This window comes from Ambystoma mexicanum, chromosome 2p, assembly GCF_040938575.1.
Source record: "Ambystoma mexicanum isolate Mex_15411 chromosome 2p, UKY_AmexF1_1, whole genome shotgun sequence".
Classification (NCBI taxonomy): domain Eukaryota; kingdom Metazoa; phylum Chordata; class Amphibia; order Caudata; family Ambystomatidae; genus Ambystoma; species Ambystoma mexicanum.
Window position 1 is genome coordinate 275,684,524 of NC_090923.1, and position 1,153,433 is coordinate 276,837,956.

Here is a 1,153,433-nt window from a genome sequence, read left to right on the forward strand (position 1 = left end):
CGGCCAAACAAATTGCCCCGTTCATCACATCTCTTATAAACTCATCCTTCACATCCAGCATAGTACCAAACAACCTAAAGGATTCCAGGGTTCTACCTCTGCTCAAGAAACCCACGCTAGACCCCAGTGTCCAACGAATTACAGACCCATCACTACTGTGCCCTTCCTCCTAAAAATCCTTGACAGAGCTGCCTACCTGCAGATCCAGAACCACCTAGAGAAAATTAACTTACTAAGAGAATCAGGCTTCCTCCCCAAACACAGCAAAGAGACAGCCTTGATCGATCTCAAGACACAAATGGACAACCTCAAAGACAACGGCAAACTAGCCCTTCTCCTCCTTGACTTGTTGGCCCCCTGACCTGGTAAAGCAGCCAAATTCTCTGACAATCCAATGCCTGGATTCAGTCCTTCCTGAATAACAGATCCATGAGGGTCTTTGCTCCCACTGCCTCTGCCAAACCAGCCCCCGTTACATGTGGTGTCCCCCAGGGCTCCTGTGTTTCCCCCACACTTTACAATGTGTTTACAAAACCTCTCTTCGGCATATTGGACTAGTTGGGTGTCATCTACACGAATTACGCAGATGACACTCAAATACTCATCCCACTAACAGGCGATTACTCCACCGACAACACAGTCCTCAACAATATTTATTCCATTATCCAAGAATGGATGGCCAAACACGGCCTCTGCCTCAACGACCGAGCTTCTTCTCCTATGCTCCCAATCAAGACTCAATAAACTCAACAAACTTTACCAGACTTTCACCATTGACGGGAAAAACATTTCTGTCTCCAACAGTGTCAAAACTCTTGGGATCTACCTTGACTCCTCGCTTACACTGACAAGACAAATCGACGCCATCTCATCCGCCACCGCTTATACATATAAGCTCATCAATGCCAGTAGACCTTACCTCTCGACCCCCAACTGCACCACCCTAGCCAGAGCACTTGTACTCTCCAAAGTCGACTATTGCAACGCTCTCTACCTGGGCACCAGCCAAAAGAACATCAACAAGCTTCAGGTTATCCAAAATAATGCACTAAGAGCAGCCATGAACATACCCAAACACGAGCACATCTCTGACACCAGCACTTCTGCCAATAGCTATCTAGACCTCAGAGAATCGAATACAAAACACTCTCTCTCACACAAGTGCTTATCCAACCAAGCACCGAGATACCTCTCGGACAACTTCACGCACAACACCCCATCTCGTCCAACTAGATCAGCCCAGACACATTGCTTAAATATCCCCAGATTTAAGCTCCAAAAAGCAGGCGGCACAAGCTTCCCTGTGCTTGCCAAACTCTGGAACTCAATACCAGCCAATCTCAGATCCGAGCATCCTTTCACCAATTCAGACACAGTGCCAAAACTTGGCTACAGGCCAAAGAAGCCTAAAACGCCAACTTATTACCACACAAATGTACATACTGCCTGTATAATCTGCACAAATTCAAACCTGTAAATACGTTATAATGTGTATATTATCAGTAACTGCTTTATAATGTCTATACTACCTGTAATGTTGAACTACTGACCATGCTTGTAATATTTTGGCTATTTTGTAACCATACCAAGCGCCTGGATACCCCAGGGCCAGGAGGCGCTATACAAATAAACTAAGTCTGGGCAGCGTCCCTGATAAATGAGGTGGACATGTTTGAAGGCAAGATCTTATGTACATTGCTTAGAATGCCAAAATCTCTACTCATTGAATATATAATGCTGGAGTTTAACATTAACATTTGTGATTGAGAGCAAATTTGCAATAGACTATGATAAATTGTTGAAACTAGACAATGGAGCAATAATGGTAGAAGTGCTCTTAGCATATAGATCAATACATGGCCATGGGTTAGAGCAAAAATCTGGACGTTTAGCAGAGAAGCCATCTTTGTCTCATTAGCAACTAAAAGTAATAGTGTTCCTTTTATGAAGTATTGGATGGAATGGAGTGCAATACCAAAATATGTTCAAGACTTCCCTCATAGTGACACTATGAGAAAGTACTTACTCTTTAAATTCAACAGCACGCAGGTGTTAGAAATAGAAGGAGCCAAAAGATGTATTCCTCGGTGGAGCGAATGTGTTGTATGTTTGGTGAAATGTGTATCGAACCGGCAGAGCATATAATGTGTTATTGGCCAAGCCTGAATAATCTCAGGAACAAAATATATAAAAGCATATTGTAATACACTAAACTGTCAAGATGTAATCATATTGTGGAATTTGTTAATGCAGGTCAACAATGTTAATTTGATTTATCACATGATAAAATTGTATAGCTCGGTAATGGATATTTTAAGAGAATTGTCTGCAGGGACTTTATAAAGTTTATACGATTAAGAAGAACATTGAGCGTAAAGGCATGCAGATATTTTAACTTTATATTTTAACGTAGGTTTTAACATGGTAATTGATATTAGAATTGTTGGACAATGAGTGAAGATGTGTTTTTGTTTGCTATTGTGTTTTTATGTTGTATATACAAAGGCTAGCATTGGCAATAAGCATATTAAATTAAATAAATAATGTTAAATAAACCTTCAAACCCCAATAGCCCAGAGCCATAACCAATGCCAAACAGAACACTGTCCATTCACTTCTATACCAAAATGTAGGTCCATACCACTCCAAGTAGAATACAGGCTTCATGCATGTGCGGGCATTCCAAATGATCTCCTCCAGCATCTTGAAAATAACAAAATGCTGCAGACAGGACCATCTTCAACTTTCCACATACTTTCTGACGTCTTCTTATCAAGGGGCCCTACAGTGGTGACCTATTTGTCACATATTATCTTTAAGGTACTTTGTTTAATATTTGAATGTGTCCGTCATGGTTCGGAACCCCAGTACCTCATTAGTAAGATTCAACCTTACCTACCAATGAAGATGCTTCGGTCTTCATAGTCACAAATGTTTACCATCCCCTTTTCATGTTGCAAATCCAGAGGAGATTAACGTTTGGCTTGTGGGATGTTTAAACCCACTAGTCCAGGCCCTGCAACATTACTGTGCATTGCTTGCATCAGGAACATCAGAATGGCCACCGGAAAGCATGCTGCTCGCTAGAAATCACCCAAACGTGCGCAGTAAAAAAACTAAAAAAAATAGGCCACCATCCACTTTTTCCTATGTCAGTGGTAACACAGGAGACCACTGCCAAAACCCACCGTTGGCTGCCCACAGAGCAAGGCTGATTGCAAAAGAAACACAGAGCTGTGTGTAAATCCGTTTTTCATGGTTGTCAAATTTGCAAAAAATCATCGCTCACAAACCACACAAAAGATCCAACCTCCTTGTTGGGTGGTAAACATCATTCTACTTCAAGAATCCACATAAATACAATGTCCACAGAAGTACACTTATCAGAAGAAAATCCACATTGAAGATTGCTTGCTTGGAAAATGATGTTGAAAATGGGCGCAATACCGTTAATCACCTCTGTCAGAAGCTGGCGATTTTTAAAACCTGTCATGTTTAAGGTTGTACATGAAACTCAAAGTATGCCAAAGAAGGGATTTCCATCAAATGGAATATACGGTGCCACACATTGATTTTCATGTTGAAAAAGACTGGAATTGAAGAAATGTTTGCTTATTTTAAATTTGTAACTGTAATTTGACACAAGGAACAATGTTACATTTGACTCTAAGGTTACCTGATTCAGCTAAACTCCAAAAGGTTTCCCACACTGAGCTTCAAAGACATACTTCTACCCAACAAAAGAATCTTCCCCCCTGCTCTGCTAAGAAACCGGCAGGCTGGTGTGAAAGGAACTGGTGGGGGGGGCACTCTGGCATGTTGCTCTGGGAAAGAGACAATGGGTTCCTTGAACTGAATAGAAAATGCTAATTCGGGTGTGACTGACACCAACTGCCTTGGCAGGAAGACGACCATGTGACTCTCTGACTCAGCCAAGCTTGGAGGCGGGCCAGACTGGAAATGTGGATTGGAAACTAAAGTAACTGTATGTTTTCGGAAAAGACTTATAAAATATTGTGCCGAACTGACAAAAATATGAAATTTAGAGATTATTAAAATGAAAAATTCACTCACAGTTTAAAACTAATCTGGAATCTGTACGACATTCAGAGACTGAACCATGAAATTTTTAATATTGTAGCTATTGTGATTGTGCTAGGAACATGAAAAATTACAGGAATATGCCCAGAGGGTATGTTCATGTATGTGTAAAAACATTGTACAGATCCGAAAATGTGTAACCAACCAAAAGCGTGAAAAATTGTCATTTATGAACCAAAACTCATAGGAAGATAAGATTTTGACAGAAACGTACCTTAGGCAATCTGTGATGTGTATATGTATTATTAACAATTTGTGCATATTGAAAATATGTTTTTAGGGAAAAATAGATTTTCTGGGTAAAAGCAAAGGGGAGGTTCTTCCCTAGATTGTAAATGGCAGCATCACTCCGACACATCATGACACAATGCTCCTTTCTCAAATCAGGGGAAAGGGAAGTCTCCGACCTATCAGATCCTTATAGGGTTAGGCATAGACAATCATCCTCCCCACCCACTTTGGAAAATGGATAAATAGGGACTGCCGAGGACAGGTAAAACACACATTTTCACTCATCAACTGATCTACTGGTGAAGCACCCTGCAGGAAGATCCAGACTCCAGAACCAGACTCCAGAACACTGAAGCAGAGGCCTAACCCAAAAAGCTGAACTCTTCAGCAGGCCTTTAAAAAATCTTGCAACCTGATTTTAACCCTTAAACTTCCACAGGGCCTAACCTGACTGAACCAACAGCCTGGATGAGCTGTTTTGCAGCTTTTGGCCAAGAACCATGCTAGAACCCAAGATCCAGATCAGTCCAGCAGAGCTGTAACCCAGAACCCATCAGATCCAGTCCAAGAGGCCGCGCAGACCTGAGTGCCTTGCTGAGAGCAGAATCAAGCGTCTGAGACCTGTCCGGTGGTGAGCGAATCCCAGCCAAACCCTTGACCAGATCTTTGACGGGCCCATTCCATTCCATTCCAAAGCCATAGTAGTGAGTATTTAGTATAGAACGGTCCATAGTCATCTCTTAGTTTAAAGTAAGCCTATTCAATCCATTTTAACCTGTCCAGAACTGCATTATAGAATCTTGTGTCCATTCTGAATCCTTTCTCATCCATCTAATCCTGTGATAATCGGTAGTGTAAGTCAACCTGTTTGCAATTCAAAGCGCAATTTCATTAGAAATCTTGACTCCTGTTGAGACAAATCGACCTCTACTAAAACCTCTAACTTTTGAACCGTACGAGATTTAAATGTAATTTTGAAGCTAACATCCTCAGCTTTCAAACAAACCCAAAACGTTCCAATTCCTTATAGTTTTTCCGTAATCGCGTTTCTCGCACGTGGAAAAATTGCTGCAAACTTGCATTTGGTTAAATTTCACCACATGTAAAAACAGCTATTTCTTCATTTCAACTTCTGAATTTCGTTTTCCATCTGCTAACCATTCAACAATCATTGCTAGTGTTGACCTGAAGCAATCCAAAGCAACTCTCACTAGTTCTGAATCTCATTTAGCGAATTAAAATCATTTTAGCATTTTTCCCCATCCAATTCAAACCACATCTAAAAGCAGTTGACCCGTTTTAAAATCATTACTGCTCTCTCTAAGCATGCTGGGGAGGAAATCAGGATTGAAACTGCAATTGTTGATTGTTATTCCTGATACCTGTGTGCCCTCATTCATCTCTTCATATTGCATATTGGGGGGAGAGAGTAACAACAGGGGGAAAGAGTGATTATATTGTCTTTGGTTGAATTCATATCAAGTTTCCTTCTGTGTTGCATTCTTTCCTATCATTGCATTTCCTTGATCCACACAAAGTTATTCTCTGCTACATTATTTTTCCTATTCCTACTCCTAATTGATTAAAGAGATTGTGATATTGTCATATTACCCATTCCCGATAATTGTTCATATTCATAAGTGTGATATTGCGCCTTGCTCCTTCTCCTAGATCTGTCGGCAGCTTTTGATCTTGTAGACCACGACATCCTCTGCCACCACCTCTCCTCCACAGCCAACTTCTATCAAGAAGCCATTACATGGATCACCTCCTTCCTCCAAGGCAGGACCATGCAGGTCTTCTCTGACCTAGCCACTGCATCACCCTCTATCATGCTATGTGGGGTGCCCCAAGGCTCCTGCCTCTCCCCCACCCTCTACAACATCTTCACCCGCCCCCTCTTCCTCATCCTTGACGCCATGGGCATCTCTTACACCAACTACGCCGACGACACACAGATCCTTCTCACTCTGACAGGCGACTATGACACGGACTCTGCTACCCTCAACAACATCTACAACACAATTCAAATGTGGATGGCTATCAACGGCCTCTGCCTTAACTCTGACAAAACTGAGCTCCTACTCGTAGGCTCCCCTGACACCATCAAGAAACTTGACGCTCAGTTCAGTCATTTCACCATTGACTCAATCACGATACCAGTACTTGACACGGTAAAAACATTAGGCGTCTACTTAGAATCCAATCTATCCATGACCAGACAAGTAAACGCCATTGCCTCCTCGGCCGCTTACCATGCAAAACTCCTTAACGCAATCAGACCTTATCTGTCAAAAGACAATTGCACTAACATAGCCAGGGCCATAACCGGCTCGCGACTTGATTACTGCAATATTCTTTTCCTTGGGACCTCCAACAAAAATCTTGAGAAGCTCCAAGTAATACAGAACAATGCCCTACGCGCTGCACAAGGCATTGCCAAGAGAGAGCACATCACCGCTGCCAGAAAAGCATCCCACTGGCTCCCCATAAAGGAGAGGATCTTATTCAAGGCTCTAAGCATCACCCACAAATGTGTCCATCTTGCCGCCCCAATGTACCTTTCCCAGAGGATCCACCTGGTCTCCTCCACAAGACCCACTAGATCACCCTATGCCAGCATGCTCTCAGTACCTAGGGTAAAAAGGACCAGAGCAGGGGGCTCCAGTTTCCCGTACCTCGCTGCCGTACACTGGAACACCCTCCCTAGCTCCCTGCGCTCTGAACCCTCACTGACCGCCTTTCGGAAAACCTTGAAAACGACCCTGTTCATCTAACAATTACATGGCCTAGCCCTCATAATTGTATTGTATGATGTATTATGTGGTATATCTGATCACAGGTCACTGCCTCACTGTAACCCAAGGCACAACCTGCACACATTGTAACTAAGTCTTCCTTGCAAGTAACAGTGCCACAATGCCCCTGGGCTGCCTGCGCGCTATATAAATTTAATAAATAAATAAATAAATATTCAGAAATTATCCATATTTATAAAAGTGTGATATATATATTGTTCAATTCTTCAAATAAATCTTTTAATTGGCAAAAAAAACCTATTTCTTGGTTCAGTGAGACCGGGGGAATTCAAAGAGAGGGGCGTTATATAAGAGTACATCATCCAGAATTAAAAGAACTTTTGACATAAAAATATATAAATAAGGATTTCCATTGGGCATCCCATACTAGGCATTGTCTTAGTTGGAGTGCTGGATTGAAATCACTTACATTCTGTACTTGTAACTTGTCTGTGGAACATTCTCCACTCTGATCTCTGTATGGCCAATTCTCTTTCTGGCTTTTGTAAAGATTTGAGTACCTTCATTTGTGACCTTTTTTGCTCAATTTGGTCCTTCCACAGTATATTATGAGCTGTGCTCAGATGCAGTAATTACTGCCTGGTACTTTTGTTTGTACTATGCATTTTATAAATACCCCAATTCAATCAATCATTCATACATTCATTTCAAGACCATGCGTAGGAGGGCATTTATTGTTTAATCATTACTGTTTGTATCAAGATTAAACTATTGTGCAGTTCTGTGACCCATCCCCAGTTTTCCAGCCACACCCATGCAAAGAGGACACCAACATTCATGTAAGCACACATATATAAGGAAGATCTGAGATCATTAAGGCCATATAAGAATTTATGGACACAAACATTTGAGAAGCATTCAACCTTACTATTTAGCTGCAGAAAAACTACAGCACATGCTCTACTAAGTGTTTCTCTGCAATTTACGTTCTTAAAAAGATAGGGTTATCCCTTGAACCAAGCAAGTTGGCAAATGTAGAAATACCACATTAATAGGTAGATGAAAGGGGTGGTTGCTTCGGAATACCAGAGGGAAAATCGTCATATTGCATGCAATTAGTGTTCAACTGCCATACATACTCTCAAAGGCACCCTTGAATCCATGTATAGCATTCTCCTGGACATTTCCACCCACCACCACAATTCCCAGTGTTAGTGAGCACCATAAAGAGAAAGAGAGAGCAAGCAAGGATGAGAGAGAAAAAGGAACATAATGTGGAGAAAAATATCAACAATAGTGAGGGAGAAAGTGAGAGAGAAACAGAGGGAGCTGCACTGTGAGCCAGGTAAAAAGAGACATACTGAAAAAGAGAGAGTCACATCCAGAAAAAGATAGAGGCTGTGAGATACAGAGACAGATTGGGGGAAATTATTAGAACTGCCTGTGACTGAGAACATGAATGAGACTGACTAAGACTAGGACTGTGGTAAAGACTATGACAAGGACTAGGACTATTAAAAACTGGCACTAGGACTGGGCCAAGAACTAGGAATTAGATTAGACTTGTGACAAGGGCTAAGATTATGACAGGGACCAGGATTGTGGCGAGTAGTAGCTCCAGGACCGATGAGGACATTGAATAGGACCAATGAGGATACACAAGGTGACTGTATGAAGACAATGGGGCTCATTACAAGGAAGGCAGCCACGGAATAAACGGTGCCGGTAAGGGACCGGCACTGTTCATTCCAGGCTGCCTCATTACGAGGTCTGTAGCGGGTCCCGCTCTGGACGCCTGGCCAGACCAGACGTGCAAAGAGGGACCTGCGAGCAGACCAGGATGCTAAAAACAGGCCCGTCATTAACGGGCCCGTTGTTAGCATCCTCCCCATTCCCATTTGAGCCCTTTGGGGGCTCAAATGGGAATGGGGATGGGGATGTACCGGGTCCGGGTTCCGCGAAAGGGAATTACTTGCCCCTCCAAGGTCAGAATGGCCCGGTAAGTGCCCTTTTGCGGGACCCGGTACCCTGTTTGGGCGTGTCCATGCCGCTAAAAACGGCATGGCTACCGACAACTCTGAATGAGGCCCTATGACCGATGAGGACTGGGCCTGTGATAAGAAGTAGGATATTGATGGGGACTAGCACCAATGAGGAATAGGACTAGGGCGAGAACTGAGATGAAAACTAGGACTAATGAGGACTTGGACAGAAGAGGACTAGCACTGTAACAAGGACTAGGCCTGTTACTAAGAATGCCGAGCAATAGGACTAGCAATATGATGATGACTAGTAATAGGACTTTGATGGGGGCTAGGACTATGATGAGGACTATTGTTAGGACAGGGCATGTGACAAAGACTAGATATGTGATAAGGACTCAAACAAAATAGGAGTAGGTCTGTGACATGGACGATAACTGTAAAAAGGTTGAGTACTAGGACTGTAATGTGGACTAGGACCTTGATGGAGACTAAGTTTTGATGAAGATGAGAACTGAAGCAGACTAGGGTTCTGACAATCACTAGGACTCGAACGGTGATGATTACTAAGACTATATTGAACAGGGCTAGAACTGACGCTAAAACTGTGACAAGCACTTAGACTGTGACAACCTGCTGCGATGAGGACTAGAACCAGGATTGATGAGGACTGAAACTAGGACTGGCATGACCGTGACAAAAACTAGGACTGTGATGAATATTAGGACTGTGATGAATACTAGGAATTGGATGATGATTAGGGCAAAGGAGGACCAGAGCTATATAGTGTATTAAGACTGTGAAGGGGACCGGTATCTGGTCAGAACTATGACTACGACTGAAGTAAGGACTAAGGTTGTGACAAGAACTAGGACAGACAAGATGCCTAGATGTATAGGATTAGGACTAGGATTGTGATGGCAATGACTGGGGCTGCGACATGGACTAGGACTGTGATGACTAAGGTTGTGACAAGGACTGGGACTAGGACTGTGATGAGGAATAGGACTGTCATGGGCTTGCACTGTGCCAAGGAGTAAGACTTTCGTTGCAATTACCGTGAAATAATACTGCCAGCTGTGATTTGTGGAAATTCCCCATTGGGTCCAAGAGAGCCAATGGGGTATTATGTTAAGCGCTCAACCCGTGATCCAGCAGTAATAATGCCGGATGGGTTGGCGGTAACCCAATTACAGTTGGGTGGTATCCCAGTCAGGATACCACCCAACTCGTGATGAGTCCCTATGTATTGTGCACACAACCTAAATGGAAACCATCCAAAATAAAGTTGAAAAAGAAATGTAAACAGGGGAAAGTTTAGTTGAAATGTGTTCATTTATGAAATTACATATTTTCTTATCAGCTGGCAACAGACTTTTTATGGAGGGAAAAGGGCAAAAGGGCCGCTTTTCCCGATCCCCCACCTTGGAGGGTGCCCCACAAGGCTGCCCGATCTAAAGAAGTAAGATTCCATTGTTCACAAGACTAAACAGCACACATCAGGATGTTCTATGGCATGCTACTGAGGCTGTAAACCTATTGCCTGTCTGTTTTGAGAAGTACATTCTCCCTTGATCAATACATCATGTAATGTGTTCTGTGTTCACTGATACATAGATTGTGTGTTCCTTACGACACAACTCCTGGAGCAATTTTTCCTTCCTGTGGGAATTATGTTGATCATGTGAAATAACCGAAGTTGAAATGCATCTTGATACATTGGGCCTCATCATGAGTCTGGCGGTAACTGTGCCGCTAAAAATGGCACGGCTGGCGCCGGAATTTTCTTTCCCGGCGCCCAGCAATGGAAACCTACCAGGGCATTACAGCCCCGGTGGTCCCGGTAATTGCCCATTGCCTGGCGCTGGAAAATATTACTCCCCATGCCTATTCGAGTCCCATACATGAATGGTGCCAGTGCATCCGTCAAGGTTTGCAAGCAGGTGCCGTTCTGCCCGCCAAGTCCGACCTGGCGGGCGGAAAGCGTCCTGCCCACAGACCTCTTAGTTTGCTGGTCCATTTACCGGCATCATTGTTATCGGACCGGCAACTTTTAATGTGGCCCATTGTGTGCCACAATAGTTCAGAAGTTAGCTCAGTGTTCTAAGCACTCATTGCAGAGATATGTGTTCATATGCAAGATTAGAATAGCACATTCCAGCAAGGCTGGCCGAGCCTTTCCTATGTATGAATTTTATAAACCTGCCTGCATATGTACTTGATTTTGCAAAACAACAGGTGCGATTATGAGCAGTGTACCTGCACCAGATAGGGGTCGCTACAAAAACTAGCATGTCATCTGTATGGTCAAGGTCTAGAAATGTGTTTGTTCAGATGGGGTGTTGTAAAACATAGGCAATCACCTCCAACAATGAGCATAAACTGTTAGTCCAAGAGATGAATAAGTTTCCAAATTCAAGACTGTGGAGCCAAAACGCTTTGCCAGCAAACGATAGAGTGATCCTGGGCAAATCATCTAATATCTCTTAGATTATTGTGCTGTCTTCTGTGAGGTGTACCTTCTCGCATGCTGGTGACATTGTTTAGCCCATTACCAGTGGTCGAAGTGTGTGAAGAGAAGTAGTGGAACAATGTGCGCTGTTTAAGGGAACGTTCAGTGCAGTGCACTGCAGTACAAGTATGAACTTCTTCCTACAATTTTATTTAAAAACTATACCTTTCCAGAATGGTTTCTTTTTATGCCCACTTCGACCACTGCCCATTACTTGATCTTTCTTCTTATGTAGGCCATTTGAGTGGAAGGGGTGGTAGACAGAAGAGATATTGCAGGCCTCGGGCAAGCATATTTAAGGTCGGTTTGTTTGACACAAAAAACGGTTTGCTTTTTTGTAAAAGTCAAAGGTTTTTCTGCACGTTTATAAATGATAATTTCACAAGCCAGTGTTCTGGAAGTATGTAAAGCTTTAAAATACAAAACACAAACCAAGATTAAATCTTTTAAATCGCATTGATTGGTATGCTAGTACTTATATACTCCCCTTGATGATGGAGAGAATGAAGCTAGACTCATTCCGATTTTGTGTAACACCCTTCTATAATACTTTGTTTTTAGAAATTGTCATGTTTGGTAATATGATTTGTGCACATTCCAAGTCAGTTTTATAAAATTAGATCATTTCGTTTGTGGTAAGAACTGGAAAAAAGTGTTCAAATGCACAAATCCTATTTTCACCCCTTAACCAATGTGTGATCCTGGGTATCTCATTTAATCTTGTATTGCCGAACGTCTCAAAATTGTCAGCCCTTCGGAGTGATTTCCTTCTCATGATGTGAACTTCAAAAAAGCCTCCCTCACAGTTTTACTGGCTACAGCGTGAACATTGATATATTGCACGCCACTGGCACGTGTTCCTTTGATCTCTAATGGCAACACTATTTGAAAACCATGCCCCTCTTCTAATCTCAGTCTGTCTGGATACAGACACCTTTCAGGTAGCTTCTAATATGCATCCACTATTCATGCTATGTTATGTGTAGCGTTCTCCTTCCTTACAATTGGTCTCCTATACCATGTTTGAGCACTTTTACATTCTGCGAGGCAGTTAATTTGAGTTCTGTATATTCTTGGTTACATGTACCTTTTACACATGGCCCTGCATTAATACAATGGTCTGCATACCTTCCTGGATGGTAATTATTTATTTATTCAGCATTTGTTCGGTGCCTATACAACAGGATTCTCTTTCCAGGAACCACAAGGCACAAGTGGGGAGGGAGCAAGGGAGTAAATAACAGTGGCAACAACTGTAGATAAACAATTGTGGTCCTACTAGGCCTTGTGTCATGTGGACATGCAAGTGCAGTGAGAGAAGTGCAGGAATGGAGGGGGAGCAGGGACGGGCAAGTGATGATGGGACCCCCGGGGGAAGTGCCAAGGGATGCCAAGTCGGAGGCCACTGGCTTAGTCGTGGCGCGGGGGAGTCCCAGGGTGGTGTGCACAGCCGCCAGGGGTGGGCCCATAAGTCCAGTGATGAAGGGGTGAACTCTCCTGTAGTTATGCTAGAACAGAAGTAACCTCTTCGTAGACTGCAATGCTAATTGTTTATCATTCGGAATAGAGCAAGAATGAAGAGGGTAAGGGGACTTTAATGGAGTAAAGATGTTCATTTTGAATGCTTTGAAGCAGCATAACAACCTATGGGTTGTTATTCTGACAGGATGGGGGAGTGACCAGATATTCTTGATCACTTAATTCCTTTGGTTTGGTGGATGCAGGCCGCAAAGATGTCTGTGCCCAGGACTCCAAAAGTGCTTCAGATGGCCCTGGCTGGAAGAACCTACTGTAACTGGGGCATATGCTGTAGCACACAATAGTCTTGTTAATATGTTGGTCAATGGCTTGCTTTAGGGTCAAAAGCCCTTCCCAGTTCGTGCTGCAAGCATGTTTATTCAAAAATATAATGATGCATCTATAGTATGCTCTTTGTGAGAGTTTTTACGACTTATTTTTTTTCCCCCCTAGTGCCATATTCAATGTTAAGTTCGCAGTACAGTAAAAATAATGGCTGTAAATGTATTATCACAGAGAGAAAGTGAGTGGGCACCACCTACGTTATATTAAAACAAATGGTTTATTTCTCAAAAGGTATTTGGTGCCAGCCAATATCCACAATGTGGTAAAACAATCTATACCAAAGTTGCTGGGAAACACCTATAGCAATGGCGGCTCCCTTGTAACAAAGGTTACCATGCAGTAAAGTAAGACATTTCAGTCACTGGTTCTTCAAAATAAAACACACTTTTTTATATCATCACATCATCTTCTTAAAATCGATAGGCATATGCAATTGCCAGGGCACAATTCTGTAAATAGTAATATAAAAACATATACACGAACAAAATATATTTTGACTATCCAATAAACACACATTAATAAGTACAATCCCTACATGTCTTGGCAAACCATACCTGCCTTGAAGTATGGCAAATTTCTACAAAACCCCGAAAACCAATAAAAAAAAAATACATAGATACAACAAAGAAACGTAGTAACAATATAGCACACAACTGCTTGGTCGCTTTTAAATGAGGATCATATATCATCCGATTAATTCTTAAAGTATCTGTATACCTTGAAAGCAGGTACATGCTCACAGATTAGATTCATTTGTGAAAGCAACCACTGAAAAAGTAGAACAAAATGAGGGCATAGATTTGTTCTCTCTCAATGGGAGTCATAAACATCCAGTTTTACCTTACACATTTTTTGTTTTGCTGCAGCATAAAGTATCTACAGTACTGGCGGTAAACGCAGTTCTGCTTGTGCCCACTAGAAATCAAGTTCTCAGCAGCTGGCCTGCATGTCCGCACGCAATGACGTCATAGCGCAACTACCAAAATAACCTTATCCATCAAAATAAAACTGCTTTGTTACTTTGCTAGGATATAGGAAACAAAATAAAATTAAAAGAAGGGAACAACACCTAATTATTAGTATCAATCATTTTGTCACTATTGACCGAGTCTCCGGTCATCACAATATATTGAAAGAAATTGTGTTTTTAATTATGAATTTTATAACAAAAATTGTTGCGCATCATCATATATTCCACTTATAGCAAATTCCTGAATTTCTTAATCTTCATATTCAAAATGCCAAAATTTAGTGGCTGATATCAATACACAGCGGTACTTAGCAATCATCCATATCTGTGCCACATTATCTATACAGTTCTTATCACTTGATCTAAATGGATAAAGAGCGCTACATTCATAAAGTAAGCAAAGCTAAGTTTGCATCAAAATCTGTTTACAGAAAACAATACAAATTCAACTCCTCATTAATTTCACAGAAACAAGTTGATTTATTCAATACACTTCTCTCTGGTCAAGCTTCTTGCTCACATTAGCACCTGAGAAATCTGTTTTCACTGTCTCTAGTATCTGGAAGCGTATTTGTGTGTGCTATCGGATGTTGATGTCTAGCACTGAACGCAGTAGTAATTTGAAGGGCTTACTAGTACATACAAAACAGAAACATGTTGTTTCCAGACCATTGTTCTTTTTGGTTTTTAAGTTTAAACAAGACAGCATTTACTATTTAAAAAATGAGGTATACACTTGGATTGAGTAATATAGAGTAACTACTAGAAGTCAACCGAATAGTTCCTCAGAATATTCAGTTTATGACTCAGATAATAGGGAAGATACATCACTACTAAAGCAACGCAATACTGAACTTCTAGTAGAGGTGGACATTAACAATGTAGAAAATCCAGGGACATCTGGGGATCAATCGTTGACTGCTGCACAATCTAACACATGTTTAGAGAAAAAAAACAAGAAAAAAAGAGCCCGTATAGGGCAGAGAAAGCACACGACCCCAAGGATTCAAACAATTCCAGACGAGGCGAACATAGTCAGGGTTCGAAATTGCCAAGAAATGGGAGCTATTTAGCTCCTGCTTGGGGCCTAGTAGAACCCGGTTAACTTGATGCCAACAGCTATCACAAGCTACTTCTGGCTCCCCAGGCCAACTGGTCCTTTAGAAACGCACCCATTTGATTATAAATCTTGGTGTTTGGGTATTTGTCTGACAGACCAAAAACATCTAGAAGGCACTTAAACTGATGGTATATATATATATATACATATATATATATATATTTTCGTTCCTCAAACCTAGCTCTACTTCCTGCGCCACAAATCCTTATTTCGACCCCTTTAGTCATAAATCAATCAATTAGAGTTATTAAAGAAATTCAGCCTTTACAAGAAGGCCTACATTTTATCCGCACGTATAGTACAACATATTTTGAAACCAGAATAGATCTGTAGAAATGTGTGCGTAAACATAAACTAAGTGCATTTTATGCTCACACAGGCATGCACCGTAGTGAGGAGGAGGAATTACGAGAAAAATACGTAGACCTCAAACCAAAAAGTTTATTTATACCTCCAACTTCTAGTCAGGCTACAGATGTGATCCAAGAGGCAGTTTTAAAGGATTTAAAGAAAGTATCTTACAGGAAATCTAAAAATGGATGCAATTCAATCACTACATACTGATGAGACTATCACCGTCTGACCTGGGGATAAGGGTAGAGCATTACTGATACAGATACTATAAAATATGACAATTAGTGTGACAGACAGCTTTAAATGAGGGATACTTAATCCATACGTCTCAGAGACCCAATTAAGGACATTCAGGTTAGTCTCATGAAACTTCTACAACAAGCAGAATGTATGAGTTTAATTAGTGAGAAGACTTAATGATAGCTTTATGTGACTCATACAATACAGCTACTTTTTACATATTACCAAAAGGTGCATAAACAACCCACCAAGCCTCCTGGTAGACCAATTGTAGCAGTCACTCGTGGGCTGTTGCAACAGCTAGGCACTTATCTCGATTTATCTTTACAGCCCTTGATACAGAAGAGAGACACAAGTATAAGAGATACAACACATTTTTTTACAGATACTACAATCAATAGAATTGGGTAAGTATAGCATTTTTTCACAGTAGATGTAACAAGACTTTATACAGCTACTCTACATGAGATCAGTCTAGAAGCTGTGGAGGGGATGCTGCTGAAAGAAAAACACATTGTTGCAACAAAAGAATTCAACAACATTATTTGGTTCCATGTGTTAATATCCCCGCAAAAATATCGCCATACAAAAATATCGCCATATTTTTCCGCCAACATCAAGGCATGAAACCTGCAGGGGAAACCCCCACAGCCCCCGCATTATTTTTAAAGGACCGGGGATACCCCCGCAGCCCCCGTTCCCAAAAACCCCCAAAATTATCCCCCCCAAAAATATTGCCTATGGCCATTCTAGACGACCATATATACGGCGATTTTTTTGGTGGGGATAATATGTAGTGATACCCATTATTTTTAGGTATCGGCTACTGCAATGAGACCACATGACCCCAGTTTACACAAATGTCTGCTGGGACACCTGGTAAAAGCCTGGAGACCTATTTCTATGGAGCCACAGAAAATTATCCCATCCTACCCTCAAGGAGGAGCCAACCGGTCGGATAGGACTAATACAAACAGTGTGAGCCTTTCCCAGAAGATAGGAGTGCTATTTGAAACACCCTCTTCCATGGGATAATCAAAAATGGGCACTGGAGCTGCAGGAGAACATAACATAGATCTTTAGATGTCACATAGCAGTTTAGGCAATAAGTACATTAAATGCCCTGAACAGGGGCTTACCTGGTGGTGAGCTGCAGCCAGCCTTGACTCTAAATAAGGTGAAGGGGACTTGTGATAAGGGAATAGGTTGCAATAGGAGCCAGGATATAAAACGACAAATTAACTAAGGACTAATTACCTATAGTTTTAAAATGACAGCTTCAAATTCTGGGAAGACCTTTGGAGCGTAGTGTTTCTGAACAGGACAGTGGGTAAGTAGATCGTTGAAAGAACAGTGAATGAGTTTACTGTCTCTCTGCCTTTATCCTGTTTCAGGCAGCCATCAGCTTCAACGCGACGCACAGCTACAGTTAGAGGAAAGGACCTCAACACGTGGTGCACGCCACGCTGCTTCAGAAATGGCTTGCTTGCAGCGGCAGAGAAGAGCAGCGTGCTCAAGGAAAAGAGTGCACCAGGAGTTGAATTTGGTTTTGAAAGGTGTGAGGGTGAAGAGCGTGGAAGAGTTTCGGTACTTGGGGGTGATTCTGGATAGAAAGTTGAATTGGAATGTGCAAGTGGATGGTGTGGTGGATAAATGTAAACGCAGGCTGAATTTGTTGCGGGCGGTGACTGGGAAAGAATGGGGTGCGCAACAGAAGTGTTTACGAATGTTATATAAGGGGTTGATTTTGAGTGTGATGGATTTTGGGTGCCAGGTGTCAGTGGGTTATACGTCGAGTCAGAAGTTGCGGTTAGATAGAGTACAGGCGAGGGCATTGAGAGTGTGTTCGGGTGTGCTGAGGTCCTCTCCAGTGAATGCGGTTCAGGTGCTTGTGGGAGAGATGCCATTGGGGTTGAGGAGGGATGCGTTAAATATGAGATGGTGGGTGAAGTGCAGTGCGAAGAGTGTGGCTCATCCGGTGCGTGAATGTTTGAAGTATAATTGGAGGTTTGACTATTACAGGGATCGGTGGAGGAGAAAGGGGGGCACTTTTGGGTTTCACATGTGGGAGAAGGGAGTGCAGTGGGGTGTGGGTGATTTGATGATTGTGACAGATACGGATTTGGAGAGAAGGCCGAGGTGGATGATGAGATCTCCAAAGGTGTGTTTGGAGTTGGCGAATGTGGTATCGAAGAAGAGAGGTATGCGGGGTGAGATCAAAGCTTTGGGTCAGGAGTATGTGGCAGGAAAGGAAGGATAGAAGGTGTTTACGGATGGTTCAAAGGATCCTGTGTCTGGGAGAGTGGGAATGGCGTATTATCTAGAAAGCATTGGGGAGTATGAAATAGGACGACTGACGAATGATGTGTCTATTTGTACGGCTGAGTTGGTGGCGATTGCATTGGTGATTGATAGGGTGTGTGAGTTGGGGTATGAAAAAGTGGTGGTGTTCTCAGATTCATTGAGTGGGTTACAGGCGATTGTGGCAGGGGATGGTGATAGGAAGGATGTGATTTTGGACATTAGGATGAAGATTGATCGGTGTGAGCGCGGAGGTATGGATTTGGAGTTGGCGTGGGTTCCCAGTCACAGTGGCATTTTGGGAAATGAGTTGGTGGATCTGGCGGCGGGTGAGGGTTTGAGGAGGGGAGCGATTGATGTGAGGTTGCCTTTGAGTGTGGATGAGGTGAAAGCTGTGATGGTAAGACGGGTCCAGGATGAGTGGCAGGAGTGGTGGGTGAGTGGGGTGAAGGGCAGGTGGATGTTCGGTGTCCATGGGAAAGTGTCGGTGAAGGTGGATGCAGGGAGTTCAGAATGGAGGAGGGGGGAGGAGGTGATGCTGAATCGGTTGAGGATCGGTCATGTGGGGCTGAATGACTGTCTATTTCGAATAGGGAACCGTGAATCAAGGGACTGTGCGGTGTGTGGGGTGCCTGAAATGGTGGGTCATTTTTTGATTAGGTGTGAGAGACATGTTGCAGAGAGAGAATTGATGAGGGTTCGGTTGACTGCGTTGGGTGTGGCTGAGCTGAGTGGGAGGACTTTGCTGGGAGGTGATGGGGAGAGAGGCAGGAGGAGTAGTGTGATGTTGGATTTTGTGAGGCAGACGGGGAGGTGGGAGGAGTTGTGAGCTTGGATGGAGTCAAGTGGTGATTGGTGGGAGCGGTGCACATCATCCTATAGGATGGGGAAGCGCCTGCGTGGGTCGCCCACGCATCCAATAATTAAGAAGAAGAAGAAGAAGAGCAGCGTTTGACATGCGTTCAACGGGAATCACGTTCACTGACACATATTCCTAACAGCGAATCAATTATGCACACATTTGAAAGTGAGTACAAAACCCATTATGGCACAAATACCTAAGTGATGACGAAATATTGATGGCATTTTTGCAACTTGGCATGGAGAATTAGAAATACTGGAGGACTTTGTATCCAAATGTTATTGACTGATGAGAGAATACAATTCTATGTACTCTAAGGATATTTGCTAGATGTCAAAGTTACACCAGGAACAGCAGGTGTAACCACAAGTATATTTCAGCAGTCAAACACTGTTTTGCCATATAGTCAATTATTATTTTTCCAACGCATTCGGTCAAGTGGCACAGCGAGTAGAGCGCTCGCTTTGACATCCGTGCAGTGCTGCTAACGAAGGTTCGATTCCCGGCAGGGCCAAACTCAGGCTTTCATGCTTCCGAGGTCCATAAAGTGTCGTAAAGCAGTGGAGAACATGTGCAATACGTTTATAGAAAGGGGTTATTCTCAGCAGGAGCAATGTATATTCCAATCTCGAGGGATGGATCACACACGATCCTCTGTGATACATACAAAAACAGAATGAACAATGCCCCCTTTGGTGTTTATCACCAAATGTAGCGCGCAAAGCAAAAGAATTAAGAAAAGCATGAACAGACACTGTAGAATGTTACAACTTGATAATACGATTAAAACTGTTACAACACTATAGGTATTTGCTTATGGAGGCAGTAGTAATTTGAAGCAGGTAATAGTGCATGCAATACAGAAACACGATGTTTCCAGAAGATACAGGTGCAGATGTGTTTAGATTGTTGGTCCTAATAGTTGACTTATGTTCATTCCACGTATCTCTTTGCTGTCTGACCCACATAGTAGTTGCTTCCTGGGCACCATAGGGCATAACTTACATTAGTGGAGTTGCAGGTAGCATAGCATCTCAAATAGATGTTCTTGCCTGTTTCTGGGTGAAAGTCCACATTTCCCTTAGTCACATTATTGCAATTATTGCAACTCAAACATCAGTATGTACCTATTCTTCTATAGAAAAACATGCATTCTCAAAATCAAGTCTGAGGGCCTCATCCAATCAAGCAATTACTTCGCCAATGCAAGATAGTCATGTTTAAAATACAGGCCAGGATTTTTTTTAAATGTGACATTCAATATCTTTGTAAATTCCTTCTTGAAATACTTCAGGGGAACATATGCTGCCATTGCGTAAATCAGACAGAGCACTGTGCTATAGGTGAAAGCTAGTAATGAGCCGTTTGAAGATGACTAATGTCTGATCTTGAGTATATATAGCAGCTGATTAACCTCATACTGTCTTATGTACTTGGGGGGGGGGGGGGGGGGGAGTCATTTCAACAATGCTTTCCCGAACCACGCATTCATGGTAAAAAAGTTGTAAGAAATACCTTAATATTCTTTACACCGACACTCTGTTCTCTTACTCCAGAAGTATTGGGGGCCAGTGCAGCATTATCAAACTAGTCCATACTTCACCAGATCAAATCACACACGCAGCGCTTAACCATGGCTGCTGCCCTGTGCTGCTGAGACTTTCATCTCATTCCAGAATGTAAAAAGGCCCATCAGAGCCGTGTTTTGCTTTCGACGTCTGCCTGCCCGGGGGTCGCAAGAACAGAGCCAGTTGTACCACAGAGGAAACCAGGGCCAGCAGCGGATACCTCTGGAGACCCTCGAATGATGTCCATGATAAGCACTATGAAGAAGTGGCCCTGCTATCTGCACCAATAATAGAAGAGGAGCATTACTTCACTTTTCCTGATTCCATGATCTCGTGAGCATAGTCATAGGTTGGAGACATAGAAGACAGCCAGAAAGAATGAGTAGTAGTTGATAGTATGTTCAAGAGACATGCAGCATATCAGGAAGGCTGTGGCTTCGTGGAAACGCTCACTATGTCCCACACTGCTTGATGGCTGAGATACTAATGAACTGAAAAATTACCAATTCAAATCAGTCCAACAGGGACAGCCAATCTGCGAAGAACTTCAGAGGAGTTACCCAAAGCAAGAGCAGGAGAGAGGCGAGCACAAGCTTGTGATCAAGCTCACAGTAGAACTAGATGATAATTGCTTTGTGGCTTTACCAACCCAAAAAACTTGAATAGTGGAGCAGGCTAAACTAAGTGAACAAGAGAAGAATAGCATTGTGGTAGTTGCATTCTAATACTCCAAAGACCTGGTACATTGGGTCAGCAACATCTAGAGGTACCTTGCCTACTGAGAGACTTGATTAAAATACTCCAAAGACCTACAGCACTGCCGCTGACAAAATCAAGTCAACCCTAGAAGCATTACTTTAAGGGAGCTTTGACTCCGAAACCCCATAGTTAGTGCACTGGTGCTGACAAAGTCAAAGGACCAGAGAAACATTTCCTATTGGGATTGGAGTTGAAACATTCCAAACACCCAGCATAGTGGTGCTGGCCAGGCCACTTTTACCAGGGATTCATGTATAGTTGAGAGCAGTTTTAACTCCTACTTTGTTTTCTTTCTTGTCAGTCAAATGAAGTTCTTGAGCTATGTTGGGGAGGCCTAATTAAAGGTAAATGCATCAGTTGCAGCACCTCAAAGAGTGACAAACATGCATGTTTCTGAAATGAGGGAACCAACATTTGTCCAACTTCCACTGAGTCCCCGGACTTCTAAAAAAAATGCACAGGGCCCTGCTCCATTTATTTGTCACTTCTATTTTTAGACTGTGAAAGGCAGCTCTGAAAAGAGCCTTTTTTTTGGGATTGTTGTTGTTTTATATTTTTTTGGGGGTTTTACACATGACACACTAGGAGAGGAGGGGAAAGGAGGGTAAGGGGATAAGAAAGGGTGGGTGGAGAGAGGAAAATGTAGGGTGCGCCTTACTTAGGTAGTGGGCAGGTCTTCTCTTGCTCTGAGACCAGAGTCTCAAAAGTACTTCGAAGTCTCTCCCCCTGCGGAGTACTGTGTCGCAGTACATTCACAAAACTGTGACCCTCGAAAGGTAAGGGTCACAGCATTGTGAATGGCCTATGAGGCAGCTGAGGGGATGCACTCTCCCACAGGAGTGTCTCTTGTGGTGAGAGGAGCGGAAACAGAGGATGAAGTAGAGGAACTCAACCTACTACGCTCCTTGCAAGGTAGAACCTTGCGGACGGCCCCACCGTGGAACGACCTTAGGTTTCGCTTCATAGTAGTCGTACCAAAGCTGTACGAACCAAGCTTCCAACGACTCAGCACCATTTTGCACTGGTTGCAGGTAACTTTGTTTGCACACGCCTTGGATACGTTACCATGAATGGTAAATAACCGCCACACCCAAGACTCACGGTGAGTGCTGGTAGTAGGGACTTCCACTACCTCATCCTCGCCATCCTCTTCATCCTCCTCTACATCCTCATGCCTGTTCCCCTCTTCAGGCCCTTGGGGAGGTGGTGGTGGTGGAAGGGGTGGGGGTGGTGCTGAGGCAGATGTAGCACCAGCTGGCAGTAGAGGAGCCATGGATGCCATCAGGTTTCAGAACAAGAATCTGGATTGGCAGCAAACTATACTGTGTTCTGTAAGGTAGCCAGAAACACAATGAGGATGAGCTCTGGGGTGTGGCCTTTTATAGGGGTGCTGGTGCGTGGTTCGCGGACACCCGCACTGTCCGCGGACAGAACGAACACCCCAAAAGGGCTCAAAAAGTTCTAAACAGAATGTAGAAAGTCAGAGTTATTGTCTGGGACATGTGCTATGGTGCATTTTTAATATAAAATACTGTGGATTGCTCGAAAAGGTACTTTTAAAATGTTTGGGGACCCGGACAGTGTTCGCAATTCACGACACACGCTCAGCGTGGGTGCGGTCACATGATGGCGTCGCGAAAATGTCCGCGAAGGGAACGGGTGTCCGCAGGACATCTAATGCACGGGAACGGTTGTGCGCATGCGCGCGGGTATTCTACGGACAGTGTTTGGGTCTGGAAATTAATTAAAAGTGCGACACAAGCGATACGAACAGTAACGGACAGGCGCAATGTTCGGAGAACTCACGGGGGTGGTGCGCATGTGCGTACATGTTCTTTAGGAAGTACCGACAGGTATAGTGTCCTTAGAACACCTACATTTTGGTTAATTGGACATCCCGGACATCGAGTGTGTTCTTAGAATAGTTTCAACTTGCATGCGAACAATACGGACAGGCATAGTGTCCTAAGGACACCTCCATTTTGGTTAATTGCGGACATTCCAGACACCACGTTTGTTCTTAGAACAGTTTAAACTTGCCTGCGAACGATAGGTACAGGTATAGTGTCCTTAGGACACCTCCATTTTGGTTAATTGCGAACATCCCGGTCACCGAGTGTGTTCTTTGAACAGTTTCAACTTGCCTGCGAACAATGCGGACAGGTATAGTGTCGTTAGGACACCTCCATTTTGGTTATTTGCGGACATTCCGGACACCAAGTGTGTTCTTAGAACAGTTTCAACTTGCCTGCGAACAACACGGACAGGTATAGTGTCCTCAGGACACCCCCATTTTCATTTATTTACGGACATCCCGGACACCGCGTGTGTTCTTAGAACAGTTTCAACTTGCCTGCGAAAAGTACGTACAGGTATAGTGTCCTTAGGACGCCCCCATTTTCTTTTGATTATGGACATCACGAACACCCGCGTGGTCCACGGACACCTCGACTGCCTTTTTTTAAAAAAAAAACACAAAAAAGAACTGAATTAGGACAGATATAATATTTTTGCTTTATTATATATAGATGTAAAATTTATGAAAGAGAAGGGAAGCAGAAACTGAGACAAACATAGGAGAATTGGGGGTTTCAAGAGGATTGATAGGAGGAGATGAAGGGATGGAAGTCTCATCAAAACGTTTTTCTTTGTGGAGAGGGTTTGGGGATAATTGACTGGGATATGGAGAGGGGGGACAGGTACATGTGGGACAATGGTATCTAATTTTTTCTTTTATGTGTTCTTCTACAAAGTTTTTCAAATTGTTGAAATTTTACATTAGCATGTCCATTTATTCTTCCATGCGCTGGAGAGTCTTATCCAATTTATCTTTTGGTGTACTATTTTCAATGTTTGTATGGTCTGTAAAAAAATAGATATATATGTTAAGTGTACATAAAGTAATGCTTATTACTTGGCTTATATAGAGAGGTGTCTACCATTAGGCTCACTATCTTCAGACATTTCCTCATGTGGGAAATTCTCCTCTAGCCACTCCAAAGTACTGGACATTTCTGTGAGAAAAGAAAAATATATCACTTTTATTGTATCTAATATAGATATTTTAGAAATATATTGTAACGCTCACCTGTCAATCTGCGGGAACGCCAGAAGAACTCCCTGGAACTTCAGTAAATCACAATCCCTGTAGAAAGGATGACAAGATAACAACCCTCCTTAATAATGTTCCTACCCTATTCTGAGAAAACTCTACAGTAGTGAAGATTGAATGATAACCAACATAAGGAAAACTCACCTAAGGTTCTTTTTTAGTGAGCCCTCCATCCTGCATTCATACAGGGGCGCATGTCCTGAAGAAAACGGTGTAGTCTAGATGCCAATAGTATTCTTATATAAAGGAATAAAGGAGACTAGTGACAAGGGGAAGATAATGCCTATTTTAGTCATATATGAGTGTAGCTGTGAGAAGGCCTTAGTACAATCAAACTGGAGGGCAATAGTGGAAATATAGATGACACTCTATTCCGTATGAGAGGTGTAGCGCTGTCCTATAGGGAACTGACTAAACAACTATCAGCAGAGTGTAATGCGGAATGAGATGGAACCCCTTCTTGCAAAATGAATGTTGAACTAGCTACAACAGCTACACAACTTGGCAAATTTTCGGGCAGTGTGACAACAACCTGGCACAGCAAATGAGTTTCAAACATTGGCACACGGAACAACTGCGTATAGTATAAACCAAAAATGCGAAAATGCACAATGACTAATCCGTTGCTAAAACACTCGGAACAAAGAACAACTAAACACTGGTAACCCACGGGAAAACCTTGAAACTGGTACTTGCGTGTGTGTAAGATGTATTCCTCACGAAACTCTGACAGGAAAACTTCGGACTGGAACTGAGGACACGGTAACTAGGGGACAACAAATAATAAAGAAAACTGCTGACTGTGAGCAGTGAAGGAGACTATGGGACAGGACGAAGGAATTCTGACTGAAAATTTGAAGGGCGGGGAAACTCTGACTGGAATTCTACGGAGACTGCGGTGAGCGTCCGTACTGCAAGGCAGTCAGCAACGCGAAGCGCGAGTCTCCTCAGAAATTGAGTACTTGTAACAGAGGTCGCAAAAGACTAGACCTACAGATTAGTTCCTGGTTACACCACTAGGCGGCCATTTTGGAATCCCAATTTTCCATGACTTACTATATGGATCTGAATGGGAACAATACCTTCTCTCAAATGACAGAGCAATAATAACCTACGGAAACATGGGTTTAATCAGGGAACTCGTTGGGAAATCATGACATATATAAGGAAAATGAAGTACACATACTAGCTTCTGGTAAATTGTGTTCTTACTGGTTTGTAGGTCTGCTGTTGCTCCTAGTTGTGCAGTTTCTGTGAGGTAATTATGTTGGAAGCCTATCTTTCTTCTTTTGGTATATTCCATTTTAGTACATATGGTATTTAAATGGATGGTTGATGTGTTACATATATAGGTTACACTTATTACTACATATAATGTGTTTGTGTGCTGGTTTTTGAACTTGTGCAGTGTTCATATGGCATGATATAACAATTTAAGATACCCCCTGAGTTTTTGGGTAGTGTTGCTGTTGTCCGCGTCTGTCCGCAGACATACGCAGAGTCCGGGGACATCAAAATCACTAGCTAGAGGTTCAGTATGTTCTATGTTACATGTACATAAAGTCTGGGATATTATGGTTAAGTTGTGCTACTAAAAACCTATGAAATTCAGTAAAAGAACTTTGTTAAAGGGACATTATGGTTAAGTTGCGCTAACAAAAACCTAGGAAATTCAGTAAAAAAACGTTGTTAAAGGGACGTTATAGTTAAGTTGCACTACTGAAAACCTATGAAATTCAGTAAAAAAAACTTTGTTAAAGGGATGTTATGGTTCCAAGTAAAACCGAAAAACCCCTGAAATTCGCCAGTTATGGTAAGCTAAGCAACCATAACTCGCGCCTCCACCGTGCACTGCTAAGACTAACACCCAGGACATCAAAGATGCCATCACGTAGTAGCACAACTTAACCATAACATCCCTTTAACAATGTTTTTTTCACTGATTTTATATATTTATAAACTTTCTGTATTAGGTACAGTAAAAATAATATGTATATTTCTTTTTACACAGAAATGTCTACTACTTTGGAATGGCTGGAAGAAAAATGTCCTCGTGATGAAATAAGTAAAAACAATGATACTAGGGCCGCTCTTTGCATCAGGCCATGCAGGCGGCTGCCTGATGTGCCAGCCTCCAGAGGGTGCCTCCACCAGTAGGTGTGAATGGGAGTGTGAACGAGGTGTGAATGGGGAGCAAAATTGACACGCAGGATTAAAAGAAGTGATTTTAATCCTGCAAGTTAATTTTGACATTTCAAAAATACATGGCCTGATACACACACACACACACACACACACACACACACACACACGCGCCCCCCCTCTGGTGCCTTTGCTAAACCTTCAGACACCTAGGCACGCCTATGGCATAGGACTAAAACGCTGTGGGGAGACTCGGGATGTAGCACCAGACCACACAAGTGTCTGGGGAGCATGACTCTGGGGAGCATCACGTTGAACCTGCCTCGTCACTCGTCTCGTAGCACTTAACTTAAATCTCTGTGCTTTCTAGAATATGAAATATCATGCATTTATAACCGGAATTGAAAACCCTAAGAACCTGAATTTACACTGATAGAACTGAAATAACCATTTGCTGAACGTCTCACTACTGTGGGCACCATGAGGTGTTCTCAGAAATAAGGAACAGTCTTCTTAAAAATATAGGGCGCACACATGCTTTAGTTTACCTAAAAACCCACACGTGGTAACCCATCTACTACAGGAGCATTTAAAAGCACACGACTGGGCATAGAAGGGGTGTGAAGAGCAGTCGCAAAACCTGCCGGGAGCATGAGTTTTTGATGGATACTTGCATAGCTGTCAAGTGGTCCCATATCATGCCCGATAACACGAGCCTGTCCTTGCTTTTGACTTTACATGCTGGAATTTGTAGGCCCATACTTAGCAAGTGAAGCATGAAACTACAAATCCAATCATGCAACGAGAAAAGCCAGGAATGGCTCTTAGTGGCTCACATGGCAGCTATGCACTTGGACATCAAGTAGTGGCAGGGAGTTTAGAAATACAATCAAGGCTCAAAAGTGCACTAACTGGACAGCAGGATAGGAAGACGACCATTAAATGTAGCATGGAGAATATCAGACTGAAAACAATGTTTGGCAGACTAGTTACTGATACAGTGATTGGAAGCATGTGTGTATTTATGCATTGAAACAACTTCCTTTATAGCACTGCAATCCTCCTACGTCGTGTTTGAACATTCAAGCATACTCAGTTGTATACAACCTCATAGCAGAAGTCTGCTAAGTAGGCTCACATTGTGCACCCTCTCAACAGACAACTCAGTGGCATTCCCTTTGCAAATGCCTACGCATTGTAAAGGTATGTGGACATTGGACCATCAAACACCTGCAATGACGCTTGTATCACAGTATAGCCAAGCAATATGATTTACCCATACCTTTTACCCCTCTCCATCTTACTAACCTTATATTTAGTTGGTGCAAGATCCACATTTGTGTAATGAACTGTAGAATTGAAGTCACACTAACATGCCTCTTTTTATAACCAGTTTTCAAGCGAATAGATAACATATTTATATTGGTGTATAATGCATTGTATAGTGAGAATATTCTGCAGGGAAGATCATGGAGTTGTAATTAGTTTATTCATTCTAAACGTAGCCCACCCTGATTCACGCCCCTAAAATACTGTAGTTAGAGGGTCTGTGCTCATCTGCACCCAAGTTATGTTGTTGTCCTTTTTTGTTGCGGGGAGGGGCGCCAATGATGCTTCCTGCCTGGGGTACAATCAAGTGTAAGAACGGCCCTCCTAATGGAAGACAACACACTTCTCTATATAAACAAATTAAAACCAATCACTTTATGCGTACTTTCCCAAAAAATGTTTTAAACACACCATACAGACATTAAAAATGATACAGAAACAGACCTTAGAAAGCAAAGCATGAACCAAAAAATTGATCTATTAAAATAATAGTGCACTCAGAAATATTATTTTCCCAAGTGTTCGGGCATGTACTTCTCAGCATACATTGATCGATCGTACAAACATTTCCTATGCACCTTACTGTAATTTTCCTCTTTTTTACACATGCAAAATTAGGTAGCAGGGCGTGGCCATCTTGTGATAATCTTATCTGTTCCCCATCGCTCAAGGTGGGCTGCCCTGGCGGCACTAATTCCTATGCCCACCCCTGAGGCTACCATCACCAAACCTAGTGATATGCTCCACCTATCTCCAGAACATTACTATACAGCGTAGTGAAACGCACCCAATCATCACCTACATAATAACGCTACTTGACGCAGAACCCGGAATATCAACACACATAATCTCACCACACAGCGCGTCCCAATTTTGGATATGAAACCATACTTTTAAATGAAATAGCAAAACTGTACAATTTATAAACTACTTTTATTTCACAATAAACGCTCCGAGGACATCCGGAGACTTACATATGCAAGCAAATAGGTAATTGTTTTCTTCGTTCTCGAGCCACAAATGTTTATCGTGAGTCACGCTGTGTTCCTTCTTGATATAAGAACGCATTGGACGCACTGTGAATCGCAAGACTTTGCCATGATCCTCGCGCTATGCCACCATAAACGATATCAAGTTTTCCCTTATCGCTAGTATGGCGTACGGGCATATGGGCCTGTGTCGATTATCCCAAAAAAGAGTCACTGTGATCCACCCACTGACGTTAATCTGTAGCTGATGGTTAAGATGTAGCTGTTTAAAAAATGATAAAGAAATGTGTCTCAGTAACCAATCTTATTACAGTTTATCATTTTAAACATTAATTTGGGCCCCTTTTACAACTATTGATAAACACGGACGTCAAACAATGACAACTCAAACAAAGAAATGTACAAAGTACTCTTCAGTTTGCTGTACAAGTTACTGCTACGGAGTATCGTCATCTCGAAATGGGATGCTAAAGCTGACGCTGCAATCAGAGAGCTAAATAAAACCAAGAACAACGCATACACGAAATTTTAATTAAATATTAGCGTTCAATTCCGTGTTTGTGAACCTGGGGGAGCCCACTACTGAACTACACCCATCTCGATGCGGCACTGCCCATGGGCCCACAATAAAACAAACTACACACACAACCTGTAATTGCGTGTCATTGCAATGTACCACACACAACAAAAAATACAATTTACCCCACCAATAATGTCACCGAATGATAATTTGACGAGTTAGTGTATAAAATCGTTAAACTTACATAATATTCAGCATTTCCATTATATCGGCGTAAAACACACACTGCGTTCACTTCAACGAATTTTCGTAAAATGAAAATACATGTTCCTTTGTCCAATTTTTGAATGGTCAACATTATCATATTTGAAAGGCTTACATCCCTCCGTTCATGCATTCCTTCGCAATCCTCCCTTTGTTTCAAGGTCAAAAAACAATTGAACCTTATACTGTCTACCATGCATGGGTTTACTCAGCAAGAAAACAAAAAATCAACGGCGCTGACCTTCACCCAGAATGGGAACCGGTAGCACTTCACACCACAGTGGCATTACAAATATTTTTTAAAAACATATTCATTGTTTGCTACAATTCACCTATGCGGACAACACTTGTACAGATTTATTTTGTTCCTCTCCCAGTGACTCCCACAGTCAGGCCACACCATCTGTCACCTCATTGCATCTCCTCTTCACACGGCAACTCACGTAAACATTTTTGATCGAAGCAAGTCTCGAGCCCTGACAAAAAATTGTCGTATGAGAATGTCTGAACAAACCCTGCTACAACCCCCTCCGCCCACGCCGCCGACCCTGACTGCAATGACTGCACTTATATATATGGCCTATAATTTGCACACGTCTGTTTGTACTATCCCACTTTCGGTCACTAGCGAAATGAACGCTGTGGACGTCTTACCACCTTATAAATACAGACACTTAGTAAATACATAATAGTAATGCTTTCACGTTAGAATGCAAATGGTACCAAAAAGAACTGCAAGCTAACTGGATTTACAAATAGTAAACTATCAATTCATAAAAAAAACCTTCACACTATTAGGTATATTCTACCACGCACCACCCACAAACAGTGCACATCATTACACTGCATATATAGAAAATAATTGAAGATGGGTCAAATATAATGATACCAACATTACTGTAAACAGAGATTAAGAAGTTCTGCCACCTACCTCAATAAACCGCACCCTACATCTTCTTCTTTCCACCTGCTGAGCACAAAAAACAGAACTATTGTCCCAAATTGCCCTAGGTACTAAACCAGAAAAAATAACCATGACATTTGGAATTATTTTCTTTACTTCCTGAACCAAATATTCAAAATCTGCCAACAAAGTAGGGGTACTGATATACCCCAAATACAAAGCACTACAGTGCAAAACAACTACATGTGCAATGTTTACCCTGCCCATATCTCCACAATTCTCTGCACATTAAAACCAGGCATAGTGCTCCACATCACCTCCATTCCTTTAACATCAACATGTTTTGCCACATTCCTACATTTAGCATACCACTCCAAACCATGCACAAACATATCTCCAACCACTAACACCCTGCTTTTCTCCACCTCTACCATCTTCACTACACACAGCCTCTTTCAACACAAACTACAACCTCAACACCTGATTGGCTCATCCCTACAGTCCCCTTTACATGCTGCATTTGCTGAGAAACCCCAGATGTAGCATACTCTGTCCGCGGACACCCATGATGTTCGAGGAGCGTGTAACACTGGGGCAACCCTTCTACCCTTTGCACTCCACTCTGTGCACCATTTCCTCATTGGCTACTGTTAAATATTTACACAATCATCCATCAATCACATCCAAGAACTCAACATCTAACTCTATCATCACACATCAGCACTTTAAATGTACTATTGATATCTCTCAGCAACAACTACTATACAAATGGCCAATATTTCTACTTGCAGATTCATGCACATCCACATGCATGAACACAGACTACAGGCATGAATATTTTCAACACAGTACATGTACAGCTCTTCTAAGAATACATATACACAGAGTAACTCCCACATACCCTGTATAAACTGTAAAATGACCTTACTTCATTTATTCCATCTGGTATAATGAAGTATCAATTGCAAACTTGTCTCCTCTTCAAATGTGTGTTTAACAAAATTGTATTTCATATTAAAAGATGGGAGAAATAACAGTAACATTATGAAAAAGACTGTCCAGTGTGTTATAAAATTATACGCAGCTAGGATGAGTACATGCATGTTCATTCAAGCACACACACAGACAATATAATTACAAAGGCTTCTAGCTCAAACAACACCACTGCCACTATATGAAATCCTACTCCTTTATTTCCCATACCTTCACAAATGCATACATTGCCTGCTTCTCTGTACAATCTCTGCTATTTGCCCTGTACAAATAGCAAAAAAAATGTATATGATTATTTCTTCCACCTCTTACCATCCAATAACATAACAATTAAAAAACAGGTGAGCTCTATACATTTACTATTATACTCATTTGTAAAACACATTCAACTAACAGATTCTAAATAAAATATACAAAATGCACAAAGACAAAGGAAAGTGCATATGCATACTATGCTCACTTGTAAAAAAAACACTACTACTATAACAAAAACAAAAAAACAGTGTCTACATTAAAAAAAGTCTGATAAACACACATATTCACTAACTTCTTTCTTTAACAATTGCAGGGAAGACCATTCTCCTGAAAAGCAGCAGTGTCTAAATTACGAACGACAACTTCGAAGAAATCTACTCTTTGCATACAAAAAAGTAAATACAATACTTACATAATATTACTCACACACACTAGCGTTTTACTGTTGTAGAAAAAAGAAAGTGTATTAACCCTTTCCCTTTAGATGTATTATTACCGCTTCCCCTTACCAGTTGCATACTTTATATTGTCATCTCAAGCCCAGTATACTAACACACAAATACAAGAATAACCTTCCCAACTTAATATAGCTGCCCATTGCACAATCACACACCTCCACAATCATCCTTACAATCATACTCAGACACTCATGCACAAAGCATGCATACACTGCACAACAACCCAACCCACACTTTTATTTTCTCCAACAAACCCCAAAGAATGTATACCAAAAAGCATCTCCATAGAAAGCAATGCAGAATTAGAGCAAATCAAAATAAAAGTGTCCAAAATAATCATCCATGTCTACCAGATTTTGTACAAAACATTCAAACAAAACAGCTAATACAGTCATTACGTGAAACAAAACAAGCTTCCACTACAGAAACATTCCCTCCTCTATCAAAATGTAAAATGAAACAAAAAGTGATTAACAAGAATTCACTTACCAACATTACTAACGCTGCACCTATAAATCTTGAAATAGTAGCAACTAACCATACCAAAAAAAATATTTTACAAAAAATGTCCTGCATGAGACTCTTTCAGAACCGTATAAAAACAGGAGTGAATTCATGGACAACCCTTAAAACCTACTATAGAAAAGTAATCCTAAAAGCTCTTATAAACAGTGCAATCCTTCTGAAAAGGAAGTTGTTTATTTTAAACAGAATGAAACCACTAACAAAACTAACTACTAAATTACAAAAAACACTTCTCAATAAACTGAATATAATCAAAAATAACTCCTTAAACATTTATGGAGGTGAATAGAGTCACACCATGACCACAGAACCATATTTTCATGAAGAAGCCTACACACAAAAGCAAACAAACCCAATTGCCATACATAGCAGTAGACGAGGGTATGAAAAACATAATAACACCATACATAGCAGTAGACGAGGGTATGAAAAACATAATAACACCATTATGAAACAAGAAACTCACAAAAATATCCCCAAAAAACTCTGTGTCACCTCTCCATTCTAATAAACCAAAACGTCCAGTCTACAAAAGGCCTTGCACATCAATGTGCAACATTGCCAGAAAATCTTTCAAATCTTTATGCCACTTCCTCATTAGTATGTAAAAAGAAAAGACAAAATCAAAATGAAACTACTACAGAATATGGATACCTGTCCAGTGTGCAAATACACAGGACTACAAGCACATTCCTTAGCCTGCATTTCAGGACCTATTTGCAAAAACACCTTCCATCATATCAAAATGATATCAACACATCATGCAACTATAAAAATCTGGTCCATAAACTCTACTATGCTAAAAGTCCTGCTTTAGCACTAGTCAATTTAAATAACAATCTTCTACATGGTACAGTCAAACAAATACTCAAAGAAATAGAGCATATCCAGAGAAAATATTTTGGAAGTGAAAGCCACTTACAAAATGCATTAGCTTTAACACAAACTACCAACTACTGTACAAATAGCAACCTTCTATTAAACGCATACAAAAAAGAAATATCAAAGTTTACCTCCGCTGAAGTACCAAACCATGTGTGTGTTGCATAACACACCTATAATACCAAACATGTTGACTATGGTATGTGAGCTCCTTATAGGGGGTATTAATTACAATCAATCCTCTACTTACAACCCAAAACCAACATCATACTAAAGTGAAATAGCCAGTAGTGCATTGACTATATCTGCGAACAGCCGCTACGACCGCATACATGGCGTACACATTAGGGGCACCTGCCACCTAAACAAATACAGTACTTGACCCATCTCTTACTCCCCAACCCTCCCCATGCACTTCTGCACACCAACACACTCCTCAAAATTGCATTTTGCCTCTGTCCGCCGCTATACTGTGGTGGATACAAGATGGTGAGCGCATTGAAACAATGTGACGCACCTCACGCCTCACCCCAGCCAATCTGAAAACACGTAGCTTGTCCGCGGACATGACGCAAGCTGACTAGCCAATCAGTGTCCTGTCTGCGGAACGGACATAGATATCACTAATTTTTTTGCCTTACGTTTAGGCCTTTTTAAAAAAAAACTACTGGACGAATTTACACCAAATTAACAAAAGCACGCTTTTGGCACCAAGCCGCCGCTCCTGCCACTAATTTGGTGGAAATCCGTTCAGCGGTTTGAGCTGTAGGCATGCGCAAAGTTTTTCCCCATTATGTCCATGGGAAAAAAATAAATGTTGGGACCCCCACCTATAACTTTGCCCGCCCTGAACCAAACCTCACTAAAAACCAATTCAGAGTGGCCCATTTACTTGTTTTGCAAAGTTTGGTGAGGATTGGTCCAGGGGGAGCGAAGTTATAAGCCACCCAAAAAGTGCTCTTCCTATGGGATTAGACTGAATGGGGAAAAAAGTTTGCTCACACCTACAGCCCAAACCGCTGGACGGATTTTCACCAAATTTGCAGCCGGAGCAGTGGCTTGGTCACGAAAGCGTGCTCCGCGGACACACTTCCATGTTCGCTCCGCGGACAGGACACCGATTGGTTAATCGGCTTGCATCATGTTCGCGGACATGCAACGTGTTCGCTGATTGGATGGTGAAGAGCGTGAAGTGCGTCAGATTTTTGGAAACGCCCGCCATCTTGGATTTGCAGACATCACCGCTGTCCGCAGACATCATGGTAAAAACATATTAAAAAACACAACATTGTACTTGTCAAATTTATCAGATAATCTCTTGGGAGGTGAGGGGTGATGAGGATGGGATGGGATATGGCTGCAAGAAGCAAAAAAACTGGTGTTTTTTGTCACAAAAGTCCGCGAACAGTTCGGGTGTTCGCAAACATTCCTGAAAAGTTTGCGAACACCTCAGCATTACAGGGTTGGTGAAATGCAGTTCTTGGATGGCTTATAAATTTGCGCCACTTAATGGAACTGCATGAAATTTTGCATGTATATTTCTGGGCTGATTCTGAGTGAATATGCAAGGTTTCGTGGGATTCTGTCATGAGGGGGCAAAATGCGAGGGGGGTCCCAAAATAATGTAAAGGCTTATAAATGAGGTGCCATTTGACGAATCTACACTTCATTTGGCAAACTGATAATAGATCAAGTTATATATGTTTTTGCGACGTTTGGTGTGACTCTGTTAAGAGGGAGCAAAATTAGAAGGGGGGGGTCCCAAAATATTGTAGAGGCTTAAAAATGGGTGCCAGTTGACAAATCTACACAAAGGTTTGCAAAAAGATTATAGATCTAGATTTAGATGTTTTCGTAAAGTCTGAATGGATTTTGTCAAGTGGGAGCTAGGTTATATGACGATTGTATGTGCATACATTTGACACTTTTGAAAAAATAAAACATGGGTGGTTTTTCATAAAACTTGCCTAAAGAGCATTGGCAAGGACATACAAGCATGGTTTTGCAAATGTGCAAGTGTTTCATTATTTGACAAGTGTCATAATGTAGCTACAAAAAATAGCGGTATACCTTTAGTGACTGAGCGGTAGCTTGTGGCCATGGGCAGTGGCCAGATTGTCCGGGTCATGGAATAAGGTCATGATCCGGACAATCTGGCTACTGGCCATGACCACAAGGGACAAAACATAGGATTGAAGTGGCCATGTCCACCTGGGACTGGCTTTGTGGTAAAGTTATTCGAAATAAGGATAGATTTGAAAGGGAAGAAAAAATGTGCTCGTGGTAATATGGTCATAGGGTTCTCTTTTTGCCTTCTGGAGGCTGCCATGAAAGTGAAGAGGGGCCCTGTATGGAACCCCCGCCTTCCTGTTCCATGATGGCCATCTTGGAAAAGGATTTTCCTTCCTACACCGGGACGCCTTGTAGGAAGAAATATCCTCTTTTTTAGTATGCCGGCTTCCCGCTATGGGAACCTAGGCTGCTAATGGCCTCCATCCCTGATTTCAGGTCTGGAATGGGGGGATAATGGTCCAGAGACCTCTTTATCCACCCTTGCTTCTCTTAGGCGGATAACTTGGGCTGCTGGGCCGGTATCCACCGTTCCAGTCCCTGTAACAGAGGATGTACGCCGCAATATTCCCATTAGCATAACACAAAATGCAAATGGGAATGTTGGAAAATATTGAGACTTATTGAGTTTTTTAACTGTGAAAGGAAGGAACATTTATTTTGTTTTTGGATGCATTTTTTTTTTTGGCAGGAGAGCTTAGAACGAAAGGTGGGGAGGTAAATGAGGGAAGAGGTACCAAACACTAATATGGAGGGGCAGGGGGACAGGGGAAAATGTTGCGCATGTGTTATTTCTAAGGTAGGGGGTTGTGTTTCTCATGCTCCTTGATTACTGCAATGGTGGTGTCTCTTGTGGAGGAGGGATGGCATTCGCTGATTCTATTTTAAGATAAATAGCAGTTTTGATAAAAGTATGTACTGTGTACTAGATTGCTAATGGATGAGTAGGAATAGGTGTTGGAGATGTGCAAGGGAAATTTTGAAGTTGAAAGTTCCTAGATCAGTAGAAAATGCAGTTCCGAACTGTCCACAAAGCACAGATCTTACAGTGAAGTGCGTACGGGTTCTCAGACACGTCACCATGCCGCGTGCCAGCATATGGTCATGTGGCACTCTTCGGAAGGTCTGCAATGAAATCAGATGTTTGTAGACATTATGGTTAAGTTGCCCTAATAAAAACCTATGAAATTCAATGAAAAAACGTTAAGGCGACGTTATGGTTAAGTTGCACTAATAAAAACCTATGATATTCGATGAAAAAACTTTGTTAAGGGGACGTTATGGTTAAGTTGCACTAATAAAAACCTATGAAATTCAATGAAAAAACATTGCTAAAGGGACGTTATGGTTCCAAGTAAAACCGGAAAACCCCTGAAATTCACCAGTTATGGTAAGCTAAGCAACCATAACTCGCGCCACCACCGTGCACTGCTAAGACTAACACCCAGGACATCAAAGATGACATCACAAATGTCATTGATTACATCACTGATGACATCACATTTCTGGCTCACTCTTTTTTCCTTTACTGATATATCTAGAACAGTAACAGTCAAGAACTAAAACTTCACTATACTATAGTACAAAGTACTATATTTGTAGACTTATACTTCAAATATGTTCTTTCTTTAATTCACTTAGGGTCCACTCAAAGCATATGAAACATATACAAAGGGGAAAACACAGACTTGGAAGACAGCAATGCTTTCTATGCATGAAGATGATTAGTAAGGTTATCAACACTGTCTTATAGTTCTGTTGTTTTTTTATTACGGTACTTTCCCTGGATATGCTCATATTTGTACACATTGCTCTTACACTGCTTTCCTTAGGGTCTAGTCACAATATGTGATAGGTATACATAGGGATGTAGTAGCTTTGAAGCAGAGCAATAATTTCTATGCATGAAGATAATCAGTTAGGTTATGAAGATTGTCGGGTAATACTGCTGTTTTTTGTTTACTTCACTTTCCCTGTATATACTTTATTTGTATGTGTTATTGTCTGTTTGTGTTTTGTGTGCAGTAATGCAATAATGTAGTAAGTGGGTTTGATTAGGTCCTTATTAAATGTTTCACAGTATGCAAGACTCTAATAAGAAAGCATTTATAATTTTAGTGTGTAACATGGCAAGATTATTAATATTGCATCTCCATCATGTCTGCTGCACACTATGCCTATGTTACTACATGTGTACTTTAGTATATTGGAAAAAACTTCATAATACAATGGTATTTGGATTAATGCATTACTTAATGCACTACGTACATCATGATATTTATTCCAATGATACTTGACACTTTTTTATTAACATTACAATAAGAATCCCTTGTACAGACTTTTCATGAAAGGTAAATGGGCATGTGATATCATCAGTGATGTCATCAATGACATTTGTGATGTCATCTTTGATGTCCTGAGTGTTAGTCTTAGCAGTGCACGGTGATGGCACGAGTTATGGTTGCTTAGCTTACCATAACTGGCGAATTTCAGGGGTTTTTCGGTTTTACTTGGAACCATAACGTCCCTTCAACAAAGTGTTTTCACTGAATATATATATAGATAAGGGAGGGGGCGAAAGTTAGACGTCTCTTGTGCTAGCAGTCTCCTTGTATTACCTTCATCCAGGGTGTGAGCTGTTTGTCTGCTCCGTTTTACTGCCCACCTTTTTCCTTGATTTCATTGGATGTTTTCTTTGTATTGCTAATCTTAGGAAAGCTGATGAGGTCTGTCTTTGTGGACCTCGAGATGTCACTCAGTGATTTTTGGTTGCCTTGTTGAGCATGTGGTATTACTCGCTATGGTTTGTACCACCTTTTATAAAAATCATGTGGCAACCTTTGTTGTTTTCCGTTGTCTCACTGAACATCAAGTAACCCTCTCTGTGGTTGTGTTTTAACTTCTAAAAGTACTGTATCACTCTCTTTAATTCACCAATCATTCGCTATGATTCTCTATAGCTACCAGCAAAACTCAAGTGCAATTTGCTGTAAATATTCTCTTCACAAATATCATGTATCACACTCTGGTTTTCAGTTTCCTCACATTTTGTGTTCTCTCCTAAAGGAATCAAGTGTTACTTGTTGTGATAGTTGGTGTTGTGTCCTTCCATTATTATGTATCACTCCATTAAATCTATCACTCTCTCTAGTGTTATGTTCCCACATGTTAAAACCATGTCACTTTCTGTCACCGTATGTGGCCTCTAGCAAAAATAATGTGTCACTTTCTGTGATTTTGTTTGTTCTTTTCCTGAATCATCACATCCCTCACTGTGGTTTATTTGTGTTCTCTCCAGCAGATATCGCATAACACTGCATGTTTGTGCTCTCTTCCATAAAAATCATATCTCAGTCTCTTTGAATTTGTGTTGCAGTTTGTAAACGTCACATTTATCTCATGGTGTCATGCTATGAAAATGTGTATTGCCTCCAACAAAATTTGGTGTTACTTGCTTTGATTTTGTGTTACTTCCTCTCAGTGATTTTCTGTTGTTTCAATACAAATCTAGAATCACTGTCGGTGATTTTGCGTTGTCTTCCAGAAAACTCACAACTCAATATTATTGATTTTCCAATATCTCGTTGAAAATGTGTTATCATACTCTCTGGTTTTCTATTATCTCCAGCAAAAGTCATTAGCTGTGATATTTCGTGTTCTCACCCGTAACTGTATTGAATCACTCTCCTCGTTTTTCTGTCACATCATAGAAAATCTGTGAAAATTCTGCTATTTTGTATTCTCTCCTGCAGCAATCACATGACACTTCACTGTGATTTTGATATTCTCCTCTGCAACTGACAGGCTCTTGTATGCTACTGGGATTTGCATGTTCTCCAGGCACTCTAGCAGATCTGAAAAAGTTGGGGGTTGATTACTTTAGTGGGAGAGATCGAACATGTTCTGATGTTTAGTGTCTGCTGGGAAGGTTTTACAATTGACGTTTCGGTAACTTGGTTACAATGCGTGTTTTGTATTGTGCATATCAAATGTGAGCATTTTAGTGGGGGCCTTGATGGGCATGTTGTCAGGGATGAGACAATACTGAGGCCACCTATTGAAGATCAAAATAATTGATAGCCAGGTATGGAATGGATAAAAATGCAGTGGAAACTCTCCTGTGCTTTTTCGGTCAATCACAGAAAATATGCAACTGCTGCCTCATTTTGTTTTGCCAACTAAAATATCACTTATCATTGTTTGTGATTCTAGACTGCTACCAGCAAATATCGCATGTTAAACGATGTGATGTTGTGTGTTCTCACCTTACAGTTAAACTGATATCACTCACTGTGATTTTGTGTTCTCTAAAACAAAATATGGTTATATGTGATTTCATCACTGGGAAAATAAATTCAGGGGTACTTGATATTTTTTGAACCCACTAAATACCCTTCCCAACATATTTTAGGACTGTTGAGGTGCAATTGTATAAACAAACTCCAGTCCTAGAACATTTGGGAAAGATTTGGATAGTGGGTTAAAAATAATATCGACTGCCCCCCATGTTTTTTTCAGCAATGATAATACTGGCTACCCAAAAAACATGTGTCACTCTGTGATTTTGTATTGCCTATTGCAACAAAAGGTCACTCTTATTGATGTTACTTTTCATCACAGAAAATGTACCATTGTTCTCTGGGATTATGTGTTAAATTATTGAAAAATGTATGTGTCACACTATGTGGTAATGTGATTTCTTACGGCAAATCAAAGGTCAGCCTACGTTTTTGTGTTCTATCCCATAAAAAATGGAATATCGCACTCTTTGGTTTTGTGTTGTCTCCTACAAAAATTAAATGTCACTCTCAGGGATTGTCTGTTGCTTCTCTGAAATCAACATCTGCAACCGAAGTTGTACCCTGAAATAAATAATTTCTCAATCTGATTTTTTTGGAGACTTCTATAACTGTTTTGACTTTTGTGTAGGCATTTGCCTAGCAATGCCATAACGGTAGTACCAGACCATAATATGGCAACAGCTAGAAACATTGTGTGATTATCTGATGATATGAGCATATGATAGCAGTACCAGTTAAATGCCTTTCTAATACCTATACGGAAACCAAACCCGTTGGCTTTGTCAATTTTTGTTTATAACAGTAAACAAGACTTTAGTGCAAAGAACTGATCTAAATCAAGTGGCAGAAGGAACACTTGTTTGAGATATTTTTAATACACCATCAGTGATTTTTGCAGCTGCAATCAAGCTAGTAACTATTAGCAGACCAATGAGAAATAACAATGGCAGGCTAAAGTTTGATGTTACCGCTTGATAGAACTAGCTCAACGAGATCGATGGAGGATGTGTTTTGGGCGGGGGTGGGGGGTTGCCGGGGAATGGGCATAGTGATTAGCATGACCCTGGACATGTAGCTGGTGGCTAAAAAGCAATAGAACACCCACAAACTGTGTGTCCTTCCAAACGTTATCTCAGTCCTGGCTGTACTGATTAGTTTCAGCTCATGTGTGGCGCTTAAGTCCTGTTAGTTAAAACTAAAAAGGGTTGTGTTCTCTAAAGAGGTGAAAGACATCACTTCTGTTAAACTGCCTGGAAATCCTTTGATGTACCGGAGGCCAGAATTATTCACAGAGATAGTGGTGTACTCTGTACTGGGGAGAAACTAAAATTGAAGCATACAAGAGAGCAGGTAACAGTAAAATGGACTGACAGTTGCTTATATGTTATACTGAGACAATAGAGCAATAACATCAGTAGAGTTGTGGAGAGTCTGATGTACAGGTCATCTAAAGTGTCCGCCACAGACCACACACATTGAAAGAACAAGAAGACACTGTGCGTACCACCAGGTATCATCCCAATACTGCTTCGAAGAAATGAGAGACGTTATACGCTCAGACAACCGTTTCGAATGTACCCTCGAACTGACATGGTAGAACGATGTCTGTAGACACCATTGAACATAGAAGAGCTATAAGTGAAGCCTGCCAAGTATAAAGTGATGTCATGAAGAGAATACACGATGAGGCACTGAAACGATATGCAAATACTTAAAGAATTGCGTGAAAGGTGCAAATTCAGTGCACCTACCAACTGCGAGAGTAAAGAAGGGGGACGGTGGGGGCAGCTACATGGGAAATGACACAGGTATTCTAAGCCCTGTACAAAAGGCTTATTTCTTTCTTTCTTTATTTATCCATTTGTAAAGCACCTCAGCCCGGGGGCAACATGGCGCTGTTGCTGAACCAGTTACATGCAAGCATTAGAGCATACAAACTTGACAGATTATTCCCCGGACTAACGACCACCGTCCTCCCTCCTACGGCTTAAGCTCGAATCTTGGCCCAGGTTCTGGCCCAGGTTCTGCTCGTCTATTAGGCGAATAGCCAAATTTTTAGAGCTTTGCAGAATGGCCAGTAAGAGGTTTCTGCTCTGAGTGCAGGTGGGAGGGCATTCCAGTTGATCGTTGCCACAGTCGGGAAGCTGGTGGAAATATGATCCTTTCGTGAATTGTGAGCCAGTGAACTTTTTTGAAGCTTCACCAGGAATGGTAGGGGGTAATGATGCATTGGGTGTACACACAGTCCAAGATACTGTCATATGATTAGCTAAAGAAGGGAAAGGATAAAAATAGCACCATCATAAACAATCGTAGTGCGAAATCCATCAGGGCAGGCCGGACCTAAGAAACCTCGAGCTGAAACACGTGACCAGTATGACATGGATCTGCAAAAGTGGGGTGGGACTTGAGCTACTCATTACGAGAAAAATAACATAAATAGAACAAGGTGATCTTATTACAAGGCGGTGACCCAAACCAGCCGCTCAGTACGGCAGCGGGGAAAAATTGCTCTGTACCCGTCTGCTGGTCACATGTCCGTCGATGCCCATCGGCAGGTGACCGTGGAAGAGGAACAGTGGATAGAGTGGTGTTCCTGAGAGAACCAATCAGACGGTAAGTTCTTGAACTCTGGGGCGGTGGCCAGCCTCCAAAGTATCTACTACAGAGTTCTCAAAGGTCATCATCCAACAGGTATCGTGTGAATGGCCCTTTCCCACCAGCTGCAGGGTGTCATGTGTTCCGTTCCCAATGGTGCTAACCAATGGCAGTGTATTAAAATTCCGGCGGTCAGCAAAAATGTTACTTCAGTGATGACAATTTGTTCTGGGATGGGTTGTGAATAAATGTGGTACCACATGGGGAGGCATTGTAATGGGAAACTGTTGAATTGTTTGTTTCAATTACGCTTCACTAGTCAACGTAACCTACAAGGAGGTGGTTGTAATTGCAATTGTTTATTTTTACAGTGCTTATACACAAGTGAAGTTTTTCATCGAGACTAGTGTCCTTCCCCAGCTTGATTATCAGCGGAGGAGGGTCTTGCGTACTGTATACCTCTACCACAACACATGCTGACTATTGTTTGCGATCTTACACTTTCTGCGGAGGATTCACAGGCCTTGGTTGGAAAGAGCAAGGTTGCTTCTCTCCTTGTCACCCTCTCTGTCTGCACTGTCTTTCTCCTCCTTTTGAAATGCTGTGCTGAGTTAGCTCTCACGTCGTGTGGTCTGCCTTGCTCCTCCTCTGCTCTTGTGCTCCACCTTTTATTCTTGTGAGATTCTGGTTAATTGCCTGACTCTGCCTGACCCATGTGTCGGGATATGTCAGGTAAACAGCTTTATGAGTCAGATGTCTTTTGTGGGGCAAAAAGGTGTTCTTGTTGGAAAGGGGGGGTTGCAGTGTCAGATTGTTCTACGGGGTAGGATGGGGAAACAGTGCCATATGGAATTACAACTCTCTTATTAGGGAAACAGGGATTCTGCAATGGATTATCTTCAGGTGCAAGCGGGTTGGAGATCATAGGGGATTGGCTCTGGACGAAGTGGTCATTTAACCAGTGTAGGAGAGATATAATGGGAGGAGGTGAGGTAGAGGTGTTGCATCCTACAAAAACCTCAGGGATGTCGTCCTCCTCTCCTTTTCCCTCAGAACAATTCCACATCTCCATTGGGTTATTACCCTGAATGCAACCTCAGGTTCCCCCATCCTGGTGAGCCTGTCTCACTCTTTCACCACTAGAGTTGGGATCTGAGAGGATTAGCCCATCATTGGTCAACTGAAAAAGGGTTTCTCGAGGTACGATATGTGAGATACCCTCAGGTATTTCACACTGTTAAACAGCTGTATTCTGCATATTTTATTTCATTGACTGACTTCCTTTTCATCTGTCTGTTCATGCCATTAGTCCTGTTTTTAGTTTATTGACAAACAGATTTCTCAGGGAACTATACACCTGGATCTTTTGCTGGTTTACATTTTTTCTCCAGTGTACCTTGGGTCTTTGTACATTACATACTCCTAATTTCTTCTTTCACTTATGGACACCATGGAATAGCACCTTGGGCCCGAAATGCCTTGTTGCTGCATAATAAATCTCCTTTCCACTACATTTGCATTGTCTAGCTGCATCGTTTCAGGAACATTGGGCCTCATTACACGGTAGGCAGTAAGGGAATAGCGGTACCGGTAATGGTATTGGCCGAAAAAGCCCATACCGGCATGGAGGAAATACCGGCATCGCAAACCACACGTTAAGAGACCTGAGTAGTGATCCCACCTGCCACAGATGGCCACAACAGCACAAGTGGAGGCAATGGAGACTGGGGCAGCACAAAAGGAGCACACCACACCCCTTCCCACACCCCTTCCCACACCAAGATGGTTGCAATACCTGCATCATTACATGGGCTGGAGGACATGATTGCATTGCAGCACCAACAACAACAACAACAGGCAGCACAGAGGAGTCGCAGGAGGAGAAGGATGGCGAGACAGGCCCAGCAAGCCCCACCAGTGCACCCAGTCATACCACAGAGGCAGCCAGCAATCGCCAGGATTCGAGCCAGTCCATTCAATGCAACCCCTGAGCAGAGACACACCCTGTACCGCCTGGACCGGGATACCATCATCAACATTGTGGACATGATTCACAACGAAATAGAGAGCCACATAGACATCCGTACTGCCATCCCCCCTCCACTGAAGGTGGTAACTGTGCTCCTCTACCTGGCCACAGGCACCTACCAGCACACGGTAGGGCAGATGCATGGAATTTCACAACCAGTATTCACACGCACGTGGACCCAGGTGCCCTGTGCCCCCCTGAAGCACACAAGTGAACACATATCCCTGCCACAGACAGCCCAGGAGATCTCCAATGACAAACTTGGCATCTATTCACTGGCATGCATCCCACGTAGCATCGGGGCAATCGACTGTACCCATGTGGAAATGGTGCCCCCACATGACAATGAGGCTGTCTAACGAAACAGAAAGCATTACCACTCCATCAATGTCCAAATGGTATGTGACTCAAATAAGAGAATAACACATTGCCGTGACCGATACCCATGATCAACCCATGAATCAATGGTCCTGCGGAACTCAATGATACCACGCAAGATGGAGCGCCATGCTGGACAAAGTTTGTGCCTACTTGTTGAGTAGCAGGGCAGGCACATGGCAGTGTGATGTGGGTTGTGTTTGGGGGGTAGAGATGCATACTCCAACTGGTTGTGGATGATCGTCCGTACAATAAAGGGACATACAGATGTACGCCAATGTCTACCAACGCAGCACACAATGTAGAGGACACGAAACCACATGCAAGCAGCAAACTGCACAACAAAGACATCAATCCCTAACCCAATACATGACACATCTATCCACATGCACATTGCACATCATACCATACCCTACATTACACAAAGCTGCTACATTCAGCCAATATGCATAATCTTAATGTGCGTTGAACAACATCACAACAGATATGCGCCCTTGAGTGCATGCAAATGGATCACCTATAGCCATTGTACAGAACTACACCCGTACACCACTACTGATGTGCCGCTACACAGCATGGGGATATTGGAATCCTAATGGCAGTACTCTAGCAGTGTCGTACAAAGGTTGCCTGGGCCCAGAAACACCTACAATCTATCCACACCCAGGACATTGGATATACTGCCAGAGGCATGCATGGTGCACGTCCACTTGCAGGGACTAGCTTACCTTCTCACATTGCAGTTACACTGATCGTCTCCATGCATGCTGGGAATCGTGGATGCTAATCAGAATGCTAACAGAATTAGTGTGAAATGTCCCGTTGCAATTGAGGTGACCAGTAACAAGGCCCCGTTTATCCAGCCATGCAGGTGATGCTGCCTATCTGTCATGATCTCTGCTTCCAAAAGGTCAGGGTTTTCCCAACTCCCTTGGAAGCAGATCCATAACCCAGGTTCCGAGTGCCAACCAGTCCCAATTGGGACCTTTTGGACCCAGTCCTGGCGCCAGTGGCACCAAGCTCATAAATATGCCCAGTCCCAGCGCTGGAAGCGCCGGGCTCATAATGCTTAGGTGGACTTACCTTCAGCAGACCATGCTGCTTACTTGCCTGCCAGTTGAGCCTCTGATCCTCTTCTGTTTGGAACTACTTTTCCTGTTGGGTGGGGCTGGAGCCACTCCCTAGATTCAGAACACTGGAACTCTTCTGGAAGGCAGGAACTCTTTTCTTACCAGGAACTCTTTTCTTACTTAGGCGTGGCTGTGGAAGGAGACACCTAAGCACTACAGGAGGCTATTTAAACCACACCCGGTGGATGAATCTTGCTTTGCGTTATTCTGCAACCTCTGCAGCAGAACGCTCATCGTGTCTTCTGCATCCGGTCCTGGGCCTAAGGAAAAAGGCTTACCATCCTGAATCCAGTCTTCAGCAACACCTATAAAGACAAGAAAGAACAGGTTAGCATTCCGGCATCTGAAAGGCAAAGGCTTACCATCCTGAATCCAGTCTTCAGCAACACCTATAAAGACAAGAAAGAACAGGTTAGCATTACGGCATCTGAAAGGCAAAGGCTTACCTACTCTTCGTACGCTCCGGAGGCCTTCGGCGCTGCATCCCGCATCTGAAAGACAAAACAAGGTGCGTTTAAAGACATTGGGGAACTTTAATACTCACGTGCCATTACTCCTTTCCACATCTAATCCAGTGGGTATTCCGGCACCCTGCAGCCGCTCCGAACTCGTACCTGCAAAATAAAAAGACAGTTAGAGCGCATAGTGAAGCAGGCAACAAGCGCTTACTTACGTGCTTCCAGGCGCTTCTATTCATCACACGGGCTCCATCTTCAACTCACTTCAGCCCGTCATCCGCCATCGCCGGAACCCTGCAAAACAAGAGACATCATTACTAAAGACTTTAAAGACATTTGAATGACTCGAAACTTACCGTTCGTGCAGTAAACGACGGACAGCAGTCCTCTGAAGTCAAGAGGCCTGCGCTACCTATCCAGTGAAGAAACTGGTTACAGCACCCTGCCCCGAGGCAGATGGAGAGCTCGGCATTCACTTACCTAAGGTGAGAGCGTTAACCTTTGGGGGTCTACAGGAGAGGAGAAGAGGAAAGAGATAGGGACACCCCAATAACCCCAGTTCATTAACCCCATATTTTCTATCTGCAGACATCTTACTCTACACGTCAGGCATACAGTGCACAGAGGTCCAGCCCAAAGAGCCAACCGGGTGCTACACATAACCTTTGAAGATACGGTAGTCGCCCAGTCAAGACCGGCGCCTCTGCGAGAATCAGGTGAGCGTTACAGAACGCAAAGCCTACCGCAAAACTCTCGCCCAGGCGCTATGGAAACCTCGGATACTGACCCCCTAGCCCGGTTACTTGGGGAACTAAGGGCAGAAGTGCATGCAGCTCGTCAGGAAACGAATGCTCTAAGAAGGGAACTAATTATTTCCAAGGAGAGAACAGACAATCTTGCTAGACAAGTGCTACAGTCACAAGCCGGACAGACCCCGTTACCCGCATCAGGGGCAAATCTTCCTTCAACATCCTCTATGAATCCAGTGCAGATCAACCTACCTGGGAATGTACCTCTGGCTCCGCCCGAACGATTTTCTGGTGACCCAAAGAGGTTTGCAGTATTTATCAATCAGTGCCGGTTGCACTTCTTATGCCGGCCAGCAGCCTTTCCAACTGATCAAGCAAAAGTAGCTTTTGTACTTTCGTACCTTAGTGGCAATGCGGCAGACTGGTCGATCCCTCTAGTTAATCAAGATGATCCGGTTCTCCATGATTTTCAAGCCTTTCAGCTTAGTATGGAAAAACTGTTCGCAAGACATTCACAGGGGCAGGCCTTGGACAATGAGCTTCTTTCGTTGCGACAGGGTAATCAAGACCTTTTGGCTTATATTGCATCTTTCAATAGACTAATAGTGGAAACTCAATGGCCTGAGGACAAAAGGATTACGCTGTTTTATAGAGGTCTACGTGGAGAGCTCAAAGACGTTTTAGCCCAAGTAGTGAATCCCCCACAAGACTGTTCGGATTATATAGACTTGGTCGTTCAAATAGATCACAGGCTGCAGAACAGGAAGGCCGATCGTTCCAAGTTTGATGCTCGAGTATTTTCCAAACCGCCAACTCCTTCCAAAGGAGTAGACTCCGGGGAACCCATGCAAATAGGGGGTCTGAAAGGTCCTCTAACACAAAGGGAGCGGGAAAGGAGGAAACAGTTGCAATTATGCCTATATTGCGGAAACTCAGGGCACTTTCTTCGAGACTGTCCGGTGAAACCTGCCAAGAAGGCAGTAGGAGCTGCAGTTACCAAAGTTACAAACTCTGAGCAGGGAAACGACCTCGCCCGACAAGAATAGAGGTCCTCTTGCCGAGCGTGAAAACCAGTTCCGTGACCTCGCATTTCGTGATACCTATGGTCCTCATTAGCCCTGATAATCCGGATCGATTACATGCAATTGAAGCTTACGTCGACAGCGGTGCCATCGGCAATTATGTGGATCATGAAATGGTTTTGAGGATGAATCTAACTCTTTGTCCCAAGGCTGTAAAGGACGTCATTACTACAGTGGATGGTACGGAGATAGCCTCCGGGCCAGTAACGCATACCACTCAAGAGGTGACGCTAGTAAGTCAAGATGGACACCATGAGAAGATCGTGTTCGATGTGATCAAGGCCCCTCAGTTTCAGATTATTCTAGGAATACCTTGGTTAGAGAAACACAATCCTCTGATCGATTGGCGAGCAAGAACGGTCCAGTTTCCAGAATGTGTCTCTACTTGTCACCCTCCACCTGGTGTTGCACTGGCCGCAATTTCTTCAGAGACTCCCCAGTTACCTCCCGAATACCTAGAATACCAAGATGTTTTCCGGAAGGATCAGGCTAACTCTCTACCTCCTCATAGGTCTTATGACTGCCAGATAGACCTGATACCTGGATCTACTCCTCATTGTAGTAGAATTTATGCCCTCACCGAGCCTGAGAACCTTCACTTTCGACAATACCTGGATCAATACCTGGCAAATGGGTTTATTCGTCCTTCCAAGTCCCCTGCTTCTTCAGCTTTGTTCTTCGTTCCAAAAAAGGAAGGAGACCTTAGAACTTGTATCGATTATCGCTCCCTGAACCAGATCACCGTTAAGAATAGATATCCGTTACCTTTGATCCCTGAACTCCTGGACCAAGTCAGAAAAGCATGCATATATACAAAGCTGGATCTTAGAGGAGCTTACCACTTGGTACGAGTAAAAGAGGGCGATGAATGGAAGACGGCCTTCCGCACCAAGTATGGGCTATTTGAATATCAGGTCATGCCCTTCGGACTTTGCAATGCCCCGGCCGCCTTTCAATATTTTATGAACGATGTCCTCAGAGAGCTCATAGATGTATGTGTTGTTGTTTACATTGACGACATCCTCGTTTATTCTTCATCGGAATCTGAACATCGGAAACACGTGAAAATGGTCCTCGAAAGATTGCGTCAACACAAACTTTTCGCTAAGTTGGAAAAATGTGTTTTCAACGTGACTGAAGTTGAATTCTTGGGATTCATATTATCACCTGGCGGAGTGCGTATGGATTCAAAGAAGGTCGATGCAGTTCTCAAATGGCCATCACCATCCTCCGTAAAAGGTGTGCAAAGCATGTTAGGCTTCGCTAACTTTTACCGCAGGTTTATCCCCGAATTCTCTCGAATAGTCCAGCCCATCACTGCCTTGTTAAAGAAAAACAAACGTTTTGAATGGTCTACCGAGGCGGAACAAGCTTTCCAGGATTTGAAGACTAAATTTATCTCTGCACCAATCTTAAAACACCCTCGCCCTGAACTCCCCTACATCGTGGAAACTGATGCTTCAAGCCTTGCCATGGGGGCAGTTCTATCACAAAAGGACCCGGTAACCAATCAGTTGCATCCCGTGGCATTTTGGTCCCGCAAATTCTCGCCTCCTGAAATCAATTACACGATTACTGACAAGGAACTTCTGGCTATCAAGTCTGCCTTTAAGGCTTGGCGGCATTATCTGCTGGGGGCCCGACACACCGTTACTGTGATTACGGATCACCGAAACCTGCAATATTTGAAGACCGCAAAAGCCCAATCCTCTAGACAACTCCGTTGGGCATTATTCTTTGCCGAGTTTGACTTCATAATTACCTATCGACCTGGTACAAAGAACGGTAAAGCCGATGCCCTTTCTCGGATGGGAGTGGAAGAACACTTGGTCAACCCTAAACCTGTACCAATCATTCCCGAACAAAGAATTCTGGGTGTAATCGCCACAGAATCCATAGAGGAAGTTAAGGATAAAGCCAGGCAACTTGTAACTCCAGCAGACATACAGAATTGGCATCTGCAGGGAAAGGACTTTGCAGTAAAGGACAACTTATTGTATTTCCAAGAACGATTATACCTACCCAGCACAGATTTACAGAAAAAAGTAATCTCTTGTTATCACGACTCTTTAATGGAAGGTCATCCCGGTATAGCCAAGACCTCAGAAAAGATCAAGCGCTACTTCTGGTGGCCGTCTTGGAAAAAAGATATCAGAGACTTTATAATGTCCTGTGGAGTATGCGCCCAAAACAAGAGTCAAAAGGAAAGACCAGCAGGCCTCTTACGCCCTATTGACATCCCACCTCGCCCTTGGCATACGCTTTCTATGGACTTCATCACCGATCTACCTCCATGCTCCGGATACAATACGATTCTAGTAATCGTGGACTTATTCTCCAAGATGGCGCATTTCATTCCGCTCAAAGGCTTGCCAACAGCAGCAACTCTGGCCCGAGAATTTCTCGAAAACATCGTCCGACTGCACGGTTTTCCTTCGGTTCTAATTTCGGATCGAGGTAGTCAATTTATTTCTCATTTTTGGCGAAGTTGCTGTCGGTCGGCTCAAATTGATGTGAGACTATCGACCAGTCACCACCCTCAGACCGACGGACAAACCGAGAGGACCAATCAAACTCTGGAACAGTATTTACGCTGCATGCTGCAACAAACTGAAAAAACTTGGAAAGATATCCTTTGGATAGCCGAGTATGCCTACAATAACTCTGTCCATTCGGGAACTGGGAAAACCCCGTTTTTTCTTTTGTACGGCAGTCACCCTCGAACCTCGGAGTTGGATCCCCTCCAAGATCTTGAAACACCAGCAGTAGACTACCTGCATTCTACAATCACCCAAGCCTTTAAGGAAGCTGTTTCTCACCTTCAAAGGGCTAAAGAACAATACAAGAAAGGAGCAGATCAACATCGGAAGGAAGCCCCTCACTATCAAGTAGGGGATCAAGTCTGGTTATCCACCAAATATCTATCTCTAAAAGGGCCACGCACATTCAACCCAAGATACCTTGGTCCCTATTCCATCACTACCATAGTAAACCCAGTAGCGGTCAAGTTGGACTTGCCCCCGCACATGAAGATACATCCGGTCTTCCACGTCTCTCTATTAAAACCCGTGCAACCTCAAACCCGACTAACCAAATCTCCAAAACCTATCCTAGTGGATGGAGAACTCGAGTTTGAAGTCAAAAGCATTCTGGACTCCAAGATCTCCAAATCTAAACTATTCTACCTAATTGACTGGAAAGGCTACGGCCCCCAAGAGAGATCCTGGGAACCTGCTGAATATGTCCACGCTCCTCGCCTAATCAAAAGATTTCACCGAACATTTCCTGACAAGCCAAAACCCCCGGAGAAGCCCGGTTTGGGAGGGGCCTTGAGGGGGGGTACTGTCATGATCTCTGCTTCCAAAAGGTCAGGGTTTTCCCAACTCCCTTGGAAGCAGATCCATAACCCAGGTTCCGAGTGCCAACCAGTCCCAATTGGGACCTTTTGGACCCAGTCCTGGCGCCAGTGGCACCAGGCTCATAAATATGCCCAGTCCCAGCGCTGGAAGCGCCGGGCTCATAATGCTTGGGTGGACTTACCTTCAGCAGACCATGCTGCTTACTTGCCTGCCAGTTGAGCCTCTGATCCTCTTCTGTTTGGAACTACTTTTCCTGTTGGGTGGGGCTGGAGCCACTCCCTAGATTCAGAACACTGGAACTCTTCTGGAAGGCAGGAACTCTTTTCTTACCAGGAACTCTTTTCTTACTTAGGCGTGGCTGTGGAAGGAGACACCTAAGCACTACAGGAGGCTATTTAAACCACACCCGGTGGATGAATCTTGCTTTGCGTTATTCTGCAACCTCTGCAGCAGAACGCTCATCGTGTCTTCTGCATCCGGTCCTGGGCCTAAGGAAAAAGGCTTACCATCCTGAATCCAGTCTTCAGCAACACCTATAAAGACAAGAAAGAACAGGTTAGCATTCCGGCATCTGAAAGGCAAAGGCTTACCATCCTGAATCCAGTCTTCAGCAACACCTATAAAGACAAGAAAGAACAGGTTAGCATTACGGCATCTGAAAGGCAAAGGCTTACCTACTCTTCGTACGCTCCGGAGGCCTTCGGCGCTGCATCCCGCATCTGAAAGACAAAACAAGGTGCGTTTAAAGACATTGGGGAACTTTAATACTCACGTGCCATTACTCCTTTCCACATCTAATCCAGTGGGTATTCCGGCACCCTGCAGCCGCTCCGAACTCGTACCTGCAAAATAAAAAGACAGTTAGAGCGCATAGTGAAGCAGGCAACAAGCGCTTACTTACGTGCTTCCAGGCGCTTCTATTCATCACACGGGCTCCATCTTCAACTCACTTCAGCCCGTCATCCGCCATCGCCGGAACCCTGCAAAACAAGAGACATCATTACTAAAGACTTTAAAGACATTTGAATGACTCGAAACTTACCGTTCGTGCAGTAAACGACGGACAGCAGTCCTCTGAAGTCAAGAGGCCTGCGCTACCTATCCAGTGAAGAAACTGGTTACAGCACCCTGCCCCGAGGCAGATGGAGAGCTCGGCATTCACTTACCTAAGGTGAGAGCGTTAACCTTTGGGGGTCTACAGGAGAGGAGAAGAGGAAAGAGATAGGGACACCCCAATAACCCCAGTTCATTAACCCCATATTTTCTATCTGCAGACATCTTACTCTACACGTCAGGCATACAGTGCACAGAGGTCCAGCCCAAAGAGCCAACCGGGTGCTACACATCACCTTTGAAGATACGGTAGTCGCCCAGTCAAGACCGGCGCCTCTGCGAGAATCAGGTGAGCGTTACACTATCCCCTGAAGATTTGGCTCCCTACCCCTATACGGAACCCACAGATTGGCACGAAGAGGAATAGAACCTTGCACATAACCGTACCGGCGTCGTGATTTGGCAGGCATTTGGCCTTCTGAAGACACGGCTCTGGTGCCTTATCTGGCTGGGTGAGGCCCTCCTGTACGGCCAGGACAAAGTGACGAAGGTAACCATGGCATGTGTCATGCAGCACAATGTGTATCAGACAGAATGTGCCTATGCCCCCTGACATTGACATGCAACCACCTGATGAAGATGATGTTGATGGGGATGATGATGGGGGAAATGGGCCGCCAGAACATGCAAGAGGTGATGTCCAGGGGGGACACGATGTGCGCCAGCATCTGATATATCGAATATTTTGAGAGACAAGGGCCAACAATTTTGGATGGAGATGGGCATTGTTACCCTGCTGTATGTGGTATGTGGTGAGGCGCAAATGGACCCTGTCCCCAATAAAGTACACATACACAATGATGAAGACCAAGCCTGTGTTTCAACTTGTCAACAGTGTATTATGAATAATTTGTGAACAAAAAGTGTATGGCCCCAACTGTGCAAACACCCTTTCCCCTCTCCCCCAATACACTCCCAAAACACCCTTTCCCCCCTCCCCCAATACACTCCCAAAAACACCCTTTCCCCCTCCCCTAAACACTCCCAAAAACACCCTTACCCCCTCCCCCTAAACACTCCCAAAAACACCCTTTCCCCCTCCCCCTAAACAGTCCCAAAAACACCCTTACCCCCTCCCCCTAAACACTCCCAGAAACACCCTTTCCCCCCTGCCCCCACAACACCCCCATGTGTGGCTTGTAGTGCATAGGTGTCCTGGTGCACATGTGCCAGCTAGTTCTTGCTGGCCCTACTTCTCCTGCCCTCCACCGCCATTGGGAGGTTGGGATGGCGTGCGTCTCATGGTGCGCAGGGAGCAGCGGCGGGGGCTTGTCTGACGGGAACTCGCAGAGGAGGAGGTGCCCGGTTGATCCTGTGTTGGGGGGGATATTGTCGCTCCATGGCGTCCGCAATGTGTGTGAGGACCTGCCTCAGTTGGGCCATTTCCTCACACATGTGCAGGCCTCGATGCCCTCTCTTGTCTGGCTTGCATACGACCTAACATCCTCCCTCAGACGGGCTGCCTCTTCCACATGCTGGCCAACCAGCGCAGTGATTTCAACCTGCCTCTGGCTGATGGTTGCCAGGTCATGTTGACTGCGTCCAGCTCTTGGGGTGGCTGCTGCGCCCTGGTCCATGCCTCTGGCTCCAGCGCCCTGAACATCCAGTTCTGGAGATGCATCTTAATTTGCCCTATATTGTTGACACATGTTTCTGCAAATTGTGATTGCCTTTCTCAAACAAGGGCTATACATCACATGTCAAAATCACAAACAATTATGTCAAACATTTGTATGAATACCATATAAAAAAGCAAACATAATATTTAAAAAAAGACATCAACAATATGTGTATGTATGCGTGCAAGACAGAGAAGAAAAAGGATGGGGAAGAGTTAGGGATATTGAGGGTAAACAAAAAGAGAACATGACACCACAAATGGAAACACAAAAAATAAATGACTTATACTGTTAGGCATTTGTATACACCAGGGCATTGAACTCTTAAGTTTCTCATTTTGAGTATGCTTATTGTGAATACAAAGTATAAACCTCATGTGCTGGATAAGAGAATATGTAACCTTTTCCACAAAACTTTGTGTTACCAAAAATAGTTATTAAAATAGCTAATTGTTAGATTCCTTGGAAAACACCAGTGATTCTTATAATGGACAGTGCATACAATTTGCCTTACTACCAGTTGTATTGCATGAGACACCCAAGTGAGCCACCATAACTCCCATTTCATGCATTAGCACATCTCTAATGTACGGAAGCTGAATTGGTTATTTGTCTCATTTCTGTCAAGCAATAATGTTTCTTATGCAGTCTGCGCACCTCGTAATAACTGGGTCAATCCTCTGAACACAAACATAACTCGATTTACCGACATAGCATGGTCATGACTGCAAAATGACACATATTGCTGCATAATGCTAGCTTGCTTTAGCGCATGACAACAGCTGCAAAATGCCACGTTTTGCTGCTTGATACTGGCTTGCTTTTGCACTGGTGTTTTCCAAGGGATCTAACAATTACAATATTTTAATAACTATTTTTGGCGACACAAAGTTTTGTGGAAAAGTTTACATATTCTCTTATCCAAAACTCAAAGTGAGAAACAATGCCCTGGTGTATACATACGCCTAACAGTATAAGTCATTAATTTTTGTGTTTCCATTTTTGGTGTCATGGTCTCTTTTTGTTTACCCTCAATATCCCTCCCTCCTCCCCATCCTTTTTCTTCTCTGTCTTGTACGCATACATACACATATTTTTGATGTTTTTTTAAAATTATGTTTGCTTTTTCATATGGTATTCATACAAATGTTTGACATAAATGTTTGTAATTTTGACATGTGATGTATAGTCCTGGTTTGAGAAAGGCAATCACAATTTGCCAAAACACGTGTCACCAAAATAGGGCAAATTAAGATGTATCTCCAGAACTGGATGTGATAATAAACATCAGTTTTTGAATCATAGTTTTGATTGATTGATATTTTATTTCTATCGCGCTCATACACGTGTTTCAGAGCGTGACCAGGCAGGGAGAACAAAAACAACGATCTTACTAGGCCCAGTGACATTGAGAACGTGCAAGTGCAGGGTAGAGGGAGAAGGGGGAGAAGTGCATGGAAGGGGGAACAAAAGGAGATTGCGGCGCGAGAAGGAAAACAAACAAAAATAATAATAAAATAAATAAAAAGGCAACAAACCATGTTCTCAAAGTGTGGCGCATGTGTATGTAGGAGTGACTGTTCAATGATGTTCAAGTTTTAGAGGTGGAGTCCTGTACCTCTATCTCTCTTGCAAATGCGACACGGTCACTGAAGACAAATATCACCAAGAGTCGCTGAGTGCTCATAAGTTGGTGCAAACAAACCCCCAGTTTACGTAGTGTATTCTTTGCTAAGTTGTTTGAAGTGAACTTTACCACAGAAGTACTTGTAGTAGTGTTAGAAGCTTTTAGTCCTAGCAGGCGAATATATACCAGAGCAAGGAACAATGTAGTGATAGTCCTGGCAGGTAAGTGGACTAGGGTGAAGTTGTTGAAGTACTGTGCTGTGAATAAAGACTGTAAAGAAGAAGAAGTGGCAAAGACTACTACAGTTTCTTGTGAAAACATCCTGGCAAAACATTGCTGTTGCTAAAGATGAACTGTGGAAGTGTTTTTGTTTTTTAAGAAGAAGTTGGGTTGAACTCTTTGCTCCAAGTGGAGAGACAAATAATTGTCCTTTCTTTTGAACTGTTGGAAAGACCAAGTACAAGACTGTTGGAGCAAGAAGAACCTTATCACCAGAGCCTTGTTGTAGAATGGAACTTTCCTAATTTTGAACTGTTGATGCAAATTCCTCCTTTGAATCTGGGGAAGGGGATTTTACCCAGGTTACGAGGAGAAACTGTTATTAAGTTTTATGTTGGACATAACTGTGACTTTTGTTATATTTGAATTGGCATATATGTTCCCGCTTTGGGAACCTGGGGTGCTAATGGCCTTCATCCCCCATTTCAGGGGCTGGAATGGGGGGATAATGGTCCAAAGACCTCGTTAGGCACCCTCGCTTCGCTTGGGCTGATAACTTGGGCTGCTGGGCCGGTATCCACCTATCCAGTCCCTGGAACGGAGGATGAACGCCACAATATTCTCATTAGCATAACACAAAATGCAAATGGATATGTTGGAAAATCGTATTGAGTCTATGTACTTTACTGAGAAATATAAAGTAGATGGCGTTGTTACATGTTTTTTTTAGTTTTATTTTTTCACTGTGAAAGGTGGTTCATAAAGGAATATGGGCCTCATTCCGAGGTTGGAGGTAAGTACTGGTCGTTTCCGGCATGGCGGAAAGTACGGCTTCGGCAAGGTGACAGACCGCTAATTGCGTCCCATTCCGACCTCGCGGACACGCGCTTTTCGCCATGCCGGAAAAGTACCTAGCGGCATGCCGCAAAACCCACCGAAAAGCCCCTACCGGCCTGCTGCGACACGTACATTACAACACCGCCATGGAAGCAGCAGCGACAGTAAATAATGGGGACCGTAATATACGGATCCCGTAAATTACGGTCACCGCAAAACAACGGAACCGGAAATTACGTCATTGCACAGGAACGGGAAGGAGCGCGGCGGCCATCTTTAAAAACACAATCCATTGCCATCCTCATCAGGCAGCACCCTTGGGAGCAATCTGAAGTTGGGGAAAGCATCAGGAACCCAGGAACTATGCCTAAAGCACCTAAGAAGTCTGCGGACCGGCTCCGCAAGAAGCGATTCTGCCCTGATGAGCTCCAGGTCATGGTGGACTACCTGGCAGAACACGCTGACGTGGTGTTCCGCCCCGACATGCGGAGGGAGTCCACTATCCGCAAAAAGAACATCTGGGCAGAAACCGCCCAAAGGGTGAGCGCTGTAGGCTCCACCCCTCGCACCCCCAAGGACTGCCGCAAGCGGTGGGATGACTTGCGGGTGCGGGTGCGGGGACTCCTCACTGCCAACAGGAGTCAGGCCATGCAGACTGGAGGGGGCCCAAGTTCCCCTGTGCGACTTGAGCCATGGGAGGAGACATGCGCCGCAATGATTGGCACGGAATGCATAGAGGGCATCGGTGAAATGGACTGCGGGGCAACGTCGTCTGCCGATGGAGGTGAGTGTCCAAAGTCAACACTGCCAATGGCAATTGCATGATGTAGACTCCCCCAAGGGCCATAAAAGGCACCTTGTCATGTAGCCACCCCCCCATCCAACTAATGCAGAGTCAACTGCAACGCAATCAAGGGCCAAGTGCAAGTACATAACACACATCAGCCATAGTGCAGTAACTTGCGCATTCCATCATGCACATTGTGCATCAGGTTCGGCAGTGTGTGAGCCAGACTGCACATTACTATGGCAGGATGAGTCACTCCGACACATGCGTATACATGCGTACATTCAATTCACATTCATATGTACTAGTACTGTTGCAACGCCCAGAGGGCCACAAACCCCAAATTACAGAAATGTGAATGCAGCGATCTATGCAATTAGCGCATCATACAATCACTCATGTTGTCCCTCTCCTCTACCCCCACAGGCACCGATCATGACAGCGGGGATACCCAGACGACCCGTCCATCCACCTCCACATGCAGAGGCCGGTCCCGGAGCATTCCAGCACGGAATAAGAAGACAACCCAGGCACCACAAACGCCAGTGGAGGATGCACCACCACAATCCCTCCCTGCCTCGGCACCTGCCACATTAGACACCCCAAGGTCGGCAGAATCAAGCATTGCTGGGGAGTTGGCAGCTACGGCCACCCAGGAGAATGTGGACAGCCCCTTATCGATCTGTGGTGCCACTGAGGAGGACTTTTACCCCACAGTCCACACCCCGGAGCCCACCAATGTCCCCCTGCCATCAAGCAGTGACTCTGTGGAGCAGGAAACACCTAGCCGTAGTGCTCCGGCTGATCCTGGACCTATTCCACCAGTTGAGGCCATGCCAGGGCAGGTAGGCCCAAGACCCGCCAGGAATGTACCTACATACATTGATGAACCACGTGCACATCAGCTGACGGACCTCATCAATGTGTTCATGGAGGACACCCGCCAGGCCAGGGTGGAGTGGGTGGATGAGCTAAGGCAGATGCGTCAGGCGGTCACTGACAGCAGCAATAGGTTGTGTGCGGTCCTGGGACGCATCGCGGATGCCCTGGAGGCTGCACCTCCCACACGACAGCCCCAGCGGGAGGACACACCGTCACAGTGCTCCTCCACCCAGACCAGCCCGCTCCGACGCTCATTGCGTACATTGCGCCGGCCCAACATGGATCCCCCTGGCTCTGGGGGCACGCCTTGAACATGCTGGCACACACATGTGGCCTATGTTGGCCTTATGGCACTATTCTGGGGTTGTTGTGGGTGAGGGGGAGGGGAGTGAGGGTGTGTTTGGGAGTTGGGGGGAGGGGGAGGGTGGTGGAGGTTTTGTTGTACACGTTTCATGTCAATTATTCAATACACTGGTTGTTCATAATGTAAAACGGAGTGGACATTGATCATTGCGCAGGTGTCATTTGATGTCTCACAGTGCATGGAAGGCAACATTTGCATCCTGGGGAGTCCGTGGTTGGTATATGTAGTCCCTTGTGTGCTTGAGGAGGGCATCCAGCACTTGGTTCAGTATCCGGGTAAATGAGGGTTGTGATATACCATGCATGTGCCCCACTGTGTGCCGGTAGGTGCCTGTGGCAAGGAAGTGGAGCACAGTCACTACCTTCAGTGGAGGGGGGATGGCAGAGCTTTATTCTATGAAACTCACTATGTCGTCATGTATCAGGTCCACTATGGTGGTGATGGTGTCATGGTCAAGCCGGTACAGGGTGTGGATCTGATGTGGTGTTAGTTTGAAGGAGGTGGCTCAGATGCGAGGGATTGGGGGCTGCCGGCGTGGTAACGGTGGATGCATTGGTGGTGCATGCTGGGCCTGTCTCACCCTCCGTCTCCTCCTGTGTGTCCTCTGTGGTTGGGGCTGTGGTTGTTGTTGTTACTGCCTTGCAAGCAAGGCCTCCAGCTCCAGTTGTGCCACTACTATTGGTATCATCTTGGTGTGGGAGAGGGTGTGGTGTGTGGGTATGCTCATTTTGTGCTGTGCCAGACTCCATTGGCTACACCTGTGCTGATTGTGTGCACCTGTGGCTGTGGAAACCACTGCTCAGTGTTCTTAACTCCTTCTCTGAGATGCCTGTATGTACTCCATGCCGGTAAGGTACTTTACGGCCTTGAGGAGACTGTTATTTACGTGTGCTCCTTACTTGCGATCAGCTCCGGTTTACGCCATGCCGTTGATTACGCCATGGTGGTGTGCGCGCGCGACCCATGACCGTAAATTACGGCATTGTTGTTTACGGTGCCGTAATTTACGGTCTGAAGGGTCGGAATGGCATGGAGCGGAAATCCATGCCGGTAAATCATTACCGGCATGGTTTGTACCTTACCTCCAACCTCGGAATGAGGCCCTATGTCTTTTGTTGTTTTTGGATGTATTTTTTTTGGCAGGAGAGCTGAGAACGAAAGGTGGGGAGGGAAATGAGGGAAGAGGAACCGAACACTAATATGGAAGTGTAGGTGAACAATGGAAAATGTTTTGCGTGTGTTATTTCTAAGGTAGGTGGCAGTGTTTCTCATGCTCCTTGATTACAGCAGTGGTGGTGGCTCTTGAGGAGGAGGGATGGCATTAGCTGATGCCATTTTACGATAAATAGCAGTTTTTCTAAACGCATGTACTGTGCACTATATTGTTAATGGATAATGAGTAGGAATAGGTGTTGGAGCTGTGCAAGGGGAAATTTTGAAGTTCAAAGTTCCTAGATCAGTAGAAAATGCAGTTCTGAACTGTCAGCGAAGCAGAGATCTTATCGTGAAGTGCGGACGGGTTCTCAGACACGTCATCATGCCGCACGCCAGTGTATGGTCATGTGGCACTGTCCGGAAGGTCCGCTATGAAGTCAGATGTTCGTAGATGTTTAAATGATGCAAAACTAGTTGAATTAGTTGCAAAAAGTGTATAGAAGTGTTAAAAATGATTCCGGAAGGTGGGAAATGGCAGAGTTTTAAGGTGACATTTTGTAAATGGGACACAAATATTGCTTTATTGGGAAAGTATGATTTTACTAAGTTGTAGGAAAATAGCATGCACTGGTAAAATCCATGAAATTCACTGAAAAAAACTTTGTTAAAGGATCGTTATGGTTAAGTTGCACTAATAAAAACCTATGAAAGTCAATGAAAAAACTTTGTTAAGGGTACGTTATGACTAAGTTGTCCTAATAAAAACCTATGAAAGTCAATGAAAAAACTTTGTTAAGGGGACGTTATGGTTAAGTTGCACTAATAATAACCTATGAAATTCAAGGAAAAAACTTTGTTAAAGGGACGTTATGGTTAAGTTGCACTAATAAAAACCTATGAAATTCAATGAAAAAAATTTGTTATAGGGGACGTTATGGTTAAGTTGCACTAATAAAAACCTATGAAATTCAATGAAAAAACTTTGTTAAAAGGACGTTATGGTTAAGTTGCGCTACTAAAAACCTATGAAATTCAGTGAAAAACTTTGTTAAAGGGACGTTATGGTTCCAAGTAAAACCGAAAAACCCCTGTAATTCCCCAGTTATGGTAAGCTAAGCAACCATAACTCGCGCCACCACAGTGCACTGCTAAGACTAACACCCAGGACATCAAAGATGACATCACAAATGTCATTGATGACATCAACGATGACTGTGATGCTGGAAATGCATTGGAGGGACAAGGCCTCCCTCTCCTTGTCCTGTAGTCCTTTTTCACTGTGTTCTGTATTGTTTTCTGCCCAGGAGTCCATGTGGGACTCCTGGCAGTACAGCTCTTCCTGTTTTTGGTTTGGTGTACAGACCCATGGGATACCCTTATGGCGCACATGGGTGGGGGTACAACTCTGTGCCCCTAGTGTATGTTTTTGGGCACCTGTGGGTGGCCCACGGAGCAGGGTATGGGCTGGTGGCAGCTCCATGCTGAATTTGACAGGTGCTCTGAGTAGCCTCCATTTTGGGATACACAGGCCCTGCCATTGGAATCAGTTGATTCCTGATAGAAACCAAGATGGCCCCTGTGGCCTCTTGCTTTCTATTGCCTGTTACCTTGTTTTCCCAAAGTCCTGGGAAGCCCTGACTCTGTCCCTTCCCCCTGACTGGCTGTTGGGTGGAAGTTCCATAAATGGTGTTGTTGTGAAGTCCAGTCCAGACTGGCTGGAGCCTTCCCAGTGACTGTATGTTGTGGGTACACCCTGTGGGTGGGACCTGGGTGAATGGAGTGTGGGACCAATATGCACTTCTTGTTGTGGCTGTCTGGTTTCTGGCATGAGAGACAAAGACTGAGACAGCCCTGCCCGAAACTGGCCTGAATGCAGTGTGTAGTGTTGAATGGCTGGGTACTTGTTCCAATCCACATTCCTTGTTGTGAGTGTCTGAGTGGGAGGAGGATGGCCTGAATGCCCTGTGTGCCTGATTGGCTGACTGACTGCATGAATGCCCTTCTGCATGATTGCCTGCTGAGTGTGGCCCAGCAGTGTGGATGAGAGGCAGAATAGTATATCTGGGGCCCTCTCACCACTGGAAATTGTTCAGAAGCGTTCAGAAGCTGTGTCTACACTTGAAAAGTAACTGGAACTGCTGATCCTCGACACCCAGCTGTAAGAAGAAGACTTGCTGTTGCATTTGCTTCGACCTGATCTGAAAGCCGCCAAATTCGTCGAAGACTGATCCGAGAGAGGACCTGGTAAGACGCCCTCTTCCCGTGCTCTGAGAGACCATCGAGCACCGCAAACCTTTGCCGAAGTTCCCTGGAAGTCAGACCCTCGAAAGGCTGCCGACCGGAGACGGGGACCGCTGAGGAAAATGAAGTAAAGCACCCGGACTTCGCCGCTGTCGAAGTCCATTGCCGTCGACTAGGGTTCGGAGTCTCGCCGAAACCGCTGGAGGCCCGTCAAAGCCGTGTTGCCCCAGAAGAGGGGACCACTTGACGCCGTGCCGCCGACGACCGGAGCCGTCTGCTCCTTTGCCTAAGACTGTTGAATTGAAGGACTCCCTTGTCCGCACCGACGACTGCTTTATCCTGCCGGAGAAAGTCGAGGCCGCCGCCGCACTGAGGAGAATCCGCCGGTGGGTTTCCCGCCACCTGACGACCACAAAGACTTTGACGACTCGACGCCCTTGTCGGGCCACAGTTCTTCCGAAACTCTTTGCGGTCCAGATCTATCAAACGCTGAGGTGCCCCGCACACCTCATCCTCGCAGGACGATGCTGACGAGCACCGCCTGGATCCACGCCGTGGTCTCGGCACCCTCGAACTTCTCATCGATGCCGTTGACGCCAAGTTCACTTTCTTCGATGCTTCTCGATGATCCGTGGCTCCTGCTTTAAAGGGAGTCACTGAAGAAGGATCCCTCGATGCTTCTTCGAAGAACTCTGCTCCACCAGGTGCATTGGGGGGGTAAAAACATTACTGGAGAAAATAAGACTTATTGATCAATATATGGACTGGTCTTGTGCTATATCTTTATTTTACAGGTTGCCCAGGTGGGGAGATCGCCACACAGAACTGTGCTTAACGGTAGAGGCCAGAATTCTGCCTATTTTTTCAACCATCTTGCTTTTCTTCCTATCTCTATTTCTGGTTTCCTTGTTATTGATCTGTGTGACATTCTGACAGTATAGTTGATGCACTTTAATGAGATCTGATAGTATTGGTGGTACCACTTTAGAATTGTATATATTTGCTATTATTGATTTCTGAGTACAAAGTGACTTATTGTGATAGTGTACATACCTTTGAATATTAATTATATAAAGACTGTGTTTTCAGTAATACAGTGTGTGGACATTCCTTTGTGGGGGTGTGGGGTACACTGTACTTAAGAACCAGCCTGCATCACCTCCTGAGAAGCTAGGCCTTGATTGCTCGTCCATTGCTACCTTATAGAGAATCTTGGCAGGGGTCCTCTGTGCCTCTCCTCTACCATATAGAGAGCAGAAGTACAGACTCCCCCCTCCGGTGCTTTACACTGGTGGCAATGGAGGGGTGCTTATGGTTTTAAGAATCAGTGTATAACCGTGCCACTTACAAAATATCTGCACTTTATTGAATTGAGGTTTAGGTGTGTACAAAATAACTGCACTACAAGCAATGGAGTCTATTGCAAATGGTAAATTGACTAGGATGAGCTTAGAGGCTCTCCAGAGTGCTTGTGAAGCCAGGGAGTTAGACTTTGTGGATAAGTCTAGGGCTGAGCTGATAGCTGCCCTGATGGACTACCAGACTGATGGTGAAACTCTTGATGAGGGGGGGGAATGCAACCAATGAGGACTCTGCCCCTGGGGTTTCTGCTGAATCTGTTTCTGGGAATGCCACCATTCCTGCTGCCTCTGTTCCAAACCCCCAGCAATTCCTTGGAGCTTGAGTTATTAAGGATGAAACTGGCCTTTGAATACCGCAAGTTGGAAATAGATGCTGAGCTTAAGAAGGAGGAGTTGGCTCAACAAGTGGAGCTCAAGAATAGGGATCTTGAACTCAAGAATAGGGATCTTGAACTCAAAGACAAGGACACTGAATGTCAGAGAATCCAGCTAGAGAAAGCTAGAGTGGAGACTTCAGTGAAACCAGTTGAGAGTGGCAGGTCCCCAGGCACCAAGTTTATGAAAGATTTGGTTGGTGTGTTTGTGGAGGGTTCTGATATCCTCCAATGGATTGAAGCATTTGAAATGGCTTGTGAAATACATGATGTTGACAAAAGAGATTGGGCTAAGTGTTTGTTAAGCAGAGTGCCTCAGACTGGGTATGACTGTTTTCTGAAGCTGAATGTGGAAGAAAGGGGTCAGTATGAGTGCATGAAGTCTGCTTTGATTGCCAAGTTTGGCAAGACACCTACCCAATACCTTAAAAGGGTCAGGGAATATAAGAAAAGAGAGAATGTGCCTTGGGTTGACTGGGTGAGTGCTGCACACATGAACGTGATGGGGTGGATTGATGGTTACAAGGTGAAAACTTTTGTTGAATTATCCCACCTGTTGTTTTTTGAGCATTTTTCTGAAGCCTGTTCACCAGAGCTGCGTCAGTACGTTGCTGACCAGAACATTTTGGATCCCTTTAAGCTGGCTATGTTGGCTGACAAGTGGGTCTCCCGCCGGGTGTCCCCTAAGGACTCCAGTGGGAAGGACAAGGACAAAGAAAAGGGGGCCTCTCAGAAAGTTGAGGAGGCCCAAAAGCAGTCACAGTCGGGTAAACCAAAACCTTCCTCTCCTAAGACCCAAAAATGTAGTGGGGATAAGTCATCTGTGGGTAGGAATAAGAGTAGTGGTCCACCTGCTGCAAAGCAGGCTCCTAGTGGTTCCAGTACCGTACCCCGCATTCCTGGCACTTGTTGGGATTGTGGGGCTCTGGATCACAAGAGGGGTGACTCCAAGTGTAAAGGTAAGGCACTTGGAGTACAGGCTGTCAGCCTGACTTACCCTTACCCCATGTCTGAGGCAGAGGCCACTGTCCTCCCCTCCTCTACAGGGATCACCTTTGGTGCTCCTGTAGAGATTTCCTTAGTGTCCCTTGGGACCTGGGACCAGTACGCGGAAGTACTGGCGACTATCCCACAGAACACCCGTAGGTGTTTGAGAAATGTCCTCCTGAATAGCCAGCCTTCTACTGGTTTGAGAGACACTGGGGCAAGCATGGCAGTGGTGGACAGGACCCTGCTCAAGCCAGAGGACTATGTAGGTGCTCCTCTGAGCACTACCAGGTTAGCTGGTGGGCCTCCCAAATTATCGCCTGTAGTCTTAGTCACACTCATGATTGGAGACAAGACAGCAAAGCTTCCTGTCCTGGTTCAGGACAATGTCCCTGCTAACATTCTGTTAGGTAATGATCTAGTAGAGTTGGGGTTGATCGCGGATGGTCTTCCCATGACTGCTGCTGCAGTCACTAGGTTACAGGTGACACCGGCTCTGGCTGTGAGACAGGTAACCGAGCGAAAGGCGAGGCCTAAGGCAAGACGAAGGAAGAACAAGAAGTCAACCTCTGTGCAAGGGGCTCCTTCTCTTCCTGCTGTTCCTACAGCACCCATTGGGATCCATGCTCTGGGCGGGCTGGGTCCAGTGGAAAACCCAAACTCAACTCCTGTGGGAGAAGAGACAGAAGACTCTCCTGTGGGAGAGGTTCTCAACCCGGAGGATCATCCCGACCTTCAATGCTTGTTAGCTGAAGGGGGACCCTCCCGGGCAGACTTCTGTAAGGGACAGAGAGAGTGCCACTCTCTCGAGGGTCTGAGGAAACAGGCCCTGTCCCAGGCACAAGGAGAAGTGCCTAGGACCTTCCGGATTTATTGGGAGGGTGAGCTCCTTGTTAGTGAGCCCACTAAGCCTGAACCTGGTGCCCTCAAGAGGTTGGTGGTACCCCAGGTTTGCAGGCCCTTCCTACTGCAGTTGGCGCATGAGGTGCCTTTAGCTGGTCATCTTGGTACCAAGAAGACTAAGCAGAGGCTCTCTGCCCATTTCTACTGGCCACGGATGGGAGTAGAAGTGGAGTCCCACTGCAGGACCTGTCCCACTTGTCAGTTGTCTGGCAAGACTGGAGGCAGTGTCATTGCCCCACTGCAGCCATTGCCAGTGGTTGGCACACCGTTTGAGAGGGTGGGCATCGACATTGTCAGTCCCCTGTACCCTCCCACTTCAGGTGGACATCGGTTCATCCTGGTCTTGGTAGATCATGCCACCAGGTACCCTGAGGCTATACCCCTTCGGACTATTACTGCCAAGGTGGTTGCTCGGGCTCTCCTGGGCATTTTCACCCATGTTGGATTCCCTAAGGAGGTCGTCTCTGATAGAGGATCCAACTTCATGTCTAGTTACATGAAAACCATGTGGAAAAAGTGCGGAGTAACCTACAAGTTCTCCACCTCTTACCATCCCAGACCAATGGTCTGGTTGAGAGATTTAATAAAACTCTCAAGGGCATGCTAGGCGCTTGGAAGAGCCCCTAAGGAGGAAATGGGATCTCCTCCTGCCATGCCTGCTGTTTGCTTATAGAGAGGTACCTCAAGAGGGTGTTAGTTTCAGCCCCTTTGAGTTACTCTTTGGACCTCCCGGGGGGGCCCCTTGCCTTGATCAGAGAAGGTTTGGAAGCCACCACCCCTACAGGTCCCGCAAAGCAAGTGGGGGGACCATGTGTTAGGCCTCAGACAGAGGATGACACTGATGATGGGTCAAGCAACAGCGAATTTTAAGGCCCTCCAAGAATTAAATAAGTACTGGCATGACCTTAAAGCCTCACAAGTGGATTGGACTCCGGGACAGGAAATCCCTCTGATGGAGCCTACCAACCCTAGAGCTTTGGCAGACAAGTGGACTGGACCCTTCAGGATCATCTCCAAGATGGGTGAAGTCAATTATCTGGTTGACATGGGGGCCCATGGGTTAGCCCCTCGGGTATTCCGTGTTAACAGGCTCAAGCCTTTCCACAGGCGAGCAGAAGTCTCATGTCTCTTGCTAGCTTCAGAGCAAGAAGAGGATGAGAGTGAGCCCCTTCCTGATTTGCTGCACAGCAACCCTCAGGATGGCTCAGTGGAGGGAGTGCAGCTCTCTCCAGATTTGACAACAGAGCAGCAGAAGGCCTGCAGGGCTTTCCTCCAGCAGTATGCCTCTCTGTTTTCACGGACACCAGGCCTTACACCGTGGTGTAGGCACGAGATTGACACTGGTGCCAGTGTACCTGTCAAAAGCAGGAGCTACCGTATGTCAGATACAGTTAAGAACCACATCCAGGCTGAGGTCGCCAAGATGTTGGATCTGGGTGTTATTGAACCCTCAACCAGTCCCTGGTCCAGTCCAGTGGTCCTTGTCCCCAAGGCAAGTTCCCAGGCAGGTACCAAGGATTGGAGGTTCTGTGTGGACTACCAAGGAGTCAATGCCGTCACCAAAACTGACACGCACCCATTGCCCAGGTCTGATGAGCTCGTGGACATCATAGGTGCTGCCAAATTTGTGAGCACCTTTAACCTTACCTCAGGCTATTGGCAAATAGCTCTGACGGACCATGCCAAGCAAAAGACTGTGTTCTCAATACCAGAGGGACTCTACCAGTTTAGGGTCATGCCTTTTGGGTTGAAGAATGCCCCTGCCACCTTCCAGAGATTGGTCAATCATGCACTCAGTGGGCTGGAAGCCTTTTGTGTGGCTTACTTAGACGACATTGCCGTCTACAGTTCCACCTGGGAAGAGCATTTGACACATCTGGATAGGGTGTTGCAGGCCTTGAAAAGGGCTAACCTCACTATCAAGGCCACCAAGTGCCATATAGCTCAGGGGAAAGTCACATATCTTTGTCATGAGGTAGGAGGGGGTCAAATCCAACCTCTCCCCAGTAAAGTACAGGATGTACAGGACTGGGAGACTCCCACTACTCAAACCCAGGTGAGAGCCTTTTTGGGCCTCGCTGGGTATTATCGCAATTTCATGGCAGACTATGGAACCATAGCTGCACCACTGACAGCTCTGACTTCACCCAAACAACCTAGGAAGGTTAATTGGACTGAAGACTGTCAGAGGGCCTTTAATGGCTTGAAAGAAAGTCTGTGTTGGGCACCTGTGTTTTGTGTGCCTGACTACAGCCGACCCTTTATCGTCCAGATGGATGCCTGCGACACCGGAATTGGAGCTGTCTTGTCCCAGTTAGATGACAAAGGGAGGGAAAATCCTATCATCTTCATCAGTAGACAACTCAAGGGTAGAGAACTTAGGTGGGCTACTGTTGAGAAGAAATGTTTTAGTATAGTTTGGACCTTAGGCGTTTTAGGCCCTACCTTACGGGTTCTACCTTCAAGGTCCAAACCGATCATAAGCCCCTGAAGTGGCTTATGCAGATGAAGGGTGAGAACCCGAAACTGCTCAGGTGGTCCATTAGCCTGCAAGGGCTAGACTTCACCATAGAGCATAGACCAGGGAAGAGTCACGATAATGCAGATGGCCTTTCCAGAAGGTATGTTGACCGTCTGGATGAGGGTGCCCATCCCGTGGGAGATTAGGCACCCTAACCTCAGTCTGGGGGGGCGACTGTGATGCTGGAAATGCAATGGAGGGACAGGGCCTCCCTGTCCTTGTCCTGTAGTCCTTTTTCACTGTGTTCTGTATTGTTTTCTGCCCAGGAGTCCATGTGGGACACCTGGCAGTACAGCTCTTCCTGTTTTTGGTTTGGTGTACAGACCCATGAGATACCCTTACGGCACCCATGGGTGGGGGTACAACCACTAGTGTATGTTTTTGGGCACCTATGGGTGGCCCACAGAGCAGGGTATGGGCTGGTGGCAGCTCCATGCTGAATTTGACAGGTGCTCTGAGTATCCTCCATTTTGGGATACACAGGCCCTGCCATTGGAATCAGTTGATTCCTGATAGAAATCAAGATGGCCCCTGTGGCCTCTTGCTCTCTATTGCCTGTTACCTTGTTTTCCCAAAGTCCTGGGAAGCCCAGACTCTGTCCCTTCCCCCTGACTGGCTGTTGGGTGAAAGTTCCATATGTGGTGTTGTTGTGAAGTCCATTCCAGACTGGCTGCAGCCTTCCCAGTGACTGTATGTTGTGGGTACACCCTGTGGGTGGGACCTGGGTGAATGGAGTGTGGGACCAATATGCACTTCTTGTTGTGGCTGTCTGGTTTCTGGCATGAGAGACAAAGTCTGAGACAGCCCTGCCCTGAATGCAGTGTGTAGTGTTGAATGACTGGGTACTTGTCCCAATCCACATTCCTTGTTGTGAGTGTCTGAGAGGGAGGAGGGTGGCCTGAATGCAATGTGTGCCTGATTGGCTGACTGACTGCATGAATGCCCTTCTGTATGATTGGCTGCTGAGTGTGACCCAGCAGTGTGGATGAGAGGCAGAATAATATATCGGGGGACCTCTCGCCACTGGAAATTGTTCAGAAGCGTTCAGAAGCTGTGTCTACACTTGAAGAGTAACCGGAACTGCTGATCCTCGACGCCCAGCTGGAAAAGAAGACTTGCTGTTGCATTTGCTTCGACCTGATCTGAAAGCTGCCGAATTCGTCGAAGACTGATCTGAGAGAGCACCTGGTAAGGCACCCTCTTCCCGTGCTCCGAGGGACCATCGAGCACCGCTAACCTTCGCCGAAGCTTCCTTGAAGTCAGACCCTCAAAAGGCTGCCGACCGGAGACGGGGACCGCCAAGGAGAACGAAGTAAAGCACCCGGACTTCGCCGCTGTCGAAGTCCATTGCCGTCGACCAGGGTTCGGAGTCTCGCTGAAACCGCTGGAGGCCCGTCGAAGCCGTGTTGCCCCAGAAGAGGGGACCGCTTGACGCCGTGCCGCTGACTTGAGCCGTCCGCTCCTTTGCCTAAGACTGTTGAATCGAAGGACTCCCTTGTCCGCACCGACGACCGCTTTATCCTGCCGGAGAAAGTCGAGGCCGCTGCCGCGCGAGGAGAATCCGCCAGTGGGTTTCCCACCACCTGACGACCACAAAGACTTCGACGCCCTTGTCGGACCACAGTTCTTCCGAAACTCTTTGCGTGATTGGCTGACTGACTGCATGAATGCCCTTCTGTATGATTGGCTGCTGAGTGTGGCCCAGCAGTGTGGTTGAGAGGCAGAATAGTATATCTGGGGCCCTCTCACCACTGGAAATTGTTCAGAAGCGTTCAGAAGCCGTGTCTACACTTGAAAAGTAACTGGAACTGCTGATCCTCGACACCCAGCTGGAAGAAGAAGACTTGCTGTTGCATTTGCTTCGACCTGATCTGAAAGCTGCCGAATTCGTCGAAGACTGATCGCCGAAACCGCTGGAGGCCCGTCAAAGCCGTGTTGCCCCAGAAGAGGGGACCACTTGACGCTGTGCCGCCGACGACCGGAGCCGTCTGCTCCTTTGCCTAAGACTGTTGAATTGAAGGACTCCCTTGTCCGCACCGACGACTGCTTTATCCTGCCGGAGAAAGTCGAGGCCGCCGCCGCACTGAGGAGAATCCGCCGGTGGGTTTCCCGCCACCTGACGACCACAAAGACTTCGACGACTCGACGCCCCTGTCGGGCCACAGTTCTTCCGAAACTCTTTGCGGTCCAGATCTATCAAACGCTGAGGTGCCCCGCACACCTCATCCTCGCAGGACGATGCTGACGAGCACCGCCTGGATCCACGCCGTGGTCTCGGCACCCTCGAACTTCTCATCAATGCCGTTGACGCCAAGTTCACTTTCTTCGACGCCTCTCGACGATCTGTGGCTCTTGCTTTAAAGGGAGTCACTCAAGAAGGATCCCTCGACGCTTCTTCGAAGAACTCTGCTCCACCAGGTACATTGGGGTGGTAAAAACATTATAGGAGAAAATAAGACTTATTGATCAATATATGGACTGGGCTTGTGCTATATCTTTATTTTACAGGTTGCCCAGGTGGGGGGATCTCCACACAGAACTGTGCTTAACGGTAGAGGCCAGGCCTCTCCTCTACCATATAGAGAGCAGAAGTACAGACCCCCCCTCCGGTGCTTTACAAACCCCATGTCAACTTTCCCTGCCCCTGGTACATGGCAGGGGACAGTCACATTTCCTCAGCACAGGCCAGTTTCAGTGGTCCAGTTCTGCCACACCCCACTACACAATCAACGCAAACTAGCCCTAGAAGCTTCAACCCTAATCCAGAACGTCATAATACTCTGCCAGGAAAGGGAAAAGCTTCTCTCCCTAATAAATATACTATAAAGCTCACTCCCAAAGGAGCCCCAAATGTACTTAGATAAAAGAGCCAATTCCACCCCTCATTCAATTACCACATACATGTGTATGTGGTAATTGAATGAGGTCTCGATGTGGCTCTCTTATCTAAGTGCATTTGCCGCAGTGCATCAGTGAAAGGTCCACCCCAGGGGAGGGAGGACCACTTTGTAAATGCAGCCAGCCCCAGTTTCTGAGTCTAGGCTGTTGGAGTAGTTTGTGGCTGGTGGCTGGCAGAGCTCACAGCACAATACAATGTGGAGGAGTGGATGATGTTGGAGGCATCTGGGGGAGAAGGAGCCACAGAAGGAGGTGGGAAAAGTCGAGATGGTGTGGTAACATCAGAAAGATTTGGTGAAGATCTCTATGAGGTGGTCATACTAAGAGGAGGTGCCCAGAGTATGGAGAAGGTGGTAACATCTGGAGGAGGTGATGGTGAACCGAAAAGGATATAAGAGCTGGTGGTGGTGGTAACAATGTAAGAGCAGGATGAAATAAGATATCTCATTTGGCTCAGGTCGAGAAAGCAGGAGGAGAGAGATTACCCAGACAGGGAGAAAAGAGCAGGAGTAAAGAGGAAGTGAGAAGGAAGCGGGTCCAGGTACACCACCTGGGAGGTGGAGATGGGGCCTGATGAGTATGGACTGGCAGTGGGAATTCCTGGCTCCATTTCGATTTCACAGAGAAACTCAAATTGTACCTCCAGTTGCTGGAGGCAATACAGCGATGCTTCAAAAGAAACGTCAGGAAAAAGACTCAGGGCTTGATAGGTGGCGTAGTCCTGGTGTTAGATAGCTCTGGGTACTGGACACATGAACGTCTTCATCTAGCTAGCCCCCAAGGATTGCCCACCAACTTGGGGCCAGAGAACTTGGCACCTCGTAGTCAGAAACGATGTTTTAATTGGCACTGAAACTTTTATGTTTGCTGTTTTGACTTTTGTCTTGACTCTTGTAAACATCCACTTCTGCATCCATTCATCTCTGTGTCCCACCCGGCCTCAATGACACACTTTATAGAGTGAGGTTGGCAAATAATATTTACACGGGGCTTTCACAATTAAAACCATGCTTAAAGCACAAAGTAATGTATTGATTGCTTGTCAGTGAGAGTATACTTGAACAAATGTGACTGTGAGAGATTAGAAAGGTATGGCCATAGTTCACTTATTAAAGTGCTTCCTGCCAGTAACTATGTTCATCCAGCATTCCATCACAATAAAGTATACTTGTTTTACCCAATAGGTTTTGACAAAGATTTGTTGTGTATTTTCAGACTGATTTATAATGTGGTTTAGTGCTTCGCTTATCCGCCTTATCAAATGGTAATAACTAGTTGTGTTCATGAAGGAACACAGTACAGATATCTTTGTATCTTAGTTTGTTGGTGTAAATCTAAAGATGAAGTGGTAGTAAACTGGTGACAGTGAAACAGAGCATATGAGTACAAATCTCTACTTCTCCACGTTACCAATATAGTCCTAGGTACCTGTTTTTCCTCATAGGCCTCATTTATTTGAACTTCTGAAACTAAGATCACCCAGAAATGCTTTAGTTCCGTTCACACTAAAAGGAAGAAAGAAATAGCTGAATCATGCATAAAGCATATTAGGCATTGCATGTTATAGGATCACAGTGCTTGGGCAATCAACACTGCACATGGCATCTGGCCAAAGCATTTTGGCTTGTAAGGCTGAAGTTTGGATATGATGACCATACATGGTGTGTAAGGCTTAACTTGGCACAATATGGCACTACTTTATTTATGTGAGACTGTGCCTAGTATATCATCTATCAGTTCCTGGCAAGTGACAGTATTGTGATGCTTCAACAGCTATGATATGGAATAACTGGCCACACGTGGCTTACTGGCATAAGAAAGCAATGTTCTTGGCCTGTGATAGTTCTGCTGGATGTGGCCCTGGCATATTATAGCTCTACCCATTACATATTGAGGCAGCACTGTAAGATATATGGTTGAAAACTAAAATAGCTATTTGCCCACTTCAGTACCATTTCCTATTTTATTTATCCAACACTTTTTGTAGTTTGTTAACTGTTGTGATACCAGTTTCTGTGATGTCACCAGCACCAAAGGTCAAATGGCATTATTTCAATCAATCAATAACTTTGATCAGCCTTAAGGCCATGAAAGTGCAACATAAATTCACAACATATACACAATTGCAATTCTCTAAATTGCCAACAAAGTTTCCTGGGGGTGTATGAATGATGTCTGCGCCCCTAGGACTTTAACTGGTAATAGCGTCCCGTACCTCAGTTAATTCTGGTCAGATAGCCCTCTACATAGACAGTACCCCATACTCTTTTCCCCAATGGGATTGTGTTAGATCCGATAAGCAGTGGATATTGTGGCATGGTTCCCGAGGTATGGGCATCATTATATTAAAGCGAGGCACTGATAACAATCGTGCTGCTGGTTGGTAGACAACGCCTTTTGCCAATTCCCAAGATGCCATTAGTCACTCTATTTTCCCTTAGATTGATTTGTATGGTGTCAGACGAACTTTCCCCCTGATGATGTAGTCTTATGCAATCTACAATAGCTTCCTTAATTAGGGATACACAGAAATACACTGTAACGCTCACCTGATTCCCGTAGAGGCGCCGGTCTTGACTGGGCGTATACCGTATCTTCAAAGGTGATGTGTAACACACGGCTGGCTCTTTGGGCTGGACCTCTGTGCACTGTATGTCTGACTCGAAGGGTAAGATGTCTGCAGATAGAAAATATGGGATTAAGGAACTGGGTTATTGAATGTCTCTCTCTTCTTCCCTTTCTCTTCTCCTGTAGAACCCCAAAGGTTAACGCTCTCACCTTAGGTAAGTGAACGCCATGCTCTCCATCTGCCTCGGGGCAGGGTGCTGTAACCAGTTTCTTCACTGGATAAGGGGAGCAGGCCTCTCGACTTCAGAGGACTGCTGTCCGTCGTTTACTGCACGAACGGTAAGTTTCGAGTAATTCTAATGTCTTTAAAGTCTTTAGTAATGATGTTTCTTGTTTTGCAGGGTTCCGGCGATGGCGGATGACGGGCTGAAGTGAGTTGAAGATGGAGCCCGTGTGATGAATAGAAGCGCCTGGAAGCACGTAAGTAAGCGCTTGTTGCCTGCTTCACGATGCGCTCTAACTGTCTTTTTATTTTGCAGGTACAAGTTCGGAGCGGCTGCAGGGTGCCGGAATACCCGCTGGGTTAGATGTGGAAAGGAGTAATGGCACGTGAGTATTAAAGTTCCCCAATGTCTTTAAACGCACCTTGTTTTGTCTTTCAGATGCGGGATGCAGCGCCGAAGGCCTCCGGAGCGTGCGAAGAGTTGGTAAGCTTTTGTCTTTCAGATGCCGGAATGCAGTGTGAAGACCTCCGGAGCGCACGAAGAGTAGGTAAGCCTTTGTCTTTCAGATGCCGGAATGCAGCGTGAGGCGTTGGTGACAGCCGATGGACCAGGTAAGTGAAGAGCTGTCACTGAAGACCGTAATGCTAACCTGTTCTTTCTTGTCTTTATAGGTGTTGCTGAAGACTGGATTCAGGATGGTAAGCCTTTTTCCTTAGGCCCAGGATCAGATGCAGAAGACACGATGAGCGTTCTGCTGCAGAGGATGCAGAATAACGCAAAGCAAGATTCATCCATCGGGTGTGGTTTAAATAGCCTCCTGTAGTGCTTAGCTCTCCTTCCACAGCCACGCCTATGTAAGAAAAGAGTTCCTGCTTTCCAGAAGAGTTCCAGTGTTCTGAATCTAGAAAGTGGCTCCTGCCCCACCCAACAGGAAAAGTAGTTCCAAACAGAAGAGGATCAGAGGCTCAACTGGCAGGCAAGTAAGCAGCATGGTCTGCTGCAGGTAAGTCCACCCAAGCATTATGAGCCCGCCGCTTCCAGCGCTGGGACTGGGCATATTTATGAGCCTGGTGCCACTGGCGCCAGGACTGGGTCCAAAAGGTCCCAATTGGGACTGGTTGGCACTCGGAACCTGGGTTATGGATCTGCTTCCAAGGGAGTTGGGAAAACCCTGACCTTTTGGAAGCAGAGATCATGACAGTACCCCCCCTCAAGGCCCCTCCCAAACCGGGCTTCTCCGGGGGTTTTGGCTTGTCAGGAAATGTTCGGTGAAATCTTTTGATTAGGCGAGGAGCGTGGACATATTCAGCAGGTTCCCAGGATCTCTCTTGGGGGCCGTAGCCTTTCCAGTCAATTAGGTAAAATAGTTTAGATTTGGAGATCTTGGAGTCCAGAATGCTTTTGACTTCAAACTCGAGTTCTCCATCAACTAGGATAGGTTTTGGAGATTTAGTTAGTCGGGTTTGAGGTTGCACGGGTTTTAATAGAGAGACGTGGAAGACCGGATGTATCTTCATGTGCGGGGGCAAGTCCAACTTGACCGCTACTGGGTTTACTATGGTAGTGATGGAATAGGGACCAAGGTATCTTGGGTTGAATGTGCATGGCCCTTTTAGAGGTAGATATTTGGTGGATAACCAGACTTGATCCCCTACTTGATATTGAGGGGCTTCCTTCCGATGTTGATCTGCTCCTTTCTTGTATTGTTCTTTAGCCCTTTGAAGGTGAGAAACAGCTTCCTTAAAGGCTTGGGTGATTGTAGAATGCAGGTAGTCTACTGCTGGTGTTTCAAGATCTTGGAGGGGATCCAACTCCGAGGTTCGAGGGTGACTGCCGTACAAAAGAAAAAACGGGGTTTTCCCAGTTCCCGAATGGACAGAGTTATTGTAGGCATATTCGGCTATCCAAAGGATGTCTTTCCAACTTTTTTCAGTTTGTTGCAGCATGCAGCGTAAATACTGTTCCAGAGTTTGATTGGTCCTCTCGGTTTGTCCGTCGGTCTGAGGGTGGTGACTGGTCGATAGTCTCACATCAATTTGAGCCGACCGACAGCAACTTCGCCAAAAATGAGAAATAAATTGACTACCTCGATCCGAAATTAGAACCGAAGGAAAACCGTGCAGTCGGACGATGTTTTCGAGAAATTCTCGGGCCAGAGTTGCTGCTGTTGGCAAGCCTTTGAGCGGAATGAAATGCGCCATCTTGGAGAATAAGTCCACGATTACTAGAATCGTATTGTATCCGTAGCATGGAGGTAGATCGGTGATGAAGTCCATAGAAAGCGTATGCCAAGGGCGAGGTGGGATGTCAATAGGGCGTAAGAGGCCTGCTGGTCTTTCCTTTTGACTCTTGTTTTGGGCGCATACTCCACAGGACATTATAAAGTCTCTGATATCTTTTTTCCAAGACGGCCACCAGAAGTAGCGCTTGATCTTTTCTGAGGTCTTGGCCATACCGGGATGTCCTTCCATTAAAGAATCGTGATAACAAGAGATTACTTTTTTCTGTAAATCTGTGCTGGGTAGGTATAATCGTTCTTGGAAATACAATAAGTTGTCCTTTACTGCAAAGTCCTTTCCCTGCAGATGCCAATTCTGTATGTCTGCTGGAGTTACAAGTTGCCTGGCTTTATCCTTAACTTCCTCTATGGATTCAGTGGCGATTACACCCAGAATTCTTTGTTCGGGAATGATTGGTACAGGTTTAGGGTTGATCAAGTGTTCTTCCACTCCCATCCGAGAAAGGGCATCAGCTTTACCGTTCTTTGTACCAGGTCGATAGGTAATTATGAAGTCAAACTCGGCAAAGAATAATGCCCAACGGAGTTGTCTAGAGGATTGGGCTTTTGCGGTTTTCAAATATTGCAGGTTTCGGTGATCCGTAATCACAGTAACGGTGTGTCGGGCCCCCAGCAGATAATGCCGCCAAGCCTTAAAGGCAGACTTGATAGCCAGAAGTTCCTTGTCAGTAATCGTGTAATTGATTTCAGGAGACGAGAATTTGCGGGACCAAAATGCCACGGGATGCAACTGATTGGTTACCGGGTCCTTTTGTGATAGAACTGCCCCCATGGCAAGGCTTGAAGCATCAGTTTCCACGATGTAGGAGAGTTCGGGGTGAGGGTGTTTTAAGATTGGTGCAGAGATAAATTTAGTCTTCAAATCCTGGAAAGCTTGTTCCGCCTCGGTAGACCATTCAAAACGTTTGTTTTTCTTTAACAAGGCAGTGATGGGCTGGACTATTCGAGAGAATTCGGGGATAAACCTGCGGTAAAAGTTAGCGAAGCCTAACATGCTTTGCACACCTTTTACGGAGGATGGTGATGGCCATTTGAGAACTGCATCAACCTTCTTTGAATCCATACGCACTCCGCCAGGTGATAATATGAATCCCAAGAATTCAACTTCAGTCACGTTGAAAACACATTTTTCCAACTTAGCGAAAAGTTTGTGTTGACGCAATCTTTCGAGTACCATTTTCACGTGTTTCCGATGTTCAGATTCCGATGAAGAATAAACGAGGATGTCGTCAATGTAAACAACAACACACACATCTATGAGCTCTCTGAGGACATCGTTCATAAAATATTGAAAGGCGGCCGGGGCATTGCAAAGTCCGAAGGGCATGACCTGATATTCAAATAGCCCATACTTGGTGCGGAAGGCCGTCTTCCATTCATCGCCCTCTTTTACTCGTACCAAGTGGTAAGCTCCTCTAAGATCCAGCTTTGTATATATGCATGCTTTTCTGACTTGGTCCAGGAGTTCAGGGATCAAAGGTAACGGATATCTATTCTTAACGGTGATCTGGTTCAGGGAGCGATAATCTATACAAGTTCTAAGGTCTCCTTCCTTTTTTGGAACGAAGAACAAAGCTGAAGAAGCAGGGGACTTGGAAGGACGAATAAACCCATTTGCCAGGTATTGATCCAGGTATTGTCGAAGGTGAAGGTTCTCAGGCTCGGTGAGGGCATAAATTCTACTACAAGGAGGAGTAGATCCAGGTATCAGGTCTATCTGGCAGTCATAAGACCTATGAGGAGGTAGAGAGTTAGCCTGATCCTTCCGGAAAACATCTTGGTATTCTAGGTATTCGGGAGGTAACTGGGGAGTCTCTGAAGAAATTGCTGCCAGTGCAACACCAGGTGGAGGGTGACAAGTAGAGACACATTCTGGAAACTGGACCGTTCTTGCTCGCCAATCGATCAGAGGATTGTGTTTCTCTAACCAAGGTATTCCTAGAATAATCTGAAACTGAGGGGCCTTGATCACATCGAACACGATCTTCTCATGGTGTCCATCTTGACTTACTAGCGTCACCTCTTGAGTGGTATGCGTTACTGGCCCGGAGGCTATCTCCGTACCATCCACTGTAGTAATGACGTCCTTTACAGCCTTGGGACAAAGAGTTAGATTCATCCTCAAAACCATTTCATGATCCACATAATTGCCGATGGCACCGCTGTCGACGTAAGCTTCAATTGCATGTAATCGATCCGGATTATCAGGGCTAATGAGGACCATAGGTATCACGAAATGCGAGGTCACGGAACTGGTTTTCATGCTCGGCAAGAGGACCTCTATTATTGTCGGGCGAGGTCGTTTCCCTGCTCAGAGTTTGTAACTTTGGTAACTGCAGCTCCTACTGCCTTCTTGGCAGGTTTCACCGGACAGTCTCGAAGAAAGTGCCCTGAGTTTCCGCAATAGAGGCATAATTGCAACTGTTTTCTCCTTTCCCGCTCCTTTTGTGTTAGAGGACCTTTCAGACCCCCTATTTGCATGGGTTCCCCGGAGTCTACTCCTTTGGAAGGAGTTGGCGGTTTGGAAAATACTCGAGCATCAAACTTGGAACGATCGGCCTTCCTGTTCTGCAGTCTGTGATCTATTTGAACGACTAAGTCTATATAGTCCGAACAATCTTGTGGGGGATTCACTACTTGGGCTAACACATCTTTGAGCTCTCCACGTAGACCTCTATAAAACAGCGTAATCCTTTTGTCCTCAGGCCATTGAGTTTCCACTATCAGTCTGTTGAAAGACGCAATATAAGCCAAAAGGTCTGGATTACCTTGTAGCAACGAAAAAGCTCATTGTCCAAGGCCTGCCCCTGTGAATGTCTTGCGAACAGTTTTTCCATACTGAGCTGAAAAGCTTGAAAATCATGGAGGACCGGATCATCTTGATTTACTAGAGGGATCGACCAGTCTGCCGCATTGCCACTAAGGTACGAAAGTACGAAAGCTACTTTAGCTTGATCAGTTGGAAAGGCTGCTGGCCGGCATAAGAAATGCAACCGGCACTGATTGATAAATACTGCAAACCTCTTTGGGTCACCAGAAAATCGTTCGGGCGGAGCCAGAGGTACATTCCCAGGTAGGTTGATCTGCACTGGATTCACAGAGGATGCAGAAGGAAGATTTCCCCCAGATGCGGGTAACGGGGTCTGTCCGGCTTGTGACTGTAGCAATTGTCTAGCGAGATCATCTGTTCGCTCCTTGGAAATAATCAGTTCCCTTCTTAGAGCGTTCGTTTCCTGACGGGCTGCATGCACTTCTGCCCTTAGTTCCCCAAGTAACTGGGCTAGCTGGTCGGTATCCGAGGTTTCCATAGCGCCTGGACGGGAGTTTTGTGGTAGGCTTTGCGTTCTGTAACGCTCACCTGATTCCCGTAGAGGCGCCGGTCTTGACTGGGCGTATACCGTATCTTCAAAGGTGATGTGTAACACACGGCTGGCTCTTTGGGCTGGACCTCTGTGCACTGTATGTCTGACTCGAAGGGTAAGATGTCTGCAGATAGAAAATATGGGATTAAGGAACTGGGTTATTGAATGTCTCTCTCTTCTTCCCTTTCACTTCTCCTGTAGAACCCCAAAGGTTAACGCTCTCACCTTAGGTAAGTGAACGCCGTGCTCTCCATCTGCCTCGGGGCAGGGTGCTGTAACCAGTTTCTTCACTGGATAAGGGGAGCAGGCCTCTCAACTTCAGAGGACTGCTGTCCGTCGTTTACTGCACGAACGGTAAGTTTCGAGTAATTCTAATGTCTTTAAAGTCTTTAGTAATGATGTTTCTTGTTTTGCAGGGTTCCGGCGATGGCAGATGACGGGCTGAAGTGAGTTGAAGATGGAGCCCGTGTGATGAATAGAAGCGCCTGGAAGCACGTAAGTAAGCACTTGTTGCCTGCTTCACGATGCGCTCTAACTGTCTTTTTATTTTGCAGGTACAAGTTCGGAGCGGCTGCAGGGTGCCGAAATACCCGCTGGGTTAGATGTGGAAAGGAGTAATGGCACGTGAGTATTAAAGTTCCCCAATGTCTTTAAACGCACCTTGTTTTGTCTTTCAGATGCGGGATGCAGCGCCGAAGGCCTCCGGAGCGTGCGAAGAGTTGGTAAGCTTTTGTCTTTCAGATGCCGGAATGCAGTGTGAAGACCTCCGGAGCGCACGAAGAGTAGGTAAGCCTTTGTCTTTCAGATGCCGGAATGCAGCGCGAGGCGTTGGTGACAGCCGATGGACCAGGTAAGTGAAGAGCTGTCACTGAAGACCGTAATGCTAACCTGTTCTTTCTTGTCTTTATAGGTGTTGCTGAAGACTGGATTCAGGATGGTAAGCCTTTTTCCTTAGGCCCAGGATCAGATGCAGAAGACCCGATGAGCGTTCTGCTGCAGAGGATGCAGAATAACGCAAAGCAAGATTCATCCATCGGGTGTGGTTTAAATAGCCTCCTGTAGTGCTTAGGTGTCTCCTTCCACAGCCACGCCTATGTAAGAAAAGAGTTCCTGCTTTCCAGAAGAGTTCCAGTGTTCTGAATCTAGGGAGTGGCTCCTGCCCCACCCAACAGGAAAAGTAGTTCCAAACAGAAGAGGATCAGAGGCTCAACTGGCAGGCAAGTAAGCAGCATGGTCTGCTGCAGGTAAATCCACCCAAGCATTATGAGCCCGCCGCTTCCAGCGCTGGGACTGGGCATATTTATGAGCCTGGTGCCACTGGCGCCAGGACTGGGTCCAAAAGGTCCCAATTGGGACTGGTTGGCACTCGGAACCTGGGTTATGGATCTGCTTCCAAGGGAGTTGGGAAAACCCTGACCTTTTGGAAGCAGAGATCATGACATACACCATTATAAACCAGTGGGTGCACTTTTTAATTATCAATTTCCATGATTCCGTGATTCCGGGAGGGCAATATCTGTTTTAGGTGCTGTGTTTAGAAAAATCAAGCCCCCATTGAGAGACCCTTTGATGTTGCCAAGGTCTTTCCTGCACCCATGGTTCTGATTCGTCCCCTGGTAGTTGGTTTCACAAGGGTAGGTTTGATGTGGGCTACCCCTTTGCTATGCTTGTCATCCAGGTGAATAGTAATGCCCCCTGTTCTGCCCCCCCACACATTGTCAGCTCTAGTGGCAGGACAGTTTTGCTCCGGGGGCTCGAAGTTTGCGTGCATGTGCCTAAATTCGCTGCTAATATGGCCCCCATCTTGGGCTGGGTGTTTATAGAACCAGCGTTTGCACTTGTTTTACTAGCCAGTTTTGGATTGTACGTCAAGCTACTATGGGCTTCCTCCGCTGACTGGTGGCTCCTTATATGCTACCCCCCGACCCCCATATTGAACTGGCCCGCCTCCAGGGTTTCTTCCATTCTTCATTTCTTTGGCCTTCTTTAGACCTGCCAATTCTACAAGAACTAAATTACATTTGCATCCTGTTGGAGAATCCAAATGTGTACCTGCAGAGGTGGTACCAATAGGCATTCTAGTTGAGGAAATGGTACAGGGAGAGGTGGGACACAGTTGTAACTTAATTTCTGATTGCGTGCCCCCCCTTCATCTCTAGTAGCTATTGGTAATAGAGGGATGTTAATCCTGGGTATCAGCAACCCCTCCCCTTGCCCCTATTGCGCTTCTGTTGACAGGCGGGGGTAGTTGATGTATTCTGGATCTCAGTTTCAGTGCCTTTGATCACGTCAGCCGCACTGGCCGCAACAAAACTTAATGTGGTCGGGTTTCTGCCTATATCTATGTCGCTGTCTGTGTGATCAATACATGTTTCCAGGGTATCACTACCAATGGGATTATCGGGGGATACCGGGACTTCATCAACGGGGGCACAAAGCATTGTAAGGAAGGCATGGGATCAAAGTAAGACAGACACAAGTGATTGCAGCTCAAGGGTGTTTATTAAACTGTATAAATGGGTGAAATAAACACCTAATATAAACCTAACTCTGAGATGGGAGCACGCTGCAACCATCAAATAATAGTAATACAGTCCTAGTGGAGTCTAGTTAAATCTATTGCCAATCCTTACTGCTATACTCGAAAAAGAGTGTGGGATAATGTTCACAAGAAAAGAAAGAGGTGTTCACAAAATTATAAGTCAGGATATTTGACCGGGGTCTCCCTTCCCCACGTTTTTAGTACGGGACAAGGTGGGACTCTTGAGCACAGCACACTCCTGGGCCTGTCCAGCACAAATGTATAGTTCCTTTTCAATTATCAGGGCCTTCTCTGCCCAAGTCTCTTTCATGCAAAGTCTCTTGCTTCAGAGGGCTTGATTTATCGTACACAACAACAAAAGTTCCTGCAGTTAATCTTTACGGTGGGTGATTACTCCTTGCCCCTGGATCCCCCTCAGTAGGGCCCTGATCTGTCTCTCACAAGCCTCCTTCCATCGGACTTAGATAAACCATTCACTGTGGACATCCCTCAGTCGGGTTCACGTTTGTCGACACAATGTTCACGGGTGTATCACTGTTCACCCCAATTCGTAGGCATCCTTCAGTCCAGTTCACATTTGCCATTAAATCTAAATATCATCACTTTGTAATCTTCGGGAATGTTAATGTCTTTTTAAACAATTGGGCAGCTTACTCTCTTCCTTTACAATTTCCAGAAACACTTGCCAATTGAAACAAGGGGCCTCATTATAAGATGTGCGGAATGGGTTTAACGGCGCCGGAAATGGTGCCGATGCCGTTAAACCCACTGCGCACGATTACGAAGTCACGTTGCGGGACTCGCTCTGGACGTCTGGTTTTACCAGGCTTCCAAAGCGGGTCGCCCGAGGGGACTAGGGAGTTAACAACGGGCCGGTCGTAATCGGCCCGTTCGTAATCGGCCCGTTGTTAGCTCCCGCACCCATTCCGATTGGGCCCTATGGGAGCTCAAATGGGAATGGGGAAGGTCCAGGCCTGGGTTCCCTGAAGGAGGAATAACCGGTCTATCCGAACTCGAAATGGCCCGGTAATTCCCCATTCAGGGAACCTGGACCCAGACCCGATTTTGGAGGCAGCCATGGCGCCAAGAGCGCCATGGCTACCTCCAAAGCGTAATGAGGCCCAAAGACTTTAAAGCGTTGATTACATCTCGCTGGGTTATTCATTTTTCCCTATTACAGATGTTGGTTTTCACAAAATCGCATGGCACTCTGGTCTTCCAGGCACAAACACTACTTTCCCAGATTCTTTGGTCTTGTGCTCACTTTCACCATGTGTCAAAGACCTTCGACTGTACAAGGGGTTGGTTTTGACCCTCGTATGACTACTTTGACACTTTATCCTGGCCTCCCCAAGGCCTCTTAGTCTTTGTAGTTTCGATAACCGAACAGTTCTTAATTTATTACTTTCTCTTTCCTTACAAGAGATGTCCCAGTGAGAGACATTCGAATGGAGGCCCACGTGGTGCCGGGCCACTCTATTTCGGGTACCAAGCGCATTTCACAAAAAGATCTCTGTCTATTTTCTTTCTTATGATGTTGCCAGTGCAACCTTCAGCCTAACACAGTTTGGTTCACTATCAGTCTCCTCCGAATCACCGGCTGTGTTGAACTTGTCGGTTCTTCTTCTGCCTTGGGAGTCAACGACAGTACCACATTGGCAATAACTTCTCCCTGCCCTGGCTATCTCCCTGCCCACATGTAATGTTGACATTTGGCACACCACTCACCAGCTGTGATTCCCGGTCTTACGTTTCCTTTTGCAGAGGCCTCACAGGTCTGGGTTGAAAAGGGCAAGAGCAATTCCCTCCTGGTCATCCTCTCAACTGCCATCACCTTTCTCCTCCATTTAAACTGCCGTCCCAGAATGGCTGCTTCCTCATGCGTTCGGCCTTGCTCAAAGTGTGCTCTCATGCTGCGCCTTTTATCCCTGTGGGGAAGGGAAAGGGTAGTCAGGTGTGTATAGTTATCAGCAATTGCCTGACTCTGCCTGACCCTGGTGTTGGGTCATGTCAGGTAAATGGCTCTGGTGGTAGTCCGCTTTCGCTCAAATCATGAGAAAGTGTTCGTGTCGGGAAATGGGGGGGGGTTGAGTTTCGAAATACCCTGCTGGGCAGGATGGGGAAAAACTCTCACACCCCCACTGAGTAGCCTTATGTACCTACACAGGGGCACAGTTGAGAGTGTGCGTCCTCGACCATGTTGACATCCCACAGCGCCCCAAGCCCGCGGTATATTCTGAAGCCCAACTCTGACCCTCTCTCAGCCTTGTAGAAGAGGTGCCAAGCTCGATTCACACTCCAACTGCCCATTTTGAAGTACCAGGAACGTTCACACCAAAATATGCGACGTATGATGCGCAAATAAACCAGCAGAGAGCCGCAGTTGGGCTCTGTCTAGTACCTATCAGAAGAACAGCACCTGTTGAAGTACCAACATGTAAGAAAACCTGGACAGTAAGTTACTCATTGAGAAAACCATATCGACAAGTGAGACAGAATGACGATTGTCAAAACGCAATGCCTGAAGAAGCCAAGAAAGTCCTAAAGGAAGGCAAATGGTGACATCACAAGAACCTGGACTGACTCACATATAGAAGATATGACGACCTATGAATGATGAAAAGAGACAAAACACCATGGATAAGTGACATCCTGACCCTAAAGTGAAATAAATTATGTCAAGACGTCAGAAATTATGACATATGCGCGATGAAGATATTCAGTTAGTTTAAACGTATACATATGCAAGGAACCGCAAGAAGCCAGAATTTGTGAGGCTTGCTTATGCTTAATAGTAAAATAGATTGCGGCAAGCACCACCTATACATATCTACCTCAAAAGGAGCACTTTATGTAAGTATACTTCCACTATGCACAAGAGCAGAATCAACCAAAGGTTTACTAAAGGTTTCAAGAGGAGAGCTTTGCAGCAAACAAATCGAGAATTAAAGACGGAGAGAAACTCAGACAAAGGTAAATCGTGCCAAGAAGCCAAGGTCATACCGGCTGAAATAGCCCAACAGTGGATACAATTAATGGACACAATTAATGCAAAGAAGAACAGAGTATCCTGTTCAGAAAGGTCAAGATAAGCCGCAGATGGCAAATGGCTGGCAAAATTAAATCAAATATACAAAATTGCATGAGGAATAAGACAATTTCACGGTGTCGAAATCACTTGACCAGACGAGCAAGAAGGGATGAAACTTTCACACCTGCGCATTGACCTGTACCATGCACAGACGCCTTAACTTTTCTAGACCAAGAAGCAGTCTCGAGGCCAACCACAAAGAAATAATTGACACATCACCACTGCAGTGATGATTGATTGTAGCAATAATTAGAGGGAAGCTGGGGGTGCAGATGAACTCCCTGCACCTGCCGGCTATTCTGCACGCTGCTAAGCAACTGGAAAAGTATGAGTGGGGTCGATGCCAAACCAATCATAGTGGACCAAGTAATCTAGGGTCCTATAGTTAGTAGGACCAATGAGATGTCGTACTTTTAATGATGTTAACAGTAGCCATTTTGAAGGAAGGGCTTAGATGTCCCACCTGACAGTGTTTATCCAATCACCACTCCCCGTTACCATATACAGATATAGTACCTATATTAAAGTTACCTTCCTAGAACCAATGAAGTTGCATGCTAAATTTTAAGTGTTACATGTCAGTGATGACAATTTGTTGATATAAATTATGTGTTTTTTCTGAAATTAATTGGAGTTGAAGCGAGAAGGAAGATCGAGTGATTGCTGATATTCATGAGCTCCCCGTTTTTTGTACTTGTCATTAAACGGACTCCCTTTGGCAAACTATTGAGTTGTCATTACTAATCTGCATCGCCATCCATCTCGAGGGTGCTGCTGCTCATCTTAAAGTGCTGTTGGGGAGCCCTCATTCCTATGGGCTGGCTGGGGTCCTACTGCACACTTGGTAGCAGAGATTGATGGTCGATTAGATAAGACACCCATTGGCCGTTGACATAAGTAACTAGGTCCTCTGCAATATCGCAACTCCTTTGCCATCCGGCTAAGTAGACCGAGAGGCTCCCCGTAGATAGTGGATAGTCTAAGTGAAAACCGTGCGGGTTGAGGTCTGAAGGAACCTGTGCTTTCCCCCACAAGCCCCTTCCCACTTCTACGAGCAGCTGATCGGACGAACAGCAAGGAGAGGCGGTAACGAAGGCAAAAAGTGCATGCCTTAGAACAAATAAGGGAGGGTAACGGAGGGAGGTGGGACAAAAAATAACATCAGAGTAAGAGTATAATGTATATGTAAGGGGAAAAAAATATTGACTCGAGAGTGGCCGAGCTACAGAGAGATACCGGGAGGATACCCGAGCTACAGAGAGATACCGGGAGGATACCCGAGCTAAAGAGAGGTAGCGGGAGGATACCCAAGCTAGAGGATACGCCCAGATACCTATGCTTTAATATAGTACTAGAATAAGCCTGCATTTAAAGTCCTAAAAGAAAAATATGAAGCAATAGGACACCAAAACAATTAAAAAGACATTTTTTAAAGTAATGGGCTTACATTCCATGTTGGAATAATGATAGGGGCATGAAATTTATGTAGCTGGCCGGAGTATGTCTAGTCTGTTGTGTCTGTCTTGTGTTTTTTTTTTCTCTGAGGTCACGAGGTAAGAACATTTTTGGGGGAGATAGCATGACAACTGTGCGATTGTAAGGCCAGGATGTTGTATGACATAAATTGATGGTTGTTGTTTGAAGTAATCAAAGTAAAATTTGGTGAAAAAACGGGATTGGAGCTTGCGACGATTGGTGCTCGCTCATATTGTTGACTTTGTTTGAAAAACGTAAAACATAACAAAGTGTTATATAAGGAGAAGATAAACAAATTTAATCATGGAAGACATTACACTGTTAGTACACTTGTGCAAACAGTTTCCAAAATGTGCACCTAAGCTGAAAAAGTACAGTGCAGAATGGGTTAAAGGAACCTCCCACAAAATGTTTATGCCATGGCCCCAAGGCGGATCGCTATTTAAAATGGTCCTGCAACACATGACGACATATTTGCATGCCACGTACACTGGCAAAAAGTTAGATAAACGCCTGGCTAGTTTAGTGCTTTGGAAGATGTACCAAGAGGAAAAGGAAGAGGAGCCACCGTTAGATTGGATACTTAACATATGCACAGAGGGGGGTGAAAAGCCTTCTGCGCCACCCGCCCCATCTGAAACAAAAAGCAAAGCCAGTAAAGACGAAGGATTATACCCGTTGAGGGAGCTTAAAGCAGCCACGGGATATAGCAACCCGGCATATGAGTCACCTACACAAAGTAGTGACGAAAGCCCAGAGAAAGATAGAGATATCACCTCCAGAGTCCCGAGGAACAAAGAGAGACGTGAGAAAGAAAAAGGAGACCAGACACAAGCAAGAACATCTCTAGATACAGATAGAGAGGGAAAGAGATGGAAAGCCGATGAGGACAGAACTGATGAGATGGCATTCACACAAAATGAATGGCTGGGAGGTCAGATTCTATTGATACTCAATGGTAAAGGCATTGAGGATGTGAGACAAAAGGGAGAGTCAGACGATTCAAAAAGGAAAGAGAAGGAAAAGGAAAAAGGATTGAGAGACAAAAGAATTAGGAAAAAAGATAGACAGAGACAAGAGCAGTTGTATCGCGAAGAACAATAAAGGAAACGTGATCACAAACAGAGAACAGCTAATGATCAGGATAGGCAAGAACAAAGGAGAATAGAAGAAGAAGAACAAAAAATATGGGAAAAGAGAATAAAGAGACGAAGAGATCAGGAAATATGAAGAGCAAATGAAGATAGAGATGCGAAGAAACAGGAAGAAGATAGCGGAAGCAAGGAAGCGTAGAGAGTTCGATGACGACATAGAACGCAAGCGAAGACAGAGAGCCCAGGATCTTCAATATCTGGAAAGGGAGGTTACAAAATACGATCCAGTAGTAGACTCGGAAGACATAGAGGAATTCTTTCCTGAGTACGACTCAGTACCAGGCGCGTCTAGGGCAAATATGGAAGATGACTTCGACACCAGAAGCATCGGAGAGACAATCGATATATGATGAAATGGGGCTAGAACAAGTACCCCAAGGGAAAAGAGATGACGAGCGTCTGAGGGCACTCAGTTGTATAACACTGAGGACGCCTCCCGAAGTAGCAGAAATAGAGAGCTGTCCCTAGATAGGTTGATGCTAATTAGGAACGAGGAAGATGAGAGGAGTTGCACGAGTTGGGCACAGACAATATCAGATGCAGAAAGAGAGGACTATGAGGAAAAGGAAGATAAGGTAAGACGCGAAAAACGCTCCTCTGTAGGAAAAGTAATAAAATGGTCAAATTCTAGTGGATCTGCACCTAAGGCATCAGAATCAGCCACACAATCAGACTGACACAAAGGAGTATCAGTCAGAAGGGGGTGTCTCCACCACCCTGTGTGAGCAGACTAAGGACATTGTCAGGTAGACGGCGATGCAAGAATATTACCCCTGCAGTGGATAGGAAAATGATAAGAGAAAAGGAGTGCCATGTGTTACAATTCCCGTTGCTTGGAAAAGGAGGAACGAGGCCACAGTATATACCTTGGCCACACATGGATAGAGAACATTTGAAAAATAAGCTTCCAATGCTAACACCGGGAGTCGGAAATGGATGCACATGCTAGAAAACATGACGGGAGGGAACACATTAGCTATAAGGGATATTAAGGGTCTTTTAATCGCCATACTTGGTGATAGAGCTGATGATGTGTGGACAGGTGCAGGTCACCTTGGCGTAACTACAGTTAATACTGCGCATAATGGAGCTCTGTTTAACAATTGCAGAGCCTCGGTATGGAAAGCCTTACAATTGCTATACCCGGATACTTCTGACATAGGAGCTATAATGACACGTAAAATGAAGGAGTCAGAGGATCTTTTGCTTTACATTCAGAATTTCTAAGACGCATGGGTATAGGAAACACAGGAATCTTGGGGAAATTCATACCCGTGTTTTACCATATATTATGCCAAGGGGTGCCAGATCAGGTACAGAAGCAGCTCAAGAAATTGGTAGGAATTGAGGCCAAACTATGGTCTGAAATACAGTTGATCGTAGCGCACTATTGCAAGAGAAAAATCGCAAAAAAGAGGCTGCGCGAAAAGCTGGAGGCAAAATGAGTGCAGAAGAAATTGTAAAAATATGTCATTGAATGATAACTAGCACAGACGGATCAAACATGCAGCAAGTCAATAATCAAAGGCAGGGTGATCAAGGCAATAACGGGTTCTACCCAAGGGGGAGAGGCTTTCAAGGAAGAGGATGACCGAGTAATCAGGGAGGTTTCCAAGGTAATCAGGGAGGTTTTCAAAACATGCAAAACGGCAATCAGGATATGTTAAGTGGGCAAATAATCAGACCACCGCCAATATGTTAGATGTGTGGGATGACAGGGCATCTAGCACGCACATGCAGAAGTCAAGACATGGTGCAAAACAACCAAGGAACAAGAGTAGGGATGGTGAATCCACCTGTGTTTTTACAGCAGGGTGGAAATGGTGTTGCACAAAATCACACGGTGCAACAGAAGTGCCAGGAGCACAGTAAAACTTGCAAACCCAAAATATGACAAGTTTTCCTCAAGGACAGTCCCAACAGTCGCAGATGCAACTGTCACAGATAACAAGTACACAGGGCATTCTGGAATGAGAAATAACACTGCTGATGGAGGAAATCCATTCACTCAGCATGGGACAAAGTTATATATGGATTAGGACAGCTCACTGGGAAACCGAATGTGTTCTATCCTATCAGTGACACCAAACCCTCACGAGGAACCAAGGGTAGATGTCGTTATAGGCGATAAAGAATATTCCTTCTTAGTTGACATGGGGGCAACACGCTTGTGTATATGTGAAGGCAAGTTTTCCTTGTCTGGCGATGCCATAAATACTCAGGGCTTCACAGGAGCAACAACTTGTGTTCCTTTTACAAACAAACTTCCAGTCTCTAGAGGAGAATGTGACATGAACGTGCCACTACTGTATTCTTGGCAGACCCCAGTAAATATATTGGGACAAGACCTAATGACGAAGTTAAACATGACAATCTCGTTCACGGAGAAGAGCATAGTATGTTCAACTCCAGGAATGCATTACTTGAACGTATGCAAAATGATTGGAGCATACTCAGGACAAATGGCTATGAGAGCTGTTCCATTGGAGCCAGAAATATTCGCATATGGAGTATGCATAATAATGGCGTGGCTACCAGGCCATGTAGACAAAACCATGAGAACCCCTGATGAGTTTCTATTCAGGCCAAGAATACGTATGCATTTGGAAAAGGGACAAGTGTTTCCCTTGACAATACACACAGCTATAGTACGAGGAAAAGTGGCTTTGATCGATGGTGGTGATGACGAAGACAGACAATGGTACGCAGTGATCGCCATTGAGGAAGGATACAGATTGACTGACGTCAATGATGACGATCTGTTGGGAGAGAAAACAGGTATAGATGAAACACCAGTTGAGGTTAATATCATTTATTGGGTGAAAATGATCAAAAGAAAGGTGCCCCAGAGAATGATCCTGGTACAAAAAAGTCCTGAATATTTTCATGATGACATGGCAGAGGTGCCTGTCTCAGTGTGGACTACAGGCCCTTATGACGTCGGCTTGTTGAAAGGAGTCGGAGAAGTAAAGATTAAATTTAAACCAGGAGCAATTTTACCAAAAGTACGACAGTATCCCATGTCTAGGGAAGCAGATAAATGGATTTTCAAGACAATTTCTGCTATGATGGAGCAGGGCATTTTAGTGACGTCAGAGTCGTCATGCAATACTGCAGTGTACCCTATCAAAAAATCAAATGGAGGGTCTTGGCGTTTAATCCAAGATCTAAAGCTGATAAATTATATTGTAGAGGCTGAGTTCCCTCTAGTCCCTAACCCGTCCACAATCCTATGTGATATACCTGTTGAGGCAAAATATTTCACAGTGATTGACTTGAAAAATGGATTTTTCTCAATCCCATTGCACAAAGACTCACAAGATTTGACATCATTCACGTTCAGGCAAATGCATCTGAAAAGCACGAGTTGCCTCAGGGGTACTGTGAGTCTCCTTCGATTTTTCAACAGAGTCCTACAGATGGACTTAAGCAATATCGCGTTAGAAAGTGTTGTCTTCAAATATGTGGTCGACATCTTAATTTGCAGCACGACAGAAGAAACGTGCAGGCACGATTCTATTCAGCTATTGACTTTATTGGCTGAGAAAGGCTATAAAGTTGACAAAGAGAAGTTACAATATTGTCAGCAAGAAGTGCTGTACATAGGCCAGCTAATCTCACATGAGGGGAAAAGGGTTACCCCTGAGTTTTCTAGGGTTATGCAATTATGTCAGGGCATGGGTCTTTCACTACAGCTCCTATACCAAGTCCTTGTTACAAGCCCTAAAGAAAGCACAGGTGACGAAAGAAGAAATTGAATGGCCCGAAACCATGGAATAAGGGTTTGTTGAACTCAAAAAGTTCATTTGCATAGCACAAGTTCTAGGAGTTCCCAATTATGCAGAGGAATTCTACCTGTTTTCATACACGAATAGCAGTGTTATGACAGCAGTACTCACACAGAGAACCACTTTGGGGTACATGCCCCTGGCTTACTACAGTCGGAATCTAGACCCAGTGATGAGGGGTCACTTCCAGTGCAAACAAAGTTTAGCTGCCGCAGAGTTTGCTTCCGCAGGGCGTACCTCTGATCTGTACCGCTCCCCGGAAGGTCTTTAAGGTTGGCAACCTTCGTCATATTGCAACTCTCAACTCTTGCTCTGCTGCCAAACACTCCTCTGACATCTGCCACCTCCTTGAAGAACTAGACCTTGATGTCCTTGGTCGTACTGAGACATGGTTCACGGCCAGCTCTGTCACAAGCTTTGACACTCTCCTCCCTGTTGGATACAAGATCCTCTCCGCACCCAGATCCTCCCGGTCCAGTGGGAGGGTAGCCCTGATCTTTCCTGAGTGGATTCCTGCCTCTATCATTCCCACTCAGACCTACTCCTCTTTCGAATGCCTTGGCTGTAGGCTTTCTCTCTCGCCTACAATTCTCTTACTGTGGCTACCATATACCGGCATCCTGGTCAAATCACCTAATTTCTCTATGAGTGGGCGGACCTTTACGCTTCCCTCCTGGCCTCTACCACTCAACTCCTCCTCCTCGGTGACCTCAATATATGATATGATATGATGTGGCATTTATAACGCGCCTATACATTTATAACGCTCCTTGTTCCTCCTCTGTACTCTTCTGTGACCTCTGCGGCTCCCTCTCCGTCTCCATCCTCCCCTCTGGCCCGACTCACTCTGCAGGGCACACACTCGATGTATTGATCTCCTCTGACCTCCCCCTCTCCATCCCTCTGACCACTCCTCTCTACTGGAGTGATCACTTCCACCTCTCCTCTCATCTCTCCCTCTCTCCCCCCCAAGCCAAGCCTACCCCAACACTGCTACCTACCTTCTCGGACATCTGGGCCATGCAGCATGTGTCAGTTGAGGCTTTTGCCACCACTTTCTCCCCCCCCTCCACCTTTGGCTGTCTCACATCGTGACACAGCCCTGTCTCTGCTCTACTCTTCAATTTCTGATACTCTTGATGCTCTTGCCCCTGTCATGAGAATCTGTTTGAAGTCCAAAGCTGAGTGCCATTCCTGGTATGACTCTGACCTAGCTACACTTAAATGTAATTGTAGGGCCGCTGAGAGGAAGTGGAGCGCTTCCTGTTCATCCTCTGACACACTGGCCTGTCGCCTGCTTCAAATGCAATACTGACGCTCTGTCCTCACCAAGAAGAGAGTCCACATTCAAGCTTGTGTCTCTGCGGCATCTAACAACTCGGCTGAACTCTTTGAAACCGGTAAGGAGCTGGCCAACCCTGTTGCAGTCTCTACCCCTCCTGTTGCCTCCCAGGCTCTTTGCAGTGCCCTTGCCTCTCATTTCATTTCAAAATCCCAGGACATCCTGTCCACCCTCTCCACCCCATCCCACTTCTCCCCTCTCCATCTGTGCTTGCTGACCCTCCTTTAGCCACCCCCCACCATCCTTCTCGTCTTTTCCTCTTTTCTCCCCTGACAAGGTCTCTAGACAAGTCCGATCTATGAAAGCCTCGTCAAAACAGGTTCATCCCTGTTCCTCTAAAACCATCAACGACCACATTGACACCCTCACTCTGGCGCTTGCTGATTTTTGCAACCACTCCTTTGCCTCAGGATCTTTACTCCCCCCTCTGAAGCACTCCCTTGTGCATCCTCTTCTCAAGAAACCCACAAATGATCCTTCTTGTCCAGCTAACTATTGCCCAATTTCCATTACTCCCTTTCTGGGCAAACTCCTGGAAAAGTTGGCCATCTCCCAGCTTAACCTTCATTCGAATTATGTTGACCACCAGTCTGGCTTGAGAGCTGCCAGAAGCACGGAAACTGCTCTCCTGAACATCCATGAAGATCTGCTCTACAACCTTGACTCTAACATTCCCTCTGTCCTCATCCTCCTCGATCTCTCTTCTGCCTTCGACATGGTCAACCATACCATCCTGCTCTGTGAAAAACTGGGTATCACTGATGAGGCTCTCGTCTGGCTGACCTCTTTCCTCTCAGATTGACACCCCCCAGGTCCAACTTGGGTCCTTCCTATCATCTATCTTCCTCTCTACCTGTGGTGTTCCCCAGGGGTCTAACCTCTCACCCTGGCTTTTCAACCAATACCTGGCAAGTCTCGCCCACTGCATTGCCATTTTCTGCTCAAATTTCCAGTGCTATGCTAACGACACTCAACTAATTTTCAGACTGCCCTCTGCTACCTCCTCTCCCTCTCTCATCTCTGATTGCCTAACTGCCATTCAAGATTGGTGTGCCGCCAATGATCTTTAAATGCCATCAAGATGGAGTTCCTCCTCATCGGCACACCTTCAGCATCCTTTCTCCTCACTCTCTGGCTGGCTTCCCTTGGCCTTCCTCCTACCCGACCTGTGAGGCTAAGGACTCCATACTTTCCTTCTCCGCCCACATCTCTGTGGTCTCTAAAAAGTCATATTTCCTACTGCACCTTCTCAGAGGTAGTCTGCCTTTCCTCTCCTTCCCCCAATAGCTTATGGTATCCCAAGGTCTGGTTCTCTCTAGGTTGGACTATTGTAACAGCCTCTTTCTAAATCTACCAGCCTCTACTCTCCGCCCTCTGCAACTAATCCAGAACAGGACTGCAAGACTTGTCCTTGGCCCAAAGCCCTGGGATCGTATCTATCCAGCTCTGAAATCTCTCCATTGGCCCCCAGTGGATGCAAGGATTAAATTCAAATCCCTATGCAATTGTCCACAAGGCTTTATGGGGCCTGGGTCCAAAATACCTTCAGCTATCCCTCCGCAAATACCTCCCCTCTCGAGCTCTTCACTCCTCTACCTCTAACTCCCTCAGAGTCAGTCGTTCTTCAAAGAAACAAGCTGGGGGTAGATCTCTGTCTTCAGCTGGGGCCTCCCTCTGGATTAGCCTCCCTGCCACTCTAAAACTTGAGTACCATCTCTGGTTCCCGGAAGCACCTCAAGACCTCCTCTATTCTTCTGCCTTCACTCCCCTCTCCCCTGCTGATCTGTTCTCTCTTGGCACTGTGCACCTGGCCACCCTCTGTTCTCATGGCCCAGGTACCTGCTCACCCTGCCACCCTCCAGCACTGCCTCCGGGCCACCCCTTGCACTGGGGTCTGTATCCGTACCCATACAGCCCCCCCCCTTTTTCTTCCTGCACTTATAAGACCTACCCTGTCTGCTGCCTTAAACCTAACACTTGCAAATTGCTGGCTGCACTACCACTGTTTGTTGCCTTTATTATTTATTTATTGTTATTTATCTGTGTCTCCTCTGATTTGCACTTTCCACTGCCCCCTTCCATGCACTTTTCCCCTCCCCTCCTTCGCGCATGCACCTGCGCGTTCTCAATGTCACTGGGCCTAGTAAGATCGCTATTTGTTCTCCCGTGTTCCCCTCCCTTGCCTTGTCACACTCTGAAACACTTGTGTACGAGCGTGATAGAAATACAATATCATGATCAATACAACCATTGTGATGGGATGCTCAATGACGTTGTTCGTCGAGCATGCATTATTTGCCATTCTAGAGAAACCAAAAGGCACATTGACATCTCAGAGAGCTTCTGCTTATTAAGTGATTATATGAAATCCATCGATTAAGATAATTCATTGTAAGATAGTGAACCCAGCTATGTTTATAGCAGAGCCAGTCACTGTCGGAGAGCCAATCCATGACTGCGCAAACTATGAAGAATTCTATGATGAGATTCCCAGAGTCAAAGAAAATGCATTGGCAGAAGGAGAAATTGTCTTTGTTGACAGTTCTTCGAGAATCGATCAAAATGACGGGCAAAGATATACAGGCACCGCTGTGATGAAGCACACGGCAAACGGAGAATGTTGAGTACTCCTTTGTGCACCATTACCAACTCATTATTCAGCGTAAGCTGCAGAATTATTGGCGTTGATCCTCACTATCGAGAATCACACAGACCAGGAAGTGACAGTTTACAGTGACTCCGCCTATGTGACATCAACAGTGCAGGCAGGCCTAGCACGCTGGAAAAGGAGGGGCTACCTCCGAGAAGACGCACGCCAGTACAGCATGCAGCCTTATTGGATAGGCTCATTAAGGCACTACAACTCCAAGTGGCATAGCGGTCGTGAAATGTGCCGCCCACACGAAAGGGACAGATTTTATCTCACGTGGAAATCAAGCAGCAGACACAGAAGCCAACAGTGTGGCAACCAAGGACGAACCAATAATGAATGTGGAAATAACTGATGTGCATGAGAGAATGATTGTTGCACGAAGTGAACCTGAAGGTAATAGTAACATGGGGCAAACCCAGTTAATGGAACTTCAAGGGGAGGCACCACAGGAAGAAAAAAATCTTTGGAAGCTGCAAGAGTGTTCTTTAAACCCCTCCGAGAGCTTGTGGCGACAAGACAGCACTGGTAAACCGGTGATGCCTATAGCCCTATTGAAATTAGCATTGGAACAGTTGCATTATCCAGCGCACATGACAAAAGTGAATCTAGCAGCGACGATTGCTGAAGACTGGTTTCTACCGAATTTAGCAGAGCACGTTGCATTTTTTATGGTGAACTGTATAATCTGCCAACAGTGCACGGCTGGGCATACACTACGTTTAATTAGAGGAGTCATCCCAAGGCCCAATAGACCTTTTCAGCACTTACATGTCTATTATGTCGATATGATTCAAGTATGTAATGGGTACAGGTCCATGTACATACCCAGACTCTACCTGTGTTGCCACATTTATGGTGAGGGAGGTATTTCCCAGATGGGGAGTATGTGAGGTCATGAGGTCAGATAATGGTCCCCACTTTGTTAATGCAGTATTCAAACTGATTAGCTTGCTGCTTGGTATAAAGCACAAGTTCTCTTCAGTGTAATCGAATATGCAAGAAGCTCAACAGCTTGTTAAAGGAAAGGATAGCCAAGTTGAAGCTTACTCTAAAGAAGGGATGGCTGCACTGCCTTCCACTGGCACTGTATGCACTCAGAAACCAACTTGGTTCTGACCACCATCTTATGCCGCATGAAATCGCAACAGGCAGAAGGATGCACACACCATTGACACCCCGAGATAGAGCTAGATGTGATGCTCAGCCGACAGGGGAAGTTTTAGGATCAGAAATGCAAAATTACTTGAATTGCATGACATCTTGTCTTCCTGTAATTTCAAGACAGCTGCAGCGGCGACAACAAGGGTGCAGGGCAGCACAGAACACAGAAGGAGATAATTCAACGGACCAAATTCAAGGTTTACATGTTCCACAACTGTTCCCTGGGGACACGGTCCTAGTGAGAAATCACACGAGAAAAAAGTGGGACGAGCCAAGGTTCAATAGACCATTCAGAGTGGAGGACATCACTCCCTCTGCAGTCAAGCTACAAGGAAGAAGAGCTTGGATATTCCTGGGTGACATCAAGCCATACAATGGAGAAGGCCGTATGCCCGCACCCCAATGCGTAGAGACTACAGACGACGGGGAAGAACCACAGCACGTGCAGACGAGATCCATGACGAGGAAGAAGGATGCAATACCAGCAAGGCAAAGGCAAATAACTTTTGTGCAAAGTTGTGGCTTCATTTTGGACATTTCCTCTGAGCAAAATAAGGGAATAAGGACATAAACACGGACACTCTGTGCCTCCTAGTTGCAGGGTGAAGAAGAAAAATTGCATGTATAAACCACTACATAGTTTATTGATTTTGAACTTTGGACTGAGGTATACTGAAGCCTTGATAAGAAAGGATATGCCAAATTTTTATCGAGGACACATAAATTGGAAAAAAATCCAGTATCCAGACTCTTTCAACACAGAAGCCTTATTTGGACTCACTTATGGTGTCACACAGTAGTGACATCACTAAGGACGTTTTGAGCTACTTTGAGCTAGTATTGAGATCGTACCCGTCGTTAGTGGGAAGGCTCACTAACATCACCGAATTTCTTCAAGATGCTGAAAATGTAAAGACAATAAGGAGGCTGCTCATTGTGATTGCTTAGCAGTTTCTTTTGCTTCAGGAATACAGCGAGGACAAGACAAATGTCCCCAGCAGGAGAAGCAGCAAATAGGCTTGTCAGCATGCTATTCTTTTGCTTAATTGAAGATTGTCCAGATCTTGTTGGGAGACACTCTGATGTCCTGATATTTCTTCGAGCTCCATCAAACAAAGAACATTTTAGTATAATCCTGAACAGAATCATAATTTAGGTTGCTCTTCAAGCTCATTGAAATCACAGAAGCTGCTCATCGTGATTGCCGAGCAGTTCCCTTTTACAGGGAAGACAAGACAAATGTCCCTGTCACGAGAAGATAGTAGACTAGCAAGCAATGCGTTTTTTTTGCCTGATTGAGGACTTTCCAGAGCTCGTGGGTAGGCCTGCCAGTGTTGACGTCCTCACTTTCATCAGAGACCCAGCGAACTCTACACAGATGAGCATGCTCCTGCAGGTATTGTGATGCAGGTTGAACTTTCCTATCCTCATCAGAATTTCCAGAATGTCTTTGAGTCCTTTAACTGCACAGCTTGGATGAGATCTTCCCAGGCTTGCTCTTCCAACTGGGTAAACTTTCCACCGAGGGACAGGTCGAGAAGAGGTTGCCAAAGAATTCACTCCTGTTTATGCTGACAAGGACACAACATGTCGTCTGGAGTGAAACAGATAAGAGGTATTGACTGGGCGCTTGTTTATTTTGAACACGCAAACTAGAGACTTGCTGAACTTATTACCTTATTTTGACATTTTCATATACAAAGAAAGAGAACTGTGTCCAGAGACAAGAGACAATCTATTGTTCAGGCAAAGAAGGACAATCGTTCCAGTACTTGCAACCTACGAGCAGAGACAGCGGAATCCAGAGATAATATTACCTAGAATGTATTAAAGAGTTAGTTTTCTTTCCTTTAATGATCGAGATGGGCAACCAAAGTAGTAATGTTGTCATCCCTCAGGAGGAGCGATGCACGCATTGTCCTGGAACTAAGTGTTGTAGGTTAACCTATAGGGGGACCATGTACCTATGCATTGTATTCATCATTGTCTTACTGTCACTGACGATTCAAACTGCAATTTTTATTGGTGCACAAAGTGTTCCGATCCCAGTGCACCTACCTAATGGTGTACACATGACACCCACAAAGGCACCCAGACCTTACATAGTTGTTCCAGTCCTTAGAAGGTCTGACAGAGGAGTGAGTGAACTTGTAATGGATGTGACTAGCAATGACACACACATACATTTGGTAGCAAGCAAGTTGAAAAGCTGGAGACAGGGTCTGCAGAGCAAACATGAGAAAAAGGTTAATGAAAGAAAGACACACACAAACGATGAGTGCGCATACACCAGATCTAGTGTCAATAACTGCAGAACCACAATCCAAAGAATGGGAGAAGGTTGGACAATCAATGATGAGAAGTTCCACCACAAGTGAAGTGAAAAGACAAATGGAGAAAGCTGAAATTTTAAAGAGACAAAAGGAGTTGGAGAATAAACCAACAGAGACAGCAGTGACAAGCACACCTGATCCAATGAAGGGGACAGGTACAAGTCCTGCAAAACAGCCACATGCTGGAACAATAGCAGAGTTGATATGGACATTCATAACCAGAAGAAAGAAAGATGCAAAAGGACAAGGAAAGAATTGGCAGACTTTCTCCTACTCAAATGGTACAGATGAAGATGCCTGGACCATGGATGGAGATGCCTGAGAATCCTCCAGCAAGAAGAAGCTACATGGATGCTATTAAGGATGTGATGATAGCAAACTACATGAAAACCTTGAGGATCAAGAGAAGCACACAAGAAGATAATAACGACCTAAACGACTACCTGGGCAGCACTGAACACTTGGGAAATAACATCTGGTACCAACATATGAAATAAGTTTGAAGACGAAATTCCGAGGAAGAATGCTTTGTTTGTGCACCCCTACCTTACAGCATGGGAAAGTCAAAGATCTTTATAGCTGTTGAAATAGATGTGCAGACGGCGCACTGTCTATCACAGATAGCAATGTACAAGACCAGAGGCCAATTCATGGGGAGTGATGCTTCACTGAAAAGGCCAACGGAAGCAACGGATCCAAACGAAGACGATTATGTCCAGGACATAAAGACAAGAAACAATGGAAAAACAAAGAACATTGTGATCAGATATGAGAAGCCTGGAGTTAAAGGAGCAGAGATCAGAAGAGAGGCAAACCAAAAACTGAACGTTCAAGGAAAAACTCCAGAAGAAGCTTGGAGTTGGAAGAATAGAGACCAAATGCAAATCTGGGGAACAGTGCTTTCACCAGATGGATGGGAGAAAGGAGTAGTGATCTGCAGAGCATGGATGGTCATCGGTTGTTACCAGCCTACCATTGACATAGTACGAATTGGATGCAAGCCATTATGGCCAAGACTTGCTAAACTATTGACATGGGTCGAGGACAGAGGAGGACCTTTACAGATAGTGCCATTGGAGAGCCCAAAATTCTGCTTCAGGAATAATGGTACAAGAAAAATGGGAGAGAATCAGAACTGTGGACAAGTTTTTGACACTCCAGAAATGGTACATGGTACTGCAGTGATCATGGATCATCATTGAGCATGGGGATCCAAAGCATATATCAGGCTGACGAAGAACTGGGGAGGTATATGCACACTGCTGAATGTCCGTGTCCCGGCATTGCTGATTACAAAGAGTGATCTGAACATTGAAAGTTTCCCAAAAGCAGATGCTCACCTAAGGAAAAAGAGATCTGTGGAACTGATGAGCCAAATGAAGAGAAAGAATTACTTTTCTGGCAAATCAGAAGAAGCTTTTCATGCAATCCCGTATGAGCACAGGCTGTTCAGCTTGACCTCATCAGTGTTCACAACAATTCTGATGCCAAGAGTTCAGGTTGGAGCAAATACTAAATGTTTTCAGATAACCAGATGGAAGTTACTGCAGACCTTCAACACGACAATAAAAGGATTTAATGCAATAAAGGAACCGTTAAGGGCAATTCGACTAATGACTCTCCAGAAAAGATATGTCCTTGACATGATCACAGCTATGGATGGAGCTGTTTGTGCAAAAATTGGAGAATCATGTTGCACATTTATACTATCTCACGATGACGAAAATGGAACCTTAACAGAGACCATAGGTATGCTGATGAAACTACAGAATCAAATGAATGATGAAACTGATGAAGTGGACGACGACAGTTGGTTTGGATCACTATTTTCATAGGTTCCACAGTGGATGGCAGATGCATTCAAATTCCTAGGAGCCCTGCTAGTGATATTGCTCGGATTCTGTGTTATCAAGATAAAAATCTCTCAGTGCCAGAAAACTGCGAAAAAGGCCATAGGGATAAAGATCATGATTTATGTTGAATCAGACTGGAAGCCCAAGGACCTGACTGATGAAGAAATAAGAGACTTTGTGAAAGCCAGCATTTATGCACCAGAAGGAACAAAGTTTCGGTATCCAAGGAAACACAGAAATCATGTGGGAAAATGGATCTATTGTAGTCCAAGTGGACAATGTCAACTAATGACTTGGAACAAAGATGAGTACGTAAGAACAGCAGGAAGCTTGAAGGGAGTCGTAAAGATATGGACCCCAAAAATGTATTTCTTCAAACCTCTATGTGTGGATCCAGAGGATGAAGAAAAGGTGGATCCAGAGGATGAAGTAAAGGTGAATACCAAGGAAGAAGTGAAAGTGGTCGATGAATCGACCAGAGGGGGGAGTATAAAGGCGGTGCCAAGCTCCATTCACACTCCAACTGCCCATTTTGAAGTACCAGGAACGTTCACGCCAAAGTATGTGACATATGATGAGCAAATAAACCAGCAGAGAGCTGCAGTTGGGCTCTGTCCAGTACCTATCAGAAGAACTGCACCTGTTGAAGTACCGACATCTAAGAAAACCTGAACAGTAAGGTACCCATTGAAGAAACCATATCGACACATGAGACAGAATGACGATTGTCAAAACGCAATGCCTGAAGAAGCCAAGAAAGTCCTAAAAGAAGACAAATGGTGACGTCACAAGAACACGGACTGACTCACATATAGAAGATATGATGACCTATGAATGATGAAAAGAGACGAAACACCAGGTATAAGTGACATCCTGAGCCTAAAGTGAAATAAATGATGTCAAGATGTCAGAAATTATGCCATATGCGCCTTGAAGATATTCAGTTAGTTTAAATGTGTACATATGCAAAGAACCACAAGAAGCCAGAATTTGTGAGGCTTGCTTATGCTTAATAGTAAAATAGCTTGCGGCAAGCACCACCTATACATATCTACCTCAAAAGGAGCACTTTATATAAGTAAGCTTCCACTATGCACGATCTACCAAAGGTTACTAAATGTCTCAAGGGGAGAGCTTTGCAGCAAACAAATCGAGAATTAAAGGCGGAGAGAAACTCAGACGAAGGTAAATCATGCCAAGAAGCCAAGGTCGTACTGGCTGAAATAGCCCAACAGTGGATACAATTAACAAAAACAAGAACAGAGTATCCTGTTCAGAAAGGTCAAGATAAGCCACAGATGGCATATGGCTGGCAGAATTACATCAAATACACGAAATTGCATGAGTAATAAGACTATTTCATGGTGTCGAAATCACGTGACCAGACGAGGAAGAAGGGATGAAACTTTCATATCTATGCATGGACCTGTGCCATGCACAGACACCTTAACTTTTCCAGACCAAGAAGCAGTCTCACGGCCAACCACAAAGAAATAATTGACACATGACCACTGAGGTGATGATTGTTTGTAGCAATAATTGGAGGGAAGCTGGGGGTGCAGACAAACTCCCTGCACCTGGCCAACTATTCTGCACGCTGCTAAACAAGTGGAAAAGTATGAGTGGGGTCGATGCCAACCCAATCGTAGTGAACCAAGTAATCTAGGGTCCTATAGTTAGTAGGACAAATAAGACGTTGTTCTTTTAATGACGTTTGCAGTAGCCATTTTGAAGGAAGGGCTTAGATGCCCCACCTGACAGTGTTTATCCAATCCCCACTCCCCATACCATATACAGATATAGTACCTATATTGAAGTTACCTTCCTAGAACCAATCAAGTTGCATGCTAAATTTTAACCGTTACACGTCAGTGATGACAGGTTTTTGGTATAAATTATGTGTTTTTTCTGAAATTAATTGGAGTTGAAGCAAGAAAGAAAATCGAGCGATTGTTGACATTCATGAACTCCCTGTTTTTTGTACTTGTCATTAAACTGACTCCCTTTGCCAAACTATCGAGTTGTCTTGATTGATTTGATGCTAGAGTATTAATCTGCATCCCCATCCATCTCGAGGGTGCTGCTGCTCATGTTAAAGTACTGTTGGGAAACCCCCAGTCCTATGGGCTGGCTGGGGTCCTATTGCACAGCTTCAACTGGTCTGCACTACGCCAGAGCCTGATCCGATACCTCTGCATCAAAGCTGAATGACGACACACCGACGACACACTGCATGGAGAGACTTTACATCTGCATCGCATTTTGTGCCTGTTAACCTGCATGTCTTTTGCTTTATGACACGCCCACCACGACAAGCACTTCCTGGAACCCAGGACATCCCCTCACTGTCTCAACCCAACACACAGCTGCCTGTGCCCTATTGCAGTCAAAAACACCCACCTTGCTTTCAGAACCTATTCAACTAGAGACACAACAGGCATCACTGCACCCACCATCGGGGAAAGAAACTCATGCCTCACACTCCTCATGGCATGCACCAACTCACAACACCCATATCCACCTCCCACACGCAACACACGCAACCATACCCTTCTGGGAGCCCTCATCAACGCTAGATCACTTCCGGCCCACGCACTTGACATCACAGACATCATCACGACACACAAGCTAGACTTTCTAGCTATAACAAAATCCTGGCTAAATGACGCTTCGGGCCCAGAGCTGTCTCTTGCCGTCCCTGACAGCTACTCCATATGCAGGAGGGACAGATCCAATGCCAAAGGTGGAGGAGTGCCCATCATAGCTAAAACCTCCTTGAACATGAGAGAGGTGCCATTAACTGCCCCACAACTCTTGCGAACTACCATCAGTTAAATTGTCGCTCTCAGCAACAGCTACTTTAAACATTAACCTCATCTACAGACCCCCAGGGCCTGTACTCACCTTTGAGATGAGGTCACCCAAATCATCTCATCCAATTCCAAGCCCAAATCTCAAACCATCATTTTTGGCGATTTCAACTTAGGCGTGAATGACTCATTTGATAACAATGCTCTCTCCTTGGCTAACACCATGTCAGCACTTGGTTTCGCAACCAAGATTCCGAATCCCACGCATGGGAAAAGTCGTATACTCGACTGGCTTGTAGCAATCAACTGCATGTCCACCATCACATCTAACGCGCTGTGTACTTGGTCGGATCACCATCTCATCACATTCTATATCAATACTAAGATTAGTCCAGCCAACCTCCCCACTCTAGCTCCAGAGGCACCATCAAGAAACAAAAAGAATATTACAGCCAATAATTTGCTCCCACTTATGCAACCAGTCCTGGCAATACCAACCCTACCACAATGACCAGACTCTACAACGACACAATCTTGGCAAACAAAATAGCTCCCCTCGCATTATGCAAAGACAAACAACTGGTCCACCTTAATGGTTGGTTCACCCCTGAGCTTAAAGCCCTTAGAACAACCAAAAGAAAGGCAGAATCACTCTTGAAAAAATCACCCACAACAACCAACAAAAATACATTTGACAATGCCTCCAAGTACTATAAACAACAAGTACTCCTTACCAAAAGTAAACTCTATAATGACAGAGGGGCCGATTCATGGAACAGATGTGCGCCGAAATATGTGGTGCTAGCTGGCGCAAGCATGAAAAATCAAGCGCACGCGTGCGATTCATGGACGGTGCTGCGTGTGTTTTTCCTGGGATGTGCACCAAATCCGCGGGTGGTGCACATGTCACTGCAACATCCAGAGCGCTGTGAGCGACAAGCACAGCGAAAGCGCACAACGTGTAGCACACACACCAAAAAGTGGGCGGAACACACGTGATGGGGAACAACGCGTGAAAAAGAAGGCGTAACTGGGCAAGTTCTGTTGGGAAATACAAAGTACGCCCACACGCATGAGAACAACACGTATTCATGGAATCGAATACGGGAAACCCGCGCACGCCAAAAGACACGCACAAGCGTAAACGCGTCCGCCACATGAAGGCAGACGGAAGCGTCCCAGCGCAGTATAAAAGTGCGCGCAAATAACAAACACGTATATACAGCTACGATGAATGCCCCTTTTGTCGCAGCACTGATCGTGGGACACCGCAGGAGGATTAGAATAGCCAGGCCCCGCATTTGTTTGCCCAGGACAAGCCTTTTTGGGATGCCTGATGACCAGGTCTATGGCATTTATAGGTTTCCACATCGTATCATCCTAGACCTGGTCACTGAGTGGGAAGATGACCTCACATCACCCACCTTGTGCTCCCAAGCACTGAGCCCCTTGGAAAAGGGGCTCAATGTCCTGCATTTTTTGGCCACTGGGTCATTTCAGCGGACAACTGCCATAGTTGGGGGGCGTCTCACAGACCATGCAGTCATGCTGCCTACACAAAGGTGTTGACAAACATGACTGCGCGCCCCTCAGTCCGCAGGCCCTTATACATGCCCAGAACACCCGCAGAAAGGCAGGCCGTGGTGCAGGACTTTTACAGGGTGGCACACTTCCCCAAAGTGCTTGGTGCCATCGATTGCACCCATGTGGCCCTATGTCCACCTAGGGCCACTGAGCACATCTATCGAAACTACAAGCACTGGCATTCCATCAACGTACAGGTTGTATGCGATGCCCATGGAATCATCACTTCTGTCTATGCAAACTATCCTGGGTCTACCCATGACAGTTTCATATACAGAATGTCCACCCAGAGCCGGGACCTGGAAGCTGGGAAGCATGGCGACACATCGCTCATTGATGAGTACAAATGTCTCTGCACATGCATGCATGTCACACACAGACAAATACACAAACCCAACTAATGACAACCATCCCCGCCTCCCCAGGGGACAGTGCCTACCCTAAGAGCAACCACATGATGACGCCAATACGGAACCCCATCACACTACGCCAGGTAAGATACAACGCTGCCCATATTGCAACCAGGGGCATAGTGGAGCGCACATTCGGAGTGCTCAAGTCACGCTTCTGCTCCCTTGACCGCTCTGGCGGGCAGCTACTATATGCACCCCCAGTAGTGTGCAGCATCATTGTGGCAGCATGTGTCCTGCACAATGTTGCAACACGGCAGGGCGTACCGGTGGACATGGTGGAGCCCCCACATCCCCAACCACAGGCACAGGCGCTGCCCATGGGAGGGGAAAGGGCACGTGGCGAGGCAGCCCTGACCCAGCTTGTGGCCACATTTTTCACCTAAACTCCCACCCCTGCGGAGTGCACACAGGCCTGGCACATACCAGGTGACAATCGATGATGACAAAGAGGTAGTCAACTGTCACAACCTTACCACCCTGAGAATGTTGCCACGGAAGTGCTACATTGTGTGCATCCCTAGCTACTTAAACCTAACCAATCCTGTGTGACCAAAAGGAACTCATGCAAGGTGTATATCACACTACCCCCCTGCAAAACAGGCCATGACATTCACTGGTATGTCACCCAAACCCTCCCAACCCACATCACCCTTGTCTGCCACACGTGACATGACATGCAACAGCAAAAGCGCAAACCAAAAGCCCAACATATGACCAATTAGATACGAAGTGACACGTGATAAATGGAAACAGGCCTGAGACAATCGCACCTGACATTCCAAGCAGATGAAATGACTGACCATCTACCTCCCACACATACAAAGTCACACACAAATGCATGCCACCAGCGGTACCATGAACAAAAGACAGAATGCCTGTTGTCATGCACATTGGCCAAGCCAAATCCGCAAATCCCTAACCCATGTGCTGTGCGTGTCTCCTGCAACACACTGCTCAGCACACAGCACAGTGAGCAGCCATTGTGTTGGGGATACACCTTGCGCATCATATAAAAAGGACAAGCCACAAAAATAACCTATTGACGCATGTACACGATCCCCAAATTGTAAGTGATCATGCGCTGCAGGGACACAGCATGCCAGAGAAGGCAATCTGTGTGCACGTGTGGGCATGGACGTGTGGTTGTATGTGTGGTGGAGTATTATGTAAATGTGTGTGTCAGTGGGGACATGCACTCAATACATGCATGTGAAATCAAATGACCCTCAGTGTCCTGTACACATCAGATGTGAACATTGGCCATGTGTACACCCCAGTATGTCAAACCACAACATTCCCCTGACACCTGAAAAGTAAACCCAACACAGGAACAGCCATTGACCAGCAGAACACATCATGTACATAGTACCCCACAATGAGAATGTCAGAGAGTGCACAAACACTGTAGGCCAAGCGTACTGTCTGACAACAAAAGCCCCTCCCTCATTTAGTTATCACCATGACCTTCAGAAGAACTGTGTCTGGGGTCCGTTGGCTTCTTCCTTCTAGTCTACCTGGCTTCAGGATGCCCCTACCCCTTGGTTTCCTTGTTCTACCTTGCGTGTAAATAGGGTCCAGCCCCATCAGAGGCCACCTTGACTTGTAAAAATACCAAATCGCAGAGAACTCCAAGGAGCCAAACCCCCAAACCAGGGAAAAAGCCTGTAGCCACCAAAAAACCCTGGAAGAGTCTCCAGTAGATGACTTGAAGTCGCTGAATATGGCCAAGCACATGTCCAAGCAAAATGATAGAAGAACTACCAAGGTAGCACAGTTGAACAATGGTTCAACAGGATGGGTAGCATTTTCAGTACACGATAATCAATGAGGGTGCTACAACTGATGGGTAGTGTCACAGCTCCGGTCTCCAGGCGCAGGAGTGGCACGAACCAACCACCCCCTCCGCGGTCTGGGCACCTGCAAGGTAAAACTTACACAGGCCTTTGAGATACCGGCGCGGAAATAGGGTTAGGGATCCATTGTTTGGATAGGCATTGGTATTCAGGATAACCAGAAAGAGGGTCAGGAGAGGGGAGGTGGATGGGCAAGGGAAAGTAGGCAAAAGACAAAATACAACTATTGACAAATACACATACTCAATCAGAGAAACCATGTTCTTCATGCACATTGTACAAAAGGGCTCAAAGGCGAGACAAAGAGAGACTTATCTCTGGGGTGAGTGCTGGCCTCCTGCCTGCGCACTCTCAGGTCTGGTAACAGGAGCAGTTCAATGCTGCAAAGAGAGTGTGAGTTACTATTCTGTGTGTGTTTTCCCCATGCCTCAAACTTAGTGACTCTTGGGGAATGTTTTCAAAACGGGGACACCTGCGAGCAACTTCTACAAATCTACAATAACCATATCTCAGAGCTCCCGAGATCCTGAAATGATCCGGGCGTAAAAGTGTGCTACGATGGGCTGATGACTACTGAAAATAGACATGTCGGTGTGTGAATGAGTGGACCATGCTTGGTGACCTTTTGGAAGGTGTAGGAGGAATGGCGGCAGAGTTCTGTGCGGAAAAGACAAGGAGCGCCGGAGACAAAAGACGACACAAAATGGCCGACCAATGTCCGGAACAAAGGAAGGAGCAGGCCGCACGGTGATAGAACGAAAGAGATGTACTGGGTGCGCATTTGTCACTTGTGCAGAATACAGGTCCTCTGGGTCATGTCTAATAGGACGGTGAGGCCGAAGGCGAAGCAGCCCACCCTGGACGACTTCGCTAAATTGTCCCCTGGTCAAGAAAATACCAAGAGTAAGGATAAGTCGCCTGCAGACAGCAGGACTGCAACGGGCACCAACCAAGAAGTCCTAGCTGCGATTGCAGACTTAAAGGCGGCCTGGGAAGCCAAACTCGAACTAGCCGTCACTGAGCTGAAAAAGGCACTGGACCTTAAGGTCGGAGAGGTGCAGGAGGAAGTTAATCTACTCCGGCAGGACGTCAGGGCCTTGGCGGAGCGTACGGAGACCCTTGAGAAGGAAGTGAGCCCTAATACCGTGGATTGTGCCTCCCATAAGGCTGAATTGCATGCCCTGATACAGAGAGTGGGCAACTTGGAGAGCAGAGCGGAGGAGGCGGAAGGACGCGCCCGACGAAACAACATCCGCATCGTGGGCCTGCCAGAGGGATTGGAGGGCCACGATCCCACGGAGTTCATTGAGTCCATGCTACTCCAAGAGATACCCGGAGGTGCCCTATCTCAAGGATTTGCGGTAGAGCGGGCACATAGGGCTCTAACAACGAGGCCACCGCCAGGAAACCCGCCTAGGCCGGTAATATCCAAAATTCTTAATTACCGGGACCGTGAGAGGATATTGGAACACTTCCGCAAGGGAGGAACGATTATACGAGGGGCGGCAAATATCACGGCTTACCCGGACTATACCCTGTCGGTGCAGCGTAGCCGCATGAACTTTGGGACGGTAAAGCGGAGACTGAGAGAGGCGGGCCACAAATACATGTTGCTGTATCCGGCAAAATTGAAAGTTATACATAAACACAAAACTTTGTTTTTTGAGACCCCGGTGGATGCCATGGGATGGCTCGATGCGTAGGGATGTCCCCAGGAGTCTGGAGTTTGGACAGAGAAAGAGCATGAAAGAGATAAGTAATGCACGAGGAGGATGCCACAAGATGGCGTGGCACGGACCCATGGGACTTGAATATAGTCATTTCTGCAACCTTCAGCAGAGGAGGTCAGACTGTTACACTAAATGTTATGAGCACTGTAATTATTATTGAATTAATGGGAGCCTTACAGAGCGGATCTCTCTACCCCACAGTATTCTTAGTTAAGTGGCCATTAGGGCCACTTCACCCTACTGGGCTCTGGGCATTGTTTGGTGCTTTCAGGACTAGATGTGGGGGTGCCTGAGTTTCGCGAACGGAGCTGGGCAACAGTTGGGGTGTGTGGAGTGGGGGAAGGGAGGGGGGAGGGTGGGGAGGAAAGTTGGGAATTTGTTGTGTACATAGTTAAGGGTAGTTTGAGTTTGTACAAGAGGCTACAAGTAAAGGTGGAGAGCTGTATCTGTATCACGTGGGCGAAGGGGATTCGCTACACGGAAGGGAAGAGGACACTCATGAGCTATGGGGGACCTTAAGATCGTAACATGGAATGTCAGGGGACTCAACAGTTACTTAAAGAGAAACAAAGTCATGATATACTTGAAAAGACAGAAGATTGATATTGCGTTGTTGCAGGAAACACATCTGACCCAGCAAAAACTGGAACTGGTGGGGAAGAAGTGGAGAGGTACTGTAGTAGGCTCTCCGTATTCTGCCTACGCTAGGGGAGTGCTGGTCTGGGTAGCACCGCACGTTCCGCTCCAACTTACACAAGAGGTGGTGGACACGGAGGGGAGGTTGGTCATATTAAAGGCTTTGGTAGAGAATAGAGAGGTGTGCATTATAAATACGTATGCCCCCAACCAAAATACTGCGGCATATTTTAGAACCCTGTGTACTCATTTGGGCGCGTGTATGGGAGGAGCGGTTATTTGGGGAGGGGATTTCAACTGTGTGCTCAACCCCAGGGCAGATAGATCCGATGATAAGATTGATAGGCCCACCTCAGCAGCCAGGGTATTGCAGACATTACTTGACGACTTCGGGCCCGCTGATGTTTGGAGGCTGAAACACCCTAATGAAACACAGTACTCGCATTACTCAGCCCCGCAACAACTGCATACGAGACTTGATTATTTTTTTGCCACGCCGGAGGTGGTGATAGAGACCACCCAAACAGATTACAGAGCGAGGGTCCTGTCGGACCACTCGCCTCTGCTTCTGAGCTGGCAGCACTGCCGCCCCAGGGCACGGATACCGACGTGGCGCCTCCGGGCAGAGGCGCTCCGGGACCCTGTCTTCAGGGAAGATATCAGGGATGCGATCATACAGTACTTTGAGGAAAACACAGGTAGTGTGGACTCAGCGTGCACGCTCTGGGAAGCCTTTAAGGTGGTGTTGCGGGGTGCTGCTATTGCTAAATCAAAAGGCCTACAGGGTGGGGTCCTAACGAAATTAAAGAAAGTGGAAGTGAAATTGGAACAGGAAAGCAACAGGGCAGGAGGGGAGGCGGAACTTGTACTCGAACTACAGCAGCGGTGTGCAGAGCTTTGGGAAAGGCTCTGCAACCTTAATTATAAGAAGTATGTTGAGAGTAAACATGGAGGTGGGGATCAAACTGGCTGCTTGCTGGCGTGGTTATATAAGAGCGAAACCCCCAGGCCCCCGATCAGGACGATAACTAGAGAAGACGGGAAGGTAGTTGACACCCAAGACCTATTATAGGACATTATATGAGGACAGAAAAGGGGACAACTGAGAGGAGATAAGAGAAACTCTAAAAGACATGGAATTACCTAAGATTAGTGCTGAAGAAAGGGAGGAGCTGGATGCACCGATTACCTTAGAGGAATTGGATGAGATGGTGAAGCAGCTGCCCACCTGCCCGCGCGGACGGATTCCCTAGCGAGTTTTATAAAACATATAGAGAGGAAGTACTCCCACCTATGCTAGAGATGCTAAATGAGTCTTTTGAGATGGGCCGGCTGCCGGAATCGCTTAGAGAAGCGTTAATTGTGCCGCAAGATAGCAAGGATAGCAAGATATTGACGGCGGTCCTGGCCAATAGGCTGCGTAGAGTTATTAGCAAACTGATACACCCGGACCAGACAGGTTATGTCCCCAGCAGGAATATAACCCACAACCATAGGCGACTCCACCGGGTGATTGAAGAGGGGAACAGGAGCGAGGGGGAAATGGTGGTTGTGTACCTAGACGCAGTCAAAGCTTTTGACTCAGTGAGGTGGCCATGGTTGTTGGAGGCCCTGAGGGAATACAGGATGGGGCCGGGTTATGTTAGGTGGGCAAAATTGCTATATAGTGAACGACTGGCTAGGGTGCGCACAGAGATGGTGATATCTGAGAGATGGCAACTTAGCAGGGGCACCAGACAAGGGTGCCCCTGGTCCCCGATGTTATACATTCTAGCCCTGGAGCCCCTGGCAGTGTACCTCAGACAACAATATGACATGATAGGTATTGAGGTAGGGGGAGAGAAACATCTAATATCCTTGTATGCTGATGATTTGCTACTATATCTGAAATATCCGGAAGAAAATCTTCAATATATTCTAGAGGTTATGGAAAGGTATGCAGAACTGTCCGGCATAGCGGTGAACCCCCAAAAATCAAGCATGTTCCCATTGGGGAGCTACAGAGGAACCCCTCTGGAGCGGTTGCCAATGTTGTCTGTACCATGTGCGGTTGATTCCTTCCGCTACCTCGGAATAGAGGTGGATCACACGGTAGAGGAGGAACACTTGCATAATACCGAGGTGGCTGTGGGAAAAGTCCAAACAAGTATGAAGTTTTGGGAGAAGTTGCCGCTGGCGATGATGGGACGGGGGGCGATGCTCAAAATGGTGGTCCTGCCCAGGCTGTTGCATTTCTTCAGTAATATACCGTACTTGATACCCAAAAAGTTTTTTGTCAAACTGAATAGCATGTGCAGAGACTTCCTATGGCATGGCACTCGAAATAGAGTGGCGCTATGGAAGCTGCAGAACTTCTATGATAGAGGGGGCATTAAGCTGCCAAACTTTGAGGCCTATTATGTGGCTGGTCAGTTGCAATATGTAACCAAATGGCTTTCTGATGAGGTAACTCCTGAACTTAGGCTGTTTGGACAGGACTGCACTCCATTTTACCTAAAGGAGATTATTTGGTTGCCTAGACCTGAAATGAAAGAACGCTCGGGTATGATGTTGCTTGGGTGGAAGATGTGGCGTAGAGTATGCCGACTGATGGAGAACCCGTACCCTTGTTCCCCACAAGTGCCGCTAGTGGCCTTAGCAGGGGGAGACAACCAACTAAGAATAATTATCAGGACCTATTGGGAATCAGTCGGGCTGGTCACATTGGGAGATGTATGGCAAGAGGGGACCATTAAGGATTTCGAAGAACTGGGGGAAGAGGCAGGCCTGCACAGAGGCCAATATGTCACGTATCTTAGGCTAGTCCAGATTATTCGTAAAACCTGGCCAGAGACTGTACTGGCGGAGGAGCCAGACGCCATTATGGGGACAATATATGACACATCAGAAGGAGGTCACGAGATCTCTAGATTATATGAGATGGTGATGACCCGGGTGGGGAAGGATTTGACGCATTTGAGGCTGGACTGGGAAGCGGAGGTGGGGGCACAGATGACCGATGGGATGTGGGAGCGTGCTACGGGATACCACAAGATAGTGTCCAGAAATGCCAGATTGCAACAAATACAGTTATACATAACGCATAGAGCCTATATGACCCCGAAGAGAATATACAAGTTTGTAAATGCAGGAAGACAAGCATGCCCAAAATGCGATAAAGAAGACGCTGATATGACACATATGTTCTGGTCCTGCCCAGTGATTGAAGGTTTTTGGGGGGAAGTGGCACAAAAACTAGCGGATAAAGGGGTCACGCTCAACATAGATACAGCCTGGGCCTGCCTGTTGGGAGGGTTTCCCAGACCACGGAATACTAAACATGTTGGGAAACTGGGGGACCTGGCATATGTGCTTGCAAAAAGAAGGATTGCCATGGGCTGGAAGCAGTGCCACAAGCCACGGGTTGAGGTATGGTGGCGGGATTTGCAAAAATGGGCGGAGGCTGAAACGGTAGTATGGCAGGAGGCATGTAGCAAGAGCGTGGAGGAAGAAGTGGGTAACCTGACTGCATGGAGAGTGCTAGTAACAGGACTGTTTGGCACAGTAATGGATTCCGCAGCTTCGGAAGAAAGTGATACCCGGCCACATGCAGCAGATACAGAATGAGAAACGCAAACAAGCTCTTGAGGGGGGAGGGATTGGGGGAGCAGTAGTGCGCATTAATTGATGTTCATGTGTCTGTCGCAAATAAGGCTGCTAGTTTGGTTTGTATTGTTTTTTGTTTCTGAAATAATAAAAACTTTAAATAAATAAATAAATAAATAAATCATCAAAGCTGGTTTAATAGTACACTTAGGGATCTCAAGATTGAGAAACGGCGATTAGAAAGAATATGGCGAAAAGATCTTTCTCCTAACTCAAAGGAGCAATGGAATCAGGCGAACGTCAAGTATAGACACTGCATTATAACTGCTAAGGCGGAATACTATAATAAGCCGATTGAGGCCGCACCAAACGCAGCCATCAAACTCTTTGATATCCTTAAATCCTACGAGAAACCTAAATCCATGTCTCCCCCATATACGCCTGTAGAGGAAGACTGTGAAAATGTAAAAAAAGCTTTCGAAAATAAAACTCAAAAAGCGAGAGAAGCCATCATCCTGGCCAGAGAAACGTCTAAAGAATCCCTTCCATCGATGGCGGTTAACTTACAGCCATATGAACTGGATAACTTTAATTTTCAACCAACCTCAGAGGCTGAAATGGTGAAAGTGCTGGCCAAGATGAAACCATCCTCTTGCGCGGAAAACCTAATCCCTCCTAAAATTATCGTGGAACACAAAGAACTGTTCGCACCAGTGTTATCTAAGATAATTAACGCATCTTTCCTTGATGGTGAGATCCCCAAAGCTATAAAAAAGGTGACCGTTGTTAAAAAAGCCAGGCCTGGATCCTAAAGATCCCACCAATATGCGCCCTATCACTAATACCAATTTTGTACTGAAAATTATGGATAAAGTTGCTACAGGACAATTGCAGGCACATGTGGAAGCTAGCAACATTCTGCATGAGCAACAGTCGGGTTTTCGTGTGGCTCACAGCACGGTAACCGCTATGCTGGACCTGCGAACAGGTATGCTTTCCATAATAGACAAGGGCAAATCAGAGATCTTAATGCTTTTGGATCTAAGTGCTGCTTTCGACCTCGTCGACCATACACTCTTACAACAAGTTCTGGAGAAAACAGCGGGGTGCTCTAAGGCAGCCCTGGCATGGCTAACATCTTTTCTCACAGACCGTGTAGCCAGAATTCACTGGGAGGAGAAGTTTTCAACACCCTCTCCCATAAGTGCAGGTGTACCGCAGGGAGCCAGCATCTCTCCTCTCCTCTTCAATCTATTCATGAAATTTCTTTGTGTACTGTTAGAATCCATCGGTGTCCACTTTACCAACTACGCCGATGATACACAGCTGGTGATGGAGTTGGAAGGAGAGTATCAAATAGACAAGGAAAAGATCACAACCATATACAACCTGATAGACAGATGGATGGAAGACAATTGGATGTGCTTGAACTGTAAAAAAAACGAACTAATGATTTTCTGCTCCAGTCAAGCAAGGGGCAAGCTTGGTAAAGAGTTTGAAGAATTCACTATCAAAGACTCAAGCATCAAGGTGGTCCCCCATGTGAAAACACTCGGGATGATGCTGGAGGCGTCCTTGGGATCTGAATCCCAAACCAATTATCTCCATAAAAATAACGCCTACTGTATCAGGCTACTGAGAGCCATACGTCCACTATTAACAGAAGACAATGCAGCCACAATTGCCAGGGCTATTATACTGGCACGCCTTGATTACGGCAACCCATTGCTACTGGGAGCATCAAAAAAGTGCATAAATAAATGCCAGATAATGGAGAACAACGCCGTTCGGATCATAAAAAAGATCGGCAAAAGAAGCCATGTGACAGAGGCCAGAAGATCTCTCCATTGGCTCAGAGTAGAAGATAGAATCATTTTCAAGTCCATGACTTTGGTTCACAGGTGTCTATTTGGAGTGGCCCCATCATATCTCAGAGCAAATTCACCCGATATATGCCTAACTGGGCTCTAAGATCCCAAACACAAGGCAAGCTACAGATACCTCAGGCATGCCGAGCGACTGGCGCTGGGAAATCCTTTCCGACTCGTGCTGCTCAGCAGTGGAACAACCTCCCAGTTTCCATGAGGGCAGAGCCAAATCTGCTAATCTTCAGAAAAAATATGAAGACTTATCTTTTTAAATAATGTGCAGTCCCTCAACTGTTCTTCTTCCCACGGCTTAACATGGATCTGTCTCTCTGCGCCCTGATGCCTGCGGGCTATTGACGCATTACAAATAAACAAATCAAATCAATCCTCCCCAAACAAGCACACTTGTCTGCTGCTTCGTTCTTATACTTTTGCTTGCCCCTGTGATGGTTCATACACTGTCACTGCGGTAAGGAAGCTACACATGGCCCCGCGGTAAATGGAAGACCAGGTATTAAGATTCACACATGATAGAATGGTCCTTGGGTGAGCTGCTAGACGCATGTGGCGAGGTGCGACTTCAGTACAAGTCGCGTTCTGCCAGCTGCGGATTTCTATAGGTAGCGCACGTGGCAATTTGCATATGCTAATGATATGCAAGGCACTCGAGTTTGTGCGTTGCTGGGTGCCCCCCCTTGCACTGTATTAGTTTGTGGCTAGGAACGCTACTGCGCTAATAATTTAGCTTCTATGGAGCAGGGTGGACTAGAGGATATGGGTGACGCCCCCTGCATGTGCCCCTGGCAACTTGGAAAGCTTCTTGGCATTTGGTCCTCAGTGCATCTTAGCTGTACTGTGCACATCTTCCCCAACGCCTGGCCAAGCTCCCCAGCACTGGCGCTACTTAGCTTGCATATGTGAGGGGCCTGGAGGAGGGTCGGCTGGGGCATGGCCCCTCGTGCTGCTCACCTTGCTTGGAGCTCCTGGAAACACATCTGCTCCTGTCGGACGTCTGAGCACAAGCCCCATGCTTCTGCTTGTGTGTGCATGCGCACGTGTGCCCCTCCCAACGTGGCAAGGGTTTAGTAGTTCTTGGCCCAGTGTCTGCTGGGAAAGGTAGTCTGGACGCTCCTTTTCCTGCAGAAAGTGCATAAAAGGCTTTAATAAGGCTTGAAAGTTTTCTGTGTGTGTCTTCATGCTGCTTGTTACTGGGCCATGTCTGAGACCTACATCTGACCTCCTCTCACACAACCCCAGGTTCTGTACCCTGACAGCTAGAGCTGGAACTCGAGTAAAAAATAACCAAGAAGGCTGGCACAACTGGATGGGTGAGCTGAAATCCAATCAATCCTTGATAGCGTGAACTAAGAAAGGCAGAGACAGCACAAGTCTGGAAAGGCACAGAGAATGCAAGATAGCCAGAAACAGCTGACAGCAAGTTAAGAGCCACAACTGTTGAATAGCATTGGCAAAAGCCAACACTCAACATAAAAGCATGGATGTAATATATGAAAGAGAGGAGGAGCGACAGAAAGATGCATTTCAACAGAAGTGTACTGAGGCAAACCGAGGCAGGGTAAGAGTATGTGGAAATAACTGCCCGAGAGACGGGCGGACAGATCTGCAACAAGGACAGTAGCAGGAAGAAGAGCAGGGACTAAAGGCACAAGAGTGTGAAAAACAAGTAAAAGAGCTGTAGTCCAGTAGGAAAACTGCGCCGTCAGGCAGCATCAAAGTGATAGAGGGAAGACAGACACAACGTGCTGTCCAAACAGAATGGGGCTTAGTAGTAGTATAGGCGGACATCTCAGGTGAGGACTTGACCATGATTTGTGCCTCTTGGGTCACATTCCTAATGCATCCTCCTTTGACACAATCCTGAGGGGCTGTACTCAACACGTACCAACTTGACATTGTCACCACCCGGCCCCCTCCCACCATCACTGTGAGTTTGACAGCTAAAGGGTGCAGGCTACCGTCTACAGCATGAAGGGCATCAAGCACGTATACAGGCAAGAAATGAACATACCTCCCAGTCAACATCAATAAATGGACAGTTCAATATTGTAATCACCAAAATTGATTGCAGACATGCCGTGGAGAAAACATCCATAATCCCCACTAGGGGTGTTAACACAAGTAGTAGAGCAGCAGACAGGCCACAGATATGACGAAAGTCCAATGCCCTTGTGTAAATGGTTGTAACACCGAACCATCCTTGCGGGCCCATGGATAGGGGAAGCAGGAGTGGCATATGTGAGTCAGGACCCCAAGCTGCAAACACATACACGAGACAAGCTTGAATGGGCCCTGCTGGAACAGACAGTGGATGCTTTCAAAAGCCACAAAGCACCACACCGTCACATGAATGCACAATAGACAAACATTGTAAACTATATTAACTAATTAAAGTAACTATAAAAATAAAAAATGGCCACATACGATCCGGGGGGGGCACCCAGGTGGGGGGTACAGGGTGCACCTCAACACCCACATGCGATGATGTGGAGATAAAAAAAAAACTCCATGGGCTCAGTGCCTGCACGGCCTGACCTGTGTGGGAGATAAGTCATCGTCCTGCTCACCCTCTGACTCAAAAGGTGGACATGGCACAGTACCCTGACCACGCCTATGCGCAGCTTGCCCCTCGATGGCAGCAAGTTTGCCGGACTGGTAAGCCTGGTCCTGTGCAGCAATGACACATAGGTCAGCATGCAGCACCTCACGTGATACGCGTGCTTCCTCTTGCAAGGTAGTACGTGTGTCATGGGCGCTACTCCCGAGGGGCCAGGACTGGCCCAGCGCCCTCCGAAGCAGACTCGTCTTCCACTACTCCGGACCCAGCAGACCCCTACAGGGCCCCTTTGGACCGTGTCCTGGCGCCTTTGGCGCCAGGCTCATGAAGGGTTTCAGTACCGGCGCCATAGGCGCTGGGCTCATATTGATAAACAGTGTAATAATGCTTGGGTGGACTTACCTGAGGCAGACCATGCTGCATATTTACCCAGAACAAACCAGTCTGGTTGAAGTCCCCAGCCATCAGGGCTGTGAGGAACTATTCCCTCCATTCAGGAACTCTTTTCTTACCTGGGTGGAACCGGTGGAAGAACACACACTGGAAGCACTTCTCTGCTATTTAAACCACGCCCGATGGAAAACACGTGCTTCGCGTTATTCTGCAGCAGCAGCAGGACGCTCACCGAGTCGGCTCCTGCATTCCAGGTCCAGAGTCATCTTCAGCTTCCGCGCAGCAACCTGTGGATGAAGAAACACACAGAACAATACTTACCAGATCCTGGAATCCAGTCACCGGCAAAACCTGCAAAGAATAAACATAAGGTTAGAAAAGTGCAACTCGCTCGCAGCCGCGCCCGCTTACCTGATCCATCCGTGATTGCAACGGAGCTAACCGCGGCCTTCTCTTCAGCAGCTTCTCTGCACCTAAAAGGCAAAGGACATAATTAAAAAGGGGTTCAGGTGAAGGCAGTCGCATTCATCTTAACTAACCAGTTAAAGCACGCGCAGTAGCGGCCGCATCAACCTCAGCATCCCGGCACCTGAAAAACAGGAAAAAGACATTATTTGAGGTGCCATTAAAAGCGGCCAACGATCATTATACTTATGTGCATCGGCACGTGCAGTGGCAACGGATATAAAGCCTGCAGCATCCCGGCACCTGAAAACTAGGAAAAGGACATTATTAGAGGTGCCATTAAAAGCGGCCAACGATCATTATACTTACATGCATCGGCACGTGCAGTGGCAACGGATATAAAGCCCGCAGCATCCCGGCACCTGAAAACTAGAAAAAGGACATTATTAGAGGTGCCATTAAAAGCGGCCAACGAACATTATACTTACGTGCATCGGCCCGTGCAGCGGCAACGGAAAACTACGCCCACAGCATCCCGAGGCCTGAAACAAAGGAAAAGGGACATTATTGAGGTGCCCATCTTTTAAAGCCTAAAGACTACAGTATACTTACAGGCATCCGCTCGTGCAGTAACGGCGGCATCGCTCTTCGGCATCCCAGCACCAGTGCCACAACTAAGGCCGCAAAAGACTTGAGCCTCAACACTGAACTCATCCAGTGACGTAACTGGAATCCACGCACTCCTGCACCAGACGCAGGATGGAGAGCTCAGCATTTATACGCCTAAGGTGAGAGCTCGCCGGGACAAGTAGAAAGCTAGGCTGTGGGAGAAACTGGCGATTGGTGGGAGAAGGAATCCCATCAAATGGTGATTAACCCTTTTTCTTCCACCTGCAAAAAACTTACCCTGCAAGTCAGACATTCGATAAGAGGAAGCCCAGTCCTGAGAGTCGTCCGAGCTCTACGCTTCTCAATTGAAGAAACGATAGCAGCCCAGCCGGGATCAGCGCCTTCGTGGGAATCAGGTGAGCGTTACAGAACGCGAAGCCCACCAATAACCTCCTACCCAGGCGCTATGGAAACTTCCGACACAGACCAACTGGCCCAGTTATTAGGGGAATTAAGAGCTGAAGTTCATGCTGCCCGCCAGGAAACGAATGCCCTTAGGAGGGAATTGATAATATCAAAAGAACGAACTGATGATCTCGCCAGACAGTTATTACAGACACAAGCGGGGCAAACCCCGCTACCTAATTCAGGAGGGAGCTATATCCCAGCGGCTTCAGCCAATCCTGTTCAAATCAACCTACCCGTAAATGTGCCATTGGCACCGCCTGAACGCTTCTCTGGTGACCCTAAAAGGTTTGCGGTGTTTATAAATCAATGCCGATTGCACTTTCTTTGTAGACCTGCAGCCTTTCCGACTGACCAGACTAAGGTAGCCTTTGTGCTTTCGTATCTTAGCGGCAGTGCCGCTAATTGGTCGATCCCTCTGGTTACACAGGATGACCCGATCCTTCGTGATTTCCCGACCTTCCAGGCAAATATGGAAAGACTTTTTGCAAGGCATTCCCAGGGGCAGGCCCTGGACAACGAACTCCTTTCCCTACGACAGGGCAATCAAGATCTTTTGGCCTACATTGCATCATTCAATAGGCTAATCGTGGAAACCAGATGGCCTGAGGACAAAATAATCACGCTTATTCACCGGGGTTTGCGTGGCGAACTCAAAGACGTCCTTGCCCAGGTAGTGAATCCTCCTCAGGATTGTTCAGAGTACATTGATTCGGTGGTCCAATTGGATCACAGACTACAAAACAGAAAGGCGGATCGATCCAGGTTTGAAACACGAGTGTTCCCTAAGCCTCAAAGTCACACCAAAGGAGTTGAAGCCGTTGAACCTATGCAAATTGGGGTTGTAAATGGTCCCCTAACCCAGAAAGAACGCGACAGGAGACGACAAATGCAACTATCTCTCTATTGTGGAAATTCAGGACATTTTCTTTGAGATTGCCCGGTGTAACCACCTAAGAAGACAGTGGGAGCTTCTGATAAGAGTTCTGAAAAGCCTGAGCCGGGAAACGACCTCACCCGACAAGTGTAGAGGTCCGCTTGCCGAGCGTAAAAACCAGTTCTTTGACCCCGCACTTCATAATGCCAATGGTCCTCGTAAACCCAGAGCAACCGGATCGTTTGCATGCAATTAAGGCATACATTGATAGCAGAGCAGTTGGAAATTATGTGGACCGCGAATTGGCTTCCAGGATGAACTTACCTCTTTGTCCAAAGGTGGTTAAAGACGTCATTACCACAGTGGATGGGACGGAAATTGCCTCCGGACCAGTGACCCATACCACTACTGAAGTGACGATACTAGGCCAAGACGGGCATCAGGAGGTAATTGTGTTCGACGTGATCAAGGCTCCTCAATTCCAAGTAATTCTAGGGATTCCTTGGTTGGAGAAACACAATCCTCAGATTGATTGGCGAGCAAAGACGATAAAGTTCCCAGAGTGCACACCAACTTGTTATCCATGACCCAACATTGGCCTAGCGTCAGTAACGGCTGACGGTCCACAATTACCTTTAGAGTATCGAGAGTTCCAAGATGTTTTTCAAAAGGAACAGGCTAACACCTTGCCACCCCACAGATCATACGATTGTCAGATAGATTTGCTACCCGGTGCAACTCCCCCTTGCAGTAGGGTTTACGCCCTTACCAAGCCTGAGAACCTTCATCTGCGAAAGTCTTTAGACCAGTACCTGGCCAATGGCTTTATCCGTCCGTCGAAGTCCCCTGCATCCTCGGCTCTGTTCTTCGTACCACAAAAAGAAGGTGACCTCAGAACCTGTATAGATTATCGTGCTCTGAACCAGATAACAGTAAAAAACCGGTACCCCTTACCTCTGATCCAGGAACTCCTTGACCAGGTAAAAAACGCCTGTATTTATACTAAGCTTGATCTCCGGGGAGCTTATCACTTGGTACGGGTCAAGGAAGGAGATGAATGGAAGACGGCCTTTCGCACTAAGTATGGGCTATTTGAATACCAAGTGATGCCCTTTGGACTATGCAATGCACCGGCCGCCTTCCAATATTTTATGAATGATGTCCTCAGAGAGCTCATTGATGTCTGCGTTGTCGTCTACATAGATGACATTCTTGTGTACTCATCTTCAGAAGCTGACCATCGAAATCATGTTAGGGCGGTCCTTGAAAAACTTCGCCAACATAAACTTTTTGCCAAGCTCGAAAAATGTGTTTTTCATGTCACTGAGGTCGAATTTTTGGGATTTATTCTGACACCCAAAGGAGTCCACATGGACTCGAGAAAAGTAGACGCTATCCTCAAATGGCCGTCTCCTACTTCCGTGAAAGGCGTTCAAAGCATGCTAGGCTTTGCCAATTTTTACTGTAGATTTATTCCAGAGTTTTCACGAGTGGTACAACCCATCACCGCCCTCTTAAGAAAAAATAAACGCTTTGAATGGTCAGCAGAAGCAGAACAAGCCTTCCAAGAGCTAAAGGCTAAATTCACCTCGGTGCCAATACTGAAACACCCACGCCCGGACCTCCCTTACATCATTGAAACCGACGCCTCCAGCTTAGCAATGGGAGCAGTCCTATCACAAAGAGATCCAGAGACTAACCAACTACATCCTGTGGCATTCTGGTCTCGGAAGTTCTCGGCGCCTGAGATCAACTACACCATCACAGACAAAGAGCTTCTAGTGATTAAATCAGCCTTTAAGGCATGGCGGCATTATCTCCTCGGGGCCAGACACACCGTCACAGTGATCACCGATCATCGAAATCTGCAGTATCTGAAAACCGCCAAGGCTCAATCCTCCAGACAGCTTCGCTGGGCTCTATTCTTTGCTGAATTTGACTTCGTGATCACTTATCGCCCCGGCAACAAGAACGGCAAAGCGGATGCTCTTTCCCGAATTGGAATGGGAGATAACGTTGCCAATCCAGAACCTGTACCAATAATTCCTGAACAAAGGATCGTGGGTCTGATTTCTTCACAATCCATTGAGGATATTGAAGAAAAAACTAAACAACTTGTAACCTCACCAGACTTACTGAACTGGTTTCAAAAAGGAAAAGATTTCACCGTAAGCAATGACTTGCCTTATTTCCAAGGACGATTGTTCCTACCACACGCCGATTTACAAAGACAGGTAATCTCCGGCTATCATGATTCATTAATTGAGGGTCACCCTGGCATTGCCAAAACCACAGAAAAGGTGAAGAGACACTTCTGGTGGCCTTCGTGGAGAAAAGACATAAAGGAATTTGTGATGTCCTGCGGTGTGTGCGCTCAAAACAAGGGTCAGAAGAAGAGGACGGCTGGTCTTCTGCAACCATTAGACATCCCACCGTGTCCTTGGCATACCCTTTCCATGGACTTCATCACAGACTTACCCTCCTGTTCCGGGTACAACACCATTCTTGTTATTGTGGACCTGTTTTCTAAAATGGCCCACTTCATTCCGCTAAAAGGCTTACCTTCAGCATCAGTCCTAGCCAAAGTATTTCTTGAAAACATCGTTCGGCTACACGGCTTCCCGTCACTACTAATCTCAGATAGGGGGAGCCAGTTTATTTCCCACTTTTGGCATAGCTGTTGTCGATTAGCTCAAATCGATGTAAGACTTTTGACCAGCCATCATCCCCAGACCGACGGGCAAACCGAGAGAACAAACCAGACTCTCGAGCAATATTTACGATGCATGCTACAACAGTCGGAGAGTAACTGGAAGGACATCCTTTGGATAGCTGAATATGCTTACAACAATTCAGTTCATTCGGGTACCGGGAAGAGTCCCTTCTACATCTTGTATGGGATTCACCCTCGAACCTCCAACCTTGATCCACCTCAAGGTCTTGGAACACCCGCCGTGGATCAATTGCACACCGTTATTACCCAAGCTTTTAAGGAAGCGACTGCACATCTACAACACGCTAAAGAGAGGTACAAAAAAGGAGCAGATCAACACCGAAGCAATGCCCCTCAATACCAGGTTGGGGATCAAGTCCGGCTGTCCACCAAACATTTATCGCTTAAAGGGCCTCGCACCTTCAACCCCAAATACCTGGGACCATATCCAATTACGGCCATAATTAATCCAGTGGCCATTAAATTAGAATTGCCAACCCATATGATAATACATCCTGTATTTCACGTATCTCTTTTGAAACCCATGCAACCTGGAACCAGATTGACCAATCCTCCAGAGCCCATTCAAGTGAATGGGGATCCCGAATTTGAAGTAAAAGACATTTTGGACTCTAAAATCATCAGATTGAAGCTATTCTACCTAATCGACTGGAAAGGCTACGGACCTCAGGAAAGGTCATGGGAACCCTATGACCACGTCCATGCTCCTCGTCTAGTCCAGAAATTTCACCGAACCTTTCCCGATAAACCAAAACCCCCGGGGAGGACAAGTTTGGGAGGGGCCTTGAGGGGGGGTGCTGTCATGGGCGCTACTCACGAGGGGCCACGACTGGCCCAGCGCCCTCAGAAGCAGACCCGTCTTCCACTACTCCGGACCCAGCAGACCCCTACAGGGGCCCTTTGGACCGTGTCCTGGTGCCTTTGGCGCCAGGCTCATGAAGGGTTTCAGTCCCGGCGCCATAGGCGCCGGGCTCATATTGATGAACAGTGTAATAATGCTTGGGTGGACTTACCTGAGGCAGACCATGCTGCATATTTACCCAGAATAAACCAGTCTGGTTGAAGTCCCCAGCCATCAGAGCTGGGAGGAACTATTCGCTCCATTCAGGAACTCTTTTCTTACCTGGGTGGAACCGGTGGAAGAACACACACTGGAAGTACTTCTCTGCAATTTAAACCACGCCCGATGGAAAACACGTGCTTCGCGTTATTCTGCAGCAGCAGCAGGACGCTCACCGAGTCGGCTCCTGCATTCCAGGTCCAGAGTCATCTTCAGCTTCTGCGCAGCAACCTGTGGATGAAGAAAGACGCAGAACAATACTTACCAGATCCCGGAATCCAGTCACCGGCAAAACCTGCAAAGAATAAAAATAAGGTTAGAAAAGTGCAACTCGCTCGCAGCCGCGCCAGCTTACCTGATCCATCCGTGATTGCAACAGAGCTAACCGCGTCCTTCTCTTCGGCAGCTTCTCTGCACCTGAAAGGCAAAGGACATAATAAAAAAGGGGTTCGGGTGAAGGCAGTCGCATTCATCTTAACTTACCAGTTTTTGCACGCGAAGTAGCGGCCGCATCAACCTCAGCATCCCGGCACCTGAAAAACAGGAAAAAGACATTATTTGAGGTGCCATTAAAAGCGGCCAACGATCATTATACTTACGTGCACCGGCACGTGCAGTGGCAACGGATATAAAGCCTGCAGCATCCCGGCACCTGAAAACTAGGAAAAGGACATTATTAGAGGTGCCATTAAAAGCGGCCAACGATCATTATACTTACGTGCATCGGCACGTGCAGTGGCAACGTATATAAAGCCCGCAGCATCCCGGCACCTGAAAACTAGAAAAAGGACATTATTAGAGGTGCCATTAAAAGCGGCCAATGAACATTATACTTACGTGCATCGGCACGTGCAGCGGCAACGGAAAACTACGCCCACAGCATCCCGAGGCCTGAAACAAAGGAAAAGGGACATTATTGAGGTGCCCATCTTTTAAAGCCTAAAGACTACAGTATACTTACAGGCATCCGCTCGTGCAGTAACGGCGGCATCGCTCTTCGGCATCCCAGCACCAGTGCCACAACTAAGGCCGCAAAAGACTTGAGCCTCAACACTGAACTCATCCAGTGACGTAACTGGAATCCACGCACCCCTGCACCAGACGCAGGATGGAGAGCTCAGCATTTATACGCCTAAGGTGAGAGCTCGCCGAGACAAGTAGAAAGCTAGGCTCTGGGAGAAACTGGCGATTGGTGGGAGAAGGAATCCCATCAAACGGTGATTAACCCTTTTTCTTCCACCTGCAGAAAACTTACCCTGCAAGTCAGACATTCGATAAGAGGAAGCCCAGTCCTGAGAGTCGTCCGAGCTCTACGCTTCTCAATTGAAGAAACGATAGCAGCCCAGCCGGGATCAGCGCCTCCGTGGGAATCAGGTGAGCGTTACAACGTGTAACACAGAGTTCTTCCTGCATGGCCTGGCATGACATCTGGAGCACCTCCCGTGCACATAGCTCAGCCGAGATGGTATTCTCAAGCTGCTCCAACCTCTCCTCTGTCTGCTGCCTCTGGGTCATGTTGAGCACACCCAGAGTAGATCTGAGGGATTGATGGTCAACCCTCAGGGCCTCCCTGTGTGCCTCTGCGTGAGCAGCAAGTGCTTGACGCAGAGACACCATTACAGCCTGGCGTGCCCTGTCTGAGGCCACCATGCCCAACCTGAGCGAGCGGGCCGTGGACTGTGCTGCCCGCTGCTGGAGATCCACCTGCCTAGCAGGGGGAGCACGGATTGGGCCACACGTTCCATGCTCTGAGCGATCTTATCAATTGCTGTCCCCTGTTGTTCGGAATTGGCAACCATGGCTTGCTCCCACTCAGTATACCCCGTTGGCACACGGCCACCGCGTTGCTGGGCTTGACACCCGCAGTGGCAGGACTACATCCCTCCGTTAACCTGATGCCCCAGGCACATCAGCAACTGGTGTGGAGTGTGACCATGAGTCCAGATCCACCACAGACGGAGGTTCCAACACTGTCTTGCCCCTCAGTGCAGGTGTCACGGACAGAGGAGCGTCCACATCAGAATCACTCACCGTCGACGAATGGACATGACGCGCATCCAACTCAACATTGTTGTCAGAGTGATCATCCGAGCTAGACCCATTGCCAGCCCTGGACACGATGGTCTGCAGCACAAGTGGGTTCTCGTGGCCTACCACCCCACGATCCCCACTTGTGCCGGGTTGCAGATGTTATAGCATCCCTGTATCAGGATTGAAATCACCATCCTCTGGCTCCATTGTGTCATCATCTGTAATGTTGAAAAAACAAACATGAGTAGTCATATGTGATGCACATAACGCACACACACATAAACATCACATCGACAGCCAACACATGAAGCAGACATGTCACACACAAATGAGATTCCGGCATGCATCCAGTGTCATCGATATGCAAACACATCCCAAAAGCAGAAAGGGATGTGTGTAAATAGCAAAGCCTACACATGTACTGAATGTAGTATATCACCTCCATCACACACCACCTCTGTCAGGCACATGTCATAGGCATAACTGCCAAATGGCTACAGCTGCAAGTGAATCCAAACACACCATGACTCACGTGATATGCATGTACACATGCATCACTACATCATCATCACCAATATTGCTTCATTCATCTGCAGCTCGGCTTGTACCGGGTGTCATGGGCCATGTAGACATAGTGAATGTCCCGAGCAAAGCGAGGACCTGCAAACAGGCATGAGGAACCATTACGCCAAGTACGGTCCGAGCTGCCGGCCATCAAGCCTCCAGAACACCCCTCAGGGCCTGATTGAGCACATTATGCTATGAATATGCCCTAAACCATTATTCAGTGTGTCAAATCATCACTGCCAGGCCCTACCAGATTAGCTAAGTGGGCCTGGTCATACACATACTGCACAACAGTGCACCTTCAGGATTGTGCCAGTTGAACATAACGGGCGTAATGCTGAAATCTCACCAGCATTAACGTCAATCAACTACATTTTAGTCAGTCAGGAAAAAAGCGGCAGAAGACACATGTGTAATTGAACACTTTCACACACACATAAGTGAGTAGCCGCAATGTTGCACTACACATCTTTGAAGCTGCTTGCATATGTACATGTGAAAGTGTTCAAAAACACCCGTTTCCCTATACACCTGTATTGTGAACATGAACAGCAACCAGTACAGCAAAGCAAGCTGCTACAACGCTGCTTGCTTTGATGTATGTGAAAGTGTACACATATACACATGCAGGCATCTCCACAGTCATATCAACTTTGCTAAACACCCACTAGGGTGTTTCAATACTGAGTACATGTGTCACAGGATGCACCTGTGCCTTTCATGACAGTGAAGGGATGACAATCTGACCATACATGCCAGGTCACTTTGACATTGCATCAGTGAGTAGGCATGTGGAACGGTGTGACATGGCTCAGAAGTGGCTTGGTGCAGTGCAGAGCATGTGCACGTTACTGACTACCTACATCAACAAGTACATTATGATGTCAAACAATAAACAAGATGGCAGTGTAAGTGCAAGGTCAGGGATCACGTGCGATGTGCATGCAATGGGTTGCATGGATACAGGCACCCCCCCCCACTTAGTGAAAATGCAGGGAGACATTGCATGGCAGTGAAAGGTTGACCAGATAACTGTGTATTGGCAGACAGTGTTGAGTACAGTCAATTGCATCGTCTGAGTCAACACAGCCAATGAGAATGGTACAGTGAGCAGGACACATGATGAGCCCTCTGTAGTACACCCATTTGTGCAGAAGGCACTACACTATGTCACCCAAAACATGTGCGAGATGCCGGACTGAGCCACAGTGTGCATGGAATGGATGATGAAATGCCATTAAATGCATGTCATCCTGGACACATACTACAATAATCATCCTGAAAAGGACACATAGGGGCATGCATTTAATGCACATGGAGCATAAATGGGCACTCATGTCCCTGCGGAGCATCTGACATCTGCACAGTCCGAGTGAGACCCCCTGCATCAAGGACATAGGATGTACCCCACAGTATGTGTCTGGCAGGTTGGCAGGGGGAAGTGTGCATGTACACAGGAGCGTTGAACAGGCCATTGCAGTAGTCCAACATGTTACCCACCAGTGCAATGGTGTAATAGTGGTGCAGGGGGGTGTAGGGGCAAGGGAGCATGCCTACGTGGAGTACCAGCATGCAGGCAGAAGACACATGCATAGTCCGAGTGCTGAGTGGAAAGACACCCCATGCTACATGCAGAAGGGCCAGTGAGCTGGAACATGGACCGGAGGGGCAGCCGGGTGACTAGCATGTGAGTAGGGTGAAAGTGTGGTGATGAGGACAGTCCCTGTCTGCACTACATGTCCAGCATGCTGCACAGCAGGCACGCATTAGTGAAGCATTGCATGACTCGCACATGAGAACCATGTACACATAGTATGTATTGGCAGTCAAGCACAACACATCACACAAGCAAACCACACATGGCCTGGACAAGCACGCAAAAACACTTACTGGACGGGGCGTCAAAATCCAGCATCTCTCCCACTCCTTTGACCAATTCTGCCAGTATGAACTCTGCAGCGATCAACTCGTGCGGAGTGAGATGTTCCTCCTGAGGTGGTGGCCCACCGCTAGTCACCACAGTCATGGCATAATTATAGGCACGCTTTAACTTAGCACAGCGTCGGAGGTCATCCCATTGCTTTTTGCACTCCTGAGCTGTGCGCACCTCATGTCCGAATGCACTAACACTCATTGCAACACGCTTCCAGTGGTCCCAATGCTGGGCAGCCGTAGTGTGACAATTTGGGCCCACTAGTATATCACGGTCGTGTTCTGACACTTAGCCTACTTAGTCCAGTTCCTGCTTGCAGAGAGGCTTCTTCCTCGACGTGCCGGAGGCCAGAGCCGTGTGTGGGGTCCCAGCCTCTTGTGCAGGTGCAACCTTCCTCCTCTTGGGCAGTGATCCGGACCCTGACTGGCAAATGCCACCCTGATCAGAAGGGACAATGGCGCTGGTGGATTGAACCGAGGAAGTGGCAGGTGGAACAAGGACTGAAGCCCTGGCTTGCGTCAGTGGCTGCTGGGTGCCCTTGACTGGACCCTGCGCCGCAACATCGGCTGTGCCAAGGTCATTGACCGGGACTGTCCTGGATGGTAGACTCACAGCTGGGGTGGTGTCGGCTGTATCTGCCCATGCACTTGCCAACACCTGCCTGCTCGGCAGAAGGTGACAATACTGCCACAGGGACATGTGCCTCGGTCAGGGCAGCCCTGTGTGCACTTAGTGTGCCTCCTGACCTCCTGGAAATCATCCTGGGACTCTTCAGGTGCCAACTCAGCATGCGCTGGCTAACCCTGAGCCTGGGTGGTGGTGTCCACAGCTGCACATGCAGCTACCACTACCCTTGGGCCCGTGGCAGTCGATGAAATAGACTGCCGGGTCACATGGGCGCCAGTGCCAGATGCAAGAGCTGCATCTCCCGGAACCACAGGGGGTGGTGGCATGACTGCACCAACACGTGGCAGAACATCCTGCCAGAGTGGCGCACCCCTGCCTCTTCCCCCCTCTGCTGCCACCTTGGACACCCTGGAGTCCCCGTACTCCCTGGTCACCCCGGCCACGTCCCTGACCACGCCTGCCATGTGGAATACACCCAGCTGAGGCACCCCTCACGTTTCGCGGCCTCCCAACCATGGCACAGATGTAGTAGTGCCAATGAGAGGTGTACATGACAATTGTCCTGGGCAATTGGGATGAAGGGGGTGGGATACTAGATGTTAACAGCACCCCTGTACGCCTGCAAGGCTGTATGTGACCCCGGTGATGAAGTGACGGGTCACGCAATGCGCAGGCACCCCAAAACTGCAGTAAAACCGTGCACACAACTCCCGGTAGCCCACATGTGTGGAATTGACCTCCCGCAGTACACGGTGGCACCCAGGGACACGAAAAAAACACGTATGTGTGGGACACGCAGGCTACTATGACCTCGAAAATGGGTAAGTGATACACAGGGGGACCCCCAGTGGGAAAAATAGCATGCGTGACTCACCGTCTGACTAGCGAGGTAATGAAAAACACGCGTAGCCAATTCCCCTGCCAAAAGAAGAGATACGTCCTTGATCCGCTGTGAAGTAGTGATGGCGCGTGAAACAACCAGAAGTAGCAAAACACGCATCGGTCTCCTCAAAAGGCACGTACAGTGAACTGCTGGCCCCGCTCACCTTTAACCCATGTCGATGGAAACACCCACGTGTGTGACGTCACTTACGCGCTTAGGCCCTTTTCTCGAATTACACACATTAACACGCGGACGTGCTGTTTTTTCACATGCTGAATCACTATGCACCCGTGCCGATGGAAACATCCGCGCGCATTAAGTCACATAAGTGCTTACGCGCTAAGGGCCTTTCCTCGAATTACACGCCGGCGTGCTGTTTTTTCACGTGCCAAATCACTCCATATCAAGCTGGCCACGCGACAACACACGGAAGACCACACTCCTGCCCAGAATGCGGAATTACTGCCCTCCAGGACCCCCGAGCAGCCTCCCATGAGCCATCTGCTGCTGCCTGCCTGCCTGCTGCCACTGTGCCCTGCCATTTGGTGCCAGTACATCTGCCATCTGTAGGGGTCCAGTTGCTCTGACCACCCTTGCTGGAACAGAAGACTCCCGACTGGTGTTCCATCACTCCACAGCCCAGCCCCAGGACCCAGTTGCCCACCCACACCTGCCTCGGGGGTTGCCATGTCCGATGTAGTAACATCCGGCACCAGTGGCAACCCCCCAGCAGAGAGGCAGAGGGCTACCAGCTTCAGTGAAAAGGAAGTTGGTATCCTGGTGGAGCAAGTTCTGGGGCATTATGATGCCCTCTTCACACCATTGCGCGCTGACAAGGTAGGACGTAGGAGGATCTGGAAGGACATAGTGGGTGCCATCAAGGCGGAGGGGGTGGCACCCGCGACATCAAACCAGAAGTGCTGGGAGGACTACAAGTCCAGTACCCTCAAGACGGCCCAGCGCCTCTTAGACGCAGCGGATGCAGTGGGGCGCCGGGGCCAGCTCACCACCCAGCAGATGAGGGTCCTGGAGCGCAATCACCCAGTGCTTCACCTGTGACATGGGTCATGTATGGATGTGTGTGTGCAGGGACATGATGGTGCTGCATGTGAGTCCTGTCAGGCGTAACCCACATGGATGTTGAATGTGTTACAATGCATCATGCGGAGCAGCATGCGGAATGCGCACATGTATGCATGGCTGTGTCTGTACTTGGACATGTTTGGGGTGTGAGAGATGGGTGCTGCTGTCATGGACATGCATGGTGTACCTGTCTGTGTGTCTGAGTAGTGTGAGAGTAACTTGTAAACGCCATGGATGCATGACAAATGTGCAAGACAATTAGTTGATTCACTGATATAGCATAGTCATCCTTGTATCCACTGAGTCTGGGGGTATACAGGGCCAGATGCATGACCCTCCGGTGATGTGTGTGCATGTGATCAGCATGTCCCATGATGCATGTGAGTATCAGCCCACCATTTGATGTATCTACGGTGCCTTGGACATGGATGCCAATGTTTGTTGCATGTGCCATGCCTGTTCCTGCATGTGTGTTGCCTGGACTGACCCATGTGTTGTGGAGGGACATGATCGAAGTGACGTTTGACAGTGCCACTCATGTGCTATTGCTTTCTGTCTAGGGGACTATTGTACAGTACCCTGATGCTTGTGTTCAATGTCTCCCTTTACACAGCGGAAAGTGAAGAAGAGGGCCGAGATGGCGCTGTGGAGGAAAGTGGCAGGGATGCCTCCACCGGCCGGCAACGCAAGGCCCAGTCACCCTCCCAGGAAATTCCATCATTCAGGAGCGAGGGGACTGGTGCAGCGTCCGCCACTACGGCTGCAGCGGAAGGGGCGGGTGAGCCCCACAGGGGCTTGCAACGGCCGAAGACGGTGCGGAGCCATCCAGGTTGGTGGTGTGTATGGAGGAGGAGGAGGCCGCTACAGAGCCGCACATGGGGCCTGGTGGGGGTGGTACCACTGGTGCAAGTGGTGCAGTCCAGGGGCAGGAGGCAGCACAGGTCGCCGCGGAGGGACCTGTGCATGTCACTGTCCCTGACACTGTGCCTGTATCACCATGCACCAGCAGTGATGCCCCGTCCCAGGCCCGTCCGCAGGTAGGGGGGAGGTCCACATCATCTGGCACTCCTCTACCTGCGGACATGGAGACCCGTGACCAGATTGAGTTCATCCTGATTGGTGTCACGTTGCGCACACGTGACATTCGTGATGACATGCATGTTTCCTGGGGGGACCACGCACGTCATCACGAAGAGACGTGTGTCAACGTGGCCCAGTTGGGAGAGGCCATGGTCGGGAGTTTCCTCCATGTGTCACCCAGTCTTGCGGCCCTCTCCTCCTCTGTGCACACTATACGCCAGTCATTCTCCGTGCCGTCAATGGGCCAGATGCCACCAGGGCCCCCTGTGGACCTGCCCCAACCAACGCAGTCAGCCTGGTGGAGATCCCATCCCTGCCACAGTCGGGAGTCAGAGGTCCAGCAGGGGTGGCCACCCCACCAACTGGACCCCAGCAGATGGAGGATGTGCCGGCATGTGCACGACGGCGCCGGGGGATTCCATCAGCCCGGAAGCCATTGTGGTGGCAGAGGCAGTTGCGTCGGAGGCAGCAGCAGGCTCAGCTTGTGAGGCATCATGGCTCGGGGCCATCAACACCCCAGGGACAGGCATCGGCCGAGTGGCAGGAGGACACCGGACTGGGAGTGTCTTCCGTGTGGCAGCAGTTGGGCCGGCAAATAGATGCAGAAAGGCAGCGGGCAGAGAGGGCACGGCTCACAATGGTCAGGGCGGAGAACTCCATTTGCCGGGCATTGAGGCGGGCTGAGTGCCTCAAGGCAACTCGCAGGGAGTTGGAGGAGGGCATGGCTGCATCCCTGCAAGACCTTGAGGCCAGGGAAGAGGCCCGCCTCCAGAACATCGACGTGGAGTTCGATGATGCCCTGGCCCGGAACACCAAAGAGTGAGCCGTTGGACTAGCCTGCCGCCTTTGTACATAGTTCTTTAGGCTTAGGGTTCCTTATTTTATATTTATTTTTTGGAGTTTATGGACTTTGCTCCACTTTATGTATATAGTTTTTTATTGATAGGTTTTTTGGTAGGTTTCCTTTTCTTTTGGGATCATGGACCCTTTGGACTTGCATTGTAAATAGTTCAAGACTTTCGTTATTTCAACATCCCATGGATCAATGTTTTTTTTGTTTTTTTTTTCATTTATATGGACATTGGCGATGGACCAGTTTTCAGTTTTCATGTTGTGGATTTTTGATTTTAATTGGATTTTCCTTTTCTTTGGTATTGCTTTCATTATTTCTTATTTTGCAAGTTTGATTTTCATTACGTTATTTAATACATTTCATATATCTTCATTATTGGTGCTGTGTACTCTCATTGGTTTCGTGCCTGTCTCTATGAGCATTGCCTCAGTCATGTGTTGCCACTGTGTGGCTCTGTTGTACATTTATGCATGGCCATGCTGGTTCTTTGGAGACTCTCATGACATGGGTAATTTGGGAGTGGTTGCAGTGGATGGTTGTGTGCTTGTACTGGGGGGCAGGGGCGATTTGGGTTGGCATTAGGACAATGGGTCTGTTTTGTCATGACATGGTGTTTGCCCGTCAATGGGGGGGGAGTAGGGGCCTGCTGGCAGGTGCCCGTCAATGGGAGGGTTGATAGGGGGACATGAGTCGGGGCCTGCTGGCAGGTACCCATCAATGTGGGGTGGTGGGTGGGGGGACATGAGTTGGGGCCTGCTGGCAGGTGCCCGTCAATGGGGGGGTGGGTGGGGACACATGAGTCGGGGTTCCCAAGTGCATGGTGCCATTTGGGCTGCCTGCGGGTTGTGGTCTGGGGTCATGGGCTGCCTGCGGGGCATGCCCAGGGGTGATGGGCTGCCTACGGGGCATGGGCAGGGGTGATGGACTGCCTGTGGGTCGTGGTCTGGGGTCATGGGTTGCCTGCGGGGCATGCCCAGGGGTCATGGGCTGCTTGTGGGTCGTGGTCTGGGGTGATGGGCTGCCTGCGGGGAATGCCCAGGGGTGATGGGCTGCCTGCGGATCATGGTCTGGGGTGATGGGCTGCCTGCGGGGCATGCCCAGGGGTGATGGGCTGCCTGTGGGCCATGGGGAGGGTGGATGGGCTGCCTGCGGGCCATGGGGAGGGTGGATGGGCTGCATGCGTGTATTCCTGGGGTGCGCGTGGTTATCTACATGCGATTGGCCTGGCGCAAGCGGGGTACGCGTATTCCGGGGGTGCGCGTGGATATCTACACACGATTCTGCTAGCGCGAGCGGGGTACGCATACTCTGAGGGGTGCGCGGGGAGATTTACATGCGATTTCGCTAGTGCGAGCGAGTTACGCGTATTCTGAGAGGTGCGCAGGGAGTTTTACACATGATTTTGCTGGCGCGAGTGGGGTACACATATTCCGAGGAGTGTGCGGGGAGTTTTACATGCAATTTCGCTGGCGCGAGCGTTGTACGCATATTCGAGGGGTGCGTGTGGAGTTTTACACGCGATTTCGCTGGCACATGAGGTCTGTGTGGCATATTTAGCGCTTTTTCGTGGTTGAGTGGCTGTATGCTGGTCCACTGGCCTTTGCGCCATGTACAGGATTTGTGCGATGTTTTTGGCGCACTGGGCGAGGTTGGGGGCGTAACTGGCACTGCTGCAGGGTCGCTGCATCACCCTAGCCACGGCTGATTATGGATGTAAGTATCCATGAATACGCTGTGCGCTAAAATGGATTTGGGCGCACGTGGCTGGCGCAGACTGCCGCACGCGGACTCTGTGCGCCAGCCACGTGCGCCACTTGTGCACTCAATTCTATGAATTACCTCCATTCTGTCTAGCTGTTCTCATAATAACATGACCCCAGGAACTCCACATCATCCTAATAAAACCCAGCTAGCTGAGCACATTCCGGCGAGCTAAAGCATCTCTTCAGGCCTAAGGCAGCCAGAACTCAGTCTGGGTGTCCACCCTCCAGACTGAACACATCTTACTGATTTCCTCAGCACCACACCTACCGCTAAGAAGTAGCTATCATGCAACCACCACACCAGCTCCACACAAATCCTGTGCGCGCACGAACCATACCACACTCTCTCTCTCTACTGACTGAACTGCGGTTCCTGAGGGCGTACAACCTACCAGCGCTTTGAGATCAAACCAATGATACATAAGGCACTATATAAATGCCAAGTAACATAACATAACACATCAGAACCCAAAGGTATTCCCACCGGGAACATCAAACATATAATCAACAAGCCGGAGTGGGAGAGAGTGGCAGTCCTGCAGTCTACTTTCTGTTGGTCTGTTTTCCCTGGCCACCCTTACCTGAAGGAGGAGTCAAACCTACCCTGCTCACCAAAAAGACTCAGACCTACCGCAGAGCGGACGCGGAGTGGCGGAGAGTGGCAGTCCTGCAGTCATGGCTGGCATGACTGGTCTGACTGCCCCCCAAACACTCCTCTAGAAGAAGATAACGAGCGCTTAAAAACTTTGCGACCCCGTCCACCCCTCGAAAAACTCCCTCTAGGAGACCCGCAAAACTCACCAAATACTTCAGCATCAACCACCAAACTTTCCAAAACTGCAGGAAACAAAGTGGGAAAAAAAGTATTCAAATTACCCACAAGGACTCTAACCAAAAGCCTGTGGCCGACGCCGAATGATTCCCAACTTTCAACTGAGCCTCTCTTGAAACCACCAGAGGAACTCGAGGAGCGTGAGACATCTATTATCCAATGTCAACATTCAAATTCTGACATCGCTTCAAGTTCACCAAACACGATCCCTCCCACCATGCCTCCCCTCGCTCGCTTACCGGCTTGCCCCGGAGGGGGTGCTGTGTTTGCAGTCGAGGGGAGGACCTCTGGTGGGCCCAGATCCGTGTGCTGGTCCGCGCGGGCAGCGGTGGAGAGTCTGGAGGCCGGCCCGACCTCGCGGGGCCCCCCCGCCTTCCAGGACGCGGAGGCGCCGTTGGATCCAGCAAGGAAAGCGATTGGGAGCTCTTATGTTTCCCTGGCCGCCGCTAACTCTGCGGACGACGTTGCTCCCGCGGCCCCGCATTCAACTCTTGCACTCGTCCATGCCGAAGGCGGGAGCCGGAAGCCGCGAGAGCGCCGTGATGGAAACTCAGAGGCAGCTGGACCTGGCCCCGCTGCGGCTGCAAGCTGCCGACTGCACGCCCTGACAGCCACGTCATCAGAGCTGGAGCTCTGTGAGACCTATGACGATCTTGAGCCACACCCCCCAGAGACTCAGCCTACCGAGAAAAACAAAACAAGCCCAACCAACCCAAAAAAACGTCCGCACCAAGCGCGAACGACGACGAAAAGAAAAGGAAATCGGCAATACAAAGCCATATCTACTCGTGAAAACAATACAACAGCACAAAAAAACATCATTAAAACGAAAGCGGAGAAAGCAATAACTAAAATCCTAAACACAAGACCAAAACTTTCGCCATTGTCAACATTGACAAAGTTCTTTAAAAAAAAAAAAAAAATTGGAGAAATCACACAGACACGCGTTATGAGCTCACAGATGCTGAATTACTGGATGCAGTGCACGACCTACAACCTCTCAGCAAGCACAGAAAAATTGAAGGAAGCGAAAAGGATACACCAATTCCTCCAAAAGCAAAGTCACTCCACACAGGACAAAAAGATATTCAACCTGTCAATCCAGAAGGCAATTCTACGCCAGACAAAACAATCACCATAGTGATTCCTGACGATTTCACCTTTGGTCAAACCCCGGTCATACCACAAACCTCAGCCTCTTCATCTTCTCCAGTGATCATTCCTTCAAGTCCAATACCAAATGAACTTCAAGCGGATACAGACTCTGAGAGCGTCCCAGTTGCCGCCGTAAACAAGAAACAAACAACTATCCCTCCATCTCCTCCAATGTCGACACTACTCTTCCCAGTCTTACAGGATATAACTATCCCCTTATCCTTGCTACCAATTGAACAAAAATACTCAAGTCATCAAGAACCAGAAGACCAAAACGAACTCAAACAAATCGACCACACAAACCGACCACCTCAGGAACCCAGAGACAAAAGGAAATCACATCGCGAGTATGACCCTCCCCCGGACAGGACAAGCTTCTATACGCCATCCACTCCCACACATGGACCAGGTAGAAAATCGTCTGCTTTGACAAATGAAACACCTTCAAAGAAACCGGACCTACTATCATATATGTCGGCATTATCAATTGCCCTTATTCCCTTCACCAAACTCTATGAATCGCTAAATGAAACACTAAAAGACCAAACAGTACTTCAAGCCATGATCCACACGAAACTCACCTTCCTCGAAGGTCACGTCACAGCTCAAAAAGACATAAAGAATACTCCCTGGACAATCCTGGAAGAAATCAACGCACGCCTACAGACAATAGAATCGACTCTGAATCTCCTAGAAAAATGATCAACACCAGCTACAACAGCAAATCAACTTAAAACACCTGCCTTACCTATTGATCTCACAGCTGAAAACTTACACAAAAATATGGCAGCTAATCAAACAAATCCGATCTCCAAAAAAACGCTACAACATCCCCCCATTTCCACAAACGGATCTATCACCAACATCGTCCTAGTTATCGACGACGAAGAAAACAGAAGCAAAGCGGCTAAAGACCAAATGGAGCAACCCTATTACATCTTTGACGCAACCAGATCCAAAAACTCAAATAACCCTACAGCCTCTTCCAACAAAAAAAAAAAATCACAAATCAAAGATCCAATCCCGGCACACCACCCAGGAGGCAGCAGTCTTCCCAAAAAAACGCATCCCACCAATCGAACAACTCACTGAGCTCTCAACCTTCTCTTACTACTCAACTTACTAGGGGCTCACTGACAACAACGGATGACTTCCTACAAAACTCAGACCTAATGAATCTTTCAGAACACCTAGATCCAACACTCGATACGAGCAATACACCTCACCAACAAAAAGAAAATATCAACCCTTCCAAACCGAACAAGGAAAATAATACTCCCAGGATCAACAACAATCGTGAAGAACAAGAAAGCCCACTGACCTTCCTAACCCTAGAAGAACGTCGACAAAAGATAGAACGGTCGGCAGAAATCAAACAAATAACAAACTCAAACAAAACGAATACGCACCTAAAATTCGTCAGCACGAAGGTCGATCAAAAAAAAGAAAAAGCACGTGCTGAAAAAGATAACAACACCCAGCCAAAAAATCTAAACGAACCCGACCGATCGTCTGCCCCAAAATATTCGCCCAAATCATCGCGAAGAAATCAAGAACGAAGCAATAGTCAAAAACAAAATGCTGTCTATTCGACTCAACAACAAAACTCCAAAACAAACACACAATATAATTCCAACCACTCTGAACGTCAGACGGAAAAGTGGATCCTGAAAGTTGAACAAACGAAAGACAACACAGACGAAGTCACACTAAACAGAAGAGGAGTCTTGACGCTGATACATCTTGTTCCAAAATTGTCCCAAATAACGTCAGACGATCTAAGAATTGTTGAACCAAGTCACTATCACAGAAGAGCTACATGCTACCTTCAAATCATCTCGAGAAGAATCAAAAACAAACTGCTAGACCGAGAAAAGGACTTCTGCAGTTTGGGATATCATCTCTCTCAACAACAAAGCAGCTACGAGAACCCAAACTCCAAACACACAATACCCTCAGCGAAGAAATCACGTAACAGCGAAAACAGCTATGATCCAAGACCCAAACATAACATAAATGGTAGCGCACATGAACGGAGACCTTCATACCGAAACACCACTACGACCCCTCAACAAAACTCAGATAAGCTACCACCAACTAAGTCTCAACCTCCATCTCAAACTGCCCGAACTCCATCCATATCAGACGCTGCTACCAAAGACAACCAAAAAGCGAAAATAGCTTTCCGAAAGGAACGACACGACCAACACAAGAACCTTACCAAAACCATCCACTTACCACAAAACTTGCCCTCTACACCAAAAACCAAAAATTCGACTTCATCTAGCTTCTGGGCTTGGCTCCCAAAAGCACTGGCAACGCATCGATCGAAATAGCAACTCATGGACAGATCCAGCCTACAAGAACCAACAACTACTCAAGAAAGACTCCCCCGTGACTTGAAACTACAATCATGGAACACCAGAGGATTCAAACACCTCACCTCATCTAGCGACGTCAACCTAGGATCAGCAGATCTATGGTGCCTCCAGGAAACCTGGTTGACCAAAACTCCATCACTCGACGGCTTTGACCTTCGTTTGGCACCAGCGTCAAAACGATCACTTGGCCGACTATCCTCAGGCCTCATAACTGCATGCCGAATCAACAGTGGCCTGGCAATAACAGCCATTATCGTCTCAAACTATTCACTGCAGGCATTACTGCTAACATGGGAACTCCCTCCTAACGCGGAAGCACTCCACCAGACGATCCCGGTGGCAATACTAAACGTCTACTGGAATCCTGCGGCAATTGATGAAAAAAACTTTTTGGCCTTAATTGAATCCACTGTGAACGAGGTACGCACCACCTACAACACGTGGCGACCTAAACGCCCAATGCAAACAAACTTCCACTAAAGCCAACACACAGAGTGAACAACGAGGCGAAGCTTGGACCAAAATGATGAATTCTGGACACCTTCACAATTTGGATACAGTGTATAAAAGCAACACCTGTCATCCAAATGGACAAACAACAACTTGACATCCACCATTGACTATACTTTTGTATCCGAACCCATGCTATCCTTAGCAACTTCTTTCGATGTCCAGCTAACGTCATCCAGTGACCACAACATCCTGGTAACCACATGGAAACCACCACTCAGCACCCGAGATAAAATGGAGTATGGACTTGAACAAAATAATCAAAAAAATAGACTCCGTCTCACAGCCCAAAGCATAAGAGACTTGACAAATCGTTACTCAAAAACTAACGATACACCTCAACACGAAACCATGGATTATGCTCCCCTGCTTATCTCATACATGACACAGCGAACCAACCCAAGCAAAACCACTCAAACGCCCATCCATACATACGACAAACTCTTGATTCTCAGACGCCGTGCCTACAGGAAAGCAAAAAGATCAGCAGCAACACTTCCCCCGTCCAACAGAGAACTAACCATCAAAGAACTAACGAGAGAATATAAATCTTGGGTGAGAAGACACAGATGGACATTGCATCAACAAGATGCCGAAACCATGCTAAAAGCCATCTGCTCCAATAACGCAAAAGAATTCTGGTCTCTACTCAATAAAACATCTTCGTTTACCGGACCAGAAATTACCAATTCAATCGATGAAGCAACCTGGGCCACCCACTTTAGATCACTCTTCGAGCTGCCAAACACTCTATCCAAATACGAGCGTCCGAAACCATTGTCGACTGACCTGAATCGCCTAAACCAAACTAACATCTGGACAAAGCTGGATGATTTAGATGACATTTGTAACATCATTAAAAAATTGAATAAATCCAGAGCTCAGGGACCTGACAGTATCACCAACTTTGACCTGAAATCACATCCAATCGAATGGGCCAAATTCATAAGATCCGTGTTCACACAATGCGTGGCTGCACAATCGATACCTCCTACATGGCTGTCCGCAATAGTGGTCCCGATTTATAAGAAAGGCGACAAGCAAGACCCTACAAACTACCACCCTATCGCGCTACTAGACCCTATAGGGAAAGTTTTCAGGTCCCTTCTCCTAAAAAAATTCCAATCTTGGGCCACAGAAGCTCCGTGCAATGACAACTTCCAAGCCGGATTAAAAAAAACACTGGGAACCACGATCAACATCTTCCTCCTAACCATCTTGAAAAGCAAAATAAAATACGGCCACCCAAAAGTGTACTCAGCCTTTATAGACTTCTCCAAAGCCTTTGATAGAGTCGATCACAACAGACTCTGGCAGAAACTATCTTTCTGGGGCTGCCCAAGCGACATTCTAAATCCGATTAAGGCACTCCACACGGATACCAACATTAAAGTACGACTAAATCAGCAAGGCAACTTATCCACTCAGATCAACACGCATAGGGGAGTCAAACAGGGCTGCCCTTTGGCCCCGGCCCTCTTTATCGCTTACATGGGAGATTATCAACATTCCGAAACCTCAATCAGATCCTTCCCACCAAAAATAGCACAAACACCCATCAGTAGACTGCTCTACGCGGACGACCTTATTTTGCTGGATTTAACGCCCATAGGCCTCCAGCGCCAACTCACCAATCTACAACTATTTTGTAACGAGAACAATTTGGAAATCAACACTGACAAAACCAAAATCATGGTGATGGAGCGCAAAACCAGAGAGCGGGACAAATACAACTGGTTCCTGGAAAAAACGAAAATTGAAAGAGTAAACAGCTTCAAATATTTTGCCGTAACTCTGGACAATTCAGCAAAAGAAACGTCTATGCAAGAATCTCTGTTCGATAAGATCCGAAGCCTGGCAACAAAAGGCAAAGCAATAGACAGAAAATTTGGTAAATTTTCTACCATCCCGCTACTGAACTTCTACAAGCAAAAAGTGGTCCCCATGGTTACATATGGATCAGAAGCGTTGCCGTGCTTACCTAAGACTCTTTGGCCCAAATTGGAAGCCTATTTCTGGAGGACGACCCTTGCCCTTCCGGACTTAACGCCAATCACACTGATCCGGCGAGAACTCAGTCTGCTTTCTCTTCAAGGCACTGTAGACTGCAACACTCTGATGCTATATAGGAAATGCATTCTACCAAACGGTTCCTTTCTCCACGGCCTGGTGTCCAAAGAAATTCTAGAGGGAAGCTGCATCATGCTAAGTCAATGGAAAAAACGAAAACCAAGCTCTGCTGAAAATCATAGAATGTACAGAAGAAGATCTGATTAACAATCCTACAAGAATAATAAAAAAAACTAAAGACATGGACTGGATTCGCACTTTAGATACAGCCTCAGAATACAAGCTTGTCTCTCACTTACCACCGCTATGGAAAAAACGTGACGATCTACAGAACTACATCAAAAGATTCCCCAGCCGAGCGGCACGCAATCTTATAATCAGAGCAAGACTGAATCTTGTGGACACCAACAAAATCCGCCACATAAGGAAGCAATCGCTGACTAGTACCTGCAGATTCTGTGGAAACGAGAAAGAGACCATTCGCCACCTTATGCTGCCCTTCCCAAGCTTGACAAATATCCGCCGCCCCTATATGAAATATATCTGCCAACACTCCACAGTAACTGATGAAGATACATGGTGGAAAAGGATGATAAGTGGTGACCGGACATCGTGGCAACTAGCGACATACAAAATCCTTGACGCTTTAACAGAAAAACTCACTACGAAACGAAGTGAAAACTGAGACTGTCCTTGCAAAGCGACCATAAATTCTAATCTACAGAATCAAATGATTATGTCCAAATTCGGACAAAAGAAAGAGAAAAGAAACGATGTTGTAAAAATCAAATTTTTGATTAAATACTCAAAAAAAAAAAAATAAATAATCAACAAGCATCGGATATGCAAGTGCAGCATCTGCCACAGTACCAGCAGGGCAGTGCTAACCCGGTGAACGGGGTACTAAGCGGGGCTGCCGCTCCCTTTGGAGGAGCAGCAGTGGTAGGAGGTAGCCTCTTCTCGTTTTCTGGAATGAACACATACCCTGAGTATGATAGCCCACAGAGAGCATGTGCGTGTCTGGTCCTGTCGACGACCATCCACCCTGAAGAGGAACCTTTGGTGGGGGTGGAGGTAGGAAACAAGCAGTTCATATTCATGCTGGACTCTGGTGCAACTAAATCATGTATCATGGAAGGAAACTTTTCACTATCAGGTAAATAGCTTGAAACGCAGGAATTCTCTGGGGCTATTTCCAAGGTTCCATACACTGAGGAGTTCAATGTAAAGGTGGGAGGGAAGGTACAATGGGCAGCCCTTACTATCTTGCAAATGTTCCCCTGTCAATTCGCTGAGCAGGGACCTGCTCAGCAAGTTAAACATTACTATATCTTTTACAGATCATGGTATAGTCTGTTCCACACCTGGGATGTGCGCTGTAAGGGCGATGTTGATGATACACACAATGAAAAGGGAAGTGGTGGTCCGCAGGATTCCGGTAGACCTGGACATGATCATTTTTGGTATTACAGTGATTGTGGAGGCGGTGCCCCAGATTTCCAAACAGTGTTGGTGAGTGCCCACTGATTTTATCTTTCGTCCAGCAGTGTCACCTGAGGTGGTGGCGGGAATGATATTCTTGCTGCATCTGCAAGGGTTGTTGGTTTCAGACGAAAGTGTTGTCCTGTTAGGAATGGACGGGACGGATGTGAGTGGCGCACAGTGCTCTTTGTAGATCCAATGATACAGCTAAAGGAAATGACGGATGACAAAGTGTTTGAAAATAACAACAAAGATGGGTAAATGATTCTAGAGATCTGTATCTCCTGTGATATAATGATGTGATATATAATCATTCAGTACCGAAGAATGCAGTGTTCCTTGATGGCAGTATTAAGTCCACCTTTATTTGTTGACGACTACCAACTCACATTATGTAGGGATTTTCAAAGACGTGACTCCCATGCGCATAACATTAAAGCCAGGTACAGTGCTTCCAGAATAAGACAATATCTTTATCGAGGGCGGCGTAGGAGGGTATTAGAAAAACAATACAGGCTCTATTGGATCAGGGGATCATCGTGCCATCCACTTCTCTGTGTAAAACAGTGATATACCCTGTTAAAAAGTCAACAGGGGCAATTTGAGGATGATTCAGGACTTGCACCCCCTAAACGACGTGGTACAGAAAAATGTTCCGGTTCCTCTGAGCCCTGTGACAATTTTGTGTAGCCTCGCCAAAGAAGCCACAAATTTTACTGAAGTGGACTTGAAAAATGCATTCTTCTCGATTCCAGTCCATCCTGAGTCGAGGTACCACACAGACAGATGCGGTTCGAACATACAATGTTACCTCAGGGATATTGGGAGAGCCCGAGCATATTTAACAGAATACTGCATGCGATCTCAGGAATATTGAAGTGCCTAGCATGATTATCCAGTACGTGGACGATCTGCTAGTGTGTAGTGATAGTGAAAAGCACTGCCAAAGTGATTCCAATGCACTCCTACAATTGTTAGCATGTAAGGGGTACAAGATTGACAAGGCCAAATTGCAATATTGCCAACAAGAAGTGCTCTATTTGGGGCAGTTCATATCAGCGAATGGTAAAAGAATACTACCAGACAGGGCAGCGTCAGTTCACGCCATGCCCAGACCCGCCTCGGTAAATGAAATGCAGAAGTTCCTGAGCCTGTGTAACCTCTACAGGGCCTGGTTTCTAGATTACGTGGCATACACAAGGCCACTTCTACAGGCCCTTAGGGAAGCACAAAAAACAAAGGATCACAAGTTACAGTGGATGGCAGACATGAGCAAACCGTTTGACGATTTGGAAGAAGTCGTCAGTTCGGCACCCGTACTGGCCACCCCAGACTACATACAGGAATGTTACTTATTTTCACATTCAGATGGCCAGCTTATGACAGCAGTACTGGCACAGAAGAGCACTATGGGCCATAAGCCATTGGTCTATTATAGTGGCACTCTGGATGAGTGATGCAAGACCAGTTTACGAGCGAACAAGCAGAAATGTTCTACAATGATAATGGGGTGCTCAGTTACGTTGTATGTGGAACAACAAGACCCAGCTGTTGCTTTGCCCATTTCATCACCAAGCGTTGGCAAGTGGCCATGCCAACATAATACACTGCTCCTGAACTCCCCTTGTTTCTTTCTCTTATACAGTACCAATGTTTTGGCTATCATTTGATGGTTACACAACCAAAAAGCACTAAAACCAATCATCATCATGTTTAGTCATTCTTTCAAATTGTGTCCATCCCCTAGTAAAGAAAATAAACATTTGTTGATGGGTCTTCCACAATTGATCAGCAAAATTGGAAAGACGGAAAGGGGCAGCAGTGGTACGACTTGAGGAAGGAGAGTACAGGATGGTGGTCATGAAAAGGTTGCCCATGCATTATTCCACACAAGCAGCAGAATTCATAGCCCTTATTGAGGCTTTGAGAGCGTCTCAAGGGTACTTTGTCACAATATATTCAGACTTGGCATACGTTAAAACATTGGTACACACTGGTTTATCACGCTGGAAGAGGAGGGGGTTTCGGAAGGCAGATGGATCCCCAGTGCAGCATGCAGCACTGCTAATAATACTGATAGAACATTTGATAGAAGCATTATCCAAGCCATCTGTTGTGGTGGTCATCAAGTGTGCCGCCCATACTAATGCGACAGGCGAAATATCAAAGGGGAACGCAGCCACCGATGCAGCAGTCAAAATGGCAGCATATCTGCCAACTGAAATAACGGCTGAGTACGTTGTGACTGCCTCACCCGCAAGCGAACATCCAGCACATTACACAGCATTGCCCATCTCCCAGATTATCGAACTACAAGGAAGGGCACCTGAAAGGGAGAAAGAGTTGTGGTCGTGGAGAGGTTGCAAGCAATCCACAACAGATCTGTTATGGATGCAGGAGAGCTCTGGGAAGACAGTAATGCCCCAGGAGCTGCTAGCAGTAGCCTTTGAACAGTTACACTACCCATCCCACAGCTCAAAGCAACACATAGCAGCAGATATACAGGTGGACTGGTTTATACCAAACATCCAGGAAAGCATTACCAAAATGATCATGCATTGCACCACATGTCAAAGTGTTAGAATAGGAATGACAAAACTGACGTTACGGGACAAATAGCTCCGCCCTACTGGGCTGTTCCATGAGCTACACATAGATTATGCTGATATGGGTGAACGTTGCAATGGATCGAGGTACCTTATTGTAGTGGTTTGTCCTTTCTCAAAGTGGGTGGACGCAGAGCTGTGTGCAAGTGTGCTTCTAGATTTGTAGTGCAGGATGTTTGCCCATGGTGGGGTGTGTGCGAGGTTTTAAGGTCAGACAATGGCACACATTTCTTCAATGAATTATTTCAGCATGTAACAGCAGCACCAGATGTGTTCGATTTACCACCCACCGGCCAATGGCTTCAGACGCACATAGAGCAGCAGTGGTGCTAGGCAATGAGTTTAAGGAGTATTTGACCACACTAAATAGGGCCATTAAATTTGTCTCCCGACAGATTGCACCTCCCAGGATTGTGACGACAGAGACTTGGATGTTGATACTACTAAGATGACAGATCCAGAGCATATGACCACACAACCACTGCTTCCTAGGGACCTCATATACATACACAATTTTGTGCGCAGATGGAATAACTCTTGATTTCAAGGGCCCTACAATGTGTGTTTGTACTCCCATCGCTGTGAAAGTAAAAGAATTTCACTATTGGGTCCACCTCTCTGACCGTTCGTAGGGCACCTCCCGAAAGTACACTGGTACATCAGTTGTTTTACAACAAGGGGTAGCAGTACCTGTGCCTCGTCTACCTCACTCGCCTATCCAGGGGCGATGCGTATGTGGCCGCATGTTCCAGTGGCAGGCCAAAGTTTAGCTGCTAGCTCCATAGTTTTCTTTTTTCAGAAGCGCTTTCTCCTCTCTCCCTCTCTTTCTCTTTCTCTCTCTCTCATTCTCTTTCTTTTCTTTTCTCTCGCTCTTTCTTTTCTCTCTCTCACTTTCTTTCTTTTCCTCTTTTCTCTCTTTCTCTCCTTTTCTCTTTTTCTCTCTCTTTCTCTTTTTTTGCTCTCTCTTTTTCTTCTTCCTTTTTCCTTTTTTCTTCTCTTTCTATTTGTACGAAGTACGTCTTGTACGTTTCTCTTTTTCGTTGGCTTGTGTGTCTATGCTTTCATTACAGGAAACAATAAGATGGACGTGACTAATGTAAATCATTTGTTAAGTAGGGACTCGGAGTACAGATGCACGAATGAGAGAATATGGACCTATGTTTATTATTGTGGATTGGCTATTATTGTAGGTCTCTCTGTGATATTGATAGTACTGTTGGGAGTGTATTGGGGGAGGGTGTTATAAGGGGAGGTCCTATAAAAGGGAGAATGGGGGAAATAGGATTGTATATTATCCAAATAGGACAATACATATAAATGTTAATAATATGAGTGGATTCACATATATTGGCACTAATGTGAACACTAGCAATAATAATGGAAATTAATTTAATGACTTTAATAAGCACAATACGTCAGTAGGGGAAAGAGTGAATAGGTTGTTTCCAGCAAGCAGGAGATTGTCTACCACTGCGAAACGATATAATGTTATTTCCGATAGCACTATTAAAGCTGCCATCCCTGAGAGCATGTATAGAAGAATGAAAAGAGAAGTATGACAAAAGTATGACACGTATCAAGGGCTGGGTTTGGATGTGATTGAGGATATTCATCATCTGAGTTTACCAACTCATGGTATTCTGATCTGAATAGTGTAGGGAGAAATGCTGTGAATGGAAGCTGTTATGTTTGTTCACTCATTCCACACACGTCAGGGGCTCCGAAGGTGTTAGTACTGCATGCAGTACCAATTATAGAGGCAGAATGCCTAGTACATCTTGCGCTATGCAGAATAAAAGGAACGTTCCAGGCACATAGTGTGCAACTGCAAATGGTGGGTCCAGATTTTGTAAAGTGCAATAACATCCAAAAAACATTAAATGTGTGGAGCTGCTGCCATATCTGATGGTGAAACGACATAAGCAAGTAAATAATAACTGGCAGGACACCACACTACCTTGCTTGGCAGAAGGATTGGTAACATATAGCAATGAAAATATAGCACGAGTGGACAAGTTCTGTGTGCAAATTTGGACTGAACATATCACAAAGTTGACGTGGATTGCAGCAAGGGAAAATCCGGTGTGAGCGCACAAGGAAGAAGAATATAGACTTTGTTTCTGCAGCAAGTGTACAGTCTTTGTTGGCTCAAACAAACATTGCAAAAAGACTCTCTTGATCACAGACAGGAAGAAAGGAACAGTGGTGCTGATGGATGACTACTGGGTCTGTGGCTGACAAGCTTACTTGCACCTCCCACCATCATGGAGGGACTGTTGTTCGCTGGACACATTGCACTCAGTGCTATTAGTAATCCCAGAAGAACACTTGCAGGGGAGCACTGCCTGCAAATACTCTCCCCACAGTGAAAGACAAAGATAAGGGCCTGTTGCCCACACAAAAATTCCATATCCTGCCTGGGAAGGGACAGTTCCAACAACCACAGAGTATGAAAAGATCAAATTACATATCCAAAGACTCTTTCCGCATTACTTGCTGACATACCAGAAGAATACAGGCTTTTCAACTCAACAGAATCCTTTTTTGCATCTTTACTTTTGCCAGTAGTGCAGGCCGCAGCAAATGCCAAATGGTTGCAGATCATAAGATGGGAACTGGTCCAGCTCGCGAACTGCTCAGAGAATGGTTTAAACGTGATCATGGTTGAGTTCCGTGCATTGAGACTTAGGTCGATGCAAAACAGATGTGCGTTGGACATGTTAACAGCAATGGAAGGCAGGATTTGCAAAACATTTGGTGATTCCTGCTGCACATTCGTGCCTCCAGAGGATGCGGAGAATGCATAATTATCCCATATCATTGCAGCTGTACATGGCCTGGGTGTTCGCATGAAGAAGGAGGGAGAAATACAGGGCACGGATTGGTTCACCATGGCATTCAGTTGGGCCCTGTTATGATATGATATGATATGGCATTTGTAATGCGCCTATACACAAGTGTTTCAAGGCGCGACGAGGCAAGGGGGGGAAACAAGGGGAGACAGACAACGATCCTACTAGGCCAGGTGTCATTCAGATCGCGCAAGTGCAAGGGTAGAGGGGAAAGGGAGCAGTGCGGGGGGGGAGAGGGGAAAGTGCATTACAGGGTTAATAGCATACAGGAAGAAAAAAAACAAACAAGGGCCAACTAGTGGCGGTGCGAGTAAGTGCAGATAAGTGCTGGGATGGGGGGGCTGTGGGATACAGACACAGTCCCGTAGTGCAGGGGGTGCCAGGGAGGCAGTGCAGGGGAGAGTGGCTGGGCCAAGAACCGAGAACGGAGAGTGGCCCAGTTGCAGATTCAGTGCAGTTTCAATAACTTTAGCAGGGGAGAGCGGGAGAGAAAGCGGGGGCGAAGAGGAAGGTTTTGAGGTGCTTCCGGAACCGGAGATGGTTCTCCTCAAGTTTCAGGGAGGCAGGAAGGCTGTTCCAGAGGGAGGCCCCTGCAACAGAGAGAGATCTGCCACCAACTCGTTGTTTGGAGAAGCGGCTGACCCTGAGGGAGTTGGAGGCGGATGAGCGAAGAGCTCGAGAAGGAAGATATTTAGGAAGAGAGAGTTGAAGGTATTTTGGCCCAAGGCCCCAAAACGCCTTGTGGACAATGCAGAGGGTTTTGAACTTGATCCTTGCAGTCACTGGGAGCCAGTGTAGCGATTTCAGTCCTGGAGAGATACGGTCCCTGGGCTTGAGGCCAAGGACAAGTCTCGCAGTCCTGTTCTGGATGAGTTGCAAAGGGCGGAGAGTAGAGGCAGGCAGATTTAGATAGAGGCTGTTACAGTAGTCGAGCTTCGAGAGAACCAGGGCTCTAGAGACAGTGAGCTTCTGGGGGAAGGAGAGGAAAGGAAGGATACCTCTGGGGAGGTGTAGCTGGTAGTGTGACTTCTTAGAGTCGTCAGATATGTGAGGAGAGAAGGAGAGTGTGGAGTCGAAGATGACCCCGAGGTTTTTTGCCTTGCAGGTAGGAGCAGGAAGAGGGCCAAGAGAGGCCGGCCAGAGAGCTGCAGGGAAGGAGGGAGTGGGTGTGCCAATGAGTAGAATCTCAGTCTTACTGGCATTAAGGCAGAGGTCATTGGCGGTGCACCAGTCCTGGATAGCAGAAAGACAGTCAGAGATGAGGGAAGGAGAAGAAGAGGCCAAGGGTAGCCTGAAAATGAGCTGGGTATCATTCGCATAGAACTGAAAGTAGGGGCAGAGAGCGGTGATGCGGTGGCCGAGAAGTGCCAGATACTGGTTGAAAAGCCAGGGGGAGAGGTTAGAACCCTGGGGGACAACACAGGTAGAGAAAAAGATGTCAGAAAGGAAAGATCCAAGTTGGGCCTGGGAGGGTCGATTGGAGAGAAAAGAGGTCAGCCACGCCAGAGCTTGACCAGTGATACCCAGGTTATCACAGAGACGGTTGAGCAGGAGGGTATGGTTGACAGTATCAAAGGCAGATGAAAGATCAAGCAAAATGAGAACACAAGGAATGTTAGAATCAAGGTTCGAGAGCAGGTCCTCACGGATGTTCAGGAGAGCAGTTTCCGTGCTTCTGGCAGCTCTGAAGCCAGACTGATGGTCATGAAGACTGCCAACAGATTCAGCATGGAGATTAAGCTGGGAGATGGCCAGTTTCTCCAGGAGCTTGACCAGGAAGGGAGTGATAGAGATTAGGCGGTAATTAGCTGGGGAGGAGGGGTCGGAAGAGGGCTTCTTAAGAAGGGAGTGCACACGGGAGTGCTTGAGAGGGGATGGGAAGACTCAAGCGGCGAAAGAGTGATTGCAGAAGTCAGCAAGGGCAGGGGCCAAGGAGTCGATGTGGTCCTTGATAGTTTTGGAGGAACAGGGGTGGACCTGTTTTGACAAGACTTTCATAGATCGGACTTGTCTCGAAACCTCGTCAGCAGAAAAAAGGGGAAAGGCAGAGAAGGGGAGAGGAGGGGTGGCTGCAGAAGGGCCAGAGGGAGAGCAGGGACTAGAGGGGGGAGGTGATAGGAGGAGAGTGAGGACAGGATGTCCTGAGTTTTTGAGATGAAGTGAGAGGCCAGTGCTGAGCAGAGGGCCTGGCAGGGGACAAAAGAGGTAGAGACTGCAGCAGGGTAGGCCAGCTCCTTGCATATTTTAAAGAGTTCGGCCGAATTGTTAGATGCCGCAGAGATGCGGGCTTGGATGTGGGCTCTCTTCTTGGAGAGAACGGAGAGCCGGTATTGCCTTTGGAGCAGGCGACAGGCCATTTGTCAGAGGATGCACATGAAGCACGCCATTTCCTCTATGCCACCCTGCACTTGCGTTTAAGGGTGATGAGATCCGAGTCATACCAGGAGTTACATTTGGCTTTGGGCTTCAGGCGGTTTCTCATGACAGGGGCAAGGATATCAAGAGTATCAGATATAGCAGAATGGAGAGTGGAGAGGGCTGTGTCAGGGTGGGAGTCAGCCGAAGGGAGAGGAGGGGGCGAGAAGGTGGCAGCAAATCCCTCAACTGACACGCGCTTCATAGGTCGGATGACCAAGAAGGAAGGTGGCAATGATGAGGGTGGCTTTGCCTGTGGGGTAGGGAGGGTGAGGTGGGAGGATAGGAGAAAGTGATCACTCCAAGAGAGAGGAGTGGAGAGAGGGACAGAGAGGGGAAGGTCAGAGGAGATCATAGCATCAAGGGTGTGCCCTGCAGAGTGGGTCGGCCCAGACGGGAGGATAGAGAGTGAGAGAGAGTCGCAGAGGTCGCGAAAGAGTCCAGAGGGGGCACAGGAGGCATCCAGGTGGATATTGAAGTCTCCAAGAAGGAGGAGTTGAGTGGTTGAGGATAAGAGTGAGGAGGAGAGGTCCGCCCACTCAGAGAGGAAGGAGGAGATTTGACCAGGTGGCCGATAGATAGTAGCCACGGTAAGGGAATGGCTAGGAGAGAGAGAGAGTCGGCAGACAAGACATTCAAAAGAGGAGTAGATCTGCGTGGGAGTAATAGTGGCAGGGATCCATTCAGGGAAGATAAGGGCCACACCCCCCCAACATGGTTGGGCCTGGCCACGGAGAGGATCTTGTAGCCGTCCGGTAAGAGTGTGTCAAAGCTGGTGACAGAACTGGCCGTGAACCATGTCTCAGTGAGACAGAGCACGTCAAGGTCCAGTTCCTCTAGAAGGCGGCAGATATCAGAGGAGTGTTTGACAGCAGAGCGAGAGTTAAGTGTGGCAATGTGTAGAAGGTTGCCATCTTTGAAGGACTTCCGGGGAGGGGTACAGATCAGAGGTACGCCCTGCGGAGGTGAGGAGGGAAAGAGAGAGGGGGCAGGGAGGGAGGGTGGAGGCAAGGTAGCCGAGGATAGAGGAGGGGGGACAGCAGTAGAGGAAAGGAAGTTGATGAGGCGCGGGAAGCGTCTATCAAAGAGGTGAAGGTTGGCCTGAGGGCCTTCGACCAAGACGGTTCCATTAGTATAGACATTAATGAATGCCTTGGAGGAGTGGAAGGAGGCCAAGAGGACATCCCAACGGGTGCCACCATTAATGGGAGAAGAGGAGAAAGGAGAGAGCACAGAGACCATATGAAGGGTCCATAGGGCAGGTGAAGGCACAAAAAAGAGGATGTCAGTGAGAGTTTCATTGGAGGAGGCACTGGTGTAGGTGTCAGCGATAGGGAGGCCTGGGTTGGAGACCAGGATGTCCTTTTTAAACTTTTTCCTTACCAGATTTAGTGAGGAGAGCAGGATAGTCAATGGAGAAGCAGTTTGAAAAGATCGGTGAGATAGAGAGCACCATGGAATAGAAGGGAGAGTGGGGGGGGAGACAGGACAAGCGCAAGCGGGCAGGAAGAAAGCGGCAAGCCCTAGTTTACCACAAGTTCCGAACACAAGTGAACACAGTGGAGAGGCCACCTAAGTTTGAAAATCCTGCGAAGGGGAGAAAAAACCCTAGTATACCACAAGTTAAGATCACAAGTGAACACAGTGGAGAGGCCAACTAAGTTTCAAAATCCTGCGAAGGGGAGAAAAACCCTAGTATACCACAAGTTAAGAACACAAGTGAACACAGTGGAGAGGCCACCTAAGTTTGAAAATCCTGCGAAGGGGAGAAAAAACCCTAGTATACCAAAAGTTAAGAAAACAAGTGAACACAGTGGAGAGCCACCTAAGTTTGAAAATCCTGCGAGGGGAGAAAAACCCTAGTATACCACAAGTTAAGAACACAAGTGAACACAGTGGAGAGGCCACCTAAGTTTGAAAATCCTGCAAAGGGGAGAAAAAACCCTAGTATACCACAAGTTAAGAACACAACTGAACACAGTGGAGAGGCCACCTAAGTTTGAAAATCCTGCAAAGGGGAGAAAAAACCCTAGTATACCACAAGTTAAGAACACAAGTGAACACAGTGGAGAGGCCACCTAAGTTTGAAAATCCTGCGAGGGGACAAAACCTAGTTTACAATGATTATCAAACACAAGAGGTGTAGGCACCCGGTGAGGAAGTGAACAGGTATGGGTGGTGGGGTGGGCCGGGAGAGCAGGAGGAGCTCACAAGAAGGAGGAGCGGCAGAAGGCGTTCCCAGCGGACACCAGCAGACACAATGGGAGCCGCACCCGTAAGGAGCTGCCCTTTGCCTAAGGGGCCCTTAGCCGAGGGGGCTGCCGGGCAGGGGGCTGCCCAGAGGGAACAGTTATAAGGCAGAAGGAGAGAAAGGGAAGGGGGTGTGGGCGGGCAGGGAGGCGGGCAGAGGGACGAGGACCAGGAAGTGGCTGGAGGGGGGAGGGGGAGCGGGCACACAACGCGCACAGAGCGCGGCAGCAAACTTTTTTAAAAATTAACCAGAATTACTCACATGAGGCTCGGAGGGCCTGGAAGGGCTTGGCTGCCCTGAAATCAACGGCGGCTGCTCTCACCCGCTCTGCTGGCCAAAGAAGCGAGCGGGGGAATCAGCCGACGTGTAGTCCAGGAGGGACTACGGAGACAGCCAATCAGAGGGGGGGTGGGCGGGCAGAGGGACGAGGACCAGGAAGTGGCTGGAGGGGGCAGGGGGAGCAGGCACACAACGCGCTCAGAGCGCAGCAGCAAACTTTTAAGAAAATTAACCAGAATCACTCACAGGAGGCCCAGAGGGCCTGGAAGGGCTTGGCTGCCCTGAAATCAATGGTGGCTGCTCTCAACCGCTCTGCTGGCCAAAGAAGCAAGCGGGGGAAGCAGCCGACGTGTAGTCCAGGAGGGACTACGGAGACAGCCAATCAGAGGGGGGGTGAGCGGGCAGGGGGGCGAGCAGAGGGACGAGGACCAGGAAGTGGCTGGAGGGGGGAGAGGGAGCAGGCAGTTAACGCGCTCAGAGCGCGGCAGCAAACTTTTTTTAAAAATTAACCAGAATCACTCACATGATGCCCAGAGGGCCTGGAAGGGCTTAGCTGCCCTGAAATCAACGGCGGCTGCTCTCACCCGCTTGTTGCTTGGAGCAATCATGAAGATGTTAATGCCCATCATTGTGTTCATCCTTGTTATTTTATGCACCTGCCAGCTGGCCCTTCAATGTTGTGTTAATGTGGCACCTAATAGCGCATGAATGATGGTATCATGATTTTCTCTCACTCTATCTACCCTGAAGGAAGACCCATTGCTTGCTGCCCTGAACCACTAGGGCTCCCATGCATGGATAAGAAATTGCTTGCACTGTGGGGATGCGCACCTCGGAGCACCAGAAATAACTAAATTGAATATATATTTTAATTTGAAAGTCGCTGCTCAGAGAGTGTATTATATTGCAAAAATAACATCCTGTGAAGACTCCTCGCTTGCTCTGGAATATTTGAATGTGCTTTCCTCCGACATATCATCGAGGCCCTGCAAAGATGGCTGCCTTGATTTAGCAGTTTAATTCCCCTGCTGCCTGAAGAGCCTGCCCCCCCTCCCATTGGCTGGATTGGTCAATTTCAACCAATCCCAGCAACCGGGAGCCAGCCCGAGACACATAAGGCCTGCATCGAAGGCCCTGTCTTCTCCCTGTCCGCTGCCTGGCCAGGTCTGGGGGTCCTCTTCCCCCTCAGGAATGCATGGTGGCTGTTGGACCCTGCACTCTCTCAGTAGAACAATGTGACACTTCCACTTCCATACTGGTTAGTAGCCATTACTAAGCACCTCAGCCTACCCCTCTGTCTTTCGCCCCTTACTCCTTCTCACCTGGACTTCCCTTCTCATTAACACTACTGTGCATAGTGGCTGCACTGTATTTTCATGTGTCCTGCTGATTTCGAATTTAGTTGTGCTTAGTGGCTTTATTGCATTTTCATGTGTCCTGCTGATTTCGAATTTAGTTTGGCCAAGTAAGTGGCTTCATTTCATTTTCATGTGTCCTGCTGATTTCAAATTTAATTGTGCCTAATGGCTTCATTGCATTTTCATGTGTCCTGCTGATTTCTAATTTAGTTGTGCCCACTGGATGCACTACATTTTCATGTGTCCTGCCGATTTCAAATTTAGTTGTGACCAGTGGCTGCATTGCATTTTCAAGTGTCCTGCTGATTTCGAATTTAGTTGCATTTTCAAGTGTCCTGCTGATTTCGGATTTAGTTATGCCTAGTGGCTTCATTACATTTTCATGTGTCTTGCTGATTTCGAATTTAGTTGTGCCGAGTGGCTTCATTGCATTTTCATGTGTTTTGCTGATTTCGAATTTAGTTGAGCCTAGTGGCTTCATTGCATTTTCATGTGTCCTGCTGATTTTGAATTTAGTTGTGCCCAGTGGCTGCACTGCATTTGCATGTGTCCTGCTGATTTTGAATGTACTTTTGCCTAGTGGCTTCATTACATTTTCATGTGTCCTGCTGATTTTGAATTTAGTTGGGCCCAGTGGCTGCATTGTGCTTTCATCTGTCCTGCTTTTCCTGTCTCTTCTGCTTGCACACCCTCCTGTTTTCTACCCTCTCCCACATCACCCCCATCCTGTTCCCCCCTTCTCTCGCTCCTCTCCCACATCACCTAGGCGCTCTCAGTTTCTCCTATCTTCCCCAACTGTTTCTCTATCGACTATCCTACCCTCCTCACTAAGTGTGGTAGGAAGAAGTTTAAAAAGCATATCCTGTTCTCCAACCCAGGCCTCCCTATCGCTGATACCTATACTAGCGCTTCCTCCAGACAGACCCTCACCAACATCCTCTTTGTCGTTCTTTCGCCAGACCTATGGACTCTTCATATGGTCTCTGTGCTCTCTTCTTACTATTCCTCTCCCATTAATGGTGGCACCGGTGGGATGCCCTCCTGGCTTCCTTCCACTCCTCTAAGGTCATCATTAATGGTTACCAGAATGGCACCATCTTGGTCCAAGGACCTCAGACCAACCTCCTCCTCTTTGATAGACGCTTCCCGTGCCTTATAAATTTCATCACTCCTCTGACATCTACCATCTCCTGGAAGAACTCGCCCTTGATGTCCTTGGGTTCACAGAGCCATGGTTCACGACCAGCTCTGTCACAAGCTTTGACACTCTCCTTCCTGATGGCTGCAAGATCCTCCCTGCCGCCAGATCCAACTGTTCCGGCGGGGGTATAGCCTGATCTTCCCAGAGTGGATTCCTGCCTCTATCATTCCTATACAGGCCCACTCCTCCTCTGAATGCCTGGTCTGTAGACTTTCTCTCTCTCCTGGCCACTCTCTCACAGTGACTACTATCTACTAGCCACCTGGTCTGATCACCACTTTCCTCTCCAAGTGGGCCAACCTCTCTTCCTCCCTCCTGGCCTCTACCACTCAACTGCTACACCTTGGAGACTTGAATATCCACCTGGATGCTCCCTGTCCCACCACATGACTCTTTCAGGACCTTTGCAATTCTCTCTCTCTTTCCATTCTTCGCTCTGGCCTGCAGGGCACACTCTTGATGTTCTGATCTCCTCAGACCTCCCCTCTCTAACCCTCTCACCACTCCTCTCTCCTGGAGTGACCACTTTCTCCTCTCCTCTCATCTCTCTCTTTCGCTCTACCCCTCAGGGCAAGCCCACCCTCACACTGCCAACCACCTTATCAGTCATTCGACCCATGAAGCGTGTGTCAGTTGAGGCTTTCGCCGCATCGTTCTCTCCCATCCTGCACCTCTGACTGACTCATACCCTGACACGGCCCTTTCCATGCTCCACTCTGCTATCTTTGATATTCTTGATGTACTTGGCCCAAGTCATGAGGATCTGCGATGAAGTCTAAAATCAAATGCAACTCCTGGTGCAACTCAGACCTCATCACCCTTAAACACAAGTGTAGGACAGCTGAGAAGAAATGGTTGGCATCTTGTACATCCTCTGACAAACTGGCCTGTCTCCTGCTTCAAAGGCATTATTGACTCTGTCATCACTAAGAAGAGGGCACACATACAAGCACGTGTTTCTGGGGCATCTAACAACTCGGCTGAACTCTTTAAAATCTATTAGGAGCTGGCCAATCCTGCCACAGTGTCTACCTCTACTGTGCCTTCCCAGACCCTCTGTTTGGCCCTGGCTTCTCACTTCCTGTCCACCCTCTCAGTTTCTCCTGCTTCTCCATCCAGTCTCTCCTCTTCCTCCAGCCCCCCTGCAGTCACTACCCCTCCCTTCACTGCCTTCCCACTCTTGACCCCTGATGAGGTTTCTAGACAAGTCTGATCAATGAAAACCTCATCAAAACAGGTTCTTCCCGGTTCTTCCAAAACCACTGAGGACCACATTGTCACCCTTGCTCCAGCCTTGGCTGACTTCTGCAACCACTCTTTCTCCTCCAGAACCTCCCCCTCCCCCCTGAAACACTCTCTTTTGCAGCCTCTTCTCAAGAAACCCTCAGCCGACCCCTCCCTTCCAGCTAATTATGGCCCTATCTCTATCACTCCTTTCCTGGGCAAACTCCTGGAAAAGCTGGCCATGTCCCAGCTTAATCATCACACTGAATCTGTTGGTTGTCTCCATGACCACCAGTTTGGCTTCAGAGCAGCCAGAAACATGGAAACCGATCTCCTGAACATCTGTGAAGACCTGCTCTCTAACCTTGACTCTAATCTCCCCTACTTGATCTCTCTTCTGCCTTTGGCACAGTCAACCATGCCATCCTGCTCAACCATCTCCGTGATAACCTGGGTATCACTGATCATGTTCTGGCCTGGCTGACTTCTTTCCTCTCTGACCGTCCCTGCAAGGTCAAATTTGTGTCCTTCCTCTCCTCTATCTCTCTCTTGACCTGCGGTGTTCCCCAGGGGTCTAACCTTTCTCCCTGGTTGTTCAACCAATACCTGGCACCTCTTGGCCACCGCGTTGCTGCTCTCTGCTCCAACTTTCAATGCTATGCTTATGACACCCAGCTCGCTTTCAGGCTCCCCTCTGCCGCCTCTTCTCCTTCTCTCAACCCAAATTGTCTATCGGCAATCACGGAGTGGTGCGCCTCCAATGATCTCTGCCTAAATGCCAGCAAGACGGAGATCCTCCTCATTGGCATACCTGCACCACTCTTTCCCACCACTCTCCGGCCGGCCTCCCTTGGCCCTCCTCCTGCTCTCTCCTGTGAGGCTAGAACCTCAGGGTTATCTTCGACTCCTCACTTCCTTCTCTCCTCATATTACTGACGTCTCTAAAAAGTCAATCTACCAATTGCACCTCCTCAGAGGTATTCTTCCTTTCTTCTCCTTCCCCTAGAAGCTCACTGTATCTAGAGCTCTAGTTCTCACCAGGTTTGACTACCAGGTTTGACTACTGTAACAACCTCTTTTTAAATCTTTGGGCCTCTACTTTCCATCCTCTGCAACACATCCAGAACAGGACTGCAAGACTTGTCCTTGGCCTCAAACCCAGGGATCGTATCTCTCCAGTACTGAAATCTCTCCATTGGCTCCCAGTGGCTGCAAGGATCAAGTTCAAGAACCTTTGCATTGCCCACAAGGCCTTCTGGGTCCTGGAATCAAAATATCTCCAGCTTTCTCTCCTGAAGTATCTTCGTACTCAAGCTCTTTGCTCCTCTACCTCCAACTCCTTGAGGGTCTGCCGCTTTTCCAAGAAACAAGTTGGGGGCAGATCTCTCTAGCCTCCCTTGCTCTCTGAAACTTGAGCAGAACCATCTCCAGTCCTGGAAGCAGCTCAAGACTTTCCTCTTTGCTTCTGCCGTCTCTCTTCCACAACCTTGCTGATCTCCTGTTCGACACTGCACTGGTTACCTGCCCACCCTCTGAACCACGGGCCCAGGTCCTTGCCCTCCCAGTTGCACACCTGCACTGTCTCCTGGCAACCCTGAACTTGGGGCTGAATCTGCAACCCTACAACCCCCCTACCTGGACTTATCTAACACTTGTTTTTTGGACTTAACCCTGAACTGCCAACTGCTGGCCGCACTTGTTTTCAATGTTTGATCCCAGGTCTTGCACTTGCTCCTCCTCCCCTGCCCCTGGCACTTCTCCCCTTCCCTCTCCCCACACTTAAAAATATATCATATCAGTTGGGGTTCCAAAAGCACCTTGCAAAACAAAACATATTGAAGTACAAACTGATGTCCCACAGGGCATTGTATTGTTTATTTATTTGTGTTGTTTATTTTTTATAGAGCGCACCGGGCCGTTAAGCAACTGGGCGCTTGAAGGAAGCAGAATCTTAGGTTACAGGTACATAAATATTATACATTTCTTGTGTTATAGGATCACATATACAGCAATTCTTATGTTAGATAAGATATGTTACAGTTTCACATATTTTACATTTAAATATACAGAGTATTCGGTACAGTTGAAGCCTTAGCAGTCATTGGTGTGAAGCCAGATTTTAACATTAGCTTTGAACACATGGAAGGAAGGCGTAGCTCTAAGTGAGTCTGGGATAGAGTTTCAAAGGTGAGCTGCAAGTACTGGGAAGCTGTATCCTCCAGTTCTTTTTAGTTTGAAGATCGGGATTTTGATAATATTTGATTGGGCCTTTCTGATGGGTCGTTCAGAGGTGTACTTTGTGAATTTCTCTGTAGGGTATGCAGGTGCTTTATTATCCATACAGTTGTGTCTAATGTTCAGAGTTTTAAGTTTGATACGGTCATTGATGGCCAGCCAGTTGACGGATCTTCTTTGGTCAGATATGTGTTGCACTTTAGGAATGCCTAATGCTGTCCTAAGGGCATTGTTCTGCAGGGTTTGGAGTTTGTTAGTGTTGTGTTTACTGGTGCCTAAGTAGAGTGCATTGCAGTAGTCTAATTTGGAGAGGATGAGGGTTCGCGCTATGGTGGTACAGCTGTCTGTGGACAGGTATGGTTTGCATGCGTGGATACGTTTGTAGGTATATCTGGTTGCTTAGGCAGTAAAATGTACTTGCTTGTCAAGGGTGAGAGATGAGTATGAAATGCTCCCCATCCCGTATGGAGATGAAGTTGATCCTCTATACCACACTATAATTTATCCACTCCCTGACCCAGAATATTACACAGAGGTTTAGGTGGACCTGGCGGGGGTGGTGGGATGCATCTATATGACTTGCTCACCTGAAGAGTACGCACTTCGGGAGGAGAGTTTGTGGTCATTGTGTAGGGCCTGGGTGCCAATAAAGCAAACTCAGCCATATGTTGAAGTAGCGACGGGGGAGTGGGAGCGCAGAGCTATCCCAGAGTTTGTTACTGTAGAAGTATTCATAGGGGGAATGTTGGGAAGGGAGCAGCCCCGTCCCACCCCCCTAGGCACTTTAGAGTGAGGCGTGAGACAGTCAAAACACTATGATGGGCCAGGGGTTAGGGGCGACGGGGAGAGGGACGCTTCCCAGTTTACCAGCAGCCTAGTCCAATGTAACCAAATGCAGTCTATCCACACAGTACGGCATAGAGTGCGAACAGCATTGCTATTTTTGCGTAGATATTAGTAACTACAGGTAGAAGGGAAGGCCTGAATGGTAAATGCAGCATTGCATACACTATGCCCAAATTGCGAGACAAGAGAAATCCCTAGCCACGCCCGAGCTCCCATGAGGACAATCCACACTCCCAACTGCCACAATGTCTATTCGTTGTTCTAACAGTGTTGCAAAGACGTTCGAGAGGAATGTGCCCTGCGAGGCTGCCCTCACATACCAGCTCCTGGTGTGTATGTTTTCTCACACTGGCCAAAGCCTAACCCAGCCCATCCCCGGGCGACCACAAATTATAGCCCATATAACTGACTAAAACTTGTGAACTCTGAATTCCATGGCACCAGGTGCCCTTTCACCACCGACCACAAAGTAACAAGTCCTGAGATGTTCAAAGAGGACAGACAGGGCATATTGTTGAAGCGACAATTGTGTGATTTGTATTGTGAGATGCTGGGACGGATACATTATAGTTAAAAACTAGGGTGGAGACCATGGAGCCGGATGGCATGGAGGGGAATGAGTGGCATGTGTGTGTGAAGGTTAGAGTGCCCAAGAACCTCCTCTGTGCCTGTTTTAGGGTCTGCCAAGTGCACAGGACGAGCGATAAAGAAGTTGTATGGTAGGAGTATAATTAATTTGTTTTCTGACTTTCGACGTGAGAAGAAGAGGATCACTGCAGTGCCCACGTGACTGATGGATCGGGCTGGAACCAATGGCCTGGCATCCCTTATCGGGCAGGCGGATCCTGTATAGGTGCACACCAACCAGCCGCGTGGGATTTTACCCTATTTAATTGCATCATATTGGCAATGTTTTCCTTTATAACATTCTGCTTGTACTACTTTTCGGTAGAAAGTTCTTAGCAGTAGAGTTCTTTGCTGTTGCTCTCATCTGCATGTGAGATTAAAACTTGTTATCCTTATAATATCGACTTGGGCCTTTCTTCCCTAGCGGGCTGTATTCTCTCTGGTGTGAGTGTTCAGGGACTTGCCTTCATATGCTTGTTGAGTACTGTGTACAGGGAAACAGTAAAATTGCATCCCTGGTGTGAGAATCTCTTGCCGGGGAGAAAGGCATCTGAAATGCTTCATCTGACGCTGTAGTCTCAGCATTAGGAAATTCCACAGTGGGTCCTATAAACCTGCTGGAAGAGGAACTTTGATGTATCTGTGGAAACCGCTATCATAACCAAACACTTGTCATCTTTGTTGAGTGCAGAGGAGCCATTTCCATTAAAGGGACAGCTTTCTTTCACCACGTTGGAGCTTTGGGTCTTCTAAAGGGGCTCTTTAAGCTCTCTCAGTAAGAGAAGAGGTGCACCAATTTTACCCTCCAAGGTTTGGCCAGGGCTCATGTTTTCAGGAATAGGCTCCCATGACAGGCCTGTTGTGCTGCAGTATGACTGTACCTTTATACAAAAGATATATCGAGGTCGTCCCTTAAAGCATGGAGTGGATTGGGACTAATGTGAGAAATATCTATATACCAAAAATATCCACTCTGCTGAAATGAAAAAAGTTTTTTTCTAAAGGTTTGTTCAACCAACGTTAATATTATAGTGTAACCTAAAGCACGGAAATCAACAATATTATTTGGCCACAGTATTTATGCTCTGAAAACATTCCTTGTTTTAACAAGATAATTTATTACAATTTTTGCAAGTGAATGAATGCAAACAGTGAGTGAACCAGTACTTGATGGAAATACAAAAACATATATAATGACAAAGCAAACAAAACGAGGCCAGGTACCCTCAACTAGAGGGAAACTTTCAACGGCCCAAATTTCAATATACAGGTGTCGCTGCTTTAGTAAATAAATGGATGCAGGTCTGTCTCTAAAGACAGAGCAAACAAATAGAGGTCATATACCCTCAAGCAGAGGGAAACTTTAAGCGGCCCACATTTCAATATACAGGTGCCACTGTTTTAATAAATAAAAGGATGCAGGTCTGCCGACGTGTTGGTGTTTGATGAGAAGGAAAAACTCGTAAACAGAGGCACAAAAGTGTTCGTGCAAGAGCAATTCGGACTACAAATTGAGTTCCAAAATTGAGTTTTCCAGTCAGTGAAAATAGTTCAAACATCCATATCACGTTTCGGATCTGCCCCCTGCTGGGCATGTGCATTTACAATGAAGCCTTCCTCAGGGCGAGAACATGAAGAAAAGGGGAAGTCAGACTTGTCCCTGTATGAAGGCAGACAAAGAAAGAAGGAGTATCAAAAAACAGGTTATATTTTAAGGAATGTTTTCAGCTTGCGTGGCATAGGTCTGAATCCAAAGAAGATTATTTGATTAATAATTTTGCAACAACAATTAAAAACCCTAGTGGGAGCATGGTCCTTAGCCTGATTCTGTGCATGGACTGAATAAAAAAAAACCATCCGTGTAATGAGGCCCAAGTCTTTTTGGTTTATCGAGCAAGAGCTTGTGGAATCTTTTGGCCAATCATTGTGAAGAGTGAAAAATCCTGTTTTGCAATAAGACAATCAAAGTGCCAAGTGAAAGACTTTTGGAATGAAAAGAAATGTGTTGTGTTTGAATCAGATCTTGGCAATTGAAAAGAACTTTCTTGATTTAAAATTTTGGTTTGGAAAATCTTTAATTAATCCTGGGGAAGGGGGTCCGATCCCTGGTTACAAGGATACCTGTTTTCAGACTTTGGGCCTGATCACGACTTTGGAGGTAACGCCGGTGGTATTACCGCCAGCGGTATTAGCTCTACCGCCGAACACCCCGGCGCTACTAGCGCCGGATCACGAGTTCGGCGGTAATGTTAATCCCCATTCCCCATTGAGCCCATTCGGGAATGCCCCATTCCCCATTGGGCTCAATGGGGAATTTTCGCGCTCTTACTTCCGGCGGATTTCCCGCCGGCGGTAATAGCGCACATTTTTGGCGGATTTCCCCCCAGCTCAGAGCTGGGGCGAAATCCGCCGAAGTCCTGATTTGGCCGACCCTTAAATCCGGCGGTAATAGCGCTACCGCCGGATTTAAGGGTTACCGCCAAAGTCGTGATATCAGGCCCTTTATATTTCAATATCACTGTTATATTATTGTGTTTCACGGGCCATATGATAACTGTAGATCTTGTTGTATGTATAAGTGTGAGGGGCAAATATCTTTTGATATTAGAGTATTTTTATTTAGTCTTAGTTTGACAGGCAGAGAAATCCTTGTTAGGTCAGGGAAAGTGAGGCGTTTATCCTACCCCATATTGTTTAATATATTGGCCACTTGTGAAAAACCTTTATCTACTTGTCCGCCTCATATTTCTGACACCTCACAGTAGCTTTGAGGGAACTATATGAAACATGAAGAATACAAGGTTCCACCGCCCCTCACCCGACAGCAACAAAAAAAGAAGAAAAAAAATATACATGAAAAGAGAAATGCTGTATCACACTGTCAAAGAAGTTTATTATGGATTCCATACTCTTCTGCTATGGCATCACAGGAGAGTACAGGCAGATAGAGCATTCAGTAAGACGTCGTTATTAACAGCATTCACATGGAAGCTATACATAACAATGACCCCATTATACAGTACTACCTCTGAAAGCAGTTCATGGATTGTAAGTAATGGACAGACAGTTATAGTTTGCATTTCCTGTGAAAGCTAGATTTGTGACACACTATGTATTAGATCCTCATTTCCCAGTAGTAGCTCCTGCTTGCTGGATGATTTCTGATACGCAGGCACTGTTTTTGGTCATCATCAAATCTTTCTATTGATAGCTTTTCAAATCATACCTCAAACAAAATGGTCTACAAACAGGCTCCTGTAGCAGACTGATTATACTCTCTAAACTTCTCTGCTTTCAGGTATGGTCGAGTTGACAACCCTTTTGTAAAATCACATTCTTCTGGATCCATCTGCAGTACATGGGTTTTTGGATATTGGACTGTATAGGTCCAACAGAAGAAAGCACAGAGGATTCAACTGACCAGGCAGCAAATAGTTATCTCACAGTAAGCCCATCACCATACTGGAAACTAGACAAGAGAAGGAAACCAGCATTCTCTTGCTGTGCTCTGGTCTTCTGAACTCATTCCTGTGCAATCCAGACTGCCCCAAGTCACCTTCAGTGAAGGAAAGAATAGAAGCCCGAGCTCTTCCAACAACACCTTGGTGTAACCTAGATTCCGGCTAGCATGTACACACCCCAATCCATGAATTTTACTGTGATAATTATTACTAATGTTTAATTGATGACATGTTAAATTCTCACGACCAATGTTTTGGTCTTTGACCTCCAGAGCACTCGGTTGCTCCTGACCTAGGTTTGTGCTATACAGATTTATAATAATAGTACCCACTGAAATCACCCGACACATGTATTCAGAAAACCAGTTCAAAGATTTCAGTGGTTCAACTCGAACTTTCTCCACAGCTTTTGAGCAGATGTCCTCATACCCATTTGGCAGGAACAGGAACCATTTGAAACTGGTCAACTCTTATTTCCCCCCGAGAGGAAATTGGACTGTTCTCATGGACTTTTCATTGGCTGGGCAAACGATACAGGCACAAAACAGTTCAGACTCGGTTTATTAAACACACTTTATATCAAATAGTACAAAAGCACAATGCCTCAGGCTTTTTTAAGGCAAAGCAGTGTAAACATTTGTTTTGAGGATATGCACAGCATTAAAAACGTTAAGCAAATAATATATAAATGACTCAGGTAAGGAAATAACACACTCCATTGCCATATTATCAAAGACAGAACTGAGCGAGAGGTGTATCCTTTCAAAAAGTATAATTCATTACAGTCAGATTTTATTAACACAGTTAAAAGATGTTACTATGACCATGCTGCTAAAATGACAATTCTTACTGATTCAACTACATGGTTATGTCGCTGCACAGGAAAATGTTGGCCAATGTAACCAGAACATCAGTAGACATATGAACTCCCAGCATTTCCAAATCCAAGGCTCCAAGTGGTGTCTTTACTATTACATACCCTGGAATTCTGAAGAATAACTAGATTAACGAGTCTGCAAAATGATGGGACACAATGAACATTTATTCAAAGTTTATTTCAGACTTGTAGCAACTATAAAGAAGGTCTGGAGACATCCGTGCAGCACCATTCACCTATCTGTTTAAACAGTGACACAGGAAATCTTGACACTGTCACAGGATGCTTATGCTGTGTAACAACGATCAGACTAACCTTGTTCCAGAATAGTGCATTTGGGGGATGAACTGTTGAATTATTTTCCACAGAAAGCAGCAGGGTGTGATGCACTTGTGAGGAGTTGGGGGGCAACCTGAGGTGATGTGAGGGTTAAATCCAGCTTTAGCCATACCCGAGGCACAGAAAGAATATCGAGATGTAGGGCTAGATTTTGAGACAGGCAACCACTGTTGCTACCATGAAGTGAAGGTGCAGACCTTATAGTTTGTTTTATGAATAACTTTATTCAGCAGTTAAAACTATGCATTGGATCCTGTTAATGATCATTACATTCTGTGACATTTGATCTAGGCCCCACAGGCAACCACTTCAAGAGAGGACCTCTCCAGTCAACATGCTGTACTATTCTTTCTACCAATCTAACATAAACATAGACAACAGACACACATATTACGAGAGGTGATGCATTTTTCAACATTACAAGAGCGTATGCATTCGTCAACAACCTTCGGCAATCTATAGAAAGTTTAACACCATGGTTCATCCACTGAATTTAAGTCGAACCAAAACACAAGCTGTTGATTTCCTGTTACTGTTACCATTCAGACAGACATGGGTTGGAAATATAATAAGCAATACATTGTATTTTGTTTCAGAAAGGAATTCAGTGTGCAGAAAGCTATCCGTCAATGTCACTTTCAAAAGCAACATGATCGACACCAGAACAGAGACAAATCATTTATTTTTGTGAAGAAAATAGTTGTAATTCCTTTTGTTACTGGAGATAATTGCATTTTCATCTTACTCTGGACTGAGCACTGATATATGTAGGTTTCTAGCAAAGCGTCTCCTTCATGCAATGTATCTCAGATATGTCATTTGCCAGTAAAAAGTGCACTGCAAAAGGAACTTTTGGGCCTCATTACTGACCCTTTGCACCGGTGCAAGTGCAATTTTTCAAGGTACAAATGCAAAAACCGTATTCTTCCAATGCATGGTTTGCAACAGACATCCTATGCTTGGGAACTGTAAGAGGTTGGATTCTTAGCGAAGGCACAGCATATTGTCTCTGGTTCATCATTAAGGGATATTTTCAGTTCATCCTTGGGATTTTCTTGCTGAATTGAGGGATCCATCAGCAACCAGCAATTGGCAAGAAACCAGAACGGTTCTTCTCAATCCACAAAATAGTTGAGTCTAGTCGGGTTCTTATAGTGTAAAAAAAACGTCAAAATAATCGGCACAGGAATTCATTGGGCCAGATTCTCAAAAACATGTGCATTTCAGTGAGATGCACATTGGCATAAAGATGGGCTGAGCCATCGTGCATCTCATTGCGACACATGTATTCTCAAAGGAAACACCAAAAATGCCTGTGCATGAGAGCCCACATTATTGCACATATAAGTGGCCCTTTAATGGCAGAACTGACCAACTGTCATGTGAACACATACCTTATGTGCAAATGACGTCATTAGCATCACACTCCAAAAGATACATGGGCATCCCATCAGATATCTCAAAAATGAGTGCAGGTACCCTTAAAAAAAACAAGCAAAGTATTTCAGACAATGGCCCTCATTACGACCTTGGCGGAGAACCATGGTGCTATTAGCACCATGGTCCATGGCGCTAAGTTGCCAACTCCGCCATGGTGGTTGGCGGACTTACCGCCCCATTCCGACCTTGGCGGGGCGGTAAGTCCCCAATCCCCATTTACCCTTCCCCATTCCCATTTTTGCCCCATAGGGCATAATGGGAGTGGGGAAGGCGTTAATTACGCCACCGTAAATTACGGTGGCGTAATTAACAACAAGGTCCCTTAGCGCCATGGATTTTAACGCCTGCAAAAAGCAGGCGTTAAAATCACCATGGCGCTACGGGAACTCGTACTCAGGCGGTAAGGGTCGGCGAAGTTTACGCCGGCGTAAACCCCTTACCGCCTGGGTCGTAATGAGGGCCAATGTATTTATGGTTCCAACTCAATTTTTGTTATGCGCATAATAAGTCTGAAAATAATAAAATTCTGCATATTTTTTAACTTGAGCTATGTGGTGAGTCTACTTTGTTATGTGGATCACTTCCCATGGGGTTAGGGGGATACCTTTTAAATGTCTCAGGTGGCACATTTGCCATTCTCTTCAGGGATGTCATTGAGTGATGTCTACGAAAACTGCCTGTGTGATTGCTGTATAGCCCATGAAAACCGCTTTACTTCCGCATATCTTCTAATTGTTCTGACCACAAATATTGCAAGGTGTTGAGTCTCTGAAATGAGGCCGGGATGTACATTGACATCATCCATTACCGGAACACTTCTGAGGAGACTTGCATGCCATTTACAGACACTGGCCAGTGGTCTGCAACCACATATCGGTTCACCACCCTGCCTCAAGCTGTTACAGCATGGCACTGACAGATGTCGCTGTCGGGCGTAGCATGCATTTACATTCATCATTGATTATGTTACTTGCATCACACACACTCAGAACATTAAAAGAATGCCAGTGTCTTCTGTTCCTGCACAGGAGTTCTATGGCTGTAGATATATGATGGCCACATCAGTGCAGTCAATGGCACCACACACACCTGGGAGACCCGCTATGCCCCAAAATGCCCTATGCTTGCCCTTGTGCGTGCATCATGGGGCATTGTGCTATGTTGTCTGGCAGCTGAAAGGATCCCTTGGATGACCTGTTGTATTGTCCTTGACTGTGTGGACTGTGAGATCACCGAGGCCATGTCACTAGTCCTCTGGAAGGAGGCTGTGGAAAAGAAATGCAAGGCTGACAGTCCCTTGACTAGTGGTGGTATGGCATGGGTTCACATTGGGAGTTTGGTAAGGGCTCCCTTTCCCATTGTCAGTATGGCATGGGTTCACATTGGGAGTTTGGTAAGGGCTCCCTTTCCTATTGTCAGTATGGCATGGGTTCACATTGGGAGTTGGGTAAGGGCTCCCTTTCCCATTGTCAGTATGGCATGGGTTCACATTGGGAGTTTGGTAAGGGCTCCCTTTCCCATTGTCAGTATGGCATGGGTTCACATTGGGAGTTTGGTAAGGGCTCCCTTTCCCATTGTCAGTATGGTATGGGTTGGGGAGCGGTACCTCTAGACAACCTCTACATCAGCCAATGGAAATAAGGTGTTCCTCCTATATATCGTTACCCTCGCCATCCTCCTCCTACGCCTCGGTCTGCTCAGCATGATGCCTACCTGGATGGCTATTTTGGGGATGTGTACATATCTGTGTGCTGTACTTGTATAGTGTGTTGCGGGTAGTGATTGGAATGCACTGTGTGTTTCTTTGGCTGGACAAATAGTTGCACTCTTTTCTGGGCCACTTGCTCCACATTGTGATAGGAGCAAATATTGAAGAGCATTTTTGGGGGAAAATCTGGTGGTCAAATGTTGTGTTCAGGATTTTGGTGCATGATGGCTCACTTTCTGTGGCACTCTACAGCTTTGCATGCTTAATTTGGTTTATTTGCATGATTGCCACCCACTGTGCTCATCTTTTGTGCGCATTGTGTTCTCCTTTTATGGACTGGCATACCTCTGAAAAGCGCACCTATGTGAATGAGTCTATTTCTGGTGCATGTGTGGCACATCTCAAATATTCCCACTTTAGTTGTTGAGAATTTGGCCCATTATATTGAAATTGTAATCATTCATATTTATGGCAGTTATCCTGAAATCCCAACATGACTTTCCTATTGGGTGGTCATTTGAGCGGGACTAGCCTTTCCTTTTCAAATCCTGACTGTATCCCTTTTAAGCCATTGGTAATAATTAAAAGGCATTGTCTATGCCCCAATGAAATGACCGAACTCTGATACAAAGGGTCCTGAGTCCATTATAAAAGAAAACAGTGAAATGATAAGAGAAGCAGATTTTCTCAGTGTTGCAAACTTCAAAGCTTCAGCGACTAAGTGGCAGCCATTTCATGGTGAAGCGCCTCCACAGAGACAATAATTTTGCGGTGCGTTTTCGGCCGTAGTCACCCGAAGACACTCTTCGCGGGCCCTTCCTTGGGTTTGTCGAAAACCGTCTCCCCTCCAGTGCGATCTCTGCTGAATACTGAGGGCGCCGTTGACCCGCTCTTCTCTAAAAACAAAATAAGATTGCCACATTTTAATTCCCGCCATCAGTCAGCAATGCATTTATATTCTATTTAAAACAGCTGTCCCTGAGCCCTGGATTTAGACTGGAGTTCATGCTCCCAGACTTTCTTTCAACTAAAGAGAAATGTTTAATCCATTGTATAGTTATTACCAACCATATGAAATCATCTGAGAAGTCATTCTTTCTTCACTTGTGTTTATGGTTTTGCTTCTGCATCATTACTGGAAGTTATACCCTGATAAAGAACGTCTAACAGTGAGCACAATATACTGACCTCTTGCAGGTCATGGATCAAACAGCTGCTCCTTGAATAAGTAGGTGTTTGTGCTGCTGTTGTATACAGCATCCCATATCCAACTGAATATCAGGGCTGAGTCAGTCTCAGAGAGCTCAAGTTGTTTTATATCAGGCGTGTGTAGCTCATCTCATTCATGGTTCTATTATTTGCACTATGGTAATTGTAGTTTTGCTTTTTTTTAATTTCAAAAGCAGGTATGGGCCTCTTTAGGAGTTTGGAGGTAGCCATGCCGTTCTTCCTGGCATGGCTACCCCCAAACCGGGTACCGGGTCCCGAAAAAAGGGAATTACCGGGCCATTCCGACTATTGCAGGCCCGGTAATTCCCTTTTCTCGGGACCCGGTACATTCCCATTCCCATTTGAGCCCCCATAGGGCTCAGTGGGAATGGGGAGGATGCTAACAACAGGCCCGTTAATGACAGGCCCCACTCTGCACATCTGGTCTGGCCAGGCGTCCAGAGCAAAACCCGCTGCAGACCTCGTAATGTGGTGGCCCGGAATGAATGGTGCCGGTCCCTTACCGGCACCGTTCATTCCGCGGCCGCCACACTCCTAATGATGCCCAATGCTTGTCTTCTTTTTGTATTCAGAGACGAAGAAATGCAATAAAAAGAAAAAAGGAAAATACTGAATACAAAGGCATACAAATAATTCAACCACTTCCAAAACCCCATATACATAGTTCTCTTAGCATGTCTGTGCATTGTGAACTGAACATGTGCAAAGTCATCCTTACCCTGAGAAACAGATACAATTCTGAGCGGGAAATGGAAACTGGACCTGGGGGTAGCCTTTGAACATCACCATACTGATAGAGGCTGCAACCTATCTTCACATCTGCAGCCCAAACAGGGGTGTTGCTAGGGGTGGGGTGAGTGGGCTATAGCCCCGGGTGGTCTTTTGGTTAAGCTCAGAAGCTACAACCAAAAGACTAGCTAGCCCAGAGTATTGACAGTCCCGATATTAGTGTAGCCCCAGATCAATTCCAGACCTAGCAACACCCCTGAGCCCAAAGTTGGCCAAATCATATATGGTTCAATGTTCCAAACACTTAAATGTTCGGGCTATTGCTTTGAAGAATGAAATGAGCCGCATGGCCAGTGTGCATGATGTGCTTAGTGACTCAAGCATAGAACCATTTCAGCACAGACATATTTATCAAATATATGGACATGCAGTCATTCTTTTGTTTCTGAAAATGCTCTTTGAGTTCATGCAAATCAGGTTGGAACCCTAACTGGTTCTATTTGTCCCTTACCTCTTTCTCATAGGGTATTTCAAAAGAGCATAACAGAAGAGAACCATACTGTCCATCTTGGAATGATAACATATTAGAACATTATTTATGTGGTTATTTAAGGTCTGAAAATGTGTTTGTCTGAGTGTAACATTCTTATTGTGTTTAAGAAATGTAGTGATCTTTAGGTATGCACTTTGTACAATTTTACAATTTCAAAATCAGCCAGTTTACTATGCTAGGACAATTAAATAATTTATTTTGTTTTGTTAACTCATTTTTCAAAACAACACAACCACAACCCTCCATCACGTTATCTCCTTTTTTCCTCTGGTTGCATGGTTGTCAGCAATGGCTGAGGTGTCATTAGCAAACAAGCACTCGCCTACAAAGAAAGGAGATAGAAAAAGAGAGAAAGAAAGAGAGAGGAGAGGGAGAGAAAGAGAAAGAGAGAGATAGAGAGAGAATACATAGATATAGTAAGAGAGCGACAAAGAGAATGCTGGATGGGCGTATCATGCATGGATGTAGTATCATGCATGGGTCTAGTCAGTGTTTATTATTACTTGAGCAATTATATTTAGGGTCCTGCAGGACAACGCAGTACCCTGGTGGACTGTGTGAATTCTTTTAAGGACCCTCACAGCCCTTATTAAAAAATAGTATTTGTTTCTATTTAAAACAGAAGCTGGAAAGGTTATTTTAACAAGAAAATGCTGACAGCCTGTTAGGGAGAATTCTCATTTCTGTGCTAATCCCCTTCAACCTTAGATACCCCCAGCTCTTTTGCTGGACTTTAGGACTTGTAATGTTAACCCTAGAGTGAGTGAGACCTTTTTCTCACTCTCTCATCTGTTTTGACCTGATTTGGATTGTGTGTTTTCACTGTTATTGCAGTCTGCCAAACTCCATAGGCATCTACTTTTTGTATGGTGACACAGCACCTTCCGTGCAGTGTCACAGAGAAATCCTTTAGATTTCTCATAAGGTTTAACTACTTTGGGCTTTATTTCGAGTCTGGCGGTAAGCCTGCCGGTGATAACAGCGGCTTGCCGCTAGACTCAAAAAAGATTACCGACGCCTGACTTCCCAGTAACACCAGGGTATTACAACCCCGGTGGCCGGGAAGTCAGGCGCCAGTAATGTTGTAAGTCCCCATCCCCATGGAGGCACCGGCACCGTTTGCAATGGTGCTGGTGCTTCCATAAAACTCTGCGAGTGTGTGCCGTTCTGCTTGTCAGGTCTGAGCCTGGTGGGCGGGACGGCAATCGCCCACAGAGTGGTAGTGTGCGGGTCCCATAACAACGGTGCCAGTAGGCTTACCGGCACCTTTGTTACCGGACCAGCACACTTGTAATGAGGCCCCTTATCTTGTGTGAACTACTGTTCCCAAGATTAATAAAGTGAAATTGACTTAATCTATCTTTTCTCTTTGTAGGTCCAGCACACAACATCTTATGTGGAGTGCTGGGCGGTTACATAAAAGCCCCTTGTCCTATATTCTCGTGTAACATTTTGTATGTTACCTCACTACTTAAAATGGCGGGTGGCAGTGGTTTAATGTTCCTACTATTGTGCTTTTCTACTGCAGGCTGAATCCTCAGCTGCAGTAGAGCACCCATCGGTGACAATTTCGTCAAAATGTCCCAGTCTTCTTTTTTCACCATTTTCTGTTTGTGAGGTCTTTTATGGGGTTTATCCTGTGCGTTGAGCCAGGTTTGAGCACTTTGTTCATTTTGTCTTTGGCGGTCTTCAGCCCTAAAGTACACCTCTGGCTCCATTGTGTCTGGAAAGGCAGGATGTGAGGGAGGTTCCCGAAACTCCCCTGTCCTTTGTCTCTTGGAGTGCCTGAATGAAACCAGTCCAGATTGGCTGGCTTGCTGTCCTTATGGAACAGCCACCTTGCTGTGTGATTGACAGTTTAGGCTGTGCTTGAATCGGAGAAACCTGATTAAATGGCAAGCATTTTGGGACTAGAGACAGTCGATCACTGAGAGAAATACCCAACGATGAAACTGTGAACAAAGCTTGCTGAATCCTCCTGGATATTTATATTTCCCGGTGAAGCCCTGCTGCTGTGCTGAAACTCCTTTTTCACTTCGAAAGAGAAGCTCCGGAAGGGAGGACATTTTCCCTTGGGTTAGTGGGACCAAGTAACCCAGAGTCAAACTCCACTGGACCATCTTCCCCAACTGGTTGTGCTTCTTCGCTGCTGCAAGAACTGAGTGCCAGGGTTGAGAAATCCATAGTCGAGTGCAAAGTCTGAAATCTGACCAGAAGCTCCAGGAGTCTCATAAGGACTCTCCAGAAGCAGGAAGGCCAGAGGTCGAGTCCCCTCACCAGAGTTCAGGACCCAAGGAGTGAAGGAATTCCAACAAGTATCCGAGATCCACAACAGTGCTGTTTACTGAGCAATGAAACCGCAAAGTGCTGCTGAACCGAAAAGAGTCTGTAGCTGCCAACGACCTCCCAAGTACCACCGCTGGAGCCCTCCAAACGTCCTCCCTCTTGTCCCCACGACTGAGGCTCAGGAACATGGGGTCTGCACTGCTGTAGCAAGACAGAATCCAGCTCGACCACTCTTCTTCAAACCAGAGGTACTGATTAGACTTGGGGTATTTACCTCATTGTCTTTTAGCTGTGCTTTTCTCATTTGGGAATTGCAGTAGCTGACTTTTAAATTTGATTCCAACTCTCCTTTCACAGGCTTAACAGCTTGTGGCCCTACAAGTGATTTTCTAACAAACTCTCTAACTCTTGTGCAATAATTTGATTCTAAGAAGTGCCTCAGCTCCATAGACTGTTGCAAATTGACTTTGGCTGTCCTGGCTCCCTTCAGACTCTTCTAGCCCATTGACTTTGGTATTGTTTGTCCCTCATAGGTGGTAACTTATTTTAGACTGTTATTGCTGGGAAAGGCTTGTCTAGATTTCTTTGGAAGATGTAAGTGTCCTCACATATACTGATAACCTGTTTAACCTTTTTCCTTCCTAAACCTTTCCTTTCTGCAACCTCAGAATCTGCCAAGTATAACTAGTGTGATATATAAATGCCATTACTGTCCTTGTGATTGAAGTCACCTCAGGGTGTAGGAATTGTGTAAAAAGCATATCCAAAGATTATCCACTAACTTGATAAGATTCTGAAAAGTATTTCTAAAGTCTATTTACATTGTTACATGAATTGCCCTTTTATAGATTAAAGAATGCTTATTTAAAAATGTATGTTAATTAAATAAATAACTATTTATAACTGAAACCTTGAGTGTAAGTGTTACTTGGCTACCTGTATTTACGGATTTCATTGCTACAGCTCTACAGCTCACATTTACCCCCTCTTGAGATAGGCCTGGCGGCTCACACTACCAACTTGTGTAGTACAGACCTATACCAAAAGGTGGGTTACCTAAACCAAGCAGATAAGTTGTGTGCCGTCTCACACAGAGTGACTGCACCAATTCTAACCTAACATTGGTGGCAGGCGGTGGGATTGGTGTAGAGTGGTTACATTTACTATTTGTTGTACTTGTGCCCAAATAAACCAGCCACAAGGCTAAGCTCCACCATAAAGTGAAGCAATTGTAGCATGCCAAATATGGATAACTTTAATGAGTCCCCCCTGACTTGCCTGACAGCAGAACAACTGAAAGATATGTGTAAAACTAGGGGTCTGACTCTAAAAGGAAAACAATGTGAATTAATTGTAAGATTGTTAAATCACCAAATCTTGGGTAATAGGCCTGTAACACATACTAACCCAAATAATGTGGAGGATAATGATTAGGATGCTAGTTTAGAGTCAAACTCAAATCTGCAAGAGGAGTCAGAGGAGGGAGAAGAGTCTCCAGAAGGGAGCCACCCACTTCCACCGTCTGCCCCTGTACCTCAGTCACTGCCCATTGTGACCTCACAGAATGATCAAGAATGGTTTGAAACCTAAACCTGTTCATAGGACAAGGACATTCCTGGGAGGACCAACCAAATTCTGTGGAATCAGCTACCGGGGACATACCGGGGAAAGGGAGAAAACCTTCCCTTTGTTGGAGATCTGGATGCTAGAGACCATCCTGATCTGCAGACTTTACTTGCAGAAGGTGGACCCTCTGGGCAGACTTCAGTAGAGGACAAAGAGAGTGTCCCTCTCTAGAAGGTCTGTGCTAATAGACAGCTTCCCAGCTGGGGACTATAGAAGACTAATAGTGCCTCAAGAGGTGAGACAGAAGTTCCTACAGTTAGGACATTAGATCCCTTTGGCTTCTCACTTGAGTTTCAAAACGGACCAGAGAGAGGCTATCTTTGTACTTCTATGGCCCAACATGGGGGCTGATATAGATGCATTCTGTCGGAGCTGCCACACTTGTCCGACTTCTGGCAAGAGTGGATCCAAGAATGCAGCACCTTTAATGCCCCTCCCAGTGGTGGGAGTCCCTTTTGAGAGGGTGGGGATTGACATTGTTGATCCCCTAGACCTTCCAACATCCTCAGGCAACCGATTTAATTTGTTTGTGGCAGACCATTCTACCAGGTATCTGAGGCCATACCTATGAGAACGGTTACTGCTCAGGCAGTGGCTAAGGCCCTCCTTGGTATTTTTACCAGGGTAGGTTTTCCTAAGGAAGTCATCTCTGGCAGGGGATCAAATTGTATGTCCCGCTACATGCAGACCATGTGGAAAAACTGTGGAGTGACTTACAGGTTCTGAACAGCCTGCCATCCCCAAACCAATGGGCTGGTGGAGAGGTGTAACCATACTGTGAAGAGCATGATAGGTGCTTTAGAGGAACCCCTTAGAAGATAGAGGGGCCTTCTACTGCCATACCTTCTCTTTGCTTATAGAGAAGTCGCTCAAGCATGGGTAGGTTTTAGCCCCTTTGAACTTCTTGATGGTCATCCAGTCAGAGGCACTTTGGCCCTGATCAAGAAAGGGTTGGCGAGTGCTCCTTCCCTACAGCCAGTGAGAGTAACTGACTATGTGCTAGGCCTCAGGAAGAGGATGGCACTGATGATAACAGAAGCTTCAGAAAACCTGAAAGCAGCTCAGGCTCTGGTCAAGCATTGGAATGACCAGAAGGCCAACATTTACTCCAGACCAGCTTGTATCGGTGATGGTACCCACAAGGCAGAGGGCCTTACAGGACAAGTGGATTGGAACCATCAAGATTGTAGACAAGCTTGGAGAGGTTAAATATTTAGTGGACTTGGGCAACCCCAAGGAGGCCCCTAGTGTCTGTCACACTAACCGTCTGAAGGCTTATGTTTCCAGACCAGAACTAGGAGCTTTGCTTCTAGCCTCGGATCAAGAGGAGGAGGAGAGTGAGCCTCTCCCTGATCTCCTCAGGGGACAAACTTCAGATGAGACAATTGAAGGAGTGAAACTCTCTTGAGATTTGACCCTGCAACAACAGAAGGCGTCTAAGGCTCTGTTGAATCAGTTTGCCTCCCTGTTGAGTGTGCCTCAATTGAAGGAGCCATTAGAATGGCATTAACACTCCATCTGTATTATGTTGATTACAGGTACTCTATGATTTAACTATGTATGTTTACCATTCATTCGTAATCTGTGAATTGTAGTGGTCTATTGTGACTCATCTTGCACATGTGATTCCACAATGTATATGTATCATTTCATTTCAATCCATGAATTGCAACCATCTATTGTGACTCATCATGTAGATGTAGTTGTATTTGACTACTCTGATAGTAGGTACAACTGGAAGTGCACGCTGTATTGAAATTGGCTCACTAGGAGAGTTAAAAATGTTAATCAAAAGGCGTGACATCATGTTTACATTTTGTTTTAAACAATGAAGTCATTGTGCTATGCTTTCTCGCAGCGAGGACTCTAAATATACCGAGAGCAACATTAATAAGTCCCTGCACACACTTTTTTATGGTTTTGACGTCTCTGTTTACACCCATGATGCTTCAGTGCAGCGTCTGGACGCACTGACGGCACACTACTTAATGTGACAAGTGCAGCGTTCTGCCATGCTCTTTGGTTTTGACCGCCTCAAACATTCATAGGTGTTTTTGCAGCAACCATTTGGTAAGTTAATTTACATCCATCAATTGAGGGCTCTTAGTTTTTTGGACACACAGTCTTTCCTGTACTTGCTCTTTTCTGATAACCACCGTTTAACTCGGGCCCTGGTCTGCAATGTGAATTTTTCCATCCTCTCCACAGCTGACACAGTGAAAAGGACGGTTTTCTCTTTTCTCTCCTTTTAAGTTAGAAATAGCTTTCTAGCAGGTGCTGGATTCATACCCGTGCCATACATAAAATTTTCGAGGCATGTCCTTAGTCTTTATGCTTTGTAATATTTGTTCTGACCATTTGGTTGACCTGATGGGCATATGGTACCACACACGATCCACTTTCATTTCATTTCTATTTTTAGAAAATCTCTGCTAGTGTTTAGTTGATATCCGAGCTACATAATACTGGCCACTGAAGTAAGTACCAAGCTTTGTCTTTGACATAAAACCTTTTTCTTACGATTATAACTATGTTTAATTAAGCAATAGAACCTGAAGGGGGGGCACTAATGGTAGTGTGATGCCTCTGGGGCGATACGCTCACGCTTGAACATAGCCCAGTGGGCATTTCCCGACTGGTAATGCCTCCCCCCTCTGAGGGTTCTCTTGCTATTAGTACCCGGCACGTCGTACCGGGGTAATTATAGTAATTTCTCCAGAGTTGAGAAACAACAGTGAAACCGTTTCTTGACTCAAGAAAAAAAAATGGCCTCCAGTGAGAAGGGACTGCACATAGTCCCTTCTGCCCTTTCCATGGCAGCCATAAAAATGAATGAAAAAAAGTTAACAAACAAAATGGTATCATGGAAATGGGAGAGGGACTACACGCAGTCCTTTCTCCATTTCAATGACGGCTATTCATATGATGGAGATGCACCAGGAGCAGTTTTATTCCAGGTGCCAGTGAGGGACAGAGGAGCACAGGTAAGTGGGGTTTGGGTAGGAAGGGACCGGATATGTCGAAAAGGAGGGTGGGGGTAGGGGACAAGGGATGTGGGGAGCACACTTACCTTCGGTCCTGGTGAGGGAAGATGGTGGCCTTCCACTCCGAGGAGGCTTGAAGCATGGTCTTTTCCTTTGTGGTAAGGACCCTGTTCCAAGCCTCCTTATTGGCTAGGAGCTCCCCATAACCCCCCTTGCTGAGTACTAATAGCTAGTAATAGCCACACACTTAGCTATGTTACTTCCTTTCCAGTCTGAGTCTCTAGATTCACATCTTAGTGGCTCCCGGCTTCTACTCCCTTGGTGCATTTACTAGAATACACTGTAAGAACTATGAAATGACACTGAGCTTAATAATAGTTCCTTTTTCCAACTCGAGGTGAGTTGCAGTTTTTACATTTCTTGGTTTTAGGTATCTCCCAATTAGTTTGGTTTTTAATTAGTTATTTTCTTTTTTTCTCCGCCAACGCATTCCAGTCCTGTGGAAGGCAATATAATTGAGTTCGCTGAAATGCTTTGTTGTGCCTTTTAAGGCCCAGTTTGGCATTAAGAACGTTTCCTGGTAGCATCAATCCTGGTCTCCCATAACCCATTTAGCATTATGGGGATTTGGAACAATCATGCAGCCTGTACATCACTTTTGATGTTACACCACACTTGAAAGAGTACAAGGTGTTCTTTGTATTCCTTCCTTTGTGATTTTGTATGAATTATTAAGCCGCAATGTAATTGTTTGACTTTGCACCACTACATGCAGATTAGTGTTCGTCTATGTGATGTCATTTGTAAACATTACAAAAGTCAAAGAAATGCTGACATGTATAAAAAAAGTATAAAGTACATCATAAGTAAATCATGAACTTATGAATTCAGTTACATGATACCAATTAAGCAGTTGCCTGATTGATGTATGTTTAATTTTACTTAAGTTGGTTTCCAATTAAGATAAATTCAGCTGCACTAGGAACAACCCCGCCCACTTCTGTGTATATTTGTCTACAGGTAGAGAGTGCAAGGAGAGCTGGCGTGATATGGTCTCTAGTTCTCAGGCTCAGGATCAATCTAAGGGCCTTCTTTTAAATTACTTTCAGCTGGTCCATCTGGCCTTTAGGAAGGACCAAGTATTGGCTATTAAAAACAGTCTGGGCATGGGAGCTCCAGAACACTGGGACCTCCACTTTATGTGCCATTTTTAGGTTTGGTAGGATGTGTTTTAGGATGTTGGGGTGGTAATGTGACATCTTAGTGTCAATCTGGATATGAGGGGCAAAGGAAAGCGACCCATAAAATGTAACAGGCATATTTTCTGGGAATAAGCACAGCTATGGAGGGATACCTCCTTGGAAAGCACGTCTGGGGGTAAGGAGACATTGAGATACATTTTCATAGTTCCTTTCAAAAGGAGGCAGGGCTCCTTGTATTATACTTTATGGGCTGGTGTACTGTTGAATAAATGCAGTTGTGCAGCTGTCAGTGACCACTTTAGACAAAACATAAGCAGGCATGTGGTCTAAATATGTCTGAGGTATGGGTTTTGGTAGGTTCAACAAGAGACCCAAGGGTCCTTCCAGCAACGCCAGCCCCACAGGTTCGGCGGTACTGGATGGCTGGTAAGTGCTCAGGTCCCACTCTTGAGCTGTCCAAATGGTGGTGCAGTACTTGACTAAATGTTACCTGCATCACCTACTGACAAAACTGACTGTGCAGGGGCCAGATTAAATAAAGATTTTCCCCAGTGCTAAACTGCATTACCATTTTTTCTTCAGTTATGTAATAAGACGTGAATCAAACGTGCTTTGTTCCAATACATAAGTGGGAATTGAATCACAAATCCAATCCATAATTGGGACCTGAGTGGACAGTACCCACTTTGCCTGAGAAATATTCATCAGACATGTCAAGGTGGGCTCATAGTTTCCTTATAAACGACAAATAAACACCCAAAGGGACACCTGGGCATGTTCCCAGGGCATTGCCTCCAGTCATGACCCAATGAGATCAGACACACAATCTACCCACAGGACATGGTCTCGGGACATTGCCCGGAAAGCTCAAAGAGGCCCAATGTGCCCACTGGGCATTTATCTTCATAGCACAGTGAAAACGTTGCTCTTGGCACTGCTTTCAGCCAGGACAGAGCACCTCAAAGCACCTGAATGTGCCCACTCCGAGGGCCAGTAATGAGTCCCAAAGGAAATTCCTAATGCATAAACACTTACCCATAGGCCTTAACAAGAGCTGCAAATCTGGAGCTTAGCCAATGGTTCATTTTGCCAAATCTATCACTTCATCTTTTTAGAAAGAGGCAGATCTTACGCCTATTTATCCTGCAAGGATTAGAGCATGCCCCAAAATCATGCTTCAAGCCACTTTTCACAATTAGTATCAGTGAGGAATCTGTAAACCCAGAGGCACCTTAAAGATATCCTCGCTGGTCACTCTGTGTGGCCTGCGACCATGACCAGTGCACATTCTGCACAAAGCATGGCCATTGACCATTTTCAGGTTTTTTAATGAACACGTCCAATGGCCACTTTGGAGACACTAGAGAAAAGCAAGAGAACTGGAGACTCAATGAATCTAAAGCGTGAGGTTCCAGAATGGTACTCTTCAACTTCCATGAAAAAGTATGACACCTCACATATGATGTTGATTTTAGTACACACTGAACATTAATGGAACTGCATATGTGAAAACACACAGAAAATCCAAGGACTGGGTTCTGCTTAAGTATAAACTTAAAGGAAATCATGTGGGAAGCTACTTTCCCAAATAACATTTTCTACATTTATCTGAACAACTATATTTTACAGAACTCTACAAAAAAGAAATATGGAGCATATGAAATACAGATGCATGATGGAATTTACAGGGAATACATTACTGTTTAATCTGTCCGACGAGATAGCAGTTCTTATTTTGGTTTGGCCAATGCTTGCTTTTTCTGGGTCTTCAAGTGAGCTTGATTCAATCTAATGTTTTGTTCAACCCTGCATATATTACTGATGGGGGAGGCTTATAGCACTAGGAGATTTGCTTGGCCACCTGAAGAACACCACACCTATGTATTGTTCATCAAAGAAAACATTGGGTCCTGCACTACAAAGGAATACCATACTTAGGACATCTGAGTAATGGGCTGCTCCCACCTATATGTGCATACCTCAACTGAAATAATCTTTAAACATGCATTTAAATACATTCAACCAGAAATTAATTGAAATTGACACAGAATTGCCCATTTAAATCCACTTGATGTGCGGCTAATGGAGGAACAATCAAAAGGATGCTCTGTCAGATGCCCGTATGAATCATTAACTGAAGGCAAGACCAGAGAAAAGGTTTCACTTTCACAATTTGAAAGAAATGCATTTTATCATTTGAAAAGGACATCTAGACTGCAAACTACGTTTTTCAATATAACTCCATGATGATGTGAGCAAAAAGGAAACATATTTTTTAATCGTAAAACTTGCTCTCTCACTATATTTGAATATCTATTCAATAATAATAAAATTATGAAAAGTAATACTTTTCTCCAAAATAATCATACAAATTCATGCAGCATTTCCCTGAGGATTGTGGGAATCTAGAAATCCATATTTCATCAATGTGTAATATTGCTACGAGGAAATATGGAAGAAATATTATTATGAGTCCAAAATTGTGCACAACACACCCCTGTCACATGCTGAAATAATAAACGACCTATTAAAAGAAGGGTTGTATTTTCTAGGAGTGTCGGAATATTAAGGCTGCAGAAAGGAATATCTCTGTCCAATTGGACGAGTGTTGTGCTTGGATAACATCTGGAGGTGTGCGTGCTCGGTCCATGAGGACATGAGAAGCAGATTTTATCTGAGTCAGGATTGATTCCTAGAGGCAGTTGAAAGAGACCAGACAGGGCTTATCTGGGAGAATTGTCAGGAAACTAAGGGTCCATGCTGGCTCTGTGCCCTAAAGTATTATTCACAATTGAGTGTAACCGTGTCCAATTCAATCCGATATTAGTCATCTAGAATAATTTCCCTACTAGTCCCTGAAGTGGGAGGAACTGGGAGGGGATGCCTCTAGTGGAAACAGATCCCAAAGAGAATGCTTTTATATTTTAGTGTGATATCAACATTGTTTTCTCGCTATATTTAAAGCCAAGTGAAATCTGATTTATTGTAGAACAAATAGCATTTTCTTGCACACATTGCACAGTAGCTGATAAACTACCAACAATAGAATGTGAACAAGATGTTGTAGCATGTTAGTGTAAAATGCACTGGGCCTCATTACGACCCTGGCGGAGTGGGTTTACGCCAGCGGTATTCGCGGCGGACCCGTCCGCCCTACTACGAGTTCCCGTAGCGCCATGGAGCGTTTTCCGCCTGGTTTTTCCGGGCGGAGAAATCCATGGCGCTACGGGACCTTGTTGTTAATTACGCCACCGTATTTTACGGTGGCGTAATTAACGCCTTCCCCACTCCCATTATACCCTATGGGGCAAAAATGGGAATGGGGAAGGGTAAAATGGGGAATGGGGATTTACCGCCCCGCCAAGGTCGGAATGGGGCGGTAAATCCGCCAACCCCCATGGCGCTATCGGCAGCTTTCCGCCGTGCTCCATGGTGCATTTTGCGCCACGATTTCCGCCAGGGTCGTAATGAGGGCCACTGTGTCTTCTCACTTTATTCAAAGCTGAGTAACATTGCATTTACATCAGAACAAACAGCATGTTTCTGCATTTCTCTGTCGTATGTGCACAGTATAGAACAGACAGCATTTCCAAGCACAGAGAGCCCAGCATTTTGTAAACCATAGCCAAGTAAATTGAACGCCTTGCGCTTTAAAGTTTTAGTCAAAAAATGACACTAGTAACTGAGTCCCCCACTTCATAGCCTAACAGAGAATGTATAAATCAACACCTGTGGAAGCCTCATCATTTAAAAAGAGATATTGGGATTAAAGGGATTTTAGGAGAACCATTTCTGTTTCCATAGATAAGATGCAATTTCAAATTAACATTAAAATGTAACAAATGTCATTGTGGTGAAGTGAGAGGACACCACATTAGGTACACCCAAATCATCTAAGGGAACTGGGGGGGGATAGTTAATTTATAATCTTGGGTGGATAGACAGTGTAGCTAAATCAATATTCTGTGTTTTCTAAATGGAAAGCACAGATTGGGATGCAACTTGGTTTTTGATTTTCTTTGTATTAATGTGATATGGATCCACAGCACCACATCTACATGAGTGGATTTATTGCAAATGAAGCATGGTGATGTTGATGTTTATGCACCCTTTGTCTGGTACCAATACACAATATTGATAATGGTGGCAAAAAAGATATCTTACAATATGTCATTTATAAAATAACTTTTCTTGTTTTGGCAATTTTTGTGGTTCACATTTGCCAAAAGAGAGAGAGAATTAAATGGGGTTCTGAACTGATAATATATGGTTGCCATAGCAACCGGTAATGCCACAGAATGAAATGGCCAACTCACTAACATTTATCTTTCCAAACTACCCACTGAGGAGCTCCATAACAAGATGTTCTCCAATCTGCAGCTTTGTAAAATGCAAGTCAGCAGGACTTTCCATTTCCCAGCTGAATAGCGATTTGCTTTGTTGGGTTAGTTTGGGCTGTTTCTCATACAATGGGGGAATCTTGAGGCTACTTTTGGCAGCAATCTTTTTGTGTGAGTTTCTTTTACATATGCAGTGCCAAGCTGTCAGGGGAGCAGGGTGTCACAGCTACCCCAGGGATGCAAGCTCTGCTTCCAGCCCTCTGTGTTGTGAGGCACAGCCCTGTACCCAAATGAAAGGAAGTACCTCAAACATTCCATTGTGAAAGAATGGCGTCCACAAAGAAACAAATGCATTTTTACCAGGAAAGCAAGTTATTGCATGTTAACAACCGGGAGGGGCTAGACAGTTCCTTGGAGATGAAAACGAACCTGATTCTGCAAATGTCAACTAAGTTACAATGTATATACCCAGTTACACAATTTCCATAATGAAAAATATTTTGTTACAAATTCATCCCCAACCCTCCATTGGCTAACTCTAATACAAAGTAATTGAATCCCCTTAGCTCTAAATCCCCATTGGATACATTCACAAAGAGCAACCCTTTTGACACCTGATCTTCTTCCCTGGTCAGTTATGACGTACTCCACCAAATGCATTTATCATTTATGAATTATTCTGTTTATAATTCAGACCATGTGACAGAAACCCTTTTAACCCAAATGGAGATTGTATAAGGTGTTCTATAAACACTATAAGACATGGGGAGGGAGAGAAATAAATAAGCATGTCTTTGAAGCACCAGTAAAAATCCTTATCCTCCCAGATGCTCCACACATCCCATACCATTTTTTCTACAATCCTGCACGTCCTATTTGTGGCTGCCATTTCAAGTCATAGCCTTTGGCATACATTCTACTTATTTCCGAGCAAACCCATAAATCAGCTCTCAATTTAACCCCCCATTTCTGGTCATCAAAAAACAAGACTTTGTGCTCCCAGGGAAATTACACTTTGCATCTAAGAACCCAATCTGGGCATAAAAACCTAGCAAATGACTCTCCATTTAGTTCTCTCCTTTAGCCCCTTTCAATGTTATCACAACTGCCCATATATGGTTCACTTTCTACACCTTTCTGTGATCTAGGTCATTCAGCTCTCCAAAAACAGACCAAAAAAAATTCCTGCCAATCCAGGAACTCTGTGGCCTATTAAAACTCTAAGTAGATAAAGCCTTCTATGATGGCTCCATGTATCCACAGAAAAACCTATATTTTCCAATGCCCTAAATGTGCCTACAATCTAAACTATTGTTGAATTCCCACATGTTTGTTTCACCTTCAATGAACTCCTCTGTCGGATGCATAAAGCTCCCCACTACATACTTCTCAGTGCAACAAGGTGTATATTGCACAATACATTGTATTCATTACACTGCTACTCATGTTGCTGCCTGTTGTGACTCTAGCAATGTATCCAACTAAAATGCAAAGTAACACTCATTTCAAATCTTCTAACTACATTGAACACATACTTAGTTGCAACATTGCATCTAACCCAGCAACACAATGGCCTAGTACAATTTACACAGTGTGAAGCTCTCCTCCATGTCGGAACCCAAAACGTCTACCCCAACACAGCTACACCTCACTTCTCAGCTTGTCTGCGTCTCTCTGCCTGGGCATCTTTTCAGCATGCAGCTTAGGCTGTGAGAGAAACTCTTTCCCGTCTCCTGCTTCTAATTCCTCCTATGGCTACACCCACTTCCTCACCCTCCACATTTTTTTAAAAACAGCCTTTTTTGAAAGCTCGAATCGTGTAGCAAGTTTGGAGGAGGGATTCATTTTTGGGCTACGTTTGGCAACAATCTTTTTGTGTGTTTTCTTTACAGATGCGGTGCCAGGCCGTCTGGGGAGGGCATTGGCATGCCTAAACCTGGGCTGCAAGTGCCACTTCCAGCCCTCTGTGCCGCTAGGCACAGCCCTGTACCCAGCTAAACCTCACTGTTTTCAGCTTATCTGCGTCTCTCTGCCTGGGAATCACTTCAGCATGCAGCAAAGTCTGTGAGAGAAACCTCTTTCCTATATTCTGCTCCTAACTACTCTACCCAATCTCTCTATCTCCATCCTACCCCCACTTTCTCTACCCCACCCACCTCCCCTACCCCCACTCCCTTGCACCCAATCTCTCTACCCCACCCACCCTGGCCCCATTCTCTTTCTTTTATGTTATGTTATGTTATTGTAATTTGTACAGCTCACAGTCACCTGAAGGTATCTTGGCGCTAGAGCGGGAGGAACAAACCAACATCCATCAGCCGCTGTCAACTAGAACAGAAAAGTCTTTAGAACCCTTCTGAACGCCAAATGATTTGGCAGAATGTTTACTGTCAGTGTCAGGTCATTCCAGATTTGAGCAGCAACAATCGAAAACGCCCGACCTCCGATACACGAAAGGCGGAAAGTAGGCACACACAGCAAACCTGCCAAAGCCAACCGCAGAACACGGTTAGGAAGATACTGGGTGAATTTGGTCTGGAGTTTTTCATCCCCAAGTCCATGCAACGCCGATGAACAATGCAAAGTGCTGTGGACTTGATACGTTGCGCCACCGGCAACCAATGCAGGGTGCGCATCAGAGGAGATGTGAAGCCCCATAAGGTGACCCCGTTGCTACCCGGGCGGTCTGGTTTTGAAGACGCTGCAGTTGTTGGACCATACCCTTGGGCTGAGCACGGTATAGGGAGTTACAATAATCCAACCGGCTGAGCACAATGGCCACAACCACCGGCAGACGGAGGGTGGCCGGTAGCATGGGAAGCACCTTTTTTAACGTTTTAAGATGAAAATAACCTGCTTTGCACACTGCAGATACTTGATCATTCATAGAAAGGGAAGCCAAAAACATAATCACTCCCAGGTTCTTCACCTTAGTCACTGGAATGGAAGACACCCAGAGTGCAGTATGGGGGGGTGCCTACCACCATCATCTCTGTCTTGTTCCCATTCAACTTCCACCAAATGCGGCCTATTCCCTCTCCAACGGCCGTCAGGCATTGATGAAGGCACATCGACAACTCAGCCTGATCAAGATCTGAACGGATCAGGATCTGAGTGTCGTCGGCATAAGAATAGCATCTGATGCTGAGGGAGCGGATGAGACAAATCAGAGGCCAGATGTAAATATTGAAGAGAATGGAAGATAAGTCGGAGCCCTGCGGAATGCCACAGGTAAGGTGGCAGGAACCTGAGAATAAAGGAGGAAGAGAAAGAACCTGTGTGTGCTCAGCCAGGGACGATGAAAACCAGGCTAGCACCTGACCAGAAATACCAATGTAAGTCAGGGGAGTGAGCAGGATGGGATGGTCCACGGTGTCAAAAGCTGCTGACAGATCTAAAAGAATCAGAGCGCCCACCCCACCTGCATCAACCAGTCTTGGAACGATAACAAGACGCTTTCTTTGCCCCGAGCAGGACTAAAGCCTGATTGGGCAGGGTCCAGAAGTTCAGAGGATTCCAGAAATGAGGATAGAAGGGGTGACACCAATGACTCCAAGAGCTTCATAGAAAAAGGTAGAAGAGAGATAGGACTGGAAATTAGAAAGGAGAAAAGGGTCCGGTGAAGGTTTTATCAGGAGGGGAATCACCGTAGCAATCTCAAATTCTGCCGGGATAACCCCCGACTGGCAAGAAATATTTATAGCCATCATAAGTTCCGTTAGTAGATCCTGAGAGATATCTTTCATAACTGCCAGAGGAACCACATCCAGAGGAGAGACGGACTTGATGTGTTGTATGGCAGAAGTATCCAATGCCTCAGTGAAGAGTGGAAAAGAAGACCAATCTTTTGCTTCAGTCAGGCCACTTGGACCAGGTAGTTCCCTCTCCAGAGCAAGAACCAAGGCAGACGCTTGGATGGTGGTGCGAATCACCTCCATTTTTGACACAAAAAACTGGGACAGAGAATCACAACGATCCTGAGAGGAACTAACCGTAGAAGTCTATATCTCTGAGGAAATGTCTCTTCTCCATCCAGTCCCCCTCCACCATTCTCCCTATCCCCACCACCTAACCCCCACTCTCTACCCACATGCACCCTACCCCCACTCTCTGTAAATAATCAATTACAATTACCCCACCAGCACTCTCTTCCCCCACCCGCCCACCCTACCTCCACTCTCTCTCCCACCTCCCACCTGCCCTACCTCCACTCACTACCCCCACCCACCCACGCTGCTGCCACTCTCTCAACCCCATCCACCCTACTGCTACTCTCTCTACGCCCACCCACCCTACCGCCACTCTCTCTAACAAACCACCACTCCCTCTACCCCACCCACCCACACTACTGCCAATTTCTCTACCCACACCCACGCTACTGCCACTCTCTAACGCCACCCACCCTACCGCCACTCTCTCTACCCCACACACCCTATTGCTACTCTTTCTACACCCACCCTACCACCACTCTCTCTACCAAACTACTACTCTCTCTACCCCTACCCACTCACCCTACCACCACTCTATCTAACCCCACCCACACTCTCAGCTCTTGGTCCCCCTACACTGGAACTCCTTAGCTCTCGCTAACCGCTCCATCCCCACCTACTCCTTCCGCACCACTTTGAAAGCCCTCCTTCTTCAACCCGCTTGACTTTCCTTCTTTCCTCTCTCCTCCCAACTCCCCTTTCCCCCCTTATCCCCTTCATACCTCCTCCTCCCCCCCCCCCTTTTCACACCCTCTGGAATTTAAATCAGACAACTGAATGTTTGTTCCCCTTCCCTGGCTACCCCCCCCCTCCCTTCCTTCTCACCCTTCCCTTGCCTCCTTCATCTAAGGAAACTGTTCTACGTATTGTTACACTGGTTTGTCTCATAATTGTAAAGATGCTTCTCCCATTATTGTACTTTGTTGTTATATTGTAAAGCGCTTTGAATTAAAGCGCTATATAAACCTAATAAACATAAACATAAACAGAAATACTACTGCCACGCTATCTACCAACATCACCCACCCTACTTCCATTCTATCCACAAACCTATCTACCCTGCCACCGCTCTATCTACCTCCATCTACCCACCCTACTGCCACTCTATCTACCCCCACCCACCTACATTACCCTCACTCTCTCTACCATAACCTACCCACCCTAGCCCTAATCTCTCTACCCTGACTCTCTACCCCCACTCTACCCCTACCCACCCTAGCCCCCACTCTCTCTACCCTGACCTAACCAGCCTACCCCCACTCTCTCTACCCCAACCCACCCTACACCCACTCACTCTAACCCCAACCCACCATACTGCCACTCTCTCTACACCCACCCACACTACACCCATGCCCTCTATCCCCACCCACCAACCCTACCCCCATTCTCTCTATTGCATCCACCCACCATACCCACATTCTCTCTATCCCCACCCACCCAACCCCACTCTCTCTACTGCCAGGCACCCTACCCCCACCATCTCTAACCCCAACTGACCATACCGCCACTCTCTTTACCCCAACCACCAACCCCCACTTCCTCTACACCCACCCACCCTGCCACCACCTGCTCTGCCCCACTTTCTATACCCCACCCACTCTCTCAAACCCCACCCACCCAAGCCCTGCCCTCTCTACATCACTCACCCTACCCCACTCTTTCTACCACCACCCACCCTATCCCCACTCTCTCTATCCCCACTCTCTATATCCTCACCCACCTTAACCTCATTCTCTCTCCCCTTTGTCACGCCGCGCGCGCCACTCACCTGTTCTGGGGGTCGGGGTCCTCGGCTGCGGCGATCTACCTCCTAGAGATTGTATCCGCGTTGGCGCCTTTCTCTACGGCGTACCGCGGTCCGGGCTCCCGGCTCCCTGGGCGCGGCCATCTTGAATGTCCTGCGCATGCGCAGTGACAGCGGCTTGCGTTCCAAGCCTCGCTTTGGTCCCAGGCTTTAAATAGCTTCCGCAGACCCGGAAACAATGCGTCTCAACGCAGTTTGTTCCGTGTATACGCTCCAGGAGCCCTGCTTTGCCTGAGTCTCTGTTCAGCTCCTGTCCTGTTCCTGTTTCTTCCTCGTGCTTACCCCTGTGCTCATTTTGCCTTGCCTGGTTCCTTGAGCCCTGCCCTGCCTTGGTCCCTTGCCCTTTTGGGTTCCAGTCTATACTTGGTCCTAGGGGTTAGGTAGGTCCCTGTCTGGGTTCCTCTGGTTTCGCACCATTCCTTGTTTGGGAAGGGGTCCGGTCCTGGGGTGGTCAGTTCTCTTCCCCTTTTCTTTCTTTCCTTCTTGGAGGGTCTGCCTCCCCATTACCTTTTCTACTGGTCTTGTGCCCTGCCGGTATCTGTGCCATTTCTACCACCGAGGATATACCGAAGATCTGTCCCTCGAACTGCTGGTACCGAAGTGGACATCATCTGGCCTTCTCTGTCAGTGTTTACACTGTCCTGACGTCACGCAAATACAGAGAAGTGCTACCCGTGACGTTGGGAGCTGGTTCAGCTCAATCCTGTCATTTATTGTCAGGAGGGTGTTGGGTCGGTCCCCCGCGTTGCTCTTTCATCTTTGCGAAGATTCATCGACAGACTGGCAGCCTCATCTCCTCGCTCCCCAAGAAGAAAAGGTAACCAGCGATCTCGTGACGCCTCTTATAACAGATTGAGACGCCTTTCTTCCAGCTCCGACATGGCAGACATGCAAGAACTACGTGAGGAATTACGAGCCATGCGTCTCGAGATGACCACCCTTCGCCAGGAGAATGACACTCTTCGGCAAGCAATGGGTCGAGGATTGAATGTTGCTCCACAACCTGAGAATTCTATGGCTCACACAACTCCTATGAAGTTCGATGGTGATCCACGTCGAGTGGCGGAGTTTTGTACCCACTGCCGGATTCATTTTCAGTTTCAATCAAGCCATTTCAATCAAGACAAGGCCAAGATAGGGTACACCCTAGGTAACTTGACCGGCAACGCTCTAGCTTGGGCTGCTCCCCTGGTTTCCGCCAATAGTCCCTTGTTGAGTGATTTTGCTGCTTTTGAAAATGCCTTTCTGGATATCTTCAAACCACCAAACCTGCCTGCCGTGGCCCAGAACCAGCTGATGGAAATCAAACAGGGATCCGGTGACATCATTAACTACATTAGTCGGTTTCGGCAGCTTGCAACTGATTCCCAAAGGCCCGAAATCACTCAGAAGACTTTGTTCCGTCGTGGGTTACGAGACGAATACAAGGATGAATTCCTGCATATTCCTGAACCAGAAACCCTACCCGCATTGTTGGATCAGGTCCTCCTTATCGACCACAGACTGTCTTATAGGAGAAGTGAACGTCGTCGAACGGAAAGATACCATGTTGGACTCTCAGTACACCCTTCAGTATCTACAACCCCAACTGACGCGGGTCCTGAGCCCATGCAACTAGGAGCTATTCGCGGACCATTATCTGAGGCTGAGAAGAAGAGAAGACGTCAACAAAACCTATGTCTGTATTGTGGAGGAACTGGACATTATCTAGGAACCTGTCCTCTACGTCCCTTGAAGAAGTCGGAAAACTAACGGGCCCGCTGTGTGGTGAGAAGGTAGCGGTGGGCCGTTTTTCTGATTCAGACCTTCCTCCCATGCACTCGGTGCCCTTGTTGGTCTTGGAAGTCGGTATTGCATGGCAAGGGAAATGCATTAAGACCAGGGCTCTTCTGGACTGTGGAGCATCGGGCAATTACATTGATGCCTCGTTTGCGGTTTCCAATGGGATCCACCTGTATCGCAAGGAACATTCAGCAGTGGTTGAGGTAATCAATGGTACGCCATTGTCTTCGGGTCCTGTGTGCCAACATTCCGGTCAGTTATGGTTATCAGTGGAAGAACATCTTGAACGGATTTCGTTGGATGTGATCAAGTCTCCTTCCTTCCCTGTAGTGCTCGGGTTTGCCTTGGCTGCTTTACCACAATCCACAGGTCAATTGGACTTCCCGAACCCTGGTCTTTTCTTCTGTACGTTGTTCTCAGGAATGTCGTCTTCATAATACCCTTCCGGCGAAATCTGGTTTAGGGCTACCCACTCCCGGAAATACCTCTGTCCGCCTATGTGTTACTCAGTCCATACCTCAGGAATATGCTGAATTTCTCAAAGTATTCTCCAAACCAGAAGACATTCCATTTCCTCCTCACAGACAGTTCGACTGCTCCATTGATATTCAGCCTGATGCAGTCATTCCTCATGGCAAGATTTATTCTTTGACACAATTAGAAAAGGGTGTCCTACAGGAGTACATCGAGGATTGCCTTGATAAGGGCTACATTGTACCATCTAAACCCCCCGCGGGATTTCCGCTTTTCTTCGTCAAAAAGAAAGAGGGTACTTTGCGCCCTGGTATTGATTATCACCAGTTGAATGAAATCACGTGCAAGGACCGATACCCCCTGCCACTCATCCGGGACATCATTGAATCCTTGAAATCTGCTCAGATCTTCACCAAGTTGGATTTAAGAGGAGCCTACCACTTGGTGCGGATTAAAGATGGTGATGAGTGGAAGACAGCCTTCAAAACACCTTTTGGGCATTACGAGTATAGGGTAATGCCGTTTGGACTCTGCAATGCCCCGGCCGTCTTCCAGCGGTTCATGGATGTTGTCTTTTCAGATCTTGTTGGAGTTTCAGTATGGGTATATCTGGATGACATCTTGATTTTTTCTTCTACACGCATGTCTCATGTCGAACATGTTCAGGAAGTCCTCCGTAGATTATCTGCCAATCATTTGTATGCCAAAGCTGAGAAATGCCAATTTCATCTGGAAAGTGTGGAATTCCTAGGCTATGTAATCAGCAGCACAGGAGTTCGGATGGACCCCACGAAGCTGCAAGCCATACGGGAATGGAAACAGCCCTATGATGTTAAGTCACTGCAACGGTTCTTGGGCTTCGCTAATTTTTACCGACGTTTCATTCCTCAATTCTCTCTCTTAACTGCCATGTTGACTCGTCTGACCAGCAACAAGATGCCTTTCTTTTGGGATTCTCAGGCCGAAGTGGCATTACAGGGATTAAAAGAAAGCCTTTATGTCTGCTCCGATTTTGAATCATCCGGATGACAAAAAACCATTCTTAGTTGAAACGGATGCTTCAGACTATGCAGTTCGTGCAGTCCTGTTGCAGCATGATCCAGTTACGGAAACAGAACATCCTGTGACCTACTATTCGTGGAAGCTGTCACCCAGCGAAAGAAACTACGCTGTGATCGAGAAGGAACTTTTGGCCATAAAAGCAGCCTTCGAAGAGTGGCGACATCACTTGCTGGGTGGTAAATATCCAGTGGAAGTGCACACAGACCACCGTAACCTTCAATTTTTACGTTCCTTGCAATGCAGAACCTCACGGCATGCACATTGGGCCTTTTTCTTTTCTCAGTTCGATTTCGTGGTGACTTACATACCTTGCTCTCAGAACATAAAGGCTGATGCCCTGTCCCGATCCTTGGAGGACGACATAGACAGAGCCAAGACCAAGGAACCCTTGATTGCTTCGAAGCATTTCCTATCGATGTTGACTCCTCAGCTTCAGCAACTCTTAGATGCCACTTGGACGGATCCCTCCAGATCCCATATATTGCAACGTTATGACATCTGTGAACACGACAGATTGCTTTTCTTCAAGGATCGCCTGTACGTCCCCACTTTGAATCTTCAGAAGACTGTCTTACAGAATTGTCACAATTCCGTTGTCTGTGGTCATCGTGGGGTCAATACCACCCAAGAATTGATTGCACGACAATTCTGGTGGCCAGGATGGGCCAAACAAGTTAAGCAATATGTGGATTCTTGCCCTGTTTGTGCTCAGGTGAAGGTTCCATGCAAGAAACCCCTTGGTCTACTGCAACCTACTCCTATGCCACCGTACCCATGGCATACTATTGCCACGGACTTCATTGTTGAATTACCACTCTCTGGTGGGAATACGTGTATCATGGTAGTGGTGGATTGTTTTTCCAAGTTGGCTCACTTCATACCTTTTCCGAAGCTGCCCACTGCCTCCCAGATGGCTCGACGTTTCTTACATGAGGTGTATCATCTTCACGGTCTTCCTGAGAAGATTCTGTCGGATCGTGGTTCGCAGTTTATTTCTTCTTTCTGGGATCAACTGTGTCGTCATTTGGACATTCAGCGCGCTCTGAGTTCCGGTTACCATCCCCAAATCAATGGGCAAACCGAGCGTACTAATCAATCCCTTGAACAGTACCTACGATGTTACGCCAATGCCACTCAAGACAACTGGTCAGATTGGTTGGACACTGCGGAATTGACTTACAACAATGCTGTTCATTCTGCTACCGGACTCAGTCCCTTCGTTTGTTCTGTTGGTCTGCACCCCAAGCTGCTGCCTCTTCGTCCGATGCCTCCTGGTGCCGTTCCGTCAGCTGATGCCATGGTGGCTCTCATCCGTGATCAACATCGCCTGGCGGCCAGTACCTTGGCAGTGGCACAAGCACGTATGAAGGTTCAGGCCGTTAAACGGCGGAGTCCTGAGCCCGACCTTCGGGTTGGTGATATGGTTTGGCTGTCCTCCAAGAATCTGCCTGTTCGCAATTTGCCCGTGAAATTGGCTCCCCGCTTTTTTGGGCCCTTTCGCGTCCTTCAACGCATTTCCCCTGTTGCTTTTCGTTTGTCTTTGCCTCATTCTTGGCGGATACATCCTGTTTTTCATATCTCTCTTTTGAAACCCTGTGTGCCCGATGTTCTTGGCCGTCCCTGTTCCCGTCCTGCCCCGGTGTTGGTTCAGGAGGTCCCTGAGTTTGAGGTACAGGAGATTTGTGATTCGTGGATTAGGCGTGGGGTGCTTCAGTTTTTGGTCAGTTGGAAAGGCTATCCGGCTTGTGACCGCACTTGGGAGCCTCACTCCTTTGTGCATGCCCCGCGCTTGGTTCGGGACTTCTTCTTCGCTATCCCTGGAAACCTGGTGCCCCGGGGTTGTCCGGGAGGGGGTATGGTGTCCCGCCGCACGCGCCACTCACCTGTTCTGGGGGTCGGGGTCCTCAGCTGCGGCGATCTCCCTCCTGGAGATTGTGTGCGCGTTGGCGCCTTTCTCTACGGCGTACCGTGGTCCGGGCTCCCGGCTCCCTGGGCGCGGCCATTTTGAATGTCCTGCGCATGCGCAGTAACAGCGGCTTGCGTTCCAAGCCTCGCTTTGGTCCCAGGCTTTAAATAGCTTCCGCAGACCCGGAAACAACGCGTCTCAATGCGGTTTGTTCCGTGTATACGCTCCAGGAGCCCTGCTTTGCCTGAGTCTCTGTTCAGCTCCTGTCCTGTTCCTGTTTCTTCCTCGTGCTTAGCCCTGTGCTCCTTTTGCCTTGCCTGGTTCCTTGAGCCCTGCCCTGCCTTGGTCCCTTGCCCTTTTGGGTTCCAGTCTGTACTTGGTCCTAGGGGTTAGTTAAGTCCCTGTCTGGGTTCCTCTGGTTTCGCACCATTCCTTGGTTGGGAAGGGCTCCGGTCCTGGGGTGGTCAGTTCTCTTCCCCTATTCTTTCCTTCCTTCTTGGAGGGTCTGCCTCCCCATTACCTTTTCTACTGGTCTTGTGCCCTACCGGTATCTGTGCCATTTCTACCACCGAGAATATACCGAAGATCTGTCTCTCGAACTGCTGGTACCGAAGTGGACATCATCTGGCCTTCTCTGTCTGTGTTTACACTGTGCTGACGTCACGCAAATACAGAGAAGTGCTACCCGTGACGTTGGGAGCTGGTTCAGCTCAATCCTGTCATTTATTGTCAGGAGGGTGTTGGGTCGGTCCCCCGCATTGCTCTTGAATCTTTGCGAAGATTCATCGACAGACTGGCAGCCTCATCTCCTCGCTCCCCAGGAAGAAAAGGTAACCAGCGATCTCGTGACGCCTCTTATAACACCCTTACCCACCCTACACCCAGTCTCTCTGTATCCATATACACACTCCCACCCCATCCCCACTCTCTACCCCTACCTATGCTATCCCACTCGCTCTATCCCACCCAACTGACCCCATCACCACACTCACTACCAACACCCACCCTAGCCCCACTCTCTCTAACCCACCCACCATACACCCAATCTGCCTATGCTCCACCCATCCACCCTAACCCTATTCTCTCTATCGCACCCACCCACGATACCCCATTCTCTCTATCACCACTCACCCACCGTACTCCATCCTCTCTCCCGCCACACACCCAATCGCTGCCCTCTCTACCTCACGAACCCTACCCACACTCTCTATACCACACCAACCCTAGCCCTACTCGCTCTATCCCCAGCCAGTCGACCCCAATCTCAGTACCCCCACCCGACCTACCCACACGCTCTACCCAAACCCACCCACCCACACTCTCTACCCATACCCACCCTAGCCTACCCCACTCCCTCTACCCCCACCCACACTACCTTCCACCCACCATACTCATACCAACCAAAACCCTCATGCTCCGTATCCCAGCCACCTACCCCAGCCACCTACCCCACACTCTCTACCCCACCCACCTACCCCACACGCTACCCCACCCACCCTACCCCATTTTTTCTATCCCCACTCTACCCCCATTCTCTCTATCCACACCCACCATAGACCCACCCTCTCTACCCCCACCCACCTACCCTACACCACACTCTTTACCCCCACCCACTCAACCTCTATTCTCTCTACACCCTACCTCCAAGCTCTCTACCCCCTCCCACCTTTCTACCTCCAATCTCTTTACCCTCACCCACCCTACCTCCACTATCTCTATACCCACTCATCTACCCTACCTCCTCTCTCTCTACACCCACCCATGCAGCCTACAACCACTCTCTCTACCCCCACCCCCACTGTCGCTACAATGACCCACCCTATCCCCACACTCTCTATCTGTATCCACACGCTCTCTACCCCACCACCCTACCTACACTCTCTCTACCCCCACCCACCCATTCTACCTTCAATCTCTTTACCCTCACCAACCCTACCTCCAATATGTCTAAACCCACCCATCCACCCTACCTCCTCTCTCTCTCTACCCCACCCACCATACTCCTACCCACCCTACCCCCACTCCCTATACCCCCCCACGCACCAACCTTCATGCTCTCTACCCCACCCACCTACCCTACCCCATTCTCTTTATTGCACCCACTCAGCCTACCCCCATTTTCTCTATCTCCAATCATACATCTCTATAAAAAACCCACCCACCCTACCACCATTCTCCCTATCCACACCCGTCCTACCCTCTCTCTCTCTCTCTACTAATACCACCCACCCTACCCTGACTCTTTCTGTACCCCCAGCCATCCTACCCCTGCTCTCTCTACCACCTCCCACCCACCCTACCTCCAATCTCTCTATCCCCAACCACCCTATACACACTCTGTATACCCCACCCACCCTATCTACACCCACCCAAACCCTACCCCCTCTATCTCACCCACCCACCCTATCCCCGTTCTCCCTACCACCCCCCACCCTACCCCCACTCTCTCTATCCGCATGCTCTATATCCCCACCAACCCTATCACCATTCTCTCTCTCCTCACCCACCCTACCTCACTGTCTGTACCCAGATACACAAAACCACCCTAACCCCAATCTCTACCACTACCTTCCCCAACCCCACTCTCTCTACCCCCACCCACCATACCCCAACTCTCTCTACCATACACCCACCCACCTACACCCACTCCCTCTACCGCCAACCACCATACACCCACTCTATCTATACTCCCACCCATCCACCCTATCCCTATTCTCTCTATTGCCCCCACCCATGCTTCCCCAATCTCTCTATCCCCACTCACCTACCCTAACCCCATTCTCTCTATCCCCACCCACCCTAATCCCATTCTCTCTACAATACCTCCACTATCTCTATCCTCTCCTACCCACCCTACCCCCAATCTCTTTACACCCACCCACCTTAACTCCATGCTCTTCATCCCCACCCACCATACCTCCACTCGCTCTACACCCACCAACGGTACCTCCACTCTCTCTACCCCCACTGTATCTACCCCCACCCACTCTACACCTACTGTCTCTACCACCACCCACTATACCCCCCTCTCTCTACCAGATACACATACCCACCCCACCCCCACTCTCTACCCCTTCCTACTCTACCCCACTCTCTCTAAATCCACACACATGACTGCACCCTCTCTCTCTACCCCCAACCACCATACCCCCACTCTCTCCACCCGCCCTACCCCTATTCTCTCTACCCTCGCCCACCCTCCCCCACTCTCTCTACCCAGATACACATACCCACCCTACCCCCACTCTCTACCCGACCTACTCTAGCCACCTCTCTCTATCCCCACCTACCCTACCCCACCTCCACTCTCTCTACCCCAGCCCACCATACACCCAAAATCTCTCCCCCACCCACCCAAACCCACTTTCTCTGCCCCCACTCACCATACGCTCACTCTCTCTACACCCACCCACCAACTCTACCCCCATTTTCTTTATCTCCACCCACCCACCATACTACCATTCTCTCTATTCCAGCCACCCACCCTACCCATACTCTCTTTATCCCCACCCACACAACCCCTATTCTCTCTACCTCCACACACCCACCCCAACCCTACTCTCTGTACCCCCACCCACCCAACCCCCCCCCACTATCTCTACCACAGCCCATCCACCCTACCCCCATTCTCTTTACAGCACCTCCACTCTCTCGACCCCCTCCCACCCACCGTACCGCCAATCTATTTTACTCCCATCCACCCTACTTCTGCTCTCTCTAAAACCTCCACTCTACATATCTCCACTCTCCCTAACCCCACCCACCCTACCTCGACTCACTCTACCCCCACCCACCCTACCACCACTCTCTCTACCCCCACCTACCCTACACCTCTCTCTCTAGCCCCACCCAAAATACTCCCATTTTCTCTACCCCACCCTCCCTATCTCTCTAACCTCTACCCACCCTACCCCATTCTCTCTATCTCCACCCACCCTGCCCCATTCTCTCTATCCCCAGCTGCCCTACCCAGTTCACTCTATCCCCACCCACACACACCCTACACACATTTGCTCAATCCCACCTACCCTACCCACATTCACTCTATCCCCACCCAGCTTACCTCATTCTCTCTATTCACACCCACCCTACACCCACTTCCTCTACCACCACCCATCCACCCTACCCCCACTCTCTCTATCCTCTTCCACCTCCTCCACCCTCTCTACCCCCACCAACCATACCCATATTCTCTCTGCACCCACCCTACCTTTACTCTATCTCTCCCCTCCCACCAACCCTGCCTCCAATATCTTTGCCCACAGTCACCAAACCTCCACTATCTGTACACTCACCCATCCACCCTACCTCCTCTCTCTCTACACCCACCCATCCACCCTAGCCCCACTCTCTCTATCCTCTTCCACCTCCTCCACCCTCTCTACCCCCACCAACCATACCCATATTCTCTCTACACCCACCCTACCTCCACTCTCTCTCTCCCCTCCCACCAACCCTGCCTCCACTATCTCTACACTCACCCATGCACCCTACCTCCACTCTCTGTACCTCCACCCACCCTACCTCCACTCTCCCTAGACCTGCTCCCACTGTCTCTACCCCCACCCACCCTACCCGGACTCTCTCTGGCTGAACTCCAACTCTCTACCCCCACCTAATCACACTCTCTCTCCCCTCACCAACCCTACCTCCACTCTCTCTACCCCAGCTCTCTCCATCCCCACCCACCCTACACCAATTCTCTCTACCCTCACCCACCCTATCCCCATTCTCTACCCAAATCCACCCACCCACCAACACACACACTCTACCCCTACCAACCCTACCCCACTCCCACTACCCCCACCCACTCTACCCCACACCAACTCTCTCTACCCCACCTACCATACCCCCACCCACCCTACTCCCATTCTCTCTACCCCCAAAGCACCATGCTCTCTACCCCACCCATCCCACTACCCCATTCTCTCTATGGCACCCACCCAGCCTACCACCATTTTCTCTATCCGTACCACCTTACCCACATTCTCTCTATCAATACCCACCCCACACTCTCCCTATCCGCACCCACCCTGCTGCCACTCTCTCTTATCCCACCCACCCTACCCCCACTCTCTCTACCACCTCCCACCAACCCAACCCCAACTCTCTCTACCATCTCCCACCCAACCTCCAATCTCTTTACACCCACCCACCCTACCTCCACTCTCTCTACCATGAACCACCTGCCCAAACTCCAATCTCTTTTACACCACCTACCCTACCCACACTCTCTATACACCCGCCTACCCACCCTACTTCCACTCTCTCTACCCCCACCCACCCTACCTCCACTCTTCTGTCTACCCACATCTCCCACCAACCCTACCCCCATTCTCTCTACCCCCACTCATCCTTCCTCTCACACGCTTGCTTAATTTCTTACCCTCTCATGCGTATTCACTCAGATTTCATCTTGCTACTCATCGATGACACCCTCTCTCAATCGTTTCCTCCCTTGCTCTATTCTCCTTCCTTCTCATTCTTTTGCAAACACATGCCCCTTATTACATCCTCCTTTGAAACGTTGCACTCTCCTCCTTGCATCCTGGTATCTACAAATGCAAAATGCAAAGAACAGTAGTAAATGCCAAAACTATTGACTTTTCCAATGCTTATTTAGTTATATGTTGTGATAACAGAATAAGCATACTGGTTGATAAGCAATGACATAAGAATTGAATTAGACTGTACTGCTTAGATACTGTATTGCCCAATTAGAATTAGATATTCAAAAATATAATTAGTTGATTCATCAAACAATCTCATGTGTATTGGACCTTAATGAGAATTTTATAGGGTGGAGACCACCTTTGAATTGATTTTATTAAAACATAATATTGATTCTTAATACAGCCTGTTTGTAGTCTGAGAATTGTGGGGTGGGAGTGTATACCAGGGGGTGTTGTATCAGTCAGTAGTTGTCACTTAGGGAAGAACAATTATAACACACCAAGATATTGTTACAACACTGTAAATGCTGGCTTGGTCATGTTCAAAAGCAATCCCCAGGAACCTCAAGTGACCCTATCTGACCACTGGGTATAGCCTGATGCCATAGGAAATAAACACTTTGCCTGCAGAATAGTCTTCGGCAATGCCACAAACATATCTTAGAGATCCACATTTCCAAATCGTTGCCCCGTGCAAACTGTGCATAGTACAATTCTTTCAGTAAGGTGTCGATGATCTCAAAGAAACCTAATGTTCCCAGTGACATGGATGCAGGTGATGCACAGTGGACACTTTAACCACATGTGCCAACCAGATATGACCCGGGTTCCCCCAAAGAGAAACAAAGATACAAATAGGCAGGGCATTTGGCCATGCCCATAAGGATTTGCTCATGGGGCATGCTCCAGGGACATCAAAGAGCTTGAATGTCCCCTTTGTGCAAATAACCAGCCCTAGTTTAAGTTTCTGGTTCTTAAATCCTGATCCGCAAACCTTAATGAGACCTACAGATCTGGAGTGGAGCCCAAGAATCATTTTGCCAAATCTGCCACTTTATTCTTTTGAAAGAGGGAGCATCTACTTCTCAAAGACCCCCCTAAACCATCAAATGCCTGATTAACATCTCCAGGTCAAGATAATGGCGGTTTTCAAAAGTGTTGAATCTGTCTCTAGCCATTCAGGATTGATCATTTTCGGTTAACCAATCAAATCCTCTCTGAAACTGTGGACTAGTCTACGGGCCAAAATCAACCAATTGCTCAACAGCGACATGTGCGTTTGCAAGCTCAACATATCTTGAACTCAATATTTGCCATTTTCTGTCCATGTTTTGTTTTTATAAAAAATTCTTTGAACAGTGATGTGTTATGGGCGCTGCACCTCCAACAGTGATCATTCAGGGGGAGATTTAGGGTGTGCATTTTATCTGGGGCCCAATTCGTTTTTAAGAAATTGTCATTGGACATAGACAGGTTGCGTGTTTGGGGGTCTTTTGTAAGCCTATGATAGATAATCCAACCATTTGGCGAGTTGGATATTTAGAATGCCCTAGAACATCTTGCCTGAGTACATGTGCTATACAGTTGAAGAGGAGGAGCTGCACGTGTCCGAGGGTGACCTTGGCAGGAGTTGCAGCATAGATTGAGAGTCTGTGTTCAGTCATGGTTTTCAAGGATGAGGGCTACCTTATCGTTGGTAAAGAACAGTTTTCAGACCCTGACAAGATGAACTATTTGGACAAATTTTGAGGTTATCTTGTTATAAAATGTGAAACAATTTAAATTTCCCGTGAGCAATCCAGGTTTTATGTGTTGAGCCTAAATGGTAAATCAGTACAACCAAAAAGTTGGAAAAGAGTGTAAAATTATTGTTTATATTCTACGCCTTGAATATTTTTAAAGGATGACCTTATGATAAATGGTGTCTGGCGATGCGTGCAAGACTGGAACTATGGCTATGAAGAGGGCATTCTTAAGAAGAAGGTTCATGAGAGATGACCGTTCACTGTTGGCCATGCACAGAGCTTCAAGTATGCTTTCGTTGAGCCAGTGTTATGCATTTTGGACGGCCTATGACATATAATATTTTATTTGTATCGCGCTCATACACAAGTGTTTCAGAGCGCGACAAGGCAAGGGAGGGGAACAGGTGAGAATACATCAGCAATCTTACTAGGCCCTGTGACATTGAGAACGCACAAGTGCATTGGAAAGAGAAAGGAGAGAAAGTGCAAGGAAGGGGGAGAGAGGAGAGTGCGGAGCAGAGAGAACAGAATATATAGAAATAGATAATAGAGGCAATAAGCAGTGGTAGTGCATCCAGCAAGTGACAAGTGCAGTGTTTACGGCAGCAGACTGGGTAAGTCTGAATAAGTGCAGAAAAGGAAGAAAATGGGGGACTGTATGTCAGATACAGATACAGTCCCCATTTCAAGAGGTGGTCAGGTGGCAGTGCAGGAGGATAGCAGGGTAAGCAGGTAACTGGGCCCAGGGGACAGAGGACAGAGGGTGGCCAGGTACACAGTGCCAAAAGAGAGCAGATCAGCAGGGGAGAGGGGGAGCGAAGGCAGAAGCAAAGAGGAAGGCTGGAGGTGCTTCCGGAATCGGAGATGGTTCTCCTCATGTCTTAGAGTGGCAGGGAGGCTATTCCAGAGGGATGGCCCAGCCGAAGACAGAGATCTACCCCCAGCTCGTTTCCTTGAAAAACGACTGACCCTGAGGGAGTTAGAGGTAGAGGAAAAGAAGAGCTTGAGAGGGGAGGTAGTTAAGGATAATCAGAGAGGAAAGAGGTCAGCCAGGCCAGAGCCTGATCAGTGCTACCCAGGTTATCACAGAGAAGGTTGAGCAGGATGGTATGATTGACCAGGTCGAAGGCAGAGGAGAGATCGAGTAGGATGAGGACAGAGGGAATGTTAGAGTCAAGGTTGGAGAGCAGATCTTCATGGATGTTCAGGAGAGCAGTTTCTGTGCTTCTGGCCACTCTGAAGCCAGACTGGTGTTCATGGAGACAGCCAACAGAATTGGAATGAAGGTTAAGCTTAGATATGCTTTTCCAGGTGTTTGCCCAGGAAGGGATTAATGGAAATAGGGCAATAGTTAGCAGGACAGGAGCCATCAGCTGTGGGTTTCTTGAGGAGAGGATGCACAAATGAGTGCTTCAGAGGGGAACGGAAAGATCTTGAGGCAAAGGAGTGATTGCAGAAATCTGCAAGGGCCGGAGCGTGGGTGTCAATGTGGTCCTTGATTGTTTTAAGGGACAGGGATTACACTGTTTTGACAAGGCTTTCATAGATCGGACTTGTCTAGCGACCTCATCAGAAGAGAGGAAAAGAAGAGAAGGAGGGTGGGGGTACTTAAAGCGGTGGTCAGCAAGAACAGACTGAGAGGCAATTGGAAGGGGAGGGGTAGAGAGAGTGCACAGGATGTCCTGGGTTTTTTAGATAAAATGAGAGGCAAGGGCATTGCAGAGAGCCTGGACGCAAGAGGAGGGGTAGAGACTGCAGCAGGGTTGTTAGATGCCACAGAGACACGGGCTTGCTAGGTGATACTCCTTCAGTAGAGGGAAGCTGAAGCCTCTGATCGTTGGGGGTAGTTTTAGTTTGTCCATATATTTATTTTTAATATGCCAGATGCATTTCTGTGACATTATTGTGGCATATTTTTGATTTTTGATTTTCTCTAAGAAGGTTGTGGTGAGATGACATGAAAGTCATGGAAGATTTTTAGGAATCTTGGCAGAGAGATTAACTTGAGAGCAAGGACCTTGAATCATATGCCATATTCTTAAATACTCTTCTGTACTTTTGATTACTTTTGCCAAGTTTCCATATCTTTCCTTGGATTCTATTCAGTACTAACCCAATTTCCAAAGAACATAAGTCTAAGCCATATAAAATTATCGCTTCCACCTTGAGCATATCAAATTCAATTAGTGGAATTAAAGAAAATTGACAGACCTTCAGATGTATTAATTTCATTTGAGCAATTAATGGAGAGGTTCTGATAGCAATTTCTACCTGCTATTTAGCAATTGAGTCAGAATTGGCCAGATTGTACCCTAGATATAACAGGCCCAAAGCACAAGGAATAGCCAACCCTTTAATGGTTTGTGAACACAAAGATGTTCGATTTTGTTTTATTTAACTTCAAGTTGTGTTTGTCACAAAAATCCACAAGAAATTCCAGTTTGTTTTGCAATCAAAATAGAGTCAGGTCAAATAGTATCAGATCGTCTGCAAAGGCTAACCAGTCGATACGCAGGCCGCCTAATTTGCCCGCAAAGGAATTACAGTTTGGCCTTTAGGTGTCAATCTCTGTTAAATACAGATTAAAGGGAATGGCTGCCAAGTTGCATCCTTGTTTGACTCGTATGTGTGTGACAATGGGGGGAGTTAGCAATCCTGTTTTGTCTATTCTTACCCAATAGTCTGTTTTAGCGTGCAAAAGAACTATCATGGCTATGAGTTGTGCAGGAATTTGGAGCTCTTGCAATCTACGCCATAGGATTTGTCTTATAACAGAATCAAAGGCACCAGATATATCTAAAAGTGCCATATAAATGGGGCCATGATCCTTCTGCCTTGTAAGCTTTAGCAGATGAGACAAAATAGTGGCATTCAATTGCGTGCCCATTCCTTTCCGAAAACCCATTTGGAATCGTGAAAGGATCTTCTGACTAGTAATAAATTCATTTAGATCTCTTAAGATTAGGGCGGCAAAAATCTTAGCAGATACATCTATTAGTGTAATCGGTCCGAAATTGCCCGGGTCATTAAAGGGACCTTTTTTATGTAGCGGGATCACAATTGTAGATAGCCAGGAAGGCGGGACAGTTTTAGATTTAAACACGCATTCAAAACGACTCAATAAGCACATTGCCCATAATTTAGGATCGTCTGTTTTTATAACGCATGGGGGGATGCCATCTGGCCCGGCAGCCTTTGAGGGTTTCAAATTCCTTATTATCTGTTCAATGTCCTCCACGCCCCATGGGCAGTGTGAAGAAAGGTCTGTCATTGTAACCAGAGATTGATGGTCTATACATTTCTGAGGCATTGCATATTTGTTTTGGTAGACTTCTATCCAGGCCTCCCCACTCACAGCAGAGTACATAGTTGAGGTTGCTTTCATTAGGGGATCCCTCAAAGTCATCCAGACTTCTCTTGTATTTTTCTAAATGAGGTTATAGAACATTTTTTGATTGATTGTGATGTATTTATCAAACTTTATTAACCTTTCTTTCTATGACCTGTAGGCTTCTATCGTTAGAGGACTTTAACATATTGCGTATTGCAGTATTTTTCTGCTTTTTCCTAAGAGCAATTGCAGCACTGTATGTTCCTCAGTAATTAGTATGTTCCTCTCTTATTTTTTGAGCTGCAAGCACTTCAATATGCCTATATATCATGATGTCATTCTCAAGATCGCAAATCTTACATTCTCTTGATGACATCAGTTAAAGATTTATTTTAACGATATTTCTGTTAACTAAATAGTTCAATTGCCTACATAAACCTGTGTTCCGCCTAATAGATAAAGCATGCCGGTCTGTTTCTAGTAAAGACAAGGCAGGTAATGATTTATACACCGGAGGAAACAGCTCAAAGCAGCACTCCAATATGCAATGATCACTCAGATGGGAATTTATGATGTTACACAAAGATGACATATTAGCTAAAGTCCCAGACATCACAATGTAATCGATGGTTGAGGTTTTAATGCCACGTGACCATGTGAACAAGGGATCTTTGGTGACGAATGGTGCTATTAGCATGTCCCATTGCTCGAAGTAATTAGCCCATAATAAACCCCTTTCATATGAGGACATGGCATATGCATAATTCGATATGTCAGAACCAGAATTATTTGTCATGAGATTAGAATTAAAATCACCACCTATGATAATTTACACATTGGGAGTTTCTGCAACAGCCTCTGTCATCACATCACAAGGTTTAGTTTATCAATTATACTATCTATGAGAATTGCAGACGGATTCCAGTATAAAGAGATAAGTAACATATGTAAATTCATTAGAGTACATGGAGCCACTTCAATAACAAGCATTTCTGTAGAGGCGAACACTTGCCGAACTTTGGCACAATATATATTTTTTACAAAAATAGCCAGCCCACCAAATGGGCGCCCACATGCGCCTCTCACAGCAAAATGCACAGTACCCTTCCAAGTGGATATTCTGTAATGCCATGGTTTCTTGTACTATAATTATTGCAGGTAAATTCTCATATTGCAGCTTCTGAAACCATGCCTTCAAATTCTTGAACCCACAGCAATTGCACGAATTTACCACCAATACATTGTTTTATAGATTTTTCTTAGCTGGTGACTCACCGATTAGGATTTCATAAAGGGCTCGAGCCAAGCAATGCTTGTGACAATTTGTGCCACAGATTCTGATCTGCAAATCTTGTGGCGTCTTCTATTGAGTAACACCTAGTCAAATTATAGCCTAGCTTCTCAAAATCTTTTTGGTGGTTCCAAATTAGAGAGGCGTTCATTGTGGTTTGATATTTACAAATCATCCGACAATTAGCTACATGAGGGAGTCTAATCCAATCAATGTCGTCAGACACCAGATTGCGTAAGGCTGTGATTTGGTGACACATTTTCATTAATGAAGCACAGTTTAGGTTGGGTTTATCAGTTTCTGATAAGTCAGCCATCCAACCCATCACCAATTTCATTTCAGGAGGCACGTCTTTATGAACTGACGCTCTGCCTGCTCCCTTCACCTCATGTTCAACTCTGTCATTGGTATCCAGACTAGGAGGGACCACCTTTTTATTTTGCACCCGGAAACCTGATGGATCCCTTTTTCTTTGCCTGCCCTTAGATCTTGAATGTGCTCATTGCCATTGGATTAATTGATATTGAGGACAATTCCCTCAGTAGCGGCAACAGGACTTGGGGAAGGTTGGGTCAATGAAGTTATTTTCTTATCCATTTTCTCAAAAAAGCGTTGGAGCTGTGTTTGAATTAGGAAGGGAGTGGCTAGAGCACCAACCTCTATAGCTTGGTCGAGAGGAGCTTCCCCACCCTCCTGCGTTTGTTTCTTTATCAACCCTTATGATGACACTGAAGGTGAACCCTCCTTGTGGTTACTCTCATTGACCCCAAAGTGTGCCTGACTTTCTATGTTTAATTGTGTTAGATCAATGATCATTTTTTCCTTTGCTTTCAGGTAATTTTTTTTATCAATTAGATCGAAATCAAGTGCTTTCTCAACCAAAGGTACATGTTTTTAAAACATTTTTTATTATAGTTTGTTGTGTTGGCACCTAATTGTGTGCTAGCATTTTGTGCACCTGTCTGAGCCTGTCTTTTCATTGCTCTAGCGTGGAGTTTTTTTGCTTTGCGTGACATGAAAAATGTCGACTGTTTGCCTCACATTTTTCTGCCAAATCATCGTTGGCAGGATGTAGACCCAAGTTGGAACCCACATGGAGGTCAATCAAGTCAGTAAGGGCCAACGGACTATCATGTCTGACTTGCAATGGAGGGGGCTTTAATTCCCCATTTCCAGCCTGTTCTCCACACAATACTTTGACAGGCACTAGATTTGCAGCCAACAGTATATTTTCGAGGACCAAGATTCTCTCATGCTGGAGTTTAGCAATTTCTGCATACGAAGAGAGCTGGTATATACTCTGCACATCAGTACTCAGGCCTGTATTCATTTCTGGAATCTCTGAAGTACCCCAAATGTTGGTTTGAGTAGATTGTGTCTTTGTTACACTCACAGCTTGAGCATTTGTCATGCCTACAGGGTCAGACTGTTGATTCTGTATCTTTGGTTTCCCACGGAGGACTTGGTCTGCCCAAAAGGTATGGCATATCTCTTGAGCCATTAGGAAACCTTCTATTCTACTCAGTCTAGATGAAATCTCTGATGTTGCTGAACTCAGTGCACCAATTGCCCCATGGGTGGGTTCGTGCCCTTTGTCCAGCAAGTTCAGAATCCTTGTAAGAACAGGGAAATTTTGCAGCTCTTGTTGGTTGAGGTCCAATCTTCAAGGGGACAAAGGGGTTAAGATGAATTAGGCAAACGCAGAAGTTCAGAACTCCCTTTAATATGAAGTGAGTCAACTCCTAAGCCGGGTGAGTGTGGATAGGTTATATCACTCAGATTTCTCACCATCTCGTGTGCAGGGGAACTAGCATTTTGTTTTTCCTCTTTTGTACCCCAATTCTTATCATTCTTCCTTGTTTCTTTTAATTGATTCAAATTAGCTGCCATTGCGACATGAAAGTGGACTTGGTCCCTATACCCACGAGAGCTGGCAGTGGGGGTCGATGGACCATTTGAAAGGCGTGTTCTGCTGTGTAATTCAGCAAGAACTGACGGAGCAACCAAGGAGCTGTCAGCAGTAGGTAAGCTATATCCATCGCCAACCGCACCCAAAAGAGAGCTGTCGGTGATGGGTACGTTACATGTAGGATTTGACGTATAAGTGAGACCATCCTCGCTCTCCGTATGATTGTTCTTTATATTTTCTTTTATGTTTTCGCTGACCGCAACTTTTGACAACTCCAGCTCGGGAGTTGTAGATGGGATCGCTGTGCTTAGAGGCGTGGCAGCAGGTTCAATATCACCAGCGATCTTACGCGCACCCCTTCCTTTTTTTTATCTGATTAATCGCTTCTTGAGACACCTCTTCCTCCGACATGTTTCCATCACTCAACATAGAGGGGGACCATGGGGACCAGTTTAAGCACCTTTTCCCGCTTCTCATGTTTTTGACCATACTTTGAAGCCTGATGCAAACACACCCTCACGCTCTAAGATGATCACCAACTGCTTGCAGCAATACTTCAGAAATACTTGGAATACTTGAAATACTTCAACAATACTTCAGAAATGGTTACCTGTACTAGTCTAGATAGTCTGCGCCTCACCCACCCAGCCGAACAGCCACACTTGTGAGCACTCCGGATGCGCGCACGAGATGCGCGTGCACCAGTGCTATTATGGTGTTGGGCTGATGACGGCAATGGGGGGCGGCACCAAGGGAGGAGCCGAAACAAGGAAGGAGGTGTTACTAAGGGCAAAGGAGAAGCACAGCACAATTACAGCAAACGCAGGAAATCCGCGACTCGTAGCTCAGAGCTCTGCTCTGAGCTCAATACTTAATAAACTGGAAAATGCTTGAGCAAAAAGCAGTCATTAATTACTTGTGAGAAAGCATTCTTGAGCCCAGTCCAGGTTACTGCATTGTTACTACAAGTGCAACCTTCCTCTTGCAGACTACGCTGGTCCAGCACACAAGGAAAAGATTTCAGCGTTTTCTGTCTCCAGCCAAACAGCCACACTTGTGAGCACTTCGGATGCACGTGCGAAATGCGCATGCACCGGTGCTCTTATGGCGTTGGGCTGATGACGGCAATGGGGGGGCGGCACCAGGGGAGGAGTTGTGAGAAAGCGTTCTTGAGCCCAGTCCAGGTTACTGCACTGTTACGACAAGTGCAAACTTCCTCTTGCAGTCGACGCTGGTCCAGCAGACAAGGAAAAGATTTCAGCGTTTTCTGTCTCCAGCCAAACAGCCACACTTGTGAGCACTTCGATGCTTTTGCCAAGTTGAGAGCCAAAACATCTAATCTGTTGACAGTGCCTATATAGCTCTCGTTCCAATTGCAAACCTCATTGAGAACAATCCACTTTACTGACATATAGTGAGATCGACACTTGAAGAGGTTAATCTCATTGAAATTCTACACTTGGCCTAACAAATATGGGATTGCAATTTGGGTGAATGCCAGAATGAAGAGCATGTTGTTGGCATATTCGAGCAGTTTAGATTCCCCACCACCATAAGTGCGCTCCTGATTTCTGAGTGTCTTCTAACAATGACGTCAAGGGGCTCCAAAGCTATGTTGAACATCTAAGCCAGTACTTCGATGCTTCATTGAATGACATTGAAATAAAACAAAACTTGGCCTGGCACTACAATATTTAACTAAGTCTCAAAAATGTATCTTTAATGATCACTCTTCATTTGCCTCCTTATCGTAAGCTCGGAAGAGGTGGCTTGTGAAATGTCTATTGTTGGTCAAGTGTTATGTCCTGAAGTCCTGCAAATATAAGGATAACCTGCAAGTGGAAAGCTGAGTTTCAGATAGATGGCACGTACACATGATTGAAATACTCTCTCAAAAATGTATCGTCAACTAACTAGAATCTGGGGACGTTTTTTGGCTTAGTACAATAAGTGTCTCACTTATCTTCCTGTTGTACTCTCATTGACTGGTTGCATCTATACTTCCCATTCTCCTTGTACTATTGCAACTGTCATAATAAATGATGTTGTAGCTCTCACCCCCCTACTCATTTATTTATTTGTTGCATCTCCTATTGTAGAAATGCATCTTGCTCTTTGCCTCTGTTAAGGCTGTCCCAAAAGTCACAAACAGACACAGAAGAACTGGAGTCAATCCAAACCAGACCCAAAGGCAGAGCAGACAAAGTGCAAGGCAAAAACCAGCTTTATTATCATCCAAATAAATCAGGGACAGCATACAAGCATTCAAAATGTGTGACTATCGATGTGTTACTAAGAAACAATGGCTTAAGTACTTGATGACATTGATGACCTCATAAAATAATCTCAGTTACAAAACCTACAGTGATCGGGGATAAATTAGTGGGATTGGATACGTATAGATTAAATAGAGGTTAAACATTTAATTGGGTTACGACTATTTAAAGGCTCCACCTGGAACCACCCCTATATTGATAAAGATAATAAATACATCATCTCTACAATAAGCAATTGGTTGGCATACTACTTAATGGTCAGCACAACAATAGGGATTGTGATAGGTTGGCTCTCTGCTAACTAATCCTGGACACTTGACAGGTTGTCAAGATATGAGTCAGACAGGAGTAGAGGGAGAGATACCCAGGACTATCCTTTGTTCAATCAAAGACATTTCCATCCCTCATTCTAAGGCCATGAGACTGGGCAATCTCTTTGTACTTGACTTTGTAGGGCAGCTCATATCTCTGTGTGTGCTTTTAGGGAGTACTGCAGGTGCTCTATCTATGTTGGATTCTAATGAATAGTTATTGTTCCCCAATTATAGGTCACATCTTAGAAGATCATGTATGAAATGGAATTACCTTCTATTTATTGAAGATTTAGCTTATATTAACCTGTCTGTCATGTTATCTGTTTCCACCAGGGACACTCTTGAATTGTTCTTCATGAAGTCTTTTGGCTTGCAGTCTTACTGCACCTAGCTAACAAAGACTGGTTGCAGCCTTATAAAACTTTAATTCATCTGGGAGTATCCTGCTTGCGTCTTGGGAACTGCTATCTCATGCCTTCGTTCTGCCATACCCATCCTCCCTTATTTCATTTTAACCGTGGCACAAATGGTCAGCTACCATGTGAGCTTTGCATGGATTTGTATTTCTGTGGATTCAGAATTTTGAGTTCTCCCAAAGTCTTGCAGACTTTGTTTTTTAGATGCATGCTGCGGCTACGATTTTCAAGAAGATGGCTGCCCAACTACACTTTTATTTCTCTGTTAGTGAGTTATATTTGCGTGTCGTTCATGTTGCGTTCAACTTTTACATTGGTTATGTTAGTGTTCTGCATGTCTTATGGCTGCTATGTTAATATTGTTCATGTATAAATATATTAGTGTACTCCTCCAGGGTTTTCGCTGGTTCTGAAGCAGGCAACCATATCCCTGTACCATAGGGTATCCCTCAGGGTGTATGCATATCCCCCCACTCTATACAATTTGCACACTAAGCCCCTGTTTGACCACTTTGACAATCTTCAAATTCCCTGCACAAACTTTGCTGATGATACCCAAATCCTGCTAAAACTTGCTGGGAATCACACCATTGTCTCCTCCAATATCAATTGTTCAGCAGCATTCAGGCCTGGATGGCCGAACATCACATCTGACTGAAGAACAAAACAGAGCTTCTCATTGTGGGTTTGCCTCAACGGCTGATTCGCCTGGACAAAGCTTATGCATTTTTCTCCAACAATGGCAACATTACCGCTGTCTCCAGCCATGTGTAAACACTGGGTGTTTACCTGGATGCAGAACTTTCTATGCACAAACATGTTAAGGCCCTTGCCTCTTCAGCTGCTTAGTCCACTAAGCTCATCAACTTCAGCAGAAAATTCCTCATCGCTAACAACTGCCTTACACTAGCTAGAGCTACCATCGGCAGTAAACTGGATTATTGCAATGCTATCCTCTCGGGTACCTCCTCCAAAAAGGTATCAAAACTTCAATTGATCCAGAACAATGTCCTTCAGCCGGCCTGAGGCATTATGAGAACTGACCACATCTTTCATGCGAGAAAGGAAGCCCACTAGCTGTCCATCAAAGACCATGTTGAGTTTAAAATCTTATCTATCAACTACTGGTGCACCTACAATGCTGCTCCTCCCTTCCTCAGCCAGTGTGTCTCCAAGAAATCAAAACCCTGCTGCTTACGCTCCTCTGCTGCACTGGCTTTAGCACTGGCTTTAGTTACACCACAATTCACAAGAATGAGAGCCAGAGGAGTCAGTTTCCCGGATACAGCACGCACTCTGTGGAACGCCCTACCACCCTGCATCCAAGATGAACCCTCATACCTCCCTTTTTTTAAAACGATTCAAAACCCTACTGTACAACAAGCACGTCCAAGGCTCCGTTTTTCATATGAACTTCTGCTATGTACCTTGTTTCCGGGCTTATGCCTGTGTTTCTCTCAATTATGTACCAGCGCCTTGATACCTCTGGGTCTGGGTGCTGTCAACAAAGTAAATAAATAAATGAAATACATAGTGTTCATATTCTTCATGTGGTGCATGTTTGCTTCATGTCTAATGCATGCGCTTGTTACTGTTGCAACATTAATTTTACTGCTTTTGCCATCTTCAGCTTAAATCCACATCCAGCTGTACCTGCCTGGGGTAAGGGCAGTACGGTTGTCTCAGTGAGTAACGTGTGTGGTATTTGGCCGGGGGTTGGGCAGAAGCTATGAATGACGTATTCATCTGCCACCCAACACCCCCATAGGCGCTGCAGACACCATCCCTTTAATTCCCTTACCCCATGCCTGTTTCTATGCTCTCACCCACCCCAGCTCACCCCCTCACCCAACCAACTAGAGCTTAGTTTGAATCACCCCAATAAGTTAAATGCATTATGACTCTCAAAACCAAATAAAGATTATATTTGAAAAAACATTAAAAAACTCCTATCAAGTGGGACTAGACACCAGATTCTTGTCTAGATGTGCTGTACCTCTGCCCTTAGGATTTTGCTGGAGGTAAGAGCAAACATTGCCTGTTGCAGTTTGCTTCACAACTGCAACTTTTGGAACCACCCTGATAAATGTTCCCCACTGGACAGGTCTTCCCAAAACATTTGGGATTTTTTCATGCAGTTTCGTTAAATGACATCAAAGTTAGCCTCTGAAAAGTGCTCTTCGTGTTGGGGGTCCAACTTAACCATAACTGCCAAGTCTGGATTGCATGCACGCATGTTTAGAAATACTTTTTTACAAGGATTTTAAAGTCAGATATAGAAAGTAAAATCTTCAAAAGTTACAACGTTGAGGTGTAAACACTCAGTCCAAATCAACTATGTCCCTCATACAAACAGTCCGACCAAATCGCTTAACTCACACTACGAATCGAATTCAGAGCACACATTTGTATATCTGTAGTAATGATATAAGGTGCTGAATAATTAAAGCAAGCGTTGTGAATTAGAAGTGTAGTGTGGCGTGACTAAATACGAACTCTCCCTGAGAATGGCCATTTTGCTCCTTGCTCCATATTGTCACTGTGTTATTTTACCATAGTTGCTTAGCCCTTCTTTTCTCACGCGTAAGTTAAATCCAGCCAGGCCCAGATGTTATGAGTTGTTTGACCGCTGCATTGCAAAACATAGATATTTTCTTTCTCTGTTTTTTTTTTTTAGGTCTGACTGGAGATTCCTTACCTCTTGTGATTGTAATAAAGTCTATTTGTCGTCACCTGCGTATGCTTGCAACTAATGCATAATGTGAAGAGAAACCCCCATGGGTCAGGTTCCTCAGAGAGTGCATTTCCCGTGATCATCTGTGGTCAAATAACTGGATACAGCATAGGCCCCGCCTGGTTTCCTGTCGCAGCAGGCGTCCGTCCAGTCATTTGCACCCGTTCCAACCCCCAGGCCTCATTCTGTGGCATCTGTCCCAGGAGGCGTCTAGAGCTCTGCTGTAAACACTGTGACAGGCACTCGAATCGAGCACGCATGGCTTTGTATGGAAGAGGTATTGTTTACTCACGCCACCTCATGGCAGCACTGTTAATCCACCGCCTTAATGATGAGAACCAAGACACAAAACTCCACTGAGGGTTATTATAAAACATAATAGGGCCACCAGAGTACGTATGCTTTCCATTACGTCCCCAAAACCTCTCCCAAATCACAAGTGATTTTAGTTTTGCCGTGAATAAGTCCTTCTATTGCATTTCCTCACACGATAAGGGCATGGGCAGAGGCAGTAGCAAGCATGCATATACAGTGTTCTTCACAGCAAGGGCGCTCTTCACAGAAGTGCCATTGATTGTGTCTCATGTTAAAGTGCCTGTAGAAAGAAGGGCTGTTTATTGCGAGCATGAGAAACAGCGTGTCTAACCATGCCCCAAGTGCCCGTCTGTGCTTGCTGTGCCTTGTGTGGTTCAGGTGTTTGCCTTTACTCCATCCAACATCAGCACCATGGCATATTCCACGATTGTAGAGGTGTGATCTGTAACCTAAATGACAAGTGCCGCGTAATCGGGAACCCAGTGCAGCTAGAGAGCACCGGACCGTAAGCTAGGCCAAAAGGGGCAAACACGGTACACACAACATATAACATTATCACAGAAAGCAAGGAGAAGGGAATCACCTCCCCCCCCCCTTTCCATCGCCCACCTCTGCTCACATAGCGTGAAGACAGAGCCAGACCAGAAGAGAATGTTCACAGAAGAGCGTAAGAAAGGAAGGGCTGTAATACAGAGCCAGGGGGTGTTTGGCAATTAGCAGCAGGGCTGCAGGAAAAGGAGATAAGAACAAATGAAAGAAGAATGGGACACAAAAGATGCAATGGAAAGAACACAGAGGTGTGAATAACTGTTGAAGCCAGCCTCCAGCTTGGGCTACCAAGCCAGGACAATTTGCATGGCCTCAGGCCACGTTTTGCAAATATAAGGAGGGCGAAGGAGAGCTGCTCTCCAGCCTGATCAGTACTCCGAACTGAGCACAAGCAAAGTCATCCTGCGGACGCAGGAGACTGGTGTTTCTTCACCCGATCCCACCCATCCCTAAGGAAAAAAGGAAGAAAGAAACATACAACAGGAAGAAGACAAGACAACGCACCTTGTCACACAGTCGTGGGAAGAGGATGACGGCACGGGCCAGGAGGACAACAACTGGCCCATGTGCCAAAAGTACAACAGAGATGAGACTTTATGTTTATACATGAGTACATTTTATGAATAAAATTACAATCATGTTTTATGATTTGCTTATGTGTTGTGCAATAAAATCCACGGCCTTTTATTGCCAACACTAACTAACACTAAGGGCCTCATTACGAGCATGCCGGTGTGGTAACAACGGTGCCGATAACACTACAGGCACTGTTATTACCGGACCGGCACACTCATAGGCTGCGTGCAGCTGCCGTCAGCCGCTCGCAGACTTACACGGAGGAACCATTATGTATGGTGCTGGTGCCTCTGTGTTCCCCATTCCCATAGACCTCTATGGGAATGGGAAATGCCATTTTTCCGGCACCTGACTTCCCGGACCAACGGGGTTAGAATCCCCCGCTGTTACCGGCAAGCCAGGCACCGGAAAAATTCATGAGTCCGGCGGCAGCCTGCTGGTTTTACTGGCACGGCTACCGCCCGAGTCTTAATGAGGCCCTAAGTCTCAGCCAACCCTTAGTGCAAACCCACCTGGGGAGGCTTTGTGTTATACATGTATAGTTGCCATCTCTTGCTCCTCGGCTTATGTTTTACTGAGAAAAATAGATCTCTGTGTTAAAAAGCACAGCTTGCAAAGATAATGGGCCTCATTACAAGCATGCCGGTCCGGAAACACTGGTGCTAGTAAGCTTAACGGCACCGTTGTTTCCGGACCGGCACACTACAACTCTGCCAGGCGGGTGCCCTCCCACCCGGCAGGTCTGACCTGCCCAGCGGACCGGCAACCGCCCACAGAGTTTCACGGAAGCACCGGCACCGTTTTTACCAGTGCCTGTGTTTCCGTGGTTCCCACTCCCATAGAGTCCTACTGGACTCTATGGGAATTGAGAACAACATTTTACCAGTACCTGACTTCACGGCTGCCGGGTTGTAATCCCCGGTGTTACGAGCAAGTCAGGCGCCAGTAAATATTTACGGGTCTGACTGTAACCGGCCGGTATCACCGGCACGGTTACCGCCAGACATGTAATGAGGCCCAATATGTGTCCTTGGACAGGTGCGTTATATGGTTAGTAACAACTGCCTATGTGTCAATTCTCCCTACATAAAATGTACAGAGTCTGATTCAAATGCTGTGGCACGGCACAGAGGTTTTCTATTATACATCTTTATTGACTACACATAATTTGGCAGATTGCCATCTGTGAGAGTGTTAAAGACTTACCATTTTTATTGTTATTAAAATAAAATGATACAGGTAACTCTGTTCCTGAAAATTAAATCATCCAATCAGACATCCCGTTTTGAAACGCTGTATGCCAAAAGTATAGTGCACAGAGGTGTCTTGCTTTAACCAGTCTACTGACAACTACAGCACCAGCTCTACTGTGGCACAGAGGGGATTCAAATGTCGCCTGGGCATCACTTGCAGCTCCTGTCACCTAAAGTCACTGCAAGCAGAGATAACAATTCACGTTCTGCACCTCTGGGCTTAAATAATAATAATTGCCTGCCTTAGTCTGCTGGCAGGGACATCTATAAATATAACACATGCATAGTTGTGGCATGGTGACTGATAGGAGCACATACATATAATATAAGCCACAGCAATTTGCTGTCACACCAGTTTCCGCTCTGTGAGGAGGTCTCTAATGTGCCGGCATTATCTTCTAGGCAGAATGTCTTCACATCTGCCCCGTGGAGCAGTAACCAGGATATTGCCTCATTTGAATTCTCAAGCTGAAGTGTACAACTATCCCCAGAGCATAGAAGCTTTCCCCAGGAGGTCTGCTGGGAGGGGTGCTTCAGAGGGAGCACTGACATAACACAGCCATCCTCACGCCAGAGTGTTCATCACTGGAATACCATTGAAGCCAGCAGGAATGGGAAAGGAGTGGGGTTAGAGGAGCCAGAGAGGGAAGGCATGCCTTTCAAAGGGTCCCAGCATCTTTCTTTCTGATAGGGTTCTCTTCCATTTCCTGTCCCCTCCATTTCCTGCAAGCCAGTCACCCTGGATGTAATGTCATAAGGTAAAGGGCACATGTAGCAACAATGGGTATTGTTACAGCCTTGCAGCAGGCTTATTTTGGACACATTTCCTGTGGCTTTTTGCCTATAAAAGGAGAGGGGACCCTCTCATTCTTTAATTCATCTTTAGATACCAGGAGAAAGACCTACATTGGGAGTGCAGCCCATTCCAGAAACCTGCGCATTAGAGGTGAAGACAGAGGGATTCCAAAGCAGAAGAGAGCTTTGTCTTCTAACTGTCCCTTGGGAACATTTGGGATTAACTGCTGTGGATCAATGTTTCAAATGCTGCTGCCTGCACTGCAAACATGGAACTGCTCACTGGAGGTGAAGGATCCCCTTTAGGTGCCAGCCCAGCTCAGCTCCCTGGAGTGGGATTGCAACTGAAGAACCTAACTTGTCTTGGAGCCTCTGGATTGGGACTCTGCAGCTACTGCAGAACTAAGGAAGTGACCCGTGGCTCTCTGTGCATCTCCTAACCACATCTATGCTGGTTTGGGCACCTTCAATGTTGGCCAAACTGCGGCACAGGAACCATTAGTGTCCTGCTTGATCACGACTGACTCTGAATTGCGGGTTTCGGTTGATGCTGACACCAAAGCTCTGCCGTCTCCACATCTGAGAACCGCCAAGTTTTCCAGAGTCCTCAACTCAAAATTGCCACCTGGTCACCTGCTCCTTTGAGCTCCCTCACGACGCTGCTGTAGTCTGCTCTCCACAGAAAGGAAGTATCTACTTCTCCATCCCCAGGCGGTGGAAGACACAGGCTCTCTTTTTGTTTGGTGACAAGTTAATCAAAGAACTGGGGAAATATGCCAGCACTTTCTCTTCAGTGGAGATGGCCCAAATCTCAATGAAGATTCTTTTCCCAACCGGTTGCTTCTAGGCCAGCTATATAAGGGGCTGTTGGGCCGGATGAGGGTCCAGCTCTTCTGGTCCCTTTAAACCCAGGCATGCAGATTTCCAACAGAGACCCAGATATCCTTTCTTTCTCCAGAGATCCCAAGTGCATAGAGGCCACAGATTCTATTGCAGCCGTGGATGAGCAGATTTCTCCCAGGGTAGATATTTTCTCTCATCACTCAGTGCACAGTAAGGTATGAGGGTGGCTGAGAGTATTTACTCCAAATTGGTTGTATTATCCACTCAGAGGTTTTGCCTAGAGTTTAGGGCACCCCATCTATATGAGATACACCAGAAGAATAGGCTTTTCTCTGGGGAGAATCATCAGTTGATTCATCCATTTGAGAGTGGTGGTCCATCCTGGGGTTTTCATCAGCAACATCTTTTTGGTAAAGAAGAGGGACAATGGTTTCTGGCTAGTGGCAAATCTGCGGCAATGTAATATCTTTGAGATGGGAATGATTGCCACATTGAAAGATGTGTTGAGGACAGGAGATTGATTTGTGAGACTCATGCATGCCTAACTCAGAGCCCATATATGTAAGCATCAGAGGTGAGTTTCACAACCAACTTCCTTGAGAAGGGAAATGTTCCCAGTTCTCAATCCTTCCCTTTGGTCTTTCCTAAGCCACCTGGTGCTTCACCAAATTGCTCAAAGCTGTGGCAGAGTTCCTCAGGCCATGGATGTGCATAGGATTACTTACTTGGACAATAGTCTTGCTCATTATGAGCAATTCAGTACAGGTAGCACAGGCACATGCCTGGTTGGCACAATGGTTACTGAATTTGCAGTTATTTTTCATACATTTCAGAAATATAATCTGGTACCAACCCAGAGGAGGTGGTTTCTGGGATTTCTGATAGATGTCAGAGCAGCTATCCTCAATTTGCCCACCAGTGAATAGGCTGTTATCAAGATGGAGATCAAAAGGGCACCCGGGTGTCTGTCATCTTGGTCAGACATCTAGCTATGTTGATAAGCTTTCTTTCATCCTCCATACAAGCCATTTTTCTGGGCCATCTGGGATTTACAGTAATTGCACATTCAGGTACCTTACCGGGGCTTAATTTAATACTAGCTGGGCCCATTTCCTGTCAGATGGAAGAGAAGAATTGTTTTGGGTTGGAACAGAATGTCTGTCTTTGCTACATCCCACAGTCTTCACTTAGCATCCAATGCAATTCTAAAGGGATGGGGTGTGAGGTGTTAATTAGTGATGGTTGCCAGTTCCTTTGCGGTCAGGTTACAGACTGTTTGTCACATTGTGTAGTAGATCTTTTGATGGGCAAAAGCATGGCAATTCATTACATCAACAAGTCAGGAGGGACTCACTGCTGCACCCTCTGAGCCTTGGCCATCATGCTCTGGTGTATTTTGCCTCTGTTACCACATCAAGCTTGCAGACAGAATACCTACTATGGCATGTCGACTTCTAGGTGGACGGGTAGTCTAATTAGGGGTCTGATGAGAGGAATTGGAGACTTTCCAATTCACTGTTTCTTCACCAGTGCAGAGTGTGTAGGGGAATGAAGGTCCACATGCTAAGTGTGATGACAGGATTGGATGGGCTCAATGGGGTGCAGGTCCAGCCAGGCTAGGTCATGGGGAGGGAGCTCAGTAGGGCAAGTGCAGGTTAGGGTGGGGGTCAGGGGAGACTGAGGTGCTGGGGTAGACTGTGCGAGGAGGGCCTGGTGCTTTGTATCAATCAGAAGGAACCAGACAGCCAGTCAATGTGGCAGATGGGGACATTAGCGGGGGAGAGGGAAGGAAGAAGAGAAAAGGAGGGCCTAGAGAAGCTTCCGGAACTTAAGGAGATCTGGCTCACGTCTGAGAGGGGAAGGTAGGCCATTCCAGAGCGAGACTCCTGCAGAAGAGATCTACCCCCCACCCCCACTCTCTGCTTGGAAAAGCATCTGAACTGCACAGAGCTGGAGCTAGAAGACCAAAGGGCTCTAGTAGGGAGGTATTTAGTGTGGGATGCATTGACTCACTAGGCTCTGGCCTGTGACATCACTGTGTGCTGGTGGCACCAGAACCAGTGAAATGGCCGCAAAAAGCCCTATGCGCGCTAAACCTCTGAAAATTGCGCAGTGAAACCGGAAAAGTTGGCTGCCAATCTACTTTGCCTGTGTCAGTGGTGGAGCAGGAGACCACACTGCTAAAACCTGTCATTGGGCTGCCCACAGAGGGAAAATGGAAACTACATGAAAGGCAGTGCTTCATTGCAAGGAAACCAAGAAGTGCTCTGAAATCCGTTTTTCCTTGGTTGCTGAAATTACAAAATAATGTTTCCAAGCATCAGAAAATATCCAACCTCCTTGCTGGGGGTTACCCATCAATTTATTTCAAGAATCCACATAAGAACACAATGTCAGGAAAAGCAGATTCCATAACAAGAATATCCACATTAAAAAGTGTGCTTGTCTGTGAAAATCTGTAAAATGTGTGCGCAGTACCGTCGGCCGCCTGTATGAAAGCTGTAATTTAATTACACTGGAAGCTTAAACTTGTGCAGTTAAAATCACATGGTTGAAATTAAGTGACTTGCTATCAAAAACAATATAGGTTGCAACTATTTAATCTCTATGTTTAAAAAGACTGGAATTAGAGATCTGTCTGCCTATTTTGAAAATGTAAGTTTATTTTATCAAAGACAAATTTAAACAAGTTGGGTTTTAAAGTAAACTGATACCAGCCAAAGAACGTCAAAACAAATTCCACAGCGTGCCCCAAACAAAAGGCATCCCTTCTACTTTCCGCCCCAGGAACTCCCATTCAGGTGTTAATGGAGAGGGGAGGAGATTTTGGCCTGTTGCACCGAAGAGAGACAAAGGGCTCCCTGGACTGAAAAGAATATGCAGATGCAAGTGTCAATAGAAACTCATGCCAGACGAAAGAGGCAGGGATAGCTCTTGACCCACCAAAACTTTGGGGGCGGGACAGACAGTTTTGTGTATTCTTAAGGCACAAGAAAGTATATTTCTGAAAAGTACTGACAGAGGACTGTGCAAAATTATAAAAATATGTAAAATACAGGATTGTTAATATCAAAATTCTGGTCACGTTTTAAAACTACTCAGAACTCTGTGCTATGTTCGGGGACAAGACTACAGAATTTGTGGTTTTGTAGCAATTGTGGTGATGCCAGAAGCATGAAACTTCACATGATTATGCCCAGATATCATGTGCACATATGTGTAGAAATGTGGACAAATCTGACATTGGGTACCAGACCAAAAGTGTGAAAAATTGCCAAATCTAAACCCAATCACTCACCGAGACGGGGCTGGGATGAATACTTGCTCCACCAAATCTGTGATATCAATATGCTATTGCTAGCAAGTTTGTAAAATTGTAAATATGTCTTGTATGAAAAATAGATTTCATGTGCAGAAACCAGGGGGAGGTTCTCCCTGGATCATAAAATACAGCATCATCATGACACTCTGTTTTCTTCTCAAATCAGGGGAGAGGAAATACCCTAACCAATAGAATCCCTAGGGGTGTGCCTAGTATAATTCAGCATACCCACCCCATTAGAAAATACATAAATAGAAACAGCTTAGGACCTAGAGAAACTCACACATTCACGCACCATCCGATTGCTGGCGGAGCACTTTGCATGAGAAATCCATATCCAAAACTCCAGACTCCAGAATTTTGAAAGCAGAAAGGCACACTTCCAAAGCTGAACCATTTTTCGATTGGCCTTTTAAAATCCTGAAACCAGATTTGACCCGAGACCTCCAAGGGGAACCAAAAAGAACAGCCTGGATGTGCTGTTGCTGCTTTCTTGCTAAGAATTCTTGCCAGAATCCAGAGATCTCATCCAGCAGAGCAGTCCTGTGACCAGATAGCTGCGAACCAGAACCAACCCGTCAGTTCCAGTCCAGTCCCGCCGTGCAGTGTCCAGAGTGCCGTGCTGGGTGCCGAACCAGAGCGCCTTGAGTCCAGTCCGGTGTGCTAGCTCAATTCCTGTCCAGAAAGTCTCCCTGACCAGATCTCTGACGGGTCCATTCCAAACAGTGGTAGTGAGTATCCATAGCATAGGATTGTCCCTAGCAAATATCTTATCCATAAGTAATCCTATCCAAACCCATTCTATTATATCCAGAACTGCATTGTAGAAAGGCAAGCGTCTCGGTGGGTAAAAACCATCCAGAGGCATCGCTGGGTTTGTGGCTGTGCTGATGTGTAGTTTGTGGCTTCATAGTCTCCCTAGTGTAAAGAAACCTGTTTGTAATTTTAAAAGCGCATCTTTCTTTTACAAATTTTGACTCTTTCTGAAAAAAAATGACCTCCACAAAATCCTTCATAACTTCTTCACTGTGTATGCTAGAAATGAAATGTAAGTGTCAAATTGAAGCTAACACATAAACTGCATCCCAACTCCTTCTAGTTTTTCCGCAATCGCGCTTACTGCGTGCGAAAGAGTTTGCCGCAAATTTTCCTTTTGGCTCAATTCCATCACGTGTGAATTAACTGTTCATTGTATCTGACCTCAGAATTAAGTTTTCCTCCTGCTAGTTACTCAATAATCATTGCTAGTGTTTGTCTGAAACCATACAAAGCAGCTCCCACTAGTATTGAAACCATTTTAGTGAATTAAATCAATTTTCAGTGTTTTTACCATTCCATTCAAAGCCAAATTCATAACCATTTGACCCGTTTGCAATCGTTCCTGTTTTCCTCTGTGTTTGTTGGGGGGAAATTGGGATCGATACTGTATTTGTTGAGTGTGTATTCCTGAAACCTGTTTTCTCTCCTTCTCTTTATACTGCATATTGGGGGATTGAGTAGTGTGCAGGGGGAAAGAGTAATCACATTGCATTTTGATTGAACCCACACAAAGTATTATTCTATGCTGCATTATTTTTCCTATTATTACTCCGTGTGATTAAAGAGAGTTGTTGTGACATCACCCCATTGGTGATCCTTGTATAAATATTAAATAGTGTGATATATATATATATTGTGAAATACTTAAAATAAATTGTTTTAACTTGGCAAAACAGCATGCTTCCTGGTTCAGTGAGACCGGGGGGGGGGGGGATTTAAAGAGCTGTGCATCACACGCTAGGCATTGACTTAGGTGGAGTGCCAGGTTTAAATCACTTACAAGATTGGGGGCTCATCACGAGATTTCTGAATTAGACATACCACTTGTGACAGCTTAATACAGTGTGCTAACTGACGGGGTACATAAACCGGCTACCACGCTGTGTTACACTGTGAAAAGCACCCCTCAATAGGAACTGTTAGGAAAGATTTCTTAATTGTAGGTAATTTACCTTCCATATGGCAACCCCTAAACTTTTTGGTGTTGTTTTTCACCATGATCTAGACCATGGGTGCACAACATACGGCCCGCGGGCCAGTTGCGGCCCGCCATGCTCTTTTGTCCGGCCCGCGAGGCACAAAGACTTTCCTAATGGAGGGCGGCCCGCGGCCGCCCTCCATTAGGAAAGTCTTTGTTGTCTTCCGGGCCGGACAAAACACTGGCCGTCATTGGCTCAGCACACATGCACCACGTTGCTCCTACGAGCCACGTAGTGTGTGTGTGCTGACCCAATGGAGGGTCAGCACTACGGCTGGCGTGGACCATAAGGCTTGATGCCGGAAGGCATTTCAGCCTTGGACCACGCCAGCCGTAGTACGATTCCAGCTTACCTGCTGCTTACCTGCTGCTTACCTGCCTGCCTTCCAGCACGTCTCCGGTAAGTGGTCTGTTTGTGTTTGTGTGTCGGGTCTGTTTTACTTTATGTTTGTGTGTGTATGTTGCGATGGGGGGATGGGGGGGAGTCGGATGTGTATGAATGTTGGAATTTGAATGTATTTTGTGTGTGTGTTGAGATGCGGGGGTGGGTGTCGGATGTGTATGAATGTTGGAATTTGAATGTATTTTGTGTGTGTGTTGAGATGCGGGGGTGGGTGTCGGATGTGTATGAATGTTGGAATTTGAATGTATTTTGTGTGTGTGTTGAGATGCGGGGGTGGGTGTCGGATGTGTATGAATGTTGGAATTTGAATGTATTTTGTGTGTATCTTGAGATGCGGGGGTGGGGGGAGTGTCGGATGTGTATGAATGTTTTGATTTGAATGTATTTTGTGTGTATCTTGAGATGCGGGGGTGGGGGTGGGTGTCGGATGTGTATGAATGTTTTGATTTGAATGTATTTTGTGTGTATGTTGAGATGCGGGGGTGGGGGGAGTGTCGGATGTGTATGAATGTTGGAATTTGAATGTATTTTGTGTGTATCTTGAGATGCGGGGGTGGGGGGAGTGTCGGATGTGTATGAATGTTTTGATTTGAATGTATTTTGTGTGTATCTTGAGATGCGGGGGTGGGGGTGGGTGTCGGATGTGTATGAATGTTTTGATTTGAATGTATTTTGTGTGTATCTTGAGATGCGGGGTGGGGGTGGGTGTCGGATGTGTATGAATGTTTTGATTTGAATGTATTTTGTGTGTGTGTTGAGATGCGGGGGTGGGGGGAGTGTCGGATGTGTATGAATGTTGGAATTTGAATGTATTTTGTGTGTATCTTGAGATGCGGGGGTGGGGGGAGTGTCGGATGTGTATGAATGTTTTGATTTGAATGTATTTTGTGTGTATCTTGAGATGCGGGGTGGGGGTGGGTGTCGGATGTGTATGAATGTTTTGATTTGAATGTATTTTGTGTGTATCTTGAGATGCGGGGGTGGGGGTGGGTGTCGGATGTGTATGAATGTTTTGATTTGAATGTATTTTGTGTGTATCTTGAGATGCGGGGGTGGGGGTGTGTGTCGGATGTGTGTGAATGTTTGTATTTGAATGTATTTTGTGTGTATGTTGAGATGCGGGGGTGGGTGTCGGATGTGTATGAATGTTTGTGTTTGAATGTATTTTGTGTGTATGTTGAGATGCAGGGGTGGGGGGAGTGTCGGATGTGTATGAATGTTTTGATTTGAATGTATTTTGTGTGCTGAGTTGGGGAGGGTGGGGGTTCGGGTCTGTATGGGTGCATGTTTGTGTGTGTGCTGAGTTGGGGTTGGGGGGGTTCGGGTCTGTGTGTGTGCTGATTTGGGGGGTGGGGGTTCAGGTCTGTATGGGTGCATGTGTGTGCTGATTTGGGGGGTGGGGGTTCGGGTCTGTATGGGTGCATGTGTGTGTGCTGAGTTGGGGGGTGGGGGGTTCGGGTCTGTATGGGTGCATCTGTGTGTGCTGAGTTGGGGGGTGGGGGGTTCGGGTCTGTATGGGTGCATGTGTGTGTGCTGAGTTGGGGGGTGGGGGGGTTCGGGTCTGTAAGGGTGCATGTGTGTGTGCTGAGTTGGGGGGTGGGGGGTTCGGGTCTGTAAGGGTGCATGTGTGTGTGCTGAGTTGGGGGGCGGGGGGTTCGGGTCTGTATGGGTGCATGCTTGGGAATGTGTGTGCTGCGTTGGGGGGCGGGGGGTTCGGGTCTGTATGGGTTCATGCTTGAGAATGTGTGTGGTGCGTTGGGGGCGGGGGTTCGGGTCTGTATGGGTGCATGCTTGAGAGTGTGTTTGGGGTATAGTGTTTGGTTGGGGGTGAGGGGGCCATGGGGCATAGTGTTTGGTTTGGGTGAGGGGGCCATGGGGCATAGTGTTTAGTTGGGGGTGTGGGATAGGGGACATAGTGTTTGGTTGGGGGGTGAGGGAAAGGGGGAATAGTGTTAAATTGGGGGTGGGAGCCATGGGGCATAGTGTTTGGTTGGGGGTTAGGGGGCCATGGGGCATAGTGTTTGGTTGGGGGTGGGAGCCATGGGGCATAGTGTTTGGTTGGGGGTGAGGGACAGGGGGCATAGTGTTTGGTTGGGGGTGAGGGACAGGGGGCATAGTGTTTGCTTGGTGGGTGAGGGACAGGGGGCATAGTGTTTGCTTGGTGGGTGAGGGACAGGGGGCATAGTGTTTGGTTGGGGGTGAGGGACAGGGGGCATAGTGTTTGGTGGGGGTGAGGGACAGGGGGCATAGTGTTTGGTTGGGGGTGAGGGACAGGGGGCATAGTGTTTGGTTGGGGGTGAGGGGGCCATGGGGCATAGTGTTTGGTTGGGGGTGAGGGATAGGGGGCATAGTGTTTGCTTGGGGGGTGAGGGACAGGGGGCATAGTGTTTGGTTGGGGGTGAGGGACAGGGGGCATAGTGTTTGCTTGGTGGGTGAGGGACAGGGGGAATAGTGTTAAGTTGGGGGTGGGAGCCATGGGGCATAGTGTTTGGTTGGGGGTGAGGGGGCCATGGGGCATAGTGTTTGGTTTGGGTGAGGGGGCCATGGGGCATAGTGTTTGGCTGGGGGTGGGAGCCATGGGGCATAGTGTTTACTTGGGGGTGAGGGGGCCATGGGGCATAGTGTTTGGTTGGGGGGTGAGGGACAGGGGGCATAGTGTTTGGTTGGGGGTGAGGGACAGGGGGCATAGTGTTTGCTTGGTGGGTGAGGGACAGGGGGCATAGTGTTTGCTTGGTGGGTGAGGGACAGGGGGCATAGTGTTTGGTTGGGGGTGAGGGACAGGGGGCATAGTGTTTGGTTGGGGGTGAGGGACAGGGGGCATAGTGTTTGGTTGGGGGTGAGGGGGCCATGGGGCATAGTGTTTGGTTGGGGGTGAGGGACAGGGGGCATAGTGTTTGCTTGGCGGGTGAGGGACAGGGGGCATAGTGTTTGGTTGGGGGTGGGAGCCATGGGGCATAGTGTTGCACTCCATGAGTGAACTCAATAATAAAGCTAAAACAGGCACAGTTAGGAGATGTACATCCTTTGCTTTTTTGAGGAAACCTGACTCAACGAAGGCCATACTCCTCTTGGGCAACCTAAACAGCAAACTATAGCAGTCCAAAATAACGGAATGTCCAATCAATGGTCAATAAAATATATATAATTTAATTAAACAGACGATATACAATAACTAAATCGAAATAAATTATAACAATGGAAAATGTGTAGTACAAAATGTAAGTTTGAAATGCAATAAAAATCGTTACCCCTCAAAAACATATTCTTTTTCCATGTGTTTAATACAAATTGGGGGTTGAAAAAGCCTCCTGACATGTCCCGCCTACCGCCCCGCCCACTTTTGCTTTTCGGCCCACTATAGCCCTCATGTAAGGTACTTTCGGCCCGCTGTCAAAATCAGTTGTGCACCCCTGATCTAGACTTTGCCAGAGAAGTGCAGCGTTCTGCCGCACTCCTCTGGGCTTTTGCTCCATTCTTACGGGGGAAACTGACATGCCCTTAAGAAAGTCAGTACCAGGAAACGTTGTTTTCCGTAGTTCTTTTATCATGTTGCAGCTTTCGCGCAACATGACACAAGAGGGCACTGTAAGCTAACTTACTGCTCTCTTAGGTCTCTAGTCACTCTACAGGCCCTAGACACTCTCTTTGGATTGTTAACGAACGGTGCAAGTGAATCACGGATGGGACTGGTGTTAGCGATCGTTTCTTTGTGTTTTGAGCTTCATTTGGCTGTTTAAGCGCGTTTCTCGCGCTTAGACCAAAACGGTGGCCTGGCTTCCAAGATGGCTAGACCACGAGGTTCTTTGTCCTGTCCGCTGATCGTCTTGCCACCTTCAACTTCCCCAGGTCGAGCCGACCCGGGGCCTTCCATATTTGGGCATGTACTTTCCCATGAAACACAGATGCTTTCGTGGGCTTCTACAGGCCTTGTGTGCACCTCCAGGATGTGGCCTGGGATGTCTGGTCCCAATACACATCCTGGGTGCCAGAGAGTCTAGTGTGTCGTGAAAGCCTGGGACCACCATGGTCCGTGATAGGTCCACGTATGGTGTGAGTGTTTTGTGAGCAGATCTCCTATTGGGTCCCCTCCGTTTTAGTGCAAAGGGAACTCTGGATAAGAGGAGGCTGGAAACACCACTACCATGTCGATCTCCTGAGTTTTCACGAACAACGGATACAGGAGCCAAGTATCCTGCAACTACGAGGCTGAACCGAGGAATCGCTGGTGACCCGCTGAAGGACTGGTCCTCTGCACTGCTGTCTCTCTGTGAAACCATTCTGCCTCTGATCGAACGAGAAGGCCTGTCCTGGTACTTCGACCCTTTGGAATAGTGGGAACAACTATTCTCGCCATCTTCATCATCTCCTGCACGTACGCCTTCGGAAGCGTCTCTGGGCCATCCAGTGGACTGACCAGCTTACCCAGGAGTCTTGCTCTGTAACCGCCGTCAGGTTGTGTTGTATTCCGAGTCCTTAGCACTCTCACACGATCCGTACACTTGGCATTCCCAGGTCCGAAGTGAGAAGTGTACCTTGGGCTGAAATACACACAGCCGCTCCGTTGCCCTGCTGCGGTAACAAACTGTGCGGGTTCACTGCGTTTGGGACATCCTCAACTCTAACTTCTGCTGCCGCGGAATCTACACGATGCCGAGACGTCCCCTGCTCGCATCTGAACCTGCCAGCATTGAAACTGACGCGGAGAAGCCTGGGTCTGCCTGCATCGGGGACCGGTGAGTAGCAACGCTAGGAACTGGTCGCCCTCCTGCAGTAGCCCGTAGCTTTTCCTCGCTGTGTTAAACAGCACACCTTCTTCGCACTTGCACTCTGCTTCTGCCCGTGAGTGGAGGTCGCGCTTGAGTAGCGGAGATCTGTTCGCCCTCCTTTGTTCACCACTCTGAACTGCCTGACTTCCTTGAAGAGACTCTCCTTGGCCCGTTAGCACCAGCGTGTGCAGGTACTTTTGAGCACAAAGCTCCACTCTTCGTAGGGCTTGGACTTCCTTCTAGTTAGGTGGCCTCTGAAGGCGAACGGGGTCTAACGATTATTTGCACTGCCTGTTTTCTTCCCAATCTAGGTGGTCTACACATTTCGTGCTTCTAACTCTTTAGACCCTTTGGTAATTGTATATATATTGGTTTGATTGTGATGTGTTGGTTTACTTGAGTTTTATCGTGATTTCTTGCTACGGTCAATGTTACAAAGGCCTTGTAATAAATGTGTCTATATTTTTAATATAACACCGGCTTGGAGTAATTTGTAAGTGTTCTTGCTTTGTGTGCTCATTGCGGGCTTTCAGTCACCCTCACCCCTCTTGAGACCTAGTCTTGACCGCCGCGATCGCTACCTTGATTGGTCTGGCTTGTCCAGAGGTTACCCTGTTCCAAGAAACTAGGCTGGCCTTCTGAACCTCTGCGCCTCCGGGACAGAGTTCAGAAATCCGTCTTAACAGGAACGCTCTAAATAACTGGTCTGTTTTGCAAAAATAAAATAACTCATGTAAGTCAGAAAGGAAATTAATATTTCCAGAATGGTGACCTTGGTAGAAATCAATATGGCTAAAGAACACCCACTGCATAAATTATTTGTAAGGGGTGAATGGACAGAGCAGGATCAGAATGTGTGGTTTCAGGCAATCACCGAACCGACCACAGCAACAGGGTTAGATACATGGCAAGATCAGGGTCCATTACATGTGGCCCTGAGTGAACTGTATATGGCCCCTAAGGTAAAGGAAGAGCAAAGCAAGATTTCCAAAATAGCAGCATATCTGTACCTTCATATTGGAGCAATACAGGACAAATATGCTGATGGCCAAAATCTGGCAAGCAAGCAACTGCAAGCATTAGAAAAGGCCCAAACTGATCTGGACTCTGCTGAGCAAAGGCAGTACCTAAGCAAAATAAAAGAAGACATGGGTATCCTGCAGCAAGAGAAGGTAGAGCAGGATACCAAAATGCTGACTTTGCAGAAGGAGTACCAAGAAAGTTTGTACTCTCTACTACAGAGCCAGACAAACCTGGAACAGAAAATAAATTTCAACAGGCGTGCGCAGAGCAGGTAGTCACCCTGACAAACAGCCCAGGCCGAGAAAAAGAAGAGAATAATAAACTAATTCTGAAATACCTGGACACCCAGGCAGAATTTGATAAAGAGCGCCAGAAAGCTGGCGCACTCCAAAGACAGAGGTACGACTGGCTGCACAGAGGCATACTCTTGCTCAGGAAAGGGACACCTTAGGCCAGGAAGTCTATTATTTAAAAGAGAAGATAGAATACAATCACCTGGCCTTTCAGGGACCTCCAAAAAGACCATGAAAAATTGTTAGAGCACACCAGGAAGGAGAAGGATGCTCTAGCAAGGAAGGACCAGGCCAGTATGGACAGGACTCGGGAGGTAACCCTCCTGCAGCAAAAACTGGCCCAGTACTCTAAAACGACACAGGAAGCACAGAGAGATAATGAGGATCTCTGTGAGAAAAATGACATCTTCAGTGACAGGTAGCTATGGAAGAGAAATTGATAGAAACTAGCAAGGCCTTGATAGAGGAACAGAAAACTCAGGTTCTTGCATGGCAACAAGGAGCAGGGACTGAGAGAGATGAGGTTCGCTGGGAAAGGGAAACACCTGAGCATAACCTCAGGAACCCTAGTACTAGAGGCCTTCATCACTCCCAATCCCTGGACTCTGCCACCCCCATGTCCACTGGCGCACATGAGCCAAGGACCACGGGGATGGCAGACTTCAATCCAATGAGGAATAAGGGGCTCATGGATCAGCGCCTCCCAGGAATGGATGGGTGGGCATCTGGGTATGGGTTCCCAAGTACTGTATAATTTAGTGGGGAAATCCATGAGAGTAGGCCCACTAAGGGCATCCTGAAAACCTCGGCCCGGCTAGGACAGTGGAGGGGGGGGTACTCATCAAATCCTGGGAGCAAGGAGAAATCAGAAGAATCATCTGAGCGCTCCAGGACACAGGAAACTAAGCCCCCGTATTCTGCCAGCCATTCGCAGGCTTGCAGAATCCGGGAGAGCCTAGAAGACCAGACGGGCACCTCTGGGAGCAGTGCCTCTGAGTCAGAGGAGGAGTGGACCAGGGTCACTCGAACCAAAAAAGCAAACAAGGCCAATAATGTAAAAAGGGCCTTGCTCAAGGATCCCCTAAAACAAATCAAAGCGATAAGGAGCGTCATCACGCCCTATCATAAGAACGTGAAGTATTCAGTTTGGGAGCACTTAGAGCTCTTTGAACAGATGATGGAAACTTTCCATTTGAAGGACAGCGACAGCTGTATTCAATATGTGAAATGGACCTTCTCTCCAGAGTACTCCAGCTTCTTTGCGGGGCTGGAGGACCAGAATCATTCTAGATGGTCCACCTATAGGGCGGCCATCTTGAAGCATTTTTCTGTGCACAGGAATACTGAGGAGGCTCGCAATGCAGCCTACAACTTGCAATGTGGGGAGGATCAAGCCCCACATGAATTTGTTCAAGAATGAAAACGTGCCTTTGCGCAGACCACCAAACGGGAGCGCACTGACAGCAAAGAGTTTGTGAATACTTTCTTCCACGCTCTACCCAAGTACATCATGACCCAGCTAGTGAGAGACTTTCACGAGAAAAGATCACTAGACTGGGTCATTGAACAAGCCACCCGAATTTATGAGTTGCAAAAGCCTATGGAAAACAAAAATAATCCAAAAAACTCCAAACCAACCAACACCCCTGCTGCTGCTAAGGTGGCAGAGGTGAAGGTTGCCCCCATTTTAGATTTAGAGACGGGGGCCTAAAACCCTGCCTAAACAGAATCAGAACAACCCCAAGCCCAGAAGGCCCTCGGGCCAATCACAAACTGGGAGCCAGGGAGGCAATCCCACAAATCCCACAGCAGCTAACCCAGGGAACTTCCCTCCTCACTTCCCCCAGGAGGGCAGTAATTCCCCAAATCCTGGACAGAATTTCTTCCCCAGGTACCCGCAAAACTTTCAACCCCAAAACCATCCATCCTTCTTTCCCCAAGTTCCTGAGCCCAGACAACCTAATCCAGGAGAGGGGAGGCCAAGGGTTGAGGGGTACCCAAACTTCACTAACCCAGGGTATTTTGGGAGAAGGGATACCTACCCTTCCCAGGATCAGCCCAGGGAAGACAACAGAACCCTGTATCAGCCTGAGCGGGTGTCACAACTAGAGTGCCAGATCCAAAACAAGGCTCAACAGAACCCTCAGACGAGCATGGCGGCACCGAATGCCTCAAATTCAGGACCTGGTGCTCCACAGCAATGACGGGGAAAGAACCCCGATAATCCACCGGTTCCCAGGGAGGAGGCACAAGGGTACATAGACCAAGAGCTGGCCCAGATCCAGGGGTCACATGTATTCACTACAATAGACCTGACCAATGGGTACTGGACTGTAGGGAGGACCAATGCGAGCTGGCTTTCACCTTCGGGGGGCAGCAGTACACATGGACCCGGACTCCCTTCGGATACATCAACTCCGGCAATGAATTCAACATTTTTCTAAACAAGGCCATGCCCAACCTGGGTGAAAGGGGTAACCTGGCCTATGTAGATGATGTTTTAATCAAAAGCTCAACTGTGGAGGAACACATAGCGGAGATCCGTTATGTTCTGACACAGTTGAGGGCTGCCGGAGCAAAACTTTCCTTTCAAAAGGCACAGTGGTGCAGAACCTGTGTCAATTTCTTGGGGCACGAGTTTACTCCTCAGGGTCTCTGTCCCCAGGAAAAGAAAGTGGAAGCACTCCAGAAACTAAAGGATCCCACAACTCTGCAGGAACTAAGGAGCCTCCTTGGACTGACTAATTACAGCAGAAAGTTCATTGAGGACTACGCAGAGATCACAAGACCCAGATCCATCTTTTGAAGGGGGGGTTACGTGGGGTCCAGAACAAGCTGAGGCAGCAAGACAACTCAAAAGAAGCCTCTCACAAGCGCCTTGCCTAGCTTACCCCGTCAAATACAAGGAGTTCTTCTTGGCGACAGGGTTCTCAAATACATGCTTGACTGCAGTATTGTACCAAAAGCATGACAAGGTCAATAAAGTAATCTCCTAGGCGAGTAAAACTTTATCCTCTGTGGAGGAAAAATTCTACGATTGTGAGAAGGCACTCCTGGCAACGGTGTGGGCATTGAAGAATTACCGCCAGTTTATCCAGGGGGAACACATCATAGTGGAGACTCCACACCAGCCTCTGCAATATCTCCAAAGTGACAGAATCCAGGCTGGAAATGTGAGTAATTCCCTAATTACTTCCTGGTTTATGTCAATGCAAGGCTTTCCTGTGGAGGTCAGATATGGCCAAAACAAGAAGAGTCCCCTCGCGCAACATCTGGCTGACTTGCATGATTGTGCCAGAGAAAACTGTCTCGAGGATGAAAGGCTTAAAATCAAGGTCAACATGGAGGCATACCTTAATTCCCCACACACAGTCTTTGAAGAAGACAAGTGTGAGGGAATGCCCGCTGTCTATGTGGATGGATGCTCCTACCATGTTAACAACAACTGGGAAAAAGAACTTGTGGCCGGCGAAGGGAATGCATGGGTGAATGACACCCCAGAACCTTCTGCGGGGTACAAGATTGGTCCCCGAAGTAGTCAAGTGGAAGAGTTGATGGCTGTGCATCAAGCCATCCTCACTGCTGTCCAACACCAACTCCACGAACTGGTCATAATCACTGATTCAGAATATGTCCAGAACGGGTTCGTGGAGCACCTGGTTAACTGGAAAACCAGAGGCATGTTATGTGCTAATAACAAACCATTGAAACATGGGAAATTAATCCAAAATATTGATGATCTGGTCACCTCGAATGGGATGACCATCTACTGGAAAAAGATAAAGGGTCATTCTAAAGTAGAGGGATTAGACAAAACTGGAAATTACCTAGATGATCAGCTGGCCAAAACCAGAGCCATCCAAGGGAATCTACTTGAGATCGAGTCCCTGTTGGGGGAAATCCAGGTCACTACTATCACTAGGTCCCAGACAAATGCTCACAATGAACTCTCAACTGCACAATGGAGTAAGGAGACCACAGATGCTGATTTGATTACGGCTCAAAAAGGGGATCCAATAATTGGTAAGAGGAGCCTGAGAACTTTACCCTGACGGATACCGATTATATTGGGAAAGAGGACCTAAGAGTGTTGATGAAATGCCCAAAAATGTTCTGAATCCAAGACGGTTTGTTGGTGAGGAGATCCCTAGCTGGCCATGATCAGTGGGTGGTCCCCACCTCATTCCGAAGCCTGATGTTAAGTCACACCCATGATGCGGCCACAGCCGGTCATAGTGGGTTTCATACAACACTTGAAATCTTAAGAGAGGTTGCATACTGGCCACACATGGGGCAGGACCTCCACCAATACTTGAAGGGGTGTCTTGTGTGTGCACAATTACAGCCAACATACCTCGCACACTTTGCACCTCTCCAAAAGAGGGGGATGACACTGCCATGGTCAGATTTACAAGTCGATTTTATCGGGCCCGTGATTCGCTCCTCTAGAGGGAACAAGTACATGTTGGCCGTGACATGCTAGTTTGCTAAATGGGTGGAATGTCTCCCGGACCCAAATTGCAAGGCAGAAACAGCAGCTGCCCTGATGATCAACCACATCTTCTCGCGTTTTGGACTATCCCAAAGGATTGAGTCAGACCGGGGTAGCCACTTCACTAGCGAAGTAATGACAAAAATGTGGGAGATACTTGGGGTCAAAAGGAAATTACACATTGCCTACCGGAAACCCTCTAGTGGTGCAGTGGAGAGATACAACAAGACAATTGTGAGCATATTAAAAAGGTTTGTGGCAGATTCTAGGCCAAGTTGGGATATTCGATTACCTCTTGTCCTGATGGCCATCAGATCTACCCCTTCCTCAGCAACAAAGATGTCTCCATTTGAGCTGATGACTGGACGAAGGATGGTGCTTCCCCAGCATCTGCTCTACAGAACCCTAGAGCAGACGTTGGTAAATGCCTCCACAACTCATGAGTATGTTGAAAATCTGAGAAAACACCTTCAACATGCTTTTGCCTATGCTCAGCTAAATCTAGAGAGATCTGCAGACAGCATGAAGACCCACTATGACTTAAAGACTACTAGAAAATAATACCATGTAGGATACCGGGTCTACTTATACAATTTCCAAAGGAACCAGGCCAAACAGCGCACATTTTTGCCTAGCTGGAGGGGTCCTTTTGAAATTGTAGACAAAATCTCACCAGTCGCTTATAAAATCCACATCCCCAAAGGCAGTTTGGCAGAGGGGGAAGATAAGTGGGTCCATATCAACCAACAGAAGTGTTGCCATCCTAGGCACGCTCTGCAGCAACTAGAGGATACTTCTCGAACCCCAGAGGGGGTCACTCCAGCTCCCTAGAATTCCAACTATAAAAGACTATTCCATCTGTAGAATCAATAAATTGCAAGTAGAAAAATTGTCCTGATTTGTCAAAATGTATGTATATGCCCCACTACATAAATAGGGGTGGAAAAATGTCTACAAATATGCTTTTGCTTTGTCATCCTAGAATTGGAAACCATGGAGACTAAAACCAAGGAGGACCACCCAGGGACCGGAAGGAAAGATCCAAGGTGCCTGGGGTATCGCCCCATACTCTCATCAGGTATGATCCACCACTGATGGGAGAAGCAGATTAATTTTGCCATTTGGACCAGAAAGAAAAGAAACTGGTCATCCCAGTCTCGTGACTTCCCTTGACGGGCGGTCAAAGCCAAATTGCGAGGGGGGGGGCTTGTGGGATGCATTGACCCACTAGGCTCTGCCCTGCGACATCACTGAGTGCTGGTGGCACCAGAACCAGCGAAATGGCCGCAGAAAGCCCTATGCGTGCTAAACCTCTGAACATTGCGCAGTGAAACCAGAAAAGTTGGCTGCCAATCTACTTTTCCTGTGTCAGTGGTGGAACAGGAGACCACATTGCTAAAATCTGTCATTGGGCTGCCCACAGAGGGAAAATGGAAACTACATGAAAGGCAGTGCTTCATTGCAAGGAAACCCAGAAGTGCTCTGAAATCGATTTTTCCTTGGTTGCTGAAATTACAAAATAATGTTTCCAAGCATCAGAAAATATCCAACCACCTTGCTGGGTGTTACCCGTCACTTTATTTCAAGAATCCACATAAGCACACAGGAAAAGCAGATTCCATCACAAGAATATCAACATTAAAAAGTGTGCTTGTCTGTGAAAATCTGTAAAATGTGGGCGCAGTACCGTCGGCCGCCTGTATGAAAGCAGTCATTTAATTAAACTGGAAGCTTAAACTTGTGCAGTTAAAATCACATAGTTGAAATTAAGTGACTTGCTATCAAAAACAATATAGGCTGCAACTATTTAATCTCTATGTTTAAAAAGACTGGAATTAGAGATCGGTTTGCCTATTTTGAAAATGTAAGTTTATTTTATCAAAGACAAATTGAAACAAGATGGGTTTTAAAGTAAACTGATACCAGCCAACGAACTTCAAAGCAAATTCCACAGCATATCCCAAACAAAAGGCATCCCTTCTGCTCTCTGCCCCAGGAACTCCCATTCAGGTGTTAATGGAGAGGGGAGGAGATTTTGGCTTGTTGCAACAGAGAGAGACAAAGAACTCCCTGGACTGAAAAGAATATGCAGATGCAAGTGTCAACAGAAACTCCTGCCAGAGGGAAGAGACAGGGATTGCTCTTGACCCACCGAAACGTTAGGGGCGGGACAGACATTTATGGCACAAAAAAGTATATTTTAGAAAAGAACTGACAGAGGACTGTGCAAAATTGTAAACATTTGTAAAATACAGGATTGTTAATATGAAAATTCTGGTCACATTTAAAAACTACTCAGAACTCTGTGCTATGTTCAGGGACAAGAGTACAGAATGTGTTGTTTTGTAGCAATTGTGGTGATGCCAAAAACATGAAACTTCACATGATTTTGCCCAGATATCATGTGCACATATGTGTAAAAATGTGTACAAATCTGACATGGGGTACCAGACCAAAAGTGTGAAAAATTGCCAAATCTAGACCCAAGCCCTCACTGAGATGGGGCTGGGATGAATACTTGCTCCACCAAATCTGTGATATCAATATGCTATTGCTAGCAAGTTTGTAAAATTGTAAATATGTCTTGTATGAAAAATAGATTTCATGTGCAGAAACCATGGGGAGGTTCTCCCGGGATCATAAAATACAGCGTCATCATGACACTCTGTTTTCTTCTCAAATCAGGGGAGAGGAAATACCCTAACCAATAGAATCCCTAGGGGTATACCTAGCATAATTCAGCATACCCACCCCATTAGAAAATACATAAATAGAGACAGTTTAGGACCTAGAGAGACTCACACATTCACCCACCATCCGATTGCTGGCAGAGCACTTTGCAAGAGAAATCCATATCCAAGACTCCAGACTCCAGAATTTTGAAAGCAGAAAGGCCCACTTCCAAAGCTGTACCATTCGCTGCTTGGCCTTTTAAAATCCTGAAATCAGATTTGACCCCAGACCTCCAAGGGGAACCAAAAAGAACAGCCTCGATGTGCTGTTGCTGCTTTCTTGCTAAGAATTCTTGACAGAATCCAGAGATTCCATCCAGTAGAGCAGAGCTGTGACCAGATAGCTGAGAACCGGATCCAACCCGTCAGATCCAGTCCAGTCCCACCGTGCAGTGTCCAGTGTGCCGTGCTGAGTGCAGAACCAGAGCGCCTTGAGTCCAGTCCGGTGTGCTAGCTGAATTCCTGTTCAGAAAGTCTTCCTGACCAGATCTCTGACAGGTCCATTCCAAACAGCGGTAGTGAGTATCCATAGCATAGGATTGTCCTTAGCAAATATCTTATCCATAAGTAATCCTATCCAAACCCATTCTATTATATCCAGAACTGCATTGTAGAAAATCTTTTGTCTTACCTGAATCTTTCTCTCATCCCTATAGTCATTTGGTAATAGTAGTGTTAAAATCATCTTTGCGCTAATATATTTTCTGAGGAAAAGGCAAGCGTCTCGGTGGGCAAAAACCATCCAGAGGCGTCGCTGGGTTGGTGGCTGTGCTGTCGTGTAGTTTGTGGCTTCATAGTCTCCCTAGTGTAAAGAAACCTGTTTATAATTTTAAAGCGCATCTTTCTTTTGCAAATTTTGACTCTTTCTGAAAAAATCCGACCTCCACATAAACCTTCATAACTTCGCACTCTGTATGCTAGAAACGAAATGTAAGTGTCAAATTGAAGCTAACACATAAACCGCATCCCAACTCCTTCTAGAAAGGTTTGCCGCAAATTTTCCTTTTGGCTCAATTCCATCACGTGTGAATTATCTGTTCATTGCATCTGACCTCAGAATTAAGTTTTCCACCTGTTAGTTACTCAATAATCATTGCAAGTGTTTGTCTGAAACCATACAAAGCGGCTCCCACTAGTATTGAAACAATTTTAGTGAATTAAATCAATTTTCAGTGTTTTTACCATTCCATTCAAAGCCATATTCATAACCATTTGACCCGTTTACAACCATTCCTGTTTTTCTCTTTGTTTGCTGGGGGGAAATTGGGATCGTTACTGTATTTATTGAGCGTGTATTCCTGAAACCTGTTTTCTCTCCTTCCATCTGCTTGTACTGCATATTGGGGGATTGAGTAGTGTGCAGGGGGAAAGAGTAATCACATTGGATTTTGATTGAACCCACACAAAGTATTATTCTATGCTGCATTATTTTTCCTATTATTACTCGATGTGATTAAAGAGAGTTGTTGTGACATCACCCCATTGGTGATCCTTGTATAAATATTAAATAGTGTGATATATATATTGTGAAATACCTAAAATAAATCCTTTTAACTTTGCAAAACAGCCTGCTTCCTGGTTCAGTGAGACCGGGGGGATTCAAAGAGAGGGGCGTGATATAAGGGTACATCATTCAGAAATAAAATAACTTATAGACATAAATAACTAATTAAGGGTTCCAGCTGTGCATCACATGCTAGGCATTGACTTAGGTGGAGTGCCGGGTTGAAATAATTTACATTAGAGAGATAGAGTTGGATGTAGCAGGGTACCAGGCCCCAGCAAGCCTTGTGGATGATGCAGAGGGTCTTGAACTTGATCCTCACAGTAACTGGGAGCCAGTGGTTTTAGGGCTGGAGAGATTGGGGCCAGGGATAAGTCTTGCAGTTCTATTCTGAATTAGTTGAAGGGGGCAAAGGGAGGATTTAGGCAGATTGAGGAAGAGGCTGATACAATAGACCAGTCTAGAGAGGACTAGCGCTCTGGAGACATTGAGTTTCTAGGGGAAGGTGAGGAAAGAGAGAATTCCTCTGAGGAGGTGCAGCCGAAAGTTGCCCTTCTTGGTAAGGTCTGTTATGTGAGGAGATAAGAAGAGAGGGGAGTCAAATATGACACCATGTTTTTTTGACTCACAAGAAGATGAGGGGAGGGGGCTATGGAGGGTGGGCAGAGAGTAGGAGGGAAGGAGGGAGCTGGGGTCCCAATGAGAAGGATCTCAGTCTTACTGGCATTAAGGCAGATATTGTTAGCAGCACAGCCTGCCTGAATAGCAGTCAGCCAGTCAGGAATGAGAGAGGAAGAAGAGGAGGCAGTGGAAGGAAGCTAGAAGGAGAGCTGTGTGTTGCCGGAATTACACTGGAAGTGAGGAGAGAAGGCAGAATCCAATGGGATAGAGGGGCAAATATTGAAGAGTCACAGTGAGAGGATAGAGCCCTGAGGGATGCCAACAGGTGGAAAGCATGATGGAGGAGGGAGAGAAAAGGACCCAGTTGAACCTTCAATGATCGGTCAGAGAGAAAGGAGGTCAACAGTCCAGTGCCAGGTCTGTGATGCCAGAGGTATTACAGAGCCGATTTATAAGGGTGCCATAATTGACCATATTAAAGTCAGAGTAAAGGTCAAGAAGGATGAGAACAGAAGGAAAGTTGGAATCAAGATTAGAGAGCTTGTCTTCATGGGTGTTCAGGAGAGCAGTTTCTGTGTCTCTGGATGCTCTAAAGCCAGACTGGTGATTTTGGAGATAACCAATAGATTCAGTGTGGTGGATCTGCTGGGAGATGACGGCTTCTCCAGGAGTTTGCCTCGGAAGGGGGTAATGGAGATAGAGCGGTAGTTAGCCGGGCAGGAGTGCTCAGAAGAAGGCTTTTTGTGGAGAGGGTGCACAAGGAAGTGCTTGAGGAGTAGCAGGAAGGAACCTGTGGCAAAGGAGTGATTGCAGAAATCAGCCATGGCTGTAGCATGGGAGGCAATGTTGTCCTTGATAGTTCTGAAGGAGCAGGGCAGCACCTGCTAAAAAGAAAGAAGAGACTTTCATAGAGAGGACTTGTCTAGAGGCCTCATCCGGTGATATGGGTGAAAAAGAGGCAAGTAGGAGGGAAGGGGCGAGGGGGGACCAGGGAGGCCTGGGAGTGGGTGAGCGATATGGGAGAGGTGTAGCGGAGAGTGAGGACAGGATGTTCTGAGTTTTGGTTATGAATTGAGAGGCCATTGCACTCAGAGGGTCGGGGATGGCAGAGGAGAAGTGGAGACTGCAGTAGCATTGGTGAGGTCCTTGTAGGTTTTGAACAGTTCAGTCATGTTGTTAGTGGCTCCAGAGGTGCAGGCTTGGATATAGGTCTTCTTCTTCGAGCGGATGGAGAGTCTATATTGCCTTTGGAGCAGGCTGCAGGCCAGTCTGTCAGAGAATGTGCTTGAAGCCTCCCACTTTTGCTCAGCAGCTCTGCACTTGCATTTCAGATAGGTTAGGTCAGAGCCATACCTGAAGTTGCGTTTGGAGGCAGGCTTCATGCAGATCCTCACGACAGGGGCAATGATGTCCAAAGTGTTGGAGATGGAGAGGTGAAGGTTAGCAAGGGCTGTGTCAGTGTGCAAGTCAGTGGCTGGAGTGGGAGGGGGAATGAAAGTGGCGGCAAAAGCAGCAACTGACACTCGCTTCATTGGTCGATTGACGGAGAAGGAGACTGGCAGTGCAGGCAGAGACTTGCCAATAGAAATGGGGCACAGAAAAAGCGCAAGATACAAAGAGGCAGAACACGTGGATGGAGCCAAACCAGATATGGCAGACAGATCAGATTGGAATCTGAGCATGTGATGGCCATACAGATATTTATACAGAGAGAGGCAGACATCCAATCTCCCACCACCTTATACTACAAACACAAATCCCCCTGCAAATGGTGACCACCTGATTTTCAGTAATACCTCAGCATTAATTGGTCATTTACAAATCTCACTTCACCTTAGCCCTATCACACACACACTACATTGTGCAACACAGCTTGTTTGCCATGTCATTTCAGGCATTACCAAGGTAGTTTCACATTTCCCCTGCTAGTTGTTGGGGTATATTCAACAATGCTATACCAGTTTCACATTGCTTGATTAAAGTGTATTGTTATGCCAGTAACTGCAGTACCCCAAAAAATACTTCTCCAGTTTCACATGCCTAAAGAAAAATGTCATGCCATTTTCAACTTTGCCATTCCACTTTTGCTTCAGTTACGTTTTGTTATTTTTTACAAACCGACTTGCACACACTACCTGGAATTTGTTAGGAGCTGCCAGGTACAACTTCCACCACCTGTCAGGTAGCTCTACATTCACTCACACGCAGACAAGCCCACACATACATATGCACAAAAATACATCCCCCACCTCACACACCCACACAAATCAACACACAACTTCAGTTTAACTCACATTATGTAATGTACCTTGGGGTACTAGGTAGCTGCTCTGTGGTCGTTCAGCAGCATTCAGAAAGTGAAATCATGTTGAGGCAGTAAATCCACAGTGTTCACAGTGACCTATGCGAATGTTATGCATGGCCATATCAAGCAATGTGACAAAATATCTTCTGCCCTGCTGGAGTACAAGAATGAGTAGTTACTAAAGCGCCTACTCAGCCCTCTCGCTTCTACAAATCAATAAAGGTGAATCAGGCACAGTAAGAGATATAACTCCTTCGCCTTTTGTGGCAACATGGGCCGGGTGCAGGCTATTCTCTCAAGAGGGGTGTCAATGTGAAACAGTAGCAATCCAAACAGCAATGTACCACAGTCCAAAATAAAGAAAAATGAAGGTATGTCCAATCAAGGTTCTATACAAATGCATGTATGCTTTAATTAAACACACTGTATGCACATATAAATGAATAGAATACACTACAAACCCCACCCCTGTGGAACGAACACAGAATAGGCAAGAGATACAGCACTCTGGGTAATGAAATAGGGGGTGAAAGGCAATCAATAACCACAATGTTCTTAAAAAAGAAATGTTGTTGTCTGAAGAAGGGATTAAAGGTGATTTTACTAGTCTCTAATACCCGAAGATTGACCATGGGGTAGTTATCAGTCAATAATACATTTCTGCTGTTCTTAGCATTTCGACAGCGTGAAAAGAGGCTTCTCAGTGCTGTGTGAGCAGTGCGAACTAGGCTTGATAGCGGCAGTTGCATCGTTCCAGACAGAGAGCAGGTGTTGAGCTGAAGTTCGTCCCGGTTCAAAGTGCTGTTTGTAGAAGTGCAGCTTGTGAGGACCCCAAGGACCATTCAACAGTGAGTTCAATGGAGAAGATACTGGTGAATGGATGTGGAGTTCGAGCCAGTTGGTTTGATGTGGCATTCGAAGGTTGCGGTGCGATAAGGCCTCCAGGGTCGGCTAGACCCTTAATGAGGATTGGCAATGAGGAGGCTGGCAGTTCGAAAAGTGTTTTGAGCATGGCAGTTTCAGCAATGAGGTTCAAGTTCGAGCCCAGGTAAGAACGTGCTCCACTGATGTAGTGCAGTGGTGAACTGGTTCAAATGTGTGGCACAGTGCCAAATGCCACTCCGGAGGAACCTGTTGGTATGACTGTGTTGAACAAGTTTGAATCAGAGCTTGAAGTGGTTTCATAGAAAAACATGGTGATCCTGGCTGTCTTGGTTCTCATAGTGCAGTGAGTTCCAGTGCACTGGCTCAGGGACCAGCTATGTCCTTGCTCTCTTTCTCCCGAGCACGGGAGATTCTGGCATACCCTTCAGGAGTCCTTTGCCTCCAGTGAGGTTGTAAGTACAAGTGTAGCCGACAGGGAGGCTCCAGCAGCAGGTCACCCCTCCAATGTGCCCTCTGTATGGTTAGGGAGCAGTGCTTGCCTCTGCCTTGGACTACCTGTATTCACCACACAAATGGAAGACTTTGTAAAGAACTGCTCTCTCAACAGGGTCCATCGAATTATTCAAGTCCAGAGATGAATCAGTGAAGGAGTGGGAGACCTCCTCTTTAATAGGCAAAGTCCATAGGTAATTGGAAAAAAGCAAACCTGCTTTAAAGGGTCGAATCCCTGTTTTTGAGACTAGTGGTCTTTGCATTCTGTTATAATACCCAAAATGCTTTATGCTAAGGAGGTTGAGGGGACAGGAAGGAAAGAGAGATACAGAGAAAAAGAAGATAGTGGAAGCCTCCTCCAACTATGGTAAGCTCTATCTGTCTATACTAACCCCACCTCATTCTCAGACCCATATCATCAAAGACACTTTGGTATGCAACACCCTGGTGTGAGACTAGTCCTTTTGTGTAGGTTTCCCAGGACAAACCCTGCTGAGGGGCTCCCTCCCTGTAGGGAGCTGTTACCCGACTCCACAAAGGATCAAAGAAGAGGCACATTCATTGAGCCTCTTGCTCTGCTAGTGGATTGGCTACACTGTGTGACTAGATTATAAGTAGCTGTTCCACAGCTCAGCTCGGCTCACAGTGCTCACACATGTATGAAATACATCAGGTGTGGATGTGTATGGTTATGTGAATTACTATCCATCATGCCCTAAACTCGGTTATGGGTTTATGTTAAAATTTTAAGATGTCACCAGAATACTTATTCCTCATGCCTATGGGGGTGTGAACAGAGGTACAGATTTTAAAGGCAGCCTTTGGGCTGAAATAACCTGGCTGTCACAGCAGCTGTCAAAAGGACACCTGTGACCCTTGAACTTGCTTTGTGTCTCTGGCGAGCAGGCAATGCATATCAGGAGACTGATGCTGCAAGGCACAGGTGTATGTTATGCTTTTGTCTTGAAGCTTATGAAAGGGGGGCATGGTTAGTGGGCCACCTTTCTTTAGATTAAATTACAAGCATTATTGTATTGGTTAATAGAAATCAATAAAGCCTGGGCATCCACACCTTTGGCAGGTGGCATTTCCTCACAAGCAGGAATTTAAATATTGATGGATGCATTGCTAGACACATACTGCAAATGTGCATATGTGTGGCTCAGCCAGAAATGAGTCTGATACATATTAGCATGAACAGTTAATGTGTAGCAGACACAGCCAGCCAGATACCTTGGGAACCAGGCTGTAAAACGTTAGCAATGTTGCTCTTGCTCTGATGCTAATTATGCCACAATTTCTCAATTTTCCATGATGAAATGGTACAGCACATGTGTACACTTTGCTCATATCCCAGCAACTGCCACGTGGCTTGGAAATACGGCAGCCCCAGAATAACATGTGCATTAATGAAAGAGAGTTTTAGAATTCAAACTGTTTCAACATCTTACGCCTTGAAACACCATTTGCTGTATAGGTGCATTATAAATACTCAATAAATAAAATAAACATCATTTGGCTGCCCTTAACAGTGGGCACCCATGCTTCAAATTACATATAGCTGTGTATCCCCAAGGCCTGCAGGAAGTTTGGCAAGTATAAATATAAAGCTATGACAATGTTCGTATAGTGACCCATAAGGAAATACAGTTACAGATTGCCAAAACCATCTGGTGTCTTTCTATTAACTACGGCTCTCACAGCTTTATTCTGTGCCACTGAAGGCTTGCCACCTTCCCAGAAGAACATACCCCCACTGGGTAGGGTGGGAGTCATTGATTCAAAGCAAGCTCTTCCAACACAATAGGGAAGTCATATATGGGAAAACTACAGAAGTCTCTTTGATCAGGGTGGCCTTAGAGGGAATGTAGGATAGATAGTAGAACTTACAAGCATGATTTGTCGCTGGAGAAATGATCTGTCCCTGGGGGAAGGGTGCCGCCATCTTGGACATGTTATGGCCCCCCTCCTTCCTGAGCCCCGTTCCAACTTTCTGCAGAACAGGTACTCTGGAAGCTGACATCAGAATGCAACATTCTTGTTATAACCGGCTGAGTTTGGCCATTCACAGAAGGCTTCAAATGCGCCAATACATTGTGTCAAAATTGCCAGATAATAGAGCAGAACCCCCATTAGTTGGACCATCATTGGAGTCAAGAAGAAGGATTTCACTGGAACTGTATCAGTCTGCCCAAAGTCCTGTGCCATTAGGTGAAGATAAGGAGTTGTTTTGTATATGTACTTGAATGGGAATGTGTATGATGTCAACATTGGAAAAAGTAAGAGTGTGGAATGAGTGGAAAGTATTCAACCAGATGTTCTACCCAAAGCGTGTGGAAGAATGAAGCCTGTGTGGTGGGTACCCGGTGGCTCTTGATACTTTATATGGGCATACTCTATAGCGGTAGAAGCAACTGAATAAAGTAACGCACATCGAAAACTTAATCAGAGCCATGGAGAGTTTACTTCATAACATTTTCCAACGAAGGAGCAACTTATTGCTCCCACCTATTGCAGGTGGACATTTGCAGTGACCTCTGCTGGAAAGCCTGCCTGATGCTGAAACACTGGTACCCAGGACTCTGTCCATTGGAAGTGAAACACCTGCACGTTTTCTCTGGCAAACGTCGTGTCTTGGAAGGGTAGAAGAAGGATGCACCATTTCTCTGAGACCGAGGACAGGGTCTTACAGCATTCCAGGGTCAGAATGAGCATTATGGCTGTTTCCCGCTTCAAACCCCTTTCAAGACCCATCGCAGCTACTTCACTTTTCAAACTGCTACAATTTGCTTTGAGCTATTGTTAAGACGGATTTCTGAACTCTGTCCTGGAGGCGCAGAGGTTCAGAAGGCCAACCTAATTACTTGGAACAAGGTAACCTCTGGATAAGCCAGACCAATCAGGGTAGCGATCACGGCGGTCAAGACTAGGTCTCAAGATGGGTGAGGGTGACTGAAAGCCCGCAATGAGCACACAAAGCAAGGACACTTACAAATTACTCCAAACAGGTGTTATATTAAACATATATACACATTTATTCCAAGGCCTTTGCAACAATGACCGTAGCGAGAAATCACAATGAAACTCTAGTAAACCAATACATACCAAACCAATACAATATATATACAAATACAAACAAGTCTAAAGCGTTAGATGCACAAAATGTGTAGTCCACCTAGAAGGGGAGGACAACAGGCAGTGCGAAATAATGATTAGACCCAGTCCGCCTTCAGAGGCATCTTACTAAAAGGAAGTCCAAGCCCTACGAAGATTGGAGCCTTGTGCTCAAAAGTACCTGCACACGCTGGTGCCAACGGGCAAAAAGGGGAGTCAGGCAGTTCAGTTCGGTGAATAAATGAAGATGAACAGAGCTCCGCGACTCAAGCGCAGCCTCCACTGTGGGCAGAAGCAGAGCGCGAGTACCGAAAGACGTGCTGTTTGACACAGCGGGGAAAAGCTATGGGCTCCTGCAGGAGGGCGACCAGTTCCTAGCTATGCTACTCACCGGTCCCCGATGCAAGCAGACCCAGGTTTCTCTGCGCCAGTTTCAGTGCTGGCAGGTTCAGGGGAGCAGGGGACGTCTTGTCGTCGTGTAGATTCTGCAGCAGCAGAGTTGAGTTGAGGGCGTTCCAAACGCAGTGAACCCGCACAGTTTGTTACCACAGCAGGGCAGCAGAGCGGCCGTGTGTATCTCAGCCAAATGTACACTACTCACTTCAGACCTGGGAATGCCAAGTGTACGAATCGTGTGAGAGTGACAAGGACTCGAAATACATCACAACCTGACGGCGGTTACAGAGCAAGACTCCTGGGTAGGCTGGTCAGTCTGCTGAATGGCCCAGAGACACTTGCGAAGGCTTACATGCAGGATGCCGAGAATAGCTGTCCCTGCTATTCCAAGGGTCGAAGTACCAGTACAGGCCTTCTGGTTCGATCAGAGATAGAAAGGGTTTCACAAAGCGACAGCAGTGCAGAGGAGCAGTCCTTCAGCGGGTCACCAGCGATTCCTCGGTTCAGCCTTGTGGTTGCAGGATACTTGGCTCCTGTATTCCTTTGTTCGTGAGAACTCAGGAGATCGACCTGGTAGTGGCGTTTCCAGCCCCCTCTTATCCACGGTTCCCTTCGCACCAAAACGGAGGGGACCCAATGGGAGATCCGCTCATCAAACACTCACACCATACGTGGACCTATCACGGACCACGGTGGTCCCAGGCATTCACACCACAATAGACTCTCTGGCATCCAGGATGTGTATTGGGACCAGACATCCCAGCCCACATCCTGGAGGCACACACAAGGCCTGTAGAAGCCCGCAAAAGCATCTGTGTTTCGCGGGAAAGTACATGCCCAAATAAGGAAGGCCCCGGGTCCGCTCGACCTGGGGAAGGTGAAGGGGGCAAGACAGTCAGCGGACAGGACAAAGGAGCCTCGTGGTCTGGCCATTTTGGGAGCCATGCCACCATTTTGGGCTAAGCGCGAGAAACGCGCTTACAATGCCAAAAGGAGCTCAAAAACACAAGAAACGATCGCTGCCACCATTCCCGTCCGTGATTCACTTGCACCGATCATTTACAATCCAAACAGAGTATCTAGGGCCTGTAGAAAACTAGAGACCCAAGAGAGCAGTAACTTAGCTTACAGTGCCCTCTTGTGTCATGTTGCACGAAAGCTGCAACATGATAAAGAAACTACGGAAAACAGCGTTTTCCGGTACTGACTGTCTTAAGGGCATGTCAGTTTCCCCGTAAGAATGGAGCGAATGCCCAGAGGAGTGCGGCAGAAGGCTGCACTTCTCTGGCAAAGTCTAGATCATGGTGAAAAACAACAGCAAAAAGTTTAGGGGTTGCCACATGGAAGGAAAATTACCCACAATTACGAAATCTTTCCTAACAGCTATTGACTCGACCCTGTCTGCCTTTTCTCCAGAGCCTTTGATCAGATCATCGCTGTCGAACTTCACCACGTCTTTGGATCCAGTTGAACCAACTCACTACCACAGTTGAATCAACAGGTCGAGACTTGTCTAAGCTGTCAAACCGAGAGGATCTCCACATCACATGTTTCCAAGCATTCTTTGAGTCTCAAACCGATTGCCATTTGTTGATGTGGTAGCCACATCGCAGAATGAGCAAGAATATTGACACAATGCTATTGAGCCCCAGAAGAAGATTTCAAATAATATTGTACTGGTTTTGTTCCTCATGCCTTATTTTAAGGGTCTTACTGACAATAGAAAACCCACTCCATACCTTTATTTAGGAAACATAGCTTTGACTTGAACTTTGCTGTAAAGTCAGTTGCCTTCAAACCCTTCTGTTCAGGCCCAGCGTGGCTCTAACATCAAAATGTCTGTATATATTGTGTATTTCTTTACAGGGGTGGGTTGTTAGTAATTTAACAGTGTGCTCATACTTTTAGTTCATTTAAAGACTCCTCTTTTTTATAGACCCTTGATTGGAAATTTCCGTTATGTTGGTCCAAAGTACCAGTGTTGGTTTGATGCATCCTTGCTGGCTCACAGAACTCGTGAAGAGTATAGCCTGACCTCGGTCCATGCCGCTTTAACGAGGTGAAGGAGGTGTACTTGTGGTAAAATGATTACTGCTCTGCAGGGGTACAAGGATGAGTAGGGGATACAATTGCTACTCAGCCCCACATGACTACTAATCCAGCAGTTATCCCAATCATAATACTGGAACAGGCACAGCAACCGATAGGTATACCTCCTTCACCTCTTATGGTTCTTCAGGAGGGATGTGAGCTAGAAGCATCCAAACTATTATAACATTATCGTACCAAAATAAAAATAAAATGCCCAGTCAAGTTTCTATAAGAATATGAGCAATTAATTTATCTAAAAATACAAATGTTTGAAAACACTAATAGCCCATCTCTGTAAAGGAAGGCACAGAATATCAGAAGACAGGCAATACATTCTGCAGCCATGTTCAAGTTTAAAGATATGCTTACAACAATACAACAACACGGTGCATTTTGGAAATGGCTCTGGGAAACAGGCAGGAAATATCAGGTTTTGAAAACTGGAAGATATAGAAAAACGAAGACTCACCTTTGGCATTGAGCAGGCTCAACCAGTTCATTAGGGAGCCATGGTGCAACAGTGGCAAAGGCTTTGTGCCCGAAGAGCCTGGTTAAGGAGCAGGGAGTGCTGAGGTGGGGATGCTAGAAAATACGTTGTGTCTTGGATGCTGATACAGCAAAGCTTCTGCATCGCATCGATTGAACTCAGAGAAGGTTGGAGTGGGACAAAGAGCCAAAGTCAAAAGCAGTTCTCTGGCGGGTCCTTGTAGGGCTTGAAAGAGTCAAAGTCACCCAAACCGGCATCAAAGCAGTTCGGAGATTCAGGAAGAAGCTGCAGTCACTTCCTTGGTTACATGGTTCCTGGGGGACCCTGTTCAGGGTCTCAACATATAGGGTGAGTAATTGTTCTTCCAAACACCACGGAGCACTGGCAGAAGCAGTCACCTCCCGTGAGCAGGGTCCTGGTTGCCAGTGTTCAGGCAGCAGCAGGACCTAACAGCAGTCAGAAAAAAAGTGTCCTAACTGCTGTTCTGTTCAGATGGGTGAAGAGATCATTTTGCTCCATACATGAAGTCTTTATATTCACCTCCACAGCATAGGACTTGGGACAGACTGTAATATGAGTAGCCTAATAAATCCCAAGATGTTGGAACCCATCTGTTAGCTGCAACTTGTCTTCTGGGATACTTGGACTTCTCCCTCCCCATCTACTTCAAAGGGTTTCTGGTAATTAACGCCCTGGTGCAACATCTAAATTGTCTTGGGAGGGTTTGCTTTTGAAGCACAGGTTCTGAGCTTACGCCCTGGAGATATCCTGTCATCCAGGGAAGGTGGGAAGTCTTTCTAGAAAGAACAAATGGGAGTTTCTAGGGCTGAATACAAATGGTTTGTTTTGGGGCGAGACACAGCCCCAGACGACTGATACACAAAAGGCCCTGAATGTTAAATGAATCACTAGAAACCAAGCTGGCGGCAATAAAATTGAGAAAAGGGTTTGGCCCAGTATAATTATATATTCCCCTAGACCACCATATCAAACCAGATACGGTTTATATCTATTTATTAATCTGCCACCAGGCCTTGAGAGTACACAATTATGTATAATTTCGCTCATGGTTAACAGCAGCTCCTGGCTCTTGGAACTGTGAGTTCCAGCAGTCTATTGTCAGGAATGCACATGTTACTATGTAACTGCCTTGTTACCACACTTCAAGGCAGCTGCTGGTGGTGTCAGTCCTGGCAGAGATAAATGTTTTCACTACATTTTTCATTACAGAGCATTATGAGTGTGAGGTTTGATTAACTGATCTCACTTTCTTAAATAGAATTACCAGCATTTTGTATTAACAATTAAAAAAAAAGCTCAATCTGGTACACCCTCACAGATGGCACTCCAAAGACCCAGTTTAGACTTTCTTGCTTTGCACCAGTGGGCTCCTGGAGGAAATCTGGCAGAATATCCACTGGTGACCATTCCTCTGATGGACAATCCTCCAGTGTCCATTGTTGACACATGTATGATATCAATCTGATGGGGCTACTTATAGTTGTATGAATTACTATCCACCATAACCTAAACTCATGTATGGCTTCATGGTTAAATATTGAACTGCTCCCAGAATAGTAATTCCTCATGACTGTGTGGTTTTGGAACAGAGATTCAGACTTTAAAGGCAGCCTCTATGCTGTTACAGCGGCTGCCAAATGGGAACCTGTTACTCCTGGACCTGCTCTGTGCCGCTAGAGAGTAGGCGCTGCAGATCAGTAAACTGTGGTGCACTGGTGTACACTATGCTTTTGACATGGAGATTATCAAAGCGGGGTCTGGTTAGAAGATCACCCTTTCTGAGATGGAATTAACCACATCATTTTATTTATTAATAAAAATTTAAAAAGTCAGCGCTTCTGCACGCTTGACAGATGGCAATCCGTTGCACCACCTTCCAAGTTTCTGAATGATTTTGTCCACGCACTATTACATTAACAATGATGTGCCATTTCCTGCAGGCTTCATATCCCACAAGTACAGCTCTGCTTTGGTTCTAAGGCTTTTATGCTCACATATGAACTAGCGGTGGATACCAGGGGTCAGCTTCAGTTCTACCTCTCATTTTGCACTTTTGCTCTTTGCACTTTCCTGATTCTTTCAGCTTGCTATCAGTGTTGTAGATTTCAATGTTGTACACAGGTCAAGAAATCAATATATATGGACATGGTCTGTGGGAACTACACATGCAGGGATACACCTATATGGGTTTCTAGCAGTATTAATGTTATCTATGGCTTATAATAAAGGTCATCAAACACAATACAAATTTTGACATGTTGTGCGCCACTTATACAATGGGATGCCGCTGGGAAACGATAATAGCAAATACGCATGTTCTCTGCTCCCCAGGTCTCCCTAAACACCTTTTAGCAGAGGTGGCCTGCTGCCCTGACCCCGGGCCTGCATTATGCTCTCTAGTGGGCCTGTTACAATGACAGGCCATAAGCTGAGAGTGTCACTTCTCCCAATGTGAAAAGGAACACAATGCTGGGCAGCAGCCCAGACATATTAGCAGGCTTCTGTGGGGCACAACACTGCTGCTTGCAACATAGATCAAAGCATTAATCAGTAAGTCTATGACTGTGAGAGGCCTATTGATGAGAAAAACAATGTTGGATCTGTAGAATGGCATGTAATGTGTGTATGTGTGGTTTGTTTTCTCCAATTTGGTGAGTAGACAATTTTTAGCTTGAAGTGACTTCATGTGTTAAAGAGGACAAGTGACTCCTGCATTCTGTGAGTTTGTTACAGGGAGTTGAATTTGCACACAACAATGTGTACGTATCTGTTGTTTTGGAGGAAACTGAACACTGTCTATTGTACAGAAAGTGGACCTCATGCCCAGGAGATGGGCACCTTCTCCTTAGGTGTCAATAAGGCACTGGTTGGGATGGTGAACTTGCTACTGACATACAAACAAGTATCTGGATGCCAACGGAGAAGATTTGGAACACACTATAATTGGTACAACGTTCATCCATCGCCCGTTTTTATTTTGCTGCACTTTTTGCCGGAAATGTTTTGCCTAAAAAAACATAGAAAAATATGGAGGGAGGAGGATAAGGGCATATGAGGAGTAGGGTGGCGTGGGGTATATGGAATAAATAATATGGGAAAACATATTATGCTCTACCTGCTTCAAGAAGTCCAGACGCCTTGTGTGTTGCTGACATGGAGATCTTGCATGCATGTTTCTATGCGTATTTTTATTTTATTCGTATTTATAGAGCGCCTTCATCAAGGCGCTTTACATAGCAATCGAAAATGGTACCATTAAATTAACAAATGAAAAGAAAAGAAATCAAGAAGAGGAAAATAAGAGGAGGTGGTGGGTCTTAAGACGCGAGCGAAAAATGTAGCAAGAAAGTACTGATATCAGGAGGGAGGGCATTCCACAATTTAGGGACCAAAAGGGAAAACGAAAGAAAATGTGAGGCGGTGCACCAGTGTTTGGGAGAAAAAAGAAGACGGAGATGCTGAGAACGGAGAGTTCGAGCCGGAATGCAGGGAGAGATGACCGAGAAAAGACAGGGAGGAGCTAAACCATAGTAACATTTAAACAACATAGAGAGGAAGTGAAACTGAAGACGAATGTCGAAATGAAAAAGAGAAATAGAGAGAAGGGAGATATTAAGTGATGAACAAGGAGATAGCTGGAAAGGAAGGGCACCAGAATTGAAAATAGAGTGAAGAGGAGTAAGATGAGATGCGCAAAGTCCAACCAGCAGAGCAGAACAGTTGTCAGGTTGGGAGAAGAAAGCTGAGAAGCTGAGAAGTTTTGTGGCATGAAAAGAAAGAAAGGGCCGATTTTGTGTAAGTTGAAAAGGTAAATATGACAGGCCATAGCAATAGAAGATATGTGATTAGGGAAGGCAAACCCAGAGTCGAATCTAAGAACCAGTTTACGAGCAGTCAGGAAAAAAGGGTAAAAGAGGGAGGGAAGGAGATGGAGGAAAAAGGAGGTGGGGGAGCAACGGTGGAACGCACAGAATTTCAGTTTTGAAAGGGTTGAGGTAGAGGAAACGAGAGGCCATCCATGATTGGATCGCAGTGGCTATGATACCTCAGAGTTATAAGAAAGGGACCTGTACGAGGAAGCAGATGGTTTGGATCTGGTAGAATAATATTTTTCTAGGACTTGTATGTTGATGTTTGACTTCAGGGGGTTATTCATTGCTTCAACTTGGGGATTGAAATCCATGTTGTGAGTTCCTCGCAGGGTGCTGGTGAGTTCATGAGGTCTTATGCGAGTGTATAGGGGAAAGGCTATCTGACAATGATGTCACTCGGAACTTTGTAAACAGTCACAGGCTGGGCTCTCCAATACCTGTAAGAGTGGCATGAATACATGCGTACCATGGCTGCTGCAGATTAATATGCTTACATCCGAGCATATGGATGCTATATATATGCATTTAAGCATTTTCCCCTTATGATTCCTTAGAGAGAACAATATTGCTATCACTCTCTCGTTGAGAGCACTCTGGGCTGTTAAGCCCGAAGAAAGGTAGACAAAGTGTAGGCCTCAGCAATTGCTCAGGGCAGTAACCAGCCCTGTATGCTCCTGGACAAGGGGCTGATAGCTATTTGCATCCCTAGATGTCCGCGTGTACACACACTTGCCAACACGTTTATCTGAAGTTTGGCGTCATATTCGGATCGCACCGAGATATTGATTTGGGGACCGTAGTCTAATGGGATGCATTTATAGATGTAAACACTCGGCTTGCTGCGCGCTTTAACCACAAGGTAGAATCTGGACAGTTTCACATCTGTGAACCCGCATGAGATAGGACACCCTGAACCCACCCTAATGGACAGCTGACCAATCACGGGCACTCAGGGTCCAATCCATCCAATGCCTTGACAAAGACTGCGATGGTCGAAACACGTGTTGGCAAGGGGGAGTTGACTTTTATGGTTCACCAATTTGACACATGGAATAAAACTTAGCAATTAGTTAAAAAAATAGTTATTTGTTGAACTGAATCATTACTGTGATAAGCGCATTGATTTAGGCACACTTTCAGTACTTTGTTTATTTGCAGCAGGCAGGGGTAGCCTCAGCTGTATAGTACATATTGCACGCTAACATATTACTAATTGGAAGCCATAGTGACCACACTTACCTGGGGATACCCTGATCTTTTCTTTGTTTGGAGGCTCTTTAAATCACCTTGTGAAGTTGATAGGTTCTTCTGTCTCCATTGCTTCGTTTATTCTGCTGTTTGTATTTATTCACTAGGAGTTCCTCAGACACATATGTGGCCAAACTCCACATTCAGCCTGATTTAGTTATAAACCTCGGGAGTATTCAGAGGACCACTGATGCTCGCACTGAAGTGCTGCTGGGTCCCCTTGCTGCAGGTTTGAAGGTTCACAAAGTTGCGGGGGAAAGGACAGAATAAATCGAGGCCGACTCACTTTTAGCTTTCTTATTCCTCTCTGTCTTGTGAACAAGTAAACTCCAGCTACAAATGACACTTTGCAGATAGTATTTACTAATACATTCCTATGGAATCTGCTTGGTTTTGAGGAGTTGCAAAACCGAAGTGGATTCCATAGGAATTCATTAGTTTTGGGTCTTCATAAAAATGTCATGCAGGCATAAAACAAATTACTCAAGCAACACGGAGTAGGTCAGCACTACAGAGATATAATCTCCGCTCTGTAGCCCTCCTCCACCTTTCGTGAGCACGAAAAAGGGGCAGAGCTTTAAATGGAGGCACAAAAGCAATGGCTTGCTTTTAGTCCTTCCTTTTAATGCTCTGCCCATTTTAAAAAGAGCACCATACTGTTCTAGTGCAGTTAAACTGTGCACCAGTGGCAGATCATTTTGCACTGATGCAGGGACATTTTGCAACTACAATTGCACTAACGACCTGCGTTAGACTGGCATTCACACCCACTGACCAGTGGAGACATGGGATTGCTGTTAGGGAGAATTCTCAAGAATGTGCTAATTTCCCTTACCTTTTGAGATCCCCAGCCTCCCTTTTTTACCACTCTTTCATGTATTTTGATATGCGTTTTACTTTTGTGTTCTTTGGATATGGAGTTTTAAAACAACTCCATAGGCATCATCTTTTTCTTGTGTGTCACACAGCACCTTCAGTGCAGTGGCACAGGGATGTCTTTCAGACTTCCCAAGATTTAAATACCTTCTCTGGGACTCACCACTGTCTCCCAAAACATGTAAAGTTAAATTGACTTTACTAGTCTTTTTAAATGTACAGACCCAGCACACACTATCTTCCTATAGAGTGCTGGAGGGGTTGCCCAGCATCCCCTGAGTCTAAACACTCATGTAACAGTGGACAGGATGTGAGGGAGGTGCTCGAAACTCCCTGTGCTTAGTCTGCTAGGAGACCTGAATGCACTCTGCCATGATTGGCCGGCTGGCTGTCCGCAAGGACAGCCACCCTGCTGGGTGAGTGACAGCCAGGCTGGAATGAATGGGGGAAAAATGTTTAAAAGCAGGCCTCTGGAACTTGGAAAGCAGAGTCGACCACTGGAACGAGAGAACCGAAGACGAGCTGAAGGAAGACGACTGCTGCAACTCCTGATCCACCGGTGAAGCCCTGCTGCAGGTCTGAATTGCCTGAAACTCCCTCGACAGAGAAGCCCTTCAAGGACGACTTCTTCTCTTGAGTTTCGTGGGAACAACCAACTCGCAAGTCACCTGGACACCGTCTCTATACTGGTCAAATTTTCTTCAGAGTGCTGTTGAAAACCGGCTAGCCAGTTAGCAGGATACCAGTTTGTGGTCTTTAAGGCACTCACACCTTAAACCAACGTTTTGCCAAGCCTGTGGCTTTTGGGCAGTGCGGGACCTTCCTAACATCCTCCTTCTTGTCCCCACGACTGAAGCTCAGGAACAGCGAGATCTACAGGAACTGCCAGGAACAACTGCCTCAGATACAGCTCTTCTTCACTGAAAAGGTACTGTGCAAGTGCGGTCAAGAAATCCTTTCTGCCATGGTGAAAGTTTGTGAAACTTTCCCAACTTTGAAGGCTTGTCCTTCCCTAAACCGACATATAACTTTTCGTCTGACAACTACTTCTAAAAACCATGGTAAAGACTTAACCATTTACTACCAGAACTGTGCTATCCTATCCACGACTCTGAACCATTGACTTTGGCCATGCCTACTGAATTGAATTGCAGGTTGTAGTGAACTGAAACGATTTGCCCTACCTCTGAAAGTATTTGTGCTTTAATTATTCTTTTAACCTTGTCTTTTTACCCCCTTTTAAAGTAACTGAAGTGCCATTTTGCTCCCACTTCACGGGAGCTGAACTTGTTCAGAAACTGATTGGTTGTGTAGTGTAGTATATTAGATTGTGATATTGAGCTGCTCTTACTATTGGAATGTTTTCCAACTGACTGTGTAAATAAATGTATATTCTTTTACCAAGAAACCTTGAGTACGTATTTGTTTGAACCACTGTGATTACTAACCCTTTGTGTAACCCCTTGTACTGCTCACGTTACTCTTGAGATAAGTCTGGCTGCTCAGCCACTGCTACCACATCACTGTGTAGTACATGCTTGTACCAAAGGTGAAATTGTACTTACACGTGTAGTCTTAATTATGTGTAGTGTTCCCAAAGGGTACTGCACGTTATTCTGCCTAGCATAGACCAAGGAATGGGTTATCATTGCAGGATAATTATCCACCCCCTCTGGCAAAAGGTAGGGAACGGTCATTAGCCCAAGTCATAGCTACCCCTCCGGAGGTCTACAAGGCTATTCACATATAGTGGTAATACCATCAAAGTGTTTGGAAGTGTGGTGGATAAGAAAACATTTTCATTTAATAGTGAGTAAAGTACGCAAAACGTATTGGTAAAAAATATATGCAGTTTTATTTTTGTAATATTTAAATTATTATACGTTTGTAAGTTTTTTAATTATAAAGTTGGTTGAATTGAAAAACGGTTAGCATGAGCTTACATTAGGTGCACTATTAAAGTGAACAGGTTTTCCTTCCAAAAGTAAAAGCATTATTCTGTATTTTACTTTTAGCAGGATTTTGCCTGTCACATTGAAGGTGCAGTGAAAACAAGATTCACCAAGATAACGGGCCTCATTAGGACCCTGGCGGTGACGGTATGAACAGTGCCGGTAAGGCACCGTTCATACCATCCCGGCACATTACGAGTTCTACTCGTGGGTTTCTGACAGCCTGCCAGGTCTCACCTGGCGGGCTGTTCGGCACCCGCGAGCAGAACTCGTGATTGCACCAGCGCTGTTATAAATGGTGCCGGTACAACCATGCTCCCCACGCCCACTCAGCCCTATGGGGCAGAATGGGGATTGGGAGCCCGGCATTACTGCCACCCGCGAATCGGCAATTACCGGCCCATTCAACTCGTAATGGGCCAGTTATTGCCCAATCTCGGGTGTCGGGTACGCTAACGAGCATGGCGGTAGTCGTGCCTGCCATACAGGCACGGCTACCGCCATGCTCGTAATGAGGCCCAAGGAGTGTCTAGTTGAAAAGAAGGCATGCTGTGACATGGCATTTCTTTTTCTTAAATGTAGAGACATGTTTTGTGTTATTTTAGTTCCTCATCTGAAGTAAGAACATCTGTGATGCAGTTAGGACCAGAAGCTGTTGACTACATTCCAAACATTCCGGGTGGTGGAGAGGAGGGGAATTATGACGTATGTGTGCTAATAAGACAGGGTAAAGGAAGCACATACTTACCACATTCTTTCATGACTTGGTAGGTTTTGGATTTAATTTCTTGGTTGGCAGACAGCTTGTTCTTGGCCCCCTTCAGGTCCTCCTCTTTCACGGGCGGGCGTTTCTTCTTCACTGGGGCTGCCTGACAAATGTTGACAATACAGCGTTAATATAACAAGTTACATTTAGCAGAGCACATTCAGAACCTCATCCAAATTAAGGGCCCGCATCCATTACGTACATAACCCCTGAAGCGTTGCCTCCATTGCTCGTCACGCCAGATTCTTTCCAAATGTTCCATTATGAAAGCGCAGTGCAATGCAGGGGCCGCGCAGCGACTTGCACCGTTTACACAAGGCGGGGCCGTCTTCATTGCTTGTTGTACTTTGAGTCAATGCATGAAGTGCTTGAAATCCCATGCCTTGGGTGCCCCTTTCCTTTCTACACCACTGAAACAATTCAGGTAGAGGGTTTTTACATTTTGTATTTAAACCCACCATAACATTGACGTTTAACATTTTACAGAAGTCAGTTCCCGTCAGAATTTCTACTGTTTCCTGGTTTTGCGGGTACCGACTGGGATTCAATAGACCCATATTACAGAGCACATGCAGGGATCGGATTGGGCTAAACCATGTACATGGATTTGGGGGAGAGATCTGGAAAAAACTGAGCAAAGTGATACATTTCACAACACAGCTTTTACATGTATATTGAATAACCAGTGACATGCTTATGAACATAGTTCATGATCTCAGAGTTCACAATTATCTACACTGTAGAAACAAACACGCATTGACAAAGCTAGTAGTTTTGGCTAATGTGTACACATTACCCCCGGTATTGGCATCATGTGACCAGGTACCCCACATTTGCCAATTATTGACATCATATGCCCGCAGCGCACCATCACTTATTAGGAGCTGCCATGAGATGTCCTGGTACTTATATAATTTGGCAGATATTGACATCAAAGCACAATGTACTCTTTTGGGGATTGACTTATGGCTTGTCCTCCATTGGCCAATGAGGTGAAACATATCTGGGGATGCTTGTGGTCCCTGCAGAAGGGTTGTGACCTAGAAGTTTGGGTTGCACTACCCCTTTGTGGTGGGACAAAGCCTGATTTGCATATGGTCTTTGCCCTTTCTGCAATTTCTTGGCAAGAGAAGCTCACTGGTCTGGAGGGTTGCCCACAGCAAGTGCCACAGATTTAAGATTCATTCTACACCTTCCTGCCATCACGTCTCTGTTTTGCTTTGTCACCCTGAGTGGGACGGGTATGCCGTGCCTGCTGGGCCCAGAGAGACAAGCTGTTCCTCACTGATGACGCCCAATGAGACTGGAACTTGTCTGGGAAAGCTTGTGGTCCTGTGCAGAAGGGATGCATCCCAGCAGTTCGGGCTGGACTGCCCCTGATTTGCATATGGTCTTTCCCCTTTCTGTGATGGCCTGGCAGAAGAAGCACGATGGTCTGAAGGGGTGCCCAGAGCAATTGCCAGAAGTTTAAGATTCATTCTAAACGTTCCAGCCATCACCTCTCTGGTTTGCTTGGTCCTCCATTGGCACCCACTTAATACAAGGACCTGGCCTTACCTCCCTCACTTTGCTGTCTCATCTGGCTACTTCAGCTAAGTTTCCCAGTCTATGCACACTGGTATGTGTCTTGCCCACGCCTGCTACCTTGCTTTTAGGGCTCTTCAGAGTTGGGGCACCTTGCATGCTACTGATTGGCACCATGCACCTAGCTGCCTTGCACCCTTTGACTTGTGCTTGCGTTGTGTTGTTCCTGGGAGCCGCAGTTGTGCACCCTTCTTTCCCTCTCACTTCCGCACTATTCTCGTCTTAACGTAAAAAGGCCCTCTCCCCTGTTCCACTTGTTGCCCCACAGACTCTCCCTTCTGCTCTCCCAGAAGTTGCCTTATAAATTAACTATAAATAATAAATACATACATAAATAATTGCCTTAGTACTCACACCATTGTCAAGACCAGGAAGCATAGCAGCACCAGGTTCCACTTTGAACGGTTAACGATTTACAAAGTACTTGTGAACTGTTAACTAACTTGACCGATTCAACTGCAGAGACAGTATTGCACACCTCTGTTTGCTGATTAACGCTTTGTGGCCCAAAAAGGAAGGCTTGTACAGAACAGGTTATTCTGTAGGGGGGCATGCTGGGTTCAGGAATCCATGTGAATGAACCAACGTAACGATCAGTAGTGCAACTCCCGACTGCATGTTAAAGCTAAAAGAAAATGTTGTTTACATTTGAAAGACTTTGCAGTTAGACTATGACACCTAGGGCTGTGCCTCTGTTCGTGCTCATGAACAAAATACTTATCTTTTAAAAGTCTGATATGCTGGGTTTGAAATTGCCAGGAGATGGGAGCTATTTAGCTCCTGGTAATAGCCAAGGGGAGCCTGCTTAGCTTGAAACCAACAGCGATCAGGAGCTACCTTTGACTTCTGTGGCAAGTGGTGCCATACAAACCTAGCTATGTGATATCAACTGTGTATGTTTGGGAATGTATATAAAGAAAAGCGCATCTAAGGGACATTTAGAACATATTGGGTAATATAAAGTGGACAAAAAGTTAGAGTTTGCATCTTGCACAAGTTAGATTTGCGGTGTCCTACGTATTCGCTCCTGGTTCCCATCAGGTAGCTCCTGCCTAACTGGTGAATGCCCGATACCCAGGAGCTGCTTTTTGCTCCAGGCGAACAAATCCGATTTCGATCACTGGATATGTAACCGTAAATGGAACTGCTCTTATTATGCGGAGGTCTTAAAGAATAAATCGAAAGGTGTGAATTAACTTCCATCCCTCCACATAGAACCTCGCATGACACCATGTGGTTTCGAATTCAGAATAATTGCTATTTCACCAAAAAGGCTATGTACAACTTGTTCTTCAAAGGGGTGGATTGTTTGGCCTGCTCTTAACAGTGAAAGCGTGTACACTTATAGTGTTGCAAGTTTAAGTTGACCCAACCTTTAGTCAACCTTCATATGTATATAAAATGAGTGCAAGTAATTTGGGTAAAACAGACCCCTTTTATTTCACGGAGCGTTGATAAAGTTATACAAGCAAGCAACACTTAATAAAAGCTAGTTACTAGTATTGTGCATGCATTAGTAATGGGGAGGGGGCATGTGTGACCCAGTGCCGGATTACCCAATATGCCAAGTAGCCACTGGCCTATGGGCCCCACTCCTTTTAGGTGCCCACGCCCACCAGTGCCTAATTTAGATTTAGTATGTGTTCCCCGGGGCAGCTGGACACTGGTTCTGCAGCCTGTGCTGCATTACCATATATTTTATTTTAAAACATATCGGTTTGTCTCCCACCCATGTTAGTTATTTTCAGTTTCTTTTTTTTACTTGCGTACCCGTGCGTGCCAGCCAGGGCCCAAGCGCAGACTCAGTGAGTGTAAGACACACCTTGGCTGGTGCGCACAGGCAGGCAGGAGCACCATAGTCAAGGAGGCCTAGTAGTCAAGTCATAGTCATTCCAGAGGTCATGATTTATACAAAACCTTTCAGCCATCATTCTTCAGTTTTGCAAAAGTCAATGTAATTGAGACGGGTATGCCCAGACATGGGTCTTAGCCTTGTCCTGCCAAAGTTTCAATCTACACCTCACTGATGATGCCCCTTGATGCTGAAACATGTGATTGTGGCAAAGTGAAGGAGCGTGATCCAGCTGTTTCAGCTGGACTGCTGCTTTTTTTCTAAACTCAGGTCTTCAAGTTCTCAGAGTCAGCTCAGAAATGTACCAGTAAGACAACATTAAAATAAGATTGGGATGGATTGGCCACCAGGGGGCGCACAGATGGGCATCATCTCCATGTGAGCTCCTCACCCGTGGGTCCGTGAAACGATCTGAGCCCCCGCTTTGTGACCCCCCCAGAATGAAAACTCATGAGAAGCTGCGAGAAGACTGCCCCCACCCCCACAGGGAAAATCCCAGTCAAAATCTGATTGGGAAAGGCACTAAACCACAGTGCGAAGTTTGGGACCAAATGAAGGAGCATAAGTGAAAGTGAAACCCCGGCGAGTCTACGCAGCGGCCCTCATGCTGATCACAAAAGGTAGCGGACGCCTGGACTGAGGGCTCGGTGAGCATCTGGCCCGGTCCTCTCGACATAGAACGCCCCACCGTGGTATCAGAGCTGTGCGGACTCTCCCCCCCCTGCAGGAAGTATTGAACGTCTCTGCAGTGCGATCTGGAGCGCACAAACCATTATATCCTAGCGTCTGGGGCCCTCAGAGATCAGCGGGAACCTCCTAGTAAGCCGCGTGAGGTGCGGCTTACTTACACAAGATCACCCCATTGCCTAGGTGGAGGGTCGGCTATAAGTCCCCGCATGAAGAGAACAGAGGGCAACCACCTAAGAAGTAGAACGATAACAAAATAATCCCCCCCGACCTGCACCCCCGATAATGTGCAATGCCACTCAAGGACACCCACGTAACTCCCAAAAAACCCCCACTCACAAAGTACCTTTAACCACCACGTTACAATTGGAATCACCACGAAGCCATCTGCACAAACTACTGCACTGAGGGTTGGGCCCCCGAATCGGGGGCGTGTGCCTCCTCAGATGCAGCAACCCCACATAAACATCAAAGTGAAACTCGCCAGATATGCCTATGCTCCATACCCACCGGCCCTAGGTACTAAGAAAAAATTGATAAAGGAAGCACTGGAAATAGGTGTGGCGGCCACTAAGGGAGATATCGCAGCCCTACTAAGCGGCTTTAAGTCCCTGCATGAAGTGAACAGAGAGCAACCACCTAAGAAGTAGAAAGGTAACAAAATAACCCCCCCACCATCTGCACCCCGGATAACGTGCAAGGTCACTCAAGGAGACCCACGTAACACCCATCAAACCTCCGCCCACAAAGTGCTTTTAACCACGAAGTTACAATTGGAATCACCTTGAAGCCGTCTGCATAAACTATTGCACTGAGGGTTGGGCCCCCAAACCAGAGGCGTGTGCCTCCTCAGCTGCAGCAACCCCACATGAACGCTAAAGCGAAACTCGCCAGATACGCCTACGCTTCATACCCACCGGCCCTAGGCACTGAGAACAAATTGATAATGGATGCATCGGAAATAGGTGCGGCGGCCACTAAAGGTGATATCTCAGCCCTACTGAATGAGATAAAAAATATGGGAGCCAACCTGGGTGGCAAAATAGATAAGATAACACAGAGAATGGATAACATTGAGGAAAGACTTGAAGGTGTCGAGAATAATCAAGCCTCCATAGATACCCTCGAAACTCAAATGGACCTAAGAATAAGAGAAATTGAAAAAAGGGAGGAGGAATTCCGACTAAAAGTGGACGATTTAGAGAACCGTGAGAGAAGAAACAACTTACGTTTTTTTGGTGTTCCGGAACAAGAGGGGGAAACAGAGGGAGACCTCAAGAAAACAATCCATGACATTATTAAAATCCTGATAGAAGATGAAGAAGTTGACGAGCCTAAAACAGAAAGGATACACAGGGCCGGAGGACCACCTAGTAGCCCAAGATCTGTCCTTGCCAGATTTCACAGGTACCAGGACAGAGCCAGGATCCTAGAGAAGGCCAAGGCCGGAGGTCCACTTACCCTCGGGGGTGCCCGGATTACCATCTTCCAGGACCTATCCTTGCTCACCCTGGCCCTCAGACGCGTATGTAGCCCACTCACGAAATGGCTCAAAGAACAAGGAACCCGATGCAGATGGGGATACTCCTTCTCCCTCACATACGAACATGGAAGTTGGAGAATACAGTTGAAAACTGAAGAGGAGATTCGACACTGCACCACAGAACTCCTGGGAACGAGTCCAAAGAGAAGAACCAGAGCAAGGAAGAAAGCGCTGGGAACTCCAGGGGCCACAGAGAAAAAGAGTGAAGGGGTCAAGGAAATATAGGCGAGGAAACAAAACTCCTGACAGTGACGAATGAAAATATCGCTTAGATGGTCGGAACCCAATATAAGGGAGACTGGGAGACTTGACCTGACAGACCACCGATGACGAAACAGCCCAAAACATCTAGACTTATTGACAGGAGACCAGACGCCCTGGAAAGATACCCTCCCGGAAGGGGGCGAAACAACCAGCTGAAGATGGGTCGTGAAAGTGCCCGTTCCACTATATAACCTTTTATAAAAGTTATTGTTGTGTTTTATTTAATGGGGGGGTGGGAGGGGGGCTCAAACTGTTAAAGTGATTATGTTTGAAATACGGACCGTGCGGTAACGGTTCTCTCCGGTGGTCTGACGTAGGATTGATAGTTTCCACCCAATCCAAATTGGACGCCACCAATCAAGGATGGAAGACTTGTACAAGAGGGGAAAAGAGGGGGCAGGGGGAATGGAAGGGGGGATTGGTTCAAAAGACAGCAATGAGAGGGGGAGGGTGGGAGGGATAAAAATGTCAAAGCTTAAGACAGACATATCGAACAGAACCTCCGCATGTCATTGGCAATCAGAGATAAAAAATGGGACTTTGTGAACAGACAAAGGATACACGCTAATGGCTAATATTACCGACATCGCAACCGACAGGCCCGCCTCAATCAGAATCGGAACACTGAACGTCAAAGGAATTAACTCCCCCACCAAGAGATCATTAATCGCAACAGAATTCAAAAGGGCCAATTTGGATATACTTTTCCTAAAAGAAACAAGATATATAAGAGGAGAAGAACAAAGGGTTCTGTATGCCAGATTTGGAACTGAAGACTGGGGCTCTGGCCCAGTCAGAAAAGCTGGTGTTGGCATTCTATTAAGCAAAGGACTCAAAATGGAAGTACTGAAAACCTGGGCAGATGTAAGCGGTAGAGCACTCATGCTGGTGGGCAGGATACAGGACACCACCATCACACTCGCCTCCATATACGCCCCCAATACAGGACAGTCCAGTTTCCTACAACACAACAAATAGTCCCCAAAGTCATGCTCGAAGCAGAAGGTGAAGTGATCCTAGAAGGCGACTTCAACATGTGGGCGGACCCAGCACTGGATAGACAAGCTGGTAACCCGCGTGCTGGCAACCCACCTGAGGCTGGACGCCCAGAAGTGATTGAGATGATGGACACCTATAAGCTCCCAGATGCATGGCACCACATGAATCCCCAGCAAACGGGGTTCATATTCTACTCTGTACCACACGCCACGTATACCAGGATTGACTATATATACTTTACCACAGGTCTAAAAGATGCAATATCTACATCAGAGATAATCTCTGTAACTTGGTCGGACCATGACATGGTCACGGTTTACCCTTACTCAGATCGTGCTCCCCCACAGGAGCTCAAAATGGCGCTGTAATGAAACGCTCTGGAAGGACCCGGTGTTCCACGACCAACTGGCGAAAGACATTAGCGAATACTTCGAATGGAACAACACAGGTGAAGTCTCAAAACACACGGTATGGGAGGCAGGGAAAGCCACATGGAGAGGTATACTAATGAAAGAAGGGGCCGTAAAGAAAAGAGAGCGAACTCGGATAGAAAACAAGCTCAGGAATGAAATATCGCAATTGGACCTCTGCGCACAATCCACAGGCGCTGAGAGAGAAAAGAGAATAGCAGAGGCGAGCAAGAAGAGAGAGGAACTGCGCCAGTTGGAGATAGGCAAAGTCGTTCGCAAACTCCAATTTCTGAAACAGAAACATTACGAGAAAGGAGACAAGGCAGACGCGCTACTAGCAGCCAGGCTATGAGGATAACGAGCAGAAAGATGGGTGTCATCCATAGAAAATGGAAATGACCTACATGCAGAACACCTCGTCAACATCCCCGACGCCTTCGCCGACTTTTATGAGAAATTATGCACATCCGAAGCCACACCAGATGAGGAGGTTATCAATGAATATATGAATGGGATAACCATGCCAAGACTAACCCAAGAAATAGCATAGGCACTCGAATCCCCCGTCAAAGACAAAGAAAAAGAAGATGCCATGAAAAGGCTCCCGACCGGGAAAGCCGCCAGAAACGATGGCTACACGGAAGGGTTCTACAAAACCTTCATTGACCTCCTCCTCCCATTTATGGTCGAACTCTTCAATCACATTCGCCAAACCGGATCTGCACACAAATCCTTCTCTGAAGCACTAATCACAGTCATTCCTAAAGACGGCAAAGACCCCAAGCAGTGCACATTTTACCGCCTTATTTCCCTCTTCAACATTGACGCCAAAATATACACACGGGTCCTCACAGCAAGACTGGAAACACACATGCACTCTATAATCTACGCTGATCAGGTTGGGGTTATCCTTGGTAGACAGGGTGCCAACTCCACTCGCAAGACCCTTCACCTGATACACAAGGCCAAGAAAATACCAAATACGCCTGCGCTACTTTCGATCGATGCCGAGAAAGCGTTTGATAGAGTCAAATAGCCCTTTCTGGAAGCAACATTAAAGAAAATAGGCCTTGGCACGAAGCAAGGATGCCCGCTCTCAGCAATATTGTTCGTACTATCTCTGGAACCCCTAGCACAAATTCTTAGAGCAGGCGAAGGCGTGGAGGGCTTGCTTGTACAGGGAAGGGAATGCAAACTGGCCCTATGTGCAGACGATATTCTACTCCATGTGCAGAACCCTATAATGCCAATACCTTGTGCCATACAACTCATCGAACAATACGGCTCGCTATCGGGCTTCAAAATCAATAGAACCAAATCCATCCTCTTCCTACTACATGAGCCCACCACGCATCAGCTATCTCACCATCGGAGGCCCGACACTCTGCTGCCTGGGCATCAATCTGACGAGAAGTATTGCCGATATATACAAAGCCAACTTTCCACAACTTCTCTCCGCATTCCACGCCGACCTTGCGAGATGGCGACCCCTCACGATCTCATGGATGGGCCGTCTTAACGCCATCAAAATGGTTAGTCTCCCACACTTCCTATACCCATTCCAAGTCCTCCCTGTAAAAATCCCAGAGGACTTGAAAAATTGAAGTGAAAAAGGCAATAATTAGATTCCTGTGGGCAGGGAAAAAATCTAGAATATCATACGAAACTCTCATACTCCCCAAAGAACAAGGCGGGGTCGGCCTCCCAGACATAGACTGATACTACCAGGTGGTCCAGCTAAGAGTCCTCGTCCCCACCTAAGAGACAGAAAATACTTACAATGGGTCCAACTGGACAACGATAACCTGACCCCGGCAACACTCTCGGAATGGCTATGGGTCCCTAGACCAAAGCTCACGCGAAAACTGCGCGATCATCCCATTCTGTGGACGATATGGGACATATGGAAGGAGGGAAAAGGAATGACAGGCATAACAACTTGGCCGACCCCCCGGAGTCACCTATGGGCCCCGGGAATCAGAGAGGAAATCCCTGAACACCCCAGATACCAAACCTGGTTTGATGCAGGGCTTGAAAGAATTGGCCAACTATGGAGAGAAGGCAAATTCGTAGCAATCTCAGAACTAGAGGAAGCCCTCCAACTGCACCCACTACCAATTTTCCTCTACCTACGCCTAAAGGGCGTCCTATCTAAACGAGAATGGTATGACAAGATACGCAGAGAACTCACCACATTTGAGAAAATCCTTGACACGACCACCACGAATAAAGGTCTAATATCATGCATGTACAGTGCCCTGATCAACCAAGCTCAGGACTCCACCTCAAGCCTCAGAGACAAGTGGGAAAAGGACTTTAACAGAAAATTCGACTAACACGCCTGGGACACTATCTGTAGAACATCATCTCAAATATCAATTGCCGCACAATACAAGCTCCGCGCAGTAAAATTACCTCATAGATGGCAATATGACCCCCACAGACTATACAAAATGTATCAGACTAATAGCCCAAAATGCTGGAGGGAATGCGGAACGGATGCTAACTACTGGCACATGTGGTGGGACTGCCCCAAAGTACGCATATATTGGAATGAGGTTCTGGGATGAATTAAACAGATAGACAGCATCAAAAGGAAATCAACACCCCTCCCGACATTATTTGGTCTAGAAGAAGATTATGAGGAATTAGTTCCGATAAAGGGACTAGCATCCCCACTGCTACTTGCAGCGAGAGCAGGTCTAGTCATCAAATGGAAATCCCCACATCTCCCAGCAAAAAAGGAATGGATTAGTATCGCGACAAATATATACACGATGGAGAAAATCTGGTGTGACTTTGCTGCACTACACATTCCAAACCCAGGACGAAAGTGAACCAATGACTCTGAGACCTTGTCATTCTACACAACTGAGGGAGTCCTGTGCGCCACTCATTCTCCGCAGGTAAAAGGGCTTGTCGCAAGCCAGGAAGACATGTGATCAAAGTATGACATTTTTCCCAATCTCTATGAAGTATACGTCTCTTCCAACAAACTGTGCAAAATAGTCGTCTGTCTAGGGGGCAATGGGGAGGGGAAGGGACATAGTAACGTAATTGGGAGGCAAAGGTCAATATCGAAAGTTGTATAGTTTTGTTGAAATATTATGTTAAAATGATGTAACAATAAGATGATAACGAAAGTGTACCTGTTCTCGTTACTTATATGTTTCAAAAATCAATAAAATTCAAATTTAAAAAAAAAATAAGTTTGGGATGACTGTGCAATATCTTTTGGTGATTCTTCAGGGAAGTGAACATTTCAATAAAGTTTTTTTTCTGGGCATTGATCATTAATTTTCTGAAAGACACATTGTTCTTTAAAGAAACGCCAATTGAATAAAGTTTCAATATTTCACTTAAAAATATAGTCACTTCCAGTGATGTCTCTTCGCCATTACGTATGTAGAGTCCCCCACTTTATTTTTAGTTTTGTCTACTGTGAAGCGCTAAGCAAAACAATAAGCTGAAACTATTTCATTGGAGTTCAGATAGGAGATAGGATGTAAGATGGGGCACATAGCATGCAGGCATTGTTATTTACTCACCCACTAACTGCCCATGACCATTCCCATAGCCCTTCCCATTCACTACCTGCCTTTCTCCGCCTAAACACACCGCCCTGACCCTCTTTCATTTATCTCATCATCAAATTGTGTGTTGTAAAGGGCCGTCCAGAGTTGTTTCTTACTGTTCTGGGAGTTAAGGCATTCATTGTCACTGTAAAGGAGCTCCCAGTTTAATAAAAATATGTTGTAACCAACTTTGCCTTCAACCACTTGGTTTATCTGCAGTGTCTCATTGCATCTGTTCCTTTCACTAAAGTCCTGTTAAAAACAAACGTTGTCAAAGCCAACAGTTTTGGCTTGTGTCTAGAGATTCTGACATATGCGCAGGTACTTACACCATTTTCTTGCTGCTGTCACCTTATGACCAGGTAATACCATTATGGCTGTGCTTGTCTTTCCCACAAAACAATTGCAGCATGGGCCCTTACTAGACTGTGTGAAAGAACTATGCAGCGGTGGAGGCGGGGGAGGGCTGTGTGTCTGGGGGAGTGGGAAAGAGGAGCAACGGGAAAGGTGTTTGTATGTGGGGGAAGAATGGGGGCGCTGGCAGATGTGGCACACAGGAGTGGGAGGAGAAACAGAAGGCAGCCGGGAGCAGGTTGGTGGTGGGATGGGTTTGGAGGAGGCAAGACCGGGAGGCGAAGTGCAAGCCGTCCTCCAAGGGACATCCAGGAGGAACGTGAGCCGGCGAGAGTATACTTCCCCCTTTCATGCTTCCATGAAGTGTGAATGGGGGAATATAGCAAGAGAAAGGTATGTGCGCATAATGCAGTGTGGTAAAAGCTGCGCAGTTTGGTTCTGTGCAGAAAAGACATTATGGCAGTCCCTTGCGTATGCCTATCCCCTGTGATAGTTTGCGAGGGGGCAGGGGTGCTGAAATGTCTACTGCCTAGGGGCCTCCACTGGGTTTAATCATGCACTGCATGTGTCTTCAAATACAGGTCAACTGCATACTAGGGCTCACTTGAGCACCTCTGAATTCCAATAATGCATATTTAGCATCAGGTATCATCTGGTCTCAATGCCAATGGCACAGTTAAGTCATGTGTGTCAAATGGGCTACATTCTTGAAACGTTCTCTCACGCTTACAAATAACTAACTACAGTTAAGAAACATGCATCTCAGCTACCACACCCATGACCCATACTCATCACCTCCTGTGGTTTTCCCCCACTAAATCGTTCCTTTGACGTTCAGGCGCCAGTGTAGGGACGGGTGTTGGGAATATGGAGACTTGAGTGATGGGCACAAGATGTAGAAAGACATTTCAGGGGATGGACAATATACGCATGATAGGACTGCCAAAAAGTAAAGAAGGGGGCGAGCATGGAACTATTTATAAAGCAGTTGACTCCTTTAAACCTGGTGCACTGTTTTTCAGTGAAAAGATAACATTGAGCCCCTGTCTTGAACCCCCTGAATTTAGCACCTACAAGACCGGCGGTGGCCAGATTCTTAATGTTCAGGGATTGTTACATCATATTACAGGCAGCAAAACTAGAAGTGGTTCTCTCATGTGGGATCATGAATCTCATAGTGATCCTTGTCTTTGCACAGGGGGTACAGAGGCGGGGGAAGTCCCTCCAGCGGATGGAACTGTATCTCCGGAGTCTGTAGATATTTGTTATTGTAGCTCCAATGTAAATATTGTGCAAAATAGAAAGGCATCATTTTTCACTGAGCGGAAAGCGCCATAGGACTGGCTAGCAAACAAAGAAATGCTGCTCAGTCAGTGGCAGGCTTTTTCTATTGGAGTGGGACTGATAAAGGCAGACACATCTGGAGGGGGAAGCATTAAGGTAAAAAGCCCTTTAGTGGAGATTACGACGAGAATATAGAATAGAGAGAGGAGTGTGCTGGTGGAAGGTGTGGTGCTGTTACAGGACACTCCAATGAACTCCTTGTCCATAGAGGATGGGCCCAGAGCTGGTGAAGCCATAGAGACACCATGAAGGCCGTCAAACTATCCAGTGTATCTATACAATGATAATGATGTGTTATTTATATAGCACCTTTATCCAAAGCGCTTTACAGAGCACATATTTACATACAATATCACCCAACCGAAATATATATGGTACCTTTGAAAGGAACTCAAGCTTTGAGAAGGTACACCAAGAGCTGGGAATCATTTTGGGTACGTCAGCTCTAGCCAACCACAGTTCAGTATCCTAGGGGTGGGTAGCAACAGGCAAGAACCAATGGTAACACCATCACACTGCAACATTGTTTAGAGATAGTAATTTGGGGATGGACCAGGCCAGCCACCTGACATATGAGAGCCAGTAGACTAACATGTATAGTGTCCAATATAGTTGGACTATCACTCAGTACCCAATCCAGTAGTGCGATAGGTTTTCTGGAGAGGGGCCCAGGTTGTAACGTCACTATGACGTCACTATGATACAAAACTGGCCTGCAAGCCAGGTGACGTTGAGATATCTTGGGATTTTCTTTGATCCTTGTTCTGATCCCTGTTGGTTTTGGCTGTAATAAACCGCAGTTTGAACTTGCTGTCTTGCTGGGTCTGCGTTCCTTTTCCGGAAAGGTGTTGGGCCTTTCGAGAGTCTGCAAACTCCTTGTAGCCCTCGAACCTACCTGGGAGTTTTTGTCCCCAACACCTTGATGGCCAAGTTGACTCTACCTTTATGCCTCATTTCATGTAAGAGAGTTTCCAATGTTAGAGCCTTTCAGGTTGATAGCAAACATTTATCTCTGGAAGGTCTGGCCTTCCACTTTACCAGGAGGACTAAGACAAGTATCTGAATGGTCAACGACCCTGCTTTTTTGGGACAGCATAATATCTTCCTGTTTAGATGCCTCAATGCTTAAGAGCAGCAACCAAACAATTTAGGTCTGTTTTTAGAGATGTTTCTTTGGCAAAGCTGGCCAGATGGGTCAGATGGTGCATGCATCAGGTTAGTATTGATACAGATATCTCTATGGCTCTAAAAGCCGTTTGACTCAGAGCTTGCTTGAAGGATATCATCAAAGCGGCAGACTGGACAAATGAGTCGGTAGTCAAAGGTGTTTACTTTAAACCTATTGACTAGATGACCTCATTGATGGTGAGTAAACTTTAAATGATTTTAATACAAGCCTTGGGTCTTGATAGAAAAAACATATCGGGCCTCATTACACGGATGGCGCTAAGGGATTACCGGCACCGGTAAGGGCACCGGTGCCGGTAATCCCTTAGCGCCATACTACGAGGTCCCTCAGCGGGTCCCATCCTTAACGTGTGGCCAGACCACACGTTAAGGAAGGGACCCGCTGAGGGACTTCAGGGCAAATAACAGTACCGCTAATAGCGGTACTGTTATTTGCTCCTTCCCCATTCCCATTAAGCCCTATAGGGGCTCAAATGGGAATGGGGAAGGGCCTTGGTGAATGGGGAATTACCGGCCCGCCAACCTTGGAATGGGGCGGTAATTCCCCCATTCACCAAGGCAGAATCGGTAAAATACCGGCGGCAACCATGGTGCTAATAGCGCCATGGTTACCGCCGTCCGTGTAATGAGGCCCATTGTCATGATTCTGTTGAAGACATGTAGGTGAAGCATTATCACACTCATGTATTAGCATAACAAGTTAGATGTCGGAAAACTTGCACAGTCAGAGAGGCCATTTTAAGCGTAGGCCGAAGTGTACCTTTATATCAGAAGCAGGTTTGCCACTGGAATGACTGTCACAATTTTTCAATTGGAAGTATGTCTATTTTTCTCTTCATTTTCTGCAGGTTCAGATGTCAAGCCAGCTCCTGAAAGGTTATTGCTGGAATCACAAAGACCAGGGATTGCATGTGATCTTCAGGCTCAGTGTCGCAGCGAAAGTAAGAGGAAGTGAGCAAATGAGGAAAGGAGGTTTTGAGTAATTCCAAGCTGTGAGTTGAAGGACTTAAGACTTGTTGGTCAATGAAGTTGGATTACTGTTTCTCTTCGGGTTTTGGGAAATTAAGTTTCCCCTGTTTATCTTTATTTCATGTTTGACGCCCGAGAGAAGTAAAGCACTTTTTTCTGAAGTGAGAGCCTAATACTTTGTTCCTGTTTCTTTAATAGAATGAAGTCTTTCCTTATCTTGAGCATGGAAATTCTGTATTCAAGAGCATATGACATAAGGAAGTTGATGTTTCTTCAAAATGAAACTGTTTTAAACCTTTTACTCTATAACTTAAATGAGAAGTGACAAACCCCTCCTGACGCATGATGCACTACAGAACATTTCCCATTAGCTGATTTGAACTGAAAGGTATCATTTTGTTTCCCAGCCCTTATAAAATGTTCTCATATTCCCATCTACCCTCTCCTTCATCTTCTGCTCAGTTCCCGGAAGTAGATTACTGTCCGTTGCTTTTACAAATCACAATAAATACATGAATACATTTGTGACCTTTTCCACTTTTCATCAACTTTGCTCCAACTCTTTCATAACCTTAAGCATTACTGATCATTTGAATACTCTTGAAATCACTGGGAGAATTGGACATGGCTAGGGGCTGTGTGATTATAACCAAAGAAGTGATGGGTGGAAGGTTTTGAATGAATCCGAACCACTGGCACTGCTCTGACCAGCCTTCCACACCACCGTTTTTTAGCCTGTCTGCGCTTTGAAAAAGGGATCCAGCCATATGCAAATCAGTCAGGTACTGCCACCATTGGGAGCAGCCCAGCCCGAACTGTTAGGCCAGGTCCTTTCCACATAGAAACACAAGCAGCCGAAGACATATTTCAGCCTTATTGGGCCTCATCAGTGAGCTGCAGCTTGGTTCCCTATGGCGCAGCAAGCAAGGGCACACCCTCTCTCACAGAGGGGGACAAACTATAACCAAAAAAGTGATGGCTATGTGATTGACTTTTCTTTTATCGCATTATATCCTTATCCTTTTATTCACCTGCCCATTATTGGCAATCCATGCTGATTAGTTCTTGAGGTGTTCCAGTTGATTTACGTTTGTGTGTGATATGGCCTTCAGTCATTAAAGATGTAATGTGGTCCCCACTTTTGCTTACTCAGTTTTGTAAAGAAATGCGCCCTTCATCCAAGCTCTGTGTTCTCAACTTGCTGTCCTTAGCTTGCACCAAAATGCTCGTGCATGCGTGTATGACCCTATTTTTATTTGCTTTAGTCTAAAAGTAAAAACGGACACTGCTTAAAAAATAGCCCAAGTTTATTCAAACATGAAAACCTAATTACATCCCCACTGTCTAATGCAGCACTCGATGGTATCCAAAGTAAGCCCCGTATTTGCACCGGTCACTTTTCCCAATTCCCGCTGCCATCTCAGCTTCGGCTCTGGATCCTGTCTGGCCATTGTGGCAAGCCAGAAGAAGGTCTCGGACCAGAGCACTTGTTATCAAAGGGTTTTTATCAAAAGGTTTTATTTAACTTAAAAGTAAACACATATCTAGCCCTTTAGCTAAAACAGGAGTTCCCTTCCTAAAAAACTATGCTAAGGTGCTGATCGATAGTCACAATAACAAAAACGGTCTTCTTTCCAAAATCTATCCTCTAAACTGGCACTATCACTTAGAAAATATAAAACAAAAACTAGGCAGAGTGCCCCTCAATCTCTCTTTGGGCTTCCAGGAAATCCTCCTGGTTTTGGATCCAATGCTTCTCCGCATAAAACAATTCTCCCCGCTTTAACAGTTCTCAACCATATGTCAAAGTTGCAAAATGTTCTCAAGTTTGCAAAATAAACGTCTCAAGTTCCTGAAAAGATCAAATGTCCAAGTTGTCGTAGGTGGAGGGAATCCTCCTTAATCCCTCTCCACAACTTGGGTGGGTTTCTCCCTACTAGATTCATGTATTGTTTGCCTCTGTGTTCCCCTCAAACTGGTTCTTCACTTGTTGTATTGGGCCCCTCTTTGGGTTTCTCTGTCTCAATGTCTCACTTATCTCCCAGGGGTATCTGTATGTCTCCAAAGGTCTCTCTTGGTTTTCAATAGTTTCTTTGAGCCGTTTTGCTGATTGCAATATTTGTGTTTCTCAGGCTTCATAACCCTTAGTGTTACTTGGTTCTTTCACCGGGCCTTTCTTCCCCTGGTAAGATAATCCAACCTTCTTCCGCCTTCGCTCTCTGGTGTCTCTGTCGCCCTCCACTATGAGCAACCCGGATACCTACTATGTCACAGGGTGTGCTCCATTGAGGTGGCATCTGCACGATAGCAGTGGTGCTCCCCACGGCTTTCTGGTGTTCCCGTCTGGACACAAGCGAGCTTTGTATACTGCACGGCTCAGCATTTCTCCAAATGGCCAGCCTATTGGTTGCAGCTCAAAATAATCAAGGCCTTCTGTTGGAACCGTGGGATACCCCTAACATGTTCATCCAACTGGTTAAAATTAGAACTCCTTGTGAAGTGTTGGCTCTTGTCAGTCTTTACTGGAATCATTCTAGTATTGATGCAGAGTCTTTTCTCATTTCTGCCAGCCAAATTTCCAGCCAAAGGTAGACCCATGGCTGGCCTATTGGTTGAGGTTAAAAATAATTAAGGCCTTCTGTTGGAAAAGTGGGCTACCCAAACATGTTCATCCAACTAGTTAAAATTAGAACTCCCTCTGAAGTGTTGACTCTTGTCAGTCTTTACTGGAATCATACCAGTATTGATGCAGAGTCTTTTCTTCAAGATATGGCGCATACTTTGGATATAATTATGGATGACTGCTCCATAAGTCATGTGATTCTGGCAAGCGATTTTTACCTCCACTGCCTTACCAAGAAGCTGCATAAATCTGCCGACCTTACACAGCGTCGGTTAGCTCGCATGGATGAGAGACAATTTGTAATGCGCAATTTAGCTATTCAGAGAAATATACCTCTGCATAGCACTTGGAAGAAGGACAACAGACAGCCATTACATCTTTACAGATAGCAGTCTGTTTGCAATCATTGAGCACTTCCAAGTTATTCCTGAAGAATTTAGTGATCACAAACTTCTCTCACTTACTTGGCAATGGTCGTACCCTCTACCTCCATTTAACTTCTATAAACCTGCTCTCACTGTCTCTAATGGCAGAAATAGGTTCAAGCGGTGCCCAGAATCACTGACGCTTTTCAACACTTATATGCAAGGTCATCACAAATCATTAAATCCTGAAGTGATTAAATCTGATGGCCTCTACATGGCTGCGCTACAAATATTCAATCTACCAACGTCAATTTTAGCTAACCCAACACATACGCACATGCATACTTATGATCACGAGCTGCACAAAAGAAAGACCCAATTGTGCCATTGTTTAAGAAACATGGTCAGCCTGTCTCTTGAGACCAGGATCCTAGAGGCCAGACATCTCACAACACAACACAAAAACTGGCTCAAATCTCACAAAGCCTTTATCATGCTCCAAGATGCAGAACAAATGCTCTGCGCCTTAGCCTCGAAAAACACTGCATCCATTCGGGGTCTGTTAAATCAGGCTACCCATGCAACTTAAATCTCGATGCAAATTAATGCAGTGTAAGAAGAGCGATGGGTACCATACTATTCGTAAAAGGCGATCGCGGGTGACTCGAGAACTATCGGCCTATAGCCCTACTAGATGCCCAGAAAAGTTATTTGCTCACCTGATATTGAGGGATTTTAACCATTGGATGACTACTGAGAGGCTGCATTAATAATTCCAAATGGGCTTTGTCCCGGGGCTAAGCACTGCCATTAACTTGCAATCCATAACTGCAATAACAACGCATGAGCAATAATTCAAACAACAGGTCTAAATGGCGTTTATGGATTGGAAAACTGCATTTGATTCTGATTTGTGTAAACTGTTGACAGATAAACTAACAAGAGCAACCTGTCCTAACTACATCCAAGCTCTGGTCTTGCAGTTACATTCCAATACATCAGTCCAAATACGCTTGTCTCAGGACGGAAGGTTATCAAGATCCATTCCTACGTACAGAGGCTTCAAGCCAGGCTGCATCCTGGCCTCTGCATTGTTTAACTTTTTCATATCAGTTATGGGTCAGTACTTTTTAAACATTCTTTCTGACTCTCCCAAACTTTGACTATCTGCTGTCCCTTGGCTTCTGTATGCAGATGACCTAGTCCTTCTGTTGAAGACTCCTAAAGGTCTTCAAAACCTTTTAACAGCATAAGAGCATTAAGCTACCGCAAATCAGTTGCTAATAAACCTGGCCAAAACAAAGGTCATGATTTGCTCAACTCATCATCAGATCAGCAAATGCTCCTACTTGTGGAAATTGCATGGATCACCTTTAGAAATAGTTAGTGAGTATCGCTATTTAGGCCTAAACACTAATAATCATCTCTCCGACTTGCCGTATTGTGTGGGACTAAGGTGTAAAATTCTAACAGCTGTTGCGCAAGCATGACTTATTCATAAGGACTATGGCACATTTTTCATCGCACCCTTGATTAAATATTACAAACAAAAAGTGGTGCCCATTATTATTTATGGTGTTGAGACCAGAGCCTGGAAGGAAAAGACTTTCTAGTTACCATTAGGGGGCCTTTTCTGGAAATAGGTTCTTTTCCTACCTGCTAGTCAACCCATGAGCATAATTAGGCATGAGTTGGGTCTGTTCTCACTTTGTATTTCATATGTTTGGAAACATGCAGTTTGTTCAGAAAATACTTACTGGCTGATGATCCCCAATGTTTGCAATTCGCCTTGGTTTCTTAAATGAACTCTACCAAGGATCAGTTCATGACAACTTCATGACAACTTGGAGACAGCAACTCATCGCAATAATGGAAGCCGCAGATTTCTCAATCTTGCTTCTTAAAATCAACCCAGATGCCGCTATGAATGGATCTCAACACGGGAACAATGCATGATCCATCAACACTTTAAGTCCGGAAATTTCAAGATCAAGAGCCTTCATGACACTGATTCCTACTTGATGAAATTCAGCTGTCCAATTTACAGAAACACATTTCTTCAAGTTTGCCTAAATCTGTGGCCAACAAGAGAAGTCCTACTAAACCGAAGAAAAATCGCCAGAGAGGACAGTTTATGTAGATTTTGTCAAAACTCAAACAAACCCGAGACTCTTAAGAATTTGCTCATATTCTGCCTTTCTCTGTCATCAAAGAGAACATTCTTCTTTCAGTCTCTGTTCAAAGTTTACTCAAATCTAACCTGCGATTTGTTATGGTTCAGAGTCTTCAATGGGGAACACATAAGTGTCAGCATTGCAGCCATGAAATTCTCGTTGTCTCTTAACTTGAGCTAGCCAATTTGGTTTAAGATTGTTCTCCAATTCCTTATTAATTCTCAAATGCAAATATGCCGCTGAATAAACCAACTTTCTCAATTTGCCTTGGTTTTGCATGTTACATGTCACAAATGCCAAATGCCGGTGACAGGCTATAAGATACTGGTGAATGAAGAAGTTCTTCCAGGAAATACGCAAAGGGTTTCATACAAAGCACTTATTATTAGACTGCTCAAATCTTGTGATTTTATGCGTTTTTGAAAACTATGCACCAGCATAATCTGCTCTTGTCCATTTCATCTGTTCTAACTGATTTTCTTTTTTAATAATGATAATTGTCAATTCAATTTGTATGGTAGTAATAGAAAGGTTGATCTTATCAACCATAACAATAATTCTAAAAAATAATGCCTTAGTTATAAGGAGTTCGCCATGGGAATGGGAGTCCTAGTCCTCTTGAGGGGATTGACTCCTAGTGAGGTCCCGCTTTCCCAAACCCATAGGGAGGATTTTACTGAGTGGGCTCACCTTCCTAGCCTCGAAGGGGGTGGCTCCCCCAGGAAAAAGGGACGAAACCTCTAAATTCCTCTCATCATGGACAGGTGTGAAATCAGTGCGGACCAGAGTTAGAAGTGAATGCCAGTGTGCCAAAGACAGCTATTCCCATAGATGAGCCTCTGTTGGTGCCAGAACCTATATTTTGCATTTAAATAAAAGTTGTTGAAGTTGCTTCAGGATCCTGGTCGATTCATTCCCCCCTGAAAAGCCTCGTGTCCAGCACCACACGCCCTCTGCTGGATCTCCAGACAAGGATGTTGCTGAACCTGTAAGCATCCTAATAGCAATCTGGTTGTTATATACAGAGGCGAAAGGCATGAAATGCTTATTTTTAATGATTCGATGTTCCCAAACAAATATACTATTTTGACAAAGGGTCTCCACAAGAAGCCATGCAGATACACATTTTAAAACAAGTCTGCACACTATAAAATATTATCAACTAGCCCTATGTGTTTTCCTTAAAAGCTTTACAAAATGTAACACATGTGTAACAAATTGTGTTCATCAGGGCACTATACAGTAATACAATAGCCACTTAGACTATACGACTATCATAGTTTGCACAAGAAATGACCTTTCATGTATCATGTTTGTAAAAATGCAAAATATGGTACATGTCCTGAATAGCAGCATTTCTGTGGTTACTCTGTAAAAGAGATATCTTCTTCAATGCACCTTTGATCATTCTCATGGGAGACACCCTAGTTTAAAGGTTAGAAATAGATGCATGTTTTTGGTCCTAGAGGTCAGTAAGGAATCTTTGTGGTTCTTCAACTTTTGGGTTATTTATTACAGTTTCCAACAGCTCACCAAATGTTTACTTCTATCATGGTGAATGATTAGAATTTTATATTTCTTAAAAATATTAAAGATTCGCTATGTGGGCTTAATGGGACACGGAAAGCATACATTGTGATTTAATGTATGATAATTTCACTCTGTTGTGCTCAAAGAACCCACTTTTATCCCCAAACCTGCCTATGGATATGTGTTAAATGTGTATGCATGTTGTAACTGGGGGAATTACTTGAATAGAGGGTATGCGACACGCATGGAACTTAAGATATGCTATTAAGTGTGACCTTTTCATGCAAGTACTAAGTAGAGAAGCTGCTTTAGTTGTCGTAGAGGTTAATGGTCAGGCATGAATGCTGCTCAATAATGTCTCAGACAGAAATGGGCATATGGCATTCATGTTATCGGATCTACATTCACATGAATGCTGATGCTCTTTTGCGTGGGCATGACTGGTAAACTGGTGCTAGATATTAGTATTGCTAGTAGTTATCAAGCGGTGTGAGCCTTCCTAAACATGGCCTCATATAGTATATATGTCCGTATTGTTGAAGTCCTACTTTTTGCCCTCTGTAAAAGGACTTTTGTGTGCTACAACATTCTGTTGTACATCACTGACAGCCCAGGTAATTGGTACTCAAATGTGTGTTGTAACATTTAAGATGCCATGATGAATGGTACAGAGATCAAAAACATGTATGGGTATTCAAACCTACAGGCCTTTGTGCCTTAGCTGTTGAAGAGTATTTAATCATCCTAATAATTGTAACATGATAACCGATACTTCAACTTGCACGTTCTTTTACCTGGACCAATTCTGTATTGAGCCAACTCCTGTATGCCTAAAGCTGTAGAATGAAATGAACAACTAAAAAGCCAAAGCTATGGGCTCTGGCAATGCTTGCTATGAATTGGCCTACTGCTGCTGACTTCCTTGGGTTCTGGAGTTATATTTCCAATTATACATGCTTTGAATGGTTGTTCAGGAACTATGGCGGATATGGCCTTCTCTTGTTGTCTTTAAAAGGCTGAAATGTCATCAATACCTTGTGCAGCTGAGGAATACATATTGCTATCACTAACATGGTTGTCTTTTAGATGGGGTTAATCATAATTGCCTCCCCTCATGTTGCTACTTCTTCATGGAATGCAGTTTACGGTGGTTATTCAGAACTCATTCATATCGGGAAACACATGTTTCTCATTATTTATGACAACAATTTGATTGTTCCGTTTATAAATAAGTGGTACATCTGTAGTGGGTCAAATGTTAAACGTGACCTAGATAAATGACCATACCTTTTGACACACTCTTATTTAAAGAGGGCACATATATCCAGAATTGCATTGCTGTAAAGAATCCTGTAAAACTAAATAGTCAACCAAGGTGTGGAGCGCATATAGATTAGGGAAACATCTTCGCCACCTTTTACACTAAGGGCCCGATTCGTGGAATCTGGTACAGAAATGGTGCAAGCACCGTGCGGTGAGAACGAAACTGCGCGAGCCGTTGAGCAGAAAACAATTTCACGCCCCATGTATTGATGGATTTCAAGACGCAATACTAGCTGTTGCGCAACTAACAAGAAGCTGCGCAAGGAATGCCCAACACGCCCCCATTCACACCAAAAAGCAAATTAAAGGACTAACACAGTGCAAGCCTCCGTGGCATCCCTGGCCCAGCATTCAGCACCCTAGACAAAACGCACAATAAAAACCTTGCAATCCCAGGCCGTACCCAGCAAAATCACACAACAAAACCTCGCAATCCAAGGCCATACCCCAGCGAAATCACTCAACAAAACTTTAAAACACTTGTGTATCAGCGCGATAGAAATAAAATATCAATTCAATTCAAGCCCAGGCCGCACCCCAGAGAAAACGTGCGACAAAACCTTGCAATCCCAAGCTGCATCCCAGAGAAAACACGCAACAAAACCTTGCAATCTGCACTACATAGAAAATGCATGCCCTCCTACGCAAGCCCAGCCCGTACCCCAGTGAAATTGCACGACAAAACCTCACAATCCCTGGCCGCACCCCAGAGAAAACCATTTCCCTCCCTCGCAAGCCCAGCCCATACCCCAGCGAAATCCCGCGACAAAACCTCGTTGTCCCAGGCCGCACCCCAGAGAAAACGTGTGCCCTCCCTCACAAGAAAAGGCCATACCCTAGCGAAATCGGGCACCCCCTCGTAAGTGTAGGCTACACCCCTTACAAAAACATGAGTTCCCATCGGTACCCATCCTGTCCACATACTGCATATGAACCACTGTAGTCAACACACCACATCTTGAAACACTTGTGTATAGGCGCGTTATAAATGCCATATCATGTCATATCATACCAGCCCCCCTCACCTGTGACACCCCCCACAGGCAGCCTCCTCCAGAGGGGCCAACCCCAGAAGCAGCCCCCTCCAGATAGGACACCCGCACAGGCAGCCCCCTCCAGAAGCGACACCCCCCATAGGCAGCCCCCTCCAGATGGGACACCATCCCCAAACCCCCTCACCTGTGACACCTCCCACAGGCAACCCCCTCAAGAAGGGACACCTTCCACAGGCAGCCCCTTCCAGATGGGACACCACACCCCAGCCTCTCTCACCTGTGACACCCCCCACAGGCAAGCCCCTCCAGATGGGACACCCCCCACACGAAGCCCCCTCCAGAAGGGACACACCCCACAGGCAGCCCCCTCCAGAAGGGACACCGCCAACAGGCAGCTGCCTGCAGACAGGACAGCACCCCAAGCCCCCCTCACCTGTGACAGCCCTCACAGGCAGCCCCCTCCAGAAGGGCTACTCCCCACAGGCAGCCCTCTCCAGACAGGACACCCCCACACGCAGCCGCCTCCAGAAGGGACACCCCCAACAAGCAGCCCCTGCCAGAAGGGATAACCCCACAGGCGGCCCCCTCCAGACAGGACACCCCCCCACAGGCAACCCACTCCAGAAGAGACACCCCCCACAGACACCCCTCTCTAGATGGGTCTCCACCCCCTCACCTGTGACACCCCCCACAGGCAGCCCCCTCCGGAAAGGACACGCCCCACAGGCAGCTCCCTCCAGACAGGAGACACCCCATAGGCAGCCCCCTCCAGACGGAGACCCCCCACAGGCAGTCCCCTCCAGAAGGGGCACCACCCTCAGCCCCCCTCACCTGTGACACCCTCCACAGGGAGCCCCCTACAGACAGGACCTCCCACAGGCAGCCCCCTCCAGAAGGGACACCACCAACAGGCAGCCCCCTCCAGAAGGGACACGCCCCACAGGCAGCCCCCTCCAGATGGGACACCACCCTGCAGCCCCCTCACCTGTGACACCCCCATAGGCAGTCCCCTCCAGATGGGACAGCCCCCATAGGCAGCCCCCTCCAGAAGGGACACCCCCCACAGGCAGCCCACCACAGGCAACCCCCTGCAGACAGGACACCACCCCTAGCCCTCCTCACCTGTGAAACCCCCCACAGGCAGCCCCCTCCAGAGGGACACCCCCTACAGGCAGTCCCCTCCAGATGGGACTCCCCCCACAGGATGTCCCCTCCAGAGCGGACACCCCACACGCAGCCCCCTCCAGACAGGACACCACGCCCAGCCTCCCTCACCTGTGACACCCCCACACAGGCAGCCCCCTCCAGAATGGACACCCCCCCACAGGCAGCCCCCTCCAGACAGGACACCACAGCCCAGTTCCTCTCACCTGTGACACCCCGCACAGGCAGCCCCCTTCAGAAGGGACACCCCGCACAGGCAGGCCCCTCAAGATGGGACACCGCCCCTCAGCCCCCCTCAACTTTGACAGCCACACAGGCAGCCCACTCCAGATGGGACACCCCCCACAGGCAGCCCCCTCCAGACGGGACACCACAACCCAGCTCCTCTCACCTGTGACACCCCGCACAGGCAGCCCCCTCCAGAAGGGACACCACCCACAGGCAGCCCCCTGACAGTCTGACACATCACCACTGCAATTAATGTCTGTTGCTCATCTGAATTTATGTGGTGTGACAGCACCATGAATTGCAAATCCAAATAACTCCAATCACCGGAGGTCAATCCATGAGTGGAGCATCTGCTCACACACCCTTCCAGGCCTCAATCATCCCCCAACATACACATGTGACACGTGAGTGCAAAAACATGTGCATGCTGGCCATGCCATATTGCCATGGCATCAAAGCACAGGGACCGAATGTGTGCCCACGACAGAAGCAAACATACCATAAAACTGTTGCAAGATCCACAAACAATGGCTAGGCATGTCACAGCCTGAACATGAGTGAGCTGGGTGGCAAAATATCTGTCAGGGAACTAGAACATCATGGGTCCATGCATGTGTGATGGTAGGACAGTCAGAGAGAGCATGATGCACAGAGATTGGTGAATTGTGCAGCCACTCCGGAATATTGAATATGTGCCACTACTGCATTCCAATGGTAGCGGTTGACCAATACATGAGAGAAGGCAATGTGTGATTGCACATGCTGGTGAAGGTGTTTGCACGACATGTATTTGACACAGCAATAACAAAGTAAAGTGCCATGACGGTGACCATGGAACACTCCCACAGTGAGCCCACCTCCCTTCACCCCAACCACAGTGATGCCAAAAACAGAGTGATGCAGCACAGGTCAATGCAAATTCAAATAGACAGTGCACACCCATTCATCTGATATACACACCACCACATGTCAGGCACATATGCATCCTGCCATCCGCAACCATCAAAGCAACAAAAATACACAAGCATGCACGCAACAAGACACATGATTTGCAATGGAGAGATGCTCTGGCTCAAAATAGAACTAGCAAACAGGCCGACACACAAATGAACTGCACAAAGCATGGAATTTTAGAAACACAATGAGAAATACTGAATAAATATGTACGGGAAAAATGTTCATATGAAGCTTAAAGTTGTCGAGGTACAATTATTTAAAAAATAAAATCCTTATGCCTAAATAACTATATACAGTAAAAAAGGAGAAGGAATGTCAGAAAAGTCTGGTGAAAATAATAAATGAAGAAAGGAAACCTACACCTAAATAACTATTTACACAGGCAGCGGGCTAGTACATCTCCTCATCCCCAATCTTGCTCAGGCTCTCCACCAGGGCAGAGTCCAGCGCCACGTCCTCAGTCCCGAGGCAGGCCTCCGTTGCTGCCTACATGGCTTGCAGGGCCTCCAGCATATGTGTCTCTATCACCTCGGCTTACCTGCAAGTGGCCTCCCAGATGGCAGCCCGCCTCCTTGCCGACGCAGCGCAATCCCAGCCCTGGCCAACACAATCCTTGCTTCCCGAGCCCACTGCCCCTCTGCTCCAATTCGCTGTCCTTATCGCCGGAACACGGAAGACATCCTTTGTCTGAGGTCCTCGTGTTCTTCCCAACCTCACATCATGCACCTACCCCCTTTCGATGTTGGGCCCTGAGAAAGGAAGCCTTATCCTTAATGCCTGCTGCTGCCACAGTGCCTGGTGCCTGCTTTGTGTGTACGCCCTCCGGGCTGATGATGATACCCGGGGGCATATGCCCATGCCATGTTTCTGGGTGCTGTCCCTCCATTGCTGGTGACTCTGTCGGTGCATGTGTAGGCACGGTGACCACCTCAGCCGGTTGACCTTGTAGGGATGTTGGCTTCACCAGATGGGGCAATGTGGGTAGGACTGGTGCACAGGGGACGCTGGTGGTATCTGGGCCGGAAGGCACCCTGGAGGACGACTGGTGCACAGAAGAGGAAGAGGAGGGGGTTGCATTAGTGAATAGCCCATGCAGCACAAACCAGAACAGACATGTTGCAAGCCAGCTGATGAGGCAGCATATCTCCTTGTGATGATGTGCAAGCAATCTACGTGTAGCCTGCACATCATCATGGATGGTGGCTGTATGCCACACCACCCTGGCCTGCAGGGGTAGCACATAGTCCTGGATGGCAACAGCAGATGGTAAGGGGGTGTCGGTCTGTGTGGACACAGCCAACACCAGGGTCTGGGTGGAGGCATCCCAGCAGGCGCATACAGCTTCATCCGTTGGCCCAGGGACAAGAATTTGCACAGACGCCTCCAGGGTGGCATGCACAGCCTCATGCCCCAGGGACAGGACTACAGTAGGCACGTCCACCTCAACACCCCCAACCTGACCCCATGTGCTGTAATTCAACGGCCACCTCCTCCCCCACTCCCCCACCATTCTGGATGACTCTAGGGTGTCTTCCGCAATGGATGGCCCCTGTGTGGCATCACCTGTACCCCCCGCTGCTGAGGAGTCCACTCCCATCTCCACACCTCTGCCCCCCTACCACTCACCCTCCTCATTCCTCACTCTCCTCCTTCACTCATGTCTCCCCTGAAGTTGTCAACTCTATGAAGGTCCCATCTAAAATGGTGTGCTGGGGTTCATCCAGAACCATTAAGGGCAACATTTCCTCTCTGACACCTGCTCTTGCTGATCGCTGCAACCACTCTTTTCCTGCTGTTTAGTTCCCATCCTCAATCAAGCACTCCCTTGTGCGCCCCATCCTTACTATACAATCTGCAGAGCCTTCCTGGCCAGCAAACTACTGCCCCATTTCAATCACTGCCTACCTGGGGAAACTACTGGAGAAGTTTGCCCTCCCACAAATGGAGGCCCATGACACACTTGTTGGCTGCGTGCATGTACACCAGTGTGGATTCCAAACTTCCTGTGCCACAGACACTGCTCTCCAGAACACCCATGAACAAATGGTAGCATCCATCAATTCATAATCCCCTGCTGTCCTCATCCTCCTTGATATCTCATCTGCTTTGCACACAGTGAACAATTCCATACTCATTCAAATGTCTTGTGAGCGGCCAGTGGACTTGCTTAGCTCATTCCTAACCAACCATTCTTACTAAACCATTCTGTGCCCTTTCTCCTCCCCGACTTCATCCTCCACCTGTGGCATCCTGCAGGTATCCATTCTTTTGCCATGCGTCTTTCACATATACATTTTCCTGTTGCAACACTTCATTCTTCCAAAAATTCCATTGCTATGCTGATGACACACTACTCTCCAGCAAAGGTCCTACTGACACACTTGCACCCTAATTGCTTCTGACTGCCTCTCAGCCATCCTGGGCTGGTGCACTGCAAATGACCTCAGCTTGTATGCCAAACGAACCAAGAGTGTCTCTATTGGATCCCCTACAGCCTACATCTGTCATTCACTCTGTCCTTCCTCCATGGCCTCACCCCCTGCCCCCTCATCCGAACCCAGGAATCTTGGATTCATCTTCGATTACCCCCTTTCCTTCATCCCTCATATTCGGGACATTGTCAAGAAGCCCGACTTTCAGCTCTTGCTTCTCAAAGTAACTGTACCCTTCCACACCTTCCCACAGAGACTCAATGTTACACGTGTTGTGGTTCTCTCCAGGCAACAATACTGCAACAGCCTCCTCCTTAGTGTCCATTGGTTCACATTGTCTCGGGAGGATAACTCAGGGGCAACATGCTCGCCTTGGAAGCAAGATGACACGGAGCAACACAGGTCCGATCCCCAGGTCCGCGCTTAGAAACTTCTGGGTATTAAGCGCGTTATAAATAACCTATCATATCATATCATCCTGAGACCCCTACCGTTTACCCAGATTAGGTTGGCAAGACTCCTCATTTGCCTCAGGCCCAGGGACCGCATCTCTCCTGCACTACAAAGCCTTCAGTGGCTCACAGTCTCAGCACGGATTACATTGTAATCCCTGTGTATCATCCACAGGGCTATCTGGGGCCGGGTACCATTCTTCAACGCTTACTAATCAAATACCCCACGTCTATACTCCGGCGTTCCCCTAGCAACTACTTGCTGCGTGCGAAGCACTTTGGTATTGAAAGGGCTGTTTGTGAATCCATTTGCTCTGTGTGTTACCTTCTGTGTAATAGCCTCACTCTCCCTCTGTGTCTTGAGCAGGACCTCCTTAAGTCCCAATAATCATCAAGTCCTTTCTCTTCTCCACTTCCTTCTCCCCTCTCTTCCGTGCTATTGATACAGTAGCATGCCTGAGGTCCCTGGCCCTTATGTGTCCTTGGTGTCCTGACCACCCACATGTATCATCTAATCAACTGTGTTGTTAGGGAGATTTCTCACACAAGTACTACATTCCCTCTACCTTAGAGCCCTCCAGCTCTTTTGTTAAATTTTGGGGCTTTTCATTTTCAATGTGTTTTACTTTTGTGTTCTTTGGTTATGGTGTTTTAAACAAACTCCCTGGCATCATCTATTTCTGTGTGTCACACAGCACCTTCAGTGCAGTGGCACAGGGGTGTCTCTCAGACTCCCCAAGGTTTAAATACCTTCTCTGGGACTACTGTCTCCCAGAGCATGTAAAGTTAAATTGACTTTTCGAGTCTCTTTAAAATTACTGACCCAGCACACACTATCTTCCTATAGAGTGCTGGAGGGGTTGCTTAGCGTCCCCTGGGTCAAAACACTCATGTAACAGTAACATTTTACCTTTTCCTATTTTAAATGGCTGGTGGCAGTGGTTTAGATCAAATCCCGTGATTTTTCGCGCCCGCTAACTACAGTAGCTCAAAATCAGGGGTAGCCATGTTTTTCAATATGGCACCACAAACCTATCTGTAAAAACAGACTCCGGTCATCTTTTTTCGCCATTTCTTTTAGGAAAAGTCCTTCTTGTGTGCAACTCTGCGCACCAAACCGGGTTTGGACCCTTTGTTCATGCCCTTTGGCGGGCTTCTGTGCTGAAGCCCTCCTCTGTCAGAGTGTCTGGGGTGGACATGATGTGAGGGAGGTGTCCGAAACCCCCTGTGCTTAGTCTCCTAGGAGACCTGAATGCACTCTGATGTGATTGGCTGGCTGACTGTCCGGCAAGGACAGCCACCCTGCTGGGTGAGTGACAACCAGGCTGAATGAATGGGGAGAAAACTGTTTAAAAGCAGGTCTCTGGGACTTTGAAAGCAGAGTCGACCACTGGAAGGAAAGAACCGAAGAGGAGAGGAAGGAAGAGGACTGCTGCAACTCCTGGACCACCAGTGAAGCCCTGCTGCAGGTCTGAATTGCCTGAAACTCCGACGACAGAGAAGCCCTTCAAGGTTAACTTCTTCCCTTGAGTTTGGTGGGAACAACCAACTTGCAAGCCACCTGGACACCGTCCTATTCTGGTCGAATTTTCTTCAGAGTGCTGTTGTTGATCGTGCATGCTTTTTATGCATTTCATGTTATGTTATGTTATGATATGTTACAGACATTTATAGAGCGCACGTATGCCATAAGGCATAATGGTGCTAAAGCGGCAGAGAAAGACAGCCAATGGGGGATCTAGAACAGAAAGATTATGAGAGATCATTGGAAGGAGGCGAGATGGAACATACAAAGGGAACTTCGCCTGAAGATACTTTGCCCCCACGTTTATAAAAAGGCACGATGAACAATGCATAAGTAATTAACAAACATGAACACGCTTCTCAACAGGAAGCCAGTGGAGCTGTTGAAGTAAGGGAGACATGTGTGCCAAATGGCCAGCACTACAGACGGACGCAACCTGGTCCTCCATACAGATGGATTAGGCAATTTCTACACCCACATTTTTTACCAAAGAGGCAGAACTAGAGAAAGGGCCCAAGGAACTAGGCCAAAGCTTGGTCGTCCGAAAAGAGAGAGGGTTGGAGGTGCCAACAACCAACACCTCCGTTTTGTCACCATTAGGTTTGAGCCAGTTCGCCACCATCCAGTCAACAAGGTCCTCGAGGCAACAACTAAGCCATGCCACAGTATCAGGACAGGAACGATGAAGGCGGACCAAGATCTGCGTTTTATCGTCAAAGGAGTAGCACCTGAACCCATGTGACTGAATGAGACGGAGAAGTAGCCTCATATAGATGTTGAATAATCATTGAATCGGCGACAGTGCAGGGCCCTGAGGTACGGCGCAGGATAGCAGGGCCGATTTAGAACTGAACAGTGGAAAAGACACAGATTGAGAGCGATCAGCTAGGAAGGCAGAGAAACATGCCAGAACTTGGCCGGACAGGCCTGCTGCCAATAGCCGGGAGATCAGGGTGGGATGGTCAACTGTGTCGAACGCAGCATATAAATTTAACAATATCACTGCACCGACACCACCGTGATGGACCGGGCGGGCGAGATCATCCAGCACAGAGGTAAGGACTGACTCACCACCCATCCTAGGCCGAAAGCCCGACTGGACAGGATAAAAAAAACAGAAGACTCCAGAAAAGAAGAAAGCAGAGGTGAAACAAGGGATTCTAACAACTTCATAAGAAAGGGAAGAAGTTAGATGGGACAGAAATTAGTGAGCACAGTAGGATCTAAGGAAGGCTTCTTAAGTAGGGGAATCACTGGGACATGTTTCAGGGCAGTCCGAATACATCCATCGTGAAAAGAGGCATTAACTGCCGTGGTGATCAATGAAATAGTATCACCAGAAATGTCTTTTAGAAGGAGAAGAGGAATTGAGTCAGCACGCAAGTCTGATTTAAGACGGTGAATGGCCATAAGAACATCTTGGTCAGAAAAGGTGGGAAACACAGACCAAGTGGGGTTTTCAGAAGCCACATGAAAAGGGGCAGAATAACAGTTTTCCCAGCAGTATCACCGATATTTTGACTAATAGTCTCAATCTTGCTTTGCAAAATGCAGGAGAGAGAATCGCAAAAGTCTTGGGAAGGCACCGCCTGAGAGTCTGATTTAGCTGAAGAGGAGAGAGAGTGAACCAGGTCAAACAGGGCCTTAGGTTGACTTACCGCAGTCTGCACCGTTCAACTAAAAAAAGGTTTTTCACAGAAATGATAGCCTTATGATAGGCTGTTGTAGCACTACGGAAGGAGATGTTATCATCAGGAGAGTATGTGGCACGCCACGTCTTCTCCGCTTTTCTACAAGGAAGCTTATAGGCCTTGAGTTCCTCAGAAAACCAGGGCTCTGAGGGGCTGCTCTTTGTTTACAGAGCCTAAGTGGAGCTAACAAATTTGCAGCCACAGTAAATGAGGCATCCAATGTCAACAGAACATGGTGCATCCTGAGCACAATGTGACCGTAAAGAGGCCACAAACTCGTGATTAGGAACCCTATGCCAACTGCATTTGGGAACAGCAAGTTTATCCACAGGAGAAATAGGATCAGAGTGGGAGAAAGAGAAAGGCACCATAAAGTGGTCCGACCATACTACTGGACTAGGGTGAAAAGTAGTAGTAGAGGCCCTAGGAGCACAGACAAAGATATTTCCCATTCTATGAGTGGGATCAGAGAATATTTAAGGAAGACCAAGATCCAACATAAGAGCTGAACAATTGGCTACCTGTCGTGCATTTGTTGTATTTGCTGGAAGGTTGAAATCTCCAACAACCAAATCATTGGAATATTTAAGCTGGAGCTCCAGCACGACAGCAAGGAAATCCACACAAAAAGAGCTATCAATGCTAGGGGGTCGATAGACCATGAGGACAGATAGCATCGAAGTGGGAGAAAGAGAAACACGAGCCAGAAGACACTCCATTTTAAGGGAGTGATCTGGCACAATGCAAGAAACTTTATAATTGGCCTTATACATAATAGTGGCTAGAAAGACAGTCCACATGAGCAAGCTCATAGCAAGCTCATAGTTTGGGGGAACAGCCGAGTCTACATCAGAAACAATAAATCAAGATGAGAATTATCAACCAGGTCATGGCACTCCATATCATGGGCCACCAGTGAGCGGGTATTTAAAAGACAACACTGTAGAGCATCAGGTATTGGTATTGCTTTAGCAACTGCAGTGCGAATATGAAAGCCCACTGGCCATTGAGTATCAGATGGGGCCAAGGATAACAGAGTACTGCGGTCCAAGCCACCATTTGGCAGAGAATCACCGCCATCAGCTTCCGGGCCATGCACGGTCTACCAACAGATGAGCACAGACAGGCTGGACTTTGGCACGACTTTTGCACGCTAAGCCCTCGCACACTGTTCTCGTCCGCTGCGCTTCCGTGAACGGTTCTTTATACTGATACACATGGTTCAGAATCTCGGTCCAGCCCACTCGGAAAGGGCATAGAAAGCAGACAGTTGAACGTGTCTGTAATAACACAAACAAGGAAGCCAGGTACCTGCTGGTGGCCTGCTGCTGAGGCTGCCTCCCTAGCCCCGTTGGGCTCCAGTTAAGCCTCCTTCTTTTTCTCCTTAGCGCTCCGTGCGCGTCTGTGGTGCCCCCTGCCCCCTCTCTCCTCCTCACTTCCTGGTCCTCCTTCCCCTCTCCCTTCCCGCCCACCCCCCCTCTGATTGGTTGTCCTTGCAGCCGCTCTGGGACTACGGTACGACCGCTCACCACGCTCGCTTCTTTGTTGAGCCAGAGCGGGTTCGAGCGGTCGCCGTAGCCCCGTGTGGCCTGCTGCTGAGGCTGCCTCCCTAGCCCCGTTGGGCTCCAGTTAAGCCTCCTTCTTTTTCTCCTTAGCGCTCCGTGCGCGTCTGTGGTGCCCCCTGCCCCCTCCCTCCTCCTCACTTGTTGGTCCTCCTTCCTCTCCCCCTGCCCGCCCACCCCCCCTCCCCTTCCTCTCCCCCTCCCTTATATCCCACCCCCTCTGGGCAGCCCCCCCTGCCCGGCAGCCCCCCAGGCCAAGGGCCCCTTAGGCAAAGGGCGGCTCCTACGACTGCGGCTCCCTGTGTGTCTGCCGGTGTCCGCAGGGGACGCCAGGCGCCAGTTTCGCCTTCTATCTCCAGCTTCTGCCGGCCCACACCACCTACACCTGTTCACCTCATGCGCATGGTGCCTTCACCTCACTGTCCTCCCCAGTTGTGGCTATTTGGGTTTTTCTCCCCTCGCAGGTTCTCAAACTTAGGTGGCCTCTCCACTGGGTGTACCTAATATGCATTTACTGTTGTTCTCTAAAATGTGGTAAACTAGGGTTTTCCCCCCTCGCAGGTTTCTCAAACTTAGGTGGCCTCTCCACTGGGTTTACCTAATATGCATTTACTGTTGTTCTCTAAAATGTGGTAAACTAGGGTTTTTCCCCCCTCGCAGGTTTCTCAAACTTAGGTGGCCTCTCCACTGGGTGTACCTAATATGCATTTACTGTTGTTCTCTAAAATGTGGTAAACTAGGGTTTTTCCTCCCTCGCAGGTTCTCAAACTTAGGTGGCCTCTCCACTGGGTGTACCTAATACGCGTGGTCCACTTGACCTTGCCGCTCACTGTCCTCGTGCTTTCATATTGTCTGTCTCCCCCCCCCCACTGCCTCCTACTCCATGGTGCTCTCTATCTCGCCTATCTTCTCTAACTGCTTCTCTATTGACTATCCTGCTCTCCTCACTAAATCTGGTAGGAAAAAGTTTAAAAAGGACATCCTGGTCTCCAACCCAGGCCTCCCTATCGCTGACACCTACACTAATGCCTGCTCCAAGGAAACTCTTACTGACATCCTCTTTTTTGTGCCGTCGCCTGACCTATGGACCCTTCATATGGTCTCCGTGCTCTCTCCTTTCTCCTCTTCTCCCATTAATGGTGGCACCCGTTGGGATGTCCTCTTGGCCCCCTCCCGCTCCTCTAAGGCCATCCTTAATGTCTACGCTAATGGGACCGTCTTGGTCCAAGGCCCTCAGGCCAACCTTCACCTCTTTGATAGACGCTTCCCACGCCTCATCAACTTCCTCTCCTCTCCTGCTATCCCCCCTCCTCTGTCCTCGGCTACCTTGCCTCTACCCCCGCTCCCTGCCCCCTCTCTTGCTCCTTCCTCACCTCCTTCTTCTACACCTCCGCAGGGCGTACCTCTGATCTGTACCCCTCCCCGGAAGTCCTTCAATGATGGCAACCTTCTCCACATTGCCACTCTTAACTCTCGCTCTGCAATCAAACATTCCTCTGATATCTGTCACCTTCTTGAGGAACTGGACCTGGATGTCCTCGGCCTCACTGAGACATGGTTCACGGCCAGCTCTGTCACCAGCTTTGACACACTCCTACCTGACGGTTACAAGATCCTCTCCGTGCCTAGGCCCAACCGTGCAGGGGGGGGTGTGGCCCTTATCTTCCCTGAGTGGATTCCTGCCACTGTCACTCCTACGCAGACCTACGTCTCTTTTGAGTGTCTTGTCTGCCGACTCTCTCTCTCTCCTAGCCATTCCCTTACAGTGGCTACTATCTATCGGCCACCTGGTCAAATTTCCTCCTTCCTCTCTGAGTGGGCTGACCTCTCCTCCTCACTCCTGGCCTCAACCACTCAACTCCTCTTCCTTGGTGACTTCAGCATCCACCTGGATGCCTCCTGTCCCCCCTCTGGACTCTTTCGTGACCTCTGCGACTCTCTCCCACTCTCTATTCTCCCGTCTGGGCCTACCCATTCTGCAGGGCACACTCTTGATGCTCTGATCTCTTCTGACCTTCCCCTCTCCGTCCCTCTCTCCACTCCTCTCTCCTGGAGTGATCACTTTCTCCTATCCTCCCACCTCACCCTCCCTACCCCACAGGCAAAGCCACCCTCATCTCTGCCAACCGCCTTCTCGGTCATCCGACCCATGAAGCGCGTGTCAATTGAGGCTTTCGCTGCCACCTTCTTGCCCCCCCTCCCCCTTCGGCTGACTCCCACCCTGACACAGCCCTCTCCACACTCCACTCTGCTATATCTGATAGTCTTGATATCCTTGCCCCTGTCATGAGAATCCGCCTGAAGCCTAAAGCCAAATGCAACTCCTGGTATGACTCGGATCTCGTCACCCTAAAACGCAAGTGCAGGGTTGCAGAGAGGAAATGGCGTGCTTCATGTACATCCTCTGACAAACTGGCCTGCCGCCTGCTCGAAAGGCAATACCGTCTCTCCGTTCTCACCAAGAAGAGAGCCCTTATCCAAGCCCGCATCTCTGCTGCATCTAACAACTCGGCCAAACTCTTCAAAATCTGCAAGGAGCTTGCCAACCCTGCTGCAGTCTCTACCTCTCCTGTCCCCTCCCAGGCCCTCTGCACTGCACTGGCCTCTCACTTCGTCTCTAAAACTCAGGACATCCTGTCCACACTCTCCTCCTATCACCTCCCTCCATCTCTTCCTGGCTCTCCCTCTGGCCCTTCTGCAGCCACCCCTCCTCCCTCCTTCTCTGCCTTTCCCCTTTTTTCTGCTGACGAGGTTTCCAGACAAGTCCGATCTATGAAAGTCTCGTCTAAACAGGTTTACCCCTGCTCCTCCAAAACTATCAAGGACCACATCGACTCCCTGGCTCCTGCCCTGGCTGATTTTTGCAACCACTCCTTCGCCTCTGGAGTCTTCCCATCCCCCCTTAAGCACTCCCTTGTGCATCCTCTTCTTAAGAAACCCTCTTCCGACCCCGCCTGCCCAGCTAACTATCGCCCAATCTCCATCACTCCCTTCCTGGGCAAGCTCCTGGAGAAACTGGCCATCTCCCAGCTCAACCTCCATGCTGAATCTGTTGGTAGTCTTCATGACCATCAATCTGGCTTCAGAGCTGCCAGAAGCACGGAAACTGCTCTCCTGAACATCCGTGAGGACCTGCTCTCAAACCTCGACTCCAACACTCTGTGTGTTCTCATTCTGCTCGATCTCTCTTCTGCCTTTGACACTGTCAACCATGCCATCCTGCTCAACCGTCTCCGTGATAACCTGGGTATCACTGGTCAGGCTCTGGCGTGGCTGACCTCTTTCCTTTCCAACCGACCCTCCCAGGTCCAACTGCGGTCCTTCCTCTCTGACATCTTCTTCTCTACCTGTGGTGTCCCCCAGGGATCTAATCTCTCTCCCTGGCTGTTCAACCAGTATCTGGCACTCCTTGCCCACCGCATCGCCACTCTCTGCCCCAACTTTCAGTGCTATGCGGATGATACCCAGCTCATTTTCAGGCTACCCCCGGCCTCCTCCTCTCCTTCCCTCATCTCCGACTGTCTGTCTGCCATCCAGGAATGGTGTGCCGCCAATGACCTCTGCCTTAATGCCAGTAAGACTGAGATTCTACTCATCGGCACACCCACTCCCTCCTTCCCTGCAGCGCTCTGGCCAGCCTCGCTTGGCCCGCTTCCTGCTCCTACTTGCAAGGCAAAAAACCTCGGGGTCATCTTCGACTCCACACTCTCCTTCTCTCCTCATATTACTGACGTCTCTAAGAAGTCTCACTACCAGCTGCACCTCCTCAGAGGTATTCTTCCCTTCCTCTCCTTCCCCCAGAAGCTCGCGGTCTCCAGAGCCCTGGTTCTCTCGAAGCTGGACTACTGTAACAGCCTCTATCTTAATCTGCCTGCCTCTACTCTCCGCCCTCTGCAACTCATCCAGAACAGGACTGCGAGACTTGTCCTTGGCCTCAAGCCCAGGGACCGTATCTCTCCAGGACTGAAATCTCTACACTGGCTCCCTGTGGCTGCGAGGATTAAGTTCAAAACCCTCTGCATTGTCCACAAGGCCTTCTGGGGCCTGGGGCCTATATACCTTCAACTCTCTCTTCCTAAATATCTTCCTTCCCGAGCCCTTCGCTCATCTGTCTCCAACTCCCTCAGGGTCAGCCGCTTCTCGAAGCAACGAGCTGGGGGTAGATCTCTCTCTGCGGCAGGGGCCTCCCTCTGGAACAGCCTTCCTGCCTCCCTGAAACTTGAGGAGAACCATCTTCGGTTCCGGAAGCACCTCAAAACCTTCCTCTATGCTTCTGCTTTCTCTCTCCCTCTCCCCTGCTAATTCTTCTCTGAAACTGCACTGAACCTGCACCTGGGCCACTCTCACTGACCTCGGTCCTTGGCCCAGCCACTCTCCACTTGCACTGCCTCCCTGGCAACCCCAGCACTGCGGGACTGTCTCTGCATCCCTTACAGCCCCCCCTCACAGCACTTGTCTGCACTTACCTTGCACTTGCCACCAGCTGGCTCTATTTATTATTTATTTCTTATTCTACTTACCCTGTTCAGCACTTCCCCCTCTCCCCTTTCCCCTTGCACTTTTTCCCTTCCACCTACCCCTGCACTTGCGCGATCTGAATGACACCTGGCCTAGTAGGATCGTTGTCTGTCTTCCCCCTGTTCCCTCCTCCCTGCCTCGTCGCGCCTTGAAACACTTGTGTATAGGCGCGTTACAAATGCCATATCATATCATATCATACCTGCCAGACTGTGGAACGCGGTAATTACAAGGAAAACAAGAGTTTTCAAAAGGGTGCCCCGTCACTCACCCAGCACAATAGCGTGTGTTACAAGGAGAGTAAAATAAAAGCTACATGCAATTTCTTTGTGTAGGTGTTGACGTTTACGTCTGCTATCGCGTGGCGTAGCTGTTTCAGGAATTATGCATGCTTTATCATGCACCGGCGATCCCTGTTGAATTACATGAATACAGTCGTTTTGTGTGTGTATGGGCGGTGCGATTGTTTGACTGTGGTACGTCCCTCGTAACATCCACATTTTCACTTGTTCTTCCTCATTCCACGGGTTCTGCTCTCTTTTTATGCGTTTGTGCAGGCCCGGCCAGCCTTTCTCTTGGAGTCTCGCGCAGGGTGTCCATTGTGTCGCGGTGACGTGTTGGACCGGTGCAGATTCCTTGCAAGTCCTAGGTAAGCCATGCACATTGTGTTCCATGAATTGATGGACAGGAACATGCGGGCAATTTCGCGCGCAAGTCCCCGATTTTCAGCACACATTATTTCATGAATCAGGGCCTAAGTCTACACTTATGAGTCCATTCCTTTTGCAGTTTTGTATAAGGTATTAAAGCACTTCTCCCCTATGTTTGTCCTGTGCTCACAGTTGTTTCCCTATCCCCAACATGAAACCTTTGATGGAAATGCTCTTAGCCAAAAACCAAAATGGACGTTTTTGCCCATAACTTATATTCTTTAAGCACCTTTAATGGGGCAAAACTATAATTAGTGTGCCTATGTTTCTCTATACTTCATAGATCTCCTTTTGAATTACCTGTTTAGGCTTTCTCAATTGTATCATCCTATTGTGATATTGTCCTTTATCACTGCGCACAACATATCCTGGTTATTGAGGACACTTTCGTACAGTTCTGGTTCTTTCTGGTCTAGGAAATGCAGCCAGATTGCCAAACGGTTTTATTCAAGATATCTGTAGACAATGTTTTGGGAACAGTTTGGAATGTTCTTAAAGAGACTTCTAGGGCCATGCAGACATCCTCCCTGGGCCTGATTCCAGTTAGACTTCTGTTGAATTGACTCTATGCAGTATAAAGAATACACACGGAATGAAAACGGGGCCTCCCTTGATGTTCACCTTACCTCTTGTATTAATATGCACCATCATTAAATGAGAGCAGCTGCTCTTGCTTTGGGTGCTCTTTTCTGTATCCACTCGCCACCACCTCTTCTTATCTTCTTCCCCAGCATCAACTGCATTATGTCAGTGCACTGAAGAAATCAGAAATGGATACAGCATTACCCTACCCTTCCCCCATACTTACAAAGAGAAGTAGAGTGTGAAAGTCAAGCCTTGTTCATGGTGAACTCTTGAAATGTTCTTGGTAGACTTCTTGAACGGGTATCGGGTAATAAAATCGTGGCAAAAATGTCGCTGGCAAAATAAATTGTGGCAAAAATGCTGTAGTTTGACCCAGTAAACGTGTACCCCATTATACCATTTAAGGGGAGCAGGGGTTACAGGGGTGTCTCCCGCTCCCCTTAAATGGTATACTGTGTCAGGAGGTTGTGGGGGTGTCCCCTGCATCCTTTACATGATCGTGGCGGCAAAACTGCAGCATTTTTGCTGCAATATTTTGTATTCACTGCCATTTTTGCTGCGATTTTATGACATGGAACCCTTGAACGGTGTGAAGTGGTTAGCCCTTCTTCATGAGTTCCATCAGTTGAAAGTTCCTCTCTTTCAATTTCGTGTCCTTCCATTACATGAATTTCCCATTCTGGCGGTGTTTCGTAAGAAGCCTGCTCATTTTGGTAGGTGGCACATTGGTCGGTTATTTCGTATTCTTCTTGGGCTGGTACAATGCAATTCTCACTACACTGTAAGCTCTTCCATCGATGGTTGTCACTGTTCTCTGGTACACCTTTATTATATGAATGGATGCACGCTACTTTGCCTGGATCATCTTTCCATGCAAGTCTGACCAAATCATTTTTTGTTGAACAAGTGAGGTCATGCATCATTCATTTTGCCATGGATTTCCTTGCTTTTCCTTTGCTACAGGCTCACAGTCGATGATAGCTTAGCGTTTCCATTGACCTAAACGGTGTACTTCGAATGAGCCATGTAGGTGCCAGTGGTATTCATGCATGTCTTCCCTTACTAAGAAAGAACATGGACACTGAGTTCTGGTCCGACTGTGTGGGCTCTAGATGTCTGCATACAGCTGCATTAAAATCTAACAGTTCTGCCACCACAGGTTGGTGGGTTCCTTTGAAGAACCTATTCATCCTTTACATCTGCCCATTTCCCTGGGGGTGGTAAAGGAGGGCTCTGGTGTGCTGGATGCCTTTCTCCTGTGGATAACGCTGCAATCCTGCTGACAGAAGCTCGGTCCCACAGCCAATCACTAAGTGTGCTAGGACGCCCTGCCTGTCAAACATCTCTCAGAAGACCGATATGGCTGCCATTGTGGTTATACATTGCTAGAACTGTATTTTAGCCCACTTTGAGTTAAAGTTGGTAATTACTATTGCATACTATTGCTACAGTCGCATGGAAAAATTACATCCCATGAGGCCCTAGAAAATCGACCCATTATTTTTTCCAGACATCACGTTCCTTTCTATTTTACCAGTGCTGAGTCTCTTTTCACTTTCTCTCTACCACTCTCGCCACACCAGAGTCCACACCCATCCATCAGTAGTACCCTTTCAGCTTTTTATTGCCAGACCTGTCCCCATGTGCCCATCATGTGCCAGGTGGCCTCATGTGGAACCCTAAGGGTGGCACTGTCTTGCTGGCTCAAAGGAAGATGTCTCTTGTCGTGTGGAACTGTTCTGAAATTTTACAATAAGGCTGTAGGTTCAGTATGAAGTTCCGCTCTTCTGTCCAGCTTTCCTAATCTCTATTAGCTTGCTCAGGGTGGTATCTTCCTGTATGCATTTATTTTGATGGTTCCATTGGTGTGGTATTACCTTACAGGTATGCTGGACTCCACATTCTCACCTCAGGTATGTTGAAGTATGCTTGCTCTTGGCTGCTCATTAAGAGGCATAATTCCACCAGACCCCGCGGTGGTAATGATAATTCTGTTTGGCGGTATTCTGGCAGATTTACTGCTGAGATACTGTCAAATTTGTAATGAGGCCCAGAGTGTCTGGTTTTCCGAGATGTGTACCCCAATATGTTCTCCAAAGGCTTGTGATATGTCTGAAGGTGAGCGTGTCTTTGCTAGTGGTTAAGTCCTGAAGGGCAGCATGGAACACATACAGGCCGAAATGATGCAATTAATACCTTTTCATTCCGATTTGGGATTTGGATGGGAAGACTATGGTGTTGGGACTCTAGGGATCCCTCTGCATCTGCATATCTCCAGTCCATATGCACTAGAATACAATGTCACTATGGTCCCTAGACCTATGCCGAATGACCTTAGACATGGTATGTTGGTGGAGCCACACTTTATCTTATCAAATGACCCTTGGCACATCTCGGACCCTTTGTATGACATCCTTTTTCACAGCAGAGCTCAGGGAAATTCTGTCAAAGTCAGGAAATATCTGGCACACTTGCCATATTATTCTGGTATTGGCATGAAGAACCTCAACTGTTCATGGTCCTATGGGGAAGGTGCTTTGGTTGTGCCTGTGGCTAGATTCTCCGATGGAGCTACCCTGCCTGCTTCAGGAATCTACTTCCCCAAGTAGAACAACGGTGCCTGTAAGAAGCAACTCTTCTCCTTTCTCACATATAGGCTGATTTCTTACAATCGAGAGAGCACTCTTTCTATTGCATTATTGTAATCGCCTAGATACCAACATATACTGAAAATATCCTACACCAATTACTCCCTCAGGTTTTGTGAGATTAGCATCTGGAATAGATTCCAAAGGGCAACCTTGAGTACAGGAACATTCCAAACAGCTTTATGAATGTGGTCATAGTAGTCAAGTGCTCAGAAACTGGGTGTAGTTTTATCTGGTAGTATGCACTTCTCATGTACAGTTCATAAACACTTTAGCTCCTTTCAGGGACAGTACTAATGTTCCTGTGTTCTGGAGTGTTAGTTTGTCACAGAGTACTTCAGAGCTCATGGCCCCTAGGCCTACACATAACGTCAGCCTGTTTATTTCTGTCTTTGATTTATTGCTAGGGGGCACGGGCAATATCTCTCCGCTCCTGGCTCCATCACTTTATTTCTGATCCGCTCATCCAGCACTACTTGTAAGGCTCCTCTTGCAGACGCGGTATTGACTTTATGCTGACATAGCCTTTCAAGGTCCTGACTGCCTTCTGAAACACTTCTGTGTGGCTCTCAATGCTCTGACTGCCTTCACCGGTTCTCTTGCATTGGAGTAGAACTATAGCTTCAGTCTACCTTAGTTTGTCCATTCTAGCCACCCACTTAGTTGTGATGTAGACATTTCCCCTTATCGTCCTGTCTTTACATTTTACCTTTTGCATTCCTTTGGTTCAATTGCATAACACTCATAGGGCCTCATTACACGGACGGCGGTAAGGGTTTACCGGTACCGGTAAACCCTTACCGCCTTACTACGAGGTCCCTTTGCGGGTTGGAGAATTTAACGCCTCCTTTTTGCAGGTGTTAAAAACCAACCCGAAAAGGGACCAGGGAGCTAATTACGGCACCGCAATTTGCAGTGCCGTAATTAGCACCTTTCCCCATTCCCATTATGCCCTATGGGGCAAAAATGGGAATGGGGAAGGGCAATGGGGGAAGGGGGAATTACCGCCCCACCAACCTTGGAATAGGGCAGTAATTCCCCTTTCCACCAAGGCAGTGCCAGTATTTTACCGGCATAGACCAAGGTGCTAATAGCACCTTGGTCCACCGCCGTCCGTGTAATGAGGCCCATAGTCTCCTGTGTTCGACTCTCTTTTGGGTGGTATATGCTGGTTGTTTGACCCATCTCCTCACACATTTCCTGAGAGATGATCATCAGGTCAACTCCTGAGTCTGCTAAAATGTTGTGCTCCGTCTGCCCACAATCACGTGACAATGGGGCCTGGTTGCTTCCTGGGCATGAGCTTCACATTCAATATTTAGCATAATTTCTCTGTATGAAGCGCCTTGGGACTCAGAACTGTTTTTGCTCTCTTTTCAGTGTATCACTTGCTGGTCCTGTATACTACTGCAGAGAGCCCTACCTTGTTACACTTTTAGCACCTTTTCTCCATTGCTGGGAAACCTGTTTTGCTTGGCATGTGTTTGTGTATTTTATTTTGCACCTGTAGCATGCCCGGCTCATTCTAACCTCATTCTTGGCCTCCTATTGCATACTTTGGGTGCCTCTCTTTGTGTTCTTTGCACTTCCCGTACATCTCAACTCAAAGGGTTGTCTCCCTGTCTCATCAATGCAGTCGACCAGTGTCATGGCTTCTTCCAAGGTCTGATTCGTGCTCCGTACCAACTTTTCTTATATGTGATTCTCGCTGCAACCTACTAGCGGGATGCCACTGAGTGAATTGTTCACGTTTAGAATGCTTCGTCAAACCTGTTTTTAATGTCTGCCACATCAGTGTCTATTCTATTGGGAGAGTGTTGAAGATCCTGTATCCACAGTTATCAGAGTGTTTATTATCAGTGCTGCTTTTACACTGCCTACCCATAGTTCTTCTGGGAATATCTGGAGCCTGGGGGCTCCATTGTCTACACAGGATCTCTGGCATGTCTGGAGTGGGATGAACAGAGGCATTGCCATAATATGCTTGGTTATGCCTTCGCCTTGTGTGGGTACCTCGTGGTCCAGTTGTTTAGGTTGGGTTTTTGCCTCTTCCCCTGATGACATCCCATCCTTGTTGCGGTTGTGGGGATGGATACTATGTGGGCTGCTCACCCAATGAACACTGAGCCTTGTGTGGTGTGCACGTTACTTTGAACTTCATTGCGAGTTTGACGGTGCAGGAAAAAATTCAAACAAATTTGAAGTAATCTCAAGTTTCCCGCTCTGACAGATCACTAGTTTTGAGGCAAACTGGAGTAGATACCTCCAGCACGTAGCTCAAGGTATCTCCTCTTCTTCAACAACAAAAAGTGGCAGAGCTACCGTGGATGGAATTGCCACCCATGATAAATCTGCCAAATAACCAATGGATTACAAAAATGGCATGTCTGGCTACATTTCCTCAGAAAAACCACAGGAATACAGCCAAACTCGAAATGAGGCCCTTTAGTTCCAAATATGCATCTTCATATGAAAGCAACTGCATCTGCTTTGCACACTCTTCCATGTGTCCTTTTCCCACCCTTGTCCCCGGTATCATCTCCCCATTGTAGGTGATCATCAGTGACGTCAGAGATCTGAAACGTGGATTGGCACCCTGTGATAGGATGGTGTTATCGATGTATCGGCCTTAACCTTCGTCTCAAACCCATAACATATATGCAAGCCATTATCACTCATAACAGCCTGTAGTTGCAGGTTGTAATATCTTATAAAAATGCCGTTTTAGAGAATTTATTTTTCAATTGACAGTCTTTGTCCTTCTCCAAAAATAAATGACTCCAAAGACAAAAAGAATTATCCACACGACCTTCTTATTTTAGAATCAAAAATCCATAAATCATTTATTTTAGGGTATTGAATTTTCGTTTAACTGTTTTGCTCTATGTGCTGTTTTATTAATACCTTGAACCAAAATATGGAAGCAAAATATATTGATAGTAACTAATAAACAATATGATAATCAGATGGAAAGGACAGCAAGGCGAAATAGTCTGTTACGTTAAACCTTGGGCTGCACTCTCATTTCTCGAACTCCAACTGTCCGTTCTCATATCACAAAAAGAAATTAAGAAATGGAAGAGACGTTGCACTTCAAGATAACAATGAATAATCGTTCACTCTTATTTCTATGTAAAGATAGTCAGACATCTTGTGTTAATCTTAGCAAATATCGGTTGCTCACACTTCTCAAGTTAACTTCAATCCTGACAACATTTGAGTTGGTTTTGACAGTGCAATAAAACGTATTCCAGTTGCTCCCACATCTTATCAGTCTTTGCACATCGTATATCAGTCTTGGCAAGCAATACTTTTTTCGCATATCATCCGTTCTATTACTAATAATGATGAGTTGCTTTTTCTGGTCCTCTATTGTGTATCCTCATCCTGTCTACAGGTTTCATCAGTAGGCTCATTAGGAGGATTTCCCCTTCCAAATGAAATCCCGGTATAGTGCAATATACCTCCACAATTTGGGGAAAAGAGTGTCTGTCCTGTGTCACGTGGACAATTGCACGCCAAAAGGCACCCAAAAAAAGCAACCATTCATTAGTAATAGTACGGATGATAGGCAAAAAACGTATTGTTTCTCAATGTTTCATATCCCAGGGGCAACGTGTTCGCCTTGGAAACAAGACGGTGCGGAGCAACACATGTTCAATTCCCGGTCCGCACTTAGAAACCTCTGGGTAAAGCGCGTTATGAATAACCCAATACAACTTACAATTACACACGACTGATATAAGTAAGATGTGCAAAAAGTGATGAGATGTGCGAGCAACTAGAATACGTTTTATTGTAGTTTCAAGAGCAACTCAAATTTTGCCAAGATTGAAATAAATTGACATAAGAAGTGGGAGCAACCGTCATTTGCTAAGATTAATACAAGATGTGTAAATAAACATATCGGCCCTCATTACGACCCTGGCGGATTTTTTCCGCCATCGACGGACTTTTCCGCCATGGCGTAAGGTCCGTTTACGCCATGGCGGATGGCGGACTTACCGCCCCATTCCGAGGTTGGCGGGGCGGTAAATCCCCATTGACCCATTTACCCTTCCCCATTCCCATTTCGGCCCCATAGGGCTCAATGGGAGTGGGGAAGGCGTTAATTACACCACCGTACATTACGGTGGCGTAATTAACACCAAGGTCCCATAGCGCCATGGATTTTTACGCCCGCAAAAAGCGGGCGTAAAAGTGACCATGGCGCTTTGGGAACTCGTAGTTGGCGGTAAGGGGTCGGCGCAGCTAACGCTGGCGTAAACCCCTTACCGCCAGGGTCCTAATGAGGGCCATCGTCACATAAAAATAAGAGTGAACAATTATTAATTTCTATCTCGAAGCGCAACATCTATCCCCTTTCTTAATTTCTATATTGATAGTAAGAGTTGAATCTCAGGATTGGTAGCCATTGGCACCAGCAGGAATGCCAAGCATTTCATAAGATTCAGCTAAACGTGGTCATGGGAAAGTCCAGAGTCAGACATCAGTCCAGCGGGACATGCTATAAAGCTTGCTGTGGAACAGCCATCTGTGGCTGGCACAGTCCCAGGAATAACAGTCCTGCAGCAATGATATGGAGTGGTGGGAAAACATTCTGTCATTAGCAAGAAAAACTCAACTCTAATGGCAACTGTAGTGAGTTGCAGAGTTGCAGAAACATGTTTTAGAGAGGAGGCACGCAGATCAGGTGTTGGTTACTGTGCGAAAAGATTAACCACATTAATTTCTTGCATGCGACCAATATAACATATCTCCAAAAATAAACGTACTAGACGGTATCTATAACATAGTTTACATGGAAAGAGCAATGCCTTGAAAGATAATATCCAGTATATATTTGAATGCCCTTTGTATATTTGCCTAGGATTAAAGATACATTTGCTGATGGGAAAGCAGCTAACCTTCTGATGTTCCTATAACAGAAGCCTATTTTACAGAGGTTCGACGTAATAATAACTATGCTTTTGACGATTAACACAGATTGAAATGCAAATCACTTAAATTCGGATTTTTGTACTAATCAGAATGCAGTCAGATTTCTTGGATACAGTGTGCTTATGTGGTTGCCGTTCATAAAAGACTAGCAGGAGTAAAGCAATATGCATAGGTTGCAATGAGACAGGTGTTGCTCAGTGCTCTGTTAATCATTCCACGGTGCTAGGCCCTTTCCAGGCTGATCAGGTAGCCAGCCCACTGTGTGCAGGTGTTGGGACATTGCACCAGGACACTGCCTTAGATCCTGTCTCCCTGCTTGGTGCCTTCCGCGGATGGAGTTATCTCCTCTCTGGCATTAGGTTACATGCTTCTTGATCTACTTATAGTGTAAGCCACGTACTTCTTGGTGACCTTGGGCAAGTTTCCATGTTCCTTGAATATCAAAAGCATGCTACTCTCAACTTCACTATTTCAAATAGTTCACGACTAGTGTGGCTACATGCTTGTCCTCTGAGTGAATAGCAAGAAATAAAAACACAGACGCTAGGGTAATACAAGCTTTATTTAAAAGTGTAGTGTGTAGTTTTATGTATGTATGTGTTCAGTTTGTGTGCGTTTAGGACAGAGCCATCCAGCCCATCACAGGAGAAAAAGAAAAAAAATGAAAGGAATAGAACTCCCCTGCCCGAAAATGGGGCAGGCATGGGAGAGAAAAGAGAAAGAAGATTTAAAAATAAGGAGTTAAGAAGGAAAGAGAAAGCAGAGAAGGAGAGAGACTTACCTAGGGTGTTGCTGCCTCGAGCGCCCCCCCCCCCAAGGCCTAACTACTATTAATGGCGTCCAGTGGCATGTGTGGAGCACCCCAGGGACTAATCCAAGGGGGCCGAGTCAAGGGCAGCTTGGTCACCCCGCACAAACCCAGTGAAATCCATGACCCATGTAGCATGCCAGGTGCTGCCTGGGCCAAATAAGAACAGCCCTGGCTGCGTGTGGGGGGTAGCCCAGACCAGGCTTCCCAGCCATGCCCCAAAGCTCCATAGAGGCTGTGGAGCACAGCATTGAGCTCGGCGGCGTCCCAGTTGTCATGGGGCCCACCCTGAAGTTAACAAAGGGCCATGGGGTGCGTAGCGCACACGGGTGGACAAGAGTGTGGGCTGTGTAGTTCGTACTGATGGGCCAACGTAGTAGACAGGGCCATCTGAAGAAAGAAGAAGAGCCACCCTGCCAACCAACATCCAGCCTTGCTGTCAGGACCAGCAGGGTTAGCTTCAGCCCTCTCTGCAGCCAGTCACCAGCCATGAGCTGCCCTGCACCAGCTGACCCAGAACCAGCGCCTCATGGTCTGCAGCAGTCACCCCAGTGTGACATAGTGTAGTTATATGTATATATTTATTTAAGTAATGTTAATTATCATTAAAAGATATGTAGGAGAAGCATAGAGTCTGGGATAAGTGTTAAGGGGAGTGCTAAGTATGGTAAGTATTAAGTAGAGGTAGGACAGTATATCAAGATGCCCATTATTTTAAATAGCGGGTAGCAGGGAGGTACTCTGACTTGAGGTACTGGGATAGGGTGGTGGCCTGCCTGTGGCCACCTAGCAACATAGGACCACCCAGAGAGGCCATCTTCGGGCCTCAGACTCCATGTGGGTGGTACCTGAGTTTAGGTAGGGTGTCTGTTGCACCAGACTCAGCCTAAGGGTACCCGGAACCCCTCCAAGAAAGGGTGGGCTGACATAGCAGGTCCACAGTCAGTTTGGAAATCACACCAGGGGAATCCTAGGGAAAAAGGCAATCAGTATAAAATGTATAAGTGCTTATTAAATAAAGAAGGGTCACCATTAGGATCCCTGTAAAATTCACTGCAGTGTCTGCGGCCATTAGTGATGTAAGACATCAGGGTGTGGCACATCTCCTGTTAACGGAAATCTGATTTTAGCAGATGCAATGCCCCTCCCGACCCAGCAGCCTGTGTGGTGTGGGGGGGTGGTATCCATGGAAAATGACCCTGCTCCAGGGAAGGGAAGTCTACACCCTTGCACGGACCAGTGCCGGGAAACAGGAACTACAGAAGCCTACTGAGGTTTTCGAAATGTTAGGAGCTCAAGTAATGATTGCTGCATGAAAGTCACATCTGCTATTTAGCCATACTTTCATAAAGCTCTCTGGACCTTTAAAAGTGGTGTTAGTAGCCCCTATCCAGAGGAGCCTGCCAGCCAATAAGGTGTGTGACTGAATCACAAGCATCAATATATAAGATGCCATATTTGCACTTTCTGCTGTGCATCAGTTCATTGGCATGCTACCACCAGTTAGGCCACATAGCTATCTAACATGGAATCATTCACAGAGATGAAAGGCATGTATACTGTAAATATATAGCAGTTGTTCATGTAAGCTCCTTTATAAAAAGCAAATTTGGCCCTAAGGGAATACATTTATAGCACATAGATGGCTGTTGATAGCCCGTACCCTGTGAATGTAGCATTATTACATAAGAATAAACATAGCATGTTCTTTACATTGCCTGCTCAACCGAATTTCATTTAAAAGCAACTGAACTGCATTTTAAAAACAAAACATTAGTCATTTTATGCATACTATATTGGAATGGAACAGGCCATTACAAACACTGTCGGAAGCAGCCAGTAAGCGATAGCAGTGTGTGAGATCATTTCACTGCCATTCCACTGCCTGGTGCGGCTTGACGGTCCCTTTCTGGCACTGAAGGTCCCTTCCTCTAACAGGGTTGATGACGGTGTTGGAAGACTGTGAGGATTGCGAAGGGAGAGTGGAGAGCAGAGGAAGAGCTGCTTTCTCTCCAGTCCAGGGGAGCTGTGAACGGTGCTCTCCGCCATCCTTAGAGGCACTTGGGAACACCAGCCCACTAAGCCCCCTGAGACCAGGACTCAGACCTGGTAGTTCCTGCAGTGTACTGTGAGCAGTGTTTCCTAGTTGCAAAAAGCAAAACAGTCGGGTTTTACTGTTTGCGCTGTAAATCACATCACGGGCAAAACAGTTTGGGTTATATCTGGAGTACTGTGTGGGTGGGGACACTAATTCTGGCAGCACACTTCTGTAAAAAGCAAAACAGTTGGGTTTTACTGTTTTCTTTAACCCCTGAGGTGAGCACGGATAAAACAGTTTTCTTTTACTGTTTGCTTTAATCCGTATGTGATTGGCTGCGTAGGGATTAACCCCTCATATTTTATATTTCATACTCCATACCCATACTTACACTCATCATACTTGAGTGAGTCAGAAGCGGCTGTGCGCCAGTGTTTGGTGTTTGGAGCCTCCCGTGCTTCACATGCAGTTTGATTCATTTGTTCCTATTAAGCACTGTAATATCTCCCAGCCTCCGTGACTTGTGGACACACCATGATCTATTGTTGAAGTGTGGAACGCCTGGGACCGTGTGTAACGCAGACCTACACCGCGCTGTGCTGCGGAGCGGAGTGACACTCCAGAGCAACAGGTGACCGCTGCAAGGAGGGATACAAGCAAGATTAGCAGGAGATGGGTTCAATTGCCTTTGATCCTGCATCGAAAGGTGAAACTTGTTTAACCCTAATAGCATCCGTTGCACCAGTTAACGGAGACCTCTGTGTCTAGCAAGGCTGGCAGGCGACTAGCAGGAGTCTCTGGACCTATTGATTCTGATCCTGCACTAAAGCTAATAATTGGCTAAATCCAACAGCAGTTGTTACTCTAGTAACTACAGAGCTGGTTGAAAGCTGACATATTGGGATAAAAAGTAGTACCAACTTGACATTTTATCCATTGCTGGTACTGAAATGCCACCGGGGAAAAGGTCTATGCAGACTAAATATAATCTACGGAAAGTGAAGAAGCATTCTAGTATGAAGAACCCTGAGATCGAGCCGGTGGGGAAGAAATCGAAATCGAAATCAAAAAAGAGAGTAAAGAACTCCATCCCTGCTGATCAAGGTGTGATCACTGGGTTTTTCCCTTTGAACCCTCTCCCGGAAATTAACTCGACAATTATTAAGTAAATTGTGGTTTCAGGCCCCAGTGGCAGTGGCTTAATGAGTTCTACCAATTTTGATGACATCGATAATAACTCATTGCTTGAGTTGTGTTTGAACATTCAACGAGGGATGATGCCGCAAATACCGTCTACGGTGGGAAGCAGTGCTTTGCCTCAGAGTGAAAGTCCAATGATTATTACATCTGAACTACCTAATCCTACTGGGAGTTATGGAAGATTATCAGCCTCCACAAATCTAGATATGGCCTCAATGGAGGACGTTCCGGATATAGAGGCAGAGGAGCTAGATAGTCCCTACCCTGGGGCAAACGAACTTGCCGAGTTACAGTCTTCTGTAGCATCCCTACAATTTGCTCTAAAGATTCTCTTGCAAATGTCAGGGCGTATTTTGGCGAACACACTCAACCTGGCACAGGAGCAGACGGTTAAAGAATGTGAGGAGGCAGAAGTTAACCTCTCGGAAGCTATCCACATTGCCGAAGAAATTAAAGACCAGCAAGCCAATGAGATTAACTTGGATTTAGAACAAAGTCTTGAAGTAGTCTTCTCACAGAAGCAGCGTAGAATGGTGAGGAAGGCACAAAAGAGTAAGAAACCAAGTACTCTGTCCTCCCCCGTGGAAGATTTGGCACCATCCGCCTTTCGTTCTAAGAAAGCAAAGAAAAGAGCAGCCAGAGCGAAGAATAAGAATCCCACTGGTAAGGGTCGCCTGACTAGCTGGTTATTACCGGAGCAAGAGAAGAGTATAGAGTTGGTTTAAGAGGTGGAATTACTGGAGATAGAGGACCAGGGCGAAGAAGAAAGGTCAACTCTGAGTCCAGATAAACCACCAAACTCTCCGAGTAAAGGGAATAAGGCGGAGACCACACCTTCTAGGCTGAGCAAAGATCAGAAAAAGTTGTCAGGCAATCGTGTTTGCCTGATTAAGAATCTATATCAAAGTGGTGAGAATAGATGGCTAGCACGTTCTGAATTACTAATTGGACTCAATTCAGTTCCACAACTCCGAGTGCTGAAATCAGATGATATTGGAATACGTTTGCCGAACTTGCTAGGAGTGTGCTAGCAGTCAGAAAATTGCAGTGTCTGCATCTGTAGCAGGCCCAGAAAACATATAATGACCCATCTCACATTGACCTTCTTCAGGAAATGTGCAGATGAAAATGAGCTCCCAGAGGCTTACGGGCACCCTCCATCAGAAGCCTATTGCTTCTCTACTGTCCAATTTATTTCTGGATGATAGACAGGAATATTCTTATGAGTTATATCATTCTGATCTAGATCATCCAACATCCCCCTTGACATAAACTGCAATCTATTGTATGTTACTAGCATAGTAAAGTGCTCCACCTACCTGTAGCCTTACTTTGGGAACTGTGTGGCATCCTTTGTGCATATTTCTCATGGGAATTGACCTCCACTCAGCGTGGTGTGACAGGTGGTTAATCAGCTCCATGCGGAATTCATAAGGTGCTCAAATTTTCTAGACCTGCCTTTACCCATGCTAGGAGGGGAATGGGTGAAATTGCCATGGGAGCTCTGTAATAGGTGCCGGTGGCATCCCCTTTCCACATGTGAGACACTCCCTTATTATTGTATTACATAATATTGTATGTATGGTGTGCATGGGTGACAGTCTAATTACAGCCAAGGAGTTGAGTCAGAAGGCGATAGACATCCCAAGGCATCCTGGGTGCGATAGAGATGCAGAGTCTACAGTAAGGGAGTGTCTCACAATCTCTATCACACCCAGGACACCAATAGTCTGCCCTGGCTATTAACATTTTGCGATTTTTTGGAAACCTCCATGTGCGATGTCTTTGGCATTCTGACTCACCTCCTTGACTATGTTTACACCATGGTGTATGGCGGATTTACCGCCCCATTCCAAGGTGAGTGGGGCGGTAAATCCCCATTTCCCATTTTACCCTTCCCCATTCCCATTTTTGCCTCATAGGGCATAATGGGAGTGGGGAAGGCGCTAATTACGCCACCGTAAATTACGGTGGCGTAATTAGCACCATGGTCCCTTAGCGCCATGAATTTTAACGCCTGCAAAAAGCAGGCGTTAAAATCACCATGGCTCTAAGGGAGCTTGTAATCAGGCGTTAAGGGTCGGCGCCGTTAACCCCTTAATGCCTGACTCGTAATGAGGCCCATTGTCTCTTTCCCAGAGCAGCAGAGGAAGTCTGCTCCTCTTCTCATTAGCAACCCCATGAGATATTCTCTCCTTTTGGGGTGAATGAACAGGCTGTTGTGTTCTCAGTGGTGGGAAACCTCTTTGAAGTTTTAGCTGAATCAGGTTACCTTATAGTCAATTGTGACATTGTTCCTTTTGAAAAATTACAGTTACAAATTTAAAATAAGCAAACATATCTTCAATTCCAGTCTTTTTCAACATGAAAATCAATGTGTGGCACCCTATATTGCATTTGATGGAAGTCCCTTCTTTGGCATATTTAGCTTTTGAGACACAAGTTTCACCTGACAGATTTAGAGATCGCCAGCATCTGACAGAGGTGGGTTATGGTATTGCGCCCATTTTTGACATATTTCTTTCCAGCAAGTATCTTTAAAAGTGGACTTTGTTCTGATAAAATATACTTCTGCTGACATTATATTTATGTGGATTCTTGAAGTAGAATGATGTTCACCACCCAACAAGGAGGTTGGATCTTTTGGGTGGTTTGTGAGCCATGATTTTTGCAAATTTGACAACCAAGAAAAACGGATTTTCATACAGCTCTGTGTTTCTTTATCAGTCATTTTGCTCTGTGGGCAGCCAAATGATGGGTTTTGGCAGTGGATGTTATCTCTGACATAGGCAAAAGTGGATGGGGGCCTATTTTTCAGATCTTTCCTGCGCACTTCTGGGTGATTTTTAGCAAGCAGAATGCTTTCCGGTGGTCATTTTGGTGTTCCTGATGCAAGCAATGCACAGTAATGTTGCAGGGCCTGGACTAGTGGGGGAAAACATCCCACAAGCCCCCCCCCTCTTGCGATTTGGCATTGATGACCATCAATGGGAATTTGCAAGACTGGGCTGTCAGTTTAATCTCTTCTGATTCCACAAATGGCAAAGTTCATCATCATTTCCTCCTTCAGGGGTGGATCGATCGGTTCTCCTCGCCAGTCCTGATGTGAGTATTGAGTGATACTCCGGGCCCCTCAGATCTTTGCTCCCGGTGCCCGGGTAGTCCTCCTTGGTTAGTCTCCATGGTTTCCAATCAAATATCCTATGGGTGACAAAACAAAAACATATTTCCCCACCACTATTAATGTAGTGGGGCGGACACATATATTTTGATAAATCAGGGCACATTTTTACATGGTAATTATAGACTATATATGGAGTATTTTAGAGTTGGAATTTTATGGAGCTGGAGTGACCCCCTCTGGGGTTCCAGAAGACTCCTCCAGTTGCTGCAGAGTGTGCCTAGGATGGCAGCACTTTAGTTGATTAATATGGACCTACTTATCTTCCCCTTCTGCCAAACTGCCTTTGGGGATGTGGATTTTGTAGGCGACTGGTGAGATTTTGTCTACAATTTCAAGAGGACCCCTCCAGGTAGGCAAAAATTTGCGCTGTTTGGCCTGGTTCCTTTGGAAATTGTATAAGTAGACCCGGTCTCCTACATTGTATTCTTTTCTGGTAGTCTTTAAGTCATAGTGGGTCTTCATGCTGTCTGCAGATCTTTCTAGATTTCGCTGGGCATAGGCAAAAGCATGTTGAAGGTGTTTTCTTAGATTTTCAACATACTCATGAGTTGTGGAGGCATTGATCAATGTCTGCTCTTGGGTTCTGTAGAGTAGATGCTGGGGAAGCACCATCCTGAGTCCTGTCATCAGCTCAAACGGTGACATTTTAGTTGCAGATGAAGGGGTAGATCTGATGGCCATTAGGACAAGAGGTAATCGAATATCCGAACTTGGCCCAGAATCTGCCACACATTTTTTTTAAATATGCTCACAATCGTTTGGTTGTATCTCTCTACTGCACCACTAGAGGCTGGGTGGTAAGCAATGTGTAGCTTCCTTTTGACTCCAAGTATCTCCCACATCTTTGTCATTACTTTGTTGGTGAAATGGCTACCTCTGTCTGACTTGAGCCTTTGGAGTAGACCAAAACGCGAAAAGATGTGGTTGATCTTCAAGGCAGCTGTTGTTTCTGCCTTGCACTTTGGGCCGGGAGACATTCCACCCATTTAGTAAACAAGCATGTCACGGTCAACATGTACTTGTTTCCCCTAGAGGAGCGAATCACGGGCCCAATGAAATCGACTTGCAAATCTGACCATGGCAGTGTCATCCCCCTCTTTTGAGAGGCGCATGGTGTGTGAGGGATGTTGGCTGAAATTGTGCACACACAAGACACCCCTTTAAGTATTGCTCGAGGTCCTGCCCCATGTGTGGGCAGTTTACAACCTCTCTTAAGATTTCAAGTGTTGTATGAAACCCCCTATGACTGTCTGTGGCCCCATCATGGGCGTTACTTAACATCAGGCTTCGGAATGAGGTAGGGACCACCCACGCATCATGGCCAGCTAGGGATCTCCTTACCAACAAACCGTCTTGGATTCAGAAAATTTTTGGACATTTCATCAACACTCTGAGGTCCTCTTTCCCAATGTAATCGGTATCCGTCAGGGGAAAGTTCTCAGGCTCCTCTTACCAATTATTGGATCCCATTTTTGAGCCGTAATCAAATCAGCATCTGGGGTCTCCTTACGCCATTGTGCAGTTGAGAGTTCATTGTGAGCATTTGTCTGGGACCTAGTGATAGCAGTGACCTGGATTTCCCCCAACTGGGAATCGATCTCAATTAGATCCCCTTGGATGGCTCCGGTTTTGGCCAGTTGATCAGCTAAGTCATTTCCAATTTTGTCTGGTCCCTCTACTTTAGAATTACCCTTTATCTTTTTCCAGTAGATGGTCATCCCATTCGAGGTGACCAGATCATCAATATTTTGAATTAATTTCCCATGTTTCAATGGTGTGTTATTAGCACATAACATGCCTCTGGTTTTCCAGTTAACGAGGTGCTCCACGAACCCTTTCCGTACATAATCCGAAATCTGTGATTATGACCAGTTTGTGGAGTTGATGTTGGACAGCGTGAGGATGGCCTGATGCCCAGCCATCAACTCTGCCACTTGACTACTTCGGGGACCAATCTTGTACCCAGCAGATGGTTCTTGGGTCTCATTCACCCATGCATTCCCTATGCCAGCCACAAGTTCTTTTTCCCCGTTGTTGTCAACATGGTAAGAGCATCCATCCACAGAGACGGTGGGCATACCCTCACACTTGTCTTCTACAAAGACTTTGTGTGGGGAATTAAGGTATGCCTCCATGTTGTCCTTGATCTTTAGACTTTCGTCCTCCGGACAGTTTTCTCTGGCACAGTCATGCAAGTCAGCCAGACCTTGCGCGAGGGGATTCTTCTTGTTTTGGGCATATCTGACCTCCACAGGAAAGCCTTGCATTGACAGAATCCAGGAAGTAATTTGGGAATTACTCACATTTCCGGCCCGGATTCTGTAACTTTGGAGATATTGCAGAGGCTGGTGTGGAGTCTCCACTATGATGTATTCCCCTGGATAAACGGGCGGTAATTCTTCAATGCCAACACCGTTGCCAGGAGTGCCTTCTCCGAAGCGTTGAATTTTTCCTCCACAGAGGATAAAGTTTTACTCAAATAGGAGATTACTTTATTGACCTTGTCATGCTTTTGGTATAATACTGCAGTCAAGCATGTATTCGAGAACCCTCTCTCCAAGAAGAACTCCTTGTTTCTGACAGGGTAAGCTAGGCAAGGCGCTTGTGAGAGGCTTCTTTTGAGTTGTCTTACTGCCTCGGCTTGTTCTGGACCCCACTCCAACTTGACCCCTCCTTCAAAAGATGAATCAGGGGTCTTGTGATCTCTGTGTAGCCCTCAATGAACTTTCTACTGTAATTAGTCAGTCCAAGGAGGCTCCTTAGTTCCCGCAGAGTTGTGGGGTCTTTCAATTTCTGGAGTGCTTCCACTTTCTTTTCCTGGGGACAGAGACCTTGAGGAGTAATCTCATGCCCCAAGAAATTGACGCTGGTTAGACACCATTGTGCCTTTTGAAAGGAATGTTTTGCTCCGGCAGCCCTCAACTGTGTCAGAACATAACGGATCTCTGATATGTGTTCCTCCACAGTTGAGCTTTTGATGAGAGCATCATCTACATAGGCCAGGTTACCCCTCTCAGCCAGGTTGGGCATGGCCTTATGTAGGAAAATGTTGAACTCATTGCCGGAGTTGACGTATCCGAAGGGAGTCCGGGTCCATGTGTACTGCTGCCCCCCAAAGGTAAAGGCCAGCTTGTATTGGTCCTCCCTACTGACAGGTACAGTCCAGTATCCATTGGTCAGGTCTATTGCAGTGAATACCTGTGACCCTTGGATCCGGGCTAGCCCTTGGTCAATGTAGGGAAGAGGCCATCGGGAAGTATGGACCCGTTTGTTGAACTCCCTAAGGTCGGCACAGAGTCTCCACTGCCCGTTTGGCTTCAATATCCCCAGCACCGGATTATTGAAGGTGCTGTGGACTGGACTGTTTATCCCACGGGACTCAAGGTTCTTAATTATTTCAGTAAGGGACTCCATTGATGCGAGGGGCAAGCGATATTGCTTCACAAACACTGGAGTCATGCCAGGGTCCATGGGAATTGTTGTTGTGTGGATGTCGGTGCAACCACAGTCATATGAGTCCTCCACAAACAGATGTTGCAAATCCAAGAAAACTTGTTTCAACTTTTTCTTCTGCTCCAGAGTCTCCCAGGCATCAGCTAGGTTGACTCTCTCTTTAACCATCTGCCTGAAGTCTGGAAAGACGTCTGGTTTTGCTATCTCAGCGGCCTCCTCCAGCTGGGTGGAGAAGTCCCTGGTCAAAGTGCTGATTTGGACTGGTGGCTTCAGGTGGGGAAGTCAGTCCTCATGGACCTGGAAAATCACCTCATCCCTCCTGAAGTCACAGGTCACATCTTCCTTACCATAAGGGCAGGAAGTGTACACCAGGAAGTTCCCCCCATGCCGGGTAAAGATCCTGTCTGGTGTTGTGTTGTCATCACTGTCACTGTCAAAACAGTCCTTGGGGAGTGGTCCTAACAGTTCATTTCCTAAATCAATGGAAAAATGTCGGTCATCAACCGCCATTCCAATAATGGTGCCTGCAGCTAGAGTGATACTCTTTAAGTCGCTGTTATCCACCTCTATTGGAATGGTGTCATGTTCTATATTGACTAGTGGTGTTGGGGTTACCCCCAACCCTTGCTGTTGTAGAGAAGTATTTAGATGAATATAGGCATCAGGGTTTTTCAATGTCTGTCCTCTTTTAACTTTCACTTCCAGGGAGAATTGTCAGGTCCTTTCTGGGATGGTGACTTCCTCTCCAATCTGAATTTCAACTGCATAAGGTTGAGCTGACCTAAATTCTTTCTCTGGATCATCAAAGCCCATGGGATTATCCGCTAATCGGGACCAAGCTTTGAAGTTTATTAGGTCCAAACTAATGGCAAAGCGATTGAGAATGTCACTGCCTAAGTAAAAGGCGGCAGTGACGTCTCGCACGACCCAACATTTATGGACTATGCTCTTGTTGCCTATGGAGATTTTGAGCATACACCTGCTTGGCAGGAGATGTTTGGAATTGGGTGTTTCCAGATCCATTTCCCATTTGTCTATGAGTCTAAATGTGGGAATGGCTGGATCTTTTGGGAGTTGGCGGAACATGGCTTCGCTGATGAAGCTCTAACCATTGTTCACACACACTCGGGCGAGTTCATTTAACTGAATTGGGATGAACAAATCATCTCTGATTTGCTGAATATCAGCCAGGCTCTTATCTGATTTCTCATCTTTCTGGCCAATAGGAGTGGGAATGTCTTATTGTGGATTGGTAAAGCATTTCAGAGTGTTTCCTTCCAGTGTGGAAGACCACCTTAAACTGGAAGGAAGGTTCATTTTCAGAAATAGAGAGGACCCCCCATCACCAGTTTGTTGTCCTACTGCTATTACTGTCACGTCTGGTATTTGGTTGTTCTGGAAGTGAAATTCTACTTGGTCAGATTTCTGTTCAACCATGTGGCATGTGCCGTTTAAACTAACATGGTTGACACTCCGTTTCAATTTTATTGGTCGGCTAGTCTGGGTCCAGAGGACCTTGTTTATGCAATCTATTAGGGGTGACAACCTTCGCAGGAGGTCATTCCCTAGTAAACAAGGGATGCCCTCTGGAGTCCCAACTATGACCGGGTGTTTCACCTTGTGTCGCCCAATTTTAATGTCCAAATCCGCAGTCCCCTCGACGGAATTTCCTTCCCGCCAAAGTTCTGAAGTTGTCCAGGAAGAGAGGTGAGAGGAATTTGGTAATTGGGATCCAGTGTCCACCAGTGCCAAAATTGTACCCTGTCCCTGTACTTGAACCAGGGCATAGTATGTTCCCTCCTTCTCCACATGGGAGCACAGATAATGTACATTTTTGGACAACTGGTGGGTTAGTTTTCTAGTTTTGGACACTGATACAGAGGTGATTTGGGCAGAATTCTGTGGGGAGTCTAAGGAATCTGCAAAGAAAAGATGACAACTAGAGATGGGAGAAGTTTAGAGTTCCCCTGGTTCGGGTTCTGGGCCACCCCCGCCCCTTTTTGGAGGCAGTCACTAGGATGGGTTTGAACCAGGGGATTTTCATGTTGTTGATTCTGGGATTGGATGATGGGCCTCGCTAGCTCAGTCCCCACATCTACCCAGTCTAGATTTTAATCCTTTCAGACCCATTTTTCTTTGGGAGGAGTTCCCCCATCTCTGAAGGAGAAGATACTTTTCCCAGGATCCTCTGAGGATCCCTCTCCTTTAAATTGGAAGACTTGTACCTCCTCCTCCTCAAAATGGGTCTTTTTGGGTTCTTTGTTTCTCTTACCCCCTCTCTGCTCCTTGGGTGGCAGACTTTCAGGGGCAGGAGATTTTGGTTCCAATTCCTGGGTTTCCAGGGGCTTTTTACAAGTGGGGAAGGAAGCTTCCTCCAACGCTTTACACCCCCCTTCCCCTTGTGCCTCCTCCCTGGGAACCGGTGGGTTGTCGGGTTGCTGCCCCTTCATTGTTCTGGAGCACCAGGTCCAGAGTTGGAGGCATTCTGTGCCGCATGCCCATCTGAGGGTTCTATTGAGCCCTCAGCATGCGACCCAGATGCTGTGCCATATTTTGGACCTGGCGTTCTAGCTGTGATACCCACTCAGGGTGATACAGGGTTCTCATTTCTCCCCTGGGCTGATCCCGGGAAGGGTAGCTATCCCTTCTCTGGTAATACCCTGTATTGAGAGGATTTGGGTACCCCTCCACCATTGGCCTCCCCTCTCGCAGATTAGGTTGTCTGGGCTCAGGAAATTGGGGAAAGAAGGATGGATGGTTCTGGGGTTGGAAGTTCTGTGGGTACCTGGGGAAAAAGTTCTGCCCAGGATTCGGGGAATTTCTACCCTCCTGGGGAAAGTGAGGAGGGAAGTTCCCTGGGTTAGGTGCTGCTTGGTTGGACCCCCCCCCTTGGGCTGGAGGATTCTACACATAACCCAGGATGGGTCCGATCCCCTTGTAGCGGGAACTAATATAGTCAGGGGAGTGAGGGATCCCATTTGTGGGACTACCTCCTTAGCTCCCTGTCTGTGACTGGCCCAAGGGCCTTCTGGGCTTGGGATTATTCTGCTGTGCCGGTGTGGTTTTAGCCCCCCCCATCTCCAAGTCCAAAATGGGGGAAACCTTTACCTCTGCCACCTTAGCAGCAGCAGGAGTGTTGGTTGGTTTGGGGCTTTTTTTAGTATTCTTGTTTTCTACGGGCTTCTGCACCTCATAGATTCGGGTGGCCTGTACAATGACCTAGTCTAGCGATCTTTTCTCATGAAAATCTCTCACTAGCTGGGTCATGATGTACTTTGGTAGAGCGTGGAAAAAAGTATTGACAAATTCCTTGCTGCCTGTGCGCACCCTTCTGGTAGTCTGCGCAAAGGCCCGCTTTAACTCCTGCACAAATTCTTGTGGGGCCTGATCCTCCTCACATTGCAAGTTGTAGGCTGCCTTGCAAGCCTCTTAGGGATTTCGTGAACAGAAAAAGGCTTCAAGATGGCTGCCCTATATGTGGACCATCTTGAATGATTTTGGTCCTCCATCACCGCAAAGAAACTGGAGTATTCTGGTGAGAAGGTCGATTTCACATACTGAATGCAGCTTCTACTGTCTTTCAGATGGAAAGTTTCCATCATCTGCTCAAAGAGCTCTAAGTGCTCCCAAACAGAATACTTAGCGTTCTTATGATAGGGTGTGATGACGCTCCTTATTGCCTTGATTTGTTTTAAGGGGTCCTTAAGCAAGGCCCTTTTTGCCTTATTGGCCTTCTTGGTTCGGGTAACCATGGTCCAATCATCCTCTGACTCAGAGGCACTGCTCCCAGATGTGCCCGCCTGGTCGACTAGGTTCTCCCAGATTCTGCGAGCCTGGGAATGGCTGGCACAATGTGGGGACATAGTCTCCGGTGTCCTGGGGTGCTCAGAGGAGTCTTGTGATTCCTCCTTGCCCCCAGGATTTGATGGCTACCCCCCACTGTCCTGGCTGGGCAGAGGTTTTTAGGATGCCCTTAGTGGGCCTACCCTCCTGGAGTTCCCCACTAAACTTCACAGTACTTGGGTACCCATACCCAGATGCCCGCCCATCCGTTCCTGGGAGGTGCTGGTCTATGAGCCCCATACTTCTGACTGGATAGTAATCTGCCATCCCTGTGGCCCTGGGCTCATGTGCGCCAGTGGACATGGGGGTGGCAGAGTCCAGGGACTGGGAGAGATGAAGGCCTCTGGTACAAGGGTTCCTGAGGTTATGCTCAGGTGTTTCCCTTTCCCAGCGAACCTCATCTCTATCAGCCCCTGCTCCCTGTTGCCATGCAAGAACCTGAGCTTTCTGTTCCTCAATCAAGGCCTTACTAGTATCTATCAGTCTCTCTTGCATGGCTACCTGCCTGTGGAGCCTATCATTGTTCTGACAGAGAGCCTCATATTCTCTCTGTGCTTCCTGGTTTGTCTTTGAGTCTTTGGGCCAGTTACCTCCTGAGTCCTGTCCATACAGGCCTGCTCCTTCCTTGCCAGAGCATCTTCCACCCTCCTGGTGTGCTCTAACAATCTATCATGCTCTTTTTGAAGGTCACCCAGTCCCTGGAGGGCCAGGTGATTTTCTTCCAGTTTCCCTTTTAAGTGACAGACTTCCTGGCCTAAGTCTGTCCCTTTCCTGAGCAAGAGCCAGCCTCTGTGCTGCCAGGTCATCCCTCTGTCTTTGAAGGGCACCAGCTTTCTGGCGCTCTTCATCAAACTCTGCCTGGGTGTCCAGGTCTTTCAGAATTAATTTGTTGCTCTCTGCCTTCCCTCTATCTAAGTGGCTTTGCAGGGTGGCTATCTGCTCTGCGCAAGCCCTGTTGAAATCCAGTTGTTGCTCCAGCTTTTTCTGGCTCTGCAGTAGGGAGTCCATACTTTCTTGGTACTCCTTCTGCAAGGCCAGAATTCTGGTATCCTGTTCTGCCTTTTCCTGTTGCAGGATACCCATATCCTCTTTTATTTTAATTATATACTGCCTGCTTTCATTTTCTGACTCCTGGCTCCTCTGCAGCCTCTGCTCAGAAGAGTCCAGATAAGATTGGGCCTTTTCTAACGCCATCAGTTGCCTACTTGCCAGATCTTGGCCTTCAGCACATTTATCCTGTATGGCTCCCATAGATAAATATAGATATGCCGCTATCTTGGTAATCTTATTTTGCTCATCCTTGGCCCGAGGGGCCAAATATAGTTCACTCAGGGCCACATGTAAGGGACCCTGGTCTTTTCAGATATCTAACCCTGTTGCAGTGATCTGTTGTGTGATTGCCTGCAACCACACATTTTGATCCTGCTCAGTCCATTCACCTCTCACAAATAACTTATGTAAAACGTGTTTTCTAGCCATCTTGATATCTACCAATGTCACCTTTTAGAAATATTGATTTCCTTCCTGATTTACAGAAGTTTTTTATTTTATTTTTTCAATCAAAACAGACAGTTTCCATAGTGCGTTCCCTTTGGAGGGGTGCTTTTACAGTGTAACACAGCGTGGTAGCCCAACAGGATTTATGTATCCTGTCAGTTAGCACACTGTATTAAGCTGCACAAGTGATAGATCTAATCCAGAAATCTCGGACACGAGCCCCCAATCTGTAAGTGGTTTCAACCCAGCACTCCACCTAAGTCAATGCCTATTATGGGATGTCCAATGGAAACCCTTATTTATATATTTTTATGTCAAATGTTGTTTCATTTCTGTGTGATGTACCCTTATATAATGCCCCTCTCTTTGAATCCCCCTGGTCTCACTGAACCAAGAAGAAGGTTTGTTTTGCAAATTAAAAAATTTATTTTAAGAATTGAACAATAGATATCACACTTTTATATATATATGAATAATATCGGAATATCACACTTATGAATATTTATGCAATGATCAGCAATGGGTAATATGGCAATATCAACAATCTCTTTAATCAATTAGGAGTAGGAACAGGAAGAATAATGTAGCAGAAAATAACTTTGTATGGATACAAGGAAATGCAATGATAGGAAAGAATGCAACACAGAAATAAACTTGATATGAATTCAACCAAAGACAATGTGATCACTCTTTCCCCCTGTCACTACTCACTCCCCCCAATATGTGATATGAAGAGATGGAATGAGAGCACACAGGTATCAGGAATAACAATCAACAATTTCAGTTCCAATCCCACTTCCTCCCCAGCAAGCTTAGAGAGAACAGAAATGATTTTAAAACAGGTCAATTGCTTTTAAATGTGGTTGAATTGAATGGGAAAAATGCTAAAAATTTTAATTCTCTAAACAGGATTCAGAACTAGTGTGAGTTGCTTTGGATTGGGTCAGGTAAACACTAGCAATGATTGTAGAATGATTAGCAGATGGAAAACGAAATTCTGAAGTTGAAAACAAGAAATAGCTATTTTTATAAGGAGCGAAATTGAGCCAAGTGCGATTACAGCAAAAGTATAAGGAGTTGGAATGTCGTTTTGGGTTTGTTTGAAAGCTTAGAATGATAGCTTCAAAATGACATTTGAATTACGTTCGGTTCAGAAGTTAAAGAGGTTTTAGGAAAGGTATATTTTTCTCAAAAAGATAAAGATTTCAAAATGAAAGATGCACTGTTGAAGATTTGGAACAAAGATTTCTTAACACTAGAGAGTCTATGGAGCCGCAAACTACACGGACAGCACAGCCACCTATCCAGAGGTGCCTCCGGATGGTTTCTATCTGCCTGAGACAATTGCCTTTCTCAAGAAAATATATATAAGCGCCAAGAGGATTATCACTACAATTATCACAGGATTATGTGGATGAGAGAAGAATTTAAGATAGACAAAAGAGATTCAATAATGCAGTTATGGATTGTTGGAATGGTTTGGATTGGGTTACTTAATACTTAGAGATTACTATGGACAGTTCTATGCTAAATACTCACTACTATGGCTTTGGAATGGAATGGGCCCGTCAAAGATCTGGTCAAAGGTTTGGCTGGAATTCGTTCGCCACCGGACAGGATTCAGGACACCTGGACTGCTCTCAGCAAGGCACTCTGGTCTGCACGGCCTCTTGGACTGGATCTGACGGGTTCTGGGTTACAGCTCTGATGGACTGATCTGGATTTTGGGTTCTAGCAAGGGTTCTTGGCCAGAAGCAGCAAAACAGCTCAGCCAGGCTGTTGAATGGTTTAGGCCCCGTAGACGTTTAGGGGTTAAAATCAGGTTGCTAGATTTTCAAGGCCTGCTGAAAAGGGTTCAGCTTTTTGGGTTAGGCCTCTGCTTCAGGGTTCTGAAGTCTGGTTCTGGAGTCTAGAGATGGGTTCTGGAGTCTGGATCTTCCTTCAGAGTGCTTCGCCAGTCGATCAGCGATGGGTGAATGTGTGTGTCTGTCTGGGTCTTCAACAGTCCCTATTTATCCATCTTCCAAAGGAGTGGGGAGGCTGATTGTAGTTGCCCAACCCTCTAAGGATCTGATAGGTCAGAGAGTTCCCCCTCTCCTGATTTGAAAAAGAAACAATGTGTCATGATGTGTCATCATGTGTCAGAGCGACACTGTGTTTAGGGTCCAGAAAAAATCCCTCCCCTTTGTTCTTACCCAGAAAATCTATTTTTCCCAAAAAACATATTTCCAAGATGCACAAATTGTTAATAATACATAATTCACATGACAGACTAACTAAGGTACGTTTCTGTCAAAATCTTATCTGCCTACGAGTTTTGGTTCACAAATGACAATTTTTTGCACTTTTGGGCAGTTACTCAGTGTCAGTTCTGTACCAATTTTTACACATGCATACACATACCATCCGGGCATATTCCTGGAAATGTTCATGTTCCTAAAATAATCACAATTGCTAGAATATGAACTTTTTCGTGGTTCAGTCTCTGAAAGTCGCAAAATTTCCAGAGTAGTTTCTACTTGTGAGCAATATTTTCATTTTAATAATCTCTAAGTTCCATATTTTTGTCAGCTCGGCACAATATTTTATAAATCTTTTCCCAAAGCATACAGTTACTTCAGTTTCAAATCCACATTTTGAGTCTGGCCCGCCTCCAAGGCTTGGCTGAGCCAGAGAGTCACATGGGCTTGTCTTCCTGGGCAATTGGTGTCAGTCACACCCGAATTAGCATTTTCTTTCAGTTCAAGGAACCCATTGTCTCTTTCCCAGAGCAGCAGAGGAAGTCTCCTCCCCTTCTCATTAGCAACCCCAGGACATATTGGGCCTCATTAAACGGTAGGCGCTAAGGGATTACCGGCACCGGTAAAGGCACCGGTGCCGGTAAACCCTTACCGCCCTACTACGAGTTCCCTTTGCAGGTCCTCCCTTAACGCCTTGTTTTAACAGGCATTAAGGACGGGACCCGCAAAGCGACTTTGGAGCTAATAACGGTACCGCAATTTGCGGTACTGTTATTACGGCCTTCCCCTTTCCCATTAAGCCCTATGGGGGCTCAAATGGGAATGGGGAAGGGCCCTGGTGAATGGGGAATTACCGCTCCTGCCAACCTTGGAATGGGGTGGTAATAGCTCCATTCACCAGGGCGGAGTCGGTAAGGATGTGGCGGCAGCCATGGCCCTAATAGCGCCATGGTTTCCTCCAACCTCGTAATGAGGCCATTATCTCCTTTTGGTGGGAATGAACAGGGTGGTGTGTTCTCAGTAGTGGGAAACCTCTTTGAAGTTTTAGCTGAATCAGGTTACTTTATAGTCAATAGTGACATTGTTCCTTGTGAAAAATTACAGTTACAAATTTTAAATAAGCCAACATATCTTCAATTCCAGTCTTTTTCAACATGAAAATCAATGTGTGGCACCCTATATTGCATTTGATGGAAGTCCCTTCTTTGGCATATCTAGCTTTTGAGACACAAGTTTCAGCTGACAGATTTAGAGATCGCCAGCGTCTGACAGAGGCGAGTAACGGTATTGTGCCCATTTTTGACATATTTTTTTCCAGCAAGTATCTTTAAAAGTGGATCTTGTTCTGATAAAATATACTTCTGCTGACATTATATTTATGTGGATTCTTGAAGTAGAATGATGTTCAACTCCCAACAAGGAGGTTGGATCTTTTGGGTGGTTTGTGAGCCATGATTTTTGCAAATTTGACAACCAAGAAAAACGGATTTTCACACAGCTCTGTGTTTCTTTATCAGTCATTTTGCTCTGTGGGCAGATAAATGATGGGTTTTGGCAGTGGTCTCCTGTGTTACCACTGACATAGACAAAAGTAGATGGCGGCCTATTTTTCAGATCTTTCCTGCACACTTCTGGGTGATTTTTAGCGAGCAGAATGCTTTCCAGCGGTCATTTTGATGTTGCTGATGCAAGCAATGCACAGTAATGTTGCAGGGCCTGGACTAGTGGGGGAAAACATCCCACAGCTATCTGCATCACACTCCACAATAGGAAGAGGTGTGTGGCGCATACAGTCAAGGAGCTTGTATCTGCATTAAGCTTTGAAAGCAAAGCCAGCATGTGACCCATTGACAGCACCACAGAGAGAAGAACTTGGTGGTGCACAGAATTTACAGTTTCCCAGGAAGTCACATTGCTGAACTGTAAACTGGTTGCTGGAATCATGGAGCTAGAGCCAGGAAAGAAGGATTCCTGGAGCAAGGAAGAATCAAAAGGAAGTGACAATGGACAGTGGTTTTGGGACAACCTGGAGTGGGGTGGCCCTGAAGGAAGACTTGTAGCAATGACTGTGACCTGCAACATTGAATGTGGTACCTAGTAATAATCCTGTCAAAGACATCATCAATTATTATATTATTTTGTTGTTTAAGATGGTTGTTTTGCTGGTGCCGCCAGCTACATAGATGTATATAGAAAAAATAGTAGAGGTTCTATATCTGAAAGTTTCACTTATTATTTTAGCTTTGTCTTAGTTTGTTGGTTTCCTGGTCCTACAAAAATAGAAAGGCATTTCTAACCTATAACCACAATGTTTACCTGTTGCATAAGAACCCATCATTAAATAGAGCACTTTGAAGACACATTTCCAGGACTATTGCCCTCATTACGAGTTTCCCAGAATGAAACTGGTGATTCCGTCATGCCGTTAGTACCGTTTCCGGCTACCAGAGTGACGGAATCACTGGCATATTCCAACTCTGCAGGCGCGTTTATCCCCCTTAGCCAGAAACGTCAATACTGGCATGACGGAAACACCATCAAAATATTAAAATGCTAGTGCTTCCAGTAACATGACTCAGGATAGGCCAGTCCGGTAATAGTGGTGGTAAATGGTGTTAGCGACACTTTATTACTGGACCGGATGACTTGTAATGAGCCCCATGTCCTAGTTATACATAGCCCTGCATTCAGCACGGAGAGAAACAAGGGCATTGATATACAACATGTATGTGTGACAATCAGTAAAAGGGGGAAATCGAGAGCCTTAAAGATAAATAAACCCAGAAATGAAACACCATTCCTTGAAAGGTTTCTTATACATCTTACTTACAGGACCATCTACTTCCCGTCATCCTGGAATTTCCTGTTTCAAAGTGCTGCTAACACTGTCAGATATTATTACACAAACATTCAAAGTTAGAAAACAACATTACGATGCTACCTCTATAAAATCGTTCATGTGACATTGAACCTCCTCAATCTCGCAGAGGATCCCTAAGAAAAAAGAGAAAAGGTATTCGCTGATCATTTCCACCAAAAATGTGTGCTGTTACGAAGGTTTATGCAAGACGCTTCACCCAAGAATCTGGTACCCTTTGGGAGAATAGCAGTACAAGTCAGCTGCTTGTCAATGTGTTTTGACATGCCTCCATCCATGCCCTCACACATCCATACGTGTGCCAAGCATTGGAGGTTGCGGTGGGATGCAGGATCTAGTCAACTCATGGTGGTGTCGACCAAGGGCCTGCAGAGTACAGTGTGTGGCAGTCTAGGATATATCAGTGTGTCACAGCCCTCCACTGGGACTGGCGCTCAAAGAAAGAGTACTCTGAGGACAATTGTACAGGTAGGCTATAAGATGAATTCAAGGAGGACCATAGAGTAGCAGCAGGGTATAGGAGGAACTGGCAGATGAAGTGGAATTGGCACCTACTCAAATGATCCCCAATGTTCTGCATGCCCCAAAGTTGGTAAAGTAAAGGGAGGAGGTGCTCAATATATGGCAGCATTCAGGGCTTTACCTTTGAGTCGCAGGTATGAATCTCTCAATAGCCAGCCTCAAGGTGTGCTACTACGTGCCGATATGGATCAAGTATACCATGGTAATGACTTTAGGGTGCATGGCTCTGTTTGGATCCTTCTAGGACAGTGTGGCATGGTACACTTTACTTCGATAGCCAGCACATTCGCCATAGAAAAACAAAACAAACTTTTCCATTTACTATGGTGCTATCAGGAGGGGCACCTCAGGGGCTTGCGTTTATTGAGGGGCCGTGGGACTGCTTCCGGTGCTGGGTTTGGCTAGGTTCTTCGCTCAATAATGGCCAGGTAATATTTGCTGTACAATGAACTTTCACAGCAGTTGTGTGTTAATATTTGAGGGTGTCTTTTGTGAGGGTTGATCTGCCACTATTACCCAGTATGGTTGATTTGATGGTAAGCTTACTTTGAATAGCTGCAATACAATTTCGAACATAGACTTTTATAGCAGGAACCTTTCCCCAAACCAAATCAACTCATGGATTATTGTAATTAGGTCCTAATCCCTTTTGTCTTTCTTTTAGCTAACAATCACAAATAGTTATGCATGTGAACTACCTTTTTACTACATAGAATATTCAGTATCACAAGGCCTGGTCAGGGGTGGGAGGGAGCCCTCCCAGCCCTCCATACCCTGATAGTTGCAGCAGAGAGCCGGAACATGAGGGCCGTTGACTGCAGCAGCAGTGGCTGCATTGCTGGATCAGTAGGAGAAGAGGTGAAAGGCTTCAATGCAGCAAAAAGCGCCAAGACAGGTTGCGGCAGACGTAATCACACCAGCCGCCAAGGAGGGGAACGGCAAACCTACACCCTGGAAAGCGGCGGCCATGATAACAATAGCCGCCGTAGAGGGAGAAGAGCGCAGGGAACCTCCACTTCTAGCCCACCAGGGATTCTTTATTACGAATAAATGCCTCCAGAAAGACCTCTCTAAGGAGGACACCACTAACCTACCAGAGACCATAGTATTTAAAGGAGGCCTTCTAGAAGCCCCAGGCAACTGGGACACCAGTCCCCTTATGGACTGATCCGGTCGCCACATCAGAAATGCAGAGAATCTTTGTGGAGAGGAGCAAGGTTTACAAGCCCTGGTCAGCCATCTCTTGGAAATACACTCCTCAAGAAAGGTAAGTGATTGGACAGGTTAAGTGACCAATCCTGGGAGCGGGTGGAGTATTTGAGAAGGTGTATGTGAGTGATTCGGTATGGGTTAGTTGGTTGAGGACAGGAGGCGGAGGATGACGTCCAAGTGACCAGAGAAGGAAAGTACAACAGGAGAATCAAGAGAGGGGTCCGTGGAGAGTTTGAGCATGGGAGTAAGAAGGGAGTGTAGTAGGTGTAGTGTAGTGGACTAATAGTGGGAGTGAGGGTTGGGAGTAGTAGGCAGTGGTAGTAGTGGTCGTGGGGGGTGGTAGTGACAGTAGAGGGAGACAGAGTGTGGCTGTAGCAGAAAAGTGGTAGTAAGGTAGAGGGGCAGTAGTATTTTTTTTTTTATGTTTTATTGGTTAATCAACGTTAAACCTTTAACATTCATCCCTAGAAGGGTCTTCGACAGGATTCCCAAGGATAATCCTTCAAACTATACTGTCCTGAATCCCTACTGTGTCACTTTCGTCCTGATCCAGCTTTAGGGATTCGACAAACTTTAGAGCATCAAGTGTCCGCCCAACTCTTTCAACTGTTAGTAGACGCTCCCAGTATTCCTCTTCAGTTTCCATGGAGATATTACTTGTATAACTTCCCATATCTGAGTGGCGTTTCGATGCCAAGGCTTGACATGTTAGCATCACATGCTTGACAGATTCGATTTGGTCCTTATTTCTACAGAACCTGCAGAACGCTGATGATTTTTCAATAAGTTTTCTTCTTAGTTTTACCTCACGGGAGCACCAAATATTGAGTCTACAGCGCAACAGCAGGTCTCTGTAGTGTTTAGATGGAAATTTCTGTAGGTATGGTGGGAGGATGTTGAGTGCTTTGCGTTCCCAAATGATGTTAGGACACCAAGATCGTAACAGTTTATTCTCCTGAGTTTCCTCCCAATCTTTTTCCCGAACAATTCGTTTAGCCTTGACCGGGTTACACTTCAGGATATCATCCTGGATGCTCAACTGTACCAGGGTTTCCTCGCATCTCCTTTTCCACACCTGCAGGATTATATCTTCGTTCGGTAGACCAGGTCTTGCTAGGATTCTATAAGGCTGCGCCGGTTTGTCCAGGATGCATTTCCGGTATAGGGATAGGGATTTCCATATCGTGATTGAGACCATGGATTGAAGTCTTAATTCTGATCTTATGAGTACTAAGGGAATCGAGTTAGGTAGATGTAGAATCCTGCGCCAAAAGTAGGACTCACATAAGTTCCAAGTATCCCATCTTAATGCTAGAAGTGACTCTGCTCCGTACGTTAGTACGGGCACCACCTTTTGCTTATAGAATGTAATAATTGGCAACATTGAGAATTTTCCATACCTAAAATGTAGGAGTACCCCTTGATTGGTCAAGGCTACCAATTTTTCACGAATCAGGGTATAGTGGGCTTGATCATTGCAGTTCTTGTTTATCCTAATACCAAGGTATATGGTAGTTTCCACTACCTCCAGTTTTTCCTTTTCCAACCTCCATGTCTGTCTTTTCCCCGCTGTTGTTTTCCCACAACGTGATTTCATGCATAAAATCGTCGATTTCTTAATGTTTATTTGCATGTGATTACCTTTTAGATATTTATTAAAGGCTTCAATTTGTCGCTGTAGACCTATTGGTGGCTGGTCAGCGAGTACCACGTCGTCTGCGTATAGCATCCACGGGACTTCTATTCCATTTACCTTCGGAGGGAAAGTACGAATTTCGTCTTGAGCTGATTTCATGTCTGCCATGTAGAGGGCGAAAAGGAAGGGGGCCAATACACAACCTTGCTTAATTCCCCGTGTTGTTTTGATTTTCCTAGATAGCCCACCATTCCTAGTAATTTGAACCTGAATTGATGTGTCGGTGTAGAGAGCTTGTATCGCTTCCAGCAGGTCGGTCAGGCAACCCCAAGTACTCAGTTTTGACCACAGGCGCTCTCTGTTTACTCCGTCGAACGCCTGTTCAAGATCGATAAAAGCCAAATAGATCGTGGTCTTTTCTTTCAGTGCTTTAGCCTTTAATAAATTTATCAAAAACAGGTTAAGGCCAGTGCCCACTCCGCTTATAAAGGCTGTCTGTCTCTCGTCCAAGATGTTAGTTTCTGAGGCCCATTTTTTTAAGATCCTTAACAGGATGGACGCGAAGAGTTTACCGATGGAGTCCAACAATGCAATTGGCCTGTAGTTCCTTGGATTACCACGATCCCCCTTTTTAAAAATGGGGACTATATATGCCTCCTTCCACGTGGTTGGAATTTGCTTAGCTCTCAATATTTTTTGGAAAAGTGCATATATCAGGTCAGACCAACCTTCACAGTTTTCTTTTAGCATTTTGTTGGAGATACCATCAGGGCCTGCTGCCCTGGAGGTGCTGAGATTTCTAATGAGCATCAGTATGTCATCTCTATCGAATTTCAGGGCCCAGGCAGGACCCTCCGTTCTTATCTCCGGTCCAATCTCCTCGGTGTTCCCTCTAAACAGCGCGGTATAATGCCGGAACCAACTGTCCTCTGAGACTTGATTGACTCCTAGTGCTGACTGGTTCCAGTCTCTATTATTAATCAGGTCCCAAGTGCATCTTGTGTTATTTGTTGATATCGATGCCAGCATTTTTTCCGCGTCTCTTTGTGTTCTTAGGTAACGAGTTGAACGTAGCCAGTTTTTATAAGTTTGCCGGCATTTCCTTAAGAGATCTTCTTTTTCCGTGCTGTTCATCTTTTTTATGAACTTGAGTTCTGTTCTGTATTGCTTTCTTCTAGTTACTACAAGTTCGTCATATGCGTGCTTTTTTTCAATGCTGTTCACCTTCGCTGGATCATACTTTACCACAAATGCTTCCAACAACCATTTGTATTCGACTGACTCTTCACCTTTATTAGAGGCTTCTTGGTAGTCCTGCACCAACTTCGGTTTGGCTTGATTTTTTAATCTCAATCGATTTCTCCCCCACGAAACTTCGGTCTCGCTCCCTTTGTTGGTCATTGTTGTTAATCTAATATCCCATGCGAGTTTGGTTCTCAATAGACTGTGGTCACTATTCGCTTGCTTAGTTATTGTGAAGGATTTAATCCATGGAAGCGTGTTTCCACCTACGAAACAGTAATCGAGGCATGCAGCGGTTTTCCCGTTATGCCATGTGTTTGCACCCATTAGATCGCCTCTGGTCTGGCTGTTTAGCATCCTCATATTACGGGTAGACATTTCCTTCATCCAACAACTTTCGTTTCCTTGTAGATTTTCTGTTTCCCTAATTTTGCCATCCTTATCTAGAAGTTTGATGTTTAGATCTCCATTTAATACAATCAACTTATCTGTATCTTCAATCATGGACTTGTCAATTGTGTTCATGATGGATTTTAGGTAATTCTCCTGGCTCGGCATGTTTTCGCTCCAGTAAGTATTAATAAGAGTAATTTTTTTGGAGTCATCCTGTTTCTCTGCTTTAAGAGCAATTGATAAAATTTGCACATAGGGATTAGGTGTCTCATGTTCAAGGACTTGTAGTGGAGAATCCAGTTTCTTTAACACCATCAGACCCCCAAATGGTCTACCTTTCGGGCCCTTTTTCGCCGGGTTAAAGTATACTTAATAGCCTTCACATATTGGGGGTTCTCGCAGCCAGGACTCCTGAATGGAGATTAGATCGTAGTTGGCTAGGAAGCCACTATCCTTCGAGAACAGATGATGAAATCCTCTGGTATTCCATGAGACACAGTATGCAGATCTATATTGCTCTTCCTTACTCTATTGCTTCTTCTTAGAATCACTGGTGGTCATCGTCCATAGCCGATCATTAATTTTAAGTTCCGGGTAATTCTGGTTAGATTTTCCCTTCCTTAGATTTCCCAGGTTATCTACTGTGAACCTCAGATTTTTTAATTTCTCAACAGAGTACTCCTTTGTAGGGGGTTGGTCGTTAAGGATTTTTCTTTCTTTTCTAGTATTGTTCTCCTCTCCCTCCATCTCTCGTGCTTTTACATCGTTTTTTCTCGACTCCTTGCTTACTCTATCATTTGAATTACAAACATGAGCCATTGATTTTTCCCTGCCAAGTTTTATGGGCTCCGCCCTGGGTCTCCTGCCACTCATTGTTGTAGCTTTTGGCTTTGAATTTTTGGTATCCCAGTCCCAATTTTCTAGGCGATAGCCCTTTTTTTTAAGATATTCGTTGGCCTTCAGAAACTTCTGTTTGATTTCATTTGAGGTAAGATGTAATATTACTTGATCCGTCCTCTGTTCCCTTGGAAATTCGACGACTTTTATGTCGTCTGTTGGAATTTCCCGAAGCGCTTGAATCTGCTTACAGAGAGACATAACATAGCATCTGTTTAGAAGGGCCTTTCTAGGTCCATTAGACATAGTTTCCAACTTCAGATAGTATAATCTGGGGACCGATGGTTTCTTTTGAATTGGAGCGTACGACCTTTGTCTTTTTTTATCAAGCATACAGTCCTTTTCACTGTTAGTACTTCTTTGCTCAAGGCAAGTATTATCGTACATTCTTTTCTTTATGAGCCAACTCTTTCCTTTTTTGTTCCATGGTTTTGAAGCACAAGGGCTGTTCATCATTGTCATCATGATCTTGTTTGGAAGGGGCAGCTTTTTTTCTTAGCCCCTCGGTGGACTTAGTTATTGGGTTCTTTTGAATTTTCTTACCCCCTTTCGGGGATAAATCCAAATCGACAGTGTCCCAGTTATCAATTGTCTTCCAATCTGATGGACTGATTCTTCCCCACTCATCTTCATCGCTCATTTTGTCCATGAGGTCAATCAGGTCACTCAAGTCCGCGGATTTATCCAAATCGCCCCTTTTGTCATCCACTGAAGGCTCCCTGATTTTAGATTCATTCACTCCATCGGCCTCCATACTATCTAGTTCTCCCAACGCCAGCTCTCTTCTAGGCTTCTTAGGACATTGTGAATTTTCCCTTCTCGGAGGAGTTCTTAAATTCCTCAAGAAGGCTCTTGATCCATTCACCTTCCGTTTTAGCGTTTCATTTTTTGATTTTTTTCCATTTTCTTTCGTTTTATTAACCAACTCTTTTCCCAGGCGACGTTCCTTCTCTTTTGTGATTGTGCCTGAGAAAATCGCAAAATTAGGCTGCTCTAGTTGGAGTTTCGGATCTTGTTTTTGATCTCCCTTACAACCAGGTGAGATAAGGATTATTTCCTCACGAGGTGTCACTGGATCGTTACTTTGTTTCAGTTTCATAGGACCTTTCCCTCGGTTTAGATTTTCCACCGCCTGCGAATCCACTTTATTTTGTTTATGCAAAGATCTCATCCATTTACAGTCTTCAAGAACTGCTTGCATAAGCAGTGACTTATCACTGGCATCCCTTCTTGCTAGATCACAGAGGCGATTTTGCCAGAGTTGAGATTGTTCCGCTTCTTTATTTATTCTTATATTCAGATTCTGTAAGGACCGATCCATTTGCATATTTGCCTCCTTTATTTGCAAATTCGTAGTAGTAACTTCTTGTACCGAGTCTTTTATCACCTCGTAGAGTTTGAGAAAAGGCATTAATGAGATGGTCAGCGAGGTCATGATCACTTGTTGTATATGTTCCATGTCCTTTGCTCTTTCAGTTATACAGGCTTCGCTGATTAATTGGGTTATTTGATCTTTTCGTGGAAAATCCGGGTTCGGCACTAGGCCATCCATTGCCAACGTCTGGGTCATTTTGGTTATCATACGAGGTCCACCAACTGGAAGTTGCGGTTTAATCTTGTATTCGGCAGCCTGAGCGAGTGTTGGTCTTCTCAAGAGCAGTATTTAGCTTCGCATTATCGCCCCGCTGATTTATGGCGGATAACTCAGAATCGGCGTTCACAAAGGATGTCCCTTTTTCTAACTCCATGTCCAATGCTGCCATCCTCTCATTTATTAAGGAAAAGCTCTTCCTTTTTTCCCTTTGAATTTTCCCCGTCAGTAACGTAAGGTCCTGCATGATTTTACTCGCGAGGCTTGAGTTACTCAGGTTAACTGGTGGCAGCGATCTGGACTCCTGAGTCATTAAAGGAGTCATCCTTTCAGAATCATTTTGAGGGTGTTTATCTGAACCCATCTTTGTAGGGTAATTCCCGTCAATTGGGCGCGGCTCCATCATTGGATTTTCTAAGGTCATAGATGAACTTCTCTCGTTTGTGCCTTCTTTTGGCCCCCTATCCGCTTTATCATTCTGAATATTTATATGGGTTTTTTGGTTGCTTTTATCCATAAGATCTTGGATACAGTTTTCTTCCCTGTATGGCTGGAAGATATCTATAGCTACTGGGGAGGCCTCCCAGGTGCCTAGATGACAAGATTTTTCCTCCATATCGCTTGTAGAATCTTGCAAGGCTTTTTCCCATTGGCCCAACTCCATGACGTCCCAATCATTTCCGTGAGTCCCTCCACTCTCAGATACTGGAGCCGTCTCGTTACTGGAGTTCTTTCTCGATTTACTAGGCGCCTTTGGAGTGACGCTTTGTTTGCTCAACCCCTTTTCCTCTGTTGAGTTATCCATCCTGAGCTCCATGTCGAGATTAGGTTTGATAAGAGTTTCGACAGGTTCGTCGGCACGGTGGCTCATTTGAACGTCATGATCACTTCGAGAAGTGGATGAATCCTTTCGCAAATCAGTTTCGCTTCTAGCGTTTGTTATTCCAGTCTCCCTATCGGCTTCCGTGTTGACCAACTCACACGTGGCCTCCCTTTGTTGATCTTCCGGGAGCAGATTGGAGTCTACTGGTGTTTTGGTACGCTCTTTTGAGGGAACCGAGCTAACACTTCGGGTAGTTGCATCTGACTCACCACTGTTTTGAACTTTCCCCTTCACCTGGTTATTATCATTGTTCTGGGACTTTGATGGGCTTTGAATCATAGGAGAAGGGGTCGATTCCCCTCCTATAGAGTGAAGCTTCGGGGAGTTTGGTATCAATCGTGAGTTATCTGGGTTTGGGCCCACTTGAGGATCATTGTTCCCCATATCCGTGTTTGCCCCCACAGAAAGGCTCTTTCGTTTATTGCTGCAAAAAGGTAGACGGCTTTGTTTCAGCGAGATCGCTTTCGATGAATGCTCAGGACTCCCCTTTGCCTCTGGTAAAGAGGCTACTCTTTGCCTTACCTGGAGTCTCGTTCGCAACCCCGTTGCAGAGATGTCCATGTTCGCAGGAGCTGGTTTCATCCTGTCGTGCAGCTCCTCTGTGCAGGCCTCCTAGTGGGTGAATGAATTACCAATTTTACCCGTAGTGGGGCGGTCTCCACAACCGCAAGCAGCCAAACAGCCCAACAGCCAGGTAACTCTCCAGACGATGCCCTTTGCGCGCTCGGGTTTAGCGCCGCAAGGGTGTCTGGGTCAGACCTAAATTCTGCTTCCTTCCTGGGGGAGGAGCCGGGGGCGGGCAAGGGGGCGGGGTCAGGCAGCGCTCCGGCGCATTGATGTTTCCACTCCTGCCTCCGCACTAGGTGTCCGCGCCGCACAGGCGAACCTCAAGGGAAGCAGACTGAAAAACGGCAGAGATCTTCAGGCTTCAGTCACACAGCAGCCACAGTCCAACAGCCAGGTAACTCTCCAGACGATGCCCTTTGCGCGCTCGGGCAGTAGTATTAGTAAAAGGTGGTGGTGGTGGAAGAGAGGTGATAGTGGAGGGAAGTAGTACTGGTGTAGGAGAAGGAAGGTGATAGTAGCGGTGCAGGAGCAGAGCCGTGGACAGGGTAGGGCCTGAGTGGTAAGGCCCATCCAAAATCTGTAAATGCCCACTCAGCAGCGCTGTGTGGGCATTTACAGATGTATATGTCACTGCGGTAGCCCAACTAACTTCAGCCTCCCCTGCCCCCTTGTTAGACAAACCTGGCTACGGTGCTGAGCAGGAGTAGCAGGGGCTGTTAGGCAGAATCCTGTTCAGTGCCCTTAGGGACCACTACACACAATTAAGACTACAGGTGGCAATACAGGTTTTACCTTTGGTACAAGCCTGTACTACGATGTTGAAGTGGTAGCAGTAGCGGAGCAGCCAGGCTTATCTCAAGAGTATATGAGCAGTAGCAGAGATTACACAATGGGACCACAATTACTGTGACTCAAGCAAGCACTGACTCAAGGTTTCAGGTAAAAAATATAAGTACATTTATTTTTAAACCATCTGTTATAAACACAACACTTCTATTAATTCAATCCACACGTAAAATACACTACAACCAACCAATTCACTTTGGCACAGCCTAACTCAAGGTAAGTACCCTATGTTTTAACGGACCAGTGTTGCGAAACAAAAGACATTACCGGGAATACACTTGCGATCACTTTTTGACAGTAATGACAGTTCAGTCTTACTAAAGAAACGCATATCCGCGGCAAGAAATGTTACCGGGGCAAAAACACACTTAGCACCTGAGTTAACCAGAGAGAGTTGGGGGCAAAAATCATAGGCAATACTTTTGTCAAGGCAGACAGAATCAGAGAACACGATTTGATGGAAATTCAAGAGTCAATAGGCCGGAGCCAGTGTCAAGTGGAACCGGGTTCCTGTTGTCTAGGATCACACAGTCAGACAGTTCAAGATTCATCGTTGCCAGGAATACTTAGATATTGTCAACAGAGGAAGCAAAAGTTATAAGAAGGAGGGAAGACAAGGGCAAGCCTTGGAGATGAAGAAAAGGGATTCACCCTAATTCCTCAAGCAGAACACAGTACCTTATTCAATGGAGAAGCTAGTGCCCTGGCAGTTGTTCCTGTTGGTTTCCTGCAGACCCACGGTTCCTGGAGCTTCGGAGTGAAGGAGGATGTCTGGAGGGGTCTGCACCACACAGGGATGAAGCCGGCAGCAGCGACGGTGAATAAAAGGTGCGCTCCTTAAAAACAGGAGAGGCTCTTTAGATGGCTATCCGGACCACTACAGCAGTGTGCAGTGATTTCGACGAAGAAGAGGATCCTCTGGCTGTGAAAGATGAGCTGGTTATCCCCACCAGGCTCAAGGGAAGAAGACTCCGGACTGGATTTTCTCTGGTCATCGAAGGGTAGATAGCTTAGGACTGCAGCAGGGCTTCACCGGGACGGGTAGTTGCAGCAGCCGTCTTCTTCTCCGCTTCTCTTCGGTTCCTTGTAGTTCCAGTGGTGACTCTGACTTCTAGCCCAAGAGACCTGCCTTTTATGCGAAAATCCCCCATTCACACAGCCTGGCTGTCAATCACGCAGCAGGGAGGTTGTCCGGCACGGACAACCACCTCAGCCAATCATGGCAAAGTGCAACTTGGGTTTCCTAGGATACCCTGTGCAGGGGGTGACTACACCCCTCCCTCACATTCAGCCCACCTAGACACCCAGGCGCCTGGAGGAGGGCTTCTTAGCAGAAGCCTGCCAAAAGACGGTGAACATAGAAGGCAAACCTGGTTTGCAGTGCAAAGTAAAACACAAGAAGGACTTTAACAAAAAGAAATGGCGAATAAACCTGACCGGAGCCAAAAGAAAAAGTATTTGGTCAAGCGGGTTTAAGTTCGAGGCTAATATAATAGCCTAAAACAATACCACGTTTATATAATATAATCTCAGTAGAAAAGTTAGGGTAGATACCACTGCCACCAGCCAAGTCTAAATGTTAAAAGAGCAAAACAATGCTCTAGGAGTTACAGATAAAGGGATACGGAGTAACCCTTTCCAGTATTTCGTGTAAAATGGGGTGCACTGGATCTGTGGTTAAATGACTAAGTAAAGTTAATGGCAACTTTACCCTTTTCTGGGGGTCTGTAGTCAGCCTCAGAAATGGAGTCGGTGGGAAGTCTAAAAGACAACCCTTTGTCACTGCACGGAAGATGCTGTGTAACACACAAAAGAAGGGGACTACTGAAGCGGTGTACTCCAGAGTCCACAATCGCAAAAACAGGTAAAAGACACATGGCAAACCATGGGTAAGAGTGGGGGAAAAGCTCACACTCTTACCAAGTGAAAAAAATAAACTCCAGAAATCCAGCAAAGCTGCTGGGGGACTCACTAGGTGAGGGAAATTAGCCATAAAATGGGAATTCTCCCTAACAGGGGCAAAGAGGTACCGTAGAAGGAAGAAGAGAGAGAGAAGAGGACAATACTGGAGAGAGTAGATGGTAGTGACAGTCGTAGAGGACTTAAGAAGTAATAAGAGGAGTACGAGTAAGTAAGGGTCGAGGTAGGAAGGCGGAGTGTGAAATTTGAGGGCTAGTAGCCAGTTGGGAGGGGAATAACAATGGGTCGCAGTTTAGGAGGACAGGTGAGGTCCTGCGTGTTTGTTGGATAGGTGGTACAGTGCAGAAGAAGGCACATCCCCATACGACCTTAGAATTCTAAGCGGGCTAGGTTAGGTATGGTATAGAAGACCCCTAGGGAGACAGGTAGCCATCGTCTAAGGGCACACACCATTAGTCCCATCCAGAAGCAGGCAGACAGGTGGCACCGTTCAATAAGAACTAACATCTACTTGCAACGCCTGGGTTAGGGATGTGAAGAGAAGGCCAGGGAAGTGTAGAGAGATATGTGCAAATTCAAGGGAGTGCTTCAACGAGAGCTGTCTCGCTGTCCCGGTGTTCAGGTGTGTAGGTGAGTAGCGCCTGATTTTCAATTGTCCAGTTTGCTGAGTGTTTCTTGCCTGTGAGACTGTGAGAACTTTTATGAACAATTGTAGTACTCGCAAGGGAAAAGGAAATGAATTGCAAACGAGTGTGCCTACCTCGACAACGGCTATATCTACACTTGAAAACAAACTGATTCAACCGCAGACTGAGACTTGTAAAAGGCTAATAACTTATATTTTCCATGCTTTCCAATTGGAATCTCTTGAGCAAGGCCATAACATGGGGAATGCACAGATTGACTTGCAGCCGGTTAGCAAACGCGCCGAGCTGGATGAAAGCTCTAATCTAGGCGATATTGACAACAATTTGCTTCTGGAGCTCTGTTATTCACTTCAAAGAAGTATGGGGGTGAATGAAAAACTGCAATCACAATGACCCAGAGTTTCGGCTGATCCTTCTATCCTGCATACAAATCTGCTATCAAATGAAGCGGGCAACTCTGCTAGGTTATCGCCTCCCCCCAATCTGTGTCCCCAATTGGACTCCACACTATCCAAATCCATCCACTCTGAAGTAGTGGTTCATTATAGAGAAATCCACTCATGCCTGGGTACACTACAGTTTGCCATGAAGATCCTACTCAAATTGTGTGGGCGGATTAATGAGAATCTAAGTGGAGTAATTGCAGATAATGCTACTCTTGCACCATCAATTGCTCACCCTATGACAACTATGCTGAACATTGGTAGCCTTAAAAACAGTATTAGGGAGGCAGAGCCACGGCAAAAGGTCAACACCATTGAGGAATCTGTGAAGATTCTCTCTGGAGAAGAAAACGAAGAAGAAGCTCAGGACTCACATGTCGCGCAGAGAAATGCGTTTAGCTCCTAAAGCCTCTTCGAGGCAAAACTGCCTCCCAACTCGGAGAGGCAACCTGCCAGCTGACCCGGTTAAAAACGAGGGAAAGAAATCTAAAATAGCACTGAAGAAGTGTGCTCGTCGGTAAAAAGCGAATCGACAAAAGATCCGGCACTCTAACAGATTGGCTTTTAAATAGCGATAAGTCATCTGACAACAACGATTCTGACGTTGAGCTTGTGTTGGAGGCAGAAGACTTGGAAAGGCAGGAGTTAAAGGGGAGCATACATAAAGACTGCTGTAATCCTGAAAGCACATTGAAAAATACAAAGGGCCGTCAATAAGCTGGATAGGAACACAAAGCTGGCCAACTGGTTGATAACTCTGAAATGAGTACACCAAACCTTACGATTAAAAGGCTGCATCAAAACCAGAGAGACACATGGATTAATCTCTCAGTATTTTTAAACACCATACACCAAATCCCTATTTACTTTGTCAAACCACTCAAGTGCCTAAATGCGAATGTTACATGTATTCACTGTAAAGTTCTTGATTAATTCTGCCACTTTGATTTGCAAGTGCAAACATCCATCATATAAAATTGGCTTTGAGCTGGATGCAGACCCTACTAAATCTGATCCTGAGCTCCCGGTCCAAGACAGCAAACTCGCTGTCATTAAGCCCTCCCTAAAAAAGCGGCTGAGAGGAGTTCCGAGGGTGAGACCAGCCTTGATAAAATTCAAAGGTTTCTGCGTTTGCTGGCTGCCACACGTCCTACTGTTGCGGTTAAAGAAAACTGAAATATTCACATATCTACTTGGAACACTAGGTCGTTCAACGAATTTTTGGGTGACAGTGAGTCAGTCAAGTGTACGGCTGTTAATCATGTTTTCATGCTACAGGAAAGGTCGATGCTAAATCTCTATTATGTTCATGGTTTCGATATCAGACAGGTACTCGCTAAAAGAGGAGACCTTGGGCACCCATATGTTGGTCTTACGATTGGTCTAAGACACCATCTGAAATTTCATAACGTTGTTGCAACTGTCTGTAGGGACCACATATTGGTGGGCCAGATTGTAGGAAACCTGGGTGGCATGGATACCCGGCTTCTGACTGCTTGTGTTTATGATCCACCTGGGGGAGTTCACACTGACGAAATCTGGCACCCTTGTTTCCGGACCGGCAAACTACGAGTCTGCCTGTTGGCGACGCTGCACCCTACAGGTCTGACCATGCCGGGTGCAACGGCCATGGTACGCAGACCCGTCACGGAAGTACCAACACTATTGCTAATGGTGCCGGTGCTCCCGTGTCTCCACTCCCATAGAGCCCAATAGGACTCTTTGGGAATGGGGATTAACAATTTTCCAGCACCTGACTTCCCGGCCGCTGGACCCGTAATGAGCCGGTGGCACCGGGAAGTCAGGCGTCGGTAAATCATTCCAAGTCTGGCGGCAACTCGCTGGTAGCACAGGCAGGGTTACCGCCGGACTCGGAATGAGGCCAAATGTCTTTGTCCTGCTGTGTTATACAGCCTAAAATCCCCACCGATGGTAGACATGTCCTGGGTTGGCAAGTTAGAGGCCTGCTTCTGGCGTAGGATTCACTGTGTACCGTCATGTGTTCCCATAGAAGTCATACGTCTTGAATTAGGCCTCATCTCCATGGAAGCCTTGATACAAATGAAACGCGGTCTGTTGTATATAAAGGCTATGAGCAACCCAAAGTGTTCTCTATTGAGACTGCTGGCAATAGATATAAAAAATAGAGAAAACACAGTAAATGTAAAATTCATCCTGGACCTGTTTAAGCTAACTAACTAGTCCCCAAAGTGGGAACTGGGCTATACTGGGCTGTGCAAGGAATTTAAAATCAAACTCATTGATTGGGACAGGGTGAACAATTTTACACACTTGCAGGAACTCAAATCATATCATCATGTACTCCACATGCTGTATACTTTTGTTGCTGAATCAGTTTCCTGTGCTGGCAAACATCGGACCAGCCTAAAAATTGCAGAGCAGTGAAAGGTATTGCAGTGCTTGTAAAAACATGAGACATATTCTGACCGAGTGTCCTAGCATGGTTACGCCTATTCTCTCAACCCTCATGGAATTACACTACCTGGAATCAATCAATGAGAGTGCCTTCTGGCTTCACTGCTTGAACACAAGCGGTAGTAGCTTACATCTGGCACAATACCGTAAATTGGTAACTTTCAAACAACTGGTGATATGTATAAGAAAATGAGCAAAATTCACCCCTTACTCAGAACTATAGTTGAGTATTTTTGCTCAACTATAATAATGTTGGCAAAGGGCCCTGTGAGAGCTCGCTTTGTTTTCTGATCTCTGTCTGTTTGTCATTTGGGTTTCTGGTATTTTTTGAATTATTTTGAATGTTCTTAACTAAAGTGTATAATTAATAAGGAAGTTAAGTTTAAGTTTATTTTGACAAACGATGAAAAGATTTTATCTACGGGATGAAATTTATTTTTATATTTCTATTTTGTATGTTTATCTAAACTTTGTGCAAAGTTTTTACTAAAACACATTAAAGTATAATAATAATAAGTAGAGAGATTGGGACGGCCCCAGCGTCAAACGTTCCCAAAGCCTGGGTTGGCCCGAAGACTATTCTATAATTCCTCAGACAAGGCATCTGAATAAATCTCCTAATAAAGACCATTGGAATGTATTCCAATCTTCGGAGTGGTTCTTTGTGGCGGACACCCTGTCACATCAGTTTCTTTTCCACTCTAACCCTAAATGTTTGATTTCTCTAAATCCTTGTTGTCCATAGCATGAGTATGTGAGGAAGTTTGGTTTGACTTATAATTGCATGTTCATTAAGTACAGTGCCTCCTGGTCAGGAACATCATTTGGATGTCACATGAATACAAGCTGGTACACCTGTCACTGATTGCTCAATCTCTGGGGTGGAAGTCACAACACCATGAACGCAAAGCAAACACAACGTTGTAAGTGCTGTCTTCACTTTCTACGGTCCAAACATCATCTCTCTAATGTAGGAACAATCTTAGTGAAGGGATTAGGGATGAGAACCCCTAGAAGTGAATGGCACAATGCAAGTGGGAGGACAAGCAGGGGAAGAAGTTGTACAACCAGTGCCAACAAAACAGAGCCAAGCCACATATCGCCAAAGCCCTTGTTGCACTGGGCTCTCTAGGCCTGGGCTCTGGATTTAAAGTGGTTGTGTCTGTGGTGCCAGGGAGAGGAATCTATGCTCTCACTCTCCCCAAGGAAGCCTATACATGGGGCAAAACACCTGCAGTTTCCTGCCAATTTACCTCCCCAGCTGTTGAGATAAGAGCTGCTTTAGAAGTAGAATTGGCATTTTAGGATGCTTGATGGATGCACATCTACAAGTCAGACTATACCTTTCAATGAATAGATCTTGATTATTAAGCTGTACCCAAGAGAGCAGGGCATTATTTGGACATTCAGGCATACTGAGTAACTCTGGGGCATTTGAGGGAACTCTTGGCATATGATTGATGCACATGTACATAAGATAGTACCTTTCATATGGTGACTGTGCCAGGAAAACGTAGTATTGACTAAGTCAGCTCTTGTGATGTTCCTTTAGCACAGGCAGCAAGAAGATTACAGTGGCAATGCTGACATATATTGTTAATCAGGCATCGTGTTTTTCTTTGGGCACGAGCAGTATGAAAATGTGTTGCAAAATGCTCATGTGCACTGATGGTGTCCTGACATCTACTTGATTCTTTCATGGGCTCTGTACAAAACAGAGCATGAATTCAATGACTTTTTACACACATTATCTGAAATGTATCCTGTGAAATACCCACTATTTTAAAATGATTAGCAGGGCAGAAAACCCCACAAACATGATAGGTTGGTTCGGGCTTTCCCATCCCAGTTCTGGTAGACCATTAACATCCCACCATCTTGAGAATTCATCTGCAACCGCTGGCCATCAGTGAAGAAGATAGATTCCAAGGTACCATGTACATGACAGCATTGCAGGAAAAAGAGAGATCCTAATCCCTCTGGACTCTGAAGGATGGAGAAGTGGAGTAGGTGGAATCCTTCATGCTCCATTCATGCTCCACTAGTCACCTTTGCAAGTTGTTAAGTATCTTCATATGAAGGTCATGCATGGATGAACATTCCATTGGCTAGAGGAAAAGTAAATATGTCTGACAAACATCATCATTTAGACTTGAGTGTAACTTTTATGAGAGCCTCATGTATATGTTCTGCCCTGGTCAAGCCAGGTTCCCATATAGTTATAACAATAAAGGCATTATACGAAGAAGGTGCATGTCTTAGGTTTTGATAATCACTTAGCCCTGCTGAAAGGAGACCGTTTTATGGTGATTTTGCCAAGTGAGAAAATGTCAGAACATTAGATTGTAATGTGTTCATGAGGCAGTGGGTGAAATGCTTTTTACTGCCCACCACATACCCACGTCATGAGCGAGGGTCACTTTTCCTGAGGGAGAGGCAAGGGTGTTACTAGTTCTGGACAAGATCCGGGGGCTACGCTAATATCAGGATTGTTGGGACTCAAGGCTAGCTAGCCTTTTGGTTGTGAAGCCTGAGCTTCTATCCGGGCCTACAATTAAAGACCCAGGGCTATATCCCCCTCAGGCTCTCCAACAACGCCTCTGGGGAGAGAGACATTTACTTGTGGGCACTAATGTCATACAGGGTCCAAACTTGGTCATACAATTAGTTGTATATGTGTGAGGAGCCTAGATTCAAAGAGCTCCTTAACTTATTCATGTGACGGCGAAACAATGAAGCGCATGTTAATTGAGGTGAACTTTAAATTAGGAGGCATCATCTTTGCATTGTGTCGCACAGCACACTCAGTATTTCTCAAAAATGCAGAACGATGGGCATTGTTCATCTATAATCTAATGCAAGAAACTTTAGCATTCCTTTAAATGTGTATGATGCGGAATTTTCTATAATTAGGAGACCTCTGCCCATCTGTATTATTGCATTTATGGAAATGTACTTTCATCAGCTGCCACATTCATATTACATTCATATAATTAAGGTGATTTTCTGCGTTAAACCCATTATTTCATATGAAACAAAATCTTTTGCTGCATGCATTCTAATTCCAATCCCTCATTACTGTATCCTCATAACGGTCCCTAATTACCACAAGCATCCTTGTCCGAGTCACTCATTCTCATTATCACATGCATACGCATCCTGGTCCCTCATTACCATTACCGCAGGGATCCTCATCACAGCCTCTCATTACCGTGAGAATCCTCATCCATGTCCCTCATAACAATTACCATGTGCATTCTCGCCCTGATCCCTCATTACTGTGTGCATTTCTGTCTTGGTCCCTTATTATCAATACTAGCAGGACTCCTCCTCCCGATCTCTTATTAATGTGCACCTCCTGGTCCCGTTCCCTCTGTACCATTACTCTGTGCATGCTCGCCCATGTCCTGCATTACCTTTGCCCAGAGTATCTTCACCCTAGTCCCTCCTTACCATTACCACGACAAGCCACATCACAGTTCCTCATTAGCATTACCACAGTCATACACATCCTATTACCTCATTAGCATTACCACATTCATCCTCATCTGAGTCCCTCATTACTGCATGCATCATTGTCCCAGTCCCCCATTACCAGACGCATACTCATCACAATCTTCCATTACTACATGCATCCTTGTCCCGGTCCCTCATTACTATTACTGGGAACATCCTCATCTCAGACCTTCATTACTGCATGCTTCCTTGTTACTCTTATCAAAGACATCCTCATCTCAGTTCCTCATTACTGCAATCATCCTCATCCCTGAATGCCAGAAATCAAGAGGCCAGAGTAATTGGTGTGCATGTCGCTAAATAAAAGGCCAGCACATAAATGATGTCCAACATAAGGCCTATGCAACACAAGTAAAAAGGAAATAAATTGGCCTAAAAACTTCAAGATGCTAAAATGTGAACAATACTTTTCATAAAGGAAAGACATGTGGAAATGTTTGAAAAATCCACAGAGAGCTGCAGTGATATTTCCATGAAACAGCAGTGCATAGACCCCTCAATGGGATGTCAGAATTGTGATCAGCAGCTACAATGAAACAAAGCATTTTATGTACATTAAATAAAATAGGGTAGTTTCGTTTTTCCCTCTAGGCTAATAATATGCTCAGCAAAATGTTCACCAGACTTTCAAAATGTGAACTTGGTTTCTGCCTATCATTAGCTCATCCCCATGGACAATGTTAAAGAAACTCACATGCATACTTGGTAAATTGTGTGCCTTAATATAATTTAAAAGGCATTCATGTACAGGTTTACAGGCTGTTGGCTGGATGGCCATGAGCTGCTGGCTGTTTCTTCAGAGGTACAGTTAAACTTCAGGCCTCCCTTGGTAACCCTGGGGATCCACCCTGGTTGTCTCCATCCATCAGTGCCTATCCTTAAAAATACAATCTTGAATACTTTTGAGATCAGATTTCCAGTGGGGAATTGATAGTCCCTGTCTGTTCTGGCAGGAATTGTGACCTTCAAGCCCAATACAAAAATGTTTTAATCAAGAGCTCATCTGTGGAGGAACATATAGCTGGAATATGCTATGTTCTGACCCATTTGCAGAAAGCCGGAGCAAAACTGTCCTTTCAGAAGGCACAGTGGTGTAAGACCTGTGTGAACTTCTTAGGGCATGAAATCACACCTGAGGTTCTCAGTCCCCAGTTGAAAAAGGTGGAAGCCTTATTGGAATTAAAAGACCCTACAACTCTGCATGAAATAAGAAGCCTTCTTGGACCTACTAATTATAGCAGAAAGTTCATAGAGGACTTTGCAGAGGTCACACGACCCGTGGTCCATTCATTAAAGGCCGGGGTCAAGTGGGAGTGGGGTCCAGAGCGAGCCCAGGCAGTAAAACAACTCAAGAGAAGTCTTTCCCAAGCGCATTTTTTGGCATAATCCATAAAAAACAAGTAGTTCTTCTTGGAGACCGGGGTTCTCAAATACTTGCTTAACAGCAATATTATACCAAAAGCATAACAAGGTCAACAAAGTCATCTTGTATGCGAGCAAGACTTTGTCCTCGGTGGAGGAAAAATTAAACGATTGTGAAAATACACTCCTGGCAATGGTGTTGGCATTGAAGAATTACCACCCGTTAATCCAGGGGGAGCACATCATTGTCAAGACTCCTCAACAACGCTTGCAATATCTCCAAGTGACCAAATCTGAAAAGGGAACGTGAGTAATTCCCACATTACTTCATGGATTCTGTCCATGCACGGCTTTCCTGTGGAGATCAGATATGACCAAAACAAGAAGACTTCCCTAGCGCAAGGTTTGGCTGACTTGCATGACAGTGCTAAAGAAAACTGTCTCGAGGGTGAAAGTCTAAAGTCCCAAGACAACATGGAGGCGTACCTTACTTGCCCTCACAAAGTCTATGAGGAAGACATATGCCAGGGGATAGCCACAGTTTATGTGAATGGGTGCTCCTACTATGTTGATAATCATGGGGGAAAAGAACTGGTGGCTGACATTGGGAATGCCTGGGTGGATGATGTCCCAGAGCTCTTTGCTGGGTACAAGATCAGTCCCCAAAGTAGTCAGGTGGCAGAGTTGATGACGGTACATCAAGCCATTCTCAGTGCCGTGCAACACCAACTCAAAGAACTGGTCACCATGGGGCACCTGATTAATGTTGTCCAACATAAGGCCTATGGAACACAAGTAAAAAGGAAAGAAAGTGGGCCTTGAAACTTCAAGATTCTAAAATGTACACAATAATTTTCATAAAGGAAAGACATGTGGAAATGTTTGACATTCCATGGAGAGCTGCAATGATATTTCATTGAAACAGCAGTGGACAGAACCCTCAATGGGATTTCAGAATTGTGTTCAGCAGCTGCAGTGAAACGAAGCATTTTATGTACATCAAACAAAATAAGCTAATTTGTTTTTCTCTCTAGACTAATAATATGCTCAGCAAAATGTTTGCCAGACTTTCAAAATGTGAACTTGGTTTCTGCCTATCATAAACTCATCCCCATGGACAATGTTAAAGAAACGTGCATGCATACTTGGCAAGTTATGTGCCTTAATGCCATTTAAAATGCATTTATGAACAAGTTTACAGGCTGGTTGCTGGCCGGCCATGAGCTGCTGGCTATTTCTTCAGATGTGCAATTAAACTTCAGGGCCTCCCTTGGTTGCCCTGGAGATTCAGCCCTGGTTGTCTCCATCCATCAGTGCCTTTCCTTAAAAATACAATCTTGAATACCTTTGAGATCAGATTTCCGGTGGGGAATGGATAGGCCCTGTCTGTTCTGGCACATATTTTGACCTTCCGGTTACAAGCCCAATAAAATAATACATTAGCTTAGCCATTAGCCCTTTAAGGGGTAGGCTAATATAACACAGATCCCCCTGCTGATGTCATGTGCTCAAGGAGGGTGGGGGTCCAACAGAGGAGGAGTAAACACTGTACATTGCTAAAAATAGGAAAAATGCCTTTTATCATGTAAAATGGACAATGTACATCGCACAACAGTCATTCTATGATTTTATAAAAGGTGGCAGTTAAACCCTTCTAACCATGCTAAAAATAAATGTGTGGGTTAAATACAACTAAAGTTATTAAAGAACATGTGATTTGGGCCTCCTTGTGTTTACTAGAGATGTGAAAAGTTGATAAAGCATGCCAATAATGATTAATATATTGCCGGTAAAATGGCATATTTTTCACTGCTATGGTTCCTGAGTAAATGAAGAAAAATGGTATCTCTGCACAAGAATTATGTGCAGACTCATATCTAGTCTCATTTGACTCGCATTAAAATGTAGTGTTGAAAATGTATTCATACATGTCAAGATGTGAAAATTAAAGGTACTTGTCATGTGTTGAGATTTTCAAGTTTTAATGCAGACCAAGCCCATCTGTAAAAGTGGGGTGATATAGTTCCCTCTTCCCCTAGCTGTCCCAAATCACTCCCCTATTCCCTTGTCCTATCAGCACACAGGTGGGAGGGGTAGTGACAATCCACCAATCCCTGAAGTGGGAATTATGACAAGTTAGTGATGTCATTTTCCCTATAACTAAGCCAGCTTGCCTCAGAGCGGGACTTTTCTGCCTAATTCCATAAGGTGACCTGCTGCTGATATATGGCAAGAACCTCCCAGCAGAGAGAGACCTAATCTTATACAGGAGCAAGGAGACGCAGAAGCTGATTGGGGCCCCTTGAAGGAAAGAGAGGAGATCCTTGACTGACCACCTTGGCTGTCCCAGCAGTGTGCCCTGATGCTCCCTGATGCCCAGTCCAGACCTCTCCTGTAAGTAGAACTACCCCAAGCCATAGATTGTATAAGCCCTATATATTTCAAGCATTGTTTTAGTTATTTCCACATTGTAAAATCCCTTGTTTACCTGTGTAGATCCTTAGCATATTTATCATAGTAAATCAATGAATTCCCCCATTTAATTCACGGGAGCTGTATTGTTGGCATTCAAAACCAACAATCTTTTCCCAGTGTGTTGTCAGCCAGTATAGTCATAAAGATTTGCCAAAAGAATTAATTCCAAAAAGCCCTGCTTCCAAGTGTGTGCTTAGAGTGCAAGGTAAAAACAAAATTGTCACTGTATTCCCATTGTGCAAGGTCAAAATGAAATTGTCCCTGTGTTCCCATTGTGAACTGCAAAACGAAATTGTCTCTGCATTCCTATTGTGATCTAAAAGACAAATTCCCATTTGCATTTTCTTTCTCACATTGCAATTGTGCTAAACATCCCAAAATTGAGTTTCCCATTCTGTTCTGATAATAACCCCATAGTCATATGTGTTATTGTCAGAAGTAGCACAACGAATTTTTCACAGTGCATTTATATCACCTCTATTGGTTCTGTGATCAAACCTTCCAAAATCTGATTTTTCTATTGTGTACTGACTAATTTTCCCCCAAAGCCCTTCCTGTCCTTTTGGTGTAGTAAAAACAAATCCCCCATTTCTTTCTTTCTATTCTTTCCCATAGCAGTTGTGCCAAACAATTCAAAATTGATTTTACTTTTGTGTTCTGAAAAACAAATTTTCCCATGATCTTTCTGCCCCCCATAATGTTTCTGTGAGCACTAACCAAAAAACGATATTCCCATTGTGTTCCCACTCCCTGCCACTGCCCTCCATTCAAAAGAGTCGATCGAGCCTAGTGGATGTTTGGAGGGTGAGGGTTGCTGGGAGAAAAGCATAATTTTGTTTGCATTCATTTTCATTATGTGCCTTGAATTGTTATTTGCTTGTTTTGGGCGGTGATATAAAGGGAAACTCTGATAACTGCATATTGTAGTGTTATCTCTGTGTTGATACTTTACAAAAGGTTGTTTTGTTTTTGTGTTGCCACGGCTTTGGTGGCTGATGTAATCTGTTTGTTCGAATTTGACTTTAATTAATTAATAATCAATCAATCAATATCTTATTAATACACACTGGCCTGGTTCCTAGTCCATTGTGGCACCGGGTATTTGTTGGGGATGTGTGCGAGATGGGTTGGAGGCCTTACCATAGTGAATTTTTCGAATAAATCAAAAGCATTTTTATTGTGCGCCACATTCTTTGTGGGGGAAGGAGATCCCTGATACCACATGCATCCTCATCCTGGTCCCTCATTAGCAATACCACATGCATCCTCGTCCTAGTCCCTCATTAGCAATACCACATGCATCCTCGTCCTAGTCCCTCATTACCATTACTATGAGCATCCTTGTCCCAGTGCCTCGTTGCCCTTACCATGTGTATTCAAATTCTGGCCTTCCATTAACGCACACATCCACGTCCAGTTCCTCATTAATATTAATATGTTTATCCTCATCCCAATATCTCACTATAATTATTGGTTCTATGTGGAAAGACCTTATGTTAAAGCTCTCCCGAGAAAAAGACCGATTTACAATGACCGATTTTATCTTGATCACATAACCAGCATTGCTAATGGTCTTTTTCTCTGGATAACTTTAAAATTCGTTTTTTTAATATATATATATATATATATATATTTTGGGAGGTTTCACCCCTGAGCCGCCCATTGCTTCTACCCGCTACCTACCCCTTGTTCCACCCTCCCCTGCCATATAACCTCCAAATGTGTGGGTTTTGCCACCCGAACCTCCCTTTCTCCGCCCCCGCCCCATCCCTCCACACCCAAGACTCCCCTAATCCAGAACACATATATACACACAATACATCCACGCACACACACTTACCCGTTCTCCTCGTCCTGCTCTTTCCGGATCCCGCTGAGTTGGTCACGGCCGTGATAACTTCGATTTAGAAAGACCGATCCGTGCGGTCAAGCATGGTCTTTCTATATAGATTTTTTTGAGAAGATATCTTTATGAAAATATCTTTTCACTTAGGACCTAATTATTGCGCGCATCCTCACCCAAGTCCTTCATTACTGCATGCGTATTTGTCCTTGTCCACCATTACTATTAACGTATGCATCCCTCTCCTGATCGTTCATTACCATTTGTATCCTGGTATGGTTCCCAAATCCAGGGTCCTCATTACCATGTTTGTGCATCCACATCCTGGTCCCTCAATATCATGCACATCCTCAACCCTGTCCCCCATTAACATTACCACACGTATGCTAGTTCCAGTCACGCATGCATGCTCTTCCTTTTCCCTCATTACTGCATGCTTTCTTATCCAATTCCCTCACTATTGTGTGGGTTCTCATCTGATTCTGTCATAACTGCATGTATTGTGCATCATCCCGGCCCCTCATTGCCATGTGCATCCTTGTCCTGGTACTTCATGATCACATGCATCTTCGTTCTGGTCCCTCATTACCATACATATCCTCACCTAACCACTCATTACTACATGGAGCCTCACCTCAGTCCATTATTAGCACACAGATTTTCATATCAGTCCCTAAATGCTTAACACATCCTCATGCCAGTCCTCATCACCACGTGTATCCCTATGCTGTTCCCTCATTACCACATACATCCTCATCCCGTTCCCTCATTACCCCGTGCATCCATGTTTGTTCTCTCATTACCATGTGCATTCCCACTCTGTTCCATCATTACTGTGTGCATCTTTGTCCCGGTCTTTCATTGCCTTTCACAAACTCATTGTGGTACCTCATTACTGTGCGATTGCTGGTTCCTCATTACCTGGAGCATCCTCGTCCCCTTCCTGCATTCACCTGCACATCCTCATCCCGGTTACTCATTACCATGCAAACACTTCTCCCAGTTCCTCATTACTTTGCCTCCTTGTCCCCGTTCACTAGGAGCATCCTCATACTGATCCTGAGCCCTCATTTTCCATGCTGATCCTAGTCATGGTACTTAATTGCAGCACGCTTCCTCATCCCGGTCCCTCATTACAGTATGCACCCTTATCCGGTCCCTCATTACCACTACATCCTCGTCCCAGCCGCTCATTGCTATGCACAACCTCATCCTGTTTCATCATTGTTGCAGCCCTACTCCTCCCTGTCCCTCATTATTGTGCACATCCTCATTCGCGTCTCTTATCATCTAGGGCATCCTCATCCAATTCTGTCATTGTCACAGACTGGCCACTGATAAGGGTCACATTGCATAGCTAGTGGCCCACAGACACATTTTGGGGGAATACCCTACGGCAGGGCTCTCCAACCTTTGGCTCTCCAGGTGTTTTGCAGTACAACTCCCATCAGCCGTAGCCTGTAAAGTCAAAGGCGGGGGATCATTGGAGTTGTATTCCAAAACATCTAGTGAGCCGAAGGTTGCAAAGCCTTGCCCTGTGGGATGTAATTTAGAAACACACTGATACAATTTCATATAACTACGTTTATACTACAACAAATCCACATAACTCTGGCAGGTGTTGGAACCTACACCACCTTAATTCCAAGCCCCTCCATTATGCAGCCGATGGCCACATGGATGACATCCTTGTGACCAAAAATGTGACATCACTGATGACAGCATCAATGGCATCCTTGGAAACTTGAGCACACTGATAATATCACAGATAACATCACTGGAAGAGCAGATCACATCTGAAAGAGAGACAGCTGTGACATTTAAAAATAAATCACTCCTGGACTATGTACTAATAAAATGGATCGAGTTACGCAGAACATGTGTCTTCACATCTAAACCTTCTGTCTCTTACAGCCATGAAATTCTAATAGATATGAGTCAGACAGTACTGAATTAATATTTGCAAGTCCCTTTATAACTTGAACGGATACCTTGTGCATGATACCTCAGTCTAATAAGTTCAGTACTCAAAGTAGTAAAGATGGCTTTCAAGGACATGTTGAAAGGCAGTCCTATGACTGGAGTCTCATGTTGAAACGTCTGCATTATAGTCTTTGGGAGCATTTTGAAGGCCTAAATAGATGTTGTGAATAGTTTAGCCGTGACTTTGCAGAGGTCCAGAGGGGAATAGTAACATAAATGAAAGCCACAGTTCTCTGAATCCCTTTGTCTTTCACATAAGAAGTCAACTATTGGTTTGACCAAGGAGAGGATAGGCTCCAGCCATGTCAAACGGTAATACCTGTGTTATATGACCTGTAAAGGGCAATCGGGAGGAAATGCAGTAAGGACATATACTCCGATTCTTAAAATTGTAACCTTTTTAGTGTATAAGATAGTGTAGATCACCAGGATCATGAAATACCTTCTAAAAGGAATTCATTCAATGCTTGTGATGCCGGAAAGATAGTTGTGCCCTGTCAATTTACTGTGTGTGACATTCTGACGGCCTTTACTTCATCTTTTTTAGTATGAACCACCTGTGCATCTGCAGAATGGGGGTGCCATGTGTCAGATGTCTTCATATAGAGCAAGAGGATAGTTCATGCTGACGGGTAGCTTGCGATGAAGGCAGGATGCCCTCCTGTAAATGCCAGTGGACTTTTCCAAGTGGCTTCTACTGAATCCCGGCGTTCACATGTGGCTTTCTCTTCAATCACTATTAAGAAAGTTCCAATGGCGATTTTCCTCCCAACCTCTGCACGTTACCTGTCCTGCCTCCCCTTTCCTTATTATACATCCACAGTCAGTGCCCCGAAAGCTCTCCTCTTTCGCTGGCTTCTTACACGTATGTTCGTTCCTCTTCACGCAGCACCCTTATTTCCATTTCCTCCCACTCTGCACAGCAGCCATGGCTGCTATGAAGCAAACATGCAGACATGTAGATTGATACTAGTAAGATCATGAAATATGCAGACACCATGTAGTGGCGACCAGGAGATTGGTTTCTTCTTCTGCCTTGTTGGAGCACAATCTATTGATTTTGTTTAAAAGAAGGCATACAAGCAAATGTAAAATGTCAGTTTCTTCATAGGTTGGAAATACTGCCAGGCAAAACATGAGTTGCCGTCCCCAGAAAAGGGCACTTGAGTGTGGACTCCCTGCATGCCAGTCCACGAAGGTATTCGTCAGTTTGGTAGTTAAATACCGAGCGTTATTGGGCTTTTAAGATCACACGTGGGGGTTAAGGGTCACGATATGGTGTCTATGGAAGGCATATGATTGCATTATTGGGGCCTTTGGGCTAGCACGTGTCTCATGGCAGCTAACACATATTGGCGTTGCCAGTGCGTGTCTTTGTTTTCTGTTTTCAGTAGAATTCCCAAGACTGCACAATTTGGGAAATCGGTTCCCAAAGGCGCTGCACTTCTCTGAATAATCCAAAACTTATAAATGCTTCAATAATCTTTCCTGCGGTGCTGCCATAAGCAAATATTAATGTGAAAAGCAAAGAGCCAACAAAACGAACGTCATTTCATATACAGGAAGGCTTTTAGAAAAGAAGCCGACTCCTAATGGGAAACACTCTCCCCTATAAACACATTCTACTTTTGTTTTCGCTCATTACCTATTTTAGTCATCATCACAACGGAGCATCTCGCAAGCAATTATTAAAATGTGTTCATATTTAAAACTGAAGCTAACTCGGGAGATTTTAAAATAGGTTACATTAAAAGAAGAGTATGTCCCCAGAAACTCAGCAAATATATTTAGAGAGGTCAAGAAGCAGCAATTGAAAAACTCCATTTTTGTAATTGCTGCGCCATTCCCTCTGTAAATATCATTCCTGAAGTCATAATATTCTTTAAATGTAACCTATTTTGAAATGAATGTAATTGCACCTCATAATAGCGGACATAAGTAACGATAATAAGCGACATACATGTGTCTTAACTTGATTCACCAGACTGGTATGAATCATATGCCTCTAACATGGGCTGTCTGGCAGCAATAACGCGAGCATGCCTGTTCATTTGCTGTGCGCATACAAGGTTAGCAGAGCATCAAACTAGATCAAACACTAACCAATTCGTGACTGTGATTGGGACTTGAAAGGGAACTTCTGAAAAGGATGTCACTGCACCCTTATATCCAAGCCAGTCTCGGTGGCACAGTCAGTAAGTGTTACAACGTGGGGGGTTCGAGCCAATCCTCCAACTTCAAAATACTGAAAGTGTTCTGAAAAAAAATACAATTTCAATGACCGTAGCCACCCAACCCTGCAAACCCCGGACGGGGTTTCTAAAATGGAAAAAACTCCCGGGACGGAGGGTGTCCCGGGAAAACCTGGACGTCTAGACACCCTACTCCAGTCCTGGGCTTTGTTTTTACTTTGCCCTAAATTTGGCTTTTTTTTCCAATTGAAGTTGCACAGGATTACAACTCCCAGAAAGCAATTGATGGAGAAATGAAATCATCATGAGACAGCAGAACGGGTTAATCGAAGAACACGTGCCCTGAACCATTCCTTCCCCACAGGATGTGTAAACTATAAAATCGCCGGTCTCGCTCCTACCTGTGGCTGTGACATGGCTGCTGACCCTCGGGTATCCCCCCACTGGCTGAGATGGCTTCTCTGCTGGCAGATCCAGGGGCTGTGTGTGCCTGCGCCTCTGAGCTCCCGGCTTATATACTGCCATCTGCTTAACGTTAAGTCACAACCCAAGTGCTTTTCTTATTCCCACTCCCAGCGGGCGCTGCTATTACCCAGCGGTTTATTATTAGCCATGACTTGTGCTTCTAAAACTGTGGGAGCTGTTGTTCAAGCTGGCACACTTTGCCTTGACAAAGACGGACAGCTGTAGTCTTGCAGAGGTATGGGAGCCGCAGGCTCGGGTGCCCCTCTCCCCAGCAGACCTACCGTGGCGCTGCCGCTGCTCTATATATAACTCACAGGCCGGGCTTTGTTCGGGAGCTGCTCCATCGTAGCTGGCTGCCATGCAGGTGGCATTGCCAAGCAGTACCCGGGGCACTGTTTCGCCAAAGCCAGGAAAACACATTCGAAATCTATTCTTCTCATGGATGAGTCCGTTCCGTAGGCAGTTCCCGACAATCCTGGGTTCACGATGCTATCTTTTATACGAAAGCTTGCTGGCAATAATACACCATCTTCCAACCCATGGGCGAGATATATGGGCAGTTTCCCATTAAAGACACACATATACCAAGTCAGTCTTCAATTCCGGGTGTTGGCATTGTGCCAGCAACCCCAGACGCCATGATTCAAATACCTGCGTTTGTTTTTGAATTGCCATCTTATTTTGGAGGACCCCTGAATTCTTGCCTGGTAATTCAAACACACCAGTTCCACTTTATAGCCATCAGGAATATTACAAAAGGGTCTGTGTAGAATTCCTGTGCTGCCCAGAAGTAGTACAAGGGAGAGCAAAAGCTTCTCTATAGGCTATGCCGAAACTTTCACCGCAAGTGGGTACAGGGGTGTATCAGTCATACATGTAAAACAGATAGAAAGCAACTAGTATACCCCTTTAAGCGCTAGAAAAGCAGCACGTCCGGGCAGGTTACATAATCTTCAGAGAGCTGTATAAGCGTCCAAACAACAAAAAGTACCAAAATAATATCTGACTCTAAACAATGTTCAATTATGAAATACACAAACACAAACAACAATCAAAAACACTAAAAGCCGGTCCCTCTGATGCACAGATAACGCAGGCTAGAAGTATTGGATCAATAGTGAGGACCTTCATTCAGGATCCATTGATGGTGTGATTACAGTAAGCAGCCAGGCATGTTGCCTGGTGTATCAATATCTTTTCTTCTTTGAGTTGTGAAACGGCGCAGTAGCCGATTTCACACAATAAATTAAATAACGATCTAAGAAAATGGCCGCCAAGGTTAAAGTAGAAGTGAACTACTCTTAGTCCCGTCTCCTTTTCCTTGGAGGCCTTGTGTGAAGGCAAGAGTTGTGGATGATGCTGGGGGATTCGTTGGGGGAGCTTAGTAGCCAGGACTGAGGAAGCAGTTACCCGTGAGCTTGTCATAGAAAGAGGGGCTTCAATTGTGGGCCGATACCATGAGGTATGGCATGCATTTAAAGCTCTGTGATTGGCAGGGATGTACACCAATATCAACTCTTTGGTGCCAGCTGTAGATATTCAGACCCTGAAACTCTAGGAAATCTACTGCAGGAGGAACAAAGAGACAATTGGTGTTAAAAAAAGACACACAATGATTACTTTACAATGTCTTAAGTAAGGTAGGAAAAGTGGGTCTAATTAGTTTTTAGTTGTGTGGCCAATTCATAGGAAGAAAGCTAAAGGCAAAGTGGTCGGGGTCCCTAGAAAGCATAGAAAGGAGAACCAAGACCACAAGTCTATTGCCTCAGTCACTTAAAAGCCTTGACAATTTCAAGGAGGACCTCTGAGTGCTTCTCTGTGCAGCAGAAACAGAAGATTTGGCAGAGACATATTTATGTGGCCAGTGACTCAAAAAGACTCAATCACTGGGGCGGATTCGCACAGGATATCCCAGCTGTGTCGTAGGGCAGATTTGGCAAGCACAGCTGGGCTGAGGGTGCAGAAAGCTAACAGGTGCATGAAGCGCCAGATGGGCCGTTTATGGGTACGGTTGCGAATAGATGTGTTGAAACAGACCCAACTTCTTCAGATGAAATGGTGAGCAACAGCAGTGCCAGAGGTTATGAAAGTGGGCTTAGGAGAGGGAGGATGGTCTATAACAAGAACCCCACTGAGCTGGAGCTCTCATCTGCACTCAAGGGCAAACATGGAAACTCACTTACAGGTACACTGCGGGTATTTAGCGGTCCCGGTCAGTGCAGGCAGACTTCAAAGTAATTCCAGCTGGAGTCCCTCATGTTCGCTGGGACAGCAAATGAAAACATCTCTCTCCTCTTCCGATCAATGTCTTTGCAGGGACTTTTATCTGCCAATAACTCCAAGAAGAAGACTGGTGGGTGTGCACTCCACCTATAGCAAAATACTATCAGGAGATTGGTACCTTTAAAGAACTCTCAGCTGGAGTCTAATGAGGATGATTTCCTGAAATTTCCTTTACTGCAGCTCCCTGAGGAGCCACCTGGGAACAGGGCAAAGCATGCCAAGGGAATTAAAGATGGCGGAAACAATCATCTCCATGGTCAGTCCATAATCAGCAAACTTGGAATTGGCTATAACTTAATTTCTCTATCCACTGCTGTAATATGTTTAGTAGAATATTGATTCAGATCTGTCTACTGATCAATTTGTAGGATACCAGGACACAGATACCAGGTGTAAGAGAGAATTAGAACAGCCCACATATTTTTAACATGTAGCCTTAAGAAAGGAAACATAACTCCATGGCAGCCAAGCCAATACAGGCCTCAGCAGCCCTGTAGGATATTAGTCTATTTCCCCAGTGCCAAAAAAGCTCTGAAGGCGAGATTACATGAACACGTGTTACACATGTTCTATGTGAAACACTTGTGTACGAGCGCAGTAGAAATAAAATATCAATATCAATATGTGCGCACATTTGAAATCTGTATCAATCTCCTGGGTGCCCTGTTAGTAGGGTTGTAGCACCTAATACATACATTTCAAAAGTTGGATGTCTTAAAAGAAGATGTCTTTTTATTTGCAAATATACCAAACAGCAGTGCCCATTGATTGCTTCCCCTGTAATGCTTTCTTATCTGAAATGGGCCCGTTTCACATTTCACCTGCTGGTGTGTCTTTGGGCTGTGCACAGCAGAACAATACATGGATCCCGGTGTAAGCACATACACTACATTTTAGCCATAGAACATTTTATGAATGCGAAGCTGTTTAGCAGACCTAACTTCCATGCAGAATCACTTGAGCTCCTGACATTTTGAAAAACCCGGGAGGTGTCCCCTAGAAGATGGAAATTGGTCAGAGTCCTCCAAATGAATGTATATGTAACTGAAAAACAACCTGACATCATATCCATTATGAAGACAGGTTCAATGGTCTCTCCTGCCCTATTAGACTCTTATTTGCCTGTCCCCCTGAATTTGTCGTCATCATCCATTTAGACCACCAACATAACACACACCGTTATATCGAAGCTCTGGTGCACCTTCTCAGTCTTGGAAAACGCTCCTTGCAAAGATGAAAGCAGCAGATCATTTAACATACTTTAGTGCTACTATACGAAGGTGTGAACAATTGCAAGAAAAGGTTTGCTTTCATCATGAATTAACTCATTCTGAATGTGTATTATCGAAGGAGTTTCACAGCGTTATCCTGAAGGTTGAATGTGTCAAATGTCGACCGTACGTGGCTTACTAGTTAAAGAGCTTGTTTTAATTTAGTCTATAAAAATAATAAAAATAAGAGCACTTAAAATACGGAAGGCTGAGAGTGCGCAGGCAAGATGGATGCCTGACTAATAGGCTCTGTTCCCTGTCCTGGTGAATTGCGGTGCACCAGCGGAGTGAAGAGTCTGGGAACCGCCACAACGGTTCCCGGGACAGAGGAAGACATGCTGCAGCATTTGTGGTGATTTGAATCAACCCCAATCCCATATTGCCATTTAATCTGCCCTAAACTGGGTGGCCGGGAGATACGAGACTGGCGGTGTGCAGAGGTGCCCATGACACCTTGCAGTGAAGAAGGGCCATAGTTAGCGGATACCGGGGGTACTGGAGGACCTTAGTGGCATCCGAGAGGTGCTGTAGGAGAGCAGAACTCCCAGTGCTGACGATGAGCAGTGAGCCTGGGGCTGGTGCTCCCTCTCCCCCACCGGACGTGGAGGAGGCCGGGCAGCAGTGCTGTGCCCCCGTGAAGGAGAGCTAAGGAGCAGGCCACAAGCCCCGTCATGTGATTGCTGCGGCCCCCGTAGCAGAAGGGAATGCAGAAGGACTTTTGCTGGTGGTGCGGTAACCGGCACAGAGTGTGAGGCTCCCACTTGTAGACATTCCCGGATGGGTCCGGGCCCAGTGAGAGGCCAGGTGTGATGTGGCAACCTGTGAAGTCTGGTCTCCAAGGAAGGCCGCAGCCCGCTGGTGGAAAGAGGGTTGGTGGCCCAGTGAAGAAGATCGTACCCCAAGGAGGCTACTGGTGAGTGGAGGATGTGGAGATGGGGCCGCCTCTCCCCATCCCATGTGACCATCTCGCGGAGTGAGGGCAACAAAGCGACAGCAGCACTGTCCCGCTCCGGTGAACTGAGGAGGTTGTCCAGGGAGCAGCGCCTGATCCCCTCCTCACCCACAGACCGTGCCTGCTCCCCAGAACGGGTACTGTCATGGGGAGGCCTTATAGGGTGGTGCATGGACCAGCCCGGAATTGGAACCCCCTGCAATCAGGGTTAGATCGACATGTGGGAATCCCGGGGACAAGATGAGGGTGCTCTTGCAGGAGCGGGATCTGGTGCAGAGGCAGAGTACCGGGTGATTGGCACATGCAGCTGGAGTTTCTTCTCCCCCCGCCCCTTCACAGACAGGAGTGGAACTCTGGGGTCTCATGGGCGCTTGTCCCCAGCATAAGTGCGATGCCTTCTCTGTAAGTAACAGAGCGGCAAGAGAGTTGCAGTAGGCCTACCTGGAAGCCCTGAGAATTACATTGAAGTGAGAGGGATAGCAAGGAGGTGCCTCCTGAACCTGGAGTGCCCGGTGGTCCTACGAGAGCAACCAAAGGGGGGGTGACCGGAGAGAAGGTGGACAGTGGTCGACCGGTGTATGATAGCACACCTGGATGAGCTGGAAAGTGGCCCTCACACAATACCAGTACTCTGAAAGAGGGGAGATGGCAAAAGCGAAGGGGGATGGAGGGCCCCACAAATGTATAGTGGAGATTGACAGCATCAAGAACGATATTCAAGCGATTCTGGAGGAGATACGGGGTATGAGAACTGATATTTGCATGAAAGTGGCAGACCTCTCGGTGAGAGTGATTATCCTGGAGGATAGGATGGATGGCCTGGAGGAAAATCATACCTCACCCATGGTCCTCAAGACACAGGTTGGGGCCCGTCTCCAACAAGTGGAAAGGCAAGAGGAGGAACTATGGCTCAAGGTGGAGGACATCAAGAACAGGGAACGGCGGGGGCACTGTTGAACAGCCGACGGATGCAGAGGTGAAAATCTGCTGCTCGCCAGGGCTGCCTTTATCATGTGAAACATCCTGCTTTTTTAATTTTTTTTAATTTGAATTTATTAAGAATTTCAAAAACATAGAGAAAGGCATTACAAAACAATATTCAAGATCCAGCAAAGATATATGCAAACAATTGAAACGTTCAGCCCTCAAAAATATATCCTAACTATTGAAACTAGTAGCCTCCCCTCAAATCCCCCAACCATCCCCGTAACATTCTCTCCTCACTCCTTCACAGATATACTTATTTGAAGATGACTCGATCGGTGTCCATTGCAATGTCCGTGCCATTTGTACCAAGGTTAGTTGCCTCAGTATGGCATCGTCAGGGCTTTAATGTAGGTCTTTTTCAGCATGTTAAATCAATATACCTCTATCGGAGGAGGATATGTGACTACCCTCTCTCATTCCACGTTCTAGCGATTAGTGTCCGGCATGTATTTAGAGACAAAATCTTCCCAAAGTATGTCACATTGAACAGATATTGCATGCAAGGCTGAGGTTATTTTTTCCATGACACAGATATTCAATGCTACATTAACCCATTCACCCCTACTCGGTATACTTTCAGATTTCCAGTTAATTACAAGGAATGCACAGGCTGCTAGCAAGAGATGAGCTGCTAGACCCTTAATTCTAATTCGTTCATCATCACATTGCTCAAACCCAAAGAGGATAAGAAAAGGGTCTGCAGTCCTCTGAATTCCATCAAGATCCTTGATCCACCCCAGGACTTCATCCCAATAAACCCTGAGCCGGGGACAGCTCCACCACATGTGCCAGTAGTCAGCGATTCCACCACATTTACGCCAGCAAAGCGGGCTCAGCGACTAAAACATTCTGGAGAGCCTGCGGGGGTCATACTGCCACCTATGCAACAGTTTCATCGCATGTAGTTTGTATTGGTTGGAAATAGAAACCTGGGGAGCGGCATTGCATATCCTTCCCCACATGTCCGGATCAACTACTTCACCCAGATCTTTCTGCCATCTACCCTTCAGGGACAACGTGGACCCCTTCCCAGTTTCAATCAGTTCACTATACATGGCAGATATTAATCCTTTCATTTCTGTTCCGGAGTTCAACAGTTTCTCAAGAGGGGTAAGGTCTCTACTTACGTTATCTTTCCATATGTTCTTTGTTAAAACACCCTTGATCTGCAAAAACTAGAAGACAGATAGGGGGCCCAAGCCCAGGTTCTCACCCAATTCTGAGATTGTAATGAAGGAGCCATTTTTCCACAACTGACCCACCCTGTCCAGGCCAGCCTCAAACCAGGGTTGGAATCTTTCCAGATTGGGGATGCTTTCTCTGATGCCGGGGGCCCATAGATGACTCAGGGGGGACAGCAATGAAGTCATTTTACGCATGTCACTTCCATCCCTCCATATTTCCCAAATGGTGCACAGTATCGGGTGGTCCTTCAGTCTTCGTAACAATTTGTCTCTCGGTACCCATAGACATTCAGAGACAGTTGCCGGGGCCAGATAATGATTATCCATCGCAAACCATTGAGGTTCTTTATGATTTTGCAGGTGGGGAATCAAAATATGTAGTTGGGCGGCTTGGTAATATTTCTTCAGGTCTGGAAGCCCCATCCCACCCACATTTTTAGGTAGTGTCAAGGTGTCATAGGCTACCCTTGCCCTCTTTACCTGCCAAAGGAACCCTGTGATAGCCCTTTTAAGCTCATCAAAGAAAAGTTTCGGCATTCGAATGGGAAGCATCTGAAAGGGATACAAAAAGCGGGGGAGGCATACAATTTCTATCGCATTAAGCCTACCCAACCACGATATTGTCAGTTTTTCCCACTTTGCAAGATTGGCATGAAACGTCAGGAGGAGGGGGGGAAAAACTTCAGGAGGAGGGGGGAAATTGGCCTCGTAGAGTTTGTTAATATCCCTTGTGACCTGTATGCCCAAATATTTGGAGCTTAGCATTTTCCACTACGAGGCCTAGGGAGGAAAGTCTATCCACAACAGCCTGTGTAGTTTTGTGCAAGGGAAATAAGATCGATTTGGCCTCATTCATTTTAAAACCTGAGAGATTTCCATAGTCTTTGATTAGCTGAATTGCTCTAGGTATAGAGGTTGTGGGGTTCGAAATGTGCACAAGTAGATCATCTGCGTTCAGAGCTACCTTGTATTCAGTTGCTCCTAGTCGGAGTCCCTCCACCCGATGATCATCCCTTATTTTGTGGGCCAGGGGTTCTAATGAGAGCTCAAAGAGGGAGCATACCTGTTGTGTTCCCCTGCCTAGCTCAAACCAGCAGGAGTAATCCCCATTTACAAATACAGAGGCTTTAGGGGATGTATATACAGCCTAAATCCCTCCCCTTTCGGGCCTATTCCCACCTTGCGGAGGACCGCCATCAGCAAGCCCCATTCAACCCTGTCAAAGGTTGTCACCCGCAGGCCTTCCGACTGGCGGTTTCTTCCGCGCTGGGTTTTGGGACATAGGTACGGGAGGTACTAGTCCCTCCTTTGTGTCCGTTACTTTTTCCTCCTTGTAGAGTGGGGCGGCTGGGAGTATATCTACTCTCCCGGCCCAGCGGTCCCTGCGTTGCAACTTTCCTTTGGAAGCTCTCGCTCTTCCGGGTTTCTTTGCTCCTGCCTCGCTCTGTCCAGGCTCCAGTCACTCGCGCCCTACAGCGAGTGTTCTTCTTACTTTCTCTTCCCTCCAGTTTTCTCTGCTGCCGCCACGCCTCGGCGGTTTCTGTTTCTCTTTTCTTGCGGCCCCATCCCCGCGGATAGGCGCCGCCCCTTTTCCCTGCGCTTTTCTTTTCTTTTCTCTCTCCGCTACTTGCCTGGCGCCTTTCTCCTTTGCTTACCTCTCCTCCGGTCCTGGCCCCCCTTGCAGGCCTTGGCTGGTGGGAGTCCCGGCTCCCACGACAGGATTCCCCTGTTCCACTGCAGTGTTACCTTCAGTTACACATACGGATCCAGTCTACTATTTACCTCCTACCCATCTGAAAGTCTACTTTTCTGCTGGAACTACGTCTTCCGGGCTACAGACCAGAGGAGTCCAAGGGTTTTTCCCCATTCAGGGTTTTTTCCCCTATTTCGGCTTGGTTCCGGAAGGGAGGTCCTTGGACAGCTGTTCTCTTCAGCGGTCACGGTGGCCTCCCTCCGTGACAAGCAAGCTCATCGGAAAAAGGAGAAGGATTATCTACTCCGACGGCGTCTGCAGGAACCCGACAGCGATTCCGGCGGTTCAGGTGAGGAGAGTTCGACAGAAGGGGGAGAAAAAGGAGACCAGGCACTTAAACTGTCACAGATTGCCACGCCAAAGAAAGACACCATGTCAGCCGAAGGGCAAGTGCAAGAACTTTGGAAGGCAATTCAAGCTATGTCTCAGGAACTTCAGGGAGTCAAAGCTGAGAACGCCCTCCTTAGACAAATGGTATCCGCCCGGGAACCTCCTCCTCCAGAATTACCGCCTACAACACTATCCTCGGGAAAATTTGATGGTGCCCCCAAGAAAGTGAAGGAATTCCTAGAGGCGTGTACCGTCTACTTTACTTTCCGACCCCGCACTTTCTCTACAGACCAAGCGAAGGTCGGCTTCCTAATCTTGAACATGACAGGCAACGCTCTGACCTGGGCCACTCCCCTAGTCACAAGCAACAATGCCATTCTCCAAGATTACGCAGCGTTCCAAAATTCTCTGAGACAGACTTTCGAACGCCCAGAGTTGTCATTTACTGCTTCTGAAGAGTTGTTGGATGTAAAGCAAGGTTCTTTGGACGTCCTGTCGTATATCTCTGCTTTCAAAACAGTAGCCTCTGGCGCAGGCTGGCCAGAACCGGCACAGTATGCCATTTTCAGGAGGGGTCTAAAAGAGGAGATTAAGGATGAGTTAGCCAGATCTACTCGCTCACCTACTTTCTCGGACCTGCTAACTGCGGCACTACATATCGAGTATCGCCTACAGGAAAGGAAGATGGAAAGACGCAAACAACGAGGCTCAGGATTCCTCCCGGATTCTCGGACATACTCTCCCCTCGCTTTCTGGGTCCCTTTCCCATTCTTCTCAGGATCAATCCTGTGGCTTACCGTCTTCGGCTGCCTCCTTCTCTAAATCGCATTCACCCTGTATTTCATTCGTCTCTCTTAAAACCTTTCTATTCCGATTCTCATCACAGACCAGTGCCCAGACACATTCCCTCACAGACACCCAATCAAGCAGAATTTGAGGTCTCCAACATTAGAGACTCTAGGTTCTACCGAGGAAGGTTGGAATACCTTTTGTCCTGGAAGGGTTATCCAGAGTCGGAGGACTCTTGGGAACCTGCTTCTCAGATGCATGCTCCTCGCTTGCTTGCCAGGTTCCACCGCCTGCACCCGGGGAAACCTGGTGTGGTGCGGACTGGAAGGGGGCATACTGTCACCCGCAGGCGTTCCGACTGGCGGTTTCTTCCGCGCTGGGTTTTGGGACATAGGTACGGGAGGTACTAGTCCCTCCTTTGTGTCCGTTACTTTTTCCTCCTTGTAGCGCGGGGCCGCTGGGAGTATATCTACTCTCCCGGCCCAGCGGTCCCTGCATTGCAACTTTCCTTTGGAAGCTCTCGCTCTTCCGGGTTTCTTTGCTCCTGCCTCGCTCTGTCCAGGCTCCAGTCACTCGCGCCCTACAGCGAGTGTTCTTCTTACTTTCTCTTCCCTCCAGTTTTCTCTGCTGCCGCCGCGCCTCAGCGGTTTCTGTTTCTCTTTTCTTGCGGCCCCATCCCCGCGGATAGGCGCCGCCCCTTTTCCCTGCGCTTTTCTTTTCTTTTCTCTCTCCGCTACTTGCCTGGCGCCTTTCTCCTTTGCTTACCTCTCCTCTGGTCCTGGCCCCCTTGCAGGCCTTAGCTGGTGGGAGTCCCGGCTCCCACGACAGGATTCCCCTGTTCCACTGCAGTGTTACCTTCAGTTACACATACGGATCCAGTCTACTATTTACCTCCTACCCATCTGAAAGTCTACTTTTCTGCTGGAACTACGTCTTCCGGGCTACAGACCAGAGGAGTCCAAGGGTTTTTCCCCATTCAGGGTTTTTTCCCCTATTTCGGCTTGCTTCCGGAAAGGAGGTCCTCGGACAGCTGTTCTCTTCAGCGGTCACGGTGGCCTCCCTCCGTGACAAGCAAGCTCATCGGAAAAAGGAGAAGGATTATCTACTCCGACGGCGTCTGCAGGACCCCGACAGCGATTCCGGCGGTTCAGGTGAGGAGAGTTCGACAGAAGGGGGAGAAAAGGGAGACCAGGCACTTAAACTGTCACAAAGGTCTTCTCTGCGTCAACCAACAGGAGGGCTGGGTCATTGGTCATTTTATGGGATGCGTTGATAAGGTGTAGGGTCTTCCTCATAGTCTTCCTCATAGTGTCAGCTCCCTGTTTACCCAGGATAAAACCAACCTCATGGGCATGAACCAGGCGTAGCATGAATACCTCTAGTCGGGCCGCAAGGATTCTAGTGTAGATCTTAGCATCCATGTTTAACAGCGATATGGGGCGGTATGACCCACATTGCTTAGTGTCCCTTCCCTCTTTGAGAATTACCGAGACAAGGGCCCGGACGAAGGAGTCTGGGGCTCTCCCAGTATCAAGGATCTCATTGAAGAGTTCCACCACAAAGGGGAGGAGGATTTGTAAAATCTGGCAGTATAGCCGTCTTCTCCAAGAGCCTTGCCCAGTGACAGCCTCTTTGTCGCGACCTTGACTTCTTCCTTAGTTATAGGGCCCTCCAGGTCAAGGGATTCATCCCACGTCAGTTTTGGCATTTTAACAGAGGACAAGTAGTCATCAGTTCCCATTGAACCAGGTTGAACCTCCGATCTATATAGTGCCTCATAAAATGTGGCGAAGGCTTCAGGGATTTCCGTATTCATTGCAGTCCGGGAATTCTTTCGGTTCTCTATCTCCAAAACCCTCAGCTCAGCTTGTTGCAGTCTGGCTGCCAGCAGGGCATCAGCCTTATCTCCCTTCTCATAGAACTTCTGTCTCAGAAGCTGTAACTTGCAGGCTATCAGCCTGTGTTCCAGGAGACAAAGCTCTTCCCTCTTTCTTTTTGCCTCCAAGATCCTATCTGTTTTCCCATTCTCCTCTCTCCTCGCCGCCTCATCTAAGAGACATATCTCATTCCCAAGTTTATTCTCATACAGGTTTCTCTCCTTTCTTTCTCACACCCTCTCGAATCAGGATGCTGCGCCAAGTCGCCTTCCCTGCTTCCCACACTGTTAATTTTGAAATCTCCACAGTATTGTTTATCTTAAAGTATTCTGTAATTTCTTTTTCCAACTCTGTTTTAAAAATAGGATCTCTCCAGAGAGTTTCATTACATCGCCATCGGCCCCCCATCGAAGGTAGATTTTTCCAGGTAATGTCGGTCGTGACCATATCATGATCTGACTAGGTAATCGGAATGATCTCTGATCTTATTGCGGTGTCATATAGTTCCTTCGATAGATAAACATAATTGATTCTGGTGAACGTATTATGAGGGGCAGAGTAAAAGGTGTACCCATGCTCATCAGGATGAAGCTCCCACCATACATCCCATAGTCTGTATATATTGAACATGTTTGCGACTTCAGCGTGGCCATCCTCAGTTGGTTCTCTCGTGTCAGGGTTACCGGATTTCCTGTCTAGATCTTCCCATAAATTAAAGTCACCACCGAGGAGGACATGACCGATGGCCTCTAGCATAATTTTGGGGACTGTCCTAGCCAAGAACCTAGATTGCCCTGAGTTGGGGAGCATGCTTTGGCAAATGTGATATTCACTTTCCCTATGGAGCCCGCTACCAGCAAAGAATGCCCCTCCACGTCTGCCCATGTCTTGGTGGCCGTGTAGCCCAGCCCTTTCCTAATGAGTATTCCCACTCCCCCCTTTTAGAGGCCCGGAACCCCCAAATTCAGACCCTGTTCGTACCCCTAGGAATCTCCGTTCTCCCCCTCTGGTGTATTTCGTTTCTTGTAAAAAGAGGACTTCTAATTTTGCCCTGCAGAATTCTCGGTACACTAAAGATCACTTGGTTGGGGAATTAAGACCTTTAACATTCAACGTACCAACCCCGAGGAGGCTACCTGTCTGTTGTTCCGTGTTAACCGCCATTTATACTCATGTGCATCAAATGATATCTCGGCGGATATTGGCAACCTAGGGTACTCTGAATCGACCATGCATGCACCGATTTGTGTCTCGACGAGGATTCTGTTCCGGACCCACACCTTTCCCCCCCTCCTCCCTCCACCTGTCTCCATTTTCCATTCCCAGTTGATGGCGTCTGACCAGAATCAGTTGGAAACTCTAATCCGGTATCGGACCACCAGTGGAGACCGTTGTTTCACAGTCCCTTCTCACAAAACAATCTCAATAACGTTTGAGCCCCAATTCCACCCCCCATCCCAGATCAGAACATACATTCTTTGAAAAACTTTTCAAAACTTGTGTCTCGCATACATTTTCCCACAGGAACGCGTCCATCTTTCCTCAGCAAGAAGCGTCTGGGCAATAAGATCCCTTCCCGTGCCCAGGTCGGGTGGGGTCCGGATCACAAGTGGTCAATCAAGTTCTCCATGGTCGCACCGCACCCTCCTGATATCACCATCATGGAGATGTTTCTACTTCACAGCGGTGCAGGCGGAGGAGTGGGTCTCATCTTTGCCAGACCCCCCTTCAGGTTAAATTTCCAGGAGAACAAATTCACAATCTTCGTAGGCGATTTGATGGCAAGCGGTAGCAAACTTTAGGTAATCCAGTTAGGCGTCCGACAGGTTCAATTATTACCTTCAACAGTGACATTGCCTCCTTCCTTGATCCCTTGACCCTTCTCCTCTTAGGTCCTTGAAGTTGCCATTGTCTGCCACTTTGTCCTGGTTCCTCTTGATCTCCACCTTCATCACGCGTCCCCAAAAGTTCTGAGATACACATACAAATCTCTTTTTCGGATTTTAGGTACACTCTCTTCCAGTCGTGTTCAAAAGAGAGGGAGAAAGGGTAACCCCATCTATATCGAGTCCCGCGTTCCTTGAGCCATCTCGTAAGGGGACCGCACATCCGTCATAAGGCCAGGGTCAGGGAGGATAGGTCTTGAAAGATAGTGATGCGTGCTCCACCAAGGGTAATCGATCCACTGGTCCTGGCCTTTTCCAAGATCCTGGCCTTATCTTGGTATTTATGGAAATGGGCAGGAATCGATCTTCGTCCACCTGTCGGTTCGCTGTCCCTGTGTATCCTCTCCGTTTTTGGTTCATCGATCTCGTCATTTGCGACCAATAGCTCAATTATGTCATGAATCGTCTTCCTGCGGTCTCCTTCCGTTTCACTTTCTGGGATACCAGAAAAGCACAGATGATTCTGCCTGTCGCATTTTTACCAATCATCCATTTTCAGACGAAATTCTTCCTCCCTCTGCTCTATCTCAGCTATTCGAAAGTCCATCTGAGTTTCAAGAGTGTCTATGGAGGCTTGGATATTCTCAACACCTTCAAGTCTCTCCTCAATCTTATCCATTTATGGTGTGATTTTTCTTTCCAACTATATCGGCCCCCATGTTCTTTATTTCTCGCAGGAGGGCAGCACTGTCCCCTTTGGTGGCTACCAACTCCATTCCAGAGGCCTCCATGATCAGGGTACCAGTGTTCTCCTCAAGATGTGGGGTCAGAGAATAGGCAAATTTGGCTAGCTTGAATTTAGTGTCCATGAACACAGGTGTAGCTCATTCCTCACCTCCCTAGGTAGACTGCTCTGTGGCGAGGGGGGACAAGAGGGATTCAATACAGCGTGCCGGTAGAAGGAGGGCACATGCCCCGTTTCCGGGGGCCCAACCCTTCAGGGGAGAGGAGGGTCCATTCTCTCTGCGTGTAGGTGGCCATTGTGGATGTAGTGGGGTCTTTGATATGGTCACAGTGTCGAAGGGTCCAGGTGCTTGTGGGGTACTGGCTTCACACAGTGTCTGCTGAGATTTTCTTGGTCTGCACTTGACAAGTGGTGATTTCGGTGCTGAGAGAGGGTGAGCTCTCTGGGGGGTTTGGATCTCTAATTCCTATTTCTTATGCAGGCTTCTGTTTGTTGATCCCGACTAAAAGAGAGGACCTTTTGCTCATCATTTGTCATTTTTTGGAGGTTCGAAAGGTCTGAGTCAGGTGGTTCCAGGAGTGTATTTCAACGTGTGTTGTTCTTTCGTGACACCACTTGTTTTATCCGGTTCAATCCTTTTTCCTCTCTGCTCGGACCAGGGGTGCATACTTAATTCAATCCAAGTTAGGCGATCTCACACTCGAGGATCCTAGGCTCCTTAGGAGGTCTTTTCATGGGGCGCCCCCTTCATTGGACTCCTCAATTGACTCGAGGCCAGGTTGCTGTTGGGACGGGCCCTGGTATGGTCCAGGAGAAGGTCTGGGCGTATTTTCTCGGGTCTCTTTTAACTACCATGTGATCAGATGCCCTTCAGAATGATTCCAGAGCTAAAGAAAGGGTCAAACTTCGTGTGACGGGCACAGAGGGCGGCCCCAGATTGATTCACCCTCTGCTGAATCATGAGCCTCTGCAGCCTGTGTGATAGTCCATTACAGTTCTCCTTATGGTTCTGTTGGGTTCTGCTGCAGGCCGCAAATGTATTGGGGAGTCCAACCTTTTGGCCTGGAGGTTTATGATGGAGGGTCTGCATATACAGGTTAAGGGAATTCAGCTGTCTTCGCTGGCCCTTGTTCTTTGTATATGTAATCAGGCTTCAGATGCCAAAGTCACTTGAATTGCTCCTTGTGTGAGTTGCGCCCAACCCTAAGATCGTCAGTGACAATGGGGTGCTTATGAACCAACTATCTCTTTCTGTTGGTGTCCTGTTCCCGGTATCATGGGGTCCTAGACCCGTTTATGTAAAGAGGGGGTGACCTTCCCTAATGCCACCACTGTGGTCATGAGTGTATTTCAGCAAGCGGAGTTTTGTGGTGGCTACGTGAGTTGTTTGCTGGGAGCCCAGAGGCATGTGCCAGGCCGATCGTTTGTTGTACTAATATGTCCTCCATTATAGAAGCGGGGGCCCACATGGGCAAGGTCTTACCTAAGCAGATGGCAGCACTGCGGAGTTGTTCGCGAGGCTCTATTTCCCAGGTTTAACTTCCAAGTGCAGCGGAGTCAGAGCTGTGCGTCCCGCTGCACCTTTGATTGTGGGTTTTCAGCCGCTTCCCGGCAGGAGGGCGGGTGGTGGCGGGGAGGAGCGCCCTTCATGCAGCTTGTTATGCTTACCTCTTCATGTCTCTGGGGCTCTGTGTCGGAGTCCAGCGGCTGCCCGCAGTTCGTTTCAGTCCCCTTGCCGCCAGCTGCACACGTAGCCTCAAATAAAGCTCCGCTCTAGAGATGTTACGATGAGCAGCAACGTCCCGCGGAGGACTGGAGTATCTTTTCTGCGCCTTTTGTTTGTTGCCAACGGGGCAGGCAGTCCCCGGTGCGCAGGTCATTCTCTGTTCCGCTTCCTGCGTATGCCCGTACGCGGCCCATGGGCAGAGTGGCCTTGGCTTCACATGGTGTATCTCCCCTATTCCTGGACGGCTCTGCTCCATTTTTGGATCTTCTGGACAGGGATCAGTTCCCACATCAAGTTCACCTCAGTTTACTGGGGGGGGGGTAGGCCAGTGGGGGCTCAATCCACCTTTGGGACCATAAAGGGCAGAGCTCACGCAGAGTGTGAGCACATCCGCGCGCCCCCTGGTGGCCAGTGTCCATCCTGTTTTTTTTAATTCCTGCAAGTAACCTGCATATAAGCGGTGAGGAACATTTCGGAGTCATCCTCCTAAAATTCCAACAAAATTCTGAGATTCCTGTGCCTACCGGCACCGTCTGTGTACCAAGACAGGGCCAGCAAAAAAGAGAGCCGGTGGCGACTGGCGGGAAGGTGATCTTTGCCGCGAGGCAGTGCCGTTCACGGACCTGCCCAGATCGGACAGAGGTCCCAAGGGCCTGAACAGAACACAACCCATCCCCCCCGACAGACTAGCGGGCCGCACCGGAGGACAGCCGGTGAGCCCTGGCCATTTGTGGAAGGGCGCCCGCCGCTGCAACTCCTGGAGGTGCAGGCAATCGCACTGAGACGCTGGACTGGAAAGAAGGTGGCGGCTGCAGCTGCAGGTGAAGAAGAGGCACCGTGGGCAATCCCTGAGGCCCACCAATGCAATATCTCCATTAGTCCACGCCGTGACACTTAGGAGTGAGACAGGTGAGTAAACGCTAGACACATTAGCTGTGCCAGAGGCGGATGCTTCCACGACTGCAGTATCCGACATGGCAGGTTCTCACTAGGAGCGGTGTGAGAGGGAGCCCAACCACTGCAGAAAATCCCCCCACTTGGAGGGCGAGACAAAGCATGGTATAAGGAGAGGTAGACTATCGGGCTGCTCCTCAGGAACTCTGTGCTACGTGGGGGACAGAAGGTGGATGCCTGCAGGCTGTGACAGATGGTTGGCGGGATACGCGGCTCCCTGGGGGAACATCAACAAGTAAGTGCTCCATCAAGTTGGTATCGGCGGCCACAATATAGGCGGTGACTGGGGGCCACTGCGGGAGACACATTGCAAAGAGGGACATGGCAGCCATGTGAACCAGGGACAAGCCCACCCGTGGGGGCTCCAGTCATTGAGAAGTGTCCCCCACCCGGAAAACAGACACCAGTGCATAAAATCACTGGGTTTGGGGAGAACTCCTGAGCTCGGAGGACTGGCTGGACAGTCTGAGACCCTGAGGGGGACCGAGGCAGGAAGGCAGGACAGACTACAGTGTTAATTTCTGGTGAACTCTCCAGAACTGCTCACGAGAACAAACTATATCAGTTTCACCTCCGACCCTAGTGTGGGTTCTACCCACCTCTCCATGTGCCTCCTGAGGAGACAACCACCCTCTTCTCCACTGCCGCAATACGAGGTGGCAGATACCGCCCCAGGGATAAAGAGGACGTCGGTCACTGGACTGTCCTACCGGACTGACAAGGATGAGGAAACATAAACCCTGCAACTCCTCAACGCAGAATAAAATAAACAAGTATACCATGAGTACCCCAGCTAAACCCCCCGACTCCACAGATAAAGCAGGAACTGGTATTGCGACTCCTGAGACAAGCCACGTTCTGTCACTCACAGACATCATGGCGGCCATTGGAGAGTCTAGAACATCGGTAGAGACTAAACTGGACGGCCTGACCTCTGAAGTCTCCTTCCTGCGTCAGGACTTGCGCAATTTGACGTCCCAAGTGGGGGAAGCCAAATAGCGGATCTCAGACACTGAGGATGCAGTCATGAAACTGGAAACACGCCTGGAACAAATGGAGAAGAAACTCACTACCCTGGAAGCAAGAGCTGAGGATAGTGAAGGCAGATCCTGCCGCAATAACCTACGTATTCTGCAGCTTCCAGAAAAAGAAGAAGGACCATCCTTTGAACTGTTCCTAGAAGGCTGGCTCATGGACCTCATGGCCCCTAAAAAGCTCGCCAACTTCTTTTCCATCGAGAATGCACACAGGATCCCAGCTGGTAGACCGGTACCGAGAGCCCCCCACACACAATCATTGCCAGACTAATGAATTATAGAGAGCGAGACACTCTTCTGCACATGGTACGAGCAACTGGCTTGATCACATATAATGGCAACAGCATCGGGTTCTTTCCTGACTACACAAAGTAGGTCCAGAAATCCTGGCAGTTAAATGACTCTATTAAAAGGAAACTTGCATCTCTGAACTTCAAATGCGCATTTTTCATCCCGGCCACCCTCAAACTACAACAAAACAATGTAGTCCATGTATTCTACAACCCTCGAGAGGCCTGGGAATGGCTGGAAACACAGGTCTTATCCTTCCCACGCTCCAGAGACCATACACCGCAAAAAGAGAAGAACTGAGATAATCTGCACTGGGAGCTAACTTCCACACCATTCAAGGGAACGAGAGAAGACAACCCACCTGGGAAAATGGGAGAGACTTGAGGAGTGATGTTAGGATACAAGACACCCAACAGCCTGCACCTGCAGTTGTGGGGAGGCCCTCTAAGCTTTCTTCCTCCCTACTCCCCGGTCACGAAGTAATACGACCAGCAAGATGGAATTTTAAGACGGGCAGAGAAAGGCGGACTAACCCCTGGGAGTTCCCCGAAATTGAATTTATGGCTTTATGTGTTTGGGTGACAGGTTCTTCTAGTTGGGGGGGAGTACAGGGTGGGGTGGGTGTTTATGGGGCACAGTTCACTGGTACACCCAGGTGGTTTGGGTTCAGGTTTTATAGTTACATGGCAGAAGGGAAATCAAATTGGTGGAGGTACCAAGATACAATGCCACGGGGGATGCACAGAGTTTGGGGGGCTTACAAGATACATGATCCTCCTTAGAATCACGATACACAGAACACGCTAACAAAACACAAGTAAACCAATTGTCTTTTCTGTCCTGGAATGTTAACGGACTTGGTTCTGGTATCAAAAGAAAGTTAGTAGTTCAATACCTTAACCGCTACTCCCCTGATGTGGCCTTACTATCAGAAACCTATCTGATGGTTACAAGCTGTGGGTTCTTTAAGAGATCAAACTATTTGCACACATACCAGGCTGGGTTCTCAAAGGGTGCTATGGGCATATTGATACTTATCCACAAGTGAGTTCCTTTTCAGGTCACAAAAGTACAGTCTGATCCTGGCGGCCGTTTTGTGTTGGTACTAGGGGATATTAGAGGGGAACAATGGGGCTTTATCACAGCATACGCCCTCCCTACATTTACAAAAGAACTCCTGGGGAAGCTACAGCTGGTATTACAGGAAGAGCGGGCAGACTCATGGGTCCTGGGAGGTGACTTTAATGAGGTCATGGATGTGGCTAAAAATAGATCACATAAGGGGAACAGGGTACTGGGGGCCCTGACGGCACTGCACATCTTTGCCGAAACAAAGGGACTGTTAGATACCTGGAGGACACGGTACACCACCGACACTGGTTCCCATTTTATTCCACTGCACATAAGTCACTTTCAAGAATTGACTATGCCTTCATCCCTCGTAACATGTCCCACAGGCTTATATCTGCAGAGCTCCTAACGAGTGGAATATCGGACCCTTCTCCCCTCCTCATAACCCTAAAGGGTATACACCACAAACCAAATGTGATCTGGCATCTGAATACATACAACCTTGGATTGCCCAAGATAGCAGAGGGGCTCGTGGGTAAGACCAGCGAGTACTTTGAACTAAACGAGGGGTCCCTGGACTGCCCGATCACAATATAGGAGGCATACAAAACAGTTCTTTGGCGGGAAGCCATCTCCATGGTGTCGGCCCATCGTAAACGCCACCATCAGGTGATCGTAGATGTGGAAAAACAGGTGTCTGTGTGGGAGGAGCAACATCTAGAGCTTGGGACCGCGGCCCGCAAGAAGCCTTGAAAACAGCCCAAGAAGCCCTACGAAATATAGCACTAGACACGGCTGTGACCGCCCACTGGACGACCAGATGCCAGATATATGAGAAAGGGTATAAGGCAGGCAAGACTCTGGCCTGGCTAGAGAAGCGGGAACACAGTAAGGGACAAGTGCTTGCCATACGATCGAAAGATGGGGAATTATTGTCGACGGACTCCGATATTGCGGAGGCCTTCGCTTCGCTAACTACTATGAACAACTCTACTCCCCACCGAGTGAGGACCCTGTTCCCAACCACGCAAACTTTCTTGATGCAGTCGACATCCCGTGACTTTCGACAGAACAGGCAAAACAACTTGACTCTGGAATCACATAGAATGAGGTCCAAGATACCTTAGCACAGCTCCAAACCCGGAAGACCCCAGGGCCCAATGGCTTCCCAGTGGAAACATTGAAGTGTCTTGGCGGCGCACTAACCGGACACATGCACTGTATGGTTCTTCGGAGCAAAGAAATGGGCACACTCCCCCTAGATCTTAGCAGAACGTGCATAGTGGTGATCACTAAACCAGGGAAACCCCCGGAAATACTGTGCATCTTATTAACCTATATCGTTGATAAACGGGGAGGCAAAAATCCTTGCGCGAATCCTAGCCAATAGATTGCTTGGGGTGATTGAGGCCCTCATCCACCCAGACCAATGTGGATTCATGCCCAATAAGTCCACCCTCATGAACATACGTAGACTTGAACTGGCTATAAAATGAGCACTGGAGATATCTGACCCGCTGGCCTTTCTGGCGGTTTAAATTCGAAAAAGCATTCGATTCGGTGGGGTGGGAAGCCCTGTGGGAAATCATGAGCCGTATGAATTTTGGGCAAGGTTTCATCTCCTGGACCAAGCTCCTCTATTACTCCTCTGAAGTGACAGTGAGAGTGAATGGCAAGGGCGTTCCCTTTGGGTCACGGGACCAGGCAGGGATGCCTCTTCTCCCCCTCACTATTTTTTCGTGCCATCGAGCCACTGGCGATTAAACCGATAGAAACTGGTCTGGATTCACCTGGCCGAAAGGGGGTGAAGACCGACTGTCGTTGTATGCGGATGATCTTCTGATCTATTTTAGCAACCCTGTGATCTCCTGCCCGGTCGTGTCTCAGATCCTTAGAGAGACTTTCCAGAACTTCGGGGGCCTTAAAGTGAACGTCCAAAAGACAGTATACTTCCCTGTCCAAGGGGGAGACACCACAATTCCCGAACCCTGTCGATTCCCTGTTTCCATCCTAGGCTTCACGTACTTAGGCATTTGTATAAGCCCGGCCTTGGATGACTTTCTTCATCTGAACCTGCAGCCAGCGCTGGACAGATTCACTAGGGAAGTCTCTCACTGGCAGACCTTCTCGCTCTCGCTGATTGGCCAGACTGCTTTGTTCAAGATGATGACACTCCCCAGACTTCTTTACATGATACAAAATGCTCCGCTTCCTGTCCCCCTCAGAACTTTTGCAATAATTGACAGTAACCTCCAGGAGTTGCTCTGAGGAGGGAAACAACCTAAAATTGCTCTTGCAACACTGCAACGATCAATATGGGAAAGGGGTATAGGACTACCGTTTATTCGCACGTACTACTTTGCTGCACAAATCGGAGTAGTAAATGATTGGCTACATGGCGATGCTGCGCTTTCACATGTCCGTATAGAATTATCTGCTATGCACTCTATCTCACCCCTCCAGGCTCTATACACGGATGGGAAAGGGGAATCAGGAATGACAAGAACATCACATCATGTTCGCCGTACTTGGAGGGAGGCACACAGACATACCGGCTGGGCACAGAAACCAACACTAGCCCAATCCCTATGGCACAATGCACATCTCCCCGAAATACAAAGAATGGGTTGCTTTGGGACTTGGGGAAAAATAGGGGATATGTACGCTAGCACACAATGTCCACGAAGGTCACCTTTTGGAATTTGATGCCTTGAAAGAAATATTTTCTATACAACCCACTGACCGTTTCAGATACGCACAATTTGCTCATGCCATGAAAGCCCAGTTTCCGAAACTAGCTGATGTTCCCCCTTGCTCCGACCTGGAAACCAACGTCCTCCCAGACCACATTCCCTCCAAGGTCATATCCACACTGTACCAGGCCCTTAACTCTTTCACCACCAAAGAGCTCACTAGGTTGAAGGAAAACTGGGAAAGGGACCTAGGCAGGCTGGAACGCAAGGAATGGGTGGAACCATTAATGTTCCCCCGTGAAATCGGCATTGATGCGAAACTGAGGCTGATACAACTCAGAATACTTCACCACTCCTACTACGCTCGAACAATGCTAGCCAAATGGGGAGGAAAGGAGGATGAGGTTTGTCTCTGATGCAAGCGCAAGAGAGGCTCCTTTTTCCATACTATCTGGGATTGTGATGTACTGCAGACCTTCTGGGCGAAATGCATCGGCAGGGTCTCAAAAATGGTGGGGGTCATCTATATTAATGGCCCCAAAGCTGATACTGCTGGGGATATGATGAGAAGGGGACTTCACCAAATACGAGAAATTGTTTCTGGCTGTTGTATTCGTTGTGGGGAAACGGCTAACCGCTGCAACCTGGGGCACGGTAGAAGTACTGTGCCTAAATCGATGGCCCAACAAAGTGAATAGGTGTGCATCCCTGGAACAACTCATTTACAAAGCAGGAGGCTGCTCCCAAAACTTCCAGAAAATATGGGGGAAATGGACAGATGATTGAAATATACCCCCCAGAGCCCCTCATTTATGGATGGCTGTGTAGTCCCGGAACAGTCAAGAACACGCTTACGACTGTTGTTATGCTTGACACATTACCTCCTGCCTTTGAATCATATTTTAATGTATGTTTACGTTGTTTGTTTGCATAAAACTCAATAATCAGTGTTATAAAAAAAAAAGAACAGGGATCGGCGCAATAACCTCCACTTCTTCGGCCTGCAAGAGAAAGAGGGGGAATCCCCAGCAGTGTTGGAGGACAAGATACAGGAGATTATGGGGATGGTCCTGGGGGTCTAAGGAAGAGGTGACAGCGCCCCAGGCAATCACTACCAAACATGAGGCGCAGGGGACATCCCTGCAATCCCCGCTCCCCATGTTTGGTAGTGATTTCCCAAATTGGTCATTTTAAAATGACCAAATGGTACTGGCCAATTTCGGCTAGTTGTACCATACGGTCAATTTGAAACGACCAATTTGGGTAATACCGAGGTACCATGTGATAACGGACAAAGATGTCACACGGACCATGGAGGAACGCTCGGGGCATGGGGCAGATGGCTATTGGGCTGAGGGCGGGATGGGGTGTTAGGCCAGTGGAGCAGCGGGATAGGTGACACCACATGGACAACATAGGATTCAGGGTGCCAGGAAGTTCCAGAAGCTCAATACCCCACCTTCATGGGGGGAGACCACCTGAGGAGAACGGGGTTGGCTTACTGTGGGTTACATCATTGCTGGTGGGGATCCTTTCAGTTTGATAGTTGTTAAGCACATTCTCTTTTGGGGTGGTGTGGGGAGACTGTTATACTGGAGTGCCTTTTTCTTGGTTCAGTGTTTATTATAGGGCAATGGGGAAGTTAGCAAGGGTGCTTTGTTGGAGAGGTAGGGGGAGCACTAGGGGAGGAACACGGTGTGGACGGGACAGGGGAGGGGATGAGGGAGCACAGCATGTCATAGGTAAAGATGTGTTAACACCCAGGGGCAAGGATAGAGGAAATCAAGAGAGCCAGGGCAGGAGTCTCTACCCCTGTGGTTTGGTCTGCAGCACCACAATACGGGTAATGTGGGTCTGTAGGCCTTGGCGGGGTGGGGGAGGGAAGGGTTTGAGAAAAGAGGGGGAGAGAGCATTGGAGGGAGGAAGGGTCAAGGTGGTGGAAAGAGACCGTATGCAGTCAACTTTACGGAGGAAGTAGGGGGATGGTTCCCATGATGCCTGAAGGGACAAAGAGAACAAGGTGAAAAAGGAGTATGGCTGAGTTGCGGATAGGCCCGTTAAATGTTAAGGGGTTAAACTCCCAAAACAAAAGGATGGTAACTGGCAATATGTTTCACAAGCTGGGTGTGGCGGTTCTCTTTCTGCAGGAAACCCACTATGAACCAGGGGCGGATTTCCCAATTAAAGGTTGCGATATTGGCAAGATTTACTGGGCTTCCCATAAGACCACAAGAAGGAGGGGGCAGGTATTATAGTGCAAACACTTTCCAGTTGACGTGACGCAGATTAAAGAGGGGCATGAGGGGCCAGTTTCTGGGGGTAAAGGGTCACCTTGAGGGTGTACAGTTCACACTAGCCACAGTGTATGCACCCAATGCAGGACAGGTGAAGTTCCTGTGTAGGATATTCAGGATGCTGGAGAGCTGGGCGGAAGGGGTCACTGTTCTGGGGGGGCGGGGACTTCAATTTAGTGAGCGATCCAGCGATGGACTGTTGGTCACTGAAGGGGTATAGGCAGAGGGTGAAGACCAAAGAAAATGTCGACTTTAGGAATCTCCTGCAGGATTTCACTGGGTGGATGTGTAGCGGGAGCTCCATGTAGAATCGGGTGGGTACACACACCCCCGCACCAATCCTACACCAGGATAGATATGCTGTTGGTGCCACGAGAGCAGAGGGAGGTAGTACGAGGGCCCATAGTGGAGGTAATAATGGGGTCGGGCCATAAATTATTGGTTGGTGAATGGAAGATAGTGTGCCCCCGAGGCAACAAACGCTCTGGAGGTGCAACAATACTTTGGTAAGGGATTGCATGTTCCGTGATTTTTTAGGGAAGGTGAGAGGGGCATAATTCACAACTAACGATAATGGGGAGGTGGACATGGCCATGGTGTGGGAGGCCGCTAAAGCGACATTCAGGGTATAGCTTATTGCAGAGGGCGCACAGAAGAAAGGGGAGAGAGGGCTAATCGAGTCCAGGAACCGGGGGAATTGAAAGTGATGAGGGCCTAGATGTGGAATGGGGACTGCATTGCAGATGATACGAAGATATTGACAATGTGTTGTGCTGTTGGATAGGGGTGCCAGTGTTTATGATGCCTTCGTGGGTTCCCATTGTGTTGTGGCGTTGGGTAGGGGTGCCGGTAGCTGTGGTACGTTTGTCAGTAATGGTACGTGCCCACATGTTCCCATGCATTCTTCCATTGCCTTGTAGTGGTTGTGGGCAAGGCTTCCGCAAGAGCCTAGTCCTTGGCCACAACCCCCACAACGCAATACGGCCATGCATGGGAGCAGTGTGATACTGGATGTGGATTGTACACATATGTATGCATAGGGTATTCCCTTTTCCTTCGCTCATTTTGGGTACATTATTATAACCATACGTTGCTTCATCCCACACACTTTTAAATCTGTAACTGTGCTATGGTACTCACCTTTGCAGATTTATTGTGGAGGACATGATAGACTTGTTGCAGCAGCAGCAGTGGTATATGCCACCGTTTGCGTTTGGAATGGTGTGGCCATGAAGACAGCCTTGCTTCAGGGAGTGCAGTAAGAAATAACAATACAAAAGGTTTTTTTAGCATCACACTTTTGCGATTTGGACCATTTACGCAGCTACTCACATATACTTCATTGTCGGGTAGCTGCACAGGTGACTACATTCTGTGGTGAGTGCAGACAGGCTCCATTAGCGATGGGGAGTGCATTGCAGATGATATGAGGATATTTGCATTTGGTGTACCTTGTTGTGTTGTGACTGCGAAGCCCCTACTGCCTTGTGTGCATGGCTAGGGCCCTTGGACCTAACAGTGTGGCCACTGGTTGGAAGTAGGTTTCAGATTGTTGCCTTGTTTGGGTCTGTTCCTATACCCATACATAACTGCAGTCAGTTACGGTACATGGCCACATGTTCCCATGCATGGCTCCATTGCTTTGTAGTGGGAGTGGCCAAGGACTAGGCTCTTGGTTGTATGGGCGGAGGCTGTAGGCCTCCGCATGTACCCAAGACCCTAGGCCTTGGGAGCAACCCCGGCAACGCAATGCGGCCATGCATAGGATCACTGTGAGATCGGTATGTGGATTGCACACATATGTACACAGAGTGCATTTCCTTTGCCTTCGCTCATTTATGTAAGTTATTATAATCATACCTTATTTTATCCCACACACTAAATATGTACTGTCTTAAGGTGCTGGCCTTTGCAGAATCATTGTGGAGGACATGTGAGACTTGCTACACCAGCAGTGGTGAGACATGCCACCATTTATGTTTGGAATGGTGTGGCCGTGAAAAGAGCCTTGTTTCAGGGAGTGCAGTAAGACATTGCGACATAAAAGGATTTTTTCAACATCACACTTTTGCGATATGGATCATTTACGCAGCTACTCACATATACTTCATTGGCGGGTAGCTGCACAGGCGACTGCCTTCTGTGGTGAGTGCATTGGGGATGGGGAGTGGATTGCAGATGATATCAGGATATTTTCATTCAGTGCACTATGTTGTGAGTGCCAAGCCCCTACTGCCTTGTGTGCATGGCTAGGGCCCTACCATCGCAACACTCACTTGCATAGCGGACATTGGTTGCAGACAGTCGTTGCTCACGGGGTGCAATCTAGGTACTTTCCTAACGTGCATGCCCAGCGTAGCGCACTCTGTAATGTGAGCACCTAGGTCTGGAAACCAACAACATAAACAAAAGCAGACATGCGCACACAGAGCGTACATTTCCAGAACATTTCCATAGTTTACGAACAACACTGTGAATTGTTGCAAGTGCTTTATTTTGCTGCAGAAAGTTCACGAGAACATGTAAGGTAGCTGCAACCACTGCTCTTTTATTTTGCGAACGAATTCCAGTGTCCAATGCCGTTTGTGCACTTCTGTACTTCTTTTGTCATCTGGCAAAGTGGGAAAAGGATGTTTTTTATGTTCCTTGGTGGGCCATGTGGAAAAACAAATTTTCTTTGCAAGGTAGGAAAGGTACAACCTGTTGCCTCTGTGATGCCTTATAGCATAAAGGTTTGCAGGTTGGTTCTTATTGCCGGGACCGCAAATGGACATACAGGCCCATATCGATCGGCCCAGATAACGACGACAGAAAAGACATTGCTTATGGTAATCTTGCAATGATTGGTCCACCACCCGTCTATTGGAATGTGGAAGGAGTGACACGCGTAGTGAGGTGCAAGGTATCTGAGAAGAAACAGGAATAAGAATACATGCAAGTAGATGTTATTAGTGGCAGCGTACAGGGCAACAGTTTATGGGAAGGATGTCGTAAACGGGCTGTAGGTGGCTGCCTCATGGACCTTTGGGTGATCTACTGTGTGTTAATGAGTAGCGTCATATGTTCACCCACTGCCTTGCTCTCTGCTTTGTAGGTGATACTGTCTTTCTACGGCTCCACACATGCGAAATGTCTTTCAAACCTTGGCAACAGACCCTCCTTCCATGTGTTTTCTTTTACAAAAAATGACAGTGCTAGTGATTGTCGTTAGACACATGGCACATTCGATCTGTGTGTGCCTAAAGTTTGGGATGTATCAACCCACTCATCCAAGCCCTGCAACATCACTGTGCATTGCTGGCAGCAGAAACATCATAATGGCTGCCGGAAAGCATGCTACTCGCTAGAAATCACCAGAAATTGCGCAGTGAAAACCTGAAAAATAGGCCACCATCCACTTTTGCCTATCTTAGTGAGCACAGGAGATCACTGCCAGAAACCACCACTGGGCTACCCACAGAGTAGTCTGAAACCACTTGGAAATAGCAATGCTGGTTGAAAAAGAAACACAGAGCTGTTTGAAAATCTGTTTTCTTGATTGTCAAAAATTGCTAAAATCATGGCTCACAAATCACCTAAAAGGTCCAACCTCTTTGTTGGGTGTTCCACATCATTTGCTGCAAGAATCCACACAAATACCATGTCAGCAAAAATCATATGTTCTCAGAACAAAATTCTATTTTAAAGATACTTGATGGAAAGACAGCTGTCAAAATGGGTGTAATACCGTTGCTCACCTCTACCAGAAAGCCGGAGTTTTAAAACCATTTGTGTAAAGTTGAACAATTGAACTCAAACTATGCCGAAGAAGAGAATTCCATCAAAATGCCATATAGAGTGCCACACAGTGATTTCATGTTGATAAAGACTTGATTTAAAGATATGTTGCTTATTTTAAGTTTATAAATGTTATATACAAGGAACTACGCTACAATTGATCAGAAAGTAACCTGATGCAGTTAAAACTCCAAAAGGCTTGCTTCCCCTGAGAACCCTTCACAACTTGTCATTCCCACCAGAAGGAGGATGTCGCATTGGCATGCTAATCAAGAGGGGAGGAGATTTTCTCTGCAGCCAGGAGAAAGTAACAATAGATGCCTTGGACTGAATAGGGAATGCTAATTTGGGGTGTAACTGACCACAAACTGCTGGCAGGAAACAAGACATGTGACCCTCTGAGTCAGCCCAGCTCTGGGGGCGGACCAGACTGAGATGTGGATTTAACATTGGAGTAAATGTATGTTTTATAAAAATGCTTATAACAAAGTGTACTGAACTGACAAAAATGTGAAACTTTGAGATTGTGAAAATGAAAAATGCACTCACAGTTCAAGACCAAGCTGGACTCTGTGCGATGTTCTGTGACCAAACCCCGGAATTTATTCATATTGTAGATACTGTGTTTATGCTGGAAACATGGAAACTTACAGTTATATTATCAGAGAGGATATGCATGCATGTATCAAATTTGGTGCAGAATGAATATTGAGAAACCCTCCAAAAGCACGAAAATGTTGTCATTGCTGAACCCAAGCTCGTAGAAACATGGGAATTTAACAGAAATGTACCTTAATCAATCTGTCATGTAATTATGTATTCTCAACAACTTGTGTATCTGGGAAATATGTTTTTTGGGAAAAATAGATTTTCTATGTAAAAGCAAAAGGGAGGGATTTCTTTTGGACCATAAACACAGCATTACTCTGACTCATTCTGACACGCTGATCCTTTCTCCAATCAGGGGATAGGAAATCCTCTAACCTATCAGATCCTCAGAGGGTTGGGCATTGTAGAAACAGCCTCCCCACCCACTTTGGAAATACATAAATAGGGACTGTGAGGACAGATAGGTCACACACATTTTTCCACTACTCAACTGATTTCTTGGCGCAGCACCCTGCTGGAAGACTCCAGACTCCAGATCTAGAACCAACTCTAGAACCAAACTCTAGAACCCTGAAGCAGAGGCCTAACCCAAAAACTGAACTCTTTGCAGCAGGCCTTCAGAATCTTTTGCAAACTGATTCTAAGCCCTAAACTTCCATGGGGCCTAACTAAACCATTCAACAGCCTGGCTGAGCTGTTTTGCTTCTACCTAAGAACCCTGTGCTAGAACCCAGATCCAGCAACAGAGAGCAGAGCTGTATCCAGAACCCGTCAGATCCAGTTCAAGAGGCCACCCAGACCGCAGTGCAGTGCTGAGAGCAGAACCCAGAGTGCCTGAGACCTGTCTGGTGGCGAGTGAGGCCAAACCCTTGACCAGATCTTTGACAAGGCCCACTCCATTCCAAAGCCGAGGAGTGAGTATTTAGTCTAGAACTATCCATAGTCATCTCTTAGTTTAAAGTAATACTATTCCATCCATTCCACTTATCCAGAACTGCATTATGGAATCCTATGTCCATCCTGAATCCTTCTCATTATATTGTTTGTGATAATTGTAGCAATAATCATCTTCGCGCTGATATTTTCTGAAGAGGGACAAGTGTTTTGACGGACAGAGATCAGAGCGCAGGCGCCCTGTTCTGGTGCCTGCCTGTTGAGTGTCTTGCTTCTTCATAGCGCCTTAGTATAAATCCATCCATATTGATTCCTACTCTTTAAAGCGTTTCACACACGCGGGGAAATTCCCGCGAATTGCAATTTAGCTCAATTTCACCACATGTCAAAATAGCTGCTTCTTGTTTTCAACTGCTGAAATCCGTTTTCAATCTGATAAATCATTCATGAATCATTGATAGTGTTGACCTGTACCAATCCCAAGTAATTCTCACTAGTGCTGAATCTCCTTTAGTGAATTATAATCATTTTAGCATATTTTCCCATTCATTGCTATCCCATTCAGAAGTATTTTTGCCTGTTTTAAAATCATACTTGTTTTCTCTAAGCTTGCTGGGGGAACTGGAATTGAACTGCATTGTTGATTAATATTCCTGAAACCTGTGTGCCCTCATTTCCATCTCTTCATATTGCATAGCGGGGGGAGTGAATAGTCACAGGGGAGAAAGTGATCATATTATCTTTTGATTGAAATCATATCAAGTTTATTTCTGTGTTGCATTCTTTCCCATCATTGCCTTTACTTGAACCATACCAAGTATTCTCTACTACCTTATCCTTTCTATTCCTACCCCTAAGTGATTAAAGAGAGTGTTGATATTGTGATATTACCCATTCCTGATTACTGTTCATATTCATAAGTGTGCTATTCAGATATTATTTTATTCATAAAAGTGTGATATATATATTGTTCAATTCTTCAAATAAACCTTTTAATTTGCAAAACAAACCTACTTCTTGGCTCAGTGAGGTCGGGGGGGGATCCAAAGAGAGGGGCGTTATATAAGGGTTCATCATCCAGATTTAAAGAACTTTGACATAAAAATATATAAATAAGGGCTCCCATTGGGCATCCCATACTAAGCATTCACTTGGTTGGAGTGCTGGATTGAAGTCACTTACAAAAGAAACATTAAAAAAAACTCCTGGGAGTCTCCTCCGATTGCAGGAGAATGCAGGAGCTGTTTTGCTAAAATATCACATGTTGACGTTTGTGTGCAGGTTGAGTACTACGTGCACCTCTGGCCGTTATTAGTTTCAATACAATGAGGGTGCATAGAACTGGTAAATGTTTGAAAGGGCTTAGTAAGGACAAACAGCAATGTAGTAGTACACGATTGAGCCTAAGGTGTGCGGTTTCACTGCACGAGTTGCGTTCCCTTTCCATCTTGTCTTTTATGTCTGGATTTGCAGGGGTTGGAGAAGCATGACAACAAAACAAACTACAATCATAGCTGCCATTTACGCTGAATGGTGGAGACATGGCACTTTAATGGCGCGTGACTTCTGCCATTACAAACCCCTATACAATGTACACAGAGAAAGTGTGCAGTAAAGTAACTTCATAATTATGCATACAGAACTGCAGCCTGATACATTCTAATCCTAATACACATGTGATGTAAAGTTGTACTTACATAACTTTGGCAAATTCCATGCTTGTATTGGGTAGATGACAAATTGCTGTGTACAGTGTATCGAATCGTTGCAGACTACCTTTGGGGCACATGGGCAGAGCAAATGCACTATAATTTATCTTTCCTTTTTTTCTACAATTCCATATAATGTCTGCCCTTGAAGCTAATCACGCTTCCCACTAAGGCTGCTTTACAATGAGCATTTGTTCTGTTGAAGGAGAGGTATGTTAGGTTTCGCTTTCTGGAGACCATGCCAGCAAAACAAAGGATCCAGGCGGCAACGTGTTTTGATTTTACCATGTGTTTCCGAATGTTGGTAGGGTCCTTACGATGAAGTTAGTATGATGTATAAGGAGAGATAATGGTGCCGTACACATGCTGCAGTGAATGCACAGATAGCAAAATACATTAAATGTGCATTTACAGGCCCTAAGGAACATTTATATGTGCTGTTTGTTACGGGACAACAGTGTACAATGGCAGACTGGGTGTGCGATGTGTCAGCATATGTGGGTGGCTGGGCCATCGTACGCAGTTTGGTGTCTTGCAGCATGAAGATGGTTGGGGGCTCTCTTTGATCAAATAGAAGGAATTACGTTATACCTCCTTCAAACACTCTAAGGGGGGTATGGTTTTCAAATGGTGTTTCCTTTACACATTAAGAAAGGGAATCAGATGTTTGAAAGTTTAAGAGTAACGCAGAGTATCAAATATGGCTGCCGAACTATGCACCATGTGCTCCAGTTAAATCTGTGTTGTATACCTTCTTTTGAGATGGTGTACACAACAAGAAAGATGACCTAATGCCCCAAATGGTGCCAGTGGCATGCGAGGAGGCAAATGTTGCAGCACATAGGACAGTTACATAAGCCATATAGATGCATTGTTCAGTTTGCATTGTTGTGATTGGGCAGATTATCGTGTAGTCTACTGTACTATAGTGCATTGAATGTGTCCACTTATTATACGCTTAGGTGAAGAGTGTATGTAGGAAAGAGGTTATCTATTGTGTGGAAGAAATGTCATGCAATGTGAACTGCATGGGCTAAGGGGTAGGTGGCTGTGTTATGTGTTGGGTTTGTAGTACGTGGATAGATGTTTGTATACATGGTTGTACTGTGCTGCGGTAGTTATGGGCAGGGTGTACAATATTGAGTACATGGCTGGAGCCCCTACACTGTACGGGGTGTAGTGAAGCGTGTAGCACGTAGGCACAAGCCGCGTAGTGTAATATAGGTGTACATTGTAAATTGTGGCATTGCTATGTGGATTGCAGAAATATGTGCACACATTGCACTGTGAACATTACAGAGAAGTATGATATCAATAATTTCATACTTACTGTTTGTATTGTGGAGGGCCAGTGCTGTTTTTTGTGTATGGGATGTGAAATGTAGTAATCGTTGCTGCATTATCTGTGGGAAAAGAGAACATAACGTGTTAGAGCAGGTATTTTATTACAATGCAGTCCACTACATTGCATATATTTACTTTGTGGACCCTCATAACTAGCACTTCATAAGTACTATGCTTTGAACAAGTGTACTGTGCAATGTTCACAGTTCCTGCGTTTATTTGCATTATCAATGGGTCTGTGAGGAAAAAACAAAACCTTCAGAATTTCTTTGCTGCTATGGTGCACAATGATTTACAGTAAAGTTTGCAGTGGTTATAACAATATTTAAGGTGTGCTCTTGAAGTAGGAGGAAATGCAATGGTTTTCAATTTCTGGTCTATACATGTTGGTAGTATGGGTGGTGTTGTATAGCAGTTGGTGTTTTATAAATGTTTACCTGCTTCCTTTTTGTAGCACTGTTTCTTTAAGCAAAAGTGGATGTCTCCTCGCACACTAAAAAATGCGCCACACAACTATTTTTTAGGACTTTGGTCCTAATTTTTAATCATATCAAACAAAAGAAGAAGGTAGAACTTCTTCTCAACTGGTTTGTGCCCTCTGGATTACACGTGTTTCGGCCCAAAAGCGTGCCTTTTTCAAATCAGGGCTAATTCGAGGTAACTCTGCAGATTAGAATGTGTGAGCATTTTTCAGCAATTGGAAGGCAAGATGTATCTTTACTCCTTGTACAGCACTGGCAACAAAATCATCAGCTGGAAGACTAAAGCAATCTTAGATTTGTGGGACTTCAAAAAAATTGAACTAGGAAAAAGAGGAGGAAACAGGGAAGCAATGTTGCACCAAGCCGAAGCAAGATTAATATTCACATTTCGTTCAATTGACTTTGGTTTGAACCAAGAAATATACTCAACTGTCTCTTTGTGTAACAAGTCGCTGATTTCTGTATATCCTGCAGACCAACTGTGAACACATACATAAGTTGTCTCTTGTACACTCGGTACAAATGTCATCGATGGGGACTATGTTTATCTCTCATTTAACAGGTTGTTCACTTTGTACATGCTGTAGACTATTGGAGAATATATGTATAAGCTTTGGGGCTATGTTGTTTAATTATGCTTGTCACAGTCCTTTTTGCTAAATTAGAATATTATGGATCAAGTTCGTATTCTCATTTGATTAGGTTTCGACATAGAAGCAGTAAAGGGAATGGCGCACCGATAGTGGAGTAGAATCTGAAACAGGTAATGACATTTGTTTTCAGATAGAATTTACATTTGGCTGGACCAAACTAACATATTGCGTAGTGGGACACCCTGTGGAGTTGGTGATTGATTTATGCCTGCATACAGCAGCTCAGGATGGATTTAAATTAATTTATTAATGAGGAGCTGTTTGCATTTCTTAAAACTAAACATTTCCTTAAATAACTATTTTTCTTTAAGGCAGTATTTTATGGCCAATAATATGCTAGATATCCAAACACGAACAAATACGTACTATTGGGAATCGTTTGGAAACATTTCAACTGCAGGGTTTTAGAACACGAGTTGGGAGCTCAAAAGATGGCGCTCATGATAGCAATCTCTGAATTGGAGTTGCAAACATTGAGGAAGGATTGTTTGGTTGCCTCGGTAACCACTATAACAAGGGATTCAGCAGCATTTACGCGGCCAACGCGAGGAGACTGAATTCAGACTTTGCAGGTAAGCCCTTACACGGGGAGCGGACGGATGAACGAAAAGGGTCCTATCACAAATAGGAGATGTTCTTAGATGATTTATAGACCACATGGGGATAAGCACCTTATTGCTGTGCTATTTCAGCAGGGATGTGCGAAAGCAAATCCATGTGGCATGAAACTTTTCTTTTTCTCTTTCCTACTCGGCACACGCTGAGGGCACAGCAGGCTTATAAAAAACTACATTGCTAACTGGAATGTAACCCCCAGAATGTGAACTTTCACACATATTTCATGCATGCCGATATGGCACAGACAGATAATATTTTAAAATCAGTATAGAGTTTAACGCCCTAATTGTATCATTGGAATATAGATTTAGGCCAGCAAGTAGATATCTTGGGCAGCAATGGACTAACAGTTCTCTTAGTAGCAATCAGGGAATGTTTGGACAACATGTAACATGATGAGTTTGGATATTTATGACTATACACATTTTTTAGGAGGGATTGATCCTTACAATGTTTGTGAACAGGATACCAAAAGAAAGTAGACCGACGTTTTGGTAAGAAATTGTTACATTAAGTTTATCATATTAACAAAGGCTATTGTAGTGTGTTCTAACTTTTTGAAAATGAGAACAACTTTAACTAAAACAGTGCAATGATGATCATTTCTGGCTATTTGGTTTACAGTACTACTAGAACCTTTGAGTTTTGCTAATATATGCATATCCTTTTTTCCTTGTGTTTCTCCAAACTCCTACCAACCCTACCTGATCACCCTCCCTCATGTCTGTCGGTACCCAACTCTATCAAACCACCACTAATTTTTGCGATATATTGCTTTACCAATTGGTTCAATTTACTGTTTTTTTAAAATCATAATTGTATTTGGTATGACAAAGAATATATCTGTAGAGTTACCTCTAATTAGCCCTGATTTGAAAAAGGCACACTTTAGGGCAGCAACACATATAATCCAGAAGGCACAAACCAGTTGAGAAGAGGTTCTACCTTCTTCTTTTGTTTGACATGATTACAAATTAGGACCAAAGTCCTGGAAAACAGTTGTGTGGCGCATTTTTAGTGTGTGAGGAGACATCCACTTTTGCATTTCTAAAAAGATGTAGGTGTCTTTGCCTCTTCCTTTCCCCACACCTATGCAACACTGTAGTATTTTCAACTGAAATTTGGGCGCAGAACACCTTTTCATTGGCACGTCAAAACCCCAAAAATAATGTTTCTTTATGCGTTTGGTGGCTGCTGGTGTTTTGCAAGTATTGTGCCATTGTACTGTGCTACTGTAGAATCGTGAGCGTAGTTACATACCTGTTGGCATACTGTAACTGTTCATACTTTGGAAGTGTTTGAGGATATGTTTGTCGCACAGTGGTTGTTGAAGGTTGAGTTGGTTGTTTTAATGCTGCAAGTAACATTGTACTATTCTGGTTGCAGTTAGATACCAGGTGGCGTATTCTAACTGTTTACAGTGTCCTATTCCTATAGGGTACGTTTACAAGCTTGTGCATTCCTGTTGCTACTTACACATCTGTTTTACCTTCTGAAGTGGTGGTGTACCATTATGGTTTATGTAGTGATAGTTGCATATGTATTGCATTTCTATGATTATTCTTAGACAGGTGGTGACTCATATGCGTACTTGCTGGTTTCAGAGATTACTGAGGATAGTTTTGAACCCTCATACTTAGTACTTCCCCTTTTACATATAATGTGGAAAATACTGCTAGTGTCATTTCTATACCTGTATTGTTTGTCTGAGTGTACTCATTGAGTTCATTGGGTATAAAATTGTCCAACACACACTTTAATGCATTTCTTGAATACTTGCTATATGCTAAGTTGTTTTAGGTCCACAGTGTGGAAGATAATTCTTTTTTTGTGCAATTACGAAGGTACTGGTGGGTGCTGGGGAGTAGGGTATAGCAGGTTTGTACATCAATGACTACATTTTGGCTTCACGAATATTAAGTAGGCATTTGCAAGATTTGCAGGTAATCGCTGCTTTGGAATGATGGAAGTATCATTGCATTCCCACCATGACGATTGCTTTCTAATGTATGCAGCATAGTGGCCTGCACTGGTTGTGTCGCCTGTGTGGTAGATTATGGCAACTGTTGTGAAGGTTTTCTTGCCAAGTGATACCTGCCCATGTGTGAAAGCAGTCAGTTTGCAGTTGTTTTTGGTTCCATCTGCATTGTATCTTAAGAGCATTACAATTACATATTGACTATGTGAGTGTATATGTAGAGTCGAACGATTATCATAATTGCACGACGTACACAATGTGCTGTAGTTGGCATTTTGTACCAGTTGCTGAAATGGAATGGATTCACAGTCAGGTATTGATATATACACAAATCATGTGTTAGGGACTTGTTCCTGAATGGCATGGTTGCAGAGACTGCATGTATGTTTCCATATGTAGGAAATCTGAAAGATTTCATTGATGAGTATGTTTTTCCTTTCCAGTATTTGAAGTAAGTACATCAGAAATTCCTGTGGATCTTCTTGTCTGTTTAACCTGTATTTCACCATTCCAGCACAGTAGTCCAATTCTTGCCTTACTCCTGAGACACTGTAAATGTTGTCCGGATTACTTACTGCATTTCTTTGAAGGACGAGCATTTGTAAACACAACTAGTCTACGCCATTTAAATAAATGTTTTCAACAATTGTTGGCATTTGGAATAGAACATTCATTGTTACATTTGCATAGCAATTAACACCTGTTGTATTATAACATTTGAATTGACCAGGTACTTCTGTGTCTGTGTGCTTTGATGGAAGGGCACGTGGTTTGTTTGAAGAGGCACTTTTCTGTGTGTGGTGTTGGGTATGTCTTGTCTTTTTTACTCCTTTTGTCTGTACTTTTGGTGGTTGATGGAGTATGAGCTGATTTCAAAATTCTTTGGTGGTACTGTTGCCAAATCATTTAGAACTTCTGATTGAATGGGCTTTCTTTTGAAACCTTTGGGTTTCTGAGGAACAGGGTACATGTTCATATGGGGTGTTTAGAGTGTACGTAGTCTATTGTACCCTATGATGCAAGGAATGTCTGCGTTGACTGCAGTTGCATCAAAATTCACTAGATATAGTCCTTGCAGTGTACGTAGCCATGACAGTGCTATGTAACTCATGCCTTCTTTAAAGACTGTGCTGCCAATATCAATCATTGCTTGATGTAAGGTTGGACCTTGCGATTTATAAATAGTTACTGCATAAGCTAGCGACAGAGGAAACTGTTCTCTGCGTACATACATGTCTTTGAAAAGAAGGAATCGAGCCATTGTTTGTCTTATCTTTTGAACTTCTGAAAGTTTGTCAAACTGGATGTTGACAAACTGATGCTGTTGTCCTGTGGGTATGTCTGTAAGCCAACAACTGTACCAAGTGCTCCATTAACTAAACCTTGGGCTACGTCAAGGTTACGCGTTAGCATTACTCTATAGTTCACATATAATGTTAACATTTTCTCCAAACCAGCTGTGTTGGAGATAGACTTTTCTAAGGTATTTAGTCGTGCTATGGCTTGTTGACACATAGGTATTGTCATACCGTGTACGTCCAGTTTGTCTGTGACGTGAATTTCCACTAGTGGTTGTTTTTCTTTTTTCCAGCATTGTTGCATTGAATTGTGCACAGCTTGCTAGAGTTGGCATTAAGGACATACCAGTGACATTTTTGTGAGCTAATTGTTCCATGACATCAGTAGCACATGTGTTACGCCCGTACAGTTTATGGATGCGTCTACTATTGAGGGTAGACAGCGCCTCCTTTGATAGTACACCAATATGTTTTTTAAAATGTTGGCGTAGGTGAGGTCTGCAGACTGACACATGTTTTGAGTTAGTTCTCTGTATTGGAAATGTTACCAGAGATTTAAATTCCCTTTTACGGCACACTTTGTGTCCTAAGGTTTGGAAGATAGGTTCACCTTTCACTGGTGTTAATTGAAGAAGATCTGCGAAATCAATGGCACTTTTTCCTCCAAACAGTTCTTCATAGTCTGTTTTGAGGACCTCTTGCAATCTGAGGTGAATCAAAGCTAACATTAGGTTAGAAACCATGCTCACCTCATCTATTAGGAGCATTTTCATTTGTTTCAAAACTCTTCGTAGCTCCATAGCAGCTTTTCCTGAAAGTTTATGGTACTCTAATTTGTTTTGGTGTTCTACTGGAAGGAGTAGCAATCGGTGTACAGTAACTCCAACTATGTTGTAGGCAGATAAACCTGTGGGGCCAGTTACAACAGTTGAAAGGTTGTTGTTTGTTAATTGTTGGAGGTATTTACTGATCATTTTTTAAAATAATGTTTTCCCTGCCCCAGCTTCACCACTTGCATACAGCATTACAGGTTTGTAGTTGTCACAGGTACAAGTTTTACTTTCGTGCTGTATACCATGTTCAATTTGTTCACTTACTTGTAGAAAAATGGTACACTGCTCATTGTTTAGTTGGGATTTCAGTACAGCCAACTCTTCTGCAGATTGCTCATACTGAAACATGGTGGTGGTTACTTCTGTCATGGCAAATTCTGCCTCATTTGCTATGAGTGTCTGTCCAAGTGGTTCTTGGCTGCCGTTAAAAAATGTTCACTGCTCTCAGAAGTGTCTACATTTAGTTGTGCTTGAAGTTCTTCTTCTTGTTGGCATTCATTGTCCAATATGGTTTTGTACTGTGTAAAGTTTCCATCTCATAAGAGGTGTGGGTGGCTAATAAATCTTCTTCTTTTCTCCATGGTTTGAAAAGTTGCAGTAGAGCCAAGTAGTACAGTTCTTTGTGTTGAGGAGTTTTTAATGACAATTTCATATGATTAATTAGGCTGCGTTTGGTAAGTTAGACCAGGCTTCCTTCATAACTTTCCACTACCTTTTTTCTCATCTGGTTTAATGTTATTCTTGTATGATACATTTTGGGCTATCTGGTACAGGCACATGGCTTCTAAAGTAATACTCCTGTTCGGGTAGTATGTGTCCAATAAGTTGTTCTTCAAAATGTCCTGGCAGTTGGGATCATTTTCGGCTATTGTTTGTATGTCTTCGTACGATTTCAGTATTCTTTTTCTGAATGCAGCAGGACCAAGGCTTAGCCACACTATGTTTTCAGATTTCCCATAAGGGGTGCCAGTTAAACGGTCTGCGGCTTCGTAGCATCCACATTCTTTATGGGACAGCATATTTTATGCAAAAGCTGTTCAATGTGTGTACCAGTGCTCTGTCAGATGATATGTCATCCCAGAGTTCTTTGAGCTCTGTTTTCTCTGCTTTGGTTAAATAGGCTGTGACATATCGTGCAACTGTAGTCGAATTGTCTGCAATGCATCAACATTAGCATTCCATAGGGGGGCAATCATTGCATTGTAATCATTGATGTACTTTGATGCTTCCCTCCTTTTTATGCAGTATGTGTTCTTAGGAGATTTCCCTCCCACAATGTGTCGAACCAAAGACATGAAGCTGTTTACTTGCCCTGTTGCTGAAACTGGCCTAGGGAAACCAAAGCAGCATTTTGTGTAGTATTTGCCTCTGTTCTTATATTTGCGCCGACAATACTTGCCACACTTGTGTCTTTGGAATTGCAAAATGTGTGCTTGTAGGTCACTATGTGTACTTTCTGAAGGGACTTTGCGAGTGGCATATTTGTGAATGAACTGAAAAACAGTCTCATCGGTCTCCTCACCAATTTAAGGGCATTTTTTTATCCACAGAAGCATGTGGATGTGTGGTGCTCCTCTGGCTTGATATTTTTGTCTCCAAAAGAAGTGTTCCACTTCTCTGAGGGGAGGAAGTGCTTTATTGCAAATGAAGTGCAGCATGGCAAGGAAGCGATGATGGAAGTACTGTGAAACATTTACAGGATCAAGAGAGCAAAGTTCTCCTGGTATTTTCATGTCTACACCTGTTCTGTTTTTGTTTGCTATGCATAGGAAAGTGTGCAAGTCTTCCCATGCATACTCTGCACAACTTAGAGTGACAAACCATGTGGATTGGCCAAGGTTGCGTAGCGTACACCGTACATCTGCGTGCTGTCGGAACCAGTACTCTTTTGTACCACACATGTTTGCCAAGAGATTTGTAATACTTGACTGTAAAACCTTGTCCTTGCCTTGCACCTTTTGAAGTAACTGTGTAGCCGACATGTTTTGAAAACGGGAATCTGTTTTCAATGTGTGTGCAACTCCATACATAGCGTTGCTAGTTCACTTTCAAAGAGGAGGTGAAATGTGTACTCCACGTTCTTTCTAAATCTAGGGCCTTCAGAATACATTCGTAAACAGCGGTATTCTAATGTCGTTATTTGTGTGCATTTTTCATCATATCTTCCACCTTCCAGTCGGGAAGAGTAAAGGAAATGCTTGGGCTACTACACTTTTTTCCCATATACTAATTGGCGCTCTTTTGATTTGCCGCATTTGATATGTTTCTAGCGCATCGTCTATGGTGTCTTTGGAGTGCAATGGGTGAATTGTATAGTGATTTAAAATATTGGCAGCTGCAGTAGGATCTAGACATTGAAATTGGCCAGTTGTTGAGGAGTCCTGAATTATTTCGGTGCTTTCACTCAGGTTTTCATCAAAGTTTATTTCCTTGTAGTATTCATTGTTTTTTAAAGGTATTGCAAGGCTTCCCTAACTTTGTTTAAGTCCACAAGTTGTTGCCAATTTTTTTTGTCTTTTGTAGGTACACCATTTACTAGGATAATAAAAGATTCTTGTATTGGCCTTTGCACTCGTAGAGTGTCTACATTTTCTTTCAGATCTAATGGTAAATAAACTACTTTCCCACGAATGCCTCTCAGTAATTCAGTGGGCGGCTATTTTGCAGTTTTTGGTTGAAGTCATATTATTGCTTGAAATGGGTGCACTGTTTGGATTACAATGCTCTCATACAAATTAAGCTGCTGCAGTGTGTTTGGCAGTGGAAATATTTCTGAATTATTACTGATCGCCCGTGAAGGCATTTGGTTATTGTCCAGTTTTGCAGTGTAGTATGTGTACAGTATGGAGGTTTTAGTAATTTCGTATTTGTTTTCAGCTATAAAGTACAGAGCTAATTGAACCCATTCCTCTATTTTCTGCATTATATCTATAGTTTTGGTGCTCTTTCTATAGAAAGTTCTACAACAACACACACATACTTGGTATGGCATTTCAGCAGATGTGCTTTTGAACTTTTGTATTCCTTTTTGGTATGTGTGTCATAAAAAGTTGACATCTGCAATGTTGTCAGCACTGTTGTCTGAAAATGCTGGAGCTTGTAAGTGCTCTTCAGTTCCACAATATTTGCTTTGCATGTGCTCTATTTTTTCGAGCACTTGCTTGGCTGTACAGTGTAGGAGAATATCATTTAAATGTTGCAGTGCTAAAGCTGGACTTTTTTTAATAGTACAGTTTTTAAACTATATTTCTGACAGTTGAATAGTGGGTTGCTAACATTTTGATACAGTGGAAGGTGCTTTTGCAAGCAGGCACAGAAATACAGGTGAAGGAATGTCCTCATATTCCTGTGTAGTTGCGCACTGGACAGGAGTCCATAGTTTGTAGTATTTTCATTTTTCTTTTCTCGTTGCCTTTCACATAGTGATTGAGGAACTGCTTCAAAGATTTGATTAAGCATTGGCCAACGTTACACATTGATGTGCTAGGCCATTTGTAGGTGAGACGTGGTGGTTTGGTGGAATGGAGAGTATCATCTTGGGGATATTTCTGAAAGCAGTGTCATCAATGACATTTGTGAAGTCATCTTTCATGTCATGGGTGTTAGTCTTAGCAGTGCACAGTGGTGGCTCGAGTTATGGTTGCTTAGCTTACCATAACTGGCGAATTTCTGGGGTTTTTCGGTCTTACTTGTAACCATAATACCATAATATGGATAGGTTGTTATTAGTGCAAAGTAACTATAATGTCCCTTTCAAATAGTTTTTTCAGTGAAGGTGACAGATTTTTAGTAGCTCAACTTAACCATAATGTCCCTTTAACATTTTTTCAGTGAAGGTGATAGGGTTTTAGTAGCTCAACTTAACCATAACGTTCCTTTTATCATAGTTTTTTCAGTGAAGGCGATAGGGTTTTAGTAGCTCAACTTAACCATAACGTCCCTTTAACACTTTTTTTTTCACTTATATATATATATATACACACACACACACACACACACACACACACACACAGACACACACATAGGGTGAGCTGACTCTCTCTCTCTCTCTATATATATATATATATATATATATATATTGAAAACCCTGAACCTAGGTCCAGGAAAGGCGGAAGGCACTCCGTGAAACAGTTTTGCTTGCAGTAGTCACAGCAAAACACTGAGGCAGGAAACCAGGTAATGTCAGCCAAAAATCAATACTTTAATTAATTAAATGTCCAGGACAGGAGAAACAAACATGAAAAACGACACATTTCGCGGTAACAGACCGCTTGTTCACGTTTAGGGCAACAGACACAATAGAAGGACTATTTATACAGTCATCAACTCTATGACTTCTATGTAGAGAGTCGTGCACACTTTCTTTTTTGTCTCTTATACAAGTGCGCCATCTTGGAATGGGTTAAAGCATATTAGAACTCATTAAGCTTAATAGCAAAGAAAAACAAAACATGCTTTTTCGGACATGCTTGGCTGACCCAGGGCAAACGATTATATTTATCAAAAACCGCTTTATGTGAGGTAAGTTCTAGTAAAAATAAATAAATAATTTCATGCAGTATCTAAAATAAAGTGCGTAGTGCACACATTCTTTTCTAAATTCTTCGATTCAAGTGTTTAGTTTAACCCGTTCAAATACCTTTACCAGTATTCACGAGCTGTGCAAAATTTGCAAAATACAACTGATGTTGTTAAAGTGCTATATGCATTTGTTAACATGAAAATTCAATTTACAGTTTATAAAGTGCCTAGTGCATTTAGCAGCCTCACGACATAATTCTATGTCGGAACATGATAAAGTGCTTAGTGCATCCTTAAAAACTGATGTATTTTACACTTGAATCATTTGTTACTTGCATGTATTAAAAACAATTTTCCCCAAATCATTATTAGGGCAATTGCCTACACATAATAAAGCCCCATATGATGTAAATAACCCTAAAACAAATTAATATAGACCAAATGGAGTAAGAGACAGATTGAAAAAAATGTGCATGTAACTGTTATTCTTTTGTGTTGCATTAATACTTCAACAAAGAATATCCGTTGGTTGCCCTTACAAGAAAAAGAAGTGAAAGAGTAAAAACTAAAAGACTAGAGAGGTCTGGAATTCTTCTGAATCTTGGAATGGTAAGAGTGAATAGACCCTCTAATCACTGTGATTGTGAGAAAACATAACACCCATGTTTGAAACAGACCAAAAACCGAAAACAGTCAAATACATTTTACATGTGGGTTAACGCAATCCTATAAATGCAATATATTATAAAAAAGCAATATATTTTAAACAAAGAGGAAAGTCTTGAATACGCATGATATTTGAGGTAACAGGAACCCAACTAAGCATGCCTCAGTCTGGGATCATCTTTGGCAATTCAATGTTTTACTTAGATTACTCTTGAGCCCTATTAAGTTCCTAGGAATGTGTATAATTCTTCAACTAGGTTGTGGCCCTGGGGTTTCTTTGTCTCATAGTCCAAGATGTATCTGGTTTCCATTTGTCGCAAGAGGAGTTCTCGGTTTCCCCCCCTTGCTGTTTTTTGGATAGCATGTATTCCAAAATATCCAAATCCGTCGAGTTTTCCTCCGTGCTTTTCTTGGAAATGTAGGGCCATTGGGTATGTTGGATCAACATTTTTGATTGCTCTGATGTGTTGCAAAATTCTAAGTTTTAACTTGCCAATCGTACTCCCTACATACCACTTGTCGCATATATATACCCATATCAGGTGCTTGCCACAGGAAGCATCCATGCCAACCCAGTGCATTCTTGGTGCTTTTACCACACTTTATCCTAGAGGCGCCTTTAGGTGAGGGGCATCCCCATACAGCTAAACACACCATGATACACCACGCAACCCCCTGGAAACATAACCTATGAATAAATATATTTTAAAAAACTCCAGGTGGGGCTCATTGTGCGGATGCCACAAATCACTGCTTCCAACACCAGTATGGCCCCCCTCAGGCATCCTCTATTTTTTGATGCACAGACCACTTCCCATTCAGGTCATGCTGCCCAGAACACGGGCTGCAAATGCCTGCCCGCTGTCAGGCACCTTGATCTACATGCGCCCTCACACACCTCCACTTACTGACCCCAATTTTCAGGAACGTGGTATCTACATATGAAGCATTCCACTGTGTTTACAGTAAGATACCGCTATGCTTCAATTTTTCATGCAGCACATTTTGCAGCACTTCGCTGTAATATAGCCACTAGAGTCCTGCTAGGCCCATGCAACTGACTGGGAAATTGTACTCCCAGCGACGATAACAAATTGAAATTCGACATGGCAACTGGTTGCTTGGCAACTCCATTACGGAGACCAAAACCCCAGGGCCATGTACATGCTGACGTCATCCTAACTCACAGGGACGTCGTGCCTACAAATGAAACATTGTACTATGTTAAGATACTGCTATGCCTCAACTTATTCCTCAGGCATCCGTAACTTCTGAGATCTAGGTCACTCACCCTTTTTCACAGCTTCCCGCTGTCATTTAGCCACTACGGTCTTGCTACGGCCATGTTCCAGTTTGGGAAGGGAGGCCCTGGGGGGAACACGTAAGCGTTTCCCCCCGGGGTGATTTAGTGAGCTGGTCTGCTCATAGAGCGCCTGGAGGGAATTTAAGGGGGCAAGGAAGGTTCGGGAGCAGGCAACGGTTCAGACGAGCATTTGTCCAGGCGCTGCTCCCGGCACTTGGAAGGGTATATATAGCATTGTACTAAATATGATGGCATTTTATGGTGTTTTGTTGCAAAGGCAGTGGCATTTTATTGTTGTTGTTGCCAGCAGTAATATGGCACACACATATATTTTTTTTTTTGTTTTGCCAGCATAACATGTGAATATGTTGCTGGTGGCATGCAAGGTACAGCATTTATAACACAGCCAAGCCCAGCTTGAAACTGCAGAGAATAAAGTACACCAATTTCTTTTTCTGTGATGCCTAATATATGAGACTACATTAATCATATAACTGACTAACTTAATTAACATTTACTAAACACTAATTCTAACTCCCTAACATTGTAATGTAGTCTCATGTGTAAAATGAGGTGAAAATACATATTTTGGTAGCACTGCTATAATTTGTTTTTAAATGTACACTGGCATTATTTTTCTCTCTCTTTCTGTGTTAGTTTGCAGAAAGCAGAAAGTATGCGCAGCAGGAAATAAATTGAAACAGTTGCTCAGAGAGCAAGGAGCTTATTGTTGGAAAACTGAAGGGTGGTGTTGAAAACATGCTTTTAAACTAATTGGAGGAAAGTGTCTGCAGACATATATCGTAGACAAAGTAGGAAGGTTCTGAGTTCTGCTAATGGCAAAACCTACAGAGAGAGATCAGTTTGTGCAGACTGGGCTGTGAAGACAGAAGTTCAAGGTGTCACAGAGCACTGGCTTGAGAGTTTCTCGCCGTGCTTCCCAGACACACAAGATTACAGGAGCCGTTCGTGCTGACTGGGCCTGTCTTTGTGAGGCGAGTGAAACAAGGTCGCGTGGGGGGACTTCAAAGAAACACTTTTGGTAAGGAGATCTGTACAAGTGAGGTCACTGTGTAAGGTTGCATGGATGACTGAGCTGTAGTGCAGTGTAGACAGGATAGGAAATCCCTGCATCTTTATTTCGTATTGTTCAGAATGTGGGAAAATGAACCCAGGTTTTAAAAGGCTTGTTTGTTCTGTATTCTCTTTCTTTTGTTTTCCAGATGATGATGCAATGTATTCATGGTAAGAAATAATAATTGTGAATTGTATTTCTATATAATATAATGAGAATATATAAAAACAAATGGTTTAGTGTCATCTTTGCATCTATGAACTTATTTATATACCTATAAAGTATACAGTACAGGGGAGATCCATTTCTCTTAAGTATTTGTTAATTCGTCCCTGCAGGTAAAATAACAACCCAGAATAAGCTGATAATATTCAGTGATAAAGCAGGTTTGTGTGTGTGTGCGCCTTCCTTGCATGTTGTTTGGAAGGAATCTGCTATAATATATAGATCACTGGATGTAGATACGCCAGTGATACCTGGGGGCGCATAGATCGCTGGATGTAGATAAACCAGTGATACCGGCCACAAACTGTAGATGGTGCCCTATATAAAATTAGTGGGATATAACTATGCAGAGGTCCAAGGCTCTCTATAGACCACTGGGAGATATTATAATATAAGGAAGAAAGCTATGCTGATCACTTGATACCCAATGTAAAGGCAAGACTAATTTACCACCAAATTACCGCCAACATTTTTACAGTAAGAAAATACCACCAAACCCCAAATTTACCCCAATAAGGTAAGATATCTTACTGATAATGGTGCATTGGCCGGGAAAGTGGCTGTAGAGCACCTACTGGGCGTGGCAAGTGTGTCTCACACTACCATACGTGCATTAAAGGAAACCTATTTTATGAGAGCAGTGTGACACTAGAAGTGAATTTCAGAATGTCTCAAATGGAGGCCACATTCCCAGAGTTAGTGCAAGATCTGGAGGCAAAGCTATATTCACATGGAACATGGTCATCAAATAATGCAACAGAATGGCATGACCGCATATATGGTGAAGTGCAGAAAGAACCATTAGACAGCATTTTTGCAGAAGGTAGCATAATCCAGGCTGTCTTTTGAGATTATTAAATGCTGCTGATAAACATGCAGAGAAAGATTGCCTGATACGGCTATTTGCCAAGACATGGTTTATTTTAAATAGGTTGCTGCGAATGCAAGAAAATTATGCCAAGCTGATTAGCAGGTTAAAGATTGAACTAGATGGAGCTAGGGAACAAGAGGAAAAATTAAGAGCAGAGCTAGAGGTATGTCAGAAGGACATGCAGTCAAAATGTAAAGATCTCGACATTCAATTGTCCCAAAGAAAGGAACAGTTTGAGTATAGTGAACAAGAATTAAAACACTTGAAAACGTTGGTAGATCATATTAGACAAGATAACAAAGTTGTTTTGGAAATGCAGATTTTACAAAAAGAACATTTTGAGAAAGAAAGTGATCTTCAAAATGCTGAACAGGAAATGGTTAAAATGTTTCAAGAAAGAGACAAGAGAGACAAAGAATATAATGAATGCCAAATGCAAATGAGTGAAATGCAAGAGGTAATTAATAAGATGAGTGATGAAAACAAGTATTTGCCTAAGGAGGATATGCATTTCCAGGTCCCAGGACAGCGACAGGGCACTACATTCAATAGAGTTGAGGTGAATTCTATTTCTGCACAGAGAACTAGTGCCCCAGTGGCTGGGCCGGTGACTGAACTTGGTTGCAGCGCCCTTGGGGGATTCGACACACCCATTGGGGGCTGCCACCAATCCCATACGCCTGAAACAAGGGTTGAATCACAAAGTAGTGCAATTCCATGCATAGCAGTGAGTAGCCCTATTAAAATAATGAAATCAATTAAGGCTCTAATCAAACCATGTAAAAAAGGAGGGGAGTGCTGTATAGAGGACCACTTAGAAGTGGTGCATAATATATTTAAAGCCCTACAGATACCTAAAGAACAATACAGACAATACTTTCATTTAACTCTGTATGCTCCCACAGCCAGCATCATTAGGGGATTAAATGAACAGCAGAACATGACCTGGGCAGAGTTTGAAAAATATATTTGATGTCATTTCTCTCCTTTCCAATCATTACAGGAGGCGAAAAAGGTTGCTTACACAATTACGGCTGGGCCTAATACGTCCCCTCACCAATTTTTGCAAAACTTAAGAAGAGCTTTTTCTCGCTTTGATGTATCTTTTGATGCTGATTCCAATGAAATTAAAACTGCCTACTTTTATGGGCTACAGAAAGACATCATATCACAGTTAGTCCGTGAATTTGACCGTGAGAAGTCTCTTGAATGGATTTTACACCAAAGTACAAAACTATATGAAGTACTATATTGTCAGGGTAGAGAGAGTGCTAAAATGAAAGACACTAGACCAAAATCTAAAGAATCCTCAGCAACAGTGATTGAGATCAGGTCGGCCAAAATGTCCCTTGAGTCCGCTCAAAGTCCAGGTAAAAATAATGTGTCACCTGAACAAAGGGGTAATCAACAGAGGTTGTCACTCCCTGCACCAATGTTTCAATCACATGATCCTAGTAATAGGGAGAGCTACATTAGCCCTAGGTACTTAGGGGACAGACCCGGAGCAGGATATTGGCCTGATACGTCAGGTATGAACAATAATCAGAGATAAAGTCAGGATCAAAGAAATAATGGTCCCTACCATACATTTGGGACACAAAGCAGATTTGATCCTAACACCATGATATATGGTAATCAGGATAGACCCCGATATGTGAATCGATTTACTGAAAATGGGAATCAGCATAGAGGACAATACTCACAAAATGAGAGACAGGACATGAGGCAGATATGAATTATGCCCCAAGTCAATACAATGAATCACCATCACCGGGGACTACAACCAAAGGATAGGTGCACCCCGCTCACCTCCACATATGAATCAAGAGTTCAGAAACAACCACAATAGAAATCATTCTCCAGAGAGATATCAGAATAGATTCAATCAGAGGGAAAACAACCAATATCGACCTACGCCACAGAGAGAAGATTCTAGAGATGTGGAAAGATTCCAGTGTCTCGAGGCCCAAGTGAAAATGTTGGCTGAACAAATAGGAAAGCTCTGTACGGCACAAAAACAGTCATCAAAGGAGGGGGCAGAAGGCCATAGTAATGATCGGGTGACTTCTGATAAGTGACTAAAAATTAATGATACCTGTAATGCTAAAAAGACAGATTGCCCTGATCTGGTTTTGCATAATGACTCCGAGATGCTTAATGATTTAAAAAGGAAAATACCGGCAAATGAACATGTGACAGAAATTGCAAATACATCTAGAAAAGAAGTTCGGTTTAACCTGGAGTTAAATCAAACGTTGGAGATTTGTACAAATGAAAAAGGAAAACATGAAATTCCAAAAGAACAAAGGGACAGATTTAAGAAAGATAACTCATGCATGGGTAATGCAATTGAACAGGGAGTAAGTGGGGATGCTAGAACACTTTTCCTATGCAATCAAAACACTAACCAAATACAGGCAAAAAGAATAAGTACTCAAAAGGATGGTACAAATCAATCACCTGAAGAGTTCTTTGAGCCACAGATTTTTGAGGAAGTTAAAAAGAGTGATTGCATGTCAAATATCCACCAATGCCCAAAATTAGAAAATTACAAATTGCCAAGTAATGTTTCTATGCATATTCAGTTGGAGAATTGTAGTGTGAACTCTGATGATTCCTGGGTGGAAAAGCGAACATTGGCCACACTCCAAAGGACTTCTGAGTATGGGGAAATGAGTAAGGTTTCTCAAACGGAAATGGACAAAAAGGAGGATTTTTTTTCTTCCATTTACCAATGTACTTAGCCAAAAGTGAAAAAGGTCTGATAAAGGTGAGTCCTGAAATCAGTAAGAATTCACACTTTTTGTGTGTATTAGAGGAAGTTGAAGACAGGTATTATGCTCCCATCACTGTGGAAGAAAAATGCAATACTTTTGCCATGATTGACACCGGCGCACAGGCCACAATTATGTCCAAAGAATTGGTAAAAAGTATCAATGAAGGGAGATCTCCACAGAACCAGATCACAGTGAGGCAGAGTGAAGGCCCAGTGCCTAACTCTAACGGTGAGGAGGTGCCTATTGTGGGTGTCACTGAAGTTGACATAAAGATAGGAAAACATAGAATGAAACAAGAAGTGTTGATCATATCTATTTGTGAAATTCCATTCTTGATGGGGACAGATTTCCTGAAAAGATTGTCTCCTCTCATAGATGGGGTAAATGGAGTACTGTGGTCCTTAACCAAAAAAGCATTAAGACCTAAGAAAATAAAATCCCAAAACAACAGTATAAATGAATGCCACACCATTGCCAAAACATATGATGCAGTGGAGGTCTACCTCTAGAATAGCTGTGTACCTAGCGTCAATGGGCCTCATTAGGACCCAGGCGGTAAGGGGTTTACGGCGGCGTAAACAGCGCCGACCCTTACCGCCTGATTCCGAGGTCCCTTAGCGCCATGGAGGTTTTAACACCTGCTTTTAGCAGGTGTTAAAATCCATGGCGCTAAGGGACCTTGTTGTTAATTACGCCACCGTAATTTACGGTGGCGTAATTAACGCCTTCCCCACTCCCATTATGCCCTATGGGGCAAAAATGGGAATGGGGAAGGGTAAATGGGTTAATGGGGACTTACCGCCCCACTCACCTCGGAATGGGGCGGTAAGTCCGCCAACCACCATGGCGTAAACGTAGTTTACGCCATAGTGGTAAAGGTACGACCCAGGCGGTAACTTACCGCCTGGGTCGTAATGAGGCCCAATGTCATTTTGATGTGTCAGGATAAAATGCAAAATGAAAAAGAAAAACAATCTATGCAGATTTATTTGGATCCCAGGAAGAAATGGCAAACTGAAATAGATGAACACACATTGTGTTTCTATTTAAAAGAAAAGAAATGCAGACAGGATACTATTCCTAAAACAGACACAGAAAAAACACATTACCACTCTTGCTGAAATACACTTGGAAGATGAGCAGCCATGGGTTCACATTGGTATAAATGACCATTCTAAAGCTACTTTTGCGCATGAACAGGAAAGGAGCTTTATTAATGAGAAATTACTGCAAAAAATAATGGAGAGGGAGGAGATCCCAAAATTTAGAATTAAAAACCAATATGTCTCTGGTTTGGACAATCCAGACTTTGAAAACCGACTTGCCGGAAGATTGATTGATTGATTGATTTATAAAGCACCTTACACCAAGGCGCTGTACAATGGAACAACTTAATACAGAATAACAACAACAGATAACATTGGGAGCAAAAATTACATCTTGAATCATTCAACAACAAAAACAGTGCAAAGAGCAATTAATTGAGGGGGGGGAGTGGCATGGGAATAGGATTGGTGGGGGGGCAGGAGAAGGATAGAATGAGCATAAATGGAAGGGGGGAGAGAGTGAAATAGGAGAGGGGAGAGAGGAATTAGGTGAGGGAAAGAAGGAGGGGAGAAGAGAGGGAAGGGGGCATTCAAGGTGGAGAATGGAGGAGTAGGGATTTGAGGGAAGTGCGAAATGAGGGGAAGGCCGTGGAAAGCGGATTGAGACGGGGAGAGAGTTCCAGTGCAGAGGAGCAAGGAGTTGGAAGGAGCGGAACCGGGAGGAAGCGCAGGGGGAAGAAGGTACAGTGAGAAGGAAATGGTCAGCAGAACGAAGGGAACGAGAGGGGGAGTAAAAGGAGAGAAGGGAAGAGAGATAAGGAGGAGCAAGACCATGTAGGGATTTGAAAACAAGGCAGAGAAAGCAGAATTTTAGCTGTAAGTGGAAAGGTAGCCAGCGAAGGTGAGAGAGCGAGGAGAAGATGGAGTAACAGGAGGTAAGGAGACAAAGGGTACGAACAGCAGAGTGGTATATGGATTTAAGGGGGGCAAGCTGAGATGTGGGAATTCCGAAGAATAGAGAGAAGCAGTAGGGAAAAGATGAGAGAGGAAATTAGGAGTTTGGTGGCATGGAATGTGAGGGAAGGGCGGATTTTGCGAATATTGTAGAGGCGGTAACGGCAGGAGCGGGAGGTGAGTGAAATGTGTTGTGAGAAGGTGAGAGAGGAGTCAAATAGAATGCCTAGATTACGAGCATGGGTGGAGATAGGGAGATTGGAGGGAGGAAAGTGGATGAAAGGGGGAGGAGAGGGAGGAGGAAGAGTATTAGAAGGGAAGAAAAGGACTTCAGTTTTATCAGTGTTAAGAGAGAGAAAGCGGGAGGACATCCAGTTCTTGATGGCTGTGAGACAAGAGGAGAGTTTAAGGTGGAGGTCAGGTGTGAAGGAGGAGAAAGAGAGGAAGAGCTGAGTATCATCCGCATAGAAGTGATGGGAGATGCCAAAGGAGGAGATAACAGGATCAATGAGGGAGGTGTAAAGAGAGAAGAGGAAAGGACCAAGTACAGAGCCGTGAGGGACACCGTAAGTAAGAGGGAAGGAAGGAGAGGTCTGGCCTCCCCATGAAACAGCAAAGGAATGGGAGGAGAGGTACGAAGATAGCCAATTCAGAACAGGGCCTTTGAACCCGAAGGAGGAGAGAGTGTGGAGCAGGAGTGGGTGATCGACAGTGTCAAAAGCTGCAGAGAGATCGAGGAGAATAAGGATGGAAGATTGCTTTGCATGCCGAGCAGAGAAGAGAGAGTTGAGAGTAGAGGTGATAGCAGTTTCAGTGGAATGTTTGGGACGGAAGCCAGATTGGGAGGGAGGAAGGAGAGCCGATGAAGGATCGAAGGAAGAGAGTTGAGAGTAGGCAAGGCGCTCAAGGAGTTTAGAAAGGAAAGGCAGAAGAGAGATAGGTCTCTAGTTAGCGGTGAGAAGTGGATCAGCAGAGGGTTTCTTTAGAATAGGAATAATTGTTGCATGTTTGAAAGCAGAGGGAAAGGTAGAAGAGGAGAGGCAGGAGTTGAAGAAAGTGGTAAGGTAAGGGATAAGGAGAGGGTAGATCTTGGGGATGAGAACGGAGGGGAGAGGGTCAGAGGGGGCGGACGTGGGGTGGGCTTTGGGTACAAGGGAGGAGACATCAGAAGGAGAAATAGATGAAAAGACAGACATAGTGGAAGAGGGAGGAGAGGGGGAGGAGGAGAGAGAGAGTCAGAGAGGGAGTCAATTTTTTGTCTGAGTGTGATGATTTTGGAGGAAAAGAAGTTGGCAAAGTCAGAGGGAGAAAGTGTGGAATTGGATGAGGGGTCAGGAGTAGGAGGAGAAAGAAGGCGGGAAAGAGTTTGAAAAATCCGACGAGGATGAGAGGCTTGAGACTGGAGAAGGTTAGAGAAGTAGGAGGACTTGGCCGTTGCAAGACAAGAGTTATAAAGTGCGTGGTAAGAGAAGTAAGAAGTTTGATTAGGAAGCGAGGGAGTTTTGAGCCAGAGTCTATCTAATCGCCTGAGAAGGCGCAGCATAGAGCGGAGATGGGAGGTAAGGGTTGAGAAGGTTTCTGAGTAGGGCGAAAGAGAGAAAGGGGATAAAGTTGGTCAAGGGCAGTGGAGATAGAAGATGAAAGGGAAGAGAGAGAATCTTCAGCAGAAAGTAATGCAAAGTCTTGGTGAGATGGGAGAGAAGAAGAGCAAGTGTCATAGAAGAGGGTAGCGTTAAAGTCACACAGGTCACGACGTGAGTAGATTGGGGGGGAGGGATTAGAATTAGTGGGTGGTGAGAGAGGAGAAAGGGAGAAAGAAAGTAAGGCATGGTCAGAGAGATAAACAGGAAGAGAAGAGACAGGGGAGGAGGGATAGGAGGTGTTAAAGATGAGGTCAAGAGTGGAACCAGAGGAGTGAGTAGAGGGTGAAGGAAGGAGGGTGAGGAGGTATGAATCAAGGATGGAGAGGAGAGAAGATTGGGGGGAAGAAGGAAGATGGATATTAAAGTCACCAAGTACAATTAGAGGAGAGGGGGGAGAAATAAGTGAGAGGAGGTGATCCAGGTCTTCAAAGAAAGAAGAGAGAGGGCCAGGGGGCCGATAGATGACCAGGAAGGAAATAGGGTGGGGCGAAGAGAAGGACTTGTAGAGGAATTCAAAAGTAGGGAAAGAGTGGAGATTTGGAGATGAAGAGGAGGAGATGAATTTGGGGTGGAACAGGAGACGGACGCCTCCACCATGACCAAAGGTGCGGGGGGTATGGATGAACGAGGAAGACAAGGTTGTTAAGGAAACGGGGACAGAGGTGTTATGAGGTGGAATCTAGGTTTCAGTAAGGCAGAGGAAATGAAGGTTAAGGCGAAAGAATAGATCAAGGGTAGCTGCAGTTTTGTTGCAGATGGATCTGGCGTTCCAGAGAGCAGTGTTCATGAGTGCAGAGTGGCTGGTGTGGGGGGGTAGAGAAGGTTAGGGCAGTGGGAGAGGGAAGGAGGGTGGCTGGGGGAGTGGGGGAGAGGATAGTGAAGAGGATTAGGCATGAGGAGGAGAAAGGAGAGTATAAGGGAGAGGAAGAGGTGGGAGGATGGGGATAGGGGGGGGAGAGCGAGGTGAAAAGGAGATGTGGAGGATCGCATACCAAGGACTTAGAGACGGACAGGTGGAGAGGAGCAGTAATTGTAGGAATGGGAATGTAGAGGGTAGAGACCAGTGCGATAGTTATATGAAGGGGAGGCAGTGGGCAATGTGGAATCAAGCGTGGGGAGAGATAGCAGGTGGAAACAATAGGGTCAGAGGGTGCAGGCACTCGGAAATCAAGTTGGAGGAGACCAGGTGAGGATGGCGTTGAAGGTGGATTTGAGTCAGTGGTGAGAGAAAGCCGGAAGGAACCAAGAGAGTCAGAGGATGCAGGTTCTCGAGATTGTGGATGGAGGAGTCCAGTGGTGCTTGGGGCACCGCACAGATCACAGTCGGTGCCGAGTGAGCCGAGAACTGTGGAAGTAGAGATGTAGCAGAGCCAGTGGAGCAGTGGAATGTTCAGGTGCAGGAGTGGTGGAACTTGGAGCCAACACGTCCCCGTCAGGACATAGGATGTGAGAGTTAAATGGCGGCTCAGTAGGCTGTAGTGGTGGATTAAAAATGTTGGCACTAAGGCTGCGGCAGACCCAACAAGAAATCAAAAGCCCCAGACTGGGGAGGAGCACAAAGGGAGCAGAGCCCACACTGGAGAAGTCAGAGTCGCTCTAGGATGGTGGGGGGGCAGGGCAACATCGAGATGGCGGTACCTCAGACCACAGCTAGCCCGCCGGAATTCAGGGAGCCGAAGGAGGAGGGAGAACTATGAAGGTGCTGAGGGGACAGACAGAGCCAGCCCGTTTTTCGCCTGTGTATTGGAAGGGCAAGAGGCAAGTAGAGGACTCATGTGGCCCTGAAGGTGGTTCCGGGTGTGGCTGCAGACTCACCAGGACTCCGCTTAGTGGTGGAGGACCCAGGCAGTCCCGAGGCCAGATCCAGGCACGGTCACAGGCTCAACCGGATTGGCGTGGAGAAGGAGGGGCCGACGAGGAAGCACCTCAGAGTTGCAGATAGGGCACACAAGGCTGCCCCCTCTCCACCCGGACACAGGGAGGGTGAGACAAAAGGGGAGGCTCCAGGAGAGCCCAATGTTGGGTATACGAGCGGCTGCAGGCACGCCAGGACCCTGTGGAGTGAAGAGGAGGGCCGGTGGGAGAGCGGAGAGCGCAGGAGCTGCGGAGGGGGCAGACAGATCCAGCACAATGGATGGACGCAGGTTCACGCAGATCCTGCGTAGTGCAGAAGGCGCCCCGGGGGCTGGGTGTAGCGCAGAGGCCCCAGGAAGCAGCGATGCAGGTCTGCCAGGATCGCGTGTGAGGAAGAGGAGGTTCCGGACTCCTCACACGCCGGTTGGAGAGCGGAGAGCACCGGAGCTGCTGAGGGGGCAAACAGATCCAGCACTATGGATGGTCGCAGGCTCACCCGGATCCTGCGTAGTGCAGAAGGCGCTCCGGGGGCTGAGTGTAGCGCAGAGGCCCCCGGAAGCAGCATTGCAGATCCGCCAGGATCGCGTGTGAGGAAGAGGAGGCTCCGGACTCTGTGGAGTGAAGAGGGGGCTCCGAAGGCCGTGTGGAGGCAGCAATGTGGAGGAGGCCCCAGGAAGCAGTATTGGAGGTCCGTCGGGATTGCGTGCGAGGAAGAGGAGGCTCGGGGCCCTGGAGTGAGGAGGGGGCTCCGGGGACCGTGTGGAGCCCGGCGGTCCAGAGAGACTCTGAAGATGGTCCGAAACTGGCTCCGTGAACAGCTGCAGCCGCACCCACGCCCGGGCCCGGTACTATGGAGAAGGGGCTCCGGTGCCTGTCCAGTGAGGAGTCCAGTGGAGAGGTCCCTGTGTTCCTGTGTTGCCGTTGCCGTCGGATGCTCAAAGGCAGGAGGGGGTGACAGCCGCTTTGGATGTTTGGATGCATGCTAAAGATTAATATTGGACAAAAAACCATTTACCACAATGTGTGGATAGTGAGTGGAACACAAAATTATTTTTACATGGGCAATGATATCATGCACAGAATGTGTATGTTGTTAGATTTCCTTAATCAAAAAATATGGTCCTAGCTAGGTGGGCCTGCACCTGAATTTGAAGACAAGAGAAAGGCTTATCATTGCGCACAACTGGTCCCATATGCAATTGAATTACAGGTGAAGAGGATGTTACCATTCATGCATTCACCAAGCAGGCTCCTATAACACATAAGTGCAAGAATGGACAGCAAATGAAAGATTCTGATGCATTTGTCTCCTTAAATGAATCCATGAAGCAACAAGGCCTGGATTATGAATACACCCCATTGATAGATGTTGGGGAAAGATCTGCCAAAATGATGGTGAATAATAAAGGGTGTCAGGATATTCATTTAGAAGAGAATTGTTCATTAGGAATAGCCATACAAAATATCACATTATACTGCAGATTTCAATAACAGGGTAATTGGAAATATCCCTGAGAGATATGTAGATGCACAGGGTGTGTTGCCAGAATATGTGGATTCTCAGACCAAAGGGATCTTTAAAATTCAATATGTGTACCCTTATGATTCAAATGAGACTTTGTGCTGTCACCAGGAGAATTGTATAGTATTTGACTTAAATGAAAATGAAATAGAAAATCAGCACATTGAAGTGGAGGCTAATATGCCAAAATATTTAAACGTGGCAGCTTTACAGAGAGACACAGCCAAACAGTTGGAAGAAAGCACAGAGATTCCTCCACTGTTGGATTTCCCAGAATTTTCAAAAATGGTAGGGGAGCAGATTTTGTTGGCAGATGCATGTGATAGTGATGAGGATAAAAAAGAATTGAGGAAAATATTTATGGAATTTAAAGATGTTTTTGCTAAAGATGCATATGATTGTGGCCTAACTAATTTACATGTTGCCACATTACCGGAGGGGTGGGGTAGAAATCCAGTGTTTGTGCGCCAATATAGATTACCACTGGCATGTTTGGATTCATTGGCAGAAATAATTAAAAACTTGGAGTCTCGGGGAATTATCAGGCCCATTCATAGCACATCCAACACTCCTATTTTGGGTGTGTTAAAGGCAAATGGTCAATGGCGTCTGTGTGCAGACTTGAGACAGTTAAATAAAAGAGTGCCAGTGTCCAGATGGCCACTGCCATTCATTGATCAAGGCCTTGCTCAGGTGCATGGATAAAAGGTATTTACTACCTTAGATCTCACATCTGGATATTGGTGTGTGCCACTGGCAGAGGATATTCAGAATTTATTCTCATTTTCATTTGATAAAACGCAATACGCATGGGCTAGAACACCATTCGGGTACATCAATAGTGGGAGTGAATTTGGCATATTTTTGAGAAACGCTATGCCTCATGCAGCGGAAAGAGGAACTATAGTTTATGTGGATGATGTCCTGATAAAAAATGAAAACTTAAAAAGCCATTTTGATGAAATTAGACATGTACTTGGCCAATTACAAAAGGCAGGTGCAAAAGTATCTTTACAGAAAGCAGAATGGTGCAAGAAAAAGGTGATTTCTTAGGCCATGAAGTAACTGAGAATGGACTAAACCCACAAAGGAAAAGGTTGGAGGCAATACATAAATTAAAAGACCCTAGAAATGTGAAAGGTTTAAAAAGTTTATTAGGAATGACAGGATATAACAGGACATTTATTGAAAATTATGCTGAAATTACTCAACCAATAACTAAACTATTGAAGCTGAATACACCCTGGAAATGGGAAAAGGAGCAATCTGAGGCAGTTGCTAAATTAAAGGAATATCTCATAAAGGCACCATGTTTAGCATATCCCATAAAAAACAGGGATTTCTTTATAGAAATAGGTTTTACTGAACAATGTATGTCAGCAGTGTTATCTCAAAAACATGATTTGAACCACAAAACCATTGCTTATGCAAGTAAGGCATTTGTTCAAGTTGAAATTAAATTCAGTGAATGTGAAAGGCCCTTTTGACCACTGTGTGGGCGTTGCAGCATTTCCACCCCATTGATCAAGGAGAAAAGGTAATCATTGAGACAAATCGTCAACCATTTCAGTTTTTACAAAGTAAAAGGATTAGGTCAGGCAATCTAGCACAGTCCAGAATTACTTCATGTACATTGGCATTGCAAGGCTTTCCTGTAGAAGTGAGGTATGGCCAAAATAAAAAGAGCCCAGTTGCTCAAGGATTAGCAGATTTACATGACTGTGCAGCTGAGTCTGTATCAGATGAAGTAGAGGTGGAATCTAGGTTGCAGGAGTTTGAACAATCACCACACAAAGCTTTTGATGAAAATACATGCAAGAATTTACCAACTGTATATGTTGACGGTTGTGCGTTTCAAATTGAAAATGACAGTAATAAACAGTTGGTATCAGGAATAGGAAATGTCTGGTTGAAATGTGAAGGCATTCCTAGTATAGGAATGAGAATTGGGGCTAGGAGTAGTCAGGTAGCGGAATTGGCAGCCATTTATAAAGCAATCACTACTGCAGTTGATAATAAATTCAGAGAAATTGTCCTGGTGACTGATTCTGATTATGCACGAAATAGCTTTGTGGAATATTTGCCTGGCTGGAAAGCAAGAGGCATGCTTACATACAATAAAAAGCCCCTCATGCATGGAAAAATGATACAAGCTATAGACAAATTAGTGTCAGATAATGATTTAACAATATATTGAAGGAAAATTCGTGGACATTTAAAAATTTCAGGAGAAGATAAGGAGGGAAATGATAAAGCAGATCACTTAGCCAACCTAATACCTATTGAACATTTAATTGGTGAAATAAAGATAGATGCAGTTACGCGCTCTAAAGCTCCAAAAGAGGTAGAACAACCAGTAGTGCAATAGAGTTATGATACACCAGATCAAGATCTGATTAAGGCACAAAAAGATGATCCAATTTTGGGAATCTATTATAATCATTTAATGGACCCCGAACCAAATCCTTTAACTGAGAATGATTGTACAGGAAAAAAAGAGTTGAGGGTATTGTTAAAGATTAAAAAACGAATTAGACCAAAAGATGGTCTCATGATCAGGGAATCCATAACAGGACAAATACAGTGGGTTGTACCCCTTTCATTCAGAGGGCTAATGCTACACCATGCACATGATGCAATAACTGCAGAAAACATAGGTGCACAAAAGACCTTAGAGATACTGAAAGATTATGCTTACTGGCCACATGTGTCCCAAGATGTGGAATTATATACTAGGGGGTGCCTAGTATGTGCCCAATTTAAACAAGCTTCACCAATGCATAGAGCTCCGCTGATGAAGAGGCTTAACCCTTCCATGGTCAGATTTGCAAATAGACTATGTAGGGCCTGTAAAAAGGTCGAGCAGGGGGAACCGTTATATCTTGAGCGTGGTTTGTTTGATGTCAAAATAGATAGAGTATATTCCTGCAACAGATTGTAGTGCGCAAACTGCAGCTACATTACTGGTAAATCATATATTTTCAAGATTTGGGTTGCCACAAAGAATAGAGTCAGACAGAAGAAGTCATTTTACAAGCGCTTTAATGAGTAAAGTGTGGCAGATACTGGGGGTGAAAAGGAAACTGCATTTTGCATACCCCCTCTTCTGGGAATATTGAACATTGCAACACGTCTGTTGTGGAGATATTAAAGAAATTTGTAGCAGAGGGAGGTTCTAGCTGGGATTTACAATTGCCCCTGGTTTTGATGGCAATCAGATCAACTCCTGCCAAAGCAACAGGTATCAGCCCTCATGAGGTGTTGACAGGAAGGAAAATGGTACTGCCACAACATTTATTATACAGGACACGTGAACAGACACTTGTAAGTGCATCTACAGTTCACGAATTTGTAGAAGAAACGACAAAGCTTTTACAACATGCATTTGCTTTTGTGCAGCAAAATTTGGAAAGAGCTGCTGACAGTACAAAATCAAATTATGATAGAATGACATCTGTGAAAAAGTATAACGTAGGGTATCAGGTATATAAATTTAATTTTGGAAAAGGTAAACATAAAAATTCTAAATTTTTGGCTGCCTGGCAAGGGCCTTTTCAAATTATGGATATGGTGTCTCCAGTTGTCTTCAAAATATTGAGGACAGAGGGTGAAACGGTAACAGAGCAATTTGTTCATGTTAATCATATTAAGCCATGTCATCCCAAACATGAAATCATGAGACTTGAGCAAGTAGAAACAGCTGAAGTACCCTGAAGACATGGAAGGGAAGACACAGTGATTGTTTGCATGGTACCCCACATCATAGAAATAATAAAATAATTGTGGTCCTTATTATAGGGATTAGAGAGATAAAGGTAGATGAAAATACCATAGATGGTAAACATTGACAAAAGGGGCTGAAGCAGATTGAATTATTACGATACAATGTTCAAATATATTTTAATGTATAATGGTGTTTTGTGTATATGTTTGTTTTCTCTCTAACATGTGCTTAGTTTCAGGATGAAGCAGAATGTTTTCGACTATTTCATTTATGGTAGAAAGGGTGAAATTAATATTATGCTATGTACTTAATCTGTCTCTTTTCTGTTTAATTTAGAACGACTAATTAAACACTTTTGGTCGGCGGTCGTAGGACCGGAGGACACGGGAGATGATGGAGTCCTGGAGTCCATGGGATGAGGCTCAAGTAAAGCCTCCGGACCGAAATAAGGAGGTGAAGACAAAGTAACCGGGATGCCCAAAGAGATGACTTCTTTGGAAAAGAATCCAAGAGCGCCAGGATGAAAGATTTTCATCGAATGAACCAAATGATAAAGAATTGATGATCAGGACATCTTGGAGTTGCGATCATAAAGTTGGCAAATAACATTAATGAAACAATGGTGATTTGAACTTAATTCTGCAGTGTTGTGAGTGGAGAAGATTATCCCATATGTGACTGGAAGTATGGTCGGTGGAGTACCACAACTTTATTGTTTTATTTAATTATTTTAATTAGTTATGGTAGTTCTGTTTTATTTATTTATTTTATTTTGTTGTTTTGTTATTGTAACTTAAAATATTGATTTCACAATTGAACAAAGACATTTGAATACACATGGACACTTCAGTTGGAAAGAAAAGTGTACAATATTTTATAAGGACTTATGAACTCAGTTGAGATGAATTTGACTTTCATTATGATTGAACAGTGATGTATTGTGAACATTACAATGTTCAGTTTATTGAATTGCTTTGATGGAAAGAAAAAAGGATAACCACTTCCTCCAATTGTGGATTTGGGTAGCCATAATTGTCCGAAAAGGAGGGAATATGTAAGCGTATATATAGCATTGTACTAAATATGATGGCATTTTATGGTGTTTTGTTGCAAAGGCAGTGGCATTTTTTGTTGTTGTTGCCAGCAGTAATATGGCCCACACATATATTTATTTTGTGTTGCCAGTATAACATATGAATATGTTGCTGGTGGCATGCAAGGTACAGAATGTATAACAAAGCCAAGCCCAGCTTGAAACTGCAGAGAATAAAGAGCACTAATTTTTTTTTCTGTTATGCCTTATATATGGGACTACATTAATCATACAACTAACTTAATTAACATTTACCAAACACTAATTTTAACTCCCTAACATTATAATGTAGTCTCATGTGCAAAATGAGGTGAAAATACATATTTTGGTAGCATTGCTATAATTCGTTTTTAAAAGTAAAATGGCATTATTTTTTTCTCTTTCTGTGTTAGTTTGCAGAAAGCAGAAAGTATGCGCAGCAGGAAATAAATTGAAACAGTTGCTCAGAGAGAAAGGAGCTTATTGTTAGAAAACTGAAGGGTGGTGTTGAAAACATGCTTTTAACCTGATTGGAGGAAAGTATCTGAAGTTATGCCACATCAATATGGAAATGATCTGAGTTTTGCTAATGGCAAAAACAGAGCAGAGTTAGTTCGTGCTGACTGGGCTGTGAAGACAGAAGTCCAAGTTGTCACAGTGCGCTGGCTAGAGAGTTTCTCGATGCGCTTCCCATACACACAAGATTACAGGAGCCATTTGTGCTGACTGGGGCTGTCTTTGTGAGGTGAGTGAAACAAGGTCGCGTGGGTGGACTTCAAAGAAACACTTTTGGTAAGGAGATATGTACAAGTGAGGTCACTGTGTAAGGTCGCATGGATGACTGAGCTGTAGTGCAGTGTAGACAGGATAGGAAATGCCTGAATCTTTATTTCGTCATGTTCAGAATGTGGGAAAATGAACCCAGGTTTTAAAAGGCTTGTTTGTTCTGTATTATCTTTCTTTTGTTTTCCATATGATGATGCAATGTATTCATGCTAAGAAATAATAATTGTGAATTGTATTTGTATAGAATATAATGAGAATATATAAAAACAAATGGTTTAGTGTCATCTTTGCATCTATGAACTTATTTATATACCTATAAAGTATACAGTACAGGGGAGCTCCATTTCTCTTCAGTAGTGCATTTGTCAATTTGTCCCTGCAGGTAAAATAACAACCCAGAATAAGCTGATAATATTCAGTGATAAAGCAGGTTTGTGTGTGTGTGTGCCTTCCTTGCATGTTGTTTAGAAGGAATCTGATATAATATATAGATCACTGGATGTAGATAAACCAGTGATACTGGCCACAAACTGTAGATGGCGCCCTATATAAAATTAGTGGTGTATAACCATGCATAGGTCCAAGGCTCTCTATAGACCACTGGGAGACATTCTAATAGGAAGACAGCTATGCTCATCACTAGATACCCAATGTAAACACAAGACTAATTTACCACCAAATTACCGCTGGCATATTTCCAGTAAAAAAAATACCGCCAAACCCCAAATTTACCCCAATAACATAAGATATCTTAATGCCTTCCCTGCTTTGGCCTGGTTTGGTGGTGTCATTAGAGGTAGGGTTTTAGGGAGTGCAGGATTTTAGGTGTTTCTTTGTGCGGGTGGGCTAGTTAGTTAACAAATAAAAAATACAAAATAATTTATAATAAAAGATCTGCAGGTTTAACAGCAGATCTTACGGGATGCTGTAAATAAAGCACCTCACAACCTTACCTCTGGGCGAGCTGCCATCAGGAACAATGTGGACTTGTTGCGCTTCCCTCTGTGTTCTTGGGTGAAAGTGGGGTTTTATTGGTCGGAGCCGGTCCCGCTGGCCTTGGTCCTTCCCACGTTGTTGTGTGCCATTGGGTGTTTATTGACACAGGCAAGCAGTGGTTAGTAGCGGAGGGAGTTAGGAGTGTGTGCAAGTTCCCGGGGTGGTGGTCCTCAGCTACGTGGGCAGGCTATTATATTGCGGTACAGTGTTCCACCACCATTGGGCAGTGCAGAGCTGTAAAGGGGCAGCACTATTTATTATGTAAATTGTGTGGTACTAAGCCGCATTGAATATTACACAGTTTTATATAGCGCTTTTCTTTTGCCTTGCATAGATTAAGTATCTGCGTGCGCACATTAAATGGTTGGTGAGGGATTCATTTTAAAAAAATTTAAAAAAATATTTTCAGGAGAGAAGATAGATTGCTGGGGACACGTTTTCCAGCCAGAGCGACCAGGAGTGGGGGAGAAGTAGATGAAGGGTTGGGTAGTGGGACGGGAGCTAAGGGGCCAAGGGGGCCGCTAATGGGGAAAGAACAGGGACAGAGGTGGGCACAAGGCAGGCTAGGGCAAGGCTAGGGTCAGCGCAGACCAAAGAGTGGCGGCAGGGCAGAAGGGCAGAGGAGGGAAATACCTGCAAAAGAGTGCAAATGGGCGTAGGAGGGCTCTATCCCTGTCGGTTAGCGAGAAAAGGGGAAAGGTGCAGAACAACCTCTCCGCCTAGTACAGTAGTACAACCCCCGTGGTTCCTGAGGAGGTAGTAGGAGAGGGCTTGAGAACAGCCCCCCTGGAAGAATGCAGAGAGCAGACTAGAGGGCGCAGCACAGCCCCTAGCACGGAGGAACAAAGGGTGGAGGAGAGAACCCCTCGCCCAAGAAGAGAGGAGCAGGAAGGGGTTGGCACGGCCCCGCCAAGAAGATGTCAATGGAGCGGCGGGGTGGATGCCCCGGGCTCACCCGAATAGGAGCTGCCTGTCCCGAGCATGCACTCGCAATGACAATGGTATTTCACTGGGGATGATGAATGGGAAGAGGAGAATGTTGGACACTGGGAGGATGATGAGCAAAATGGTTTACAGGGGAGGGAAGGGGTGAGAAGGGGCTTAAGGTATGAAGGGGAATTTCAGGTAGGGGGATCAGAAGTGCAAGAGGACGGTGGGTACATTATTTAGGGGACTCTGCTGGTGTTTTATTTCCCCGCAGCAGGAGCCCGGTGAGAAAAGAGAAGAGGAGTGTCTGAACGGAGGTCAGGATGCCACGGCTAGGTGATGGCAGGGCAGAAAGAGGTGAGCAGGAACGAGAGTGGTAAGCGGCATGGCACAGGTTGGGCACGAGGTGGAGGATAAGCAGAGAGGGAGCTGAGGCACAAGGGACAAGAGGGATAATGGAGTCTCTGACTACGGGGGCCTTGGTGAGGGAGGGTGGGAAAAGTGTATCCTCGGAGGAAGTACAAACTGACAAGGTGGCGGAGCCCGTGGCTCAGGGGGTGATTGAGGTTCCTAAGAAGAGGACCACGGAACATATAGGGAAGGACAAAAGGATGCCTTATATGGGAATTACAAAGCCGCTGGGAGCGCATTTGATGGGGGGCGACAAAAGAAAAAATTTGGGCAGGAAACTTTGTGGATGTTTTCAAACTCTTGCACAGGGAGGTGAGAGAAAAAGAAGGGTCTAAGGAGGAGAGGTAGTTGGCCACGAGACCAAAGGTGTCGGTCACAATTGAAAATTGGACGTCAACATTTATTATATATGCAAGTGTTTACTGCGAGAAGTTTCTAGAGAGGTGCGTAGCGTTACTGAAATACATGGATGTGACAAGGAAGGCGTTTACGAGTTTCAGGGGTTAGATACGACGAAGGGTTTAGGGCGAGGATGGCAGAGGGTAGCCAAGCTGTGTGGGGAAAGATTGACATGGATCTCTGGCTACAAATCATGGCGCCTACACGGCCAGCACCAACGCTGTATATAGCGAGCGGTTTACCTATGCTTAACCGGCCCTTGCATGGTCACCCCACATCGGAGTGGGCGGGGGAGGAGCAGGGGTGACCTCTCAGCAGCATGTTGGGCATTCAAGAAAGCTGCACTAGAACGGTGTGCAAGTTTAAGCACGAGTGTAGCAGATGCACGGCATCTGGATACGCAATGTTTCCAAACAGGGGACAGAGGGAGAGGGCAGGGAACAGGGCAAGGAGTTAGGGCGGAAGTCCCATACTCCAGTTAAAGTTGCAGTTTGGGAGGAGTGGCTCAGTTTACCCGGACAAAGAGGGGGCCAAGAGTTTGGGGAAAGGTGTTTCGCCAATGTTTTTTTAAGTGAGTATCAAGGTCCAAGGATGCAACAAAGGCAGTTCAGAGGCCACAATTATGTGCACAAGGCGTTGCCTAGGGGCCAGGCATTTCCAGGTGCATGGTTGCGTGCTTTAGCTCTGTTGGTGCAGTGGGTTTTTACTTACAGTTTGGGTTGTTTAGGAGGGGGCATAAGCTGGACGAATTTCAGTGGGGTGGGCAGAGAACAGAAATGTTGGAGGAGCTGGAGGTCTTTTCAGACATTAATGCAGGTGGGAGTACCATTGGCGGTAGGATATAGCTGAAGAGCTAGTGGGGGTGATGACCTTTCTAGGGAGGGATTTTGAGGCTGTGGCCGGGTCCTCACGCCTGCAGCATGGCAAGGTGAGCGGGCTTGTAGGATTACTTGAGAAAGTGGTAGTGGCCTAGGAAAATAATACTGAGAGACATGCAGAGGTATTTCAATTTTGAGTGGCATTTTGGCAGAAAACATGGCACAGGCTATGGCAGGAGCCAAGTACCCACATCGCAACGTGAGGTTGGCAGGAGCAGTCAGGGAGGATTGCAAGTTTTTCTAGGAGTATTGTAGGTATTAACTGGGGGCAAAGAGCGGTTATATCAGAATTTTGTGCTCTAGTGAAAGAGCAGAAGAGGAGCAGCACACAAGGGGTAAGTGTACAGAGATGCTAAGTGAAGTGGCAGGTTATGTGGATTGGGCTGCATGGACGGGGGTGCACCTTTGCCCCCTGGTGCAGAGAGGGGGGGACAGCAATGAGAGGGAACTGCATAGACAGGGGTTCCTGTTGGCCCCTGGTGCAGTGGGGTGGAACAGCAATGAGATGGAACTGTATGGACAGGGGTGCACGGAGGGCCCCTGGTGCAGTGGGGAAACATGATGATATGATCGTAAGGTGCTGGTGGGTTGGCAAGGGAGAACAGGAGGAGAACAGGATAGCAGGGGAAGGAGGTCTAAGGTGGGGAGGTGGTCATTTATCGGAATCAGGTGGATAAAGAGCTGCAGATCGAAGACGGATCAGAAAGAAAAGGGCGGTTGGGTGCTTCTGGATGGAAGTAGCAAGGAGTTGTGAGAAGGGTTGGTCTTTCAGCACGAGGACGGGTCGGCAGTGTCAGCAGCGCAAGTTTTGGGGGTCATGAGGAGGGCTTTGGTGGCCATGGGGGAGAGAGCAGAGGTTTTTGGAACTCATTTTTTCAGATTGGGGGCCGGCATCGGAAGTTAGCAGGATGGGTCTATCAGAGATGGAGGTTAAAAGGCCGGGGCGTGGTAGTTCGGGAAAGTATAAGGGGTACAGCAGAGAGTTTGGGAAAGGGGCCAGTTAGGAACATGGACAAGAGCAGGGTTCAAGGGGGGGTAGGAGTTTGGGGGAGTGGCAATGGCGGAGAGACATGAAGGAGTGGCGAGTTGCCGCAGACATGGATTTGTGGACATTCAATTGTAAAATGGGCAGGGAAAGAGGGGGAAAAAGGATTTTTGGGACACAACTGGGTTGCAGCTACAACATTGCCTTATTGAGATGGTCGGGGCAGGGGAGCTTAGGTGGGACAATTGCTGGCCATGTTAGCAGGATTGAGGGAGCGTCAGGGGGTTCCGGAGGGAATAATTGTGCACGCATGGGAGAATGACCTAGTGAGAGACAAATATCATTGTTAAGGAAGATGAAAAGGGACCTTAGCTGGTTAAGGGAGATATGGCCCTGAGTAAGGCTGGTTTGGACAGAGTTATTGCCAAGGAGAGTATGGAGGGGTGCAGTGAATGAAGGGGCAGTGGCAAGGACGAGGGAGAAGATTAATAGGGAGATGGGGAGGTTTTGTCGTACTTTGGGGATGGAAGCGATGGAGCATCAGGGAATAATTTATGAGGACTTTTCAGTTATCTGGGAGGACGGAGTGCCTCTCTCGGTATAGGGAAGCAGTTATTACCTGGTGGACGATAGGTTGGCAGTGGAAGGCATAATTAAGAGTTGGAAAATAGAGGGAAACCTAAGGTAGAAGGGTGTGGGGCAGAAAGAACACCTCAGGGGAGGGTTTTTCTGGTGCCAGGGACATGGCCCTTTGGAGGAGGAGCAGGGGAAGCACAATGGGTTACTAGCACGGTAAAGGAGGGTGGTGGTGCTGTTTGCATGAACGGGCTACCCCAGGGGTACAGAGAGGGGGAAGTGGTATTGAAGAAGGAGGGGCGTGGCCTCGGGGAGAAGAGGTAATGAAGGTTGAGAGGATTTTAAGGAGACGGAAGGGAGCCAGGGATAGGAAGGGAAGCATTTTAAATGCTTTAATTATTTAATTGTGGGGGAATGGAAATTGTTTATTTATTTAATTGTTTGGCAATTTGTTAAAACGGATATGTTAGTATGTAAGGCCAGGGAGCCAGGTTAGCATTTTTTGTGTGCTGTGGCCGGTCACATTAAAGCAACCTTTTACACTTAAAAGCGAGTATGGGTATTTTGTGCACTAAGGCCAAAATTGGACTCTCAACGATGCCATTACACTGATAGGTGAGGTGGCAGCTGGTTGCTTGGTAACTCCACCACGGAGCCCAAAACCCAGTGCCACGCACATACCGATGTCATCATGTCAGAAATATGTGCAAGTTTGCCACCAATCAGCTTCTAACTATGGTCGAGTCTCCCTACACAGTGTCCATGACAACTGCTCGACGCTGGTGATTACATTACCGGTATTTAAACGCCGGCGGGCGCTACTTCACTCCCACTCCCCGTCTCTCCCCCTTTTTCTTGCTGCCAACACAGCGATCCGCCCGGCAGGATTTTTTCTACTTCCTATCCTAAATCCAGATTGTACTTCTTTTTCTTTAAAACACTGAGCACTCTGGGGAGGGACGTATCAATCCTCCATCGGAATGCTAATATCTCTATATGGTCCTGCTACTCAAGCTAACACAGGGACCCCATTTGGTTTGTCTCCCTTTTCCACAGTGCAGCCAGCCCAGAGGGCAGGGCGTTGCTAGGGGGGTGGGGAGGGCTAAGGAGGCTATAGCCCCTGATCTTTTGGTTGTAGCCCCGGATAGAATCTCAGGAGTTACAGCCAAAAGAGTAGCTAGCCCCCAGTCGCAACAGTTCCGACATCAGCGTAGCCCCGGGTGTTTTCCAGACCTAGCAACTCCCCTGCCAGAGGCATTGTTTATAACACTGCCCTGGATTTGGAGACCATACCCCTCACATTTGACTACACAAGGGTGTAACTACAACAGCCAGCCCTTAGATGATTGGGACGTCTCCATACTCAAGCACCAAGAGTGGATCCAGTCCCATCCCTCCCGGATACATGACTAGGGTTTTTTGAACCACAAAAACTCCCAGAGCCTGAGACACAATGAGTCAGGGAACCTTCACCTACGCACAGTGCCAGCTCTTTCGTCTTCCTCTTCCATGCTGCCAACACTGCTTGCAGACTCGCCCCGGGTAAGATTATCCAAGACCCTATTTTTGTCTCCACTCCCAATTTAAAGGCCTCTGGCCAGTATGTTTCGTGCACGGCTGTAGATGTAGCCTCCACCTTTTGGTCCACATGCAGGTTCTGCATGACCCACAAGACACATAGCCCACCAAACTATGAGCTCTGAAGAGGCCTCCCCCTGAGTTTTCTACCCCCCCCAGGATGAGAGAACCGTCGAGCTTAGTACATTTCTCCACTCCGGCAAATCCCAAGCACCTTGGTTTGAGGGACACATATATGTGTATGTATGTGGTCTTACATCCATATACATATGTGTATTCATAATCATATATATCATCACTACTGTTTTTAGTTACATACCTTATTCTATGTATGTCTTTATGCCTGGGTCCTCCCAAAGGAAATAGAACATGGTCCTGAGGATGGCTACAGTTGAGCTATAGATACCTGCATATCTTCGACAGTTAGGCCATGAGCTATTGCTGCATGGTTAGAGGGGTTCGACAAATAATTAAAAAGCCCAACACAATAAAGAAAGCTTATTAAGTATTGACTTAGGCCTGCTAGTTGATTCAATCACCTATCAGTCTAGACAAATATCGATCCATACTTGGAATCGCTGGGGTCTAGCCTGAAGAAATAGGCCAGAAAATGTTACATGAGTTGTTCTTACTATGGTCAGATTCTATGCATGTTATATAATATTTGTTGCACTGCACAATACCTTTTACGTGCTCACTTTTTCATGTCCTTCTTATGTTTTTATGCTTTATCATTGACTGTTGCATTTGTTAAATAACTGTGAACACCACCAATAAATATAGGTTTACATTTTGCATTAACATTTGGCTCTTTCTCGCAAGGACAAATGCAGCAGAAGCAGACAAACAATCCCGAGCCAAGGATAGCGCTGCATTGCAGGCCTTCCACTCTTTTCACCGTTTTTTGTTGTTGTTGATGTTTTCATGTTATTTATGCTGTCTTTCCTCACATTGATTTGTGTTACTGCCTGTCTAGAGACAAAATGATGTTGTAAACAGGCCAACAGATGTTGGGAGCCCACCAATGTATTTATAGCTCTGTTGTCTCATGGCAGGTATGCTGTTGCTTATCCAGTCCTAACTTGTATTCCCAAAGTCAGTTGGTTGGAGTCCTTGTTCATCTGGCCCCTCTTCTCATTTTGTAAACGTAATCTACTTAAAGCACTCCTTGCCAGAACAGTTTTTATAATATGTGCGCATATTGTTCTAGAAAACTCCTCAAGATCCACTACCGGCAGTAGTGGCAAACCCCCTATTTTGTCATCATAGTTAGAAGTCATCAAAAACTCCATGGGCCTCATTAGGACCGAGGCGGATTTCGCGGTGCTAAATGCACCGCGAAGCATGGCGGAAAGCCGCCGATAGCGCCATGGGGGTTGGCGGATTCACCGCCCCATTCCGACCTTGGCGGAGCGGTGAATCCCCATTCCCCATTCTGCCCTTCCCCATTCCCATTTTTGCCCCATAGGGTATAATGGGAGTGGGGAAGGAGTTAATTACGCCACCGTAAAATACGGTGGCGTAATTAACAACGAGGTCCCGTAGCGCCATGGTTTTCTCCGCCTGGTAAAACCAGCCGGAAAAGGCCGCCATGGCGCTACGGGAACTCGTAGTATGGCGGAGAGGTACGCCATGCACTACGCTGGCGTAATACCCTCTCCGCCAGGGTCCTAATGAGGCCCCATGCATTATATAATTGCAAGGAGGGGAACAAAGAACGGTTGGTCTTGGTGCAATTTTATTCAACCCGCCCATGGGGATAGGCATTTTGGCCAGAGCAACCTCTGTGTGATAGCAGAAACACTAATTATCGGGGGGTAATTTCTAGTTAAGCCCAACTAAGGATGGGCTCGGAAAATTCAGACAAAGCCTGTTTTGATTCCCTCTCCGCAGGCACACAGTTGAAATATGATATGCTTCCCTCTCACCAGGCACGCAATTGAGACGTGTACTCAAACTCACTGGGGAGAACGAGAGAGTACCTCTCTGGTCGGTCACCACGTCTGTTCTAAAACCCAGAGCACTGACCCGTAACAGCAGGCCAGCTACGTCTCCCTTCCAGCACTCCAACAGAGCCTCTTCAAAACTCCCAGCGCCACCAGAGACTACACAATGGTAGCACTGGATTTCCACAGGAAGGCGAGTTCGGGCAATCAGAGGAAAGAACCATCTAGCGGCCACTTCTGACGAGCATAAAGAATGTTCAGCATTGAGAAGACCTCTCCTCTTCAACCACTTGTGATCACAAAGGATAGGTAATAGTAGGGAGGATACGCTCTTGTGAAATCAATGCTCTATCCTTCTGATAATATGCCTCCCTGAGGACCAGATGGAAGTTGGGGTCACATGAACTGGTGGGGGGAATGACCCTTGACTGAGATGGTAATAACAGGATGTGTTCCAGGAATTGAGGAAGGAGCGGGACACTGGGATGAGCTGTATGCCATCATTTAATATCAACAGATAGACTCTACAGTGTACAGCAAGCTGTTACAGTTCTGTTTGTTGTTTATGTTAACTGCACTTGATGGCAATATAAAACTGCACTATCGGCACAGTATACGTTCACATGTCTTATGGATGCTTCCTGCATATGGAACACATGCTACATGTTCTCACTCTAAAAGGCTACATATGACAATACTTTGACAGCACCACACTGTCTCACACTTAAATAAAGTCTAGCAGGACATGGAACAAACTCTTAACCTATTTAACATGGTGGGCAGTCATAATTTCGAAAAAAAAATGTCGACAGACAAAAATGTCGACAATAAAATGTCGAAAAAAAAAATGTCGACTTTCGTTTTTTTTAATTATATATTTATTTTAGGGGTTCGGGAGTTAAAAAAAAGGGAAAAATTGAAAAAAAAATTGTAAAAAGGGGGGTTGGGGGGGGAACCCCCCCATTTCGAAAAAAAAATGCATTGAAAAAAAAAGTCGACATTTTTTTTTCGACATTTTTTTTTCGACATTTTGACTTTCGACATTTTTTTTGTCGAAATTATCACTATGAACCATTTAACATCAAGGTTCTAGGCCTTTTCTAATGATACTTGTTAGGAAAGATTTGTATGTAATTTGTCCTCCATGTGTCAACCCCCAAACTTTTTGCGGCTGTTTAGACACCATTGACTGACTTTGCCAGATAAGCACAGCCTTCAGCTGCACTCCTCTGGGCTTTCGCTCCCTTTTTATGGGGAAACTGACATGCCCTTAAAACAGTCAGTACTGGGAGACTTTGTTTCCCTTAGTCCTTCTCTCATGTTGCAACTTTTGTGCAACATGTAACAAGTGTGCAATGTATTTTACCATACAGCACACTTGGGTCTATAGTAATTTCCAAAGGCCCTAGATAGTCTCGCTGGACTTTTTTGAACTGTGCAGATGTGTCATGGACAGGACTGGTGGCAGCTATCGTTTCACATTATTTTTCACCCTTTCCTGCAATGTTAACTGCGTTTGGCACAAATAGGTGGCCTGGCTTTAAAATGGCCATGCCACGAGGTTCTTTGTCCAGTCCTTTGGCCATCTTGCCCCTTCACCTTGCCCAGGTCGAGTCGACCCGGGCCAGTCCTTATTTGGTCATGCACGTTCCCGTGAATCCCAATGCTTTTGCGGGCTTCTGCATGCCTTGTGTGTGTGCCTCCACGATGTGGGCTGGGATGTCTGGTCCCAATACACATCCTGGGTGCCAGAGAGTCTGGAGTGTCCTGAATGCCTGAGACCACCGTGGTCTGTGATTGGTCCACGTATGGAGTGAGTGTTTGTGAGCCAATCTCCCATTGGGTCCTCTCTGTTTTGACACAAAGGGAACTTTGGATAAGAGGAGGTTGGAAACACCACTACTATGACAATCTCCTGAGTTCTCACTGAACGAAGGATACGATCCAAGTATCCTACAACTACGAAGCTGAGTCGAGGAACCTCTGGTGACCCGCTGGAAGGTTTGACACCCTGAGCCCGCTTTCATCCCGTGGGACCCCTCTGCATCTGGTCGTTCTAGAAGGTCTGTGAAGACACTTTGACCCATTGGAATAGTGGGACCAACTATTCTCGGCACCTGCAACAAAACCTGCAAGTAAGCTTTCTCGGAAGTGTCCCTGGGCCAACCAGTGGGCTGACCAGCTTATGCAGGACCTTTGCTCTGTCCCCGCCGTCGTTTCGAGGAAGCCCTCGAAACTTGGTTTACTGCTAGCTCTGTGTCCACGGCACCCTCACACCGAATTTCGTACACTTGGCATTCCCAGGTCTGAAGTGAGACGAGTGCGCCCGGACTGGAGTAAACGCGGTCACCGTGTTGCCCTGCTGCGGCCACATCCTTTGCAAGTCTGCTGCATTTGTGACCCTCTTGCCCCTGAAGCCTGCTGCAGTGAAACTGGGGCGATTCATCCACCCGGAGTGGAGAAATCGCCACTGTCCCATTTGGGAATCCTCGCTGGATCTCAGGAACTAAAAGGTGCAGAGACATCCTTTTTGCTGCATTCGAACATGCAACCGAATTGGACTAACCTGCCGAAGTTTGGGTCTCCTTGCATAAGGGACCGGTGAGTAATCAATACGCCAACCGGTTGCCCCCAGCACAAGAGACCATTTTCACGCACAAGTGGCCCCTGGGGGCACCTCTCCTGTCCACTGCTATAGTGAAATTGCGACTCCATCCCGAACGCTCGAACTGCCTCTGCCTTCAAGTGGAGGTCCTTCTTGAATAGTGGGAACGTATTCTTCATCGGCTTATCCACCTTTCCGAGCTGCTAGAAACCCCTGAAGAGACCCTGTTTTGCCCATTGGAACAACCGCGTGCGCTTGCATTACATGGACTCTTGAGCACAAGGCTCCTCTCTTCTTAGGGCTTGGACTGCCTCGTAGTTAGGTGAATAACTGCTGTTGAACTGGGTCTAAAGATTAACTGCACTGCCCGTTCTCTTCCCTTCTAGGTTTTCGACATATTTCGTGCAGTCACCCTTTTAGACCACCCGCTTCCGGTCTTGTATATATATTGTCTTGAGTGTGATGTATTGGTTTACTTAGTGTTACTGTGATTCTTTGCTATGGTCTATGTTACAAAGGCCTTGTAATAAATGTGTCTATATTTTTAATATAACACCTGTCTGGAGTAATTTGTAAGTGTCCTTGCTTTGTGTGCTCATTGAGGTCCTTCAGTCACCCTTATCCCTCCTGAGACTTAGGGCCTCATTCCGAGGTTGGCGGTAAGTATTGGTTTTTACCGGCATGGCGGAAAGAGCGAGTCCGATCTGGTACCACGCCGCTATTTGCAGGCTATTCTGATCTCGCGGGCACGAACTTTCCGCCATGCCGGTAAATCCCCTAGCGGCATACCGCTAAAGGGCCCGTTAAACCCCTTAGCGGCATGAAGCGAGACGTTCTTTACAACACCGCCATCAAAGCTTCGCCGTCCGTAATTAGCGTTGACCGTAATTTACGGATACCGTAAATTATGGTCACCGCTAATTAACGGATACGGAAATTACGTCATCGCACAGGAACGGGAAGGAGCGCAGCGGCCATCTTTAAAAACACAATCCATTGCCATCCTCTTCATACAGGACCCGGAGGCATATTTGGATTGGGAAAATAGCCATTAGAGACCAGCATCATGCCGAAAGCACTGAAAAAGGGTGCCGCCCGCATAAGGAAGGAGCGCTTTACACAGGACGAGCTCCAGGTCCTGGTGGACACTCTGCACGAACATGCTGAGATAGTATTCAGCAGTGACATGCGTAGGCCCACCGTCGTCAGGAAGAAGGAGATCTGGGACTTGGTTGCACAGAGGGTGAGTGCCGTAGGAAACACCCCCCGCACCACGAAGGACTGCAGGAAACGGTGGGATGACCTCCGTCTCAGGGTGCGGGCCATCCTATCGGCCAACCGAAGTCAGGCCCTGGAGACAGGAGGAGGCCCAGCTTCTCCCATCAAGATGATGCCCTGGGAGCAAACGTTTGCGGACATGATGGGCACAGAAGCCATAGAAGGGGTTGGCGAAATGGAGTGCGGTGCTCCGTCATCCGCTGATGGAGTGAGTGTCATGAGTCAAGACAGTAAATGCATTCCTAATGTAAGGCACCGCCAAGGGCTGGGCAAGCTGTCACATCATGTATGTGAAACCACCCCCCCCAATGAAATCATGCCGTAACAAGTGGGACCCAGGCTGATGTCAGGTGCAAGGCTGTCCCGCCAACATGAGTGACCCAGACATCTGCATGAGTACTCCGCCAACATGAGTGACCCATACATCTGCATGCATTTTCCATCCAAGCCCAGATCACTGTCCCACTCACCACCCAAATGTCAACAAAACGCTGCAATCCCATTGTTATACCATAGGCTTGAAGAAATGCTGACCCCCAAATCATTGCTCATGCCATCTCTCTCTTCCCCCCACCAGGAAGCCACCCAGCCCAGTACCTCCATGGGCAGAGCCAGGGCACACCGTATACCTGCAAGCAGGAAGAAAACACATGCAACACCACCTGCTCCAGCAACCCCTATGGAGGGTGCACAACCCCCACCCGCACCCCTACCCATGCCTGCAGTGCCGCCGGAGACATGCCCCACGGTGCACTCTGAGGAGTCCAGTGTGGCAGGGGAGAATGCTGCCATGTGCCTCCTCGATGTGCCAGATAGCCCAACATTAATTTCAGTGTCCAACGTGGAGGACCCCAATGACATTGGACATAGCCCAGACACTCCATCATACAGCCAGGTGGCACACAGCGACTCCGGGGAGAGTGACACCCCAGGGCTCACAGGCCAAGGAGTACCACCTGCCTGTCCTGGATCCACCTCCCCTGCAGAAAGTCCCGAAAGGGCTGCAGGCTCAATACCAAGCCTGCCAAGCACCTCGGCCACACCGGCCATGGATGCAGTGCGCTCCCAGCACCTCACGGGCCTGATTGAGGACTTTATCCGGGACAACCGCGAATCTAGGTCGGAGTGGCACAATGACCTTCAGGCTCTGGGCGAGGAGATCACTGCGAGCACAAAGCGGCTCTGTGAGGTGCTGGGCCGGATCGCAGATGCCCTGGAGGCAACACCCCCCAGACCACAGCCCCAGTGGGAGTACCCACCCTCCCAAAGCTCCTCCACGCAGACCAGCCCTGTCCGTCGGTCACTGCGTACATTGCGCCGCCACAACATGGATCCCCCTGGCTCTGGAAGTGGACATTGACCATACTGCCACACACATGTGGCCTATGTTGCACTGATGGGACTATTGTGGGGTTGTTGTGGGGGGAGGTGAAGGGGGGTGAGGGTGTGTGTGGGAGTTGGGGGGGATGGGGAGGGGGGTGAGGGTGTGTGTGGGAGTTGGGGGGGAGGAGGAGGGGGTGAGGGTGTGTGTGGGAGTTGGGGGGGAGGGCGAGGGGGGAGGGTGGAGGTTTTGTTGTACACGTTTCTACATTATTATTCAACACACTGGTTCATAATCCCTAAAAAACAGAGTGGACATTGATCATTGTGCATGTGTCTTTTAATGTCGCACAGTGCATGGTGTACATGTATCCCCCACACCCAGTGCCCAATGTCCTGTCATCCTCAAACTCTCAGCTGACTTGTGAGTCAGAAATATTGTCCGATCAATGATTGCCGCATGGAACGTCCCTCCTGTGCATTGGCACTGTGATGGTGTCCTGCCATTCCTTCCTCCTCCCCCTCATCATCATCATCTGGTGGTAGCAGTTCCACGTCAGGGGGCAGTGGCACGTTCCGACGGATGCACATGTTGTGCAGCATTACACATGCCATGGTGATCTTGGACACCTTCTCGTGGCTGTAGATGAGTGCCCCACCCGACCGGCTGAGGCAATGAAATCGTGCCTTCAACAGGCCGAAGGTCTGCTCTATCACCACCCGTGTACGGGTATGGGATCTATTGTAGTCCTCCTTGTGCCTGTTCTGTGGGTTGCGGACCGGGGTCATGAGCCACGGCTTCCAAGGGCAGCCAGCATCACCTGCATGAGAGTGGAATGAAGGTAAGTGTTTGTGCATTCATGGTGGAGAATTGTACTAGTCTTACATGGCCGCAGGTGATTACTGGCCATACACACATGTCCCAGGATACAGTCACCCCATTACTGGCCCGGCTATGTGTCATGTGCAATGGAATGATGGAGGGGGTAGCTTCTCCCTGATGGGTCATGGTGTGCACTCACGTCTTGTTGCATGTGCATCGTACATGCAGGCAGCAGTGTTGGACTGCATTCATTGATGTCTTGCGCGAGACTTGGTGAAAGGGGGTGTTGGCTGTAGTTGGTAGCATACTCGTCATTCTGCACGGATCCCTACCATGGTGACTTGCAGCAATCCTATGGGGGTGCAGGACCAGTGACACGCTGTAGGATCCCTGTTAGACTCACTTCTATGCACTCCCAGGGATGACTGTCCTGTGTGTTGAGATGCAGGAGTCAGCGACATGGTGCTATTGCACTGCATGGTGCAGGATGCCGCTACGGTGTGTAAGGTCCGCCGATGAGTGGTGCATGTGTTGTGGTATCTGGCCAGGTTTCCTGTTAGTCATGTAGTGTTAGGTGTCGGCTCAAATTCATCAGTGTGTGGTTATGTGGTCATGTGCTGTGTCACTTGCCTTGGGGCACGGTGTGCTGTGAGGTGAACATCGTGCACTGGCGTGGACATTCCCACCCAAGTGGAGTATACATCCCCCCCTTTCCCACCCAGGTGGAGTATGCAGACAACCTACTCACAGCCCCAATGCACTGCCATGGCCCATTCAGGTTACTCACTAAGCAGCCAGGCATGTCGTCCAGCATGTCGCTCCATGTAGCGTGGTAGTGTTGAGTTCCGCAGGACCAAGGAGTCATGAGTTGATCCGGGGTATCGGGCATTACAATGTGTGATGGCTTTACTGGCATTACACACCATCTGGACGTTGATGGAGTGGTATTGCTTGCGGTTGCGATACGGCACCTCCATGGCATGCGGGACCACCAATTCAACGTGGGTGCAGTCGAGGGCACCTATGCAATTTGGCATGCCTGCCAGTGCATGGAAGGCAACTTTGGTGTCATATATCTCCTGGGGAGTCTGGGGTAGGGATATGTAGTCCCTTGTGTGGTTGAGCACTTGGTTGAGTATCCGGGAAAATATGGGCTGTGAAATCCATGCATGTGCCCCACTGTATGCTGGTAGGTGCCTGTGGCAAGGAAGTGGAGCCGAGACACTACCTTCAGTAGAGGGGGGATGGCAGTGCTGATTTCTATGCGGCTCACTATATCGTCATGTATCAGGTCCACTATGGTGGTAATGGTGTCCCGGTCAAGCCGGTACAGGGTGTGGATCTGCTCTGGTGTGAGGTTGAAGGGGGTGGCTCTGATGCGGGGGATTGGGGGCTGTCGGTGTTGTAATGGTGGCTGCACCGGTAGGGCATGCTGGGCCCGTCTCACCCTCCTTCTCCTCCTGTGTATCCTCTGTGGTGGGGGCTGTGGTTGTTGTTGTTGCTGTTGTTGTAGTTGCTGCCTTGCAAGCAGGGCCTCCAGCTCCAGGAATGCTGCTGCAATTGGTATCATCTTGGTGTGGGAGGGGGTGTGGTGTGTGAGTGTGCTCCTTTTGTGCTGTGCCAGACTCCATTGCCTCCACCTGTGCTGATTGAGTGCACCTGTTCCTCTTGGAAACACTGCTCAGGGTTCTTTACACCCTCTCGGCGATGCCGGTATTTACTCCATGGCGGTAAGGTACTTTGCGGTCTTGTGGAGGCCGTTTTTTCCATGTCCGCTTTACTTGGGATCCGCTCCGGTTTACGCCATGCCGCTAATTTCGTCATGGCGTGTCGGGCGCGTGCCACTAAACCGCTATTTATGGCTTCGTACTTTACGGCGCCGTAAATAACGGTCTGGTGGGTCAGAATGGGCCGTAACGGGAAACGATGCTGGTAGTCCTTTACCGGCATCGTTTCTCCCTTACCACCCAACTCGGAATGACCCCCTTAGTCTCGACTGCCTGCCATAGCTACCATGATTGGTCTGGCTTGTCCAAAGGTTGCCCTGTTCCAAGAAACTAGGTTGGCCTTCTGAACCTCTGCCCCTCCTGGTCAGAGTTCAGAAATCCTTCTTAACAATACTGTAGCTGTCCATTCTTTACCTTCTTTTACCAACAACATTCACCTTTGAACGCAGACTATTATGCACTATGCCACTCTCAGCTCATGCTTGGCATTCACTCAATTAACATTATGGAGCTTGACCAAGGGTACAACCAATAAAGACGCCCCAGCAAATAAGTACACTCTCAAGCCCCTCATGCATCCAACATTACATTGTGTAGCAACTTATAATTCTCCAAACATGCCTTGGAAACACAACCCAATTATCACAACGCCTTAGAACATATCCACTGCTTCCCTTTTGCAGATATGGTCCACTTAAAAGGACTGAAATGCACCCATGTGATCACAAATCATTCTTCCGCCACTGGATCCTTCCCTTCCTGTGAGTTTAGCATCTATTGTCCGCTTTCCGATCCTCTTAGCTTCTAATACTGCTATGTGGTTATTTGGGGCAGTATGAAGGCATATTAACCTAACATATGCTTAGCTCAAAGGACATCCTGCCTGAACTGTGCAGTTCTAAAAAGCAACTGCAATCTGCCCTGATGAACCCCAGCAGTACTTCTACCATATAAAAAAGTGTGCAAAGTAGAAATATAAACAAACTTTTTTACCTGCTTCATCGTGGTCTGCATTTTCCCTGCATAACTGAAATTACTTTCCACTACATACTACATCCGGGTGCACTTGCTTCGGGTACACCACCCAAGGAACATATTATCTTTAAGATGTTTTTGCATCAGCCTATACATTGTGTCCTCTACTGCTGTGACCATATTGTATGACAGTGGTCATTAAGGCACTTGTAAACTACCCTTAACAATTGGACCCCAGAGATTTCTACTGCTCTGCAGGCTTGCAAATATGTTCCCAAATTAGTCAAGGAAAACCTATTTAGACCAACCCCCAACTTAATTTAGGATCATTCGTTTTAAGCCTACATGTGATTGTCATGCAGACATAAAACTGATGGATTTATTCCAAATCTGCCTACATTTGGCACATGATAAAAGCAGATGTGTTACATTGGATACTTTGTAAAGGTGGCAAACTTTAGATTTTCTACAGTAAAAGTGGGTTTTCTACATGTACTCTTTCCTTTTGCACTGCATTTTACAAACGTGGAAAGTGTTTTAAGTGGACCAACCAGCACACAGTGTTAATTCTGGAGGACACCTGCATGGAATTGCCACGTTTATCAAAATGAGCCTGTCTGATTAAATTGTTTATATACTAAAAAACAGTGATTTATTTACAATATGCAGACTGGGTGCCAACACAACCAGAAGAGATCCCCATGGTTGGCCCAAAATGCATATTTACGGGGTGTCCTTGTTCATTGTTTTGGGCAAGCACCGCCCTTCCTCTTAGCAACACGATCTTTCACTATCCCCTTTTGTAAGAGCCAACCCTTCAATGTTGCATTTACTGGATATTTTGTCTTGTGTTACCCAAGAATTAATTGGAAATTGTATTGCCTTTTAACCTTTAAACATCATTTTAAAATGTTGTCAGGGGGAGAACCCAGCTGAACCTCCACAAATTACTAAGTCTATCTCCCTATGTTCAGTCGCTTGTGCTAATTTGTGGGAGATGTTAATGCCCTTCTACTAAAAGATATTCATCTCCTGCCTGTGATATTGAAACATTAACGGCGTCAATGCCCCTCATGGTCCACCCACCCACAGCACCAGAAACTGTCACTGCCACCGACATAATAATGTTACTAGCCGTGCACACTGTCAGCTGGTATGTTTGGCCACAAGGGTCAGTAACCATCACACCTTGTTTTTACACTTAGTGAAACATGCAAGGTTTGATTAAAAAATGTACTTCCATCTTTTACCTAGTGCAATGTGTGGCGTGTCCTGAAGCAGCATGATCACCAGATTGGCCATGCAGTCTGTAGCGTGGTGTAAAAATCTTTGGGGAGCATTGGTAGCATCTCTGGAGAACTCTCAGTGTGCCCCTCCTTATTGTGTGCCTCTGACAGACATCAATCTGGCCTGGTGATAACACAGTCAACTCTACTCATCTTGCTTTTAACATGCTGCTCCCTATAATTGACTTATGATTATTAATTTTTTCTTGGGTCTCATCTGCTGAAGCTATTACTTTATTCATCATACAGCATGCTACTCAGGGGCTGCACTGGCACCAGCATGGCCTTGGTAGAACTGATACAAATGTTTCTGAGTTGGGCAGGCTCATGCAGAACTGTCTGATGGCATGCAGGTGCGAGCTGCTGGCCCATGTGCTAAGTGCGTCCATCACCACAGGGCAAAGCCACTGAGCCAGAGAGACAGGCAAGGTCTGGCACAAGTGAGCCAAGCCATCCGCAGCCCCAACACAATTCTTCCCGGAGTTGAAAGAAACATCCCAAATTCCAATCCCCAAAATGCACTGCATGAGCCGGGCATCTCGCCCACTTAGTAAGTATTTAGGGAAACAAAGAGATGAAAGCTTTGGGGCATGAGACCATGTTCTTCTCTGCAATATGATGTTATTGTTTTTCAATTTTCATGCGTCTCTCCCATGGTCTCCATACCCACATGGCGTGTATACTGCCCACCGCCATAGTAAGAGCTGAGCTAACAAAGCAAGACTGTTGGGATTAAGTGCTACAGTTATTGGACCCTTAACAAGCAATGCGAAGGCACAAGGCCATGTTCCCACTGACGAAGACACGGCACAAGTCTTGTCAGATCAGATAGGGACACCACCAGAATCATTAACATCTATCGGTGAAGCCAGCAAACCTCTAACAGATCAGAATTGCAAAAAGAGATCAAGAGACAAATGCATAAAAAGCATTAAGAAAAAGCCACCACTATATAAAAAACAGCAAGCTATCAGAGGCAGTACGACTCAAAACCTAACATACACAAGACTGCGGAAAAATCATTCTCTACGAATTTTGACTGACTTTTTCGAATTTCAGCCACACACAAAAATCAATATGTGTGACGAAATCTCTGACGCGGAAATGCTCGCAGTTGAGACTGATTTGCCACCCCCGGCAAAACAAAGAAAACGCGAGCATACATGTAAAGACTTCCCCAATTTACCAACAACGCCTGACTCTCATCATGTAGAAGCAATGGAGCCGCGAACTATGGAGAAGCCAGATGAACTTAACAACAGAGAAACAGCCTCGAAAACGTCTGCTCATAGTGGAACTCAACCTCTGAGCAATATTCAGGATCAACAAGACACGGAAAAACAAATCACAGATGAGCAGCAAACAAAACAAAGTCAGATTGGGGATGAAAACACCGCACTGAGCAATGACCTCTTACTCACCAAAGACACCCACACTAGGGCTCCTTTGGCACAAGAATCAACACCAATGATCACACCATTAGGACAAATGGATGGTGCACCAAGAAAAACAAATTTATCCCACTGCCCAGGAATTGATAACGGCGAGAAGCCTACAGAAGGCGATCGACAACATCTTGCAACCCCCAAGGATTTAACAGAAGCACAGTCTAACAGCCTAACAGATGCACAAGTGCTTGAGCTCAGAAAAGTGACCACAGAAGTAAAGACAGCTACAGACGGACATGCAACACAAGATTATTCACTCACGAAATCAATCGCCTTCGCGAAAACCAACAGCACTCCTAAAGATAGGAGGGCGTCGTTAGCGAAAGAAATCACATCCAATACACAAGAATTAAACATATATCGACCACTGATAAACACCATAGCACCCATAAACACAGAGATTGCTAGTCATTCAACACAAACACCAAGCAAGCGGTACTCTGCCTCCGGGTTAACACATCATGAAAACATGAGTCAGCAAACAATACACACATCACAAGAGATGAACACAAAGAAAACGGATCTTCAAGGCATAATGTCAGTGATAACTATTGCCCTGAACCCTTTCTGCAAACTTTACGAAACAATGCAAGAAACAGTGAAAGACCAGCAGGTGATGTTAGCTATGATCCTCACAAAAGTATTGTACTTGGAGACCTATATAACAACAAAAGAAAACGTTCTAGAGCCAAAAGACAAGTTGGATACGCAAGGTCCACTAAAAAACAAAGGCGCAGCCTCACATCTTCATGCTCAAACACAAACAAGGAAAGAACATACCGCATATGAAACTGGAACACAAACCAACATAGTTATTGACCTCACAGAAGAAAAGCGCGCCAGTGACTTGAGGGCAATGCAAGGTTCAGTGCAAAACCAAACTGACGAACTCATTCTTAAAGGAAAGTCGCCGTTATATTTAACACGCCAGGCCTCCAATACACTGTTCGTTCTAAACAAGACGCCTGCAAGTAATCAGGTTGGAAAAGATAAAAATGAGCTTATCTACTCTATTTTCGACATGACCAACGGCAAAGACAAACTGAGTCTTGAAAACCCGATGGCAAATTCGAACCACAACCCCATCACGAAAACAAACATCAATGCACCACAAAAAAATACATCAAATAACGACAGTGCGCATAGAAGACAAGTACAGGCAAAAACATCGGCCACCGACAAAAAAACAAGCCAGAAGGCTACAACCAGTAACAACATCAAATATTCTAAGTCGAATGAAACAATTGAAAAACACAATGTCAGAAGTAGCTCAGCGGCAAGAAACTATTTGTCTGACTCCGACCCAACAGACGCACTATTAGATCTTAGCGTCTACTCTGCTGACGACTCTTGCTCAAGTACAACACCTGACCAACTCAAAAATAAGGCAAGATCTCACCATAAAAATCAGCATACTTCCGTACCCCCGGGAGCAAGCAATAAATCTGACAAGGAGCGTGACTTCGAAACCCTAGAAGAAAGGCGTAATCGCCTAGAATATCACTTCAAATCTAATGAGGCAGAAAAACGCACGAAAACAACAAATAAGACACCGAAAACGGCAGACAAAGAAATAACCCAGAAGAAATCAAAAATTGACAGCTATAGACAAGAGAGGGGCAGGGAATGCAGAAAAGAGCAAGCAGAAAGATCTAGGCAAAACAATAAAATCTCATTAAAAAAACAAAAAAAAAAATCGGAACCGTCATATCAAGTTGCACGTTCGATCTCCTGTGGTGCTCAAAACAAGGCAAACAATAGAAACACAACGATAAAACACCAAACGAGGGATGCAGACATTAGAAATGACGGAAAAGAAAAAAATAGACCAAGTCCCTGCACTCAGGCAAAGCACAGGACTAAAAAACAAGCCTCTGGAGAGACGCATTATAATCCTAATAAACGCACAAACCACAGATGGATAATAAAGATGTCACAAAGACGTTCAAATACCGAGGACCTTATTTTGAATAGAAGAACTGTCATGACCATATTCAGCAAAATTGGCGAGTTACGCGAAATTCACACGGCAGACATAAAAATTGTGGAGCCATGGCACGACAGGTAGGGAGCAATCACTTTACTCCATGTAAATTCGAACACAATATACACAAAAATTTTAAACCAAAAACTTGACATCTACAGACAGGGATTCCACACCGAGGATGTCTCAGTCCAGCTCCCACATGGAAGTCCTGAAGCTCTATCCCGTAGACGACAAAGTACCTCAAAAGATAGACATGAGAACCCCAGACAAAAGTCTCCCCTAAACCTAAAGGGGAAAAGAGAAAATCAGAAAAAGTCAAAAATAAAAAAAAAACTAGTCAACCGAGAATCATATTCAGATAAGGATCAAAATACCAGACGCAGGGATGAGCAACAAAACTCAGAACGTAATCCGAAAACCCACTACCCAAAAGAGAGAAGTCGGAATAGAAAAGAACAAAGTTCAGACAATAGTCATAAGCTAAATAACGAAAAGGAACACAATCAAAGATCGAACAATCCAAGGGAGGGAAGTCGAGATAGAAAAGAACAGAGACCAGTCAATAGCCAGAAACTAACAAACACAACGGTCCCAAAAACACCGTAGCCGCAGAAGTGCGCACAAACAAAGTTAGACACATCTCGAAACATCAAAACAGGGCTATGGGCTTGGTTGCCCAAAATGCTCGCAAATCATCGGACTCAATAGCCACCCATGAAAGGAGATCCATCTACATGCGACACGTCAAATGAAAAGCCGATACGACTCACCCTATGCTCCTGGAACACCAGAGGTCACTCCCACCTAACGATGCCAGGTGGCCCAAATTTAGGGGAATACGACATCATTTGCCTACAGGAAACGTGGCTTCAAGCAACCCCAAGATTGGAAGGATATCAAACCATTCTAGTCCCGGCCATCAGAGGAAGTAAGGGGCGCCCAACCTCAGGATTGCTGATAGCATGTCGCATAGGAATTAGAATGCAAATTGAAAAAATCTTACTGACAAATCAATTTCTGCTAGCAATTGTAATCTCGGTGCAGGTTCAGAACAACCAAAATGCACAAACCAGAAACGTAGTCATAGTTAATGGCTACTGGAACCCAGCGGCAATAACAACAAAAACATTCATCGATCTGTGTGAGAACCTATTTGTAGCTGCATTGACCGACTATCCCGCAGCAGATATCATCATGTGCGGTGATCTAAACGCCACTTGTAATGAGACAAAAAAATCAACAACAGTAGCACAACAGGCTTCAGCACACAGAGGGAAAGAATGGCTAAAGTTCTGTGAGCTACATGGTCTTTATAACCTAGACGCTGCACTTCCAGCATTAGACAGGCCACCTACGTGGGAGCGTCCACCCGCAACAGCCACTATTGACTACATATTTGTATCGCAGTCACTATTACCAATTACTGAAGCATTCACGATACATCGCACGTCCATGAGTGACCATAACCTACTTGAAACAGTTTGGTCCTTACCCAGCAAAACAAACATGTATCATAACACTCAAATCGAAGCCAATCCGCAAGGCCTAAGACTAAGAATAAAGCCTGCAGAGATCTGCGAAGTAACAAAGAAATATATTGGAAACAAAACTTTAGTGGTTGCTGATGGAATAAATTATCAACCATTACTGATTCCATACATGCATCAAAAACGAGGAAACGGATTAGCCTCTGACCAAAGTTCCAAACACGTCTTCAACATGGAATTAGTGGAGACAAGGCGTAACTACAGAAGAGCGATAAGAGAAATACGCAAGTCCCCGAATACAGACATCATACATGCCACAAATGCCATAAAGAAAAGGTACAAGAATTGGGTGAAATTTCATCGACACAAACTATATCAAGCGGATGCTGAGAAAATAACTAAAGCTCTCGTCACTAACAACAGCCGAGAATTCTGGTCTCTAATAAAGGACGCAGATAATACATCGAATAATCAGATCCTAAATAACATCAATCAAGCAACTTGGATAACGCATTTCACCAAAGTTTTTCAATCAGCCTTACGCACACCTGATAAAGAACAACAAGTATCTACAGTCCCTTGGGTTGAATTAGAACAAGAAGATGACATCGTGAACATCATCACCAAACTAAAAAACTCCAGGGCACCAGGCCCAGATGGGATCTCAAACGCAGAGTTAAAAAGTCACCCAAAAGAATGGGCAAGTCTAATGAGTGTCATGTTTCGGCGCTGCACAGAAACTCAGTCCATACCTCACTCTTGGACCAAAGCGATAATTATCCCAATTTACAAGAAAGGCAATATGAGTAATCCCGAGAACTTTCGCCCGATTGCCCTACTGGATGTAATAGGTAAGGTGTATGCTTCACTCCTAATGTCCAAATTCTAAAAATGGGCATTAGGAGCCAAGTGCAATGACCCCTTTCAATCAGGATTCAAGAAAAGCGCAGGTACAACTTGTAACATCCTACTATGCAGCACGCTAAAAGCAAACGCATTGCAAAACAAGCGGCATCTATATGTTGTATACATTGATTTCACTCAAGCCTTTGACCGAGTGGAAAGATTAATATTATGGGACAAATTAAAAGCGTGGCAATGTCCCGAGGAGCTACTTGCTCCAATTCAAGCATTACATCGCGACACCTCAATGAAAGTGCGTTTGAATCACAATGGATTGCTATCAGACGAAATTCACAGCAATCGAGGTGTAAAACAAGGATGCCCGCTAGCCTCTGCACTCTTCTTGACTTACATTGGCGACATTAACTGCATAAATGAAACAACTAGAGCATTTCCGCCAAAGCTGGGGCAAACGAAGATCGGGCACCTTCTGTACGCCGATGACTTAACCATATTCGATCAGACGGAAATAGGTCTGCAGCGAAAACTCGATGCGCTCCAAATCTACGCCACAAAAAACCATTTGGAAATAAATACGAGTAAAACCAAAATCATGATTCTCCAAAACAATGGTAACAAACAAAGAAATCAACAAAGAAATAAGTTCAAATGGCATTTGGGTGAAATCAATCTCGAGACCGTTGCCCAATGCAAATACTTAGGAGTACTAATGGACAGCTCTCAAAAAGAAACAGCCATGCAGACAGAACTTTATGCAAAGACCAAAAAACTAGCTGCCCAAGCCAAATTTGTGGACGGCAAATTTGGAAAATTCTCCCTAGTACCAACCATCAATTTCTATAAAATGAAAGTGGTACCGACAATCACGTATGGTGCAGAAGCAATGCCCACCTTGCCAACAGGTTTGTGGTCTAAGTTGGAAGCGCTGTTTTGGCGCACAGTACTACATCTTCCACCGTCAGTATCAGGGTCAGCAATCAGGCGTGAACTGAGTCTACTATCGTTAGAATGTACAGTCCTCTGCAACTCCCTCATGTTGTACAGAAAATGTCTAATTGCACACAATAACGAAGTCTTTAAGCTACTAAAATGCGAAATGAACAGCAGAAAATGCAAAATGCTAAACGACTGGCAAGACAAAAATCAACTAATTTTGAAGATCATCGCATGTGAAGATCAGGAGCTCATAAGCAATCCGTGCAGAATACTAAAAAAACTAAAAGACAATGACTGGGCTATGACAATAGATAATGCATCCAAACTGAAACTCACTTCGCATCTCCCTGGTAACACTCTAAAAAGGAATGAGTTACAAAGATATGTCAATCAATGCCCAAGTAAACATATACGAAATGCAATCCTGCGTGCACGGCTAAACTTGTACAAAACAAGGGAGATCCTACACATTCGCGGACAAGTTACAACAAATGGATGCCGCTTCTGTAAAACCAATTCTGACCCTCCAAAAGAAACACTAAGACACTTAATCATGAGCTGCTCAGCCACAGCTAGTATCAGATCACAATATCTTGCACCTATGGCAGGGTTTGACATTTTGGCAGAAGAAGCGACATGGTGGGCGCGACTAATAGGAGGAGAAAGAACAACATGGCAAATTGCAATGGCACAAATGGTCCGACACATCGAAAACAATTTATTAAATGAAAATGAAAAGTAACAGACAACCGAATCAGATGAAACGAACGCTGTAATAGAGACTAACTGCGCGAACTTAACAACAAAAGAGAGAAAAAACCCTGACAAAGCTTCTGACGACAACGATGACGATAGAACCTACAGTCTGTATTGTAAAATCTTATTTTTTTTTTGATCAAACAATAATAAAAAAAAATAAAATTGGACCCTTACCACTAAGCCAGATTAGAGTGGGCTAATGCATATAGAATAATGCTCATGGATCATAGGAGGGGAGCATGGGAAAGTGAGGGCTGAAAGAAGAGCAGGGAAAAGATTGGAGATGGAGAAGGGGATTTTTGTGAGTTGTCCCACTGTTGGGAACACAAAGGAATATTTGAGGAAATAGAGTGTGCACCTCGCCTTTGATTTGAGATCTCTTCCTTGAGGGGATCACAATTGGAAAGGCATGAATACAGACGGGTGTCTATAGTAATAGGCCAAGTACTGCATTGGCCTAGCATATAGAATCACTCCAAGATTGTACGCCGAGAGAGAGAGAGAGAGAGAGAGAGAGAGAGATACTAAACAATGGATGATTAGAAGCTCAATGCAAGGCCCAAAGAAACAGCCCAAGAAGCACACAACTGGTCATTCCCCGTCTTGGACCTTTCAAATCGTTGGGTGTTTAGTTAGACAACCTATGTAATTCCAACCAATAAGTACATCCATTCTTAATTAAGGGTGGTGATATTGCTGTCAATCCCTGTGGATATTTCCTAAAAGCCCTGTGTTCCTGGGAATAGTTCTGAATCCATCAGGTCTGACAGCTAGAAGGTTCTGTTTCTTTATTAAAGGATAGTTCCGGGACTTTTTTTTTATTGTCCCTACGGGTCGGCCATGTGTTTGTAAGCATAAATCGGTAGATCGTAGGAAACTTTCCTATGGACCTTACCCGACTTTTCGCCCATTATCGCACTCGAAATCAGCCTCCATTTTGTGATAATCCTATCATTCCGCCGCATCGACCTGGCTCACCTGCCTTTGCGGCACTAAATCAAATCCCCCGCCCCTGAGCCTGACATCAGCAGACGCGTACTGCCCATTTCAAGCACGTCTCGTGTCAACAATCGCTGCGCCTCAGCTATTGACGTGTTGCCATGGAAATGGCAGGACGCCTCTTTCCCCAATAAGTATAAACACACCGTTTCACAACACACAGCAGCATATTTTCGATTCCATTATTCTCTCTGTGTTACTTTGAGTATTCTGTGACTCGTTTCAGTGCTCTGGTCAGCTACCTTCGCCGCTTGTAGCCCGTGTGAACACCTGTACCATCTCTGTAAATTATTTTACTATCTTTACCGCACAATGGCCACAATAATGCCGTATATGTACGAGCCCGAGTACACCGAGGAGGAACTACTGGAAAGGCAAGCACGCGAAAACGATGGGGATTCGGACGGCAGTTGGGAGGACCAGTCAACGGATGAAGAGCCTGGACCATGTCGCATGGACGGCGTCTCCACCTGGTGCACGTGCAATCGGTGCGAGCTAATGCCAACTGAGGAGGAGAACTGCTGCTGCCGTGAAAATTCCGGGTGCTTGGCCTACATTTCGGAAAGCGAGCAAAGTCTGCAGGAAGGCGAGCAAAGTCCGCAATGCATCACCGAGCTGCCAGAGTTCAGGGAAGCCTGCCTCTCACGGACAGTGTTGAGGATGATGATGGTGCTTATGCACGAACTTCGTGGCACTGTTCGTCCGCGTAATCCGAGTAACGAGTAAGTATACTCTGTTTGTGATGTCAGTGATGCCACCACTATTTCATGGTCGTCTCCCACATATAAAATTACATTTACATATCATTCGAACGCATGTAAATTGGTTCCATATAGTGCATTTTCTAGATATAATTTTTTTCTAAGAAAAATGACATGTGTTACCTGAATCGACATTGATAAGAAAGTTTGGTCAGTTTAATACAGTTTGCATCTTTTTTTTCACAGGTGGTACAGGCTGGTGGCCTATCGTTGCTTCACTTGGTGGCTTCACGGGAGGCTCGGACACCGCGTTCGGAGAGTAATACCTGCCTGTGCGGTACTTGCCATTAGACAACATTTCCCCAGTGACAGTGGACAATACCGCGGATTTTCCCTCGATGTGCTGCAACCTCAACTTTACAATGTGTAATGTTTATTATTTATGTTTAATTAAAATCTAAAATAAAGCACAACATATATTTTAACAATGGTTGTTTTGATTTTTTAAATGAATCTAGTGTGTCTCCGTTGAATAGCCTTCCAGTGCCTTGTCTTGTCACACCACATGTCTCCGGCCAGCATCCTCCCTCACGCTGGCCGCACACCTTCAATCCACATAACCGTTGAACCCATATATGCAGCAGTCATACATATATTCTTTTGTGGGTTGGCATCAAGCGTTGGCAATAAAAAGCTGTTGGATTTTATTGATACAAAACATGGTTATGGGTAAATAATAAATATGGTTGATCATAATAAATCCTCTTTTTGGGCACCGGGTACAGAGATGACCCCCATATATTCTCCTGGGAGGGTGAGGTATTTATAAACTCACCCCCCTGCCTTCCATGTAGTAGATCCTGCAGCCATCCTCTTACATTCAGTTAGATGGCCTCTCCTTGGTGAGGCCCTGCGGCAAACGGGTCTTGTCTGCACGACCACCGGCCCGATCCACCCCCCGCCCTATCAAAGGCAGTTCGCACCGGGGTACTTGCGCTGCTGGCAAGTGGAGCTGTCAGGGAGCGATAAAGGCCAAGAGGTGCCAAAGACCATGTACACTTCAAAGTGGTCTATAGAGCATGGGTTGTTGTTCCCATGTCTACCTCCAGACCCCGTGTCTCCTGCCAAGCATCCCCCTCACGATGGACGCCCCCCTGCAATCCACATAAGTGTGTCTCCATTCACAAGTCTTCCTGTGTCTTGTCTGCACGACCACCGCCCCGATCCACCCCCCGCCCTATCAAAGGCAGTTCGCACCGGGGTACTTGCGCTGCTGGCAAGTGGAGCTGTCAGGGAGCGATAAAGGCCAAGAGGTGCCAAAGACCATGTACACTTCAAAGTGGTCTATAGAGCATGGGTTGTTGTTCCCATGTCTACCTCCAGACCCCGTGTCTCCTGCCAAGCATCCCCCTCACGATGGACGCCCCCCTGCAATCCACATAAGTGTGTCTCCATTCACAAGTCTTCCTGTGTCTTGTCTGCACGACCACCGCCCCGATCCACCCCCCGCCCTATCAAAGGCAGTTCGCACCGGGGTACTTGCGCTGCTGGCAAGTGGAGCTGTCAGGGAGCGATAAAGGCCAAGAGGTGCCAAAGACCATGTACACTTCAAAGTGGTCTATAGAGCATGGGTTGTTGTTCCCATGTCTACCTCCAGACCCCGTGTCTCCTGCCAAGCATCCCCCCTCACGCTGGACGCCCCCCTGCAATCCGCATAATGCCACGACATATACACGTCATTCATTCACAAACACACCCCTGTTTCGAATTCTTTATAACCCACTTCATATTTCTAATGAGAACTTCTTTGCGCTTTGCTAGTCAACCCGTGAAGGTGCTGGTTATCTGCTCTTCGTCTCTGTGAACTTCCGTGACCACTTTGAGCAAACTCGTCAGTTTGCAACCTGTGAACTGCTCCCTGTTCTACGACAAGAAACTACTCTGATCCCTGCATCTAACTGTTTGTTCGTCAAGGTAAGTCCATGTACCATAATCATTTTGCGTCCAATTTTTTAATTTATATCTATTTGCTAGTAGTCATCAAATTGCATCCATGTTTTCTTTTCGTTCACGACAGTACATGCAAGGAACTAGTCACATGTTCTGAGTTTAGTCAAATTACTTTTTCTATTTTTTGAAAGTTATTGAAATACTTATCCGCATGTGAATAACGTGTATAGTTCCAAGAACCAAAACGGACCTTGCATTGAACCTTTTATGTGTCATTTAATGTTTTAACACATTGGTATTCATAGAGAATTGTTGATCTTTACTTTTCAGAACTTTCCATAATGCCTGCCTGTTCCATTGGCGGTTGCCCTTCGAAGACCCATAACAAATCTGAAGATACTATAATGCATGTTTTCCCTAAGACAATAGATCAGATAAGAGAATGGGTCCGATATTGCGGATATCCAGCCTCTGAGCTAGAAAGTAGAGTCCTAGAAGTCTTTGCGGACAAGAGGGGTGATCGATACCGCATCTGCAGCAGGCACTTTAGCCCAGACATGTACTCCACATCATTGCTAATAAAGAAGAAAACACCGCGAGCGAGGCGAAAATTGCTCTCAACCGCTATTCCCACTCTATTCGTCCACATCCCTCCACTGGTGAGTCAAGTTTACGTATTTGTCTCTCGGCCTTGCGGTAGTGTGTAGCATTAGCTAACAATAATTTCCCCATTTATGTATCCACTCAATATGAAGGCGGAAGATTCTCCATCCGTGTCGTTATTGCAGTCATCAGCCACTTCAAGCGCCTATCGGGTAATCTTACTTAGCTACTCTGACACTGACTTGTTTTAGGCATGTAAATCAATAGTTTTAATTGATCGTGTAATTATTTTACCTAATGGTACACCACAGTACTCGTCCTCTAGTCTTTGTTTTCAGTTATAATTATTGTTATCCAAAATAATGCTGTCTTTCAGGGAGATGCTGAGGAGTCCAACGCATTGACGACAACCGTAGATGTCACTCAGATGCTCGAGGTACGTTTCCGGACAGTTCCATCGATGGAGATCATCAGATCTTGCATTCTTGTAGCGTGATTGTTACACACAATGTTTCTTTCGTTTTTAGCCATTGGTATGTCCTTCTGTCGTCGCCCTCCTATGTGTCTTCTTTTTTCAATATTGTGTTCATTACTAATGAAAGTCCTATGTTTCAGGGAGTCGATGGAGCATTAGTCCAAGAAGAAGGGGGAGCATGCAGTTACGGGTCGGCGCAACAGCTTGCAGAAGTGTGCACCGCAGTTACAGCGTCCCTTGATGTTCTTATGCATTTCGAGGTATGGATACTGACAGATCAATCATGCGAGATCAAATGACGTGATTACACCCGCTATACTTCCTTCTTTATTAACGCAAGTACTATGTTTCAGGGAGCTGACGGAGCTTCTTCAACAAGAACATCACCCCTAGTAGTTGATGCAGATCTCTGGGTGGTGACACTTCCAACGATGGAGCAAATCGAATCATATTTAGATATCCATTATTTATTTTAGACAACTGATCATTTGTGCAGGTCTATTTAGATGAGCCGTTGACGCCTGCAGAAAGTTTATGTTCTTTTAAACAAAATAGAAAACCATACTAATGCAATTACTGTGTTTCAGGAAGTTGCTGAAGCGTCATCTTCAATAATATCATCAATGGAAGTCTATGCGGAGCCCGAGGTATGGATCTTGACAGTTCAATCTAACTAGATCAACAATGCGTGAACTATTGTCGTTTGAATGTTCTACACAATGCGTTCATTCGTGTTTTGCTATTGAGATGTACGTATGGGTATTGGTCCCCAAGTACATTTTGTGTTTTCAATATTATTATACATACTAATGAAAGTTCTATGTTTCAGGGAGTCGATGGAGCCTCAGTGAGTGATGGATGTGCTTATCATGAAAATATAGTCGTTGCAGCGCGAGAGGAAGTGGAGACATGCACACACGAGTCGGAGCAACAGCGTCCAGATGTTGAAGTTCGAGGCAAGAAAGTTTCAAAGAAAAGAAAGCAAAAGAAGGTTAGTGTCCTGTTCACTATTTTATGTTGTCTTTCACTGTCAATAGTTCAATACTGTAAGTTGTGTTTAAACTGAACATCCCTTTTCTAATCTGTCCTCTAGTTGCGAGTGGGTGTAAGAACTAGATCTACACAGACAGTGAAGCGAACGAGAGATGTTGCTTGTCAAACCTTTTGGCAGGGACTTGAGACTGGAGATGCATCGTGCCAATGGGAAGAATATGAAGTGATTGACAACGGAGCTATACCACCACCAGCCATTGATAGTGAATGTCCTCCTAGTAGTTTGGATGCAGTCGGAGATCAATTCACAGAATCCACACCCGCAAAAAATAAGAGCGCGCGAAAGTTGAAGACATTGTTTTTTTCTCCCATCTCCGGACAAGGAACAGATGTTGCAATGGAAGAGAATGAAGTGGACGACAATGAAACACCATCAATATCACTCAGCATAGCGGAAGACGATATCAGAGATTGTACCTTCCATGCGAGTGACATGTCCTCAACGTTACAGGCCGAACCAGCTGGGATGCAGAGTGACAGTATAAGGAAAGAGGCCAAATTCATTGTATTCGATAGCTGTTTGATGGATATTATTATGATGATGAAATGTGGGCATTCGGTTGGTGGGGAAGTATGTGGGGAGCCATTGATTAATGTGACTCGTGCAATTCGAGGCACTAACCTTAAAATACATGCCACCTGTACACAATATCATCCGTTCGCATGGTCTGCACAACCCATGCTGGGGCAACTGCCAGCAGGCAATCTACTTTGTGCAGCGGCCGCACTTTTTAGTGGTTCAAGTTTTAAAAAGTTACAGTATTTCTTTCAGTTTGTGGGAATCCATTTCATTGCGAAAACTCAGTTCTACAAATACCAAACCGATTATCTATTTCCAGCCATCAGCGAAGCTTGGAGAATGGAAAAAATGTCAATGGAAAGTACATTCGCGGGCAAACGCTTCAGGCTAGCCGGTGATGGACAGTGCGACAGCCCAGGATTTTCAGCCAAGTACTGCACCTACCACTTTCAGGACATGGAAAGTAAGAAAATTGTGAGTTCGGTGGTCGTGCAGGTGTCACAAAGTACATCCTCAGTGGCCATGGAGAAAGTTGGCTTTGTAGCATCATTGCAAGAACTACAATCGCGGGGAATGGTGATCGACCTGATAGCCACGGACAGACACGTTTCAATTGCCAAGACAATGAGAGAACAGTACAAAAATATAAATCACCAATTTGACGTTTGGCATCTTGCAAAATCAATCAATAAAAAATTGTCGGCTGCAGGTAAAAAAAAGGAATTGCAAGGTATTTCACAGTGGTCCAAGTCAATCAGCAACCATCTTTGGTGGAGCTCAAAAACATGTGAAGGGTCGTTGGAAATTCTACTGGAAAAATGGCGGTCAGTAATTTTGCACTGTAGCAACGTACATCGATGGTCGACAAATGAACATTTCCACAAATGTGAACATGGCCATTTGTCCACAGAGGAGGCACGGAAGAAGAAGTGGTTGATTCCTTCATCACCCACTCACAAAGCCATTGAAAAGATTGTATTTGATAAAACTATAACAAAAGCTTTGAGGGGACTCACGGAATTCTGCCACACAGGAGATTTGGAGGTGTTCCACAATATGTGCCTCAAGTACAGGCCAAAACGATTGCATTTTGGCATGGAGGGCATGATAAATCGGACTCTTTTAGCGGTCTTGGCACATAACCATAATGTTGGCCGTCAACAAAGTAGGACGACCGGAACTTTAGGGACGCTTCGCTACAATAAGGCCTTCACTAAAAGAAGTAAACAATGGGTGATCAAACCAGTGTTTGAGGATATGCAATATGAGTTTATTGAGAAACTTATCGTTGACGTCCTAGATAGGCACATACATGGAGTTGTGAACGAACCTATGCAGGGGACAACTGCATTGCCACCCAACATTGCCTCTGTTCCATGTCCACCTAAAGCAGAGCTCATTGAGAAATACACATCACGGTTTAAATGATTGTAATTTGATTCTGTTCTCTCGAGTCTCCTCATGTTGCAGGCCCATTGCAATTAAACCAAACAGTAATATAAATCATTTTTACAAAAATTATAGAATGTTTCCGTATTACAAACACATGGCCGACCCATAGGGACAATAAAAAAAAAAGGCACGCAGACAAGATGTCCCTAAAACTAACTGCAGCTAACTAGAAATGTGTGCTCGCTCAAAGTGAAGGTCAGCTGCTTTGATGTTTTGCTCGGGTGGCGGAACGGCCCACGACCCAATATAAGGTTCTATTGTGATTTGACCTTGACAGGCCGGGACCATCCTGAAAGACTAAGAAAAGATAATGAATAAAATTTCAGAAACGAAACGATGAGCCACGTTCATTAGAAGAAGTAACGTCGGCAAAGAAGGAGTGGTGTTTCGGGTCTGCCCTACACAGAGACACAATGGAAAATGCAAATATAATGTAAGTAACTTTTGATGAGTTTATACCGCAATTTCATTACTATACAGTGGCTTTAAAGACGGGTTCAGTTGTACTTGTTCGTTCTATGTGGCATATTGTTTTCTACCGCGCACTATCTTGAGGAGAAACATCTGCTTTTACTGAAGCACCTCAAAACCTTCCTCTTTGCTTCTGCTTTCTCTCTCCCTCTCCCCTGCTACAACTGGTCCACAGTCTGCGACCTCGGTCCTGGGCCCTTCCACTCTCCACCTGCACTGCCTCCCTGTCAACCCCTGCACTGGGGGACTGTCTCAGTATCCTACAGCCCCCCCTTCCCAGCACTTGTTCTGCACTTACCTTGCACTTGCCACCAGCTGGCCCTATTTATTTATTATTTTATGCTACTTACCTTGTACTCCACTCCCCCCCCTCCCTGCCTCGCCACGCCTTTAAACACTTGTGTACACCCAGTAGCGCTGTCCTCGCTATGATTTTAATAAGGATCTGATGGTGAGACTAATTTCATTTTTTATGTTTTTAGGTACATCATTCACTACTGTCTGTGTCACGAGTACCAGACACCGGCGGACGGCTTCTACAGCCGCCAGTTGCTTCTCCGCGTGAACAACGTTACCACCCTGACCATTTTATGGGACGATCGCCAAGTACAAGTATGCCCTTACGCGGTACTAACGGTTAGATGCAACATACCTACCGTTGTGGTGGCCTAGTGCCTCGTTGTTGGAACAGCCATGCGATTATCAGTGCGACCGAAGAGCTTATTTTTATCGTAAACCAACACCCTGTGTACTGCACACGAACATCGCTTCCCTCAAGACGAACTAATTTGGATCGAGAGCAAATAAAAATGCAAATCGCTGAATATTCTCTAAACATTTGATGTCCAATAAACGTACTTTGCCAAATGTACAATCTTGCCGTTTGCTTTTAAACCACGGTTTCACATTCCGAATTGTGGTGCTGTATTGTGAGATGCTCTAAGACCCTGTGTACAGGAAAGGACCATCGCGTTCCTCAATACGAACTTTTTGGAACATGAGCAAATAAAAATGCAAATCGCTGAATATTCTCAAAACATTTGATGTCCAATAAATGTACTTTACCACATTTACAATCTTGCGGTTTGATTTCAAAGTACAGTTTCATATTCCGAATTGTGGCGCGCTGTGTTGTGAGCTGATCTGTGTTGGTTTCCGGGTTCTGTGTGGAGTCGCGTAGAAGACGCCTGGGCGCGTTTGCCTACGCAGCACAGTCACGTCACGGATAGAGGCGGGGAATATGAATGTTTTGATAAAGTCTGTTTCAGGGGCGGGGGATTTGATTTAGTGCCGCAAAGGCAGGTGAGCCAGGTCGATGCGGCGGAATGATAGGATTATCACAAAATGGAGGCTGATTTCGAGTGCGATAATGGGCGAAAAGTCGGGTAAGGTCCATAGGAAAGTTTCCTACGATCTACCGATTTATGCTTACAAACACATGGCCGACCCGTAGGGACAATAAAAAAAAAGTCCCGGAACTATCCTTTAAATCATTTGCTCCTTTCCAGTCTTGTTATACCAATCCACTATATAAAGATAGCAACTTTGTAGCTCTGTTCAGATCCACTGAGCTCATCCAGAAGGTATCCACTGATAAGGTCACCTGGAAAAAAGGTCGCCAGGGGTGACATGTCCCCAAATTTGAACTCCCAAGAAAATCAAGCACTTTCTCCAAATATTCTCAGACTGGAGAATATAATAGCAATTATTAAAAGAGTCCTAGAATATGCCGTGGAGGGCTTTTAGGGGTGCAGGAAAGAAAAAAAATGATTGCATTCCTGGTGACATTTTCCCAGGAAACATTTTCACAAAGAAACATCTTGAACTGCAGATGGAAGGCTCTGCGTCCCGGGCATAGCCACTTTAGCCCATCGTGTCTTGTAGGGGTAGCCTTTGGATCCCTGTAACACTCCCCTTGACCATCCAGTTTGAGAGCTGTGAAGCTCTGGAAATATGTGCTAATTCTAGAGACCTATATAGGTTACAGGTTCTCTGTACTAGGTATAACATGTTTTATGTAGCACTTACTGCTGCTGAGCCCTGTAATAAAAAGCGTTATTAGCCATTGCAATGGTACTTTGTTTATAGACCTCTGACTGGCGCATGGCTCAGTTGGTCTTGCCAGGCTTTGAACTTGTGCCCTCTGGACTAATAATGCCTGAGTCGAATGCTTAACTCACTGAGCTACCTTTCATGCTTAATCGCCAGATTAGCATGTCATTTCTGCATGTGACCGGTTCCATTTACCCTTAGTGAATCATCTGACACCCATCTTGCCAATAGGAAAAATTCCCCATCTCTGGAGAAAATGCTCAGGCCCATTCTATCTGCAGATAGCATACTCTCCTTACATGCATGAGCCCATTCTTTTCTAGAGTCAACAGTTTCCCTATCAATATGAACCCAGACAACCCACCTTTGCTACATTTGATAATTTTAATATTCCTGGGTGACTGATCAGAACATGTCCTTACGACAAGTGACGTGTGTCAAAAACGAAAACACAGAACTGGGTGTTCCTCTTAGTGACAGGTTTTATAGTCCTGGGTAAGTGATATCCAGAATCCATCCTTCGTACAGGTAACTGAATGCATTCCTTGTGTTAATCCATTCTTGAACATCTGGCATGGATTTTTTTTTTTTTTTATTCTTTTTATTGGTTTTACAACAAAGAGAAAGAAAAACCAAAAAAAGAAAAGGCAAAAAAGGAAAAGAACCATTACCCAACACCTCCCCCACACCCCCCTCCCTCCCTCGAAGGCAGCAGCAGTATGTCCGTGGTCCATCACCTCCTCGGACCGGTTCACAACAGTTGTCAAGTTTATGGTGGAGAAACAGCCCTCCCAGCTACCCCTTCTCTTCCCTGGGGGGTGTCTTCTCCTTTGTCCATGAGTATATGTGCTGGCACTTCCAAGTGAAATCTGCGTTGTCCATTGTCCGCACTGGTCACGGCCAGGCCTTCTCCTTTCCGGTTGTTTGCCCTTCTCTGGTCTCTAATAGTGCCCCCAGGCGCGAGCGGGTCAACTTCTTCTTTTCCTGAGTCGTCTGGGTTGCTCGTGTTGTCTTCGTCTCTGTTTCGGAACAGGTCTTGCACCAGGGTGTTCCATGCCAATAGTCTGGCCCTGCTGTTGCCTTCTCCCCTCTGCGTGGCTCTCGTCCAGACTGCTGTTTCTGCTATCGCCCATTTTTGCAGGTCGGCCCACCAGCCCTCCTTCGAGGGGCCTTCGCTCTTGTTCCATGCCATCGCTATGCGGCGCCTCGCTAATATTGTCATCAAGTCTTTCATTTTTGCCACGTGCGACATCTGCCGGTCTCCCCTCGGGAACAGGCCCAGAATATAAGACGCCGGCGACCCAGCTGGCATGTGAATTTCTGCTGTCATCGCCCTTTCCTTTACCATGTTCCAGAAGTCTATTATCTTCGGGCACGACCAGAACATGTGCAGCATGTCGGCTTGTTCTTCTTTGCAGCGCGGGCAGCACCGGGTCTGTCCATCTCCCATCCTCGACATTCTCTTGGGAGTTAGATATGCTCTATGTACTATATAGATTTGCAGTTGCCTGAACCTAGCGTTCCTGGAGACTTTTTTCGTGTACTGGAGGATCCTGTTCCATTCCCCATCGTTGAAGGGTTGTCTAAGTTCCTCCTCGCATTTCGCTCGTGCTTTCAATGTCTTTTTGTTGGTGGTTCCCAGTAGTTGCTCACAGAGTCTGGGCACGGTGTGTCCCCCTTCAGAAACATTGTACCATGCATCCAACGCACCTTCGGTGTCCTCTGTCTGTGGCATGGTGTCCCACCTTTTCTTTATTGCTTGCACTAGGCTATTGTGCAGGATGAATTGGCCTTTGTGTACATCCTGTTCGTCCACCAGGGACTGGAATTCGACCCATTGTACTTCATGCCACAAGCTCCCTATTTGGGCTACTCCTTTGTCTTCCCATTGTGTCCTATACGTGGTCAGGCTCGCCACTCGGGTATCAACTAATCCCGCCAGGGGGATCTGTCTTGAGCAAGGATCCTGCGTGCCTTGTGTCCTCCAGGCACTTTTCCACAATGTTTGGCCTAACTGGGCCATGTTGGGAAGGTCTTTGGCTTGGGCGGCTTTTAACCATAGGAGTTCTCTCAGGTAATATTGCCGGAGTGTTGGCTGGAAAAGTATTGCATCTATGGAAATCTCTTCCCCCAGCCATCGTACCACAAATCGGAGCTGTGCTGCTAAGTAATAGTACTCAAAGTCCGGGACCTTGATGCCCCCCCACTCGTAGCCCCTTTGTAGTGTGTTTAGTGCCACCCTGTTTCTTCTCCCTCCCCACAAGAAGGTTCTCGCCATGGTGTGCAGGTGTTTAAAGAAGGCCCCTGGTATGTTGTAAGGGATGTTTGTGAAGTAATATAGGAGTCGGGGCAGGACCGTCATCTTTAGTAAGGCTGCTCGGCCTATCATACCCAACGGTAAAGTCTGCCAGAATTTCATGGCGTTCCCGATTTTGTCCAGGGCTGCTTGCGTGTTGCCTATATGTGTTTCCGTGGTGTCGTGATAAATATACACTCCCAGGTATTTGAAGGTGGTCGGGGTCCATTTGATGCTCAGGCGTGGCAATTGGTCTGCCGGCTTTGTGCGCAGGCCGGCCAGGGGGAACAGTGAGGATTTTTCTCTGTTAACCACAATTCCTGATAACCTACCGAATGCACTCAGCGCCTCTAGCAGGTCCTGCAGGTGGGTGTGTGGGTCTTGTACGTAAAGCAATATATCGTCCGCGTATATCGATATCTGGTGTGTTTCCCCGTCTATCTCTATGCGCGTGTCATTGTAGTCCATTCTTAGGAAGGGCCCGAATGGCTCCAGAGCCAAAATATATAGCATTGGGGACAGGGGGCACCCCTGCTTCGTACCTCTCTCTATGCCCCATTCCCTGGAAACATGTCTACCTGTCTTGACCCTTGCTCTCGGGTCTTTGTAAAGCATCTTTATCCATCGTAGAAACCCCTGACCTATCCCAAAATGGGCGAGCGCCCCCAGGAGCCATTCCCAACCCACCGAATCGAATGCTTTAATTGCATCTAGTGAAGCTACAGCCCACTCCCCCTTCTCCTGGTTCGTCCTATCGATGACATAGTGGAGTCTTCGAAGGTTCCATGACGTGTTTCGTTCCGGTACGTACCCTGTCTGGTCCGTATGGATCAGGGTGGGTATCACCCTCTTAAGGTGGTTAGCTAACGCCGCTGTCAGGATCTTGGAGTCCTGATTTATCAGGGAGATCGGTCTATAAGATCCACATTCGAGAGGTGGTTTACCTGGTTTAAGGATCGGGACTATTATAGATTCCGACATACTGTTCGGGAGCCTTCCCATCTCATATGCCTCCTCCAATGTTTCCAGCAGCCTCGGGGCCAGGACATCCCTGTACTGTTTATAAAATTCCCCCGGCAACCCGTCGGGCCCCGGAGACTTACCTGTCGGCAGTTGGGTGATCACTTCCGCCAATTCCTCCACAGAAAGGGGAGCGTCCAGCATTCGGGCCTGCTCCTCCGTTAGTTGTGGGAGCCTAATTTCCGCAAGGGCATCCTCCAGGTCCCCCTCCTCCGCTTCCTGGACTCTGGAGTATAAGTCCTCGTAAAATTGCGAGAACACCTCATTTATCACCTCCCCTTCACTGTTCTGAATCGCATTGATCGGTTCCCGCTTGGTCTCCTGTTTGGTTAGCCAGGCCAGGAGTCTACTAGGCTTATCCCCCTCTGCGTGCAGCTTCTGTATGTATTTCCCATAGTCAAAACGCCCTAGTCTATCCCAGGTCGCTGCACATTGTTGTCGCAGAGTGGTAAGGTTGCTCTGTTCTGCCCCTCTCTCCCCCGCCTGCCCCTCGGCCTTTTCAATTTTCCTTTCTAGCTCGTGCAGTTGTGCTAGGGTTTCCCGTCTGAGTCCTCCCTTCTTCCCCATTGCCTCTCCCCTGTCCACCACCTTGAAGGCCTCCCAGACCGTCCCCGTTCTATCCACACTACCCATGTTATGCTCGAAGTAATCATCTATTGTGTTTTGGATGTGTTCCTGGAAGTCCCCGTCAAGTAGTGCTTCTGCCCTTAGCCTCCACGTGGGTATGGGGGCTCCCCTGTTTGTATGTGCCCATGTAACTCTCAAGGGGGCGTGGTCAGATAGGGTTCGTGCGTGTATATGTGCCTCAGTGAACTCCCCCAGTGTTTCTTTGCCCGTAAGAAGGTAATCTATCCGTGTGAATGTCCTGTGTGGAGCACTGTAATGCGTGTATCCCCTTTCTTCCCCATGTACCTTTCTCCAGATGTCCTCGAGCTCGAGCTGGTCCAGCAAATGCCGTAGCGCCCTTGCTGGTGGCGCTGCTCTTTTATGCTTGTCGTCCGACCTGTCCAGCCGAGGGTCCAATGTGCAATTGTGATCTCCGGCCCAGATTATCGTAGCGTTCCTGTACGGGGCCGGCCGGGGTGGGAGCGACCTAAAGAAGGCCGTTGCGTCATGGTTGGGGGCGTAGGTGTTCACCAGGCACACCTCCCGATTCTCCAACATCCCATGGACAATCAGGACCCGACCCTCGGCGTCCTTTTCTTGATTGATGAGTTGGAATGGGATGCCAGGGGCAATCCAGGTTGTCACCCCTCTTGCGTAATTGGAGTATGTTGAACTATACATCTGACCTCCCCATTTTTTTGTTACCTTGGTTTGTTTTTCAGCCGTTAGGTGTGTCTCTTGCAACATTGCAATGTGGGTTCTCGCTTTGTTCAACCAGGTGTAAATCCTCAGCCTCTTGACATATGCGTTCAGCCTTCTTACATTCCACGTGACGATCCTCAGGTCATCTCGGTCTTTGTGGAGGTTAGCGCTAGCGGTCTGCTCTTTCCCATGGGCTCGCTCACTGTCATATTCTCCTGGTATATCGCTGTCGGGGATTTATATCCCGTCCCCTGTTTGCCGGATTTTAAATGATTAGTTTGTCCTCCTTCCCAAGTTGCTCTTGCTGCTATTGGCTTCATTCCGCTGTTGACAGTCTTTCCCCGTGCTCTCCGCCAGTCCCCTGCGTTTGGGTACTGCCCCATGTGATTATCTGTCGTGCCATCTCCCTGTTTACGCCAACTGTTATGTCCGCTTCCTCCTGTGCCTTCTTCCTGCAAGCTAAACCTTAACCTTCGAACTGCTTCAACTGTTGACCACAACAACAACAAACGCCCAGCCTCCCTCCCCCCGCTCGGGCCCCGCCGCACTCCAGGTACCGCCTTCCTCTCCTCCGGTGTACTTGTCGCGGCGTAGTGTCTCAAAACTGACACTGCAAACATTGTCTCTACTGGGGGTTTTTCTGTGGGTCTTGGCGGTTCCGCTTCCCAAAGTCTTGTGCTCCCATTTCAAGTCTCTAGTTTAGGCCTTTGAACTTTTCGGCTGTTGATTATCCTGCTCCGTCACGTCTCAGCAGGGTGTCTCTGTTGTCTTCTTGCTGCGGTTTCGGGCATGCGTATCGTGCTTAGTCTCACTCTCTACCACGACGGGGGGCGTTCCTGTTCCGCTCATTCCCCTCCCTCAGCTGCGGGATCCCCCGTTGGTCCATCCACTCTTGGGCATCAGTCGTTGTCTCAAAGATCTGTGTCCTCCCGTCTTGCAGGACTTTAAGTTTGGCTGGGTACAGCAGCATAAATTTCACACCTGCAGCCCGAAGGCGCTCTTTGGTCTGCCAGAACTGGGCTCTCTGTCTTTGCACCAGTGCCGTGTAGTCTGGGTATATTGTTATCCTGGCCCCATTTCACGTTATGCTTCCACCTTCTCTTGAAAACGTCAGGATTTTTTCCCTGTCTTTAAAGTTCATGATCCTTGCGATCATTGGTCTCGGTGGTGCCCCCGGGCGGGGCTTCTTAGTTAGCGCTTGGTGTGCCTTCTCTACTGTGAAACCCTGAGACAGGGTCCCTGCTCCGACCTCTTGGATCAGGAGGTTCTCTACATAGATCGTGGGGTCTCTGCCTTCCTCCCCTTCCGGAAGCCCCACTATACGTACATTGTTGCGCCGAGCCCTGCCTTCCGCGTCCTCGGCTCTGCGTTCTAGTGTACTGATTCTCTCCAGCGCCTCTGACATTTGTGATCGAGAGGTGGTCATGTCCGCTGTATTGCTCTGTACTTGTTGTTCCACCGTTGTTATCCTCTCCGCCAAGTTCCTCGTGTCCTGTCTGAGGAGCCCCACATCCACGATCACTGCGTCCAGCTTGCCTTCATTCGACGTCTTCAGTGCTTCTATGGCCTCTAGTATACTGTCTTCCACCTGTCTGATCTCTCCCTGCATGGCGTATGGCTCTGGCGCATCCTTCTCGTCTGCTCCAGGCTGCTGATCATCACATTTGCGGGCGAATAACTCCATGACTGTCTGCCTCCCCCTGCCACCTTTTTGCTTGTCTGGCATATCGACGCCGGCTGCTCCGTGCCTGCGTGTGGATCTTGCTCGTTCCGGGCCTACTTTGCGCTGCAATGGGTTTGTTCGCAGGTTTTCCCTTTTGGTTGTGCTCCCTCTCACGGTTTCCTGCTTGTGCTGGCCTCTGATGGGCGGCCTCTCCCCGTCCTCTCTCAGCGTTGTCCAACCGCCGTGTCTCTGCGGTACTGCTATCACACGTACCCGTGGGTGCGTTGCTGCCTGTCTCACCGTGGGGTAATATTCCCCCTGGCTATTGTTCCTGCCTTGGTGTTGTAGGTGGGGGCTAGCCGCCCACGGGAGCCCTTTCCTCGATCGTGTTACAGTCTAGTTGTGTGGTTCGTGGCGCCTATAGGAGGCCTTTTACTAACGACCTGGGTGCTGCTTGAGTGGGTTATATTGTCCCATTGATTGTCGTTTGATCCCCGGAGTAGCTGACTGGGCTGGGGTCAGACTCCGTGTATGCCTCCACTGGCCCCCTCTCCATACGCTCTGTTGATGGCCACCACCCGTCTCGGTATTTTCAAGGAGGAGGCCGGCCACCCTTGGGGCTGTGTCACCCCCCGCGGTGCAGTCTGTGGATTCCCGCTTCCCTTGCTTGGCGGTCGGCGCTGGCCGTCCGGGCGCTGCCCTGGTTAGATTGTGTCTCACCTCCCAAGCTCGGCAGTCCTCCGCCTTGCCTCCGGGTCTGGGGCCTAAGGCCTCTCGGTCTCGGGGTCCCCCGCTGCTCCGCTGCGTCCTCGTGATGCTCTGGTCGTTGGCCTCTGCTCCGGTGCAGCCACTCTCAATCGCGCTGGTGGGAGGGGGGCTCCCGGGCTCCCGCGAGCCCCTCTCCGGTCTGGTCCGCGGACCGCCTCCCGTTCCTCACGGCCGCGGGTCACCACGTCATTGCCCGCCCTGGCTCAGCGTGGCAGCGCGTAATGCTGTCGCGGGCTTCTCTCCTCTTCCGCTGGAGCCGGCATCCCACACCTCCGCCTCCATGGTGGTTTCCTAGCCCTGCCTGGGCTGGATGCTGGTCGTCAGTCCCTTCAAGCTCTGCCTTCCGCCGTCAGCGCTTCTTCGCATCGCAGGGTGCGGGCGGCGGCTTCAGTGAGACGCGCCCGCCATTTTGTTGATGGCTCTGCGAGTCTCGTGCACTTCACTTTCTCCGTTTTCGCCCTTCCGGCTTCCGATTTTTTCCGGGTCTTCCCCCGTACGTGCTCTGGGTTCTCCGGTGCCTCTTCCCAGTGTTTGTTCGGCCTATCAACGATTATTCCAGCCTTATATCAGGATCAGTTGTCGGATCGAGTGGGAGCTCCTCTGAATCAGCTCACGCTTGCATGGCCGCCAAGCCACGCCCCCACATCTGGCATGGATAACACTGGAGGTTGGCCTCGCATGGGCACTTTGTGGAGAAACCTGACCTGTGGCTGGTTAAAGATGGTGTTGTGGGAGCTCAATCCTTAAATAAAAGGAGAAAACAGGGTTGCACCTGTATAGTTATACGTGCAGTCCTGACTTCTCCCCGGAATCAATAATCACCCAAGAACATGTATGAGGTCAGGAATAGGTTGGTATCCACAGAGCTAAAAAATATGAAGTGGAAGAAGGAACAAGTTACTTACCTGTTATTATTGTTCTCCAAGCATTGGGTCTGACATAGATTCACATGCTCATGAATATTCCCCGTCGTCAGGCTGGGAATCCTCAGTAAAAGAAAACAGTTTCACTTCCACTCTAAAACTGTATTTCTTCTTTAAACCAATCACTGTCCTCTGGGTCATACTGCCCCCATCCAATGACAGTGCTCTCCCTAAGCCCCGCCTCTGGAAGTCATCTTCACATTTTGTAAGCACATAAAGTGACAGTATGGCAAAGAAGAGCCGGCAGGAGGGTTTGCATGTGAATCTATGCCAGACTCATGCTGGAGAACAATAGTTACAGGTAAGTAACTAGTTCCTTCTCTAGCATGGGGTCTGGCATGGATTCACATGCTCATGAATAATGAATACAAAGCAGTACACATTACAAAACCACAGTTGGTGGCAAGGCTCAACAGAAGTAATCAACACTTACCCCTGGAACAGACTCAACGCAGGTGAAACAGGTTGCATAGCACTGCCTGGCTGATTCTGGACTCCCTGCTGTTCCAGTAGAACCTCATGAAGGTATGCGTGGACCTCCACTTTGCAGCCCTGCAGATGTGGAGCAGGGGCACACCAGAAAGGTATGCCATCGTTGCAGCGATCGCTGTGGTGGAGTGGGCACTCGGGCAGCCCGGCATTGGCCGGTTAGCTAGCCGATGACAGTGCATGATGCAGCCAGAGAGCCATCTTGAGATGGAAGCCTTGGACAAGGCCTTCCCATTATTCACAAACAAGTGAGAAGTATTCCCGAAAACTTTGTGCGTGCCACTTAAAACATCAAGGACCGAGAAACATCCAGTGAATGCAAGGTCCTCTCTGCCGGAGACAAAGGTTTTCGGGAGGAAAACAGGTAACACCAAAGGCTTGTTGAGGGAGAACTCTGATGAACCTTCGGCATGAAAGAGGGGTGCCTCCACAGCACCACCCTCAATTTGTGAAAAGTCAGATACGGCTGCTTGCAGGACAGGGCCTGGATTTTATCCAGACGTCTGGCAGAAGTCAGGGCCACGGGGAAAGCCATTTTCCACAAGAGAAACTGGCAGAAGTCAGGGCCGCGGGGAAAGCCATTTTCCATGAGAGAAACTTGATATGATATGATATGATATTTTATTTATATCGCGCCCATACATAGGTGTTTCAGAGCGCGACCAGGCAAAGGGAGGCGGAGCAGGTGAGAAAAACAAAACGATCTTACTAGGCCCAGTGACATTGAGAATGCGCAAGTGCCTGGGATAGGGTAAGGGGGAAAAGTGCAAAGGAAAAAAGGGAGGGAGTAAGGAAGTGCAAGGCATAGGAAAACTATAAGTTAGTGGATAAAATAAGTGAATAAATAAGGTGATGAGAGCAGTGATTGGTGCAGCCCGTGAAGGGAGCAGTGCAGGGCAAGTCAGATAGGGTAACATCTGATAAGTGCAGGAGAGGAGTGGGGAGACCTGTAAGGGTACAGATAACAGGTCCCATTGCAAGGGTGGCCAGGAGGCAGTGCCGGAGGATGTCCGGGAGGGCAGGTAACTGAGTCAAGGGGCCTCGCTGGCAGGTGAGGCAAAGCTGAGAAGAGAAGGCAAATCAGCAGGGGAGGAGAGTGGCAAAGGCAGATGCGAAGAGGAAGGTCTTAAGGAACTTCCTAAATCGTGGATAGTTTTCCTCCAGTTTCAGGGTGGCAGGGAGGCCATTCCAAAGGGAGGCTCCGGCTGAGGACAGAAATCTGCCTCCTGCACGTTTCTTAGAAAAACGGCTGACCCTGAGAGAGGTAGAGGAGCGAAGGGCTCAGGAAGGGAGGTATTAACGGAGGGATAGTTGAAGGTATTTTGGACCCAGGCCCCAGAAAGCCTTGTGGACAATGCAAAGGGTTTTGAATTTAATCCTTGCATCCACCGGGAGCCAATGGAGGGATTTCAGTGCTGGGGAGATACGATCCCAGGGCTTGAGGCCAAGGACAAGTCTTGCAGTTCTGTTCTGGATTAGCTGTAGAGGGCAGAGGGTGGAGGCAGGTAGCTTTAGAAAGAGGCTGTTGCAGTAGTCCAGCTTAGAGAGGATCAGAGCTTGTGAGACAGTGAGTTTCTGTGGGAAGGAGAGGAAGGGAAAGGTACCTCTGAGGTGTAGTAGGAAGTTAGATTTTTTTGAGACTTCAGAGATGTGTGAAGAGAAGGATAGTGTGGAATCAAAGATAACCCTGAGGTTCTTTGCTTCGCAAGTAGGGGCAGGAGGAGGGCCGAGGGAGGCAGGCAAGAGAGTAAGGGGGAAGGAAGGAGAGGGTGTGCCGATGAGGAGGATCTCAGTTTTATTTGCGTTTAGACAGAGATCGTTGGCGGCGCACCAGTTTTGAATGGCGATTAGCCAGTCAGAGATGAGGAAGCGAGAGGAAGTGGCAGAGGGAAGCCTGAAAATGAGTTGTGCGTCGTCAGCATAGCATTGGAAGTTGGAGCAGAAGATGGAAATGCAGAAGGCAAGGGTTGCCAAGTATTGGTTGTAAAGCCAGGGTGAGAGATTAGACCCGTGGGGAACACCACAGGTGGAGAGGGAGATGGAGGAGAGGAAGGATCCAAGTTGTACCTGGGAGGGTCGATCAGAGAGAAAAGAGGTAAGCCAAGCCAGAGCCCGATCAGTGATGCCAAGGTTGTCATGGAGACGGTTGAGCAGAATGGTGTGGTTGACCGTATTGAAGGCGGAGGAGAGATCAAGTAAGATAAGGACAGAGGGAATGTTAGAGTCAAGGTTGGAGAGCAGATCTTCACGGATGTTCAGGGCTTAACTTGAGTGGGGCTTAATGCATAGGTTCGAATGGTGCCCCCATGAGCCTCGTCAGATCCACGTTGAGTTCCCATGCCGGGGCAGGTGCCTTCACCAGCGGGAAAGAACGGAAAAGCCCTTTGAGGAACTCCTTGATAAGTCTGTGGGACCACAGTGAGGATCTTCCCGGGGATCTGGTGTAGCGCGAGATGGCTGACAAGTATATCTCAATGGATGCATGAGCCAGTCCAGCTCTCGCCAAGTATGGGAGGATCTGTGAATCGTGACCCTCAAAAGGGGTAATCTTCTGTGACCGGCAACACGTACCAAAAGGCTTCCACTTATGGCCGTAGCACTTTAGAGTCGACGACGCCCTGGCTTTGGCAAGGATTTCTCTGCAATCTGCTGGCATCTCATGACCTCCAAACTATAAGGATGCAGGAGCCAGGCCTTTAGGTTCATTGATCCTGGGTCATGATGAACAAGTGCGCCTCTCTCTCTGGCGAGCAGATCCAGAAGTACCGGCAACTTGACTTGAGGCAACGCTGACAGGCTGAGTAGGTCTGGATACCAAATCTGCCTCGGCCGCACTGGGGCGATGAGTATCATCTTGCATTGACACTGTCTGAGTGTGTTGATGACACATAGCAGGAGAGGAAATGGGGGGGAAGCGTACAGAAACAGGCCTTCCCACAGGAAGGAGAATGCGTCCCCCAAGCTCCGCGGCCGATGGAATCTGCTGGTAAACCTCTGGCATTTGGAGTTCACTGCTGTGGCAAAAAGATAGTTTGGGGTCTGCCCCATTCAATGAACAGGCGTTCCACCGGATCCTGATAAAGTTCACACTCGTGGCAGGAGCGCAGTTCCCTGCGGGGGGAGTCTGCAATGTTGTTCTTGGCACCTGCCAGCTGGAAAGGGATGAGGAACATCCCCTGTCCGACAGCCCAGTGCCACAAGTCCTGAGCTTCCTTGGAGAGTGCTGGAGACCGAGCTCCCACTTGTTTCCTGATGTAGAACATGGTGGTGTTGTCCTTGAAAATCCTCACCACCTTGCCCTTCATAGACGGTAGGAAAGACTTGAGGGCCCAGGAAGTCACAGACCTCTGGCGTGTAGACATCTGGTGTGAGCCCCCCAATCTTCCAGAGGGGCATCCGTGGTGACCGTCTCCTGGTATGCCAGGAATTGGAACCCGTCCCCTGGGCGATGTGGAAGCACACCCCCCCCACCATTCTATCACCCACCAAAACTTCTTGTTGAGAGGGATCTTGTCCGCAAAACGTCCAGACATTTGGATTCAACGTGCATCCAAGAATTCCTGTAGGAGTAGCATCTGTAGAGACTGACGTGGTAGATGCAGCATGACATCATGCCCAGCAACCAGTCGATAGCGCACACCATGGCCTTCTTAGCCAACGACAGTCGCTGCACCTTTCCTTGAATGGCTGCTAGCCTCTCCTCCGAGGGTGAAGCAAGGCAAGACAGTGGGCCTCATTACGAGTCGGTAATGAGGCCACCTGTTTACCACCGGACTCATATTACCATTCCGCCTCCGTGACTCCCGGAAATACCAGGGCATTACGACCCTGGTGTCCCGGGAATTCCGGAGGTGGAATTCGGTACATCCCCATTCCCATTGAGTCCCATAGGACTCAATGGGAATGGGGAAGTGGAAACACCGGCACCATCTCGTGATGGTTCTGGTGTTTCCACGTCCGCCTGCAGGTGGGCGGTGTTAAACCCGCCAGGTCAGACCTGGTGGGAACATCACCTTCCGCCTGCAGGAGTCGGGATTGGGTGGTCCGAAATTAACAGTGGCGGTGGGTTTACCGCCACTGTTAATTCCGAACCGCCCGACCTGTAATGAGGCCCACTGTGTTGAGTCTGGCGCCAAGTAACAGCGTATTCTGTGATGGCATTAAGCAGGACTTTGGATAGTTCACAGAGAACCCCAGCTCCATAACCAGTGGGACAGTCTCCTTTGTATGCTCATCGGCCAGCTCCTGAGTACGGGCGTGTTCCAGCCAATCATCCAGGTACGGGTACACGTGAACGCTCTGCAGATGCTGATGAGACACCACTGGGGCCATTTGATGTTTCTTATGAATGGGGATATGGAAGGAAGCGTCCTACAGGTCCGACAACGTCAAGAAATCCCTTTCTTGCAGTTTTCAGAGCATGTGTTGCAACATGACCATCCTCAATCTTTGGGACTTCAGGTACTTGTTCAGTCAGCATAGCTCCAGGATGGGTCTCTAACCCCCCCCGACCCTGTGTTCTTTCTTATTAAAAAGTATCTGGAATAGACTCCAGAGCCAACGTGCTGTTGAGGAACAAGCTCCATCACCCCTTTCCATACCATGGCTCGCACTTCTCTCAGGACCTGAGGGATGTGAAGCACCTGACGGGGAACCAGTGGAATACATGGGCACCTGCATCGGAACTCCAAGGTGTGCCCCTGGACGAGAGCATCCAGCACTCATCTGTCGGTGGTGATCGTCTTCCACTCGCTGATGAACCTCATCAGCCGGCCTCCCACCTGGGTGCACGAGTGGGGGCCCGACGTCTTGGCCGGTACAGGCTTGCTTGGGCGCCGGCGCCCTGCCCTGTAGGTGACGTGGACCTCTGCAACGGTAGGCCTGATGGGCGGCCCCTGTAGGCTTCCTGCATTGAGGATCAGGGAGATTGCCTGTAAGAAGAGGAGAATCTCTTTGATGATCTGCTAGATTTTCCCCTGCAAAGAGAAGATGGGCAATGCTGCTGCAAATTGCCACGTCTCCGTATCTATTTTAAAGGCCTGGAGGGACTCGTCAAGCGCCTTTCCAAACAGATTTTTCGCCATCGAAGGGCATGTCCAGCAAGTTCGCTTGGATGTCCTGATGGAAGTTAGTGACCTTCAACCATCCCTATGAACGAAGTCAGACTCTTTTTCTCCACCTGCCGGAAACCCATGTCGGCAACGTCCACTGCCACCGTAATGGCATGGACCGATGACACTTCCTCTGCCTGGAAGAGGGCAAGAGCTTTCATCTTTTTGTCATCGGGGAGGAAGTCCAGGATCGGGCCCAGCTTGTACTACAACTCTTTTGTACCTGGCCAGGATAGCCAGGGTGTTGGCCTCCTTGATTGTGGATGCTGCAGTGTAAATTACTTTCTTCCCCATGGCGTCCATACTCTTTCCCTCACTGTCCTGGGAAATGACGAGGAGGAGGCTGGGTTAGCCGAATGTTTCCTGGTGGCATTCGACACTACCGAGACCGGTGACTGTTGTGGCATCAGGCACTTGGGTGTGGAGTCCAGCACCCTGTACGTCTTCCCCAATCTGACTGGCTTGGCTAGAGTTATGGAATGGGTTCTTCCTGAGAGCTAGGCCCTCCTCCCAGATGTCGTCCAGAAAAGGTACCGCCATGATAGTCTTCCTCTGTGCTCTCGCCTCTGATACAAGAAAGCCTCCTTCCTTGTTCCCTCAGACCCAGGCTGGAACAGCTCAGAGGCCCTGGAGATCAAGGAATAGAACAACGCCACCTCGTCTGGTGGAGAGACTATGAGGAGAATCTGTATGCAGTGATTCTTCGTCCGCCGTGACAAAGTCCTCATCTTCGTCGGTACCCATGGCCGTATCCGTACAAGTACCCATCTCTGGGTCAGCTGAGGGGGTGAGGGGTTGGGGCCCAACGTGGTGGAAGGGGTTGATGTGGGGGCATTGGATGATGCTTTTTCTTTTTACGTGGAGGCTGATCAGAAGCCTGCTGCACTACAGGTGCCAGGGGTTGTGGGCAACCTCTGCTGAATCTCGGTCACCAAGGCATGGATAGTCGACAGAATGTTCACAGAAATGTCCTTTGGTTGAGGATGTAACTAAAGTGAGCTATGCCCTGTTCCACTGTCGTCATCCTCGTGGGCCAAGTGAACTAACTCTCGTCGCCTGTGGATGAGATATCCATTGTTTGAAGGCCAACCTTTGGGGGCTGTTTCGGGGCCTTCTCTCCCCCACCCTTTTTTCCTCCCTGACGGCTTTGGACCAAGACCTGAACTGGGTCTTTCCCCAAACAGGGGTGCTTGGAGCCTTCGCTGAGTCCTCTGCAGTCCGTGTTGCGCCGTGGGGGTAAGGATACTCTCTGCACTGCGGGAGCCACCCTCGGTGCCCACAGCAACCATAGCTGTGTCGACAAAGTGGTGGAGGACTTTGTCTGCACCAGTTGAGCCTGCTTGGGCTGTGAGGCCATCTTTTCATCCTCTGCCCTGGGCGTATCTGATTTCTCCCGTAACTTGGCCGGGGTGGATGACTTCCTCTTTGGAGAGGAGTTCAATGACAGGCTGGCTCCGGAGGCGGACGGTGATAGTGATTGCAGCCTATCGAATCTTGGACCCACATCAGCAGCGAACCGATGGACTCAGACTTGCGGCTCTTGGCCTTATCTTGGACCCACACAGACGGGGAGACCTCAAAGGACTTAGACCTATTTCCAGAGGGAGACCGCTCTTCGGTCCAGCCGATAACAGATCCACAGCAGAAGAGGGAATTAGCACGCAGGCTTCTGCAAAAAATGAACAATAGCTCAGAGAGCAACTCAAGGACTTCCAACACTGGAGCATGTGGTAAAAATCTGAAGATGGCTGACAGAGGTGGGATTTAGGGAGAGGAATGTCATTGGATGGGGGCAGAATGACCCAGAGGACAATGATTGGTTTAGAGAAGAAATACAGTTTTAGAGTAAAAGTGAAACAGTTTTTTCTTTTACAGAGAATTCCCAGCCTGATGACAGGGAATGTTCATGAGCATGTGAATCCATGCCAGACCCCCATGCTGGAGAATAGTGTATATCTTCAATGCCATAGAGAAACAATTAGCAAACAATGGAAATGAGCTATACAAATAAAGCAAATGTTAATCAAATATTTTAAAAAAACAGTGGTTAACACACAGAATTATATATACACAGTCACAAAGACAATTTACATCCAATAATAATTGCTAATACATCAATATTAAAGAAGTGCAAATAAAGTGCTATAGTGACTCGTGTCCAACAAAATGTAGACCATCTAATGAGGTAGAAAAGGTTTGTAAAAACATTTCAGATCACATGGAGAGATTTCAGTTGTAATGCCCAAAGGTTTAAACATCTGCCATTGTAGTGTTACAGTGGCTGGTGCTCGACGGGTTTCAGTTCCTGTTTCTATATATAGATGAACGTTCCTCACGAGCTGGTGATAGGTTGACTCTTTGTTTGAGGGTGTCTTGATCACCATCTAACTTTTTTAATTTCCAGGACAATTCTTCCTTCTGGAGACCAATTTGCCTTTGGTGAATCCCCCAAATCCATCACTCCCCAGAAACAATCCTTCCTAAATGTAACTGACTTACCACCTCTTTTCTAAATAACAGAACCCCTTTCTTACACATAACAATAACTTTTATGTCTGTAGCATTTACTGCCACAATTTCATATTTGAATGGCAGGTTCTGTCTCTGCTTTTCCCCATAGCACCTTCTCTCTAAAGTTAGCAGGTTATTTGTCCATAGGCACATCCTCCAATGCCATCTTTTCTGTAGTTGACATGTTATTTTTCCATGGGTAAATCCGCAGAAGCCCTACTTCATAAAAAGGAAATGTAAATGTCTTCGAGCAAATTCCCTGATTGCACCTTCCCTACAGGTGGCAGATTCTCAATCCTCTATGAATCCATAGAACCATCCACCCTTCCGGCAATGAGAAAGGCTTTGTTCCTGGGACCATGAAGCTTCTCTGGATCCATTACAGAGGTTTTTCGTACGCAATTGCGCCATTATAAAACGCTTCTGTGAATCAGGCCCTTATACTTCTTAGACATGAAATGCAGTGTTTTTCCCAATGACAATGCCCACATTGCCCCAATGGGTGAAAGGTAGTTTGTCCATGAGCAAATCTCCAGAATCCTCACCTTACAAGTGACAATTCACTCTCCATAGGTAAACTCAGAGAGTTCAGCAAACGTGGGGTTGAGAGCACACAGGGATTGGTGAATCCCTTTAGCTCATGATTTCCACGGGTAAAAGCTTATCGTAAAAACTGAAAGCAGTCCTCACTGAATCAATCCTTCCTACATGTCATAGGTACTTGGTTCCTTCCTGTAGGCTTCAACCATATTTTCAATGTATACAGCTATTTTACTTTGCAAAAGAGAATACCGATTAATTTTGTGATGGACTACTGTTAAACTGCTCCAAGGGTACAATCGTAAATGTACATCTGATAATATTGGTCCCCCCCCCCAAAAAATGTCAATGGTGGTTACTGCCCCATCAGTGATGCTCAAAATGTATCATTCTTTTTTTTTATTTGTGGTATGCAAAATACCTTACAAATTAAAAGAAGAAGAAAAACAAAATTTAACTAATATACAAATATAATTCTACAGCTTTATCTATGTACATTCTTATTTCATTCCACAGTTCATACTATTCGTTCACCTAACAGCATAATCTAAAACATAAATACCTCTTAACACAATTCTCTTCTAACACCCCATTAAACCCTATGCATCGATATAGACATCTTAAAATCTTTATACTGCAAAGCAGAACTACATTCTTAGAAAGTGTGTTGTGCTACAAATCAACGATTCAACTTCTACCACTTTAGTGTTGTTTATCATGCACACATACTTCTTCCACTTATCACCATCGTATAGGATTTAACCAAATGTATTGCCTACTTATTGTCACATACGTAGGACTCCACACAGTTTAAGGTGTGCTGCAAACCAGATGGGATATAATCTAACAATAATAGGTCATAAGCATAAGCAATGCAATTCATTTGTGACAACCCGCACAAACCACTACTCACATTCCATAAATCAGCCATGTATAGATTGAATAGGGTTGGGGCAACTACACAACCTTGTCTGACTCCTTTCTCCATGCATATACTTCAGGACAGATCTACATCAGTATTTATCCTAACGATTGCTGCATTGTTCGAATATAGGAGATGGCTCAATAGGTAACAGGCCATGATCAATTCCCCAACTTGTTAACTTACTCCAAAGTCTTGATATGTCAACGTTGTCGAAAGCAGAGGAGAGGTCTAAAGCTGCCACATACAGCGTTCATCCTGTTCTTCCCCCTGCTAACGACATACATGTAGACGCAGGAAGACCACTTAGTACTGTACCAGTGCCCTTTCTATAACCAGTCTCAAGAGAACTAAATCTATGTGTATTCTCAGCCCACTGTGTAAGGTCTCTTAGTACTAGAGTAACAAGAATGTTTGACTTATCTATCAAAGCGATATGGTGATAACTTCCCAGTTCATCTCTAGGGCCTTTTTTAAAAATGGGCATCAATATAGCTTGGTTCCAGGATGTTGGGCAGGTAGGTACCTTAGGGAACAACTTGGACACATAGTAAAAATAAGATGTCAGACCAAAATTCAATATTATCTTTTAACAGGACGTTTGTTATATAAATATCACATGGTTGTAGTGTCTGGCCCCAATTAGCCCAGCATCTGTCAGCGCCCAAGCCTTCTGCCAAGAAGATTGTCTTTGAACTTGGCCTTGCAAAGGTATCCTTGATTTAGAATACATGGGAGTGAGAGCTCTCACTATCGTGTTCTGGGACTTCAAGTCCAAACTCTATTTTCACCCTTGCCTCACGTGACAAGAGACCACGATTTGGTCCATTTTGCAGGCTTTGAATGAATAAAACTTGGCACTCTTGGTGTTCTTTCTTTGCACCTTAACAAGGGATGATTAAGTCTTTGCATGTTCACTCCTTTCCAGAATAGATAGCTGACCTTCCTGCTTGAGTCTTGACTCCAGGCCAGACAACCTCACCATGCAGCTCCAAGATTCAGCTTATTCTTGCTGTGACACAGTTTTCCCTTCCCTCTTCATGGGTTCTGACTTACTAAATTCACGGTACTGATGTCCAGTTTCTATACAATGGCGGCTTCGCCTGCATTCTATTCACTACGCATAGCCAGCCTCTATGATGACTTAGTCTACTTGCATTTCAGCATTTGTACAATTATTAAACGGTTGATTTTCTATAGCAGTTTAAGCACGCATAATCTTTTCATATTTAAAAGTTCACTTAATTCTTTACTTTGTCATTAGATTCTGTCGGCCATACATAATCTTCCACCAGTATCTCGGGATGTCGTATATGTCGTATAAGTCTCTTGTGACGCCACTAGCTTCTTTCTTTGCTGTTTTTCATATTCCTTCAGGGAATTCCTCCCTTAGGTTGTCATTGCTTCGGGGATACATTCGATAGGGATGTCTTAATGGGTATCTTCTCTCAAACACATGCTGTGGTATTGGTTCAACTGCAGGTGCCACACACGGCACAAACTCAGGTCTCCAACATATGAGAGGTAGGGGGACAGCGTTTCCTGCAGAGGCATGCAGCTGCTCCTCTACATGAGGGTGGTTGATCACTCCTTCATAAAGCTTAAGAGTAAGTGCTCTTACTGTAAGCAACTGTATAAATGCATATGCCAGCTACCTGGACTGTTCCAAGAGGCTCACAGCTGGTCTGTGTCTGGATTATCATATATCCTCTCTTCAGTTACTACATTGGCGACAAGCTAGGAAGGACCCAGAAGTTAAAGTATCTTAAGGAAAAGAGTAGAGTGCTGTGGTAGGAAAGGGCCCACAAAAGATAGATAACACCACTATCCTCCCCCCGCCCCAAAAAGCATGTCACCCATACTCCATCAGCTACATAAGAGAGAGCGCCCACAAATACCTGGGATAGCCTTGAGCCCAAGTACTGTTCCCAGTCCACTGCCTCTCAAAGCTCTCAACCAAGGCTCCCTACAGTGCACAGGATCTGATGAAGGCCCAGAAAAATATCTCCACTGGGACCCAAGCAAGGCACAATATGGCAAACAGAAGTTTTGCTTTGAATAACGAGGCACTTTAAAGAAGAATCCTTAAGGGTTCCTTCTACCAATGGCTCGACTAGATCTTCTCAGCTTTCAGAGACTGATGTCGGCACAAACTATTAGCAAATGTATTTTTCAGCTCTTTTTGGCTCCACCCCAGAGGACTGCGCTGTTCTTCACGTGGCTTGTGGACCAAAGTGCATCGCGGTTCGAGTTCAAAAGCATTGCCTATCATTGGCACCTCAAGGGTTCCGTGGACCTGTGGGCTATGGGTTCCCCGTTTGGCAAATCATAGCGCATGATTTCCTCAGAATGGTGGGGAGCAGACCAACTGCGCCATCATGCACACAGATAGAGTGTGCAATACTGAAGCATATCCCTGTGCTGGGGGGGAAACAATAGTAGTGCTCTGCGTACAACCTGTGTTCAATGCACCATAGAAAGCAGAGAAATAGGAAAATCATGAACGTCTTACTGTCCTGCAAGAACTAAAAAGAACTCTTGTTTAAATTGAAGCCAATTGTAGTAGGGTATTGTCTGAGCTGTCCCCATCCAGAAGACATGGGCCTTACAATCCTTCCCATGAACCCTTAGTCACAGTTCTGTTGAACCTTCTCGGCCCCATTTTTCAACTGGTGTTTTTTTTTTTACTTTATTTGTGCATATTGGCTATCCAGCCTTTACACATAGCCACATTACTTCATATGTCATTAAAACGTATTACATTATAATTTACAAAACGGTTCTGTTAGATAGTCATAAAATATTGGTATATATGAAAGTTACAATCTTGTGTGGCTGGTACATTATCAAGATAAAATATCAATTTAGAAGACTCGATAATACAATTCATTATTTATCTATATTATCCAGCAGGTAAATAATCAAGAACAAGGAAACATTGGGAATAGTGTGGTCAAATGATAGTTAAATTAAGTCTGCCCTTAATCAGGTCCCATATATGAATTGCAGCCGCCGTATTCACTAAGGATTCTGCACTATATATGGAACATCAAAATTGGTCCGAACCATAGTCCTGAAATTCTGCACAACCTTTGTTGTAACAAGAAAAGAGATAACTACAATTAGTAAGCACATGTCTGACGGTTTTTATTTGCCCTTTACAAAATCTACATAGACTCTACTCTCTAGGTACATTGATCCAAGCACCAGTGTTGGCAACTACCAGTAACAACTTACATTTCTAATATATAATAAAACGTATCAATGGTGGAGAGCAGCACTTTGTTGGGTAACTTAAAGGTCTGTCAAAAAAACCACATTGTTGAGTGTATCTCTTATGCTTAGGTTTACCTGCGAGCTTTGCCAGTGTCTATTTTCGATCCCATTCTAAGGTCTTTTTAATATGGCCCCCCAGGCAAAACTCAATTAGAGTCTCAGGAAGTTTCGATTTTCCGGAAGTTTAAATATGATTTCGAGGAGGTGACATCTGACCATCCTGTCAAGGTCTACAAACTAGGTACTTCGGGAGTAACTTGGCTGATGGGCAGTAGTCAAGCTCATTAACGAGTTACTAACCTGCTCCATGAATGTAATGTTTGCCCAGAACCTGGCTGCAGCATTTTTCCAACAGGACATTATAGAAAGCAAACCCAGCTCTAATCTCATCACCTTGACAGGTTGGCTCCAGGTAAGCCCAAAAGGGACTGTAATACTTTGGCTACCAGGGATGTCAGCTATTTGGCAGAGCAGTCAGGATAGACCTCCAGCGCATAGTGAATAGCAGGAACGACTGAGATCCTATAAGCACGGAGCATTGCCTCAATGGAGCCTCCCCAATCCTATCAATGATCTTCCTGAGCACCACCCACTTCTTCCAGGCTCTAGGTACAATTTACAGAGCTAGATGTGTTGACTTGGAATATTTTGTAAATATATACCTAGGTATTTGTACTCAGTAGTTCGTTCAATTTGAGACGCTCCATCCTGCCAATTAAAGAAGTTATTTTTTGGGGCCTTCCTGCCAAAAATAAGGATTTTATTTTATGGGGGTTAATTGCCAGACCATTTATAAAGGCATATTGTAGCAACGTCATAAATAGGCGTTGAAGTACTATCAGGGTTCTCGCCAAGATCGCAGTGTCGTCTGCATATGTAAAACAGTGCAGTGCTCTGTTGCCATACCTGGGAGGGTGGTTATTTCTGACTAATTTAAGAAAATCGGAAACATATAAGTTATGCAACAGGGGAGCAAAGGGGCATCTGTGTTTTAACCATTTGTTAGTCGAATAGGATCCTGATAACGCACCCTCCTGAGATAAGCAGATTCGGATTTCAGTATCAGAGTATAGTAATTTAAGGAAATAAAGCAGTGAGGGGTCAATGCACCAACTGCTTAGCATCTGCCAAAGTCTGCTTCGTATGACGCTGTCGAAGGCACCCGAATAGTCCACAAAACATGAATGCAAGTTACTGTCTCCCTAATGCCAAGCGTCTGATATGAGGGTCTATAATACCCAAATCAGGTTTATAGTGCTATGATTTTTTCTGAAACCAGTTTGGCAAAAGTGTAAAAGACCCCACCCATCAGCCCAGGTTGTCAGTAGTTCTAATAGTACAGACGGAAATATTTTTGAAGAGCTATTCAACATGGCTAAAATTCGAAAATTCATCGGGATATTGCGCAGGCCAGATTTATGGACTTTAGACAGAGTAGGTCCATGCCTCAAGTATTGTCGCAGTTTCACAAACATGAGAGAAAAGGTGGTTAAAAAGATTAGCACAAAGTGCAGGGTCATTCTTAAGGACCATGTTACTCATACCATCAGGGCCCACAGCCACGTTACTCGCCACAGAGGGCTTCATTTTACGTATCAGTGACTAATAGTCCAACGTGTTTAATTGGTGCCACAACCGTGTGCCAATCATTGATTTCTTTTCCTTCTGCATCAATGATTTCCTTTGGGACCCAATAGATATGTTTTATATGGGATGCCCAAATACCCTCGGGTATGGAGATGAGTTCTCTGCAGCAGACCCTTCCATAGTGAAATGGATAGCATGCCAACATTTCTTAGAATCATTAGGTCAATATCAATCTATTGATATAATTCCGATTCACAATGGTGTGGTCCCAACGATAACTGGATAGCCACTGTTTAAATTGGTATCTGACAGAACGCATCTTTCCTTTCCTCATAACTACCTCTAGAGGGAGATCTTGTTGGAGTTGTCTGTCTCTTTTGGCAATTTCTGAATCATAGATCGAGCTGAGAATGTTGCTCAATCTACTTCGCAGGAAATGTCTTCCGGGACCCTGACCAAGCATTTTCACCATGCCATCCAGTTAGACATTGTACTGTTAAACTTGCCAATGTCAGAAACCATGCAACCAAGACTATTGCCATGTATATTTACCACTGGATTAAACATGAATTTATCCTTCGGCTTGGCACTAGAGGATGTAGTCATGGAAAGAATTGAGTGATCACTCAAGTGTGTGGGAAAGACTCCAACTCAGGAATACAATGCTGCATAAAGTGATTTATATAAATAAAATGGATTCTGCTAGCATGGTAGCCATTAGTCCACATAGGTATACAACCTCCGTCCCTAGGAGATAAAGCATGCATTTCAAATTTCAAAATAATTTCACACCAATCATCCCTCCATTCCTTTCTTTGTGGCTTTGGACCTTTCCCTAATCTCAGAGTCATTTTAGCTAGGCAGTCAACATTAAAATCATCTGCAAGTAGGATTACGCACCGAGGCATGCCATTCCTGCAGCACGTCTTTCACCAAGGTCTTGAGTATAAATATGTAGACACCGTCCAGAGGATCATACAGGGTCATCAATAATAAAGGATGTTTATAAAAATGGGGATTATGCATGACCCCACATAAAAGGTTACTATGCGAGACATTACTTGTAAAGGGCTTCAATCTATAAACAGCCATAGCACCCACACATAGACCCCCTTTAACACGCCCTGCTGACAGTATCTCCGAAAAGCTGAAGAGCCGGGTATACTCATCTAATTCAAAGGCTCTGGTCAGCCAAGTCTCCTGTAAGAAAAATATATTGTCCTTCATTAATTGTGCAAGACCCTCAGTGTTTGTCAAAAAGGATTGATGTCCACGTGTATTCCAGGAAATCAGACGTGTGACTGGAGATAAAGATGACTTGTATCACTGCTGAGAAGAAGAGATATTTAACCAGGTGCCAGCAACCCGAGCTACCTTCCTAAACTGGTCCATTTTTGAGGTAGCAGTATGAGCATGTCTAAGGTCTCCCTTTAGTCTAAGTTCATGATCATTTCCCAGCACTTTGAAGGTCTAAAAAATACCCAACTCAAAACCTAGCTCAATGAATTCTCTGCAGTGTTGGCAAATCGTCTCTGCTACTTTAGAAGAAGCCACATCACCCAATTAGAAGGGCTACCCACACGGGGAAGTTCTAGAGATGCAATATCATTGGGAATCAATTTGTTAGAAGTAGGTTTTGGCCCAAACAATTAAAATAGCCATGTACGGTTTAAGAATGGGCTGGAGGCCGGGGGACATAATTCAACAATTTTAATGAACCCAAGTGCGGTTATCTAGAACTTGCCCTTGAACTTGCTATTCTTTGCATTGTTGTGACAGTTCAACGTAATCAAGCCAAGATGGACCATTGTTTATATCATTCTTTTTGTCAAGAACCATTGTAGTTTTCTTCTGGTTGTTCTTGGGGGCAGGACAAGTCTATCCACTATGAGGCAGGGGCTGGATTTGTCCTCTGTTGACAATTTCATTGACCGTTGTTTTAGATTGTCTGTGTTTTCCTGTTTATCACTCTTTTTCTTTATTCAGACGTTGGGAACCATTATCCACATTGTGAGGCTTCTCAGGAGGGTTGTGGTGTGATCTGGCAGTTTTAACCAAGTTCTGCTTCCTACCATTCCCTCAATGTTTCGAAGGTCATCCTGCTTGGCCCGTTCACCCCTCCCATTTCCCTTTGGAACTCTAATCCAGTTATCCAAGCGTCCATGTTTGCGGACCAGCCTCACTGTGTCTTCACCCAAATTATTATTGATCGTATAATAGCCAGAAGCATGAGGAAGGTCGTGCCTAACTTTGGGCTCAAGTTGCTTGGTTTTAACAGTCTGCTCTCTTGGGGTAATAATTCCAATCAATGTTGTGCTACTAGAATCCACTATATGGCATCATAGTCAAGGGGCTATTTAGCATTGACATCTCTACGCAAAGGGCTTCAAGTGCATGGTCCTCTGAGTGGGCCATGATATTGACGATGTCTTGGTCCCTTCTGGATCTATATGTGGTTGTCTTGACTCAACAGTTATTGGTATTGGGGAGGAATCCCTTGCTTTAGCCCTCCTGCTTCTGGGTGGTTTAGTCTGCATGATCTGCGAGCTCGCTTTATTTAAGGAAGAGGTGGTTTTCCAGTGTAAATGCTCTGCAGCAAACAATCTTTGCATAACCGTTTCCAGAAGGGCTGAGGATTTAGACTCATTTTTCACCAATTTAGCGACCAGTAAGAGAAGAGCTTCTAATTTGGATTCAATGGACTGGATAGCCTGCAACATTTCTCCTGACATCTCCCCTTTGCCAGGGGGATTAGAGTCTTCACGGGAGTCAGACTCTTCATCGGAATAACAATCCTTGTCTTCCATGGAAGAAAATGACACAAACTATCCCACGTCTGAGGTGCCTTGCAAGTTAGACGCTGGTATTTCCATCCACAGAATCGCATCTAATCCCAAGGATTTCCTCCTTTAATGATCACATAAGTTAAACAAGAATCCATTATTGTCGATGGTAAAATAATTAACCAAGGGGAGGGCATGGGGTGGGAGGAGGGACCCAGTGTCGATATTGCGGTTGGCTAGCGTCCAGCGCGCTCCACAGGCCTTCGATGTGCCATCCACTCATTGTGATATGGGGGTGGATGTTTTACTAAAGAAGCCCATTATGTTGGGTTTTCGCCCCCAGCATGGTGACCTCTTTTTTTCCCTCTTTTTGCACATGGGCCTGACCCTTTTTTACGTGCCTGGGTGTTGGTCTGCATCTCCGCTTCCCTCTCTGTGTTGACAGGCTGCGCAGGCCAAATCTCGGTTTTCTGATGTCCATCAGTGAAAGTAAAAGACTCAATTTGGGTAGAAACCAGCCCTTGGCAATAGCCCACAGTTAATTAATCCTCCCAATTCTTTAATGTGATGGATCATCAAGCTGACAGTATGTAATTTATTATAAGATGGGCTAAACGACTGAGCAGCTATTACTCTAGACAGCTCGTTCTACCATTCAATGCCGGAAGCATGCCTTCACCATTCACAAGGTTTCATACACGTTGTCACTGATCCCCCGTAGGTGACTCCAAGGGTACATTTCCACGCAGTCACCATCTCACGGTTAATTAGACAATCTTCACTAGAGATGAAAGACCTTTTTCGTTGAGGGCACTTACTTTGTGAGCGTCCATACCGCGGCACCCGCAGACTACCGAAGACCACTTTCTCTATCGGTTTCCACTCCCATCTGTTGTTTCAGGATCTTTTGGGAACTTAAACAGGACTGTATGTAGTTGTTTCATCCAAGTACATTACTTTGTTGTAGTTCACTTTGCGGCAAAGTAATAAATATAACTAATGTAATTCAGCTCATAATCAAATGAACTTTATCAAACACAAAGGCCCTAAAAACAACATAAAATAATACTGATCAATTTAAAGAGGTAGGCAGCAAATAGTTCTGTCATAAAAGGAAAAATAAATAATGGATAAGAACAGTTGTATATTCGCAGCAGTTATTATACAATAAAAAGAAACCCTGTTAACCATCATCAATTGAAACAATCAGAAATCCATTAAAAAGTTACAATAATATATCAAAACAATTGCACATTCACAGTGGTTATGGTACAGTAAAAGGGACCCTTAAACCATCAAGGCAATTCAGACGGTGTAATCAATCTTGTCCAGGCTTTAGCCAAATAATAAGCTGTTGCAAATACCACATCCTCATGTAAAGTGTTCTTACACAGCGTGACAGCATCATCCAATCTCCTGATTCCGTGATTAATTATACATTGCTTCAAATTAATCTTGCGAATCTTGGAATAAGCCAGGCAAACAAACAAAGTGCTGGAGTGATTCAAAGTCATCAACACAGAATGGACAACTATTAATACCGGTTTTGAACCACAGGTTTGTTATTGACAATGGGAGGATATTGAACCTGACATTTATATAGAGAGCACGTTCCAATGAGGACTTAATGAAAAGCAAGTATTTCTAACTGTAACGCCATCCCACTTTCAATGTTAAACAATTCTCTACTCTTCTTGTTTGTGCCCAGTATTTGTATGCATCTCTAATCACCAGCTTGTCATTTGGTGCTACCGATGTTGGATCCTCCCACTATTGTTCCCAGTATAGCAAATGAAAAGTTATTTAATATGGGCCAACCACGGGAGCTTTGATGCCCCACGTGGCCCATTTCATCTTCCCAGGCCTCTTTGTAAGTTAATAATTCGCTACTTGACCATCATTTTGCTCAATAAATTAAAGGCTTGAGTGCGATGTTGTCACTTATGGGGGACAGAACCAATTCGAAGTATATGAGCTGGTTGGGTGCACTTCTGGGTAACAAATGCTTTCTTGAGAAATTTATTTTCTGTTGCAGCTAATCTAGTCATGTTGCTATGCCCCCATAGTTATGCCCCATAGATACACAAGCCGATGGCCGGGGATCTATACCCTTCCAGCGCCAGGACAATAGCATTGTTGCCAAGTTTCTTTGCAAAACTGACAACAGCTGTACATCAATTTTCAAGTATATTAGCTTTCTCAATTTGACTTGCCCATTTGCCATTAGAGGTGAATCTAAGACACAAGTAGTCAAAAAATAAAAACTTCAATTATAGATTCGCCTATTTGCATCTGTCAATTAGAATGCTTTTGCTTTTTGTCCCCACATATCATGTATTTGCATTTCGCTATATTGATAGTTACATATTTTCCGAATTTTGTTGTAAAAAAGGTTTATGCTCTTTTCGAGAGTCCACTTGGTGTACGGGAAATTAAAACAACATTGCCTGTATATAGTAGTATATACATTTTTGGTACCCTAATTTCAGCGTGTCTACAGACAAGGCACTCACCACATCATTAAAACAGATAGAGAAGATTATAAGGACACACTGGTGCCTAACCCCTTTCTGAATGATGTGGTGGTTCCCCCGCCCATTCTGCACCAAACAACAGCAGTGTTATTCATATATAATAAAATGGCCCTAAGCAAAGGTTGATGCTCAGAGTCCTCAGGTGCAGGATACCATCAAAGCCAGTTTTTAGCACAATAAAGAGAATAGCATTCCTGACGAAAGGTTGACATTTTTCAATCAAGATGCCCAATTTGAATAGTTGTTCTATAGTGCTAATGTACCTTCTAAAAACAGTTTGTTGGTCACTAATACAATTAGTTTCATAAGCCCATTCCTCCAACCTATTCAAAATCAATTTGCAAAATATTTTGCCTGAAACATCTAAGGATATCGGGTGGTAGTTACATGGGGAGTTTCATAGCACCCCCTGCCCCTCCCCACCCGCTCCTCATAAATGGGTACGATCATAGCCTGTGTCGAAGTATCTGGACCTTATCTACAAAAAAGGTTAATAGTGATTTGTAAATAGGCCGTCCATACTTTCAGCTGGGCTTTATACATGTCCATAGGCTTCACCCACATGTTGGCAACCTTCATCTCATTTATTGTAAACAGGTTTACTGTTATAACCCTGTACCAACGCCATGATACCTGTGGGTCTGGATGTTACACAAATGTTAAAATAAACATCCATCGAATTTGAGATGGCAAACACCACATTACTAAATTCCATCCTATCCTCTCCATATAGGTCTGATAAATATGTAAATCACTGGTTCTCCATAATTGCGACCTCAAAAGTCTCGACTTCATTTGAATTTCCCAAATAAGCAATCCGCCAAAAGGCTTTCTGGTCCTTTCGTCCTACTGCCTTGTGTAGTTTTTCCCAGTTGTCCAATACAATGCACCTCCTCATCAGCTTTTTGAATTAATTTCGAATTCTTGGTATAGCCTCTTGTGAATGATATGGACTCGATTTTAATGCTGCTAATAGTTCCACTTTTTTTTTTTTTTACTACAGTCATGATCAAACCATCCTCTAGTGCAGTTCTTTGGGCCCCTAGGGGTTGTAGCATCATATGATCGAGAAAAGTAACAGAGTCCTAGTTATGTTCACATTGTATTCCCATATTGTCCAGTCATTATTAATTCATCTTTCATAACACTTAATACCAGAGACCAGTCTTTAAGCTCGGGACCATGATTCGAACCTGTGTCGCTCTGCATTCTCTTGCTTCCGAGACAAACGCGTTGCCCTTGAGCTATCCTCCCAGTCATAGGTATGTTTGGGGGTGAAGGGTTATTGTTGGATGGGAAGATTATTGGGGTAAATGGGATGCATGTAGGGGAGTTTGGTGGGAGAAACCCACCACCTCCCCCATTATACAAACCGGATAGGGTGTTGGACTGCCTAGTGTGCAGTCAGTCCAACCCCTGAGCAACACCGAACAAAAATGGTGCCTTTTGCATCAGTGAGTTATGCTGCGCTGGCCAGGCCCGGCCGGTGCACACTAGGGTGATGCAAAGTTATGTCATATTTATAGAATTTGACGTAGGGGGCCAGGGACGTAGGTGTGTAGCCCTATGTTCAGTTTTATGTTTTAAAGGGTCTTAGATCAGATTATTTAGTTTAGGAAAAAGGTTGGGGTTTAGGGCTCCCCCCCCCCCCACCAGCCTGAGTTTTGCTTGAAGCTATTGTCACATCCATAAGCATGCATTTCATCTTGTATGTGTTGGCCTCAAGGGTACTAGTTACGACAATTAGGTCACCTTTCTGTATCATGTACCTTAGTATAGGGACAACATCGCTACCTTATTTTGTATGGACCGTCAGTAGGGATTCCAAGGAATGAATATCATAGAAATAGGTATATGGTCAAATGTAGCTCACATAGCTACAGACTACTTTTGTTAGGTTAAGTATGTGGATTTGTGCCTTTATTTTCTTTTTCAGGTTACGTGTTTTGAACATTTTATATTAAGGGCCACTCCAGTAAGTACTACTTACCTGCTGACATCTCACTAATGTCTTAGTGTAGTAGTGTCCGGTGAGCGGGTGCATGCCTTCCATTTGCATGTGAGGTATATGTGCATCTAGCAATGCTGCATATCTGGTGATGCAAAGAGAACATCTGATAGCAAAACAAAAGAGGCGATGGCTGTAAGTTTTTTTAAATTTTTTTTTATCCTTCACATCTTATTGGCAGAGTCTCGTAACTGACTATTTGAGCTTCAAATTTTTTTCCCCCTCCCCTATCCCTCCCACCACTCTCAATCGAGTGTCACAAAGAAAAGAATCCAGGCCTTGGTAATTTCAGGATTTGTCTTTAGGCAAGGTGTTGCTTTGTATTCGCCGTTATCTCTTCTGGTGCTTGGGTCTTTGCTTAATGGTTTTTCTCGCCAGTCACATTAGGTTGTTAATCTCGTACTGGATTATCACTCCCTTCCCTCTAGATGCATCCTTCTTCCGGACCCCTTCATCTGGGTCCCCACCACTGCCCCCTCCTCTTAGTCCTTATTCCTCTATCAGTGTCTGGGTTTCAATGTACTTCCGATCCCCAAGATTGCTTCACCCCGTCCCAGTTTGACCGAAAAGTTTCTGGATCGTCATTGACCATCGCAGTCAATTTATCCATCAGGAACATGTGTTTCCGTTTGTTCTGCCATTCCTTTTTACTGGGAGTATTTGCGCTCTTCCATTTTTGTGCCAAGGTTACGCTCCCCGCTCGTAGTATCATTTCCCACATCCTGCGGTACCTATACACATGAGTCCTTTGGTGGGAGGCCGAGTAGCATGGTTAGCGGGTCATGTGTGAGTAGGTCCCCAGTGACTTCTTCCATCCATCCCCTCAAGTCCCCCCCAGTATTTTTGTATCAACGGACAGTGCCACCACATGTGCCCCCTTGTACCCACCGGACCACATCCCCTCGGGCACTTTGGCGAGACCCCTGCAAACATCTTCAATAGTTTTAGCAGGTCTCAGTGCCATCCCTGTACGACCTTTAGGTTGTGTTCCATGTCAGCCATGAATAGGTTTCCATGAAAGGCTATTTTGAAAACCTTCTTCCACGCCTCATCTGTGTGGACCTTCTCCGCCAGTTCGTCCCAGTAATGCCAAAACCCTCTCCTTTCTGTGAGGTTATTAGGGTTCAGTATTTTGTACAATTTAGACACCATACCGTTCCTAGAGCTGGTCGAGACTAATGCTTTCTCAAAAGGAGTTAGCATTCTCGTGAACTTTTGCTCCCATTTTTGGCCACATAGCACTCCCTTCAGCCGCAGATATTCAAATATGGAAATTGCTCCTGGGCCCAGGGCCTCAGTCACTTCTTCATAAGACAGGAAACGGCCTCCCCATAACAGTTGGCCCACCCTTTCCATGCCTTTGTCGGACCAGTGCTGTGCTTTCTGGATCTCTTGCTTCCCAACCTGATCACAATGCCCCACAGGGAGATCATCAGAGAGGGCCATGTCGTGAGATGCTCTGTGTGTTTCCCTTCCCTCCAAATTGACCAAAGTACCCCTAGGGTCGGGTGATGTAATAATTTACTCAGGATGGATTTTCCTGGTGCCCATAGAAGATCTCGCACCTCGAGGGGGTATGTGTCCATATCTTCCAAGTAAGTCCAGTATGTGTTTGTGTTGTCTTGCATGTGTTCAAGGAGTACCCGTAACTGGGCAGCCCAAAAATAGAGACGGAAGTCAGGTAGACCGAAGCCCCCTTCCTCGCTCGGGAGAGTAAGGGTTGTCCTCTTAGTCCTCAGGGTTTTCCCCTGCCATATGAATGCCCGGCTTGCTTCCTGGAGATCGCTAAAGGTCTGGTCAGTTACTCGCGATGGGAGGGACGTGAAGCGATAAAGGAGTTGCTGTAAGATGTTCATCTTCACCACTACCTTGCGACCATACCAAGACAAGATCATGTTGCCCCATCGGTTCAGATCTGTCTTGACCTCTGCCACTATAGGGTCGTAGTTGGCCAGTGCCATTTTCACAAGGTCTCTTGTAAGGTGATTGCCCAAATAGCAGATTGAGGTTTTCTCAATGTTAATCCCCAGGAACTCGTTAAAGGGGTCGGGTGTTGGGTCCTGAGCTCTGATAGAGAGTAACATGGATTTTGATCTATTAATTTTTAGCCCCGAGAATTTCCACAAAGGTTTCTATTAATGAGAGTAGCGGGGGGAGTGATTGACGCAGGCACACCAGGTATCCCAGGATGTCGTCTGCAAATGACGAGAGCTTGAATTCTACCTCGCCCCGCTGTATTCCCTTGATGTCCAGGTGTGTTCTAACGGCTATGGTAAGGGCCTCCATCATTAGGGCATATATTAATGGGGAAAGGGAGCACCCCTGCCTTGTCCCCCTTGATAGGTTGAACAGGGCCGAAAGCGCTCTGTTCACCTGCACTTTTGCTGTAAGGGCCCGATACAGGGCTGCTATCCACCTTCGCATATGTTTCCCAAAGCCCCCCTTTTCGAGGAGTAGCATCATGTATCGCCATTCGACTGTCAAAAGCCTTTTCTGAGTCTATAGAGAGCAAGCTCGTGTCGAGGTCCGACACTTGTGCATAGTGGATCAAGTCTATCGTCTTTCGGATGTTATCCGAGCCTTGTCGTCCCCTTTTGGACCCCACCTGGTCCCCGTGAACTAGCGATGGCATAATTCCCTTTATCCTTTTACATAGTATTTTTGCCACAATTTTTACATCTGTGTTCAGTAGCGATATCGGTCTGTAGGAGGAGCATTCAGTAGGGTCCTTTCCTTCCTTGGGTATGACCACTATGATCGCCCCCATCATGGTTTCGGGTAGGATGTCATCCGCCAGGTCTGCATTAAATACCTTGACCAGGTGGGGAGCCAGTGTGGAGCGAAACATTTTATAGAATTTCATGGAGAACCAGTCTTCCCCTGGGGAGGTGCCTCCTTTCATTCCCTTGATTGCCAATACTACCTCCTCCTCCTCTATCGGGGCTTCTAGGTTCTCGCTACCTCCCTTCCCAGGGCCGGGAGTGGGATTGTTTTGAGGAAGTCCTCAATCCGGGCGTTGTCACCCTCGAATTCCGACTCATATCATTTCTCTTAGTACTTTTGAAAGGCTGTTCCTATACCCAGAGTACAATAACTGAATATCCCTGTGTCTGATTTCGTAGCTTTCTCCATCTTACTTTTCTGGACCACCATGAGCTTCCACGCCAAAATTTTATCCGCTCGTCCCCCTTTTCGTAGTATTTTTGTTTGAGCAGCTGGAGACTTCTCTCCGTTTTGCTCAGCAGATGTTCTTTCAGCTGGGTCCTATATTGCTCAACGGCTCTCGCCTGTTCCGTAGAGATGTGACTGTCTGGGGTGCGGCCCGGCTGTAGTTCTGCTATTTTCCTTGCAAAGGGTTTTTTCTTGTGCCTCCTTTTTCCTTTTCTTTTGTGCTCCCGTTTTGATGAGGATTCCCCATATTCTCGCCTTAAATGCGTCCCATACGATATGTGGGCTGACCTCCCAATTGCCGTTCAGGGCAAAGTACTCCACTATGTCGTCTAGGACCATTCTCGCTGTCCCCTCGTCTCTAAGAAGGGCATCGTTGCACTTCCATCTCCCATTTCTTTGTCTACCCACCCCCCCAGTCCCCGCCCCAGCAAAGGGGTTCTTGCCAGGTCATGGTCACACCAGTGGACTGGATCTACCCTATGATCTGTTACATAGAGAAGCAGTGTCGATCCTGGAGAAGGATCGTGCTCGGGAACGTATCTTCCAGGCCAAACTCCTAGTTAACCCTGTGAAAGCATTGTGACATGAGGTCATCAGGTATCTGGGTTGCATGGGGTTTTAACTTCTTTCTATCCCTCAAGGGGCATAGGACCATATTGAAATCCCCTCCCACTATTAAGGTACCTTTTGACAAGCTCCAACTTTTTACACTCACCTTTTCCCAGAATTGTGCATGGGCTTCTTTGGGTCCGTAGATTACTGCCAGATTCAACGGGGTTCCCTGGAGTGTGCACTTCGCAAAAAGGTACCGGCCCTCCGTGTCCTTGAGTGTGATCCCCGTTATAAAGCCAGTATCCTTTGCTAATAGTATTGGCAACCCTCTCTTTTTAGATTTATGAGAGGCGTGTAGGAACGCCCCTATTTCCCCCTCCTTATATGGTAGGTTCTTCACGTCTAGCCCGATGCGTCTCTTGCAGGAAGAGAATGTCCAAGCTTGCCCTGCAGAACTCGCTGTAGATTAGGGATCTCTTAGTGGGGGTATTCAGCCCTCTAACGTTTAGGGAGCCCACCTCCCGCACTGGGAGTTGATCAACCATTATTGCAGGCATCGTTTCCCTTGAACATGTTCCCCAAAGCAACAGTTTGTCTTATTCCTCAACGACCATGGTCCTCTTTTGAGGTACATCGATCGGCTGCAATCCTTTGCAGATTGTTGGATCCGCCCTCCTTCTCCCCTTCCCCACCGCTCTGAATTGAACTTGAACCCCTCTCCCCCTCCCCCCAGATGGGGGGCATCCCCAACTGCCCACCCCTTCTCACCCACAACTCCATCAATGAGAACTTCCTCTGTCCCCCCCTGTCCCCTTCCCTAGTGCCCGGCCAGATAGTTTGACCAGTCCTGGTACTCAGCCGGACCACCAACTTGCTCCCCCCAGCTGGGCTGCTGAATAATTTACTATTTCCGTTGAGCCCCCCCCTGTCCTCCTCCCTCCCTTATCAGGAAGTTCTTCCCATGGTGGATCCCCCATACTTGCTGTTTTCTGGGAGCGATGTCATGTCCTCTCCCCACTGCCTGGACTCCTCGTCCAGGCCCTGCCCAGTATTCTCTCATCCCTCAGGGCTCCCTCGACCTGTCTCTTGACAGGGGGCCGGGGGTGTTACATTTCTTAATTTTTCTGGATCCTGGGATCTTCCTCCCGTCACTTGGTCTCCCTGTCCCGGTTGCTTCCACCACTGCATCCCTATTGGTCCTCCCTGGATTTCTGGGTCCTCTACATAGTCTTGGATTGCTCCTTTAATGTCCTCCTCTGTGACCAGGGTTGTTCTTTGCTCCATGTATTCGAACGACAGAGAGAATGGGTACCCCCCTCATCTATATCTCACCCCCTTCTCCCTCATGCATTGGGTTAGAGGGCGGCACAGTCTCCGTTTGGCCAGAGTATATGCAGAGAGGTCTTGGAAAAATTGTAATCTTTGCGTTGTTATATGTCATGTCCGGGGCCTCCCTGGCTCTAACACCTTTGTTTTTTCCTTATAGTAGTGGAATCGGACTAAGATGGAGTGGGGACCTCCCGCTCTGCCCCCTGCCCTACGTGCTCTGTTTATAGTGGGTTCAGTAGTTGCTTCATTCCCAAAGAGGAGGCAGATTACTTCTCTAACCACTCTACATAGGTCTCTTTCCGTCTCACCTTCAGCCTCCGGGACACCAAAGAAATCGGAGGCTATTCCTTCTCTCTCCATTTTCAAAAACGTCCATTTGCCGGACTCTCTCCTCATCTCTCTTCTCTAGTGCTGCCAATCTCATATCTATCTGTGTTTCCTGTATAGTGGACAATGATTGGTTAGTCTCGAGATGGAGCAGTCTGTCCTCCACTTTATCTACCCTCTGGTCCATTTTCTCAAATTTTTGGGCTATGTCGGATGGCATGTTTCTTATTTCCTGCAGCACTGAAGCAAAGCCTCTTTCCATCGCTGAGGCGTTTTCCATCGTCTCTTCAGACTGTTCCATTTTACTTCCCAGGTCTGGACTGTCCCGGGCCCTTGTTACCTCCTGGAATTGATATTCTTGAAGGGCGGCCTGCCAGCTCATGTGACCTCCCCTTGTGTTGTGTTAGCAAGATGGTGGCTGTCCATGTGATTCTGCTGTGTTCCTCCTAGGTTCAATCCTGGGAGCCGTGAAAGGTGACCGCTGGTTCCAATATGCTGTTAGCTGAGGGGCCCGGGGGTGTACCTCTAGTGCCCCCCTTCCGAGTCCTCTGCCCCTGGCGAGTATTACAGGGGTTAGTGCTCTTGTGCCTGAGATCAAGTGAGGCTCTGGTGGGAGCCTCTGGGCGGGCACACGCCCCAAGCCAGGGGGTGGGGGCCACCACCCTTAGTTGTGTCAAGCTCTGGGGGTTCTCACTGCAGCTCTTTCTCCCCTCGTGGGTCTCTTCTGCTTGGGCAGTTGAGTCGTGCCTTTCAGGCTTCTCTGGGCAGGCATACGCCCAGGGCTCGGTCTGAAGAGGGGCCACCACCCAAGATGGTCTGGGCTAGAGGGGACTCTCTTCCTATTTGCTTCCACTGGTCCAGAGGAGTCTCGGGCCCCCATCCAGCCGTTGCGTCATGCTGGATAGGCTTTTCCAATGGGGGCTGCCCCCCTCTCCCTCGACACCTCCCGGGGCCTTGTTGTCAGGGGCCACCCGGCTTCTTACGCCCCTCCCACCCCACTCTGATTCAGCCTGCAAGTTCTTCGCTGTGGTCCATCAATCTCCACTAGCAGTTTATGGAGGGGGGATCTCTTAGCACTGCATGGTCCCAGGGCATTTTGCGCCGGGGGGCTTCTCACTTACTCCCCCATCCCTCAGTCACGACTTCCTTGCGGGATGTTCCAGAGTTGGTTGCCTGGATATGTCTGCAGGGGAGGAGTTTGAACCCAGGACATGTTGGTTCCACTCCACTAGATCGATGGTGGGGGCTCCTATTCGGGTTGTGTGTCCTTTCCCCACATGTGGGCTGAGTGGGATGTATTGACCCACACCGCTATGCTATGCTATGCAGCATCACCCTGCCAGTCATGGTGAAAGAAATGCCAACAATGGCGGCAAAGCCCTTGTGCGCGCCAAAAACCCACAAAAACGTGTGCTTCAGCACACAAAAAGAGGGATGCACAACCGGCCACCCATGATGCATGTGCGGTGTAATAGAGCACACCCTGCTGAAAATGTGCCAGTGGGCTTCATGATCTGCAAACAGAGTGCAGAGAGAGAAGCAGCACTTTGCAAGTGAAACCCCAAAATGGGCCTACAAATGACATTAGCTAAACCTGCCTATAACACAATGCTTCTCAACATTTACAATCTTGCCTGGGGCTAAAATTCATGTATCTAATGAAGTATTGTGAACATACAAAGTCCCAATGTGAAGAGAAAAACATTCTTCAGACAAACTGGATTGTTTGAAAACTGACAGCACATGCCCAGAATCTGGGTGCAGTACCCAGGGCTACCTGAATGACAGCTGTCAGGAGTTGCTGATGAAACTTTAAAGTGAGCTAAAAACTAAAAGTCTGCTGGATTAGCAAACATAAAAAGGATTGTTGCCAAAAAGGAATACAGATTTTAGTTGTGTTTTGATCCCACAGATGTTAAGGCTAAGAAAGAAATGCATTTATGTTTGATGCAACACATATGGTTTTGGCTGGATTTAAGAAGTTAATTAGCCTGGCTGAAGCTGCAAGAACTGGAAAAGCAGGTTTTTCTCCTAGGAGGAGGGCCTTCCTCTCAGCAGAAACTCGCTGGGAGATGTTAATTGCGGGTTAGAACAGACTCTTGTCTACAGAGAACAAAGGAACAATGAAAAGCCTTTCAGCCCAGGAAGCGGAGGTGTGAAGGCTGTCATAAACTCTCTTGGAAGGAGCTTCCCCCAAGGAGATGGATGCACTGGGCTCCCAGGAGAGACAAAGGGGTCGAGCCAAGTGACCATCTGCTCTTAAGAATGAACAATTAACAATTCTTAAAAGACTCATAACCTGTTATTCAAAGTGGGGAAAAATAAAAAAAGGACAGTTGATTTAATTTTTGGCTGCACGTGTGAAGAGGCGGTAGAACTGTGTGACATGTTCTGGAAAGGAATGGCAGTATATGTGGTTTTATGCAAAATGTATTAACGTTAGAATTGTGATAATGTACATGCACATTCCCATGTGAAACACACACATTTGTGGAAAGTTGCATAAAATTTGGAAATTGTGTTCATAGCGAAAAGGACAATATTCTGTAGAAAGTTGAAACAAGATCCCACAGCTACAGGATTTTGAACAACAGATGCTACATAAAATGTGTCATCTTTGGTCACCTTTATACAAATCACACACAATGTAGAAATGTACATTTAGTATCAAATCCGATTTTGAGACCAGTGGCTAAACAGAGGTCTCTGAGGACTGTAAAGCAAACCATAAAACATGACATCATCTGGCCTTGATCCAATCACTCAAATTGCAAGGCGAGGATGAATTGTTGATCCTATTCCAGCTCACAGGGGCAAGCTTAGCTAAGCCGGCCCATACACCCACTTTATGATGTCAATTTAAAGACTAGAGACAGCTGACAACACATAGGGACTCACTGATCCAACCACTTTTCCTGATTCCGGCAAAGCACTCTGATCCAGCATTCTACATCCAGCTTTAATATTCTGCCAGATGCAGAGGCCAAATCTCTTGCCAGCAATAGAGAACTATTGATTTCCAGCAAGGCCCACATCCTCCAATGTATTCTCTCCACCCAGTGAAATGCTGTGTGGTGTGAGAAGGCCTTCTGGACCAGTCTCCTGAAATTCTCTGGCACCACTAGGCTTGCCTGAAGAACTCACTATCCAGCTGATTGAAATATCCACAAAACAAGAAGGACAGATCCTGTGCAAAACCGGTGACCGGCCTAGCTGATCCAATCCAATGCCTGAGGTGCTGTTCTTCCTAGACCAGACCCAATCCCTGACCAGAACTGACAGTCCAATCTAATAGCTTATTTTGTGAGTATTAATAGGAAGAAAAGTGACCCTAATATCTCTACATAGTCTTATCCCAATCTCAATTCATCCTATCTGCAAATTCAGAATCATAGTATTATCAGTACCTTCTCCTGCGCTGATTTTTCTCATTTGTTTGATAAAATCATAAGTCTTTAGTGATTTTGAGTAAGAAAAGTAGATCCCAGTACGGAAACTAGAGTATCACACGGGAAGGGTTATGCTGGCCACGTAACTGGAATTGAAGTGTATCAAAATTCCCGTGTGACATTCTCTTTTTCATAGTCATAATCTAGTGTAAGCAAACCCATCTTTCATTTTCAAAGTGCATTCCTGTTTTCTATTCTCACGCCTATTTTACAAATACAACCTTTACTAAAACCTCTATAACTCCCTCAGTTTTTGTGATAGAAACGAAATGTCAACGCCTACACATCTGTAGCTATCCATAGACTTCAAAACAGTGCGATTCTCCCATTATCGCGAATATCGCGCAAGGAAAAATTTGCCGCAAATCCCAATCTGAGAAATGTTTACACGTGTGAAATAGCTGTCGTTTGTTTCCGACTTGGACTTTAAGATTTCAAATGTTTTCTTTGGACTAAATCATTGCTTGTGATTGTGTGCAACTGTTCAAAGCGGCTCCCAAGAATTTATAACAATTTAAGTATTTTTGACCACGCTTGGTGTTTTTGCCCAGTCAATTCTAAAGATAATTTCAAAGCCTTTCTGACAGCTGAAAAGTCAATTCCATTTTTCTCTTGTGTTTGAAGGGGGAGGTGGAACAGATATTCTGTTTGATTTGTGCAATTCCTGAATACCTGCCCTCTCCTCCCATCTCTTTACATTGCTTATTGGGGTTTGAAGGGTTCTAACCATAGTACTATCTGATCTGAACCAACAGAAAAGTAATATTTTCTGTGCTGCATTTGTTTTGCTCATTACTCATTCCTAGTGTATTAAAGATATTATTCAGTGTTCTGTCACCCCATTGGTGATTGTGGTGTACCTATTAAAATATATTGGGATTACATTTTAAATACATAAATAAATATTTACCTTTGCAAACTAGCCCGATTCTTGGTTCAGTGTGACCGGGGGTGGGGGGCAGGAGAAGGGTGTGATATGAGTGGTATATCGTTCAGAATATTGAACTTATAGACAAAAATAAATAAGGGTTTCAGTTGTGCACTACATGCTGGGCTTTGACTTGGGTGTGTGCCGGATTGAAATCACTTACAGCTTCATACGCTGTGTCTGCTGGGGTGGGGGATACTCGCTGTAGCTGCGGTTTCCTTATCCCTCTTCCGCTGTTCTGTTCCTCTGTGTGTGGTCCTCTTTAGTCCTTTACTGGGTGCCAGCGTCCACCCCCGAGCTTGCCGCATGCCGCACTCCCCTCTTCACTCCGGTCTCAAGCTGGGGGGGGCAGTGTTCCTCTGCTGGCCCCCCACCTGTCTCAATGCCTCCTCCAACAGCAGTTGGCACGGTCCGGGGCACAGTCTCAAGGCATGGCCCGCAACTCTGTCGCCTCACTGGGGCCTTGCGGCCTATCTCACTGTGGCACCATCTGCCCCCAACCCCCACACCTCGAGTGGCCGACAGGGCACGTGAAAGTGTCCTCACCCGGCTCTCCCTCCTCACAATGGCACACCATGACCCTGCTGCGGCACGTTCTCCGTTTGCGCTACGTCTCTTGGTCTCCGATTGAGGTGGATCACGCGGGCTCCCGACCTCCACCAACAGGTGTTAGCAGGGGCTTGTTCTCTGTGTCCCAGTGGCCCCTGAGCGTCGGGTTTGTTCCCAGGGAGTGCCTGGGATGTTCTGGTAGTGGTTTCTATGATTCCCCGTCTCGGGGGGGGGGGGGGGCAGCTCAGTCCCTTACCAGCCCGGCTGGGAAGAGCAGAACGCTCAGGCTGCCATTACCCGTGTGACCCTGGTGGCCTCGATCGGCTGTAAGGTTTAGAATTAATCTTAACCTCTGGAATTGCTTTGGGCAACCCTCCAGACCATCATTCTTCACCTGCCAAGCGATTACAAAAGGGGAAAGACCATATGCAAATCAGGCTTGGTACCACCACAAAAGGCACAGTCAAGCCCAAATTGCTGGGTCACCTCCCTTCTGCACGAGACCACAAGCATTCCCAGACATGTTTCAGCCTTGTTGTGACTCATCAGTGAGGAGTAGCATGGGTCTCTAGGGCCAGCAGGCACGGGGCCCACATCTGGGCATACCCATCCTACTTGGGGTGACTATAGAAAAAAACAGAAAAAGGTGAAGGCTGGAAGGTTTAGAATTAATCTTAACCTCTGGCATTGCTTTGGGCAACCCTCCAGACCATTGTTCTTCGCTTGCCAAGCCATTACAAAAGGGTAAAGACCATATGAAAATCAGGCTTGGTCCCATCCCAAAAGGGGCAGTCCAGCCCAAACTGGTTGGTCACATCCCTTCTGCACGAGACCACAAGTATCCACAGACATGTTTCAGCCTTGCTGAGTAGTAGCGTGCGTCTCTAGTCCTAGCAGGCACAGGACCCATGTCTGGACATACCCGTCCTACTCGGGGTGACTATAGCAAAACAAAAGCGTTGATGGCTGGAAGTTTCAGAACTAATCTTAACCTCTGGCATTGTTCTGGGCAACCATCCAGACCATTGGTTCTCCACCCACCAAGCCACACCCTTGCAATAAAGACACAGAGTGAAGAAAGATTTTACCTGTTGCTAGACAACAGGCCGGGCCTGGAATGGAGAAGAGGCAGTCAAGCAATAAAGAGTAGGTCTGGAAGCCCAGAGCACACATCCAACACCCACAAGCAAACCACAGGATCCAGCGATGTAATACTCCACCAAGGCGAGGATGCAAGGAAGAACAGCAGCCAGGAGCATCAACTCTCTAATCCAAAAAGGGAAACTTGAACCAACAAACCCTGGTTGTCAGCAAAGACCCACAACCCCGGACCACCCTGACAGAAGTCATAATTTCACACACCACATGCACCTTTATACACCACCCCTACCGTTCCAAAAGCTCTGATGTTAGTCTCTGAGCACGGAGCACAGCTGATCACTATGGGTGCAGTGTGCAACGGCTGGGCATGGGTTTTACTTAAACTCTTATTCAGTATTCATGTAGACCATTTTGTGCTGGTTTTCAAATCTGCAGAAATCCAGCCAATTTCCAGGACTGTGAATGGTACAATCAGCACTAGCTTTACATTGCAATGGTAGACAAGAGGATAGTAGGCTTATAGTTGCTATAACTATCTTGTTATGTGGTAAAGATTTGTGAACACATTTAATGCATCATACCATGTATGTAGATATTTGTATACAAACTCAATCAGATGGACTTGTGTGTACCATTTAAGTTTCAATTTCTTGCAGACTATTAAATATTACAATTTCTGTTCTAGTGTAATGGAACTGCTAATTGATGGTGGTACAATACTGATCCCATGTGTAATTATGTGACAAGCAAGCTTTGAAGGAAAAATGGCAGGCTATCAACCCAAATTACCAGCTTTGTATAAATAAAAAAATAGGTGAAAGATGATACCACTGTTTGATGCGAATATTTTATATGCAGGAATATCCCAAAATATGTAGCATATACTGAAGTAAAAAAAAAAGCCACCCATACAACTGTTGTGGAAAGACCAGTACACTATCAGTATAGGCTAATTCTATTACAATCAATATATTTTCCAATTAGATGATTCAAGGCAAGATTTCTTTAGGGCGTTTACTTCTGTAAGGTCTTTTAGGTCCAGGGAATTATAGCTTTGGAGGACACAGACACCATGATGGATATTTGACAATCAATGATGCATCCAGAATGGTATTACTAGCTTCGAGTCATCTGTAACATTGCTCACAAGGGAGGTGGTTTGCTGCATGTACTTGCCATATCCTGTATAGTAGGGGTTAAAGGAACTGTCCTAGTCCACCTCTCCTTTATATACTTTACCTCCTCCCTCAGGAAACTCCAGCCCATTCACTGGCGACACCCAAACGATCATCTTTCTCCCTTCTTAAACCCAATCAATCCCCTATCATCTCCAATACCTTCTTTACCATTTGTAACTTAATGACATTGTTCCCTGATCAACTCTTCCAAAACAGAACTCGTCTTCCCTCTACCTCCATGTGTGCCCCATTCAACCTTTCTTTCCGATTTGTGATTGACCACAGCAATGCAGGATTGTGATTCAGAAATGGAGGGAGGCATGTTTTTACCATTGCTTTGTGCTTAGGATTTGGATGCCCGCCTTCATCATCATGTGGATCACCTCAAACCTACCAAGGATGCCGTATATCTGAGGTCTTATCAAGGGAACTGCTCACTGAGGCTAATATTTCTGCTGAGGAAAACACAAAAAAAGTGATGTGTTAAAATTTTGATGAGAGATACTGTAGGGTTCCCCAACAGAAAGCTCAACATTTAGAGTTACCTTCAATGCTGTGTCTGCCAGGTGAAACTAGCAAAATATCCATAAAATCTGTTTCCATCTCAACTAACCCTTCACAAATACCCTGATCATAATTCTTGACCCAAGCAGGTGGAAGTACCGCACATGCCTCAGGAACGTCTCTTCAATTCCTTCGCCTAGCAAACTTACTGCACTTTGCCACTGGTGTGCTTCAGCCTACGATGTTCCCTAACTAGCTTGTCACCACCTCAGTGCAGATTTCATCTCCATGCAACATACTTCCCTCCAAATTCCTTTTGCTGAATTGTAAGTCTATACGTGGACCGATACTCTAATCTAACGATCTCGGATGTCCAGATACTTCCCATCTCAGATTTTGATCTCAAGCCATGCTTAACCTCTGTCACCTTACAGACCTGCCCTGCCTCCTGTTCATTTATACTCCTAGCTCCTATGCACTGGAACTACCAAACTCTTAAATTAAGAACTACACTTCACAGAGCTCTAAGATGATTAGGGTTCACCAGGGCACAAAAGGTACACCGCAGGTTAATACCTTCCTGTGGGCATACTGCGCGCTCTGGTGAATCAAGGAGCAGCATCATGCCAACAAGAGATGCCTATGATGCTACGCACCACATCATGTGTTCTGGAGCTTCATGCAACAGGTGGCACACCGATGACGCTACGCTCCGAGTTATCAATTCTCCAATGTTCACGTCCATCAGGACAGGACACAGATGCTAAGCAACGCAAGGGACGAGTCATGTACACTGGGGCAAATGGCGCGACAGCACACGGAGCGTGAACATGCAGATAGGTACTTTCCTCTACTCTGTTTGGTCTCGCTCGTGTTCACCACAGACACAGTATTATTTAAACCTTAGATAGTCAAGGACCTAGCAGTCTCACTACAGTCGTATTTCAGGATCCAGACGGCAAGCGATAAGGGAACAGGTATTTAGGTATATCAGTCTACAAGTTGCCTGCCTGATATTGGATCAGCTTCATAGCAGACAGCAGCAGATTGCCAGGTAAAGGGGGTGGAGCTGGATAAGGGTTCATTACATAATTGATATTGAGACTTGTTTGCATTACATCTGCTTAAAGGTTTTCCATTTGTATTCCCTGCTGCAGCCCCTGTCCCGATCTCTGAGAACTTGGGGGGGTGTCAAGTAGCACTCCCACCTGGGTGGGCACTTTCTCCCATTATAGTCCATACAGAGTATCTGGGGAGGGGCTCCTCCTGGGCTGGTGGTGTACAGTCTTCAGGACATCAAAGGATTACCTTATAGGAACACTCCAGTCCCCATCTAGCCTGACAAAGATGGAGAATACAACGTTCTTCATGTTGATAGAAACACAAGGTCTCATACTGTGATCTTCTACCTCACTTCCATTGTTACATATCTCTGAACTGATAGACTGCACTGTCCTTTTTTCATATTCCTAATTCGCACCTTCTACCATATGGTTCATGTTAAATACACATTCCAATATTATCTCGTTGTAAAGGAATTTGGCTGCTCCACTTGCTGTGGAGACCTTTGGACAGTTTTTCTACTCAACGGACAGCCATCTCAACCAGAGTAAATACATAAATAAGCATAAAGTGGTCATATATAGCACCAATCTGCCAATAATGTTGCCCTCGCTGCAGGTGGCTCTATTAGGGAAAGGCAGTGTACGATTGAAGGAACGGCAGTTGCAGAAGAACCTATGCTGTGGAGTAGTGCAGGTCTGAGTACCTATTATCTGTTCTCGGGAGTTTATACTAGGGCAGGTTAGCTGTAGCAGAAGCACTTTGGTTTGCAAAGAAGCAACTGCATATTTTTTTTTTATTATGAACAGCCCAAACAAACCAAGTAGGAGTGTGTTTAGTATGCTAGAACTCGTTGGTCTTCGGATGTAGGGTAAGCAAGGTATAAGGTTGCAAGTTTTTAATGGTGTTAAGTTAGTTGAGGTAATAAGATGGGTCGGGGGGTCACTTTGTGGGCCGTGTTTTACTTGGGTTGGGAGATTTAGGTCTGCTATAGAGCTGGGATAATCTGTCCGATTGGTGAGCAATCTAGAGTTTACTCAGTATACAGCTCTTGATTCCCTGCAGTTCCTAGAGTTCCGTTAGTTGAAGAGCCATGTCTTGAAGCGTTTCCTACACGATTCCCTTCCATGCAGAGTTGTGGCCAGTTTGGAGAATGAGGATCATCCTTTTCCTTTCATCTTAAACTTTGTGATGAACCAGTACAGCGTTACTAGATCTTAGTGTCCTGCAAGATGTGTACTCAGAGGGCATATACACCAGTGGCGGCTGGTGACTTTGAAAGGTGGTGGGGTGTACATTGTACAGTGCAAATTTTTGGAGTGAGCGAGCCCAACCCACACTAAGGGGGGTCCGTGGGGTTTCTCCCACCATGAGAAAACATTTGCAAAATGGCTTCCAAAATGTGCAATTTACTGTCCAAACACACAGAAATGACATAAAAAGCATTAGGTTTTCTTACGTGTTCAAGTGTTACATTATTCTTACGTGTTCAAGTGTTATGGTGTAATTTATTTGGACAATGCTCTCCCTTCCAGACCTATCCGTGCCAATTGCACTGTGCTGCCTTTCATCCTTAATAGACGTATGTACGGAACTTAATTGGATTGGCTGGAAAAGACTCTGGTATTTAAAACGGGGAGGGTTAAGCACTATGAAGAAACACGTTGTCACCCCCTCTCTCCTTGATGTCCTTTCTTTCCTCACTTCTGTCCTTAATTCTTTCCTCCTTCTTCCCACTTCCCCTTTATTCCACATTCCTTTCTTCTCGGCTTCTTTGCCTTTATACACTTTCTTTCTCCTCTCTCTCGCCTCTTTGTACCTCACTTGCTCGTCCCCTCCACCCCCCCACACACACACACCTTTCTCGACATGATCTGCCCAGGCAGTTTTATATTTCACTTTTCCGCAGATTTCCACTTCTGTTTTCTCTTCGACTTAACTAAAAGAGAATTGCTCTTATCTGTGCGTTTAATCGCTACCCCCACACCATGGGTCTCTGCCTCCTGCTGTCCCTTGGTGCAGAGAAGGCTGCCTCTATGCACTGTCTCTTCGTTGTCCAACATTCACACACTGGGCAATTGGGAACCCGCAGATTGCGCATGTCCAAGGGAATGCATTTCAGGCTAACCTCAACCCCCTGTCACTTGGACCTACCACTCTGTACGGACAATGCCCCCCATCCTTCTATCCCTCGGTCACCTTGCCCACAGTCAACTTCTGGAGCATCCTCTCCGACAGGTGGTCTCGGCAGTGCCAGGGGTAAGCTTCTGCAGTGTCTGTAGTGACGGTAAAACTCGATCTTTGCAAACAACCCTCCATGCTTCCAGGGACCGCTTGAGCCTACCACACTACCATGCATCTACTACAAACACTACCCATGGAGTCCTAGCAAACTGCTCTCCTTTCACCCTGTGCTTCCCTTATAAGCCAGCTGCACCGAGTCCAGTGGCCTGCATCCAATTATGTCACAAACACCCCCAGGCTCCATACCCCTCTAGAATCTTCCCTTAAAGGCATGGTCTAGTAAAAATGTTTATTGTCCCTACGGGTCGGCCATGTTTTTTGAAGCCTAAGTGGCTCGATTTTAAAAAAACTTTCTTATGGACCTTACCCGAGTTTTCATCCATTGAACGCACGCGAAAACAAGCACCAGGGAGCCGCCATTTTCTGATAATCCTATCTTTTCCCCGATCGCCCTGGCTGACCTGCTTTTGCGGCACTAAATCAATTCCCCCGCCCCTGAGCCTGACATTATCAAAACATTCATATTCCCCACCTCTCCCCGTGACGTTACTGTGCTGCGTAGGCAAACGCGCCCAGTCGTCTTCTGCGCGACTCCACACAGAATCCGGAAACCAACACAGATCAACTCACAACACAGCGCGCCACAATTCGGAATATGAAACTGTACTTTAAATGAAACAGCAACACGGTACTTTTGGTAAAGTACATTTATTTGACATTAAATGTTTAGAGAATATTCAGCAATTGACATATGAACTCCGGAAGCCATTTATTTTCTTTTATCTGTATCTGCAATAACTGTTCCGTTTCATCTTGAGTCACGCGCTGTTCCTTTATGGTACACAGGGTGTTCATTTTCGTAAAAAGAATCACTTTGGAAGCACGGTGAACCGCAAGGCTGTTCCATCAACTAGGCACTAGTCCAGCCTAAAGGTTGATATGTTGCTTCTAGCCACTAGTACAGCGTAAGGGCATGTGGGCCCTTGGCGATCGTCCCATAATATGGTGATCGTGCTCCAGTTGTTGACACGAAGCTGCAGGTGTCTGCTGAAGAATCCATCCGCCGGTGTCTCAAACAGATGGCAGTGGCAGAATGGGATCAAATACCTGTTATGAAAACAAAAAAATTATAATTAGTCTCGCTAGCCGAACTTCATTAATATTACTCATTTTATTTATTACGGCCGATCAGAAACTATTTGCTTGCAGGGATAGTTCAATGGAGTATGTTCGTCTCTAAAATCAATACGAAAAGTAACGAGATAAATCGAGGCAAACACACAATGATAAACAACAGTCTACATGCGTGAGGAATGATATGATATATGATATGGCATTTGTAACGTGCCTATACTCAAGTGTTTCTAGGCGTGACGAGGCAGGTGGGGAACAAGGGCAGACAGACAACAATCCTACTAGGCCAGGTGTCTTTCTGATCGCGCATGGGGAAGGGCTGTACATGGTTAGTTGAATACAAATTAAATAATAGGGCCAGCTGGTGGCAAGTGCAAGGTAAATGCCGGGAGAAGTGGCTGAAGGATACAGAGACAGTCCCGTAGTGCAGGTAAAAGTGGCTGGACCAAGGACCGAGATTGGTGAGACCAGTGGACCTGCATGCCCATGTGCCCACTACGAACAGTTTTACTTACTTTTCCTAGCTCTTCATTCATTCATGCATCCATTCATTCATTAAATCTTCATTCCGGTATAAAAGCGTGTAAAGATTTACTTACATTATATTTGAAATTTCCATTGTGTCTCTTCGTAATGCAGTCTGTAAAACGGACCGTGCTCTTGACAATGATTTTTCGTATACTGACCTAAAACTGAAACTCGGTCTAGTTTCTGAATTTTCTGCCTCATCGTCCCTTACGTTATTGCGCACTCCCTTCAAATGTAGTTCTTTCGGCATGGTCCCCGTCTCAAGGTCAAAAAACAATAGACCCTTATACTTCCAGTGCGACTTGTGGGCCTCATCTGGGCACTGTCCTTCGCATTCTTTATTTGCAACATCATGTAGTATAGGCATCTGTGAGAACTTGAAGTTTAGAATCCGTCTATGTAGTGTGCCTCAATGTGCAAATGCGAACTGGCTTCTCTCCAAAATGCCACGGGCCGCTTGGCTGGCGCGTTCTAAGTGCCCCAATTTTGTCCCCGTTGTCTGTGAGCTTTGCAGCCCAAATTGAGACATTTAATTTTTGGCGGAAGGTCAGGGAAAGTATAAAGTACCACAGGAGTCGAGTTAAAAGTGAGATTTATTGTTTGTTTTACTATTTGCAATATGCAAGCCTCCACTCTGTTAACAGTGCGCAGCATTTACATGAGATGAGAAAAATATATACATACACATATATGAGGTGAATAGAGAGAATTCAAAGATGACACCCAGCTTGTTCGCCACCCATGATGGTGAAGGTAGGGGTTAGGGTTACAGGTACAATGTACAATAACATTTATTTACAAAAAGACAATCGTATTGCAATTATTTGAACCGGGATTTGTACTTCACAATCAGCTGTGCTTCGGGTGGGCATGGCACAGTCGCAATGTTCGGTGGCAATGGATCACTGCTCTGCACAGAAACGTCCAAAATTCCATATCTGTGCTTCTCTAACACAGCAACAATAAGGCTTTTCACAAAGTCGAACTGCATTTCATCATATACTGGTTTGATCACCCATTGCTTACTTCGTTTTGAAAACACCTTAGTGTAGCGAGGCATCCTTACTTTACCCCTAGTCCTAGATTGTTCACGTCAGACATTGCGGTTATGGGCCAAGACCGCTAGTAGAGTGCGATCTTTCATGCCTGAAAGCTAAAATGCAAGCGCTTTGGCCTGTACTTTAGGCACATATTGTGGAATTCTGTCAGTCCTCTCAAATCTCTTGATAGAGTTTTGTCGAAAACAATCTTCTCAATGGCTTTGTGTGTCGGTGAAGATGGAATCAACCACTTCTTCCGTGCCTCCTCTGGGGACAAAGGGCCATGTTCACATTGGTGGAAATGTTCATTTGCTGTCCAGCGGTGAACGTTGGTACAGTGGTGCATCTGTGACCACCATTTTTCCAAGTAGTATTTCCACTGACCCCTCACAAGTTTTTGAGCTCCACCAAAGATGGTTGGTGATAGAATGTGACCACTGCAAAATACTTTCAAAACCTTTTTTTTCCCTGCAGCCAAGATTTTCTTATTGATTTAGCAAGTTGCCATACGTCAAATTGATGTTTAATATGTGGGAACTGCTCTCTCATTGTCTTGGCAATTGAAATGTGTCTCTCCGTGGCTATGAGGTCGATGTGCATTCCCCTCGATTGTAGATCTTGCACTGATTTTATAAAACCTAGTTTCTCCATGGCCACTGAGGATGTACATTGTGTTACCTGCACGACCACCAAACTCACAATTTTCTTACTATCCATGTCCTGAAAGTGGTAGGTGCAGTACTTGGCAGAAAATCCAGGGCTGTCACACTGTCCATCGCCGGCTAGCCTGAATCGTTTGCCTTCGAATGTACTTGCTAGAGACAATTGTTCAATTTTCCAAGCATCACTAATGGCCGGAAACATATAATCACGTTGGTATGTGTAGTACAGCGCTTTAGAAATGGAGTCCCACAAACTGAAAGAAAGCCTCTAACTTTCTAAAACTGGAGCCACTAAAAAGTGATGCAGCTGCACACAGTAGATTGCCTGCTGGCAGTTTCCCCAGCATCGGTTGTGCAGACCATGAGAACCTATGATTTAATCTACAGGCGGCATTTATTTTGACGTTACTGCCTTTTATTTGACGAGTCACATTAATCAATGGCTTCCCACATACTTTCCCTCTAATGGAATGCACACATTTCAGCATACTTATAATTTCCATCAAACAAGTGTTGAATACAATGTATTTGCTCTCTTTCATTAGACTGTCACCCTGCGTCAACGTTGTTTCGGCCTTTGACGGAGATTAACACATTGGTAAGTAATATCGCTGATATCAAGTTCTGATGCGTCTATGGATGCTGCGGCTGGTTCATTCGCTGTCATTTCGACATCTATTACTTCAACATTGATGGGAGAACACAACAATGTCGACAGGTTTTTTGGTGGCAAATTTTTGGCGGGTGTAGATTGTGTAAATTGACCTGCAACTACTTCAGAGCTATCTTCAATACATTCAATAACATCTTGTGGTGGTGCGGTCGCACTGTAGCTATGGTCCAATGCAACTTTGCTGTAGTCTGCAAACACAATTAATTCAAGTTCTGGCCATTGGACATGAGCATCTCGAGCCTGAACACGCCTCGCCACAATTAATAGTTCCTCCATAGTGTACACGGTCTGGCAAGCCACATCTCTCATTCGCTTCACTGTCTGTGTGTATAGTTCTGACACACACGGGTAACTGGAGGAGAGATTGGAAAAGGGATGTTCAGTTTAAACACAAGATGGTGTAGTAGAATTGACTGGAAAAAAACAAAATAGTCCCCAGCACAAACATTTTTTCCTCTTGCGCTGCAACGACTATATTTTCTGTATCCGCATAGACAGCACGGAATGAGGCTCTATCGTCTCCCTGAAACATAGTACTTTCATTACTATGTATCAAAATATTGTTAGCATAAAACACACGTGAGGACGAACACACAGGTACATCTCAAAAGCCAAATACGATTTAAACATTGTGTGCAACAATCAAACGACAAGTATTCGACCAGTGATGATCTATTTCGATAGAACTGTCAGTATCCATACCTCTGGCTCTGCATGGACTGCCATGAATGGTTGTATTGGAGAGGAGGCATCCGCATCTCCATGAAACAAAGTACTTGCATTAGTATGCTTTTCAATATTGGAAAACACAACACACACTTGGGGTCCACGGCACAGGTGCATATAAAGAGATAACCGCGAAAGATGCATTGTCCGAAAGAATCAAGGAAAATCCAACTATGATCACATTTCATCGACTTATTTCAACAATTCCTTTACATCTGCATCAACTAAATGAGATGTTGTGATTGTGGTGGAAGCTTAGTCGTCTCCCTGAAACACAGCACTTGCGTTAATAGGGAAGAAAGTATAGCAAATGGAATCACGTTATATGATCACGCATGATGGAGCTGTCATTATCCATACCTCGTGCTGCTGAAGAATATCTATGGATGTTGCAAATGTAGTGCGCACTTCCGAAAGCTGTTGCGCCGATTCGTATACTTGAATGTCAGGCTCTGCATCAAGTGCAGGGGTTGACGCTCCATCAACTGCCTGAAACATAGTACTTGCATTAGTGAGGATTACAATTGTGAAAACATAACACACCTAGGGTCGACAGCACAGGTACATATCAACGGCTAACCACGAATGAAACATTGTGATGAGGACGCTCGATGGAGCTGTCAGTATCCATACCTCCTGATGTTGAAAAACATCTAGAAATGTTGTAGATGTGGCGGACGCTTCAGCATCTCCCTGAAAGACAGTACTTGCATTAGTATGGATAACACTAATTATAACTGAAAACAAACACTAGTGGACGATAACTAAGGTGTATATCAATTGGAAAGCAGTAACCAAACATTCAGTAAAATAATTACACGATAGAATAAAACTATTACTTGACATGCATAAAACAAGTATGTAGCAGATTAGCCTATTAAGATTACCTGATACGCGCTAGAAGTGGTTGATAACTGCGACCACGTCAAGGATGTAGAATGTTCTTGCTTCAGATTCAAGGGATAGTCAAGAAGTTGTAAAGGTCAATTAATGATTGATAATGAAATGCCAATATTAAAAATAGCCATGTAAGCCGACAGAATACTTGAAAAATGCTCAATACAGCACAGTTCCCTGTCCCCATATATATATACATTGCGTTTGTGGGTTATGAAATCGAAAAAAGTATATTGATAAATGTCATTATTCAAAAAACTATACACTCATACCAATATCGAAATTATTACAAGGGATAGAACACCTACAATAGCTATTAATCCATTCTGCTACACACTACCGCAAGGCCGAAAGCTAAATCCGGACACTTGACTCACCGGTGGCGGAATGTGGACGAATAGAGTGGGAATAGCGTTTTCGCGCAATTGCCGTGTCGTTCGCCGTTTATTCTTCTTTGTTACCCCTGAAGTTGTGTACATGTCCAAGGAAAGTGCCAGTTGCAGATGCGGTATCGATCACCCCTCTTGTACTCTAAGACTTGTTGGACTCTACTTTCCAGCTCATCCAGTGGATATCCGCAATGTCTGACCCATTCTCTTATTCGATCAACAGTTTTTCGGGAATACATGCATTGTAGTTCCTTCAGATTTCGCATGGGTCTTCGAAGGGCAACCGCTAATCGAACAGGCAGGCATTGTTGATAAATCTGAAAAGTAAATATCGACATTATTATACAATCTTCAAGAGTAAAGATTTGATAGAAAAGTAAATGAATCATACAATGATCAATGCAAGGTTTGTTTTGGTCGCAGGAACTATACCAGTTCATTATGTGCTGCTTAGTATTTGCATAAGTTGCAGAAATGTATAATTGATGTGACTGAAATCTGAAAATGTGACTCGTCCCTTGGATGTTCTGTCACGAGAAGGAAACTTGCTAACATTATTGACTGGACCCCCGAAGGATGCAATTCAATCACAATAGTCATAGATGAAAATAAATAGATCTATTGATAGCATAGCAATGAAAACTGAAGTCAATACCAATGAGACCAATGAACATAGCACTATTGGGTACCCTACTCGAAAATAGATAGAAATTTAAAAATCTGCAAAATATGACCAGGATACATGGCCTTACCTTGACCAACTAACAGTTGGATTCAGCAAGCAGAGCAGTATGTTGCGGGAGAATAGGTGGATGGCCACAGGTAGCGCACTGATGGGTATGCTCGAAGCGGTCACAGAGGTTCACGGGTAGCACGACGAGCAGATTAGCATAGATCTCAGTGGTTCCCAGGTAGCACGTTCAAGAGTTGACTTGCAAAGCACAAAGATGTTCTCATGAGACATATCGAGTGGTTTTTAAAGTATTAGAAACTGGGGTGTGTTTGTGAATGAATGACATATGTATGAAGTGGTATTAGGGGGGCGGCCTGCTTGAAGGGGAGGCCTGCCTGGAGACACAGGGTCTGAGGAGGCCATGTGACCGATGGACCCTTGGCGTGGGACACCTTTTGAAGTGTACACGCAGTTTGGCACCTTGGCCTTTCTCGCCCCTGACAGCCCCCCATGCCAGCGCTCATCCCCGTGTGAACCTCCTTTGATAGAGGGGGGTGGGATGGATGGATGGGCCTGGGGTGTGCAGATAAAGCACAGGAAGACTGCTGAATGGAGACACACTTATGTGGATTGCAGGGGGGCAGCCTGTCTCAGGGGAGGCCTGCCTGGAGACACAGGGTCTGAGGAGACCATGTGAACAATGGCCCCTTGGCGTGGGACACCTTTTGAAGTTTACATGTAGTTTGGCACCTTGGCCGTTCGCGCCCGTCACAGCCCCCCATGCCAGCGCGCATCAGTATATCGTTGCTTATCATTAACAAATGCCACATACCGGAGATTCTTGTGAGCACAGACCCACACTTCAACCGGTGTATTATAGTGGTCAAGACTGTATACTCCAATGGTAAATGTTAGTATAGATATATGTGTGACTTTTATAGAGACATAACCTACTGAAAGACTTTGAACAAGTGTTTTAATGCATGCATTAACGTGAATATGTTACGTTAGCTTAGATAGATAGTGACCACCCTGCTTCACAGCAACCAGACCTTCCCCCATTCGGAGCACAGATGTCTGACGTCCATCCTTGAATGGAGACACACTTGATTCATTTAAAAAATTGAGACAACCGTTGTTAAAATATATGTGGTGTTTAATTTTATATCTTATTTCCATGACACAAAAATACAAGACTTTAAAGATTATACAGGTCAGGTTGCAGCACAGCAAGAGAAAATCCCCTGTACTGACCACTGTCACTCGGGAACGTTTCTCTAATGGCACAGGCGGGTATCACTCTTCGAACGCAGTGACAAAGCCTCCCGTGAAGCCACCATGTAAAGGAACGATAGGCCATCAGCCTGTAACACCTGTGAAAAGGAATGAAACAAACTGTTTTTAAATTACCAAGATAAGTTTAATAAACGTTTGTTGTCAATGACAATTCTTGTAACTAATGGCATTTTACACGGACAAATGCTATCTAGACAATGCACACTATTCAACGACTTACATGCGTTACAATGATATGTAGATGTAATTTTGGATATAGTAGAAGACCATGAAATAGGAGTGGCATGACAAGCAGAGTATACTTACTCGTTACGTGGATTACGCGGACGAACAGTTGCTCGAAGTTCGTGCATAAGCACCATCATTATTCTCAACACGGCCCGTGTGAGGCAGGCTGCCCTGAAGTCTGGCAACTCGGTGATGCATTGCAGTCGTGGCTCGACTTCCGAAATGTAGGCTAGGCATCCCGAGTTCTCGGCAGCAGCAGTTCTCGTCCTCGGTTGGCATTAGCTCGCACCGATTGCATGTGCACCAGGTGGAGACGCCGTCCATTCGACTAGGCCCAGGCTCATCTGTTGATTCGTCCTGCCAACTGCCGTCCGAATCCCCATCGTTTTCGCATGCTTCCCTTTCCAGTAGTTCCTCCTCGGTATACTCGGGCTCGTACATGTAGGGCATTATTGTAGCCATTGTGTGTTAAACAAACTAAAATAATTTATAGCGGTGGTACTGGCATCTGTTCACACGGGCTACAAGCGGCGAAGGTAGCTGACCAGAGCACTGAAACGAGTCACAGAATACTCAAACACAGAGGAATGGAATCGAAAATCGGCTGCTGTGTGTTGTGAAACGGTCTGTTTATACTTATTGAGGAGAGAGGCGTCCTGCCATTTCCATGGCGACACGTCATTAGCTGAAGCGCAGCGAATGTTGACACGAGATGTGCTTTGGCGTTGGTAAATGGGAGGTACGAGTCTGCTGATGACAGGCTCAGGGGTGGGGGAATTGATTTAGTGCCGCAAAAGCAGGTCAGCCAGGGCGATCGGGGAAAAGATAGGATTATCAGAAAATGGCGGCTCCCTGGTGCTTGTTTTCGCGTGCGTTCAATGGACGAAAACTCAGGTAAGGTCCATAGGAAAGTTTTCTAAAATCGAGCCACTTAGGCTTAAAAAAACATGGCCGACCTGTAGGGACAATAACATTTTTTACTAGACCATGCCTTTAATAGCTCTTGCTCCCATGTACCTGTTCCTTCTCCTTTACAGACCAGGGGCTGGACTCCCAGGCAGGGTCACAGTACATCACTTTCTGCACAAGCCTCAGCCCTCCGATTGTGAGACCACTGTGTAGTATTTGGTCACAGTGCATACACGTATTTACTTTACATGTACTCTTGTCGCAGAGGGAAATCATTTTCTGCAAGGGGCTGTCACCTCATCCATTTCTTGATACAGTGATAAAACGTGCAAAATATTTACATAATTACTCCATGAAGCAAACGCGTTTCAAAGCGCTGTCAATAACCGTTCTACGATTACCCAAATGTTTCGCAATGAATAGGAACTTACCCCACTGAGCTATTTGATCGCAGAAATCACATCTTGCTGTCTCTTGGGCCATTGCCGAGACAGCAACTGGTTAGGAAGGGCTTAAGGCCCACACATTTAGGAAGTTGAAGACAGAAGGCAGCACTCATGCCCAGGGCACTAAAGCAAGAGCCCTGTCCAGTCTCTTACCTGTGAGAGCAGAGTGTTTAGGGTTAAACAATCATGAATTGGCCGCAGCAGCCCGGTCTTCAAATCAGAAATCTACTCTGGCAGTATGGGGATGAGTGCAGAATTTGTTTTGTTAAGGGTCTGTTATGGGGCCAGGAAGGACCGGCACCCATGTTCATGGAACAAACGTCTACAATACAGGCGGAAAATGGGGGGGTAGAATGAATTTGCATTCCAGAAAAAAAGGTCCCCCCACTAACGGAAATGGCAAAATGAGTCAGTATTCAGCAATGCCGAATACTGACTTGTTTCACTGGATTGCAGGTTTACTAAGCCAGCAATGGTATGCATTTGTGGCGTGCCGTGTCTTCCCCTCTGCTACATGGTATTCAAGGGCCTATTTAGAGAAGTGCACAATTGCTCAAAATGTTCCCTCTCACATGTTAATTATGCCAAGGCGAATAGTAGGCAAAAGTTGCAACAGCTTTACAATCAATCCGACAGCAAAAAACACCTTGTGCAGTGATATACAACATTTCACAGGTCGTGTAAAAAAAACCAACATAACTGTGCAACAGCAACCACATGTGTCGTGCTGGTCAGCACAGTACCTAACCTGGCCTAGATAGACCATCGATATAGAGAACCACTACTACGCCCAGAATTCCCCAGGGCACTGCTCCAGGACGGGCCTGGACTGGGAACACTGTCCTGGGGAATGAAGGTCAGACAAGAACCTCCCAAATCACACGTAATTAATTTACCCTAATCGGAGGTAGGCCATGTGCATTCAACTGGACCCTCTTGAGAAGGTGGAACAAACAGGATTTCCGGCGTCACAGGTCTGTGCCCAGCCAGCCACACTGAATGTCATTGGTAGGCAAACAGCCAATGACATTGCAGTATATTAATTGTTGCTATGCCGAAATTACAGCAGCAGGTCACGTCAGCTCCACAGGCACGCTATTTGCGCACAGATTTATCCTGGCGGGGCCACCCCATTAACGCCCTGTCAGCCTCTACAATGCGATGAGGGCTACGTAAAGTGCGTGGAGCCACGAGCTCCACGCATTTTACAGTAAAAAAGCAGCGTAAAATGGGACGCGCCCCACTGTGCAGCCTACCCAGCATTGATTAGACAGCAGAGAGTGGCATATTTATATTTTCTTTTTGCCGTCAAGCAGCACAGTGCAGCGCTGCTAAAAAAAGATGCAGATTGCAGAACTGCTCTCTGCACACTCTTGTGTGTCACTCCCTGCATCGAGGGGGCCATGGGTGAGGGGGGTGGCGGCGCACACCCGCCCTATGTAAGCAGCCGCCACTGATCTACACAGCAATTTTACAATCTACCATCTTGAAATCACACATTAAAATAAATTACATTACTTTTTCCAAGTCCCTGGGATCGATATAACTTAAGTCAGAAAATTACTAATATCTGGTGCAACCTTTTTTTTTTTTTTAAACATCTTACAACTATATAGTTGAGTAAAATGTCACTGATGCAATGTTGGCATATTTGTAAATTCAAAGCTTTGGGGATATGGATATATGATTAAAACAAGCAAGTTAAGAAATATTTGCAAGGACAATACATTTGGTAACATTAGATTAGCAGTAAATTATCCATCAAAGTCCAGGGAACAATATCTATTAAATGTAGACAAGAGTATCCTATCCAACATTTTGAACTTTAAAATCATAATAGCACAAATTAATTTTCCTTTCAAATAGCCACATTCTAAACACAGTTCGGTCAGGTCTTATTGCAAAAATATCTGTTTAGTACACAGTAACATAGGTTCCAGCAGCTCAAGACAGCAATCGCCTGTCCCCTTTGAACAAACTACAAGGGCAAAGGATCCAAGTCTGCTGTACAATTAACACATCACCATACTCAGGAACATAAAAACAAGAACATGTGGATATCCCACTCTGGCACAAGAGGAATGACTGCATAACACTTATGCTAACCTCCGCCCCACCATTCTCTGCAATGATCACCTTTAAGATGATACGTGTTGATCTAAAGTCTTCATACGTTGATCACTCTGCTGATACAGTCAGCATTGTTGTCAACCTATGCCAGATGTGGTGAAGAAAGCATCAAGAAACTGCTGAGTAGGTCCATAGACTTCAAGCAGATGTATAAAGTAAGATCACATACTCTTAAGCAAAATCCCAATATGATTGCATTCATGTTGCAAGAAGTTTTAAACAAGGCAAGTTGCCATCACAAATACATTGATCTAATAAAGCATTTGCAACATATTGACACGAATTGGATACAGACAATGTTTTTTAAGCATCTTCCAAAAATCCCAAAACGGCCTTTTGTGAAAGCCCAGATGTAATTTGCAAGCATTGCATTATCTGGTGAATTGCAAGTGGTTTAGTCATCAAATCCTTAGAGGCTGATTAATAGATTTACAACCAATCGGTGTTTAGTTTATTGCAGCAGAATAATCTGCCACCAATACCAAGAGTTCAAGGGGTGCCTGTATTTCTCTTCCAGGAAGTCGTTTACTTTTCCTAGGAAGTAATCTACTCTTCAAAACTTGGGCATCATATTGATGAAATGTTTAAGGTAATATTCAATCCATGTTTTTTTATTAAGGTTTCACTATCCAGCTGTATGAAGTGTTTAAAGTACATTATATAGAAACCCAAACTTACCATGCAAGGCATAGTAATGAAACTCACAGCCGAACCTCACGTAATTAGACTCGCTTAAACTTGCCATTGTATGACTTTTGGGTCAGGGGTGGAGGAGAGCAAACAAAGCAGATTTCAAATGCTTTAATTGTGCAATACAATTCCAATTGCTGAAACACACTAACCATCCAAGTATAAAAATGCTCTGCATTGCTTGCAATCAAACAGTTTTGGTAATCAACCTGAAGATCCTCCCCTTTAAAAAGAAAATGAAGCGGTTTCAGTTGGGAAATTAATACAACTGGGCACGTTGAGATGGTGCAAGGTATTTCTGCCTGACGTTGCAGCCGAACAGTGTGCCATCTTCCGTGCACAAGATCTTAACATATAGCAAGCTTCAAACAAAGCTACACGATTGCAGCCTGTAAACGGATCACTTCAAGCATACTATTTACAGTAGGATATGCAAAACCTTTCTATAACACAATGAATTAACATTCACAACTTCAGTCCTTAGTCATATGATCCAAAACAACAGCATTGGTAGCAATCGGAATAAGATCTACAGCTTACCAACTTCCACAACAAATATTTAGCTCATTAACTGCAGCAGAGAATGTGGTCATAGCTACTTAATTAGGAGATATCCCAAGTATGTTCACATCCTATGCATTGCATAGGTAATGTGGCAGGACACTGACAGCTAGGTAAGCAGTTAAGTAAGCAAAATGTTATGTTTAAAGAGCAGACCTGGTCCACATTATCCACAATCTATCTGGACTGCCTGAATTTGGATTACTTTGTATATGTCTCAATTTTGCATTTATTATCAAACTTTCCAGTTCACTATACCGGAACATGGTAGTTCACTTTACCAGAACATGTTCACATTTGGTAGGATGAACAGCAATTTCACATGATGTCTACAGAGGTTACAACCTCTGGCTCTTCAGTTGTTTTGGACTTGAACTGCCACAATCCCTCACCATTGACTATACTGGCCAGTGCTAATGCGAGTTACAGCCCAAAACATCTGGAGAACTGAAGGTTTTAGACCAATGCTATAGTTCTATGAGGCCACAACCTATTAGTGTTGGCCTCCGAACAGCATGTATATTGATGCATGAACAATCCAAACTTGGAAAGGACAAATTATTTAACATAGTAGAACAAGTTACTCTCTTACCTGGTAACATTGTTTCGATGGGATGGTCCGACGACGTATTCCATATCTATGACCTGTAATCACCACAGCTGTGCTGCTTCGGAAAATCTTCAGCGTCTGCGTCGATACGCCGCCCTCAAGGACCTCCTCCGACAGCCGACATCACTGGATGTTATAAGTAGGACACACGACGCCCGTAGCCTCAGTTGTAGTTTTTTCCACCAGAACGTGTAGCACCAGTCTTCTGCCAGTCTGACACACAAAGCCTTGTGGAAACGTAAGCTGCAATCGTATAAGAAATTCTGTAGCGTGGAAGGCAGGGAGGGAGCGATATGGAATACGTTGTCGGACCATCCCATCGAAAGAACGTTACCAGGTAAGAGAGTAACTTGTTTTTCGAGGGGATTGGGTCCTCCGACGTATTCCATATCTATGAGACTCCCAAAGCAGTACTAATGCAAGGAGGTGAGAAAAGAATGTAGAAAACAGAAATTTAGAATGCCCAAATTGCGGAGTAAAGGACCGCCTTGCCAATGGCCAGATCCTGCACACGGATGGAATCGAGGGAGTAGTGACGTACAAAAGTATGCACCGAAGCCCAGGTGGCTGCATCACAGATGTTACGAATAGGAACACCCCTCTGTAGGGCAGTAGAGGCAGCCATAGCCCTGGTGGAATGGGCCCGTAAGCCGACCGGTGGGTCCTTTCCCCGCCAAGCGGTAACACTCAGAGATAGCCAAAATAATCCAGTGAGACAAAGTCTGCTTAGTCACAGCTTGTCCCAAACGCTTTCCAGCGTAACCAATGAAGAGTTGATCATCCACTCTGACCCGGAACATGCGTGAAATATAAAAGCTTAACGCTCTCCTAGGATCAAGCCTATGGAGCCTCTCCTCTTCCTTACCAGGATGTGGAGGAGGATAAAACGCCGGAAGAACAACCTTCTGGCCTAGATGAAATTCCGACAACACCTTCGGAAGAAAGGAAGGACGAACTCCAAGGACAACCCTGTCCTTATGAAACACAGTGAAGGGTGCCTTAACTGAAAGTGCCTGTAACTCACTCACTCTGCGAGCAGAAGTGACCGCAACCAAAAATACAGTTTTAAGAGTTAACAGTCTGAAAGGGCAAGAAAGCAAAGGCTCAAACGGAGCACCCATCAGAAACTTGAGAACAAGGTTCAAATCCCAACCGGGCACCTGGAAAGGTGACGGAGGGAACACATTAGTGAGCCTTTTCAGAAACTGAGAAATTAAAAGAAATTTTAAAATAGGAACACTTCAGACGAGCGCTTAAATATGGACAGCGCCGCCAGGTAACCTTTAACGGCACCCACTTGCAAGCCCCTGTGGGCCAAAGAAAGCAAAAAAGACAGAACCATGGGAATGTCACATGCAAAAGGATCCACATTCTTAACCCTGCACCAGTCGCAGAACTTACGCCAACGGTACAGGGACTTTGTTGCTGGCTGTCTGGCCGAGAGCAACACCTCCATCACGTCTTCAGGGAGGTCCAATCCTTATACCTCAACCTTTCAGAAACCAAGCGTGAAGGTTGAGGGATGTGACCTCTGGATGGAGAACATGACCCCCCCCTCCCGTGAGAGCAGATCGTCTCGGTAGGGAAGACGACGTGGAGGGCAGATGGACAAGTCGAGAAGATCCGGGTACCACGTCCTGCGGGCCCACGCCAGAGCAATGAGGATCATCCGGGAACCGAACCTCAGTAACCTCCGCAGTACTTGCGGGATGACGGGGACTGGAGGAAACACGTACAGCAGTGGGAATGACCACTTCACCACGAACACGTCTCCTAAGGCTCCTTTTGGAGGAAATTCCCGCAAGCAAAACCTCTCACTTCCGGTTGACACTGGAGGAGAAGAGATCCACTTGAGGGGTCCCCCAAATGGCAAAGATCTCCAGGAGAATCTCCTGAGCCAACTCCCACTTGTGAGAGATCGCGCCCTGCCTGCTGAGAGCGTACGCCATCTCGTTTTCGTCTACGGCCAGATGAATTGCCGAGATCGAAACTTCCTGCTGGATTGCCCAGAACCAGAGCTGCATCTCCTCCCTGCAGAGAGGAAGTGATCCTGCCCCCCCTTTTTGTTGAGGTAGTGCATGGCCACCGTGTTGTCCGTCAGGATCAGGACATTCTTCCCTCGCACAGTCGGCAGAAAAGCCTTCAGGGCTAGCCTGCGGCCCACAGCTCCAACAGATTGATATGGGGACTAGACTCCGATGGAGACCAACGACCGCTGACTCAACTCGTTGGCATGAGCTCCCCGTCCCGTGAGGGATGCGTCCGTCACGATCGTCACCTCCGGCCAGGGTAGCCAAAACGGAGCCCCTTCATCATATTGTCTTCGACGGCCCACCACAGAAGGCCCTGGGTGACCGAGGACGGCACCTGAACAGAGACCACTGGAGCTTGAGTGCCCATTGCAAAGATCTCATGCGCAACCTGGCCTCTGGCACCAGAAGAATGCAGGATGCCATGAGGCCGAGCAATCTCAAGAACTGGCAAGCTGAAACTTGTGCACCATCTGCTGAATGTGATGAGCCCTCACCTGGGGAGGAAAACACTGCCCCAGGGACGTGTCGAGCACTGCTCTGATGTACTGGAGCCTCTGAGTTGCTGTCAAATGGGACTTCTTTAAGTTGAGTGAGAAGCCCAGCTTGTGGAGGGAGTGGCAAGTGACTGACAGATGATCCAGGACTTGCTCAGGAGAGCGTGCCCTGATCACCAATCGTCCAGGTAGGGGTAGACGTGAATCCCCTCCCCCCCCTTTCCTGAGGTGCATTGCCACCACTACCATGAGCTTGGTGAAGACCCTCGGGGCAGAGGTCAATCCAAACGGCAGGACCCGAAATTGAAAGTGCGAGTCGCCAACCGCGAACCTCAGGTGGTACTTCTGCTTTGGATGTATCGGCACATGAAAATAAGCGTCCTTGAGGTCAAGAGACACCAACCAGTCCTGAGGTTGAAGGGCCTGGAGGACTTGAGAGAGAGTAACCATCTTGAACTTGCCCTTCCTGAGGAGTTTGTTCAAACCGCGCAAGTCCATGATGGGTCTCAAGGCCCCTTCTTTCTTGGAAATAAAAAAAAATAAAAAAAAAAAAAAAAAAAAGGGGAATACCATCCCTTGTTCCTCTCCGCTACAGGCACCAGTTGTATGGCGCCTTTCTCCAGCAGGGATTGAATTTCCTGCGCAAGAAGCGGATCCAGACTCTTCAAAGAGAGATTCCCTGGTGGATTGTCTAGAGGCCTCTGCCGGAAAGGAAGACAGTAGCCTTGGGTTATGATCTCCAGAACCCACACATCTGAAGTAATGGCGCACCACTCTGCGAGATGCTGCGCCAGCCTTCCCCCAACCGGTGAACCATGGGACATGGCCTCATGACTGAGCTGAAGCGGCTGCGGCGTTGCCTGAGGGCAAAGAGGCAACAGCCCGAGCGGCCTTGGCACACCGAGTACCTTGTTTTCCACCTCTGGCACTTCTACGGTGGCCCCTTTGACTGGAGCTCCTCTCGCTTTACCAAAGGATGAGTAATAACGAAAGGAACCTCCCCTCCATTGCTGTCCCCTAGGACGAAAAGGCGGAGGTTGGTGAACTGCAGTGCTCAATGACTTCGCTGCAGCTTTGGAGGTCTGCAACCTCTCAAGGCTCTCGTCAGCCTTGCTGCCAAAAAGATGCTCCCCGTCAAAGGGCACGTTGAGGAGCCAGGAGCAAACCTCGACATCCGCAACCACGCAAACCTGCGTATCACGGTGCTCGCCTCCATGGACCAGCTGACGCAATCTGCCATGTCCAAACTAGACTGAACAGCCTCACACATGGCATCCTTGCCATCCTGAACCACGTCAAGGAAACCATCCTGTTCGTCCTCTTCAGGAAGATGTTCAGCCGCTAAGGAAACACAGTTCCACAGAGTGTGCGTTTAACGTGACAAGGCACAAACGGAGTTTGCCGCCTGAAGCGCCATACCGCCTGAAGAAAACTTTCTTCGCCCAGTCGTCAAAACGCTTGCTGTCCCTATCAGGAGGGATGGTAGGATACAACACCTGCTTTGCCGGGGCCGTAGCCGCCTGCACCACCAAACTCTCTGGAGTGGGGTGCTTGGTCAAGTAGCAGGGGTCGCTACTGGCTGGGCTGCAAAGACTTGCCCACTGCCGGGAGACTCTCCAGAGCAGTCCAAGCCACCGTTGCCGCCGCCGCCACCCTCCTCCTCCTCCTCCTCCTCTGTAGAGCCATATAGAATGGCAGTACCGGGTCAGTTAGTGGACCTTGGTCGAGGATATCCGTAAGGTCATCCTGAAGAAAATCCCCTGGGAGAGCAGACCATTCCAAGTTCTCAGTGACCCTGGACATAAGGCGCCGGTACGAGGAGTCGGCATGAGTGCCAGGCTCAGGCCTACAAAACTCCACCTCCGGAGAGGTGTCCAGCCCACTGGCATCGTGCAGAGACTGCCACAGGTCCTCAATTTGGCTATGAGAGAATCTTGTCCAGCACCGTATCCGGAACCATGCCATCATCAGAGCCCTCATCCACCTCTGAAATAAACTCAAGCTGGTGGTAAGAAGTCACAGAATGTGGACAAGGGGCCATGCTTGACCTTTGCCAGAGCCTTTCTAGGTGGTTCCACCAAGCCCCTGGGAACACCCGTCGAAACAGCCTCGAAAGGTGCTGAGTGAATCGGCGTCGACGCCCAACACGGCGCCGATGACATCAACACAGTCCTCGAGGCCGGAGCCCAGAGCGTGTCCCTCGACAGCCTGGGCGCCGATGACTTCTTCGGAGGCGGGGCCTCGAAAGAGTCCGGCGACGACCTCGGCGTTGACGTCTTCCTCGAAGACACCACAGGTGCACACGGTCTCGAGCGCGTCTGGAACGGGCATGACGAGAAAGATTCTCCTTGTCCGAGTGGGACCTCTCCAGCGAATCGTGCCAACCACCCGAGCCCGAAGGTGTGCGAGCGGTGTCTCTCGACCGATCACAACCGACCCCACTCGGAGGCGCGGACAGACCAGTGCCCTGCGATTCGAGAATCGCCAACATTTTCTTCCCGAAGGAAGCACATTCCTCCGGCTTCGCATGTTTGGTGGGGTAAGGGGTCCTCAGATGAGGAAGGCGACCAATGACGGCACTTCCGGGAGTGCCTCGAAGAGGCAGTGGAGTGGCAGGACCGACTCCGGGACCGAGACCCACTGGACTTCCGATGACGACGCAGAGAGTCGCCCCTTCGAATCGTCCATCGAAAGCCCCGCAGACCTCGACTTCCATGGCTTGGACACCTTAGCTACCGATAACTTCTTGCGCCCCCGCAAGGCTTTGGACTTGAGCGACTGGCAGTCACAGTCATCCGTGTCATGGGCCTCCCCAAGGCACCAGAGGCAGGCGTAGTGCGAGTCCGTCACCGACATCTTGGACCCACAGTCCCCACACTTCTTAAAGCCCAGACGCGGGGTGGAAGACGAGATAGACATCTTCACGAAGAATATACTTCACAATACGAACAGGTTCGAAGAACCAAGAAAGAACAGAAACTCCAAAGAGTCGAGGTACACCGAAATCTCTGAAGTGAACACGTTCGCAGAAAAAACGGAACTGAGGCTACGGGCATCGTGCGTCCTACTTGTAACATCCAGTGATGTCAGGAGGTCCTCAAGGGCGGAGTATCAAAGTCATCGACGCAGGAGCTGAAGATTTTCCGAAGCAGCACAACTGTGGTGATTACATGTCATAGATATGGAATATGTCGGAGGACCCAATCCCCTCGAAACTATTGTACTGTACAGTCACCTTTCCTCAATATGTCTGGAACAGTCTTTGAAAGGGGATGTGACTAGAGCACTTGCAACTCAATTAATAAGGTTTTGCACTAACGCCTGAACAGTACTTGTCCCATTATGCTCCCTCTGGCTTCATACCACCGGTCCTTTACATTTCTAGCTATTTATAGATACATTGTTAAGGAGATACAAAAGAGTCATAATGAAAAGGAGCAGGCGGCGGGGTTATGGACAAAGCACACATAAGTTACTAGTGAGTGAAGTAAGGTTACTTACCTGCAAACACAGGTCTGCAGCTTTTGTATCTTTTAGCGTCACATGTCTATGAAAATTTCAACGAAATGGGAACCATGGTAAAACCAAAGAACATACAAATATGTCAACATCATGTGTATGACAAATGCATAAAGGATTTTTTTCAAAGGTCTTATGGCTTGTTTCCCCTGGTCCCCCTCCCCCGAGATGACTTCGGCCTGCTGACCCCTCAACCAACCATCTCCATCTCCTCAGATTAAGTTACCAACTTTCTGGTCAACATTCGGGGCGGCTGGAGGGCAGAATATGCAGCTCACCTATGAATAACACCAATGCTGCAGAATCATATTTACAGGCAATAGCTATTTTCACTAGTATTTGATCTTTTATAGAGTAGTATGCTTTCATCAGTAGAAGAGCAAGCCATGTTCATCTGGAATGCAGGTCAGACTTCTTTCTATTGAACGTAGTTGATCACTACCATTCCTTCTTGCATTTGTCTAAACTGTGATGCTTGCAAACACTTCTTAAAGACTTCCATGTTGTAGCCCCACAAATTTTCAAAGTCAGCATATAACCCATTAGCCTTATAAAAGCAAACATTGCGCTGTTAACCAACCATCTGGTTAGCACAGCTCCTGTACGTGTGTGGAGCTTTCTTTAACTTACAACATGCAATAAACAGCTCAGATGATTCCCTGAAAAGTACAATTTAGGTTGAAATCAAAAACGGGTCTGCATTTTGCTGACCCTGCACCACAGAGGTGACTTCTACTAGAAATGACTTCCATGCTTGGTACTTAAGCCATGCCAAATGTACTGGCTCAAAAGAAGCTGACATAAATTCAGCTCAACACTATGTTTATTTCCCATACTCCAAATGATGGAATGGGGGGGGCAGGAGGGGAACAACAAATCCAAGCTATCTACCAAATTAAGTCGGCAAGGAAGGATATCATGCAGGTGATCAGCCTCACAGCAGGAAAACTCCACTGACATCCACGGGCATTTTAAAACTGGATCTTCCAAGATTCACACACCCATTCCTCCTCAATTCTACTCACCTGCCACTTCATAGTGATTTCATCTCACCTTTGACTCTCCCTACTCCCTTTACTGATCTGAACTTCGGTTCCCAAGGGCGTTCATCCTACCAGCACCTTCAGACCATACCAATGGTATATAAGGCACTATATAAATGCAAAATAACATAACATCTAATTTGCCATGCAACCCAACCAACAACATCGTCCTCATATGAACCATGCACTCCATGACTACTTCTGTCAACATTTCCAACATCTCCTTTGATGACTACATGCCTCCAGGAAACCTCGAAGATGTCTAAAGGACTGTAACACAATGGAAATCAAACAAGTAGCCAAGCCCACTCAAAGTCAAGCCAACATCCTAAAGCTGGCTTTCACAGCTACTAGAGCCTTCAGAATTAGCCAGGACTACACCAGTGAAACCAAAGGGTCACCCAACCAACCCTAATTACCAGTGAAAACACTCATAAATCCATCATTGACAACTCAAGCCTACCAAGGCCATGCCCCCACTCTATCCTAGCTAAAATCTCGGACAAGAACTCCAATACTGACACATTCTTGGACTCATTCAGTCCAACCAACAGAAGCAACCAGGATCTGCTCATTGTCAGTTGCATCATGGGTGCATATACAATATTTTCTATTACCCTAAATCATATTCTGAAAGCTCATTAATAGAGCATGTTTTCAAACACCATTAAAATCACCTACAGAGCCAACTCATGGATCTCAACGTTAGTCAGACTATAAGCTAATGCCCTAGGGGTAATCTTTTTTAGGTCAGGGTTCAGGTGCTAAGCCACTTTTGAGATTAAGAACATCCATCTTCCATCAGAGGCAGGGTGATTGGGCTTGCCTGTTGGCAATTCAAACCCTGCTCATTCCCACTATCTGAGAGCCAACCAGGAGGGTGCCATGTAGTTTACAAAATTCTTATCATTTGTAGCATGCAGACTTACTTGGATGGATGCAAAAGTAAATTGAGATTCTGGGGGGGAAGCAATGACATCAAGGTAATTCAACCAATGCCCACCACAGGACACAATGCATTGTCCATGTAGGCTCAAATGCACTTTTTATTTGGCATCAATTGCTCCTCTTTTGATGGGGAGGAGAGTGGCAGGAGATGCATAGCTCAAACACAGTGGACAGCAAGAGAGGTACTGTGACAAAGTCCCTTGTTTATGTCTTGGGGCATTGATCAAGGCTTCTGAGAAAGTGAATGGTGGAGTTCGGGTGGTGTGCAGTGCATCCCTTGGTTGGGCATGCTTATTTCACAGAACAGAAGTCAGTCACATGAGAAATGTTACTTGGCAATCCAACAAAAGAATAAAACTTGAATTGCCCCGGAACGTTTTCCCCAGACATCCACATTTGTACGAGTGATATATTGTTGCCAATGCAACCAGCAGTTTCCACTTGCGAGTTTAGTTTATTTGTATAGGGCAGCCGAACCCTGGGGTAACTGGGCGCTTTATAATTTCAACAGTGGTTACAGAAGGTTGCATATACAGTGTGTGAAAGCAGATGAAACAATACAAAGGATAGTGTGAGGGACCGGGTTACAAGGTGGTCCTTGATGAGACATAAATTAGATACAGAGTACATGAGTCACATCTTTGATACAAAGGAAACATTAGATGCAAATAAGACAGGTACCGGTTTAGGCTATGTGTCGACGACAATCTATTGCTGGGATCAAATTGTAATTTCACTCCTTTTACAAACATCTGATGCACACATTCAAGATTTACTGTTATTAATCTCACATGCTGATCAGTCAAAGCGTTGTGCACTTCGTGGGTAGTGATCCGCAGCAACAGGAGAGGAAAAGTGAAATACACAATGAAGGAGAGGCCAAATAAAGTCTTGGTACAGCACCAGGTGGGCTAGTAAGTGGCAGACAATTCCAGCCCCTCATCAATTGCAGGACAAAATCTGCAGACCCACAGAGCTCAGCCCAGGACGAGGGAGCACAAGACTATGGAAGCCCACAGGCTCAACATGGCAGTGCAAATTGTGGTGGAGCAACAGGCAGGTATTTTAAGAAGAGTGGAGGAAGGAGCTGGAGCTGCGAATAACAGGACCCAGCACCAGGCTGGGGCTAGAGCCTATGCACAATCAGGAAAGGGATTAAAGTGCAGGAGCAAGAGCCAAGGCAAGAAGTACAAGCACCACCCAGAGAGAGGAAAAGGTAGAAGGGACACAGAAGACTGACAGAAGAAATAAAAATAGTTGACACCAGCGGTAAGTAGATAGAGTGTGGCAGCCTAAGAGGAAAAAAAACAGGGGAAATGAGTTACACCTCTGGTGGAAGTGGTTATAAGGAAACCCAGGAAAGGGGTAAAGAGCAAGCGAAAATCAACACCACGATGTGGTAGCAGAAAAGGCATAGCAGGAAGTAGCAAGCAAACGTGAATTACCCAGAGGTGGTAGACCTAAGGAGAATACAAGAGGCGGTAGCCCGGAAGGGGAATGCCAGGAGGCAGTATTCAGAAGGGGCATAACAGCAGGAAATTGAGGCGAGTAGATCATTGGGACAGTTGCAGGAGTAAACACCAAGAGGTTGAGTAAACAAAGAGGTGGGTAAGAGGAAGAAAGAACAGACCAGGAAGTGTTAAGATGAGGTGAACATCTGAAGAAATAACAGTAGCGAGAGGGTAGCCAATATCACAAGGTGTACACTGAAAATCAGGACACGTGGAAGCAAGAGCTAAACAGGATAGAGAATCTGGATACAAGCAAAGGGAGGTGATTAACCACACTGTAATTAATCATAAACAGGTGGCAAAGAACCAAATCTAGTAGGAGAAGGCGCTTGAAAGGAGACAGTATGTCAAAAGTAGGAAAAACAGCAAGGGGGGGGAGAGAGAGAGGGGTAACAAGATCAGAAAGGGAGAGCAGAGTACCAGCTGGATGAGATCTTTGCTTGGGAAGAGTAGGTTGGTGAAGGAGAGGAGCCCATATGGGGCAGAGGAGGAGTAGGGATTGTAACTTTAGAAAGGGGAAGGTGAGAATAAAGGTCAAGGCGAGGCCTTTTGTAAGAAGTTAATAAGGGAAGTGGAAAGAGTAAAGAAGACCAGGAAGCAGTAGGGAATTTAGACGGGCCCAAGGAATAGAGGATTAGGGTTTAGTGGCATGGATATCCAGTATGAAGGAAGAGAGCAGTGGTGTTCTACCTCCGACCATCCTCACCTTGCCCAAATCTGGGAATATGTACCTGCTATAGCATCCACCAACGCCCTGTCCTCTGCAGAGAATGGGGAGTCTGATAAGGCGCCTGGAAGAGGACGAGCCTCCGATATGAGGAGACTAGAGCACTGTAAAGCTATGAAGAGAAAGACTAACGAAAGAAGGGTGCCAGAACCCCTAAGGTCATGAATTGAGGGGAGGCACAGAGCACCCCAGAAGCCTAAGATTGTGAATTGAGCAGAGATACGGAGCACCGCAGAAGAGAGACTGCAGTAAAACGGAGGAGCCGAGAAACCATCCTAAAGGTTTAATTTTCCTTGGACTTTTAGATTCCCTGTACTTTTGCTGCCATAGATGTTTGTGATCCGTTCTATTTTTATTTATTGCATTTATGTACCGCCCAGAGGTATCACAGCTTTCATACAGAAAAGAGATTGGTGAGGACGTCGGTAGGAACTACAGAACAATTAGTCATATTTGTTAAACAACCAAGTTTTCACACTCCTTCTGAAAGTCAGGTAGGAACATTTATTTCTGATGCAGGGGGGGGTAGGAGTTCCAGAGGGAGGAGGCTGTGACAAAGAAGCGTGCGCCTCCTGCTCTTATACTGTTGTATCTGGGGGTGGAGAGAGTGATGCTGGTAGAGGATTGTAACAGCCGTAAGTGGTGTTTGTGAGATTCTGTTCTTGAAGTACAGTGGAGCTTCTTTGTAGATGCATCTGTGTGCAATGGTGAGAGTCATGAACCCGATGCAGGCTGTGATTGGAAGGTGCTCATGAGGAAACCATTGCAATAATCAAGTTTACGATGGCTTCTGCCAGTGTGAGGCAGTTCTATGGAAAGAGGAATTGTCTGCTTAGTGAGATCATCTTGGCCATGGAGGCGCCCAAGGCATTGATGTTTTTAGTCATGGAAAGCTAAGCGTATGAGTGGATTCCTAAAGCTTTAACATGTTTCGATCCAGGTATGCTGGTGCCAACAATGAGGAAGGAGGAGAAGGCAGTATCTAGGCGTTTGAGACAGAATGGGGAGCACACAAATAGTTGCTCCGTTTTGTCATCATTTAGGCACAGATTGTGGGTGGCCATACAGAATTTAACGTCGTAGACTATTTATAGCAGTAGCAGTAGTGTCCTCCGTGTTGTTGCCAGAGAGGAGGTATTGAGGGTCATCAGCGAAGTTGGTATACTTGATGTTAAGTGAGTCAAGTAAGTCGAAAAGAGGCTTTCTATAAATGTTGTACAATTTTGGGGAGAAGCAGGAGCCTTAGGGTACACCAATGGGGACATTGATGGAATCTGCCGCTGAGTCAACACTGAAGACCCTGGAAGGAGCGTTCACAGAGGAAGGATATGACCCAGGCAGTAGCTTCTGGTGAGAATTGGAAGTTAGAGCAAAGATGTTGGTACAGCAGGTCACAATCCACTAGGCCAAAACCTGCAGGTGGTCTAGCAGAAGGAGGATGGCCAGGTTTCTCAGAGTCACAGAAAGTGTGTAACTGGAATTTTAGGTCTAGCAGGGCTGTTTCTGTGCTATATTTGGAGCAGAATCATGATTGCCTAGTGCCGAGAAAGTGGTGCAGTTCAAGGAATAGTTGTACTTGGTGGTAGGCCATGCAATCCATGATTTGCAGGAGAAAGGGTACAGTGGTAATGGGATGGTAGTTGGTGGGGGAAGGTCGAGCAAGGGTTTAAGAATCAGTGTGACCCCAAGCAGCTTTAAGGCTAGATGGGATTGTACTTGTCGCAAAGGAGGTGTGGACATATTCCATAAGGACAGTGGTCAGTGTGGTGGCACAAAGTTTGCTAATATGGCAGGGCACGTGTCGCCCTTGCAGTTCGAAGGTTTGACGGTCAAGATGGTTTTAAGTAGGTTGGCATGGGAGACTTAGGCAAAACAGAAGGGTTGGGGAAGGGGTATTGTGAATTTAGAGTAAGCGGGTTTTATCCTGAATGTGTTACAGAATTTTTGTTACCACATTCATTGTGTACCACATTGTAAAGGACCCCCGAATAAAGTTGCAGTGAAAATAAACGTGCTGGTTATTCAATTCCTGGCATAGATGTAACAGTGCCTTCAGGGGTTTTTCATGACTGCTGCATTCCAGTTAACATTAATGTCCTGGCTAACAATCAACTCTACCTCAAGGTCAACTCTACCACAACTGTAATACACGCTCTCTCACACTTACCCAAGACTGGATGTTAAAGCACCCACCTCGCTTGAACCCCCTCGGCTCCCACCAAGACAGAATTTATCATAGGATGCCAGCCACCAAGCAAACAAATCTAACAATGGGTGTAAGAAATCAAAATGGACAAATCCTACCTACCATCCCCCCTTACTAAAGTAGTCCATAAACTCGCTACACTGGCTATCTCTGCCATGTCTGCACCACCTCCGACAATGCCAGAAATAAAAACGAAGGCTGCTTCCGAGTCACTGCTAAAACCATCCCCAGAGGAGTGCAAAACTGCAAATCCAGAAGCTGCGAGCAAATCAAGAAAGGCAGGAGAAAATTCCTGTCTGTAAAAGCCACAGTTATGGAAAACAAAAGGGACAAAAACAATACATGCAACTAGTGGAAATATCAGGTCCGATCTTCTTTTGTGACAATAAAGGACACCCATGAGTGGAAGCTGTTGGCTATGTGATGGTGGGGGATGGGTAGCATGGGGTAGGAGGGGAGATGTGCCCCAGGACTGTGCACAATCATGAAAGTGTGCTGTGCATAAAATATCTGAATTTCAGGCTTATGAGGGCATTCCAAGTGTGGAATAATCGAAGCTGAGGTGAAGGAATCGTTTCTGTGATGTATGTTTTTTTAGATTGATTTTGCAATGTCCAAGACAATATAAAAATGTTGAATCCAATACATTAATCTGTTTATAATTGAAAAAAATCAATCGACATCTATACTGGACCAGAGGTTGAAATGTAGCCATCATAGAGCCCTACACTGTTTTCTCTCATCATTGAGAATCTTTGGGTATCTGCTTTCTCAAAGGTTGTCAATGGATGACATAAATGCAGCCATATTTGTACTATGGGCAAGTCTCCTAGTTCAAAACAAACATCCAACTAAATCATGACACTGTTGAGTACTGAAAACTAGTTTTAACTGATTCAGCAAGAACAGGGGCAAGACAGGTTAGCCTTAATGGTTCCTTTCATGGCAAATGATTTTTAAGAGACTGTTTTAAGTACAGGATATCTAGCATTTAAGCAACCAGCATTTTCATAAGCTGATGAAATAGGTGAAAGATTGTGTGCCACTGAAAAAGGATGTGGGAGAAAAGAAAAAAAAACAGACATCAAAGCATGTGTGTCGACATGCATTGTATCTTTGCACATGTACAGTGTATACATATTGAATTGTTGCAGTTCAAAAAATGTTCTTCCACTGGCATTTCCGTCAGTTAACCCATGCTCTGTCGTTCTAATTATTTTTAGCACACTGGATTTCCTTTCGTACTGATGCTTGAAGTTTTATTTTTATTTCAGTTCATAAATTATTCTCAATACCATATTAAGGTATCTTAAATCGTATGTTTTTTCCAAGTCAGTGATTAAACCAAGCTTTACACCTTTTCAGTTCGTTTAGCTTCAGCAAAATTGTTCATAAGAGCTAACGAGATAAGTCAACGAGTCATTGCAGAGATCCGTTTCAAACCTGAAGGTCTGCGGTTCTACTCACCGGTCTACTAAGATTTGTCTGCAAAGTTCCAGAAAACGAGCACCGCAGGGTAACAATATACACATGTCATATTTGTCAAAGGCACCAACATATCTCAGGGGAGCTGAACATTCACATTATAAAATATAAATATGGTTATAATCGCAAAGAGAAATGTTTGTAACTGTATGAAACATTGGGTAGATCAACAATGTGGACTCAAATGTCTTGCTGACCAGAAGCTTGTGCTTACATTTTGCAAAAACTCAAATAAGCGCAGATGTAAAAATAAGCTATTCAAACAGCAAAAGCTGCCCTTGCGCATTCACTTGAATTTCCTCTGTGATAATGACTTCTATAGAGAAAATGCAAAAACAATACTTCAGGGTTATGCATAAAGTCAATTATCAAGTTCCAAGAATCAGAGGAAAACTTTAGATGAAGTGGTGTCCTCCATGTCAGTTCTGAAAGGAGGAACATAATAGCGATGAGGGACAGATTTAGAGAAAACATTTTCTCAAATGCGAAGAAGGATACGCAGGAAGGAGACAAACCGTGACTGTATTTAAATAGACTAGTTTGTTGAATGCTTATGGATACCACCATCTAACACACAAGAATCTTCTTGAAGGTTTACAGTAAAACTCAGATGCGTCCCCTTATGGATATTCCATTCGAAATGAAGACTTACAAAAAGAGACAGAGCGCACGTTAACACATTGCATTAATACTCATTAAGATTGTGGACCAGTTTCTAAAACTAGTTGTCTGCCTCTATGCAGCAGCATTACACAAGTACATTGTTACATTAAGCTGTGCTTAAACTGGTGCCATTAGTAGCTCTGGCACATTCTTGAAACATTAGCTGAACCGGTTAATATCCTGACCATGAAGTTTGATTAATAAATGACAAAAGTAACACGCGCAATGAGCACAAACATGAACACCTGACATTTTTTGTATAATATACATTTTTCAGTCTTTAAAATGGTTTCCCAATATGCATTTCTCCATGAAAAGTCATTTATTTGTTTCCTATAAATGTATTAATGCAAACCAAACTAACATGGGCGGAGTTAGTAGTTCTTACCTTGCACGGTCTTACGGACTACAGTAAGAAATAAATGTCAATGCTTTCTGACATTAAAGGGTGGCTTTGTGGTTTGAATATGTTGGTTGAATTGCATTCATACATTAAAACACAAAGGAATAAGAGCAATTAAACAAACCATTTACAGAATGTGTTTGGTTTAAACATCCAATTAAAAGCTTTTAGTAAAAGGGCTAAACAAAGTGCATTCGATCAACCTGTAGTATAAATTCTTGCTTTTCATGACAGCCAGTTGTAAAAAACAACAAAAAATAAAAGCATTCCAATGTTTGCTCTCAAGTCTCCTGAACTGGCCTGTATGTTTGTTGACCACATTAATATTTTGACTTGGAATGCTGGCAAAAAAAGCTACGTGTTAAGGACTGTGAACCCCTTCTTCCTTTCTATGCAAAATAGAAACTAAACACTTGCTTATCTTATTTCATAAGCAAATAATAAAAAACCTTAAATATACAGTATGAAAATATAACTTAAAAAACTTTGAAAATAGCCAAACAGAACAAACGTGGATTAGGAAATCTTTGTTCTGCCCTTTTGTTCACATGTACCTCGGGTGAAGTACTACACAATTAGGATCCTTAAAAAAATATTAAGTTATAGTCTGTAGCATTTAACAATAAAATTATCCTTGCTTGCAGAACGGTTAGGTTGAAAAAAGCCAGTTTTAGTAGAAAACACACAGGCTTCGTCCAGCAATCTTCAAGGACACCATTTGTTCTCACTCCTTGATCCCCAAAAAAAAAAAGTCAAAGATCTCAGTCATCTTCTCCAATAATGGTGTAACTAGGCACAAATCGGGTCATCGGCTGGTCCTTAATATTCATTTCTCCATGTGCTGTAAAAACGCTCTTGCATATTTGGTCAGTGTATCTGTAGTGCAACTGATCTGGAAATCTTGAACTCTCCCTGTCCGGACTCTTATTCCAGCTTTGACTGGTCGTCTTATGTGATTTTTAGAAACCAAAAAGGACCACTGTGGCAAAAGAAAGCCTGTTCACCAAGGACATGTCCTGAAGTGATCCCAGAAGAACAAACAAGAAAAAAGGGTCATACGGGTAATCCAAACCGATGTTTCTTTTTCTTGACCGGCTTTGAATTAGTTAATCGCCTGAGATCCTCTTCCACATCAGATTCTTCCATTTCATCATCTGCCGATATAAGGATCTAACAAAAATACATATATAAATAACAGGTTTAGCGAAAAGTAATAAAAAAAAAAATCATATTACGACAATAGTCCAATTGCCTGCCACCTGATCAGAAGACATTACCAGTGAAGTCTATACTCAGTCTGGGCGTCACCTTTGAGATGCAAGACATGGCAAGCAAAATGAATAAAGAGCAAGCAACTTATCAAAGGGACTAATGTACTCTTCTGTTCATGTTCACCTTTCTTCTATACCTGAGAGAATCCCGTTCCATGGAATGAGACCCCAACAGTTTCTGGCCACAACAGGCACATCTAGGCCTCAGCATTCCTTTCCCATCTGCTTTCTCCTCCAAACGAAAATAATCTAGTCTTGGCAAAAGGTTGACTGAACGGGTTTCAACCCACTGGACACAGACCAGATGTTCATGTATTACAGAACAGCAATAATTAACACCATGTGGCACATTTAGCAATAAATATTTCAGGAGATGAGTCGCCAAGGCCAACAAGTATGCATGTGATCTAAACGACGGCATGAAATCCTTTAAGAGGTTGCTTGTAAGCTTTTTATAAGAAACACTACTTAGAAGACTGCTAGCTTTACAAGACTGCTTTTCAAGGGAGATGATGCTGTAGGTCACAAAGACCCTGTCTAATGAACACATCTCAATTATACTCTCTAGGGAAAATGTCAGCACACTTCTGATAACCAAATTCGAATTAGTTACCAAAATAAGTTACAGGTATGTAACTTGTGTTTTACAGCATTTGTAGCTTTCATATTTTCAGATGTGTTGAATATTTTCCATCATCAGGATTAGAATCCTCTGTTTTATTAAATCAGTTTGAATTTAAGACCAGAAACTGCATTCACTTTAGTGCTCGATCAGATTCGTTTTTGGGCCATTTGCCCTTCCACCAATAGACATTCCTCCCATTAACGCCACTGCTGGAGGTAATCTTCAGATTCTTGTAATGTACGAAAAGGATGGAGCCCCAAGTGGGGTTGGCAGCAGGGCTCTGTGTGGATCTATGAAAGGTACCAATGCTGGAGAACAGTTGTTACAGTTAAGAAAATGTTTCCTTTTCTAAATCGGATCCTTCATAGATTCAAACGCTTTGAATATATTACAAAGCAGTTAGAACACATGAGGCCGCACTTTCAAGGGAGGAAGAAACACATGAGGCTCAGTTAAACTGCACAGCCTCTTTTAGCAACCATGTGCCAACTCCACTTTGGCTAAAATGCGGAGAGGTTGGCACTTTGAGAGCTAATGCTTTACCTTCTGGCACAACAGTTCTAGGAACGTGCCTTCCAGGGCAAAAGACGAGCCTGGGAGGAAAGATAGCTCAGGGACAACACGTTTATTTTGGAAGCAAGACAACGACGCACAAAACGGGTTTGAATCCTGATCCCCCGTGCTTAGAAGTCACTTGCTGGTATTAAGCGTGTTACAAATGAATATATAAAAATAAAGCAAACAACGTTGTGGCTACCACTGCCCCTGTAAAATAAACTTTTTACTTTTCCAGAAAGAGTTCTTGCAGCCCTATCTGGCAAATCCAAATGGCTATGCCAGCCTCAGATTCTGATTACCAATGCCATTATCGCAAAGGAGATCAAAGAACGCCGACTCATTCATTGTCTCAAGCTGCAAAGCTTTACATTCCTTGTATTGTGGAAGGAACCAGCAGCATAGCTAAGGGGTAGCCAACTCATCTTGGAAACAAAACCTTTTTTTAAAAAAAACAGCCTCCTGGATGGAGAGGTAGACCAGTCAGGGACAACCGGCTGGTTAAAAGAGACACCAGAACTTATGGGTTGCTATGTACCAACTCTTATTCTTTTGAAATATGCTGAAGGATTGATTGTAAAAGCATGGGCCCCGGCCCTTTTCCTTGTAGAACCGATGGCCGCAGAACGTTTCCCAGGAAGAGAGATTGAGATGTGAATGCATTAAGCTTGACTAAATTGCACACCAGCTCAAAAAGAGCATATTTCACTCCTGCTGATGCAATTGATAGAGGTGAATCATCAGTTCTTTATAGATGCATACATTTTTCACCTTTGAGTAAAAAGATCCATGTTTCACACATGTTGCCTAGGTTGAAATTGCTAATCTAAAACCCAGATTGAGACGTGTGTCAAACTGCTTTCCCTCTGCACATCAAAGAGGCAATATTTGGTGGGGGGAGACAACCATAGGGGTTTAGATATTGCTGGATAAATCAGCACTAATACTTTCGCAGATCATAAAAGCTGTAGCTCGCCCTGAAATAAATTCACCTCTACAATTGTAAGGCACGTCCAACAGCAGGAATGTCCCAAAAACATATCAGCAAAGCGCTCTGACTTAGTGGGAATGCACCTTCTTACCAGATAGGCCCCATTTTCTCTGGAGAGGAAATTGCGTTATAGGCAAAGAAAGGAAGCATGGCCAGGGTAACTACAGGATATGCAAATCAGCGCTGCTAGATCCAAGAACTGGCCATATGCCTCAACTAGCGTCACTCTTCTGAAGATAGAAAAAAAGAAAAAAAAGAAAATCGAATTCTCCCTCCCCTGCACACTGTCAAATGCTGATTGAAGCAGCTTAAGTGTATAAAGGTAGACATTTTTTATGTTTCACTGAGACCATTAATTGAAAAGAATTTCACATATCAAACAGGTTTTTGTAAAATGGGATATTCTTAGACATACAGACAAAGAATTATTGTACAGAGCAAAGCAAACAAATGCAAACATGTAAGTCCGTTCTGTGACTGATGCGTTTTGAGGACTCGTTTCCTCTTCTTCAAGAGCATTAACGGATTGTAGGAAAATTGTATTGATTGACATTGTCTTTCTGTATACCTACACAATTAAGGTCAGATAGTTGTAACAGACTACATATCAACTATAAAAATGATACCAAGAGCACTCGAGTTATTGGCAACGGCACATTTATATTAGGTACTGATCCTTGAATATTAGTATATTTGATCTTTCACAGGTCGAAATCATCTTCAGGGTGAATAATGTGTTCCAATTCATCATGTAATCTACGTGTGTATAGCAAAACTACAAGGCACAGTCTAACGCTTAAACATGCACAGTACTTAACGCCAAGAGCCTCTAGTGCAGACTCCTATGTAGCAACCTAAACATTTAGCACGTGCCATCATGGTTAAACCCAGAATTATATTCTAAACAGGGGTCAAAAGAACGATTACCTTAATCTAAGTTTCACTTTCAACTCTATTCGTTCATTGTTCGAGTCCCACGGGTGGACTCCCATATCCGATCCCAATCACCAGATTCTAAGTTGGGTATGTCCAATCAATCCGATCTAGAAAGTGACATAAGCTTGTTGATGATTTACACACAATCTAACACCCCTTGCGTCCTCATGCTGCTCGATCTCATCTGCCTTTGACACAGTCAACCATGCCATCCTGCTCAACCATCTCAGTGGTAACCTGGGTATCACTGGTTAGGCTCTGGCGTGGCAGACTTCTTTCCTTTCCGACCGACCCTCGCCGGTCCAACTTGGGTCCTTCCGCGCAGCTATCTTTTTCTCTACCTGTGGTGTCACCCAGGGGTCTAACCTCTCTCCTTGGCTGTTCAACCAATACCTGGCACTCCTGGCCCACCGCATCTCTGCGCTCTGCCCCAACTTTCAGTGCTATGCGGATGACACCCAGCTCATCTTGAGGCTACCCTCGGCCTCCTGCTCCACTTCCCTCATCCTTGACTGTCTGCCTGCTATCCAGGAGTGGTGTGCCGCCAATGACCTCCGCTTTAATGCCAGTAAGGTTGAGACTCTCCTGCACTGCCCTCCTGGCAACCCCCGCACTTGGGGACTGTTTCTGTATCCTACAGTCCCACTACCAGCACTTGACACCGTCAGCACTTATTCCTGCACTTGCCACCTGCTGGCTGTACTTTTACTTACTGTTTATTTTTTTTCTTACCCCCCCCCCCCCCCCCATGTACTGCATTGTCCGCTCCCATGTCTCCCTCGCACTTCTCCTCCTCCTTTCCCTTCCCATGCACTTACGCAATCTGAATGACACCTGGCCTAGTAGGATCGTTGTCTGCCCTCCCTCTGTTCCCCCTCCCTTGCCTCGTCACACCTTGAAACACTTGTGTATAGGCGCGTTATAAATGCCATATCAGAGAGTGTGTGATTGATTTTCTAAGGATTAAAGCCAGAAGCGGATCATGTGTAAGTAGAGGAGGTGCAGCGCAGATAAGAAGACAACCTAATGCCTCAAATAAGAGTGCACCTATTCATAAGCGTATGTTTACAAAGTCACTAGAGAAGATGACTACGAGGGCCGCTCACCTTAATAAAGTGAGTCACCCATCAATGCGAATACCAATGATTAGATCTGGAATAGAAGTCTAGCCGGAATCAACCCACAAATCAAGCACGTTAAAGCAGGTAAAGTGAGAGGAATCGGTAATTCATACTTCTACAAACACAAGATAATCATACTTCGAACTTAGACGGTCTATCAAGTCATTATTAATTAAGAGGCACACCTCAAATGGTCATGGCACATCCTAATGTAGAATTAAGGGCAGATGCAATGGTTCCTGCTGTGTGTGATCAGTAAAACTGATCCTCATGGGATAGAAAAGGGCTTGGCATGGAGACGCTGGATGGCATCTGCAGGGTGGAATAATAAGTGCAAGAATAATAAAGTCCAAATCTGATCTCAGGCAACAGGTAATGTGCCCCAGTTCTAGATAAGTCAGGAAAAAGACCTACCTATGATCACGTCTTCACAGGGAAATGCTACTCTCACAATGCAATGCAGCGCTTCAGTCTTCAAGGAAACGGTGGGTGCCATCTTAGAGAGGTTTAAATAGTAGGACCTCATTCAGAAAGTTAACACACATGTCCGCTTCCAAGGGAACGACAAGTGCCATCTTAGAATGATCAAATAAATTATGAATCACTCTCTGGTTAAAGTAAAGGGACACGGGTCCCACGGTACTCGTTCCCAGGCATCGTACACCATAGACTGGAGTGTCATACAATATGTTTTTTGATACCATGTTTTATTGTCTTTCCGTGTTACAATACAATAAACTTACAAACATAAAACTGTGCATACATGTGGTGGAGCTACATGAGGTACCTCTGCCTATATGCGGACCAATGTAGAAACACAAGTGAGGTTAGGAATACAGTAGATATTAACCATATCAAGTGTCCATTGACATTTCACGTTCAGTTCTTACAGATGACTAGAGGATTTAATGACCTAACTATTATGCCCAGAGGCGGCGAGGATGTTTAACTACAAGCTGGATTATTTCAAAGTGTACTGGTTTCACAACATCTCCTCCCACTTCCCCCATACTTTGTCTGCTTTGCCCGGGCACCCTCTTGCTTGGTAAACCCGTCGTTCCATTGGGATAATTGCATCTGTCTGATTTCCATTGTTCATACTGTGGAGTGATCTCAGAACCCCATAGTTGTGCTATATTTCGTTTAGCTATGCCGGTGGATGTTGAAACTAATAGCTTTTCAAAGCGCGATAGGTCCTGTTCCGTATCAATACCCAGTAGAAGGAGTTTGGGGGTCAGTAGGGATTGGTCGGCCTAAGACTCTGGCGAGTCTATCACAGCAGCTATGCCAGAAGTGTTGTACTTGTGTACAGTGCCACAGAATGTGATAGAATGTCCCCTCTTCTCGCTTGCAACGTAAGCATTTTGGATCAGATGTCTTGCCCCACTTGTATAGCGCCACTCGAGGGTAATATATTCTGTGGAGTATTTTCAGCTGAATGAGTCTGATTCTTGCTGAGATCGCCGTTTCTCTGGGGTACATCAGGGTCTCAATCCAGTCTTCGGGTAGAATCGGACCCACGTCCCCTTCCCATTTCAGTTTCAGGCTCGAGAGCTCTCTTGTGGCAAAGGAGGAGATAGCGTTATACATGGTGGATGTGATCCTGGCTTTCACACTGTCGATAACTATATTTCTCTCTATGGGCGTGCACTGTGGCATTTCCAGTAAACGGGCTCTCTGTTCCATTAGTGCATGGTGTAGCTGATTGTAGTGGAAACTTTCGGTGGCAGGAAGATTGTGTGTGGACGAGATTTCAGCAAACAGGATTATTTGCATATATCTGCTCGATGGTATGAATAGCAGCCGTTACCCAAGCCGACCATTTAGGGAGATTGTCGAGACCTGCAAGATGGACGTTGTTCCAGATGGGCTGGACCGGGGCGAGTATGTTGTTCCAACCTATGTACTTATGAGTATCTCTCCATATTTGGTCTGTGATCGTGGCCCTAGGATGACGATTCCCAATAGTGTATAGGCTTTCAATCGGGGTCATATCATGACAGGCAGCAATCTCAGCCTGTATGTGGGGGGAGTTTTGGGTCTCCGTGCAGAATGTTTGTGGTCGCCATCTGCGACACCCAGTAGTAGACCTGGATATTCGGTAGCCCTATTCCCCCCTCCCAGACCGAGCGTTGGAGGGTTTTAAGCGCTATTCTCAGGTGTTTCCCTGCCCATAGGAGCCTACGTGTTCTGTCTATTGTGTGGAATTCTACAACGGGAATACTGAGAGGGGCGTTCTGGAGGATATAGAGGAATCGGGTCAGGGCCAGCATTTTGAAGAGTGCCGCTCTGCCTAACAGCGTCAATGGCAGTGATGCCCAGTGAGCTATATCTTGCAAGTATCTTTTGATCAGGGGGTGTAGGTTTTGGGTTACATAATTCTCAAGTCTGTTTTCTATTAGGACGCCAAGATATCAGAACTGTGGTTTCAATACGTATGGGGAGCCAAAAGGCGGAATGCAGTCCATCCTTTTACCGGAAAGAACACTAATTTCACCCAATTCACTCTTAGACCGCTAAAGACCCCACAATCCACCAGTAATTGAGTTACTATAGGGCAGGAGACCGCAGGGTCCCCCAGATACACTAGAAGGTCATCGGCATACATAAACACCCTGTCCTCCCACTCTGAGTTTCAGCAGAAGCCGCGCCACCTGGGTGAGCTCCGTAGTAGGACTGCCAGCGGTTCCATTATTAATAGAAATAGCATAGCCGAAAGTGGGCAGCCTTGCCTGGTACCCTTACCCAGTGGGAATATTCGCGAATGCCAGCCGTTTACCCTTACCTCTGCTAGTGGGCAATTAGAGGAGTTGGACCCATTTTATAAAGGAATCACCAAATTGCATCTTCCTCATGATCGACCATAAAGCATCCCAATAGACAGTGTCGAAGGCCTTTTCGAAGTGTATGGCCAGTAATGCTAGTGATTGTTGTAGCACAGGTGCTCGTTCTAATGCCAGATGGAGTCTGCGAATATTCATTCTCGTCGACCTTTGGGGCATGAAGCTACACTGGTCCAGGTGTATCAGTGTTGTGATGACCGCTTGGAGTCTATTTGCTAGCACTTTGGCCAAGATTTTGGGTTCACTATTGATTAGGGATATGGGTCTATATGAGCTGCACTCATCAGGGGGTATGCCTTCCTTGGGGATCACTATTATGGTGGCCTTACGGAGGTCCGGTGGGAGCCTACCTTTGGTTAGGGAGTGCTCGATCATGTTGAGCATCTGCATGGATATGTCCAGGTGGTTCAGCTTCTTCCAGATATAGATACCTTTCATAAAGGCGTGCCCTCATGGCGTGCTGTGCCTTTTGGGCACAGTCAAGCGATAGGTTATGGAGTTTCTTTTGAGCTAATGTTAACGCTCGATTCGTCTCCGGGTTATCGGTGATGTGCTCTACCTCCCTGGTCACCACCTCTTCTTCGGCAGACTTAATCTGTTCACAGTGTGCTTTTTTCTTTGCCGACGTCCACGAAATGATGTCACCCCTCAGGACTGACTTGTAGGCTTCCCATAGCGTGGTAGGGTCCTCAAAGGATCCTGAATTTAGCTCATAGTAATTGGAAGTGGCTGTCTCCATCTTCTCCTGTAGCTCAGGGAACCCCAAGTAGTAGGTGTTCAGTCGCCATGTAGGTGGAGGGCACAGTCTCCGTTTCTAGTTCCAGGATCAGCGGGGAGTGGTCCGAGATACCCCGTGGGAGTAGGGATGTGTTGCATATTTTGTGCACATTTTGATTTGGCAGGAAGAAGTAGTCTATTCTGGACATGGAGGCGTGCACTCCAGAGTGGAAGGAATATTCTCAGACATATTTGTGTATGTCGCGCCATGCATCTCTTAGTCCCAGTGCGGAGGCAAATGTCGCCAATTTGGTGGTGGCAGCGGGATTCCTTGCCCTCAGGTGTGAGCGATCTGAGACATTATTCATGACCTCGTTAAAGTCGCCTCCAAGCACCCATGTGTCTGCATCATTTTCTGCAAGGATCGGGGTAATGTCTGCTAGCAGAGCACTGAGTAGAGATGGGGGGGGGGGGTGGCGTGGGAGTATAATCGTCAGGGTTCGATTCCATAATGTTGCCTGGACATGTACATAGCGGCCACCTTTGTCTTGTGTGGTATGCGTGATTTCCAGAGGGAGCCTTTTATGTATGAGTATCAGCACTCCTCTCGCGCCCATGGAGAAGCCCGCATGTACTGCTGTGCAGTAATTAGATCTTTGAAAAAATTAGCATGAGGTTCCTGCCAGATGGGTTTCGGTCAGGAGGACCATGTCAGGGGAGTGGCGATTCAAGCGTCGTAACACCAGCCTTCTCTTGATACTGGAGCCTAGCCCATTGACGTTCCATATCATGAGTGTTAGGCGCCTAGTGGTTTGAGTCGCTTCAGATGGCATCTGGTGCGCGAAATATAGTCTCACAAGTGTGTTTCCTTTGGTGCTTTTGCAGCGAAATGGCAGCATGGGCCAAGTTTACATTGCTCTCTGTACCTTTGAATGCTAAAATTTGTAGACAAACGTTGTCTCCAACCTCCCCCCTCCCTACGCTCCACCCTCAACTTAAGTATCTGTCGACCCAACAGCATGTGAACAGTTAAACTTTACAGCACCTCCGTGTGGTGCTAGAACTTAAGTCTTGGTCCAGGGGGGCGGGTGTTTGATTGATTAGCCACCGGCCTGGATGTGTTCTGTGATTAGACTGTTGTAGTGAGCAGAGGCTCCATAGCGTTACATTACTTGGTGGCTCTATCATATTGCTCACAGCTGCTCTTACTTCATACATCTCCCTGCTACGGGTTTTCTAGTTGTGGTTGCTGCTGCGGTTCTTGTTCCGGTGGCCGCTCTGGGCGAGGGCTATTGCATTCCCTTCCCTTTCTTCCCTCGGCGCTCCAGTCCCCTTCTATTTGACGCTCAGCCCAGCTCCACGCTTCTCTAGGGTCAGTGAAGTGCACAGTTGTGCCCTTGTGGAATATTTTGAGTTGGGCCGGGAAGAGTAGCCCATACTTGACACCCATCGAGTGCAATCGTTTCTTGAGCGGGTCGAATGATTGGCGCGCTTTCTGCACCTCCCTGGTGAAGTCAGGGAAGAAGGCCATCCTTGATCCGTTAAATGTGACCGTGCCCTTTGATCTCGCCAGTTGGAGAACAGTGTCCCTGTCCCTATAATTCAGAAATCTGGCAATGACTGTGCGTGGTGGAGATTGTCAGGTGTCTTGACCCACGTTTGAACTATCATGCTACAACATTACAACATTGGGTGCTGTGGGCTTAGAAAATCCAAGATGGCTGAAAAGCCCACATTTGTGCCAGAATCCAGGAAAACCGCACAGTTTTGCGCACACCAAAATGGTCGCCTGCCCTGCCACCAACCAGTGCAGAGAGAGATGGTTCTGTTCCAAATTCGTTTCATTGGTGTCATAATTTGCTAAAATCATGGCCCACAAGACCACTATAAAGATTCAACCTTCTTGTGGGGTGTTTCACATCACTCTACTGCAAGGATCCCCATCAAAACATTGTCAGCAAGGATCATAACCGTCAAACCAAATTCCCTTTTTAAATTTAAAAACAGCTGTCAAAAAGAAAATGGGTGCAGTACCATTGCACGCCACTGACCGGCGCTGGCGCTCTATAAATCCTGACAGGAGAGCTGTCTTGCAGAACTGTGCTTCCCAGCAACAGCCCAGGATATCACACGGGCCTGTTGATTGGGAGGGGACATCCCTGCAGCCTGCAGGAAACAACACAATAGACTCCTTCATTTGAAAAGAATATGCTGATTTTAGGCGTGACTGTAAACAGTGCTCTGCCTGGAAGCAAGGACATGTGATCTCTGACTCACCAAGTTTCTGGGGGCGGACCCAAACACTTGTGAATTGAAGGCAAATATATGTTTTATAAGAATACTGATAACTAATTGTAACCAGATGACAGAAATGTACAATTTGGAGATCCTTAATATGAAAAATGTATCTACAATTTGAGTCTAAACTCAATTCCGTACGATGTTCTGGGACCAAACCCCGCTATTTATTAATATTGCAGACACTGTGCTTACACTAGAGAATTGAACACTTATTGTAATGTGCTCAGGGAGGGGGTGTACCTCTGTGTAAATTTTGAGGAAAAACCAATGTTGCAAAAGCTACTAAAAAGCGCAAAATGTTGTCATTTCTGAACCCAAGCTTGCAGGAACCTGGGGCTTGATCAGAGACCTGTCTTAATTCATCCATCATGTGTACATGTATTTTCAACAACTTGTGTGTCTGGGAAATACGTGTTTTGTGTAAAATTGATTCTCAGTAAAAGCCAAGGGGCGTTTCTTCAATAGATGGTAAAATGGCAGCATCACTCTGACTCACAACTTAGTTCCCCAGTGAGAGCACAGAGAATTCTCTAGCCTATCAGGATCCTCAGAGGGTGGGGCATAGAAAGTCAGCCTCCCCACCCACTTTCAAAAGACATAAGAGCCACTGAGACTCCGGAAGGGACATTCACTTTTCCACTTCAAACTGATTTCTTGCGAAGCATTTTGCCGGACCAGACAATATCCAGAAGACTCCAGAACCAGAACTTAGAATCCAGACTTCAGAACTTGCAGCAGAGAGGCCTAGTCCAAAAGCTGAATCCTTTTCAGCAGGCCTCAGAATCCAGCCACCTAACCAAACTATTGGCAAGCTTTTTTTTTCCCCCCAACCTCATAAATCCCTCATGAATCACTGATAGTGTTGACCTGAACCAATCTTAAGTAACTATCACCACCCTGAACCTCCTATAGGGAATTAAAATAATTAGCATATTTTCACTTCTTTGCAAATCACATTTAAAGTATTTTTGCCTGCGTTTTAAAATCATCCCTGTGCACCAAGCTTGCTAGGGGGGTGGGGGGACTGAATCGGTATTGCATTTGATGGTATTCCTGAAAATTGTGTGCTCCCCTTCCACCTCTTTATACTGCATAAGGGGGGGTGGGAGGAGTGAATTGCCACAAGGGGAAAAATGATTCTATTCTCTTGTTGAAACCATATCAGTTATTTCTGTGCTGCATTCTTTCCATTATTGTTTTTCCTTGAAACCATAAAAGCATTCTCAGCTACCTTATCCTTCCTATACCAACTCATAAGTGATTACAAAAGTGTGCTAGTGTAATATTATCCATTGTTGATCACTGTCATATTCATAAGTGTGCGATCAAATATTAATTATAAAAGTGATATATATCTTGTTAAATTTTCAAATAAATCTTTTAATTTGCAAAACAAACCTACTTCTTGGCTCAGTGAGGTCAGGGGGATTCAAAGAGAGGGGCGTTATACAAGGGTTTATCATCCAGATTTATGAACTAGTCAAAAATATATAAATAAGGGCTTTCATTGGGCATCCCAGACTAGGCACTGACTTAGTTGGAGTACTGAATTGAAGTCGCTTAACAAGATCCCGGTGTAAACTTGCCAGTTGGGATACGGTGGGCACGCTCGATAAAGAACCTGGAAAATGACTCTGCGTCATAGGTGTTTGCCAGCCATTCTTCGAGGAACAGTTCCATGCATTCCCCTTCTGCCTTCACTGTCATCAGCTCTTGCTTCCAGGGTTTTAATGCGCGCTAACATGCTCGACACTTGCCGATTCACTCCACGTAAGCCATCCTCGGTTTCTGAGATTCATGTCTCCGCTTCTCCTGTGCGGGAGGTCAGCTTTTGCAGGTCGTGGCGCAACAAGGACACGTCAGCGCCAATATTGTCCATCTTTTTTTCCCATGGAGGTCCTGGAGCTGTGGAGCTGGCAATGGCACTCATGTCTGAGGGAGATATTTTCTTCCACATGATCTAGATCGGCCACTGGGAGCCTCTCTGGTGAGCGAGGCACTGGAGTAGTGCATATTGATCAATTCTACTCTGCGTAGATGTTTTCCTGGGCTTATCTTTAACCATCTTTCTTCTTTTGGGAGGTGAGTGCTGGTCGATCGAATAGACCGCTGTTGCTGGGACTGTAGTGGTGGTTGCAGCGGCGCTAGGTGTGGCGTACAAGACAATTACTTATACCTGAACTAACTTTGTGTGCACCTTTATCTCAATGTCGCCAACCGGGGGGGGGGGTTGATGCCAGTTCTCTCTATCCCACCATCTCCCGCTCCTTACCGCCCTGCAGCATACTCGGGAGTCGGATTGTTGGGGCCGTGCCTCGGTTTGCTGGGGGTTCTGTGCGGGCGCTCTAAGCCGAGCAGAGCGCCCGCTGTCACTTTGTGGATCGTCCCTCGTTGCTGGTGCGTAGTGCGCACCACCACTGAGCCCGCCTGGGCTTACCTTCCCTCTCTCATGAAGGGGAGTGGTCCGCAGGGGACGGGCACCTTTCCACAGTCAAAGCGCCGCCACTCTAAGCTTCGTCCTCCGGGCACTGCCCGGGCTCGCAGCTTCAGGATGTCCGCACAGGCGCCCACCCAGTGGTTAACAGCGGGCCGGTACCCGCCGCAGATCGGGCGAAGACCGCCCTCGGCTGCCACACAGCACCTCCGTCGGGATCAGGATATCGGACGCAGAGCCGGCTCCTCACATGAGCCCGTAGACGCTATGCCCGGTGCCCGATTTTGTTTCAGGTGCTCGCTGTCCTCTGCCTCGGTCGCCGGCTACTGCAAACTCACGGTGGCCATCTTGGGAACGGCCTTCGTTTCGGGTCCCTGGACTTTGTGCTCGCTCGGGAAACCGATCCACGCTCCGGTTTCGCGCCATTCAGTGCAGCAGAGGTTCACACTTCGGTGAGCTACTTTGGGGCTCGTCAGGTGAGCTACTTTGGGGCTCGTCACGGAAGAGTTTTAATGCAGGATCGTTGCAGGAGAAGGCCGGTGGCACGGGAGCAGCAAAACTCATGTCCTCATCGTACGGCTGCTGGCCACGAGTGTCATACAATATTGATAGTTTAAACCTTGTTCACATGGCCCTAATTGAGGAAGTTAAAACTTCAAAGAAAGGCAAAAAAGAGGAATAAAAAGGGTGAAAAGTGAAAGAAACAGACTGGTCCAGAGAAAGTTTGACTAACAGCCAAATAGATTCTAGGTATGATAGCCTCCCGACCAAGTCCTAAAATTCCAATGTTTAAAAAAGGTACATTTGTAAATGTAAAATTGGAAAAAAGTGTGTGGGGGTGACCCCAAGGGTACCCCAATGCAGCGTCCAACTAGATGATATATGGACAACAGATGTCCAATGTTAGCTCAATAGGCAGTGGGAAAGAATGAAATTTACATTTTTGCAGAAGATGGATCTGGACAACCATGGGATTGAAAAATGGAGAGAATTGGATGCCAAAATGAGAGATGTCTAGCTCTCTACAGACACACCAACTCTCAGGTTAAACCAAAATGGCTCACGTCTGTGTAGTGCATGCTGTCATCAATTAACGCACATGATTACAGAAAGTATACAGTTCGTTATGTTCAGCATACTCAGTATATTAAAAACATTTGTAATTGATAATAGACCGAAATCATGAGGGTAGTATCCCAAGGTTCAACCATGAAACTTACTGATTAAAACATCACAGAAAGCAGTTCAATGAACAGTCTTCGGTCAAACCCTTAGGTTGAACGGTATCCAATAGTCACCTTTGAAGGAGGGCATGATAGTTGCCACCCCTTTGTGGACGTTTCAAGTATCTGAAACTTGATTTGGGCTATCGTGTGGTGTTCCACAAAATAGCTAGCCACGGTGATCGTAGATTATTGCACTGTATTTTCGATTTGTGCTCTGTCCACCTTTCCTTCGCAGGTCTCCTTGTCTGACCAACATAGTTTGCCACAGGGGCATTTTATCATACAGATTAAACCTGCAGTTAGGCAGGTAGAGTAATCTCTCAGGTTACATTTCTTTCCAATACATGGGTGAGAGACAACCTGTCACTTTATGACGTTGTTGCAATGTGTGCAACCAAGGCATGGAAATGTGCCCTTTTTTGTTCTTAGCAATAGCTGTTTCTCTTTCAGCGGTTTCTCTGCCCTAATCAGTTTCTCTTAGATTTCTCCCTCTCTTAAAACACATCATAGGGATTTTGGGAATAGTTTAAAGAGCACTGGATCATTGTGGAGGATATTCCAATGCTTTTTGATAGTTTTACTGATTTGAAAACTTTGGCGAGAAAACAGACAAGAGTGGTATCTCTTTCTCCAGGCCCTTGGGCCCCATCAGTTGGGCTCTCGTCACTCCCGAGGACCTTGTCCTTGCTTCAGTCAGGGTAGCCCCTATTCTTGAATCTTTCAACAAGTGTGGAACATTCAGTGTCCAAGCCTGCTGGGTCCGATATAATTCTTTCCAACCTCAACATCTGGCTGTAGGGTAGATCCTTTAGCATTGCCTTCGGGTGGAAACTAGAATAATGAAGTAAGTTATTTGTATCTGTTGGTTTGTGATACATCTTGGTGATTATGTTACCCTTGCTGATCTCAAGGCCTACATCCAAAAAGTGGAGTGTAGGTCTACATATCTCCATAGTGAATTTTATTTTTGGGTATACTGCATTGAGGTGGGTGAGAAAAGTAGTAAGATCTTCACGGGTGCCACACCAGACCCCAAAGATGTGAAGTGTTTCCAAATAAGTATATTTGGTGATCATATGGGATGGTCAAGCACATGGTCCTTCTCAAATTTAAACATATACCGGGGCCATAGAGGAACCCATGAATGTGCCCGATGCCTTTGACCATTCTAAGATGGCACTCGCCGTTCCCTTGGAAACGGCCACGTGCATTCACTTTCTGAATGAGGTCCTACTATTTAAACCTCTCCAAGATGGCGCCCACCATTTCCTTGGAGATGGCCGCGCTTCATTGAGAGAGTAGCGTTTCCCTGTGAAGACGCGATCATAGGCAAGTCTTTTTCCTGACTTCTCTATCACAGGGGCACCTTACCTGTTGCTTGAGATCAGATTTGGACTGGATTATTCTTGCACTTATTTTTTTGCCCTCTAGATGCCATACAGCGTCTCCTTTTCTATCCCACGTGGATCAGCTTTACCAATCACGCACAGCAGGAACCATTGCATTTGCACTTCTACATTAGGACGTGCTATGACCATTTGAGGTATGCCTCTTTTTAATGATATTTGATAGACAGTCGAAATTGGAAGTACGAATATCTTGACTAAAGACAGATATATATCTTGCATCTTCCATTTGTAGATCTATGAATTACCGATTCCGCTCACCTTACCTGCTTGATGATTCGCAGATTGATTCCGGCTAGATTGCTCTTCCATTTCTAATCATTGATAATCACATCAATGGGTGACTCACTTTATTTAAGGTGAGTGACTCTCGTAGTCATCTTCTCTAGTGACTTTGTAAACATACGCTTATGAATAGGTACACTCTTATTTGAGGCATTAGGTTGTTTTCTCTACGCTACAACTCCTCTACTTACACATGGTCTACTTCTGGCTTTAATCCTTAGACAATCACACAAACTGTGTGTGTGTAAATCCTCAACAAGCTCATTTAACTTTCTGGATCGAATTGATTGGACATACCCACCTTAGAATCTGGTGATTGGGATCGGATACGGGGTCCACCCTTGGGACTCAAACGAAACAGAGTTGAGATTAAAACTTCAATTAAGGTAATCATTCTTTTTACCCCTGTTTAGAATATCCTTCCGGGTTCTCCACTAGAGGCTGTTAGCGTTCAATACTGTACATGTTTAAGTGTTAGACTGTGCCTTGTAGTATTGCAATACACAGATTACATGATGAATTAGAACACATAATTGACCCAGAGGAGGTTTTCGAGCTGTGAAAGATCAAGTACACTAATATTCAAGGATCATTACCTATATAAATGTGCCGTTGCCAATAACTAGAGTGCCCTTGTTTGTAGCCATGGAGTATTGCAATACACACGTAGATCACATGATGAATTAGAACACATGATTGACCCTGAAGAAGGTCCCATCCTGTAAAAGATCAAATATACTAATACTCAAGGATCAGCACCTATATCAATGTGCTTTTGACAATAACTAGAGTCCACTTATTGGTATCATTTTTTGTAGTTGCTATGTAGTCTGTTACAACTATCCGTCCTTCATTTTGTCTGTATTGATTTTGATATTGTCTTTATGCATTTGTGGAAGTGCTTTGTTTAAGTGTTTTGGCAGCTGTCTCTCTGTCTAGCTTTCCATATAGCAATATACTTTTTTAAAGTTGAATCCAACTGTTTGTTTTAGTTATCTGTTCGATAAAGAGCACGATGCAGTCGAGGCTCCCCTCATTAAAAACGGGGAAGCCCCTAAACTTGCAACCTGTGTGCCATACATTTCCACGGCATTCCATTTTACTGATTGCGCAGAAGCAGAAACAACCTGCTTTAACTTTGTGTTCTACGCCGGTTGCTAGTAGAAGTCATAAGGTAGGTTTCAAGGGGCCGCCATTGCCTGACATCCGACAATTTTATAAAGAAATTACTAAGGTCTCTGTCAGATATCTCGAGGGCCCCTTCAACTTTCCATGTGGACCTTTTACAAGACCCTGTGCACCGTCATTGTCCTCTTTCCACTCACACTGAAGAAAAAGCCATGCTTCCATCTATTAAGACTGTTATAGCGGCGATGAGTGAAGCATCCTTTCACATCCCTACTTCTGCATGTGCTGGGTCTGTGACGTGTTTCTCTGACTGACAGCATAATGTTACATAATTTACCGCCGTTCGCCCCAGTTCAGCCTGTGGGCGATGCAGCGTCATGTGTTCCCACCTAATCTGGATCTAAATGCAGCAGAATTGACAACATTTACTCCCAGAAGGTTCCCCCCAAAACCTTTCAGATTCTCCTATTATGTTTTCTGATATTGAGCCTAATTGTTCTGATATCGAAGCTTCATACCTGGCTCCCACCCCACGACGATATGTAGAATCTCCAGGATATTCTCGCAAATCCGATGCAGAAGTGGTGAATAAAAAATTAATAAATCTTACGTTATCTGCTATGCATGTTTCTCTACAAACTCTAGTTAAACTATTTGACTCGTGGACTAACAAATCTTTCGATCATACCCAGAAGTTGGATAGGATTTTAGCATGGCAAGATAATGCATCCATTTTGTTCCAAAGAATTGCTCCTGTAGCTAGCCCTAGTGATTTAAGCAATTGTGCCCGAGTAACAAAGTATCACTTGGTACACAGACCTCTTCCGACATACAAGACCCTGTAAGTAATCATATTGATCATGTCGTCCCTGCCAAGAATGCCCCAATAACGGTAGTCCCTATCATCAAAGGAATTATCCGAAATGTCACAGCCTCTCCTAGTCCATCTGCCCCACCAGCCTTCACTACCTTGGTGGGTTGAGGCGCAACGCCGTCTGCGAATGTTCCTTATGAAATTTTTACTGACAAAGCGCAGACAGGTGGTTGTAAAGGTCTCCCCAAGATCATTGAAAAAAATAAAAATAAATCAGCAAGCCCCAAAGAAGGCTAAATTCCTCAAAAACCAAAAGTTTCCTTCGTCAGATTCACCTTCCAAATAAAAATGCTTTCATTGCCTCATTGGCAGTATCAAAAAAATATCAGCAAATGGCTCTTTTGCGCACTCCTTCATCCCCAACAGACGAGCACCACAGTCATTCCGCCCTATGCTCCACTTAATGCTTTGGTTGCTGCTATAGTTGGTCTGAAACCCGGACACTCTGGTCCAACGAAGGAATCATTGATAGGCCCAAAGCCTATACCCATCAAGGATGGTAGCTCTACATCCGAGTTGCATCGGCAAGAAATACGCCGGGCGGTTGATGCATACATGACGGGTCAAGGTATTTTTTTTATTTTATTGGCTTAAATTCAAACCTTTAAAATATTACAAAAACAATCTCAAATCAGATCCATCAACTTAAATACAAAACCCCAAACACCACTCCCTCCCATACTCCATTGTCGTCCTACTCCAGTCTAGACAGCTAGTGTGACTCCGCATGGCTTTGTTTGGGGTTGATCAGTCTGATGCTGAACATCCATATTTAGCCTCTCCTCTATTTCCGCCAAAAAGGATGTTAATGGCAAGATTAGTTTCATGTCAGTACCATTCCACATTCTCATCCACCATTCTTCTGCGCACACAAGTTGATGTTCGTCATTTCAATGACCCAGGTGAATTGATCGAACATCCTTTAGACCTGTACAGAACACCGCCAAATGTTTGTCGGTTCTCTGAGAATGAAGTGGAATCACTCAGACAGGATTCACTCATGCATTGCCAGCCCAATGACTATCGCTCTTTGGTTTTGAAGGCGTTTAAGCCAAACAGCAGAAAAAGTCTGCAGGCTTTTGGACTCGGAAATAATTGCAGATATTGTTGTAGCACAGTTTTTCATTGCTCTAGGAACGAGGCGCTCATTACACGTGGATTCCGGTCTGCTCGCCAGATCTTTACTTTTGCTGCTGTGGGATTTCCATGTAGAGTGACCAGGCTAATATATCTGAGTAAAAGATCTTCACAGCGTTTTGTCCATAAGGAAACCATATCCGTTCCCCTCGGGGTTGCATTGTGAAGTATCCGAAATTGCAGAATTCCTTCCTGAGCTCTAGTTTTCCAGTATAAAGCCAATTGGTTCCAGATGATCCGAGCATGCGACGAAATTAACGCCAGTTCGTATCTTATGCATGCTGTTGAAATTCCAATTGGAAGACTTCGAGCTTTAGTCCAGAACATATGTTCGAGCGATGCCCAGTGATTTGATGGGCATCCGAAAGCATTTTCTGCTCCGTAGTAAGGATCGGCGACACTTTGTAAAGGTTTCTCAGGGGTTGCATCGAGAATCTTCCAAATTTTTTATGAATCAAAAGGCCCCGACATGCTAACTGACCACATTTCCTCTTTGATTCACGTGTCCAAGGGTCGTCGCAAATGCTGGAATTTACCATCATGCCCAAGTACTTCACGCTTTTTGATATGCGTAATTTGTCTTGCCCAAGTTTCCACACAAATTTTGTCTCCAATGATCTCAAAGTAACGCTAGAGTTATGGAATATAAGTATTTCACTTTGTTGCGTTAATTTTCAAGATGTTTAGATTCACGTACCTCTGTACAGCCTCTAGTTCGCGTTGTAGGCCGATCAGAGTCAAACCCAAGATGACCAAATCGTCAGCATACAATATCCAATTTATTGGTGACGTGTTGAGCTTAGGAGGAAACGCCCTCACTGATGATATTGCATCACCAATAACTGATTTGAAGAGGCTGAAAATTGCAGCTGCCAGTGGGCAACCTTGTTTGACACCCTTATGTGTCTTAATCTGGGCAGATAGAGAGCCAGACTGGTCCAAACGAATGGTGATCGATGTATCCGTGTGTAGTTCTTTAATAGCAGCTAATAAACCAGCAGGGCAGCCCCATGCACCTAACTTTTGCCAAAGAAGCTCTCGATCAGTCATATCAAAGGCGCAGGAGAAGTCCACAAACACAAGCTAGATTTTGCTGTTTGTGTGCTGTGCTTCCATTTTTAATAGGTTCAAGATGACTAAGTTCAGCAAACACCCAACATTTTTGACAAAATCTGCTTGTCTTTCATCGATCCTTTTTGCTGATTGAGCCCAAATAACCCGTTTTTTTTGTAAAAGCGTTGTGTAGATCTTGCCTAAAACATCAAGCAAGCAATTGGCCGATAATTATGAGGTGACCTTCTGTCACCTTTTTTAAAAATTGGCACAATTATCCCTGTTTTCCAGGAACTTGGCGACTGCCGAGACATGATTATTCTTGCAAATAAATCCACACATAGGTCAGCCCAAAGGTCAGGAAACTGTTTGATCATTACATTCGACAACCCGTCAGGACAAGGTGCCCTAGAGTTTCTGGCTTTCTTGATAACCTTGCAAATGTCTTCTCTCGGGAAATGTAAGTCCTATTGAGTAGGGTCAATCACTGTTAGCGGCTGCAACAACGGGTCTTTGTTGTAAAGTGTTGTAAAATGCTTCACCCACTCGAGTTCAGTTACCGGACACACTTGCAACGCTTCTTGTGGCGATTCCATGCGTTTGAGACACGCCAAAATTCTCCACTGTTTTTGATTATTAGGGTTTTCAGCATGGCCTCCGCGTCTTGCTGATGTAATAGAAATGTATGGCTTTTTAGCCAATTTTTATAGGCTTGTTTTGTGATTGTTTTTTGATGCTATTTCACACTTTGGCCCTTGGTTGTTACTCCGAATTTCGGCTCACATTCGTCTTTTGCGCTGCATCACTATTAAATCAAAACGATGTTTGTTATGAAATGATAGGTGTTTTAGACCGATGTTCTTTACTTTAAATTGACACAATAGCGAAGCATATTCAACCTTCTCTGGGCTGCTCTTAAATTGGTTACATAAGTTTAACACCTCTTGTTCATCCAGCCTTACTCTTAAGCGGTTAGATTCGACCCGCACTTTTGTTCTCCATTGTCGTGGTTGAGCTACTATCAAGTTTTTAAATTTCAGCTCTAACAGTTCATGGTCACTATGAACCATTGCCCGAACTTTCAAAGAGTTTATCTTGCCATGCATAGCATCCGAAATGAAAATATAATCAATCGTTGACGATTGATCATCACGATGCCACGTAGACTTTGCTGGAATATCCCCAAGCATGCAGCCGTTTACCATAGTTAAGCCTCTTACATTCAGTTCTTCCGACCAGTCTATCGCCAGTTGTGATTTAGCTGGATTCTGCCGCTTAAAGAAATCGATGTTTAGAACACCACATATCATTCCCGCCCCTTTATTTGCTTCAAGAAGGTTGTCAATGATTGTTGTAACTTGATCAAGGAACAGGTAAGAGCCTGTCCAACGAGGATTCCAGTACAAGTTTATTAAATGGATTACATCGACTTCCTTTCCTGCATGATTAGAGACTTGAATGTATGAGGTGTAATTTTTTGAGTTTAGTAACCGATACCCTGAAAATCGCTTAATCATTGTTAGCAGGCCAGCTATCGGTCTCCCCTTTTCGGCTCTAGCGGCAGGATTAAGTGCCCATTAAGTGCCCATTCAAACTCTGAGATCACTGGTGTTTCTAACATCCAGGTTTCTTGCAGACACACCAATTGCAAATTGAGAAGCCAGTCATTATTTAGCAAGTGCATGAAGCCACGTGTGTTTCATGACGCAAAAGAGCAGTGCTGCGATTCCTCGCTCGTTGGGCATTAACTTGAAGTTTTAGTGTTCAGAGCACTAGCAAGCCAATTCCAGTCTTGGCTGCTTTCTCTACCCATAGCGCTGTTTGCCAGACTGGAAACACTCCTATCGATTGAAATAGCGTTAAAGTAATCTGAATATTCTCCATTGGATTTTTGCTGGGCGACAATTTCTGGTCAACCGACGTCACTCCAAGACCTGTAAGAACAGCACAGCTTGTTTTGGGAGTCGCCTCTGTCACGCACAACTCTCCTTTCGAAGTTTGATTCAATGATCCATTTTTAAATGACAGCTTGCAGGAGTTGGAATTGATGTTACGAGTAACCAAGGCACCGCCTGCCATACCCACACGTGTGTCACAGTTTGGAGGGTCAATTACTTTATAGATATCAAACCCCAAAGGCAAGAGATCTTCCCCAGCTTCTAAAAAAGCGTTTGCAATTATGCTGGATACTACATGTAATATAACCTTATCATTACAAGTTTCATCAGGAAATTCCACTATTTTCAGGTCTTTTGAACCTAGCACTCTTAGACGGGGAACATGATGGAGCAATCTTATTACATTGGTGCGGTTCAAAATTAATTGATCACCTGACTATCCTCTCCAACATCAATTTGAACGTCAAAGTAACATCCTGGTTCCTTCCTATTGTTATTCTTCTGTGTAATCACCCGGCCTCCGGGTTGTTGATACTCAGCTTTTCGTGATAGATAAGCAACCTTCTTTTTTCGAGACCACCTCCGGTTCAAAGCGATTTCCTTCAAAATTTGAACCATTTGTCGGGAACTCGCCCTTACATCCACTCACCGCATGTTTTGATTCTAAAATACATTTTAGACGTTCCCTTTTTTCTTGTAAAGTGGCAAAGGCTGGACTTTTTGGAGTCAACTCATTTACGGCCGCTGTTTCAACCTGCACAATAGAACAAATCCTGCCCCCTAACTCCGATGTTGTAATTTCTATTTGATTCAGGGGCTCTTGTAACCCATTCATTTTAGGATGCAGTTGGTCTACTTCAGCATTCTTAGGAGAGGTGAATTCCACATGCCTAGAAGATATCGTGACCTCTTTTGTAATCGCTGCAACCTCAGGCGGTTGGTTCCCTGCAGCCTCCTCTTCCCCAACAAAATCCTCGTACACCGATAGGTCCAGCAGCTCATCTTGGTTTGCCTTTTCCCCTTTGCTTGGGCAACGCCTTGCCGATTTCAAGTTATGTGCCGTTTCTTCTCCAGGAGTCTGTATCGGCTCCTTAGTTGGTTCTTTCAATTTCAGACATGTGCTGATCGCTTTATCTACAAATTGTAACATGTTAATGTTGGAGAAATTTTCGGGCACCTCTTTGTTTACTCTGCTTACATCCTGGCATGTTTTTTTGCTTTTTACTTTGCGAAACCTTTCCTTTTTTGTTTCCTGCCCTTTTTTGTGCTTCTACATCTGGCCCTCCAAAGATTGGAAACAAACTTGCAGACTTTGCGCTAACACTGTCAGCCGCTTCTGGACCAGGAGTTTGCTCTCCACCTGGCAATTGAGACGATGAGTCAGACACATTTTGGGTATCCAACAGGGCCAGATTAGTTGAACCTCTGGCTTGTATAAATGCTGTGTGAAAAGAAGTGTGCAGTGTTTCTCTCTGCTCACCAGCTTCACGACATAAGTCTCCGGTATTTACATAGTTTGACGTCAATTACCACTGGGAGTGCGGACTCCTAAATTTCCATATCAACATTAGTTTCAGCAACATTTGTTACTAGGTGCCCTGTTTGTCTTTGTGGTGAACTGATCTCATTGGTCGTTACTCTTTTCACCGCCTGAGGCACAAGTCAACTCATTCGTTGGCGTTTGTGACCCAGTACCAACTCCAGGTGACCCTCGGCCTTTTGAGTCAGGCAGAACTTTCCTAAACGGAGACAGAGCTTCCTTTGCTACTTCCGCAAGCAACTTTTTATCAAGCATGTCATTGTGTTTGCCATCGTTAATCGACGCCAGACCTGCCAGTAAATTCTGAGTTACATCATCTTGTTTTGAGCTCTGGCAGATGTGCATTGATTCTGTAGGAGTTTTGAATTCATTAAGGCCAGCAAAGTTGTAACGTCTTTCACATTTTCATTTAATGACTCAAAGTTTAGTAAAAGGAGCCAATGAAATAGCCATCGCAGAGGTCACAGCTATTAATAGCTCATTTGAAGGCACATGAACACGGGGGGTAAGTCCGCCACCTCTACCTAGCCTTGACATGCCAGGTGCAGTGAGACTAAATGCTGACTGCTCTTCGGACTTCGGGAAATCTCGCTCTACAAATGAGGAATCTCTGGACGTAGAGTCATCCATGGAGTCGTCACCATTTACATTCAGCGGCATCTGGACTGATTGTGACAGAATAGTACCATGATTTAACTTGTTGTAGGGTGTCTGGCGTTTCTGAGAGTCCACCACCTTCCCACTTGATGACTTTGAGGAATCAGAGGACCCGTCTTCTAGTGTTCTTACTCTTTTGTAATTAGCAGATCCCCCAAATGTCCTGGTTGGCATTAGTCATATTAAGGCATTGCCTTTTCTGGCATATCTTTGCCATCTCTTTTGAAGCAGGAGTACTCTCATATGTCTGTTTACTAGCACATACTTTATTTAAATCAATTAGGTTTTCTAAGACTGTTCAAACTACCTCTAAGGAGTTTCTTCTGCCTTTAGTAGGTGTGATACACACTTCTTGTCCTAACATAATTTCACCTTGTACCCTTGTTGCTTCATTGAATACTGTGTCGTTTAAATGTGAGTCCGTCAGACATGAGGCACTAGGTGTGCCTTTTACTGAGCTCATTGTGTGCATATTTTCCTGTTGCTGTAAAATCATCGGACACTTTGTTTTACTTGTGATAGACTTTGCCTGCGGGCAAGCAGTAACGCTTACCTCGCTCTTGTGTTCCGTCTCCAGGCGTCTCCGATGAGATTGCGTCCCTTCCTGGGCTCACAGCAGACGCGGCATCGGCGGACAGCGCCTCCGCGGCCAAGCCCCTTGATTGGCTAGCCTGGCACGCCTCTTCCAAGTCCAAGCGACGCTGCAATGCCGCGGCTACCTCAACAGAGCGCAACACATTCGCGTCACAGCCCCGCCCCTCAATGTCATCGGGCGCGACCGTGGGAGAGCCCACTGGCTTCATTAGTCGAGGTCCCGCAGACGGCAAACCAAGGTCCTGTGGGTCCCCACTGCTCCCACAGGACCATTGCGAGCACAGCGAGCCACCCCCAGCCTCCGCAGCGACAGCCTTGCCACCCCCAACAGTACGGGTGAGTTTGTGTGTTTCCGTCTGCACTGATGCAGAAAGGTCTTGCATCAGTACTGCTTGTACCGGCGTGTCCTTCTCTTGTGGGTTTCGTTCTAGCAATATTGCAGTAGCAGATGTAGGTAGTATTTCGAATACCTCTTCTACAACAGGAGACTCTGGTTCCTCCACAACATCCGCTATAGAACCACAGGAGTAATAAAGGCTCATCTGTTGACGAGCCAGCTTGGTTGGGTGCTCGTCCTGTAGAGCCATTCGTTTTAATTGAGCTCTAGTCCTTGAAGATGGTGTAACAGTTTCCATCTTTTCTGTAGTTCCTCACGCCACACGCCACTCGCCAAACAGATGCTCCTCGCCCTTGCTCCTGAGGGCTTAGGGTATTGGGGATCACAAGCCTTGTCCAAATTATCCTAAAGTAAGAACTTGCTAGCATCAGTTGACCAGGGGTCTTATGCCGTGGGTCTTGCTTCTTGCTTCGGCTGCCCCTGTTCGGCCTAATACATTTACTCACAAAAAAAGTTTTGAATTTCCTTCACCTCAAGTAATTCCTAGTGATTTCAAACGATCACTCTTGGCTGACACAAACTCTGATGGACGGAGAAGGCTTTGAATTGTCTTCACACACAATTGGATCATGAGGCAAAAATAAACCTGCTTAAACTTTGGTAATCGTAATATCTGTTATTCTGACATGATCCAATCTATTTGTCCATCATTGCCTGGTGCCATGTCCAAATTTATAAATAGACCACCCTCATTGCACGCTTACGATCCTGAAGTCCGAGATCGAAAGAGTTTACTCAAATTACAAAAGAGGGAAGCAATGAAATTGCCTGTTAGTATTAGATATAGTCATCTCTCAAACATTAAAACCAAATATAGAAATTGGGTTAAATATAGACGTGCAAAATTATTTCACACGGATAGCCAACTGTCGATGGCGACCGTTCAAAGTAAAAATATTGCCAATATTTGGTCTCTTCTTAATCAAGTTACTATCGGCCCACAAGTGGTCATCCAAGCTAATGAAGTCTCAGAGTCCTCTTGGATCAAGTACTTCTCGGCTTTATATAAAGTACCAGATAGTGGAGTCTCACTAGATACCATCAACCATCTGACTAAATTCCATCTAAACTTCGATCTGGACGACATTCGCTTCTATATTAAGAAGGCTAGTCGGTCGGGTGCATGTGGGCCGGATGGCTTGTCTAATAATATGCTGAAAGACCATCCTGAATTATGGGCGCAAATCCTGTTTCAAATCTTCACCATCATTATTAAAACACAAATTCTTCCCCCTTCCTGGACACATTCAATCATTATCCCCATTTTTAAAAAAGGGGGCAGGAAGGAGCCATCTAGCTATAGACCAATAGCGTTATTAGATGCCCCAGGGAAGATCTTCTCCCGTCTAATTCTGAGAGAGTTTCACAAGTGGACTTTGCAAGCCCAACTTAATGATCCATTTCAAGCGGGCTTTGTGGCAGGAGTAGGAACCATTCCCAATATCATTACGCTGAATACACTTCTAGCCGATCATGCTGTACAAAAACAGACTTTGTTCATGGCCTTTGTCGACTTCAAGGTCGCTTTCAACTCAGTTGATCGATTTCTTCTATATACCAAATTGGTTAAATACAACTGTCCATCTTCTTTGATAGCCTTAATAGTATTGCTTCACACCAATACCTCCATGCAGGTTAGACTTGAATTGGGGGCGACATGACAGCAAAGTTCTCTACGTATAGAGGATTAAAACAAGGGTGCATTTTGGCCTCCTCTATTTTTAATTTCTTTATATATGATTTGGGCATAGTCAAATTAGGAATGATCCTCCTAGCTTGTGCCCTCATAAAATCCCCTACCACTTTTATGCGGACGACTTAATTCTCATCTCGAAAAATCAATGGGTTGCAAAACCTCTTGAACGGTCTGGAGAATTATGTGGACATGAATCATTTGAAAATAAATACGAATAAAACTCAAACAAACAATGGTCTGTAAATGGAATTCAGGTATTAAAGTTAAACCTTTCAAGTGGAAATTGCATAATGTTCCCCTTGACAAGGTACCCATTTATAAATATTTGGGCATATCGATTGTTGATACATCCTCAAGCCCAGGGCACGATGTAGAAATTAAGGGCAAATTACGATCATTGATTGCTCAAGCAAAAATATTAATGAGTACAGTTGGAAAATTCACCATAAAACATGCGTTAACCTATTTGCAGAAGGTTCTTCCGATCCTAACCTATGGGTCAGAATCTCAAATTCCAAAAAATTATTCATGGTGGGACAAACTAGAAGCCTCCTTTTGGAAACAAGTTTTGCATCTACCAACATGCACTCCATTACCATTAATTTGTTTTGAATTGGGTTCCCTCTCAATGTCCTCATATGTCACCTGGAAATACTGTGCATTTTTTCGGAAATGTCTCCTATCATCTAATCGTACAGATATTTTAGGCAAATTAGCCTCTCATTTGTTAATTCAAAATCAGGCATTTTCGCGAAAATGGTGCGAATTTACTATGAATGCGTTAGCCGACGCATCAATTTCGCTAGAGTTACTATCATCTAATGAAGGTCGTGCGAAAATGAAAATCCATCAACATGATTGGTGTTTTAACCAAAACCGATGTGTAAACTACAAGGATTTTAAGCGAAACATGTTAGGCCATAAGCGTTAGAGTCATGGCTGATTATTTGATTAAATTTCCATGCCCAAAGCTTCGACAGAAGCTTCTTCGCTTCCACCTGAACCTAAGGCCAACTTTAGATGTCCTAGCTCGCAGAAACCCAATTCCAAAAACTGAAAATCTTTGCCGATTTTGTAAAACACCTAATCAAAAAGACATCGGAGCATTGTGTGGTTTATTGTCCTCAATTGAAAGCTATTCGTAAGATATACTTTAAAAAAATGTGAAGAACAAAATGTATACATACAAAAGGACATGTGGCAATGCATTTTTTCAACATCTCGGCTGTAAATTAAGATAGCAACTGTACAATTTCTGGATGCTTGGTTTCCTGATAAATGTCACTGAAATAATTAATGAATTGGTGTTACTTGAAGAGATTTTCCAAAGCTAACCTCAATTGTTTATTGATAAAGTTCATTAACTGCTTTTTTATTATTTTACGTTTGCTATGTGTTTCATTTGTATGCACTGTAAAAGCGGGTCAAAGTTTTTCCTAGTTTTATTTGTAAAATTTTCCTTTTGTATTTCACTTGTTTATGAAAGATCATTTTAAGCCCATTTTTTATATTGTAAGTTGTGAGAACAAAAAAAATGTTAAACGTTGATTGTATCAACCAAACAAAACATTATGTATGACATTTTCCTACAGTCCGTTAAGGCTCTTGAAGAGGAAACGAGTCCTTGAAACGCGTCATGCACAGAAAACAGACTTGCACGTTTGCTTCGCTCCGTACAAGAGTTCCTTGTCTGTACGTCTAAGAATATACCATTTTACAAATACCTGTTTGATATGTGAAATTCTTTTCAATTAATAGTCTCAGTGAAACATAAAAAATGTCTACCTTATACACTTTAGCTGCTTCAATCAGCATTTGACAGTGTGCAGGGGACTATTGTGGTGATTTTGTGCCAAAATCACAGTTCCTCCCCCGCACCTATATGAAAAATGTCTTATTTTGAGATCCCACTCTGAAGCATCTTGAGTGCACCAATATTCTCTCTCTTCTCAAGCTAGGGCAACACAATTGAGAATGAAGGGAAAAGGGAGGCATCTCAAGTGACACTTGATGTAACCTCTGATTGAGGGGTTAGCCCTCCCTGGAAACTGAACATTTTCCTACAAACAAATTAGGCATATTGATTTTCTCAGAGTCATCAGTGTCAATGCCACAATCATGGGTACCCTTAAGGACAGTGAAGGCAACGCTGCATTGCCCGACTTACAACTACAAAACCAAGTGTAGGTGTTGAACTCAACCATTCCCTTCAGGTTCTCCTGCTAATACATAGATTTAATCACTCCATGTTAGGTGGCTCGCTTATGCGGCCAACCTTATGATTGTAGATCATACCTTTTCCAGCTTGTTGAATTTGGCTAAAGAATTGTAGAATGCAGAATGAAATCATCTAATTATTAATAGAAAGAAAACTCAGATAATCCTCGACAAGCATGGGAAGGAAACTAGGCGTAAAGGTTCAGAGTTCTGATTTCTGGGTGGAGAAGACTGCATCTCATCTTGTGAGAGGAATATCGAATGGAGGACAGACAGGTCTAGAGGTTCGGGGTACCACGTTGATTGGTTTGTTTATTTATAGAGCGCTTTATACCAAGGCGCTGTACAATGGGACAACTCGTACAGTGAACAACAATAAACAAAGAACAATGTGAGCAAAATTACATGATGAATCATTCGACAGCAAAAACAGTGCAAAAAGCAATTAACTGTGGAGAATGGGAATTGGAGAGGAAGTAGGATTGGTGTGGGGCAACAGAGAAGGATAGAACAAGTGAAGAATAGGAAGGTGGGAGAATGAGAAGGGAGTGGGGAGTTAAGGAGTTAGAAGTGGGAGAGAGGGGGGATGAGAGAATAATCAGATCTTCAACGAGGAGAGTGGAGGAGAAGGGATTTAAGGGACGTGCGAAATGAGGCAAGGGTATTGGAAGAGCGGATTGAGAGAGGGAGTGCGTTCCAGTGAAGAGGAGCGAGGAGTTGGAAGGAGCGGAACCTGGAAGAAGCACAAGGGGAAGGAGATACAGTGAGCAGGAAACGGTCAGCAGAACGAAGAGAGCGTGAGGGGGAGTAAAAGGTGAGAAGGGAGGAGAGATAAGGAGGAGCTAGACCATGTAAGGATTTAAAAACAAGGCAGAGAAAGCAGAATTTTAACTGAAAGTGGAAAGGTAGCCAACGAAGAGGAGAGCGAGGAGGAGATGGAATCACGAGAGGTAAGGAGACAGTACGAACGGCAGAGTGGTAAATGGTAAGCTGGGATGCAGGAAGTCCAAAGAATAAAGGGGAGCAGTAGAATAGCCGGGAAAAGATGAGGAGATAAGGAGTTTGGTCGCATGGAATGTGAGGGAAGGACTGATTTTGCGAATGTTGTATAGATGGTAGCGGCAGGAGCGAGAGGTAAGTGAAATGTGGTGAGAAGGAGAGAGAGGAGTCAAATATAACACCTAGATTACGAGCATGGGAGGAGATAGGGAGGTTGGAAGTGGATGAATGGGGGAGGAGAGGGAGGAGGAAGTGAGTTAGAAGGGAAGACAAGGACTTCTGTCTTATCGGTGTTAAGAGAGAGGAAGCGTGAGGACATCCAGTTCTTGATAGCTGTGAGACAGGAGGAGAGTTTGAGATGGAGGTCAGGTGTGAAGGAGGAGAAAGAGAAAGTTGAGTATCATCAGCATAAAAGTGATGGGAGACGTCAAAGGAAGAGATAACAGGGGCGATGAGTGAGGTTTAAAGAGAGAAGAGGAAAGGACCAAGTACAGAGCCTTGTGGAACACCGTATGTTAGAGGGAAGGAAGAAGAGGTCTGACCTCCCCATGAGACGGTAAAGGAACGAGAAGAAAAGTAGGAAGATAGCCAATTCAGAACAGGGCCCTTGAAACCAAAGGAGGATAGTGTGTGTAGGAGGAGTGGGTGATAAACAGTCTGGGCCCAATCAGGATAATGGACTTCTCGAACTTACTCAACCTCGTAATGACATGAGGAATGACAGCGACTGGTGGGAACGCGTACAGGAGTGTAAATTCCCAGGCCATTATGAACGCATCTGCCAGAGCTCCTCTGAGGAAATTCCCCAGAGCAGAACAGGTCACATTTCCCGTTGATAGTGGACGCAAGCAGATCCACTTCAGGGGTTCCCAAAGGGCGAAGACCTCTAGGAGGACTTCCTGAGCTAACTTCCACTTGTGGGAGACTGATCTCTACCTGCCCAGAGCATACGACGAAGTCTCTTCTGCATCTAGGTGAAGAAGAGCGGATATGCGCCCAAAACCAGAGCTGCATTGCCTCCCTGCAAAGCGATAGCGATTGTCTACCTCCTCTCTGGAAGACAATAAGGACATCAGCATCAGTGCGATTACCGTCAGCTCTAAAAGATCTGTGTAGTCTGGATTCCGATGTGGTCCAAAGACAGTTGATCATGAGCTCCCCACCCCGTGAGGAAAGCCCGACTACCGTTATCTCAGGCCAGGGTTGCCAAAAGGGTTCCCCTATTATCACAGATCTCCACTTCAGTCACAATGCTTTTGTAGGATTAGCCCCTTAAAGTCAGAATGGTGTTTTAGGTGGTTGAAAAACTATCCTGCGAGGGTGACCCTATTGAAATCTGTGGAAGAAAAGGGTCTTGCAGAGTGCATAGAAATTATCCTAAAGCATTGCCTCCCTACAAATGAGGGTACTTTATACCCACTGGCTGAGACATTCCACTATATAGTGGAAACTCAAAAGTATAGCTATATTTGGAGGATGGCAAGCAGGACTATCTGTTTTAATGGATGCAGAAAGGCAAGATGCTAGGTAGGCTCCAAGCCAGACCCATGCTGGAGAACAACAGTTACAGGTAAGTAACTTGTTCCTTCTCCAGCATGGGGTCTGGCATGGATTCACATGCTCATGAATAAAATACATAGCAGTATACACAACCACGGGAGGTGGCAACAGGCTCAACATTAAGCAATACAACCACTCAACATTAAGCATCTCTTACCTCCTCACCAGGCTCACCTTAAGCAAACAGGTTGCGCAGCACTCCTTGGCCGACCCTGGACTCCTCCCTGGAGTCCCGATCGACGCAGTAGAATCTTGTGAAGGTGTGCGTCGACCTCCACGTAGCAGCCCTGCAGATGTCCAGCAGGGGCACACCAGACAGGAACGCCGTGGTAGCAGCGATCGCTCTGGTCGAATGGGCTCTCGGACGGCCGGGCAGCGCTCGCTTTGCCAACCGGTGACAATGCATGATGCAGCCGGAGAGCCATCTGGAAATGGAAGTCTTCGAGAGAGCCTTCTCTTGATTCACAGACCCAAAGATCACGAATAGCTGTGACGTCTTCCGAAAACTCTTCGTGCGGTCCACGTAGAACTTCAGCGCTCTAGCTACATCCAGCGAGTGCAAAGTCCTCTCGGCCGGCATCGAAGGCGACGTGAAGAAAACTGGTAACACCAAGGGCTCGTTGAGGTGGAAGTCAGACGGCACCTTGGGCATGAAGGAGGGGTGCGCCTAAGCACTACCCTTGTGTCATGAAATCTCAAGTATGGAGGCTTGCAAGATAGGGTCTGAATGTCTCCCAGTCGTCGTGCAGAGGTGATGGCCACGAGGAACGCTGTCTTCCATGACAGGAACTTCAAGGGCGCCGAATGTATAGGCTCGAATGGGGTTCCCATGAGCCTGGTCAGCACCACATTAAGTTCCCACGCTGGGGCAGGAGCCTTCACCGATGGGAATGAACGGAATAGTCCCTTCATAAATTCCTTTACCAGGCGATGAGACCACAAGGACGCCCGTCCCGTAGTCCTGGTATATCGGGAGATGGCAGCCAGATGTATTTTTATGGAGGCGTGGGCCAGTCCAGCTTTGGCCAGCGACAGTAAAAACGGCAGCACTTGAGGGGCTGTAATCCGCAGAGGGTTAATCTTCTGTGCACGGCACCAGACAGAGAACCTCTTCCATTTATGACCGTAACACGAGAGTTGAGGACGCCCTGGCCTTTGCAAGAACCTCTCTGCAATCAGCCGGGATATCGTACCCTCCAAACTCTAGCGCTGCAGGAGCCAGGCCTGCAAGGTCAGAGACTGTGGGTCGTGGTGTAGAATGGCACCTCCTTCTCTGGAGAGAAGATCTGCATCCGCTGGCAGCCTGACTGGCGGGGACGTTGACAAGTCCAGAAGGTCCGGAAACCAGACCTGCCTCGGCCACACCGTTGGGCCGAGGATCATCCTGCACCTGGACTTCTTGAGCTGGCTGATGAGGCGGAGCAGCAACAGCAATGGAGGGAACGCGTATAGAAACAGGCCGTCCCAAGGGAACGAGAAAGCATCGCCCATGCTCCTCGGCTGTGGGAACCTGCTGGCGAACCTCTGGCACCTGAAGTTCGCCGCCGTCGCGAACAGGTCAATCTGGGGTTTGCCCCATCGTTGGAAGAGTCGATCCACTTGATCCTGGCGTAGTTCCCACTCGTGGCACGAGCGCAGCTCCCTGCTCAGTGAGTCGGCAATGGTGTTCTTTATTCCTGCCAGGTGGAAGGGAACCAGAAACATCCCCTGGGCGATGGCCCAGTGCCACAGATCCTGGGCCTCATTGGATAGGGCTGGGGATCTGGTGCCTCCCTGCTTCCGTATATAGAACATCGTGGTGGTGTTGTCAGTGAAGATCCTCACCACTTTGTCCTTGAGGGATGGGAGGAACGACTTGAGCGCCCAGAACACTGCACGGAGCTCCAAGATGTTGATGTGAAGAGACCTCTCCTCCGGGAGCCAAAGGCCTCTTGCGTGGAGATCTCCGGTGTGGGCCCCCCCCCAACCCTCCAGAGAGGCGTCCGTAGTCACCGTCTCCTGAAACGCCGGGGTTTGAAAGTCCGTGCTCGTCGTGAGGTGAGCCCTGGTGCCCCACCATAGGATCGCCCGACGGAACTCCTCTTCGAGGGGGATCCGGTCATCAAGGGGGATCCGGTCCTCAAAGCAGCCCCCAGCCTGAAACCAGCGGGCGTCGAGGAACTCCTGTAGCGGACGCATCTGAAGTCTGCAAAGGGGTACAAGGTAGATGCATGAGGACATCATCCCGAGAAGGGACTTGATGGACCTCACCCTGGCCACGTCCGTGGCCAACAGTCGCCGTACCTTGCCCAAGATGGTTTTGGTCCTCTCCTCTGAAGGGGAAGCCAATTGCTCCACTGCATCGAGCTTCGCCCCCAAAAACAGTGCTACTTGCGACGGAACCAGGTGGGATTTGGGGTAGATGGAGAACCGCAGCTCCGTGAGCAACTGGACGGTCCTCGCCGTATGATCGACGGCGAGTTCCCTTGACCTTGCCCGGATTAGCCAGTCGTCCAGGTAGGGGTAGATGTGGATCCCCTGCAGGCGCAGCCGCGCCGCCACTGGTGCCAGGCACTTGGTGAAAACCCTGGGTGCCGACTTTAATCCGAACATCCCAGTACGTGCTGGGGGGTGACCATCCTGAATTTCTGCACCTTGATTTATTTGTTTAACCGACGCAGGTCTAGGATGGGGCGCCAACCGCCTGTCTTCTTCCTGACGAGGAAGTACCTTGTATACTCGATGGCACCTTTCTTGAGCATCGCCTTTACCTCCAACAGCAGTTGAGGGACGTGATTCTCCTTCCTGACCACGGGAGGAATGCGAGGGCACTTATTTAGGAATTCCAGCGAGTGCCCGTTGGCCAGTGTGTCCAACACCCAACGATCGGTGGAGATGGACTCCCACACCCTGACGAACTTAATCAGTCGGCCTCCCACTGGGGTGCTTCGGCCGGGGCCCGACCACCCCAGTGGAAGCGGCCTTGCCTCCTTGGCGACGACGGCGGGAACCCCTTTGCTTGCCGCAACCTGTATAGGCCTCCTGGGGAGAGGAGCGGGCCGCCTGGCGGTAGTTGGAGGAGCCACCGCTGGATCCTTTGGAGGCACCCTGTCTGCCTTCAGAGCTCCGAAAGGGCCGTCGCTGCTGAAGCACCCCAAGGGCCCGGGCCGTCTCAGAGTCGGTCTTGATGGCATGTAGAGACTCCACCTTACCAAAGAGGTTGTTGCCGTCAAACAGCATGTCCAACACTCTGGCCTGGACGTCCTGGCGAAAGTCTGTCGCCTTGAGCCATCCTTTTCGTCAGAGGCAAACTCCGTTGCCCAGTTGGCGAAATCCGGTATCGGCAATGTCCATTGCCACCGTAATGGTGTGATCCAACGCCACCTCGCACTCCTGCAGAATTTCTAAGGCCTTCGCCCTTTTGTCATCAGGCAGGAAATCTAGCAGGGGAGCTATCTTGAACCAGAGCTCCCTATCGTAGCACGATCGCTAAGGCATTGGCCACCTTAATCGTCGTCGCCGACGAGATGACTCGTCGTCCCATAAAGTCCAACTTCTTACCCTCGCTGTCCGGCGGGGAAGTGGAAGTTGAAGCCGCCGCGCCCGCTGCCTTCTTAGCCGCTGCCGAGACGACCGAGTCTGGCGTGGGCTGGGCCCCGAGTACCCTCTGTACTTCTTCTCGTACCTGTCCCTCTTGGCGGGTGTCGCGGCAGGGTTCTTGAGGACAGCAAGCCCCTCGTCCCAGATGTCGTTGAGTAAAGGCACCGCAAAGACCGCCTTCCTCTTAGCCTCTCGTCGTTGGTACAGAAACCCCTCCTTTGTCTGTTCTTCAGGGCAGAGCTGGAAGAGCTCAGATGCCCTGGTTATCATGGCGTGGAAAGAGCCAACCTAGTCGGCTGGGGACGCCCGCAGTGGGATGACGACGGGATGTCCGCTCTGTCATCGCCGCAGTCCGTCCCTGTATCCATCGCTGTATCCTCTCCCAACGAGGGGGATGAGGGGTCCGCCAGCCTCGCGGGCACGAAGGGCGGAGAGGGGTGGACGGGCCTGGTTCCGGATCCTCCGTCGGGGTCCGTGGTAATCTCATCCAAATCTCGGTACATAAGGATTGGATTGCCAACAAAATGGCCGCCGAGCTATCCTGTGGCTCGGGCAATGGCTGCGACGGACGCGATGGCCGCTCCACTGGGCCCTGTTCGTCGTCCTCGTCGCCATCTTCGATCACGTCAGCAGGGACCGTCCCCTGGGATCGAACCGCTCGTTGAGGTTTATGAACCTCTCGTTGAGGCCTATGGACCTTTCTTTGAGGCCCCTCTCAGTCTCCACCAGTTCCTCTTCAGAGGCTGATTCTGAGTCTGTAACGGCCACCGACCCCTCCTTTTTCAGCCGGGGGCTTCACGGGGGTCTTAGCGGTGGGCTGGAAAGAGGATTACCTCAGCAGCGGCAGGGATACTCTGGGCCCAGAGGCCGTTTCCATTGGTGTAGTCTCAGCCGGCTCCGCCAGGGTCGCAGAGACCACTTCGGTAGAGGCCTTAGCCGGGTGGATGAAGGCCCTCACCACCTTAGGTGCATCCTGGGCCTTCGCCTTGGGAGGGGGAGGGGGAGGGGGGGGGGGGGAAATCAACGCCTCGCTCCCCCTTCCGAGATGGACCGGGTCCGCTCCAGCGGCCTACCCGGGTTCTCGGACTTCCTCTTCCCCAAACCAGAGCGCTGGCTCGTGGTCGAACGTGCCGGGGAAGTAGCGCCCTGCTTGGCAACCGAAGAGCCCGACCTTTCGGTGCTCCCGGAGCCTGCGGACTTGCGGTGCTTGGCCTTCTGTTGGGCCCCCGTCGCACCCTCAAAGGACTTAGAAGCCCGCTCAGACTTCTTCTTCGCCTTCTCACTTGCTGTGCCCTTCTCCAGCCAGGTGGCGAGGCGGGAACAACGATCTTGTTTGGTCCGTTCCGAAAGGTTCTTGCAGAACGCACAGTCCTTCTCCACGTGCGCCTTGTCCCCATGGAGGCAGTAGGGACATTGCGAATGCTCGTCCTCCTTGAAAATGTTATATAATCTGCATCCAGGGCAGTTCCTGAACAGCTTGGATCTGGCCGTCGAGTTCCCTTTTGAGGTAGGCCGCAGATCTTCCGGAATCCTCCAAGAAGTGTAAACTCGACGAAAACTTCACAATTGAGGGGCGTAGAAGAATTCCGAAACAGGTCCCCGTTATCGGAAGTAGAAACAGTGGAGCTTGAGGCTCAAATAAACCGAAAAAATGAGAAAAACTCCTGAAAAAGCGTGAAAACGCAGCAAAAGCTCGAGAGCTACAGCACGAGGACTCCCAACACTTGAGCGTGCGGTAAAAATCTGAGGATGGCTGCCAGAGACAGGGCTTAGGGAGAGGGCAGTCATTGGCTGGGGGCAGTATGACCCAGAGATCAGTGATTGGTTACTACTAAGAAAGATCAGAAACGAAACTGATACCGATTTTTTATTTACCGAGGATTCCCAGCCTTACGACGGGGAATATTCATGAGCATGTGAATCCATGCCAGACCCCATGCTGGAGAAAATGTTAAAGGCATGCCCCGGTCGACGTCCCCTTTCGATTCTCGAAAGACAAGATGCAATACTCCAGGGTGACCACTGGATGTCGGACCATATGCAGAGTATGTGATTCTAAGTAGATTAACAAGCATCAGAAACTAAGTAACCCATCCAGCACTCTATGTAAGACAGTATGTGTGCTGGGTCTACAAAGTTACAAAAGGTAAGTAAAGTAAAGTTCACTTTACTGCTCTTGGAAACAGTAGTTTAGCCAAGAGAAACTAATTAAACCTTTGGGAAATCTAAAGGACTTCCCTGTGCCACTGCACGGAAGGTGCTTTGTGTCACAAAGTTAAAAAAATAAATAAATAAATAAAAATAAAAAGAGTGGGGAAAAGGTCTCACTCTCTCCAGGATAAAAATGAAAAGTCCTTAAATCCAGCAAGAGCTGGAGGTCTCTATAGTAGAAAGGAATTAGCACATTTCTGAGAATTCTCCCAAAAACCTTCCTTCCATTGTTCCTCAGTGTGAGGAGCCAGGAATGAGACGCAAACACAGGGGATTCCTGGTTTGGGTCAAAAACCTTTATTAAAATAAAAAGGGAGTTGGGAAATGTCTCTGTCCCTATTCTAAGAGGTGTTTGCCTATCTAAAACAAAACTAAGGGTCCATACAATGTCAAGATGTCCAAAGCAAAACATCCCATTCTGGCCCTCACATTCTACAAAATCAACTCAAACTTAAAAAGGGAAGAAATCTTTGGCACTTCGAGTAGTGCACAAATGATCAAAAAGGAAATGAGTAACTCCAACACAAAGTGCCAGAAGGGTATAGTTCCTTGTTCCAGAGGAGGAGTTGGGGGGGTTCCTTAACCTGGATTTCTCTTCACTGTTTTATATACTTTCAAGAATATCAGTTCCTTCGGTTTCTCTTGATCAACACCACAATTGGTCTACAAAACAATGTCAGTCTGTATCTTGGAATGCTACTGGTGTACTTCTCCGGCCACGTTTTCTCTCTGTGGATACGTTTTAACTCAGCCTTTTGCCAGTCATGCTGTAGCCTTAGGAGGACTTTGTGTGTTATACACTGTTCAACTTGACCTTGCCTGATAAGCTTCCATACCAGGACTTTCTTATATGAACACTTTTGCAGTTTACATCTGCCTGGTATACTCTCCTGGCAGGGATTGCCTCATATTTGCACTGCACAGACTTAATAGTCTCGTGTCTGGTATACTATCCTGCCAGGTCTTTCCTTATTGGTAAACGGCATACACTTACAAACTTGACAGTCTCTTAAATTTCCTTTGTTCCGTCTATAACTAATATTCAATGGCTCGCTCTTTCTTATACACTTCAATGTTATTTGCTTTCGGGATGGTTGCCAATACGCCCAGGTGTCCAGATTCCCTTGGGTGGACTCACTGGCACTTGGGGTGTAAAGGTTCTCCTGCGGCTCTTTAGAGTTCCGTTCCCTAACGCCAGCTCGGCTTCACAGCTTCTGGGCCTCTCGCAGCTCCTGCTCTTCGTTCAGCATCTCTCCAGGCTCAGGTGTGTGGAGGCCGAGTTTCGGTACCTGCGAACACTCTGAAGCTTGTCTTCACATCGTGCCATCCACTGCAGTCAGCTCCCCTTGGTTCCTTCGATGGGCAGAATGGCTCCACAGACCTTGTACCAGCCCTGCAGCCCCTCGATTGCGCCAGAGGACTTGAGTTCTCCAGCCAGGGTCTCCCGGTAGCTTGCATTTTCCTTCCACAACTACAGCGCAGCTTGTGCTCTTGGCCGCCATTATTCGTCATCATTTTCGGCCCAGTATTTTCATATTTAGGAAAAGGGGAAGTCTTGATAACTTGTATGAAGAGTCTGGAAACGGGTTGTCAGTTTTCAAAAGCAAGTCAGGTTTTGATAACTTGTGTTTAGAGTATAGGAAAGTAACCTTCCTAGGTGAGTGAGGAGAGGTAAACTATGCCAAAAAGGCCTTGGTAATCTGCAAGAGAAAAAGGGAGATACCATGTCTCGGCCGAAGAGATCTTGTCACTCCCTTGTGGTTTGCCACCCCCCCCCCCCTCATGTGATCCTCCCTCATATAGTTGCCCCAAGGTGAGGATCAGGTAGCAGCTGCCATCCTCTGGCCACATGGGGAGAGGTCACCGCTGGGAAAGGATTGATGACCCCATTGGATTCTTCCCACTCAGGAACAAGGTCAAAAAGCTTCACAGCTGTGTCAGAGCGTGACAAGAGCCTAATTCATCCAGAGGCAAATCTCTTGAAGGCATGTCTGGGGGCACCCCATCCGCTGGGATCAAGTCATCATACTCCTCAGGGGCGTATGCATGTGTGGAGATACATTCGTGTCTGGACCGGTTAGGGAGATGTATCATGGTTAGGGAGATGTATCATTGTTATGCTTCTTCCCCTCTGCTAGTGTGACCCCCCAGCACCTTTTGCTGGACTTGTGGGCCTTTATCTTTAATCCTGGATCCTTTTTCCACTCATTCATTCTAATGGGCTCTGTCTTTTCGTACTCTGTTCTCGCTGTTTTATCAGTCCTTTGGAGTCTATTTTTACTCCATCTCTACAAGGCATCTGTATTGTACTATTGCAGCATACAGTTCCTTATGGGCAGTGTTTCTGGGAACCCTCTGGGCTCTCCTTTGAGATTATCCTTAATAACTGTAGTTGCTGTAGGATAAAGAAAAAAAAGAGATACTTTGTATCTCTCCTAAAACATTACATTCTGAGATTGGCAGCCACCACCTTATGTGGAGTGCCAAGGGGATATCTAGTGTGCCCCTTCTCTCTGCTGCTCCTGTGACTTTATAGTCAGACAACCCTCTAACTATGGCTGGTGGCAGTAACCTGGTGTTCTACCGACTATTGCGTTTAATTTGTACTGCAGGCCATGTCCATAGCCCCAGTTAGGCACAATAGGGGCACCCGAGTACCAACTCAGGGGCTTCTTTCACCATTTCTAGAGTGGTTGTCCTTTGTTAGCCCTTATTCTACCATTCTGGTAGGAGGGGGGGGGGGATGTCTGACATTTTGCCTTTGGCGGGAACCCTTGGGTGCCCCAGCCTAAGCTCCAGTGTGTCCGGGCAGGAAGTGGGTGGAGGAGTTTCACCCCCTGTCCTTTGCCTGCACGAGTGCCCGAATGGAACCAGCCCCCACTGAGGGTCTGGCTGCCAAGATTGGACAGCCAGCCGCCCCTTTCTGTAAACTGCTGAGATTGTAGAGGAGATTCCTGAGGTGAAAGGCAAGTAGACTACTGGAAACTGAAGAAGACGAAGACCACGGAAGCATGCAGACCCTTTACAACACCGTCAAGCGACCACTGTGGTCCTGACCCAGTTTTTGGTCATTGGCTGGGGCAGTATGACCCCCAAAGGGACAGTAATGGGCTATACAAGTCCTACCAGTTTAAAAATGTAAAGCTGCTTTATTGTTACAAAGGATTCCCAGCCTGACAACCGTATTCATAAGTATATGAATTCATTAAGAATCCATGAAAGATCCCATGCTGGAGAACTGAAATTACCTAAAGCATAGTTGGATTATGAATATGATGCATTTGCTTGGACAAATTAAAAATTACACCATTAGAAGATTAAATGTGTAATTTTGCTTGTAAATGGTTAAAAAACCATTTTGAAAAAAGAAAAGCAATCTGTCAATGTTCAAATTAGCAATACATTTTCAAATCATGTTCAAATTGTTAAATTGTTTTCTTAAAACCTAAACTCAAAATGTTAACCGTTTAGTTTTCAGCTTTACAAGCAGGCCCATGGGAGGAGATCAAGATTAAACAATAAAATTGCAAGACCAGGATTGACTGTTAGAAGACGCAATATTAGAGAAGTCTGATTATACCCTATATAGTAGACTCGAAAAGGGGTACGAGAGGCTGAGCTTCCTGAACTCCTGATGAACAGAGACTGCATGCAGGGCTGAGCTGAAAGGACTGACTGGCGTGGGTAAGATGATTTCAGCAGCTATTAAAATAGATTTTGCAAAGCAAAATAAATCTGCATTGTGTCAATCGTTTCAGATTCTAATTGTATACCTACTCCTATAATTTTGGGACCAAAGCCGGAATTTTGAATACCCTTATTTTTCTTTTCCATCGCTTGAAAACCAAGAACTGTCATGATGTATTTTTGTGAGGGCAGCTCGACTGGTAATTGGTGTCTGGGTAAGCATTGAGCTGAGAACGCATTTCAAAACCTTTTCTTCCTCCTTGTACTTCTGTCCAGAATAAGTGGACCCATAGCTGCCATAATGGAATTGCTACAGTTGTGCCTGTAGATGTATTCGTGGCTTAACACCACGTGATCACCAGCTCGTCAATTCTAACACTAATGGGAGTATATCCTTAATGTTCACTGTGCCATATTTTAGATCGTTAAGCACATTACTGATCGGCTGTATGCTTTTGGTTGCTAGAATTGAATAGAGGAGTAGAAGAATGCAGGGCTATACCAAAGTATATTATTTAAACTATAGGCGATTGTTCTTTGTTTGAAGATACTATTTGTAATGTTCAGTATTTCTACTAGAGAATAAATATACATACATGCTAAACAGATGTGCAAGGACATCCTTTATATGTTTCGATTCTACAAACAGGCACTAAAACACACATTTACGCTTAAAATAAATTGTGCGGGCAAGTTTTAATGGCATCCAATGTTAAGCGTTTGCACACGGGTACCGAAAATTGGATTCTAGATGTTCTGGGGGTACGCCCAAACAATTTCACTTTACAATAGCAAACATGCTAGTTGCTCAGAAATTGATGGTTGCTGCCCTAAGCACAGTGTTCCAACTCTTCAGAGCATTGTGTTCAAAAAAGCATTATTCTCTTCCGCAAATCGTGCCACTGCATCAGGTGGGTATTCTGAATGCCTCTGGGTCAGAGGTTAGGCTCTGCCAAGTGGGACATGATAAAATCATGACAGTCCGGTACATGAAGACTAAATCCTGCCACTCCCTCAGTAAAAATTCTGTATAAAATCTATGCCAAAGAGGAGTACCTTTAACAAAAAAAAACACATTTCCATTTGCCAAGCTCCTCCAGAATGGATATGTGGGTGGTCAACTTTGAACTTGCATGCAACAGGCTGTAACTCCATTGTGAATAACTAGACCAGAGATCTGTGCAGGCATGACCATCATGAACCTTTACCTCGGAGGAAATCTGTTGAAAGCGACAGCTTCTTAATATTCTGCTGCCCCTTCTTAGGGCAGAAAAGAAGAACGAGATAAGTTCTTCGAAACAATCAGTGGCGTGTTTTTTTAGATCGCAGTTACTTGATGCAGTTTGGATATTTTCATTCAAATTGAAAATAGTTGTTGAGGAAATAAGTGGATGATAGAGGGAAGGTCAATTGGGCGGGACCGTGGCATCTGATGTCTGAAACCCTGCCCCCCCCACAAAGGTGGTCTTCTGGGTACAACTGAAAGGCATACAGGAAGACTGGAAAAAGACAATCCTCACAAAGCAGTACATTGTTCCTGGGACTTGAATCAGCTCTAGGACTTCAAGATTAAGGGATTGAGCTGTGGTTCTGTAATTTCCTGTTTTGGAGACCAATGATCCTTTACAGAGATCCATTTTCTGTTCGGAGCTCTAACTTTGTTGCTGAAAACCTTCTGGGACAAGTAGCCTGTATTACCCTTATGGAGGCTGAACACTCCATTTTCAGCAGTTTATGGCTTGGAGAGATGTGGCCGTCAAAAGCATTAGACGAGGAGGTGGCTATGCATGGAACAGTGACAGGCTATGAAAAGCTGTACAAAATCTACACCAACACACACATCTCAAATATAATTCAAAACCAATTCTGTAACTGAATTTCTGAAGAAACAAATGTTAATTTACATAACTAAAAAGGTTTAACATCCGTGTGCTATTTTGCTTCTACATTGTGCAATTTCCTCTAAATAGAACTAAGGCAGGTCTCTAACATACATACTTCAGACTCTGACTCTTCTTGTGATGCTGCTCTCCGATACCTCACTTTTTTCCCATTCCTAGAGTCCAATCCAGTTTCCTTTTCTTCCAATTTTGCTTTTGTCTTCCCTTTTTTCATGAGAAAATTATCCACTACCCAAAACATTAAAGCCTGTGTGAAAAAGAAAACATTTTTCTTTGGTTAGCCCACGCGTTTGGATACATAACGCAAAACAAAACAGACTCAAATATAAGTAGTATAGATATTCTGACAAAGGTTCGGAGAAACTGTTAAATGTGGTTGTTCGTTCTCACGATTAAAGGCTGATTATTTCTGCAACTCTATGGCCGATAGATAGATAGTCAAAAACGTTGTTAAAAGGGACGTTATGGTCCCAAGTAAAACCGAAAAACCCTTGAAATTCTCAAGTTATGGTAAGCTAAGCAACCATAACTCGCACCATCTCAAGTTATGGTAAGCTAAGCAACCATAACTCGCACCACCGCCGTGCACTGCTAAGCCTAACACCCAGGACATCAAAGATGACATCACAAATGTCATTGATGACATCACTGATATCACATATCTGGCTCCCCTTTTTTCTTTACTGACATAGCTAGGCCACATGTTTAGAATTCTTAGTTCCTAACTGTTACTGAAGATAAACGTACTATATTTGTAGACTTATCCTTCAAGTATGTTCTTACAATAATTCCCCTATGGTCCAGTTATATCATATGAAACATACATAGGGGAAGACAATCTTGAAAGACAGCAATCCTTTTTGCACATTAAAATAATCAGTAGAGTTATCAGCACTCTGATAGTTCTGATTTTTTTTTTCTTAATGTACTTTCCCTGTATGTGCTCCTATTTTTATATGTTGTACGCACACTATTTACCTTAGGGTCCAAGCACATCATGTGATATATATACATAGGGTAAGTAACAGCTTAGAAACAGAGCAATCATTTCTCTGCATGAAGGTAATCAGTTAGGTTATGAACACTTTCTGCTAATACTGCTGTTTTTTTAACTTCCATTTCCTTGTATATTCACATTTGTATGTGGTGTTGTCTGTGTTTTGTCGATAATAATGCAATTATGTAGTAAGTGGGTTTTATTATCTAATTATCACATGTTTCACAGCACGCAAAACTCTAAGAAAAGTTATTTCACTATTCAACATGGCAAGCTTATGAATATTGCACCTCCATCATGTATGCTGCACACAATGCCTATGTTTCTACATGAGTACCTTAGTCTACTGGATTGAATTTAATAATAGAATGCTATTTATATCAATGCATAGCTTAATGACCCAATTAGCACTTGATATTTATTCCAAAAATCCTTTACACTTTGTTTATTAACATTACACTAAGAATCCCTTGTACAGACTTTTCATGAAAGGTAAATGCACATCTGATGTCATCAGTGATGTCATCAATGACATTTGTGATGTCATCTTTGATGTCCTGGGTGTTAGGCTTAGCAGTGCACGATGGTGGCGCGAGTTATGGTTGCTTAGCTTACATGGGGAACATGGGAGAGACAGGGCACGAGGCAGGGGGTTGGGGGTACAGGAGGGAGACAGGGCATGAGCGAGGGTGGGGAGGGAACAAGAGAGACAGGGCATTAGCGGGGGTGGGGCAACACGAGGCAGGGGGTTGGGGAACAGGGGAGAGACACGGGGCATGAGCGGGGGTGGGGGGGAACACGAGGGAGACACGGGGCATGAGCTGGGTGGGGGAACAGAGACACGGGGCATGAGCGGGAGTGGGAGGAACAGGGCAGAAAGGGCATGAGCGGGGGGTGGGGGCAACACAAGGGAGACACAGGCCATGAGCGGGGGGTGGGGTACAGGAGGGAGACACGGGGCATGAGCGGGGGATAACTTGAGGGAGACATGGGGCCTGAGCAGGGGGTGGGGGGCAACAGGAGAGACACAGGGCATGAGCAGGTGTGGGGGGTACACAAGGTAGACACAGGACATGAGCGGGGTGGTGGGGGAACACTAGGGAGACAGGGCATGAGGGGGGGTGGGGGAAAAGGAGGGAGACACGGGGCATGAGCAGGGGGTGGGGGTACAGGGGGAGACAGGGCATGAGCGGGGGTGGGGAGGGTACAAGAGAGACGAGGCATGAGCGGGGTGGGGTAACACGGGAGACACAGGGCATGAGCGGGGGTGGGGGAAAAGGAGGGAGACACGGGGCATGAGCAGGGGGTGGGGGATCAAGGCAGACATGGGGCATGAGCGGAGGTGGGGGTACAGGGGGGAGACAGGGCATGAGCGGGGGTGGGGAGGGTACAAGAGAGACGGGGCATGAGCGGGGTGGGGGGAACGGGAGGGAGACACGGGGCATGAGCAGGAAGTGGGGGAGAACACGAGGGAGACACGGGGCATGAGCGGGGGTGGGGGGAAAAGGAGGGAGACCAGGGGCATGAGCGGGGGGTGGGGGGGAATGGGGAGACAAGGGGCATGAGTGGAGGTGGGGGAACGGGAGGGAGACACGGGCATGAGCGGGTAGAACACGAGGGAGACACGGGGCATGAGCGGGGGTGGGGGGGAACGGGAGAGAGACACAGGCCATGAGCAGGGGGTGGGAGAACGGGAGGGAGACACAGGGCATGAGCGGGGAGGAACACGAGGGAGACACGGGGCATGAGCGGGGGTGGGGGTACAGGGAGACACGGGCATGAGCGGGGTTGTGGGGTACAGGGAAACACGGGGCATGAGCGGGGTTGGGGGAATGGGATGGAGACAAGGAGCATGAGCGGCGGGTGAGGGGGGGAATGGGAGGGAGACACAGGCCATGAGCAGGGGGTGGGGGGGGAACGGGAGAGAGACAAGGGGCTTGGGCAGGGGGTGGGGGAGCGGGTGGGAGACACAGAGCTTGAGCGGGGGGTGGGGAAACGGGAGGAAGACAGAGCTTACTATGCAGCGCTCTGATGCAAACGATAAACAAAGATGGCGGGCGTCTCAATACTACGCACTGCACACTTCACCGCAGCAAATAGGAAAGCACGTCAGATGTCCGCGGACATCACGCAAGCCGCTTGCCCAATCCCCGTCCTGTCCGCGGAGCGAACAGGGAAGTGTGCCCGCGAAGCAGACAGATATCACACATTTTTTCACTTATATTTTTGTAATTTTTTAAAAAAACTACTGGACGGATTTACATCAAATAAAAAAAAAAGCACGCTTTCGGGACCAAGCCGCCGCTCCTGCCGCAAATTTGGTGTAAATCCGTCCAGCGGTTTGGGCTGTAGGCGTGAGCAAAGTTTTTTCCCCCCATTATGTCTATGGGGGAAAAAAAGAAGTTTTGGGACCCCCCCCCCCTATAAGTTTGCCCCCTGGACCAAACCTCACCAAACTTTGCAGAAAAATTCAGAGTGGGCCAGATACTTTTCTTGCAAAGTTTGGTGAGGATTCGTCCAGGGGGAGCGAAGTTATAAGCCCCCCAAAAAGTGCTCTTCCTATGGAAACAGCAACTTAACCATAACTACATGGCCACTACTAATATATATATATATATATATATATATATATATATATATATATATATATATATATATATATATATTACGTAATCGTATTTATGATGCTTGTATCTGCTTAGATTCACATGCTGTGCATAGGCCGACATCTAGTGGAAGCTGCAGAGTGTTACAGTTTGTTTTTCAAAACTTGAAAAGGGACATCGATCAGGGTGTGCCAGTAATACTATCCCTATTGTGACATACCTTGTACCCATGATCCCTCACCCGTGTGGGACCCTCAGATTGTATTTTTTCTGTGATAAGACTACAAGCATCAATGCGCCTTCTCAGAGGGGAGGCAGGGCGGGCGCATGTGAATCTAAGCAGATACAAGCATCAGAAATTCGATTACGGTGAGTCATGTATCCCTTCTGATGTTTGTGAAATCTGCTTAGATCACATGCTGTGCATAGAATAGCAAGCAGTGTTAGAAGGAGGTGGGGATGTGAGAAGGGTCTTGAGCGAACAAATGTCTTAGAACCGCTTGTCCCACAATGCAGTAGTGCCGAGTAAAGGTGTGAATAGTGCTCCATGTAGCTGCTTTGCAAATACTGTCTAATGGGACATTTGCAATGAAAGCCAGAGCGCCTCCAGTACCTCTTGTAGAGTGGGTCCTTGGTGTAAAAGGCAGTGTTTTGTCTGAAAGGGACTAGCACAGTTGGATACATCCGGCTATCCATTTAGAGAAGGCATTTTAGAGACGCAATCTCCTTCTCTGCCTGGCGCTATGGAGACGAACAGTTGATCTGTTTTCCTTAGCGGTCTGGTCTTGTCTACGCAGTACAGGACTACCCTCCTCACATCTAGTGTGTGGAGTTTCACCTCAGCAGATATTTTGGGTTCCTGGAAGAAAGCCGGTAGCTCAATAGACTGGTTAACATGGAATTTGTAATGAACTTATGTGAGAACCTAGGGTGGGTGCGTAAAACCAGTTTGTCCTTATGTATAGTAAAGAAAGGATCCTGCACTGATGGCTACTAAGAAGGCTGTTTTTAAAGTCAGGTGTTTGAGACTAGACTTGTGCATGGGCTCAAAGGGTTGTCCCATGAGCTTAGCAAGTACAACATTAAGGTCCCAAACTGGTGGTGGGTTAGAAATTGGAGGGTGGAGTCTCTTTACCCCTTCCATAAATGCTTTAACAACTGGCACCTTCCACCATGACACCTTGTTATGGTGTAGGCCAACAAGGCTGCCAGGTGTACTTTTAGTGAGTTAAACACTAACCTTGCATCCAGTAAGTGGAGCATATAGGTTACAACATTAGAAGGAGTACAATCAACAGGGCTGATTTGTTTATTCTGGCACCAAATGACGAATCGTTTCCATTTGTCATAGTAACAGTGCATCGTGTTCGATTTTCTTATTCTTTCAAGATATCCATACATCTTTGCAGTAAATTAAAATGTCCGAACTCTATGACTTCAGGAGCCATGCTGCCAAGTTCGAGTTGGGCTGAGGATGCACTGTTAACACCTCGTGTAAGTAAGTTGTACCGACACAAGAGTTTGATGGGGGTGGGGAGGGAGGGTCGCACACCCCCAGTTTGCGCAGGGGTGGATACCACGGTTGTCTCGCCCACATAGAAGCAACCAGGATGCGCGTCATCGGTTCCCTGTGGATCTTGTACTTCTTGTTCACCACTTTCATCAGAGGAATTGGTGGAAACTCGCAGGCAAATATCCCTGACCAGTTCATCCATAGGGCGTTTCCCTTGGAGCCTGGCTAGGGGAACCTGGATGCAAAGTTTGGGCATTGTCTGTTTTTGCTTGTGGCGAATAGGTCTACAGTGGGGAAACCCCACTGAGAGAAGAGGTCTCCTATGACCTCTTTGCGTAGTCGCCACTCGTGTTCCTCTCGGAGGGGGATCTCTGCTCAGAGCATCTGCTAGCGAGTTGATTTTCCACGGAACATGGGATGACAGGTAAATCTTCCGTTTGAGTGCCCATTTCCACATTTTCTGGGCAAGCTTGGAAAGATTTTGAGAACGAGGCCCCCTTGTTTGTTTAAGTAAAACATTGCAGTCGTGCTGTCTGTTAGGATCTGCTCCGACTGGTTGGATAGGAGGGGTTCAAAAGCCTGAAGCGCTCTGAAGACTGCCAGACGTTCTAGCTGATTAATTGGTTCTGAGCCACTGTGTGAGACCAGAGACCCTGAGCTGTGTGGTGAAGTTAGTGAGCTCCCCACCCTGCCAGGGAGCCGTCTTGTGACGGCGGCCTGTATCTCTGGTTCGTAGAAGGGTTTCCCCTTCGTAAGATTTTCTCTTGTCCCCCAGCGAAGTCTCTGAACCAGTGCTGGCAAAACGACACAGATCGTCCCAGTGACCATTTGCCTGAGACCACTATGTCGCCAACCATTCCTGCATGGGTCGCAGGCGCGCGTAGGAAACCAGGTAAATGCAAGATGCCATCATGCCTAGCAAACGCATAGCTTTGTGCATCCTTATCTGGCAACCAGTCTGATATTGAGGAATTTGCAGCAACAAATTTTGAATTCTTTCCTCTGATCGAAAGGCCAACTCCTCTTGGGTATTTAGGACAGCTCTTTTGAGGTACTTGGCACCAGGCTTGACTTTTTCTCGTTCATTGAGAAGCCCAATTGGAAGAGGTCGATAGTTCTTTGGATGTTTATTCTGCAAATTAGGGGGCTTGGGGTAGGGGGGGGGGGTAACTCCCCTGTGATGAGCCAGCCGTCCAGGTAAGGGTACAGTGGGATTACCTCCCTGTGTAGGTGCGCCGCCACCACCAGTACCTTGGTGAATACCCCTGGAGCCGAGGCTATTCCGAAGGGCAGGACCTTGAATTTGTAGTACTGGTTGGGTATCTTGAAACCCAAGAATCTTTTGTGCGCTAGGAACATTGAAATATGAAAATAGGCATCTTTCATATCCATTGCTGCCATGTAATCCCCTTTTTTAGCAGAGGGATTACCTCTTGTAGTGTAGTCCTGCAGAATCTTTGTGGCTTGACATACTTGTTTGCAGGGCACAAATCTAATACTAGGCGCATTGTCAGATGTTTGTTTGGCACAAGGAAGTAGGTTGAATAAATACCCCTGTTTACCTGGTTCACCGGGACAACTTCTATGGCGTCCTTTGCTAGCCGAATGGCGATCTTCTCGAAGAGGAGATTCTGATGTTCCAGCAAGTGTACTGTTTGTCGCGGAGGATGGTCGTGGGGGCGTCCTAGCAACTCTATGCAGTATCCTCCGGAAACGGTGGACAGCACCCATCTGTCCGAAGTGATCCCCCTCCCATGCGTGGGTGAAGGTGGAAATACAGCCCCCCCCCTATTGGGGATGCATGGGAGGGGACCTGAAGCGGAACGTCACTGTTTGTTGGGTGGCGTACCACCTCCGACGGGGCTGCCTCTACCCCTAGTGCGACCCCCGAGCTGCCCTCTGGGGTAGCCCTGAGAGGATTGGAATTGGTTGTTACCCCATGAGGTTCCCTGGTTTTGGTAATAATTTGAACCCCTTCGGGAACCTTGGCCCCGAAAATTGTTACCCCTTTGTCCAGAGGGTTTATTGGCGAGTTGGCCAAGAGATTTTAGGGTCTCACTCATCCTTTGCAGTCTTTAAAGCTTCCTCCACAGCCTTGCCGAATAGTACATTCGGCTCTACAGGCATATCTATCAGGGCTGCTTGGTTTTTGGGCTTGAACCCTGACTGCCTTAGCCAAGCGTGACATTTATGACAGTGCCCTCGGCGATTAGCCTCCCGGAATTATCTGCTGCATCAAAGTTTTTTTTAACATGTAGCCCGATACAGACCTACCATCTGCTGCCAGCCGAGCCAACTGGCTCTTTAAGGGTTCGGGTGCGGAGGACACCAAAGCAGACACTTCCTCCCACTGATGGCAATTGTAGCTTGCCAAAAGGGTGGCACTGTTGGCAATTCGTGCCAGATAGGCTGGAGTGGAGGCAACCTTTCTCCCCAGAGCATATATGCACACACAAGTTTACTCTCCTTATCAGGAGGTGCTTCCGAGGAAGCAAGCAGCGTACTGGTCCTCTTTCTGGTGGTTGTTACGACCAGGGAAGCAGGCTTTAATTGGCCCCTAATGTACAGAGGATCGTAGGGTGCGGCTCGTCAATTTCTAGACTCAACAAAGGGATAGCCTGAGTAATGGCCTCCTCCTCCAATCACGGCCGGGGCTAATGTGCTTAGTGGTGGTATGATGTGAAGCGCTTTTGCCGCCGGGTGTTGTCCCCAAAACATGGCCGCAGGCCAGTCCTTCGGGGTCAGGTGCGTGCGCACAGGTGTCCTAATTCACCCCTTTGCCCTCTCCATCCGATTCGGCGGCATTGCTGCCATCGCTGAATGTCCCCTCTACTTCCATGGCCTCTAGTTGCCTGGCACAGTGGGCCCAGCACTTAATCGATCGATCTTGAAGGGTCTTCGGCTTGAAGAGCTTACAAGCTCGACAGGTAGCCTCGGGATGGTCTCTTGGGAGACACAGATTGCATGTATTGTGCTTATCCACCCAGGGAACTTCCTATTACACTTAGGGCAGAATTTGAATGGAGTACTCTCCATCGGTTAGCAAATGGCAGCAGGCAGATATAAAAGACCCTGTATGAGCACCCCCCCACTCTCCCTACTGTATAGGGCCTAGGCCAGATGCCTTTCAAGGTCCAGGGTACGTTGTGGCAGTTCTCGATGGCTGACTTCCACGATCTTCACCGGCGTCGATCTTTGGCGTACGGTGGAAGAGAAAGGGGGAAGTATTAACAGTGATTGTTAACTATTAACGGCTTAGCGCCAAAGGAACTCCGCAACATGCATCCGAAAAGTATGGCGAGGGTCATACACGCGTCAGGGATCATGGGTACAGGGGGACATCACACTAGGGATAGTATTACTGGCATGCCCTGTTCGACGTCCCTTTGAGTTTCAAAAAACAAACTAATACTCTGCAGCTTCCACTAGATGTCGGCCTATGCACAACATGTGATCTAAGCAGATTTCACAAACATCAGAAATATATACATCTTTTGTGGTTTTGGAATCAGCACGACTGCCGACTTCAACACCTCCTTTAGGCGTGGACCTTCATGGCACTGTGCCAACATTACATTTCATTAATGATTACAGATGGGGTTATTACCCCATCAAATAATAAAATACAGTCAGATTTGTAACACTAGATAGAGCAAATAAAAGTGTATACATGATGGTCAGTACAAAATAGATTTGCATTATGTGCACATGCATGGAATTGCCTACTCTGTTGACAAACACAATTCGGTTGTTACCTCCTGCCAAGTGAGCACTGGAGCAAATCAGACAAGCATAAGGGTGCAGAAATAAGACACAGAGGGGTCATGGTGGTTGGCAAAAACATTTTTTTCACGTAAAAGAAAATCCCGTCTTTCCCTAACTCTAAGAGGGGGAGGGGGTTCCCTGCCACAACCAAAATAGCTAACTAGTGTCCCAGTCAGGATGTCCAAAGCAAAATGTCCAATGTCTGAATCCTAGCTTTGTCCCTCACACTTGAAAGTAAAGTGGTCTCCTGTCCTCTTGGTCCAGAAGAATGACTCCCTTCTTCTGGACAGTCACAGTTCCATACAAAAGGGGGCAGGGGTAATGTCTCCCTTCCCCTGGTTTAGGCTCTCTTGCCAGTTCAACAAAAGATGGGGAGATCGCTCAATTCTCCATCCCAACTAGCCCTTCTCAGGCTTGTTCTCAGTTTTGAGGGTCCCCGACCCTGGTTGGCAGACCCAGTTTCTTGGTTTTGTATACAGGCTTGGTTTGCTCTCCTGCCAAGTACTGTCTGCATGGATATTTCTTTCACAGTTCTCTTTATATAAGAGAATATATGTATATGAGAATATAATAATTTATATATGTGGCAGCTTTGGGTCACCTTCCCTCTAGGTATTGCCACAAGGATGATTAGATCTGTTGCATGAGGTCTCCTTTTCTCGTAGGGGTCTCAGACCCTATTTCCCTGGTTACCATGTCTTGGTATAGTCTTAGTATCACATAGGGGTTTCCTCCTCTCCCCCTTTTTTAATCCACTATGCTTTTCAGGGTTTTCTGCACCCTCTGGGTTCCCACAACCATAGGCTTAGACATCCACAGGCATCCCCTAGACCAGGGGTCTCCAACGTTTACGTTAGCTAGAGGTACTTGTAGTGGAGGCCAAAAGTGGAGGGCTACTAGCGGGCGATATCCGGGTGGGGATATTTATAAACCTCTGAATTTTTACCAATATTTTTGTTGGCCCAATTATTTCCTCTATAAACAGATGGAATAACATATGCCTTCACGATTATATTAAGAACTTCAAAAACCTCTTTGTTGCATTATTATTTATTAGTAGCTGTCTCAAAAATACAGATATTTGTTGGACTACCACACAAATATCCTGTAATTTTTGTGCCCTTCCTTTGCGTTTTATGCAGGCTTTCTACATGCTAGGCACACTATTGTTTTCCAAATGCGCATTTCACACTTCAATACAAAAAAAATATAATAATTTCCAAATTGGAAAATGCTGCTTGCGTTCACTAGTTTTGGTTGAAATGTTTTTTTTTGTCAGACACCACACATACTGTTATTTGTGTGCCCCTCTGTGTTTTACCACAGGTTATATTTATAAAGATGTTATATGCTTGTCACACTGGTTAATCACAAATAAATGCTTCTGGTGTGCAGTTTTTAGGAAATTAAACTGTGGGTTCATGGGTGCCAACCTTTGATTTTCACTGCAGGGGCAGAAATATCCCCACCTCCATCCTGAATATAAGAAAGCAACCAGCTGAACCCATACCCTGGCCAAACACATTTTATAGCACTTTTTCTATGATTCCAGTGCTATGCGGACGACACTCCGCTCATTTTCAGGCTACCCTTAGCCACCTCTTCTCCCTCCATCATCCCTGACTGCCTGTCCGCCAACCAGGAGTGGTGTGCTGCCAATGATCTCTGCCTTAATGCCAGTAAGACCGAGATTCTCCTCATTGGAACACCTACTCCCTCCTTTCCTGTCACTCTCTGGCCGGCCTCCCTTGGCCCTCCTGCTACCACCTGTGAGGCTAAAAACCTTGGGGTCATCGACTCCACACTCTCATTCTCTCCTCACACTTCTGACATCTCTAAGAAGTCACATTACCAGCTGCACCTCCTCAGAGGCATTCTTCCTTTCCTCTCCTTCCCCCCAGGTGCTCAATGTCTCCAGAGCTCTGGTTCTCTCTAGGCTGGACTATTGCAACAGCCTCTTTCTAAATCTGCCTGCTTCTACTCTCCGCCCTCTGCCTCTCATTCAGAACAGGACTGCGAGACTAGTCCTTGGCCTCAAGCCCACGGATCGTATCTCTCCAGGACTGAAATCTCTGCACTGGCTCCCAGTGGCTGCAAGGATTAAGTTCAAAACCCTCTGTATGGTCCACAAAGCCTTCTGGGGCCTGAGCCCTGGAGCCTCAATACCTTCAGCTCTCTTCTAAAATATCTTCCTTCTCGAGCTCTTCGCTCATCCACCTCCAACTCCCTCACGGTCAGTCGCTTCTCCGAGCAACGATTTGGTGGTAGATCTCTTTCCTCGGCTGGGGCCTACCTCTGGAACAGCCTCCCCGTCTCCCTGAAACATGGAGAATCATCTCCGGTTCCGGAAGCACCTCAAAACCTTTCTCTTTGCTTCTACCTTGTCTCCTCCTCTACCCTGCTGGCTTCCTGGCCGATACTGAAACTGCACTGGTCACCTGCACTGGTCACCTGGCAACCCCCCTGCTCTCAAGACCAGCCCCCCCCCAGTCGCACACCTGCACTGCCTTCCTGCCAACCCCCCACACTTAGGGACTGTTATCTACCCCTACAGTTCAACCACTAGCACTTGACACCTGATGTGTGCACTACCCTTGCACTTCCCACCAGCTGGCCGGACACTACCGATTGTTATTTATTATCCCATGTACTGCACTGTCCCCTTCCCCTTGCCCCCGCACTTTCCTCCTTCCCCCTTCCAATGCACTTTGCACAATCTGAATGACACCTGGCCTAGTAGGATCATTGTCTGTCTTCTCTCTGTTCCCACTCTCTTGCCTCGTCGCGCCTTGAAACACTTATGACATGATATGGCATTTTGTTTTGAATATATAACATCTCAGCATCGGTCTGTCAACCTGCTGAGCTACCCTGGTAGGCTCCTACTGTACAGCGCGTCTATGGATCGCTTAATGTACTAAAAGTGGGTGTACCTGTGTCATGGAAGTGGTTTAAAGTGGAAATGGACAGTGTGGTGTTTGGAAAGATGCACATGAAAGAAATTGCACCATTTTTTAAATATTATTTTGAACATTTCCAGGCGAGCAGCAGTGCTACTGTGATATTTTCATTGCGTGGTCACAATCCTGCCCCAACCCCTCTGACATCTCTGGCAAAGAGCAACTTGCTTAAGAAAGACAGTGTCGGGGGCGCACAAGACCAACTCTGGTACTACAGGCGGCCTGCAGAAGCAGAACGTGATATTGACATCTGCCAGGGAAATTGCAAGCAGCTCCATGTGGCACAGCAGCCAAGCTCCCTGCCCGCAATTGAGACGACCAGGGTTCGGATCCTGATCAAGAAAAATAACCGCAAAAACACAGCACTGAATAATTTATCTTAAAAAAGTGTTTCTTTTTCAGTATTTCCAGCGCGGGCGACTGAAGAGGCTCAGGCGAGCTACTAGTCGCACGCGATCGACCGCTTGGCGACCTCTGCCCTAGACCTTGCTTCAACAGCGCTTGGGGATTCTTCCTGACTTCCCGCAGCAGCTCTGCAGCTTCAGACCCACTTCAGCATCTTTCTCACCAGACCATACTTCTGTGCTGTGCTGTGGGTGCTTCCAGCAGTCAGCCTCTTGGGTTTCTCAGCATTATCAGTGTAGACTGCCCCCTCAGCATCTCTGCGCCTTGGTCTGCTCTTGCCATACCCATCTGCGGACCTTGATCCTTCTCACGGTTCCTCTGGGGAGCCTCTGCCATTCAGGTAGTCACTCCATTTTTGTTTGTGCCCCCATTAAGGTCTGCAGTTGAAAGCTTGACCGCTCACATAGGTTCTTTTGCATGATCCCTGCGGATTGTCACCTGCAACTTGACCAGGTCCTTTCCAGTTTTGCATCTTCAGGATATTCACCCCTATTCTTCCTCATCGCAGCCCCCCCCTACTTCCTGTATGTTACAAAGGGTTGGAGAGGGTGGTGCTGAAGGAAAAGTATAGGGATTGGAAGCAGTGATGACATCTTTAGATTCGTCACACAAGTCATTGCAAAATGCAATGAAGGTAAGTTGGGGCTACAAGGGGGTTGAGGTTGGATCAGGGGAACTGCCTTAGTCAAACAAACATTGCACTACAGAAGAACAAGTTACTTACCAACTGGTAATATTCTTTCAACTGGATGTTCCTCCAATGTATTCCTTATCTTTGACATGCAATGTCCAGGTTCGGAAAACATTTTCGGCAGAGGACGCCCTGCATCAATGGCGTCGATGTCCCTTGAGGGCCTCCATCGAATAGAATAAAGCACCGCCTTACCAAAAGCAACGTCCTGAGTGCGGAAAGTATCCAAGCAATAATGCTTGATGAACGTGTGCAACGATGAGCACGTTGCAGCATCACAGATGTTTTGAATAGGGGACCCCCCCTCCCCCCTTTGTAAGGCTGTGGAAGAGGCCATGGCTCTGGTGGAGTGTGCCCTCAAACCCTCTGGTCGGTGCATGCCCAGCCAGTCTAACAGTCTGAAATCGTAAGAATGATCTACCTACACAAGGCATGTTTTGAAACAGTTTGCCCTAATTTGCATCTAGTAGATCCTATAAAGATCAGTTCATCCACTCAATTTGGACGTCCTAGACACATAAAAACTTAAAGCTCTTCTACGGTCCAATCTATGGAGCTTTTCTTCCTCTGGGATGCAGCGGAGGATAACACGCTGGCAGAACAATTTTCTGATTTAGATGAAGTCTGCTACTATTTTAGGTAGGAAGGAAGGTTTAACCCTCAACACAACCCTGTCCTTGTGGAATACGGTAAATGGTGGGTTTGAAGAGTGACTACAACTCGCTCACTCTACGTGCAGATGTTAGAGCAACCAACAGTATCGTTTTAAAGGTTAACAACCTCAATGGGGATGTGTGCAAGGGTTCAAATGGTGCACACATTAAACAATTTAGAACCAGGTTAAGGTCCCAAACTGAAACCTTAAAAGCAGAAGGTGGGAACACAGTCAGAAATTGAGTTACCAATGGAATTCTGAAGCAAGACTCCTCCAATGAGCGCTGCTAGATAACCCTTAATGGTCCGAATGTGAAGACCTTTGTGTGCTAATGAAAGCAGAAAGGATAGCACATTCGGAGTCAAACATAGAAAAGGATCAACATTCTTTTCCCTGCACCAGAAACAAAATCTCTGTACTGTTGCCTTTGGAATACATTTTGTTGCTGGCCTTCTTGCCGAAAGCAACACCTCCATTACGTCATCTGGGAGGTCCCGATCCTTGTATCTCAACCTTTCAGAACCATGCATGAAGGTTGAGTGTGTTGACCTCTGGATGGAGAACCCGACACTCCCTCTGCGAAAGAAGATCCTCTCTTTGTGGAAGACGTACCAGAAGACAGATGGGCATGTCCGGGTACCATGTTCTCCTGGCCCAATGCAGGGCAATTAGGATCATGTGGCTCCCGTACCGTCTCAACCTCCTGATTACTTGAGGAATGACATGGATCGGCGGAAACGTGTATAGCAGTGGAAAATCGCAATCCACCACAAACGTGTCTCCTAGAGCTCCTCTGAGGAAATTCACTTGAGCAGTACCTTCCACAATTCCGGTTGATCCTGGTCGCAAACAGATCTATTTGAGGGGTTCCCCAAAGGGCAAAGGTCTCTTGAAGGACTTCCTGAGCTAGTTCCCACTCGTGGGAGACTGTGCTCTGCCTGCTCAGAGCATCTGCCGCCGTGTTCTCCTCCCTGGCCAAGTGAACTGCGGATAGGGAGATTCCTTCTCTAATTGCCCAGTACCAGAGCTGCATTGCCTGTCTGCACAGTGATAGTGACCCTACACCTCTTGTTGAGGTAATGCATGGCCACTGTTGTCTGTCATTAAAAAGACATTCTTTCCCCCGACAGAGGGCAGGACGGCCTTCAGCGCTAGTCTGACTGTCCTCCGCTCCAAACGATTGCTATGTAGTTTGGACCACTGTAAGATCATTGGTGTGGGCTCCCCACCCTTTGAGTACAAAGTCAGTCACTACAGTTGTCCCTGGCCATGGTTGCCAAAAAGGTTCCCCCCTTCAGGATATTTTCCTTGCAGGCCCACCATAGAAGATCCTTCGTAACTTTGATCGGGACTTGCAGGAGATCGAACATCCGTCCCGAGAACTGGGACCATTGTGTACGAAGAGCCCACTGTGGGGATCTCATTCGTAGACAGGCCTCTGGCACCAGGTAACTGCAGGATGCCATGAGGCCGAGCAACCCTAGGAATTCAAAGGCTGGAAGACAGTAGGCATTCTTACACTTTTACATCTGGAGAAGGTCTTGAGCCCTCACCCTGGGTGGCAAGCAGAGCCCCCCCCGCACCCACACCCCAAGGACATGTCTAAAACAGCACCGATATACTGAAGCTGTTGGGAAGGTGTCATGTGCGACTTCTTGAAATTGAGGGAGAAGCCCAGTCAGTGTAGGGAGTGGCAGGTAACGCTGAGGTGAGTCAAGGCTTGTTCGAGAGAACGTGCCCTGATCAGCCAATCGTCCACATAATGTTAGACATGAATTCCCCCCTCACCCCCCCTGCCTCCTGAGATGTGCTGCAACCACCATCATTAGTTTGGTGAAGACCCACAGCGTGGAGGTCAACCCGAAAGACAGGACTCGAAACTGATAGTGCAAGCCGCCAACGGCAAACCTCAGGTATTTCCGGTGCTTGAGATGGACTGACGCATGAAAATAAGCATCCTGAAGGTCCAAATGCACCAACCATTTCTGTATTTGGAGGGCCTGAAGGATCTGAGAAAGTGTGACCATCTTGAATGTGTCCTTCCTGAGGAGCTTTTTCAAGGATCTCAAGTCCAAGATGGGTCTCAGTCCTCATTCCTTTGTGAGGATAAAAAAATATGGGGAATACCAACCCTTGTTCCTCTTCGCTACAGGCACTGGTTGTATTAGCACCTTTCTCTAGCAGGGTTAATATTTCCTGCACAAGGAGCAAATCTGGAATCCTCAAAGTGTTTCCCCAGTGGATTGCTGCGAGGTTGCATTATGAATGGGAGGCAATGAATGGCTCGCCATTCTTTCGAGATGCTGAGACAGTCTGCACCCCACTAGTGACACATAACGCAAGCTCTTAAAGTGGTTTTGAAGCGGTTGCTGCAGCAGCTGCTGGCAAGGTAGCTGGAGCTGGCTTAGCACCTCTATCTCATCAACCATGAGGGAACTTCCGTTGGTCTCTTTGACTGCCCATTCCCCTCGCTTTTCCAAATGAGGAATAGTAGTGAAAAGATCGCCCCCTCCATGGCGGTCCCACCGGACGAAAAGGCTGAGGTTGCTTAACAGCGGCCCCTAAAGATTTCCAGCCACCTTCGAGGTCTGTAACCTCTCAAGGCTCTCGTCGGCCTTTCTGCCAAAAAGGTGAGACCTGTCAAATGGCACATTGAGACAAGCCTGCATAGCCGGTGCAAAACCTGAGTTCCGCAACCACGCAAATCTGTGCATCACGATGCTTGTGGCCATGGACCTGCTGATACTATCTGCAGTGTCCAATCCAGACTGAAATGGACTCGCACATGGCTTCCTTGTGGTCCTTAAGAATAGCTAGGAAGCCGTTCCTTTCATCCCATTCTGGAATATGCTCAGCCGCCATGGTTATGCACTCCCACAGAGTGTATGAAAATGTTGCTAAGGGACATGTGGAGTTGGCGGACTTCAGGGACATACTCCCAGCTGAAAATACCTTCTGTGCCCATCCATCCACTCACTTGTCGCCTCTATCAGGAGGGATGGTAGGGTATGCTGCCTTGTTTGAGGTAGCCGTGGCTGCCTGGACCACCAGACTCTCTGAAGTGGGGTGTTAGGACAGGCAGCCGGTGGTCGCTACTGGAAGGGGGGTTATTTACTTGTAAGGGACTTGTCCACCGCCGGATAGGTGTCCGGGGTCGCCAAATTTCTGGCCACCCTTTTTTGCATAGCCACATGGAAGGGTAATATGGGGTCAGTAGGCAGACCTTGGTCTAAAATATCGGTCAGATCATCCTGATCAAATTGTACTGGGGTCTGGACCAGCCCAGATACTCCACCACCCTGGACATGAGCTGCCGGTATGAGGAGTTGGCGTGGTCCCCTGGATCTGGCCTTCCAAACACCAATTCGGGAGAGGCGTCAATGCTGCTGGCATCATGTAAGGTGTTGCAAAGGTCTTGCATTCTACTCTCTTCTGATATCAAGCATTCCGGCACATTGGGGGTTCCATACTGAAGCCCAAAAGAAGCATCCTCCTTATCAGACTTTTCTTCCTCCTCAAAAACGGACACAAGGGATTTAAAAAAAATCCTTCTTGGGTAGAGTGCTAAAGGTCTTTTGACGACCTTGAGCAATCGCCAAGTCTCGAGCGATCTTTCTCCAATCGAGACCTTGAAGGTTCTCGTGTGGATGTTAAAGGATATTTGTACAGCGGCCCATCACCACTGGAGTGGTCCCCTGGTGCTCTGGTGGTACTGAAAAAAAGGGGGGGGGCGTTAGTGGGAATAAGCGGGAAAAGTGCAAGAGAGCAGTGATGTGCTGTTGGCAGCCTCCACCCGGTTAACACACGTTATGCTGGGCTTGGATGGTTTTGCCGGTCGGTAGCCGTTGTGTGCTGTTGTGCAAGTCTATGTGTGGTGTGTTTTGCAGTGAAGTGAAGTTTGTGCGGATTGTTGCGTTTATAGGCTTGTGGTTGAGAGATGTATGCAGAGGGTTGAAAATTGTTAGTGGATATGTTAGTTGAGCGAAGCGCTGAACTTCCACGTTTCCTCTCCGACTGGGGCGTTGCTAGGAAGCAAAACTTCCATGTTTCCTCTGCGGGTGGAGGCGCGAGCATCTCCACACCTCCATCCAGATCTGGGACCAGCCAAGACCCCACTGTCCCTTCCACACATGACACCCACCCACATTCGTAAGCGTGTCCAAATTTGGTCCGACTATCTCCGTCACACGAGTCTCTTTGCGGGGTTAGTGGGTGTTAGGGAGAATTCTCTGTTAAGGCTAATTTCCCAAACCTAGTGAGTCCCCCAGCAGCTTTGCTGGATTTTTGGGGTTTGTTTTTTTCTCCTGCTAAGAGTGAGACTCTTTCTCCCACTCTTAAACATGATTTGAGATATCCTTTGACTTTGTAATGTGTTTTATGGGCTATGGGGTCTTTTACTCCATAGGGTTTCATGTGGTTTTTGGTAAGTGTGTTACAAAGCACCCTCAGTGCAGTAACACAGGGGTGTCATAGTGACCCCCAAACAGACTCCATACCCTGGGACTGACTACTGTCTCCCAGGGCATGTAAAGTCACCATTGACTTTACTAGTCTTAAATTGGGAACAGAACCTGTACAAACCATCATATTGTGGAAGTACTGGTAGGGGTAATTAGATTGCCCCTGGGTCTGTTTTTCGAGGGGGCACTGTGCAGTCCCCCATCGTCAGGTTTCTGGCTAGTGGCAGTGGTTACCACGCAAAATATTCCTTAAGAATATTTAGTATGGGATTTTCCCATTCATTTTAAACGCACCACTTTTTGGTGCAATGTTAAAGATACCGCCAGGTTATTTATTTTATATTTATTTCCCGGTTGGTCTTTTTGCCAGGACTCGGTTTTAAAATGGCGTTTGTGTTTGCCTCCAACTCCAACCGAAGTCGAGTCCTTTGTTCCCATTTTTGGCGGGTTTCTCCACAGAAGCCTCCAGAAGTGGTGCCACTCTGTCTGGGTCTACAGGATGTGTGGGAGGGGGGGGGGGGTTTAGGCACCCTGGACTGAGTTGCCTCGGCAACTCAAGTAGCACTCTTGTGCGATTGGCCCTTAGCATGTTTGAGTGACAGCTAGGACTGATGAATGGGGGTTTTCTGCATAAAAGCAGGGCTTTGTGGACTGCGACTTTAGACGTCGCCACAGGACCAAAGAATCCGAAGAGGGAGAAGCTGAGCCGACCTGCAACGACACCACCAGTGGAGCCCTGCTGAACCGACTCACCACTTCTTCCAACGACAGGAGATCTTCATCCCGAAGAGTTTTCTTCCTTTGACTGGTGGGGATAACCAGTTTGCCCGCCTTTTCGCCTTCCCGGATCATCTTGTGGCCGCCTTGCCTGTGCCAAGCACCCCGACAACCAAGATACCACGTTTTACCACTACCGCAAATAAAAGGGTAGTACCTTTTAACCGGAGAACTCCGCGGCTGGTTTCTACCCTGGCAGTGCAACAACCTTGTTTCCTCCACGTCAAGATCTTCTCTTCCTCTGGACGACGCTGCGACTTGCATCCACTGCCAGGAACAACTGCCCCCGCTGGAGGATTCGCTCCACTTTCAAGGTACTGTGTCCGCCTGGCCTCCCTTGCAACGGTATGTGTGGGGTGTCTTGTAAATACTCATCTTACCGCTTGGGTTGGCCCTAGGCTGGCTAACTGAACTTTTCTGAGCTGAAGGGATTCCTTTTTAAACTCTCTGCAAGACTTTTCAAGCCTTTTAAACTGTGTGATCGTGGGCGCATTGGTGTTCTACTATCTCCAAGAGGGAGCCTGGCCTCTGAACTTTTTGTTGACAAGTAGACTGACTTTCCTGCCTTGCTGGGTGCTCCTAAAGTATTGTGTTGTGTGCTTTTCCTAATTTCTGCCTTTTTCCCTCCCTTTTTCTTAATTTATTGGAGTGCCACCTCTGCCTGGAAATAAGTGGTGTTAACTAAGACTTGTCTAATAAGGAATAAGGGATGTATATATTAATAGTGACTGTTTTTGAACTTGCAGACAATAATAGTGCTAGAGTGTTTCTAAGTGTGTCTTTAAATAAATAATTATATACTTGATACCAAAACTCTGGTCAGTGTTTGCTTGTGCTACTGTATATTGGTACCTATCTTGTATACTCTATATACTGTCTAACTCTTCTTGAAAGAAGTCTGGCTGCTCAGCCACAGCTACCAGGTAAATCTGGGTGGTACAGACTGCTACCAATTGGGTTTACTGCCAAAACCTGTAGTCTTAAGCCTTTTGCAGTGGTCCCTAAGGGAACTGCACAGGTTTCTGCCTAACATTATGACTCCACCAAAGTCTAGCCCAGATAGCCTTCTCATTCCAGTCAATAAGCAGCATCGGTAAGCCAAAGCCACTCCCTCCAGACTTAGCAATGGTCAGCATTCACAGTTTAACCAGCTGCTCACGCAGGCTGCTACTTGCCGTCCACTCAGGCTTGATGGCGCACAAGTTTTTGGTCAAGACTGCTCCTTGCCAACTTCAATCGAAGGCACGGACGGAGGTTTTCCCTGCTTTTCGAAGATCTTGAACATCTCTACCCGGAATGCTTACAACTCTGCGGGTGTCAACCTTTTAGAAGGGCATTTCACCCTTTGAGGGGTGCCACCTGACATGGACGATGAGGAAGGTGACCGGTGGTGCCTCCTTCTTGAACGCTTCACCGAGTATGAAGAGTGGCGGGAGCCACTGAGCGACATTCAACGCTTCTTACGCCGGACTCACAAGCAGGTCGGGACTTATGGGGCTTGGATATTTTGCCTACCTGCAGCTTCCCCTTTCGCTCCCGCAAGGTCTTTCCCGTCATCGCCTGACACTTCGAACAGGAATCGGTGTCATGGTCTTCGCCCAGGCACCACAGACAGACAATGTGGATCCATGACAGACATCTTGGAGCTGCACTCCTTGCATTTTCTGAAACCCGACCGAGGGGTTGTCACTGTAGAAGATAACATTTTGTTCGAATTTATTTAAACAAAAAAATATAACTATGCAGTTAGAACTGAACGAGGTGCGCTGAGTTTCGAAGCAAACATGTTTGCGGAAAAAGGGAACTGAGGCCAACGGGGGGGTGTGTGTGCTACTTATAACATCTGATGACATCACCCTCGATGGAGGCCCTCGAGGGACATCGACTTGACGCCGTTGGCGCAGGGCGCCCTCAGCCGTATTTGTTTTTTTTTTCTCAAAGCAGCCATAGCTGGATAATAGAAGGCAAAGATGAGGAATATGTTGGAGGACACAATCCATTTGAGGAGACTACTTACAACCTAAGGCATAAACCACTGATATTCCCCTACTATAGTTATCCCAAAATAGAAATTTGAAGGGTAAATAACCAAGAACAAACAACTACCATGATTTGGAGACCACAGTTTTATTACCAAGCCAAGAATTTTGAGCACTGGCAAACAAATGAATATTCTTGCTGGAGAAACAGCTGCTACCTAACTATTGGGGTCAGGGACATGCTAGGACTACATAGACTGCACACATCTTAGGTGTTGCTCCATCGGTTTGAAGAAACTGCTAGAGCTAGGTTGAATGAAGACTTATTTTGGGCTTCTAGGGCCTCAACGTTTTGCTCCTCCCACCCTATTTTTCTTTGCTTCATCGACTTCTTTATGGTAACCAGAGGGCCTTCTGAAGTTCCGTTCCCATTACGTCCCTTCATATCTTAGTGTATGAGGTATTGGGTCTCCCCTGAGGTGCCCAGTAAGAGGGGTGCCTCAAGTACTGGCTTAGGCCAGTTAAGGTCCCTCAACTAGCCCCCTGTGTTCCACTAACCAACCAGTACTCATCCGACTCTTGCTATCTGCCCCATTTAGTGATTGTTTTGTGCAGGGCTATTTAGGCTGTGTCCATCCCCTCTTACTTTACTGTTCCTATAACTTGGAGATTTACAGTCTACCGACATGCTGAATGAGTTTGCCCACTGATTATCGCCCTCACTAGGCAATACTTACCAAGTACAGTGGCTTGGGCATACCCTGGTTTGTTTTGCCATTAAACAGGTGCAGTCTTGTCTTCTTGAAGGCTCCTGGCAACTCCACACATTTGCTGGGTCAAGCCCTCCACTCTTGAGCAGTTTTCTGGGCCGTTTACCATGGTTTAGGGTCAGAATCAGAATATTGGCCGTGGATTACTGGTGATGTCCAGCAGGTGGCTGATGCCTCAAATACCTAGCAGATCATTAGTTTACGACTTGTATGCTTGCAGCGGATGTGCCCATCGTTGGACTGTTGCGGAGGTCTTCTTTTGTTTAGCGAGCTATGGGTAGCCGTTTTTATGGGTTCATTCATCTTCCTCACTGGACTTTCCACTCCAGGCTCAAAGGTAGACGTTGTGGGATAGTCATTAGCCTAGGGTTCAAATCACTGGCAACTGCATCCTGAAAAGCACCCGTGGAGAAAGAAAAAAAAAAAAAACAGTTTACTCAACTGGTTGTTTTAGGTCACTGGAGCCGTTTTCACAGAAGTAATTGAAGCAAGTACTTACCTTGGCCTGGGTTGGGCAAATATTAGAGACAACACTGTGGTCTCTCCCCTGGTCCATGGTAATGGTTTTTTTGAAAGAGGGGGCATGAAGAGAAATCGTCACTGCATTTCCCATAGACTTCTATTGGGTTTGCATGTCTTCTGCTACTTCTTCTGGGGCTTGGGTCCATCTCTCACCTATGGGGTCGCGTGCAGATTCTGCACCAGAGGGAGAGACCACATGTCCCTCCATTAAAGCGGATGGCCCTTTAACGTTTCCCATTGATTGCAGTGAAACTGAATTTATTCCGGAACGCTCCTAAAATTGACTATGGGGTACATACCTGCCCCTGGACAATTCTACGTCCCGTAAGGGGGCAAAGTTTCATAATTATTGCACTTACCTTCAATTTTATATTCATTTTTACAGTCATAACATGCATTTCCATTATGGTAATATACCTTCAACACCAATTGTTTCTATAATGTCAATATTTTTTGCAGGCTGAAATGTTTAAGTAAAGTAACTGTCTCAAACATGTTTTGATTTTTGGAAGCTTTTGGCTAAAGTTTACAAGCGTTTTATTTTCCTAAAGGCGATAATGTATTATATGTGACTGCATTCATTCTTGTATACTGACCTCAGTTTCTAAATGATTGTGGATTAATGTTGTAGGCCTTGGGATTTTTCATCATTGTTTTCCTGTTGGTTAAATAGGACATTTCCCCTTTTTATCCCATAACCTACTGTTAAGATGGATTTCCAATTAGCCCTGGGGGGAGGACACCTTCCTATGGGGAGCAGGGAAACCACAGAAAGGTTGGGCAAACCAAATCAAGCTCAGGTAGCAGAGCAGCAATGCTTTGTATCAGGAAGGTTGTGAAGAGTGGTCTAGGCTACAGGTCCATACAGAGCAACACCAATAATTTTAGACAGGTAAGAACATACAATAGTTTATTAGGCCTTTAAATTTAACAAAGTAAATAAAACATTTGGTCAAATATTACAACACAGCCTTCCAAAACAGATATACACATTAACTAAATGACCAGTGAAACACAGGCAAGTACTCCTATGCTTTAGAAATAGAACACACTTCAGGATAATGATAAAACAGCTTCCCGAGCCCATAAAATCTAACCTTGTATTTGTTTTATTTGTAACGCGCACCGTCGGGCCCGTAGGCATCAGGGCGCAACTTAGGACAGGTTACATAACGAGCATACATATATTCACATTAGGTACAGTGCAAAATATTCAGGGCATACGGTAATATACATGATTTACAGCAATATACATAAATTACAGAATATGGAATTAGGGCAGGCGTTAAACTGGACATGACACCCTGGTACATAAGTCCAGGTTTCAAGGCTGGTTGAATTAAGATTACCTGGGAACCGGTGCCCAGAAGTCACTAGTTCTAAAGTAGCTACTTTTCAGGTAGGTTTATAAAGAGATGGTAGTGCAATTGGTTATGGTTAATAAGAGTCAAAAAGTTAGATAAAGTAAAATAGAATAACCAGGCCTGAACCGGCCAGTCAGGAAAGAGGATTTAGAGACAGCACTTTATGCCCATGTAACCCTATGGATAACAGGAACAGCTATGTAAACTATAACTCTGCACAATCTCTCCTCGACCCCCGACTCAGATTCTTCCAGAGAATGCAGGTGTTTTGGAATCCATTGCAGACACGATCTTATGCGCTTGGTCTGGTCAAGGAAAACCTGGGTGCAGAGGACATTTCTAGAGGCTCAATAGGCATAATTGCAAGAGTGCAGGAGGGGGGTTTGTTTGAGACTGGTTGTTACCAACCATTTCAGGGGTCAAAGCTCTGACGAGGATCTTCTTGAGATCAGGCAGAGGAGCAGGAATTCACCAGAACAGCACCAGAGTCAATGCTGCCCAGCTACAAAGGTCATCAGCATGCTGCTTTTCATCGTGCGGGAGTTGTCTCCAAAGAACATCTGCTGAAGAGTTTCAGGAGCCCTCCTTTTATCCAAAATTCAGGCTGGAGTATGCCCAAACCCACCAATGGTATGGATCTGCACCATTCAAACATGCAATCATGGATAGCCACTAACCAGAACTTCTGCCCAGAAACTGACATTAAGGCACCAGGGATGCGATTAGGACTAGACAGTCCCCGCCACTGCCTCGGGCACCACACAATAACCACCACCTAATCGATGAAAGGCAACACTTTCTCCAGGAAATGGATTACCATAGAAGGCATTTCCTGACCTCAAAAGGCAAGAAGGTGGCCAAGGAACAAAGTAACAAAAACTCAGTGGCACGGCCAGACTAGAGTGCAGGCCATTTGCAGTAAATGCAAAAGTGCACAAGTAAAATGCTACAATATCACTGCTGCCACCAGCTTGTTGTAGGCACACTGTAAATGTAACAAAAAAGCTATTATATAAAATGTTATAAGGATATAAATTATCCTAACTGCACCTCTGTTGGCAATTGTAAAACAAGAATTCTAAAAGTCCGTTTTAGGGACTAGCTAATTCCCCCCCCCCCTAAGAATGAGCAAGCAGAGAAGAGAAGGCTAGACACCATTTTGGCGGCGAGTTCCGGCAAAAAATCCCAACCGGTGAATTTATATTAAATAAATAAACAGGCAGTATCTTTAACATTGTACCAAAAAAGTGGTGCATCAAAAACCAATGGGAAATCCCATTGGGAAATATTCCGGTGTAATATTTCCGTGGTATCCACTGCCACCAGCCAGAACTCGGCGAGGGGGGACGGGACAGTACCCCGTCGACAACAGACCCAGGGGCAATCTACTTGCCCCTACCAGTACTTCCACAGTAAGATGGTTTGTACTGGTTAAGTTCCTAAGTTAAGACTAGTAAAGTCAATGGTAACTTTACAGACCCAGGGAGACAGTAGTCAGTCCCAGGGTGTGGAGTCTATGTTTGGGGGTCTCTAAGACACCCCTGTGCTACTGCACTGAGGGTGCTGTGTAACACATATTCAAAAACCAATGATGGCCTATGGGGAAAATTACCCCCCCAGCCCATAAGCACATAGCAAGTCACGTCCAAGAGTGAGGATAAAAGAGTCTCACTCTTGGCAGGAGAAAAAAATAAACCCCACAAAATCCAGCAAAGCTGCTGGGGGACTCACTAGGTTAGGAAATTCAGCCTAAACAGAGAATTCTGCCTAACATGGCCTAAATGAAATTCCGACATCACCTTCAGAAGAAAGGAAGGACAAACTCCAAGGACACCCCTGTCCTTATGAAATACAGTGAAGGTGGCTTAACTGAAAGTGCCTGTAACTCACGCATCTGCGAGCGGAAGTGACCGCAACCAAAAATACAGTTTTAAGAGTTAACAGTCTCAAAGGACAAGAATGCAAAGGCTGAAACGGAGCAACCATCAGAAACTGGAGGACAAGGTTCAAATCCCAACCGGGCACCTGGAAAGGTGACGGAGGGAACACATTAGTGAGCCCCTTTAGAAACTGAGAAATTAAAGGAATTTTAAAAATAAGAACACTCAGACGAGCGCTTAAATATGGACATCGCCGCCAGGTAACCGTACCCACTTGCAAGCCTCTGTGGGCTAAAGAAAGCAAAATACAAAACCACAGGAATGTCACATGCAAAAGGATCCACATTCTTAACCCTGCACCAGTCACAGAACTTTCTCCAACGGCAAAGGGACTTAGTTGCGGGCCTTTTGGCCGAAAACAACACCTATATCACGTCTTCAGGGAGGTCCCAATCCTTATACCGCAACCTTTCAGAAACCAAGCGTGAAGGTTGAGGGGTCTGACCACTGGATGGAGAACCGGACACCCCTCCCGTGAGAGCAGATCGTCTCAGTAGGGAAGACGACATGGAGGGCAGATGGACAAGTCGACAAGGTCAGGGTACCACGTCCTCCGGGCCCACGCTGGAGCAATGAAGATCATCTGGGAACCAAACATTTGCAACCTCCGCAGCACTTGCGGGATGACCGGGACTTGAGGAAACGCATACAGCAGTGGGAAAGACCACTCCACCACAAACGCGTCTCCTAAGGCTTCTTTTGAAGGAAATTCCCGTAAGCAGAACCTTTCGCACTTCCGGTTGACACTGGAGGCGAAGAGATCCAATTGAGGGGTCCCCCAAAGGGCGAAGATCTCCAGGAGAATCTCTGGAGCCAACTCCCACTCGTGAGAGATTGCGCTCTGCCTGCTCAGAGCGTCCGCCATCTCGTTTTCGTCTCCGGCCAGATGAACTGCCGAGATCGAAACTTCCTGCTGGATTGCCCAGAAACAGAGCTGCATCGCCTCCCTGCACAGAGGAAGTGACCCTGCCCACCCCCTTTTTGTTGAGGTAGTGCATGGCCACTGTTGTCCATCAGGATCAGGACATTCTTTCCTCGTAGTCGGCAGAAAAGTCTTCAGGGCAAGCCTGATGGCCCTCAGCTCCAACAGATTGATATGGAGTCTGGACTCAGACGGAGACCAACGACCGCTGACTGTCAACTTGTTGGTATGAGCTCCACATCCCGTGAGAGATGCGTCTGTCACGATCGTCACCTCCGGCCAGGGTAGCCAAAAAGGAGCCCCCTTCATCAGATTCCCTTCGATGGCCCACCACAGAAGGTCCTGGGAGACCGAGGACAGCACCTGAACAGGGTCCAACATCCTGCCGGAGGACAGACCACTGGAGCTTGCGTGCCCATTGCAAAGATCACATCCGCAACCTGGCCTCTGACACCAAAAGAATGCAGGATGCCATGAGGCCGAGCAATCTCAAGAACTCGAACGCTGGGAGACTCTGGGAAAGTTGAAACTTGTGCACCATCTGCTGAATTTGATGATCCCTTTTCCGGGGGAGGAAAACACTGCACCAAGAACGCGTCGAGCACTGCTCCGATGTACTGGAGCCTCTGAGTTGGTGTCAAATGGGACTTCTTTAAGTTGAGGGAGAAGCCCAGCTTGTAGAGGGAGTGGCAGGTTACTGACAGATAGGACTTGCTCGGGAGAGCGCGCCCTGATCAACCAATCGTCCAGGTAGGGGTAGACGTGATCCCCCTTTCCTGAGGTGCACTGCCTACCAATACTATCATGAGCTTGGTGAAGACCCTCGAGGCTGAGGTCAATCCGAACGGCAGGACCCCGAAATTTAAAGTGCGAGTCGCCAACCGCGAACCGCAGGTACTTCTTGTGCTTAAGATCGGCACATGAAAATAAGCGTCCTTGAGGTCGAGAGACACCAACCAGTCCTGAAGCTGAAGGGCCTGGAGGACTTGAGAGAGAGTAACCATCTTGAACTGGTCCTTCCTGAGGAGTTTGTTCAAACCGCGCAAGTCCATGATGGGTCTCAATCCCCAGTCTTTCTTGGAAATCAAAAAATAAGGGGAATACCATCCCTTGTTCCTCTCCGCTACAGGCACCAGTTCTAGGGCGCCTTTCTCCAGCACGGATTGAATTTCCTGCGCAAGGAGCGGATCCAGACTCTTCAAAGAGATTCCCCGGTGGATTGTTGTGAGGCCTCTGCCAGAAAGGAAGACAGTAGCCGTGGGCTACGATCTCCAGAACCCACACATCTGAAGTAATGGCACGCCACTCTACAAGATGCTGCGCCAGCCTTCCCTCAACCGGCGAACCATGGGACATGGCCTCATGACTGAGCTGAAGCGGCTGCAGCGTTGCCTGAGGGCAAAGAGGCAACTGCCGTGCAGCCTTGGCACCTTGAGTACCTTGCTTTCCACCTCTGGCACTGCTACGGTGGCCCCTTTGACTGGCAGCTCCTCTCGCTTTACCAAAGGATGAGTAATAACGAAAGGAACCTCCCCTCCATTGCTGTCCCCTAGGACAAAAAGGCGGAGGTTGTCAAACTGCAACGTCCAGCGACTTCGCTGCAGCTTGGAGGTCTGCAACCTCTCAAGGCTCTCATCAGCCTTGCTGCCAAAAAGATGTTCACCGTCAAAGGGCATGTTGAGGAGCCAGGCCTGCACATCAGGAGCAAATCTTGACTTCCGCAACCATGCAAACCTGTGTAATACGGTGCTCGCCGCCATGGACCGGCTGTCGCAATCTACCATGTCCAAACCCGACTGAACGGCCTCACACATGGCATCCTTGCCATCCTGAACCATGGTAAGGAAGCCATCCTGTTCATCCCCTTCCGGAATATGTCCAGCCGCTAAGGAAACAGTTCCACAGAGTGTGCGTGAAACGTGACAAGGCACATATGGAGTTGGCCGCCTGAAGCACCATACCCCCTGAAGAAAACACTTTCTTCGCCCAACCATCAAAACACTTGTCGTCCCGATCAGGAGGGATGGTAGGATACGACGCCCGCTTTGCTGGGGCCATAGCCGCCTGCACCACCAAGCTCTCCAGAGTGGGGTGCTTTGTCAAGTAGCAGGGGTCGCTACTGGCTGGGCAGTATTTTTGCGGCAAAGACTTGCCCACTGCCGGGAGACTCTCTGGAGCAGTCCAAGCCACCACCACCCTCTTCTGTAGAGCCATATGGAACCGCAGTACCCGGTCAGTTGGTGGACCTTGGTCGATGATATCCGTAAGGTCATCCTGAAGAAAATCCCCTGGGGGAGGGGGGGGCAGTCCACCCCAAGTACTCGGTGACCCTAGACATAAGGCGCCGGTCTGAGGAGTTGGCATGAGTGCCAGGCTCAGGCCTACAAAACTCCACCTCCGGAGAGGTGACTAGACCACTGGAGTCGTGCAGGGACTGACGCAGGTCCTCAATTTGGCTATGGCCCGAGAGAATCTCATCTGGCACCGTATCAGGAACCATGCCATCATCAGAGCCCTCATCCACCTCTGAAATGTACTCAAGATGGCGGTAAGAGGGCACAGAATGGGGAACAAAGCCATGCTTGACCTTGGCCAGAGCCTTTCTAGTGGGTTCCACCGTGCCCCGGGGTACCCCCGTCGAAACAGCCTTGAAAGGCGTCGAGTGAATTGGCGTAGACACCGAACGCGGCGCCGACAGCATTGAAACAGGCCTCAAGGGCGGAGCCCCAAGCGTGTCCCTCGACAGTCTGGGGGGCTGGCGACTTCTTCAGAGGCGGAGCCTCGAAAGAGTCCATCGATGACCTCGGCGCCACAGGCGTCGACGTCTTCCTCGAAGACACCACAGGTGCACACGGTCTCGAGCGTGTCGAGGACCGGGGACCTGGGACAGGCATGACGAGAACGATTCCCCTTGTCCGAGCGGGACCTTTCCTGCGAATCGTGCCGACCACCCTAGCCCGAAGGCATGCGAGCGGTGTCTCGACCGATCACGACCAACCCCACTCGGAGGCGCGGACAGACCAGTGCCCTGCGATTTGAGAATCGCTAGCATTTTCTTACCGAAGGAAGCCCATTCCTCTGGCGTCGCATGCGTGGTAGGATAAGCGACCCGCCGACGGGCGGAGTCCTCGGATGAGGACGGGGGAGGCGACCGATGACGGCGCTTCCGGCAGTGCCTCGAAGAGGCAGAGGAATGGCGGGACCTACTCCGGGACCGAGACCCACTGGACTTCCGACGACGATGTGGAGAGTCGCCCCTCGAATCGTCCGAAAGCCCCGCAGACCTCGCCTTCCGTGGCTTGGACACCTTACCTACCGAGAGTTTCTTCTTGCGCAGCCAAATCCTGCTCATAAAGTCATTTCTTTACTTTGTGCTTGAAAGGGTGGAAGAAAGGCTCAATTCTTAGTGCAAGAGGGAGTTCCACAATTTGGCTGCCAGGACTGGGAATCTTGCCACCGTGCTTTTTGCAGCTTAACTCTGGGCATGCGCAGAGAATCGACTTGGGTAGATGTAAGGGGGTCGTGTAGATGTGGTTGGATAAGTATTCAGGGCACAGTTCGCTTGGCAATTATGAGTCAGGGTGAGTTTTTTCAGAGCTATTCTTTGGTCGACAGGGAGCCAAAGGAGGTTCCGTCTGGTGTCCGATGTGTGATTTCCTAGGAATGTTAACACCTAATGGTGTTGTTTTGAGTTACCTGCAGGTTATTGATATTCCTGAGGCTAGTACCAAGGTACAGAGCATTGAAATAGTCCATTTTAGACAATATGAGGGTTCTGGCGAGGGTGATACAATTAGTGGTAGTGAGAAAAGGTCTACGTGCTGTTATCAGTTCGCATGTATAAGCTGATGCCACAGCATTGGTTTGTCTGTTGAGTGATAAAATGGCATCAAGACAGATACCAAGGGTTTTTGTATCATTGGACAATGCTGAATGCCTTAAAGGCTAAGTCCAATTTGTTCAGTCTTAAGCGAAAGCCTAGTATAAGTAGCTCAGTTTTTTCATCGTTCAAGCAGAGCCCATGGTGAGCCATCCAAGCGTGGATGACCGCATAAACCTTGTTGAGCGCGTTTGAATCAGATATATGGTCACCAGTGATAAGTATCTGGGTGTCATCTGCATAATTAGTGTAGGCGACACCCAGATAGTTAAGGATATCAAAGAGTGGCTTAGTAAATACGTTGTAAAGGGTGGGGAAATGCACCCAGTACTGGTGATGGTTCTGCCGAAGCAGTGGGTGAAAAGACCCTCATGGTTCCATTTGCCAGGAAGGATTTAATCCAGGAGGAGGCTTCATTAGAGAAATGGGCAGCAGTTTCAACGTGGTGGCAAAGTACGAGTCTATAAAGAGATTCAATACACCAATCAATTGAAAAGACATACCACAGTGCATTTTGAAGTTTTCAGAAGTATTGTGTACACGACAATCTAGAACAAATTTGGAAAAAAAGAAAATATATTTACATTGACAAAGAAGGGGACTATCAGCATGACAATAGCCAGCTCCAAATCAGGGTTTTCTATTGGATTCATCAAGGCTACCTGCAAAACAAAAAAGGAAAAGCAATTAAGACTACAAAGTAGAAGTAGTATGTAAACTACAATTGAGTAATGGAGCAAATACAATGAGAGGACAATAGGATTGTTATCGCACACACCGAAAAAAGTACTGCAACGTAAAGTGGAAAAATTGAGAGAATTCTTTTGCCACAAGTCAGCTAATCAATGTGTTGTCTAAATGCAAATGTTTGTATTATGTTGTGAAACTGAATTTTAAAAAGTTGGTAAATATAAGTAATGTTCCATTTGATTATATCCATCCAACAACAGGTGTATGCACAGAGTTCTAAAAGATTTACTTGGAGTTATCTTTGCAGCCTAAAAGCAGAATTCAATAAGCTACAAAACTATAGAAAATTGCGAAGGAAGACCAAAGTTGGAGTTTCGTGAATTTACCTTCGGTTGAAATTGAGATTTCAACCTTCAATTGAAAATCAGATATTAAATCTGGAGCAGTTTAATGGTTCTTGGATTCATAATAGAATATCTAACCACCAGGATTTGGAACCAAAGTTCAGCTGTGTCTCACCTCTCCTCCAAGCAGACAAAGATTTATCAGAAAATCAATGTTAACATGTCTTCTATAGATTCCCACAGTCTAATTAGATCAATAGGTACTTCACTAATTTGTAGCAAGATACAATACAGAATGAAAACTCTTCCTTTCTGCAAAAAGGACCTCCATATTATATTGGGAGAAGAAGCAGGAAGTCTACGTTAATTCTCCAGGAATAATGTTTTCCGATTGGGCAATGAGGGTTTAAGAACCTTTTCTCAGAGATGAGGTGTCTCTACAGAAGGGACATACTCTATGGGGCAGTTTCAACAAAATGCATTCAACAAGTGTTGCTAGACTGGGGTTGGGATAAACAGATTCTAGGGGGTTTCTTTACAACCAAGAGAGATATAGCACCCAGCAGCTTTCACAGTTGAATATTCTCAACCTCTGTCCAGGTCACCTTCCTAAGCTAGGTTCGGCTATTCGGCTCTCTCCCAAGAGTCACAGGTACATTGGGTTCTTCTGCCTCTCTGGTCCCTTGGATATATCAGTTTCCTCTTTCAGTTCTACCAGCAATTCAGCTCACCAAATAGCCCTGCACATTCGTGTTCAGCACTCTGCTTGCTTCCATTCTCCCTAAATGATGAAACTAAGCCCATTTTATAATCCCTAGTCCAGACACGGACTTCCCGATTGGCTGAGTTGTCCAGCAGTGACACCAATTTAATTCACAATGTGTTTATCGTGTCGCCTTGCTTCTATAATATATTTATGATTCCCTTTTTCCAGATGCTCAAGAACGAGGGGATCGTATTTGCAAACTATGCGGATGACACCCAATGTGTCATCCCCATATCTGGTTCCCAGGCAGAAGATGAGGCAAGAATTAACGAAATATACAAGAAAATCCAGGATTGGATGGTACTGAATGGCTTAGCTTTAAATAGCTCAAAAAACGAGCTTCTAATTATTGGCTCAGAGGCCAAATTAGACAAACTAGGGCCTAGCTATAAATCGCTCATTATAGATGATTGCCACATTAAGGTTATGAGCAAGGTGAAAACCTTAGGCATTTACTTGGACAAAAACCTTAGCATGAATGCCCAAGTGAACAACTTGGTCTCCTCTGCTTCATACTTTCTTAAATTGTTTCGCTGTTTGAGACCTTTCATATCAGAATCCAACGCAGAAACATTGGCAAGGGCCATAATTGGCTCTAAGATTGACTATTGTTGCAGCCTACTTATAGGGTTGCTGGTATCTGACATCCACCGGTTGCAAGTTATTCAGAATGGAGCAGTCAGGGTTGTGAAAGGCTTATCAAGAAGAGACCATGTGTCGGAGGCCCGGCGCAGCCTCCACTGGTTACCGGTTAAGGCCAGGATTAGGTTTAGATTGCTTTTTATCACCCAGAAATGCATACATGGAGTTATGCCACTTTATTTAAAAGAACTAGTTTTAGTAAAAAATAACATCCGCTCCCTTCGTTCTGATGAAACAAACACTTTGGCTATGCCACGTGTGAAAACTAAAAAATCCAGAGATTCGGCCTTCATCTCAGCAGCTCCCCTTAATTGGAACTCATTGCACGTTACATTGAGGAATACTAGTCCCGTAAAAATCTTTAAAAAGGGGCTGAAAACTGCGCTCTTTTCGTAGGTCGGATTCTCATCTGAGTATTCTTTCTGCATATGAACCTTCTGCTTCTAACTGGGTTTTTCTTTCTTGTCCGTTTGTGTATTGTGAGTGTTTCGTTTTGAAGCGCCCTTAAGCCCTAGGGTACCTGGTGCGCTATATAAATGTTAAAGAAAGTTTGACTAACAGCCCATTTTTCTCCCTCCAGGTTTGTTCTGTTTATGGGTGAGGTGGCGAGGTGGCAAGAGGGCATGATGCTGTGTGGGTTTGGGTTTCTGGGGCCAATTTGTTCACTTTTCACAGTGTTCGTTTTGGAGGACAGTGTAAATGCGGCAGCTTTTAGGGATGGCTGCTGAATGGTGAGAGTGGGTTTCACCTAGGTGAGGGAGTGATCTCTTTCTCCTTTCAAGAACGGCTAATGAGGGGTGGAGGGAAGGAGGGTGGGGGCAGGGGCAGTGGCCCTGCCAGGGTCTGACTTGGGGTTAGGGTTTGACTCCTGTCTCCAGGGAAAGTGGCCCAATTGTACTTGATGGGGTTTGAAACACATGGTCATCAGGCTGATCAACATGTGTTTCAAACCGCACTAATCGGATTAGCTTTCTACCTTCCGTCTCTAAAGAGGGGAAATGAAATGCATTGGACATGAACAGTACACTGACTCAATATGGAGAGGGATGATCCCTTTGGGGCAGGGCCAAGACAGATTTTCATATGGTTGAACTCCTTTCTAACTGGCACAGATCGGACACCAAATTAGGTAATGGAAAGAATGAATTTAATACAGTTCCTAGCATAAATAAACCAGAGCATCTTAAGGAACTGGTTGAGAACTTTGAATGCTGCAATTAACAGGGTCAAAAACAAGCCTGATCGATTGATGTGCCCATTTCAGCAAGCTCTGCTAAATCTTGAGGACTGGTAAAGATCCCATCAGGGTTAACAATGTTGGGTGGCAGATGAATAGGTCATCCACAGCTTCTGCCCCTCCCCCGGCCCAATACTGCACAGGTGAGAAATTATACTTAATACTACCGTACTGCCCTTATTTGCGTTTATCGATCATTGTTCAGTTATGTTTCGTGCTATTATCATGTGATCATTCACATGTGAAAATTGTCCCGATAGGGCAAAATTACAAAATATCACAGTGTGTGTAAACGACTGCCTGTTAAATGTTTATGCCCTGGCCACAGGAGGGCGCTCCTTCAAGGACAGTACTGCGACACATGTGCACCCAATTTGCACAATTGCAGAATAGACAGCATATTTGCACTATGAAAAATGTAGGAGGAACCAAAGGCAAAGCCATTTACGAAGGAATGGATGCTTAACCAGCATGACAGACGCTGTATGATGGTCACGACGGCGACTCAGAGCACTGATCCGTCCTCAGCCATACAAGGATTATACCCATTAAAAGCATCCGCAGGGTATACTAATACTTCTCTCATCCCAGACTGTCTGGTATTCAGGCATCATCCCAGACTGTCTGGTATTCAGGCATGGTGCACTGCCAACGATCACTGCCTTAATGCCAGTAAGACTTTTTCAGAGGCATTCTCCCTTTCCTCACCTCCCCCCAGAAACCCAATGTCTCCAGAGCTCTAGTCGTCTGACTTGACTACTGCAAAAGCCTCTTCCTCAATCTGCCTCCCTTCACCGCATTCAACTAATCCAGAATAGGACTAAAATTTATCCTTAGCCTTAATCCCAGGGACAGCATCTCTCCACTGGCTCCCGGTTGCTGTGAGGATCAAGTTAAAGACCCTCTGCATCATCCACAAGGCTTTCTGGGGCCTGGGACCCCATTACATCCAACTCTCTCCCTAGATACCACCCTGCTAGAGCGCTTCGGTCTTCTAGCTCCAACTCTCTGCAGATCAGTCGTTTTTCAAGCAGAGAGTGGAATGGCCTCCCTCAGGCTTGCGCCAGCTCTCCTTAAGTTCCAGAGGCTTCTCAACAACCTACTTTTCTCTTTCCCATTCCCTTTCCTGCTCTCCTAATGTTGTCTCTGCCTGGCTGCCTGGTTTCATAGGATTCTCACAGGGCACCCTCCCCCCTGCACTTGGTCTCCCCCAATCCCCCCCACAGCCTGGACTTGCCCTTGGGGCTCCCTCCCACTGCACTAGCCTGGCTTGCTAGGACTGCTCCCCTTTACCCCGTCCCGCGCAGTTAGCACACAGACCTTATTTCCCCTGCACTCACTACATTCCCCTGGCCCGGTCTACCTGTCCTTCCCTGGCACTCGCTTAGCCTACTGGCCCTCCGCCCTGACCTGAACCCCCCGCCCCCCCTTCTGTTCTTGTTACTGCACTTGCAATCTGAAAGTCACCAGGCCTAGTAGAACAGTTTTATTCTTCAACCCTGATTTTGATCCCACCCCTGTCTTGTTGCACCTTGAAACACTGTATAGGCGCATTATAAATACCCAATAAATAAAAGGAATCCACATACCGGGCCAACGCATATTGTAGTGACAAAATAGCCGCTGAGCTATCCCGAGGCCTAGGTTCCGGCTGCGCCGGAAGGGAAGGCTGCTCTTCCTCGCCATTGTCGTCTTCCTCGGTTATCTCCCGAGGATCTTCCTTACGGGATCGAACCTTCTCGAATTAGACTTCAAGATTCCTCACGGCCTCGGTCAGTTCCTCCTCCGAGGCGGTCTCCGAGCTCGAGGAGGCTACCGTGCCCCCCCCTCGCTTCTTCCATCATGGTGGCCCTGACGATGGGCTGAAAAGAGGATTCCCTCCTTGGCGGCAGGGAAACTCTAGTCCCGGAGGCAGTCTCCGCTGGCGGGGTCTCTGCCAGCTTGGCCAGAGTCGCCACGATCGTCTCGATAGAGGCCTTTGCCTGCTGGGTAGGGGCCTTCACCACCTTAGGTGCGTCCCGGGCCTTCTCCTTAGGGGGAGGGGCGATGCCTCGCTCCCCCTCTCCCGAGATCGGACGGGGCTTCTCCCGAAGCTTACCCAGGGTCTCGAACTTCCTCTTCCCCGAACCGGAGCGCTGGCTCGTGTTTGACGGTGCCAGGGAAGGTGCGCCCTGCCTGGCGACCGAAGAGCCTGACCTTCTCGGCGCTCCCGGAGCCCGCAGACTCGCGGCGCTTGGCCTGGTGTTGGGCACCTGTCGCCGGGACACCCGCACAGGACTTAGAAGCCCGCTCGGACCCTTTCTTCTTCTCACCCGTTAAGCCCTTCTCCAACCAGCTGGCGAGACGGGATCGACGGTCCCTCATGGTCCGCTCCGACAAGTTCTTGCAGAACTGGCAGTCCTTCTCTACATGAGTCTTGTCCCCATGAAGACAGTAGAGGCATCGCGAAGGTTCGTCCTCCTTAAACACATTCTGGAGCCTGCATCCGGGGCAGCTGTGAAACAGCTTGGGTCCGGGTGACGAACTCGCGTCCTGGGCCATCTCGAAGTAGGCCGCAAATCTTCTGGAATCCTCCAAAAGGTTGATTCGACGAAATCTTCACCCTTGAGGGGCGTAGGAAAATCCCGCAACGGGTACCCGTTAACGGGAGTAGAAACGGTGGAGCTTGAGGCTCGATTAACCGAAAAAATGTGAAATGGAAACGCAGCAAAAGCTCGAGAGCTAAGCACGAGGACTCCCAACACTTGAACACGCGGTAAAAATCTGAAGATGGCTGCCAGAGGCGGGGCTTAAGGAGATGGCAGTCATTGGCTGTGGTCAGTATGACGCAGAGATCAGTGATTGGTTACTACAGCGATTGGTTACTACTACGAAAGACAGATCAGAAACGAAACTGATACTGATTTTTCTTTACCGAGGATTCCCAGCCTGACGACGGGGAATATTCACATGAGCATGTGAATCCATGCCAGACCCCATGCTGGAGAAAAATGGCACTTCAGTTACTTTAAAAAGGGGTTAAAAAAAAAAAAAAGTTTATAAGAATCGACAGCACGAATATTTTCATAGGCAGGGCAAAGGGTTTCAGTTCACTACAGCCAGCAATTCGAAAAGGCCTGGGCCAAAGTCAATGGTTCAGAGTCTTGTAAAAGATAGCACAGTTCTGGTAGTAAACGGTTAAGTCTTTGCCACGGATCTTAGAAGAATTTGGTCAGACGAAAAGTTAGATGTTTGTTTAGGGAAGGACAAGCCTTCGAAGTCGGGAAATATACACAAAACTTTCACTGTGACCGAAAAAGATTTATGGGCCGCATTTGCACAGTACCTTTAAAGCGAGGAAGAGCTGTAGCGGAGGCAGTTGTTCCTGGCAGTTCGAGCAGATCTCGCCGTTCCTGAGCTTCAGTCATGGGGACAAGAAGGAGGACATCGAGAGGTTCCTGCACTGCCCAGAGAAGAGGCCACAAGCTTGGAAAAAAGTTGGTTTAAGGTGCGAGTGCCTTAAAGTCCACAAACTGGTTTCCTTCCCACTGGCTATCTGGTTTTCAACAGCACTTTGAAGACAACTGGACCAGAGCAGGGACGGTGTCCAGGTGGCTTACGAGTTGGTTGTTCCCACCAAACTCAAGGAAAGAAGTTAACCTTGAAGGGCTTCTGTCGATTGGAGTTTCAGGCAATTAGGACCTGCAGCAGGGCTTCACCGGTCGTCAAGGAGTTGCAGCAGTCTTCCTTCAGCTCGTCTTCGGTTCTTTCGTTCCAGTGGTTGACTCTGCTTTCCCAGTCCCAGACACCTGCTTTTAAACAATTCCTCCCCACCCCCATTCATTCCTTCATTCCAGCATGGCTGTCACTCACAGCAGGGTGGCTGTTCTTGCCGGACAGCCAGCTAGCCAGCCAATCACGCCAGAGTGCATTTGAGTCTCCTAGGAGACTAAGCACAGTTTCTGGCACCTTCCTCACATCTTGTCCACCCCAGACACTCCGGGGCCAGAGGAGGGCTTCAGCACTGAAGCCCATCAAAGGCCAACGAACAAAGGGACCAAACCTGGTTTGGCGCAGAGTTAAACACAAGAAGGACCTTTCCAAAAAGAAATGGCGAAAAAAGTAGACCAGAGTCTGTTTTTTCAGATTGGTCTTGGGCACCATATTGAAAAACATGGCTGACCCGATTTTTAGCTACAGTTGTTCGTGGTCGAGAAAAATCATGGCAGTTTGATCTAAACCACGGCCACCAGTCCTTTCAAGTGGGAAAGGGTAGCATTTGACTGTTTTGTTTTAACTCAGGGGATGCTAGGCAACCCCTCCAGCACTCTATAGGAAGTTAGTGTGTGCTGGATCTGTAAATTTAAAGAGACTTTACTAGTCAATTTAACTTTACATGCTCTGGGAGACAGTAGTAAGTCCCAGAGAAGGCATTTAAACCTTGGGGAGTCTGAAAGACACCCCTGTGCCACTGCAGTGAGGGTGCTGTGTAACAGAAAAAGATTATGCCTATGGAGTTCTTTTAAAACTTCATAACCAAAGAACCCAAAAGTAAAACACATTGAAAATGAAAAGTTCAAAGTCCCAAAATATAGCAAAAGAGCTGGAGGGCTCCAAGGTAGAGGGAATTTAGCACTTGAGTAAGAATTCTCCCAAACAATCAATAACATAAAAACGACATAATGGGAATGTGTTGCGATGAAACGCATCATCTTGCAGGGCTTGCAAAATCTACTAGCCCACTAGCATCAGCAAGGAGATTTTATGATGGGCGAGTACCCTTTGCATGGTGCGCAACCTGCTGGCAGGTAGACAGCCCTTTGAAAATTCCACTAGAACGGCAAGATGAGATCCTTAGTTTCCTACTTGACTAAAGTGAAGTGTACTCGCCCCATGGCAACAGGTGACAAAATATTTAACCATGCTTTCACCAAAATGGTACAGGTCACAATAAGCGCACTTAATTGGTGCAATGCTGCTACCCAAAGGCCTGCCATGCACAGTGAAACCTTTATTTGGCATTTATGGCATACAAAGATTGTTTGCAGTAAATGTCCAACAAACATTTCAAGCACACCCATAATTGCCAGCGAGATACAGTACCATGAAAATAGTATTCACCATTCATAAAATGTACTTGCCAATGCTAGTTGGCTAGTAGAGCCCTGATCGTATCATGATCCGCAAATCACCTTTGGAGACCGGGTAGGTTAATCTGAAACAGTTTTAAATTCCATGGGACTCCATGCCATGGAGGCTACCAATGGCTTAGCCAACAGTCCGATTCTGGTATATTTAATAGATGAATCATCTGAACAACAAATAGAATCAAAAGGCACCCAACCATTTAGTGGCAGTCACTTCTAGCCTAGGATTAAATCAGTATTATTACCCTGAAAAAGATGGCTCTACTGAGCCATCATCAAACAAGAGCATCAAAATAAAATGAATGTTATGTAGTAACACATATAAGCAGTGCTGCTGGTCAATACATGTATGCTACTGAGGTATGATGGTGGAAACCATATTGGATTAACTCCAAATGCACAATCATAAGACATTTTAAGTTACAATAACCAAGTGATAACATTAAACTTAAGACATCTGACGTCATGTATAAGGAGGGGGGGGGTTGAATATCCGATTACACACCCACACAGTAATTATTCACTAGTAGTACTTAAGCCATTCTGAAACTCGTAGCTCCAAGAAAGCAGTGCAACAGTGTTTTCTACTGAAAATGTTTCATACAGCAGTAGTGATCAAACCTCTTTCCACTGAGGTATACGCAGGACTACAACAATAGCAGTTTTCTCAACCATCATGATCAGAATGTAGAGTGCACACTGGCCCACCCAGGCACGGCACTGAAGTGGATCTCCTGTAAAAGAAGGAGAACATTGTTAAGAAAGACAGGAACAGTGTTGGCAGTTGGGTAAGATGGATGTCTGGTCAATGACGTTGAAGGAGACAATCGGTTTAGAAAGACTTTCACTTAGTAAAAGTTGCAGTCTTCATTAAAGTCTTTTAGTAATTCAAGGACAAGGGATACCCGCCTGACTCGCTCCAGCTGACGCACCACAAGGAACACGCATTCAAAACATTCATAGAATATACCAACATTTTATGAGCCGACAGGTTCTTCATTCACCAAGATTCTATCACCATTCACTGTGGCCAGCAGGACATGCAGACAGGACCCAACACTTCTCCCTCTCCCACACATCCTCAAGAAACACACTCACTCTGCATACATAACACCAAACGCCACCACACATACATACGAAACCGGACCGCTCTACATTAATGATCACTCACCCAGGGCACCAAGACTTCAGACACCATATTAAGAGACAGGGGCCCTAAAGGACATGTGCCGCCAATTACATGCAGAGTTAACACCAAGTCTATATACTAACATCCAACAACAACATACACCAATCATACCATGCAGGGACAACGAAGGATACAAAAGGGAGCATTAAGTCACACTCGACAGTCCTGAATCCAGCAGGGCCCACAAACAAGAGGGGGCAACGCCTACAATTCTTTCTTAATCATACATGCAGGGCTAGTGCCAAATAATGCACTCATGCTCCTCAAAGACAAGAGCCATACATGCCATGTAGTAGGACCATAAACGCAATAATCCTATCAACATGTGTCAATCGCCACACAAGTGCATGGCCTTCCACACCGGGAAAACATTGCCCACACACACAACTGGGTTGGTCATTCCCAGATATACTCCACACCAAACCAGCTTTGACTGTCACTACCAGATAGATTGGAACCCAATCACTCACCAGCCACAGGTTTTAGCAAGAGCACAAAAGAGTCCTACTTCACGGTACGAACATAACGTATCCCAACAATACTGCAAAATGCACTTAGAAAAATGGTGCACCAGCAAGGGTACAGCCAAACACAAAAGTACATTGCTTGAATCTATTCAGTCCAGCACAACTTTGCCAAGGCATATTTAAATCTGGTGCGACAATACATTCTATCTGAAACACAAAGACGTACAGGACATGTTTCATCAGTGAATGGCACCGGTGAACACAAATGGGTAAACCATGTAGAAATATTTAGGCACAGAAGGCATTTTCATAAAGTTGCATCAACAAAACACAATAGTGTATACATAGGCATGAATGGGCACCAACAAGATACAAAAACAAATACTGTTCTCATAGTCCAGGGGGTCAACAAAGTAGAGTTAAACACTTTTGGCCAAGCCTAACCATTATTTTAAAAAAATGCTTGAATTATTGAAATTGGAGCATGTGCATTCTGGTTCTGTGGATGTCGCTCAAAATAGACTAAGAGCAGGGAGCATACCCACAAGGGACTACATACGGTGTGTCTGAAAACTTCCATGTGAGTAGCGACGCCCTTTCGACTGTCAGAAATATTGCCCTTTCACATTAACATGACAAAACGATCTAGGCTTTTTATGCTATAAAACGGTCATTGTCACCAAAGACAGAACAGCTAACAAGTCAGTCAATAGGGGCATTGAAGGAGATCCACAACGCCACCACAAACAAGAGAAAAATGAAGAACGTATCAAGGTAAACACAACTAAAGATTAAGGTGCCTCTGTAAGCAAATACTCGACAGAATAAACACTACTAAGGATAAAGGAACACAAGTAACTGGATCCAGTAGACTATATTTCAACATAAGGCAATAAGTCAGTCAGAGCAAGCACTGTTGTTGCAGAGCACTGGGCAATTTGCATAAATAAGAAGCTAATCTCCTCGACCGAGCACAAGTACTTTATGCAGAATAGCAGGAAGACTCAAGACATGGTTCGAAATTGAAGGGAGCTGTTAGCCATTTAGATCCTGCCTGAAGCTTAGAAGAGTCTGGCTAGCTTGACACGGATACCAGGAGATAACTTTGGCTACCCAGGCACTGATGGATGACAAGTGTGTGGCACAATCTATACATCAATTCAAGGACACATCTACACACGTAAAGCATAAGGAGTAAATAATGGACAAAATGTTAAGTTTCCACCTTATATATGAAAGTTAGATTGTGACACGCTCTCTAGTAGTTCCTCCTTCCCCAATGGTAGCTACTGGTCACTGGTTAATGCCTTTTACTTCCGTTTATCAAATCAATTTCTAACCCCATCACGATGTGACCAAAGTAAGAATGCAGTACACTGGACAAGCACAGAGCCATGGCAGCTCACCTAGGGTTTAAACTGTCAGTAGTTTAGCTGGAATTGGCGACCTACTCACAGCAAGCCGTGGCGTTGCCCCATTGTTATTTCGGAATACAGCTCCTTTGCCAATATGTGTGAAATCCGGTCCCAATCGCGCCATAGGAGGCAGCCTGTGTGATGTCCGTTGGGACACAAGTTGGTTAGGGAGAATTCTCTTATAAGGCTAATTTCCCAAACCTAGTGAGTCCCCCAGCAGCTTTGCTGGATATTTTTTTTCTCTCCTGCTAAGAGTGAGACTTTTACTCCCACTCTTAGGCATGAATTGAGGTAGGTCTTTGACTTATGTGCTTATGGGCTATGGGGTTTCTTTTTACTCCACAGGGTATCATCTGTTTTTCTGTATGTGTGGTACACAGCACCCTTAGTGCAGTACCGCAGGGGTGTCACAGTGACCCCCCCCAAACAGACTCCATACCCTGGGACTGTCTACTGTCTCCCAGGGCATGTAAAGTCACCACTGGCTTCACTAGTCCAAAATTGTGAACAGAACCAATACAAACCATCATATTGTGGAAGTACTGGTAAGGAGTAATTCGGTTGCCCCTGGGTCTGTTTTTCGAGGGGGCACTGTCCCGGTCCCCCCCTCGTCGAGTTTCTGGCTGGTGGCAGTGGTTACCACGCGAAATATTCCACCGGAATATTCTCTATGGGATTTTCCCATTCATTTTAAACGCACCACTTTTTGGTGCAATGTTAAAGATACCGCTGGTTTGTTTATTTAATATTAAATTACCGGTTCGGTCTTTTTGCCAGAACTCGATTCAAAAATGGCATTTGTGTCCGTCTCTGTAACTCTGACCAAGGTCAAGCCCTTTGTTCCACTTTTTTGGCGGGCTTCTCCACAGAAGCCCTCCAAATGGTGCCACTCTTTCTGGGTTCCACAGGAAGGGTGGAGGCGAGAATTGGCACCCTGGACTGCGTTGCCTCAGCAACCCAAGTCGCACTCTAATCTGATGGCCCAGTGGTGAGCCGCCCGGCTCACCACTTAGCATGTGTGATTCACAGCTAGGCTGATGAATCGTGATTTTTCTGCATAAAAGCAGGGCCTTTGGGACTGGAACTTCAGAAGTCGCCACAGGACCTAAGAATCCAAAGAGGGAAGAAGCTGAGCCATCTGCAACGACGACACCACCGGTGAAGCCCTGCTGCAACTACCTCACCACTTTCCCGACGACAAGAGAAGATCTTCTGCTGGACGAGTCTTTGTAAAGACTGGTAGGGGGTGCCTGTACTTCTGCTCTCTATATGGTAGAGGAAGAACCCAGCCAAGATGCTCTATAAGGTAGCAGTGGACGAGCAATCAAGGCCTAACTTCTCAGGAGGGGATGCGGGCTGGTTCTTAAGTACAGTGTAGTCCCCGAACCCCCACAAAGGAATGTCCACACACCATTACTGAAAACACAGTCTTTATATAATTAATATTCAAAGGTATGTACACGATCACAATAACGCACTTTGTACTCGGCAGTCAATAATGATAAATATATACAATTCTAAAGTGGTACCACTAATGTTATCCAATCTCATTAAAGTGCATCAACTGTACGGTTAAAATGTCACACAGATTAATAACGAGGAAGGAACAAGTTACTTACCTGTAACTGTTGTTCTCCAGCATGGGTCTGGCATGGATTCACATGCTCATGAATATTCCCCGTCGTCAGGCTGGGAATCCTCGGTAAAGAAAAAACCAGTATCAGTTTTGTTTCTGATCTGTCTTTCGTAGTAGTAACCAATCACTGGTCTCTGCGTCATACTGACCACAGCCAATGACTGCCCTCTACCTAAGCACCGCCTCTGGCAGCCATCTTCAGATTTGGAAGCACGTGAAGTGGCAGTATGACCAAGTGAAGAGCCGCAGAGGGGTAGGCGGGAGGGTTCGCATGTGAATCCATGCCAGACCCATGCTGGAGAACAACAGTTACAGGTAAGTAACTTGTTCCTTTTCCAGCATGGGGTCTGGCATGGATTCACATGCTCATGAATAAAGAATACATAGCAGTGCACACATGCACAACCACGGGAGGTGGCAAAGGCTCAACATTAAGCAGTACATCAAACTCAACATTAAGCATCTTACCTCCTCACCAGGCTCACCTCAGGCGAACAGGTTGCGCAGCACTGCTTGGCGGACCCTGGACTCCTCCCTGGAATCCCGATCGACGCAGTAGAATTTCGTGAAGGTGTGCGTCGACCTCCACGTAGCAGCCCTGCATATGTCCAGCAGGGGCACACCAGAAAGGAACGCCGTGGTAGCTGCGATCGCTCTGGTGGAATGGGCTCTCGGACGGCCAGGCAGCGGTCGGTTTGCCAACCGATGACAGTACATGATACAGCCGGAGAGCCATCTGGAAATGGAAGCCTTCGAGAGAGCCTTCCCCTGATTGACAGGTCCAAAGTTCACAAAGAGTTGTGACGTCTTCCGAAAACACTTCGTGCGGTCCACGTAGAACTTCAGCGCTCTAGCCACATCCAGCGAGTGCAAAGTCCTCTCAGCCGGCGACGAAGGCGACGGGAAGAACACAGGCAACACCAAGGGTTCGTTGAGATGGAAGTCCGACGGTACCTTGGGCATGAAGGAGGGGTGCGTCCTGAGCACTACCCTCGTGTCGTGAAAAGTCAAGTACGGGGCCTTGCAGGAAAGGGCCTGGATCTCTCCCACCCGTCGTGCGGAGGTGATGGCCACAAGAAACGCTGTTTTCCACGACAAACTTCAACGGGGCCGAGTGCAGAGGCTCGAACGGAGGTCCCATGAGCTTGGTCAGCACCACGTTGAGCTCCCACGCCGGGGCCGGAGCCTTCACCGGCGGGAACGATCTGAACAGTCCCTTCATGAACTCTTTCACCAGACGATGAGACCACAAGGACGTCCGGCCCGTGGTTCTGGTGTATCGGGAGATCGCAGCAAGATGAATCTTGATGGACGCGTGTGCCAGTCCAGCTTTGGCCAGCGTCAGCAGGTACGGCAGTACCTGGGGAGCCGTAATCCGTAGAGGGTTAATCTTCTGTGCGTGGCACCAGACAGAGAACCTCTTCCATTTGTGTCCGTAGCATTTAAGAGTCGAGGACGCCCTGGCCTTTGCAAGAACCTCTCTGCAGTCGGCCGGTATGTCGTATCCTCCAAACTCTAGCGCTGTCGGAGCCAGGCCTGCAAGTTCAGCGATTTCGGGTCGTGGTGGAGGATGGCGCCTCCTTCCCTGGAGAGTAGATCCGCGTCCACCGGCAGCTTGATTGGCGGGGACGCTGACAAGTCCAGAAGGTTCGGGAACCATATCTGCCTCGGCCACGCAGGTGCGACGAGGATCATCCTGCACCGTGACCTCTTGAGCTGGTTGACGAGCCGGATTAGCAGTGGCAAAGGAGGGAACGCGTAGAGGAACAGGCCCTCCCAGGGGAGCGAGAAAGCATCGCCCATGCTCCTCGCCTGGGGAAACCTGCTGGCGAACCTCCGGCACTTGGAGTTCGTCGCCGTCGGGAACAGATCGATCTGGGGTGTGCCCCACCGTCGGAAGAGGCGATCCACTAGATCCTGCCGTAGTTCCCACTCGTGGCACGGCGATGGTGTTTTTTATCCCTGCCAGATGAAACGGCACCAGAAACATCCTTTGGGCGACGGACCAATGCAACAGGTCCTGCGTCTCCTTGGACAGCGCTGGGGACCTGGTTCCGCCCTGTTTCCTGATGTAAAACATGGTGGTGGTGTTGTCGGTGAAGATCCTCACCACCTTGCCCTTGAGGGACGGAAGGAAGGATCTGAGGGCCCCAGAACACTGCACGGAGCTCCAGGACGTTGATAGCTCTCCGTCGGGAGCCAGATTTTCGGTGTGCGCTCCCCACCCTTCCAGGGAGGCATCCGTGGTCACTGTCTCCTGGTGGTCTGGGGTCTGGAAGTCCATGCCCGCCGTCAGATGCGCGCGGTTGCCCCACCACCGGACCGCTCGGCGGAAACTCTCATCGAGTGTGATCCTCTCCTCGAAGCCGCCCGTCCTTTGGATCCAGCGCGCGTCCAGGAACTCCTGCAACGGGCGCATCCGGAGCCTGCACATGGGAATGAGGTAGATGCAAGAAGACATCATTCAGAGGAGGGACTTGATGGACCTCACCTTGGCCGCGTCGGAAACCAACATCCGCTGTACCTTGCCCAGGATGGACCTGGTCCTTTCCTCCGACGGGGAGGCCAGAAGGGACACTGTCGAGCTTCGCTCCCAGGAACAGTGCGTTTTGAGCGGGTACCAGGTGGGACTTGCCGTAGTTCACGGAGAATCCCAGGTCCGTGAGAAGTTGGACGGTCCTTGCCGTGTGCTCCACGGCGAGCTCCCTCGTCTTGGCTCGGATAAGCCAGTCGTCCAGGTAGGGGTAGACGTGGATCCCCTCGCGGCGCAGCTGCGCCGCCACCGGTGCAAGGCACTTGGTAAATACCCTGGGTGCCGACCGTAGTCCGAAGGGGAGGGCTTTGAACTGGTAGTGACGCCCTTGGACCACAAACCGGAGGAATTTTCGGTGCCCCTTTAGGATGGGAATATGGAAGTAGGCATCCTCCAAATCCAACGACGACAGGAAGTCTCCTTCCTCCAGCTGACCCAGGACGTGCTGGAGGGTGACCATCCGGAACTTCTGCGCCTTGATGAACTTGTTCAGACGTCGCAGGTCTAGGATGGGGCGCCATCCTCCCGTCTTCTTCACGAGGAAGTATCTCGAGTAAACTCCGGAGCCCCGAAGCCTCTTTGGGACGAGTTCGATGGCGCCCTTCCTGAGCATCGCCTTTACCTCCAGGAGAAGCTGAGGGACGTGAAGCTCTTTCCTGGCCACGGGGGGGACGCGCGGGCACCTTCTTTGAAACTCGAGCGCGTGGCCCCGGGCTAAGGCGTCCAGCACCCAACGGTCGGTGGAGATGGACTCCCACACGCTGACGAAGCTCGCCAGCCGGCCTCCCACCGGGGTGCTTCGGCGGGGGCCCGACCCCACGGCCGGTTCAATCCTGTTTCGACAAGACTTTGCCGCCTTGACCTCCTTGGCAACGACGGCGGGGTCCGCCAGACTTGCCTCGTCCTCTGTAGGCCTCCTGAGACGACGAGCGGGCCGCTTGACGGTAGGTGGAGAAACCGCCGCCGGAACCTTTGGAGGAGCCCTTGCCTCCGCTGCTCCGAAAGGGCGTCCGTCGTTGCAGAACCCCAAGGGCCCGGGCCGTCTGAGTGTCCGCTTTAATGGCCTGGAGGGAATCGTCCACTGTTTTCCCAAACAGGTTGTTCCCATCGAACGGCATGTCCAGGACTCTGGTCTGTACGTCTTGACGGAAGTCCGTAGCCTTGAGCCATCCACGCCGCCTAAGGCACACGCCGTTGCCCAACTGGCGAAACCCAGTGTCGGCGATGTCCGTCGCAATAGTGATGGCGTGGTCCGACGCCACCTCGCCTTCCTGTAGGATCTCCAGGGCATACGCCCTCTTGTCGTCCGGTAGGAAGTCCAGCAGGGGAGCCAGTTTGAACCATAACTCCCTGTCGTAGCGGGCCATGATTGCCAAGGCGTTGGCCGCTTTAATCGTCGTCGCTGCCGACGAGATGACCCTGCGTCCCATAGCGTCCAATTTCTTTCCCTCGCCGTCCGGTGGGGAAGTCGATGTGGAGGCCGCACCCCCCCCCCCCCCCGCTTTCTTCCTGGCCGCCGCGGAGACGACAGAGTCCGGGGTGGGCTGCGCCCGGAGGCACAGGAGGGGCTGCGTCCGGGACCCGGTACTTCTTCTCGTACCGGTCTCTTCTAGCTGGCGTCGTGGAAGGGTTCTTGAGGAGGGCGAGGCCCTCATCCCAAATGTCGTCCAGTAGAGGCACCGCAAGGACCGTCTTCCTCTTGGCCTCGCACCGTTGATAAAGGAATCCTTCCTTTTTCTTCTCCTCAGGGCAGAGTTGGAAAAGCTCGGATGCCCTGCCGATCATGGAGTGGAACGATCCAATCTCGTCGGGCGGAGAAGCCCTGGTGGGAGGTGAAGACGGTAGATCCTCGTCGTACACCTCGTCATCCGTACCCGTCGCTGCCGTGTCAGTCCCCGTATCATCCCCTCGGGTGGACGGGGAGGAGGGCTGGACGGGGCGCAACGGCTGAAAAGGAGGTGGAGGGTGAATCCTTTTCTTGGGCGGGGGAGCACCTGAAGGTCCCGGTTCAGGATCCCCCGACGGGAGAGGTTCCTCCGTCAGCAACGGTAGTCTCGTCCTTATCTCTGAACATAAGGACTGTATAGCCAACAAAATGGCAGCAGAGTTGTCTTGCGGCACTGGCAGAGGGGAATCCGACGGGCGATCAGGGACCCCGTCGGTACCCTCGACAATGTCGCCGTCGCCTGCGTCGGGATCCATCCCGACGGGCCGGTCTTCTTCCACGCCGAGGCCGTGGCTTAAGACCTCAATCAGCTCTTCCTCTGAGGTTGAGGCCGAATCTACGACGACGCCCTGCCCCCCCTTTTTCTTCCCCGCCGGGGGTTTCACGGGGGTCCTATCGATGGGCACAAAAGAGGACTCCCTCCGAGGTGGCTGGGAGACTCTGAGCCCCGAGGTCGCCACCACTGGTGTAGCCTCCACAGGCTGAGCCAGGGCCGCCGCGACAGTATCGATAGAGGGCTTGGCCGGATGGATTAAGGCCTTCACCACCTTAGGTGCGCTCACCGCCTTATCCTTGAGGGAGGGGGGGGGGACACTGCCTCGCTCCCCCTCCGATGGGGCCTTCGAGCTCGACCGGGGCCTCTCCAGGAGCTTCGCCGGGTGCTCGCCCTTCCTCTTACCAGACCCAGAGCGTTGGCTCGTGGCTGAAGGTGCCGGGGAGGGTGCGCCCTGCCTGGCGCCCGTAGAGCCCGACCATTCGGCGCTCCCGGTGCCAGCGGACTCGCGGTGCTTGGCCTTGTGTTGGACCCCCGTCACCGGGGCGTCCTCAAAGGTCTTAGAAGACCGCTCGGATTTCTTCCTCTTCTCGCCTGACGGGCTCTTCCCTTCCAGCCAGTTGGCGAGACGTTGATGCCGGTCCTTCATGGTCCGCTCCGACATGTTGCCGCAAAACGCACAGTCCTTCTCCACGTGCGTCTTGTCCTCATGTAAGCAGTAGAGACAAAAGGAGTGTTCGTCCTCCTTAAAGACGTTCTGGAGCTGGCATCCAGGGCAGATCCTGAACAGCTTTCCGGGCGTCGAGCTTCCCTTCTCCTGGGCCATGTCCGGGCCTGAGAAACTTCTGAGTCCTCCAAAAGCATAGCTCGACGAAATCTTCACCCTTGAGGGGCGCAGACGAATCCGACACGGGTCCCCGTTGATCGGATGGAGAGTCGGTGGAGCTTGAGGCTCTTTTGACCGAAAAAACGAAGTTTTTGAGAAAAAACGTGAAAAAATAGCACTAACGCTCGAGAGCAATAGCAGGAGGATCCCAACACATGAACGTGCGGTAAAAATCTGAAGATGGCTGCCAGAGGCGGTGCTTAGGTAGAGGGCAGTCATTGGCTGTGGTCAGTATGACGGAGAGACCAGTGATTGGTTACTACTACGAAAGACAGATCAGAAACGAAACTGATACTGGTTTTTTCTTTACCGAGGATTCCCAGCCTGACGACGGGGAATATTCATGAGCATGTGAATCCATGCCAGACCCCATGCTGGAGAAACCAGCAATAGAGCTAGGCAGGAACGTAAAATGGTTGAAATAGGCAGAATGCTGACGCCGTTACCTAGACACAGTTCTGTGTGGAGATCCACCCCCACCTGGGCAACATGTAAAATAAGATATATTGCACAAGCACAGTCCATAGGTTCAATAGTCTCACTTCTTCCTATTAAGGTTTTACCCCCCCCAATGTACCTGGTGGAGTAGAGTTCTCAGACGATGCGTCGACCGATCCTTCTTGAGGGCATCCCTTCCAGGCAGGAGTCACGGGTCGTCGAACGTCTGACGGTGAACAGGTGGAACTACGGCAGGGAAGTGGCAGCTTCGTTCCTAGCGGTGCTCATCGACGACAGAGCGTTGGCGTCCTGCAAGGAAGAGGCGTGCGGGGCACCTCGGTGACGATAGTTCTGGACCGCAAAAAGATGAAGAACTGTGGCCCAGCAAGAGCGTTGAGTCGTCGGCGTCTGTGGTCCTTCGGTGGCTGGTGGATGCTCCTCGACAGTCGGGCCTTCTCCAGCGGGAGACAAGCGGATGACGATGCAGGCGAGAGCATACGATGATCAATTGAAGTTCTTAGGCAAACTGGAGCACGGCGGCTCCGGTCGGCGACGGCGGCGGTCATCGACAGTGGCGGACAACAGTCTGAGTGCTTCTCCTTGGAGTTCCGCAGCAGTCCCCGTATCGGGTCGGCAGCCTGTCGAAGGTCTGTCTACCAGGGAGCGTTGGCAAAGATCAGCTGTGCACGATGGTCCCTCGTAGCTCGGGAAGAGGGCGCCTTACCAGGTCCTTTCTGGGTCAGTCCTTGGAAACACAGCAGCCTTCAGATTGCAAGGGAGAGCCACAACACTTCTCGTCCAGCGGGGGTTTCAAGGTCAAGCGTCAGTTACTCGTCATAGTGGACTTCAGCTTCTGAACACGATTCCTAGCAGTGAGAGGTCCCCAGATATCCTGTTGATCTCCCATTCATTCCGCTCGGTTACACTCAAGCATCCAATCAGGACTACGGGCATTAGTGCAGGCAGGCAGCCAATCAGGCACACGAGGTATTCAGGCCATTCACTTCTCTCCAGACACTCACGTGTATTGGGACACGTAACGAGCCATTCAACACTCCCAAGCTGCATTCATACCGGTTTCGGGCAGGGTTGTCTCAGTCATTGGGTCAACCACCAGATACTAGTCACCCACAACACAGAATGCATGTTCGTCACACACTCTATTCACCCAGGTCCCACCCACAACATACATCACCGGGAAGGCTCCAGCTAGTCTGGCCGGGCCTTCACAACAACACCATATATGGCATTTCCACCCAACAGCCAGTCAGGGGGAAGGGACAGAGACAGGGCTTCCCAGGACTTTGGGAAAACAAAGTAATGGGTAATAGAAAGCAAGAGGCCACAGGGGCCATCTTGTTTTCCATCAGGAATAGACTGATCCCAATGGCAAGGCCAAGGTATGCCAAAATGGAGGATACTCCGCGCACCTGTCAATTTCAGCATGGAGCTGCCACCAGCCCATACCCTGCTATGTGGGACACCCACAGGTGCCCAAAAACATACATGAGGGGCACAGGGTTGTACCCCCACCCATGGGTGCCATAAGGGTATCCCATGGGTCCGTTCACCAAACCAAAAGAAAGAGCTGCACTGCCAGGAGTCCCACATGAACTCCTACGCGGAAAGCGCGACAGAACACACGATAAAAAGCAGTAAAGGACAAGGATACGGAGGCCCTGTCCCTCCGATGCATTTCCAGCATCAGTCTTCTTCCTCTGAGCTGGTGGGATCAACCAGTTCACTCTTTTCGCCTCCCAAAGAAGTCTCTTGGTCGACTCGCCCATGCCAAGCACACCACTTTTGACCGCGAATAAAAGGACCGCACCTTTTAATCGGGACCTCCGCGGCTGGTTTCATCCCTGTGCAGTGCAACGACTCCCCGTTCCGTCCTCGACAAGATCTTCTCTTCCCCTGGTCGGAACCACAAACTTCAACCACTGCCAGGAACAACTGCCCCCGCTGGAGCTTCCTTTCTCATTAAGGTAGGTACTGTGTCCTGCCTGGCCTCCCTTTTTACAGATTGCTAAAGGTGACCCTTAAATCCTTGGCTTCTAAACTGGGTTGGCTCCAGGCCTTTTAACTATATCTTATGAATCACCCCAACCTCTTTTGAACACTCTGCAAAGACTTTCAGTGCACTTTAAACCATGTGATCCTGGGCACATTTCGCTTTGCTCCATTTAAAGTGGGACTAGCCTATGAACATTGGCTCTACAGTATAACCTGCCTTTCTCCCCTTGCTCTGAACTCTAAAAGTGTTGGGGACTGTTATCTTTTATGCTCTGCCTTTTTCTCTCCCTTTAACTACATTAACAGAGTGCCATCTTGGTTAAGCGCTCACATCTGTCCTAACAAATAGTAGTGTTTTAACCCTGAATTGTCTGATAGCTATTAAGGGAGGTGTGTATACCTTACCTGACTCTTTTAACTTGCTTTTGATTGAGAGTGCTAGTATATGTCATCAAGTGTGTTTTAAATAAATAATTGTATACTTTTTATACAAAGCTCTGGTCAGTGTTTGTTCTACTGTGTTTTGGCCCTATTGTGTATACTCTACATACTGCCCTACTCTTCTTGAGAGAAGTCGGACTGCTCAGCCACAGCTACCAGGTAAACCTGGGTGGTGCAAACTGCTACCAATTGGGTTTACTGCTTACTCCTGTAGTCTTAATCTTTTTGCAGTGTTCCCCAAGGGAACTGCACAGGATTCTGCCTAACAATGTTGACTTCTACACTACATCATTGTGTGCTCTGGCGAGCTGCGATAAGCACCACGGAGCTCCAGCACCGCCACACCAAGGTTCCAAAGTGTGCGGGGGACAGGCACCTGGGCACTCGGTCATGTCGTTAATAACGTGGTGTTTGGCTGCTAGATGGCCTCCACATGTGCGTTAAATGATGAGGGAATTGGGCAATCTGTGCGACAGGTTTGACTCTTCCACTAGCTGTTCTGCTGGATTCCCTCTGTCAGGACTTCTTAAATTAATCCATTTCCACAATTGCACATTAGCTTGATTGGAAAATATATCCTCTTGATATATTATGTGCTCTGGTATTTTCTTATATTTGCATTCCATGCCTTCACATACTGGTAAGGGTCTTGATTGTATATCACTTCCCCTTTTTGCAATTGGCTTTTATTCTTTGGTGCGTTTTAATATGGGTTGTGGTTGCGCGATTGCTGATACGCCCCAGGGGTCCTCACTATGCCTGGGTTGACTCACTGGCGCTCTCAAACTTGTTGACAGTCAAACATTTAAGGTACTCCGTTTGCTTTTCCTTTGTGACTGCTTCTTCAGTGCTTGTTCATCTCCTGTGGCTTCCTTTCACCTTGCAGGCTTTCTCACAGGCTCTCGGAGGTAAGGGTCTGCTCCTGGCTTCAAGCATCTCAGCAGCATGTCCTCTTCTCTCAGCATCTCACTTCTTCCTCTGTCAGACACACAGCTCTGGCACACCCGTTTGGGATTGCAAACCACAGACAGGCAAACTTATCTCTCGCCCACAGCAGCAGCAGTCTTTTGCGCCTGGCTGCCGGTCTTTAAATTACCCCAGGCATAGATGTTTTCGGCCAACCGCTACAGCACTTGTTGGGCTTGAAGATTCTTCCGCTCTGTTCTGCTCTTCTCTTCCTTTTCCTAGTATTCAGGCGATTCGGAGAAAAGGAGTGCACAGTTTGGTCTATATGCTTTGGGGAAGAATCATTTGAGGTTTGACAATAGGCCATGAGGGTATTGGGTTTGAGAGGATTACCCCACAAGGGGAAATGAGGAAACCAGGTCTCATCCAATGAAGCCAAGACGTCACCCTGGAGTTGGTCTCCTCCCATGTGATTCTCCCTCATGTAACCGTTCCCTGGCCATATGGGAGGTGGTCACCAGCCGGAGATCAGCGATGACCCCATTGGATTCATCGCAACATCCTTTTCCATCCCCTCTACTTTTGTATACTCCGTTTTCCTCCACAGACTTAAGTTCTGGACACCGCATGCAGGGGCACAATACAGCAACATCCAGAAAAGCTGAATGTGAGGAGACCACTTCAGTGGTGATTGTTAATATAAATCAATTGTGTATACAAATTACGAGAACAAATATTACCATATTCTCCAAACCGAAGAGAGTCCCACTGCCGCCATTCCACTACAACACCAACTGTCCGCACACCAGCGTAGATGATGAGCATCCCCAACGTGGCATCTAGCAAGAAGTTAATAAGGTACCTGCAGGAAGAAAGCAAAATGACTAAACGTGCACCATCTTAAAAAAGGTCATCCGTCATGGCTCTGCAATTATGCAAATGCTATTTTCTTCTATAGATATCCCAAGATCTCTCTTATTCTATCACACACTTTTCGGCTGGGACATCCGCACGCCGCTTTACAGTCATTTACTGTATGCACACTTGGACGATCACCCTTGTGCTCAATTTCGAACAGGTTCATCTTTCCACAAAACGTCAGAAAGTTTAACAAGCATTTTTAGTCTTTGCCACTAGGTGGCGATGTAAGCTGCCTATAAGCCAAAACTACTGGCCCGGAAAATGAAGGTAGTATATGAGATAAGAGGAGGAACGGAGGTTGTGGGTGTTTGACTTTTTATCCACCAACTGACTGCCCATGCTTTGCCAGTACCTACACCGATTCCCAGCCTGTGACTGCCTCGCCCCGCACATATACACACCCATGGGATCTCTCAGATAGCTCTATGCTCTTATGGTGACATCCATGATGTTGATAAGCAGGCTTTTAGGTATTTCCTACTTTTGTGTGAATAGCAATTTCAGCGACATCTTTTGGGCACACTCTTTGCCTCTGTTTTTTTAACCACAAACTTACAGATCGTAAGTTGGGTGCAGGTATATAGAACGGGAGGAAATGGCTTGCTGCAGCTGTAAATCAGCTCCTGGCGTGATAAAAATGGCTTGAGTGCACCGCAAGATTATTAGCAGTGTATCTCTTCGCATCTGTCCCTTGCACTAAATTCCTGTTCCAAGCATTGGCAAAGGCAAGAATTGTGGCTCTACTAAAGGCAATTTCGAAGCACTACCATAACATGCCCAGGTTACACCATTTGCCAGCTGTTTCCATCTTACGCCAGATCGTACCATTACAGCAGTGGCTGAAAAATGCCTACACAAACTACTGGCTTTGCTAATGCTCGTTTAGGTTCACTCAATTTCGAGAATGCATTTTGGACCGCTTGGTACGGAAACAATCAATTACTAGAATGCTGGAGACCCTCCAAGTTTAAAAGAATGTCAACTGAATTTTTATATCCATGACCTATGTACTCTGTGGGTGTGGGGGACAGCGCAATTCCACTGCGGCTACCATCAAAGACAGGGGGCGGTCATATTTAATGCCCACCCCCCTTACTGTTCTCCAAGGACCGTATGCAGGAACCAGTGTCACATCAGCAGTAACTGGCACAGTTTACAACGCCGCACACCCAATCTCCTGCTGTCCTTCAAATGGTCCTCTTGTTCGTCCGGACATTTGAGCTTAGCTTGTCATCTCACTTTCTCATGTCATTTCACTTTTTTATTTTGCAGTCAGTATAAAACCGCCTACAAGTGCGAAGAAGCCTCTTAGACGTAATACGAGTGCTCAAAGCACATTAAGACAGTGCTATTGCCCAAAAACATAGCTTTTAAAAGATAAACATTTGTATCGGTGCCTACCAGAGTGATAATGCTGTGGTTGCAATATAGTTTGTCGTTGACTTTGTCGGTTGCTAGTTCATAGTGAAATTCCAGCCACATTGTACCATAATCCTGTGTATGCCCAAGTAATGCCACGGTTTGAGTGTCAGAGGAATCAGTGGGCAGTGGAAAGTGAGAGCCCAGGCAATGTGCTACAAATGAGTATGAATTTGTGACTTAGCACAACAGTCTAATATAGCACAATAGCTGGAGGAAAGAGGCTTACTATGAAACTACACACATGCAACCGCTTGCACTCCAAATTCAAAAAGGATGTGCACACTTATTGGATGGACTGGCAGGAAAGGGATTTCAACAATAACCACCTTTAAATCAGTCTACATCCAACACCACATCTCAACATTAATCCAGCATTTTAACAGAGGTTGACAACTAAACTTACACAAGATTTGTGTAATGTGCCTAATAAGCAGGCTAACCCACCACTGGTACTCCATCAAAACTCTCCACTATTGCTTCAAACCTCAGTTTACATTAACAGCCCGAAGCAAACATTACCCACTACACCAAACAAAGCCCTAACGTTTCAGAGCTCCACACACACCCCCCCAACATCGCAACACAGACATCTTGCCCTGCTCCCTATACTCCTAAATTGTCTCTTGGCACTTCGGAGTCAACGAAACGTCAATTGTACAAGGCCCAATAGCATTGCATTAGTGCCGGCCTAAGCGCGCCAGCGACTGCTATCAGCAGGCGAAGCAATGAATGTTGCTTCTGCTGTAACACGTCTGCTATACCAGAATCTTCGGTGCCCTGACCGGCTGGTGAGAATGTATAAGTCCTCCTATTGAATCAAGTGACGGCCTCAAGAGTCTCCAGCAGAGGAGCACGAGGCGACACTATTGTGTCCCCTAAAAAACAGTAAATCTGCCAAGAATACATTTTTTGCCCAGGATTACACACTTTGATTAAGCAGTGCTAGTTAGGCACTGGATTATAATCTTACGAGTTGGTACAACTATGCATAAACACGTGAAGCCAAAAGGACCATCCTTGTTGCTTTCTTATCCACATCCTGAATTGGACAAGTCCCAGGATGTATATAATGCGCACCTGGAAAATCATCTTCGTTTTACACAGCGCTTAAAAACACATGGAATAAACTGCTATGGTACTCCTTTTATAGAAATTGGTTGGTGCACTCTATTGGGTTGATCAGGTTATGCTCAATTTTAAGAAAATGAATATCTGCCTAAAAACGAATCCTGTTTTGCCCGTTTAACTAGGCGGCATCGAGCCAGACAAGGTAGCATTAAGCACAGAGTTTTATTTGGTAACTGACAGCAATTCTATCGAATAAAGGCACAGATCTGATGAGCAACTGTTTTAGTTAGGAATGTCTCCTCGCTGTTCCAATCAGCTTAACACTCAAGCATAAGACAAAAGTTGCATTTAAGTGTGTAACAAAGGGTCGTTCTTAAAGTGCGGGTCTCGCAGAGGTACTGTTTTGACAGCGCAACCATGAAAGCTCTGGAGGCAAAAGGAACAAGTCCAACATTTAATAGGGGTGCGGGAGAATAAGAATTGTGTACACAAATACAAGTTAACCAAATGGTGTTGGGCGCCTGTTGGCAACACCCTTCTCCTGATAAACGTCATCCGAATGAATTAATCTTCAATAAGGATTTCAGTTATTCCTGCTTTCGGCCGCAAGGGGGCAGCAATGGATAGGGAATTTTCTTTTGGCCACTTTAACAGCTCGTGATAGAATTGGGCATTCCGTCTCTTGATGCAGTGATCAGAGACATAACAAACTAACAGTGGGAAAATTGGACACATCTGACGCAGGTGAATTTACAAGGGTTTCTCATCCGTAGCTTGAATTATTTATTGTGATAGAGTTCAACATTCGCACTTTTCGCAAACAGATACAAATGAAATCATACATCGTCATCATACATAACTCAGAAGTAAAGTTACAATCACATTAAGATCACAGCATAAACTAAACTTAGAATCACTTCTAAAACTAAGTTAAACTGGTAAACAGTTTAAAAAAAAAAAGTTACACATTTTACACGAGATTTGTGGGCCCTCTAATATAACCCGCCAAAGGGTCGCAAGCAGAGTTGTACAAAAATGCTTGAAGAATTTGTCAAGGAACGTTAATTCTTAAAACAGTCAAGCTCCTACATTCCACTCCAATATGAAAGGGATTCCATACTTCAGACTTGGAGAATCGACAACATATCAGCTCTTGGAATTTGGTTTCTGGCACCCAAAATGTCATTAGTGGGTAGTACGTGAAGTCAAATTTTTAAGAAATATAACCTCACCGTGAGTCAGGAAACTTTGGAATGTAATATGAAGTTTGGTGCAAAGATTTACTGCCAAGAACAATATAATGCCGAGGTGATAAGTTTGCATTCGTCAATAGGCCGAATCGAATAGTCTTCCTAGATCCTCTTTTACTTTGAGAGCACTTTCCATCAAGAGGTTCAGGGAAACATTGGCCGCAGCATGTTCAAACAGTTATCAACCCGGCCACCTATGGGCTGCTTACTGGCGCCTAACCAGCCGACCGAAGTTCTAACCCACGTCCTAACCTGGCAAAAGACACAAGCATCTTTAAATTAACTCGTAGATTTCTCCCACACATTGACTACGGTCACAGAGGCGTTCCAACCACAAAGCGCATAGAGGCCATACAAATGGGGGGAAAGGCGCTATGTAAAATGATAATTACAACCCAATTATTTAACACTGCAACTCTTCTGTTCTGCACAGTTAAAATCACGGAATGCAGCAGCGAACAATTTGGTGCAGTGTACATTTTACGCAGAAGAGAAAAAACGTTCCAGGTAACAGCCTCGCTAGAGAGAATACCTACATCGCACCAAGGAGGTAGTGGTACCCAGTGGTAAACCCAAGCACGGTTTCCAAAACATACCTGCAAAGGTTCGCCAAGGCATCTCTTGGCAGTGCCAAATAACAGCACCAGTATAAAAGTAGCTTAACATTTTAAAAGTGGTACATTTGAAAATCTTCCATAGCCCTTATTCAACATTTTGCTTGCGTGGCACGTAGGCAGCCATGCAACTTTTAATGTGCTAATTTGACAGGAAAATTGTTTTTCCCTCTGCACGTTATGTGCATCGACCCTACCTATTAAAGGAATGGTGCGGTCAGAAATATTATTGTCCCTATGGTTCGGCCATGTGTTTTTAACCATAAGTCGATTGATTGTACAAACATTTCCTATGCACCTTACCAGAGTTTGTCTCTTGAACACAAGCAAAATCAGGCAGCAGGGCGTGGCCATCTTGTCAATCTCATCACTTGCTGCATCGCCCTGGGTGACCTGCCTTTGCGGCACTAAATCCTATCCTCCGCCCCTGAGCCTGACATCACTAGACGCGTACCGCCCATTTCACAACGCCAAAGCACGTCCCGTGTCAACATTCTCTGCACTTCATCTAATGACGTGTCGCCATGGAAACAGCAAGAAGCCGCTTTCCTCGATAAGTATAAACAGACCGTTACACAACAGCAGATTTTCTTTTCTATTCCTCTCACTGTATTTCTTTGAGTATTCTGTGACTCGTTTCTGTGCTCTGTCAGCTACCTTCGTTGCCCGTGTCAACAGATACCAGGTACCACCGCTGTAAATTGTTTTCGTTTGTTTACCACACAATGGCAACAATGTCCTACCTTTACGAGCCCGAGTATTCAGAGGAGGAATTACTGGAAAGAGAAAGATGCTAAAACGATGGGGCTTCGGACAACAGTTGGGAGGACAATTCAACAGATGAAGAGCCTGGGCCTAGTCGCAGGGACAGTGTTTCCACCTGGTGTACCTGCAATCGGTGCGCGCGAATGCCAACCAAGGAGGATAACTGCTGCTGCCGAGAAAACTCTGGATGCTTGTCCTACATATTGCAAGGTGATCCACAGCCGCAATGCTTTACCGAGCTGCCAGACTTCAGGGCAGCCTGCCTCACACGGTCCGTGTTGAGTATTTTGATGGTGCTTATGCACGAACTTCACACAACAGTTCGCCCTCGTAATCCAAGTAACGAGTAAGTATAGTCTGGTTGGGATTTCAGTTAGGCCACCACTATTTCATGGTTGTCTCCTATATTCTCATAACTTCAATATATTATTGTCATATCAGTTTAGTCATTCAGTATTGTGCAGTGTCTAGTTAGCATTTGTCCTGGCAAAAATGACATTGGATACAAGAATCGTCATTGACAACTAAGGTCATTTAAAAACAGTTTCTATCTTTCTTTTTCACAGGTGTTACAGGCTGGTGGCCTATTGTTAGTTTACATGGTGGCTTCATGGGAGGCTTGGCCACCACGTTCAACGAGTAATGCCCGCCTGTGTCGTTGGTGCCATTAGAGAAACTTAAAGAAACTTTCCCCAGTGACAGCGGTCAGTACAAGGGATTTTCCCTTCACTGTGCTGCAACCAGACCTTTACAGTGTGTAGTAGTTTTGTGCCATCCACATTTTTTATCAATGGGTGTTTCAGCTTTTAAGTGAATCAAGTGTGTTTCCATTCAGCAGTGTTCCGGGTGCCTTATCTGCACGCCCCAGGCCCATCCATCCCCTCTCCACTATCAAAGGCAGTTCGCACTAGTGGATGTGCGCTGGCAAGGGGTGCTATCAGGGGCGCGAACGGCTAAGGTGCCAAACACCATGTACACTTCAAAGCCATCTTTCGCGCAGGGTTCATTGTTCACATGGCCTCCTCAGATCCAGAGTCTCCAGGCAGGCTCCCCTTGAAGCAGGCCGCGACCCTGCAATACACATAATACCACGATATATACATGTCATTCATTCAAACACACACCCCTTTTTGTAATTCTTTATAAGCCACTTGATATTTATCATGAGAACATCTTTGAGCACTGCAAGTCAACTCGTGCACATGCTACTCGAGAAGCCCGGTGACCGATGCTAATCTGCTCTTCATGGTGTTACTGTGAACTTCTGTGATCGCTTCGAGTGAACTCGTCAGTGTGCTATCTGTGAACATCTCCCTGTTCTCCTGCCACCAACTACTCCGCTTGCTGAATCTAACCGTTGGTCAAGGTAAGGGCATGTATCTTAATCATATCTCCTTCATTTGTAAATTTATATCTATTTCGAAGTAACATACTCAGTAGTGCTAGGTTAATTTGGCTCATTGCTATTGAGTTTCTGGATAGGTTATCGATATATCAATTTTTATCAGTGTCAATTGGCATTGAATTGCATCCTTCGCGGACTGTGTCTATAGTATAAGCATGTTTCCTTTTCATGCACGATAGAACATTCAAGGGACGAGTAACATGTTCTGATTTTCAACACATCAATGAATTGTTTGTGAAAGTTATCCTATAATACAGCCACCCATGCTGCACTGGTTTTGCTGTGGTGCCCAAAAGAAAGCGTGCAATGTAAAATGTATGGTTCAATTCCTTCTTTCTCACATTTTTATGCAAAATAATTTTCCGATAATGTTGACCTTTATTTTGCAGAATTTACAACAATGCCTGCATGTTCTATTTTCGGTTGCCCTTCTAAGACCTATGACAAATCTTGAAGGCATTACAATGCATGTATTCCCTAAAACTGTTGATCGAATAAGAATGGGTCAGATATTGCAGATATCTACCGGAAGAGCTTGAAAGTAGAGTCAAACAAGTCTTGGAGGACAAGAGGGGTCATCGATACTGCATCTGCAGCCTGCACTTTACCCCGAATATGTACGACACGAGAACAACTCGAAAATTGCTCCCAAATGCTATTCCGACTTTTTCCCTGAAAATTCCACCACAGGTGAGTCACGCTTCCGGATTTAGGTTTAAGCCTGTATTTTGGGTGTAAATGTCACTTATAATACTTTCGATATTTATATGATTGAATAGCTGTTTAAATAATGACTATTTTGCTAAACATCAGTCCTTGTTTTTGAGAACCCTCAGAAAATTGATTTATGGGCACAGATAATTATGCTATATTATGCATAATTTTCTCGTATTCAATCTCCTTACATGCCACTTTTTAATGTTGGCATTTCTAAATCGAATAATACTTTCCCTTTACAACTCCATGACTATCCACCGAATATGAAGCAACAAGATTCAACATCCATGTCTTGCCTGGAGTCATCACCCACTTTGAGGTAATCTTACCTAGCTATTCTGTTCCAGACTGGTTTTATGCACAGAATTTTAGATAATGCGATCATATTTTCGCACCGTATCATTGCTTTACACAATGTTTATCGTGTTTGGATATTGATATGTACCTTTGTCCGCGTCCCAATGTGTGTTCAATTTCCCATATTTTCATCCTTACTAATGCAAGTACTGTGTTTCAGGGAGATGCTGAAGCGTCCACTACAATTACAACATCCCTCGTATTAGATCCGGAGCCAGCGGTATGGATCATGACAGTTCAATTGAACGAGATAATCTGATCATATTTACATTGTGTAATTGTTTTACACAATGTTTCATTCGTACTTTACTATTGATATGTACCTTTGTCTTTCCAAATTCTGTGTCCAGTTTCCAATATTTTAATCCATACTAATGCAAATACTGTGTTTCAGGGAGATGCTGGAGGGTCCTCTACAATGACATTAATCCTTGTAGTTGTTTTCCGGAACCAGACCTTTTAGATGATCCGGATGTAGAGGTATGCGTACTGACAGTAACCTCCAAGGAAAGAAAGTCGGTCTAATTTTAGGTGTAATGCAAATGACTTATTTTAAATGGATACTCTTTTTTGTAGGGCTGTATACAAGATCCGTATATTGAACGGGAGGCACGTGGATCTGAGTCGGTGCGCCAGCTTGCTGATGGTGATGTTAGAGAAAAGAAGGTTTCAAAGAAAAATAAGGTTAGTTATAAACAGTTTATATTTTTGGCAATTGTTTTGTGCTGAGGCCTTCATTATATGCTTTTTAAAATGTAAATTGTACAACACTGTATGTTGGATTTACACTGAACATTCATTTTCCCCCCCATCTGTTCTGTAGTTGCCCGATGGAGTACGGACTATGCAGACGCAGACAGCAATACAAATGACAGATGCTGCTTGCCAAACTGTTTTCACCATGGAAGAACTATTAATTGAGGCGCGGCGTGTTCACACTCGAGATGCCTATGTCTAATGGCCAGAACATTAATTTAATGTGACCGGCGAATCCAGCAAATTGTTTTTGGACCATTGCTACAATGCGCCTGCTCCGCCAGAGGAAGATGAAATTGAATTTATAGAAGATTGTGTCAAGTACTCAGCGAGTAACGTAAAACTATCGACACCTGCCAAAGAAATGCCCCCTCCAAAAAGTCGACATTGATGTTTTCTCCTATCCATGGTCAAGTAACAGATGTTGAAATGACAGACTGAAGCAGCAACACTATTGACCGACAAACTAGACAAAGATATCAACTATAGTATGTCCAGTTTGGCCGATATGTCCACAATGGTTCAGTCTGAAACAACAGTTTTGCCGGATGACAGTCTAATAAAAGAGGCCAAATACATAGTATTCGACAGCAGCTTGATGGAGATTATAAAGATGCTGAAATGTGTGCATTCAGTGGGAGGGGAAGTATGTGGGAAGCCACTGGTGAACGTGACTCGCCCAACACAAGGCAGTAACCTCAAAATACACGCCACCTGTGAAAAGTTACATAACAAAATGTTCATGGTCCGCTCAACAGATGCTGGGGTAACTGCCAGCTTGCAATCTACTGTGTGCAGCACCTTTACTTTTCAGTGGCTCTAGTTTCACGAAGTTATCCAGTTTTTGTTTGTGGGACTCCATTTAATTTCTAAAACGCAATACTACAAATACCAACGTGATTATCTATTCCCTGCCATTAGTGAAGCTGGGAAAATTGAACAATTGGCTATTCAAAGTACATTATCCGACAAACTGTTCAGGCTAGCGTGACCGCCCCAGATTTTCTGCTGAGTACTGCACATACCATTTTCAGGATATGGAAAGTAGGAAAATTGTGAGTTTGGTGGTCGTCCAGGTGTCCCAATTTAAATCCTCAGTGGCCATGGAGAAACTTGGTTTTATAAAATCACTGGAAGACCGACAATCGAGGGGCATGCAAATTGACCTCATAGCCACGGACAGACAAGTTTCAATAGCCAATACAATGAGAGAGCAGTATCCAAATAAAATCAATTTGATGTATGGCATGTTGCCAAATCAATCAAAAACAATCTCTGCTGCAAGGGGGGAGGGGGGGGGGGGGGGGAGTTTGGAAAGTATCTCACGATGGTCCCAGTCTTTCAGCAACCATCTTAGGTGGAGCTCCAAAACATGTGATGGGTCTGTGGAAATTCTACTGGAAAAATGGCGGTCACTAATGCACTACTGTTCCAACGTTCACCACTGGACAGAAAACCAACATTTCCACCAATGTGAACATGGCCCTTTGACCCCAGAGCAGGCACGGAAGAAGAAGTGGTTGATCCCATCTTCACCTCCACACAGAGCCCTTGAGAAGATTGTGTTTCATAAAACTCTATCAAGAGATCTGAAGGGACTCACAGAATTCTGTCACACAGGCGATTTGGAGGTGTTCCACAATATGTGCAGTACAGACCAAAGAGATTGCATTTCGGCATCCAAGGGATAAAATCTAGGACTTTACTAGCGGTATTAGCGCATAACGAGAATGTAGGCCGGGAATAATCTAGGACTGCAGGAAACTTAGGGATGCTTCGCTACACCATGGCCTTTACGAAAAAGAAGCAAAAATGGGTTGTCAAACCAGTATATGAGGAAATTGAATTCGATTTTGTGAAAGATACTAATGTTGTAGAGATGCATACTAATGGAATTGTGTACGAATCTGTTCAGAGCACACATACATTGCCACAAAACATTGCCAACATGCCATGTCCACCCAAAGCAGAGCTCGTTGAACAGTTCAAATCCTGGTACAAATGATTACCATCTATTTTTATAAAAACATTTTTGGCAAAAATAAAGTGTCCAAATAAAGTATGCAATTTGTCTTTTGAAATCTATCCTCCAAGTCCATTTTAAAAAAAAAAACTAAATACTAAAAAGAAAGTACAATTATTACGATTGCCTTCACATTTCGCAGTTTAGTTGAGCTACTGTGGGACTCATTTTTCGTGTTAATGACCAATGGATAACAGTGTGCAAGAATCTTTGGGGAACTTTAAGGCAACTGCCAAAACCCAAACAGCTGAATATCTACTCGTCACACAAAAGGGATTAGACCTAGGCTACATAACATACTAGGCACGCAAGAAGTATTGACTGTGAAAACATGCCACGGGGTAGGAGGCCATGAGATAAGCAGAGGTGGGCCTATTACTAGACACATTTTGACTCAATGTTTGTGTTACAGCGACTAATTTGGGAGTAGGGGGCATTCTGTCATTGGCAAGTTTCCCCTACTCCTCAACAGCGCGACGAACAAGCAGTTACAGCCCCCCCAATTTTTTCCTCCAGGGCCCGTGCTTCAAAATTCATGTTTTCATGGATGCGTTGACACGGGATGTTGCAAAGTAAGAATGTATGTTCATTGCGAGTGAAGGTCACCAGCTTTGAAAGTTTGCGTCCCATGCACAGTATAAAGTTATTGTTTTTTTGACCTTGAGAGACAGGGACCATTCCGAAAGGGATTGAGGGGGGGTGTGGGAGGGTGTAATAACTAATGATTATGATAAGGTTGTCCATTCCGGAACTGGACCTAGTTACATAAAAGTTCAGTTTATGAAAAATCGTCGACACGAACGGAGGAGTCTGCATTACGCCAAGAGAATGGAAATGCCGAATATAATGTAAGTTTCTCTTTAGACGATTTTATACCAGAACTAGTCGAAATACGAATAGCTGACCGTTATTGCTGGGTTACATTGTACTTGTTCGTTTTGTGTGGCATATTGCAATGAAGTGCTAGTACAACGTTGGTGTGCTGGGCTATCTACCGGGCACATGGGCAGGCCAGCATCGAGACGCATGTAGACCACCACTGGTTTCCCCCTGGTTCTACGCTAATAAATCATTACATTGTGTGTGCACCTCAAATTGTTGCCGCATTACGTTTAGAGCTCAACATACTCCATTAACCTATCCTCGGAAGCAAAAAAGTATTTTCTCGGTTCACATTGCGTCACCTGCGCTAATAAAGAAAATGATTAATTGTAATAAAGATCGGCTACTGAGACACATTTCTATTTAAGTTTTGCAAACAGGTACATTGTTCCATTCTGCGATTGTCATTTATTCCAGACCCCGACCAATGGATTCTTCAATCGCCAGCTGCAGCTACAGGTCAATCACTGGATTTACTGGACCATTTTTTGGGATGACAGACAAGGGCCAATATGCCCCTACGCGGATCCAGCGAATAGGAGCAACATAACCTTTACGGTGGTCTAGTGCCAAGTTGATGCACCAGCCTTGCAATTCACTGTGCGACCAAAGTGCTTCATTTAGCCAAAACAAACACCCTGTGTACCAAAAAGGAACAGCACGTGACTCACGATAAACCTTTGCGGATCGAGAGCAAAGAAAAAAAAAAGTCCCATTTTGTATGTCAGACGCCGAATGTTATCGAAACATTTAATGTGAAATAAATGAACTTTACCAATTGTACAGTCTTGCTGTTTCCTTTTAAGGTACAGTTTCATATTCCTAATAGTGACGCGCTGTGCTGTGAGACGATGTGCGTTTTCCGGGTTCTGCGTCTAGTCGCGTAGGTGACTGAGCACGTTTGGCTACTCTGCCCAGTAACGTCACGGAGAGAGATGAAGAAGAATCTTAATGATTTGGTGATGTCAGGCTCAGGGGCGGGGGCGATTTAGTGCCGCAAAGGCAGGTTACTCAGGGCGATGCGTCAAGTGATAAGATGACAAGATGGCCGCGCCCTGCTGCCTGATTTCACTTGTGTTCAAGAGACGAAAACTCGGGTAAGGTGCATAGGAAATGTTTGTATGATCAATCGACTTCTGGTTAAAAACACATGGCCGAACCATAGGGACAATAATATTTCTGACCGCACCATTCCTTTTACGGCAGAGACAGATGGGAAGTGTTTATAATAAAGAGGCTGCAAGCATACTCTCCTCATAAAAGGGATATTGGGTGAAGATGTAATATTTTTTGATTGGTACTTCAGGACTTGCTCTGGTAACTATATGGAACTGATAGTTCGATATATACTTTATTGTATTTTTTAATATTTGTACATCTAATTTCTTGTATTTTCTCTTGTATAAATTATCAAAACTGAAGTTATGCTAAAGGTTTGTATGCCAAATAAAGCTTTTCGCTTGTACAGTCAGCATTTTAAGTTTAGATTTGACTAACAATCTCCGCTGCACAACGCTCGAAGTGCGTGAGATTAAAAGCCCAAACAAATTCAGAAACAACTTCGAGCTGTGTGTCTGGCAATAACCATTTAAACCCCCTTACTCTTGCTTTTTTTAGTTGGTCGAAGGATCATACTCTTGGATTTACTGGTATTCACTACCAAGTCATTATCCTGGGCGTACTCATTTAGGGGTACAGTTTGTTGCGGCAAACCTATTTGTGTTTGATCGATCAAGATGAAGTTGTCATCATAGAGTAACCAGTCAACGCAACACACCCAATTTAGGGGGAGAGGAATGAACTCTATAGTTCGAGTTTTCCTGATGTCTGCATTAAAAAGGTTCAAAAGTACCAGGGCAAACACAACCCAAAGTGCGTCATTGGGAGCAGGGAGGCGCCCTCTACATTTTACCTGTTTCTTATGGTGATAGAGTTCCCACAATTGCGATTTAAAGGGGGCATCCTTCTCCAAACAGACCGCACGTCTCCCATCACCTCATTGCAAAATCTAGAATATTTTTCATGGGTCTCTTCAGGGGCCATAGAGCCAACATTCTGTGAGATGAGACTAGGAGAATCAACTGGCAAAAAGGCACAAGGTAAACTTATGGATCTACCCACTCTGCCGACTGAACCTATGCAGGCGGGAGGGCAACTGTTGGCAGACCAGTCTCTCGCCATCTCTCCAGACTTACAATAGGCACCTGAAAAGCCGGTCTGAGGCCCAAGATTATCCCATCGAAAAAGGACATTATCGAATTAAAAGATTTCTCTGATCCGTGATGTTATCATTAATCCCCTCATAATGTCGCACTGGTGACCTTAAAACAAAGTACAGACAGAATCTTTGGACCAGCCAGATTAGGAGTAACAGGTTTTTCATACACAAAAATCTGGTTAGGCAATTTGGGCAGATCGCGAGCAGATCGTTCTGGAATGGCAGAAAGTACAGATTGAGTAAGTCTGTATTTGTATTTATTTTATTTATATAGCGCAAAGCCAGGCCCAAGGGCAACCGGGCGCATATCATATTAAGGCAATTACATTATATTTATAAGTAGAGGAGCAGTACATTAAATATCATCCTAACAGTCCCGACAATTTGCAACAAGTAAATAGGCGTTACAAATCAGGCATCGATCATCATTGCAAGTAGGGTCCCAGATGGCCCATTCAATAAAGAAGAGCAGTTGTTAGTAGGAGGTAACTAACCAGAGCTTGGCTTTGTGTTTGAATTGGTTGAAAGAAGGTAGGGTTCTAATCAGGAGTGGTACGGTGTTCCAGAGCTTGGCTGCCAGGACTGGGAAACTGGCGCCTCCAGCAGATTGAAGCTTAAATCTGGGGATCGCTAGACCTTGGTTTTGTGCAGATCTGAGTGCTCGTGCTGGTGTATAATGAATGAAGCGTGAGGCTAGGTATGAGGGAGCCTGGTGGTTGACGCATTTGTAGGTGAGGGCCAGTGCTTTCAGGGAGATCCTTTGGGCGACAGAGCCAGTTGAGAACCGCATGAGTGTCAAGGAGGCGTCCAAGTATATACCCAGAGTTTTGGTGTCTTTAGATACTTTAATCAGATTGCCATCAATGTTGAAGGAGCCGAATAGATGACTTAGTTTGTTAAGTCTCTGTTGTGAGCCTAAGATGAGAAGCTCAGTCTTGTCATTGTTGAGGCACAGTTCATCCTGAGCCATCCAAGCCTGTATGACAAGGTAAATGTCATTAAGGGCTTTGGAATCAGCAATGTAGTCACCAGTGATAGGTATGAGTATCTGGGTGTCATCAGCATAGTTAGTGTAGGTGACACCCAGATAGTCAAGCACGTCAAATGAAGGTTTGGTGAAGACATTGTAGAGGGTTGGGGAGACACAAGAACGCTGCGGGACTCCAAACGGGACTGGTGTGGGATCGGCCGATGCAGTGGGAGAGAAAACTCATGTGCCTATTGTCAAGGAATGACCTGATCCAATTGGCTGTATTGTCAGAAGTGGGCCGCTGACTTCAGATGCCTGCATAGTATTTGGTGATTGACCAAATCAAAGGCAGCTGATAGATCCAGAAGTAGTAGAAGGGCCAATTTACCATTGTCTTTAAGGTCAATTTGAGATCAAGTAAAGCTGTTTCAGTCCCGTGCTTAGTTCTGAAGCCAGATTGTCTTGAGCCAAGGAGGTTATTGGTTTCGAAGTATTTCTGAATCTGTAAGTAAGCTGCTCTGTAGAGTATTTTAAGAAGGAACGGTACGGTGGTAATAGGTCTATAGTTAGTTGGTATTTCAGGGTCTAGAGTAGTTTTTTAGGAGGGGGATGACCCATGCGTCCTTTAAGTTGTTAGGTACCGTGCCTGTTAGGAATGAGGAGTTAATGAAGGCAGTTATAAAGGGAGCAAGGTCATGTGCTGCTTCCTTGATGATGGATGCTGGGCAGGAGTCACCTTGGCAGTTAGAGGGTTTTAGATTGCGAATGATGTTTTCGACCTCAAGGATGGTGAGTGGCGTGAAACTGAAAGGGGTGTGAGTAAATGAGGCCGTCGGAGTATAGGAAGGTTTGGTGGAGGGGGTTTGGTGAGTAGGGTGTTTTGTTTGGCGTTAATTTTAGATTGTAAAGTGGTAATTTTTGAGAGGGGGGCATTTTGGATATTATTGCACCATTTACTGTCTTTAGAGCAGGTGTCAGGCGCAGGGGATGGTGATTCCAATTCTTTAAGGATTTAAATAATTCCTTAGTGTTGGATTCCGCTTGAACGATGCGTTGGTTATAGGTCTCCTTTTTGGCTTGTAGAATCGCTTCTTTGTAGTTATGGGTAGTAATGATGAGGCGATCTTTGTTAAGGTCACAGGGGTGACTCCTCCAACGTGATTCAGCCTTACGTTTCTTTGCGTAGAATTCTTAGCTGCGGTGTGAACCAAGAGTTCAGGTGGGTCTGTTTGGCTTTCCGTAGTTTGAGTGGAGCTATATTGTCGATGGCTTTAAGCAGTGTTTGAAGATGTCTACTAGAACTGTGGGGTCGTTATGTTGGGACACAAAATTGTTCAGGATGGGAAGGATGAGAGGGAGGAGTTTATCCTTAGTGATGTCTTTTTTGTTCCTAGTGGGAATGGCTGGAGCTATGATAGGAGCAGTATGGGGGTTGGTCGCTGGTAAGTTGAAGATGATAATGTGATGGTCTGACCAGGCGCAGGCAAGGTTGGAACTTATAGATGTGTAGCAGTTAAGGTCAGTAATCCAATCAAGCGTCCTGCCCTTAATATGGGTGGGTTCGTCAATGCGTTGTTGGAAGCCTAGATTAGCTAATGTGATAGCTACTTCAGAGGCCAAGTGATCCTTAGTGTCGAGAAGGCCCAGGTTGAGGTCGCCTAGTAGCAGTACCTTAGAGTTGGGTTTGGTATTGATGGTCAGAATGGCCGTGATCTCATCTATGAAAGATGAGAAGTGGCCCTGGAGGTCTATAGATAAGGTGGATGGTGGCAGTGTTAGTTGGAGATAGGGTGAGTTTCACAGAGAGGGATTCTGCGGAACTGAGCTCAATGTTGGGGATGGTTCTGAGTGTAATGTTATTTCTGTGTATAAATGCGGTACTCAAAGGATACACAGTATTCAAAGGAAAACCCGGTTCAGGCTCCTGACAGATGTCTAAAAGTGCAGCATAAGGCATTTCGACTGCATTGCGCTCTGCCAAAAGTTGCACTGGAAAGCGAACTGAAGCGGCAGTCGGCTCACCAAAGTTGAGCAAGGCAGGGGATTTACAGTTTTGCTGGGAAAGAACAATGTTAGTTTCAAGTTAGATAACCACAGTGGGAGAGGAAGAGGCCATTAACAGAGGTTAAACCTCTAGGCAAATCCTACTCTTAGTTTTGTGCATTGCTGGGCACAGGAACCGACTTGCTTCTCAAGGCATGCATCGGTGCAGTAGTAGTTAAAGAGGCACTCACCCAAAGTTTTTAGAATCAAACAGCACCCACAAACAGCCCCAGACTGCTCCTTTATACTCCAACAATGCACTCCTGCAACACGACCCCAGAGCTTCCTTCTTGCGGATAGATTTTCTCCATCCGCAGTGATTTTTGGATACCAAGGCTTGAGCCTCATTACTCCAGCCTCTCGGGTTGAGTGTGTAGTCATGGGTTGGATTTCTTCATGGTCTTTGTGGACTTGTCACAGTACGACTGGTTTCACAGGATTTTTGCCGTGATGACGCAACACAGACCGTGCTGCCGAGGCATTTTGTAGTGAGGTGGTCTTGCACAGTTAAGTGTCCCCTTGGTTGAACACTGACAAATCGGTTCTGCATAAACACGATGCTCCAGCAATAGCTGCCACACACCGCTCCTTCACAATCACGCCTTCCCTTGAGGGTACAAAAACGTGGTTGTAAAAATAACAATCGAGTTACTAACGGGACAATTTAAATTGCTACGTATGGTGAACGGTAGCATTTTGAACTAAACGCCGATCTCCCCCCCCCTCATCCATTCCTCACTTAAACAAATAAATAAAATAAAAAAAAATAAAAAAAAAAAAGTTCAAATGCGCCCGCCAGGCCGTGATTCATCTCGACCTACAATAACCCCTGCAGCCGTCCATTTGCCTTCACTGCCAATTATTCTTTGCGCATGCACCCCAATGCATTACTCCTTATCCCCACAAATTGGCATGACACAGAATTTCAAATGGCAAACTTGGCCGCAGTTTTATTTCCATGACAACAGAATTATTTGTACACATTTGTGAACTTCATTCTGTCCGTGTGGCGCTTGCTTGCCGGATTTCCTTTGCTTCCCCCTATACTTGGTATAGTAGGCCCCCAACTCCCCCGACCCATTGTACCTGCTCCAATCCTGCCCGTGCAGGTGTCCGTGGATGGGGAGAGCGCCGTTTGTTTTTGGGGGAAGCTGAGCCTTATTTGTCCCTACCAGACGCCCCCGCCGTTTAGGCCCCCAAGAGGCGCTGGTCCGGAAGAGCGAAGACCCATTCCGTTTCCTTCTGGCTCGTCCGGAGTCTATCATTTGTGCTTGGTTGCCCAAACACCGCCACGCCACTGAGTGGGTTCTCGCCCACTGTGGCTCCCCTTCTTCCTGTCTCCTTCTCCCATTCCAGTAATTTGGTAGAGATGTCCCAGAAAAAGAGCTCTGTTTCCTTCGTGGACAAGTTTTCCTCCGTCCGTTAGGAAGTACTCGGGTGTTTTCCCATCAATCAAGCCATGCCTGGTCTGATGGAAACCCCTGCCCCTGCAGAATTTTGCAACGGCCCCTTTCAGCTTCCTCCTTGACTTCTTAACTGCTGCATGGCTCTCTGCCCCCCACCATTGCGCCCGGGGAATACCTTCCGACCACCCAATTTCAGTTTCGCCCAACTGTGCTGATATTTCCAGAATGTCCCTCAGCCGGACACCCCTCCCCAGGCTGGTCAGGTCGTTCCCTCCCAAGTGTATTACCAACACCTCTGGCTTCTGCCGCCTACTCAGCAATTTCCATAGTTGCCCCTCTAGCTGAGCCCACTTCATCCCTGGCACCCCGTGACCCTCACTCTTGAACTCGCCGGCCGTCAGCGCCTCCTGCTGCTGAGTCCAGCTGGCATTAGCCATTGAGATGCCGGAGTGCCCCACTACCTACACGGTACGTTTCTTCCTTCCTTGTGCCGCTGGGAAATGACAAAAAGGAGGGAACGGCATGGTTAACTTATATTTTTGCGGGCCTGATATATCTTTTGTAACATCCTGAAGACCATCTCCCCAATTTTTTGATGTCTTCCGGCCATGCCTGCTCTGGGCCACTTCTGCCCCTACCACCTTTCCCTCTTGCTCCACCTTAACCAGGGTGGGCCAGCTCTGGGACACTTCTGCCCCTGCCACCTTTCCACCTTGCTCCGCCTTGTCCAGGGTGGTCCTGCTCTGGGACACTTCTGCCCCTACCACCTTTCCACCTTGCTCCACCTTAACCAGGGTGGGCCAGCTCTGGGACACTTCTGCCCCTGCCACCTTTCCACCTTGACCAGGGTGGGCCTGCTCTGGGACACTTATGCCCCTACCACCTTTCCATCTTGCTCCGCCTTAACCAGGGCGGGCCTGCTCTGGGACACTTCTGCCCCTGTCACCTTTCCATCTTGCTCCCTTTTAACCAGGGCGTGCATGCTGTGTAACCACTTTTGTCCCTGCAACCTTTCATTCTCGCTTTGGAATGATCTTGCTTTGGAACCACCTTAGTACACCACTCTTCGAGTCTCACCACTCCCCCCAACCCTTCAAATCTGCAGGTGTTCCTGGGCCGAGGGCCAGGGCTCCCCACCCAATTTATCTTCGCTCTGCCTGCCCCTGCAGGATTACCATGTTGGGAGAGCGCCGTTCCTGCCGAGTGAAGTTGAACTGTACCCTTTGTTACCCTTTAGCTGTCCATCACCCCCATGAAATCCTCTGCGGTTTGCTTGCCCTTGCAGAAATTCGCTGAGCTCTCATCATGACCGGAAGGGGCTGAGCCATTCTCCTTTTTTCTAGGCCACCTTCCCCTCTTCTGTCCCTCTAGCACGACAGAGCTCCCCTGCCGTGGACCCAAAAGTTAGCAGACCCGTTACCTCTCTCCAGCATCAGTCCCCCTGTTACTTGATCCCCACCCCGGAAGGATGAAGGGTGGCTTGGCCTTGCTGAGCTGTTCAAAAACCCCGATACCACTGCCAACCCTGTCCCCGGCGCCTTGCTTAACCCTTGTTTTAGCGAGTCGGACCTCTCCTGTTTCTCCCTGTAGCTTGTAACGCCTGCTAAATGACCCCAATCATACCTTCCAAAATCTTGCTGCCCCCAGCGCCAGGCCAAAAACCCTTGTTTTACTTTAGCAGCGGGTTGATATTATTAACGCTATACAACCCCCACAGACTGCTGACCTAATCTAAACTCCTCCTCCTCCAACCTTTTGTCCTCAACCCTTGGCGCTATGTTGTTCTATTTCAAGCGGCACCTGCGCCCGATCAATCGTCATCCAATGTACTTGCACACCAAATCAACTTTGGCCCTCGTGGGAGTCTGCGTGCTTCCCCTGTTGCACAATACTGTATTAGTAGTGAGAATATGTGTATTATACCCGCTGAACACCTCGCGCCTTCCTTGCCCACTGAGGCCTTAATTCCATAATATCCTCAATGTTTTAGCGATAACATTTTTTGACCCAAGAACACTCCCACTCCGTGTTTCCATTGAGCATTTTTAATTCAACCCCCAGGCCCCTAGCCTCAAGCGACCTGGCTGTCGTACCATGTAATCCCACAGCCGCTCCGGTCTGTTCTGGGGACTATGTATCCGACATAAGACATGCATGTACCCCCGGTCCTACGCCCAGGCCCTACCCCACATAAGTCTGCTAAGATCACACATGCAAAAGCTGTCCGTGCTTGCACCTTGCCAATGGGCCCTCCTTTGAAATTTCTGGCTCAGACCTAAGACAATTAAGCACACCTGGTGCCTTCCTAATAACTGTAGCACGTGTCCCCTAATCTGTTGTAAAGGCCATACCCGATCGGGTTATGTTAATCGGCGCGCTTCTACATCTTAAGTACAAAACCATTGTGCACACCTTAACATAGCGACCCTGGAGCCCACATGCAGTCCCTGGCGTGGACCCGCCTGTCTGTTAAATATTATATAACATGCTTAATGGCCAGAAGTTTCTCCGGACGGACCCAGTGCTCGAACCTGATCTGCTTCGAGTCGTCCTGCTCTCCAAACGAGATGACCCTAATTCTGCCTTTACATAGTGCTATGAACCCTCCGGTATCTGTGCGCTGCTTATTATTATTGAAACGTTGGGTTTGGACCTGCCTGGCTTCGAACCTGTGTCCCCAGGTTCTGCCCAGATGCAAAGTGAGTACTCGCTCCTGTCATGCAGCTCTACTTAGGTGCTGGCCTCCTGCGAAAGAACGTGACCCCGTATTGCATTTGTAATGCAGCCAGTTTATCACCCCGAGCCTCGCCAGCCCAGCCATCATTCATCAGCCAATCCCGAGGAACCTTACCCATAATTACTGATTGCAGAGTCCCCTATTTCCCCCCATATTTCTGCGCAACCGCCCTGCTCAAGCGGGACTCCCTTGAAACGGCCTTGATTAACCCCATCGCAAGAACCCTTAACCGCCACGTGCAACATACTGAACCTTCGGTTTTTACGGTCCTAACTCCCCCATGGCCACACTAACCCCCTCGTAGGAACATGCTATGCGCATCCACCACAAACGTGGCGAAAGACATTGCCTGGCCCACCACGCAGGTTACAGCACCATAACTGCCCCGCCAGGTGAAGCCTGACATTTTGAATAAACGTGGCATCCCAACAACCGTCCGCTTCCCCAAGCTGGATTTAACACACCTGTGTCCCTATGTAAGTGTAACCGCTCGGGCCATCCAAACTTAAACCCACCACAAACTTGTTTATGTCAGAACGGGCACTGGAGTTCCCACATCACGAACGTTAGTACAGCCCCACGGGAAGAAAACGGTGCTGCCTAGGTTTAGCTGAAGAAAGAATGTCGTGGTTAGGGAGGTATTTTGAATCCCGATTTATCCCTTGCCTGAAGACATAGGTAGGGGCACTATTAAACGTTCAGGGAGACTTGAAATTGATACATTTTTAAGTAAATCTCCCAGCAAAACCCTCCCACAATCACCTACGAACTGGGTGAGTGGAAATGCAAATACCCACTGCCGTGTTTCAAGATTTTAAGGCAGCCTGAAAATTGTATTCCTGCTTCGTGTTATCAAGGCCAGTGAAGGCTGGGCTTCGTGTCTGGCAGCCAGAATGGCAGGCCAGTGATCTGCCCGCTGCCTCGTGTGCGGCTAGCATTATTAGGTGCAGCACATAGCGTGTCATGGGATCCTCTTAGAACCCTTTGTCCTGCCAGACACAAATATCGGCAGCAACATTCCCTTACCACTTGTATAGAACTGCACCCGCAGCGCCACGACCGTAAACACCTAAGGCTCTATTTAACATTAACACCATAAGCCCTCACTGTAGTGTGCATCATAATGGCGTGTGGTGCCACGCCATGGCTAAACACGATCCTACCTACGCTGCCGAGACATCGAAATACAGCAACGTAAATCAAAACCTTTTTATTGCCTTCACCCAAGCCTCCCCTCAAAGCCACGCTGTGTACTCAGGTGCCCAGAAACCCCAAATCTGATGCAGCTCCCCCGCAACAGACAAGGGCACAATCCGACTTCGACAAAGGTCAGCGAAACCACCTGTTTCGACCCCTGCCCGCGTTCTTTGTTCGCAACTCCACCCTCCCTTGACTCACACGGCGAGTGCCCGCAGACAGGCAACCAGCGTCCCCTGCTATCCCCATTCACTCCGTGGACCCTCTGCTGACCCGCCCATGCACCAACCGCGAGCAGGAGAGAGCGGAGGTCGTAACCTCCATTTGGCGAAAGCACTGAGCTCGAGGCCGAGCTACAAGGAGGAGAGTGAAAAATGGGATCCCGTAGCACGATCCAAAAAACGCCCCACACAACTAGCAGACATTTACCCTTCAATGAATGCATGCACTGTACCCCAAAACCATGAGCACCAGCTCCGCCGTTCAACATGGGCAAAAACACCAAGGCCTCCTTTGCCCACTAGGAGCCTCCACTCAGCAGCCCGGGGGGGTCCTCATTGTTGCAGCCTGGCGGGGAAACAAACCACCGGCTGCGAGGCGCGGGCGCTCTCCCTCACGCTCTGAAAACATAGTGCCTTAAGGCCGACTCATTCAAGTCTTCTGAAAGCGCAGCAGTCTAGTGCTCATCGGCTTCACAACCCATTTTTTAACAAGCATTCAGTAAGAAGAAAAAGGCTGTACTCTGTCAGTGCCGTATTACACCGAATCAACACACGGTGAGCCGTTTAACCATTGCACTATGACTTAATCCAAACCAGTCACATTTAACGACAGAGCATTCATTATAATGATACAATAAGACAGAATTAATTTGTGCCGCGCTCTACTCGCTGTGCAACCAGACCGGCTCTATTATTACCCACGATGTGCCCTAGGCGAAATAAGTGGAGGGAGGGATGGGTGCTAACAAACAGGGCCCACGGGCCCGCCCCGCCCAGGAACAAGCTTATTCCTTGCCCCTCCCCCACACTTACCTCCACCGCACATTTATTCCTGCCCTTGATGCTCCTTCCTCACTGGAACAACGACCCGTCCTTCACTGGAACACCTCTTTAACTGGAACCCATCACGAACATCACTGCAGCACACGAACCAGAAAATGAAATCCTTCTGCCCCAACAAAATTTCTTCCACCTGCGAGGCGGCAACCGGGTCCCAGTGCAGGAGCGAGATGCCTGGCACCCCGGTCCCGCCTGCTTAAATCCTGATGGCCCCGCCCCATTTCCTTTGTTCAGCCCTTCGCAGGCTTTTGGGCCATCAGGCCTTTGGCGCCGTTCCGCCCCTCGCCTTTTGACCCCCAGGGGAGGGTCCCAGGTCCTGGCGGCATGACCCCGCAGGGGTTACCCTGATGCCTCCTCCATTTTGAGCTGCTTTTTCCGTCGTCAGCTCCAGAAACAGTGGTGCCTGCACTGGTAAGATTCCTGGATTCTGCACGTACTGCTCTGCCGTGAAGTGAATCCAAGTTCAGTAAACCTGCCCGAAGGGCCGTCATTCTCTGACTCGATAGTGTTGCAAAGCATCCGTTTGCAAAACGCCAAGTATGGGCGACGATCGGCGAGGGTGCCCTTCTGCCACGCACTGTGGTTGCAGCCGGGGTACTGTGAGATTCATCTGCTGCCTTCCGAGGCCGAGCTCAGATAGTGCTGGCAGAATAAAATGCACATACAGGTGTTCTGTTCCCAGCCAAGCAGCGTCACCTGTTGATGTACCCACGCCCCCAGGGTTACAGAAGCCTTCCAATCGGCAATGTTCCATCCAGAGCATACACAAAACCCGATGCCCATTTTGCATGCAGCAAGTAAGACCGAACTGCATAAATCGGTGCACAAGTAGCCCGGTCATGAAGGATGAGGTTCATGGAGCTTACGTTCAGTTTTGAAGGCATACCGAGCCAAAACCAATTATGGAAAACATCATGGCATTGCAGACTACCATGATCAGTTCATTGATGTTTGGTAGAGATCTTATTTTTCTTGAGCCCACAAAGGCCTACTCAAAGCCGGCTTTTCTTGCCACACCACTGGAATTAATTCTGGTCAGGGGTAACCATCCTGCTCAAGGTTTCATGAATGCCATAAGTAAATGGCACTTTAGATAGATCATTCATAGTTCCCTAGGGTGTGGTATATGGTGTTGCAATCACAACTAGTACTGTTAGGGTAATAGTAGCGTTTGCTATCTAACTATGTATATGAAAACCGACCTTAGGTTTAGGTCTAAGCAAGACTGGTGCAGGTTTATACATTTGTTTCCAAAGATTCCATGCAAGTATTCGAGTCTGCAATCTGAAGCTCAGCGGGAGTTTGGCCTATCTTTCGCCAGCTTGTAGATTGCAATCCACGGTTATTGCACTTCGTGAGAGCGATACCACAGACCCGGTTGTGTCTGGTTTGGAGTAATATCTGCCAAGTCCGAGGCTGGAGGACATGAGGAGGAAATCAAAACTCACCCTCGAAGCCAGACCACCCATTCTGTTCCACCCTCCTACAGTTGGGCACGATCTGACAGCAAATGTCATACCGAACCAAAGGGCAAAGTCCATCACACCGAGATACCCAGGGAGGGTACCCAGAATGCCTGTCACCACAGCTGCAGTAGACTTCATTATTTTTCGGGCAGACAATGGGCTTGTAATATCAGAAGCTGGATGGATTTTTAGAGGCCGCGATGCGATTGGCTCTAAATTAGGGAAATACGACACCTAGAGCCTTTGTGGAAAATTATGTTTAGGCAGGATTCCAGATGTATGTGAAGGGGTGGGGTGGTCCGTCTTGCCTGGATACCGATGCGCCTCTTTATGACTAGACCTTTACTTGATGCCCCACTGCAAAGCTAGTTAGGCAGTTATCTACTTGGTGACTAGGCATGAATGTGACATTTGCAGGTGTGAGGGAAGCAATTCTCCCAAGCAAAGGGGTAGCGGTAGCTCGAGCCAGCAGATAGCTTGCCCTGAGCATTTCAGAAGCCCGAGCGGATTAGGCCCCTAGGGACCACAGCAAGGCTCCACTCCTCCCAACACATCACTTATGCCACTAATATTTTGATTTGCATTGTAACTTTGTGGCAAACCAACGGGACAGATATTCCTCACGTTTGCTGCCACTGGTACAGCACCAAGCCAGTTTAAGGTGCCACCCACTTCTTGAAACAGAGCACCAATTCTTGATCTCTTTTGGTCTTTGTTTGATATTCTTATACCACTTGAATCTGCCGTTTATTAGTTGGGTCCAAATTGATTCTGGGTTTTCCTTGATCTTCAGAGCTGAGAACACCACCACCTTTGTTGGTGACTATTAGGGAGATTTCAGTTTTATGCTTAATCCCTTCTCCTAGTGAAACCCCCAGCACATTTTGCTGGACTTTTTTCTTGTTCTCCTGAATGATGGGAGCCTTTTTTCCCTCATTCATTCCCATTTGCTCTAACCATGGGGACTCTGTTCTTCTGTTTTACCTTATTTTGTGGAGTCTTGCTTTCCTCCACATCTCTTAAAGGCTTCTGTATTTCACTTTTGCAGCACACCACACCCCATGTGCAGTGTTGCTGGGGACCCTTTGGGTTCTCCTTGTATATGCTTTCATTTCCCCCCACCCCTCTTCTACCCCAACTACTGTCCTTAAGAAAAGCGGGATACTTTTTATCCAGAGTGCTAAGGGGCTACATAGTATCCATCTGCTCTCTGCTCCTGTAACTTAAGTTAGCGACAACCCTATAGTTATGGCTGGTGGCAGTGGAAGTGTACCAACGTTTGTGAAATTTTCCATTGCAGGCTGTATTCACTGCCTCAGTTATGTCCAAAGGGTCACCTATGTTCTAAAATAGCAGCTGCTTTCTTTTTGCGCCATTTCTTGCATGGTCGTCCTTTGTTCAGCCTTCTACCATTATGGGAAGGGGAGGTCTGAATTAGAGTTTTGCCTTTGGCGGGAACCCTTTGTATCCCCAGCCTAGGCTCCAGTGTGTCAGAGGACAGGAAGCAGTGGAAGCAGTTACAAACTTCCCTTTTTCTGCTTATGTGCCTGAACGTAACCATTTCCCACTTGGCAGCTGGTTGTCCTGATTGAACAGCCATCCACCCTTTACTGTAAGCTGTAAAGAGAGTTTGCAGAAATGAATGGGAAATCTGAATAAAAAGGTGAGGTTCCTGAGGCAGAAGGCAAGTCGACCACTGGAACAGAAGACGACCAGACACCAGCAGACCCATCCTGTAACCGTGAAGAGAGCACTGCTGTTCTGACAACGTTTTCTAATCGACAGATGAGCTCCGAAGAGGACGACTCCTTCCCTTTGGTTGACCAACTAGCCATAAGGTGAGCTGCAGAACAAGCCACCCAAGACACACTGACCTTTCAGGGCTGCAAACAGCAAATACCAGGGGACCTCCGACCCAATTGCAGTGCATCACATTCCAGTGCACAAATCCTCCTAGAACGTTGGTGAGTTCCAGTTGGACCTCCAGAGGCACGATTCCCCTCACAAGACTGCAGAATCGAGGCGGAGCAACGGAGCAGTGTAAAAAGGCACCAAAACTGCAGACAGACATGGGAGATCGAATAATTCCTGGCTGATTGTTCTTTCTCACGACTGCTGCTGCGACATCCCTTCCAGAATCCATCCTTTCGTCATCAGACCGAGTCCATCGCTGCTGCACCAGAAAGAATCCAGCAGCATTTTCTTCAATACAACCAAGGTACTGTGAGATTCAAGGTAGTACTTACACTCAAGCCGAATAGTTCCAGTGTGACTGGAGTGCGATACCAGGTGTTTGGGTGGTCGCCCATAACCAGTGCCCAGACTTAACATACTGTGCTCCTATAGGGAGTCCTTTCCAAAAGGGCCCTACTAACTTTTGTATTCCACTAAGCATTTGATTTAAAGTAACTAAAGTTGGAACTTTGCCTTTTCTGCTGCTACATAAGACTTTGCACCCCTTCTCAACTGACTTTGATGAACTCTTTAGTAGTTTGGGATTGAACTGCTAGAGCATTAGAATACCTAAAAAGTGTAACTTAGAGGTATATTGCTGTTGCTAGTGCTGAAAAACCCCTTTTCCTTCCAACAGACCTTTGTTTGAGCGACTTTACAAATGAATGAAACTGGTCATTTAACTGTGCTCACTCATTGCTGGCGCAAGCCACTACTATTGAATCAGTCACCTGAAAAAGTGGTGCTTATATTTTCCATTTGTGTTGGTTATCAGTATTTACTTACCTTCCATTGTGTATATCATAAATGTATATTTTACTACAACTTGTAGTCTGTAAGAGTTGTGTTGGGCTAATGTATAGACTAGGTTAATTGTACTTACCTACAGCTCATATCCTCTATATAGGATGAGCCTGGCTGCTATGCCATTCTACCAAACCTCTGGTTAGTACAGACTTGAGTTGGGGCCTTGATGCAGAGGATATCGAAGTTAACATTCCAATATCCCAGTGTTCAACTCGTCTCAAGTTGACCTTTCTCCAGCAGAGCACAGCCTGCTGAATAAAGTTTGGATGGAAACTGGGTCAGAACAAACAAATTTTAAATTAGAATCAGAGATTCGACAGCTCTTATGAAAAATTAGGCTACAGGTATTGAGAGGCTCTGGAAGATATTACTTCTAGCCAAACAGTGTTCAGATCAAAATCCACGTTCTTGCCTCCTACTAAAAACATGCTCAAAGATTTTGCAACTTTTGAATCCACAGTTACCAACTGTCTAGAACAGCTTCCAGTAAAAGACATGTAGAATACAATGCGTCTAAAGAGGAACATTTGGCATTACAAACTTTAGAAAGAAAAACGGCTGTGGTTAAACCAGCGGATTAAGGTGGGGGCAGAGGGAATTGTTTTCAGGACTGCACTCATTCATTATACAAAATACTTAAGTTCATTAATGTTGACGTTAAGCTTCCCCCCACCCCCTCTCTTTTCCCCTCCCTTTCCGGGATCGTCCATTCTCCTCCACTTAAGGGATCAATAGTCATCTCTTTTTCAGACTGTCACAGTTCACATACAATAGATTAAACTTCAGGTTCTTTTCATCAGTATGGAGACTTATTATTTGTGTTGTATGATACTCGTCCATGATCTTACGTACCTCCCCCGTCCCTAAATAACTGGTCTCACCAGGAAACTTCTTTGGGGATCTGATGTGTAGCAACGTTTGTGTCTCCCCCGTACTATTGAGCAGACTTCGTCATCTCATGCATACTCTAGTCGCTCCTTCTCTTGGATATTCAGAGTCTCAGGAGCCGCTCCGTTTGTTGCAGCTTCCCTTTGGCGGTATCAGCCTATGTTGCGAGGGCCAGCTGCCCACAACCATTCTCTTGTGATCAAACCACCACCATGTTTCGAGCCCCATTCGGCTCATCCCTTCAAAGACTCGGTTACACTGGCTTCTCAATGTTATTACTGCTGCTTTGCAGGCAATGTACCGTGCTTGGTCTGCGCCTCTTCTCAGGGTCACGTTACCAGAGGATCTCCCATGCTTGGAAACGCCTTCCTCCCTTGCTGCTCGTCTCCCTTTCCCTTTTGTACACAAGTGTTCCTCTTTCAATCCACGCCTCTCCAAGGATTGGTCACCATTTCTTAAAGAAACTTTCTCTCTCTTCTGAATAATAGCATCAGTTATCTTCTTCAGCCCAGTCCTCATAGTTGCCAGGGTTTGACAGACCCATATATGCCATCATGTTTACTGCAGAAGGGAGTTCCTCACAGGAACAGGAATCCTTGTCCCCCAAGGGGGAGTCTCTCCTGGTGAGGTCCCACTTGCCCCTACCCCTAGGGAGGATGTTGAGGAGCGGGCTCCACTCCCTAACCGGTCAGAGGGGGGCTCCCCATTGGGGAGATGGGATGAATTCCCTCGATTAGTTACAGTGGGCAGACCGCCAACGTGGCCTGTATCCAATAGGGGCCACATATTTTCTCAACATCCACAGGATTTGGAGACCAACCTGGAAGGCCTCTCCATAGAGACCTTATCTGGAGGGAGGGGGAAAATAAATAAATAAAAAACCCACCCAGATCAATTGGCTGGGAAGTGGCACGCTCTTGTACCCAGATGTGGGGAGACCATAGAGCAAAGGAAAAGAGACAAGGCTTCTGCTGAGAATATGGTTAAGTCTTCATGAAAGTGGGTGCTGGGAGGAGGAAAAGGGACATAGATGTAATGCCTCAAGAGCAAAGTTGGGTTCTCATTCCATTGCCAAAAGACAATTTAACCGTTGGCTTGTTGGACTCAGATCATTGATCGAAAGAAAACCTGCCGGAGAAGTAACACTTCTAGAAACCAACACCAACCTCTGATCCTTTGTCAAAGGCTAACAGTGTGTTCCCATGGGCTATAATCTTTGAAACCAGCTCTGGAGACAAACAAATGGCACAGAAGGTAGAATTGTGCTAAACAGAAGATGATACAACCAAAAATATGCCAAAAGTCATGTAGTCATTCAAGTAGACATTCAAACATAAGACGTCCATATGTGAGAACACATACAAACCAACCCTTTAGGCTTACACTGGAAATAATATGCCAAAGAATATTAAAGTGTTTGACAGCTGAAAGTTGAACACTTACAGAGAGCAAGGGTCTCCTCCAGTTAGCTCCGATAGATAGACATTGGCGAAGTGGATAAACAACATTCCTATTGCTTGCTTGGAAGTGTCTAAAAACCTGTGGAATGGCAATTAAATCCTTTAATTAGCATGATCAGGTTAACTTTCCTTAACACAAGTGCTAAACATTGACAGACAAATATGGCTTTCAAAAGGTAACGAAATATTTAAAACATCTCAGTCAAAAAGGAATTTTAAAGATAGTACATTTTGCATAATTCAAAGCCCCCCAGGTTTAAATGTCATTGAAAAAAGAAAACACGTGCCATTTCACATTATAAACAAGTGACAAAATTAGAAAATCTTAGAAGCAATTCATCTCAATGGGTTGTACACAGTTTTGCTACATATGCATTAATAAATGACTATATATTTAGATGTTATTGTTTACAGCACAGACCTAGCACGAGAACAGTATCTCTGTACAAGGTGTGGATAGCCAGCGTTTAGTAGGTGTCTGAACAGTAGCAGAGTACAGTGAGCTGCATACTATGTCAGTCTGTCCATCCATTGGGATTAGTACTTGGGCTGGTGATTTTTTTTAAAACACGTTTTGAGAGCTTTGTGTTACTGGATGCTTGTGGGGCCATGCCGAGCAGATACAGGGATCATGTTCCAGAGGGTGGTGTAAGCAACTCATAGTAGCAAAAATAAAGACAGACGAGTGATCACAGTTCAAGGGTGTTTAATAAACTGTTAATGCAGGATGGAAAAACACAAATCTTAGAGGGGAGCAAGCGTCAACCATCAAATGAAAATAAGGCAGTCCCAGTGGCGTGGTGTCAAAATAAAAGGGTCTATACTAAGAAAAAACCCATTGCCAATTCCTTATGCCAAATACAAAAGTGTGGCATAGGGTATTCAAAATAAAGAAGAAAAAAGTGTTCACAAATAATAAGTCAGGATGCGATTGCCATGAGGGCTCCATTCCCCACGTTTTTAGCATGGAACAAGGTGGGACTGGAGCACAGCACACACAAGCCTTTCCAGCTTGAGTCTACAGTTCCGTTTCAGTTATCAGGTTCTCAAGGGCCAAGTCTCTTTACTCTCAAAAGTCTCTTGCCTTCAAGTGCCCGATGTCCGAGTAACAAAAGTTAGTTCAAATGTATGTTGGGTGATGGCTTCACCCTTGGGTCCCCCTCTTCTGGGCACAGACCCCTCACAAGTTGAGTTCATCAACTTTATCCAAGTAGCTTGGGTGGTGACTTTCCATCTCTGGATCTCCATCGGTCGGGCTCGGTGCCAAATGCTTCTTGCTTGCACAAATCTTCACCAACAATTCCTCATGGACCTTTTAGACTTTGCCCCTTTCCATTAGCATCCCTTGGCCGGGTTCACTCTTGCTAATCTCCACAAAACACAGTTCATGTGCTCTTTTTCAACATGCAGGAATCACTTTCCTTTGCTTTCACTACAGTTCTTAGGTCAAAGGCTGTGACTGTACGGGGATTTTGCTTCACCTCTGACTTCTCTTTGCGGCTCTCCTACAGCCGTCTGGCATCTGTATTTTTACTCAACATGGGATTGCCCACAGTCTAGCACCCATGTGGTGCCGGTACCGTCTGCAGCTGGCTTTCCCTTTTACAGTTCTTCGAACTTTCTTCAAATGGCCACTTTGCAACTTTCATTCAATACAGTGTGGTTGTTATCGCCTTTTCCTTCGACTCACTGGCTGCGATGAACTGCTTGGCTTTTCTTGTATTTAGAGTTAAGGACGGTACCAGGGTTGCAAGAGTTTCCCCTCACTCCAGTTTATCAGCGGAGGCATGCTCGTGTACCTTCGGCATCTGCTACAACACACTTGGGCTATTGTCCTCGGTCTTACGATTCCTTCTGCGGGGGCATCACGGGTCTGTGTTGAAAACGTCAAAGTCTGGTTAGCCTCTCGATATTTGCCGCCTTTCGTCTCCTCTTGAACTGCCAGGCCTGGATAGGTGTCTCGTCAAGCGGTCTGCCTTGCTCATACTGTGCTCTTTTGCTCCACCTTTTATCCCTGTGGGAAAAAAGGGGCTGTCAGGTGTGTGTGATTTTGGTCAATTGCCTGACTTTGCCCAACCCTGGTATTGGGACACATCAGGTAAACGGCTCTGGTGTTAGTCCATTGTCTTTCATGTTGCGCGAAAGTGTTTGCGTAGGAAAAGGGTGGGGGCAGTGTTTTTGAATGTCCTACAGAAGAGTATGCGCAAAAGGTGTGCAAAGAAGGGGGATACCGCGTCTCACCCATCAGTGTCCCACTCGCACCCAAAGGATCCCCCATCCAGGTGATCCTCCTACAATGGTCCATCCCCAGGAACTGGTTCCAAAAGAGATGGCCATGTCCTGGCCACCTGGATCACAGATCCCGGGGACTAAACAGGGAGACACATTTAGGTTACCCACAGTTGGTGGGCGACAAGAGAAAGATTGTTTGCAGATCCTCGGTTTGTGGGCGAGTCTGGATTCAACACGGTGGGTCGATTTGCTGCGCCAAGATGCTTGTGCCACCAGATATGTGGAGCTTAGCCGCCAAGCATGCCGGTGTGCTACTGGTTACTGCTTTTTAGATAATATATCCTGTCTTGAACAGTCTCCTCAACTGAAGAGAAAGCAAATATAGCTTGCTTCATCCTGGGGTAATTCAGTCAAATTTCAGTATACCAATAAGAAGGCATGCTGCGACATGGTAGACTGCTTTTTTGGGGAGACTTGCGAGCAGCTGGGAGCCCAGTCATGAAGGCATTCTTTCCATTGATGTGCGAGACCACAAGGGCCTGCCTGCACTATAGTCCTCTGGCACGATGAAGGGTTTGATTTTGCAAAGGGTAAACATTTAGAGCCAGGCCATTTCCATTAAAAAGTTAGTTTCTTGGCTTACTCATGGTACCTTCTTATAATGCATCTTCCCATGATGCCCTCAAGTATCAAAGACTCCTGGCACTGCCTGCATCAGGCCATCCTTGCCTGGGATTTCACTTACAGTGGTGCCAATACAAATGCAAATGTGGCATGCCAACCTGCATGTCATGTCCACAAGGCCACACAAGTGCTAGGAACAGACTTATGACACTAGCCTAGGGTCGGTCAGTAGTCTTAAGCTTTGTGAACGGAGGCCAGACGCTGCATTTATTTGTAAAAAGATTAAAGGTTTTTGTGCTCGACTGAAATGGTCACAGGAATCGAGTGTTGCACGAAAGTAGAAACTTTAAAAGAAAAAGTGAATGACAATCTGGATAACAGTAGCGAGTCTCTCCAATTACATATGTCTAAGACTGTGTGCAACAGGTAAACTAAACATTCCTGGGGAAAATAGACACTACCGTTAGTACCCATATGTGAGGCCCACTTGCCACTGACGTGCGTGAGGAAATGAGCCGCAAGTTCAACCAAACACCACCACGTCTTTCCACATCTATTATTGTAACCTCGTGCAACCTGGTCGGCTAGGCACTAGTCATGCAACACTTCTTCAGTTACAATTAGCTTGCTCAATCACTCATCAAAAATCATAGTATTCAAACCTATCATCTGTCCTGATTGCTCTCTGGCTCAGAGGCTTGGGCTACGGAGGTTACATTTTTGTAGGATCCAGTACATATGGTTGTGGGCTCATACACTTGCCATAGGCATCCAGAGCCATACTTGATCCAGAAGGTGGTGTATGAGTCAAATGAATTTAAAAAAGGATCAGCAAGATAGTAGATAATCAAAATGCAGGAACAGACCTGGACCGGTCAGTAAACGGGGCGGTTGGTATGTAAAACGCAATAACGGTCTGAGCCAAGTGAAAAAGCATACAGGGGAGGGGCGCATGCAAAATGCTGGCAGTGTCTTGATGTGTGAGCACATGGGTGCCATGTCCGTTGCGGCAGCTCAGGCAACACTGGCAAACAAGTCTTCATGGGCAGCCTCAGTGTTGTGGCTTTGTTAGGTTAGATTCAACATCCAACTGATGTGGGACTTCACAAGACAACTCTTATTAGGCAGACCCAACTCTTAATATAGGCCTGTACTACACAAGTTGGTAGAGTGGCTGAGCAGACAGGCTTATTTTAGGAGGGGTAATGGGAGCTGTAGAGTAGCACAAGGAAATCAGTAAACACAAGGCACCAAGCAAACACTTACACACTTGAAGTTGTATTAAATGATAGATATTATACACACTTTAAAAATCAGCAACTACATTCAATGGAAGATAGAATTCATTTAAGCAAGAACCAATAATGCAGGCTAGTAATTATTTTATGAAAAAACACATCGAAATGGACTGGGGGATTGTGCGTTGAATCCCACCGCACCCAAGAATTACAACATTTTCTAATAAAAGCTTACCTTACCAGATTAGCTGTTATGACAAAATCGCAGGCAGTCAGACGTGGAAAGATTTGGAAAACACTCGCCAAACCAATTACAACACACATTCGTATATCCCAAACCACAGATACGTTACCAGCAGATGGCAGCGTAATCATGCTCCTTCCCCAACCTCCCTTTGGAAACTTCAGAAAATGAAGTAGCACATGACATTGCACAAAACAAAAAAAGATGAGCAATTGTCCAAGATGTGGACTTACTCTTTATGCATGCCCAAATACATGCACCTTCCGATAACGGCCAAGAAGGCCTTTCCTTCCCCTTAAGAGATCTAGGATTTTGATCTCTGTCCAAAATAGCTTTGAGTATACAGGAACATGTTCCCCACGTATGTCCTGATACGGCTGTCCCAGAAATACAAAACCACCTGACCTCCGATGTATCCATGATGGCTGCGGGAGTCGCATGAGGAATTGATAATACGCACCTGTAAAACAGGCACACAGAGAGCAGCAAAATCCATAACAGCCTGCACGGGGAAACAAGCAATGTAATGCACCTACCCACGCCAGTGAGCAAATTAACTATAACGAACCCAAAGACTTAAATGTAAAGCTAGACTTGGTGCAGGCTCCTCCAGTCTGCTCCAGTCATGTCCACTCAAAACAGTCTCCCCTAACCATCCATGAAGCCTCACATTGATTTCCTGGGCAACTCTATCGCCACACGATCTAGAAAAAAAAAAAAAAAAAGAAAAAGAGCTCTGATACCCGGTAATAACACAAATACTACATTTGTTGGATAAGGTGCATGCCTTATCCAAAGATCCAACTCATTTTGAATCAGATCTAAAACGTATCTCATCTGACTTGCTTAAAGAACTCAGGGTACACAGATCAATGACTCTGTATGCTCGATGCATTCACAACCAAGTTCTGAGAAGCTACGTTTGCCATCTAGTCGATCCTATGTACAAGCTCGGACTACTCCATTGCAGATAAACCAAACTAATAACGAAAATGAAATTAGCAAACTAGCACTATATATTGATGGTGTACATGCAAAAGTAAAAAAGCTAGAAGTTGTGATCGCTCAACTTTCTACTAACGTAATGAAATCCCTAGAGCATGAGGGATTACATCACAAAGATGAAGTAGGAATGCCTACAAATGATCGTGCAGAAGGACTGTCCGGATTAACAAATTTGATTGAACAGGACGAAGGAGGGACTGTGGAACATGAAGCTACACATTAAATTGTAAATGAATGTATTGAATAGAGTTCCTATGAGCGCTTCTTATCACGCAGAAAAAACAGACTGCATTTAAGAGCAATTGAAAGAAGAGCCCACAGGAAACCAACAGTCGTTTATCGTGAAGCTCTTTGGTTAAGTGGGTAAAAGGATCTATGAAAAGGGTACTGCTAGATGTCAATGAATGCCCTTCCACTCTTCCTATAACAAAGGACAACACCAATGGCAATTTGCAATCACTCTCCATTACACATCCAGTATTAACCAGGTTACTCACCGTAGTGACCACCTTACTCCTAGTCCATAGTCCCCTTTCCTCCATACTTATGGGACATCTCTCCATCCTGTGGGACGGGACCGGAGCACTTTGTAAAAAGCATCCAAAATATTTCAGAAAATGTGTCCTTCCTCTCTTTCTTGCGTGGGGCCCGGCACGCAGCCGTAACCCCGCCCACCTTGGCTCCGCCCCGTGCATCACCCATCAGTCCTTTTCTATCGCCAGGTCAGAGACCTATTAGCAATAACAGAAGAACCTTATTAGAGGTGACGGCGGGCGGGCGTATGAAGGAAAGGGGACTAGGAGTAAGGTGGTCACTACGGTGAGTAATCTGGTTATACTCCTACGTCCAGTCCCCTTTCCTCCATACTTATGGGAGATTCCCAAGCACTCCTTACAGGAACTATGGGTGGATGGAAATAACCCCCTTACTGAAGCAGGTTCTTCAGCACAGCCTGGCCAAACTGAGCATCAGCTCTTGAGCTTATGTCAAGACAATAATGCTTACAAAAGCAGATGGGGAGGCTCAAGTAGCTGCCCTAGCGATGGACTCCCAGGGGCATATTGCTGAAAATCAACCGCGGATGCCTTGCCCCGAACCAGGTGTGCATGAATACCCTTAGGAGATTTCAGCCCTTGGACGGTGAAAGACTCTGTGATGCAGGCGGCGATCTACTGAGAAATAGTCGCCTTAGACGCCTGCTTACCCTGAGGGTTACCGAAGGTCACAAAAGTTGAGAACTCCTAAGCTCGGAGGTCCTGTTGAGGTAGAACTTAAGAGCTCTTCTGACATCCAGACAGTGCAGAACCCTTTCAGCCCCTTGAGACAGGGTTCGGAAAAAAGACCGGTAGGGAGATCGACTGATTCAGATGGAATTCAGTTACCACCTTCGGTAGAAAGGTCGAGTTTGTCCGTAGGACTACCTTGTCCTTGTGAAAGACTAAGAAAGGATGCTCCACCGACAGATCTGGAGATCACTCACTCACCTCGCAGACGTAACAGCGACCAGAAAGGACACTTTCCTGGATAGGTACTTTAGGTCCACCGTGGCCATGAGTTCAAAAGGTTTATGACACAGCGCCGTCAGGACTACATTTAGGTCCCACGGCAGGTGCGGACTACGAACCGGAGGGTAGAGGCGCGTCAAGCCTGAAAAATGCCTCTTAACCACTGGGTTACTCAGAGAATAAGATCATTGGTCTATAGCAAGATAAGCGGAAACGCTGAAAGGTAAGTTCTGCATGACAGAACATGAACACCCAACTCTGCTAGGGAGGACACGAAGGACAGCACCGTGTCAATTGTAGCCACCCTTGGATCCAACTGCTTTTCCAAACACCAACGACAGAACCTGAGCCATTTACTCCTGTATTGGGATCTGGTCGAGGGTTTCCTGGCTGCCTGGATAATACACATGTTATCCGTAGACAAGTTAAGATGCTCTAAAGGCTTGAACTCAGGCACCATGCCGCCAAGCTGAGCGATTGCGGGGAGGGGTGCCACATCTGTTCCCCTTGATGAAGAAGATCTGGGGTTACTGGTAACCTGATCAGCGGAAACACCGACAGGTGTTGAAGTTCTGAGAACCAAAACCTAGCCGGCCACCACGGGGCCATGAGCAGAAGGGAACAGTTCACAGAGTTCTTCAGCTTCCAAATTGCTCGATGAACTAGAGGCAGAGGCGGGAAGGCGTAAACTCATGTTGTACCATGGAATCTCGAGAGCCTCCCCCAGAGAGAAGGCTCTCAGCCCCCCTCTGGAGGCATACTGAGGAAGCTTCTTGTTTACCGCCATAGCAAGGAGGTCCACCTCCGATGTGCCCCAACACGAGAAAATCCATGAGAGGTCCTTCGCCTTCAATTCCCACTCGTAGCTGAGCACTGACGGCCGGCTGAGGGCATCCGCTGTGACATTCAGCTGGCCCGGGATGTGCACCGCAAGCAGCCAGACGCCACTCCCATATCTGGATGGACAGATCAACCAAAGGTGCCCACCCCGCAGGCAACAAAACATTGCGCCGAAGGGGCATCCGAGCGTTCCGGTCATAAACTGACCGATAAGGATGCGCACAAGGCCCAGAACCCAGCCCTACACCTGAGGCCAATGGCGCAGTTTTAGGGGTAGCATTCAAAATGGCCGCCGCGGTTGTGGTGGGAACGGACGCCATTTTGTCACCACCTGAGGGGAACTGCGGCACGTGAGGAAGTGAGGCAGGGGTCCCCGTCAAAGAATCAGGGGTCTTAAATTTAGCCTTAACATAAGGAACCTCGGCAGAGTCGGTACTATGAGGCCTGGAATGCCTGAGACATACCAACCGCCAAATTAGTCTTTGAAGGAAGGACCTTGGCACTGCCGGTAAAAGAATAATTTTCCTTCTTTGCCCCCTCAACAGATCTGGTGTCGCCGCAAGAGCAGGAACGGTGAGCAACAACCTTCACTAATAAGGCCTTGCCAGACCCTCAGAAATGTTGGTAGCTTTAGCCTCTGTACGAGGGACCTCGGACCCAGGTCCGGTAACCGCCTTATTCGCGCGGGCCTCGAACATCCGTTCGGTAACACCAAGCCCCAACAAGGCCTCGGGGCACACCCCTGCGTAAGGGCCAGTGGTCCAAATACGGATACCCATGGATACCCTGGAGACGAAGATAGGCCGCAATCACCGACATCTTCGTGAAGACACGCAGCGCCGAGCTGAGGCCAAAAGGAAGCACTCGAAACTGGAAGTGCTCCTCTACCAAAGAGAGACATCTCATGTGTGGGTTCCAAATCAGGATATGCATATCCGCATCCTGAAGATCCACAACGCTGAGCCAATCACCCATCTTTAAGGAGGAGCGTATCTGGCTGGGCGTGATCATCTTGAATTACTGTTGGGGTAGGAAAAGAATGAACTGGGAAAGGTCTAGGATGGTGTGCAGGCCAGCCTGGTTGGGTTTGGGCACCGTAAACAGCCAGGAGTAGAAGCCCTCCCCTCGCTCCCCAAGGGGAACAGGTTCCACAGCTCTGAGGGCCAGAAGTTTCTGAACTTCGGCCTTGAGGGAGGGTGAGCCCGACAGCTGAAAAGGAGGGTTGAGGTAGGGGGTTAAGGTAAGCGGAAGCCCGCTCGAGCGACTGACAAAACCCATCTGTCTTCTGTGATGGCCTGCCACGCCTCCCAATGAGACGCAATGCGTCCTCCCACCGGAGTCTCGTGTGAGCGCGGAAAACCCTCATTTGGCAGGTTCATCGGTGGCAATGCCACCTGAACCTGATGAGGAGGCCGAGGAGCGGGAGAAAAACTGTGCGTTGTGGTCTACGGCGGTTATTCCCCGCAGGAGTATCCACTCTGCGAGATTTGCGGTCGAGGAAGCCCCTAAAACCAGAGGAGGGTCGACTTTGCGACAACGGTCTCTGGGTTTGAAAGGAGCTTTGACCAGAACAGACAATGTTTTAACCGTCTGAGTGCTAGCCTTGGTCTTGGTGAGCTCTACATCAGTAGTAGAATGAAAAAGCTCCTTACCATCGAATGGAAGGAGCAACACCTCGTCTTGCACTTCCTTAGAAAATTTAGTGGCATGCAGCCACGCCTGCCGTGAGGTATCAACCCCAAGCATCAGACCCTGAGCCGAGGTGTCTACGTGATGAGCCGCAGCCTCCAGGAGATCCTGGGCCAAGACCCTGGTATCGGAAAGGCCTCCTTTGATGTCTTCCAACTTCTCGACCGGGATGTGCTCCTCAAACTCCGACAGACCTTTCCACATCCGCATGTTAGCTCCCGCCAATATCAATTTGGCATTGGCCTGCCTGAGCTGCAAGGCCGAGTTGGCGAAGATTTTCCTCCCGAGTGAGTCGAGGAGCTTGTCCTCCTTTCCCAGAACCTGAGTAGCCGTCATGGAAGAGGATGGAGCAGGCCTGGACTGCAAAGTGGCCGCAGCCACCACTGTGGAGGAGGGAGGTGGACAAGACGACAGGGCCACCTCTTCCTAAGAATGCAGCCTGTAAATCGCATCAATCTTTTTATTGACAAAAAGTCCCAAGTGTGGCTTTTCCCAGACTCTTCGGACCACGGCCAGAACGTCCTTCTGCAGGAACAGGCCGGTACACTCAAAGGGAGACAGGGTGAACGCCTCAGAAAGCACGCCCTCCTGCGGAGCGGGTGCCTCGGGCACCGGAACATCTAAGAAACTCATGTCCAGTACCCATCATGAAAGGCTCCGATAGAGCGGGGAAGGTCCTCGTTGTCCTGATCGCCTTGAGGGTCATCTGACAGGTCAGGATCCTGCTGAGCCGTGTCAGGCACTGCCTTGTCCACTGGGGACAATGGAGGCAAAGGCGGAAGAGCAGGGGGGGCACCACAGGCAAGGGAGGCGCCAGCAGAACCACCGGAGGAACAGGTGGAGCCAGAGGCGCAGTTGGACACATCTCCTTGAAAAGCCCTTTGAAATATTCCCTCATGGGGTCGGTGCGCTTGAAATTTACCGAAAAAGGCATCCTCAGGAGATCGTTTCGGGACCTGAGGAGGCCTCTCATGAGGTGGACAAATCCAGGGATGTAACGGGGAAGGGTGCCACACCGACCCCTCCACCGTATCCACATAAATCAAAGGAGCAGCCCCTGCGGGCAACGAAACATTGTGCGGAAGAGGCATCTGGGCGTTCCAATCATAAACCGGCCAGCAAGGATGCGCACAAGGGACCTTAGGTTCACCCAAGAGACCGAGCCCTACACCAGAAGCTGATGGCAGAGCACCTAAAATGGCTGCCCTGGTCGTGGCGGGAACGGGCGCCATATTGTCCTCATCTGAGGGGAACTGCGGCACGTGAGGCAGGGGTCCCCGATGAATCAGGGGTCTTAATCTTAGCCTTAACATAAGGAACCTCGGCCGAGCCGGTACTATGAGGCCTGGAATGTTTTTGTGACATACCAACCGCCAACTGAGCCTTCGAAGGAAGGACCCCGGCACTGCCAGTAAAAGAAGAACTTTGCTTCTTTGCCCCCTCAATAGATCTGGTGTCACCACAAGAGCGGGAACGGTGAGCAACCGCTTTCACCGACAAAGCCTTGTCCGGCCTCTCAGAACTGTTGGTAGCTTTAGCCTCTGTACGAGGGACCTCTGACCCAGGCCCGGTAACAACCTTATCTGCGCGGGCCTCGAACATCTGTTTGGTAACTACAAGCCCAGCCAAAGCCTCGGGGCGCACCCCGGTTTTGTTTTTGAGGGAAGCCGACAAAGGCCTCAGAGCAAACTCCGGTACCCCACGACTCAGTAGCACTGGGTCTACAAACAGCCCCCACAGGAGGGTCCTCGGAGCGTACTCCGGTGTTCACAGGCCCCTTACGGAGACCCTCGGAGAAAACACTGGTAGAATTATTAGGCCCAATGGGCACCTCAGGGCGAACCCCGGTAACAGAGCGATCAACACCCCTCCCGGACCGAGAGGAACCCGGGAAGGTATCCCCCAGCTGGGGTGCTCTGAAAAGTAAAGAACTTACCGGGCGTTTTTTCTTCTCGTCGATGAACACCTGAAAATGCGAAGGAGGAGTTCGTCGGAACACCCCCTCCCACCGACGTTGAAGTGCCCGGACCGAAAGGGAGTCACAATAAAAACAGGAGTTCCAACGGTGTTCCAGACCCAAACACTCTAAACAAAGAGGATGGGGATCCGCCCTCGCGAAGCGACGGTAACACGATGAACAATCTGGAAAGTCCAATTTGAAAGACAGGTTAGTAAACGAAAGCTAGCGAGAGCCAGAGAGGGAAAAAAGGGAAGAAAATCTTCTGAGGATTCAAGTGCATCCGGCCCCGATAGAGCGGAGAAAAGGACTGATGGGTGATGCGGAGCCAAGGTGGGCGGGGTTACGGCCGCGTGCCGGGCCCCATGCAAGAAAGAGGAAGGACACATTTTTGGAAAACTTTTGGATGCTTTTTACAAAGTGCTCCGGTCCCATCCCACAGGACGGAGAGATGTCCCATAAGTATGGAGGAAAGGGGACAGGGCGTAGGAGTATGAGTGACACTGCTAATAAGGCATTGCAAAATCCCAAAGAGGAAGCTGCACCAGGTCAGCATGGGTCTCTTCATACACGGGAAGAGGAAAAGGTGAATCCACTTGCCACAAAGTATAGCCCAGAAACTTATCATTGAGCGATGCTGCCGTAAATAGAAGGCAGCTTAACTGCTCCTACATCCTACAAACTTTCGATCTCATTCCTACTATGCAAATCGTTCGCTCAGAGGATATTGATTGGATAGAATTAAACACCAACAATCATATGTTAGGTCAGCTGCACTCGACAACTATAACAAAAATGATATGGGAGCATCGAATAGCCTTTAAAGAACTAGGATTAAGCCTCCATCGATTTCCGTCATTCGAAGCAGCAGATAATTGTAGAATTTCAAGACATTCCACAAAAAGAAACAACTGAAGCATCAGCAGCTAATGTAATCTTGAATGCCACAAATTACACTGCCATCACACAGCTTGCCGCTCTAACTTCGGTTATTAAAGTCTGGTCTTGGCTTGTGCCTTTGGTGAATAGCCTAAAGGATGTAAAGGGCATCACTCCTTCCACGTAGTCAAGCTCCGATAACATCATGGAATTCCTGTGGGTACAACAACCTGAACGCATGGCTTAATTCCTTTCCCTCCATTGAACAGATTTTCATGTGCCAAGAACCTAGGAAGCTGCAGAAAATCTATATAAAATGGCTTCAGGGCATATTCGGTAGAAGCGAAAGGAGGCAGAACGGGATGACCTCATGGAGGTTTAGCTATTCTTATTAATAGCTTAAACATACGTTCTAAACCAATGGTTGCAATTGAAGATGTCCTCGCAATTTAATTCATTTTTGTGAATGCAAACACTGACACATACATCATAATCTCTATACTGGAATCCAGCCAAGAAACCACTCGAAAAATCTTGCATCAGTTAGATACCATCCTTGAAAATGCTTACTCCAGTAATCCACACTACAATATTTTAATAAGAGGTGATTTTAATGCGTGTTGCCTCCCTCAACCCTCATCTAAAAGAAATATTGGGCACTCTACCTATGATGCAATAGCTACAAATAGAGGCAAAAGATGGAAACAGTTTCTGGAACTATGGGTTAGTCCCATTCTAGAATTTAACGCTCAAGCTTTACCATTTACGTGGCACAGTGGGACCAAACTTTCACGCATAGATTGCTGCTTCGCCGGCAGATGGAGACCACTCAACGCAACCATTCTAGCACATCTACTTCACAGGACCAACATGTGTGAAACAGGGCCCATTTATATGGCGTCCCTCAATTTAACCACGGCCTTTCACTGCGTTATCCGCAATGTGCTATGGAGCAAGATGACTCAAATGGGCATCCCGGGGCCTCTGATCTCTTTACTGGCCCTGTTACCTGAGAATATGACCTACAAATTGAGAATCAATCAACAGGGAGCACTGACCGAACCTATTCCGACTTATGTCGGAGTAAAACAGGGCTGCAAACTGGCTGCCACATTATTCAATTTGTACTTTTACGATAGGGACATCTATTGGTCCCAGAAACCATCATTTCCGGCTAGGCTTGGCAAGTTAAACATCCATTGGCTAGCCTTTGCCAATGACATCTTGCTCTTCGATAAGACTCCCTTTGGACTGCAGTCCAAGTTAGAGCCTTTTGAGCTCTATGCACAAAAACTTAAATCTACAATCGAGTGTCACCAAATCAAACATCTTCAATAATCGAAAAAAGAAAATTGTGGCATTTAAGTGGTCAATGAACGGTCATTATCTGTAAAATATTTAGGATACAAACTTTGCGACATTTCATGATCCACGATGTGGAAAAAGTATACAGATAAAGTAAAGCCTCTTATTTCGTAAATTAAAATAATCTACAGCAGATACTGTAAACATTGCATGTCTCCTCTCTTTGATTATTATACATTGAAAGTAGAGGCAGTTATCTTATATGGACTGGATATGTGCCTGGTAAATCTTGAAACTATCTTAAACCAGACACAAGGGAAGATCTAGAAACAAACCCTTAGATTAGCCAACGCATTACCTAATGTAATATTACAACATGAGTTGGGGATTATATCCTTGTCGGCAAGATACAATTGGAGATTAAATAATTTTGCTAAACTGCTGTCTCCACCTAGTAAAATATAACCAAAACAAGCAAATGGCATATTTTCGTTAAAAAAAAAAAAAAAAAAAAAAAAAAAAAAAAAAAAAAAAAGCAAGCGTATCTCATAAGTTTTCCCTGTAATAGGGCCCGGGATCTATACCTTCGCTTTAAACTGAAACAGTTTCATACCAATAAGAAAACTCAATATTGGCTGAACACGATAAAGGATAATAGCAAGGGAACGTGTCGATTCTGCAAGGATGGCACCCAAATTGAAACTCTGAAACACTTGACCATGCACTGTAACTATTTTACCATGCATAGAAATGAAATCTTTGGCAAAGAAAACCTTGGTACTACAATCTGTGGAGGGCAGTGGCTGGGGACTCGATGTATGTGGGAAACTAGCACAACTCTGGTGTTATCATGGACATGCTTGCAAGATATAAATTACCAACGAGATCCATGGCAAAACAAATTAGGAATCGCAAAGGCAAATCTGTTGGCCTCTCGCTGGTACTGCTCACCTATGCATTGCTCATCGTAATCGTATTTCTGATGCCTGCATCTGCTTAGATCACAAGCTGTGCATAGGTCGCCATCTAGTGGAAGCTGCAGAGTATTACAGTTTGTTTTTCGAAACCCGAAAAGGGGGGTCGATCCAGGGCGGGCCAGTAATACCATCCCTAGTGTGACGTCCCCTGTACCCATGATCCCTCACGCGTGTAGGACCCTCAGATCTCATTTTCTTTCTGACATGAGGAGTAGCGCGAGTACAGGGTATCCAAGCAGATACGATAGATAAGACTAAAAGCATCCATGAGTCTTCTCTCAGAGGGGAGGAAGGGTGGGCGCATGTGAATCTAAGCAGATACAAGCATCAGAAATACGATTACGGTGAGTAATGTATCCCTTCTGAGGCTTATGGATCTGCTTAGATCACATGCTCTGCATAGATTAGCGAGCAATGTTCGAAGGAGGCGAGATGTGAGAAGGGTCATGAGTGAACAAATGTCTTAGAACCGCTTGTCCCACTTGAGTATCTGTCTTGGAATGAGTGTCAATGCAGTAGTGCTGAGTAAAGGTGTGAATAGAGCTCCATGCAACTGCTTTGCAAATGCTGTCCAGGGGTACATTTGCAATGGAATGTAGAGTGGTTCCAGTACCTCTTGTAGAGTGAGCCCTTGCCATAAAATGCAGTGTTTTATCTGAAAGGGAATAGCACAGTTGGATACATCTGACTATCCACCTAGAGAATAGATTACATCTTAGTGGATGAGACCCTGCACCCATTCGTTACCGGCCACAGGGTCGACCCAGTCCCCTGGTCAGACCACGATTTGGTCCGAACCACCATTGCAAGGGGCTGGCTAAGCAACCGCAGAGGTAGATGAAATCCAACGACTCCCTGTTGAAGGACGAGGTCCACGCTCAGGAGGTGCTAGAGGCCATAATGGAGTTGTTCGAATTTAATGACAATGGGGAGGTAGGTCCGCTCACCCTATGGGACGCCTTCAAGGCAACTTAAGGGGCCTCCTTATCAAAATGGGTGCACAAAATAAAAGAGTAAGGAATGCCCAGGAGAAATCCCTGAGGGAGAAAATAGCTCAACTCCAGCCGGGGGGCCCTCCAGCAGGTCCCTTGGACCAAGATCAGCTCACCACTCTGACCGATTATAGGCTCCAGTTAAAAGATCTTCTCCTGTACAAAACGGAATGAAGTCTCCAACTGGTTAAGCAAAGAGATTATGAAAAGGGGGATAAAGCGGATAGGATCATGGCCTGGAAACTGAGGGAGGTACAGACAGATAGGATGGTAAAGGCAGTAAGGAGCGAAGAGGGGACCATGGGCCACGACACTACCCACATAGGAGAGGCCTTCTGCAGATAAAATGAAAAACTTCACTCATCAGAATACAATGGGCAGGACGAGGAGATAGACGGGTTCCTGAACTCAATACAAATACCGGCCCTGACCGGGGAGATGGCGGCGGGGTTAGAGGGCCCGGTGACCGAGGAGGAGGAGGTGGAACATGCAATTAGCGGAATGAAGGTGGGCACTTCCCCGGGAGAGGATGGCTTCACAGTCTATTTTTATAAAAAGGTTTCGCTCAACCCTAGCCCCACACTTAGTGAAGGTCTTCAACGCGGTACTAGAGGGGGGGGGGGGGACCCTTCCGGACTCCATGATGGAGGCCATAATTGTTGTGCTGCCCAAGGAAGGTAAGGACCCCACGGAGTGCTCCTCCTACCACCCGATATCCCTGCTAAACATCAATGTTATTGGGAGGCGGATGGACAAGATCCTACCGAAATTGATCCACGGGAACCAGGTAGGCTTTATAAGGGGTAGGCAGGGCTCAGATAACATCCGTAAAACCATAGATTTGATCCACCACACCTAGGAGTCAGACCTTGACGCGAGTGTCCTCTCCCTGGACTCGGAAAAGGCGTTCGATAGGGTCATATGGAGATATATGGAACTCCTCCTCCAGAAAATGGGTTTTGGCGCACACATCAGGGGATGGGTGGCTGCACTATATAGAGCTCCGAAAGCAAGGGTACAAGTAATTGGCAGGTTGTCGGATCCCTTCCCCCTTTCACGGGGCACAAGACAGGGATGCCCACTGTCCCCCTTGATGTATGTCCTTACAATGGAACCCCTGGCCATAGCAGTTAGATCACACCCGGACATCAAGGGGGTTAAGAGGGGCAAAGTGGAATTTAAGCTTTCCCTGTTCGCCGATGACATCTTGGCTTACCTGGTGGACCCGGGCTCCTCCCTCCCCCCTTCCTGTCCCTAGTGGACACATTCGGGCACTTCTCGGGGCTGAAGATTAACGCATCCAAATCTGTTCTACTCCCCATGAGAACAAGGGACCCGGGCCTAGACCCCATGGGTACACTTCATGGGATAACAGTGGGAAAGGTCTATCCGTTATCTGGGCGTCCTCCTCACTAAGGATCTATCCAAGCTAGCCCCAACCAACTGTGACCCCGTCTTGGCAGGAATTACCGCGGACCTCAGGAGGTGGGGCTCAATGATTTTGTCCTGGTATGTTCCCACTTATTCACATGAGAATAAGGATGCGGAACCCCTTCATATACAGTGAATTATAACCCTCATTCTGTCCCATATTGTCTAAAGAAAAATCGTTCTTTCCAGGAAGGAACATTTACCAGATGCAGGAATATAACATTCCTTGATAAAGAAGTGGAATCAATATATGTGGGAGATCCTGTGTATTTCATATGTGGAGAAAAAGCATATCCTTGGTTACCTAGGAACTGGGGAGGTACGTGTTATTTGGGATTTCTGTTCGCTTGGGTGTTTTAAAAACCGACATAACCAAATTGACTAGGTCACGACCTCGCCAGAATATTGAAGACGGGTTGATTGTAGAGGACGTAGCAAAATCATTCATACCATTTTGGGGCCAGGCGATAAACTCTTATAACATAAGACGACTGTCTAGGATATTAGAAGAAACAATAAATGGAACCAATGATATATTATATAATATGACTTTTGAAGAAAAATGAATCAGATTAATGTCACTACAAAATAGAATGGCCCTTGATATAATCTTAGTTGATCGCGGCAGTGTTTGCAAAATCGTGGGATCAGCGTGCTGTGTATTTGTAAGTGACTCCTCCCCCACGATTTTTGAGGCGATAAGAAAATTGCATGTGTTAAGTTCCGATCTTCATCCCCCTGAAGGCGGTTGGCAATTGAATATAAGCTCCTGGTTCTGGGAAGTGTTGCAATCCTGGGGATGGAAACTATTTGCAATCCTAGTAGCAATCCTAGGAATATTCGTGACATGTTGTTGCATACATTGTCTCCCCATAATAGGTACTGAAATCAGCGAAGAGTGTGTACAAATGATGAAACGAAAGAACATTACTATGGTGAGTACTGGATTTAGTAACAAGTCTGAAACCATTAAAGAATTTATGGCAATTGATATTAATAGTAACGAGGAGACAAGTGTACATGAATCAGATTCTGAATCCAATCGAAATACTTGGTCGGAGGAGGATGCAATGTAAGGATGAGACGTTTGGCTTACGGCCAAGAGGAGGGTTTGTCAGTCCAGAAAAACTAAGCACCCCTTGAGGGTCCGGAAATGAATGACAATTGGTTGGCCGAAGACCAACGACCTCATTTACAGTGTAAGAATATATATTCATTAGTCATTAGTTATTACGTAGCTATTAGTTTAACAAGAGTGAAGCCATTTTAAGATGATCAGAATCGCCATTTTGTTTTCTCTCTGCTCTCTCCAACGTTGCCACTTTGCCTCATGTAAAACTGCTTTGCTGTAGATATTATTTCGCTTCAATGGTCCAAGGCTAAGAAACATGTTGAAACATTATACTGGCGAGCCAGACAGGAATGCCCGATTCCCTCCCTCACGTATCCTTGAAGACAGGGAGCAAGGCATTTAATCAGTATACGAATGCCAGCGAGTCTCCTAAAAGAATAGCAATGTACGAAACTAGCATTTAAAGAGTTGAATTATGATCTTTACGCCCCCCCTTTCTGAGCCCAGTGAGACCCAGGGAGCGGGCTGACTTCTAGAGCGAGAATCGAAACTTAGAGATAGTGAGGCCTGGTATGTGCCAGTCTCCTACGCGCAGCTTGCCCATGAAAAACAGAAACGCTGTGTTCTCGCAAACAAAGAATGGTGTCTGTAAAATTGGAGATTGCAAACTGTTACTAAATATGATGGTCTAAGGTGTCATTTGTCACAATGGTCAATCATCGCCTCTAATTCAAAGGGGAAATTAATTGGGGGCGGCATCAAATGTGTCATTACTGATTCCAAGATGCTCCGTTTGTATATATGTAACTGATGTACGTTTCACTCTCTTGCGTCCCCCGAGGTCTGTTAGACACACGTCGCGGGACGTGGGACCACTTGGCCAACTGGGACTATTTAGTATTGCAATAAACCCTAGATTTTGGGAACAGAACCTCGTGCCTGGCGTATCTAATCGTGTGTGGTGACTGTGCCTTATTTCCACATCCGAGGGTCCCTCAGGGGCCCCTTCACAAGGGGACAGTAAATATATTAAAGACTCAGGTAATGAGGTTTTAAAAATTGTACATGAATAGTCAGAGGAAATTTAGGAAGAGCAAAAGAAATCGGAGAAGGAATAAAAGAAGAATGGTAAAGAATACCAGTACCTACCTCACAGCCCAATGGGCGAGCAGTGTGTAGAAAAGGCAAATCTGAGATAAAAAGAGGCAGGAGTGATGGTATTTAGGTAGGATCCAAGTTTCAGTAATAAAAAGAAAATGAAAGCGAATAAAAATATCAGAACAGAATGGGTTTTATTACAAAGTGAACATGCATTACACAATGCTAGGTTGATCGGTGGAGAAGGGAACATAGGAAAGAATAGAACAATTAAGAGGAAACAAATGAGCAGTTTTATTTTTACTTGGTATTCTGCCGTAGCACTCAACATTTAGTACAGAAAATCTGTGTTCCTTTTATACACATCTCGTTTCTGTGTGCAGATCCATAAGATACTCAAGAAGCTTTTACTGTAACCCTTCAATTCTCTTATGGTGTGGCCTGGTGATTCTATTCCTACCTGTGAGAAACCAAAGGGTGCCTCTCCCGCTAGTCCTCTGGGACTTGTTATCCAGATGGCCATGACACAGCCATTGCTTTTGGATCCAGTTCCTGGGGGAGAACCAGTGCGGAAGGATCACCTAGGTGAGGGGTCTTCGGGGAGTGAGGGAGAGGCTATAGATGGAGTCGCAGTATTCCCCCTTCCCGTACACCTAACCCATCCTATTTTGTAGGATTCTCTGATGACCCAACTCCACCCCCCTTTATAAACAAACACTGGTGCGCAGAAGAGGGCGACAGATTAACAAGGCTAACTGACATAATGCATTGAAAATTTATTTTGTTTATTTTTGACATTTATATAGTGCACATAACCCAAAGGCATCTAGGCTCTTTTTGCTTAAGAATTTGGTTACAGAAGGTGCTTGTGGCAACAGGTTACAGTCATTGCATAGAGGTCATATGTGAAGCAGATTCCAAGTTACAAGAAGGAAGACATCCCCCACCCCTTTCCCAGTCCACCATGGGACTACTAACGTTACATATCCCTTAAGATGCAACAGCCGCCGAGGACACACCAAGATGTCCGCTGCGCCTTCTCCTTTTGCTGTAGCGGTCCTCGCCAAGCTGCCTGGAGGCACCCACCTACCATCTTCAGCCTGAATGGTCGCAGGCACTTCAAATGCAGAGGCACGCACATTTAAGGGCTGCTCTTAAGGGCAATTCTCTGTCTTTGTCATGGACGTGTTTCCCTCTCTTGCCTCCCTTATCGCTACATCTTCTTGCCGGGCTAATTCTTTAAAGTGTTCGTGTTCCTCCTCCTCCTCCTCCTCCTCCTCCTCCTCCCCCCCCCCTCCTCCTCCACCCCCCCTCCCCACTTCTTGGCCACTGTTTCATGACACTTGCACAGCTTCTTGTCTCACCCGCCTCTCGATATCATTCGAAACTCTATCAAAACATGCATTTTCAACTCAAACTTTGCTAACCTGTGCCAGTGATGTACGGATATGGAACCTTTTTCATTGACTCTCAACTATATATTTCATTGTAATCGAACTCCCTTTCCTTCCCACACCTTACCTAACACACAATGCTTGCAATGTTTTGAAAATGTAATCTGCATCTGGTAAGGTACCCTATATCTTCATCTGCGAACTTGCATCCAACAGCCTCTACTCTCGCAATTGTTCAATCGTTATCGATTGCATTGTCGAACTTGCAGGAATCTTGCATAATAAGTTTGCTCGCCATGCTCCATATCTGCCTCTTTGTAAAAACCAAACCTTAGCTGCTTCGAATTTCTGCTCCTTCTCGTACTCAACTTATTTGTCGAGTGATATACCATCACGTATCATTTGTATAACTTAACAGTTCTAGATATGTTACTGATTTAACAGTTCTAGTTATGCTATAAGTCTGTGTACTACCCTAGAGTGTTAAACACTCTTTCGACTTATATGTCCATTACTGAACTTCTGTATTTTTATGTAGCTGCTGCCCTGTAAGATGGGGTCCAGCACCATTGTTTCTTTGAATGTCTGGACGATGACAAGTGATGGGAACCACTATGCGATAATTTAATTTCCTTATGGTCGAGAGGACTCGTCAGGAATGCGTCTTCGACAGATTTGAAGAGGATGTATGGGTCTTACCTGCCCGTCAGCTTCCATCTGCGCTCACTCAGGGCTTTCGATGTCACTGACAGGCAGTCATCACACTTCGATGAAGGATGAGCGGATCCCAGACATCACAAGCATATTCTGTGGGGGTTCGTAACCGACATCTTCGAATCACAATCACAGCATTTTTTGAACCACGACTCTGAAGAAATCTTTGAGAAACTACGAGAAAATCTTCGAAAGAATGGCTTCCCCATCAGCGTCTTCCACTCCAAAGGAACGAAGCGTACTGTTTCCGAATTGTTAGCGCGGAAAACTGAACTGAAGCCAACGGGCGCTGCGCACGCTATATATACACTTTGTGACGTCAACATTGAGACAGAGACCTCTGAGGCACATGGAGTCGACAGGCATGAACGCACAGTGCCGCCTGTGGAACAAAAGTATTAGCTTAGCTGGATATTGGAAATATCAAAGATAAGGAATACGTGGGAGGACACAATCCATTTGAGAGGCAGACCTGTGAATGAGCTTTGAAGTAAGGATAGCTGTGGATCCAACGATACAGAGAAACGGAGTGGTCTGGTGAAAGGAAGTAGCCCACTCGAAAGTCTGTGAAAGGGAAAATGTTTGTAGCGATAAAGTGAATGAACTGTAAAAGCAAAGTGAGCAGAAGGAGAATAAAAAGGTGAACGTTGATGCTTTTGACATAAAACTACCCAGAGCAAAAAGCACTGAGGCAAACAATGCAAGAGTGCAAGAGTGTTGAACTCTGTTAAGTCGAAGTGGTCCTGCAGAGGTCGGTAAAGAAAGCCACACACATTCGAATGTCTTAGACATCAGGAAACAGTCCGAGCCTGACTAAGGGAAACCGTAAGTGTAACAGGTTAGGGGAAGGGAAACCCCTAAAGGATATGAATTAAGCTAGTCGAAGGGAGTCCCTCCAAGTGTTGAACTATGTTTTGGACGGTCGTCAGCCCGACTAAGGAAGACCAAGGTGAACTTTTGCTTTAAGAGGTCCGAGCCCAACAGTGGGGGACCGGAGGGAACTTTTATTGAAACTGTTTTGAAAGGTGGAAAGAGACCTTGCACCACGTTTTGAACAGCATTTTGTATTAATAACCTGAGCCAGAGTGCGTCATCCTGCCGACTGAGACCGCCTTACTCTGTGCTGTCCAATGTGGGGAGGAGAGCTGACTGCCATATGTATTCTTTATATTTGAACACCGTTTCCTTTGCATACACATTCTCCATTACACTTTCTTGTACAAGAGATAAGGCAGACTAATAAAGTTACTCACCGTAGTGACTACCTTAACTCCTAGTCCATAGTCCCCTTTCCTCCATACTTATGGGACATTCCTCAGTCCTGTGGGACGGGACCGGCACACTTTGTAAAAACCATCACATTTTTCAAAAATGTGTCCTCTTTATGCGTGGTACAGCACGCGGCCGTAACCATGCCCTCCTTAGCTCCACCCAGCACATCGCCCATCAGTCCTTTTCTAATCGCCAGGTCTATGACCTTTAAGCAATAAGAGGAACCTTTTTAGAGGTGACGGCAGGCGGGTGTATGGAGGAAAGGGGACTATGGACTAGGAGTAAGGTAGTCACTACGGTGAGTAACTTCATTATACACCTACGTCCAATCCCCTTTCCTCCATACTTATGGGAGATTCCCAAGCACTTATCACAGGAATTACGGGTGGATGGAAACTCCTTACTGAAACAGGTTCTTAAGCACAGCTTGACCGAACTGAGCATCATCAGCCCTGGCGCTCAGGTCCAGACAGTAATGCTTACAAAAAGCCGATGGGGAGGCCCACGTAGCCGCTTTTGCGATGGTCTCTTAAGGAACATATTTTGTAAGGCAACGGCAGCTGCCTTGCCCCGCACAAGATGAGCATGAATTCCCTTTGGGGCCTGAAGACCCTGAATGGTATACGCCTCAAACACAGGCAGCGATCCACCGAGAGATGGTCGCTTTCGGGGCCAGCTTCCCTTGCGGATTTCCGAAGGTCACAAAAAGATGCGAGGAGTTCCTGAGCTCAGAAGTTCTGTCCACATAGAACATAAGGGCTCTTCTAACGTCCAGGCAGTGCAGAACCCTTCCGGCCTCGGAGGCCGGGTCTGGGAAGAATACAGGCAATGAAATCAACTGATTCAGATGAAAATCAGAGACCACCTTAGGAAGAAAGACGGGGTTCGTTTGCAGAACAACCTTACATTTATGAAAAGTAAGGAATGGATGCTCGACTAACAAGGTCAGAAGCTCACTTACACGCCTTGCCGAAGTCACAGCAATCAAAAAGGACACTGTCCAGCAAAGGTACATTGACAGTAGCCATGGGCTCAAAAAGCGTACGACAAGGCCGAAAGGACCACATTCAAATCGAACCTTGGATGCAGGTTGCGAACAGGAGGATGAAGATGCATCAGGCCCGCAAAGTGTCTTTTTATGACTGGATTAGACAGTGAAAAGGAACACTGGTCAGTGGACAAATAAGCCGCAAAAGCCGATAAATATGTCCTGCAGGACAAGACATGGATGCCAGACTGCCAGATGTGAGACAAAAGACAGGACTGTCGATAGTAGCCTCCCTGGTGTCTAGCTGCCTAGCCAAAACACCAGTGACAGAAGCGTAGCCATTTACTTTTATACTGAGGAGATCTTGTTGAAGGCTTCCTGGCCGCTTGAATAATGTGCATGTTATCCGCAGACAAGTTAAACGCTCTAAAGATCTGAACTCAGGTACCACGCTGAACGATTGTAGGGAGGGGTGCCACAGTTGTTGATCGCTCTGTTGAAGCAGGTCGGGAACCAGTAGAAGCTTGAGCGGTGGGCACACTGATTGATGCTGAGGCTCCAAAAACCAAATCCTGGCTCGCCACCAAGGGGCTATGAACAGCAGGCAGCAATTCACTGTTTCTCAGCTTGCAAAGCACCTGATGGATCAGAGGAAGAGGCGGAAAAGCATAGGCCTTCATATTGTGCCATGGTATTTCGAGAGCATCCCAGAGTGAGGAGGCTCTGAGCCCGTTCCTGGAGGCATACAGGGGAAGCTTCTTGTTCATAGATGTCGCAAAGCGGTACACTTCTGGAGTGCCCTAACAGAGAAAAATGTGAGGGGATCTCTGTTCAGTTCCCACTCGTAGCTGACAATTACTTGTCGGCTGAGGGCATCCACTGTGACATTCAGCTGGCCCGGGATGTGAACCGCTACCAGCCAGATACCATGCTGAATGGCCCATTCCCAGATCTGAATGGCAAGAACCACAAGAGGGGGAGACCTGGTACCCCCCCGCCCCTTGCTTGTTGATATAGCACATGGACACCGCATTGTCCGTGCGGACACAGACCACCTTGTTGACAATCCCTGGTTTGAACGCTTTCAGCGCCAGGAATACAGCCAGAAGCTCCAGATAATTTTTATGAAGCAGTCTGTCCTGTGGCGACCAGAGATCTGAAACTAGAAGATGATCCAGCGTCGCCCCCTACCTAGAAGGGGTGAATCCGTTGTGACAGTCAATAGCGGGCAAGGGTCCTGGAAAGGAGTGCCCACCGACAGATTGCTGAGAGACGACCACCACAAGAGGTCTGTCCTCATGAACGATGGAACCAGTATCATTTTGGAATCTGGATCCACTGCTTGAAGCCATGAGCTCCGAAGAGCCATCTGCGTCCGCCTCCTCTTGAGACGAGCAAGAGGAAGCAAGCAAAAAGCCATGAGGGCCAGAAGCCCCTGAAACCACCAGGCCGACATGCTCTCCGACTGCATAAACACTGGACACATGGCAAACAGATCTGCCATTCGGTCCCCAGTCAGGTATATGTTGCAATTGATTGTGTTCTAACGAAAATCCAGGAAAATCAAGTCCCGAGAGGCCGACAGCCCAAGGTGGAACAGGAGCTGGAGGAGAGACTGAAGGTTGCTTGAGGCCTTCAGTGGACAGGGACTGCGCAACAGCCAGTCGTCCAAATACGGATATACATGGAAACCCTGAAGCCAAAGATAAGCTGCGATGACCGGCATCTTCGCAAAGTCACGCGGTGCCGAGCTGAGACCAAAAGGGAGCACACGAAACTGGAAATGCTCCTCCCCCACGGAAAACCAAAGATATTTCCGATGTGGGCTCCAAATGAGGATATGCATATAAGCATCCTGAAGGTCCACCACGCTGAGCCAGTCGCCCTTCTGGAGAGAGCATTTTATCTGGCTGGGGGCGATCTTGAATTTCTCTTGGGGAAGAGAAAGTTTGAACTGGGAAAGGTCTAGGATGGTGCGCAGGCCAGCCTGGTTGGGTTTGGGCACTGTAAAAAGACGGGAGTAGAAGACCTCCCCTCTCCTCCCTAGGGGAACGGGTTCCACCACCTTGAGATCCAGAAGCTTCTGGACTTCGGCTCTGAGGGAGGACGTCCCCGACTGCAGGAAAGGAGGATTGAAGGGTGGGGTAGGTGAAGCCCGCCCGAGCTACTGACAAGACTGTTACGCTCACCTGGTATCCACGGGGACGCCACACAGCCATGGTTGGATGATTTGCACCCTCGAACCCTCTCCTGGTCCCTTGGTAAGGCCTCTTGTTAAAGATGGGTCTGCAATATAGGAGAGCTGGATTCAATACCAGATTGTCTAGGTTTTCCCGCCTCCCTTGGCCTCAACTCGTTCTTCCCCCCTTGGGCCCTCTCCTCTAATATTGTAAAAGGTGGATTCTCCGTCCTGCTCCTCGTGGCAGGGGCGCGTAGATGTGGGGGGGCGAGCAGCGACCAAGTTACTTCACTGGTGAAAGCCCCCCTGTGGGAATCCAGGCATGCTGCGACTCTGTAGGTTTGCTGGCTCTTTAGTCTTTATGTGCAGTTCTTGCTTATGTTCCTCTTAGTTAGAATAATAATGACTTGCTTCTTTCATTTTAGGTATGGAAAGGTATTTTGGTGTGGTCATGCAGTTTGAAGATGAGCATGGGCCGGTAGGCGAAGGCGCAGTGTGTGCGATGCTGTCCGGTGAGTAATGCGCGATGTGCTGCGCTGTTTCGCCTTTTATATTGCTAACCTGTATCTTTTCTCTCCTTGCAGGTTGCGATGTTCCTCGCCGAGCGGCGTAATGTTCCAGCAATGATACTGACCAGGAGAGGACTACCCAGGTAAGAATTGTGTGGCTTTCTTCATTCGGGAGGAAATGTGAGTAAACGCTTACCAATGCTGTCTTTGTTTCTCCTCTTTCCAGGTTATGGTATTTCAGGATGCATGCGGTGCCGGCTGGCGTTCGTACCTTCAGGTGAGTGAACTGAAGTCGGCGATGGATTGAATACAGGATACTGTTCCAGGTAAGTTTCATAGTGGTCTTTCTCTCTGCAGGTCCTTGGTTTCAGGTAAGCTGGCATCAAGAACTGGACACTGAGCATTAGGCTGCCCACAGCAGAACGCAAAGCATGTTCTGCTGTTTGGGGGTGGTTTAAATAGTCTCAGATAAAGTAGTCCAGGTAAAATAGTCCCAGGCCTGCCACACCCAAAGTAGTCCAGGTAAAGTAGTCTCAGGCCTGCCACACCCAAAATACTAGACTGCATAGCTCAGTTGCTTGTAACTGAGCTATGTGTGTGCCTCCATGTTGGCTGATCCCCCACCCCCCTTCTGCCCCCAGCCTCCCCCAAGTTAAATAGTCCCAAGTAAATAGTACCATTGTAATGTTGGTCTTCATGATGGTTAGTAGCCTGGCGCCAAAGGCGCCAGGACTGACTCCATGAGAGTCTTGGATGAGGTTTTAAGGCCTTTGAACAGACCCGAACTGGAAGGCTGACTTGCCAGTGAGGGCCAGGGGCAAGGGTCATGACAAAGACCCACCGGTCCTCGGTGATGGTCTGCCATACCTCCCAGTGAGACACAATGCACCCTCCCACGGGGTCTCGTGGGAGCGCCAAAAACCATCATTTAGCAGGTTTCTCAGAGGAGGGACTCCCAGATCCTGAGGAGGAGAGCGAGGACCGAGAGAAACACCAGCCTCGCTGCTAACGCTGGCTTGAATTTCCAGCTGGAGTATCGACGGTTTCCCGATCTAGAAACCCCCGAAAACCAGAGGAAGACTGAGGCTGCAAAGGAGTTCTGAACCCTAAAAGGTGGTTTTACCAGACCGGACAAAGACTTGGCCGTCTCTACGTCCGTTGACGAATGGAACAGTTCTTTGCCGTCAAAGGGCAGGTCCAGAACTTTATCTTGCACCTACTTGGAAAACTTTGTGGCATGAAGCCAGGCCTGACAAGACGTGTCCATGCCAAGAATGAGGCCCCGAGCCGAGTTGTCAACATGATGCGCTGCAGCCTCAAGCATATCCTGCGCCACGACTCTGGCATCCGACAAGCCAGCCTTAAAATCATCCAGCCTGTCCGCAGGAATGAACTCCTCAAATTCCGACAGACCCTTCCACATTTTCATATTTGCCACCGCTAAAATGAGCTCCTTGTTCGCCTGGCGCAACTGCATAGCCGAATTAGAAAAGATCTTCCTTCCCAAAGAGTCAAGCAGCTTGTCCTCTTTGGCCAGAATGTGAGTCGCCGCTGTAGATGACGCTGAAGCCGGTCTGGATTGAAGCGTAGCGGCCACCACCACTGTGGAGGAAGGAAGCGGGCAAGATGCCAAGGCTACCTCCTCCGAAGTAGGAAGCCTATAACGAGCGTCAATCTTTTTGTAAACATGCAGTCCAGAATGTGGCTTATCCCAGACTTTACGGACCTCGGCCAAAAACTCCTTCTGAAACAACAAGCCAGTGCGTTCCAGAGGAGACAAGGTGAACACCCCCGAAAGCACCCCTTCTTGTGGAGGGGGTGTCTCGGGCTGGAACATCCAGAAGAGTCATGTCCAGTACCCGGTCATGGAACGCCCTAACAGAGCGGGGCTGGTCAACGCCATCCTGATCCGGACCCGCAAGGGGATCGGCCTGCGTCATGTCTGGCTCTGCCGAAGACTTGTCAATTGGAGACAAGGGCGGTGGAAGGGCGGGCTGGAGGTGGGCCAACCGGTAGAGGTGGGACAGCCACCGGAATAACCAGTGCTGTGACGGGAAATCAGAACAGAACCGGGGCCTGGAGGGCAGATTTCCTTAAAAAGACCCAATTCCTTCATGGGGTCAGAATGCATTAGCTTCTGAAATTTTTCAGAAGAAGGCATCCTCCGCCGAAGGCTTAGACACTGTGGCCTCATGAGCGGAATAGTTCCAGGGCTCCAAAGGAGAGGGTTGCCAAGAGGGGCCCTCACCCGCCGGATTGACGTAGATTAATGGTTAAGATGCTGCAGGGAGCGAAAACAGTGCTGTATTTGCATCCGAGCGTTCCAGTCAAACTGGACGAAACGGTGCACCATGAAAACGCGGTTCACCCGAAAAGATGCTCCCAACGCCGATGGTGTGGGTGTTGGGTCCAAAATGGCCATTGCAGTTTGTGCAGGAAAGGGCGCCATTTTGTCAACGCCTGAGGAGAACTGCGTCACATGTGTTTATGAGGCCGGGGTCTCCACTGACAGGTCAGGGGTCTTGACACAAGGAACCTCGGCAGAGCCGGTACTGTGTGGCCTAGGATGTTTCGGAGACATAATAATAGCCAAATTAGCCTCTGAAAGAGGAACCTCAGCAACGGCGGTAACAGAGGAATTACGGTCAGCGACCACACTCTGTGCCCCCTCAACAGAACCGGTATCCCCACTAGAACGGAACAATGAGGAACCCACCTCACCGACAAGACCTTAACAGGCCTCTCAGTTCCGTCGGTCACCTTGGCCTCCGAAAGAGGAACCTCGGACCAGAGTCCTGTAACAGCTCCCTCAGGAGGGGCCTTGAACCTTGGTTTGATACAAAAAAAAAAAACAAGAGGCCTCAGGGCGCGCCCCGGTGTCTTTATGGGAAGCTCCAGACAAGGAGACCTCGAAGGAAGCTCCGGTACCCACTGCCTCAGTAGAACTGGGCCATTGAATAGCCCCCACAGGAGGGGCCTCGTATTGTAATCCAGTATGAGTAGGCCCCTTACGGAGACCCTCTGAGAAAACTCCAGTACTTTTCTTAGGCCTAGAAGGCACCTCAGGGAGATCCCCGGTGACAGAGCTTTTAAAGCCCCTCCGGACTGGGAAGGAGTCCCCCGGTCGGGGTGCCCTAAAAACTAAAGAACTTACTGGGTGTCTCTTCTTCTCGTCACTGATACTCTGAAAATGCAGAGGAGGAACACGCTGGAACACCTCCGCCCACCGTTCCAGACGACATTGAAGAGCCCGGACTGAAAGAGAATTGCAGTAGAAGCACGAGTCCCACCGGTGATCCGGACCCAAACACTCTAGGACACTGGAAGGAAAAAAAAAAAAGTCTTCCGAAGATGCAAGTGTGTCCAGTCGTGAACGTGCGGAGAAAAGGACTGATGGGTGATGCGCTGGGCCGAGCTAAGGAGGGCGGGGTTACGGCTGCATGCGGTACCCCACGTAAAAAGAGAAGGACACATTTTTGAAAAATGTGATGCTTTTTACAAAGTGCTCCGGTCCTGTCCCACAGGACAGAGGAATGTCCCATAAGTAGGGAGGAAAGGGACAGGACGTAGGAGTAATTAGGTTTTGTTAGTATAGGCCATGTTGATTTGACGGACTCGACTAGGACTGTTTATTACTTGATTGTCGAGACTACTCCCATCCTAGTTATAGGGCAGAGTAGGAGTTTTTTTCAAACCCAGGAACTTCGGTTTTACAAATGGTATCTTTTTTGTCATCGTCCTACATGCGATATCATGCCTGCCCTACATACAAGGCATAAAAGAACTATCATCACCTTCAAAGCTTTTGAACATTTGCAAATCCACTTTGCTGTTGCGTTTTACACCCAGGTTTATGCTGTTGCGTTTTACACCCAGGTTTATGGTGAACGTGCTAGACTATTTAGGCTGCAAGTCTCTGGACTGTCTTCCAGCATTACGTATGCCTAGCAATGCTAAAGACAAGATCGAACAGAATTTGTAACATAACATGGTTTAATTTTGTTAGGAGACATTAACATACGCACGTTAATCTCCTAGATTGCTTTACTACACAGTTGAAGGCCTTTCAGAGCACAACACGAACAACTACATCGCTAGGTCATGCGACTGTGGGTCTTTGTCCCATTAACAAATCGTTCTTCATTGTACAGATTTAATGTCAAAGGTCAGATTATTGTGGCACCCACAACATCTCAGTATACAACAACTACACCATCAAACTTTGAACACTCTTTTGGACATTCAAGGGTGCGTTTGTCAGTCATTGCATTTCTGATTGATTATGTAATGCAGGTCTCATTCGACTGGTGTTCTTTTGACGCTTGAAAGGCCAAATGGGTAACAACAACAAAAAAAAGCCATTAGTCGCACAGCGTGTCTTGTGTTAATGTGTGTAGTATCCGAAGAAAAAACACCCCAATCATTTGTGATCTTCCACAACCAAACCATAGTCTCAAGTAGGTGGTTTCCAAGCATTTTGGATAAGGATGAGATTCATTCACCATGCCCTCATTTGCAAGATGATCAGCAAACAAATCAAAAGGAAATGGCATTAATTTTTTAACACTCACCATATTCTCCAGGGACGCCTCTCATGCTTTGGTTCTCTGAAGCGTTTCACTGAAGAAAAAAAAAAGGGAATATGTATTAAATCAATGGAAGGAGATCCTATATTTTTTTTTTTAAACAGTTTTTATTTTATATAACACAAACATTACAATACTTGGGACTTCTGTGTGCAATTCAAAATCATAACGTTAGAAACAGCATTCTTCACTATAGTGGCTACTAGCTGTCCCATTCAATTAGGGGTCCTACCTCCTCCTCCCCTCTCCTGCAAACCAAATCAAACCAAACCAAACGGCCGAACTCTCCTTGGTCTCTGGGCTGCCTTCCAGCCCATTGTTATCCTCCATTTGGCCAGGATATATGCTAGGTCTTTCATTTTGCTTATGTGCCTTAAGTTGCGTGGCCTAGGGAAACCCCCCCCCCCCCAATGCATGTCCTGCATCATCATCTCCTCTTCCTGCCCCCCCCCCCTCCAAACCTGATCTTACTGGGGGGGGGGGTATGCTCTATGCGTGACATACAGTTGAATTTGTTGGAGCCTTGCGTTCCGCGACACTGATATCTTTGGGCTCTTTCCCAGAGCCCATCCGACATGGGCTCTCCCACATCTTCTTCCCAAAGTTGTCTCAATTGGGTCAATTCCTTCCCCACCTTGGACACCAACAGCTCATATGCGAGAAATCTCATGGCCACCCTCCGAGATATCACATCGTCTCCATGGCGGCATCCGGTTGTTCAGTGAGCACCACTGTTGGCCACTTCGCTCACACTCTTAACAATTCTGGTCCAAGTTATGCACTGCCCCTTATGCTCCCCAATGTCTATCAGTTTCGGGAACTCCAATGCCTCCCCCTCTTGCCATATGTCTCCCAGGGTGGCCAGGCCTACTGGTTCCCAGTACCTGTGGACCCCTTGTATCAGTTGGGTATCCTCTCTGAATAGTGCTACCAGCAGCACCTGCGTAGAGTACGGAACCGGGTGTCCCGTTATCTGCCATGCTCTATGCCACACCTCCCAGCCCAGTGCCAGCAGCCCCGCCATCCCCCGGACCCTTGGTTTGGACAGCCACACCAACTCTGTGGAAGAAGGGAGCCGGTTCCCCGCACAGCAGCCTGGATTCTGCGGTCTCAGACAACTACCTCGCTACATACTGCAGCTGTCCCACCAAGTAGTATAGTTCAAAGTTCGGCAGGTTTATCCCGTCCCTCTCACACGGGTTTTGTAATTTCCAAAGGGCCACTCTGTTCCTGCAGTTGTTCCAAATGAAGCCCCAGCACAAAGCTGTGGAAACGCCTCGGGATTACATGCGGGATGTTAACAGTCTGGGCAAGACTACCATTTTGAGCAGGGCAGCTCTCCCCATCATAGCCAGGGGTAGCCTGGACCAGAATCCCATGCCATTTTTGATTCCTTCCTTTGCCTTTACCGTATTATGTGCATGTTCTTCTCCTGCCGTATGGTAAATGTCAATTCCGAGGTATCAGAACGACTTGGTGCACCAGGGTATTGGCAAGCTCCCAGGCTGGACAAGCCTGTACTTCCCCAAGGGGGAACATGCTAGACCTCTTGGGGTTAACCGCTATGCCGGAAAGGGCGGCAAATTGCTCCATCACGTCCAGAATGAACTGCATGTTCTCTTCTGGGTAGCGCAGATACAACAGTATGCCGTCAGCTTATAAAGAAACAAGAAGCATACCCCTCCTCCCACGCAAGCGCGGATACCCATCTCCTCGTATTGCTATCTTAGGCAGATGGCCAGTGGTTCCAACGCTAGTATGTACAACATGGGCGACCACGGGCAGCCCCGTCTAGTACCCCTGCTTAGTTGCCATTTATCCAATATGATAGCGCCCGTTTTAACCCTGGCAATCGGGGAGCTGTATAACATTTCCACCCACTTGAGGTACCCCGGTCCCATTCCATAGCCCTCTAAGGTCACGATCAGCCATGGACATCTAACTGAATCGAAGGCCTTGACCGCATCCAATGAGACTATAGCTAATTCCCCTGGGTGGTCTTTTGTTTGGTCGATGATATGATGCAATCTTCTGAGGTTATCAGTTATGTTCCTGCCCGGGACGTAGCCCATTTGATCGGTGTGTATCAGTTTACCAATGACAACCTTAAGCCTATTTGCCAGCACAGCAGTGAGGATTTTACTGTCCCGATTGAGCATCGAAAGGGGTCTGTACGACCCACAGTCCGTGCTAGGCTTGCCCAGCTTCAAAAGCGGAATAATCACCGCCTCCCATAGGGACTCTGGTAGCCTGCCTTGCTCGTACGACTCGTTCAGCATAGCCAGCAGCGGGGGAAGCCACTCCCGTTTATAAGCTTTGTAGAATTCGCTCGGAAGCCCAGACCCAGGGGCCCTACAGGTGGGCAGGTGCTGAACCACTAGCTCGAGTTCTTCCATTGTAATAGGGGCATCCAGGTCTGCACATTCTGCATCATCTAGGATGGGTAGGCCTATATCCTCCAGCGTTCACTGGATTTTGTGGTCCACCTGGGTCCTCAGAGGTTTATGCATCTCTGGAACTCTTCATTCAACCCCTCCTGGGTATTCTGGGTCCACCCTCCTTCCCCTTTAATTTCCCTGATCCCCGATCGCGGCGTCTCGCTCTTGTATAGCCAGGCCAGCAACCTGCCCGGCTCATCTCCCCCCGCATGCCGTCTTTCCACATATTTTTTATAGCTTATTTTACATAACCTGTCTCAACCTTCTCCACTAGCTTGTTGTAGCTGCCTCATCTTATCTCCATCATCATTAGAGGTGCCCCCTCTGCACATCTCCAGCTCCTCTTCAATTCCCTTCAACTCCTACTCAATGCTCCCCCCCTCACCCCCAGAGCCCCCTAGATTTCAATATGGCAAACCCCCGCGAAACCACCTTAAACGCCTCCCACACGGTTTCCATAGAGCCAACACTGCCAGTATTGATCTCAAAGTACTCAGTGATCGCCTCTCTTAAATCCTCCCGGGTCCTGCAGAGCTTCGGTTCTGAGCCTCCAAGTGGGGATACGCGCCCTGGGAGGCTGGTGTCGCCACTCCAGGACCAGGGGGGGGGGGGGAGTGGTCCAAGAGCACCCTGGCTTTATATTCCGCGGCTTCCATCTCTCTGCCAACTCGGTGGAGGCCAACAATTAGTCCAGTCTTGATTGAAGGTCGTGTGGTGCCGTATAGTGAGAATATTGCATATCTACAGGATGCAGCAGCCTCCAGACATCAGCTAGGTCGAAGTCTCTCAGGAGGGCCTGTAACACCTTTGCTGCTGGGGTGGGTTTGTCTATTTTACCATTCGATCCGTCAACCTTAGTGTTAAGCACGCAGTTAAAGTCTCTGCCCCACAGGATCCCGCCACCCAGCAGGGGGCTAATTCTACTATATAGAGTCCTTAAGTAAGCCACGTTGTCCTGGTTAGGGGCGTATGAATTTACAATACATACTTCCCGGTTTTCCAATATTCCCTTCATAACGATCAGTCTGCTGTCTGGGTCCGCTGCGACCTGAAGCAGCTGAAATGCTACATGCGGTGCCACCCAGGTGATAACTCCTCCGAATATGTGGCTCCCTCCAGGCACCTCATCCATTTCTTCTTGACCACCTCCAGTTTCTCCTTGGTGAGGTGGGTCTCCTGTAACAACGCTATGTCAATCCTCATCCTTTTCAGATGCATAATCACCTTGTTGCGTTTCAGATAGCTGTTGAGGCCCCTGACGTTCCAGGTGACCACTCCAAGGCACCCTGGCGCCATAACTACAGTGTCCCGCCCTCCTTCTCCGCCTCTTATTCCGCCTGTTAAGATTCACGTTTTGGCTCGTTACCCTTTCCCTCCCATCAAACCCCCCCCACGCTCTTCCCCAACTCTGGTTCCCCAACTTCAAGCCACTGCACAACCCCGCCACCCCCCTCCTCCAACCTCGACCTCGACCCCAACCCCACCAATTGCCCAGCTCCATCGCTGGATCTCAGGCCCCCCCGCGTTTGGCTCTGCCCTAGAAAACCCAGGCCCAGAACCCTGCAAGGTGTCACCGGACTGCCAGTGACCTAACTAAACTTCTTGTTATGGGGGTGTGAGGTCAAGCTCCATGTAGCTCCCATGTTAATATCAAGGTTTCCAGTCCCACCGGATCATACATACAACTGTGGCTCTAGGCATACTCCCCCGCCAGTTATATACAAAGCTATATTCAAGTCCCATTGTCATAAGCTGCAGCACCTAGGGTGCTCCAGACGCATATTACTTATCTTCGCCTTCGTTTTCCTGGATATCTGGTTCTTGGGGACAGCTCTGCGCGTCCAACCATCCCATGGCGTCCTCTGGGGTGTCAAAACAAGATTCTGCTCTTGTGGAATACCTTCAGTTTAGCTGGGCAGAACATGTACTTGTAGCCAGCTTCCCACAATCTCCTTTTCACAGACGCAAAGTTCATACGGCTGCGCTGTACCTGCACGGTGTAGTCCGGGTATGCGATTATGTTCACAGGCCCCCCTCTGTATCGTGCCTCCCTTCCGAAAGTGTTCAAGGATTTTTCCACAGTCCCGGTAGTTTAGGATCTTGGCGATCACTGGCCTAGGGGGTTCCCCGGCAGCTGCTTCCTCATCATGGCCCTGTGCGCCCTCTCTACAGCGAACCCCTGGGACATGGCACCCCCCGTATCCACTGCATTAGCATGGACTCTAATTCGGTTTTGGCAAAATCATCCAGTGTGGGTTGCTTGCTTTTCTGTCTGAGGAGTTTATTGGACATCTTGATGCGTCAGGGACAAGTGGTCCGGCCCCACCGCGTGCGGCCCTCTTTGAGCGTGCTAAGTTGCCCAAAGTATCAGGGCCCAGGCCAATCGTGTCAGGGGTGTCCCCAGCCACTTCTCCTACTGCCAGAGTGGACTGTGTCCTCCCGCGTACTCCTGTGGTTACAATCCTTCCTCACGGGTCCCAGGCACCTGCCCTGGTCGATCCCCAGTGCTGGTGTGGCCCTGCGGGCCTGTGTGCTGCCACTACGTGCGTCTTTTAGGTGCACCCGCAAGTTTCCCCTTACCCAAGGTGGCCGCAGATCTGTCTCTTACGTGGCTGCTTACGTGGGGGCTCTGGCACCAGGTGGTGGTGTCCGTCAGGTCTTGATGGGCTGAGCGATCTGGTGATGCCCGACGCTCTACACACGGCTCCACCAGCCGCATGGCACCCCACGTCCGTCCCCAGGCCTGGGCACTCAGGCATCCTCTCCTCTGCCTGCGCTTTGTGTTGGTGGCCGCTCGATCGGTGCGGGAGTTGTGTCTCGTTGGGGGCTTATGCCCACACGAATGTCCGGGTGCACGTTCCTGCGCTCTTACTGGGTGTTCCATGGGCACTGCTGGCTGGGCACTGCCTGCAGGGCACTCCCGTTGTCTGATATCCTGTGGAGATCTCTCCAGGCCCACCCGCACTTCCACCTACCGGTTCCCAAGTGTGTCGGGTCTGTGCACGGCCAATCCTACCTCCTGTTTATTCGATTCGCTGTGGAGCCCATCGAGGCAGTGCGGGGAATGCTCCGGCACCTTCCCGATGGTCGTCCGGATCTCGGTGCAGGTCAGCGTTTGTCTCTTCCAGTCCCTCCGGTCAGGGGTCGCCACTCCTCCAGGGGCTCCCCGATCTAACAGCAGGGATCCGGGCGCACGGCTCCAGCTGTTCCGCCACCGCGTTCAGTGGCATCAGTGCATCTGGGGGCATTCTGTCCCAGCCCTGCACAGCGTCCCGAGTTGGCAGGGATCCCCTATCCCTCCTGTGCTCGTTGCAGGCTTCGATGTCTGCCCCCTGGTCCTGCAGGCCCCTCCTCCGGCTGGGTCTGCTAGTCAGCACTCGGGCTGGGCATCACTTGTTCCATACGGCCGCAACGGGCTTCATCACTGCCGCTCCAGCCAGTGTTCGCGGCACGACACTGGTCAGTTTATGACCCTTTGTCCCTGTCCACCATCAGTCGTGGGCACCCTTCTCGTCGCTGGCAGAAACTTCCCGCTCCGGCTAAAAATCGGGCCATTCCAGCGCTTGGATTATGCACCAGATATTCATACACCCATCGCAGTATTGCCGGCGTGCATCATCTACTGGAAACTTTGTTTTTTCTGAGGATCAGGGTCGGATCTTCGGGAGCTCCTCATGGACACGTCCTCTCACGCGGCCATTTAGCCACGCCCCGAAGGAGATCCTATTATACGTACACCGTTTACAGTGGACCAATCAAAATAAATGTACACAGAACCTTGTCAGAGTGCATACATTTCAAAAATGAGTCAAGAAAATCAAAGAACTGCACTGTTTTACAGTTAAGTCTATGTCAAATAAATTGACATCTGGCCCAATGAGTAAATAAATTAACTATTGAGAATTAACACATTTGTTCAATTCATAATTTCAATAGCAGCAATGCACCAGCAACAAACCATATAACAGCACAGCATATTTACAAAGAGTAACTAGCAGAACACGTATGCAATTACATTAGGTAGACAAAACAGTATAGTTTTATTGTTACACTGTTCTTTGCAAAAGTATCTTTAAAATGACCTATCCCGACATCAGTGCGGGTTGTCCATCAGGGGTAAAACCATAATTGAAGTAATAGTACACTGTAGGTAACAGGATCAGAAATAAATAAAAATGTGTTTGTGGAAAAAAGGAAAGGATTATGCATAAAAATAAATCAAAAACCAGTGAAAGAGAAACATTCTCTCACTTCAACCTATGAGGTATAATAGAGTCAGAAGTGTTAGAAGTGTTAGAATTATTTGTGCCCCAATATGATCACAAAGTCGACCATAGAGCCAACACTAAAGCGTTTAACACAAGTCAGAAAATTGAGAAAGCATCTCCCCTTCTAGGGGTAACCTCACGTTTAAATTGGTAATTAAACTGCATAGACAAAAATCTGTTGTCGAAAACACTAATTGAATGTCCTAATGAGTAACTAGATGATGGAATGGAAAAAAGTAAAAATACCCTCGAGTGACTTACAATTATGCAGAGTGCACAGTAGATGCCCCGTAAAAGCTTCCATTTACATTGCAAGCTCACAAGGAAATGCTGCAAGAGGCATCCTGAGGCTCCTGTTCAACATCAACTATTGTAAGCATGGAACTAAAGATCCATGTTCGAAAGGCAATCAACCACTAGAACGTTCAATACCCACACTTACCTCCACGTCACTTTTCCTTGTTGTCCCAGTGCTTACATACGAGACTCCTTGCCTCATAAGCAAGTACTGGGATGAGGAAGAGTGGGACTTGGAGTAATGAAGATTACAGGAAACTAAGCCAGGCATTACATCCATGCCCCTCCACCTCATCCCAGTACCTTTGAAGGAGTCAAAGTGTCTCATACACAAGTACTGGGACAAGGAAGAATAGGGCTAAGAGTAATGTGTAAGTGATTTCAATCCAGCACTCCAAGTCAGTCAATGCCTAGTATGGGATGCCCAATGGAAACCCTTATTTATATATTTTCATGTCAAAGTTGGTTTAATTCTGGATAATGTACCCTTATATAACTCCTCTCTTTGAATTCCCCTGGTCTCACTGAACCAAGAAATAGGTTTGTTTTGCAAATTAAAAGATTTATTTGAAGAATTGACTATATAGATTAAACTTTTTATGAATATGAATAATATCTGAATATCGCACTTATGAATATTAACAATGATCAGCAATGGCTAATATTACAATATCAATCTCTAATCAATTAAGAGTAGGAATAGGAAGAATATTATATCAGAGAATACGTTGTATGGTTCAAGGAAATGCAATGATAGGAAAGAATGCGCACAGAAATAAAACTTGATATGACTTCAATTAAAACTCAATATGATCACTCTTTCCCCCCGTTATTACTCACTCCCCCCAGTATGCAATATGAAGATATGGAATGAGGGCATACAGGTATCGGGAGTAACAATTAATTGCAGTTTCAATCCAGATTCCCCCAGCAAGCTTAGAGAGCACAGGTATGATTTTAAAACAGGTCAATCGCTTTTAAATGTGGTTTGAATGGGAAAATGCTAAAATGTATTTTCATTCGCTAAATAGGATTCAGAACTAGCAAGAGTTGCTTTGGATTAGGTCAAGTAAGTACTAGCAATGATGGTAAATGATTAGCAGATTGAAAACGAAAATCAGCAGTTGAAGAAAACAGGAAACCGCTATTTTGACATGTGGTGAAATTGAGCCAAATTGCAAATTCGCGACAACTTTTCCGCGTGCGGGAAACGCGATTACAAGGAATTGGACTGTCATTTTGGGTTAGTTTGGAAGCTGAGGATGTTAGCTTCAAAATGACATTTAAATATGGTTCAAAAGTTAGTGGTTTTAATAAAGGTAGATTTTTCAGAAACAAAGTCAAGATTTCAAAATGAAAGATGTGCTGTTGAAGATTTGGAACAAAGATTTCTGAACACTAGAGAGTCTATGGAGCCGCAAACTACACGACAGCCCAGCCACCTATCCAGAGGCCCCTCCAGATGGTTTCTGTCTGAACGAGACGATTGCCTTTCTCCATAAAATATATATTAGCGCCAAGATGATTATCACTACGATGATCAAGGATTATGTGGAGGAGAGAAGAACTTAGGATAGACAACAGAGATTCAATAATGCAGTTATGAATAGGTTGGATTGGGTTACTTAATACTAAGAGGTTGGTCATGGACAGTTCTACACTAAATACTTACAACTATGGCTTTGAAATGGAATGGGCCCGTCAAAGATCTGGTCAAGGGTTTGGCTGGGATTCTCTCACCACCAGACAGGTCTCAGGAACTGGGTTCTGCTCTCAGCAAGGCCCTCTGGTCTGCGCGGCCTCTTGGACTGGATCTGATGGGTTGGTTCTGGGTACAGCTCTGCTCTATGGGTCTGGATCTTGGTTCTAGCACGAGGTTCTTAGCTAGAACAGCAAAACAGCACAGCCAGGCTGTTGGATTTTGTGGTGTGCCCCTTGGACGTTTAGAGGTTAGAATCAGGTTGCGAAAGATTGAGGCCTGCTGAAAAATGGTTCAGCTTCTTGGGTTAGGCCTCTCTGCTTCAAAGTTCTAGAGTTTTGGTTCTAGAGTCTGGTCTCTGGATCTATGCCTGGAGCTTCCTGCAGGGTGCTACGCCAAGAAATTAGTTGAGTGGAAGAGTGCGTGTCCCTCTAGGTCCTCAGTCCCTATTTATCTATTTCCAAAGTGGGTGGGGTGGCGGATTATCTATGCCCAACCCTCTAAGGATCTGATAGGTCAGAATTTCCTGTCCCCCGATTTGAGAAAGGAGCAATGTGTCATCCTGTGTCATGTTTATGGCTTAGGGAAAAACCCTCCCATTTGTGTCTGTACAGTACATCTTATTTTTCATAACATATTTATAATATGCACAGCTTGTTATTACATATACAGATTAATTAAGGAACGTCTCTGTTCAAGTCCCATGTTCCTACGAGCTCCGGTTCGTAAATGACAACTTTTTCACACTTTGTGGGTTTCTCAATGTTAGTTCTGCACCAATTTTTATACATGCATGCACATCCCATCTGGGCACATTTCTGTAATTTTTCATGTTCCCAACATAAACACAATGGCTACAATATGAATAAATTCCGGGGTTCAGCCTCAGAACATCGCACAGATTCCAAATTAGTCTTAAACTGTGAGCAAATTTTTCATTTTAACAATCTCCAAGTTTCATATTTTTGTCAGTTCAGCACAATATTTTATAAGTATTTTCCTTAAACATATATTTAATCCAATGTCAAATCCTTATTTTCAGTCTGGCCCGCCTCCAGAGCTGGGCTGAGTCAGAGGTCACATGGCCTTCTTCCTGCCAGAGCAGTTTGTTGTTGGTCACACCCGAATTAGCATTCCTATTCAGCTCAAATACTCCATTGTCTGCACTCAGAGCAACAGGCCAGGGTGCCCCTCCCAGTTCCTTTTAACACCAGCTGGCCATTCTCTTAGCCAAGGGCAGGGGGAAGTTTCCTTTGTTCAGGAAGACGGTGTGGAATGCGTTTGAAGCACAGTATGGGAAACTTTAACTCTTAAACCCAATATCTAAAAAATTGTCTCGTCTTAAAATATAACTCAAATTTTTCACAAATGCAACCAATTTCTTACTTCAAGCCTTTTCAGAATATAGTTTTGAATTGTATACGCTCCTTAGGCTTCTGATAGCAAGTCTTTCTTTGGCATAGTTTGAGTTCAATGTTCAACTTAACACAAGATAGGTTTTAAATCGCCAGCTTCTGACAGAGGCGAGTAAAGGTATTACACCTATTTTTGACAGATTTCTTCCAGCAAGCAATCCTCAAAAGTGGACTTTTTTCAGATAACATACTTCTGTTGACATTATGTGGATTCTTGAAGTAGAATGATGTTCACCACCCAACAAGGAGGTTGGATCTTTTTGGGTGGTTTGTGAGCCATGATTTTTGCACATTTTTGACAATCAAGAAAACGGATTTCCAAATAGCTGTTTCTTTTTGGCAATCCGCATTGCTTTTTCAAGCGATTTCAGGCTACTTTGTGGGTAGCCCAATGGTGGGTTTTGGCAGTGATCTCCTGTGCTCACTAAGATAGGCAAAAGTGGATGGCGGCCTATTTTTCAGATTTCTACTGCACAATTTTGGGTGATTTGTAGCGAGCAGCATGCTTTCCAGTGGCCATTTGAGGTTTCTTCTGCCAGAAATGCACAGTAATGTTGCAGGGCCTGGACCAGGTGGTTGAGACATACCACAAATGAATACTAAGAAGTAACCATGGGATTAAACACAAGTAGTGGCGCAACACCATTGAGCTGGCCGGCTTCAGGCGTCCCATCCCGCCCTATTAGTTAAAAAAGAAATTGTTTCTTTTTGAGAGCACTCCACTTCATTAAGAAATCATTTCCATTAAGGACCTGACCAAACTATAATGGAAATAATGTCTTTATCCAGGCAGAGGGCCTACAAAAATAAATAATTTCTTTTTTAAGTCAATCCACTCATCCCACCCGATGAATGGAGGCCTCCAGCCTAGAGGCTTCCAAGCCATGGGTTGGGGGGAGCACTCAGACCTCGACAATAGTTTATTTTTTAGTCCTTCTGCCTTCATAAAGAAATTGCCACTACGCTGTAACAGAGGGACAAAATAAATCTGTCCCCCTCCCCCCAATTTTAGTTATGTTCGGACGAATAGGAGGTCTGTGTAGACTAGGCCACTCACAATAGGAAGGGGCTCTTCATACTTCCGCATCCCAGTACTGATCTTGCAAACTCATGGTGAGTCATGTGGTCTCTCCCTCGTCTCAGTGCGTAAGGGATATGTAGTATTCTATGTTCTTTGATGCAGCATTCTATATTCCTTGTTTATATCTCCACTAGTTCCCCATGGAATGCGGAGGGGAAAAATGCAGATAGAGTCAGTCGTGTCAGTGCTGTTAATGAGCCGGTGGGATAACCATTTCTCTCAATAACCCTCCTAGCTTTCAATATCCTTTGCAGAGCATTTTTCAAGATACAAGTCCCTTTTGGAGTCTACACTCGTCCCAGTACTTCTACAATATTGATATGGCAAAGGTATATGGGTACACTAGGGAAGGTGTTGGGGAGGGGGAGCGCAGGAAGGTGTGTTCGGGTTAGGATGGTTATGGGGATACCATGTTCTCCCCAGGTGTAACCTCCCCAACCCCCCCCCCCCCCAATGAGATCCACCAGCTCAGTTCCACCACCCCAGGGAGATTATCTGGCAAGTGACAGTAAGTTTTTTTCCTTAGAGTTTGGCTTGAGCTCATGATGTACATATATGCAAGCTTAGTCGCATGCTCGGGTCATACTATTGGTGTCCACCCCTGCGCCCCTCCCCCATCCTCTGCTTACCCTTTTTGGGGTTTAGATTTTGCGTGGCAACCTTACTGTCCCTTAAACACCAATAAAAATCAGCCATAGCACCCCTTTGACAAAGTATTTTCAGCGAACTTCAACTTTTTTTATAACGGAGGTTACACGTTTTCACAGAAATGTATACAGGTTACAAATAATTCCTCATGGCAACGTTCTCTATGAATCTCAAGGCAAAGCCAAAAGTTTGCCTATTTTTGCAATGCTTTTTTGGTCATAAAAACAATTACGGCTCACAGATTAGAGGAGGCTCCCTGTGCACCTTTCCCTCACCCTAGGAGGGGGCTCCCACCTCGAGCTCACAAGTCCTACCAACAGGTCTTATTGCAGTGCCTATGCACTATAGTCAGGAAACTTAAAGGTTGCGATTATCTCAGACATCCCCAGGACTTCCTAGGTGAGTAGGAAAGTATTTTGATGGTCTTAAAACCCTTTTCCTCCAGATGACCATCTCCACCATTTACTCCCATTGCCGGTCTCCTCTTCTCCACCATCCTCAGTGTTTCCAGACTCCAATCTCCTAGTCCCATCTTGCCATGTCCCTTCTCTCCCCTTCTCCTGTGTCCCCCCCTTTCTCCGGTCTCCTGTCTCCATCCTTCAGTTCCTTCCTGATCAGCCCCCAAAAACCAGCCCAAAACCTGCATTGGGCAGACGTAGAAAACTTTTTTTTTTTTTAAAAGGAAAAAAAAAAAGGTAGAGCTAGCAGAGATCATATGAACCGGGATGAGAGTAAACTAGGTGTGTGCCCAATGATAATACTCTATTGCAAAACCAACAGGAGAAAGAGCTGCACACTACAATACAGTAGGTGGTTCTCCACCGATAGGCATGTAGTGGTGTATGATTTTAAACACTCTTCCATAAAGTGCTCAAGCAAACAAGGGGTTAAAACTACAATCACATATTTAATAAGCACCAAAGAAATAGAGCAAAACAAGTTTCACATGCTGTAAGCGGCATTGCTCCCCTGGCAACCGTGGGTTTGCTAAACGCCCCTCACGACTGCGTACTTGATGGTTGCTATGGCACTTTACAGCAATACATGCACACCTGCAGAAGGCGCAAGCGTCACGTCACCTAGATAACCATATAGAACACCAGCAACATGCAACCGCAACTACGTATATCTGTTGCCTAATTCTCTCCCACTGCGCTTCTGATTGAAGTTGTACCGCGTTACTGTGTTCACCTGTAATTCTTTTGAAATCCATTGTTGCTGACACTTGGAACGTTTTCATGGACTGCCTTGTTTTTCCCCCCTGGTCTGCCACTTGATACCTCCTGCTATCGACCTCTGAATGCTTCTCGGATTGCCTTGCCTCTCCCTTGAATTCCTGCTTACATCCTGGTATCTGACTCCGGAATGCTCACGGTTTGTCATGGTTCCTCTACGGAGAAGTCTGTGTTCTCATATCAGGTATACCATCCCTATGGTAGTTCCGGACTATTCTGGCTGTCTACTCACTCAGGGTCACGTTCCTCTGACTCTTTTCTCAACCTTGCCTGAACTTACAGTACTTCAGAACTACATTTCTACTTACCACCTTGGACTGTTAAAACTATCACGGAGAGTGTACATTGGGACGCCATGGTGTTTTCTCTCTGAAATAAACAAACCCTCCATTGGACTTGAGCGCCCTCGTTCCGTTCGGGATTAGGCCAACTCACTAACCTCCCATCAACATATCCAGTGTTGGTACCCTCGTTACTTCCAGCTTCGGAGTAGAGCATCTTCTGTACACGCCTGGGTGCTGCTCTTCATTACACGAGGTTAGTATGTTCACTTTATCCTCGAGTATCTTAATATCCATCACTTCCCTCGCTGATCTCTCGCTTTTCTCCCTTAGCTTGGCGTGTATTCCAGTATCTTGCTCTTTCGCTCGAGAGAAAAAGGTCGCCCTCTGTTGATGAGACCCCCTTCTTGGGTTTTGAACGTGTCTTGGCAGATCGGATTGGAGTTCACCCTACTAGATTCCCGCTACCTGATCCCTCGTACGCGAGTACGACAAGATACAAAACTAATCTCAATGTGAAAGAAAACAATTATTTGACTGGGTGGGACTCTGTTATTAAAAGTAAAACTTCCTTTCTACTAGCAAATTGCAGCAAATGAAATTAACATTTAGCTTACATGCGCACACACATTTTCTTTTAAAAAAATTACAGAAAAACAAGACTGGGACGCGTGCCATATGTTTTTCTGCCGACTACTGAGCAAGCACCGAAATTCTTTCAACGGAAATAAGTCGGCAAAACGGCCTTCTCTTTGAACGTCATTCAAAACATGGAGGCTACTAAAAATGCAAATACACCGATTGTACACTGCAGGAGTGTGCGCAGCTCATTGCCGACAGCAATTTGTTTCACTTCTGCAAGGGGGTGGTGGTGCAGGGGTGGGTGATAGTTTCGCTCAAAGCACACTAGATTGTTCTGTATCATTTTCATTCTAGGTTTAATGGGAAAAGCTAAATATGTTTGGCGTCCCACAACTTGCCAAGAGGCATCATGGAAATTGAATATACCCAGTAATCAGTGCTTCAATTGGAATAAAAAAAAGTGGAGGGACGCTAAAGCATCATGGAAAAAAGTATGGCCTATGAGGCGTAGCATACATGAGGAGTGGCTAAACTTAACAAAATGCTGCTTAATGTTAATTCAATGGGTGGTCCCGACCTTGCATTCAGCTCAAAACGCCCACGCAGATTCAGTATCCCTAGTTTTCAGATTACAAATCAGAGATAAATATTACAAGTTGCAAGCTTCTAGCCAGGCACAAAAAGTTACTCGCCTCCTCAGTTCCCTACATGCACCCATCATTTCTTAGTTGCCAACATTCAATTATCAGCTAGTGGCATGCACACCGAGGCCTGCTCGAATGGGCCCTAAAGTACTGTAAGGGCGGTGAGGGTGCAGACTGTTTGCTTATTTCTTTTATCTCCGTTTTTAATTTGGTTGAGATTTTGCTAACTCTCCCATCTTATTCTAGTGGACCAATTAATTTCTATTCTTTGCGGTCCCAGTACTTGGCTTACGTTTTATGTAATATTTGGCATGTGCTGACTGGCACTGATCCTTTGTTGTGCCAAGGACTATTGTGAACTAGTACAAACCAGAATGTATAGATGAACTTGTCATGTGATGTGTCCGATGGTCTCCTATGTCGGTAGACTATTGAGAATTTTCGAATTAAAATGATTCCAAGAGCCTCGACTGAGGGTTCGGGATGACTCCAGTGAAGTTTTACATTGTTCACCCAATATGTAAACGCTGTGAAGATCTGATCTTTGGTCTTGTAAAACAAACTGGTTTCTGTTTTGCTTCAACCCTAAACAGATGTTCGGCTTAGTTTCTCTGACATATGGAATACTAGAGCGATGGAAACCAGGCAAAGCTTGGGCCAACAGAAACAACTAGCTCCAGCGCGACTCTGGGTATGTGCCAGTACCTGGACAAAATACGGGTATAGCCTGCGAGAGAAAAAGTTGTTTAATCACCTACATGTATTGAAACCTGTGTGCTGCAGGTTTAACACTGGTGTCGAAGCTCGCCAAGTTATTTTGCAGGTACAGCTTTGTTTGCGTTTATGAAAATGACCAGCTTGGGACATTGACGACACCAAGATATTTCAATAATTATCAGTCACTCTTACCGGTTAACTATTACTATAACCTAATCGTGTCAATTGCCTCACACGGACTAGACCCCAAATGGTTAAATACGTCCGATCAGACAACATCATTTTAGCAATGTTGATCATCTGACGACAGACCTGGTTTAGGTTAGAATATTCCGAATTTAAATTATACCAGTTGTTGGGAGGTAGATGGTCCTATCCCACCACAGTTCGGCTCCTCCGCAGTAAATAGATCACGTGTAGGCCAAGGGGTTGGAGAGATGGGGAGGATAGACACCCACCCCCACGGCATGTTGTCTTATGATATAAGATCTATACAAATAACGCAGCCCACAGCGCAGACAACGGACACCATTTTGTATTAGAGCAGACGCCATCTTTTTACTTGGCCCAAAATTCATCCATCTGTAAACTCAGCTCTCCCTTCCCCAGCACCTCACACAGAGCCCCAGACATCACCACCCACTGCCAGCTCTGTGCAAGACTTGTTCTCACGGAAGTCCAGCCATTTATTGTTGCAATTGTTTAGTATCACTTCCACAGAATGTGCTCTCTGCCGAGCGTGAGGCCAGAGCAGGCCCCAGCACAAGTGCCCATCCATCTCGAATAAACTGCCCATGCCCTCTCAACCCCCACAACACCAAGCCAGGGCCCACCAGTCCTCACACTTCACTCTTTCATGGTGATACCCATCTAACCCTCCCCCCAACTCCCCCTTCCTCCCTTGCAGCAGTATATTTGTCCCAATCCTAACACATGTCTGTCTGTATTATGAGGCATCAGGGAACATAAATAGTTGATCAAACCCCCCCCCAGGGGGAAGACACCTGGGAGCGTGACCCCAGTGAATGTAGAGGTTGGAATGGCAATATATTAGCACACCTGTTCCAAATACCCCCCTTGAAGCAAGGATTGTATGTTTGTCATGCTCATATTAGCAGTTCCTGTTTAGCTTAGACAGTTAGGTTGGTGTTACATTTGCCCTGACCTTCACCGCGGAGATGAGCCCAGCTGACCTGTGTCTGGAGAGGCCAAGACGTTGTGGATAGACCGTGAACAGAGGCTCTTGAAAGAACACGGGCACGCGATTATAAATTGCAAGGCAAAACAAATGTTGGGCTGTGGGGAATACAGAGGGGTATGGTTGAAGTGAACACGCAAGGGTTGAATGTGAATGAATAGTGTGATTATTTGAAGTGAAGGGCCTTTTCTTTTTATGGGCATTAGTTTTTTTTTTAAAGAGAGATCAGGTGAAAATACAGAAGAGATACAGGAACCTAGCTCTGAAAGGTGATGGAAGGCTGCGCCATGGTGCACTGTTGCGACCAGAGTGGAGAATAAATATGGAGATAAAAGTAGGAGCTCCATATAATTAGAGGGTTCGGAAACAAGTAGTTGTTTTAGCTTCTTAATTTCAGTGTTTTAGTAACATGTGGAGGAAGCAAATACGCTAAAAAGGAGTGGAGGGGAAATGGGGTCTATGTTTTTTGTTCATTGTTCTTAATTTGTTTTTTTTGTAACTGTTCCATGTTCTTTGTATGCATTGCATTATATTATATTTTGTAATGTTAAGGATAGATGTTATAAGACTGTTAGTTTCAGAAAGACGACTCGGGTATAACAGAGGGTGTGGGACCTACAAGGGTTGCTGGAACAGTACACAAAAAAGTGTAAGGTCCTCAGTCATGGGGATGGACACTCCACTGTCCCATATTTTCAAGCATCTCCCCCTGTATAGTGAGTGAATTAAGAAATATCACAGCCATTCGGTGACTGAAACAAAGGAGGGTGCGGGGGGGGTGGGGGGGGTGGACTATCGCAAGCTTGGCCAGAGGAAGGATCTTTTGACAAGGGAACGCTAGTACACCGGTCCACATAGCCAACAGCAAAATACAAAGGAAAGCAGCTCCAAAACAGAAGGGAAGTGTTACATTTGTGGAGGATGTCCGAGGAAACCCTCACCACAATTAAGAGGGTAAAAAAGGGTCAGAAACACCAGCAGTAATGAATGGAAATCATGGAGACTAGGAGAGGAGGAGGAAGGAACCCAAGTAAATCTTCCCATTGCTCACAAGGCCAGCATAAGGGTAGACCAACACGACGTATGAATCAGGGGAAAGTACACCCGTTACCCCAGGTACGGACCCAACCCTCCGTATGAGACATTCATCACCACCACCACTCCCGCCCACACCAGAGTAAGCATCCAAGATCTTGAGGTAGCATTAACCACAACCCGTACCAAATTGGCTAGATTACGAGCAGTGTGCGAAGCAGCACAAGCATCTGAGGGAAGGCCCCCAACCCCCCCGAGAGGCACGGCACTCCTACCCAAAGATGAATGGAACTCGGGAGACTTCCTCTTCAGGATGGACAGTGTGCCCATACAGGCAGTACGAGTAGAGCAGGAAGGGGAAAGGGACAGTTTTGGGATATAACACTGTGGCCTCGGTGAAAGACAAAGAGTACTGGAGTGATTTTGACGAATCAAAAGGTGCTGTGGGAGGGATACAGCAGGTGAAGGTGGCCACCCCGAGGGTGGAAGAGATATAGGAGGGAAGGCTCTGAAACAGAATGGGAAGGATGACTTTAGCAAAAAAAGAAAACAAATGGTAACAGCTGGAAGGTAAAATCAAAACTACAGATGCCTTTTATCCATAAGGCAGCGGGCGGCCCCACTATGTACGCTGGGGGCAGATGGTTAAAAACAACCTCAAGTCAATCTCCCCCACTCATGGCGGGTGCAGGAAAATTAATTTACCCTTTGAGAAAAACACTGCAGGTGTGCAGTTGTGCCAGTGCGATAAGAGATATTAAAAATGTCTCTTGGTATCTGCGGCAGGAGCTCAAGCAGATGCAGTGTGGGTGAAAGCAGGGCAACAATAAGTAACGACACTCACGGTGGGCATCATTCAATAATGTTGGAGTGCAGGTGTGGGAATCCCTGCGGATGACCTTCCCATATTTACATTCCATAATGCAGTGCATTATGGGGGATGAAGATGCTGCGCAGTTCGTTTTTCTAGTGCAAGAGATGTGGCGTGCGGAGACAGGCACCATATGGGACCAGTCTACCCCCCCCCCATTTTGTCATCATTAAAAGAGGACTCCCAAAGGCAGTACAGAAGGCCCTTGACAAGATAGCACGGACAGACGCCAAAGGCAGGCCTGAGATTCAGAGCATTATAGTTCATCATTGTAGGAGGATCAACGATAGGGAGAAGAACAAGTTACATACCAACTGGTAACGTTCTTTCGACTGGATGTTCCTCCAACATATTCTTCATCTTAGATACATTCGTCCAGCTTTAGCTGCTTTGGAAATTTCGAAGGCCTCCGTCGAGGGTGACGTCATCAGGATACAAGTAGCACGCGCGGTGCCAGTTGGCACCAGTTCTGTTTTTTCCCCCTCTTGCTCTACTGTATAGATAGTAGAGGTAGCCAGGGGTCAGCCTTGCGAGAGTTGAAGTGGTAATAACACTGGAAAATCTACAGAGGGGTAGGATTGGAGGGCAAGGAGGAATACGTTGGAGGAACAACCAGTCGAAAGAAAGTTACCAGTTGGTAACTTGTTTTCGAATGGATTGTGTCCTCCAACGTATTCCTCATCTTAGATGGACTCCCAATGCAGTGTAAAAGTTCTTTGGAGAAGGGAGTAGATTTTTTATATTATATAGCTGAATACAGCACTGCTTTACCTAAAGTAAGCTCTTTAGAGTGGGAAGCATACAGACTATAGAATTTAGAAAAAGTGTGCAGCGAAGACCAAGTCGCTGCTTCACAAATAGATTTCATGGGAACACCTCTTTGAAGGGCTGTCAAAGAGGCTATGCCTCTGGTTGAATGGGCCCTCAAGCCTTCTGGTGGATCTCTGCCCGCCAATCTGTAGTATTCTGAAATGCAAAGCACAATCCAACGTGATAGGGTTTGTTTTGACACTGATTGACCCAACTTCCTTCCAGTGTAACCAATGAAAAGTTGATTATTCACTCTAAGCTTGTAGAGCCTAGAAATGTAAAAGCTTAGAGCTCCTCGGGTCCAGCCTGTGCAATCTTTCCTCCTCCTTGCTGGGATGCGGTGGAGGATTGAACGCAGGCGAAATGATCTTCTGAGTTAAATGGAAATTACACACAACTTTAGGTAAGAACGAGGATTCAACCCTCAATACAACTCTGTCCTTGTGGAAAACAGTATAGGGTGGCCCAGAAGACAGTACCTGCAACTCTTCGTGCAGATGTTAAAGTAACCAAGAAAACGGTTTTCAACGTTAGTAACCTTAAATGGCATGTGTGCAAAGGTTCGAAAGGGGCACACATCAAAAAATGTAAACCCAGATTAAGGTCCCAAACTGGGACTTGGAAAGAAGAGTGAGGAAACACATTGGTGAGTCCCTTTAAGAATTGTACTATCAAAAAGGAATTTTAAAATAGGAACATTCTTCAGAAGAGCGCTTGAAGATGGAAAGCGCTGCAAGATAACCCTTAATGGTCCCAACATTGAGACCACTATGTGCCAATGATAAGAGGAAGGATACTACTTCTGGAATAGGACACAGAAAAGGATCAACATGCTTTTCCCCGCACCAGTTGCAAAACCTCTTCCAGCGGCAACCGAAAGCAACACCTCCATGACATCACCCGGAAGGTCCCAATCCTTGTATCTCAGCCTTTCAGATACCAAGCATGAAAGTTGAGTCTCTTGACCTCTGGATGGAGAACCTGGCCCTCCTTTTGTGAGAGAAGGTCCTCTCTCTCTCTCTGAGGAAGACGTAACAAAGGGCAGATGGACATATCTAGGCAGTCCGGGTACCACGTTCTCCTGGCCCAATCCGGGGCAATTAGGATCATGTGGTTTTTGAACCGTCTAAGCCTCCTGATGACATGAGGAATGACAGGGATTGGAGGGAACGCGTATAGCAGTGCGAAGTTCCACTCCACACGAACACGTCCCCTAGGGCTCCTTTCGGGGAAAAGTCCCTTGAGCAATACCTTTTGCACTTCCGGTTGATTCCGTTCGCAAACAGGTCTACTTGTGGGGTTCCCCAAAAGGTGAAGATCTCCTAAAGGACTTCCTGAGCCAGTTCCCACTCGTGGGATCAGTACTCTGCCTGATCAGAGCGTCCACTGTCAAATTCTCCTCCCCGGCTAGATGAACTGCTGATAAGGAAATTCCCTCCTGAATTGCCCAATACCAGACGTAATTTGCAGAGGCATTGCCTCTCTGCACAGAGGTAGTGACCCTACACCTCTTTTGTTTAGGTAATGCATGGCCACTGTTGTCCATTATCAGGGCATTTATTTCCCCTGACAGGTGGCAGAAAAGCCTTCAGCGCTAGTCTGATTGCTCTCAGCTCTAAAAAGGTTGATGTGTAGTTTGGACGCCGATGGAAACCAACGACCGATTGTCGATCGTTGGCAGGAGCTCCCCACCCCATGAGTGAGGCGTCTGTCACTACTGTAATCTCCAGCCATGGTTGCCAAAAATGTTCTCCTTTTAGGATGTTCTCTGTGCAAGTCCACCACAGAAGATCCTGCCGAATCTTGTTTGGAATCTGAAGGAGATCCGTCATTTGTCCCTAGACTTGGGACCATGGAGTCTTTAGAGCCCATTGAAGGGATCTCATCCTCAGGCGTGCTTCTGGCACTAGGAAAATGCACAACCTCAAGAAGTCGTAGGCCTGGAGATTTTGGGCATTTTGGAATTTGGAAACCACCTGAAGAATGTCTTGAGCCCTCGACTTGGGAGGCAAGCTCTTTCCCAAGGATGTGTCTAGAACAGCCCCCATGTATTGGAGCGGTTGGGAAGGTGTCATTTGTGACTTCTTGAAATTGAGGGAGAAGCCCAGTCTGTGGAGGAAGTGGCAGGTGACAATTCAGGGCTTGCTCGGCAGAACGCGCCTGATCAACCAATCGTCCAGGTAGGGGTAGACGTGAATCCCGCCCCCTCTCCTGAGGTGCGCTGCAACCACTGCCATCAACTTGGTGAAAACCCTCAGGGTAGAAGTCAACCCGAATGGTAGGACTCGAAACAGAATGTGAGCCACCAACCGCGAACCTCCGGTATTTCCAGTGCTCGAGATGGATTGGTACATGAAAATAAGCATCCTGAAGATCCAATGACACCAACCAATCCTGAAGTTGAAGGGCCTGAAGGATCTGAGAAGGAGTAATCATCTTGAACTTGTCCAAGCCTCTGAAGAACAAGATGGATCTCAGTCCGCTGTCCTTTTTGGGGGGGGAAGAGTACTATCCCTTGGTCCGCTACAGGTACTGGTTCTATAGCACCTTTCTCTAGCAAGGTTAAAACTTCCTGCTGTAGGAGCAGCACTGGAAGCTTCAAAGAGCATCTCCCCGGCGGACTGCTTGGAGGTTGCGTTAGAAAACGAAGGCAGTAACCTTGGGCTATTATTTCTAGAGAGCCCAAACATCTGAAGTAATGGCTCGCCATTCTTGCAGATGCTGCGGCAGCCTGCCTCCTACAGGTGTCTTGTGATGCAAGTCCTCAAAGTAGTTTTGTGGCAGTTGCTGCAGCTTCTGATGGCAAAGAGTCTGCAGCTGGGGCTGGCTTAGCAAGTTTACCTCATCCACCACGAGTGGTTTTTCTCTTGCCTCTTTGACCATTCCTCTCGCCTTTCCATATGAGGAGTAACGATAGGATCGTCCCCTCCAAGATTGTCCTGATGCACGAAAATGCTGAGTGTTGGGTAGAATTCTCTGTTAAGGCTAATTTCCCAAACCTAGCGAGTCCCCCAGCAGCTTTGCTGGATTTTTGGGGTTTATTTTTTTCTCCTGCTAAGAGTGAGACTCTTTCTCCCACTCTTAGTCATGATTTGAGAATGTCATTTGACTTTGTAATGCGTTTTATGGGCTATGGGGTCTTTTACTCCATAGGGCTTCATGTGTTTTTGGTATGTGTGTTACACAGCACCCTCAGTGCAGTAACAGGGGTGTCATAGTGACCCCCAAACAGACTCCATACCCTGGGACTGACTACCATCTCCCAGGGCATGTAAAGTCACCATTGGCTTTACTAGTCTCAAATTGTGAGCAGAACCAGTACAAACCATCATATTGTGGAAGTACTGGTAGGGGGTAATTCGATTGCCCCTGGGTCTGTTTTCCAAGGGGGCACTGTTCAGTCCCACGTTGTCGAATTTCTGGTTGGTGGCAGTGGATACCACGCGAAATATTCCACCAGAATATTTCCTATGGGATTTTCCCATTCATTTTAAACGCACCACTTTTTGGTGCAATGTTAAAATTAACGCCGGGTTATTTATTTAATATTTATTCCCCGGTTGGGTCTTTTTGCCAGGACTCTGTTTTAAAATGGCGTTTGTGTTCGCCTCTGAAACTGTAACCCAAGTCGAGCCCTTTGTTCCACTTTTTAGCGGGCTTCTCCACAGAAGCCCTCCAAATTGTGCCACTCTGTCTGGGGTCAACAGGATGTGTGGGAGGCGGGGGGGGGGGGGGGATTAGGCACCCTGGACTGAGCTGCCTTGGCAACTCAAGTCGCACTCTTGTGTGATTGGCCCAGTGGTGAGACGCCCGGCTCACCACTTCGCATGTTTGAGTGACAGCTAGGCTGTTGAATGGGGGTTTTTCTGCATAAAAGCAGGGCTTTGGGGACTGGAACTTCAAAAGTCGGCACAGGACCAAAAGAATCCGAAGAGGGGAGAAGCTGAGCCATCTACAATTACGACACCACCGGTGGAGCCCTGCTGTACGAACTCACCACTTCCGACGACAGAGGAGATCTTCCAGGAGAGAGCTTCTTCCCCTTGAGCTGGTGGGAAAAACCAGTTCGCCTTTTTCGCCTGCCTGTATCGTCTCGTGGTCGAATCGCCTGTGCCAAGTACCCCGGCGGCCGGATAGCCACACTTCACCACTACCGCGAATCAAAGGGTAGTACCTTTTAACCGGAAACTCTGCGGCTGGTTTCTTCCCTGGCAGTGCAACGACCTCCAGCTTTCCTCCACGTCGAGATCATCTCTTCCCCTGGACGAAGCTCTGACTTGCCCCCGCTGGAGCTTTCTCACCATTTCAGGTACAGTGTCCCGCCTGGTCTCCCTTGCAACAGACTGTCCAAGGTGTCCCGTAAATCCTTGACTCTATCCTGGGGTGACCTCGGTCCTGCTAACATTACCTTTCTGACTTGATCCAACCTCTTGACTTTTCTGCAAAGACCAAGTGCATTTCCACTGTGTGATCTTGGGCACATTCCGCCTTGCTCTCTCCAAGAGTGGGCCTGGCCTATGAACTTTTTGCTCTACAGTAGACCCAGCCTTTCTTGACTTGCTGTGGTTTGAAAAAGTGTTGGTACTGTGTGTTCCCATTCTGCCTTCTCTCCTTTTAACAAATTATTGGAGTGCCATCTATGGTTATGTGCTCACCTCTGTTTTGCTAAAAAAGTGGTGTCTTAACCTAGACTTGTCAAATTAATTAGGGAGGTGTTTATATTTCTAGCGACTGTTTGAACTTGCTTGACATATTAGTGCCAGTGTATTTTTACAAGTGTGCTTTTAAATAAATAATTATACACTTTTATACCAAAACTCTGGTCAGTGTCTGCTTGTGCTACTGTATTTTTAGCCCTATAGTGTATACTCTGTATACTGCCTAACTCTTCGAGAGACGTCTGACTGCTCAGCCACAGCTACCAGGTAAATCTGGGTGGTGCAGACTACCACCAATTGGGTTTACTGCTTACTCCTGTGGTCTTAAGCTTTTTTCAGTGGTCCCTAAGGGAACTGCACAGGTTTCTGCCTAACACGGAGGTTACCTAAAAGCAGCTCCTAAAGATTTGGCTGCTGCTTTTGAGGTCTGCAACCTCTCAAGGCTCTCGTCAGCCTTGTTGCTGAAAAGGTGAGACCCGTCAAAAGGCATGTTCAAAAGACAGTTTTGCACGTCTGGTGCGAAACCACACTTTTGCAACCACGCAAATCTGCGTATTACTGTGCTAGAGGCCATGGACCTGCTCACGCTATCTGCAGTGTCCGATTCAGACTGAAAGGATTCCTGCATGGCTTTCCTTTCCATCTCCAACGATGGCTAGGAATCCTGCCCTTTCTTTCCCTTCTGGTATTTGCTCCGGCGCCATTGCAATGCACTCCGAGTGTACGAAAATGTTGCCAAGGCACACATGGAGTTGGCCGATTATAATGCCATACTCGGAGCTGAAAATACCTTGCGTGCCCAATCATCCCCACGCTTGTCGTCCCTATCCGGAGGGATGGAAGGGTATGCCACCCTATTAGAAGCTGTGGCTGCCTGGACCACCAGACTCAGGAGTAGGGTGTTTGGACAGATAGCCAGGGTCGCTACTGGAAGGCCGGTATTTTCAATTGAGTGATTAATTAACAAGAGGAATTGAGACGGGGGGGGGGGGTCTCCCAATTTTTGGCCACCCTATTCTGTAAGGCTACATGGAAGGGCAAAATCGGATCTTCGGTGGGGCCATGATCCAATATGTCAGTCAAGTCATCCTGGATGAACTGAGTTGGTGGTCTAGTCCATCCTAAATAATCCACCATCTTTGTTATCAGTTGTCTGAGGGATTGGCATGTTCCCCTAGCTCTGGTTTGCCAAAATCTGTCTCCGGAGATGTGTCAATTCCACATGCGTTATGCAAGGTTTCCACTAAATCCCTCATTCTGCTTCCCTCAGAAATTAGACATTCTGGAACATAAGAGGTGCCATACTCTAGGCCAAAAGGAACATCCTCCTACTCAGACTCTTGTTCTTCAAAAATTGAAGTCAAGGATTTAAAATATTCCTTCCTTGGTAGAGGTTTATACAGTTTTTCTGGAGGAGGGTTACAGTGGGGGCTGAAGATTTTGTAAGTTTTTCTTTTGCTGCTATTTTGTCAGTTTCTGGCTGAACTGGAGACTTTGAAACTTTTGGCACCGAAGGCTTCGGGGTCGACATCAAAGACGTTGAGGCAATAGCAGTCATCGATGGAGCTGGCTTCTAGACGCTCTTCGAAGGCTCGTCCTTTGAAGTGTGTCGGTTACCGGATGGCGTCAATGACCTTGAGCGGTCGACTCGAGCGATCTTTATCACTCGGGATCCTGGAAGGTTCCTGATCTTCCTCCTTCGATCACCCGGGCTCAAGGGCACGCGAGTGTCAGAATGGTAATGCTCTCGGCCAGCTTTCGAGGAAGGCACGGACCAAGGCTTAGCCTTTTCTAAATGCTTCCCATTCTTCAGAGGAAGAATGTTTTGTGGGGCATTTAATTTTCTTGGGGGATTCATCCGAAGACTAGGTGGAATGGGACCGGTGGCGTCCCTTTAGACTTTTTCCATCAAAGACGAAGAGTGGTGTGAACCACTTCGAGACCAGACCCAAGTTTTCACCTTTTGTGTCGAGATTTCTCCTCATGGGAGCTCGACTCTTTAGGCTTTTCAGTCAGGTTTTCGACCTAACTGTAGTTTTCCCTTCCTCTCTCGCAAGGCCTTGCCAGTCATTGCCCGTCACTTCGTATAGGCCTCCATGTCGTGGTTTTCACCGAGGCACCACAGACATTCTCGGTGCGGATCCATGATCGACATTTTGGAACCGCAAGTTTTACATTTCTTGAAGCTCGAACGCGGGGTAGTCAGGGTCGACGATGAGGACATCTCAAATATCTTCTTTACAATAACTGTCACAGAACTATCGAGGCGCGACGTGTCTGAAGCAACATGTACTGCGGAAAAACTGAACTGAGGCCAACGGGCGCCGCGCATGCTACTTGTATACCAGATGACGTCACCCTCGCCGGAGGCCTTCGACATCGGCGCCCCCTGGCGAGAAAACATTTCCGAAGCAGCTAAAGCTGAACGAATATATCCAAGATGAGGACTACGTTGGAGGACACAATCCATTCGAATCAAACAATTCAGAGGAGATTAACAGACAAAGCGAAACTAGTACAGACAAAGCGAGTGAAGGTCGCCCAGTAACTGCAGCGCTACCCTCAGAGCAGCTGGGAGATGAGGGGGGGGGGGGGCGGTCTCGGTGCCTCCGGAGGCTATAATAGTATGGACAGACAACGGGTGGGAGAACAATACACAGCTCAGTGGCACGGAAGAAACACAAGAGGACGAGGTGGGTTTTGGGGAGAGAGGGGAGGGAGCTATGTGGGACAAGGGCCCAGAGAAGGGAAGGGAACCTAGGGCAATGCTTGTTGTGCGCGAGGTGAGGCCACTTTTCATGGGTGTGCCACAGCAGGACTGGAGGGAATGATCAGTACAACCAACCTTATTACAATCAACCCAAGTGTGGACACCCCCATTCAGGGAGCCAACAAGCCGAATCAACAGTATGAACAGCATCCCCCCCCCTCCACCACCCGGTTATAATACACTGTCACCCCCCCCCGCACACTATGCAATCACAGCAAAACTGCCAGTTGGTCCAATGGCACAACAATCTCTTTGCCACCACCCCAAACGGTGCACCGGCACCCTATCAGGGGACATGTGTGCTCAGTGAAAAGATTCTCTTGCCCGGGGACAGACATTCACCCCAATCAGGACAGTCCACAGAGCACTTGCATGTGCAGCCCTATCCACTACCTCGCATCCAGAAGAGGACTGAAGAAGAACCACTGGTGGGGCAGTAGTTACGGTTCCTTACACAGAGATTTGAACATCAAAATAGGAGGGCGGGGTGGGGTGGGGTGGGGAACAGTACGTGCACCCCTACTTTACTATGAAAGTTCCCCAGTCAATCTACTGGCACGAGATTTACTCAGCAAACTAAACTTGACAATATAATTTACTGATAGAGGGATTGTCTGCTCCACTCCTGGCATGTGTGCCCTTAGAACAATGTTGATACATACAATGGCCAATAAACTGAAGGTGAGGGTGGTACCAGTACATCCCGCATGTTCGTGTATGGGATAAAGGTCTTGGCTAGGGCAGTATCCAAGCTCACCAGAAAAGAATGGCGAGGGCCCTCTGATTTTGTCTTCTGCCCTGTAGCTGCCCCTGAAATGGTTGCCGATACAATATAGTCTTTATATCTAGAAGGAGTGCAAGTATCTGCAAAAAGAATAGCGGCAATAGGGATGGCCATACACGGATGTGAATGGCGCACAGTGTTGTGCACTGACCCAAACACACCATTACGTGAGCTAAGTGAGGAAGAACTGTTGGCTGACGACAATGATGGGGAAATTATTTTGGAAAGAAATAGCCCATGTGAAGTGATAGTACATTACAGGAAGGTACCATGCCCCCTCATGGCCGTCAGTGCACCACCACCTTCTTTTTAGGACCTAGATAGGCAACGGGTGCCCCCTCATTTGTGGTCCACAAAGCCCTATGATGTAGGCCTATTAAGAGAAGTGACCCCCTGTAAAAACAACTAACTCTTGGCAGTATTGCACCTTGTCCAGAGGAATGAATTCAAGAAACATTGTGTGCCCTCCTAGAGCAAGGGATAATTGTCACCTCAAACTCCACATGCAATACAGCCGTGTACCCCATCAAGAAAGCGACACAGGGGCTGAGGGTTGTGGTTTATGATACAGGACCTTCGCCCACACTGATATTGTCCAGAAGGAGTTCCCTCTTGCTCCAAATCCTGCATCCATTTTGTGCAGTTCCAAAACAAGCCACTCATTTCACTGTGGTCGATTTCAAGAATGCATTCTTCTCAGCACCACTCGACCCAGATTCACAGCATCTCACAGCATTCACACTGGGCGGAAGGAGGTATGAACACAGCCGACTGCCCCAAGGGTACTGTGAAAGTCCCAGCATATTCAAACAAAATATTGCACGAAGATCTCAGCAATATTCAAGTCACGAGCACCATTATTCAGTATGTAGATGACCTAGTATGCAGCGAGTGTGAGGAGCGTTGAAGGGATTCCATTGTCCTCCTCCAGTTACTCGCACAAAAAGGGTACAAACCTGACAGGAAAAACTGTAGTACTGTCTGACTGAGGTCCTGAACTTGGGCCAATAAATTTCAAAAGATGGCAAGAGACTAATACCCGACAGGGCAGCAACAGTATGCGCCTCAGCCAGACCGCACACTAAAGGATATGCAGAGGTTCCTCAGAATTTACAATTACTGTAGGGTATGGATACTAGATTATGCCACCTACACAGGCCCCTCTTGCAGGGTTTAAAAGAAGCACAGAAAGGCAAGACACATAATGTGGACAGCTGAAATGCAGGCAGCATTGTCTGAAAAAAATTGAAAGCACAGCCCCAGTTCTAGCCACACCTGATTAAGAGCGGGAATTTTATTTCCTCTCGCACTCATATGGGACCCTAATGACAGCTGTGTTAACACACAAAACATCTTTGGGACACAAGCCTTTGACATATTACAGTGGCACACTTCATTCAGTGATGCAGGGTCACTTTGCTTGCGAACAGGCTCTCGCAGCTGCCGCCTTCGCTATCGAGAAAAGCTCAATTGTCATGGGGTGCTCCATCACACTGTATGGATAACACTCCCTGTTCGCCATCCTCGAAAGATCAAAATCCACTCACTACACAGAGTGTCAGCCTATGAGAGGATACTCTCAAGCCTAAATATTCACATGGTACATTGTAAATCAGGTTATCCTCACTGAGCAATGCATGATTGTGCTACTTGAGGGGGCGGGATATTCCTAAAGCAAGAGAAAAAACGCACTACAGGAAGGGGAAGTGTTCTCCTTAGATGGATCAGCACCCATTTGCCCAGAAACAGGTAAAAAGAATGTGGGTGCAGCAGTAGTGAGACTGGAGGATGGGGACTAGGAGGTACTAGTCAAGAAACACTTGCCCATGCACTATTCTGCCCAAGCAGCAGAGCTAGTAGCATTGATTGAGGCACTCCATGCAGCAAAAGGATGTGCAGTAACAATATATTCTGATTCACTATACGTAACCACTATGGTACATGCTGGTCTGTCCAGATGGAGAAGGAGGGAGTTCAGAAGAGCCGATGGGTCCCCAGTGCAACAGGCAGAGTTACTGAATACATTGAAGCCCTCGCTTAACCCTCTATAGTGGCCCTAGTAAAATGGCAGGCCCATACATAATGATGAAATATCTTTGGGAAATGCAGCTGCAGCCAGAGCAGCCAAAGAGGCAGCGTATCTCCCTGTGCACATGAATACTGAATGCATATTATTGATCAAACAAGAAGAGCAAAAAGCAGACGGTTACAATGCACTATCCATCGAACAGATAATAGAATTACAGGAGAGAGCCCCACCAGAGAAGCAGGAATTATGAGCCAAATGAGTATGCACACAGTCACCCACTGCCGTACTGTGAAGACAGGAAACAACAGGGAATGTTATGCCTGCAGAACTGTTCTATGTGGTGTTCGAAAAATTGCACTTCCGGCACATACTTCAAAGCAGCACATAGCAGCCGATCTAGAGGAAGACTGGTTTATCCGAAATCTCTGCAGCTGCAAATTGATTATACAGACATGGGAGAAAGATGTAACTGAGCCAGATACCGGATTTTAGTGGTTTGTCCCTTCGAGATAGGTGGCAGCAGGACTTTGCACCCACCCAGACGCAAAGTGGCTGCTAAGTTCCTAGTAAGAGGTGTTCCCTCGTGGAGGCATTATGTGATGTCATATGATCTGGCAATGAAACACTGGAACACACTACATAAACGACCTGTTCAAAGAGGTGACATTGTTGCTAGGCATAAAAACACAAAATGTGCCGATTTATCAACCACAAGCAAACGGAATTGTAGAGAAAAATAACAGCCTCATTTAAAGTACATGGTCTAAAATAATTGGGTACCACTCCAGCCCCCGTGCCATCAATGCTTACAGCCCCCACCCCCTGGTCCCTCGATGTTGTCTACCCAGCCCATCACCTCCCTTCGATGTCACTGTGTTCCCACTACCCCTAGGTCCCCACAATCCACTGCTGTCCTCACTATCACATCACTGCGCCAATCCAATGGTACAATATGATGCAACTATGTGCACAGCCCTTGCCTCCCTGCGGTGACGGAATACACCCATCCTCCCAGTCCCCTATGATCTCTGTACACCCATGCCCCCCTCGTGTCCCACGTAGTGACTGCTTGCCCAGCCCCTCCAGTCCCCTTGTGTCTCTGTATACCCAGCCCGCCTAGTCCCATAATGTCTCTGTACCCCAGGCCCCTGCATGTTTTCCGTTTGTCCTTACCAGGGCTCCCTGCAATGTTTGCCCAGTCCGCATGTACCGTTCCTGGCATGTCCCTACTTTCTGTACCTCACCACTTGCTTCGAAGAGCATTATGCTTTAGGCACTTTATGCATGAACCATCATATCCCTATGCTTACTCTACTCCACACCATCACTCAATTAGAGTACAGCTATATAACTTGATAATTCGGCCTAGCACAGAACAGCAACTGTACTAGGAGAGGAATTTACTTGACAGCTCACAAATAGTGATGCATTACCAAACAAATTGCCCCTACCTTAACAAGAGAGTGAGACAGATGCAACAACTGCAGCATCCGACAGCCCTCAAGGACAGAAAGCGCGGCCTTATCTGCTGGCTTAACAAAATGTACAGATCTGGCCTTAGAAGCGGGTTCTACAAGGAGTGTCAGAACTAAACATCCTACTGAGCAGCGTCCCCCTTCTTGCCACAGATCCAGGTCAGGTGAAAGACCTGTCAAAAGGCAAAAAAGCACAGGAGAAAACGCCCCAAAGAGGTGAGCTCTTCAATACGTCAAAGCAAGGGGCAAAGCCGTCAACGTGACAAGGCCACACAGTCCATCTTTCTTAGTCTCCCTCACAAAAGACGCCAGTTGGCCCAAAGATCTCCCAGTCCAGTACCAAGCCTTCATCAGGGGTGGTGAGGGAGGGGGGGGGGTGGGGTGGGGTTTCCAGCGACTGCCAAGTCAGCAACAAAAAACTAATCTCCCAGCGGGAAAGCGAAAGTCATCTGTACATCCTCCTAGCAAGGGCTCCATTCAACCAACAGGACACTCGACGCCTTCGTCGATATGAAACTCGCAGACGAGGGAAAAACACAAGAGCCAGTCAGTCATCGACGGCAGAACAATGGTCGACGAAATGCAAACAAACACTGGTCTCATCTCACTCGTCCAGTAAGGCGAGACCCCCCCCCACCCCCTCATTCATTGTTGCAACACGAATCGTCACGGCACACTCGTCGACGACAAAAAGTCACAACCAATCCTCATCTGGAGAAAAAGGCTTGCCAGTTTGCTCGAAATATTCCAAGCCAAAGGATTCCGTCCCGTCCACAGTGCAATCTGCACCCCTGACAACGGATAACACTATGCAACCTAAACACAACAGGTTCTAGAAACTGGCCATCATTCACCAGTTTTCAGCTCTAGAGGAAGCCATAGATCCTCGACGGATAACCTAACAGGTCTACTCAGAAATCATGCCAGAGGAAATACTCCAACAAGAGATCACGTTGGATTTTGAGGCACCAATCGACAACTCTCCAGTGAACACGGACTCAGACAACTGTGTCATGGTCCACCCACCATATCATCAACATATAGACCCCAGTCTCCCACAAGGGAGAAAAGGAAAATTGCCAAGGCTATTGCAGGCCCCTTGCCCTCACACAGGTCAAGCGGGATCCTCAACAACTCATATGGGACAGTCAGCAGGGGAACCACCAAAATACTACTTACAAAGACTGCAATGGCTGCCGTCACTGCAAGCGTTGTCAACATTCCAAAATCCTTTTGGAACCACTCAACTCCAGGCTACATACTCTCAATCTGACCCATTGCAGGAGCTCCATCATGCATCACTACAGGGGCAGAGACTACCCCTCCCCAAACAAAGCGACCTTGCACATCACAGATCGCCATTTCTGCCTAGACCTCCACCTCCATGCAGAGCAAGCCCACTGTACGGTGACCAAGTAGGGGAGTTAACTGACCCAGATCCCAGGCATACAGACTCCAACGCAATCGCAAAATGGTGAGGATACCAGGGCTATGAATGCTGCAGACCGTAAGGCAGCCCAGCATACACCACCAGATGACAAAGGGGCTTTTCACTCCATGCTGTCCAAAGCAAGTCAAGAATTTGGTTTTACACCAGCAGAAGAAAAACAATTTTTTCTTTTCAACCACATGGGAAAGCGTCGCAAAGCGAGGTTCTCCATACCCATTCTGGTCTGTTTGGCAGGAACGGCTACTACCCCCCTAAAGCACCCTTTTACCAAACCAGCAATCAAGGGAAGGCTGGAAAAATTCAAGGCCCCTCTCCCCCCAACACTAGGAAAAAATGCCTCACTTCCCAGCCCTCGCCAGAATCGGTAGCCTCTACAGCAGCAAGTCGAAAAGCACAATCACAAAAATGTGCCACCCCTCCAGAGAGTGAAGGGAGAAAAACTAGACGCCTTCGGAAATAAGGTTCTTACTATTGGGGCAATGATGGTCAAAGCTGCCAACTCTCTTGCCATTGCGGCACGCTATGATCGTGAAAACGTGGCACAGGCTGGCCCCCATCCTGGAGGAACTACCCGCTGGCCACCGGAAAGAAGCCAGGACTATCTTGCGCGAAGGTGAGAAAGCATCTAACCAAATCAACATTGCAGTGGACCTTGCAGTCAAAGGCTTTAAACAAATCAGTAATGGGGTGGTGCTTAGGACTGCTTTAGCTGTAAGTTAGACATGCCCTTTGAAGGCGAAGTCTTCAGAGACAAAATAGGGGAGGGCATTAAAGCCATGAAAGCGGATTCTGAAACTGCACGATCCCTGCGGCCAGACAATCTATATCATCCTCTACAAGAGGCTCCAAAGGTTACTCCAGAACCAGCTACTACTCCCATGGCAATAAAAGCAGAACTATTAGTCGTTCCAGGACCTACCGCCAGCCCCATCCAAAAGAATCCTGTTTTGGGGTAGACAAAATAAATCCCAACAATGAGAACCCTGGCAAGGCACCAGTGTTGGGGGAAATGTCGCGTTTTTGCAAACCGGTGGCAACAAATAACCATGGACAGATGGGTGCTAGATATCATCCAACACGCCCACCTGCTAGAATTTTAAAAATGCATACCTCCCAAGAAAGTAGCACCCCCACACCTGCGGATCCTTCAACAATGTGAGTGAAATGCTAGCCCCAAAAAAAAAAAAAAAAAAAAAAAAAAGTGCTCCCCCCCATCTTAAAGGAAAGGGTGTGTACTCCAGATATTTAAGGGTAAAAAATCCAGATGGCAAATGGCACACGCAACTTTTGAAAACTAAACAAATATCAAAAACAAAAACTGAACATGGTTACGTTACAAGATGTGATTGAGGCGGTGCAGCCGCATGCCCGCCAGCCTTAGATCTAGGACGCCTACTTCCATGTCCCAATCCACCGTAGCCACAGAAAATACCTTAGATTCACAGTTGGCCAACAACATTACCACTCGGGTCCTACCCTTTCGCCTCATGTCCAGCCCCAGTCCCTTCACCAAATGCTTCTATCCCAGTAGCAGCTCACCTGCGAAGGCAAGGCCACCACGTCTACCCCCCCCCCATTTAGGTTTTTGTCAGTGCCTCAACATTCCAGGAAATGGCAACCTCACTAGCCCAAGCAGAGACACTCCTTCGGCAGCTAGGATTTGCGATAAACTACATAAATTCCTGCACCACGCCATCCAAATCCTCGATATTGCTTGGGGCGAAATTCTCCACGGCACAAAGCACAGTTGGCCCATCCGCCGCCAAATGCAAAAAAAGTTGGTCTGTTCCTTCTCCCCACTAGAGCAAATGTCAGTACGCAAATACATGGCCCTGCTCGGGACCATGCCCTCCTGTATAGCCTTAATTCCCCACTGCACACGAGACCTTTACTTATTTATTCTGGTTTATAAAATAAAAAAACCTTTACAAAACACAAAAGCAGAATACAAACTAAATTTCAACAATATTGAAAACTGATAATAGCCAATATCAATAAATTACCCAATAATATTAATTTGCATCAAGAAACAACCAACTAAAAACAAAACACCCATAGAAGCACATGGTTTAGATTCCCAGGTAATCAACAAAATCCTTTAAACCAAATCACATACATGTTAAGCTCAGACCAGTCAAATTTAGCAATACAGATAGACTGCATAAATTTTAACCAAAAAAGCTCCAGCAAGACCCAATTCACACGAGGTACATGCTTACTGGAGTATTCTCTCCTATTAGTTCTCAAAACTGGACAGCATAAAACAAAGTGTGGTAACGTTTCATCTCTCAAATTTTTACAAAACTGACAATGTGATTACAGAACCCCCTCCACGAATGGCTAATATTTCATGAATAGGCAGGACATTTAGTCAAAAACGCATGAAATTATTTCTTGAAGTCTTATGTGGAAAACGAATCAAATATAGTTCTGCTGTACCAACTCATTTTTGGCTTGATAGGAGTTTGCGAATAAAGTCGGGATGTTGACACAGATTCCATCGTTTCAGCCCAATCCCCACATTGGACAATCTTTTTCACTTTCTGGGGATTAGTAATGAGTGTCCAAAGCGATGCCCAATTTGTCTACAAGCACCAAGCAATCTTGGTGGAAGTTATACACACATCCCTCAAATGTCCTCCATTCCCAAACTTCTTTACTTAAATACAGACTACGTTCCGGACTAAAAAGTGAAACTTTCTCCATTCGACCCTACTCTGAATGGAGTGAAGACCCAATTAATATCGTAAAGCGCTAAATGGCACACATTTGGGTATCCAATACAATAGTGCTTCCCACATCCTAGCTTCATATGCATTCAATTCACAGAGTACCCACAACGGGAAGAAAATCAAGCCAACACCACAAAGGGATTCATTTGGGCACCCAGCTTTAAGGAAGTTCCTATAGACAGCCTTAGTCTGAAATGCAGTGACCGCGAAGCCCAAGTAGATCTTTTCTCTTGAATTCTGAGAATGGGGATAATTTGTTTTGTATGTTCGTTCATGACCACAATCAGGGACTTAATCGGGTTAATACCCAGATTGTTTGGCTGAAGGATTCCATTTGTTTTCTAAGCCAATAGGGGAATGGTCAAACAGTATAAAAACGTCCACGTATACGGCCCATGCAATTTTCAAGCCCCCTATTTTAAAGGGGAACAAACTACGCTTTCTAAAGGAATGGGCCCACATCCGTCACAAAAATTAAATAAGCAGGGCGCCAGCCCTCAAGCACCTTATCTGAGCAGGCCTTTTTACACACAGGAATCTTGTCAATACAGCCCTTTTCGTTCTTCCTTGCTTACAGCTTCCACAAGCTATGTATAGCAGCACCCCCATAAATCTTGGAGGTCACAGGAGACAGGTTGGCCAGCAGCAGCTTCCAAACCCACTCTTTACTTTAGCTATCAACAGTTCCTTGAAAGAAGCAACTGGGATGAATCCTGTGTTTTTTTTTTTTTAAACACTCTCCATTAATAATTCTGACAAGCTAATACTGAGTAATGTAGAAGGGAATGTGTGTTTTATTCACTTTGTAAAACGGCCTGCATTTTGTAGGTTAGTGTTATTGAAGCATCTGAACCACGAGAATGCTAATCACATTGCTTTAGGGCATGTAGTATTGTGTAAAATGAAAATGGTCTTAAACTAGTGCTGCATTTTCCTCTGTTTTGATCAGCTTTAATAGAGGCAGCGCAGTTGCAGTATCACAGAAGCACATCAACTGTGTTTGACGTCTTGAAGTTTCAAAAGAGCCTCCCAGCAAGCAGTTGTATGGTATTTGTGAGAAGGAAAAGCTTCGAGTTCTAAATGAAGATGTATTTTATTTAATCTTAAGATTGTATGTGTGCATGCATGAAAGGGCACTGTTCATAGTTTGCCGTCTTGGAGAGCAGGAAATAGCTGGACATCGAGTCTGAACTTTACCTCCTTTTCTGACCACCTGCCCACCGCAAGCTGGTATAATGTGATGCTGGTTGAAGCTGTGCTGTATAGATTCAGTGGCATAGATTGTACAGGTACCTCTGAACAGGACTGCTATATATTCAGGCAAAGTATCCCGATTTATCACCAGAGCTGCTATATGCATGTCATGGCACAGTGCCAATTATTCACAGCAGGGCTGATTGCATCATGCCCACATTTCCTAGCAGGATTACTATGTTTTGGGACAGTACCTGAATTTCTTAAAAGAGCTGTTGTAATGACAAAGCACAAACATGTGTTGGCATTTTCTGCAGCAAGCTAAAATACTGAGAAAGAACAGTGTCTGAGCTCTTCACACCGGTTTCACTACAAAAATTCCCAAATCCCATTGAGATGCAATTCCCAAATCCCATTGAACCTTGCATGGAAAACAAAAAATAGCGCCCAATGATTAGACAGGGAAGGGATATGGGTAGGGGGTATTTAATAAAGTGGGTGGATGTGGAGTGGGTGTGCTGCGGTCTCCCCGGATTTAAAAATACAGAAAATGTGTTTCACATGCAGGATTATTGACCTTGCAGTAAAATAAATGTGGTATTTTCAAGTAGATCCCTCCCACCACCCTCCTGAGCTGGTGCGATGCACACTGGGACAGTGTGAAGATGGCAATGCTGTCATATTTCAATCCCTCCTACTCTGCCTTGCACTTTTCAAAACTTCGCTTCTCCCAGGTCATATTACTGGGTTTTGCCCATTTCAAAGCCTCATTAATGATCTACCGACTCTTGCAGGATAGTCCAAACAGACGGAGACATTTTGACAAGCCAGTTATGCAAGGCAAGCCTCACATGGAACTGCCAGTGCCCTAACCCTATGTGCCTTTCCAAGTCAACAGCCTGTTGGAAAGGTAACTCAGTTGGTCAATAACCCTGCTGCAGAGATCATTGTGTAACCGGTTAGTTCAAATCATGTTGATAGGTGAGCTAATCATCTGCATCAGAGGTATGCGTTTAAGATGCAGGTAACATTCAATTGTAATGGAGCTGACTTAGCTTTCGACTTATCAAAAGGACTACTCGTCAATATGATGGATCATCACCCAACAAAATGAAATATAGTGGACACTGAGAAGTAGGTACACTAACATTTTTAGGAATGAAATTGCAGGACTGTCTTTTAAAAAAAAGACAATAGTGTGAGTACATACTGCCAGAATGGATATAGTTCTGTTAATAAAAAGTATCAGCCAGATTACTTCGGGTTTGCAATTATTTGCAGAGAAGAGAGGGTGGGAAGATCCCTAAAAGCAAGAAAGGAATGCAGGGCAAGTTGTGCTTTCATCTCAATGTCACCTGGAATAGTAAGATAGTCGTCCGTCTTCCCTCTGTTCCCCACCCCTTGCCTCGTCACTCTATGAAAGACTTGTGTATAGGCGCGTTATAAATGCCCTGCCATATATCAGTGAACTGGGCAACTTAAATTGTTACACAAGTGCCAATTTAATTAGCAAACCTATAGAATTGCTATGCAACACTTTGCCTTTATAGTATAACAAAACCCTTGAAATTCAGTGAAAAAAAACACATTAGTAAGGACACGCAAGTTAACGCAACAAAGCCCCTGAAATTCAGCAATTGCAGCTCGAGCAAGTCCCCCTTAACTATGCACCCGCTGTTGCGCAGCATATGACCACAATGATGAGGTCATCAATGTCGTCACTGGCTTGATTAATGGAGCTAATAGGAGAAGCGGGCACCACAATTAGTTCATCAATATTTCTTACTGTTTACATCAGATTATATTCATAAAAAAAAAATAAAAAAAAAAACACTACCAGGCCCAAGTCAATCCAATGACCTGCAAACCTCAAAAAACAGGAACCAGGTGTTTCCACCCAGTGATGCCCAATGCTCTTATATTGATCGAGACCAAGTGATTGAATCATGACGATTCTTGAACTAATGTTTCTTTTCTGTTATTCAATTCTTTGATTGTGTCACTCTCATTCCAAAAGACATTCACACAATTGCGTAAATGTTTTGAAAAAGTATTTTAATCCAACAACAACCAATATTGTAATTGGCTTTTTTGAGGCAGAACATTTCCTAAGTCGCAATGTGGCTCATTGCCGATGCATTTTGGAGTCTAGCTCCATCTTCAGGGCTACATACATATTAGAACCACATCCGTAAGTAAAACAAGTGAGATCACATTGTGTATTATGTACATACCATGTTCAGCCATTCATCACATAAGGAAAAAAGAAAGAAAAGAAACATCACAGTAATGTTAGGGCACATTATTAATTGCTTCTGCATAAGTCTGTAAACAATACGTACGTTTGGAAAATCATTCCTTACACCGGGAGCCTTGTCACTGTAAATCAAAACATATCTATTTTTGTCTCTGCACTGTATGTATTATGTGAATTACTTTTCCAAGACAAAATGTTACCTTAAGAACTGCAATTTCCGTCTTTGGAATCATTCCGTAAACTGAAGTTAAGGACTGTGTAAGTCTACGTTGATGCACAAAGCTGCATATGTATGCTAAAAATGATAACTGTCCCGATGTGTGTGACTTACCTAGCTGCTTCAGCCTTTCCTTTAATGCCAATGTAGATGCCGCCCGCGATGGCACGCATCGTCTAGAACCCTTTATATTGTTACTGTGGAGACCAACTCTGGCATTGCGCCATGTCAGCAAACGTGCTGACGAGGAGTCTCCTCGCGTCCCGTCCTCCCATGGTAACAGGACGACGGGATTAGGTCTTTAACAGCGTTGGTGTTTCTAAGGTAACGCAGCAGTTACCAAGTTAAAATACAGGCTATGCTTGCTCGTAATTCTACTGGTGCAAAAATTGCAAAATCTGATAATGACGCCCGCGAGGGTGCACTTCGCCTGCAAGCATAAATATGATTCCTATGGAGACCAACTATGGCATCACGGCAGCAACACCTTGTGTCCCTTTCTCCCATGGTAACGGGAGGACGGGATAAGGTCTCTGACAGTAACTATAGTAACGCAAAGGCTACAAAAATCAAGTACGGGCCACAGCTCGTCATAAATCTGCTTGTACAGTAATCACAGAATATGGGGATCTAATTAGAATACATACCTGGGTAAACCTCACGCATGAAACCATGTCAATACATTGCAATTCCTTGTTGACTGTATATTGATCAACATTTATAAATTCAACTCGGTAGGTCACTCGCGAGGTTCTAATAAACATTTTGCTAAAATCCACATTAGTGCCTACGTGAATGACCTTACAGCTCCACCGGTTAAGTCACAAACTGCATCATATATTATATTGCAAAGACCTATCGTTCATACAAGTGCAAAAAGTGTCTCCTGTTATAGCAATGTTTCCACTGGTAAAACTAGGACTGCGGATACACATATAGAGCACTACCATTCATTTGAATACCAATAGATATTTGCTTGTTAGGACAATATATGCAGACATTCAAAAGGGAATACCGATACATTCTTACAGAGCACTATACGAATACCTTGCATTTATGTGTACAGAACAACCAAATACCCAATAAAGCTTGAACATTTAGTAATATCACAAAAACATGCAACGTTCAGTTCTTCATTTAATCCCTTTGGTGTAAGGGTCCCAAGTCGGTCTATCCAGAAAGATTCCCTCTGGTGAAATTGTGTGTATTCTCATGTGGATCATTCCAAAATTTGAAAACTATCTGCAACAGCTATCATGCCAATGCCTAGCCACCGCAGAGTTCCCATTTCCGTTCCTTATGCAGGATCTATGTTCGTTCCATCTGAGTTTTGCCATCCTTTTGGATTGGCCGACATAAGAGACCACATGGACATTTGATTGAATAGATCATACTTTGAGAGTCACATGTCGCATTGTCTTCAAGTCTGTTTTTCTTGCTCAGATATATGGAGGATTCATGGTTTCTCCTTTTTGCACATGCCCACAGTTACAACGCAAACATGGGAAGATTCCCTTCTTTAGTCATCTCTCGTTTGGCCGATCATGTCTGTACCAGCCGGTCTCTTAAGTTCTAGCTCCTTTGATCGGCAAATGTTGGGAGTTCTTTAAACAAATGTTCCACTCATTGGTCACATGTGAGCATTTTCCAATTTTTCTTAATGTTTTTAATTCTGCTGCTCCGAGTGGAATACTTGGACACATACAAGCGGTTGCTCAGATTTATCCTTTTCTTTTGTTGTAAGCAATTCCTCTCTGCTTTTACTACCTATTCTGGTAGCCACCATCTCAACCTCATCAGTCTTGTATCCTCGGTTCATAAATGTATTGCCCAACTCCATCAATTCCTTTGCGTAATCCTCAGGGTCACTGACAAGGAGTTTTACCCGCAGCATTCGACTATATGGTAACATTTTAATTTAGCTTGGCTGATGAACACTAAGCCTATGTAGGAGATTATTCCCCCCCATCAGTCTCCTTGCTGTAAATGTTGGTTTTATATCCATTTTCCGTTTCAATATTTACATACAAGTGGATCGTCTTCTTTGACTATTAGTGGGTAAACTGAACTCTCTGATCAACTGTATTAAGCTAGAAAAAAAAAAAGGAAAATCTTTCAGTTCATTCTCTGTACTGGTCCAAATGCCGAAAATATCAATGTACCTGATCCATAGTCTTATGCATTTACGGAATGATTCTGAAGACTGAACTTGCAGTTCTTAAGGTAACAGATTGTCTTGGAAAAGTAATTGCCATGATATTACATACAGTAGAGAGACAAAAATAATCTTTGATTTAAGTGACAAGGCTCACGTACAAGGTATGATTTACCAAACAAACATTTTTTTTACATACAGAACTATGGAGAAGCAATTAATAATGTGCCTTAACATTACTGTGATGTTTCTTTTCTCTCTTTTTTCCCTTATGTGATGAATGGCTGATCATGGTATGTACACAATACAAAATGTGAGATCACTTGTTTTACATACAGATGTGGTTCTAATGTGTGTGTAGCCCTGAAGATGGAGCTAGACTCTGAAATGCATTGGCTTTGAGACACATTGCGATTTAGGAAATGTTCTGCCTCAAAAAAGCCAATTAAAATATTGGATTAAAATACTTTTTCAAAACATTTGTGAGAATGACTTTTGGAATGGAAAGGTGACACAAATAACTAAAACCAAAGAATTGAATCATAGAAAATAAACATTAGTACAAGAATCATCACGATTGAATCACTCCCGTCTCGAGCAATAGGAGAGCATTGGGCATCACTGGGTGGACACAGCTGGTTCCTTTTTTTTACTGGCTTTAACAACATTTATTTTGAAATATGACAACTTATAACATGTGTACAATATAGTCTGCCCTATTGTATAGCCAGGATCTGCGCCTGTTAACTCACATAAATAAACTCCCATCGCTAAAGAATGTGGATAAGTGAATTTTCATCCCACAATTGTCAAATAGGAGATGCCTTGATCTTTTAATTGTTTTTGATACATCAGATAACAGCACCCTATTTAAAAAGGCATATATATTTCTATACATACCTTTTTTTGCGGCACTAGTCTGCACTAAGTGATAGTTACCCTTTCTTCAATTGTGCTGCAACTTCCTTGGTATTTATTTAATGCACTCTATTCGCATGGTGCAGCACCTAAAGGAATATTGCTCTGAACTGTATTCGAAGCGGCTCGCTGCTGTAACATTTAAGTTTAACATTATTCGCCTATTCAATCTGCATTACAACATGGACACACCAGATATTTTTTTTATTGTGGGTGTCACTATATAATCATCTCTCCACCATTGAATGTCGTGATTAGCGAAGGCCCCCTTTGTCCATCTAGGGGATTGCCCGCTATTGGTTACAGGACACTTCCAACGTCATGCAGCGTGACGCGATGACATCTCAATTGAGTTGCTCACTATGTAGTCTGGTTTCTGAGGCAGGCAGGTCTCTGCCTCCCCCGAATGTGCGGCAACGCTGTACCTCGCATGTTGTCTTTATAAGGAGTTTTTGGCTAAGAAAATAAGCTTTTTTTGTAGATATATTTTTCTTTACATTTAAGAGATTAAAGCATACGTTTAATTTGACCTTCATTTCTTTATTTTGTTAGATTCAATTAAATAAGAGGCATTTGTTGTCTGTATTGCAAAAAAATTGGTTGTGCTGCCACAAGAATGGTTTTCGGCATTCCTCATAAGAGGTAGGTCTACGACTTTGCTTTACTTTATCTCTTGATTGTTAGAACAAGGATGAATAGACAGACCCTTTATTTTTTTTTGTCCCGTTTTCTGAATTCTTTTGGAGAATTTGGCTTTCTTTTTTAAACAAACTGAATAGGACTGTAAATCAACCCTTGAAAATGATACTCGCTGTAGACTGGTTCTTTGGATTTGAGCAAGATTTGGTGAGTTTGTTTGCAGCGGATACACAGTGGATGCATCGATTTTCAGTAGGTGTTATTTTTAGCAGGAAATTGGCATTTATTGTTAACGAGAGTGTACAGTCCTGAAGGTGGCGGTCCATTCACTTTTCCCGAAACGCAGCTACTCTGGGTCAACCTTGTACTATTTAAAAATCATTGCAGGCTTAGTTTTTCTGTCTAACAACTTCTGGTATTAAGGTGTATTTAGTGTAGGTTGGACTGGATTTTGTCCGAGGACGTTGTACCACCGTCTTTGTGCAAGTCCTTTTTTGAACTTTTTGGACATAAAATGTGTTAAATAAAGCACCTTGAATATTGAGACGTAGGCTCAACATAAAATTTCAAAAGCTGCTTCATTGATTCAAGACACCACTAGTATACAGAATAATGTAATGTTCCGTACTAGATGAAAGTAATAATTGAATTCATATGAAATAACTGCTAAAATAAATGTCAACTCATATTCCTGGTAGGAACCCCTTCTCTGTACAATATGCAAAAGGAGTCTAGCCACGTAATAACACTGCATGCCTGCTTTACCAAAATTGGGCAGTAAAAAGTGCAGCAATACTGTCTAGCCACATAACACTTACTGGTTGTGCTTTATGCCTCTGGCATAGCATTTGTTTACTGGCATTGTTCCTAAGGCAACATGATAATGGGGTGTCCCGAGATCAGAGACCCAGTCACCAGCACGGTAAGCAGCCAACAGGCCTCAGATTTGGGACACCAGTGAAGGGGGTGCATTTATTTTTCACATATTCAATCATGCAAATTCACTCACAAGCACCCACTCACCAACCCAAGTTTTCATTCAGAAGTGCACACAAACATGCTCATTCATCAAACACGCAGCCACGCACACATTATCAGACCCATTAGGTTTTCTTACATGCAGCCCATGTCAAGAATATACTCCTCCACGTCTCGCGATGGCCCTTTTCTGCACAACATAAACAGGGAGGTTTTTCCTGGTTCATGTACATGCCCGCAGCAGCCGAGGCACCCTCTGAAGTATGATACAGCATCACAGAATGCGCGGGGACAACAGGAGCACTCCGTTGCACAAACAGTGATGCACTACAACACAGTTTGCATCCCCAATGGGCCATGCAAAGCTCAGGAGGTGTGCTGATGGAGTCTGGCCTGGTGTTTTGGTAGCACAAGCCTCCAAAATATCCTACAAATAAAATATCAGCATCAAGAGCGACACCTGTAGATAGTACCCAGCATTATTGGTGATGGTTTACTTTCCCAAAAAAAAAAATTAAAAAAAGAAAATTAAAAAACTACACAAAACGAGTTATAGCACGATTAAGAACCCCACAATGATCAGTCAATGGCTCACATGTTGAAACGAAACCTCCAAAGAGAAGAATTACGATAATCGCGGATTTGCAGGTCCTTCAATGGTCAGAGTGAGCAGAGTCAGCGAAAAGAAATTCATTGATGGTCCTCCCTGAGCTGCCGAGAAGAGGCTTCACGCAAACATACAACTCAATCGCTGGCGATTCACAAAGGCAGCCGAGATAAATGAATCAGCCTGCCGCTCTAGTGCCTTTAAGCTGTTCAAACAACCCTCCGTCATCATGTTTGTATCAGGCAAAAAAATAAAAATACATTCATTCAGTGGCTTGATGGGTCATCAAGGAGATATGAACGACCTGCCCTGGTTTTAAAACAACGAAACGCTTTAGGAAGTGCTAATTTCACTATGTTACAAGGCGGAAATTAGCGGCCCTCAAGTAAAACAATCCTGACCCCCTTTTCTGAGTGGTGTGAGGGGCAAAAGGGTACACAGGATATATGTATTGAGGTAATCTTGTGTGCTTTTCTGATAGATTTCCAATCCTATAAAGAATTTCAGATTAAACAAAATTATGAGATAAAAGCTTTTTTTTTAATTCCACATTTGGTTTTACAATTGAAAACCTTAAGCTATTTTAACAAAAACAATTTTAAAAAGGGAATTAGAAAAAAAAAAAGTGTTTAAAAAATAAAAAACCAAAACAAAAAAAAAGGTCCTCTCCATTGATAAATTCAAGAGTCGATACAAGACTCTGCATACAATATTTCTTTCACAAACCTTAAAACAGCTACAGTCATAGTAATACTCTGCCCATAGAGGATGGACGCCCACCATTCAGCAGCCGTTCTGGTTGTAAATTCCTCACTAAATGTACCCATCCATGCGTTTCTCTCTTAGAGTTCAAACCGGGGGAAAGACGTAATTATATGCTGTAGGGTTTCCTTTTTATCTTCACACCATCGACATACAAAAACTCTGATCTTTTGGTTTCCTTGCTTCCAGTACTTCCCTGGTAGGCATTAAGTTAATCTACAGTCTCATGGACTCCCTTCTACGTGTGCTGCAGGGACATTTTTTCAAGTACACCTGGGGGATTTCCTCTTGCCCTGTGATTAGGGTATTTCTGTCCATATAACTTTTAAACATCTAATATTCTCTCTAGGGCAAATCCAGTCCAAATCCAACAGTAGAGCGAGGCGGGAGTCTGGATTGCGGAACGCAGTGCCGAAGAGTTGCTGGCAGAGTTGTTGCAGTGTACAGGTGAGGTATTTGTAGTGAAAGTTGTACCCGTTTCTGAGAAAGTAAAGGAAGTGTGGAAGATAGGGAGGACCGGAGGGAGGGGGGTCAGGGTATAGAGAGAAGGCTAAGGAGTAAGCGCTGGGAGAGAGGATAGTAGAGAGGGGTGGTGTAGAGGAGCCTAGTGCAGGAGAAGGGTGAGGGGTGAGAATTGAGATTGAGTATTAGGAGAGAGTGAGAGCAGTAGTGTGTGGTGGGGTGAGAATAGAGGAACTAGGTGAAGTTAAAGGTCCAAAAAAAGAGAAAGGAGAAGACAGCATTGTGGCGGGTGCTGCTCATACAACCAGACCCCGTCACCTAGTTGTCCGCCCACCACCTACTTCACCATCCTCATTACTGGAGTCTTCGGAAAAGGACAGGACCTCGCCAGTTTCAGCCTGATGGGGCCATGGGCAAGACCCACTATCCTGCATTTCACTTAAAGTAGTCGCTATTACTTGACAAAAGACATGCGTCTCCTCCCTCTACACCCTACCCAGATCCTAGATAGGGTACAAATGGTCATGCACCCAGGGCAGCCCCGGCAAGCTACCTTAGCGAACATCAACATCACCATTGCATCCCTTCAGCACCCACGAACCACACGCACAAGCACCCCCCCAATCCTGATCAATGCTGCACTGTCGCTCAAGCCAGAGATTGCAAACCTCATCTCGTACAACAGCCTTGTTCCCATCTTCATCACCAAAACATGGTTTACTCCATTCCCACCCACCAGGTTCAGTGTTGCCCAACAACTGAATCCAAAATGCTAACTGGCCAGGAAGCGGGGGTGGCAATCATCCACAGGAGCTATTCACCATGCTCCATAATTCATTCTGGTGCAACAGGCTTGTTCAAGCACTTGCCTTCATCGCACAAGGAATCTATAACCTTTCACCTCATTTACAGACCTTCTCACATGAGTGACTCTTTAATTGCCAACATCTCCACTCTCCTATGTCAAAGGAGCACACACTTTCTTTCTCTGAGATTTTAACATTATGGGTCTCATGCCGACAACCACACTTAACACTGACCACTTAAGACTGCTCCTCAACCCTTCTTCCCACCACAGGACCTTCGGACCGTAGTGCAGGAACTTGTGTCCACACACACATTGATGGGGGAAATGCCCTCCTGATAGAGCTCCTAGCTGATCACTTTGCTCCACTAAAAGTAGTCCACTAAGCTGCAGCAGTTCTTATAACGAAAGCGCAGAAATTTGAAATCTATATTCGAAGTACATTGGCTTCCTGTCAATGTCAGGATACTGCTCAAGAGTATGTGCATCAACTACAACAAAGCAGTCACTACTAGCACACCAGGGTACCTGGCAGCTAAGCTCCACTGATCTGGTGGCACATGATCCTTCTGCAGCAAATTCACCAGCCAGCTCTAAACACAACTTGTACACAAAGAGAATCCTCAAACAATCCTCTTGTCCCGCACCCACCCTCTGGAACTAGATTGCGGTATTGGCTCGAATTACCCCACAATTTTACAATTTATCAAACACAAAACATTGCTCTTCCACCCCACCCAAATCCCCTCACATCTGATGGACTAACCCCAATGGATGCAAAGACAGCAACTCACAGTACTGCACTACTGTTAAGAGATGCCAGGCCAAACGCTGTCTACTGAAAACCAGTATAGCGCCCTGCTGCTATATAGCTAGGCCTGTGCTTTAAACAATAAAATAAAAAACTGGTGGATGAGAGGCAGGACCAGGATGTCTTCTCAGCACCAGCAGAACAAGTTTGACATCACAACCAAGGGAAAGGTAGAGTTAGAATGCCACCATAGAAAAACCCCAGATTGATTGATTTAGCGCTTTACGCCAAAGCGCTGTACAATGGAACAACAAATACACAGAAATAACAATTAACATTGTGAGCAAAAATTATAACTTGAATCATTCCACAAAACAGTGCAAGGAGCAATTAACAGGGGGGGGGGGGAGTGGAGTGGGAATCCGAGTGTAGAGGGGAGGCAGGAGGGGATTGAATAAGTGTAGAAGGAAGGGAGAGAGTGTAATGGGAGAAGGGAGAGAGGAATTGAAGAGGGGAAAAGCAGGGAGGGCGGAAGTAGAGCGGGCAGGAGGCGGGCTTCACGGTGGGGAATGGAGGAGGGATTTGAGAGCAGTGCGAAATGAGATGAGGGTAGTGGAAGAGCGGATTGGGAGGGGGAGAGAGTTCCAGTGCAGAGAAGCAAGAAGATGGAAAGAGCGGATCTGGGAGGAAGCACAGGGGGATGGAGGTACAGTGAGAAGGAAGTGGTCAGCGGAACGAAGGGAGCGAGAGGGGGAGTAGAAGGACAAAAGTGAGGAGAGATAAGGAGGAGCAAGACCATAGAGGGATTTGAAAACAAGGCAGAGGAAGTGGAATTTTAGTTGTAATGGAAAGGTAGCCAGCCAAGGCGAGACAGCGAAGAGGAGATGGAATCACAGGGGGAAAGGAGACAAAGGGTACGAATAGCAGAGTGGTATAAAGATTTAAGAGGGGCAAGCTGAGAAGAGGGAAGTCCGAAGAGTAGAGAGGAGCAGTAGTAGAGGCGGGAAAAGATGAGTGAAGAGATTAGGAGTTTGGTAGCGTGGAATGTGAGGGAGGGACGGAATGTGCAAATATTATAGAGGTGGTATCGTCAGGTGAGAGAAATGTGTGGCGAGAAGGTGAGAGAGGAGTCAAAAAGAACGCCTAGATTGCGAGCATGGGTGGAGATAGGGAGATCAGAGGGAGGAAAGTGGATAAAAGAGGGAGGGGGAGCAGTATTAGAGGGGAGGAAAAGGACTTCGGTTTTATCGGTGTTGAGAAAGAAAGCGGGAGGACATCCAGTTCTTGATGGGTATGAGACAAGAGGAGAGTTTAAGATGGATGTCAGGTGTGAAGGAGGAGAAAGAGTATCGTCCGCATAGAAATGATGGGAGATGCCAAAGGAGGACATAACAGGGGCAATGAGGGAGGTGTAGAGAGACTTGAGGAACACCGTAGATTAGAGGGAAGGAGAGGACTGGCCTCCCCATGAAACAGCAAAGGAACGGGTGGAAAGGTAAGAGGATAGCCATTTTAGACCAGGGCCTTTGAACCCGAAGGAGGAGTGTGGGGAGCAGGAGTGGGTGATCAACAGTGTCAAAAGCAGCAGAGCGATCAAGGAGAATAAGACTAGAGGATTGTTTAGCATGACGAGCAGAGAGAAGCGAGTTGAGAATAGAGGTGAGAGCAATTTCAGTGAAATGTTTGGGACGGAAGCCAGATTGAAAAGGAAGGAGGGAGGAAGTAGAGACGAAGGAAGAGAGTTGAGTAGGCAAGGCGTTCAAGGAGTTTAGAAAGGAAAGGCAGAAGAGAGATAGGTCTGTAGTTAGCAGTGATCAGCAGAGGGTTTCTTAAGAAGAGGAATAATCGTTGCATGTTTGAAAGCAGAGGGAAAGGCAGGAGTTGAAGAAAGTGGTAAGGTAAGGGATAATAAGAGGGTAGATCTTAGGGTTGAGAACAGAGGGCAGAGAGGGCGGACGTGGGGTAGGCTTTGGATAGAAGGGAGGAGACATCAGAAGGGGAAACAGATGAGAAGACAGACATGGTGGAAGAAGGAGGCGAGGGGGCAGGAGGAGAGAGGGATTCAGAGAGGGAGTTAATTTTTTGCCCGAGTGCGATGATTTTGGAGGAAAAGTAGTTGGCAAAGTCAGAGGGAGAAAGTGCGGAATTGGAAGAGTGATCAGGAGTGGGAGGAGAGAGAAGGCAGGAAAGTTTGAAAAATCTGATGAGGATGGGAGGCTTGAGACTGAAGAATGTTAGAGTAGTAGGAGGATTTGGCCGTTGCAAGACAAGAGTTGTAAAGTGCATGGTAAGAGAAGTAAGAGGTTTGATTAGAAAGCGAGGGAGTTTTGAGCCAAAGTCTAGTCGCCTGAGAAGGTGCCGCATTGAGCAGAGATGGGATGTAAGCCAGGGTTGAGAAGGTTTCTGAGTAGGGCGGAAGAGAGAACTGGGATAGAGTTGGTCTAGGGCAGCGGTTATAGAAGATGAAAGGGAAGAGAGAGCATCATCGGGAGAGAGAGGTGCAAAGTCTTGGTGAGATGGAAGAGAAGAAGAGCAAGTGTGGGAGAAAAGGGTAGTGTCAAAAATCACACAGACCACGACGTGAGTAGATTGGAGAGGAGGGATTAGTATTAGTGGAGGGTGAGAGAGGGGAAAGGGAGAACAAGAGTAAGGCATGGTCAGAGAGATAAACAGGAAGAGAAGAGACAGGGGAGGAGGGATAGGAGGAGTTAAAGATGAGGTCAAGAGTGGAACCGGAGGAGTGCGTAGGGGATGAAGGAAGGGGGAGAGGAGGTAGGAATCAAGGATGGAGAGGAGGGGAGAAGATTTGGGGGGGGAGGAAGATGAATATTAAAGTCGCCAAGTATAGTTAGAGGAGAGGGGGGAGGGAGAAATAAGTGAGAGGAGGTGATCAAGGTCTTCGAGGGAGGATAGAAGGCCAGGGGGACGATAGATGATCAGGAAGGAAATAGGATGGGGAGAGGAGAAAGACTTGTAGAGGAATTCAAAGGAAGGGAAAGAGGGGAGAGTTGGAGATGAAGAGGAGATGTATTTGGAGTGGTATAGGAGACCGACGCCACCACCACGGCCAGAGGGGCGGGGGTTATGGAGGAAAGAGGAAGAGGAGGTCGATAAGGAAGCGGGGACTGAGGTGTTATAAGGAGGAATCCAGGTTTCAGTGAGGCAGAGGAAATGGAGGTTAAGACGGAAGAATAGATCAAGGGTAGCAGCGGCTTTGTTACAGATGGATCTGGCGTTCCAGAAAGCAATGTTCATGAGGGCAGCGTTTTTGGCAGTGGGGGGTAAAGAAGGTAAGGACGGTAAGAGGGGGAAGAGGGGTGGGTGGGGGAGTGGTGGAGAGGGTAGTGAAGGGGTCTAGGGATAAGTAAAGAAGAGAGTCGAAGGGAGGAGGAGGAACGGGAAGGGAGAGGAGGAAGGAGAAGGGAGGGGAGCGGGGGGAGAGAGTGAGGTGGAAGGGAGAAATGGAGGGTCGCATAGGGTCAGTGGGAGCAGGTATTGGGGATACAAGATGGGGAGTCCAATTGAGGATGGCGACCAAGATGGTCTCGAGTCAGTGGTGAGAGACAGCTAGGAGGAGCCAAAAGAGTCAGAGGGTGTAGGATCTCGAGACTGGATGGAGAAGACCAGGTGTTTGAGGCAGGAAAACAAGGTGGACGTTCTAATTGTAGGAAGGAGGTCGCGGGAACAGTACTGAAGGATGATCCAATGTCTGATCTGGGCACTGCGGCAGACTTAGCAGGAATGGAGTAGTGAAGGGGGGGGCCCAACAAGGAAGCGGATCACATTAGGGCAGTAGAAGGGACGCTCAATGCCGCCCGTCTCCGCTCGGGTGTAGTGAGGTCAGGAGGAATGGAGGCTCCAGGAGGATCTGACTCAGGCTCTGTAAGTGACAGCAGGCTCACCAGTACCCCGTAGAGTGGAGAAGGGGTTTGTAGATGAGCGTAGTGGTCTGAAGCCATAGAGTGGATAGACAGAGCTGTCCAGACTAGGTCAGACCCTGCATAGTGCAGAGGGGGCTTATGCAGTGATGCAGGACCACAGGGACCCCATGTGTGGATGAGGAGTGTCCGAACCCCGTGTGATGAAGAGGGGCTCCAAGGGCTGTGTGGAGCACGTCGGTCAGGGGAGATCTAAAAGCTGGTCAGTTGCTGGATTCGTGGATGGCTTCAGCTGCACCTAGACCCCGATCCAAGAAGAAGGGATCTGCGGGCTGTATAAGGTGCAAGGAGGTTCAGGGGTTGACGTTGACGCTGGCGCTGGGTGTGCAGTGGCAGGAGGGAATGACTGTTGCCTAGATGTTTGAAAGGCGGGAAGGATCCCGCAGGGCTGACCTGACGATAGAGCGGGAGGGGGCCGTTCGAGGCCCAAACCAAAACTGGTCAGGTTGGACCCGACCCTCAGTGCCCATTGGGACCCCCGTGTGTATAAGGAGGTCCAGATCCGGTGCGATGAAGGCAGGCACCAAGGTCCGTGCGGGGTCTGGCAGCAGGAGAGACGCCGAAGGCAGCCCGACGTAGACACAGTTGGCTGCTGCAGTCACGCCCAGAGCCCGAACCAGGAGAGGGAGTCCGGCGCTGCACAGGGCGGATGGAGGATCCAGGGGTTGCCGCTGGCGCTGGGTGTGCAGTGACAGTAATGGAATACTGCCGCCTAAGACGACTGAGGCGGGAAGGATCAAGGCCGGCTCAAAGAGAGCAGGAGGAGGCTGTTCCGAGGCCCGAATCGCTGCTGAACTAATTGGACCTGACCCTCGGTGCCCACCGGGACCCCTCACGTAGAAGATGGGGTCCAGACCCGGTGTGAAGAAGGCGGGCTCCGTGGGCTGCGCGGGGTCTGACAGCCAGGAGAGACTGAGGCCGGTCCGATGCTGGCTCTGACGGATGTTGTCGCAGGGGGGGGTGCGGGCTGCACCGGGCGGGTGAAGGGTCCAGGGGTTGCCGCTGGTGTCAGATGTGCAGTGGCAGGATCCAAGGATAGCCGCCTGCGCAGTGTCAGCAGGGAAATACTGCCGCCTAAGGGGACTGAGGCGGGAAGAATCCCGCAGGGCCGGCCCAAGAAAGAGCGGGAGGAGGCTGTTCCGAGGCCAGAACCGGTGGTGAACCAGTCGGACCCGACCCTCGGTGCCCGCCGGGACCCCTCGGGTAGAAGAGGAGGTCCGGATCCAGTGTGAAGAAGGCGGGCTCCGCAGGGTCTGACAGCCAGGAGAGATTAAGGCCGGTCCAATGCTGGCTCCGTGGACAGCTGCTGTCACAGGGGTGCGGGCAGCACTGGGCGGGTGGAGGATCCAGGAGTTGCCGCTGGCGTCAGGTATACAGTGGCTGGAGGGGATGACTGCAAGGCGGGAAGGATCCCACAGGGTCGGCCTGATGAAAGAGCGGGAGGAGGCCGTCCCGAGGCTCGATCCGATGTCGGTCAGGCGGTTCCGATTTTCGCTGAAAATGCAGTCAGAGGGGCCCCAGAAGGTGAGTAACAGGAACGGAGAAAGAAGAACTGCAGAATTGCAGTTTAAACTTTTTAATTTTAGAATGATTCAGCCTGAGTGAGGAGACACCGGCTCAGGCAGCCATGCTCATGCGCCCCCTGGTGGTGTAGTGCAGATGGAGGAGGCTCTTTGCCTTTAGACCTTCACCTCTAGCCAGCAAGACTTAAACAGTAGTGGTTACCCATCTCTAGTCTACAATTACTATGGGGATTTGGGAATCTTGGGCTAGGCTGTAGGGAACCCAAGGGAGTGACCAGACCTCAACCTACCCATAATACCAAACCAGTCATTACCATCCGTTTAATAAATTACCCTTAAACTATCGGAGTTTGTGGATTGTGAAGGCCATCTGTGACAGTGACCAGTTCAAAATCAATCCAAAAGCAAAAAGGCAGAAGCGGTTGGCATAGTGTAGTCTCAAGCGTACTATAGCGATCGCAGCTATGGGTCTTGGTAACAGTCTGTGTGTATGGGATGGGATTGCCAGGTGGTGAGCGCTCTGGTGATTGGTACGGAAAGAACCAAAAAAAAAAAAAAAAATTATATATATATAAAAAATATAGATTTTTAAAAAAGAAACATGACAATCAATAGTCTGCTGCACCCCCGTACAATTGCGGGATAATCCCAACCTGCAGAACAGAAGGTAGTTTGTATAGGGTGTGCGCTGACATAGAAATCAATATCAATGAGCTAAGGAAATCAATATGCTGGCAATGGATACCAAACATGCCAAAAATGAACAAGAGTTACAGAAACCACCACAGGAATCAATTTGCGCCCCCACTGGGGTGATTATTTAATCCAACGCAAGAAAGTCATGCGTTTGTGATCATTGATCTTTTGTGACAGCTGGAAGCTTGTAATGTTGCGTTAACCGATATGGTTTTCCTGAAGGTTCGTGTATGTAAAGTATTATTTTATATTTCAATCTTTAAATCCAAAAATTCTAAAGAGGTACTAGTAACATTACCAGAGAACTCAATCCCAACTGATTATCATTCAAGTATTGTGTGAAAGGCACATAATGTGCTGGTGTCCCATTCCAAATGATAACATCTATATATCTCTTCCAACTAACAATTTCTGAATTGAAATTATGTTCACCATAGATATGACGCTTATAATCATCTTAATGTTGTATGCATATGGTTTTTCAGCTGTAGAGGGTTCCCAATTCGGATTATGCAGTGTGCTGCCAGTAATCCCTATGGGGAATTGTGTTAGTCAGCAAGAAGATTGTATGCACATCCCCAATGCAGTACATTATTCTCACTAAAATTTAAATCTAATGTAATGACTATTTACCAACACGTTTAGATGACTAGTGTGGTGAACCCAAAGGCACACATGTGGTTTTTGGTTAAGCAAATTCGTTATCAAGTCATAGGCACTTATCCTTTTCAAATGACAAATCAACTAGCACCCATCATGATGTTTGGCACGTTAAACGGATAAGTAGCTAGGAACCTCACCATATGCAATCACACCTTTAAATTCAACAATCGCATAGATGGACTGATAAACATCTTTTTTTGTTGCAATTTACATCGGAAAGGACAGGTTATTTGGTTACTCTTCCGTGTTTACACTTATCCGCGTTGGCGCAGCAAGTCACTTGACGTCGCAAACTAGGTCACATGATGTGGGAGCATTGCCCTTTTACGAGCGGATGCAGGCTATATTTAAGCCGTGCCGGCTATGCGCAAGGTTTTCTTTGTGCTATGGCAACTAAGCCTGGACTACTGGAAATGGATATTTAAGTGAAGGGTATGATATGATGGTCTTGAGAATCTTTTCCAAAAGGGAATTTGGACGCAGCACTCACAAGGAGTTTCCATTATATTTGCAGGGGACGCTATATATGCGCTTTCACCATTTGTAGTTTGTAAGAAGAATCTCATATTGACAACGTTCAGACAAGAGAATATGTGCATCTTTCGGACCTAAGGACTTTGGGGTAAATATCAATCCATTCAGTCGCATTTTGAGATCGTATTTTTGGAACATTGGAGACATGACAGTGTTGGCCATAGTCTTTACTTTCTTTGTCCATATTTTTTCCATTCATAGATATAGACCTGACGTATTACGGCGTTAGGGTTTACACATTTTTTTCGGGAGAGAAAACTCAGGCTACCTACATAGGTATGGTTCATTTATACCAGATTATATGGCACACATCTCTCGGGTGACAATTGGAATGCAGCTTAGAATTGGGTGCACATTGTTTTGTTATTGTATTTCTCACACAGCATGCATGGAACTCAGGGTCAGGCATTAATCACAATTGGTGTATACGAATGGAAGCGTAAATTGCACAAGCACATTTATGGGGACTTTGCCTCTTAGCATGCTGCATTGAGGTTTGGCATCCACCCAGTCTTAGGTGTTAGGCACCTGGTGGGGCTCGGGCATATTTAGGTTCTGCCACAAGGGGGAGTTGCATGGATAATGCAAGATCATTTTTATTAGCAAAATGCTTCCGACATAGCATTGTTGGTACTTATGTTTTGTGATGATTTTCTTTCTTTTTTCTTGTTGTTGGTCTTGTGTTTTCCATTTATGCTGTGCTGTTTGGTTGGAATATGCATTCAATATTTGATTGATCTCATTGTGTGCAAACAATATCAAACCTATTATTCCATTTGATTATTTTTTACTGATCTTGATTCATTGTGATTTGCAACTTCTCTTTATTTTACGTGTATAATATGCATGTGTACATACAACAACTGGTTTCAACTAATCATGACAATTGAAACATGCCCCTGTTCCTCTTCCCTTCCCCTCTTGATGTGGGGAACTTTGTTTTGTGAATACATGGGGCTTTTCTCTAACACATTTATTTTATGCTTTCTAGTAATATATTGGGTTTTATGGGCCCAGCCTTGAGGAAGACCCAAGAGGGTCGAAACACGTGATTTTCTTGCGTTTGATTAAATTATCACCCCAAGAGGGGCACAAATTGATTCCTATGGTGTTGTTCATTTTTGGCATGGTTTGGTATACAGTGCTAGCATATTGATTTCCTTCGCTCATTGATAGATTTTTATGTCAGCGCACACCCTATATAAACCACCTTCTGTTGAAATTGGTAACAGGCTGGTAGGGCATGAGTCTGATCATTTAAAGTTGAACTAAAAAGCTCCTTAAAATGGCTTTAATCTGTGGTTTATTGGAAGGTCAATGCCCATCAAGATTCTGACAATTGCCATAGGAAAAGATCTATGTCCCACTTTGTTCAGTCCAGGGACCGATGTAGGGTTTGGTGGTGTGGTGCCGCAAATCATGGCTCATGCCACAGAGGACTGAGGTAAGATCCAGGGTATCTGGGCAAAGGATTGTTTGTGACTTTTTAGATGATCAGGATAGTTTAATCAGGTAAGGTACAAGATATCGATATGTTCTAAGAGTGGGGTCATGAAGTGGTGATGGACTGGACTATGCTGGTTTTGATCGCATTAATATGGAATGGATGTGATTCAGCACAAAGGAGTTGCTTTAAAAATCAGATGTCCTGAAAACTTCTTATCCTGACCGTATTGAAAACAGTGGAGATGCACAGGACGACAAACGCACTGGACTGTTGGCACCTGCATAGTGTGGTCAGGGTGTCCCAAATAGAGGACAGTGAGGATCAGGGTTCAAAATGTGCACTTGTCACTAGCCAGTGGCTAGTGATATTTGACTCTTGGCAAGTAAGATCTGGTGTGCTGCGGTCATGTATAGAATTGAGGTGGCGAGTTACTTTCCGATAGCTGGCTAGTAGCCTGCAACTTGAATTTATGCAACCTGGTGAGGATTATATTCCACTTCATCAAGCCATGTTGCAATTTGTAGGATGTGGGTACGGCTTTCGACCATTCCTGAATCGGTTGGCCAAACTGAGGACTTTTACAGTGAATGTTATGTTTAATATCGGTCAGTAGTTTGCTGGGTCAAATGGATCCACCATGTTTTTTTTGCGGAGTGGCTGGTCAAGTGACTATGCCTTCTACAATACAATTGTAGAGGACTTGGGGACAGGAGCGCTAGTCAAGGTTGCTTCTTAATGGTGGGAAAGCCTGCTCGATTGTGTGCACCAACCACAGATAGGAAGTACAGGCTCAAGGAGGCACAGAAGTCTGTCAGTGCTGAAAAGGTTGTCTTGTTGGTGCAGTTTTCATTTCCAGTACTGCTGGTGTTAGTTATTTATGAACAAGATGGTCCTGGATTTGTCAAATTTTGTTGCTGAAGAATACTGAAATGGAGTTGCTATGCTGTTTAAATAGTATCCGTGTTGTGCTACAGGTTGCAGGATTGTTTAACTCATGGGTAACTAGAAAAGTTAAAGTCCACGTTGCACCGATTCTTTTCTGTGTGCATAATGAACGGGATGAAGTCTAATCTGCTAGGGTTCTGTAGAATCGAGTGGCGTTATTTAGAACTGAATGGGGACATGGAGTAAACTTACACTGCTGGTATCTTGTAGCCACAACTGTTCACAGCTGGTGGGAGGTCACATAGCAACTGCCATTGCAGGACTGGGCACTATTGGGGGGGGGGGGGGGGGGGAGCACATTCTGTTGTACGGTGCTTTTTAAAACGGTTTGTACGTTTCCTTTTAAATACGTTGGACAATAAATAATTACAACCATGTGTTCATCTAAACAATTGACGATTAACAATCATTTAGCAGAGCTTGAAAGAGAATGCAGTCACTTCCACATGTTTTCGCTACATATTGTGTTGATTGCTACAGTCCTTGACCAATAGCTGAACATCATCACTGCACTCCTCTAAACAAAGCAGTGTTGGAGGTGCAAGTAGTCGGCAATGCAGAACTAATAAGAGTGAAAAGATGAACTTGAAGGGGTGAACCATGCTGAGGAAATAATATTTTCTATCTTCCTATTGTGCACCTTGCTTCAAACACATTGTCAGCTGGCAAAGGCAGCATTAAGAAAAATTAGGAAGCCGGCACTCCGATGAAGGACCAGGGTTATTGGATCCAGCGCCTTTTAAAAAGATCACGAGTCTCTACTATCCCCTCCAAATGACATCTGGAAAGCTCGTAAGCAATAGTATGGAACCCTGCACCCTACTTTTACTGAACAGTGTCATTGGCGATCTCGTTCACAGTGGGCAGTCTACTTTCCTTCTCAATCATGGCACTAAACACAGATGGAGGACCCTAGTAAAGGGGCTTGCAGGATAGATGATGCAGACGGGCAGTGAAGGCTTTATAACCCACAAGCATACATTATGTGCTTCTAAGAGGCTGCGTCCTTGGGTCTAGTAGTATTAAATGCTTTGGTAGGGTCTGGTGTAGCAATTGGCACCCTTGAGCTTGCTGACAAACGGAATGTGGCACCTAGGAAATCGCAAATTAACACGTGAAGCTCATCCACCTGAACGCTTAAGCTTATAGCGAGTTCCCTGATGTTTGAAGCAGCACCATACATAAAAGTGCGTTAGCAGCTAATCAGTCAATACAGGATTCCCGAGAAAAGACTGCAAGTTGAAGGTTGGACTGATCACCAGCACTGTTCCGCAGCAGATCGGATTACTACAAGCATCCCACTGCCGGTTCATTTATCACGGATGTAAAAATCTCAGAAGAGCAGCCAAGCACCAGCCTGAAGGTGGAAAACTAACCTTAAGAGTAAACCATTCATGAATATTGCCTCCAACTCCGTCTACTGTGTTACTTTATACGGGATGGGTTATCTAAACGGGATAAGATTACAGAGAGCTAGCTGGTATATTAATGCGAAGAAATCCTCTGTTCGCAAATGTCCTGGGTAAGAACAGTGACAACAGCACTGTACCTTTCAGAAACAAACAAACTAATATTTCACAGATGACCTGTGTGTAACAAAGCCAATGAACACAACAGAAAAAAAGATCTTCATTTTCCCTTTTAAAAATGAGTGCGATGGTACGTATCGTAAATAATGCAAACATTATACAAGCCAAACTAAATGTTTAATTTGGGTTAAGGAAGCCGTAAATTAAATCTAGAAATAAAATACACAATGAGACAGTGAGTATTGTTTTTTGAGATTATTCATTAAACTACAGGGATATTAGGAGTAATGAAGCCCGATAACAAAACCCTAGGTCAGGGGTCCGTAACATTGGGGTCTCCAGATGTTGCCGACTAATTCCACATGATATCTGGCTATCGACTATGCTGGTTAGGGATGATGGCAGTTGTAGTCCAAAACATCTCGAGAGCCAAAAGGTTGCAGACCCTTGCCCTAAATTCACTGTCACGCACAGAGCATAGGTGGCCAGAGGCATAGTGGTGGTGGCCTGTCCATGTTAGGCCAAGGTAGTAATGCAATAAGGTCACAAAATGTTAGTAGTCCCAACTCGGCCTACCGCCCCCCACCCCCACAGTCCCAAAAACATGAGAGGGCCAAATTCAGTAATCACAGAAAACCAAATGTCAACCTGCTACTCACACTTGTTATGGACATTAAGCAGGTTCCATTTGTTTCCCCGCCCCTTGGGTCGAACTGGGGGACTAAGCCGTTGCTAAAAAGACATATGGGATGCAGCATGCAATGGACAGTGCAGGTTTGCGTTTCCATCCGGCAGCATGCACAATTTCCTAGTTCCCTGCCTCAGATCGCGATCCAGTCCTTTTCCCTTGTAATTCTATGAATTGTACTTCGTCTTTTCCATTTTAAGCTTAGAACTACAAGAAGTACAAAGACTAGACTGCTATTCAACTTGCTGCTGCACTGAAATGAGAAAGGTTAAAATGGAGAGAGACGAAGGCAGCAAGCTTCTCCTGTGAGCCGATCTTCTCCAATGCTGGAATGCGAGAAGAGAATGTGGTTTTGCTTCATTCTCTACTGGTGCACCGATAGGTTAGAGTACCTGGCTATTGGTAAGAGGGGGCGGGGTGAAGAGAAGAAAGCAGCAAACAGTGGAACACCTGGAAGTTGATAGACTGTGGCACAGACTGTGGCACAGAAAATATGTTTGGCGACAATTACAAACTAATGCAAAGCATAAACTCGAGTTAGAAATAGTCATCACAAAATTAGTTACAAGGAAAAAGGTGGATCAGTTAAGGAGAGCATAGGTGCTGCGGGTGGGCGGAGGGTAAAAATGACAAGTTGAAACCTATGGGCATTATTCACAAACGTTTTCCTATGGGATTGCACCATTATAAAATGCTTCCATTATCAGGCCCAGGCCTAAATGTTTGTACTAGCCATTGGCTAGTGCTAATTTACTCATGGTGAGTAAGAAATGGTGCGCTCTATGCATGTGGCGTACAGACTGGAGCGAGTGATTTAATGTGTGGTTTCATCAAATCAGTACAACTTGTGATCCTTGGCAAGTCACCTTCTCTAGTCTGTGTTTCAGTGCAGTTATAGAACAGTCTGTGCAGAAAACAGTAACCACAAAGACGATATGTAAAACAATTGGGCCTGCGTGTGTTAACTGCCAATGGGCTTACATTTGGGAGTACTACGAAATGCTGGCGAATCACTATCTCAGCCCCTCCAAGTGCTAAATTTGGCATCACATTCTAGGACCCTGCTGAATTGAGTTCTGCTCAGGTTGCGCGATTCAATTGAAGGCAATGCTGTATTCCCCACATCACTTCTAAGGCAATAGACTTTTTAATCCCACTTAAAACACTAGAAAACAGTTATATTCTGTGCCATAGAGTCTTTGATAAAATCTCAAAAATACTGAATCAAACCGACTTGTGCACATGTTTAGATTGCTTACCTCTGCTTTGCATAGTAAGAAATTGTTTATTTGTGCTCATATTGCACCAGTCCTCTGTATGTTTCTCCCTTTAATGAGAACAGATTTGAGCAGACATTTTTAAACACTCCAACCTTTAAGTGTAACGCTCATAATCCAGCGTGGTGAGAAAGAGACCCAAAATGGTTATGAGTATTTCGGAATTGCATAGAGACAGCGATTGCCAAATTGTCAGATGTGGCGTGCCAATTTCCCAGCCTTTTGGACCTCGCCACAAAACGAAGAGAACATATTGTGTGCCACAGTGAGCAACGTCAGTTAATTTTAAATGTTCCTTTCAAAGCATCTACATCCCAATATAGATGCTACCTTTTAGATGTTACAGAATTTCCCTTTGGCTCACAGTCTTTGGCGTCAACAGCATGTCATTTAAACCATAGGCGTTAAGTACAGCTTTCCATTTGCATTTTACCAAAACTTTGTCCCTTCAAGAATATTAAAATTCTAAAGAGTTCATCTTTCAGCCACCTCCATCCATATTTGCATTTTATAGAAGTGCTAAGGACGTCTATGTTCGCCCTGAATTCCCGTAAGATAACATTATAGGCTCTACCCACTCCCGCAATTCAGTTTAAACTCTATGATCCAGGTCGTGGCTGTCCATGTCCCGGGTGTTAGGTAAGAATTGGTGCAGTCACACTGTGTGAGACTACACAACACTCAATACCGTCAACTCTCTCTCCCTAAATATCTTCCTTCTCGAGCTCTTCACTCATCCGCCTCCAACTCCCTCAGGGTCAGTCGCTTCTCCAAGCAACGAGTTGGTGGTAGATCCCCTTCTGCTGGGGCCTTACGGAAACTTAGAGAACCATCTCCGGTTCCAGAAGCACCTCAAGACCTTCCTCTTTGCTTCTGCTTTCTCTCCTCCTCTCCCCTGCTGATCGCCTAAATGAAACTGAAACTGCATTGGTTACCTGCCTACCCTCTGATCTCGGGCCCAGATCCCCTCCCCAACAGTTACACACCTGCACTGCCCCCCTGGCAACTGTTGCGCTCTGGGACTGTTTCTGTATCCCTAGAGCCCCCTACCAGCACTTGACACCTAAAGTCTATACTTACCCTTGCCACCAGCTGGCCGCACTTATTTATTTAACTGTTATTCTATGTACTGTACCAAACCTTCCACCCCCAACCACACTTCCTGCACTTGTGCAATCTCAACATCACCTGGCCTAGTAAGATGGTGGTCTCTGTATTCCCTCAGTTTTACCCCCCTCCACGCCCCCTTGCCTCATTGCACCTCGAAACACTTGTGTATAGGCGCATTATAAATGGCATATCGTATCACTATCTGCTTCGTATAAGGTAATCCACCTTTTGGTATAGGTCTGTACTACACAAGTGTGACTGAGCAGACAGGCCTATCTCAAGAGGGGTAAATGTGAGCTGTACAAATTAAATTCGTAAATACAAGTAACACTTACACCCAAGGTTTCAGTTAGAAGTAGTTATTTAACATCAATAAGCCTTGAAAAGGGCAATTCATGTAACAATGTAAATCCACTTTAAAATTACATCAGAATAAGTTAGTGGTTAATCTTTGGATCTGCTTCTTACACAATTACTACACCATGAGGTGACTTCAATCACAAGCACATTAAATGGTATTTATATTACTAGTTAAACTTGGCAGATTCTGAGGTTGCAGAAAGGAAAGGTTAAGGAAGGAAAAAGGTTAAAACACTCCTGGCACTCGGTTCTTGCAGCAATGAAGTACAGCCAGTCGGGGAAGATGGCCCAGTGGAGTCTGTCTCAGGGTTAGTTGGTCCCACAAACCCAAGGAGAGAAGTATTCCCTTCCGGAGCCAAGGGGTTTCAGCACAGCAGCAGGGCTTCGCCGGGCAATTGAAAGGTCCAGGGGGTGCAGCAAGCTTTGTTTACGGTTTCTTATTCAGGTCTTTCTCCCAGTGGTCTACTCTGCCTCTAGTCCCAAAACCCTCGCCTTTTAAGCAGGTTTCTCCCATTCATGCAATGCCTAGACTGTCAATCACAGAGCAGGCTGGCTGAAGCCCGCAAAAAGCAAGACAAACAAAACGGCTCAAATCCATTTAGACACAGAGTAAAACCTAAGACCTCACAAACAGAAAATGGTTAAAAAAGTAGTCAGGGGCCATTTTGACAAAAATGGTCACCCATGGGTGCTGTATTGCAGCTGAAGGTTCAGCCTGCGGTAGGAAAGCACAATAGTAGGAAAATTAAACCACTGCCACCAGCCATTTAAAGTAGTGAGGGTAACAAAAATGTTACATAAGAATGTAGGATAAGTGGCTACTAGGTAACCACCCCTCCCCCTGACCCCCAACCCCCCAAGCACTCCACATAAGATGATGTGTGCTGGTCCTACAAAGAGAAAAAGTAAGTAAAGTCAACTTCACTTTACTATTCTTGGGAACAGTAGTTCAACCAAGAAAAGGTGTTCAAACAGTTTGAGCAATCTAAAGGATTTCTCGGTGACTCTGCACCGAGATGCTGCGAGTCAGCATACAAAAAGTAGATGCCTATGGAGTTTGTCAGACTCTCAAAACACAATCCAAATCAGGTCAAAACACATGAGAGTGAGAAAAAAGGTCTCACTCACTCACTCACTGCTGGGTTAAAATTAAAAAGTTCTAAAGTGCACCAAAAGAGCTGGGGGGCGGTGTCTAAGGTCAAAGGGAAATGTGTTGTCCAGTTCGTTGACCACCAAGTCCTTGCAGCACCTGATACAACGGAGGTACAGAAGCGCAGGCAGACTGAACGTATGTAGCAGCAGACAGGTAGAACAATTTACTCTGATTTTGCAAGCAGTTTTGGCTTAGCTTTTGTTTGACATTTTACGGGCCGTGGCCTGGTACTCCCAGCTAATGAGGAGGCTCGGAGCGGGGGCTTTACAATACTGTAATCCCACCGCTCCAAGCCTCCTCAGTGCTGTAGGCCTCCATCTTCCCCAACCAAGTGCACAGGTAAATGCTTCCCTGCACTCCACATCCTACCCCTAGCCCCTTTTACACAGGTCATCTGCCCCACTTAACTTGCGCTGCCTAGTCCCTCGCTGGTGCTAGGAACAGCAGTGTTCCCGGTGCATCCCTACAGCTGTGAGAAAGGCCATGGAAAGGGAGAAAGGACTGCGTAAAGTCCATTCTCCCAGTTCCATGGTGGCCATCTTGTTTGCCCTGTAACAATGGGCCCCAGGGCATTACTTGAAGTGGTAATGCACTCCCAGCTCAGGGCTTATTACTTAAATATTATTCAACCGTACAGCAAACTGTTGCTTAACATGAAAGGTGCAACAGAATATTGAACAAAAACTCCCTGTATGTGGCCAAAGTCAGAAAGGTAGATGTTTTACAACAGATCTGGATGAATGCAGGGATTTGTTAAGATTGGGATGTGAAGTTAATCGTATAACTGGCAAGAATTCCAGCAGTGTTGGACGCATTAATTAGTGTTTAGAGGAGGTGGATAGCCACAATCCGAGCAGCAGTATGGTTCATAATACTACTTGTCTAAAAGGCTTTAACTGACCTTGGCCATGTAATTCATAAATTGAACTTTGAAAAGCTAAAAAGTTATGCATTATGGTTTCCTTCACAGTGCACTGAAAAGGCTGCCAGAGAAAGTCAGAAACCTTCCCAATCAGACTATAGCATCCCAAGAGTGACATTTGCTGGTTGGGCGGTTAACAGAGAGAAACATGCTTAAATGACATAAGAGGGTACCTTAAACACCCACACTTCCAGAGAATGAGTCACACAAAGCCCGTAATTTGTAGCAACTGGTCTGCGTTCAGGTTTCGTACACATAGGACAAGCATGCATCGAGCACCAGAGAATGAAACGCTACTGCACCAAATTCAGCAAAACACGGTCTGTTGTAAACTCCCTGGCATAATGTGTGTGCATGATAGCAGCAAAAAAAATGTGCTTTGCTCTTATGGGATTCCACTTCACATCAGTGTAAATATAAATATATCATTTGGGTCTACAGAGTAATAAGGAATAGCGTTCTTCACAGAAATATTTCAGTCCTTGTGAGTGGAACAAGGATGCAAGTTTCCAGGGCATAACCTTACCATGAAACCGGACGTTGTGAAATCTCATTTTTTAATTTTTCTTATTTCTCAATGCATTTAATTCATACAAACTTTTCACATATACAAAATGATATATTGTATTCACAAAAAAAACAAAAACTTTAAGGGGACGTTATGGTTAAGTTGCGCTACTAAAAACCTGTGAAATTCACTAAATAAACTTTACAAACGTGACATTATGGTTCAAAGTAAAACCGAAAAACCCCTGAAAATTGCCAGTTATGGTACGCTAAGCCACCATACCTGCCCGCACCACTGTGCACTGCTAACACTAACACCCAGGACATGAAAGATGGCATGACATGTGTAGCCCCTTTGCTTTTGTTCACCGATATGTAAAATTATTTTCAGTAAAAAAAAAAAAAAATAAATAAAAAAAAAAAAAGTTAAAGGGATGTTATGGTTCACAGTAAAACTGAAACGCTTGGCATTCGCAAATTATGGTAAGCTAAGCAACCATATCTCGCGCCACCTACGTGCATTGCTAAGACCGCTTTGTTTGCACAGGTATTTGCAATACGGTGCCATGACCGTTTCCTTACACCATCATAAATGAAGTTACGACACCCCTAATTGAGAGTTCAGCGTAGGGACAGAGGGGGGGAGGGGGGGGCAGGCCTATCATCCCATAACATTAACATTATAATGGACAGGCAGCCGGTCACAAGCAGTTGCATCTGGCGTGGAAAGAAGCCGTCACTTGGTAATTGGAAACAATGGCACGCACAGTACGGCAATATGTAGCTAGGGGGAAAATGTAAGAAAATCTGTGTCAATAACCAACCTTTAGAAAAACATTTCAAAAACAGACACAAACATTGGGGAAAGTAGTACACAAATGGAAGTGGACAAACATGACATTTTAAGGAATTATTGGCGTTGACCATGGGTATATATAGTGCAAGCCTACAAAGGCCGAGAAACAGCAGTCGCTGTAAGGGTTAAAGAAACGTCAACTACACAGCGAGAGGGTAATTAAGTTATGAAGCCAACATGAAAGGGCAGGTAAAAAAATAAAATAAAAATTACATGTCTTCATGTTACACAAGACCAAAAAAACGTGCACACTGATAGACAAAACTATGAAGGCAAGGATAACATTTGAAAGAAGAAATAACGGTCAACAAGTGAGACTCTACTCATAGTCTTCAAAGGCCAACAATGTGCACTCTGTGATTGAGTGAAAAATATAACTACGCAAAAAAAATACTTGAGTTACATCGTCACAATTAGTGTTGGGTAATATAAAATTAAAACGCGGGTCGGTGTAAAGTCGTCAAAATTAAACTTGCATGATCTTGACAGCCTCCATTGCTTTTCGCAAAGTCAGACAGCAATGTGTTCGCAGCAAAGAATCTTTATGAACTGATATTTCATGTTTCTACAATCGATTTTAAAACGTAACCTTATCAAATGATATGTTTATCCAAGATCTCATTCCTTGCATAGGTTTTGAAGTTTCCCTTTCGCTCAAGGTCAAAAAACAATAGCCCCTTATGGATTGACCTGGATACGTGGGCCTACTGAGCTCGCAGCCAAAAAAGCAAATGAACTGACCTTCAACTCAGAAGGCAACAACATATGACAATCCAATCATGGGAAGCGCTACTCCCATACGCCTCCAGAACCACTGTTTCTAACAAACACTCCAGGTAGCGGGTTCAGAATTCAAAATTGAGGACGCCAGTCCGACTTCAATATTAATCTGAAAACATTGTAACACAGACATTGTACGCCGGACATGGAGCAACAACTTTCACTTTAACGTATGAAGCTGGTAGCGAGAAAACCCCACTTTGAGTTTGTGCTGACACTTTCCATCCCAAGCTAATTAAAGCTCACCTTCGGAAATAGTAATTCATAAGTACAACAAGTCCATAGGTGTCTTGTTTTGTATGCGTTACTGGCGATGTCCGTGTACACCAAAACATAAACGTAAAATGGCGGGGGCAGCGAAGAAATGTGACGCACTTCACGCTGTTCCACAGCCAATCAGTGAAAACGCCACATGTCCGTGAACATGACGCTATAGATTAGCCAATCGATTCTTGTCCGCGGAGCGAACAGGGAAGTGTGACCGCGGAGCGGACATAGATATCACTAAATTTTTCTGACCTACTTTTTGATCGTTTAAAGGAAACTACTGGAAAGATTTTCACCAAATTTACAAAAGCACGCCTTCAGGACCAAGCCGCTGCTCCTGCCGCAAATTTGGGGAAAATCCATCCAGCAGTTTAGCCTGTAGGTGTGCGCACAGTTTTCCCCCAGTCTATGGTAAAAAATAAATAATAAACTTTTTGGGGACCCCCTCCCCCCCCCCAACCCCATGAATTTCCCCCCCTGGACCAAACTGCAAAACAATTCAGAGTGGCCCATATACTTTTTTGCAAAGTTTGGTGTGGATTCGTCCAGGGGGAGCGGAGTTATAAGCCGCCCAAAACGTGCTCTTCCTATGGAAGCAGCAACTTAACCATAACCATGTAATAGATGTTATCATTTATACATATCGTACTAAAATCAGTCATCAATAAATATATATCTTGAAAACCTTGTACCACGGCGCAAGTTGGATGGAGTGCACTCCAGAAAGCAGTTTAGAGCAGGTGATCTACATCAAACAGAGGCAGGAAACCAAGAGTTGCCAGGCAAAAAGTGATTAATTAAATGTCCAGGACAAAGAAGAAAACTACGCATTTCGCGGCAAACACCGCTTGATCACGTTTAGGGTGTGAACTCTAAAAGGACTTATGAACTGGCGTCATCTCTATGGTTCCAGTTTATAGAGTAACGTACACATCCAGGCTGTCTGTTGTCAAGATCCGCCACATTTGAACGATATGCTCAGCGTAATAAGTCATTGTTAATACACAAAAACATTTTCAAAAGAGCATAAACGTGAGTAAGCAACGTTCCTCATTTCTCAACATTAGAAGCTGCACTTCAATATTAAATCCATAATGAATATTTAAACATGCAAATGATATACCATCATATTAGCAGCTTGCTTATAATGCGTGCTGAATATCGCATCTCATTGTGTGCTGCCTACTTGCCTTTTCTTTTAAAATGTAGAAAAGTAAATGGCAATTTGGGCTTTTCATTACTCTGCACCATTCAGTAAGTTAGATGCATGACTCGGATTAATACATGATAAAAATTACTCTTATGTTAAGTTGCCATTGAAATACGGGGTCTGTGTCTGTTTATCTTGCAGAGATACATGCTGCAATGTTCTGTGAAGGCTAGTCTATACAGTTTTGGCATGGAATATTTATCTATCAGATGTAATGCTGACAAGGTAGTACGGTGTTATGAGTAAAGTGCATAGTGCTCATGGCAGAAATGTTCAGGTTCCTATGTTAGAAATTACCTCCTTAAAGTGCAAATGCATATTTTTACTAACTCTGCAAACTTACAATATACCACATAATGTCGGTAAAGTGCAATGAGCAGCTAGAAAATAGTATTCCCTATGTAGGGATACATAAAGTGCTTAGTGCATGTAATATCTAAACATTGGATAACCATATTTTTCACTGTCTGGTAAGCTAGATATTGTTGCTATACATAGATTAAAAACATCAAATAACGGTAAAATAAAATCTTAAAACATTGTAAAACACCTAGAACGTATTGCTGACCATATGTGCAGTTTAGAGGAGACAGAATGGATAGTGTACATAAAGTTATACAGCTGCCATTTGACCTGCGTTCATAAATGTTAAAGCAAAAGCATTGCTCACCCTTTTCAAAAGAAAGAAGTATAAATTAAGATAGCAAAAAGAGAAGGGAGTCTAAAACTCATTTTTTAAGAGTAAAATATTGAATTGATAGATCCCCCTGACCTGAATGCAAGTGAAAAACACGATCCTGTCACGGCATATAAACTCCTTTATGCAATACATCATTTTCATACTGATTCAGTAGAAACCACCTATATAAAATGTATTGGTCATCTTTTAGGATTAAACTAGAGGTTACTGAAAAAACCCTCATCATGTGAGGGAATGTTAGAGTCTGGGGTCTATATAAGGTGCATGCATAATCAGCTGTAAACACATTTCATTATGCTTAAGTGCCTAAAAAGGTATAGAGTTCTTCGTCCAAGTTATGGCCTTCTGGTTTCTTAGTTTCCAGGTCTAGGATATACTTGGTCTCTGATTGAGGAGGAGCTCCCGATTGCGCCCCCCCCCCCCCCCCCGCTTTGTGTCTTTAGAACAGTGTATATACCAAAGTAAGCAAAGCCTCTAGTTCCCTCCATGTTTTTCCTGAAAATGTAAAGCCATGGGGTATGTGGGGTCAATATTTTTAATGGGTCTTATATGTTGAAGTATCCTAAGTTTCAATTTGCCAATGGTACTCCCCACATACCATTTGTCACACGGGCAGGTAAGTACATACACAACATACTCTGTTTCGCATGTGATCCTTGATTTTATGATCACAATCTTGTGTAATACAAGATGGAGTTAATTTTTGGTGGTTTTCGCAAGCTTTCACACCTTGCATTTCATACATTTCTGAAAACCTTCTGAATTGACACTTAACCACCCTTGACCTGCTTGAGTAGTTTTAGGGCTCATGTAACTGGATACCAAGCTATCCTTGAACGAGGTAGAGCGTCTAAAAGTGATGTTGATGTTATTTACAAAAAAGTGCTTCCCAGATGCTCATCTTGTTTGAGTATATGCCAAAGTTTGTGCATTATATGCATATGTTACACGCTTTACTAAACATCAAGATGAATCTGGTGTCAGTTTCATCTGCATCTGCCCCAGTTTGAACATCAATAGAATAGAGTGATCCTTTTCTCGTGTTTTGTTATACGCGCTTTCCAACACTCTCTTAGGGTAACCTCTTTGTTGAAACTTTAAGGCCATACTTCTGCATTCCTTATCAAAAGTTTCAAGTTGGGAACAGTTCCGCCTTATACGAATAAATTCGCCATAGGGAATGCTCCACTTAAGGGCTCTGGGGTGGTTACTTTTTGCATGTAGGGTTATGTTGGAGCTTGTGGATTTCCGGTACAGTTCAGTCACTAGTGCAACTTGTGCCACAGCAACAAGAACATCCAAGTAAACGATAGCAGTCTTGCTGTGGCACTCTGAACTGCAAATTAAAATTAATTCACATTAAGTGACTTGACAAACTCCAGCCATTCAACAATAGGTCCATCCCAAATTACAATAGGTCATCTATATAGCGTAACCAAAGTACGACTTTGTCTGTATAGTGACTGTTGGTAGGAACCCACACTGTAAACTTCTCCCACCAGCCCATAGTTAAATGTGCATATAGAAGAGCGAAGGTTGTCCCCATGGCTCTTCCTTGCATCTGTGTATAGAAATCCTTGTTAAATAGAAGACCATTTGTCAAACAAAGGTTGGTCATCTCTAAAATCATCTTTCCATGTTCCAAATAATTCAGTGATCTGGTTTGTAAGAAATACTTGCACGATTTCAAACCATCTGTATTAATTGATGTGTAAAGGGAGACCACATCCAGTGTTGCTAGTAAGTAGGTTTTTCCCCTCCCCCAAGGTATTCAGTCAATTTTGTTAAGGAAGTCCTTAGTATCTCTTAGATAAGACGGTAAACTGGTCAATTTTACTAGCGTTTCATCCACTAGTTTGGACACATTTTCAAAGATTGCTCCACAAAGTGCAACTATGGGCCTCCCTGGTGGTCTGGTTTTATTTTTATAGACCTTGGGCAAAAAGTAGATGGTGGTCATCACTGGGAATTTAGGATGCAAATATTTGCACATATCTTCATCAAGTAGGCCTCTCTCTTTCCATCTCATCAATAGCTCGAATAGTTTGTCATTCATTTCTACTGTGGGATCAGCGTCCAATAACTTGTAGCATTCTGGATCTCAATTGTCTATTGGCTTCATTGATATAATGTAGCCATTCATTAGGACTATGTTGGTGCCCTTGTCCAATGGTTTAATTACATAGTCTTCCAGCGTGCATATTTTGGACAGGATCTCCTGCTCCCAGCGAGTAAGATGGTCTTTGAGGTCAATTTTAGTTTTTCTAAATTTCTTTAGATCGCCGATGACCAGATCTTGGAAGGCCTCAAAGTTCCCTCCTGGATTGAACATAGGATTGAAATGGGACTTCAGTTTGAGATTGCTTTTACAGGGCCAATCGGTTCATATATTCATAAGGTCCCATTGTGGGTCACTTATATCTTAATAATCTTGCCATTCAGATTCTAGATGGATCAGATCTCTTAGTATATGTGTATCTTCTATCACCAAGGGGGTGGAGCCACTCGAGGGTTCATCCAACTTGAGGTTTGGGGGATTGATGGCAAAGAATTTCCTCAGGTGTATTTATCGCATATATCTGTCAAAATCTATTCTTGTTTCTGCATAGTTGTAGGGAGAGGAGGGGCAAAAATGTAATCCAAGTTTAAGTACTTTTTGTTCTTCAAAGGAGAAATCCTTTGATGTTAGATTGTTAATGGACATGTCTGGTAATTTACTTTGTATTGTCATTAATTTTTTGTCCCAGAGCGCGTTTGACTGTCTGTCTTGTCCATTGCTGCGATGTCTGTGGCAGTTGCCCCTCCTTGTTTTCTTGTTCCTCGGGACCTGGTTGATTTTCCCCAGTCCTCTTCCTCTTGTTTTTTTGCTGTTGTTGCTTCTGTCATCCATTCCTAAGAGTCTCATCGCTTCTAAAAAATTCAATTTTCTCTGGGGCTGTTCATTTCTATATATATATATATATATATATATATATATATATATATATATACATATACATATATACACACATTTGTATCCCTAGGAACAGGGTCATAATTATTGTTACCATTACAGGGATTGAAACTGCCATCGGAGAAGCAGGTGCTAAAAGCAGCTTCTGGGTAACCATGAGCTACCAGTGATTAGGAGCAGCAAGTATATAGTGTTCCACAAATCTAGCTTCCACACAATGAGCAAACATATCACTTTGTCCATTATTTATGACCCCTTGTGTTTTAAATGGTGTATAGATTTGTCCCAATCGCACAGTTTCACATATGTGGGTTTGTTTGGCTTCCATTGGCCTGGGGAGCCAAGTAGCTTGTGGAAGCTCCAGATATTAAGCTAACCAGGCTCTTCTAGGCTCCAATCAGGAGCTAAATAGCTCCAAGATCCCCCTCAATTCCAAACTGTTATTATTAGAGTATATCTTGAGGGCAGACCTAGCTTCGGTAAGCAACAGAGCACTTTACAATCATAGGGTTAAGAACACAGTGAAGGAAGCAGTGAAAAAAAATAAAGAACCAGTTCAGATTCTCAGGTGAGGAGTGCAGGGTGTGTGAACATAGGTATTAAAAAAGTATTGAGCTCTTTCCTGAACTGTAGAAGTGATGGGGCATATCCGAGGTTGACGGGGAGGAGGTTCCAGAGTTGTAGAGCATAGACAGAAGGCCTGTCTTCTAGCCCTTTCCTTCCTGTACTGGAATAATACTTCATCGTTTTCCCACTAATGTAGCTTAATAAATACAAAACAAGATATCATCAATGGGATTCTCAAAACTATTTTTAGGGTTTAATCTTATTACTTGCTGCCATATCCTATAAAGTACAAAAGTGCAAGGAAGGATTCTCAGAGTTCAATCAATATGCCCTGAATTAGTTGCTTTTAACCGTCTCATAACTGTAGACATTTCTCCAAATTACATATATAAATTGTTCACAACGCTTTGCATTCTGTCAGAGTAGGTTTAGCACTTTCAAAAATATGCTTCAGTTTACAGATTCAACAAGATCTTTTTTTTATAGCGTATGTTAAGCAGAGGACCACAAGTGGTTAGAGTAGGGAGTGGAGTGAGTCGCAAAAGGAATTCAAATCTCCTGAATGCGAGAGAAGGATTTAGGACAAATATCACTGTAGTGGCAGTTGTGTGTGGCCATGGGGACATTTTGGAAAACATTTTAGAGTATTTAAATGATCATCATTTCTTTTCAAATACCAGATATAGATTTCTTCTCAAACAACCACTTAAGCCGATAGTATTCCAGATTCCATTCTGGCTTCCACCCAATAGACAAAAAAAAAAGCTTCATTCAATTGCCTAAAATCATTGCGCCCTTTAGCATAACCTCCCCATCAGACTTGATGGGCATGTGGGATTTTTTTTATGGCTTTTGAATACAAAATCACCTTCCACTTAAGAGACAAAACCTTGCAAAGAGATTGCCTCGATTCCAATCCATAGGGATTGATGGAGACATGCACAACTTCCTCCAGAATTTGCCCTCCAAAAAACATTCAACTAATGGAGAGGCGCGAGGGAAAGCACCTCTACATCATAAAGGCGGGCGCACACTTTGCTTATATAGTAGGAGTATACCTTTCAAGCTATAGTCTGCATTTAACAAATGTATCAGAGCAGTTAGCTGAACAGATTTACTTTTAACAGCAATAATCTCTGTATATCTCTTTGAACTAAACAAGAGACCCAAGTATGTATAGCTTTCCACATAACCTATTTCACTCTCACTTCATAGAATGGTATGCCTTATCAGAGAAAAGTTTAGTTTTTTCAGTATTTATTGGCAAGTCCTTTTCTTTAGTATATACGCCAAATTCCTTCATGGTTCTTGATATCCCCACGTGTTATGTAACTTTGCATTTAAACACCGCCTGATGTACCATTGGTATCATCTCAATGTGCTGGTAGGTTGAACGCCCTCGGGAACCGTAGTTCAAGTCAGTAGAGAGTCAAAAGGTGCATGTGAGCACCGGATGTGTACAGCAGTTGTGGCACTCGTATGATAGCCGCTTCTTAGCGGTAGGTGTGGTGGTTGGGAGATCAGGAGTATGCTTTTGTTCTGGCAGTGATATACCAGACTGATTCTGGCTGCGTTAGGCCTGAGGAGAACACCTAGGTTGGCGAGTGTGCAGCCAGCTAGGTTTAGTTAGCATGATGGGGAGTATGTGGCAGGTGTTGGTATGAGAACAGCTATACCGAATGGGTCATAGTATCGCTGTGTTCTAGTTGAGTGGTGGTGTATAGAAGAGAGTAAGAGTGGTGATGTAATATGGTGATTTACAGGGGGTGCTTGAGACCGAGGGCAAATCTGAACCATTTATTCTATCTGTTTTATTCACTCAGTCTTTCCAGTTGGTTTTGTCTATTCAACACCATCCGTTGAGTCCGCGCCATCCGTAGCGACTACTCGATACATTCCATGCACTCCAACTATTCCATCTGTGTTCTCTAATCGTTCCGTAGACTTCAACCGCTCCTACCGTTCCATGCGCTCCAACCATTCAATTATGAGGGGTCAAGCAAAACAGCACCATCTTCATATAACATGTAAACGACATGTATCTGACCAATCTTCGGCGGGAAGTTTCGTACCAACCGAAGCATAGGGGGTAAATGTCCCAAATGTATGTTAAAAAGCACAGGAACCAATACACATCGCCGTTTTACTCCTTGGTTTCTAGGGAATCTGGGAGGTACAGGCCCCGCTGCTACCAAGTCTCACTGGAAGGTACGTTTTTTCATGCAACATTAACATGCCTATTTCTCTGGACATTTTAATTTCTCCATCTTCTTCCACTATTAGCATCCGTCTACAGAATCAAATGCGGCTCGAAAGTGCACATATAGAGGGTTGCTTTTACATTGTGCTCTTCTTGTTAGCAATATCTGTATATTATGTAATGTGGCTGGGCCCGCTCTAAAACAAAGTCTGAAAAGTATCTAATAGATGCACTGACATGACCCATGCCTGCAGATCCTTTAATAAAAAAAAGTATCAAATATCGAAAAACATTTTCATATTTCAGTATTTATCACACTTGGAATACAGCATTCTACTGAGAACATGCTTGGCGTAAACAAAAGCACGCTTACATGAGTTTGTTCAAATTATGACAAAGCCTGGCTGGCATCAGTTGAAACGAAGTTCCACAGTAGCCCTGTATCCCTGTTCTAATCTAAAAAGTGAAGTGAGAAGCAGGTAATCTCCAACTAAGTTTAAACATTGGTGGAATACAGTTGAACTGATATTGGTTTTTGTGGGGATACATATTAGGCAGCCAAGGAAACTGAACCATAGGTTGATGAAATTGACTTGCCCATGATCAAACCATTTTGATCAAGCAGAGATTTGCCGATTACGATCAAAATCTTCTGGTTTTAAAGTAGACAAGATTGAACTTTACATCCCCTCCATTGCCTCTCTTTATTTCATGTAATGTCACTGGTATCCAGTTTATTAAATTCTAAGTATTCCTGCATTTTCCAAATAAAGATGAAGGAGGTATACAATAGGATTCCAGGTTCACACACAGAAAACCAGTTAGAATTGATGAAAATATTTCTGCACGATTATTAGATACACAGATCAGACAGCATGCAGCCCTTGACCTCTCAATGAAATCACAGAATGGGACATCAAATTATCCACAACCTAGATTACTTGTCAATGTAAGTAATTGAATATTGGAAACCTAACACTTATGCATGTTTAAAACCTCATATCAAGAGATAAGGCACACAAACATTTAGAGATCAGAAACAAGACTGGCAGGGTTGCAAGAATACTGCAATGGCTGCAGGCAGCGATAGAAGGTTGGATATTGCTACAATGAAATGACCGCCTGTGATTTAGCCACTACAGCTAACCTGGTATAAAAGATTGCGATTAATACCAGAGTCCAGCAACTTGGCTAACATGAAACCGTTTTGGTCACATGGCAGGGTTACAAATGGTCACTTATATCAGAAAATAGCCTGCTCAGCTTGATACCACAGGCTAACTGATGCCGTAAAAGCATACCTTTGTAACATCAACTGTGTTTGAAAAAGGGCTATGTGGGCAGGCATTAGGACACATATAGAAGACATTCAAAGCAGAATGAAAAAAGTGAAGAAAAATAAATAACAGTTTGCATCAGAACAGCTAGTCCCCCATAGGTAGCTTCTACTTACCGGGTGAGGTCGCATCCCGAGGAGCTGCTTTAAGCTTATGCTCATCAACTATTTAGATTCCTGCAAAAGGGGAATCCTGAAGTAAAAGCTGGATCTACTGGTTCCAAGTCAGCAAGCTCACTAGTATGTTGCACTTACTTCTGTACTCAGATCTTTTAGGATTTACTTAAGCACACTACAGTAGAGATACATTTCGATTTCTAAGCACGTCCTGTTGGGGACAGACCCCCCCAGGTATGCCAGAGGGACACGGGAAGTCTGCAGACTTTGAGGGCCGAACACCCTCCCCTAGGATACACAGAGGACTCAGCCAACAGCAAGTTCAAACTGCAGTTTATTACAGACAAAACCAACAGGGATCAGCACAGGAACAGAAAGTATTCATGCACATCTCACTCTTCCTCGGCTCGCAAGATGGTTTTACTTCCAAATGGAATCAGCACTTTGTCACAAATTGGGCCCTTCTCCAGGAAACCTATCGGGCCAAGTGATTGGGTACTGAGTATTCTATTACCTATACAGGGCATTATAGAGGTTATTCTACTGGCCCTCGCATGTCAGGTGGCTGGCCCGTTCAATCCACAAGTCACCAACTATAAGATTGTTGTGGACGTAACATTGGTTATTGCCTGCTGCGACCCACCCCTAGGGTACTAAACTGATTGTCTAGAGCCGATGTCCCCTGACCGGGGAAACGCAACTCACTGTTTACCTCTTCAAGGTGATAAGAACGACTATGTGTTTGCATTGTAACTTGTGTGTACCACCTTTACTTACGAGTGTGCTCTCCTGACCGGCGCAACACGTTACATATTGTTGCAGTCTGTGTCTGGCGGCCTGAGACCAGCTCTCCTTTACCACTGCCAATCGCTGTCAATTGTCTGCTTCCGCCACATCACGTTTTCAGAGACAACGAATTTGAGCTGTGCAGCTCTGAATGAGGATTTAGTGGTATTTTCTGCAGCTGGTCTCTGTCATCTGGGGATTGGAATGTTATCCGCATCTCTTGACCTTGGCTGCAGGTCCCGTCTCACACATCTTGCTTTCGGTTCAGCCTGAATCAGTGCAGCTCATCTCTTCCTCAGAGGCTCGAGTCCTGCTGTATTTTTCCTAAACCTGGTTTCTATAGTGTCCATTATGTACAACATTTCCATAGGTTAGTCACACTTGGCTTGGCTCTGGCAGGTCCCATAGGTGCTCCTGCACTTCCAAAGGGTTATTTGCATGTAAGCATCTGCAAGCTCTGCTCGGGATCTCTTGTGCCTTCCGGTTTCTGTCTTGCTGCATTTAGCCAACAGCAAAAATAATAAAAGCAATGGCAGTATGTATATGCATCTGTCCTCCAACTATAGAATGGAACTCGTGTTCTTCATGTATTCGAGTGCATGTTTGTGTCCCAAAATGCAGAAAGCACGTGTGCTTCATGTCTTACGCGGCTAGGTCGTGGTGTCTCGAACGAGGTCAGCAACATGGCTTCTTGGTGTTTAGTCCAAACTGTCCATACAGGTGTCCTTGATAATGATCTGTGGCTCTTCATCCACACATGGATAGACCTGCATGTCCCTTGATCGGTATGGCTGGCTGAGGGGATACTTGTCAATCATGGGTCAGTTGGAGTTTGTCCAAAATGGAATGGGTGATGCAGTGTTTTCTGACTTTATTCCTTGTCCTGAATTTAGGGTAAGAGAGGGGGAGGGGAGGCAGGGGGCAAATTGGGCGATAGTCCCCCATTGTCATGAAGCCTACCCCCGGGCATCAGGACCAAGCCCATCAGCTCCGGGAGCAGGCATCCAGACACTTATTAAAACCCAACAGCCCCGGCTGGGGGCTGTTTGGGTTCAGTCCTGGCGCCCTAGGCGCCAGGCTCATCATAGAAATCAGTCCTGGCCCCTTAGGCGCCAGGCTCATAGAGTTTACTTACCTGATGCAGACCATGCTGCAAGTGAGTCCAAGCCAACGTGAGGCCTGGATGGGACTATTTTATTACAGGGACTATTTTTTTACTCGGGCGTGGTTCTGGGGAACTTCTTACCTGGAACTACTTTGGAGACTATTTAAACCATGCCTGAAAAGCAGCACACGCTTCGCGTTATTCTGCATCCAGCAGCGGAACGCTCACTGTATCTGCAGCCAGCATCCAGTCTGCCATGCCCGCCTCGAATCGGGAGCTCCTAAAAACAAGAGGAAAGAAAAGGACAAGGTTAGAAAACAAACTATTTTCGAATCCCTCACCCGATTCCGGGTCCATCTCGCCTCTGGACCTGGAAAAGAACATCATTTCAGTACGTGTCGCATCTCCAGCTGCAGCGCCGCGCCATTCTCACCAGTCCTCGCAGCATCTTCCGATTTGGCGCTGCCTCCATCATTTCTTCGCCGAACTCTGGCACCTGGGGGATAAAAGAATACAAGGTGGCTGGAGAAAACCAACAATACAACTCTTATCACCATAGACTTACCTGATTTACCACCGGAGGCATTATTCTATAACTCTTCACATCTTCATGTGCCGCACCTGCAAAGAGAGAGAAAACACGTTAAACATTTACCGGACAGCGTTGGGTAATACAGACTCTTAACGGAGCGCCACCGGCTACCACGAGAGCATCTTCTCACGAACTCAGCAGCAAGACAAGGAAGGAAGGAAGGAAGGAAGAAGGGGGGGGTGGAACAAGAGTGAACAGCGGACATATTGAACTCTTATGAACTTGATACTTACTGGTTCTTGCCAGGAATCTCAGAGCCAATACTCTCCGGAACTCTCCCACGCCTTCAAACCAGTGAAGTAACTGGCATCAACGCGCCCCTGCAATCCATGCAGGATGGAGAGCTCATCTTTCAAGAGTATAAGGTGAGATTGCTGAAAGGGCACTTCGGAGTGATAAGTGGGGAGGACTGTTAGAGGGGGGGGGTGCCATCACTTGAATCCACAGGTGGCTAAATCTATCTCGCCACTTGCAGGAGAATACTTCTACGGGTCAAGCAGACGAGATTCTGAGGGCCAGTCCAGTCAGTCATCTCTGCACTACGCATCACATTGGTGGAGACCGCAGCCGTCCGGGTCCGACCGACGCCCCTGTGGGAGCCAGGTGAGCATAACACCCATCTGGTCGACCTGTCAATCACATCCTTATACAACAGTCCTTTAGCGCTTGGCCGTCATCTTCATTATTCCACCGAGGTGCCCATAGTTTGTGTGGTCATCGAACAACCAGTGCATGTAACAGCACGCTCCTTCGGGGTTACACCAAACCCACTTCCCTTCCTAGTACTTTGCATCAAATGGGTTGTCCACCTTCATTGCTCCAAGTGGGAACAGTTCACATGGAGTAATTCGTTCCCTTATTTTGTTACTCTGTCACAAACTTGTCCTTTGCTCCTCCTATATTCACATCCATCAGGACCTGCATCGCATCTGCTGCGGTTTTCCTTCACCTGGTCATGCAGATTTGAATCCCACACAATCAGTTGCTGCCAGCACTTGTGCTCCCATTATCACTTTTAGTCCATCTGACAGCCATGATGGCATCCATGACCATATGCATGCCATCAGCTCTGGTTCTTTGTCCCCCTTGCTTCTTCTATTTTGGCATGCATCTGCGCCAGCTGCGCTACTGCATCCGATTAGTGTTCCGTTATCTTCCTCATTGGCAGGTATAATGTGCAACAGGAACTCCCCCATCTTTGCACAAACTCCTCCTTCCATGGCTGTGAGAAGATCCAGAACATCTATTCTAGAGTGCCATCAACCTTATTGCTCACAGCTCTTCCTTTATTGCGTTGATCCCATTCACTGTGGAGTCGATAGTCAACATCAGCTCCCAGCAGGTGATTTGTAACCACTTTGCATACTTCTGTACAGATATTATTGATGCAATGAACATGTGTGTCCTGCTGAACAACCTGTGTTCTGCTGGAATTTCATCTAGTACTGTTTCTGAGAAGTAATTTCCTCTTCTCAGTTCAGTTTGCTTCTCTGCCTTGGCTAGAAGGCCAACTGAGAAGAGGAAATGACTTCTCAGAAACAGCACTAGATGAAATTCAAACTTCGATCAACCTCTTCTTTCTTTTGTTATTGTCCGTTTTCGGGTACTCGGCAAGCTTCACATCCTTCTTTGGCACGACCAACAAAGGCATGTTGATGTGTACCAGCAAGCAAACTCCTCCCCAGTCAGGAGTCAGCGTCTCGTATGCCTTCGATCCGCAATCCCAGTAGTGATCCATCAGTACTGCTATTCCTGCCTTCATAGCTGCGTGTTGGTCAATGCTCCTACATCCAACATTTTCGCCAACTTCAAGTTCGCCATTGTTCTGGGTAGCACAGTGTGGTGTCTTCAGGAGGGATTATTGGCATAGGTCCACCTTCATTTTCACCCATGTTGGTGGCTTTGCACTTGCATCTCATTCTTTCAGGCATTTGTCATTTTCTTCCTGTACCTTGTTCACTGGCAACAGTGCTACTGTTAGTGCTTTGCTTCCCACCACTCCATCCTTCCATACATCTTCTGTGTACACTTGGCCATATACTAGTATCTGTGGTCTTTCCCAGCAATCTGGCTCTCCTCCGGTCTTCTTCACTCTTGCCCACGGACATTGTCAACAGTGTGCTTACCTCTCCTTACCTTATCAGCAGTGTTCTCCTGTCCACCCGACATGGTTGTTCCACCTGCTCAGGTTGGCAGAATGTTAGAGGGTACAGCAGTAGCACCATCAATGCAAGTAATTTTCCCAAATACTAATATAATAACGCTGCTAGGAATAACTAAGAACGGAACCATCACATGTTTTAATATGTCATTCATTTTCACTTGCACTGCTTGGTCCTTGCAGCTTGAAGATATAGTTGCCCAGCTGAAATGCGCAAATAAATGCGTTACTGGGTTAGTGGTGCAAGTACTTCTTAAGCCCAGTGGACAAGGTAATCACTTATGGTGAATGCAAACACTTCTTCCTACACTTCTTACTGATGGGTCTCTCAGTGTGGTGAGGACGGGAAGATTGCCATGCTCAAGCTGTGGGTATGTATGGGCCAAATACTCTAAAGGCAAGATAGTACACTTGGGGGAATCTGGCTCAGAATCTGCTGGGTGTCCTCACAGTATGGACAAATTGATTTGAGAAAGTATCTGGGTGATGGGCAGAGGGCAACATGGACAATCATCAACAATTAATGGCTTTCACATTGGTTATGCGTGCATAACCAAAAACCAGACAGTGTGCCCTAATCTATGTCCACAAGGAGTCCGGTTTCTACTTCTGCTGCTCGCGAGGGTGTCATCATGGGATGCCCTCCTTCTGGTAGTTTAAGTACAGAACGCGCTTGTAGCTCTCCTAGGTGCTGAACGTTGGCTCCGTCGGTCAAGGTGACCTGGCTGCCAGGCGAGACCGCTGCTTTGTAGGGATTGACGTCAGCCAAGTGGTTCCAGACCGGATTCCCCAGAGTTTGACAACACAGCCACTTTCTCCACAACGTGTAGCCCATGAACCTTGGCACATTCCGTCGCCTGATGTAATTTGAGGATAACGTCCCCAACACTCACAGGGTTTTTAAATTCAGAGTCTTGTGATGCACGGTCGCAGTTGCTCTCTTCGTTGTCTTCTGGGCCTCCCCGGTGTTGTATCTGGCGAGAGAAAAACAAGCGCTAGCCAGCAAAGTAGTAAGTCGTGCATTTCCTGCCCGAACACAGCGGCACTATTCTCACAATATTTCAGTGCTCTAGTGGGAGGAGCCAGCGGGAGATGCATGCACCGTCCTGTGACCACTTCATGGGGTGTTAAATGGTGGTCAGATCCATGCTTATTGTGCAATGCAAACAGTGCGAGTAGTAAACAGTGCAGCCAATTTCTCTGTGCTCTGATGTGTCTTGGCTATGCACTCCTTCAGGAGGCCATTGAGGCGTACACAGCCCCCTACCCCCCCCCCCCCCCCCATTTGCTTGTGGGTGGTACAGACAGGCAAACTTGTGTTGAATAACCAACAATGCTGTGATGTGCTGGAACATTTCATTGGCAAAGTGAGACCCCATTGTCAGACCGCAGGACCTCACACACGCCCAATCTTGTGAACACTTAGCCACTCTAAGTGCATCAGCATGCGACCAGGGGCCAGCCTCAATCCACCTGTAGAATGAGCATACAATCATCATCATCATCTAGCAGTATCCTTGGCAAACCTGGATCACGTCTACATAATCCACATGTAAATCCTAGGATGGGCCTACTGGCCTCGGTGTGGCTCCTCCCAACTATCAGAGTATGCACTTCTCTAAACTTCTGACGAATCAAACAATTGCTCACAAATTCATCCACGTGTTCCACCAAATTAGGACAGAACCATATGTCTCCAATGCGAGTAGTAAGGACCTCCTTCCCAGTGTGTGATGGATAGTGCAATTGAGTCAGTGCAGTGTTTAACAATGCTAGTGACATCACCACATTTCCTGTGTTATCCTGCCGCCATAGGGCATCGGTCGGAGACATTGTGCATCCCCTCCTTGTCCATAGTTCCTTCTCTTTGTGGGATGTATTGACCCCACTTTGCTCTGCTATGCTGCATCACTCAGTTGTGGTTGTGGTTGTGCCAGAAACAGCAAAATGGCAGCAAACCCTTGTGCGCGCCAAAACCCCTGAAAAAAAAAAAAAAAAATCGCGCTTTTCAACGCACAAAAAGATGGCTGCCCAATCTGCCACGCATGTTGTGAGTGGTGGAAGAGAGCTCGCACTACTGAAATGTGTCACTGGGCTCCAAAACAATGGAAAGGGGAGTACAGAAGGAAAAATCAGTGCTTTGCTAAATGAAACTCCAAATAGTGTTAAATCACCTTTTCTTTGCTGCTGTAACTTCAGAATGCCGGTACAGAACACATTCCAAATATTCAAAATTCTCACTGGGTGGTACAATTCACTTAGTTTAAGGAATCACTGTGAACGTACAAGGTCCTGAAAGGCTAAGAGCAAAATAAAGAGATCTCCACAGCAAAAGTGGTCTGCCTGTGGATCTGTAAAAAAACTGCAGCAGCTGTCAGGGGCCTTCCCGATTAAACTTTAGCATGTTATAAACTGAAAGTCAAATGTTGCAATATAAGAGTCCCGTTACTGATAGTAATCCATATTGTAGTTGTTTTTGATCCTATAGGTTTAAAATCTTGAATGAGAATTCTGTTATTTGATGCAACAAGTTTGTTGGTGCTAAAGCAAAGCCAAAAGAATTTAACAATTAAATTAAACCTGGCTGAGCTGCCAGAACTAGAAAAGCAGGCCTTCCTCTCAGCTGAACCTCACGGGGGAGGTGCCAATTGCTGGTTAGCCGAGGACTAAACCATGGACATCCTCCAGCCCAGGATATGGAAGGTGTGAAGGGTCGTAAAACTGCTGCAGCCCAGGAAACTCCTGGCTGACAGAAGAAAATGCCAAAGGAGAGGGCGACCACATGCTTCACGGAGTGAAAAATACAGACCATTTGGTGTTGGATATGTAATGGACGTTTTTAGAAGGTGTATAACTTATCACAAGGGGTGCAAAATCAGAAAATGGCAGATTAACAAATTTTAGGACTACCTTTGAAAACTTAGTACAACCGTGTAGCTTATTCTGAACAGGAATGGCAATAAATGTGGGTTTATGCAGACTGCATTTCAGCTAGAATTGTGAAACTATACCCACATTCCCATGGTAAACGTGCATATTTGTAGAAATTTACAGAATTATTACTCCATAAAAGATGCAATCTGGACATGTGATTTTTATAGAGGTTGCACATGTGTAAATATGTATTTTGCCAAAATTAGACTGTTCCAGCGGCCAGGGGTGGATTCTCAGCATCATAAAATTATACCCTAACGATGACACTGTTTCTCTTCTCCTATCAAGGCAGAGATTAGACTCTGACCCAATCACCTTTCACAGGGGCAAGCTTAGCTAAGCCGGCCCAACACTCCCCTTTTGTGATGTCAATCTATAGCATAAACAGAGACAGCCGACAACACATGGAACTTTTCTATCTCCTGACTGTTGGCGGAGCGCTCTGCTGCTGAAATCTACATCTTCCTTGTTCCAGACTCCAGAAACTTGGCAAAACAAAGGCCTATGCATAGCTGAACCATTCTCATCTCAAATCCTAGAAAAGAATCCCAAAAGCCTAAGGGAAGCATCATAATACAGCTGGGCGTGCGGTGGATGCTTGCCTGCTAAATTGAAATGTCCACAGAACCAAGAAGGGCAGATCCCATGCCGTCCTGTGACCAGAGAGCTTTGCTGACCCTGCCCTGTCCGATGTGCCCAGCTGTCCGTCCCCGATAGATCTGATTCAATGGTCTAGAATCCCGACAGTCCAAAATCTTAAATCCATTTGTTTTTTGAGTATTAACGGGAAGCTAGAAACTGTTGACTACCATGCATGATCATGTCCCCTCCCAACCCCTGACTTATCCTTACTTCCATAATCACTAACATTGTATAAATCCTTAGCGAAATCTTATTCTGTCCATCTGTAAAAGCATCCTTTTCCTAGTTATTTTGTCAACTTTGATCTACTAATTTCATTCGAGTGACCAGCCTAGCGCTCCAAGGTGGACATCAAGGAACCAGGATTGAGTCGCAGATCACTCCCGACTCTTACGTTGTGCCGTCCTGGTGGCTTAGCTTGGCTACTCTAGTCCGTAGTCAATATTTTTCTGATTTTAAAACTGAAGCTTCTTTCCATTCTCACGCCTATCTCGCAAAAACGACCTTTACTAAAACCTCTATAACTCGCTCAGTTTTTTGTGATAGAAACGAAATTTAAACTCCTACTTGTAACATCCATAGAACCAAAAACAGTGAGATTCTCCAGTTATCGCAAATATCGCACACGGAAAAGTTTGCAGCAAATTCCCATTTTGAGAAATGTTTGCATGTGTGAAATAGCTTCCATTTGCTTCCGACCTGGACTTTAAGATTTCAAATGTTTTCTTTGGACTAAATCATTGCTGGTGATTGTGTGCAACTGTTTAAAGCGGCTCCCATAATAATAATTTAAGCATTTTTCCACACATTTAGAGCTCTTGCTCAGCCACTTTAAAAGTCATTCTGACAGTTGAAAAGCCCACTTTGTTTTTCTCTTTCTGTGGAGGGGGGGGGGGAAATGAGACACTGATCTGTACTATTTCTGAATAACTGCCATCTCCTTACATTTATTTAAAATTGGCTTAGTGGTGGGTGGAGGTGTGATGCAGGGGGAATTTCTAACCGTAGTACTATCTGATCTGAAAGTATTATTTTCTGTGCTGCATTTGTTTTGCTCATTACTTAGTCCTAGTGTATTAAAGATATTACTCCGTGTTCTGTCACCCCATTGGTGATTGTTGTTTACCTATTAAAATATATATTGTGATTGATCTTAAATAAATAATATCTTTTACAAAACAGCCTGATTCCTGGTCTAGCATGACCCGAGATATTTTAAGTAAGAGGTGTGATACATCTTTCAAATAATTGAATCTGTATATCAAATAAGTTTCTCCATTGCGCTGTACACTAGGCAGAGAGCAGGGTGTATCGCCTGATTGAAATCCTTAACATCTTCCTTGGGTGCAGTTCCCTGCAACTGCATGATATGTGCTTCAGGAAGTATGTTGTACCCCTCCTTAAGTACCATATTTCTGGTGCACTCTTGCATTTGGAGCTTCTCCTAGTTCCCATGGCTCCACAAAATATACTGCGCATTTTGCCTCAAAGTCTACTGCTTCGTTACCCCTTGAAATGGGATCCTCCCCTTACGTGTGTGTGCTTGGCACTTCATTATTGCCACCTGTCTTGGATAAGCAATTACTGGAATCAATCTGCCCAGTAAAAGTGCATGTTGTACTGGAGTCCCATCCTCCCTTCTGAACCCTCTCCCGAGCCATCGTGACAGTCCAGAGTGTACTGTGGACGTCACATAGGCCGAGTCGGAATATATTGTCACTTCCTTCTCTACGCTGTGTTCCAGTGCTAGTATTAGGGCCACTACTTCTGCCAAGTCATGGGATGGTAGTCGCGCACTGGCTACTACTTCACTTGTCCAGACTTACTACTGCCGTTCCTGTATGCCTGACCCAATCTGTCTGATCAATTGTTGACAACCCGTCAGTGTAGAGCACGTTTCCCCCTCAAGTGCATCCGCCTCTCCCTTGCGAGTGTCACTGAACATCTCTATGTTTGCTGTACAGTCATGTGCATAGCATCTGTAGGACATCTTCTAGAAATGTTGCTGGGTTGACAATTCTGCATCTCACCATCTTCAGTCCTACATACGATAGCATCACCTCGTACCATGATGCTCTTTGTGTGGTCAGAGTGCTCTTTGGCTTCTGCAGTATAACAAAGAGGGCGTATTCCACATAAAGGGTGGGGGTGCATGGTTATTGCTGCCGACTTCTCCGCCGGAAATGCAGCAGCTGCCAAAGCTTGTTCACACCGATAATGTCCCCTCATTACTGGGTCGAGTCTCCCACTGTAGTAAGCCATTGGCTTATGTCCCATGCTTGTCTTTTGTGTCAGTACTGCCTTTATCACTACATCGTCAGTGAGAGAGAATAGGAAATATATCCCTTTTGTAGCCTGAGATCCCTACCACTGGTGCCGCGTTTATTGCTTCCTTTAGTTCAACGAATGCCTCAGTCATTTCAGTGGTCCATGTCGGTGTCTCATTTTCTGTCTGTGGTTCCTTCAGGGCGCCCAGTAGTGGCATTGTGCATGTGCTGTAGTCAAAGACCCATGCTCGGCAGTAGTTGCATAACCCTCACCGTCGTGGGCTTAGGTGTCTTGCGTATGGTCTTTGCTCTCTCTGGGGTGATCTGTCAGCCATCTTGGGATATTGTCTGTCCAACGTATAGCACCTCCTGACAGTACTGTAACTTGTCCTTGTATCATTTGTCAGCTAACACAGTCAGCATATGTACAGAGTTCTTCCTTCACTGATCTTCTGTCATGCTGCAAATAATCAAAATGTTATCTATGTACTGTAAAACTGCTCTCCATCACTCTGTATCACTCTTGTTAAAGATAGATGGTGACTTGCAGTACCCTTGTGCAAGACTAGTATGTTCCCACTTCTGGATTCTATACATAAAGCTGGTCAAGTCTTGTGAGTCTGGGTGTAGTGGTATGGAGAAGAATGCATTCTTTAAGTCATTGCCCATGAAGCAGGAAGCCTCCGGCAGAATGCTGCACAATATTGTCGCTGGATTTGCAACTAAAGGACATTCTGCTTCTACAATGTGGTTCAGAGGATTTAAGTCTTGTATGAAACGCCATGACCCGCCTCCTCCCCCCTTCGCCTACCTCACTGGGTACAACGCAGTATTGCATGGGGATTCTGAGGGTACAAGGATTCCTCTCTCAATCAGTGCTGTGATGGTCTCATAAATGCCTTCATCCGCTTCCTTAATCAGGGCGTACTGTTTCACTCTTGGTAAAATTGCTCCTGGCTTCAGCTTGATCTTCACTCCAAGTTAGTGTCAGAAACTCACAGGCTGCATTACGCCCATATGGTAGGAATGGAGGTAGGGTGGTTACTGGGATTGTGGGTGGAACATTTCTGAGTCGCTGCCACCTTTGTCCCCATTGCAGATGTGCTTGGTGTAGGGGTACAAGGTGTGCAGGACACAGAAAACCAGGAAAACTACGTTTCCTAGCAGCCCCGGGCCTAGAACTACAGCTCCGGCACCCCAGGACAACGCCCAGGACAACGCCCAGGACAACGCCCAGGACAACGCCCAGGACAACGCCCATGCGCGAAGATGCTACCGCGCATGCGCGATCCCCAAAAGCTCGTCCGTGCTCGACTCTGCTGCCGAGAGGACGCATCTCACGGAGCTCCGGTGAAACTTCTTGCGGGGCCGCCCTCGCCACTGGACTCATCCTCAGGCCCCGCGATGTTAAAGATAAGTACATTGCCTGCCATTAAAAGTTAACCAGAGGGAAGTGTGCACTGGAAAGGGACTCCGCTTACCAGTGACTACGGAGAAACTGTGCACTGGAAAGGGACTCCGCTTACCAGTGACTACGGAGAAACTTACGGGGGAGATACGCGGAAGCACGCAAACTAACTAACCCACTAAACTTTGCATGTGACATGCATTCGCCTGTTGCGGGTGCAAACGTAGTAATAAGCTCGCCAGTTGCGGGCCATTTATGTCAAACTCGCAGTAGCGAACATTTGAAAGGCCATAAGGCGTGAAAGGGAAAGGCTAATTTTCTCCCTTTTTGTCAGGAGTGAGCCGCTATCGACAACGACCAGATCGTTGCGTAACGCACAGTCTGCGGAGCCGGCGGGCGGAAGAAACGCACTGGAAAACTCAGAACACTAGAGCTAAGTACATTATGTGACCAAAGCATTGTATCTGCATGTATGTTCTACTTGTGAAGTATTCAACAAGGGGGGGGCATGATATGCATCTAGAAGCCCGATAGAATATTGTGTTTCTACAGAAAAAGCCAAGACTGGGCAAACTTGTGAATGTGGTGAACAAGTGCTGGGTTCCAGTCCGAGGGTAAAGCATGCATGTGGTAAGAATGCATGACTGAATGAATGCCCAAGGAGGTATAAAGACAACTACCAAGAAACAGTAGTCCAGACTCAGAAGGTCAGAGTCTGGGAACAACTTGACCCTAAAACCCTTTCCCTATCCATAACATCTCCCTAACCCTCAATCCGGTTATCCTATCACCCCGAAACCTATCCAATCCGTGGACCCTAACCCTCTTTCCCCGTGGGGGTCGCGGTGACCTGTGTTTTAACTAATCCAGGCGCCAAGACCGTCAAGGGGAGGTAGGAGTTCTTGCTACTTCCGCGTTGGGACGGACTTCGCCTTGACAGTTAGGGAGAATTCTCAGAAATGTGCTAATTCCCACTACCTTAGAGACCCCCAGCAAGTTTGCTGGATTATGGAGGACTTGAATTTTTTTAACCTGGAGAGAGTGAGGCCCTTTCTCACCCTCCGATATATTTGAATGTAATTTTGAATACTGTTTCCTTTGGTTGTGGAGTCCCGACTCCATAGGCATCATGTTTTACATTGAATCACACAGCACCTTCAGTGCAGTGACACAGGGAAGTCTTTCAGATTTCCCAAAGGTTTAAATACCTTCCCTGGGATAAACGTGGGTTTCCCAGAGCAGTAAAGTTAAATTGACTACTTAAATTTGTAACTTTCGAAACCCATCACACACCATCTCACAATAGGGTGCTGGAGGAGTTTTAGTATCCCTTTTTGTCTAGCTTCTCAAGTAATATTTTTAGGTTACCTTTTCCCTCACTGAATGGCTGGTGGAATTGGTTTACTTTTTACTACCATTATGGGATTTTACCACGGGCTGCGTTTGCAGCCACAATAAAGCACCCATGGGTGCCATTTTTGCCAAAAAGTCCCTGGTCTTCTATTTTTGCCATTTCTTTGTGGAAAGGTCCTTCTTGAGATGGACTCTGCACACCAAACCAGGTTTGGTCCCTTTGTTCATTTTGCTTTTGGCGGGATTCAAGAGTGAAGCCTGCCACTATCTCCAGGGTGTCTGGCGAGGGAGGTGCCCAAAACTCCATGTGTTTAGTCTCCTAGCTGATTGGCCGGCTGGCTGTCCAGCAAAGACAGCCAACCTGCTGGGTGACTGACAGGTAGGCTGAAACGAATGAGAGCAAGCTGCATAAAAGGCAAGGCTTGTTGGCTTGGAAGGCAGAGTCGACCACTGGACGAAGGAATCCGCAGAAGAACTTGAAGAGGACGCCTCCTGCAACTCCTGGACTGTTCGTTTGCCAAGTTAAGCCCTGCTGCTGTGCTGAAAAAAAATAAAAATCACAATTCGTATTGACAGAGAAGCCCTGCAAGAACGACTTCTCCCTTTGAGTTGGTGGGACCAATCAACTCCAAAGTAAGCCACCTGGACATCCTCTCAGAGCTGGTTGAATTTCCACTGCAGTCGTTGCTGGAACCGAATAGCCAGGGAGAGGAACACCAGTTTGTGTACGTTGCTTTTAAGCTGGCAAAGAGCTCCAGGAAGATCCTCTGGACTCCCAGGAAGCAAAACTGACCAAGCCTGAGCCCCCTCAACAGAGTGCGGGACACCAGACACAAGAAAAGCCCATCTCAACAGTCAGGACCTGCAGTGGTGCTTTTTGCGGTAGACGCAAGGAGCTGAAACTACAAAGTGCCACTTGTTTGAAGATTGCCGGTTGCGAGCGGTGACCGTCCCATTGCAGTAGTCCCCAAACATCCTCCCTCTTGTCCCCACAACTGAAGCTCAGGAACAGCAGAATCTGCAGAGCTGCACAGGAACAGAAGTCATCTGCTGCACTTTCTTCAACCTACAGGTACTGTAGTCTAAGAGAACTTACCTCTTGTTGTGAAGCCACTTGTCTTCGTTGGAGACTTGCTTGGTTGCATTTGTAGAGTTGCTATCAACTTCCTTACCTCACAAGCCTAATCAGCTTGATTTCTTCTATTCTACCAAGACTTTTAAAATATTGTGAAAGACTTGCTACTTACCTGCGAGAAGTGCTTCAGTCCACCCTGACTTTTGCTAACTTAGACATTGGCTGCTGGTCTGGTTCCCTGAATGACTTCTCTCCTCTTTTTAAGCATTTTTGCCTTCCTTCCAGGAAAGGGTTAACTGACACTACATTGGGTGTGGGTGGGGGGGGGGTTATTGAAAGTACTTACATGCTTGGGAATCTGTGTGAATACTTGTTCTATTCTGATCCCCCTTTGCATTTAGACTTTGAGAGTGTCAAAGAAAACAGTGATATATTAAGGACTACAGCACCCTAGCAATTGAAGTCACCTGAGGGAATAGGTAGTGTCTGTGAGGCATCCAAAATGGGCATTTGATGATTTAGAAAACTAAGAGTGTGTCTTATTTTTTTAAGTGTATTTGTGTGTTGCTTAACATTGCTAACTAATGAAGGCTTATTCTAACTGACAGATAATGTTTAATCAAAAAACCTTGTGTGCAAGTTTATTTGAATACATGTCACTGTGAATCTGTCTAACTCCCCTACAGCTCACATTGGCCCCTTGTGCGATAAGCCTGGCTAGTCGACCACACTACCAACCTGTACAGACCAAAGGTTGGGTTCGTATTGCCAGGTCAGGTTTGTTGTAGTGCACCCAAAGGATACTGCATACAAGCTTGCCTAACACTCCCCCATGCTCTTTATGTGACACACGTCATAGGGACTTGTGGTCCATAGGGTGCTGGGTACCCTGGCCATATCCTCCTCCCAAAAAGGGGGTGGTGCCTACAGCGCCATTGCCATTCTCTGTAGTACTTCCCAGTAATGTATTTGTAACCAGTACGTCACGCTCATTTCGAACACCATCTCTAATTCTAGTCTCTCTTCCCTGAATAGCTCCGTCACTGTGGTCCACCTGCACCCCTCGGCTACTGTGATCAGCACTCTCCATGCCGGTCCTGTGTCATCCATCCCAGGTCCTGCTTACCAATCCTCATCTCGCAACCACTGCCTCTATTGGCACTATGGTTCCCTCTTCCTTGTCCTTTGGTAGCTCAGGCCTGAATAGGTAATCATTTGAACTCACCACATCCTCCCTGAAATTCCAATGTCAGTTCCGTACTGGGACATTTCTGCATCCACTGCCACCCCCCACTCTCCCGTACTGTGCGCCCACAATAGGCTTGAACAATCAGGCTTACATTGAGCGTGTGTATTCCTGGTGCGGAGCACCCTACTCCTTTATCCGTGAATAAGATGGTCATTTTCAGTCTGCTCAAGTCTTGTACCAGTATATTTACAGGTGTCTGTCGAGAGTAAAGTAAAGCAAAGACAGTGATAGATCATGATCTCGTATAGAAAGTGAGCTGTTGTCGGTGAAAGGAACCACTTCCCGAGCTCCAGAGAATCATGCGTGTTCATGGCATCGCCTGACAAAGTAAATGCTCCTTCCTGAAAGCAGGATCTAGTCGCCCCTGTGTCAACAAGAAAGGAAAATATTGTCACCTATCGCCACCCCTATGCAAGGTTCCTCCGCAGTATTGGGTGTGATCAACAGGATGGGACACATCAAGTTAGTCTGTGGGCTGTCCTACAGAGGGTACAGGGACATCCCATTCCCTGTAAAAGAGTGGTTCCCCACCACAGTAACTCCTCCCCACTGTCTGACCGGAAGTGTCACCATTGAGTCTGCGTGTGCTGCATCTGTGCCAATTGCTGCGTATTCCTTCAAATCTGTGGTGCTTGTGCATACTGCAGTACTGCTGCTGGCATCTGTGGTACCTGCATTTGTGCTTGTACTTGTGGCATCTGTTATGTGCCCTGCACCTGGCTTGTCTTTTTGGTCGCTGGTCTTGGGCATAGTAATCATCCTGGTCCCCTGGGTAGGGCTATTGACCCTGTGTCCCCGAGTTTTGCTGCATCCCCCCATACCTACACACTCTCGAAATGTGTCATAACTGACCACAGGTCCAACAATGTGGCGGCTCCCACCCCTGCCCTTGGAAAACCCCTGGGTTCTGCTGCACCTGCTGGCCATATCCTCGAAACCCCCTGGAAATACCCCTTGGTTGTGATGCATCTGTGGGCTGCCGCCGTGGACCGACGCCATCCCCTCTCCGTTGGCCGCCCCATTTCCTCTGAACCCTTGCTATGGGCTACCCCATCCGATGTACCCTCCCAGGGCCGTGCAAATTACTGTGGTTGTGGCTGCTGTTGCGGTGCCTGTGGGGTGGGGCTGGTTAATACTGCCCCTTCCATCGCATACTTCGATATTTTTCTCTGTACTAGTTCATCTCTCTTCCTGTCCTCTGTCTTTTTCTTAATCTTCTCCTGCCATAGCCTACAATGAAACTATCGTGGGCTGTATTTCTGGCCATCCTTTTGCTTCCATCCCTACCAATTTTCTCAAACTCTTCTGGACAGGCTCCGGTAGCCTCTGTACTAGTATATGGTAAAATATTGCTACTGTTTTGGCCAACGGCTCTCGAGTTTCAAGGTGCCCAAGCTCTTGAATCTACTGCACAGGGTCTTCATCTTCTGAGACATAAGCGCCCCAATGTCTGATGTGTCTGGGTATTGTGTCCTCGGTGCTTGCCATACTGTTGCGCTGCAGTTTGCAAACAGCAACCCGTCGTGTGCTGTGTTTTGTGTCGTCGCCCCCAGGAACCTCACCCTTTTCCATGTATCATCAGCATCTGCTAAGATCAACACTAAGAGTCCCTTTACGTCCCCCACAGCTAACCTATGTCACGCTCTCATTTTCTCCATCTCATAGAGCCACTTTCCAGCCCCTGCACTCAACGATGGTAACCTACACTTCACATTCTCCTCGTCTGTATGCTTCCATGGTACATACTGAGGTTTTACCCCTCCTCTCTAATAAGGAGATCTGTGTAAACGCTGCCTCCTCCTCATGCGCCATCCCAGTCAGCCTGACTTGTCAGTCCCCTCGGTCACAATGCCTGCGCATACATCTATTGGATCTAGCATGGGTACTCTGGTGCTGTCTTCCTATCTCCTGGTTAACCATCCCCTTCTTCCTTGGAGGGCTCTAATCAATACAAGTAGTAGTGTCCTGTTGGGAGTGCAAGTCAGTCGTCAGTCAGGTCTGCTCATTCAAGCTGCCCCCTCCTTCTCCCCGTGTGCATCCTGCACTCCCATGACACCTGCTTGTCGGTTCCTGTTGACTGGGATAGGAACTGCTCCCCCCTCTCGTCCCCACTGTACCCGTCCTAATTGTCAGACCCTGTTCCATGTACTATAAAAAAAAATTTTAAATAAAGTCTGCGAAACTGATGTTAAGTTTGTGCTGAGGTCGATGTCCCTCAAATCGTACCTGCTTCCCCCTCCCTCACCCCCCCCATACCCTAGGCCTGCTCCGTCCCTTTCTATGGTGCTCGTGAGCTTGTGCTGTATGGTTCTGTCCATCTGTCATCAAGTCTGTTGCATCCCCTGTCTAGAGGTCCTTGGTGTCTTTAACGCCCTTATTACACGCTCGTCATCCTCCTCTGTGCGCTTGTTCCCTTGCCGATCTATCGAACTGCAACTTCCTCTGTTCCCATTCAGCTAACTTGCATTTTTCTTGCTCTGCTACTCCTCGCCTTTCGATCTCTTCCACTTCCCTGGTCTTTCTATCCTGCTGCACTTGCTCCGCTCTCTTCCTTTCCTTGAGGTCGCTTTCGATCCTTCCTCCCGCTCCCTTTCTATGCGTTCCTTCTCCTCCTTCCAACATTCTTCATCCTCTCTCTCTAGCTTCTCTACTCATCTCTGTCCTCGTGTTCTAATCTCTCCTCCTGGTCCTTCTCCCCCTTATCCATTATCTCTACCCAGTCTGATGCTGTGCCGCTTCTCTTCAGGCCCTCCACTGCCTTAGTCAAACCTTCTACCTCTCCATCTGTTTTCCCTTCCAGCTTCAGGAGTATCTGTCCTCTTATACACTTGTTTGTGGTTATGCTCCCCGAGCCCCTCCCTTGTGCCATTCTGCAACTCACTGCTCTCCTCTTGATCAGTAGCTCGCTGCCCTGCGCCTTTCGGCCTCTCCTTAGTATATGATGGTGGCTTATATGTCGGATTTGAGTACCCCTCCAATTCTCGTATTGGGTCCATCCCTTGCTCAGTGTCTGTCATTGTATGCTACACCCGGAGGAACATGGAGCAGGGATGAGCCCGTGGCTCCTTCACCCCCTGCTGGCTCAGCATCCACTGACACCTCGCAGTATCCTCGTCGCCCTCCTGAAACATGCGCCACAACTCAAATACAGCCATGCGTTTTGTTAATTCTTCCCCTTATAGGTAACCTGTATATGTGGGTGCGTGTCAGTAGTGATTGCTGCACGTCTTGGGAGAAACTTATACAATGAGGCTATGGTTTAGTTAACTTTCCCTCCGTACTTTGGGACCATTCTATGCTATGCATGCAAATCTTCTCCCTATAAGGTGGGAGTGTCTTACACAGGTGCTGAAGGGGTGTGTGTCCCGCACTTTCCCCGAATACATATTCAGTACCTTTACCAGACCTCAAGTAGAGGGTTTCGACAGTCCGATGGAAAGGGGGAAAAAAAAAATTTAATTAAAAAAGGGATGGTCTAGTAAAAATTTTTATTTAAAAAATAGGCCACATAAAAAAAAAAATATACTAGCATCCTCCGTTTTAAAACTTCCTATGTAAAGTTTTGAGCTATTCAAGCTCAAAATTCGAAAAAGCAAGCACAGGGGCGCAGCCATTTTGTGAAATGGAGGCCCTACTGTGCTGGCTTTTGCGGCACTAATGAAGGAAAAGCCAGCCAGCTGTAGTAAACAAAGTCTGCCGCTGGGTGGCTTTCCCCTTCATTAGTGCCGGGACTCGGAGGACGGAGACCAGAGCAGGAAAGCTGCAGCTGAATCTCGGTAAGTGCGATTTATTTTTTTTACAAAAAATAAGCACTAGCTGCGGTTTTTTTTCTAAGTTTTCCAGGCTGGAGTAGGCCGGAAAACTTAAAAATAAAACCGCAGCTTTAAAAACGTTGTATTTATGTTTGCGGTCGCTTTTGAAGCGACCGCAAACATAAATACAACGTTATTGTGTTGGAAAACGCTGCGGTTTTAAAACTTCCCAGGAGTACCAGAGACCCAAAGTGAAAGCCACAGCAGGCAGAAACACACGCGGTTATGTTTACATGCCGCGTAGTGTTTCTACCTGCAGCCGATTTCCCATTTGGGGCTCTCGGGCTCCCCGTGGGGAGCCCGAGAGGCCCAAATGGTAAAGCAGATTCAGGCAGACAACGCGGTTGTTTTCCGCAATGCCGCGTTGGGTCTGCCTGAATCTGCTTTTCCATTTGGGGCTCTCGGGCTCCAAATGGAAAAGCAGATTCAGGCAGACACAACGCGGCTGTGTTGGAAAACGCTGCAGTTTTAAAACAGCAGCGTTTTCCAACACAATAACGTTGTATTTATATTTGCGGTCGCTTTTGAAGCGACCGCAAACATAAATACAACGTTTTTAAAGCTGCGGTTTTATTTCTAGGTTTTCCGGGCTCCTCCAGCCCGGAACACTTAGAAAAAAAACCGCAGCTAGTGCTTATTTTTTGTAAAAAAAATAAATCGCACTTACCGAGATTCAGCTGCAGCTTTCCTGCTCTGGTCTCCGGTCCGCGTCCTCCGAGTCCCGGCACTAATGAAGGGAAAGCCACCCAGCGGTAGACTTTGTTTACTACAGCTGGCTGGCTTTTCCTTCATTAGTGCCGCAAAAGCCAGCACAGGAGGGCCTCCATTTCACAAAATGGCTGCGCCCCTGTGCTTGCTTTTTCGAATTTTGAGCTTGAATAGCTCAAAACTTTACATAGGAAGTTTTAAAACGGAGGATGCTAGTATTTTTTTTTTTTTTATGTGGCCTATTTTTTAAATAAAATGTTTTACTAGACCATCCCTTTAAAAGTACAGTATAATGGCAACACTTTTGGTTTTACGAGCCTCTCAGTCTCCACATTATCAGGCGTGCACCGCCCCTCCTTCACAAACACTGCCTCCTCAGTCACACCCACAATCTTGCGCATGCGCTTTCCACACAGGTTCACCTCGTCTGCCAATCCCAGGTTTCCAAAAGTAGCTGCTCGCTGTCTCATGCTCTCTGTGTCCTATGTGCACCCTACAGGTGACATCACCAATTTATTGACCCAGGTAGTGCAGAAAAATCAAATACTGCATGCACACTGTAATAGCCCATTATTCCTAACCCACAAACCCCGCAGCTTTTTTCCTGCATCCAGGAGTATACCAATATTTTCTTACGATTGAACTGTACACGCGGCGTCACCTTGCGTGCAAACGTCTCACTCACGGAGACTTTACCAGTATACTCATCTTCCGCAATCTAGGCCAGCTCCTGTGCCAACCCTTACAGGGATACGGTCCTCTATGACCCGAGCTAAACCACCTTTTACGTAACTTCTGTTATCTGTGCCCTGAGTCAATAGTCTAGGTTATTCACCAGAACCGTTAACCTCTAAAAACGAATGTACCCTAAACATAAGACTTCCACCTCCGTTTATGTCCATACTAACTTTGCCAATACTTCACAATACCCAATACCCTCCCTCACACCCACAGTTGCCGTTAGACTGGGTCAATACTACACTCTGGTCTGCTGGCACTGCAGCTGCCGACTCCTCCAGAAGGTGATCACTTCCCCATCCTGGACTTCTCACTGACCTTTGGGCAGGATTAATTCCACAGGGCTCCCGACAGCCTATCCACAGGAACGTGACCCCTTCCCATCTTCTCGAAATATGCGAGTGTCCTGCAGCCTCTCCGGTTCGGCGGCAGAGTAGGAGACGACCTGGTGCCCGGCTGGCACAGCCAACCATGCCCTCTGCTACCAACTTGTTCAGGAACAGGAGGGCTTCCCCCCCCCACCCCGTCACTCCCCACCCTCCTCCCAGGTATACCAGAGGAGCACTGGAAGTCTGCAGACTTGGAGGGCCCAACACCCTCCCCCAGGGTACACAAGGACTCAGCCAACGGCAAGTTCAAACTGCAGTTTGACTGACAAAACCAACAGGGATCAGCACAGGAACAGAAAATATTCATGCACATCTCACATTCTTTCCTTCTCCCTTTCTATCGGACTCTTCCCTCATCCTTTCTCCCAATCTGCAGTCCACTACTTGTCCGGCCAACCGCTCTCTTGCGGCTTTTTTGCCCACTGCTCCCCCGAGCCCATGTACACCTCTAGCTTCTGTACCTCCACTCCCTCTCTGATTTCTGGCCCGCTGTTCCCTCTCTGCTGTCTGGCCCACCGCCCCATTGCTTCCCCTCTGCTCTCTTGCCCACCGCTTCCCCACTGCTCTGCCTTCTTGCCTACCACTCCATATCTCACCCATCACCCCCACCCTCTCTTGTGACCATTTAAAAAAAAGAAAATGTATATTTAGGCACTGAACCTCAAAAAAATGGGGCATCTAAATTATTCTTTTTTTTTTTTTTTTTTTTTTTTAAAGAGCAGGTCACCTTATTCTCAAAGGTACAAAGGTAACCTGCTCATTTTTACAGGGCTGAGCTGTGACACAAATGATATGCTGGCCAGCCGCCTTGAACGTTTGTGTCGAAAGCGCTCTTACGACAAATGTCTTACGGGCTCCCAGAGCATTTCTCTGTGGTGGCCTTCAAGGGGCCCATCCCCTGTAAAAATGCAACCCAAAAAACGCATTTCGATCCTATCTGAGGAACAGAAATGCAAGTGAGATAACAGCGGTTAATAACATTGCTTTCACAAAAATAAAATATGTATGTTAAAAAAAAAAAAAAAAAAATTGTGTATGATCTTGTCAGGAAGACCCTATCATGCAGTGATAGGCACTGTACCTACCCGAAGCAGGTGCATAGGGTTCCCTACAATTTCTGTACATTGAAATTTGGGGATGCGCTTTTAAAATGTGCAGAAACAGACCTCGATTTGCGCAAAAGGGGTGAAAAAGGACGCCTGAATGGGCGCATCTCATGTGCCCATTTAGATGCCATAGTGGATTGGGCTGCGCTTTTTTTGGCGCAAGTAATGAGATGTGCATTCCATTTCTTGCATCAAAGATTTACGGCTAGTGGTCGTTTCACAAAAACAGCCGTTTTTTGCCAGTGTTTTTTTAAAACTGCCTTTTTCGCTACTTTTGCAGGATCGCTACAAGCTGGAGGGTCTGGCTAGATGTTTACGCTAAGTAGTGATCAATAGTTCCATCCAGTTTGTACATCTACATATCTAGAGCAAAACCATACACGGTAGTTCGCTTCTAGAGCTTACTTTGGTCTACGATAGGATTGCATTATATATTAGAACCTGCAGGAGAGAGATGGGCAATCGGAGGCAAGGAACGCAAGTGAAATCAGCATGTAGCCACCTGTATTTCATGCCGGCTGGCTACACCTCTGCCCAGTTTTCACCCTATCGCTAGAGGCGGTACACCGGGTCGAATCGCCACTGGACGGCCACACCTTCACCGCCCTGCCCACTCACCTGTGCACCTTTATGTGCTGGAAAATTGTATTTCCAATTGAAGACTGTTGTATTATTTCTTTTTATGGGAAGCATGAATTGTGCACAGCATTGTAAAAAAAAAAAAAAAATTAAAAAATAAGAACCAAATTGTCAGTTCCAAGTGCCAATAGTGATAAATACCACTTTGCTTTGCTGGGGCCTACCTGACTGTGGCCTGAGATTAGTTGCCAGCCCTGCACTCCAGCATATCGAAAACAGTCGATTTCATGGACATGCAAGTGCCATCTTTGAAGTTGTAATGTACCCTGCCTGTTAAAACACCATACTGCGTACTTAGTCTCAGGCTATTTCTTACCTTTAACATTTTTGTTTTTGATTCACAGAACTTCTCCTTACACAGCAAATCATGGGTCAAGCATACAATATACATGGCAACACCAGCTGCACAAAACCTTGACTGAAAACTTTTTTTTCAGATCCGTATTATCCGATCTATTTGTGTCCATTGATACGTTTTACAGATTCTCAGCATACTATTCTCTTAATTCTGTGGTACACAAAAATGCAGTATTGTTGCTCACTTAATATAATAGTGCAACATTGCTAAGCAAATTGGCAAACAAACCTATCAAGAAAATACTGGTTAGCAAACTCTGCTAATTTTATGCCCTGGACTGGTCAGTGGAACAGTGAACATGCGACTATGGAAATATCAATGAAAGGTGGCGCTACATCTGGGTGGATTAGAAAATGGATGGAGGGCGGGGATGTCCCTGTAGGATGTGTTTAGAGTGGGCTTATGACTGTCAGAGAACTTGAGTGGACAGAGTAAGGAACTGCCTGTGGAGGAGTGCTTGTACTGTGTGAATGTGTCACAGGCCGGGTGGAAAGATCGGGTTGGGCATGTGAAGCAGTTCATAGAAGGTAAGTATGTGCCTGTGAGAGGAGGATAGTGGAGCTAGGTCTATAAAGTTAAGGAGGTATGTGGAGTGTGAGAATGTGTCCATGGATGTGCATGGGTGTGAAGTGTAGGGGTATTTATGTATCATTGGTGGCGTGGTGAAGATAGGCCTTTGAAGGGTGGAGCAATATCTGTGGGAATCCAAGGATGGACTGAATACACTAGTACTACAATGAACATGTGTAATTATTAGATACCCTGCATGGGATCATTACAACTATATCAGACTGACGGTTACTCTTGATTATACCTCCTAGGTTCAACATTCGTAATCTCTTGCTCACTGCTTTATATTGCAAACTCTGCATGATGACCCTTACTGCTGTCAGATTATTCACAATCCATTCTTTCTGTCTGACGACTTCGGGTCCCAATTTATGCGAAACGTGGCGAGTAACCCTTTTTTTAAAAAAAAGGTCCTGTAAAATGGTTGTAATCACGTTCTTTGATGCCCATACTAGACATTTCACAGTGATCATGGTTTGTGGGATTCTTTTTTTTTCCCTTTCTTTCCTCGGAGATGCAAGGATGGTGGCAATTAACTTAATACCACAAGACTGGAGGAGGCTATTGCAAAGATAATTTAAAAAATAAAAGTTAATATATATATTATGTACATTTCAAACCTACCTAAAAAGCACTGTATATTTTAAACATTGGCACCATTGCGTTTTCTTTAATTCACTCTAGGCTAAGAGTCTGGGGGCGGGGGAGTAATATGCAGACATACTCTGGCAACCCGTGAGAGTGATAGGAATAAGGCAGGATACAACTCTGGAAAAAGGGGGGGGGGGTGACAATACTCGACGCAGGGGTGAGGAGAAGAAAGGATCAATAATGCAGGGGGCAACGGTGCAAGATGGCACTGCAAAAGTAAGCATGGGGAGTATTTTCATCTCACAGCGAGCATCACACGGGAGAATACAGTGAGAAAAAAAGACTGACCATAACTTTGAAAGATACCGGTCAAAGGTTTAGCATAAGTGTAGGACGGCATGAACTAGGTTATCAGTTGGCGGATGCCCATCCCCTGAACGATACCTATATTTGTTTACAAAAGGGCCTAGTAGCTGACATGACAGACATGGTATATCACAACATTACTGCTCAGACATCATTGAGAATGCGAAAATGTAGCAGAGGGTTGGGTTAGGGTATTCTTTAAAGAGGGGATGTTTTTCACATAGCGGTTATAAAACACGTGCTAATGTCGCAGTGATGGATCCGGTATTTTCACATAGATCCCACGTGGTGGCACCCAATCTCACTTAGCTTCTTACCGTATACTCAGGGATTCTGTCATTTTTATCCACTCAACACTGAAACGAGGGTACCAGTTACAAGCCACACATACTGTACTCCCATGATGGTGCTAAGAATCCCACTGCAGAAACAGTACTCGTGTAGGGGTGCAAGGTCGCCTATCAAGCTCAATTATATTCGAATTTCACAATTTAAAAAAAAGGGAGACAAAAACAATGTAATCCTTTAAAAATGTCATTTATGATTTTTTTTACAACCACACGCACACAAAAACATCACCTGATATGAAAACAATACAAAGCTTGACAAATTGAAGACATGGCCCTATGTAAAAAAGTGGTTTTTTTTTGCATCTTTTTGGAGCGTCCTCCATTAGCCAGCAAAAAAGGGCTAAAGGATCAATTTCTCCTATGACACTACTAGTAAGAAAAAAATAAGTAGAACATGTTCTAAATCCTCCTCCCCACTGGTACTTGCAAGTACAGATAGAAGAGGTGTTGGGAGGGCATTCAGTTAGGCTATGGCCAATGCACTTCTTACATCATGGAATTTTATGCTACCCAGGTAACGAGATGGTTCAACTGATCTATTAACTGCTAAATGTCCACCCAGAACACATGTTGGTTTCCTTAACATTCTTGGTCAGAGCTTTTAAGTTTAGATTCGGGACCAACAGCTGATGTTGAATTTTAAAAATGGCCAAATGTTCTTAAAAGTCAACCCACCATGCATTTTTCACAATACAAAGACAATTACATGCACAGCCCTCTCGGGTTATTTTGGAGCTAGGCAGCAACAAACAAAAGACTGAATTTTGCATTTCTGCCATCATCAAAGAGTTGATCATTTAAACATACAGAGCAGACCACTACATCTTGTAAATTTTATTGCTAGAGCACCCCTCCACGTATAACGAACTAGTGGGTGTGCCTGGAAGAACAAGTGCTGTTGCCCTAACAAAATGCTTCTTTTGGCCTTAAACAAAGCTATATCAGACGTGCACACATAGCTCTGTCTTGTACCGGTTTATTGACTATAGTTTAACTCCAAAATATGTATGGTCTCATGGAGAACTCGATTAACAGAATTATAGCAAAAACTAATCAAAGCCCCTGTTAATTTGGCTGAGAAGACTCGCGGCATGTTCAGACCAGGAGCAGAAACTAACGAAGTTGTATGCAATTAAGTATTGTTGTACACCTGTTTCAGCATCATCCCATCCACATACTATCTGGTATTATTACCTCTCTTGACAAAACGAACTATCAAAGTTCACTGAAGGGTTATTTGCCTTCTTTCACAACAATCACCATTTTCGGAGACGCCAACTGGTACCATTCGTGATTGTGCTGGGCTCTTGTTTGTTTGTTTATTATTTGTATTCTGTACCAGACATGTAGCTATCAGGGCGCATAGCATAAGATAATTCACAGCTTAGTTACACAACAAACCAGTCTGGGCTACCAGCGAATAACACATAACTAACTTAATGTGGTTGATGGTCTTATTTCATACTAAAAAGTCCATAGTCTTTGTTTCGTGACACAAGCACTGATCACATGCAGACACGGCTGTCCAGCATGGATTCACCATTCATCGGAAAGTGCAGCGTCTTCTGTCACAAAGTGAGCACTTGTGAACGTGCCATCGTGATCCTGAACTACTACACTAATTGCTCACATGAATGTCAGACACTACTGTGTTATCGAAGCATCGAAGCAAGGAATACAGGGATAAGGTCTGTGTCTACAGGATGATGCTAGGCTGTCAGGCAAACCAGGAATATTTACATGCACGTGCTGGGAACCCCAACACATCCCTTCAGGCTCCCCATAGCTCCACCCGGTACTCACACATGAGGGTACTAAAGGCTACCACGGCTAGCAGCCCCTGCAGGAAGATGCCGAAGTCGTTCATCAGAGCCCCGTTGCCGCAGCCACGGTTGGCTGGGGGTCCATGGGTCGTGGTGCTCAGGCTGCTTGTGTTGCTGCTGCCACTGGTAAGCCCGGCCACTGCGCTGCGGGTCATGACTGCAGCGGAGCCCGGGGAACGAGCCCGGAGGTCGCTCTTCTGCCGCTCGCATAGGGCGGGCAGGCAGGCAGGCGGCCTGGCACCGGCGGCGGCGGTGAAGGGAGAAGAGGGAACGGTGACGCAACAGCTGCCTCTGCAGCCTCCAAGGAGGCGGAATGAAGCCGTGTGACTGCCTGGAGAGCTGAGCACCGTGGCAGAGCAAAAGGAGGGGGCAACGTTAAAAAGACAATACACCCACACGCGCTACTACTGCAACTCGACTACGCCAGTGTACTCGCTCTCTTTAAGGAAAGTGACACCTGCGGGGCTGTAGAGCGTTATTACGTCATAGCTAAGCACGCCTTATCAGCTGGCGTGAGATACTAGACCGCGACTTAACGAATTTCCAGGATGCTGCCTGCCACACATCGGCCATTTTAGGTGTATGTGCATGCATATCCAATAAAAAGAAAGGGGGCGCGAGAAGCCGCTCCCTCTTCGCCTTTTGAATTGTCAAGCTCTCTTTCCGTTTGAAGTTGTCCTCCACCTATTGAGCGGTCTAGTGCTCAGTGAGGTCTAGGTGGTAGTGACTGGACGGCAGGATTACATTACCCTGTACTAGAACATCTCAAGTTGAAAAGCGAAACGTGGCAAGGCAACAGTTTCGCTTTTCTATAGGCAAGAGTGTTCACTAATTCATATAGGTTTATAATGTGTATATATTATAATTATCAACATAGCATCCCGATATTACAGTATTTTTTCTATACAAATGAAAACAATCTTTCTATACAATCACCTGTTATTCTATGTAAATATGTGCTCTGTAATGCGCTTTGGATTAAGGCGCTATATAAATAACACATCATTATCATTACCTACTCCTACAATTGATTGCAATAGATAAAATAAGCTACAGGAATAACTATTGCCTTTATTAAAGCTTGTTATTATTTTGAGGTCAATAAATCAGAGTCAGCAGGTGTTCCAGTGTGCTGAAGTGCATTTTAAAAAATGACAATATTTTAAATTCAAATAAGTATACTGAACATTTACCTTTATCAAAGCTAGGCTGATACATCTGTGCTTATTAGATGCAGATGTATTACCATTTAACAGCTGAGTCATGACCCAACAAAATAATCTTGAGGACCCCACTCTAACGTGTTTAATCCAGGACCTATGTTGGGATGCAGCATCATTATTTAAAGGGATTCATTGTATTGCACGTTTTTTGCAGGGTGAAAAGGCTGGTTTAAATCACCTCAATATGTTTTCAGTAGCACATAGGATGTGCAACTGGTGATATTTGACTTCCTGCAGTATCTGTATTTCTCCACAATGTAAAAAAAAGTGCTAACCCAAATAATTCTATATCAAGACCAGAGGCTCGGGTTATTCTGAACTCTACTCTTTACTTCTTGAGCCGCTTTTATAAAAACAACTGTCAAACAACACAACACAAAGAAAAACTACAACATCCAGAGAAAATAACTCCTTTTGTAGTTTTAGCTTGGTAGGGTGAAAAAAGTCTATGTGACCCTGCCATCCAATCCCAGTCCACCTGATTCTAGACCACCCCTGGCTGATCCTCTTCCACTTTCTTTCGCTGCTACCAACTCAAACTGGCGACCAAACCGGTGAACGCTGCATAACCAACAAACGTATCCCGCTGCCTCTCGATCCTGCCAGCTTCACCTCTGCACCTGTATGAAAACCAGAATATAACAACACTGACTGCAGTCTAAAATACAGGGCGGGCAATCGCAACTGAAAACGGTTGCGCTGCAACACACAAACTGATCCCATGCGTACTTCTACGCGATTGCCTGGGTGGGGTAATCCTTTGCCTCTGTGTCTTTGATAGAATTACGACTTTCTGTAACGATAGTATGGAAAATCTGGATTTTAGGTCAAGAACGAAGGCTCAGATTATGCTCATTTAAAGCTTACTTACCATCAACGTTGACACTTGCTCAATCGTCCCAAAGTGTAAGGTCTTAAAGACTGATTCGTTAGACCAGTTGGCCGCCATCATAATTTCTTCCAGGCGTCCCCTATGCTGAATGCTTTAAAGGTCATAGTGCCTTGAACCGAGTGGCCTCCGTAAGACTTTATAGCGATGCCTGCCTACTGCATGCACCACCGTACTGTGATTGTGATGAGGAAGAGTATGAGGAACGGAACAAGGAAAGGCACAGGTAACAGAGACAAGGGAGTGCAAAAGGAATGAGATTCTTAATGAGGAATAGCTTGAGGAAGAGTATGATGTTCTGCGATGAGGAAGAGCTTGTGGGACTGCAACAAGGAAGTGCACCAGGGACTGGGACAAAGAAGAGCATGAAGAACTATGACAAGGAAGAGTACGAGAATCTGTGATGAGGAAGAGCACAAGGGTCTCTAACGAAGAAGAGGACAAGGCACTGCGTTGAGGCCGAGCATTGGGGACTGTGTTGAGGATGAGAGGAGAAGCAAGTGCATGAGCGACTGCTACAAGAAAAACACTGGCAGACACTGTCCCAAAGGACAAGCCATGGTGCACTGCAATTCAAAATGCCCTCTAGAATAAAATTACATTGCTCCACAGAAAATAGCGATTAAAAAGGCCATGTTGCCTCCCTCAGAGCAACAACCATCCCCTCACACAGGGAACAATATGACATTACCATTTACATTTAAAGAAATCTCTATCTTTGACACAGAGAAAATCATACTCTCTTTAAGCCCATCAAATTGCGAGGTGACAGCTGCCATGCCCAAATTATAAAGGATGCTGCTAGAGACTTAGCCCCATTTATCTCTAAGCTCATTAACGCATCTTTTAAAACAAATACAGTGCCCAATAACCTCAAAGAATCTTGGGTCCTCCCCTGCTCAAAAATCAAACGCTAGACACTACCATCCCTACCAACTATAGACATATTACCACTGTCCCCTTTCTACTCAAAACTATTGATAGAGTAGCCTATATTCAAATTCAGGAATACCTAGAAGCTAATCACCTACTAGGATCACAACAGTCTGGCTTCTGCCCACTTCATGGAAAAGAAACTGCCCTCTTAAGACCCAAATTGACTAGCTGAAGGACAATGGGCAAAGAGCTATGCTACTTCTCCTGGACCTTTCTGCAGCTTTCGACCTAGTGGATCATGCAGTCTTATGCAACCACCTTAGGTCGGCAGCTCACTTTTCAGGGAAGCCATAGCCTGGGTCCAATCTTTCCTGGCCAACAGGACAATGCTAGTCTTTTCCCCATCAGCGGCGGCTGACCCAATTCAAATATCATGCGGAGTACCCCAAGGATCATGTGTCTCACCCACTATGTACAACATTTTTACTAAGCCTCTGTTTGACAAATTGGACAGACTGGGTATCACCTATACAAATTATGCAGATGATACCCAGATCCTCATCCCCCTTTCGGGCAACTTTTTAGAGGACACAGCCTTAGTAAACAGGATATACCTCCTCATTCAAGCATGGATGGCATCTCATGGCCTCTGCCTGAACGACGATAAAACCGAGATACTAATCCTAGGCTATGAAACCAATATTAGAAAATGTAGCCCTAGCTGTACCGCCTTTAATATCGACAACAATCTCATTAAGGTGATGCCTCTGGTCAAGACATTAGGCTTCTATCTTGACACTACCCTCTCGCTCAAGAAGCAAGTTAACTCACTTGCATCTTCAACAGTCTACACCTGCAAGCTCATCCGAGCATGTAGACCGTTCCCCTCTACCTCGAGCTGTATCACCTTGGCCAATGCCCTCGTAATGTCTAGATTAGACTACTGTAATGCCCTGTACTCAGGTGCCAACACATATGTCACTGATAAAATTCAAAGAATGCAAAATAATGCCCTAAGAGCAGCTCTGAATATCCCCATCAAAGAACACATCTCCAATGCTAGAAGAGAGGTTCATTAGTTAAAAATATCTGACAGGATCCTCTTGAAAACAGTCTCTCTTACCTCCAAATGCCTGAACAACTTAGCACCACCCTACCTTGCCGAAAGGATAAAAAGAAGATCTACTACCAGTCCAACGAGAGCGGCCAATGGCCACAATCTAGAGACGCCTAGATTGAAACGAGTCACAGCTGGTGGATCCAACGTCCCAGTTATAGCAGCACAAATTTGGAATGCACTCCCGCCTGACCTCAGAAAGGAACAACCGTATCCCAAATTTAGACTTAATGTACTTAAATGGCTATGAACTAATGACCGATAGCTTGCCCCATCTGCACCTTGCACTACCACTGTTTTTTTCATCCCTAACCATGCCTCATTGTCTGTATCTTGTCATATTTATATACAAAACTGTAATGTACCACTCCACTGTAACCGGACTGGCAGTAACTCTCTTTTATCTGTTTGTATATGTATATGCATTCTGTAAACTAAACTTAAGTTATCTTATCCTTCTGCGCCCAGCTACCCAAGGGTTTGGCGAACAATACTAAATAAACAAACACAAACAAACAAACACAAGGGACTGTAACAAAAAAGAACATGAAGAACTGTGACAAAATAGAGTATGAGGGTTTGCAACAAGGAACATAATGAGGGTCTGCAACAAGGAAGAGCACAAGCGACTGCTACAGGGTTGAGAGACTCAACGAGGAAGGGCATGATGAACTGCAAAGAGGAAGAGCTTGAGGGACAGCAACAAAAAAGTGCATGATGAACTGCTACAAGGAAGAGCACGATGGACTCGGACAAACAACTACACAAGGAACTGTGCCAGAGAAGAGTCTGAGGGTCTGTGGTGAGGAAGAGCACACAGGCCTGCAATGCGGACGAGAACAAGTGACTGCGTCGAGACTGTGTTGAGTATGAGAGGACCCTTTTTCCTATATTCTACCACCCAGGAAACATGAAACATCTGAGCCTGTGAGGTGCTCCTTTTACTTGCAACACAGCGTGGCCTTTCCAGCATGGCCGCCAGGTTGCATCGGGTGCTGTTTCAGGCACTCAGGAGGCCCGAAAACCGCCTCCCTGCCCCTCTGATTGTCTGGGGCTAGCCACAATGAAGATCAGAGACCTTTAGCCGGCAGCCGATGACGGTTCCTCTCCTAAAGCCCCCCTTTTAAGGCTCATGTCTGTGCTTGTCGGGCCTGGCCAGACTGGGTGCCCCCCCTATTCATTCCCTACGATGGCACATCGTTTTGAATTTCTCCTGGACTTGGGGGCTGCCTGTGACCTTGCACTTGACCCACCCGAACTCAAGGTAAACATGCAGTCTTACATGTGAGTAGTCAGCTCACCTAGTTTTGTCACACATGGACACTTTACATCTGCAGCTTCCTATGGTTTACCTGTATTTATTATGCCATGCTTTAAAATCGAATTTAGGTATTTATCATCTGCAGCTTCCTTTGGTTTACCTGTGTTTACTATGCCTTGCTTTAAAATCATATTCAGGCTATTTTCATCTGCAGCTTCCTATGGTTTACCTGTGTTTAGTGTGCCTTGCTTTAAAATCGAATTTAGGCGTTTTTCATCTGCAGCCATTTGAACTGGATGTGCATAGTCTTCCTCACCATTCTCCCCCACCCCTCCTATGTGTCTCTTGCACTTACATGCTCTGTTCGTCTACCCCACAGCCCCCCCTCCCCTCTCTGCTTTCTCCATGTAAAGCTCTTGCATTATTGTAAAGACCGTCAGGCACGTGCAATATATTTTGTCATATGTTTTGTAACAGTCTGTTTTTTCTCCTGTCCTATGTTGTACCACTATACGCATAGTACTTGCCCATTCTGAATAAACCAATGCTTTTTCAGAATTTTAATCTTTGTTAACATCCTCCCTGTGTTGGAGTGCTTTGAAACACTTATTTAATTGAAAAGGTGCTATATAAATGACCAATAAATGAATAAGGAAGAACACAAGGGACTGTAACAAAAAAGAACATCAAGAACTGCAACAAAGTAGAGTATGAGCATCTGTGATGAGGAACAGCATGAGGGTCTGCAATGAGGAAGAGCACAAGGGATTGTGACAAGGAAGAGAATGAAGGACTGCAACAAGGAAAAGCCTATTGGACACTGATGACGAAGAACATAGGGATTTCAACAAGGAATAGCACAAGACTACGAAGAAGAAGAGCATGATGTACTGCGATGAGGAAAAGCACAAGGTCTGCAACAAAGAAGTACTGAAAATACTTTGATGAGAAAGAGGACGAGGGACTGCATTGAGGGGCATGGGGGACTGCTTTGAAAAAGAGCCCGAAGGAATACATTGAGGAAGAGGTCTGTGTTGAGTAAGATCACAAGGGACTGCTTTGAGGTAGAGCATGAGGAACTTCGATGAAGAGCACACAGGCCGGAAGAGTAGGCTGGACTGTGATGAGGAAGAGCATTCAAGACTGCCATGTGGAAGCGCATGCATGAATGCAACGAGGAAGTGCATGCAGGACTATGTGCAAATGCATGAGAGTTTTGGATGAGGAAAATCAAGATGGAGAGGGATTAAGAAGAGGAAGCTCACCTTCCTGTATCATTTAAATGCCAAAAATACTTCAGTTTTGTAGTCAGGATATTAAAATGATACGTCACTATGCGCAGCTCAAATGTTTAACTTTACTTAGACAACGTAATACATTTTATTTCGCATGACTGTATACTGTTCTCGTAAACAAACACCTGAGAAATTATTTAAGGTGATTTAGGAAAAAATCCACACATTTCAATTGATTGCCATGCAAGCCGAGGTTTTTGTACAACATTAACTTAAAACTTTCCTGTAACCCTAAATGGGGTATGATGAATATGATGAATTTCATGTGCATGATTTTGCTTTTTGATTCTTAAAACCATGTTTTGTTTACTGCGCTCAATATATTCGTGAATACCAAACTATTTGAGGCTGCTTACGAACTCCAACCCCTCACAAATGCTACTTTTTTATCCACCTCGCATTCCTCTTGAGGGCAAACACCCCATTTCCTCTGACAAAAAGCATGTTGAAATTTGCCATACTAAAGAATATTCTCACAATTAAAAAGTGGTTGCCTTTGCCGTTGGAATGCATCCTGGAATTTATATAAAAGCATGCGGTGCCAGGGACACAGCGCTAGCGGCTTAATTCCCATGATGTCTGCCACTCTAAAAGCAAATTCATTGAGCATCTAAAATAGACCTGAACCAAACTATACCCAGATAGTTGCAGACTGCCATTCATTAGGCAGTAGGGGCTTATGGAAACTTAGGCCCCCTTCATATTAAATGTTTTTTTGTTTTCATCTATTTGCCCCTGCTTTGCCATTGGGATCTATATTTGTGATGGCTCAAATTGGGTTTCCTTATTTTTCCTTTGCTTTTTATTTTGTTATTTTCAATTAACCTGCTACCATCTCCAGCAGTGGACACTCATTAGAAAGTGTTTAATTTACTGCATCTGTACCCAGTAGGTGCATAAAAGGTGTGCCCAAGAAAGGCGCACACCAATTTCTCTTTTCTTTTTCTTTCACAACAAGGCAGCCTGCTCTCTGGCAAGGAATGCCCAATTAAGCTAACATGTATTCCTCATTTAAAGGGAGCCGTGTTTCTGCTAAAAGGCACTTCAAATTAACATCTCTAGACTGGAGCCTGAGGGACTCAGATCACACTGCGACAGCGAACGTATTGGACACCGGACCGAATGCACAAGAGGAACTTACTTTACAATGATATATGTTGGAAATGTAAAAGAGATACGGGAACATTAAGTCACTGAGAGGGGTCAATAATGCAAGGCGTACAACTGCTTGAGGTTTTCTTAAAATAGACCATTTTATTAAAGAAATTATATAAATGAAATACCTTGCTTGCCCTAATCTACAGAGGAATTCCCTACCTAGTCTAGAGGGTAAGGAAACATTTTCTAGCATGGGTAAACTGGCCCTCACTCTAAACAACAAACATACAAAGGAAATTATATAACAACACAATATAATAAACAATATCAACATAATATCCGAATGGCCTTCTTCTGTCCTGGATAAGATCCCTTCCCAAGGATTCTAGTCAAGTCCAAAATGTTTAATAAAAGAAAAGAAAGGATTTGAACCAGTTCTTAAAAGTTCAAAGAATTGTATTGTATTGTATTATAACTTAGTAAAGCGCAAACAAGACCAATAAGGCATCAAGGCGCTGAGTGATTGAGAGGCGGAGGACATTTAGGGGACCTAGAATAGAAGGGTTTTTAGACATTTACGAAAGGAAAGAAAGCAAGGAATGTTACGAATTGCAACAGGAAGAGCATTCCATAAGGTAGGACCATGCACAGAAAAAGATTGCCCTCCGGCACAAGTTTGGCAGAATCGAGGGACACAGAGAAGAGACAAGTTAGAAGAACAAAGGGCTTTGTTGGGCCTAAATGGTACCAGTTTAGTTTGTACGAACTCTGCTCCAATGTTGTGAATGGCTCGGTGAACAAGACAGACGGCCTTAAACTTTATACAACTTTTCACTGGGAGCCAGTGAAGTTGGTGAAGAAGCTCATGAGAGTGAGCCAATCTGAGGGCATTCAGAGCAAGGCGGGTGGCTGAGTTCTGAAGAATCTGCAGACGTTGAAGAAGGAGTTGAGGTTGGCCAAGATAAATTCTGTTGCAGTAACCAATTGAGACCGTAATGGAGGTGTGACTATCTCAGATCTGGAGTGAGCTGGGAGAAAAAGGAGAACTTTACTGGATACAGAAGACATGATTTTTATGCCCAAGCTTTTGACAACAGAAGCCGGTTCGGGGCATCGTCCAAGGCAAGATGTCCAATAGTCGGAAGTCCATAGAGAGCTAGGACAGGCAGAACCAACCAGCACTATCTCGGTTTTGACGCTGTTGAGCTTAAGCCAGTCAGTGGACATCCAATCAGTGACTGCTGGAGAGTCAGTTCTTTAATTTGTAGGGAGGATCAGTAGAGGGAGCATTAAGATGAAAAAGAATTTGCGTGTCATCAGCGTAAGAAAAGAAATGGATACTGTGACTGGAAATCAACTTTGCGAGAGCCAGCATATACAAATTAAACAAAAGGGGAGAGAGAGCTGATCCCTGCAGGACCCCGCAGTCTAGAATAATAGTAGAAGAGTTAAATGGAGGAAGAGAGACAGACTGGACCCGGTTCAAAAGAAAAGACTACAGCTATTTCAAAGGAGTACCATAGATGCCAGCTTCATGAAGACACTTCAAAAGCCTTTGATGATCAACCATGTCAAAGGCCATGGAGAGCTCCAGGAGGATAAGGGCCCTTCGCGGTCCTCAAATAGGGCAATGTCATCAAGAAGAGAAACCGGAACAGAAAAGTCAAAGCAAAAGTTCAACACACAAAAATCCACTGCTAACAACTCCTTTGTTCCTGGATGAAAAGATCGCTTTTCAGCTTCCAGAAAAGAAATAGCACCAAAGGTAATTCCGGTTATGATGAAAAATTGTTTCTGCTTCAAGATAATTAGCCACAGTCCAAAAGAAAGTGTAATATTCTCCAAATATCAATAATACACAATTCCTTAAGACTTCTACAGTTACAACTTTACATTTGTTATATTTGACAGGATACCCCCCTGTTCTGCTGCTTCTGTTTTCAACAACCACACTTCCACTGTTGGTACTATGAGAACAGTCACCTTTGTCCCACAGTACATTACTACTTCAAACCACTTCAATGTGACATCATCTAACATCTTAATATACCACCACAGCTCAAGTATTACCACTACTGCTCAGTACTTTGGAAGATAGCCAGGCTCAGACAAGACACCTCAACCTCTTCAGGTAGGCAAGGCAGTCTTCTTTTTTATGACTTTCTAAAAAGGGGCGTCCTCTTTGTCTCTTCAGTCTGTCTAACTACCACGCAAACAACCTGCTTCAGTACTGTTGAATTATTAGGTAGGTTTTGACCAGACACTTCAACCTCTTCAGGTAGCCATGGCACTCTTCCTTTTAATGGCATTCTTAAAAGGGGCAGCCTCTTTTCCTCTTCAGTCTGTGTAACTACCATGCAAACAACCTGCTCCTGCTCACAAGGCTCTCAGTTCTAGCTTTGGAAGTCTTTTGAATCATAGGTTGTATTCTACTTCAGAGTATTCCTCACAAGCAATTGGTTCCCCTTCCCCAGCATTGTTCCCACCTTTCTGCCAGCTATCAGCCCAAGTAATTACCCAGAAGCTTATGTGCCACTCTTTCAGCTTTAGATAGCAATGGTGTACCTGTTTCCTGTGCCACTTGATTGTTAACACTTCACTGTGTAGTTAGATGTCTCTTTAACTCTTGGAATGACAGGTTTCACTCTTGGCTTGGGTAAAGCTTGTTCTTCTCCTCAATTCTTTAGACTCTACTTATTTGAAATGGAAAGAATGTCATGTCTGGATACTGTATAGTGTTCAGTCTTTCAAGTGAAGACACAATTAGGCACACACAATCTCTCTTTAAGATGGAATTTAAAGTATCAAGTTGAATGAAGAATTGTATTCTTGTGTAATGGTAAAGTGTACAACTCTGACTTGCATCGGGAAACATAATTGGGTACACACAACCTTCTTTTGACAGAGTTTTCATTCTTTATCTTTGTACTTGATACTTGTATAACGTCAATGTTAGGAATCTGGTAATGATCTATAAAGCATTCCTTTTACTCAATTAAGAACACGTGACCACTCTGCTAGTCAGTAGCATGTTTTAAAGTGTTCAACAATGGATTTAAAGGCCTTTTCTTTCTCACACAAACATTAAAGCTTTCACTAAATAACGTGAGTGTTACAAGTCCACTGTTTAACACGACTTCAATTATACCAAACAGCTTTTACTCGCTTTGAGCCATAGGCGAGTCACTTAGGAGCTGGCTACCGTTACCGATAAGACTTGTGCAGTGTATCTGAATGCCATGCTTCACTCACCGGCTGCAGTGACAATGGTTTTGCAGGTTGCAATGCTTCCCCGACTTCCTCTGCCTCTGCTACTTCTTCTGGATCGCTGGGGACCTACACCCTTCTCCAGCACGGATGTCTTTGGTGCTGCCACTTGATGTGGGAGTTTATTTTTCTCCCGAGCCATCTGTTTTACCTTCTGCTTCTGGCCTTAGTCTCCTACAAAGTAACAGCTCTACAATCACTGCAATACAGTTCACATGGGGAAAATCAGACTCCATCATGTCTTCTTCTGCGCAGCCTCTGCATGGAAGAGTTTGAGATAACAGGACTCTCTCAGAGCCTGCAGGTGAAATCTGTTGCCTCCATGCTCCGGTGTCCCTTCTATTCTTCCACTTTCTTGTGATTTGCCAGCCTCATGCTTCTCCTCTACTACTACTGCTGCTGCAGCCAGCCTCCCAGCCTCCGTGTCAGCTCCTTCTACTCCTCCTTTCCTGCTGGGGCCTTGTTATGCCTCAGAGGTTCAATAATATGTTTCAGGTGTAGGATATTAGCCTTAATTGCCCGACAACTGCAATGGCTACTAGGCTTAATTGCCTAACTACTACATCTGCAAGCCTCTCCATCCCTCTTCCTTGAGCGGGTATGAGAATTACCTACCATAGAGGAAGATGGTCTATTGAAATACCATTTCCATAATCCTTTACATTGTACCATTGTGTTTGAGGAAGGTATTTAGTCTTGGATACCAAAAAAGAATCTTTCTTTCCGTATAATTTGTTCTGACTTCTTAACCTTGGGATTCACAACCATAGATCTCATATGAGGTTGAGATACATTAAAATAACAATAAGCCATAATCTCTTTAGGTACAGTGGTAAGAATCTTCCTGTCAGAGGAAAAATACTGTGTCTCATCCTACGGAATCTCCTCACTACCCTGGGCCCTGTCTCCTCCCAGGTAATCCTACTGCAGTACACCACCACTAGGGTTGGGATCAGGAACCTTCTGCCTTCTGCTGGCTACCGGAATGCAGGGGTTCAGTGAGGGACCCATGGGATTCTTCTCAGTCACCTAATCTGGTTCTGCCACAAAACAAACAAATTCCGGAAAGGGACATCAGAGAGAATAAACTTGGTGTTCGAAACGGAAGTACCATGAAGGCCTCATTATTAATCCAGAGTGATGATAAAATGATTTTAAAACTGATCAAAACAAACAAATCTTGGTTATTGAGAGGGTGCATGCTCCCAAAGAAAATTGTCATTCGAGCATGGAAATCAACAAACAAACTGCTTGAACATTGAGGACTGGATTTGGGACCTGATAACTCTGTCAACCTTTGAGAGAGCCATATACAAGAAAAGGGGGTACAATGACACATCTCAGGCAATATTGATCTCTTTTCTGGAGCTGCATGGCTGATTTGGGCATAACATTGGCCGGTATCTTGATATATACAATTTCTGCCCCCCTTTTTTCTCTCTCTTTTCCCTGGATGTACTTGTTATGGCGAATTGATTCGAAAGTTACACACAATTTCTTTTTGTGATTCTTCACTGATTGATGTGAATTTTAGACTATGTTTCATTATTTAAAAATAAAATTCATATACATTAAAAAAAGTTTCCAATGAGCTATTGAAAGAGCAAATTAAATTTCTAAAGGGAAAAGCAGTTTTTGGGTTGCCCACCCCTCTGTGCCCTCAGATAGTAGATGAAGTTGGGAAGCACGTCCTGCTCCTCGGTCCCCCAAAACGATTCAGACTCATAAAAATCTATTAGCGCACAAGAAAGTGGATGTGTGCGTTCACAGGGGGGAGCATGGATGGAGACAAGGAAGATAAATACATTTGTCTTTGCAAGCAATATCCTAAGCATAGGTAGGCCCAGGTATAGGGCATGTGTGACATTGTGTAGCAGCAGCGAAATAGAATGTGTGATGATGGGAATGTAGACAGAGAGCCCGGGTGCGAGAAACACTGAAGCATCACCATATTGAAATAGAGGCCTAGTGTTTTGTACAGTTTGTTGGGAATAGAGCAGCATGGCCTAATGAACAGTTTGAATTATTCATCCCTTCGCAAGTCCCAGCAGTGAAGCCGGGAACACTGTATTCACACCAACCCGATAATGGTTTAATTGTATACAGCTGTGGGCCTGTGAAACCTGAACAGCAGAGTAAGGGTAGGGCTGCACCCACTCCGAAGGACATACCCATGGGAGCCTGGTTAGAGATCTCAAGCTGCCAACATGCCTGGTTAAGATTTAGGGTACTAGCGTCCCATGGGAGAGTGGCTGTCCCATTTGAAGTGCCAGACGAATTGGGCCAATTAATGTAGTCTACGAGGCCGCAAGAAGGAGTACCAAGGAGGGCCAACTGATAAGGGGGGAACGAGCAGCAGAACACCCCGTCATTTGTCATATGAGGAGCAAGAGGTAATGCCAACAAAGTTAGTCCTGAGAGGGTAGACATGGCCACGCTGCCTGCATGTCTGGCATTAAGAGAAGTGGATCAAGAGAATTGAACCATTGAGAGGCCAATTTGACCTCAGAGCTATTCACTGAGCACATGTTAATGACCAGGCGCACACCACAGGATTAGGACAACAGGGAGCGTAACATTCCAGATAACTCACCAATCCCAGAGCTGAGATCCAAGGTGATGGATCGGGGGGACAACATGTTAGAGACAAAGGGTAGATTAGGATGTGGCCAATCAATCAAGGGACTATAGGGGACTGGTAGAATGTGTATAGGTGGTAGCCAATGAGGGTGGGGGATGAACACTGTATATTGTGTGCATCATTGATAACAATGTCTTTACTTATAAACCTTTGTTTGCTTTGAACTAACAGAGAGCTCTGTGACTGTTTGGTTCTACGGGATCTCCTGTCACCTTTTTCCTTTTAGTGTTGAAATTAAACTTACCAAGCCTATTTTCTTAGAGGACTGTTTTTATTGGCTGGTTGTATTGAGGTCTTGCTGTACAAATTTGGTGACCCCCGAGTGATCCCAGACCCTTCGTAGAGATGGAGGATTCCTGGCCACACATCCAGAGGGGCCGCCCCCACATGTAGTGATCAGTCCCCCTGTGCATAAACTGAAGAGTTTTACAGGAGCTGTGTTGCCTGAATTCCTGTCTGCTCTTTGGAGCGGGGGGCTGCTCCCAGATTGTGCCGGCTATTGATGGGACCCTATGATGGAGGAACTCGGGAGAGCGCCTAAATGTAAGTGCATCGTTGCAGAAAAAAACAGTATGGGATAAGGGGGGTGAGAGTGTTGAAAGGTGTGAATTTGTTTTGATGGTGAAGTAAATCTGGAGTGAATGAACCATGTGGCATTGTATATAGTGTTTGTTATTATTATAGAAGATAAAGGGATAAGAGGGTAACGAGATGCTATCTGATTGGGGGAGAAGACAGGGCTGCAAAACTAAAGAGGAAAAGAGGAAGAAGGGTAGAGGCCTAGTATATTGAGAAGGCCAGGGATCCCTCCGCCCAATATAACAGGTGAGTGAGGATGATAAGTAGTTTATTGGTGTTATTATTTGTGTTTTATTGTGATGATATGGACTGAGGTGGTTTTCAGGTTTGATGTATTGGGGTGTTGAATGATGGTGAGGTGTGTATGAACAGTGGTGAGAGGGAAGGGGAGCCAGATACGCAAGAAGAGGCGGAGAAAAGGGCAGTAAGGCACAGCTGGATTGGGGTCTGGGTTCATTACGAAAGTTACGAGTGATTAGATACAATCGAAATGGAGCATATGTACTGCTCTCCCGTTATATCGGGAGAAAATTATGAAATACCATTGAGAGTGGGTGGTCGAGAGGAGGGATGTATAAACCATGACCTGAACAAGGGACACACATTAAGGAGGTTTTGGGCCACATATACACATTTCTTAGCAGCTAAATATAAGGAGAAGAAGTTGAAAAGGGGAAAGGGGATTCTAGAATTATAGATAATGTTGGACCCAGTGAAAACTTATCGAAATGTCTGGATGTCTTCTGTGGATTTCATTTCGATCTACACACATGCACATTTTAACTTTCCTTCTTATGTAATGTTTATAAGTTTATACTGTGGATTATTATTATTTTGGATTTTGTACTGCTTTGTATTTTTACTCTGTTTATGGTTTATGGATAATCTGTTTCCGAATAAACTTATAAATGAATGAATGATAATGTTGGAAGACTTGGAAGAAGTTCCCTCTGATCTTAAGAAAATAGTGGGTGGAACACCAGTGGCGTGTGTCCCAGCCCCAGCCACGCCCACTGCCCCATCCTTGTCCATTATCCCACCCACACACAGTGTCGCACCTAGCCGAGTTACTTCAAGTGCAAAATCCACAGCGCAACCCCCCCCAGTAGGGTGTTATTCCACGCGTACAGCAACCGGGTATACAAATCCCTCATATGTTCCGTTGCCTGCCACTGCTCCTCCTCCTCCTCCTCCTTCACCTGTCCTCCTTCACCTGTCCAGTAACATATCAAACTCGATATCATCTGCAGCCACTCAAGTTGAAGTGTGCAGGGAACCAGAATGGTTACAACACAAGGACTTAGAGGAGGCATTAAGAAAGCCAGAGGAGGAGCTGGAGAGGTCAAAATTGGATAGGCAAGACAGGTGTAGTGACAGAAGAGGAGGGAAGGCCACAGGCAGGGAATTTAGAGTACGGATAGGGGGAACAATGAGGCCCTGCCTCCAATATCACTGCGGGTTGAACGTTTATGGGGAGGCAGGTTAAGGTCGCACCATGGATGCATGGCGGTAATAAAAGGAAAACGAGGAGGGAAGAGGACTGTAGGAATACAGGTAGGTTCACAGTTTCTGTTATTGCATAAATGCCCGGGGGAGAGCAGAGTATGTACCTTGGCCGCACATGGATAGGAATAATTTGATAAAGATGTTACCACCCCTCTGCGTAGGTGCGGGAAAATGGATATATGTGTTTGAGAAACAGACAGCCGGTATCACCCTTGCTGTGGGTGGCATGACGAACTTGTTTGCTGAAGTATTAGGAAACCTGTGAGAAACCTGAGGGCATCCTCATCTCTACTCCCCATGGGTCCTCTTCTCAGGCGGCCGGGGAAAGGCCATCGCTTTTGGATCCCGACCCTGGGGGTGAGAAGCGAGGGAGAATCACCAAGGTGGGGGTCTTTGGGGATTGTGGAGAGGACGTCCTTAGGGGAGATGTAGTATTCCCCCTTCCCATTCCATGATGAGCCTGTAATCCCAGACGTATTTATGGCTATTGTTACCCCTTCCCCTCTAGCCAGGGTAACGGCAGACAATGTTATCAATCTAGAAACAACAGAAGGAGTATGAGAAGGAGGAGGGTTAATAGCAAGACATGGTATCCCCCTTTCCCTTATGAAGACCAGCCCAATCCTTCCCCAGCCTTTATAGGCTATCCTAACATGTCTCCCCACAATTTCCATCATTCAACCCATTATGGTACTGGGACGAGAAAGAGGCAATTAAGTGTGGCGAACCCTAGTAAATCATTTCACCATGCTAGTACCGAAACAAGGAAGAGGCCTGCGGATTATTGTAAAGATCAGGCATGTGTGGGAAACCTGAGGGTTCTCTGTTGCCTACTCCCCAAGGATCTTCTATTGACGTGGCCAGGGAAGGGCCATTGCTATTGGATCCTGACAAGCTAGGGAGAATAACCTGAGTGGAGGGTTCTTGGAGATTGGGGAGGAGGTGCCTGAGAATAAGACATGGCCCCTTATTGAACACCGATTTAACCTACTCCCCCTCAACCTTTATGGGATATTCTTCTACGGTCCTACCCTTTGGACTTCCATCAAGTACTGGGAAGAGGAAGAAGCAACTATGAGTACTGAAGAACACCATTATAGTACTGAGAAGAGTAAGAAGGCTATGGAGGAATACTGTGACTCAGAACACACATGTCCCATTAATAGGTTGAGGCAAAGTCAGGCAATTGACTCGAATCCTGACACCTGCAGCCTATTGGGGACTTGCAGCTGTATAAAAGGTGTGAACACAAACAGGGAAGAGGTTGAGGTTGTGTTGAGCAAGAAGCAAGAAGGAATCTGAGCCGAGCTGTTGTAGAGCTGAGGAGACAGAACCGCCATGATGACGGAGTGAAGCAGAGGGAAGTTGCATGCGAGTTTGTGGCAGGAGAGCCGGTTCTCCAGGCAGCATAGAGCGGAGGACACCATGTGGAGAGGCGGTCATTGATTGGCAGTTTCAGTGTGCTCGTTCTCCTGAGTGGAGAAAGGACCTAGGAGTGCCTAGGGGAAGAAGTCGTGGAAGCAAGGAAGCCACAAAAACATGCAATGCGACTGGTGAGTTTCAGCGCTGTGAAGAAAGCCAGGTCTCTGAGCAGATGGCAACCCTTTGTGAGTATCAAGGAAAGTTACTGAAACACAGAAAAGAGGCAGCAAAGTGCATGCAAATTAAAGGAGGAAAGCTCAAAGTGAAGCCAAGAAAGGATGTTGGTGAAGAAACAGAGAAAGAAAAGCTAAAGGCATATGGTTTACGCGACCTGGGTGGACCGTGTGGTCTGTTATCTGCACCACGACCAGAGGACCCCAACCTGTTTAATGAAAGTTAATCAGGAGATGATGCAGAAAGGCTGCTGTTGAACAAAATGGTCCTTTATACGACTGTTGAGTTTTGTGTCAAAGACTTGGAATTTTGGAAGAAAGAGTTGTTGAATATTGTGAACCAGAGTGCTTTCAGCTTGGGGAAGAAAAGTCCTAAGAAGTCCACTGAACTTTGTGATTTGGAGTGCTTTAAGCTTGGAGAAGGGAACCCTGAGAAACCCATTGAACTTTGTGAAGTTGAATACTTTGAACATGTGGAAGGGAGCTAGAGAAAAGCTCCAGCAGAACTACATTTTGCCTTTCATTTTTTAACACTATTATTTTGAGCAAGGGAAATCCCCACACAATGTTTTGTTGGATGCAAGTGAAAGCATAGGTTTTGACACGGACAGACATTTGTTTTTCACTAATGGACCTAGACTTTCTTTAGTTACATCAGTTGAGGGAAATCCCAAATCTTTCACAAATTGCCTGCTGTCATTCTATGAGAAGCACTTAGACAAATGGTCTGTAATATTAATGCAACATAACTAAATTTCTACTTCCGGTCTTGTCAAAGGATAAAGTTTACATATGAAATATATGCAAGGGGTACAGGCACATCTTTTAAAAATGTTCAATAAAAAGAAATCAACCCCCCCCTCATGGTTACATCTCTGGTGTTAGCAGGGGGCAAAATGGAAAGAAGGCAAGTTACCGGCTGCAGCCGATGTAGCTCCAATACATTGGGCTGGATGGCCATTAAAATATGGCAAAATCACAAGTGAAATTTGTAAACTCTGCCCCTGGGCTTAAACGCTGTGCATTCTCATGGTGGAGTAATGGATAAAGGCTCCATGAACATTCATGTGTGGGAAGCAACAGCATTCCTCGTAGCTGCACACTGCAGGCACCTCCTATAACAAATGAAGTGGTACATACTGTTTACATCATTGCTGTTTGTGCAATTGTTCAAAGTGCCCAACACTCCAAGAGCATAATTGAGCAATGGATCGGGCGTTCCAGCACAATATTATCTTTGTGTCTATGGTTTAGGCTATGGGTCTTGCCAGCTTGCGTTTAAGGTAATTTAAAATGTTTGTTAACTCTGTAGAGTTAGTTGGACGGTACAATGCATAGGAACATTTTTAGATGTGTGAGTATTGTTAGGTAGAATCAAATGCAGTACCCTTTGGGAACACCACACACAATTAAGACTACAAGTGACAGTACAAATTCACATTTGGTACAAGCCTGTACCACACAGTAAAGTGGTAGCGATGGCTGAGCAGCCAGACTTATCTCAAGAGTAAAGTGAGCAGTACCAATAGTTACACAAGGGACAGCAATTACTATGGTTCAAACAAACACTGACTCAAGGTTTCAGAGTAAAAGAATATACATTTAATTACACATCAGTTGTAAAACAATTCACTAAAGTAAAGCAGAAGATAAATCACACTCTTAATATACTACACACCACCCAATAGATTCTGGACTAGTTAAGCTCAAAATGAAGTGTGAGCAAAATGGCACTCCAGCAATTTAAAAGGGAGGGAAAGACAAGGTTAGACAAACGTTGAGCAGTACCAACAAGTAAGTAAGCAGGGCAATCTAGAAAAGGCTACTAGGGTGAGCAAATCAAATCAGGGGGCCTTGGCCAAAGTTAATGGACCAAAGTCTTTGCAGAGGATCACACAGTTCAGAGTAGTTCACGGTTAAGTCTTTGCCAAGAGTTTAGAACGAAGTTGGTTGGACAAAAAGTTATTTTAAAGAATAGAGAAGGACAAGCCCTCGGATTGGCAAAAGATTTCAAACACTTTCACCACGGTCGGACGGAACGAACAACCGGGCTTGAACAGTACCTTAAATGAAGAAGAAGGCTGTAGTTGAGGCAGACGTTCCTGGCAGGTCCTGCAGGCTCACGGTTCCTGAAGCAACTGTCGGACTGACACAAAGTAGGAAGACTGGAGGGTCCTGCACTGCCCAGGGAAGAAACAAGCAGCAGAGAAAAGAAACGAATAAAATATGCGCTCCGTAAGACCCAAGCAGGGTCTGGTCCTTCTGGATATCCGTTTCACTGTAGCTGTGCACAGCAAATTCGACATGAGAGGGGAGGCCTGGCTTGCAGTTTGGCGAACTGGTTGTTCCAACCAGCTCAAGGGGAGAAGATTCCTTGCAGATCTCAACGTTTGGCGATTCGGACCCGCAGCAGGGCTTCACCGAGAGGTTCAGTCGTGGTAGAGGTCTTCTTCTGTCAGCTTCTCTTCGGTTCTCTCAATCCAGTGGCAACTCTGCCTTCTCAGTCCCAGAGACCTACTTTTTATGCAGATTTTCCCCATTCATATAGCCTGGCTGTCAATCACCCAGCAGGGTGGCTGTCCTGGTGGGACAGTCACCCAGCCAATCAAACAGGAGTGTGACTTGGGTTACCAAGGGAACCCATGGCACGGGTCCTGAAACCCCTCCCTCACATCCTGCCTACCCAGACTTCCAGGCGTCTAAGGAGGGCTTCTGTGCAGAAGCCCGCCAAAGGATGGCGAACAAAGGAACCAAACCTGGTTTGGCACGCAGAGTAAAACACGAGAAAGACCTTTACAAAAAGAAATGGCGAATAAACCCGTCGGAACCAAATAAAAGTAAATGTGGTCCAGCTATTTGAGTTCGAGGCTACTAAGATAGCCTAAAACAATAGCAAGGCTATTTAAAATAACCACGGTAGGAAAAATAGGGTAGATACCACTGCCACCAGCCAAATCTTAATGAAAAGGTAACAAAACAATGTTCCATGAGAGACAGACAAAAAGGGATAGCTATTAACCCTTTCCAGTACTGTAAGATAGTTTGTACTGGGTCTGTGGTTTTAAAAAGACTAATAAAGTCAAAGGCATCTTTAAATGTTCTGGGAGACAGTAGACAGTCCCAGAAAATCGAGTTTAAAGTGGGAAGTCTGAAAAAGACAACCCTGTGTCACTGCACTAAAGGTGTTGTGTAACACACAGTAAAAAGATGATGCCTATCGAGTAGGTGAAGCTCCAAAGTCTATGAACACAAAAATGTTTAACAAACAGCAAAACACATGCAAGAGTGGGAAAACAAGGCTCACACTCTTACCAGGTGAAAAGAATAAATCCTAGAAATCCAGCAAAGCTGCTGAGGGACTCAGTAGGTAAGGGAAAATCGCCATTCCAGAGAATTCTCCCTAACAGGTATAGATATCGATGTCCTGCTATGGTTTGAAGTACTGTTTCACAGTAAAAGTCAAACCTCATATTTAAAATATATTTAATGTAAAGATCACTTATAAGCATCAAAGTTGTGCATTGTGTGACATACTTTGCAGTTGGTTCTCCTGGTAGTACTGAGCGTGCAGCAGAATGTCATCAAAGACACATGATAAACTCAGCATGTATGCTATTTGCCTACTTAGCACTGAGCAACTTCTGTAAAGATGACTGAATGGCACATAGTTCTTTTCTCACCCTTCTATGACTTTGGGTATCCTTTCACAGGTGTCTTGATGCACTTGGACATTCAGATTTAGTGTTCGCATTTTAACTTCTCTATGACCTATTTCATGCTTGCACCTTTTGGGCGGCCACAGACCTCTGAAATGTGGGGCTGGGGAGAGAAATTAGTGCTTGCTTCTGGCCATCATTTTATTTATTTATTGGTCATTTATAAAGCACCTATACAGAGAAAAACAGTGTTTCAAAAAGCTTCAAGACAGGGGCGGGAACCAGGGAAAATGCAGAGAAAACATTCTTACTGGGCCTCTGTCCTTTAGAATGTGCAAGTGCTATAAGTGCTAAGGTACAAACATAGAACACTATAGAGGACAGAGTCAGTAGAAACAAGAACATAGAACAGGACTGTCGTACTAGACCTGACGGCATTTCAGAGAGTGTAAGACCTTTGACATGAATGAGGAAAAGAGGGGGGCAAGAGGAAGTGGTGGGAAGGGACAGACAGAAAGACGAACAAGAGAGGAGGGACAGGCAGAGAAGGCAAGAAAGGGTACACAGTGATGAGCAGTGAACAGTGCAGATTCAGCAGAACATGCAGTGCAAAGGTGCACTGTTGTAATTCCCACATAGGCCAGAAGTACTCAAAATCAGTACAATTGGGGGGAATAGAAGATGGTAGAGCACGTCTAAGGGAAAGAATCCTTGCAAGACTGTGAAAAGTACTGTTAGAGTAGGGCAACAGTTCAAAGCAGGTAGTTCAGATTATGACTCACAGGTAGTCTGGCTATATAAAGGCTCCAAGTAAGGCACACGTTTGTGGTGGGGATGGCTGCACGCTGGTGAATAGTTCCATGATGGCTGAGGGGGGAGGAAGCAGCAGGAGTTGCTGTGGGCAGGGGCCCCTGAGCCCTCCCAGGGCCCGGACAGGCACATACAGGGGCCTTTGTGGTGGGCCTTTGAGCGAGGGCCAGCTAATCACCTAATTTTAGTGCCACCTGTGGGAACTCTATGATTGACTTAAGCATATGCATGCTTTCTGAAGGGAAACCCTCATTTTTGCAACGGTTTCAAAAATGTGTGTTGTATATGTGAATATAAAAGTGATTGCTTAACACACTGTATGTGTGTATTGATTAGAAAGAACTCCAAAGATAATGTGAAGTGGCACCAATAAACCCAATGAGGTTTTGTCTGTTTTGCATATTAAAGAGCATTTTGGGAATATAAGAATGACAAAAGAGTTTTATATCTGTCATATATGTCTGTGACAGTTGTATGACTGAATCACTGAATATCTAAAGCACGCTGGGTTTGTTACGCGTTTCCATTTTTCTTTTTTAAACAAAAGTCACTCTAACAACGCTTTTGCAAATATCAGGCATATATACAAGTCTGCCCATCAAAGACTTTAGCTGTCCGAGTGGAGTGACTGCTAACAGCTCAAAGCTACTCGCAGTGTTGTGGATCAGCCATACTCTCAGAAACTAAACTGGCTTTATATTTAAAAAATTACAAACAGTACATTCAAAATAAATTGCAATAAAATGTTGCTCCTCTGGTAATCTGCAGCCGTAGGCCACCTGGCCCCAGTAGGCCTTGCTGTAAATACATTTATGACCAGTAGCACATTTAAAACTCCAATACAAAGGACTATAAACTCGCTATCATTGCAGCTAAATCCTCAGCCTACAATACTAGAATTGATAACGACTCCTTCAATACACAAGATTTATTCTGTATCCTTAGAGAGATTGAAACCCCAGCCACCCCCCCTCTACCATCAAGAAAGATGAATCTTGGTGCACGAGTATCCAATCTGCCATGAATGCCAAAGTACACCTACTACAAGACAAAATCACCTCAGAGTAACACAGGTTCGATCCCCGGGTACACGCTTACAAACTTCTGGGTGTTAAGCGTGTTATAAATAACCAATCTTATCATATCCACTTCAGGGAAATCTCAGTAGAAGAAACCACCAACATTATCTGGAAACTGAAACCATCCAGATGCAAAGGAAATACCTGCCCTGCATCTATTGTTAAGGACTGCAGACATCGTAGCCCCCTTTATCACACATATCATCAATGACTCCTTCCGCTCAAATGATGTCCCTGCCAACCTGAAAAAATCCTGGGTCCTCCCTCTTCTTTAAAAACCCCATCTTGATCCTGCAGCTCCTAATAGCTACATCCCAATCACTACTGTACCCTTCCTGCTCAAGATTCGGGACCAGACAGCCCACAACTAAATACAACTCTTCCTCAAATCAAATCAATTAATAGGGAAACACCAATCCGGATTTAGACCTGGCCATGGAACCGAATCGGCTCTGCTAGATCTGAAAATCAATTGCATCACTTCAGAGTGCTGAAGGCAAGGGAGCACTAGTCCTTCTCCTTGACGTATCTGCCGCTTTTGACTTGGTAGACCACAGAACCTTATGCCACCCCCTCACCTCAGCAGCCAACTTCTCTGAGGACGCCATGAATTGGGTCACTTCATTCCTCGAAGGCAGTTCCTCAAGAGTCTTCTCTGACCTAGCAAACACCCCACCTGAACTCATTCCATGTGGAGTCCCGCAAGGATTGTGCTTCTTTCCCTCCTTATATAATATATTTACAAAACACTTGTTCGACCTCTTGGACAACCTCTGCGTAGATTACACAAACGACGCCAATGAAACACAAATCCTTTTACCTCTATCTGTATCATATGAAAAAGACTCTGCCTTCATCAACGATATCTACCTCACCGTCCAGACTTGGATGGTCATGAACAACCTATGTTTAAACAAGACAAAACAGAAATTCTAGTAGTACGGTCGCCTAGAATGTTAAAAAAAAAACTACTGCCATCCTACTCGTCCTTCCTGATCGATGGTATCAAAATCCCAGTCTCGGACACTGTGAAAACACTGGGAGTCCATCTTGATGCCACCCTTTCTCTTACAAAACAAATAAATGACATTTCCTCATCGGCTACGTATACAGCTAAGCTTCTCAATGCAGCCAGGCATTACTTTACACCGACTAGTTGCCTGACCATTGCCAGGTCAATAGCCGGGACTAGACTCGACTACTGAAACGCATTGTTTGCAGGCACTGCCAAGAAAAACATTTGCAAAATGCAGATAATACAAAGCAATACTTTACGGTCAGCACTCAACATCTCCAAAAAAGACCACCATATATCTGCAGCAAGAAAAGAGGTGCATTGGCTCCCAATAAAATAAAGGATTAACTTCAAAGTCTTGACCATCACCCACAAATCCCTTCACAACACAGCACCCACCTATCTGGCCCAAAGAATCGTAAAAGCTATTCCCACTTGACTGGTCAGAGCCACCTAGGCCCCCCGATTATCGTGCCCAAATACAAGCATGCCAGATGAGGAGGGACAAGCTTCTCCTGTGTAGCTGCATCCCAATGGAACTCCCTCCCGCCCACGCTACAAGCACGAGAGCTCACACTGGGCGTTCAGAAAAGCACTAAAAACTTCCTCTTTACCTAACCGCATTGGACAAACCTGAACTGTCGCCAAGACGCCCACCACACCCGCCCTACCCTGCTCTGTTAATATGCTCTTTTCTCTAATGTTATTTCTATTTATGCCACGTTTTTGTATCATGTAACAGGTGCGCAACAGTGCCCTGGTGCCCACGGGCTAAGGCGCTTAACACATGCAAATAAATAAATAAAATTAAGCCATTAACTCTAAGAAGACTGCTTAAAAATAACACAGACCGACATGTACAGCTCAAAGTTTCATGGTACTGCTTCCCACGAGGATACGTTTGGGTGGGGAGAGGCAGGAATTGAGTGGGAAGGGCCAAATGGATTTGCATGGCCATGCGCAGTCAATGGGTGAATAAATAACCGAACGATACCCACACGGTGGGTGTCCCTCGTCATATCCCATCCCCCCACTAGCTGTACTCCAATGTAATAATTTTGGCTTATAGGTGGCACTTTAGCACCACCTTTATAGCAAAACGGGGCAAGTGACATCTTCCACTCCTCGTCTTACTGTGTGTCTTCTCACTTTAAGGACATGGGGTTTGGGGCAGCGGCTACTATGTACAGGGGCAAAATACCCCCTGATTTCCTACTCTTAGCCTGCCTAGCAAAGGTGTGTAGAGGTGGAACCTGTGCATGCGAACCCACAGATACGTCCTCCTCCCACTGCCATATTAAAAGCCATTTTCCTAGATGAGATCCTGATTCCCTCCTCTTTGTGCTTCTTTGATATCATTAAGAACCAGCCTGTCAGCTCTCACATAATATTGCACTTGAACAGGACTCGTGCTCTGGGCCCCAAAGAAGTCTGGTACAAGGCCATGCCATCACGCCAGGGTAGGGATCACATTTACCATATGTTGCAGGATTCTGCTCTCACATGCCCCTACATGGTATATACAGTACAGAGAGTTTCCAGCACATCTCCAGGCTGTCTGAGGGTGGGGCATCACAGCTCTTCCCACTCTGCAATACATGCCCCATGGCTCTAACAGCCGACACTGATGGCCCTTTCTTCCATTCGCTGCCAGGAGAGCCTAGGCGTGTGGCCTGGCACCTTGTTCCCACTTTGTGGCATAATGCCTACTTTATTTTACCATCACTGACCCCAGAACTGGACAGGTGCTAGTTACTTCATCTCAGCCACGTCAAGCTCTTAATTTTCTACCTTCTCATGGTTCAGGTCCCCTTCAATGTTAAAGGCATGGTCTAGTAAATCTTTTTATTGTCCCTACGGGTCGGCCATGTTTTTTTAAGCCTAAGTGGCTCGATTTTATAAAACTTTCCTATGGACCTTACTCGAGTTTTCGTCCATTAAACGAACGCGAAAACAAGCACCAGGGAGCTGCCATTTTCTGATAATCCTATCATTTCCCCCATCGCCCTGGCTGACCTGCTTTTGCGGCACTAAATCAAATCCCCCGCCCCTGAGCCTGTCATCAGCAGACTCGTACCGCCCATTTCCCAACGCCAAAGCACGTCTTGTGTCAACATTCGCTGCGCTTCAGCTAATGACGTGTCGCCATGGAAATGGCAGGACGCCTCTTTCCTCAATAAGTATAAGCAGACCGTTTCACAACACACAGCAGCAGATTTTCGATTCCATTCCTCTCTCTGTGTTACTTTGAGTATTCTGTGACTCGTTTCAGTGCTCTGGTGAGCTACCTTCGCCGCTTGTAGCCCGTGTGAACAGATACCAGTACCAACGCTATACATTATTTTAGTTTGTTTAACACACAATGGCTACAATAATGCCCTACATGTACGAGCCCGAGTATACCGAGGAGGAATGGGTATTCGGACGGCAGTTGGCAGGACGAATCAACAGATGAAGAGCCTGGGCCTAGTCGCATGGACGGCGTCTCCACCTGCTGCACATGCAATCGGTGCGAGCTAATGCCAACTGAGGACGAAAACTGCTGCTGCCGAGAAAATTCGGGATGCCTGGCCTACATTTCGGAAGGCGAGCCACGACCGCAATGCATCACCGAGCTGCCAGACTTCAGGGCAGCCTGCCTCACACGGGCCGTGTTGAGAATAATGATGGTGCTTATGCACGAACTTCGCGCAACTGTTCGTCCTCGTAATCCGAGTAACGAGTAAGTATACTCTGCTTGTCATGCCACTCCTATTTCATGTTCTTCTACTATATCCAAAATTACATCTACATATCATTGTAACGCATGTAAGTCGTTCAATAGTGTGCATTGTCTAGATAGCATTTGTCCGTGCAGAATGCCATTAGTTACAAGAATTGTCATTGACAACAAACGTTTATTAAACTTATCTTGGTCATTTAAAAACAGTTTGTTTCATTCCTTTTCACAGGTGGTACAGGCTGGTGGCCTATCGTTCCTTTACATGGTGGCTCCACGGGAGGCTTGGACACCGCGTTCGAAGAGTGATACCCGCCTGTGCGTTCGTGCCATTAGAGAAACGTTCCCGAGTGACAGCGGTCAGTACAGGGGATTTTCTCTCGCTGTGCTGCAACCTGACCTGTATAATCTTTAAATGCTTGTATTTTTGTGTCATGAAAATAAGATACAAAATAAAACACCACATATATTTTAACAACGGTTGTTTTGATTTTTTAAATGAATCAAGTGTGTCTCCATTCAAGGATGGACGTCAGACATCTGTGCTCCGAATGGGTGAAGGTCTGGTCGCTGTGAAGCAGGGTGGTCACTATCTATCTAAGCTAACATAACATATTCTCGATAATGCATGCACTAAATAACACTTGTTGAAAGTCTTTCAGTAGGTTATGTCTCTATAAAAGTCACACATATATCTATACTAACAATTACCATTGGATTATACAGGCCTTAGGGTCTTGACCACTATAATACACCGGTTGAAGTGTGGGTCTGTGCTCACAAGAATCTCCGGTATGTGGCATTTGTTATTGATAAGCAACGAAATACTATCATTGATATAAAGGCGAATTACTATATATTGATATAAAGGCGGTTCGCGCCAGTGGATGCGCGCTGGCATGGGGGGCTGTCAGGGGCGCGAAAGGCCAAGGTGCCAAACTACATGTACACTTCAAAAGGTATCCCACGCCAAGGGGCCATCAGTCACATGGCCTCCTCAGACCCCATGTCTCCAGCCAGGCCTCCCCTTGAAGCAGGCCGCCCCCCTGCAATCCACATAAGTGTGTCTCCATTCAGCAGTCTTCCTGTGCCTTATCTGCACGCCCCATGCCCATCCATCCCACCCCCCTCTATCAAAGGCGGTTCGCGCCAGTGGATGCGCGCTGTCAGGGACGAGAAAGGTCAAGGTGCCAAACTACATGTACACTTCAAAAGGTATCCCACGCCAAGGGGCCATCGGTCACATGGCCTCCTCAGACCCTGTGTCTCCAGCCAGGCCTCCCCTTCAAGCAGGCCACCCCCCTGCAATCCACATAAGTGTGTCTCCATTCAGCAGTCTTCCTGTGCCTTATCTGCACGCCCCTCCATCCCACCCCCCTGTATCAAAGGCGGTTCGCGCCAGTGGATGCGCGCTGGCTTGGGGGGCTGTCAGGGGCGCAAAAGGCAAAGGTGCCAAACTACATGTACACTTCAAAAGGTATCCCACGCCAAGGGGCCATCGGTCACATGGCCTCCTCAGACCCCGTGTCTCCAGCCAGGATTCCCCTTGAAGCAGGCCGCCCCTCTAAGACCACGACATACATACGTCATTCATTCACAAACACACCCCTGTTTCTAATACTTTATAAACCACTTGATATGTCTCATGAGAACATCTTTGTGCTTTGCAAGTCAACTCCTGAATGTGTTACCTGGCAACCACTGAGATCTACACTAATCTGCTCGTCGTCGTGCTATCCGTGAACTTCTGTGACCGCTTAGAGCAAACCCATCAGTGTGCTACCTGTGGCCACCCACCTATTCTCCTGCAACATACTGCTCTGCTTGCTGAATCCAACTGTTTGTTGGTCAAGGTAAGGCCATGTATCCTAGTCATATTTCGCAGATTTTTAAATTTCTATCTATTTGCGAGTTGAGTACACAATAGTGCTAGGTTCATTGGTCTCATTGCTATTGACTTGAGTTTCCATTGCTATGCTATCAATAGATCTATTGATTTTCATCTGTGTCTATTGTCATCGAATTGCACCCTTCGGGGGTCCAGTCTATAATGTAAGCATGTTTCCTTCTCGTGCAATACAGAACATCCAAGGGATGAGTCACATGTTCAGTTTTTAGTCACATCATTTATACATTTCTGCAACTTATGCAAATACTAAGCCGCACATAATGAACTGGTATAGTTCCTGCGACCAAAACAAACCTTGAATTGATCATTGTATGATTCATTTACTTTTGTATCAATTCTTTATTCTTGAAGATTGTATAATAATGTCGATATTTACTTTTCAGATTTATCAACAATGCCTGCCTGTTCGATTAGTGGTTGCCCTTCGAAGACCCCTGCGAAATCTGAAGGCACTAAAATGCATGTATTCCCGAAAACTGTTGATCGAATAAGAGAATGGGTCAGACATTGCGGATATCCACTGGATGAGCTGGAAAGTAGAGTCCAACAAGTCTTACAGGACAAGAGGGGTGATCGATACCGCATCTGCAGCCGGCACTTTTCCTTGGACATGTACACAACATCTTGGGTAACAAAGAAGAATAAACACGGAAATTGCTCGAAAACGCTATTCCCACTCTATTCGTCCACATTCCGCCACCGGTGAGTCAAGTGTCCGGATTTAGCTTTAGTCCTTGCGGTAGTGTGTAGGTATCCGAACGGATTAATTGATATTGTAGGTGTTCTATCCCTTGTAATAATTTCGATATTGATATGAGTGTATAGTTTTTTGAATAATGACATTTACCAATATATTCTTTTTCGATTTCATAACCCACAAACGCAATGTATATATATGGGAACAGGGAACTGTGCTGTATTGAGCGTTTTACAAGTATTCTGTCGCCTTACATGGCTATTTTTAATATTGGCATTTCATTATCAATCATTAATTTACCTTTACAACTTCTTGACTATCCCTTGAATCTGAAGCAAGAACATTCTACATCCTTGACGTGATCGCAGTTATCAACCACTTCTAGCGCGTATCAGGTAATCTTACTAGGCTAATCCGCTACAGACTTGTTTTATACATGTCAAGTAATATTTTTATTTTATCGTGTAATCATTTTACCGAATGTTTGGTTAGTGCTTTCCAATTGATATACACCTTAGTTATCGTCCCCTGGTGTTTGTTTTCAGTTATAATTAGTGTTATCCATACTAATGCAAGTACTGTCTTTCAGGGAGATGCTGAAGCGTCCGCCACATCTATAACATTTCTAGATGTTCTTCAACAGCAGGAGGTATGGATACTGACAGCTCCATCGAGCGTCATCATCAGAGCTGGAATTCTTGTCGTTTGATTGTTCTACACAATGGTTCATTCGTGGTTAGCCGTTGATATGTACCTGTGCGGTCGACCCCAGGTGTGTGTTATGTTTTCACTATTGTAATCCTCACTAATGCAAGTACTATGTTTCAGGCAGTTGATGGAGCGTCAACCCCTGCACTTGATGCAAAGCCTGACATTCAAGTAATTCCAGGGGAAGTGGAAGCGGGACCATGCGTATACGAATCGGCGCAACAGCTTTCGGAAGTGCGCACTACATTTGCAACATCCATAGATATTCTTCAGCAGCACGAGGTATGGATACTGACAGCTCCATCATGCGTGATCATATAACGTGATTCCATTTGCTATACTTTCTTCCCTATTAACGCAAGTGCTGTGTTTCAGGGAGACGACGAAGCTTCCACTACAATCACAACATCCAATTTAGATATTTAGATTTTCCTTGATTCTTTTAGACAATGCATCATTTGTGGTTATCTCTTTATATGTACCTGTGCGTTCGACCCCAAGTGTGTGTTATGTTTCCAATATTGAAAACCATACTAATGCAAGTACTGTGTTTCAGGGAGACAACGGAGCTTCCACTACAATCACAACATCCCATTTTGATGATGCAGATGTAAAGGAATCGATCGGAGAAATAAGTCGATGAAATCTGCATACTTATATTTTCCTTGATTGTTTTAGACAATCATCATTTGTGGTTATCTCTTTATATGTACCTGTGCCGTCGACCCCAAGTGTGTGTTATGTTTCCAATATTGAAAACCATACTAATGCAAGTACTGTGTTTCAGGGAGATGCGGATGCCTCCTCTCCAATACAACCATTCATGGCAGTCCATGCAGAGCCAGAGGTATGGATACTGACAGTTCCATCGAAATAGATCATCACTGGTCGAATACTTGTCGTTTGATTGTTGCACACAATGTTTAAATCGTGTTTGGCTATTGAGATGTACCTGTGTGTTCGTCCTCACGTGTGTTTTATGCTAACAATATTTTGATACATAGTAATGAAAGTACTATGTTTCAGGGAGACGATGGAGCCTCATTCCGTGCTGTCTATGCGGATACAGAAAATATAGTCGTTGCAGCGCAAGAGGAGGGGATGACATGCGGAAACGAATCGGAGCTACAGCGTGCAGATGTTGAAGGTCGAGTCAAAAAAGTTGCAAAGAAAAAAAAACAAAAAAAGGTTAGTTACAAACAGTTCATAACTTTAAAAAAATGTTTGTGCTGGGGACTATTTTATGTTTTTTTCCAGTCAATTCTACTACACTCCATCTTGTGTTTAAACTGAACATCCCTTTTCCATTCTCTCCTCCAGTTACTCGTGGGTGTCAGAACTATACACACACAGACAGTGAAGCGAATGAGAGATGTGGCTTGCCAGACCGTGTACACTATGGAGGAACTATTAATTGAGGCGAGGCGTGTTCAGGCTCGAGATGCTCATGTCCAATGGCCAGAACATGAATTAACTGTGTTTGGAGACTACAGCAAAGTTGCATTGGACCATAGTAGCTACAGTGCGACCGCACCACCACAAGAAGATGTTATTGAATGTATTGAAGATAACTCTGAAGTAGTTGCAGATCAATTTACACAATCTACACCCGCCAAAAATTTGCCACCAAAAAACCTGTCCACATTGTTGTGTTCTCCCATCAATGTTGAAGTAATAGATGTCGAAATGACAGAGAATGAACCAGCCGCAGCATCCATAGATGCATCAGAACTTGATATCAGCGATATTACTTTCCAATGTGTTGAAATCTCCACAACGTCACAGGCCGAAACAACGTTAACGCAGGATGACAGTCTAATGAAAGAGAGCAAATACATTATATTCGACTGTTTGATGGAAATTATAAGTATGCTGAAATGTGTGCATTCCATTAGAGGGAAAGTATGTGGGAAGCCATTGATTAATGTGACTCGTCAAATAAAAGGCAGTAACGTCAAAATAAATGCCGCCTGTAGATTAAATCATAGGTTCTCATGGTTTGCACAACCGATGCTGGGGAAACTGCCAGCAGGCAATGTACTGTGTGCGGCTGCATCACTTTTTAGTGGCTCCAGTTTCAGAAAGTTAGAGGCTTTCTTTCAGTTTGTGGGATTCCAGTTCAATTCTAAAGCGCTGTACTACATATACCAACGTGATTATCTGTTTCCGGCCATTAGTGATGCTTGGAAAATTGAACAATTGTCTCTAGCAAGTACATTCGAAGGCAAACGATTCAGGCTAGCCGGCGATGGACAGTGCAACAGCCCTGGATTTTCTGCCAAGTACTGCACCTACCACTTTCAGGACATGGATAGTAAGAAAATTGTGAGTTCGGTGGTCATGCAGGTAACACAATGTACATCGTCAGTGGCCATGGAGAAACTAGGATTTATAAAATCAGTGGAATATCTACAATCAAGGGGAATGCACATCAACCTCATAGCCACGGATAGAGACGTTTCAATTGCCAAGACAATGAGAGAGCAGTTCCCACATATTAAAAATCAATTTGATGTATGGCATCTTGCTAAATCAATCAATAAGAAAATCTCGGCTGCAGGGGAAAAAAAAGGTTTTGAAAGTATTTTGCAGTGGTCACATTCTATCACCAACCATCTTTGGTGGAGCTCAAAAACTTGTGAGGGGTCAGTGGAAATACTACTTGAAAAATGGCGGTCACTGATGCACCACTGTACCAACGTTCACCGCTGGACAGCAAATCAACATTTCCACCAATGTGAACATGGCCCTTTGTCCCCAGAGGAGGCACGGAAGAAGAAGTGGTTGATTCCATCTTCACCGACACACAAAGCCATTGAGAAGATTGTTTTCGACAAACCTCTATCAAGAGATTTGAGAGGACTGACAGAATTCTGTCACACAGGAGATTTGGAGGTGTTCCACAATATGTGCCTAAAGTACAGGCCAAAGCGCTTGCATTTTAGCTTTCGGGGCATGAAACGTCGCACTCTACTAGTGGTCTTGGCCCATAACAGCAATGTCGGACGTGAACAATCTAGGACTAGGGGTAAAGTAAGGATGCCTCGCTACACTAAGGTGTTTTCAAAACGAAGTAAGCAATGGGTGATCAAACCAGTCTATGATGAAATGCAGTTCGACTTTGTGAAAGGCCTTATTGTTGCTGTGTTAGAGAAGCACAGATATGGAATTTTGGACGTTTCTGTGCAGAGCAGTGATCCATTGCCACCGAACATTGCGACTGTGCCATGCCCACCCGAAGCACAGCTGATTGTGAAGTACAAATCCCGGTTTAAATAATTGCAATACGATTGTCTTTTTGTAAATAAATGTTATTGTACAGTGTACCTGTAAACCTAACCCCTACCTTCACCATCATGGGTGGCGAACAAGCTGGGTGTCATCTTTGAATTCTCTCTATTCACCTCACATATGTGTATGTATATATTTTTCTCATGTCTCATCTCATGTAAATGTAAATGCTGCGCACTGTTAACGGAGGGGAGGCTTGCGTATTGCAAATAATAAAACAAACAAACAAACAATAAATCTCACTTTTAACTCAACTCCTGTGGTACTTTATACTTTCCCTGACCTTCCGCCAAAAATTAAATTTCTCAATTTGGGCTGCAAAGCTCGCAGACAACGGGGACAAAATTGAGGCACTTAGAACGCGCCAGCCAAGCGGGCCGTGGCATTTGGGAGAGAAGCCAGTTCGCATTTGCACATTGAGGCGCACTACATAGACGGATTCTCAACTTCAAGTTCTCACAGATGCCTATACTACGTGATGTTGCAAATAAAGAATGCGAAGGACAGCGCCCAGATGAGGCCCACAAGTCGCACTGGAAGTATAAGGGTCTATTGTTTTTTGACCTTGAGACAGGGACCATGCCGAAAGAACTACATTTGAAGGGGGTGCGCAATAACGTAAGAGACGATAAGGCAGAAAATTCAGAAACTAGACCGAGTTTCATTTTAGTTCAGTATACGAAAAATCGTTGTCAAGAGCACGGTCCGTTTTACAGACTGCATTACGAAGAGACACAATAGAAATTTCAAATATAATGTAAGTAAATCTTTACACGCTTTTATACCGGAATGAAGATTTAATGAATGGATGCATGAATAAATGAATGAATGAAGAGCTAGGAAAAGCAAGTAAAACGTGCTCGTAGTGGGCACATGGGCATGCAGGTCCACTGGTCTCACCGATCTCGGTCCTTGGCCCAGCCACTTTTCCCTGCACTGCCTACCTGCACTACGGGACTGTCTCTGTATCCTTCAGCCCCTTCTCCCGGCATTTACCTTGCACTTGCCACCAGCTGGCCCTATTATTTTATTTGTATTCAACTAACCATGTACAGCACTTTTACCCCCCTCCCCCCCTCCCCATGCGCGATCAGAAAGACACCTGGCCTAGTAGGATCGTTGTCTGTCTGCCCTTGTTCCCCACCTGCCTCGTCGCGCCTAGAAACACTTGAGTATAGGCGCGTTACAAATGCCATATCATATATCATATCATTCCTCACGCATGTAGACTAACTGTCGTTTATCATTGTGTGTTGGCCTCGATTTATTTTGTTACTTTTCGCATTGATTTTAGAGCCGAACATACTCCATTGAACTATCCTTGCAAGCAAATAGTTTCTGATCGGCTGTAATAAATAAAATAAGTAATATTAATGAAGATCGGCTGGCGAGACTAATTATAATTTTTTTGTTTTCATAACAGGTATTTGCTCCCCTTCTGCTACTGCCATCGGTTTGAGACACCAGCAGATGGCTTTTACAGTAGACATCTGCAGCTTCGTGTGAACAACTGGAGCACACTGACAATTTTATGGGCCGATCGCCAAGGGCCCACATGCCCATACGTGGTACTAGTGGCTAGAAGCAACATATCAACCTTTACGATGGACTAGTGCCTAGTTGATGGAACAGCCTTGCGGTTCACCGTGCTTCCAAAGTGCTTCTTTTAACGAAAAGCAACACCCTGTGTACCTTGGCGGATACAGATAAAAGAAAATAAATGGCTTTCGGGGTTCATATGGCAATTGCTGAATATTCTCTAAACATTTAATGTAAAATAAATGTACTTTACCAAATGTACCGTGTTGCTGTTTGATTTTAAAGTACAGTTTCATATTCCGAATTGTGGCGCGCTGTGTTGTGAGATGGTCTGTGTTGGTTTCCGGGTTCTGTGTGGAGTCGCGTAGAAGACGACTGGGCGCGTTTGCCTACGCAGCACAGTAACGTCGCGGAGAGAGGCGGGGAATATGAATGTTTTGATAATGTCAGGCTCAGGGGCGGGGGAATTGATTTAGTGCCGCAAAAGCAGGTCAGCCAGGGCGATCAGGGAAAAGATAGGATTATCAGAAAATGGCGGCTCCCTGGTGCTTGTTTTCGCATGCATTTAATGGACGAAAACTCGGGTAAGGTCCATAGGAAAGTTTTCTAAAATCGAGCCACTTAGGCTTAAAAAAAACATGGCCGACCCGTAAGGACAATACAAATTTTTACTAGACCATGCCTTTAAACTCTCCTTTGCTTTGCTAGACCCTTGCTCTGCAGTTTGCCATGCAGGCGACAATTCTGGCCTTGAATCTTTCTATTCTCTGGGGAGTGAAACCCTGGCAGCAGCTACATCCGAATATATGTGTTTTGAATGGATTTTGAAAGTTCAAGGCTTTTCTTATTGACCAACACTTTTGTGAATCAGGGACTGAAACACCTTTCTCTGCATTTTTTTTTACCGATTTCTTTTGTGGGAGGTGAGTGGTGAGGGGGAGACCCCCGTGCCTCGGTACCTGCAATTATCAAAGAAATCATTACAACTGGATTGAAAAGAGAACTTACTTACTGGATTGCTGTCCATGCATTACTACAGCACAGAGCTCTTTGTTTCAGAATACACTCTCTCACAGTCACACGCCCCTTGATAACACTGCTCCGCATGTGACATTTTAGGTCATGTCTAATCGTTGTTTTTTTTTTACTCTTGGCTGCATCATTCATAAGTATTTAATTTAACTTGATCCAGAAATACCTACAGCTCTCAGTTCTACTCTAAAACCAGTAAGTTCACTATAGTTTATTGTGGAAAACTACTGATTAAGTTTACAAATGAGAGCTACAGTGTTGAATGCACCCTGGTAAAGAGCGAGGTGCTGAGGCTGACCATAACTTTGTGCGTTTGCTGGGTCGGTCGACGCCCTTGCGAGGCAAAGAAAAAGAGCACAGTAAAAGCCTTCAACACCGAACTGTTGCCCCAGAATGTACTGCCCATTCCTACACCTCCCAAACCCGCGCAAGTATCGCTCTGTGTGCAAAAGCAAACTGCATCCAGGCATTTTACTTAATGTGAAATCCATTTTTTATTGCAACAATTTTCCAAAAATGATTCCGGTTTGTGGAGAAAAAAAAAATCGCGGGATTTCCATTTCCTGTTAAATTTCGCAGCATAACCTTCACAGCCGGAACTATTTTACGTTGCTGTTGTGTAAATTAGCTTCAGAGTAGGAGGTGGGCTCTGCACTGGTCAGGTTTAAATTAGTCCGCAAACGGTTCGGTAATTGAAGGCAGTTCGGCTTCGAGTTTGTTGGAGAATGATAATGTGCGGGACTATTTAAAAGAATTGCACGTTTGTTGAAAAATAGGGCAAAGACCGGTTCAGAGGGTGCAACATGGTTTTGAAGCAGTTCACGTTAAAGGCCTCCTGCAGAATAGTTTGCACATGATGGTTTATAGCTAGTTACTCTTGTAAATTGTGGCACTCCCCTGGATCCCTCCTAAGCCGCCCCCTCCAGGTGTCCCTCCCTGCGCTCCCATTTAAGAATCATACTGTATACAGGGGCGCCGAGTACAGGGGGCTCCAGGGCGTGAGCCCCCCCCCGCAAAATCAAGTCGGGGCTGAGCGCCCCCCTGCCCGAGAGAAGTGATGCAGCATCGATGGCCCTTTCCATCGATACTGCATCACTTCTCTCTGGCCGGGTATAATCGCGAAAATGTGCGATTAAGCCCTCCCCTCTAGGTTCATTGGTGTATGGTCCTGGAGGGGAGGGCTTAGGCGCAGCAGCGGTATTCAAACTGTGGGGCGCGCCCCTCTGGTGGTCCGCAGCCTCATGCGTGGGAGGCGGGGCGCATCCACAGTTTAAAAAAAAAAAGAAGAGGTTAAATGAACAAAAGGTCGGGCTGTTGCTTCATTAACAAGCAGCAGCCCGATCCACGGCCCCTGCCACACATGCTTAGTGCAACAGGGTCTTTGTGAGGTCTCAGGCTCCATTAGGAGCCTATTTATAAAGACAAAAGAAAAAGCGCACACCTTCTTTTGCCTTGATGATGGTCATCGCAGCAAAAGAATTTGTGTACTTTTTTTGTCTTCATGAATAGGCTCCTAATGGAGCCTGAGCCCCCACAAAGGCCCGGCCCCTGTCGCACTATGGGTGGTGGCAGCAGGGTCGGATTGGCCCCTGGCCGGGCTGAAATCGTCCCTGGGGAGTAAGGGCCGGTTTCAGGCCATGCTTGGGCCGGTTTGAAAACATTTTTTGGGAGAAATTCATTTTTTTCAAATTTATTTTTTCATTTTTTATTCTTCAAAAACCCTTCATCCTTCTTGGGTCGATATGAGTACCAACACAAGTTGGGTGATATTGTATGCATATTTGTTCGCGCCTTGAAACACTTGTGTATAGGCGCGTTACGAATGCCATATCATATCATATCATATAAAAAAGAGCTTAAGGGTAAGTGCTATATAATACCATATTATCATGTGGCCTTGGACGTCTGCTTGGAGTCACAGTAATTTGACAATATGGATCTATACACACAGACATTAATGATACGTATGGTGATCCATTCTTGTATGAAATGTATATCACCTTAGTGAAATCATAACCATATTTTTCGTAATGTAGTTTACTTAGGAACAATGCTATTTGATGCCACTTCCTATTTTGTCAAGGGGTGAAAGGTTGTGTTTCATCGCTTCCCGGGATGTCACTTTGGTGTGGGGTCAAATTACATCACTTTCGGTGATATCATCAGAGGTCAAGTGTCGTGAGGCGAGGGGTGGGCCACTTTTTTGAGGCGAGGGGTGGGCCACTTTCTTTTGGGTGACCGGGCCTATTTCTTGTCCCAGTCTGACCCTGGGTGGCTGCAGTGGTGTGGAACTGCCCAAGTGTCACAGAAGTCCTAGAACATATTTGGGCACAGGCACCTACTGTTTTACAAATTAAGCACTTGGTATACACATGCAGTTGCAATTAAATGTTCATTAAAAAAGTATGCCCTCAAGAGTATGCTATCACAGAGAAACGGGGACCCAAAGCCAGTTCAACTACCCACTCCTAGGTGTGCTACTGAACAGGTAGATGTAAGTCGAGAGCCAACCAACCTCTTGTCCTGACGCTTAAAATGTGCGATTTGCATTACAAGCTGTGTGCCGCAGACTGCTTCCACTCTAAGCGGGGGAGAAGTTAGGACTGTGGGGACTGAGACGGCAGGACATTTCAACCTTTTGACACGAGGGGCCTTCACTGAGTCTTGGGGGGGCATCACCTCCCACAGGATATGGTACAGCATAATTACCTCATTGCTTTCTAACACTGGTTCCTCTACATCAGCCTCTTGCTGACATAGAAGGGTTTATAGCTGTTCAGTGGGCATTCAGTGGTTAAGTTATATGCTGGCCTGCCATCTTGTTATAAACGGCAGCTATTAACCTTAAATTTGTCGCCATTGCAAGTCTCACTTCTCCCACAGCAACAACAGAGCCCGCGTGCCAGTGCCTGATAATCCCAAAATTCTCTGTAATTTTATGCAAAGCTGCATTATATTTTTATAAGGTTATTTTACTCACTGAATGCTGATCAAGTGTTTTAAGTCTGGACTTTATTAACTGGGTGCTTGTAATTGCAGCACAAGCACTCTTTACAATCTAAACTAGAGGTGTGTTTACAATGTTGACTGTTCCAAAATACATCTCCTAGTGTGCTGCTTTGGGTCAGGTGGCCCCCTTTAAGCTGTACACAATGATACATTGTCTGGTTGACATACTATGTGATTTGTGTATTTTATAAAGGAAACTAAGACCACTAGAACTCACCACCCCAGAAACTTCCAATCCCACCTTTGGGGGCATTCCTGTGGACATGGGAACACAGAGGAAAGAATAAATAAAAAAGTATTTGCCTTCAAGAGGAAGCTAGACCGTTGCAAAAGAACAGTTGGAGCTGGGCAAGCCACCTAGCAACATTAAGGTCCAGCTTTGATGAATACTTCCCTGAAGTAAATGCTGGCATTAATGACTGGGTGTTGCAGACTTTTCTGACAGAGGAGGTGGTGCATTATCCATTTGATGCCCAGGAAGAGCTGATTGAGGTTCAGTCGGACACTACTCTGCAATCTGAATTTAGGAACATTGCAGTGGGTGATTTTCGACTGAAGGCAATCCTGGAGTATCCTACATTGGCATGGTCTGCTATACAGTCGCTCTTACCCTTTGGGTCTTAGTACTTGTGCGAAATAGGCTTTTCAGTATTGGCTTTTTTACTGACTCCTTCATTTTTTGAATAAGGGGTGTTTCAAATGAATGTTGAAAACCCGGAAAGTGGGAGTTTTTAAAACATGGAGACAACCATGGCTACAACATTTAGACGCGAGTGCTTCCATCAGTCTCAAACATCACCTGGGTGCAGGGTGAGCCTGGGTAACTGCTTTTTAACATTGTACACTACTTCAGCAGCACATCTGATGTGTCCACTGAAAGGTTTAAGATTAAGCTACATCCATAACTCTATCTGGTTACCCAGAGGTAACATCTTAGCAAATGTCACTTGTGGCTGGCCAATCTACAGCAGCACTATTGTAAGTTTGAATTGTTGATGTTTTACTGAACTATGGCACCACACACGTCTTGCTTGGTAGTTTTTAATCGGGAAACGTCTTTACTTCTCGTTTCCCTTGAATTGGGAACTTTCTTTTTTGGTGGTGGTGGTGGTGGTACTCCACCTTGCAGCTGTACCTTCTGTTTAGCAAGCATTTCATTCTCCCATCCTAGTTGTGTTGCTGGACGATTATAGAGCGGTGAAGTCTTACTGGAATGCAACTCGAAGGCTTAAATCTCCTTCTTTTTGACTTTAGTATATGCAGTGCATGCTAACTAATGTTTCCACTGTTCTGCGCTGCCCACGCCAACACCCGCCCCCCCGCGCGCCGTTGCACCAAGTTGGCGACTACATGCAAATATGCGGTCATATAACTGCCAGTGATGTCACTTCCTGTATTTGGGCCCCCCCCCCGGGAAATTCATAAGTCGGCTCCCCTGACTGTATATGATGAAAGTGGGCTGATCTGCAGGGCACAGCCGGGAAACGCTGGCATGGTGGAGGAGGGCGCAGTTCTGCACTCAGCATCCACGCCCAACATCAGTCTTAATAGGCCATATTTAAGTTATTTCATAGCCCACTTGAGGTTATCACTGAAGCCGGAGAGGGCTGGAGCCTTTCCTCCCCCAGCTGCAGGAGCAGCTCGCTGAAGCTACCTGTCCTTCACCATTTCGCAGATGACTTCACTCGGCACAAAGGAATCACCGGATTGCATCTGGTGAGACCTCTTTGCCCGTGTCTGAAGTCTGCTGCTTTCTTTGTGAATTTACGCCTTCACTCAGATGTTATTTCATTGTTGTAATACAACGCACGCTTCGTCACCTGACCACAAAATGGCTGACGCAATGCGGCATCAGAATGAGGCTGCATCCCGTTGCTAAGCAACTGGGAGCCTCATCAACCAATCCCGGCCACCGACAGGCGGAAGCCAGCCTGGGGAACAAGGCCGAGGATAAAGGCTCTGTTCACCGTGGGGAGCCACGACCTTCCCCGCTGACTGGGCAAGCTCCTTTATCCTGCCACGATCCCACCTTCTACTGCATTATTACAAAACACACTCCCACAGCTCTCGACTTGACAGTGTTGATGGCCTCTTATAGAAGAAAGCTGTACCTGCACATATGCAGCATACTGTTTCAGCAAACAATTATACATCTCAGCTGACAACTTACGCAGAGGAACAATCACCATAGTTGCTAAACTGTTGGATTCACGACTATTGCTGTTAACATATGCTAATTGATCATACCTGCCGATATGCTTATTTAACGGCATAGTGCCGGATCTTTGATCCCGCCTACTGCATTCTTGTGGATCTAGCACAATGCATTTAAGTTAAACTAGCCTACTGCATCTGTGTTGAACCTGCCCATTGCATTTAAGTTGGTCTAGCCTACTGCATCTGTGTTGAACCTGCCCATTGCATTTAAGTAGAACTAGCCTACTGCATCTGTGTTCAATCCGCCCATTGCATTTAAGTTGGTCTAGCCTACTGCATCTGTGTCGAACCGGCCCACTGCATTTAAGTTGAACTGCTTTCAAACTGAACTAGCCATCTGCATTCCTGTTGAACTAGACTATTGCATTTAAGTTGAACTTGCCTATTGCCTAAATCTTGTACCAGCACACCTCACCACCCTACCCATGGCAACTATCCTACCACACTTTAACTCAATCGTCCCACCCTACTTCCTACATCCGCTGAAATCACCCCTTTACATACGGAGTCCGCTGATTGCAACAACCACAAAATGGACACCCTACCCAACCCATCTCTTAGCCCTACATAATGGATCCATCTCTTTGCCTCACCACCCACACCTTGGATTCACTCTCCAATAAAGGTCAGAAACCTGAGACTATGCTTCCGGATCCCACACCGTAGGACGCCTACCAGGAGGGACCTCCAACTCCTGCCACCAAAACCTATACCCGCCTTCCCAACTCCTCGCCTACCTAAGATCTCAAAAGAACCTGTAAGTCCTAGCCTAGCGAAAACCTCAAAAGCACCCACCCCAAAACTCTTAGTCCGCCACCACCATCATCTCAACCCTAGGTAGACCCTCATCTATTACACCCTACCATTAGAGGTGCACTCATCAATGCTCTGTCCCTGGTCGCCCATGTGCTAGACATTGCAGACCTCATCTCCACCAATGACCTGCACTTCCTGGCCATTACTGAAACATCATTGCAACAGGCAGCAGGCCCAGCACTATCCCTAGCCATCCTAGTTGGCAATTCAATAATAAGGAAAGACAGAGATACCGGCTAAGGAGGCGGAGTAGCATTCATTGCTAAAACGACCTTAGGCCTTAGAGACACCCTATCTGCCAGCCTCCCGTCAGCGGAACTCTTGTCAGCCAAGATCCCCCTCTCAGCTTCCTAAACGATCCTCATACATCTCATCTACTGGCCACCAGGTCACATCTCATATTTCGTGTAAGACATCAATGACATTCTGACCAACAACACCAAACCAGGGTCACAAATTGTCCTGCTTGGAAATTTCAACTTAGGCCTCCTTGACCCTAATGATCCTAATGCCATATCACTGGAAAATTCCATTTCCCAGGCTGGCTTTAACCACTGCGTCATGGCACCGACGCATAATAAAGGTTGAACACTGAGCTGGCTGGCAGATCTCAACTGCTCTACCACCATCCTCCAAAACGAGCCCACTGCCTGGTCCGACAATCACTACATCTCCTTCACCATCCAGGGGAATGCACTCACCAACCTAAATCCCTCCACCGCCCCACAAGTCCTCCCCAAAAACAACTGTCACATAACGCCCCAAAGCTTACGTCCCGTGATCCAGAACATCTTAGACCCAGCCAACTAAAAAGACTTAGGGGGTCATTACGAGTATGGAGGTAGCCATGGTGCTTTTAGCGCCATGCTACACCCAGACCGCATACCAGGTCCGGGTTCCCTGTATGTTGAAATACCGGGCCATTTCAACCTTGGAGGACCCAGTATTTCCCCATTCACGGAACTCATCCCCATTCCCATTCGAGCCCCCATAGGGCTCAATGGGAATGGGGAGGGAGCTAACAACGGGCCCGTTAATAACGGGCCCATTATTAGCTCCCTGGTCCTTTAGCGGCTCCCACTAAGGGCACCTGGTAAAACCAGACGCCCTTAGCGGGACCCGCTAAAGGACCTTGTAATGCGGCGGTAAGGGGTTAACGGCACCAGCACCCTTACCAGCGTCGTTAATCCCTTACCGCCAACCTCAGAATGAGGCTCTTAGACTCAAACAAGCTAGTTGACCTCTCCAATAACACACTTGACTCAGCTTTAAATATCATCGCCCCCATTAACCTAACCAAAGCTAAACCAATAGCCCATCTTAACAAATGGTTTACCCCTGAACTAAAAATCCTCCGGAGCGCCAAAAGAGCATCAGAATCCATATCGAGAAAAATGCCCAACACTACTAACAAGGCATTATTCACCTCGGCCGCCTCCTCCTACAAATCAGCCATCCTTAACGCTAAGAAAGAGACCTATAACAACAGAATCCTTAATGCCAAATCTAGGACCAAGGAGCTCTACAATATTCTTAGGGAACTTGAGCCCACAGCCCCACCATCGGAAGCCTGTGTGAAAGACACAGATTGGTGCGCTAAAATACAGAGAGCTCTCGCAGACAAAATGACATTGCTCCAGTCAAAAACTGAGCAAAAAAATAACAGATTGGCCAAGAACGCCAACACTACCTCCCTTCCTAATCACAGTACCCCCGCATGCCCACCCTTCACCTTTTCACCTGTTTCAGCCAAAGAAGTGGAAAATATCATTAAAGGCCTCAAACCGTCAAGATGCTAAGGAGATCTCTGCCCAGCCACAATCATTCAGGAAGGCGCCAAGGGTCTGGCCCCTTTCATTACTGCCATAATTAACTTCTCCTTCGAGACTAGCTCAGTCCCCAATAACCTCAAGGAGGCCTGCGTTATGCCTCTTTTAAAAAACCTAACCTAGACCCAAATGCTCCCACCATTTATAGGCCCATCACCACCGTCCCCTACCTCTTAAAGATTCTAGATAGAGTGGCCCATCTACAAACCCAGAAACACTAGGAGGACAATAACTTACTGGGTCACAGACAATTGGGCTTTAGGCCAAGACATGGAATGGAAACAACCCTCTTGGACCTAAAAATCCAAATGGATGAGGCTAAGGACAGCAGTAAACTGGCCATTCTCCTGCTGCTAGACCTATCGGCAGCATTTGATCTTGTCGATCGCCAGATCCTCACGGATCACCTGTCCACAGCAGCTGCCTTCTCCAGCGACGCCTCTACTTGAATACAATCATTCCTGCCCAATCGGGCCACTAGGGTCTTCGCACCCTCAGCCTCAGCTGACCCAATTCCCATCTATTGCGGTATGCCTCAATAGCTTGTGCGTCTCGCCAACGCTTTATAACATCTTCACTAAGCTCCTCTTTGACCGTTTTGACAACCTGGGTGTCACATATACGAATAACGCTGATGACACCCAGGTTCTCATCACGCTGTCAGGGTGCTATGAAGATGATTCCAAACTGATTAATGACATATACTTGCAGATCCAGACATGGATGGCAGACCGCAGTCTATGCCTCAATGATGAGAAGCCGAGCTCCTGATCGTCAGATCCCAAATACGCCTAAACAAATTAGACCCTCGCTGTGCATCCGTCAACATTGATGAAAATCTGATCAAAGTGGCCAAATAAATCAAAACCTTGGGTTCTAAATAGACTCCACCCTCTCACTCAAGAAGCAAGTGAATGCCACTGCATCCACGACTGTATACACCAACAAGCTGATTAATGCCTGCAAATCATTCCTTTCTCCTAGCAGCTGTATTACTTTAGCCAGGGCAATAGTTCTTTCCAAGATCGACTATTGCAACACCCTCTTCCTAGGCACTTCTGAACGGCACCTCAACAAACTCCAGTTCCTACAAACCAACGCCTTGAGATCGGCATTGAATATTCCTAGATCCACCCACATCACTAGCTTCAGACAAGACACCCTCTGGCTCCCAGTCCGAGATAGAATCTCCCTTTGCACACTTGTTATTACCCACAAATACCTGACAAACTCTGCTCCTAAGTACCTGGCAGATAGTTCAACAAACACCAATCAGCCAGACCGACTAGAACCCTGTACTCGCACTGCCTCACCAACCCCAGATTCAATCTAAAGAGAGCTGGAGGAGTGAGCTTCCCTGTGCTAGCTGCCAAACAGTGGAATGCCCTCACCCTCAGCTTCAGAATGGAACCCTTGTTCTGGACGTTTAGAGCCAAAGTAAAGAGCTGGCTCTTCGAAAAGAGACACTAACGATCGGCTAACACGTCATCTAATACTGTGCCTCATTAAATCTCTGTGTATGTCTCACTGTAACATTAGCTGCCTGGTTTTGTCACCTAATCTCTCAACTATCGACCCTCATGTAACCCTGGTCGACCTGCATTTATTGTTATTATTGTTGTTGTTGTAAATTCCTCTATATGCCTGTAACATTCGCTCAAGTCTTGGCGCCCAGTTACCTCAGGGTTCAGCATGCTGTACAAATAAAGAAAATAAACTAAACTAAAAGCAGGGTGCACTCACCCTCTGTGCTCCTTGGAGAAACACAAACGTGTTTTCTTATGCTTGGTGTTAAAGCGAATGCCAGGCCACCATTGAAATTCTGCGTTTTTGTGACCCTATAAATGAATGTGAATCATACAAATGTATTTCTGTAGCACCGCTTACTAACATATGTTTGTAGTTTCAGAGCAAAGTAAATGAGAGTGATACAAATAAACATTGTGGAGAATAATCATGTTCCCTGTCCAGACCCGTGCCAGCACACTGTGTGCTGCTGGTCATCTTCTCTTTCAGAGAACAGTGCCAATGCTTCTCTCACTGACTAGGGCCCAGCACCTGACAGCGAGCGAGTGGCCTTCGGACACACCAGAGGAAGCCAGCCCAGCTGCCATATACACACATGGAGGGCGGTAGCATAACAGGGACTGTTATTCTGACACACACATCACTGCAGCAACTTACCTCAGTCCCGGCCCCCGACAGGAACATTTTAAGTAAGATGCAACTACGGCTGCAGTGTGTTTCAAAAGCATCCGCCTGCTGCGGGCATGCCATGACGTCATGTGCCGTGACCTCAAGGGACGCCATGTGGCGGCATCCCCGTTTGGGTAGGCAGCCCAAATCCATGTCCATCCAATTTATGCATGCAGTTTTAAAATGTAAAACATCAATTGTGCATTCAGTATTTATTTAGTTTTTGGTGCCACCAAAATTAAATAAATACTGAATGCACATAAAAATATGCTGCCTCTTAATAAAGTGCCTCTCTAGGCTGAGCCCTAGTCGGCTTTAGTGTAAAAACGTCACTGACCAGATATAGGGCTAGTTAGGATTTACACCATCCTGTCTTTAATAAAGAGTTTATTGTTTAGACTTAAACATTATTGTCTGTGTCATCTCTTGATACCATGCCTGTCTCACATATGGAGTCAGAGTGGGATGCAGTTCTTCCGAAATAGATTGGGGAACCATGAAGTATGAAAAATTGAGTAATGGCGCATCAGATCCTACAGAAGCCACTAAAGTCACCATTGGATTCGATATCTCTAGTAGCAGATCAGAAACTATTCCTCCAAAGGAAAGATCACTAATCCCTGCTGATCTTGTGTTGATACCTGTAAGGAAGGCATGGTTATCAGAAGCACGACAGACACAAGGAGTACAATCAAAGGGTGTTTATTAAACTGTATATGGGAAAGAAAAACACCTAATCTAAACCTAAATCTAAAATGGGAGCAAGCTATGACCATCAAAGTAAATAAAATGCTGTGCTAGTGGTGTTGTGTCAAAAGAAAAAGGCCTATCCTAAAAAAAATATTGCCAAATCCTTACTCTATATAACAAAAGGGTGCAGAACAATCATATGTACAACAAAAGAGTGCAATGCAAACTAAAATGTCCAAAAGGACTGCTGAACTAATACACTTCCTGCCCCATGTTGCATCACGGGACAAGGCGGAACAATGGCACGACTGTGGGCACCCTTTTAGGCTATAGGCATCAGGAAGCCGTTTCTTCCGAAAAGGCAGGATCCCTCGAATCAATGTCTTTTGCCTGGCAGCACAAGAATTTTCCCAAGCTCTCACCATGCAAGATTCCCCTCTTCTGAGGTTCACCTTAGTTTTAACCCACTGTTCAGTCACTTTATCAAAATGCAGGATTCACCTTCTCGTGCTTTCACTTGGCATCCCTCCGTCGAGTTCACTGTAGCCTTGAAATCACAGTTCAGTTAACTTTACCAGTTCTATTAGCTTATAGCATTCAGAAACTCTTCATGTCTTTTTAAACAAATATATACGATTCACTTTCACTGGTTCACTCAGGTCCCCCTCCTCTGGTCTCAGACCTTCCTCTGTAGGCAGTTTTGGCTTCCCTTGATCGGGCGCGAGCCTTCAAACCACCAGCATCACACTGGTTTCTTTGCAATATTTCACACTTTCACTTTTACGTACTCGCCAGTTCGATACAGAGACTTCTGATAGGCGAACCTGTCTCGCCGGGCCACTCTGTTATATTGTAGCAAGTGCATGCACTTTTAACAATCAAGCTTCTCTTTCTCACATCTTTCGTCCTATGTAAAACCCACAATATTGGATACAGTTCAAAGGTTTATACCGGCCTCCTCTCCTAAGGCCTTCTGGGATCTGTATTTCCTTTCATTTCTTGTCAAAGACCTTCGACAGTACGAGGGGGTTTGTACCCTTGACTTTCTCCTCATATGACCACTTTGACTATTCGCTTCCTTTTGTAGTTATTTTCTCTCGTGGCTTCTCTCACATGCACATCTCGACATTCTTCATTCTTGCTACAATGTGTTTCGCTCACAGTTTCTCGACAACCTAACAAGCACTTCATACGTTAATGTCCTTTTCATACACTATCACAAGCCGGCTCCCTTTTCACTCACCGGCAGAGGCTGATACAATGTATGAAGACCTTCCATTCAGTCAAGGCTTTTGGCCCAGCACGGTTAGCCTCCTTTCAAGTCCTCACGCCGCACATGAAGGAGGAACCATATTCGCGTCGCCTTCCCGGGATTTCCTGCCCTTCTGTTCTGTTGGTCTTGCTCACTTCGTTGCCCTTCTCACCTTGCTCGCCGGGTGTTCTCATTTTCCACCTTTTATCCCAGTGGGGAAAGGTAAAAGGATTCAGGTGCAAGTCATTAATGTTAAGTGCCTGACTCTGCCTGATCCTGATGTTGGGAAATGTGAAACAGTCTGGTTGTGTGTGAGTCTGTCTTTCCCTGAAGCGCTTGATTCATGTAGCATAATGTGTAGGAAAGAGGGGGGATAAAGTTCCTATATAGTACATAGAATGAGGGTGTTCTGCAGGGAAATGGGTACCGGGATACTGCGTCCCTCCCCGGGTGTCCCACTCCCCAGGGACCCTTCATCCAGGTGATCCTCCCGTACTGGTTCAATCCCGGGGTCTGGATCCAATAGCAAAGGCTGTGTACCGGCCACCTGGATGACAGATCCCAAGGGACTAGTTGGTGAGACGCCCTTTGGTTTATCACATGCCCCCCCGGGACAATGCAGGATGGCAGTGTTGATCAATGCTGTGACTTTCTTTTTAAGTTTCCAGGGCTCCTCTGGTACGGGGGATTCCTGGAAACTTAAAAAGAAAGTAACTTCAATTAATGTTCTGCTGCCCGCCATTGGCGGGTGGCATAGTGTTCATAATTGCTGTGGCTTTCTTTTTAAGTTTCCAGGGCTCCCCCGGTTGGAATGTATGTCCCAGGGGGTATCAACACAAGATCAGTAGGGATTAGTCATCTTTCCTTTGGAGGAATAGTTTGTTATCTACTACAACATATATCGAATCCTATGGAGCCTTTAATGGCTTCCGTAGGATCTGATGCTCTATTACTCAACTTTTCATACTTCATGGTTCCCCAATCTGTTTTGGTTAAGCTGAATCCCACTGCTGACACCATATGTGAGACAGGCATGGTATCAAGAGATGACACAATCTTAAACAATAAACTATTTATTAAAATCAGTAGTGAAAAACCTTTAAAAAGTTCCTATGTAAATGTTCGGCAAATGAGCCTCAAAGTCATACATTTAAAGCACTAGGAGGCATCCATTTTGTGAAATGAATGAGCCTCCTGTGCTTATTTTAACTCTGCTGTTGCAGCAAAAATCAAGCAAAAGCCCCCCACTGGTAACTATTGCTTATTGCTGCCAGAGAGCAGAGAATGCTGACAGGCTACAGCCTGTATTGATAATTGTTGTGACTTTCTTTTTAAGTTTCTAGGGCTCCCCCAGATCGTAACTTCAATGATTAATATTCCGCTGCCCACCATCGTAAGGCAGCGTATTGTTCATAATTGTGAAACTTAAAAAGAAAGTAACTGCAATTATTAATATTCCGCCGCCCGCCGCAGTTGGCGGGCGGCATAGTGTTCATAATTGGAGTAATAAACGCTGTAGCCTGCAAGAATTCTCTGCTCTCCAGCAGTAATAAGCAAAGGCTTCCAGTGGAGGGCTTTAGCTTGATCATTGCTTCAAGAGCAGAGGGAGGCTCATTCATTTCACCAAATGGATGCCCCCATTGTACATACTTTAAGGCTCATTTGCCTAAAACTTTACATAGGAACTTTTTGACAAATATTTTTTGTCTATTTTTTATTATGGCCCATGTTTTAAAAGAATAACATTTTTAAGTAAACTACCCCTTTAAATCCATTACCCATTATTGAAATTACTTTCTCGAGAATTGGGATGGATATTGGTCCCCTGGAAAAATCAAAAATGGGTAACCAGTATGTTTTAGTAATATTGGATTATGCCACCCAGTACCCAAAGGCTTTCCCCCTGAGGAATAATACCACACAACAGATTTTAAAACATCTGCTTCCCTTCTTTTCTCGGGTGGGATTGCCAGAAAAAATATTGACTGATCAAGGGTCCAACTTTATGAGCAAACTTATAAAGAGGCTAAGGAATTACTCCAAATTACAACCTTACAGACGTCCGTGTATCATCCACAAAAGGATGGTCTTGTGGAACAGTTTAATAAGACTCTCAAAACCATTCTGCGAAAATTGGTAGACCAAGATGGGAACATTGGGATCAGATGATTCCCTGGGCATTATTGACGATTGGGAAAACTCCCCAGGCTTCTACTGGTTTCTGTCGAGTACATGGTCTCTCGGGCCTGGGCATGTTTTCGTGCTGTTTCCTTCTTGGTCCTTCCGGTGTCCTCCAGTGTTCCAGCAGACCATGGTATGGCATTGGGGTGGACCACCGGTGCCCCCCCTGTGATGGCCTATCAGGTTGAGTGCCTGGGGGCTGACTCTCCTCGCCACGAAACAGCTGTTCCCAGATTAATGTGGCGAAAGGACCACGCAGAATGCTGGCCGGGACATCTGGTAGGATGATAACACAGCCTCACAAGAAGGTGGGAAGAAAAACAGGAGAGAAGGACAAGAAGCAGGAAGACGAAGGAACCAGCTAAGAGGGGGCAGGTAGGAACTAGACAGAACAAGGATAAGCAAGGAGTAGGCAGAGGAGCAACTTGGAGAAGCGCCAAGAGGCAGGCAGCCCGAAACAAGAATCCAGCACGTGGCAGAGTCAAACAGACGTTCAGCAACTCACAAGAAAGACAAACATATGGAGCGTATTAAGACGCATCTGTCCCACAAACAGGTTTATGAAGACTGTCCTTTATGAATGCTGTCTCCTACGATGAATGTGGTTGTCAAGGCAACACAAGACGCCGGGTACTGTGCGGCAGCGCAGGAGACAACGTTCAGAACCTGCGCATGCACCCTGGAACCAGGAACAGAGGTGCCTGCAACGCGGGTGCAGCTGATGGCTCAAAGTACCGTAGCTAGGAAAATGTCTGCCGACTCTTCAGGGGCCAGATGCCGTTGTGAGTAGAGATGTTAGGTAACATGGTGCCAGCCACGGCAGGTCCAAGACATGACAGTTTCTCACCATTCAAATGACTTTATGGATGAGACCCCAGGGACATTCTAGATATGCTGAGTGAAACATGGGAGGAAAGGGAAGAGGGTCCCATACTACTCTCTCAAACTGCCACAAGACTAAAGGAACACATGGTGGCTGTTCGATTCATGGTACAAACTTATATGGTAACTGCACAGGAGAAACAAAAGCTATCATATAACAAAAACATCTCCTTAAAATATTTTCCCCAAAAGTGCTGTTGCTCCTACCTGCCTCTGACAACAATTTGGTTTGAAAATGGCATGTGCTATATGAAGTAGTAGATCAGGCGGGTCCCTATAATTATAAAATTACCCAACCAGATCGATGCCAAAGGATACAAATTTACCATGTGAATTTACTAAAATAGTGGAAAGAGAATCCTTCCGAGTCCAGCACCTATATATTATCCTGTTTAGTACCAGAAGAGGCAGACAATGTATCCTGAATTGCATCTGACATCTCCAACAATCAAAATCAAGATCTCCTTGATTTGGTGAATCAATACCCTGACATCCTTTGTATGAAGCCTGGTAGGGCGAAGAGCCTATATCATCATATTCGTACTCCAGCAGGCAAGGTAGTACATCTAAGGCCATATTGGTTTGCCTGAGGCTCGCAGAGACATAGTTATCAAGGAAGTAGAACAAATGCTCCAGGCCAACATAATCAAACCATAAACCTGTCCCTGGTCTTCCCCATTGTATTAGTAGCAAAACCAGACAAAGTTGGCGATTTTGTATAGATTTTAGGAAGGTAAACAGCATTTCGGCCTTTGACACTTACCAATGCCACGTATTAATGATCTTATCGATAGATTGGGTAATGCTGTCTATCTGTCAATCCTAGATCTTACAAAAGGATATTGTCAGTTTCCACTATTTGGACCTGAAAAAAAAAACTGCATTTGCCACCCCTATAAGATTATTCCATTTTAAAGTCCTACCATTTGGCTTACATGGTGCTCCTGCAACTTCCCAGAGATTAATGGACAAGGTTTCACAACCCTACTCGGAATTTTTCAGAGCATACATTGATGACATTGTGATCCACAGTAGGACAATGGAAGACCCTCCATAGCATCTATATACTGTGATGAGAGCCCTAAGAAAACCCGGATTGATTGCTAACTCAAAGAAATGTGAACTGGCCCAGTCTGCCATTCAATAGTGGGGATTTTTTGTTGGAAATGGTAGTGTTCAACCCAAGAGGGAAAAAGTCAGGGTGGTCCATGGGACCCCTACACCAAGAACAAAAAAGATTTAAGAGCTTTGCTAGGGTTTATAGGATATTACCAACATGTTATCCCAAATTTTTCTGGCAAAACATCTAGCCTAACAGACAAGCTAACAAATGCAGAGCCCCAAAAGTTTAAATGGGCGGAGGATGACAAAGTGTGTTCTAACACTCTTAAGCAAGCCTGATGCCAATGTCCCATCTTGAAAGTGGCAAACCTTTCTAAAGATTTTATTCTGCAGACCGATGCCTCCCTGGCAGGATTAGATGCCATCTTGTCACAGAACCATGACGAGTTAGAACATCCAGTATTGTATATAAGCAGAAAATAATAAATGATCAATCCCCATTAGTTTGGATTAGCCTAAGGAAGGAGTCGATCCCTAGGGTTATGCAGTGTTTCTTGGACTTACAACCTTACTGCTCCTCAGTGGAACATCAGAAGGGATGTGACCAAGGAAATGTGGTCTTCCTTTCAAAGTTCCCTTGTGAAGCACCTAAGCCCCACCCGCATAGGGCAAGGGTATGTGAGAAATCTGAGGGTTCTCGTTTGCCTACTCCCCAGGGATCTTCTATTCAGGTGGCCAGGGAAGGGCCCTCGCTTTTGGATCCTGACCCTGGTGGTAAACAAGCAAAGGAGAATCACCTGAGTGGAGGGTTCTCGGGATTGGGGAGGAGGTGCCAGAGAATGAGACATGGTATCCCCCCTTTTGAACAAGAATTTACCCTACTATCCATTAGCCATCTACAGCCATTATGGGATATTGCCATTCTTATTGCCATTCTTATCTAGTCCTACCATTTGAACTTCCACCAAGTACTGGGAAGAGGAAGAAGCAACTAAGAGTACTGCAGGAAACTCCAGTATAGTACTGAGACGAGTAAGAAGGCTATGGAGAAATACTATCACTCATAACACACATGTCCCATTAATAGGTTAAGGCAAAGTCAGGCAATTGACTCTAATACCTTACACTTGCAACCTATTGGGGACTGGCAGCTGTATACAAGGTGTGGACACACACAGAGAAGAGGTTGAGGTTTTGTTGAGTAAGAAGTAAGGAGGAAGCTGAGCTCTTGAAGAGGTGAAGAAACAGAGAAAGAAAAGCTAAGTGCATATGGTTGCACGACTTGTAATGGGTGGTCCATGCGGTCTGTGAACGTCACCACAAGCAGAGGACCCCAACCCGTTTATGAAAGTTAATGAGGAGATGATGCAGAAAGGCTGCTGTTGAACAAAGTGGTTCATTATAAGACTGTTGAGTCAACCTTGGAATTGCAAATCCGGCTCTAGACAACCGTATGACATGCAAATTCAATATGCAAAAAATATATTGCGTAAGGAAATGAAACGACTTATTGAAAACAAGTTAGACGGAGTACATGACAAAGAACTTGCAACTAATATAAAGTTACTCAAACTGAATTATCGAGCTTCATTGCGTCGCCTAAATTGAAACTATGGCTGAAATTATCTAATAATGCCAGATCAAATAACTATAGCGGCATATGGCCGATATTTAGTGGCTCGGAGAAATGTAATCTACCTATAAACAACATTGCAGAAGACAGATGGGCTGATCGTGTTGGTAAAACACTAGGCTCTACATCTCCAGCAGATGATACACATCTCACAACTCCAGCTAAATGTACATTTCCTGTGTCCATAACAGATATCTGCACCATGATTTCCAAATTAGCATCCTTACGAGCCCCAGGACCAGATGGCTCCTGCAATGACTTGCTTAAAAAATCCCCTGAAATATGGGCTCATGCCCTCCATGCCTTGTTTGTCAATATTGGTGAGCTGGGAGTAATCCCTCCAACATGGTAAGAGAGTACCATCCTCCCTGTGTTTAATAAAGGTTCCTGGAAAAAACCCTCACATTACCGTATGCTGGCCATGCTGGATATACCTTCAAAGGTCTTTGTGAAAGTCTTTTTAATTAAACCTAACAAATGGATCATCGATAAGAACATTTTGCCCACTAATCAATCCAGAGTCAGAAGTAAAGCCAGCACAACCAATAATCTGTTGACCCTAGCTACCTCAATCGAATATGCCTGGAACAAACGTAAATTACCTGTTTATGGAGAGTTGATAGATTTTAGCTCTGTATTTGACACCGTTATGAGAAACAGACTATGTAATAAGATGCAGTCCTGGAATATTCCGTCTGGTTTGCTTAATATGATCAGGCTAATCCACAATGACACCAGTGTGAGAGTCGGACTCGACGCAATGGCAGAGTATCCAATCTAATCCCCACTTCTAGAGGTGTCAAGCAGAGCTGCCACCTCGCATCCACCTTGTTCAATCTGCATCTCGCTGACCTATGTGATGTATTACAACCATGTGGTACCTGCCCTGTTAAAATGGGCCCACTGAAAATTGGGTGGCTTGCAAACGCTGATGAACTACTCCTTCTCGATTACAGTATAAGGGGATTCCAACCCATGTTAAATGCCCTTTACAACACTTACGCCTCGATTAATGGCCTGCGGATCAACATGACAAAAACCAAAATCGTGGCTTTTTCTGGCAAAAATAATCATCAAACAGCCACTGCAGAGTGCTACAAATATTTGGGCGTGTTGATTGACAATAGATTAAATTGGGCCCCCCACTGGGAAGAAAATAAGGCAAAATGTATGCGAATCACCCGGGCCTTGAGTGTGTTTATCGGTTAACAGGGTCTTTGCTCTTAGAAAACCATTACTCTGCAAACATTGTTCCCTCTATGATCTATGGCATAGAGGTATAGGATCAACTTTTGACTGGAAAAATTGTGCGACTTGAAAATAAAATTCTGCACATTCTGTTTCTTGTGCCTATATCTTTGCCTGTAGAATACATTCTGCTCAAATTCAACATCCGACCAATAAATGCAATCATTAACTGTATGCTACAATAATTTATTACAACTCAATTATAAAACTATGATTGTTTAAAGCTTATAAAACACTTGATAACTATGAACATTTTGAATCCTATGTAAAATTTGTTCTGAATACCAATGCTGGTCCGTAGGTTATGATCTGCAATGTCAGTCGCAGTCTCGGAAAAGTATTAAATGAAGGCTAAGGGAGTCAACAAATGAATTTTGGTCAGACAGCAACTTAGTACAACTTGCATCGAATTTGCATAGTGGCCAATTCATTCATTACTGCCTGGATCACTGTACTAAACCGAAATACGTTGAGGCATTTCCAAATAGTGCTATCATATTCAACTATTTATTACTTACATTGAACCGGACATAGGTGTTGGATACGTTGGGTGCGCAAAAAGGTATACCCTGTAATCTGCGACTATGTCGCCTATGTGGCAAATCAACTTGCGAAACTGCTAAACATATAGGGCCTAATTCACAGAAAGCGTTTTATAATGGCCAAACCCAATTAGAAAACTCTCTGTGAATAAGGGCCATAATGTGTTATTGTGCTAGTTTGGACACATTAAGAATGAACCATGTAAAGGCCTATTGTAATAGCTTTGATAAAAAATTACACTGGTGCTATGTGGAAACGTTTATTTGAAGGGAATGATGCAAATCTCATGTTTTATATGATGATATTTTATGGCTATGTTATTGACATTTTAAGGGAACTATCAATTGATACATTGTACTTTTAGTTCATGTACTGGGACCGATCTGGATTTAATGTTTGATTTTTATATATGTTGTGGTTGTATATGTATAAATCCTCAACTAGATATATGTGTAATAAAAATTTTAAAAAAAGAATAAGACTGTTGAGTTTTATGTCAAAGACTTGGAACTTTGGAAGAGAGAGTTGTTGAATATTGTGAACCAGAGTGAATTAAGCTTTGGGAAGGGAAGCCCTGAGAAGTCCAGTGAACTTTGTGAATCAGAGTACTTTAAGCTTAGGGAAGGGAACCCTGAGAATCCCATTGAACTTTGTGAAGTTGAATATTTGGAACTTGGGGAAGGGAGCTAGAGAAAAGATCCAGCAAAAGTCAATTTTGCCTTTCATTTTTTAACACCATTTTTTGGAGCAAGAGATAGCCCTAAACAATGATTTTGGTAGATGTGAGGTCAAACATAGGTTTTGACATGGACAGACATTTGTTTTAGACCTAGACTTTCCTTAGTTACATTAGTTGAGGGAAATCCTTAGCCAGATATAGGGCAAGCTAGGCTCTACACCATACTGACTTTAATACAGAGTGTATTGTTTAAACTTAAACATTGTTGTCTGTGTCATCTCTTGATACCATGTCTGTGTCACACATGTCCCTTTAACTATGATCAGGCAATTGGACTAAATGACTACCACCTGTGGTCACTTGGTAAGCCCAACGGATATAAAAATGTGCACATTTCACAAGAGAAGAGGTCGCACAGCAGGTTCGAGTGTGGAGCAGGAACTGGCAGAGCAGAGAGACAGGAGCGGAAGACGCGAGTGCAGGAAGCCGTTTCAGGCGAGGACGAGAGACACCAGGGCCGACGCAGGCTCAGAGAAGATTGAGAAGTCCTACTCACCCTCCGTGTTGGGTGCAACTTGCAGTTTTGGGGTGCCAAAACATTCCAGTCGTCGCAGACCTGAGGGAGAGCGAGCAGCACTCTCCCCAACCTCTGCGAGAGAAGAGCTGAGGCCATGGAAGCAAGGAAGGCACTGCAGGGAAGGGAACAAAATCAACAGGAACAGAGCCAACAGGAGATGCTGCCTGAAACTGTTAAGTGCATATGGGAAACACTCATACCAGGGTGCTCCAAAAACCTACAATAAGCCTTTCTTGCATGTTGAACATTGTGGAAACAGTCTTAAGCACTTTTGAATACTGAAGCGAGTGCTTTTAATAAATTGAAGATAGTTTCAAGGGTGAAACAGTTAACCTTTGAATAACGAACAAACTGAAAGCATTATTGAATATCATACATAATTAAAGAAACATGAAAGTATGATTGAATAAGCATTTCTGAATGCCGCACAGAGACAAGCAATGAATGAGAATGTTTTTGAATTTAACAAAAGCAACATGGTGCAGGTGGCAAATACCATAAAGCAAGTTGATTGAAATACAAGCATTGGCAAAGCAAGTTGATTGAGATACAAGTGTTGGCAAAGCAAGTAAAATCCTAAGAAGGGTGTGAGAAGACAAAACAAGTATTGGCAAAAGCCAGGTTGTGAAGTAACTACAGGTTAAGAGGAAACCTGTATTGGCAAAGGACAGAGAAGTATCGACAGCATAACCAAGTGAATGTTGACCAAGCTAGCCATGATAAAGTGTTTGATGAAGATAATTCTGATACAAGAAGTACTTTTCACTGTCAAGGGAAAAAAGTGGGAAATTGTTGCAAAATCAGATGGAAAAGTGGTTGCAGTTGTGTGACCTGTGATGAGTGAACCATATGATCAGTCAACTGCGCCTAGACCGAGGGAACCCCTGCATGGGAGCAGTATTAAAGCACAACAGCAAAGAAAGGGTTATCATTTGCGTGACCTGCAATGGGTGGACCATGTGGCCCGAAAACAGTGCCTAGACCAAGTACCCTGCTGCATGAAAGGCAAGTGAAAGGAGTGATTCAGAGTGTTAATATCAAAAGGAGCGAGTCAATGAAAATATACATGGAAATACTTGTGTTGTAACAGATGCGCGTTGATGAACCAGAGAAATCACCCAGGATGAGAGGGTTGGAGTGGATCCCAATATTTTTAGAACTATTTTGTATTTTGGAACCCCGAGACTTTGTGTAACTGTCTTGAACTTGGAGAAGGGAACCCCAAGACTTTGTGGAACTGTCCTGAACTTGGGGAAGGGAACCCCAAGAGTTTTGTGGAACTACTTTAAACTTGGAAAGGAGAGCTGAAAAGTAAGCCAGGTGCTGGAAGGAGCTCAGAACTTTGTTTCGGACGCTATTTCTTTTATTGCTCACATCCTTATACTTTGTTTAGCTTTATCTGTGAGGGCAGGTATCGGGTTTGGACACAGACAGACCTTTAAGTTGGACTCTTTGACTCAGACTATCCTTAGTTTCTTTAGGTAGGGAAATGCACCTTAGGGCAAGTTAGGCCTTCATCCGTTCTGACATTTACATTAAATAAAGTTAGTTTGTTTGAACTTTGAATCTGTTGTCTGTGACTTGCTTCATGATGCCTTCACAGGCCAGGCAGATGCCATTTGGGCTAAATCGAGGCATCTAGGGGTACAGATAGGAGATGACAGCCACAATGGTGCCCACTTTATTGACTTTAGGGCCCAAGTATGGCCGGTGCATGAACCCTAACACATCAGATATGCAGTCAATAATGGCACAAAATATGCAAGATGATGAGGACCCGCCAGAGTATATATTGCAAACAAAAGACATGTGGAAGGCAGAAACGGGTGAACTGTGGGGCAGGTCTATAACATTCTCCTATTAACCTCGTGGCATGGCCATTTTGGAGGCCAAAGGAAGTGAAGAAGACACTAGACAAGGTGGTAGGGATTGAAACAGAAGGGTGGGCGGAGATACAATTGATAATAATACACCATTGCAAACGGGTGAGAGAAAAGGCAAAGGAAATGGCAGAAAATGCTTGGAAAGAGGAAGTGAAACTAAGACAGAAGAAGTTAGGAAAGTTGTCAGTGAAAGGAGCGGTAGTGACTGTGCCACAAGGAGGACAGACAGAGCAGCAGCCAGTAACAGGAATCACACTTGCAGCCCCCACTTAGCGAGGGGGGCTTGATTGGAACATCGGGTAATGTAAGGAACTCATGGTGGCAACAGTAAAGACAGACACAAGAGATCACATTTCAAGGGTGTTTATTAAACTGTAAATGCTGCGTGGAAAAACGCCTAACCTAAACCTAAATCTAAGATGGGAGCAAGCTTCAACCATCAAATGAAAAATAAGGCAGTCTTTGTGATATCTTATCAAAGTAAAAGACCTATACTAAAAGGGAAAGTAAAAGACCTAAACTAAATAGCCAGTCCGATAGCACAGCGAGTAGAGCGCTCGCTTTGACATCTGTGCAAAGCTTACTGACGCAGGTTTGAATCCTGGCAGGGCCAAACGTAGCCTTTCATCCTTCTGATGTCAATAAATGTGCACCACACAGCGTCGGTAATGATAATCAGTGCTCAGATGCATGAGGGTTTGTAGCGCTATATAAATGCTAAATTATTATTATTATTTTAAAAAACCTATTGCCAAATCCTTACAACTAATTATGGAAAGAGTGTGGGATAGGGTTTTCAATAAAGAAAGAAGTGTTCACAAATAATAAATCAGGATGCGACTGACAGTGGTCTTCTTTCATTGAGCACAGGACAAAGTGGATCTCCTGAGCACAGCACACGCTCAAGCTTTCCCAGCACGAGCTGACAGTTCTGTTCCAGCTATCAAGTTCTTCGATGGTTAAGTCTCTTTTCAATGGAAAGTCTCTTGCCTTTGAGGGCCTGATGTATTCAATAACAAACAAACAAACAAACAAAGAATTCCTTTCCCAATGGACTTTGGGTGATGCCTTTTCACCCCTGGATCTCCCTTGGTCGGGCTAAGACCCAAATGACAAGGGGGACAATTCACTTCCCCTGGTCTTACAATACTTCTTGCTTTCATGAATCTTAATGTCTTTTTAAACAGTTCCTCTGGGCTACACCCCTTTTTGTCAGCCTCCCTCAGCCGGGTTCACTCTGGCCACTTTTTGTAAAAGAGTTCACTGTGGACATCCCTCAGTCGGGTACACTCTGGTCAACACACTGTTTATAGGGAATTCAAGCCTTACTCCTTTTCGTTAGTATCCCTCTGCCGGGTTCACTCTTGCCAACCTTTACCAAACAGTTCACTACGGACATCCCTCTGTCGGGTTCACTCTTTTCAACATAATCTAAGGGACTTTAGACTTCACCCCTTCTTGTTAGCATCCCTTTGCCAGGTTCACTCTTGCCAACCTTTGCAACACACGGTTCATACGCTAATTTCACCAAGCGGGATACATCTCCCTTTCTTTCACAATCATCTGTCGGTCAAAGACTTTCAACGGTACAAAGGATTTTACAAGACCCTTGTAGGACCACTTTGACCTCTTTTCACCTCCTCTCAAGACCTTCTGCTTACGATAGTTTCTACCATCGGGAAATCGCCCAGAGTTTCCTGCATGAGCACCCACGAGGTACCAGACTCCTCTGTTGTTGGTTTTCCACCTTTTGCATTAATAATTTCTTTAAGCCTTTCAAATTTCAAATTAGCCGTTGCCTACTTTTCTTTCAACACAGTTCAGTTTCTTATCAACTCTCCCCTCACCGGCCGTGATGAACTGCTTGGCTTTTTTTCTCTTTGGAGTCAAGGTTGGTACCACAGAGACAAGCGTCTCTCCCCAGATTGGTAATCAGCAGAGGAGGTTGTTGTATAATGTTGACATCTGCTGAAACACACACTAGCTATTGTGCGCGGTCTCATAATTCCTTCTCCAGAGGTTTCACAGGCCTTGGTCGGAAAGGGCAAGGTCGATTCTCTACTTGTCACTGTTAAGATGTATTTCTGAACTCTGTCCTGGAGGGGCAGAGGTTCAGAAGGCCAACCTAATTTCTTGGAACAGGGTAACCTCTGGCCAAGCCAGACCAATCAGGGTAGAGATGGCGGCGGTCAAGACTAGAGCTCGAGGGGTGAGGGTGACTGATGGCCCGCAATGAGCACACAAAGCAAGGACGCTTACAAATTACTCCAGACAGATGTTATATTAAAAATGTAGACACATTTATTACAAGGCCTTTGTAACATCAACCATAGTAAAGAATTACAGTAAAACTCCAATAAACCAACACATTACAAGCAATACAATATATATACAAGACCAAGGGGTCTAAAGAGTTAGAAGCACGAAATATGCAGACCACTTAGATGGGGAGGAAAACAGGCAGTGCAAGTAATCGTTAGACCCAGTTCGACATCAGAGGCCACCTAAGTAGAAGGAAGTCCGAGCCCTACGAAGAGTGGAGCCTTGTGCTCAAAAGTACCTGCACACGCGGGGCCAACGGGCAAAGGAGAGTCTCTTCAGGGAGATCAGATAGTTCAGAGAGGTTAACAAAACAATGATGAACAGTTCCCTGCTACTCAAGCGCGGCCTCCACTTGTGGGCAGAAGCAGGGAGCGAGTGCAGAAAAGGTTCGCTGTTTACGACAGCGGTGGAGAGCCACAGGCTCCTGCGGGAAGGTGACCGGTTAGGGTATTGACTACTCACCGGTCCCCGATGCAGGCAGACCCAGGCTTCTCCGGTTCCGTTTCGGTACTGGCAGGTTCAGATGCGATCAGCAGGATGTCTCGACGCCGTGTAGATTCCGTGACAGCAGGAGTCAGGGTCGAGGGTGTCCCAAATGCAGCGAACATGCACAGGTTTGTTACCACAGCAGGGCAACTCGGCAACCGCAGGTATTCCGGTCCCAAAGCACACGTCTCACTTCAGACCTGGGAATGCCAAGTGTACGAATCATGTGAGAGTGCCGAGGACACAGGATTTAGCAGTAAGCCAGACGGCGGTGACAGAGCAAGGTTCCTGTGTAGGCTGGTCAGTCCACTTCATGGCCAGGGACGCTTCTGAAAGCTTATGTACAGGGTTTGGTGAAGATGGCGAGAATAGTTGTTCCTGCTATTCTAAAGGGTCGAAGCGCCAGTACAGGCCTTCTCGTTCGATCAGAGGCAGAGGGGTCTCACAGGACGACAGCAGTGCAGGGTGCCAAACCTTCAGCGGGTCACCAGCGATTCCTCGACTCGGCTTCTTAATTGCAGGATACTTGGCTCCTTATCCTTTGTTCGTGAGAACTCAGGAGATCGACATGGTAGTGGTGTTTCCAGCCTCCTCTTATCCAGAGTTCCCTTTGTGCCAAAACGGAGAGGACCCAATGGGAGATCTGCTCACAAAACACTCACACCATACGTGGACCTATCACGGACCACAGTGGTCCCAGGCATTCAAGACACTCTAGACTCTCTGGCACCCAAGATGTGTATTGGGACCAGACATCACAGCCCACATCCTGGAGGCACACCGTGAAAGCGTTGTGTTTCGCGGGAAAGTGCATGACCAAATAAGGGCTGCCCCTAGTCGGCTTGACCTGGGGGAAGGTGAAGGGGCAAGACGGTCAGCGGACAGGACAAAGAACCTCGTGGCATGGCCATTTTGGAGGCCAGGCCACCCATTTGGGCCAAACGCGGGAAGCGCGGTTAACATGGCAAAAAGGGGCTAAAAACACAAAGAAACGAGAGTTTCTAGGGCCATTGGAATGACTAGAGACCCAAGAGCGCGGTAATGTAAGTTACGGTGCGCTCTTGTTTCATGTTGCTCAAAAGCTGCAACATGAGGAAAGGACTAAGGGAAACAAAGTCTCCCAGTACTGACTGTCTTAAGGGCATGTCAGTTTCCCTACAAGAATTGAGCGAAAGCCCAGAGGAGTGCGGTGGAAGGCTGCGCCTTTATGGCAAAGTCTAGATCAGGGTGTAAAACAACAGCAAAAGGTTTGGGGGTTGCCAAATGGAAGGAACATTACCTACAATTATGAAATCTTTCCTAACACTCGCCCCTCCCAGACTAAGGACAGGGGGAACTAATCCACCCCTGGATGAGTTTCTTGTTCAGGTCAGTTAAACATTCTGGACAACCCATCAGCATTGCTATGTTGGACACCTGGCCTATGCTCAATAGTGAAGTCAAAGCCTTGCAGACTTATGGACCACCTAAGCAACTTTGGATTCTCTCCCTTCATGTTCATTAGCCATTTTAAGGGCTTATGGTCCGTTTGCACAGTGAAGTGAGTCCCATAGAGGTAGGGCCTCAGCTTCCGTAGTGCCCACACAACAGAGAAACATTCTTTCTCTATTGTGGATTATCTGAGCTCTCTGTCCATAAGCTGGCGACTAATGAAACCAATAAGGTGTTCCTTACCCTTCTCATCTACTTGCGATAGTACAGCTCCTATCCCAGTGTCAGAGGCATCTGTCTGCACAATAAAAGTTCTTTGGTAATCAGGGGCCCTGAGAACAGGGGCCTGGCACAAGGAGTCTTTTAAGCCGTTGAAGGCCTTCTCACACTCGTCGGTCAAAGTTACCTTCTTGGGTTTCTTCTGAGTGGTGAGAGCAGTCAGAGGGGCAGCTATGGTACCATAGTCTGCCATGAAGTTGCGGTAATGCCCCGTGAGTCCTAAGAAGGCTCTCACTTGGGTCTGTGTAGTGGGGGTAGGCCACTCTTGTACTGCTTGTACTTTACTGGGTAGAGACTCTATCCTCCCTCCACCTTCTTCATGTCCAAGGTAAACCACGGAGCCTTGTTCAATCTGGCATTTACTAGCCTTTATGGTCAAGTGTGCTTTCTGAAGGGCCTGTAGCACAATTCCGAGGTGTTTCACATGGTCTTCCCAGGTGGCGCTGAAAACTGCTATATCATCCAGATATGCAAGACAGAATTCATCCAACCCATTTAACACATGATTCACAAGCCTCTGAAAAGTGGCAGGTGCATTCTTCAACCCAAACGACATTACCCTGAACTGGTAAAGCCCGTCTGGAGTTGAGAACGCTGTCTTCTCCTTGGCATGTTCTGCTAGGGCTATTTGCCAATAGCCTGCAGTGGGGTCAAACGTGCTGAGGTACTTGGAGGCACCCAGGGTATCCACCAGCTCATCTGTTCGAGGCAAGGGGTGTGCATTTGTCTTGGTAACAGCATTCAGAGCCCTGTAATCCACTCAGAACCTCAATTCGGAAGTACCTGCCTTTGGAACCAAAACCACAGGGCTGGACCAAGGACTACTAGAGGGTTCCATCACCCCAAGATCTAACATTTTGTTGACCTCTGCCGTAATGTAAGAACGTACTTTGTCTGACATTCTGTATCCTCTACTTTTGGTAGGTACACTGTCTCCTGTATCTATGTTATGTTTGCACCAAGGGGTCAAACCAGGGGACTGCGAAAACAGGGGGGAAAATTGCCTAAGCAAACTTTTCACCTCAGCCTGATGATCAGAAGTCAGGTGAGGGGCCACTCGGATACCCTCAAAGGAGCTATCCGAAGGACCGCTTTGGAACAGGTCGGGGAGAGGTTCAGACTCCGCTTCCTCAACATCTGAAGCCAGTAGCATTCAGCCTATTTACATGGAAAACATTTGGAGCCTGTCCAGGCCTTCCAAGGTCCACTAAATAGTTGACCTCACCCAGGGGCTCCACCACTGTGTAAGGGCCTGACCATATATCCTGTAAAGCTCTAGGCCTTATGGGATTCATGATCAGAATTTGCTGACCAGGTGTGAAGTTGATGAGGGAAGCTTTCTGGTCATACCAATGTTTCACCAGCACTTGTCCTGCCTTCAACTTGTCACTAGCCAGACCCATCAGAAGTACCATCCGTTTTCTGAGCCCTAACACATAGTCTACTATGTTGGTAGTAATAGGGGGAGTGGGCATCTCCCATCCCTCCTTAACTACGGCTAAGGGTCCCCGCACAGGGTGACCAAACAGAAGTTCGAAGGGGCTGAAGCCAACACCCTCCTGTGGTACCTGTCGGTAGGCAAACAGTAAGCATGGTAAAAGAAGATCCCAATTTCTTCTTTGGGGTTCTTCCAGAGCCCCAATCATACTCTTTAACGTTCTGTTGAACCGTTCCACCAGACCATTGGTCTGGGGGTGGTTTGCGGAAGAGAACTTGTAGGTGACCCCACATTCTTTCCACATAGCCTGCATGTACTTCGACATAAAGTTGCTGCCTCGGTCAGACACAACTTCTTTAGGGAAGCCAACCCTAGTAAATGCCAAGTAACGCTTTTGCAACTGACTTGGCAGTTACAGATTTTAATGGGATGGCCTCAGGATACCTGGGAGCATGGTCGACCAGCACCAGGATAAACCTATTGCCTGAGGATGTTTGCGTGTCAAGGGGACCAACAATGTCGATCCCTACCCTTTCTAATGGTATTCCCACAACTGGGAGTGGTACCAATGGAGCTTGGATTGTTGAGCTACTCTTACCAGATAACTGGCAGGAGGCACAACTCCTGCAGTGACTTTCTACTTGCACGCCTATCTTCGGCCAGTAGAAGTGCATGGATAACCTTTGCTTGGTCCTCTTAATACCAAGGTGACCAGTAAGGGGCACTTCATGCGCCAGCTGCAGGAGGAAGGGTCTTAAAGCAAGGGGAACCACCAACCTCCTATGGTCCCCTTCTGTAGACTCTGTGGGCTCACTGTACAGGAGTCAAGCTTCCCAATAAATTCTATGCTTCCCAGGAGGTTCACGATCAAGCTGGGAGCAGGCCTGTTTCCTTAGGCCTTCCAGAGATGGGCACTCATGTTGGCCTTTATTGAATTCTTCCCTGTCAGGACCACCTTCTACTAACAAGTCGTTTAGTTCAGGATGGTCATTAGGGTCAAATACTTCAGGTATCGCCGCCTCCTCATCAGGTCTGGGCAATTGACCAACTTCCTCCACCGCAGTGGTAGTTCAGTTCGGGGGAATATTTTCTTTCCCTCGTTTTGGTTTTTTGACTCCTTTAGCCTTGGGTTTCCCCTTTGGCTGGGGCAGCTCACTGAGCTTGGTCAGTGCTGCCCTGGTTTGAGACCTTGTCTGTCGGCAGTGTCTCCCACAAGCCCTAACGCACAGAGATCGTTGCCCAACAAGAACTTTCCTGGGACGTTCCTCTGAATGGTCACTGGAATCCTGACTGCTGTACCATTGATAGTAAGATTTACAGGTATTACTGGAAGCATGCGAGGTAGCCCGTCAGCCAACGTAGTGGGCATCAGAGTAGCTCTGGCAACTTCCTCTGAGTCTACCAAGGTAGAATCCACTACAGTTCGACTGCACCCACTATCCCTAAGAGCTGGAGTATCTACTCCATTCATCAGCACACTGTCTCTAAAGTAGTGCTTGGTATTATCTGGAATCCTAGCATAAGCCTCTGCGACTTTAGGCTCCCAGAAACCCAGGGAAACTAAAACTACCTCAGCTTCTATCCCACTGGGGAAGGAGTCTGAGGAGAAGGATGCTCCTGTAATCTCTTCTTCCTCGTAGGAGGAGAAGGCCATATTAGCGGAGTGGACCCCCAAAGTTTTAACCTTACACCGGGGATCCCCCTTCACGTGGTCAGTTGTTCCACAAGCAAAACAAGATCCATTGGGTCAGTTTACATAGGGAGGCTTACTATAACCAGAGTTCTGTTTCGGAGGCTGACCTCCACTACCCTGTGAGTTCTCTTGTCTCTTACCCTTATTTTTCTTTTTTTGGCCCTTTTGAGAAGAAGATTTATCAGTTTCTCCACCCTCCTTATATTTGGACTTTTTCCCTTCCTCCTGCTTAGCAGGCTGAGTCTTGTCCTTATGGGACACTCAATGTGACACCCACAAGTCTGCTGCAATGGCAAGCTTCTTTGGATCTATCTCCTTAGAATCTGCCAAATGCTGCTTAAGTTCAGAGGAAGAAGATGCAAAAATATGTTCCAGCATGAAAAGACTTATCATACCTTCAAAGGTAGAAACCTTATAACCTTCGACCCTGTTACACCTTTCCAACGATGGCAGTCTAGACGGCATTGGTCATTATACAGAGCCACACTTCGTGGGAATTCCAAGATGGCGGGGAATTGCCGACACGGGAGGATTAAGAGTCTAGTTGCTGCACGTCTTTCACTCATGCGATCGAACGATCACGTGACTGCTTTAAAAGACCAGAAACCTTCCCTTCAGTGCGTCGCTTTTGTTCAGTACGATGCTTTGTAAGTTCGCTATTTGCTTTTCTGAAAGATTCCAAATTCTATCCATCGATATTACCTTAATTTCTTTTCTACTTTCATCCCAGTCAGTATTTCAGCGCCTCCCGTCCTTCCCGCAAGAACCACTTTCCCGAACTTTCGATCTCAGCATTCTCTTCCCGTTCAGGTTTCGCCCTCCTGTGCAGTATCCCTCTTGGGTCAGCCTTCTTTCTCAAAACAGTGAGTTACCTTTTCTACAGAACCAGGACTCGTCTCTTTCCCCTTCATTTCTATCTATCACTTACCTTGTGCTTCATCCGTAATCTCCAGGTCTTTTCGGAACCCACTCTCCCGACACCATCTCCTACCTAAAGAATAGATCAGTGGAAAGGTTACGCCAGTAAGTGGGGACTACTTCCAATAGAATAACACTCCCACTCTACCACTCTCATACTCACCTTCTCTTCTTTCTTCTATAGAGAACTCCGCTTCTGCTGCTACAAACCTTGTACCAAAGAAGAGATCGCTACCCAGAAGCACTCGTCAAGACCACCCAGGGTTTTCTTCCCCAGAGGGTTTCCCTGGGGCTCCTGTCTCTCCCTCTCTGGTAGTCAAATTCCCCGAGATTTGGAGAAGGCAGGGGTCTCCGGGAGATTCTCTCTTGCTGCTCCAGGAGATTGCCATTAGAACAGGTTAGTGACCATATTTGATTGGCTTTAATTGTGACAGACCCAGCCAGTCAAGTTTTTTAAGGATTCAGTTACATAAGATCCCCAAGTACCACCTTCTTTTTTCTTATACTCTCGGAATCGTTTTACATATTGGGCAGGAGTCTTTCCAAACTTTAAAATGAGAGTTTGCTTCAACATTGCAAAATCTGCTCGCTCAGCCTTCGACATTTCCATAATGGCACTGCAGCCAGAATTGGGCAGTCTGCTGAGTAACCAGGCAATTTTATCAGCATTGTCAACTTGTTGAACTTCACATGCATACTGAAATGTATTCAGCCAGTCCATTATGTCATTCTTTTTCTCATACACACTGAGCAGATCTTTTGGAAACCGTGGATGAGAGGAGGCCCCAGACCCGTGTCCAGGACCCTTGGATCCATTGGCAACTTGAAGCTTGGCCAGTTCCAACTGGTTATCCCTGTCTTCCTGTTTTTCTGCCTGTTCGATCTTTAGCTTGGCCCTATTGAACTCAAGCTCTTCCTGGAGTTTAGCCATATTGAACTCAAGCTCCTTCTGCCTAAACAGCAGCTCTTGCTTCTTGAATTCAAGCATGGCTTCCCCATCGGCACTGGCAGATTTCATCCTCCCTGTCCTCATGGTCGCGGTGGACCAGTGCAGCGGCAGAACTGTCAGTTCTACCAGTGAGAGCAGCCTCACCTCCTTCTGCACTGTCCTCAGAAGCTATAGCGTCAAGCTGAGTTCTTGCCACGCCATGATTCTTTGGATCATTTCCATTTTTGTGTCTTGCGAGGAGACACCTCTTTCAGCACACATCTTTTTCAATGTTTCGGATTTAGAAGCATTTAAAGTTAATAAGGTACCTGTTTCCCTACTGTTTGATAGGACTATGGCCTTTAAAAAGTTATACTACGACAATTCATTACATGTCCTGTTAGGACTAACTTGAAATGCCCTCGCTCGTGCGCAACACAGGATACCTTCAGTCGTATCCCATTGCTGCCACCAATTTGTTAAGATGGATTTCTGAACTCTGTCCTGGAGGGGCAGAGGTTCAGAAGGCCAGCCTAGTTTCTTGGAACAGGGTAACCTCTGGACAAGCCAGACCAATCAGGATAGCGATGGCGGCGGTCAATACTAGGTCTCAAGAGGGGTGAGGGTGACTGAAAGCCCGCAATGAGCACACAAAGCAAGGACGCTTACAAATTACTCCAGACAGGTGTTATATTAAAAATATAGACACATTTATTACAAGGCCTTTGTAACATCGACCATAGTAAAGAATCACGGTAAAACTCCAATAAACCAACACATCACAAGCAATACAATATATATACAAGACCAAGGGGTCTAAAGAGTTATAAGCACGAAATATGCAGACCACCTAGATGGGGAGGAAAACAGGCAGTGCAAGTAATCGTTAGACCCAGTTTGACATCAGAGGCCACCTAACTAGAAGGAAGTCTGAGCCCCACGAAGAGTGGAGTCTTGTGCTCAAAAGTACCTGCACACGTGGGTGCCAACGGGCAAAGGAGAGTCTCTTCAGGGAGACCAGGCAGTTCAGAGAGGTGAACAAAACGATGATGAACAGTTCCCCGCTACTCAAGCGCAGCCTCCACTTGTGGGCAGAAGCAGGGCGTGAGTGCGGAAAAGGTTTGCTGTTTACAACAGCGGTGGAGAGCCACAGGCTCCTGCGGGAGGGCGACTGGTTAGGGTACTGACTACTCACCGGTCCCTGATGCAGGCAGACCCAGGCTTCTCCGGTTCCGTTTCGGTACTGGCAGGTTCAGATGCGATCAGCAGGATGTCTCGACGCTGTGTAGATTCCGCGACAGCAGGAGTCAGGATCGAGGGTGTGCCAAATGCAGCGAACACGCACAAGTTTGTTAACCACAGCAGGGCAACTCGGCAACCACAGGTATTCCGGTCCCAAAGCACACCTCTCACTTCAGATCTGGGAACGCCAAGTGTACGAATCGTGTGAGAGTGCCGAGGACACGGGATTTAACAGTAAGCCAGACGGCGGTGACAGAGCAAGGTTCCTGTGTAGGCTGGTCAGTCCACTGGATGGCCCAGGGACGATTCAGAAGGCTTACGTACAGGGTTTGGTGAAGATGCCGAGAATAGTTGTTCCCACTATTCTAAAGGGTCGAATCGCCAGTACAGGCCTTCTTGTTCGATCAGAGGCAGAGGGGTCTCACAGGACGACAGCAGTGCAGGGTCACAAACCTTCAGCAGGTCACCAGCGATTCCTCGACTCGGCTTCTTAGTTGCAGGATAGTTGGCTCCTTATCCTTTGTTCATGAGAACTCAGGAGATCGAAATGGTAGTGGTGTTTCCAACCTCCTCTTATCCAGAGTTCCCTTTGCACCAAAACGGAGAGGACCCAATGGGAGATCTGCTCACAAAACACTCACACCATACGTGGACCTATCACGGACCACAGTGATCCCAGGCATTCAAGACACTCTAGACTCTCTGGCACCCAGGATGTGTATTGGGACCAGACATCCCAGCCCACATCCTGGAGGCACACATAAGGCATGCAGAAGCCCGCGAAAGCGTTGTGTTTCGCGGGAAAGTGCATGACCAAATAAGGACTGCCCGGGTCGGCTCGACCTGGGGGAAGGTGAAGGGGCAAGACGGTCAGCGGACAGGACAAGACGGTCAGCGGACAGGACAAAGAACCTTGTGGCATGGCCATTTTGGAGGCCAGGCCACCCATTTGGGCCAAACACGGGAAGCGCGGTTAACATGGCAAAAAGGGATTCAAAACACAAAGAAACTATAGCTGCCACCAGTCACCAGTCCCGTCTGTGACACACTTGCACATTTCATGATAAGTCAAGCGAGAGTCAAGCGAGAGTTTCTAGGGCCATTGGAATGACTAGAGACCCAAGAGCGCGGTAATGTAAGTTACGGTGCACTCTTGTTTCATGTTGCTAAAAAGCTGCAACATGAGGAAATGACTAAGGGAAACAAAGTCTCCCAGTACTGACTGTCTTAAGGGCATGTCAGTTTCCCCAGAAGAATTGAGCGAAAGCCCAGAGGAGTGCGGCGGAAGGCTGCGCTTCTCTGGCAAAGTCTAGATCCGGGTGTAAAACAACAGCAAAAAGTTTGGGGGTTGCCACATGGAAGGAAAATTACCTACAATTATGAAATCTTTCCTAACAGTCACTCTCTCGCAAAGCGCTGTCTTTCTCCTCCTCTTGAACTGCCCTGCTGCATTAGCTCTCACATCGTGCAGTCTGCCTTGCTCGTCCTGTGCTCTCGTGCTCCACCTTTTATCCCTGGGGGAAGGGAAAGGGTCATCAGGTGTGTGTGATTCTGGTAAATTGCCTGACTTTGCCGGACCATTGCATTGGGATATGTCAGGTAAACGGCTCTGGTGTTAGTCCGTTGTCTTTCGTGTTGTGCGAAAGTGTTTTGGAAAATCCTACGTGGTAGGGTGGGGAAAAGGTGTTGAAAGAAGGGGGATACCACGTCTCACCTGTCAGTGTACCACTCCCACTCCCCTAGCACCCAACATCCAGGTGATCCTCCCTCATTGATCCACCCCCAGGACCTGGCTCCAATAGCAATGGACATGTCCCGGCCACCTGGATGACAGATTTCTGGGGACTAGCTAGGAAGACACCTTCAGGCTTCTCACAGTACCCAGGGCAATACCAAGGAGGAGGCCCCCAAGGTAGGAACCCCAGAGGAAAGGGGGATTCACAGGATTTAGGGGGTAGAGAAGGATTTGGGAGATGGTCCATAGAAGCGGGTATGGGGGCAGTGTTGGACATGTGGGCGGATGGGCCACTTTTAATGGGAGTGTCCAAGCAGACAAGCGGCTGCATAAACCCACGCATGGCCCCATATGCACAAGTCAGACCATCTCCCTATCCCCAGCCACCTCCCATAGCACCAAAAATTACCCTATATGGAGTGCCACCTTCAGCTGTATCCCTACCTGTTGCCCAGCCCCAGTACCGGAAAATTCCCCCACCAGCATCTAATACTACACCAACATATGCCATGCATCCAGCACTCCAGCAGGTCCCCCAAGTACCGAATACAAATGGAGTGCCACCACGGAATGATCATCAATTTCAGGGGGGCCTGCATCCTAGGGGGAAAACCTTTTACCTTCCCAGAGATGAATACCTACCCGAATAAGGACAGCTCACAGAGAACTTTAGCATGCTCAGTCCTGTCAGTCACTGCCAACCCAGAAGAGGAACCATTGGTGGGGATGGAGATAAGAAACACACCATTTGCTTTTATGGTAGACACTGGAACTACAAAGTCATGCATTAGGGAAGGGCACTTTCTCTTATGAGGTGAGATAATAGACATGCAGGGGTCCTCTGAGGCAGTACAATCGGTTCCATTTACAGATGAGCTACCCATTAAGGTTGGTAACACAGTAGTACAAGCACCATTGTCTTTTTCAGAAGCGTCCCTTGTAAATTTGTTGGGGAGGTACGTGCTCAGCAAACTAAATATGACCACATCATTCATAGAGGGTGGCATAGTTTGCTCAACTCCAGGTATATGTTGCGTAAGGGCAATGATTATTGTGCATGCATTGGGGAGTGAGGGAGCAACCCGAGGAGTGCCAGTGCACCCAGACTTGTTAGTGTACGGGGTCACGGTTCTGCTTAAAGCAGTATCAGACATTGCTGGTAAGCCCTGGAGAGTACCATCTGAATTCTTGTTTCGAGCAAAGTTGCCCCAAGAATACAAGGCAGGGACCATCATGACGCTGGACTTGGATGGGCTATTGGTAGCAACAGACTAAATAGACTTAATAGGAACTGATGCTGAGGGATGAGAATGGCAGACCGTCCTGTGCATTAAACCATCTAAAATATAAAGGGAAGTGGCTTTTTGAAAGCATGGCTAGAGAAGGGGAGATTATATTGGAAGTGTGGGTTTCATGTAAAATAATGATCCAGTAATGAAGCGTCCCATGTCCCATAATGATAGCAAGTAGCAGCCTGCCATTCACTCAGGATGATTTGACACAGGTACCAAACTGTCTATGGACAAACAACTCCCATGACGTAGGAGTGTTAAATAGTATGTCAGCACATTACACTTATACCAGGTGCCATAAAACTCAGAGTAAAGCAGTACCCCTCTGTCAAACGAAGCACATGAGGGACTATTTGACATGATCATAGCACTACTACACCAGGGCATTATAGTGCACTCAGCGTCCCCAAGTAACACAGCCATATACCCTATCAAGAAAGCGAAGTGGTACACTTGGAGGATGATTCAGGACTTACGCCGCCTAAACAATATAGTGCAAGATGAATTCCCGGTTGTCCCATAACCCAGCGAAAAACCTTGTAACATACCCACTAGTGTGACTCACTTCACAGTTATTGATTTAAAGAACACTTTTTTTCTCCATCCCATTGCACCGATTCCCAGTATTTTATCTCGTTCACCTATCGTGGAAAAATATTCCAGCACACTTGACTCCCACAGAGGTTCTGTCAGTCCCCCAGTATTTTTAACACAGTACTGCACGCTGATTTAGGGGACATACACGTGCCCAGCATCATAATACAATATGTTAATGATTAACTAGTGTGCAGTGCGAGTGAAAAACAATGCAGAGAAGGCTCTCTCACATTGTTAAAATTGTTAGCAGAGAAAGAGTACGAAGTAGACAGACTCAAAATGCAATACTGTCAACATGAAGTTCTATATTTAGGACAACTCATTTTCACTGACAGCAAGAGAGTAAAGCCTGAGCGTGCAGCTGCAGTGTCGGACACCCTACAGCCAGTGACTGTCAAAGACATGCAAACGTTTTTAGGATTATGAAATTATTGCAGGGCATGGACATAGGACTATGCCACATACACAAGGCAACTATTACAAAGCTTAGAGGAAGTACAGAAAACAAAGAGTAGCATTAGATGGACGGAAGAAATGGTCACAAGCTTCAAGAACTCAAGGATGTCATTTGTACCGCCCTTGTTTTAGCAACTCAGAATACACACATGAGTTTTATTTATTCTATAGTTTGAAAGTACAGTTAGAAGTTCCATACACTGCAGTACCAATCACACAGGTAATAGATCGGCAGGGACAGGCACCCTAGAAGGAAAAAGAGGTGTGGCGGAAACGGGGGTGCATGCAATCACCCACAAACCTTATTTGGAGACAAGTTATAATGGGTAATGTAGTAATGCCACAGGAGTTGTTAACGGTTGCTTTTAAGCAACTGCACCCCCCCAAGACATGTTACATAACAGCACTTTGCTGCTGATATACAGGAAGATTGGTTCTTTTTGAACCTACAAGAGTTATTGAATGTTTTCAAGGCCAACTGCACCACCTGTCACCTCTCTAACACAGGACAAACATTATGGACACTGCACAGCACACTACCCTGCCCCAGTGGCCATTTCTGGGAACTCCGTATAGATTTTGCCGACATGGGGCAAACTTGATTGTTATTTTATGCCCCTTCTCCCGATGGGTAGAATCAGGTCCATGTGCACATCCAGGCGCTAAATCTGCAAATTCTTGGTACCAGAAGTGTTTTGCCACTGGGGTGTGTGCGGGTGTTGAAGTCAGGCAATGGCATGCACTCTTTCAATTAAATGTTACAAGAGCTAGCAGCATTATTAGGTGTTCGGCATAAGATGTGTTGTATTTATCACTTCAAGGTCAATGGTGTGGTGGAGAGAATGAACGCACTACTTAAGGGGAAGTTGTCAAAATTGTGTGTCACCCTGAAAAATAACTGGGTTCATTGTTCACCACTGGCCTTGTTTGAGGATGCAGCTCTGCAAAGACCACCCCCTCTCGCCTTACAAGGTTGTGATGGGAAGGAGAATGCCCACGCTACTCTCACCTACATATAGTGCATCTTATTCCCGGTGGGGACCTGATAATCTCGCTGGGGGTTGTACTCAGAGGAAGGATCCTATGGGAGGGGAGCCACCATGCAGGAGAAGGGAGGACCATCAAGGGAGAATGTGGTATGTCAACCACCATTCTGCCACACAATATCCACCACACAACATAGATAGCACCCAAGCACCCCCATCCTCTATGTCTCCTCTTTCCTCTGTTAGTCACTTCATGCATAGTAGCCCTGCCTATCAGCTAAACAGAACTTTGATGAGGAAGAGTGCAGAAAGGATGGAATTAGATGACTCCACAGTACTGGCACGAAGAAGAGCCCTACATGGAACCAAGCCAAACATACTAGTTACCGAGATTCAAGAGACCATAAAAACTAATGAAGGACTTTCCGAAGGGTCAGTCCTGCCCCAGAGGAGCATCGAGCTGGGAAGCAAGGCAGCGCTGAGAGAACGCGCCGCAGACCGGGACACCTGGAGAAGAAAGCCAGCATACCAAAAAAGGTGGAGAGAAGCCTAGACTTACCTAAAGGCTAACAAACACGATGTCCAGTGGCAGGAAGGGAGCCAACAGAGTGGTTCAGGTGAGATCTGGCATACAGGGAGAAACCAGTGTGGTAGAGTCGCTGAAAGTTGAGAACAGACCGCTAGAGCCAAGGGGAAGCCAGAGAAGCTTGCCGGTGTTACCGAGGACTTGAACAATCGTTGACCAAAGCAGAAAGCACGTGGAGGGGGACCAGAAAGGCCTTAGGTAACCTTAGAGGCTGTGGTTGGGAGAACGTGTGGAACCATTTTCCTTATCCTAGTTGGACCGGGCAGAGAAACGAAACAGCAACATACTGGGTAAGAGAATTGGAGAATTGTGCACGCGAGACAATGCCTGGCAGGAAAGTGAACCAGACCTGATTTAGAGACTTTATAAACCTGAGAAGTGGATCTGGGACCCACATAATGAGAAGAGAATACCAGGGGAAGAGAGAGATATTCTTTGGAAAAAGTCAAGAGAAGACTAGGGGAAAAGAGAAGTATAATTTGCTAAAAGTCAAGAGAAGACCAGGGACGAGAGAAATATCCTTTGGCAAAGGTCCGGAGAAGAGCAGAGGAGGAAAGATATATCCTCTGGTAAAAATCAAGACATCAACGAGACTATTGAAGGAAAGCCTAAGAAAGGTCTGGAGAAGGGGGAGATTTCCCCCACCTTTGTTGAACTATAAAGATTTGCTTGAGAAGATCTGGGGAAGGGAGACCTCTGCCTTTGTGTGGAACTTTACAGAAAAGTCTATTGAAGGCCGGTATAAGGAGGCTATTCCGTCACCCCTCCATCATTTATGAACTGCCTAAAAACCATCCAGAAGGAGGGAGCCATCCTCCTGGAATCAGGGTGCAACCTACTTTAGAGTTTTCATTTCAGGTGTACGGGACGGAAATAGGTTTGGTGCACATGACAGGGAACTATATCGATTTTGACGGACGTTTTGACTTTATCCTTAGTTTTTTTGAGGCAGGGAACCACCCCTTATTTGTAGGCATAGATAGGTTTCTTCCTTATTTTTCTGTTAAAAGTCTATGCTAACCAGTATGCCACCTTTGAGTCCCGCGTCTACTTCTGCGCACTTACAGAACCCACATGTACTATTCACTGCACACCAGAAGGAGTGTTCCTAAGTGTACCTTAACAGAATATGGTAGCAGTCCTAGCTACACTTCAAGTTCCAGCTGCTCAGAGTATGCTGGATGGGGCGGGGAAGTGGTCAACCAATTTACAAGCCCTTATAGATGCCATTTCACAGTCTCTATTTACAAGGCCTTGTGTATGACATACCACAGTCCCTATGGTCAGTACATACTAACGAGGATGGATACATCCCAAATGCCAAGCCAGTAACAATTAGGGTGGACCTTTCTAAGTACTTTGCCTGAACTCCCCAATACCCATTAAAGCCAGATGGAGGTATTTCTCCAGTCATCAAGTCCCTTCTAAAACAGGGTATCATTGCTCCTACCACCAGCAATCGCAGGACCCCGATATTGCCGGTCAAGAAACCCTAGTGGGATACAAATTGATTTCTAATGGATTTTAGGGCAATGAATTCAGTGTTTATCCCATCATTTCACATTGTAACCAATGTGGCTACCATTTTAGGTTGCATAGCCACTACTACAGATCACTTTACAGTAGTGGACTTGTCCTGAGGCTTTTTCTCCATTTCCATACACGTAGACTGCCAGTATTTATTCCCTTTTTCCCATAGAGTAATTCAGTACACCTGGACCTAACTGTCTCAAGGCTACAGTGAATCCCCATAGCCTGTTTCCCAAACACTTAAAGAAAGATCTTGATTATATCTGATGCCTAGGAAAGTTGGTGCAGTATGTGGATTAACCTCTGCTGGCCTCTGTTTAGGCCACAAAGTCAAAAATTACATTACAGATATGTCAAGAAAGAGTGAGATATTTGGTTCATGATTTTGTAATGGGTCATCGAGTCACAACCTCCTCCAGACAAGAGGCCGTATGCAAAATCCCAAATCCCCAAGCAATCACACAAATGGGAGTCTTACTTGGCATAGTCAGCTTCTGTAGGCAATTCATTCTGGGTTATGCTGAATTGGTAAAACCTTTATAAATATATACAACCGTCAACACAACCAACCCTTTGCAATGGTCACACGAATCTGAAGAGCCCTTCTCTAAAATAAGAGAAACTGGTATGAGAATTTGCCTTGGATTTATTTGACTATAAGGAAATGTAAAATATGTGTTGTCCCAAGTGGAATGGATTTGCTCTTGTCGTAAGAGAAAAACAGGGGCACATTGCAGTGAATAACTTGATCCAGTAGCAGCTGGCATGCCACCTTGCTTGTTGTCAGTAGCTGTAGCTTCAATATACAGTCAAATAGTACAACAACATGGTGTTGGGGTCTCATTTAGAGGTTCTGTGTTATCACTATTATTTAAAACAAAAATACATAATGTCTGGGTCCCAAGCCACCAAATATGAGGTTTTGTCATTGAATTCCTCTGATATCACCCTGACCCGATGTCCTCTGTTGAGTCCAGCATCTCTAGCCCCACTTCCCAGAATGGGGAACAGCACTAAACACACCCAAATGACTGTGTTGCTATTACAGAGTCTTTTTTAACACACCAAAGAAATTAGATTTTAATGTCACTCCTTTGCACAATGCGGACATGATATACTTTGTGGATGGGTCATGTTATTGAAATTAAAATGATAATCTGAGGTTGTCCATACTATTCTAAGAGCCTCGATTGAAATGGCCTGAGTCCATTTCTTTAGTTCTGCTCAACATCTGTAGTAACACAAATCAAAGAACAGGGCTGAGTCTGCACACGGTTGTCTTTGGGAGACTGATACGTTTGCCTTCATCTCCACTCCATTGAACATGCATACATGAACATTTATTTGTTGGATGATGTCTTATTTGACCATGTTAAGGCACTCATTTGCTCCGTCAGTTCTAGTCCTGTCCTTAGATGCCGGATGAAGCATGCCATTTTCTGGAGCTTGGTGAGTTTGTGATGGTCAGAAGCTTTAAATGAAAAATCTGAATTGGCACCCATGTGGTGAGGTCTCTTTATGGTAACCCTGATGACTAATACCATCCTCAAGGTCAGGGAAATTTCCAATTGGGTCTAAGCAATACAGTTTAAGTGCATAGTGGTACCAGAGTGATGGACAATATGGAGATGGGTCATTACTGACTGTGTTCCTTAGCTGTCTATTCATTATACCAAGCTGTTCTCTCTCTTTAAGGGATTTTCAACTTGTACCACTGCTACATGGGTCTAGGTGGAAATTCAATTTGTCACATGTATTGACAACTACAAAGGTTGAATCGTGGACCTGATATCGCTGGAAAAATGTATCATGGCAAGGTGGCACATTCAACCTCAATGAGAGCTGTGAATGGGGGGTGGACCTTCTTCTAGGATTCTAGGATTCTTGCCAATGCCACCTCAATGTCAGCCTGGCCAGGTCCCATACCCATGCAAAGCATTTCCAAATTAGCTCTTGGATGAGTGCTATACCTGAGGATTAGCTACAGAACAACCATATTTGACTGCCATTCCTGTAGTGCAAAATGGCAATGAACCTAATAGCATTAAGCCTTCTGAGAAAACTACTGTGTTACCTGAGTTGACCCACATTTCTGATCTGATGCACTATTATGTTTCTGTCTTTAAATGTAGACAGCAGGCACAGAAAATGTGCTGGACCGTCTATTGCTACCGAAATGGGTCAGTCAACACAACAGCGGGGAAGGCATCTGATCAGTGAGTAAGTGCTAAAGACTTTAACTGAACAATTAATATACCAGTAGGTTTCACTTGGTGGCTCTATAAGCCAGGTGCAGTATGGAGCAACAGGGAAGTGAGTTAGGAAAGGATCTCACTCTGGAGAATTCTTTTGTTTCCTAAAAACAACTTTGACTTCCAGCAGCAGCACAGCGATGATCAGTGTGTGATCCAATGAGTCACACTTAATTCGTTAGTATGGCACAAGAGAAGGAAATAGGTTGTGATCCATTATTTAGTATCTGGTTTCAAATGTTTTGCGGTAATGGAATTCTTCAACCACATCCAGGTTGGCTCACAATCAATATGGTATTATACTGTTTGTCAGATAGATACGTCTTGGATTTGATAATCCACTGTAAAATACATTTACTAGAGGCGGGTAAGAGGGAGGCAGCGGACTGGGTTTGGCATTGGCCAGATTCATCTCTTGCAGCCTAGGGCATATACCAAGGCAAGGGTTAAATGACCATTTCGGTCGGTTCGAAAATGCAGCAGAACTTTTCACTAGGGCACCGTTGACCAACACAGACACGAAATATGAATTGAACATGATCGGAACTCATAAAACAATAACTCAAGATGTACTGACCCAATTGACAGAAAGAGTTGTATCATCAAGAACAATGATGGAGTGGGAGAATACCTGTGAGGAGGTCTAATACTTAAACAATCAGATTTCGAGTATCAAAGAAGATGTGTTACACAACAGTTGTCTAAGAATTCTTAGTAACAACTCCAGAGTTCCATAAGACCTGAGACCCTGGCGAGCGGAAATATAGTGGATGGAGCTGTGAACAAACACAGGACATGCACCTTCAGGACAAAGGGCCAAGTGATACGAATGTGGGTATGATATGATATGATATGATATATTTATAATGCACCTATACATAGTTTCAAGGCGTGGCGAGGCAAGGGAGGGGAAACAGAGGGAAATCAGAGACAGCTATGCTACCAGGCCAGGTGACAGTGACATCACGCAAGTGCAGGGGATAATGAGGTAAGCTGTTGTTTCAAAAAGAAGATTGTGTAGAATGAGTGTCTGTGCCCTCAGATATCCACTTTGTTTTGCAGACTCAAAGTCAACAGTCTGATGTTTTCAGGCCGGCAGTGGAAAAGAGGTTGGTAACTTTGCGTATAGATTATCAGTCCAGATGGCCCCTGGCTGTTCCCAGAATGTCTGACAATGTGCTGCAAACCTGCAGGGTCTTTTTTACATCTGTTACCTTTCTTACTCCTGGTTATAATTTACAGATTACAATGTCCATCCAAGTTAAATATATGTGTTTCTGTTTCTTGTCTTAGATTGTAATTTAGCACAATAGTAAAGCCCAGTCCTCATTGGCTTATTTAACAAAGAACGCAAATTGAGTAAAGAGATGATTGCAATGAGAGCGCAGATGGGGGGACTGTTGGAGTATGTTCCTTTTAATAATAAACAAACATGCACGCCCCATGAAGGAGAGATGAATTACTGTCCCATATGAACTGCGATAATGAGCATGACCTGGCCTTATGATATCATGCCCCCATATCCCTAGTTGTTTACATTGGACATTTTCAGGTTTCGCTTCCCATCTCGGATGAAACCAATGCTGGTCAAAGAACACATGCGCATATACTAGAGGCTTGAGACAGTAAGCTTTATTCCCATTGGATTTACTGAAGCAAGGTCGACAGACCTGTCGAGCCGAAGCTCAAACAAACAACTACAGTTGTCAGAAAGCGGATATCGTCATGGGTGTAGAGGACCTATGCCCCTCAACTAATAAAGCATGACCGGAAGCCCCCCCCCCCCCCACCACCCACCATGTCACGCTCCACCAAATGTTCATGAACATTGTAGTAGGACTTCCTTCTTTTATTAAATAATGTATTGCATAGCTCGAGGTGGGATAAACGTGCTGGAAGGGTTAGGCAGAGGTTTTCTCAAACCTTCTGAAGCCAGGTGACCACAGGCTATAAAGGTAACATTTCTGGAAGGTGTGGCAGGTTAAGTGGATGGGATTCATTATGGACAGGATGCAATGCTCCTTATTTGCAAATCAATTAAAAAATCCCTTCTATTTGCCATCATTTTTAAACGAAATGTGAACCTGGGTTTCTCTGACATACCCTTGCCGATGACCTTTTTAAGGCACAAACTCTTGAGTCTTCCAAAATCCGAATGCATTTCAGTAGAGAGCTGAAACACATAATGCGTTAAACGTGCACAATGTATTGATTTCTATTAATTAGAGAATGCACTTACCATTTCTAACCAGTAATTTGGGCTATGTGGCAATCTGCAGGGCAACAAAGACTGCATAAATGAGGACATATTTTCTTAAGAAGGGAACACCAACCAGCAAACCCACAAGGAAGACAGAAAGCAGCTGCAGCAAGGTCTTTCACATCATTTTACTCCCGGGTGAAGTTATTAGATTACGGTGATAATTGTTTAAAATGAAGAAGTATGCTTCAACTGTGAAAAGAACATGGTAGTAAAAAGTAGTAGAACTCAGTTCCCATTAGTTCCCACTGGCTTCGACCTCACCGTTTGATGAGATAGTACCAGTACTTCTATACATTTGAATAATACAGGATTGCCTTTCCTTGGAAGCTACCCTACTGCTACTTGTCACCATTCTTAGCAAAGTAGCAAATGTTTGAAAGGGCATGGCAAGAACACTTTTGAAAAGTAATGATGCTAACTGCTATGGGGTAAGCACAACATGGCATACCCCAGTTTATTATATGATTGGCACTTTTACAGCCACATCAGCCTTTCAGAGACATCCTGTATGGAGGGAATGGTCCAATTGAAGAAGTGTTCCCCGAATCATGTGCAAGGGCACACTGGTGTGCTGCAAGTAGACACTAGATGCTCCATGTAGCTGATGACCTGTTCTCTCTTGTCCGCACACTATTCGAGATGATGACACAGCAACACAGTGCATGCTCCATTTCAGCATTTCTCAATTGGTCTCGTTTGTGCATCATCGTAGGGATGCAGCCTAAATCCAGCATCACTAGCCTCAGTCATCATGGGACAAAGTAGAGCAGTTCCATTTGACCAACACATTTCTACGTTTATAAAAGAAGCCCTGAAAAGTACACAATTCAAGCCATCTTTTATAAAGCTTTGTCGACGGACAAGGACACCTCGGGTTTTGTCCGTCCTCAACGCTTTATAAAAGATGATTTGAATTGTGTACGTTTCAAGCCATCTTTTATAAACGTAGAAAATTATACATTTCTATGTTTATAAAAGATGGCTTGAAAAGTACATAAACCATAGTAAAGAATGCATACAAATATATACATTCTCACGTACATTTATGTATTCGTTTGTGCACCTTACTATGGTTTGTGTACTTTTCAAGCCATCTTTTATAAACATAGAATGTATAATTTTTTACTATGGTTTGTGCACTTTTTAGGCCACGCCTACTATGGAAGCCACGATCTCAAATCAGGCCCCCCCCCTCAATTTCTGACTCCACTGACAAACTGGCCTGCCGCCTGCGCCAAAGGCAATATCATCTTGTCATTCGTTCCAAGAAGAGGGCTCATGACCAAGCCTGCATCTCTGGGGCAACTAATAACACGCCTGAACTTTTTAAAACCTGCGAGTAAGTTGCCATTCCTACTGCAGTCTCCTCCTCTCCCCTTCCCTCCCAGGCCCTCTGCACTGCACTCGCCTCTGTAAGAAACCTGTGGTGTTTATCCCAGGTTATTCCTAGGATCCTTTGTTCAGGTGGCCAGGGGAGGGCCATTGCTCTTGGATCCCAACCCTGGGGGTGGACGAGCGGGAGAGGATCACTTGGGCAGGGGGTCCTTGGAGACCGCAAGAGGAGCACCATTGGGCGAGATGCAGTATCTCCTTTTTTCAATGCACCCCTACCCGATGTCCCAGCAGTCTTTGTGGGATGTTGTCACCAAACACCCATCTCCCCCCAGCACTTTCCCTTACGGAAAAGATAGAGAAAACAACAGGGAAACTCCCAATTACCTCTAAGACCTAATAAAATGTTACCTCTCCACAACACTACAACTCCCATAAACCCATTCCCCAATTGAAATCCACAAAGACTGGGACGAGAAAGAAGCAGATAAGGACCATGAGTATTACCCATAGGAATCAATGGGTAATGAATTCCTATGGGCAGTCTCCATGTTGTCCCAATAACGAGGTCAGGCAGAGTCAGGCAGGGAGGAATAACTATCCACACCTCATTCCAATTACCTCTCACTGGGAGTATAAAAGCAGCAGCCAGGAAAAGCATTGTGAGCACGTTGGCGACGCTGGGAGATACCGGAGAAAGCCCAAGTGTGCTGGAGAGACCCTGGGAGGCCTGGAGGAGGAGAAGAAAACCGGTCAAACACTGGCCCTGCTTCCAGAGAGGAGATTGCAGTGTGAAGGAGGAAACTATCCCTCCAGAAGGCAAGACCAGGGGGTTGCCTGGCGGTAGCAACAGATAAACTCCTCCACTGGGCCAGGCAGGTGAACCCAGGTCTCTGAGGGGCAGAGAGAGAGACCCTGATCTCCTACAGATATCCCCTTTTGGTTCCTGCAGCTCCCAAAGCTAGAAAGTGCCATTTCGAGGAGCAACAAAGTGGGAGTAAAATTTACCCAAATGCATTCTGGGACTACAAGTCCCAAAACCTTGTTTGTGTTAAAAATGTAGAGTTTTTGAAAAGAGGTCTGAGCCTGTCAGATGGAGAACATTGAAGAACTACACGAAGGTTCCGAGCAGGAGGAGGCCCAGTGGTGAAACTTCAAGACGCAAACAAAACATTCAAGACCAGCTGCAGAGTGCTCCGGCTCCATGTGGGTGCTCGTGTGAAAGACTCTGGCTGATCCCCTGTTGTTTTGCATAGAAACTACAAGGACCAGAAGGCTGTGCGAGAGCTAAAGGAGAGACCAGCGGAAGAGGGATCCGGCACCATGTGGGTGCTTACTCGAGAGACTCTGGTCAAACCTGTGTTTGTTGAAAGCTGCTAATACCAGAAGGCCGCCAAGGAACGGTCAAAGTGGTCATAATGGGGTCTTGTAAAATCCTCTGTACCGCCGAAAGTCTTTGACCGACACGTGATTGAGAAAGGCACAATTGATAAAGTTGGCAACAGTGAACCCATGTGGAGGGATACTTACAAAAAAGGGGCAAAGCCTGAAGTCCCTATGAACAGTGTATTGACAGGAGTGAACCCGACCGAGGGATGTCCACAGTGAGCTGTTTAGCAAACGTTGGCAAAAGTGAACCCGGAAGAGTGAGGCTGAAGTCCAAGAGGGGTCCGAACACAAAAGAGGGAGATCCAGGGGTGGAAAGTCAACACCCCGAAAGTCCACTGGAAAGGAACTTTGTACTTGTCTTGTTGAATTTGATTCGTAAGGTGTTTACGGCCAGAAGAGGGGGACCCAGGGGAGAAGCTCCCCCCAAAATGTTCCAGGGGCAAAACCTGTGTAAAAAGACATTAAGATTTATGAAAGCGTGAACATTACAAGACAAGGGGAAGGGAAGTGCCCCCCTTGTCTTCTGGGGTCCGAGTTCGGCCGAGGGAGATCCAGGGGTGGAAAGTTACCACCCAAAGCTTGCTGAAAAGAAACTGTTTTTGTTAATTTGTTGACTACGTCTGAGGGGTCAGCGCCCAGAAGAGGGGGACCAAGGGGTGATGCCATCACCCAATGTTTATGTGGGACAGAAATATTTTTTTATGGAATACACCAGGTTCCCGACGGTCCGGAAACTGTTAGAAACTTGTTGTTGGTTTAATGCCCGGAAGTAGGGGACCCAGGGGTGAAGGCATCACCCACCAAACATTTGAAAGGAAGTTTTGTTTTGTTATTTTGGAACCCATCAAGTCCCTGGTGGCAAGAGGAAGAACCTAATACTTGCCAGGGAACTGTCCGTAACATTCTGAAGGCACTTGGGGCTGTATATGAAAGGTTCTGATAGAAGAATCAGATCCAGTGCTCAAGGCTTGGAGGTCAGTATGTAAACTCATTCTGGGTGATGTAAATGAGACGGAAATGACACTCCTTAACAATCCGCTTAAAGTTACTTGAAAACCTTATGATCTAGACTGGATCAGAGCTACAGAGGCGCAGAAGAGCTGCAAACTCTACGGGATTCAATTCCGGATAGTAGAGCAAGGGGATCGGTGCCCAAGTACCTATCCAAATTTCCTTGTAGATATCGACACACTCAATTTATGCGCTTCAAGCTCAATTTGTTCCCCACAAAAGAATTTATGGAAGTAAGAAAACCGAAGGCGGAGAGGAATTTTCAAAGCCGGCTATGTGAATGCATTGTTCCATCTAACCCTCCCATGTCCCCGTACAAAATCATTAAGAGAAAAATGGTTCGAGGTCTCTTTCACGCAATGTCGAACATTAACAGTTGAAGATCAGTGGATCAAATTGATGCTTGGAGAACGTCTTTCCATAACATTGCCAGTACTAGACTTCTTAAAAGAGCTCTTTACTAAGTGCTCTTCTAATGAATAATCTTGATTCTTGAATCCTGTCACTTTAAGCAAGCTAAAGTTATGAATATCTTGTGAGCAGACTGCATGTATGTTCTCCCACTCAACGACATAGGTTGATCACTACAACTCTACAGGAGAACATACAACTTTCTTGTAAAGTTTGCATTCTGATGACAATTTGATTCAATTTAGGATTCAAATATTGGACTGCAATGAAAGTGCTCTTTCGTTTTTTTTTAATTTAATGTTCTCTTGAATTGTTTCGTTTTGTAACTTGGGCTAAAAATAAAAAAATACAAAATTAAAAAATACTTGCCAAGGAACTGTCAGCTCATGCTGGGAGAGCTCGAGAGTGTGCTGTGCACATGACTGCCAGCTTACCCCATGCTCAAAACGTGGGGAAGGGAGACCCCTGGCTTAAGCCCATTATGACATATTATTTGAGAACACATTTCTTTACTGAAAACCCCATCCCACACTCTTTCTATATTAGTTGTAAGGATTTGGCAATTGTTTTTTTTTTAGTATAGCCCTTTTATTTTGACAAGATGTCACAAGGACTGCCTTATTTTTCATTTGATGGTTGATGCTTCATCCCATCTTTGATTTAGGTTTAGATTAGGTGTTTTTCCAACCTGCATATTGTTTAAACACCCTTGAACTGTGATCATTTGTGTCTGTTGTCTTACTGTTGCGACCATGAGTTTGTTACACCTCCAGCCTCTCCACTAAAACTCAGGACATCCTGTCCTCACAGTGACCTACTAACTCTCCCCAGTCCCTCCTCTCTTGCCTCCCTTGGCCTCCTTCTTCTCCCCCTACTCTCTCCTCCTTCTCTCCCATCACACCAGATGAGGTCTGTAGATTAGTCTGCTCCATGAAAGTCTCCTCCAATCGGTTGCTCGCTCTGTTCGTCAAGAACTATCAAGGACAACATATCCTCGTCCCATCCTAGGCTGACCTCTGTAAAAACTCCTTTAACACTGGCTCTTTCCCAGTGAGGAGGGAAGGTTGAAATCCAGCCTTGTTCCCCCACCCGCAAAATACTCAAACCGGAAGAAAAACCAAAGACCATTTTTTTTATTTTGTTTTATTTGTTTATGGTTAAAAAATATATAAACCTTTACACAATTTAAATTCCAATTCTTCAAACAGAATTATTCAATCTTTACATCAACCAAAGACAATATGGCCTTGCTCCAATCCCCACTGCACCTACGACAGACAAGTATGGTGAAAGATACCCCCTTAGACAACCTTACAACCGAAGAGCAGTACAAACATTACCCAAGGTGGACGAAGAGCAGTACAAACATTACCCAAGGTGGACGAAGACCCACAGGATGGAGCCAAAGACAACTCCACTGACAGTCTCAACTAAAAGCGCCAAGAAGCCATGCATCCAGTCGTTAGAGACAAAAAACATAGTAGCGTTAGACATGAAGCACACATGCCATATGCACATTGGGACCCAATCACGCACCCACACACATGAAGAACACATGCATGCAGTTTTATAAGTTAGAGGACAATAACATGTACATACTGCCTAAACGTTTATTAATTTATCATTAGCTAGTCGCAGCAACACAAAAACCGCAAGAAGCAAGAAGATCTTGTGTAAATGCTTGCAGACGCTCACATACAAATAACCCTACCAAATACAGGAACGATCGAGGGACCCAGCAGAGCCGGAACCCACTAACCTATGGATACTATGGAAAAGCACATACAGTAGAAACCAGACTATGGCTCAGGAAATCACAGTAGGCTACAATGATTTCAGAAAGCTGTAGCTAAGCTGAATGCAGAGCGACCCAGAGACATGCTGTGGGTGGAACAGGACCACTGCGCCAAGGTCGCATTGTTGCAGATGACATTCATTCCCGTGAACTGAAGTAACACCAGCGCAGCAGACATGAATAATTCAGACTAATTCAGAGCTCTAGAAGCTCACAAACACAGTCTCTGACTATGTGGTACAGCAGAGCCGACGATGAGCCGAGAACCAACAGTTGAGAAGAGCAGAGTTCTCACGAGCCAGACAGTGGCTGGAAACAAAGTTGTTACAACCAGAGCCGAAGTTGTATGATGGGAAAGGAGCACTCTCATAATCATGGTGGTTCACATGCAGTCATAAAGCAGACACATAGTTGCACATGTCGCCTTGAACAGGTACACTCCGAGCTGAGAACCAACTTGAGTCCCAGGCATCGGGGCTAGCACCTCTACCAATCAGAATTTTTGGCTCTACGCTGTGGGTATACGGGCCATCAGCCAATCAGCGGGTCCGCATACTGTAACATTTATAAGTAGCATTTTTCGGGGATGGTTCAGGCCTCACACCTGACATGGGAGGACCAGTGATATAACCTCTGTAGGGACCGCTATAAGGGAACTACCACTCAACACCCAATCATAGAGGGTGATAAGTTTCTGCAGAAGGGCACAGAATATGATGTTGTTGTGATGTAACTACAATACAAAACTGGCCTGCGAGCCAGTGTTCGCCGAGCTGTGTCTGGAAGTCTCTCCATGTACTATTCCCTGATGGTGTGTTGGCTGTAATAAACCACAGTTGAACTTGCTACCTGCCTGCACTTGCGTTCCTTTTGGGAAAGGGAAGGATTAAGGCCTTCCATGAGTTTGGTGTTCGCGAACTCCTAGCAACCACCCTGCTTGCCTCGGAATTCTCCCCTAACAAGTTGGTAGCAGAGGTGATGGTTCATGGCGTCAGCCCGGCAAGAAGCTGCCTCCTCGAATGCCGGACCTGAAAGGCTGTGGGACCCTCAGAGGCATTGCGAGACAACCAGGAAAGCGCAAACTGGAGAAAGGTCATCGGGAGCCATTTGGAAACCATCCTGCCCGCAATCGGTGTAGGGTCCAAGGCAGACCAGAAGGCCGAGGCGAGCGGTTGACGGGGAGCCAGCAGCCGAGCAGCATCAGCGAGCAAGGAACATAAGTATTGGTCCAGACAATTAGCAAACGTATGTGTAAGGGAGGGTGTTGCGTAATTGTTGGAAGGGGGGAGTATTGTTGGCAATGTTAATAGTGTGTTTTAGTATTATTAGTGGTCTTAGTGAGTAGGGACCTAAGCAGAGGTAGAAGTCCCTCTTTTATGTCTAGGGAGCATTCAGTCTTCGAGGTAAAAGGTTCTGGTGAATAACCAGGACTATCTACTTGAACGGCTTGGATTACAGAAGTATGCAATAAAGAATACCTGTGAATTGGGCGTTGTAGCTCGGGGGATAGATGCCAGTATTCCCGTGGGATTAGCTGATGCTATCCTAGCTTGCGGAAGGTGAAGTAACTGGTTAAGTCTCCTGGAGAGAGGCATTTCACATGTTTGGCGACGCAGTGGGTGCACTTAGTCACAAGAAAATAGACGTATACTCCACCCAGGAGAGGTGGGAAGACAGTTATGGGGTTGCAGGGTTGTTAGGTAATTCTGTGTCGGAGTGGGAACAACGGGTCATAATTTGGTGTGTGTAAATTGTCTATCTGAATCAAAACTTAGCTTGGTGACGTCACCCTTAGGTCGGTGCATAGGACGGAGAGTTTTGACAGTGAAAGGCTAGTTCTGTGGACTTTGGATTGGTAGAGAGGTGAACAAGTGGCAGTGCGTGGAAGGCGCATGTGCAGGATTGTGGTGGTGTGCCGGTGAAGGCAACAATTGTGAAGGAGGGGCTGTACGCGGAGTACACTGTGTAAGGTGCAGAGCAAGTGAGGCTCGTAGAAATTGAAATATATATAACCATTGTAGTATAACCCTTTTACCTTGACAGCGGATTATCAAAAACCTCGATTAGAGGTCAAGTAAACACAAAATATACCCAATGTATCAGAGAATGGTGGGGGGAGTAATCCTCCTTCAACATATTTGCAAAACATTGCCACCAAAAAGGATAAAATCATTAAATATAGTATACAGTGGTCCAAGAACACTGAAGGAAAGCTAATGAAACTATGGCCGCCTAACGGCAGTTTCTCAAGAGTCGTGCAGCAATCACTACTGACCCACTTGCAGGATACCTACAAAGGGAAGAAATAGGCAAATCGCATGGCCATATTCAAGTTATGGTGCATGTTCCAGGAGGGGGCGGGAGACCGGGTATGGATGATGAACCAGCAGGAGGTAAAGGAAGAGGGGTCTGACCCTTCCGCACCTCCCACTGCCCCTCCTAGCGTAGTATCCGATGACCCAGATGATGACCAGGGAACATATCCATTAAGGGAACTAAGGGCGGCAGAGGGGTATTCAAACCCAACATATAAACCACCACCATATACCCATGAGGAGAAACAGCGAGGCAAACGGGGAGTGGCTGCAGTGTGCAAGGGCAGAATTTGAGGGCATAGGTATGGAGGAGTGGATAGCAACACACATACTCTTGAAACTTAAAGGGAAGACCACAGGGTAACAGAAGGGGCAACAAGGGCCATGGAGGGCTTTGTAAAGGGAGCAAGGAAGACTTGACTTGGCAGCCCAGGTAAAGGAAGAGGGGCAAAGAGACAGGGACAAGGAAGCAAGGCTAGAACGGGAAGAGAGGGAGAGGGAAAGGAAAGAGAAATTGGAACAGGAAGAAAGGGAACAGAAAAGGGAGAAGGAGCTTATGGATAAGGAGTGAGCAGAGAGAATAGAAAGGCGACTGAAAGAGAAAGAGAAGGAAGATAGGGCGAGAAGAGAGATAGAGGAGAAGGAGGCACGAATGGCAGATGGAGAAGACAGATAATACAGCAAGAAACACGCAAGTTAGAAGAGAGAAAACAGGGGAAGTTACAGCTAGACAGGCTGGCAAGGGAACAAGCGTGGAAGGAGGAGGATGAACGAGCAATAAGGACGGTTGGAGAGCAGGCTGCACTAGAATGGGAGAGGATAAGAAGGGAGGGAGAGAGGCGAATAGAACTGCATACACAGATATGCATGCAGAGAGCTCAACAGGGCATGGTGCAACATGCCTCGGATTATGGAAAGGGGAGGTACAAATATAATTTAGGGGACATTGATTGTAATTTAGAGCATAACACCGAAAGTTGAATTTTTTAGACGACATTTGCAGTAACATGGACATAGGGTCTGACAGCGAAGATAGACACAGCAGAGACGAGAGGGGGAGCACAGCAAGCTCTCCCTCACGAGAACAGTTGAAGGCATATCATGGGAATGCAGGTCTCATGGACAAAGGGAAGGAGGGTCGGATGTAGACGAACAAAGACAGCACACACCCTACATGTGTGCCACACAAAACATATACATTAACAGACTAAGAGATATTCCAGGTCACAGGAGGGAGGAGACAGCACTGGCACCCTCTAGGGGATGACTATCTAGAGCACATGTAGAAAGAAAAAAGGTACCCATGCTAGTACCCACAGAAGTATGCACAGACATTGAGGGTGAGAGAGGGCCTATTCAGATCAGACAGTACCGAAGAACACCAGAGGAGAGGGCACCATACTCACAGATGCCCCTATTAGAAAGGGGAGGGACAAGGCCTCAGTATGTACCCTGGAAACACCCAGACAAGGGAAATGTTAAATGCAGATTACCCTCATTGAGTGCGTCAGCTGGGAAATGGATATATGGAATAGAGAAGTTGACTGCAGGCCACAGGCAGGCAGTGGGTGAAGTCAAGGAGCTATTGGTATCAATATTGGGTGACGCAGCTGACGACATATGGAAGAGGGCAGCGTTCCCAGGGGTGACCACACAAAACACAGCACATGACGGATCACCATTCACAATTTGCAGAGCAGCAGTGTGGAAAGCATTATGGACACAATACCCAGACACGTCAGACATAGGAGCTTTTACGTCACACAAAATGCGCGACGAAGAAGATCCTGTTCAGTATATTCAAGAGATTGAAGAGCTTTGGCACCTTGAAACTTGAGATCCATGGGACAAAACGATAGTAATCTTTTATCACATCTCAGGAGTTACCAGAACCTGTGCAGAAGAGTTTGAAGAAATTGGTGGGGATGGAAGCAAAGGGATGGACTGAAATGCAGCTTACAATAGTGCACCATTGCAGGCTGTGGCAGGAGAAGGTCAAACAAAAGGCAGAAGAGAGAAAGGCCGATGAGGCTAAGTTAGTTCAAAATAAATTATCAAAATATGCCATGTAAGGGGCAGTAATAACTAGCCCCACACCACAGACACAAGCACCAGCACCACCACAGCAATATCAGCAACCACCACAATATGCACCGCCCATGGGAGGAGGGCACATGGGACGGGGCGGGTTCCAACAGGGTTTGCGAGGGAGGGGGGATTCCAGAGGGGGAATGGCTTCATATCACAAATGCACCACAATCAAGGAGGGTTTGGGGGATATAATTAGTAAATGCCACAGGGACCTGGAGATTTTTCGGGGGGTTTCACAGGCCAATGGAGGGAACCACTCCAGTGCTGAACCTGTGGGCAGCTAGGACACATTTCAAGAGCGTGCTGTTTTAGAGGGGCACAGCAAGGTTGCGGAGATCAGGGACACCAGAGCTATCAAGGAGGACAGGACGATTATTCTTATGGCCAAGGTGCACAACAACAAGGACAGGTACAGAACACACACCATCAGATACCACACGCACAAGTACAGGTACCAACGTCATCACAGGTGCAGTCACCAGCTCCACAAATGGCAGCACCACTACCCCAATATTTACAAGCAGCACAAATACAGGACTGTGACACCATGGCAACGGTACCAGTTAGATGGCTGGGTGGGGCCACCATGGTGGGGAACAACCCTTTTACAGGGAACGGGTTAACACTCTATCCTCAATAGGACAACCCACAGACAAACTAGTTGTGCCCCATTCTGTCAGTTACACCCAATCCTGCGGAGGAACCTCGCATAGGGGTGGCGATAGGTGACAAAACATTTTCTTTACTTTGTGACACTGGGGTGACTAGGTCATGCATTCGGGAAGGGACATTTGCGTTGTCAGGCGATACCATGAACACTCAAGGATTCTCTGGGGCTCGGGAAGGGGTTCCTTTCACAGATAACATCTCTCTATCTATAGGAGATCATGACTTATCTTTACCCTTGCTCTACTCTAGACAAGCACCTGTAAACCTATTGGGATGTGACATCATGCGCAGACTAAACATGACCATCTCATTCACAGACAAAGGCATAATATGGCCTACACCAGGCTGTTACGCTCACCTTAGCTCTGCAGGAGCACCTGGAACCTCTTCCTTCAAGGATCTGGACAGGAACTTCCTAGGACTGCGACTGATGCACAGGAACCCCCCCTGTGGTAGGAACACTAAGGTTAGGGAGCAGTGTAACAAAGTTCTCCACACCCTCCCTGGGACCCCAAACCCTAGGGACTACGCTCACCTTCTTTATAGAATAAGGGCGCTCTCCACCCTGCCTCTTCTTCAAGCAGGGACGCGTGTAGAAAACCAATTACCTCACCGGTCGTAGACTTGACTCCAGCCCAGACCTGCTGTGGCGTGGTTTGCTTTCTGGCAACGTGGCAGTAATCCCACCTAGTCCTTGCCACAGTCTAAATGCGTGCTTCTGCTTTGTGCACGCTACTCCTTCTAATGTTCAGTTATTGTTTATGCTATGCCAATGTTTGTTTGTTTGTTTGTTTGTTTGTTTATTTATTTGGTAATGCGCACCAAACCCATTAGGTAGCCGGGCGCAGTAGAGGTCAAGACAACTTAAGCTTGGTTACATAATGTGTACAAAGAAGCATATAATATACACAAACAGTTTGAAAATAGGCTGCTAGGATAGTTACAGTGGCATACAGAAGGAAGCAAGTTAAGAGACATGCATTAGAGACAGGAGTGCAAGGTACCGAGAAGGTAAGCTAACAGTCATTCGTTCCTAGCCATTTAATTATATTGAGTCTAAATTTAGGATATGGTTGTTCCTTTCTGAGGTCGTGCAATAGTGCATTCCAAGTTTGTGCTGCAATAACTGGGAAGCTAGGACCTCCCGCTGTGGCACGTTTAAATCTAGGCATTTCCAGGGTATGGGCATTGGCTATTCTCGTTGGTCGTGTGGACGATCTTCTATTTATCCTTTCAGCAAGGTAGGGTGGGGCCAAGTTGTTTAAGCATTTAGAGGTAAGGGAGGCTGTTTTTAGAAGTATCCTGTCAGATATTTTTAGCCAATGAACCTCTCTTCTAGCATCAGAGATGTGTTCTCTCCTAGGGATATTCAGAGCTGCTCTTAGGGCATTATTTTGCATTCTTTGTATTTTGTCGATGATATTTTTGTTGGCACCTGAATAGAGAGCGTTATAGTAGTTTAATCTCGACATTACAAGGGCATTGGCGAGGGTGATGCAACTCGAGGTAGAGAGGAATGGTCTGCAAGCTCGGATAAGCTTACAGGTATAAGCTGTGGAGGATGCGAGTGAGTTGACTTGTTTCTTAAGAGAGAGAGTGGCATCAAGATAGAAGCCTAGTGTTTTGACCACTGGCATCACCTTGATGAGATTGTTGTCGATATTGAAGGCGGTATAGTTAGGGCTAAGTTTTTTATGTTAGTTTCAGAGCCTAGGATTAGTATCTCAGTTTTATCGTCATTCAAGCAGAGGCTGTGAGATGCCATCCATGCCTGAATGAGGAGGTATACTCTGTTTACTAAGGCTGTGTCCTCCAAAAAGTTGCCCGAAAGGGGAATGAGGATCTGGGTATCATCTGCATAATTTGTGTAGGTGATACCCAGTCTGTCTAATTTGTCGAACAAAGGCTTAGTAAATATATTATACATAGTAGGTGAGACACAGGATCCTTGGGGTACTCCACAGGAGATTTGAGTTGGGTCAGCAGCCGTTAGTGGGGAAAAGACTTGCATTGTCCTGTTGGCCAGGAGGGATTGGACCCAGGCTATGGCTTCCCCTGAGAAGTGCGCTGCTGACCTAAGATGGTTACATAAGAAGGCATAATCCACTAGGTCGAACGCTGCAGAGAGGTCCAGGAGAAGTAGCATAGCTGTTTGTCCCTTGTCCTTCAACTCGTCAATTTGAGTCTTAAGGTATAGCAAGGCAGTTTCCGTACCGTGGACGGGCGGAAGCCAGACTGTCATGATCCTAGTAGGTGATTAGCTTCTAGGTATTCCTGAATTTGAATATAGGCTACTCTATCAATAATTTTAAGTAGAAAGGGGACAGTGGTAATTGGTCTATAATTGGTAGGGATAGTAGGGTCTAGTGTTTGTTTTTTAAGCAGGGGGAGGACCCAGATTTCTTTGAGGTTATTGGGTACTGTAGTGGTTTTAAAGGAAGCGTTTATGAGCTTGGTGATAAATGGGGCAAGGTCTCTAGCCTCATCCTTTATAATTTGTGCCGGGCAACTGTCGCCCTTACAGTTAGATGGTTTTAGAGAGAGAATGATTTTTTCCGTGTCAAGAATAGAGATTTCTTTAAAGGTAAATGGTGTAGTTGTGTTACAGCCAGTGTCAGGTGATGGTTTTTGCTCAGAGGGGGGCAGAGAGGCTTTTTTAATTGCTATTTTCTGTTGGAGTTTAGTGATTTTGTTTAGGAGGGCTTTTTGAATTGCAGTGCACCATGGCTTGTCCTTCGGGACAGTGTCTGCCGGTGGATTTGGGGCTTCCATTTCGAGGAGGATGGAGAACAGTTTCTTAGTGTTGGAGCTGGCTTTTGCAATTCTATCATTGAATATATTTTTTTTGTGTTGGTTATTTCTTTTTTGTAGTGTTTGGAGATTTCTGTTAATTTAGCCTTATTGACAGTAGTCGGGGAGTGGCGCCAGATCGTTTGCAATTTTCTTTTCTGTAATCTTAACTCTTTAATTTGGGGTGTGAACCATGCGTTGAGGTGGGATTTTTGTCTGGCTTTGCGCATTTTTAGTGGGGCGGTGGAGTCCAAGGCTTGTGACATGGCAGTATTGAAGATTTCCACTAGAGAGTTAGGGTCAGCATTATTGTTAACGTTATTCAGAGAAGGGAGGAGGTGCGGGAGTAGTTTTTCTGCTGTGATGTCCTTTTTGCTTCTTGTGGGGAGTGGGGTGCCATCTCAATGGTTTTAGGACTAAGGAGGTCGAGTGTGGCTGAGAAAGTAATGAGGTGATGGTCGGACCATAATTGTGGTACATTATCTGTAATAATAATGTTACAGTTCGAGTCAGCCACCCAATCCAAAGTTCTACCTTTGATGTGGGTGGGGGATAGGACTTTATGTGTGAGTCCATGATCTTTGAGAAGTGCAGCTATAGCTTGGGTGTGTTTGTTTCCAACCTCATTGAAGTCGAGGTTGAAATCCCCCAGTAGCAAGGATTGTGAGTGGTTTTTGGTGTTGCTAGTTATGATATCTGTAAGGTCCTCCTCAAAGGTTCCTAGTGGGCCAGGAGGTCTGTATATCAGGTGGATTGTTAAAGTACGATTGTTAGATAGGGGAAGTTTAGCCGTGAGAACTTCACATTAGGGGCATGTAGTTGGAGTGGCAAGTCTAATGGACAGGCTAGTTTTAGCGATGATGGCTAGGCCGCCACCGCGAGAGTTTGGCCTATCCACTCTGAGTATCTGGTAGCCCTCGGGTATTGCTATCATGAGGGCAGGACCTGCTGCATCATGGAGCCAAGTTTCAGTTATGGCTAGTAGGTCTAGATTCTCATTGTGTAATGTGTCTGCAATTTCAGAGGCATGGGCTACTAGGGATCTGGCGTTGATAAGTGATCCCGATAGGGATAGTGTGCCTTTATTTGTGGGGTAGGTGGGAGGTTTGGTTTCAGGTTTGTTGGGACTAGCAAGTTTTTTTTTTTACTATATTGGATGTAATCCGTTTATTAGGAGTGGTTAACACTGTACGGTTGTTGGTATTTTTAGGATCATAGAGCCGGGATAGTCTAGATCTAAGTCTCATGTTTCTATCCAGAGGAGGGCCCGTTAGGAGGGTGGCTAGAGCCATAGTGACTAGGAGGCTAAGTGTAAGTACTAAAGGTAGGGTTCTCAGGTTGTCAAGCATGTTCAGGGTATGCCGTGGGATCTCAAATGGTGTTTTGGGTCAGGTGAGATTCACTTAGTAGGCTAGTAGCAGGTTAGTGTTGATTGTACAACAATTGTACTAGTGGGTTAGGTAGGCAAAAAAAAGTTGCACAGGTAGGCTAGTGTCAATAGCACAGATAGGCCAGTATCAATTGCACAAGTAGGCTAATATCAGTTGCACAGGTAGGCTAATATCAATTGGACAGGTAGGCTAATATCAATTGCACAGGTAGGCTAATATCAATTGCACAGGTAGGCTAATATCAGTTGCACACGTAGGCCAGTGTCAGTTGCACAGGAAGGCTAATATCAATTGCACAGGTAGGCTGATATCAATTGCACAGGTAGGCTAATATCAGTTGCACCAGTAGGCCAGCATCAATTGCACAAGTAGGCTAATATCAGTTGCACAGGTAGGCTAATATCAATTGCACAGGTAGGCTGATATCAATTGCACAGGTAGGCTGATATCAATTGCACAGATAGGCTAATATCAATTGTGTTGGTAGGCTAATATCAATTGCACAGGTAGGCTAATATCAATTGCGTAGGTAGGCTAATATCAATTGCACAGGTAGGCTGATATCAATTGCACAGGTAGGCTAATATCAATCGCACAGGTAGGCTAATATCAATTGCACAAGTAGGCCAGTATCAGTTGCACAGGTAGGCTGATATCAATTGCACAGGTAGGCTAATATCAATTACACAGGTAGGCTAATATCAATTGCATTAGGTGGGTTAGCGAGCAGATTTGAAGGGTGAGTAGTAGTGCATATAATCAAGCCTTGGACGGTTGCATGCGGCAGTTGTGTGAAACAGTTGCATATATGACCCATAATAGTTTGAGGGGGTGACTATCTGGACTATCTGGTCATACAGGTGAGCATTATACAGTTACAAGAAGTGTTCACTTGGGATCCTTAAAGTTTAGAATTGCGATGTGGCCCGGATGTTTGGGCAGGTGAAGGAGTATGCGGCTCAACGTTCGTGTCCGCCCATTAATTGCTATAGATTTGCTGGTGGGCAGATTGTGGGGCCAGATCACCGTCGTGCGAGCATGAAAGAGTATATTTGTGAGGCGAATGGATATAGTAGAAAAGAGATGCAAGGTTGGATCATACCTTAAGCTGCCGCCGACGACAGAGACAGTGCGCATTCAAGCGCATAACAGGCGCAGAACAGGGCCTTTTCTTGCCGGGCCTTCTCGTGTGAGGGCCGGCTTCCGCCTGCTGGCGGATGTTGCTGTAGAGAAAGGAGGCCCGTTGCTTAGCAACGGTAAGCAGCCTCTATGTGGGGCCGCGTTGCACCGGCCATCTTTGGATCAGGCTGATGTATGAAACAGCTGATCTGGTGCCGGATTTGCGCACATGGGAGCTTTAAACAAGTATGCAGGCACGGAAAGTGCTCACCAGTACTGCTGGGAGGCGCATCCACTCAGGATATCTTTTTCTGGGAAATTACGGTCCGCCGCTCGCGTTGCCCGTAGGAGTAGCTCGGTGTCGGTTTAGGGCAGGATGCAGGATTATAGCTGCTGGTGGTGGGGGGAGAAGGGCTCCTGCCCTCTCCGTCATGTGGGGAGGCTGCAACTGGTTTCCAGGCGCAGAACAGGGCCCTTTCTTGCCGGGCCTTCTCGTATGAAGGCCGGCTTCTGCCTGCCAGCGGATGTTGCTGTAGACAAAGAAGGCCCGTTGCTTAGCAACGGTAAGCAGCCTCGATGTGGGGCCGCGTTGCGCCGGCCATCTTTGGATCAGGTTGATGTATGAAACAGCTGATCTGGTGCCGGATTCGCGCACATGGGAGCTTTAAACAAGTATGCAGGCACGGAAAGTGCTCACCAGTACTGCTGGGAGGCGCATCCTCTCAGGATATCTTGTTCTGGGAAATTACTGTCCACCGCTCGCGTTGCCCATAGGAGTAGCTCTGTGTCGGTTTAGGGCGGGATGCAGGATTGTAGCTGGTGGTGGTGGGGGGAGAAGGGCTCCTGCCCTCTCCGTCTCGTGGGGTGGCTGCAACTGGTTTCCAGGCGCAGAACAGGGCCTTTTCTTGCCGGGCCTTCTCGTGTGAGGGCCGGCTTCCGCCTGCCGGCGAATGTTGCTGTAAACAAAGGAGGCCCGTTGCTTAGCAACGGTAAGCAGCCTCGATGTGGGGCCACATTGCTCCTGCCATCTTTGGATCAGGCTGATGTATGAAACAGCTGATCTGGTGCCGGATTCGCGCACATGGGAGCTTTAAACAAGTATGCAGGCACGGAAAGTGCTCACCAGTACTGCTGGGAGGCGCATCCACTCAGGATATCTTGTTCTGGGAAATTACGGTCAGCCGCTCGCGTTGCCCGTAGGAGTAGCTTGATATGATATGATATGATATGATATGGCATTTGTAACGCGTCTATGCACAAGTGTTTCTTGGTGTTGGTTTAGGGCGGGATGCAGGATTGTAGCTGCTGGTCGTGGGGGGAGAAGGGCTCCTGCCCTCTCCGTCTCGTGGGGCGGTTGCAGTGCATGCTTTTGCACTGAACACGCTTTTCCTTCGCTGTCTTGTCTCTTTTCTGTATCGTTCTCCTTCTTTGCGTAGAATTTTACCTTGCGGTATGCTACTGTGCTTTCCTTCTTCTTGCGCGTGGTTTTCTATGCTTTCTTTCCTTGCGAGCCGGTTCTGTGTCTTTTCTGCTGCCTTTCTTGTAGGTAATGGCTTTCATGCTTTTTTAGGTGCAGACTTGTATGTGCGTGATGGTTCATGCTTGATGCGCACTGCTTTGCATATGCGTGGCACTTGCTATTCTTGCTTTCTTGTTTCCACAGGTTGCGGTGGCTTTTCCACACCAGAGCTGAATCCGAAGACTTGCGGGTTCAAGATCGTTCGCAGGATTAATCCACACTTTAGTATGCAGAAACGATGGTCAGGTCCTTGGAATAACATTTCTTTCTTGCAGGAGCTGGTACCGGTGAACATCACGCTGTCAAGCAGAATAACACGAAGCGAGGAGAACTGTCCTGGGTGTGGTTTATATAGCTGGCCACACCCGACCATGCCCAAAGCCTCTCAGACACACCCAAAAGCTGTTATGCAGCATCCAACGCTGTTTGTTCAGTCCTTCTCCATGTTGGAGGGAAACAGGAAGTGATCAATCCTCTTCCTTACCCATTGGAAAATGGATGTGGCACCAGATGCGCCAAGCCTGCACCCAACTGTGCTTCCCAGTATTTACACCTGAACTGGCATGAGCCCCCAAATAGCGCCTATGAAGCCTGTGTGACCCAATGGGGTTTTTTGATACATGTGCATATGTGCAGGGAATGGGGTAGAAGCTTCCCATGGAGCTAGTGGTCGTGACACAGGCATACACATGTTGAATGTAAAACTGATTGTTCAGGCATATTGTGGGAGCACAGTGCAGAGGGGGTTACCATTGGACCTAAACAGTTTCCGGTAGAGGACAGACATGGCAATTGCATAGATTCCAGGCATTGAAGGGAAGGTCTGGAGGGTGCCAGGCGAGTACCTATTCAGACCAGAAACACCACTGGATGAGCCAGAAGGAACAATAGTGCCCGTAGACATTAAGGCAGTTTTGGCAATGGAAGATTGGATTGCAGTACATGCAACATATGACAAAGGGAGGGTGTGGAGAGCAATAACTGCAATGCAGAAGGGTGCAGGCCAACAACAGTGATGGATGAGGAGCTCTTTGGGGAAGAGGGATTGGAGATGGAGATGATGTTGGAAATGAGTGTAAGATTTTGGTTACAGATTAATTACAGAGAGGTTGCACAAAGAATGGCAATGGCACTGGTGGCACCGCCCACATTCTGGGAGGAGGACATGGCCAGGACCACACGTCCCTATGAAGTAATGTGCATAAGGAGCATAGGGGAGGTAAAGATAAAATTAAAACCTGTAGCAATCTTACCACGAGTAAAGCAGTACCCCCTAACAAAAGAAGCAGACGAGGGCATTTATGAAACAATCAGCGCCCACATCGAGAGAGGCATCTTGGTGCCATCAGAATCTCAATGCAACACCGCAGTGTACCCCATACACAAGGCAAACAGGGGGCCCTGGTGTTTTATTCAGGATTTATGCCCTCTTAACCACATTGTAGAAGCAGAGTATCCTGTAGCAGCAACCCCAGCAACAATACTGTGTGGAATTCCAGCGGAAGCCACTTGCTTCACTGTGATTGATTTGAAAAATGCCTTCTTCTCAGTGCCATTGCACCCAGACTCACATGAATTGACCAGATTTAAGTATCATAACCAAAAGAGGAAACATATCAGACTGCCAAAAGTGTACTGCGAGTCACCATCCATCTTTAACAGGGTGATTCAGATGGATTTAGGATACAATGAAACAGAGAGCGTAGTGCTACAATACATAGATGACATCCTGATTTGTAGCAAGACAGAAGACGAATGCAGGACAGATTCAGTACACATGTTGACAGTGTTAGCTGACAAGGGGTACAAGGTAGACAAGGCCAAACTCCAGTAGTGTCAAAAGGAAGTACTGTACATAGACAGCTGATATCCAAAGATGGCAGGTATATTGCCCCAATGAGAGCACAGACAATACACAACACACCACAGCCTAAAACAGTGAGAGAAATGCAGCAATTCCTGGGGTTGTGCAACTATTGCAGAGCATAGGTTTTCGATTACAGCACATACACAAAACCACTCTTAACAGCACTGAAAGAAGCACAGAGAGGAGCAATGTCACTGACATGGACACAAGACATGACTGAAGCATTCAATGAGCTGAAGGAAGCGATATGTACAACTCCAGTGCTAGGGAACCCAGACTATAAAAGAAAGGGAATTCTTCTTATTCTCACACACTGACGGTGTACTAATGAAGGTGGTTCTGGCACAGAAGACAAGCATGGGCCATAAGCCAATTGCCTACTATAGTGGGCAACTTGACCCAGTAATGAGAGGACACTACGCGTACAAACAGGTGGTCAGTCAAAAGGCCGAAAACATAATACCGAATGACAAAAATCTCGAAAACAAAATCTCGAAAAAAAAAAATATCAAATTATTTATTTATTTATTTATATGTGTTTTTGGGGTCAGGTAAGTAAAATAAAAGGGTTAAAATAAAAAAAAATAGAAAAAAGGGGGGTTTCGAAAAAAACGTCATTAAAAAAATTAGATATTTTTTTTTTCAGCCTTTTTTTTCGAGATTTTTGTTTTTGAGATTTTTTTATTCGGTATTATCACTATGAACCGTACAAACAATCTCTGGCAGCTGCAGCCTTCATAGTAGAAAGAGCATCTGCAATATTAATGAGGTGCACCACCACCCTTTATGTGGAGCATGCCCTGTTTGCTATATTGTACAAGCCAAATAGCACATTGACCACACATGGAGCATCATGATATGAGATAATACTATCAAAGGCAGAATTAAGGATAGTAAGATGCAAGACTGTAAACCCAGCACTATTCATGGCAGATGTCTATCAACCAGAGGATTGGGCTCATGACTGCACCAAGAACATAGAGCAATTCAGTGAGGCAGGCAAGGTGGAGGAAGAAGCACTTGAGGGGAGAGACGTGCTCTGCATTGATGGTTCTTCAAGGATTGATGGGATCAGGAGGACTAAGGCTGCTGTAGTAAGGTTGAAAGTGGAGCAGACAAGTGAGGCAGTCGCAAGTACCCGGTTACATCTAATTTTTCAGCGCAAGCAGCAGAACTAGTGGTCCTCATATTGGCCCTACAACACAGCATTGGTAAGAGTGTGAATTTACTCTGATAGTGCATTCGAAACATAAACAGCACATTCAGGATTGGCACGATGACTTAGGAGAGGGTACAGGAGAGCTGATGGGACCCCAGTACAGCATGCTTTGCTGTTAGGTTAACTGATTGAAGTAATAACATACCCACAGGAGTTGGCATTGGTGAAGTGCCCGGTGCACACCAAAGGGGAAGACGCCATCTCAAGAGGAAATGAAGCAGCTGATTATGAGGCAAAATGTGCATCATATTTTGGGGATTTGTGGGAACTGAAGAAAAGGCCCAAAGTTCTGGGAGGAGTGCCAAAACATGGTGCTGAGAGAAGGGTACAATCACCTGCCAGAGACCCAAATTATGGAACTATAGGGAGCGCCACCCAAGGAGGAAAAGGAACTATGGGTAAGAATGGGGTGCTCCATGTCTCCCACAGACGCCCTATGGTGACAGAACACTAGCGCAGTTGCATCATCCAACACACACAGGGACAGAGGTCATTGCTGCACGCATTGGAGAATCATGGTTTTGTCCCAATCTAAATTAACATGTGGCAAATTTCATTAGTGCCTGCTTAACCTGCCAACAATTCACTGCTGGGTCACCCTGAGATTTGTGAGAGGAGCCATACCCAGACCCGAAGACCCATTTTTGCACCTCCATGTTTACAATGTGGACATGATCCAGGTATGTCAAGGATACCGCTATATGATAGTGGTTGTCTGCCCATTTTCAAGGTGGATAGATGCTGGACCCTGCTCACGTGTTGATGCACTACAGGCAGCCAAATTCCTGGTCCGGGAAGTATTCCCAAGATGCAGCGTTTGTGAGGTCCTGCAGTCTGAAAATGGCCCTCACTTCACCAATAAAATGTTCCAACACATCACTCCCCCGCTAGGAATAAAACACAAATTTGCATGTGCGTACCACCCATAAGCAGATGGGGTGTGTGAACGCCTCAATGGCCTCCTAAAGTAGAGCATTGCCAAAACTCAGCAGAGGACCAAGAAAAACTGGCTTTACTGTTTGACAATGGCATTTTTCGATTTGCGCAACAAGCTAGGGTCCGACTACCATTTAACGCCCTACGAGGTAGTGATGGGAATGTGCATGCATCTCCCACTTGCTCCTCCCACTAGAGCACTAAAAGACTGTGAAAATACTGCTGAAATTCTGGGTCAAGAAATGTACGACTATGTCACTTCACTGGTTTCTAAAGTTTCTTTTATCTCTCGCCAGATACAACGGACACAGGGCAGGCCTGAAGACGACGAGCAAAAAACCTCTAACGACACAGAACAAGAGACATCCAAGGAACCTTTAGTGCAAGTGGGAGACCTAGTTCTCCTCAAGAACTTTGTGAGGTGCTGGAATGCGCCCATATTCACAGGACCTCATGTAGTGGAGGCTGTGACTGATCGAGCTGTTCGCTTAGAGGGGAAACAAGATGTGAAGCCCTACAAAGCCTCAGCTTCACCCAGAATCACAACTGCAGAGATCAACAGGGCCAGCGCTGCGACTACCGATGGTCTGCAAGAAAGTGCAAATGCCCATGAATTAGAGACTATTGGCCACCCCATGATCGGACGCTCCCAAGTGGCTGAAGCAGCCATAACAACACTGGTGCAGCCTGACCAGTGAAAATTGTTGTTCATTGTCTATTCTCCACCACCTGCAAGTCATAAAATGTTCACACACTTGACAGCTGAAACACAATTTAACCGTTTCCTTTCTCGCACACACCGGATTGATGCAAATTGATAGGCAAATAGCATGATGCTGCCTCGCGTTGCAAAAAACAAAGGGGGTGGGGGGTGTTGCGTAGCAATTTCAATTGTATACGCATGCACGAGCCGCATCGAGGCTCGCGCATGCGCAGAGAATATTAAATGCTGTGCGCCGGCAGTTCGCGCCGGCGACCGGAGCAGACACACGTCTCCGGCGTCCACTCTCTGTATGCCTGCATGCATGCGTGTGTGTGTGTGTGCGAGCGAGGCCCCGGCACGCCCTAAGGCCCATAACACTGGCGACGAGGGCGGACACAGAGCCATCCTCCGCTCCGACGGCATCGGAGTGAAGGAACGCTGCTGCATGTGTATCGATCGGATGCACACGGACCCACGCGCACGGCCGGCGGCCATTTTCTTTTTTCTCTTCTCTACACGCGGAGTGCAGTGGTTGCGGCCCGAGAGGGTGCTCGTGCGCCATCTGCCTCGTGCACTGCTCCAGAGAAATTTTTGGAACCACCACAGCCCAGACACCACAGGGTTGTGGTAAAGACAAGAAAGAGAGTGTGATTGCACTCTGAAGACCACCAGTTACCTCGGCTCTTACCAGACAAGGACCACTGTGAGTACACTATGGGGGAAGAAGGAGAGGAAGAAGAAAATGCTGTCGCCCCAATACCTCGCAGAATGCACAGTACTCTGGCTCCTATGCCTGAATTTGACACCACTGGCCCCCCATCCAAGCTAGGGCCGAAGTGGATCACATGGGTTAAGAAGCTGGAAATGTTTTTTAGAGCCTCGGGGAAAACGGAAGATGAGGCGAAGATTGCCATCATGGTCTATTCTGCAGGGACCGAGGTTCAACGCATTTATGAAACTCTCAACATTCCAGCAGCGAATTATGATGCGGTCAAGCAAGCCTTCCGTGACCACTTCCTTCCTATGGCGAATGTTGACTTTGACAGGTTTGTCATGGGTGCGGAGAAACAATTGGAAGAGGAATCACTGGACCAGTTTTGCGCTCGTCTGAGACAACTAGCGAGCTCCTGCAGATGGGTCAACGAGGAAGAAATGGTTCGTAACCAACTGCTGCAAGGTTGCTGCTCAGGTAAACTGAGGAGACAAGTGCTAAGAGAGCCCGGACTGACTCTGCAGCAAATTCTGGACATGGGGAGAGTGTACGAACTGGCGGAGGCAAGAGGGGCGGAAATGGACGCTGCTACACTCTCCAGGAAGGAGGAAGAGGCATACGCTATAGGACGCTCAGCCATGGGGAATGCGAGATGGACACCAAAGAGAAGTGAAGGGCCCACGACGCAAGGGAATGTCTCATCGTTTTCATACTGTGGATACGATCTGCCGCATGTGGGAGAGTGCCCAACAAAGTCAAGGACCTGTGGTCGATGCGGCACACCGGGACACTATGCGAGAGTGTGCAGGGCGACGACGCCAGTTACGGTCTTGAGAGGACCAGAGAGAGTCGGCAGGGGTGTCGCTGGAAGAGTAAGGGGCGTGTCCTCTGTCGAACAAGGCATGCAAGATCTCAATATCGCAGAAGAGGAGGAGGAAGATGAAGAAATATTTTTCATTTCAAGCATTGCGCAAGGCCCTGGGGACCGTCGACAACCCAAATGCACCGTCAACATTAGCGAGATGCCAACTCCGGTCCTCATAGATACTGGGGCGTCCGTCTGCGTACTTGCAACAAAACATTACAATGCTCTTCCTGGCCCACCAAGGCTGACAAATTCCACAGCGCGAATCTACGCATTCGGAGGGGACACACCTCTTCCCATCCAAGGAGTGTTTGTGGCCCCGGTCTCTCATGGTCAAAACAGAATAAAGGCAAGGTTTTTCGTCACCAGCGTAAGCCCCCACTCCCTCCTAAGCTGTGCCGCGTCAGAAGCGCTCAACATCGTACACTTCACCCTTGCTGTGTACTTCACAGATCTGGACCGCCTACTACAGCGTTTTGAGAGGATATTCACTGGCATCGGAAAGCTCAAGGCAGAGCCCATACGGTTGCACATAGATGAGTCTGTGAGGCCGACTGCGCTTAAACATCGGCGTATCCCTTTTCATCTCAGGGAACAAGTGGTGAAAGAACTACAGTCACTGGTGGACAAGGACATTATCGAGAGGGTAGATGGACCCACTCCCTGGGTCTCCCCAATTGTGGTGGCCCCGAAGCCGAAACAACCAGGGGCAGTACGCATCTGCGTAGATATGAGGCTGCCCAATGCAGCAATCAAACGAGAACACCATCTCACACCAACCCTAGATGACATCGTAGGAGAGCTCCAGGGAGCCAGGGTCTTCTCGAAGCTTGACCTGAGGTCAGGCTACCACCAGTTGGAACTCCACCCTGAGTCCAGGTATATTACGACCTTTTGGACCCATGAGTGGTTGTATCGATACAAAAGTCTTAGCTTCGGGATCTCGTCCGCAGCAGAGGTCTTTCAGAATGCCATCAGGGGGGCACTATCAGGACTAAAAGGGGTCATCAACATGTCAGATGACATCCTAGTGTTTGCAAAATCAGAAGCGGAACACCTGAAGCGCCTTGAGCATACCCTGGAGAGACTGTGCAGTGTCGGTTTAACCCTACATAAGGAGAAATGCGAATTTCTGAAGGACAGGCTTGAATTTTTCGGATTTATATTTCACGCTGGAGGGATTTCCCCGAATACGGAGAAAGTGAAAGATGTCAGAGATGATCCCGACCCGAGTACGGGAGTGCCGGTGGAAGACGATGGGCCGCCAGAGGCTCCGGCGGCACCCGAGGACCCCGACGCCAGAGCACGCAGATACCCGAGCCGGGCGGGGTGCAAGCCACCGCTGAGGTTCAAAGACTTCATCATGGACCCTACCTCTTAATTAAGGCAGAGGTATTGTGAACGTTATGATGGGCCCGTTGGCCCCCATGTTTGAAAATGTTGTTTTGTTTTGGGGGGAAAAGGAGGGATGTTGCGTAGCAATTTCAATTGTATACGCATGCGCGAGCCGCATCGAGGCTCACGCATGCGCAGAGAATATTAAATGCGGTGCGCCGGCAGTTCGCGCCGGCGACCGGAGCAGACACACGTCTCCGGCGTCCACTCTCTGTATGCCTGCATGCATGCATGTGTGTGTGTGCGAGCGAGGCCCCGGCACGCCCTAAGGCCCATAAAAGGGGGGTTCTGGGAGTCTCTCTGCCAGACATTAGTCCTGGATGCGAGAGCCTTACCCAGATTCTTTAGCTCACTATCTTTCACTACAGAGGAGAAATATCCCAAACATAACAGTCTTTGTCCTGCCCACGGGCAGTCCAGCACTGAAATGCTAGGCAATTCTCCTATGAACAAGAGTACCATCAGCAACCCCAGGCACGTGTTTCAGTCTGGTTGAACCTCATCAGTAGGCTAGAGCTGTGCATCTCTAAGAATAGTGAGCAAGGGGTCCACGTCTGTATTCTCCTAGTAACTTAGGGTAAGACCCAAAGTTAAGTTACTTAAATATGCAAAAAACACGTTAACCACCGTGAAGCATTGTCCAACCAATTTGTACACTCTATAAGGAGAACCAGGCATTTTCGAGCCCAAACTTCCAAAGTATATTTCCTGGTATTCATAGAGTACTTGACCAAAGCTTATCCACAACTTGAAAACAGCGCATACCCCGTTCTACCCACATTAAGAGACCCATCCATAAGAAAAGTCTGGTAGGAAGTATTTGCTTTTGCTATAAATGATTATTAAGTTTGCAGAGCTTGAAGATACTGACAACTACTAAAACAATAACGCTTTTCTTGCATTTTTCAGGCGGGCAACTTTATCATCCCATCAGCTGCTCAGACTAAGCAGCGTAAGTGGTCACAATGGATAAAATAAACGTTATATTGACTCTTGTGTGTTTTCTAGTTCCCACTGGGATTATGGGTGCAGTGCTATGGCAGTTGTATTTTGCAATGCATGCTACCACTGTGGCCCCTACTAACGTTCCCCCGACCCAAGCAGCAGGAACTACCAATGCAGGTGGAAGAGAAGACACTGCTGATAAGGTAAGGAGAGGTAAGCGCAGTGTTGATACAGACATGAAGGGAATTGACACGTATCTCACAGACACAATACAAGTAACAAACAACATGTGGTACAAGCACATGTTCAAAGTTGGTAGGGATACCACCGGGGAGAGCTGTTATGTCTGCTCTTTAATCCCCCACACCATGAGTGCCCCCAGAACCTTCGTTGCAACAGAAATACCCGTAGCAAGAGCACAATGTCTGATGTACCTCGCAATGTTCCAAACACGAGGTAGGTTCCAAGGGAAAATGGCAACATTTAGGTGGATGTCCAAGGAGACCATCCCTTATGAAGATAATTAAATCAAGACATTAGACATGATGAACAATTACTGGCAGCTCGACGAAGGGCTGTACTATATAACAGATAGACTAGAAAAGGGAGACGCCAAGACGATCACATTGAAAGACTTGCCATTTCCATGGACAAGAGCGAAGGAAATAGGAGGAGGGCCCGGCTGCTGGGAGAGACCACAAATATTGATCTATGGACAAGTACACACTAACAATGGTTGGGAAGACAGAGTGGTAGGAAGAAAGGCACTGACCTTAGCAAAGTCAGCAGTAAACAAGGTACAAGAAGAAAATGACAAGTGCCTGAAAGAATGGGACAGCAGTGCAAAGTTGGTGACTTGGGTGTAGAACGAAGTTGGAGCTGGAGCCAATAATTCCCCTGAAGACACCGGTCATGTGTTATCAACACAACGGTGATGAAGAGGTTGGTGAAATTGAAGGATGTTAGAAGATTGAAACAATCCCGGAAATGTAAGCAGGAACAGCAGTACTGATGGATCACTATTGGGTTGAAGATCTAAAGCGTATGAGAAATTGCCACCTGACCGGGGAGGAATATGCCATCTAGTACACATTAATATGCCCTCAATAGTGGTACCCAGGAAAGACGTGAAGCTTGATGACTTTCTGAAAATGGAAAACAACAAAAGAGGCCACTAGATGCAGTACCATCTGCCCGAGCCGATAACACAGACACACAGAAGGGACTGAGCAGAGTAAAAAGAGGGGGGAATTATTTCTCTGCCAAATCAGAAGCCGCATTGGATGAAGTACCAGCATCACACAGACTGTTCAGCGGAACACAAATGTTCTTTGCATCACTGATCCCTGGAATACAGATGTACACTAATGCCAAATGGTTACAAATCACTCGCTGGGAGTTGATGGTAACTATAAACTCAACAGCAAATGGGTTCAATGCCATAAAAGAAGAACTCGGAGCAATAAGATTGGTGGTGCTCCAGAATAGATCCGTCCTGGATCTCCTCACAGCTATGGAAGGAGGAGCTTGCGCAAAGATAGGGAGTTCATGTAGCACGTTCATACCTGCCAACGATGAAGACAACAGAACACTCTTAGACGCAGTTGCACAGTTGACCCAGATGCATGCTAAGATGGAAGACGAAGCACGTGGAACTGGGAAGGATAAAAGCTGGTCATGGATGCCATCCTGGCTGGCAGATGGACTCAAGGTGATAGTTGGAGCTCTGGCACTAGGAGCAGCATCTCTGTGTGGGATCAAGATATGTATCAGAAGGTGCAAGAAAAAAGCAGAAGAAGCTATAGGGATGCAACTTCTCATTGATATAAACATTGAAGGAGCAATGGATAATATTGTGAAAGAAAGAGACAGACTAAGAGAGAGGATAACAACGTGTGGTCTATTTCCGGATGGAATAGAGGTGGACAATTCCCATAACCCAAGGAAATATGAAGGGAAATGGATTTGGTGCAAACCTGAAGGTGGATGCGCCTACATGTACTGGTCCTTCGACGATCATGTGAACTATTATGGACACCTCGCAGGGATCATGAAGATATGGCGACTGATAGACGATCCACGGTTTTATCGTGATGTGGTCGACAAGTCGACCAGAGGGGGGACTGAAGTTCAAATTCCGTCCTTGTTCCCCTACCTGCAAAATACTCGAACTGGGAGAAAAACCAAAGACAGGATGGCCGCCGATCGTACAAGCTTGCACCAATCACCACTATGATGGACAAATATCGTGAAAGATACCCCCTTAGTCAACCTTACGACTCAAGAGCAGTACGAACATTACCCAAGGTGAACGAAGACCCACAGGATGGAGCCAAAGACAACTCCATCGACAGTCTCGACTAAAAGCGCCAAGAAGCCATGCATCCAGTCCTTAGAGACAAAACAACATAGTAGCGTTAGACATGACATACACGTGCCATCCACACATCGGAATCCAATCATGCACCCTAACACATGAAGAACACATGCAGACAGTTCTATAAGATAGAGGACAGTAATATGTACATACTGCCTACATGTTTATTATTTTGTCATTAACTTGTCGCAGCAAAACAAAAACCGCAAGAAGCAAGAAGATCCTGTGTAAATTCTTGCAGACGCTCACAGTCAAATAACCCTACAGAATACAGGAGCACTCGAGTGACCCAGCAGAACTGGAACCCACTAACCTATGGATACTATGGAAACGTACATCCAGCAGAAACCAGACTATGGCTCATATGGCTCAAGAAATCACAGTAGGCCACAACAATTTCAGAAAGCCGAAGCTAAGCTAAATGCAGAGCGATCCAGAGAGCTGCTGTGTGTCGAACAGGACCACTGCCAAGGTCGCATTGTTGCAGATGACTTTAATTCCCCTGATCTGAAGTAACACCAGCGTGGCAGACACAAATAATTCTCTTTAAATTCAGACTAATTCAGAGCTCTAGAAGCTCACAAACACAGTCTGTGAACATGTGGTACAGCAGAGCTGACGTTGAGCCAAGAACCAACGGCTGGGAAGAACAGAGGTCTCACGAGCCAGACAGTGGCTGGCAACAAAGTTGTCACAACCAGAGCCGAAGTTGTACGATGGGAAAGGAGCACTCTCATAATCATGGTGGTTCAAATGCAGTCATAAAGCAGACACATAGTTGCACATGTCGCCTTGAACAGGTAGACTCTGAGCTGAGACCAACTTGAGTCCCAGGCCTGGGGGCTAGCAGCTCGGCCAATCACAATTTTTGGCCATAGGGGTGGGTAGCTGGGGCCAGCAGCCAATCATTGGGTCTGCATACTGTTACATTTAGAAGCAGCATTTTTCGGGGACGGTCATGGCCTAACATCTGACTTGGGAGGACCAGTGATCTAACCTCTATAGGGACGCTATAAGGGAACTACCACTCAACACCCAATCATAAAGCGTGATAAGTTTCTGGAGAAGGGCCCAGACTATGATGCCATTGTGGTGTAACTACAATACAAAACTGGCCTGCGGGCCAGTGTTCGCCGAGCTGTGCATGGAAGACTCTCCATGTACTCTTTGATGGTCTGTTGGCTGTAATAAACCATAGATGAACTTGCTACCTGTCTGGACTTGCGTTCCTTTTGGGAAAGGGAAGGTGTTGGGCCTTACATGAATTCGGTGTTCGCAAACTCCTAGCAACCACCCTGCTTGACTGGGAGTTTTCCCCTAACACTGCAACCCTTCAAGCCCAAAGAGGTGTGGGCAGCACTTCTAGCTACCTGTGACCATGCTGCTAGACACAAGCAACCAATTTGTAAACAAGAGTATAAAATAAACAGAGTGAAGCACAATTTGAGTCCAAAACCTTGTGCCTCTCTTGTGCACCCCCCTCCTAAAAAAGCTGTCTGCAGACCCTTCATACCTGGATAACTATCACCCTATCTCTTTCACCCCTTTCTTGGGCAAACTCATGGAGAAGTTGGTCATCCCCCTACTGACCCACCACACGGAATCGACTGGCAGACTCCACAACTACCAGTCTGGCTTCAGAGCATACAGAGGCACTGAAACTGCTCTCCTAAACACCCGCGAATACCTGCTCCTAAACTTGGATTCAAGCTCTCCCTCGTTCTTCTGCCTTTGACATGGTCAATCACGCCATCCTCATAAATTGTCTCCGTGGTACCCTTGGCATTACGGACCAGGCATTGGCATGGCTGACTTCCTTTCTTTCAAACTGACCCTCCCAAGTGAAATTGGGCCCTTTCCGCCACCTCACTCTCTACCTGTGGCATCCCTCAGGGCTCTATCCTATCACCATAGCTCTTCAAAATCTGCCTTGTCCCCCTGGCCCACTTGATTTCCACTTTCTCTCCTCACTTCCAGTGTTATGCTAATGATACTCAGCTTTTCTTTAAGCTTCCATCCTTTACCTCCTCCCCTTCATCTCTCATACCTGACTGCCCGACTGCTATTCAGGCATGGTGCACCGCTAACGATTTCTGCCTTAATGCCAGTAAAACAGAGATCCTTCTCATTAGGATCACCTGCTCCCTCATTCCCGCACTCTCTGGCCTCCCTCCTTGGGTCCGCTCCCTTCACCCTAAAATTCTTGAGGTCATCTGTGACTCCTTTCTCTCCTTCTCTCCGCACATCACAGACATTGCCAAGATCGGCAACTTTCAGCTCCACCTCCTCTGTGGCATTCTCCCTTTACTCACCTTCCCCCAGAAGCTCAATGTCTCCAGAGCTCTGGTTCTCTGTAGGCTGGGTTACTGCAACAGCCTCTTCCTCAATCTGCCTCTCTCTTCCCTTCGCCCTCTTCAAGTGATCCAGAATAGGGCTGCAAGACTTATCCTTGGTCTCAAGCCTAGGGAACGCATCTCTTGAGCCATAAAACCTCTCCACTGACTCCCGGTGATTGCAAGGATCAAATTCAAGACCCTTCGCATCATTCACAAGGCTGTCTGGGGCCTGCAAGCTCTCTATATCCAGCTTTCACTAACTAAATACCTCCCTGCTAGAGATCTTCAGTCCTCTAGCTCTAACTCTCTGCAGGTCAGACGCTTCTCCAAGAAGACAGTGGGAGGTAGATACCTTTCCTCGATAGGACTCTCCCTCTGGAATGGCCCACCTGCCTCCCTCAGACTTGAGCCGGATCTTCTTAAATCCTGGAAACTTCTCAAGACTTTCCTTTTTTTCACCTCTGCCCCTGCTAACTGCCCCTATGCAGCTGTGACTGGTGCCTGGTCCCTTATGAGTCCAGCCCAGAGGAACTCAAAGCAGTGCAATGATTGGTAGGAATAACTAATTCATATGAGCGGTTTATAGCAGGATATTCCTGCCTGTCTGCAGACATCACCTGTATTCTGAGTACCAAAACAGAATTCTACTAGGATGACACTGCCAAAGCAACTTTTCTTGCCCTAAGAAAGCCTTTGCAAAAGTCCCTATATTACAGCACCCAGATGATACTCACCCCTTCCTCAATGAGGCAGATGCCTCCGACAAAGCCATAAGGGCCATTTTTCTACAACACCATCCCAACACAGACCTGGATCACCCCGTAGGCTACTACTCCAGAAAGCTAATTCCTAGTGAAGGTAACTGTTCTGTGATAATAAAGGAGCTGCTGTAAATGAAAGAGGCTTTTCAAGAATGGTAACATCTTCTGGTGGGGTGAGCCCACAAGGTGGAGGTGTGATGGTCTGTTGTTCTATGACGGTCTCCTGTATGTACCATTTAAACGCCCGTTGGCGTGAGATTCTTTCTGATTTTCACATCTCCCAGATTGCCGGTTAGCGAGAGATTAAAACTACGATTGACTTGATTACATGACAGTTTTGGTGGCCTGGTTTGGCACAACAGATAGAATAAATGAGCACCTGTCCTGTGTGTGCCCGATCCAAGACCAGTCAGAGTTGTCCGGTGGGACTTATACAGCCTTCGCATACAAAAGCAATGGATTGCATAGTGGAACTCCCGAGTTCACGAGGTGGCAAACTGTATGTCTTCAGTGACTTAACCTTCTGTAGGGCCTGCGAACAGAAGACACACAGGCACATCCTTCTAACCCTCGGGACGGGATTAGGCATACTAGCATGGCTATGGCAAAAGGCCTCAATTTCAAGGGTACGACGTCCTTTCATCGACTGCTTTTACATCCCCAGGCTTTTAAATGTGCACATTACATCGAATGTGCTCATTGATTTTTTTAGGGGGGGTGGGAAAGGGCAAATAAGGGTTTGGGCGGGTGGGCAATAGTAAAAAATGAGTGTGGGTGGAGGGTTTGACGGGGGACCCCCCCAAAACAAAAAAAAAAGATGAGCACATTCGATGGAATGTGCACGTTTAAAAGCCTGGCGATGTAAAAGCAGGGGATGAAATCACATGGAACCATTTCAAGATGTTGTCTAACTTCTAAAATGGAGACTCATTACACATGTGATATTAATACCAGAATTCACTACATTTCCACTATAATCCAGCTACTATGGTTGACCTCCCTCCCCCGTCCATTCTCCCAGTTCCCCTACAACATCTCCTTCTACAATCGCCTCATCCTGAATCGCAGAGTGGCCTAGGACTTCCTCTCCCAACCCCCAACAGATGCATAATCCAAAATGGCTGCCATGTAAGAAGAAAGTGGTGCTTGAAAATCAGGCCGTTTTCGCTTTCCATATAGTTATTCAGGTGCAGAAGAGGCCAGTGGGTGGGAGGTCGGTGAGGGCTTTGGGGAATGACTTTGGAGAATGGGGGGTCTTTAATTGTCCCTTCACCTCACATATTTGTATTTCACAAAGCCCAGTTGTTGAATGTTGCTAAGTATCAAGCAGAGCTGCTTTTCTGCCTGTCTACTTTCAATGACACATTTAATCAGCGTAGCATTTTGTAATTTCAATATAAAAAAGAACCTTTCCGTAGGGTATCGTGGGTAGGTTGGGCCGAGTCTTAGTTGAGCTGTTTATTATTCCATTTTCTAGCCCCCCCACTATTTTTTCAAACCTTCCCAAGACCCTGCCCTACCTCCCTCCACCCCCTTATTGCCTTCTCCCGTGCATGTGCCCAACCACATCACCTTTAAATCCCCATCTCTCGCCACACTGGGGACATGTGAAAGTGACTTTTAATTTCCCCTTCTAGCGTAATACTCATTCACACGTCATTGGGTTATCCCTCCCTTTTCATTCCCAGTAATAATATTTCACCGCACTCCCTCTCTTGCTAGTCCCTCCTTTATCTCTTTTTTCAGTCTTGTGATTGAATTTTACTTTGCCTGCAAGGTTTTGTGAGTCTTGTTACTGAACAATATGGTCACACCATTCACAATCATTACTGATACCAAACAATGCCCAGTGAACATTATGCAAAATTGGACACATATAAGTCAAAGCCTACGGGTCAGGCTTTGATGGCTGTGGAATGCAGCTTCATAAACCCGCCGACAGCCTCAATTGCTGTTTCCAATATCAGATGCATCTATTGTTTTTTTTTTTTATTTGTAAATTTACAGTTTCCTATAAATACATATTTCATATTAAACATACATTACAAATAATCCAACAAAACATCTCAAATCAGCCATACATCTCTCAAGAAACCCACCCTCATCGATGGACTACCTTCTGCCCCCACCTTCATGCTTCATTCATAGCAGCCAAGTCTCTCATACCTTGTTCTGCAACATTATTCAGTTCTGCAAAAACCTTCATTAGCATCCTAACCAGTGCCAGAATAAGTGATGTTTGCGGACTCGTCATGAGCCTATACCACAGATCTTCCAATATAATTTTTGAGGTTGAATGAACAAATCTCTCAAATGTTTTAAGTCTTAATTCTGCAAAGAAACAGGCAATACATCACCAAATGGAGTACATTTTCAACTGTGCCTATACTACACATTCTACCTATTTTCATCTTCATGGGTATAGCAAGCATATGGTCCAAAAGCTCAAGCGCGCAAAGGCATTGCAGTCTGAACTGTAAATACAAATGTCTGAATTTCGCTGATGGAAACCGGACCAAATAAGACAGTGTATTTGAGATAGGCATAAAAAAGGCATCTTTATTCTTATAAAGCCATAATCTGACCAGATCCTGTAGATCCAGAGATCTATCCCAACACTCAATCTTCCTCTTCATCACTCCCCAGACTTCTGTACCCTTCATGGCCACAGCCTCCCTCATCCTATATGACTGACTCCTGAATTCCTTTACATAGGGATTGGCGTCTGTCAACATTAAGGCTCTTATGTGGAAGCCCAACACCGATTTTCCTGCCTGCTCCACGTTTTCATCAGAGAAAGGATCCTTCTAATATATTGCGACCACCAGGATGTCAGCCCCAGTTCAAGTCTGATGACACTGACTGGAACTGAAACCGACAAACCCATTGCTCGCTTCAGGATCCTTCCTTCCATGACATCAAAGAATGTCCTGTCCTTGATGTTCCATAATTCACAGACATACAGAAGAATCAGAGTCACATTGGCCATGTAGAACTCGATGAATAGTACCAATGAACACTGACTTAATTTGTTTTTTATAGCGATCAGTAATGAGATACATGAACACATTTGTTCTTCCAATCGTGCTTTTAGATATTCGTGGTGTTTCGTAACTTCTATAGTCAAATCAAGATAACAGATTGAGTCTACTCTCTGAATCAGATTGTCATCTATTCTCCACACAAAGTTCTTATTTTTCCTACGTGTTGTGCTCACCATGACATATGATCTTTCAGGGTTAACCTGTAGATTATTCGCTCTTAAGTACTCTGCAAGACCCTGTAACCGATGCTGCAGACCCTTCTATGTATAATTTACCAGCACTAGGTCGCCAGCATAGGCAATGCACCTTACTTACAGATTTGGCCATTTAGGGACATAACCTCCCCAGTCTCTGCTCTTTCTTCAGAGATCTTCAATATATAGATTAAACATGGGGGCCAGTAATCATCCTTGGTGTACACCTTTGTTCACTAGTATTTTCCTTGACAGATCACCCAACATATTTAATCTCACTCAAATGGAATTCCCAGAGTAGAGCAACTGGATTAGAGACACCAATTCAGGATCTATTCCCCAGTTTGAAATTTCCCCCAGAGCTCTGAAATATTGACATTGTCAAAAGCCGCAGAGAGATCAACTGTGGCCACATAAAGGGATCGATCCGCTGATGGTCCATTATCTGACAGGCAGGCCGCCAGAGCCATCCCACTCACTATGTGTAATTTAAATTTTTAAATGTATGGTGCCACAGCCCTTCCTAAAACCGGTTTGAAGGGGACTCAAGATGTTAGCTTCCTCAGTCAACTTCATATGTTTTCCAAGCAGAAGTGGTGCAAAGATCTTTGATGTTGTATCGATCAGGGAGATCGGCCTATGGGACAGGAGAGTCTCCCTGTCTCCTCTCTTAAAAATTAGTACGAGAGTCAAAGTTTTCCACGACTCAGGGTATTTCCTGTCCCAGCTGACGTGGGTGAATAAATGACACAAAATGTCCACCCACAATGCTGGGTTGCTTTTAATGATACCTGTTGTCACACCATCAGACTTCTTCCATTACAATCCTTGTAGTGAAACTTCGCCACAAAGTGTGCTACCCATACTTCCACCAGCACTCCTACAGCCTGATAGTTTATTTTCTTACTTCCTTTATTATTTAGCGTCCACCATATGGCATGGGTGTTCTGTGTCACCATTGTGCCTAATATGTCTTGAATGTTTGCTATATATTTGCCATATTTATCTTGTTTAAGCCAGTTTCTATATTGTTGTTTTATCAACCTTTTCTCCTTCGAGCTGTTAGGGAAAAAACTTGGCTAAGTTTCTGATCTCCTTCCTCATTTGGCCTTTCCGAACTTGAATATTCTTGTCGAACTTGGGTTGTTTCCCTGACAGGGACACCCTTGGTAGGACCAGAACTTTAGTATTCGTATGTTTCCTTCATTTTGATGACAACTCGTGAAATGCCTCCAGGAGTGAATATAGGTTTTTATATGTCTCATTCAACTTGGGCCACCACTTGTCTAGGTACACATTAGACTTGTTCTAAATTAGCGTACAGGCGAGACAGCCTATTGCCATGGGTTGATACCATGACTGAGTCCCTTTCCATTTGTTCCTCATCAGGCTTGGACACCTGGGTGCTCAGACTGAACTGCATCATTGAATGATCACTAAGATTTAGACCTCCGACACCCCAAAATTGTTTACGAAGACATAGGCCTCATTACAAGTGTGTGAGTCTGGTAACACCGGTGCTGGTAAGCCTTCCGGCACCGTTGTTACCGGACCGGCGCAATATGAGTCTGTGGGCGGATGCCATCGCGCCTGCTTAGGTCAGACCTGGTGGGCAGAACGGTACCCACCCGCAGACATTCACGGAAGCACCGGCACCATTATAATGGTGCCGGTGCTTTCATCATCCCCATTCTCAGGACACAAATGGGAATGGGGATTAACATTTACCAGCGCCTGACTTCTTGGAACGCTGGGGTCATAATACTCCGGTGTTATTGGTAAGTTAGGCGCCGGTAAATATTGCAAGTCCGGTGACAATCTGCCAGTTTTACCGGCAGGGTTACGAGCGGGACTTGTAATGAGGCCCATAGTCAATGAGAGATGATGCAAAGGAGTTTGTCGATGTTGGGACCTGTGCGAGTAAGCATCCATGGAGCTCACTATTAAAAACAAAGTTCCATCTAGACAAAAAACTTGAGCAAATCCAGCTACAGTTCTCCTTTGCCGGACAATATGCAGATGGAGTGATACCTATAATTTCATCCAGATCATCCCACTATCCCTACGTTATCACACACTTGATATTAAAGTCTCCTGCAAGACAACCCTTCCCTCTGGATTCTCATCCAACCAACATGTTAAAACCTTATCAACATGGTATATAACATCATCCACTTCCATAGACATAGGGTTGAAATAGATGTTAATCAACAGGGTCCGTGGGTGCTTAATGTTAATGGTAGTATCACAGATCATTACCAGCAGAGTGGCTTCTGAATTAGCTGGTAATTTTTAATGTACCGTGATTTCTTGATTTTAACTGTGAGAAGTTCATCCATAGGTCTCCCTCGTATGCCCTTCTATGCAAAAGTGGAGTGGGTTGAATACCCATCCTATATAGGGGTTGATCATAGCCACTGTAGAAGTATGAAGTCATATGGATCACAAGTCCTCGTCTGGTCCCTAGTCATTAATGAGTTGTGACCCAACTTAATAGCTGGGTCACCTCTCCAGAATCCTAGTCTCCTTCCTGTTGAGGCTGGGAGTGCCGTGGCCTTCCAGCCCCAATTTGGATTTCCTGATTCAAATGGGACGTACTTCCTTTGACCTTGGTCGAAGTAACTTCTAACTGTCAGATTGGGTCTGTGTGTTTATTTTTCAGTGTACCTTCTCCTTGATATACTCGATAGCAATCAAATCCCTTCAACAGAAATTCTTCCTATTGCCTGAGCACTCATTTCTATATCATTTTCGAATTAAAGTAGACTGCACATTTTCTCAGTTAGAACCAGTCGAATATATGAATAAACATTAGGTCATCTGAGGAAAGTGCATTTAACTCTTGAATATTTGCTATCAAGGCCAGTAGTCTTCTTTTATTCAAAGATATGTTCCAATCTTCCTAAAAAACCGACTCAAAAATCAAAATCGACTCGTCCTTTTCCCTGGTTGTATCATTGTGGGCCATTGGAAGGTAGTTATTCGAATTCCCTCCCCCTTTATTGTACGTTGGCGAGCCCCCACCCTGGTGGCCTGATGTCCTTTGCGCATTCTGCATATATGCTCGAATCCCTTTTTGATTTGGCTGGCCCACCTTTTTGTTGGAGTTGGGACGTGGTTTCACTCCCGTCGTGTCATCTCCTTGATCAACCCTGTGCAGTCTCACTTCTACATCATTTGACATTTTCGCTCTATTGCCTCTCTTGTCACCATCTTTCCAGTTTTTCTCCCCTTCTTCCTTAAATTCTGAGCATCACCAGATATTTAGTGTTTAGCGGGGGGGATACTCGGCACATCATGTTACCTGAGTGCATTATTTCCCAAGGAATTCCCCCTCACTCTTCTTGACTGGGCATCTCCTTTCCCTTGTGGATTCTCTTGCCCTTGTAAAGGGTCCGACTTTGCCTGTGCCGCTTTTTTAGCTGCAGCAATGATTTTCTGCAGACATTTCCTAGACCCCTTCTTGGATACTTTCAGTTCTGGTCTCATGTTTTTTTGGTTTTTGAATGTTTGTCTTCATTTGTAAGTTCATACTTGCGCCACTGCTAGTTGAATTATCAATCATGATTATCTCCTCCTGGTCTACCTGTATAGTTGATGTTTCATTGTTGATTGTGTTGGGTCCCTTTTTGGCTTGTGCCGCAACCAATTTGGGACTCACATGGTGCTCAATTCTGTCCATGAGAATTGACATTATTTCTGTAAAGTGTCCTGAGTTCATTCTCACCTCATATGCCACTGTATCATATAGACTTATAAACTCCTGCAGCACTGTATTAAGAGCTGTAAGTGAACTCTCACCCACTCCTAGAAAACAGTTAAGTGAAGCATTATTGCCCTTGGACAATTGTTACATGGGTCCTAATGTCATTGGTACCTCAGGGGAGTTTGCATTTATCTGATGTAAAGATCTCAGGACCCCTTCCACTGGGTTTGTTAATGTCTGAAAAAATCCAGGAGTGGCACCCAGCTGGTGCATCAGACTTTCAATCGTTGTATCTCCAGTTCCAGGCTCACACATCTGGCAAATAGGGATACATTTGCCTCCTGTTCCACTTGGGATAGGACTTGGCCTGAGACATCACAGTCCGTGACTGCATTAATCGTTCCTCCAATTCGGTGTTAACCACCTCCCTCCCCTCTTTCTGAAGAGCTTGTACACACGTTACCCGTTATTTTGTGGGAAAGAAGGCAGAACCTTTCCCCACATCTTTCTCAGCTATAAGCGGGTCTTGTGTTGTTGTTGACTTAGCAGCGCCAGTGGTTGCCTCTGCAGACCCTCACTCCTCACGTTTTTTGTTTTTGCTTCACATATTGAGCCTCTGTCATGAATCAAAGGGATTATCAATGGATTTATCCCTGCACTCTCCACTACCCTTCCCTGGGTAAGCGGCTCAATGAACCAAAGGCAGATCCTGCAGCAACTGTATTGCGCCCATGGAGCCAGCGCACTTTAAGTGCAGTAGCTTGTTTATTTTAGCATATAGTAATTGCTCAGAAGTGAAAGTCAATAGCCTTTCAGTATTTGCCGCAGTTAATATAACCCCCAACGTCTGTGAAGATAAAACAACTCCTGAATACAAGACCGCTGTAATGTTAATTGTCAAAAAAGCACAGTATGAAGGTCCACATGTTACCCCTGAAGTGTCCACTCTCAGCTCCCCCACAAGTCTGTTATAATGTTCCTCCTTCCTCTCAGAAGTTTGTCAGATGGTTGTGCAGAGAATTGCTAAAGTACATCTCAGGGACCCGTGGAGACGCAGTAAACTTAGGAAACACAGAAAACACCCTCCTGCACACACCCTGCATATGCTGCGCTTCAAAGTGAAGTTTTAGTAGAAGCTCTCCTCTTCCGCATAGACACTGAAGACAGACTCCAAAGCTTAGGGGGAACAGCAGGACCAGCAGAAAACACACTCCTGCAAACACTCTGAAAATGCTCGGCTTCATAGTGGAGTTTTAGTAGAAGCTCTCCACCTATTTTGCATAGACGCTAAAGACAGACTCCAAAGCACATGGGGAACAGCAGGACTGGCAGAAAACACACTCCTGCACACACTCTGCATCTATTGGTATTTGCAATGCACACATTAAGAACTGTTTATTGCATTTCCTCTTTCCTCGAGTAGCCAACAGTATAGTAAGATGTTAATCACTCATTTGGTCAACAGACCATATAGAGTGCTCACTCTCACACAAGTGAGGATGTTAGGGTTAAGCCTGGACATCGCACACACATGGACGTCATTTCACCAAAATGCAAGGAGTAGTGTAAGTGACATCACACGACCCTTGACCTCTGATGACATCACAGGAAGTGATGTCATTTGACCCACCCCAAAGTGACATCATTGAAAGCTATGGAACACAACCTTTAAGCCCTTGACAAAATAGGAAGTGGCATCACATAGCATTGTTCCTAAGTACTCTACGAAAAATATGGTTACGATATCACTATAATGTAATATACATTTCATACAAGAATGGTTCACCATATGTATCGTTAATATCAGTGTTTATAGGCCCATATTACCAAATTACTGTGAATGCAAGCAGATGTCCAATGCCAAATGATAATGATGTGTTATTATGTAGCACTTACGCTTAAGCACGTCATATAGAACAAATATACATAAAATATCACCCAACTGTGTTGGTACTCATTTATCAACCTCAGAAGGATGAAAGGCTGAGTCGAGGTGTTAAAGAACATACTACATCGACTCACCCCTGATGTGTGCCTGAAATAAACCTTTAATGAGTTTAGAATGATTGTATAGAATTCCAGAAAGACACATTATTTGTTATTCCTATTCTTTCTTATTTCGGGTCACTGCTAAAAGTGTTAAACTTACAGAAACCCCTGTTTTTTAAGAGTCCAGAATAAGAAAGCCAGCCACTCCAGTAACAAAGAGCCAAATGGTGTTGGCCACAGTGCAGGAGCTTACATTTAAAACATATATATATTTTTCTTTTTTAGGGGTAGCTAGGTAGACCTCAGGGGTTGTATCTGCGAACCCCGATGACCCCAAATGACGTCCCTGCGCACACAAGAAGCATAGAAGCATCATGGACACACCTATCTTGTGTGCTTTATGTCCAGTTCCCTCTCTTTTCTTGCCCCCTTTCTTGATCGGCGGCGCCTCATTCAACTTTCATATGTATTCTAAGCATATAGATAACATTAGCCTTGGCATTCCCAGGTGCTCACATGTGGGGCTGAAAGTGGAAGGTTCTTGCACACCCAATAATAGCAGGGATCCATGACTATTAGGGATGTAGAAGCACATTGCAAATAGATCACGCAACCACACACCCAGCCAAAAATACTTTAAATGTGAAGTTCCAGCCAATGCCAAGATAGCATGTTCCGACAAAAACGTCAGCATCTCTTGACTTTCTTTCCACTCACTCTTCCACAGATCAGGAGGTTTATAAGCCCTCTAGCAGAAAGAAGCACTAATTCCCCATCTCCCTGCTATCCCTATTTTTTTTTTATTGTATATCGTTTACATATGAAACCTTTACATTTACATTTAATGACATCCTCGACATACTTTATCAAAGAACCTATTAAACATAGCATAAAATCAGTGTATAGTGGAATAAATCCAATATCTCATATTAAAGTAAGTCACTTAAAATTTCATATAGCAGAGTTCAAATCCATAACCTATATTCAGAATAACAATTAAAATCTAAACATGTAGATATAAGGTCCTCAGAAAGAAGAACGTCGCAGAGTAGATAGAAAAATATAGATCACTTAGTTTAACGAATCCTTGGTCACTCTAAGACTGCATAGAGATCTAATGATTTAATAAAACTCGCAACTGCGAGACCTTCCACTACATTACAGATTGACACACATCTTGACCAGATGTAGTCGTCTTCCCCCAGAAATCCTAGAGTAGCACATGTTCCCAAGTATAGGGGCCGTGTTCCTTTCCATTCAACACACTCTAAGAGTAAATGACGAGCAGTTTCTAGAACCCCCAGCTTATGATAAAATCTACATTGAGTATTAGATCCTCCAATCAGATTCCTTCTTTTCAGAACCTCTTTAGTTGGTAGAATATTCCAACTATGTTTCAGGAGGAGAGGACGATAATAACGATTTAGAAATGGTGTCATAATAAATGAAAGTGTTCCTCTTTTCCTATGTTCATATTTACTATCACTAAGGGAGGAATAGGAGTGTAGTCTTTCAATCGTATTGCTCCAATCATGGAGAAAAAGAAGTTTTTTTTTAACTTTGTCCGGATTAGTCATTAGCGTTTCCCTGTCAGTAGACAGATCCTTTGATGTCTTATCACAGAGATCTCTGAACTTATTGAAGTAAGCATTCCCAGTCGGGCGGCCCTGGAAGAAAATCATTTTCCCTAGGTCGACATGGAGAGAATCACCTATAGGGAAGAGAAGAGAACGAACTAGGGCCATGGACTGCCACAGAGATGTAGCTCTTAGCGAGACAAGGCCCAGTTCAAACCTAATTGCCACAACTGGGATATTATTAGGCAATTTCAACACTTTGCTCCAGATTATTCTTTCTATGGTATCCCGGAAAGTCTGGATATCTATGAAGTGGAGCTCCATGCCCTATATCAGCTTTGGCACAACCTTCCCTTCAAAGAAATCTACCGCTGGTTTTAGGGAGAATCTTCCATATTTTTTATCCAGCTTAATAGTCTGGGTTATGAGTGGGATGGCCTTGTGTTTGAGGAACAATCTAAGTTCAGAAACCGATGGTTGGGCCAGAATCAAGAATCCCAAATGCAGCATTTTTTGGGCTCTTGCATTAGGTTGCCCTCCAATTTTCCAATCCAGTCTTTTCCCCTTTTTTCTCTTTGAGATCACCAAAATGCGGGGTTTACTAGGGTTAATTTTTAACCCATTAAGTTCCGCAAATTTTTCAAAGTTGTAGATCGATCGTTGTAACCCGACCCTGGTATGATGAAACAGGAGGAAATCATCGGCATATGCCAACCACGAAAACCTGATTTCCTCCAATTTAGCACTCACCAACCCGGCATCACTGAGAAATTCACTGGCGTCTGCCTTGTAGAGGTTAAAGAGACAGGGTGCCAAAGAGCATCCCTGTCTCATTCCTACCCAGGTTCTTATTCTTATAGATTCCCCTCCATATTCAGATGGACATGTATCCCTGAATTCTCATACATAGCATTATGAGCTTTAATAGGCCTTCAGTGATGCCCCACTTGGAGAGTTTAGCCCAGAGTTGAGATCTAATGACTGAGTCAAATGCAGTTGACAAATAGACAGAGGCAACATACAGAGACCCACCGTATTTGCTCCATGCTGAATCTTGAAGGGCAGTTCAAATGAAACCATTTAGATTTGTAGAGTGTCCTGCCGTGAACCCTGTTTGATATTTATTCAATATTTGGTTCTTCACTATCCAGACATTGACATGTGTTAACAGCAGAGAGGCAAATAATTTACAATCTGCATCAATCAATGTGATAGGTCTATAGTGTTTAGCTATATTCCAATCCCTCTCTTGAAGATAGGAATTATATGGGCTGTCTGCCAACTAGTAGGGATTGTACCACTGCCCACAACATTTCTAAATAACATAGTGAGTATATGGGCCCACATTTCTGTTAACGCGTTCAATGTATTATTTGTCAGTCCATTTGGACTGGGAGCCCTCAAAATTCTTGGCTATCATAATTAGTTTAAGTATCTCCCCATATTTTATATTCGGGTCCCAGGGAGTATTGTTTTCACCTTCCCCTTTGTGTATAGCATGGCATCCCTCTGATCCATGTCCAAATAGCTCAGAGAACAATTTAACCCATGGTACCTCTGATACACTATTCAACTGGTCAATTACTAAAGGAGTATCTTGAGAATTTCACAGAAGGTCCTGAGATCTCTTTTCACCAAGACACGTAGCAGCATCTCAGCATCTTTTTGAAGCATACTACTTTCTTCAGGCAATACAGAAGTTCTGATATTTCTGTCGAATAGATCTGATCTTCGCATTTTTATCTGATTGGTCAATGTTTAGGTTACGGGTTTCACTGAGCAACTTCAACATATGGGACTTTTCCTTAGCCACCGCTTCATCAAATATGTGTAGATGCTTTCTTTTAGAGGGGCCCTTCTTAGAAGATCAAAGCCCCTACCATGTAAATCCTTCAGGAAAATGTCATAATGTGGTACATTAAATACCTCTTGTTTCCATAGGCAGGAAGTATTCAAAATGTAAGTCAATTGTCCATTGAAAAGTTGTATATTTGCCGGGGACCAACGAACGCCTGTACCTTGTCCCACAGTTAAGAATCTTTTTTGAGCAGTAGGGAAAAATGGGCACTCAAAGTAGCATGATCACTCCAGTTGTTGAAATTCACATAAACCTCAGTGGCTAATGGAACCAGAGATTCATCTACAAAAAAGTAATCTATAGTTAATGTAGTCAGTCTCCTCCGCCATGTTGGAAGTAGCGGGCATGCCAGGGCAGAGGTTCCGTTAAGACATACAAGGCCCACTGATTCCAGGGAAAGATTCCATAGTCCACCGCAATTATATTTCTGGCCCTTACATGAGAAATACCCCATGTCCTCTCCCAGATCCCCAAAGTCATCTTTAGGTGTGATGGAGCAATCTGAGTTTAAATCACCAGCAAGAATCACTTTCCAGAAAGTATTTGTGGTTTTCCAATCTAGAATCATTTCTGTGAGCCTTTCTAGGAAAGACTCTAAAGGTGCTATCACTGGATGGCAGTAGATATTAATCAATAATATATCTACCAGGTCCTCTTTTGAGGCGATCTTAACTGCCAAAATTCCTAAAGGCATATTGGGAATCATCATAGTCGAAAATCCAAGGGTAGACTTCAAACCAATAAGTAATCCCCCAGAAGGTCTTCCTCCTGGCTAGATTTAGCAATTTGAGAACACATTTCAAAACCATCAACAGAGGGATTTGAGAGCAGCCAAGTTTCTTGGAGAAAGAAACATTCATTGAGTTTTAACATGGAAACTGTATCAGTGTTTGTAAGTACATGTAGGTTCCCCCTAGTATTCCAGGAGAGGCATCTCCGGGTGCTAGTATGGGTTAACTCATTCAAAGAAGTAGTTCCTCCCATGCTATATTCAATTCCACAGTGCTGAGGTAATTTGAGCCCAGTCCCGTGCATCTCTGTAATTTCCTCTAGGAGAATGCCTCCATTGGAATTGGGTATATCTTTCTGGATGATAGACCATTGTCAGATTTCCCCTGTATTCCCCAGTTCTTTCAGCTTTGATAAAGGTTTGTTTAGTGTTCACAATCTTAATATCAAAACCCAATTCTTCCAGGCCATCAATTTGTCCCATTACTAGATTAAGGACCACTCTGGATTTAAGGACAATATTACTCAGAACCATTTGTTCCTTATTTGGGAAATAGACCCTTTCTAAGTCATAGCTGGATACCAAAGATAATGCTGGAAATTGGCCAAAGATTTTCAGAATATTCCCTCGATTCAGGCATATTGGCATATATCGGCCCCCCCAAAGACTAGTTAACTGTAGAATATCTAGTGGTTATTTATTTCCCAAAATGTGTATGGGACTGTCAGCATTGTCCCTAATAGATTGATTTGTCTCCTCATCTAGTATTTCAGGGTCCCTAGCGGCCCTTAAAATTGTCCCCCTCTGTATGATACGTGGGCCTAAAGTTTTTCTATCCTGAGTACCAAAAGATCCAGAATTTGTAGACCTTATCTGAGTACAATCTAAGGACTTTGGGACATACAATTCTCCCATTGCCTTAAGTCCAGTTTGCAGGTCCCCCGAAAAGGATAGGGGGTACCTCAGATGGTCCCTCGAAACATATCTCTCCTCTCCAGCCGGTCTGTTAGCACAGTGAGTAGAGCGCTCGCTTTGACATCTGTGCAGAACCTACTGACGCAGGTTCAAATTCAGCCTTTCATCCTTCCGAGGTTGATAAATGAACACCACACACCGTGGGTAATAATAAGCAGTGCTCAGATGCCTGAGGGTTCGTAGCGCTATATAAATGCTAAATTATTATTACTATTGTTATTTGTTGGAGTGTTTCAACTACCATCATTATTTTCCATATTAATACCTGAAGTATTAAAAGTACCTTCCACTGGAGTAGACTTTGCAATATATATTTCCTGTAAAAGTTGTTTTGCCGATGCAATGTTAACAAGGATAGGGTCATTGGTGTTTATAGGAATTGGATTATCCAAATTAATTGGGTTAGTTGACAGGTTCTCATTTTGGACATTATCACCTACCTGCCTTCCATCTTCAGTTTCGATCACCTCCATTTTATCAATAGGTTTCTTAAGTGTATGGTGCACTACCTGTTCAGTGGAAGGTACTGTTAATGGCTGCCCTATACTATCCCTCAGACCCAAATCTTTTGGAGGTAGGTCAGTCTGTATACCTATAGCAGCCTTCAGAGGAATAGATTTTTTTTCCTCAGCAATGATCCCTAAATTGCGAGTCGGCTGCACTCGTTTTTCCTCCACACTGCCTATGCAGACAGTAGGATTACCTTGGTCTGTATCAATAGGTGACTCCAAAGAATTGGAGTCCTCTTCACTCTTATGTTGCAAAGCCTTCCCTTTAGGGTATGGCACCTTTGGTAAAACCAGATTCCTAAAAAATGTATTGGTTATTGAGTTGATTTTTTTGATATTTTTCTGGTTTTTAGTTTTCTTAATTTGTTGTAGGAATCTTTTCCCCACTAAAACCTTTCTCTTTAGTTAAGTCTCTAACCACAGAATCCTTGTCTAAGATAGGCATAACCCTTTCCCCAAATGACCCGCTGAAAATCTTTAATTATTTCAGGTTCAGCTACACGTAATGGTGCAGGGGAGCGAGAGATGACTTGGTGCATCACTTCTGTATCAAAATTAGGACCTATATTTACTCCAATTTCTTTGGCCGACCATCCAGATTGTCCTTCCTGCCCCCCCGTGGTATCAGAGGTAAAGAGGAGGGAGGAATTTCCGGCTTAGATGTAATAAGGTTATTCTCCCTAATAAGCCACACCAGTTCTTCAAATCTATCCAGGATGTCCAGCCTGGTATATATTTCTGTAAGCAGTTGAGAGTGGAATCTTTCTTCTGCCCATATATTATCATCTAAGCTGATGAATGAACTTAACACCATGTTTAAAGCAGAGACTGTTGGTTGTGTAAGTCTAATCCTTTCGTCAGCTTCCCTAAGGGTATGATGCAGCATCGGATCGATGGAATTTTCTTTTGTGGGATCCGTTAATAGTCCCCTTTCTCTGAGCCAATTTTGCTTCTCTGTATATTCATCTATAAAGTTAGTGAGTTCAGAAGGAGAGCCCATATAAGAAGCATCAAATGTCTGTTGGGTAACAATATTAGAATCAGACTGTCTAAATTGTCGATTACTCTCAGCAATTGCCTTATCAGCACACTCGATGATGCTAATATCATCAATGTCATTATGTAAAGCCTCCTCAGTGTCTTATTTTTACCACTTCAGCCAAATGAGAATGATCTAAACTGGCAACTGATATGGCCAAGGAAGCTGGTTTTATTTGAGTACTGGGGCCAGTTCTTTTGCCAAAATAGTTTAATATTTTTTTACCAGGTATTGGTTCCCCTAGTCTACTCTTATACAGTTTGTATTTAGGGCACTGGGCAGGGTTTCATCATTGGTGTTTTGAATAAATTATCTCCTTGTATCGAACTATTCGGATTACCCTGTTTGCTAGAAGATGGTTTCATATATAGATCTTGCCTCTTTTTCATTGTATTCTTAAGTATAGAGTCTTCTGCCAATAACTTGGTTGGGGAAGTTGCAATATTATCATTGCCACCAATATTTTCTGAGGGCTTATTAACAGATACTTGTGGTGAACACTTTTTAGCATCTGAGGCTTCTTTATGAATAGTTTCATTATCATCTGTCAATAGAGTGGACAGAGTAGGGTTGGGCAGAGGGCAGTTTAGCCAGATTGTTTAGTTGCCTCCTCTTCCTTATAGACTTCACTATTAGAAGTGTCCCCCCTAGTTGAGCCGGCGCCTTCACCCAAATTCTTAGCTAAATTAGCGGCTAATCGATCCCCTTGAGCATCAATTGAGATATCATCTTTCCCATTATATATATAGCTATTTCCACTCACCCCCAGGGAAATAATTCCTAAAATATTGTAGACTCCCATCTTGTCTTGGGAATAGACTTGCGCCTGCACAGTGGTTGTTGCTTTTATAATGTTCCCTAGGTATGAAATGGACTCCCTAGTCATGTCTTCCAGCCGGACCTCTTCTCTACCAGTCAGGACATTATTAGACAATTGGCCCACTATTCCTTCTTGGGTATCAAATTCAATGGACTCCTCTGTAGACCTAAGGGGGTCAGCTGTAGCCTCCATGGCTGACTGATTCCTAAGCCCTTTGCAAGTCATATAAGATAACCCAAGTAGATATTCAACCAGGAATTAGAGCTCAGGAAGAGAACCAATAGGTTAGGAAAGAAAGACAAAGACAACACACTTAGATATATGGGAATAATGTCACTAGCTGATGGGAGCCCCAAAACACACAGGAGCCTAAAAGGACATAGAACAGGATATAAATGTTCAATTAGCTAAGGCACGGCCACGCTATAGATATGGCAATGGATATGTCAATTAACTCTATGGGCCTCATTACGACTCAGGCGGTAAGGGGTTAACGGCAGCGTTAACAGCGCCGCCCCTTACCGCCTGATTACGAGGTCCCCTAGCGCCATGGTGCTTTTAACACCTGCTTTTAGCAGGTGTTAAAATCCATGGCGCTAAGGGACCATGGAGTTAATTACGCCACCGTAATTTACGGTGGCGTAATTAACGCCTTCCCCACTCCCATTATGCCCTATGGGGCAAAAATGGGAATGGGGAAGGGTAAATGGGGATTGGGGACTTACCGCCCCGCCTAGGTCGGAATGGGGCGGTAAGTCCGCCAACCACCATGGCGTAAACGTAGTTTACGCCATGGTGGTAAAGTCACGGCCCAGGCGGTAACTTACCGCCTGGGTCGTAATGAGGCCCTATGTATAATAAAATTTCAGAATATTGAATATAGAAAATTGAGTTAAAAAATTCACAATGTTACACTGAATCCTTAAATCACATAAAAACAAAGTTCATATGGACCAAATAATGATGTTAAATGTGCTACAAAACTGATCAGGGGAGATTGTATGTTTCCATAGGAAGAGCACTTTTTGGGCGGCTTATAACTTCGCTCCCCCTGGACGAATCCTCACCAAACTTTGCAAGTATATGGTCCAATCTGAATTCTTTTGCAAAGTTTGGTGAGGTTTGTTCCAGGGGGGGCAAAGTTAGAGGGGGGTCCCAAAACTTCTTTTTTTCCCATAGACATAATGGGAAAAACTTTGCTCATGCCTACAGCCCAAACCGCTGGACGGATTTACACCAAATGTGCGGCAGGAGCGGCAGCTTGGTCCCGAAAGCGTGCTTTTTTTATTTGGTGTAAATCCATCCAGTAGTTTTTTTTTTTAAAATGACAAAAATGTAAGTGAACAAAATTAGTGATATCTATGTCCGCTTCGCGGACACACTTCCCTGTTCGCTCCGCAGAAAGGATAGAGATTGGGCAAGCGGCTTGCGTGATGTCCGCGGACATGTGACGCGCTCTCCCATTGGCTGCGGTAAAGCATGCAGTATGTCGTATTATCAGAGACGCCCGCCATCTTTGTTTATCCCATCGAGAGGCTTTGTTAACAGGAGCGGGATATGCCGCCTGCACAGTAAGTGTGACCCTCCTGTTCCCCCACCCCCCGCTCATGCCCGTGTCTTCTCTCTCCTGTTCCCCCCACTCCCTGCTCATGCCCTGTGTCTCTCTCCTGTTCCCCCACCCCCGCTCATGCCCCGTGTCTTCCTCCTGTTCCCACCACCCCCCGCTCATGCGCCATGTCTTCCTCCTGTTCCCCCCACCCCCACTCATGCCCCCTGTCTCCCTCCTGTTCCCCATCCCCTGCTCATGCCCCGTGTCTCTCTCCTGTTCCCCTCACCCCCCGCTCATGCCCCGTGTCTCCATCCTGTTCCCCCCACCCCCAGGTAATGCCCTTGTCTCTCTCCTGTTCCCCCCACCCCCCGCTCATGCCCCGTGTCTCTCTCCTGTTCCCCCCACCCCCCGCTCGTGCCCCGTGTCTTCCTCGTGTTCCCCCCCACCCCCGCTCATGCGCCGTGCCTTCCTCCTGTTCTCCCACCCCGTGCTCATGCCCTGTGTCTTCCTCCGGTTCTCCCCCACCCCCCGCTCATGCCCTGTGTCTCTCTCCTGTTCCCCCACCCCCTGCTCATGCCCCGTGTCCCCCTCCTGTTCCCCCACCCCCAGCTCATGCCCCGTGTCTCACTCCTGTACCCCCACCCCTCACTCATGCCCCGTGTCTATCTCCTGTTCACGCCACCCCCCGCTCATGCCCCGTGTCTCTCTCCTGTTCCCCCACCCCCGCTCATGCCCCGTGTCTCTCTCCTGTTCCCCCACCCCTCGCTCATGCCCCGTGTCTCCCTTCTGTTCCCCCCACACCCCGCTCATGCCCCGTGTCTCCCTCCTGTTCTCCCCGCCCCCAGGTAATGCTCCTTGTCTCTCTCCTGTTCCCCCCACCCCCGCTCATGCCCCGTGTCTCTCTCCTGTTCCCCGCACCCCCCGCTCGTGCCCCGTGTCTTCCTCGTGTTCCCCCCCACCCCCGCTCATGCACCGTGTCTTCCTCCTGTTCTCCCACCCCGTGCTCATGCCCTGTGTCTTCCTCCTGTTCTACCCCACCCCCCGCTCATGCCCTGTGTCTTTCTCCTGTTCCCCCACCCCCTGCTCATGCCCCGTGTCTCCCTCCTGTTCCCCCACCCCCAGCTCATGCCCCGTGCCTCCCTCCTGTACCCTCACCCCTCACTCATGCCCCGTGTCTCTCTCCTGTTCACGCCACCCCCCGCTCATGCCCCGAGTCTCTCTCCTGTTCCCCCACCCCCCGCTCATGCCCCGTATCTCTCTCCTGTTCCCCCACCCCTCGCTCATGCCCCGTGTCTCCCTTCTGTTCCCCCTACCCCCCGCTCATACCCCGTGTCTCCCTCCTGTTCTCCCCACCCCAGCTCATGCCCTGTGACTCTCTCCTGTTCCCCCCAGCCCCCGCTCATGCCCCATATCTCCCTCCTGTTCCCCCCACCCCCCACTCATGCCCCGTGTCTCTCCGTCCTGTTCCCCCACCCCCCGCTCATACCCCGTGTCTATCTCCTGTTCCCCCCAACCCCCGCTCATGCCCCGTATCTCTCTCCTGTTCACCCCACCCCGGTCATGCCCCGTGTCTCCCTCCTGTTCCCCCGACCCCCCGCTCATGCCCCGTGTCTCCCTCCTGTTCCCCCCACCACCCGCTCATGGCCAGTGTCTCCCTCCTGTACCCCCCACCCCCTGCTCATGCCCCGTGTCTCTCTGCTGCTGCCCCCACCCACCGCTCATGCCCCGTGTCTCTCTCTTGTTCCCCCCACCCCCTGCTCATGCCCTGTGTCTTTCTCCTGTTCCTTCCAGCCCCCGGTCATGCCCCGTGTCTCCCTCCTGTTCCCCCCGCTCATGCCCCGTGTCTCTCTCCTGTCCCCCCTAACCCCCGCTCAAGCCCCGTGTTTTTCTCCTGTTCCCCCTAACCCCCGCTCATGCCCTGTGTCTCCCTCCTGTTCCCCCCACCCCCCAGTCATGCCCTGTGTCTCTCTCCTGTTGCCTCCCACCCGCGCTCATGCCCCGTGTCTCTCTTCTGTTCCCCCCGCCCCCGCTCATGCCCCGTATCTCTGTCCTGTTGCCCCCCACCCCCCACTCATGCCCTGTGTCTTTCTCCTGTTCCTTCCAGCCCCCGGTCATGCCCCGTGTCTCCCTCCTGTTCTCCCCGCTCATGCCCCGTGTCTCTCTCCTGTCCCCCCAACCCCCGCTCAAGCCCCGTGTTTTTCTCCTGTTCCCCCCGCAACCCCCGCTCATGCCCCGTGTCTCCCTCCTGTTCCCCCCACCCCCCCGCTCATGTCCCGTGTCTCCCTCCTGTTCCCCCCACCCCCCGCTCATGCCCGTGTCTCCCTCCTGTACCCCCCACCCCCCGCTCATGCCCTATGTCTCTCTTCTGTTCCCCCCACCCCGCTCATGCCCCGTGTCTCAGTCCTGTTGACCCCCCAGCCCCTGCTCATGCCCCATGTCTCTCTCCTGTTCCCCCCACCCCCCACTCATGCCCCGTGTCTCTCTCCTGTTCACGCCACCCCCCGCTCATGCCCCGTGTCTCTCTCCTGTTCCCCCACCCCCCGCTCATGCCCCGTGTCTCTCTCCTGTTCCCCCACCCCTCGCTCATGCCCCGTGTCTCCCTTCTGTTCCCCCCACCCCCCGCTCATGCCCCGTGTCTCCCTCCTGTTCTCCCCACCCCAGCTCATGCCCCGTGACTCACTCCTGTTCCCCCCACCCCCCGCTCATGCCCCATGTCTCCCTCCTGTTCCCCCCACCCCCCACTCATGCCCCGTTTCTCTCCGTCCTGTGCCCCCACCCCCCGCTCATACCCCGTGTCTATCTTTTGTTCCCCCCAACCCCTGCTCATGCCCCGTATGTCTCTCCTGCCCCCCCCCCGCTCATGCCCCGTGTCTCCCTCCTGTTCCACCCACCCCCCGCTCATGCCCCGTGTCTCCCTCCTGTTCCCCCTACCACCCGCTCATGGCCAGTGTCTCCCTCCTGTACCCCCCACCCCCTGCTCATGCCCCGTGTCTCTCTGCTGCTGCCCCCACCCACCGCTCATGCCCCGTGTCTCTCTCTTGTTCCCCCCACCCCCTGCTCATGCCCTGTGTCTTTCTCCTGTTCCTTCCTGCCCCCGGTCATGCCCCGTGTCTCCCTCCTGTTCCCCCCGCTCATGCCCCGTGTCTCTCTCCTGTCCCCCGCAAACCCCCGCTCATGTCCCGTGTTTTTCTCCTGTTCCCCCTACCCCCCGCTCATGCCCCGTGTTTCCCTCCTGTTCCCCCCACCCTCCGCTCATGCCCCGTGTCTTTCTCCTGTTCCCCCACCCCCCGCTCATGCCCCGTGTCTCCCTCCTGTTCCCCCACCCCCTGCTCATGCCCCGTGTCTCCCTCCTGTTCCCCCCAACCCCTGCTTATGCCCTGGGTCTCTCTCCTGTTCCTCCCCACCGCCCGCTCATGCCCGTGTCTTTCTCCTGTTACCACCACCCCCCGCTCATGCCCCGTGTCTCTCGCATGTTCCCCCCAACCCCCGCTCATGCTCTGTGTCTCTCTTCTGTTCTCCCCACCCCAGCTCATGCCCCGTGACTCTCTCCTGTTCCCCCCACCCCCCACTCATGCCCCGTGTCTCTCCGTCCTGTTCCCCCACCCCCCGCTCATACCCCGTGTCTATCTCCTGTTCCCCCCAACCCCCGCTCATGCCCCGTATCTCTCTCCTGTTCCACCCACCCCCTGCTCATGCCCTGTGTCTCTCTCGTGTTCCCCCCCACCCCCTGCTCATGCCCCGTGTCTTCCTCCTGTTCCCCCCACCCCCCGCTCATGCCCTGTGTCTCTCTTCTGTTCCCCCACCCCCTGCTCATGCCCCGTGTCTCTCTTCTGTTCTCCCACCCCCCGCACATGTCCCGTGTCTCTCTCCTGTTCCCCCCACCCCCTGCTCATGCCCCGTGTCTCTCTCCTGTTCCCCCACCCCCCGCTCATGCCCTGTGTCTCTCTCCTGTTCCCCCAACCCCCGCTCATGCCCCGTGTCTGTCTCATGTTCCCACCCGCCCCCCACTCATGCCCCATATCTCTCTTCTGTTCCCCCCACCGCCCGCTCATGCCCCGTGTCTCCCTCCTGTTCCCCCCACACCCTGCTCATGCCCCGTGTCTCTCTCCTGTTCCCCCCACCCCCCTCTCATGCCCTGTGTCTCCCTCCTGTTCGCCTAACCCCCGCTCATGTTGTGTCTCCCTTCTGTACCCCCCACCCCCGCTCATGCCCCGTGTCTCTCTCATGTTCCCCCCACCCCCCGCTCATGCCCTGTGTCTTTCTAATGTTCCCCCCACCCCCGCTCATGCCCCGTGTCTCCCTCCTGTTCCCCCACCCCCTGCTCATGCCCCGTATCTCCCTCCTGTTCCCCCCACCCCCCGCTCATGCCCCGTGTTTCCCTCCTGTTCCCCCATCTCCCGCTCATGCCCCGTGTCTCCCTTCTGTACCCCCCAGCCCCGCTCTTGCCCTGTGTCTCTCTCCTGTTCCCCCACCCCCCGCTCATGCCCTGTGTCTTTCTTCTGTTCCCCCACCCCCCGCTCATCTTTCTCCTGTTTCCCCGACCCCCCGCTCATGCCCCGTGTGTCTCTCCTGTTCCCCCCACCCGCGGTCATTCCCTGTGTTTTTCTCCTGTTCCCCCCACCCCCCGCTCATGCCCCATGTCTCCCTCCTGTTCCCCCCACCCCCCGCTCATGGACAGTGTCTCCCTCCTGTACCCCCCACCCCCCGCTCATGCCCCGTGTCTCTCTCCTGTTCCCCCCACCCCCCGCTCATGTCCCGTGTCTCTCTACTGTTCCCCCCACCCCCCGGTCAGGCCCCGTGTCTCCCTCCTGTTCCCCCCACCCGCCGCTCATGCCCCGTGTCTCCCTCCTGTTCCCCCACCCCGCTCATGCCCCGTGTCTCCCTCCTGTTCCCCCCACCCCCGCTCATGCCCCGTGTCTCCCTTCTTTACCCCCACCCCCGCTCATGCCCTGTGTCTCTCGCCTGTTCCCCCCACCCCTGCTCATGCCCCGTGTCTTTCTCCTGTTCCCCCCAATCCTGCTCATGCCCCGTTTTGCCCTCCTGTTCCCCCCCACTCATGCCCCGTGTCTCCCTTCTGTACCCCCCAACCCCCCGCTCATGCCACATGTCTCTCTTCTGTTCACCCACCCCCCGCTCATGCCCCGTGTGTCTCTCCTGTTCCCCCCACCGCCCACTCATGCCCTCTGTCTTTCTCCTGATCACCCACACCCCCGCTCATGCCCTGTGTCTTTCTTCTGTTCCCCCACCCCCCGCTTGTAACGCTCACCTGGTTCCCACGGAGGCGCGGCGTCGAAGGCGCAGAACTCTGAAGATGGACAGGAAGGGCCCCTCTATTCTGGCTTCCCTGGCTCGTTGGATACCCTCCTTAGGGTTTGGAAGGATGAGCTCTCCATCCTGCTTCTGATGCAGGGGCGCGTTGAAACCCAGTTACTTCACTGGATTGAGGATTGATGGGAGTTCAGGTAAGCTTGACTGTTCAGGTAAGGCGCTGTAAAAGTTCTGTTCAAAAGTTCAAGCTTAATAATAATGTTCGTTGTCTAATTGCAGCAAGCGCTAATGCTTATGTCTTTTTCCCCTTAGGGTCCGGGGTTCGGAGTGCCGGAGATATGGGCCCGACCCGAAGTGAAACAGTTCTGGATGAGCGCTCAGGTAATGTCTTTGCATTCGCTCATTCAATGTCTTTGTCTTTTTTCCCCATAGGGGCCGGGGTCCGGAGATGCCAGGAAGCGGCAGGACCCGAAATGCAGTGGGAATAATCCAACAGGTAAGACTTAAAAGGAAACTGAGCTTTCCTTATTCCTTTTCTCCCTCTCACCTTTGTTCTTGTCTTTTTTCCTCTAGGCGCCGGGGCGTAGCTGAATCCGGAAGATCGCTGCTGAAGATGGAAGCGCCTTGCAAAGGTGAGTAAAATGCAGCGCTGCAGCGATCGAAACGAAATGCCTTTAAAATGATGTCTTCCTTTTCAGGGCCGTTGGAGAAATGACTCCGGGATGCAGATTTAGCAGGTAAGGGCTTTTCTTCACCTATTCTCTTCCTTTCTCCCCTTGCAGGTGTTCCAGGGTGCTGGCAAGCGTGGCTGAAGTCAGGATGCAGGAGCTGACACGGTGAGCGTCCAGCTGCTAGGTGCAGAACAACGCGAAGCATGTGTGGCTGTTCGGGTGGGGTTTAAATAGCCTTGGAAGAAGTTCCTGGTATGTATCCTTCCACCAATCAGGTATGTATCCTTCCCCGACCACACCCGGGTGGTGAAGTAGTCCTACAGGTTAAGTAGTCCCATTCAGGCCTCAAGAGGGCCTGGATGAAGCAGCAAGGTCTGCATCAGGTAAGTGTGCACCCAAGCACTTAAACACATATCCTCTTCTATGAGCCTGGCGCCTAGGGCGCCAGGACTGGGGTCCGCTATGAGCCTGGCGCCTAAGGCGCCAGGACTGAGTCCAAAGGGCCCCGACTTGGGCCCGCTGAGACTTCCCTGGGGAAAATGATGTCTGCCTCTGGGGTTGCTGGGCCCGGCCTGGCTCCTTAGAGGTAGGCATCATGACAGTACCCCCCCTCAAGGCCCCTCCCAAGGTCTTTTCCTCCGGGGGTTTTGGTTTGTGCGGGAATCTTCGATGGAATCTTTGAATTAATCGTGGTGCGTGAACATAGTTACTGGGTTCCCAAGATCTTTCCTGAGGTCCATATCCTTTCCAATCAACAAGATAGAAGAGTTTCAACTTAACTATCTTGGAATCTAAAATGTCTTTCACTTCGAATTCTGATTCTCCATCAATTTGGACAGGGCCTGGGGGCTCAGACAGTCTGGTTCCAGGTTGTACTGGTTTTAGAAGAGATGCGTGAAAAACGGGATGAATCCGCATGTTGGATGGTAAATCGAGTTTAAATGCCACTGGGTTGATAATAGCTTTGATGGGGTAAGGCCCAATGAATCTGGGATTAAAAGTTCGCTGACCCTTGAGGGGTAGATGTTTAGTTGCTAGCCATACCTGATCTCCTACTTGGTAAGGAGGAGTATTACTTCGGTGCAAATCAGCGTTTTCTTTATACTTTTTCTTGGCTTGCTGTAAGTGGGTTGTAGCTTCTTTGAAGGCTTGGGTTATTGTGGAATGTAGGTGATTTACTGCAGGCATCACCAGGGTCAGAGGTGGATCTAGGTCAGAGGTCCGAGGATGGTGACCATACAGGGTATAAAAAGGAGTCTGTCCGGTTCCAGAATGCACTGAATTGTTGTATGCATATTCTGCAATCCAAAGGATGTCCTTCCAATTCAACTCGGATTGATGTAACATGCACCGCAGATATTGCTTGAGAGTCTGATTGGTTCTCTCGGTTTGTCCGTCGGTCTGGGGGTGGTGGCTGGTGGATAACCGCACGTCTATTTGTGCTAGTTGGCAACATTTCTTCCAAAAGTGGGAGATAAATTGACTTCCACGGTCTGAGACTAATATGGAAGGGAAACCATGTAACCGCACTATATTTTCCATAAATTCCTTGGCCAAGGTGGAAGCTGACGGCAATCCTTTTAAAGGGATAAAATGGGCCATTTTGGAGAATAGATCCACTATTACGAGAATCGTGTTGTAACCACCACAAGGAGGCAGGTCAGTTATAAAGTCCATTGACAAGGTGTGCCAAGGTGCTGGTGGAATGTCCAAAGGTTGAAGTAGGCCGGCTGGCCTTTTCTTTTGACTCTTATTTTGGGCACAGATTCCGCAAGACAACACAAATGACTTTATGTATTTTCTCCAAGAAGGCCACCAGAAGTGGCGTTTGATCTTTTCTTCTGTTTTCGCGATACCAGGGTGTCCTTCCATTAATGATTCATGATGACGGGTAATGACAAGTTCCTGCAATTCTTTACTTGGCAGAAATAACCGCTCTTGGAATTAGGGTAAATCATCCTTAACGGTGTAGTGAGGACCCTTTTGACTCCATTCCAGTAAGGCAGAAGAGTCAAAAAGCTGTTTTACTTGAGCTTGGATGTCCTCAATGGTTTGCAATGAAGTCAAGCCCAGAATTCTTTGTTCCGGTATGATTGGCACAGGTTCTAAACTCGAATTGGGTTCTTCCATGCCTATCCGGGATAAGGCATCTGCCTTACCATTCTTGCAGCCAGGGCGATAGGTAATTACAAAATCAAATTCCGCAAAGAATAAAGCCCATCGGAGTTGTCGCGAAGATTGAGCTTTGGCCGTCTTTAAATACTGCAAATTTCTGTGGTCCGTAATTACGGTGATGGTGTGTCTTGCACCGAGAAGATAGTGACGCCAAGCCTTGAAAGCTGATTTAATAGCCAGTAGTTCTTTGTCGGTAATTGCGTAATTGAGTTCAGGTGGAGAGAATTTTCTGGACCAAAAGGCTACAGGGTGTAGTTGGTTAGTTTCTGGGTCTCTTTGCGACAGGACAGCTCCCATGGCCGAACTGGATGCATCGGTTTCCACGATGTAAGGGAGATCTGGGCGCAGGTGCTTCAATGCAGGTGCAGAGGTGAATTTGGTTTTCAGGTCCTGAAAGGCTTGTTCAGCCTCAAGAGTCCATTCAAAGCATTTGTTTTTCTTTAGGAGAGCTGTGATGGGTTGAACAGTTCGAGAAAATTCCGGGATGAACCTTCGATAGAAATTGGCAAAGCCAAGCATGCGTTGCACTCCCTTCACAGAGCTAGGAGATGGCAATTTGAGAATGGCGTCCACTTTCCGCGAGTCCATTCGGATTCCTTGAGGTGTCAGGATGAATCCGAGAAACTCCACTTCCGTGGTATGAAAAACGCATTTTTCGAGCTTAGCAAATAATTTGTGCTGACGCAATTTCTCAAGAACTGCCCTAACATGGTTTCTGTGATCAGATTCTGAGGAGGAATACACCAGGATGTCGTCAATATAAACGATGACACAAACATCGATAAGTTCCCGAAGAACATCATTCATGAAGTACTGAAAGGCGGCCGGTGCGTTGCACAAACCGAAGGGCATTACTTGATATTCGAAGAGCCCAAATTTGGTGCGGAATGCAGTCTTCCACTCGTCGCCCTCTTTTATACGTACCAGGTGGTAAGCTCCTCGGAGATCTAGCTTGGTGTACACACGAGCATCTTTTACTTGGTCGATAAGCTCAGGTATCAGGGGCAAAGGGTAACGATTCTTAGTCGTTATCTGATTTAGGGCGCGGTAGTCAATATAGGCCCTAAGGTCTCCTTCCTTTTTAGGTACGAAGAACAAAGCGGAAGAGACTGGTGACTTTGATGGGCGAATGAAACCATTGGCCAGGTATTGATCCAAATACTGGCGCAAATGCAGGTTCTCAGGTTCAGTAAGAGCATAAATCCTACTACAAGGTAGTTGTGCATTGGGTACCAAGTCGATTTGGCAATCGTAAGATCGATGGGGAGGTAAGGTGTTAGCCTGCTTTTTCTGAAAAACGTCTTGGAATTCTTGGTATTCAGATGGTAGCTGTACAGGGGTGGAAGTTACAGAGGCTAGACCCATAGCTGGATTCCTTGGGTAACAGGTTGGTTCACAATCAGGAAAAGTTATCTTCTTTGCTCGCCAGTCTATTCTCGGATTATGTGTTTCTAACCAAGGGATTCCAAGAAGTACTTGAAATTGTGGGGCCTTGATCACATCAAACACGATTGCTTCCCGATGTCCGTCCTGACCCACGAGAGTGATTTCAACTGTGGAATGAGTTACAGGTACTGAGGCTATTTCGGTACCATCAACTGTAGTAATTACATCTTGGGTTACTTTCGGGCGGAGAGGAAGCTTAATCCTGGAAGCCAATTCACGGTCTATGTAATTTCCAATAGCTCCACTGTCTATGTATGCTTTTATAGCATGCAACTGCTGAGGCTGTTTTGGGTTCACAAGCACCATTGGCATGACAAAATGCGAGGTCAAAGAGTTTGTTTTCAAGCTCGGCAAGCGGACCCCTACGCTTGTCGGGCTAGGTCGTTTCCCGAACCAGGTGTCAATAACTCGTTATCAGTGGCTCCAACCACCTTCTTGGGTGGTTTAACTGGACAACTTTGAAGAAAGTGACCGGAAGTTCAGCAATACAGACAAAGTTGCATTTGTCGCCTTCTCTCTCGTTCCTTCTGCGTTAATGGTCCTTTAACACTGCCAATTTGCATAGGTTCGGAAACGTCAGTACTCTTGGAGTTAACGTGGGTCTTGATAGGTACTCTGGTTTCATAATTGAGCCGATCAGTTTTTCTATTTTGAAGTCTGTGATCAAGTTGAACCACTAAGTCTATGTAGTCTGCGCAGGCCTGGGGTGGATCTACTATCTGAGCTATAACATCTTTAAGCTCTCCGCGCAGGCCTCGATGAAACAATGTGATCCTTTTGTTTTCAGGCCATCCGGTTTCCACAACTAGTCTATTAAAATTGGCGATATAGGACAAAAGATCCTGATTACCTTGTCGTAAGGATAGCAGTTCGTTGTCAAGGGCCTGTCCCTGCGAGTGTCGAGCGAACAATCTTTCCATGCTGGCCTGGAAGCCCTGGAAATCCCGGAGAATGGGATCATCCTGATTTACCAATGGAATAGACCAATCGGCAGCACAGCCACTGAGGTAAGATAGTACAAAGGCTACTTTGGTCTGGTCGTTGGGGAAGGCCCCGGGCCTGCATAAAAAGTGTAAACGGCATTGATTCATAAAAACGGCATATTTCTTGGGATCCCCCGCAAAACGTTCCGGCGGGGCCAAAGGCATGTGTCCAGGTAGATTGATTTGTACCGGGTTATTCGAACCCATTGTTGTAGAAATATCTCCGGAAACAGGTAAAGGAGTGTGCTCTGCCTGGCCCTGCAATAACCTTTTGGCCAGATCATCAGTTCTTTCCTTGGATAGGATTAGTTCCCTTCTGAGAGCATTAGTCTCCTGGCGGGCTGAGTGCACTTCTGCCCGTAATTCCCCTAAAAGATGGGCCAGCTGATCTGTCTCGGAAGTCTCCATAGCGCCCAGGTGGGAAATTGTGGTAAGGCTTCGCGGTCTGTAACGCTCACCTGGTTCCCACGGAGGCGCGGCGTCGAAGGCGCAGAACTCTGAAGATGGACAGGAAGGGCCCCTCTATTCTGGCTTCCCTGGCTCGTTGGATACCCTCCTTAGGGTTTGGAAGGATGAGCTCTCCATCCTGCTTCTGATGCAGGGGCGCGTTGAAACACAGTTACTTCACTGGATTGAGGATTGATGGGAGTTCAGGTAAGCTTGACTGTTCAGGTAAGGCGCTGTAAAAGTTCTGTTCAAAAGTTCAAGCTTAATAATAATGTTCGTTGTCTAATTGCAGCAAGCGCTAATGCTTATGTCTTTTTCCCCTTAGGGGCCGGGGTTCGGAGTGCCGGAGATATGGCTCCGACCCGAAGTGAAACAGTTCTGGATGAGCGCTCAGGTAATGTCTTTGCATTCGCTCATTCAAAGTCTTTGTCTTTTTTCCCCATAGGGGCCGGGGTCCGGAGATGCCAGGAAGCGGCAGGACCCGAAATGCAGTGGGAATAATCCAACAGGTAAGACTTAAAAGGAAACTGAGCTTTCCTTATTCCTTTTCTCCCTCTCACCTTTGTTCTTGTCTTTTTTCCTCTAGGCGCCGGGGCGTAGCTGAATCCGGAAGATCGCTGCTGAAGATGGAAGCGCCTTGCAAAGGTGAGTAAAATGCAGCGCTGCAGCGATCGAAACGAAATGCCTTTAAAATGATGTCTTCCTTTTCAGGGCTGTTGGAGAAATGACTCCGGGATGCAGATTTAGCAGGTAAGGGCTTTTCTTCTCCTATTCTCTTCCTTTCTCCCCTTGCAGGTGTTCCAGGGTGCTGGCAGGCGTGGCTGAAGTCAGGATGCAGGAGCTGACACGGTGAGCGTCCAGCTGCTAGGTGCAAAACAACGCGAAGCATGTGTGGCTGTTCGGGTGGGGTTTAAATAGCCTTGGAAGAAGTTCCTGGTATGTATCCTTCCACCAATCAGGTATGTATCCTTCCCCGACCACACCCGGGTGGTGAAGTAGTCCTACAGGTTAAGTAGTCCCATTCAGGCCTCAAGAGGGCCTGGATGAAGCAGCAAGGTCTGCATCAGGTAAGTGTGCACCCAAGCACTTAAACACATATCCTCTTCTATGAGCCTGGCGCCTAAGGTGCCAGGACTGGGGTCCGCTATGAGCCTGGCGCCTAAGGCGCCAGGACTGAGTCCAAAGGGCCCCGACTTGGGCCCGCTGAGACTTCCCTGGGGAAAATGATGTCTGCCTCTGGGGTTGCTGGGCCCGGCCTGGCTCCTTAGAGGTAGGCATCATGACACCGCTCATGCCCTGTGTCTTTCTCCTGTTCCCCCCACCCCCCGCTCATGCCCCGTGTGTCTCTCCTGTTCCCCCCACCCCGCGGTCATGCCCTGTGTTTTTCTCCTGTTCCCCCCACCCCCGCTCATGCCCCATGTCTCCCTCCTGTTCCCCCCACCCCCCGCTCATGGAGTGTCTCCCTCCTGTACCCCCACCCCCCGCTCATGCCCCGTGTCTCTCTCCTGTTCCCCCCCCACCCCCCGCTCATGTCCTGTGTCTCTCTTCTGTTCCCCCCACCCGCCGCTCATATCCCATGTCTCTCTCCTGTTCCCCTCACCCCCTGCTCATGCCCTGTGTCTCTCTCCTGTTCCCCCCACCCCCTGCTCATGCCCCGTGTCTTCCTCCTGTTCCCCGCCACCCCCCGCTCATGCCCTGTGTCTCTCTTCTGTTCCCCCCACCCCCTGCTCATGCCCCGTGTCTTTCTTCTGTTCCCCCCACCCCCTGCTCATGTCCCGTGTCTCTCTCCTGTTCCCCCCACCCCCTGCTCATGCCCCGTGTCTCTCTCCTGTTCCCCCACCTCCCGCTCATGCCCTGTGTCTCTCTCCTGTTCCCCCCAACTCCCGCTCATGCCCCGTGTCTCTCTCCTGTTCCCCCCCACCCCCCGCTCATGCCCCATATCTCTCTCCTGTTCCCCCAACCCCCAGCTCATGCCCCGTGTCTCCCTCCTGTTCCCCCCACCCCCCACTCATGCCCTGTGTCTCCCTCCTGTTCCCTCCACCCCCCTCTCATGCTCCGTGTCTCCCTCCTATTCACCCACCCCCCGCTCATGCCCCGTGTCTCCCTTCTGTACCCCCCACCCCCGCTCATGCCCCGTGTCTCTCTCATTTTCCCCCCACCCCCCGCTCATGTCCCGTGTCTCTCTACTGTTCCCCCCAACCCCCGGTCAGGCCCCGTGTCTCCCTCCTGTTCCCCCCACCCGCCGCTCATGCCCCGTGTCTCCCTCCTGTTCCCCCACCCCGCTCATGCCCCGTGTCTCCCTCCTGTTCCCCCCACCCCCGCTCATGCCCCGTGTCTCCCTTCTTTACCCCCACCCCCGCTCATGCCCTGTGTCTCTCGCCTGTTCCCCCCACCCCAGCTCATGCCCCGTGTCTTTCTCCTGTTCCCCCCAATCCTGCTCATGCCCCGTTTTGCCCTCCTGTTCCCCCCCACTCATGCCCCGTGTCTCCCTTCTGTACCCCCCAACCCCCCGCTCATGCCACATGTCTCTCTTCTGTTCACCCACCCCCCGCTCATGCCCCGTGTGTCTCTCCTGTTCCCCCCACCGCCCACTCATGCCCTCTGTCTTTCTCCTGATCACCCACAACCCCGCTCATGCCCTGTGTCTTTCTTCTGTTCCCCCAACCCCCTGCTTGTAACGCTCACCTGGTTCCCACGGAGGCGCGGCGTCGAAGGCGCAGAACTCTGAAGATGGACAGGAAGGGCCCCTCTATTCTGGCTTCCCTGGCTCGTTGGATACCCTCCTTAGGGTTTGGAAGGATGAGCTCTCCATCCTGCTTCTGATGCAGGGCCGCGTTGAAACCCAGTTACTTCACTGGATTGAGGATTGATGGGAGTTCAGGTAAGCTTGACTGTTCAGGTAAGGCGCTGTAAAAGTTCTGTTCAAAAGTTCAAGCTTAATAATAATGTTCGTTGTCTAATTGCAGCAAGCGCTAATGCTTATGTCTTTTTCCCCTTAGGGGCCGGGGTTCGGAGTGCCGGAGATATGGCGCCGACCCGAAGTGAAACAGTTCTGGATGAGCGCTCAGGTAATGTCTTTGCATTCGCTCATTCAAAGTCTTTGTCTTTTTTCCCCATAGGGGCCGGGGTCCGGAGATGCCAGGAAGCGGCAGGACCCGAAATGCAGTGGGAATAATCCAACAGGTAAGACTTAAAAGGAAACTGAGCTTTCCTTATTCCTTTTCTCCCTCTCACCTTTGTTCTTGTCTTTTTTCCTCTAGGCGCCGGGGTGTAGCTGAATCCGGAAGATCGCTGCTGAAGATGGAAGCGCCTTGCAAAGGTGAGTAAAATGCAGCGCTGCAGCGATCAAAACGAAATGCCTTTAAAATGATGTCTTCCTTTTCAGGGCTGTTGGAGAAATGACTCCGGGATGCAGATTTAGCAGGTAAGGGCTTTTCTTCTCCTATTCTCTTCCTTTCTCCCCTTGCAGGTGTTCCAGGGTGCTGGCAGGCGTGGCTGAAGTCAGGATGCAGGAGCTGACACGGTGAGCGTCCAGCTGCTAGGTGCAAAACAACGCGAAGCATGTGTGGCTGTTCGGGTGGGGTTTAAATAGCCTTGGAAGAAGTTCCTGGTATGTATCCTTCCACCAATCAGGTATGTATCCTTCCCCGACCACACCCGGGTGGTGAAGTAGTCCTACAGGTTAAGTAGTCCCATTCAGGCCTCAAGAGGGCCTGGATGAAGCAGCAAGGTCTGCATCAGGTAAGTGTGCACCCAAGCACTTAAACACATATCCTCTTCTATGAGCCTGGCGCCTAAGGTGCCAGGACTGGGGTCCGCTATGAGCCTGGCGCCTAAGGCGCCAGGACTGAGTCCAAAGGGCCCCGACTTGGGCCCGCTGAGACTTCCCTGGGGAAAATGATGTCTGCCTCTGGGGTTGCTGGGCCCGGCCTGGCTCCTTAGAGGTAGGCATCATGACACCGCTCATGCCCTGTGTCTTTCTCCTGTTCCCCCCACCCCTCGCTCATGCCCTGTGTGTCTCTCCTGTTCCCCCCACCCCGCGGTCATGCCCTGTGTTTTTCTCCTGTTCCCCCCACCCCCGCTCATGCCCCATGTCTCCCTCCTGTTCCCCCCACCCCCCGCTCATGGACAGTGTCTCCCTCCTGTACCCCCACCCCCCACTCATGCCCCGTGTCTCTCTCCTGTTCCCCCCCACCCCCCGCTCATGTCCTGTGTCTCTCTTCTGTTCCCCCCACCCGCCGCTCATATCCCATGTCTCTCTCCTGTTCCCCTCACCCCCTGCTCATGCCCTGTGTCTCTCTCCTGTTCCCCCCACCCCCTGCTCATGCCCCGTGTCTTCCTCCTGTTCCCCGCCACCCCCCGCTCATGCCCTGTGTCTCTCTTCTGTTCCCCCCACCCCCTGCTCATGCCCCGTGTCTTTCTTCTGTTCCCCCCACCCCCTGCTCATGTCCCGTGTCTCTCTCCTGTTCCCCCCACCCCCTGCTCATGCCCCGTGTCTCTCTCCTGTTCCCCCACCTCCCGCTCATGCCCTGTGTCTCTCTCCTGTTCCCCCCAACTCCCGCTCATGCCCCGTGTCTCTCTCCTGTTCCCCCCCACCCCCCGCTCATGCCCCATATCTCTCTCCTGTTCCCCCAACCCCCAGCTCATGCCCCGTGTCTCCCTCCTGTTCCCCCCACCCCCCACTCATGCCCCGTGTCTCCCTCCTGTTCCCTCCACCCCCCTCTCATGCCCCGTGTCTCCCTCCTGTTCACCCACCCCCCGCTCATGCCCCGTGTCTCCCTTCTGTACCCCCCACCCCCGCTCATGCCCCGTGTCTCTCTCATTTTCCCCCCACCCCCCGCTCATGTCCCGTGTCTCTCTACTGTTCCCCCCACCCCCCGGTCAGGCCCCGTGTCTCCCTCCTGTTCCCCCCACCCGCCGCTCATGCCCCGTGTCTCCCTCCTGTTCCCCCACCCCGCTCATGCCCCGTGTCTCCCTCCTGTTCCCCCCACCCCCGCTCATGCCCCGTGTCTCCCTTCTTTACCCCCACCCCCGCTCATGCCCTGTGTCTCTCGCCTGTTCCCCCCACCCCTGCTCATGCCCCGTGTCTTTCTCCTGTTCCCCCCAATCCTGCTCATGCCCCGTTTTGCCCTCCTGTTCCCCCCCACTCATGCCCCGTGTCTCCCTTCTGTACCCCCCAACCCCCCGCTCATGCCACATGTCTCTCTTCTGTTCACCTACCCCCCGCTCATGCCCCGTGTGTCTCTCCTGTTCCCCCCACCGCCCACTCATGCCCTCTGTCTTTCTCCTGATCACCCACACCCCCGCTCATGCCCTGTGTCTTTCTTCTGTTCCCCCACCCCCCGCTTGTAACGCTCACCTGGTTCCCACGGAGGCGCGGCGTCGAAGGCGCAGAACTCTGAAGATGGACAGGAAGGGCCCCTCTATTCTGGCTTCCCTGGCTCGTTGGATACCCTCCTTAGGGTTTGGAAGGATGAGCTCTCCATCCTGCTTCTGATGCAGGGCCGCGTTGAAACCCAGTTACTTCACTGGATTGAGGATTGATGGGAGTTCAGGTAAGCTTGACTGTTCAGGTAAGGCGCTGTAAAAGTTCTGTTCAAAAGTTCAAGCTTAATAATAATGTTCGTTGTCTAATTGCAGCAAGCGCTAATGCTTATGTCTTTTTCCCCTTAGGGGCCGGGGTTCGGAGTGCCGGAGATATGGCGCCGACCCGAAGTGAAACAGTTCTGGATGAGCGCTCAGGTAATGTCTTTGCATTCGCTCATTCAAAGTCTTTGTCTTTTTTCCCCATAGGGGCCGGGGTCCGGAGATGCCAGGAAGCGGCAGGACCCGAAATGCAGTGGGAATAATCCAACAGGTAAGACTTAAAAGGAAACTGAGCTTTCCTTATTCCTTTTCTCCCTCTCACCTTTGTTCTTGTCTTTTTTCCTCTAGGCGCCGGGGCGTAGCTGAATCCGGAAGATCGCTGCTGAAGATGGAAGCGCCTTGCAAAGGTGAGTAAAATGCAGCGCTGCAGCGATCGAAACGAAATGCCTTTAAAATGATGTCTTCCTTTTCAGGGCTGTTGGAGAAATGACTCCGGGATGCAGATTTAGCAGGTAAGGGCTTTTCTTCTCCTATTCTCTTCCTTTCTCCCCTTGCAGGTGTTCCAGGGTGCTGGCAGGCGTGGCTGAAGTCAGGATGCAGGAGCTGACACGGTGAGCGTCCAGCTGCTAGGTGCAAAACAACGCGAAGCATGTGTGGCTGTTCGGGTGGGGTTTAAATAGCCTTGGAAGAAGTTCCTGGTATGTATCCTTCCACCAATCAGGTATGTATCCTTCCCCGACCACACCCGGGTGGTGAAGTAGTCCTACAGGTTAAGTAGTCCCATTCAGGCCTCAAGAGGGCCTGGATGAAGCAGCAAGGTCTGCATCAGGTAAGTGTGCACCCAAGCACTTAAACACATATCCTCTTCTATGAGCCTGGCGCCTAAGGTGCCAGGACTGGGGTCCGCTATGAGCCTGGCGCCTAAGGCGCCAGGACTGAGTCCAAAGGGCCCCGACTTGGGCCCGCTGAGACTTCCCTGGGGAAAATGATGTCTGCCTCTGGGGTTGCTGGGCCCGGCCTGGCTCCTTAGAGGTAGGCATCATGACACCGCTCATGCCCCGTGTCTCCCTCCTGTTCCCCCCACCCCCCGCTCATGCCCCGTGTGTCTCTCCTGTTCCCCCCACCCCGCGGTCATGCCCTGTGTTTTTCTCCTGTTCCCCCCACCCCCGCTCATGCCCCATGTCTCCCTCCTGTTCCCCCCACCCCCCGCTCATGGACAGTGTCTCCCTCCTGTACCCCCACCCCCCGCTCATGCCCCGTGTCTCTCTCCTGTTCCCCCCCACCCCCCGCTCATGTCCTGTGTCTCTCTTCTGTTCCCACCACCCGCCGCTCATATCCCATGTCTCTCTCCTGTTCCCCTCACCCCCTGTTCATGCCCTGTGTCTCTCTCCTGTTCCCCCCACCCCCTGCTCATGCCCCGTGTCTTCCTCCTGTTCCCCGCCACCCCCCGCTCATGCCCTGTGTCTCTCTTCTGTTCCCCCACCCCCTGCTCATGCCCCGTGTCTGTCTTCTGTTCCCTCCACCCCCTGCTCATGTCCCGTGTCTCTCTCCTGTTCCCCCCACCCCCTGCTCATGCCCCGTGTCTCTCTCCTGTTCCCCCACCTCCCGCTCATGCCCTGTGTCTCTCTCCTGTTCCCCCCAACTCCCGCTCATGCCCCATGTCTCTCTCCTGTTCCCCCCCACCCCCCGCTCATGCCCCATATCTCTCTCCTGTTCCCCCAACCCCCAGCTCATGCCCCGTGTCTCCCTCCTGTTCCCCCCACTCATGCCCCGTGTCTCCCTCCTGTTCCCTCCACCCCCCTCTCATGCCCCGTGTCTCCCTCCTGTTCACCCACCCCCCGCTCATGCCCCGTGTCTCCCTTCTGTACCCCCCACCCCCGCTCATGCCCCGTGTCTCTCTCATGTTCCCCCCACCGCCCGCTCATGCGCTGTGTCTTTCTTCTGTTCCCCCCACCCCCGCTCATGCCCCGTGTCTCCCTCCTGTTCCCCCACCCCCCGCTCATGACCCGTGTCTCCCTCCTGTTCCCACACCTACCGCTCATTCCCCGTGTCTCCCTTCTGTACCCCCCACTCCCGCTCATGCCCCGTGTCTCTCTCCTGTTCCCCCCACCACCCGCTCATGGCCAGTGTCTCCCTCCTGTACCCCCACTCATGCCCCGTGTCTCTCTGCTGCTGCCCCCACCCCCCGCACATTCCCCATGTCTCTCTCCTGTTCCCCCCACCCCCTGCTCATGCCCTGTGTCTTTCTCCTGTTCCTTCCAGCCCCCGGTCATGCCCCGTGTCTCCCTCCTGTTCCCCCCGCTCATGCCCCGTGTCTCTCTCCTGTCCCCCCAACCCCCGCTCATGCCCCGTGTTTTTCCCCTGTTCCCCCCTACCCCCTCTCATGCCCCATGTCTCCCTCCTGTTCCCCCACCCCCAGTCATGCCCCGTGTCTCTCTACTGTTCGCCCCACCCCCCGCTCATGCCCCGTGTCTCCCTCCTGTCCCCCCACCCCCCGCTCATGCCCATGCCCTGTGTCTTTCTCCTGCTCCCCCACCCCCCGCTCATGCCCCATGTCTCCCTCCTGTTCCCCCCACCCCCTGCTCATGCCCCATGTCTCCCTCCTGTTCCCCCCACCCCCTGCTTATGCCCTGGGTCTCTCTCCTGTTCCTCCCCACAGCCCGCTCATGCCCCGTGTCTTTCTCCTGTTACCCCCACCCCCCGCTCATGCCCCATGTCTCTCTCCTGTTCCTCCCCACACCCCGCTCATGCCCCGTGTCTCTCTCCTGTTCCCCCACCCCTCGCTCATGCCCTGTGTCTCCCTTCTGTTCCCCCCACCCCCCGCTCATGCCCCGTGTCTCCCTCCTGTTCTCCCCACCCCAGCTCATGCCCGTGACTCTCTCCTGTTCCCCCCACCCCCCGCTCATGCCCCATGTCTCCCTCCTGTTCCCCCCACCCCCCACTCATGCCCCGTGTCTCTCCGTCCTGTTCCCCCACCCCCCGCTCATACCCCGTGTCTATCTCCTGTTCCCCCCAACCCCCGCTCATGCCCCGTATGTCTCTCCTGTTCCCCCCACCCCGGCTCATGCCCCGTGTCTCCCTCCTGTTCCACCCACCCCCCGCTCATGCCCCGTGTCTCCCTCCTGTTCCCCCTACCACCCGCTCATGGCCAGTGTCTCCCTCCTGTACCCCCCGCCCCCTGCTCATGCCCCGTGTCTCTCTGCTGCTGCCCCCACCCACCGCTCATGCCCCGTGTCTCTCTCTTGTTCCCCCCACCCCCCGCTCATGCCCTGTGTCTTTCTCCTGTTCCTTCCTGCCCCCGGTCATGCCCCGTGTCTCCCTCCTGTTCCCCCCGCTCATGCCCCGTGTCTCTCTCCTGTCCCCCCTACCCCCGCTCATGCCCCGTGTCTCCCTCCTGTTCCCCCCAACCCCCGCTCATGCCCCGTGTCTTTCTCCTGCTCCCCCACCCCCCGCTCATGCCCCGTGTCTCCCTCCTGTTCCCCCACCCCCTGCTCATGCCCCGTGTCTCCCTCCTGTTCCCCCCAACCCCTGCTTATGCCCTGGGTCTCTCTCCTGTTCCTCCCCACCGCCTGCTCATGCCCGTGTCTTTCTCCTGTTACCACCACCCCCCGCTCATGCCCCGTGTCTCTCGCATGTTCCCCCCAACCCCCGCTCATGCCCTGTGTCTCTCTTCTGTTCCCCCCACCCCCTGCTCATGCCCCGTGTCTCTCTTCTGTTACCCCCACCCCCCGCTCATGTCCCAGTTCTCTCTCCTGTTCCCCCCACCCCCTGCTCATGCCCTGTGTCTCTCTCGTGTTCCCCCCACCCCCTGCTCTGGCCCCGTGTCTTCCTCCTGTTCCCCCCACCCCCCGCTCATGCCCTGTGTCTCTCTTCTGTTCCCCCACCCCCTGCTCATGCCCCGTGTCTCTCTTCTGTTCCCCCACCCCCGCACATGTCCCGTGTCTCTCTCCTGTTCCCCCCACCCCCTGCTCATGCCCCGTGTCTCTCTCCTGTTCCCCCACCCCCCGCTCATGCCCTGTGTCTCTCTCCTGTTCCCCCAACCGCCGCTCATGCCCCGTGTCTGTCTCATGTTCCCACCCGCCCCCCACTCATGCCCCATATCTCTCTTCTGTTCCCCCCACCGCCCGCTCATGCCCCGTGTCCCCCTCTGTTCCCCCCACACCCCGCTCATGCCCAGTGTCTCTCTCCTGTTCCCCCCACCCCCCTCTCATGCCCTGTGTCTCGCTTCTGTACCCCCCACCCCGCTCATGCCCCGTGTCTCTCTCATGTTCCCCCCACCCCCCGCTCATGCCCTGTGTCTTTCTAATGGTCCCCCCACCCCCGCTCATGCCCCGTGTCTCCCTCCTGTTCCCCCACCCCCTGCTCATGCCCCGTATCTCCCTCCTGTTCACCCCCCCGCTCATGCCCCGTGTTTCCCTCCTGTTCCCCCACCTCCCGCTCATGCCCCGTGTCTCCCTTCTGTACCCCCCAGCCCCGCTCATGCCCTGTGTCTCTCTCCTGTTCCCCCACCCCCCGCTCATGCTCTGTGTCTTTCTTCTGTTCCCCCACCCCCCGCTCATGCCCCGTGTCTTTCTCCTGTTTCCCCGACCCCCCGCTCATGTCCCGTGTCTCTCTCCTGTTCCCCCCACCCCCTGCTCATGCCCTGTGTCTCTCTCCTGTTCCCCCACCTCCCGCTCATGCCCTGTGTCTCTCTCCTGTTCCCCCCCAACTCCCGCTCATGCCCCGTGTCTCTCTACTGTTCCCCCCACCTCCTACTCATGCCCCATATCTCTCTCCTGTTCCCCCAACCCCCAGCTCATGCCCTGTGTCTCCCTCCTGTTCCCCCCACCCCCCGTTCATGCCCCGTGTCTCCCTCCTGTTCCCTCCGCCCCCTCTCATGCCCCGTGTCTCCCTCCTGTTCCCCCACCCCCCGCTCATGCCCCGTGTCTCTCTCATGTTCCCCCCACCCCCCGCTCATGCCCTGTGTCTTTCTTCTGTTCCCCCCACCCCCGCTCATGCCCCGTGTCTCCCTCCTGTTCCCCCCACCCCCCGCTCATGACCCGTGTCTCCCTCCTGTTCCCACACCCCGCGCTCATTCCCCGTGTCTCCCTTCTGTACCCCCCACTCCCGCTCATGCCACGTGTCTCTCTCCTGTTCCCCCACCCCGCGCTCATGCCCTGTGTCTTTTTTCTGTTCCCCCACCCCCCGCTCATGTCCCCTGTATTTTTCCTGTTCCCCCCAGCCCCCGCTCATGCCCCGTGTGTCTCTCCTCTTCCCCCCACCCCCCGGTCATGCCCCGTGTTTTTCTCCTGTTCCCCCCACCCCTCGCACATGCCCCGTGTCTCCCTCCTGTTCCCCCCACCCCCTGCTCATGGACAGTTTCTCCCTCCTGTATCCCCCACCCCCCGCTCATGCCCCGTATCTCCCTCCTGTTCCTCACCACCCCCCGCTCATGCCCTGTGTCTCTCTTCTGTTCCCCCCACCCCCGGTCATGCCCCGTGCCTCCCTCCTGTTCCCCCCACCCCCCGCTCATGCCCCGTGTCTCCCTCCTGTTCCCCCACCCCCTGCTCATGCCCCGTTTCTTTCTCCTGTTCCCCCACCCCCCGCTCATGCCCCATGTCTCCCTCCTGTTCACCCCACCCCCTGCTCATGCCCCGTGTCACCCTCCTGTTCCCTCCGCCCCCTCTCATGCCCCGTGTCTCCCTCCTGTTCCCCCACCCCCCGCTCATGCCCCGTGTCTCTCTCATGTTCCCCCCACCCCCCGCTCATGCCCTGTGTCTTTCTTCTGTTCCCCCCACCCCCGCTCATGCCCCGTGTCTCCCTCCTGTTCCCCCCACCCCCCGCTCATGACCCGTGTCTCCCTCCTGTTCCCACACCCCGCGCTCATTCCCCGTGTCTCCCTTCTGTACCCCCCACTCCCGCTCATGCCCCGTGTCTCTCTCCTGTTCCCCCACCCCGCGCTCATGCCCTGTGTCTTTTTTCTGTTCCCCCACCCCCCGCTCATGTCCCCTGTATTTTTCCTGTTCCCCCCACCCCCCGCTCATGCCCCGTGTGTCTCTCCTCTTCCCCCCACCCCCCGGTCATGCCCCGTGTTTTTCTCCTGTTCCCCCCACCCCCCGCACATGCCCCGTGTCTCCCTCCTGTTCCCCCCACCCCCTGCTCATGGACAGTTTCTCCCTCCTGTATCCCCCACCACCCGCTCATGCCCTGTATCTCCCTCCTGTTCCTCACCACCCCCCGCTCATGCCCTGTGTCTCTCTTCTGTTCCCCCCACCCCCGGTCATGCCCCGTGCCTCCCTCCTGTTCCCCCCACCCCCCGCTCATGCCCCGTGTCTCCCTCCTGTTCCCCCACCCCCCGCTCATGCCCCGTGTCTTTCTCCTGTTCCCCCACCCCCCGCTCATGCCCCATGTCTCCCTCCTGTTCACCCCACCCCCTGCTCATGCCCCGTGTCACCCTCCTGTTCCCCCCACCCCCCGCTCATGCGCTGTGTCTCTCACCTATTCCCCCCACTCCCCACTCATGCCCTGTGTCTCTCTTCTTTACCCCCTACCCCCGCTCATGCCCTGTGTCTCTCTCCTGTTCCCCCCACCCCCGCTCATGCCCTGTGTCTTTCTCCTTTCCCCCCAATCCCGCTCATGCCCCGTGTTTCCCTCCTGTTCCCCCCACCCCCCGCTCATGGCCAGTGTCTCCCTCCTGTTCCCCCTACCCCCCACCCCCGCTCATGCCCCGTGTCTCCCTCCTGTACCCCCCAACACCCCTGCTCATGCCCCATGTCTCTCTTCTGTTCCCCCCACCCCCTGCTCATGCCCCGTGTCTCCCTCCTGTTCCCCCCACCCCCTCTCATGCCCCGTGTCTCCCTCCTGTTCCCCCACCCCCCGCTCATGCCCCATGTCTCCCTTCTGTACCCCCCACTCCCTGCTCATGCCCCGTGTCTCCCTCCTGTTCCCCCACCCCCCGCTCATGCCCCTTGTCTCCCTCCTGTTCCCCCACCTCCCGCTCATTCCCCGTGTCTCCCTTCTGTACCCCCCACCCCCGATCATGCCCCGTGTCTCTCTCCTGTTCCCCCCACCCCGCGCTCATGACCTGTGTCTTTCGTCTGTTCCCCCACCCCCGCTCATGCCCCCTGTCTTTCTCCTGTTCCCCCCACCCCGCTAATGCCCCGTGTTTTTCTCCTGTTCCCCCCACCCCCCGCTCATGCCCCGTGTCTCCCTCCTATTCCCCCCACCCCCTGCTCATGGACAGTTTCTCCCTCCTGTACCCCCCACACCTGCTCATGCCCCGTGTCTCTCACCTATTCCCCCCACCCCCCACTCATGCCCTGTGTCTCTCTTCTTTACCCCCTACCCCCGCTCATGCCCTGTGTCTCTCTCCTGTTCCCCCCACCCCCGCTCATGCCCTGTGTCTTTCTCCTTTCCCCCCAATCCCGCTCATGCCCCGTGTTTCCCTCCTGTTCCCCCCACCCCCCGCTCATGGCCAGTGTCTCCCTCCTGTTCCCCCTACCCCCCACCCCCGCTCATGCCCTGTGTCTCCCTCCTGTACCCCCCAACCCCCCTGCTCATGCCCCATGTCTCTCTTCTGTTCCCCCCACCCCCCGCTCATGCCCCGTGTGTCTCTCCTGTTCCCCCCACCGCTCGCTCATGCCCTGTGTCTTTCTCCTGTTCACCCCCACCCCCTGCTCATGCCCCGTGTCTCCCTCCTGTTCCTCCCACCCCGCTAATGCCCCGTGTCTCCCTCCTGTACCCGCCCACCCCCCGCTCATGCCCCGTGTCTCTCACCTGTTGCCCCCATCCCGCGCTCATGCCCCGTGTCTCTCTCCTGTTCCCCCACCCCCGCTCATCCCCCGTGTCTCTCTCCTGTTCCCCCCACCCCCCGCTCATGCCCCATGTCTCCCTCCTGTACCCCCCACCCCCCGCTCATGCCCTGTGTCTCTCTCCTGTTGCCCCCACACCCTGCTCATGCCCCATGTCTCTCTTCTGTTCCACCCACCCCCCTCTCATGCCCTGTGTCTCCCTCCTGTTCCCACCACCCCCCACTCATGCCCTGTGTCTCTCTCCTGTTGCCCCCCACCCCCTGCTCATGCCCCGTGTCTCCCTCCTGTGCCCCCCACCCCCCGCTCATGCCCCGCGTCTCTCTCCTGTTCCCCCCAGCCCTGTTCCCCCCACCCCCCAGTCATGCCCCGTGTCTCCCTTCTTTAACCCCCACCCCCGCTCATGCCCTGTGTCTCTCTCCTGTTCCCCCCACCCCCCGCTCATGCCCCGTGTCTTTCTCCTGTTCCCCCCAATCCCGCTCATGCCCCGTGTCTCCCTCCTGTTCCCCCCACCCCCCGCTCATGGGCAGTGTCTCCATCCTGTATCCCCTACCCCCCGCTCATGCCCCGTGTGTCTCTCCTGTTCCCCCACCGCCCGCTCATACCCTGTGTCTTTCTCCTGTTCACCCCCACCCCCTGCTCATGCCCCGTGTCTCCCTCTTGTTCCTCCCACCCCGCTCATGCCCCGTGTATCTCTCCTGTTGCCCCCAATCCCGTGCTCATGCCCCGTGTCTCTCTCTTGTGCCGCCACCCCCCGCTCATGACCCGTGTCTTTCTCCTGTTCCCCCACCCCCTGCTCCTTCCCCGTGTCTTCCTCCTCTTCCCCCACCTCCCACTCATGCCCCGTGTCTCTCTCCTGTTCCCCCCACCCCCGGCTCATGCCCCATGTCTCCCTCTTGTACGCCCATCCTCACTCATGCCCTGTGTCTCCCTTCTGTTTCTCCCCACCCCCCGCTCATGCCCCATGTCTCTCTTCTGTTCCACCCACCCCCCTCTCATGCCCTGTGTCTCCCTCCAGTTCCCCTCCACCCCCTGCTCATGCCCGGTGTCTCTCTCCTGTTGCCCCCACCCCCTGCTCATGCCCCGTGTCTCCCTCCTGTGCCCCCCACCCCCAGCTCATGCCCCGTGTCTCTATCCTGTTCCCCCCACCCCCCGCTCATGCCCCGTGTCTTTCTCCTGTTCCCACCCAAACCCGCTCATGTCCCGTGTCTCCCTCCTGTTCCCCCCACCCCCTGCTCATGCCCCGTGTCTCCCTCCTGTACCCCCCACCCCCCGCTCATGCCCCGTGTCTCTCTCCTGTTCCCCCCACCCCCCACTTATGTCCCATGTCTCCCTCCTGTTCCCTCTACCCACCGCTCATGCCCTGTGTCTCTCTCCTGTTCCCCCCCACCCCCGCTCATGTCCTGTGTCTCCCTCCTGTTCCCCCCACCCCCCCGCTCATGCCCCGTGTCTCCCTCCTGTACCCCCAACCCCCGCTCATGCCCCGTGTCTCCCTCCTGTATCCCCCACACCCCGCTCATGCCCCGTGTCTCCATTCTGTTGCCCCCCATCCCCCGCTCATGCCCCGTGTCTCTCTACTGTTCCCCCTACCTCCGCTCATGCCCCGTGTCTCCCTCCAGTTCCTCCCACCCCCTGCTCATGCCCCGTGTCTCTCTCCTATTGCCCCCCACCCCCCACTCATGCCCCGTATCTTACCCCTGTTCCCACCCACCCCACGCTCATGCCCCATGTCTCTCTTCTGTTCCCCCCAACCCCTGCTCATGCCCCGTGTCTCTGTCCTGTTGCCCCCCGCTCATGCCTGTGTCTCCTTCCTGTTCCCCCACACCCCGCTCATGCCCCTTGTATCTCTCCTGTGCCCCCCACCCCCGCTCATGCCCCATGTCTTTCTCCTGTTCCCCCCCACTCCCGCTCATGTCCCGTGTCTCCCTCCTGTTCCCCCCACCCCCCGCTCATGCCCCGTGTCTCCCTCCTGTACCCCCCACCCATGCCCCGGGTCTCTCTTCTGTTCCCCCCACCCCCGCTCATGCCCCGTCTCTCTCCTGATCCCCCACCCCCTGCTCATGCCCCGTGTCTCCCTCCTGTTCCCCCCACCCGCCTCCTGTTCCCCCCACCCGCCCGCTCATGTCCCATGTCTCGCTCCTGTTCCCCCACCCCACGCTCATGCCCCCTGTCTCCAACCTGTTCCCCCCACTCCCCGCTCATGCCCCGTGGCTCTCTCCTGTTCCCCACTACCCCCTGCTCATGCCCTGTGTCTCTCTCATGTTCCCCCAACCCCCCACTCATGCCCCGTGTCTCTCTCCTGTTCCCCCCACCCCCGCTCATGCCCCGTGTCTCTCTCCTGTTGCCCCACCCCCCCACTCATGTCCCATGTCTCCCTCCTGTTGCCCCACCCCCCCACTCATGTCCCATGTCTCCCTCCTGTTCCCTCCACCCCCCGCTCATGACCCGTGTCTCTCTCCTGTTCCCCCCCACCCCCGCTCATGCCCTGTGTCTCCCTCCTGTTGTCCCCACCCCCCGCTCATGCCCCGTGTCTCCCTCCTGTACCCCCCACCCCCCGCTCATGCCCCGTGTCTCTCTCCTGTTTCCCCCCACCCCCCGCTCATGCCCCGTGTCTCATTCCTGTTCCCCCACCCCCACCCATGCCCCGTGTCTCTCTCCTGTTGCCCCCCACCCCCCGCTAATGCCCTGTGTCTTCCCCCTGTTCCCACCCACCCGCGCTCATGCCCCGTGTCTCTCTTCTGTTCCCCCTGCCCCCCGCTCATGCCCCGTATCTCTGTCCTGTTGCCCCCCACCCCCACTCATGCCTGTGTCTCCTTCCTGTACCCCCCACCCCCGTTCATGTCTCGTGTCTCCCTCCTGTTCCCCCCACCCCCCGCTCATGCCCGTGTCTCCCTCCTGTACCCCCACCCCCCGCTCATGCCCTATGTCTCTCTTCTGTTCCCCCCACCCCGCTCATGCCCCGTGTCTCTGTCCTGTTGCCCCCCCACCCCCTGCTCATGCCCGTGTCTCCTTCCTGTTCCCTCACCTGCCGCTCATGCCCCATGTCTCTCTCCTGTTCCCCCCACCCCCTGCTCATGTCCCGTGTTTCCCTCCTGTTCCCCCCACCCCCCGCTCATGCCCCTTGTCTCCCTCCTGTTCCCCCACTCCCGCTCATGCCCCGTGTCTCTCTCCTGTTCCCCCTACCCCCCGCTCATGCCCTGTGTCTCTCTCCTGTTCTCCCCCACCCCCCGCTCATGCCCCGTGTCTCTCTACTGTTCCCCCCACCCCCCGCTCATGCCCCGTGTCTTTCTCCTGTTCCCCCACACCCCGCTCATGCCCTGTGTCTCTCTCCTGTTCCCCCCACACCCCGCTCATGCCCCGTGTCTTCCTCCTGTTCCCCCACCCCCCGCACATGCCCCGTGTCTCCCTCCTGTTCCCCCCACCCCCCGCTCATGCCCCGTGTCTCCCTCCTGTACCCCCCACCCATGCCCCGGGTCTCTCTTCTGTTCCTCCCACCCCCGCTCATGCCCCGTCTCTCTCCTGATCCCCCACCCCCTGCTCATGCCCCGTGTCTCCCTCCTGTTCCCCCCACCCGCCTCCTGTTCCCCCCACCCGCCCGCTCATGTCCCATGTCTCGCTCCTGTTCCCCCACCCCAAGCTCATGCCCCCTGTCTCCAACCTGTTCCCCCCACTCCCCGCTCATGCCCCGTGGCTCTCTCCTGTTCCCCACTACCCCCTGCTCATTCCCTGTGTCTCTCTCATGTTCCCCCAACCCCCCACTCATGCCCCGTGTCTCTCTCCTGTTCCCCCCACCCCCGCTCATGCCCCGTGTCTCTCTCCTGTTGCCCCACCCCCCCACTCATGTCCCATGTCTCCCTCCTGTTGCCCCACCCCCCCACTCATGTCCCATGTCTCCCTCCTGTTCCCTCCACCCCCCGCTCATGACCCGTGTCTCTCTCCTGTTCCCCCCCACCCCCGCTCATGCCCTGTGTCTCCCTCCTGTTGTCCCCACCCCCCGCTCATGCCCCGTGTCTCCCTCCTGTACCCCCCACCCCCCGCTCATGCCCCGTGTCTCTCTCCTGTTGCCCCCCACCCCCCGCTCATGCCCCGTGTCTCATTCCTGTTCCCCCACCCCCACCCATGCCCCGTGTCTCTCTCCTGTTGCCCCCCACCCCCCGCTAATGCCCCGTGTCTTCCCCCTGTTCCCACCCACCCGCGCTCATGCCCCGTGTCTCTCTTCTGTTCCCCCTGCCCCCCGCTCATGCCCCGTATCTCTGTCCTGTTGCCCCCCACCCCCACTCATGCCTGTGTCTCCTTCCTGTACCCCCCACCCCCGTTCATGTCTCGTGTCTCCCTCCTGTTCCCCCCACCCCCCGCTCATGCCCGTGTCTCCTTCCTGTACCCCCACCCCCCGCTCATGCCCTATGTCTCTCTTCTGTTCCCCCCACACCGCTCATGCCCTGTGTCTCTGTCCTGTTGCCCCCCCACCCCCTGCTCATGCCCGTGTCTCCTTCCTGTTCCCTCACCCGCCGCTCATGCCCCATGTCTCTCTCCTGTTCCCCCCACCCCCTGCTCATGTCCCGTGTTTCCCTCCTGTTCCCCCCACCCCCCGCTCATGCCCCTTGTCTCCCTCCTGTTCCCCCACTCCCCGCTCATGCCCCGTGTCTCTCTCCTGTTCCCCCTACCCCCCGCTCATGCCCTGTGTCTCTCTCCTGTTCTCCCCCACCCCCGCTCATGCCCCGTGTCTCTCTACTGTTCCCCCCACCCCCCGCTCATGCCCCGTGTCTTTCTCCTGTTCCCCCACACCCCGCTCATGCCCTGTGTCTCTCTCCTGTTCCCCCCACACCCCGCTCATGCCCCGTGTCTTCCTCCTGTTCCCCCACCCCCCGCACATGCCCCGTGTCTCTCTCCTGTTCCCCCCACCCCCCGCTCATGCCCCATGTCTCCCTCCTCTTTCCCCCACCCCCGCTCATGCCCCGTGTCTCCCTCCTGTTCCACCCCCCCGCTCATGCCCCGTGTCTCTCTCCTGTTGCCCCCAACCCCCCGCTCATGCCCTATGTCTTCCCCCTGTTCCCACCCACCCCCCGCTCATGCCCTGTGTCTCTCTGCTGTTCCCACCGCCCCCCGCTCATGCCCTGTGTCTCTCTCCTGTTGCCCCCCACCCCCTCTCATGCACCGTGTCTCCCTCCTGTACCCCCACCCCCCGCTCATGCCCCGCGTCTCTCTCCTGTTCCCCCACCCCCGCTCATGCCCCGTGTATTCCTCCTGTTGCTCCCACCCCCTGCTCATGCCCAGTGTATCTCGCCTGTTCCCCCCACCCCCGCTCATGCCCTGTGTCTTGCTCCTGTTCACCCCCACCCCCTGGTCATGCCCCATGTCTCTCTTCTGTTCCCCCACCCCCCGGTCATGCCCAGTGTCTGTCTCCTGTTGCCCCCCGCCCCCGCTCATGCCCCGTGTCTCTCTCCTGTTCCCCCCACCCCTGCTCATGCCCTGTGTCTTTCTCCTGTTCCCACCCACCCCCGCTCATGTCCCGTGTCTCCCTCCTGTTCCCCTCAACCCCCACTCATGTCCCATGTCTCCCTCCTGTTCCCCCTACCCCCCGCTCATGCCCCTTGTCTCCCTCCTGTTCCCCCCACTCCCCGCTCATGCCCTGTGTCTCTCTCCTGTTCCCCCACCCCCCGCTCATGCCCCGTGTCTTCCTCCTGTTCCCCCCACCCCCCGCTCATGCCCCTTGTCTCTCTCCTGTTCCCCTACCCCCTGCTCATGCCCCGTGTCTCTCTCCTGTTCCCCCCACCCCCGCTCATGCCCCGTGTCTCTCTCCTCTTTCTCCCCACCCCACGCTCATGCCCTGTGTCTCCCTCCTGTTCCCCCCAACCCCCGGTCATTCCCTGTGTCTCCCTCTTGTTCCCCCCACCCCCCGCTCATGCCCCGTGTCTCCCTCCTGTACCACCCACCTCCCGCTCATGCCCCATGTTTCTCTCCTGTTGCCTCCCAACCCCCGCTCATGTCCCGTGTCTTTCTCCTGTTCCCCCCCACCCCCCGGTCATGACCCGTGTCTCCCTCCTGGTCCTCCCACCCCCCCAGTCATGCCCCGTGTCTCTCTCCTGTTCCCCCCATCCCCCGCTCATGCCCCGTGTCTCTCTCCTGGTCCCCTCCACCCCCCGCCGATGCCCTGTTGTGTTCTCTTTATACACCCCGCCTTCCCTTTCCATGGTGTCCATCTTGGTAAACGATTTTCCTTCCTACACCGGGACGCTACAGGCATTCCGGTTTGGGAAGAAAAATCTTTTTTTTACCACCCTGGCTTCCCACTTTGAGAACCTAGGATGCTAGTGGTCTTCATCCATTGAAAAGGATGTTATGGTTACGTTGCACTAATAAAAAACTATGAAATTCAATGAAAAAACGTTGTTAAAGGGACGTTATGTTTAAGTTGCGCTACTAAAAATCTATGAAATTCAGTAAAAAAACTTTGTTAAAGGGACGTTATGGTTAAGTTGCGCTACTAAAAACCTATGATTTTCAGTGAAAAAACTTTGTTAAAAGGACTTTATGATTAAGTTGGGCTACTAAAATCCTATGAAATTCAGTGAAAAAACTTTGTTAAAGGGACGTTTGGTTCTAAGTAAAACCGAGAAACCCCTGAAATTCGCCAGTTATGGTAAGCTAAGTAACCATAACTCGCGCCACCACCGTGCACTGCTGAGACTAATACCCAGGACATCAAAGATGAGAGCAGTGGATCGAAGCCGGTGTAGAAGTCCTGCGACACACGAGAGTCACGAAGGACCCGACGCCGCCAAACAACAGCAACAAGCCGGCACCGGAGAGGAGATCCAGCATGTCGGCTGGGACGAAAGGACAAGGGAGAAAAGGAAGGCAGCGCCAGAGTCAAGGAGGGATCATGCGCCCCAACGGAGTACCAAAGTCAAGGAGGGACCCTGCGCTCCAACGAAGCACTGTGTGAAACCGCCAACGGAAAGCCCAGTGACGTCGCATCCACTGGTGAAAGAAGGAGACCAGCAAGAGCAGCGCGAGAGGCCGGCAGCACGCAGCCCCCAGAAGGGTCAAGAAGTCACATGCACACAGGTACGGGAGAAAAAGAAACAAAAAAACGGCACGCAAAAGGGAGGGGCGCAGAGCCACGGGAGCTGCCATAGATAATCCACTTGAAAGCGAGGAAGCTACGGCACACGCCATTGTCAGCTATAAGCCACTTGAAAGCGATGAAGCTATGGCACATGCCAGTGCCAGCTATAAGCCACTTGAAAGTGAGAAAGCTACGGCACACGCCAGTGCCAGCTATAAGCCACTTGAAAGCGAGGAAGCAACGGCACACACCAGTGCCAGCTATAAGCCACTTGAAAGCGAGGAAGCAACGGCGCATGCCAGTGCCAGCCATAGCACACTTGAACACGAGGACTGAGGCTATAAGCCACTTGAAAGCAAGGAAGCAACGGCACATGCTGGTGCCAGCCATAACTCACTTGAACACGAGGACTGAGGCTGTTGCCCGCGACTGCGCCCAAATACAATGTCGCAGCCAGGGAACGCGGAGGTAGACACCGCAGCACCTGCTGCACCCAGAGTGACACCCACTAACCCAGTATACTTCCTACGCTGCCCAAACCCGTTCTCACTAGAACACCAGGAGAATCAAGAACAGAGATGGCAGGAGTGGATGGACGAGTTCGAATAAATTTATGAGGGCTGTAGGGAACCAAGATGCACCGAACAAGCTGGACATCTTTAAAAACCTGGTAGGCAAATATATAAAGAGTGTCATCAAAACCATCCCGACAGCAGAAGGAACCACATACCAAAAACTTGTCAAAGCTATCAACAGTTGCCTAGTCGTCCCAAATAGAGACTATGAACACTATATCTTCAATCAGTGCACCCAGCTGCCACAGGAGACGATCGGCCAATTCATATTGCGCCTACAAAGGAAAATCACGTATTGCGACTTCGCCAACTTTAACGATGACGAAGCTATCCACCTGAGAGTTATCGAAGGATGCCTGTCATCGATATTCCGCAAACACCTATTGAAAAAACCGCCACCATTGAAGGAGATAGCTGAACTGGCAAGAGTGTACGAAATGGTGGACACCCAAGCTGCCCACATTGAAAACCCGAAGAAGACAGACTCAATCGCAGCCGTCAACACTGGCCAAGCAAACCGCCAACACAACAACGCATACAGACAAGACCAGTGGCACAACGCAAGACGCACACCACCAGAAAGACAATGCTACCGGTGCGGGTTTCAGTTTCCACACAAGGGTCAATGCCCTGCGATAGGCCAAATGTGCATGAGGTGTGGCCAAGAGTGCCACTTTCAGAGCATGTGCAGGGAGAAGACACCCCCACTACCTGCATATTGGCCACCCAGCTAACAACCAGCTGCAAGGAGATTTGAGGAGCCTAGACCCTTCAACCCACGACCACATCCGGAGCGGGAGTACAACAAGCCTACCACCAACCCCAGGCCTGCAACTAACCCTGGATTCATCAGAGCCGTAGAAAACCTGCAAGTAGGCCAGGGGGATGAAACATACAGCAACCAAGAACACATATATCACATGCAATCCTATCCCGAAGAAGAATGCCAGTGGGAGAACGTCACCAGAGACCCCTACGAGAACCCGCCCGTCGAAGAACACCCAACTGAACAAGCACAATATGCTGAATAGGATCGTTACAGCAGAAAGTACGTTCGCCTCATCTCGGAAGCCTCGGACGACAGCACGGCACCCCGGGTGACAGTACACCTCGGAGGAATAGACACGCCATTCCTGGTAGACACTGGCGCAACCGTTAATGTCATGAGCGAGCCACTTAACATACAAACAACTAGCAGACATGTTCCCGCTGCAGCCTTCGCATGCCCACATATTCCAGTGGGGCCCAACTCAGCCACTAACCTCCAAAGGACAATTTGCATTTGACCTCACCCACCGGGGTAAGAAAACCCTGACCACGATACATGTCATCCACAGTCCAGCAACGGGAAGATGCCTACTCAGCCACAAAACCGCTGTCGCCCTTCGCCTCATCGACATACACTACGATGAATTGGAAACCATTCAAGTCACACCGCCCAACTCCCAACTCTTACAGGCCGTCCACCACAAAACCCTGGACATTGCAAGTCTAAAATCCATCTATCCGGCCTTGTTTGAAGGGGTGGGCATGCTAAAGAACACTGTTATCAAGCTACACATTGACCCGACAGTAAGGCCGGTGCCGCAGCACCCCAGGCGGGCTGGATTCCACCTGCAAGTGAAAGTAACCAATGAGCTGCAGACACTACAAGACAATGACATCATAGAGAGAGCGACAGGGCCCACACCGTGGGTGTCTCCACTCGTGGTCGTCCCCAAAGCAGACGGGCACCTCCGCCTCTGCGTGGACATGAGGATTCCCAAAACTAATACGACTCAATCAGGCCACGAAATTCTCAAAGTTGGACCTCAACCAAGGATACCACCAACTTGTCATCGACCCCGCATCCAGACCCATCGCTACATTCACTACCCATGTGGGCCTATTTCGTTACAAACGGCTAAACTTCGGAATCTCATTTGCCACCGAAATATTCCAAGAAACAATCCACAGAATAAACAGCCCGGTCACCAACGCATTCAACTACAGTGACGATATCCTTGTATTTGGAGTCACCCAGGACCAGCACGACACAGCCCTACATCAGGTCTGCCGCATCCTCCAAGAGGCCGGACTCACACTCAACGGCCAGAAGTGCGAAATCAATACTCACACCTTATGCTTCTTTGGCCATATCTTCTCGGACCAGGGCATTAAGGCAGACCCAGACAAGATCTGCGCCATCACAAACCTACCCAACCCAAAAGACACCTCTGAACTCCACTCATTGTTAGGCATGGCCAGGTACTGCGCTCGCTACCTCCCACAATACGCCTCACTTACGTGTCCACTCCGACAACTAGTAAAAAAGGACCAACCCTTCCAGTGGACAGACCAATGCCAATAAGCTTTCTCTACCATCAAGCGAGAACTGGCTGCCAATCGCCAACTGGCGTACTTCAATCCACAATGGAGGACCGAAATAACCGTAGACGCCAGTCTGGCAGGGCTAGGTGCAATTCTGGCTCAAACCGACCCACAGAATGACGCCACAACCAACATCGTGGCGTACGCAAGCCGTGCACTCAACGCTACTGAACAAGCGTACTCGCAGGCAGAGCGCGAGAGCCTGGCGGACATGTGGCCGTGTGAAAAGTCTCACCATTTTGTCATTGGACACACCTTCACGCTCATTACGGACCACCAGGTCCTGCTAGCACTCTTTGGCAATCCAAGGATAAAAATGCCTCCGCGCATCGAACATTGGGGCATCCGACTCCAAGAGTACAGCTATACAATAGTCCACAAACCCGGAGGCAACGCCAATCCCGCAGACTACCTTTCACGTCATCCAGAGGGGACGCCCGATACCACACTACAAGTAGAAGCAGACGGATACATCGCCTACCGGTCACTCAACGCCCTTCCCCCGGCCATCACGACACAACTGTTCACAGAAAAAAGCAGAGCAGACCCCACCATCAGGGCCGCAATACACCTTACCAACATGAACAAGTGGCGACAGTCAGCCACCAAACTCTTTGAGCCGGGAGAGGGGGGGGAATAAGACAGAAGAGATCTAGCCAAAATTAACAAAATAAACAACGAGCTGGCCACAACGAGCCAAGGCATGCTGCTCCGAGGGAACCGCCTAGTAGCAACCAAAAGCCTAAGGAAACCATGTCATGATCTCTGCTTCCAAAAGGTCAGGGTTTTCCCAACTCCCTTGGCAGCAGATCCATAACCCCGGTTCCGAGTGCCAACCAGTCCCAATTGGGACCTTTTGGATCCAGTCCTGGCGCCAGTGGCACCAGGCTCATAAATATGCCCAGTCCCAGCGCTGGAAGCGCCGGGCTCATAATGCTTGGGTGGACTTACCTGCAGCAGACCATGCTGCTTACTTGCCTGCCAGTTGAGCCTCTGATCCTCTTCTGTTTGGAACTACTTTTCCTGTTGGGTGGGGCAGGAGCCACTCCCTAGATTCAGAACACTGAAACTCTTCTGGAAAGCAGGAACTCTTGTCTTACCTAGGCGTGGCTGTGGAAGGAGACACCTAAGCACTACAGGAGGCTATTTAAACCACACCCGATGGATGAATCTTGCTTTGCGTTATTCTGCATCCTCTGCAGCAGAACGCTCATCGTGTCTTCTGCATCTGATCCTGGGCCTAAGGAAAAAGGCTTACCATCCTGAATCCAGTCTTCAGCAACACCTATAAAGACAAGAAAGAACAGGTTAGCATTACGGGCTTCAGTGACAGCTCTTCACTTACCTGGTCCATCGGCTGTCACCAACGCCTCGCGCTGCATTCCGGCATCTGAAAGACAAAGGCTTACCTACTCTTCATGCGCTCCGGAGGTCTTCACACTGCATTCCGGCATCTGAAAGACAAAAGCTTACCAACTCTTCGCACGCTCCGGAGGCCTTCGGCGCTGCATCCCGCATCTGAAAGACAAAACAAGGTGCGTTTAAAGACATTGGGGAACTTTAATACTCACGTGCCATTACACCTTTCCACATCTAACCCAGTGGGTATTCCGGCACCCTGCAGCCGCTCCGAACTTGTACCTGCAAAATAAAAAGACAGTTAGAGCGCATCGTGAAGCAGGCAACAAGCGCTTACTTACGTGCTTCCAGGCGCTTCTATTCATCACACGGGCTCCATCTTCAACTCACTTCAACCCGTCATCCGCCATCGCCGGAACCCTGCAAAACAAGAAACATCATTACTAAAGACTTTAAAGACATTAGAATTACTCGAAACTTACCGTTCGTGCAGTAAACGACGGACAGCAGTCCTCTGTAGTCAAGAGGCCTGCTCCCCTTATCCAGTGAAGAAACTGGTTACAGCACCCTGCCCCGAGGCAGATGGAGAGCATGGTGTTCACTTACCTAAGGTGAGAGCGTTAACCTTTGGGGTTCTACAGGAGAAGAGAAAGGGAAGAAGAGAGAGACATTCAATAACCCAGTTCCTTAATCCCATATTTTCTATCTGCAGACATCTTACCCTTCAAGTCAGACATACAGTGCACAGAGGTCCAGCCCAAAGAGCCAGCCGTGTGTTACACATCACATTTGAAGATACGGTATACGCCCAGTCAAGACCGGCGCCTCTACGGGAATCAGGTGAGCGTTACAGAACGCAAAGCCTACCACAAAACTCCCGTCCAGGCGCTATGGAAACCTCGGATACCAACCAGCTAGCCCAGTTACTTGGGGAACTAAGGGCAGAAGTGCATGCAGCCCGTCAGGAAACGAACTCTCTAAGAAGGGAACTGATTATTTCCAAGGAGCGAACAGATGATCTCGCTAGACAATTGCTACAGTCACAAGCCGGACAGACCCCGTTACCCGCATCTGGGGGAAATCTTCCTTCTACATCCTCTATGAATCCAGTGCAGATCAACCTACCTGGGAATGTACCTCTGGCTCCGCCTGAACGATTTTCTGGTGACCCAAAGAGGTTTGCAGTATTTATCAATCAGTGCCGGTTGCATTTCTTATGCCGGCCAGCAGCCTTTCCAACTGATCAAGCTAAAGTAGCTTTCGTGCTTTCGTACCTTAGTGGCAATGCGGCAGACTGGTCGACCCCTCTAGTAAATCAAGATGATCCGGTCCTCCATGATTTTCAAGCTTTTCAGCTCAGTATGGAAAAACTGTTCGCAAGACATTCACAGGGGCAGGCCTTGGACAATGTGCTTCTTTCGTTGCGACAAGGTAATCAAGACCTTTTGTCTTATATTGCGTCTTTCAACAGACTGAAAGTGGAAACTCAATGGCCTGAGGACAAAAGGATTACGCTGTTTTATAGAGGTCTACGTGGAGAGCTCAAGGATGTGTTAGCCCAAGTAGTGAATCCCCCACAAGATTGTTCGGACTATATAGACTTAGTCGTTCAAATAGATCACAGACTGCAGAACAGGAAGGCCGATCGTTCCAAGTTTGATGCTCGAGTATTTTCCAAACCGCCAACTCCTTCCAAAGGAGTAGACTCCGGGGAACCCATGCGAATAGGGGGTCTGAAAGGTCCTCTAACACAAAAGGAGCGGGAAAGGAGAAAACAGTTGCAATTATGCCTCTATTGCGGAGACTCAGGGCACTTTCTTCGAGACTGTCCGGTGAAACCTGCCAAGAAGGCAGTAGGAGCTGCAGTTACCAAAGTTACAAACTCTGAGCAGGGAAACGACCTCGCCCGACAAGAATAGAGGTCCTCTTGCCGAGCGTGAAAACCAGTTCCGTGACCTCGCATTTCGTGATACCTATGGTCCTCATTAGCCCTGATAATCCGGATCGATTACATGCAATTGAAGCTTACGTCGACAGCGGTGCCATCGGCAATTATGTGGATCATGAAATGGTTTTGAGGATGAATCTAACTCTTTGTCCCAAGGCTGTAAAGGACGTCATTACTACGGTGGATGGTACGGAGATAGCCTCCGGGCCAGTAACGCATACCACTCAAGAGGTGACGCTAGTAAGTCAAGATGGACACCATGAGAAGATCGTGTTCGATGTGATCAAGGCCCCTCAGTTTCAGATTATTCTAGGAATACCTTGGTTAGAGAAACACAATCCTCTGATCGATTGGCGAGCAAGAACGGTCCAGTTTCCAGAATGTGTCTCTACTTGTCACCCTCGACCTGGTGTTGCACTGGCAGCAATTTCTTCAGAGACTCCCCAGTTACCTCCCGAATACCTAGAATACCAAGATGTTTTCTGGAAGGATCAGGCTAACTCTCTACCTCCTCATAGGTCTTATGACTGCCAGATAGACCTGATACCTGGATCTACTCCTCCTTGTAGTAGAATTTATGCCCTCACCGAGCCTGAGAACCTTCACCTTCGACAATACCTGGATCAATACCTGGCAAATGGGTTTATTCGTCCTTCCAAGTCCCCTGCTTCTTCAGCTTTGTTCTTCGTTCCAAAAAAGGAAGGAGACCTTAGAACTTGTATAGATTATCGCTCCCTGAACCAGATCACCGTTAAGAATAGATATCCGTTACCTTTGATCCCTGAACTCCTGGACCAAGTTAGAAAAGCATGCATATATACAAAGCTGGATCTTAGAAGAGCTTACCACTTGGTACGAGTAAAAGAGGGCGATGAATGGAAGACGGCCTTCCGCACCAAGTATGGGCTATTTGAATATCAGGTCATGCCCTTCGGACTTTGCAATGCCCCGGCCGCCTTTCAATATTTTATGAACGATGTCCTCAGAGAGCTCATAGACGTGTGTGTTGTCGTTTACATTGACGACATCCTCGTTTATTCTTCATCGGAATCTGAACATCGGAAACACGTGAAAATGGTCCTCGAAAGATTGCGTCAACACAAACTTTTCGCTAAATTGGAAAAATGTGTTTTCAACGTGACTGAAGTTGAATTCTTGGGATTCATATTATCACCTGGCGGAGTGCGTATGGATTCAAAGAAGGTCGATGCAGTTCTCAAATGGCCATCACCATCCTCCGTAAAAGGTGTGCAAAGCATGTTAGGCTTCGCTAACTTTTACCGCAGGTTTATCCCCGAATTCTCTCGAATAGTCCAGCCCATCACTGCCTTGTTAAAGAAAAACAAACGTTTTGAATGGTCTACCGAGGCGGAACAAGCTTTCCAGGATTTGAAGACTAAATTTATCTCTGCACCAATCTTAAAACACCCTCGCCCCGAACTCCCCTACATCGTGGAAACTGATGCTTCAAGCCTTGCCATGGGGGCAGTTCTATCACAAAAGGACCCGGTAACCAATCAGTTGCATCCCGTGGCATTTTGGTCCCGCAAATTCTCGCCTCCTGAAATCAATTACACGATTACTGACAAGGAACTTCTGGCTATCAAGTCTGCCTTTAAGGCTTGGCGGCATTATCTGCTGGGGGCCCGACACACCGTTACTGTGATTACGGATCACCGAAACCTGCAATATTTGAAAACCGCAAAAGCCCAATCCTCTAGACAACTCCGTTGGGCATTATTCTTTGCCGAGTTTGACTTCATAATTACCTATCGACCTGGTACAAAGAACGGTAAAGCTGATGCCCTTTCTCGGATGGGAGTGGAAGAACACTTGATCAACCCTAAACCTGTACCAATCATTCCCGAACAAAGAATTCTGGGTGTAATCGCCACAGAATCCATAGAGGAAGTTAAGGATAAAGCCAGGCAACTTGTAACTCCAGCAGACATACAGAATTGGCATCTGCAGGGAAAGGACTTTGCAGTAAAGGACAACTTATTGTATTTCCAAGAACGATTATACCTACCCAGCACAGATTTACAGAAAAAAGTAATCTCTTGTTATCACGATTCTTTAATGGAAGGACATCCCGGTATGGCCAAGACCTCAGAAAAGATCAAGCGCTACTTCTGGTGGCCGTCTTGGAAAAAAGATATCAGAGACTTTATAATGTCCTGTGGAGTATGCGCCCAAAACAAGAGTCAAAAGGAAAGACCAGCAGGCCTCTTACGCCCTATTGACATCCCACCTCGCCCTTGGCATACGCTTTCTATGGACTTCATCACCGATCTGCCTCCATGCTCCGGATACAATACGATTCTAGTAATCGCGGACTTATTCTCCAAGATGGCGCATTTCATTCCGCTCAAAGGCTTGCCAACAGCAGCAACTCTGGCCCGAGAATTTCTCGAAAACATTGTCCGACTGCACGGTTTTCCTTCGGTTCTAATTTCGGATCGAGGTAGTCAATTTATTTCTCATTTTTGGCGAAGTTGCTGTCGGTCGGCTCAAATTGATGTGAGACTATCGACCAGTCACCACCCTCAGACCGACTGACAAACCGAGAGGACCAATCAAACTCTGGAACAGTATTTACGCTGCATGCTGCAACAAACTGAAAAAACTTGGAAAGACATCCTTTGGATAGCCGAATATGCCTACAATAACTCTGTCCATTCGGGAACTGGGAAAACCCCGTTTTTTCTTTTGTACGGCAGTCACCCTCGAACCTCGGAGTTGGATCCCCTCTTGAAACACCAGCAGTAGACTACCTGCATTCTACAATCACCCAAGCCTTTAAGGAAGCTGTTTCTCACCTTCAAAGGGCTAAAGAACGATACAAGAAAGGAGCAGATCAACATCGGAAGGAAGCCCCTAAATATCAAGTAGGGGATCAAGTCTGGTTATCCACCAAATATCTACCTCTAAAAGGGCCACGCACATTCAACCCAAGATACCTTGGTCCCTATTCCATCACTACCATAGTAAACCCAGTAGCGGTCAAGTTGGACTTGCCCCCGCACATGAAGATAGATCCGGTCTTCCACGTCTCTCTATTAAAACCTGTGCAACCTCAAACCCGACTAACTAAATCTCCAAAACCTATCCTAGTTGATGGAGAACTCGAGTTTGAAGTCAAAAGCATTCTGGACTCCAAGATCTCCAAATCTAAACTATTTTACCTAATTGACTGGAAAGGCTACGGCCCCCAAGAGAGATCCTGGGAACCTGCTGAATATGTCCATGCTCCTCGCCTAATCAAAAGATTTCACCGAACATTTCCTGACAAGCCAAAACCCCCGGAGAAGCCCAGTTTGGGAGGGGCCTTGAGGGGGGGTACTGTCATGATCTCTACTTCCAAAAGGTCAGGGTTTTCCCAACTCCCTTGGAAGCAGATCCATAACCCCGGTTCCGAGTGCCAACCAGTCCCAATTGGGACCTTTTGGATCCAGTCCTGGCGCCAGTGGCACCAGGCTCATAAATATGCCCAGTCCCAGCGCTGGAAGCGCCGGGCTCATAATGCTTGGGTGGACTTACCTGCAGCAGACCATGCTGCTTACTTGCCTGCCAGTTGAGCCTCTGATCCTCTTCTGTTTGGAACTACTTTTCCTGTTGGGTGGGGCAGGAGCCACTCCCTAGATTCAGAACACTGGAACTCTTCTGGAAAGCAGGAACTCTTTTCTTACCTAGGCGTGGCTGTGGAAGGAGACACCTAAGCACTACAGGAGGCTATTTAAACCACACCCGATGGATGAATCCTGCTTTGCGTTATTCTGCATCCTCTGCAGCAGAACGCTCATCGTGTCTTCTGCATCTGATCCTGGGCCTAAGGAAAAAGGCTTACCATCCTGAATCCAGTCTTCAGCAACACCTATAAAGACAAGAAAGAACAGGTTAGCATTACGAGCTTCAGTGACAGCTCTTCACTTACCTGGTCCATCGGCTGTCACCAACGCCTCGCGCTGCATTCCGGCATCTGAAAGACAAAGGCTTACCTACTCTTCGTGCGCTCCGGAGGTCTTCACACTGCATTCCGGCATCTGAAAGACAAAAGCTTACCAACTCTTCGCACGCTCCGGAGGCCTTCGGCGCTGCATCCCGCATCTGAAAGACAAAACAAGGTGCGTTTAAAGACATTGGGGAACTTTAATACTCACGTGCCATTACTCCTTTCCACATCTAACCCAGTGGGTATTCCGGCACCCTGCAGCTGCTCCGAACTTGTACCTGCAAAATAAAAAGACAGTTAGAGCGCATCGTGAAGCAGGCAACAAGCGCTTACTTACGTGCTTCCAGGCACTTCTGTTCATCACACGGGCTCCATCTTCAACTCACTTCAACCCTTCATCCGCCATCGCCGGAACCCTGCAAAACAAGAAACATCATTACTAAAGACTTTAAAGACATTAGAATTACTCGAAACTTACCGTTCGTGCAGTAAACGACGGACAGCAGTCCTCTGTAGTCAAGAGGCCTGCTCCCCTTATCCAGTGAAGAAACTGGTTACAGCACCCTGCCCCGAGGCAGATGGAGAGCACGGCGTTCACTTACCTAAGGTGAGAGCGTTAACCTTTGGGGTTCTACAGGAGAAGAGAAAGGGAAGAAGAGAGAGACATTCAATAACCCAGTTCCTTAATCCCATATTTTCTATCTGCAGACATCTTACCCTTCAAGTCAGACATACAGTGCACAGAGGTCCAGCCCAAAGAGCCAGCCGTGTGTTACACATCACCTTTGAAGATACGGTATACGCCCAGTCAAGACCGGCGCCTCTACGGGAATCAGGTGAGCGTTACAAACCACTGGTCATGATCGCACACGAAGGCCATCGCAGTGTGGTCAACACGAAAAAGATACTGCAGAACCAGGTGTGGTTTCCCCACATGGACACAATCGTGGACGACACATTAAGACACTGCATCCCGTGCCAAGTAAATGCAGCCAGATCACCACCCTGCCCATTGCAGATAGTCCCACTCCCGGATGGACCATGGCAACGTGTAGCACTAGACTTCTACGGATCACTGGAAGAGGGAGGCCACCTCCTAGTGGCCATCGATGAGTACTCCAGATTCCCACTGGTGAAGCATGTGTAGTCCACAGCCTTCCACCACGTGGTAGGCATGGTCGATGAACTGTTCAGTGAGTGGGGCATCCCTAACACAGTGAAAACAGACAACGGGTCCCCATTTCAAGGACATGAATTTAAGAAGTTCGCCGCACACCTGGGATTCCATCACCAAAGGATCACACCGCTGTGGCCCCAGGCCAATGGTATGGTGGAACGCTTCATGGCGAACATTAAGCGCACACGCCAGAAAGCAGCGACTGACCAAGCTTCAATGTCACAAGCCATCTCACAGAGGCTACGAAGTTACCGGCACACCCCACACAAAGTGACCAGCCGCACCCCGGCCAAACTCATGATTAAGTACAAGCCACTGTCCCGACTCCCGCAACTTGAAGATTACACCCCAGAGGAAGACAAAGAGATCCGGCGGCGAGAGGCCGATAAAAGACAGAAGACAAAGGAATGGACCGACAGGAAACGGAAAGCCCAAGAACCCTTGATCCCAGTAGGAGAGACTGTACTGGTCCGGCAAGCTCAGTGCCTGAAAACAGACTCAAGACACCTGCCTGAGCCCATGATAGTAACAGAAGTAAAGGGGCCCATGGTCACTGCAATAGGAGACCGAGGAGAAATAACCCGAAACGCATCATATTTCAGAAGAATGTTGCAAGAAGATCAGACTGAAGAGATGCTGACAGAGGAAGAAGACCCCGGAGACCCAGAGATTGCCCCGGACCCACCCGAGGCACCCTTGCCAGCCTGCCCGACTGTCGAAGCAAGTGAGCAAGCGGAACGACCTCACAGATCGACTCGAAAGCCTACCCGGCTCATTGAAGAAATGTAGACCACGGACTCAGCCGATAAGTATGGGGGGGTGTTACGGAGGCAAACAGGACCCTTTAAGCTAAAAGTGACAGCAAAAGGGAGGAGGGGTGGGGCGGGACGAGGGGAGGCGGGAAGGAGAGGGAAGTCAGTTAATGTTTAATAAAGTTGGAGGTCAGATGTACACGGTGTCCGTGCATTATTTCGGGCCCACACAAGCCCGTTACACTAGGTAGAAAGCAGAAAAGCACTATATAAGTACTTTGGTGTCAACAGGGGTTGGTAGAAGGAGAGGTTACCATTTATAGTAGTTTGGATATCCCATATTGCAGGTGGTGTATACCTTTCAGTAGCATGTCCTACCTGACTACTAGGCATTCTCGAAGAGCACAGTCTTACATAGGGATTTTCCCAATGTGTCGGAAGCAGCTGTAATCATTAGCTATAGGGGAAAACAGTACAGCTTGACACACATTGCGTGTCTCCTGTGGGTCCTTTCCTCTGAATTGGTGGAGTACTCAGGTGCTCGGGTAGCTAAGTGTGATCCAGGGAGAGCCGAGAGCTGTCAGAGCCGAGAAAGCTGAGAGAGGAGAGGAGCTGCAGCTGGAGCGGTGACCGGTTAGTGGTGACCGGTGGGCGAGTCAGGCAGGAGTGGGTTCTGTGACCCGTGATTTTCAGTGAGAGCTTATACACTGCCCGGTACAAACAAGTATTTAGTGAGAGCCTGTACACTGCTCGGTACACACAATCTGCTCCTACTGCCCTGATGGCCCTGACTGCTACCTACCGATTCGGAGGATGCGGCAGATGGGGATAGCTATATAGAGGCAGCTGTACGTTTAGAAGAGACTAGTGGCTTAAAGCCCAATAGACAAAGCCCAGTCAGCAGCTGGTCAACCTGTTGAGTGGGGCGGGGGCTGTGAGATGAGATGAAGGTCCACCCTACCATCCTACAAGTTATTTTAGTGCTCTGCTGGGGAGGCGAACCATTTGTTGATAACCTAGAGACTGTGGGGTTTGCACCCTTTGATCTAGGTTCTCTGGGGCTATTCCAAATAATTGTTTTTTCGTGATTACGATGGTGCCCTTTGGCTTGTGAAGATTCTAGCTACATGGGAATCACATACAGCCATAACTTGTGGCTCAGAGCAGCTGATACCCGGTGGAATTAATGCAGTAGAAAACAGGCCCTACTGTGATACGGACACTTCTGTGCCATTTACACATTGAATTAGTGTGGAGTCCCTCTCTTGTTTAGGGGACTTCCTTGCGCTTTAGCTTTACGTGCACTGAATAAGGGTGAGGAGCATGTACAACCTAAGAAATGGGGTGCATATGGATGACGCAAGGGCAGGTGAGCCGGACCAACTTTTACAGGACCAGAATTCGGGGTCCAGTCAATTGGCTCAACACCCAAGTGTTCCATCATTATTCTTGACAGAAGTCAAAGGTTCTAGTAATCTTCGAATCCCTTCAACACCGGCAAGACATACCGCCTGGGAGTCGGGGGCAGTAACTCCAGCCCTGAATGAGGAGGGAAAAGCTAAGGAGCCTATGTTTAAAAACAGTTTGGAATACACTCTGTCTGCCTCATCTATGAAGCGAACGATAGAGGCATGTTTTCCACCATCAGTGACTTTGGCCCAATGTGACTTGGATTTGGTAATTGATGTAAGGGAGGGTGAGCTTCGAGGGGATTCCGGGGTTCAGAGACCCCACATGAGGGCGTGTGAGGTGTCTGAAGTCATGTATCAAATTCAAATGGAGGACATTTTGGAGGGTCCTAGTGCTGGTCTAGATGACAGGGCTTTCAGCCCAACCATTGTCATTAGACCAGGAGTGTTTGGAAGGGGCGGAGGGCACGAGAGCCGTTCAACTCGAATCTATGAACATTCAGGGGGACTCTGATTCTGCATCCCGAAAAGATGCAGATACAATTAACTCACACAGTAATCATCCTCTGCAAAAAGAACTGGAAATGGGTCTGTGTGCAGATCCTACACTCAAGGCCCTCCATTTTGTTTTGAATTCCTTGGTTAATGTTTTTGACGGGCTAAAGGGGGAAGTCCGCATAAACTCTGGTTCTTTACTGGAGCTGATAAAGAACTCTGAGGACTGTGACTCAGCGATTGTAGGCCTGAGTAATTCAATCAATCAGGGGATAGCTGATGATATCACAGACCTAAAAATTGCTGGCTATAGTAACTCAAAGTGAGAAACTGCAGTCTTGGCAGTCTAGTATAACCTCTATAAATGATAGTATGTTGGGCATGTAGGGCAACATAGTGTCTATTGAAAATATGTTGAAAAACAATTGCCCTGTCCAAAATTCTAGTTTTAGCCTATCTCAGGGGAATATGCAAAAGTCTTGCATAAACATGAGGGCATTACATGATGAATTGGATGATACACCACTTTCGGGATCAATAATAGAGGAATTTATAATGCTGCAACAACTCCCCTCTAATAGTAGAGAGGCCAGGGAAAAGGCTGTTGATTCAGGTGTAGGTGTTGTTAAACCCGCCATCCCTTCCTCATCATAGAAAAAGGGAGCAGGTCTTCCAAATGTGAGTGGAGTGGGGAAGTAACCCCCACCAAGGGAACAAGGCACAATGAAAACTTAAAATAACTCTCCAAAAGATGAAGAGAAGCTTAGTGATGAGAGTGTACTGGAAACTATAGGGAAAAAAGTAAGATAAGAGGGCGTGTGAGGTGTCTGAAGTCATGTATCAAATTCAAATGGAGGACATTTTGGAGGGTCCTAGTGCTGGTCTAGATGACAGAGCTTTCAGCCCAACCATTGTTATTTGACCAGGAGTGTTTGGAAGGGGCGGAGGGCACGAGTGCTGGCCAACTGGAATCTATGAACATTCAGGGGGACTCTGATTCTGCATCCCGAAAAGATGCAGATACAATTAACTCACACAGTAATCATCCTCTGCTAAAAGAACTGGAAATGGATCTGCATGCAGATCCTACACTCAAGGCCCTCCATTTTGTTTTGAATTCCCTGGTTAATGTTTTTGACGGGCTAAAGGGGGAAGTCCGCATAAACTCTGGTTCTTTACTGGAGCTGATAAAGAACTCTGAGGACTGTGACTCAGCGATTGTAGGCCTGAGTAATTCAATCAATCAGGGGATAGCTGATGATATCACAGACCTAAAAATTGCTGGCTATAGTAACTCAAAGTGAGAAACTGCAGTCCTGGCAGTCTAGTATAACCTCTATAAATTATAGTATGTTGGGCATGTAGGGCAACTTAGTGTCTATTGAAAATATGTTGAAAAACAATTGCCCTGTCCAAATTTCTAGTTTTAGCCTATCTCAGGGGAATATGCAAAAGTCTTGCATAAACATGAGGGCATTACATGATGAATTGGATGATACACCACTTTCGGGATCAATAATAGAGGAATTTATAATGCTGCAACAACTCCCCTCTAATAGTAGAGAGGCCAGGGAAAAGGCTGTTGATTCAGGTGTAGGTTTTGTTAAACCCGCCGTCCCTTCCTCATCATAGAAAAAGGGAGCAGGTCTTCCAAATGTGAGTGGAGTGGGAAAGTAACCCCCACCAAGGGAACAAGGCACAATGAAAACTTAAAATAACTCTCCAAAAGATGAAGAGAAGCTTAGTGATGAGAGTGTACTGGAAACTATAGGGAAAAAAATAAGATAACAAAATATTCAGCTGACATTACGGGAGGAGGAGAAGAACCTCAAGTAGAAAAATCAGAAATCAAAAAAGGTCAAGAACTCAGGGCCTCTGAACTTTATGAGAAGATTAAGAGCGAGGAACTTGAAAGATCAACAGACAGAAACTTAAATCGCCAGAATGTAGAGACTCAGCAGGTTGCACTCTCTCAGAAGGACCCTCAGGAACCGAGGGACTTCTCAGCACAGACTGATTCTAATATGAGTGTCTCAACAGTTGTAACCCAGTCAGAGGGGTTTATGTATGGTCCTGTGGTGCGTCCTATCAAATTGGCCCCAATTTTCAACTTAAGAAAGAAACTGAGTTTAGCCCCTATTGGGGAGGTAACGGTAGGGTCTCCATCAGGCATGGAGCTTCCAGGTAAAAGGGGGAATAGGTCACTGGTAGATGTGTCCATGACACCCCCGTGACCGACCCTCTCGGTGGGACAGGAGATCCCTCAGGGTGATTCTGGGAAGGTCGTCGCGAGGATCCTAGATGTAAAGCCGTTTGCTTTGCCTAGAGTGTGGCTGTACCAGTTGCCACAACGAAAAGGGGGTTGTGTATTTAATATAACAAGAGTGTTGGGGATTACTAGATCTATTCCCGAATTGTATCTGTTCTCCACTTTGGATATGGAGTGTATATGATTCCCCAATGATTTTAGAGCTGACATTGTGAAGATTGGATTAAAATCTCCTTTGAGTCTGGAGGCATTGCTATATGCTGGAGAAGAGTTTAAGAAAATGGGTTTTATATTATCACCAACATTACCTAGTGTGGCACAGCTGGGGGAACTACCCTGTTGCATGCAAACTGCAAAGGCTGACTCTCATGAGGCCTCAGTTGTGACGAGAGGTAGTCACAAACAGCAGGGGGAGGGAACCTCCAATACTGTTGTGGGGGGATGCCAACAGGCTGTAAAGACTAAGGCAATATCTTTGCTGCCACAGATTATCAGGCAGATGTTTTCTCAGCTTGGTTTGATGGAGAATTCTCTCTAGATGAAGGGATTGTTATTGTTAGTGTGCTGGAACATGCAGGGTTCCAATGGCTTTGTGACTAAAAGACAGGGGGTAATATCTTTTGCCTGTATGATATAGTGCTGTTGCAGGAGACCTGGCTTTTGTGGCCATTTGTGAGAGACAGCTTTTCTATTGTTGAGAACTTGGCCTCAAAATCACTCAAATGGTGGATGCCCAGTAGGTGGACAGGTCATTGCAATAAGAAATGCCACTTTTGTGTATATAATAAAGATCCCAGGTAATGTACCGGGTATCTTAGCAGCTGAGGCCATTTATCGTACTGGGGATGCCCAGGTAAATCTTATATCCCTGGTTTGGTAAATTTGTACTGGAAACCCGCGAGCTCCAATCTTGCTGATTTTCTGTACCATTTAACATCATTGTTGTCTAGTATACCGGCGTTGGAATTGGGATCTGGGCTGATTATCACAGGGGATTTAAACTCCTTTTGTCTTTCTATGGAGAGCCCCTATGCAGTTAGTGGGAAGTCCATGTGAAATTGTAGGATCTAGACTGAGTTCTTTCAGGGCTGGAACTTAAATTTGGCTAATGGCTCCATACGTGATGATATCCCTCCTGCACCTACAAGGAGAGGTGGTACGCAAAAGTCCATAATAGATTATGCCCTCCTCTCGGCAGAGTTATTCACTCAATGTACTAATTTTGAAGTTATACCGACTGTACTAAGTGACCATGATATGTTAACTCTCACTCAGGGGATGGATGGCTTGGTCAAGGTAGCACAACAAGCGCTGGTTGTCCATTCACAATGTACCAGAATCTCCAAATTTAAAGGGAATGGGAAAGCTCTGAATGGGAAACTTAAGTATGCATTGGAAGAAACGGTGGATGGGGGGGCTAGATGACCTTTGTAACCCAAAACTCCTTAAGGAGTTTTCATGGTCTCTCGATCCACCTGCCATAGCGTCAGTGTTTAGGAAGAGACCACATATCCACGAATTCGATGAAGCCACGAGTATATGTAAAAAGGAAATGAGGAAGGAGATTCGATCTTTTCAGAAACGACAACTCCCAATCAAGTCCTTATAGAACAACGGAAAGCTGTTAAGAATTACTATAAAGGGTGGCCCTGGATACATAGATCCTTACATCTTCAGTGGGATGGTGAGGCGCTGCTTAGATATCTGTGAGACCATTCATCATGTAATTTTTGGGAACTTGTAAATTGGGAGGGGAAATCCCAGGCGAGTGTTATTCCTGAAGAAGCTTGGTGGGCTCATTGTCTGCCAATCTAGAGGAAAGCGGAAAGTGATAATTTTTGTTGGGGGACAAATGGGTCCTGTGGGATAGCAATTTATGGAGGGAAACATTGAAGACCTGATCAGTAAGTCATCTTCCTCTAGGGCAGCAGGGCCAAATGGGTTGATAAACACTATTAGGAGGGCAGAAGCACCGTTGTGGTCGGGGATTCTGTGGGACCTCTTTAATAACATCATAAGGAAAAGAGAGTTCCCAGCATCGTGGGAAACTGCATTAGTTATTCCTATTTATAAAAAAGGGGATCAGTCCTCACCACTTAACTATCACCCAATAGCATTGCTCGATGCGGAAAGCAAAATCTTTGCTGGTGTAGTACTCAGGGACCTAGAGGCGTGGGCGGATGCTAGATGTTTATTGCATAAACAACAGCTTGGTTTTAGAACAGAGTGATTGTGAATGTAGCTATAGGAAGATCCTGGCAGAAAGGAGGTCCAATACTTTATAGGGCGTGGTTGGACCTCTCCCTCGTCTTTGATAAAATAAATCGAGGATGGCTACGGAGTAAACTACAGGCCTGGGGTATTCCTCGGGGCCTGTTATCCAAGATACGCTTGGATGGGGAGGGTCCTTTATCGAGTCCAATTCCTACAAGCAGAGGAGTAAGACAGTGCCTTTCTTTTTAACATGTATTTGTCGGATGTGGGGTCAGCATTATCCTTAAGTGCACTGGCTAGCCCGAAGATCGGACACAGGAATATATCATGGCTGGCTTATGCTGATGATATAGTCCTTCTGGACTGTACACCAATGGGCTTGCAGTGGCAGTTGGATTCATTTAGCAAATACGCAGAGGAAAACACATTTATTATAAATCCCACCACATCTAATGTAGTAAGATTTCACCAGCGTGGGAGAAAATCCCGAAATTCGATTGGCAAATGAATGAAACATCAGTCCCAGTGGGTACTGAGATAAAATATTTGGGATTTACGCTCACCTCAAGCCCTGCGATAGTCCTGTTTGTGGAGAAACTGGACCGGGTGGTGGACCAGCTATGTTCTCAAAGGAAGAGACTAAGCACATGATACTGTAGGTTCTGTATACTCCCTCTTATAGGTTTCTACAGTAGCAAAGTGATACCAAAAATCCTGCATATTCTGGAGATTGATCCATGTTCATGGTCTGTAGATTGAGTGAGGATAGAGGGTCGCATTTGGAAGCGAGTATTGAATCTCCCAACATCTTTACCAATGGCTAGTCTGCTCTACAAGCTGGGTTTAACATCTCTAGCAGCTCACCTAGATAGCAGACTTATATTGTACTATAGACATCTATTGGTACCGTAGAGGGAGTCTCTGTTTGAGGATTTAGCCCTACATCTGCAGTTGGGGGTACCCTCCACACAGACCCACTGCATGTTATTGTAACTAAGATATTGTGTGATGTAGATAGGCCACTAGAGAATGTCAAAGTAAACCAATTGGCTGTTAAGAAAGCAATAATAGACTGTGACTGGGCCAGAACAGTAGACATAATTCGTTCCTCTGTTATTGCACAATCACACTCGATTAAGGATAAGCCTAGGAGTACTTTACTGGCCTATCCCTCCCGAATCCCTAATTCTAGGTGGCAAACAGAATTCCTAAGATTTAGGATGAATGTTATAATGACCGGGAGATAGGGGGATCCGTGCAGGAGCGAAAGTGGAGAAGTCGACCCATGGGTGTACCCTTTGTAGCTCTCAACAGGTACAAACTCTGAGACATATTTTTATAGAATATTGTGCACTTCAGTCCCTATGTTTACAACATTTCTCTCGATTTGTGCCTTCTGATGAGTGGCTTACATCTCTACAATTTTGGGAACGAATGTCCTTGTGGCATGAACTAATTGTAACATTGGAGGTACTCAGATGTTTAAATGTTCTGTGTTTTATTAAATTGTAAAGATGGAAATATTTATTTAGATGAATGTTTATTTTCCTTTTGTAATTTATATTACTGGTAATTATTTTTATTTTGAATTTGTATGTTCTGTAATTTTGTACGTGTGAAAAGACTTTTTCTTTTTCGATAATAACACAATAAATAAATAAAAATAAAAAAGAGCACAGTCTTGAGTTCTTTCCTGAACTCTAGTAGTGTTTGAGTGCTCCTAATTGCGAGCGGGATGGAGCTCCAGTAGGCGGGGGTGTAGTCACATATCGGATATCTGTGACTGTCATAGAAAAATGTACCATGAACATAAAAGAAAAGCTGTTGGTAAATGCACTTATTTTGGAAACCAAATACTTACAAACAACATATAAAACGACAAAGTTAATCGATAAACATCCCAAGTAAAGTTCCTATCCAGACAGCTCGTGCTTGGGTTTAAAGAATAGAAAACAGTACAATTTTTCTACAAACCTTCATCCTCATAACACAAGCCACACGGGAAGGTGGCTATGCTAGGGTGAGGGTGGATATGTGCCTTCCTTAACTTGGGGGGGTCTTAATAAAATGTTGGTAGGCTCATGGACAATTTCTTCTTTAACAAGAACGCTGGCTATGGTTTTTTAACGTTAAAATGAAAAAGAAGGCCTATTATCCCTTTCTATGTTATTCAAATTCTTTAATATCATCTGTTTGAATTGTGAACTTATTGGGTAAAATGTCTGTACACATGCTGTGCATGTGTCTGGAGCTAAGGCTGTTCCTGGAGAAATTACAGATATCTTATGCCATGCATCATCGGGAAATGTTTGTGAATAGCCTTTTGAAAGATTGAGCTATCCAGTGGGCAGCTGTTGGGGAAGCTCGACCATCAGTGATGATGTCTTTTATTCGCAAAGGTACACTAACCAATAGTTATTATTATTTTGGTAGCCATGATAAAGCCATTAATAAGTGATTGAGATCCATTGGTTTGGAAAATGGTATGACTTTTAATAGTCTTTCATCAATGTGAAATATTATATCCAAAAATTATTTCCTGCATCAATGCTATTCATTGTGAATTTTAGTGTTGTATGCATTAAGTTAGGCAGCTGGAAATTGTATTCAATTGGGTTAATGGATTGGGCAAATTAAGACAATATTGTACATATATCTAGGCCAGTATTTTATGTTCTTGTTTGTCTTTTCTGTTTTAGCCCCACTTAGTGAAGGGCGATATCTGAAACATTCTGTAATTGAGGACACCATTGGGTCCACTGGGGCACTGTTTCAACACATGAAGCAATACATTGGATATTCTTCAATAAAGCACTTTAATGATTATCTGGTGCACCTTGGTGGAATTCTGCAGAGAAGCGTGGCCCTACTCTCATTTTCCACCCACTTCTCCACTTGCCATTCTCCTCGGGTCACGCTCTGTCGAACCTAGCCTTAGGGTTGCCTCCCTCCTGCCCATCATAGTTGTGCCATCTCGTACCTCTCCCCACTTCTACAGTTCTCCTTGGACCAACATTCTCCTCTGGAACCTTCCTACTCTTGCTTTCTGTCTTTGGTCTCCTGTTCTTGCCTAAGATGGTCTGGCTCTATCCCCCACTCTAGCCGCAGTCTCTTCCTCTTTGTATTTTGCATTTGTATTTATTTAAAGAACAGTAATGTGAATTTCGAACAGAAATGGCTTACAATAACTAGAGATGCGAAGGCCAAACCTGGAAGGGTGCCTGTACAATTGCACAAAGATGCCAATAAGCGATGAGCCAAGTCAGAAAATAAAATACACAAAAAGTATAAGAAAAATGTTACTTACAAAGATAACATTAACCTAGAGGACAAGTGCTTCAAACATAGAGGAGTACTGTATACATATTCTAAAAAAGTACATTGTTATGGGGCACTAGAGGGAGTGGTAGGGTCACAAAAGAGGAATGAGGGAGAAGGCAGGCAAGCTGCCTCTTTGGCAAGTAAGTGAGGCTTAAGCCAAGCTTTGATGACATCCACAGTAAGGTTGGTTTTGAATGTGATGGGCAGTAGGTGTTAATGAAGTAGGGCAAATAGGGAAAAAGAGCAGAAGCAAGAGGAGGCATGGGGGCATGTGACTTTGAGGTTGAGTGCAGAGGAGGAGCAGGCAAACAAGATGATGAGTAGAGAAAGATACAGTTGGACAGGTACTGAGTAGCAAGACCTGACAGCTTTGGAGACTAGAAGGAGGAACTTGGAAAGGACATTTGTGGACATAGAGAGCCAGTAGCATGGTGTAGGTAGATACAGGTTTGGGGGGAACTTGGTAAGTTGTAGAGAGTGCAGGTAGTGAAGATGAGGACTTAGTCTAGAGGTAGGAAGGAGTAGAGAGGAATTCCAAGGAGTAGGTATGAGCAATAGTCGAGTTTGCTGACCAGAAGGGTAGAGATTCCAATGTTCATACAGTCATGAGTAAGAAATAGATACATTTTCCAAATATTTCAAAGGTTAACACGAGCAGCAGAGTTGGTGGTAGTGATGAATCTTTGCAGTCAGAGGTTGCTGTCAAAGAGAACCCCAAGATTGCGAGCCTGTTGCGAGTCTTGGGTGAGAAAGAAAGCAGTTCAGACAGGAAGGAAATGAGAGAGAGGAAGGGAGGGCATTGGATGCTGGGAGAAAGTTGACATTTGTTTCAACATGATGCATCAGAGAGTGATCCTGTGATGAATTACAGTGCAGCAGTTTATCCATTCCGAGATGGCTGGGGAGAAAGAGGTAACAGAGAAAAAGATTGGAGTCACATCAGGAAAAATGTGATAGTGAAAGTCAAAGCACAAAATAAGTCTTCCTAAGTTAGAGGTTTAAGGATGTCAACAGGCAGAGGGGTGTGGTCAAAGCTTTGCGGCTTCCAGGCGAGATAAAGGAGAGAGACTTGCAAAACCCAAGGTCATTGAGAGTGGGGCTGAGAAAGGAGTGCTTGACAGTGTCAAACAATGGCAGCATGGCTCAAAAGAATCGGTTTGGCCTGCTGAGCATTAGAGAGGAAGTTAGAGGCCTGCATGAGTGCAGTCTCGGTGGAGTGTTTCCTACAAAAGCCAGATTAAAGTGGAGCCCCAAGGCCATCATCACCCAGCTACGTAATTAACTGGTTGAGCACCACCCACTCATGGAACTTTGAATAATGGGGAACAAGGGAAACTGGGCAATAGTTTGCTGGGACATTTGGGTCCTCAGATGGTTTTCTCCAAATGGGGTAGGACAGTTGCAGATTTGCAGGAGGTAGTGAAGAGCCCACTGGGGAAAGAGAGGACAGGTGATTTGGAAAACATTTTTGACTGTTTGAGGAACAAATGGGCCGATAGTACCACAAGATGGGTTGACATTGTGAGGGATGGGTGCTGATTTGGTAGTCAAGAGAAGAAGCTGTAGGGGGAGATGTGGTGGACAGAAGGAGAGCAGAGAAGGAAGATAGAGGAGGGCAGTAATTGAGTCACAACTTTTATAGATTTTTCGAGAAAAAGCAGTGCAATAAATCATAAGGTTTGGGTGAATAGGCATTGGTTATTGGGTTGGGAGCTGTGAGCAAAGTTTGGGGGGGTAGATTAAAGTTTGAAAGGGTGATTACGAAGGGAGGAAATTAGATTTGTGGAGCAGGAGGATGTGCCAGAGTCCAGTGGAGCAGTAGAGCGTGGAGGGACTAATAGGTTTAAGAGAACCATAAAGTGATGAGTAATAGAGGGGTCAATGGAGAGTTCAGAGAAGGAGCATGATGCAGAGAGAACAACAAGGGCATCATAGTTCCAGAGCTCCTATCTGACCACTCCCATCTAAAGTAATTTGTCAGATAAGAGAGATTTAAGTACAAGGCGTGGCTGTGGAGGGCTGGAAAGGTTAAAGTCCTCCAGCATAGCAATTAGGATGTCTGTGGGAATTGACTCAAAGGGAAGGTTCAGGAAAGAAGGAGTGGAGAGGAACAGCAAGTCAATAGAGAGACAGAAAAGTCAGCCGTGTAGGAGGAAGGAGTTGAATAGTGGCATATTGCAAAAGAGGAAAACATGCCGTCAGGGGGAGCAGGAGGACAGTGGTGAGATCCGTATTGATAAGGAACACCACTCCACCAGCATTTCCAACAGGTTACGGGAGAGTAGCTAATGGTAGCAGAGTCTGTGTGGAGGGACACTGGTATTGCAGAGTCATGATGGGAGATGCATGGTTCTGCAATACAGATAAGTTAAAGTTAAGGCTGATAGGAGTTAAAAGTGGTCAGTGATGTAGGCAGACTTGCTGCAGAGGGATTCCGTAGGGTCAAGTGAGCGAGCGATAGGAAGTGGGAATAGGTGCAGGTGTTGTTTGCTAAGCAAGGGTAATAGATGAGGTTGATACTGGAAGAAGCAGGTTCGAGGGGTGTGAGTGCAGGGATTGAGGAGGTAGGTGGTGAAGGGGAAGAGTGAAGCAGAAGTTAAAACGAATTGTGACTGAAAGCTACTAGAGATGTGCAGAAGAGTAAGTAGAAGGAGGAATGGAGCAAAGTTAAAGTGCATGACTGAGGGTAGAAGAAATAGGTAAGTGAAGACATCAAAGGAAGTGTGCAGCCCAAGAGTGAGTGGTTAGGTGGGTAAGTGGAAAGAAAAGGGTGAAATGTTGCCTGGGAAGAAGCAGGTGTAAGTTCAGAGTTGTGGTAGAATGGGGCTATGGGTAACCAAAAGACATTTGGCAGGCTGTGGCAGGTCGAAAGAAGGAGTTGGACACTAGGAAGACGTACTTGAGGTTCTTTTAATGTAAACTATAAGTCGAAGGCCTAACTTTCCCAATCACTAGAGTGAGGGCCTGTGATGAATCCAGTGGGAAACGTGCAGGAGATCTACAATCAGGCGCTGGCTCTGGCAATGTAATGACAAACCGGACAAGCCGGGCTGTCAAGGGTTAACTGCAGAGTTTCGCTGGAGACAAAGTAATGGACAGTGATTACAGCGAATCACGGAGGTCTGACGCTGTTGTTTTGTTTTTCTGGTTGTCTAGGGAACAGAGGAGGGGGAAGACGACAGTTACAGCTGGGCCTACTGAGGTACAGGACGAGGGCAGCTGAAGTCGGTGATCTACGCAGCTGAGTGTCTCAAGAAAAGTAAAAGAGAGAAAGGAGAGAGAAAATTCTGGACGATCGTTATCGTTCTGGGAAAGGCAGAGATTACAGACACCAGATTGACAGTCTGAGCTACGAGCCGGATCGCTGGAGGAATTGAAGCGAGGAGGCGCATCGGATGAAGGAGGCGATCGTTATCGCCAGGGGCGAATGGCAGCTTCGTCGCATGAAGGCGAACAACGCTCATTCAAACCGGGTAAGCAAACGCTCGCGTTTGAATGAATGAGGAGAACGCAGTTCTGCCTGATAGACCAATGTTTATGAGACCAAGCTCAGCCTAATACTGAGACATTACAGTTAAGATAAAATAACGCTGTTGCGTTTTTGTGAAGAAGAAAGTTAAAACGAAGAGGCAAACCTTGGCCCCTAGAGTATTGGAAACGAAGCGCTGTTGCGCTGTGAGTTATTTACCTAGCGCCGTTGCGCTATTTGGACACAAGAATACGCTGAGTGTTAGTAGATAATAACTTGGCATATAACAAGGAATGTGAGACCAATATAAAGATAAGAATTTGAAGGGACTTAATATCGAGGATGATATACATGTGGCTAGAAAAGAATAAAGAGAGAGAGAGTCAGTCTACATTGAAAGTGCTCAAGAGCATCTGAGAAAGGAGAGTGCGTCAAGTAATGTTTCCAGTTATAACAAGGGCCACCTGTGAAATCTAGTTGAATAAATAGCAGGGACTGGCAGCAAAGAACAAGTCTGAAGAGATTAGACAATAAGTAAATAAATAAAGAAAAGATAAAGAAGGAAACAGAAAGTAACAACTAGAGGAGAAAGTTATTCTTCAAGACTATAAAAGTTAAAGCTGCATAGAAGGAAAAGAAGTATAGAGACGAGAGAGAAGACATTGTTTAAGAACTAAAGTGACTCTTACCTGAGTTCCCTCAAGCCAAGTCGGTTGGAAGCTGAAGAGGTTCGAGAGAAACCGTATCCTTTTGTCCTTCTGTTCAAAACAAAATACCTAGAAGAAAACAAATAATTATTAAATAAAGAGTTCGGTTTACGTTATAATCCAAACAATCTACTTACTGGCTCAGAGTTTTATTAATGAGAACCATACGAACTGCTACAGGGCCCTACCTATCTGAAAAAACTAGAGGTGCTAGTCCATTGTCATGAAGTCAAAAAGAGAATATGTCTTCCGTTCAAACTACCCTATCTGGCCATGCTAATTCTAACTAACTCAGAATAGACCAAGGGAATGATTTAGTCTTCGCCTGGCCTCTCCAGTTCATTCAACAGACGCTTGAATTATAAGACCTCTCTGTGGCACTGATAGTCTCTGTGATCAATTCTTGTAGTTCCTCAATAACACTTTTCTGTCTCGTACTGGCCCACTTTTTAGAATGTCTTCCTCAGTAATATTTCTTGATACATATATTGTTGCTTGTAGTTTTTTCAAAGGCTTCTCCTCAAGAAATACTTGAATGTAGTTTTCCTTCACCATTTTCTAAACTCTCATTATCATTATTTCTCAATTTTAAAGTGTCCCTTCTTTTACTGACTATACAACAGCTGTGTAGGTTCAGACCCTCTCTTTTCACCTCTTGGTTGACTTTGTTTCTTATTTGAAAACTTGTCCTGCATACTTGGATGAAGTTTCAGCTTCTTACAATAACTCCCTTCCCTCTCTGGATTACTCATTATTTGCTTCTAACTCTCATTACATCATTTTAGCCCTGCTTTCTCATTCTTATGACTGCGACAAGTTTTCTGTTATTAAAAACTATATCCCACAGACCTCCTGCTTCTCCTGGTCATCCAGGTACCACTCTCTTGGCATGGTCCGGTGGTTGGGCTTGGCTGTCACTTGGGATGGTTTTCTCTCTCTCTCTGCTTCTCGTCTTCGCGTTCTTGATTCTGTGTCAGACTGTTGCTTCATACTGGTGCTGCTGATTGGAAGCGACCCACGCTTCCCGTATGGGAGGTATCAGCGTTGTTCCTGGGGCATCCTGCCCACCACATCCAGTTTGTGGTCATGCTGCCACCGGGTTACTTGTTCCTCTATCAGTTGACTAGAGACTCTCCTTGTCTCTGCACACGCCGGTTCTCTGGCATCTCGTACTTGTGTTCACTCACTCCAAGTTGTGGGCTCTGCGACCAGCTTGCCCTCCACCTCCAGCCAGCCTAATGATGTAAGCGGGCTTCCCATGCACATCAGGCACCTCTCCTTTCTTCCTCCTTGTCACAGTTTAATATGCATCTTGTTTTAAAGAGACATCTTCCTTTTCCTGTGCAACTGGGTTTAGTCTTGCATTGCCTTCAGCCAAAAATAAGGATGCCACATTCTTCAGCTCACCAGCTAATCCCATGTATACAACTAAATACGTTGGTCTATGGAGTTCCTCACATGAACAGGAGTCCTTGTCCCCAAAGTTGGAGTCAGTGAGGTCCCACTTGCCTCGAACCCTAGGGAGGGTTTTGCAGATGGGAACACCTCCCTAGCCTCGCAGGGTGGGGGCTCCCTCTTGGAAAGAAGGGGCGAATGCCTGCGATTCATCATAAGGCCCAAGCCAAGGAAGTCCCTTTGTTCTTTTTGGGTAACAGCAGCTCTGCAGTGAACGTGAATGGAGAGTCAATGGGTCAAGGCAGGAGTCAGGCAAAGGGTGAGCACAGCAAAATCCTGTTCTTTCTCTTGAAGTTATCTCTCCTACTGCCATCAACGCTCTCTCCTCTGATGGTATCCTTTAACCTCTTCCTGCCAACAACATTCTTTTCTCTTATGATCAACTTTTCTCTTGTCCTACCAACAATGTACTCTCTCACCTCCTTCACTATTGCTTTCACCTTAAAATCTCCAACTCGCTTCTCTATCTCCAATAAAACTCCTCTCCCTCTTTCCTTCTTCCTATCTCTCTCTCTAATCTAATCTTTCCTTCCTCATTAGACAACTAACTGTCCTCCAGTGTCTCCCTCCAGATAATGCCTCTCTCGTGCACAACTCTGCTCTGCTCTTGTTTCTAGGTGGCTTTTCTCTGCAAGATATAATTTTCTGTTCCCAAGCAATCTCGCTCTCTATCTTCAAAGTCAGGACCTCCCTCATGCTCTGCACTGCACTATTTTTCCCTTCCCCTCCATCCACACAGGGTCTTTCACGCATCTCTCTCCTTATCACACACCAGTATTTCCTCCCTTCTCATCTTCACCATCGTGTTCTCTTCTCCTGGGGTTTCCAGGCCAGGGGTCTCCCAGGATCTGCTACTCTTCTACTTTCAGTTCTCCAAAGGATTGAAACTACCTAACTTGGCTGGATAGCTTTTAAAGCTTGTTTCCACCTCCCTTGGGTGGTGCTAACGTTAGGACCTGCACCTGTGCAGGAGAGACTGGTCTGTGAAATGTTTGGATCAGGTTTGTTGGAAAGGGGCTGGCCCCACCTTATATTAAGGCCTGCTACTGTCTTGGAGGTATGATGTGTATGTGTGAGATATCTACCACTTCTCCTTAGGTTCCTGCTTCGATTGCCTGCTTCAGTTTGGGGTTCCATGCACACCCAGAATTTGAATGTAAAATCAGAAACCCTCCTGCTAAGCTTGAAATGCAGTTTGGGGATTTGTTTCCTCCTCACCATGGGAAAATCGTAGGAAGTGTGAGAATGGGTTCTGTTTATGTTTATTTTCTCGCACACAACGCAAGCTAGTTTCACATTGTTACAGTTAACCTAGTTTGCTAGGTTATGTTATGTTTATGTTAACAGGTTTTATAAAGCGCTCGTAGGCCTGTAGGCATCAAGGCACTAAAGACATCTGACAGAGCAAGCCCAATCCAGTATTTAAAAAAGAAGAGTTTTCAAAAAACGTCTAAATTGCAAATGACTAACAGTGTGTCTAAGAGCAAGAGGGAGTGCATTCCAGAATCTGCCTGCTGCCACAGAAAAGGCACGACCGCCAATTCTGCACAGACGAAACCTAGGGACAAAAACTAGACATGTGCTCCCAGAAGGTAGGGATCAAGCGGGACGGTAAGGGGAGAATTTATCACAGACATAGTCTGCACCTTGAAGAAAGAAAGCCCCATGGACTAAACAAAGGGCCTTAAACTCCTTCAACGCTGCATGTCTGGTCACTGGAAGACAGTGGAGAGAACGAAGCATAGGGGTGATATGGGCGCCACAAGGTGTGTTAGTGGCCACCCGGGCCACCAGATTCTGTAATAACTTAAGCCAGAAGATACATCCCGCTGGCTGAGCCAAAACCAAAGAGTTACAATAATCCATACGGCTCAAAATCAGTGAGGCCAACACTAATGGTCTCAGTTGACAGGCTAAAAAGGGCAGAGCCCTGCCCAGAATCCATAGATGAAAACGTCCGGCCTTACAAACTGCCCCAACCTAAGGGGCCATAGACAGCGTCAAGGACAGAATAACCCCAAGATTCCTAACAGCTGTCACTGGAAGAGGAAAATCACCAAGTGCAACAGGCCAAGAGGATGGAGTCATTTTAGAGGTCTGATGCGTATGTGTGAGATATCTACCACTTCTCCACTTCTAGTATCCGTTGAGCTTCTGTTGCCCATTTATATATGACTCGTAATACAGAATCTTTCATTCAACCACATTGCCTAAGGGAAAAATGTATACACCCACTTGTTGGGGATTTTGAAAATTTGCAACTTTATTCCCTCGAAGAGGAACATTTTAATTCTTATGCAGGGAGTTTGAGCTCCAGACTACCGCCATAATATAGAGGCTGCTGTCTTGGGGTCCCTCTGACTCTGGTGGTTTGGACGGGTACCATGAGTCCCAGAACAGCCAGGTGCATTGCCCTGTGACTGTCCCCTTCTCAATTGTAGGTTACCTCTTCAAACTAGAGAGAGCTTTAGCGTTCTGCCAGGGCATTTGATGATTTATATTAAAAGGACTACAGTGTCAATCAGCTGCTCTGCGATATAGAAAGAGATCATCATGGGGAAAGCTCTCTTACAGTGCCAGCCAATTTGGAGGATTGAGTGGGACTGTTTAAGTTGTGGTGAGGGTGGGATTCGTTGAGCGTTCGTTTTAGAGCTTCTTTCATTTCCCTGCTACCTGGTACATTGGTGTGTTTTTCACCTCTGTGGAGCGTTACACAGTCTTCTGTGGCAGACACGGTCATGTGGCAGAGAACATTCTAATGAGGTTTATAGTCCATTATGGGTAACATTGGCTGGAGCAATTTTGTCTATGTTGTCTTTTCTACATTTTACAATGGCTGCCATAATGGATTGAGTCCTCATCTATAAAATTTACCAAAGGCTCCCATTCCATCACATAAAAAGTTATGAAAATAGAGAAAAGACGGGCTTCTGTTGTCTTCTGCATCTGGTTAAACAAGCAGTACAAGTGAGGACACAATGATAGTGGTGGAGACAGCATGCATCGAACAGAGCAGACATGGCTAGCCTTTGTAGTGTGCAGTGAGCCTCAGCAAGTGGCCTCTCAAGTGGCCTGTTTCGCCTGTGATCTCTACTCGACTCTCTGCACGATCGTTTCCTCGTTTCCAGCAGCTACATGCAGGAAGATAGAATACTACGTTTGTGCAATCACGTGGCAAGGACTTGGCCACGCCCACAGAAGGGGAGGACCCCATAAAAATACGAGGCTGCGCGCCATCAGCGCGCGCGCCTCAGCAAGTGGCCTCTCAAGTGGCCTGTTTCGCCTGGGATCTCTACTCGACTCTCTGCACGATCGTTTCCTCGTTTCCAGCAGCTACGTGCAGGAAGATAGAATACTACGTTTGTGCAATTACGTGGCAAGGACTTGGTGATTATATATTAAGAAAGCTTTTTATATCTATATAAAGAATTTATTTATAATAATAACATAGATACTTATCTGTTATTATAGGCCACGCCCTCAGAAGGGGAGGACCCCATAAAAATACGAGGCCGCGCACCATCAGCGCGCGCGCCTCAGCAAGTGGCCTCTCAAGTGGCTTGTTTCGCCTGTTTAGCCTGTGGGGCTGTGGGTTAGGTAAGAAACTTTAGAGTTTTGAATGCTTGTTCCCTATTTAAGTACAAACATAGTGATAGCTACTGCCTAGCTGAACTTAAGAAGTGGCTTAAGAAGTGGTGTTGAGACAAAAATGAGTGTAAAAAAAGCTGTGATAAGTAAGCAGCATTTACCAATAGCGCCGCCTACGAAGCAAATGACCACTAGGGTGAGTGTAGCCCGTGCTGCTGCTGCTGCGAGTCACTTAGGCTCACCGTACTTAACTGAGGATCTTATTAAATGTGCAATTCAGTGTTCTTTAGAGCAAAGAATGGATAGACTAGCCCAAGAGCTGGGAACTAATACTGAACTAATTGAAAGTTCGCAATCATTGTTTGTAGAAGATGGTGATACAAATAGCTTACAACAGAATGTTGACCCAGGAAATAATATTGAAAAAGTGGCTAATGTGAATAGGGAGTATTTTTGACACACCCCAAGTCTTCCACACAGTTGATAGCTCCCTGTTGGAGTTGTCACAACACATAGATAAGAATATGTTGGATGAATTTGAGAATGTGAACCATACTGACACAATACAGACCACAAGTAACGAAACGCAAGTATTAATACTAGCTGAATTAAAATCCCAAACAAATCTCTTAAAAGAAATGGTAATGGCATTTATAGCATTACCGGACTTCATCAATGAATTAATGAACAAGTCACGATGTGAGGTAACAGATAAAATGCCAAATACGATGTCTATCCATAAAGAAGCATATACTGGAATTGACGGCATAGACAGAGAACTCAATAATGGTAATGAAACAAATAGTAAGGTGACAAAATCTAATGTATTGACTATTAAGATACCCTTGCAAAATGAAGATAATGGCAAGATACCAGAGCCCAACACGGAGGTAATTGTGGTAGAAACCAGCGGAGCGATAGAAGCGGTTAGTAAAAATCCTACCACTGTGACTGAAATAAGTGATGATGACAACTCTATGTTTGTAGAAAAAATTTCCAAAAGGAAAGAAAAAAAACAAAGGAAAAAACAGGCCAAAATTGCGAAAGTAAACAACACATCCTCAAGAAAATTCTTGAAAAATGTGGACATACGTAAGGCATGGCCTGATTGTCAGGCAATAGACAAAAGTAAGAAAGATCAGGAAAAAAACACATCCAGTGAAAAAACAAATAATAAGATAGTCAAAGAAATAGAGATTGACAGTAATACTGGAAATGATGGTATTGTTGAATCTAGTTACAGTGATGGATCTTCCTTGCTCTCAGAGGTTCTGAAAAATAAAGCATCATCAGAAAGGATTGATAGTAATCTTAGAGCCTTAGAGAGAGGAGTACAAGAAATCCTCGACATCTTTAAAAACCCAGATGCTCCATCAAGGCCTAATACACCTGTGGTAATGAATAATCCTGAGTTGTTAGCCAGCAAGCCATTGTTGAACCCCAATACACTGCAAGAATCCAAAGAGATATTAGCCTCAATAGCTCACCCGAAGGAGTCACAGGAAATTAAACAACTAAAGGAACCCTTAGATGACCCCAAGGAGCATACTTTGAAAGATACGCAACTAAGCAGCGATGCAATAAGCTTGATAATAGAAAACTTATTGAAACAAAAATATAAAGATCCAAATAGCTCGCTGCATGTCTCAAACATTTTGCCAAAGGGAAATGCTCAAAAAAGGAATGGAAGTAATTTACCCTTTGAAGATGGAGCAATAGGTGAGATCAATTCGATCACTCGAGAACAAGCGAGATTGATAGAATTACAGAAAAAGATAGACATTGATTCAGCGAAGGTTACCCTTGATACAAATAAAGCCATCCAATTAAATAAAACAGACTTAAGTACATTGGTGGAGGAATTAATACATCAAAAACTTAATGAATCTAATTGTCAATTACCAAAAACTGATGATCTAATGCAAGATAAAGATCCACAGTTTAATCACATGAATCATCAGTATTTAGACTATAAAAAGGAGGGGTTGTTATCAGGAGCCACACAAGAGATCATCCATACCAAATTTAAGAAGACCGGCCTTTCCAAATGAACCGAGTATAGTAATTTACTATGTGTTTGACGAGGGTGCACACGATCTCTCAATAGACCTTACCTTCTATCTTTATTTGGGGAGATACCAGAATTAAGTCTGATAACAACCTCAGATATCCAGCTTGTGGATTTCATACACAACGAAAGGTATGATTATGTTAGATTAATCATAACATCTCCACTGGTGAGGGCTCTAATACTGAAGGAGGCGGGTGTCCTACAGAAAAGGGGTTTTGACGTACAAAAGTATCAAGAATCTACACAAGGGGATGATGGTTTAAGAAAACAAGAGTTCAGCATGCAAGAAGCAGCAGGATATGGCACCAACAGACTAGGAACACAATCACTATCGACAAAGATGCAAGATAGCATAGTAACAGACACTGCTAGGTCTCAGTTGATTGACATGCAGGAATGGAGGTCACTTGCCATATCGCTGTGAGACTCCACAGAGAATCTGAAATCAGCAAAAATATCACTTTGACAAAAAGACCCCATTTAATTTAGTTTCCTGGAACACAAGGGGATACTCATATATTGTGGCAAATAAAAAAATTGTGAGTCAACTCGAAGAATATGACTTTGTGTTACTACAGGAAACATGGGCAACTAACAACTTGCTGTGGGATGGGTACGGAATTATCAACTGTAAAGCGATCAAAGGAACAATAGGTCGACCTAGTGGAGGATTGATCTTGGCGTACAAATCGGATACTAATATTACTATGATAACTAATCAACAAATATCGGAGACCATAATAATTGGCACATTTAAAATACGAACAAATCAAATGGTAATAGATATCTTGATAGTAAACATATATTGGAATGTAGCCAGCCACTCAAATGATCAGCTGATTGATGTCTTGGAATTGCTAAATGATAGAATCACGGCCTGGTTAGAGCTTTACCCTATGGGTGCGCTTGTACTGGCAGGTGATTTGAATGCAGATTGTGATTTAGGACATTCAGATACCACATGGACACTTACATCTATAAATCCCAACTCGGTAGCAGCCCTCAGTAAACGATATAGAGGCAGTCTTTGGATTGATTTTGCATCGAGTTGGGGTTTACAACTTATACATAACTTGCAGCCAACCTGGAAAGCCAGAGGACTGAGCTCTATCTTAGATTACATAATAGCCAGTAATCACTTTTTTGTAAATAACTGTGAAATGAAAGTGCAAAGCTGTAAGGAAAGTGATCATGCAATGATATCAATACAGATGCCTTGGAACAAAAAAAAAATGTGATTGGAGAAGAATGGGATATGCGTATAGAAATAAATACAGCAGGTAATACAGTAAAATTGACACCAAATAACCTCGAAAAGGTAAACTTTTTGTCAATACAGGATTATATGTCTTTCCCGATGGAATGGAAAATGTCTACATACTCTGGTGGGGTTTTTAAAGATTATATACAAAAAACACTGGAGAAATGTAATGTAAAGAAAACATATGATCAAATACCTGTAACCAAAAATGTTCATGTCTTTGATATTGATGTCAAATAAAAGAAAGACGCAATTGCGTAAAGAGGTGCGTAGCCTAAAAAAATTAAAGTGCAACACAGATGAAATCACCCAAAAAATTAAGCAATGCAAACAGATATACAAAAATTGGATAATATCACATCGCTCACACATGGCGCAAAAAGATGGCGAAGCCATGTTGGCAGCCATGAATTGCAATACAAGGGAAACTTGGTCATTGATTAATGGCACTGAAACTACGCAAATGCAACTTTCTTTAAACCCGATTGCAGGAGATGTATGGGTAACCTATTTTGAAGACTTATATATGAGCTCAGAGGTTCAAATGATGGATATCTATAATTGTAATCAGACCTGGTGTTTGGATATCTCTGTAAAGAAGATTTCGATGTATAAAAAAAGATAAATCCTCAACCACTCCAGGCCCAAATAATTTATCCAATATCATCTTAAAATATAATATTGATTTATGGGCTAACATTCTACATTGCTTTGTTAAAGAGATTATAGAAACCAAACAAATCCCAACCTCCTGGAAGATGGCATATGTAATCTTAATTTTTAAAAAGGGAAATTGTTTAAGCCCTCTAAACTATCAACCTATAATGATATCAGATGTGGAATCAAAAATTTTCACAGCTATGGTACTGGAAGAAATCAATATCTGGATCGAGAATAACAATATACTAGACCTGAGACAAATAGGTTTTAGACAAGCCATGGGAACTGAAATAGGAGGCTTGATAGTAGCCAGTCTACAAGCTAAGGCCAAAGTAAAATGTAATCATGCACTGTACATAGCATCAATGGACCTTTCCATGGCGTTTGATAAAGTAGATAGAGGGATGTTATGGAGAACCCTGGATAGTCTGGGAATGGGAAAAGGTCTATTAGAACTAATAATTATGCTATATTCTGATACGGTACTGAAAGTGCGCTTAAATAATAAAGGCAAATTATCAGAACAAATAAAAGCAAATAATGGCATAAGACAGGGATGTAGACTATCAGCGACTCTATTCAATCTCTATGTCTCTCAGATAGGAAAAATTATGGATATGAGTGGCCTGGTCTCCCCAAAGATAGGTAAGTTCACCATAAAATGGATCGCATATGCAGACGACTTAAGTAGGTCTACAAATGATGATGAACCCATTTGTAAACTTTATACAAGAAAGGAAACTGCTGGTAAATCCAAACAAAACTGTGATCTTTCACACTGGTGTGAAATCTTTAAAACAAGATTCTTTGGTAATGTTTTGTGATGGTGTTAAAATAAAAAAACAATCTGTCCTTAGATATTTAGGATATACCTATACAAGTAAATACACACTTAGTTATATGATAAAGGAGCTTAAAAGGAAGGCTGTGGGTATTGCTAATCAAATGATGGTAATTGAAAGGAAATGTGGCAAGTTCACATTAAGTGCATGTATTCTTTTTTATCGCACTAAAGCCATTCCAAGACTGACTTATGGTCTCGAACTTTGTTCAAATAATCTGATACCACATTTGAAAACTGTTGAAGCTTGTATATGGCGTAAAGTTTTAAGACATCTACCAAAATGTCTACCAATAGAAGCAATAAGATATGAATTGGGCCCAGCGTCACTGAAAAGTATTGTATATCGGAAAAAGATGTTATTATTGCATAAATGTATCATTGGTAAAAATAATACAATGTATCAATGCTTAGGAAATGATCTAGAGGGTGTCTTCATGAAAGAACTAAAAGAAATATGTGATTCAAAACTACGGGATCTAGGCCTTACAAACGAGACCCTACTGACAAATCCCCAGAAGGTAAATAAAAGCCTATGACTGGCTAGAGAACAACGTGGTGATATTAAACTCTACACTATATCATCAAGTGATTTCCTTTTGGAAATGGTATGCAGTTCCGGAAAAATACTTAATGAAATATCCCTCTAGATCTTTCCGCAATTCCACAATGAGATTTAGATTCAATGTTCTGAACACCTACGAAATACAGAGTATCAGAACGAATAATGATGTGACTCTTAAAACTTGTAGACATTGTAAAATATCAGGAACGAAAGAAACGCTAATACACCTGTTACTGATATGCCCTAGTTTATTGAAACCACAAATAGAATACTTTTCCAAGTTTGTAAATGATACTTCGAATGTTAACAGGGAAAATCTATGGTATGAGATGATGCATGGAAACTCAACGATACGGAAAATACGCATCAGTGAATTTCTGAGAATAGTATGTGATGTTTCCTGAAACCTGAGTTCAATCTAGACTATCGTAATAATTTCAGAAATAGTTGAGTATAGTTAGATATCATGACAAATGTTGCCATCTAAAAAGGTTTTAAAAGTATAAAAAGAAAAAATGAAATGATTAGATGCTTAAGGTTTTAAATGTGGTATAGTTTTTAGAATACTATTATGTCTTAAAAATAGATTTAAGGTTGATCTTGTATTGATTTGAAAGTTGTGTTTTAGTAACTTGTAAATGATTGATTCTTAAGGAAATGTATCTTTAATGTTGGTTTTGTATTGATTTGAAAGTTGTCTTTTAGTAACTTGTAAACAATTGATTCTTAAGGAAAATGTATTTAATGTTGGTATTGAATTGATTGGAAAATAGTGTTTTAGAAAATCGTAAATGATCAACTCTTAAGGAAAAAGTGTATTTTATATTGATATTGAATTGATTGAAAATTTGTGTGTTTTAGAAATTTGTAAATGATTGATTCTTATGAAAAAGAAAAAAAGTTTTTGTAAAGGTTTGTAAAAAACCCAAAAACAATAAAGATAATAATAATAATAATAATAATAATAATAATAATAATAATAATAATAATAATATATATGAAGGGGTGCTTGGCTAACCAATTGGTCTCGAATGGCTTCCCGCTCCCAAGGGAAATGCACAGCATGAGCTCAAGGGAGTGCCAAGGTGCAAAGATCAGCAACAGACCTGTCCAGATGCATTGAATTTGATCTGAGGGGCCACCTATATGGATCCTCATAGACAACTGCAGGAACTATATCTGCTGTGAGAACTGACTGCAGCACGGAACGACTGGTTCAGCAGCAGTGCGCGGCACAATGAGTCCAGCAGATGTTAATGTGGGAACTGAACTACTTGTTCTATGCTGCCCTTGCACTCTAGAAACACACAGAGCACTGGAACTGGGTACGTCTGTCCTCGGTGGCTACAGTCCCTCAGATCACCAGTCCTAACAAAGATAGGGCGATGTGGTTCAGCATTCACTTCGAGATGCTAGAGTTGGTTGAGATTTTATATTATTATTATTATTAATGTTATTATTAGGGTATTTATTGATCGCTGACCTAGATTCGGGAGGCAACAGAGCGCTTTCCAAGTCATAGGCAGAAGGACGCTGCGAGGGATGGAGAGCTAACAACAGGCAGCAGGGTGTCGGCGGCAAGTTTGGCATCAAGGGATCTACAAGCAGCCAGGGGAGGAAACAGGGGGGAGCATATCACCCATTCTCAGGTTAGGTGGGGAGTGCAGGGTGCCTGGACCTAGGTGTTAGGGGGGAGATGTTCCTTGAAGAGGAGGAGCTTGAGCACCAACCAGGGGGTTACGGAGAGAGGTCATTTGAAATAAAATGTTTGATTTTAAACCTTAAATTCTGTCTATCACGGTTGCACTACGCTGTAGCTGAAATGTGTTTTCTGATATTTACTATCTATGTTATTATGCAGGCCTCTGCAAAGCCGATTGATTGGGACAATGTAGAAATCTCTGGTTTCTATGAGCTTGCCCTGCCTCTTTGTTAAGGAAAAATTAGTGGTCATATGACCGTCAACGCTGTTTCCACTCTGCGCCTGAGCCTTCCCCTTCTTGAGGATGATATTTTCAGACTGCTTATATTTGCATTTTCTATTTTCGGATGCACAGTAGTTCCTTTTTAGGTCTGACTGGAGAGAGGTCACATTAGAGCAATGGCCTTGACACTTTTGTATGATGAACCCCACCTCCCCCACCGTGATTATAACTATCTGCAGTGCACACATCATGACGCCCCGCTGTTTAATTTGCCATGATGCTGTCTGCAGATCAGAATTTAAAAAACAAGCCACCTGACTTAGAGAGTCACAGAGCGAGTGCCACCGTCTACTTCCAGGAAAATGATATACACATTTCCAAATAAATACTGCTAATTTGTATCCCTTGATAACTAAGCACATATTCTCAATTCATGTTATTACCACCTGGGATGGGGGAGCCAGCCAATCAGGTTGCTCAGCTCACTGAATCCCATGATCGATGCCCGCGTTCTGAGCAACCCAAAGCTGCTCACACACCCTCACCCTCCCGTCTCATGTCCATTTACACCCCCTAATTCAACTGTCTTCTTTTGGCTCTGCGTGCTCGGCCTCCATGCCAATGGAAGAGGGACTCCGCATGGAACCCCGCCTTCAATGTTGGCCCATTTTAGGTAAATATTTGTTTAAATGAATGCGACGCCGCTAGAGCGCCTCCCTTTCATTCAAACAAAATGATTGCTATCATCACCCTGGATGATGTGCTCATTAATTGCTATCGCAAATAGCAAAAACACCACCACCACCGGCACGCCGGACCAGGTGGTAATATCGCTGGTACCCATCGTTAAAGCCTTGGTTTGCTCGAGTCTGTAACTTGGTCCATTACCACGTGATCCAGCGTGCCAGCTCCGGTGTTATTACTTAATTATTATGATTTATAATGAAAAACAGAATCATCAATCCCCTCCTTTAAATAATTTATTTTGCCTTACTATGGATTACAACTCACTATTTTTCCAACAAAAGCTTCAAAAGGGTCTCAATAACTCATACCCCAAATCCCTAAATGGGAGCTTATGTGAAGCATGGAAGCAGTTTTGCCTAGAAATAGCTCTTTCTCTCTGCTAGAGCTTTTGAAGAGACTTATTAGTGAGAGGCTGCGGTGCCAGTCAGCTGCTGCATGATTCACAACGAGTGCATCATGGTGAAAGTTCTCTTATTGTCGTCATCCTTTTGTAGGAGTGAGAACAAGCAGTCTAAGTTGGGGAAAGATTTGCTAAATGTTGCGTCCAAGTGCTTGTTTCGTTTCCATGTTGCTCGATAGGCTGTTGTGTTTAGCAATGTGGTGCTGCGTTACATTATGTTTGTTTTTTGGTCATCAGAATGGTCTCCTTTCTTGTGTTTGCTGACATAGCGCAACACTCTTCACCATAACAACCTGGCCTCTGTTAAATTCCATCATGGTTTACTATGTCTATTGGTTTGGGGCAGTATTTGCAAGCATTAGTTTGCCCATGTTTCTGAAGCTTCAAACGTAATTACCTGCTATGTAGGGAATATAAAAGCCATCTTGGTGACAGTGCGCTTTGAGATGGTGAGCATAGACATTTAAATTAGACCTACATATCTGGTAATTACTTCTAAAGGTACAAAGATGTGTATAAGCTAGCTTTTCTAGCATAGTACAATATAGGGGGAGGTGGGACATCTGGCAATGAAGGTGTCTGTGGGGGGGATAAGAGCATGGTAATGTGGTCTCAACAGGGGCCGATGGTAGGTCCTCTTCTTCCATCGCTACCTGTACCACTGGCCCAGGTAGCGTCTCAGTGCAGGAGCTGGAGGGGAGAGGGCTTTTGCTAGTGGATGAAGGTTAGGAAGAGCTTCATGCATAGGTCCAGGAGGTCCTACTACACAGTGAGCGTGTCTCAGATGTTTCTGCATCTATGCAGTTTACCGCCTATCTCGGGAACTGTTTACATATTTTCACTAGACAGGCCATCTCCTGCTCGATTTTTCAATGGTCTCTGAAGACAGTGCTTTTTGCTTCTGCTTTTCAACACTCAACTCTCATGCTTCTCTTCCTTTCTTCTTGCCCCTTCTCTCCCCCCCCACTCTCATCCAGGCTACCTAGAATCAAGGAACTGATTTAAAAATGTTACTTAAATGAGAACGAGAGATCATGACATGCTTTCTTGCATCTTACAAGCACATCAATACCATTATCCTCATAGCCAATGGGTGTTTCAGATCCAGAGGAAATGAGGTTCTTGTTGTCCAGGTGCGTGACAGGAGTGGCAGCATTTTCCGGATATTTGGTTATCAGTTCTGGGTTGGGCACTGAGTGGACTCTTGGCCGCTGTGTGGGGAGCCCCTCAATGTACCTTCTTTGGACTCTCCTTTGTGGATGAGCCAACCCACATGCAGTCCCAGCTTAATCCCAGTGAGCTCAGGGCCCCCTTTCATGGGAGGAGACAGGTCCTACCCCAGCTCTAATCCCAGGGGCGCCATGACACCAGGGCATCCAATGGACTGCATCTACACAGCAGCTTAAACCTTTGCCAGATATCCTTTCCTAGGAGGAGAAAAGTCCCATGACACCAGTGCCCCAACACCTTAACCCTTAAACTGCAGCCAGATAGCAGATAAGGGGGCCACAGTGTGGAAGGGGTCGTACCTGACATCTGTATCATGAAAATGAAAGTTGTGTTGACTGGCCTTAATCTCCACCCTGAAGGCATGCGCCTGCACTCTTTCTGTCCTTTCTCTGCATGTCTGGATGCAACTGAGCCGGCCAGTGCCATCATTTCTCGCAGTACACCCCATGGGGCAAGTGGCACCCAAATAACCATTTCTGATTGTGCATTGTTCCCACCTCTGTAGCCTTTTAAGGTTGCTAAAATAGGTACAAGAAAATATTCTTGTTGTTACAAGGAAAACCATTTGCTGTGCATACAATAATACAAAAAGCAATTTACTCAAAATGTTATCTTGTGTAGTCTTGTCGAGCTGGAGAAGGGCGATGTTGAAGACTTTAATCTATCTACTCTTTTGGGACACCGCAGAGTGCAGAAATAGAGGGTAGAGGGAATTTGCCTAACTATTCCAAAACCCGCTAGTTACATGCACTTTTCCATCTAGGTATCATGCTCATTGTTTTCTCGTGTCACCCTGCCATGCAGAAGAGTGCATCACTCCAGGAACCCTCTTCAATATTACTATTCCTTCAGCTGCAGGGATTGAAAACTACAAGAACGCAAAGGATATCGTCAACACAGCGATCTCGTCAATTTCACAGGGATATTTTTGTCTTTTGAAGGGGAGTGTAGCGTTCTGAATCAAATAAAGCATGCAAACGAAAACAGTGACAAGGAACCTTCTTTATTCTCTTCTATTGTAAGTAATATTTTCCAAAACACCCTTTCCCTTCCTCTGATATGTTACCTCTCCCTCTAGCAGTATCCTGATCTCGGACTCCACCACCAAATGACATGAAGTGACTGAGGGTATGAAATCTCCCACAAAATGGAGAGAGCACATATAATCTGGACACTTCAGTCCATTTCCTCAGTCATCTGATCACTCCCTTTGAGAGACCTGCTTAGGAATCAGTCACATTTTCAGTAGATTGCATGGGCGTTTCAGAATGATTTTCATTACGCATACATTCACTGTCTTCGGAGGTCACTCTGCCATCAGTTCACCATTCGATGCAACATCATCAGAAGGTTTGTTGGCCTTACTGAAAAAGATTAATTGCGGGTGATCCATGTGCCATCTATTTGAGCAGTTATCAAGGAACCTTTTATGCCAGTGATTGTCAATGGTCGAGGATCAAACAACAATATGGACTTGTGCATTACCGGTTCTTTTCTGAACACCACATATCTCCTTTCAAATTGGAGTTTAACTTTCACACTTATCTGCATCTACATTCCTGTTGTTTATTTGAGCACCATCTTGTATGTTAAAGTCACAGAGGATGTGTGGAATGCAGATTCTCACACCTCTCCCAGGCATCAATCATAAGGGTATCTCTCTGTCCTACCACGAAGGGTAGTGTGATAATCTCTCAACAAATGACACAGAGCCTGCACTATTTATCCCACACCTTTAGGGCTCTGTTCAAATTACCTAGGAAACTTTCCACAGATCCAAATATTTTAGGCCACAGTATAATCACTCAATGGTGGTGAAAACCCAGATATTCCGTAAATTGCTTGAAATCCTATCCACTGAATGGTGGTTCATTGCCAGTTTTGACTATTGCAGAAACACCATAACCATCAGACACTGTTTATCATAAGAATGACAGAGGCTGCTGCTGTAGATTAAATGACCTGTAGTTCTGAGCATCGAGAACTTCATTGGGAACCACTTTGACATATGCACCGATACGCATCGAACAATTACAAAAATACCAGCAGCTACCTCTTCCCTGAGAGCCTCAGCTAACCATCCCATCTGTGTTGGTTCAGGTCAAGTGTGGGGACTGGCAGTGTGGCAAATGTGACATTTCTTTAAGGTCGTTTCCACAAGCATGTCCATCTTAGTAAACCACACTTTTTGTCCCAATATCCATTTGAAAATGAGTCATCCCAGTTTCCTTTGTGACCCAGTGCTACAATTGTACTGGGATAACAATTATGTTACTTTTGAGAAGTATTCCTGCTTTCGCCATGGATAACTCTTGTTTGATCGATCTCAATGTATTCAGTGAGCCCTGATCAATAATATATGATTGTGCCTTATGCTTTGAAATATGCCACTTACCGGTGTTATTGTGGGATCTTGGCATGTCTTTATAATTATGTCTGTCAGTTCCAGTGATTCCGTTTGCATATTCGGCACTGTTTAGTCAATGCATTGCTCCTCTGGTAATGTTCTGGTGTCAACCGTTGTTTAAGAGTATCTTAACCGATAATCGAAGCAAGACACTCAACGGGCAGCCACCAGAACAGCGCCGCCTCCGCTCTGATCTCTGTCCGTCAAAACACTTGTCCCTCTTCAGAAAATATCAGCGCAAAGATGATTCTTGCTACAATTATCAAGAATTATGTGGAGGAGAGGAGAATTAAGGATAGACAACAGAGGTTCTGTAATGCAGTTCTGGACAGATTGAAATGGATTGAATGGGATTACTTTAGACTAAGAGACTGGTTATGGACAGTTCTAGACTAGATACTCACTCCTATGGCTTTGGAATGGAGTGGGCCCCGTCAAAGATCTGGTCAAGGGTTTAGCTGGTAGTCTCTCGCCACCGGACAGGTCTCAGGCACTCTGGTCTCAGCACTGCACTGCGGTCTGCGCGGCCTCTTGGACTGGATCTGATGGGTTCTGGGTTACAGCTCTGCTCTGCGGGTCTGGATCTTGGGTCTAGCACAGGGTTCTTAGCTAGAACAGCAAAACAGCTCAGCCAGGCTGTTGAATGGTTTGGTTAGGCCCTGTGGAAGTTTAGGGGTTAGGATCAGGTTGCAAAAGGTTCTGAAGTCCAGCTCAGAAGGGTTCAGCTTTTGGGTTAGGCCTCTTCTGCTTCAAAGTTCTAGAGTTTGGTTCTAGAGCTTGGCTCTGGAGTCTGGTTTCTGGATCTATGTCTGGAGTCTGGAGTCTTCCTGCAGGGTGCTTCGCCAAGAAACTGGTTGAGAAGTGGAAAGTGTGTGTCTTGTCTGTTCTCAGCAGTCCCTATTTATATATTTCCAAAGTTGGTGGGGAGGCTGATTCTATAATGCCCAACCCTTTAAGGATCTGATAGGTTAGAGGATTCCCTGTCTCCTGATTGGAGAAAGGATAAGCGTGTCATCCTGTGTCATCTTTATGGCTTGGGGAAAGACACTCCCCTTGGTCTCTGTACAGCATATCTTATTTTTCATAAAACACATATTTACAATATACACAACTTGTTAATACTACATAAATCATATGACAGATTATCTAAGGTACATTTCTGTTGAACTCTAATCTTCCTAAGAGCTTGTGTTCAGAAATGACCACTTTGTGCGCTTTTGGTGGGTTTCTCAATATTATTTCCGCACCAATTTTTAGATATGCATGCACACCCCATCTGAGCACAATTCTGTAGTTTTTTCAGGTTCGTAGCATAAACACAGTAGCTACAATCTGAATAATTCCGGGTTTGGTCTCAGAACTTCGCACAGAGTCCAGCTTAATCTTAAACTGTGAGCACATTTTTCATTTTAACAATCTCAAAGTTTCACATTTATGTCCGTTTGTTACAATTAGTTATAAGCATTTTTCTAAAACATATATTTAACCCAATGTTAAATCCACATTTCAGTCTGGGCCGCCCCCAGAGCTGGGCTGACTCACAGGTCACATGTCCTTCTTCCTGGCAGAGCAGTTTGTTGTGAGTCACACCCAAATTAGCATTTTCTATTCAGCCCAAGGATTCCTTTGTCTGCACTGAGAGCAACAGGGCAGGGTGCCACTCCCAGTTCCTTTTGACACCAGCCTGTCAATCTCTTAGCCAAGGGCAGGGGGAAGTCCCCTTTGTCCAGGGAGAATGTGTGGAATTTGTTTGAACACAGTGTGGGAAACTTCTAACTCTTAACCCAATGTCTAAAAATTGTCTTTTCTTAAAATATAACCCACATTTTTCACAAATACATCAAACCATTTCTTACTTCAAGCCTATTCAGAATATCGTTTAAAATTGTATCCACCTCTTAGAAAGTCTTTCTTTGGCATAGTTTGGGCTCCATGTTCAACTTTACACAAAATGGTTTTAAAACGCCGGCTTCTGGTAGAGGTGAGTAACGGTATTACACCCATTTTTGACAGATTTCTTCCAGCAAGCAATCCGCAAAAGTAGACTTTATTCAGATAACACATACTTCTGTGGACCTTATATTTATGTAGATTCCAGAAGGAGAATGATGTTTACCCCCAACAAGGAGGTTGGGTCTTTTTAGGTGGTTTGTGAGCCATGATTTTTGCAGATTTGACACCAAATAAAAACTGATTTTTAAAGCAGCTCTGTGTTTCTTTTGGCAATCAGCATTGCTTTTTCAAGTGATCTCAGGCTACTTTGTGGGTAGACCAATGGTGGGTTTTGGCAGTGATCTCCTGTGCTCACTGACATAGGCAAATGTAGACGGTGGCCTATTTTTCAGATTTTCACTGCGCACCTTCTGGTGATTTCTGGCAAGCAGGATGCTTTCCGGCGGCCATTATGATGTTTCTGCTGCCAGCAAAGCACAGTGATGTTGCAGGGCTTGGATTAGTGGGTTAAGACATCCCACACCTATACTTTTATTGTAAAAAGAAACCGTTCTGGAATGGTTTCGTTTTAAAATAAAAGTGTAGAAAGAAGCTGAAACTTGCACTTCAATGCAGTTCAATGAATGTTCCCTTAAACAGCAGGTGCATGTGTTTGTGGGTTTGTATTGCGCGTGGGAGTGAGCATGGCGATGGAGTTTGTGGGGAAAGCCAGCAGGGAACATAGGTCCACTACTTCTTTTCATACACTTCGACCACTGCAGCCAATAATATGATTCACAGTTCTTGGTGGTCTAGCAGCGCTGAACAAGACTTCTTGGTGCTGTGGGAGTGATTCAAAGATCGGGAGAGTGCAAAAGGCAGCGCAGGAGGGTCCTTGTGGTTCAAATCTGTCAAACAGTTCATGAAACATGGTTCAACAGCAAAAATAGTGGGATCCCGGCTGCCTTGTCTCTCAGGGTGCTGTGAGTCCCAATCAGGGACATGCTGAATCCTTTTCCCATGATTCTAAACACAGGAAGTTGTTTCCTTCACTGGTATAAGGCCTGGGAAAGCTGAAAACCGACAGATAAAATTGCATATCAGTGACACTTTTAAGCCAGTAGCTGAACACGTGGCGTCCTCTTTAACATTCAATGAGAAATTAGAAGGTGAAGCTATAACAAGACATCCCTGAGCTGTCAAAAATATTGGGTCTCACCCACAGTCCCAGTCCCAAAAAAGGCTTAAGTAGACACATCTGCATAGATATGCAGATCCCCAATCAGATGATCCACGTAAAAAGACATCATGATCCCAGAATCACTGACATGATTACCCTCTTCAGGTAAACATCTTGGTTCATTCTGCTACAATTGCCTGGTATTTGGTGTATAGTATATTGCCAACATTTTCCTGAAGCAAATACATACAATTATACCTCACATTCAACACAGCCTAAATTACAGTGGACATTTTAGTGTTTGGCATGACCCAGGAGGCACATGATGCAACACTCAAAAAAATATGAATGGTCGATGGAGGAGGTAAATATAACGCTGAATAAAGACAAGTGTGAACTCAGCAAACATATACTGAAATTCTTTGTGCACATCTATTCCAAAGATGGTATGGAGACAGACCCAAAGAAGGAGCAGGCCAATACTTCAGCGCTGGGCCGTAAACATCTATTGGCTCTACGCCAATTCCTATTCATGGCATGTGTGAGGAATTGCAATCTAGCAAGGGTGTAGAAGCCCTGGCTTTTTGGATTTTTATTGGTTGATAAAATGATATGGGTAATTCCTTCTCTGAAAGGGAAATCTGCTGATCAGATTCCCCTTTGATAAGCTTCATGCCAAAAGCAGATTGTACGCCTGTGCCCTGCTGCATCAGTATTCTGATCTGCACAGCCTGCTCTACCAGTGGAACAGAGCAAGTTCAGAGGGCACAAGTACCCAATTGACAGATGCAGTGACAGCCAAGTCTCTGCAGTACAGGGGCTGTATTTAAGACATGCACCCCTGTAACAAGAACCTATAATTGTGAGTTTAATGTCCTGGTGGCAGATATATCTTTAAATATAAGCCATACCAAAGTTATGGTATGGTGGATGATATTATCATAATTATTACAGCAACAGCAATGTGGTATCACATTTGTCATCTGTTGTGATGTGCTTCATTGTTATGTGGTGAGAGTTGGGAAGAAGGGAGATGTGCTGTATACAGCTTGGGATGGATGTAGAAGCCTGGTGATGTAAGAGAGAATGTTGGGTGTGACTGAGAGAATGTGTATGTGTGAGGTAGAGAATGATGTAGCCTGGGTGGTGGGAGCCAGTGTGCTCTATTCCCAGCTCCCTTCCCTAACCTTAGCTCCTATCCCATCCTCGTCGCCAGTGTTGTAAAGATTAAACCTTGTAGGCAGCAAGTAAGTTAATTTATTAGGCATTGTCATGTGCTTACCTCTTTCCGGGCTGCCCGCACGCCTCCCATCCCACTTCAGCATGGTGGTACGCTCGCACTCTGGGCGTGCCCCGGGAGGTCATGGTTGGCGGTGCTAGCCGCACCAGCATTGGCAATTGCTGTGGCGGTTGCGGCAGTCAAGATGGCAAACCCCCATGGTTCCCATTGCACGGAGAGGACAGTCCATCTTTTTTGTCCCCAAGAGCGAGGGTGATTTACGTCCTTGCATCGATTATAGGTGGTTGAACCACGTTACTGTTAAGAAATGATACCCCATTCCTCTCATTTCACCTCTACTTGACCTGTATGTCCCAATCAACAATCTTCACAAAATTGGATTTACAGGGAGCATGTGTTAATCTCTTAATCTCTTAATCCGTGTTAGAGAGGGCGATGAGTGGAAAACAGCTTTTTGTACACGCCATGGTTTGTTTGAGTATACAGTAATGCCATTTGGGCTTTGTAACGCCCTGCTACTTTTCAACATTTTATGGACTACATTTTTCATGACATCCTTGATACCTTTGTTGTCATCTACTTAGACGACATTTTGATTTTTTCCTCGTCTCTCTAGGACATTTGTGGGACATGTCTGGGAAGTCCTTACCTGACTCCGTTCTAATGCTCTACTCGCCAAACCCGAGAAGTGTCTGTTCCATGCACAGGAGGTGGAATTCCTGTGTTTTCATATCTCCCCGGGGGGTTGTCCATGAATCACACCAAAATACGTGCTGTTCTTGATTGGCCAATCCTCACTACGGTTAAGATGCTCCAGTCCTTCCTTGGCTTTGCCAACTTTTACCGGCAGTTAATATCAGGGTTTTCTGCTATCGCGGCCCCATTCACCAAACTCACCAGTCCTCACTGTCCATTTGTTTGGACCCCATTACAACAGGGGCGTTCCTCGCTCTCAAGACAGCATTTACCTCGGCTCCTCTTCTGCAGCACCCAAATCCTGAACTCCCCTATATCATTGAAGCAGACGCCTCTTCTTATGCTTTAGGTTTAGTTTAGTTTAGTTTATTTATTTGTAATGCGCGCCAGACCCAAGGGTAACCGGGCGCAGTGAAGAGAATATGCAAAGCTTACAGTGTTACATAGAATTACAGTGTTACAAAGAATTACAATGTTACATGATATACAGTGATAGAGAGATAGGTATGTACAGACTTAGCAGGAAGCAGATCTGATCAAGAGATAGAGGCATTGCTATAAAGCGAGGCGGTCAGTTATATACAATGTTACTATAATTATTTACATTTGCGATATATCTCTAATAATACATATATATATTCAGATAAAGTAGCATAACACAAGTGTCTAGCAGTGCATTACATATTTTTGTCATTGAGGTGTTTGATAAGATTCATTCTAAAGTGTGAGAAAGGTTGGTCTGTTCTCAAGTTGTGTGGCAGGGCATTCCACCATTTAGCGGCTAGCACGGGGAAACTGCTGCCGCCAATTTTAGCAAGTTTAAATCTAGGAATTACCAAGCAGTTGGAGTTGGGAGTTCTTGTTTGCCTACTGGAGATTTTTATTTTTATTTTGTCCATCAGGTAGCTGGGAGGAGCGTTATTGAGGGCTTTATGCGTCAAGGAGATCCTTTTTAGATCGATTTTATTGTTGGTGGAGAGCCATTTGTATTGGTGTCTGATAGAGGAGATATGTTCCCTTTTATTTATGCCTAGAGCAGCTCTGAGGGCATTGTTTTGTAAGATTTGTAGCCTTTTGGTGATAGTTTTGTTAGCACCACTGTAAAGGGCATTACAATAATCAAGTCGGGATAATATTAAGGCTCTCGCTAGGATCATGCAACTATCGTTAGATAAGAAGGGTTTACCTGCTCTTATTAGTTTACAGGTATAAGCTGTAGTGGAAGCTAAGGAGTTAACTTGTTTAGTGAAAGACATAGTGGAGTCAAGATAGAAACCTAGTGTTTTTACTTCTCTCGAAACCTTAATGCTATTGCCATCTATGTTAAACATGGAGTAGTCCTTGCCTAACTTGTTGATATTGGCCTGCCTGCCCAGGATAATCAGCTCAGTTTTATCATCATTCAGGCAGAGGCCATGGGATGCCATCCATGCCTGAATAATAAGGTACACCCTATTCACCAACTCCCTGTCCTTACTGTGATCCTCAGAAAGCGGGAGGAGAATCTGTGTATCATCTGCATAATTAGTGTAGGTGATACCTAGAAGGTCCAGATCATCGAAGAGGGGCTTAGTGAATATGTTGTATAGGGTCGGAGAGACACAAGAGCCTTGAGGGACTCCGCACGTGATTGGTGAAGGGTCGGCTGCTGCCGAAGGGGAGAAGACTCTCATTGTTCTCTCGCTCAAAAAGGATTCAATCCATTTAGTGGCATGGGTGGAGAAGTGTGCAGCAATGTCCAAGTGTTTGCAAAGGACCTTGTGGTCCACTAGATCGAAAGCAGCTGAGAGCTCAAGTAGAAGGAGGAGTGCTGTCTTAACTTGGTCTTTCAGTTCATCTATTTGGGTCTTTAAATCAATGAGGGCAGTTTCGGTTCCATGGAGTGGACGGAAACCAGATTGTCTAGATCCCAATAGATTATGTAATTCAAGGTGTCTTTGAATTTGTGTATAGGCAACCTTGTCTAGTATTTTCAGTAAGAAAGGTACCGTAGTAATGGGCCGATAGTTGGTGGGGATGAGGGGGTCTAGAGTCTGCTTCTTGAGAAGCAGGAGCACCCATGATTGTTTTAGATTAGCCGGGATGTTACCTGTGGCGAAAGAGGCGTTTTATCAGTTTGGAAATGAACGGTGAGAGGTCTCTGGCAGCGTCTTTTATTAGTTGCGCTGGGCAGATGTCACCTTTGCAATTCGAGTGTTTGAGGGAAAGGATAGTTTTCTCTACCTCTAAGGTGGTAGTTTTAGTGAAGGAGAATTTGTTGGTATGGTCGTTGGTGGTGTCATTGAGTGGCGGCTTATTTGGGAGGTTTAAGCATCCTTTTTTTAGTTGGATTTTGTTTTGCAGCTTGGTAATTTTATTTGCTAGGGCAGTTTGGATATCTGTACACCAGGTCTGGTCCTTAATACAGGTATCTGGTGTGGCAATGGAAGACTCAAGTTCTTTCAGGATGGAGAAGAGTTCCTTCATGCTTGAGTTAGAGTTTGCAATGCGAGCATTGTAAGAGTTACGCTTTGCTAGGCAGATTTCATTTTTGTAGTGCCGAGAGATGTTAGTTAAGTTAACTTTGTTCTCCTCAGTTGGACAGAGTTTCCAGTCTGATTTGCATTTTCTTTTGCGTTTGCGGTTCTGTCCCAAGTCAGTACCAACACGGGTTTATTACATGCCATGGCTTAGCACTCCCGCAAGTTCTCTTCCACAGAGAGTCACTACACGGTGACAGAGAAGGAACTACTGGCAGTTAAAGACGCCTTTCAAGTGTGGAGACACCATCTCCTGGGGGTGAAACATCAAGTAACAGTATACACTGATCACCGCAACCTTCAGGATCTAGCATCCTTCCGCTGTAACAACAGCCGCCAAGTACTGTGGCATCTGTTTTTTTCTGCCTACAATTTTGTCATACGACATCGTCCCGGTGTTACGCACAGGAAGGCAGATGCCCTGTCTCGCATCCCTGGGGGGTCTTCTCTTCTAGTGTTCCCTGACACCCTACTCGAGTCCAAGCATGTAATATGTCTTTGTACACTGTCTACTGACTTGTTGTTCTCCGTTCATCAGTGGACGTCCAATCATCCGGAACAGTTAGATGACTGGGATGTGGTCATACATGACGGGTTGCCTTTCATCAACAACAAACTATACCCGCCCACTCCTGACGCTCGTGCCCAAGCATTAGAATGGTTTCATGATGCGGTCATTAACGGACATCCAGGACAAAAACGCACCCTGACTTTGTTACGACGCTGGTGCTGGTGCTGGTGGCCCTCCATGCGCACGGACACCAATTCCTATGTGAGTTCTTGTTCCATATATGCACAATGCAAGAACCGAAAGGGATGCCCTCTTGGGTTATTACAACCTTTACCACTCCCACCCAGACCCCGGCACACCATCACCATGGATTTTGTCACGGATATGCCCAGGGTAAAAGGCTTCGACCCAATTTGGGTGGTTGTGGATTTGTTCACTAAAATGGCCCGCTTTGTACCCTGCACCGGTATACCTACAGCACCTGTCCTTGCTAACCTGTTTTTTCGTTACATTTTAAGCCTCTTTGGTTTGCCTTCAGTCCTTGTATCAGACCGGGGTTCCCAATTCACTTCACGTTTCTGGCGTTCTCTCACAAATCTACTAGGGATAGACACACGGTTTTCTTCGTCATACCAACCGGAAACGGGTGGGCAGACAGAACGTGTTTACCAAACCATGGAACAGTACCTACGTTGTCTCTCTTTACAACACCAACACTCCTGGTATCAGGTCCTGCACATAGCTGAGTTTGCATACAACAACGCCCCACACTCTTCTACCGGCTATTCCCCTTTCTTCTCCCTGTACGGTCAGCACCCCCGAGTCTTGCCCTTCCCTGAGTTGTCTCCTTCTCCTATCCAAACATCTGCTGTCTCTTCTTGTTTAAGGGTGCTCAAACACGTCCATAGTCAAACACTGGTTCACCTCAGGGAAGCACAGGAGACGATGCGCCTAGCCAACAAAAAACGTCCACCGGCCTCTTCATATGTTGTCGGAGACCGAGTATGGCTTTCCACCAGACATCTGCCAATCCCGGGCTGTCGAAGCTACTCCCCCGCTTTGTTGGACCTTATCGTATTACTAAGGTTGTTAATCCTGTGTCATTTCGTGTCTCCTTGCCAACTGCCTGGTGTATCCATCCTGTGTTTCATGCCTCCCTCTTGAAACCCTGTCCTCCTGCTACACGTATTGTCTTACCCCCTACTCCTCTTGTGCAGGCTTCTTCTGACGAATACGAAGTCAACTGCATCCTTGGCTCTCATATCCACAGGGGACATCTCTACTACTTAGTGGATTGGGTAGGTTATGGCCCGGCAGATCGTTCCTGGAAGCCTGCCTCTCAGGTACATGCCCCGCTTCTTGTCTCCCACTTTCATAGGGACAATCCTTCCTGCCCACGGGGTCTTGGGCTTTTGGGGGGGGGGCTCTGTCTTGTGCTTACCTCTTTCAGGGCTGCCCGCATGCCTCCCGTCCCGCTCCAGCGTGGAGGTACGCTCGCACTCTGGGTGCGCCCTGGGAGGTCCTGGTTGGCGGTGCTGGCCGCACCGGCTGTTAGGAAAGATTTCATAATTGTAGGTAATTTTCCTTCCATTTGGCAACCCCCAAACTTTTTGCTGTTGTTTTACACCCTGATCTAGACTTTGCCAGAGAAGCGCAGCCTTCCACCGCATTCCTCTGGGCTTTCGCTCAATTCTTCTGGGGAAACTGACATGCCCTTAAGACAGTCAGTACTGGGAGACTTCGTTTCCCTTAGTCCTTTCCTCATGTTGCAGCTTTTGAGCAACATGAAACAAGAGTGCACCGTAATTTACATTACCGCGCTCTTGGGTCTCTAGTCATTCCAAAGGCCCTAGAAATTCTCGCTGGACTTATTATGAAATGTGCAAGTGTGTCACGGACGGGACTGGTGGCAGCTATCGTTTCTTTGTGTTTTGAACCCCTTTTTGCCATGTTAACCGCACTTCCCGCGTTTGGCCCAAATGGGTGGCCTGGCCTCCAAAATGGCCATGCCACAAGGTTCTTTGTCCTGTCCGCTGACCGTCTTCCCCCTTCACCTTCACGCAGGTCAAGCCGACCGGGGGCATTCCTTATTTGGTCATGCACTTTCCCGCGAAACACAAGGCTTTTGCGGGCTTCTGCATGCCTTGTGTGTGCCTCCAGGATGTGGGCTGGGATGTCTTTTCCCAATACACATCCTGGGTGCCAGAGAGTTTAGAGTGTCCTGAATGCCTGGGACCACCGTGGTCCATGATAGGTCGACATATGGTGTGAGTGTTTGTGAGCGGATCTCCCATTGGGCCCTCTCCGTTTTGGTGCGAAGGGAACTTTGTATAAGAGGAGGCTGAAAACACCACTACCATGTCGATCTCCTGAGTTCTCACGAACAAAGGATAAGGAGCAAAGTATCCTGCAACTAAGAAGCTGAGTCGAGGAATCACTGGTGACCCGCTGAAGGTTTGGCACCCTGCACTGCTGTCGTCCTGCGAGACCACTCAGCCTCTGATCGTACGAGAAGGTCTGCAAAGGCGCTTCGACCCTTTAGAATAGTGGGAACAACTATTCTCGGCATCTTCACCAAATCCTGTACGTAAGCCTTCGGAAGCGTCCCTGGGCCATCCAGTGGATTGACCAGCCTACACAGGAGCCTTGCTCTGTCACCGCCGTCTGGCTTACTGCTAATCCCGTGTCCTCGGCACTCTCACACGATTCGTACACTTGGCGTTCCCAGGTCTGAAGTGAGACGTGTGCTTTGGGACCGGAAAACATGCGGTTGCTGAGTTGCCCTCCTGTGGTAACAAACCTGTGCGTGTTCGCTGCATCTGGGACACCCTCGACCCTGACTCCTGCTGTCGCGGAATCTACACGGTGTTGAGACGTCCCTCTGATCGCATCTGAACCTGCCAGTACCGAAACTGAACCGGAGAAGCCTGGGTCTGCCTGCATCGGGGACCGGTGAGTAGTCAATACCCTAACCGGTTGCCCTCCCGCAGGAGCCTGTGGCTTTCCATCGCTGTTGTAAACAGCAAACCCTCTCCCACACTCACGCCCTGCTTCTGCCCCCAAGTGGAGGCCTTGCCTGAGTCACAGGGATTTGTTCACCATCTTTTCGTCCACCTTTCTGAACTGTCTGATTTCCCTGAAGAGACTCTCCTTTGCCCGTTGGCACCCGCGTGTGCAGGTACTTTTGAGCAAAAGGCTCCACTCTTCGTAGGGCTCAGACTTCCTTCTAGTTAGGTAGCCTCTGATGTCGAACTGGGTCTAACGATTACTTGCACTGCCTGTTTTCCTCCCCATCTAGGTGGTCTGCATATTTCGTGCGTCTAACTCTTTAGACCCCTCGGTCTTCTATGTATATTGTATTGATTGTGATGTGTTGGTTTACTGGAGTTTTACTGTGATTCTTTACTATGGTCGAGGTTACAAAGGCCTTGTAATAAATGTGTCTATATTTTTAATATAACACCTGTCTGGAGTAATTTGTAAGCGTCCTTGCTTTGTGTGCTCATTGCGGGCTTTCAGTCACCCTCACCCCTCTTGAGACCTAGTTTTGACCACCGCCATCGCTACCCTGATTGGTCTGGCTTGTCCATAGGTTACCCTGTTCCAAGAAACTAGGCTGGCCTTCTGAACCTCTGCCCCTCCAGGGCAGAGTTCAGAAATCCATCTTAACAAATTGGTGCAGCAGTGGGATACGACTGAAGGTATCCATTGTTGTGCACGAGCGAAGGCATTTCAAGTAATTCCTAACAGGACACGTAGTGAATTGTCATAGTATAACGTTTTAAAGGCCATAGTCCTATCTAACAGTATGGAAACAAGTACCTTGTTAACTTTAAATGCTTCTAAATCCAAAACTTTGAAAAAGATGTGTGCTGAAAGAGGTGTCTCCTCGCAAGGCACAAAAATGGGAATGATCCAAAGAATCATGGCGTGGCAAGAAGCTCAGCTTAGCGCTATAGCTTCAGAGGACAGTGCAGAAGGAGGTGGGGCTGCTCTCACTGGTAGAACTGACAGTTCTGCCACTGCACTGGTCCACCGCGACCATGAGGACAGGGAGGATGAAATGTCCAATGTTTCATCTGCCAGTGCTGATGGGGAGGCCATACTTGAATTCAAGAAGCAAGAACTGCTGTTTAGGCAGAAGGAGCTTGATTTTAATATGGCCAAACTAAAAATCGAACAGGCAGAAAAACAGAAAGACAGGGATCACCAGTTGGAACTGGCCAAGCTTCAGGTTGCCAATGGATCCAAGGGTCCTGGACATGGGTCTGGGGCCTCCTCTCATCCACGGTTTCCAAAAGATCTGCTCAGTGTGTATGAGGAAAAGAATGACATTATGGACTGGTTGAATACATTAGAGTATGCATGTGAAGTTCAACAAGTTGACAATATTGATAAAATTGCCTGTTACTTAGCAGACTGCCACATTCTGGCTGCAGGGCCATTATGGAAATGTCGAAGGCTGAGCGAGCAGATTTTGCAATGTTGAAGCAAACTCTCATTTTAAAGTTTGGAAAGACTCCTGCCCAATATTTAAAATGATTCCGAGAGTATAAGAAAAAAGAAGGTGGTACTTGGGTATCTTATGTAACCGAATCCTTAAAAAACTTGACTGGCTGGGTCGAAGGTTATAAGGTTTCTACCTTTGAAGGTATGATAAGTCTTGTCATGCTGGAACATATGTTTGCATCTTCTTCCCCTGAGCTCAAGCAGCATTTGGCAGATTCAAAGGAGATAGATCCTAAGAAGCTTGCCATTGCAGCAGATTTATGGGTGTCACATCGGGTGTCCCATAAGCAGGAGGAAGGGAAAAAGTCCAAAGATAAGGAGGGTGGGGAAACTGGTAAATCTTCTTCCCAAAAGGGCTACAAAAAGAAAAATAAGGGTAAGACACAAGAGAACTCACAGGGTAGTGGAGGTCAGCCTCTGAAACAGAACTCTGGTAAACCGACCCAATGGACCGTGTTTTGCTTGCGGAGCAACTGACCACGTGAAGGGGGATCCCAGATGTAAGGTCAAAACCTTGGGGGTCCACTCTGCTAATCTGGCCTTCTCCTCCTACGTGGAAGAAGAGATTACCGGAGCATCCTTCTCCTCAGACTCCTTCCCCAGTGGCATAGAAGCTGAGGTAGTTTTAGTTTCCCTGGGTTCCTGGGAGCCTAAAGTCGCATAGGCTTATGCTAGGATTCCAGATAACACCAAGCACTACTTTAAAGACAGTGTGCTGAACAATGAAGTAGATACTCCAGCTCTTAGGGATAGTGGGTGCATTTGAACTGTAGTGGATTCTACCTTGGTAGACTCAGAGGAAGTTGCCAGAGCTACTCTGATGCCCACTAAGTTGGCTGACGGCCCACCTCTCATGTTCCCAGTAATACCTGTAAATCTTACTATCAATGGTACAGCAGTCAGATTCCAGTGAGCATTCAGAGAAGTGTCCCAGGAAAGGTCTTGTTGGGCAATGATCTCCAAGCGTTAGGGCTCATGGGAGACACTGCTGACAGACCCTGCACAAGGTCTCAAACAAGGGCAGCACTGACCAAGATCAGTGACCTGCCCCGCCAAAGGGGAAAACCAAGGCTAAAGGAGTAAGAAAACCAAAACGAGGGAAATAAAATATTCCCCCAAACTCACCCACCATTGCGGTGGAGGAAGCTGGTCAATCGCCCGGACCTGACGAGGAGGCGGCGATGCCTGAAGTATTCGACCCCAATGACCATCCTGAACTAAACGACTTGTTAGTAGAAGGTGGTCCTGACAGGGAAGAATTCAGTAAAGGCCAACGTGAGTGCCCATCTCTGGAAGGCCTAAGGAGACAGGCCTGCTCCCAGCTTGAGGGCGAACCTCCTGGGAAGCATTGGATTTATTGGGAAGGTGGACTCCTCTATAGTGAGCCCACATAGTCTACAGAAGGAGACCATAGGAGGTTGGTGGTTCCCCTTGCTGTAATACCCTTCCTCCTGCAGTTGGCTCATGAAGTGCCCCTTGCTGGTCACCTTGGTATTAAGAGGACCAAGCAAAGGTTATCCATGCACTTCTACTGGCCCAAGATGGGGGTGCAAGTAGAAAGTCACTGCAGGAGTTGTGCCTCCTGCCAGTTATCTGGTAAGAGTGGCTCAACAATCCAAGCTCCATTGGTACCACTCCCAGTTGTGGGAATAACATTCGAAAGGGTAGGGATTGACATCGTTGGTCCCCTTGACCCGCATACATCCTCAGGCAATAGGTTTATCCTGGTGCTCGTCGACCATGCTACCAGATACCCTGAGGCCATCCCATTAAAAACTGTAACTGCCAAGTCAGTTGCAAAAGCGTTACTTGGCATCTTTACTAGGGTTGGCTTCCCTAAAGAACTTGTGTCTGACAGAGGCAGCAACTTTATGTCAAAGTATATGCAGGCAATGTGGAAAGAATATGGGGTCACCTACAAGTTCTCTTCCGCATACCACCCCCAGACCAATGGTCTGGTGGAACGGTTCAACAGAACGTTAAATAGTATGATTGGGGCTCTGGAAGAACCTCAAAGAAGAAAATGGGATCTTCTTTTACCATGCTTACTGTTTGCCTACCGAGAGGTACCACAGGAGGGTGTTGGCTTCAGCCCCTTCGAACTTCTGTTTGGTCACCCGGTACGGGGACCCTTAGCCATAGTCTAGGTCCCTCCTTGACTATGGCTAAGGGTCCCCGTACCGGGAGATGCCCACTCCCCCTATTACTACCAACGTAGTAGACTATGTGTTAGGGCTCAGAAAACGGATGGTACTCCTGATGGGTCTGGCTAGTGACAAGTTGAAGGCAGGACAAGCCCTGGTGAAACATTGGTATGACCAGAAAGCTTCCCTCATCAACTTCACACCTGGTCAGCAAGTCCTGATCATGAATCCCATAAGGCCTAGAGCTTTACAGGATAAATGGTCAGGCCATTACACAGTGGTGGAGCCCCTGGGTGAGGTCAACTATTTAGTGGACCTTGGAAGGCCTGGACAGGCTCCAAAAGTGTTCCATGTAAATAGGCTGAAGTCTTTCGTCCCAAGAGTCGAAATCGCAGCACTGCTACTGGCTTCAGATAGCTCCTTTGAGGGTGTCCGAGTGGCCTCTCATCTGACTTCTGATCAGCAGGCTGAGGTGAAAAGTTTGCTTAGGCAATTTTCCCCCCTGTTTTCACAGTCCCCTGGTTTGACACCTTGGTGCAAACATAACATAGACACAGGATACAGCGTACCTACCAAAAGTAGAGGATACAGAATGTCAGACAAAGTACGGTCTTACATTAAGACAGAGGTCAACAAAATGTTAGATCTTGGGGTGATTGAACCCTCTAGTAGTCCTTGGTCCTGCCCTGTGGTTTTGGTTCCAAAGGCAGGTACTTCTGAATTGAGGTTCTGCGTGGATTACAGGGCTCTGAATGCTGTCACCAAGACAGATGCACACCCCTTGCCTCGAACAGATGAGCTGGTGGATACCTTGGGTGCCTCCAAGTATCTCAGCACGTTTGACCTCACTGCAGGCTATTGGCAAATAGCCCTAGCAGAACATGCCAAGGAGAAGACAGCGTTATCAACTTCAGACGGTCTTTACCAGTTCAGAGTAATGCCGTTTGGGTTGAAGAATGCACCTGCCACTTTCCAGAGGCTTGTGAATCATGTGTTAAACGGGTTGGATGAATTCTGTCTTGCATATCTGGATGGTACAGCAGTTTCCAGCTCCACCTGGGAAGACTATGTGAAACACCTCAGGATTGTGCTACAGGCTCTTCAGAGAGCACACTTGACCATAAAGGCTAGTAAATGCCAGATTGGACAAGGCTCTGTGGTTTACCTTGGACATGAAGTAGGTGGAGGGAGGATACAGCCTCTACCCAGTAATGTACAAGCAGTACAAGGCTGGCCTACCCCCACTATACAGACCCAAGTGAGAGCCTTCTTAGGACTCACAGGGTATCACCGCAACTTCATGGCAGACTATGGTATCATAGCTATCCCTCTGACTGCTCTCTCCACTCCGAAGAAACCCAAGAAGGTAATGTGGACTGAAGAGTGTGAGAAGGCCTTCAATGGCTTAAAAGACTCCTTGTGTCAGGGCCCCTGATTACCAAAAACCTTCTATTGTGCAGACAGATGCCTCTGACACTGAGATAGGAGCTGTACTATTACAAGTAGATGAGAAGGGTAAGGAACACCCTATTGGTTTCATTAGTCGCCAGCTTAAGGACAGAGAGCTCAGATGGTCCACAGTGGAGAAAGAATGTTTCTCTGTTGTGTGGGCCCTACTGAAGCTGCGGCCCTACCTCTATGTGATCCACTTCTCTGTGCAAACTGACCATAAGCCCTTAAAGTGGCTAATGAACATGAAGGAAGAGAATCCAAAGTTGCTTAGGTGGTCCATAAGTCTGCAAGGCTTTGACTTCACTATTGAGCATAGGCCAGGTGTCCAACATAGCAATGCTGATGGTTTGTCCAGAATGTTTAACCGACCTGAACAAGAAACTCATCCAGGGGTGGATTAGTTCCCCCTGTCCTTAGTCTTGGAGGGGCGAGTGTTAGGAAAGATTTCATAATTGTAGGTAATTTTCCTTCCATGTGGCAACCCCCAAACTTTTTGCTGTTGTTTTACACCCTGATCTAGACTTTGCCAGAGAAGCACAGCCTTCCGCCGCACTCCTCTGGGCTTTCGCTCAATTCTTCTGGGGAAACTGACATGCCCTTAAAACAGTCAGTACTGGGAGACTTCGTTTCCCTTAGTCCTTTCCTCATGTTGCAGCTTTTGAGCAACATGAAACAAGAGTGCACCGTAACTTACATTACCGCCCTCTTGGGTCTCTAGTCATTCCAAAGGCCCTAGAAACTCTCGCTGGACTTATTATGAAATGTGCAAGTGTGTCACAGACGGGACTGGTGGCAGCTATCGTTTCCTTGTGTTTTGAACTCCTTTTTGCCATGTTAACCGCGCTTCCCGCGTTTGGCCCAAATGGGTGGCCTGGCCTCCAAAATGGCCATGCCACGAGGTTCTTTGTCCTGTCCGCTGAACGTCTTGCCCCTTCATCTTACCCCAGGTCGAGCCAACCCGGGGCAGTCCTTATTTGGTCATGCACTTTCCCGCGAAACACAACGCTTTCGCGGGCTGCTGCATGCCTTGTGTGTGCCTCCAGGATGTGGGCTGGGATGTCTGTTCCCAATACACATCCTGGGTGCCAGAGAGTCTAGAGTGTCCTGAATGCCTGGGACCATCGTGGTCCGTGATAGGTCCACGTATGGTGTGAGTGTTTGTGAGCGGATCTCCCATTGGGACCTCTCAGTTTTGGCACGAAGGGAACTTTGTATAAGAGGAGGCTGAAAACACCACTACCATGTTGATCTCCTGAGTTCTCACGAACAAAGGATAAGGAGCCAAGTATCCTGCAACTAAGAAGCTGAGTCGAGGAATCGCTGGTGACCCGCTGAAGGTTTGGCACCCTGCACTGCTGTCGTCCTGCGAGACCACTCAGCCTCTGATCGTACGAGAAGGTCTGCAAAGGCGCTTCGACCCTTTAGAATAGTGGGAACAACTATTCTCGGCATCTTCACCAAATCCTGTATGTAAGCCTTCGGAAGCGTTCCTGGGCCATCCAGTGGACTAACCAGCCTACACAGGAGCCTTGCTCTGTCACCGCTGTCTGGCTTACTGCTAATCACGTGTCCTCGGCACTCTCACATGATTCGTACACTTGGCGTTCCCAGGTCTGAAGTGAGACGTGTGCTTTGGGACCGGAATACACGCGGTTGCCGAGTTGCCCTACGGTGGTAACAAACCTGTGCGTGTTCGCTGCATCTGGGACACCCTCGACCCTGACTCCTGCTGTCGCAGAATCTACACAGCGTCGAGACGTCCCTCTGAACCTGCCAGTACCGAAACTGAACCGGAGAAGCCTGGGTCTTCCTGCATCGGGGACCGGTGAGTAGTCAATACCCTAACCGGTCGCCCTCCCGCAGGAGCCTGTGGCTTTCCATCGCTGTTGTAAACAGCAAACCCTCTCCCGCACTCACGCCCTGCTTCTGCCCCCAAGTGGGGGCCTTGCCTGAGTCACAGGGATTTGTTCACCATCTTTTCGTCCACCTTTCTGAACTGCCTGATTTCCCTGAAGAGACTCTTCTTTGCCCTTTGGCACCCGCGTGTGCAGGTACTTTTGAGCACAAGGCTCCACTCTTCGTAGGGCTCGGGCTTCCTTCTAGTTAGGTGGCCTCTGATATCGAACTGGGTCTCACGATTACTTGCAATGCCTGTTTTCCTCCCCATCTAGGTGGTCTGCATATTTTGTGCTTCTAACTCTTTAGACCCCTCGGTGTGGTATATATATTGTATTGATTGTGATGTGTTGGTTTACTGGAGTTTTAACGTGCTTCTTTACTATGGTCGAGGTTACAAAGGCCTTGTAATAAATGTGTCTATATTTTTAATATAACACCCGTCTGGAGTAATTTGTAAGCGTCCTTAATTTGTGTGCTTATTGCAGGCTTTCAGTCACCCTCACCCCTCTTGAGACCTAGTCTTGACCGCCGCCATCGCTACCCTGATTGGTCTGGCTTGTCCAGAGGTTACCCTGTTCCAAGAAACTAGGCTGGCCTTATGAACCTCTGCCCCTCCAGGACAGAGTTCAGAAATCCATCTTAACACCGGCATTGGCAATTGCCGTGGTAGTTGCGGCAGTCACAGTAGCAAACTCCCATGGTTCCCATTGCACGGAGAGGACAGTCACATGTATGGGGGCCTAGCCTTCCCCCTTCCGCATCACGTGATACCTCTGCTTAAAATCTCCACCGCTCAAGGCTGTCACCTGATCCTCCTCACGCGTTACTCACGCAATCACGTGACAGTTAACAGGAAGTACATAAGGACGCCAAGCACTCCACTATACGCTTCTCGGCTGTTTTTCCTGCAGTGTTTGGTGTTCGTTTTGCTTCTAGTTTGTTTCCTTGGATTTTGGACTTGGCCTTGTTCCTTTGGATGTGTTACCTAATTTTGACCCTTGGATTTGCGCCTCTATTTGGATTGATTTACTGAACTGCCTTGACCTTGGAATTTTGGACATTGGCCTCCTTTGGATTTTGGTATCTGGACATTTACCCTGCTCAGGCCCTACCTCTGATCTACCCCACTCTCCCTTTCAGGATCCTCTCCATTCCCCTCTACCCTATGGTGGCGTCCCATGGCTGTCTATTTTAAGTAATAACCTTGTTACTTCTGTTTTGTCCTCATCCCGACATCTAGACACCAGGAGGAAGAAAGTGACACCTATTGGTAGGTGCCTCTATGATTCCTATTTTTGGGGTTCTGTAACAGTTATATTGTTTGTTTAACATTACTTTGCCTGTTTATCCTTACAGTCACCCGGGACCCAGAGCCTGCTGTTCCTGCCACCTGTGGCCTCAATAACCGGTCAGCAAGTCTGTTGTTTTCTCTCTGACTGGTGCTTGGGGACGGAGGTATACTAATCTACATGGATTTTGGTTCTTGACAGGCATAAAGGTAATCAGGTATAGATTAATTATGGATAGGAGCTAAGGTTAGGGAAGGGAGCAGGGAATAGAGCCCACTGGTTCCCACCACCCAGGCTACATCATTCTGTCACTCACACATAATCATTCTCTCAGTCACACCCAAAATTCTCTCTTACATCACCAGGCTTCTACACCCATCCCAAGCACTATACAACACATCTCTGTTCCTTCTATATCTCACCACATCACAACGAAGCACATCACAACATCACAACATCAGCCTTGTTAGCTCAGCTCAGCTGTGAAATTATTATGACAATTCTTGGGGATTGTCTCTTGTTGTTCCTTGGTGAAGGAAAGTCACACCCTCCCCAACAAGAAAGCCACTCCACCCATTCACAACAGGTGTAGCCTCAAACGAGGGTGCTGAATATCTAACGACCTTTGATCCTATTGAGAAGGGAAGGGGGTGGGGCTAGGGTAAACAGAGGAATCTCTGTTCAGAGGGAGGAAGGATTCCCCATCCCATTTCTCTCTGTCCCTATCGGTCTTTGACGTGCCTTCCCTGTAGCACAAAGCACTTTGGGTGTAATGTCAGAAGGCAATGTTCCCTGTTTCTAAGAACAGGGATTAGACCCTGTAAACGTGTATTACATATGGCAAATAAGTACGCTGAGACTGAAGATTAGTGTTTGTCTGCTCCAGAAGCAACTTTTATTTTAATGTAACTTTCTTTTCTTTAAAGGTAAAAGGATACGTTTTCAACTTGGTCGACGTCTTCAACTGTAGGGGATAGCTTCATGCAGTGGAACTGGACTCTTCAGGTAAGTCTTTAAGGAAAGTATTTTGCTTTATATCGCCTTGAAATATACAGTCTCTGTTTCTCACATTCAGTTCCGGTTCCTTTCTTTCTCCTTCTGAGTAGCTGTCTGTAGTGACTTTGGCACCTTGCTTGTTAATTTCTACAGTCCTTAACTTCCCTTAACAGTTTATAGTTCTTTTCCTATTGGTTCTCTTATCACTTTAGGAATTACGTTCTTTCCTGAGTAATTCAAGCATTCAAGCACTGTGGCTCCTGTCTCTCGCTCTCTCTCTCTGGTTCTTTCTATGCGCCTGGACTTGGGAAGCTGTGTTCCCTCTTAAACGTGCTTTCCAGCGTATCTGATGTCAGATTCTCCTCACTTTCATACGCTGGCCAATGGTATGAAGCTTGACTGTCTTTATTTCCCTGAGCCTCTCATAACGTTCAAAGCTCTACTCCCAGCTGTGCTGACATGGACGAATTCGGCGACTCTTGTATGTTTTCCTTCAGTGGCACTGCTATATGTAACTCGCCGTCTCCGAGTTAGCTCTGCCCCTTTCTGCTCTGCTTCCCCAGCCTTACGCGGCACCTTTTCGCTCTCCCGCTGCCGTTACAACGATCTTCGGAGCGAGTGCGTCGGGAGGGTTTTTTTTTCCCACTATAACTGCAGCCACAAGTGAGTCGCTTCTCAGTCTCTCCCCCCTCCTTTATCCGGGGGACGGTTTCCCCTCTCACTCGTAGGTGGCCGCTTTCTTTGCGGGGCACAGCCCTCGGTCACCGCTTGCTTCACTCGGCAGATCGCTTCACAACTTCCACGCAAAAACCTTGTTAAAGCGCAACGGCGCAACTCTTTTCTTATTTAAATAAACTAGTTTTCTTTGTTCCCTCAGGAGCTTTTAGTAAGCCCAACTGTAACTGTCTTCGTCATTCTCTGCCAACTCTGTATCCTGGCAACCAGCAAAACAAAAGAGAGAAGACAACAGCTTGGGACCTTGACTTGATTGGCTTTAAGCCCTGTCAATTATCCCCTCCCAGCCGACAGGAATAGTTAACCCTTTGTCACCCTAACCTTTTGGTGCCCTGTTTAGCCTGGTATTGCCAGAGACAGCGTTGATGGGAGTTTCTTCTAGGCACTTCAGCATGGATTCCTCACAGACCCCTAAAGTAGGCTAGCTTTAGACCCTGAAAAGAAGAGGTCTTTGATTCATCTCTGGACTTCAGCTCTTGTAAAAGATTAATTTGGACCCATTGGGAGAGCAGTCCTTTTCAAGGTCATCCAGTTGTAAGGTGAAGACAGGTGGCTGAAGGCAGAGGCACACTCTGCTCCCGAACCATCCCCAGGGAACATTGGGGGTGACCTGCTTCTGGAAAAAGACCTTCCTCTCTGCCAGCCAGAATGGTACCCAGGCCCTCACCATGTTGAAGGACTCCTGCAGTTGTGTGCCAACCTCCCCTGTGTTTGGTGCATGAGAACAAGGGTTCATTTTCTTCCTGAGTCCCTGGTGCTGCAGTGGGGCTCACAGTAACCTGGGGAGTGACTTGCCACTTGAGCAAGACCTGCCTCTCTGCCAGACACAGTGGTACACAGGAACTCACTGTGTTGAATGTTCCCAGCAGTTGTGTACAAATGCCACTGATATGCAGCTTTATCTGTCTATTTTTCAGCTTTCGCAGGCCTTATAATAGGGAAGGAAACAACTTTGCAATTAGTCCCTCATTTTCATCCAGCTGACACATCATCAGGCATTATCAAACCCCTTTGCACTGCCTCCTTGTATCGGCAGATGCTGCCACTGTTCATTTCAGAGTGGATTGCATAAAAGTCTATTCTGTCTGAATGGTCCTGGTATGTGTAGGTAGCCGAGAACATTCCCCAACAGGCCAATGCTGTATGTGAGCCACAACGATAGATGTCAAAGGAGGACGGTAGTAATAGGATAGTACTATGGTCAGTCACTGTAGCGTTGAGTAAAGCAAATATATAGCCCTTTGATCTCTCATCGCTGGATCAAGAATTAGAATCAATGGGCCTCATTCCGAGTAGGGCGGTAAGGGATACCGGGCACCGGTAAGGAGACCTGTGCCGGTAATCCCATACCGCCCTACTACGAGGTCCCTTAGCGGGTCCCTTCCTTAACGCCTGGTCAAATTGCGGTACCGTTATTAGCTACTTTCCCATTCCCATTGAGCCCTATGGGGGCTCAAATGGGAATGGGGAATGGTTTTTTCAATGGGGATTTACCGGTCCCGCAAAGGTCGGACTACACCGTAAGTTCCCATTGAACGAGACCGGTGCCAGTACCGTTATTGGAGGCAGTCATGGCGCAAATAGCGCCATGATTACCTCCAATCTCGGAATGAGGCCCAATGTGGATTGAAGATCTGAGTCAATATAGTGGAACAAATAATAATGTGGGCTTTGTGTAACAAGTTCCCGTCAGTATTTGGGCGCTATATTGATTGTCGGTGTGCCTATGTGGGCGGGTATCCTAGGTTGTGCAAACAAGTCTTTTCCAATACAGGCATATATTGATTCTAGGAGCACAATAAGCAGCTCGGAAATTACATGATTGCCCAACCGCTGGACAGTCAAAGTCACATAGCTATTTACAGAAAGACTAAAAGCATGGTTTCCGGTCACTTTAGTAGATTGCAGCATGTCACTGATTCTATAGTTTGATGAGTTTTTCATCCTACCCAGGGCTTTTTTCTGTAGGGCAATTACCATGGCAAACCTGGCCATGATCAAAATTTCATCCAGGGAGCATGGTTTTTGCAATAGCTTTATTAGAAATGAGGAGGGCTCACACCTGCGAGTTAAGAACTTTGACATTGGAGTGTAGATGAAAACCACCAATGTTTAATAAGCATTCTGGTTCACCCTTTGCCTGAGTTGTGGTGTGAAAAATGTGACGCTCACAATACGTATTTTTGTGCAATGCAAAATATTCCTCCACACTTGCTTTCAGACCAGCAAACCTATCAGTTTTGTCTTCTATCATCGCATATTGAGTACTGAATGTATCCTAAATCCTCTCATATGCCTGTTCTTTTGGAGATCCATTGCCTCCAAAAGTGCATCAAAATTCCTTATCCATTTTACCAATCAGCAGACAAGGTTACTAATTCCAGTAATGCCGAAATAAAGGGCCATCTGTAGAATTAATCTGTCATTAGCTGATAAACCTGCATGAGTGGCTAAGCTAGAGGATGAGACCTCTTCAGAAGAAACCATGACAGGTAGTCACAGAAACTGTCAAATACAAGCTAGAGTTCAACATTGCAGGCTGAGTAAATTAAGTCATCATTATGAAGTAGCATGCAACTAAGTACTGGCAGTCACTCCAAAACAACCCTTACTCAAAGATGTCTAATCTAGGTGGAATTTGAAAATGGTTATGTCTAAGCAGGGTGAATGAATATGAAGATGTTTGATAAGGGTTCCCACGGTTATACAAGGTCGGCCATCAGGATAAACCATGAAAATCTAATTTGCCACCTCTAAATATGGAGGATGGCATAGTGGTGGAGAGAGAATTCAGTATGGCTGCAATTAACACAAAAAAAGTGTCAGAAGAAAAAAACAAAATCAATGAAAGATATGAGAGGGTACTTTTCTACAATCATAGAATTCGACGGCACAAAGGAACCTAACGAGAGTCTGCAGTAAGAAGAAGACAAACCTTCATTGGAGGTTAAAGAGGACTTTCTACAAGTGAAGAGCAAGAGTTTAATTGGTCCATTCACCAAGGAGGATCAAGCAGGAGTTTCAGAGAGGTTGAGAAGGATAGATGTTTGCTTAAAGGAAATGCAGAAGGATCTGATGCTCACGAGGAAGGCTGATGAGGAATCAAGCTTCAGTATTATACCGAAGCCCATTTTTAAGGATGATCAGGAAACAGATCAAGAATCATGTCTATATTTATAAGCATGCCATCTTTATCTATGCTCTCATTGGCAGACTTAAAAGTAACGGAATTTCATGATGTCTTACACTTCAATAAAAGCACAGTGCAGTTTTACGCCAATTTAAAAAAATAAGTTCGTTAGGGAGGCATATGAATCCCTTCTACAGAGGGGGTGTGGGAGCCCCTCTACAGAGAATGAACATGGGTCAAATACCATGTTCTATGGAATTGTTTCTACTCAGGAGGGTGTACATCCACGTTTGAGCTCACTACACCCTTCACAGAGGAGAAATATCAATTAGCATATCAGTCTTTGTCCCACCCACAAGGGCAGTCCAGCTCCGAAAAGCTAGGGAATTGTCCTCTGAACAAGAGTACCATAATGAACGGCAGTTATGTGTTTTGGCCTTGTCGGGCCTCCTCAGTGAGGTGAAGCTGAGCCTCTCCAAGGCACAGTGAGCAAGGGGTCGATGTCTGGATTACCCTTGGTTACTTAGGGTGAAACCCCAAGTTTTACAAGTGAGCTAAAACGTGGTTGTAGACCCTCCTGAGTGGAAGACATTCTAGAGATCAGGGGTATTTGACCCATGTTCATTGCACTCCTTTGGAAACCTTCTACAAAGAGGTTATGATTCTTTTGTACCCGTGATACATGTGGGTAAAGGAATGAAAGGTAAAGGACAAGGAATTCTGGAGGAGGTTCAGTGTTGGTAAATGGATCTGAATATCAGATGCAATAATAATAAGGCTGGTCGCAAGCTGGTCAGTAAGACCGTTAAAGAGAAAGTCAAACAAGAAGGTTGGTCGTGGATTTCATGTATATTGCTGATCCATCCCAGTGGCCACCCAGGCTGCCAAACCCGAAAGTCTTACACTGTTATGCTGCAATTCTAGAAGTTTTAAACAGTTTTTTAAATGATAATCTAACAGATGTATTTTTTTAATTCAGCATAATATGCTTGCAAGAAATGTGGTTACTTGATGCCCCCATAATAGATGCATTTAATATAATGTTTAAGAAGTCAAAAAAGGGGGCAAAGGAAGTCCATTAGGGGTTCTTTTGATTGCCAGCAGAACGGATTTGGGGGCTACCTAGGAAATGTTGAAATGTAAATCTTCTTATCTGTTAGTAGGACGGCTGGTAAGTGATGTTAGACCTAGTGACAAAAGTAGGCTATTGATTAATTTGTATTGTAACACAAAAAACGAGAATGTGGATACTCTTAGAGCTGAATTGGACAACATTGGGCCTCAATACGAATTTGGAGGTAGCCATGCCGTTTTTAGCTACATGGCTACCCCCAAACCGGGTACCGGGTCCCGCAAAAGGGGACTTTCCGGGCCATTCCGACCTTGGAGGGACCGGTAATTCCCTTTCACGGGACCCGGACCTGGTACATCCCCATTCCCATTTGAGCCCCCATAGGGCTCAATGGGAATGGGGAGGATGCTAACAACGGGCCTGTTAATGACGGGCCCGTTGTTAGCATCCTGGACTGCTAGTGGGTCCCGCTCTGCACGTCTGGTCTGGCCAGGCGTCCAGAGCGGGACCCGCTGCAGACCTCGTAATAGGGTGGCCCGGAATGTACGGTGCCGGTCCCATACCGTGGCCATTCCGTGGCCGCCTTCCTCGTAATGAGGCCCATTATGTTGGATTGTGTAACTAAATTTGATTCATTTCTGTTGGGCTGTGCTGGAGAGTTTAGCAGTAATTGTCCTGACCTATATGGGGAGTGGGATGATAATGTTTTGATTACGCTGTTTCACCAAACGTTCTGGTGGGAAAATCTAGAGGCATTTTATAGTCAGAATATATGAATCAAAATGAATGGAAATGTACAAGGAGACTATCCTGTAAAACCCACATGTTTCAGATTATCCTCACACTCGACATTTGATTACATTTTCTTATCAACTTCTCTATTTGAAAAGGCTTTATCATTTGAGGTGAGAAAGTCGAGCAAAGGTGGCCATGCAAATTTGGCCTTGAAATGTACCCATTCTTTTGAGAAGACCATAGTGCAGGAAAGCATATTTAAGAATGTATTAGTGAACAACACTGGTAACAGACTGAAATAGTCTCCTCTAACAATATTAACGGCAAACCGATCTGCATGTTATTGTTGGGACAGGTGGAACCATTTGGAAAAGAAACTTAGGTGCACTTCTGGATGCCTTTAGTTATACTGTAAGCAACTGGAGTGGAATCAGCATCAGTTTGTAAAAGATCACAAACACTCTTTTGATATCAGAATAAGGAATTGAAATAAAAAAAGAGCTAAAAATAGTGAAGGGAAAAAAGAAGTTCAATTATGAGCAAATTAAGACCAATAAAGAGATCAAACAAAGTTATTAAAACTGGCTCAAAAAATATAAAATGGATAATTATAAAAATCTAGACCATGATATTATCAAAAGAATAATATAGCAGGATAGCAGAGGAATCTAGGGGGTTGTAAGAATGAAACAGCACAACCCCAAAGGCAAGCAAATGGCAGTGCAGAATAAGTTTGTTGCTCGCATTTTCAGAAGTTATATTCCAGAAATACGAATGAACTTTCTTGGGTCCTACCTTCCATGGCCACCCGTTGGGTCATTAACTTTAAAAATGATGATGAGGAGATTGCTCTCCAAGGGTTAAAAAATTCCTGAGTGTGTGGCCCAGACGGGATTCCTAATTCAGTACTAAACGAAAGTACTAGGCTATGAACCAGTATTCTGTTGACATTATGCACCCAGTTCACTGCTGTACTAGAAATTCCAGCCTTGTGGCTCAGAGCAATAATCATCCCACTTTATAAAAGAGGGGACAGAATTTCCCCATTGAACAACACGCCAATTTCTTTGATCAATACAACCAGAAATGTACTCTTTTGTTCTCAAAGATTTGATGATTTAGGCAGAAAAGACAACATAAACCTATGTGATCTAAAGATTGCTGTTTATTCTGACATGACTGCCACTTTTGAAAAAGGTGTGCAAAATTAAACTGCCTGGAAATTTCTAATGAACCGATTCAATATTGTGTTACTATTTCACTCAGAAAATAGCTTTAAAATCTGTTTCTACTCTGAGGTTGCACTATCCAAAGACGTAGCTGACTGCTCATGGCCAAGGCAGGTGTGGTTCCTATATCCACGCCGTTTCAACTTAAATAACGGACATCCAAGAGGAGTTATGTAAATCAAATCTTTTCCCTCCTAAGGATGGTCCTCCAAAAGTGGGATGGTTAGTATACACAGATGATATCATCCTCCTTGATACCACCCCTACAGGACTGCAGAGAAGTATAGATTACTTTGGGAATTTCACTAATGCTAATAACATGGGGATAAATAAGAGTAAATCTCAGCTTATCACCTTTAAGAAAGCAGGGAAATGTAAGCACTTTAAGTGTTATGAAAATAATGAAGAGATTGAAGAGGTGGATCAACTTATTCACTTAGGATTGATCATTGCAAACAAGAATTCACTTCACTGATGATGCCCAACAAGGCTGAAACACGTGTATGGGGTTGCTGTTGGTACTCTTGCTCAGGGGAGAATTGCCTAGTATTTTGGTGCTGGACTAACCCTGGGCAAGACAAGGACTGATATGCAGGGAACTTTCTTCTCTGTGAAAGGGGCAGTGAGCTAAAGACTTGGTAGAGTCTCTCCCAGGGGTTATTCACCCAAGAACAGGTCATTGGGCTGTGTTCGTGCTGGTAGAGAGATTCCCAGACCCCCCTTGTTTTGCATAAATTAACTTTGGGTCTCACCCTAAGTTAACAGGGAGATCCAGACGTGGACCCCTTGCTCACTGTTCTCAGAGAGACACAGCTTCACCTCTCTGATGATGCCCAACAAGGCTGAAACACGTGTATGGGGTTGCTGTTGCTACTCTTGTTCAGAGGAGAATTGCCTAGTATTTTGGTGCTGGACTGCCCCTGGGCAGGACAAGGACTAATATGCAGGGACATTTCTTCTCTGTGAAAGGGACAGTGAACTAAAGACTTGGTAGAGTCTCTCCCAGAGGTTATTTACCCAAGAACAGGTCATTGGGCTGCGTTTGTGCTGGTAGAGAGATTCCCAGACCCCCCCTTGTTTTACATAAATTAACTTTGGGTCTCACCCTAAGTTAACAGGGCGATCCAGACGTGGACCTCTTGCTCACTGTTCTCAGAGAGACACAGCTTCACCTCACTGATGCCCAACAAGGCTGAAATACGTGTATGGGGTTGTGGTTGGTACTCTTGTTCAGAGGAGAATGCCTAGTATTTCAGTGCTGGACTACCCCTGGGCAGGACAAGGACTGATATGAAGGGAAATGTCTTCTCTGTGAAAGTGACAGTGAGCTAAAGACTTGGTAGAGTCTTTCCCAGGGGTTATCCACCCAAGAACAGGTCATTGGACTGTGTTTGTGCTGGTAGAGAGATTCCCAGACACCCCTTGTTTTGCAAGAATCAGCTTAACCTTTTTAAAGTGAGACTTTCCCAAAAAATAGGGGCCTTAATAACACAAATGGAAATCCTATTAGCTACTAGTTATTACTATTGTTTTCCCCTCCACCCATTGATTGAATTTTACAAAACAAAAGTGGCTCCTAGTATAACATACGACTTGGAGCTGGTAGAATTCAAGAGCAGGAAACTCTCTATGCAGAGCTAGGCATAGTTGCAATCCAACAGAGTGCTAATTTGCTTCAGGAATTTATGTCAATCTGTGAAGGATACCTGGATGAAGTAAACATGGACCCTACTTTGGTGGGGTGAAAACCCTGTGCTAGTAAAGAGGGCATTGAAAGAATGGGACAACAAAGAAAAGAGAGAAATGTTTAAGTAAGCTAAAACTTTACACAGAATATGTAATATACCTTCCAGTGTAGAGATCACCCATGGCACATACTCATCTTCTCTTAAGGCAGTGTATTTAAGATTTAGACTCAATACTCTACACACATTAGAAGTGATGATTGAACCCCGATTAAAAATCTTGTGATCTGCAAACATGCAGATTATGTAAAAATAAATTGTGAAAAATCTTCACGCCACCACCTAATTCTGGAGTGTTCACACCTCCTTGAAAGACACTTCCTTCATTTTGAAAAGTTTGACTAATGGTGTTATTTTGGATCCCATGTGGTTAAGGCTAATGAATGGCAAACAATTGCCTCTTTCTATTGCCCTGGTGTCGTTTTTGTAGGAGACATTCCTGGGGACAACCTAACAGTGGATAGATTTGAGTAAATAAGGTAACCCTACACTATTTCAGCTAGGTGGATCGTCCCAAGTATATGAAGCACAAAGTCAATTTAGGCATCACAACAATGGAATAGTAATGTCCAGTGTAAACGGGGATAGTATAAGGTGGAATTGTTTATTCAGAGTGATCTGTAAATAGTTGATAAAGTTTATTTGATCATTTTAGGCTGTAGTTGCTGACATTGTTTTATTAATTTTATATTTGGAAATTCTGTTAATGTTGTTATGAAAGGTTTAGTTTGTAAACCAAATCAATATGTACTAGTGCGTGGGAGGAAGCCCAGCAAACACCAGTTTTTAGTATCTTGTATGCTACACTTTCGATTAGGAGCAGTTAGAAATTCCCCAGAGATTAGATGGTCAGAGCCAGGGAAGTAGGTGCTTCGGACGTGGAGAAGATAGTCTCCAGGCCATGCTGAGATGCCTCCAGAGGGCATTCACTGGGCAGGGCAGTGGAGAAGCAGACAAGCAAATAGTCATGCCACAAGGTGGACCAATGAATCTTGACTGATGAGAGTCGGTAAGGCAGCAAAGCACCCTAAATCCAATAAAAAGGCACAAGAACTGTGTATCAGGAAACCAGCTCCCCGTACCGCCAGACGTTATGCCAAACATGCAAGTCCCGAATCCCCGAGATCTTTGGAGCCCAAGCGTTTAGTCCCCTCACATTTCCAAACCCTCCGACAATGCTGGGGATTGCCTTGGAAACGCTGGTTGCCTGAGCACGTACGTGCACGACTACGGCATGTACAACGTTCCCCTTGCGGTCACGTGACTCTGTATAAATCTCCGCCCTGACCATAGAACGCTGCTTCTGAATTTTGTCATTTGGAGCTCTCTTCTTGTTGTTGCCTGTTGCCTTGAACCACAACCTTGTTTTTGCCCTACGGATTGATATTGGACACCCCTGGCCTCGTACTTGATACTTTGTATTCCTTGACTTCGGAACAAACGACTATTCCTCTTGCCTTACGTTTTTCTGTCTTGTTGTCTCGGAACTCACTTCCTGCACGTCCTGTTACACGGAATCAATCATCTGTTTTTTCCCCGGACCTTTCGCGAGCACGAACTCTCCTCTTCATCCAGAAAGGAACTCTTTTCACTTTTGGGGACTTGTCACACGGAACGCATTTACTTTGGGAACTTGTCACACGGAACGCATTTACTTTGGGAACTTGTCACAAGGAAGACATTTACTTTGGGAACTTGTCACGGACTTCCATTTCCCTACAGGCGTCCGCGTGCCGGCGGGTACAGGTTTAGGTTGGATTGTCTTTATTTTGGAACCACACTCCTCGGACGGACTCCCTATTTCTTCTGGGTTTCCACTTCCACTGCTGGAACATTTTCACGGACAGCACCAAGACTGGTTTCCTGGATATCTCTGGCCTTCTGCTCTGTCTGACTTGCTTTCATTGCCCAGAGGTATTCCACTACGTGAGTACTTTGGTTTGCTCAGTTATTGTTTGCTCTTGTTTGCTTCGTGAACCTAACTCCTGACACTCTGTTCTCTGTCTAGGCGGCTGTGGTCCGACTCACCATAAATCTTCCGGGCAATTCCCCTTCCAAACAGTCCTTTGGTACTATTTTTTTTTTTGTTTTTTTTTTTTTGTTTATTGTTTTGGTTTATTTACAAACCTTTACAATGTCGTAAAAAAGATCATTAAACAATTTCACACAATTTATCAAACATTAACTCTTTAAAAGAAAAATAAATGTTTTAAAAGAAAGTGATACAGTAGAGTTCCAAACTTAGAATGCATATTGATCCTTTTTGTATCAACTAATGCATATCAAAGTAAACTTAGATTACATTACGTTTGCTAAAAAAAAGAAGAAAAGAACACAGATGATAACAATTTCCTCAGATCCAAGTCTGTGTAAATCAAAACCAATAAAATCATTTACACATATTAGCTTAAGTCACAGACGTTTCTCAAAAAGGTTGTCACAGCTATTTTTAAGCTTGTACAGTTATCATGCAGCATTCTATGCCATATGAAATCTCTTTGTACGTCATATATCGAAACTACAAATTTTGAGAAATATTTAATCCTCTGAGCCTTTAAACCAGGGCAAATCAATAAAATATGCTGGAGAGTTTCATCAACATCAGCCATTTTGCAGTATCTACACCAGGGATTACCCTCAATTAGACAATTTCTAAAACCTAGTGCTTGTTTGGTGGATAGTACATTAAAATGAAAGCGCATGAAATCGCTGCGCAACCTCTTGCTCGGGGATTTTTTCAAATAGTTTTCCATATCGGCCTGCCATTTCCAAATAGAGCAGGCCGATTTGTACAATTTAGTTTCTGAGATTGTTGTTTTTGTTGTTTGCCAATCCGTGCCCCTTAAACTGAACTTCACTTTACCAGGTTTGTTGCATAGTGAAGTCATAGATAGACCGAGCTCTTTCAAACAGGTCTCACTTTCAGCTTTTAAAGCTTTCATAAAAGGATTCATTAATTCACCATAAACACATTTGTACAGAGTATCATCCTTGCTAGTTTTGCATTTTTTCCACAGACAAAGTCTCTTCCAAACCGCATAAGAAGAGAGTGAGTGCAGACCTAATTCATACCTGATAAGAGCTAAGGGTATGCATTTAGGCAGAAACCAAAGCACCGCTCTCCAGATTTTCCCTTCGATAGCCGTCAAATGAGGATGTAGTTCATTAGTGAATAAGTCAATACCATAGATTAAACGTGGTATGACCTTTTTAATGTAAAAATCCCTTAGCAGAACCATCGTGAAGTTACCGAATTTGTTGTCAATAACTCTCATTTGTCTGATAGCTATGTCCGATTTCAGGCTTAACTAACTTTTTATCAAAGCTAGAGAATCCTGTCCAGAAAAGTAAAAGCCTAGATATTTTCATGAGGGGTGTGCCTTAATTCTCTTACCTTCACAAGACCAAGTGAATGCATTCTCCTTTTTACTATTTTTGCCAAATCGAACAATGATTGTTTTTGCCGGATTGATTTCAGTTTCAGATTTTCTATGAATATCTCGAAAGCTCGAAGTAGCCTCTGCAGACCAATTCTTGTGTTATCCAATAATAGAAAATCATCAGCATAGGCCAACCATTCAATACACATATTATTCATCTTAGGACATACCAAACCTTTACCACGGAGGGCCTTTTGGGCACCACTTACATACAAGTTAAAGACCGTAGGGGCCAACATACAACCCTGCCTTAAACCATTCGGAATGATAATGGCATTTGAGAGTAAACCTTCAGTAGTCAAGCGAACCTTCAAGCTTGTATCAGTATACAAAGCAATAATAATCTGAAGTAAGGATACAGGAATTTCAAGTTCCTGAAGTCTCTGCCACAGGAGTTGTCTGTCGACGAGATCAAAGGCTGAACTAAGGTCCATCGAAGCCACAAACAGTGGTCTTGTCCCCTTCTTCTTGGACTTAGCTATTAAAGTTTTCAAAACTAGACCACCACAGTCTGTTCCAATATGTTTTTTAAAACCAATTTGTTTTTGATCAAGAATGGATCTGTCTACAATCCATTCTTGTAATTCCTTTAGGACTAAGGAGCCAAATATTTTGGACTCGGGGTCCGCAATCGCTATAGGTCTATAGCTGGCGGGGCACATACGTGCTCCCTTTTTAAACACCGGAATAACAATGGAGACCTTCCAAGAAAGCGGTATAACCTTGGTCTCTAAGATATTAATGAACAATTTTGTCAAAATTTTGCCCCAGATGATCGGGTCCATTTTTAACAGTTTGTTGGATAGGTTGTTTGGACCCGTTGCTCCAGAATTTTTGGATTTCTTAATCATTTCAGTAACATCATGTGATGAAAAGTTCAAAGACCAAGACTGGCTTTCTGGAATAATCAAATTGGGTTTCGTTTTGTTAACAATATATAGCTTAGTGAAGTGTCCCTTCCAAACCTCCTCATCAATCACATTCACCGCCATTTCCTGTTGCAGTTTTTCAATTTCATTTATTAGTTGCCAGAAATGTGTACAACCATGCCCACGCAGAGCTCTCAGCATAAGCTCACCGTCGTGTTGCATTTGCAACGCTCTATGTTGTATGTGCCAGTTTTTATAGGTTTGCTTGATTTTATTTTTCTTCATATTGTATTCGGAAGGTATAAGGGCTTCCTTCTTTAATTGTCTAAGATCTTTTCTGTATAATATTTTCCGAGTATGGACCACTATGTCCATACAGTGTCTCATTTTTCTTTTCATATTAGTCCCCGTCACTAAGCGAGGGGCAAAATTATCAATGATGTCTTTAATATATATAGAAAAGTTTGAGGAAGAATAACAGAGATCACGGTGTAGCTTGGTCATAGCAAAATAGTCACTTATCATAGTTTTTGAAAACTTCACATTTTTTGTGTGACACCATTTTATTGTATTTGCCTGCTGATTTATCATTACCCCGTGGGTGTACTTTTCTTTCGTCGGGTTAGGGCAGTTAAAGGCAATTTTACATGAGAGAAAACAATGGTCGCTAGAGCTGGAGTCAATAAACTCAAAATCATACACACTCTTAAAGATACCAGACGACACAAAGATATAGTCCAAGGCGGATTCTAGACCCCTGGCTTTCCAGGTATGCTGGCTCCCACTTAGAAGTTCTAACCCCAGGGATTCCGCAAAATGCATCCATAGTCTACCACGCAGGATACCATAGCCGCCTTTCTGTAAAAGCTGCTCCACATTAGCCAACATTTTATCCCCCACTATCGGTTCACACAAACAGTTAGCATTCAAATCTCCAGCCACAATAATTTGACCTCCCTGATTTGTCTCACGCCAAGATTCAATAATCATTCCCAGTTTTGTAAGTTCCTTTCCAAGTTGTGCGTCGGTCAATTCACTCGGATTCCAATAAATATTGATAAACAGAATAAGAAGCGGCTCCTTGATTATATCTAATTTGAAAGCAGCAGCAAGAAAATGATGTTCAAAACGCCATTCCCCCATTTTGGACCATGAGTAAATTTGTTTGATGGCTATCGATAGTCCTCCTTTGGGACGACCCTTGTTAGAACCCCGAGCACTGATGTTGACCACAGTAAACCCTTCCCAGCATAACTGTTCCCTAGACCAAGTTTCCTGGAGAAAAACAAAGTCATATTGTGAGAGAAAACTCATACATTTTTCATTGTTCAAAAGATTAGCACAACCACGTGAGTTCCAGCTCACAAATTTAAAGAACGAGCACGAGCTAAAGAGGTTGCCCAAGTTTCCTCAATGAGTCAATGGATTCCCTCAGAGTCAAAGCCAACCATCTCCATTCCTGCTTATTCAGGTTTGATTCCTCATCAATAGAGTTGGTGGTTTGGCTCGATTGCAATTGCCCTTGCTCAAGCGGCCTGGGTTTCTGTTGTACAACTGCTAGGGACTTATATTCATAAATGTCAAAACCCAGTTTTTGAAAAAGTTCAGATTCCTTCAATAGAACAGATCTTATCAAAGCAGAGGGTATTACAAGTCTAACATAGTCATATCTAAACTTATGAATAAAGTCTACCAAAGTAATGTCGGCCGAGGTAATCAGACTAAGTTCCGGCATAGTGGCCAGAAGGGATAAGATATATGATCGGTTCAGTGAGATGGGAGTTTGTTCTTGAAATACAACAGTTAGTATCAAACCCGGTATCCCCGGGAAGGCAGGTTGTTTCAAGTCAGTGCCCATATTATCAAAGAACGGTGCCCCATTTTCAAGTTCGTATTCACGAGCTTTTACCACCTTGTCAGATCCTCCAGTTCCTTGATCTGTTGTTATCGACCCATTCGGTACAAGGCCCTGGGTAGAAACAGACTCCTTGCCCGGAGGCAAGCTCTGTTGGTTGGATCCTAAAGTGTAGTTACTCGTAGGAATACGATTCTCATCCAGAACCTTCAAAATGATACATCTTAATTCTTGTTCTTTACCCTTTTCAGAGGCACCATGAGACCCAACATTAGACTCGTTGCTGACATTAACATTCGTGTCATGATTAGCATTGGTATTACAGTCTGTTCCCCCAGCCGCACCACCCGGCATAGTATTCATGGCAATTTCCGTTTTTTTCGGACCAGAATTAGCTTTTGCTTGTTTGTCATAGTTCGATTCACATAAGTGTCTAGTAGAGTTCGTAACTACAGGGTGCATTAGCTGGGCAAATTTAGGCGCATTAGTAGAGGTACAAACTTCATAAAAATTGGTTCCCCAGACACCATTGAGGTTAGCATTACCTTTACCAAAATCTAGTGAGTGGGGACCCTTAAACATTTGATACATGACATCAGATTTGCTTTTTAATTCTTCCCTCAAGGTGTTTTCCCCTTCTGTAAAGGAACCTCTCTGAACACCTTCTGCATCAGTTGATCGTCCCAACATATTTGCAGTTGACTAGGTGCAAGGCTCTGAATTAGGATGGATCAAAGTAGGATTCACAGGCATTGCATCATCTTCGGTGACTAACTGTTGTGGATCAACTTTTCTCATAAATTTTTGTGGCATTTTATTTCTAGCCGCATTGGTGTTTTTTTTCTTATTTTGCTTAGCCAATTTCTTACTTTGTCGTTTGGAGATTTTTACCTCGTAGACATCTTTGTCTGGAGTCTCCGAGGAAACATTTATATCCTTGGCCATGTCTCCAACCTCACCCTGTGTCTCCTTGGTAGGACTTATAGAGAGAACACCCCCCCCACCGTTTGAGTGGATGGAATAATAATTATCTCATTCACCAAAACAGGCTTATCCTGGGCAGTATTGGTTTCGTCCCTTGATAACTTAAGAACCTGAGCCAGAATACCGGGGGTTTCTTTATTTAGAGCCTCAGAGAAAGAATCGGTTAGGTAAAGAGGTAATTTAGAGAATTCTTTGGTTAGATTATTCAAAACCTCTGTCTGTTTTCTCAGTTCCAATAGGAGAAGTCTATTGAATATACTTAAGGTAGTAATGGCATCAGAGCCCACTTCCCTATCGGCAGCCCGATTACCACAAGTCGCGTCTAGAGCTGGTAGTTGTCCAGACTCCATCGAGGGAATAAATGGCATATCAGAAAAATTATCATACCAGAAACTGCTTTCTTTCTGTCCATTAAGAACTTCCGATACTACATCTCCCACAATGCTGTTGTCCCTCCCCTCAGTAAAGTCAGGTGTTTCTTCGTCTACAAAGAGTGGTTGCGAAGGATCGATGGCATCTTCAATTGTTTTACAATTAGGGGAACAGCCCTGCGCACATTACAGTAACGCTTCTTCCTAATCACTGATTATTGGGAGAGGAAGAGCAGCTGCCCGCGCCAGACTAGCACGACACATGCTGACAGCATTGAAAAAGTCAGCTCTTATGTCTTTTATTGGTAGGCCTGTTTTCTTTCTCCCCATCTTCCAACACACTTTCTGACCCACTTAGACTGTGACCCTCAGTGCACACAGATAGGGGATCAGATTGTAACTCTGAGGACACACACAAGGATAGTTGAACTTTTTTTTTTTGTTTTTTTTGTTTTTTGTTGAAGATTTGATCTTACCCGCTTAAGGCCTCCAATTTTATCCTGATCCTAAATCACCATATACGTTACACAGAACGTTACACAGAACGTGTAATGTAACGTACCCCATACACCTTGCACTGTGCACGGTGAACAGTCAACAGTGCTTTCTGGTGCTTCACGGTGCGCGCGCAGGTGCGCTACACCCGTGATATTAGTAGAAAGAAAAGAGAGCTTGTGATACACTGTGGGCGGAGCCAATGACCTCACTGAAAAGAAACAAAAGAAAAAAGGTAAGCTACTTAAATAATACTCGTATGTGTCAGAGAAGGCTAATCATCAAAGTCCATAAAGAGTCTAAAGAATCCATATGCCCATACACAAGATTGTATCAGTCCAGAAAAGTTTTGGGCATAAACAGTGCACAAGGTAATCACCTCCAGGCAGCACAGTGTCACCTCCAAAGACGTCCTCCTGGCGGCAGGGGAGTAAAAGTAGAAGAACGAAAATAAGACACACAGACAGTGGGTCCCTCCAGTCAACAGTGCTTTCTGGTGCTTCACGGTGCGTGCGCAGGTGCGCGCGCAGGTGCACTACACCCGTGATATTAGTAGAAAGAAAAGAGAGCTCGTGATACACTGTGGGCGGAGCCAATGACGCTCACTCCAGGCAGCACAGTGTCACCTCCAAAGACGTCCTCCTGGCGGCACGGCAGCAAAAGTAGAAGAACGAAAATAAGCCACACAGACAGCGGGTCCCTCCAGTCAACAGTGCTTTCTGGTGCTTCACGGTCCTTTGGTACTATTGGGAGTTGCATTGTCAGGAAGATTTCTACGGCTACACTACGCGCTCAACTGAACCCCGGTCTCGCCACCAGGTCTGCGTGGGTGATTCCTCACACTGTGGTAGGGAATCTTCTTTATACCTGTGCGATAAGCAAACCTTTTCTGAAACGGCCCCTCCCTTCCTCTGACGTATTTCCTCTTCCTTTACTAGTATCCTCATCTAGGGCACATCATTCTCATAAAGACAGAGTGACTCAGGATACGACAGGGAGAGGGTTTTTGGCGAACATTCATTACATTTACATTTCTTTTTTCTACACCCTCGTATAGAGTTTGAGGTCATCACTTAAGTAAATGCTGCTCAAGCTGCATGGAGTTCTACTGTAGACACTGCCATTGTTACAACTACATAGCCTGCACTATTGATGTATTTCATTCCCAGCACTGTTCATATACACCATTTCCCCTGTGCTTAACTCAGAACAACAGGAAGATTTCTGTCATGCTGAGTGGTAGAGCCTCAAATAAGACCAGAGAAACCAGTAATTCGATTTAGAAACACTAGCCAGTGGGCGATTCGACAGCTTATGTGGGAGCAGTGCATTTGCATCACTTGCACTGGGCAGAGGACATTTTTTATTTTTAGATGAATAACTAGTCAAATCAGCATTGTTTTCTGACAAAATGGGTTTTTCGTGTGTTAATAGGATTGGTATGTATGCATTATCTTGTAATGTGTCACTGATGATGTGATGAAATAAATATTGCCCAGCAATAGTACAGGGGAGAGCAACAACTTCTAAGAGCAAAACCATAAGCGCAGTTGGCAGGTTTTTGGCTCACCTTAGTCAAGGTGTGCATAGAGGACAAAGCAGCGCATCTCTGGCAATGTTTCTGGCAAAGTTTAGAGTCCTGAAGAAATGGACGTCCCTCTCTAGATGCCACACTGCCCAGATTCTAAATCCTGGACCGCGTGACACCTGAAGCAGGACTCCGTACAAAAGTGGGAGAAAAATCCTTTACAGGGAAAAAAACACTGTATGAGGTGTGATGCCAAATCCCAGAAGAATGCTTCAGATGGTCAAGTCCAGGATGGTTAACAATAGTCGGGTAAGTAAACAATGGAGATTTCAAGTCCAGAAGGAACGGTAATATGTAGAATTGAAGTAGGGTTCTCAGTGGATAGCAGTGATGCACAGAGCAGGAGTCTGAGGTAAGTAAAGCAGAGGCAAGGCAATCCACATAACAGCGAAGGTTGGAAGATGGCAGGAGTTCAAGAGCAGGAGATAAAATGGGAAGACAAGAGTACGGACAAGAAAAAAGGTAGACTAGAGAAGCGTTGAGCCAAGGTTATGAAGCATTACCTTAGTGTTGAGACGCACTGCAGATCCCGCGGTTGTATGTTTTGAAGCCAACGCACACAGCGTTTCCATGGAAATGTGGGTGCCCACGAGAACACGAACCACAGTACCAGGAAGAAAAAGGCGTGCCGAAATTGTCATGCAAAGAGGCGACCACCTTAACTGAGAGAACGCAAGACATTCTAGTCAATGGAAAGCACCATCTATGCCATACGGACCAAGAGGAGCGAAGCATGACAGTATGGGCCCTCCCAGAGGTGACCCCACCGGGTTTGCCTGGATGAAGGTGAAGGAACTGGCGAAGAAGCCGAGGTGCATAAATAAAGTAATGAGGCTCCCAAGATCTTTCTGAAGGGGGTACCTCTTCCAGTCCACTAGGTACTGCAGATGTCCTCTCCAAAACCGGGAGTCACAAATGCGGGCCACCTCGTATTCTGGGGATGAGTCAACAAGAACCGGTACAGGAGGTAAGCAAGCAGGAGTAGAAGGTTGATGGAAAGGCTTCAGAAGTGTCACATGAAACACAGAGTGGATTTAATTTCAAGAAGCAGACAGCTGTAGATGGAAGGACACTGGATTGATTTTATGTAGGATACGAATGGGACTAAAGAACTTCAGAGCCTAAATACATAGACGAGAGCCATAACTGATCATCCACAGCATAAGGCGGGGTGGGTCTTCTTTTATGATCTGCAAGTCTCTTAGTTACCCACTGAGCCTGAGAGAGATGATGCATGGCATCTTTTTGAACGGAATGGAGATTGCTGAGCCAGTGTTCCACCAAAGATATATTGGACTGATCCCTAGGATTCAAAGGCAAAACAGCTGGATGGTATCTGTAGAAACAGAAGAATGGGCTAAATTTGGTGGAAGAATGTGTTGTATTGTTATATGAAGATTTGGCAACAAGGAATAAAGTGAACCAGATTTCTTCAAGGTTAAAGTGAACTAGATTTCTTCAAGGTGGACCACCAGAAATGACAATCTATGTTGTCATAAGTAGCATGACTCCTCTGTGATCTGCTGCAAAAGAGTCATGGCAGCTACATACAATATGGATCCTCATCCTTTCTGTGGGAATAAACTGACAGTGTTTTTTAAACAGAAACCCATGTTTTTTAGTCAATCGCCAAGGATTGTACTGGGCATGATGTTCATAGTCCGGTGAACTCATGGTATCTTGTTTAATCTCTGTAAAGAAGATATCCACAAAATAGATAAATGTCCTGTCTTATAGAAGTGTATTGTGGCATGGACAAGGAGGTTTCCAAATGGTGTTTCTGCGAAAGTGCATCTGCTATGCAATTTTTTGCTCCAGAAATATAAGTTACATTGAATTGATATTCCACGAAAAAGAAGGCCCACCTAGCCTAATGACTATTGCGGCATTCCAAATTCAATTTGTAGAGCCTGCAAATTACGATGGTCCGTTCTTATTAGAGCTGGAAAAGTTTAACCCAAAAGAAAATGGCGCCACTCCACACAGGCATGGAGTATAGCTAGAAGCTCCTTTTCGATAACAAAATAATGTAAGGCACCCAACAAAATAATGGTGTTTACTTTCTATCAGAGCTCGGGAATGGTAGGCGATGGGATGCTCTTCGTTGTCTTTCTGGAATTGTTTTAAGACTGCACCTATAGTGGCCTCTGATGCATCTGTCTCTACGTTGAAGGGTTTATTCACATCTGTTTGTCGAAGTATGGGTTCTTCAGTGAACAACTGTTTCAGGGAACAAAAGGCTGTTTGGTTTCCTTATTCCATAGAAAAGACCCACCTTTTTTCAGTAGGCTGTTTATTGGGAAAGTAAGTTCAGAGAAGTTGGGTATGAACTTTCTATAAAAGTTCACTAAACCCAAAAACTGTTGGATCTGTTCAACACAAGAGGGCATAGACCAGTTCAGCACTGCTGTTACTTTCCTTGTATCCATGGCAATCCTAGTAGGTGATATTATGTAGCCCAAAAAATATATTGATTGTTGGTTGAAAAGACACTTTTCTGACTTAGCCAAAAGATGATTTTTGCGTAATCTAGGCAGACTTGATGTACATGGTCATGATGCAGATGTTTATCCAGGGAATAAATTAAGGTATTGTCAAATAGATGATAACAAATTGAAAGAGCATATCCGAAAACACCCAGTCCATAAAGCGTTGCAAGACGACTTGGGCATTCATGAGACCAAATGGCATCACAAGATACTCAAAATGGCCAAAAGGTGTTCTGAAGGCTGTCTTCAACTCATCACTGTGACGTATTCTGAGCAAATGATCATTTCCCCTGAGGTCCAACTTAATGAAAACGTAAGCTCCTCGTAAGACCGCAAGCATATTGGAAATTAGACGTAAGGGGTATTTATCCCTCAGAGTGACGCTGTTTAATCCCTGATAATCAAAACAAGGGTGCGGCTCAGAAGTGTCCTTTTCCGAGACCAAAAAACAAATCAGCACCAGCAGGAGAACTGGCTTTACGAATAAGAATGATTTCAAGAATGGTGTACAAATAGGACTTTACAGACAATTTATCCGAGGGGCTGACAAAAGGAACATCCGTCCAAAGGAGATAATGGAGATAAGGCATCAATGCCACAGTCCTCTGGAGGATGAGGGGGTAAGACTTTTATGAGGGTTTCAGAAAACACATCCTGAAATTCCAAATACTTGTCAGGGATTTGATGTATCTGAGCAACTGTAGGAGGTGTTTCAGGAGGAATGTCAGTTAAACAAGAACCAAGATCATTACAAGATACTTGAGGGCAATGCTTGACAGAAAATTCAGATCCAAGGAACAAAGTTACAGCAGCCCAATTGATGAAGGGATTGGGTAACTGTAACCATGGATTCCTCAGGACCACAGGAAAATGAGCAGCCTTAATGAGGTCAAAATTAATGCTTTCCAAATGCTGGGCGACTGTCATAAGTACAGGAAGTGTGTTTTCAACTATGGGTCTGGAGGATAGAGGAGTTCCATTTATGCCTTCCACAGGCTGACCCGATAGTTTTCGTTGAGTAGGGATGTGATGTTGTTGGGCCCATGTTATGTCCATGAAGTTCCATATGGCTCCACAATCAACTAGAGTTATAGTTGTAGCAGGCTCCAAATTAGAAGTACCAATAGTGATTCCCAAGACGACCAAAGACTGCAGAGAGAATTGAAATTTCGGAGCTAGCACCCCTCACCGTGTTCTGTGCTCTGTCTAAGAACGGGAGATGGCATTTCCTGAACATCTAGGAGGGGCTATGAGGCAATCTTTCACTAAATGAGACCGGGAAGCACAGTACATGCATAGCCCCTGTGACATTCTTCTTGCTCTTTCTTCGGGAGTTAAAGGTGCTCTAGCAATTCCCAACTGCATAGGTTCAGGATCTGTAGTGGAAGAGGTACCAGGAGAAGGCTGTGCTGGCTGGTCTCTGGAAACAACCGAACAGTTCCTCCTTCATTCCTGACGTCTTTCTTGGAGTCTGAAATCAATCTGAAGGCCTAGAGAAACTAGGGCGCTCAGATTATTGGGTCTATGTATTCTGGCTAGTTCATCTTTGAGTTAGTCAGACCTCTATACATTCTAGACAAAACACTGTAGGCATCATCCGACCATCTGGATTCTTTAACCAATTGTCGGAACCTGGCGGTATAAGTCATAACATCCTGTGAGCCTTGTCTGCAGTCCAAAAGGCTCTCCTAGGAAGAAAAGGCTGTATCAGGGTAATTAGAAATGGTCCTGATGGCAGCAAGGAAAGCTGGATAGCTATCTAACACAGGATCATTCTATGTAACCAATGCTGTGGCCCAAGATAGGCATTTCCAGTAAGGTGGGATACCACAAAACCCACCTTTGCCCTGTCTAAGGTATACAATAAGGGCTTAAACGTGAAATGTACAGTACAGGAATCCAAAAACTGACAGGACTTATTTGGGTTTCTGTCATATTTCTCCATCACCATACCCAGTGGTCGAAGTGAGCGGGAGCGGTTGGGAGTGGTGCTCCTCTTCTTTTTCAAATTAAGTTTTACTGCTCCTATACTTTTATTTTCAAAAGAAACCGTTCCGGAACGGTTTTGTTTTAAAATACAGTGTAGGAAAACGTTGAAACTTGCACTTTCAGTGCACTGCATTGAACGTTCACTTAAACATCAGGTGCATGTGTTTGGGGGGTTGTATTGTGTGTGGGAGGCAGTGTGGTGATGGGGTTTTTGGGGAGCGTGGGCAGGCCAGCAGGGAGTATAGTTCCACTAGTTCTTTTCATACACATCTACCACTGGCCATACAAAATGTGGGATTTTCCATAGACAAAGCATCTCGTGCCAACACCATTTGCTTTAGAGCAACATTGTCAGTTTCTTCTGATAATTCCTGCAACATTCTCGACTTCTTCTGATAATTCCTGCATAGCACGTATTAAATCTTCCATCTCTCCAGGAGAGGATTGGCGTCTCAACTACCATGTTTTTTGCTCACCTTAATGAAGGCGTGCATAAAGGATGGAGAGGCGCGTCTGTGGTGGTGTTTCTGGGGGAGGTTAAAGTCCTGAAGAAATGGACGTGCTTCTACGGACACCACGCTCCCCAGGTTCTAAATCCCAGACCTTGTGACACCCGGAGAAGGACTCCGTACAAAAGTGGGAGCAAAACCCTTCACGGGGAAAAAAAACACAGTATGATGTTGTTACACATTATCAACGTTGGTCATGGTGGCAAAGCCGTAGAATAGGGAGAACGGCGCATAACGTGATAATGCAGGCTCCCATAACGGAGACTTTTCCTAGAGACAACAACGGTCTAGTTGTTTCACGCACATCTGACGCACTCGCGTCGGGTCTTGATAAGGAAGGAAGTGCTGTCTGTATACGCTTCGCTACTGCCTTTGTGGACGCTCCGTAAATTCGCTTCTAGGACTCACACTCCTTTCCTCTACTGACTCAGAGTTTCTCCTTATTCCTTACTTCTGTTCTGATTTCTATTCTCTTGCTTAGACTCAGCTGCTGGCCGTATTTGGTGGGATTCGTTGGTTTTCTGGCGTGTTGGCCGCCCGTGTTAGTGAGTACAATCAGACTCATCTCCCTTCAGTAGATTTCTCTCCCCGGCATTCTAAAGCTTACTTTCTATTCTCTGTTTGCTAGCGCCACCACATCTCCGGAACAGGACCGGCTTCTCAAGCCCTCGGACACTTCCGAGAGCAGTCTCTTTCCTTAGAGGACACCCTCCTTAATCCCTTGTACGTGGTTTCACACTTCCCACTCTCACTTATTTCTCGCTAACAGTCTTCCTGGAACTTACCTGTTCTATCTTGTTTCCTTGGAAAGGTCTCCGACCCTCTTCGTTGTCTAGCGCGCAACAAGGATCCGTCCAGACTTCCACCTCCTGTTCCGAAGAGTTGCAGCGGTTTTTTCCCCCAGGAGGGTTTCCCTAGGGATCCTGCTCTCCTCCTAACTGGTTTATCATTCAGGGAGCTGGGAAGCAGGACTCCCACGGGGGATTCATCCATTTCCACGACATCTGCCAGTTGTCTCCATTCCGGGTCGCAGTCTGCCCAGGTTAGTGCAATTGTTACCGATTTGACAGATGTGTGATGCCAAATCCCAGAAGAATGCTTCAGATGGTCCAGTCCAGGATGGTTAAAAATAGCCGGGGAAGCAAACAATGGAGCTGTCAAGTCCAGAAGGAAAGGTAATACATAGAATTCAAGCAGGGTTCTCAGAGGATAGCAGTGATGCGCAGAGCAGGAGCGGGTGTCCGAGGTAAGTAAAGCACAGAAGGGAAGGCAAGCCACATAGCAGTGAAGGTTGGAAGATGGCAGGAGTGCAAGAGCGGGAGATAAACAGGGAAGCAAGGAGTACGAACAAGGAGCAAAAAGGTTTGGGTCTATTTGACTTAAAACATTTGACCTAATCACATTTGATCGAATTAATTTGACCTTTTTTCGGTCTAAAATGCGGTGGAAGACCCCCACAATACCCCTCAACCTATTCTATACCCTTACCCATCCCCATATTTACTGCTAGAAAAGAGGTTGTAGATATAAGGCACCCACAAGGATATTTAACTGTCTGCAAATGGGCAGCATAACCCGCGTTTTGCACACTGTTCCGCACTTTATTTATAAATTACCCACTGGGGTGATGTTAAATAATAAATAATCAATAGATCGCCTTGACTTTTATATATTAAGTACACAAGCACTACAGAGTTTTATCGCAACTTATCTACAAAAGGGAATGTGTGCGATACCAAGCGTCCGCAAGGGTAAAATACTGCCCATCTTCTTAGGTACCAACAGCGCAATATATATGAGTCAGCTATTTTACATTTTTTATGATATCAGCACTATGCACTTTATTCGTACTTCCTGGTACCATCAGTGCAATATATATATATATATAGATCAGCCATTTTATACTTCCAATGATACCGGCACTGTGCACTTTACTTGTATTTCCCTTATCAAAACAAACACAGTTAAACTGTACGGAAACATCATCTCAGTATATTAACCGCCAAACTTTGTGTAAAAACGACTCATATGTAACACACTTACATACCTTAATGCTTTTGCACTTTGGCTCTTGATGGTAAAAAATAGCTGTTCAACAGTTTTCCACTTCAGCTGCTATATGTCACAATAGAAATGTATGTACCATATGTAAAATCAATAAGGCCGTAATTACAATGTGTATCAAAGGGAATGGGTTGGAAAAACAATCTTACTATGTATCCTCCTCCCTTCTATTTTTCTTACCCAAAACAGCAAGTCTAAGTGTATGAAATCACACTCATAAAGTTCCATAAAGTTTTTATAATGGGAACGATTTTAGAATTTCACATAATGAACATCATATCAAAGACAAAACACATAAGCAAACATAAATTTCATGATAAGAACAAAACAGAAACCTGTATTTACAGGATGGTCTAATTGTACAAAACGTTAATGCAGTTACTACCGTCGCTACTGCAAGTATACGACAGGCGTCAAACACAGAGTGATCAAATAAATGAGAACAAATCAATCGTACAAAACTCTAAGAACACAAACAATTAACAGTGATAGTGTTGTGTTTTTGGTAAAAAGCGTTTACACCAGGTGTTTCATCCCTATAATGGGGCTCAGTGAGCCATTTCTTCCTAGGGCTTTCATCAGGACGAAGGGAATACTGTGTGGTTAGGATGTTCAGGGAATGCTGTAACAGGAAAGGAGAAATTGGATAAGGGGAGGCTCAAAACTAATTTTGTTTAGTGCGTGACATGAATCACTACATGTCAGACTGAGAATTAGATAAGACATGGCTTACCTGTGGGGATGATGGTCTAACCACAGGTAAAGGTAATGTAGGTGACCTAGTAGGAAAATGGACAATACCCAGTGAGTACATCTGGTATTGTGAGGCTCAATCATAGAGAACAGACAGGGAGGTCCACATGTTAACTGATTGGATCTTACCTATTAATGGTGGCTGTACGTCGAAAAGTCAGCGTGCTATGGCATTGATCTTTCTACAGAAAGAGCTGGCCGGAGTTGCTGCCCTACGTGCTCAAGACTACAGGAATACTGCATGACCTTGCCTGGACACTTGCTGATCCCGCCCCCTACTACAGGAAGTGTTTATTATCTACTTCCGGCGCGCATTTGCGCGCTCGCATTAAGTACGTGCTCTAAGTAGCGCTGTTTGCTGGCCGGAGTTGCTGCCCTACGTGCTCAAGACTACAGGATTACTGCCTGAACTTGCCTGGACACTTGCTGATCCCCCCCCCCTACTACAGGAAGTGTTTATTATCTACTTCCGGTGCGCATTTGCGCGCACGCATTAAGTTTGCGCTCTAAGTAGCGCTGTTTGCTGGCCGGAGTTGCTGCACTATGTGCTCAAGACTACAGGAATACTGCCTGACCTTGCCTGGACACTTGGTATTTACTTACATGCCCTCATTTATGTTACTATATAACCTAATATAAGTATATATTACTTATATATGTCCCTTATTCTTATTATTTCAGCTGATCCCGCCCCCTACTACCGGAAGTGTTTATTATCTACTTCCGCCGTGCATTTGCACACACGCATTAAGTACGCGCTCTAAGTAGCGCTGTTTGCTGGCCGGAGTTGCTGCCCTACGTGCTCAAGACTACAGGAATACTGCCTGACCTTGCCTGGACACTTGGTATTTACTTACCTGCCCTCATTTATGTTGCTATATAACCTAATATAAGTATATATTACTTATATATGTCCCTTATTCTTATCATTTCAGCTGATCCCGCCCCCTACTACAGGAAGTGTTTATTATCTACTTCCGGCGCGCATTTGCACGCGTGCATTAAGTACGCGCTCTAAGTAGCGCTGTTTGCTGTTAGCTGGCAGCCGGCAGCTGGTTGCCAGTTACCCTAACCAATACAATCCTGGGCGAAAGAGTGCACACCACTGCTGGTTATAGCAACGTGGCTCACACTTAAAATCCCTTCTTGTTTTTCCATGCTCTCGGTTGTTGATGCTACCTCAGACAAGGTGCTGCCATTCTATCTAGTACATGTATTGGTTTCTGTTTAGTGTGCTTTGAATTAACATCCTTAACTGCATCAAATAGCCTGTATCACAAATCTTTCTCTCGTAGCATCCCTGGTTTCTCTAACTTACATTTCAATTATGGTGAATGGACTAAGAAGCATTAAGGGTAACTTGACCACTACCTCTTCGCTTTCCTCTAGTACCATTGACTCGCTTATATGTGATGGGAAAACTTCATATGTCGAACCGACTGTCCCTGAGGTCTCTACTGCGACCTTGGCTCCAGAAGAGATGACCATGCCTTGTAATGGCCTACATGCTGCTCAAATACATGCCCGAACTAAGCCTCAATCATTCAACCATACCTTGTCCCCTGCAACATCTGTGCCCCCTACCTCTCTCCCCTCCATTGCCCGGAGGTGCGTAAGGCCATAGACAACTTTAAAAGCTGTTCTGAATCACCCTTGCCTCTTTAAACTGACAAAAAGCACTTTGATCTAACGATGGAGAAAATGGAGGCCCTTGATCAGGCTGTTTGCCGTTCCATCGGCACTCTGACACTAATAGTATTCAATTCAACGAAAAAACGTATGTCCTTTCATTCACACATGCCCAACTATCCCAAAAATCTTTTGGACATGAGCGCTGAAATTGTTGACGATATAAATAAAGAGTTACCTCCGTCTCCAACCACCAAAACACCTGAATCTGTGACAATACATGATCAGCTTCCTCATTTTTCACCATTACACAACGTGAGCCCTCTCCAACACTCAACTGGTACTTTCCCAGTTATTATCCGGATTCTAGACCTTCTTGATAAAGGCCATGATTTGATCCACCTCGAATTGAAGGAGATCAAATCATCTCTCTTATCTATGTCATCAAAGATGGACCGCATCGAAGGCTTCATTTTAGCAGCTGAAACTTTGAAAAATGTTAAACCTGCTTCATCCCCAAATCACTTATTGGTTACTAAACCAACTCTGAAAAATAAAAATATACAGTGCTCTCTTGCCCTTTTTCCCACCCTCCCGGTGATTCCCCCAAATGTTTTGCCAACCCCCCCATGTATGTCCTTGTCAAAATGCTTCCATCGATTTAACAACAGCTATTGAAAAAATGAACATTATCATAGCGCTTCACACCTCTAAACCCATGGAACCCAAAGATAGCCCTGATAGTCCTACTATCCTGGTCAAAGCACTGGAACAAATGCAGCCAGATTCTCAAATATTGGTTCCAACAGAAACGGCCACAGGCTTTATGTCTCGGAGAGCTAAAAAACTCCATCAAAGAGCTATTAAAAGATATGACAAACAAAGAAAAAATGCTTTGACCAAAGGTTCTGGTACTCAAACCGCCCTAACTGACCAACCACCGCCTTTCATTATTGCAAAAATAACAGATGAAGATCACATTGATCTTGATCAACTTTCAAAAGAAAGTCAAGAAGCCCTAATTGTGACGATAAAATCGCCTATCAAATCGAAATCTGCCAATGAAATTGCATCTGTCAACATAGAAACACTAAAAAATGCAAAAGCGATTAGTAATGCACCAATAACAAGCAAACGAAGAAAAAAAAAAGACACAGCGATATCTATGTGTACGGATGATCAAACTACACCGGCTTCGACCCATTTAACGGGAGTCAAATCAAATCTGACTAATTATTTTCCGAAATCTGGCAGAATTCGTACTACTCGACATGATGAAATTTTATTATTAGGCTCCACTACCACCACAACGCCCAAATCTTATAGTGAAGCTTGCAGAAATGCTAATAACTCAGCTTCGAGCTCTATTCGAAATATAGACCTCTCTAACATAACTGACTCAGTAACAACACAGATTGTACGAGATACCGGTTCACTTACACCAGTTCTGCCAGTGGTTCAGTGCTCACCCTCACAGTCGGAAAATTTGGACCCAAGCAGCATGAATGATGCTTTACGCCCTTCTATTAAGTTACCACTTCAACCGGATCTTTCTATCACCAGCAATGATCAAACGCATTCCTCCGCTATTGTACGTCCTGAAATAGTAGTTAATGGATGTGGTAAAGTGACATCTTTCACTACGTGTTCATCCACAGAATCTTTCCCCTTGCACACACCTAATCAGGTTTTGTCTAGCGCTTTTCCATCTTCCGATTATAATAGCACTCTGGTGCATGGCCCTGCGCTACACAGATCTCTTCCAGAAGTGCAAACTTCTGCAATGCTTACACACCATGATATTCTAGACATTCTGAGGAAGGAACTCTATGAGAGATCTATCAAGCCTGCTCTAGATAACGAACCAACAGGCTCAACCCAGACTAGCCTGAATAATCAGGTTCCCCCTTTCGAGGACATCTCTGATCCCCATATAAAATCTTATGCCCGCTTCCCTGACAAGGCACAACACATTATTACGGAAAAACTCCACCTAATAGGCTTTGAAGATAAACGCGAATTACTTGGGATTAATCGTATCAATCGAGTCTTTCTTTTAACGCTCTTTGGTCGGATCCCCCAATTACGGATGTTTAAAACAGAAGATATCCTTCGGGTATCATTGTCCACAGAAAATAACTATCGCGCTGTCTGCTACTTGTCTTCGGAAGCCGTTATGAAATATCTATGGTTTAACAGGGAAGGTATAAAAGAAGAAGGCTTGGTTCTAAGCTCAATTGAAAATGAACCTGAAGCTATTAAATTCATTGAGCATAGCTGTCCTCAACCATCTATTTTTGATTCACGAACCGTTTCCATACTTAAAACTAATGTGGATCCAAATGCAGCTATTAATGAATTATTGAACAAAGCATGATCTCCCGTGGCTAGCCCCCATGCTTAATTCCCTCTACAAAGCTAAAGAACCTAATTCTACACCATAGCCTTCAATAAAATCAACCTTAACCTTCTTATCTTGGAATTCATGTGGTTATAACAACCTTATGAAGTGGTATTCAATGTTAGACTGTGATACCCGTCCATCAATATTATTGATACAAGAAACCATGAAAACAACTGTCCTCTCGCTACCGGATTACACTACTCACTGCTTACCGGCAACACGATCGACTGTCGGTCGTCCCGCCGGAGGCATCTTGATAGCAGTTGACAATGCCTTAATGTTTAATTCTAAGATCATTTGGAAGGCCGTGAATCTTCTTGCGATACTGTTGACAACTAACATCCCCAAGTATCGTAATATAATTATAATCTCGATTTATTGGAATCCGGTGCTTTCACCTATTGATGTGATGATTACCTCGGTTGAGAATTGCCTGGAATTCGTCACACAGGAATATCAAGATATTGAGATAATACTAGGAGGCGATTTCAATTGCGACTGCAGGACGACTACTGAGTTTAGAGGCCCTAAAACCAATATTTTATCAAAGCACAGAGGCTCACGATGGAGGAATTTTCTAAAAGACTGGGACTTGGATATCATCATACCTGATGAACAATCAAACTGGTCCACATGGTCTAGAGACACTAAAGTCTCAACGATTGATTTTATATTTGTCACCCATAATCTGCTTTTAACATCAGTGCCGTTAAAAATTACTTTGATGCCATTCGTTGACCATGCACAAATACTGGGCCAGTCGAAAATCAACTTCCCTATTCTGATAGTTGATTCTTTGACTATGCTGCCTGAAATAGATCGTCCACAGTTTTCCCTGCGATGGAGTAAAGCATTATGCATCAAATTTGTCCTTCACGTAATGCTGACTATTGCCAATAGTCACATCCCAGAGGAAACCCCGCACAGTGTGATGGAGTCAATCTACGCTGCAATCATTCACGCTACTTTACTACATTTTAGTAAAAATAAAATCACTGCTACCAAATATCGTCATACATTTGATCCCCTCTGTAAAATTCAGAAACGGAATAAAAACAAGGCTCTTAGAGACTTGAAGAAAAATAACGATCTATCTCATGAAATGTATCAGGTTAAACGGAATCGTATCATAACATTATATAAACAAAACATCAAACACATAAGGATACTCAGATACAACGAAATTTATTGTAACCTCATAAGAGCCATAACAGCCCATGATACACGCACCATCTGGCGAACTATTAAAAACAATGATAATCAATTATCACTCTCAATTCCGAATGCCATATCTGAATCTACTTGGCACACGTACATTATAACCAAATTTTGCACCCCTAAGCAGTTCTTGAATATCAGTACCATTTCTTTACCTTATCACGATTTACCTCGACTAAATTGGACCATCGATGACATTAAGTGGGCTATATCAAGATTGAACTACTCTAAATCAGCTGGTCCTGACGCTTTTCCTCCCTGCTTGTACAAGGCAGATCCGAATCTATGGGCCATCCTTCTTAAAACCAAATTTCAGGCCATTATCGACTCTGGAATTATTCCCACTTCTTGGCTCTCAGCTAATATCATATCTATATTCAAAAAAGGAGACCCGTCCTTGCCACGGAACTACCGGCCTATCACTCTAATTGACACAGAAGCCAAACTCTTTGTTGTTCTTCTTCTTCACGATCTTGAAAATCATATCGAAATGAATCAGCTATACTCCAAATACCAAACTGGGTTTAGAAAAGGGCTAAGTACCTCTCTCAACGCCATGATTATGGCATTTACCATTGGGGGAGCAAAACAGCCATCTGCAAATCCGGTCTATATTGCCCTGATCAACATGACTTCGGCTTTCGACACAGTAATACGCGACTTATTATGGGCTAAACTAATTGAAGTGGGAATACCTCCTGTGCTGATATATTGGTTCATTGCCCTACACACGAACACCTCCTATAAAATCAAACTTACTTCTGAAGGACGCACCACAAAACCTATTAACACCGAAATAGGCCTCAAACAAGGATGTAATCTAGGTGCTACCCTTTTCAACCTGTATCTAGCAGACCTCGACAAATGTTGGGATGAGAAAACTTTGTTCTCTGCAAAAATCGGCCTTCTTCGACTAAAATGGCTCGCATTTGCAGACGACATTATCCTATTCGATCCCACTCCTGCAGGCCTCCAACTGAAATTGCAATTATTTGAGGAGTTTGCATTAGCACATAATCTAACCCCCAATCCTGCTAAGACAGCAGTGATGAAATTTGGTGTTCATAAAAAAACAGGGAAATCTCAATGGACTATTATGCAAACTATCATTCCTGTTCATACAGATGGGATTTACCTAGGGTATTATCTATCTGAAAAAAATTCCATCACAATGTGGACTGAAATATTAAATGACAAGATCCGACCCCTGATATCACAACTAAAAATTATACATGCAAAATACTGTAAATTCTCATTAATCCCTTTTATCGAATTCTTCACGTTGAAAATTGAAACTGTTATTCTCTATGCAGTAGATATATGTCTTGTCGACATTGGTGCAATTGTAGACCAAATTCAAGGGACATCACTGAAAAGTGCAATGTCTCTTCCCATGTCATTACCCAACGCGGTTTTAAGGCACGAGCCAGGTCTAATAGCGTTATCCACTCGATGGAAATGGCGTCTTCTCACCAGCTTTTCAAAAATAATGTACCCGAAATCAAACTCTTTATATGAGGACCTTAAACAATCAATTCACTCTAGACCACTGATCCTCATGGATCATTATTTGACAAAAATACACGCCATTTTACATGATGCCGACATCACAGTGGATGACGTTTATATTAGATCCGCTTATGCCAAACGCAAGTTATTTGAACTTGATTGGCATCTAACTATTGATCAGATAGGATCTTACAAACTCTACAAGGAGTACTACTTATTCACAAAGAAACGAATACCGCGATATGAGCACATCACTGTATTTCCCTGTAACCACACTCGCAAGGTCTTTATACGATTTAAATTCAATTTATTGTATACTAAAGAAAGGACTGCGAATTGGGCTGTCCTGAAGACGGGCATTGAAAATAGGCATTGCAGATTTCACCTGTGCAACAAACCTATAGAAACATTGAAACACTTGATTTTATATTGTCCATATTTTAACTCCCCAAGATCTCTCTTACTCATGGAATTCGTGAACATAAATTTCACTGATTGTTTACCGTTCCTTTGGGCTCGAATGATGCAAGGCAATCACAAACCTCTCATCTTTGCCTTAACCAAATTCTGTAAACTTATAGAAAAGGAATTGGATAAGCATGTCAATTGTGATTTGACGAATTGCATGGTGAATTTTACTAATTAATGAAAAGAGATATGTTCTTGATGTTATACTTTTTTTCTCTTAACGTGAATATGTTTGTTTCTATTGTAAAAATTTTCATTGAACTTTGATTTTACATTGTTTTCCTTCATATAGGAAATGTTTTATGATGAAGTTTTATTGAATTTTGATCTGACATTTTGTATGAATTACATTGTAACGACCACTTGATACTTCATTTTGTAAAGGTTCTGTTGCTTTGTAATAGAACCAAGACAAATAAAATAATTAAAAAAAGAGCTAAAAAAATACAAAGGAGTATATGTAGTCATTCTGGATGTGCGATCTATGTAGTGCGAAATGCACACAGAGAAGTTGAAATGAGAGAAGCCGTGATGGCATGCTTACCCAAAGAAAAAGGGGACGATGTCTCTCATAAGCAATAGCTTAGGCTCGGAAAATAACCCATCTAATGGAGCCCTGGGCGCGGAATCTAAACAAATAGGTGGGAAAACGAGATGTCAGAATTCTCTGCTCGTAATGCACTGTGCTCGACAGAGACTCGAGCGTCTAATTGGTTACCTGTATAAGTGCTCAACCAGTGTGAGCAGTTGGTAGCTGGCTCAAGCGCGATCCAAGCTTGCGCGCTGCTGCCGACGGGGGAGCTCTCAGTGAAGCGCCCTCTGCAATGTCTGCTCGTGTCTGGTGGACACACGCTTGCGGCAAAAGGACGCCGTTGCTAAGCGCCGTGTAAAGGTTTAGCGGGTGCCATCTTGGATATGGAAATGCTGATTAATAGCGCGGCTGTTCTGAAAGTTTGAAAACAAACTTGCACAAAAGGCACATGCTAATGAGAGTAATTGGACAGTACAGGCTACCTCAGTAAATTAAAGAGGCGCCAAATTAATAAACGTTGCCATGGTAACCAGAACGTTGTTTACGAAAAGGGGGAGGGAGAGGACCTCAGTGTGATCACATCTAGTCCCGGGGCCAGCACACTCCAGTCGGACAGTCTAATGGACCAGTAACGGAAATACCTCGATAGACTAGGTACATCGATGTGATGGTACGGTGTCCTGAGCCAAAAAAGATATGTAAAATGTGTTACAGTATATCTCAAGACCTGTGTCCAAAAGACTGCTGACTAACATATTAGTGTACAACTGCTTTCACATATCCTCTCGTGGTATATCAATTGCTTGGGGACCACCTACAGGACCATCAAATACACAAATCATTTTTTTATTGCGTCTTTTTGAATATCCCAAAACAAAATCATGATCTAGTTGATCTAATCATTGTCTTCATTGACAACACGTGTTAGGGTTTTGAAACACTCACATCATAATCGGTAGTCATGTGTCTGAGTCTATATGGAGGACATAACACGGCTACAGGGTGAATCCTACAGGAAGGATTTCCATTCGACAGAAATATTTAGATCTGTTTTTACCGTGTCTAATATATGCACCCACCTCTGCTCAAGTTGTGTAAGGGCTCGATTAAGGTCTCCCCCTCTAATCGTGGGTTCAAGTTTCTGGATGATGAACCATCTGAGGTCCACATCCTTATGTTTGAAGAGTCCAAAATGCTCAACAAGAGGTTTGTCAGGGACATTGTTCCAGGTGCAGGAGCGGTGTTCAGATATGCGCATTTTTATGCGGCGAATGGTTTTGCCCAAATATAGAAGGCCACAGGGGCACTTGATAATGTAGATGACCCCTTTCGAATTGCAGTTGGTATGTGTCTTGAGGGTCCATTTCAAATTCTTGTGCTCAAAAACTTTTTGCTGTATGGTTAAAGGACATACCACGCATTGGCCGCATTTGTAGTGTCCTACTACTGCTGGTAAATTCCAAAGTGTATTCTCAATTGGTAGTGCTGGTTCAACAAAAGTGTGGACAAGGGTGTCCCTTAAGTTCTTGTTTTTTTTGTAAGCAAAACATGGGACTTTATTGAGTGTTCCTTCTTGTTTGACTAGATGCCAGTTTTTCTTGACCACTTTTTGGATGACATCACTCAGAGGGCTGAAAGTGGTAACACAGACTAATCTGTCTAAATCTTTTTTCGGTTTGGTCTCAAGGCAGATTTCCCTGGGGGGGTGTGTGGCTCTTTTCTTGGTGTCTCTTATAGCTTTGTGGGGGTATCCTCTCTCTGTCAGTCTTTCTTGTAGATCTTCTGAATGTTTTTTGAACCTCTCGGTCTCGCTGCAGCTTCTCCGGATTCTCAAAAACTATCCATATGGTAAGTTGTATTTTAAATCATGTGGGTGGTAGCTGTCGAAATGAAGTAAACTATTCCGGTCGGTGGGTTTACGGAATAGTTCAGTTTTCAGTAGGTCTCCAGTCCTGTAGATGTGTAGATCAAGAAAGTGTCATGATGCCTGCCTCCAAAGAGCCAGGTCCGACCCAGCAACCCCAGAGGCAGGCATCATTCCCCCCAGGGAAGTGCCAGCGGGCCCAAGCTGGGGCCCTTTGGACGCAGTCCTGGTGCCTTAGGCGCCAGGCTCATGTTGACCCCTGTCCTGGCGCCTTAGGCGCCAGGCTCATAAAGCTAGACATGTGTTCAAGTGTTTTAATGTGCACTTACCTGATGCAGACCATGCTGCTACATCCAGGCCCTCTTGAGGCCTGAATGGAACTACTTTACCTGTGGGACTACTTTCCACCTGGGTGTGGTCGGGGAAGGATACATACCTGATCGGTGGAAGGATACATGCCTGGAACTTCTTCCAAAGCTATTTAAACCACACCCGATCAGCAACTCACGCTTCGCGTTGTTCTGCTCCTCGCAGCTGGACGCTCACCGTGTCAGCTCCTGCATCTGGACTTCAGCCACGCCTGTCAGCATCCTGGGTCGCCTGCAAAGGGAGATAAGAGAGAATTGGAGAGAAAGAAGACCTTACCTGCTAAAGCTGCATCACAGAGCCATCACACCAACGATCCTGAAAGGGAAGACATCATTTTAAAAGCATTTCGCTTCGATCGCTGCAGCGCTGCATTTCACTCACCTTTCCTGGGCGCCTCCATCTTCAGCAGCGATCATCCGGATCCGCACCCACTTCTCAGAACCTAGAGAGAAAAGACAAGAAAACAAGGTGAGAGAAGAAAGGGAAATAGGAAAAGCTCAGTTTCCTTCTAAGACTTACCTGTTGGGTCATTCCCATTTCATTTCGGGTCCTGCCGCTTCCTGGCATTCCGGACCCCGGCCCCAATGGGTAAAAAAGACAAAGACATTGAATGAGCGAATGCAAAGACATTACCTGAACGCTCATCCGGAACTTACACTTCGGGTCAGCGCCATATCTCCGGCATTCCGAACCCCGGCCCCTAAGGGGAAAAAAGACATAAGCATTAGCGCTTGCTGCAATAAGACAATGAACATTATTATTAAGCTTGAACTTTTGAACTTGCAACAGAACTCGTATAGCGCCTCACCTGAATAGTCAAGCTTATTTTGAACTCCCATCAAACCTCAATCCAGTGAAGTAACTGGGTTTCAACGCGCCCCTGCATCAGAAGCAGGATGGAGAACTCATCCTTCCAGACCCTAAGGTGGGACTTCACAGGGAATCGTGGAAGGGTATCGAGGAGGGTTGGAAGGGAGTGGGAGGCTTGAGCATTATTCCGTCAGTAGGTAATACTCCCTTTTCACGCACAGGGGAATATTCCTGCAAGCCAGAAAAGCCAGAGTAGAGGGGCCCTTCCTGTCCATCATCAGAGTCCTGCGCTTCACCATTGAAGAAGCATCAGCACTCGAAGCCAGACCTGCGCCTCCGTGGGAATCAGGTGAGCGTGACAGAACGCGACGCCTACCCACAATTTCCCACCCGGGCGCTATGGAGACTTCCGAGACAGATCAGCTGGCCCATATTTTGGGGGAATTACGGGCAGAAGTGCACTCAGCCCACCAGGAGACTAACGCTCTCAAAAGAGAACTGATCCTATCCAAGGAAAGAACTGATGGCCTGGCCAAAAGGTTATTGCAGGCCCAGGCAGGGCACACTCCTTTACCTAATTCCGGAGGTACTTCCACATCAATGAGTTTGAATAACCCGGTACAAATCAATCTACCTGGACACATGCCTTTGGCCCCGCCTGAACGTTTTGCGGGGGATCCCAAGAAATATGCCGTCTTTATGAACCAATGTCGTTTACACTTTCTATGCAGACCCGGGGCCTTCCCTAACGACCAGACCAAGGTAGCCTTTATACTATCTTACCTCAGTGGCAGTGCTGCTGATTGGTCTATTCCATTGGTAAATCGGGATGATCCCATTCTCCAGGATTTTCAGGGCTTCCAGGCCAGAATGGAAAGATTGTTTGCTCGACACTCTTAAGGACAGGCCCTTGATAACGAACTGCTATCCTTACGACAAGGTAATCAGGATTTCCTGTCCTACGTTGCCACCTTTAATAGACTGGTTGGGGAAACTGGATGGCCAGAAAACAAAAGGATCACATTGTTTCATCGAGGCCTGCGCGGAGAGCTTAAGGATGTTCTAGCTCAGATAGTGGATCCACCCCAGGTCTGCGCAGACTACATAGACTTGGTGGTTCAACTTGATCACAGACTTCAAAATAGAAAAGCAGATCGGTTCAAGTACGAAACCCGAGTACCGATCAAAACCCACGCTAACTCCAAGAGTACCGACGTATCCGAACCTATGCAAATCGGTGGTGTTAAAGGACCATTAACGCAGAAGGAACGAGAGAGAAGGCGGCAAATGCAACTTTGTCTGTATTGCGGGACTTCCAGTCACTTTCTTCGAAATTGTCTGGTTAAACCACCTAAGAAGGTGGTTGGAGCCACTGATAACGATTTATTGACACCTGATTCGGGAAACGACCTAGCCCGACAAGTGTAGGGGTTCACTTGCCGAGCTTGAAAACAAACTCTTTGACCTCGCATTTTGTCATGCCAATGGTGCTCGTGGACCCAAAACAGCCCCAGCAGTTGCATGCTGTAAAAGCATACATCGACAGTGGAGCTATTGGAAACTACATAGACCATGAATTGGCTTCCAGGATTAAGCTCCCTCTCCGCCCGAAAGTAACCCAAGATGTCATTACTACAGTGGATGGAACCGAAATAGCCTCAGGGCCTTTAACGCATTCCACTGTTGAAATGACACTGGTGGGTCAGGATGGACATCGGGAAGCAATCGTGTTTGATGTGATCAAGGCCCCACAATTTCAAGTAATTCTTGGAATTCCTTGGTTAGAAACGCATAATCCCAGAATCGACTGGCGAGCAAAGAAGATAAGTTTTCCTGATTGTGAACCAACTTGTTATCCAAGAAATCCAGTTATGGGTCTAGCCTCAGCAACTTCCACCCCTGTACAGCTACCGTCAGAATACCAAGAATTCCAAGACGTTTTTCCGAAGGAACAGGCTAACACGTTACCTCCCCATCGGTTTTATGATTGCCAAATCGATCTGGTACCCAATGCTCAACTACCTTGTTGTAGGATTGATGCTCTTACGGGACCTGAGAACCTGCATTTGCGTCAGTATTTAGATCAGTACCTAGCCAATGGTTTTATTCGCCCGTCCAAGTCTCCTGTCTCCTCAGCTCTGTTCTTCGTGCCGAAAAAAGAGGGCGACCTTAGAACATGTATAGACTATCGCGCCCTTAATCCTCTGCCCCTGATCCCTGAGCTTATCGACCAGGTGAAAGACGCTTGTGTGTACACCAAGTTAGATCTCCGAGGAGCTTATCACCTGGTGCGTATAAAAGAAGGCGACGAATGGAAGACTGCATTCCGCACCAAATTTGGGCTCTTCGAATATCAGGTGATGCCCTTCGGTTTGTGCAATGCACCTGCCGCCTTTCAGTACTTTATGAATGATATTCTTCGGGAACTTATCGATGTCTGTGTCATTGTTTATATTGACGACACCCTGGTGTACTCTTCTTCAGAATCCGATCACAGAAAACATGTTAGGGCAGTTCTTGAGAAATTGCGCCAGCATAGACTATTTGCAAAGCTCGAAAAATGCGTTTTTCATACCACAGAAGTTGAGTTTCTCGGATTCATCCTGACACCTCAAGGAGTCCGAATGGACTACCGAAAGGTGGACGCCATCCTCAAATGGCCATCTCCTAGTTCGGTGAAGGGAGTTCAGAGCATGCTCGGCTTCGCCAATTTCTATCGAAGATTCATTCCGGAATACTCCCGAACAGTCAAACCCATCACAGCTCTCCTAAAGAAAAACAAACGCTTTGAATGGACTCTTGAGGCCGAACAAGCCTTTCAGGACCTGAAAACCAAATTCACCTGTGCACCTGTATTGAAGCACCCGCACCCAGATCTCCCTTACATTGTGGAAACCGACGCATCCAGTTCGGCCATGGGAGCTGTCCTGTCGCAAAGAGGCCCAGAAACTAACCAACTACACCCTGTGGCATTTTGGTCCAGGAAATGTTCTCCTCCTGAAATCAACTACGCAATTACCGACAAGGAGTTACTGGCTATTAAATCTGCTTTCAAGGCTTGGCGTCACTACCTTCTCGGGGCAAGACACACCATCACCGTAATTACGGACCACAGAAATTTACAATATTTAAAGACGGCCAAAGCTCAATCTTCACGACAACTCCGATGGGCTCTATTCTTTGCGGAATTTGATTTTGTAATTACCTATCGCCCTGGCTGCAAGAATGGTAAAGCGGACACCTTATCCCGGATTGGCATGGAAGAACCCAATTCGAGTTTAGAACCTGTGCCAATCATACCTGAACAAAGAATCTTAGGCCTAACTTCATTGCAAACTATTGAGGACATCCAAACGCAAGTAAAACAACTTCTAGACTCTTCAGCCTTACTGGAATGGAGTCAAAAGGGTCCTCATTACACCGTTAAGGATGATTTACCCTACTTCCAGGAGCAGTTGTTTCTGCCAAGTAAAGAATTGCAAGAACTTGTTATTGCCCATCATCATGAATCATTAATGGAAGGTCACCCTGATATCGCTAAAACGGAGGAAAAAATCAAACGCCACTTCTGGTGGCCTTCTTGGAGAAAAGACATAAAGTCTTTCGTATTGTCTTGCGGAATTTGCGCCCAAAACAAGGGTCAAAAGAAAAGGCCAGCCGGCCTACTTCAACCCTTGGATATTCCACCGGCACCATGGCACACCTTGTCAATGGACTTTATAACTGACTTGCCTCCTTGTGCTGGTTACAACACTATCCTTGTAATTGTGGATCTATTCTCCAAAATGGCCCACTTTATCCCTTTAAAAGGTTTGCCTTCAGCTTCCACCTTGGCCAAGGAATTTCTGGAGAATATAGTTTGCATACATGGTTTTCCTTCCATATTAGTCTCGGATCGTGCAAGTCAATTTATCTCCCATTTTTGGAAGAAATGTTGCCAACTAGCACAAATAGATGTGCGGTTATCCAACAGCCACCACCCCAGACTGACGGACAAACCGAGAGAACCAATCAGACTCTCGAGCAATATCTTCGGTGCATGTTACACCAATCCGAGTTAAATTGGAAAGACATCCTTTGGATCGCAGAATATGCATACAACAATTCAGTGCATTCTGGAACCGGACAAACTCCGTTTTATACTTTGTATGCTCACCATACTCGAACCTCTGACCTAGATCCACCTCTGACCCTGGAAATGCCCGCAGTAACTCATCTGCATTCCACAATAACCCGAGCCTTCAAAGAAGCTGCAACTCATTTACAGCAAGCCAAGAAAAAGTATAAAGAAAATGCTGATTTGCACCGAAGTAAAACTCCTCCTTACCAAGTAGGAGACCAGGTATGGCTAGCAACGAAACATTTACCCCTCAAGGGCCCGCAAACCTTCAATCCCAGATTCATAGGACCTTATCCCATCAAGGCTATAATCAATCCCGTGGCCTTTAAACTGGATTTACCGTCGACCATGCGTATTCATCTAGTTTTTCATGCATCACTTTTGAAGCCAGTACAACCAGGGACACGACTGCCCAAGCCTCCAGACCCAGTTCAAATTGAAGGGGAATTAGAATTCGAAGTTAAAGACATTTTAGACTCCAAGGTGTTAAAGTCAAAACTCTTCTATCTTGTTGACTGGAAGGGATATGGACCTCAGGAGAGATTGTGGGAGCCTAGTAACCATGTTCAAGCACCTCGATTAATACAAAGGTTCCACCGGAGATTTCCGAACAAGCCAAAACCCCCGGAGGGAACAACCTTGGGAGGGGCCTTGAGGGGGGGTACTGTCATGATGCCTACCTCCAAGGAGCCAGGTCCGACCCAGCAACCCCAGAGGCAGGCATCATTCCCCCCAGGGAAGTGCCAGCGGGCCCAAGCTGGGGCCCTTTGGACACAGTCGGCGCCAGGCTCATGTTGACCCCTGTCCTGGCGCCTTAGGCGCCAGGCTCATAAAGCTAGACATGTGTTCAAGTGTTTTAATGTGCACTTACCTGATGCAGACCATGCTGCTACATCCAGGCCCTCTTGAGGCCTGAATGGAACTACTTTACCTGTGGGACTACTTTCCACCTGGGTGTGGTCGGGGAAGGATACATACCTGATCGGTGGAAGGATACATGCCTGGAACTTCTTCCAAAGCTATTTAAACCACACCCGATCAGCAACTCACGCTTCGCGTTGTTCTGCTCCTTGCAGCTGGACGCTCACCGTGTCAGCTCCTGCATCTGGACCTCAGCCACGCCTGTCAGCATCCTGGGTCGCCTGCAAAGGGAGATAAGAGAGAATTGGGGAGAAAGAAGACCTTACCTGCTAAAGCTGCATCACAGAGCCATCACACCAACGATCCTGAAAGGGAAGACATCATTTTAAAAGCATTTTGCTTCGATCGCTGCAGCGCTGCATTTCACTCACCTTTCCTGGGCGCCTCCATCTTCAGCAGCGATCATCCGGATCCGCACCCACTTCCCAGAACCTAGAGAGAAAAGACAAGAAAACAAGGTGAGAGAAGAAAGGGAAATAGGAAAAGCTCAGTTTCCTTCTAAGACTTACCTGTTGGGTCATTCCCATTTCATTTCTGGTCCTGCCGCTTCCTGGCATTCCGGACCCCGGCCCCAATGGGTAAAAAAGACAAAGACATTGAATGAGCGAATGCAAAGACATTACCTGAACGCTCATCCGGAACTTACACTTCGGGTCAGCGCCATATCTCCGGCATTCCGAACCCCAGCCCCTAAGGGGAAAAAAGATATAAGCATTAGCGCTTGCTGCAATAAGACAATGAACATTATTATTAAGCTTGAACTTTTGAACTTGCAACAGAACTCTTACAGCGCCTCACCTGAATAGTCAAGCTTATTTTGAACTCCCATCAAACCTCAATCCAGTGAAGTAACTGGGTTTCAACGCGCCCCTGCATCAGAAGCAGGATGGAGAACTCATCCTTCCAGACCCTAAGGTGGGACTTCACAGGGAATCGTGGAAGGGTATCGAGGAGGGTTGGAAGGGAGTGGGAGGCTTGAGCATTATTCCGTCAGTAGGTAATACTCCCTTTTCACGCACAGGGGAATATTCCTGCAAGCCAGAAAAGCCAGAGTAGAGGGGCCCTTCCTGTCCATCATCAGAGTCCTGCGCTTCACCATTGAAGAAGCATCAGCACTCGAAGCCAGACCTGCGCCTCCGTGGGAATCAGGTGAGCGTGACAGAACGCGACGCCTACCCACAATTTCCCACCCGGGCGCTATGGAGACTTCCGAGACAGATCAGCTGGCCCATATTTTGGGGGAATTACGGGCAGAAGTGCACTCAGCCCACCAGGAGACTAACGCTCTCAAAAGAGAACTGATCCTATCCAAGGAAAGAACTGATGGCCTGGCCAAAAGGTTATTGCAGGCCCAGGCAGGGCACACTCCTTTACCTAATTCCGGAGGTACTTCCACATCAATGGGTTTGAATAACCCGGTACAAATCAATCTACCTGGACACATGCCTTTGGCCCCGCCTGAACGTTTTGCGGGGGATCCCAAGAAATATGCCATCTTTATGAACCAATGTCGTTTACACTTTCTATGCAGACCCGGGGCCTTCCCTAACGACCAGACCAAGGTAGCCTTTATACTATCTTACCTCAGTGGCAGTGCTGCTGATTGGTCTATTCCATTGGTAAATCGGGATGATCCCATTCTCCAGGATTTTCAGGGCTTCCAGGCCAGAATGGAAAGATTGTTTGCTCGACACTCTTAAGGACAGGCCCTTGATAACGAACTGCTATCCTTACGACAAGGTAATCAGGATTTCCTGTCCTACGTTGCCACCTTTAATAGACTGGTTGGGGAAACTGGATGGCCAGAAAACAAAAGGATCACATTGTTTCATCGAGGCCTGCGCGGAGAGCTTAAGGATGTTCTAGCTCAGATAGTGGATCCACCCCAGGTCTGCGCAGACTACATAGACTTGGTGGTTCAACTTGATCACAGACTTCAAAATAGAAAAGCAGATCGGTTCAAGTACGAAACCCGAGTACCGATCAAAACCCACGCTAACTCCAAGAGTACCGACGTATCCGAACCTATGCAAATCGGTGGTGTTAAAGGACCATTAACGCAGAAGGAACGAGAGAGAAGGCGGCAAATGCAACTTTGTCTGTATTGCGGGACTTCCAGTCACTTTCTTCGAAATTGTCTGGTTAAACCACCTAAGAAGGTGGTTGGAGCCACTGATAACGATTTATTGACACCTGATTCGGGAAACGACCTAGCCCGACAAGTGTAGGGGTTCACTTGCCGAGCTTGAAAACAAACTCTTTGACCTCGCATTTTGTCATGCCAATGGTGCTCGTGGACCCAAAACAGCCTCAGCAGTTGCATGCTGTAAAAGCATACATCGACAGTGGAGCTATTGGAAACTACATAGACCATGAATTGGCTTCCAGGATTAAGCTCCCTCTCCGCCCGAAAGTAACCCAAGATGTCATTACTACAGTGGATGGAACCGAAATAGCCTCAGGGCCTTTAACGCATTCCACTGTTGAAATGACACTGGTGGGTCAGGATGGACATCGGGAAGCAATCGTGTTTGATGTGATCAAGGCCCCACAATTTCAAGTAATTCTTGGAATTCCTTGGTTAGAAACACATAATCCCAGAATCGACTGGCGAGCAAAGAAGATAAGTTTTCCTGATTGTGAACCAACTTGTTATCCAAGAAATCCAGTTATGGGTCTAGCCTCAGCAACTTCCACCCCTGTACAGCTACCGTCAGAATACCAAGAATTCCAAGACGTTTTTCAGAAGGAACAGGCTAACACGTTACCTCCCCATCGGTCTTATGATTGCCAAATCGATCTGGTACCCAATGCTCAACTACCTTGTTGTAGGATTGATGCTCTTACGGGACCTGAGAACCTGCATTTGCGTCAGTATTTAGATCAGTACCTAGCCAATGGTTTTATTCGCCCGTCCAAGTCTCCTGTCTCCTCAGCTCTGTTCTTCGTGCCGAAAAAAGAGGGCGACCTTAGAACATGTATAGACTATCGCGCCCTTAATCAAATAACGATTAAGAATCGTTATCCTCTGCCCCTGATCCCTGAGCTTATCGACCAGGTGAAAGACGCTTGTGTGTACACCAAGTTAGATCTCCGAGGAGCTTATCACCTGGTGCGTATAAAAGAAGGCGACGAATGGAAGACTGCATTCCGCACCAAATTTGGGCTCTTCGAATATCAGGTGATGCCCTTCGGTTTGTGCAATGCACCTGCCGCCTTTCAGTACTTTATGAATGATATTCTTCGGGAACTTATCGATGTCTGTGTCATTGTTTATATTGACGACACCCTGGTGTACTCTTCTTCAGAATCCGATCACAGAAAACATGTTAGGGCAGTTCTTGAGAAATTGCGCCAGCATAGACTATTTGCAAAGCTCGAAAAATGCGTTTTTCATACCACAGAAGTTGAGTTTCTCGGATTCATCCTGACACCTCAAGGAGTCCGAATGGACTACCGAAAGGTGGACGCCATCCTCAAATGGCCATCTCCTAGTTCGGTGAAGGGAGTTCAGAGCATGCTCGGCTTCGCCAATTTCTATCGAAGATTCATTCCGGAATACTCCCGAACAGTCCAACCCATCACAGCTCTCCTAAAGAAAAACAAACGCTTTGAATGGACTCTTGAGGCCGAACAAGCCTTTCAGGACCTGAAAACCAAATTCACCTGTGCACCTGTATTGAAGCACCCGCACCCAGATCTCCCTTACATTGTGGAAACCGACGCATCCAGTTCGGCCATGGGAGCTGTCCTGTCGCAAAGAGGCCCAGAAACTAACCAACTACACCCTGTGGCATTTTGGTCCAGGAAATGTTCTCCTCCTGAAATCAACTACGCAATTACCGACAAGGAGTTACTGGCTATTAAATCTGCTTTCAAGGCTTGGCGTCACTACCTTCTCGGGGCAAGACACACCATCACCGTAATTACGGACCACAGAAATTTACAATATTTAAAGACGGCCAAAGCTCAATCTTCACGACAACTCCGATGGGCTCTATTCTTTGCGGAATTTGATTTTGTAATTACCTATCGCCCTGGCTGCAAGAATGGTAAAGCGGACGCCTTATCCCGGATTGGCATGGAAGAACCCAATTCGAGTTTAGAACCTGTGCCAATCATACCTGAACAAAGAATCTTAGGCCTAACTTCATTGCAAACTATTGAGGACATCCAAACGCAAGTAAAACAACTTCTAGACTCTTCAGCCTTACTGGAATGGAGTCAAAAGGGTCCTCATTACACCGTTAAGGATGATTTACCCTACTTCCAGGAGCAGTTGTTTCTGCCAAGTAAAGAATTGCAAGAACTTGTTATTGCCCATCATCATGAATCATTAATGGAAGGTCACCCTGATATCGCTAAAACGGAGGAAAAAATCAAACGCCACTTCTGGTGGCCTTCTTGGAGAAAAGACATAAAGTCTTTCGTATTGTCTTGCGGAATTTGCGCCCAAAACAAGGGTCAAAAGAAAAGGCCAGCCGGCCTACTTCAACCCTTGGATATTCCACCGGCACCATGGCACACCTTGTCAATGGACTTTATAACTGACTTGCCTCCTTGTGCTGGTTACAACACTATCCTTGTAATTGTGGATCTATTCTCCAAAATGGCCCACTTTATCCCTTTAAAAGGTTTGCCTTCAGCTTCCACCTTGGCCAAGGAATTTCTGGAGAATATAGTTTGCATATATGGTTTTCCTTCCATATTAGTCTCGGATTGTGGAAGTCAATTTATCTCCCATTTTTGGAAGAAATGTTGCCAACTAGCACAAATAGATGTGCGGTTATCCAACAGCCACCACCCCCAGACTGACGGACAAACCGAGAGAACCAATCAGACTCTCGAGCAATATCTTCGGTGCATGTTACACCAATCCGAGTTAAATTGGAAAGACATCCTTTGGATCGCAGAATATGCATACAACAATTCAGTGCATTCTGGAACCGGACAAACTCCGTTTTATACTTTGTATGCTCACCATACTCGAACCTCTGACCTAGATCCACCTCTGACCCTGGAAATGCCCGCAGTAACTCATCTGCATTCCACAATAACCCGAGCCTTCAAAGAAGCTGCAACTCATTTACAGCAAGCCAAGAAAAAGTATAAAGAAAATGCTGATTTGCACCGAAGTAAAACTCCTCCTTACCAAGTAGGAGACCAGGTATGGCTAGCAACGAAACATTTACCCCTCAAGGGCCCGCAAACCTTCAATCCCAGATTCATAGGACCTTATCCCATCAAGGCTATAATCAATCCCGTGGCCTTTAAACTGGATTTACCGTCGACCATGCGTATTCATCTAGTTTTTCATGCATCACTTTTGAAGCCAGTACAACCAGGGACACGACTGCCCAAGCCTCCAGACCCAGTTCAAATTGAAGGGGAATTAGAATTCGAAGTTAAAGACATTTTAGACTCCAAGGTGTTAAAGTCAAAACTCTTCTATCTTGTTGACTGGAAGGGATATGGACCTCAGGAGAGATTGTGGGAGCCTAGTAACCATGTTCAAGCACCTCGATTAATACAAAGGTTCCACCGGAGATTTCCGAACAAGCCAAAACCCCCGGAGGGAACAACCTTGGGAGGGGCCTTGAGGGGGGGTACTGTCATGATGCCTACCTCCAAGGAGCCAGGTCCGACCCAGCAACCCCAGAGGCAGGCATCATTCCCCCCAGGGAAGTGCCAGCGGGCCCAAGCTGGGGCCCTTTGGACACAGTCGGCGCCAGGCTCATGTTGGACCCCTGTCCTGGCGCCTTAGGCGCCAGGCTCATAAAGCTAGACATGTGTTCAAGTGTTTTAATGTGCACTTACCTGATGCAGACCATGCTGCTACATCCAGGCCCTCTTGAGGCCTGAATGGAACTACTTTACCTGTGGGACTACTTTCCACCTGGGTGTGGTCGGGGAAGGATACATACCTGATCGGTGGAAGGATACATGCCTGGAACTTCTTCCAAAGCTATTTAAACCACGCCCGATCAGCAACTCACGCTTCGCGTTGTTCTGCTCCTTGCAGCTGGACGCTCACCGTGTCAGCTCCTGCATCTGGACTTCAGCCACGCCTGTCAGCATCCTGGGTCACCTGCAAAGGGAGATAAGAGAGAATTGGAGAGACAGAAGACCTTACCTGCTAAAGCTGCATCACAGAGACATCACACCGATGATCCTGAAAGGGAAGACATCATTTTAAAAGCATTTTGCTTCGATCGCTGCAGCGCTGCATTTCACTCACCTTTCCTGGGCGCCTCCATCTTCAGCAGCGATCATCCGGATCCGCACCCACTTCCCAGAGCCTAGAGAGAAAAGACAAGAAAACAAGGTGAGAGAAGGAAGGGAAAAAGGAAAAGCTCAGTTTCCTTCTCAGACTTACCTGTTGGGTCATTCCCATTTCATTTCGGGTCCTGCCGCTTCCTGGCATTCCGGACCCCGGCCCCAATGGGGAAAAAAGACAAAGACATTGAATGAGCGAATGCAAAGACATTACCTGAACGCTCATCCGGAACTTACACTTCGGGTCGGCGCCATATCTCCGGCATTCCGAACCCCAGCCCCTAAGGGGAAAAAAGATATAAGCATTAGCGCTTGCTGCAATAAGACAATGAACATTATTATTAAGCTTGAACTTTTGAACTTGCAACAGAACTCTTACAGCGCCTCACCTGAATAGTCAAGCTTATTTTGAACTCCCATCAAACCTCAATCCAGTGAAGTAACTGGGTTTCAACGCGCCCCTGCATCAGAAGCAGGATGGAGAACTCATCCTTCCAGACCCTAAGGTGAGACTTCACGGGGAATCGTGGAAGGGTATCGAGGAGGGTTGGAAGGGAGTGGGAGGCTTGAGCATTATTCCGTCAGTAGGTAATACTCCCTTTTCACGCACAGGGGAATATTCCTGCAAGCCAGAAAAGCCAGAGTAGAGGGGCCCTTCCTGTCCATCATCAGAGTCCTGCGCTTCACCATTGAAGAAGCATCGGCACTCGAAGCCAGACCTGCGCCTCCGTGGGAATCCGGTGAGCGTGTCATAAAGTCGATCTGATGGTTTTCCCACTGTATGGTGAACTTGATAAATGGATTGCGTTGATTAATCCACTGGTGAAAGTCCAGAAGGGCGGCTGATGTGCCATTCCAGATCAGGATAACGTCGTCAATATAGCGTTTCCACAAGGCTATTTGTCCGAGGAATGGATTTTCTGCACAGTAGATGTTGTCTTTTTCATACTGTGCCATGTAAAGGTTGGCAATGTCTGGGACAAAGGTCGCCCCCATACTTACTCCCTGTATCTGTTTATATATCTGTTTGTGGAAAAGGAAGTCATTCTCAGACATTGCTAACCTTGTGCACTCCAGGATGAAATTAGTAGGAGTTGTTATGGTGTCATTTCTTTGGTCTAAAACCAGTTGGATGGCCTCTAAGCCTTCAACTTGGGGGATAGAGGTATAAAGCGCCTCTACATCCATGGTAACAAGGAGGCTATTGTGTTCTAGGTTGACGTGATTCAGTAGGTTGATGGTACTAGTGGTATCCTTGAGATAAGAAGGCATCTTAATGATAAAAGGTTTGAGAAAGAAATCAGTGTAAAGGGACAGCGGTTCCAGGAGCGAATCACAGGCGGACACAATCGGTCTTCCTGGTGGTTGCGAGGGATTCTTATGGATCTTGGGAAGAATGTTAAAGGCCGGAGTGCGGGGGGGTGGGGTGTTCTGTTAAGGAAACGTTGTTCATCCTCACAGATCCAGCCTTCCTCCACTGTGTGAGTTGTTAGGCTTTTGATTTCTTCTTGCAGGGCAGAAGTCTGGTTATGATTCAGTGGTCTATAGGCTTGTTGATTGTCGAGAAAGCTTAAGCATTCCTTGTCATAGTATGAAGTATCCGTGATGACTATCCCACCGCCTTTATCGGCTGGTTTTATGGTAATGCTGGTGTTTAGGTGTAGGGTCTGTAAAGCACTTCTTTCTTCTTGTTCTAAGTTGTCTTTGTAGAAGTTCTGCTTATGGAATCCAGTCATCACTGTCTTTAACACTGTTCTCTCAAAAGCCTCAAATTCGCAAGGGATGGTATGCGGAGGAGGATAGAAAGTAGATTTGGGTTTTAAACCTGTAATATTATCTTTTGTCTCACGTTCAAATATTTCAGTGGATTCTTGATTAGATGGAAGATAGACCTCAAAGAAAAATTTGAGGCGGATGTTTCTGAAAAATCTGCGTAATTCCAATTCCGTTTAGAAGGGTTGGGCTTTTTGGGCAGGTACAAAAGATAAACCTTTTCCAAGGAGTCTTTTTTCAGCTGCATTGATTAAGCGTTTGGATATGTTGAAGATGGGTATCCTGCCTGCCATCACATCGATGTACCTAATCTCTCGAGGTATTCCCGTTCCTGGTCCATTAGACTGTCCGACTAGAGTGTGCTGGCCCCGGGACTAGATGTGACCACACTGAGGCCCTCTCCCTCCCCTTTTCGTAAACAACGTTCTGGTTGCCATGGCAACGTTTATTAATTCGGCGCCTCTTTAATTTACTGAGGTAGCCTGTACTGTCCAATTACTCTCATTAACATGTGCCTTTTGCGCAAGTTTGTTTTCAAACTTTCAGAACAGCCGTGCTATTAATCAGCATTTCCCTATCCAAGATGGCGCCCGCTAAACCTTTACACGGCACTTAGCGACGGCGTCCTTTCGCCGCAAGCGTGTGTCCACCAGACACGAGCAGACACTGCAGAGGGCGTTTCACTGAGAGCTCCCCCGTTGGCAGCAGCGCGCAAGCTTGTATCGCGCTTCAGCCAGCTACCTACTGCTCACACTGGTTGAGCACGGATACAAGTAACCAATTAGACGCTCGTGTCTCTGTCAAGCACAGTGCATTACGAGCAGAGAATTCTGACATCTCGTTTTCCCACCTATTTGTTTAGATTCCGCGCCCGGGACTCCATTAGATGGGTTATTTTCTGAGCCTAAGCTATTGCTTATGAGAGACAACGTCCCCTTTTTCTTTGGGTAAGCATGCCATCATGGCTTCTCTCATTTCAATTTTTCTGTGTGCATTTCGCACTACATAAATCGCACATCCAGAATGACTACATATACTCCTTTGTGTTTTTTTAGCACTTTGTGTAGAAAGATAGATGCCATAGCGCGCTGCCTTTTGGACGTACAGCCACCATTAATAGGTAAGATCCATTCAGTTAACATGTGAACCTCCCTGTCTGTTCTCTATGATTGAGCCTCACAATACCAGATGTACTCACTGGGTATTGTCCATTTTCCTAATAGGTCACCTACGTTACCTTTACCTGTGGTTAGACCATCGTCCCACAGGTAAGCCATGTCTTATCTAATTCTCAGTTAGACATGTAGTGATTCATGTCACGCACTAAACCAAATTAGTTTTGAGCCTCCCCTTATCCAATTTCTCCTTTCCTATTACAGCATTCCCTGAACATCCTGACCACACAGTATTCCCTTCGTCCTGATGAATGCCCTAGGAAGAAATGGCTCACCGAGCCCCGTTGTAGGGCTGAAACACCTGGTGTAGATGCTTTTTACCAAAAACACAACACTATCAATGTTAATTGTTTGTGTTCTTAGAGATTTGTATGATTGATTTGTTCTCATTTATTTGATCACTCTGTGTTTGATGCCTGTTGTATACTTGCAGTAGCGACAGTAGTAACTGCATTAACATTTTGTACAATTAGACCATCCTGTAAATACAAGTTTCTGTTTTGTTCTTATCATGCAATTTATGTTTGCTTATGTGTTTTGTCTTTGATATGATGTTCATTATGTGAAATTCTAAAATCGTTTCCCAATATAAAAACTTTATAGAACTTTATGAGTGTGATTTCATACACTTAGACTTGTTGTTTTGGGATAGAAAAATAGAAGGGAGGAGGATACATAGTAAGATTGTTTTCCCAACCCATTCCCTTTTGTTCTAGTAATTACAATGTCGACATCTGTACGTACTAACTAAACATGAAGGCATTTGTGATAATTAGAAGCTTTGTTAAGCAGCATGCTAGTGGTTCTGTTGTAAGAACAGAGATGACGGACTAACGAAATCAAATGCTCTCCATAAATGCACAGTCCTCTTTTCTTGACTTTTATACCAGACGAAGCCCATGTAGGGCAGTGTTTTTAGAGGCGTTTTTGTGTTTTGCTGCTGCTGCTCTCCTTGTCCACAATTATATATCAATAAAGGACAGTTTCTCTGCACAGCAATAATGGCTGGGATATGGATTGGATCTTTATTGTTAATACAACAAACATTTCTGCTGGAGTGCCGCTATATTTTAGATGTAATTTCAGTGTACCTTTGCCATATATATCTTTATAAAAAAAAAAGTATTTGGGTCACTCTGATTTTTTTTGCAAAGTTTGGTGAGGATTCGTCCAGGGGGGGCAAAGTTATAGGGGGGGGTCCCAAAACTTTTTTTTTCCCATAGACTGAATGGGAAAATTTTTTTGCTCGCGCCTACAGCCCAAACCGCTCGACGGATTTCCACCAAATTTGGACCAGGAGCAGCGGCTTGGTCCCGAAAGCGTGCTTTTGCAAATTTGGTGACAATCCGTCCAGTAGTTTTTTTTTAAATGACCAAAAAGTAGGTCAAAAAAAATTAGTGATATCTGTGTTCGGTTCGCGGACACACTTCCCTGTTCGCTCCGCGGACAGTGTCCTGATTGGCCAATCGTCTTGCGTGATGTTCGCGGACATGCAACGTGTTCGCTGATTGGACGACGTGGAGCGTGAAGCGCGTCAGATTTTTCGGTAGCGCCCGCCATCTTGGATTCGCGGACAGCGCAGTGAAACTTTGTTCAATATGTGTATTTAGTAGAGTGTCATGGTGTGTAGGAGTGTTTGGGGAGGGTGGGAGTGTATGAGATAGGATGAAAGTTGTGTTTTTTATGTGTTAGATGTTCTTTTTGTGTTCGATTTGTTTGCGGACATCACAGGTGTTCTGAAATGTTCTAAATAAACTGACTGGGGGGGTGTTCTAAGGACTCAATATGTGTCCATTTTGTTCGCAAGCAAAGTGAAACTGTTCTAAGAACACTCGCGGTGTCCGGGGAGTGTTCGTAGGGGGTGTCCTGAGGACGCTGTCCGTATTGTTCTCTGTCAAGTTGAATGTGTTCTAAGAACACCCGCGGTGTCCTGAAATGTTCGCAAATAAACAAAATGGGGGTGTTCTGAAGACGTTTTTGAGAACACTCCCGGTGTCCTGAAATGTTCGTAGGGGGTGTGCTGAGGACGCTGTCCGTATTGTTCTCCGTCAAGTTGAATGTGTTCTAAGAACACCCGCGGTGTCCTGAAATGTTCGCAAATAAACAAAATGGGGGTGTTCTGAAGACGCTTCTAAGAAAACTTGCGGTGTCCGGGGAGTGTTCGTAGGGGGTGTCCTGAGGACGCTGTCCGTATTGTTCTCTGTCAAGTTGAATGTGTCCTAAGAACACTTGCGGTGTCCTGAAATGTTCGCAAATAAACAAGATGGTGGTGTTCTGAAGACGCTTCTAAGAACACTCCCGGTGTCCTGGAATGTTCGTAGGGGTGTCCTGAGGACGCTGTCCGTATTGTTCTCTGTCAAGTTGAATGTGTTCTAAGAACACCCGCGGTGTCCTGAAATGTTCGCAAATAAACAAAATGGGGTTGTTCTGAAGACGCTTCTAAGAACACTCGCGGTGTCCGGGGAGTGTTCGTAGGGGGTGTCCTGAGGACGCTGTCCGTATTGTTCTCTGTCAAGTTGAATGTGTCCTAAGAACACTCGCGGTGTCCTGAAATGTTCGCAAATAAACAAGATGGTGGTGTTCTGAAGACGCTTCTAAGAACACTCGCGGTGTCCGGGGAGTGTTCGTAGGGGGTGTCCTGAGGACGCTGTCCGTATTGTTCTCTGTCAAGTTGAATGTGTCCTAAGAACACTCGCGGTGTCCTGAAATGTTCGCAAATAAACAAGATGGTGGTGTTCTGAAGAAGCTTCTAAGAACACTCCCGGTGTCCTGGAATGTTTGTAGGGGGTGTCCTGAGGACGCTGTCCGTATTGTTCTCTGTCAAGTTGAATGTGTTCTAAGAACACCCGCGGTGTCCTGAAATTTTCGCAAATAAACAAAATGGGGGTGTTCTGAAGACATTTTTGAGAACACTCCCGGTGTCCTGGAATGTTCGTAGGGGGTGTCCTGAAAACGGTGTCCGTATTGTTCGCTGGCAAGTTCAAAGTGTTCTAAGAACACTCACATTGTTCGCGGACATTAAAGGTTTCCCATAGATCATAGTTGAAATGTTTGACTCTATGGATGTGATATACTGCGGTGGTTGTTGCCAGGGCATACAGTCTTGGGTGCATGGCCATTTGGCTTTGGGTGAAAAACAAATGTATAAGGAACAAAGGTATTAGATACTATGGATGTGATATGCTGCTATGGTTGTCCTTATTATTGTATACTTACTATTTGGTCTAGTAATGGGAGTCCATGTTTTTCTTCTTCATTTCTGTGATAAAAGAAAATAGCATGTTAGTATTAGTATTTTGTAATGCCTTATTACATTGTATAAGCAATATACTTTTATTTTTTTTCGACCCTCATATTTAGTGGAGTACAAATCAGAGTACTGTGCAATTTGCTCAGTTTCTGTATTTGTTGCTAAAATCATTGGGTCTGTGGGAGAAAAAAAAATCCATGTTGGATTAAAAAAAAAACCCTTTTTCTGTTATGCTACAGTTTATTTTTTTGTTTGTTTTCAGTGTTCACTTGTTGTTTCTGGCTAATGCTTTATACTTTGCTTTGTTGTATTTTTTTTGGAGCAGTAACAGATTCTTCATTTGTTTTGATATTATAAAATTTTGGAGCAGTTAGATACCAATTGGCGTATTCTAACTGTCTATTTTTTTAATATATTTTAGTGGTTTTGATTTATCTATTTGGATATTGTTAAATTTTGGGACAGTTAGATACCAATTGGCGTATTCTAAGTGTGTATTTTTTGGCCTAATTTAGTGGTATTCATTTATCTGATTAGTTGTTGTAGAATCTTTGAGCTGTTAGATAGCTTTTGGAGTATTCTAACAGTTTATATTATTTTAACACACATTTATAATTTTGGGACAGTTAGATACCAATTGGCGTATTCTAACGGTGTATTTTTTGGTCTAATTTAGTGGTATTCATTTATCTGATTAGTTGTTGTAGAATCTTTGAGCAGTTAGATAGCTTTTGGAGTATTCTAACAGTTAAATTGGAACATTTGTGATGTCATCTTTGATGTCCTGGGTGTTAGTCTTAGCAGTGCACGGTGGTGGCGCGAGTTATGGTTGCTTAGCTTACCATAACTGGCGAATTTCAAGGGTTTTTCGGTTTTACTTGGAACCATAACGTCCCTTTAACAAAGTTTTTTTCACTGATATATATATATATATATATAGACCAAAAAATGTACAAAAAATTTGATCAAATGTTTTAGGTCAAATGTTTTTGGGTTTTCTGATAAATTATGCTAATACCTGCAAAAAGGCACAAAAGGACTCGAAAAACAGGTAGACTAGGGAAGCCCTGAGCCAAGATTAGGAAGCGTTACCTTAGCATTGAGACACGCTGCAGGGCCCACAGCTGTATGTTTTGAAGACAGCGCACACAGCGTTGAGATGGAAACGCGAGTTCATACGAGAACGGGGACCACAGAGCCAGGAAGAAAAAGGAAAGCCCAAATTGTCACACACAGCGGTGGCCATCTTAACCAGGAGTATGCAAGATGTTCTAGTCAATGGAAAATGCCATCTCTGCCATAAAGACCAAGAGGGCCGAAGCATGACAGCAGTATTGATTCAATCATAAAGGTAAAAAAGGCCCAAATTGCATTGTTTACATCCTTTATCTCTTTAGTGAACTTGGGGATAGTGCAGGCTATTGTCACAAATTGGGGATTTATCCGTAATGTCCAAATTACTTTCTAGTTCTGTTTCCTCCCCCTCCTCCTCAGCTGAAGAAATATCCTTGGAGGTTTTCTTTCTTCTTTCTTTGACGGATGATTTCTCTTTTATAAGATACGGTCTACCATGGAACGACGCCACACTGGTTGCGGAAGGTTTACGGAAACCAGTGGCCCCGGGACCCTGATAGCCAAAACGGGGAAAAAGCCGCGCAGGCAAAAAACCCCGGATCCTTCTTGCAGAAGAGATGGTAACCACAAGGCACTGAGGATAGTTGGAGACCTGAAAGCTTTGAGTAGGCAAGTGAAAATCCAGTAGCGGAACGGGGACCTGAGAGAAATCCCCCGTAGAAACGGAAGCGCTCGGGGAAACCTGGAGAAGGTGCTGCCGAGAGCGACCCCACAGGGAAGGGGAGACGAGAAGCCGAGGCAAAGAAACGTCGAAGCTTCCCTGAGGGCAGAGAAGAGAGACAGAGAGAGCGAAGGGAGGGGACTGAGAAAGAGTTCCAGCAGGTAAGAGCGTAGAGAGAGAAGGAGAAAAGAAAGGTACGGAGAGAGGGGCGAGTACCCAAGGAAAGGCAGGGCTCAGCAAAGCCAAGAGAAATGATCAGGAGCGTGACAGCAGCAGGATAGCGAAACACACACAGTTGCAACGCGGCGAGCCGGCAGCAACTGAACGCTGATATGCAGGGGGCGGCCATGTTGGAAAAAGACTAGACCGCAGCTCAGAAAACGTGTCAAAAGTAATGGAACAAACGATGGCGGCCCGATTTCCATCGATCCCAATGTTTGGCGAAAAAGGGGAGCGTGACAGCTATACCCTTTTCAGATGTATGCACCGCCGGGGAATGCTCCAAAAAACAAGAGTACGGAGTATACCACAATAAAAGGGATGTATACACACTTAAAAACACAAAACAGTCCCACCCCTCTAAATCAAATTCACAGTTCAATCAATTGTATATATACACATGCAGTTCACACTGAGCAAAAAATGCAGGCAGAAATACAGAAACTTTGTTAAATGCAAAACTATTACTTTCAAACATCATTTAAGGGAGGTTTCTCAACCATCTCTGGAGCCCAAAGTAAGATGGCCCAGGGTACAGTACCAAAAACACCTTGCTATGGTCCTCTAGTTCATTCAAACACTATCTTAGTCTCTTTGGTGTTTTCCCGACATCATTGAAGCAGGATTCTTGGTTCTTTTCCAAAGGATTGAGTGTGATGTGCCAATGTGCATTGTAAGGCCTACTTCCCAATCCCCTGACTAACCTACTCCTCTCTAAGATCCCCTACCACCTTACACTACAAAAGCATACCCCCATGCAGACAGCCATAACAGGCCTAGCCATTAATACATTAATACTAACTGAACAACGACTAAGGTCTCCTCTGTAGCTATATCACAAAGTCACACATCAGCATCTAATGTGACCCAAAGTGCTGTAGTCTATCAGATCTTGGGATCTTCCCTTTGGATAACATACCCCCAAGTTTCTCCTCCAAAACAATAGAAAGCAAATTTGGCACACAGGAATCAGGTACTTCTGACCTGCTTCCATCAACATGACTGGTTTTGCATATGCCTCTTCCACTGTCCCACTAATAACCCCCACTTTTATTACAGGGCCAAGTGCAGCGAGGCCACCCATAGTGTCAGAAGGAAACCATATAAGAGCACTTATATTACATTTAAAAATTGAAGGTGATTTGATTGCAGCGTGTTGGTGGGGTGAGTTGATAGTAGAGGGCTTGATCAGTTGCAATGGACTTTGACCTCGATTTCTACTGGCTTCTTCGTGCAGTTCGACGATGTGATACTGGGCTCAAAGGCACAGGTTTGAAAATTATTTTTATTGTGGTTGTTTATTTATTTTTACATTTATAAAGTGCACAAAAACCCAGAGGCACCTAGGCGCTATTATCTTACAAGAATGGTTACATGGTAATACATCAACATGTACGGTTACACTTCTGCCTATAAGAATGTTACATGCTTACAGATACAGGTATATAAATATATAAAGGAGACATAATATCTATGACATAATATCTATGGCTTAAAGTACAGATATACAAAACAGGGTTGGTATGTAGAAAAGCAATACTTTTTTATGGAGTTATGTGGTAGGGAATGAGCTGTCTAGTCTAGGCCTGGTGTCTCATTGTTGAGAGTCTAAACTGAAAAGTCTGGTCTTCAGACTTTTTCGGAATGACAAGAGGGAGGGGTCATTTCTTAACTGAGTTGGCAGAGTGTTCCACAGTTTAGCGGCTACTACAGGAAAGTTGGATCCACCTGCTTTCTGTCTCGTAAATCTCGGAGTAACAGTGAGGTTGGCAAATGCGGCTCGGGAAGGTCTATTAAAATGAGTTTTGACAATTTGCTTACTGAGGTAAACTGGTACCTTGTTAACAAGGCATTTGTAGTTTAAAGTGAGGATTTTAAATTTGATCCTATCTTGGACTGGCAGCAAGTGAATGTGTCGTCTGGTGTATGAGATATGCTCATTCTTAGATCTATTCAGAGCAGCCCTGGTGGCGTTATTTTGTACAATCTGGAGTTTTTTGTTATCTCTGGTTCTAGATCCTGCAAAAAGGGAATTACAATAATCTATCCTCGAGAGGATCAGTGCTCTTGCCAAGGTGATGCTGTTATCTGTCGAGAGGAAGGGTCTACTCAGTCTAATAAGTTTAGACGTGTAGGCTTACTGACGAGACGATGGTATTAACCTGTCTGGTAAGGTTGAGGGAAGAGTCAATGTAGATCCCCGATGTCTTTGTTTCCTTGGCAACCTTGATAGTGTTGCCCTCAATGTTGAAAGGTGTGTATTGTTTAGGTAGGTTGTTTAATTTGGATTTGTTTCCTATTATGATTAACTCAGTCTTGTCATCGTTGAGGCATAATTCATTTTGAGCGACCTAGGCCTGGATGGCAAGGTAAATTGTGTTGAGGTTGTTGGTGTCATTGTCATAACATCCTGTGATGTGTATGAGTATTTGCATATCATACGCATAGTTTGTATACGAAATACCCATTTTGTCAAGTTTGTCAAATAGTCGCTTTGTGAAGGCATTATACAATGTTGCCGATACGCAGAAACCTTACGGTATGCCACATGTTACTGGGACTGGATCAGCTGCTGACGAGTTAGAGAAGACTCTCATCGTACGGTTGGAAAGAAATGATTTGATCCATTTGATGGCTTCAGGGAAGAAGCGGCCCACAGTTTTAAGGTGATGACATAGGATTTTGGGTATTAGCCTATTGGACCTAAAACATTTGACCTTTTGATCAAATTGACCTTTTCTGAATGGTCCAAATTGACCTTTTTTTGCATCCAGTCCAAATTGACCTTTTTGTTTTAGGTCAAATAGGTTAATACCTACTTACCTGAACATGAGGTGCAGGTGTTACGGGGTGTCCTCTGCTCCTCATGTTCATGTACGTAGGACAAAACAGGGTTGCGGGGGTGTCCCCCACATCCTTAACAATGGAGGTCAATATGGTCAAAAGGTCAAATGTTTTTAGGTCAAACTGCCGAGGGCAATTTGCAAAAGGTCAAACATACCCAAACCAGATATGTGATTGACCAGATCAAAAGCTGCGGAGAGGTCTAGTAAGAAGAGGATGCAGAGGTCCCCTCTGTCTTTGAATTGATCCATTTGTGTTTTCAAGTCCAATTGAGCTGTCTCTGTTCCATGACCCGGTCTAAATACTGAGTGTCTCAGTCCTAGAAGTTTGATAGTTTCCAAAAATTGTTGGATCTGAAGGTAGGCTATACGGTCAAGTATTTTTAATAAGAATGGGACGGTGGTAATCGGTCTGAAATCTGTTGGGATATTCGGGTCTAAAGTATTCATTTTTAGCAAGAATAATACCCAGGCTTCGTTTAGGTCATCTGTTACTGAACTGGTGGCAAATGAACTGTTGATAATAGTACTGATGAGTGGTGCCAGTACGTCAGCACATTCTTTTATCAACGGGCAGGGCAGGTATCGCCTTTGCATCTCGAAGGTTTTAATCCTTTGATGATGTTCCTAGTTTCTGCTGTGGTCACTGGCCTGAACATGAATGTGTAAGTCACATGTGGTTCTAAAATCGAGGGTGTGGTTTGAGAGGTAAGACTAAGTTTAGTTTTTTTAAATTAAATTTTGCTTTGTAGAAGGGTGATCTTGTCTGCTAGGGCCTTTTGTACATTAGTGCACCATGGTTTCGTAAAATCTTTCACAAATACAAAGAAATATCATCATAAAATACATACATTCCCCAATATAGAAGAGACAAGATTAAGACAATTGTGAAAAACTGCAGCAACCTTTAACCTTGTGTATATAATTGATCACAGTTATTATCAATGAAATCTCATTGCAATTTTAAATTTGGATGCAAAAGTAATTCTGGAAGAGGGAAAGTTTATTGCATGCAAACGATTTCAAAGAAAAAACATGCAGAAATTTAGAACTGAACAAACAATAAACAAATGAAACAAAGTTTCAATTTCATTCTGGGAGTATATACATACTCTTTCCGTTCGAGGAACACCTTGCCTACTGTCCAGAATTTCTTGTGTTGGATATAAATTCAATTTCAATTGAAGGAAGGCCATCATCCATTTTTTTGTTTGTGAATTTAGTTAAATATTTAGGTACTGTCCTACTGGGTTTATCTATTACAACTGGATATGATATGATTGTTTATTTAAATAGCGCCTATACACAAAAGTGTTTCAAAGCGCTTCAAGGAGGGAGGGAACATAGGAAAATACAGTACATTCAGTTAAAGTCCTTGAAGCAATACAGAATGTGAAAATAAAACTATCGTAATAGGCCTGTCGACATTTCTGATAGTGCAAGTGCAAAAAAACAAGTAGGCAGGAGGTAATGGAAAAGGAGAACAAAGCAAGCAGTAACATTACTATGTCTGACGACAATTTATGCAGTGCAGGAGGCATACAAGAGGAGGGTTGGGAGGGGGTCAGGGATAGAGGGGAGAGGAGGAACAGGACACCCTGCTGAGCAAATTTTAGCAGAGATAAATTTAAAAGCAGGGGAGGGGGAATGGAGAACAAAAGGATAGGAGGGGAGACAGACAAGCTACTATCAATGGTCAAGGAACAGATGATAGGAGTAAGTGCTAGGAGGGGAAAGACCTCGAGGGAGTGTCTAGGTCCCCAGAGGAGGGGGGAGATGCAGGCAAGAGAGAGTAGGAAGTAGAGTGGGAAGTAGAAGAGGGTGGGTTTGAGGTTAATAACTTAATTTACCCGCCTGGGTGCGAGTCTGAACCCAATCTTGCAACTGTAATTTCTTCTTAAAGGATAGTTCCGGGACTTTTTTTTTATTGTCCCTACGGTTCGGCCATGTGTTTTTAAGCATAACTCGGGAGATTGTAGAAAACTTTCCTATGGACCTTACCCGACTTTTCGTCCATTAACGCACTCGAAATCAGCCGCCATTTTCTGATAATCCTATAATTTCCCCCCATCGCCCTGGCTCACCTGCTTTTGCGGCACTAAATCAAATCCCCCGCCCCTGAAACAGACTTTATCAAAACATTCATATTCCCCGCCTCTATCCGTGACGTGACTGAGCTGCGTAGGCAAACGCGCCCAGGCGTCTTCTACGCGACTCCACACAGAACCCGGAAATCAACACAGATGAGCTCACACAACACAGCGCGCCACAATTGGGAATATGAAACTGTACTTTTAAATTAAACCGCAACATTGTAAATTTGGTAAAGTACATTTATTTGACATCAAATGTTTTGAGAATATTCAGCGATTTGCATTTTTATTTGCTCACGTTCCAAAAAGTTCGTTTTGAGGCACGCGATGTTCCTTTGCTGTACACAGGGTCTTAGATCATCTCACAATACAGCGCCACAATTCGGAATATGAAACTGTGGTTTAAAAGCAAACGGCAAGATTGTACATTTGGCAAAGTACATTTATTTGACATCAAATGTTTTGAGAATATTCAGCGATTTGCATTTTTATTTGCTCACGTTCCAAAAAGTTCGTTTTGAGGCACGCGATGTTCCTTTGCTGTACACAGGGTCTTAGATCATCTCACAATACAGCGCCACAATTCGGAATATGAAACTGTGGTTTAAAAGCAAACGGCAAGATTGTACATTTGGCAAAGTACATTTATTTGACATCAAATGTTTTGAGAATATTCAGCGATTTGCATTTTTCTTTGCTCTCGATCCAAAATAGTTCGTCTTAAGGCACGCAATGTTCGTGTGCAGTATACAGGGTGTTGGTTTACGATAAAATAAGCTCTTCGGTCGCACTGATAATCGCATGGCTGTTCCAACAACGAGGCACTAGGCCACCACAACGGTCTGTATGTTGCATCTAGCCGTTAGTACCGCGTAAGGGCATACTTGTACTTGGCGATCGTCCCATAAAATGGTCAGGGTGGTAACGTTGTTCACGCGGAGAAGCAACTGGCGGTTGAAAAACCCATCCGCCAGTGTCTGGTACTCGTGACACATACAATAATGGATGATGTACCTGTTTGAAAAACATAAAAAATGAAATTAGTCTGACCATCAGATCTTTATTAAAATTATTCATTTTATATATTAGGTCGGGAAATTATTTCATAGCTAGGACAGTGCAACTGGGTATTATACGTCAAGGGGGGGCTGTAGGATACTGAAACAGTCCCCCAGTGCAGGGGTTGACAGGGAGGCAGTGCAGGTGGAGAGTGGAAGGGCCCAGGACCAAGGTCGCAGACAGTGGACCAGTTGTAGCAGGGGAGAGGGAGAGAGAAAGCAGAAGCAAAGAGGAAGGTTTTGAGGTGCTTCCGTAAAAGGAGATGGTTCTCCTCAAGATAGTGCGCGGTACAAAACAATATGCCACATAGAACGAACAAGTACAACTTAACCCGTCTTTAAAGCTACTGTATAGTAATTAAATTGCGGTATAAACTCATCTAAAGAGTCACTTACATTATATTTGCATTTTCCATTGTGTCTGTGCGTAGGGCAGCCCCGAAATACTACTCCTTCTATGCCGACGTTATTTCTTCTAATGAACGAACATTAAATGGCTTTCGTTTCTGAAATTATATTCATTATCGTTTACGTTATTGCACCACACCCCCAAAAAGAAGTCTTTCGGGATGGTCCCGGCCTGTCAAGGTCAAATAACAATAGAACCTTATACTGAGTCGTGGGCCATTCCGGCACCCGAGCAAAAAATCAAAGCAGCTAACCTTCACTTTGAACGAGCACACATTCCTAGTTAGCTACATTCAGTGTAAGGCCATCTCACAGGACTTGAAATTTACACTCCATCTTTGCATTTTGTGTGCGTGTATTTGCAGCCCCAGAGAACCATAAATACGGAGACATTCTATATATTTTGAAAAATGATTTATATTACTGTTTGGTTTAATTCAATGCGCAAATGAACAAGGTTGGAGAGACACATTGCATGTACACTGAGCAATCACTTTTATTTACACAATACATAGCTACACATATTCAATGGGCCTGCGACATGAGGAGACTCGAGAGCAAAGTCACAGGTGACACCCGGGTGGTTCGCACTACTGCACGGTGAAGGGAGGGGCAACGGTGGAGAGACACATTGCATGTACACTGAGCAATCACTTTTATTTACACATTACATAGATACACATATTCAATGGGCCTGCAACATGAGGAGACTCGAGAGAACAGACAATCAAATTACAATCATTTAAACCGTGATGTGTATTTCTCAATGAGCTCTTCTTTAGGTGGACATGGAACAGAGGCAATGTTGGGTGGCAATGCAGTTGTCCCCTGCACAGGTTCGTTCACAACTCCATGTATGTGCCTATCTAGGACATCAACAATAAGTCTCTCAATAAAGTCATATTGCATATCCTCAAACACTGGTTTGATAATCCATTGTTTACTTCTTTTAGTGAAGGCCTTATTGTAGCGAAGCGTCCCTAAAGTTCCGGTCGTCCTACTTTGTTGACGGCCAACATTATGGTTATGTGCCAAGACCGCTAGAAGAGTCCGATTTATCATGCCCTCCATGCCAAAATGCAATCGTTTTGGCCTGTACTTTAGGCACATATTGTGGAACACCTCCAAATCTCCTGTGTGGCAGAATTCCGTGAGTCCCCTCAAATCTCTTGTTATAGTTTTATCAAATACAATCTTTTCAATGGCTTTGTGAGTGGGTGATGAAGGAATCAACCACTTCTTCTTCCGTGCCTCCTCTGTGGACAAATGGCCATGTTCACAATTGTGGAAATGTTGGTTTGTGTTCCAACGGTGAACGTTGGTACAGTGTAGCATTACTGACCGCCATTTTTCCAGTAGAATTTCCAACGACCCTCCACATGTTTTTGAGCTCCACCAAAGGTGGTTGCTGATTGACTTGGACCACTGTGAAATACCTTGCATATCTTTTTTTTTACCTGCAGCCGACATTTTTTTATTGATTGTTTTTGCAAGATGCCAAACGTCAAATTGGTGATTTATATTTTTGTACTCTTCTCTCATTGTCTTGGCAATTGAAACGTGTCTGTCCGTGGCTATCAGGTCGATCACCATTCCCCGCGATTGTAGTTCTTGCAATGATGCTACAAAGCCAACTTTCTCCATGGCCACTGAGGATGTACTTTGTGACACCTGCACGACCACCGAACTCACAATTTTCTTAATTTCCATGTCCTGAAAGTGGTAGGTGCAGTACTTGGCTGAAAATCCTGGGCTGTCGCACTGTCCATCACCGGCTAGCCTGAACCGTTTGCCCGCAAATGTACTATCAATAGACATTTTTTCCATTCTCCAAGCTTCGCTAATGGCTGGAAATAGATAATCGGTTTGGTATTTGTAGAACTGAGTTTTCGCAATGAAATGGATTCCCACAAACTGAAAGAAAGACTCTAACTTTTTAAAACTTGAACCACTAAAAAGTGCAGCCGCTGCACAAAGTAGATTGCCTGCTGGCAGTTGCCCCAGCATGGGTTGTGCAGACCATGAGAAAGGATGATATTTTGTACAGGTGGCATGTATTTTAAGGTTAGTGCCTCGAATTGCACGAGTCACATTAATCAATGGCTCCCCACATACTTCCCCACCAACCGAATGCCCACATTTCATCCGAATAATAATATCAATCAAACAACTATCGAATACAATGAATTTGGCCTCTTTCCTTATACTGTCACTCTGCATCCCAGCTGGTTCGGCCTGTAACGTTGAGGACATGTCACTCACATGAAAGGTAGAATCTTCCGCTTTGTTCAGTGATATTGATGGTGTTTCATTGTCGTCCACTTCATTCTCTTCCATTGCAACATCTGTTCCTTCTCCAGCGATGGGTGAATAAAACAATTTCTTCAACTTTCTCGCGGTCTTAGTTTTTGCGGGTGTGGATTCTGTGAATTGATCTCCGACTGCATCCGAACTACCAGGAGGACATTCACTATCAATGGCTGGTGGTGGTATAGCTCCGTTGTCAATCACTTCATATTCTTCCCATTGGCACGATGCATCTCCAGTCTCAAGTCCCTGCCAAAAGGTTTGACAAGCAACATCTCTCGTTCGCTTCACTGTCTGTGTAGATCTAGTTCGTACACCCACTCGCAACTAGAGGACAGATTGGAAAAGGGATGTTCAGTTTAAACACAACTTACAGTATTGAACTATTAACAGTGAAAAACAACATAATATAGTGACCAGGACACTAACCTTCTTTTGCTTTCTTTTCTTTGAAAGTTTCTTGCCTCGAACTTCAACATCAGGACGCTGTTGCTCCGACTCGTGTGTGCATGTCTCCACTTCCTCTTGCGCTGCAATGACTATATTTTCATGATAAGCACATCCATCACGCACTGACGCTCCATCGACTCCCTGAAACATAGAACTTTCATTAGTATGTATAATAATATCGAAAACACAAAATGTACTTGGGGACCAATACACACGTACATCTCAATAGCAAAACACGAATGAACGCTTTGTGTAGAACATTCAAACGACAATTATTCACGCATTGTTGATCTAGTTAGATGGAACTGTCAAGATCCATACCTCGGGCTCCTCATAGACTTCCATTGATGATATTATTGAAGATGATGCTTCAGTAACTCCCTGAAACACAGTAATTGCATTAGTATGGTTTTCTATTTTGTTAAAAAGAACATAAACTTTGTGCAGGCGTCAACGGCTCATCTAAATAGACCTGCACAAATGATCAGTTGTCTAAAATAAATAATGGATATGTAAATATGATTCGATTTGCTCGATCGTTGGAAGTGTCACCACCCAGAGATCTGCATTAACTACTAGGGGTGATGTTCTTGTAGAAGAAGCTCCGTCATCTCCCTGAAACATAGTACTTGCGTTAATAAAGAAGGAAGTATAGCGGATGTAATCACGTCATATGATTTCGCTTGATTGAACTGTCAGTATCCATACCTCGAAATGCATAAGAACATCAAGGGACGATGTAACTGCGGTGCACACTTCTGCAAGCTGTTGCGCCGACCCGTAACTACATGCTCCCCCTTCTTCTTGGACTAATGCTCCATCGACTCCCTGAAACATAGGACTTTCATTAGTAATGAACACAATATTGAAAAAAGAAGACACATAGGAGGGCGACGACAGAAGGACATATCAATGGCTAAAAACGAAAGAAACATTGTGTGTAACAATCACGCTACAAGAATGCAAGATCTGATGATCTCCATCGATGGAACTGTCCGGAAACGTACCTCGAGCATCTGAGTGACATCAACGGTAGTCGTCAATACGTTGGACTCCTCAGCATCTCCCTGAAAGACAGTACTTGCATTATTTTGGATAACAATAATTATAACTGAAAACAAAGACTAGAGGACGAGTACAAGGGTGTACCATTAGGTAAAATAATTACACGATAAATTAAAACTATTGATTTACATGCCTAAAACAAGTCAGTGGCAGAATAGCCAAGTAAGATTACCCGATAGGCGCTTGAAGTGGCTGATGACTGCAATAACGACACGGATGTAGAATCTTCCGCCTTCATATTGAGTGGCTACATAAATGGGGAAATTATTGTTAGCTAATGCTACACACTACCGCAAGGCCGAGAGATAAATACGTAAACTTGACTCACCAGTGGAGGGATGTGGACGAATAGAGTGGGAATAGCGGTTGAGAGCAATTTTCGCCTCGCTCGCGGTGTGTTCTTCTTTATTAGCAATGATGTGGAGTACATGTCAGAGGTAAAGTGCCTGCTGCAGATGCGGTATCGATCACCCCTCTTGTCCGCAAAGACTTCTAGGACTCTACTTTCAAGCTCAGACGGTGGATATCCGCAATATCGAACCCATTCTCTTATCTGATCTATTGTCTTAGGGAAAACATGCATTATAGTACCTTCAGATTTATTATGGGTCTTCGAAGGGCAACCGCCAATGGAACAGGCAGGCATTGTGGAAAGTTCTGAAAAGTAAAGATCAACAATTCTCTATGAATACCAATGTAAACTCAGAACATGTGACTAGTTCCTTGCATGTACTGTCTTGAACGAAAAGAAATTGGACGCAAAATGATTACGGTACATGGCCTTACCTTGACGAACAAACAGTTAGATGCAGGGATCAGAGTAGTTTCTTGTCGTAGAACAGGGAGCAGTTCACAGGTTGCAAACTGCCGAGTTTCCTCGAAGTGGTCACGGAAGTTCACAGAGACGAAGAGCAGATAACCAGCACCTTCACGGGTTGACTAGCAAAGCGCAAAGAAGTTCTCATTAGAAATATGAAGTGGGTTACAAAGAATTCGAAACAGGGGTGTGTTTGTGAATGAATGACGTGTATATGTCGTGGCATTATACGGTTTGCAGGGGGCCGTCCAGCGTGAAGGGGGATGCTTGGCAGGAGACACGGGGTCTGGAGGTAGACAGGGGAACAACAACCCATGCTCTATAGACCACTTTGAAGTGTACATGGTCTTTGGCACCTCTTGGCCTTTATCGCTCCCTGACAGCTCCACTTGCCAGCGCAAGTACCCCGGTGCGAACTGCCTTTGATAGGGCGGGGGGGTGGATTGGGGCGGTGGTCGTGCAGACAAGACTCGTTTGCCGCAGGGCCTCACCAAGGAGAGGCCATCTAACTGCATGTAAGAGGCAGGCTGCAGGATCTAGTACATGGAAGGCAGGGGGGTGAGTTTATAAATACCTCACCCTCCCAGGAGAATATATGGGTGCAGTTCACCCTGGAGACCTTGGATGCCTAGGCAGTTAGTCAGCAGCAGGCTGGCCTGTGGTGGTAAGGCGGCACGGGCCAGAGGGGGTCATCTCTGTACCCGGTGCCCAAAAGGATGATTTATTATGATCAACCATATTGATTATTTACCTATAACCATGTTTTGTATCAATAAAATCCAACGGCCTTCCTTTTATTGCCAACGCTTGAACAAAGTGATGTGGTAAGTATTTTTGGGGGAGGAGGCAAGGCCGGGAGGCTTGATGCCAACCCGCAAAATAACATATGTATGACTGCTGCATATGGGTTCAACGGTTATGTGGATTGAAGGTTGGCGGCCAGCGTGAGGGAGGATGCTGGCCGGAGACATGTGGTGTGACAAGACAAGGCACAGGAAGACTATTCAATGGAGACACACTAGATTCATTTAAAATGATTTGCATATGGTTTTTCCCCTTCTTTAATGGCTTGGCAGGTGAAGAACGGTGGTCTGGAGGGTTGCCCAGAGCATTTCCAGTGGTTAAGATTAATTCTAAACCTTCCAGCCATCACCTCTTTGTTTTTGCTTTGTCACCCCGAGTGGGACGGGTATGCCCAGACGTGGGTCCCGTGCCTGCTGGGCCTAGAGACCCAAGCTACTCCTCACTGATGAGCCCCAACAAGGGCGAAACATGCTTGGGGATGCTTGTGGTCTCGTGCAGAAGGGATGTGGCCTAGCAGTTCGGGCTGGACTGCCCCTCTTGGGGTGGGGCCAAGCCTGATTTGCATAAGGTTTTTCCCCTTCTGTAATGGCTTGGCAGGTGAAGAACGGTGGTCTGAAGGGTTGCCCAGAGCATTGCCAGTGGTTAAGATTAATTCTAAACCTTCCAGCCATCACCTCTTTGTTTTTGCTTTGTCACCCTGAGTGGGACGGGTATGCCCAGACGTGGGTCCCGTGCCTGCTGGGCCTAGAGACCCAAGCTACTCCTCACTGATGAGCCCCAACAAGGGCGAACCATGTTTGGGGATGCTCGTGGTCTCTTGCAGAAGGGATGTGGCCTAGCAGTTCGGGCTGGACTGCCCCTTTTGGGGTGGGGCCAAGCCTGATTTGCATATGGTTTTTCCCCTTGTGTAATGGCTTGGCAGGTGAAGAACGGTGGTCTGGAGGGTTGCCCAGAGCATTGCCAGTGGTTAAAATTAATTCTAAACCTTCCAGCCATCACCTCTTTGTTTTTGCCTTTACAGTAAATCCCAAATATTGCCATTGTTCTACTATAGTTACCACATCCCCATTTAGAAACCACTGGAAGGAATTGTGTCTCTTTTATTTTTGTATAGTCAAACGTTTAGATTTAGCCGTATTGATATACAAGCAATTCACCTTCATTAAAGTTTACAATGATTGTAAGCTGCGTTGAAGGCCTATTGGAGTCTGGTCCATGATTACTAAATCATCATGTAGGCCGGATACGGTAAATGGAGATTAGCTAAACGGGGTGGAAAATCATTTGACTGTGCCAAAGCAGAAGCACGAGCCGCAGTATTTATGTTAAAAAGGGCCGGTGCCAAGACGCAGCCCTGGCATAAACCTCTAATTGTGGAAATTGGATTAGAGAGCCCTCCATCAGAGTTGAAGCACACTCATACCTGGGTATCTACATGCAAATCTCTCAATAGAGCAATTAAGTGGTGGACATTGCCAATTTGTCAACTTAATCCACAGGAGCTCCCTACTGACCTGATCAAAGGTCAATGTGAGGTTTATAAATGCCAAATAAATCGGGTGGCCAGATTGGTTGACTTCATTTTGAATTAAAACACGAATTAGACTATTAATGGACGTACTCTGTCTTTTCTGAAACCTGCCTGTGCCTATCTATAATTTGTAAAGTACTCATCCAATGAAAACGTACAGGTTGCGGTCGGACAGTCTGGAAAATGTCAGAAGCTCAACTGCATTTCAACTTCAGCTTGATGGGTTCAAAGGTTTCTCAAATTTGTAGGATGCTGGATTTGACACCAAGATTGCCAATGGCTGTGAATTTGGGCTTGTGGCATATTAGACCCCTGAAGAAATAATTCTCCCTTCAGGGAAGTACTCCATAGCTACTTCCCGGTAGCTTACCACAATCCTGCGCTTGTTCCTAGGTGCAAACAGCTGTTAAGAGCAGAAAAAAAACCCTTTTCCAGCTGTCATCTCTCTTGCCCCTCTGAGCGGTTAAGGGCTGCATCGTTGCACTCTTCTGCAAGCCTTGATTTCACCCTATACAAGGGAGTTTGAGTAGTTGTAGCTCTAAATATGTTCTGTGTTAATTGTTCTTCAGTGCCAAAGTTAATTCAACAAAAAGAGAGGAATCTCTGCCATACATAGTTAAATCCTAACAGGGGATTAGTCCCTTTGCAAGACTTTAGTTAAAGGCCAATCATTGTCTCTGTTACAAATATTCCCTCCTCTTCTGAGTAATACCCAGAGTCCTCAGTATGCAGGAAGTCAGTGGAGGTTGAAAGGAAATGATGTGCAGTCAAACTTCAAGATGGCCAAATCCTTGCTCCGTAGGCTTCTGGCGTCTTGGCTACTCTGGGCCTCCCCTCAACCCGGCCTGCCACAGATGAAAGGATTGCTATGTTAATCATTCCATTGCAAATATTTCCTCTTTGTCTTGCAAGCTTTGTTTGATTCTCTGCCCAAGGAAAGTCAGCCTCTTCACCTGGGGGAGGTGTCAGAATCCCTATTAGAGTACAATAGAGTTATTGAGGGTAGCTGCTCCCATGCATTGTGGAAACAGCTTCTGAGGCAGAAGGCTACAGCAAATGTATCTTTCATCTGTGGTCAAAGTAGAAGGCCAAATAAATGCATGCAATCTGTGTGAAAATTTGATTCTGACAAAATAACTTAATTCCCTCATGAACTACTGCAGCTATCTTCTGGATACGATATAGCTTACCTTTAATTTACTAATTTGTAAGAGACGGTAACTCTGCCACCAGGTTCATGAGCGTCACAGTTAATTGAAGCAGGTTTCTTTACTATTAAAATGGATCGACATTTTTATTCCAAAAAAGGCCAGTGCAATTTCTAGAATAACTGTGTTTCCAGACATGCCACCAACACATCATTTCAAGGCTATTCTTGCACCTTCCAATGTGTAGGCTACACGCATGGTTGTAGCTGGTATGCCAACCAGAGATGGGTGTCCACTAAGGTAACAAATCAGCTGGGGCACTTTTAAAAGTATAGACCCTTTGTCGATAGAAATGTATTGAGTTTTAACAAATTATTTGTTGAGCCATACTATATTTTCTTGTATATTACAAGGTGGCCTGAAACCAGTCTTGGCAGGATCACTGACCTTGCCTTTTTAGGAGCAGAGCATAGGGTGGTAAGGGTTAACGGTCACCGGTAACGAGACCGGTGCCGTTAAACCCTTACCGCCCTACTACGAGTTCCCTTTGCGGGTCCTTCCTTAACGCCTGCTTTTAGCAGGCGTTAAGGACGGGACCCGCAAAGGGACTTTAGTGTTAATAACGGTACCATAATTTACGGTACCGTTATTAGCGCCTTCCCCATTCCCATTGAGCCCTATGGGGGCTCAAATGGGGAAGGGCCCTGGTGAATGGGGAATTACCGGTCCCTCCAACCTTGGAATGGACCGGTAATTACTCCATTCACCAGGGCGGAGTTGGAACGATTTTGGACAGCAGGCATACCGCAAATAGCAGCGTGGTTACCTCCAAAGTCGGAATGAAGCCCCATGTGTGGAAGTTATGTCTATTTAGCAGCACGCACTTTGCTGCAGAGAACCCAACATTTGCTCGGAATATCAAAATAAAAAATGCCCAGGATAGACACCCGTAAAGAAGGCATTCTGTCATAGAAGTACATCTTCGTCCTGCATTTGAAATCTTCAGCGTTCTTTATTTGCATCCAGTAGTATCTGTGCTGTGCATCCCCAGTGTACGCCATAGTGTACATTGGCGTTCTTCCTTTGTGCCCCTTGGTGTCTGTGATGCGCATCCATGAGTTCCTCTTATTGGTGCATCTCATTGTTCTTTATTTGCACCCTGTAGTGGCTCTGATGTGTAGCTTCTATTGCATGTTCTTGTGCCCCTCAGCGTTGTTTGCTACTCTTAGTGCCGCTGCTCTGCATCCCACATTCAACCTCATTTGTTCCCCTTAGTGTTCTTAATTTATACCACTTAGCGCCCCTATTGTGTATCGAGCAGTGTCCCTCAGTTTTGTCCGGTAGCAATCTTGATTCATACCATTAGTGCATCTGATGTAAATCCTGCTTTGCCCCTTATTTGTATCCCTATGTGTCACCCATGTGTACTAGTCTGTGTCCTTAATTTGTGACCCACATTTTCTGCTCTTTTTTTATAGCTGTCAATGCCACTCATTTGTGACCATTATGTTTCCCTTATTTGTTGCCACAGTGTCTATTATCCCGAGGCACGGAAACTGCTCTCCTGAACACCTGTGAAAATCTGCTCTCTAATTTTGACTCCAGCTCTCCCTCTGTCCTCATCCTCCTTGACCATTCCTCTGCTTTCGACATGGTCAATCCCGCCACCCTGATCAACCAACTCCATGAGAAACTGGGCATCACGGATCAGGCCTCTGGCGTGGCTGACCTCCTTCTTGATGGAAGGACCCTCCTAGGTCCAACTTGGGCCCTTTCTCTCCATCACCTCTCTCTCCAGATGTGGTATCCCCCAAAGGCTCTAACCTCTTGCGCTGGCTCTTCAATGTCCATCTGGCCCCTTTGGCCCACTTGATCTCCACCTTCTATTCTAACTTTCAGTGTTATGCGGATGACACTAAGCTCTCCTTCAGGCTTCCCTCAGCCTCCTCTCCTCCCTCGCTCAGTCCTGTCAGTCTATGGTTCAGGATTGGTGTGCCTCCAACGATCTTTGCCTTAATGCCAGTAAGACAGAGATACTACTCATTGGATCCCTGCTCCCGTATTCCCTCTCTCACTCTGGCCACCCTCCTTGGGCCCTTTACCCTAGCCTTCCTGTTTGGTAAAAAACCTAGATGTCATTTTCGACTCCACTCTCTACTTCTCTCCTCACATCACAGACCTTCCCAAAAAACCCTCTCTGCAGCTTCACCTCCTCAGAGGTATTCTACCTTTTCTCACTTTCCCCCAGAAGCTTACTGTCTCCAAAGCCCTGGTTCTCTCCAGGCTGCACTACTGCAACAGCCTTTTTCTCAATCTGCCTACCTCTACTCTTTGCCCCCTGCAACTAATCCAGAACAGGACTGCAAGACGTATCCTTGGCCTCAAGCCCAGGGACAGTATCTCTCCAGCCCTGAAATCTCCTCACTGGCTCCCGGTGGCTGCAAGGATCAAGTTCAAGACCCTCTGCATGGTTCACAAGGTTTTCTGGGCCCTGGGGCCATACTACATCCAACTCTCTCTTCCGAAATACCTTCCTCCTAGAGCACTTCACTCTGCTACCTCCAACTCTCTGAGGGTCAAGCGCTTCTCCAGACAGAGTGTGGGGGGTAGATCCTCCCTTCTGCAGGTGCCTCCCTTTGGAACGGCCTCCCTGCCCCTCTCAGACAGTAGCTGAACTACCTGAAGGTCCGGAAGCATCTCAAGACCCTCCTTTTTTCCTCTGCCTTCTCTCTCTTGCTTCTTTGCTAACTTACTTGTCAGCTGCACTGACTTGTTGCTTGGTACCCTCAGAGTCTCACTGGGTACTAGGCTCTTCCATGACCACTCTTCCTTGCACTGCCTCCTGGCCTACAGCCCACTTATGGGCTGTAACTGTAACCCCTACAGCGCCCCAGCCTTCTTGCACTACCCAGAGGCACGCTGATCTGGCTGCACTCACTCAGAGCCATGCGGCCCTGATGACACTTCCCCCTACCCTCTCCCATGCACATCCCCCTCTCCTTTCCCACTTCACCTCTCGCTGTTGCACTTGCACGATCTGAATGACACAAGGCCTAGTAAGATTGTTTGTCTTGTCTCCCTCCCTTGTCTTGTGGTGCCTAGAAACACTTGTTTACAGGCACGTCATAAATGCCATATCATATCATATATCATATTGTTAGCGCTCCTCATTCGCCTTTGTGTCTCACGTTCTCCTCAATGACTCTTATTTATAGGCCAGTGTTCCTCATTTGAGCCTCCATTGCCCTGCATTTGTACCCATTGTGTCCCTCGTGCGTGCCCTGTGTGTCCAACATTTGCGTCCTTCTGTTCCCAATTTGTGGTAGCAGCCCATCATGTATAGTCTAACTGCACCGCAGTAGTGGCCCAGTGTTCCTTATATAAAACCCAGAATCCCTTATTTCTATCTTTATTTCCCCCCTCATTGGTGTAGATGTTCCCCTCAGTGACTTCCTTGTACTTAATAATTGCCCCTAATTTGCTGCCCATATCCCAGGATGTCACATGTGGCTTTCATTGATTCTTCTCAGTGTTCCCCCTCCATGACCATGTGTCCCTCACCTTGGATCTGCAGTTGCCTAACGTTCTACCTGTGATTCTCACTTACGATGCACAATGCACAGAATGTGCACCTCATTTTCACGTATTTGCTCCCTTCAATGGCCCTACTTGGCCCTCACTGCTGTCATCATACACTGTAACGTACACTATTGTACTTAAAGACAGAAACCTCAACTATCAGAGTCCAACGTAGTAAATCAGTAAAATTATTGAGGTGTATTAGTAGCCAAGGGATTGCAGCTGAGATTGCATTATCCATGCAAAGGTGCTCTATCAGGCCTGTGGAAAACCATGGGTTATTTTTAGAGGGGAAACAGGGTTTGATGTCTAGCTGCACTAATCTCATATAGAAATCAATTCTGAATACCTTTAATAATCATATAGGAGAAGATTATAAACGCAACCCATATATTTGTATGCCAATTTCCCACAGTTTGCTACTCATATCATCATTTGAGTTATATATGTTTTAAATAGGGCTTGCTGCCACTGCTTAGCTGGTTTTCCTCGGGATTCTCTAGTCTTCAAGCAGGAACTTCATAGGAATCCAGTAAGTAAAGAGTAATGTGAAAATAACAAGAAACTAGGCCTAAATAATAATCTGTTAGGTCTGGCCGGAGAGTCTGTTTGTTCACCAATCTGATGCATACACATCTCATAGGGGCTTTGCTGACAATCAAGTGCAGAGTCATAATATGCTTCTGATTGGGACATTGCTTTTTGATTTCTGATTGGGGTCTAGGCATTGTGAGGCGAAACATGCATATGGTGTAACTATCCAGAGGTCATGGAATTATTTTCTCAAATCCGGCCTATGAGCCTATCAGCTCGCGACATTCTCAAATCCGGCCTATGAGCCTATCAGCTCGCGACAAATTCATACGCAGTACTCTAACATATATCTAAATACACAAGCCATACACTTAATTCAAGCCAGACCTATTGGTTTGGCCATTGCTTGCTCAAATCTGCAATTACGGCTGCACTGATACTACCAGGCCTTGCTTTATTAAACATAGGCACAGAACACAGAATGCGCTATAGGTAAACATGTTCCTCCCACGCAGTACATGGAGAGACCTGCACAGGAGCACATGCAGCACACCAACCTCAGCTGCAGTTAAACAAGTAATCCCATTGTGCCTTTTGTAATCAGCGTTTCAAAAAAAGAAAACACTGGAGCCTTGCACACATGTCCCAAGCTGAACCACATCTTTCTGGCTATGTGAACATTTCTGATTTCTGCTATGGAGAAATCAATGGAAATGGTTCAATAACAGGAGAGGAGAGAGAGGAGCAGAACAAGTTACTGATAAATGAAAGGAGAGTGTCAGAGCAGCAGCATGACGGACAGATAGCGCAATACATCAGGATAGTTCGGTAGAGCAAAAAAACAGCTGATACAGAAAGAGCAACAGAGAAGCAACAGCATGAAAACGGGCAGAATAATACATCACTTAAGATGAGCGACACATCCTGGAGCAAGAGCGGTTTTGTCTTTATCGTTGGCAGGCAACTGTTTGTTTGCCTTTTATCCCAAGCAGCTCCCACTGAAATTGCCTGACGTCAATGTCGACATGCCTTTCCATGGCGTGCTCTTTCATGCCAGGTCTTTCAACCACTAATCCAACTCATTCTAAGTGGAGCAACAAACGCGGACTAAGGCTTTGGAAGCAACTTTATAAGTTACTCTACAGAACGAGTGCTACTTTTTCTTTGGATCAGTCAATTATGACACCGCGCACATTAAGGTCATTCCTTTGTCCCCTTCTGGCCATTTCAATGGTGTTGTGTATTCGCCCCAAAATAATGGGCAACCAAAATCATATGCCCATCTTGTCTAGTGAACAGCAGCTGGAACCGGCAGATGGGGCACAAATACCACCAACACTATTTCCGCAGAGGAACAAAGTACTACAATATCCCATGGGACTGACACTACCAGGTCATCGAGGGTGGATGAATCGAAAGTGGTTGTCCTTTAACCCAAACTCATTTGAACCAGCTGAGGATACCAGTACACAAAACTGTTCCTCCAGATTCTCTGCATAATATGTTTGTAGGTCCTAATAATTCCTCACTTTGCAGAAGGGTCCATTTCCATCCTGCACCTCCTCCCGCTACCCTCAAAACAAACAAATCTGTCCCCACTCTGCCCCACCGAGCCTCCAACAAAAACATTCTAAGACAGATGCATTTGTTTTTGGCTCACCCAGGCACTCTCGCTCCTGTTTAAAGAACCTCTATCCAACAAGGTGGAGCCTTGAAGTAAAGGAGGCAGGACACATCAGTCAGGTACAGGAGCTTTATTATATGGCCCCCGGAGGTCGGACCAACAGCAACGGAATAACAAAGAATGTTTGATCTCAGAGATCCAAACTAGATCACAGGGTTCTATGAACCGCGTCATAGACATCAATGTATAACATCTCCCTTACTGAGAGAAAACAAAAAGAGAGGGGATGGAGGAAGGGAGGTGGGGCAGAAAGGGGCAGAAAGGAGAAAAGGAAATATGTAGTCAAACCATTGTATGATGAAACATTTAGCAGAGAGGTGGATTAGTAATAGATGTAATCGTTGTTGAAGTTCCGGATGATTTTCCGATTTCTCCTCGACAGTCTACCATTTGAGGCTTCGTCGATGCTTCCATGTAATTCATTTTCCTCCTGTTGACTGTGATGAAATGTTCCTCTGGGAGGGAAGTTTTTCCCTGATGGAGTTTCGTATGTCATGTGCTTGGATGTACTGGGTCTGTGAATATCTGTTGTTATCTTTACTAGATCATCTCCTGACCACTTCTTCCCATTGTCTAATATGGCAGATTTGCCTTGACAACGGATGACTCTTTGTGGAGATCTGAAGTTGGTTTTGCCCTTGAGTGTCTTCTTTGGTTCTTTGACACAGACCCATTCTTCTTCTCGAATTTGCATTTCTCTTACAGCATTTTTTGAGTCGTAATGTTTTATACATTGCTTGCTTCTCGTGTACTCTTTCTGAATTTGTTCCATGTCTAATTTAGCTTCTTCGCCATTCATGAAGATCCACGCTGGTCTTAGACGGTTGGTTGCAGCTCTACCTCGCATCATGGTGAATGGCTCAATGTTGGTGGTGGTATGTGGCGTTGTTCTGTACGCACACAGGGCTTCTTTGAGTGCTTCTCTCCACGGGAGAGTGTTAGCGACAGCTAATTGGACTATGCTTTTCATGAGCCTCTTCATTCTCTCCACTAATCCGTTGGATATTAGGTGATATAAGGACGTGGTCACAGGTTTGATGGATCTGTTTTTGAGGAATTCTTGAAATTCAGAAGATATGAACTGAGACCCGTTGTCTGAGACCACTTCCTTGGGATCTCCTTCTCTGTTGAATAGTTCTGTCAGAAACTCTGTGACTTTTCTGGTGGTAACATTAATTTCTGCAATTCCCCATTCGGTCCACTTGGAAGTATAGTCTACAAGTACTATTATGTATACTTTCACGGCTTCAATGTTTTCGAAGGGACCCATAATGTCTATAGCGATTTTTGACCATAAACTTTTGGGTGGTTCTATGGTTTGTAGAGGGGTCTTCCTTAGGATTTTACTTTTGTCACTCATGGCACAGGCGGAACAGTTTTGTACTGCCTCCTCAGCTTCTTTCCACATGTTCAGCCACCAGTAGCTGCTTCTCACCCTATTTTTTGTCAGGCTTCTCCCTAAATGACCTTCATGGGCCAGCTCGAGCAGTTTCTTTCTGAGTGGCAGGGGTGGGATCAGCCTATCACCTCTGAAGATATGTTTCTCGTCCATTATTATCTCGTCTTTGACAGGTACGAATTCTGCTAGGGCTCGACTATGTTCAACCCAGTCTTTGACTATGGCTTTCCTGATTTCTTGTTGCTCTACATCGGTGCTGGCGATATTTATCCAGTCATCTTTTGGAATGGCAGGATTGATAGTAGCTATAATGTCCTCATCAGAGTGATTGATCTCGTCTTCTTGGTTAGTGGACAGTCTGGAGAGGCAATCAGCCACTTGGTTTGAGAGACCAGGAGTATAGCACACTTGGAGATTGTATTGCATGATGTCGAGGAACCAACGTCTAATCCTTGGTGAAATGAGATGAGGTGTCTTGGACTGGAGGACGTTCACCAAAGGTTTGTGATCAGTTTTGAGTATTATGGGTAAGCCCCATATTAAGTTCCTGAAGTGCTGTAGAATCCACCTCACTCCCAAAGCTTCTCTCTCAATGGTGGAATAATTTAGATCTGCACCTCTCAGTACTCTTGAGGCAAAGGCGATGGTCACAATGCCCCCCTTTTGTTGTTGCTCAAGGACACCGCCAAGTCCGATCTTGCTGGCATCTACGGAAATGATGGTTTTTGCTTTACCGTCGAACATCGCTAGTGCAGGAGCTTGATTGATGTTGGACTTGACTTCTTCAAACTCTCTCTTACATTCCGTGGACCAGACAAACTTGGTGGCTTTTTCCATGAGATTCCTCATGTGTTTTGTCTTGTTGGCATAGTTGTATATAAATTTGGAATAGTACTCGGTCATGCCGAGAAAGCTCCTGAGCTGGTCTTTGTTTTCAGGTTCGGCAATGTTTAATATGGCATCCATGAGCTTTTTCTTGGGGCTGATCCCCTTGGCATCGATGGAATGGCCAAGATAGGATACTTGATTGCACTTTCTATTGCATTTTTCCAATTTGAGAGTGAATCCACTTTTTTGGGTCACCTGGAGGACACCCATGAGTTTAGCATCATGCTCATCTTCTGTACTGGCCGATATGAGGATGTCGTCTTGAAAACAGTGTACACCGTCGAGGCCTCCGAACAGGTGTGTCATTAGCCTCTGGAACACTGCCGCAGCCGAGGCGAGGCCAAAGGGCATACTGTTGAACATGAACGCCCCCAAAGGTGTGACAAACGACGTGAGGTTCTTTGAGGTCTCCTCCAATGCGATCTGATGATATGCTGACGAGAAGTCGAGAGTACTGAAGTACTTAGCCGGTTTCATGGTTGAGAGAAGTTCGGATATGTTGGGGGGGGTCTATCCACCCATATATTCTTGTTCAAGTCTCTCAAATCAACACACATTCTTATGGAGTTGTCGGGCTTGCCTACCAGGACGATGGGAGCGAACCACTCAGAGCTCTCTATGGGCTGGATGATATTTTCCTCACACAGGCGTGTGAGTTCCTTTCTCAGAGCGTCTTTGGTACCAAAAGAAATTCCCTGGACGTGATGGGCTACAGGAATGGCGCCCTTCATCAAGACTATCCTGTGTAGAAAACCTTGGAGGAGCCCCACCTTATCACTGAAGTCTTTGGGAAACTTCTTGGCCAAGGTAGACTTTATGTCGGTGGGCTCTATGTTAGTGGCATCACTCAGTACACTCAAAACAGGGATTTCTTCTCCAGGGTGGATTTTTATTTGCAAAGCAGCCTGTTCTTCCCACCCTACAACTGAAAAACCGTTCTTGGCCACGAAGAGCTTGCAATATATCTCTCTGTCATGAAACTTGAGTTTCACCCATGTGTATCCAATTATTTCAATGGGAGTTTTTCCATAGCCCGTGGCTCTCACTGGTGTGTGCCGTTGGTCTTGTATCTTCCTGGAGAGCGTTCACAAAAAGGTCTGGACGTCCACCATCATGTAGGGGAGCCTGTATCCACCATTACTTGTAATGACGTCCCGTCTATATACATGTCGACCCATCGGCCTTTGGGCTCCTGTGAAGAGGTGATGGTGAGTATCTGTATTGGTGGAGAGGCTTGGTCAACGAGTAACATATCATCGTAACTCGGATCGTTTTCTATGAATCTCACATACCCTGATCTGCAGAATGGTCTTCTGTTGTATATAGTTGGCCTACCTGGCCTTCCTCGCATATTTTTACAGACTTTTGCCACACTTGTAACACTCAGCATTGTTTGCAGGACACGTCTTCTCAGCATCCTCGTGTTTAAACATCCACATCTTTGGCAGTGGGCAGAGTCTTTGTTGTCGCTAGCCGAAATCCTCCCTCTTCTGAGGTTAAATCTTGAGCCTCGAGAGGTTGGAGCTCTTCTAACCAGGGCTAGTAAATTATTGGTGGGGTCAATTTCGGGATTGGTCTCGACAGACTTTACTTCGATGCTTTCTCTTTGGGTCAGCCTCTCCTTCATACAGTGGTCACCAAATTCCATGCTTCTCGCTATCTCTGCGGCTTGGTCTAGGGAGGGGTTTCTTGTTTGCCATAATTTTTGCTGTATGCGTGGGTCAGCTACATTGAGGACGAGCTGGTCTCTCAAGTATTCGTCACCGACTCCAGTGAATTCACAAGTTGACATTAGTAGTCTTAATGATGCGATGTAAGAGTCGATTGACTCACCCTTCAATTGCTTTCTAGCAAAGAACCTGTACCTCTCTAGTACTATGTTAGTTTTGTTGGCAAAATGTCTGGTAAGTTTGGCCAGAGCCGTGTCGAACTTGTGGTTGCCATACCCCCGATATTGTCTGGTTCTGGTAGTGCCCTGAATAGTCTTAGGGCCTCGGCTCCTATGCAATTCAAGAGAGTTGCTTCTTTAAGGTCATCATTGAACTTGTTGCCCCCAATGGCTCTGAGGTAAACGTGGAACCCGTCAACCCACTGTTCCCAGGGACAGGCTGGAGTTCCGTGGCAAGCAAGGAACTTGGTAGGATGAGGGATGTTCTGCATGGTTATATTCCACGTGTGGCGGGTTGTTGACTGATGGGAAGGTGTGGGGTTATAGGGGTAGTCTCTGCGCTGTGGTGATGGCGGGGCACAGCTCTATGATCACTGGGTTTGTGCAAATGACTGGTGAGAAATTAAGGGTGCTGACGCTCTGGAGGGAGCTGGGATGGGTTGCAGTACGCACTGGAGTAGGTTGGCTCAGATGAGTGGTTGCCCCCTTTTTTTTGAGTTTTTGTCTTGTATATTTCCCTTTTCTTTTTTGCTGGATCAGCTAAGGATGTGAGCTTTACTTGATCGAGACTAAACTCGATGATGCTGTTGTCTTGGTTACTGTGATCGGAGATGTATTTTTTTTTATTTTTTTATTTTTTTTTTGCCGGACCAGCTGAGGATGTGATCTTTACTCGATCGAAACTAAGCCCGATGATGTTGTTGTCCTGGTTACTGTGATCAGGAAACAAAGATGGCCGCGCGTAATGTTACGTACAAAGGTCCTTTTCTCAAATCGCCGTTAGTCGGCGATTCGTAAAATGCCTTTTCCGCGGTGAGCGGAGTAGTCTGAAACCCTCGATAACATGGAAAAGGGTACCTCTGGTGGACGCCGGGATGCTGAGACCGGTCACTCTGCTGGAGCTACCTCGCTTCGCTCTCACAGCTGCTCCGCGCTGCTCTCTCGGGGCTGGCGAAGTGCTCGTCGCTGCGGGCCGGGGTTGGCAGACAGCACAGTCCGGTGCGCTCCGGGGCCGGGGTTCACTGCCTCGTCGCCAAATTAAGTAAAGGAGGCAGGACACATCAGTCAGGTACAGGAGCTTTATTATATGGCCCCCAGAGGTCGGACCAACAGCAACGGAATAACAATGAATGTTTGATATCAGAGATCCAAACTAGATCACAGGGTTCTATGAACCGCGTCATAGACATCAATGTATAACAAGCCTCTAGGTGTGGACTTTAATTTGGGTCATGTACAGGTGGACAGAAATCTGCAATGTAAATTTACTGGGTACATTTACAAGATGTCTCTCTTTCGAACCCAACCACGGAAATTGGTTGGGGGGGTGGCAAGAGAGATCACCGATTTCGAGTTGCTGTCTAGGTGTGATCCCATTTTACCTCCTATATCCACCCACTTTGCCTCTAAAAGGGCTTTGGGGTGGATTGGGCCAGGGCTGATTAATACCATTTTGGAATTGGACAATCATTATGATCCAGAGATACAACAAGCCATGGGTCGGTCGGAAGGTTGCATCTCAGGGTTCTATTTGCAATTTGCAGCCATCTTTTGAGTCACAATGTAAGGGCAGAGTCTAAGAAAAAATATGGCTACACAGACCTCTTTCGCGATAGCACCTACTAACTCGATGGTGAAAGTGTTTCTGTGTCCTTCCTTATCATCTTCATTGGGAGACTTTTAGAATACATTTCCTATTGATTCTTATAGGCTGTCAGATGGGCCTATTTGAGGGAAATGTTCTTTTAATATCAACAAAGTGTTAACGGCTCTCCATGACCAACAAGAACTGGTTTTGAAGGCGTTATGGGCTAATACTGACACACTTTACCAGATGAATGAAAAATTGTCTTGTGTGGAAGGGTATTTGAGGGGGCTTTCAGGATGAGATTGTGTGGCTTCTGTTCACCAGTCCTCTGATTGACCTGTTGAGGTCCCTACACCCAGGCGATATTGAATTCATTTCACACTCTCTTGACACTAATAATCGCATGTCCTCTTCTTTTCTGAAATTGTCTCTAGCTTGGTATGGGCACAGAGGGCTATCTTTCATTTCCTGGGAAATGATTTTGTAGAGCTCAACTCTAGTAATGCAGCTCAGCTGTTTTTCTCACCATTGGTCACCGTTCCGAAGCCACAGGCAGTTATGAAGGATATGATTTCATCTGTATTGGCCAGCATTCCAGCGGGGCTGCCGGTTGCTGCCAGGCCCAATGAGGTTCAGGACAGGTCATGGCTTGAGTCGGCCATTCAAAGGTTTGTGTCACACACGAAGGGTACAAGTCAAACCTAGCATTGGTGATGTAAAGATAATTTCTTGGAATACATGTGGGTTGAATAATTTCTGGTATGAGTGGCAGCATTCCTCAGAGATACAGAACTACAGCATACTTTTCCTACAAGAGACGATGTCTACGGGTTCCTCTGAGTTGGAGGGATACTCCACTTTCTTTTGTCTGGCAACGTGTGTGGCTAAGGGCAGACCTAGTGGAGGAATGGTAATTGCCCTTGACACCAAGTTGCAGATTATCCCCTCGTTGTGGTATGTGGGGAAGGGCATCCTATAGGTACATGCCTGTTTTCCAGAGGGCATGGGAGATGTACTGTTCATTAACATCTATTGGAATCCAAGGAAACATTCAATTACTGCCTTCCACTCACTCTTACCAGAAATATTAACTCCTGGCTGATTGCTGGTCATCAACATGCCATAATTGTGGGAGGGGATTTTAATGCTTACTGTTTCGAGGGTCGGGATGCTAATTTGTGCTCTTGTATTCCGTACCTGGCAACACAAATCTTCTGAATGGCATGGAGTGCCATTAGGTCAATTAGTTCAGCTAGTTGTTACTTAAATAAACAAGCACGTCTAAATGTCCACCACTTTTAAAGCTCTGCCAAAACAAGAAGAGAGTGATACGTTTTATGATTTGTAGCGGGACTTGCAGTGCAGTGGCCTTGGGCCGCTGGGAAGTTAATGGTATTTGCTTAAGCATTGTAGTGGATTGGGAGGGTCGAGGGCAGCCTTGCTGGGACAGCAAATCAAAGGAGTCCCATGCCTGGATGCAGCGCTATACAGTCTGTATTACTTGGTATACGCATGGCAGATATTGCTGGGGGACGGAACCAGAAGGGTAGTTGGTGGAGCCCATGAGCGCAGGTCCTTAGGTTTCGGCACAGACTGTCCAGGCTTTAGGCCAACCGGCAGAGATCCTATCCTCTAAGTCTTAGAATCTAAGACCTCATAGATTTTCAATCTTTTTTTGCTCTAAAAAGAGGCTAGTTGGATGCAGGTTTAAGGTTCTGGCGGTTCTAGGGGATCTAGTAGGACTGGTTGATGTAGGTATTCTAAAATCTCATACTGGCTTACATACGATTGCTAGTTTGTCATTTGCTTGATCAATTTGTACAGGGCAGAAAGATATTGCATCCTTTACTGTGAAACGTGGGCTGCAAAGAATACCTATATCCTGCTTGAGGTACGCCATTTGCATTCTGAAAAAATGGGTTGGGGATCTGCAGTGAACCAGGCCGTACGCGCAGGCCGCTAGATTTGCTCTGGGGATGAGAGACTGGGGGCCTGATTCTGAGCTCGTGCTAAATATAGCAAGGAAAGCCATCATTCTCTCCTCCAGTTTCCAGCACCATCATTCTGCGATGGTGGAAATATTGGAGGGGAAATGTTGTGCTTTGCAGCAGCGAAAGCTGCTAAAACCACACCTTGTGGGTGAAACGTGGCATTGCAAGCATTTCTCAAAAGACTACCACTTTTCTAATTTAAGAACGTTTTCTTAAACTTTCATTAAACATGAAAAGTGGTGCTGCAATCTGAGAAACGTTATGTTCATAATGGGAAAAGGTGTGCTGTGGAGTTTAACGGCTAGTCCCCGGGTATTGTTAATGAACACCTCTTTTGGCTGGTGCAGGAAGGGCGTTCTGGGCTCTGAATACAGTCCTTGGCGCCCTCGCATGTGAGGTGGTTGGCAAGGCTGTTGCCGTGCCGTAAATCACTGCTTCGCAGGAGTGGTGGACTTCGTTTATTGCCGCCACTCCCATATTACATCAGAATACAGGTCTTCGTGGAAAAGTGACTGTCAACTCTGACTCAGCACTTTTCCATTATAACACGAACCTCAGAATCAGGACCTCAGTCATGTAATTCTTTTGAGTTTAATATTTATGCTGCACTCAATACCCAGAGTCTTTGTATTTTTAAGGGCGAGACGTGTGTTGGTTTTGGAGGGAATGTGGGGTGGGTGAGGGAATGCAGGTGCGGTTTGTGCTAAGACTTTTTTTAAGCCTCATGGCTCAATACCTCATTTAAAGACTAGCCAGGGTCTTCGCTGAGCTTTGTGCATCTCACAATGCAGATCCTATGACATGATGTACACACGCAGTTTCATCAGAAAAAAATAAAACATTGAAGGCACAGCACCGAATGCCATGTATGCTTAATACTTCATTTTTCACAAGATAAAAAAAAGTGGAACCTAACCTAGGCAGTGGGAAATTGTTAACAGTGAACTTGACTTTTTTTGTATTACATTTTGATGTGACAGGATGCAGGGGCAGGAAGTTGCGGTATAAACTGCTCTTTCCATCACCTAACCCTTATGCTCAGGATGCGAAGCAGGGGGGCTGTTCCCACCCCCTCACCACAGCACAATCCATTCACAGTAGTGAGGGCTGAATATGTAGCTTCCCTCAGTGGCCAGCAGCAGAATGGCTCCTGACCCATTTGCACTGCGCTAAAGAGCTCTACACGAGAACACCTCAGCACTGCTGTTCACCGCACTCCTCCTAATATCAAGTATGACCTGTTTTTCCAGGTGTTCAGTCAAGTGCCAAAACCATGAACCGCACGTAATTTGTTTGATGTATGACTCGTGAAAGGTGGAGGGTTTACATTGCCCACAAGTCGCTGCAACTGCTTCCTCGTTTCTGCCTCAGTGCAGCTTCCACTCCTACTCCTGATTCCGCAATCTGTACAGCGGATAGCAGGCTGCAGAGTTTGGGCTGAATGGGCTAGCTGTAAAATTACACATATGGCCCAGCTGCTGAATAATTAGTTAATACAAAAACAGTATGATGTCTATAAGAAGTACACGGGGTAGTAAATACATCCGTGCGTTATCCTCGAACTTGTACCAGAGGTTTGCTCAGGTTCAGTCATAAAGGTAAAATAGATATTAAGTGACTTGTATACCTGCTTTACAGACTTATTGGTAGTGTGTGTCGAGTGAAGTTATACTCCAGAGATGTGGATCAACAGCTGAAACGTCCAAACAACACCAGTGTAGACCCCACTAACCCAACCCTCAATTTTCTGCATACTCACACAACCAGCAATCCACACGCACTTTACCACACCACATCAACAACACATAAAACAGCCCCTACAGAACACGAGGTCTCGCCCGATCCGTTACTTGCACCAAAGCCCAGCACTCAGTGTATACCGAGCTGAAGCTGCCAACAACACACCACCTCTCCTACTCCCCTCCTCCCGACTAACCTTACCCGCCCTCCTTCCTGTTTACAGATCCGCCAGAGAACCTGGGGACCAATTCCGTTGGTGACAGTGCGCTATATAAGTACCTTTAACATAACATAAAGCCAATGTCCAAAGAAGGCTTTATAAAAATAACATTCTTTATTAAAAACATACACCGGGTCATTTTAAATGGGGGCAAAGTGGTAAATTAGGACGTAAAAGCAAGGTCTAATGCCCAGATTGCGTGCCAGTAATCTTCATTACTCCTAGTCCTACTCTTCCTCGTCACAGCATTCACCTATGATGCTCTGCCACCAACACAGGAACTTTGTTTGTCTTGGAGGCATATATACCTACTACTAACCCATAATCTCCAGTACATTGCAAAGCCAGTTGGATCATGGAAACATCCACATCACAGGAGGGCGCGGAGGGTCGGCAGTACTGTGACGAGGCAGAGTAGGACTAGGAGTAATTAAGATTACCGGTAAGTAATCTGAGGATTACCTCCACAGCCCTCTTCCTCGTCCCAGAAGTCACCTATGAGGCATACCCAAGACAACAAGAAGTGGATGGGCACAATGAGACCCCCAAACCAAGGGGTCAACGCAGCAACCCCACGGAATGCATGAAGGAATCAACCACCGAATCCCTCGCACCACACAAGAGCAATCAAGCCCATGGACCACCACCAAAACTCCAGGATCAAACGACAAGGCATCCGGAACCACCAAAGGAACCACTCAGCAAACAACATCCAGAAATCCCTAAGGCCGCCCATAAGCCAGAAAGAACAGACCCACGGTAAACCAAGGAACACGCGACGCCCCAGAAGGCAAACCCACAAACCACAATGGAAGTTAAGCAACGAGGAGGTCCCGCACTCAAAAACAACACAGCCAAAGGAGCAAACGGACCAACAACAGAAGCGGAAGCCGTCACAAAACCAAACCCAATGAACAAAGAAGAGTGCGAAGGGCCACCCACAGGGCCGCAGACCGGAGAGTAGGCACCCTGCAGCACTAGAAGGGAACCACCCAGACCAGAACCAGGGAGCCAGGAAGAGACAGGGCAACCAGGAAGAACACCCAGAAGTGCCAAACTCTGCATGGACAAGGGGGCGAGGACGGAACCCGAAGGCGGCCTCGCTGGAAGCCAAGCATGGTCACTGCAGCCAGAGCCAACAACCGGCAGCAAGACGAAAGGTCAACCAACGTATCAGTCACAGGGCCGAAAGGTGGTCACGAGAAAAAGATCCTGCTCAACGGACCAGCAAGCCCCGCCAGAAGCCAGAGGGGGACTCACAGCCAGCCCCCCAAACCTCAGAGAGAGGGACCAGGACCCACCACATGCAGTAGTCAACTGAAAGGAGGGGAGGGCCGAGCCACTCCCACCCTGTCCAAGAGACAGACCCAAGAATAAGCTGGAGGCAAGCCCCAGGACCGCAGGAGGCACCAACAGGACATCAAACCCCCAAACAGGCCAGGGCACCACAGGTCGAGCCCACCAATGGCCTCAGAGGAGCAAACCACAGAGACCCGGCACAGGCAGGCCCGGAAAGCAGAGAGGAGGGTAGGGCAACGGCCCCTATGCCCAGACAAGAACAGGCCTGGAGAGAACATGACAGTCAAACGAAAGGCCCAACAGAAGCCACGCCCCCAGACTGGCATCCCACAGGGCCAAAACTGGCAGGCACCCGCTCTCACCCAGCCAGCTGAGAGGCAGACATGCAAGGCCCGACCCACACAGTACCAGTATGGCAGGGAGATGCCCACAACACTGGGACACAAATGGCCGTATCTGTCATGACCACTGTGAGGGGGCACAAGTTGTGCCACAAGCAGGCTCCCACCAGAACCCTGAGGGCCTTAAAATCACTGCAAAAGGGCTCCTGGAGCCAGTCCTGGCGCTTTTGACACCAGGCTCATATGTAGGAAGGATGGGCTGTTCAAACTAGGTTCCATTTATGTCAATTGCTCTTTAAATCCAACATGGAAGCACCCACACAGTCTAGTTCTAAGAACCAAGCCATGCGGTATAGTGTTTTGGGTGTGGCAGGCCTGGAACTACTTTCCCTGGTACTACTTTACCTGGGCTACATAAACCACACCCTGACTGCAGAACATGCTTTGTGTTATTCTGCATCCAGCAGCGTGACGCTCACCGTGTCCAGTTCCTGGTCTTAAGCATCTTCCTGTAATCCTGCAAGAACAAGATTATTCTGTTTTACCTGAGAAAACACCATCCAGTACTCAGCATCTCAACTGGGCTTCAATCTGTGGAAACCGAAAGAAGAAGAAACATCACTCACCTGTGAGTACTAGCTTAAGGGCTTCCGGCGAACCACTACCACAGCTGCTGTTCCAACATTGCGACCTGCAATAACGAGAAAGGGAAAAACAATATTAGAACGCGTTCCAATTCCATCGAGCTATGCCACGCTTCCATCCGGAGCACCACAGCAACATCTGCAAAGGAAAAAAGACATATTCAGGTTCGCTTTCAATATTAAACAACTGCACAGCGCTGTACTTCCCTTAACGGATTCCGGGGCCTGTTTTTCATCGCGCTCTCATCCACTCGCAGCACCACAGCGGCCTCTGAGAAGAAGAAGAAGAAAACACAGGTTAGCTTTAAAAGACAATAAAGGCGCTGCGCGCTTTCTCTTACCTAGAAACGTGCCTCTCCATCCGGCACGCCAGTATCAAGACCTTCGCACCTGAAAAGAAGGAGATAAAGACGTTAACGAATTCCCACCATAAACAGAACAAAGACTTACAATTAACAAACCTACCTGCCTACCAGCAGATTCGGGGTCAGAGCAGGCCTGGGCCCAAGGAAGGCTTACGGCACCAGTGAAGCAACTCAGGCAGCTTGTCAACAAACTTCAAGCGCCCCTGCATAAGAAACGCAGGACGGCTAGCTCACCCTACAAATAACTAAGGTGAGAAAAGAACCCAGTGGGAAGGGTATCGGTCAGTGGGAAGTGGGAAATTCACCCATTAGAGACAGTTATCACACATCCTCCCTTCTGTAATTGCAGATTCATTATTCAGCACTGGGCAACTACGCATCCAGGGTTCCAGATCTCAGAGCCTTCCAGACACCCCCGGGGATATCAGGTGAGCTTAACAGCATCCCTCAGCCACCAGCCCAGAGCAATCCCATGCCCTATGCACGGGGTCACCAGAAACCCACACAATTCCACAGCAATATCACTGGCTGTGAAGAATTCCACCATCCGCACGTTGGGTGTGCGCACACCTGGGCCTTCTCGAAATGATACATGAAAGTCAGCGATGGTAGATCAATCCTGGACAATGTGTGGGGCCAATCCGCACACAGTTCCCAATGCTCACCACACGACACACACACAGACCCACACACACAGGGTGGACACATTGCACAGGCTCAGCCTGCCCCTCCACACACAGTCGGAATGGGACACCCAGGACCACATTCAAGGCAACCTTTCCTCCTGCCATGGCCAGCCCAACGAAACAAAAAAGGCTCCATGGATCCACCCCATCCTGCAGTGGCCCGCCGGTGACACCTGCGCACACTGAAGAAATTCAAGCAGGCCCACGAGAGGTCCGGCCACAGGGTCAACAAAAGAGAAGGACACCCCAACACCTTCTGAAACGCATCAGTAAACCGGAAGCCAGCTCCCACCGCTGAGCATCAAGAGCAGTGAAATGTCATGACAGGCACATGCGTCCAAAGCAGGCAACCAATGCAGTAGATTTCACCAAATCCAATTTCACCTACTCAGAAATCTTCGAATTGGTTAGGTAAGTAGGTGAATTTTAAAACATAGATGGGGTGGGGAAAGGGGATAGGATAAGGTGGAGGGGTGTGGGGGATCTCCCCCGCATAATAAAAACAATTAGAAGAAAAAACATCCGAAGAGTTCTCCTTTAGGTGAAGTGGATTCAGTGAAATCACTGACATTCGCAGGCAACCCCCAAAGGGGGACCCACAATCGGACATGCAACGAATGGATGGGGAAATGATAGTAAGCATCTTGGAGAGCCAGCAGAACCAGCCAAATGCCCAGCCTGACCAAGGGAGCGAACTCCTGCTACTCCTCCAACCAAAACCAGACAAGCTGCACACAGGCGTTGAGTTGCGCCAGATCCCGAAACAGCCAAACCGTACCCCCGGCTTCGGGACCAGGAAAACACCAGGGTAGAAGCCGAGGCCCGCTCGGTCCGCAGGGACTTGCACAATGGCAGGGTCAGACTGGGACATAATACTGTCTTGGGCACTAATGGAAAAGTGGCCCACAGTTGCAAATGGATATTCATTCCTTTCGTGACAGACTGTTGGAATAGTACCCAAGGGGGAACATTTTTAAAAAACTGGTCAAACCTACGAGCCGCATAGTGAAGTAACTCATCAAACTGGCCCACAATGGCCAAAAAAGTGGCCAACTTTGACCAAAAAACGAGCCCACACCAGCATTTTGCATGTATGGTTCTGCCATAGGCCTATTGCCCTACAGGCCAGTCTGATCCTGCACAATGGCCCTCTGGACGAGAAGTTTGGAAATGGCCAACCCTATAGCAGCACGTCCGACCTGATCCCTGGAAGAGGCATGATCCTGGTCAGCTGAATAGGAGGAGACATGAAGGCCATCTGGCAACTGTCCCGGACCGACCGGAGGGGCCATGCCTCCGAGGACCACTGTAGCGAAACAACCAAGACCATGCCATCACTGGACAAAGCATCCCTTCAGGCCCCCATCAGATTCGGACCCCCAGGAGGAACAAACTGAAGCCGAAGAAGGCGAAGCAGAAGAATGTGAGGAAGAGGAAGGGCAAAGACCTCACTTGTGCATGCCCAACACCCCCCGCCCCCTGCTTATTCATGAAAAGCTTGAATTCCCACTGCGACAGGGAGAATATCAGCACCACAGGCATCCTGCATTTATTCCTCGCGCTGTGCTGCACAGACCTAGGAGAAGGAGCCAAAGAGAGCATATGGCTGCACTTCGCCGAGTGATTTCTCATCCTGACACTCTGCACACAATAGTAGGCAAAAAACAGCAAAGCAGTCTCAAACCAGAATCATTCCCCACCATAAAGGGGGGCCTCGCCCCTCCAGAGTAAGCCCTGGCCAAGTCCTTGGAAATCCGACTGCCAGCATCTCAAGGGCTTGGAAAGCCCAGAGAGAGAGCCCAGAAGCTCCGTCCCCACCACCGGAGGCTGAGTACTGCAGGCCGAGGCAGCGTCATATTCATTTGTGCACCTGAACCAACAGAGCCTGGAGCACACTCAGCCGAGCTCCATCAGATTCCTAAGCCATTGAATTATCCTTCCCTGCATGACGCCAGACAGCCCAAAAGCTTGCTCAGTGTATAGCATCTCGACACTCAGCACAGAACAACAGGCAAAACATCGGACCACATTGAAACAGAAGAACCCCCGCCCGGCCGGCCAGGTCACCAAAGAACAGGAGCTCTGCCAAGCTAGGGGCCCTGAGCCCACAGGGTCCCGCTGTGCCCAGCCCCCGGCCTGCGAGCGAGACCAAGCAGCATGAAGCCAAACAGCAGGACACAAAGCCCCGCAGGGGATCCTAGCCCCAGCACGCTCAATCAGGCCCCAAGACCCGCAGAAGGCCCGGGAGCCTTACCTCACCCGTGACACTGCCACTGACCGGCAGTAGACCACTGCACGGGGGACCCGCAACATCATCTTCCAGAGCCTGCATTGAAAGTCACCAGTCCCTGTCAGAGACAGAAGAAAAACTTGGGTTTATGGATAAGTCTGAGATATATATATGTGGGTGAAGAGGAACTTTTTAATGAGGAGATATCTTACAGTGTACTCTCGCGACCTGTAAATGGATGCTGCTGTAGCTGTTGGTATCTTTCTTATGTGGTATTTATCTTGGTTATATTTCCTTAACTTTTCTGTTGTCGCAGGGGTGTGGGTCAACACGGGGACATAGAGTTCCTCAACTCCGTATGGAAAATATAAGGTTCACAATAACAACTAGGTTCACTGTCTTATGTGCACAACGTGTAACCCAAAAAAAGCAATCATGTCACATGCTACTCAAAATGGTATTTTATTTCGATCTTTGTGTTTATGTTTTTATATGAAAACAGCCGGATTTGAAAAAGGCGCTAGATAAACGCCGAAACACGTGTCATCCATAAAGGGCAGAAACCATACCAAATAAACCAAGGAATATTCATACACAGAAATTCGACTTTTGTGAGTTTAATTTACTATGCAAGGAACCTGGCGCAATTAGGTGTGGGCACAAACAAACTTTTTCTGAGATATATATACATCCAAGAAAAAAAAGGTTGTGTGTTGGAGGCAGAGCCTCATAGGTGAGTACTGGGATGAGGAAGAGCAACGTGGGGGTAATGCTTTTACGCCTTGATTTACCTCTCTAATTTTCCAGCAGCAACAAGTCGGAGAGGAGGGGCCAACCATGCAGACCTCCTCTGTCTTGCCAGTGTGCTTCGTTTTATGACTGAATGAGAAGGACCTTCTTTCCGGAGTGGGACACTGAAGGGGCCAGTAGAGCGAGATGTAGTCAAAACGATCTATGCGCAACCAGGCTGCCATCTGTACTATGCCACAAGGCGTCACTATACATCTTGAAGTTCTTCCAGGACCAGTGTTCTTTTTCATGTTTGGGTGCTAAATCCTGCAGAAGCACCAGGCTAGAAATGGTATCAATCAGAATCTGATCCACTGCATACAGAGAAGGCATCTTCAGGAGGCAAGTGGTATTCCAGGGCCACAGATCATTCTTGCAGACACCATTGAGTCGGCCATTTCGTGTGCCTTGCACTTTTCTATAGCTAGTTGTTAAAGCAGGTTTATCCCACCCTCTGTTGCGGGAACTACAACCCTGACTTTAAAGAGGGCGCTAACACACCAGGCGAGAAAGGGAAGCCAAACCTATCAAGGTAAGTAACAGCTGAAGAAGCATGAACTCTTAGGTAGCAGAAGTAGGCTAACAAAAAGGTACAATTAGTCCACATACATATTTCTAGAAAATACACTACACTGACATACTGAAAAATATATATCATTAAGTCACACATAGAAATCCACTAGGTCCAATAAGTACTTAAGGTATACTATCCAGTATTAAAATGATACTCAGTATGTTATTTTACATAAAGTAAGTGTGTGAAAAAGACTCTCTTTACCCCACTGCCTAAATGTGTGTCCAGCACCACAGCAGACACCTAACATAAACTAACAGTGGGTGGGGAGAACAAGGGAACCACAAAACTAGGCAAAGCCCCCTATGGGCCTGGTGATCAGCACATAACACATTTAGGTGATAGTATTCAGAAAAAGGGAAATAGAAATGTCAATCAATAGGAAAAATATTCTAAAGAACCCTAAGGCCAACACCAACACTCCACATTAATTTGGGTACCCTAAGGCATAATAATAAAAATAATACAAATGCACATATGATAATCAATCAAGGCCACAGAAGGTAGGCCATTTTTTTAAATTGTAGTTAAAGGCTTACAAGAATTAAAAAGACATTTTAGCAACTGTTACCATAGCAATAATGCAGAGCATAATACTTAAATACAAATGCTGTGTCCAGATTGCACTGAACCCCTTGTGGCAACTGGAAGAATGTCTATATGTAGGGAGGTACCACCAGAGCCAATTAAGGTGCGCTCCAGAGCAGGTTGGAAGTTCCTAAAGAAACAATGGGATGAAAGTCAATGGGTCAACAGCTTTAATCGAGGCAACTCATTACTACCCCACAGGTGCGAATTGCACAGCAAACAACCCCAGGGAACACCAGAAGAGACGCCAAAGAGATCTATGTGTCTGCCTCAGGACCCAGAGATAAGTATTGCATCCATGGTTTTGAAGGAATAATAAAATAGGTAAGTACTGGACTTCTTGGCTTAGGTGCAGTTTCTAGAATTCAGTACCCATCGGCTTGCACCCCGAGCCAGCAGTGCCTGAGACAAGCACAGACTGGACCAAGGGATCCAAAGTGGTCAAGCTTCAAGCATGAAGTGAAAGATCGAGTGGTGAATACTCCAGGAAGATGTAGGAAACCATACAGATGACTCCCGATGGCTCAGTGGACAAAAGATTAAGGCAGCGCAGCAGCAAACAATCCCTGGATGTGGACAGTGACTGGATGCACCCTCAGAAAGCCTAAACCTATTTGGCAAGGTGGTGAAGTCTCAACACCCTTCACAACACTATCAGCGATCCACATCCAAGCAGAACATTCTGGTGGGAAATGGCAGGATGCAGCAGTAACCGGCCTAGAAGGGCCCAACTGACCAGATGTGGGGCGACTACAGGAGAATTTGAGAGACCTGGACTGGACCTTTAAGAGCAGATAACCTGTACCGGGATATGCCCAAGCAATAGCTCTCAGCAGGTTTCATCATGTTCGGAAATCATCAAAAATGTCAGGAAATACAAGAAAGCTCTGCAGTAGGTCAGTAGAGCTGCCACCTTCAAGTTCAAAAAAGAAAGTAGCACGAGATGGAGGCGGAGACCGGCAGGGACTCAGGTCAAGGGCTAAAAGGGGCTGGGCAAAGGCAGCCCATCAATCATTAGAAGGAGCTGCGAGCAAGGGATCATACAAACAGCCATACTGGTTGGCCAGTACGACTGCCTCTCAATCTAGACTACCACCAAGGGAAGTGAGAGGGGGAAGTCAGGGGACTTAGCCTGGTCAAAACCACTTTCAACTAATACAGAGGCTGCCATGAGGGCTCACAAAGTTTGAACTGAACAATGGAATCCCTAAAACACAAAATGGATGAGATCAGGATTCACAAAAACCCATTGGTACCTCAATGGCTACCAGAAAGGCACATTAGGCTACCAATGCAGGAAAATAGCTTGACCACTGGGGAAACCGTTTCTAAAGTGTAGCTGCCTCCAACCTACTCCTTAAACCTGTGAAAGGTGGTCAGATCACCGTAGGGCAAAATCAAGGAGCCTGAAAGGCACCCCTGGGAGTTGGCACCTTAAGGGCGATCCAATGCAATATATCTTAAATAAGAGGGAAAAGGTTGTTATGGCAGGGGGGGGCTTCAGAATATGTCCCTCTGGCCACCATAAAGAGGTTAGTGATGCCAAACAGTAAAGGGAAATTAGAAGACATTGATGGGCCCTACGAATTGGCCCTATAATCCCAGAAAACAGGAATTCTGTCTTAACACCAGTGCAAGGCTTCCATCAAAGCAGCAACATAAGAACCATTGCTCATATGTATACCACCTGACGTTAGTAGCCATGTTGTTCCTATAATACACCGAAATCATGAGTAGCACCATAGGCATAGTGAGAGTCAATATAGATTGTGGCAGATTCACCCTTCCCCAGAATGCATCGTTGGGTAAGAGCAACCAGTCCAGCAACCTGTACATAGTGAACATGTGACAATGTTATATTTTTACATTTATTAAGTGCATATGGTTACATCAGTGACCTTTTACACTAGTACAACACCAGCTGAATACAATATACATTTATTATGAATAACAAATCCATTTAACTCTATCTAACATCATCATTTGATAAAAACCCCACTAGTTCTAAAAAAGGAATATTAATTTCCATAAAACCCAAATATAAATGGGAAGCAATCATGGAATCAGAGAGCTACCATTTGACAAATGTTACAAGCCTCTGCCGTAATGACCAAGGACTCTGCCCCAACTATTGTGCTCCAAAACTGGTCGGAATGAAGCAGGGTGAACCTACTGTATGCCTTTGCATAAACCTTGACCAGTGCCTCGCAATGGTTGAGAACATGTTGTGTGGGCTCTACATGTTTGCCACACCGTCTGCAGACTGTAGCCTCACAGTGAATACCCAACCAAGCACCAGCGTTCTCAAGAACCGAGAGGAGCTCTAGGCGAGGGGAGAGAATAAATCTACACAATGCCGGGGAGCGTAATTTGAGCAAATAGGTCTTGGGGGCGGTCAGTGAGAAAGCTTGCTGGGTGTACAATGTGTACTTCTGTAAGCCTGCTAAATGGGCAATAGCTTGGACCACCTTGTAGCGGGTAGACTTCTCCTGAATTGTGATGAAATTAAAATCCAGCCATGACTCGGGTAGACTGGAGAGCCCTATTTCGTTCAAATAAAAGCTGACTGAAACTTCTAGAGCCCTATATCAGTCACTCTTGAAATACCTCATGGAGTGAGCAGTAGTTTGGCCCAGCAGGGAATCCCCAACTACAAGGCTATAATGAATCATAGCACAAAATGTACATGCCAATACATACCACAATGACAATAACGGGGGAGATCCAGGTCAAGCCTTATTGCTGCAGCTGAAACTCCTCTTGGGAGGTTCAAAAGGGATCGCAGGATTTTCCCCTCTAGCTTTGGGAAAGAAAGCACATTAACAGGAAATACTTCTTAGGCATATTATACTGTGGGGATGATAGAGGACATATAAGCTGTTATTGTTGCCTCTATGCAACGACCACCTTGTGAGTCAATAACTTTCCTGCGTGCTAGCCACTTAGTCCAGGCCTTATGTGAAATCCCATCGGCCAAATATGAGACAGGGATATTAGGTCTAATTTCAATACCCAAGTATTTATATTCCCTTACCTGTTCCAACGTGGGATCCCCCAACCACCACTCAAAGCGAGACGTACTGTAAGCTCCCTTCCCACACACCATAATCTTGGTCTTAGCCGAGTCAGGGCATGGACCGAGATCACTGGCCTAGGATCAGAGTGCCCGTAAAGAACTCTGGAGTCCAATGGGAGTGTGATCTAAAATGACGGTGTCATCAGCATACAATAGAAATGGGAGTATTTCTTTACCATAAAATGGCGGATTGTTATTAACTGACTTCAGTACTATTGGCAGTTCTGAGATACAAAGATTGTAAATAAGGGGGGCTAAAGGGCACCCATGTTTCAGACCTCAAATTGTAGGAAAGGGAGCAGATAGGTTGCCTTCTTGGGACAACCTGACTCTGACTTGAGTCTCACTACATAAGGCATATATAAGGCCTTAATGAAGTATAACAGTGATGCTTCAATCTCCCAGTGGGCCAGCATTTCCCTGAGCTTTGGTCTAATAACACTGTCAAATACTGCTGTGTAATCCACAAAGCAGAGATAAAGTGACGTTCCAGGGTAGCATTGGGTGTCCGAAATTAGTGTTAGCAGGGTCCAGATTGAGTGGGAGGTCGCACAACCATTCCGGAAACCTGTCTGATGATAGTGTAATAAGCCTTTCTCCGCCACCCAAGCTGTTGGCAGCTCCATTAATAAGCTCGCAAATAGTTTGGAGCTGCAGTCCAAAATTGCTAATAGTCTATAATTAGGTTGCGTAGACCTTTCGTAAAATCAGGGATAAGAATTGAGGCTTTCCAAGAGGCAGGCATTAGCCCCATTTCGCAGATCTTATCATTGCTGAAGGAGAGGTGCCCATAGTGAAGGATTGCCGTTTAATGCCAGGTTACATTGACCATCGGGGCCCGCGGCACTGGAAGCCTTAGACCTATTTATACGGGGATTTCTGGTCTGCTTCCCCTATATATGTACTGACCAAGCTAATATGCATGGACTTAACTTCAACCGCCGTAGCAGTGTGGTCTCCACCCCCAGACATGCTACCAATATGGAAGCCCCAAAGAGTCTCTGAGATACCTATAATCACTTTGGCAAAATTACATGACCCATAACCGAGAAGGCAATGCCAGAATTTCTTAGAATATTTGCTCCTTAACAACCTATTAATAGTTTTCCAACCAGCATCATTCACAGATCATCTATTGGACCCAGTTTTTATATTGATCCCTGGCCGACTTGATTCTTTCAATTTTTTCCCTCCCCAATAAAACACCAGATCTCCATACTCTGCAAACCTGCAAAATTAGCTCTTTTATTTTTGGCAATTTCTACATCGAAACTGTGCCTGGATTTACTTTACCCAGTTCCCCATTACAATAATATATACTTTCCTCCTTCTTTAGACCTAAATTTCCTAGTAAGGTGTTACATTTTCCTATACTATCCACCGTCCACCCAAGTCTAGTCCCCTGTGTATTCATACAAGTCATCAATAGCATGGCGTGGTCGCTCGCAGTTGTGAGTCTTATCTCCAATCCGGGATTCAGTGTCGATCCTCTGTCATTTAAGAAAATGAAATCTATGCGACTACTGCTATGGGCATTTGCCCAGGTGCATTGCTTTTCACCCTCTTTGGCAATTAAGGGGGTGAGCTTGAACGTGGCCAGAACTAGAAGCCAATGTGGGCCCTTTGTCCTGATCCACCTTTCTTGTCCACCCCCATTTGGTAAATGTTGGTACAGTCTGCATTAAAATCCCCCATTAGAATAATAAAGGCCCTTGGGAAGCAGACATACCAGCTTCTAAAAGTCTCAATCACTATGCCAATAAGTTCTGATGTTGTCTCAACACCGGGAGGGTCATATAGAGTGTCCAATAAAGTCTGGTCCTCCCCCCTCCAAAATGTTCAATGTGGACAGCCAGGAAATGTCAGTATACCTTGCTGATTTGATACTCAGTATGGGTAGCCATGGCTTTAACTCCAATGCAGAACCCACCCTTTGGTCGACCCCTAACAGGGGAGAGAAAAGGATGAAAAAGAGCATATATCCATCTACTTCAAAAGTTGAGCATAACCAGGTTTCCTGGAGGTAGAAACACTGAGCCCTCCTAATCATCGCTAAGGATCCAAGGTTATTAATAAACGAGCCATGGCCCCGAGTATTCCAGGATAGCAAGTAGATAGAGCCTGCCTCCCCATTTTGGGAGGTCAACATTGTACCTCTAGGGGTTGTCAAAGTCTCTATAAAAATCATTATCTTGGGATGAGTCTTAGAGGGGAGTTTGTTGAGTGTGCAATGAATTGTTTGTTCCCTGGAACCATTTTGGTAGACCTTTTGATTGTTTGGGGGCTACAAATGTTTACCCCTAATTCTCATATCACTATAAGAGATGTTAATAAGTTCCAGAGGAGTTCAAATGCAGTGCTGTGAATCTTGGCAATGAGGGCACAGGGGAGTGGCCAGGGTGCAGAATGTAAAGTCAACAGGGATAGTAACGGGGGAGGTGGAAGGCTACAGAAGGCTAGCTCAGGCGCCTCTCACCGGACGTTACCCCGTTTTGCACAGGGAGCATCAGCGAGCATTGTATGGATTTAAACTCACTCACTGCTCCATCTGAGGCCAGCCGTGGGCAGCGGATTAAGGTGCAGGGTCACCTTGCCAGAATGTGGCCTTTTACTGAGATGGCGGCCCACGGTCCACAGACCACTTCTCCTCCACTTCTGCACAGCGTTCCGCTAGATTTCCAGTTTTAGAGTCCCTCACAGCGACAAGCCACACCTCCAGGCAATGGTAACCAAAAAAAGACTCTGGCACAGCGCAGTTCACACAGACCACTTCTCCACTTCTGTTCCACTGTATTTGCAGTTTAAGAGTCCTTCACAGCAACAAGCCACACGTCCAGACAATGGTAACCAAAAAAAAGACTCTGGCACAGCGCAGCTCACACAGACCACTTCTTCCCACTTCTGCTCTGCCTTACGCAGTATTTGGAGTTTAAGCGTCCCTCACAGCGACAAGCCACACTTCCAAGCAATGGTACTAAAAAAAAAGACTCCGGCACAGCGCAGCTCACACAGACCACTTCTCCTCCAATGTTATGCTTCTAAAATGTCAAAGTGAGTAAAAACTGCATAACCCAAGGTCTTCACTGAGAATTCCTCAATACAAACTGCATAACCATGTCTTCATTTATAATTCGTCAAGCTATATACATCAACAAAGAAAATCATCTTAGGGGTCCGCAGTGGTACCTCTTTCAAATCAAGCCTGGGAGTCAAAATTTCCAGAAATTTAAAAACAATCATGGGGTTCCCCATCAGAAGGCATTGGAAGAAAAGAATCAGGGTTTTAAATAGAACATCCTGTCACTGTTACATTAGCAACAGACAACTGCAATATTTTGAACTTAGATAACTGGGAATTAAATATATGCTGTACCTTCCCTTTGAAGAGTAATGCTAAAACAGCAGAAGCTACTGACATGTTAATAGGGGGATCCAGGGTTAAGGGGTCTGCTTTTTTTACTACTAGAGCAGCAGCAGCTACTGAACATAGAAAGGTGATAGACCCACTGCAACAATAACCAGAGCTGCACTATAAAGTAATAGGATGATGTTTGTCAACATGCATTTGAGTCAGAACTCCCAGTGTAAACCCATCTCCTTATTCAATGTAAAGGGTGAAAGGTGTTTGATAATCTGGCAATCATAAGGCTGGAGCCTTTGATAGTTCTGGCTTGATAGTACCAAATGCCTTGTCTCCCTCAGGGGGATCAGAGGTTGAATCAAATGTAAATTTCAGTAAGGGTTTCGCAATCAAGACATAGCCCACTATCCACTGGCACCAGTAAATAGCCATTTTAAGAAATCCTCTCATTTCTTTTCAGGTTTAAGGTGTGGGTGCCTGTAGTATTACATTAATTTGGCCTTCAGACAAGTGTCTGTTCCAAGTGTAGATACTGTGATCAAGATTATGGAGTCAGACTGAATCAATTCAAGCTTTTCTTTCGAGGCTCTATATCCTTTTAAAGCAAGAGCTGTCATCAAGTCAAGAGAATCTTGTTTACACACTTCTAATGAGGAGTGCACTAATAAAAGATTGTCATCATACTAAATCAAAACAGCCACCCCCCTTTGAACATAAGTGAATCAAGATCATGTTTTACAATCTGAGTGAGAATAGTTGCACCCTCGACATATGCCAGTGGGAGTCTCATGAATTGGAATTGAAGTGTTTTGGAATTGAACACTTTTGCTGACCCACACTTTTGCTGAACAGCTTTTTGCAGAATGTTTTACCATTTTATTTACCCCAAAATACTGATGTTAGCTTGGAGTAAGGTATGTAGAAAAGGGAGGTGTAACAGGGCGTGCAGAGGATCTTTCCCGCATTCTGCAGTATAAAAGTGGCAACTTTGGTCAAATAAGACCAGAAAAGGTGTATGCCAGTAAAATAAATCAGCTAACATTCATAGAAACAGGTTTATATGAGTAGAAACATATATTGACTAGCAGGATGTGCAGGTATAGATACAAATAGAGAACAGACATTTCCCACAGTAAAATGCTTTGCTGTAACGGGAAAACAAGATAAAATCGCTATGGGTCAATAACAGGTTTTATTCCCTCTTCTATTTATTTTGTAATTGAATATTGTGAGGCACATTGAAGAGGTTTGGCTGGGTTCAGAGTAATACATACAGGCTTTACAGTCAATATATGTCCAGCTTTGTTTGCATGCCTGGTACATAATTATGGAGGAACTTGAGCCACCAATCCCTTTTGCAGCCAGGGAGTGTTTTCCACGGTCTGTCCATCTGGTTTGGTGACTCATGCAACAAAGACAATAATTCCTTTTCTCTATGTACTGGGACATTATGGGAACAATGAACAGAGCAATCAATTTTGCACAGTAGATCCAGTCCTAATAACAGTCAAATGATGTGCAACTGGATGGGGTATCGGTTGGAATCCAACACCCACCATGTTGACCACTTCATCTGAACAAGGAGCATGTGGAAATTCAAAAGTTCTCAGTGTTGGACATGATGCCCCAGTATCTACCAGGCATGACACATTCTTTCAACTTCCAACACATTTCAGATAAGGAGCAGAAGGATCATGCAGAATTAGTGGTGAAACAATGTTGCTTGGCCACTTGCTATCCTATTGTGTATTAAGGAAAGCAGGCAGTGTGGATAGTGGAAATGATATGTTGGCAAAGCCATCTGTTGAGTAGGTCCATTTAGGCATTCACACTTCCTGTGCCCAAACTCCTTGCATTAACTACACTGATCATTGCACAAGTTTTATATTCACACATAAATAAAACACCACATTTAAAAATCACCAACAATGACTGTTATTGTGCAAAATACCAATTAAAAAAACTGCTCCTATCATAAATACATCTATACGCCCCCACCCCTTAAATACAATATCTAAGCATGTCTGTGTTCTTAGTGACTTAACAATTCTCAACTCTCCTTTATGTCTCTCACAGATATCTGCTTTTAATCTGTCCGTATATCCTTTAACAACTACTACAAATCTAGACAGTAAAGATCCTGTCAAACACCTGCCCTATATGTTTCTGTCAAAACACTGCTGTTATCGACTAAACATTTATCAGGGGTCATTTTATGTCACTGCTTATTCTCTGTCAGAGAAAGGGTTTGTGTTGTTCACTTCAGGTCCCAACTCTCTCCTTTTCGTTGTCTCTGTATTGATGAAAGAATAACAGAACAGCTAGCAATTTCATGCCTTTTTCCTATATACTTATGAAATAGATAAAAGTAAAAGGATCCCCAACACGAGAAGAAAAAAGGTTACAATAAAGGACCTTGTGCGTTGTCACACAAGGATTCCTTTACTCTAAAAAGTGTGATGTTAGCCTAATGGTCTTTAACTCTCAGGAGAAGGGTCGGTAGGCATTCTGCTCTTTGCTTGGCACCATCATGGCCCCGGACCATCATGCTGTACTCCCGTGATAGGCAGAGGAGCACCCAAAATCACTGCCGCCTGCCCGGCAACACTCTCAAGACCACTGTTGGCCAAGGCACTCTTAATTACTGGTGCTCCCCACAACGGGGGTGGCCAATGTTGGTACAGCCTCCCGGGCTGTGCAATTGTTTAGAGTGGCTGCCCCCTGACAGGCGACCTACTAGGACTCCCAGATATGCACCTGACAGATGCGGCCTAGTTATATAAATATAAGGGACTCTCCCATGCTGCATCAGGTTGCTGGGCTGCACCTTGCATAAGAAGCTATCAAAAGCAAGCACTTTGGGATACCTCACACATTGCTGCTGCTGGGTGCCCATCAAAAGAACAGTTCCCTTACAGAGAGCCATCACCAGAGAGAAGATCAGAGAGCCATCGCCCCAGTAGAAGATCAAACAGCAGGAGGAAGGACCTTGAGACAGCCCTGGCCAAGTTGTCTCCCAATTAAGGAGTTGGAGTTCATATATGTCATGACCGCTGCCTCCAAGGAGTCAGGTCCAGCCAACATCCTTGGAAGCAGGGTCACAACTTCCATTCAAGGCACCAGCCGGTCCCCACAGGGGCCTTTTGGACCTTGTCCTGGCGCCAGGCTCATAAGGGAACCCAGTCCCGGCACAGGAAGCGCCGGGCTCATATTGAGAGGAATGGTGCTTGGGTGGACCTACCTGCTGCAGACCATGCTGCTCACTTACCTGTAGGATGAGATCCTCATCCATTCCTGGCTGGAACTATTTTACCTTCTGGGTGTGGCCAGCACCACTCCCTGGGACTGGATACTGGAACTGTTCTGAGAGCTGGAACTTCTTTCTTGCCTGGGCAAGGCTGTGGAAGGAGACACCTAAGCACTCCAGTGGCTTATTTAAACCACACCCGATCAGTGCAACGTGCTTCGCGTTATTCTGCACTAGCAGCAGGACGCTCACCGTGTCAGCTCCAGAGAATCTTCAGCTTCAGCATCTGTGAACAAGAATTCTTTATCTTACCTCCCGGAAAACCAGTCTTCAGTCTTCAGCAGTGTCTGAAAGAGAACAAGGACACCAGGTTAGGACAAGGCAAAACCAGCGCTGCACTTACCTCGTCCATCGGTGCATCCCGAGGCCGCGTGCCGCACTCTTCATACTCCGACAACCCTGCGGAAACAAAGGACATTGGTTAGTGAACCTCCGTGATAATTTGCTTACCTGTGCTACTTACGTCTCGATCTCCGCCAAGCGCTGTTCAACCGCACCTGCAAAAACAAGAAGGGGCACAGTACGCCATCACTACTCACGTGTCTTCTAGCTGTAATCTGCTTGCCCATACTCCGGCACGTACCTCGGCGTCCATCTCCAACGCCGGCTGCTACGGCTACCTGAAAAAGGGAAAAGAGACATTAAGAAGTGCATTTAACTTCGAATAACATTCTTTTACTTACGTGCCTCCACGAGCTCCGGCATTCTTCTCGCTTACCGTCTCTGCATACCGGACCTGCAAAAGCAAGAGACATTTAAGGGGACATATAAATAAGACTCCATATTCAAGCATTTACCGTTCGTGCGGTTAACGACGGCCTTGCTCCCCGACTTCATCCTCTGCAATCAAGAGGCTGGGTTATGAACCAGTGAAGCAACTGGCATTAGCGCCCCTGCACAGATGCAGGATGGAGAGCTCCGCTTTCACCTATCTAAGGTGAGCACATTCCGCCTACGAGAAACGTGGGGAGTCCAGAAAGGGGAAAGTCAGATTGGCCAACCAGACGTACATTAACCCCTTGTTCTCCTACTTGCAGACACCTCACCCTCCGGGTCAAAATTACGGTGAGGAGAGGGCCCATCCAGGGTGTTATCAGAGGCCTGCGCGTGAACCTAGAAGACACTGAAATCTCCCAGCCCGGACCTGCGCCTCCGAGGGATTCAGGTGAGCGTTACAGAACGCGAAGCCTACCGCAAATCTCCCACCCAGGAGCAATGGAAACCTCGGACACAGATCAATTGGCCCAATTGCTTGGGGCACTGAGAGCTGAAGTACAGGCATCCCGCCAAGAGACAAATGCTTTACGGAGGGAGTTGATCGTTTCCAAAGAGCGAACGGATGATCTAGCCAGACAGTTGTTACAAACACAAGCGGGACAGACGTCTCTGCCTGACTCGGGAGGGAGCTACACTCCTACAACCTCAAATAATCCGGTGCAAATTAATCTGCCAGGGAATGTGCCTTTGGCCCCGCCCGAAACGTTTTTCTGGTGATCCAAGACGGTTTGCAGTATTCCTTAATCAATGCCGCTTGCACTTTCTGTGTAGACCCGCCACATTCCCAACAGACCAAACCAAAGTAGCGTTCGTACTTTCCTATCTTAGCGGTAGTGCTGCAGATTGGTCCATTCCTCTTGTGACACAGGATGATCTGATCCTCCATAACTTTCAAGATTTCCAGACCAGTATGGAAAAGTTGTTCGCAAGACACTCACAGGGGCAGGCCTTGGACAATGAACTCCTATCATTAAGACAAGGGAATCAGGATCTCCTGGCATACATAGCATCTTTTAACAGACTGGTGGTTGAGACTAGGTGGCCTGAGGAAAAGAGAATCACGCTGTTCTACAGAGGGCTGCGTGGAGAACTTAAAGATGTCTTAGCACAGGTGGTGAATCCTCCGCAAGATTGTTCCGATTATATCGACCTAGTAGTCCAATTAGATCACCGGCTACAGAACAGGAAGACCGATCGTTCCAGATTTGAAACCCAAATATTTTCAAGACCTCAGAGCTCCCCTAAAGGAAAGGATTCCGTGGAGCCCATGCAGTTAGGGGTTGTTAAAGGACCATTAACCCAAAAGGAGCGGGAAAGGAGAAGACAATTACAGCTGTGCCTCTACTGTGGGAATTCCGGACATTTCCTTCGTGATTGTCCAGTGAAACCGGTCAAGAAGGCTGTAGGAGCTTCCGATAAGAATGCTGAAAAACTAGAATCGGGAAACGACCTCGCCCGACAAGTGTAGAGGTCCGCTTGCCGAGCATTAAAACCAGTCCCTTGACCTCGCATTTGGTAATGCCTATGGTCCTCATAAGTCCAGATCGGCCAGATTGCATGCATGCTATTAAAGCATACATTGATAGCGGATTGATCGGTAACTATGTAGATCAAGATATGGCAACCAGGATGAATCTTCCTCTATGTTCTAAGACGGTTAAGGATGTAATCACTACAGTGGATGGTACATAAATAGCTTCCGGACCGGTTTCTCACACCACCATGGAAGTGTCGTTGCTATGCCAAGATGGACATCCGGAGAAGATCGTGTTTGATGTAATCAAGGCCCCGCAGTTTCAAGTAATCCTGGGAATTCCTTGGTTGGAAAAGCACAATCCTCAGATAGACTGGCGAGCCAAGGTAATCCGGTTTCCAGAATGCACCCCAACTTGCTATCCTCGACCCGATATCAGGCTAGCAGCCATCGCTTCCGAGAGCCCCCAATTGCCTCCAGAATACCAAGAGTTCCGCTACGTCTTCCAGAAAGATCAGGCCAACACTTTGCCCCCGCATCGGTCATGCGACTGCCAGATAGACCTAATACCTGGATCTACTCCTCCGTGCAGTAGAATATATGCTCTCACTGAGCCAGAAAATCTCCATCTCAGGCAATACTTGGACCAGTATCTGGCTAACGGATTTATTCGTCCCTCGAAATCTCCAGTTTCTTCAGCTTTGTTCTTCGTTCCGAAAAAAGAAGGTGACCTGAGAACATGTACCGACTACCGCGCCCTGAACCAGATAACAGTCAAAAACAGATATCCTTTGCCTCCGATTCCCGAATTATTGGACCAAGTTAAAGGTGCCTGCATATATATACACAAAGCTAGATCTCAGAGGAGCTTACCACTTGGTACGCATTAAGGAGGGTGACAAATGGAAGACGGCCTTTCGCACTAAATTCGGATTGTTTGAGTATCAAGTAATGCCCTTTGGACTATGCAACGCACTGGCCGCCTTCCAGTTCTTTATGAATGACGTTTTCCGAGAACTTATTGATGTGTGCGTAATTGTTTATATCGATGACATCCTGGTATACTCATCCTCAGAAGCTGAACACCGAAGACATGTCACAGCGGTTCTACAGAGACTTCGTCAACACCGTTTGTTTGCTAAATTGGAGAAGTGTACTTTTCATGTAAAGGAAGTCGAATTCTTGGGGTTCATCTTGTCACCCAATGGAGTTCACATGGACTCAAGAAAGGTGGACGCTATCACCAAAAGGCCGTCTCCGACTTCCGTGAAAGGAGTACAGAGCATCTTGGGCTTTGCTAATTTTTACCGGAGATTCATTCCAGAATTCTCTCGAGTAGTTCAACCCATCACGGCCCTTCTGAAAAAGAATAAAAAATTCGAGTGGACTCCAGAGGCCGAACAAGCCTTCCAAGAATTGAAAGCCAAATTTATCTCCGCTCCAGTCTTGAAGCATCCTCGTCCAGAACTTCCTTATATCGTCGAGACAGACGCATCCAGCCTCGCTATGGGGGCTGTGCTATCACAAAGAGATCCCGAAACACACCCATTACACCCTGTGGCATTTTGGTCCCGCAAATTTTCGGCCCCCGAAATCAACTATACAATTACGGACAAAGAACTTCTGGCAATTAAGTCCACCTTTAAGGCCTGGCGGCATTATCTCCTGGGAGCCCGGCACACTGTCACTGTAATCACTGATCATCGTAACCTCCAGTATCTGAAGTCAGCCAAGGCCCAATCTTCAAGACAACTCCGCTGGGCATTATTCTTCGCGGAATTTGATTTTGTGATCACGTATCGACCAGGCAATAAGAACGGAAAAGCAGATGCCCTTTCCCAAATAGGGGTAGACGAACACACAGCTAATCCAGAGCCGGTACCAATAATCCCCGAACAAAAGATACTGGGAGTAATCAACACGCTATCCCTTGAAGATATCGAAGCGAAAGTCAGTCAACTAATAACTCCTGAAGATTCATTGAATTGGCAACTGAAAGGAAAAGATTTTACGGTAGAGCAGAATCTATTGTATTTCCAAGGAAGACTATATTTGCCATGTGTTGACTTACAGAAGCAGGTCATCACCTGCTACCATGATTCACTAATCGAAGGACATCCTAGAGTTGCCAAAACCTTAGAGAAAATCAAAAGACATTTTTGGTGGCCATCTTGGAGGAAAGATATTAAAGATTTTGTGGCTTCTTGCGGCATCTGCGCACAAAACAAGAGTCAGAAGGAAACACCAGCAGGTCTGCTACATCCAATAGACATTCCACCTTGCCCTTGGCATACTCTCTCAATGGATTTTATCACGGATTTACCCCCTGCTCCGGATACAACACAATTCTAGTAATCGTGGACCTTTTTTCAAAAATGGCTCATTTTATTCCACTGAAAGGTTTACCCACAGCTGCCGTTTTGGCCCGAGAATTCCTTGAAAACATTGTCCGGTTGCACGGTTTCCCTTCCGTGTTAATCTCCGATCAAGGGAGCCAATTTATTTCCCATTTTTGGCGAAGTTGTTGTCGTTTAGCGCAAATTTATGTACGACTTTCCACCAGCCATCACCCCCAAACTGACGGGCAGACTGAGAGGACTAACCAAACTCTGGAACAATATCTACGCTGCATGTTGCAACAATCGGAGGGCACTTGGAAGGATGTCCTTTGGATTGCTGAATACGCCTACAACAATTCAATCCATTCAGGAACTGGAAAAACCCTTTTTTTCTGCTGTATGGAATTCATCCTCGAACCTCTAATTTGGATCCACCTCAAGCTCTCGGAACGCCCGCTGTAGACCATCTGCATGCGACAATAACTCAAGCATTTAAGGAAGCCAGAGCCCACCTTCAACGAGCCAAGGAAATGTATAAGAAAGGAACGGATCGACATCGAAAAGAGGCCCCTCAATATCAAGTAGGAGATCAAGTCTGGCTGTCCACTAAACATTTATCCCTAAAAGGACCACGCACCTTCAACCCAAGGTATTTAGGACCCTACACGATCACGGCTGTGATAAATCCGGTGGCTGTGAAATTGGAGTTACCTACTCGGATGAAGATACATCCCGTTTTCCATGTTTCTCTCCTAAAACCTATGCAACCCGGAACCCGTTTGACTAAACCTCCAGAGCCAATCCAGGTTGATGGAGAACTCGAATTTGAAATTCGAAACATCTTGGATTCCAAAATTTCCAAATCGAAACTATACTACCTGATTGATTGGAAGGGATTCGGCCCCCAGGAGAGATCTTGGGAGCCTTCAGAATATGTCCATGCACCTCGTCTAGTCAGGAAGTTTCATCGAACTTTTCACAATAAGCCAAAGCCTCCAGAGAAGACAAGCTTGGGAGGGGCCTTGAGGGGGGGGGTGCTGTCATGGCCGCTGCCTCCAAGGAGTCAGGTCCAGCCCAACATCCTTGGAAGCAGGGTCACAACTTCCATTCCAGGCACCAGCCGGTCCCCACAGGGGCCTTTTGGACCTTGTCCTGGCGCCAGTGGCGCCAGGCTCATAAGGGAACCCAGTCCCGGCACAGGAAGCGCCGGGCTCATATTGAGAGGAATGGTGCTTGGGTGGACCTACCTGCTGCAGACCATGCTGCTCACTTACCTGTAGGATGAGATCCTCATCCATTCCTGGCTGGAACTACTTTACCTTCTGGGTGTGGCCAGCACCACTCCCTGGGACTGGATACTGGAACTGTTCTGAGAGCTGGAACTTCTTTCTTGCCTGGGCAAGGCTGTGGAAGGAGACACCTAAGCACTCCAGTGGCTTATTTAAACCACACCCGATCAGTGCAACGTGCTTCCCGTTATTCTGCACTAGCAGCAGGACGCTCACCGTGTCAGCTCCAGAGAATCTTCAGCTTCAGCATCTGTGAACAAGAATTCTTTATCTTACCTCCCGGAAAACCAGTCTTCAGTCTTCAGCAGCGTCTGAAAGAGAACAAGGACACCAGGTTAGGACAAGGCAAAACCAGCGCTGCACTTACCTCGTCCATTGGTGCATCCCGAGGCCGCGTGCCGCACTCTTCATACTCCGACAACCCTGCGGAAACAAAGGACATTGGTTAGTGAACCTCCGTGATAATTTGCTTACCTGTGCTACTTACGTCTCGATCTCCGCCAAGCGCTGTTCAACCGCACCTGCAAAAACAAGAAGGACATCATTAGGGGCACAGTACGCCATCACTACTCACGTGTCTTCTAGCTGTAATCTGCTTGCCCATACTCCGGCACATACCTCAGCGTCCATCTCCAACGCCGGCTGCTACGGCTACCTGAAAAAGGGAAAAGAGACATTAAGAAGTGCATTTAACTTCGAATAACATTCTTTTACTTACGTGCCTCCACGAGCGCCGGCATTCTTCTCGCTTACCGTCTCTGCATACCGGACCTGCAAAAGCAAGAGACATTTAAGGGGACATATAAATAAGACTCCATATTCAAGCATTTACCGTTCGTGCGGTTAACGATGGCCTTGCTCCCCGACTTCATCCTCTGCAATCAAGAGGCTGGGTTATGAACCAGTGAAGCAACTGGCATTAGCGCCCCTGCACAGACGCAGGATGGAGAGCTCTGCTTTCACCTATCTAAGGTGAGCACATTCCGCCTACGAGAAACGTGGGGAGTCCAGAAAGGGGAAAGTCAGATTGGCCAACCAGACGTACATTAACCCCTTGTTCTCCTACTTGCAGACACCTCACCTCCGGGTCAAAATTACGGTGAGGAGAGGGCCCATCCAGGGTGTTATCAGAGGCCTGCGCGTGACCCTAGAAGACACTGAAATCTCCCAGCCCGGACCTGCGCCTCCGAGGGATTCAGGTGAGCGTTACAATATATAGTTTTTACAGTGAAATTTATAGAGACTTGATAGGTGTTTTTAAGGACTTTTAATATTTTTTACGAACTGTTTGTTTAAAGGACTCTTTTTATGTTTCAATATTAGTTAGGCAGTTGCTTAGGTTTGATATTAGTTGTGTATAGTGTCTTGTGTTTCCCTTTTTTATATGAAACCTTATACTTTGCTGGTGTACCGGGAGAGAGAAGTCTAGATAACCAAACAATAACTAAAGAACCAAACACCAGCATTCCTTTGTCTGCCTTTCCTTTAGTGTGCTCATTATTCTAGCCTACTGACCTTCTCATTAGGGGTTTGGAAAAATCCATCCTACGCTAACCTTTGCCTTTCCATCACTTCCCAACACCACATTAAGGTTCTCCAAGGTGATCTTGAACCCAAGTAAGGTGGGGTTAGAGACAGGTAAGAGGCAGATCAGAAGATATGTTAAGTGATGTTATTGTGTGTCCACCTACACATGTCTCTCAACCAGGTGTGTGGTACAATCCCCCGCTACACTTATTAATAAGGAGGTAGTAGTAAGTACATTTCATACCTTTCACATCTGAATCTACTTTTGTTGTGGGCATATTTCTTAACTTGCCGAGTGTCTGCTACTTTTTATAGATTTATTCAATTCCAGCTATGAACACGAGCACCAGTCACATTAATTGTGTTCATATACTAACAGTTATGAATACATAATTATTAACTATTGATGCATGGTGTTTTCAACACATTCACCATTAAGTACCTCATGCTCACTTCTCATTTCCTGTTTATCATAAATGTTTAAGTTGCATCTTCTAAAATTGCAGTTTTACTGTTGAAAACAGAATCATACACCATGTAAATATTCTATTCCATCAATATTTTATTGTAATATCCCGAAATATATATTTGAGGCACTTACTCCTTTTATGCCCCATAGATCGTCTCATAATTTTTTATTTTTCTCTCATACAGACTTTTATTCTGTGGAGTCAATAGGTATCTATATTTGGAATGTGTTCACCTCATCATACCCCATATCATTAAATAAAAATCTCCTTCACAAGAATATAAGCAAAATTGGTAGAGTATATTGCTTACCTCACTCAATTTTCATTAACTCGTTGCCCTAGATCAGGACCATTTTTTTTTTTATTTAATTCAGTTTTTACAAACTTTTTGAAATTTGAAAATTAAAAACTCATCACTTTTCTTCAATATCTTAAAACAAATGGTATATTTCGTCAATTTTCTTTTTGTTTAAATAACCCTATAAACATCGAGCATTTCTGTTCTATGCAGTCATGATAATTGTCATATGTAACCTTTATATCTTCATCAACCCTCATTTCCATCTTGCAGAGAGCCCTCACTCTCGGAGTATGCTGGTGTCGCCTCTAGTCGAATTTGTAATTGTTCTAGGAATCTCATCACTGCAATCGTCAATGATTTGCTTTCACCAATATGAAGATGCTTCCACCATTCCTCAGAATTATAAGTCTGGAATCGAATCCTCTCCTTCCCTAAGCATTTTTCTCTTTGCTCTTTTAATTTGGCACAGAACAAGACGAGATGTTTTAAGTTTTCTTCTTCTTTTGCACATATCCTACATTTGGAGATTCTTGTTGAAATCATCCTTCAATGTTTTAAGATTTCTTTTGTTTCATAGATGTTCAAACGAAATTTTAACTACAATCTTCTTAACCGTTTGCAAGGTGATAGGATTAGATATTTCGGGAGCGTGTTGCGTCTTTTAGCTTCTGACAGTGTATTTTGCATGCATTTTTGAGTTGATCTTTTCTCACTAATTTCTATCCAATCCAAGTCTAGTAGTTTTCTTTTCACCAATTCTGGATTGTACCATAGAGTTCGCTCGTCTGAACCCAATTGGATTAGGATCTCTTTGCACTGTCGCTTCCAGTCACTCAACGCTGATTGCCTTTGTAACTTCTTTTCTATCAGAATTTTGACAAAGGGCAAATTTGCTTCTTCATACGTTTTCCTGAACAGTGCTAATTTGTTCCAGGTAATTCTTGCGTTGAGTGAGGAGATCCTCACTTCGTACAAAACACATGCTGTCGGTGTACTTTGGGGAATCTGCAGAATTCTCTTCCAAAAAAGACCTTCACACCGTAACCATATTTTATGGTCACACCCAAACATATTCTCTGCGCCATATGTGAGAATCGGAGTGACTTTGCTTTGATAGAATTTTCTTACTGGTTCGCAAGAGAATTTCCCATATTTTTTCTGTATGATGGTGCCTTGCGCTGTTAATAGTTTGTAGCTATTTAGGAGTTTTTTCGTCATTGGATCATCGTTTATACTGGAGTTAATGATTGTTCCTAAATATCTTGTTTGTGGCACCTTGTTTATTTTTTTTGTCCGTATAGACCAAGTTGATTTTAGTTTATTGGACTTCTTTCCTCTTTGATTTTCCAATACTAGAATTTCCGATTTCGCCACATTGATCTCCAGACCCAGATCTTCAATAAAGGTTCTTAAAACTGTCAGTTTTCTTTGGAGACCAATGGGTGTACGGTCTAGAATTACCATGTCATCTGCATACAGGATATGGTTTATCTGAACTCCATTTATAAGCGGTGGAGATGACACCACGGATGCCAATGCCGTTCCTACATCCGATATATAAAATTGAATAGAGTGGCTCCTATTGGGCATCCTTTTTTCACTCCTCTCTCCGTTGGTATAGGATTTGTTAAGTTACCTTCACAATCCAACCGTACTTGGATATAGGTATCAGAATACAGGTCTTTAATAGGTTGGATTTATTCCACAACGTTTCTCTGTCTACTCCGTCAAAGGCGTTTTCCATATCGCTAAATGCCAGGTATAGTTTTTGGCCTGATCCATATATTGTAATTTTGAATGCTCGCACAACGGGTTGTATAGCAGCCACTGGGTAAAGTAATTTTCTCAATGTGACCACACTTTTCTTAATAACATTCTCCTTACTATTTACCTAAAATTAACCATGATAGCTCAATCGCTTTTTCAAAACTACTTTATCCACAGGGGAATTGAATTTCACAAATACTGGTCCAATCTCTATGATGATTATATTACATACTTAATCTCGTTCCTCTGGTATTAATTCCAGCACCTTCTTATTCTTGAATGTTTTGTATTGTACTGAAACCAAGTTTCACATTCTACACAGCGGTTGATATACTGACTATGTTTAGATGCTGTCCTCAGCCGAAATACATTGTTTACTATTGAATGTTATACTTGAGCTGACATATTAACCTTTATGTTTAATCCAGTACACATTCTCAAATACAAATATATTTTAACCTGCATTTAAAAGTTATCTTCTAGCATCCTTTTATTGCTCTTATTCGATTTTCTTATTCAAACGGATTCTATTGCTCCATAGCCTAAAAATAATGATTTGTTCTAATATGCTTAATAACTTCCTTTGTTGGTGTTGACCGTACCCATTTACCTGTTACAGCACAACCCATTTACTGTTTTGATGTATGACTTAACTCTACAAAATGTTTCAGTATTGGGGCTGCCACCACAGGTTGTTAACACAGCTTTGATGTTCCATCATTCTTGCTTTCACTGATCCTTCTGTTTCGCTAATAAACTTTAGACCACATGGGCAAATGGTAAACTATGTGACCATCTCTAAATTCCATTTACCTACATTCTTTAACGTCCACTTGCTCAGTAGGCCTGAATCTAATTAATCCACTTTGCTGGATAATGCCCTTTAACATTGGGGAATCCCCATCCATGTTTCAGGGAGAGTCTGTTTTTTTGGTTCTCCCTCAAATTGTTCCTCATACTTCTCTCTCTACTATTTGTTCTTCTTTTATACACAAAAATAGGTTCTTGAATTCCATGTGTTAGTAGCTTTCAATTTCTCTTAAAATGTTTTTTTATTTTGTAGGAGGAATTAGTATATGTGCTAGAACATAATATTTTACTTTTTATCCTCTTTGTGTACTTTGGCTTCTAATAATAGTTGTCTGTCGTTGTTCTAAGCTTTCTTTCCTGATCTTTTACACAACCTTTTACGGCATCCCCTATCTTATAACTTAGCTATCATGTTTTTGGAGTCTATGTCATATATCCCTTTACTACTACTATTTCTTTTCAATCTCAACAGGTGAGCAAAGAGTAAGTTGCCTTTTATATATTTAGGATGATGACTATGCCTACACATTAGTGCATTGTTATCATGTGGTTTATAGTATGGCTTAACATTCAAGACTTCTTTGTAAGGAAATATAGTCTAATCTAAAAAAAAAATATCAATGATGTAAATTGCAGATGCTTATTTATCTGTTTAGCCATTATATAAACATTTCTGTCTGTATTATTGTCCCTTCCCAGATAACTACTATATCATCTATACATCATTTCCAGGTGATGATGTTAGCCTTGTAGGGATTATCCTCATTGTAAATTACCTTTCCCGCAAAGCAATTCACATAGTGGTAATTTATCTTCAGGGCTACTGTAGACCCAATCACTGTTCCCTATACCTGTTGAGTTAATATGCCTTGGAACAAATTCTCTGTTAATGCCATTTCTGGACAACAATATATAGATTCTTTTGGCATATATTTTGATTCCATGTCTCCTCCTAAATACACACTTATGACATCTAATCTGGTTTATAGAAGAATTTTAGTAAAAGAAGATACTTGTAAACCTGTCTACAAATTCTCAATCATCTCGCTTATTGAATGTTTGGTCTTCCAATTATTTTACAACATGAGTGGCATCTTTCAAATACCTTGCAACTGAATAGCTCAAATATTCAATTGGCATAGTGAGACAGCAAGTACTCCTTTAATTCCCTCTGGAATCTTGAGTTGTTGCCCCATTGCAAATGCAGAGACTACAACTTCATGTACAGTTTCTACCACATTGGGGATCTCCTAGCACAGATTAAAATATTGTTTAACCCTGTTATGAAAATCTGCCAGATTCTCTTGTTCTGCTTACCCTAAATGTAATTGTAGGGGTTCTTGCAATAGCCATAATTTTCTATTGTAACAAAGTAAATATGTCTGGTGAAACTAAAAAGCTCTTACAATTTGGTTAAAATTAGCACAGGTGTGATTATAAATATCATGATACCTGTCCTGGGAAACTGTCTTAATGAATGCACTGCAGCATCAGCTTGGGGAGGTGTGTTAGGAAACCCTTCAAAAGTAGATGTACCAGCTGAGGGTGTGGTACCAAAAATTTTATAAATCGGCCATCTATCACATACCTCATCAATGGCTAAAAGTAGTTTTGGAGAAAAGCCTCCCCTCATCCTTCCCAGTGATCATATAGGGGCGGAGTGGCTGTATACAGACAGTTCGCTGAGAGATCACTCTGGGCTCTGAAATTGGACCTGCCCATCTGATGGGGATGGCAGAGCGGATGCAGCTGCTTGAAGTTGATCGGGTGCCTGATCAGACAAAAGGCTCATGCTAGCAAGATTATATGAATAAAGAAAATCTTCTGAAGTTTCTTTCCCTAGGGACACCCCTTGGAGTGCTGGATAGAGTCTGGTGATAGAGTCTGCTTGTCTGTTTTTTGGGTAGGGCCAAACTCCTTTGCTTGCACTTCGAGTTTCCCTTGGGCATCTTTCTGATCTCAAGTATTTGATTCAGAGCTTCTTTTAGTAGCTTCCGGTTACAGTTTAAATAAATGCATCCCACTTTCTTTGATGGAACTCCGTTCCCACGGACTGTAGAGCTCCTCTTAGATAGATAATCCTATCAACACCAAATGCACCTTTTTCTGGAAATTTCTTTGTGACTTCACTTGTTCAACAATAGTGCATTGATCCATACATGTATGAATATTTTGTGTACATAAAATGAGCTGGACTCCCTACAGACAGAAGTGGCACCTGCTTCGACTTTTTCCCATTCTCACAGGGTCAGGTCAGGGATTGGTTTATGAGAAAGTCCGTTTTGCTCTTTTCAGTGTCATATGCTGTTGCGCCAAGACACAGCTAGATACATTCTACAGCTCATGAAAAAAGTGACAGTGGCTGCCTTTGCCTCCACCTACTCTCCTCCTCCCATTCCTGCGGCTGACTCCCACCCTGATACAGCCCTCGCTAACCTCAATCTCTCTATCTGCAGCACTCTTGACACTCTTGCCCCTGTCATGACGGTCCGACTGAAGCCTTCCAAAAAATGCAACTCTTGGTACGACTCTGATCTGGCTGCCCTTAAAGGCATGTGTAGGGCAGCTGAGTAGAAATGGAATTCGTCGGGCAGACCATCTGACAAACTGGCCTGCCGCCTCCTTCTAAGGCAATGTCTTTATTCAAGCCTGCATCTCGGCGGCATCAAACAACACAGCCAAACTTTTCAAAGTCTGCAAGGAACTGGCCAATCCTGCAGCAGCCTCTTCTTCTGTCACACCCACCCATGACCTTTGCACGGCCCTGGCTGCATTTTCATCATAAAAACCCACAACATCCTTTCCTCCCTCTCTTCCACCACACAGCATGCACCAAAACCGGTTTTTCCCTTGCCCACCTCCACTTACCCTCTCTTCTCTCTCACCCATCACACCTGATGAGGTCAACCAGACAAGTCCGGTCTATGAAACCTTCATCCAAATAGGTGGACCCCCGCCCCTCTAAAACCATTAAGGACAATATTGACTTCCTCACCCCAGTCTTGGCTGATCTCTGCAATCTCTCCTTTTCCACTGGAGTTTTCCCTACTGCCCTTAAGCACTCCCTTGTGCACCCTCTGCTCAACAAACCCTCTGCCGACCCCCCTCCATTCGGGCAAACTACCGACCTATCTCCATCACTCCTTTCATGAGCAAACTCCTGGAGAGGTTGGCTATCTCTCAGCTGACCCTCCACACTAAATCTATTGGTTGCTTCCATGACCATCAGTCTGGCCTTAGAGCATCCAGAAGCACAGAAGCTGCTCTTCTGAATATCTGTGAAGACCTGCTCTCAAATCTTGACTCTAACACTCCCTCTGTCCTCATTCTCCTTGACCCCTCCTCTGCCTTTGACATGGTAACCACAACATCCTGATCGCACATCTCCATGACACCCTGGTAATCACATGTCAGGCTCTGGCATGGTTAACCTCCTTTCTCTCCGGCCGTCTATGCCAGGTGGAACTCGGAGCCTCTCTCTCGACTATAGCTCTCTCAACCTGTGGCGTTCCTCAGGGATCTAACCTATCCCCCTGGCTCTTGTTATTGTTATTTTGCATTTATATAGCGCCTTATATACCATTGGTATGGTCTGAAGGCGCTGGTAGGTTGAACGCCCTTGGGAACCGAAGTTCAGATCAGTAGAGAGAGTAGAGAGAGCCAAAAGGTGTGTGAGCACCGGGTATGTGTGCAGCTCGTGCAGTATCCGTGTAATAGCTGCTTTTTAGCGGTAGGTGTGGTGGTTGAGAGATCAGGAGTATGTGTTAGTTCTGGCAGGATTTATCCAGACCGGATGTGGCTGTGTTAGGCCTGAGGAGAATGCCTGGCTGGGGGGGTGTAACCAGCAGTGTTTACTTAGAATGATGTGGAGTGAGCGGCAGATGTTGGTATGAGAACAGTTATACCGAATGGTGTCATAGTATCTCTGTGTTCTAGTTGAGTGGTGATGTAAGGAGAGTGTAAGCGTGGCGGTGTGATATGATGGGTTATATGCTCCTTCAAACGTTCTCTGCATTCCACACCATACTATATACGTCACTCAATTCTATGCGCTCCAGTCCGTTCCATGCACTCCTATCCACTCCATGCATCCCAGTCTGCTCCATACACTCCGGTCCGCTCCACGCATTCATGCATTCCGGCTTGCCCCGCACGTTCGAGTCCGCTCCGCGCGCTCCAGTCCGTCATGCTTACTCCAGTCAGTCCCACGCATGCACTCTTGTCTGCCCCACGTGTGCACTCTTGTCTGCCCCAAGCATGTATTCTTGTCTGCCTCACGCATGCACTCCTATCTGATCACGCATGCACACCTGTCTTCAGCCTCTCTATGGCTGCCCTGGCATGTGTGATTTCCACTTTCACCAATAACTTCCAGTGTTACGTGGATGACACGCAACTATCCAAATGCACTATGCCTGAAGATCGTCTATCTGTTCCCCCTATCTTCACCCCTAATTGCTAAAGCTGTGAAGCATGATCTATATTCAGATAGTGGTACAGAAATGGAATAGGGAATGAGACGAGGGTAACACATGTATAAAGATGAAAAATAGATGAGCCTGATCAGATCCCATTTGTAGGATAGCAAGAACAGTGATATAGAAATAGAAACAAAACTAGACAAGTTTTTTTGCCACGAGTGTCTACATTTTGATATCTGCTTTTTGTTTAAAACAGACGATTTTGCATTTTTTTGCTGGATTTCTAGCAATGGCAAAATTGCATTTGATGGAGCTTTCTATTAACAATTGGGAACAGGTCTTCATTAATGGATGCAAATTGGGCCTTTACCTTGTCCATAATATAAATAGTGTGATGTATAATGCAGATCTCCATATAGGTATACCTCATGGTTATGCTTCTATATAAAAGGCAACATGGCTACCAGATGGATAATTTAAAGTCTTTGATGTGCAGTTCCATTCCCCATTGGTTCAATGAGTATTGAATGAGCTAATATACTATACCTGAGAGGCACTGATTGAAAGATATGGGGATGACGTTATGTCCGAACCCAATGTGCTTTTAGAACTATACATGACTGCCCATGGGAATGAAAAATGGACCTAATGACTCTGCCAATGACCCAGTCAGAGAACACACTAACAAACAAGAGACCAATCAGAACCATTTTAGGCTTCATGGAGCAGCGGATTGACAGCAGAATCCCTCTCTGATTTTTAGCCAATTGATCTACCACTTAAAGAGCATTTTGGATCCCTCTCAAGTTTCACTAATGAATAACTTGTTCTTCTACAATACTACTCAGTAATACGTATAAATCACTTTTATAGTATGTCAGCAAAATTGATGATCTTACTGGGTAAACTAGCTTTTTGACTTCTGTAATACTAATTTGCATTAACGGGGCTTCTGTACTTGTAATTAGCAACTTCTTAAACCTTGTCTCACAGATATTCCCAGGCCAGCCGCACCCACACTGTATGCCAAAAGCAAGACAGGTGTCAACAGGTTGTGCAAGAACTTGCCAGAGTAGCAAGACTGCTCCCTTAGCCATGTTTGCTGTCCTTTGAATATGGAAAATGTCTGAGGCTTGTTTTGCAGATATTCTATGCCCAGGAGTTCCCACCCTCCATGCCTGAAAAGGCCCCTTAGCTGGACTTGTTTTGGGCTTAAGCGACAGTGACGTTGACAGCTTGTCTGGGCAGCGTATGCCAACCTGTGCTCCCTTGAGCTCCCGGGCCTCATTACAAGTATGACGGTGCAGACAAAAAGGGTGGTAACAGATGGGTAATTCCATTACCGCCACATTACTGCACCATCATACTACAATTTTGGTGGTGAAGTGGAGGATTTACCTCTGGCAAAAAGCTGGAGGTAAATATGCTGCTTTACTGCAGAAAATCAGCAAAATCAGCAGAAATCCTCAAGCTGTCCTATAGACTCCAATAAATGGGGACTGGCATTGCCTACCATCACTTGTAATCAAAGTGGCGGTAACGGTATCTGTTTGGTAGTATTTCAGCAGATTTTCCACCGAAATACCACCAAACTTTGAATAAGGTCCCACATTTCATATTTAGTACAGCTCCACATTTCCTATTTAGTACAACTCCATGCAATATTACTTTAAGTTGGGAATCTCCATTACATGATCTCGGCTCCCACATGATGCTCCTCATACATTGACCTATTTCCACACTCTTCCTGCAATATAAAAACTTTGCCCTCTCTCCTACTTTTGGTTCATCAGGGGTTGGCAATTGAGCAAGGTGATGAGGGAGTTGTGATGATGTAATCTCTCTGCTCTTTAAAGATAATGTAATACAACCTAATCGAGGCATTACCTCTGAACTCCTCTTCCTCATCACCTTCCTCTTATATTGGCGACACGGTAGAGATATATGCCCACAAGGGCCAAATAATACACCAATGTCACATATGATTTGCATGTCCTCCAACAGCTGCCTCATACTGGCCAGAGCACTTATACAGTCCAACCTGGACATTTGCAATGGGCTCTAATTAGGTGCCAGCAAATCTATAATCAATAAACTGCAGGTTCTGCAAAATAATGCACTTAGAGCGGCATTAAACATTCCTAGAAGAGAGCATATTTCCACCACCAGAACACTATGTAAATGGCTCTCTATACAAAATGAAACTGAAAAACCCCCTGCTTCACATACAAAGCTCTGAAACATCTAGCCCCACCATACCTCACGGACAAATTTACAATGAAATCCACCGCGAGAATTACTAGATCCACTAACACATCCTGCTTGGTGGTGCCCAGGTACTGCCTAAAAGAGCTGGCGGAACGAGCATCCCAGTTCTAGCCTCCCAATTGTGGAACACACTTCCAGAGGACATCAAAACCAGCCCAACTCTTCAAACATTCAGGCATCAAGCAATGCAATAGATGTATGTAAATCCTCAGTGGTAGACAGCGCTATCAGAAGAACACACTAAACCTAGTGAATGGAAGAACAGGTTTTTGGCAGAAACCCAGGCTCCTGTCTAAGTATAAGAGCTTTGTCAGCTTTGGGTATAATCCACAGATAAGATTTTCTGCAACAAAGGGCCCTTTTATGCCCTCGTGGCAAAGGGAAGAAATTGGCACTAAGAAGGTGATTGCTTGGCCTAAGCACTCATAAGGAGCACCTAATAAGGAATAAAGCAGTAAATCCCAGGGTGGTGTCAACTTCCTTCTTGGAGTGCAAAGGAAATGTCAGAGAAATAAACCTCAAACAGGTAGCTGCACACAAAATCAAACAGTTGATACGGTTTGGGTAGGTGTTGATCAGAGGTTTGCTTCAGTAGTGGGGCCTAGAAGGGTAATTTCTCGGAAACCCTTCCTCAGATAAAGACTGAAAATGTGGAGTGCCTCACTATCTGTGCTCCCAACCAGTGTTTGTGTAAATAGGATATGTCAAGGTAAGTATATGAACCCACACATTTCACTTGAACAATTAATTAGCTGACAGCAAATTGTTCTTAAAGTTCCATGAATTTAATCAACTGAAAAAACGCCACGCCAACATGTGTTTCAGCCCTCTCTGGCCCGTCCTCAGGGTGTAAAAAAATTATATTACTATCCAAAAAAGTGACAAATCATACATATAACAACACGTTAGGGCATACCCATAATTGTCAACAATTAATAGTAGTTGCAACAAATAACATTCATTAATGTAAAGGCATGAAAACAAAATAAAGACAAGATAGGGGAAGGGGAAGAAAAGACAAAGAGAAACAACGTTAATTAACATAGACAAGCACTCCTTCTAAGCAATATTTTGAACGTTCCGTCACAATGCAATCAAAAAATGATAGGTGTAAAAAATCCACATCACAGAGAGAGAGCAGTCCATATAGGTGGGGTACCTGATATAAAGCACGTAGTGTGGTCTGCCATGTATTTTGTATGGAAACGTGGGTTGATCATAAGTTGGCTAGAAGACTTCCGTGCATTAATTCATATCTGTAAAGGCAGACAGGACCTATTTTTAAAGTGATGATTCAGGCGTGTCATTTCCCATTTCCCAATTAGAAATAACTCACTCCAGCTTACCAACGAATCACAAGCTTTCTGTTAATCACGCGGAGTCATTGCATGGCAGCTTGGTGTGCTGTTTCAGACTTTGCCTAGGTATCTCGTGTTGTCACGTAAGTCTTCTCGTGTACTATTAATAAAGTTAAACAGGAAAGACATACATTTTGTAAGTCCACGTCTCGGAACCCTCCGAAAAAAGAGCTCCCCGTGGACCTATGATTTTACGGCGACGCTTTGTCAGCTTACCCATTAGCTGCTTGAATGCGTTTGTGCCTGGTATTTTTGCCGGCTCGCCGGTCGCACCCTCGTAGGAATGTGGGTCTTGTCTGAGCTGCCCTATAGCAGCTCAGCAAATAGGATATAGACATTGGTCATATGACCTACTGAAGCATTGGTTGCCTAGCAACCTCAAGCGCCGTTCTCACATTAACCGTCCCTTCAGAAACGTATTTCGTCTGTTTGCACAAAAGTCACAAAATTAGGTTTGAATACACTCAATTAGAATAAATCAAAAAGAACTGGAAACATGTGTGAGATTGAAACAGTTTTTTACGTGATTTCTGAAGTATATGTGCATGAAGGCAAGTGCACAATAAAAACGCAAACTATACATACTAAACCTATTATAGCACTGATTGCCTCACAAGCCCAGTGCCGTGCTCACATAACACGTCCTTTCAGATACGTGTTACGTCTGTTTTCTAAGTCATGAACTACGGTCTAGGGGCCTCCCATTTTGAATAAAAGCGAGTTAGAAACAAGTGTAAGGTCAAGCTGTTTTAAACATAATTCTTGATGTATATGCACCTGAAGGCAAGTGCACGATAGGACGCAAACTTGTAATTTGGTTAACTAAGACAACGGTTTAAATGCCACTGTGAATATCATTATCACAACTGGTCATCCCGATTTAAGTATTAGCTAATGGCTCACATTCAGGTCTTATAACTATATATTGTTAAGAATGATTTGTATGCTACTGTAATATGATGTATTTCTGTGTTTAAAACATCCATCTGTTGTCCATATCTAGTATATGCTGCATAATTTATGCACTGAGGGGTCTAGGTTGGTGCTTTTATTTGAGATATATCACTGATAATGTTGAAATAGTATTAGAAAGGCATTAAATAAAGATTTTTTTATATGATGGGAAAGTGTGTCAAAGAGAGAGGGTCCAAGTAATACTCAATAGTGTGAAGTTGACTGAAAAGAGCCACTATTCAACCGGAGCGGCTGGTTTTCTATAACGGACTGAGTGATGTGAGTTGCACTGGGTCACTGGTCACATTACTGGGTCAGATTAGAAAAGAAAAACAAAAACAAAAGCAATAAAACAGAAACATCCCTTAATGGACTGCTTTGTCTATTGTGATGTGGTGACATCATTAAGTCTCATCATTGAGTGATTTGTTTGACTTTAGATCATACCATATTGATCATAGAAATACATTCAGTTCATGTTCTTGGTTTAAGCCAAGCTGGACACATCGTAGCCTGCAAATCATGCATGCTTCTGCTTGTCGAAGTTTCAATTGTCTGTCGCCATCTCTTGCGTGTGGATAGATATGTTGTATGCCCACAAATCTGATGTGGCTTCTATGTGCCATTTGATGTTCCTTTTGCCAGTGTGATGTACACCTAAGTCTCTTTGGATCTCAGTTAACGATTGACTATTTTCGCCTGCAAGGTTAGCGAGGAGGTGTATGTTCTCAATTTCCTGTATGCTCCTAGAGCTAATAGGAGGTAATGTTATCTGTTGTTGAAAAAAGACTGATTTATTGTGAAAATGTTTTTGTAGTTTCAATTTTCTCGTGAATTTATACAGATCAATTTGCACCTCCGTCATATCAGATGCGGCACTAGTTGCGAAGGAGAGGCCATAGTTAAGAACAGTTATTTTGTTGTGGTGATAATTGTTTATCCGAAAGGTTTATAACTAAGTTCTGAGAATGGGCTTCGGTTGTTTGAGACTGGATCTTGTAAATCTTTTCCTTGTATCTCCGGTTCCTTCTCCTCTTTGCTCCTCTTCTTCTTCTTCCTCTGAGGTTGTTGGGGTTGTTGGAATATTTGAGCCTAAGGGGAGTGTTTTTTGAAAACGTACTTGTTACTCTCATACTTAAATCGGGATGACCAGTTGTGATAATGATATTCACAGTGGCATTTAAACCGTTCTCTGAGGTTAACCAAATTTCAAGCTTGCGTCCTATCGTGCACTTGCCTTCAGGTGCATATACATCAAGAATTATGTTTAAAACAGCTTGATATTCAAAATGGGGGGCACCTAGACCGTATTTCATGACTTAGAAAACAGACGTAACACGTTTCTGAAAGGACGTGTTATGTGAGCACGGCACAGGGCTTGTGAGGCAATCAGTGCTTTAATACGTTTAGTATGTATAGTTTGCGTTTTTATTGTGCACTTGCCTTCATGCACGTATACTTCAGGAATCATGTAAAAAACTGTTTCAACCTCACACGTTTCCATTTCTTTTTGATTTATTCTAATTGAGTGTATTCAAACCTCATTTTGTGACTTAGCAAACAGATGAAATACGTATCTGAAGGGACGGTTAATGTGAGAACGGCACTTGAGGTTGCTAGGCAACCAGTGCTTCAGTAGGTCACATGACCAATGTCTATATCCTATTTGCTGAGCTGCTATAGGGCAGCTCAGACAAGACCCATATTCCTACGAGGATGCGACCGGCGAGCCGGCAAGAATTACCAGGCACGAATGCATTCAAGCAGCTAATGGGTAAACTGACAAAGCGTCGCCGTAAAATCATAGGTCCACGGGGAGCTCTTTTTTCAGAGGGTTCCGAGACATGGACTGACAAAATGTATGTATTTCCTGTTTAACTTTATTAATTGGTTAATAGTACACAAGATGACTTACGTGACAACACGAGATACCTAGGCAAAGTCTGAAACAGCACACCAAGCTGCCATGCAATGACTCCGTGTGATTAACAGAAAGCTTGTGATTCGTTGGTAAGCTGGAGTGAGTTATTTCTAATTGGGAAATGGGAAATGACACGCCTGAATCATCACTTTAAAAATAGGTCCTGTCTGCCTTTACAGATATGAATTAATGCATGGAAGTCTTCTAGCCAACTTATAATCAACCCACTTTTCCATACAAAATACATGGCAGACCACACTACGTGCGTTATATCAGGTACCCCACTTATATGGACTGCTCTCTCTCTGTGATGTGGATTTTTTTACACCTATCATTTCTTGATTGCATTGTGACGGAACGTTCAATATATTGCTTAGAAGGAGTGCTTGTCTGTGTTAATTAACGTTTCTTCTTTTTGTCTTTTCTTCCCCTTCCCCTATCTTGTCTTTATTTTATTTTCATCCCTTTACATTAATTAATGGTATTTGTTGCAACTACTATTAATTGTTCACAATTATGGGTATGCCCTAATGTGTTGTTATATGTATGATTTGTCACTTTTTTGGATAGTAATATAACTTTTTACATCCTGGGGACGGCTCAGAGAGGGCTGAAACACGTGTTGGCGTGGCGTTTTTTCAGTTGATTAAATTCATGGAACTTTAAGAACAATTTGCTGTCAGCTAATTAATTGTTCAACTGAAATGTGTGGGTTCATATACTTACCTTGACATATCCTATTTACACAAACACTGGTTGGGAGTGCAGATAGTGAGGCACTCCACATTTTCAGTCTTCCTTCTTGGAGTATTTAATAGAATGGAGTCATGCATCACTTTTGGCACCATTTTTTCCAAGCATTCCTGAAGGCTCTGATGCCACCCCAGTGGATAGAGAAAAAGTTAAAAAGAACCCTGGGTAAATTATAAGATAGAAGATGGATTGACTGCAATCGCACCAGAAATGGAACAAAGCCCACAATACAAATATAATCTATTAGTGGAAGGGCGCTCTCTTCCAGTCCCCCCACCCAATTTCCTAACCAAGAGTTTGAGTTAAGATAGCCCACTTGCATCACGGATGTGGCTATGAAAGGTAACGGAGTAATGGGGGAATGAGAGCCTGTGTTGTTGCAAGGACATGCAGAAGAGGAAACTACATCGTCCTGGGCCAATGGCGGACCCCACAAATCACTTCCAGACTTTCCTCCTGAATGTTTCTGATCACCATATGGATGAGATGAAAAGGAGGACATGCATACAAAAGGTGTTTTCACGCGATTTGGCTTGGGTGTGGCTGGGGATTGCGGGGTGTTTTCATGCAATTTCGCAATTCCCAGCCGCACTCCAGCATAATCGCATGAAAACACCCCATGATCCCCGCTCGCACCCCAGCGTAATTGTGCGTAAACACCTCACAATCCCCGGCTGCCACCCAGCATAATCACATGAAAACACCCCATGATCCACGGTTGCACCCTACCGTAATCACGCATAAACACCTCAAAATTCACAGCCGCACCCCAGCGTAATCGCCTGGAAACACCCTGTGATCCCCAGTCGCACCCCAGCGTAATAGTGCGTAAACACCTCGCAATTCCGGACCGCACCCCAGCATAATCACGCAAAAACACCTCACAATTCTCAGTCACACCGCAGTGAAATCACGAAAAAACACCTCACAATCCCCGGCCGCCACCTAGCATAATCGTATGAAAACACCCCATGACCCCCGGTCACACCCCAGCGTAAACCTCAAAATTAACAGCCGCACCCCAGCGAAATCGTGTGAAAACACTCTGCGATCCCTAGTCGCAGTACAGCGAAATCGCGTGAAAACACCTCGCAATTCCTGGCCGCACCCCAGCGTAATCGCACGAAAACACCCCGCAATCCCTGGCCACACCACAGCAAAATCGCACGAAAACACCCCACGATTCCTGGCCGCACTCTGACATAGTCGCGCAAAAAGACATTGCAATCCCTGGCCGCACCCCAGCCGAATTGTGCGTCTGCACATAGCAATCTGCAGCAAGCACCCTGAAGGCAGCCTCCTCCAGACGGAATACCCCAGGCACCATCACCCATGACCCACCCTGCAGGCAACCCCCTCCCCATGGGACACCCCCACCCCACGCCAGCCCCCGTCACCCGTTACCCCACCCTGCAGACAGCCCCCTCCACATGGGATACCCCAGACCCCAGCCCCCATCACCCATGACCCCACCCTGCAGGCAGCCCCCTCCACATGGGACACCCCCACCCCAGCCCGAATAAGCCGTGACCCCACCCTGCAGGCAGCCCCCTCCACATGAGACACCCCACCCCAGCACCATCACCCGTGCCCACACCCTGCAGGCAGCCACCTCCACATGGGACACCCCCACCACAGCCCCATCACCGGTGACCCCACCCTGCAGACAGCCCACTCAAGATGGGATACCCCAGCCACCATCACCCATGAGCCCACCCTGCAGGCAGCTCCCTCCACATGGGACACAAACCCCACCCCAGCCCCCATCACCCGTGCCCCACCCTGCAGGTAGGACAGCCCCAACCCCATGGTACACCCCCACCCCAGCCCCCATCACCCGTGACCCCCACCCTGCAGGCAGCCCCTTCCACACGGGACACCCCCACCCCAGCCCTCATCAACCATGACCGCACCCTGCAGGCAGCCCCCTCCAGATGGGATACTCCAGCTCCAGCCACCCTCACCCATGACCCCACCCTGCAGGCAACCCCCTCCACATGGGACATCAACTGCATGATGAACCCTGACATACTGATACATCATCACTCCATCGATTGTGTGTCGTGCACCTTGAATGCCGTGTAGTGTCACCAGCCTGTATATACACCAGAACATATATCCTGCAAACAAAAATGAATGCATTCACCCGGGCCACATCCATGAGTGTGGCAGCTGGGCAAACAGAATAGCTGTCCCCAACCATCTCCCAACATACACATGTAACATGTGAATGCAAAAGTGAGGGCCTGTTGGCCATGTGACAATGTCATGGTACCAATCCCCAGGGACAAATTGTTCACCAATGACAGATTCCAAACCACGCTCAATGTCTGCCACATGATAAAACACTGGCCAGGTGTCCCACAGCCTGAGCTTCATTCAGCTGCCAATCCTAGAAGATAATCCCTAATGTACACATCACTGATTTGCCATGTGTGAAGGACATTGCAATCAGACAGTGCACCACGCACGAGAAACCTGCAATGGGCAGTCAGTGTGTAAATACCAAGAAATGGCAATAGTGTATCCCAGTGCAAGAGGGTGACCAACACTAGAGATGATCATAACTGTAAACACACATGCTGGTGAAGGGAATAGCACCACCTGTGTGCTACACAGCATCAAGCAAATCATGTGAAAATGTCCTGAACATGTAACACTCCCACAGTCTCCCCCCCCCACTCACAAACACAGTGAAGGCAAATACACAGTGATGCTGCACATGTGAAAAGAAATGCCATTTGACAGTGCACACACAAAATCCCACTTCATACACCACCACTGGTCTGCCCCATGTGTATAGTCACCCAGCAAATAAACCCTGAACATAACACTTGCAAGTAAGCAACCACACACATCACTAACAATGGGCAAGATCACGGCTACTAAATGGAATACCAAACAGGCACACTGCAAAAATAACTGTGAGCGACAATGACTGTGAGAGTGAAAAATAAATATATTAAACAGTTGTATTATAACAATGTATACTGTAAATAAAATCAGAAATCAGAAATCATAATCTCAAAAGATGTCTATGTAAAAATAGAAAAATAAAAATGTCCATGTGTATAAAAAGTAATTACACAAAAAAATCTATGAAATTACAAATAAACCACCTCAAACACACCAACAAATTATGTACAGGAAAACATGGAAGAAAGTCCAGAGTCAACTCCAAAACAAATAAAAAATAAAAGGAAACTTACACCTACAGAAATATGTACAAATAAATGGAGTAATGTCTGGGATCCATGCACCAAATGATAATGAAAAATGAAAGGAAACTCATATCTACAAAACAGTGTACACAGGCAGCGGTCACCAATGTCACTCAATATGGGCCTTATTACGAGCTTGCCGGTCCTGATACAACGGTACCGGTAACCTTGCCGGTACCGTTGTATCCGGACCAGCAAAATCTGTGTTGTGCTTGCGGGTGTCTTTCATTCTGCCAGGACTGACCTGGTGGAATGAAAGGCACCGCGAGCACAGCATGTCTGTAGCACAGGCACCGTTATGAACCGGGCCGGTGCTACAGGCATCCTCATTCCCATTGAGCTATATGGTGCTCAAATGGGAATGTGGATCACCTGATTCTGGCAGCCACGAAAGGGAAATTACTGGGTCCGGCGGGGCCGGAATATCCCGGTAATTGCCCATTCACAGGTGCCGGACCTTCTTGCAAGTTTGGAGGTAGCCTTGCCGGTTTTACCGGCAAGGCTACCTCCAACCTTGTAATGAGGCCCAATGTCTCTGCCAGGGCATCATCGAAGACTGTGACCACTTCCCCTAGGCGGGCCTCCGCTCTCTCCTCGCGGGCTTGCAGGGACTCCAGCAAGGACCTCTCCATCCCCTCCCACTCCCTGCAAGTATCCTTGAGGATGTCAGCCCGCCTCTCTGCCGACGCAGTTCAATCTCCGCCCAGGCCATGGTGACTCTCGCCTCCAGAGCCCGCTGCCTCTCTGCCCGGATTCGCTGCCTGTATATCATCAACATGGAAGACATCCTTGTTCGGAGGTCCACATTTGCGTCCTGCCTCACGCCGGATACCTGCAATATCCTCCTACTTCGAGCCTGCTGCTTCCAAATCGCCCGGTGCCGGCTTCTTGTGGACACCCTCCGGGGCTGATGACATCACCCAGGGATGTCGGGCCCGTGCCCTGCTCTCCCTCCATTGCCATTGCTCCTGTCGTTCCATGGATCAGTGTGGGGACCACCTCAGCTGTTCCACTGGTGATTCCCAACTCATGCAGGGATGTTAGCTCCACCAGACGTGCCGACATGGTTGGGACTGGTGCACAGGGGGCCCTGGTGGTATCGGAGCCCGGGAGGATGACTGGCGCACAGAGGAGCAAGACAAGGAGGGGGTTGCATAAGTGGCCAGCCCACGTATCCAATTTGAGACCAGGAATGCTGCTAGCCAGTTCAGGAGACACCAGACGTCATTGTGATGATGTGCAAGCCCACAGTTGCAAGTCTACACATCATCACTAATGACGGCTGTACGCCTCACAATACCGGCTAGCAGGGGTTCCACTCTGTCTCAAATGACAACATCCGCAGGCAGTGGGGTGTCGGTCTGGGTGGAAACAACCGACATCTGCGGATGGATCTGGCCTGAGGAATGATGGCAGGTGCATACTGATGCACGCGCTGGCCCAGGGACAGGATTTGGCACAGGCCACGGTGACCTGCACTGCCTCATGCCCCTGAGTCAGGACTGCACTAGTCACACCCACCTCTACAAAACCATTAAATTAAAAAAAGACAGTCACAAGGGGGCACGGATGGGCTAATACGGCCCCGTCCTCCTGCTCCTCCACCACCAATGTGGACGTCTCCCCAGTGTCTTCTGTCGTAGATGGCCCCAGTGTGTCATCCCCAATCTCCCCCACCCCCTGCTGCCAAGGAGTCCACATCCACCTTCGCCCTCTTGGACCTCCCCTCAGCAGCTGGAGCCGATGTTTGAGACGCGGCACCAGTCTCCCTGCTCCCAGAAGATGTGTCCAGGAGGCGTGACTGGGCCCTGCGTCTCTGCCTGGTGGAGGCATCCCTGCTGCCTTGCTCCACAGCACTTTCTCTGCCCTCTTCTTCCAACACAACTGTGGATAAGGAGACATAGAACACAAACATCAGGGTACTGCACCGATGTGTGTTTGGTAAAAAAGAAATGCGCATGAAGTACGCTGCTAAAAGGTACAACTACCATAACCATCCACAACAAACAAGTACATGCAATGTACATACATACACATACATGTAGGTCCTTCACACCAGACAATCCCATCCGGGACATGTCACTGTCACAACCTATAAACTGCGCATGCTACACATGCACGCATCATGGGCCATACACATGTCATGCACACACATCACCTGACAGTCCTCAAGCACTACACTTAGCTATCACATCAGAGTCCCCTCAACAGCAATCATGCAACAAGACTAGGTCACACATTGACATTCACCTGTTACATCCATCCAGGAGTGATGGCCAGTCACACGGTTACATCTTAGACACATCCACATGAACACCATGCATGTTCATGATGTTGACAACACCACTCATCTGTCACACCTATCACATGGACACGTATCAGATACATGTGACAAACCACGTGCACGTTGTGAAATGCAGTACAACACACAATGCAAAAGTAAGAACATTGAAATTACACATGGTTCAGAGAACACATGTAGAGCACTGTCTGGGACATGCACATAGACATCCGTACAAGAGGCATACGAGCTGTAAGGCCAAGGTGCACACTCCCACCATACATCAACATGCACTGTGGAGGCCAGCAACACATGGACACTCACCTGACGACTCCAGACTGAGGTGCAAATCGCTAATCTGGGTGTGCAGCGCTGGGTAGAAATTCTCCATGAGCGGCATGTCAGTGGTGTTTATCCAGCCCCTGTGCTTCCCCTGTTTGGCAGCAGCCTGGAGAAAGCACAGGGCCTTGTTGTGGGTCCTCAATTTGAGATCCTCCCAGCGCTTGTGCACGTGTTGGTAGTCACGGGGTGCCACTCCCTCCACATTGATGGCACCTATGATGTGGTCCCAGATCAGCTTCCGTCCTTCCTTGACGACTTGCGTTGGTCCGTGGAAGAGGGCATCATAATGCCCCAGGACATGCTCCACTAGGATGTCAACTTCCCTGGCTGCGAAGTTGACAGCCCTCTGCCTTGCTGCCATGGGGTTGCCACTTACCTCTGAAGTTGTTTCAGACATGGCAACCCCCAAGGCAGGTATGGGTGGGCAGGGTGGTCCTGGGGCTGGGCTGTGGAGCGGTGGTGATGTTCTGACATGTTAGGAGTCTTCTGAATCAGCTGAGGTGGTCACAGGGCCAAGGACATGAGCACTGGCAATGGCTGGACAGCAGGCACCCAAATTGCAGGACAGGTGGGCCGGCAGCAGCAGATGGCTCATAGAAGGCAGCTCAGGGCAGTAGGAGGCAGGTAAAGAGGCTCATAGGCAGGAGGGCATGGGTCTTCTGTGTTACTCACGTGGGCAGCCGGAAACAGAGTGACGGTTACTTTGCCCTTGCAAAATTAGCACATACACGTGAAATCAGAGGAAGGGCCTAATTGCGTAAGTTACGTGACACATGCTGGCAGTTGGCTGGCAATTGGCCGTTGGCATTCAGATTCGGGATAAAGGAGTGCGTAGAAGAACATTACACCCCAGAGCCCTGGGTCAGGTATCTTCAGGGTCATCTGCTCTCCCAAGCACCCAGTGTCAGCAGCGCTCTTGCCCTCGTAGTGAAGCCGAGGAGTTCTTCTCGCCAATCTACCGAACTATTCAGTATAATCAACAAACAGAACAGTTGATTGGCGGAAAGATGGAATGTCAACGAAGAGTCCAGAACCCGATGGAATCAGGATACCGGAGCAGGTTCTCTTCTCAAGGAGTACAGGCAAGACCCCCAGACAACTGCACTTCGAGCAAATATCACATAGATGCGATGTATGCATATAAATGCAGAAAACAGAATAGAATCCACCACTAACCTGAGTAGTTCTTCAGAAACTCCGATTCTCCGAACATTCCCAAGGAGGAACAAGAAGGAAGGTAAAATCCAACCCAAGATCCAGGTACAAGGCAAAGTAAGAAGCAGGAGAAAATCCACTCTGACTGTCCCAAGAGCACAACCTAACCCGACGGCACGAGGACGCCTACAAGGTACAACAAGGCAGTCTCTAGTCCATGTACCAAGGTGACGAGTTCCAATGCAGGTGGACAATCCTAGCAGGTTAGGATCGTGGACGATCCGAGGTCGAAGAACAGGGCTGGCAGCAAAAGTACAAAGGATTACCAAAAGCAGGTCCGGGGGCGATCCGAGGTCGAAGAGCAGGGCTGGCAGCAAAAGTACAAAGGAGTAGCCGAAGCAGGTCCGTGGGCGATCCGAGGTCGAAGAGCAGGGCTGGCAGCAAAAGTACAAAGGAGTAGCCGAAGCAGGTCCGTGGGCGATCCGAGGTCGAAGAGCAGGAAGACAAGGCAAGAGAGGACAAGATGCTGGAATTACAAGAAAAGGCAAGCCGCTAGAATACAAGATTCAGAAGCGCCGGCAAAACGAACAGGCGTGGCTTATATAACAGTCACATGATCATAGACGTATACTTAACGTGTAGAGGGAAAAAGGACCGACGTGAGAGGACGCCATCGTCTTCATGCCAACTTCCAAGATCCCGGCAGACGAGAACTTAAAGGGACCGTAACCACCGTTCGTTGGCGAATACGAGAGCCACACGTATTATTTCTCGTGGAAGCCGGATAACTAAGGCGACCCAACACAGATGGTTTCTGCCGATTCTTGACAGTTTCCTTCCCCAAAGAGGCCCCCACACGCCTTGATCTCCAGAAACGGGACAACAAAACCGGGGCATGTACGTTTTCGCATGGCTCCCAGGTGCGATCCTCTGGACCATAGCCCTTCCAGTCAACATAGTAGAGTCTCCTACCGTACCGAACCTTGGTGTCCAAGATGGCCGACACCTCATACTCCACAGCACCCTGAACCCTGAGAGGTGGAGGATGGGAGGGAAGACGGGTGTTAGGACGGCACGGTTTGATCAAAGACACGTGGAATACTGGGTGTATTTTCCACGACTGGGGAAGAACCAGACGCACCACTGCCGGGTTGATGACATGCGAGATAACATATGGCCCAACAAAACGTGGGAGCAACTTCCTCTGACCAGGCAGGCGTAAATTGCGAGTAGACAACCAGACGTTCATGCCTGGGAGATACACTGGAGCAGGGGTACGGTGCCGGTCAGCATATAACTTGGTCCTGTTCTGAGCCTCCAACAATCGTCTCATAACCCGGACATGGGTGCCGGAAATGTCCCTAACACAGGCAAGGGCAGCAGGATTGTGAGCCGGCAGGACAGGTGCGAGAGGCAAGGAACGCGGATGCCGCCCATATAGGGCAAAGAAAGGAGAAACCTGTGTAGCAGTGTGGAGTGAATTATTGTAGGCAAATTCGGCCATAGATAGTACCGAGAGCCAATCGTCCTGACGCTGAAAGATGAGACACCTTATGTATTGCTCCATAGTGGCATTCAGACGTTCGGTCTGGCCATCCGTCTGCGGATGATAAGCACTCGAAAATCGAGCTTCGATACCAAGTGCAACCGACAAAGCCCTCCAAAAGCGTGAAGTAAACTGAGGACCGCGGTCGGAGATGATTATAGAAGGAAGACCAAACAACCGAAAGACGTTCCGTAGAAAAAGATCCGCCAGTTTGGGAGCAGTAGGGATCCCTTGACAAGGTACGAATAGTGCCATTTTGGTGAAATAGTCGACGACCACCCAAACGGTATCAAATCCGTCCACCGGAGGTAGTTCCACAACGAAATCCATGGAAATGGAGGACCAAGGATGATCCGGAAGAGGCATAGGTTGGAGCAAACCCATGGGTTTGCCATGTGATGACTTACACTGAGCGCAAACCGAACAAGTATTTACGTAATCAGTAACATCCTGTGATAAAGACGGCCACCAACACCATCTTTTCAGTAGCTCCACCGACTTCCTAATACCGGGATGAGCAGCCAGAGAGGAGTCATGACACCATTGTATAGCAGTACGTCGCGTCTCTGGAGTAGGCAGGAATATCTTACCCTGGTAGTAGGGCAAGGAATTTATGTTCTCCAGCTTGTATTTTGTTACTTCCGATGGATCGTTTCTAAGCCATTCCTGTATACAAGACTTAAGTGACGGGCGTAAAGAACAACCACAAACTACCTGAGTAGGTAACAGAGGTACACCAGTGGCGTGAGAGGATTTGGCGGGTCCATGTAGACGAGAGAGAGCATCTGCCTTAGAATTCTGAGAACCAGGACGATAGGAAATAGTGAAATCAAACATGGAAAAGAATTCATGCCAACGGGCATGTCGTGCAGTAGTGCATTTCACCGACTGAAGGGCCAAGAGATTCCTATGATCCGTGAACACCTGAACCGGCATTTGGGAACCCAGCAAATGATGCCTCCAAACCAAGAACGCGTCCCTGATAGCCAGCAATTCGCGCTCCGTGATAGTATAGTTCCTTTCATAAGGTGTTAATTTTCTGGAATGAAAGGCTACTGGATGCAAACCCGCATCGTCTGGGCAGGGTTGGGACAGGATAGCCCCCAAGGCCATATCCGAGGCATCAGCCTCGACAATGAATGGTAGGGTTGGGTCCGGATGCTGGAGCACAGGTGCCGAGGTAAAGGCGGACTTCAGAGAGTCAAACGCATGTTGAGCCTCCCCATCCCAACGGAAAGATCTCTTGGAGCTAGTCAGAGCCGTAATGGGACAGACAATGGTTGAAAAGTCTTGAACGAAACGCCGATAGAAGTTCGCAAAACCTAAAAAGGATTGCAACGCCTTTAGATTGTTGGGAACCGGCCAATCCAGTATAGCAGAGACTTTAGATCTGCTCATCTTGACTCCTTTGTTGGTGATGTTAAAGCCAAGAAACTCGACCTCTTGTACGTGGAAGAGACACTTTTCCAGTTTGGCGTATAAATGGTTGTCCCGCAAACGTTGTAGGACTCTACTGACCTGGACAACATGGGTTTCATGGTTGGGGGAGTATATCAAAATGTCGTCGAGATACACGATCAGAAATTGATCCAACATGTCATGAAAGACTTCGTTTATGAAGAACTGGAAAGTGGCGGGGGCGTTACTCAGGCCAAAAGGCATTACCATGTATTCATATAGACCGTATTTGGTTTTGAAGGCGGTCTTCCATTCATCCCCTTCTCGTATGCGTACAAGGTTGTACGCCCCACGTAAGTCTAACTTGGAGAAGACCTTGGCTGCGCCGAGCTGAT

At 46.2% G+C, this 1,153,433-nt stretch overlaps 1 protein-coding gene and 1 long non-coding RNA gene across 4 annotated transcripts; both read right to left on the bottom strand.

Moving 5' to 3' along the window:
• Window positions 1-171,102: 171,102 nt before the first annotated feature.
• Window positions 171,103-791,609, bottom strand: STIMATE (STIM activating enhancer). Of its 3 annotated transcripts, XM_069643543.1 has the most exons (11): window positions 791,131-791,456; window positions 688,974-689,022; window positions 658,242-658,337; window positions 628,613-628,734; window positions 614,351-614,463; window positions 605,509-605,586; window positions 574,816-574,965; window positions 531,939-532,049; window positions 296,623-296,638; window positions 259,877-259,993; window positions 171,103-171,345 (listed from the first exon to the last, which is right to left on the bottom strand). In XM_069643543.1, exons 1-11 carry the CDS (start codon window positions 791,303-791,305, stop codon window positions 171,239-171,241), a joined length of 1,134 nt encoding a protein of 377 aa, XP_069499644.1. In that variant the 5' UTR covers window positions 791,306-791,456; the 3' UTR covers window positions 171,103-171,238. The 3 variants fall into 3 exon arrangements, with proteins under 3 accessions (XP_069499644.1, XP_069499643.1, XP_069499642.1); XM_069643541.1 differs by lacking the exons at window positions 171,103-171,345; window positions 259,877-259,993; window positions 296,623-296,638 and having other exon boundaries at window positions 529,561-532,049; window positions 791,131-791,609; XM_069643542.1 differs by lacking the exons at window positions 296,623-296,638; window positions 531,939-532,049; window positions 574,816-574,965; ... (4 more) ...; window positions 688,974-689,022; window positions 791,131-791,456 and adding an exon at window positions 357,235-357,368 and having other exon boundaries at window positions 259,877-259,997.
• Window positions 791,610-979,452: 187,843 nt separating this feature from the next.
• LOC138566373 (uncharacterized) lies at window positions 979,453-1,139,567 on the bottom strand. Its single transcript, XR_011301924.1, has 3 exons — window positions 1,139,456-1,139,567; window positions 1,139,269-1,139,365; window positions 979,453-979,539 (listed from the first exon to the last, which is right to left on the bottom strand). It is a non-coding gene; the product is annotated as an uncharacterized lncRNA (long non-coding RNA).
• Window positions 1,139,568-1,153,433: the final 13,866 nt, after the last annotated feature.

Excerpts from the sequence above, each read along its gene's own strand:
- STIMATE (XM_069643543.1), bottom strand. The coding sequence starts at position 791,305 with ATGACCCGCAGCGCAGTGGCCGGGCTTACCAGTGGCAGCAGCAACACA. Across the intron at positions 574,966-605,508 it reads TAGTCCCCTTCTTTGTCAAT|GCTTTAATGTTTTGGGTAGT; the intron begins GTAAATATATTT and ends TTTTTCACACAG. Across the intron at positions 171,346-259,876 it reads CCAAGTCATGAAAGAATGTG|AGAAGAGCGGGTCAACGGCG; the intron begins GTAAGTATGTGC and ends TTTTGTTTTTAG.